The 980,605-nt window shown below is 39.5% G+C and overlaps 1 protein-coding gene and 1 long non-coding RNA gene across 2 annotated transcripts; both read right to left on the bottom strand.

Annotated features, from left to right (window-relative positions):
• Positions 1-30,758: 30,758 nt before the first annotated feature.
• On the bottom strand, positions 30,759-33,032 carry LOC120755423 (uncharacterized). Its single transcript, XR_005701764.1, has 3 exons — positions 32,941-33,032; positions 32,707-32,823; positions 30,759-31,396 (listed from the first exon to the last, which is right to left on the bottom strand). It is a non-coding gene; the product is annotated as an uncharacterized LOC120755423 (long non-coding RNA).
• An 88,087-nt stretch (positions 33,033-121,119) lies between these two features.
• On the bottom strand, positions 121,120-619,208 carry LRP1B (LDL receptor related protein 1B). The gene is made up of 92 exons (XM_058421333.1): positions 619,130-619,208; positions 590,874-590,999; positions 491,190-491,327; positions 417,723-417,842; positions 416,248-416,376; positions 410,060-410,317; positions 390,601-390,763; positions 354,309-354,531; positions 351,305-351,476; positions 348,919-349,062; positions 347,283-347,519; positions 342,439-342,619; positions 339,246-339,465; positions 337,501-337,690; positions 332,545-332,667; positions 330,814-330,954; positions 326,826-326,951; positions 324,989-325,105; positions 321,881-321,961; positions 320,480-320,647; positions 318,613-318,792; positions 311,926-312,126; positions 310,224-310,469; positions 304,216-304,413; positions 303,329-303,533; positions 300,890-301,054; positions 300,128-300,372; positions 293,363-293,494; positions 291,948-292,175; positions 288,875-289,049; positions 288,494-288,588; positions 284,845-284,994; positions 276,895-277,035; positions 276,047-276,172; positions 274,794-274,925; positions 271,189-271,323; positions 270,256-270,385; positions 267,548-267,674; positions 267,242-267,393; positions 266,839-266,963; positions 263,474-263,845; positions 252,320-252,509; positions 250,685-250,889; positions 242,259-242,451; positions 241,692-241,817; positions 239,566-239,694; positions 238,048-238,167; positions 236,948-237,061; positions 236,609-236,758; positions 233,935-234,057; positions 232,133-232,252; positions 231,286-231,414; positions 229,849-229,971; positions 228,548-228,688; positions 227,233-227,420; positions 225,591-225,774; positions 224,306-224,391; positions 220,699-220,821; positions 216,790-216,971; positions 214,828-215,027; positions 202,598-202,786; positions 201,762-201,910; positions 198,323-198,416; positions 197,130-197,246; positions 196,840-196,959; positions 194,410-194,529; positions 188,709-188,825; positions 183,828-183,934; positions 183,077-183,206; positions 181,982-182,088; positions 181,496-181,628; positions 178,331-178,453; positions 177,752-177,874; positions 177,356-177,493; positions 176,725-176,859; positions 176,033-176,152; positions 174,631-174,872; positions 168,702-168,925; positions 168,337-168,443; positions 166,620-166,736; positions 164,617-164,790; positions 163,978-164,103; positions 156,610-156,774; positions 148,198-148,359; positions 143,845-144,019; positions 142,748-142,852; positions 140,657-140,770; positions 131,349-131,425; positions 129,168-129,258; positions 126,732-126,876; positions 125,583-125,681; positions 121,120-122,970 (listed from the first exon to the last, which is right to left on the bottom strand). The coding sequence occupies exons 5-92, from the start codon at positions 416,336-416,338 to the stop codon at positions 122,830-122,832; spliced, it is 13,407 nt and encodes a 4,468-aa protein (XP_058277316.1). The 5' UTR covers positions 416,339-416,376; positions 417,723-417,842; positions 491,190-491,327; positions 590,874-590,999; positions 619,130-619,208; the 3' UTR covers positions 121,120-122,829.
• Positions 619,209-980,605: the final 361,397 nt, after the last annotated feature.

Genomic DNA, 980,605 nt, shown 5'->3' with positions numbered 1-980,605 from the left:
GCTCAGCAACTCAAACCCAAAAATGATCTGTGTGAGGAGATTGGCAATTGCCAAATATTCATAAAGAGGACACTTATGGATAAACTGTGTATATTGGAACTGGCTGGTGATTTCCCATCAGAATCCATTTTCAGAAAAGCATATGATTTCCACACAATCTGTATGAAAGAGAAACATTTTTTAATTTTTTTTTTTTCCTTCTTCTTCCCAGATCAGCTCAGTACTTATTTCACTTTTGTGAACTGCCTGGCTGTCTGAGTTCCTTCTACAAGGAATTGCTTCAGCCTCTGCAAACATCATTTATTGTGCAACTTAAGTGAAATGGTTACATGATTAAAAAACTAAACAAACTGCCTTTTGATTTTTTTCTGCAAAATTAATATTAATTACTATGGAAGTGTTATTTAAAACCTTTGCCTCTCTTCCCTAAGTCTTGACTTATTTTGTCTCGACACTAAAAGGAAGAGAAATGGCTACTCATAGCCTTCATGAAGTCACTATTGCTCAGGAAATCTGATTGAATTTTCCCATTGGGTGAACTTTCCATTTTGGGAAGAATTTCCTTTGAAAAGGCAGCAGAAAAACATTCCACAGGAGGTTTTCATCAGCACTAGCAGTGGAAAGGCATGTAGTGGAAAGGTGTTGCCCATCCCTTGAACAATTTCATTCAGCCTTTTCCTGGAACCTTTCTTTTTTGAAGGAGTCAAAACTCCAAAGAGCAGCCAGCACAGTGCCAATCCCCTCATCTGTGTTCCAGCCAGGGGTAATAACGAGAGCCAGCGCAGAACCACCAGCTTGGATTGAGAACAGACTAGAACCAGAACTGGAACTGCCTGTCCATATATCCATCATCTCTTCTTTCTTCCTCCTTCCCCATCCTGGCTGCTACAATTTGATCCTGCAGGAGAGGCTGTGCAGGCAGATGTGTTCAAGGAGAGCTCGGTTCCTGCTCGTGGCTTTGGCCAGGCTCCTCTGGGGCAGGCCTGGGGGTTGCTGCTGCTTCTTCCACGCTGATGTTGCCTTTTCCTGGCTTCCAGAATGCCGAACAGGCCAGGGATGCCAGGAGTAAATAAAAAACCATCAGAGCTGTACCAAAAATATTATTTAAATGGTATGAGATGTAAAATACGGCAGAGCTATTGGGTGAATAGAAACAAGTGGCAGAGAAATGTGAGTATTGCAGAGAAATGTGAGTATTGCAGAGCTGATCACTCCCCTAATTTGATTCAATTGCCTTTCAAGACAGAAAAATGCTGCAAATGTCGTTTCTTTTCAGAGATGATGGGTCAATATAAGCATTAATGGGAGTATTCATCACTATCAGATTAACTCCAGAGCCCTCAGAGACAGGTATCCCAGCAGATTTAGGAGGACAGTTAGGTTCCTCCATAGGAACAAATAATATACTGTTTCAGGATCCCTGAGAAATCCCCTGGAGAATCCTCACTGCATCGCTATAAAGGAAACCAAGGCATCAAAGTGTGTCTTTAAAACTCCTCCTCTTCTTCCAGTCTGTGTCATACACAAATAGGAGATGAGGTTTAACAATTTTGTTAAAACATTTGCAATTACAAATAAGAATTTTATGTTGAGCTCCCAGTGACATATGTTTCACTCTATAACCTTATCACCGGGTAGATTGCTTTGCAAAAGACAGAGATTTATTCTGAAACATTTTTCTTTCATCTCTTTATAGTTCTTTTGATGATTTTAAATGTTTGTGCTATTGGTACTTACATACAGTAAACGACAAATGATATATTATAACAACAACTCCATGAAGCTGAATTGCTTTTTTTTAACTGAATTTAGTGAATTTACTGCCTTGAAAGGTAACAGATTGATAGCACTGGTGAATTAAACCCTCTCTTTATCCCCAGAACAAGTATAATATGGGCATTGCAAATATTTTCCGGGCCTATAAATCAGCCATGGCACCTCAACTCTCATCCACAGGGACCTGCTGCTCCCTGCTCTTATTTTGCTTTTTTTCCTAGAATTTCTTGAGGGTTTTTACAGAATACATCAATTTTAAGAAGAAAAAGGAGGTGGAATACCTCATAAGCCTCTGCTTTATGTATGAAACAAAATTTATTAAATTATAAATTATTAGAATTATTAGGGAATACATGATTTGGTGGTTAGTGCTGCCTTGCAAGGTGGAACAGGAGCTGCCAATGTTTATGCAGCCGATCCAGCCATGGATGGGAGACTCTCCTCCACCTCTCACCGACATTGCTTTCAAATTCTCCCCTCTTTTACTGCTAATACTGTCATAAACCTCCAAGTGGCCACCTTGGAAACACCAGAAACCATAGAAATGTTGGAAGTACATTGCTGTATTCTCTCAGATATATTTACTTCCTTGCTCTCAGTGAAGTTAATCTGATTTATACAGATCACCCCACAGGAAAAGCAAGTTTCCAACAGAGCTCAGAAAGACCTCATGGGAGCTAAGGGTCAATTTCTAGCCAGCCCAATAATTTGTTTTCCACAAGGCTTCCTCCTTTCAGTATTCTCCACCACACATTTTGCAAAATCCAGATTTTCATCTTTTGAGACGAGTAAAAATCAATTCATTACCGAATTTTTCTGAAGAAAATTGTGTGCAGGGAAAAAGCAGGTGTTAAATAAGAACTGAGGCACTCCAGACACATTATTTCAGCTCTTATAAATAACAGTTGTCTCTTAAATTCATCTCTTGTAAAGAGATCTCATCTAATTCACCTGCCTTTGAAAACCCAGTAATATAAAGCTAATGGAATAATATTTATTGTTATAGACCAGTAGCATTTTAGAGGCAATGAAGGGTCTAGAATAGGTTTTATTTTATGTGGCTTTTTTTTCACCAAGGTAAGTATTCATTTCAAATATCACATAAATTGGAATCATAACTCTGTGTTACAAACCTGTGTGGCTTTTTGGGCAGTAGATAATGGGCTGCTCTTAAATAATTGCCTTGCTGTCTCACACTGCACACAGACCTCCCTCGGGCTAGTTTTCCAATGATTCCTTTCTTTCTGCCCAACTTTTTTGTTGTTGTTGCTGTCCATTTCGACATTTTTACGACTTCATTTTGGATTCGCTGTTTTAGCCACATTTTAAGGGACATTTCACCTTCAGTGCAATGGCCCTTGGCTTCTAATATTCATAAAATTCAAACTTTGCCTTCAGCCAGTTATTTCTGTTTTTCCGTTCTCCAGTTGCTTTCCTACGCTTTCAGTTTGACCGGCGACATGAGTTGTGCTGTGAACCACCCAAAATTTCTGCAGGTGCTGCTTCTGAAGGTTCATGAAAACAATACAAATGCAGCAGAGATATTTTTTCCTGTTTTCAGGTTTATTCTTTATTGTGGCTCAGACCAGTGCAATGAGGGTACATGAAATTAGTGGTGTATCACAGCAAATCTTATGAAAGCATTCTGGTATCTATTCATATAAACCCAAGAAAAAACATTTTTATTAGGGACTTTAATAACATTTACCTGTTTGGATTTTACAGCCTCAGTGTCACATGATGGGTTTTGCACAGCTGACTGCTTGTTAATTGAATACTCTAATTCAGTCTCTAATTCTGCCATTTAATGGTTGAAAGGCCATTAAAGCGGCTTTTTCACTAATAGTTGTGTAGGAACGGTGATTTTTGTTGTTTCATCCCAACCAACTCTCCCCCTCACCTTTGGCTGAGTGGTCTGAAGGGGTTGACCAGACCCTTTTGGTTCAAACTTGGTGCCAGAGCAGCTCAAAGCTCATTTTATGAATTATCTCACAATGCAAATAAGACAGACCAGCTCTGTGTGTGTTTTCCACAACAGATCACTGCTTCATGCTAGCACATACTAATTTTATTTATTAGCCTAAAACAATGGTCTGCAGAACTCCTTTCAAAAATTCAGCCAAACCCTCTACCTATCCAGCTAGAAAACCTGGATGAAGATAAATAAGTCCTCAGAAAATTGCACAGGGGGAAGAAAAGCTTGGGTTTTTTTGTTTGGGTTTTTTTTTTTTTTCCCCTCAGCACACCCCGAGCTTTATAAAATTCCAGTCCAAGCTGAAGCACACTGGGTTACAGGACACTTCTCTGCAGCTATAGAAAAAGAAGCAGATGTTTGCACTTGCCAGATTTGTTTCCGACTTCCATGCTGTGGACGTGTAATCACTGCAGGTAAATGGCATCTTGCTGAAGAGTTGACTCGATATGTTGCATTAAGGGACATGGAGCTTATGATTCATTTTATTGCAGCATTTTTTTACACACTTAGTAGACCTGACTCAATATCAATGGCTAAATTATGGCTAAATACCATTGGCTAAGTTATCAAGGTCTCTGATTTTATAACTCCAGCTAAGTGCCTTTGCTTTTTTTTTTTTTTTGGGCTTGCTAATGTGCTGCAAATTGTCGGTTCTTTAAAATATTCTAGAAAATGTCAACTCACGTCGTTGCTTGGCCTGAAGTCAAATGTAACAAATGCTTTTTTAAATAATTGGTGTAAAACTAGAGAACCAAGTCATCCATCACCGAGTCACAGGTTTTGTTTTGTTTCCAGTAAGTTCTTTCAGTGCAATTTCCTTTGGTAATAAATCTTACATCTGTGATATTCAATAGCATTGCACAACACTGAATTTTCTCTGTGGGTTTAATGTAAGCTAAACACCCAATATGAAAACCAAGAGCATACAGACCTTTCACAGCATTTTTGAGTGTATAATGGACATAAAATATTTAATATGTGAGCCAACTACTGCTCAGCTGAAGAGGGAACTTCTGTTATTCCCCCAGGGCTCATTACCAAGTTTGTTGAACTTTCCCCAGGAGCAGCTGGCGCTGGGCAATGCCTGATAAAATGAACAGGCCGGGTTTTCACATCACAAATGATTCCTCGAGTTTGGAGCGGGTCACAGAGCAGGAATTGGCTGTTTCATGGAGCAGGAACTGTTGCATCAGTCACATTTTCAGTGTTTGGGTAAACCCCACCTCCCTGCCCGTGAGCAAGGATCTTCCTGCAGAGCCCAGCGCTGGGGATGAGCATTTGGGGAATGAGGCACTTCAGTCATGCAAAGGCATCTCAATAGCCAGTTTGGAAAGGCTTCCTCTTCTGGTGTGAATCAGTAAATCTGAGGATCTAATTCCCATTATATTAACCCTCTCTATCGCTGTGGTTTTGTCTTTAATTTACTTAAATTGTTGGGAAGGCAAATCGATTAGTAAAAGATTCAGTTGCACAAGCTCACAGAGAAGCGAGGGTCTAAGTGGTTAATTAAATCAAAGAATAAATGGAAATATTTTTGATAACTTCTGGTTTTCTCTGCGTTTTAGCATGAGTCAACATGGTGCCAAAACAATACAATTTGGTCCCCTTTGGCTGAAATTACAGATAATTTTAATGATTCTATAAAATGTTCAGATGAATTATGAAGACCATTTTATCACAAGTTTCTCTGAGACTGTCTTACCAAGACTGACTCCAGGTTTAGCTGGGAAAAAAACTTGCAATTTCTTCCCCTAAAATAGAAGTATGAACCCATTTTCTGTTGGCCGAGATTCCACCACCTGTTCTAGCAGGAGGTGTGAAAGCAGAGATTAAACTCCAGAGAAATACATGACCACCAGATCCATGGGTGAGCCTACAGGCAGCTTCCAGTCTCTCATGAGGTTTGTTATCATTTCATAAGGTGAAGACAAGATACTGGTGGTATTTTAGCATTTGCACCACATCCAACAGCGCGTCAAGGGCAATGGCTGAAAGCACTGGCGTCTCAAAAAGGCTTGTGAGGAATTTCTGGAATACCTGCAGCATTTCAGCAGTGCCTACAAATTGCTAATGTCATTTTGTGACAGACTGCAAATAATTTAAAATGGCTAAATATGCTGCTTGTAGATGGGCTTGTTGAAAACTTTGATCACAGAGAGCAAGGGATTCTTCTAAAAACCTACTGTTAACAGTAGGTAAAAAGTTAATGAGAAACATGTAAATAATTAATTCTTCCTCTAGAGCCAGAAAAGATTTGTTGTTGCTGTTAATGGACTCACAATATCTGCTGTCTTGTCTTTTCCGAAGTAAGCACTGAATTACTTGATCTCAGTACAAAAGAAAATAATTTATTGCACCCATAGCTTTATTAGTGCTTGCATTCCATAAAACAGTATTTTCCTGGGTTAACTGCAGCAGCGTGCCTAGATGATAACACATGGCTCAGCTAAATTGACACTTCAAATATAAACAAGATACTTTAATTCAAAAAAAAAAAAACCAAAAAAACTGGAGAAAGAAAACTATGGAAAAAAATTCTGGCGCTTGGTATTTGCACAAAAGCTATTGCAAAGCACACAGAACTGTCTCAGATGACCCAGTTGTAATACTGCATTTAAATGCATTTCCTTCCTCCACGTGATGTTCTCTGGAGCAGTTGCTCCAGGAGAAGCAGCACCCTGACTTTATTCACAAATACAATAAGCAGAGTGTGAAGGTCACAGCCTGAAGGTCATTCAGGTCAAAAGTACTCGCAGGGTTGTTTGGATGTGGTCACCCCAGAGCTGAGCCGAAAATATCCTCTCCCCACTTTATTTGGCAAGTATTTTGGCAATGTTACAATAATCTCTCCCATAATTTGACATTATGATGTTAAGTAATGTGATTGCTCTTATCTGTCTCAAGGAAAATAATTCCTTGATAGTTGTGATGAACTCCTAATTTTAATTTAACCTTTCTGACCACATTCCCTGCATTGTTTTAGAAACTGTGCTGAAGCAGGTGCATCTCCTGTAGTGATATCTTGGCATGAACCAGAGGAGAGGATACTGGGTATTTTTTTTAACCCAGTATTTTAACCCAGTATCATACTGGGTTTAAAAAATCCCATTTAAAAAAAAAAAAAAAAAAAAAAAAAAGAAAAAAGAAAAAAATAAAAAAAAAAAAAAGTCAGCCAGGTCCTTTCTGGATAAGATAGTCAGCTCCTGGTACAACTTCATTCATGTGTGACAGCCACCAGTGTTATTAATCATTATAAATGCACAGGACCTACTGCTTCTCCCGCTACTGATGGAAAAGTTGCACCTTGCCTATCTGTTGCTATTAATTTTCATTTATAAGTAAATACAAGTGAATAAATATAGTGGAAGGATTTTTAATTTTATTTTTTAAATGAGAGGCAGGGTAAGCTCTAGAGGCTAAGGCTTTACCAACAGCTGCAAAGATCTAGACTAACACTAAACAAAAACTAACCTAAAAGAAAAAAAAGAAGAAGAAAAATCCCACAGGAAAAACAAAACAAATCAAAACAAAACAAAACAAAAAGACAAAAAACAAAACAAACAAAATAACCACAAAAACAAACAAAAAACCCCAAACAAACAAACAAAAAAACCCCAAACCCACAAAATACAGGGGAAAAAGCAATATGAATATCCCCAGGGAGTCTTTTTCTGCACTGATCATCCCTGGAGGAAGCCCTGGCAAGGCCCCAGCAGGGCTGCAGCCACACCCGTGCCCGCACCACTGCAGGACCTGGCTTATGCCTTCCCTCAGCCTTTGCAGCATCACATACTCTCCACGTATTCCATGACAAAATAGCCAGGTTCTTCATCCAGCCTCACCATCCTCACCCTCAGTGTTCCACTCCCTGTGGCCCTGTCCTGCCTCCAGGCAAACCTTTGCAGTTCGGGTAGCAGATCACATCTCTTTCCAAAAAGGGAAGCGTATTAAATTTCACCAGCACCCAGCAGGAGTTTCAGGAGGTTGAATTACTTCACCCTATTTTTCTTTTTCCCCATGGGGTCTGAAACAGCTGGAGGCCTCACAGTTTTTATAACTTAGTAAAAAAAAATCAACGGGCTGATGGAGTGGGGGTAGGTCTTGTGGAGCTCCAGCAATTCTTCCCCTGCAGGAATGGGAAATGTCACTGATTTTGACATGGGGGCTGTCGCTCACCTTCATTTGAGGGACCCCAGTGTGTTGTCTCCCCACAGCAACACGCTTTGGCCTTTTTTTTCTGGTTCCTCTGAAAGCTTTTCTCTACTGATCCTGCTTTTAGGAAGCCTTTGGTCATTTGGTGGGTGGGGAAAAGCTTCCTGCAATCCCAGGCACACCATCCCTGTTTGTGCCCTGGGCTGCAGGGGATGCTGAGCCTTGCCCACGTTGGCTGAGCTGGCAGGCTCGTGGCTTTTCAGCTCATTTCTGCAGAATGCCATCCATGTGTCACAGGCGCCTCACGCCCTCCCTGGAAAAGACTTGTGTCAGAAATGAGGCTGCAGCAAGTCTGATAAACCCTACAGCAAAGTGATCCTGCTGCACTGATAATTCCTGCAAGAATCGTTCCCGGGTCTCTGTGACATGCTGTTCCCCACATCTGGCTGTGGCAAGCAGCTCAGCTCGTCAGTGGACGCTGCTATTTCTGGGTTTCTGCTTCCCAGGCTGGATGTGAGCAGCTGCACGAGACCTAGCAACGGATCTGGGAGGGCAAATGATCTCAGTCCTGATGGGAATTAAATTCATACATCTTTTACAGGGCACAGCTGCTCTAGGGGTGCTGCTCCCCACACAGAAATACCATAAAAATTGCTCCCCAGTTCTCTCTCCGTGTTGTGAAAGGCAGACATGCTTTGCTATGTGTCTTTCTAGCTGTGTCTTACGCAGCAAGCAGCCTGGGAAAGCATCAGCCGGCATCAATAATAGAAATAATTAAGAATTTCGTGATGAGGTCTTACCAGGCGTGTTCTAGTGCGTACCAGAGAAGCTGTGGCTGTGAGTCACACACATTTCCACCTCCAAAGGAGCTCTCCACTCCCTGAATTATCCAGCTGCCCAGCAGATGGTGGTATTATTTCAAATACTTCGCTCTGAGCTCCCCGGGAATTAGCCAGGCTGCACGGAACAGCCATCGGAAAAGTTGGTTCAGGATTTCACAGCTCACATTGTTGCATTTACAGGTTATTTCCTGCAGCATCCTGACGTGCCTTTTTGTAGAAATAAATGTGACTGATATATATCAGCCTGCTGGTACCCAAAGGGGGCTTCCAAGAAAGTTGAAGAGGGACTTTTTCCAAGGGCAGAGAGTGACAGGACAAGGGGGAATGGCTTCAGACTGACAGAGGGCAGGGTTAGATTGGACATCATGAAGTATTTCTTCCCTGTGAGGGTCCCAAGGGCCTCTCAGGGGGCCCAGAGAAGCTGTGGATGCCCCTGGATCACTGAAAGTATCCAAGGTCAGGTTGGATGAGCTTTTTAGCGACCTGGTCTAGAGGAAGGTGTCCCTGCCCATAGCAGAAGGATTGGAACAAGATTCTATGATCTGTACAATTAAGCATTCTTACAGTTGTCTTGCATAAAATGCTGGCGACATGAGGAAAATCCCCTTCTCACTATCAGGAAGAAATAATTCTCTGAAAAATATCTTTTCCAGAAATTTCAATCAGTTACAAGCAGCATTTGAGCCATGGTCTTGGGGTGTCAGTACCTCCTGGGAGTTCCGGCTTTTTCCAAAGCTTATGTCGGATAACCCGAATACTCATCATCTTTAAAAGTAATAAGATGTTTCTTTCTTTTTCAGTTTCTTTCTTTTTCAGTACCTGTAACGTTTTATTCTGCTCTGTTTTTTTCCCCTCCTGAGCAGCCACTTCATTAGATCTGCTGACTCTCTTCCATCTCCTTTTTGCACTCTGTGTTGTGTCCTTTTCCCTCTTAAGCTGCTGGCTCATCTACAAACATCAGCTGCTCTCCTGGCTGTTTGGCTGCCATGGAGCAAGATTCCCTAAGGGATCAGTAAACCCCATCCCAGATTTGATGGTGTTTGTGCCTTTGGATGGGAGCTAGAGAGGGGAAATAGCATTTTTAGGATGGAGTCTCTCTCTACCCTCTTAAGTTGCACTTAATCTTTTGCTTACTTTAAAAAAAAACTACTATAAGCCATTGAAGCCTGACATGGCCAGCCACCAGCTGGGAATGATCACCCAAAAGCAGTTGGAAAAATTTGTTTGCTGAATAATATTCACTAATAATTGATATTATTCAATCAGTTGTGACCTGCCACCATATCTGGAAGCTTTCCAGATGAGCGAGGAATGACATGTTTCAGTGCAAACTCCATGAGCCGCTGCACGTATTTAGTTAGCTGGTGTGTATCTTCATGAATACTTTATGTGAACCCAAAGCCTGGAACTTGATGCAGGTGATTTTCTTGATGCCAGCAGGAGCAGAAATTTGTCATGACCTGTTTAGGTCTCAGTGACTCCGTATTAGAGTGCTAAGAAAGCAATAACTGATTACGAATATTGAATATTATATAAAAACGTATGGGAACCTTCCTTTTTTGTTTTATATATTGGTGACCTGCAGCTTTCCTTGACCTCCATCACTTAACCTACAGCCAGGTTGCAGAGAGCTGGCAGAACATTCCAGCCTCTGGTATTCTGGCCCTGCTGGGAGCCCTCAGAAATATCAGAATTTTGAGGCACCCACAGTGCAGATACAGCTGAAATTTGAGGGTGGGACCCAAAATTCTGTTTCAAGTGTGTTTCCTCAAAGAGCACAGGCCATGCCTGACCAAGGCTGGTACTGCAGAGCTGTAGCCTGGGTTGGAGTTTTCCCTTCCACCCATGCTCAGTAAGGTGCACATCAAAATGTGAGGGACATGAGAAGGAGAGTGCTCATGGGAACTGCAGAGCTTAATTTTTGAACTATAAGGCAATTTACATGTAAAATACCAGCAATCACTAAAAAAAAAAAAAAAAAAAAAAAAAAAGGCAAAAAAAAAGAGCCTTAAATACAATATTCAAAATTCAGCAATAAGAATCTAGTATCTGACAATGATAAAACAGAGCATTAAAAACATGTCGCTCAGAGAGGAGGGAAACGAGGTTTGTAATGTGGAGCTAAAATAGTGCTGACATAAGCAGGATCAGTCATGCACAGCTGATCTCTGCCCCCAGAAGTGCCAGGATGGGAGCTTGGAGGTGCAGAAATACTTCACACTTCAGAATGTTGCTGTGGGACTCCTCTCTGGGGCTGCCAGGACTGTGGGTTTGGAGAATTGGACCCTATAGTAATAGGAACTGGTTGCTGGTCAAGTGGTAAATTCTTCTAAATTGTCTCAAATAGGAATAGTCTAGCAATTTCTTTCTTTGTGTTCCAGGCCCCCAAACCATTTCATTTTCAGTCAAAAATAATTCATAAACTAATCAGGTCTTACCTAACCATCCTGGGACCTACCACTATGAATATTACCTTTGAATCTTACATCTCCCTGGTCTTTTAGATGACCTTTCACTGCACTTGATCCCTACACACATGATCAGAAGAAGACCTCCTTGTAACCCAAAGACAAACAAACCAAAGAGATCTCTCAAAGTAAAAAGTAGAAGCAGTTCCCTTACTCAGAGAAAAAGCAGCCAAAGAAATTCACCAAAGAGAGTGGAATAATGCATACCCTACATCTCTGAAATGAACTTTAGACAGCTGTAGAGGAACTGGGACATTTCAGTTGTGCAGTACCAGAACGAGGTCGCAAGCTGGCTTTCATGGGAATTAAACCTTTATATATCTTGTCTGTGCTTGATTAGAGCAGTGGGATGAAGTGCAAGAAATTTTCTAGTATTTTCTCTTCTCTCTCTCTCTCTCTTTTATGTTTTTTTCCCCAGTTAAATCTATTTCCAAACCAGTAAGATGGAAAGTTTAGATGCTGGAAAGTAGCTATGCCATCAAGCAGTCTCAGTCACAGAAGACATCAACATGTAATACAGTGTGCAATTTAACAGGATTATCAGAAAGTAATACCCAAGGTTTTGTTCTACTAAATGTTCACCCATCCTTTGTCAAGTATTTCTAATTACCAGGATTTTAATGGTAATGTTTAACAGCCCCAGAACTCCAGGGTCTTTTAATATCTGCCACAACTGAGTTTTCAATTATCATAATTCTCTCCTTAATTTCCATCATCATAATTATCCTGCACTACAGCAACATTCTTAAATCAGATTCATCAAAGCAAAATTTTTCCTTGTTTAACTTGACTTGCGACTCAGACTGGGATTTAACCTCTCAAACTGTCATTTCACTCTATAGTTCCAGTAAAAGGAAAAAACCCACCAACCCACTTCTGTGGTTTTCCCCATGCAGTTGTTGTTGTTTCAGTGCCGGGGACACACGATGGCTTTTTTGTCAAAGCTGAGAGTCAAGGGTTGAGTATTTATACAATTCTTGTAATAATAACAGGAGCAGTACAAGACAGAACTCTGTGATATTTGCAGCAGTCACTCACATCACAGCATGGCTGACCTTCAGAAAACCTAGCACGTAACAAAAGAGTATTTGTAGCAGATAAGAGCCATCTCTTTGATAATTCACCTATCTCAGAAGAGCAATCCGTTTGATACGCTATTAATTACATTAAAAGAAATGCTGGGATACCAGTAAGCTGCAGCTCCTAATTTATTTAAATTTCTCATATGCAATTCATCTCCAAAGCGCCGCAATGTTTGCATTTGAAAAACGTCATCAGCCTACAAAGGAATTTAGACGTTCTCAGCGTCAGATCTCCCAGCCCCCACCGGCTGTCTGACCTCAGTTTGACGGCAAAGCGGGACGGAGTCTGTCTGCCTCCGAACGTGGCTTTCAAGCCCCCTGGACCAGGTCACTGGAACCAGTGGTGCACTGCTGCATCGAGTCCTTCCCGACCTCACCCCGAGGTTATTGAAGTCAATTTTATTGCTGATTTTGTGGGAATGGACTCCAGCTCTCCATCCCTTTGTCAGTGTGCTTTCAAAATCCCTTCCGCGATGCTTCATCCAAGAACTCAATTTCACAAATTCGGATCAGGAAGGCTGAAAAACAAATGCAGCTGTGACAAGCAGGTCGTGATAAAGGGTGGGGTACTGTTTATTACTCTGAGTACTTCCGTGGTATTTCCTCTCCTAAGTCTGTGTAGCAGCCTCAGCTTAGAAGGTTTTTAAATTAAAACTAGAATATAAGAAATGCTGCATCATAGAGAAAAAAGAATTGTCAATCTCACTTTATTTAATGGAGAAAAATAACTGGCAATCTCATTATCCTCTTCAGTCATTGTCCTGTGGTGCAAGGAGATTGTGTGGTGTAAGCAAGCCCTGGGAACCAGCTGAGCCTTGGGGTGGCTCTGGAATTTTGGACCAGTCACTTGACCTTCTTCCATTTCATTCAAAGAAAATGGAAAATTAGAGGCAACACAGACCCAGAGTGAAAACTGGACCTTGCGTAGGGCAGTATTTTCTAGAAAGGTGAATTGCAAAGCACAATTTTGGAACAGCAGTTGTGTTCAGCACTGTAATAACGTGTGTGCCACATGCAAGCAGCAATTCTATATATACAGAATGCAATATAAATTTATGAGATTTATAGATGCATGTCTTTGCTTTTTGGCTGTGTGCTATGCACCAAAGAGATCTTCTTGCAGCTGCCTAAAATCTACAGATAATAAAAGTGCAGTCCATACTCAATTGCTAATTAATCTAAAATCTTCTCTTTACATTTTTATTAATTTTAATGCAGCTGATTAGTGGGCAAAAGACATGATTTATATAAAGGGTGCGCTTAGCTCATTGCAAGAGGCTTAAGCTCTCAGCTGTAACATGAGAAGGAAAGAGCCTGGAAACATTCTCTTTCTCTCTCTTCTGCGTCCTTGCTCTCTGCAGTCCTGTGTTGACCGCACAGTCTGGCCAGGAGGATGCAGAGCCTTTCCTGCTCCTGGCCATAACTGATCCTGGTGGTCATCCTGCACATTCCTGCTATTTCTGGCCTTGGTGATCATCCTGCTGCATTCAGGCTGGAGTAGATGACCTCCAGATGTTCCTCCAGCAGATGTTTCTGGATTCCCTTGGTCCTGCTGGTCAGGGGTACAAAATCAGCCTAGATGGCATCATCTGTGAGCACTGCAGGGCCTGAGGAGCTTACTGAACTTCTTAAGAGGCTATCTTGGGGACCTCGAAGTCTTCAAGAGTTCATTGTGATTCATGTTCGCCTGGGAACTATTCTGGGGGTAAAAAATCTGGATTTGCATCTTAATTTTACCCCTCCCCCCTAAGTGCCTTTGGCCAAAACCTGCAACTGATGTAAATGGGAGATGGTAGAAGAAGTTTATCTAAAAAAACCCATAAATCCTCCCCCCAAAAATGAAACCAAAGTCAAAACCAAAGCCAAAACCTGAACTAACAAAAAAAAAACCCCAAAAACCCAGTAAAAAACCCCTAAAATAAAACCCAAAACCAAAAAATAAATAAATCAAACCCAAAACAGAAGCAAAAAAAGAAAAAACCCACAAAAAACAACCCACCAGTAAAACAAAACAAAAAAACAAACCAAACAAACAAACCAACAAACAACACCCCCCCAAAAATTAAAAAAAAAAAACAAACAAAAAACAAAAAACCAAAAAAACCCATTAAAAAATGCACCATAAAATATTTTTTCCATCTAAGATGATATTTGACTTTTCAGCAAAATTTTCTGTTTCACATAATGGTTCCTGAGCTGCTGGCAATTCCAGAGTAGCAGCCTGAGAGCAGTTTTGCTCTTCCTCTCTGATAAAACTCCTCCTGTTGTCACAAGTGCAGCAGTAGGATAATATCAGCACTGAAATCTACCTGTGTTGGATCAACATGATTTGAGTTATAGTCTGTATGTAGCTATATAAATATAAATATTCACAGCTATATAGATAAATATTTTTTAAAAATCGAGTACAGCAAATAAATATGTCAGAGTGGGAATAACTAAGATAGTTTATGGAAATATCAATAATGCCACGTGCATGTGTGTGACACCAAAGAAATAAGCAATTACAAGGCATGGTTTGGATACTCCTGGTGGAGCAGGAAAGCAGCCTGAAGCAAGGATGGGGATTTTTGTTTCCTGATGGCATTTTGAGAGCCAACCCCCCTTACAAGTTGGTGTGATCCTTAATGCTGTTAAAAACCGTCAAGATTAAAGCAAATTTGTGCACGTGAAAGGGTAATAAATGCATGTGCTTGATTTTACCGGCTTGTTTTCATGCAGTCCCAGTGTAACTGCTCTTTACATCCATAAAGTTAGTCAACACCATGGCTTGACTCCTGTCTATTTAAAATCTTCAGAAATTATTGGCTGACTTGAATAATGAGAGGAGGAAATATCATTTGCTTCTAGCTGGTCTTTGGACTGGCTTTGTGCTGCAATGCCTGCAATGTACAGGAATGTATAATTAAAAATGATCTACTCTGTTTTAAAAATATTCACTGAAAATACTTTTACGCACACAATATTACCTATTCCTCTTCAGTTTGGGCTTCTAGTGAATACATGTTGAATTTCAGGGGTAATAGAGAGAGGCAGCAGAAAGCACTGCCCCAAGCTCAAGTAAATTCTTGAACAAGTTCTATCTGTCCTGGTTGAATTACCAGCTCTTGCTAAGCACTGCAACACCCTGCTCCAGCCCATCAGCCACTTTAGCACATCCTACCCAACGTCTTCTCTAAGATGGAAGCAAAAAAATTGTCATTCTTCGGTTAACCTGTACTTGCAGGAGAATCTTTGTCTCATAAAACGTTGGGCCCTGAGTGGGGAAGGTGCCAGAGCTCACTCAGACTCATCTGTGCTGGGAGAGTGCTGGACTCCTCCACAGCTGGAATTCCTATTTCATCTGCTGGGACTGGATCACTGCATTACATACAAACAGTAATCCAAGCCCCCAGAAGAGGCAGGCAGGCAAATTCTACCAGAAAATCAAAATTTGGCTGCGTATGGAGAGTTGACTCTGGCGTGAGTTACCTTCACAAACACAAGTGCATATTTCAAACGCTGCAAGCACATATGGTAATGGCTGGCAATTAGGCATCCCCTGACAAGGTTATTTGTCTTCAAAGTCAACAAATACAGTATGATCAACCTTTGTCTAGGTAAAGAACTAAAATATTACAGTTCCTTATTTAAAATTATCTACTTTATCATTCATAAAAGCCTAATGGCACCATCATTTAATAAAAATAATATTGAAAGTGCCAGCAAAATCTCAACAAGAAATTTTATATGTCCTTTGATTGCAATAACTTACAGGCCAAGCAGAAAACCACTAAAGAAAATGGAAAACATTCATCCTGTTCACTTTTCCATTAGCACAGGACTGCTTCGCCTTTTGTTTTGTCAGTGTCCTGTCTAGTCTAGTCTCCAGTGTTCCTGACTATGAGACTTCTGAAATAATTTGGCAATAAAATAGATAGCGCTGTTAAAATTTTCTCTTAGATATGTATTGGTAGTCGTCAGACATTTCACTCTGATTAAGAAGAAGTGGATAAATGCAAACCTTGACCATTTTTTTTTTCTCCAGGGCTTCTTGTTTTATTAAATGCAATGAAAACAAAGATTTTTTTTTTTTTTTTTTTTTTTTTTTAACTCATACTAAAATTAGGATTTGGTTATGGTCACAACTGATAGAATTTAACAAGTTGCATTTACCACCTCTGAGTTAATGTCCTGTCTAATGAATCATACTTTTGTGCCCTTTTTATCACATTTCTGTCATTGATAAGAAGAAGCTGCCCTGTAGTGCTCCAGATCAAATCTGTTATTCATAGGCATGTTTTCAGATGAAGCTGTAATGGAGAAATATTTTCAGTGGAGCTTTCTGTAACAAAATATTAAATGCATTTTTGCAAATGAAATAGAAAATAAAGGAAAGCATGTTAAAGGCGAATATGTCAACAGTCACAGGTTGTGCAGTCCTGCCCTTGACTGACTGAGGGAAAGCTTTTCTGTTTTGGTAAATATTAGGAGTAGAATCTGAAAAACACTAATTAATGTGCACAGTCCCTGTTGACTCTCAGAAAGACATGACTTTCAAGGTCACTTATCCATTTTCAATTATTCCACCTTTAGTCTTTAACAGGAGACTCACATCACCATGGTGTTCACGAAAAAATGATGTGTCATGTATTAGGAGCTACTCTAATGAGTGAAAAATCTAAATCCATTTTATTTAACTATTTAAAACCTTCCATTAGAGGAGACTTGCCTGGAGATTGGATGGGGGATCCAAAAATTTCTTGGCTGGTGGGAAAAATAAGTGTAGTAATTCCCTCTGATAATGAATGCAGAACAGCTAATCTTCCTCTGACTCCAAATCATTTTTACCTGGGTCCAAAGTGAGCTGTCATTGGGAAAAAAATATCATAAATAAAATATGATTTAGCTACACAGAGTAAAGAACAAATACAATGCTTTAGTAGCAAAACTGAATGACTGCTCATAGAGGAGAGGAGCTGTTGTTATGACCAACATCAGATTAAAAATGAGTGTTCCAGAATGGATTCCTTATTGGATGTAGAAAACACTTCCTGTCCTTCCCTGAGGAACTGAAGGTTGACTGTTCCTTTTTAAGGGAAAAAGGTAAAAGACTATAAAGACAATAAAGAGGAATCACACAGTCTGCCAGCAAGGCAAACAGAGAAATCAGGATGTGTGCATCCCATTTTGCCATGTATGCTGGCAACTGATACTGAGAAATACCACCAGCCCATACCTCTGTCCTCTCACTGCTCATCCTAATCTTGTCTAAAAAAAAAAAAAAAAAGGAATCTAGTTATAAGAATACAGAGATTCCTGTCCTGGAGCAGTGGGGAGCAAATGATGAAGGGAAACACTGAGATAAAAGGATTTCATAAATAAGGAATATTTATATTATAATTAACCCAAGAAGAAAAATGAGTTATGTGAGTAGCAGGAGGAATACTTTTTCCTGTGATACCAAAATTTCAATTTACCTCTACGATGGAGGCTCAAAAAATCCTGAGGTGGAAACGTGTTAAAACAAACTGTTCCCTTTCCAACTCTGCCACCAGCACCACACAGGGTGAGCCACCCCCTTCTCCTCTGCCTCAGCTTCCAGCTCTAAAAACAGGTTAATAACACCTATCTCATAGAGAAGTGTGAGCTTGCATTTTTCAGCCACACTGGAGACAGCCAGAAAACACGCTGAGGTAATTGACTGATAGTTGCAAAGCACTTTGAATGTAAATATCCAGTAACCTGACTTTATTCGGGATTTCTTATCTTTAATTTCCCATTTACAAACATGTGGCACGCTTTTTAGTTGCAAAAGACATTTTTAAAGGCAGCTAACAAGCGGTAGCATATCAGAAGATCTGAACAGGATTTGTTGTGCTCCTTTCAGGTTAACTGTTTGCAGCTTTTACCACGGAAGCTTCAAAAGTGCAAGAAAACAAATCTAAACGCCTATTTAGCTTTAAAAGCATTTTGAAGACTAATGACATGATGGTTTTCTTCCCATCATTTTGGTGAATTTTCTTCTTTCTACTTCTCTCTTAATCTTGTACCTTTATCCTTCTTTTTTTTTTTTTTTTTTTTTTTTTTTAATCTTGTGTTGGATTTCTTCCCAGGCACCTCCAGAAAGAGGGCAAAAGGTGGGATCCAGAAAATCTGCTGGCAGCAACTGCACCTCCTGCCACACGGAAATGCTCCCAGGGAACATCTGTTCTTCCTCATGGATTTGCAGAGGTGGGTTCCTCCTCCTCTGCCTCCCTTGCCTTTAGCCACATACTGACTCACCTGCTGTTTCTCCTGGATGGGCATCACGCAGTCATGATTAGAGTTACACAAGACCAAGACGTGAGGATCAAAACCACTCCCTTTCTAGAGGCTGCTGTGGTTTTTGAAGGATGAAACCATCCCTTTGGATGACCTAGGACAAACTTTTAGGAGCTTAATGGAGAGACCAGGAAGGCTTTAGTAGGGTCAAAGACCATTTTAAATACCACGCACTTTTTTGACCCTGACTCACACCTGCAAGGAAAGACCAATCAGCTGTAATAATATCCTTTGACACGCTGAAGTGTACTGGGGCCTCCTCAAAGCTCCCATTTTCCACTGTTTCCAAGCTCCCAAAATCTGAAGTTCTATCAGATGGCAGCACAAATATTTGGCCTTAGATTTCAAACTATGACATTGTTTTAGCTAGATGGGAGTGCTTTTGAGACCACTGTGTTCCTGCTCCAGTTTCCATCAAACCCTTCCTCTGCGCTGGAGTGATTGCTGTTTCTTCCAGTTCAGGAGCACTGTCACAGGCTGACTGGTCAGAACTAGCTCTGACATGCCTGAAATTCTGACTCCTGCTTCTGCATGTCACTAATCATCTTATTTGGGCTTTAAGATGAGGGATCATTGTGCAGCATTATTCCAGAAGACTTCAGAGTCATTGATCAAGAAATACAAATCCATCACTGTGTGTAATTGGGTGTGAACTGTCTTCATCTCACAACTGGCACTTTGGCAACATCAGAAGGGATTCACCTTTACTGATGAAATAGTCAGCACAGCAGGATCCTGTGTCTTGCTCCTGTAGCTTTTGCCATCTGAGAATGCACAAGATAATTTAATGTTGCTGCTCAAAGCAGCTGGGCGCAACCCTTGAGCCTTGCATGGGCTGTCATGGACAAGTCTTCTCTGGCATTCCAATAAATGAATTTACGGTCCTAGTGTTGGGTAGCCAAGTTCTCCTCAAATCAGAATCACTCCACATCAGTGTCCAGAGCTGTCAACAGGAGAGCTTTCAAGAGGGTCTCAGTGGAGGCTCAGCTGTTGTCAGCCTCGTCGCAGTGGGTGAATAAATATTTGATCCCCCCAACTGTTGGGAGGGAGAGAGCCTGCTCTGACAGGGACATTAGGCAGGAATTTGAAATGGCTTCTTAAACAGGAAATGTTCCTGATTTTCTGAGAAGTCGTGATATGCTCTTTCTTTCTTCTGCACAAATTTTAATTCATTGTTTGACCTTCTTAGACACCCACTAGAGGTTCAGGTGCTTGTCTCACCTTCCTCTTATGAGCTCTATTCTGCTGGGCTGTCTGCGGAGAATGAGGGTAACCAGGGTGTAAACCTGCATTTTTCCCACTCTTTACTCCCTTTTTTATCCCTCTTTGCCTGTGAGAGTTGAGGAGGGACTGTGTTTCTGGACCATGCAGAGATTGTCACAGTTTTAGGCCGTGCTACCAAAAAAATTAAAGAAAGTAAAAATGGAGCAGAAATTGTTGTCAAAACACCCAGTATGTTCACTGGTTCCCATCAGTCAACAGGATGTGCATGAGGAAATCCTGCCCAGAGATGACATCAGAAGCAGGAACAGACTTTTGCTTTCTAACCCAAGAGGTCTTCTCAATATTTGATGTTACTTTCACTTGGCCTGCGTGTTTTTATATGTACCTTTAAATCTTTTGTAATGCGAATCCAGTCAAATAAGTGTAGAGACTGCTCCTTTCTCTGTATTTCTCATTATTGCTTTGGACAAAATATTTCCAAAAAAGCTCTGGCAGTGCACAGCAGGCTTCCTATAACAGAGGCTTGCACTGAATTTGCTGACAGGGTCTTAGTGCAGCGCTAGCCACCAGAGCTATGATAAAGAGCTTTATCTGGGATTAAAGCTTCTGGAATTACTCATTAATTGGATTAATGAACTGTAATTCATCATGCATGTCAATCCTACTTTGCTTTAGCATCCTCTTCCACCCTCCTTGTAACATTCATCCAAAGGAAGACCTCTGTTCTGGGAAAGTTCAAGAACAATGTTAAGACTTCCATGATTCATTTTAAATCCCTAATGTGATCAAAAATCCCTTTATTTCTTCCCTGACCACCTCTATAACTTTTTGTTATATAATACTTAGACCATTTCTTTAAAACACCTCATTTCAGAGCTTAGGTCTCTCTGGGGGTGTTTTTTAAAGATTTCAAGGCTGCAGAAACCTCTTCACTTTTTTTTTTAATATTTATTTATTCATTTATTTATTTATTTATTTAAAATTTTATTTTAGGAAATTAAAATTCCAGAGCTTAACTTAGATTTGTGTGTGTGTATATGTTGTAATGCACTCTATTAAAATATTTATTTAAGTACAGCCAGAAAGAAACACAGGTTGAAACTTCCAGTTGATTGTAGTTAAAAATCCTTTGGAAAATATTCTCTTTTTTCCGCTCACTTTTTTTTCCTATGTGCTGATAAATGATCTAAAATATTAACTTTATTTAGCTTTTTGCCTCAGATAAGCTGTTTCATTTGCACCTTCAAAGGACACTTCATTGAATATACAGAATATGCATTGCTCTAATGATGACACAAACAGTAACATTAACCCTGCTCGGCTGTCGAAAGCTGAAAAACAGACTCTGCAGATATCACTCCTCCGGAGCTGTTAATAAACTGCCTCTGAGTCTGCTTACAGAAGAATATGTGCATGGCAGGAAGTCAGGATTTGAAATGAGAATGTTTCTGAAGTTTGGAAGTTACCTAATCCCACACCTTCCCGTTTGCTCTGTGAGTGTCAAAGCCCCTTGGCCCACAGCTCAGAAGGGTGAGGAGCTCTCTGCTCTCACATCTTGGTGTGGACAAAGGGATGTTTCATCTGCATACCCCAGCAACTCTCAATTTTCAGCAGCCAGCAGCTCCTGAGGGATAGGAGCTATCTACTCCCATTTATTTGCAGAGTGAAAGCCAAGCACAGTCACAGGAAGGGTTTAATGTACTTTCTGCACAGAGCATTTGCTGTAAAGCGGCAGCACTGGCCCTGCCTAAAAGAAGTCAGAATAGACTGAGGAGTGGAGTAAAAAGAGATTCTGCTATTTCATATCATTTCTCTGCTCTTGTGTTGGTGGAAGGATGCTTTGATGGAAGCCTGCATCTCCCTGAGGTGCAGAGTAGAGCCCCTGTGCAGGAGGAGAGCGGAGATGAGCCAGCACCAGCAAGACCTCCCCAGGTCAGCCTCTGAACACGACTCGCTCCTTCAGAGCTGGGCCAGGGACCTCCAGAGAGGGCCAGACCTGGCAAACAGAGCAGAAAGCAGGTCAGGCTGACTGTGCCCAGACTCTGACGTCCTGATATTCCCTGGCGCCAGAGCAGGGACCTAGCTCAGCCAAGGAAGAGGAGAGGGGTGAGCAATATCCAAATGACATTTTTCCATGTGCCCTTCTCTTGGTCTGGGGGAATTGAGCTAATGAAATACCAACAGCGCTTCTATGAGTGAACGCATTACTTAAGAGAAATATCTTTTATAAGGAAAGGTAATGTCCCTTATTAAACCAACTAATATAATAAGAAAACAGAGACTTTCAAGCCAGAGTCCCTTTTGTCAGTCTGACAAGAAGAACAAAATTCAGCCTAATATAGGCCAGACATAAGAGCTCATATTTCAACCTAATTGTGTGGCAGAGAAGGGAGCTGGCACATTGGTGCAGGGAGGGCTGATATCAGGGGACAAAGGACCAGGACCTTAGTTTGGGAGAAATATGAAGGTGTTCAGCATTGCGGAGTGGGTGAGAGAAAGATTGTAACCTCCTGTAAAACCAGAGCTTTCACAGGTTTTTATTAACCAGTCATCTTCTAAGATTTAGCTCCTGGCTTGACTTTTGAAGGTATTTTTTTGGTATTTTCCTGAGGATCAGCTGTGAGAAATTAAAGATGGAGCACTTGCTTGGAGGAAATGCTCTTCCACTGGCAGAATAGAACTGTGGTTCATATGGCACCTCTGCTTCCAACAGGACTGCTCACTGTCTTTTACCCCCAAAAGTTTCCCTTGATTTGCACACAGATTCAGGGTGGGATTTACATCACTGAAATTTAGCTGTTTTGCATAGGAGAGCCATCACCGAATCAGTTAAGGGGAAAAACACTCCTCCAGGGGAAAATTCACATCACCCACCTTCAGGAGAGGCTGCTACTGGATTAGCATAATGTATTTGACAGAAAACCCTGGTAACTCAATAGTTGTCATGTCATCAACAGCATCCTACAAAGGGACAACGACTGAGGGATCTCCACAGGGGTGGAAACCATTGAGGTTATGCAGCCTAAGCTACTCCTGATGTTTCAGATATATTTTTAAGATGGGTTGGATCAGCCTTTGGAGGTGGTGAAACAGAGAGCACCAAGGTAAGAAGCTTTAACCATCTGCCTCACCAGTACAGACATCCTAAGTTTAATTATTTCACTGTTTGAAAATAGAGCTTACGAAAAAAGTATTTATCCCGGGAATTCACAGAGGCTGCCCAAGACAGAAGTAGTTTTCTTTAAAGAGGTCAGCTTGTTATTTGAATCTGGCCCTTGCTGCTAATAGCAGGATGTGAAAGATTAAATCCTAAAGGCAAATAGGCATGAAAGATGTTTGCAATAAAAATTATATACTTTAAAAAAGATTAGAATAATAAAAGCGAATTGGGTTGAGTGACCAGTTGATTCTTCAGCTTTCAGGACACCTGGAAAATTTACCACAGCTCTGAGGCTTCTCAGCATGGGTAGAAGACAGTGGGATAAATAAATATAAAAGACTTTTCCATTTGTTTCAAGTAGGGAGATTTTTTCTTTTCTTCACTGCAGATGTAAACTGGGATGGTGACAGGTAGACATTGCTGTGTCATGGACAATGGAGGTGAAAAGAGAGAACCCATGGCTCTTGCCATGAAGGTCCCATGAAGGTGACTCCACCCATTGCCAGCAGTGACTTTGTGTGCGTCCGTGGAGCTGCTGACTCGAGGCTCCAGTCGCTCAAGGCAAAACGCTCTCCCTCGACCTCAAAATTGGAGCAATTTGCACAAAGTTTAACAGCAGAGTTCAGGCCCTGGAGCACAACAACAAGCAAGCATCGTATTGGAGATGCCACTGCAGAGATTGACATGCCAGAGGAGAATGATGCTGAGTGGAAATTGCATTTTTTGGCTTTAATTTCCTTAGGTGAGAAGCAGGGTTGTAACTTCATGTCTTGAACCACAGTTCTGGCACATCTCCATCCGACTTGGAAGTGTCCTCCCCACTGAAACCCTCACACAGTGTGACAACATCCTGTCTGTATTGAAATAAATCTCTATAGATTGTCCTTTTCTTTATTCAAAGCAGACTGTGGGTTTTTTACATCACAATGTACAATATACTCTGTATCTTGTGATCAGTCTGAGTGGTTTTGCTCTCCAAAACATTGATTCCATCTTGCTCCTGGATCACCCCTACTCCGTTTTGTTCTGTGTTTCACAGAGCAATGATTCCCATTCCCTGGCATTGCTTCAGGCAAATGATACTACTTTACTTGTATTTTAGGGCGTAGATTGAGGCAAAAAGTTGTTTTTCTGAAAAATGCCACATCTTCCACCATTATGGAGCTTTTCTTCAACAAAGCTGCCGCCACTCCAAATCAAACATTTTTAGATGGCTGTCACAAAAAAATGTCAGACTCTTCTGTTGAGTGCAACAGTCGATGCCTGAACCCCAGGAAACATTGCTCAAATTATCATTTCAAATGTCAGCACTGGCCATAATGAAAATGGAATTTCTAACCACTCCAAAAGCACATTTACAAAGGGATTTTCCTGGAGTTTTCAAAGTCCTGTGGTTTGTGAGGGAAAAAACCCCAATGTTTAATATATATAAATTAATTTCCAGAAGGACAGATAACGTTGCATTATTATTTTATGAACATTTAATGACTGGATCACCCTACCAGGAAGATGATAGTTTCTGCAGAATTGCAAAAAAAAAAAGTGAACTTAACAAATAGAATCTAACACAGCACAAAATAAATTATGATATGTAGTTTTACCAAAACATGAATGCCACAATATTAAAGAAAAAGTTTATTACAGATAATTGCTTGCTCTGTTTATGCTGTTTCTGTAGAACTTGGATAAGCAATTTAAGTTACAGAGATTTATAACTGTTTCCCTGAAGATGTCTGAAACTAAAAAAATTGCAAGCCTTTTTAATCCACCTATAAATCATTTTATGCATTTAATTTCTTCTGTATACATTTCATGGGTTCATATATAAAATACAACTGAAAATTGCTACATGCTTTCAGATGAACCAGCTTTTGCATTTCTTTTCACCTCCTTACTTTATGTATTAACTTCAAGCAGAATATATTAAAAATTCCAACCGCTTAATATTAAACATTTAAAGGCCGTATAATCCTGCTTTTAAAAATATTTTCGTAGGGAGGTCAGTGGTGAGTATTGGGTACGTTTCTGCCCAACAGGACTCGGGATGTGTTGGTGACTTTGGAAACCGGAGTTCTGATGAGGGAGCCCCAGACAAGGCAAGGCTGGCTCCAAGGCAATTGCCGAAGACTGGAGAAGGTTCTGGGGAGACCTCAGAGACCCTTCCAGTGCCTCAAGGGTCTCCAAAGGAGCTGGAGAGGGACTTCACAGGGACATGGAGTGACAGGGCAAGGAAGGATAACCTTAAACTGAAGGAGGGCAGGGTTGGACGGGATATTAGGAAGAATTCATCCTAAGGACGTGAGGGCGATGAGGCCCTGGCTGAGGCAGCCCACAGACACTGTGGATGCCCCATCTCTGAAAACATCCAATGCCAGTTTGGGCAATCTGGTCTACAGAAGGTGTCCCTGCCCATGGCAGAGTGGTTGGGACTGGATAATTATGGTTCCTTCCAACCCAAAGCATTCTGTGATTCTGTGATTCAAAGGAAAACCCAGTTTAAGCCAAACCTTTTGCATTGTCCCACCTCTGATCCCTGCCCTCAAGGCAAGCCCTGGGAGCTGGGGATGTTGGACTCACCACTCAAATACGCTCTTGTTCCAATCTACTTTCCCTCTTTGCAAAGTGCAGCAAAATCCCTCATTTGCTATCAAGAATGATTGTATTTAACTGGAAAAAAAAGCGGCAGCATCGAGGCTCTGACTCCTCCCTGCCCTTGGTAGCTCAATCTGAGCGGTCTCCTCACCTCTCCTTGTCACACCCACTTGGCAGCTGTCATAAGGCCAGACCCCTTTCTGAAAAGTTAATACAGGTTTTGCTCTGATTTCAGCGACTGATAACAAGACCTTAAACTCTGAAAGCCCCTAAAGAGTTTCCTGAAATGTGTTAGACTGAATTGTGACGATGCCACTTCTAAAGCGACTTCATGACATTGTTCACCCTTGATTGTTTTGACTACTTATTCATAAGAGTAGATTGTTACGCACATTTGTTCTTTGTGAGAACTGATTTCTGAAACACCCCCTCCCCCCAAAAATATAATAAAACACACACAAAAAGAACAAAAAACCCCAACCAAACAAAACAACAACAACAAACCCTAAGAAAAATCTATTGAAAATGTCCTTTTAGCACAACATTTTGCAGATAAGCAAAGCATATATAAAAATTTATGTCTATTTTATTTGCATTTTGTCCAATAATAAATTAGCAGAAGAATTCTGCCTTCAGAAATGTGGAGATCTGATTGCTGAGGTTCCTTAAGCATAATTAGAATTTGAAAGAGATTTAGAGACAGAGTAGAGACAGAGGGACAAAGTGTCAGTTTTCCCTAAATCTTCCCTAGAGGAAATCCAAAGAGAAAACAACAGCTAGGGAAAACTTAGCACATCTACATGAGAAAACAAGTAGGGATGTAATTTCCATTATTATTTATAAAGAACTGTTTTCACTGAGCAAAGGAAAATTTAATCTTACTGTGAAAAGCCCTGGTATTGTGACTGCAGCCATGGCACTGAGGAAAAGAGCATGGATTGTGCCTTGACACTTGACTTTCAGTTCAACTTCCATGAAGCGTCTGAGCACCTCCTTCACATTGTACTTCCTCTCACAATTGTCTTGCTCCGTTTTTACTTTTCCTTTTTTTTCGGTTGTGTGTGTGGGTGTGGTTTGGGTGGTGCATGCGGTACACAAACCTAATAATGAAAGATATCCCTAATTTCTGCCTTGCAACTCCCCACAGTTTGCTCCGGGACACTACATTCCAGCTGGACCACCAGAATTTCTATTTTCTTCTACCCTCCAGTGAACTCAGAGTCCTTGTAGGCCATTTAATGATTTTTCAAAAGGCTTAACAAGGTTATTGCCACTAAAGTGCTTATATCTCAGAGGACTGAGAAAAAAAGATATGCAGCTTAAGCCAGGGGATTTTACAAAATACTTATGGAGAAGAATCCTCCAAACTTTGCGTTTAGGTATTTGGGACATATATTTTGGTGATATGCAACTACTATCAATGTGTTGCTACACATATTTTAAACACAACAGGGTTTCAGTTAGAGATTACTTATAGTTTTTTTAAATGATAGTTGAGAAGTTCAAAGCCATTTTATTACTACTGAGAAATTTATCTGTAGGGACATTAGAATAAAAAGTACTTATTTCTTTGTGACTTAAATTGCACTATTGTGTGGTATCAGTTTGCATTTAAAAACTGTAAATTCGCAAAATTGCATTATGTTTATAGTTGTCATCAAAATGTGAAAAAGAGCATTAATCTTTTCAAACTTAATTTTGTCTGGATTTTAATTTCATTGCTTATTATCAGAAGGATTTATAGATTTTTTCTTCTCAATATCTCTGACTTCAGAAAATTTATATTTGAAAAAAACTCCTCCACAGCACTAAAGAGATTTTCTAGTTAATTATTTTTCCATTTCTTTTCATAGGCAAATATTTTATTGAGCAGATGGGACTCTGATCCTCCAGAATCAGAGAGCATATGTAAAATATAATATCCCTGGCTATCTTGTTCACGCTGGTATGAGAGAAGCCTGCTTTGTCCTGCAGTTTTGGAGCCTTAATCGTGATGCAAAATGAGAAACGTGTATACCATGGTAGATGGTGTACATTGGTTTGTCTCATAGCTAAAGGTAGGAAGAGCAGTTGAAATAAGAAGATGCTACAACGAAATGAACTTTTGGCTAGATCTCAAAATGCTTTTGTTCAACAGTTTAGGCTTGTTTTGTTTCTTAATAAAATGAAAAGTATAAACTTAGAAATGGTGAAAAATTACCTATGGTGCTTATTTTCCTGCTGTGTGTCACTGGAGGATCCCCCTTGAGATTTACTGCCCATTTAGGGTGAATTTCTCATGGAAATTGCCACCAAAATCCAAGTTCAGGAAGGAATCTCTCTTTTAGCTCTAAGTCTGGCACTCTTCATCGCTGCCTACCCCACTCTTTTGATGCCTGAATTTTTATGGGCTGTATTTTAGCTCTGCCAAGAGAGCAGAAGCTCCTAAACCATGAAACATTTTCACACAGGGCAGCTTAGCCCTTCGTGTATTTTCTTATGGATTTTGCTTCTTTCCATTCTGTTGTACAAAAGCAGGCAGAAGACCCAGTTTCCCAAAGGAATGGTTTGCAGTGTTTGCTAACCTTGAGAGAGGGAAACAGTTAATTTAGACGTGCTCATTTAGATGTTTTTTTTTTACCAGTCCATGTGGGAAGACAGAGAGTTACTGGCAGATATTAAAATCTCAAAAATGCGACTGAGATGCTACCTTAATAGAAGTCAGACCTTATAAATATTCCATGTGCCTGGGATTGTATATTACATTTCTGCAATTTTCATTCTACTATGATCTATTTTTATTATGAGCTTTATTCCATCTGCAGCTTTGATAACTTCAGTAAAAAGTTTATTTAGAAAAACAAATCCAGAAAGGTTTTCATTTTAGACTACTGGGGAATTTTTGGACTGCTAGTCATTCTTATTTCCAGTTGGGATTTATTGCCTGTTTGTCACTTGTAGTCTACAGATTATACTTTTCAATATACAAAGACCTGTTTTTTTTATTACAGCTTATGCATGTCAGGGATGACTTTTCATTCACCTGCATTGTCAGACAAGTTAATTTCTGAATATCCAACACCTCTAATTTGTCAGCTCATGGGATGATAGGACACCCCTGCTGCCATCTTTGAGGGGTTTTCATATTAAGTATTGTGTTAGTGTCAAACTCGTGGGTCTGTGACTGATGGTACAAATGTGAACAAACTGCGATGGGTGGGTTGGAGCTCACGAGTTCTTTGGGATTAAGATGTTTTGGGATCCAACTTACGGTGAAGGAAAATGGGGTCGATTTCGGAGTTCCAAGGGTTCTTTTTCCATGTCCAATCTGCTAGAGTCTGTTCCAGGGAGGGAAGCTAAACAGAGAAATAATTTACCTCTCTTGTAAAAGCTGATCCAGGACCTTTCTGCTTACCTGCCTACATGGGTTAGAGCAGTCACGCAGCAAGGAGGAGGCATTTGCACGGGGCCACCTCCTCCATATGGGGTTCAGACACACTAAATAAATAATACATCTCTTCCTAATGTCTCAGCAGGATGATCTTTCACCCTCTGGCTCTGGTCTCCGGGAAGCCATTGTAGTTCCAGTTACAGTCATGCGCTTCTAATTTTTGAAAAGGTTAACACAGTTTTGTCTTTAATAGCTGCTTGATCATCGCAGAAGCTAACAAGTCATGTTGGAAACATTAGTCAGGGAGACAGGGGAATATATCTGGACGTCTCACACAATTATAAGGAGAGTTATTCTCCTGCTGTTATCACTGCATTACCATGGCTGGTATTGAAATGACATATTTATTAGGGAAGAGTACATGAGGTTCAAAAAGCTTTGGGTGCTTGCCAGCAGTGGAGTGTTCTCCTCTCCTCCATCTGGTCATCTGTTTGTCCAAACCATCTTGTGAAAATAGTCAGGTTATTGCTGCTCCTCTTACGTTCAAGGATTTCATGCTTTCACTGAAGGGCATCGCCATGTTCTCTGCCACGGTAATTTGATTAAAAGGCAGAGTGCTCTGTTAGGCAGAGAGTCAAAAAACCCCCTTCTTTTTAAAAATGTACTTAAGCATATGCAACTTTGTGGCAACTGTCTTTGGAAAATTAATTATAATACAAATGTACTGTTCATTTTAAAAAGCAGTCTTGTGATTTTCCCCACATCTTCTCACTGACCAGATCCAGCTGAGCTCTCTGTTTGCCAGGAATAAGTAAAATCCCTGAATTTCTCCCGCTTTGGTGTTTCATCTTGGGAGAGATTAATATCAGGAACTGGACTCCAATGAAAACTGGAGTCATGGGACAGGTTCAAGGAACACAAGCAAATCAGTGGCCTCTCATGTGGTTTCAGCCACAAATCCACTCTCTTTCCAACAACTCAGACTAAGAAATGTTATAATTCTTCCTGTGTTTTAAGTAACTATATGCTCTGGGAAAAAGGTAGATGGATGCAATTATGTTTAAGTTGCTTTTTCACTGGAAAATAAAAACTGTATTAACTGGTGGGTCAGCAAACATATAATGATATTTGGTAGTAGTTCATGACTACGGCTTATTTCTAGTGATGTATTTCTATGTTTGCTTTAGTTCATAAAATACTTTGCAAAGGTATACTACAAAAAAAGTGTATTCCTTTTTATTGCAAAATATATTATTATACTTTTTTGTATATTACATATGAATACATAAATAATAACATATATATATTACTAATGTATCTATATAAATATCTACATTTGTACAGAGAAACTGATATGGACATTGATATCACTATAGATATAAATATCCATATGGCTATTCCCATAAATATCCACATGGCTATTCCCAAAAGCATTTTGTGTTTAAGAAATGAATAGTCTAAGTCATATATAACTAGCAACATCTGCAGCTGTTAACAAGGTTGCACAGATAATTTTTAATAAAGAAGTAACAAAAATTGTAAAATTCACTGGTTTAGAGAAAGCACATATTGCAAGTATGGCATGAAGAAATATTCAGTGCATGAAGATTGTCATTTACCCAAACCTAACTACATTTTACCTGAATATAGGTTAATATGTCAGCACCTTTCATAACAATTTTCACTAGAAGTAGTATTTTAGTGGCAATGTTTGTTGGTAATTTCACACTGAACCACTATCAGATTGCATGTAGGCTGCTTTAACTTTTAAAGTTGTGGCTGCCCCATCCCTGTAAGTGTCCAAGGCCAGGTTGGATGGGGTCTGGAGCAACCTGGGACAGCGGAAGGTGTCCCTGCTCTTGACAGGGAAGTCGGAATGAGATAACTTTTAACTTCAATTCCACCCCAAACCATTCTATGATTCTATGGTTTTTAGGGTCTTAGTGTTACCACTTGAAGGCTCATTATTTGATGCAATTTCCTCAAGATTCCATATTGCCTTTAAGTGGGGAAAAGAAAAACTAATGAGGTTGTACAATTAGAGTAATCATAGCTAATAATTAAATAAGGCTGTAAATTGCATCTACGGAGATGTTCTGCATTTTTTTTTAATGTCCTAATTTTAATGACTTTCCCGAGTCTTAAGAGCAGAGGCTTAAGAGAAAATAAATGTTCCCCATCTAGAGCTGATGGCCAGAGATTGTGCAACACCCCCAAATAATTAAAATTCTAGCTGAAAGCCCAGCCCACATTCATTGTAATGCAATAACATTTTGATGCAGTTACTGCAATTTGATTTTTACTGTATCTTGTGAAAGTATTTTGGAATTAGAAAAAGATTCTATAGAAGAAACAAAAGGGGCAGAAATAGAGTCTTTGGCTGTGGGTGTGCAAACCCTGACGACCTTTCTTGTGGCCACCTTCTGGTGAGCAGGGAGGGTACTTGGGACACCTAGAGCAGTGAAGAAGGGAGAAATATCTTAATTAAAACCCGTTAGATCAACACCACAATCTGGGAGGGAAATGTTTTGACTGATAACTGGGGGCCAGTCTGTAATGATTTTGGGCACTAGAACATCAGTCTGGTCACACCAGAGGCCTAAGAAAATATAAGTGATTTTTTTTAACTTTTTGAGCGAAAGATTTTTATTTATTTATTTATTTATTAATAGAGTATTATCTCAGTTTTCTTTATTTAGTCTGTTTGCACACACATATTTTCTAGTGTTGGAATTCTCTGCTGCTTAATGTAAACACTGGGCAACTTCTTGGTTATTTTATCAGGAGTGTTGCATTAAAGATGAATGTGTCAACACATGAATAAACCTAGAAAAATTCAAAATAATTGGACAAGTAGCTTCTATTGCGGCCTCCAGTTCACTAAACTAATAGCAAACAAGAATGCCATGATGGAAATATTGACACATACAGCACAGAAAACACATAAAATGCTAAATTAATCAAGGAAACCTTGACATCACATTACAACAGTGAAGTAAAACCTGACTCCAGGAGAAGGAAGATGGAACTGAGAGTCTTGCTAAAACTGTGACAGGCTTGGCCATAATCCACCACCTAAATCCATGTGTGAGTCCCCTGAGTTTAACCTCAGTGTCACAAAAATAGAAAACAAACAACCCCAGCCTGCAAAGTACAGAAAAATTGGGGTATATTAAATAAATGTCTGCTTCTTCCTTTCATCCCCAGGGAAAGGTGCTGATGGTATCAAAGCTCTGGAGTCACCTGGAACTTCTACCAAAGAATAAAACCATTGTGGAGCAGCTCACAGGCTGGGAAGAGCAGCTCAAAAACTCTGAGCCTCATAAATCTGTCATTAAAATGGCTCCTTCAACCTGTCAAGTTAAAAAAAAAAAAAAACAACAACAAAAAAACCAAACCAACTAAACAGAAGATAAGAACAAACTTCCAACAGATGTAGCTGTCATTTAAGATTAAAGCAAAAAGCTGTGGTACAAAACCTCACGATGTGTGCAATCACCCTTGTTTCTAGCAAAGAAAAAGCAGCAACATCTCCCAAAATATATCCGTTAAAAATAAAGGAACAAAGCGTACCAACAGTAATTAAATCAAGGCGCTGAGTAGAAGAGCTCCACAATCTGTCCACACGTGCATCCTATAAGCTCCTCAAAGCCCTGTCCTCAAGGACCAATAATCCCCTCATGAAATTATTTACTCTCCTTGCCACAAAACGTGCTGAAACATAAAGCCATAAATTCTCCTGCTGAAAAGAGGAAAACACACCTGCTCTGGAAGTGTGAGGAGCAGGGAAGAGGAATAGTTAACAAAACCCATGACGTTGTGCCTTGCTGAGCCTGGGCAGGGGTGAGCTGCTGGATGCCTTGGCTTGGGATCAAGTGCCTACGAAAGAAACAACAAGATGGGTTTTTAGGAGAAGAGACCCATTTCAAGTAAGGCAGCCGCCGTATCTGTAATAAAAATTAGTGGTGCTTCCAAGAAAACCAGCCCCCTGCTAACCTGAAAATAAAGAAATATTTTCATATTTATCTGTGCTGTGTCTGAACACTGCTTGAGTCTCCTTGGCCTAAGGTGTGAATGGGACAGAAAACACCTCGTGTCTCCAGGGCCTTTTTCAGCTTCTGGGATCAGAGAGGACTGAGGGAATAGGCAATCACACACCCAAAGTGGGAATAATTGCTTTCAGGTGAAAGGAGTTTACTGTCATAGCCAAAATCCCTTTTTACTCAAGCAGCAGTGAGCTGTCTACATATATGGGGAAAAAAAAATCATCATGGAAATACATCTAAACTCCTGTGTATTTTACTTAACTAATAATAATATTAATAATATATATATGTGTATATATATATTTGGTTACATTTTCATTTCTGAAATTATGTCTTTCCCATTCTACATAGATAGCTTTAAACCATCCTTCTGTGTTGTTTCACCTCATACCTTAACACTTGCATACAAGGAAATGTCATTTTCAGATTACTGCTTCTGCCATGCACATTAGAATTCCTTCCCAAGGGAATGAAATCCTAATTTTTAACAGCCAATCCAATTATTTGCATTTTAAATATCATCTTGACTAATCACTGACAAGCTGCTCAGTATGAGACACCAGTCGAGTGAATATATTTTAAAAGTACTATATAATCAAGCCATTTAACCAAGCATTTTATATGTCTCAGGACAAAACAAACCTCTGTCAATAAAATTACAAGGCATATCACAATCTACAACAGATGTTTTATTGAATTCTTTAAATATATTACTCCATTAGCATCAGTTCATGTCGGTGTGGCATGTCAGGTGAAGGCCTCTTAAATGAACACCAGATAAAGGATGGACCTGTTGCAGCAACAGATTTACTGTTATGGATTTAAGAGGTCTCCGCTGTATTCACATTACTTTATTACCATTTAGCACATTCTAATTAAAAATAAAAAGACTTCTTCCCTTCGCCTCCTTCCCATGTGCATTGAGAAGTGATTTAATTCTACAGAGAAAGAGCAAACGACAGATCAAAAGAAAATGTTAGACTATAAATTACCTGCTTCTCTGGACATATGGACTATTCATTAAGAATGAGGTTGAATGTTAGTTAAATTGCTTGGCTGTCAGATATGCTAATTCAACCAAGCCATTTTCTACACCATGTACGACATTCCCCTGCTGTGATTTAGGGAATTGTTTCTCAGTTGGAAGCTCTGGTTTCCAGAGGCTCTCCAGACACATCTTTGCTCATGTGACAAGGACTGGCACTGCTCACAAGGCCAGGCAGGTTTCTGCTCCACCACCACCACCCAAAACCTGTTATTCACTGTATTAGCATTAGATCACACCTTGAGAAGGTAACCAATCCCCCAAATTGCTAGGAATAGAAACGAGAGCAGTGCAGATTTGTCCTTCTCTTGGAAAAGCTCAAGTTTGCCTTTATGGAAATCAAATGCTGGGCTCCCCATATTTCAAAGTGCCCACATCTTTGAAGACAGCCTGTGAAAGGCAGAGCAAGGCAGACAAATTGCACTCAAAACAGAAATGGAGTTGCCAAAAAAAAACGACTTTGTTGGCAGCCCAAAAGTGTGCTAATGGGAGAGTGGGTAGCTCATGTCTTTTGGTACACTTGGAGGGGGTTGTGTAAAGCACCTGCATTAGCACTACACTTCATTATTTAATTAAGATCTCCCACAGACTTTTTAGTATTTCTGCAAATTTTTGAGAGTGGAAAAATTGTTGTTATCATGAATGAAAATCCTGAATCCTCATTGTTGGATTTTTATATTAAATGTTGATGGCTCTTAACATTCATAAAAATAATAATGAGAGATTTTCAGTGGGTAAGTCCTGGCAAAACCCTGCCAGAACCAGCTTAGCCTTAGCAGAGCTGAATGAATGCAATTTAGCATTCTCCAGCAACCCTTTGCTCTTCCCAGGCTTCCTTTCATCAGAGACTTGCCAAAGAGTTTTGAACTGCTTGGTTATTTCTGACTTAGATAAACACCCTGTAGGAAATTAGATTAATACCAGTTCACAATGGGAAACCCCTATGACCCCGTTTCATTATTACCACTCCTATCATCATTCACATCATGAATAAAGATGTGGGGCATTGCTCCTGGAAATACATTATGCTGCTAAAAGGCTGCATTTTTAAAATTTACCTTTGCCTTGCTGGAAGGGAAGAGGTGGTGTCTAAGCAGGTTGTCTGGAAGAGCTGCACGTTTGCCAAAGTGAGCTGATACAGTGAACCTCCAAAACACAAGGCTAAAAAACATCAGATACTGCCTCAGACTAGGGATTTGTTTTCTTTAGGGTCATTTATAACTTACCTAGTCTCAGGTTAAAATTCTTCCAGCTGTTGGATAGGGACAGATTAAGCAAGGTGAAGTCTAATAAGAGGCTTGCATTGCACTTCAATATGGTTTTTGCTGGATGAGTTTCCAACTCGAAGAGCACATGGTTGAAATTTATTTGGGACATTTTCCTATGCAGTAAATTTACCAAAAGGAAATTCAGTTCTGTGAGAGGAGAGAAATCTGTGTATGTCAAACTGCTTCAGTCATTTGGGCTATAACAAAAAACATGTTATCCAGCTTTAACTGGATATTCATGTCAGGGAAAAGATTTCAACTACTTAGCAGGAATTTGGTTGTAGAAATCAGGGTTCTCACTGTCATTTCTCTGAAAAAGTAATGCTGATTAATCCTGTTGTGGCAGGAGTCACCAGGCAATTTAGTTTACAACAGCCTTGAAGTTATCTTATTTGGAGAGAAAGCAAATCAAAATTTTTGTCTGGAAAAGCACAGTATTGTTCTCTGTTCTCCTAAAATGTGGACCTTAGAGAGAAGTTGTCAGATAGTGGAGAACTTGTCTTTGCATTTTATTCTCCTTGTTTCGGGGAAGTTTCCAGGACAAAACAGCTTTCTGGGAACTGAACTGTGGCTCATGGGCTAAAGTTTTCAGAAGACTGGGTCATGGTTTTCCTGAATATGAGCTTTTCCTCTGATGAAGTTGGTGTGGACACGTACGAAGTAAGTTAAACTCAGACTGTAGTCAGGCTCTGCTTCATTGATTTCTCTTCCCTGAGCTATTCTCTAAGGGTAATGCTAAGCACTCAAATGTACATAAGTTATTAGAATGATATTCAAAGTCTGGCCAATTGGAGAGAGCATAAATCTGAATTAAAATGTCCGCTTTTGAAGATTTTTTGGTTACTGACACTGATTACAATAGCTTTGCAATCATACCCTGAAAATACAATTGTGCATAAGTTTGTAGGGCTTTATTTGTGCATAAATAATGTTTTGTCTCATTTGCAGTGGTTGCAGAAGGTTTGCAGTGGTTAGAAAGATGAGGGGAAGAGTTGGCAGCTCCTGCTTCTGTACTCAGAGCTGCTAAACTTAAAATTCAAGCTACATTTCCATAAACATGAAATATGAGGGTGAGAAGTGATTTAAATTTATGAATGGGGAATAAAATTCTCCTGCTCTAAAGTTCTCTCACCATTTACTAATGGTAGAATGGTAGCTAATGATGGAATGGTTTGTGAATTTACTTTGTGACTAAACTACAGATTGAAAGTTCTGAGCTTTCAGAACATCAGAGTTGGATGACACACAGCACTATGTAATTGTCAATTATCACAATCTACCCATAAAGAAAAAGTCATTAAACAGCAGCGAAACTGCAGATGATTTGAAAGGTACCTAAAGGTTTCTAAATTTAGCTCAATTTAAATAATAGACCAGTGTGAAAAATAGTGCTTAAGAAGTCTGAGGGGAGAAAAAATTATTCTAGTGATCCAGTAGTCCGTGCTTTGTACAAACAAAGCTCTAAAGATTCAGAAACAAGATACTGTAATTGAAGTCCATCAAAATCAATAGAGGAATAAAAAGCAGATGGAAATAGCACAGGAAGGAAAACATGCTGAGGGAGTTTCAAGGTGCAGATTATACCAAGGGAGTTTCAAAATATCGAGTGCTCACCTGGAATTGCCACTGAATTAATGAAAGCTATTGACGATCAACAACTAAGGAAGCCTTGGAAATCTGACTGCTGACAAATTTTGGCATGAAGCTCTAAGGACCTTATTCTGCTGACCTAGCTGAGCCTGGGATCCCACCCCTGTCCCTCTGTTTTCTCTTTTTACGAGGTTTGGACAATAAATTAGTCACAATGCTGAGTCACACCCTTTCTGCAGTGCAACACTCTGATCTGCTGCATTTGCTTCATCTGAAAGGGCAAGGAAAAGTATTTATGTCTGTCCTTAGGCTTGCCATGAATTACCCTGTCAGAAGCCAGTATCTCTAAAAATATATCCATCATTCAGAGAATTCTTGTTCCCACCCTGTCCTCTTCTCCCCTATGGCTGTGAGGTATAGGGTTTATACACCAGCAGGGACCACCTTCATGTTCTGAGCTCATGAGCCCAGCAAAAGATTTTACTTCTATTTGTGTTTTCCATCTGCTTTTTCATCTTCAGCTGTCGTTTTCGTGATTTTCTTCCTGTCTATGAAGGATGTCATTTTTCCCATTCAGGGAAACACAATTTTAAAGAATGTGATTGTTATGTTTCCCGTTCAGGGAAGTGCAGTTTTAAAAAATGTGATTCTAAGTGTTGATGTTTTAGAAAAACATAAAATAGCATGAGATTTATAAGATATAATTAAATGAGATTTTGTTGGTTTACCTTAGAGGAAATTTCCCCTTATTTTCCTGACTCTTCTCTCTATTAAAATAATACAGAAGCAAGGAAAAACTTACAGAATCCCCATAGAGTCACCATTTGAATTTACTGTGCTTGGATACCCAGCAGACCCATTAGTGAGTATCATTACATACAGAGTGTGCTTATTTCAGGGAGAGCATCATATTTGATTATAAACTCTGAAACACATAGAATTTTAGTATGCTGTATTGGCCAGATTAATTGGTCCTTCCTCTTCCATTTTAAGTGGTCTCATTTATCTCAGTACAGCACAAAATGAAGGTAAGGAACAAATAAAAGCGACAATGGGTCAATTTAATAGTCAGGAGGTTGCACAGCCGGCACCACTTTTTCAGCTTCCACTCAAGACAGGCTGCTGTGATAATTTTAACTCTGCCTGGTTAATGATGATGTGAAATGCTGGCCAAATATTGTACACCTTGCTCATGCCAGCAATCCCACTGAACCCCGGTGTTTATAGCAGTTTCTGTACTCCATCACCCAGATGCCATGAAATGAAGGAGGATAGTCCATTAATTTCTTTTAGTGCAGGGCTGGCAAACTGAAGACTGAACCAATTGATGTGCCGAACAGGGGGCTGGGAGGTTGGAAATGTACCCGATGCTGAATCTTTGCACACAGCTCAAGTGAAAATAATCATTAATCAATAAACAGCAAAATGTATTTTTCAGAGAATTTTCTTTTTTTCCCGATGAGAAATCAGCTGCTGAAATGGCTGCCATAGGAAAGTTTTCCCATTTCAAATATATTTGTGATATTTGTGTAAACTGGCTGATAAACAAAAGAAAAAAGATTACTTCGCAGCCAGCCTTAAAAGAAATTTTAGGCCCATCAAGCAAAGAGATGATGTGTTACTCTGCCTATGAGTGCATCTTTGCCTCAGAATTTCCTTTGCCTTCATTTGGTGAGCTAATTAATTCCCATTTATGTGTAAGTAAATGATTCTTCACAGCACTCACTGACTTAGTCCTTATTGAATAAACATAAACAAAATTTATGGATATCTCTAAGCCCAAGTCCTTGAACTGCTGAGAGGACTGTCTTGAGAATTCAGCCTTCAATTCCTAAGTTCTTAAAAAGTCCACAGTAAGTAATGATGCTCAGTATATCAGCCTGATACTGCCTCTGCACATTAGCATTGGTTGGATGGTGTCCATTACTCTTGAAATGCTGAAGCCCACAGCAAAATCAAGCACCATCATGAGGCTTTTCTCCCTCAATAAAAACTTTTCTTTGCATGGAGACCTATAAGCCTATATCAAAACAACTTGTCTAACTAAATAGCCATTTGCTCAGTGAATTTTGGGAGCAGAAAGGAGTTGAAAGGCACAAGGTCCAGTGGCTTAATCTGCTTGTCTGCCTTTATTTCCTCTGCCATCTTAAAGATCATAAGCTCAAAGGTGGGTGACATTGGATAAATTGATGTGGGAACTTGTACCTATGTATTATTTTCTCAGCCTGGAGAAGAGAAGGCTCTGGGGAGACCACACTGAGGTCTTTCAGTACTTAGAGAAGACATATAAAAAAGGACAAGGATTTTTTACATGGGCAGATGGGGACAGGACAAGAAGGAATAATTTTAATCCAAAAGAGGAGAGATTTAGATTAAGTATTAGGAAGAAATTTGAGGCTGTGAGTGTGGTGAGACACAGGTTACCCAGAGAAGCTGTGGATGCTCCATCCCTGGAAGTGTCCAAGGCCAGGCTGGATAGGATTTGGAGCAACCTGGTCCCTGCCCATGGCAGAAGTTTGAACTGGATGAGCTTTAAACTTCTGTCCCAACCCAAAACATTCTCAAATTCTCCGCCTATGGAACAAAGCAATTCGGCATTTCAGAAATATCAACAGGGAGTGAAGTTTACTAATGTCCCTGTAAATGGTCCCTTTCAGATCTTCAGGCAAAGGCATAAAAATTAATAATTATTAAATAAAAATAACAATTATTGAATTAATTGGTACTATCTACTAATTCCATACTGCCATTGCCTTTGGTTAAATTTGGGCAAGAAAAAGTGAGTGTGGAACTGTCCCATGGGCACTGTGCCAGTGTAAGAAATCTGCTTAAGAAACAAAAGCAGGCAGGTATTTAAAAGAAAAAACAGACAAACAAAACTACATTTTCACTTAGAAAAGGAACTTTAAAGAAGAAATGGAAAACAGGCTGTGTAGGAGCATTTGTTCTATAGCAGATAGGCAGCATTTTTAGACAATATCCAGACTACAAGGACAGTAAAATTAAAAAAAAAAAAAAAAAAAAAAAAGGAGAAACTCAATGAAAAGAACAAAAGATTCCAAGAGCACTGGAGTAATGTTCTACATAATGAAGAATTCAAAGGAAAAGGAGAAAAATAATGATTTTTAAATACTGTTTTCTGTAGTACCTGCCTCTAAGTCTCTAATCAAAACCAGAAGTCTTTGTACAGAGCACAGCAATTATAGTTATCAAATGCAGTGTGCAAGTTTATTTCTTTGGACTTTTTATTTTTTCTTCTTTTTTCTTTTATTCTCTCTTTATTACTCAGTTATTTCTTTTTCTCTCTTCCTTCCTTTCTTCTCCCTCACATATGCACTTTATCTTTTTTCATAATTTTTTAGGGCTTTTCCTCATTTTCATTAAGTTATTTCTAGAAAAACCTTAAGATGATATAGTTAAAATGTGTGAAAGCCACACTTTGATTTCCATAATACAAAATTTCTAAAAGTGTGTTTGAGCTTTCACTGTGAATAATTATATGTAGGTCCCAAGAATGTAACACGACCCCAGTGGAACAATATTGCTTGTCACCTGTTGAACTGTATTTTGTAAACACGAGGATGTCTCCCAGGGGGATTGGATACCACAGTCCTTTGGCATCAGACTTCTGGCAACAAGATTAAATAGGAAACTAGGCAGGTGAAAGTCAGCTCTCGGTAGCTGGGTTCCCTTTGCTGAGACTGCAGACTCCAAAAGAGCTTTTGCATTGTATCGCCCTCAACACCAATGGCATTAGACAGGAAATGTCTGATATTATAAATTAGCCCATACTCAGGCCCTTACCAGCAATGATCACACCAATCATTTCAACATCAAATGCAGAGTATATAACCCTACAGCAAAAGTCTGAGTAGCTTTAAATCATTTTTCTTTAGAGAGGTTTATCTTGTTGCTCTCTCTCTCTGTCATTATATATCTCTCTCCTTTTTTTTAATAACGCTTACATAATTTAGCATCAGAAACAGTTGGGAATGAAATTGTCAACATTAGAAAAAGAATTATAAAGTAAATAAAGCAAGTAAAGCAGAAATCACTGGTTTATTTTATCCGCAGTTTTTATCAAATCCATAAAAAGAAAAAGAACTTCAGAATCTCTATCTCTGCCCAATTTCGTTAAGCAAAACACAAGAAAACTGTGGATAGAAGCAGAAAAGCTGATGTTGAACAATTTACAGTGTAAAGAAACACATGCACATCTCGCCTTTCTCACTTTTCCAACCGATACCAAGCTTTGTGGAATAACACATCTTGCCAGACATATCTGAATGTCTTCCCACCCCCAGGATTTTCTATAGAAGACAACATAGAGTGCTGCAGCATTCATACATAGAATAGTTTTTGTTGTCCGCCATTATCAGGGCAGAGGAATGTTTTGATATGCACAGAACTACTTCCTCACAGCATCACTGATCTCATTACCATAATAAATGTCAATAAGGCAATATGAAGCCTCCAAAATTATTGATGCCCATTGGAAAAAAATTCCATTTCAAGAAAAAAAACCTTAAAAGCATTTTAAGAGGCTGATACACAGACCTTTTAAAAGTCACTGCTGAAGGCTGAGCGTCCTCTATCGTGTCTGCATCTTCTAACTCTTCCAGGCTGTTTATTTTCAGGGAGATTTGCATTAGAGAGAAAATTAAAGGGTTTAGATTAAGCATAAAGATTGTTAGATGACAAATAAAAAACCACAAACATGTATGCCTGAATAAACAAAATTATTGAGATTTTCAGGCTCACCTACAAGACTGTTTCTCATATCACTAGTTCTTGCACTTCTGATAATTCAAGTTTTAACTGGAAAAAAAATAAATGCATTCCTTCAAAACAAACTTCTCGTAGAATTAGCATAAAACAGAGTTTAAATATTTGTTTTTCAGCAAGATGCTTGATATGGTACATTTTAACTAGAAAAGCATAACTGTATTTCCTCCACTAGGGAAAGACTTAGGAAAAAAGTAAAATTGTTTTAGTATTTCCCTTGGAGACCTCCTCTTTTCCATTTCTTTTGTGATCTCTGAAGTCCCCAAAAGAGAGTCACTCATGACATAGAAGAAAAAATGGAAGCCATTTTCTTCTAGCTTCTATGGACTACAATGTAAGAAGGAGTTGCCTCTTTTTCACCCAACAATCATTTTCACTCAGTTATCAATACTGACAATTTTACCTGTTTAGGAAAGACATGATCGGTTTTGACAGTTCCTAGTGAAGGATGCACCCAATTGTGTGCAGCTCTCAGGCTCTCGGCTCTGATTCTTGTCCCAGAACATTAAATCTCTATTCCAGCAGGTCGGGTGCCATCATCTTCTCCTGAGGAGATCAATTTCCTCGAGGCCAGTAAAGGAATGAATGAGGATGCTGATGTTTCAAAAATCATTGTTGGGCACTGGTGGTTCACACTAACAAGAGGAAAGAAGCCAGTGAGTGATTCCTACAGTTAACCTTCACACACACACAGATGGGCCTGAGCAAGAGAAAATGGCACAGAGAGCAGAGCTGCAAAGCCCTATCAGAAAGACAAATGTTCTTGATGGAAAGTGATCTTTCACCATCAGGCCTTTGGTTCAAACCTGTTCAAAAGTGTGAGATAAGCAAGGTTGAAGGATTGAAGTTACTGAGAGCCCAAGGCTCCAAGAATTTCCTTGTCCTCTCTGTGTTCTTAAAAGTAAAGTACAAATACGCAGCGACACTGGCTAAAAATTTCAGGGAAACATGAATGCCCTTTGAAAACTACAGAAAAATAGAGCTAATACATTTCATGTATGCTCCTGTTCCTAATGGTAAACATGGGAAGTCTAGGCACAGAAAATTCTCAAAACCTTGAGCATGCAGGCCCAAGCATAGAAAGGGATACAGTGTTTGACCTGAGACCTTGGAAAAGGCTTCCAGGTTTAGAGACCATAAACAAGAATGTGGGTTTGTAGTACAGGCAGAGACATATTAAGCTAGGTAGTGGAAAGTTTTAAAGCTCCAATGCGTACATATAGAAATAGTTACTGTGGTGGTTTCAGGCAGATTTTGGGAGAAACCTTCCCACGGGGCCCCCTCCCCTCCCCCAACTGGTTCGGGAAAAGACTTCCTCAGAGAGAAGTGGAAAAAACCTGTTTATTAAACAGGCAAAGCACTCCCAGCACAATACCCGATGACAAGAGCTTCGTGCCACTTACGGAGGGATAACAAACTTAAAGAAAGTCTCCTCTTGAGGGTCGTCACTGTGCTCCACTGCTCCGTCTCCGCTGACGTTGGGAGAAAAGGAGATGTGCAGGGCTGGTCTTGGTGGGGTGGGTCCCCTGTGGAGGCCCCCGGTGCTTCCCCAGGTCCTTAGTCTGGAGAGGTTGGAACAGTTCCGAGGAGAGGGAAAAAAAAGAAAAAAAGGACGGAAAAAAAGGGAAAAAAAAAAAGAAAAAAAAAGGCAAAAAGCTTCAGCTATTCTACAGCGTCTAACTACACTAGCACTAAACCAACTAACTGCCGGGGGAAAAAAACAACAGAGCTTTTTTCGTCCTGCAGTGCTCCAACTCCCCTGCTTCAAGGTCACTCCGATGAGCAGAGTTTTCCTGGGGAAGAACAAACAGCACTTCCCCCCCCCTTGCACCCAACAGACGATTGGGGGATACACAGTCACCCCAGGACATTACAGAAACAGTAAAAAGTTTTAAGATGTAGCGAGTAGGTTTGAGTGTTATTATATGATTGGTTAAGAAGGTCCGCATTGTGGCGTTACGGATTTAATTAGGGATTGGTGTGGAAGTAGAAACATTCTTCGTGGCAGTAGTTTATTGCATAATTAAGCTTTAAAAGACCTTGTAACCAGTGATCTTGTGACCACTGACCATGGACTTCTGGCTTATGTGATGAAGACATTCTCAACCCCTTCATGAGACTGTAGAAGATGATAAATAGCAATAAATCATGCTTTAACAGGTCTCTCAGTGGTCCCGTCTCTATCAATATCCCAATGGTAAACATGGCCATATTGTGCCAGAAATTAAAGGAGTTAAAATCTGAGTGGGAAAATGAACACGGCTCATAATAACGGCAAAATGTAGAAACTGGTGATAATGTTAAATAAAAAAAAGATTTGTGATATCAACTCATGTTTCTGAAGCTAATCTCAGAAGTGAATAGATAGCTAAATGTAATCAAATCAAACAAAACTTGGCAATAGGAACACAATATATACTGAAAGGTCAGTCCCCAGAACATCAATTGCACTCCACACTCACCAAAACTTTTAACCCCTACTTGCACTTAAACTGGAGTACGGATGATTAGCAGAGATTTTCTATCACAAATGCTAGCCTAAGAAATATCAGCACCTTCCAGATAAGCCATTGACCATAAAGATGAAAAGCACCTGCACAAATACCCTCTGAAGATGTTTTATTTGCAGGAAATCCAAGGAAATTTAAAGTTGGGCTCTTCTATTCAGTCAAAGTTTACATTATATGAAACTTTCAAATTGTGGAGCAGGTAATAATACTATCTTTTCAAGAGACTGGAATCGCTACATTTTCTACACAGCGATGATTGACTTTTAGTGAAATTATTACTGGAGCACCTTTATTATCTCAGAGAAATTTTCAATCTGTCCTTGACTCAGGTAACCTGGATAATGTCTGCTAACTGACTCAGTGTGGGCAGTGCAGGTTGTGGCACACGTCTTAAGAAGGGAGTGAGGTCCCTGATTATAGTTTAGTATCTGCATCGACATGACTGGGAAACAGGGATTGTACTGACCTCTGTTTTGGCGCTTTTGGAAATTCTGCCTTTCATGGATTTAGTTAATGAAAAATCAAAAATTTATTGTTGTTGCCACTTGAATGTTTGGGAGAGGAATGAGGAAAAAATAGGCTTCACGTGTCAGACATTAGTAAATTGACTAATGCACCTCTAAAAGACATGCATAGATAGAAAATTAAGCTCACACGGGAACTTGCACATAACAATACTTCTTCAGCTCTTTTCTCTTCCTAAAGTGAAATAGTATGTCCTCCCCACATGCAACAATCAATTTCACAATTCACCATGTTGAAAAATATTTAATTTAGAACTCTTTTTTTTTTTTTTTTTTTTTTTTTTTTTTTTTTTTTCCCCCCTTCCTTTTATCATGAGATTTAAATGTTGAATCCTGAGTTTTGATGCATGGTTTATTGGATAGATGACAAAACCCAGCATGGCAATTAGCATAGGCAAGTATGAGGAGTAGAATCAAGCTTTCTTGGCAGCACAGTGAGTGCTATGCCCCGATGGATCCATTTTCTCATTTGCTTGCGGAAACAAATGTACCATTTCCTCATGCTGAGTCTCAGTTAGAGTTCAGGAGCAACTGGGGAGAAGTCATTGACGTGTTTTATCCAGCACAGAAAGTTAACTTAATTTGCTAGGAGATTTTTTTTTTGTGTGTGTGCAACAACACCGTGATATCTGACATGAGGAGCTTTCTTCTGAGACCTAAATTGTTTTCACCAACTCTTACATCACCATTTGCTTCACTCTCCTTAATGGTTCAGTTAACAAATGAGATAGAGGGAAATACTCTCATATCTCTTTAAAATTCCAGGAATAATTAACCTCTAAAATAAACTTTTGTTCTACTTTTGGAGAGGAATCATTAAGCAATAATGGAAACAATAGACTTTTTAATTAAACTTCACTGGAGAGGCAATTCTGGTATTTGCTGAGCTTGTCAGATGCTTTTATAGCATTTCCCAGTTTTGCTGGCATTCTGCTACTTTTTCTCCCTGACCCTCCCTGAACTCTAGCTTTATTTTGGGAATCTTGATGTTGACAAAGATGTTCCCAGCAAAGTGAGTTTTCATCTTGCTTGCAGACACTTTCTGGCTGCCAGTGTCACCTTGTGCACTCCAAGTGTGTGGTGCAGGCTGCCTTTCCGGGCTCTGAGCGGCAGGTCAGGTTTCAGAGAAGGAAATATCCGTCATCCTTTAGATTTGGTCATTGGCTTTCTGCTTGTATTTTCTCATGAGCCACTGAAGTCCTGGCTTCTCCAGGAGCAAGCAAAGAGAAATCTTTCTGAAGGTATTTCCACTCTGTTTAGAAGGGATTGTCCCTTGACATTTGAACCACTGTTATTGACCACCCCAATCTCTGCTCAGGACTCAGAGGTACAAACCAGTGCTTTGAGGAAATCAGCCTGTGAGGGATCTGCTGGGGAAAGGACAAGGAGAAGAAACACCAATATCAGCAATTCTAGATTTTATCTCCTTTTGAATAGTCTGTACAAGAGCAGAGAAAAAGCACAGAGTAAGAAGTGGGTGAAAGAGGCAGAGGAGTAAATTAAGATGTCAGAAGCAGTGGATCGTGATGAGTTGGGGAAGTCTGTGTCAGACAAGCGTCGGGCTTGAAACGTGTGAGAGAAAGTTGCCAGACAAGGACACACGCAGAAGAGAGGTCAGAGATGGGCCTATATTTAGATGCTAGTGATGGTGGTTAGACATTAATTGGTTTTCAAATCTCTCAGTAAAATGGCTGTCAGGAAATGAGAGCAGCTCGTCCGTACTCCCCAAAGGGAAAATCAAGAGAGCTCACCTTCCCCAGTGCCTTTGGGTGCAGCAGAAAGAATCTGCTGCCAAACCCCTGTCGTGTCCCGACCGTCTGCGAACACAAAATGATGAAGGCACCAATACAAGTTTCTGTTAATGACACATCTCTCCCAAAGAATGCTATTTTTAATCCTAAAATGCTGCTGAGGGTTTTTTTAAGTCTTGGGCAGACAAGAGATAAAGGCAGGAAGAAAGGAGACAGCTCAGACGCAGTGCAACAATTAGACCTCTTCACTCAGTCAGGTAACAACAGAGTGTAAGAAAAAGCCTTATAAGATCCTTGTGGGGAAGTGGCAACCTGGGTTAGACAGGTATATTGAGGTACTATAATAAGGGATCTCAGGAAAGTACTAAAAATTGTACTAGGAGATTATCAGGAAAAGAGAGTTATAAGTAATCAATAATCATCTGGATGTGAAGAAAGCCTTGGCTGTGAAAAATCATCCAAAGTAAAAAACTATTTACTGTATTATAAAAACTAGTCCTTTAAGATCGATATCTATTTTTGATCTCATAATTTCTTTCTGCAATTATCCAAAATTTCAGTTAGAATTTGTCCTTTGCGGCTAAGGTAAAAATTAAAAATCAACTTTTTTAGCCTCTTCTACTACCCGTTTAAAGAACGACATTAAGTTCTCATAAGTACAAAATATATAAATAATATGTTTGGCTTGTTTTAATTTCACTAAAGAGAAAACAATTTGTTATTTGAATAATACAGTTTTCAAACACCGGGATTAATTTCTGACCAGGTGATTTTAATGGGAGTGACATTGGATTACTGCCAGGCATTGCATGAAAAATATCCCCTTAAGAGTCTTCATTATAATTATGAAAACAGTGCAGTTCAGCTAAATCCAAAAAACTTAGCCCTAAGTAATCTTGCCATGACTTTTCATTAAGGTGCATTAGTTTAAAGCACACATTGAACCCAGGCCAAATCAATACTTGATTTAAAGAGGAAGAATGGAAAGTTTTGTAGAAGTCTGGAGGTGTCAGTGTCCGTACATCTATTTTTTTTCCAGGAAACATGCATCACAGTAACATTTTCTATCTGAGAAAACATTTGGTTGGCAGGATCTAAACGCGCAAAAACCAAACCTGATGCAAAATGCCTTATATAAAGTGTGGAAATCCAGCTGAGACCCACAGCTGCAGGAGGGACATTTGAATAACAGAATAAATAGGGGGCCATTTTCTGACTGACCAGCTCATTTCTCAGCTCGTGTAATTCGAGAAGTGCCGAGTTTTCCCTTCCAAATCTTCCATCATCCAGAGCACACCTAGCAGAGTCTCATCTAATCCTACCAGGAGTTAATTTCCTTTGTGTTCAGCAAAATGTTCAAGACCCCCTATTTAATCTTTTGTCTGCTATATGAGCTTTTAGAATGGGTTCAGAGCAGTTTTTACATTATGTGTTTTTACTGTTTATTCTAATCTATGTGATCAAATATTTTAGTCAAATATTTTACTTAATTTTAAAGTCCTATTTTTATACCATTTCCAGTAACGTTAACAAATACTGTGCTAGTGCATAGATAAATACCAGAATTAAATACATGTTGAATACCTGGATGATTTCTAGTCTGAACTACACCTTCAGCTGTTGCTGTTTAATAGTCATCAATCCCTGGGAATTGGAGGAGAGTTCACAGAGTCTGAAAGCACATTTTCAGCTTTCAGACTCTGTGACCTTTTGGGGGAATATTCTCCTTTCTGGACACACATAATACAGTGCTGTGGCCATGGAAACTGGAGTCCCAAATAAGAAGGGAAAGCAGAACAGGAGTTTTTGCCTCCTCCAAGACTCAGCACTAAGTCCCAAATCATCTTCTGCACTTCCTTTCTCTTCCAGATAATTGTTTGCTTCCAACTATTTATTTTTTCTCTTGAAATGGTTTTGCTCTCATCTTAGTTTTCAACTATTTTTAAAAGGATAAAGATTGATTACATTCTCTCCCTTCCTTTTTAGCTGCCATTTGTCACTGTTCTGAGAAACATCAGCATGAAGGCTACTTCTATTAAACGGGAAACACTATAATTCCCATGCAATTTGTCCTTGTATAAGGAACAACAACAATGAAAAAAGGGAAAAAAAAATAAAATTCCTCCATGGCTAGATTTGATTTCCCCACATAAATCCACACCTTCACACATCCCACCCACACATCATCTCATACATGCTGCCGAGCTAGTGAAACGCCACAGACTAGAAGCAAAAATTTTAGAGGCAATTGCATTTATCTTGTGAATGGCACCCTCTGATTACCTTCCTTATAATCAATCACACTGATATCTGATTCGCAAAAGCCCAATTATGCCCCTGTAAGAGCAATTAGATGGAGACCTTAAAAGAGCAGATTAAAAGGTTTGAATACTTGGAGAGAGTAATTTAAAAATATTTAAAGGAAATTACTTTTTAATTTTATGTATTCATCTATTTGTAAGTTAATGAAATTAATGAGGCAAGAAATGAAATGGAAATTCCACAACTTTGCATTTCTATAGTTAGTTTGTTTGCCACAAGCAAGCACAGAAAACTATATTTACTACCATTCTGGAACTAAAAATAATGAATAATCTAATTGCAAGAGTAATTCTATTACATATTTTGTCCCTTTTCTCTCATATAATCTACAAATATCCTAAATATCTCCTTGAAGGAGTCTCTGTTGGCCAGCATGAGGCTGAAACTTGACTGTAAATGTGTATAAAGTGACCCTGGAAAAATCAAGCATTTCTATTAAGATTGGTTTTTCCCTTCTGCAAACAATATCTGCTCAGCTTTCCGTGTCAACCTAGCTTTGAAATGAATCATTTGTGCAACTGAAAGCTGTGGCCTGAGAACTGTGAAAAAAGCAGTTTCCAGAAGATATGTGTGTACTGGAAATGTTTCCTTCTTGCTACAGATGGGGAGAGATTTGCTCGTTTCCTTCGTCTTAGCTTGGAAAAATCAACACAATCAAAATAAATATTAGAAATGGTTTGAAACTCACCCTGCAGCTCCCTTGCAATCACTGAACATCTATAAGTTTTGATCAAGCACCCAAGCTAAGGAAGAATTCCAATGATTGATTAGCCCAGGTACTCTAACGAGGTAGCTGGGCAGCATCTGCTCCTGCTGACACCTTCTATAGCTCATCCTGAATTCTTTTCCTTATTAAATAATCATAATTCACCATCCCAATGCAGGGAAAGACTAATATACACAAAGAATGAAATTTTAGGGTCTTAGGTTGGGTTACATTGGTGGTTCATAGGTGATTTTAGGTTTATAGGTGGTTTTTCTCTAGGCAGGATCACATCTGTGGGTTAGGATGGGCTATGGGAGGAGATAGGAGGCTCCTAAAAGATAGTGGCTGACACTTTTTTTGTTGTTTAGGCCCAAAAAATCCATTGTCAGTGAGTTCAGAGACAGAGCAAGAGAATAAAAACTGACAGTGTTGGAATGAGGCAGGAACAGGAACCACTGCTCTTGAAAATGCTCCTCAGAAATGTTCGGAAGGTCATTAAATAAAGCCTTACCCAAGGAGGTACTGAAATTTGATAAAGTCCTGAACCTCAGGATCTGACACTATTGCTCATGAAATTGGTGGCAGCCAGTTGGTTGAATCTTAAGCTCCTTTTGAGAATGTGCTAAGACGGATCAAAGAGGGGAACAAGCAAAACATCAAACGATATTTACATGATGATTACATCAAAAGTAAAAGGGAGTCAGTGCAAATATTCGAAGAAAGTGACATCAGTAGCCCTTAGGTCTTGTGAGGAACAAAATGACAACTTTTGAGAAAAAGAAAGAAAAAGTACCTCATCAGGGCAAGTGTCCCAAGCCAATATAACACCAACAGAACATATTTTACTTTTACTGGAAGCCATGAAGCACTTAATTAAAAAGATCAGGTTGGCAAGAAGCCTTTTTATTAGTTATATCTAATTACAAGCAATTGCTGTGGTATTAAACAGGTAATATAGCAAAAGTGTAATTTATTGTTATGAGATTCTGTGTAGTTTAAAGCTCTGTTTAATAATACCAACAACAGTGATAATAACATTAATGTACAAAGCATTAGCAGGAAGCTTATGAGGTCGTTGTCCCTCTTGTCCTGCTCAGAAGGAATCCTCCTGGAAATTTTGGGTCTCTAAGAGATAGAAATAGAAAGTGTCTCAGTTGCACCATTTGGGTCTCAGCCGTCAAATATGAACATTTTCACGCTTGCCTATATCTCTTGCCCTTGTTTCCCCCCATCCTTGGAGACCAGGGTGCAGCATGGTAACATCCCTAGGATCCGGGCATGGGAACTTTCTTTCCATTGGTATCTTTCCTAAAGAGAATGGTATAAACCAGATGGTTTTTTTAAGATAAAATTACTCCTCTAAAATGAATGGCTGGGCACACAGCACTTCAAAAGCAGCAGACATTTGGCTTTAGGTGCTCAATAGTTGCTCTTTGGCTGGGGTAACAGAGGCATCAATCTGGATTTGATAGGGAAATCCTGTAGGTATTTATTCTCCCCACATTCCCCAGTACCTATATACATAGACACTGACCCTACGCTTCTTCCTGTACCTCAAAATCTCACCTGACCTGTAAGTTTCCTTCCTCTTTCACTCATGCCCCACTGCAATGTTGACCAGAATGGTGACTGTGTTTCAGGTCTGGTGTTGGTCCACGTGCCTGAATGGTCATCAAGCTTTAACAACTTCCCATCATTTCTAGCTGAAATTATGCTAATGGAAAACTTCAGAGAACTCTGATATATCAAAGCATCAAATTAAGGAACAATTTTAGACTTCTACCCAAAATTCACAAATTCAGCATAAACAGATTCCAGGAGCCATCCCTGTTAAGTCAACTGTGAATATCTGTGGGTAAGCGCAATTGCTTATGTAAGTAAAATAAACAAATAAAGTAGCAGATGACATCATATCTTCAGTAACACAAAAATAAACCTTCAAAGTAGAAATAGGATTTGGTCCATATTTGTGTGAAGACAGAATCTTGCCCAAGATGTTAAAAAACATTTAAGCACATAAGCAATGCCCAGCAGTGCAACAGTTCGTGCCCCTGTTTGCAGCAGCCCTCTGACCAGACTGAAAATCTCAGGCAGAGAAACTTGACTTGGAGAGGGTTTGGACCAAATTGCGTCAGCTGCATGTTAATAAAAAAAATTACCAAAATAAATCTTTTAATCTTTTATTGTATATTTGATTTTAGATTTGAAGGATAAACACTTATAAAGTTTAAATCTAGCCAAATTCTTATTTTCCTTATGATCTTTATATTATTTTCACAGAGAGAGATTTTGACTTCAGAGCCTGTAAACCAACACGATATCTTGATATTCTCACCTACACAAGTTGTTATACATAAAGTCATACCATCTCCTTTGGTGCTTTCTCATTGAAATTGGCATCATTGATATTAAATATATTGACATCTATGTGATTTTATGTGCACCAGTGCGTCTTTAGGTATTTATTACTTTTGTATTTCTCATTACTATATGGTGTTTTTCTTGGCAGCAGCTTTCTCCACTCTGCTCACATCATTGTCTGATACAATTAATCAGCAGGAAGTGCTGGTCTCTACAGCTGCTGACTCGTAAATATTACAAACACTCCTTCAAACACCCTGAGAATATAAAAAATAATGACATCAAACTGTATTTCTATGAGTCATGCAGTTCTATGGAACCAAATTTTTTTTTTTTCTGGTGGGAAAAAAAAAAAATATATTTATATATATAAAAGGATCTTTTTGACAGAGTTTGGCTTCCAGAGAAAGAATTCACTGTATCTCTGCAATTCTGCTTGTTCTTCATTTGCTTCATGGATGATTATATGCAGAGTATGGATATTGTAATGACTGAATTTTTATTTCAATGACAGCTTGAGAATGAACTGTCTGAATTTTCTCAAAAGAAAATAAATTCACAGTAAATAACAAAGCACCTTTGTCTTACAAAGCAAGCTAAATAATGGATTCAAACTTCCTTGAGAAGAAGTATGGAATGTTTTCAAGACGTTAATTTAGAAAATTGGATGCTCACATTTGTTTCCTACATTTCAGGCTGATCTGCAAGTGGAATCACTTCTCAACCAAAGCAGGAAAGAGAAAGAATAAATTTTTAAAAAATACTTACAGTAAACCCAAGAAAAAAAAATAAATAAATTTAAAAAATATGTATATATATATATTTCACTTTAAAAATAATTAAAAATAATGATATAAACCCATGTCAGTTCCTCCTTTTATGTCTTCCAATATACTGGCAACTTTTGAAGTGTGATCTTAATCTTAGCTCCACTGAAGTCCATAGTACAAAATAAAATCCCTCAGTGGATAAACACAAGTGCACTGTGCAAAAAGTGGTACTCTGAAAATGAAGACCTTGAAAACACAGCACACTTTTTCTTTCATCCTGCTTTAGCATTTTTACCTCTGTGAGCCCTCAGAAATCTTCAGCTTATTTTTCATGGAAATTATGAACCTTTCTTTCTCTTTTGTTTTAATCATCCACCAAAGCAGAAGACAACTCTTTTCTTATTTGTAAAGCAGAGCTTTAGAGCTATTATTTCTCCACGCACCCCGCCCTCCCCCCCCCCACAAAAAACAAAAAAAAACAACCCCACAAAACATAATCTAGGCAGCAGCAGCAGCAGCAAACAGTTTTTGTGCTTTTCACATTTTGCCCCAAAGTACCACAATCTTTGAAATAGATGCTGGAGCTGGGAAATTCCTACACTCACAATCCCCTCAATAAGGCTAAGGTTTCTTTAGTGGTCCCTGCCAACGAGACATGACATTTCTTTTGGCCAGGATTCATATTCACAAGGGAATGAGCAAAGTCCTAACCCACTTTACACAGGCCATGAAATATTCCCATCAAAGGGCTGCCCTGCTAAACTAGGAGTGATTTTAAGAGGTGAAGAATGCTGTATAAGCATGATTCCTTGGAGCAATTATAACCTTCAAAAGGCAAGCGTATAACAGGATTTAATCTGGAATAAGAAATAAAAGACCTACATTCTTGGGTCACATATGAGATAAAGCTCAAATGCTGCATTTTTAATTTTTCTCCTAAGAAATTATTTGAAGAACATCCACTTTATTCAACTGCCAGACCTAAAGCTTTCCAAGCTAATACACTGCTTCCTTTGATCCTACTTTGGCGCAGACACAATCTGCCTCATTGTAATCCGAATCCTCTCTTTTGTTTTCTGTTTAATATCAGACACTTTAAGAGAAGAATAAAAGTCCCTGTTCCATACAGGTCTCAAAAACCTCTTCTCTGCATCCTTTGGCTTTACCTCTGAAACTGGCAGGTCTAACAAGTATAAGACTGCAGCTAAGATTTCCTGGTGATTTCTGGAAGTTTCCCTGTCCCACAGCTCTCATATTTTGTATCTTGTATTTCTTGTATAAACCTGCAGTTTGCACCCATAAAATACCCTCTGTCCTTACCTTGTGGAGAACACTAAATATATACAAGAATTAAATACTTGCAGTTCTCCATCACACAGAGATGGTAGAGTTGAGGTTGCTGCCATGAACTCAGGCCCTCAGATTATTCACCCTGATTATTCACCCAAGGAGTCAAGCTTTGAATCTGACCTTGCTATCATTGACTACAGCTAGGACTTGTAGCTGAGCTGCTCTTTTTCAAGGAATCACTGCTGCTTTTCTGACACAAGCTGGGCTTTGCAAACTCACCAGCACTGTCACATTTTTAGAAATCTTCATAGATTTCCTCCATATAGTAAATAAATATTGCCCAGGCTTTTGACCCATCTGCGACAGAGCAGAGCCCAATTCTACACACAGAGCAATGTCGCATTGCCTGGTCAGGGGTATTTTTGGAAAACAAACTTCACAACAAACAAGTCCGTCCCTGTAAATGTCCTCTTCAGATGGTACACAAAGAGTTTTGTGATTATGAATCCTTGGAGCTATCCATCTGTTGCTACAGCAGAATCACAGAATCAAAGAACAGTTTGGGCTGCAAAGGACCTTAAAAGTCATCTGGTTCCCACTCCCAGCCATGGGCACCTTCCACCATGGCTCAACATGTCATCATGTCTTTCATTGCATCTTGTCAGAAAATCTGTGTACGGCTCCTCACTAAGGAGCAATACTCCTATTAAGTTCTCTTTTAAATATGATGGGCTCAGGTTTTCCTGACTACTTTGAATGGAAACTCTACGGTTTTTAATTTGTTTTTGTTTACATTTCACTGCCATGATTTTAAGGAGGGTGGACACCTCTGTATCATGGAGAAATCCTTGCATGGCTGAGAATTTAACAACTTAACTCTGCAAACCAAACATTTTCTGAGTGCAAATGCACTGCACATTCTTGCCTCACTTGTTCAGAGCTGTATAAATGAGCGGGTCAGATGGGAATCTTTATTCTTTAGTTTTTAAGTATCTACTAATGAAACGATTGTCAGAAGGCTGAGTCATAATGTAAATGTGCTGCTGACCAAAGGTCTGACTACCCCAGCACACTTCAGAGTATCCGGAGGAGCACATCTAATCTGCATCCACTCCAGTTATTATTCATCAGACTCCTGCAATTATCTCAAGAGTGTTGGAAGGAAACAAGCAGACACAGGGAAATTCTTGGAGTAAATTTTGATCTGACTGAACTAAAGCTGCTGCTTCTACTAGGAGAAGAAAAATTCTTTACAGAAAATGAAAACAATTACAGCAGAATATGTTATGGCTCATCCTGGCATCAGAAAGGTGGCTAACAAGTGTTTATTTTCAGCATAAAGACAGTCCTAGAATCACATAATCATAGAATATTTTTTCTTGGAAGGAACCTTTAAAGGTCACCTGGTCCTGACCCGTGCAATGAGAAGGTACATCTTCAATCAGGTCAGGATGCTCAGAGCCCTGTCTTCTAAAAGAATGCGTAAGTCCATCCCTTCTGGATGCAGAGGGAAGGAAAAAGAGCCACCAAAGGGGAGGGAAGAAAAGAAGGAGGGAAAAATGGCATTAATACAAAGAACCAGCACATTTAGTTCAAATCCTTCAATATGATGTAAACTAACAGAAACGAAGCTGCAAAATATATTTGAAATAATTACAAAGTGAAATCCTAATATATGGTGAGAAGATTTAGCATTGCTCATGTAAGAAGAATGACGTTGTCCCTTCCCCTTGAGTGCATGGTTCATTCATAACTGTTACTCCAATTTAAAGGCTTCTGAACACTTTTTAAGCACCTTCCCTAGATGTAGATATAAGAAGGTCAGAAGTTTTATAGGTATATAGGAAAAGAAGGGACACCTAGCAAACAGAAGGAGAGAACGAGAAAGAGAGGTTAAACTGATACGAAGAGAGAGACTGGGATATTTGGTAGCTTCTCCTGCAAATACTAGAATTGTTTCCAGAGATAAAGATCTTCCCTAAAAGACTTTTTTTTCAGAGCAAAGATAGATTTGCGGTTTGGTAAATCCTGAAATCGACCTTTCTTTCCAACAGGTCTACACATCTTCACATCTTCCTTCCACAATTTCAAAAGATATCACCAAAACATGTAACCACAGTATTTATTTTCCCAATGTTAATTGTTGTCAAACACCATGATCCCTTTTGACAGCCAGGATACATTTATTTGCAGCATCTCAGCTGCAAAGGAGCTGAGGCAGAGGGAAGGATTTTTCTGGGCCATCCTGCTAGGACATGAGGTTTTGGCTGTACAAACAAGCTCTGACTCTCAAGTAGGTATGTGCATGTGCTTGCAGAGTGCTTCAAATATTTTTAACTTTGGATTGCCACCAACAAGTAGACTTTCTCTGTGCCTGTGCACATTAATTTTTTTCCTCACTCTAAATTTCCTCACCTTCAGGGAAAAAAACGGCTTGGGATTATGTTAGGAAAATAAACACACTTGGTCCTAGGTCTAGGTCAAACATTGACTTGAAGAAACAATACTCGTGTCAGTAAATTATTTCTGGCACAATATCTGTCACCTGTTTCAAAAGAGTTGAAGGCAAACATGCCCATTCCTCAGCTTAAACAAATCTGGCCTCCGTGCTGCTGAGCTGGCAAGAGATGTTTATATTCCTTTTATGAGGTTTTTTTTTTTTGGTTTTTTTTAATCAAGTTTTAAAATGTCCTTGTTGCCAGGTTTCCAAACAAGCCATTTCAAGCCAACTTCTGGTTTCTTCTTTGTTTTCTGAGGCGGAATTTGAGGGCTTCACTCTGAGGGAGTCCGACAGTCATTTTCCTGTGCTCATGTCTCCCCTTCGGCTGGAGAGTCAATGTCAAGGGAAGGACTTAAAATATGGGGAGTTGGTAGGGACCAGCAGCCTAAGTACTCAGTGGAAGTATTTGTGTAAACACTAGGAAATCAGAATCCTACATAATGCTAACATTATTGTATAGGAGAACAACAATATTGAATAGATGCGGCCACACACCTGCTCTGGAGAGCTCATTTTAAATGGATTGTTCAGGACTCACCAAATGCAGCAACTTATTCTGTTGATGCCTGTACCAGTTTGAAGCTTAAGTGCAATGCTATTATTAGTTTCCTCTCTGTTTGTTTCTCACTTTACCCATTTCTGAAGGATTTTAGACCAATCTTGTTATTTTTCGTACTAAATGAGGAAAACCAGATGGACAAGGTGGATCACAGACAGCCTTGCAATTATGCTTGTTCACCAAGGAAGGGATGAAATCCTGCAGTTATATCATTTATGAGTGGCTGTTTACTTTTACTGCCTCATAACTAGACCTGGGGATCCATTAATGACTAGAAATCACAGACCCTGTAGCAACCATTTATGCAAACTTTAGTGAGCAAAAAAAAAGAGTCATCCATATCTTTCAGGTTATGCTACAGGAGAATGATAATATCAAATAACCCAGAATACGCTGTAATGTAAAAGTATCAGCTGCAGGCCTGCATTTAAAAAAAAAAAAAAAAAAAAAAAAAAAAAAAAAAAAAAAAAAAGACACATAAAACTTTATAGTCAATGTCTTTTTAATATTCTAAATTAACTCATAAGTATAAAAAACTACTTTGCCTGTGTTCTGTTAGCCATGGAGGGCAGAGGTCTAATGTTTCATCTTATAAATTTATTTTAAGAAATAAGAAAACCTGCCTTTGAGAGGTATGTCAATGCAAAAATAATTATTGCATGCAAGCCCCTCAGCATAAAATGAAATTAGACAAGAAATAAGGGAAATGAAACAATACTATTTGAATGATTAAATCAATTTTGGCTAGGGTCACGTTGCATTAAGGGAAGACATTATAAAGGCAGGACTATATTTTCCTTTCCTGTCAAGAGGACTGCAGCTCCTTTGACTCCTACACCTCAGCAATACTCGTGCCACAGAGGAATGTTATCTTCCACTGCCATTCTAGCAGGAAAGGAAAGCTGCTCCTCTTCAGTGCAGACCTTGTCACCATGACCCAGGTATTGCTGAGGTTGGGTTGTTTGGAAGGGTTATACCAGTAATTACCTCAGCAAATTCAATCATCAAGTGCAATCAGATCTCCCCTTTTCTGTGTTTTAGTAGAAAAAAGCCTGATTTTGTAAACAAGTTCTCCTCTGAGATCCTTTATCCCTTCCCATAGCAATTCCAGTCTGGATTCACCATATCTGAGGAGGGATAACCGTCAAGGTGTGCAGCAACGCACTTTAGAGTCTTATTCATTAAGACACCTAAATATTTAATTATCTTCACTGCAAAGAGCCTGCTATTACAGCCCCACAGAGCAGCCTGTAAGCAGCTTGCAGCTGAATATGATAACTTCTATTTTCTCAGGTGTCAAACTGATGACTTCATCACCAGCTTCTCCACCTGAAGTAATAATTTTCCATCTTGAAACATATCAGATGTGCCGCTGATATGTTGCAAGATGGAAACCAACTCAACCCCCAAAATATTAGTTTACTTTTAATTCTCCTTTTTTTTTTTTTTTTTTTTCCCCCCCAAAACATAGCATGTCTAAAAATATCATGATGATTTAGAGAGAGTAAATTTATGGAGCATTCTGGTTTATTGCCTCATATGCATTTTTTGTAGTTCTGAGTGCAGATAGAAGTGAGCCCAGCAGTTTTACAGCAGTGATTTCACATCTTGCTTCAACCCTTTTTCTTTTCTCAGGGCCTCCAGCTAGGAGTTGTAAAGGCTACACCAAAATGTCTAAGCAGAGTTTGTGTGAAGTTGTGTGTCAACAGATTATTTAAGATTCTAAACACTCCTCAGTTATTATTAGTTTACACGGTTGGCATCAAGCCATCAGGCTAAGGAAAGGCCTGGGTTTTGGACCATGAATTTGCAATTTGTTGGACTGCTTGCTGTCAGATGCTGCCCAGGGAAGGCGTTTGGAAAAACCCAAATGAATGATCAGCCATGGGCGTGGATGGAGAGGAGGCTGACTGAACATCAAATAAGGACGTAACGAAGGGCTGTGAGGCCTTTGCTTCAGGCCGTAACAAGAACTGCAGTGCTCAGGAGGAAAACACTGCTGCGACTGGCTCCTTCCATCACCACTGGGATTATTGGATTTTCTTATTCTCATCAAACAGCGCCTAGAGAGCAAAGGATGCTGCAGTGGATGGACCATAGGGCAGTTGTGATATTCTGAGGGACAAACTCAGAAAATTAACACTCATCGGTTTAAACCTCCTAATCTGTTTGATCATTTATTCTGCCTATTCTGTTTGTAAACTCCATTAAAGTGCATTAACAAACTATAATACTGAAGGCAGACAAGAAATCTAATTATCTTTTGTCGCAGAGCGCCATATGCTTCTTTTAACTTCAAATAATAGGCTGAAAAACATTAGTATTTTAAATGCATCTTTGATGAAGTTGAACAAGACAGAAGAAAAAAAAAATAAGTTAACCAATCTCTTCCAGTTATTTTGTTTTTTTGCTAAACAATGGATGGATTTACCTTTTTCTCATGCTTGTTTTGCAGCATACTAAAGGGCAAATGAAAACAGGTGACAGGGTTAGTCACTTTTATGTCAGACATCATTTTGCTCCCAGCTGTGGCCCTGAGGAGGGTTTTGTTCATGGGCTTTTTTTATTATTACTGTATTTTTGGCATGCTCATCTGGCTGCAAAAGCACCAGATGTCTCCATTGACTTTTTGAATAAACAAGCAAACTAGAAAATGATAATAATTTTAAATCCCTTCATACGTTGCACGCATAAAGGAGGGTCCTGTTCTTTGGGTTTTATTTTTTCACTCCATAAGGTTATAGTGCAAAAAATAAAATGCAAACAACACCCCAACCCACCAAAACAAAACAGCCCCCTGGAGCAATACCTTCTCGTGGCTGATGGCAAGTGTGGATCCACTGAAGTGGATCTTAGTCAAAAGGAGTGAAACCAAGGTGTTGCCTCTCCGTCCTGCTGAGTGTCTGTGCACAGAGAGAGAGGCTGTGTGGATGCAGAACCACCCCAAGCCAGGATCCTCATCCAGGAATACTGGATGTGTCAAACAAGGGGTCCATTCCTCCAGGGGCATCTGTAAGGAGGAGAAACCTGCTGTGAAATGGCAACCCTTCTGGTGCTTAGCATGGAAAAACAGTGAAAAATGTTCCTATCTCTGAGCTATGACTTTTTCTTTTCCTTCTTCCTTGTTCACAGGTTCTGCATAAGCGCTTCTGAGGTAACTGGTCTATCTGTACAGCTCTGCCAGCAGCAGCAATCAGACATTTTTAAATGCATTGTTAGTCTTCTATAGAATAATCCGCAAACAAACTTAGAGGGTAAAGAATTGGCTGTTTACAATACTGACAATATTTTTTTAAAAAATCTATTTTAGATACTTGGCAAGACTCCTTTTTGCTTTGTCTCCAGCCAGGAAGAGAGCAGGAACCATTTGGTGTGTCTGTGCTGGTAATGAAGACATACACATGGACTACTACCAGTTCTGCTTCATGAAGCCATTCTGTGCTCTTCAGGTGATTGATAAAAGTCCTTGGTTGAGATTTAAGGAAGAGAAGAGAAAGGTTTTCATACATTTGCTCTGGTTTTCTTTTAAAGGATTACTCACATTCTTTCCAAAAGAAGCTGGCAATACTTTTTCCGGGAAAGGAAATTAATTATAACAGCAACTTCTGGTTTCATTAAATATATTAGTACTTTAATATTTCATATTTGGTTAAGATCTCAAAAGAGAAATAAAAGCTGTTAAATCTTTAGCACATCACTTCAATTTCCTCAGAAAGTCTGGGGAAGCAATTCCATCTATTCTATTCATTACATAAAGGAAAAGAGGATTATTTCAAATGTATTCAGACACCTTAACTATGCAATATCCTGGTGGAATTTGCATGTAATGAAGAGTTTAGACCAAATTCTTCTTTCAGATAAAGTCACAGTAGTACTTTTGATTTCAGGACCGGTTCTAATGAAATCAGCTCTTGACCACATTGAGCTCAGGCAGTTTTTTGGGCAGTGCCTTCTTCCCTGCTCGAAGAACGGTTCCTGTGGGTCAGTCCTGCTCTGAGTGGAGTCTCAGGGACCATCAGTCACCTGCAATATCCTCTAATTCCTAGTGCAAAGTGAAAGGATATGGAATTTAGATAAAGAAATGCAATACTGCTTAGCAGAAGAATTTTACTCGAAGCAATAATCCACAATTAACCATGTCTTTAACAAGTCCTAAGAATGCCCTTTCCCAGTTTCACCAGAAGGAGAGGCACAACTGGCTAATACAAGTTCCAGACTGGAAAGAAATATTTTCCTTTCTAAGCATTTCATTTGGATCCTGACAGCTCTTTCACAACCCTTTGGGTTTCCATCTCTCCATTTCAAATATATTATTCCAGGTAATAACTACAGTATTTACCATTTCTATCTCCTTCTCTCAGTGGTGCTATGAAAGTGCTTTTTGGAGCTCTAAAATGTTTCTTGCAGAGCATCTGAGTGCACTGAGGGGCACTGCAGCCCCTCTCTGTTAAAAGTGGGTGCTCGAGATGCTTCTGACCTTTTTAGCCTTTTATCAATGAGACTTTTGAATGCTCACTTTACAGTCAGACCATCCACACCAGTCTTATTTCTGTTTCTATAAAAAGTCACACTGCTGCCTCCTCTTTGCAGTGATTCTTTTGCAGCTGGCCTTGCTTTTTTGGGCTGCGTGCTCTATTTTCCTAGAATGAATCTTATATTACTTCTGAAATGTGGGGCGCTGTCAAAGGCAGGGATCTTGACTGCATCCTCACATAAAACTGCTGAGAAAGACACATAAAATTGATCTCACCCCTGGCTGAGGAGGACTTAGCCCCATCCCAAGACCACTAGACTAAACTCAGCCTACTAATAAAAAATGCCAAGCTACTTCCCTTTTAGGAGTTCCACTGCACATTTATCCAGGGATGCTGTTCTTGGGTGAGGCTCCATCAGTTGCTCAAAGGCAGGCCCATGATATCTCTCTCCATTCAGTCCTTTCAGGTGAGGTGCACGTGGATGTTGACAGTGAGAAACTTGTGCTGCAGTGGGGACTGCACACAAAGGACTTTCTTCTTTAATATCTTACACTTCTTTTTAGTGGATGTGTCCTAACTTGTACAGTTAAAGTCCTTTATCACTGAGGGTGTCTCCTCACTGTACAGTTTTGTATCCCAGCCACTCAGGAGAAAGGCTAGAATGCAAATAGCTGAAATCCGCTTTTTGAAAAAATTAGGGCTTGTTTTTTTAATTTTCTTTCAGTTGGATTACATTACCATTGTAGGCCTCTTCTAAGTGAAAATAATCTATTCTGTCCCGTTTAATGAGCTCAGTCCTAAGCAACACTTGCACTAGCAGCCCGTCACCCTATCTTTGGGTACCAGCCTGTCTTCACTGCTGAGTGATACTCTGATCAACAGGAAAGAACAGAGAAATGGACACTTTCCCCTGAGCCATCATAAATATTTCCTGCCAGGACCCCTGATAAGACGGAGCTGCTTATTTCATATTGCAGCTGCATCCCAGAATGGCGAGGAGTTGCACGGTGTTGCTGCTTAGGGAGCTCACAAAGTGCTAGCGAGATCTCTGTCCCCACATGCCCACACCAGAGAATGGATATGATAAAGCTTGGACATCATCCAAACCCTGCTTTCTGTCTCCAGCTTTCTGTTTTCAGCAGCCGAGCCTTTCAAATCTATACAGGAGTAATGTGACCTCAGGAGATCTTTATTTAAACAAATAGAATTAGGTTGTATAGCTATGTGGTTAATGACAGCTCCTGAAACACATTCAGCAGCAATTTGATGTTATTATTACAGCTAAGTAGGTTTCATGAGGTCCCAGTTAAATATTTCTCCGCTAACTCATCAAGACAAAGAGTTGACCTCAGCTTTCTTTCGGAGTCCATCAATACAGCTCCTTGTGAAGCTGAGGGGCTGTTTAAAACAAAAGTAAATCCAAGAACTTCCACCTCCTCCTGATCCATATTAGCTAAACACAGAGAGTTGGCAGGGCTGCCCAACCCCTGATGGCCAGTAAGAACTACCCATTTTTAAGGGAAAAGTTCTCCATAAAGGTGGGCTGTCTGCTGGGCTCCTGATGGATTTAAGATCTTGGTATTCAGATTAGGCCAGAAGCAGCTAAAAGGAAAGGAAAATATGTTCCTTTCTTTAAGATCTTGATATTCAGATTAGGGCAGAAGCAGCTAAAAAGGAAGGAAAATATGTTCTAGTCTTGCTGTTGTGTTCAATGAAAGTCTAATCACGCCAGGCTTTTTTTTTTTTTTTTTTTAAAATTAACATTATTTGTGTTTAGCCTTCATTAGCGCAGTTTAGATTGAGCAGTTGGTTACAATAAACCCTACAGAAACAGGGGCGTGTTCAGCTTCTCTGCAAAGGGGCCTGGGTGCTGCATATTTATAGATATCCATGGCAAAGATTACCACTGAAAAAACACAGATGCTTTTGTGTCAATTTAATTCATATTGGTAATGTGAAGCTATCAACATGAAGGAAAAAGATTCTGCTAATAAGGCAGCATCTCTGCACTCGTTAGCACAGCAGAAATGTTCTGTAGATGGGTATTTTCTTTAGAATGTGCATGTTGTAAAGTTCACCAGGCCTGACATTGCCCCAGAGTCTGGGTTTACATTCAGGGGCAGACACAGGATGGTTTGGGTGGAAAGGAATCTTAAAGACCATATTTGCAAACCCCTGTCATCTGCAGGGACACCTTCCACTACCCCAGGTTGCTCCAAGCCCCATCCAACTTGGCCTTGGGAGCTTCCAGGGATTGGGGCAGCCACAGCTTCTCTGGGCAACCTGTGCTGGGGCCTCAGCGCCCTCAGAGGGAAGAAGTAGAAACACAGACATTAATTCCCTCAAAGCACAGCTACATGAGATCTACATGAATTTTTGAGGGTGGAATACACATTGTTTTCTGCTTGGCATCTCTGGTGATGTAAAGCTCTCCTGGACCCAGGGAATGGTGTGGGCTGCCAGGCAGATCTGGTGCCCCAGAGGGACAGAAGGGTTATCTGCGAAAGAGCTACCTGAGCTCTGTCCACTGCCTGGAGAAGTTCTCATGTCAGTCTGTGAAGTCGCCCTGTCGTCCCAGACGTCCTTGTCCATGCCTTCTACTTGCCCTCTATATTTTTAAGCCTGAACTAATGTAAAACTACATCCTCCAAAACGTCAGGGCCCATTTCCTTCAATCTTCCCTTCATGAGCATTAACTCCTAAGCAGTGTGGGACACATGCACTTTCCTGACTGGCACACGGCTCTCTCTTCCAATTCCAGATAGATTAACAGCCTGAGCTGCCCTTCCCTCCGTTCAAGGTTGTAGTTTTGCACCAAGCCCTTGGAGTCTGGGGACTAAAGAGGTCATGGGACACCTCTGGCTGCTGGAGGCCCAAGGGCAGTGCCAAAGAGTGCCACAGCCCCGTGAGGTTGTGCCCATCCATCGGCAAGCAGAGGCAGTGCCACTGCGGGAGGAGTGTCTTGGTTTGAAAAAGACAGGTGTCTGCTATGGAGAGGCAGGCCTCTCTCGGAATGATGAATTCAAATCCTTTTCTCCGTGTTATTTTAATTTGGAAGATTAAAAAAAACCTTTTCAGTCAGAGCTATGAGGAAAGGAATAACAGTCCTTTACTAGTAACTATAACAGGACAGACAGACAACAGCCATTATAATAATAGTAGAACAGAACCAAGAACCCCGAGGACAAACGGTGGAAGCTCCGGCGCTGATGGCTGGAAGCCGGGCGCGGTGGATTGTCCTCGGCAGGCACGGGGTGCCCTGACAGGCAAAGTTGGCAGTGCTGGAGAAGCTGCAGCGGCTGGACCCGGGCTGACCCAAAATCCAGCAGGACAGCGAAGAAACTCCAAATTCCTGGGCGCTCCAACAGATGGTAGAATTCCCAGGACCAGACTCCTCCGTTAACCATGGACTCCAGGCAGCTACCGGTCGCCCGACTGTGCTCCCCGGAAGCCGAGAGCAGCGAGCCCACCACCCTCAGCTCTCCGGGAGCTTTTTTTCCTCCCCCAAAACTAAGTGATCAACTCCCTTTTGTCCGGGTCAAGCACCCTTTAACTACCAGTATTTAGTCTCCTAGCAACTTATGGGGGGGGAAAAATTCTACAGGAAACTTAACCCTCAACAAGGAGCTAACCCAGCACCGGAGAAGCGAGACACCTCCACCTGTTCTTCGTGATTTAAAAATGTAACTGCAGAAAAATAAACAAGATTTTGCTCTCAAATGGAAGGAGATATGATTGAAACACCTCTGTGGAAGCTTTTAAAGCAGCCAAGGGAGCACACTGTGAGTTTGTAATCAGGCCACGCTGTACTGTCGGAGACTGAGCCCTTTCAGCAGCCGTGGCAATGACGTGCATGTGTTGAAAAGTGAAGAAACAACTTTATGTTTTTCCCCGTGGGGGAAAACACTGAAAGCCTTTTTTCCTTTTTAATATACTAAAAGGTGTAAAAGATTTCATGCTATCTTCAGATGTCAGCGTTAGATTAGGATGTGATGACAGAGGACATAAGGTAATGCTGGACAGTAAAATGCCTCTGGCCACAAGAAAGCCTGTCCTCGTTAATTTTATCTCAACCTCATCTCTCTGATTTGTCACTGACTCTGAATTCTTCAATCCCTTCTCTCCATAAAAACGTCTAGCTGTCTCTTAAATTCATTTATGTCATTGCCTTTCACGACCTTTCTTGATAACTTACTCTCTGTATTTTCTATCCTGAGCAAAAAGCTGTGCCTGAATGAATTCTCTCATTGGTCTTAATTTCTTAATTTTGAGGGTTTGTGGCTGTCTGTCCAGGTTATTCAATTCTGCACCAATAAGAGCATTATTTTTAAGGATATTTAATTTTTTTCACTAGCTAAAATAATGCCTTAATGCCTGGCAAGTGTTGTTCCTTTTTTTTTTTTTTTTTTTTTTCCGATAGAGTTCATTTACTAAAACACCCATGGGCAGCCTTTTTCATATCTTCTGCCAGACTTAAGTTTGGAAAGAGTTTTAAAACTACACATATGTCACTATACCTGGAGCAGAGTCTCTCCAGCAGTGTTGGGTGTCAGGCAGATAAACACAGCCCTGAGTCAAGGTGCTGCCTTTGGCGAGTTCCTTCCCACCCTCTTGCTCTTTTCTCCTATTCTGTGGGCTGTGTGATTTAAACCATCATCCTCTACTATGTCAACTATGAGTGCAGCTTCTGCACAAATGTTCCTCTTGACTGTCTTGATAATTTTTGCAGTACTTGGAATGATATAAGACTTTGAGAAACAGTAATAAAAATACAATGTTCGCATGTATCTCTATTCATATGCAGCTCTATTCTTTACACCTGGGCTTGGGCTACCTATAAAAGTCTCTCATATGCATTTTCTATTTCCAGACTTTGTGCTCCAGACCAGCTCAAAAGGCTTTATTATTAAAACTTTACCCGTTTCATTTCTGTGCAGATTTCATTGTCCGTCATGGCCAATATATCTTCCCTTAATTTTCACAAAGTCCAGTCAGGTAGGTCCTGACCAGATTCTTCTATAATCTTTTTATATATTTAGACACTGTAATGAGATCATCATCCAGTGCTTTTTCTTTCAGGCTAAATATGCTACACTTCTTGAGTCCCTTTCTCATCCGCAGCATGAATTTGACTCCTTACCTTTACCACGCTACTCTAAAACCTGACTGAAGTGTCAAAGCTCTGGGTGGCTTTTCAATTGCATGATTTTAAAATTTGGTGGGTCCAGCTCTGGTACAGTTCTTACCCCTTCTTTCTTTCTTTCTCTCTTAAGCAGAAAGGACTGCCTCCACGACACTGCTGAGTGTTGCAGAAGCTGCCATTTGGGAGCACTAGTCAAAAAAAAAAAACAACCAACCAAAAAACCCCCAAAGCTGACTGCTGTTTCCTAAGTGCTGGCTGTTCCATGGGTTATTTCTACCAGCATCCAGCCCTCGGCTTGGAGAGGAGGATAAAGGCTCCAGACTTTCTTGTTCCTGTATTGTAAACCACACAGGTCACAGAGCTGGGTAGAAAATTGAGTAAATTCTCAGCAAAACAGCTCAAGTTCTGCTCTGGAATGTGCATAATGCTCTCTTTTGAAGGCAATTTTTTCTTCTGGACTTATTAATGAGAAGAAACTCTGAAATGCTGAGGATTCTTCTGCAGCATTAAATAATTATAGCAAGTTCTTTTAGTTCTGTCTCTGGGCTAGCAACGAAATGACTCTGTCCTTCCTCTCAGTGTTTAGCAATATTAATTCCTACATCCCGGAGTTATTTGGCAAGAGTAAGCTGAAAATCTAGAAGAAATGCTGCATTTATTTTTTAGTACTGTCTTCAGTCTCATGGGGCCAGCATGGTTTGTGCCAAGGAAAGACAATAATTTGTTCTGCTTATAAGGAAGGAAAAAAGTAATTGGGGGGTGGTGTTTACCATTGCTGTGTAAATAAGAGCATTTTGATGTTGAATTTGGAGGTAGATGTGATCGAAATTGTCAGATGTGTAGAAGAGTGCTGGAGCTGATGCTCAGCAGCCAGGACAGGGAGCACCAGGGACCAGGTCACACAAGTGCAACAGGGAAGGTGGGCTGATGCCTGTACTGACATCCTTTCCTGCAAGACTAGGTCATAAGAGTGAACTATACATCAATTTAAAATATTTGTTTCCAGCTGCAATTCTGGGCATGAGCTGTGGCTGCTTTGCTGCTGCATGTCCTGCTCGGGTGTTTCCATAAAGACAGGAAAATTTCTCAGCAGGAAAGGAACATGTAACAGATAAAGCACCACAAGAAAAATATGGTGATGGTTTTTGGTTTTTTTTTTCCTTTTTTTTTTTTTTTTTTTTTTTAATATTATCAGACTAGAACTAGATTAAAATGATAATTATCAGGGAAAAGAAATGCCATGATTTACTCGAGTCTGGCTGATCATATGAGCACAGAGCTGTACTTCCTCCAAAGCATGCCTGAAATGTCTTCCTGAAACTGGATCCAAGTGATATTCATTAACAGCTCTACCATGTGTATTTATTTTGCACTGCACATGATAATGTGTGAACAACAAAAGGGATAGTGTCATTATGGAGGTGCAAGTAGCAGCTCTGTTCTTGTGAGCAGGTTTATGTTCTCACCCTCTCATTTTCTGCTCCAAAGATCTGTCTGCATAATGTCTTTGGTTAAAATAGAAAAAAAAAAAAACCAAAAAACAAAAACAAACCCCCCACCACCACCACCACCACCACACACACACAAAAAAAAAAAAAAAAAAAAAAAAAAAAAAAAAAAAAAAAAAAAAAAAAAGAAACCAACCCACAACACAACAAAAAAAAAAACCACCAGGAAGTTTAAATCCAGATTAAACACATTTCCATGCTGATCATTAAAATGCCACTTAAGTATCATCTTATGCTGTGCTTTTCACACAGATCTCCCACACTGATGAAAGTTGCCAGGGCAGAGATGAACTTGAAACCTCTCTTTGCTTCAGGAGCAAAAGCAGGAGATGCAGTTTAGGCAGCCCACCCTGGAGATGGCAGCACTGGCGAGGTTTCCCGAGATTATGAGTGTTTTGTCCTCCCATGCTTTACTTGAGCAAAGCTTTGGCACAAACCCTGGTGCCAGGATTTATATCAGCAAGTGTGGAAAGCCCACGGGGCTCCACTGAGCTGCCTTTCGCAGCACGTGCCGTAGCACTGGTCTGCTGATGAGCACCATGGTTTCAGTAGCTCACAACTGCATGAAGAAAGATGTGTTTTCTGAAGGAAATAAAAGCCACACGCATGAAAAGAAGATCTAAGATTACCCTGAGGATAGCGTGAGAACACGAAGAGACAGAAAAATGTTAATATCTCAGCCCAGAATGGCTCTGAAACCGATTTTGAAGCCAACAAACAGCCAAAGGGAGCTTCAGGGGACTTTTAGAAAGGTATTTCTGTGAGAAAGCAGCCTGCTCCTGTATTTGTTGCACATGAGAAGGATGCAGGAGCCTCGTGCATGCCCAGGCTCCTTTGGTCACAGCAGGAGCTGTGCTGTCCTGCCTCGAGCAGAGCGATTGCCGTCACCCAGCCCCGAGCGCCGACTGCACAAACAAACAAACAAACCAACAAACGGGCTGGTACCCGCCACACTCGGGAGTTTCTTTGATGAATTGCCATCCATGGAGAATAATTTATCATAGCTGAACCATTTTTGGTAGAAAACACTGTCTGAGCGATGAAATATGTCAGGAAATGCTTTTCAGCTGGAGGTTCTGTTGAGGATGAAAAATGCCTCCCCTGAAGGAACCCGTACACTGATACCCAGGACATGAAAGAGGGATGTACAAAGAAGGATGCTTTATCCCAGGAGTGCACTGTAAGGCTCAAACAACAGAATCCGAAGGCCTCTTGTCTGCCCAACCCCGTGGTGAGGTATGCTCTTGGATAGAGAAATGGCAGCATGAGGACAGGAGTGTGCGTCCTACACCCCCAAATAGAAGACATCACCTCTGCCCAGGAAAATTATTCAAATCTCAATACTTCCTAGGAAGGGAAAATTCTTCTCATGAGGGAAATGCGTCTCTTTTAGGAAGGATGTGCTTGTTCTAAAACAACAGCCAGCCAACACTGCATTTCCACCTTTCGCCAGAAAATCTCAGGACCCATTGACTCTAATCACTTATTTATTGTGCCATGTGTGTTTGCAGACTTACCTCACTCTAAAATTAGTTTGTGATGTCCTAGGAAACCTGGGCAACAGGAAGAAAATGCCAGCTTTTTGTTTGGGCCTTTTTCTGAGATTTAGGATATATTACCAACTGCCCTAGAAGTATAATAAACAAAGCACCTATTGAAACAAATGGACAGGTTTCATTTCTGTCTCCTCTCTCCAGTAAACCACAGCTCATTTGAAAGAAGCAGGAATTAGCTGAAACTAAATGAAACAGCTATCCATGATAAAGGTTTGTGACAACCAGGCAAGAAATGGTTTTCTGGTTGCACACCCAAATTTTTTCAGTCTGGGACATTTGTGGCTGCCTGCAAGAGGTGAGGGCTGAGATCTCGCTCCCCATCACAAAAAGGCTGTGAGGCTGGTGGAGTTCTCATGAGTCCACCAGAACTTTTCTTTTTCTCAGGTTTCATTTCAGTTTTGATTTTCTCATGTTTACATTGCAGTTAGGGAGAGCAAAGTATCAAAACAAAACTCATTTCCAGCCTTCAGAAAACATATAAGTGGGTTTAGAAAAGGTTGGAATGAAATGCTTCAATAACATGCAAGCCTTCGTCTCTGAAGAGTTTCACATCAATATCTTTGTGGAAACAAACATTTTCCTGATTTCAACAAGCCAGTGTTTCTCCTTAAAATACCTTTCAAGGCTCTCACCTAATTCAGAGTGTTACACAGACACAACTCCAGAAATCTTATGACTTTCTTCAGGCTTTTTGAACTCTCCTAAAACAAAAGCACCAGTTTTTATTCTGTTTTCTGGGACAGAAAGTCCAACGAAAAGTGGTAATTGTTTAATATTCACTGCAGCAAACCCTGAAATACAAACCTTTATTCCCAGGTTCTCCAAACTCCTACACCTGACAGCTGCGGTCCAGGAGAGAGCACCAGACATTTCCTCAGTGTCCTCACCAGGCACCGGCGATGGGCACAAGCAATTCCATGTAATTGGAATCGTGCTTTGAAATCCACAACCCTTTTTTGGGAAGTTGAACATCTATTGTTCAAGCTCCACCAGCAGAAGGAGGGCAACCAGCTGCATCCTCATTTCCCTCCCAGTGCACTCCTAGGAATCCCAATGGGGAGCAGAAATTTTGCTTTATTACAGCCCCTCTGTGTAGGGATTAATGCACTCACTGCAGCCTTCTAGCACTCCACTGCTCAAGTAATAGACTGTAATATGCCTGACATTCAGGATGAAAAAAACAGAATACAATTAAAACCAGAATACATAATATTCACTGAAATAAAACAGATTTCCAATCAATTAAAACAGACTCTCCTTCCAATAGCGCCAGACAAATAATACATTTACAAAACTAATCGGTTCTACACCAGCTGAGCTAATGAGTGTCATTTGGGTCACATCCTCAAATTGCAAATAAATGTTATCATTTATCAACCTAACACATTACTCAATAAATCTTCTGCACCACTGTTCATACTTATCAGCTGTGTCATTTAATATTCCTTTCTAGTTTAGAAAACTGTTTCCTCTGGTGCCTGACCCTTTGTAATGGAAAACTCCTGAAAACAGACAGTAGCTAATTCAAGAATCATATAATTTGGAGCTAAACAGAGCTGTGGCTGGTGTTGAGGTGCTCTAATATTAATTTTTCAATGGGTCTCCTCCCAGGCTGGAAATACTACAAGCTGTTGAGATGAAATTTTCATTTAAGGAAGGTCAGACTGTAGCCAACGCCATAAGAGATTTTATAGTATATAAAAGCATGAAAATTATTTTCTGGGTTTTTTTTGTCATTTATGCAAGAGCAATTTGGACGCTCCCAGTTCAGGCATAAATGCTGCACGTCTCACCCACCTGATGCACATCACACCACCTCATGTGTGATTCTGGTGATTTCAGCATCCCCCAATCCCTGCTGGGATGGAAATGAGAAAGGGGAAACTTCCAGTCACTGCTCACCAGCATCCTTCCTTCCCTCCCTGACAGTCGTGGGGCAAACAGGTCTTGTTACCCCGTGGGTGATACCAGGGGGTCCTTTCCTTTGTCCCAAGCTGCTTCCCCAGCAGTGGCATCCTGTCAAGGCTCACTGCAGGTTTACACAGTGAGCCTTTTCCCAACACACCCATTCCAGAACTGAATTACTCGGATTCATCTCCTTCACTGCAAGCACGTAAAGTGCAGGCACGCGGCCACTGGGACACATCTGAGAGGGACATCCTGTGACTGCCCTTCCTCAGGAGTGTGCCTGTGTGTCTCCAGGGCGTGTTTACAGTGACTGCTGAACGCTAAAGGAGTCATGAGCTGCAGAGTCCTCTTTGTGCACGTGCTTTACCACCCACAGCACAGCTGGACACAGGACATTTCACCAGAAGGGCCCTCACCTGCAGTGCTCGGGGTAGCAAATGATCCATTTGAGGGACATGGCTGAGCTGGGCGTGCTGGTGGTCAGCTGGCTCAGGTTACTGTGGGGATCTAACTCACTCCTCATTTTCAGCTCTTTTCCCTACCTCCTTCTGTTTTCTGCTGTTTCCCCCATTTCCTGCCCCAGTGCTGCTCAGAGAAGTGTCCTTGCATTGATCTCACCCCTCCTTCAGCACCAACATCGCTCCTATCCCTTCATCTTTTTTGCTCCTAATGTTCTCCTCAGCCCCCTTACTTTTGCTTTCAGCTCACGTCCCATCCATTTCCTATCACCTCATTTGGGCCTGCTCCTTCATTTTCCTCCTTTTCATCCTTCTCTGTCCTCACCTTTCATCATTTGAGTCGGAGGTGCTTTGTGATCCCCTGCCTGCCTCTGGCACCTGCACAGCTAAAAGCAAGGATGAGACAGCATTTCCTAGTCAGCTCGAGCCTGGTTGTGACATAAACCCCCAAATGCAACGGGATACGACTGCTCCAGCAGCTGGAGACACAGACAGAGTCACAGGATGGTTTGGGTTGGAAAGGACCTTAAAGATCCTCTGGTTCCAAACCCCTGCCAAGGGCAGGGACATCTTCCCCTAGAAATATGGGCAGGCTGTCACCCCTCAGTAGGAGCAGTGGAAGTATGGACCGTGCATGCCTCATGCAAAGCTCTGCAACAGCTCTCTGCAAAGCTGGGGGCACAGGCAGAGGTTTGCAAAGCTTTCCCCTTCAGGGAAGTTGTGACTGCAAAGTCAGCAAAAAGCACCTCTGGTAAAAGAGGGTCTGCTGACAAATAAGCAGCTGTCATAGCAGGAGAGTAAATCAAAGGAATGTGGCTTAAATTATGTAGCCAGAAGCAAACATAAGTGTGGGGAGTTATAAATGACTGAAAATTAGAGGCTGATTATGGGAACTGTTAGACAACTTTAGCTTAAACATAGAATTTTCACTGTAGATATGGCTCCCATGTTGTTCAATAAACAGGGTTAGATCTACTGAAATGCCCCAGCACAAGGAATTCTGCATCCATCAAAAACTGGCCTTAACACTTTCAAGTTCCACCTTATCTGATTTCACTGAGAATGTATGGAAACAAGCAAATCTGCCATTCTGGATTTCCATATCAACAGAGCTCAGATAAACATCCCAACACCTCGACTGCTTTGTTTGAACTGTAGTTTTGATCTCACTGCTTTCAGTCAGAGCCCTGGAAGCTTTACAGCACTGGAATATCCAAACTGGTTTCTGCTGTGCAGATCTGAGGGGGAACTTTACACTTGACTGCCACATTTATTTTAATGTTTGTTTATATAATTTAATAATCACAGCAGCAGTATAGATGGAATTTAGCAATATGTAAATACCTCAAAAATAACATGCCTAACATTTATGGTACAGCATAGTCATAACGCATCAACCACTATTAAAAACCCATTTACTTGAATTTTAGGGTTGCACTTCACACTGCTAAATGTCTTAGACAAGTTTATCCAGCCATTTCTAATGTAACTTGCAACATTACAGTGAAGGCATTTGCAGTGTCTGTTGACCACTTCAACCAGTTTAATAAACCCTGAATTATAAGGTGCATGCACAGAAGTGTCGAATCTTCATTATTAAAATATTCATCTCCCCATCTAAAAGAAACACCTTTTCTTTGAATGAAAACGTGCTCAACTCATGTGAATTAAAGAGTCTCTTTGTGCTTTCAGTAAATATTTTTCTTTGTGAGCTCAGCCTGTGTGCACTGCGTGTGGGGGTGCTTCAGATGAGTATTTTCTGGCAGCATTTACATTTCTATATGCATGTCACCGGCAGTGACAATGAACAGTTGTTAAGCATCTTGTAGAGCTTTGTCTTGCTCGGAACTACGTTTTCCGCTTGTGCATAAAGAGACTGCTGATTCCATAACTGTGTTATACTGTTTGCATTTAGAGCAAACGTCACCTTTATAATCTGGAAATGTCTTGACTGAGCCATGTTGTGTACTTCAGGAAACTTTTGGGTAGCCTCACATGGGGTGGGCATGCAGCCTGCTCCTGAGAATGTTTATTTTCAAAGACATAGAGGTGAGACTTGAGAGCATTCACAAACCACGTTCTGCTCTCTGTTGTTCCACTCTAGTGCACATTACTGCACAGAAGTAGCAAGTAGATTTTCACAGGGATGTGAACTTTATGCAAATCCCTTGCCAGTTTATTCTGTGATGATGCACTCCATACCTTTATTCCTTCTCTAAACAGTCCTTCATTTAACTACATCTTTGTGGCACATAATCATTACATCCACGCACAACCAAATTCTTGTCTCTGTGCTTTTCCTTTGTTCTTCTCCCATTCAGCAGTGGGCAAAGCCCCAGACTTTCTCTGCATTTATCATTCTTCTCCCTGCTGCAGCTCCTGCAGAACCCGGCTTGTGTGCTGAGGAGCTGCCAGAGAAAAACACCACCCAACCATTTAACAGGACTTTGAGCACCAGTCATCTGGATTTATTCTGTGAGTCTTGCAGCTGGTATTGATCACAAGGAATAACTCTGAAACATTAAGTTCTGGAAAAGTAAATAGAAACAGCCACCAGGGTTTTTTTCACCCATGCTCCCAAGTATCGAATGCTCCATTGTGAAAGCCATTCTGGTTATAATTCTTCCCTTATCCCAACTTCTTTCCGCTGCTTGCTATTTTCAGCAAAACCTAATAAATAGTTTCTCTGGGGTTTTGTGTTCAAGGATACAGAATAATGGCTGTAACTTGCCTCAGGTGCCTCTTCGCCATGGTTACCACGTCGAGGTTCAGAGCTTTGCCCGTCTGAGCTCTTGACCATGGGGACGTGGGCTGAGGGAGTGAGCCCCTGGCAGGACAGGGGAGCAGCTTGGAGACTTCTAAGGTGGCAGAATATATTACAGATTAATTGCCACTGTCTAAGCAATGACAATCATAATTTATTTTTCAACAAGAGATGACATCAGAAGTCTGAAAAAAAGCCCCCACATCCTTTTAAAGCCAGTCAAATTAACACAGGTGTGTAATAAATCTCATCCTATGGTTATTTATAATTGCAAGACTTTCTTGACCTTCCCCTGAGATGCCAGAATTTTTACTCTGAGCTCTGTCATTTCTTAGTTTTGCCCTTCTTAAACAGTATGCCTAGATGTTTAACACATTTGTCCATAGCACTAAACGGCAACCAAAGGATGATGAATTTTAGATTTTGATGGCACGTAAAGTAGAGAGACAACAATGCATCAAAACGCTACTGCTCTGAGCAATGACCGAAGCCTATTCTCTCACCAGCTTTATGGCCATAGGAGCCTGACTCACAAGAAAGTATTTTATTTAGTTATACCACGGAGCAGGTTGTGCTCTCTGTAGTGCAGTGTCTGCTGACTGAGGAGTCTTCAGGATTAGTAATTATCCAAAGCTGAGATTCAGAAGAACATCACCTAATCAGCGTGCTCTCCTTATTGCACACGTTAGTTGACATTAGCAGTCTGTTTTACTCCAGGCTCTGCAGCATTTTGGACATCTTTTTGCAATAAAGTTTAGGTAGAGAGCTCAGGGTTTTAAGCACATGTTCAACATTAACAATAATGGCAGTCATGCACATATTGCTATCATGACTTCATTTACTAATTACCTCCAAGGCTTTGCATTCTTAACCAAACACATTAAGCGTAACATTTGCCAGAATGCACTTGAGTTTCTTTCATTCATGCTTCTGTTCCAGGCTCCAGACAGACCAAATACTCTGATTGTGTCACTCTTTGATGCTAAATTGGGTACAAATGTACTCGGGTAATTAATCACACTCAGTGTTTATTGTGCATCTTTCTTATTATTATGCAAGCAGATTTCTCACAGCTTGTAGTTCATTATCTGAGTGCATGAAAACATCTGATTACCTTTCTTCTCACATAATTACATTAACAGCAAGGCCAGTTTCCTTTTTTTCCATGTATCTTTGACCATGTGAAGCATTTGGGAAAGAATTGTCAGAGAAAAAAACAGAGAAATATTTCACATTATCCAAGTTTCAATTACCACCTACAAATGTTATATCCAGAAAAACACAGCATTCCCATCCTCGTAGAAAAAAAACAAAACAAAACAAAAAAAACCAAAACACAAAAACATAGGAATTCAGGGGGAAAAAACCCAACCCCCAAAAAAGACTGAAGAATAAGACTAGGTTCAGATAGATTTGGCTGAAGAAACATGTTTTTCATGAGTCTGTGTTTTCATTGTTAAATGATTAAAAAAATAAAAAATTACCATGACCCAAGTTGCATCAGTTCACTGACTTTTACTCATCAACCCACTGGGTCACTGGAGCTGAGATTTTTTACCTTATGCAGGTATTGCTTTACTCTGTATTGATAGTCCCCCCAGAAATTGATAGTCCCCCCTCAAAAAAAAAGATCTTTTGGGGCCCTTCTTTGGAAATGGGTGCTCATTTTCCAGCCATCCCACAGCTCCCTTCCTTGTTCTGGCATTCCCACTTTGTATTCCCCTTGGCCAGCTGCCTGTGTGTTCTGAATAAGACGTGGACATTCAGATCTGGAGCATCCCATTTGGATTTAAATTCAGCCTTTAATGATGGATAGCATCTAAACAGTTTCACCTAAACTTATGCTGATGATGGATATTTTTAAAACAAAGTATAAGTATTACTTGGGTAACATTATTTTTATTTCTTCTTGAAAGGATATGCAATTTTTTTTTCATTAAATTACAAACAAGTGGACTAAGAGATTTTAGCTTCCTTTTTGTGTTCCCATAGTAGATATTTTGCTTTGTATTGAATCTGCATTGCATTATTATTCCTAATTGCCCCATTTTTTCTGATAAATTACAGGGAAAGGAGGAAGAGGGATTTAAATTCTACAAGGAAATTAGGAAGATTGCTGGCAAAAGATTAACACCTGTATTGACTCAATTTAGTGTTTTTTTAAAGAGGATTGTTGGAGGAGAAATCATTGTCTAAAGTTCCCCTAAATATATCAAGCCCCAGCCCATCTCTGATATATAAAAACACCGCTCTTATGAAAAGTCATGGTGAACATAAACCAGGGAAACCTTTGTTCAAGGTGCTCTAATTGGCCCAGTCCATGGAAAACAAACACAGAGCTGCTGTGTCCCCGAAGAGGGGATAAAATCAGCCTTGCTCTCCCCGTGCAGCTTTTGCAGAGTTGAACAAACAGGTGAGCAGATAGATTTTCCCCACTCAATACTTGGAAGGGGAAGGGCTGCCAATCAAGCACCCAGGAGCTGGATGAGGGATGGGGAGAGCTGCTCCACAGCCGGGACTTCTCGTGTTTGCAAGGAGACTCCTCACTCCAGTTCTGCCCCACAGCACAATTAAAACCCCTCATTTTGTACCGTGTGTCTTCTCTTGTTTGAGAAACAGAACGCTGGAGCAGTTGTTGTGGTTATTGACACACGTGTGCAATTTTACAGCACGTATCATCAGCCCTGTTCTCTCATGTGATTGCACCAGTCCAGCTTCTTCATGAGCCTTTCTTCCCCTCCTCGTTACGCCTTCACCAGCACTAAACTTCTCCGTGCCTGCCTCTAAATTATCTTCTTGACCCAATCAGTGTTTAGAGCCTTTAATGAAACTGAATTTAGACTCTGCATCCTTTCTCATTAGTTTGGTTACACTTTAAAAACATTAGAGAGAAACAGCAGTATTTCTAGTATGCTTTGGAATGATTTCATTTCTATTATGCTTTGGAATCACGTCTGGGATCAAATTATCTTTCTCATCTGGATGAAGGCATCAGCTTCATTGGGACTGCATGTGCAGATATGAAAACAGAGCACAAGAAGACCAATGGATGTTTGATAAATTAATACTATCAGAAATTTAGCTCTCTTCTCTGATGGGATAAAGCAGCGGCATAAAATTAACCATAAACACGTACTTGCAACAGAGAGTCCTCAATTATTTTCCTAAAGTTTATTTCTATTGTCTGTAAATTTACCAGGAGGGTAATTCCCTCTGGTAACCCTTATGAAATTTCATAAACCTGTTATTTTCTTATTAATGGCTTCCCTCTAGAATTTGAGGGGAAAAAAAAAGGAAAAAAAAAGAAAAGGGGGAGGTAGGTCATGCACTGTGTTGCTCTGGTGTCGTATTCATGTTTAAATACTTACTGCTTACACAAATAAATCCCACTCCAACAGCAAGCAGGGAAAAGAAACTTTCAGTCAGCTTCTACAGTCCCAGGGTTTCCTTCATCACTGCTTTTAGACTTTTAATTTCACATATTAAGCAGAGTAGTCTTTGAAATTTCTGTTATTTCCTACAAACGTGAGTATGTACATATTTCCTATGAACATGAATATGTACCATATTTTCACTGCTAAAATATTGGAGCCTTTTCAGATGGCAAATTGTCCATGAGATTTATTCTTGCAAACAAGAGCGTTATTAGTTCCTTCTTTAATTTTTTTTTGAAAATTGGTATATGAAAAAAGAGAGAACTCTGGCCTCAGATAATTATTCAAGTAAACTGGTTTCATCTTATATCAAAAGTAAGCCAATAACTATGGTGCAACAAGAGACATAACCTAGCATATATAAAAGGGGGTTTCATTACTCCTATGATTATATGAGATGAAGGTAAAATCACAGGTCTCTGATGGGCAAAAGCTGTATTTCTTCTCATTTCTGGAAATTCAAAATGTTTCTACATATGCTCTTTGGGGCCACTGCTTTATCTTTCAGTTTCCCCCCACTCTCCCCCTTTGCCTCCTCCCATTTTTATTCCTATTTTGCCAAGAGCCTGAATTTAATTTCTTCAGAAGGCCAGGTCAGAGCAGCTCACCCTCTATAAGTGTTTGAGTTCATGTGATGTGGGGCACTTTGAAAACAGGAGATAAAATACTATTACTCTCTCCTGATATTCCCTGGAACTCAGCATGCTCTGACAAATATGTTCTCAGACCCAAATTATCCTATTTGGATTAACAGAGCTTGCTCCATCCCAGAAGGAATGGAGGCAGCACAGACCTGTCCTCTTCCTCCTGTGTAAGGACTAAACCCTGGATCACACATCCTCAAAATCACCACCCTTGTGAAAGAACAACAGATGGATAACCACAGTTTAGACTCTCTCTGGAATTCCACTGGAATACTTAGCAGTGTTTCTTTTGTTGCTGTTGCTGTTGATTTATGGAACAGAGCAAGATTAAAAACTATTGTCTCACTGAAGAAACCAAAAATCGTAATGAGTTTTGTGGTCAGCAGTGATCATATTAGCTCTCCCTAAAACAGGATATATCCAAATTCTCATCTAATTACATTTTCAAAATGAAGTAGGGGAGAGAAAGGTCACAGCATTATAGCCAACATATTTTGTTTTCCTCTGGAAAGAGTACAAGAATAGTTTCAATGGAAGCAGTTTGCGATTATGCTTGATAATTTGTAATTAACTCTCCAGGGTGCTGTGAGGCCTAATTAATTACTTATTGGAAAGCATTTGGAGATCTTTGGATCAACACTGCTATAATAATGCCAAGAATTGTTGTTATTGTTATCGTTAGGTGTTTTCCATCCCCAAATGCAGTTAGGTGGAAAATGTACCTTTATTCCCTTACGATGTCTTACAGGCAGGACTAATCTGCAGAAAAGCAGTATTTAAAAGCTGAGAATAATTTTCTCGGCAGTGTGAAGCCGGAGATGTTTATTCTAAACCTGCGAACATAATTTATGAGTAAGGCAAACACATAAATTGCATTCAGGAGTTTCACAGTAATAACACACTTTATATTCTCCATCTGCAGATAAGCAGGTGCATCTATTTGTAGAATTTGTCTTAAGTTATGAAACTGTCTTCAGTGCAGTGAAATGAGCATATCATGAATGCCTCTGTGTGCTTAGCATCCAGCATTCCTTCTCAGGCCGGTCGACAGGAACACGCCACCTGTGCAATTAACACAAATTAATACAGAAATGGAGGGTCATGAAGAGATGAGCGTCTCTATCCAAGCCAGGATGATACCTTGCTGCAAATCATCAAGAAATAGAACCTGGGTTTGTAGGGTGGGACAGACTCACATGCATGAAAGACGACGGATGATGGATTTCTCCCAAAAGTCAGAGAAGAAAAGGACAGCTTCAAAAAACAACACCCTGCAGGAGGCTTGAGCTGGAGGAAGAAACAGACTTTTTCAGTCTCTGCTGTTCAGGTGAGCTGTGGAGGAGGGAGGTGAGCACTGGAACAAAAGCTGTGTGCAAGGACTCAGGAGCCTTTCTGTGTCTCCAGACAGAACTCCAAAAATGTTCAGTCTTGGTACAGAAACTGAGGAATCTGCAGAGAATTTTCTCAGAACTGCAGATACTTTTCTCCCTCCCACCCCAGATCTTATGTTTTGTGGTAGGTAAATCTAAAGCAAATGGTGAAATTATGCTCTGTGACCCCTAGTCACAGCTGCAGGTTTATCTTTAGTATTAAGACCCCTTGGAAATACCTGCAGTGGAAAAAGTATCTAAAATTGTGGTACACTGAGGAGTCCAAGAGATGGGAAATATTCCTGAGGTTTCCTCTCTGTGGAGGGCTAACAACCTGGGAGCCTAAAGCAGGACACTTTGCCATACACTGTTCAAACAAAGGAAGGTTGAAGTCTGAAGATGGTGAGTGTCTTTCAAGTACAGATCGACCCCGGAGGAACCCTGCCAGTGCTGGGAAAATGCAGCCAAAATCAGAAACAATTATGCATATGATCTATAGAACTCATAATAATTACCCAGAGAAATACGGTTTACTAGTAGCAAGCATTCATGCTTCTTTCAGAAGAAGAAAGATCTCAAAATATATTGCTTTCAATATTTTTTCTGTGTAGCAATGCGTTTATGAATAAATCTCAAGATAACCATATAACACTCCTTTTTTTTTTTTTTTTTTTTTTTTTTTTTTTTAAATGGTGTTGAATGCATTGAATGTGCAGTTCCCTCAAGCATTAGCTGTCTCTAACAAGCTGGTGGTGGTGGCTCTCTGTTTACCTTGTCAACAGTACTCATTTCTGTTATCACTCTTCTGGAAGAACAAAGTTTCTAGATATGCCTCAAAGGTGAACATAATTATGCTGTTTACATTGTTATTCCTACAGGGATCGTAAAATAGTGCTTAGAATGATGTTTACAGTCATCAGCGAGGCAGAAATCACTCCGTACATACAAGAAAAGCAGACAACAATACCCTGTCACTGACTAATTACAAATGGGACTGTGCTGTGCAAAGATCCCCTGCCTCACACGTGATCTAGGTGCTGGGTACATCAGTTGCCTGAAGCACTCAGCAATTACTCTGTCCATCAAAACAAAATTTCTCTGAGCCGTTTTCATGGGGGCCCTGCAGACAGCAACTTACCAGTTTCTAATCTGATATTCAAGGCAAGAAAATAAAAAAACCGAATACATAAGCTTCAATGTACCAAAAACCCCACATCCTTTCTCCGTGCCAAACTTTCCTGGTTTTCTGCTAGGCTCAGCAGCAAAGTAAAGAGAAGCCCACGGAATAATTTCCTATAGCTCCAGAGTGGTTTGGGTCAGAAGTTTGCAGAGGGGCTCATGAAAAACAGCAATGAAGTGGAAATTCTGCTGTAGGGGTGTTCACACCAAGGGAGCACAGCTGCTCCTCCTGCCCTCCACCCTGTGAGCTGCCTGTGAGATCACAGACACAGCAACACTTCTTAAAGTAACTTCTCTAAAATATACAAGAAACACTGGTTTAAGACAGTTGAGCAATGACAATTCATGCTTTGCTTTAGACTAAAACTTAAGATTTTTGCACAAAACCAGGTGTTTTCCTTATTTCCCAGTTGCTAATCACAGCAAGCCTGCTCCATTCAATGGAATGTGATGTTATTTCATATTCACAATCTTCCTGCTGTAATGTGAACTTTATCCTGGCGGACACTTTCCTTCCCTCACTTCGTGGCTTGGTAGTCAAATATGGTTGCTGTTTGTGGAGGAAGAGCATGGGGGAGGCAGCAGCTCCGTTGCACCACCGTGGCAGCGTCAGCCACACAAGTTCAAATTAATCAGCCAACCTCATCAAATGTGTGTCATAAAAACCCAAAAGCTATCATTTTTTTTTTTGGAGAGAAGAAACATAACAAAAGAACTGCAGCATAAGAAATGCATCGAGGATGCAGCAGCAAAACCAATTTTTTGTGGGAATCCTTGGACCTTGTCGACACAGCTCTGTTGTTTATGGAGGCAATTACACCGGTGTAAACACACTGCCCGGAGAGAAGTGCAACCTTTGAAGTGAAACAGACGGAGGATTCACCTTTGCCCTGGTTAACCGCGACAGGATGAAGGTCTGGGACAATCGTGCCGTGCTGTTGGTCACCTGTGGGCTGCTCTGGAACTTCAGCACTGTCCTGGGGTGCCAGCAGGAGGACACTGGACACGGCCGCTGCATCTTGAGAGCATAAACCACAGAATCATGGAGTGGGTTGGGTTGGGAAGGACCTTTCAAAGGTCATCCAGCTCAGCCCCCTGCCTCACGCGGGGATGCCTTCCATGAGACTGGGGTGCTCCCAAACACGCTGTCCTTCAATCCAGTAATGCACTGGAAATTACCCTCCAGAGACCAAAATGAGTTTTGAGAGGTTTTCTGTAGTTTGCTTTTTTTTTTTTTTTTTTTTTCCTTTTTATTCTGTGTAAGAGTGAGAGCTGGTGAAGTTGCTGAGCACATAACCATGGCTGACAGCAAGGTCAGGGTTTCCACCAAGCTGTGAAGCTTGTTCTTAGCGCAGCACTTCCAGCTGCAAAACACAGGCCAAACTCGGGGTTATTGCTGTCACATATATTTAAGAGGTGACAGTCATGAAAGAAAGGGCACAGAGTCCACCAGAGGTACAGTTCATACATTAGCAATTTCACAACCCATCTGTTAAATTCTTAACCCTTTAGATTTATTGATAAAATAAAGCTGTAAGAAGACAAAGGCATCTTCTAATCACCCAGAAGGCTGAAATAAAACATTTCCATATCACTGTTTACTGTATCCTTTCTGTCATTTCTGCAGGATGTTAAAGTCTCATTTACTCATGAAGTGTTTAAACTATTTAAAGTGAAACTGGAGACAGTGTTGTCTGCTTTTCTCTTACAGAGTTTCAAACTAAAGAATTTATCAGGTCTCAAAAAATTCAGTGTTGGATCTGGTCTCATAATATAAAAGAGGAACTTTTGGTGTTCTTGTCTTTCCAGAATACTATCGATACTCTCTGTTGCATATAGGTAATACCTCACAAAAGAAAAGCCTTATAAAATCAGGGCTTAGGCCTGATACTTTGGCTGAGTGCAGATAGTAGCTTACTTGTAACTTCCCATGTGAGAAAATCATATGAATGAAAGTCAGTTTGCATAACAACCTATTCTTGTGAGGAAAATAAGTTCGTACCTGCAAAAACAAGAAATTGATCCCATGAGAATCAGTGAAGAAGATATGTAAACAATCTAGAAACAGAGAGATTTGATGGCCATAAAAAATGTCAAAATTTCTGACGTTTCTAGTTGACATGTAAGTTTTTCTTAATCACTTCTTATTTTATTGTAGACCAAACTCTCCATGCTCAACAGCCATTCATATATAAGTACTCTCATTGATTGTGATTGAATTCTTTCTGCATCTCAGTAATGATGGATAAATGCTCAATTATAGAATGAACTGTTCTCAAAACCATTACAGAATTACCTTTTTTTTCTTTGTTTTTTTTTTTAACTATCTACATTAACATGATTTAGCAATTAAGATCAACAAAAAAAACCCCCTAAAAATAGTAAAAAATTCAGAGGATCTGCGCACAAGCTCTCAGACACATGAACAAAACACAACTGGAAGCTGAGGTATCACAGACAGAAGATTTCACCAGGGTGCTTTCACAACTTGTCCCCCTCCCCTGGACAAGCCATTCTGCTTAGAAAAAAAATCCTTTTGTTATGGCCTCAACTATATCTTAAAATTAAATTTGCCATTTCTATTGCTGGTTTAAATTCTGACTATTTTCCTTTTCTGAGTAACACTCTAAATTTGTTCATTGCAATAATCTTTTAATTTTTATGAGGATAAATCCATGCACAATTTCTTAGGTGGACCAGGAAGATGAGAATACAGTAAAGAAAACTGTTTCTAGGAAGCTCTAAATTACATTAGCAATATATTTTAGTAATAACAATCAAGCCTGTCTCATTTCCTTGGGATTAACCATCAGCTGGGAGAGCTGACGGCCTCAAGTAGGAGCCATTATTTTATTAAAGGTAATTGTTTTGTTTTGTTTTTAATTAGGCAACAATTAGAAAAAATCTTGACCTCTCTGTGTGTAAGAGGAATTAAAACATCGCAAGAGAGAAAAAAATACAATCACTCAGACAAAGGAAAAGGTCTCTTTAAAGTGTTTGATAACCTTTGGTAGGATAAGCAGGTTCCTACTGCAACAAACCTGTATTTTCTGTGGGTTTCATCTGTTCCCTCAGGTGTTTGTGTTTCTCTGCTCCCAGTGGGGTTTGTTTTGTTCATGTTTGAAAAATGAAGCATGTAGATTTTCAGGAACATTTGTAAATCTATTGTGCACGCTTGGAAAAGATTTTACCACATAATCTTTGATGAGTGGCTCTGTCTGACTTCAAGTCTGTCAGCTAAAAGGCATTGCAAATGGGTGAAGAAAAGGAAAACTGGAAAACGTCAAAGACCTTCAAACACATAGGAACCCACAAGCCCCTGGGGAGATAGAAACCTAAACCAAACCACAACACAAAAGAAGAGTCAGAGATTTACAGCCCAGTCAATTTAACTCCTCTTAAAAACAAACAAACAAACAAACAAAAAAAACCCCAAATAGTTAAATTAAGTCATTGCAAGTACCCAGAAGACATTAGGGAAATGGGTAACAACCAACACAAGTTCATCAAGAGCTGTGACGTGGTTATGACAAATTCCTTCACTGTCAGTTGTGTCAACTATTTTCCTATATCACAGGAAAATAAGAAGTTTTCCTAAAAGACTTGTGCTACTTTCATGTGCTTTTCTTACACTAACACAACTTCAATGAGTTTGTTAGGATGGAGAGTGGAAAATGCCATCAAACACGCTGAGAGGAAAGGCAGGATGGGCTGAAGTGTCAGAAGGTCAGACCTGGCAAGTGGCTCCTCAGAGAGCTGCAGCATCCTCGGGTTCCTGTAAGGACAGGTTTTATTAGTGACCAGTGAAGGTCAGAGCACAGGCCTATAAAATTTACACCAAACATGAAGCAGAAGGGAACTGCAAACGCATTGGAATATGAAAACAAGTTTCAAAAAAATCAGGATGGTGTTGAGTGGTAGAGTTGATCCGAAAAGAAAAATAAAGGAGGAGAACATCAGTAGGAGCTAATTTTGTGCTTAAACAAGAGCGATCATCTGCACAACTGCAGAATGGTGAAAAGCACCCAGTTACGGGTGCTGTAAATCAGAAAAAGTTCTGGAGCTCAACCAAAAGTGTCTGAGAAGTGCAGGAGGTATGACCAGAGGTTTGCACAATGTGCAGTTCACGTAGGCACCCACATACGGCTGCCATCCCAGATTTTGGGGACAGAAGAGGCATGGGACTGTATGACAAGGTGATACAGCGATTTCATAGATAAAGACAAGGGCAAAACGCTTGAGATGAGACGGATTCTGAAGACAAGCTTTCCTAACTATGCCTGACATCGTTGCTCTTGGGTTCCTTGGCAGTTTTTTGCACTTTTCAAGGAATGTTGTCAAGAAAGGGAAGGGAAGAAGCCTTCTTGGTGTGTCTGACAAGCAGGATAACACATCTTGAGTAAGAAAAACTTATCCCACTAGAAAAACTGGTGCGCTAAGTTTGGATCAGCTTGATCTTCATTTTCCAAACAATTTATAAATTAACTTCATCTTGCAGGTTTTCACTCTCCTCAAATGTGTTATTTACAACTGTTAAGTGCTGTAGCTAAAGAGAACCAGTGCCCCTGACAATGCTGTTATCAGTTCAAGCACACTCATGATGACTTTGTCTTTGTTAACTTATTTGTCTTTGCTTTGTGAAATTATCTGCCATTTGCTCATCATGTTCTGCAAATCCTCTGCAGTAATAACTACATGCAGCAGCCCTTCTGTCTAGTCAGCTGAGATTTGACAGCCTCTGTTTGTTAAACGAATCACTTCACTGAGACTTTGGAACACACTTTTCATCTCCCTCCATTCTCATTATCCAGCTAAGGTCCTTATAACATATGGTCCTATTTTCCTAATTGCATCCACAGCTCCACGTCAAACCAAGCTAATCTTTCAAACCGTCAGGCTAATCAGTACAAAATGCATGGCCACTGTTTGCACACATGCTGGTAACAAGAGGGGAACAGGACCTACACAAATCAGAGAATGCCGCTGACTCCCAGCTGCCTTGTTTATTCCTCCCTCATTTCCTAAGATTATCTGAAATTCATCTCCTTTCTCATTTACATTTTCAGAGTGATTTTCTCAGCAGAGAACCATTATCACTGGTGGCTGGTGTCCTACCCAGCCAGACCTCCACCATAAAGCACAACTATCACCAGTGATTCCCACGAGACAGATCTTTAGGTGAAGGAATAACGCTGCATAAAATGTTCTTATTATCCACAAGAAAAGGCAACATATTATTTAACCACCTTTAAGGCAGCAAAAAATGCAGTTGGTGTGGCAATTACCACTCAGTTGCAGGTGTCTTATTTGGTAAAAATAAAAGGTAAGATGTAGCTGGTAATTTACCTATCATAACTTTGACATGATCACAGCAAGCCTGATCGTTCCTATAACGCAGGTTGGCTGGGCAGCTATTGCAGAGAGGGGCTGGAGAGATGTTGGTTTGTACATTCAAGCACAGAGCTGCAGACTAAAAGAAACAAAGAAAATCTCCTTCCTTGCAGTTTAAATATATTTTTGGTATCTGGGCCAGCTGATGCATCATAGACAATTCCATCAGAGCTGTATGAATTCAGTAGACCTGATCTAACTCCCAGTGCATCTTCAGACTGAATTATCTTTATTCATAAATAAATGTAACAGAAACATGAAGTCTGAGACAGTTCTGAGTAAGGATTTTTGTCAGCTTTGGTTTCGTTCCTCAGCATCCCACATTACACATTTTGCCACTGTGCCCTGGGCCCCTCCTCGTGTGTGTTGGGGCTGAGCCTTTAACCACACACACAAACAGATCCCACCCATTTTCTGTGTTTGGTCTGCAAACACTTGTGCCCCTGGGGAGCGTTTCTCCACAATGTTGGAGTGTTGCTCCACAACAGCACAGGAAAAACTGAGAGCATCTTCTCAGCGAGCAGCACAAGAGGTGTAAATCCTCATTAAATTAAAATATGGGTGCCAGGGGACAGCTGGCTTACATAATCAGAATCTGGACTACCTTTAGGTAAAAGCAAATGTTTCAGATATAATTAGTTCAAATCCTCATAAGCCTACAGTGAAAATTAGTTCCTGTAAGAGCAATTTAGGTGTCACTCCCCATTCCTGCACCATGGACAATCCTGTAACTTGCCCCTGGTTGCACAGATCCTGATTTTCCTGATCTTGCAACTCAAGGTCTGTTCCTAATCCGTGATAACGAGCAGTGAATGAAGGAAAAGACTGTATTTTCTCACATGAAGAGAACCAATACAGAATTCAAGGTCCCTGTTCTTGTTTCATTCGTGCCTCGTGTGTCTCAGATTTATCTGAAACAGGAATTGTGGAGCTGTCTCCTGTAAAAGACACCTAGGTACTGCTCCATGGAAATGCATGCATTCACACTGGGGCCCTATTTAGTGCCTTGGTTTGATCTCCAGTCTAAAGATACCTCTGAAGTAACATCAAAGCATGATTTTAGAACAGCTTTTCTCACATGTATTACACAGAGCTGACTCTATACAATTCGACTGGTACAACTCAGACTAGAGACCAAGCAGGGAGGCATTAAATGTGAGACACAGGCAGTGCTAGGAGAGGCACACAGGAGAGGAAAAGTTGCTGGATCTCTACAGAGGTAGATACAGCCCCCGAGTAGGGAGAGATTAAATAGGCTGCTGTGCAATCTGTTTAGGAGAGAGATGGCTCAGGTGGGATGTCACAGAGGAAAGTTATGAACAACACAGAAAAAGTTAATGGGGACCAATTATCTGCTACTTCTCAACACAGAAGGGTTTGGGATGGTGCACAAAATTAATTTATGCAATTTAAGAGGAGGCAAAGGGCAGCGGTTTTTTTTCATGCATTCGCGATTAAAATGTGGAACTGGTAATTATAGGGTGTTACAATCGTAAAGAGGTTCAAAAGCAATTAAACTAATAGAGGGAAGAAACACACTTCTGGGGCCAATCTACGGTGATGGGGATGCTGTGTGGGGGAGAGCAGAGCAGCCAGGCTGCAGGTGTGCTCTCCTTCCTCAGGCATTTGTTGACAGCCACTGCCAGAGATGAAACCCTGAATGGGGAGACTCCACAGCCCCGTCCATCACAGACATTTCTCTGGTTTATATTCTGAGTTTTCCTTCTACACAGAGGCCTCTCAGCAAGCAGCTCCAACCCTGGCCACTCCAGAGCCTCTGGTAGGTGAGGGCATTCACATCCTACAGAAAAAAAAACAACCAAAAAACACAACAGGTTACAGTGCTGTGCAGGCAGCAATGCCTGGCAGTAATTAATACAGGTCGCATAAATATAAAATTGTTTGCTTCTAAGCACATTACTAAAGTTCACCTAATGTCCAAAAGAAACAAAACATAATTAAGTAAATTATGTACTTCTCTGTATTTTTGAGGCTTTCTGAAGAGGAGGGGGAGAAAGGATACTTAGGAGCTTGAATTTTCAGTTCCAGATAATTAAGTTCTGCATTTGAGGCTTATTAAAATATATTGCCCAAGAGACCAGACAGAATGTGAGACGGCTGGGTACAAAACTTTCAGAGATAAAGAGAACAAAGCTGCAAGGCCTGAATGACCTTTCATTACTCCTGAATACCTTATGATGTTGGGAAATGAACACTGTGAAACAGATGGAGCTGTTAACGAGCTTAGGCAACAATGAGGCACATGCTCAGAAAGGCTGTAGCAAAAAAAAAAGCTTGAATTTCATATTAAATGCTGTGGGTCAGTTAAGATCAGTCAAATATAGAAGGGAAAAAGATAGCAAGGAGTTATAACTTTTTTTCTATTTTTAAAGGCCAGAGGATACAAGAGCTTCTCTCCAAATGAGCTGCCACTTTTGCCCAGCCAGATGATACCCCAGCTGCCCCTGGTGGGCAGAATAGGCTGGGAATATCTCAGGGCAAGACCTGAAGCTGGTCTATACCAGATCTACCTGCTGTAGTTTATGCCTAAATAAGTGAATTGGATCATTCAGCAGAAATCAATCAGCAGAATTCAATCAAATTCAGCAGAAAACTATGGATATTGCATCTGAAGAAAATTGTTGCTTGAGAAAATTAGAAGTACAGAGTTTTGTTTAAAAACTAAGGGCCCAGTAAGAGTTGAGATGAGGTCGTTTAGGTTCCTAGGACAGCCTGGGTCAATGCTCCTCGCACGTGTCTTAGCTGCTGAATTTGGTCTGTCTCACCAAACTGCACCTGACAGAAAGGTTAGATAAGCTTTCTGTAACATTTCCTACCCACCACACACAATATAGAAATGTTAATAATTTATTACCATTTGTCATTAATATTGCAAAGTCAAGCATTCATAAGCTGGGTTGTCTGGGCAACCTTCTCCTTTGCTCTCTTGTGCACTGTATTGATGAGATCTGTAATTACAGCGAGAGTTGTCATTATTTCCGTGGGACCCTCGGCTCGTTCGGAGCACGGATCATCCGCGGCTCCTTTAATGAGCACAGCTCGTCAATATTTTATTTCAGCCCCACTGCTAATTGTGTGGCTGCATCCCATTCACCAGCGCTGTTTAAACACGGTGCTGAGGACTGACCTGCCAGACTCCCCAGCGACTCTCAAATCACATTCATGATTCCCCTGGTTCTGTTTGATCCCCACACAAGGACAGGGCAGGATCCTGCTGATTTCCTCGTGAGAAACTGGGGTACCAACAGATGAAGGTCAGAACAGCTTCCTAATTTTGAATGTCCAGCCTGGGGCCTCTGGGAGGTGAATTTTTGAGTGTGTTCAGGACTGTGTGACATGAGGTATGTGCAGTGCACCCCTCCTGTTGCCATCAGCTGCATCTACCAGCACTCAAAATTTCTACACCTCACACAGTCAAAAACAATGACCAAATGGTAAAAATATCAGAACTTGAAAATGCTGTGAGACTTGCCACATTAGGTTGATTTAAACAGCCTTGCTTGTCCAAATTATGGCGTGCTTCTCTCTTGTAGGTATTTCACATTATTCGGGCTTTCTTTCCCATGCATTGATGTCCTGATGCTGCTTTCATGGAATTACAAACCTTTCAATGGTTTTAACAGAGCCAGGCTTGGCCTGAAATGAACAATATCTAATGCTCTGTTCAATTTGGTCAATAATATCTCCTCACAACACTGGAAACAAGGATGAACTGACCCACGCAGTGACCCGTGTCCTCCTCTCATTCCCCTGCCTTCCACCACGCAGCTGAACAAATTAATACAACTTCAAGGCAACCAAGTCCAGGAAGAACAGTAAATGGTGTGTTTTCTTCCAAACCCCCAAATAATCTACATTTGTTTTGGAACACTACCATGAATCACTTTAATCTTTCCTTTCTTGAGATATTTTTTTATTTTTTTCCTATGAATTCCATCCTTCTCCAGCTGAAGATGTCTATTCTGGGTGCATTTGAAAACTCCACAGACGAAGGTTTTAGTAATTTGCTTTTTGGTGAGTAATTGTGCTCATTTTCAGCCAGAAGGCAGTTAACCTTTTGAGACAGTCAATTGCCCTCTCTGTGTACCTACCGCTGCTCTTACGGGTGGTGGAAGGCTAAAACTTAATAACCTGGAAAAGATGAAGCATTAACTTCGCTCTGACAAAAACTCATTCTAAGTTTTAAGGCCAGAAATTTTCAAGGGAACCTGAAAGATTTGGTTCTCAGAGAACTACCATAGAGTTGGAAACCTTACCAAGTTAGTAGTTATTAAGGCACAGTCTGCATGACTCAGACAGCATCTATGACACTTTTTGTATATCGATTGTGGTAACGGTGTGAATTTGAAGACTGGTATTGATAATGTAAAATATAGGGAATGCACAGCTGTATATATCCTTTTTATCAATTAAAAAATCTTATTTTGCTTCAGAAAAAGAACCCTATGCACTTAAATTAAATGATGGCAATCTTTAACAAGCACACCAGGAGGCTGTGATTACCCATAAACATATGAAACTTTGCATATCTTTGCAAAAATTCCATTTAAAAAACATTATATGCATTGCGTATGCAAAACAAATATTGCAACATGACACTCTTGGAATATTACTTGTGATAGCAGCCAAGTCATAAAAGATTAGGCAAACCCAGCAAAGACATAAATCTTGAACAATTTATATGTGGAATTCACAGTCATGCAGGCAAGCCCCAGGTGGCCTTTAAAGGTGAGAACAAGGGCGGAAGGTTCTTTATTTGTGCCCGTGAAGGTGGGATTTAAGCACCTACATTTCCTCCTTGTTCCTCCTTCCTTCCTCCCTCTCTACCCCTGGGGGCCACCAGAACTGGGACAGCTGGGACAGAAAGAGACTGGGGGAGGTCAGGGGGTGGTTAGACCCATCCAGCATTAGTGACAAAGTGAGGGGAAAGAGAGGATAAGAAAAACAGGAAGACAAATTCCTGGCTTGGGTAGCTACCCTCTGTCAGCCTGGGAGCTCTAAAACAGCTTGGCATAGTCAGAAATCCAGGGAGGTGGTTTTATGGGGAGGATGTGGGAGAAGATGATGTTGTCTATGAGAGCTGGCAGGAGACACACAGGTAGAGCTCTTCATCTGAAAATCAAAGACAGAAAAATAACTAGTTATGGCTTTGGAGACTGGCTTTGTTTTTGTTTTGGTTTTATTTGTACTTGATAGATGAAGAGGAAATTGGGCATTTTCCATTGGGTTTGGATTTAAAATGTATCTGTAAAATCATTCTTTACTTGACAGACCTGGTCTCCTGGGTGGGAAACTTTCAGAAGATGGTTCAAAAAAACCCCCCAAAACATCAAACCACCAAAACAAACCAACCCAAAACCTGCTTAACATCCTCATGGGCAGAAAATCCAAACAGATCTGTGTGAGAGATGCTCCTACCCCTGGCTGAGCAGCCTAATGATGATGTTGCTGTCTCACAGAAGAGCAGATGTAAAGCTGCAGAGTGAAGGGAGTCTGATTCACACACTTCATTATTTCCCTGTGCATCACGAAAAACCAGGCTCTATCTGTGCCATACAAAGCAGGTGTTCTTTCACAGCTCCTCATCTACCCTGGTCTTATCTCAGTGTCTTCTCACCCCCCACAGCTTTGCCACCAGGTGCTTTTCCAGCTCCAGCAGCAGGAGAACAGCAAACCCCCACACTGGCACATCCACGGCTCTTTCCTTCTCCCTATTTGTAGGAAAAGATCTCATCTCTAGAAGCCTTTGTGTGGGCTTGAATAACTTAAATACAAATTAATTCTTTTTGAAGTGCTCTAAATTCCTAATTCCTCAAATGCTAAGAACATTTGCTACTGAGAAATGTTTTATAGGAAAAGTTTCTTACTGCAAATCCAGCTGTCTGCTTAAAGGTGAAAAGTTACATACGTTTCTTAACAGACCCCAAATGATATCCTCCTGTGAGGTGCCTATTTTCAGGTGTTTTGTGTTTTGCTGCAATCAAAATTACAAAACTTTTACAAATGGTAACTCAGAAAATTATATTTTCGTGCCTTTTTGATCTTCCTTGCACTGACTACAAAGTAAAAATTATTTAGGCAGTCATTATCTGGCAATTTTTAAGCAATTTCCTTGCCAAAACTAGAAAGAAATATCCTTACAAATGTACTTAAAAAGAGACAATACCTGCTTTGGTGATCACTCCATGCAAAGCCTTTGTGAGAACTGAATTTAAGCAGACATGCTTGGAGCTGGAAGTCTGTCTTTGTTGAAATAAGAATGAACTGACCTGAAACAGCAATTCAGCTCCTTTTCAACCCCTCAGAAACTTAAAGGTGTAGCTCAAGGAATGTCCTGCGTGAAAGAATAAAATGGAAACTTTTACAATGCTCAGTAATTTCTGCCTATACAAAGGACATGCTGCCATCGAGCTGGGGAAAAATCAGAACCCAGCCTGCACGTGTTGTAGCATATTAACTAGGGATGACCTGGTCCTGCTGGCACGGCAATTCCATGGAAACACCGTGCAAACGAAGAAAAGTTAAAGGAATGAGGATTTTTATCAGCCAGCGCCTGGCAGAGGTGATGTCTCATGCTGTGTGATACGTGGTGGTGCCAGGTGAGCACAAACACCTCTTCCAAGAACCCTTGTGTTCATTATTTTCACTGATCTGACAAGATTTGATTGAAAATTCAGCTTTGAACAGTCCTGAAGGTGTTTCTTTGAAATGGCTTTGTATATCAATCACAGCTCCTGAATTTTTACATGAAGTTATTCTGCAGCTTTATAACCAAATCCAGTTTTGCTTGTAACGTTGGGGTAAGATGCTCTAGCACAAAAGACATTTTGGCCTTATGTCCCAAAGGTCCAGCGCAGATCCACTGCCACTGCCTGCTCTGCTTTCACAGCCTGGGCATGGAATTCTTCTTGATGCCTCCCTGTTCCAGGGAAAATGTAGTTGCTATTTGATACATCATCTGTCTTTGCAAACCAATAAAAACACATGTATTATTTCTTTGCAAACCAATAAAAACACATGTATTATTTATAAACATTTTCTGCTTTCTTAGGTACTAAGCCAGGCTATGGCTTTCTATACTGTTCTTTTATTAAGAATGTTTTCACATTTTTTATTATTACCTGTTGGGCTTTTCCAGATATTCCTCCTGGCCCAGTGCCTGGATATTCAAAAAACATGAAATATGCTGGTTTCTCCTAAGAGGCTTCAAGTATTTATTTCTCCAAATTCCTGGCAAATCAGGCAACAATTATTAAACAGTTTTCACAAATCACAAACTATTCCAGAAAAGCTCCTTTCCTTAATACATTCATGATTTAAGAGAAGCAATTTTCACTGCCAAGGCTTATTTTTGGGCTGCAGCTGTAACAGACTGAGAGCACTGGGATTTCATTAATAATCAATAAAAGAGGCAATAGAAGCCTTCCCTTTAAGCGTCCTATTCATGGCAAAGGAATCTTCTAGTTTGAAGCAAAAATGCAATGCAGATGGATGATGACATCATCACTGGAAATATCTTAAGGCATTTACATAGTTTTCTGATTCCAAAACCCGTTAGAGAAGTCAGGCACATTTTTCACTCACTTTTGAGCACCGTGAACACCGTGAATTTAATAATGAGAGAAATTCCAAGTCAGTGCTAGCGTAGTGCTAAATGCAACCTGTATTTCTCATAGTTCTTTTCTTCCCTGAGTGACAATCTTGACAAGTCTAGACAGGCTTTTTCTCCCACTTGTTCACTGAATTCCTCTCATTTTGCCACTGAAAATTTCCAGCAGCCTCCACAGTGCAGCCAAACCCAAACATTAAATGGTGCTTCAAACCCTCAGTGGGGAGTGGTGGGGACGTAACTGGGGTTTTGCTACAAGACTGGTATTTATAACTTAAAAATCTTATTTTTATGTATCCAAGTTAAAAAAAAAAAAAAAAAAAAAAATCCCAGTCCCTGATGGTATCAGGGGAAGGTTTGCAGATGGATAGATGCTTACCTTTTCCTGCTAATGTTATGATAGTAGCATTGTTATAACTGGAATATAAGAGAGATAGGTTTTCAGGAAAGGGGGAAATACCTTTCATTAAAACATAGGTGGAAGAATGATAAATCTCTACCTGTGGTAAAAGTTTTTTATCTGAAAGTATCTATTGGGTTTTGGTGTCTTTCCCCCCCTCTACTGAGAGCAATTTTCTTCCTACAACCACTTATAACTCATTTTCACCACCTGTGTCAGAGAATCCTCCAAGCCTCATCGTCTCTGACTTTGCCAAAGACGGTAAAAATATTACTCTAAAGAGACACTCAGAGCTTCTTCACAGCCTCTGGGATGAAAATTGTTCACAAAGCACGGGGAGAAAAACAGGACTGCAGTTCTCTGTCCAGGCTTACCTGCCTCTGGAAGTGGGTGACACATAAAGAGGAATAAACAGAGAATCATAGAGTATTCTATATTGGAAGAGCCCCACAAGGATCTTTTGAGTCCAACTGCTGTCCCTGAACAGGATAATCCCAAGAATCCCACACGTGCCATGGTGTTATTAGCACAGAGGATGGCTGTAGGAATAGGGTAAAAATCTATCCTGTCATTTCTTCTAAGTGAAGCTGACAAGTAATCTGTAAATTCCCATGTGAAGCTGTGTTGAGAATGAGAAGTTCCTTTAATACAACAACCTGTTCTGCGGGTGAAAAATAACTGCACCTGTAACAACGAGGGATTTGTCTTCATGAGAATCAGGAAAGAAAATATGTAAAAAATCAGGGAATCGATACATTTGATGGACAAGTAAAACATCTTTTACTAACCACCAGAACAATTAACAAGAAAGCTATTAACCAGTTAGAAGTTGCCCTCGAGGTTTGTAAAAACTGTACAAAAGACAGCATGCAGCCATAATAAAGGAGCCTTCTGAATTCCATGGTGCCACTCTTTGTGTCGTGACCATCCCAACAAGAGATGGCTGAAATGCCCCAAGGAAGACAACGCCCTGTGCAGACCCAGCCGAGCTGAATGCAGTCAGGGCTTTGCGCAGAGCAACCACCAGCATCTCCTGGAGCTTTCCACCAGCCTCGCCCCCAGCAGACAGCGAGGAGCAGGGCTGGCATGGGACCTGCCTCAGCTCCTGCGAAAACAGGCAGGGCAAGGAGGAGGGAGCACCACTCGCACGGGCACAGCCTTCCCTAACGGGGAGGTCAATGGAGAAAAAAGGCTAAAGGATCGCTTTGTCGAAAGTTGTCAAAAGTGCCATCCTTTAATGAAAATGGCAAGCAGAAAGTCACTTATTTTCCGTGTATTACATGGCAACACTTGTCTCGCAGTCAAGTATCGCAGGCATGCTTTCAGCGCAGGGCTTTTAATGAGGTGCTTGATCCTCATGTAAAATCAGCACCAGAGCCCTTATCCAGAAGGAACTAACAAGGAGCTATAAATGGCCCAATTACCAGACTGAAATGTCATTCACACATTTGTTATCTCCCACACCAACAAGGAAAAATAACGCAGAGACACAGTAGCTGAAGGCGAATTGAAATTACTGTCGATTGAACGAGAACTTGTGAAGCTCTTCCTGCAATTCAAAGCTTTAAAATTTAATGTGAACTATATTTAGCTTCAAACGTTAGCTGGCTTCATTGATATTTTGTTTCAGGCTTGCCAAAAGTCACAATATCCTTATTAATAATATTAGCGGCTCTGAGTGTTACCTATGTGATGATGTAGTGAGCTCTTCAGAGAAGTTCTTTAGAAACGCTACTTTGGGAGAAGCAGCCCTCAGCACAGAGGATTTCTGGGATGTGTAGTCTTGAGGTCAGATGCTCTTCCTTCAAGTCACTATCACTTCAGTGTAAGCCATGATAACCTGAAGAGAGAATTTTGCATGTTTGGTTTTTAACTGAATTTTTCACCTTAAATCTTAACAATTCTGTTGCTAAATCATATGCTGCTCAGCTTTATAAAACAGATGCTAATCCCATATTATTTAGACCCTTATATTGTCAGAACTATAATACCAGAGCAACTAGATAACAGAAATATAGAGTTGTTTGTGTTGGGATGGACTTTAAAGCTCATCTCCTTCTGCCATGGGCAGCGTCACCTTCCACTATCCCAGGTTGCTCTGAGCTCGGTCCAACCTGGCCTTGAACGCTTCAAGGGATGGAGCATCCACAACCTCTGCGGGTGAACAGTTCCAGTGCTTCACCAACCTCATGGTAAATAATAAATGAATAAATTAAAACTTCCCTGAAAGAAAAAGAGAGTTGCTGATGTCATCATAGTCTTTAACACTATAATATTGTTTTAACAATGCTGTGGCACAGCAGCCCTCAGCTCCTCCCATCTTTCCCTGTTTCACAGACACATCGGCCAACCCAAGCAGAGCTCTGAAATAAAGGTTTCCCACTTGGAGTTAGCACAGGCAACTCCCAGCAAGCAGCCGTCACCTAAATCCCTCACTGCTTTCAACAAAAACAAAGTTATTTTTCCTCTTTCCTTTCCCGTGAGCTGCGTGGTTGCTGTGGGATCCCTGCCCGTGGGGGATGCTGTGATCCCCCATAAAGCACTTTGGATGTAAGGATGAAACAAAGCTTTGCCCTGGACGCCTCGTTCCTGAAGAGCTCAGGGAAGATCCAGGGTGTGCTGCCAAGTTTAAGAAGTCTGTTAAGAGAAGGGAGGAGTTTTTGCATTCCCCCTCTTACTTCGAGCTGCCAGTAAATTTGGGCTGTGAAATTGCTCATTTCTGGTGTTATCTGGGGGGCAAACAAGGGATGGGGATCGAGGGTGCTGGTTTGAGATCCCCTCAGCTCCAGACTTTACACCTTACACAGGTGCATAACAAACATTTGCAACACAGTTCTGTTGATTCCCAGCCAAGAATTTTCAAGCAGATTTTAATAAATGTGGTTAAATTTGCTTGCAGAAGCACACCTATATTGCACTTTAAATAAAAACAAATTATGGTAATGAGCATTGCTGAATGCAGAGAGCTATAAGCACTGAAAAGAATAAACATGTCTTATCTTCTTGCCTTTGTAAGTGATAATACTTCAGGCTTTTAATAGTGAAATAGCATTTTTTTTTACCTTTGGCATAGCATATTCATTCATTAGATTTCACTGAACTTTGGTGCAGTGAAGAGAGAGACCTTAATTTTCAGTAATTTTTGTAAATCTGAACTTACCATCTGTTTTACAGTAAATACTGAACACATCATGTTAGGAATTGGTTTGAGTCACAAAAAAAAGTACATTTTTTCTTAATTGATTTTTTTTTTTAAATAAGGGTATTAGAAAAAAGGAAAAAAAGTCAATTTCATCACGACCATATACAACATGTGTATTTTTCATGAGAATATTGCTATACAACTTCAGCATCTTAACACAATAAAAAGGGCCCCCTTTTTAATGCTATTTCTTCAATTAATATTTAAAACACAAAGAGATACTCACTGCCACTGAGTAGGTCTTTCTTTCTTACATTTTTTCTTCTGTTTTGTTCTTTTGGCTGGCCTTTTGGAGACTTTTCAGGTGATTAGGGAGCGGTGTTGGGCTTGCCTTTTTTTCTTCCTGTTCCAGCTATTAGGAAGGAAGGACAAGATAAATCACTTCCTTTTACCCATCATTTTTCTCCTGGAGTATCCTTCGCATCAGCATTTCCCTCCAGCTAAACTCACACTTCACCAGCTTTTTAAGCACAACAAACAATCTCTGTGTTGCCATCTCGGGGCAGAGCCAGCCCAGCTCGCAGGAGAGGATCTTGCCCTGTGCTCCCTACCCTGCACACATCACTCCCTTGGGGAGATGTGCTCCTTTTTTCCACTGTTTTATGAGGGAAGATTCGGCCTTTGGGCCAAATGTCACTGGCAGCACTCATCCGAACAGTGGTGTGTGTGGTGGATTTGCTGCAAAATCCAGTGTATTATGGAAATTCTCCTTAGCAATGCAGTTGTCCCAGGAAAAAAACTAATAAGCCACAGATAGACACCGAGGAAGCCATTGGAGAGGTTAAGGCTACTGCACTTTGTTATTTTCTAGAGATCACCTGGGTGAAGGTGCCTGGTTTTGGTTTGGGAGGGTTGGACTCTCTGATCAAGCCAGATCCTTTTGTTTTTGTTTTTCGGGTTTTTTTTGGTTGTTGTTTTTGTTTTTTGGTTGGTTTTTTTTTGGGGGGTGGGTGTGTGTGTTTGTTTGTGTGTTTTTGTTTGTTGTTGTTTGTGGGGGTGGTTTTTTGTGTGTGGTTTTTTTGGGTTGTGGTGGTTGTTTTGGTTTTTTTTTTGGTTGTGGTTGTTTTTGCTTTTTTTTTAATATCATAGAATAGTTTGAGTTGGACAGGACCCTAAAGATCAACCTGTTCCACCCCCTGCCATGGGACACCTCCCAGTGGACCAGGTTGCTCCAAGCCCCATCCAACGTGGCCGTGGACACTGCCAGGGATGAGGCATCCATTAGGATTGTCACAAGTTTTGCCTAAGCTGTGAAAGCTTGCATAGAATTTTAGTTATAAGCAAACAAGCAGGAGAGTTTAAAGTACATCCCTACTTGAGTCAAACAAGAGCTTAATCCCTGTGCAGGAGCAGTTCCTACATTGTACCCTGATTTGTAGATTAAATTTGCTACAGGACAAGAATTTTCAAAGGGAGTAGATAATCCTATGGACAGCCAAGGTATCCAGGGACATAATTAGTAGCTCCCAAAGAAGCTGGAAGGAAGTTCAAACATTTATATTTCAGATATTAGTGGCTGGATTGCATTTTGTATCTTTGCATCCTCAGTTTAGAGAAAGAACTTTTTACTTTTTATTTTTTTATCAGGCATCTTGCCACTGACAGAGACAGATTACTGAAATGTGTGGTGGTTAGGTCTCATTCAGTTCCTAATCACTGGATCCTCTAATGCAGTCAGGTAGCATTTTTCACTCCAATCACACTACAATTTGTAGGTGAACTCAGTAACACTTTCTAAACTTGTTTAATATTTCTAGTGCAACTGTCAGCCGGCTTATGAAATGTTTACCTTTACAGTGGTTTTTGTGTTCCTCTCACTGAGTTTCTTCTTTGGAAATTAAAGCTATCCATGATTTTGTGCAAAGATATTGCCAGTGCTGCTGACCAGAAGGAGTGCTGACTTTCCTGGGGCCACTGTATGATTGCATTTTAGAATACAAATGAGTTTGCTCTCCAAAGAAAATATTTCATTTGAATTCTTCCCAACTTAATTTCTTATAAAATTACAAACTCCATCATCTGGTGCTCCTGCAGTCTATCCACAAATTGAACAGCCTTTTGTGACTCTGCAAAGTGGCTCCTGTGTGGGATTCTGGCACATGATTCTATCCCTGGTTTACAGGATGAAGGACAGATGAAGCAAAGTGGGCACGACCCAAAGCCTGTGTGACGTGCATCACTCTGCAGCGATACTGAAATTGCAAATCCAGAGTCCCTGACTTGCACAGCTGTGAGTCAAATCAAAATAAAATAGGCAACAAATTGCAAGTGAATACTTTCTCGGACCACCCGGAGGCTCTGGGATGGAGCAATGCTGAAGCAACGCTGTCAGGAGGTGGCAATTGCTATTAGAGCCACCCCACTGTGGAGATCTGGGTCAAAAGTCTCAGGAAATGCCAGAATGTTCTCTATTTCATATTACTCTTTTCTGATTTCAAAAGCTGTGAGCGCTAAACCCCCCCAGAAGTTCGGAAAGAAGACTTCTATAACTCGATAAATGTCTTGCCAGAAAAAATGAAAAATTCCGCCACAAATAAGTAGTGATTCTGTCCTTCTTGTATTCATTCTTTTTCTCTAGCTTTTGTGATATTTCCCACCACTTAACTACAAAAACACAGGCAAGAGCTGCTGAAATCCTTTGGTCTGTCTCCCTGCACTGTGGTGTCCAGCCAACCCCAGCTGGCCGCCAGAAATAATCCAAAGAGGGGATTTTCTACTTTGTGCCCACATTACCTGTGCCAGCCCTTCATCAGAGTTTTAAGGCACTGAATTCTTCCCCTATCCACTTTTTACACCCTTTAAGAATTTCTAATCATGGTTCTCCTGCCAATCTAGACGCTGATAGCTCATTTTATCTTTCCACACAGCGCCTGCCTGGCCGACCCGAAAACCATTTTCAGAGCTTTTCGCTAAACTCCTTCCAAATTAGTCAACATCTCCCTGCTAATGATGCATTCAGAGTTAACATAAAGGTGAAAAAGCACCATTAAATGAGCTCCTTTCTATGTTAGCAGTGACTTAAATGAAAGCAAGTTCAAGTGAAAAAGCTTATTTTAATGGTAGTGGTGTCTGAGCGAAGTCTGCTCAGATGTGGAGCACCAGGCAGATGAACGGCTGCGTGAATTTTAACAGGCCAATAATGCTAATGTGGGAATGCCAATAAACAGAACCATTTGGATGAATATTTGATGCATCCAGGAGAACTTCACAAGGGTTTAAATTTTATTATAGAGGTCTTGGAAATTAGAGAATGACGGAAACACAGTCCCTTCCTGCCGCTGAAAGGCAGTGAAACACGGTGCACTTGGCAGATGTGCAGCTTTGACACCATTTTTTTCCATTCAAAAAATATGAATTTTTTAAAGAGAAGAAATAGTGAGCATTGGGATCCCTATAGCTGTAGACACGTCAGTCTTCAGGGACAGCCTGAAATATTGATTCTGACTGCACCAGAAGCGATATTTGGGGAAGGAAACTTGAGGTAGAGAAGGAAATTTTCCAAAATATCAGCTGGGGTGAACCACATGCTCCTCCTTTGTATTCATAAACTACATTGCAGTTTCTTTGGTGTTACAAGTAAGCAGTAGAATGGGCTGGTGTGCAATTACTCAGCTTATAAAAACTTGGATGTACAGAAAGATGTCTTTTAAAGTTAAAATTGAACATTGTTCCATACATGTCTTGAATGTAGCACAGCACAGAAAAAGGAGAAATTAAATATTAAAAACATTCACTCATGAAAATCTTTTCAAAAGAAAAGAGAATGCTAAAAGTTGGGAAATATTAAATGCCAGCAGCTAGATCCACAAATGGTACAGCAAATACTTAATCTTTTGCACCTTAATTACATGAGTACTAAATCCATGACAGAGTCTCTGGCTGGCCTAAGAAAAATAAAAGTAAAACACCTTAGATTCAAATCATGAGAAAGCTTCTAATGTTTCCCACAGTTAGGTTAGGTTCAGCTCAAAACATTTGTGGAAATTCATAGGAAAATATAAATCTTCAAGAAAAGGAAAAAGGTTCTTGTAAATTTTTAATGTGAACTATGTAGACAATTACATTAATAAGATTTAATTATACCATAAAATATTTAGTGTTTCTCTCTATGATAAATATTATTTTGAACATAGTTCTAGAAAGATTAGAAAGCTTAAGAGATACCAAGAAAGAAAACAAGAACAAGTATTAAAAAAATTAATTCTGAAAATGCGTTAACTGTAAAGACCATTGTTTCAGTCTTTGTTTAAAACAAGGGAACATTTTGGTCCACTATTGCATATTAATCTCTTTATAAATACAGATACAAAAAATATTTTGTGTGCTATGTTTAATTAATAGAAAAAAAACCCAAAAAACCAGCTCCTGTCTCATAGGTCACGTTTAACAAAATCTACAATTAACATCCAAGTTTTGGCAGAAACACAAAACAATTTATTAGTGTCTACATTTACAGTTTATCATGCCAGAACTAAGCAACCATATATTTACTATCAACCCCAACGTGACTGGCTAATTAACCAACTTGTGAAATACTGTTTCCTAAATCGTGTGTTGTTGCTATCTTCATTCTATGGCTCTTTGGTCTAACACTACTTCCTAATTAAGGGAAGCCAAATTTCCTGCAGGAAGTGCAGTGAATTCTGTCCATCCTCAGCCCTGATCCTGCTCCAGTGTAAGCTGCAACCCTACTGACCCACAGGATGGGCTCCCATTCCCACCCAAATTCTTGCCCTGATGCCCATGCTCCTGGTGCTGGAAGCTCAAATTGTGATTTAAACTTATGGCCAAAAGCAGCAGAACACCCCCAGGACAGCTGCAATTGGATAAAAAAGCTGTTATTCCTTAAAATGCACATTTTAAGGTGAAGTTTTTCACCCTAAACGTGAACAAAATGCTTTGTGAATCTAATAAGACCAATATTCAATAACCAGAAAGGGAGTCCAAGGGTTTACCTGGCTTCCAGGTGAGCATAGGGCAGGTAGAGCATCCAGAACAGTGTGCTGGAAACTTGGGCAGCCCACAAAAAAAATGCAGGATTGTGGATCCTGAAAGCAAGAGATCGGGTAGTAACAGCAAGGTCTGAGCCTGTGTGAAATTAACTCACATAACCTTCTCACACCGGCCTGAGAAATTGTGAGGAGGAATAAAAAACATTCCTTGGAAGGTGAAAAACCTTTAAAGTGGAAAACTGTTGAGATGGAAAACAGTTTGCAGATAGTGCTTTTTCTAACTTGCTGTTTACTTGTAAAAAACAGTCGAGGGGTTAAGGATAAGTCCTTCCTGGGGTTGCTGTGTCCCCACAAATGGGAATGAGTGTTGTGGAGGTGGCCCTGAATATATGAGCATCATTATGTGTAGATGGGATGTTTGTCTTTACATTTCATAGAGCCATAGAGCCATAGAGTCTCAGAGGGGTTTGGGTTAGAAAGGACTGTAAAGATCCCTTTCACTCATTAAGGGATCTTGAGGTTAAGGGATCTTAAACTAATCTTAACTACCCTCAAGCTAGTTCCAACCCTCGTGCTATGGGCAAGGACACTTTAATGAAGTTAATTCAAGTACTGACTCAAATCTATGCACGTTTTTCAATAAGGACATGTGTAACACATCTCTGCAGAAGCAGAGCTGTCTGTATGTACACACACACACACACAACCTGTACAGAAGCAAAGCCTCCAACCCCTGCTCTGTCCTCCCCTCCATCCATGTCAGAAATACAGATCAGCCATAGTTCTGCAGGGCATGACCACAGTCAGAGGAAGAAAGAGGCGAGGAGCCTGTGCTGCTGCTGTCCCAGAGCGTGTCCCTGTGAGGACAATCCCCAGGGCACTGTGTGATTTAAGGGATGGGGTTTGGAGCCTGCTCCCTGGACCAGTATCACCAGACACATGGAACAGGGAAGTGGCACTCTGTATATGCAGCCCCAGCAACTCCTAATGTTTTATTTAATAATTCCTCACAGGAGGAGGTGCTATGATTAATTCTGAACACAAAATGCTCTCACTGCTTCAATGTGGCGAGCTCTCTAAAGGATCTGCTCGCAGCAGACACCAGTTGTGATTTCCCACCCTACCTGGTCCCACATCAGCTGGGGCACAACAACTTCTGAACTAGTCCTTGGTGGGTGGTGTCCCTGCCCGTGGCAGGGGGCTGGAACTGCATGGTCCCTTCCAGCCCAAACCACTCCATTATTCTATGATGCCACGCTATTCTGTTTTGCATGCTTTTTTCTGCCCTTCACCACTTTTCCCTTTTTTTTTTTTTTTTTTTTTTTACTTTTAATTCTCACTTTTATCTCTTTTCCCTTTTAGCCACAACACCTCATTAGCTGTAACACACTCTGCCGACTCTGCCAGGGAACAGCTTGGAGTTGTTTGTTTTCCATTTTATTTGGAAGCCCACAAAGGAGGGAGAGGAGCAAGTGGCCCCAGGTGCACAGGGGCAGCACAAGGGCTGGAACAAGGAGCCACCTGCCCCTTGTGCCACTCGGTGTAGGGGCACGAAAAGCCATGTTATGGATGGGGAGCACGCGGCGTGAGGAGAGAGGCTGCAGGGAAGATGAGGAGCCAACAGCCCGGGCTGCGAGGAGGAGAGCAAATGAACCTGCCCAGAGATGAGAGAGAGGAGGGCACAGTTTTCTGCAGCTCAGAAAGAGAATTAACCAAAGCAAATCCCACAAGCCAGCACAGACCTGTAAGTGTGGCAGGGGAGGCAGGAGGAGACGCACAGAAAATCCTTTTTTGCTGTTGTTCAGTCACTGCTCAGCTCATTCCTTTGAAGGTTTCTGTTTCCTTTAGACAGCAAATACTAGGCAAGAGCGAACTGCAAAAATATTTTGTAGGTGTTTCTTGTGTCTATTTTTTTTTTTCTTTTTTTTTTTTTTTTAAGTTTAAAACACTCTGCTCCTTCTTGAGATCTCAAAACCAAGAGGAGGCGGGTGCAGACCATCTCTGACTGGTTTGGAATCCCATCATATCTGCCCTGGGAGACACAGACAGGAATGGGCAGGGCTGGCTCCCTGTGTAACACCCCAGGCAGGGGAAGACATTCAATTTTATAAGATCTGAAAATAATTTTAGATTTGTACTTGGTGGGTTTTTGTTGAGTTTTTTTATGCCTATAAGGTTTAGGAGCCTAACCCTCAAACTTTCACACCTAGGCATCTGCTGGGGCACTGTGTCCCACCTCGTGTTTAGTGAAGGATAGGATTTAGCTATAAATCCTATTTTCACACTTCCAACCAGGACACTGGGCACAGCAGACCTCACCTGTTCTTTACAGTGTGTGGGACAATCATCCATGCCCCTCTCCTTGCTGGCATGCAGGAAGGTTGCTCACTCTGGACCCGCAGTCTGTGGGTAGAAAAAGAGGCCACTTGCTGTCACCACAGCATCAGGTTTGCAACAAATATCACCATATTTGGCATCCCCAGATACTGAATTTTCTCGCATCAGGCACACTGCCATGCACACGGGCAGGGGCAGGAAGGGAGAAGAAGCCTCTGCATTAGGTAAATCACGGAGAGCACTAGGTAAAAATTTATACTTTCGGAATGTATTGATTTCAAGATAAGTATCAATTTAGCTTGCCACCCTTTTTCTAGGACACTGATTCATGAGTTTTACACACACACACACACAATAGTTGAGAAGCCAGAGATGAGACATGCTGGTTGAATTTAAAATTATTTCTGCCATAACAAAAAACAAAAAAACAAACCCTTTTTTGGGGACAGATTCTCAGATAAATCTGCGCAGCTCCTCTGAAGTGAACTGACCCATGATGTTATGTCCTCCTGCTACAGAGTTTGTCCATATCAGATTGATCCTGATGGACACAAAATCAGCCATCAAATCCCAACAATTTTTCAGCAGGGAAGGATTGGTTCCATTGCATAAACAAAGTTGAGTTGCTGAAAAGATGAAGGAAGAAAAAGACACCATAAAGTTCCTGGTTTCCTATAGCAGATGGGAGAAAGAAGGCCAATTACAGTGTAAAGCATCATTTCACCAAGAGAAGTGTCAGTGCTGGAAGGGCTCTCAACAGAGAGGATTTTGCTTTGCCATGTGTGGTCTCCGGGAAACAAAAGGAAGGGTGTGACTGAAATGAAGACAGACAGAACGCAATATTTTCCTTTGATGTGTAAACAGATTTAATGCAACAAAAATCAATGAGGAAACTCTCCAAAGGAGAGTGTTTTAATGTGTTATCATATTTCACATAGATTTCATAAAAATTCAATTTCAATTATAGCACAGTTTACAAACAGAGGAAAGCGCTGTGCCTCCCTGGAAAACATATGGCCATCAAAACTTCAAACAAAATACTGCCAAAGTCACTCGTAAAAAATAAATAGCCATAAGCCAGTGTGTTATTGTCCTTTTAATGTCTGTTGAATGCCCATAACTCTTCCCATGTCCGCCTGGCTGGCAGCTCCCTGACACTCCAGTCTCCCATTCTCACACCTCCCCTCGCCGAGCTCTCGGAGCAGAGCAGCATTGTGAGCAGGGCTGGATTATTCTAGGTGTTATCTCACATCTCCAGCCGGGCTGCTGCAGAAAGAGGAGCGAATCGATAACCACAAACACCCCCAGTGCCGTGCTGCAGCAGCAGGGAGAGCCTGAGCCCAGCCCCGGCCAGGGCTGCTGTGGCTGCTGCAGCAGGAGAAATGGGCTCTGCCCCAGGCAGCAGCAGCGCTTTCCTGGGAGCTCTTGGCTCCAGACACCAGCTCCTGCTTTGCCAAATTAAAAACCCGTTTGGTTTGCCCAAGCTGGACAACAGGACTCGGCGTGGGGCAGCTCAGCTCTGGCTTTGCTGTGGGTCTCAGGTGGAGCTGATCTCCAGGGTCCTGTGCAGGATCTAAGAGTGCTGTGCATACGAATGGGGACGTGCTTTTGCACCTTTGTCAAGGGATTGGGATAGGAATGAGAGGAAAAGTCCAGGCTGGAAGGCAGAGGTGGCAGTGAAACACGGTGCACTTGGCAGATGTGCAGCTTTGACACCAGCGCAGCCCCTACCCCAATGCCCATTGCTGGGATGCGTTTGTGGGACAAACCCCTTTTCCTGCAGCTGGGATACAGCTCAAGGTTTATGGAAAAGCAGAAATGCTTCTTCCCTACCTTTAACTACCTAGAAGGATCCCCATGTCTCTCTCTGCGCTTTCCAGCTGATGGAGAGATGAGCTTCTCCCATTAACAACCAGACTGTGCCCTTTCTTCCAATATTTTGTCCTTCAAGAGCTTCCTGCTGTTGGATGGAGACCAGCACATGCAAGTGAAGGGAAGCCTGGCTGGGGGAGGAGAACGTGCCCCACCCCTCCCCGAGGTTTTGCCCCTTTGCAGTGCCCACAGGGCGAAAGGAGGGCAGGGAGGGGGAACTTCTCTTGAGACAGGGCAAAGGCAGAATTCAGGGAAGAGCCAATCTCCAGGGCAACACCCCCCAGCCCCCTCACATCCCAATTTATTTTGGAAATACAACGGGGAGCTACAGGTTACAGGGGCTTCGCTTGGGCTGGAGGGAGGTGAACAAGGAGCAAGTGCCAGGAGTGAAGCAGAAGAAATGAAAACCAGAAATACACGGAAGAAGGAGGACATTAGTGAGGCTGAAGTGTGGGGGAAGAAAACGTGATGGATGCTGGCAAGGGAAGATGAGCTCACAAACCTGTGAGGGAGAGAGGACAGGGCTCAGAGCTGACACTTTTCCCAGTGCACACCTGTCTAACACAGATCGGGGGTGTGATGGCAGCAGTGGGGCTGGATGCACCTCCACGAGCTCCCACAGCTGGTTCCTGCACATTTTGCTCTGCTTTCACTGGAGCACGGGACAGATAACCCTGCATAAATATAAAGAAGAAGAAAAATCCTTTCTCCTTTCTTAATAGTAGCCTGCACCTAGGCTAGAGATATTTTTTTCCAGAAAGGATATAAAATGTATCATCCCTACCCTCCCACTGGCATTAATGTGTTGCCTCAAAATACGCCCAATCTTGACTTTAGGATGCGTGGCCCTTGGAGTAAGGCCAAATATCCACACATCTGCCGTTAGGATTTTACAGGAAACCATTCAGTGGCAAGGTTTTCCCACAAGCAGTTCATCTCCTCACTAAATGAGGCATTTTGACAGCTTCTGGACCATCTTTCTCTGTGAGCTCTTTGGGGCAGTTTGGTACCAAGGCTCCTGAACATAAACTGAGCCGACAGCTCAGTGGGTTTGGTCACTTCTAGAACAATGAAGACAAAAAGGAAAGACTGATTTTTTTTTCTTTTCTTTTTGTTTGTTTTTTCTCGTATTGCAAGAGATAGTTCACAGTGGGTGTCACAGGAATATTAAAATAAATCGTTCTCCAAAGGCCTGAGAAAATAGCAACAATTAAATGCTAAATACAAATGCATGACCCTTGCAAGGTACTTCAAGCCAGCTCCATCAATAAATAGCATTATAGAGAAAGATGAGTCTCACAGCATCTTCCAAAAGGAACTAAAAAATGATGGGAAAACTTCAGGCACAATCACAACAGCAACACCACCAGGGTGCATAGGAATGCACATTTCTGCACACTAAATACTCTCCTTGCAACCTTCCATCTGGGTCTCTCCTGTGGGGGTAAATTATTCCAATAATGTCCAATCCTCTGTTTGGAGTTCTGTAATGTCAAGGCAGCCCGAAGCACGAATTCACACTGAGACAAAAGCCCAGGAGAACAGTCACAGGTGTGTGCCTCCACTCAGCCTCAGCAATGAGCACCAAAGCCTGGAATCTGCAGCAGTTTGGGGTCAGACATAAAGCACTTTTTTCATTTTGTTTTTGTGGGTTTTTTTTAGGTGAGTGCCCTTCCTGAGGGTGGGCAGTGTGGTGGGGTGGGATGATCAGGTGGGAGAGGTTTGGGTCCATGTGCTAAAGAAAACAACACATATTTGGAAGTGATCTATAGAAAAACCTCGGGTTGATACCTCAGTTCTCTTAAATATTTAAAGAATAGCCACAAAGAGAAAAGTGGCAACCTCATTTAACCTGTGAAGAGCTGGACTGTGATAGCTGGCAAATAACAGCATCTAAAAGGCCAAGAGGAAGGGGAAAATAGAGAAACACGAGCACAAGGGTAATGGAGACATAAAAGCACCTCTGTCAGTGGATAAGTCAGCAGCTTTGGTCTGCAGGGGAGGTGGGACTGCAGCCTTGCAGGGGTCGTGCTGTGGGTTTGAAGGCTGGTCGTGTTTAGGGGCTCCTCAGGGACCAAGCACTGACTGTCCCCAGGACAAGGCTGGAGGGGAGGAGAGCAGCTCAGACACCTCACCTCCAGATTTCTAGCTGCTTCTGGCTAAAGCAACAGAGAAATATATCCCCTTCCCTTCCAAAAACTCTCCAAGGATCCACAACAGTAAAATTAGAAAGCTCTAACCTAACATTTATAAAGAGGAATATAAAAGAGGAATAAAAAAAAATATTGCACTGGTGGGTAAGCAGTTGGTTAAATCAGGCAGGAAAGCCAGGAAAATGACATCCCATGTGATGAAGTGCAGCCAGGAGGACACAGCAGTGGGAGGGAGAAGTGTGGAGCTCCAAAGTGTCCGTGAGGAGACACAGGCTGCTTGCCCGGGGTGCTGCAGCCTGCAGGCTTGGGCAGCGCTCTAACACCTTGGGAATGCTCCAAGGAAAGAGAGAAAGGAGTGAAGGACACGGTTATGGATCTTCAGGAGGAAAAAAGTGGCAACACCAAAACAGTTCTGGAGAAATATGTCACCTCTCCGTTGCGCTCAAGGGTGACACTGCACTGCTGCCGTGGGAATCTCTGCTGGAGCTCCCCAGCATGAGGTGACTTTCAGAGAGCTGCAGTAACCCCAGGAAAAGGTTGGGATGGTGAAGATCAGCCTGGGAATGCTCTCCAGGAGGAGAGCAAATAACTTTGGGCCACAGCTTCCCCACTCTACCCAAGGAGCTGGGAGAAGTCTCAGCGCAGGGAAGTTATGTTGGACTTTAACGAGGCTGCCTGTGGGCGAATGTGGAATGAATAAAAGACAGCTGATGGAAACTAATCATCGCCTAAAAGAGTTCAGTACAGATGTGTTTAAGACACAGTTATGAAAGAGAGGATTGAACATCTCCTCCAATAAAAGCTGCGTCAAATGACAGCCAAGGCCGACGCAGTTAATTAAAGCACAGCATTGAGACACTCATGTATAGAAAGCAATAAACAGCTTTTGCAGTTGATTAAACAGTGAAGACTGGGGGTTTTAAATTGGCAAGGCAGATTTGCTGTAAGCACACCTCAGAGCCACAGGTATTATTGCTCCAAAAAGGACAGTTTGCTCGGCTTACCTCCCCCAGAGCAGGAGCAGCAAGTGCATGGACACAGGCAGATGAATTTTCTTCTCAGCAAAGGTGGCTGTGGCTGTGAGGGAGGTCGGGGAGATGTTGCTGTGTGGAGCAGGGATGAGCTGAGCCTCCAGAAGTGGGTAAAACGCTTGACAACAGGCACTCATTTTGTGGCAGTTTTTCTTCCCTAATCTTGCATTTCACTAATGCCCCTGTTGGTTTTTAGACGTACGAAAGCCGTTCCAGAGCTGAAAATCACTCTCACTGGAAGAGCATCTGGCTTCCGCGACTTGCAGCTTCCAGGTGTCCCTGGCAGAGGCAGCCAGATGTGCTGTGTGACACTCAGGACACTCACACACACACAATGCCTCACCCCAACACACGTTCATAGACACTGGAAGAGTAATAGCAAAGCCAGGGGAACATCGTATGAGTTTCACAAAGCCCTGCCATCATAAACAGCCTCCTGCAGCCTCCATTCCTGAGCTAAGGGCTCTACAGAACAATTTGCCAGGGCCATGGAGAGCTAAAGCTGGGAGTGAGTGAGTATTTTGCTTTCCACCCCACTGGCCTATTAATCACAATTAACACTTGAGTGTGCCCCCAGCTGTGCCTTCCCACTGCTCCATCCCCTGCTACGCCACACCCAGCAGCAGCCCGGGATCTGTGAGCACAGCTCATACCGGACATGGAGAGTCCCACAGTTGCACAATATTTGCGTGAATAGGGCAGACGCAGCCCAGATGAAAAAGGGCAAGGTGGTGAGGCAAAATATATGTTGTGAAATTCTCCTCCCTGTTAAGTGGCAGCACCATGTTTCCCAGCTGTAAACAGCGGTAAACAGTGTGGGGAATTCAATCAGAGGAATTCTACTCGAAATACCAGCTGAGAGCTGTAAATAATATGATTAATACAATAATATAGTGCAATGTAATGCATGCAAGGTGCATACAGGTGTCGGTTGACAGCAAAGAAAGAGAAGATGCTGGAACAGGGGCTAATTGACAATGCTAATTATGTCTCATTAATGGATAACACATATAAAGCATCGTTATTTGTATAGGATCCTGAATGCTGGGGGAAGATAAAACCACTGGGATATGCCAGGAGGACTGAAGGGACAGGATGGATTCCAAGGAAGAGACACAAATCAGTCAATGACCCTGTGCTGCTTTCTCCAGGCTCAGGAGCCAAGCAGGGCTCCCTGCCCATTCTGTGCTGAACTTTAAAGTGCAGAGAAAAGCAGGAGCTCAAAATGAGTTTCAGCTGCAAGGCTGCGCTTTACTTTTCATAACAATGGATTTTTTAAAAGGTATGTCAAAGAGAATTGAATTTGGGGCCATGGATACAGCAGTAAGTGATGTAACTTGAGTTAATTACATTCTCTCTTGCCTCCCAAGAACTGGATTTTTCCTTCTTCCAGCAGATTCACTCTGTATACTGTAATCTTGGTTAAAATCACTTTAGATCAAGGTGCTGTCCTAGTGAAATATACTGAATAATTTTTGAATTTATAAGATACTCTCCTGAGCAAAAACTATTGAGAACAAAGATGGGAAAGCAGAGACTGTATGAAACAGTGTGTAAATCTTTCCTGTGAAGTTCTGGTGTGCGTGTAGGGGTGCCCCTGTCCAAGCCCAGGCTGTGCTCCAGGGAGTGGGGCACTGACAGCCCCTTCCCTTTGGCCGATACTTTCCACAGCAAAAAAAACCCAACGACAACAAAAGTCTCCATCAACGCATGAAAGAGCCCATGGGACCAGGAAATGGCTGAACTGGTCCTGAGGTGTGCATTGGGAAAACAAGGCTTTCTCCAGGCTTTGTGGAGAAGATGGCGCTGCTCCGACAGAACAATGTTTCTTATTTCTTTCTGGCCTTTGGCCTGTGACTATCATTTCACATCCAGAGGCTCATCAGCAGTGTCCAAACAATGTTAATTGCAGTGACATTATTGTTATGTTGTTGAAAAATGGAAGTAAACAAGGGGCCTGGACATATCCATAGGGCAACAGGGTTTTACAAGTGCTTTAAAATACACAATTTTTAAATTTTTCACTTGAGTGCTCTCAATAGCAACACTGAGTGTCCTTACATGGGTTTCAGCCTGCAGATTTATGCTCTAGTGTGAACTACATTGCTACCTTCAGCTGTAAACTTGGATCAGGAAAAAAGAAACAAACTCATATCCCCTGACTGCACAGTGAACCTAAAAAGATACACTGTCATTAAGAGGCAGGTTTGCTACACAGAATTTCGAACAGCCTTTAATTTCCACTGTACATTCTCACACACACTGGGTGAACTGCAAGCTCACACAGGAAACATCCAGAGAAGGGATTTTAAATTCTAGAGCATAAAGAAACTGATTTAATCAGCTTAAAGCATGTTGATAAAACAGTTAAGTAGATTAGGTTAAAATTCAACAGTTTCAATGCTTCATGAGAAAAGCTGTTTAGTCCCTATGAGAGTGGCATTTTTTTTTTGCCATCATCTGAGGACAGAAATGAACACTGAATACGTCACATCACTATAAATGCTCTGTTCCTGGCAAACTTGGAATTCAGAGCACTCATAAAGAGCAGGTTATGCAAATATCCATTTCCTATTAGAAATTTAATTATATGAGACCATGCTATGAAAATCAGAAATTCTCTTCCTGCCCATGTACCTGGACCTTAGAAGACATCCATGTGTTTCTGCAGCAAAATAGCCTCAAATATTCTGAAATTCCTAAAAATTCCTAAAACCAGTGTCACCGAATCTCACACTGACACAAAAAATTCTTACAAAAGTGATTTTGATATTCAAATGGGAAGCTAAACAGCACCCTGAGCAGAATCAAGTAAAAGAGATCCATCTCTGTGATGGTTGCTGCTGAGTACCCCCCATCTTAGCAAGCAGAACAGGTACAGAGAACTCTTAAAAGCAATCAAAACTGAAATTACAGGGGAAAAAATATGTGGGATAATGGAGCACTTTGCTTTGCAAGGCTGCTCGAGGTTAGGTCAGGCAGAGTTTTCAATGGAAACAAAAAATCTCTATGCAGTGACAGCCAAGAAAACTGAAGCAGGAGATGCCCTTATTATCATAAATGTCCATTTCCCTCTGCATCCTTTAGAAATGTAACTTTTCATCAACCTCTCTGCTTTGTGAGGTTGTCATGAGCCCTGGGGGAAGCGAGCCAGTCCAGCCGAGCTGGCTGAGGTGTCCATCCTCTGGAGGCCGTGGGTCTGGAGCCCAGAGGAGGTCAGCTCAGAGTGGAGCCGAGAGGGAATTCAAGAGCCATCAGGAGGAGAAATGGCAGAATTTCAATTCCTCGGGGCCAGAGAGCCCTGGCAGGGGTGGAGAGTGAGAGGAGGGAGCTGGAGTGGAAATCAAGGGCTGCTGAAACCAGCTGGAGAGAAAACGGGTGTGATCATTGCAATTGCACGGAACAGACCCAATGCCTAGTACAACTGCAGCCTTTACAGAGAAACATTTTTCTTCCCTTCATGAAGGAGATCTGGGGTCAGGGCCTTCCTGGGGCTGCTCTCAGGTGTTCACTTCTCCTGTCTTCTTTTCAGTTTTGTGAAATCCGCTTTTTAGTGGCTAATAAAGCTGAAGGGGTAGGTAAGAAGGACCCCAAACAACCAAAAAATCCCACCTCACTAGAGCACCTGGGAACATGACAAGACACCAGCTATTTGAAAAGTCATCCTAGAAAATCTCTTCTTCATTCTGCCAGCACAGATCCTCCCTCAACCCCACAAAGCTCAGAGACTTCTCCAGCAGAAATTCAGAATGTTTGTAGGCACAGACATAAAGAAATTCAGACTTTAAGAATGTAAGAAATTCTCTTACAGACATAAAGAAATTAGCTACATGGGCTATAGAATCATAGAACATCCAGGGTTCAAAGCAACCCACAGGGATTGAGTCCAACTTTTTAGATACATTAAATACTATCCGCATGACTCTCTCATGCCCAGAATTTTGCGGAGGTGTAAATACATCCTTGTTTGTTTGGAGTTTTTCTCTGGTGAAATAAGAAGAGATCTGCTCACAGTGCCAATTCAATTTGGGGTTTAGCTCCTTACAGATGGTGCCTGGCATCAGCAAGGGATCAATGCACGTCTCCACTTACAGAGCAGGATTTACAAGCAACGGAGTGATGATTCAGAGCTCCGTGGTCGCTTGGACTGCAGTAAGAAGGAGACAGAAAGCCAAGTGTCAGGTGTCACACACAGACCACGAGGTGCAGACAAAGAGGACAGCCAGATTCCTGTGGCCTCTGTGCTGCCCCACAGCCTGGTTGGAGATGACATTCCTGCAGGATCGTCCATGCCCATGAGGTGTAGGGCAGGTCCAAGACATGCCCACCACCACGGAGTCATCTCTGCTTCATTTTGACTCTTCACTTTCTTAAGGGCTGCATAAACTAGGATAGTTGAGATTTATGCATGATCAAAAAAAAAAAAAAAAAAAGAAAAAAGAAAAGAAAGAAAGGACAGCAAGTGCTGAAATTGTCTGTTTAAGGACATTGCTGTCACTCTTGAAATTGACTGTTTAAGGACATTGCTGCCACTCTTCAGAAATTCTGGGGAAATGTCTGTGGAGGCTGGCTGAGCTATAGCTGATGCTGTTAGGGAAATGTGGAGAGGGCAAGAAGACCCCCAAGGTACTGTCAAGCCCTGTGATTCTGTGTTTGTTATCCTTAATTAAGTAGTTCCCTCCCTCGGTGCTGTCCACAGGGTTTCTGTCATCTGTAATGAGTATGATTCCGTTTTCCTGTCATTCAACTCTTCCAAAACACCACAAGTTTTTAAACTGCAATTGGAACTCTAAAATTGCAGGAAGTATAAATAAAAGGAACAGCTCTGTACAAAGAACTCTATTTCGTATTATCTGTACCCATGGAAATCCAGTTTATTTCCCTGACTTTTTTCAATCTGCCAGGGAGTAGGAAGTAAAAAACCCTATGAAAACATTAAAGAAATAGAATTGGATTTGAGCACTTTGGATTGGGAATAAGGAAAGGTTGAAAACTATTGAAGAAATAAGAGGCTACCAGTGGCTGAGTCCTGCAGACTTTAGATACACATAGTGTCTGTAGAGATATAGAAGTATATCTGAAAACAAGAATTAAAAGGATCCCATCAGATATATAAGGTTTTACTGGCTAGACTGATTTTCCACAACTTCCTGTGAGGAGTTATTATCCTGGACTTTGACACCCCTCAAAGTCCCCTCATCCAGAAAAGGGAAAATCTAAACAGAATTATTTCTTCACAATATCCACATTTAAAATACACCACATAGCTGCAAATGAACAACCTCTGCCCAAAATCATAAGCCTTATTATTTCTTCTTTTTTTTTTTTTTTTCTTTTTTCTCTTTTTTTTTTTTTTTTCCCCAAATTTTAGTTAACTTAATTGTAGCTTTCCATGTACCTCTTGGAATCTTCATCATTTTGCTCCTCACCTCTTAAGCAGCTCCTCTGGAGGGAGTTCCCTCTCCTGGCACTTGCTCACAAAGACAAGCAGATTTTGCAGTTCCCCAAAGGCTCGTCCCAGATCTAATCTCGCTCTCTTGCCATTATGAGACCGTGTAGGTGTTTCTCTTAATTAAGAAGGGCCTCGTTTCCCTTCCTCTGAGACACAACTGTTGCTTTATTAGGTCAATAAACAACTCCTCTCCTGATGGACTAATTAACTTCTCCTTGTCCTAGGGAAGGGTAACGCATTCTGTCCCCTCCCCTTCGGAGCGTCACTGAACTGGTGTCAGGGTGAAGTGTCCTTCTCAATGAACTTTTGTATTTCAGATCAAGCTGTACAGATAAACACTCTTGACCCAGCACTGCAGTGGAGTTTCAATGTCCACAGGTTATTCCCCGTTCCTGGCTGACATGGAAGCAATTAACCAGCCCGGGGTGACCTCGGGGTGACTGACCTCAGCGTTTTTCTCTTTGGTGGAGTGTAACAATTGCTCTGATATTAATGATGTCGATGGAAATAGGATGTGGTACAGTAATATGTGACAAGATCCAGGTGGTCACACTGTATTTATGGGGTATGGCTATTTAAACAGACAATATGATTGCTGCTTTTCAATTACATTTCTATTATGGCAAATGATTTGCTGTTTCATTTACTGCCAATGTGCTTGTTAACTTAAATTACTTTATTCCTTCATTAGAATATTAATTAAAAAAAAAGTCTTTCTAAAAATCTACTTTTAAAAGGTATGTGAGAAGAAAATTCCCTTACTGTATTTTCAAATATTGAAAATTTTAAACCACCTATAGCAGTAGACACAAATTGTAATCAATACATGAACTTTTTACTACAAAAAAGAGCTTGCCCTGCTGATTATAGGCCCTTAAAAGTAATTTGATATTGTTAATATTGCTAATATTGTTTTTGTTTCTTTCAATTTTGATAATCCTTAAAGAAAGCCACTGTTGTGAAGTCAGATGTGCTTAGTTAGGACTTTTTCAGTGACAAGAGATGCTGCTCAATCCTTTAAGTCATCAATTTTGTACCAAAACACATGAGAGGTGTCACATAATTTGCCAGATATTCTAAAATCTGTGTAGATAATATTTTGGTCATGATTATGTTCAACTGTAACTGTCCAGCGTGATTCAGTCTGGGAAACTTCAGCTAAGACTTCTGTTGGTCTGAAGAAGTGGGGCCAAACCCAGTGGTGGTGGTCCTTCACCCCAGAGCCCTCCAGTGGGACACCACGATGAGTATTCCCAATTTCCCTCCCAGTCCTGCCGTGCCTGACATTGCCTTCCAGCTGCTGCCGCCGTACTCGGGGATTACTCTCAGCTCTTCCACTTGCCGTGTCCCCGTGCCCTTGCATATTTAATCATAATTGGAAGTCAAGTGACTTTTACGAGACACGAATGTTAATTGCCTTTCAAATTGCTGGAGAGGGGACTTTGTCTGGGGTTCCTCTGATTGTGGTAATTAATTACTTGTGCGAGGTCAGCCTCCTGTCTTGCACAGTTCATTGAACAGCGTCTTTTCAAATATTTATAAAGATGTTTTAGTACCTATCACTGAAAGCTGCGTTAATGTTTTAATTTAAGCAGAAAAAAGCACAACTTAATCCTGTCAGACAGAACTGTGGTAGTATATATACATAATAGCAATCTCAAATTAGGCATTATGTTTTGTTTTATTCACGTTCATTAAGAATAGGGGAGAAATATATCTGATTCTGCATTGTAGGAAACAAACTAGAAAAAATGAACTAAAGCTAAAACTAGAAAAAATTACATTAAAGTACATTTCAGGGCAATGAACTACTAGGATTTCAGAAGCTTCAAGATGATTAAAATAGCTGAAAATATGCAGAAAATCATCACAGATCTTTTGAAGAGGCTTAACGACTTCTGAAAGTGTCAGCTAAGACACATCAGGGCAGAACACGGTCTGAACCCAATCAGGCAGACGCAGACAAATCCAAAAGAAGGTCACTCTCTATACAGACCAGTTTTCAAACTGCCTATTGAGCTACGAAGCCCTACAGGTTACACAGGTTTTGTTTGTATCCAGGTGCTTGGACACTCGCATGTTGAGCAGGTCATCTCTTCAGCAAGCGTTCTCATGAATCTGCACTTACCTTACTCTGCTTATCACTACCGATTCATCAAACACCAGCTCATGTGACAGAATGCTGCCTGTGCATTACCACATTACAAACTGTGAGACACTACTGGACTGCACAGCTCGTCTCCTGAAACCTTCTGAGGTGCCAACTCCTGTAATGTTCAACATTGTTTATTTAAGAACTGTTTTAAGAAAAAGTCAGTGGCCAGCTTCAATAATCTTTTTTTTCTTTTCCAGCATGAACGATACTTTAAAGAGCTTTAGCAGTAATCCTAAATTAACATTTCATTTGAGTTTCTGTGGTAATTTCAGCCCTTCCTTTCTATTCACCTGTGAAATTTTTTTACTTAGAGTAACTAGAGATGAGTTCTGATACTATACACATTTTGTATATGTATGTATCGTGATAGATTAAAATTTATTTTTTTTACAAAAAAAATGGATCATTAGTAGGCTTAGTAGCAGTAGTGGAGGTCAGCAGCATGATTATCTTCATTCCAGGGAAAACTCATTGAACTTCCTTTGAGGCCAGCAGACAGTTCCCTCTGTACAATTTTGACTTTGAACATCACTGCCAGAGGTCATGAGAGGCACAACACGAACCAAATGATGTGCAGCTGGCTCAGGGAAGCAAAAAGATTCCCTATGCTTTTTTCTTCCTTTTTGTCACTTTAAAATATGGGCACTGAATGAGAAACCCTTGCTTCCATGAGATCTATATTTCACATGTGGAGATGGTAAGCACGATAAATTAGTGACCTAGGATGATAAATTATCCTTCCCTCCATCAGCCATCCTTCTGTCCAGCTAAGACTTGAAAAATTCCAAAATGCCTCAGTACTTCTGTAGAGGTGCCCAGGGCTGGACAGACAAGATTCATTGTTGGTCTGCTTGTTCCACATGAAAAATGTCTTCACTTCTAAGGCTGACAACCCTGAGGACCTTTTATCATCACTGACATTGCTTCTCTGTATCACCTTCTCATCCTCCAAAAAGGGGATGAGTGAGAAGATACTTGGTTCTGTTCTGATACATTAGGCACTTTCACACATTTTCTGAAATGTTTACACAAAATTCAGTTAATGTATGCGACTGCACTGATTCTGATAAAAAAAATTTTAAAAATTGCTGTTACATTTGGAGTTTCTCAGCAACCTCATTGCTAGGTAATAGACTGAAGTAGGAATTTTAAAGGTGGAATTTTTAATTCCACTACAGAGCTTTCCTTCTGCAAACATCAAACAACGTGACTGTCTTAGAAATGAGAAAGAAACAATTAGAATATGCACAGGAAAATAAATATTCTCAAAATAAATATTCTCAGTTCTGCTTCCCAGTGTGTTTATCAACAGGACTGCATTGATGCTGGTAATCTCAATTATGTGGAGCGACTAATCAGAGTATACCAGGAGCATGACCCATCTCAATTTGTCATTCAGAATGTAGTCACCATAATTCAGAATTTATACAAACTCTTGTATGGACCAAGAGGCCAATCACAAGGCAGAGACTCCACTGCACTATCCTGTAAATAAACTAGAAAAACCTCTGTGGGGAAATATAAAATCCATTAGACAGAACTATAAAATTTTCAACAATTTTTTTTTTTTTTTTTTCATGTTTTGCATAGAGATTCTCCATTCAGCAAAGAATTTTAGAACATAGTTTGTGATGGAGCACATCATGTCCCCCTTCAAACTTAGATTTATTTTTGTTGTCTGTTGAATGAAAATGTGGGTATTCCTTAGCCTAAGAGCACAAAGACAATGAACAGTTCCATTTCCATAAATAATTTTAACACCTGCTATTTGTGGAACCGACAGACAGCTTCACATTGCTTGGCAGAATCTTTAGTACTGCGGGAGAAAAGCTTTACTCCAATGAATTCTGTGGAATAGTACAAGAACTGGTATTTCACCTGAATGTTCACTGAATGCTTTCATAGGAGAAACACCCAGGAAAAGCTTTGCAACTACACTCTGAAGAGACTGATGCGTCTATCTGTGATGCAGCCAAGTTTTTTTTTTTCTTCTGAGCTTGGGTCAACTTAAAACTCACATCAATCTGTGCCCTTAATAACATCAGAAAGGCTGCGGGAGGATAAAAAGTCAAATATTCTTTTCTTGTCCCTTGTAAATCTTTATAGAATTTCCTGCCCAAAAACATTTTACTGAACTTATGAGGATGCACATGTAAGAAAGTGATCAGGTCCTCAATCTTTCAGCCTTCAGCTCCTTGTGTGTTCTGCCAACCCACAGAACCTGAGGATTCTGGGGCTGTTGAGGGTCGTGGAAACAGTTCCTGTGGAGAACCTTGGCAAAGTAAAAAAGGCAAACAAAACCCCATTGTGGATTATTACACCTATGTGCAAGTTAAAGATTATTAAGTATGGCAATGGCAGAGCTCGGTATCTCCATCAAAATTCTGCCGATGTATTTATGGCCTCATTCTGATCTATATCGAATATTTAATAGCTCCACTAACATCAACTATTTACATGGAAATAAATTTATTATTTATAAAGTAAGTAGCTCCCAAGCAAGTGTAAAGTAAATAAAATGCCTCAGTGAAGGGAAAGTGAGACATCACAATAAGCAAAATTCCTCAGGCCTGTGTAAGGATTCAAGTTTTAAAATTCATGTTACTTCTACAGCCACCAGATAAAATTTGGATCTACCGGAGTTTTGAAAATAAGAGATTCCCTGCCAGAAAATGAATGGTAAAGTTTCTGAAATGTTTAACTACTTACATCTCATAACAACAGTAATTGTGGAAAAAAAAAAATTAAAAAAATAAAAATGAGAGCCTACTCCATCTCTGATGATGTCAGCAGAACAAAGGCAGAACCTGTGGAATCGTAGCTGTGTGGTATGAAACTATTTAATACAGTATTTTTATAGAAAAAATAATAGCTTTAAAATTCTATTGACATTAATATACAGCTATACACCTAAGTCATCCAAACACGTGCAGAGCTGCAAAAACATTCAAATAGAATTTGTATAAAAAGCAAAAATTTTCATTATGAAAAGGGATTTAGCAATTTGTACAAAGTAATGTTCTTTCGCTTCAATTTGATCTTTCTTTAGCTTTCATCTTATAAGTTAAATTTAAAAATTAGTCAACACACTGAATTAAGTATGTAGATTTTCATTTAAATAAATCAGTCAACAATTTTTTTATAAAGTATTTAACACTTCATTGTAGAAACATAGGCAAAATGACTATTATAACCAAAATGAAAAATACTGTTCAATTTAAAAAAATGTACTTAAACAAGAACCTGAAAAAGTTTATGATATGCATAACATTGTTCAAGCAAAATTGCACTAGTATTACATAAATCAAGAGTTTTTATAAAGGCCCCAATATGGCAAAGTTTAGAAATAGGTAGTATGCATGCACAATAGTACAACAAAAATCTCTTATAAAACAGCAGTTATTTTTGTAATGCTTGTACAAAGGGAATAAAGAGCAACCACAAACATATTTAATCTGTTAGGTTAATATACTATGATAGCTAAAAGTCAGTCATGTCTAGCAGAGGAAGGAAGAGTCCTCCACAGTATATGTGTGAATACGTCTTTTGTGCCTTTAACGTTATGTATAAAATATTTTGATTCAGTTCAAACCCAAAAGTAATTGTATTCTTTATTTCCATCAAAATTAAAAAAGGTGAGTCGGATTTTGCCTCTTAGCAACAACAGAAAACAGGCCAGGTCAGACCAAGTGCTGGAAACTGATACTGATGCTTTTCACTTTTGATACTTGGACTTTGATATCGAACCCCGAACACTGAACCTTGGGCTTCGCTAAGGTTTCACTAATATGCAGCCCAGTTCCTTCTACCTCCACAATACCACAGTTTACCTTAATTTAAAGAAACTGCTGCGTTTCCAATCCTTTAACGTCACTAAACAGGTGCTAGAGGGGGGTTTTCTTGTCATAGTCAAACCCGAATGCTGTGATCATCTGAGTGTGCTTAAGGTTTGGGGTCTGGCTTTTTCCCTACTGCTCGGTATGTGTTGGGGAGTTATTAATCCATGAGAACTGCGTGTGATTAAGTGAATAAACATGTAAAGCATGTGTAGGCAATGCCCTCTTGTGCTCTAGGGTGGCTACTGTCCTACAGGACTGTTGGAGTTCGAATGCTTTGTCCCACAGCAAGTAAGGTTTCAGCTTCCAAGATATATCGTTACTATGTTCTATAAGGTTTTAATAAATACAAAGCTTGTTTACATGGTATATATGTTTAGTATATCATGTACAGTCACTGAATTTCTGAAACATAATCATTATGTTCATGCAGATCATTAGATGTTTCACTTCTATAGTCTCGTTTGCTTCTTGGCAACCTAAAGCTAAATTAAAAGCAAGTTATGTTTGTTCGTGAAAAGTTATCTAGCTTCATCAGGATCTGAAGAGAAGTTCTAATGGGCACAAAGAAGAGAGTAGACCATTCAATCATTCTTTCACCATTTAAAATAAACAAAATTACACACTGTACTACAGCTTCCAGACTACATAATGAAAAAGTGCAGATACCATCTTCATCGATTAAGTAGAACCAAAAAAGTTCATAGAAAATAGATTGCTCATTTTCACGCTACAAACGAATATGTTGTTTGCCATTTTAACAAATTTAAAGGTGTGTTATTTCAGCAGCATTGTTGTAAATTGTACCGTAGTGCAGTTTCTTCTTCATAAAAATACCTTACAAATGGTCAGTCAAAAGTCATCAGCAAAAGAAAAACCCAGAAAACAATCAACCAAACGAAAAACAGAGGTAATGCTGATGCCAAAACAATTATAATACTGTTGGTACATAGAAAAGTAATCCTTATATTTTATACATTTATACAGAGTATAAAAGGTAACAGCAGATTATGCCACAGTCTCCCTTATCCCAATATCTATTTTCTTTGGAAGAAGTTCTCTTCTTTCATCAACGCTTCCTAAGGAGTTTCGACAGTTTTGTCCATCCACGTATAACTTTGCATATACTGGATTGGCGTAATTTGTTGGCTGCAGAGAAATCAAGCAAACATTGGATCAGTCAGATTGAATCAAAATTAGCGTTTATGGAAATGGAAATGGCTTTGTTAAAGCAAGAACAAGTACACATAAAATACAACGGGACATATTTAATAGATACCTGGACGTCTGCAAACCTGATGATGAGTTAATTATTTAGTTGAAAATTAAATTCACAATGAGACATGCTATTAAAGTAACCAATGACATGACATGCAGCATATTATGATATTAAACCCATAAAAACATTGATGAAAATTAAATGAAAAACCTTGAAAAAAAATGTCTCTGAGGTTGACTTGTCCACCTTATTACACTGGAAGATTTCGGAATAGATATGAAGGAGTTTATAGAGAAGGTGCACTGTGAGACCATGTGACAAGTTTAACAGTAGAAAACTGCAGCCAACAGTTTCCATATATTACCTGTTCTAAGACATCAGCATCCCATCAATAGCTGACCATGTTTTCGAATTCTGTGGCCCAAATACACAACATGATTTGACCAAAAAAATTCAAGACTTTTGTCATGTAAATTAAACTTTAATAATAAACCAGCATAACTGTTAATATATCATAGTAGTTACAAATTGAGAAGCCTTTTCTCAGCAATTTTGGTGGTTTGGACTGTAATGAAAAACATCCGTTGAAACAAGTGGCACTTCAGCATAGGACAAGTCCATTTTCAATGCTGCAAAGCACTTTATTGTGTGAGAAATCCCCTGAGTCTCCACTACCTCCTTCCTACTTTTGTGCCTTTATTGTCTCTGGAAGAACTTTGCTGTCCAGTTAGAGTTCAGCTTTCACTCATGATAACAGCAAAGGGCACCTTGTGGTCAAAATCCTCCTCTTTTTATACCTAATTAATCAGCACTGCTCTGCTTGCACAGATACTGAGTGGAACACAAACAAGCTCTAAGAAAGGGAAATTAATTTGTTTGGCCCAATAAGAAGTGGCTGAACTTTGAACTGGCCAAACCAGAACTGGGTAGGTTTTCCTGACTTGAAAATATCCTCAATACACCCTGGGAAACAAGGAATGAAGGATTCTTAGTTCTTCCTTTCCTTGTTGCTCAACTCTCTTTCTGAGCCCAGGGTTCAGATATTCCTCAGGCTGGACAGCTACAGCGGCTGCTCCGTGAGTTAAAAGCTGCCCATTCCATCTATTACCAATGGCAAAGTGATGGCCTCATGATCCAGACTTTCCTGGAATGGAGGCAGAACAAAGAGAGCCACATTTATTTAATTAAAAACAGAAGGAAAGGAAAGGAAAGGAAAGGAAAGGAAAGGAAAGGAAGGAAGGGAAGGGAAGGGAAGGGAAGGAAGTTAGTACGGAAGTGTAATGGTGTACATTGTAATGTCACTTGCAATGTTCCTTGAGGTTCCTTTCCTTATTCACGTTTCCTTTCCTTGTTCCTTTCCTTTCCGTTTCCTTCCTTTCCTTTCCTCTTTCCCTTTTCCTTTCCTTTCCTTTCCTTTCCTTTCCTGTCCTTTCCTTTCTCCTTTCCGCCTTCCTTGCGTAAGTTCTCTCAGTTCTACCTGCTTGTCCCCGTAGATCTTTATTTTTGTGGTCATGTTTATAATCAGAACTTTAGTTCAATTTCAATTGTCAGGACTTTTTTACTTCATTGACAACTGTTATTAAGGATGATAACCACTACAGAACAGAGACTCCCCACATCTGTGCAGTGCCTTATTGAGTTATTGAAATTATATATAATAGTAGGGTCTGCCTCATGATACCTCTTTGAGTGGTACTGATTGAACAAGGCAGTACAGTGTGGTACAGAAGGAAGCTGGAGTGACCAGAATTGAAGAGAAAAAGTTATAGATGGGTGAATATTCTGGCTTTCATCATCCATGGTTCTGTGCTCCATCAGAAAAAACACACCCCATAAAAATTATTAAACTTCCAAATACAACATATTACAGTCATGCAAGAACGTGAATGGCACAAAAGATGGATATATATCGAGGCACACGAAAATGAATGTGGTACTGATGTCCCTTTTGTATCTTAAATCTTAATGTTTGCAAACCTCATACTAAGTTGTAGTAAAAAATCCAATGTTTTAGAAGGAGCTCTTTTATGATACGAATCCATTGAAATCCGAACAATTAAAATATGCTTTGCAAATATTGAAGGAAATTGTTAATTTTTGTGTGCATCAAACTCCTTTAAAATAAAAACACCTGTTTCCATTACTTGGGACCATCTTTCAGTTTGATAAACTTCACTAAATGCCTGTAATTCCATAAAAATTGCAAATATATCAGGATACAAGGCTGTGAAGGCCACGGTAAACTTATATAATGTTATGGCAAAGCATCTCATTGCTTACTGTTTTTGTATTCCTTTGCAAAGACACATTTGCAGTTTTAGATCATGTTACAATGATGGGTACAGATTAAATTTTGTATGCAAAGAGGCACCCTTTATTTCAGATAGAAAATGCATTATGTACTGTCATTCTTCATTCCATTAAAAGAAGAAAAACAAAATTAAAAACAAACAGAAAATGTCTCTACTCAAAAATGACAGACAAACTATCTTTAGAAAGGGGCTGTGGTGGAATGGAATGGGCTTGGATCATCATTTCTCACCCCTGTTGATAGTGGTCCTTTCAAGTCAGAGTTTAGGTAGATTGATGGAGCTGTGTGGGGAAGCTTGAATGCAGTGGACCCTCCCCCTATGTATCTGGCCTGTATAAACAGAAAATTTCAGTTTCTGTGCTAAGAGAGCATTTTCCATGCGTACTTATCAACACTGTTAAGCAAACAGTGCACCAACTAAAAACATCATTTTAGAGTGATCTACATTTACAAAAAACCTCCTTCCAGGTAATCCTCAGCACAAAAAAAAAACCCTTACATTCAATATGAGAATAAAATTCAGCATTTTACGACCATTTTCCACTAAGGATTAGGGCCAGACTTCACAATAAGCACTGGCTCAGCCACTCTGCCTCCAGTGAGTAACCCCATTTTCAGCTTACCTCCTGCACTGAGCACTTTGCCTGTGTGATTCAGCGATGGCATTCCTAGAGCCATCAGTAATCCCCTCATTGCTTTGTCAGAAATGCCACAGAGTGATGGCTGCCCTTTGGTGTGTGTCTGATTAGGGAGCTCTGGGAGAGATAGCGCGGCATTACCCCGCTCATCCCGTGTCACATCACTCAGGGACTTCAATCACTGCAGCGGTGCTGCAGGACTGACAGCGTCTCTTACAAGGGAATGATAATACTTACTAGCTTTGTGCAAACATTTAATCTATCTGCCCCGTCAGGAATCCCAGCTCCCTGTGCCTCGGGAAAGTTTTCGCATGTGAAGTAAGTTAGTCTCATATGTGTGCATGAGCTCTTTTGTGCTTGAGACAGAGGCTGGCCAATAACGTATTTCCAATTATAAATATTTGCCACTAGGATAAAAGGACGGGTTGTGGTTTGGCAGCTCATAGACACGTCTGCCTTGACAAAAAAAAAAAAACCCAAAAACCCCAATCATTTTTCAGTTGATTTCTAACTCTGTTTTGATAAAATACAGGCACTAGGAAAAATGACCATCAGACAGCATCAGACTACAAAACAGCTGTTAATATATACATGACATTTATTCTAACGAAATCTAACTTGGTTTTATATTCATTAACTAAGTCTAAATGTCATTGTTCTACATTTCTATTTGCTACATTTAAAGACAAAACCTTTGCAAGTCATAAAATGGCTTTGCCAATAGAAAGAGAAAAGAATTTACCTTTTCTGCATTTAGAGTAAAATCTGAGGCTAAAAGACCACCTTCACTGTGGTCATGGCCCACCTCATACATGTTATATGATGGATTGCCAATTTCTACATTTATTCCTCCATTTATCATGGGTTGTCTTCTGATAGTTTTTGTCCTGTAATGCATAAACATACAAAAAAAAGAGACAAGATAGTGAACTTTCAAGCAAGTCATTGGGTATTTTGTTTCTCTTTAATCTCTAAGGTCAACAGGATGAAAAAGCGTTTCCTGCAGAGGCAATCATAAAATCCTTCCATTTTCCAGGCAAAGTAGCAATCTGAGTCTACATATAGATCTCACAGAAGCTGGAAGCAGGATTTTATTGTTTTTCTCAGTTTTCTCAGCAGTGGTATGAAGCCATACAAAGTGCTAACTCGCTGTCTACAACCCTGACTTCCTCCAGTTATTTCCAGATTTCCCTGACTTCCAAGGAAAGCCTTGCAAAGTCATTGCAGATTCCTTGCAGGAATGAAGACAGAGAGAACATGAGTCACATCCCCATGCTCATTCATTTCACTTCTGTTCCAAACCAGTTGCCCAAAGTCAGCTGTAAACTGAGGGCAAGCAAATGGTTTCATCAGGATGCATTAAAAATGTATGAACTTCTCATTGTTCCAGTTTGTATTCCCTGCCAGTGGTGATTGGAATGCTGAAGTTCAACTTGAATTTTCTTTCAAGCTTTAATAAAAGGCAGAATCTTATTTTTAACCTTGAATTAGGTATCAGTAAAGATAAGTGGTTGAGTTGAATTGTTTCTGTTGCTGAATTCATTTCTTTTAGCTAAGGAGGTGATTTCAGGCCCAAGCAATTGAAATAACCTCAAGAGGGTAATTTTTCCCCAATGCAATATGTTCTCTAGAATTACAAGGGAATAATAGGGAGGTCACAGTCAGGATGATAACAGTCGAGTCCTCTTGTTGGCAGAGTAAGATGAAGTCTGTGTCTGAAATCCAATATACTAAATGATCTGTATTTTTCAGAAATGTCATTGAAAAAAGATTTCCTAAAATAGGCACTTAACAGTAGCATGCTAGTGTTGACCAGCTACACCTAGTTTAATACTTGACAGGCTTCTCTGAAGTGATAAAATAACTCTGAAATACATTTTCAAATATAATGTTAAGAAGAAAGCCCTTTATTGAGGCTAGTTCTGTTTCTTTACTGAAAAATCTATTATTTACCAAGTGATTCTCAGCAACCTAAATAATTTACAGAGCAGCAACTGGTTTCAGGATTTGGCTATCAGTAAACTTGGTGCTTTAGGTGCAGCAGCACATAATGACATCCCCAGAGTCTGGCAGGGTCAGCATTACTAACAGAATGGTCAGCAAATGTATTTATCTTATTGGCTTTACAAAAAGGTTTTAAAAATTGATGCTCACTAGCTTACACCAGAGTTTGCAGGGGGGAGAGAGAGAGGCTGCATGTGATGCCAGATCATAGTAACTGAAAAGACTCTTTTAGCCTGGAGCACTGAAATTGTCTCGTAAACGGCCACGTTTGCAGAAACAGCAGGTTCATCACTTATCAGGACTTAAAGGACTTAACAAAGAGACATGATCTTGGTTTCAGATGTGGGGTAAGAAGCCCCAGGAGGAAGGAACACAGCTGCTCAAGGCCAGCAAGCAGGACAGCTAGGGGCCTGAAGTAAATGATTTGCTCTCGGATTCCCACTCCACCTTCCCTAGTGGGCCATGTCCTTATTACCAGAAACTTCCCTTGCTAAATCTGCATCACCATCAACATGATGTTCCCTGAACATGGGCAGGGTAGCAGCTCTCTCAGGTGCCTCATCAAGCAGAAGCACTCCTGCCTCCCCTGGCCACCAAACATGGCCTTGGAAGGAATGCCCAAAGTCAAAAAGTCAAACACAAGTCCTCAAGCTCATTATCAGCTCCAAGGCAGCTAAATTCAAGAGAACAACATATTCCCTGCTCAGTGCTGGAATTTGGCTTTCTGTGCAAGATACTAAAGGACCGCAGTAATGAGGAAAAAGTTTGGGACTCTACAGTAAATATTTTGAGTCCTGTTTACATCTTCAGTATAACTCAAAGATGTAAACAAGACTCAAAACGTGAGTATGTGGCTTCAATGAAATACCTTAATTCTGTTAAGTTCTCTAAGTCTCTGGATAAAGTTATTAACACTCATACAGCCTTGTCAGGATTGAGCAAAGGGGGTAAGAACTGCAACGTTTTTATCTACTGCATGAGGAACCCAAGTACCAATAACAGACGCGGTTTTTCCAGCAAGATTCAAACTGTAACTGATTTGCTGCCTCCAGAAACAAGCCTTGGGTCATTTGTTGTGTTTTTGTTCCTCACAGAAAGTGATTTTTTTGTATATCAGAAAGATGCAAATACTTTAATTTTTTTAAACTTTGTAAATCATTATAAAATTGCTTACCTTCGTTTCCTTTTGCAAAGAAATAGTCCAATTACAAGAGTAGTGATCAAAGTCACCAGTAAAACAAGAGGAACAATGATTGCTATGCTTCCTAAAACAGAAGGAAATATCATTGAATAATCATGGCTTCACGGCTGTAAAACAATTTAATTAAAAGAGAATAATTTCCCACACCAACAATGCAATTTCACGTGTTGAGCTTCACTCATCGGTTTGAGATTTTAATGCTGATCAAAAAAAACCCCCAACTTTGTTACAGATAATAGCGTACACACAAGTACTTTCACAAATCAGGAGTTTCCTTTTTTTGGATACCAATATACTTTGGACTAATTCTCTGCCCTCGTTTGCAGCAAAAGTCCATGAAAGTCTGGAATTGCTGAACAATTTGGACTGGAGTGGCACGGCCACTGACTGCCACCAGCATCTTCAGCAGTTTAGGTTACACAATCAGGAATTTAAAATTTCCAGTAGGCTTGGCTCTGGTAGAAGAATTAATTAGTATTTATAGATACCTACTGTCTTTATTTGTGGGCAAATAAAAAACAGTGAGCAATCTTCATTTGTAGACGGTTGGTGCATTCCTGCGTTTTGCTGCATTTTACTGCATTGTACTTGAGAGCCAACAATTTTGTTATGTTGATATGGGCAGTCACAAAGACTACAATAATGCTTAATGCAGCAGAAAAACAGTGCACAGATCAGACTGCAGTGTTAAAAGAAAAGAGGGAACAGGGAAGAACAAAATGGGATTCACATTATTTTGGCAGATAATTTTACTGAAATGTGGCTATCTGCAAAAATAAGGCCAGCAACTATATCCTTATTTCTGAGCCTTACTTTAAGTACCTGCTCGTAAAGAAATACATGCACCAAATAATTTTATGTTATAAATACAAGACTTATAAAAGCAGGAATCCAGCATAAAGCCGGTGTGGAGTGGCTGTGTATTTTCTGTAATATCACAGTCCTTAACAGGTGGAAAACAAAAATATTGCTGCTTGTTTTACTGGCAACATCTATTGATTTATTAAAAAAAAAAAAAAAAAAAAAGAGCTGCTGGCAGTGTCTGCTCTACATTAAACACAGTCCAAATAAAGAATTGAAAAATGCTTTAAATTCTGCCTGAAGGCTTTCTGCCTGAAAGGCAAGTCAGGTTATCAGACACAAAATGAAAGCACTGAGTAAAAACTTGAAGAATCCCGAATTCACTTCAACTTACGAAGACTCAGCATGTAAATGATATTAGAACAAGGCTCTTTTAAGAAAACATTTGACAAATAACTGCATTAAGTTCTACTTAGGTGCCCCAAAAGGAAAAAAAGGTTAATTTTGTCTTGGCATATAAACATTCAGGGAAAATCCCCTGAAAAACATCCCACAAGGCATGAGTTGCCATTTGGTGGCCATGGTGCAGCCTGGGGTCTAGGAGAAGCCCATTCCCCACACTGCAGCTGTTCTACCCTCCCAGTGAAGCAGTGATCCATGTTTTGCCTGCTTTTTTTGCCTACTTCCAGCTCGTGAGTGTTCTGGCAGGTTCCATCCAAGCCCCAAGCTGACCTGAATAGAGGGCAGCTCACTGTGCTGCTCCAGCTGGGCTAAATGTGACCAAGGCAGGTACAGCAGGGCACCAGCAGCAAACTCAGCACTCTGCAGGGAACCTTGTCCAGTTTCAGCTGCCAAGAGTGCAGCAGTGCCATCCTTTCATGCTTACAGACGTGTTTAAACAAATTCAGCAGGAGCTATTCTTACTTTCGGGATGATTTTCACAGTAGGTAAAATTCACGCCCTCTGCAGACGGCCAATACAAAAGTTATGCACTACTTACAGCTCTATCTTTGATGATTTCAGTAGGATTTAAATGGTCAGAGGTCTCCCACTAGATCCCTGCACAGGGCTGATATGGCCAAATGCTTGTCACTTGGTATGATTTTCTTAAGAAAAGTGCAGCTGGCCCTTGGGGCAGGGAGTGTAAAGCCTAAGAACTGCACCCAAGCCACCTCGTGCAACACCAAACAGCAATCAAAAAGTGAAAAGTATCTACATTTTGGTTTTTTTTTTTTTTAAGAAAAAAATACAAGTAACCAGCATTTTTCATGACACAAACTCACATCTTAAAATAGCACAAGGCTTCAAGTGAGCCAAATTTGACAAGTGACAGCAGACATTGGAAGTACTTACTGGTGCTGATGTTGTCAGACTTGCTGCTTTTGGGAGCTGGCCTCTCACACTGTGTGCCTGACCAGTTGGCTGAACATCTGAAAGGATCCAATTAGGACGGGAAAGTTAATAAATGTCAGCTATTAACACAGTAACCCATGAAAGAGACCACCAGCATCTTCTCAAGAGCTACACCAATGACAGCAGTGCTTCCACAAAACCAACAAGAAGCCTCATGGAAGGGTCAGCAGGACTCTGCCAACACTGACAACGCTCAGAGTAGGGACTTACTTAGTTTAAACCTACACCTTTGTGCATTTGATTCCTGTTATTATCTCTGCAACCTTAATTCCAGAGTTCCTTTCTAATTTATCAAAAAATAGAACAAGTTTAATCAAAGGTATATTAGCATCTTAACTTTTTAAATGTTGAACTTTATAACCAGGTATTTATTTGCAGAAATACATCCACATCTGTGTGTGTGTAAGCAGGCATGAGAGTCAAAGAATAAGAGTGGTCCTAAAGGGACAGGAGAATCTCCTGTCCTTTAGAAAGCCCTTAATATTGTTTATATTCAGAATACGTGTTCCAGGAGCCAGGTGCCTGGATTATGCACAGATATCCTGCTATAATTTCCTTGTGCGAATATCAGTATGCAAATATTCCCTCAATTGGGATTCGGAACACTCTCCATGCGCACAAGGAAACACAAGGAGTCCATGGAAGCAGACTCAGCAAATCCATCAAAAACGGAAACCAACACCTGAATGAAATTCAATTGCTTATTCAACCTGCTGTAAATATGATCAAGTTTACTACAGACCCTCAAACTCTCCTTGTGGAAACAGCAGGAAGTAGTCACTTTTCATCTGTCTCTGTTGTATATTGTGCAATGAATCATGGGGTTTTTTTTTCAAGTATTTTTGAATTATTTATGAATTTCAACATGAGTTATCTTTAGGGAGGTGCAATAGAGCGTTACCCTCATACAGTTCCAAGAACTGCTGCTATCTGATGCCTTCCTAAGGATTTAATAGATTGCAAGGCTTAGAGGTGGTTATGCTTAACAACTGATATTGTTCAAAAAAAAAAAAAAAAAAGGAGTTTTGGAAAGATATCAGATATTCTAGACAAAAACAATGCCATTCTCAGAGAAGAGCCCTGTGCAGCTTTGCTCTCTCTTTTCCTTTGCAGACACTTTTGGGCTCTCTTTTGTCTTTGCAGATCACTGCAGAAGACTGGCTCCTTTCTCTCCTTCCTCCTAAGCCTATTCCAGCACAGCCTGACATTCAGATAAATCTTTTCACTGGCTTTCATGTTAAGCTTGACCTTCTTTTGGGAAGTAAATTTAATTTTTTGGTGGGATACACTGTGAAAGTGCTAAAGCTCTACAGAGGGAAGGCATGGAGAGTCTGTAGAAGCATTATTGATTTTTTGATACATATTGATTTTTAGTTGATTCATAAATTGTCGCACACTGGCTAAATTGCATTATAATTTAGAAGTTCTTCATGTTTATTGAAGTAATTTTTTTTTTACTTAAATAAATATGGTAAATACACACTTAGGTTTCCTCACTGCAAAGAACCCCCAGTTTCTAATTACACACATGCTTCACAATGATATATTTTACAGCTGAACCCAACTGACTTTTCCACCTGCTTGCCATCACCTCAGCACACTGTAAGTCACAGGGAACACAACTTTAATCTTTTAAAAGATGCATCTGTTTCTTTTTCTTTCCAGATCTCTTTTTAGCAATTATGTAAGATAGAAATGCTTGCACTGACAGCTTACCTTACTAAGATACTTTTCAAGGAACTTGCTTTTTTAAAAAAATAAATTTTTCAACATTTTCAACGGCTGCAAAATAAGTGTCTCCATTCTTGTAGAGAAACACTATATATATCTTTATACTTTGAATATTCTACTCAGCTCCAAACTGTTGGCATGTGACAGACATGAAAAAAAGTCTTTATATTTCTCACTGTTTTGCATCATTACTGCTCAGGATTCAGCTCATGTAATTAAAACTTGTGATGACGGGCAATTTGCATTTAATACTACAATATTGAAGGGGGAAAATTATTTTAGAGTTAGACAACTTTGCAACTGAATTCTTATATTAAATCTTTCAAATGCTTCCACTGTATGTAAAATCATTACGATAAGTCTGTCGTTAAAACAGTGTAGAGAATTTAAGACAATGAGACCAGCAAAAGGATCACCATGAAGCACTCAAGTACAAGCTCATGAGAAAATTGTATCATGTACAATTACATTCTTCAAAACCTAATAGCAGAAATGCTATCAAAACATCTGGTGAAGAAAAAAAACCATCCTACAGCTAGATATGCAGTAAACAGAGGAAAGAAAATTAAGGCAAAAACTGTTAAAAGTTCTTTACCTATCTTCTCACTCTAATTGCAAAAATCAGCAATATTGAGACATCTGAGGTATTTGATAGAAGTCTCATAAAAACATTGTTAGCTGCCACTACATTTTAATCTTTTTCCAATGCTTGCTTTCTCTGATAAACTTTAAGGAGACTGAAGCTGGAAGGATGGCAGTCATTTCCTTCTGCATTTTGAGGTGAAATGAACACCCTTTGATGGCCCAGCAAGGTACTAAAGGCTTGTCTTGGGCACACAGAAGAGAAAAGGAGTAAGTCCTGCAGAAAGGCTTGTTTTCTGCGAGGGAATTTGACCCAGAAAATCAGCCATGAGCAGGCACATGGATAATGATGGGGTTGGGACGTGGACAACTCTTTGTGCAGGAACATGGGAAATGAGCAGATCTTAACCAGTTTTAATTGTCTGCAGAGAGAAATTGTTCTTAATGACAGCATTTTCTGGTGTCAGGTCATTTAAATTCAGGCTGCTCAGCTCCTAGCATGGGAATTGACTCCTGGTTCAGTTTGATGCACAGGAGTTTGTCCTTTTCTGAACTCCTTGGTACCAGGGGCTGTATGGTCAGACAGGACATTTGCAGTACGAGCAAACAAAACAGCATTAACGAAGTAGAACCACATAAATCCACTTTGTTTCATCAAAGACGTTCACATCAGCACAAACTCGGGAGAAAGAACCGTGAAAAAGCCTAATTTGAGTCACTCCCAGACAAATACAGATGGAAACAGATGGGGAAGCTGACAGTGAGGGACAGGCTGGAGTCAGCTGTGGGGTGCAAGGTGCTGCAGAGAACATCTCAGGTGCAAATCTCCAGCTCCCAGCAGAACCAGAGAAAGATCAAAGAGCAGCAGTACCACAGGGGATGCCAATATGAAAACTGAGAGCTAATGTGATAAATAAAGGTTGCACAGGTTCTGCTGCCAAGGTCATTAATAAAACTGCTACAGCTCTCTCTGTTACAATTTATTTTTACATTTCTAAAGAGATGAGCGTTTGGGAAGTGCCTTCTGAGGTACAGAATGCCTGTGCCATTGGAATCATCTCTTTGGAGAAAATAGATTGCAAAGAGAGACATTTAAAAAACCCTTTTCAGTTGAGATTCTGAAGGTATTGCACCTGGAGTGAGGGATGTTTAGAATGAAGATATTTACATTTCCAAGACTGATCACGCTGTTGTGACAGTCTATTCATGACAGTCTCTCTATATCTGTATTACCCTTTCAGGTCAGTGTGATCAAACATCCTAAACCCCATTATAAAGGTACTTGACCATTTGACTATGAAATGACTGAATAAATAGGAAAACATAGTAAAAAAAGAGCTAATTTTGTGCAATTTTTTAAAAAAATTTTAAAAATGTTGTTTCTCTTTTTTTCTCCCTCTTTATGCCACAGGCATTGTCATAAAAACAAAATACAGAAGGCATAAAGTGCAGTTAAAAGTGCTGTTGTAGACAACTGTTTTCCAGCTCAATATACCAGTGCAGATCCAAAAATGACAGCAGCATGGGAAGATTAGTCTAGAAGTGTAAGAGAATCTGTGGAACAGTCCTTACAAAACAGAGGTGGAAGGGGAACTGAAAATGTTTCTTAGCTATAAATGAGATTTCTTCATTATACAAAGTAATTTTCTAACTTTGATTTTCCTTTTGGTCATGACATAGCAATACACACTAAAACATCCTAATGAAAGGATCTAGCCTCACTATTTTAAGAACACTTAACACTAAAATTTCACTGGAACTTGTCTTATCATTAATATTAAAACTGTTTGTAAGACAAGAGAACACCTGGATTACAGTTATTTACTATCTACATTAAATTGCATTGAAAGAGAGAAATCCACATTCCCCTTTTACCCAAAACTGTAGGATACAGAGAACGACAAAAGCCTTGTGCTAAACCAAATCATTAAACCATTCCTTATAATAAATTTAGGAATACTTCTGCAGATACGCTTTGTTCATACAGGGAGCTGATATAACAGAGTTAAACCCACTGATAAACCCTCCAAAGTAAAGCACTTCCATAACAAAGACCAAAAATCCCATCCAGGGACTGATCAATAATTGCACATTCCATAGCTTCCCCCTCTATTGTAGGGTTTCATTATTTTCAAGTCATAACTTTTCCATAATCATTTTATACATGAACAAAACACATTTTAGTAGTTTTGTATATATTGATCATCCCTCAACATCATAAAAGGAAAAGAATGTGGAAGCTGAGGGATAGAAAATTTATACTTGTTACCTGAAAATACAAATTACCCTGCAATCAAATACATTCAGAATGAAATAATTACATCATTCAAAAGCAGGCAAAACAATAAAAAATTGCTTTTCAGGAACACCAAAAACCCCCCTGAAATTTACTCACAATATAAATTTAAAAAAAAAAAAAAAAAAAAAAAAAAAAAAAGAAAAAAAAAAAAAAAAGTGACTTCAAAAATGAATTTTAATTTGGGCATGAGATTTCTAGGCACAAATTGTTATTCCCAGTTGCTGCATGATGTTCACTGTAAAGGAACAACTTCCAAGTGCAACTCAGCCTCATTCACCTCAAGGTAAGAAAAAGAAGAGACTGAGAGTCATTAACTACCATACAATTAGCAATATGTGTACAGTACAGAGGCCATACAAGTACTAAAAATAGTAACAGAAAATCAAAAAAGCATGTCCAGGTGACTACTACTGTAGCTGTAATTACACTGAGCAATAAAACAAAAGGAAAAGAGATTGAAATGGTAAAACTCAAGAGGAATGAGAAAAGACTGGGTAAGTAGGTAGGTAAAAACCCAAGCGTGTATTATTTCCCAAGCAGCGATATACAGCAGCAAACACCATGCAAGTTTCATCTGAACAATTTTAAACTCATGCACAAAGGATATCTGCATTACAGCCTAGTTAGTAAATGCTCCATGAAAAATATACATATTCCTCTTTTCCAAGATATGAAAATTTCCTCCTCTGACAACCACTCTTCAAACAACTGTTTGCATTTGGTTCTTGAACTGATACTAGTTCGTGGTACAAAGTGGATAAAAGATCTTTTATCACACAAAGGTATAACCTGTGGATTATATTCAATTTCAAGATATTTATAACAAAGGTATTTTTAGTTGAAAAAGAAAGCCCTCAAAGGACTGGCAGAATGCTGTGAAATTCCTGGTGTAATGCGATTGGGGAGCTCATTAAATATACCCCAGGAAATCCTATGGAAAACATTTATTGCAGGGTACTTGATAAAATTCCCTGGTTTGTGCTGCCTCTCAGGGTTACCAGGGCCTTCTCTGAGGCTTTTCAATCCTGTTCTACACCACAGTGGCTTTTTCAGAAAATGCCAATCAGGGCACTGCATGCTATGGTCCCTTTCTTGTCCACCAACTGGACCATGGATGTCCCTGAACCTTTTCTTGAGCAGAAGCTTGCGGTAGTGATGAGTTTATTTATTATAAACCCGCATGGAAATGCAGCTCTTGTGCCAGCCGCACGTGCACTTACATAAAAAACTGGTCATATTCAAAGATTCTTCCACAGGAACGGAATGCCAGGAGGAAGGTACAGCGCCATAGGCACTTGAGCTGCAGGGCAGCTCCTCCAAAAAGAGGAATGCACTCTTTTATTCCTGAATTCTGTGACCCAAACAACACACAGGTGCTCAACCCCATAAACTCTCCTCACACTCTGTCTCTTTCCAGCCTAATGGATACAAAGAACAACTTGGAAACCCCGGACCAGCTTTCCCAGAAAAGCTGTGGATGCCCCATCCCTGGAAGTGTCCAGACCAGGCTGGGGCTCTGAGCTGCCTGGTCTAGTGGAAGGTGTCCCTGCCCATGGCACGTGGGGTGGAACAAGACGTGCTTTAAGGTCCCTTCCACCCAAAACCATTCTGGGATTCTGTAAGAACAGCTCTCCCGCTTGTTTCACTCCTGCAGGAGCTATTTTTTCTAATTTATACACATCTGCACTCCCAGGTTCAAACTTTATTATCAGTTTTAAGTAAATCCACAACTTGTGCTCTCCCCAGTTGTTCACTGTCTTTAACCCATGACTCAACCAAAATTCTCTGTTAAGAAATTAAGTCATTGCTTCTTCCTCCACCCTTCACTTTTCAGTTTCCTCTGTTACCAAACTTAGGCACTCTTCTATGGTCTGTGCCTTCTCATTAACTCTCCAGGATGACTTGTTCTTCATTAGAGAGGAACTGATGTTTGTTCAAATATTGAAATACAACAGACACTTGAGTCCCTCTGAACAGTCGGCACGTCCAGCCACAGGTAACTAATGTGATGCTGCACTTTTATCTTCTGATTTTTATATTTCTATAATGCCTAGAGTAAGGGGGTTATGGTTTGATCTCACTTATTTGCAGATAATAAAAAAATAATAATAATAGTAATAAACAACCACATCCATTTGCAGGTATAAATAACAACAGTAATACAAATAAAAAGATGGAATTGTAGCAACATATGGTCATGATGAAGGAATAAAAGAAACAAAGCTGAGAGAGAGCAATATTCTGTGCTAAAGATTCTGCAATAAAAGCCCTGCCCATTCAACAACCAGAGCCACTCCTGGGTACTTGAAAGTTTCAGTTCTTTCCAGTTGTCTTAACTGGTATCATACAAGGTGTAATCTCTCTCTAAACCCTGCTTCTCCTGCAGGAATGTATATACAGGTAGGTAATTAGTGAGAAGGAAACAGAGACATAAATCAAGGTATTTACTAAAAAACAGGCTGATAGAACAGATGGAATGAACAGTTTGTGAAATATGCAGAAAAAGCATTTCTTGATTATTTCCCACGTGAACTTGATCTCCTGATCATTCCTTTTTTTTCAATGGATTTGTGAATTTCCTGGTGCAATTTGGGCACATCTCACGTGCTTCTGCTGTGATGCACATCACACACAGATCCTGTCCACTAGTGAGCAGTACTAAAGAGATCCTTGAAAATGTAGTATGGGAATACTCAAATGACAGTAACTGTACATAAGATTGAGCTACTTTATGACACCCTAAGTGGAGCATTTCTCAGAAAAGGTCACTACCCCAAATTTTAACATCCTGAAATTCTCTCACAGCCTTTGTAACTGAGCAAGAACAATAATGTGTGGAGGGGGAATAATAATCATCACATACGCAAAAACAATGCGAAGAATTAATAATCTAGATTGCATAGAAGTCCAAAGAGAAATCACAGCATATTCTGCGTATTTTAAACCCTGACAGAGCTTTCACTGAAACTGGCAATGGCCTTCTTTTTTGGTGGCTTATATGAAGCCACGCTGAGGCCTTAATTCATTCCTAAAATGGTTAAGTGAAAACCATCACTCCTCCTTCCAGAGTGCCACTGATATTTAGGTCATTTAGTGCATTCAACATTAAAAAGACACCTTGAGACAGGAAGATAAAATAAAAATGTACGCTGGCAGTACAGGTTGTTGAAAGGAGAGTCTGCTCTTACAGGCTTAGAGTTGCTCTGTATAATTATGGCTTTAGGACTGCCCTTTGGAACAGCTAAATCTCATCCTCTGTTGTCTTCCCTGAATCATAATAAGGGCTTGATTATGTGTAAAGTTTGCATTCTCAAGTGATTCTGGATGTGAGAGAGAGCAGAGTTCCTGCTGAATGACAATAAACTCAGGCATCTCCTATTTCTTCTAAAAATCACTTGCTTCCCAATTAGAGACTGGCTTAGAAAAACATTGGCCCTTGGACAAGTGGCTCCTGGAGTGTTTGAGAGAAAAAGCAGGAAACGTACATCCAATATGTGACTTTATAGGCAGGAACATGGTGTTCCTAGGGCTGCACGATTCTGAAAACACAAGTACGATGCATGGAGGTACAAAAAGTTCCACGCACTGCTGACCACTCCATACTCTTCCAAGTCTAAGAAGTGGTAGTTAGGACATTAATCTTGCTTCCAATGGATTTATGGTACCAAAGACTTTCATTGCATGAGAACATTGACATAGCAACTGAGACCATGTTTTAAAAAAAAAAAAAAGAGATTATTCAGCCTAAGCAGTCACTGTCTTTGCTACCCACCAGACAGCCACATCACATCCCTCACAGTATTCTGTGTTTTCATAAACCATTCCCGCAGATAATTTTAAATCTGTGTGAATTTCCCATTTTCTCCCAAGTCTAGGTTTTTGGTTCATCATTTCCCTACTGACTTTTGCATCACAACCACTGAGTGAAGCGCTGTTCATCTGACAGGTGTTTTTTTACCTCTCTGTACATCTGCCTTACAGGATTTTCAAAGGCTAAGGTTGTTTCTTTTCCTGATGAAGACTGAAATTTTCTCTTTAAGAAACAGACCTAAAATCCTTTAGAGAAGTGGAGAATACAAATGTTATCTTTTTTAATCAGAGAAGTCAATGTTATGATGTAGCTCACATACTTTTGTTTAGCAGTTTCTGTTTTACAGCATTATTTCTATAAAAATAACAACAAGAAGCTAAAAATACAAGCCTAACTCCTGAAGTAGCACCTAAATAGCTGTTCTGTTCCTTCCCCTGTTCAGATAAGGAATAAGCAGTCAGGTTTGGACTACAGAACCTTTGCAACATCACTGTTCACTAATCTTTATGCTACGTAGGATTAACTTGGTAAAATATCTCAAAACACGAGCAATAGAGACCAAGTAGCATTTTCAGTTTTCTTCCAATTTATTTAGTAAAAAATAAAGCCTTTTATTTCTTCCTCTAATGGTACACACACTCCAAATGTATTTTTAAATATACTCATCAGTGCAACTCTCAAAGGGTAAGTGTGTATTACAGAAATGGTCCCCCAGATTAAGTATATATTGTGAAATGCATGTGAATGTGCATGACTTGAACCAATGAACTGTGGCCTGGAATGATGTCACAGAATGTGCAGCATTAAGTGGAAGGTTAAACCTACTTGCATCTCGGTTCATTAAACGTGGTTAAAGTGCAAATTCCCTCATTCTGACAGTAGTAATCACAAGGGTTCACTTTCTGGTCACAGCGCTGACTTTTAAACCCCACAGAGCATCTGCAGAATTTCAGTAAAATAGACCTACATAAATATTCTGCCTTGTGCTGAACAGATTTTAAACGCGTTACATATACGACGGCAAGACACGCACACACACACGAGCACGCACTCACAGAAGACAAAATCAGTATTTTTGGTTTTTTTCATGGAAGGTCCATCTGACACTACTGAAAAGTTTGCTCATGAGTGTTGATCAAACAGTTTTAAAAACAATGGGCCTATACTGCCTGAAGGGTTCTCAGAGTGTTATTGTCAGATGTACGTTTCTATCGATTGATCCAGATTGCAATGCCCTTAAAAACGTTTGTTACCATTTTCTTAGCATTGTTAGTGGTGTTGGTGTATGTTGCAGCATTTATGTATTGTAAATCCACACACAAAGCACAAAACCTTTTTTTTTTTTCTTTTCCTTGAGATGCTATGGTGTTCCATGTGAATTGAAAAAGGACATGACAGTTGTACAAGAAAAAAATAGTGAAAAATAACAAGCTTCCAAAAAAGCCATTCTAGGTGTTTAATCAAATGAGTCACCAGGCTTAATCATTATATTTGGGCCTTACATATCATAGCTGTGATATTCTCCTTTTGCCAGGATCTATCAGTCTCTAGTCTCCAACAGAAGACATTTAAGGAGGCACAAATAACAGGCAAAATGGTAAAACCACCTGTTTTAACAATATAATACTGAAAAAGAAAAATAAGCATTTAAAGTATTTTCAGCTCAGTAAGGGCTACTGTGCAGACCTAAATGACATTGTTTTTAGCCCCAAACCTGCAAACAAGCACTGATAAGTTTTCAATGGTAGTGCCACAACAGTTGTGTCTCTTTTCCCATGCAGAAGTTCCTCTCATAGGGAGGAACCCTTGGCCCATCTCTTCCACTAACAAAATCTAAGGATTTATGAAGCTCCTTTGAGAGACTGAATAAATCTCTCTCTCAAGATCACCTGCATCAACAAAATGAAGGAGTGGCTGTATCTGTGTTCACAAAGTTATAATGTCAGATCCCTTTGGGTGACAATTTGCTTATGTCACCCAGGGAATGTGACACTCGGGTCCAATTCTGTCTTCCAACATCTCTCTCCTTCCTGCCTGGAGAATGCTCTGAGCTCCAGGCTCTTTGGAGAAGTGGAAGCCCATTGCAAAATGAACCTTTTAAGGAAATAACTAGGAAAAAAAAAAAAAAAAAAAGTATGATTAGGTAGCTCAGAGCAACTGAGAGCAGGAAAGAAATTATTTTCTTGCTAAAGTGACCACTTCAGAATTTTATATTGAGCAGCTGAAAAAGAAGATACACCATAGCTCTCAAGAAAGGAGTAGAATGTAGGCTTTTCTGCTTACAACAGTACTTCAGTTCTCGGCTACAGAATCCGAATTTCTTTGGCATTTTATGTCTGAGCTTAAGAAAAGCACCCTGAATTACTCTCTTGACTATGGCACAGGAGAGAGAGCACAGCCTCACCCCAGAACAGCACAATACTCTGGGCAGTGGGAAGGTTAGGGCAGAAATGAGATAATGAGCATATCCCCATAAGGAAAATAACCCTGATATCATTTTTTTCTATTCTCCAGCCATCAGGAGAAGGGTTTTGCCTCCAAATCTGACCATCTCTGTAGGAGAAAAGACTTAATCCACCTCTGAGAAGCAGGGCAGGCAACCTCAGGTTTTGATTCCAGAGGGAAAAAAAATGCCTGAACAGACCTGAAATTACTGTAAGTCTCCAAAGATATATCTTTGCATCTATATGCATTCACAATAGAGCCCTTAGCTCTAAATCTCAACACACATTTTGCAAAAAGGTATGCAAAGTATGAGGTTACAGAAATAGCTATAAAACAAATACTGTAAGTTGAAACTGCAACCAGCACATTATTCATCCTAGAGAGACCAAAACTACAGACACATGCACAATAATTTTTATTATTTGTTGTCACACAGGCATTTAAATGATCTGCAGGATGCAGGATACTCACAGACAGACAGGTATATTTGTCTCTGGGTCCAGCTGACAGGTGCCACCATTGTAGCAGTAGCCATCACACAGCTGACAGGTGGAGGCAATCTTTCCATTAGTGCAACTGCCATGGTTAAAAACAAATAGAAAAAAAAGGTAAAACATAATCCATAATCAGTGTTTCAGTAAATCTGAGCATTTTGTTGTAAAATCAGTATTTTAATATATTATTATAAGACCTACTGATTAAAAGAATTCTAGGTTTATGAGGTTTTTTTTTCCTGGTTTGCAAAGTTAGCACAGGCAATGAGATTATTACACAATATACATTTAATCTTTCTTTTGATGAAAATGAGCTATTATAATACAAAACAATCACTCAGCAATAGAGCAGCACAGGTTACCTGTGTCTCAAACAGTATTTAGTATGTCTCTATCATTGTCACAGATAATGTAGAATGAACAGAAGAACAGTACAGAAGAACTCCATTGTTAGCTTGATAAATTTCAATGTTTTTAAATGAAAATGCATTCAGTCTCCTGCTACATTGTGCTTCCTCCAGTTGAGGAGTGCTCCACAAGTCGGTTTGAAAAGACAGGAGTCAGGTGGTTTTGTGTGGGAACTGGCAGTGGTCAGAAAATAGATTTTAAGCTCCAGGCAGCAGCTTGAAGCCTGTGGGAAAAGCCAAGTATATAACCCTCTCACTTTGACCTGGGAAATCATAAGGAAGAACCCAAACCAATCCTTGTAGATATCCTCTTCCTGACACCTTGGGTTTTTTCAATTTGTTTACTGATAAAGAAAGATGTTTACTGAGAGGCGTTGGTCTGAAATGACCAATCGGTCCAATTGTACCGAAACACTGGATGAAGAGCTTGTCTTTCAATAAACCTTTGCTATAATGCCCTCTGAAGAACCTGGAGTTTTATGTATCATTATTTGAGCCGTCCCGAATGGTAACAATGGTTTTGTATGGGCAGGAACCGCAGAGAGGAAGTGATCTGGTGTGACCGCTCCAGGGACCTGCTGCCGCGCGAGAGATTTACAGGGTAACGCAGTGGAATGGCTGTTAAATGTAGGATTTTGAACAAAATCCCTCCCCCACGCACGCTCACTTGCATACTACGTCGCTGCTGTCCTTGTTTATCATGCAGTGTCCCCCGTGGCACCTGATGCACTTGTCCACCTCACACTTGGGGCCCTCAAACCGCACGGGACAGACGCATTCCACGCTCCCGTCGTCGGAAATCGTGCACGACTCCGAGTTCACGCAGTAGTGGTGGCAGACATCTGAAAGCAACCAGCAACCATCTGAGACCACCTGAATAACCTGATCACTAAAAGACAGTAAGGAGCATTATGGAAACAAATGATACGTTGTTTTCATGTTTTAAAAGGTACTATAACAGAAAACAAAATGAAAACTGAAGTGACTCACTGGCAACCACAGGATTCAAGAATAAGCCATAAACAGATATATAATATATTAACAATGTAATCTTGGGAAGTGAAATGGAAGTATAAACTCATAAGAGGTTTTTTTTTTCCTCCTTCTAGTTGTCTAACCATTTACAGCATCATCCCACATAATATAAAGACTCCTGATGAGAAAAGCAGAGCAGTTTTAATGTATTTAATGGGACGTTAGCCGAATAGAAATCTTCTGATACATTCACATTACCATTAACAGCATTATGCTAAACTGAAATTGAAGCGATATTTTGAAATAATTAAGTTTTATTTTCATTTATCCACATATTAAAATTTCATGAAGTTCTAATAATAATATATAAAGACATAATCCATAAGTTCTACAAAGTACTACACACATGCATAAGCTTTACAGACTCTGCAAGACCCCATTATGGTATTTAACTGTTTAAATGCCAGTAGGACTGAGATTTCAAGCAGTGAATTCTTTAGCTCTTCAGAACCACCAGTAACTGTCTCAGTTTTCATTCCTTAAAAAAAAATCAAATTGCCTAACTGAAGAAGCCTCTAGGAGCTACAAAGTACTGTGGTATCTTAACGTTTTGGTGAATTTTTATTTATGTGGTAGTGACAACTTTATTTTGTGGTTTGTGGGTTTTTTTTATTTTTTTTTTTATTTGTTTGTTTGTTTCTTTCCTTTTGAAGTCATCATTTAAGCTCCTTAATGGGCAGGGACACCTCCTACTATCCCAGCTTGCTCCAAGCCTCATCCATCCTGAACACTTCCAGGGATGGGGCAGCCACAGCTTCTCTGTGCATCGCTTGTGAGGGTACCTCAGAGACAGAAACACATTTTGCTCATGCTGCTCTGTGCTGTTTTTCCTCCTCTCCAAGGAGTGAGTACTGCTGGAAGAGTTCTGCTGAGGGACAGAGCGTGGCTGCTGGAGGAGCTGTTTCTGTTTGAATATTCATTATATGTCTCCACCTGGCTGTGCAGGCTGTAGGCTCAGCTACTTAAGGAATCAGCAACCAGAGCAGCTTAAAAGAGACTAAATGAAGTTGTTCATTGCTTCGCGTTCCCCAGTTCCAGGTATTGGAATGGCAATTTGCAGCAGGGGGGCTGCTTTTGGAACAAAAACTACTGCAGTTTGAAAGCTAATACTGAGAGTGATTTTACGTAAAAGCAGCGAAAGGAGCATACGTTCGTGTGTACATTAGGACAAAAAAAATAAAATGAAAAAAACACAAATACAGAGGAATAGGAAGGTTATACGTCAAAACAACTATTAGTTTTTAGGATTGATTGCTTCAGTCATCTGCAGTATCGAAAATGTTTATGCTACATTTGGGCTGAAATGACACAAAATTATTTCTTTTTTCTCCTAAAAAAGGGATTTCAGTTTCAGAAAAAGTCACAGCTTGTGGAATCACCATATCTACTTTGAATGATTGTAACTGCATGAAGATGTTCTCTATTTTTTAGGTAGTTTGGGCCTTAAATGATACAAGAAATGAACTTTAGCTACCCTGTGTGTCTTTTTTTCTGGAATGTAAAGCAGGGAACTACATTAAGATACATCAGATTTATGTGTATCTAATAACATGCACAATGTTAGTAGAATTCTATGTAAATTCTGCCACTTAAATTTATTTCAGCCATGCCAATGCCTTGACATGGAGCACATATTTAGGTTATTAGCCCTTATGTGAACTAATCACAGGAGAAACCCTGCATTGGGTAATTGGAGACGATAAGTGTGGGGAAAATAAGGTCTGGTAATATTGCAAGCAAATGTCTTCTCCCTGCCATAAAACCTTACTAACAATATTTTAAGCTTGGGAGCAGGGGTAAAATACCTACACACATTCATGTGTCATCCTTTGCATATGAACTACCTTCCATCACAGCAAAGACAGACTGAAAAAGGTATCTGGGAGGCAGCCAATCTCTGCAATAATGCCATATTAATGTATTCCAGCTTGCATACAAAGTGAAGGTGATTAATAAAGCAAAAGATCATGCACATGTGTGAATACAGAAAAAAAAAAAAAAAAACCCAAAAAAAAAAAAGATGTGATTTTACAGGTCTACAACTGTAGACTGGCATAATTTCACAAAACTTATTGGCCAAGAAAAAATACTCCAGAAGATTGTAAATCTTTTTTCTCCCCCCTAAAAGACTTAAGTTTTAAATCAGCAAAAGCTTAATTTTACTTTGAATTTTATAATGTCTTCAAGTCTCTGTATTGTGGCAGCTTCCCAGACAATCCAAATCTGATAATAAGCACTGTTTAAAAATACCCCTACATCTACATTTAAATTAATTCTCTTCAAAAAAAAAAAAAAAAAAAAAAAAAAACAAATAAAAAAAAAAAAAAAAGAAAAATCAAAAAAAGAAAAAAGAAAAAATATGTTTGCAGAAGCATTCAACTAGAAACAATTTGTTTGGTTTTGAGTAAGCCTCAAGTAAATATTTTTCCTTAATCTGTGTGTCTGTCTGTGCATGATTTATGTACTATACTATTTTCAAACATCCAATTGTGTTTGCAGATACTTATTTGTGGATTCATGCAGTTTGTTTAATACCAAGAGGGAGAGAATTACAATTACTGCCGGTTTTCCATTCAAAGGTTTCAATTTATTTCACAGTCTCCCAACTGGAAATATATTCAGTTTACTTCAATACAAATCCTATTTAGGATACACACTATCCCTTTCCTTGTTTGACAGACCTTTCTCTAAAGCTAAATACTTTTTGTATCTTGTAGATAATCCTAAACCAGATGCTTATAATGGCTAATTTCCCATCCTTTTTTTTTTTTTTTTTCCCCTTAAATCAAGCCTTCTTCAGCAAATTCACTGAAGGTACAAAAGGGATGATGGCTTTCACATTTAATGTTCTACGACAAGCACTATGACATTTTAACAAGGCTATGACAGTCCTTGCCTTTAGAATGTTACAGTCAAAGCAAAGCAGGAGTAGAAAAAAAATGAGATGACTAAAAAGCATCATTCAGATCTCAGCAAAAGAATTGGTTCTAACTTAAGGAAGGTTGCTTGTGAGTCATCATTTTTGAAAAGACACGGGGAAGACAAACTGTCATTTGTAAATGAGTGACCAAAAGAAGAAATTCAAGATTAAATTCAGATGTCTTGAGTTACCGAAAAGAGATAATGGTGAAAGAAAACAAAAGCATGGCAAGAAAAGGAATATAAATGAAGGGCAAAATGCCTATTGGTTGATAATCTACTTTTATTACTCTGTTAAAGAAGTGAAAAATTAGAGGAAGTTGTAGAAAATGAGAAGGGCATGAGAATGTAGAAAATTTCTAAGGGCATGGAAACCTTCAGAAAACTATCTGAATGAGAAGAAACTGATGGGTCATGAAAAAATATAAAAAATGGAGAAAAAATGGAGAAAATCAGATGCAAAAGACAGAACCTAAGCCCTGAGAAATAAACAAGAGTAACATTCAGAAATCCTTTACAACATCAAAACCAGGATAGGACCAAAGCCATACTCGGGGTGATCTTTGAGCAAGTTGAAAGAGTACAGCAATGTGAAAGTCCTGCTTGCTGAGGTTATAAACAGAAAACCGAGGTAAGGGAGCACTTTAAAATACTTTTTGGTCTGCAAAGATTAGGGACACCAGTAGGTTCTTTAACCAACTATGTTAATTCATTACCAGCATAGCAAAACATATGACAAGTTGCACTAGAAAATTTTAACACAATAATCTCATGGCTACTGACAAAGTCATCCGTCTTGTACGGCTTCACTCTATGGCTCATTCATGAAAATAACAATAAATCATTCCTAAAACACCTCTTTCTTCAGCTAGCCATGTAGAACGGGAGAAATATGCCCAAAGATCACCTGAATACATCAGATGACATTGCTTCAGCGGCACGAAAGATCTGGGGCTAAATTTAACAACGCCATAAAAAAAATAATTCACCCACGCAGACTTTAAACTTCCCTTGCGGAGAACTTTTACTAGGAACCCAGATGGAAAAATCTGTGGAGATTACTTACAGTACTGGCACCTGTCTCCCGTGTACTCGGGCAGGCAGGCACAGAAGGGCTGGTTGCCAGCGGTGACACTGCAGGTGCCCCCGTTCTGGCAGAAGCGCTCGCACACCGTCTGGTTGCAGCGCGGCCCCGTGAAACCCAGAGCGCAGCTGCAGGTCGGCCGGCCTGTCCAAAAGAGAGAAAGCTATTTTATGATAAAAATAAACACAAATTCAAACAACGATCAGCATCTTTCTCAACACAGGTTTGTTGTAAGAGTAGGAAGTTTCAGTGTTCGGGCCCAACTGCGTTTCTCTAGACGCTGAGAGGATGTGCCTTTGCAAACGTTGCTTGAATGCGGACCTTTTGAAAAACAAAATTGGCTCTGGGAGATACGGGCACTCAAAAACTGCCTCTGTGCATTTTTACACTTGGGCATGTACGGCCATAGACTTTTATGAGAAAAAAGCCATTATTTAAAATATACAATCGCTTCAAAGGTGGCTCTAAGCAGGAATTTAAGACGTGACTGAACTCTTCGAATCATCTCTTCGAATCATCCTGCCATGCTGGTTCCTCCTTTTGTGGAGGATAACTGTTTGTATGATCACTACTGCTGTCTCTTCAGAGTGCACAACATTATTTTCAAGTCTACAAACCTTGATATATAATCACATGAAATACAAATATTTACTAATGCACTAATAGCTACACTTTACAGAACAATTTTTAATAAGCCACAAGTGTCTGGGCCTGTTTTGTTATGCCACCCCTCTCAGACAATGAAGGCTGTTACATAAAAATTGCTATCTGGCATCAGACCAAAGACGCCTGTAACATCAGTATTCAATGTCTGAAAAGCAGTTAACATTTTTGGGATGAACATTTGCACACAATGAGCTCCTAGTCTACAGCTTCCTTTCAAAGGATTTTAAAATAGTCTTTAAAACCCAATGCATTTTCCTCCTATGATTCTTCCCTATTCTAATTTTCGCCTTTTTTTTTTGCTTATCTAAATTTCATGTCGAAAGGATTTATAGCTTTGTTACAATTCCGCTGTTTTACTAAACCTTTCCACTTTCCTGTCTTATTTTCTTAAGGCTTATCTACTTTAAAACAAAATTCTCGATCCCGTTAATGTTTTTCTATCTCCTGACTTTGCTTTTTTTATCTCATTTATAATCTTCAAGTAAATGACCTGATGTGTCCAACCAGCCATCTCCCTTCTCACTTCCTAGTAAACTGTTCTCATTCTTGATTATCTCTTGCAAGACATTATTTTTCCCTCACCCTCCTCTTCACTTTCATTGAGTTTCATCACTTTCCCACTTGCCTCCTGATGTTCACCATGGCTGCATCTGAAACTCTGAGATGTGCAACCCTGCTTACCTTGCTGGTGTTTCTTCTCCACTTAGCCGGCTTTGTTATTGAGTAACTAAGACTAAACTGAGTATTCTACAAACCCCACAATTCAATTTTTCTTCTGGTCTGCCTTTCTTTTAATCCTGTGCAATCATTTAATACCAGATTCGCTGGAGAATTTTCAATACAAGTGGAGCACCCTCATTTTGTCTCCTCTCTCTGACTCATGCAGGATGATTTATTCAATCTTTTTCCTTCACTTACTTCTTACCCTCCTAACACGACACACTTCACGTAGTTCTTTTCTGTATTTTCTATTTTAAGCTATGCTAATTTAAAGTGTTTTGCAAATCATCCTAAGGGCCATGAGATCAGTTAGTCTCTTTCTCTAATGAGTACAGCAGGAACAAAACCATTGACCTAAAAATAGCTCCAACTCCTTTAATATGCATCAGCCTGGTTATTCATATCTGTCCCCTGTGATCTAAACATTAAATCAAAGATGTTGAACTCAGATGTTAGCACAGATTCCACTTGTTTTTCCCCATGTATACAGTTGTATTTAAATTTCTGCCCTCAAGACAGGGGGTTTCACATAATCCTTCATCTGAACAAGTGTTTCAGTAAAAAAAAAAAAAGACAAAATAGTGATAGAACATAGATCTGGAGGTCTGAAATCAATTTTCATTATTAATATTCCTCTATTTGTTAAAATGATGAGATAGTGATATTTTTCGTGTTTGTATAAAAAATTATCGTATTCTTTACTAAAGCAGACTTATAAATATGCCAAAGTGCTGACAGCTAAATGAAAATTTAATACAGTATAGCCTAAACCCCATTTTTGTCACTCAGTTTAACATGACTTTCAGTAATGTTAACAGCCCACTGCCTATTTATACACAGACTTTTGACACCAGAAATAATACTAATAATGACATTTTCATTTGCCTTATTCTCATAAATTATTTCTTATGCAAAAAAAAAAAAAAAAAAAAAAAAGAGGTTCAAGGAACTGTTTAACAAAACTGCAGCATTAAACAATGCCAAACATTGCCATAAGGTTTTGTATCATGGAATCAGAATATAGATTTATGTTTGCAAAGGAAAACAGTCATGTAACCAAGATGTCACACCACCCAACTAACAAGAATTGCAGGATGAGCTCATGCACAGAGAGCTCCAGAACCTTCTCTGGTCATGATATCGAAGCATTAGAGCCCTACAGACACAGAATTAAACTCTCTCTTAATTGCTGACCCTCACCACCACGAAGCATTAGCATGTAGAAAAATATTCTCATGGAAAATGGTTTATGGAATGCTAAATTGCTTCAAATGCAGGACAGAATTTAGAAGAATAAAGGAGACTATATTAAGGTGACTCTAAGACGTAAGTTTTTTTTGGCAGTAGGATATGAAAAAACAGATGAAATTTTTGACGTAGAAATAAATGTAGTTTGTCCCTTTCTTTAAAAAAAAAAAAAAAAAAAAAAAAAACTCCAGGGATCAAAATCTTTAAATCTTTCAATGTTCAGTTAGGTTTGGATACAGAGGCTGTAGTTACTCCCGGTTTGTCAATTAAATTTGCTACATAATAATTATTGTCTATATAATAACTTTTAAAATAAACTTCTAAAATTGTTCATAATTATCTTGGCTTACTTTCTCTGTAATATGTGGGTGACTTCTTTTGGGAGTTCATTCATATATCTTAAGCTTATATTCACATATATTTTGCAAGGATCATAATTCTAAGGAGATCAATTTTCACTCATGATATTGTCTATGCAACAGAGAAATATCATGCATTTTCAATATCCAAATAAAATTCAAAAAGAAAAATAAAAAAATAATTAAAACCTAGGTCAATAGCAATATTTTTGTAAACTTTCTGCAAGTTTTGAAAAATGAGATCATCCCGATGAATGTCTTCACCAAAGCCTACATTATTTATTTCTTCCGGTCACTGCTAAATTCACTACCAGCAATGTGAGTTTTTAACTTGTTATGTGTGAATATTCACAATTAATTTCAATATTTAACTTGCTGTCACTATTAAAGAAAAGGAGGTGGCTCTACGTGAGCTTTCTGTAAGCCGTATCTTGTCCTTCAGAGTTGTTATCAGGACTCTGGGAATCACAATAATTCATTTCGGTGTGGCTGATGAACCATAATTAGCTTTATGAAACAATAGGAGTGGAGAGAAGTTGCATTATTGTAGATAATTAGGAGGTGAGCTGATTGGGATCTATCCCAACAGATACAGAGTCTCTCAGTGTTATTGAAAAGGAGAAAAGAACAGTTTCTAAATATCCCTGGGTGCTTTCAGAGACGGCTCTTTCCAGCGCTGGTGGTGGTGGTGGCTCTGCTGGGAGCTGAGATCAGCTCCAGTGAAACAACACCCTCCTCCTTCCCACAGCCCCTGTCCTGCCGACACCACCATGGAAAACCCCTGGCACTGATGTGGCATTAGCAAAACAGGTTCTTCACTGGCAGCATTTTCAGTAGGCACCAAATCACCTGGTTTTGCTCATAAAAAAGAATACAAAATAATACCTGCATACACAATGATTCTTTCAGAATATTTCATACATTTTCATTTAGAGGAAAGGCATAGGTTTTTTTGACTCATTTTGATAAAAACATCACAATTCCGTATGATTCGACATAGCTTTTGTGTAGTACAAAGGGATTTATCTGATTTAGTGAACTAGTTAATGTGTTTGAGACAATCAGCAAACTATTGCTGCAATATTTTTACTTTAAACTACATGGAGAAACAAAATGTGTTTTAATGGTAACATTGACTTTTTCTGACCAAATTCCCATTATTTTTGCTTACTGAAAAGTGTTCATTATTACACCCAAACTTTTAATTACATGTCTCAGATGTGTACTTTTAATTAACTGATGACATTTTCTTTGTTCAATTATTGTAGTTCAATACAACTGTCATAAACTTATAAATTTTAATTAAAGCTTCTCCCATCTCTGGCTATATAACATTCACATAGGAATTTGCCAAAAGGCTTAGCAGTAAGTAAGCCAACAGTGAATAATCCCTGAATTGCCAGTGGGATTTGTTTAACAAATTAACATTTGTGTGCAGATAATGAGGTTCTACAACTTAACACATCCAGCAAAGATTTAGCACAATCATGTTTTAAAAAATTAGTAATACTCTGCAATTTACTTAATTAGTTATCACATTGCTATTTTATATTAGGTGGGGAAAGAGAGGAGGATTTACACATTCACTAGAACACACACATTCACCAGAAGAGCATTTGGTATGCTGCATCATTTTATTTGGATCAGAATGTGAAGCAAAGTTCATTCTGAGGAAATCTTCTCATTTCTTGAGCCAAAAATGATCAGTAAGGAAATTTCTTGACTCCTGGGGAAGCTTCCAGCAGTGGGGACCCTTTGGAAGCATCTGAGGCTAAAATTGCTGGCAGCCCCTAAGCTCTCCAGAGGCCACGTGTACAAAATAACACTTGTGAGATGGACTGCATCAAAGCTGTTGGTATAATATCTGAGAATTGACCAGGGCAATTCAAGGCTCCAAGAAAGAGAGGGTCAAGCAAGCTGAAATGATCACAGGTCGTTTATATTTTGCAGATGGATTAAGATCGGCACTGGCACACATATGGCTTCTGCAACTTCCAGAGGAAAAATTCTCATCATTTTGAACAAAAATGCACTTTAAGGAAAGGCAAAATTGGAAAAACATGTAGAATTTGATGGCATAAGTTAAACAGGTCAGTTTGATGAGTCAGGTGTAAAATGGATCAGAAGTACGACTGCTGCTTGTTGAGGAGGTCTTTGTGAGCACTGCCGTGCAGGGAGAAGCACACACAGACAGCAACAGCACAGCAGATAAAAGTCAAATGATACTGAACTGACTTAATTTCAAAATAGTAATCTTATACTTTACAGAAATTGGGTGAGTCCTTTACCAAAATCAGTTTGCAATACACCTATAGGAACACGGGGATTTAAAGGATGTGTCACTTGTAGACCTGGTTTAGTGGTGGACCTGGCAGAACTGGGTTAAGGGCTGGACTCAGCCTCAGATGTCTTAATGATTCTACTGCTGTCAGACAAATCAACCTGGTAGGACAAACTACAAATCTAGATGAAATACAAGGCTGAAGTTAGAAAACCGTTAATGAGAAACTAAGCAATCCCTGCTAATAAAGAACGTTTTCATTCCTATGTGTAGAAATGTGCAAAAATAAAATTACAACAGACTAACAACTCTCACACGAGCCTGGCACTACAGATCAGCTCTGCCTGGAAGGCTGGTCTGGATTTCGCACCCTCAGTCCAACGGCAAAGAGCTTATGCATCCCCTGCAGATACAAGTGCCCTGCCCAATTCAAGGATTGTGTATTTGACTGGAAAGACAAAATGATTGCTGCAAAACCACTTGAAGAATTAAGCTTTCTCGGTTTAATTACATTTTCCAACGCTTTTGGGGAGTCCAGTGTAACCTCTCTCTGTAAAACACGTAACAGCCTTAGCACATCCTGGGTTAGATTAAACTGTGATAAGGGGCATTTCACTGGCATGCTAGTTTGTTTCAGTAACACACGATTTCTGGACTGATAGAGATAAGAAATACAGCCCGATAAGAAATAGAGATTTCCTCTTAATAGAATATTTACAGGGTCCAGGGTCTAGGCATGCAAGGAAGATGAGATGCACATCAACTTGAACATTTTATCTGGAATACTGGATGGAGTCACTGTGATTTAGAAAGATACAAGGTTTTTTTCCCACATTTCTAGCACATGAAAGTTATGGTGTGGGCTTCAAGGCACAGCTACCCTCATGAATTGGAAATGGCAGATAGGACATCTGGTTAACTTGAAATATGACTCTTAAAAATTTGATGAAACTAAAGGGACCCAGCACAGCAGAAGAATATTCCTATCCATGGGTATGCACAGGTACAGCCATCATAAACAGCTCTGTGCTGGTCTCAGCTCTTAAAGGCACCCTTTGCTCATGTGTGCTACAATCGACTTTAGCTGCTGTCAAAGGTTCAGATTCCCCCAAACTGGGCAGTTGAACAACGAAGCGTGGACTGTGGTGACACCCAGGCTGGCTCCCCTAATGCACTTTAGTGCAGACACCTCATTCCATCTGGCACACAGCATCAGGCTGATTCCTGCGTCCCCAGGCTGATTCCTTCATCTCCAGGCTGATTCCTGCCTCCCCAGACTGATTCCTTCATCTCCAGGCTGATTCCTGCCTCCCCAGACTGATTCCTTCATCCCCAGGCTGATTCCTGTGTCCCCAGGCTGATTCCTGCGCCGCCAGGCCGATTCCTGCCTCCCCAGTCCCATGTTAAGAATTCAACAAAGTGCATTGTAGACCCTGCTCATATCTTGCCTCTCCCCACCGGTGGCAAAACCTACTGCACTAATTGTTTTAGCAAGGCTGAGAGATTTCAGAGGCTGGATTAAGCAGGAAAATGAAAATTAAAAATATCCATGCGATAGCATAGCTGTGTGAGCACAGCAAGTGTGAGCTGCCTGGGAGAGGGAAAACAAACTGCTGGAGGTGAGCGAGCCCTGTGGCTACTGCCAAAAGAAGAGGATTAAATAAAACCCTGGGGTCTCTGCAGGACTCACAACAGAGCTGAGTTCCAGGAGCCAAGTTATTAATTTCATTAAGCCTTTTAACCCCACAAAAGAATCAATTAGTTGCCAGACATGTAAAAATGTGGGAATAAACAGCCTCTCTTCAGATGATGAGGAAGTTCCTCACGCCATTTAAACCATCACTCCCATTCACTTGCATGTCCTCACTTAGCATTTATTGATCTCGCCACATTGATAAAAATCGCCGCTTATCATTTGTGTCAGTAGTTCCATCAGCTGTTAGGAGCAGTTTAAAGTCTAATTCATCAACTTCCAGTGCAAGTAATTCTCATTTTCTGATATTAAGTCATTACTATGAACAACATTATTAACCCTCAACGACTCAGAGCTGAAAGTATAAATTACTTGCACACTGTTGGAATTTTGCCACCACGCCTCAGTCGATGGGAGGAGGCTCCAGGGAAGCCAGCAAGCGGGGATAAATTACCAAACTACACAGGCTAATGTTAATTAGTAAGGAGGGATGAGGAAATCCTTACAATCTAAGCCCCCTCTACCATGGAAGCTCAGATACGTTAACTCTGCATTACAGAATCTCTGTGATGAACAGTCCAAAACTTCTCAAGGTCAGGTGCCTGGACTGTTTTTCAGAGGGTGGTAACCACACAGGAGAAAATGATTCACAGCGTCTTAAGCAGATGAAAGCTTCTGAGAAGGGGACAGAAAACTCTTCTCCAGCTCCTGCATTTTGAATCAAATATTTAAATATTCCTTGAAGCAGAAAATAGAGTTCTGCTTCTTCTTTCTCACAGAATTACTACATTTTAGAGTACCTCTTTTACGCTTTTCCTCTCCAGCCCAAACATTATACAAGATACAAAAGCTTATGTATTAGGGACAAAAGACCAACTGTCAAATTCCTGCTTTTTTAACAAGATAAACCCCCTGAAGCCAGGAGATGTAATTTCAAATTCCTTCAGGAAAATGAATGATCTGAGTTCTCATTGACAAAGTCTTCCTGAGAATTAGAGGAGTAAAATATGTTTTTGGTGTAACTCCAGCAAAGGAATGAGGTCATGTGTTTAAGCAAGTGTCTCTGTGTATGCACATATAAATTCAGGGGGTGAATTGATATAAATTTAGAGAAGAAGATGTATGGACTTCTTGTTTGGATGTTTTGCTTTACAATTACACTGCTACACCTCAACATGTGAGTCTTTTCGCTGAATATTTACCTATACTTTCCCTTTTCTGGTATACAGTTAACTTGTGCTGAAACACCCAGAGAAGTGAATGAAAAGCCCTGTTGATTACAAAGAATATCTATGGAGTACGCTGCTATTTTTGCATATTGTTCAAGTACAGACAAAGCAAATAAAGATAAAAAATACCATAAAAAGGAACAAGTTCAACAATTCAAACATTCAATGCAGGTAAATGAGTTGTTCAGAAATACTTACCAAGGAGAGAGGCCCCACAGGTCCCTCCATTCTGGCAGTAGTTGTAGCAGTGATTGGTTTCACACCTTTCACCAGAGTAGCTGGGCCAGCAGTGGCATCGGGGATCCCCCTTCTCATTTATAATGCACTTCCCTCCATTCTCACAGGTTAATTTACAGCTGTCATCTGCAGCAAGAGCACACACACACACAGAGCTTCAACAACCCCAGCTTGATGTAAGGGCAATGCACAACCTTGCCTCAAACACAGCCAAGGATCTCTGTCAGTGAAGGGCAAAACACCACTTTTCAGAATGGAGAAAATAAACTATCCCTTCTGTTTCCACAGTGACAGAAAAACCCCCACACACTTCAGAGACAACAGTCCCTGGAAAGGCTGCCAGGAGCTGTAGATTGGTGGGAGCTCTCGCATGGCACAGGGAAGTTGGCCTCCCTAGGATCTAAGTTAGGAATGGTAGTACGAATTCCTGTTTGAAACGATAATTCCTAGTTTGAGAATTGGGAAATTGAACGTTGGTTTCATCTGGGAGACCTCAAAAAACTTCCCAGTCATTTTTCTGCTGACCTCAGCCCCTTTTTTATTAGCCATTTTTGGATCTCTCTTCCACAGTCCTTACTAACTAAACAGCCTTCTTAACTAAGCCCTGTCCAAAAAGTTTAAAACAAAATTATCTTGCCTTTAAATCCTCTTCAAAAATTTGTTTTTGCATACAAACTTGTTGCTCCTAAGTAATATTTTCTGATAATTTCTTTTTTCTTGCTCAGACTGTAAAAATCCCTGAGAAGGAAGGCTGCCTGTTGCTCTGCAATCACAGTTCTTATGGCAGCAGTGTCAGCCTCAGTGATGAGGTATAAGGGGACACAAACTCTGATCAGGCCAGATTCAGTCTTCGTGTAAAGCTCCTTCGTACTCAGAGTTGTGCCTCTCTTAGAAACACTTTGAACAGTAAACCTCTATTAATTTCAGTGAACAAGGTATAAAATCACTCAGTGATAACAACAAAAATTTAATTATAGATGAGCACACGTACAATGCTCAGACATGCAAACAGCTGTAATCCTAAGGAAGCAGAAAAGCACCTTTGCAACCCAGCTCATGCTTTCAGCAATGAAACTTCATTTGTCACACAGCGTAACAATCCTGTGAAGCCAGATTGCTTCCTAACTAATCCAGGAATTGAGCTAACGTGGCTTTAAACAACAGGGATGTCACAAGTACCAAGAACTTTTCAATAATACATCCACCCGTTGCAGGAACATTGCTGAATTAATCTGCTTTAGTCAAACAATTCATGGAGAAGAGTCAAAGCTCCTATTTGTCCCTTACTGGTTGAGGTCTAACACTGAGCAGCACAGCACAGGCACAGCAACTCCTCTGAGGTTTAAAGAAACACACTGTGTTGCAAGTGCAGAGTTTAGGAATGTTGGATGTTCTCTACCTGCACAGTTCTGTCCAAAAAGAGCTTTGTAGAACCCAGAGCTAAAACTTGTGCAGAGCCCTTTCTTTGGATGCACCCAGGTCTCTGTGCATGCCCCTCCTCAGCAGGGTCTGCTGCCTCCTCTCACAGGAACCAAATCTGGGATTGAACCTATTCAAACAGAACTTCTGGAAACTGTCATCTTTCAGATAATTGCACCTTTCTAAAATTAAACTGCAACGAGGCAGAAAATCTTAAAGTTCCCATGATGGCATCTCAGTATTTCATGTGGTTTACAATAAAAATGAGATCCTCTTTGCACTTGATTTTTTGGTATCCACCCTGGATATATACAATTGCTGTAAGAAAGTTACTTTGTATTTGGGAGTTTGAGGATGCTTCAGTGTTTTATTAATTTGGGTGGTTCATTAAATCCTTTGATGTTCCATGAACCGTTCTTCAGTTACTCATTATGGAAGTTGTTTGAATGGATAATGTAGCATATCTTATTGGAGAGAAGGTCTATTTTTGTTTTGCTTATCTTATCTGTTTTACTTATCATTAGTCATGAGTTTATGGAGCAGAACTTGGCAAAAACAGAATAAATAACAGTGAAGTACAGACAACTGCTCATTTTTATGAACCTTTCTGATAGTGCATTAAAAACATGTTCTATTTCTCTTTTAGAGCAAATCCAGAAAATTAAGATATGAATTCTGGAAAAAAAAAAAAAAAAAATTACTACTGATTTCATTCTCTGTGAAACAAATTCAAGAGTTTCAGTACAACCCTTATATGGAATAGAGAAATGGTAATACAGCAATTTTGGACTTTTGATATGCTAAGAAAAAGGATTGAAAGATGCAATGGAAAAGGCAGTTTTAAAATAGTATATTAGACTTGAAAAATATATGGGGTTTAATGGTGCTGCTTTGGAGGTAAATACAAGAAACAAATTACACTGATTCACATCAACTGAGTACAAAAGGGGATGACACGCCTGCCTTTGTGTGGGAGATGAGCAGAATGGTTCCATAGGAGAAGACGTGAAGAAAAGGAATACAGGAGAAAAATACAGAAGAATTGGTTTAAAAACCTGAATACAGTTAATTGGAATTACTGAATAAATACCTCAGAAAGAAGAAGTGGGAAGAGCTATAGCAAGTACACACCCTTGGAAAAAACTTGTTAAAAAGACAAACACAGAAAAGTTTCTAACTCCAGTCCTCAGTGCTGCTCTGAGCTTGCAAAACTCAGACTTAAAGATTTCTCTGCTGCTCTTTTCACTTCTGAAATGACAGAGGTATATAATTTCACTTTTTATCCTACCCTTAGACTAGCTATGAATCTCTCTAACTTGAAGGAAAGGATTACAGATCATGTAATTTTGTATATTCTCCCCTAATCTGGATACTTAGTCTTCTGCTGCCTTGTTTTGCCTCGTTCAATCTTAACATTTTTAATGCATAATCAAAGAATTTTTGTTTGCCATTCCTCTTATGTTTTTCTTCCCAGTAAAATTGTTTGACACAAACATTAACAGAGTTTGGCTTATCAGCTTCATCTTTGACTCTTCGCTTTTACTGGAAGCAAAAGGAGAATCTCACAAAGAAGAAACACTGATAAAACAGCAAATCAAAGCTTTGTGGACTCTACGGGTATTTTTTTCTTTCACTTGTTCAATTTTTTGATATTCCATTTCTCTCCTCCACTTACACAAAACACGTCTTTTATTGACATTTCTATAACAACCCTATTCTTTCTTGAGAAAAATGCATCTTTTTTTGCTATTTCCTGCCTTTTGAAGTATCCCCAATTTCTGGACTAGACGAGTTAAATGGGGAGATGATGTTACAGAGCACAGGGGTCGGGACCTACATTCTTTGGGACGAGAACAGTTTCCCTGCCCACAGTGGGAAACGCTCATCCCATGGGGCAGAAAGTTATTTAATCTTGGCTCTCCCTTGGACAAAAGTGTAGCTCATCCTTTACTGAGCTGAATGCAGCTAATAAAGACAGAGAGCAGAGCTGTAATGTTGAGGTAAGGTTCTATAAATCTTCCTTCAGACGAGAGTCGTACTACTCCTGCCAGTTCTCCATATGCTGAAAAGCATCAGAACAAGTTGTTCTCCCCAAATTTTGTCTGAGGGCTGTAAGACAGATGCTCCTCTTTGTTTTCTCTTCACTTTTTTTTTTTTTTTTCCCCCCTCCACTTAGAAAATATGTTTTCTTTAGAATTTTAAAAGTAAGAGAATGGTTAAGAAAAGGACGTACACTGAGAAAATCTAACTAGCACCCATTTTCTCCTGCACTGGGAAACACCTCTCCCAACAATTACCCCTTTGTAAATACAGAAGAAATCCTGCAAACAGAAGATTTTTTTTTTTTTTTTTTTTTTTTTTAAATCTCTGAGAAGTCTGAAAAAGCAGCACAACCCCCAAGAAGAAAGCATGGACTGCAGTAGCTCTTCCTCCCTGAGGCAGACTTTGGGGTTGAAAAAGAAGGTACACAGGGATGAACCACTCCAACCCCAGCCAAAGCTCTTTCTCTGCCAAGTCTCCACAGAAATGTGCTGAGGGAAGCAACGTGATAAATTAAATGTTTCATCGTTGTTCAGAAGCAACGTCAGTTCTTAATCTGTGGAATTTTTTCCTCAGGCTTTCCACTCAACCAAAAGCGCAGAAATGTTCCCGTCTTAAGAGGAAAAGTGATAAACGTGAGGCTCCAGAACGGGGAACTCTTGGAAGAGTTCATTACTCCTGCTCGTTCAGCTGTGGGACCCAATGTCTTCTTCCAGTGCAAGTCTCTCCATTTTCATCCTCTGGGTACATTTTTAGCTTCATTGTGCTACAGACGATTAAATACAGGAAACCTAATGGATGCAAATCCAGGGGTCTCTTTTAGGGAAATGAGGTGGCACTCTGCTCTTTCCTTCAGGAAAACTAAAAGGTAACTCCTAAACTGAAGAAGCCCAGCCTGTTTCAATCAATAAATAAACCCCAAAAGAACTGTGGTCTGTCAGTCACAGTCATCCAGAGCGAAATGAGATGGAAGCTTATCTCAGAGAACACTGGAAGTTGTACTCACTTTGTTTTAACAAAAACCATTCTCAATGATGCAACACACCCATATGCTGCGATGACTCCAGCTTGGAAACTCCAAATCAAACCCAGAAGCTGTTTCTCATCAGTTGCTTGAGGTGCTGGGGAAACAGCTGTGTGAGGCAATCTGGATTCAGCCCTACAGAAAGCCACTGAGGAATCAATATTTAAAATTCCTCGCTTAGGACTCATGAAGAAAAATAACACAATGGACCAAGACAGGAGTAAGGACTTAGATAATTTTCTTCTGATAAAAAAAAAAAAAAAAGAAGGAAGAAACGGAACAATCCAATGAACAGGATTCTCAGTCAGATTTTGGGATATAGCACAAGGAACAGAGCAATACTGAGATTACCTTGCAGTCACCAGCCTTTATGGTAGACAGACTAAGAATAAGAAATTGAATTGAACTGGAGATGGCTGTCCCATTTTGGCTCTGCCAAGTCATGAAAATCTATCACTAGTTTCCTTACTGTATTTAAAAATACTCAAAAAACACTCAAAGGCATTAAAAATATTATGAATATTCAATATTCTACTATTTCCTATTGTAACTTGAATTATATATCATTCTAAAGTACATTTCAACCCTACCAGTTCTGGATATCCACAACTGCTACTAATTTCTCAAAGTAAAAGACTTCTTACATGACCCAAAATAACTGCGTGCAAGTACAACAAAACCAGAACACCTCCAATACCAGAACACCACCAAAATCACCAAGATTATCTTGACTGACTTTGAATCAAGATTTTATTGCAAACCAACAGGAAAAATATATATATATATATATATCTGTATAACCTCCCTTTGGATTGTCAGCTCACCCTTCAACAATACACAGCCAAGGAAGGCAGGATTTTCTGGTTTGGGTTACTGAGATCCTTAACTGTGCCAAAAATGTTAAAGCAAGAGCCTTTAACGAGGTGAATGTGTGGGGTCTGGAATATTTCATATACTTTTTCTAAATCTTCATCAGAAAAGGAAAACTGCAGCCCCTAGTTTCTATTCCATATTGTATTATCTCCTAAAGGCAAAGAATCTGATTTGTAAATCTATTTTTCTTTTGTTTGCGCCTATTAGTGACCTGTTAATGGCAAGTGACTGTCAGTCAGCCTTTAATTATAAACCTGAATCAGTTCAAGATACTGATCTTGGGGTCAGCTCTGATCTTTCCAGAAATCTCTGCTGGTCCTTGGAAGCTGAAGTGGGGTCTCAGCAAGGGACAAATGTTTAACATCCACTTACACTTAAAAAAAGAAAAATCAAAATAGTGCAAAAACATTATTAGAGAGTACTATGATACAGAAATTTCAATTCATAATTTGTTATTTGTGGAACTGGCAGACTACTATTACAAAAATAACATAGATTAAAAAAAAAAAGTAGGAAAAAGCCTATATTAGACATGACTTGAAATACAATTGTAAACAATAAACTAAGGAAGCAGTTATTCAGCAGCCCTTTAAAAAGTTGTAACAGATATTGCAGCCATGGGAAGGCACTGAAAATTATCAATAAATTAAAAATGCTTCTCTAGGCATTTTCTGTCTACCCATAAAATTTTATAACAAGTCATTTAAAAAACCTCTTCAGATCTTTCTTTAATAAAAACACACATTCCTAAAAACATTACCACAGCATAATCCTTTGCCCACTAGTAAAAATGGAGCATTACTGAAATTATGAGCTCAGACTGGTACAACTCACCAGTGAAAAACAAATATCTTTTATATTTCCATTCTTCAACATCTAAGTAGTAACTATGGGTAATTTGAAATAATTTTTAGGTGGTGTTGTAGCAGCAGAAATTCTTGACAAGTGTCCACCCGAGATGGACAAAGAGCTGACACTTGGAGGGGCAGGGAGGGTATTCAGACTGATTTGTGTCCAGAGCTGGACAGTTTTATTAATACCACATCATGAACCACTAAAACACAGTCCTGGTAATTCAATATTTAAGTCCTAGGCAGTATAGATCGGTGAGATTTTCTCCAGAGAATTATGACATTTCAGGTAAATTAATTTAATTGCTACACTGAGCACTTTAAGCACAAGAGGATCTCACCAAAATATCCATCACTTGCACTTCTGAGCCTGGAATTAAACATCAGAAAAACATGCTAGTACACATAACACACACAAGAAATGCTATTCTGAGATTTCTAGAACATTTAAAAATTCAAGCTGGCTAAGAAATCATTTCAGCAGTGTGACCAAGCTAAATTTGGCCTAAATTAGATTGAAGTTTTGAAGTACCTAATAATCTTCTGCGGAAAAGATTCCCTCCCCCATCCCTAAAATACAGCAAGAACTTAGAGGCTCTTTTTTCATGAAATCTGGTTTCCTGTGTCTCAGTATTAGTAATTTCAGAGGTTCCCAGAAGATATCATTTTAGATGAAAATGCTGCAGGTTTTTTTTTCTTCTTTGACTGTTACTTCAAAGTCATTATTACTTGCTATGTTGCTCTCACTGCCTTTTCACCATTGCTGCAGTGTTTTTTTCCTCCTAAATGACTCATTAAATTTGAGATCCAAAACACCTCACTGCTTTTTGAACTTCTTTTGGTCAGTATTTATACCCACTCACTTTTAAGTATCATCTTGTATCAGTTAAGTTGAAAGCTCATTTTTCATTTTGATAAACATTAGCAGGGGAGGTTTTTTTTTTGGTTTTTTTTTGTAATCAAAGACTTTGTTTCTTCACCTTTCCCTCCAGTTTCAGCTAAGTAATCTGTGTATTGAACAACATCACAAAACTCTGCACTCACAGCCAGCCTGGCCTTTTGCAATGACCAAAACTGACCAGCTGTTTATTTTCTGGCTCTCCTGCAGTTTTCAATACCTACCTAGGAGGCTCTGATCGATGCATGTTCCATTCATCAATGACTTTCCTTCTGGACAAGCGCACGTTGCACCAGAGGGGTTGAGTAAACAAATGAATTCACACGTCAGGTCCAAGCAGGGATTAGGCACTGCTTAAAAAGACAAAATATTTGAATATATATATATTTAATTTTTTAAAAAATTAGAACTGTGTTCTAAAGCTAAGAAAATATAAAAAATTAGATACAAAAAATTCTGATACACTTCCACTCCCCAAGATATCAACAGCCTCAAGCCTGTGAACACACTCCCTCAAACAGCAGTGTAAGACCCACAGAGAGACAGAATTTATTCCATTACCAAAAAATGTATTTGTAACACGAGAGTAGAAAGTTTCATCTGCTTCTAGCTAGGGGGATTGTTATTCACCTCTCTTCTAATTATTTTTTAATAGCTCAGTCACAGTGCAGGTACAAAAGGCATTTGTGTACAAATTTGTGCAGCATCCTTTCAAATGAGTGAAAACGCATCAAAATTATATATAAAAAAATGACAATCTATTTTCAGTTTGTACAATCAGGCTCTGGTTCATATTGATACAACTTGGTTACTTTCTTCCCTCCCGAGATGATATTGAATTTAAAGTAATTATGCTTACTCACAGTCCATTTGTTTGTAGCGGTGAAAAATCAAGGCACTTTTTGCTTTGTCAACATCCACACTCAGATATTCTACAAGGCTCTTGCCAAATTTGTGCACTCTAAATGCACCGTTTTTAGGGCCTGCTCCATATATGTAATCCTCAAAAATGTCAATTCTATGTGGATGCAGTAAACCTTGAATAAAAATGGACAGTAAATACAAATGCATATTCAAATAATAAACATCTTTTTAAAATAAAAGCTTCATTTCATTACCCTAACACCCAAGGACATTATTTTTCAGACATTATTTTTGGTCCCCACAAAAACTACCTTTAAAAAAACCAATCTTCCTCAAAGGAACTCTTCCCGTTTTGCAGACAACTTAAATTTCAGGCTTTTTATCGGTTTTCCACACAGTTGAGCCTCATAAACTGTCTGATCATTGGGAAAAAAAAGGAAACTCTGTAGTAACAGCTTGCTAATTAGAACAGATTTGTTCTATTTGTTGTACCTTAGGTACAACACTTTAACCAGATGTACGTGGCAAGGAAGAAAGAGGTCATTTTGCTTCACATCGAAGAAATTATTTGGCCAAAACATTTCTTCAGCTCCTTCCTAACATATTTGAAATGCTAGTTTTTGTACTACTCTTGTTTTTTCAAAAAATCATAATTATAGTAAATTAATGCAAAAGTTATTGTTAACTCTACCAATTCCTCATTTTTTTAGGAGCTGTGAGGGCCTATTAGGCCACCAGTTGGATTTTCTTTGTACAACTGGCTGTAGAATTTCACATTTACCCTCAGTAAGGGAACGGCTTCTAACTAAAACTTCTTTGCCTGAGATGCATCTCTTCCTGAAGCCATAAAGAAACAGAATCTGCCATTCCGTGTGATACCTTGTGCCTGATATTTTCTCCATTTTCTCTAAAGACGGCTTTGTATTTCCCTTGTATTTACTTAATTTTATCAATCAACCTTTATTTCTTCCTATTGTTCTTTCATGCCATCAGTGCTTGGTACTCAGGATTTAATTTTCTTAAAAATATGGATGAATTCTAATGAATTCTTTTAGGCTTGTCTAATTCAATGGGTTGAAGGTTTTAGTCTCGTTGCAAAGCAATTTCTAAACTCCCCAATTTTCCTTTGGTCGGGTGCTAGAGGAGCTTGTGGTCAGACCCCTACACTCAAAGTGATCTCTCTTCAGGTGATTATCTCCATGTATATTGATACAAATTGTGGAATAAAATGCTTTTAAACCAAAATAAGATGATTTCAATCTTGTCCGGCCCAATCAGGATTATGGGAGATTCCTCCTAATATATTCCAGAATATCCTGGTGAATTCTGGGTTAAAACACTCCATGGCACCAGGTATAATAACACCCTGATGATTCTCCAGAACCAGCTGCCCACTAAGCAATCCTCCCCAAAAGGCTGCTTGCAAATGTTTTTTTAATGCGTTCCTTCTCTCTTCTACCCAAGTTTCATAGATTTCTTACTTGACAAATTGTTAAAAAGCCACTGTGCAATTGAAAATAGTTTGCTTCACCAGAATCTCTTTTTCTTTTTTATCAAAATGAACTTTCTTCATTCCCATTCTGTTAGCAGAATTCTATGATTACTCACTGACCTGAAAGCCAAGCCCATTATTGCTCCAAGAACTGATTCAGATCAATGGTTCCACAACTCCTAAAACTCCAACTCAATGCAGGCAGCTCTAATATAAGTCCAAGTGTGACCAAGCCTAAATATTCACCAATGTTATTCAGTAATACCTAAACTTGGAGATCTGCACAGATCATTGAATCTTTGTTCCTCTAAGGTAATTTTATTAGATTATTTAAAGCTAAAATTATCTTATCTGAAACACCTGATTAGATAATGTTTGAGGCATTGTCTAACAAAAGCACAAAATATTACTCAATAATCACTGATTTTTGCTTACATAGTTCCTCTGAACAGTGAAACTTCAGCCAAGTAAAATAAAATAGGAATCACATTATACCAAGGCTTTCCATACCTTGTTTTGTGCTCACAGACACAACTGAGTCAGACCCATCGAAAAGAACACTGCCAATAACAGACAACTCAAAATCAGCCCAGAACAGGCGCTGGCTGAACGGATCAACTACGAGACCTACAAAGGAGATAAAGTTCAAATAGGAACATAAAACCTGGAAAAAAATTAGTATTTTTATATAACTTGATGTCATTCATATTCTTGTGTACACAAAATATTGTGGCAATGAAAAGGCTTGACTGGAAACCAAAGAGAATAAAATATAAGAGCTCCCACTTAAACCTTCCCCTTGGCAACCGTGGTTTATTATTTTCTTTACCTTAGTCTGCCCAAGGTCAGCACCTTTTCTAACCCATTCTCCTCAGCAGGTACGGCTAGAAATACCAGGTGGGAATTAAATACAGAATCAAATCTTCTCATCTGTTCTTCCAACCAAAATCTAACGTGGCAATTACACCAGTGTGATCCCGTGTTAAAAAACAAGGCATTCAGAATTCATGGAGTCTGCACCCTGTTTCCACACGTTTCATTGTGTTCTCATTTTCATCACCAATACTTCCCATGCAGTCTTACAGAATTAAAACCCAGTTTATTTTAATTTAAATTTTATATATTTATTTTAATATATATAAATACATATTATGCTGTCTATGAAAAGAGAAATAAAAGATCAACGGCATTATGAATACCCAGCCTCTAGGCAATAATTAAATAGTTAAATCAAGTAGTCCATGCCTCACAGAGGAAGATGAAATGGTTAATATGCCATTTTAGGTCATGTCAAAAACTTCAGCCTGAAGAAAATATTGGAACCATAAAATAATTTCATTCTGAGCTTTTGAAGTTGCAGTGCATCTTTAATAAGAACGGGAAAAGTTATTTTTCTTCCTATTTATGTAAGTAGGTAAGTCAGAAAAAATACATCAAAAGAAATTATACATAACAGCGAAAATACTCCTCTTAAGGTCATAAATTAACCAGCTTCAGATAGATGAGAGGAATTGGAGAAAATCTGACTCACAGACCAGTGAAATATGCTTGCATTTAAAGCTCCATAAAAACCTCAAAAAAACCTCTTTAAAAAAAACCTCTGGCATTCAGGGATATGGCTAAAGAGAATAATTTCTGGTAAAAGGCAATCACAATGTGTCGGTTCTGTGTGATGCTTGGGACCTGTAAGGGGCATGTTTTAGCAGCAGTCCCCACTCCCCAGCTTTAAATTATTCTTTGCATTTTAATGAGAAGATTTAAATAAAAATGAATAAATAACTAACATTCTCAATGTATCTTTCATGGCATCAGAGATAAAAGTACTTCTATTTCATTTATACATGTAACACTCCTGTGTAAATTTCTGTGTAAATCCTATCAAGCGAAGCCCAAATGCTCAAACTCCCTCTTATTTGAAATAGGAAAGCCATATGTGGTAATAAATTTAAGAACAGTGTAAACAATATTAGTAAAGTCCTATTTGGGAGGAAATATTAAAGGTTTGAACTCTTTGCATTCCCTCTTCATGGGCCTATGTTAAATATCTGACAAAAAAATTAACAAACTCTAAGGAACATCTATTTTCTACCATGAAGGAAAGGAGGAAAACACAGAAGGATGTTACTAAAGTATTTTCAGGCAGTAAATACAGGAAAATGCCCCTTCCTTGGGTGAAATCTTCCTGAGTTAGTGAGTGCCAGGTACTTGGGAAAAACAAGGTGTTCACCTGTAGGTCTTTGCAGGTTCTTTTGAACCAGTATCCTTCTCAGAGTACCATCCATGGATGATTCCTCTATGTGAGACCGATCCCCGATAACTGTCCAGTACATCATCCTGAAAGTATTAAACACAACAATTAAGCTGAGTGCTTACACAGAACCCCAAAACACTCCACTGATGCTCAATTGCTGTGAGCCTTTCAACATTCCTGGCAGAGCAGAGATCTTGGCTTACATCCAGGTTAAGTTGAAGAGGATTTAAGTAAACAACTTGGAAACGTTCAGACAATTGCAGATATAATTTTCTCCCCTTTGCTCCGTTTTGTACTCTTATTTGACTTACCAAACCCGAGTGGTGTTGAAGGATACATACCCCTTTTTAGGATTCACGGCAATTGCATATGGCTCTCCTGCAATGCTGGTGAGCAGCCTGGTGCAGTTGGGTCCCTTCAGCTGCCCCACATTGATGGAGTACCTCAGGCTGGTCCAGTGGGTTGTGTAGTAGCTGAACCAATGCATTCGGGAATGATCAGTCCAGTAAACATTCCCAGCCACCCAGTCCACAGCAATGCCCCTGGGCCTTTTGAACTCTGGACACTAAAAGGAACAGATGTTGCAGTCAGATTTGTGGAAATGGTCTTTCACAGCAGCTGCACAGACACAGATTTGTGTCATTTTTTTCCAGGAACGCTGCATTGGAAAGACATAAACTGCACCTGCAGGAGTTCAGCTCTGAGGGGTCTGCTGACACCTCCATTCCATGCAGAACAAGTCAATGCTTCAAATCTGTTCTCAAGTTTAAGGCTACCCACGTTAGGGGAAAGTTGCTTTGGCATCATCTACTTGAACTATTGATATGGAAGCAAACAAGTGTTGTGAACTGTAATTTGAAACCAAAGGGAAAGGAAGTTATAAGATTATGCAGTTTATTTTATTCCATGCAGAACCACAGTCTGGTGTTCCACCCCAAACCCTCAGTGGAAGAGCACGAGCCCATCCCGAGGAGTGGCTGCCAAGGGTAGAGAAAATCCCTGCATTTAGAAAACTGCATAAAATTCCCTCTGTATGCACAAATATTCATCTTCACACGTAAAAGAGGCTTGACTGATCATAACATTAAGTTTATCAACTGAAGGATCTCCATCACGATTTTTTTTCTCATAATCATTAATCATTAGATCTCCTATATGAACAAGCTTCTCTAAAGTTTACTGGAATTCCTGCAGAAATGAGTATCACCTGTAAAATGGGATCACCCAACTCTTTCTAACATGAATGCAGTGTATCAAAAACCTCAAGACCAGCATGAGCTAAATACACAATTATATACAATATGCAATTTGCAATTTGTTTGCATATTTACTTATAACAACATCAAGTTAAATTATGAACAAACCAGGTATTCCTTTAAAAATGAAAAAAATTCTACTAAGCCACATAACTGAAAACCAGGAAAGAAAATCCTAAAAGAACTTGTTTTTCCTCAAGTGTCAGAGTTCCCTAATACCACAAGACATGTGTAGACTATTTTCATCATAAAATAAAGGTCATTTCATTCTCTAGGTGACCACAAGGGTGAATTTAGAGAGTTTGTAGCTCATAAACTTTGATTCTGCAAAAATGTCATAGAAGGTATGCAAAACCTTGATTTTCTATTTAGAGGAATAGTAAAAAAGCAAAATCAATCACGGCATTTATAAAACTGTATTTATTTCTAAACAGGGTCACAGCTGATTTTTAAAGAAAGTATTGTATTCTTTGCTATGCAATGATGACAATGGCAGCACATGCTTCCACAAATAACAGAAAGTTGATTTTTATTTTTTTTAATAAGGGTAGCATTTGCATATAACAAACTTTTTCTTAGTTACTATCTAAGCAACATTCACGGAAAGGACAAAAAAAAAAGGATAAAAATTTTATTTTTAATCCAAACTCCTTTTCATTCTGTGAAACATTCAGGCACCTGTGTAATACTGTAATACCTTTCATACCTAGAGATCTCTTTGGATACTGCAAGGATTAATGGCTTACAATGCTGGAACCAAATATTCTTTTAAAAGGAAAGCAGCTGTCAGAGCCAGAAAAGCCTCTCACTTTTTTCTTTGGTTTTTTGTTTGATGTTTGTTTCTTTGTTTTTAATTTTGTTTTGTTTTGGTTTTTTTGACTATTTAAACCCACAGTTTACAGTGATACTGTTTTTGGAGAGCCTGGAAAGACCAAGATGGGAATTACCAAGCAGACTGAGAGATGGTTCCCAAAAGAGGTGGCTCAAGAAGCAGATGAGACATCCTAAAAGGGACATCCTACAAAAATTCCAGAACAAGGATGGGGTTGCTGAGGAATACTGACCCTTTCTCCTCAGCCAGACAGGGAAAGTGAAATTCCAGTAATGCTGGGGGGAATATCAGAGATCAAATGCAGACGGAGACAAGCAGAAGAAATGTCAAGGAGTCATCTGATGTAAGAGATTTTAAAAAAAGAAACAAAAACCCCCACTAGCTGATGCTGAGGCTGTGCAATTTCCAGTTGTGTTTGTTAAGTTACAGCTACATCATATTTCTGAGGTCATATTCATCTTCTCACAGTGTCTGGTAAAATTACTTACTGTCTAGTAAAATTAGCTCTTACCTAATAGCTTGTTTGGATTATGCTAATTTTGAAGGATAATTCTGCATACAAAATAAGGATGAAAATATAAGGAAGGAAATGACATTAATGTTTTCTACAGTGATTTTAGCCCACTTTGATGCTAATTATAATGCACTACAACTTATTAGAAAAACTGGGGATTGAAACTTAATTGCCTTTCACAGTTTGGAAGTCTCTGCACGGTTACAGACCACGTCAGCTCAACGGCTTTTGATCAGAACCGCTATCTTTTGAAAATTCTGTTTTCAAGGTAAAGAATTAATAACAAAAAAAAACCTGAAACAAACAAACAAAACAAACAAACAAGCAAACATAAAAAAGAAGCTGCAGTAACTTGGATGTGGAAACCTTTTTAATGTAATGGCAGATCACAGATTTTCAGCCACTAAAGTCAAGCTTGACTGGAGAAAATACGTTGCACGTGCAGTAGGAACACATCCCTTTGTAATGCTTAACAGGAAGACTAAATGACAAAGGTAATTTGTATCACAAGCACAAGGAAGAAGTATTTTATTTTTTTATTCTGCAGATATTTTGGGTATGGAATTGCTGGGGAACAAAGTGAAGGAATATTTTATTTTGTCTAAATTATCTTCATTAAAAATAATACATTATCTAATCTTATGTTACTAGAACAGTAAAAAGAAATTAAAACCAAAACTTTTAGACTTGTACCCACTGAAACACAACACTTTTGTTGAGAGATGAGCTTCCCAGATGAGTGGGTGCAGTGATTCACCAAGCCACCACTTGAATTACATAAAGTAGGATCATTTATAAATCCCAATGAGCTGATTCCAGAAAGAGTCTTCTAATTTCATCCTGAAGGATCTGTAGCTCTAAGGCAAAACCCTAAACTCCTGGTATTTAGAGAAAAGGGGCTGGAAATAGTTTGCATTCACAGGGATGCACTGGGCCCTGGGGCAAGTGTTGGGAAACACGAGTGGATGTGCCACAAGAGTGGTTAAGGGCTCTTGTGAAGCTCTCAGAACACTGGGGCTGGACAGGCTGCCAAAAGACTGGCTGGATACACAACAAAACCTAAGCTTTTCTCTCTGTTATAGGGTATCAGTATTGTAATATTCATCTCTTTGTCCTCTTCCATCAAATAGAGCACTTGAGTTGAAGCGCGGGGTCGCTCCGCGTTCATTATTCACCTCAGATAACTCCTCCAGCCCTCTCCAAGGATTAGGCAGCAAACAGCTGCTCCAGTTATCACCAACTCACTTGGACTGCCTGAACTCGATTGGGATGGAACCCTCTTCTGCATCTGTCAATAAACTCTGAAGAGTTGATATTTACAATTTCCTTTAATGCTTGAATTTGTACCAGTCTTAAACCCCTTTCCACAGAAAATCAGGAGAGCTACTTAAAGCTATTCTCTGAGGAAGGCTCTTGATATGCTAATTCCATGGAGCAATTTCGGTTGAGATGGATTTTTGCATTAATGTAATTACCTGAAAATGCAGGTGACTTTGTTCAAGTTTACTGTCCTAATTTACATATCAAAGTCTAGATATAAAAGTTATAATGTAACCTTTGAAAACTTACCCATTAAAAAAACTTGGGTTAAAATTAAGGATTTCTCAAGCTTTTTAAAACCAAATTTCTGTGACAGTATTAAGGCAACACTATAAAACCAATTAACCTATTGATCAGCTGCAAATAAGGCAACAATATTTGAATATTAATGAGATAACGTTGGGAAAATAATTGAATAGTTAAGCACAATGAGAAGAAAATCTTTCACAAATATAAATGAGAAGTGTCCAAGATACATTCAAATACAGTGTGTGCATTTTCCACACTCAGATTTGTCAAAAAGCTTTGTCTGGCCTGGATCAAGCATTGTCGAAAGGACCCAGCTGCAGTGAAGAGACAGGGGAACATGGGGTATAAAGAAAAAATATCACTTTTTCAATATCTTTGAGTCAGAAAGGAAGTGACTAAAGGGTATTTTCAGATAGCAATGAAAAAGGATACGAAAACTGAAAAAAAAAATTCAGCACATTAGGAAAATATTAATTCTAAGAATATTTTCTCTCTAGCAGTTTAAGTGGGGAGACAATGACAAATCAGCTGTGAAAATTTCAATCCCTGGGCTATGAAGATGTCTGAAGGAAGCTTATGCTCAATTTTATGGACCTCTAAGAAAGAGTTAGACCCACTAGAGAGGCTGTGGGTCAGCAAACTGCTCTTGATGCAGAGTGCATCTGCCGATTACCCCCCAAAAGGAAAGAAAATAAATAACACCACTGCCTTATCAACACTAACTTCACAAGGCTTTACACATTCCCTATTTCCCAGTGAATAACTCAACACAGAGACCTGTTTATCAGGATTTTTAAAACAGAAATACACACCACATTTAAATGAGAAAAACTCCGCGGTAGAACTACTCCCCATTTTCAATACCGGTATCCTTCTGCAGAAGCCCAACGACAGAGCTGACCTGCTAGAGCTCCTAGGCATTATTCTGTGCTTCAGATCTACTTCCCATAAATGTTCTCTGAACAAAATCCAGACGCTTCTGCTGGGCAGGTGCAAGTGCTGGTTTTCAACCACTCTCACAAAGAAGGACTCAGGGTACCTTCAGGGTCCATTGGTGCCTACATCCCGAGGCTTTTTGCCCTGCTGGGTCAAAGGTCAGGAATGCCATTCATTTGGGGGGGAAATATCCTGGGATGGAATGTGCTCAGAAGTGGTTTCAGTGTGTGAATTATAGATGAAAGACTGGGCTGCTGTTGCTACTCCTGCTTATTCTGCTGGGTGTATAGAAGCAGCCATGTATGGGAGGTCATCGCTGTTACCTCTCCTAAGCTTAAGGAAACACGAAACAGCCAGACAGGTGTCTTTTTCTAACGGGCCAAGAAAAACTAAAAACTCTGCTCTGCTATCGAATTCAGTAAAGACTAAAAAACCCAGCATCTATATTTACAGTGTTATAGAAACACCAGTGTAAAGACCACATTATTATCTTCAGTTCAGCAGTATCACTTCCTAAAGACATTTGTTGAAATATTTTAGGCAAAATGAGTAACAACCTGCATTGATTTTATTTTCAAGTAAAGACTACTTGAAATTACCCAGTCTTATGAAAATCCACATTTCTGTTGCAAAGTCTCAAGCTTATATTTATGCATATTCAAAATAAGACACCACGCAGTTCAACAAAAATGGGAATAAATACTAATTGTTCTAATGTTTAAATATATGTCATAAGTTTGCCAATATTATTGTTTATATGATCACTGTAGAAATTCAGCTGTGTTTAGCCTATCTCCAATTTCTTCCATGGATTTGAAATTCATGGCTTTCTTCTTCTATATATATTCTTCCCTTTTCTCTATTGAAATAATAATAAAAAAATCTTGATGGTATACAGACTTCCCAGGCTTCTAATACAGTGATTATTTCTCTGTGGGAAAGTTTTTTAAATCCTACAATCGTGTTGTCTTGGACAATCTACCAAATCTCTCAGAGTCTTGAACAAAAAGGCTTTAGTTAGCCATATAGATCACTCAAATAAAACCATTCTCAGATAGAAATTTTAATTTACCAAATCAGCCCATGCTATTATAGAAGAGTCAGAACAGAAACATAAATTGAATGACATTTGTATGATTTAATCTTTGATTTTGATCACTTACTATCAAGCCACTGTTACTCTGCCTTCTCTCTCTGTCATGAAGTTTTCTGTAGAAAATCCCTCCTGGATTAAACTGAGTGCTCCAAACAATCATATCCCCTTGAAAATATGCATCCATCCCAGTTATCCTTGAATTGTGTTCAATATGTGATATTTGCTGATGAGCATCACTGTAGTTGAATGGATATGCAAAACCCAGGATGTCAGTGTCATTAGCAACATAGAGAACTTGATCTTCAGAGCCTAGGGATTATTATAATGAAACAAAAATAAGGTAAATGTCAACTAATGCAAAATCAGTGTGTTTAACTCAAGTAGCTTTTTGGTGTTCAGCTTGTATAATTTCTGATGTTAAATTTATTTTGTGGTTGTTGAAGACTGCAGAAACACACTTGGGGCAATAAATGTAACTTTTGCTATTCTGATATCAACATATCAACTTCAGTGCTCTCCAAGCACACAGTGAGACACCCAGGACTATATTTTAAGGGGCACATAATATAAGAATTGGAATATTTTTAAGCAGTGCACAAAACCCCAGGATATTATGTATTCAGCCCACGAGAATCCCATATTTTTACATGCATGCTGTCTTTAGAGGGTCCTAAATGTATGTATTAAAGGAATACAGAGCTGTCAATAAACACATTTTTAAATTGTTCTGTTGGAAATTAGAAGTGCAATGATTTTATCTTTAGTGAAGGCAGTGAAGTTTTGAAATTGACCGCAACAGAACCTGTGTCTTAAATCTCCTCAATTTAGATAGCCAGATACCATCTTGATCCAGATGTTGTAAAGTATATTATTCATAAGAAAATGTTTTCTAATGTCAATTCATTGAGTTTTGAGAAAGTTTAAAATGTGCTTGATAATTTAGGATGTATTTGGATTATTTTTATTTCCCCATTTATATCACATTTATCCATAGAGAATCAATTTAAAATGTCTGTCCAATGCACTGCCTCCTTATGAGTATGAAATAATCAAACATCATTTGTTCCCTTCCTCCTGATAAATGCAAGAGCAAAGAAGAGTCTGGTTAAAGCAAATATCAGTGAGGGAAAGAAGGAAGCATGAACGGTATTACAATGGAAATGAAGCTTGTGGACAATTCAGATTTAGGATAAAGATTCCCAGATTTTTAAATTATAAGCCCTCAGAATTACGTCTGTGTTCCTATAATAACAAACCATTATCTTCAATGAGTAAGCCTGTTTGCTCCCATGGCATAATCTGATTTCTTTAGTAATGGGCAATGATGCCAAACCCTGAGAGAGTCCATGTGATGTGGGAAACACTAATGACTCATTAATATGATTTTCTCATGGCAAATATGCTTCAAAATTATGGACAATCTATATAAGAAATGGCAGAACTGTCTATTTTGATTTTTACAGCCTTACCTTTTGCTACGCAGCTGTTATTCCTCTCCTTATAATTTTTTTCACATGCACAGCTGTAAGAGCCCTTTAAATTATGGCAGTGTTGGGAGCAGGCACCAAATACCATGCACTCATTGATATCTATGAAGAAAAAATTGCAATTTATATACCTGTAATTTGATACACTTATTATTTAACATGTTCATATGATCATGGAACAAAGCAGAAGAACAAAGGAGATTCATAAACATTTTCCTGCTGACCAGTATGGCATCATATATGTTTAGACTACACTTTCTGAGGAATTTCACTTTCTCTCTGTTAACTTTGATTTCAGTTTTGTATTATGCATCTTCACGATTTTAAGCATCTCAAAATACTCTCATATGCCAGCCTCAACACCAATGTTAAATAATCTACTCGATCTTAAAAAAACCCCATATAGTCCTTCAATTATTTAATAGCCTGACTTGGACATTTTGACATTCTCAACTAGTGTTAAATCTTTGATAACCTCTCCAGGTAAAATGTAAGAATACATGCTTTGTAAATTTTTTTTTTTTTAGAGTTCTTAATCCCATAGCTATCAAATAGCTTCTACTCTGTGGAAAAAAACCCCAAACATGATATGTATCTCCTTCTCCAGTACAGAAAATTGACTAAAAAATTGCCTTCAATACTTTACAATAAGGAAAGATGGAAAATATCTGTACCTTCACATTGTCTATTCCTCCTGTTTCTCTGAAATCCAGGTTTACACTGACACAAAAGGGAAGATTTTGTTTGATTACAGAATGCATCATCTCCACAGGGATTCACATTATCTTCACATGTATATTCAGCGACACCTAAATATAAACAAAATGTCTAAAAAAATCCCTGATAGATTAAAGTTTTAAAAATGAGACCTAAAGTTACAACAACAAATAACAAATTCATTCTGTTTAAAGAGCATCAGGTGAATTTTTAACAAACAAATGGCACCACAGTGTTTATCTACATCTGCATAATTTAATGTGCTATACCTTATGCAAGTATAGACATTTCCCATCAAGAATTTAACACTAGAACTTTTCTCCTTGCAAATATGAAACAAAATACAATCAGCCTGTACTCAAATTTTGTAAAGAACTAGTAGCTACACCAAAAAACCTCTATAGCTTGAATTGCTGTAAAATTTGCCTTGCTCTTGTGGTACGGAATTCCATCCATTTGTAACTAAAAGAAGGAACGACGTTAAACTGAGTTCTGTATTGTTCAGTAGCTCTTGCACAGATGAACGTTTGGGTTGTTTGTTTGTTTTCTGGTACAATCAAGAAAACAGATCTTGCCAGCCCAACTCACTTATTTTGCAGTCTTGCTCATCTGAGCCGTCTCCGCAGTCGTCAAACCAATCGCACTGCAGCTCCATGGGAATGCATTTCTTGTCATTGCAAGCAAACTCATCTTTTTTACACGGTCTGGCTTTATACGTGATTTTATCTACGTAATTACAGATTAATAAGAGAAAGATAAATCAGTATTTAAGATTCTCGGATTGTTTTAGACACGTACAAATGGGAACGACCGCGAAGCATTAAGCAACTGGAAATTATTTCAAGCTTAATTTCACTCAGTTTCAAATTCTGATCTGCTAACCTGCAGTTAAGCTTTACTGAAGGACAAGCAGATCTGCGTAACAAAGTTTGCCTTCAAGGTGTTTTCTCTGCCCTGAGTGCCTTGGAAGGTAAAATCACCTACCACAGTGATCTTCATCCGAGTTATCGCCGCAGTCATCGACCTCATTGCAAACCTGCTCGGGCCGCAGACAAACCCTGTTGTTTCTACATCTGTACGGCCTCGTTGGAGGGCAGGGAAACTTTACTGCACAGCAAAGAAAAGAATCAGCTGTTACCCAGCTATTAATCTTTTTTAAACAACACATCAAAGCCAGATACGTGTTGGTGCTGTAAGTTCTTCATTTAGAGATTTCGTGTGATAAGGGTGATTTATAGCTGGTTTTGGGAGCCAGTAAACATGGCAGAAAAGAAGAAAAAGAAGTAGGAAGTGTAATTATGCTCAATATTACATATACAAGTAATTTTTCCCTCCCTCTGTGAGTTTCCTACAGAAAAGTTTCATTTCTTAAAAACAGCAAATATCAAATATCTGAAATTACATGAAAAGCAATTACAAAAGAAAACTCTATCCCATATTTCAAGCTTATCTTCTAAAAGGAAAACAAAATTTAAGACAAACGTGCCTTTATATATTTGTGTGTCTTAAATGTCATTCTTGCTTTATTATTACAAAAACCCTCTGAAAAATATAATGCCATACCACACATTTCAGCAACTTCATCAGAGTTATCTCCACAGTCATCCTCACCATCACAAACCCAAAAATGTAGTTTGCAGAGGGAATTGTTGCACAAAAATTCATCAGCTCTACATATATTTCCCCCTGGGAAGATGAAAAGACGACAGAAAAAAGGCAGGAAAACAAAAAAGACGAAAGAATGTCAGTTTTTGATAAAACCTCTGCAACCACTTATCACATACTATTTGCAGAGAGTAACACAGGTAGCATAACTGAATTCACAGATCCCAAAGGAATGGGTTGGAGAGGGCAGAGGAATGCTCATTCAAAAACCTCTTCCTTGACCAACCCCTTCCTGTTCCTGAGTGCTGGCTGGGAATTACCACAGGCAGTTACCAAACGAGTGACCAGCTGGGCATGCTCCATTGGCATTTAGCCAGGAGACGTTTAAACTCACAGTCTGTATCTCCCTTTGGTAATGCAGCATCCCAGCAAAGGCCTGGCTGGTACATCAGAAATTTGCGCCATGAGAGAATGATATAAACAGAAATAGAGCCAAATATGTGAAAATATTCCACTTCTTATGAGCAGCAGCAGCCTTGGCCAGGTTTGTAAAATCCCCATCACCTCTAAATGCTATGTCTAGGAAAGGTCCAGCCATGTGGGCACAGAAGTGATAAAATTAAGTGACCTCTGACAGGATCTTCCCTTCTGTAACTTCTGAAATGCCTCATCAGGATATTTATTGAACACAGAAAGCAGCAAGAATAAAATCTTCCATGCACTCTGAATTGTCTAATAAAAGGGAACATAGGGTGAGGGAAAATCTTTTAGGGCAGAGTGTTCTCAGGCTTTAGAAATTAGTTCAAGGTGGATTCAGTTTTAATGTGTGCCGTGGTAAGAAAGAATTTGTTCCCCAATTATGACTACATTTTATCACTACCAATCAACAAAGTTATGGAAAGTTCTTGCAATTAATTTCCTTAATAAACACGTTTTTATGGTAACTGGATTTTCAGTTTCCTGAGAGGAGTGGAGTATAAAAAAGAAATAAAGCTGCGTACCGGCAGAGAAGGAAACAATGAAATTTTATACGAGAATGCCAAAACTCTCACTGTGGTTTACCTCAATGCATTACACCCACTCTAAGAGCTAGATCAGGCTTCAGTGGCTCTTTACTCGCCCATTCAGTGCCCTGTTCACACTTCATTAAAATCAACAGAAGGCTTTCTTTTGCTATAAATGTTCAGAATGGCTGAACTTTTTTCCCCCAAAATCCTAATTTCCATGAAATGCCCATTGCATAAAAGGATGTTGAACTCTTACACTATGCTACCAGGTATAATCCACCCCCATGGCAAATATAACTTATGAACATTAACAGAAATATCATGTACAATTATCCAAGGAAAATATATAAAATTCAAGTACTCTTCATGATGAAAGGCATGAATCCAAATAATAGTGTGTGCAATCACAATATAACCATCACTCTAGTTGTTTAATAAGATTGAAGAGAGTTATTTTTGTAAACATGCACAGTGGGCCACAGATAAATATTATGGATATTATTTTAGAATGCTGTAGAATAAAACTCCATTTGTGTTTGTCGTATTTCCAAAGATGAAAAAAATTAGTTATCAGTGAGATAAACTGGCATTTGTTTCATGTGATTGCTCTGCCTGTCACAATTCCTTTATAAAACAGATTTCTGCAACAGAATCATAATTGTGACATAAATACAAAGTATGATGGCAATAATCAACTAGGAATAGGCTTCTTATTGTATTATAAGCAATTTGCAGTTCACAGAAGCTCCATTATGTTACCCAAAGAATAATGTGGACATCAGATAAAATAAGTGTGTTACTATTTACTCACACTTCATTGGGTTTTAAAGAGATACAGTCCAGATATTTTAAAAGTAGTCTTAAAATGGACTAGATTTTATTTTTTTTTTAAAACTTTGTTATCTGTCTTCTTGCCCCTAAACATCTCTGGAATATTCTTTGCATTCCCTGAATTTTCTGGTCTTTCTTTTAAACTTAATCATTCCCACATAAGGTCTTTTTGTCTTCTTCTCATTTAGTCTTAAGTATTGCATAATAGACTTAAAACAAGGAAAGGATATTTTACTATGTTTACTTCATATCTGATTCTTATCACATATAATTGTACTTCATTATGCCTTGTATTTATGCAGAGAACACGTGACTGTAAATGGCTAGCACACAGAACCACCCACTTTAAAGAAAAAAGAAAGAAGAAAAATCCAGGAAAAACCCCAAGAAGATGACAAAATGCCAAATAGAATTATTCTTTAGGAAAAAAACTACTTTAATTTGACTTAGAGGAGGAGGAGTTGGGGAGGAATGTGAAGCTCAAGGGCAGCCTGGGCTGCAGTGACCATGGCAGGGGGAGTTCAAGACCCTTAGGGCTGCAAGGAGGGTGCAGAGCAAGCTCCCTACACTGGGCTCCAGGACAGCACACTTTGGCTTCTCCAGGATCTGGAGGATCCAACAAAGAGGAAAGTCAAGGTGTGCCACAAGGACTCTGTGATGAACAAGTTGCTGCTGGACAAACACAAAAAAGAAGATGCCAGAAGCACTGGCACAGGGTGCCCAGAGAAGCTGTGGCTGTCCCTGGATCCCTGGAAGTGTCCAAGGCCAGGTTGGATGGGGCTTGGAGCAACCTGGGATAGTGGCAGGTGTCCCTGCTCGTGGCAGAAGGTTGGAACTGGATGAAATTTAAGGTCTCTTCCAATCCCAAGTGTTCTATGATTTTCTGAAACAAACAGAAACCGGGGCTCTTAAGATGACTTATTTAGCAACTGTTCATTATATTGCACAGCTGTGTAATTCATTGTGCGTGGCTTTGTAATTTATTGTGGCCTATAAAAGTTTAAATTAACCAGATTTACTGTTGATTTCCCTGATGAAAAAGAATATGCTTCCAGTAACAACATGACCTTTTCATCACTGGGGAGGGAAACAGAAAGGAGGAACAAGTCATAAACAACCCAAGTTGTGCTTATTCCAGATCTTGTTAAGCTGCTGTACTGTCTTTGTCAGAAGAGATCACAGAACTTTCCCTTCTCCCCTCATAATGGCCAAGGTACCACTAACTTGCAGTGTGTGTGTGCTCATAAAAAGCCCAAAAAACTTTTTTTAGAGAAGTGTCTCTTGCCTTGGTCACAGTTTTCTTCATCACTGCCATCCACACAGTCGTGGATCCCATCACAGAGCCATCGCACAGGGATGCAGTAGGCCTTATTTTTGCACCGAAACTGATCTTCTTTACATTCTGTTACACAATCCATCTGTGTGAACACAGACACGAGCTGTGGATTAATGAATGAGAGCAACAACAACAACTTTCCTACGCTGCCAGGAGGGAGCAGTCCCTGATGGAAACCGCCCCAGAACCATGCTTGGGGTTTGACCTTGAGAAAACCAATTTCTACGCTCTGGAATTCTGGGCTCCACGTGTCTACAGAGCACACAAATAATCATGGGGCTAAGTTATCTGACAGTAATCAAAGGATGCAACAAAACCTTATTTGCCCTTTCAATTATTCAGAGACCTAAAAAAAACCCCCAAAAAACAACAAAAAACAAACAACCACACCAGGAAAAAAAACCAAAACCAAACCACCAGAACTGCGTCAGGTACCTCATCAGATCCATCAGCGCAGTCCAACTCCCCGTTGCATTTCAAAGATGCCGAAATGCAGCCTCCACTTGCACACACGTACTCACTTGAAGAGCAGGTTGGAGATGCTGGTTACAAACACATATTTTAGCATTAAGCAAAAGACAGTTCATGAATAAATTGATTTTTCATTTAAAGTTTCCTCCCAGTTAACATAGTGAGCAAACTTGTGTCTAAGAGCTCTCATAAACTACAATAAAATAGTAGACAAATATGAATTGTGGCATCCTAAATAAATTGTAATGATGGTGAGCAGGTATTTGTGTTTTTCCACTTAGAAATTTAATTTTGTTTTCTCCTTATGCTTGATAACAAAGGCAAATACACACATGCATGCATTCATAGAATGAGTATATTTTAAAAATGGCATTCCTTAAAATGGACCTAGGGTCTAGCTAAATATAGCTAATTTATAATTGAATAAGCTAAATTTTTAGGAAATTATCCTTTTGAAAAGAATAAACTATCACAATTAAAATTCATAAATATTGAGCAGGATATTTTTATATAAAGGTGGATTTTTTGTTGTGCTGTAAATCAGGAGAGTTCTGTCACAGGCTTTTATCAGTTACATCTAGATTACAAAAAAAAAAAAAAATTCCAACAAAAATAAACAACTGTATTTCCAAGAAAGCAAAAATATAGATAAATTAACAATAATAATTTAGTCGACAAAATCTTTGCATAAGGACCATTAAACTTTGAATGAAGACCACAAAGCAAAGCATTTCAGGGCACAGCAAAATTTACTGATGTTTTCAGAGCAGAATTTTATATGTTGAGTATTTATTATCAAATTACAATTGAAAATATTTAAATTAAATACCTATGCCTCAACACAGCTTCACATTGTAGAGTTGTATGTAAGTAGAGTGTTCAAAACACCAGCAGGAAGACACAATGATGCAAACTAAAAACGCCAAGTATTTCAGATTTTTTTGCACTTTCTTGCCGCTACTAGAGCCCAAGAAATCTTGATTTGATTATTTGTATTCTTCCTTCACTGTGATTTATTGCTGGCTTCATTTTATATTTCAGCATTATTTAAAACAATACCTGGTTCACAATTTTTCTCGTCATCCCCAAGCTTGCAGTCCTCGTGACCATCACATTTCCATTTTGCCGAGATGCACTGGCCATTGGAGCACTGGAACTGATCCCTAGAACAGCCTGTTTCACAATACCTCTGGTACAAAAGAAACAACCAATAAACAAGATCAAGAGTTTATATTAAACGTTGGTAAATGTGCAGCTGGCGACAGAAGTTACAGCCCATAATCATACATGTTATGAAATATGTAGTAAATAAAGTCTTGTGGAATGAAATATTTTTATGGATATGATTCAATGGTGGCTCACACACTCTAAAACACTGGGAAACACCTGAGATCTAGTATTTACAGGAAAAAAGGAAAAAAAAAATAAAGGACAGAAAACCCGCAAAGTGAGCTTCTGGTACACAACAAAGAGTCTTCATTGTTCTCTCAAAAAAATCTCTCAAACCAAACCAGGGCTGTGTGTAAAAAGAATGATTTCCCAATCAGGACACAAAGTATTTCCATAATCAGATTATTGCTGGGACGAGAGGATGTAGAATACTCTTAAACTTGATTTATTTGCAGGTTCTCTTTTTAGAATAACTACATCAAGAGGTTTGGTTTTAATTCAGTAATGATACTGGAATACATGGATTCATGTGTAGAGTTCCCACTGCTGCCTTTTAGAAAATTTCTATGCAGGAATCCATTCTCCAACAATATAAAGCTACTAATTCTCTAAAGAAACACTTTTCCTGGAAGATTCTTACCTCATCTGAGCCATCCGCACAGTCATAATCTCCATCACACCAGAATCTCGCTGAAACACAGTCTCCATTTGCACAAAGAAAGTCTTTCAAAGTGCATGTTTGAGGCTCTGAAGAAAGAAAAGAAACAACCCTAGGTTTATTAGAATTTCCTTCAATTATTTTACATATAAATTCCCCCCGTCAATCAACGAATAAATAGTAAACACTCAAAACAATTAGCTTGCAAATGATAAGGAGCGGTTTTCTGCGGGATTTTATTCCACAGCACCTTTTAACTAAATTCCATTTACATATAGGAAGATAGTAATGAAAATACTTTCATGACTTCCATACATTTCAGTTCCATCAAACTCCTTTGCAAAGTAACATGATGTTGAGTGCAGACATTTTATGAATTTCAACAGACGTACGTCATTACAGGGTTTGTGAGATGAGTACCAGAGACCAGAAATACATTCTGCATGCCAATATCCAATGTCACCAGAACTAAGCAGATTTCTGACTTTCCATCACACACTAGCACCTCGTTTATCACATACCTTTTAGTGTGTGCATGTCAAGAGTCAGCTTCCCCCGTGCTCAGCATTCGGGGGAATGGCAAATGGAACACAAAAGTTTGGCGTTTCAAATGAAATGAAAGTTTTCACTACTGCTGGCACAGAAACATCAGCAAGGGGGACCTCTGTGGAAGACTCTCACAGGAGAACATCATGTGCTTTCCTCCTGAAAATGAGGACCACTACCAAAGACATTTTCTGGATGCTGGAGCACTAGACTAAACCAAGGTATTGGGGATTTAAGTTAAGCAAATCTCTACATGCAATTTAGATCTGCCGGTCCGAGGGCTTGGGAAATAAAAGGATTTAGAAGGCAAACAAGGATTATTTGTGGGATTATTTCTGCCACAGTAAACAACACATTATGTAAAAGATGTAAAATCTAGAATAAGGATTAATTAGTAAAAAATTTCAGCAGAGAAAAGGGAAACAGCAAATGGCAGTGATTGAACTGAAGGAAGAAGGGTGGGAAATAAAAAAATAAGAGACAGAATGGCAGTAGGAATGGCCAGCAATAAATTGAGTAATGCTGAAAGGTCCTTTAGGGACTTATGGAAGGTGCAAGCATGAATGCTTTTGTAAAATGTACCACAGTGATAAAGAAAAGCAAACACATAATTAGAGGCATCAAATGGAGAAAAAATTGGTAAATACCAGCATGAGAATACACCAGACATAAGTTACATGGATCTAACATCAACTCAGCTTCAGGTGTTTTGTTTTTTGGTTTTTTTCCCCCCTCAGATTTATAAAAATCAAAAATTATTCCAGGAAAAGAAGCGTTTTAATCAACTTCTCCACTGTATTTTTCTACTCTTTACTTCAGAAAAAGACTCAAAATGAGTCTGTTTGAAATTTTTTAAGAGAAATGTCATTTTTCAGGCAGGCTCAAATTTTAATTCTGAAGTTATAGGAAACTAATTTTAAAAACATATCTACAGCAATTGCATCAGTTCTCCAGAAATGTTATATTTGGTTGGCATTTATTTGGACTCAGATTATATGCACATTACCTCAATTTTTTTTTTTTCAAAGTGTAAGCTTTAGCAAATCCTTGATGTTTGATTCTTTTTGTTTTCAACAGGCCAAGAAGGAGAATTTCATGATATGACAAAATATATAAAGGACATAATTTGTGGGAAAAGTAATTCACAAGCAAAAAAAAAAAAAAAAAAAAAAGGTCATGTTTCTATATTGATTGTAAAAAATACAAGCCAATACTTTTGCTATACTGCTAATAAATTATTCATAAGCAGAGATTTGATACTGGAAAAATGTACACAGAGAGCTAAGTACTCAATTCTCTGTTTGCAAGAAATATTTCTTGTGCTGCTGGGATCCAGCTCTGTGATTTACATATGAACACAGAAAAGTACTTTTCCATCAGTAAACATTAATTCATAACCCATGAAAGACAGCATCCTTTAGCTTCTGCCTTACCAAAACACCGAAACTCCTCCCAAAGTAAAGCATTTGAGATACAAACTTATCCCAGGGCAAAATTAACTGATTTGTTTTCTTGGCAGCTTGTAGAAGCAAAAAAAGAGCATTAGGAAGAACCTTTACCAACATGAAAATGTTTATGCTCGTTGAATTCATGTCTTGCTACAGCCTTATTATGATTGCTTTGCTTCAATGCTTACAGTACCCTGTATTTTCTTTAATCACTTTAGATTAAAAAAAAAAAAAAAAAATATGGTGCCTTCTTTTTAACAGGAATAAGATAGGTTAGATATATATAATAAGATTAATTCCCATAGAATTTTCCTTTTTTGGCATTTCCTAAAAGAGGAAATATTATTTTTGTGGTAACTTGTTTTTGAAAATCCAAATAAACTCTGAAAGGTTCTCTCTCCAGACAGCTATGACCTCAGAAAAGTTAACAATGTATCCTACATTTCTTACTGTGGACTCATTGTGTACCAATACCCATGCTAATAACTCTTATTTAACACTGTCCAAATATAGTTAAAAAACAATAGACTGTAAGACAAATAATAAAAAAAATCCTAATGAGCACAATGATTTGCATGACAGCATTAATAATTTTTTACATCCAAATTTTTTTTAACATGTATTATTTCACCTATGATATGACCAGAAGAGTGAATTTGTTGCATGTGAAGAAACTATATAAAAAAGTGTAAATGCTTCAGCTGAATTTCTGTAATTCAGTGAATTAATTCTGCTTTCTTGAGAAACAACTCATTTTCTGATATAATTCCCTGACAGCCCTTTGTATATTGTATTCATGAATGCCATGAACAATTTATCTCACTGTGCAATGTAACATATTTTGTCAAATGCTTTTGAAGTTCTAATTTCATATATATTTATTTCATCTTGCTTTATTCTGTAAGTGGCTTGATGGTCTATAAAAATTTTATACAACGATTTCAAAGAGCTGAACAGTATTATGTACTGTCCCAGTGCTTCCAGGACTTTGGATTTTAAAACTGTGCCAGCTGACTGTGTTTAATTTAAACAGTGAAATGTAGAGCTAGAATTTAAGTGTTCATTTGACAAGCAAAAGTAAATTAAAAAAAAACCCCTAACCCTAACATCCTTTAGTTTAATTCACCTTCTGTATCTGGGTATACTCAACTCACTAATTCCATCCATTAAAATTAATTACAAATTCCTTTATCTTTGAGTCTAGAGAGCAACAAAGAACTGAATGTCTAATTTAGCTATTGATATGGACACAAAGTGGCTATACTTCATAAATTATTTTTTTTAAAAAACTTTAGATTATTTCTCTCTCATTATTTGAATGTTTTAATATCACTCTGTAGTATGATGGTCTGAACTTTAAGGAAGAGAATTATTAATGCTGGGTCATACACATGGCTAATTCCAGATATGATACTCATATTACACTTATTTTGCAAAGAGCAACAGTATTTTGTGGAAGTCTTTGTTTTGTTGTATTTTTGTTTGTTTGTTTTCAAATTTTCAACAGACTGCCCAGTCCTATAAATTAACACCACCGCAGCAAAACTCTGATTCTCTATTTGATTTCTACATGAGAGTAAAAGAACATAAAATAATTTCTTGCTTCTTGTAATACAGAAAACTGACACTTAATAATCAACTCCTAAGTAAAATGTCCCACAAAGCTAAGAAAGCTTTTGTGTGCCAACCCCCCTGGGGTAGAACAACAGAAGGCTCTGAGCTATTACTGAGCCACATGACATTTTCCCTTTTTTTATGTAACACTTGCATACGAAAACCGCAGCACTGCTTCTTGCAGTAATAAAACTCACGACATTTTCAAATGCAGGTAGAGATTACCAGGCAGAAAAATCCACTTTAACCTCCCAAGGTGAGTGAGACACTCGGTACCTACGGACAGCACATCTTGAACTGGAGAAAGGGGCAGCAGCAGTTGCTCAGCATTAGAATGCCTAATTTATTAAGCTCATCACCTTGAAGATGCTAAATATACACTCATGATATGCAATCAGGAATGTGTATTCAAGGTTATGTGCAAGAAAAAGATATTAGCTTCGTGCACTTCCGAGTAAAAAGGGAAAAACCACAGCAACTGTCAAGAGAAGGCACTTCAGAACAATTTAAGGAATGTCCCTCTTGAAATATTTTATAAAGGCAATAATTATTAGATAAAAACATTAGAAATTTTTCATTTCTTTCAGAGAACCAGATGGAAATTAACTCCCTGAAAGGGGTATTACAGAGATTTATTAGGCCTTCAGGTTCCTCATGTTTAGGAGAGAACTGGGAAACTGAGCTACTTCCAATAACCACATCTCCTCAATGCAATTAAATATGAAAGAAATTGACTTCTCAATATGAAACAAGGCAAATCATCTCAAGAATACAATGAATATAATGAGCAGGTGGTATTTGATCAAAATTCCTTGTTAACAAAAGCTTGTCACGTTACCTCTGAACAGTGTTTATGATATGTTTTCAGAGGTAATAAATCTGATATCTAACTAACTGATAAAGGTAAACTAATTGTAATATTTATTTTTAATTTACCAGATTATTGAGAAGTTTTTATAAAGACAATAATTATTAGATAAAAACATTTCAAATTTTTCATTTCTTCCTGAGAAGAATGTGAAATGAACGAAAATGTCTAAGACATTTTTTCATAGCTGATACAGCTCTTTATTAAGAGCAAACAGAACTGAAGAATTACAGCAAGGGACATCTTCAGTCGTGGTCAACTCATTTTCAGCAGATCAGAGGGTGTTGAGCGAAAATACATGAGTGTTTTATCAAAATTCAAAAGTTTCCTCTTGCACGTTGCTATCCTGGCTCTGTTCTAACATGGACCGAGGAAGAAGTTACTTACTACAGTTTTCTTCATCAGAATTATCTCCACAATCATTCTGGCTGTCACACCTCCAGTGGTCTGGAATGCAGTTGTTGTTTTTGCACTGGAACTCGTGAGGTCCACAAGTTTTTTTATCTGTAATTAAGGTGAATAATATTTACAGCGCTGAAACAAAGAGTCAAAATGGGAAAGGCTCCCACTGAATGCATGATAATATTGCTGGATACATTTAAGGACAGGCAACCATAATGTATGTAGTATTACTTTCAGGAATAATTTATTTCTCATAATATTTTTAAGCTTCTATTTATATATTCACACCTAATCTTAAATATGATGAAATTAAAATATGCAGTGTATAAACTGTCATATAAAGTTAAAAAAACCCCATAAAATTCCAAAGAGGTCATGAAAGAGGGTATTAGTGCACTGAATCTCAAGGATTGAATTAACTTTCCCTTGAATTTATCTGTAAGATTGCTCTAAAAAAGATCAGCTCAGACAGAATATTGATTTGAAAAATGTACAAAATATGTATTTCTCAAAAGTTGTTTTTACATATAGTAATTTAGGACAGAAAATTTTGCACTTTGATTTAAATTTTTACCTACTGATGGATTGGATTGGACGTCACTCATATGAGGTAAAACATTTTAAACCCTATAGTGCTAAACTGAGGGAAATTTCCTTCATGTCGTACATTTTCAATGAGCTTTTCTATTTACAGAGGAGCATTGGAAGCAAAGCTTCCTAGAGATACATGAACACCCTGAATTCTCCAGCAGGAGGGAGCTGCCTCTGTGTTCTCAGTGAGCCATTCTTGAATAATTCGTTCAGCTTCTAAGGACCGAGTTGAAACAAAGTAAATTTAAAAAAAAAGTTATCAGTGACATTTTCGCTGGGGAGGAAAAAAAAAAAAAAAAGAAAAAAAGGTTTGCTTTGTAAAAGCACCGATGACATATTTAAAATTACATGTCACCGTGATATTGCAGCAGGAAATGTTTAAATTTCTGTTAGGCAAAGTCATAACATGTCAGAGCAGCTTCCCTCTGCTCTCATGGCAACTCGAGGGCTGCTAATGACTGACAGAACAGCAGCTTCAATCAACCTGATTCCTGTGCTGCTGAAGCACACTCTAGAGGTGTTCATGTGATGCTGTGGGCCAAACCACTGCATTTCCTCCGTGGTTTTAGCTGTGGCTCTGGAACTTGACTGAAAAAAGTACATTTGAGTGTCAAGATTGGTGTCGCAGCTCAGTTGTGTGCACTCAAAAATCTGGTCAGTGCAATTCTGCCTTTTGTGGTTGCTCCTTGTCCTCTGCCAAGGTCACGATTGCAAGAAGGTTTCCCTCAAAGTATGGGTTTTTTCACGATATTTTTTAATGTTGCAGTCTTTGATACTTCGATCATGATATTTCAAATACTTGCAGTGGCAAACAATTAAAAATATTTAACATTAAAAAACATAAAAACATTCCTCCCAAACTTATGACACTATAATATTTTCATCCTGTAGCTCTGCAAAGGATAATGTTTCAAACCTATGAAATCCATCCTATGTTTATTAAAATACTTCCAGTAAAGTCTGCAGTCTCCCACTCGAGTATTTGCCCACCAAATGAGTTGTAACACTAATGACGGATAACATCACAGCAGCATATAAATATTCAATTTATCCCTCCACATTCAGTAGAAATACCAAGATCTAATCAGTAATACACAGAAGCTGGAGATGACACCCATTCATTTGTTGCCTGAACATGAAATATATCTTTTCTTACTCCTCATAAATTATTTAGTTCTCAAGCATGCTAAATCCATTTTGTAGCATTTCCTTTTCTATACGTGTGAAGAAAATCTAGATTTTTTTTTAATTTGTCCAACCTTAACCTCTGATGCTACTTGAATGCTAATCTTTCTCTTCTTACTCCATTACCAAACATAAAGGATTTTTTTTTTTTTTTAAATACAAAATATTTTGCATCTTTGTAAGGCTCTCCCTTCTTCACAAATCTGAAAACTTCATTTTTCCTCTGGGTTGAATGATCTCGTGCAGCAGCTTACAGCTGATCATGTCTTACAGACCAGATTTGCTTGTCCTGTATTTCTCCACATTAGGGAGAACTGAGGAAAACACTGGGACACCAGAGATGGGATATAACAAAGAGGAAAACTTGGGAAGTTGTGTAAGAATTATCTGATCTTTGAGAAGGATGGATTCATTCACCTCAAAGGAAACAATGCAAGACCTTATCTACTGGGAATAGTGGAACCATGAAAAGCACACAGTGGCCCAACATCTTCTGTCATCTCTGCCTTCAACACTAAATTGTTCTCTCGTTTTTCTTAAAATGAAACCACCTTAAAGTGTGAAAGTTCACACAGAAATGGTGCAAAGGCAGAGGAGCAAGCACTGATAACTCTATTTGAGCAAGCACTGATAACTCTATTTCCATATTGGTCTCTACAAATTGTTATTAAGAGATTTACTGACCTGCTGGAACAGGCACAGCCCTTCCTTAGAAATTTGTGTGATCCCATGACGTAGCTGCTGGTGGGCTGGGGTTCTGTTTTTTGTGCATACTGAACTAGGATTTTATTTTAGAAATACTTCTAAATGAGCATGAGGAAAACAGGATGAAGGCTTAAATGGGGAAACAAAACCAAAACAAGGCTAAAAAAGCCCATAGGCACCCCAAAAGCATTTTGATTCAAATGCGAATGAAATCACTAATTGTATGCATTGCTCTTCTTTGGGGATTTTAAATCCATATATTTTCACATGTGTGCATTTGTGTGTGTGTCTAAGGGGGATATAATCCAAAACTAAAAGGAATTTGCTTCAGATCTGGGATCAGCTGGCTGTCCTAGAGCTTGGCAGGCTTTCACCCATGCTGGATACAGGAAATCATAAACTTGTCGAAGGAAGTTTAAGTTTACATAATACATCCTTCAAGTGCCTCGAAGAAAATACTCTTTATCACCAGGAAAAAAACTCTACTTTCTGCTCTCACAGATAAAAATAAAATTAATATTAAAAAAAAGAAAAAAGAGAAGGCAGAAAGTCATGCCACTGTTGACACATCTTGAAACAGAGACCTGAAACACACATAACCTTTAGAGAATATTATAAAATCACTTTCCAAGACCACACACAGCTTTCTTCAGACTCTAACTCAAACTGGTACATTTTGATGTAAAGCATCCAAGTTGTGAGCAAGGATTAGCATAATCTAATGGCTTTCTTTAATTGCCCAGACAGTTAGCACCAATTAACTCTAGCTCCTGTTCTCTGAGAAACACCAAACACTCCTAAAGAAACGCAAATTTCCCGATTCTTCCTCAGCTGTCCGAGTTGAAAAGCAACCACAGAAGATGAAATACATTTACAGTGCTTCTAGCAAATGTACTCAGTGTAATATCTCCAATAACACACAGCAGCAGAAGGTGACTAAGCAAAATACATATGGCCATGCAGCACTCGAGCAAAAAGAGATTATTTTACACAAGTTTTGCATTGCAGGCGTTTCAGAAATGAACTCCAAACAATAACAAATTAGTGTTACATCAACATATGTAGATCCTGTTTATACTCAGCCTGCAGCTTTAGAATTTGAATTTATCAAACTTTGTCCATACAAATAACAGTCTTTAACTTGAAAGAAAAAATGCAGAAGACCAAACTGTGTTGAAATTACTGCCATTGTAAGGTCGTTTAACCATATTTCAAATACTAAAAATATGGAAAACATCAAAATGTGACTAAACACACCCTGTTCTTGTCAAGCCTTAGCTGTTTCATGTGTACTCAACAGTGTTTGGCACAGAAATCGTGACTATGGATAAATTATTCTGTCTCCTCCAACACAAAAACCAAGAGCAGTGTATGCAGCCAGGAGATTAAGAATAAAGATGTGGGTGTTTTTTTTCAGGGAAGTGTGTGGTAAAGCCATGGAACACCTCGCTGCAGCCTGTTGCGAAAACCTTACAAAGGCAAAAAGAGAGTGAAATCTATGATAATTATTGTATACAGAGACATATTTGACTGACAATATCTCTGATTCCCAAGTTGTTGGAGGATGGAAGGGTGTCCAGGGAAGTTTCACTAGAGGCCGGCTTTGCTCACATATTCCTCCCTAGACACTGCCAGAGCCAGGACAGAAGTCAAGATGAGTCTCAGATATGAACCAACACCTCCAGCTGTATATGCTGTGATTTAAAAATCTATTGAGCATGGGATTGGACACACTGCTTCTCTGTACTGTTTAGTCATTTGAATAATTTTTGTTCTTTCTATTGTAAGATGATGGCTCAGAGTGAGGTACTTACTTTAAACACTATTTTTCCTATTTAATGTCAGTTTCATTTCTTTTTCTACAGTTAAAATAAATAAATTGTGACTTGAGGATATTATTTAATGAATTATGTTATGGACATTTGTGCCACATCAGTTGGGCGTGGACAGGTTGGCCAAAATGTCAATCCACAGTTTGGAAGTTTGAAATGCTGTCCCAGCCGGAAAGCCACAGCATGTTGGAGATCCAGGTGATGTGGAATGGTGGAGAAGAAAGCAGCTGTGACATAGAGCAGAAAGTGAACAGTGCAGGGCTGCTTCAATAACAGCCCAGAAGTGGATATGAAGCTTCATCTCCTTTGTATTCACTGTTTTCTCAAGACAAATGGTTCCTTGGACTGTAAACTTCTCACCACTTGATAAGAGCCATTATTTTCCCCATCCTGGCAATTCAAATGATGGTCTTGGGTTTTCAGTGTTGAGAAAGTTCATTTTCCCAGGTGTATTTGCCACTCTCAGCATTTTTATATATGCTCACGTGTCAATTATCTGAAACGCATCCATGGAAAAGCAGTTCAGTGCTTTGTCCTTGACTATAGCCTGTAGTTTTGTTCCTCTGTTGTCCCAAAGATAAACCTGTCCAGACACAGGTGTTTCATCAAACCATTCACTGATGCGTGGATGAAAAATGGTGAGAGCTTTAAATGTTCCATATTTGTCTTGTCCTCTTCCACCTCTGAACATTTTTCTGTATTTTCTTTTATAGACCAGTCCTGGAAGTTCCACAAGTGTTTCTGCACATGGTTAGTGCTTTGCATTGACACCCATCTTCACGGATTTTCCAGCAGTTCCGATCCACTTCCTCTGCCTCTGATTGTCAGTAATCCATCTCCCAGGTAGAATATTTAAATTTCTTATTTTCTCTAATTACAACAATAAAAGCTGACCCATAACTCCGTGGAGCTCACAGAGAGAAGTTGGCCATGTCAAGTTAGAAACTGCTCTGAACCTTTCTGTACCATCAGTCTCAACTACCAGGATTTGCAAATTGTTGCATCTTCACTATTTATGAACTTAAGCAGCAATTAAGTGAAGACTGAACTGACAGAAACTGGATAACTCTGAGAGAAAAATAAAGAATGTCACCGTATCCTATGACAGCCACTACATTCAGTGCCACTTCTGTGATTCTAAACCCCAAATGAGAGCCTCCCTTGCAGCTCCTGCCAACAAAGAAGTGGGACAATAGGAATTTTATGAACTACTCCTACAAACATTGCCGTTTAGTAAGAACTGGATGAACCAGAGAGGCTCCAGATAGGTGTTATCAAACACTGAAAGAGGATATAAAAATAGGATGATTATTTCCTTTTGCTAAAAATATGTCAAGCCACAGAGACAGATTCAGAGCCACTGGCATACTCACCACAGTTTGCCTCATCTGACCCATCTGCACAATCTGGGTCTTCATCACACACCCACAGCTTGGAAATGCAGTGTTTGGTTGTTTTACACTGGAAGTGGTCTGGAGAACAACTGTTTTCAGCTTTAAATAAAAGAATTCCAGGTCAAAGTTAGAAATTTTTGCTAATACTCAAAGTATGTGTTTTAAAGAAAAAAATATTAAAGATTCAAGAATCAGAAATTGGATATTTCAAGCATTGTTTATGTAATATCTGTTAGAAAACAGCATTTGGGTTTATACTGTTTATTGTTTTGACATCTTCTTATATATTATTTTATATAAACATTAAGGTAAAACAAATATTATAAACAAAGTGTCTATTTTGATATCCTTTCAATAGCAAAAAGACTTAACATGGATAGAATCAAACCGCTTCAGCAAAAATCAGACAAGTCTTTTTCCCTAACTTTCTAAAATGCCAGTTATAAATTGTGAGAGTCAGTTTATAAGACTAAGGCAGCTCTGGATGCTTTGATCAAAAATGGAATCAAAATTATGCACCATTTCTGTGAAATTCTGTGCTCTGATAAATTCGGTAAATATTCAGAAAAAATTAACAAATATTTCACTTTATCAGTTTAGAACAACAATTTTTTCAATGAATCGTGCAGCAAGAAAAAGATGCAAAGATGCAGCTGAGCTTTCAGCCTGTTCTTTAAGGATGCTCCAAGTTAAACTTTAACTGCATCAACCTTAGAACAGCTTTTTAAAAACAAAACAGAACCTCAGTGCATCCATGTGATTCTAGATGTGTTTTAGAGTTTATGTACTCCAAATTATTTTAAGCTGAACTGACCACAGGGGGAAAACAGGAAACCTTTGATAAGGTTTTCCCATATGAATGTCTGTCCCACCTTTACCTAAGGAATTCCACAGTGCTTTTAAAAACCTTTTCTACTCCTGTTGAAAAGCAATTTGCTCCCTGACATTACCATTCCTGTTTCTCGGGTTTGGCAAGATGAAAAATTTGAGGTTTGCTAAAAGTTTCTGTATTATTTCTTTCAGTGTCACATTTCCATGGGTTCGGGTATGTTCCTAACTGTACTACAACAAAAAATCCTGATCCTCAGCTAGGCCATGTCACCAGGGGATTTCACTGTGCTTTACAAGAAAGACCAGCACAGTGACCTTCCCTGTATGTGTGGAAAGCCTTCAGTATGAAATGTGACTTTGAAAAAGCCACCTGGTAAGAAAAACAGAACAGTGGCAGGGCTAAAAAAAAGAAAAGTATTTTATGGATCCCAGACTGGTGACATTAAAGTGAGAGAGAATCTCACCTGTTACCTGTCTCGTGCCAGGAGTCCATGTGAACTCACAGTCCCTGAGCTGCAGACTCTGCTGCTCTGATTTAACTTCTGCCAGCTACACCTCAAGGTTTTTGGGAACCTTCCATATACCACGTGCAGTTCTTTCCAAGGGGAAAAAAAAGTAATCTCCCTTATCTTTCACAGGAGTTTACCTGATCCTTTTAATCAGTTTGTAAAGAAACCCAACATGCAAACCAACATAAAATGTCTTCTGCAAAACTTGTATTTACATCTCTCCCGAGCAGTTTGGAAGACAGCCATTAAACATGATCATCAACAAAGCCTTTCTGTCCTTAGCAACCCTTCTCCCCTTGGAGCAGGATTTCTTTTTTGCAGAAATGCAGCACATGCAAACCTTGAGAAAGATGATCCAGAACAAGCAACTCAAATCAGCAGCAGATCTGAGCAGTGAAATGAGTAAAAGACAGAGCTACGCTTCAAGGCAGCCCCATCATTTGTTGCAAAATGATCAAAGACACAAACTTATTCAACAAATTTCCATTATAAATCTGAAAATGTTTTCTCCACTTATATCTAAGAGATGTAAAGTAAAAATAAATGTATGAAAAGTTAAGTTGCACTAAAAGCTGAGCAAATGGAAAACAAGTTACATAGATAAATTAATGAAGTCCCTAGAGAAAGAGAAACAGAAAAGGTAAAAATAATCAGTGAAAGAAAAAGGATGTAGAAGGAGCTTTGGATCTACAGCTTTTCCAACAAAAGATTCTGAATAACATCTTTTTCCATTGAAATGCATTGCTGCAAAGCATGGCAGATGAAAGCCTCAGGAAGATGAGTCATTTGTGAGGTGGTTAAGAGTCAAATACGTGTTTCAACCTCAGTCAAAAACCCAATTAAATGCCTGAGATTGTTTATACTCCTCTCTTCTTTGCAATGACTTTAAATTTGGAGTTAATAAGTGGCATTTTAGTTTGCTCTTTTATACATGAAGCATGGCACACCAGTCCTGTGAATTGACTGCATGTTCTCAAATTGGTTTAGATAGAGGACATTTACAGTGGTTTTTACTCCAGTTCCCTGTTTAAAACCAGCTACGGAGCGAAATTCTGCAAGCGTCACTTACGACAGTCTCTTTCATCTTCTTCGTCACCACAGTCATCCTGGCCATTGCATCTCAGGTTTATGGGGATACACTTCTGGTTCTTCGTGCACTTGAACTGCCCCGACAGACACACGTGAGTGTCTGCAAATTAAAAGAAAATAAAAATAACAAGGTAAAATGGTTAAAAGTTGAAAAGATCCAAGACTTCACAGGTAAATGAAGAGAAATGCAGTTTGTTGTTAAAGTGTGAAACATGGCATTTAAAGCAGTTTGGCCTGTTTCTGAAGCCTGCGGTGTATACAAGCACCTACCACAGTTCAGTTCATCAGAATTGTCCCCGCAGTCATTCTCTCCATCACAGATAAAGGCTGGAAGGGCACAAAGCCCTGTGCCACACTGGAAACGTCCTGGCTGACATCTGAATTCAGCTGGGAAAAGACAAAACTGCTTATGAATACTCCCAGAGGAATGGTTACAGTCTCACTATTGCTGTTCTTACCCCATGGACTAATCAAATATACCTATAAACCTGTATTTCCTTTAAAATTCAAATCTGAGTATATATTAGAAATTAAAAGGTACACATATGACTGCAAGACTAATTTCGAAATCTGATATCTTTAATTTGAACAGCTCTAGTTACAGTGCTAATGACACAGAGTGAAAACCCCCTGCAGGCTGGAGCTTACCAAAGGCTCAACAGAGATCTGCAATTTAGGATCTAAATGCTTGAGTTCAAGTCTGCTTTTAAGAAACTCCCTATCCCACTGTAATTCTATTTCCCAAAAAAGGCCTAACATTGTTCCTTCTCCAGCCACTGTCATTAGAAATAATGAGCAATTATGTATCTCTATAGTATTATTATATACAAAGATGGAGTAGCTTAAAATAAAAACTTATGTAGAAGGATTACATATGTTAAAAGTTGCTCCAGAGGCCTCTGCAGCAGGAAAAGAGAACTAATTATAAAATTGTAAAAATAGGGGTGAGGGATTTCAACACAAAAAAATCAAATTAACTGTTGATTAACCAGAAGATTGTGGAACACGTAGAGCCCTTTTTTCAAATACGAGCTTAAGGGAGGAAAGCAAGGATCACAGGGAGAACATTGTTGCTGCTCAGAAAACTGCATTAAAAATCATGTCTATCTAAACTTCTACAATTGCAACAAAACACGGGCAAATGAGATTAGAATCCCGCATTTTTATTACACATTCAAAAGCAAAACCCAAATAGACCTGTGGGTATTTTGTATTTATGCAAAGAATTCCACCACTCAGAGCACAGCTTCAAAACTAAAACCTTTAGCCAAAACATAACTGGGATGAAGTAAAGGTTTAAAAGATGAAAAACACATATGAGTTTTCAAAGACCCTAAAAGACTCAGAGACCAAGGAACGTAAAAGAGTGCTGCACGCAGAAGTGTCCAAAATAATCTTCCTAAATTTGATAAGTGATTGCGTTTGACTCGGACCCTGCTGGCACAAAGCCGGCGCGCACTTACGGCACTCGGCGGGCTCGTCGGAGCCGTCCCCGCAGTCGTCCACGGTGTCACACTTCCACCAGAACGGGATGCACTTGTCGGTTTTGCAACGGAACTGCGAGGAGGAAAGGCCAGCAGGAATAAAAGCTTCCATGTTAATGTTTATCTGTTTATTTGTAAGCAGGAATAAAAGTGTGGTTTATGAAAACTGGCTTCGCTGCTTGAGGCGTTGTTGTATTCATAGTTTCTGGCTGTTAATTTTACATAGCTTGCATTTTAATTTTTTTTTAGTTATTATTTTTTAATTTTTATTTTTTATTTAGAGGTTCTGAGATTGGCTCTGAGATCGCTAAAGTGATAAAAATCACTGTATTTTCAATGACTGTGTTATACTGTCTTACAATGCCCCAACACAAACTGCTCATTGCATTTTGCCGCATTCTGTGATTCCATTCTTGAAGGTCTTATTCAAAGAAAACCCTTCAATTCTCAGTTTTTGTAGACTGTTGAAGCAGACAACATCATTTTTCCAGGTAAACCCAAACACCCACAGTTACAGAAAAGAGCCTTAATGTGTGGTGTTGTGTACAGTATTGCTTACATTGTTTGAATTAAATGAACAACCAAATGTAAAGCCTTTCAGGCTTTCAAAAGGATAAAACATCTGTAGAAAAAACTGAAAAATCCTTTGTAAGACGGCTGTGCGTTTACTCTCTACTCAGGTGACTGTACCTTTGTTCTGACTGAAAGAGGAATGCAAACAGAACAAACAGTATGAATTGATGTAATTTTCTACGACTAAGCCTAAAAACTGAGTACATTATGTGGCTCATCTCAGGGAGAAAAATCTGGGTGGATCAGTCAGCTTTTAAGAAATGTTGGTTTTCCTACCTGGTGTCTCTATGAACACAGAAAGGAAGGAAACCAAAAGGTTTAGAAGGTTTAATTTTCTGTCCCTAGGCAGCTTTCTTTCACATTTTAAAAATCATTGATTATTCAATAAAGCTGTATTCAAATGGTATATTAAATTTGGTGCCTTATCTTTTCTGCCAAGAAAAATTAGGGTTTCAAAGGCATTTATGTTATAGAATCTATGGTTGGAGCTACATTTCCTGTAGCACCTTGAGGGACTTGCAGTGTAACTGGCTGGGTTGAAGGGCAGCTGTTACTGCTCCACACAGATCTGCAGCTCAGAGGGGCTCAGCAGGAGGCTGCCAAAGGCAGGAGACAAACAGAAACTCAGACAATTGTCATTCTTTGTCTTCTCTACTTGCTCCGCTCAACACCAGGGACTTCAGGCTGTCAAAATGGCATCAGAAAGTTAATTCCAGTAAATAGGTACTAACTCTTAGGTGTTGCTATGAGAATACTTGCATTCCCTTCTAAACTGAGGAGACAAAACTCTGCAAAATCAGGGTCATATGGGTCTTAAATGGATGGAGTTTCGGTATTCAAGAGTCTAATGGGATTTGTGCTAAACAATTTCTCATGCCAGATAGGCCATCACAGGATGGTCTGGAGAGTCAAGATCAGTTTATGGACAATCCAACTCCTTTCCATCAGAAATAAACAATGGTGATGTAGGAGCAGCTCTGATTTGGCTGCATCATCTGAAAATTTTAAGGAGAAACAAAATTTTGCATCTGATGCCACCAGACTGATGAGTTACCAAGCAGTAAACAGATTCCAAACCTGGAAAAAAATGATGAATAACCAACGTCAACCTCTAACTTCCTGCCTGGAGTTGCCTCTTTTACATAATTCTGCTCTCCACCCTGTGGAATCCACAAGTGATAAAATATTGCTCCTCAAGTATTCAAGATGTGATGCTATTTCTTGAATTCATACTACCACTGAATTAATTAGACTGGAATGGAGCCACTCAGTCAACTGTTAGTATATAGATTCACTGTGAAATAAGCCTCTAGCGTCACTTAAAGACACATTTTTTTAAAGTGTCTTTTTTTTTTTTTTTTTTAAGACAAATTTGAAGAACTATATATTGGGGAAAATTGGTAAGAAATTCCCCATTTTAAAGGTGTTTTACCTCTTAAGGAAACAGAGAAAGGCAGTGGGCAGGTCTCTTAAATAAGATTATTATCTGAGTGAAACTGTGCCTCTTTTATTAAGATGGCCACTGCTCCATCAAAATTAGGAGTGAAAGTATTTTCCTTAATGCTGGAAATCATTATCATGCATCAAGATATAGAACATTGTAAGAGCTCATTAGCACACCTCTAATAAAAAGGAATTACTAAAAAAACAGTCTACTCAAAATATTTTAAAGACCATATGTACTATAACAATCAACCAATTAATTGTCTTGTTAAAACAGTCCAAAGGCTTTTATTAAAGTGGTTCCCTTATAAGAAATCAGTATGTTGTTCTTCTCTACCTTATATTTTAAGAACTAAAGTAATAAATGTTTATTTTAAATAATAGGGAATACAGTTTGGTGTATTAATTGATGGATGTTTTTCCATTTTACCAATTGGATTGTTTTTAACACAAGGCTATCTTTTCCCAATCTTTCTCACTGGACTGCACTTGTTTTCTTTTTTAACGCAAAATCCACTCATGCATCCCAAATCACTGTTATACACACTTTGTATTTTGATATTTCAGACAAATGTTTTTTCAAGGCTATTTTCACGGGTTTAGCAGCAGTATTTGTTCTGGTGACTGGCAGGAACACCAACACTCCAAAGTGAACAAGTCCTGCATTCTCTGCAGAAAAAACCATTTACAAGTCTCCTGCTAACAGCCTTGGAGACGAAATGCTCTAAGTGCACCCCTGAACGTTCAGCTCCTTTTATAGCTCCCATATTCCCTGGGTGCCAGCACTCCTGTTGGAACTCTGGAGGCTGAGAATTTCAGGCTTTCTGTGCTAAAAGACACTGACCCTCGAGCAACCACCACATTGGACCTGAGGCCATGGAACAGGCTTCCAAAATTGAGTGATAGCACTGGGATTGTGGCTGTGTAGTTGGAATAGTATTGTGTGATCTCACATGGTGAAAAAACCCAGAATTTAAGATTTTAGTATATAGTAATATATATGGGGCAAGATGGAGGATTTGGGGCGTCCAAGTCCTTCTTCTTCATGGTTTTGGGTGTTTTTTTCTTATTGGGTGAAAGGGTCTGCATTGAGGACATTGGGTGGTCAGTTATTGGGTTAAAAGCATATATAATATAGGTGTCATCTCATTATTGGATAGTTTATGCTTAAGACGACCTTGGAAAGAGTTAGAGGCATCCATTTTTCTAACTTGCTAGTTAGAGCTCACGACTCGTGAGACTGTACTACAGATAAGAATTAATAAACATTGAGCCCGAACGTGAAACTGCGACTCCCGTGGATTAATCCTGGCTCTAACAGGAAGAAGATAAAAACCCCACAGACTCCCAGTTTAAAAGCAGAAGAGCAGTCAAACACAAGCGCACCGCGGCGCTCCCGTACCTGGCTGGCGGTGCAGTTGGACAGGCACGTCCTGTTATCCGCGGCCAGGTAGAAGTTGGTGGGGCAGGCACACGAGTGCAGCCTGCCAGGGGCCAGCAGGCACAGGTGGCTGCAGCCACCGTTGTTCAGCGTGCACACGTGTCTGGACACTGTGGACAGAGCAGGGGAGGGAGATCAGAGCCTCTTATCTCGGGGTGTCTGCTTTCTGGAGGAAGAAAACTGAGTTCCATGCACGGTCTTTATAATGCAACGTCTCAAATCAAAAACCCTCTTCCTTTTGCCTTTAAGCTATTCTCTGTTGTATGCAAAAATGAATTATTACCATGGCTGTAAGTTCAGTACTGAAAGAATGAGAGGAAGAAAAAAAACCCTATTTCTCTCTCTCTTTTTTTTTTTTTTTTTTTAATGAGAGAAAAAATTAGCTTATTCAGGTCAATTCCTAAATAGCATTCAGTTACAATTCAAATATTAACACTTTTCAAAAAAACAGGTTAAAATTTTTTATAACACACGGTTCCCCTCTTAAAAAATTGTAACTTGTACTGTAATGCAACTGAACAGTTCTGCGCTTTCAGTCAGCATTTGGGTTAATTTTTGAGCATATAAATTATCTCTCTAATGAACAGGTTTTGTTGGATGCATTTAACACCGGGTGTGCTTAAAACATTAATCACAGATTTGTGCTCAAAAAATGATAATTTGAAAACTTCCACAATCTGAAGCAGGACAGAAACAGGACAATCATTGCAGATAAATGAGCATGCAGCACCTCAGCACGCAGCTGCTCAGTTAAACGCATCAACGTGCTTCTTGGAAAGCGGAGACAGAATAATTACCATCGGGCTGCCTGTAGGAATGATACACCTGGATGTCTGTGATGGTGTGCCACGAGTTAATCAGGGACAGCCTGCCCGAGCCAGAGGTTTTGTGGGCACGGCTGAGGGATTTGGTTTTCCCGTCGGTCCAGTAGATGTAGTCTTCAAACAAGGTCAGCGCGATCACCCCTGGGATGTCTTGATTAGGGACTGCAAGGAGAGGTGCTCAGGTTAATGCTCACCCTTGGGAAACTGCCAGTTAAAATACTCCCCACTGCACGGGCTGACAGAATAACTGCTATGGAATAATTAGAGTAATCACCAGAATAATTATGGTGACAACACCCCAGCGGCAGAGGGTCCTTTTTTACCAGTTACAATGAAGGTGGATGGAGGACAAGCCCTGCTTGCTTAGAATTGGTTGGCCCAGTCAGTGTTAAGGAAATTAAAGGATTTCTGTAAAAAAAAACCCTCTCCAGATTTTAAACTAAAGACACGTTAAACTTTAAAGTAATAAGCAACAAACGTAACTTTCCCTACTTTTTGCATAAGCAATATAAATTGGCTCTTTTACTGGAAGAGAAGTTGTTAGAAAACATCCAGAACACAACATACACATCTCCTGATGCTCGGTGTTTAATACCCTTTCACAAAATTAATAGCATTTTATTTCATCAAAATATACTGACAAGAGAGACAGGAAAAATGACAACAAAAAAACTGGCATTAAAATAAACATTTCAGTAAGAGAGGTTATGGATTATTCCTAACACTACCAACCATACCATATAAAAAATAAACAAAGTGGTGATGATAGCTCATCGTTAACAGTATCACAAAACAATGACCCAACATATGTTGGAAAAGGATGGGCGGACAAAAGGGAGAAAAAGCTTTGGAGCATCCTTTACCTGCTGTACACTCCTTAATCCTGAAGTATTTATTCTTGGTAAACAGTAACTGAACTCCACTTTTTGTTGTTTTTATTTATTCCTCCTTTTAACATCAACAGTAGTAATCATAAATGTCACAGGAGAATACCTGACCACAATAATTAATTTGTAAATGATAATCTTTTGTTGCTGAATCACTCTAATTACTGACAAAGGTGAAGACGGCAGAGCAGCTGACTGTCACGTTTAACCAGCACATCCTTAACACCTTTGCCTCCTTTTCTGTATCTTTTTACCTGGAAAGTGCTGACATAGAGCGGGCAAATCTCAAATTCCTGTTGGAACATTTCATAGCTCACTGAGATCTGATGACTAATACTGAGTATATGGAACAACAGCTTAGAAAATTCAATTTTCTATCCAATAGTCCTGCCAGTACTGAACTCCAGAGCAGGGCATGTTGCCCTCTGGTCAAGGAGACCTTGCTGCTTAGGCCTGAAATTATTTTCCCTTCTTATATGTCTACATGAACGACATCTATCACACTGAAATAACAACGTGGTATTTTTGAAAGAGCTTCATGGCATTTCTGAGAAATCAGCCAAAGTCCAAAGAAATCTCAATTTTGGCACTCATTAGAGGGGCGGCTTTGCCACAGTTCCACACACAGAGCAGTACAAGAAGAGCTCTTGCAATTTCTGTGATTTGTAGAATCCCACTGTGTAAAGTTTCCAATAAGAAATACAAACCAGGCTGACAGGAGAAGCAGGAATGGGACATCAGAAACTGCTGCCCTGAAAGAGGCCTCAAAGCTTTCCATAAAACTAATTATTTTATTCTTGCTTGAGTTCTGACACCACACTGGTTCACATAAATTATGACCCTTGCTTCTACTTTTGGCTTCAAATTAAAGATGTCAAAGGTCCCACTACAGACTCTTTAAAGACAAAAAATATCCCATTTGATGAGCATTTTCTCTTTTTCTGATCAAAGTTCAGGATAAAATCAGAATAAAAGGGCATACAAAAGCCTTAATGTACATAAAGAGATTTACATGGAAAAAAATTATTTTGATTTCATCATCTTTATTATCCCTCACCAACAAAAAATACACCTACTAGTCATCCTTATTTTGGAAATCCAGGAAGCAAACCCTATTTCCTAAGCATAGATACATGAATTAAGGCTCATGCTTTGGTTTTGTGGATGTTTGTGGGTGGCCAGACAATTCATCCTGCCTTCATTGGATTAGACACACATCAGAATCCAGATAGAACTCTATATTCATGAGCTAAAGATTCAGGAGATTACCATACACTGCCTGAATTGTCTCATCACACTGCATCAACAGGGAAGGCAAGTTGAGTGTGTGGCACAAAATATTAAATATTATGCTTAGAACACTGCACATAAGAAAACTGGTTACTGACTCAAGTACAATTTTATTTTATTAAAATAAATAAATAAATAAATCCTGCAAGCACCAGGTTTAAAAGCTTAGTTCTTGCAAACATCTTAAAAATAAGCCCACCTTCTCAGGAACAATGTAAAAAGTACTAGACTCTCTTCTTTTTTATGTTCTTTAAAAGACGAATGACAAAATATCTTTGTTTCGAAAAACTGGGTTTCCTGTTATTACCATTTATAGGTGTAAAGTTGAAACTGTCAGTGACTTACCACTCACACATTCAGGGTGCAATCTGTCCTGTCACTATTTTTGTTTCTGAGCAACTCTGTAACTTTAATGGGCTTCTGCATTAACTTTTCATTAGGTCACGATGAACGCAAACTTGCACCGTTTAAAGCTGTAAAAGCTACATGTATTCTGTTGTGAAATGTAGGGAAAGTTACTAAAAAAAATCATTTAAGAAAGCAATGAATAGCACAAATATATGTAAATGAAAATGCACTTGAAGTAAACCAGAAAATAAGTACACAATCACTGGACAAATATATCTTACAAAAAATTCTACACTGACAATAAAAATATAAAATTCTTATAAAAGAAGAATTAATAACAACTACATAAGAAAAAAATATATAAAATTTCTTCTAAGTTAACCATAAAACTCAATGTATTTTCTTGTAGAAGCTAAACCTTTAAAGCCTGAGAGAGACTTCTGAAAGCAGGCATTGAATGGCAAACAGTTCTGACTTACCATTTAAGGAATAGCTGTATCATGGCTGACTAAAATTTTTCTTTGCCTTTTAGTGTGTTATAAGCAAGGAAACATCAGAACTGTTGACATGTATGAGGTTATAGAATTGAGAGTTCCCATCAACTGTGAATGACTAAACAGAAATGAACAGAAAACTGAGATAATCTTTACACCTGATTATCTGATGGAGCAGTAAAATAGTCTCGAATGCTCTTTATTCTTTCCCTTTGACGACAACAACGTTTCACGCTTTCCAAAATTTCAGGCAGTGAATATTGATTTTTTTATAAAAGTATGGAGTAGTAGAAACACCCACTTCCTTTTTGTCACTCTTTCCTTGAACTCCAAAAAAGCTTTAGCTGATCGATCTCCTCACAAATGGCATGCAGTAGTTTAGTGCTGCAATAATAATTATTAACCCTACAGCAAACTCCGTGGGGTGAATCACAGCTCTGAACAGGAAAGGAACACTCACTGCATGTCTTGCTTTGGCAAGCACTGCAAAACCAGACTGTTTAGTGCAAATTTAAAGTAAAGGCACGTTAGTCATAACAAAATGCCTCTGTTTTCTCTGCATCAGGTATTTGAAAACATTTAATCACATTGCAAACCCATTAGTAAGAAAGGAATATACTCTGTTAGAGCTAAAAAATTTACTTTTGTGATTCTTTTCCCCACCACAGCCTCATCCTCCTCCCAGAGCTGGGCAAGTTCCTTGCCATTCCTCCTCTTCTAACACACCTGTTGCCAACTCTGATTCTCTAGTGGTGTTTCATTTTATCCACAAATCCTGGATTTTCTGACACTGAATGCTAATCCCAAACAGTGCTGGACCAAACTAGGAGATGAGAAAAGGGGCAAGAAAGAGGAGGCATAAAGGAGAAGGAATGCCCAGGCCTTTCAGAAAGCTGCAGAAAATAGGGGAAAAATCCCCAAAGGTAGGGAAGGGAATAAAAGGGAAAAACGAAGAGGCTTGCAATGGATCAGAAGTGATGGGAAATAAAAAATATTAGATACTTGAAGACAAATAAAAATGACAATATATAACATAATAAAGGAAGATAAAGTGCTGCATGAACTTAAGAGAGGAACCACAGGAGGGAACATGATTATGTAGACATATGAGAAACGTGACAGTCTGCCTCTCTCTCTCTCCTGCATTTTGTATGAATTTTGATCCAAGAATATAAATTCATAGTCATGATATTTGTGATACAAATGTTTGCTTTTCTCTGAAAAGTGAACTCTGCTTCCCTTATATTTTCTGAGCACATTTTACTTAAGCACATAAAGGTGTTCATCTGATTTCAAGAATGAAAAGCATTCCATCTAGGACTCCTGAGCTACAAAACCTGCTTATGGAGAAGCCATACAGAAGTGAAGCCCAGCTCCCTTGGCCCTTAATGAAACACAGTTTTTTTCCAAATGTAAAAGCAAATACAGTAACACAAATAATAACAAAAAAGATCTCACTGGCGGGTGGTAAAATTAATGTACCAAGAAAAAGTGTCCTTAAAAGGCCAAGTGTTGACCCCTTCTAAAAGGAAAAAAAACAAAACCAAACCAAGTTTTCAGTGCCCTATCATATCCAGAAGATGGTTGATCACTTCCAAGACAAAAAGAGGTATGCCACTTCCCTTTCCAAAAACAAAGGACTTCAACCTTGCCCTGTCTCCAACCTTGTGCAAAAAAACCAGAAGGGGTGAAAGATTCCTCTTAGGCTCTTCTCAAAAAGTCACCCAGCTAGTGTGCCAGCGCTGGAAAGCAATTGCTAAAGGTAATTAATTGCTGTTAAGAAACAATTTAAATTACTTTCTAGCTCCCCATGGCATTTGAGCAGTTTCTGTTTAAGAATTTTGGCACCCAAACACAGAAAGTTTATTTGGGTGACCAAACCTGGAAAAACAGGCTTTGCTATTTTGAATTCCTCTCTCTGAAACTTGATTTTCTGAACTGCAATAAAACAGAAATAAAAAGCCTACTGACATCTTGCTCTAAATGGAACCAGTGGTAATCTTCTAGGAAGGATTAAGAACCCTCCAAAGACAAATTGCATCAAGGAGGAACAACACTTAATAAGAAAATAGCAATTAAACCTACAAAACCAAATAGACGTGGAGATTGCTGATCTTCTCTTCTGCAGCAATTACTGGCCCCCGCTGCCCTCTTTCCAAGGGAACTCCCTTGTAGCTGTTTCTGTCTCATTTTACATTCAACTTGGAGCCTCTCAGAGACACAGTCAATACTTTTTTATTTCCTACACTACTTACTCCTGATGCTTGCTCCCTTCGATAAAGAATTTGAAGTGCTTAGTCCATAAAATTAATAATGAATAATGACAATAAGATTATCTCTATTAAGCTTGTGACAAAGTATGTAGTTTTGACAGATATAATTAAATTTATGTATATTACATTAAAATACTACATTTTAAAGATAAGATATGTTATTATCATTATTACTTTTATGAAATTGATGCTTTGTTTTAAAACCTAAACCTGTCAAAGTCAATGAACAGAAAAAAAAAAATTAATGGACTACATAGATTAAGTCAGGAATTGAAGCTACTTTTCACATTAAAAAATAAATTACAAATACCATTTTAGAATGCTATTACTCATATTTTTAATAACTTGTCCATGCATAAATATTTCTTTCTGCAGAATTAATATATACACCACACATCCATAATGGGTTAAGTATGGAAAATAAAAGTCCTTGCATTCAGTGGTGGGATATTTTGCCATGTAACTGAAACAATGAAAACTGGGAATATTTCCGCACAACATACTCACACAAAACTTGTTATACATCCCCAAACTGCTTTCACTAAAGAAGCAGGAAATTTAGATTCAAATCTAAACATTTTAAGGCACTAACGTATTTGGGGTATTAAAGCTTGCTATTAGATATAACACCACCATGAGCAGAGATGCATACATTTTTCAAAATCTGCCTATAAAACCAGCTGATCAAAAGTAGGAATGAAATATTTTATTGTCCCACTTTAAAGTGTTTTATTACCTTTTTTAATTCACTGTGAGCAGTTGTTTATACGCCAGTTGCTCAACAGCAGTACAGAGCACTAATTAAATTATTCTCAAATATACACAAAAAGAACAACTCACAGTGTGCTAGTGAGTTTCAAAAGTTTTTAAATTATTTTTCAGATTTACGGAGACCCTTTACCTGCCTGCCAGCCCCTCGCCTTAGACTCCTCTCTTTGGTTTTGATATCCATTCCCAGTGACCCCCAAGCTATTCCTTCTTTTTTATCCTTCCCTCTCCTGCCATCATCCAGCTGTGAGGACATAAACTACAGGGCCACTTTGGTTTATCTCATTTATCTTCTACTGACACCATGGGAGCTGTTCAACACTGCAACTCCCTTGATCAAAATCCCCCCATTTTCCATTGTGTTGACATGAACATGGAGAAAACAGAAAATCTGGGGTTTATGTTCTGTGTTGTGATTGCTCCCTGACAGGAACAGCTGCATGGAAAGCAATGCCCATCTCTTAAAATTTGTGATGGCACAAGTCCAACTCATGGAGAAATTTCAATACAGTCAACTTTTCTCAGAAGTTTATAATCTAATCTAATTCAGGCATATTTCACAAGACCAGTGGAATATACAGAAAATACAGAAACCTTCATAAACTGGGCTCCATAAACTGGAGACTGGGGAACCTTAGAGTAATGTAACCCTGAACTGCCTTTAATATAGGTGAATCTGAGTAGTTTTTTCTTGAATATTATCAGAACAATTATGAAAAGTGAATCCAGAAGTAAATAATGGAGAGGAAGCAATTATCAGTTTGTGCTATCAGATGTGACTACAATGAGTAATCCTATGGACTCCTCAAAAGTTGGGAAAAGCCTGTTGGGAAAAGCCAAATCAGAACTACTTCTCATCTGCTCTGAGAAACAAACCCTCTTTCAGACTTCTCTAATTTTTGAAATGAAAAATCTATGAAAACTACCAGTATGAACCTGGAAAGAATTGGTTTCTATATTTTTTTAGATCACCTCTACATTAGGACAATTTTATAAACAATTGGACATAGTCTCTCTTAAAACTGTGGTGGCAGAGTTCAGGATTAGAAATACTCATTTTCTACCAACAAACCTCTTACAGTGAGCAACTTTTGAAATTACAGGCACTAAAAATTAAAATGTAATCTCCAAACCTCTCGTACTTGTTACTTCAAAACTTGCATATATAATCTCCAGTTCTGAGAACTGCAAGCATTCAGGCAGAAGATGTCTCAAGAGCAGGGTGTTTTTTCAAATTGAGGTACTCCAGGAAAGCTATTCTCTGTTAACTATATTACAGCTAAAAAAGTAATTTAATCATAATAATAATTTAGTTAAAGTGCAACACATTTCCATTGCTTAATTTCCATGCCTCTCTCAGATAAAGTAATGAAGTGCCCAACTTCTTATTTTTACAGTATAAAGCATCAACTTGACACAGTTTGAGGCCTAATGTCAAAGATGTTTCTGTACTTCCTAAACCGGACTGTCAGATTTCCCTTTTTAAATTTCGTTGTACTGAAATGCTCATCTTCAAAGGGAAATGGGGGAATGCAGGCACCTCTGGGATTTAGGAGCCCTGAAGGTTGGGAAAACCTGCATGAAGCAACCAGATACCCAGGGAACTGTAAAGTCTGCATCTCCTCCTGGCGCAGGGAACCGAAAGCAGCTAAGTCTGACAAATTCTTAAATTTTTTATTTATTATTTTTTAAAAAAGCTCACATAAGTAAACCAGCTTAATGCTTAGCCAGATTAGTGCTTCAATACTTGCTTAATCATTTACAGTGTATAACATTTATGAATGCTGCAGTGCTGCATTGGCTAAGCTCTAAAGACAGTTTATGTAACCAAGCATTAAACTTCAAACAGCTCAGCAAGGTCATCGCTGCCCCCAGCACCAAGAAGTGTTCCCAAGTACTCTAAGATTTCTGGCCTAGTTAGCATGTTTTCAAAATTCTTACTAGGACTCTCTCGGCAATTATAAAAGACCATTGCTCTGCTGAAATGCAGAGGAACAAGAGAAAAGCAGCAGATGTTCTCCTCAAAACGCTTTAAGGTTCATAAGAAACAAAAAAATCCCCAAAAAACAAACCCATACTTGTTGAAAAAAATGTTAACACCAAGATCTAAACACATGTAAACATTGCATGTAATCAACACTCCTTGGTTTAACAGACAGTGTGTCAATAATTAGCCTAAGACTGTTGTGTTTATCCTAAATTGTCTGAAGTGGAGCACAGAACCCTGCACACTGTCTGATACCATCCCTTAATGGTATGTAATCCACTAATTCTGACGAGCTAATTATTTGCTGGATCTTTTGAAATCTCTGTGGCATTTTCTGATTTTGTAACAGATAATTTAAGATCCAAAAATCATAGTCTCAGGAAAATAACCTAAGAGCAAGCCAGTCTTACCCTAAGAGGTCACAGAAACAGGTGAGAAATGCTTAGTTTGCCACAAATAGCACTTCACTCACAGCATTCCCATTCAGATTATTTCCCCTCCTCTACGAGAATGTGTTACATGGTCACTGTATCTGCGTCTTTATCCTTCTCCATTTGAAAACATAAAGGAAAAGAGCAAACCCAACCATCTCCCCCTCAGTTAACTCTGACAATACAAAATGTTCAAAGTGACAAAGCAAAACAGAGTATGAAATCCATGTGAAAAACATACCTTCAAGAAACCCAGTTATCACAAGAGACAAAACCTAATCTTTCTCATTTAAGTGCTTATCGGTGTGGATTACAGGTATCAGAAAGCCAAGGGGGATCACAGTTCCAAACACTGAACTTCTCTGACTCTCCCCTATTAAAATAATTATTTTACAGTGGCTAAATTTCATCTTCCAAAAGTTTTGTAGTCTTGTGCTGAATCACAAAGAGATTAAAGTCTTATTTGGTTGGTTGTTCCAGGAGAGCATGGGAACAAAGGGAAAAGACTGATTAAAGGCAAATTGACCATTATGTGTGAACTCTGCAAAACTGTCAGAGCTCCCCTTGGAGCACCCACGGGGTTGTTTCATCTGTTTTAGACACCAAGAATTCTATCACTCTTTTGTTAAATCCACAGAAACTTTTCGACAGCTTCATTTTGATCTGATAATGATGTTTTGAGTGAAACTCCTGACAGCAGAAAGTGAGAAATGGCATTAGGTGTGGGCAGATGGGAGAGGACCCAGAGAAGGGCCACAAAGACAATCCAAGTCTTAGGAAGCTGCCATGGAGCAAAGGCTGAGAGAACTGGGTTTGTTCACTCTTGAGAAAAGAGAAACCTCATCACCACATTCCAGCCTTTAAAGAGGGCTGCAAAGAAAAGAAGACTCCCTTTTTACATAGAAAAAGTGAGGGGTGATGGGAATGGGTTATTCCTGGGAAGATTCCGATTGGAGACAAGAGGAAAACTTTTCACAATGAGAACACTGAGCAACTGGAATAATCTTCCCAGGGAAATGGTGGAATGGACACTCCTAAGACGCAGCTGGATGTGGTTGTGGGTCTTCTTGAACATGCTTTTCCCAGAAAAGGTGGGACTAGGTGATCCATGAGGTCGGACTAGGTGATCCATGAGGTCTCTTCCAACCTTGTCCTCTACGACAATTGGCTAAGGAAAAATCTTGCCTTCACATCATTTAAATACTTCAGGATCTTTCTCTCAAAGCTCACTTCTTATGGCTTGAATATTTATATCCCATCTGGATTTCAAAGAGACATGTCCTCAAAAGCAGCATGACACCAGCTTTACACAAAGTCACTGTTGCTTTTGGAGCTTGCCTCAGATACTTCACTGGTACCAAATTTGGATAAATTTGCTGTGGCTATGTGACAAATTTCCTTCTTCTCCAGGCATCCTCAGAAGAAGACTAACTCTGCGGATACAAAGCAGTTGAAACTGATCTTACCCAATTGTGCAGGAGAACCCCACAGGCTGGAGACCAAGGCAATGGACACTGAAGGTGGTCTGACTGGAATTTTGCAGCTACCTCCTGAGTTTGGTGACAAGAGGACATTTTTGGGAAAATAAATATTCTGAAACTCTCAGGCTAAAAGGGAAGACTGTGAAAGGTTTGACCACCGCAGTCAGTTTAGGGCTAAGAGAGACACATGGGCTATTATTTACTTCTTTCCTTTTGTCTTGGGGTGTGTACCCAAAAAAAAAAAAGTATTCGACTTCATCTGCTGAAAACTGTTGGGGAGATGTTTTTTCCTTATCTCTTGTGACTCCAGGGGGGAGGGGGGCAGATGCCTTCTGATAATGGCCCAGCCATTAAATCCAGGTGGGGCAGTGTTTCTTATCTCTTCCACCACCCCTCCATCCTCCAGGGGGACATCTCTTGATAATGGGCCATTAGGGCCCACCAGTGACATGACACATCCCATCATCCCATTGGGAGATGCTCCACACAGTGGGGAGGAGCCAGCTGTTCCCAGCTGGATAAAAACTGGGACTGAAGGACACAAGGTGTTCAGTTTTCCCACTGGATGCCTGGAGGAAGACCGGACCCATCTCGCCACCACTGAACTTTCTGCAGGATCATCTCTACTCCACAGAACCACATCTGCTACTCCAGGAGGATTTATTTGGACTGCTTCCAACACCCTGACCAACAAGGTGCCAGGTCATATCCCTGACTCTGTTTTCCAGGATTTTTTTTTTTAATTTAATATTCCTATTAAAGAACTGTTACTCCTATTCCCGTATTTTTGCCTTGAAGCCCCTAATTGCAAAATTATAATAATTTGGAGGGAAGGGGGTTTACGTTCTCCATTCCAAGGGCAGCTCTAGCTTTCCTTGGCAGACAGCTTTCTTTCAAAACCGAGACACTTCTGTAAGATCCAGAAAGAAGAGTAAGAGGATAATTTTATGAGAAGGAAAATAGCAGGATAGCAGCACAGGGAATGATATCAACAGGAGCAGGGAGCTTTGCTTCCTCTGTCAGAACAGACTGTCAGCAGGAATCCAGCTCGGGGCTGTGTCTGAGTGTGCTATGGTGAGCAGGTTGTGACTGACCGGTGTTTGTCCCAAAAAAACCATGGACATTATGCTGAGATTAATGGGAATGTTTACAGCTCTCACAGCTACTGCTAGGGTGTCTCCAGTACACCGTCTCAAACAACTGCCACTGAATTATTCATGAGGTATTTATAACCTACAATTCATGAAAATAAGGGCAAGAAAACTTGTTGTTTTTCTTTTACTTTTTTTTTTTTTTTTTTTTTTTTTTTTTTTTTTTTTTTTAAATTTCATGGTGAAGCTTTGGTCTGAAAATAAAGTAGTTTTTTCATCAGTCGTGGTTTGGAGAAGACCTGGAGGCACCCAGTATGAGATAAAAGCCTAAAAAAGCCCAAATCCATGAAGTTTTACCAGTGTTGCAGCAATGATGAAGTTTGGGTAAAGCTTGACAAAGGAGCTCAGGTAACAATTTCATCTCAAATAAAACCCCAACAAAAACTTAAAAGAGCGATACTATTTCATAAATTTGAATTTAAATGAAAGTTCTTTAATTATACAATATGAAAACTATTCATAATAGTGTAGAATATATTTTTTTTCTGAATACTTTATAGATAAATGACAGAAGCTTTTTAATTACCTGTCAGGTGAGAAGCAAAACACAGTGATAAAGATTAGTTCATTACATAAGTGTTTCAAAAGTTATTATTTCACCCATCCACCAGGAAAGCCCCGAATTACACTTGAAATCCTGGTCTCATGCTGAGCAGACTAATGGCTTTTCCAGGCTTTTTGAGGTAGAAGAAAAGGCTGATTTTAGCCCATTTCTGACACATGGCACAGAGGATCTATCTTTTCTACTTTTAACAGCAAGTTTCACTCACTTTGTAACTTAATCAAGAACATGTCTATACGTGCCAGAGTATAAAATTGACAGGGCTGCCTCAGATTGCTGTTACTAGAGCTTCTTTTTCCATTTGACATTTTTCCCACCAACACATAGTACTGCACGTTTAAAAGCTATTCGTATCCACAACAGAGAACAAAAAAGAAAAGGAGATTTTAAAATATTGATAAAAGGAAAAGATTCATCTTTGAAAAGGTTGGAAAAAGGCTTTAAATAGCAATTTTTACATAACTATAGATAACATGTAAAGCATTAAAAAAAACCCCAAAACAAAATAAAACAACTGAGGTGTTGACCAACCTTTATGTCTGTGAGAGCCATCCATGTCAGAAAACTCAATGTGATTTTCATCAGCCCAGTACAGTCTGTGGTTGACGTAGTCTATGGTGAGAGCCATAGGTCGGGATATCTGTGTCTCTATCACCACGGTTTGCCTGGATCCATCCATCCCGACACGGCCGATGTGAGGGGACTCACAGCAATCGATCCAGTACAGGTACCTGTGAAACAAAACACAGCAGCTGAAAAACATCCATAATTCACCACAGAAGCTGCACCTGCCCCATCCCTGGAAGTGTCCAAGGCCAGGTTGGGTGGGGTTGGAGCTACCTGGGATAGTGAATGGCACCTCTGCCCATCTTGGGGGGGTCTTAAACTGGATCATCTTTAGGTGTCTTCTAAATCAAACCATTCTATGACTCAATACTTAATTTAGTTAGCTGATCTCAAGAATAAATCAGTAATTACTCTAAAATATTTCCACCTTCCAGATAAATCTTTGCATTTTTCTAGACCTGTCTGTAAATAGGTGTGCTGAATGTAAAGGGTGTGAATAGGAATCCTCATGCTGGGTGTGGCTTTTTAAAATTGATTATGGATTAGTAATATGTGCTTTTAAGTGTTTTTTTTTCTTGATACCTTAGAATTTGAAGCACCACCCAAACTGGATTTTGTGATACTCACATCCTGCATAAATGGCATCACTGCTAAATTTATCAGAAATATGGTATTACATCTACTTTTATTTTTTTTACAAGCATTACAAAACTTTTTTGCTGTTAACAGCCACATAATGCAAATTGAATTCCTTCAAGAAGTACTAGTCCCAAAACATTAAAACAGTTTCTCGCACAGAGGGTTTAAAAATGGGTGAAACACTGATAAAGACTGTCAGAAAGCAATTTTCCCCTCAACGTGCTATTTAACCACAACGCGGAGCATGTTTGCCATAAAGAAAGAAAAATCCCATTATTTAGTACAGGGATGCATGTGGCTGCTGTTGAGTGCCATTACTCAGAACATCAGGACAGATTTTCCATCTGGGAAGCTGATTCTGCCCTACAGGCTTTGGACAGGCTCTCCAAAATCCAGATGCAGCCCATATTCTTAGTAACCACCTGGAAGAGAATTTGTGTGCATGAGGACATGGCGGCCCCAAGAACAGTCACAGGTATCCTACAACACACAGGTGCAGTATGCTGGCACCAAACCTGCTCCACACAAGCAACACAGAGAGGGAAATTTCTCCATTTTCTCCAACCAAAAATGTTTTCTCTGGAAACTGCACGGCATCAGCAGGATAATTCACTGAGCACTTCTCATTTGCGTAAAAAACAACAAAACCAACCCACGATACAAGTAACACCATTTCAAATCATAACTCTGAATTTGAGTTTTTATTTCCAGTAAAATTCTGTATTAAAATAAATGAACAAAGGTTTATGTTTATCAATAAAAATGTAAAAATAGCTTTGGAAACCTGTCTATACACACCCAGTAAGCTGTTTATGTCTATTTATCTAAGCCTTCCTGAAAGACTGGGACTCTTTGTACTGACTTTGTAGAGTGATTTTTGCATACTCAGGGATGCCCAGGCAACCACAGAGAGATACCATGTATTCATATCTTGAAGACATTAAACAAAGGTCTGCATCCTCCCTCCCAAATTTTACAGGGAAGAAAGGGTACAGCTTCAGGATAATGAAATTCTATTTCTAAGAAATAGTAGAAAATAGCTTTTATCTAGAAGCTAGAAAATGAAATAGATTATATTTTTATGCTAGGAAAGACACTGCTTTTCTTTGTTTAGGTAGAGTCCAGACCAACACAACAACTTTCTCCTATCACTGAATATTAGATAAAAAACCAAACCAAAACAACAACGAACAACTAAGTATTACTTCCTTTCTATTTTCTGAATAAAAATATTTTAATATCAAATCAGGATTAAACAGGAAGTACTGAAAATTGCTTGCTTCATACCCAGCTTGGGGATCTAAGGACAGATCCCTGGGAAACTTCACTCTCTTGCTCACAAGGACGGTTGGGTACAAGCCATTGAGTTTAGACACCTCAATAATTCTCTTTTCAGTATCAGACCAATAGAGATTCTTCCCAATCCAATCGACAGCCAGGGCATTGGGAACAGCTGTATTGTGAATTACCTGGAAAAGCAAAAATTACACTAATGATTCATCTAAATAACGGAAAAGGAACAACAATTCGAGAGCTACTGACACCAGGATATTGAGAGACTGGATATTTGATACAGTGACATACAGCATGTGAAAAATGGGTATTATTTACTGCTAAACACTGACATTGCTCAGGTAATGACACTTCTTAAACAGCTATGACAATGTGACACTTTTCTCCTAGTGAGGGAGAATGGAACATACCACATTGTAAAGAGGGAATTACTGTCTTCTCTCCATTATGCACGAACTTCTAAAAACTTTTGATCTTAGATTTTTCATTTTAAGTTTCTAGTTTTCTCTTAATGTAAAAAGAAAAAAAAACAAAAAACAAAAAACAAAAAACAAAAAAAAAAAACAAAACCCTGAAGCAAACCAACCTTTTTTCCCCTTCACTATTCTATTTTTTGTCCCACAGAACGGGGTGGAGGTGAGGCTGCTCTGCCCACAGTGTGCCCTTGAGCACATCTGCTTCTCATCTCCCCCTTCTCTCCGTCAGCGTATCCTTCATTTTAATGTCACAGCAGTGCCATATGTCATCGTGACAGAGAGAGCACGAGAGCGCTCAGCGAGTTACTGGTTGGAAAGTAAATACTGTACTCTTATTGCCAACATTCATGCCGCAGAAGAACGAGGAGCTTCCCAAGAACTAGTTAAATTTCTAAAGGACTACACAGTTAAAGAGACAAAAGCAATTTAGTCACCTACTGGAAAGCCTACGGACTACTGACAGGGATGTATTATTCTCAGGGTTTTTGATGACTTGGATAATTCTGGAACTTGAACAAACTCCTCTGGACGTATGTGATTACAAATCTCATCATGACGGCATGACTCAGTCTGGCTTGTCTGGCAGTACTTCATGGCAAGTGTTCAGTAATATCTGAATATCCACAGACATGTGAGTCCAATTTCTTCTTAAAAATTCTATTCCTGAGAAGATCTATCCTGACCTATTCTGTTCCTGATTAAGTCCTGATTAGGTCTGTGCAACTAGAACTTCAGGAAAAAAACCCCCACAAGTCAGAAAGTAATACTTGAAAATTTATGGGATTTCTTAAGCACTAATAATGGGTTTATTACTGTGATGTACATTCTAATTTACTGTTGTCTTCATCATTAACATGGGCATGGGCACCAGAGTACAAACTTCATGTATAAACCTGTATTAGGTATAACTAAATGTACTAGTTTTAAATTTATTTACCATCTGAAGACACAGAAAAGCCTTCAAGGTAAGAAGGGAAATTGTGAGATGCTTTAAATCAGTTTTATGGTTATGAATATGTAAAAGCACCTTCTCAGGTTGTTACATAATTTATCACCTTATAAAATCTTTTTAAAAAGTTAAATTCCAGGATGCACTGATTTTTTTAATGGGAATAAGATGTTTTATTTTCTAACACCTTCACACTGCCAGCTTCACCAGTTTATAAATGTGTAATGCAGCAACTGCTGCACTGGCACAAGGGACATTTCATGCAGAAATGAAGAACTCTGAAAATTTAGATTGTGGTTTAGCTGTCTAAGCACCATACTAGTGGTGAGTCTCCCTTTCTGATGACTTTTCCTTGGGAGAGTCACTTCAACAAGTCCCAGGCACTGAGACCACCAGCGTGGCACTTAATGTGCATTCCAGCTTTCTACTGCATTTTCCACTAACATTGGAACCCAAGCACTCCATAAAACACTGTGTTGACCTCTGAACACATCCATGTGAAAAAACTGTCATTTCAGTTCTGTAAATATCTCCTCCATCAGCAGAGGAAGAAGAAAAATGAGATGCCATCAGGCTTTCCCAGAGCTGGGGTGCTGAAGAAATGCCATTCCTGCAAGGGGAATCTGAGACAACGCGTCAAATGGCGTCACTTACACTGAGAGCAGATCTGCTTAGAGCAAAGAGTAACACAAGTGGAAAATATTAAAATGAGAGATCCAAACTTCAGGGTGACAATCATAAAAATTCTCTCTCATGACTAAAAAAAAAAAACAACCCATGTTAAAATATGTAAACAGGGTTGCTAGATAACAAATAATAAGACCAGCATTTAAATAACTGAATAAATAATTACAATAATTTCATTTGAAATAATTTTTAATAACGTCAGTTATTAAGGATGTCCTGTGGCATCCTAATAAGAAAGTCAGAGAGCCAAAAAATTTGGGACTGGATAAAAGGTTACTGACAGATTTTTAGACAGCTACAGCATAAAATCCTTGCCAATTTATTTTACCTTTTTTTTTTTTTAGCTATCAGAGGCCAAATCTGGGCCAAGTTTTTCAGAGAAAAAACATTTTTTTGTATGAAAATTAAATGGACTTATTTTTTATGATTTTTGCTTTGAACATGGCATCCTATATGAGCAAAATTTTCATCAACATGATACTTGTGAAAACTGCAAGTTACAATTTGATGGAAAACCAAAATATCTTCCATGTCCTCATCCTAATTTTCTTCTACTGGTTGTTCAGCTTTCTGAAAAATTTTCATAAATAAATAAAATGATTAATCAATCAGTAGAAAGCAATTTTTTTTTTTTTTTTTATTCTTCTAACTGGTTATTGGAACATTTTTGGCTGGAAAAAATTCTTTACTTTTCTTGAAATAGTTAAGATTAGAAATGAATAGTCTGAGTAATCCCCAGCCCTTATATAATACTGAATCATCCAGAAGGGACAGAAGCTGAGGAGGATGCTTTGGAAACTGTTTAAAGACAATAAATATGATTCAAGGATTTAATGGGTTTTGAAACCCACACTTGCCTCTCTTTTATTTTTTTCCCCTCACAGGTAAAACTTTTGAGTGCATGCTGGGTTTTACTTTTCCCCCAAAGCAATCAGAGTGCCAGAAGTTGGTTTTCCACTTGCTTTTTTCTTTTTTCTTTTTAAGAGCAATTATTTTGGTGTGAAGGATGCAAACAAGGTTCACTGAAGCCAGTGAGTTCCAAACCCTAACTCACGAGGACCAACGCCGACGAGCTCTGAGGATGTGTCAGTCCACACACCAAACTCAGTGAAAAACACAAACCTTTTCTCTCTGCACATTCACTGGTGTGCAGTGAGGGAACAAAATTCACAGAATATGTTGCTGCTCATTTAACTCCCATGCTTCAGAAGGTCAGACATAATAGAATAAACAACAAATTCCTTACTGCTTATCACCAGTTCTGGGAAAATGTTCACATAAGTCAACAAATGTGCTTAATAGTGGATTTGTGAACTTAATCCACTACAGAGGCAGCACAGACAGGCTGTGCAGAAATGAGAGTGCACTTTTACCCTTCACAGCAAAGACATTGAGTTATTTTAACTATCAGTGAAGTGGTGGTGAAACAGAAACAAGCAGAAGATCACAGGAAATTTTATACAGGAAGAAATAATACACCAGTGTACTTACACAGCTTACACCTAATTATAGCTCATTTTCTCTTTGGCATCCTGGAAACCACGTGGAACTGCCAATTCAGTAAACTGTCAGGTAAGTCATAAGGAATTTAGCTCCTAAATACAGGAGCTCCTCGTCCCTATCTTTACTTCAAATAAGATACAAACGCAATTAAATTTTACCACGCTAGCTCATGCTGTGTTTGTATTCATACACCAAAGCCTCACAATCTGGGTTAAAAGTATGAAGAAGCATTTCCCAAAACACTCAAAGAATTTAATTCTAGCAGTGACACTATTAATCCCCAATTACCTTGATGTCACTTCCATTTAAAGACATTCTGTTTATGCGACTGCCATTTGGTCTGCTGGAATCAATCCAATAAATGAACTCTTCTCTGTAGTCAAAGTCTATTGCAATCACATTGTTCAGCCCCTAAAAACAGAAAATAAAAGTCCATTTATTCAAATGTTTGAACACAAACTACTGAATAGCAGTCAGAATCCAAAACACATTTAATATTCCTAATGCTTTGTTTTTACTGTCTGCATATTTCTGAAGCACTTCCCTCTCTTTTCCATACATTACTTGTAAACAGAGTAAGACAAAGACTGTAACAGAAATAAATATGGTGACAAATTAACTGGGTCACTTCAAAAAATGCAGATGATGTATGAAATTAAGTGAGGCTCCTGTGTTTTTATGTACTCTTATTTAAATGAAACTTAGCAGTAAATACTTCTAAACTTTGCCCAGTTTCACTGAAGATTACCACTTTTGGAATTTCTTTGGCAAACTATATGGGAGAACCAGAAATAGTATAATCATTATGACATTTAAATAACAACAAAAAAAGATTCCTTCGTAATATAAATTAATCAGGAATTCAAAATGGGGGTTGGTGCAAAAAGAAATTGATGTTAATTCCTGAATGAGGAGGGGTTTTGACTTCTTAGATGCCATATTATAGGTACTCTCTCTCTCTCTATATATTTATAAATGTGTGTGTGTGGGTACAGACACAGAGGTGGTAGATACAGAAACCATGGAAGTTGGAGATCCAGCGGTCAGCTGGTGATCTCCTGTGGCTCCAACACATTTTGAGAAATTATAACTGAGGTTCTCCAACAGGCCGGGAGGAGCAATCGTACGACAATGGCTTTTCATCCCAAACAGCAGATGAAAAGGAAGGAGGGGGTTGCATTCAGATGATGGCTCTTGTTTCCTTATCTGCCCCATAACCTAAGTGTTCTGATAGGTAGTGGCATCACAATTATTCTTGATAGGCCAGGTTGCTGTTATCAATGAAATACAGCAGCGGTGAAAGGAGTGGATGTGGTCTCTGTTCCTTCTATAAATTCAAGGCCAGGTAATCAATTTCCTTATCAGCCCAATGACATCCTGCTCTCAGGTGGATCAGCCACGTCCCTCTTTAATGCAATTCACTGCTGGCAAGGGGAGTGCTGGACCAGCCAGCTCAAAAATAAAGAACTAAGGACAACAATATTTAATGGTACAGAAACTGATACACGGCTTATCCGCCATCTACTACTGAGTAATTACTGTAAATCTACCTCCTGATCAAAATATGGGAGAAAAGAGTAGTTAGGCTGTGCAAATCATCATCAAGAAAAGCCTGAAATAATTCAGTGTAGGAAGACCACTCTCATTTTTCAAAAATATCATACACATGCACACACTTTTCACAAAACCAACTGCAGCTCTGTCAGTCATAGCTGCAAAACACTTCTCATGTCTCTTTTTCTTCTGTTGGTCTAATTGCATCGACAGAAAAAACCCACCACAAATTCTTAACCAAGGAGACATCAGGTCAATGAATACAAAATATTATTTAATACAATTTTATAACATTATATAAATGAAAGTCAGCAATTTGTAAAAAAATATGGCCTTATCTCTATATATTCCACAACACTGTAAAAGTTTCCTAAGAATCAAGACTAATACAGAGAATTGTCTGCCTGCACATCTTTGATTTCAAGTGTTTTATTGTGGGTCATTTTAATTTCAATTTTTATCAGAACATCAACTGCAGGTAAAAAGTTTCTGCACGTCTGTAACAGGGCTCTCTGTCCACACATAATTTCCTCTTTATCATATACATATCTTACTTAAGCCCTCCTAGCATAATTTTTTGTCTTTTCACAAAAAATCTGCTTTTTAGAAGGAATAGGGAAGGTTTCAAATTGCATTAGCTGCCTTAGTCTCTCATGTTAAACCTGTTCCTGTTACACACAGCACACAATATATCCTTGGCTGCGGTTTGTGTTCCCTTGGTGCACCAGTTAAAAACATGGAGATAAAAATCACAAATAATGGGGAGGAAGATTATCTACTCTGCCCATTGAAACTCTGAGGATTTTGATGACTAAGAGTGAAGGAAATGGAAAGCAAAGACGATACATGAGACACAATTCAAACAGTTGTACTGTTTATGTGTATTTGGAAAAACAAAAAAAAAAGAAAGAAAACAGAGGAAAAAGCTGGCACGTAACTCAGGCAAGACTGAATGAGCTCCTGCTTTCAGCTCCTTTATTCTGAGTTTTTATGAACAGCTGTTAGAATGGCAATCACAGATCAAATACACAGAGAGAAGGGTGGGTTTGCTCCTCTGCCAGAGCCTCCGGTGCTTGCCATCACCTGGCAGATGTGCAGCAAAGAGCCAAACCCATCATGGCACTACAAGGACACAAGGATGTCCTCAGAAGGGACACAACCACCCTGTTCTGCTGGTAGAGATCCCTCTTTGGCCTTCAAACCAAATGCTGCCTTTGCAGGAGCAAAGACCAGTAGGTTCAATAGCAGAGGTGTTTATCAGCCCAGTGAGTTAATGTAACATGGAAAACACACATTTTGTTCAGTGGCTGGAGCTGCTCGGTCCCTAACACGCCCAAGAGGAGCCCATTGAATTCAGGACCCTCTGTTAGCACCAACCACGAAGAAAATTTCCTGTTGCTCCCCTCTTTTCACGGGCTTCTATGAACAGGCACACCAGCAAAAGAGGGGAGAGGCAGTGAGATGCAAATGGGAGGGAATCAGGAGGATTTCAGGAGAACAGACAGACTTCATAATGCTTGCTAAGCTTAAATAAAGTCAATGTTTCATTTAAGATGGTTAATTTCGTAATTACTGTTGTGAGCACCTGAGCACCTCTCTTGTGGCACTAAGGTGCACAGCACAGTGACACAAGAATTTAAATAAAGCCTGATGATATTGACAGGCAGTAAATAATTTCCTAGTCTTACTACAGTTGACCCATTGGTATTCAAGGAAATCGATTGTTTTATTAAAACAGATTTTGGAAATCTAATCTGTGGCAAGTAACTACACTTAGGTGAAGCATAGAAGGAGAGCAGACTGCTAAAAATGGCAGTTCTGTATTTACTGGGTGACTTGCTGTTTTTGCAGTTTTTCACCTTTTGTTTTCTCTGTTATAATAAATTAGAGTAATTACTTTAAAAATTAGATTTACACAAAGATAAGAGTTCATGTTTTGTAATACCATAAATATAGGGACTGTCTGTCTGAAAACAGATTTAGATTATGACAGTAAGTAGCCCAAATCATATATAATTATATGGCCAAATAGGTGTCAGGTTTTGATTGTTTTATAACTGAAATAGACAAATTGCACAAAACATATTGTGATGGAAGAGGATCACAAATAACATAATTTTTTTAGTACTTCAGAATGACTGACGAAACAACTGCCTGAGCTTTAAACACGTCAAATGCAGACGAAATAGTTAATTTAAGGTATTGTAATAACTCTGAACGCACTGCAGTTGTTCTGTGGTGCACACAACGCCAATTGTAGGATGATGTTTCTGTCAGTTGCAAACTTTAGAAAAAAATAAAAGTATTGCATTAAACTTAGAGCATGGTACTGTGGTTATACCTGTTTCAACAAAGTGTAGTTGGATCCATCAGTGCTAATTTTTCTTATTTCATGATGATCAGCCAGAATTAAGAAAGGTTCCTCATCTAAACCCCGGGAGAAAGAATATATTAGACTAGCTTTTACGTTAATTTATGGAAAATCAGGAATACAATGCTGAAATACAGATGGCTTGAAAAATAAATGTTACATGCTCTGATCAATGTTATGGATGAAAGAAATATTTAAAACATTCAAATGCTCCAAGAAAGATCAATGATGCAGTATAAAAATGAACAAAGCAATCAATTAGTATATCTTTCAATGAAATCTAATTCTTTTGTCTTTGTAATATGGGGACAACACTGTATTTTATTTTAATTTAATGTCACAAGATTAAATGGGGAATATATTTTATTCCTATGTTTTATTTCAAAATTTTCTTTCAAAGTAACACTGACTATTAATTATGGTGGCAAACCAAGCATGTTTTGACCATTGCTTTTTGCAATTTCATTAGTTTACATGGTTCATCCAGAAAGAAACAGCTACTCATAACAACCTTGATTTTTTAAGTTTGAACTGAAGCCAGATTTGACTTTTTGCAACTCTGGCTTTCTAGTTTATAAAAAATATTTATTTTCAGGTACTCATTCATGACATCACTGAAATATCTCTGACATTGATGTACATTGTTCTAAAAACATTATTTTTAAGGCTGTCTTTATTTTTGGCCTATTGAGAGACATCTCAACTAAAATAAAAGATTACCAGTGATAATTAAAAATGTATAAAAGGCTTTGTGTCTACTGCTCTTGCACTCTGGAATGTAATGGATTGTCCAGCCTACTCTGCTCCTGAATAGATTTGCGTGTTATAACAGAGTTTGCATTTTTTATTATTTTTTTCATGTTCCTCCTTTTCAGATGAGGAAGTTTGATGTACATTCTAATATTCTAAAGATGATGAAATCTCCTCATAACCATGCTATTATCATCCAACTCAGAAGTAGAACTAAGTGATGTATTTTAAATTTTCAAATACTTTTTCTAATAAAGTTAATTATTCACACTTTCAAAAACCACTGCATCTATTTACTACAAATGAGTTGAGGATGATACATACTAAAAATATAACTTATTATTCCTTTCAGACACAGTCACATTTCTATTCATATTGAAAAAGTAGCAGATTCAAAGTAACTCTGTTTTTCATATAAAGGTAACACAGGCCTTGGGGCTAAGTTTTTTTTCCTACAAATTATTTGGTTGCAGCTGTGGATTATAAAAGCATTAGACAGTAATACCTGAGAGGGATTTGCAGCCATTTGGGTTATCAGGCTGTGTTTCATAGCCTTCTGCACACAAGCATTTGTAGGTTCCGTAGGTATTGATGCATTGCTGGCTACAGGGAAATCCAGATGAACATTCATCAATATCTACACACGTTTTGCCATCATCCTTCAGGAGGAATCCAGGCCAGCATTTGCACTGGGAAAGAAAACCAAATACATTAATTTTTAATTCTGTTTATCACCTGTGTGTACTTTCTTCTGAATATGTTAGCATCATAAACTTTTTATGCAGCTCATTTTTTCAAGCAACATCTTAATTACTTTGCTGCTGTATGGTTTACAGGAGGCACATCTGCTTTTCTTTTCAAATACTGCTGACGTGGCCTTAAGCACCACTCCCTCCAATAAAACCCAAACAAAATCCTGTAGAACGAGTAATTATTCTTTCTACTTTAACTGAAGAAAAAGTAAAGTACATCTTGTCAAAAGTATAGAAAGGATTTTTCCTTGAAAATAATGATGGATGGAGCCTTTGGAGTTCTTCATTTTCGATTATACATGCGATTTTTGGTAAAGATAGACAGATCCCTGGAATCCCTGGAATCTTTGATATCATTGAGCAATTTGTGTAACCAGCATGGGAATGTGAATGAGAACTCTTGAGGCTGATTAGGAGCTGGATGAGGACAATTCTTGTGGATCCCTTCTAACTCAGAATATTCTCTGCTTCTCTGACAATTATTTGGGTCCGACGATGATCCTGGCAAGTTTCTCACATGCAATGGGAAAGATGCAAAATATACAACTGGGCAGAGGGGTTTTGAAAAAGGGGCATAAATTTTACATGACTTAGCGTCATGTTCCCTCCTATATTCTCTATTTCTCTCTGCAGAGATTCAGGACGTGCTATCTCCACCATTTCAACAAGGTTTTTGTTGAACACAACAACTCTTAAATCTCAACCCTCACAGTTCCAGAGGGTCGAATAGCTCCAGATCTAAGCCATGCTGCTCAGAGTTCTCAGTGGGCCAACGTTCAGCTGCAAAGATGAAACTTTGGGAGTGCAGTTAGGGTTACCTCAGAGTTAAAGCCCTGAAAAGAGTCTTTCTTCTATTTTTAGTTACTATTTACAGGCTACTGCAGGCTGTTCCTCTCTACTTGTCAAGGCCAAAGAGCAGATTCAGGTGATTCAAAAAACATCTTCACAAGCAGACAATGAACAGTTTTATTCTGCTACTAAGGAGGTATTACTTTGTTTAAATATTTCAGTAAGTCTCTGTATTGAGAAAAAAAAAAAGGAAAAAAACCACAAACCTGGAGAAAAACATTATTTCTGTTGTTCCTTTCTATGCATTTTAGAAAATTTACTCTTCAATTTTCAGTGCTCTGTATACGCCAGCATGATTTGTTGTATTTAAAGCACTGTATTACCATTTCCGTAGGTTTAAAATATGTATTGTACCATTTTTTAAATACAATTGGCAATTGTTTGCTTACAGGAAATGAGAATTTGAATGTTCTTATTATGGCACGTAAGGCACTTCACTACAAGGAGGTACCACACAGCGGGGCTTTATTATAATCATGCAGTAGTTAAACACTTAAGAACTGAAAAACCTCACATTATATTACACCACATTTTGCAATTATTCACCTTGTATCCAACAGGAAGGTCCTGACAATCTTGGGAACAGCCACTGACTTTCTTACTGAGGCATTCATTAATGTGGCAGCTTTTCTCATCAGAGCCATCACTGCAATCCTCTTTGTTATCACAAACCTCGCTTTGAGGAATGCACTTGCCATTTTTGCACATAAAAAAAGAGCTGTTACATGACTGCTCTGGAAAACAAAAAACAACACACAACTTGGTGTCATCTATTAGTATTCGGAATTAATTTTCTCACGGATGAGCTGCTGTGTGCACACAAAAGGAAAAAAAAATGTGTAACAACTGAATATTTATTCCTTGTTGATAACTTTATAATAACTTTTAACTTTTCAGTGTCTTTGAAGGGTATTCCTCTCCTGGAATAAATAAAAACAGGTGAAGACATCAACTTATTATTCCCTCCTACAAATTTGTTTTCATATGGAGAACCATCTACATCATCTCTGAAGAAAATACAGTTCTGGTTTCCAAAAGTTAAAACACACAGGTTCTCTCCTCTGTGGATGCTGAGGGGTTTAGGAACACAAATTACTCAATTCCAATGCATTCCTTGCCTAATGACCTGCAAATGTGCTCTTCCCTGTTTGGCAAAACTTGAATACATTGTTTCAGCTACATTCAGAAACTTCAAATAAAAATTGGAACATTTAAGTAAATATAAGATAGGTGTGCTGCCTCATGTCACAGCAGATGAGGGTTTTCCATCAAAACTGGTATAAAGAACCTGGCTACACTGCAATGAAATCCTAAGGTCCAGACAGAAGAACAGATCTTCCAAAAAGCCACAGAAAGAACAACATATGCAGACCAGGACTAATTTCCCTCTCAAAAACCAGTCAGACCTCATCAAACATTAATGTAAACAGTAAATATCAATAAACCAAATAGAATTTGGTCAATAATTTACTAATAAAATTAAAGCAGTGTATTTATAGTGGGAGCAACTTTGCACCTCCTCCTTCTGTGTGATGAATATCTGGAACAGAGTAACCATCGTAAGAGCAAGTTAGAAACTTTGCAAATCACAAAACTGGTATCATCTTATTTTAGTATCAACAGGAGTTATGCATTAAGGAAGTGTCTGCTATTTTATTCCATAGGAACTGATGGCTTGCACTTTGTGAAATTATGCTTTGGATGCTCAGAACACTTTTTCCTTGCAAGACATGAGCAGTATCACCATGAAAGTGCAGGGAATTTAAGCTGTAAGGTTTTACATTTGCTGACCTAAAACCCTAAACCACCTCTCTCAAAAAAGAAAGGTCACACGCGCTCGTCAAAAAAATTACACCCAAACCTGAACTTTTGCACTTGGTGTTGATAGGTGCTTCATCAGAGTGGTCTGGGCAGTCAAAATCCCCGTCACACTGCCACTGGGAATTCAGCAGGCACCGTCCATCAGCACAGGTGAACTCCCCAGGACGGCAGCGACGGTAGCCTACAAAAACAGCCAGCAGTCACCTCCCACAGTTTCAACATAAAATTCTGCATAATTGAGGCAGCACAAAGAAAATTTTTTACTGCCCCATTTAGAGATGCAGAGCGCTGTGCTCATACATGAGTGGCTACCAGCAGAGAGAAATCAAAACTCTCTTATGCAGCACCATCGAGTCATGATACAATTCACACAGATGTGAAGCGTATTTATGCAGCTCTCAATCAGAAATGCCTTTTCTTTTCGGTATTATTTCATTTATTCCTGTTATTAGGAGATGGCTTGACAACAAACATTTTCATGGTGAGCTTATGGCTGTGTGTCTTCCCTTTGAAACACGCCAAACACCAAATCATTTTAACCACACATTTTCTAAGATGGCCACAAAATCAAAAGGTATAGAATGGATACAATTTCAAAGTAAAAGAGGATTTCTAACAAATAAACAAGCAAACAAATATATATATATAATGAAGTAAATAAACCACAAACAGACAGTTGCTTTTTAGAACACAACGGCTTAACTGAGAGTTGTAAAACTGATGAGGCAGTAGAAAAACCTAGAGAAGTATATAGATTGTAACAGCACAAAACCAGGCATGATAATCATCAATTTGTAATTTTGAAGGCAGTATTTGTTATGTATTTTCCACAAATATTATTTACATAGATTAATGTTTCTGAGTATGGCCCAGATATATTGAACAGAAACTCAGAACATATAAGAAACCCTAAATTCATGTGAATGGTAAAAATTAAACATTCACATATGGTTATAGTTGATATAATTTAAATGCAGTGATAATCACAACAGATGTATTTGATTAGAAAAATAGAAATTTGATAGAAAACATAGAGTCAGACAAAAATACATATAATTAAGATATACTTAGTAAATGAGAAATTCTAGAATACATTTTTAAAATTCTCTTAAATATTATTAGGAATCAACTGTAAGACACTATTGGAAATAATTTGTCACAGTAGCCCCAGATCCAAGTTAATTCCAAGCTGTATTAATTAATGCATAATTTAAAAGTGAGAATTAATTTAAAAACAAGAGCTTTCTTTTTAAATAGTGCCTTAGAGTACCAGACCCTGAAGAATGCCTAATAGCTAGCAGCGTAAAATTGTTCTATTTACTCTATTTTTGTTATACTTGCCACATTCCAGGGATTCATCTGATCCATCTCCACAGTCATCATCGTGGTCACAAACAAACTGTTTGGGAATGCAGACTTTGTTATGGCACATGAAAGCATTCTCATCACAAGTGTTATTGGGAGCTAAGGAAAATACAGCACATAAAAAAAAAAAAAAAAGAAAGAAAGAAATTGAGAACAATCAGATAAACAGCCAATTTTCTTACACAAAGATGAAATGAGAAGTGAATTTGAGTGAATTCAATGGAAATAGTCTTAACTTTTTAGTTAGATAAAAAGCATCACACAACTCAATACCAGAAAAAGCTACTCATCACAAAGAAAGCTACAGTAGTAGAGATAGCTAAAATCTTCTGTAATCCAAGACAGAAAAGCTTCAGAAGTCAATGCTGTTTATGACTAAACTAAGGTCTGGCTCTGAAGAAAAGAATATTTGGGAAAAAGAGATGTTGTTATATTGGTCTGCTGCTGAACAAATGTTCGTTGAGGACTGCAAACACTCAAAATACACAGAATATATTAATAAAAATATCGCCTCCAATGAAACTATTACTGAACTCCTGACGCTGTCAATGGAAACATGTCTCAGGAAGACTGGAAGTAATGCTCATTTTATAGGGCAAGAGATGTCAGGATCTGAACGATAAGCCAGAATAAACTGAAGACAGAACTTGCATCTCCCTTCATGGTGCACAGCCTCCCTATCATGAGCAGCAGCATTTTCTTTGGGAAGAGCAACAAAACTGCGGAGTCACTGATGTGCTAATTTTCACCAGTAAACAGTGCATAATGCCTCTGACGTGCCACACATCCTGATCTCCAGCTGGGCTGCCTCGGTGTGCGCCAGCAGAGCCTGGGGCCGTCAGGCAGAGTAAAACCGTGAAGGATCCTGCTCCGTGCGCTCACACGTGGGTCAGCAATCTTCACCAGCAAAGTGGACACAAAAATAACGTGAAATGGCGTGAAAATAGTTGGCATTCTGGAAACTTGGATTTTGGGATTTTAGTATATAGTAATATATGTGACTCAAGATGGAAGGTTTGGGGTGTTGTCTGAGTCCTTCTTCACCTTCTTCTTCCTTCTTCTTCATGGGTTTGAGTGGTTTTCTGTAACTGGGTGAAAAAGGTCCGCGTTGCGGGCCTTGGGTGGTCATTATTGGGTCAGAAATATAAATAATATAGGTGTCATCATGTTACCAGGTAATTATCACTTAAATAACCTTGGAAAGAGTTAGAAGCACTCTATTTTACCTCATTTCTCTAACTTGCTAGTTAGAGCTCATGCCTGGTGAGTCTGTAAATAGACAAGAAACAATAACCATTCAAGTCTGAACTCAAAATCTACGTTTCCTTTGTATTATTCATCCTGACCTTGGCAAAGAGAAAAAGAAGCCAGAACCACCACAGAAAATACAATTTTTTCGCCATGCAAACCTACCGCAGCCGGCCGTGGACAGCTCGTCGCTCCCGTTGGGACAGTCGCGCTCCCCGTCGCAGAGCCAGTGCTGGGGCACGCAGGCGTGCGAGCCCAGGCAGCTGAAGGTGTCTGCAGCACAGGTCACTGAGCCTGGGGAAACACGGCAGGGGATTCGCCTAAAGGACAGGAACTGGAGAACAGGCTGCCTCTCCTTTTGCCCAGGCTGCTTTGCCATTCGTAACTTTACAGATAGTGACGCCTTAAGTTTTAGCTTTCACAATTTTTAGATCTTGTACTGCCTTAGTGTTTGACTCTGAACTTCACATAAAGTGTTAGCAAGTTCTCCTCACAGTACAGTCAGACAAAACAATCCTTTTCCAGCCTGAGAACCAAGGACATTGTTGAATCTTCAGGCTCAAAAAGCATAAACAGCGAATTGAGGAGAGCAATCTGGGAGGATGGTACTTCATAACCTGAAGCTGTAATTGGACAATGAACCCCAACATGTAAATGAATCAACACTTATAAAAGTGGGAAAACTCGTGACCTGTCATCTATCTCGGGCAGAGCCACGGCCAGGCTCTTGTACTGCCCAAGGTGTATCTTTTGAAGGCCTTTTTAATAAATACCTGCTTTATTCCTTTAACTCTGTCCAGCCTCTGTAGCCATCAATAGAATTACACAAATCACATGGTTTCCATAAAAAGCAACCTCTCTGCTGGTTGGAGAGGGGCTGACGGAGGAGATCCCTCCCACCCTTTGGAGAGTCTGTCCTTGCTCCCCTCCCAGACTCTCCTTGGAACACTCCCAAGGTCTCCCTCACTGAGCCTGACCTGACCCAACCCAGAACTGAAACAATCCCACTCACCACAAATGGCATCGCTCTCGTCCAAACCATCTCCACAGTCATCCTCACCATCGCAGGTCCACTGCTTGGAGATGCACTTGTTTGCAGAGCAAGCAAACTGATTCCACGAGCAGGATGAATCTGGGGATGACACCAGGCCCTGCATTTGTTAGGTTCACAACATCACTGCCATCCCTGCACTTTCAACCACGGTTTAGGATTTTTTGCACTGCTCCCTTCTCTCCACCCAGTTTCCATCTATTAAAACACTCCAACTGTACAGTCCTAATCTTGTTAATCAGCTCATTATCAGTTTGTCCAAGAATTTGCATTCACCAACACATTTTTAAATATAAACAGTGAAACATTCCAAATACATTCCAATACTGTCAAATATATTGTAAGTGGGATAAACATTTTAAAAAACTGAAGCCTGGTTTGCATATTTAACAGATGCTACAGCTACAGTGAACTGCTCTATTTGGGTAGAAAGGTAGAGAAGGCACAGTTAAAATTTTCCAACACAGCCCTCCTCCTGGTGTTCCAGTAGTTAACTCCATCTTTAAAAGGTTTCACGTTATTTTCTCTCACAAGAAAAATTTCTATACATTGGAAAAAGAGCTTCTGCATTTAAAAAATCAGACTGCAAAACTGTCCTAAATCAATGCTATTCTTTTCTGAAAAATTCAGGTCTTCCATTTTTCCCAGACTTCTTTCTTTAAGAATAAAATTTATTTTGTTGCAACTGATGTTTATGAAAACAAATTTTAATATTAACATTAAAAAGAATTTTAGGTAATGAAATCTGAATTTAAAGGACAGCATTGTAACAGGTATCTCAAAATGGGTAAGCGCAATCAATGGGGAAAGAAGCACTGACTTAATCCCCTTCCCTTTTGCCCACAAAAATCAACTAATTCAGTTTACAGTGTTGTACACAAGTGCACAACACCTGGAAATGTAAACAGCAAGTTATTGACAAATGTGGCCACCAGGAAAGATTCTGATTGTCACAGTGCACAGCACTTCCTAATTTCAAAGTTATAAGATAAAAATATACAATGTAAACCACAAACCACATATGGAAGCACGTAAGTGGGAACTGGGTGATGAAGAGGGTAATATAAGTGTTCAGTGATGGTAAGAAGGAAAAAACCCACAAAAATCTGAAAAAACCCCCCAAATTTTAGGTTTTATTTAAATGAGGAGTAGAAAAAATTGTCACTGATTTCTGGTACAATTTCATTACAAAAACAATCCATTCGAGTAATCCATACAAATTGAAAAGACCAGCTGTCACTAGGAGTAAAACCAACCCACTTTGTGCCTCAATTAGGTAAAATTTAAGAATGTGAAAAGATCTGAGACAGAACAGACCCTTAAACAATTTCACAGTTCATGCTGTGTTTTATTTACATCTCTCTTGTCATTACTTTAAATAATTTTCTGCATGGTCTCTGATGCAAAGCTATGCCTACTTTGAGGTTTGGGTATTTCCTGCTGGGTTCTAGATACTGATTCAAATTCATTATAGCTGTAAAACTCCTCTATTAAGGAGTTGTGAAGAATTAGTGAAATTGCTAAATATTAAAGTAACAGAAAACTCTGTATATAAATGTATCCTTAAGAGACGAAAAAAAAAAAAAAAAGCCTCTCATTCTGGCATGAAATAGAATTTAAGGCATTGACAATATGAAATATTAGAGCTGAATCTGAAAAAAACCAGCATTAAAGACCTTTTTAATTCAATCCCTGAGACATAAATGTCCACTTCTTTGTTTCCATTAGTGACTGGAGAAATATAAATAAGACAAAATGCTCACCACAGTGCAGTTCATCTACTCCATCCTCACAGTCTTTCTGCCCATCACAAAGCCAGGTGGTCAGAATACATCTTCCACTAGGACAACCAAAATAATTTTCTTCACATGTGGGTTTGTTTTGAACTGTGATAAAATAAAGAATGTAATGTAAAATGGTCTCTACTAGTATGATTAGGAGCCTAATACATTTCTTCTAAATTTCTGAATAGTGATGGGCAAAGTGTTTGTGTCTAAAAATGGGAAAAAAAAATTGTGTTCATAAAAATAAAATAAAAAGTGATAGCTAAGTAGTTTAGGGAGGTGAAATAGTTATTTTTTATTTTTTTAGAGAAAAATCGGAGCACAGCTTCAAACTATCAAAAGCCCTAGAGAGGGAAGTAGTTCAGTTTACAGGTTTTGAGGTCAAGCAGGTCAGCACTGCTTGCTGTTTTACACCAGCTGAAGAAATTGCCCTTCTGAACTTTCTGTCGTCATTTACAAGACAATCTAGTTGTGGCAGTATTTTTGTCACTGGGAGAAGCTACAAATCTCATGCATGCACTGACTAACAGGAGCTACACCAGTGATGCTGGAGCAAGAGGTTTAGACTTGGCCAGAAATTAAAAAGTTCTCCCTTGTCTTTTAAATTGTGTTGAGTCAGAAAGTAATTAAAAATTTGACTTTTATGAATGCTTAGAAACCAGGTGTGAGGAAATAAAACATGCCACATGTAGAGTTTCATGATGCAAGCACAAATATTAGTCTAATAACTGCTTATTTTCAAAATCTTAAGCACGGCCCTGGGAAAACCCAGGATGGAAGTTCCAAGCACTGGGGACCACTGAAACTCTCTGCCACGGTTTTCATTATTCCCTCAGTGTATTGGATTTGCTTTCAGCCTCCCCTGTTTTAAAAAGAAAGGTAAAGTAAACATTTATGGCTTCTACAGCTGTATGAATGAAAAAAAAAAAAAAAAAAACCAAACCAAAAAACCAAGAATAAAGAAAGAAGTGGGACATCTGTGATGACTTGGTAGATTATTAAGGATTCCCTAGGTATAGCTACCCTCCATGAGTGTTTTGCTGTAATTTTCTGTAAGAATAATGACACTGAACCAAAGTGCTAATGGGAATTGCAATATTCGTAACAGGAACAACACTCAAAAACTTAATGTGCCAGAGCTGGTCAGTTTTGAATGAAATGGCAAAGGAAATCACGTGTGGGTTGAGTGGGAATGGTATTGCTTCCAAGTAAAGGGAGGAATGATCCAGGCAATTAGTCACACATTAAAATGATGGAACATTTTGGCACACATTTGGAATTCAGAGAGAAGTAATGCAAATAAGTGGACAATGGAATAAAATGCACATTAGTGTACTTATGCAACATTAGTTTACCGAAGCTGTAGCACACTGCTCTCAACATTTTCCTTGGTATGAAAAAAAAAAACCCCTTTCTTTGTCTAAAAATACAGCAAATGATGCTATTTTGAGCTTAATGAAGTGTTATATAGAATAAATTCTACATAATTAAGAGATAATTTGGAGAATGTAGAGATTAGAATGGAAACTCTAACTTAATATGCATTGTTGTTATGCAATATAGGACTGATGGAAGTTCTTGATGACAGCTTGGCTGACAGCAGTGCTGAAGTTCCAGGTTCCTCTGGATCCTGGTAATATTTCCATCAATAAATTTGGCACAATGTATATGAGAATTAAATAGAACCTTCTGGTGACACAACAGGATTGTCACACAGAAAAAGAGAATACTAAATGGAAATAATCAAATTATGCCCACTGCTCTGCGTAAATTTGATGGCATGGAACAACATAAAATTAAAAGTTTTAATTTAACAAACTTATAAAAGTTATTATTTAGTAAATAATTGCTTTTATTTAATGCTAGTTCTTAGAGGAAAAAGAGTAACGGGTAAACAGGAGGTTAATTTCATTCTAGAGTGAATCAATTATAAAAACAAATAGAAATTAAAAGTGTTTTCATTTTGTACTTAAAATTCTGACCCTCAGATGAGGGGGTTCTGCATAAAAATGAAGGAAACACATAAATGCCCTCATTTGTTAGGTAAGAATTGAATACTGTGAATAATTCATTGGTTAACATTAAATATAACCTTATTCCTGTGTCTGGGGCTCAAGTGTTCATGATCCCTTTGTCCTGGCTGAAGACCAGAACTATCACAAAAGAAATAACTCTGGATTCTACCCTGGAAGCCTATTCCATGGACCTCCACCAAATAAAAGAGAAAGTAAAACAAGTCAGCAAGAAAAGAAATATCACCCACTAAAGCAGTAGCTAATAAAAGTTCCAGAGTTATTATGCTGATGCTTGATGAGCTCAACATTTTAATGACTCGTGTTTTACTTAAATAAAAATGATAAATGACAGGCCTAACCTGGAGGAAATAGAAAGCTAGAGATCACAGTTTGCTTCAGAAAAAAAAATCAGTATTCCTTTGTGATAATTTGCATAATCCCAGGAAACACAAAATAAAGGTGAATAAACTGCATTCAGCATTGTATTAATCTCTGTTAAATAAACCAGCATTGACCGGATAAACATTTTGCAACACAATGAGAAACACTCTTGCTCCTCAAATAGGACTTTTTTTTTCTTTGTTTAAGGGGTAAATTAATGTTTGGGGTTTGTTTTCTTTTTACTTTTTCACAGTTACCTGGGCATTTTAGTTCATCTGTATAATCTCCGCAGTCATTAGATCCATCACAAATCCACTCTGGCAGTATACAGAGGGAAGTCGAATTACAGCTGATAAATCCTGAAGATTTTATCCCAAGTTTATAGAAGTAAGCACAGTTTGTATTATCTGGAAAGAGACAGAAAATCACCACACACCTAAGGCACACTGAGAGCCTCACAGCTTAATTTCCACATTGGGCTGGAGGAGCCCACGCAGGTGTTGGAATCCCAAGCAGCAACGCCCAGGAATTAACAGCTACATAACAAGGAATAATCACGGAGCAGCTGCTGCGAGGGAGCACAAACACAAACTCACTGCAGTTCTTCTCATCCGAGGCATCTGCACAGTCAATGATCTGGTTGCACTGCGCTGATTTCCCGACGCAAACCCCATCTGCACAGCGGAATTCTGTCGAGGCGCACGCTGAGTCTGGAACATATGGTTATAAAGGATGTAAATTTGTGTGCTAAACAGACTCTTCAGATGCACATCATACACACGATGGTGCTTAAAGCCTTCTGCCTTTCAGAATGAGGCGCTCAGAACACACCGTACCTTCCAGCAGACATATGATTTTGAGTTTGTTACACCTTATAAGTTGCTAATTTTTACTTTTATTCTTTTTAGCCTAAAAGTGTCTCTAGGTAATTCAATTCATTTCAAGATAATAAATATCTGAGGGAGGAAGAAGCATTTTCAGGATCATCCATGAATGTCTCAGTTTTATTCCTTGTATTCTTGCCTACATGGTTTTCACTCTACTCATATTTAGATAAATGATTAAAAATAATTTGGCGCCTTCAAAATATGCTTATTACGACATCTATCTAGCCTTTTAGTTAGAAGTCTTGTGGAAAAATATCCCCACCCACCTTTCTGAATAATAACTAAGGATTTGTGTGGTCTGCTTGCTGGTCTTTATGCATTGGCTGATGCACAGATATAAATATTCATGTTAAAAGACATAAATCAAAAAACAATTCTCATATGAAAAGGAGAACAATTCCAGTAAGCTTTGCAAAGGACACGGACATTGCCATGCATCTGAGAAGCAGAGAAATAGAGTATTTGCTGCTCCAGAGAAGAAGCACATGCAGAGAAGAAATCACCCGTCTTTCAATCTGTCTGCAGTAAAGTTACTCTCTCATTACTTCACAAAAGAAACAGCACCTGTATTTTATGTTTTATACATATAAAACATAAAATATTATGTGTATAATGCGTATGTATATTTCATGTTTTATAGCCAAAACCACTCTCCTTCTGGAAGACTGTAGGCGCAAACCAAGATCAGCCCCTACATCAATCCCATCCTATGATTAAATCACACGTTATTTTCCAGCTACTCCTATTTGCATAATGAGCATTTACAAAGCAATATTGTGAGATCACCTTGGAAATAAGGTGCCATTTACCTTTGCAGTCAAATTCATCAGAGTTGTCACCACAGTCGTTGGCACCATCACAGACTTTATCACTGGGAACGCAGCGGCGGTTGGAGCACGGCCTGAAGCCCTTCCGACAGCCTCTGTTTTCTGGGAAGTTAAAGGCAAGCACATGATTGGATTGACACCTCACGGAAACAGCCTCGCGCTCAATCCAAACAAGCATTCCAGAAAAGAAACATTTTAATTGGTGATGCATTCCAAGCTACAGGGAAAGAAAAAAATAAACTTCAGGAATTGCTCATCTGTTGCGCAGCAGAACTGGGAGCAATTTAAGGATAAAGAACAATAAATGAAATCATGATGAGAAAGAATGACAAAAAAAAAAAAAAAAAAAAAGAAAAGAAAAAGAAAAAGGGAGGCCAAGTTCCCAGTTTTCATTGTCTTGTGGTACAAAATGACCATGTCCTTCAAATGCATTTGTTTTGATACACTTTTTTGGGGAGAATGTTCACATGTGGCATCACACAGAACGAAGCCTACCAAATTTGGCCTAAAGCAAAATAGGAATAAATAGAGGATAAAATAACAACAAGTATTAGCAGAGAGGTTTCTGAATTTCTGAACACCAATACCAACAGTGTTCTGCTCAAGAGCGCTATTAAAGAATGTATGAATTTTACATATAATGATATGTTTGAAAATTCAGATTTACTGAAGCCCTACTTATTGTAGAAGTCACAATAATAATGTTCACTACATCAGTTCATCAACAATAAGGAGTCCAGCATCCTGTTCTTTATTAGATTTAGAAAACAACACTCTGTATATGACCTATTGCATGAAAGGACCCCAGCTCTGCCTGGTTTTTTTTCCAATGTGTAGCAAAATGTTCAGTACAGTTGATGTAAATGAGGCAAAGTGTTCACTGACACACTGCAAATTAATAGAATGTCCTTCACAAAATTATGTGGCAAATCCATGGAAAGACAAATTGTTGGTTCTCAGAATCACAGAATCATGGAATGGGTTTGAAGGGACCTTAAAAATCAACTTCCACCCCCTGCCATGGTCAGGGGCAACTTCCACTATCCCAGGCTGCTCCAAGCCCTGTCCAACATGGCATTGGACAGAGATGGGGCAGCCACAGCTTCTCTGGGCAAAAAATCTTGTATTTATAAATCTATTTATAAATTTAATAACTAGCATTTATATATTTTACAGTACTCTACAATAAGGTATCTTCCACCTTTAAAAAAGCAGTTAGCCATGTTTTTCCTTATTTTTGTTTTAGAGACAGAAACATGAGAACATTTGAGATGTTTTTTATTAGGTATGTCAGTTAATATGTGAAGTTTGCAAGAAAAAAGTATTTTCAGGTAATTTTTCCATGTCATGTCAAGGTTTTCTTAATGTGTTAGCAATTTCTTCCTGGGCATCTTGGCTGAGCAGTTGGTGTGAATAAGTAGAAAAGTCACAGAGGAAGCGATCTAAGCATGTGTAACACCGAAATTACAATGGGAAGGTGAAAGATCTGGAAATACCCACCACAGTAGAAAAGTTTCTCATCGGACTTGTCCTTACAGTGCACAATGCCATCACAAGTCAGCTGATAATCAATGCATTCACCGTTCCCACATTCAAACTCTGAATAGATGTTGCAAGTAGAATTTTTACCTAAAAATAGACCACATTAACACGTAATTTTTAAAAGCTTTTACAAGTACTGAAAATGAGAAAAAATGCTGGATTCATTTCAAATTTGACCTACATGAATTTTGAAAACCTGAGTACAAAACAGTAAAACACACCACGGCATCAGAACTTAAAAGCTTCTACAAAGAGAACCTGTTAAATAAAATACAGTGACAAATATCCATGAAGGAACATGCAGTGAAACAACTCACAGGCACTCATTCTGATAAGATAAGAGCTTTGGAACTGCTGCGCTCAGCTTCCTCCTACTCACCTGTGCCTTCCCAACCTCCAGCTTGAATGATACAGCCTAAACCCCAATGCAGAAAACCTGCTGCTTCCATTTTACTTATCTCTTTTACTCATAAAACCCTCCCCTTCTCGTCTAGTGGATGTTTTATCGATTATTTTAGAAGAGAAACAGGTGAACACTTAAAATTTTGACTCTTTTACTTAAGAAACTAAAACACATCACAAATTGGATGCAACGATTTGGTCGTGAACTTCAGGATAGGTCACACATCTCCTTTGTGAGCATGGTTCCAACCAAAATATCGAAGTGGAGAGAAACGAGGGGCATTTAGGACAACTCAAGAAGAAGAACAATGGGGAAATGATACCCAATTGTCATGCTTCTTTCTTGTTTCCATTATAATCACTTCAGCACAAATTCAGGGGGAACCAATGTCTGCTATATGCAATAGCCAAGCCAATATAAATTGAAAGCATTTCTTGATCTGATTCGAATATGAAGAAAAAGTGCTGAAAATACAGATTCTGAACAAGGTGAGGTCTGGTCTTGAATATGATTTTTTTAGTCCTTTACATTTGAATTTTAATATTTTTATCTCTTTTCCCTCCATCTTCTAACATTTTAAGAACTTAGATCTTAAGGAGAGTAACTCTCAAGTAGATTTGTAGTTCATCTAGTTCAGCACCTTAGGCTGCAACCTAGAAAAAAATGTAAAGAATAAAAGTATATAAAGTACAATTTGCCCTCAGTTCATGTCTAACTGGACACCCTTGTAGAGATTTCTTCAAACTCCATCTTGCAGAAACAAAGCATTTTAATGCCTTTCAAACGGTTTCTTTGATGACAAGTAAGTAGTCAGAGTAGTCATTACCCGTATCATCATCTCTCCCTCTTTGAATTTCACCGAAGCTTTGTCTCAAGACTCTTGACTGGCACTAAGTTACACAGCCTAATTACACTGTGAAACGACACTTAATTCCTTTTCTCAGCTGGAATCGCTAACTTTCAATTTTATTGAGTATCACTTTCTATTCTGTTATGAAGAAAGAAACTTTTGATCTCAAAGCTAAACTGTGTTCTGTCTTGTCTTCATCCTTTCTGTGCTACTCTATGCCATCACATAAACGTCTTCTTTTTTTTTCCTGATAGCTCAGAACAACATTTCCTGCAAACATTCTACCGAATAATTCAGAAGATTAAATTTTATTTCATGTCATAGATGACAATTTAAACATGGTTTTACCTAAGAGCAGCTTTAAGAGTTGTGATGCATTTCAAAAATATAAATGCCATATACTTATTATAAAATAAATTGTCAGGCATATGAATTCAATTGCTGAACCTCACTTCCGTTGCCAATCACTGCTTTGACAACACAGAGAGACAGGTGAGAAAGTTCAGCAACTTATCCCACATAACCCTAGGGAAGGATACATGCAGGTATTTCTATCTATCTCAGCAGTAATTGTGACAATTATGTAAAAATTCTATTAATAAGAAACAGTATCCCACTACAATAACAGGGGTTTAAGGAGAGTATTACCATTTTTTAACGCCCCAAAAGACTTACGAGACAAAAAGAGTTAAAAGCCTGGTTTGTGCTGAATTGCCAGATCAATTTTAGCAGTAGATAGAAGAAACAAAATTAATGGCTTGGGCCGACTGTCTTATGAAAGCCAAGTGCCTGACAGCACCGAAAAGCATCGTGTCAGCCACCATTACTTACTCACACATCTGTTATCATCTATCAGGACTCTGTCCCCTCTGCACGAGCAGTTCACTCGTCCATCAGGCGTCAGAAGGCACAAATCATGGCAGCCTCCATTCACTTGTGCACAGGGAGATAACTCACCTGGAAGACAAACGACAAGAGATGAACCCTATTTTATTAAATTTGCTTCAATGGCCAATGTCTTTGAGAGAGCGAAGATCACCATATCGCACATTCACGGGCAATTGATTCGGGTGTTATCAGTCGGATGGAAATGTCAGCATGCCTCAGATGCTGGCGTGCTAAAGATAAACAAACACCCGGAAAATAATAATTTTGAAAACCTGCAACATTCAAAACCGCTGAAATTTGACAGGAAGGTATTTAACTGCTATCCACTGAGCTCAACACCCACAGCAGAAAATTCTGAATAACACTTGTTTACTTGGGAAAAGGATATACCCCATCTTTTCTTAACAAAAGAATTTATGAAGCACCCTAAAAACTTTTAACCCAGCTAAAACTAAGGAAAATCCCTGAAATGAACGACGTTGGCATGAAGGAAACTGCTTGGTAGCTTACAGCTGTTGGTGTCGTTGGCAACAGCGATGATTCCCATCGGCTGGTGCGGGATGTCGGAGCGGAGAACCTTGGTGTCTCCTCCCGTGTATTTGCTGGAACGCAGGATGGCTCTCCTCACTCCATCTGACCAGAAGATGTACTCGTCATACACAGCCAGGCTGAGGAAAGTGCCTGGGCCAGACTTGACGATGACCTAAAATGCAGAAGTGCAGAAGAGAAACAGGAGAGGAAGCGCCGTCACTGAATGAGATTTTAAAGTGCAAACTGTGACTCCCATCGCTTCTAGGCAGAACACTTAATGCTTTTATACCTGCAGCACCTGGGGAAATGAGATAACAGCACTTAAAATGTGTTAAAAGGATGCCACAGGCATCCAAATTTCAGAAAACCAGGCATCTGTTCCTTAATAAAAAAAATCACAGTTTATCTAAATGTGCTGGTAAAAATACCTACTGAACGCTTTGCCTGCTTAATAGCTCCAAAAGAAAAGAAAAGAGGTTCTTTCAGCACGGCTGAAAGTATAAAACTTCAGTCTTTAGGAACCAAAATGAACTGAAGAGCTTTAGAAATGAAGAGTGCTCACCATATCATCATACTAGAAACTTGAACCCTAGACAAGAAATGTTTCATGCTTCCCAAAAGTCTTACCACAATAAGAATTAATTTAAAACCTAGAAGGAAAAAATTAATTGAAGGTCACTATATAGTAAGGCTTGAAAGAAAATTCTAGAAATGCAATGAATTTGACCTCAATCCAGATCACAGCTCCTGTAAAATATTTGCATATGCTCTTTCTTTCCATGTATCAGAATTAAAAATTTCACATAAACAGTTTCCCTTCTGAACAATCTGACAATTTTAATCAGTTTTTTAGTTCCAAGTTTATTTTGGCTGAAGAGAATTACTGGAAGGGGGTTAATATTTCTCCATTAGATAATGGACATAAATAATGCACTGACTGTTTTTATTGAATTGTATTCTAGGTTCCTCTGTGAAAAAATAGTAAGTCATGAGTATTTATAAAGTTGGAACAGTTCTCACCTAGGCTATGAAAAAAAAAAAATCCTGTGTCTATGTGCTCCTTATCCTAGGAAAATTGCGATAAAACAGGAAAAATAATATCCTTTAACATATCTACTTAGGTCACCATGGTTTTCCATCTCCTTTGTGTGCATTATCCCCTTTCCCAGAGGGAGATTGCAACAACGTGATTTCATGGAAATCTCCGTGAACCAGCACATCTGATGGACCAGAGATCTTTGTGCTTGCAAGGGAAGGCTGTGGGACAGCTCTTTAAAAAAAAGTGCTGGGGTGAGAACAGAGTAGTAATAGTCAATCCCATATTTAATTATTAAATAGGTCATTGTGGGTGTGTAGGAAGTCTTTCTCTCCATATAATGAATGCACCTAATATACAGGACATCCAAATTTCATTTTGTGAAACAAAAAGCCCCGTTTTGACACCACAGTTATGCATTGGTGACCAAGAAGGTGCCCCAGTTCTGCAGGATTCAATACCAAGGGATGCTCCAGGTTTGTTCCCATGTTCAGGGTACCTCAACAACTGTTAACATAAATAATTCTAGTCCTGTGCACAGGAGCATTCCTGTCCATGTTTAAATTCATTTACACAGACAGAATGTCAAAATTACTTACATTAATCAGATAATTATAACAAATTCTGCTTCACTATGCACGTCATGTATTTCTACATATTTTAAAGAGGGTTGGACAGCAAATAATTTTTTCCAGGAAAGATTTTTTTTTTTTCCCAGTGATAAATATCCCAAGAGGACAACTTTTCTCTAACTAACATTTTTCCAGAACTAAAAGTAATAAAAGATAAGTGGGAATATATTAGTGGCAAAAGATTTCTTCTCTAATTGTGCACACTTCCAGTAAGACACTTTCCATAATACACTCTTAAAAGCCTGAGCTATTCATATTCCAACACACTAGGGGGAAAAAAACCAAAAAACCCATGCATGTTTCCGAAAGATCTTTATGAAATCTGGCCATGCAGATTTTGCAGCCCCATCTTCTTCTCTGTGATAGAGTGTCCCAGTTGGAGTGATTTTATTGTTACAACCAAGGCTAAAGCACTGCCCTGCTCAGCTTTCTGTGTTGGGGAGCACTGTCCTAATTCATGTCAGATTGTTACAACAGAATGGAAATTGACTGCAGAGCTGATCATCACTGTTCAGCCTGGGGAGAGCTGAGATCCAAACACAGTGTAACAAAACCAAAAGTTTTTTCACTATTGCTCATTGTATTTCATGTCCTGGAGTCTCTGTATTATGTCACAGCTTTACCCAAGGACATTTATTTTATTCAAGCAACCAATATAAAGACTTCATATTTCTAACAGCTTTTAGGCACCTTTACAGCCTTTTGAAATTCCAGGTTATATAATAACACTGAAAGTTGTGACAATTTTTTTAATTCTATTTTTTTAACACTAAATTTATACTAAAACTTGCAACATCACAAGCACAATTTTAAAACTTTAAGGAATCATGAAAAGACATCCCTATCACTCCTTCCACCTGCAAGAGTGGAATTCAGACACATCCAAGAGTACATCCCATGTTTTAATGCTAAATGATGCCAAAGTTCAGTTACAGAAGACATTTCAAACTCTAAGTAACAGATGAAATTATTTCCCTGGTTCCTCTAAAGAGATGAGGAGACAGGAGGGCTGGGGGATATCAAATGTTGAGAAACAATTTATTTTTAATTGTGATCCTTTCTTTTTTGAATTCTGCTTTTTAAGTTGTCCAGGAAGCTTTTGGTTTAGCATTTGACAGCTCTAATTTGAGATGTGTAGCAGTTTCTCTAGAAAAAACATGACTGAAAAAGCAAAGGAGCCAGCCAGGGAGACATGTCAGGCAGAGGCAAATTTCTGACAGAATACTGTAATTTTGATCATTTATATAAAACCCTTATTAGATTGTCATTAAGAACTAGACTCAATGACTCTTATCATGACAACAAAAAAAAGCTTTTCCAGAAATACTGTGGGTTTTTTAAAAGAAGAGTGCATAAAGTTAATGCACCAGCTTATGGTGCATTAAAAAATGATTTACTTTTTGTATGTATTTTTAACCCTAATGAAGGGATTATTATTAATACTTTTCTTTCAAAATTCTTAATAAATGGGCAGCAGTATCTAATAAAGCTTTTAAAATGTTTTGAAGGGTTCTTCACTTTTCTAAATATTCCTAAACCTACTTAGATGTCTAAAGCAGTGTACAATTGCGTACACAAAACTACACTTAAAAAGGTTAAAAATACAATTTAAAGTCAATTGCATAACAAAATTATTATACAACCATAAAGTGATACCAGGATTTCAAAAATAAATAACATTTTAGATGAATAAAAAACTTGACACAACCCCACATTAGTAATTTATTTTATTCTTTAAAATGGAAGACCTAAAATAGTATCCCACATTTATTTAGTTGCAAATACTGTTTTTAAAACATTATAGAAGAGGAGCCTATGGAAAAAAATTATATGAGAAAGAAATACAAGGAAACCTGTTACACAGATAGGGGAAAGTGACATAATTGAAGGGATATCTTTTATGTATTTGATTTATTTACCAAAAAAAGGTACATTTAGATAAAACTCCTGATTGTGTTTGTTGTGATGCTCTTTGTTGATTGGTTTGACTAAAGACTTATTTTCAACAGAGCATTAATGCATGAATTTTCTTTCATTTATATTGTCTTTCACAATTACCTTCTAAATAACTTGAATTACAGAAAATGATACCATGGACCTATTAGAAGACCGCTCTTGTGAAGAATAGCAAGATCAAGTTTCCATGGAATTTTCCAAGCACAATGTAACAAGATCAGAAGTGCTTCCTCTTCAACAATTCATTTTTGCTCCTCCTTGTTAGCAATGAATGTCCAAGACACGGAAAACCAAACTTCAGTGCTGAATTTGCAGAGTTCCAGCTGCTGCTCAGTTTGCAGTTCAGCTGAATGAAAGTTGAGGCAACTGCTTGTAAAAGGCCTGGACTTTTCAATGCCATGGAAATGGAAAGAACACGGCTCTGTTTCATTTTTATCTCCCACTGTTATATTAACCAGGTTCTTCAAAACTGTGTTCTTATTAATCCCATGATAATTATTTTCAATTTCATAAACGACAATGACAGCTTCATCTAATGTTAGATTCACTTCAGTCTCCTAGAATTTTGTTGGATCTTGAGGTATTATGAATAATCTTGTTCTCTACAGTCTTTGAGATTAGCTTTATCTATTCATTAATTCCTTCTTGAAGGTAATTTCTACCATGCTGCCAACATCGGACATCAAGATATTTCAGCAAACTGTCCCAAACTAGCAATCTTGGATCTGTCTCAACCAATCCCTCCCTCACAGGGATTAGAGGATTTTACTGCCTTTGGCTAGGGAATAATGTTCATTAGGTTCAAGTTGAACATTTCTTTAGAGAGCTACTGAGAGAAAGCAACTCATCAATGTCAATGGAGTGAACTCCTTAGGAAAACGATGAGTTAAAACAGGGGGTGGGTATTTCACTCTTTCTATTGGTCCAGATTAATGTTGAAAGGAAATGTGGACATTTGAAAAGTTGAGAAACAATTCTTTTTTTTTTTAATATATATTTGCAAGAAAAAAAAAATATCAAGGATTGAACACGCCTGCTCCAGCTACAGTTTTTATATTATTATATTGCTGGACACAGAAAATCTAAAAAACCCACAACTTCACTTCTAGTGACATTCATTGCCCAGAATATCTACACTGTTCCAGATGCTTTTCAAACACAGAAAGAAGAATTGATTGAAAAGCCCAAAACTCAGCTCTTGTTCCCCTAACCATCATAAAAGGGGGAAATTGGAGAAGCAAACCATGGTGAACTTCAATGTCTTGATGGTAAATTGTGAATATTGTGCTAATAGCATAATTTTTTACTGGTCTTTCTTGTTTCTCTACTGTTATTGTTTCCAGCGCCATTTTGAAAAATTAAGACAAACTGTGGAGAAACCACAGAAACTGACAAATTTATTTCTCTATGAAAGTAGGCTCTATTTTTTTTCTTCCTTAGACCAACCATCAAAGCTAATTAAAATATCTGCCTTCTAGTTGACATTATTTTTCTTTGGGTTTGATTTCATGTCTGAATATTTATTAGTTCATTGAGAATAGAGCAATGAGGTTGTTCACAGAATCCCATTCAGGACTTGCATCATTTTTAACTGCTAATACTCAGAACTTGGTGAGAACCTCTTCTAATAATTTTTAGGACTCTAATAGTGCTAAATATCATTCTTATTTCAATGGAGTTAGGCATTTTAATGAAGTTAGGCATTCTACATTTCAAATTGCTCATATTTTTCACAATTTCTCTCTGTTCCAGCTGCCTTGGCTAAATTCACTTTTTCCCTGCCTTAGTGAGTTGTTTGGTGACTTCTCGAGGTAACATTGATGTCATCATGAGTACCTTCACAGAACTGACCAAAATTATTCAGCTGCCCTCAATGACACTTGTATGTCAAATAAATATAATGACACACAGGGAAAGCAAATTTTAGAGCTCAGTCATAATTTCAAGTTTTTTCATAAATGCACAGCCAAACCTAAAGATTGCACTTCTGCTGTAGACTCAAAAAGATATCTGATAAAATCTAATTAAAGAAAACAGAAGTTGAACACCAACTATGGAACTTATTTAATGACCTTAATACAGAAATTCAACAGAATAAAAATAAACATCCTAGAAACTGAAAGTTACAGTTACTGGCAGGTTGCAATTACATGAAGGTAGTAATTACCAGAAACACCTCTAAACCCATACTGATTTTAACAATCACACCTGCAGGCCTGCAAAATTATAACTGAGACCAAAAACATTCCAGCCTGGATGTTAAAAAAATAACTGATTACAGGAAGTTAACAATATTTCTAATTTTTCACATGTAAAATGTTATAAAAATACTTAAGACTGAAGAAGAAAAGGAAAAATAAATCAAAGTAGCTCATGTTTTATTAGAAAAAAAGTCCAAAACTCGAAATCAGCTTTATTTGCTGCTGGCTCAGTTTCTGGTTCATAAAAAACTATAATTAAAGCACTAAGCAGCTAAAACCAGTTGGTCACAATATTAAATCCAAATAAGGATAGGACTAGAAATGGAACAAAACGGGAAAGAATAATGAAAAGAAGAAAAAAACTGCCACTTCTGTTTTTTAAACCAGAAGACCTGACAAAACAGAACAAAAAATGTTAAAAAAACCCCTCAAAAATTAATATCTTCTAAGCAAGAGAAAGGAACAATAGTAACAAAAAATCTTCCAAACTTGAAAGAGTATTCCCGAAACCAAATGCTAGTATTAAAATATCAGCTCAGCACAAAAATCAATAAACCCTTACAATTCACTTTAAAGAGTCAGTTCAATATTGCTAAATGATTTTCTACTAATTCATTGTACTAGATTATTGTGGTGAGTAGAATGAAGAAAGAAGCTGCTATCTGGAAGAAAATTCATTACATTACCATTAGCCTTTCATGTTCCACTATCCAATTTCTACCCTTGTTAACCTAACTGAAACCAGAGAGCAATGAAGCAGAAGAACTGGGGAAAAGGGTAACCTGTTTAAACTATTTTTGACAGGTGGTTGATGGCTAAAACACCCCAAAGAATCTGAGCTCACCAGAACAGCAAAACAATCTGAGATCACCAGAACAGCAGAACAATCATTACTTGCACTGATGTCACCGAAATCAGGGAACTCATCCAGCTGGACAGCAAATGAACAAAGTAAAACCACTGCCCTGGAAATACTATTTTTCACTAGGTCAATAATACATTTAACAGGATGGATGATGGCAATGTTTGTATCAGTAAAAATGCATCTGCAGCATGATCAGCCACTCTGCTGAAGTGCTGCTGGAAGCCACGCAGCCTGGTGGGCTTTAACTTCTGCTATAACAATCCTCATCTAAGGAATGCAGGAAGAGTGAGAACCCAGATCTCGATTTTTGACAACAGAATCAGCAGGTTACCCCACAGCAGGTATTGGGGTAACACTCTAGTGCTCCCAAAAACCCTTCAGAAGAGGGTGCTGGACTCAGATCCTCGTGTTCAGGAGGTTTTTTGTTTACTGCAATGGAGAAGAAGAGGGAAATTGTCATAAAGCCAAACCAAGAGGCAAGGTACTCAGAAAAATTGGAAGTTTCGATCCTCAATTGCTGAGAAAACTGAATTTTCTTCTTCTTCTTGCTACTGCAAAGTGAAAGCCAAAGACCTGAATAAAAACGTAGTATTTTAGTGATGGTTTCTGTAACTAAGTGGCATAATGTCCTACTTCATGTCTGTGAGGCCTATTATGTTATACCTCATGAAGTTAAACTATTTAATCACAACCTGCTAATTACCTTGTACTTGTCTTTTGTGTTAATAAGTATATAGTCAGAGACTGAAAACTTCAGAATCCATTTGGTTGGTTTGCCAAGTGTCTGACAGAGTTACTGCATCTGAAAGCATTATTGAGCTGTGGTTAATTTTTATAAAAGGAAAACAAAATGAAAAAGCACATGCCTATCCATGCTGACTGCACTTCAGTTCTGCTCTTACAAGCCTGTCTCTCTTTTTTTTCTGGGGAAAAAAACAAAACAAAACAAAACAAAACAAAACAAAACCAAAAACAAACAAACAAACAAACCACCCAAAACCAAACAAACAAACAAACCCAAAAAACCCCCCCACAAAACAACAACAACAACAAAACCCACTAAAAACAGTGTGGGGAACTTCTGGATAAGATTCCAATAAAACATACAATTTTCATTTAAAAAAAAAAAAAAATATTTCAAAGCTCATGTATTGCATATGAAGAATTTTTTAAATGTTAATAGATATCAAAGTGAGATGATGTGCAGATGATGTGATCTCTTGTAAAGCTGGGAATTCAACACAAGCCAGAACATGCCCTTAATTCATTATATCCTGAACTCCGGGAGTTACAAAGTCCCTGAAATGAAGATTTCATGAAATACGAGAAATGTAGTACTAAAGAAGTAACAAAAGCAGAACTGCCTTCAGCATATTGCTAGCAAAAGATCTGCTGGAGCTGAAACTGAAAGAGTGTTCAAGGACCAAAATACATTATGATGAAAGAGCAATGGAGAACAGTTCAGTATCTGAAAACGTATAGTTAGAAAATATTAGAAATAAGATTTGTTGAGCAATGCTCAAGCGTTACACCAAAGACATTTTGAGCAAACTGAACATTATTTGTATTTTAACAGAGTTAAAAGCCTAATATACAACTAATACTAGGAGAAAATTAGGCAATTATTAATATTTCTGTAACAATTTCACTCTGAAGATGCTAATAAATGCAAAGAAACATAAAATGAGTATGTACAGGACTTTTGTTTTACTTACATATCTTTGTGATCCATCGTATTCACACCTCTCAATTTTTCCCAAGCTGCCATCTGAAAAGTAAAGTTTCTCTGCCCTGTGGTCAATGGTGAGTCCATTTGGTGTCAGAATATCAGTGCTAATGATAACCTGGGCATTTTTGCCTGACAGGGTGGATCTCATGATGCTCGGGAGCTGCTCGTTCCAGTTAGTCCAAAACATTAGGCTGTATTAAAATCAAAAAACCAAACAAAACCATAAGATACATTTTATAATTTAATTCTCTATGAAATGAACAACAGAGAAAAAAACCCCACAAACTACTTCATAAACAATTCTGAATGGCATCTATAAATAATTGTGATAATCAATAGTGAATAAGAAAATGTAGCAGCCCACAAATAAATTATGTATATAAATTATAGAAGTTTCCTGTTCATTAATTTGTATAGGAGTACAGTTTTTTCTCTTACAGATCTGTTCAATCCTGATCTTGTCTCTGTAGTAATTTACCATTAGAGAGAGATACAAGCTGTGCAATGATATAAACTGAATTCTGCTAATGCGTGCATTAGTAATATTAGCAGTGAAATTAATCTGCAGCTTCTCCCATATTAGAGCAGTGACAGAACTCTCCGCACACTCAAGGACTGGTGTGCAGAGGGTGGAAAATGGGAAGAAAAGGACCTTAATGTGCTCTACAGGAGGCTCAGTCAGCCCCTTGTTGCTGTTCACAATGACAGAAAATGTTATGGATCAGGCTGCTGATGGAATTCTAATTCATAGAACCTGCCCCTCCTCCTCTCACTGCAACGTCCATCAGAGCTTAGGGGGTTTATTGATGAGACCCTGGGAATTGTGTTTTACAATGCAGCATAAACTCTTGATTTGCATTAACAGGACATGAAGTCGTACATGGAAATATCCTCCACTATTCACGCAGCTTTGTACATTCGGCCACCACAAATTAAAAAATAGAATTTAATATGGCAGAAATGTTCCCCAACTTCCCCAAAAGAGAGAGACAGTTACAAGAAGCAGAAAAAGCAGGTTGCCTTTCTCCTAGAATTAACAGAGAAAATTAAAGTACCTCAAATATGTAAGATGCGGAAATAAAATAAAAATCCTCTCACTAACACAGTATTTTGAGAGGGAAGAAACTAAGTTAGACTTCTTTGCAGGATTGTGTCCATTGTTACATACTTTTACAGAATACTGATTTCTGTGATAAACACATGGGCCTCTGTTTTGCACACAAGAAACCCAGACTTCTTTTTGTAAGTGCTTAGATTAATTTTGGAATTTTTTTTAAACTTAAGCAGTAAGAGTGACACATCTGAGAAAACGACCACTCAAGAATGTGCATTTAGCTCGCTCTTAAGAAAAGCAGCTCAAATTCTTTTAACATTCCATGAAAGCTCAATGATTATTTGACCTGAGACATAAAAACATATAAAATATTGAATCTTACTTCTGCAACTCCTTCATAAGAAGAAGACAATGAAAACTAACAATAAAAAGTGTTAACATTTGTCTCCTAAATGGAGAAATCTAATCAACCTCCGTAGGGTTCAGCAATATTGGTCGATTAAAATAAAGAAGCATTGTTTGACGCCGGGCAAGAATTCGGATTTGTATGAGAGACGTAACACCTACTTTTGGCATTCATCCAGGGCCAGCACGTGGGGATGGTCGTCCTCAGCCATGGTGATCACGGCCTCGCGGTTGAACGCCCCGCGGCGCCGCTGGTCCACCGTGTGCCTGGTGATGGAGGACGTGGTGGAGCTGGTCCAGTACAGAGTGTCCCAAGCTCTGTGATAAGCCAGGCCCTCCACGGACCCGACATCTGCAAGGTACGGTGACAGACAGAGCAAATCAAACTCCTGCCAACGGGACGCTGGGTTTCATTGTTCCTCGGTGCTGATCCTGCAGACTCGCAGGGTTCAGCCATTTCAGCTGACTGACTCTGCAATTATTTTTATCATTTCTGCTGTTTATTTTTATTGTCATCAAAAACCTTATCATTTTCTTTTCATAAATTTAAATTAAAACAACATAGAGGGCAAGACCACTGTTAATAACACTTTACTATATTTATCAATTCTAACCATCATTGAACTGATATTACCACTACAGTGTCTCCAGATAATACATTAGAAATAACAAACATTTATTCAAGACAGTAATTATTTAGTCTCATCTTCAAATATAATTTAAACCAAGTCTTGTCATTTTTTCAATAGTTGTATTATTTAGCACCGTCTCTCAGTGTATTTTGTAGCAGTGACACGTTAATAGGGATCAAAGTACCCTGTGGTTGACAACTGTATTGGCTTTTGCTAAACACCTGAAAATTACTGAAAAAATACCAACTCTGAAGGTCTCAGCATCAATATATAATTTTAATAAGCCATGACACCACACTCATTCATTCAACACAAAAAACTGAACTAGGAAAAAAATATATTAATAAGCAACTAAAACATATATTTAATGTCCTGAAAAGATAAATTGTATTTAATCCCAATATATAAAAGTGGCAGACTGTGAGAAATAGGAATAATTATTTCCTACCACTATTTGTGAATTACTACAGAAATATGTATGTTGATAACTTCACTTATTATTTTGCTAGAAACAAATATTTTTAGACCAGAAGGTTCATGCAGCTTATTAATGAGCTACAGAAGGCAAAAATCTAGAAATATAATTAGAATTACATTATGTTGGCTATTACCATTTACATGCAGCTTGCTGAAAAGATGTAATTTTTACTATGCAAATCATATATACAGAACAAAAAGTCCCAACAAGAGTTTGATCACTTTGAAAGAGCAAACACTGAACCAAAACTTCGAGGCAAATAAATCAAAACTAGGAGACCAATAATGATTTATCAGCCTTTTGTATTTTTCTTGTTAAGGCATTTGGCCATCTTCTGATGTCACAGTTTGTGAGAGAAGTAACAATTACTTATTCAAGAAAAATCCACCAAAAAAAAAAAAAAAAAAAAAAAAAGAAAAAAAAAAAAGAAAAAAGAGATGACACTTTTAAAAAAAGAGGTGACACTACTTCTTAAAAGGAGGTGGGATATCCCTTAAAGGGATAGGTGTAAAAAATAGTTTGCCTGCTTATGAAACAGAATTTATGAAACAAACCCCATGTACCTTAATCTCACCTACAAGTAACTCAAAATATTGAAATATAGTGAAGGTTTTAGAAATCAGCAACAGATAATCAATTCTTTCAAATACCGTGACAGAGATTTCCATTAAAATTATATGCTGAATCTAAATTCTCAACTACATAAAATGCCCTAAACTAAAACAAATGTTCTTAGATATATGTTTTAACTATCAAGTTTCCCTATGTGCAATCACAACTTGGTATTGATGGTCCTTGTGGGTCCCTTCCAACCAAGAAATTCTGTGATTCCATTAAAAAATGACAGCAGTATTGACATTTTCTGACCAATTCTACACTGCATTTGTAATGAACAAACCATGAAACCATTCATTACTCTTCATTTGTAAGATGACAGAAAAAAAAAAAAAAAAAATCCTGCTGTAACCTCTTGAATTTCTATCAAGTTTAGTTTTGTTTCCTGTCTGAATCTGTCAAGAAATTTGAGAGTAAACTGATTATAGAACATAGTCCAAAACTGTTCTGTAGCAGACAAGAAATAATGATGTTGTTCCTGTCACAGCAAGATGTGATCAACTAAAACACAACTACAGGGATAAAAGTGCTCTTCAACACCAGATTTGTTGTTTTATGAGTAATTTCTGTCCTAAAGAGGAAAACTCAGTTTTCCCACAGGTATCAGAAAACAAATTTCCTCTTCTTACATCATACTGCAGTTCCATGATTAGATGAATGGTGACAGAAGAATGTTGCATTCCAAGTTACTCTTTATAAAACGGTAACTTCTGAATTTTTAGAAAACAGCTTCATGGAAGGTTATGGCATGCATGGAGACAAGGAAACCTTTAGCACACCGATGAAAAATGTTTTAATAAAACACGAAAAATACGCAGTTTTGCGAAAAAATTTTGCCATACATACTTGTGTTCTCAGGGGAGCAGAACTAAAAGAGGGCAATCTATAAAATGTTTCAAAGATAAGGTTCAGGTGAAAGATCTGTAGATGACAATTGTTTCATAAATTATTGAAGCAGAAAAACTCAGAGTAAAAAAATATGCTCTTACAAAAAAATTAATCAGAGGAATTCAATTGCTACAAGACAAGGAAAAAAAATAATTAAAAAGAAAATTAACTGCTGCAAACACACCAAGTGGATTTTCTTAACTCCACCAAAATCATTAATTCTGAAGGATTTACACCAGGCACACTCTTTTATTTGCTAATAAACTTTTCATTTTATCACATTCTGTACTTATGGAATTGACAACTCCACCAATACAGAAGTGACTCATTGATCAGCTTCAGAAATCTATAAATAAGGTGGTTTTAAAGTCAAGGGCAGAAGATTTAGAGAGTGATAGACTTTTAGATAATTTCTTACAATGGATAACACAAGTAACTGTTCTTGCTAGTATGTGGTGTGACCTGGATGTGCCAGCAGTGCACTTTTTTGCTAATTTGTATGTTTCTAGATTAAGTTTGTTTGCTTGCTGGGTTTTTTGTTTGGTTTATTGTTTATTTGGGTATTTTTGTTTGTTTAGTTGTTGATGACTCTCCAAATTCCTGTAAATCTTTTTATCAGTGATAAAACAGTGACCAAGGACAGATTTATCCTAGAAATGATCCTCTGGACTTTAGGCTGTTCCTAGAAACTAAAACATTTCAGCAAATTTATATTTCCAAAGACAGGACATTGGAGAAGATTCCTAAATATAGTGTTATATCATTACTGATCTGCATAGATATTATTTTATATTTCCTTATTGCATGCCCCTTTAAAGAATATTCTAGAGCACTTTTTTCCTTAATTTATCATTATATACTCAGTTACTAGAAAATACATCAGAAATATGTATTCATCTTCTCTGGGGCTACACTTAAGGGATTTAGTCCCAAAAGCCACTGACAAGTTGAAAATTAGCAATTTGTTTACTCTAAGCTTCATATTTTTTGCAGCACCATATAATATTCTGAATTGGTAAAGCATAAAGAAACTGGAAATGAAAAGAATCCCATTTGTTACACTGACATATTGAATTAAAACACTGATGGCATTAGATGCCTACAGCACTGATTAAATTTATTCTAGCCATGAAGCAACAGTTTATGATTTTCACATGAATAGCATACTTAAATGAAAAGAACATTAATACAATATGATATTAATATACAAATACTCACATTATTCACCTGCCACTGACATTCTGAATTAAATCAGTAATGGGGTGTATAACTGATTAAATATCTACACAAGAGAATGCAACAGCCTATGATTTACAAAGGCAATGCCAGAGTGATCACATCATTACACTGCCAAATGCTATCTATCACTTTTACTGAAGTTAACGAAGATAGATTGCATCCCACAGATGAGATGCAGCCTATAAATATTGCCATGCTGATCTTCATCTGACTTTCGCGGGGAACAGGCAAGCAACAAATCAATAACTGAGGAACTCAGAATACGCTCCCTTATTAATGCAACCAGAAAATAAAAATACGAAAAGGGCAAAGTTTAAATTTACCAAAAATAGTTGAATATGGTTATATATATACACACACACATGATGTCATAATCAGTTCTCCTTTTCCAAGATTTTTACCTATTCTGTTTCAAAACTGTCTAGAAAATTTACAGTCAGAACTTTTCCAGTTGTACCGCTTCCATCACCTTGTTCCTTCAATTTCCTATTTTAACCAACTCCTTCTCTTTAACAATGATGTAAAGCAAGAACAACTGTCAACATTATCATTTTTTGAACACTGAAAAGCCATCAAAGTAATAAAACTGAGCATAAACAGCACTTTGATATCACAACATTGGAGATGGCTTTAAGGCTCATTCTCTGTCTTGGCTTTTGCCATTTCCCTCTCAGGATTCAGCCCGTGGATTGTTCCAGCAGACCGGTCGCAGGAGGGGGTCGTGGTTTCTGTCCCTCTGTTTGTGTAGGATTGTGGTGACAGGTAACCGATGGTGACTGTTTGACCTGGGTGAAAGCAAAGCCTCACGAGCAACGAGGCACCTGAAGCAAAGCGCTGATTTTCACATCTCTCACTGACTGCACGATCAGAACTTTACATAATCCTCACCTTCGCTTGGCTCTTTGAGAACCAGAAAGCCTTTTGTTAAACAATAGTTTGAAAATCAGAACTATGTTTATAATAAACTGTAATAACTGATTATGACATCATTTTATTTAGCCTGAGAACATAATTTAGTTTCAGAGCAGATGTGAAGTTTGCTAAAATTATACCAAGGATGAGCAAACATCTGCCCCATTTTTCTCTATCTTGAAAAAATAAACCCATACTATAAGCTATAAAAGAGTACTAAATGATTAAAAAACATTTAATAAAAGATGACTAAATGCAATAAATAGATTATGAAATGCTGATAAAAGTTTATGAAATACAGTAAGACAGCATGAACAAAGGCTTTGGTTCTTCAAGGTAACAATTAGCTTAAATCCAAGACACTACAAACATCGCCATGGATGCAACCTTATTACTCCTTCAAACTTCCTGAGACAATATTGGGAAGAATAAACATTTGCTGTGAATGATATAAAGAAATATAAGACTATTCTAAATGCAGGAAAAAAACGCTCACTCTTTTGGGGTAATTTTTGTGGAAAGTGTAATACTGAAATCTGACATGTAGCAAAAAATTTGGTGTCTGCCAAAACAATGAACAGCTTTATATGACAAAATCTATACCCATCTCCAATTAACTTTTTTCCAGAAAATGGATATAGCCCTTCCTCAAATGTTCCCTGGTTATTTACCAAGGAATAACAGAGATGCACACCTGCAATTATATAACTCAGAGATATATCCTTCATTATCTGAGATATAATTTACTCCTTTAATAAATTTAGGGATTGTCTTAGGGTCAGCAGGAATAATGTAGCAAAGGACTAATGATACATCACAAACTCAAGAAAATGCAGGGAACTCAACATTTTAGAAAACCACTATTATTTTGTATAACTGGAACATTCCTAGGATGTTTCAACAAATCATTACTAGTTAGCAAGTGTTATGATATCCTAACTTCAATGTAGTTAAACGTATCCATATAAAAGAAGATTTAAAAGCAGAAGGAGATCTGGAGTGGAAAGGTAACACACAGAGATGGAAGTGTTTTACTAGATTATTAAACATCTCAACAATTTTCATGGAAGAAATGCTTTCCTAATTACAGGAGCGCACATTATGTTTTTAGGCATTACATGTGCACTCTAAAAAAACCCCAAAACTCTTCACCCTTACCACCTACAAAACAATATCATGACTATCCTAATATGGTAATAAAATATATAATCACACATTTTTATTGTTGCTGCTGAAAAAGAGCTGTTTGAGGCATTAATGACAGAATAGCCTAGTAAAGCCTCACAATCTAATAATATTTGCTAGACCACATTACCCTTTGGAACAAACCAATAAAATTAAAGGGATGTTCCTCTGCAGCTTCTTCCCAACAGTTCACCAAACACAGTTTTACATTTTATGCAACTAAATCACATCTGTTGATAGAAGAAAATAGCAAATGAGTACATCAGTATAAATGTAAGGGCAATGTTTAAAGTATTAATGAATAAGTAACAAACATTGTTAATTCTTCATGAGCAGTTTCAAGTGCAATAGGCAGGAACACCTTTCCTCACTAATGAGGTTGGGAATGCTCAGGACATCCCAAACTAAAAGATCTGTGTGAGTCAGTTCCCAACGTGAACATATTTCAGAGTTTCACACCAGGAACACCTAGACAAAGCATGAAGTGTGCAGGAATGCACATTTCTAAAATAAAATAAAAATAATAATAATAAATATAGAATTAGTAAAATTCATCCACTTACAACAGCAACTCATAGATTTTACCCACTAATCTCAGTCCAGTGGAAGGTATCCCTGCCCTGGCAGGATCTTGGAACAAGATGATCTTAAAAGTCCTTTCCAACTAAAACAGTCTGTGATTGTCTGATTTTTTAATATGCAGCAACATACAGAAACAAATGACACTGACAAACCAGACTCTGTTTTCCTCTTACAGTGTTGGCATTGCAATAATAAAATATTTTGCTAATTAAATATCCTAGACTTAAGTACAGCTTCTCACTTTCTTTCCTTTCAGAAGTGAAAACCACTGGACCTGTATTCCAACACACACAAGTATCATGAACTCCACTCATTTATGAAATGAAAAGTGACAATATTCAAGTATTTATTTTTAACAGATTAAAAAGTTCTTTCCTGGAGAAGAAAGCTCCAGAACTAAAGGGATCTCATACAATGTACAAAATGTAATGCTCTGTAAGAGAAATGGGAACATAAATGCCTTTCTGACAGTTAAATTGGACCCTATTTAGTTTGGAAGAATAGTAGCACACATTGGAACACCTTTAAAAGGTTCAGACTGTAAAAAGCCTTAAAATACATCACAGGATCTGACACTTTATGCTAGCATTGAAAAGATTTTTGTGTTCCTTGGACATGAGTGCCTCAGGTTCAAAACAGGAGTGTTTTCTTCACATAACATTTCCTTTTTGTGCTGTGAAAGACACTACACGGGCAAAATGTCTCAGTACCATTGTTTACACAGGCAAGAGAAAAAACGGCTCACTGAGTGTACCTCATCTTCATACTTTTCTCTCTTTCTCATTTGATTTTTTGTTTGTTTTTCCTTGCCTCCACCTTTTTTCTACTGTAATTTTTAACTCGTTCATTGGTTTTCTGTCTACAGTTGTACCACTGTATTAAACCTACTGAGACAATGCACTGCTTTTCTGCAGACACACTGGAGCAGGCTTTGGGGAGTGAATATATTACTCCAAACTTCTCCCTGTGATAAAGTAATTAAAAAAGCACTAATATAGCCTAGAAACAGAAATGTTAACTTCTAAAAAGGCATCTTTGTATAAACAATAGCTTTGCAACAACTTAGATCAGCCAAAAGATCATTTGTGGGAAATCAGAGGCAAGAACAAGGTAAATTGTTAAAAAGTGGGAATAAGGATTAACTTGATAAAGTTACTATAGGAAAAAAAATCTGCTGCTGATTGACTGAAGGATGGTTTGGTGATATGAAAATCCCCTCAAAAAACCACCTACATTACACAAATTATAATAAATGTGTTAATAAAGGCATGGCACTCTGCGCACATCCTGGTTTCTTCTTGTTGTTGTCATTGTTCCTTCCTGCTGGAGACAGGACCCCACCAGGTACAGGAATCTTGGTGAGTTTTGAATCTGTTTTTAGTGAACTGGAACAAGTTAGATAAAGTTGTTTATGTGCTGTAAATCTACTTTCCCTGAGCCGAAAACGTGTTAGCTAATGGGTTGTTTATGAGTTGCAAATCTGTTCAGTGAGGTGAAAATTTGTCAGATAATGGGTTGTTTATGAATTCTAAATCAATATTCAGTGAGTTGGAACTGTGTTAGATAATAGCTTGCGTATGGGTTGTAAATCTGTTTTCAGTGAACTGGAAACATGTTAGATAATGGGTTGTTTCTGGGTAGTAAATCTGTTCTCAGTGAGCTAAAAACATGTTAGATAATGGGTTGCTCGTGAGTTGTAAATCTGTTTTTAGTGAGCTGGAAACCTGTTTAACAGAGAGCTCTATGTGTCTTAAGTGTTTTTAGTGTGCAGAAAAGTTCATGGATCTATTAGATTTGAGCAGCACATCTGATTTCAGGGAGGGAGAGATCCATCTGATAATAGATCCCTTATGAGCAGATATACATTCAGTGAACGAAAAATCTGGGACAACAATGCCTTGGATGTATCATAACCTATTTCCTCTATGAAAGTCAATTACTGAGTAAAGGTTTGCACTATTTGTAGGCTTCAACTTAATGAAGCAGAAAAAGGGTGTGGAACTGATATAAGCACACTAGGTTATTTCCACAGTGGTTTTGAATCTCTTCCTAATAAAGGAAAACCTCCTACAGATGCATTCTAAAAATTTTGGAGGAAAAATAACAAAATTAATGTAAAATATGTTATTTTTCAATCCTGCAAGGAAACATTATTAGTGAAATCTCTCAGCTGAATGATATCTAGATCACAGATTCTTAATGTGGAAATAAGAAAACTTTGGAATTTTACATCTTCCAGTGAATGGAATTAGTGGTGTCAACCAATCTTGCCACTGCTTTTCTCCTTGCAGGTGGAGGTTGAATAAATACCTCCACTATACCAAGCATCCTCATGAACTGTCTGCTGTTTACAGTGAGAGGAAAATCACATGCAGACTGTGGGATGGAAGGCTACAAAAATATCAGCTGAAAAAGAATGACTCAACATAAACTGAAGCGGCTTAAAACACGTGAAAGAGAGCAATAAACATATTTATGTATGTCGTATCCCTTCTCACTTACAAAGAAGCATTTCTACAGAAGTATTTCTACAAAATGCCATAGTTCACATGCACATCCCAAGCATGTCCAGTGAACGCTTCCACAAGGACACAAAATTTCATCTGACATTCAATTATTCAGAGTGCTGACTCTGCCAATAAAAAATGAAATCTGGCATATTAAACTGCAAGTAGAAAGACTTCCTAACAATTTCTTAAAACTATAATTCCCAGCTATGCTTTATGGAATGTCTTTAGCTCTTGTAGAGCAACCTATTATGAAGTAATGAAGAATACTTTATTGTTCTTTTAAAAACCAATTCCTATCTGCATTAGTGCTTCCCCAGTATTTATTCCTCCTCTTTGTCTGTTTTAAATGTTGAAAATTCCAGTGGCTTTTCATATAATACTTTTAATCTCTTCTTATAAAACCAGAGCTAAAATTGTGCTTCCACGTCATCACCGCCCATTTCTTCCTCTCTTGTGCTGCTAAGCTCAGCTCCGAAGCCCTGGGTTTAATGCTCTTCTGGGAGTAATGGGAATATCCTGACAACATTGCTTAGTTTATCTCTAACATATCTCAATACAGATGTCATAAATTCCTCTAAGGTAGCCACACATAGGAAATCTATAAAAACCTAAACACCTCGTATCACATGTAATCACAGAACGGTGTGTGTTGGAAGAGACCTTAAAAGCTCATCCCATTCCACACCTGCCACGGGCAGGGACACCTTCCACTGTCCAAGGTTGCTCCAAGCCCTGTCCAGCCTGGCCTTGGACACTTCCAGGGATCCAGGAGCAGCCACAGTTTCTCTGGGCACCCTGTGCCAGGGCCTCCCCACCCTCACAGGGAAGAATTTCTTTCTTATATCTCACCTAAATCTGCCCTCTTTCAATTTAAAGCAATTTAAAATGCTTTTCCTTGCATTAGAGCCAACTGCCTTCATAACCACAAATGACTCCACAGAACCTCAGTGCAGAGGTAGAACATACAACAACTACCCGATGTTACTTGTGGAATAGTATTTTGTTAGTTTGCAGCTGTTTAACTTTTTTCTGTTCCAAAATATATTCCCATTAACATGCAACAGCATAAAGGTGATGATACATCAAACAAACTTCCATTTTTCCTCATCACTCTTTGGTCTTGTTATTGAACTGACCCAAGAAAAAAGTTAAATTTAGACAACACAGCATAAACAGAAATTTGTATGAGATTTATCCACATCTTAAGGAACAAATACTACATAGAACTTTGGAAATTTTGGAAAACAATTGAACTGTTTAAATTGAAAACAATGAAATTGCAGCCTTCAAAAAAAACCCCAGACAGTACTGAAAAAGGATGAGGGAACAAACAAATTAAATATCTTCATCAGATAACTGACTACAGATGAATGTGGTTTGTTGCATATTTTAGAAAAAAGTTAAGTAGAACAGAAATGAAAGACAGCAGACGTTTTTACAATCAACACTTTTGTCACATAGATTTATGGATGTTACCATTAAGGATGTAATCCTTATGTATTTACATTCAGATTTTCCTCAAATTCAGATTTTCCCATGACAAACCTGGTACATTCCTACATACACCTTGTATTACAGTTATGTCAGACTTGGTTGATAAACATTTTATTGACGGACATTGAGATTTTATTGAGACCTCAGATGAAAAATATAGTTTGTCTTATCCTGAAGACTTTGGTGAAGATGCTGGCAGAAATTTTTTGATAGTAGTGCCAAGCTTCAAGTTTCAAAGGCTAGGAGCAGGTCATATTTTATGAAATTTCTCCCACTATTCTGATGAATGAAGGCATAATAAACATGAGGAATGAATAAGTACATTGCCAAGTAAGCCTCTATTAAAACCAAAGAGTTCTGTAGGTTGGAAAAAAAAAGGTCCTAGTATTTTATACTGGGAAATGGACACAGATACTTCACCCTCACTAACTAGAAAAAAAACCCCAATCAAATAGTTCCATTTCCAAGCAATGCACAGTGAGGTTTTGTTTCAACAGTAAAGCTCCTAAAATCACAGTAATATAAATTAAGCATTGCCACCATCACTTCTGTTTTCTAGTAATATGCTTCACACCTCGTAAACCCATTTCAAAACAAACTATTTTGAAGTGGTTAATGTTTAAATGCATCTTACAGGGATAAAATATAAAAATTACTGTAAAATATCGCTGACTTTTTTACTCTATAAAGCCAAGCAATCACCAACTTTTCACTCAATAAAGTTTATTGAAATAAAACCGGCATTTTGGGGAAATATAGGTTGGTTTTTTTTTTTACTTACTTTCAATTAGCACTTTTCTGCCAGCCCAGTTGTCTTTGATGACTTGGATGTTTCCATAGTGGGCATCACTGAAGAATATGCGATTGGTGCCCCTTCCCTTCAGGCTGTAGTCGAAGGCCAGCGCTATCACATTTTTGAAGTACTCCGGGTTTTCATAGGGCCTCACTGGAGAATTCAGGTTGGTCTCATCTGAAAGGTGGATGCTTTTTAATATTGTCCTTCCCGAGTAGAGCAGGTAACCCTCGTGCCTGAGGCAGCTGATCCCATCCTCCGCCAGGTACCCGTGAGCGCAGGCACAGGCTCTCCGCGCGTTCCCGCGATAAAGGCAGAGCTGGTGGCACCCGCCGTTGTTCTTGGCACAGACATTGGTACCTGGGAAAAACAAAATAAACCCCGTCTTTTATAAATAAAAATATACTTAGTTAACTTAGAAAGAATTTAGGAAAACAAAAGGCCAAAATAGTAAATAATGCAACTTTTAACCACAATGAAAGATAATTTTAAAGAATACAATTAATGAGCATATACAATGAATGTCCTTTTCAATTCACAATGGTACGTATTTTATTAATAGAAAAAGAAAATGGGTTATTCTTCCAAAACCAGCTGAAGACTTAAAAAGCATTTCAAGTGTTTTGAGCTTTAAATTTTTTTTAAAACACCTGTTACTGGCAAAAAGTCAAATTTAGCTACCATCAGAATACAGTACTGCTGTAAGACATTTTCTACCAAATTAAATATGCACTTATTGACTGGTAAAAAACTGTGAATCCAGCTCTCTGTTTTTAATGAAGACATTTCCTAGCATTTTGTTCTAATTTAATTTAAAACCTGACTTCAAAAACTTACTCCCTGACAATTGCACACCATTAAGGAATCACTGTCAAATTAGTAACTACACTTGTTGTAAGTAATAGTTAAAATAACGGTAATCATCAGTAATTGGGAACTATTTGTCTTTTCTTTTTTATTTTGGATTATCTACGGATTACTATTATAGCTAGTTGAGATAATTCAGGTTCTGTTTCTGACAGCCCATTCCACCTAACAACTCTGCCCTTTCAGTATAGTAATTTTCCCATTTCTGAAAGTTTTCCAAAAAATGAAGGTGAATAAAACATTTAAATAGAATGTTTTTGGGTACAAAACTGTAATTGTTGGGGAAGATGTAGTGTCTGAAGGTACTGTTGATTGAATTCTTTAACTGATACATTTCAAGCTGAAAATCCTTTTAAGAAAAAAAATCATGGCAGATGAGAGGTAACTTGTTATTTAAAGCAGAAATATTTAATTTTGTTCTCCTAGGAAAAGTTCCATGAGACAGCCCTCTGGAGTTATGTAAAACATGAGGAGATTCAGCTACACACATTTTTACATCCCACTTTCTTAAAAGATACTTTAAAACTTTTATTAGGCTAGAAAAGTTAATATCTGTTTGGAAGGATGAAAGGTGGAGAAGTAAAGAAAAAAAATATGTGAAATAGATCCTCGAGCTTCTAAAATCTCTTGGAAAACTTCAATGCTTCCATGGCTCACCAGCTCTCTAAAAATGTCCAGTTCTGAATCCAGGGTAATCAGGGCATGTCCTGGCACACCTGTAAAATTGCACTGAAGGATGGGAATCTTTCAAGTCCCACTGCAGGATGGATTAATCAGAAAGGGTAAAACAGATGTTTGGAAAAAAAGCACTAATCACAATCAGCACAGCTCATTGGGGTGTTGGGGTTCTTTGTTTGGGGGGTTGTTTTGATAACAAAAGTCAGGAAACTATTTAGTTACACTGTGATTTTTTAAAGAGTTAACTGCTTCTAGTTCAATAAACTTAAACTATATATATATATATATATATAAAATAGTGTGAGATAGAAAAACATTCCAAAAATATTTTTCACCTGTTTTTTTCCCTTTTGTCCTTCTGGCTCACTGACTTCCCCTCCCAATGACATTAACCATTTGTACCCTAGTGAAATTTGAAAAGCGTATTAAAAAATCATTCAGGTATGTTTTTCAAACTAACATCAGTAGATTTTTAGCCTCAGTAACCATTTCTCCTACACCTTATGTGATCAAGTCTACAAATCCATCAACAAAAACTACACATGAAGAATTGTTTTATCCCACTGTTCTATTTTCCTAATTTATAATATAAAGCCCTTCCAAGACAGCAGACATTAACAATTTCCAGCCTAGTTAAAAGAAATGGATTTTCGTGTGGATTTATTTTTATCTGCAAAATATGATGCTCTGAAATTGCATGCAGAAATCAAAAGTAAAAATTATTATGCATATATGTTTGCAAATTATTTTTTCTCAAAAATATTTAGAATTTTTAAAAAAGAATTTTATTAATTTGTAAATAAGTTTAATTTCAAAACAGAGATTTATTTAACATGTCACATTTAATGCAGTATTTTAGGAGAGATTTATGGAGAAGAAAAAGAGTCTTTGGATAGATAATACTGTGATTAAAACAAATTTTGAGTGCTACCAACACTAGAAATATGTTCCTATTAAAAACTTTATATATAATAGTGTTAACATTCTTTTTTTTTCCTCTTTTTTTGAGTATATTTCTAGAAAATTTTGTCTGGATTACCCAGTAGCAGTTTTTACTGAGGAAAGTGTCATTCTTTTGAAATCATCATACACATCTAACCAATTTTCCTCAGTAAAACAAGTTTTTCAAGGTCTTGTCAAAACCAGAATTTTAGAGGTAAAAAGGCAGTTAAATAGCAAGATTATTCTTAGTCAGGTAGTGGAGAATAAAGTTTAGCCATCAATACCATAAATCACAGAGAGTCTATAATAACTTTTGGCTCTTGAGTTTGCTAAACTAATTGAATATAAAAGAAATATGATTATTTTCAAGGTCTCTTTCAACAGGAGAAAAATAAAAAAAAAAAGAGACTCAAACCCAAGTAATGTCAGCAAATAAATATTGAGATGCAGAGGATGGGAATTTCTATTAAGAAAAAAAATCTGGTTTTCTTTCCAACAGAAATCTCAAACTGCCTGAAATTACTGCTTTGTAAAGCACAGTTCAAGGTCTCTCAATCCTGAGTTCAAGTTCTCTCAATCCTAAGATTAACTTTTAAGAAAAATAAAACAAAAACCATTAAACCTGGAATGATAGGAAGTGTTTTGGTTTTGGGTTTTCTCTTTGAAACACGCTGAAGAATTTCAGTAGGATTTGTACTATTTGTTTTCTTTAGCACATTAATTTTAGTTTAAAACAAAAAAAACCTTCAAGAGTAAAAAGTGGTGATAAAATCATTGATTACTTAATTTTTGGAATGCTCTTTAATATACAGAAAAAGTAGCAGGTGATATTAAAACAACCAATAGCATCCTTAAGAACAGCCAACCTTTCTCTCGTGCTCTATTAAAGACTTTCACTTCCTTCAGGTTTATTCCAAGGCCAGTCCTCATGGTCACAGCATCCGTGGCCTCATTCTTGTGGCCTCTTCTAATAGAGCCATTTGCATGTGCTCTGCCAAAAAAGTTGAAGATGTCTCATCAACAATCCTCAACTAATTCACACCGAACAAATGACTGAAGAGCAGTGGAGAGTTCGCTAAACAGGAGGTGGAGAAGCCTACTCTCATCTAAGGCACTTTTTATCTTTCACAACTCCCTCTCCTTGGAAACTGCGCGGGATTCCGCGATCGCGCCTGTGACCTTGCTAAGGGACGGCTAATCCTACAAAGGTGAGGCACCTTGCACCGAAATAACGTTTGGAGATTTAAAATACTTATGAAAATAAATTACCTGTCAGACCAGTAGATGTAAGCTCCGAACACAGCAACTGAAAACATATCCACATTGCTCCCTGAGAGCACAATCTCTCGATTCCCTCCACTCTCAAGGTCAATTCTTTCTATCTTGTCGGTACGAGCATCACACCAATACAATTTATTTTCCTAAAGATTAATTTCAAAGGAAACGTCAACAGGCTTGTCCAAGTATTTAATTAAGAGTTATTAAAATTACATCAAGGTGGAACACCAGCTGGTTTTAATGAAACGTAACAAACACTGCACATTTTAAGGTGTGCTGGAAGACAGAGCAACCAACCTCATAATCGATGGAAATCCCGTTAGGCCACGCAATCCCCAGGCTCACAAGGACGACCTTCTCAGAGCCATCCAAGTGTGCTCTGCCTATGCAAGGGGTCTGTCCCCACTCTGTCCAAAATAAATACCTAGAACGTTGTAGAAATCACCAATTAAAATTGCAAACAAAATGTCTCTAAATAGTCTTAAGAAATTAAACGTACCATAATACTTGTTTATTGGACACTTAGTTAAGATATTGTTTTCAAATTATATATATGAAGAAATTTTTAAAGTTGTATCCATTAGTCCTATGCGATTCTATTCCTTAAAGAATTCAGCTTTGTGTTTGGGGGAAAATAAAAAGCAAGTTAAAAAAAATTTCTGGAACAGAAGCTCTTGCATCTAATGACTAACAAATGCTGTGATAATGCAAGGGATGCCTAATTTAAAAATGCTTTAGATAAGAAGTAGCGAGAAGCAGTGTGGGGAATGGTAGAGCAAGGGGACCTTATTTGAGAAGAAAACATTTTTCAAATTCTGCCAAATGCCTCATGGGAATAATCTGAATCTTACTTATCTAATCTCATGCTCCTGTATACTCAGTGCCACAGTTGCATCACTCGTTTGGGATAAGATGTTTTATCAAACTTCTACCTTGATAAACTTCTCAGTCTGTTGCTTCAGGTTTAGCAAAACGGGGCCAAAAAATTTACACCGAGCACTTCCATTACTTTGTGGGGATATCTACATATATAAATGTATGTGTGTATATCTGCGTTAAAATATATTAGAAACACACAAACATATATTCTGAGGAAGAAATATCTAATATAACAGTTGAGAGCTAAAATATTACTAGTTGCCCAAAGAAGAAAGCTTTTCATAACAAATATTCATGGAAAACTAAAACTTTCTTTAGTAACATGCTGTACATAAATGCAACAGAACACACAAAACCATTCTCCAACACTTTCATCTGTGTGGAATGTATGTGTTAGTTGGTTTTTAAAGATTACAAAACCTTCTGGGCATTACTAAACAGTTCTGCTCTGTGTCTGGTGACGACACTACTCCAATCTGCTGTTAAGCAGCAGTATTTGACTAGATGACTACAGATATGTGAAATAATGAGGGATAATAATGTGATAAGGGTGAAAAAAATTATGAATCCTATAATTTGCTCATCAAATTCAGCTTCCGAAACAACCCACTTTGGCTCTCATTGTAGAGCTTTCTGGCTCCAGGAAAAATGAATCTGTTCTCATAATTCTTGATATAACAAACAATACCATTTATACTAATGACAAAACTCATGGAGACTAGGAAACTGAACTGCAGCCTGAGTTAATTTAAAAATATGTTGAGGATTGCCAAAATAGGTAGTATTAATCAGCTGGATTTTAACAATGACTACATAAGTTTAATGCAATTTTAACCAGATTATTAACAGCACCTCTAAACAGAACCGAAATTTTTCTCAGGCGTCTGGTCAGAGGGTTATTTGAGACTGGCTTAATACAGGATACGAACTAAATGTTGACCACAAGAAAGAAGACATTCAATATACTCAAACATTCCTAAAACCAACCCATAATTAGCAGGTTAAATGAATCTAAAATCCTCCAAAGAAGATCATAGATAGCTGCCAAAAAATATTATATGAATAAATACACCTGATGGGGGACAAAGACGCCCTTTTGTTGGGCTGCACATTCCTCACTTTTTCATCAGTGACCATAAATAATGTCACCAGCCAGCTGAATGCTGCCTGCTTCCCATCTTGGCATAACTGGCAGATGCAATGAGCTCTGATAACTGCTATTTTCTTCTCTATTCTTACAGCTGTCACCTCCAGCTTCCAGACAAATGCAGAATGTGAAATCAGGGTAAGGGGAGGGAAGAACACCTTTGAAAGTTTTACCTCAAAAAGAGGAAAATATTTAACAATAATACAAAGGGCAAAAAGGCCTTAATCTTTGGGCAGAAAGGCAGGCCTGTACTTCCCTAGTGCTTCTCCTGGAGGAACTGAGAGGAGATATCTCAAGTTATCATCTTGGGGCACAATATTATTAAAGAGATGAAGCTTTCCTTCCTTTGCAGAAGGTGCACCATTCTACCAGACAAGTAAAACAGTAATCTGTGTTCCTCTAAATCTTCTTGAGTATCCTAAACAACCCCTGTGCCGTGGGCAGGGACGCCTTCCACTAGGCCAGGTTACTCAGAGCCCCGTCCAGCCTGGCCTTGAACAACTCCAGGGATGGGGATTCCACAAGAAGTTCTGGAGGTGGAAGGGGATGGTACATTTCCTATTTCTGTCAATACTGCAGGGTAGTCCCTGCCCTCCAAAATCACCTGGGTGAACACAGATGTCACTTTTGCCAACGCTTACTCTCCACTCCACAACCTTTATCTCACATGACTTTCAGCTATACCCTGTCCACTTTCTCTGCATGTAACATCTCCACTGGGATGTTACACGATCCTGGAGTTTGTAACTTCCAAGGATTACACTGCTCTGTGACTTCATCATAAAGTCCTTCATCAGCTGATGTGGCTTCCCTGGATTTGCTGTCCACTTCAGATTGAAGCACGCTTCCAAGCAACCTCTAACCTTCAGCTGAAACGGTTTCCTTAGAAAACCAGAAGTATTTTTCAGCCAACTTACGGAATGCTATGGATACAGAGAGCAAGGCAAAAGCTCCGTGTACGTTAGGAATAACATGTTACCCTTTCTCTGGGTGTACCGCGATAGAGCGTGGCTGGTCCAGCCCCTGGGAGATCACCACGTAGCGGAACGAGCCGTTCAGCCGCGCCACCTCGATCAGGTTGAAGCCATGGTCAGTCCAGTAAATGTTACCTGGGGAAAAAAAATCCCACAAAGTCACGGCATGAAGGAAAGACTGTGGGAAATGGATTTGTTGAGAGTTCTTAAAGCCTGACAGAAGGCTGACATAATATGAATTTGTATGCAAACTCTGAGATAAAAAATGCTGACTTAGAAATGTTATGGAATATGACAGACATTGCTGAGAGGAACAGAACTAAAACCAAGTTTTAAAGGATGGCTTTGCAAATAAAGCCATCTACTTTGGCAAAACAGAACTATGAAAGATGCATTGTAGTAGGACCTACAAGGGGCAGTTTTAGATGTTAAGGCATTTACAGCATTGTGTGGCAAACGCTGATAGGCTAAGAAACACTCATAATGTCTTGTAATTAGGAAATAGTTGGCTTCTGATTATGATGGCATGAATTACAACATCTGTATTGTCTCAGCCTTCACATGAGACTGAAAATAGAATAAGAGTTTTTAAAACACCTTTTATTTGCCCTGTCTCTGGGTCAGAAAGGGGCATAATCCGACAAAATACTACTTGGAAAGTGTTTAAGTCAGAACCAGAAACTGGCTGCTATATTTTCATTTGCATAGGTGTTACATTTTTAATTTATAGTCCTATCCAGCCTTTTTATAGCATAAATTTGTATTGACACTGTCCATCTAAGAAGTGCCATCCTACATATATATATAAGTAATTTCCAGACATTTACAGTATAAGAAATTGGAGCTGAAGGGAAACCAAAGTTATTTCACCTTGTGCTGAAGAGGCAAGTGCGTTCTCTCAGAAATGATGACAAGTCCTGGAGCGGGCTCAGACCTACCTGCTATCCAGTCCACTGCAATGCCTTCAACCCGCCCCAAACCATTGGTGACAATGTCTTCTTTCCAGGTTTGGTCTCGCTTAGCTCTGCTGATCTTGTTGAAACCCATGTCTGTCCAATAGATCGTATCATTTCCTATAAAACACATGCAGCGGTTCTCAGATTAATTCACTTACTTCAGTCCAAGTATCTGCACTAGCAGTGGTAAATATTGCCAGTTACAACTTTATTAATGTTCATTAAGTTTCAAAATTATCAATTTAATGCCTCATTCCTTTTCCTTTTCTTAAATTTTGTTTAAAATAATTCTGTCACAATTCTAGGTTGTTTAGTACACCACATGTAGCACAATAGGGCTATGACAGCAGATGGACGCTATTACTTCTGTTAAAAATCACAATTTACCTTTTCCCTAATGGAATAAATGCTTCAAAAACATACTATTTTGTCTGACACCATCCCAAAATATTTAGGAGTCTGGAAAGCTACAGCGTAAAATTGCTTATACAGTCTTTTTCTTCAGTAATCAGACATATTGAATTTTAACAGTGTAAGAAAAAAACCCCAAAAAACTAGGGAAATAAAAAAGTGACATTTGAGAGTGATATGCTGACAAAAGAATAAAAAAATATATTCCATCCACATGTCAACTTTTATTTTAAATATCCTGACAAGCTTCCAATAACAGTCTTTTTGTTTGGTGTTTCAAGACATCTCAGCTGTCCTCCCAGCCTTTCTGCTGCAGTGATTGTCCACTAAGTGGAAAAAAGGGACAACTTTGACCATTTAGACTCAACAGCCAGACACAGGATTTGAAGTGGCCCACGCACAGACACAAACTCCGCTCTGTGGCACATCATAATCTCAAAAAAGAGGTGGAGCAAAGAAAGCGAGAACATCCCTCAAGCAGAACTGTCTCTAGTTTCACTGACAGGGTTCTGTAAACAAGCTGAAACCAACATTCTGCTGGCAAAGTAATGAGCTGATGACCTCCTGAGTGACATGCTTTGCAGAGAGATATTAAATAATATTTGTTACTTCATTTTTTTTTCATGCTTTGTAAATCTTCTTTTAATTCCATAATAGTGTGAGTGCATTTGTAGAATATATATTTCTATATACAGCATAGAAATATCACCTATACAAATAGATAGAAATATTTTATCTCTCTCTCTATATATACGTATCTATAGATATGCATTTGTGTGTAAATAGTTGTATAGATTGACAGATATATTTATAAAATAAGAGAGTTATTTGTGACCATATAATATTGGTATGCTCAAGAATCTTACCCCACCACCAATTAAACAAATGACAATTCTGACTTCAAGCAGACAAAACAAATATGAGAGGCATGCATTTTGCTACTTATTTGCTAATTAAAATTTAAAAGTATCAAAACACAGGGAGAAAAAAGATGTATGCATCATGTCTAGCTTGTTCATGTCTGCAAAAAACACTCTCATTAGACTTTTAATTATGATATACTGTACTACTAGCATATGCAAATATATTTTATCCACTTTGCATACCTAAATTACTGAGATAACAGCAAAATTTGGGAATCCTTCCCAATTAGGGTGAAATGAAAGCAGCACTCACTAAGTGGAAAATAAAACAAGATGACATCTGAAACCACCTCCAACTTGCTTTCTGAATCATATTTGATGAATGTAGGTTTTAGAAACAAATTTATAAAATTCAATATAAAGTACCAAAATGAGAAAAAACAGCTGTTTTTGAAGCTGAAATGCAATTGAAAGCTGTAATTTTTTTATAACACACTATCCCCTTGTGACTTCACTGCGGTACACCATTTACATATATCTTTGCAATGCATTTGTCACTGCCAATTCTATTCATGTTCCCTGTGCTGGAACTTCATCAAGCCAAGTTGGAGAATCTCACTTATTTTCATTCAGTCTCAAATTTCATTTTTCCAAAAAAGTCAAAAGTCTAATTCTTCCAAAATATTAATTTGATATTTATTAGCTAAGTTCACATAAACCTCTCTGAGGTAGAAGCTAGCATAACTTACGACTATGTAAAAAAAAAAAACAAAACAAAACAAAAAACCCAACAAAATCCCAAACCAAAAAATATGAGATGCAAAATAGCCAATAAAACCCTAGTACTGGTATTTTAAATTGAAAGATCAAATTTTATTGTTCTGTGTAAGATGCAATAATTCTGTAAAGTTTGCATAATTTAAATTTTAAAAAAATTAAAAATAAAAAAATCCCAAGAAAACCCAATTGCATCTGTCATGAACGTGTGGTCACCACTGCCCTCTCCTCCTGTGTCTTTCCAGGAACAGATTAAATCTCTGTAACAGAGTCTTTCCCATCTCAGATGTGTTCTCATAGGCACTGGCTTTTAAGTGATTTTTATGTCTCTGGAGACTCTAACTGAACTATACCCATGATATGAGAAAAGCTCAGAACATCAGCTGCCACTGATTTGAAAACAAAATATACAGCTATGAGGGCACTGCAAAATGTTGAGAGAACTTGAAATTTTGCTAAGCAGAGGTGCAAGAGCACCAATGAACCAGCGTGTCAAAAAAGCAAAGGTCTAATGAATGTAACTTTTAGCCCGGTAAAAAAACAATTGGTGATATTTGTGTGATGAAGTAGCCCAACAGAGGCAACAAAAAAAGTCTGATTTTAATACCAAGGCAAATATTAACATACACTTATAAAAACCCCAAAACATTCGGATCTCTCAGTGCTGAATTCCCAGGCAGAATCTATGTCAAAATAACAATAAAAAAATGGAGTATGACAAAATGAGTCTCGAAGGAAGGCTGGCCAAAGAGCTGATGAGCTCAAAATACAGACACACAGGATATTTTACAGGTCACTACTTGGTCACAGATTAATTTTCCAAAGACTAATCAAAACTTGCTAACATGTTTGAAGATATCCAAATACCACCGGGTGATGTATCCAATTGCTTTTAGAATCTGATCTTTATTTTTTTCCCCACCTTCTTTCACATGCACTCAAAACTGAAACCAGCTAATTTCATAGGAAGTTTTGAGGCTGTGTAAATCAAAAACTATTTCTGTATGCACGGTGAAAAGGCATGTAGTGTGCTCCAGGTGGAAATGCCTGCTCTTCAGGCTGTCAGAGCTCCTTTCAGAAGGAAGAAACAGAACCAGCCTTGGCTTGTGCCCTGCAGAAACGTGGCTGAGCTGTGCTGGACAGGCAGAAAACTGTCCCACTCCGCTGCCAAAGCCACCTGCTAGGTACACCACCACACAGGACTAAGAAATTCCATGGAAAAAGTGTCACAGCAGGAACATGCCTTTTTCCTTGATGAACACTTTCTGTAAAACCAGCAGTTTCCTACTCAAGTTTTCAGTGATGACTCCGCCAAAAGGGAGCAGCTGCTGTCACCAGAACAATCGGCATGTGCACAATATTTACTGTTTACTGAAAATATTAAAGGTAGAGCTTAACTCTGTAGCATGATCCATTTCCAATTCCTTTAAATGCAGCTGTAATTGCTCAGAAGGTTTGAAAACAAGGGGTTACTTCATTTATGAGAAGAATTTACAATTTTAACCATACATACAACAAATTATACACAATATTTACCTGCATGGAAGTCTATGCCCACAGCAAATGAAGCCCCAGATATAGGCATTAAAGCATCCATTTTATCATTTGGATCAAGAGGGATTCCTCGAATTCCCTCATGAACAGAGTACATGAGAAATGATTCAATGCCTAAGGGAAAGATAAAGCAGCCAATGAGAGCGAAGTGGAAGTTTTCCAAATAACCAGCATCAGAGGAGCTAATATTCATTAGATATAATTTTACAATAGCGCTCCACAGTTTTTCAAAGTGACAACTCCAGCTCTTTGAAAAGATATCCAAGAGTTTTTACAGAGCATTTCTAATTAAATTACAAACGTGGTCCTACCAAGAGAAGGGAATCATTGTCTGGTTCAAACACCACCTTATAATCAGGTTACTTAGCAAAAATGGAAATTAAAATTTAAGAAAAAATTGGATCTGAATTATGAGAAAATTTAAGAACATTTTCAGTGCACATCTATGCTTTGTGGACATATTCAGCATGAAATAATTTTAAAGAAGTTGTGGAAAACAGGACAGTAAATTGTCTTTCAAGGTACAGGATTCATCTCAGTCCTGTTTGCACATTTCCTTCACAGAGAGAGAGAGAATTAGTGATGCATTTTAAATGTCTACTTTTGTGTTAGAATAATCAAATTCCAAATGCACCTATTTCTGTTCAGTAAGAATAAATTCTACTGTGTAGAGTTCTTCTTACATAGTAATTCTCACGAATTAGTCTTAATTAATAGTAATAAATAATATTAAATTTATAAAAATATAAGTCACCTTGACCATAAGGCAGTTTTGCATTATTCACGCAAAGAGCAAGACTTTGGCTCTAAGTTATGTTCTAACTTCTGCCAACTTAAAAAGATTTAAGGAAAAATTTGGTTTTATTTTATATTAAGAGCAATACAACAGGATGAGAAACCCAATCATTCAGAGAGTTGCAGCCTATAATTTAGTTTAAAGATAAGCCATATGTCCCTGAACAAATATTTATTAATAATGGCGCCTATGTCTGCTTTTCTGTCTACATTAAAAAAAATAATCAGAGTTACCACATAAATTTATTTATTTGAATCATTTAATGAAAAGCTAAATTCAACCCTGTCCTAACCACAACAGACATTTCTCCGTTACTGCTTTAATCAAGCTTTTCAAGTACAGTTATTTAACTAAAAATGACCAAAATAAGTTTATTTACTCATTGCAATGTTCCCCTAGAGCTTAAGTCGGTTAAAATAAATGCTGAAAGCCGTTTTACCTTTGCAGGCCATGCGGTTTTTTTGGAGGTTGTAGCCTACTGTGCACACACAAGTTCTGGTGGTTTCTGATGTTGGCAAACAAAGTTGGGAGCATCCCCCGTTGTTTAACTGGCAGGAATTGCTGCCTGTGACGTGATAGGAGAAGAGACAAGAGAAATCAAAACTTGAGCAATGCAACCCTGGATAAAAAGTAAGTGTTGTTATCAATATATTATTAATATTTCCTATTTTTGTTCAGATAACCTATTTGAAAAACTGAGGTATGCATAAAATATTTCATAAATTCATTTACCTTTCCATGCTTCTCTCATGCAGAATTTCAACCCCACATTTCCCCTCAGAGCATAAATAATTCTGTTTTCTGAAAAATCTGCCTATTTTAAAGTAAAAGTGCATGAAAAACCTGAACATTCTATGTTGAGTTAATGATGAAATCTCACTGACATTAGTGTATCTTAATCTAGACCACGAAAAAGTCATTGATTATATCCTATTAATTCATCAAATGTTATATTAGCCTGGTTATCTTCATGAATGAGCCTTTTTTAGTATATTTAAGATATACTCCTAAGTGATCTCACAAACCCATGCTCCTAACCACCTAATTATTACAATATTTGAGTAATAGAAGAACATATTTTACTCAAATTTAGAACAGACATTATAGACAGTGAAATAAACACATCTCAGAAATTTGAAGGTTTGTGAAGAAAAAAATAAACTCACTAAGACACTCAAGGAATTAGTTGATTACAAGTTTTTATTTTCTTCACATTGGGAGACCCACATGAGAAAAGATAACTGTGCACCCGAAAAGTTGGTTAAACACACTTAAAATGTGACTCACCTTGCTGGGCTGCTTTATCATAGACTTTCATATGAACAACACCTGCAGTTTTGTTTCGCAGGACAGTTGGGTTTCTTCCATCTTTTTTATTGCAGGTGCCAATCTGAGCCAAGTTCTGGTCTGCCCACCAAAGCTTTTTATCTGTAAAATTTCCAAGTTTTAGAAATTAGGAGGATCGCTATCAAACTGCACATGGCTGAGACCTAAGGTGGGAAAAAGCTTTCGAGGTTAATTCTGAGATCAGTTCTAAGGGAAATTGCCGAAAAAGGTTACAGAGAAAATCTGAAGAAATTACATTATTAAGATTCTGCAGACACGAAGACCAGAATATGCAAAATGAAAAATATTCTAAATATCAAGATTTGGAGATACAAATGAAACTCTCTAAATTTGGATATAATTTAAAGAAAATCAATAATTTTATTCAATGACTAGTCAGTCTAGAATTGACTGATTGAAAACATCATCCTGCAATAATGATCAATTAACAGTAGCTTGCATCTGAGGATATTTTTATCAGAAAATCCTCAGAACAAGAAGTGCCTGTGCTCAATTTGATTATGTCAATTATAACAAAAAGGCACATGAAAGCTAAAAACGGAAAGGTGACTGTGTGTTATAATCCATATAAGGAATATTGGGAATTGGACTTGTTTTTTTCCTGTTGGATAATTACCCACAATCCTAAAGGTCAGGTTAATTTTTTCAATGAAATGTTTGCATGGGAAGAAGAGTTTTTATTCTTCACATCCTCTATGTGACACAAATCAGAACAGGCCCTTAAATAATTTTGGTAATGGTGTTTTGTGCATAGTAACATGAACTTACTGTTGAACATATTCAAACACATATATAAAAAATCAGCTGTTTTGTAAGACTGGGGTACAGGAAGAAAACACATTACATATGGTTTTGGTGTTTTCATCCTTTATCTCAAAGAAGTAACCAAACACTTTTAGGCATTTCTTTAATACTTTGTGCAAAACCTCAACTTTGGCTGTGGTTTCAGCAACCTCCCAAACCTGTCCTTGGCTGACCTGCCTGCCTCCTTGGGAAAAGGAAACCAACAAAAACTCCAAATAACCAACTCATCACATTGTTTTACCAAAGGAGGAACGCATGGCACGTACTTCATCAAGAAGTTCATTACCGGTGATTATCTGCACCACAGATATTTTCATTTCTCCCTTTTGGTAGTAGTGTAGAGCCAAACCCATTTGTACCCGAGCAGCTGACCGCCAAGTACCACTTTTGTTTACTGAGCTACTCAATGGGACCAAATCTGCTTCCATGCACAGTTAAGAGTGTCTAAACAACTTCCATCAATGGTGTCAGACATGTCAGATCACGGAGTTGTTCTCCTCTGATGATAAAAGTAGCACTTCACAAACTCATTAGTAATCCTAAGGTACTTGGCCGTGACTGCAGAGGTTGAGGAGTCTCCTACATCCTCTACGCCAATAAAAAGGACAAATCACAACAATTCACAAGTGAAGTAGCACAATACTCTTCAAATTTTCCCTTCCACTTTCACTTCTTGTTAACGTGAAACCTGCATAAACCTTTAAATAAAAATGTAGCTTACTAAATCTTACTGAACAACTGCTTATTCTTCTCTTGCATAGAATGGAACACCATGATTTTTAGGAGGAGACAAGGATAGAGGAGGGGGGATTTAAATGAGAAAGGTCATATGAATCCTGATCTATTATAGTTAAAAAAAAAAGGTAAAAAATTTCATAATATCAAAAAACCCCACCAATCTAAAAAGCCAAACCAAAATGCCTGAACAACACACAAATTCTGAAGTACAGATGACTTGAGGTCAAACCTCTTATGAATACCTGCCCCAAAACTTGCCAGTTGTACACTAAAACCTAAGAAATAAATGTTTAAATTCTTCAGAAACGGTTAGGTGACCAACAAACACCACTGCATTCTCAAACAAATAAAAAACAAACAACAATCACATGGCTAATTTTGACCATAATTCTAAGTTAAATTTGGACTATTTCTCTCTGTATTACTGATATTTGTCAGGGGATAACTCACCTATGATGTCTAGTATTCAGGATTAACTAATTATTTCTATATTAATTTTAAAATATAGCAGATGATTTGATGAAAAAAAACCCACTTAAGCATAAAGACAACTTGCTTTTGCACACAAGGGAAGAAAAAAAAGCCGTTTTGGACCTTTAAGCATCCAACTGAAGTGATTTATTTGCTTGATTATGCTAACAAGAGTGTTGCTCGATCGCCAATTATAATCTTGTTGCTGAAACTGGGTTATAATATATATTAAAATTGTTATATTTATCCATTCTGCTGGGTAATTATCATTAAGAGCAGCAACATATTGGGAAACAGCAATTTCAAATGCCAAAAATTGCTACCCTAGATTTGTGGGCAGTCCTTTGGAGATTTCAAGTAGTACTCCGAATGCAAATTTTGATGGGTCATTAGTTTTCATTAATGGTGGTTTGAGTATTTATGGAAGACAACTATGCACTGCACTTAGAACCGGGCACATTGCCTAGATATATTTCATATATTAATGCTAACGTAATGAATGGCGTTACGGCAATTAGAAGACTGATGACTTGGAAAATTAAGGTGTATGTGTTTGAAGTCTCCTGATCTAAGCAGCCCCTTTCACTTTGCAAACAGATCCAGCAAAGTCACAGCTCCCACCATCTGAGCTACCAGGAGAGCTTTCGGCTGTTAGTTTTTGAAACTTTATTTAGGATGAAGCAAAAAAATCAAATAACCAATATATCATCTAATGCATGATGAAAGTAAATGGGAGCATGAATATATTTTGGTAATATTAACCTACATTTTCTGTCTAAAATGAAATACTGTAATTGTTACTTTGTGTTTTGATCGCTTGATAACACAGCTTGATGGCTATATTTATATACAGTTTTTGTTCAAAAGACATTCTTCTAATATCTGCATGCCCATTGAAAAGCTATTATGTACATCTAATTTTGTTGTAATGCTGATTGAATTTTTTTTAATATGAATTTCAACAGAAATAGCACTTACACATAAAATCATCCACTACACGGAGTTACACTATTTTATGCTAAAAAAAGACCAAATGCACAACAAATTATATCCTCATTATACAATGTACATTATATTCCTATTTTGTAGGGACATGAGCTGAATTCTGTGGTTTTGTGTAAATTGTACTTCTGCGAGGACCTGATCCAAAATCCAATCAAATGCCTCCACCAAAACTGCTGACAGAAGCCTTCAGCATCCCTTTATTCTCAGCTACAGACTTGCAGTAACTAATCAATACTTTTCTAGAAACTCTCAGTTTCTCATTAGAGTAATTTGTCATTCAAGAAACAGCCCACCAGTTTGGAAACATATCAGAAAATGCTGCAAGCTCCTTTGCAACTCAGATCATGTGAAATAATGGCTTTGCTCACCAATCCAGAAACACAGCTTTCAAATCAAAAGTAAATTTCTAACCAGTATCATTAACAGTCAAGGAATTATTTGCACTGAGTAACTGGGAAGGCAGGAAATGAGACTTGATGCAGAATTCCAAATACATCTTTATCATTTGATCCCACTCAAAACACTGGCTACCAGAAAAGCAGCTAAAATCAGATACTGAATGGTAGATTAAACTCAAACTTTAAGGCAAATATTGAGAGTATTTTATTATTGCTGAAAAGAACTTTGCTGTACTGTGTAAGACACTCAAAAATTCTTTCACGTGGAACATGCTGAATATCAGAACAGGGGATATATTTGATATCAACTTATAAATGGTGCCAGCAGCAGGTGGTGAAAATTATGTAGGGCACAGGTTGCTGTGAATCAGACAAACTTCTAAACAACTAAAAAAACCAGTAGAGGTCTTTGAACAAAACAAAATGTAAAATTTACTATGTAACAGAAGAAAATTACTATGACCAAAGGCAAGACAATAACCAGTGGGAGGTACTAGACAAAGAATTCCTGTGTTTTTGACTGATAGATCAGTTAAAAATGGCTGATGTTGCATACACTGACATCTCACAGAGTGAATATGGATTTGAGGAAAAAGTGGTAAGAGTAGAAAAGCATGTATGACTTCACAGATTTCCAGCAACTTCTTTGCAATAAAGAATTGCAACAGCAAATTTTTTTTTTTTCTTTCTTAAAGGCATGGAAAAATAACAATTTTGTATATATTCAAATCCTTTGCTTTCAAATGGAATATAATTTTCATCCCATCATGCGCAAAAAGATTATAGAATGCTCAAAAAGATTTAGCAAAAGCAGGAACCAAAAGACTAGGAATTTTGCTCGGCATATTGAAAAAGAAAGATGACTGACACTGCTGAGTAGAAAACCAATAAATGAAAGACCCAAAATACAGAAGGATGTGAATTATATATTGTTTCCATTTCCCTCGAGGATAAACCTGAAATACCTTGGCACCAACTTGTTTGCTAACATTATTTTTTATGTCTTATCATTACCTTCTATAAGCTTCCACTAAAGAATGCAATAGTAGGAAAATGTTAAACAGAGCCTGGAAAGGACAAAACAACAGCAAACATCTTAAACAGAAGAGGTAACTTCCAAATGGTTTCCAACAGCTGAACTGCAATGGTAAAATAGAGGAATTGAAAGCAATAAAAACAATGTGGAGATTGAGGGATCGTGCTAAAGGAGAATCCTCACTGCTGCTGAAGCTCTGAACCACTCCATAAACTGTATTATGAAGCAACCCAAAACTTTACTGACTTCACTGGCAGTGCCTGTTGAGTTCAAATCACAGAACACAACCATGGAGTGCCTAACTGCTTCTCTTTTCCAATGTTGAAACTAACAGAATCAAAGATCAAGAAACTCGAGCTATCAGCACAGAGATTACCAAGGCAATCTGAAGAAGGCTTGGTTGGGCCAAGCCTGTCCCAGTCATCACTTTTGTTATAGCTCTAAAAAATCTTCCAGAATGTGAAGTGTAAGATACAGAAAAAGCAACAGTCAGATCTGTGAGTTTTCTGTGCAAAAGGCTGTCCAGCCACAGGATGGAAGACATCAGCTCTTGACACAGGCTGTGGGGTTTTACTTGAGAGTCTCTGAGCTCACGCTTCCGCACAAGGAGACTGATGGCTGGGGAAGATACTTCCCAAACAGCTAAGGAAGTTTTCAAGATCAACAACTGAGGTGCTAGAAGAACATCACTAGCGTAGTATATTTAAAATTCAGCAATTCTTCTGAAGATTCTTTCTCCTTGAGTGCACCTAACCTTGGCAGGGAATGGGTGCATGGCAGCTGGGGTTATCTCAGATCATGTTTCCCATCCCCTCAACCCACTCAGGTGCCCTCCACTGCTTCCTTGTCTCAGCTCCTCAGTCCAGTAAAGTTCTGGTGATCAATAAGCGACCAACTTTGTGACCTGGTGACACGGCTGTACAAAGGGAGTTTCAACATACCAAACTCCATCTCCTGTTTCCACCTCAGCGGAAACAACCCAACAATATGACAGGATATATACTAAAATACACCAACAAAGAAAGTTAGCTGTCCAAAACAGCTGGGGAGACACCAAATGCAAAAGACAGAATAATACAAAAGAAAGCTGAAGATTACAGGACTCTCCAGCACTGGGTGGAACTTAAATCCTACAAAACAGTTAAGGGTTTGGGCATAGATACCATCTCGCTCTTCAGCCACTGGTGAATTCAAACGCTACAGAAAAGATAGCTCAGTGTATTCACAGAGGAGGAACATTCCATTCATGTTGCTTAACGGTGTTTACTGTGTATTTAGATACAAGCTGTCAGGAAAATTTAGGAATAGAAGCAAAAATTATTCAATAAGCATTGCAATTACTGTGATTTACCTGCAAAACCTCTAACTAAACTTGTAGGCAGACACATCAGCAGGAGCAGTAAATTTTCACACACTATCATGTTAAATCTTACATTAGAACAAATCAGTCATTCTTCTTTACTTGTATATTATTAGTTATGACCATTGATCAATTAGAGTTCTCTCCTCTTGCTTCATAAGGCATCGGATTTGCTGTTCTGACCCCCTTTACGTCCACAAAAACCCTGCTCGTAAGAACCTGATGCACAGCCACTTGCTCTTTAGGAAAATAAATGGCATTTATATTACCATGGTATGTTCCATAATATGAAAACCCATAGGAAAAATGAATGCAGGAATTTTTCATGTTTTTCAATCAGCACATAAAACACTGCTGACAAAACTGTATGTGTGTCTACTGTTCTCCAGCAGAGTTATATGGGGAATATCACTGCAATATCAAGCTGCACTTTAGCACAACTATGACTCCAAAGCCTCAAAGCAAACCAAACAGAAAGCCCCAAACTCTTTTTAAGTTTTGTCCACCATTTTTAAGTGGGAAGAACTTAATTAGAACCCATTAGAACAAAGCATCCCAAACTATGAATATTAGAGGCACATGTGATAAAACCTACACAGCAGATATTCCTCCGTCTCCAGATGTGCAACAATTCAACTACTTTCATTGCACTCTTCTTTACGTGGTAGCTATAAACCCTTTATTCCCTGTCCCAGAGGGACCATCACTGTTGTAGCTTCTGTGAATCACAGATGAGCACCTGACACCAGCACCAGCTCAGTATGAACAAACACTCTTTACACCTCCTGTTAAAGACTTCCTACTGCTCCCCAGAGTAGAGGTCATTTATTCAGCCTACTTCTAGTCACAATCCAATCAATGAGAAACAATTTGTCCAAATTAACATTCATGATTCCTTCTGACACCAAGCCTGCTCGTGTTTATGAATGCACATATAAAAGCATAATATATCCCAGATTCTGACAGTGTTTGGTGTTCAGTACTGGGCAAATGGGTGTATAATAAATCTAATTTAGTAATTACCACTTAAAATATGACATAATTTAAACCATGTGCATAAAAAATCATTACATTTTATTTAACTTTCACCAGCACATTATCTATATATATCTGTATTATTTAATTAATCAATCAAGTAAAATATTTCATAAAAAGTCTGGCAGTTGATAATTCACTCACCCCCCAAAAAAATCTGTTTATCTTTTTTTCTTTCTTTTTTTTCTTATTTTTTTTTAAGATCCAAGATAAATATAAGTGATTTTTAAGTGAAGCAAAATAGAGGTCAGTAATTTGTAGGAAATATGGAAAGCTCTAAAGTAATCTCTAAAAAAGCAGAAGCATAAATATAAATTCTCAGTCAAACTGGAATTTCTTACTATACTCTGACTCAGCTACAACAAGACCAAGAGCTGAAGGTACATAAAAGTCAGTTTGAAACAATACTTTTATAATATTCAATGATCAGCATTTTGCTGATATTTTTAAATGAATTTTTCTTTATGCTACTGTTCTTTTGAGTTTTCTGATTGATGTTTTTGAACATTCTAAACATTTCTTATTTACAAAATGTAACAAATAGAATATTTTTATTTCAATCAATTTTATACATGGAATATGAGCAGACATCTGAAAATTTAAATCCTCAACCATCAATTCATAACGGAAAGAAGTCTTCCGAAAGTGCCAGGCAATGCAACAAACTAGGAATATTCTGAGCTAAGTAGGAAGAACTGAGAAGACAAAACAAATCACAGATAATTCTGGGTAATAAACAGTGTAACAGCTCTTTCCCTTTTCAAAATTCTTTACATGTGACTGTAGTAAATATAAGCCATCAATTTGTTACCTTAATTCCAGATACATATATATACACACATACACATGCCAGTCTGTATTTAGAAATATCCTTGTATTAGAGATTGCAAACTGTTTAATTAAACGTAAAGAAATTTTCATGGACAGCACAGTCTCACTTGTGAATTATTTACATAAAAAAACCCAGTAACTTCCCTAAGCTTTTTATATTTCATTATTAATTAGCTTTGAATAATTAAAAAATATATTATCACTGGACTTACCCATAATGGTTAAAGCTGTGGCTTTTGTTAAGTCTTCTTTCATGGATTCAATTATTTCAAGATTACCACCATCTAAATTGCATCTACTTATGGTTCCATTTCCTGAACTGATCCAGTAAAGCTTGTTCTCCCCATAATCTATTGATAAACCTGTAATTAAGGCATACAGCTTTAACTGTAGCTTTAATGGATGATATACATTTATTGTTAAGCTCTTTTCATTATGAACGTGCATTTAAGATATATATATACACACAATTGTGTTATCTAGTCACTCATCTACTTACACTTAAAAAAAATTTGAGAAAACCCAACTTTTCATTTACAATGAGAAAAACAGGCTTTTAGAAAGATTTGTGCCTTTTATTTCTTCCAGCAGTTACTGAAATCAGTGATTGACTGATGAAAGAGCATTATCTGGCATGAAGAATTACTTGAATAAGCTGAGGTCGTAAGCGAGGTCAGTAACAACTTGTAAATGCAAACCAGAAGCCATCATTTATATCCTAAAATTATGAATACACATAGATTTGGTAAACAAGGTACTTTTTGTGATTCAGAACTATAAAAAGTCTGTTCTCTCCCTGCTTAGGATGATGAAATACCAAAATCTAATCCAAACTCCTAATAAATTTATAGTATTACTTTTCATTTTGATTCATAGTGAACTGATGTCATAATCAGCTCTTCAGAGTTTGAAGCAAGAGAACCGTCAAAATAAAGATACTTGCAAAATAAGCTACTAAATGAATAGAGAGTTTTCTGAAAGTAAGAGCAAAGAACTAGGAGATAATGTATTTCAGACTTCTGTAATCCTTTAAAAATGTTCAAGAAGTGGTAGCAGGAGATTTTCCACAGTGAAATATTTTTGGCATGGCAACAATGCCTGCCATAACAACTTGCTTTGGCGCTCCAGCTTTCCCAGAACTCACACTAAGTACCCAGTAGCAAGTTGCCAAAAAATACCGCATTTCACTGCATGGGTCAAGCTCTAGATATTGTCCTGTAGTCTTTTCCATCCTGTGGGAAGCTATTTTGGAAACCCCAACAGGAGAAAGCAGTGCCATGAGGTGCAGCCTTTACAGCTGCCATCATGTTGTTACTGTCACGCACATTTGACAGGGCAGGCCAAAAGGTGTCTGCTTTCTGAGCTTCTAAAGACCACCCTTCCAGTCCCTTTGCAGGAACTGATATTTCCTTCCAGCTCTCTGCAAGTGTTTCACCCAGGAGGAAACATCACACGCTGGAGAGAGGATCTGGAGCAGCGCCTTCAGGATGGACTCATCTCGCTCTGTCTCTGCACGGACATCCTCATGTTTGTACAACCAGCTTCCCTCCAAGCGCAGAGCCGAGGGGTGCTGGGGACAAGCAGCACTTAACCGAGCACGGAGAACTTCCCTGGGAATGTCAGTGTGGGTAAAAAGGGAATACACCAGCAGGAAGGTTTCCCTGCCCTGAGATGGGCAGCATTTGGGAATTGCCACACCTCCTGCCCATGACCAGCTGCCCAAAGATGGGATCTGTTTGTGAGGTTGCTGCCAGTACCAGCTATGCAGCAACTGCAGTCCAGTCCTGTCTGGTTTTATGCTTGAGATATTCAGCTGGTGTTCCTACACACAGGCATTCCAGTTAAACGCAGCAACTAGCACGAAAAACACTCCTATCTCCTTCTACACAAGTCTAGCACATAATCCTCCCCCAAATACTTTCCACCCATTACCACATTATTTCTAATGTAGGCAGAGCACGTTTAATTAGATTTTTTTCAGGAATTGTCCTGCTTTACTAACGGAAACAAGTGGTTTATTAGCCATAAGCATCACAGATATTCATGATGCATTCAAGTGTAGGTGACTGCCTTAAAACTTATAAACTGCTAAAATGAATCTGAATGTGAAGATTGTACAATATTGGCCTCAGGGAATTCAAATGAGCCAATGATTTGCCCAACAAAGTATAAAATTTAGCAGGAATTCTGAATTCCTAAGAATATAGTTTAATGGCACTCCAATGAGCTGTTCTTTTATCAACAAATATATGTGTTAGCACTGGAGACTTTAGAACTGCAGAATGGACCAGTAAACCATAACTATTATGTACTAGTTAAGATAAAAAATAAACGACACCATCTGTCATCCTAAGAGAATCAGTTCCCAAAATTTCCAAAGTAAAAATGCTCTTGGTAATAATAGAAAATCTGGTAATTGAAAAATTGTCTCCTTGTTTTGATGGAACTCAAATAGGAAAAATAAATCCATCAGCGTAATTCAGGTCACAGAGTGGAAAACTCCCTTACTTAGCAAAATCTGAAATTTCGCATCAAGGAAACTGAACATCCCATCCATTACCAGGATATCCAACACTAAATAATAAACCAGCAATCTACCTGAGAACTCCCCAAACACTGAAAATTAGCACTGTATGAACTAGAGCTTCACTTATGGACAAAGACAGTTTTCTCAGTGCACAACTGAAATACTAAATTAAGGCTTTAAAACTGCTACTTTCTAAATCTTTAGAAGGGTTTTGTTGTCTTAGCATGGGACTGTCTTATGCTAATAGTAAAAAAAAAAATTAAACCATTGAAACTGGCATTTTGCTTATATTTTAATTCAGGGTTTGATATTGGAAACCCTAGGCACTGCAATTTAGGACCTTGTGACCTCTGATCATGAAATATTCAGTGCCAAGTGTTGCACACAACTGTCCTTAATATTGTTCTAATTTATTAAAAGTGCTTGTTCTTCACCTTTATTAATGGGTTTGCCATTCTTTTCTCTCCAGATAAAAAGGTAATTGTCTCTTCAAGAGGACAGACAGATAGTCATATCAACAGTAAAACAGTTATCAAGTAATTTCTACAAAATTCATTGAATTTAGGGTATAAAATGCACATCATGTTCTTATACAAAATTTATTGAATTCTTTAAATCACTCTCACTTCTGCTTGCATTCAGTTATAAAAACATAATTGCTTTATTGATGGGTCATTAATAAGGCAGCAACAATTGACATAACCACTTTAACTCTCTAAATAATGAAATTATCTACCAAAAAAAACCACTTGAGAAAAACCAAAAAATACACATAGAAAGTGTTTGTTTTTTCTTCTTTTTTTTTTTTTAAGTGCCATAATTTAGCACCAACTACATGAATTCCCAAATACTAAAACTGAGGCTAAGCCATGATATGAAATGCATGCTTCAACTGCTGCTTTTTGCTCTGTGTAAAAAGTTAAGGGCCAATTTACCTTTTGATTATGCAAGTGAGTTCCTGGTGAGGAAGGATCCACATTTGCATTTAAAGCATATTCTCACATATATCCATGACTTACTAAAACCCTGACCTCCACATTTTTGTAACCATGATACCAAGTTTGAGAAATACAGATGGGCGCTCCTTCAGTCTACTGTAAACCTAGAAGTCAATATTACTCCACTAAATCTACTGTAGATTTCAGTTAGAATGGGCCAAAAATTATCTTAAATTGGGAAACACAACAGTGACACAAGTGTTGTTTGTGTCTTTATGCCTGTTCTTATCACTGTAGATGAAAAACATCATTGTACACTTAAATATGAGTTCACAACTATGCCTGTAATAAATCACTGTCAGTCGAAAAAGAAACAGTAAAAAAAAGGGTATTTACCAACAGGATCTTTTTGATTCTGAAAGAGTATTTTGCTGTTGCTGCCATCCATGTTTGCCATGTTGATTGTGTTGCCATCCGTCCAGTACAGCTTACTGAAGAAGAGAATTAACATATTTACAGTATTGCTTTGTGTTTTTAATGAGTCAGTAGTAAAAACATTCATCAGTTTAGGAGACAAAACGCACAAATAGTTACATGATTTAGTCAGCAAATTTCTAAGGGAGGAAGAATTCAGTTGAAAAACTTTCAGCAAAACCTTTCAAATTCATGTTTGCGCTTTAAGTTTAAAAGAAAACAGAATGGCCAAACAAAACATGAATGAAGAACCTTCTGATGAGCTTTAGTGCAGATTATTTATTACAACCATGGACATCTTACCCTTTAACTGGGTGCACCGCAAGACACTGGGGTTTATCGATTCCATGGATGATCGAGGTTTTCAAGGAACCATCCAAATGTGCCACGTTAATTTGTGTTTCATCAAATTCTGAGCTAATCCAATATAAATTACGTGATATCCAATCCACTGCAAGACCTCTGATACTCTGAGTATCTACAAAAAAGGAAAGAAATTATTTTGATTTTCTTTCTGTATTATTGTCAGTGTAAGGGGAAAAAAAATAAATCCATGTTTTGTTAACGATAATGTACAATATTCTATTCAGACGGATTTATTAACTAGTTGTCAAAAATTAATAATCTTGATTTTATTTCCTGGGCCTGATACACTAAGAACATGAAAATCACACTGAATATTTACAGCATGAAACCTATTGTCCCAAAATAGTAATCAGAGATGCTGAACTTGTGTGTTGTATTTTTCTACTTCAAGGCATTTATTGCTCAGTGGCTTTCTAAACCAATTCTATGCTGAAATTTAAAAACCTCCTTCCTTCTTCAGCTCCATGAAAGCTCAGTACAGAGAATCTGAATTAAATCCACTGGTCTATAGCATAGTTCTGTAGCTCCTAAGTACTTGTGTCACTGCAGAAGTTCAGCAGTTTTATCTTTGAATGCTCTGAAGACTCCAAGTTACTCTCCTGCCTCCTTGGATATGGCAAAACACCTGTCAGCCAATGGGAAGCACTGAATGATCTCTTAATTTTGGTGGGTTTTTTGGTATTCATAGTTTTTACTTTCCCTATTAAGTTGTTTTTATCAAAACCCACAACTTTTCTCACTTTTACCCTTCTGATTCTCCTCCCCATCCCACTGTGGGATGAGCAGCTGTAGGGGACTGAAGGTTACCCTACAGCTCCGTTACTACCTAAGGCAGCGAAACAGGAGTATGATATGACTGGTTTGGTAACTTGAAGGTCTTCCTTAGCAAGGCATTTAAATAAATGTCAATCTGTGTTAAAATCTGCCTGAAATTCTGGGTCCAAAGTCACTGCTCCATCTCTAGGTACCAACACGCCCCTCTGCCCTGGGTTCATATTGGCCGGCATCTTTGTGGAGAAGGAAACAGCCCAAAGGTGATCTAATGATTCATCGTAGTTCATCATTTAAACACATCTTCTGTCAGCTTAACATGGTAATTTCCACTGACAAGATTATTGCCCTTGACGAGCTGACACGGCTGTGGCTGAGGACTGGTTTGCATGTCCATAAGGCTGAGCAGTGATTGGGCATTAGGAAGTTTGCCAGCCTCACAGAATGTGACAAAGGACGCCAAACGCACAGTCCTTGACCCATTTTAAATTGTTCTCCTGCCTTTCTGGGGTTTTTCTGCTTGAAGGAACTAGAAATTAAACATTCCATACTCTTAAAAAGATTAAAGTATGACTTGGCGTCTTTGTGACACTGGCATAAAACTTCACCCAAGAAGAATCCCACCAGGACGTGCTTACAAAGCTTCTTCTGTTCTTACAAGAAGTGTAAAAATGTAACTGTAAGCAAATGACATAGTTCACACATAATAAATAGTCTTTACAATCTTTTGATGTGCTAGAATATTGTAATTTTCTCTAACTTAAGTTACATCTGGAACAAAAGAACCAAAACCCCACAAAAAAAACAACTCTACCACAGAAGCTACCATAATAAAAGGAATATGAAAGAATTTCATTTCTTTTGGTTTCATAAGGTTTCTTGACAAGTTCAGAGAATTTTCTATAATAAACAACATTTTTATTCTTCTACTTTTAGAAAAAAAGCAAGCAAAAAGTCCCTCTAATGGGCACCTGAATACCTGATATAAAGATCTCTAGGAGGCATTCTAAGCCTTGTTCTCATTACTGGGACTGAAAAACAAATCTGATTGTTAATAAAGTTGTCCCTGAGATAGCAGTGGAAAAGAAAAAGCAAAATAAATGAATTCACAGTCTACAAAATGGGAAAATGGTCATATTTGTCCAAAATGTGCTAACACAGAAGGAATTTCTTCTAAAGTGACACAAGGGGCAGGGCTTGAACTAATTTTTTTCTAATAAATAATTAACTACGTGGTTTATTTGTTCTCCAAGTCAGAAAAGGCCCAATCTTACACAACTGAGCTATTTGTTTTCTATTCTTCCTCCCCAAACATTCACCTAACTGTTGGGGAACCAGAGTTAGCAAAATTTGCTTTCACATTGTCAGTTTTTCCTGTTTTCAAGCAGGTAGGTACACTACAAAGAAGAACAAGTGTTGCCAGGAGAGGAACTGACAGTGGTTGAAAACAAAAACCAAATTTTACCAAGGATGACAAATGGTTTTCACTTCAGTTCCAGGGTACTGAAACAGGGTTGAAGCAGATATAGTCTTTATATTCAATGATTTTCTGTACTTATGTACACATTCTGTACAGAAAAAAAAAAAACAACCCCCCCCAAAAAAAACCCAACCAAAAAACCCCCCAAAAACCAAACCAAACCAAACACAAAAACAAACAAACGAAAAAAACCCCCAAAAAACCCAAACAAACAAAAAAACCCAAACAAAACCCCAAAACCAGCCAACAAACAAAAACCCCCCCAACCCCCCTCATTACATCAGTATCACCAAAATTACCAGGTGGCCGTGTTGTGGTTTCACCAATGGTGCCAAAGCTGAAAGATCTGCATGGACTGGAAAGCAAAAATAACCCTGACAGAGCCAATTTAATTCCTAGGTCAACACAGGTAGCCAAAGGACATAGGAAATTCTTTAGTGCAAAGCTTTGTCAGTGCATCTCCTGCTTTTTATTCTTCCTACCTTCAAGACATTCCTTTCCTGATTTTATTACCCATTTCATTCTTGTACAAAAATCAATGCAAAATTACATCCCAATTTGTTTACACAAAATTGAGTTATGAATCAATAAAGTGAACTAGAATCCTAAAGAAAATTCTGCCTGCTTATTGTTTAGATCAGTTATCCAATAGCAGGGCAAGACATACATATCAAGAACTTGAATCCTCTTATTTCAGCACGCTTGCAACACTCATTTACCTAGAAGGAATTATTTTTACTTCAATGCCATGCTGTTTACCTCTTGAAATAATGGTTTCTAAGCCAGTCCCATTGATGAAGGCACGTTTGATGGTCTGTGTTTTCACATCAGTCCAGTATAAACGTTCCTCAACAGCGTCAAAATCTATGACTGTCACATCATCGATGTCAGGAACAGTGAAGGCCGTGATGAAGTTGAAATATGGGTTCTCTATGTCCACCCCTCTTATTTCTGAACGCCTTGCATAGAGAAGAAACTTCTTTCTTTCTGTTAGAGAAAGGGAAATCATCATTCCTCATCCTCTCCATGACGTCTCTAACAGAAATCAAAGTCATTCATTTCAGATCACTTGACAAATGTGTAAATCGTGTTTATACGAGTGATTAAACATCTCCAGAAAACCTGCAGCCTAGTGGCACTTGAGAAATAACGTTACAGAGCATAAAAATCACAGGAAAAAAAAATTCTGCATAATTGACATTGTTACCACACCACTATATCAATACGGTCTTAGGAGTGTGAAAGAAAAAAAAAATCATGAAAATTTTATTATAAACATTTTACCCTCTTTAGTACACTCAAAAAAATCCTGTTTCACCTGCACATCATAACAGACATTAACATTTGGTATCTCAGGATATCAGCTTCACTGTGAAAGGGAATTTTTGCAAACAGCAAATGTGTGTGTGAGCAGTGAAAAGCAAAGAGCTGGAACAAAAAGAGCAAATTGGTTGCTCTAGTTTCAACTTTTGCTGGTGTAAAAGGGTGATAATTTAAAGGCAAAGCAGAGCTCTCTATTTAATCTCAAAACTCCGAATGATTTGAGCAAGTGCCTGCAAATGAGCATTAAAAGTAACTTTTTTCCCCTACAATATCCCTGACATGCCAAAATATTATTTTCTTTTCTATTTCTTGAATTTTATTAATGAACAGTAAAAAGGGTAATTTAGTACAATGTTTTGGAGATAATGCACACAATTATTTGACATTTCAAGGGCTTTTAGAGCTTAAAAGTGTGTATTGTAGTTTTTTATGAAATTCCCCTGCAAGGATGCACTTCTAATATTTACTCTTTGTTTTTTAATCCTTGAAAATGAAGCTAAGACAACTCTAGAGCAGGTAGAGATTTAAGCTATTAAGCATCTCTTTGTTATTCAGCTTACCTGACTCAGAATGTTGGGATGATGCACGTTTCAGGATAAAGCTCTCTGTTTTGCAGAGATAAATTTTATGAACGCATCACACTCCCCAGCAGCACAAAGAAACAGCTGTGGCAGCAAATATCAAAGCACCACACACCTCAACTATTAGAATAAGTCATCGATTCTCAAAAAAGCAGATTCTCCGTTAAAACACGCCATCAAAAAAGCACTGTGGAGATTTTATTTGTAACATTAATTTGTCCATTGATTCCAAAATCAATGCAATGGCCAAGCTGCGGGAGGAAAACTCACCGTAACATGTTTTTTTGTCTGAAGACAGTTTCATCAGGTGTGGACAGGCACAGGCAGCGCTTCTGTTGTGATTGATCAGACACATGTGAGAGCAGGGACCCTTGCCCTCGTTAGCAGCACAAGGGTTGGGAGCTAAAACAGAGTCATTGAAACACACAAAATGCAAAAAACACGCGTCAGAATTAAGATTTGTCAAACAGTTGTGAGAAGGGATAAATTCTGTCTGAAGACAAACTTAGTCTAAGTGATTAACTGAGCTTGTGCTCCAATAATTTTTTATAGGCTAATATTCAACACTAGTCCAAGAAAATGTATATATATAAATTTTTGTTTTGCTAACGCAGCCACAGTTTATAATTGTAACTTTAGGAAGCAACCAGATATAATTTCCCCAGGGAGATATCAGTTTTGCAGCCTTTTCATGAGAGTTGAATCTTACACTCCTAAGCAAGACACATGGGATTAAAAAAAAATGTCAGCATGATGCGGACCTGAAAAAATGATTTAATTGTGTGAAAGAAACAGTCAAACCTAGATTATGAGATGAACTATGGTAAATTCAATGTTTCCTCTCAATTTCGTTTCCATGCTAGAATATTAGATGGAAATCTAACACACAAAGAGAATTTGGAAGGGAAAAAATAATAAAAACCCACAGCAAAGTACTTCTACTTTTCTCAAAGAAAACCTCTCCTAAGTGTAGGTTTTCACAAGTCACTTCCTCTAGCTTGCTGATTGAATAAGATGTGCTAAAATTTCTTTAAAGAGCAGGAAGAAAGCTGACCAGAGGAGACCCCTTAGTCTTACAAAACCTGGAAATCATTCTTATCATCTTCATTCCTTGTTATAAACCCCAAAGCTCCAGAGCACTGCTGAAGAAACAGTGCAAGCACAAACAGAAAGTAAAGTTGACTCTTCCTTTTGTTAAAAAAAAAAAAAAAACACCAAAACCAAAACAAACAAACAAAAAACAAACAACAAAAACCTTTGAAAATTAACATTGATGAAAAGGGAAGTGGAATTGACTGACTCAAAGACAAGCTTATAATTAACAAAACCAATTAACGTAAAATACATCCCTCTGCTAGGCTGCAGTACAAGTAATTAGATAACCACAGCAATCTAATGTATGGCTCTCCTTAAAAAATAAATTTAGCTCAAACTTAAGCATTAAAATTTGAAGACAAAATTTTCTTCATTGAACAATTCTTTTTTCCACAAGTTCATGCTTCCTTAAACTTATACAGCAGTTCCTGACTCCTTTAACTACTTACTTGTCAACCTGCACTTTGGGAAGAAAGAAGCATTCAAAATCTTGGAAAAACAGGTTAAATAAAATTGTAGCCATAATTCTAGTAAAAAAAAAAAACAACAACAAAAAAACAAAGAAAAAAACTAACAAAAAAACACCCCAAACCAACCAACCAACCAAACAAAAAAACACCTAAAAACAAGCTACGACAGGATTTTACTATTTTCTGTTAAATCATCCCATTTTCCCCTTTCAAGCACTGCATCACTGGAGGCCACTCAGCCTTTCCCAGAAACTAGAAAAGAGAAATATTTATTTAACACCACTTTCCTGGTATCATCAGGAACATTGTGAGAAAACCTGGGCTGATCTCTTGTAATAAGTTCACAACTTCATGTGGGAGACAAAAAAAAAGTGAAGTTGAAGAAAAGACACTGAAGTTAAACAAGGCTCAGGGAGCCTTTCCAATTATTAATACACTATTAGCAAATAGAAGCCATCTATCCCTATAAAATATACACCAGAAACAAAACACAACTTAGTGTTTTGAAAATTTTGCGAAGGAGATGTCAGAATCATTTATGTTGTAAGGGTGTATACACCCTGTTATATCTCTCAAGAGACCAGCTAGAGATCCAACCTCCTTCAATTTTTGGGCATTTTTTCCACAGGTACTGCAAGACTGTAAAAGTTTGGCCCTGTGTTTTGCAGAGAAGCATTTCTTTTCATTTATTTGCCAATACAGAGGAGTAATTTCTGTGAAATTTTGACCTCTCTATGCACACAGCCGTCTGTGACGAGGATTTACTTCAGGCCTAAGAATAATTAATCTCTGCATTGTCTTTCCATGCAAGTAGCACTTTAAGGAATTGAACATATGAAATTTAAAAAGAAGAACAGAGAAAAGTAAAAAACTAAAAGGCATGTTGATTATTGATAATTTTAAAGGAGTGTTGTAGTTCATGTGCGCTCCAAGCATCCACCAAGAGGAGTCAGTGCAATTCATGTACTCTTCACGTCACAACTCCCTCTATATCGCACAGAACACAAAATTGGTGAAAAAAGAAGTGTTATAAAGCAGGTGTTTGTTTCCACATGAGTGCACAACTCCAGGAGCAAAGTACCACGATCTAAACATTACTTCTAGCAGCACATATTTATACATTCCTTTCATATTCATACTGCTTGCACTGAATAACAGCTAAGCCTGCTCTTTATTTCCTAATAAAAACTAATTCTCCTGAGGGCACATCGTTATTGCTCTGACTCTCAAAAACTTGGCTTTTTTTATTTCCTTGTGCTCATTCTAACACTTCTGTTTCTACTGTGAATAACCTCATAAGCATTTACCTTTTCCATGCCATTTATGGTTTCACCGACTGCCACCAGACAGAAGCCTGTCTACAAATGGGATTTCCAGCAGCATCAGCCGACCTGCCCCAGACCAAAACCCATCCCACACTCCTGATCATCCTGTCAGGCCTCCTTGATGTGCTGGATATGATCTGTGCAGAATATTCCAGCTGTGGGAGTGATATGGATTTATACAGCATCACAGTTCACTACCTGCGCTGCTTTATTCCTTTCCTGATCATTCCCACCAATCTATTTTCCTTTTGATCACAGGAAGCCCCAGAACCGGCATTTTCCCCGACTGGACAGCCTGTTTCATTATTTGATTGATTTCCACTGCTGATTGCTCGTCAGTCTGCTCCTCTCACAGCGCTGTGCACAGATACACACACGTCACTCTTGTCACGTCGCTTCTTGACCGCTCCCTAAAACTTCATTTAAACAAAATGCTTATTTTTCTTGACCAACAACCCTTAAAAACACCCCCCCCCTCCGACATTCCATCAGCAGCAGACAAATGAACACTTTCTCTGACAACCTCTCAATGTGCATTTCCTGTGACCAACTCATCCCCTGTATTAACTTCACACTGAGCTTGTCCCTTCGTGGCGCCAGATTTCAGCGAGATAAAGTTTGATCTTACACTTCAACAGTGCACAAAGCATTTGAATCCTGCCTCAACCTTCAAATACCAAAAGCGTCACATCCAAAGGTGCTTTCAAATTGCTGACAGTCGATTCCCACTCATATTTAAAGCCAGTTACAGATCTGATCTTCTGCTCACTGTCAATACTCCCAATAGAACTGCTTTCCCTAAAAGGCCAAAGTACTCAGCCAAGTTAAATCTTTATATTGCCTATTATATCCGATTATTTTAGCACTGATCTTTGAAATTTGCGGATCAGGACTGATCAGATGTGTAAGTTCTAAAGTAAATGTTTATTTCCTCTAATGACTCAGTTTCAGTTTTTAACAATTCATTGCAAAAATTAGTCGGTATAGAAAGTTACATATTCACCACAAAACAGGAACACTCTTAGCATAAAGCACAATTATTGATAAAACTCAGAAAAATATAAGTTAATATATATAATATATAGGTAAAATAATAATATATTTATTTCAGTATATCTATTTTTCATTACTTATAATACATATACCAAACTTCCTGCTAGCTTTGAAGTAAAAAGAACATATTGAAGGTTGAGATAAGATCTCAAAGTAATAATTATTCCTTAGTTCTCCTCATTTTAAGCTACATTTCTGTAAGAGTTTATTATTTTAAACAGCTGGCAATCTGTGACTCAATAGAACATTGCAACAAAACATGAAGTTAAATATTCTTCATTTTTTAATTACAAAGGAGCCCAGTGGTACAAATATACTTTATAAATATACTATATTTATTTACTGTTTGTCCTGATTTCTAACCAAAATTTTAATCTTTTATTAAAAATGATATAGAAAGAAAAATAATGTCATAGTCATGTTTGGTTTTTAATTTTAATTCAAATTAATACCCTGGATAAATAAATAAATAGAGAAAGAAAGAAAGAAAGAAAGAAAGAAAGAAAGAAAGAAAGAAAGAAAGAAAGAAAGAAAGAAAGAAAGAAAGAAAGAAAGAAAGAAAGAAAGAAAGAAAGAAAGAAAGAAAGAAAGAAAGAAAGAAAGAAAGAAAGAGAAAAGGAAAGTATGAGAAATTCACATTTTTTTGTTTTCAAGCTGTTATCCTTCCAGTGGTCTGTGTTTACCCCTCTTGTCACTATCCTCAGTAGTGTACTGCTACAAATTCTCGTGACTAAAACAAACCTTGTTCTTTGCAGCAAGTGGATTTTTAAAACACAATGGCTGTTAAAAAAAAAAATAAAATAAATTAAAAATCTTCCTAGGAACCCTGTGTTTGCCATCTTAACAGCACTCCTGAGACACAGCTTTGACTCTGGGAAGACGAGTTGGCCCCCAGCTCGCATTCCTGAGAATATTCTGCATTAGGGGAAAAGCCTTCCACACTCCCCTGAGGTTTGCTGACAGCTGAACATAACATCCATACAAACATCTCACTTTAACTCCTCTACCTTAAATTACCATCTGTCCTAGATTGACTCAAATCATCTGGCTTTAGGCTATGAGAGTTTATTTAGCTCTGCTCTACTTCATTTCCATCAAAATAACTTCCTTGATACATATTAAAAACTGATCAACTTTCACCCACACAGGTGACCCAGATGGAGATGAAAATACAAAACGTTCATCCTGCAGTGCTCTGTTCATAGCGAAAATTTGCAGCATAAATCTACTGTTAATTCTGTTTTAGGATTCTAACCTGCACACTGTGCTGTTCATTTATTGCAAAATAGCTAAAAAAATTCAAAGAAAAAATTAACAAGCAATCAGGCAGTACCATCTTTTCTTTAACTCAAATAAAAGGGTACTGTAGATCTGGAGAAACAAATTGACTCTGCTGGAAGACAAAAATTTAGAGCATACCCAGAAGGCCAATCATAAATCAGAATCCAGTGTTTTCTACATCATAAAATAGAAGCTGCATACACAACTTGATCCTTGAACTTCTTGATTTTGGCAAAGAACAACTGATGACTCTTCTGCAGCTTTTCCTTGCCTGGAGGCCAAGATATCTGTGACTGTGGAATACTGCCTGGTATCTCCCTAGGCTATAGAATCCCTCTGAAGACACTGTCTGGCCCCAGTCCAAACTGAAAAGGAGTTGTCCTTTTCCTGACAGCAAGAAAAGGCAAATAGCAACTCTACTGCTACTCTAGAAACACCATATATGGAACACAAATCCCAAAGTTCAGGAGGGGACCAATGAAAAGAAAATTGCCAAGAAAAACAAAGGAATACCAACCCCCCCTCCAAAAAAAAACCCCAAAACCCACAAAAACCACAAAAAACCCCAAAGAAACCCTACACAAACAAGCAAGCAAGCAAGCAAACAAAAACCCCAGCAAACAAAACAAACAAACAAAAAACCCCCACCAAAAACAAAACACCAAACAAAAAACCCCACTTATTTGAAAGGTGTGTGCAGTGATGCATATTTACTCCACCTCTATTTTAACTGGCTGGGCATACACATTATCTTAAACAAAAGTCAGCTTTTTAGAATGGTACCCTGCCCCAAAAAGTAAATTCTGAAGAAGGGAAATAAATAGCTTATTTCAGAAAGGGATGAAGTCCAAGAGATTTGACATCCACTGAAAACCAGTAATGTATACCTTCAGTAATATTTTAAAATAAAAACATCAGAAAAACTTATCCTGACGATTTATGTCACCTACTGAGAGGTCACAATTTTTACTACGCTTGGACACACTAACCAACAATGAGTGGTATTTGCTGCTTTTCCTTTATTCCATCTGTTATTAGAGAATATTCCTCAAATATTTTGCATTCTAGAGTGCAGTGAGAATTGTACTTGCTGCTACTCATTTACATTCAAACTTTAGCCATAGTTTTCTATGTATAACTAATGCAAGACACAGCCATTAAAAACTGTCAGGATTTTAAATTTTCAAATCGAGATTGCTCACAACCTTAAAAAAAAAAAAAAAAAAAAATCTAAGTGCCTTATTCAGCACTACAAACCCTGGGTGAGAAGAAAAGCAAAATTTCACTTCTCAGTATTAAAAAAAAGAACAGCAACAAGTGTTCATGAGATAAATTTTAAAACAGCATTGTATTAACATCAACTTCTTGCCAGAAAAGTTGAAATTTATCCAGAGAACATGGAAGATACTGCAACTAATTGGTGGTCATCCTCAAGTGGTATTACTTTCTAATATTTGTGTACAAAATAATCCCAGTCTTTTTTTATATCACGCAATAAAAATTCATACTGATTTTTTTTTTCAGCATTACTATTTTGCATGGTACATCCTAACCCATACATATAAATATATACATTTATCCCATAAAAACTTCTGCCACATGGATTGTGTGCTTTTTACTTCATTTAGTGCTAAATACAACAGCTAAAAAAGCAAAATAATATACAGTATTTATATATAAAAATATATGGATTTCACCCCTCAGAGGAGGTAGAATTAATTATTCCACTAATAATTCAGATATTAATATATATATATAAAAAAAATACTTATTCCCCCCAATCAGTAATAAATTATTCTCTGAATATTCACCTTGTGGCTGACGACTCGGATGATAAATCTGGAGGTCAAATGGCTGAGCACTTGTTTTTTGTATTACACTGACATTTTGGCCAGTCCATTTATTGGCTTTGGCGAGGGTATTGGTCCTCCAATCTGTCCAATAAACTTCACTCCCATACAAAGAAACAGCAAAAGGGTGAGAAAGATACTCGTGACCCCGTATTATCTCTATCATGCTGGTTCCATCATATAATGCAGAATAAATGGCATCCGATCTACAAGACAACCCCAAATTTAAGATTATGTAAAAATAAAAATTAAAAAAAAATCACACAACCATTATGACATTGGGCAAATCATCATTAAAAACTTATTCTGTAAGAGTGGTAAGGCCTAATAATTTTTGCAGTGCAGTCATTAACTTTATAGGTGATAAAGTTCATATTATCATACGAAGTACTGGTTTGTATAATACTTTAATTTACCTCAACACTGTGAGAAATACAACAGAAAATGCTTTTTATTTTTCGGATGAGCTTAAAAAATTATGAACTAATTTGTGCCTTGCCTGGATAAGTGTCAGGGAGGACATTTGGGAACTGCCCTCTAAGGCACAGGGAGCCAGGAGCCATGGGTGATCCCACAGCTGGATTATGAACTAAATAAATGTACAGATTGTACACGAGCCTGCCCAGGGCTCTTCGTGTCCATCATGTCCACAAGCATCTTCCACTTGCACTGCAGTTCCCATTCCTGCACGGAGGAACGAGGATTTCTCAGTGACCACTTTACCTGGCGTCTGTCCAGACGATTCTTTTCTCAAAGTGATCCACAGTGAGGCCGTTGGGCCAGGCTCCGGTATCCATGTCCTTGTAGATGATCTTCCTCTCCGCCCCGCTCATGGAAGCGGATTCGATGCGAGGGAAATTTGCATCCCAGTCTGTCCAAAACAGAATTCTGGTGAGAGGAAAAGGAAGAGAAAGGGGGGATAGAAGAAAATATTAAAGCATGAAGAAAAATCCTAAATGGTTTATGAGACAACAGTTGGAAAAAAGGTTCAACCATTTGCATGCTTTAAATGAAAGGATTAAACATAGATTAATTCGGTTCCCTATATAAATTCCTTAGGGTAACATGGAGGTAATATTTCATTTTTAGTGTTAGAGGCATCATGAAAATAAAGAACTTTTTAAAAATAACTAGGGGTTTAATAACATTCCCTTTTCCATGTCCATTTATACAGTGGCAGCTTGTCTTGTCTTCCCTTTATAATTAGAAACCCAGCTCATTAAAAGAAATTTTAATGAGAGCCCTGGAAAACCATCCACAGATAAGAAGGATGGGGAGGGGAGAATGCGAAGAAAGGTGATTTGAGGTAGCAGGGATCAGGGAACAGGCTAAACAAGAGATTTTCAGCTAGTCTTAAGAGTGTTCTAATGAAGACCCCTGGATTTTGGTATGTCATTAATGCATTAATAGAGATTACGCTTGCTAAGAAAACTTCAAAGACAGGTTTTATTGTCATGTCTCTCAGTTTTGTACAATCTCCAATGTTTTTCTAATAAGGAGAACTTTCATTGTTATCACCAAAGAAGTGTCTTGTTAAATAACAGAAGCAGCATCACCAAGAAGACAGAAATAAACCCTAACTGCTCTTTGATTACTGAGTTTTCAACAACACACAGACTTGTTAAGGGAAAATTATACTTTTGATAGCAAAACTTGTGGTTAGTTGTAAAGAGTTGATTGCAAAGAGCCAGACTGCAGCAAAACTTCTCTGTATTTCCCACTAAAAGGCCTTCAGCCTCAAAATCCAGGGAGGCTCACAGGATGAGCCCACTGGTGCTGTTTGTTCAGGCTGGACCAGGGATGTGTTTACCTACAGATGTTTATTTTGCACAGATCTGTATGTGTGTGGACTAAGAACACCTGCTCATCCCACAGCAGCTCTGACAGCTCTGGGATACAGGATTTGTGCTCTCCTAACACAACCCTTTTCCTTGAATCACCAGTGTTTATTCATATTCATTTGTGAAAGGACTGAGGAGCTATTCCTGTCTATGTTGAAAGATTTTTTTTTTTTCTTTCCTGACTTCTAACATAATATAGCCTCAATTGCTTCAAGCTCTTCAAAAGGCAGATTAAGCCTTCAGTTTCAAGAAGAGTGGTGATTTGATTTTTCTTCCTCCCAACCACTTAATTTGAACAACTTCTCTGCCAATTTTTCTGCCAACAGGATGCCTCTTTTTAAAGATCTTTATAGATAAGCGATGCACTCTGTAAATAAGCTTTCTAACATCTCAGTTGAGGGGACAAAAACCTTAATCATTAAAGCACATATATTTTAATTCACAACTCAGGTCCCAGGATTTGGGACCTTTATCAATCTTTATTTTTATGTTCACTGCTTTGCTTCTGAGAGAAATATTCAGTGAAGACACATAACAGACTGTAGCAAATTCCTAAACAAAATTAAATATCATGAGTTTGAAAACAGGTTTTTTTCCCCCCTCTGAAAGAGCAATAATTTTGGTAAGAGGATGGAGCTATTGAATATACATAACATTCTGGTTTATTTACCTTATTCTGTCCCTAATGAATAGGTAGAAAAAACATTGACAGGAGCTGGCAAGTATTATCTTCACTTTAGAGATGAAAAGCAAACACAAGAGGTGACTTTTACCTCACTCAGCTATCAGGCTTCCAGTAACATCTAAGCTGTATTTTTATAGTCCCACCAACAAAACCCCAAACCAAACCAACAAACAAAAAAACCAAGCCCCCCAAAAACCACCACCCAAACAACAACCAAAAAAAAAAATAAACTACCCGCCAAACAAAAAACTCCACAAAAACACCAAAACAAAACCCCCAAAAAATTACCTCAAAGGGAGAAAAATCACCTAAACCTGTCCATAAACCACATAGAAATTTAGACCAAATGCTACAGTTATCATACACATCGAAAAAAAAAACCAATGAAACAACAACATGGTAAGTGAACAACAAAAAGATCCCTGTATCTCCTGACTTACAATTTTTTAATCCTTTTCACTTAGAAAAAACACACTAATAATGTATTCTTTATTATTCAAAATATACTTTCAAGAACTATCAAAGATAAGTTAGAAACTAATAACCAAAGAAGGTAATTAGACAAATACCACATTTAAACATCTTTAACATACTTTGCAACAAGGAAAAAAAAAAGTTTTTATAATTTATAATTACCCATATCTGGGATCCAAAGCAATGGCCCTCGGATGCTCCATAGCTCCAGCTATTAATGTTGTCCTCAAAGTGCCGTCGAGTTTTGCCACCTCAATTTGGTCCAAATTGCTGTCGATCCAGTAAATGTTTCCTGCTATCCAATCGACAGTCAGACCTTCAGGAGTGGCCAGGCCATGCTGCACCACAACCTCAATGGCACTAACACCTTAAAGAAAAAAAAAAAAAAAAGAAAGAAAACAAACACACAAAACAAAACAAAAAAAAAGAGAGGAAAAGAGATTCTTAAAGAACTCATGTAGAGAGAGACTGGTAGAGTGAATGTGGACATATAAGTTTATCAGAAGTTCTTGCAGTGAATTCTGGATTATTTTGGGCTTGTCTTTTAGATGATAGCACTGGAACATGCACTTCAACAAAGAACATTTTATAGGAAATCTTTCGTATATGTTATGAGATTATATTGAGTTATAGGCCATCATTATGTCAGCAGAGCAAGGAAAAAGTCTTTCTGGATGTTATAAAATTTTGGAGCAGAATCTTTCACCTAGTGAGAGAAGATAATTAATCAAGCATCTGATAAATTCTTATACTTTTTTAATAAGGTGAAGATAAACTGAAAAAGAGAAAAGAAATAAATCAATATTGCACTCATTGGACCGGGAAGAAACACCAGTTCTTTGCATTTGTCATTTTCTTCCCCCTAAAGCATACTGCAAAAGGAAACTTTGATAACTAAAGTTTTTTCTTCTGCCTGGAAATTAAGTACAACCCTTTTTTAAAGGCAGAATGCCATCATAAATTCTGTTTCTGTGAATGGCAGCTCAGTTACGACTGACCTCGTAACTGAGGTGTTCTCGCCATTAAGAAAATAAAGATTCAATCCTCACCTCCAGTATCAGAGAGCTTGCCCCTGTAAATTTTGTCCTCCACCACGTCTGTCCAGTACAGTAAACTCTGACTGAAATGAAAATCCAGGGCTATTGTATTTCTTAGACCAGGGACTAAGAGGCTGTAGTCACGCTTGTGAAGATCAATTTTTCTGATCTCATGTCGAATAGAAAAAATTATGAAAGCTTCAAATGGATCTGGAAGATGAAGATTAAACATTTCAAAGGAATAATAAAAAAAGATATTGCTACAAATTGATACAAATGACAAGTGGAAGGTGAACAACAGAATACTTTATCCAGAGAAAGAGATGATTAAAACAATTCATCTTTTGATAAGGAGTCTTTCAATTACTTTTTCAGTCCAACAGACTTCTTAATTCTCCCTTCTAGCATTATCTTTGATCCCAACTAGAGATATTAGACATTAAATTTGGGAATATCACTCAACTGTTGAACCGTATTTTGTAGCTCTAGCACAATGAGGCCATAATTAGAGCTTTAAAAAGTCACATTATCAAATTTAAAATCTGCTTTTCAAACGGTTCAGAAGAATGAAACCATTAAAATATACATAATTTCAAAGGCCAATCTGCTGAAATAAAATTTACTAATACATAAAGTACCTTTTGAATATACAGTGTACCTTGCATTTTCAATTGAAGTGCTCACAAAAACCCCTCATGCCAAACTAACAAGCAAGAAAATGAACATTTGATGTGCTTACTGATACATCACAAACATCATCACAAATCCAGCTACCAGTGACTTTCTCCTCCCATTGTTACTGAATTAATGGTACATGATTCGTGCCAGTGAGTTGATTTCAATGTGCATAAAAATATCTGTAAACACGATCAGCACTGGTCAACCGTACTATGGAATTGCTTTTTTTTTTAATTATAGTTCTTACATAGATTAGGAAATGTTTTTCAAACAAGTAGCTGTGTTAATAAAACAAACAAGGAGGACAAAAAATTGGATTCTACAAACTGCTGAATACACTCAGTATATCCACTTTGATTAAGATTTTTTTTCTTAGTGATCCTTTTCTATGGGGACGTAGTTGTCCCCCCCCAAACACTTTGAGCTCCTTCTCCTAGAGGGAAACACAGATTATACCCAGAGGTTTGCTTTCCATACAATTAAAGTTATTTATGTGGAAGATTATTGGCAGTTTATGGCAATACTCCTGCTTCTCAAGGCTGCTAGGAGACCCTCAAAATCCTCAGTTATCTCTTGAACACTTCACGTCCTCCTGCAGCTCCTCTTCCCTGACACCCACTGCACACACAGACCAAGTTATCCGCGGTGGTTTAGGCCAAGCAGGCGCCTCAGCAGAGCTGTGCCTCTGCTCTCGAAGCATTCGTTCTCCATCTGGCTTGAACTTTCCAAATGACCTCCCCCGATTTGTTAAAACAATGAATGACTTTCCGTAAAGCAAATTTTTCAAAGCTCTGCAGTGGTTTAATAATTTAGTGCAGAACAGGATCACTGGCATTAGTAGTTGTTTCACAAACACCACTTCTCTGAACTTGAGACACACTTTAATGGCTCTTCCCAAATTCTGATAAATTGGCAGCTATTATGCGGAGGCTACTGACCTATCAGGTTTTTTTGCCAATTCCAATGCATAAGAACACAAGTCTTCATCCTCACCAGCGGCTTTTTTTGTATTTCTCAGTAATTAACAACAAAATGGAAGAAAAAGAAACCTAATAAATGTGTGTTGCCTTAGATTGTTTTTTTTAATTCAACGTAGAGTAAGTAGAGTTCAAGATAAATAACCTAGGGTGCAAATTATCTTTGTGAAAAGGATTAAAGTTCAATGGGACCTTGACAGGATTTACAATTGAAATCAACGTGACAAAACCCTAGGCTTGGCTGACAACAGCCTGCAACACTGCACCCTCCTCCGAACACAGCTCTTGAAGAGTGTGAACCAATACAGAATACAAGGGGAAAGGAGCAGGTGCTCCAAGAGGCCCAGAAATCAGGGCCTGCAAGGCAAGAACGAACAATCTGGAACTGCTTAGTCCAAAAAACGGAATAAGACGATGAGAATAAAATTCCCTTAAGACATAAAAGGCTTATGAGTTGAAAACGGGAAAAATCCTGTTTTCTGTATAAATAACAAGTAGGGCAAGGATTAAAGGCTTAAACTGGACCAGGAAGACTCAGAAAGACCAGAAAAACAAAAATCTTCTGGAGAGTGAGTAAACAAAACATTTCACCCCTGGGAAACTTGGGAGTTTAGCACTGAAGGAGTCCTGAAGGTCTTGGAAAAGCAGATAAACAGCAGCAGTATTAGCTAGGCTTTGATCTTCCTTCCAACCTGATCATTCCATGGCTCTATAAAATCAACTGCATTACAGTGAATTGGAATTTTCAGGCTCAATCAAATATATATATATATATATACACTTTTTAAAAATTATTCTTCCGTCACGCAATAAACCCAAAATTTGGTATTATTTTCCTGATTATTCTTCTAGAAATTGAGAGCAAATACTTTTTATTCTGCAAACTAATTGAAAACATTTCTGCAAAGTCTCAACTCAATATAATGGTTATTGACTACAATCTTTAAAACTTTCGGGAAAATTAACTGTTAAAATTTTTTTAGACAAAGTGCAGAAATGTATGATTTCTCTCAAATATTTTCCCATAAAGGTTAGTGTATAAAATATATGATGCAAACAAAGCATAAACTACATGAAAAACAGTAAAAAACCCCCTCTGACAGAAGAAAAGTGCCTAAACAATGCCCTCAAAAAAGACTCCATAAAGTATAATGCCTCACATTTTTCAGAGTGTTAAATTCAAAATACTTTCTTAGGAAAAATTCTGACTGAACCCAATTGCTTGACTGAAGCTTGCTGCAGTGACAGCAGCACAGCTAACAATCTACACTGTGCTTTCATGAAAATTACCTTGAAGAAAAACAGTAAATTCATAAAGATTCTGGAAAAAACATTCATTAAGAGGTTGACACAGCTCAGAGAGGACTGGATTACTCCCCTCTCCATTTTAGTGTTGAGAGGTATCTGGAAATTATCACAAAGTTTGAGTTTCAAACCAGCTAAGACGGCTCAAACAGACAGATACCATCCTCTATTTTTTTTTTTTAAGAGATATATATATATGTGTGTGTGAAGTGATATAACAGTTTCCACTGCTTAGAAAAGGCTGACAGTCAATTTTAAACTGTTCCTGAGCTGATCTAACATTAATATACCAAAGTCTGAAAGGCTGAATGCAAACATGAAATTTAAATATCTTTTAACAACACTATCTTTTTTTTTTTTTTTTTCCCCTGAAGGCTTATTATCATTTAAAAGAGCAAGTGCAATATATCAGCACAACTTATTTTGAAATGTGTTCCAAGAGAAACCAGGAACATGAGTATGAAAACATATAATTTGTATTGACTTTCTATCTGAATAATGGAGCTCTGTAACACATTCTTTGTTCAATCAATACAGATTTAAATCAAATGGAACCATTAAATGTTTGGGAAATCAGAAATGTAAGAATGCCAGAGCAGCAACAAGCAAACGAGATGAAAACAAGAGACATGGAAAGGGAAGAAACTCTGAAAGAGAAAAATACAACACTTAAAACCCTCAAGAAATGGAGACAACATCAGGAGAAATGAGATACAACAGAGGAAACCAAAAAAAGGCTTTGAAAAGGAAACAAGAAAGAGAACTGCTCGATTCAAGCATTTCAGTTCTATCTACTTGTTATTCTGTAACTCATTGTACTTCTCTGGCAATTCATTAGAATCTTCTGATAAACACTTTTTGATACTGAAAAGTTAGAATCACATAATTCCTGCCTTTTCAGCACTCATACTTCCATTCTAATGGGCTCACCAATAAATGCTTTTACCACATTCTGAAAATATGTTGCATAGTAACTTTCCATGTTATTGCTGTGTACTTGTGAAATGTTTCTTATACACAGGAAAATGCTACTTCAGATAGAAAAAAAAAAAAAAAAGGCTAAAGGGCAACGTTCTCATTTTCTTCTGAGTAATTTATTTTTTTCCTGGAAAATAGATTATAAATTACTTTTCTAATAAAATAGACATCTACTCCTGGTTCAAGGCATCTTAAATCACTATGGCTGTTCTAAGAATTACTTCATAACAACTGAAATTATTGAAATACTAGTTTGGCATTTGGGGGACAGCTTATCTCCATAAGGTCACTTTGAACTTTATTTGTGATAGTATTACATAAAAGTTTTCCCTTCATTTTAAGTTCATTCAAGATCTCATGGGCAGAGACTTAAATGATGGGGACATTTTGAGTCTCAGGGATTCACAAAAGAAACCAAAATTGTTCTCACTTTCCTAAAATGCCCTTCGCACAGTCAACAACTGAAGTGTCAGAGGATCTCTCCTCCAGAGAACTTCCCATGCTTTTTGAATTAAATAAACTGAACAGGGCCAAGATGATTTGTGCCTCTAAAAGCACTTGCCATATTTATTATGGAATAATTTTGTCACAGCTTTGATGGCATTAGGGTAGTGTCATTACAGTTTGTAAAGGAAGGTATCATTTTTCTTTATATCAGCTGACATCACAGGCCTCAGATCATATATTTAGTATTACATTCTTTGAAAAAAAAAATCTAGAGAAATCAATTTTTCACTTCAGATTCTCACCAACACCAGTAAACATTAAGCAGAAATATCTCACGGGCTTAAGAAACCTGAGAAACTGTAATCTCACTTTTCTTATTTTAGAGCACAAGTGAGGATACTTCACTTTTTTTTCCCCATTTATTTTCCAAATATTCGTCATTTGTATCAAATTTAGTTTGAAGTTTGTTTCAAGCTTTCCTCGTATGAGTTGCTAACACTGTCTTAAATTCTTTTAATCCTCTCATTTCTTTAACTCAGTAAGAATGCACTTTTTTCAATTACTGGAAGTGTCCATAATATAGAAAATCAGATTGCTCAAAAATCATTGAGAACCAGACCAAAGCACTGACATAAAGAAAGAATGTTAACAGCAATCAATGCAGAGTAAGAACAAATAAAGAATATCCTAATCACATTTACTGAATTGTGAAATATCCAACTCAGCAAAAGACAATGTGGAAGATATTTCTGTTCAGAGTTTCAAAAACTCTATGAAAGAATAGAGATAATATTGAACAAAATTACCAAATAATCCTGAATCAAAGAAGACTGAATTATGAAAATCTAGAAAGCAAACTATTTTTAAGTTCCTACCACGGAGGTAAAGGTGTGATAACAGTTTATATTGCACATGCATGTTTCTGTTTTACACACAGCGCTGCACCTGATAAAACACCCCTAACACAGTTTCCAAATGATGCTTCAGTGCCTATTAATAGTGAACAATGAGGGGAATACATTCCCCTCTCCTGTTTTGGCTTATGTTGATTTTCACCTTGATTAGTGAGCTGAGCAGGCTCTTATTGCTGTCAAAAAGCAAGTGCCAGAATGCCTCAGGGGGAAAAAACAGCTTAAATATTGAATGCTAACAAGCAGCAAATAATGGCACACTCAAAATTAACCTTCTGAACCCCCAAGCGTTACTGATCAATATCCTGATTGACCCATTTCTTAAAAATACACAGTAAATCCCCCATATAGAATGCAAAATTGTGTATATACGTGTATGCCCATGCATATAAACTGTACATGGAAAACTAGAACTTCAAACTGTTTCAGAATTGTATCGTCTTAACATCCCTAGAAACATCTGGTATTAGCATTCTTAGGTCAGCAACAGCCTAATATTTCAATGCCCCTTTGCACATCAAGAACAGGGACAGTTTTAATGAGTCCTTATATTGCAATCAACCCCACATTTGGACAATCCCGTATGTTTTTTATATAGAACAAAAAAAAGGGGAAAAGAAGAAGAGAAAAAAAAGAAAAAAAAAAAGTTTAAGAAGCTCTCAGTAAATGGCCATCACAGCTACTAACATCCTGAGTATTGAACATGCACCAAATTTCAGCTTACCAGTACTAACACAACTCTCTCCATCCTTACTGAGCTTCCAGCCTTCGTAACATGAGCACTTGACAGTATTTTTATGCTGTTCACAAACTTGGCTGCACTTCAGGTGCTTGGTGCAGTAATCCATAATCTCACAAGTTTTGTTGTCTGCAGTAAGATTGAACCCTGCAGGGCAGGAGCACACAATCCTTCCTCCAGGAACCACAGAACACTGATGGCTACATCCACCATTGTTTAGTGAACATTCGTCTGAAATAACATGGAAAAAACAATAATTAAGGGCTGCAAAAGCTGTCAGTTATGTTGTATGCAGTAAAGTCATCTTAAACAACTCCAAAGGCCTCCAAGATGGGCAAACAAAATTTTATATTTCTAAGAATTATATTTTTATAGTTGTTTTTAAAATTATCTGATGTGTAGCCATTCGTCTGGTAGTTTTTCGGCAACCGTTCAAGATTTTAGCAAAGCTCTGTGTCCAAGTGGTGATCCTCAGGAGCTGGTGTTGGGACTGAGACTGTTTAACACCCTTATCAGTGGCATGGACAGTGGGATTGAGGGCACCCTCCGCAAGTTTCTGATGAGACAGGTGTGTGAGTGATGCAGCAGGGTAAAGATGCCATCCAGAGGGAGCTTGCCAGGCTTGAAAAGCAGGATCTGTGCAGACAACTTGAAGTTCAAAAGGCCAAATAGCAGGGCCTGCACTGAGTCAGGACAATCACAAGCACAAATACAGGCTGGGAAAATAATGGATGGAAAGCAGCCCTGAGGAGGAGGAAGTGGAGTTGTTGGTGACCTGGAAACATGAGCTCACAGCCCAGGAAGCCAAATGTGTCCCGGACTGCATTGGATAAAGCTGGACCTCAAAAGAAGGAGATTCTTCCCCTCTGTTCTTCTGAGACCCCACCTGAAGGACTCAATCCAGCTTGGGGGCCCCCAACATGAGGATGGGGACATTCTGAAGTACAGGGAAAGCCATGAAAATGCTCTGAGGGCTGGAGCAGTTCTGCACTGCAAACAGACTGAAAGCTGGGAGTGTTCACCTGAAGAGAAGGCTCCAAGGAGACCTCAGAGCCCTTTCCAGGACTAAAGGTGCTCCAGGAGAGCTGGGGAGAGACTTTGGAGAAGGGCCTGCAATGACAGGACAAGGAGGAATGGCTTCAAATTGACAGAGGACAGATTAGATTTGACAGTGGGAAGATATTTTTGACTTTGAGGGTGCTGAGGCCCTGGCACAGGGTGCCCAGAAAAGCTGTGGCTGCCCCTGGAGCCCTGGAAGTGTCCAAGGCCAGGTCGGATGGGGCTGGGGGTAACCTGGTCTATCAGAAGTACCCCTGCCTAAGCATTAGGGTGGAACGGGATGACCTTTCAGGTGCCTTCCAAGCTGAACCATTCTATGGCATGAACTGAAGCTTTTGAATTTGGATAGAACTGCAAATGAGATTAACTGCTTCCCTACACATCGATGCCCTTTAAATTGTTTACCTCCAGGAATGTTTTGAGGGGTTTGACAACGAAAGACTCATCTCCTTTGCCTTATTTGAAGAAAACTAAAACTTCAAGCACAAACTCGGCATGATTTTAACTAAACAAAAGTCCTCACAGAGGCTCCAGTGCTAAAATTTCAGTACGAGAGAACCTTTTTCCCAACAGGAGGTATCGCAACAGTTATCATGAGCAACCAGAAAAAGGTGTCTGAAAGAAGTACCACAAAGATCGCCTTCATCAGATCCATCAGGACAATCTCTTCTCCCATTGCAGAGCTTCTCAGGCTGTAGGCAGATGGAGGTATCATTAGCACAAGGGTATTTTGGTGGTCCACACAAATAGCCCTCGCAATTATCCTCATCAGACTGATCCTCACAATCAATATCGCCATCACATAGCCACGCTTTGCTAATGCATCTCCCTTGGGGAAAAGAGACAATAAACACAGGAAATCAGACTGGAAGCAAACTTTAGGAGGGAAAACAAACAAACAAACAAAAAAAACCTTCAAAGCAATATACAGATTTTTTTTTGTTATTATTATTCTTTTCTCTTAATGCTTTTTTCTTCTTGGATGAGCAGAAAGAAACCAACTTGCACTTACACCCTGAAGCGTTGTCCACAGAACTTTTGACAGTCTGATTTTCCAGAAACACCAGTACTACTCATATGTGTGCTGAACAAAACTGCATACAGGCATAACACAACCTCCAAATCTGTTAAATACACCAAATGATGCTAAAATTTCCTAATTATTTTTAATTTCTGCTTTTCTTCATCTCTCTTCTTTTATCTTCTACTGCAACAGCCCTCCATGGGAGCAATGTTTCAATACATGACTTTTAATTAGCACGGGTTTGCAAAACAAAGAATCTTTCTAGGAAGTAGACACAACCCGTTCCCCAGTGATGTCAGATAAATTATCAGCTTTTAGACAAAATAATTACAGCAGATGAAATTTCTTAAATTTCTTCAGCTTTGTCAAACCAGCGTTCAGATCATGTCTCAAAAGAGGAAAAAGGAGTTTGTGATGACCATCAATGTTTAGAGATGCAAGAAAGCCTCTTGATTACAAAAAGGGTTTTAATCTTTAAAATCATGCAGGTATTAAATTAGAATCAACAAAAGCAGGGATTTTAATGAAAAGAGCCAAGATGGTAAATGCTGGCACTTACAGGTGTGTGCGTGCTCCTGTCCCAGCCTATTTTTCTACTTGCTACCTACAGCCAGCAGGGTTTAGCTGTAAATTTTGATAACATCAAGACTGAAGAGAAATGTCACATATTTTGTTTTACAATTAACAGTAAACAGATAGAACCATGGGTAATGAAGCTGATCTAGAAAATCTGGGGTTTTTTTTGTCCATGAATTAATTATGCTGAGGAAATCAACTGGAATGGGAGAGAAGATTCTGGGAATGTTTAGTTCCACTCACAGCAATTCCGGTGGATACCCAGGCACTGACTGGCAAAGCCTGAGACTCCTAAGTTCAAACCTGCTCAGCAGGAACTGGCACAACTTTCTGCCCACCCTTCCCAGCTCATGCAATATCAGATTTCAATTTTCTTAAAAGGACACATTTGTTGAAGATCAGCTTAATGCATTTGGTTTGACATTTTAGTCTTCTGTTGCAAAAAATGCTGATGTTCTCACAAAGTCAAGGGGATAAAAGTGAAACAAGAGCACTGCAAAAACCAGTTTGATTCTGCAGCACTCACAAGAAAATGTGAGATTGTTTTCACTTTTGGTGAAGAAAAGCAAGAAGTAGAACTTCAGGATCATGCTACACTGAATGTGGGGTTTAAACAACAGAACATCATTTTGCCAGTGCAAAATCGGCTTGAAAACAAACAGGGTGGCAATTAGAAAGACAAGCTTCCACAATTTTCTTTAGTGTCCAAAGTCCCAAATATCCCATACTGAAAAGACAGAACTGCACAGAAATGAGGAAACAAAATTGTACGCATGGTACAAAATTGTACGCATGGTATGCACGCAGTTTATCATTACATGCAATCACAAGTGTTTCAAAAAGTGTCCTTATTCTTTACTATCCGGAATGATCATTGATTTTATATATTACTATAACACAGCAGTAGAATGGAAGCTAATGGAAAATACCAACATCAACCAAACCAACCATAACCCAAAGTAAATTGAAGTTGCTTCCAGTAGTGCTCCTAATCTGTTATTTTAATCTTTTATGCATTCAAATGTTTACAGAGGAAATCAGTTTCCCTGCCTTTCTTGTACCTCAGTGAAGATATGTTTTATAATGAAAGATTCATCTTTCATTATGATAGATATGACATGTTCTTAAGTAGAATATACTTTCAAGGAATTAATCTTTGCCAAGATTCTAAAGAGATGGACTTAATGAAATATTATGGCTGTCTTGAAATCATTACTTAAAATTCACTGAAGTATTTTTCCTTTATTGCCCCTTAGTGAAACTCACACTTCTGGTTTCCAGGAACCTCTTTAGTAAAACTCCATCATAAATTAATTGCCTCAAGAGCTGTATCTGCTCTTTTCCATTGCTCTTTTGTGTAACACAGTGAAACAGAAAGCCTGAGCACCAACTGCGTGGGGAAAGCCTGATCCAAAAGCTTCTCCAATGTTTATTTCCTACAAATATCAACAGAACTAACCATTTATACACCCCTTCAGTCTTTGTCAGGATACTGAACCTAGGAGGTTTTTGACAGATCCCATCTTCAACCATAGGAAAACTATTTTGATGGAGCATTAATTGCACTGTTTGCTCTTACAGCTAATTCTTACTGCCTAAAGCTGTAATGTAACACCTTCCTAAACTATAGAATGGGCTCAGTCTCGATCCCATCAACATTACAGAATGTTCCAGTCTGACACATTTAACAAAATGCTGCAATGGTCAATGATCTCACTTGTCCTGTAGAAGACACGTGGGACTTAGAATGAATCACATTGTTTCAAAAATGCGGTCATTTCTCAATTTAAAGATCTTAGTAGAAAGCAGATGTTTGTAAGTGGCTCCTGGATGAGACAGGAGGGGGAAAAAAAAAAAAAAAAAAAACAAAACCAAAAACAAGTGAACAAACAAACAAACAAAACCCACAAACAAACAAACAAAAATCCAAAAATTACCCAAAAAACAACTACAAGAACAACAACAAAACACCAAAAAACAAAACAAAACCCCAAAACAAAACAAACAAAAAACAAAACAAAAAACCAAAATCAAACAAAAAACACCCCAGGTCTAAAGAAGAGACCTGTTATCACAGAAAACACTGCGGCCATGAACTAAGGATAAAACCACTTCCAATTTCCTCATCACGTTTCTGGAAAACCTTTCCTTCCCAGCCCTCCTCAGCACCAGCTTTTTTGGTCACAAATCCAATCTGGACTCTGACAATCCCCATCCAGACAGCCCCAGGGCTGCTGTTGTTATATTCTTCCAGCATCGCTGTGATCAGCACCCAGTGATTTGATTTTCTCTATGTACATTCCTTATTTTCCATTCCAAACCAATGCTACTTCTTACCTCAAAATATTTTTCCCCCCTAATATATTATTACATGTAAGGGAAAAAAAAGAAAAAAAAAAGTATAAAAAATAGTTTACAGTGATAGGATGCCATCAACTACTGCTTGAAAAAATAAAAAGAAGAGTAAGTACGGCAAATAAAAGTTACAGCTCAGATGTACTGCTTACTAAACTGAAGTATTCATGGCTCTTTTGCATTTGTCTTCACAGAAGTACTTTATTACGATCATTAGAGTAATTAGGTGACATTTTAAGTAGATTGCACAGATTCTACTTTTGGTGTAGCACTACTAACTGAAAAGCAGGGAGATGGAATAAAAACGATAAATTTATGTAGTACATAAAATTGAGCTGAAGTACATGCCTGTAATAATTTTTGGAGAACAGAATCAGAATTTAAAATAGAAAGTTGAATCTTTGTACAATTTAAATTAGTCTAGTCTAATTTAAAAGAAGACTAATCTAATTTAATACCAGAAAAAAATTGGCTAGCAGCAGCCCAAGGGTAGTCAATCTCAATCAGGTAATGACTGCTTTCCACATCCTACTGCTGTGCAACCTCTGGTATATTTTTCATCACACATCACCACAAACAAACATGGGATGGTTTTGAAAAAAAAAATCAGAAGAGCAGTTCTGAAATCTGGAAGCTCAAGCACCCTGCAGTACTTCGGCTGACTGGATACAGCAGCTCAAGGACTGCCCAGGTTGGACAGTTGGACAGTGAGACCAGCAAAAATAATAAAAGTGTAAAAACATAAAACAGAAATGGAAGATATGCAAGGGGAGGAAAAAAAAGTGCTTATTTATTCAACAAATAATGCTTTTAGGGAGCCATATGGCAGAAGTCATTCAATATCCAAAGGAGTCAGATGAGTTGTTAGGAATAAAACGTTCAACTACTAGAGGCAGATGACACAAGGCCATCTATCTAAGTTTTAGAATACACTCTGCCACAGATTCTTAACTGAATATTGGAAAAGGAGCTGGCTACGATGAGTTCTTGAGATCACCATCCCTTTAAGCAGAAAAATCCCTTTTGGCTGAATGCTGACAAATTCTGGCTTTAAACCTTGGCACTCGTGCCTGTGGCATTGTGAGACATTAACCAAAGCTACAAAAGCCACACTAAGGAAAGACCCTGCAGCTACTATTTACGGACATAAAATGAAAAGAAATAAGCAGAAAAATGGGCAGTACCATCCCACTATTGCTCTTCTCACCAGCTGCCATCTCCCTCCCCAAGCAGTGGCTGTTTGAGCTCCCTCCACAGACGTGTTCCTGCACAGACCCACCACATTCTGTATCAGATGTCACCCCCAGCAATCTCTGAGGGGACAATTAGCTGGTACCTCCTCGTTGGAACCACTGCCATAAATGTGCAAGCCAGACATCGTTATTTCTTCAGAATCACGCACAGAGAAAATTACATTTCTCCTGAAACATTCCAGTAACTCTTTCTCGTAAAGCCATTATTACTCCTTTGGCCAAACCACGTGGAGCAAACGGAAAAGCCGCTAAACAAAAATGTGCCTTTGCTGTTTTCTGCTGCAGTGCATCACTACAGGCCTCCTCCACAGAGCAGACTTGCTCCTTCCAGGAGGAAGGAATATTGCAAAAGACAAAATGATGACTGTCATAACTGGTTGCTCCAGTGATATTTCCACAAAACAAACAAGCACAATTGCATTTTCCTTCAAATTAAAGCCATATACCCTTGATTTTAGCAAATTTTGGATGAAAATGTTTGGTTTTGCTCTACTATGTGGCAGGCAGAGAATTCGTCGTTCGCCCTGTAAACTGAGACAGTGCCCCCCTTTAACATGGCTACAAACAGAAGGAAGTACATAATGAGGGAATGCAGCTTGTGGGGCTTTGAAATGGGGTTCTAGTTCTCTGTTGAAAAGACAACTCAACAACTCATTCAGACAATGATGCTGAATTTAAATCCTGTTATTATGGCAGCTGTATTTAGAAAATCTCAGCTTAACACAATCATTCAGGACAAGTGCAAAACCAAACCCTAGCCTAAAGACGCAAACTCTTCTGAAAGGAATAAAGCACAATAACTAAAGTCTGCACTTCATCTTGTATTCCGCACTGCCTCTAATCTATCTCTCTGCTTTCTCTTGACCACAGTAAAAATATCTTGTCTCATTAGCTTTCCAAAAGCAGTTGATGAAAATAAACCTCATCTATTGAGATTTATTCACCTTTCTTGCCTCTGATAATTCTGCTTCGGCCATTTGGACTGGTGTTAGCTTTTCCTCATTTAGGCACTAGGAAATACACTTGCTCCTGATTGATAATTTCCTGTGTCAGGGTTTCTATCAATCAGTTTCAGGAAAAAGACCACTGCTGGACGTGAATAATCCATTTTTACTTATAGAAAGACTTTCATTCAACACCTACTTATTCTACACAACTTTAGGGAAATAGTAAGAACACGGGGGAAATTTTTTTTTTAGACACAATTTTTTATTCCATATTTCTTTTTCAAGACAACATGATTTTTATAACTTTAAAATCCAAGGACAAGAAAGATACCTTTGGACAGAGGTCACACAACGCCTCTGACACATTTATTGTGCTTAGCTGTAACACAGGCATTAGAATGGCTTCTCCTTTCCTTCAACACTTGTATTTCCAGCAACAATATTCCTACTTCTTATAGTCTTCATTAAATATTGATGTGCAAGTTATATTTTAGCCTTAATATCACACAAAGCTTTGACAGAAATGAGAAACATATTAATACTGTTCTGGCATATATTAATTTCTTCCTTAACTGGATTTTCCCTTAAAAAAAAGGTTCCACCTAAATGTTATTTTTTATGTCATTGCATATCCTCATGCGATGATTGCCACATTCTTTTCACACCTTTTAGTGAATTATACTCAGAGAAGAAAAAAATATTTTAAACACAATCAAAGAATTTATTTTTCTTCCAATACTGCACTTAGAATTTCCAGCACTATAGTTATAATTCTTCAAAGTATTCAAGGTACTTTAGTCCATTTTATTCAACTTACTTTTAGGCCCAAAAAGGCAAAATAGAAGAAAATACTTGAACTCTGGAGTACTATTAATGTTTTATTTAAGTATTTGATGTGAAGTATTGTCATAGAGAGGGGTTTCAGCTTTAAGTCATCTCAAAACTCAGTATTTCATATTGTAAATCAAACATGTAAATCAATCAATATTACATATTTTCAGGAATCAGTATTATATTCAGGTAGGAATACAATGAGTAACCTCACCTTATTGGTATTAAGCATTAAAAGCATTAGTTAAAGAGTAGACGTGTGACCAAAAAACACAAACTCATGCACATGCACACACAAGTGAGAGGAGATTTCATCTGCAAGCACCTACCTGTGCTCTTGCAGGAGAACTTTGTTTTCTCATCACACACTCGCAGAGTTCCATTGCAGCCTTTCTCATCACTGCCATCTTCACAGTCCTTCTCTCCATCACAGCGCCACAGCTCGGGAACACAGTTCCCGTCAGGACTGCACTGAAATTCCCTCCCGCTGCACCTTCCAGGAGAGGGAGCTTCTTAGAAAAATAAGAATTACATTGAAGAATTTGCTCGTGTGAGTTATTTTTTTTTTTCCATTCCAAGTCGACACCGACTTAGAATCCTCTTCCTAACCCAAGGCGAAATCCGAGCGCCCAAGTATAACACTCACGATGCCCTATTCCATCACTCCAACACAAGCCTCAGACAAACTCTTCTTCATCCTCCTCACTTCCTTCACTCCCTCTCTACCACATGCTCAATACTGATTTTTATTTCATTTTTTCACATCTGTCAGACAGGAAGGAGTTTGGAGCTGTAAGGAGAACCAAGGCTGATGAAGTTTCCCTGGTGCTTCATAAACCCCGTGCTTAATCCTCAAGCTGCTTTCCCTCATCCCTCCTCTTTCCCTTTTTTTACCCAATAAGGTCCATCCCCTCATGCCCAAAACCCTGTGCTCTAGTAAGGCCCCCAGACGTGCCGGGTTTGTGCTGTTACACCGCTGCCAGAGCAGCTGGAGCTGCTCCAAACTCCACGGCAAAGGAGCTTCATTCAGTGCAGCCCTGGCATCAGTGCTGACTGCTTCAAATAACCGTTACTGGGAGATTTTAATTATTCATCACGTACATAATTCTCTAAGCATTTTCTAGCTTATGGCCTTTTCAATTTTATTCTTGCTTTTCTTTTCCCAAACTATTACAACTACATTTCTATTATTTAATAACATACTAATGACAATAACATTAACTTTAAAGTAATGGCATAGTTATACTTTCCTGCTTATTTGAAACCATTTGTATAGCACTGTTTGTAAATACATTATACTTTATTTAACATTGCTTTGTTGGTTTTTTTTCTTACATAATCTGTATTCTTGAGTTCTATCATAAAAGATTAGATCAAGGCTTTAAGTTTCAAAATGGAAATGAACAGGGGTCAAAGAGGATTGTTCTGTTCCAGAATAATCATTTTGATAGAGATAGATAAAAATTACTTTTGTGAATATATAAAGATTAAGGACTTCACTCATGCTGGCATTCTGATACTTCATGTATTTGTATGAGTTATCCAACTAGATTTAGGATGTAAAGTTATGAAAAGGGACCAGCAACGTTGTGTACAATTACTTTGTTGTAGAAAAAACATTAGGATAAAAAATATGGAAGATATTCCCTCATTCTGATCTGATGATTCTTTATCCTTTGCCATAAGCATCCTTCCTTTCTCTCCCCCAAAATACAAATAAATACAATGTATGGCATTTAAATAGGGTGGTAGTTTGTTAAAATGCTTTTGTGTAAAAAATCCCACAAACTCGAAGATTTGCATCAGACAAAAATGAGACTATTACTGCACAAAAATCCAGAAAATATCAATAATAACTTAAGGAATGCTTCTTACTGTCTCTTCACCTAGGCAGCACGCATCTCTGCAATAAGACAAACACCACATAATTCACTGAAGTAAAACTATAAAACTTATCTCACTGTAATACCCATTCTGTTTTCAAACACATTCCTCATGATACGCTTCTGTGTTATCACATGTCACTTGACATATTTCCCATTCCAGCCTTTACCAAGGTTAAAAGCATCTTCTCTTTTTTCCCATTGGCTGAAGGTCAGATATTTATAACAAATAAACACAAGCTCTGTGTTTATAAGTAGTAAAAACATGGAGGAAAAAAAAAAAGAAAAAAAACAAAAAGAAGAAAAATCTAACCTTCCCTGCTGCAGTTTGTTTTGGTCTCATCACTGAAATCCCCACAGTCATTGTCACCATCACACGCCCAGTGTCCTGGGATGCATCTGCCATTCCGACACCGGAACTGATCAGCAGAGCACGAGTGAATGCAGCCCAGCTCGTCACTGCCGTCGCCGCAGTCGTCGTCTGCAAATTTTAATATTTTAAAATGCTTTAAAATGGAAAATATCTGAATGAAATATGTGAGGAGGGCAAATCATTTTGAAAAAGGCAAGAGAGAGAAAAAAATAATCTAGTAAATAAAGTAGTATGTTTTCTGCCCACAGGCATCAAATTATTTCTAATGCACATAATGCCTTAAATCTTATTTACCAGCAGCGCTCAGCTCTGTAATTTTGGATAGTCTAACCTCTTATTCAGTTATTCAATCAACAAGCATGAGAAGCCCATAGATTTTCTTAATTTCTTTAGCTGTGTGTAACTACACAGGATTTCAAACTCTGACCGTTTACTTTACTCTCAGTGAAAACCTAAGATAGTCAATCACAGACACAAACAGCTTCATTTGAAGCAAAATGAAAACCTGATGAATTTCTTTTCAATAGTATTAAACTTTGTTTCCCTGTGTTTACAAAAGTGCAAAGTGGAGAAAGCACATAAATAATCGTGGACTGCAGTTTTCTCATTACTCTAATGTTGCAGTCATTACAACAGTCTTAAGGCAATTCCTGTAATTTGATCGTGGTCATCAAGGGAGGAAGGAGATAAATATGTTAGGTACACTCTAAAGGGTTTCCATGCACAGAAATTCATCAGCCCACTGTGATAATTTCGGGAATTTGTCCATTTCCAGCTAAAAATTCCTGTCAGACAAAAAAAATTATAGGAACACCAAATGTTCTGGACCAACCCAATGTTATTAGGACCGGAGCAACATCACTCCCACACCACAAGCTCTGAGATTAATTTTAACATTCAAATATGTACTCTTTCAGCCAACAGAACCATTGTAAAGTCTTGCTGGCCTTCACTCTTCAGGGATGCTATTTATTTACCTGAATTTGTCTACAAAAAAAAAAAAAATCAGATGAATCAGATATATCGGCCACAGAAAATACTTTCATAAGCAATAGCTTTGCTTTCCTTCTTCTTCTCTTTTAAGTAATGAATCATCATAATGAACCATCATACTTCATTCCACATAATATCCGATTTGTACCTATTACAATATTCCTTATCTGAACCTTCAGTGCTGCTGATTTCTAGGTCAGGTCAGTAATTTAAAAACGCTTTATTTATTCTCTGACCACTTATGAGCCAAACCGACAATATGAGCCTCAGAAAAAAGAACATCAAAGCAATATTTATGGGATATCTATCCCTCATATTCATTTCAGATATAGAGGACTCGATACTTGCCTGAATCACAGAGCCATTTGCTGCTAATGCATCTCCCATTTCTGCAGATAAACTGAGTTAGTGGCTCACATGTTGGGAATTCTGTGAAAGCATTCAAAAAGAAATGAAATCTATTTAACACAACACGCTCTTCAGTAATATTCTGCCCCCCTCCTGTAAGCATAAATAACACAAGTGTGTTGTAGCAAACATTTGCATCTTCCAGGTATTTAATCTGGAGAGGAGAAAAGGGTGAGACACCAAAAAGAAAAGATAAAATAGCTTTAAACTCTTAATGCTGTCCAAACCCTACTTTTCATCAAGATGGGCCATGAAATTCATTACTCTGTGACAAATGGCCTGGCTCTGTATTCCCATCAGCCCAAGGCTGGTTTTCCCATTAGCCATGCCAATATTGAAGGCACCATAGCTTGATGACTGATACAAACTCGCTTTTCCATGTGCTTATTTACAAAAGGGTTCTCCAATTGCAGCAGCACTGCCAGGAAGAAACAGGAAATGGAGCACTATAAAATGGGAAGGTTAAGTACCAAGCTAAAGAACAGCCAAGAAATAAAGTTACTTTACACTGGCATAATAAAATCCAAAATTAAAATGTCAGCCTTCACAAGCATTCCGGTAAAGCAGTAGAAATCCGAGACAATATCATTCACAAAAAATCATCTGTATTGAACACAGATATTTGTTTCTATAATTATCGAATGTATTTCTACATAGAGTAATGTAAAAATAACTTTTTCACACTTATTTTCTTCTATGATATAGGTAGATGTGTGCATTTATTATTAACTTGCTAAGCGCTCTGGAAAATACTGAAGGGTTTTTCTAAATTTTTAAAACGTGCCGCATAAATATAAAACTTAGGATGAGAACTGAAATCACTTTGTTTTTACTGAACCTCACAAAGTTTTGGCTTAAAAAGAGTCACACTGATGAGGCACTAAACCAAACCAGCTGCATCTAATGGTAGATTAAAAAAATACAAATATTTATTTAAAAACTAAATAGAGAACACCGAGAACTTCATTGAACAGAGGTGATCATCCTGCTTTGAAGTAGAAAAAGGTAGGAAGAAAAGCTACCATTGATGACAACACTTTGTTGTTCTAGAAAGTTCTAATTCCAGTTACTTCTAGAAAGTTTTTGCTTCTTTTTTTTTGTTTGTTTTAGGCTTTGTTTGTTGGTTTAGGGGTTTTGGTGTTTTGGGGTTTTGTGTGTTTCTTTTTGATTAATGAAAACATTACAGTGACCAAAAAATCTGTTCTGAGGAAAAAAAAAAAAAAAAAAGGAATGTGCAATGCACAGTAGTGCTTAGCCACAATATATCCCCCATGTGCTTCAAGCGAAGCTGAAACCAAATTTTAATTTCACATTGAAATAATTTTATCCACAATTCCATAATTTTCCTCTATTCCATACATGAATGCCTCCATGACTCAATTTTCTTTATGTTCACCTGTACAAAGGTACAGAAAGTGATTAAAACAAATTATGATTACCCTCACCCCCACCACCAGCAGCCAGCTGACGATTCCCAGCCCACCACAGCCTTTCCAATAATGGTTTGTAGCATCTCCAGAGCTTTCACCACTAGCCACAGCTCCTGCTCACATCCTGGAGGACACACAGCACTTCCCCTCATTGTCCCTATGGCCCTTCCCGACTTGAGAGGAAAGAGAAGCACATCCTGCAGCTGATCCACACCCAGCTCTGTCCTAACCGCCCTGGAGACACAGACGTGACACACTGAGTCTCCCCGCAGGGTAGACACCAATCTCATTTCTCTCTTACGTCCTCATGGATAGAACTTCAAACGGCTCCATAGAAGGAAATCTCTCCCACTAAACAGAACACACAAGTAAATACCATTAGGGTGCCCATCAGTGATCAAATCATAGGGCAGGTTGAAAATGAAATCTCAGACATATTTGAACAGCCACAATGTTTGAGGAAAACAAAACAAGATGCTAAAACATGAAACACATCAAGTTTGGCTACACAGGCCAGTGATATAAATCCTGATTAAAAGATCTGAAGAAATATTCCAGGTCAGCTGAGAGGATGCTGAACAAAGCTCACAGGAAGGATTTCCAAAGGTGCCAGTAACCTCTGTGTGCTGCTGATGTGCCTGAGAGCACGAGGCAGAGAAGCTGCTCTAGCACTGAGAGTCTATGCTGTGCCACTGAACAGAGAGTCAGAACTTTAGAGACTGCAAAATACAGACCCTCTGGTCCCTCACCCTACCTCTGCACACAAATGAACTTACTTGATTTGAAGCAAGGCAATTAGAAGTCTGACTTAATAATGTTATTTTTGATTCGTGCAAAGACTTCATTTTTTGCCCTATCCCTGCAAGTGCTCAATGCCAGTTTGGATGGAGCTCTGGTCTGGTGGGAGGTGTCCCTGCCCACGGCAGGGGCTTGGAACAAAACGGTCTCTAAGGTTCTTCCCAAACCACCCTGCGACTCTACACTGCAATACATCATATTCCGTGATCCTGCATCTGCAGACAGCTCACTGACCCTTGTGCTCTCAGACTCACAGCAGTTACCAGTGCCCTGCAAAACAAACCACTATTAAAATCCTTAATTGTTTGGAAGCAGCTGATTAGAGAGAGCACACCCCTCTCTGCAGTATCTCAGCAAAGCAGCAGTCAGCACAGCTGCTGATACTCTCTCATGATAGAACCAAGATATTATTTTTTTTTCTGAAAAATACAAGATCAAATATATTTCTGTTGAGGCTTGAAACAGGCTGATTTTATTGACATCTAAAATATGCTGAGGGGGCCCATGTGGAGAGGTATGTGGCAGAGATAAAGAATAATTTTGAGGGTGAGAGCATTTGATAATGGGCTGCAAATTAAAAAAGTCTTGATTGATCTGTGTATTTGGTATTGTAGTTCAAAACTCATTAAATAGAAAATGCTGCATTTGCTTTGGTTTTATTTATCAACCAAACAAATTCTATTTGCCATTTCAGAAATAGTATTATCATTTTGGTTGACATGAAAAGAGATCCCTATATATTTTATACATTACAGAAGAATTTTACTTCCTCCCCCCTCTCAAAAAAAAAAAAAAAAAAAAAAAAAAAAAATCCACTTACCACAGGATGTCATTTCATCAGTTCCATCTCCACAGTCATCCTCCCTGTCACACAGCCATGACGTTGGAATACACCGTCCATTCCCACAAGAAAACTGATTAACCTGACAAGTTCTTGCTGTCAAGACAAAACACTCCAAAAATACCAGGGAAATGGACTGGATCCCTTAGGTCTCTTGGTGAGTGTCTGATTTTAGAAGCTGCAGGGCTGGAGGGCACCTCCTGTCCTTCTGCACTTTCCCCTGCTCTGAGTAAACATCATTCACCTCCTCCGATTTCAGGGAAAACTGAGGGCTGTGTTCTACCTCTGCTGTGTGGAATTCTTAGTGGCTTCTTCCTCATAAAAGAATGTGAAATTCTAGATATAGCTGGGCAAAACTAGGTGGGAACAAGAGACTTAATACTCACTAATGCTTGAAGTAAAAAAGTATCAGGTTGCAAAAATGCCCACCGGTTGGAATATTAACAACCTGTACTCCACACCATGAGCAACGATCTTGTGGATTTCATATTTACACAGGAAAATGGGAATTAGCCTGTGCGTGATGCGCCTGGCCTCATTGTTCCTAGAATCCTTGCCCTTGCAAACACTTAACTGCAATCATCCATTAAAGGAATCAATGCACCTATTTCTCCTGAAGAAATAAGGATCACTAAAAGAATTTGTGCTGTGCAGCTACAGAAATTACTTTGAAAGCTGATGAATAGTAACATGTCACTAAAAAAACTAACATGGAAAACTGTCATTACGTATAATTCTGTTTATTTAAAATTTGAACCCGTAACAGTGACAGTGGCACAGATTTTGATTCCAAATTTAAGCTTTTGGAATTCACCTATTCTAGACTTTAAAAAAAGGCTGGTATGTCAAAACTGCCAGTGACTGAAAGAATATTGCTTCATTTATTGTTTTCAACTGCCATTTTCCTTTTTCTTCAGAGAAGCAGCCCAGAACACAAAAGAAGAATATAAGTTTAAAATATTTCAAAGAAGTCATTTTTTTAAACATTAACTATGTTTGCCACTGCAGGAATAAATGGAAAAACAAGAATATAAAATTCGATCCATTGCCAACTGACGCAGGGTTATAAAATGATGGTCTTCAAATTAGACTCTCACCCTACAAGCAAACAGTCGGACATCAAAGAATATCAAGTAAGACAACAGGGAATATCTTAATATACAACGTGTGTTGTCTTGCACTGCACTTCAGTTCAAAACACTCATCAGCTTATTGATGGCTGGCATGTTGCATATTTGAGATTTAATGCTTGTTTAGAGTACTCTGACAACAAGCACTAAACATCACTTCCACACAAGCAAATTGGGAATTCCATGATTTACTACACTGGAATCAGTAAACAATCCTCATCTTGCTATTTGCTCAAAAATCCACTCTCCAGTTAATAACTCAGAAATGAAAAGAATTTCAAGGCACCAAGTGGAAACTGAATAACTAATTATGCATAAACTAAATCAGCATAAAATAAAATTTACTGGTGACATGGCACCCCATCACAGCACGTTAATAAACAAAGTTCTAGCTGCCAAAAAAGATTTGTACCTCAGAGTTTGTACCTGAGCATTGCTTTGACAGTCGACCCATATGAGAGATTAAGAGCCGAACAACTTTTGAAAGCACAGCCAAGCACATGGATTAAGTGAAATATAATTTGCATTCCAGCCTTGGTGGCTTCAAAATCTGAATTCATTTAAAACGTCAATAATCAGATTACAAATAACACCCTGGTTCAGTTCAGGTCAGCTCAAATCAGTCTTGAACTGCTCATGGAACTGACGTTAGAGAACCTGTTTGCACAACCAAGTAAAATTTTTACCTGCACATGTTTTATTGGATTCGTCTTCGTTATTACCACAATCATTAGCTCCATCACAAAGCCACCTCTTGGGAATGCAGCGATTATTTTGGCACTTAAACTGATCATCAGGACAACTATGATTGACTGTGGAGAAAAAAAGAAGAGGTTTATTTCCTTAAGAAAATAATCTGAGAAAAAAGCTGTGAAATCTGTGAAAAGAACACATTAAATGCTGTTCCCCAGTGACACAGCTAGTGTGGTTATCCTGTATGTGTAACCACCACGACATAAAGATTGTTCAGCAAACCAGTCAATTACAAACATTGCAGTACTTCAAACATAAATTAAATAATATCTACTAAAGATACCATTATGGAGATCCTCTTAGGTGATAAAAGTTAGCAGCATTTTATAGTGTTGCTTCCTTAAAGAAACATGTTCTTGATCGGATTTAGGCAGCGTGATGAGGTTTGCAAACTAAATTGCATATTAAACAAAGGAAAACACCGAAGGGAACAGATGCAAGCTGCTAAGTGCAGACCCAAAATATGATCCCACGGTGAGCAGGGATTTGGGCAGGTCATAAAATGCTTCTAAAATGAGGCACATTACCGTCAATGGCCACATATAGATCTGTTGTTTACTCACCATGAAATTGTAGGTGTCAAAAAGTGAAATATGCAACACAGTGTAAAACTAACAAAAAAAAAAAAAAAAGCTGGTATTCAGGAGCGAACAAGGTATCTCTCAAACATGTTTTTGCTGGCTACCAATTCTCATGGAAAAGATGAAGCTGAATGCACAGAACTTATGTAAATACTACTGGCCTGCTCTTGCAGGTGTAGTAAGTGTTTGTGTTCTGTTTCTTTCGTGCTAATAACATCTGTTATTAGCAGACCTTGCCCATCTCGAGCTAGACAAGAACAATAAACTGCACATGGTTTCAAACGCTGGGTTAAAAATAATCTCCAGCTATTTTTCACCTACTCAGCCATCCACAGACTCTTTTCTAAAGTTTAACATACACCTGGAAACAAAGAGTATTTAAAATGAAAGGATGTCTTGCAGGCTTATCCTTGACATTTCAGTAGCTTTTATCTTTGACCTTTCTGCCTATTCTTGCAATTGAAGACGGCGCAGAGCGAGGGTGATATCAAGAGCACATGAACCCTGGTTTGTGTGCAGGGTGCAGAAGCACAGGAAGCAGAGATTAATTAATAATCTAAACAGAAATAATCTAATCTAATAGTCTAATCCCAAATCTCATACTTCCTAAATCTGCAATGTGACTGGACAACTAAACTGGAAGCATCCAAGCAACAAAATCACAAGTTGAAGACTTTTTGTTCTTTTTAAATCTGACTTTAATACTTGCCATAGATTCTGCTTTAAATGGTTGTTAAGCTTTTGCTCATATATATTTAGTAACGTGTATTCTGCTCATAATTGCAAATATTTCAAACTCATAAAGAACTACTGGAGTTTCTATGGCAACTGCTGAGAAGAGATCAATGCTGCCACACTGACCATGTAAACTATAGATCGCATTCAGGTTTAAGACTAAATTATGATTTTATTTATATTTGTATAAATCCTCAGAGAGTTACAAGCTTTGATCAATGAACTGGTCTTCCTTACACTAATTTAAAAGACAATCAAGTCAAATTTGCTGAAAGATCTTCCTTCTCACTGTCTCACTGTCTTTATTAGCTGAACTCCTTAATTTAAGTGCAAGAAATGTTGGTTTCAAAACAAAATGAGAGTGAGCACTACAATTCAGAACTAAGAAAATATTTAAAAAAATATTACTGAAATCAGCAATGGCTACTACACGGAGCTAAGGAAATACATAAATCCTGAAAAAATACCCCACAATGAAACAAAACAAATCCAAGCCTGGCAATTTAGCAGCCATGTGGCAAAAGATCTAGGCATTACAGAGGGTCACAAGATCAGTTGGTATCAGCAGAATCAGGCCCATGTGAAGCAGGCGAGATTTAGCCAAGGATTGTTTATTTACCCAATAAACAATCACCCTTCACAAACACATCCTCTCAGCCTAGCCAAAAGATATTTCAGCAGAAATACACACATCCAGTTTTGGATGTCCAACCCCGAGAATCACTTCAGAAAAGAGCAATGATACCTAAAAAAACCTGCCATAATCTACTAAGGGAAAAAAACCCCAACAAAACAAACCAAAAAACCAACCAAACAAAAAAAACCCCAACAAAACACAACAACAACAAACTAACAAGAACCCAGAAGTGTTTAGAGGTGTTTGGTCTCAAAGAGATAAGAAAGAGAGACTATGATAAGAGTTTTCAGACACATAGAACAATACCACAGAGCAGAAGATTGTTCATGTCTACAACAGATCGGAAGAAATATTGTATTTTCATTTCAGTAAAGGAGATTTGCTTTAGAGAAATGATATAAGGACAGAAATAGAAAGAACTGAGACAAACAGAGTAAGAAAGAGAATTCTCAGTGCTGCAACATTAATTTTAAAGCAGGCTACAAAAGTACCTTCCAGAAATGACAGGGACATAATTGTTATGTTTTCTATTATATTTCATTTCAACAGTGGAACTTCTCTACAGCTGAAAAATATACCTCTTGTAAACCTGTAACTTTAAAGACAATGTACATTTATTTAATACTGCAAGTGGTGTAGGGATTTGAGTTTTGGTTTTGTTGCTGGTTTGGTTTTCTTGGGGGGGTTGGGTGGGAAGTGGTTTGTTTACTTTGTTGGTTTGATCACTTGAGGGGGTTTTTTGGTGTTGCTTTGGTTTGGGTATTTTTTTTTTTTTTCCTTTTTTTCTTGAGGATTTTTGAGGTATTTTTAAGAAATGCATTATAAAATCTCACAAATTTTCATGGTTGGAAGGGACCTGCTAAAATCCCCTGGTATAATGCCCTGCTTGAGTAGGGCCAGATAAAGCAAGTTTCAAGCATCTCCACAGACAGGAACTTCACAACCTGTTTGGGCAATCTATTCCAGAATCTGACAGTAAAAAAGCTTTATCTTCCAGATGTTCATATCAAATTAATGCTTTTCAGTTTGTGCCCATTACCTCTTGTCCTGCTAGTGACACTACCAAGAAAAGCCTGGCTCCCTTTTTCCATTCCCTCCCATCACATGTTATACTATGACCTGTGCAAGAAATAGTGGAAAACAAAGCAAAACCCACCAATATTTAAAGGATCGGGAATGACTGTGCCAACCCCAAAGATGACTGCTCTTGCATGGTGCTATGCAATGAGCGCACCAGTGAGATTTGAAAGGGCTACAACTACTGCACACAGTAAAAGAAGGAAATGAAAGATTTGCTTGAACAGCTTAAGGATGATTGTTTTTGTTTAGCTGGCATGGTTTGGCTTCCAATCCTTGAAGTGTGTGGAGGCCCAGGGCTTATCCCCAAGGTAGCTGTGCCTCAGCTCTGGAGGGACTGAGGCAAATGGGGAAAGCAACATTTCTAGGTCATGGTGAGGAAAACCTCCCTCCCAAGGGGCTTTGCAGCCACATGCTAATATTTCTTAGGTTTTGTTGTTCTATTGGTTTGCTAAGTTTATGTCACCCTATTACTATATATGCACCCATGCCAGAATGTTCTTCTTTCCCTTGAACCCCATTGGGTTAAATTTGCTGCAGTGTTACACCCCTGTAACCCCACTAATGCCTTTAGTTTATGTTTACCCCTTTGCACCACTTTTTCCAATTCTTATTGGACCCTGACCTCAAGACCCGCCCTAGCTGTCCCATTTATAACCCCGTGCCCTCGGACCCCTTTCGGCTCTGGTCCCTGGAACGCACCCGAGGCTGTACCCACAACACAAGCACCAACAACAAACAGCCCTCGGATTTCCAAATGGGAAAATTTCCCACCTCCAGCTCTTTATTAGCAGAGTGTTCCAGGCCCCCAAGGTCGCTCTCAGTCATGCAGTTGCACGATGCAACAGAAGTGAAGCAGGGGCTGAGGTTTGAAGGGAAGTGCATACGTACAGCAGATGTCCGAGTGCTCGTCGCTGCCGTCCAGGCAGTCGTCGTCCCCGTCGCAGCGCCAGCGCTCCTGGATGCAGCGCTTGTTGCTGCACTGGAACTGCTCCGCCTTGCACAGCTGGGGCAGCGCTTCTCCCTCTTTAACTGGGGGAAACATCCAACAAGAACATCTCTTTATCTGCTCGATAAACCCAGAATACGTTATTGTTGCATTCTGCCCCTACATAAACGCATATCAATTCTTGCTCTCACTCTTCAGAACATTTTTACGTAGTCGGCACATCGGAGGTAATTCCAGCTGAAACATGTAGTGGCACACATATCTGAGTGTATGACTGAAGGAATGGACTTCTAATAAATGGAAAAAACTCTGAACAGAATGGCACTCAAACTGGTTTTTAAACTGCTGCTTAGATGACAGTGTAAAAATATCAGTTTAAAATATTGCAATACCTCATCAACAGCAAACAGGAAATATTCTGACAGGCATTGGCCAAATTCTGGTGCACATTTAGAGAGAGGAAATGATTACTAAAAAGCTGGTTCTTGTATCCAAGCAACAAATCAAACACCTGCATTATGCACTGGTACAGACTCAGCACAGAAGAAAGGATGAAATTCTGCAGGGGCAGAGTTAAGTAGCAAGCTACAAGCTTATTGATAAATCCAGGCACATGTACTTCTCAACATCGGGTTCAGAATGCTTCATGTGTAAATGCCACACATCAGTCCCAGACCCTCTGAGGAATCGCAGAATACCTCCAGGAATATTCCTTGGAAAGAGCCAGGCAGTGTTGGGAAAAAAAAAACGTATTCCAGTCTCAAAATCTTTAACCACCCTTCCTGATGCCTATATTCCATCCCACCAGTGAGGAATGCCCATTCCAGTTATTTCTGCTAAAAAGAAAAATAGTTTTTGTTTTGTTTTGTTTTGTTTTTGTTTGTTTGTTTTTTTTAACAAAAGTGGTGGCTCTGCCTGGTCATTGAAGGCTCCGTAATGTTCATCATGTTATGAAATAATCCCTATGATTTACTATTCTCTACTAATTTATTGCTGGAGTTTTATGTAAAAATGTTACAATTCACTTCAAGAAATATATCAAGGAGACATAGAAAAAATAGAGAAAATTTTTAGAAAGTTATAAACACCAAGTCTAAACATTAAAAAAACCCAAAACCCTGTGGCAAGTTATTACTTTAATTGAAAATCCCACCTTTTATTAGAATAACTTTTATCATTGTTTCAATGAAGATATATAAAGAAAAGATGAAAGGCAGCAATATTTGCACAGTCTGTGTCAGAACCTATCACATATAAATACATCGGCTTGATGTGTTTTATGAACAGTTTCATCATGAACATTTCAATGTCAGATTTCTGTTTAAGATACTTAGTAGAATAATCTGAAAACTGCTCATATAGATTTAATTTAATAATTATATGGATCCATTTCTGATATTTTTAACAGATGTCAGTGAACTATTTAAGTGCATTATCATAACAGATATGCTAAAATATCTTCCAATGCATTTTATCCTTAAATAATGTACATAATGTTCTGTTTTCTTTGGAAAATATTTTATATTCTGTAAACTGTAAACTAGAATATTTATTCAAGTAATATTTCTTTGTCTTATAGACCCTCTATGAGGCCACACTTTCTGGTTTTATTTTCATGTCTGACTTGATCCCTTAACAGCAGCATCAACTCAGATATTCTGTAAGAATCTTACTCATGCAGGTTGTACTGTTTTCCTCCAAAAGCTGATTATCAGCACAGGCACAAACTCTGCCTCCAGGAATGGCCAGACAAAGAGTGCTGCAGCCTCCATTATTAACACGACAGGCATTATCACCTGGGAAAAGAAATAAAAAACAACTTTGAAACTAACAGCCATGCTAGGACTAAACAATGAGGGTTTTAGTTGTTTCGGTTTTTTGGGTTTTTTCTTTTTTCTTTAGGAACATAAACAGATGAAGAATTTTTGCGAGTAATTTCCTCTCGTGTTAGGAGAACGTTATTTTCATTGTTTGGTTACTGTGGGTTATAATATTTAAACATAATTAGTTACAGTTGCAATACTCTAGAATAATAATAATAATTTAAAAAATCACAAAAAACTGCACCATCAGTTCACAGCATTTTATCTGCCTGTTTTATGAAGAGAACAAATACTGCAAAATATTTGGCACAGCTGCATGCACACAGTGTCTTCAAGGAATCAAACACCAGATAAAGGAATGCTCTGAAGTTAATTGGCATCTGTACACGTTAAAACAATGTGGCTACAAATGCAGATTAGGGGAAAAAAAAAAAAAAAAGAGAGAGAAAACAAAAGTATAAAGAGATTTATGGCAGATAGAATACAGGCAAATAATCCCCTACTCTTTTCTGAGCACATCTGCCATTGCGCTGCTGTTTTTTCCACGTTAGTGCTCCTTCCCCAGAGCTGTTCCCATGAAGACGCTGACAGCTGTCAGGTGCTTCAGTCATCCACCAAGGGCTGCTGCATCCTCACCACCTCATTCCTCAGGCAACCAGACTCAAAGTCACCCGGAGCCCACAAATGTCACTGTTTCTGTTTGTGTCACTTTGGTCACAACCTACTTGCTTGGATCTGCACTGCTGGGGACACCCATGAGCAAAGCTCTGCTGATTTCAGGCGTTGGTGAGAAGTGATTGTGATCAAGCAAGATAAAAAACTTCATGTCTGCTGAACCTTTAAATTAAAACTTTTTTTTTCTTCCTTTTCTAGTAAAAAGCAGCTAGTCCTTTTAAAGGTGTAGAAAACATTTATCAGCTTGATGGGGAAAAACAGGCTCCACACAATTCCTTCTCCTCAAAGCTCCTCACTCACTTTTCATAGAAAATATAATATTAAGTTCTCCTGGAGCTATGAACATGGATATTAAACTGTCCCATCAGAACCACTCCTGCAGGTCCAGGGAAATCTCTTTAAATTATTAAATAACATCAGATAATTAGCAAATTAACATCAGATAATTAGCAAATTAACATCAGATAATTAGCAAATCATTTAAACTTTTGAAAATTTTTTGAATTTAAGATGTACCTTAATATGTCTTACGATATTGAGCAGTGCTTCATAACCTTTTTCTATGCTTTTTCTGATCCACCATACACAAAATTTCTTAGAAGAAAATGTGTCAACAGCCCATTAAAGCCTTACTGAAATTTTAAATAAATTTGTGCAAAATGATTAATAGAGGATGATGTTAAAGGCCATCGTGGTACCTGTGCTTTCATTGGACAGGGTGCGAGTGAGATGACAAGAACACCACTGTATAACCAGGGAAAATGGGAATTCTCTGGGAAGTCTGAGGGCCTGATCACAATTTTAGAAAGAGCTTAGACTGGACACTTAATACACATTATTAGATCCTGACTTCAAGCCTGAGACTGTGACCCAAACCACTAAAAAAATCAACTGTTACATTTACGCTCACCAAAACTGAAATACCGTGAACAAGGCATCAAAAATATATGAAATGTATTTGAGTCTAAATTTTTGGAAATCTCAGGTAGAACAAAGCCTCAGAAAAAGTAGCCTTGAAAGTCTCTCCACCTTTGCAGGGCTGTCATTGTACAAATCAAAGGATGTCAGTAATGCAAAGGTTTAAACACTCCTCAGAAGCTGCCGAAATAAACAAACCAAAATACAATCTTCAAAAGTGACTCCAAAATTACATTGCACAAGTCAAAACATTTGCAGTGGTTTAATTAAAGAATGTACATGAGTTTGTCAGCTCACTGAAAGAGAATAAGCCTACAGAATAAAAGTATTTCAGACAAATATAGAAAACACATGATGATTCTGAAGCCCAATGAAAGCTGAAAACAACTAACATCAAAAATTAAATCACTAGATCAAAGTCAAATCTTGAAGATGAGAAGTTCCTACTTAACCTCCTAATTGGGATGACAAACTCCTGCACAGTGGGTTATGTGCTAAGTAAAGTGATAAAAGAGGGGATGGTGACAAGGAAAATAGAGGTACCAACAGTTAAAGCAAAAAGATTCAAGATAAAAAGGTTTAAAAAGTGCAGTGCTCAACCTGGAGGTGCAGTGAGACCTTCAGTCCCATCAGTCTTGCTGAAGAGACTCCCAGGCTGAAATGTCTCCCAAAACACAGCTCAAATAGGTTAAGCCTCTTTACTGAACAAGCTGTAGAACCTGTAAAGCTATCAAGTATTTGAGAAATTAAATTCCCTCGACTACAGTTCCTAACAGCTATTTTATATGGTTGTTCTTAAAACAGTCCCAAAATTTTAAAATACTTTCAAAGCGATTATATTTTTTCATATTTTGACAGCTTTTAAAACAGTTGTTGTCCTGTTGATTGCATGGGAATAAATCAGGCCAATTACATTTTAATTAGCTAAAAAAACAGTCCAGAACTAAGCCAACAATGCAATTGCATTTCAGTCACTGTTCTCAGGAAAAAGATGGCAACCATGCACATTTGTTTCATCTTCTCATTTCAGAGATGCACTGAAGTATTTATTGCATTTGGACCTTCTTATGAACCTAACTTCAAACACTGTTAAATTGTGTAAGCCCACTCTTAGCATCATGCTCCACACATGAAGAGCAGCAGCCCGGTGCTGAAGCTCTTCTTTGCAATCCGAGGAGTTGAAAAATCTGCTGATTTCAGAAGAGGCTACTTTAATTGCTGCAAATGGACTTTCATAAGCATTATTTTCATGGGAGCAGCAATCCAGCCTTTCATTGCAGTGCAAACACCGGCAGGCCTCGGCAGGGTCATATTCTGAGTGTAAACCCAACTCCTAGGATTCCTATGCTTCACCTCCCCACTCTTTATGATTCCTGATGCACAGAGGCCCAAATACTCAGCCCTAAGGAAGTGCGGTGAATTCTGAGTGCTGAAAGTGAGGAAAAAAACACAAAAAACATTCCTTCTCAAGGGGGCCACGCCTCATGAGAGAGAGAGACCATGAAAAACACCTCTTCTTGAGGAGATCCCAAAAGCTTCATGACCCTACCCAAAGCACAAAGCAAAGCAGCATTGGAACAGTATCCTGGTTATCCCCTGATATAAATGCCAGTCTGGATTGAACCATGCCCAAGTGAAATGGCAAAGTTTCTGCTCGTGTAGACAGTGACAACATCAAAGCAGTCACCTCAAAATATCAGAGCCAAAAGTTTCTGAGGTATGTGCGTGTAATCTTTAATATACAACTCGTCCATAAAGTGGCTTCCTGTGGTTTTCTCTGTACCAAAATTCAGCCTTGAGCTTGCTCTTTTACAAGGAAAACATGCACACACACACACAAATTGTTTAAAGGAAATTTTTATGCTCCTTTGGGAACAATGGCAAGATCAACCTCACAGAGCATGACAAAAAGGGAAGTTCCTAAAGGCTGTGGTTAGCTTACAAAATTCCAATTACAATTTCAAACAAAGAATATATTAACGAGCCAAATTCCCCCCTTAAGACTTTAGCTCATTCAGCAAAACTGTCTAAGAGGCAATACTTTCTCTCCCTGGTGTCAGCTTATTTGGAAGCTAACAGCAACTGCATTAAATGTCCCCTTTTTCAGAAAAATAAAGGAATTTTCTGAGTACCAAATAAAGCAGTAGCAGTATTGAAAGCAAACACTACAACTTCTCTTAGCAGACAGAGCATTCTGAAATTTGGCCACCTTGAGGGTAGGTGTGGGCCCAGAGTTTGCCTTAAAAACACCAACCAAATAAAACCCACACTAAATCCAAGAAAAAAAAGAAAGAGTCAGAAAGAGTCCCTGAAAAGCAGCTGTGATAAGAACCCCGTTGCAGCAACCCTGACTTAGCCCAGTGCTGCACAGGGCAGTTTGGTTTAGGTAAAGGAAATTTAGAGGCTACAGTATCAGAAAAGAGAAAACTTTAAACACTAAAAAATAACCTTTTAAACAGTGTTTTATCTATACTAATTTTCCTGATGCTCATTTCCATGTTTGGTGGCAGACCAAACAGACATTCTGTTGATTAGAAATGTGTTTCAACTAGTGAGCAAATACTCAACAGCTCATAGGAACGCTGCAGGTAGTAAATGGAATGCAAAGTTTTCTTCAGAAAAACACATTTTTAACTTTACCTGTAGAGTAGCAATTGTATTTTCTAAATTCCATCCATGCAAACCTATGGCTTTTGTCTCATTTCTCTATGGATACAAGTAGCAACAACTATGGATTTTTCCACTACGCTCAAAGAACTGTTTCTATTCTGTGCAGCATACAGAGTTGATTGCAGACCAAGATGGGGGAGCAAATTAAAAAGAAAATAAAAATAAAAAAATAGATGCAGGATCTATGATCTCATTTAAGAAAAGGTAAATGTAATCATATATTTTATACCTATGAGCCAGAGCAGATTTGTTACCCTCTGTAATTGAGACTTGCACAACATCTCTTGGTCACACAAGGAAAAAAGGGCAATAAAAAAGTGCGAATGCAGAGAAGGAATTCAGACAGGAATAATGCTGTGATTCCCTTTTAGTATTTATGAGAGAATCAATTTCTACATCAATGGACTGACACTCTGGAGAGTAACTTTGTCCTACCACAACTCCTGTTTGTTTTTCTATTTTTGTTCATCCAGTCACCTCAAAATACTTGGAGACTCTAAGGGAAAAAGTCCTTTTATATCAGACCTCTGGAGATACAGGTACCTTGCTGCTTGCGTGGATCGTAAATCTGGAGCCCAAACAAAGGTGGTCTCTCACTTCTCAGCAGTGTCACATTCCTCGTTACCAGATCCAACTGGAAAATTGACCCATTCATGTAATCTGTCCAGTATATATAATTTCCATGATGGGACAGTCCAAAAGGATGATTCAAATCTTTTCCGTTGTAGACTACCTGCAATTAATCAGTGGTAGGTGAGCATCAGCAAGGTTAGAAGAATCTTCAATTTTTCAGAGAAGGTAAAACAAGAAAAAGGAAAACTGAGATAACTACTGTCCCAAACATAACAACCTAGTGCAATAAAATTAAATAAAGAGTGCAAAGCCCTTCTGTGCAGCAGAACCAATACCTAACTTTAAAGAAGCAAACCAAACCAAAACAAAAAACCTCTCAACTTCATATAAGTTCACGTTAAGTGGCCCCCATCAGAGAACACAGGAACCCTGGGAGGATTTGAAAGACAGAGAAGTGGGGTTTAGGGTCATGGTTAGTGGTGAACTTGGCAGTGCTGGGTTAAGTGTTGGACTTGCAGATCTTAAGGCCTTTTCCAACACAAACAATCCTATGATTCCATGATTCTAACCCAGCAGGTTCAGTCTGGAGTCATTGGTCCCCTTCTTCTGGCTGGGATCCTTGCTTGAACCGGGAGCTTTTCTTCCAACTTGCCTTGTCTATTTCTAGACACAAACCCAAGAGAACATGGGGATAAAGACAACTAAAATACTCCTTTGAGGTGATTGACAAACGTCTTCCTCTTTTGCCCTTCAAACTTTCTCTTTGGAATTGAAATTCTTATAGTTAAAGCTCCTTCCTCATCTCTGAACTGCTTTTGATCCAAATCCTTCAATCAGTCAATAATCTGACAGCTATTGATGGAATTACAGACCTCCCTATCCCCCCAAATCTTTATGGTATTAAAGAATTATAGATGTGACCGATCCAGTTAATTTTTGACCAAAATATCCTAAAATTAAATACAAATGATTAAGCATCAAAAGCATGTATCTTATAGTTATTTTCAGCTACATAAATTCAAGTAGTTATGCTTTTTTTATTATATTCTCAGGATTATAGAAAAAAAATTAAAAAAAAAAAAAAAAAAAAAAAAAAAAGAAAGAGAACTATCCTGTGACACACTTAAAATAAAACCTGTAAAGACAGGTGCTTCTTATTATTCACCAGGCACTAATTTTTGAAGCAGATGGTAAAACTTGCCCAGATTATCAGGCTCCAGTCTGAGCCTTAACCACTTTCAAAGTGCCTTATTCTGTGCTGGTTGCTTCTACAAACCCATACAGAATGACTGCACAGACTTGTACCCAGCTAGAGCAGGCTTTAGGAACAACTAAAGCAATCTCTCTCCATCTTTGACAGAATCTGTTGAGTGAATATTACTCAAAAGAGGCACAGAGATTCATAAAAACCAGCTCATCCAGTGAAGTTCAAGGAAAAGCCTGTCTGGCAAAGCCAAAAAAAAAAAAAAAAACCCCAACAGGTTTTTCTACCGAAAAGCTCTTGCAGCTTCATGGCTCAATCGAAATATAACTCATTGCCTCATGAGAAAAAAAAAAAAAAAAAAGAACTCCCTAAGCTGCAGAGTGCCACCACCACTCCGACGTCGGACGCACCGCGGCGTTCTGCAGAAACCTTGGGATGTATTTTTAACGTAACGCAATAAAATCCGGAGACAGAACACGCCTGTGGCAAACCAGCAGCAATCCTCTTTTACCTTTCTGTCAGTGCCATTCAAATAGATCCTTTCAATGTGATCATAATAGGCATCACACCAGTACAGCACGTTGGCGCGGTAGTCCAGAGTTAAACCGTTTGGCCAGAGCATCTTTGATGTGACAAAAACCTGCCGGCTGTAGCCATCCATCCAGGCCTTCTCAATCCTCCCCACGCTGGCATCTATTTCATCTTCCTCCCAGTCTGTCCAATACATCCATCTGGGGAATCACACAAACGAGCGTTCAGATCTCATTTTAATCAGGTGAATTGTACCGCAGGATTTTAGCTACAGCTCGTCAGAGCCGGAGCAATTTTGACTTTTGCATGTTTCTACAACTCTGTTTGCTGTCCCTGACCACTGGATGCTGCTGAAGTGACGTTTATCTTATTTTGCTTATATTGTGATAAATTACAGGAATACCAGAGAACCATTAAAGAAAAGTGAAAGAATTAAGACTTTATTTATTCCCACCAGAATAATGGGGTTTCTTTGTACTTTTTTTATACCATCTCTTGTATTGACTCTGTCACAAACTTTGAATTTTTAAAGTGAGCTGGTTCTGGCCAGGTCTAATTTGCCTTTATGATGTATATCTCCTCTTAATTACACCTAATGCTATCAAAGAAGTTGCAACACAATAATTATTTGCACTCTGGTTTTAGAGATAAAGGATAATCTTGAATTCTGTGAACTTCAAGTCCTACATGAAAGCAGCTAAATCACTCAGAAAACCATTAGGAGTACTTTGTCCATCACAAAAATGCTTAGAAATACTTGCTGTGAAAATTAATTGAAAAAGAGCCAATAGACAATTCTAGCACAGTTTAATGGCTTCTAGTGCAGCACTATAGATTAAAACAAAAACAAAAACAAAACAAACAAAAAAAAAAGAACAAAACAAAACAAAAAAACACCCCCCCCCCCCCCCAAAAAAAAAAACAAAAACCAAGACCCAACAAAAAACGCACAACAAATTCTAAAAGAAAGGCATCAATATTACTTTGGAAAAGTAAAAAAAAAAATCTATTAACTCCTCTGTAAGTATTGGCTCAGAGGAATTCTATGAACCATTCTCTACTGGACACTACAGAATAAATCTTTCCTTATTGAATTATTCTGTATATCATAGTCTATTACAGAATCTGCCCTTCAAAACTGTGATTTCAAACATTTAAAATAGTCAACTTGAACTTGTACAAAAACAAGGTAGCAAACATGCTAAGAAACACCACTTTACTTTACTTTTTTTTTTTTAAAAAAAAAAAAAAAAAGGTGTTTTTCCCTTAGGAAAATGAGCTAATGGGAAGAAATACTTAGAAACCTGTAAACACTCTGTGAATCATCTCAGATTGTATCACATACGGTCACAGCATTTCAGAAATGAAAACATTTTCCAGAACAGCAGATGTTTACTTTTAGTCAAACCTAGGACTTCAATTAACAAGCATTAAAGAGAGGAAAAACACCATGCCAATACTAAATGGATCCTATTTGTTAAAGTTATCATGATTTAATTGCTACTGATGTACCTCACCTTTTCTCTCACCAGATTAATGCTTCTGAAATAAATTCTGTGATCCTAACCCATTAACCATTTAATTGGCCTGTACTTTGAAGAATAAAGTCCTGGAATTTAAATACTGAATTTACAAAAGAATTATACACTGAAGTGAATAATCATTTTATTGTCACACCTGTGTAAATTATGTCAAATCTACCGGCCAAAAAAATTTATTCAAATGCACTTTTATGTATAAGCATATTTGATATTTATGAGAAACTGGAAAAAAATAAAAATTGCATTACACAAGTTTGAAGATATGCAAACGCAGCTTTTTTTGTTTATTTTTCATTTCTCTCAAAGCGCCCACTAGAAGGTTGTTTTGGGTTCTTTAAATGTTTTTGTAAATATGTGCAGAGAACATCGATCCACTTTTGATCCACAAGCCTTATGAACTCCACTGCACGTTTGACTCCAACAGCACTGGGTTTAATCACAGATTTATAAACCCTCACATGCCCTGAGGCTCAGGCAGACGCAGGCCAATATGGCACTTATTTTATTGGGAGGCAAAATATGTTTTACAAATATTTACATGACTTCTCAACAGCAATTACTGAGCTTTTCTCCATTAACTTTTTGCCTGTCCTTATTCCTGTTATCCTGTCACAAGCTAAAACCTGCTCACAGTGACAGGCATTTGTGTCAGTGTGCTTTAATTGTACCTCAAATTGCAGTTAATTCTCCAACACCGCTTAAATCAAGACTAAAATTTTGGAAACACAATTAAAAAGCCATAATAAATGCTATCCCTCAGGAAGAGCTTCCATGAGGAGTATAATGATGAAGGACACACTATTTTATTAGAGAAATGTTTTCTACAATGGCCCTGTTCAGGCAATACATTTTCATACTCTGTTTCCTGCTCCATGCATTTACTGAGCTGGGAAATTTAACAAAGTAATTGCAGGTGTGGTTGTGGTTCCTGGTCTGATTTTATACCCTCCCTTATCTGACGTGAATGAATTGCAGCCTTTCCACTGCCCCTTCCACTCCTCAAAGGACAGGCTCAAAAGGGAAAACCTGGGAGTGCAAATATTTTCTGTAATAGGAAAATAGCAATCAAGCCAGCCACGCTGAAACTGCCTACCTGCATCATTCTCCAGTGACAAGTCCCTACACAAACCTAACAGTGACTTTTTAAGTAAACCACCATTATACCACAGTAATATAATGTGGGTTTTTTATTATGCAGCCTACCAAAACGAATTAAAGCTAATAAGTAATGAAGAGTACCTATCTCAGTTTTGTAAATCAATGTGTACAAGGATATGGTCATAATTAGCTCCAGAAATTGAGAATACAGAGAGAAAAAGACAGGACAGCATCTTAAAATTCTCTTGATATTAAAAATTCATACAGGACTTGCAGCCTTTTTTTTTTTTTTTTTTTTTTTTGAGAAAAAGGTGAGTCACATTCAGATTAGCAGGACAGACATTCAACACTGACAGGCATACAAATTCTTCTGAAGGCTTCAGTGTAAGAATGCTGGGCAGGAATTACAGATATTATGGACTCCTGAAGGATTACAGACTGCTGCAGGACTCCAGAAACCTCATGCTGAGCAAGTTAAATCCTGTATTTATGCTGCAAAGAAAACCATTGCAGAAAAATCAGTTTGCTTCATACCCATTGACAGGATCAACAACAATTCCTCGAGGGTGGGACATGTCTCCCTCCAACAGAGTTTTCCTGCTCTGAGCAGCTTTCTCCAGCCTGGCAACAGCAATTGTTTTCCTGTGGCCATCATTGGTCCAATACAGATTATTTCCAATCCAGTCCACTGCTATGCCTTCCACATTATCAAGATCTGTTGAGAGAGCAGTAGTAACAGATAAGAGATTAATACTCTTAATGTTTTACGTTTACTTATGTTCACTGTTCATTATGTGATATCCATGTATATTTTTAAAATTGCTTTTTTCCCTTATCTACTGAAGGTTCAAAGCAAATTACAGATATTTGGTACCAACCAAAATAACAACTTCCCCCTTTCCTTTCCTTTCCTTTCCTTTCCTTTCCTTTCCTTTCCTTCCTTTCCTTTCCTTTCCTTTCCTTTCCTTTCCTTTCCTTTCCTTTCCTTTCCTTTCCTTTCCTTTCCTTTCCTTTCCTTTCCTTTCCTTTCCTTTCCTTTCCTTTCCTTTCCTTTCCTTTCCTTTCCTTTCCTTTCCTTTCCTTTCCTTTCCTTTCCTTTCCTTTCCTTTCTTTCCTTTCCTTTCCTTTCCTTTCCTTTCCTTATTTCAAGGAATTGGATTATTTAATTTCTTGTCAGCATGCTGGCTTTAGTGCATTTAAGAAATTAAACCTAAATTTTGTAAACCCATCACAGGTGTAGAGATGACAATATGTCCTGTGAGACAAAAGATGAGAAAGTTATCTGGGGGAAAAATGAAACAAAACAAAACAAAACAAAACAAAAGTGTTATGTGCTGAGGAGTCCTGCAAAATGTGTTTTCACATTTTTATCCGTGTTTCTGATACACCTGAACATCGCTGCACTTCTGGGAAGCTTTTTCCTTGTGGTTTAAGAAGCTTGAGGGAAGCAAAGGTGTCAGAATGAGCTCTCTGGGACATGAAACAACAGACTAATGACATTTTTCTGACAGGGATCACCCACAGCACAGAACTGCTGTGGGTCAGGCAGTGTCTGAGAGCAGCACCAGCCCGATGGACACTGCCAGCTCTAGCTTTCATCTCCCAGTGCCTTTGCTACGTTCTTTCGAACACACAGTGTCAGAGGCAGCTGAAAGTTCCTGAAAGAGAAGAGAGGTCTTTGGTCTCGGGGTGTTCAAGGAGGTTGAGAAAAGTGATGAGAAGGGAAAGCAAAAGGAGAGAGAATTTCACCGAGGACCTAAAGCCCAAGGCTCAGGGAAAAAAAAAAAATGCCGAACACAACAGACAACACAGACAAACTTGAGCTGTGAAAGAAATGTGCTACAAAGGTCTGAGGGGCCTCAGCAGATTTTGCTCAGTTCAAGAAAACACCGACATGAGTAAAACCAAGCTTGAGGACAAGGAGTGATTTGTTCCAAGCCCAATTTACGTTCTTCCTGTCTGACACAGCTCATTTGAGCTAAACACAGTATTTAGACTAATAAGATCAGATTTTTATATTAAAAAGATGTTATTTTTAAGGAAAATATTTTGTTGATTTTTTTGCTTCTTTGGGAGTCAAACCAGTCCAAATACGGGCTGCCTTGGTCTCAGCAGCAAAACTGATAGAATGAATAGAAAGCTGGATACCTCCTAAAATTTACAAGACTTTTGCTCCACAAGTCTATTCAGCTTCATACAATACTGCCTCTGAGCTACCTTGCCTTCTGCAGGAATTTTGGGGCAAATATGATTCTAAACTAAATACAATCTAAGTAAAAAACAAAACAAAACAAAACAAAACAAAACAAACCCTCATGGTAACTAGATACAAAATATATCAGAAAGATGTTTTCTTTTTAAAAGGAGAATTCTACAATATGTCCCTATAGATATTTTTTATTGTTTTTGTGGAGTTATAATTAGAGATTCATTTTTACTTCACTATCTAAAAGCTTTGAATGCATTAATTATTTTTCAAGTGGGTTTCACGCCAAGTAATAAACAGGAAGAAAACAATGGTTATTCTGCCACTGTCACCTCGATTTGACTGCAGTAATTCAGTCCTTCTGCGGTGAAGCCCTTTCAGCATGAAAGGGATGAGGTAATAAAATACCCCCGTGATCATCCTTTGCTTGCTGAATGAAAAGTAAACATTTGCAGTTCTGGAATTTCCACCAGAATTTTACTACCGACACTAATATGAGAGTTCCAAATACGCTGGATGTAGATGTGAGGTTTTTATAAACAGTTCTGGTTTCCAGTATGAAACAGACAACAGGCACAACATGCAATTTGGTAGAGAATGGCCAAGTTCATCTCAAGTGTAATAAATAGTGCCTAAAATGCTAGATTAACTTAAAACCCGATGGCAAAATAATTCTTTTATATACCAATCATCTAAACAGCTTCCCAAGATCTTTCCAGACTTTTTTTGGTCTTGTTTAATCAACAGGTTGACCATCTTGACTAATATTTACAAGTAAATATTACAAGACTTTTAGGCTCACAGCAGCCCCAAAAAAAGCATTAGGGGTACCAAGACAAGTAAAAAACCCTGAGCTTGTTTTCATGTCACATTGACTGAACAGTATTTAGTTCCAGCTAAAATGTCTGTGGTTTTTTGTCCCAATTTTAAATGTAAAAGACTGATTTTACATGCAAGTTTGAAAGGTTAATTATAATTTTTGTTGCTGTTGGAAGTACAGCACTACTGCAGCTGTGCCACCAGCTCTAAGCTAGGCTGTGCTGGGGGCTGTCAAATTGTTATCAACACTACCCAGCAGTTTGCTGCCCAAAGTGAAGGAACAGAAATCGCAGCTGAAACTATATGAGAAATCAAACTCCAGCAGTGTGAGGAGCTCAGTGATCTCAATTCCCAGGCAACAGCTGTAGGATCAGTAATTATCTGGGTTGCAATGCTGTCTGAACAAGCGTATACATTCTCAAAATCCTGACAGTCACCAAAAGAAAAAAGGCAACTTCTAATCTGAGAAGTGGCACCTACCACAGCTAGGAGCCCTTAGCAGCACACTGTTCAGAGCAAATATTAAACCACCTCCTGACACACCTGATTTTCTGGAGTAGCCTCCCACCAAGGAACAGTTTCATCTGTCCCTGCTGAGTTTGTGAGAGCTGACAAGAATAAAAGCTGAGGTGTTATGGCTGGAGGCCATATTAATTTTTTAAAGCATGAAAAATACATTAACAAATGTTCTTTAAATATACTTTAGAGTTATGAAACTACACCAAGTTAGAGCTAACAGTGTAAGCTCCCGGGGAAGGAAGAAGGGGAGAATGACAGTGACATATTTTCGGTCTCTGCAAATAGAAGAATCAACAATAATAAATCATCAGATAATCCACAGCTCTTTCAGCATTGCATTAATATTTTTGCTGTGTTGTACTTCAAAGAGTAGACACTGCACTTAAACATTATTTACGGGAATATCATCAATTTTCTGGTTTGGCATACAAAATCTACTCATGTTTGAGTAGACCAGTCCCGACTTGTCTGACCCTGACCTGTCTGACCCCGACCTGTCCGACACCTTTCAGTCAGGACCCTGCTGCTCCTTTATAATGTTTTAATTTACATATTTCCTGCTCCTTCCTCTACTCCACATTTGAACTGCTTAGTTGTCAAACGAAATGCACAGTCAGTAAAGGAAAGTCGGCAACAGAAGGTGCGAGATGTTCGTTATCCATTCCCATGCTGGCAGTGAAATGAAGAATTACCAGACTGACAGCCGAATATTTGTTATTTTCGGAGACAAATGCCCTTTATTAACCATTCACCAGAGCAGGGTAAAGAGCCTGTCACTATTCCTTGCAACTGCTGCTGAAGGGATCTTTGTGCAGACTCAGAGGAGAGACCTTACACTAAAAGAGCATCGTATCACTGCACAGAGGAGATGGCTCCTCAGAAGTGTGGATTAAAACATGCATTATGAATGACAGGGAATGAACATCCCCCTGCTAAAACAATGGTGTTTTAGTTACTTTCACTGTCCTGAGCTTCCATTCACAAGTAAAGACATTAGGCTCTCTGAAGGCTAAGATGAATATTTATGCTGCTTCATGGATTGAGGACCAGAAAATAATTACTGTAGAAGAATGTATTTCAGCTGAGGCTGTTGCTACCTCCTGCTCTGAAGCAGTATTTCAGAGAAGGGTGCATAAAGGAAAATGAAACATCAATTGAGAAACTGGAAGCTTTTTTCAACATTTGGTGTGATGAGATATGATTCTAGACCAGGGAGATTCAGTGCAGCGGGAGATATGGGAACCAAAGAGCTGCTGGCATTTTCTCTCATTGCTATAATAAATGTTACAAGCATCTTAATTAAGGTTCTAATAAATGTTTAGGTCTAACTGTTGCTTCCACACACACAATGGAAAATGCATCAGGAAAGACAATGCTTTTTGCCTAATGAGTTTTCAAGCACCACAGACAGTCTCATTCTGCCAAACTACTTGAATAAGATCCAGAATCCAAAGTGTGACGCAGGCTGGAGAGAAAAAATCTTGTAAAGTCTGCAAGGATTTGGGATGGCTCAACAAATATTCAGCTGTTGGAAGGACACAGTGGAGACATAGGAATTACTCACCAGTGGGTGTAAGCCTAAATGGACAAAATAGTAATTCACAACAGAGTGACTTAAGCAAAGTTTACATTTCTGCCCTCAGGAAAAAAAATACAAAAACCAAAACCAATGAAACGACAACAACAAAAAAACAACCCAGGAAGTTGTAAAAAAATGTTTCCAATTCTGTTTTCATTGGGAGATCCAAAAACCCCTTTAAATTATCTGCAAATGTCATTTCAACTTCTCAGCGGCGAGCGTCTCTGAACGTCACCATCACTGAGCAGCACCTACCGTCTTTGAGGATTGTTTCTCGCTCTGTGCCATCAATTTTCTGCCGTCCAATTAGGAAACTGGTGGTGTCAGCAAAGTAAATGTAATTGGTTTCAGCGTGAAAGTCCAGAGCACGAGGGTTGACCAGGTTCTCTATGGGGATCATGTACTCATCAGACACTTTGGTATTCAGGTCCATTCCCCGGATTATTCCCGGCCGTCCCTTCCCATAAAAAAGAAACAATTCATTCTTTGGTCCTGCAAAAGAAAGATTACAAACATAAACAACTGATGCAGCCTAATCTTCTTCGCAGTGCATAATGTCCCTGTTTAATTAACTGGCATAATTAGTGGGGAGCAGGAGCCTTATTCGACACCAAAAATTAAACTTTCATAAATTCTGGAGGTATCTAGATTAAAATAATAATAATAATAAAAATCTAGCTAATTCCACAAGTTACTTCAGTGAAGTGCTTCCATCCAATTATTTTTTTGTGTAAAAGTTCACCCAGAAAAAGCAGTTGTATATCACAGAATAGCTCTGCATCTGCTGTGGACATATACAGTTCTGTAGACATTTAATTTTACAATTCATTAGGATTTATCAAGGTAATATAAACCACGACTGAAGCTGTTAAATATCAAGGTAATATAAACCACGACTGAAGATCTTAAAATCTAACAACACCATGAACCTCAGCATATACAAACCACTTTTTTCCTACCATAAGTTTCTCAGAATCAAACAACAAAAAAGATTAAATTTCTTTCAGATTTAAAGGAATACAACAAACCAACATACTCTGTTCTTTCCAACTGAGGTAGAAAACATGGATATCAATAATTCGTATTTCTGAGATTTTTACAGTTTAAACAATTAAGTTGATTACAAACAACTGAAGCTTAGCAAAGCGATTTTCTTTCCTTAAAGGTAATTATAGATATCCTTAGAGGCTTAATGCTATCAATATACCTATTAAAATTCTCTATATACTTTCCCCACTACCTCTCAGGGTTTTTTGATGGAATTGTCAGTGAAAACTGCATCAAGTTTGACTGAGGTCAAATAAATCCATCTACCAGCATCCATCACAGTATCTAACTGCATGTCTTCTATCTGAACTAAACCAACACCGTGTAACAGAAAAACCAGGTGAAAACCAGGCATTCCCCAAAACTCCCACTGGCTGTAGGTGACTGTAGATTGCGCACATGTAATGTTACGTTATGTGTACACAATCTACACAAATCACATTTGCTTTCACAAAGTATTCCGAGAAAAACCTTGATTTGTTCACATGAACGTTCTGCTTTGTGCTCTGAGTTGATTGGGTGCAAATTAGATGTGACAAACTATTAAGCAGCATTCCAGTACTTTTGAGCTGTGAAAATGTATGGCATATAAATAAAGAGTGGGGCTGATTAATGCAAAATATGACATAATTTGTAGTATTCTTTGAGCATCCCAGGTTTAACCTGTCCCACCTGTGAACTAAGCCAAATCAAACAATTTTAAGGGAATGAAGGGAGCACGTGAACAAAGCATCGGGTACACATTAGAAACAAACTTTACCCCAAAGCAGCCCGTGGGATTTGCTAGAGAACACCCAGAACTACCCCCTGGATTATTCCTGCCTGGCAGATTTCCAGAACATACTTTTGCATGACCTGCCATCGCTGCCCAGGATGAAGCCAGTCCTGCAGCGACAGGTGCGTGCTTTGTAGCTGGTGCTGAGCAGGCAGATGTGGGAGCATCCCCCCGGCATTCCGAGCGGGTCCGCTTCACACGCGTGGCTTCTGACTACGGCGAGGGGAGAAAGGAAAACAGCACTCAGACACGTTGAAGGTAAGACAATTGCACGCATCAGCATGGAGCAAGGTTAGAGAGTGAAAAAATACATAAAGAAAGGGGATTTGTGTCACAGTAAGTCTTTCCCCAGAATGTAACTGCTAAGGAAGGTGTTTTTTAAAGACGTTTTTCCTCCCCCTTCGCTCTCAGAACCAGTGTTAAAAGTGCAGAACTTAACATCCAGCATGAACACAATGGAAAATTTGGGATACAAGCATTATAAAGTCGCCCCAGGACATCATCTAGGCCAGGCCAGTAACGCCCAGGGCTATCAAGTCATGCTCCCCTTTGTGAATAAGCTCCTGTACATTTGTTGGGCAGCACCTGCCTGGTGCTTGCACTTCTCCCCTTTTCCATTTGCTGCTTTGGTTCATTTGGTTGGCTGGGGTTTTCTGAGAACAGAGAGCATGCCATGCTCAAACAGCCTGGTATTCCTTCAAGTGCATTAGACAGCAGCTTTCTGGGCAGATATGGATGCTGAAACTAAAGAACAGAACAAGCCCTGCAGAATTTTTCCATATTTATTGAACCACAGAACAGTTTGGGTTGGAAGGAACCTGAGAGCCCATTTTATTCCAAACCCCTTCCACTAGACTAGGATGTTCTAAGCCCCATCCAACCTTGAACACTTCCAGGGTTGAGGTGAAGATTTGTACAGTTGGGATATAAATCCAGGCAAAGAAAACAAATACTTCCTCTCCCTTGATTACATACTTCCAAATGTACAATTCTATATCAGCAGGCCAGTTGTTTGGGTTTTTTTAACTATTTAGGGCAATATGCTGAGAAAACAAAATCTACCAGGATATCTTACATTTACTTAGCTGGTTTAAAACAGAATAGAGTCTTTTAGCTCAAAAAAGTGTTCTGTTCTTCTGACTTTACCTCAAGCTCTTCAGTTTTGGGGTTTTTTTAATAAAAGAAAGCAATCAAATGGTATAGGGTCGATAAGGTTAAAGGTAATACAGAAACTCTGCCAACCTGAGACAGCTTTTACAGAGAATCTTGACAAGCAACAAACATGTCCATTCAAAACAAAAGGAGGAGTGCAGTAATCACAGGATGTAATAAAAGATTACACCGTGCTCATGTCTCTCCTCTACTCAACCTCTCCGACTCCCGCAGGAGTACAAGTGGGATGATAATAGCAAAGAAAGAGTCTTTGCAGCCTCCTTCAGACATTGACATCTGCAAATCAATGTCCTCAGCTCCAGGGTGAAAATTAGTTCACCCACTCTACATCAATTTAGAGTTTGTTCCCACTTCAGAAACTTCTCCAGAAGCAGCCATTCTGTTTAGAAACATCGACATTGAGAATTGATGTGTTGGCTTTTCTGTCTAAGCGGTCACGGCAACAACTTATTGTTATCAGTCACATCAAAAAAATTCCCATAAAGCATCACTGTAGACATTTTAAACCTTGCTACCTTTGCACAAAGTTCCCACAATTCTGCATACAGAAGGCGTGTGAACAGATCCCAGTCATACAGGACTGTGCACATCAGAAATTGCTGTTTCACAACAAAATTCTGAGATAAAAGAGTTTTTCATTCTAGATGAAAATAAAGATCACTTTCACAGATAACAAAGCTGATATTCACACAAATTAAGAAAACACTGTCAGCATTTCCCTCTCTTGGTGCTGTGCTGGCAGCTCAGCAGCTTGGCTGCCCACACCTCCGTGTCTTTTTGGCAGCCCCAAAGACAGGAGCTCACCTGAGCTGTGGAGTCTGTCTGAAAAGCAGCCCCAGAGATAACAGGAATCTCTGACGTCTGAGACCTGAGGCATGTGGACAGCATTGGCCATCCAACAATTCTGAAGGTGTTCAATCCTCAGGGTGCTGAGCGTCACGACGTGCAGAGCAAGGGCTCTTGGGAAGTTCTCAAACTGAATTCTCAAAAAAGGGGGTGAATTGGGAGCTTAGAGACACAGGAAATGGGGCAACAACCACACAGAAAACTAGGCAGCTCAAGCAATAGAGTGCTGTGCCACAAGGAAAAAAAAATTCACTCAGCCTTCAGATTTATTTTTTTTCTGGTAGGACCTTTTCAAGCACACAACCACAACCGCTATGACATGTCCTCTCCTCAGTCTAACAATTGAGTCTTAAAAAGTTTTGGCTGGAGGTTTTCCAAAGAGTTTGTTCCCAATATCTGGTTTTGTGTTTTCTAGAGAGAGGAAAGTTGATCTTACCTGCTGCTTGAGTTCTTTTCTGATACACACGGATCTCTTTAGCATTGTCCAGCCTAGCAAGGGCCTGAACATCAGTACCATTGTATCTGTTTATTCGTAAAATGCTGAAGTTATCTGAATTAATTGTATATAAATAGTTTTCAAATACCGCCAAACCACAAAGATGCCTAATCTGCAAAAGAAACAAATGGTATCATTATTTTAGCTCAATACTTTAGGCATATCTGTGAGTTGTAAACATCAAATGCTACTGTGAATTGTATGTGATAAACTGTACAAAAGGTTTTCTGAGTATTTGTAAATATTAAACACAAATTACACTAAAAGTGTAGTTCGCATTCTTGTAGTCTGAAATTTATAATTAGAAAAGCTTTGTAGAAGAAAGGTAGAAAATGCAATTATTTAGCAATCTAAATTAATTTACTCTACCAGTGCCCCAGTTTCTCTGAATTTTAAATTAAAGTCTTCTACATTCTTGAAATGCAACAGCTACTTTAGTATTTACTAATGATCATTAACTAATAGTAACTAAGATAAATTAACCATTATTAACTAATATATATAGCAAACCTAGAAATTTAAAACACAGTTCATAGATGTAAATTATCCACTTTTTAAAATCATTTTATGATCAAATCAGGGCAAATGGCGCAAGATATGCCTGCTGAATATTTTCTTGAGAACATAAGACATAAACCAATTCTGTCAGCTCTGCTGTGTTCCTCTGGTGTTGGTGTCTTTGAATGTGGTGGCGGCCACTTGGCAGTGCTTGTTTATCAAAAAGTAACTTCTAAGATTGTGATAATCTCTGATGTGTCTGGGCACATCGATTTAAAATTCCCTAATAGCAGTTAGATAATCACAGCTCAAACACAAAGTGTTTAGAGGCCGCGCTTGATTTATAGGTTTAGAAAATGCAAAATATCTCACTGGCAATTCTGAAAATAGAGCAAATTAAAGAGAATTTTTGGCAGCTGTTCAGATATTCACAGGCTGAATATCTTATTACTTTAATCATTCAATTGCTCACCACAAAGTATTTACTTATCTCATTCGCTCACAAGTTCAGACATACGTCACCAAAAACCAACCCAAACAAAAAAACCTTGTTGTGCATCAAGCATTTCAGTCATTCTGGAAATTATACCACAGTTGGCCAAGACTGGCCAAGACTTGTATTCTGTCTTCACTCAGGAAAAGGAATAATAATTGACATCATTGGAAGGGTTTGATTAGGATCCAATAGAAATTCAATGCAATTATGGTAAGATGGACAAGAAAAGAGCCTTGAAAATAGAGGCATTTGTACCAAACTGTGGAATTCTCCCCTGAATTACAATGCTTTCTTCCCTATTTCCATTTGTACTCAGTTTAAATCTTTATCATTTAACTCCCATGAGACATTTTCTTTATTAAAACTATTAAAACTATGTGCCTCTTTTTGCTTTGCATTTTATAATGATCTAATTATTTGTATCTATTTTTTAATTTGTTGGTTTTTTTACACCTCCTGAAGCTTTCCAGCAATCCTGTGTATGAGTGCAAACATTACTGGCTTGTCCTTTGAAAGCCACACAGGCTTTCCATTACAGAATCCAGTTTGGTTTGGAAAGCACATCTTTGATATGTTTGTACTTACATTATAAACTTTAGTCCTTAAAAATTCTTGGGAACAATTTTGTGGTCCTCTGTTTCCTTGGACTAATGAGGAGTAATTTGAAGAAACAGTCATTCTAGATCATGGCATATGCAGCACAAAACATACTGAAATTACCAATTCCTCATTTGAGGGAAGAAAATCGGTACCATTTGTGACAACAGTGAGAGGCCAAATTTTTTAATACCCTTCTCCCATATGAAAAAACAGAGATCTCATTTTTTAGCTAGTTTTGAGAAGAATCACTCTGAACTCGAAAAAGTATCATCTTTTGAATCTAAATTTCAGCAAGAGGAAGAACAACCACCTCTCCTATGACACCAGTACAACTTGGTTACAAGTCTTTAAAGTTATTCGTTAATGGATTCTGAAAATTATTTTAGCTTTTTAAGTATATATTCCAAAATGTTACTTAAAACAAAAACAAATACAAAACCAAAACCAAACAAAAACAACAAAAAAAGTTTTCAAGACTTCTTGTTCCAGAACTGGTTACAGACTGGGGAGAGTTTGGCAAAAAATAAGAAAGTGTTTGCTAAACCACCACTTAAATTGCTTTTTGTCACATTTCTGCCTGTTTTCAGTTAACAGACTAACCAGTTGCATCTTGGTAAACACTGATTACTTGGAAGCAACAAATGGCAGAAGAATGGGTAAAACGTTTATCCTGCTTGCACTTTTTTACGTTCCCTGTTTCAACTCAGGCAGAAATAGAAGGAAACGTGGTGCCCACACCAGCCCTGGCAGTCCAAGTAGTGACCAGAGCAGTTTGGTCTTTGCTGATTTTCCCTGGATTTACATAAAACTCACAACTGCCAGAGAACTCTTCCACTCTCCCAGCTAATGGACTGAAATGCTCCTGCTCAGACTCACAGTCTCAGAGTTTGTATTTGTGACTCTGAACATCAGGATCAGCTGTGAAAAACATCACTGCCATCAACAAAAAATAAGATTTAAGGGCATCCAGATTATTCTGAATGGGTGAACAGCTTTTGCTATTCTATTTCACATTATTGAGCCTGTTAGTCTCTGCTTCCTGAGTGGGTAAGGACATCTTGTCATTAATGATTTATCTCCCTGCACCTTTCCACCCCAGATTTTCCCTCCTGAAGTCTTTAACAACGGTGACTTACAGGGTGCATTGTTAATGAGACACCGCATGGAAACATTCATAAGGTTGCAAAACTGCTAAATTGCAGATAAAACAAAACATGCAGATGGATCTTTTAAATTCTAACACATCTGAACTAAAAAGGTGAAAAACTATGAAATTCCTGAGCTGCTAGCATTATGTGCATCCATTTATTGACATAATTCCTTTTTACCGATTTGCAAATAAATACCTACTTGTCTGCCTTTAGTTATTGTTTGCCTCCTTCTCCCCTGATAGTCAACAACTTCCACACTCTCCAGATATATGTCAAGCCAGTACACATATTTATTGATGAGGTCTAGTGCCAGAGCAGTTGGCTGTTCAATTTTCGAGTCTACTATCCACGTCCTGTTCATTCCATCCATGTCACATCTCTCCACCTTGGCAGCATTCCCGTAGTCTGTAAAGAAGAGCTTTCTGTTGAAAGAAAATAAGATGTAAGTTTTAAAGGGTGTGAGCAGAGTGCAAAGTTCCTGCTGGCTCTGGGAAAAGGAAGTTTTTGTTCTTTGCCATTTCAATTTCCTATATACCCCATATTGATAAGCACATAATTATTTTTAAAAATTCACCGTATCTTCTAACAAATTAACAATTACACAGAACTGTCTTTCAAATGTAAAGCACTGAAGTCTGAAATGCATTTTCTTATAAAGGAGATACATGACGTAATACTCTAAAATTACGATCTTAAATTCATTTAAACCATTATTTCTAAAAAGTAGTAGGATAGTTAGAGATAACAGTGACAAAAGCACAAAGCACTCAAGGTTGTCTGGGGAACAGTTATTGTAACAGTTATGTTATAACAAATACAGGGATCCCCACTGTTAGGTGTTTCAACATCAATTTCTTGAGATGAGATGCTTTAGTCTGCAGTACATTTGTCTCCAGCCTTGGAAAGGTGTTCAGGCTTCCACAAACCCAGTGAGTCATTCCAACCAGGAATAATGGGAAACTATCAAAGGCTTAAAACTGCTGCTAAATCTCCCTAACCTGATACTTGATTAGCATTCACTGGGTTTAAACCACGCAAATCAATTTTGATTAACCTGACAATATTTTTAACAGGATTACCTACTTGTGAGAACAAATTACACTTGCAGGCTGAAGACCACCTTGCCATGACTTTAACATGCTGTAAAGAATAATCTGATTCCAGGCTGAATGTTACTAAAACTACTTGGAGAACCAGGATTTCATTATCCAAACAAAGTGAATTATCTCCTAGTTATTACCACCAATGGGAATAACTTTGGATCAACAGCACATAAAACTTCAGATATCTTTATGTGACAGAACAGTAATTTATAGCCTTGTAACCTCTCATAAAAATCCAGTTTTAGGCTATTTGCTGAACAGCAGAATGAAACCCATATCCTTTACTTTTAGTCATCAAATAAATAAGAAAACACTTTAAAGGTAGTTAAAGTGTTTCAAGTGCAAAAATTGAAAATTAGAAAAAAAAAAAGAAACCAAACAACACAGCTACTTTTACAAAAAGTAAAAGCATTAGAATAATTTGTAGTCTGTGTGCAGGAGCTGTCAAATGCCAAGATGAATTGATCTCAGAATCATAAAATAGGGCTGGAGAAGAATCTGAAAGGTCATGTAGTCCATCACCAGGCCATAAGGCAGAATAAACTTTACCTATAGCATTCCTGAGGGATGACTCCATTCCTGACAGGGATTTCTATTTATCAGAATAATTCTGAGTTCCTGTCCTGTCCTTCATTGTCATTCTTTATCCCAGCTGTACTCTAAGAATATATTTAAAAACACACACTTAACATTCAGGTCTATATAAATCAAAATGTCCCTAGCACAGAATATCTGCAAAGTAAAAATCATGCCTGAAAAGCAAAAGTAATTTGGAATGAAAACAGGAAGGAAAAAACAAGTGTGCATATAGCAGTATACACACTTATTTATGTCTGTATTCATATCATTAGAAATAACAAGGCCAACACCTATGTATTTAAAATAAGTTGTTAAAATGTTACATGCACTCCAGACTACAATCTGTGCTTCTGGAGATTTGATTTATGTTATTTGATGGAACTTTGTACTTCAAGATTCAGTAATTCAAATAAAGATCCTTTTGGAATCATAGAACCAACTAGGTATGCTGTGATCAGAAACTCACAAATAAATTTTTTTATAAATACATAAATATATATAAAAATATATATATAAATATAAAATTTATAAATATATAAATATACAAATATATATTTATATTTAAATATATAAATATGTAAACACACACACATTTGTAAATACACATCCAGAGACACAGCAGCTACAAAAATCTGAAGTTTGACTTCAGACTGACTCTACTGCACAGTGTTCAGCTTTATTAATAATTTAACATTTCTACAGATTAAAGCACAAGTTAAAAAAATAGAACTATTAGCCTTTTATAACGAGATTTCTTTTCAGATCAGACAAGAAATAAAGTGTTTGTATGCCAATAACAAATGGATCCAGTAAGGAATATCTAAGAATTAAGAATATCTAAAAGGCTGCTCCAGCTTTCTGGTAATTTCTTTTTTTCCTCGATACATGTCTTATAATAACATCCCTTCTGGAAGCTATCATGTAAATGGCACTCTTTTTACTATAAAAATCATTAATCTTCTCCTGGAGATGGAAAACAATGAAACTTTATAATTAAAGGAAGAAGTAAAAGAACAAGGAAGAAGTTGCCTAAATGCTGCTGCATGATCAAAGCACTCTGAAAACTAAATTGAGGAAATTAAAGGCTTTATCGTGTAATCTTGAAACACAATTCTGCATTTAAAGACTAATGCAGATTTTTAGAGTGAGGTTTAAACCAGAATTGCATTTCTAACACCAGAAGCTGACCCACAATTACCCGGTATTTCCTTTGCCTGGGGAGCTCTAAAGGACGCACTGTACAGTATTTATTTCAGCTCAAGGCTAATTTTTCTGCTCACAAATGGTGCTGGGTTTGCCTCTCCATTTTCAGCAGAGGGCAATGAAATCTTTTATCCATTCACAGAGCAATTTTGGGAGGAAAACTGACCGTGTGCATGTCCCTGCAGAACTCAAGCTCAGGGCTTGGGTGACCCCAAGGACAGGCTCTGACAGAGAGCGCTGAGTTCATTACAGCCTTCATTTCCTGGGACTGCCAGGGAGGATGCTAATTGAGGCTGCTGCAACACGAAAAATGTTGACACTAAAATAAAATTTATTAAGGCGTGTTATCTTTTGAAAGCTATAGACTTCATGCGTGGAAATTCTGAATTCTGCCTGTAGTTAAACAACAACAAAAAGGGGAATATTCTTCATCAAGTTCTGGTGCTTTGCAGGCATTTAAACTCAGAAAAATATTTGGTTGTTTTGACTCTTCCAGAATGGTTCCAGCAGTCAGGAATCTACATCTAATAACTAATGATGATATCTTCCAGGCTGAATTACACAGACTGATTTCTGCAGCAGCTTATTTGGCTTAAACAGCTATTTTCACCTGTCCTCCTCCCCAGCGGATATTTCTCGATGGAAGTAAAATTCTCTCCCTCTGCCTAGCAGCTGGAGATAAGCAAGGGCAGGCAGATTTCCTCCTCTGGTGAGACAGGCTCTTTCTGCTGCCCGTCTGTGCAGTTATTCCAGTTTTTGGTCAGTGATTGAGCAAGCATGGCCAGCACTGGGTTTGCAGTTCCAGAGTGTGTCGTAATGCATTAATTTGGTTTATATTGTGTTTTATCGGATTTGTAATCTGTATCACGTGGTTTTTCCTTACTCATCTGTAACCTCTCTTCCACTGCCACTTCTCCTTTATTGGGTGGTGTCTTGTCCCTGCCTCTGGGCCCTGCCCCCTGGGGAAAAAGCCCCGGGACGGGCGGGGCCGGGCTCTTGTTGTGTTCCTCTGAGGAATGGTTTTTCCCCTCAGAATCCCCCTGAAGCCTGTGTCATGTCGTTTAACCCTTTTTTCCCGATTATACATACCCCTGACCCTATTGGCTCAGGGCCAGTATCTTTCCTTGGCCCAAAACTAGCTATACCCCTGTTTCTTCCTGGTTCTCTCTCTCTCTCTCTCTCCTTGGCCTCCTGGAACATCACATCGAGAATAAAGCTTGGACGGAAGCTGGGGGTGAGAGCCACTCTTTTGAAATCTTTATTCTGTCTCTCTGGAAATATATTTCCCTAAAACCCCTGAATAACTGAGCTAGCGAGAGCCGGGGGGTGGCTAGAGGGAATATATTTTTGGGCTCTCTCTGGCACCGGCGAGCTATTGGGAAGATCTCCAGCCAAGCAGGGCAGGACTGGAAAATAAAGCAGTATTTTCCCCCCGGACTAAGAGCAGGCTCTTTCTTTTTGCCATCGGCGGTCGTCTAGTCTTGTGGAGAAATACCACAGGAGTGGAATTCACCGGGGTGTGCACGACGGCCCAACAACCTCCCGGCACCAGCTGGGGATTCAGCCAGCCCTGTGTGACATTTGCTATTTTCACAGCTCTATTACAGCGCTGGTACAAACTCATCCTCTCCCCGGATATCGCGTGTGCCCTCCTCAGCCTACCAACTCAGCCTTAAAAAGTTTTGGCTGGAGGTTTTCCAGAGTTTGGTGCCAGCTAGGAAGAAATACACAGGGATTATTCCCTCCACGTCTGAGCTATGATAACTCTCCAGCATTTTAAAATAACATCCCTGACAAACGCACTGACTAAAACCAGCAATGAATGTTATATTTAGAGCGAATTCCAGAGGAAAAGAATGCTGCCATGGGACAAAAGTGACAGTGGCCTTCCCAGTCCCTGCTCTCACACCAGTGGCCACAGATTCATCTGTCCTTCATTATCAAGCCTCAGAAATATGTAAGGACGGTCTCCAAAGGGCTGTTCTTTCCTTACAGAGACATCTGCAGGGCAGTTACTGCCTCAGTTCAGCTGCCAAACCTCTCATCACCACTGGTTTTGTCCAGAACTTTCCCTCTCATCACTTCCTTTTGTTTTCCAAGCTTTCAGTCACCTCCTTCGTAATCCGCCTATTTAATGAGCTGAGAGAGAATTGCTTTCCCTGTAAAGCTCCATTTGGGCATCTGCATGATCGAAAACTGCTGATTTCTAATGCACCTAAGACGCCAAACACTCTACAACAGCGCAATCAAGAGTTTGGGGGGCAAAAATACACAATTCTGGGGCTCCTTGACAAAAAAAACCAATGAAATATTATAAGAAGCAAATTAATAAAGTGCATACATAGAAAAAGAGGATGCTTTCCTAGGCAAAGTTACTGCTGCGGACATGACCTAACTAGAATAAAATAAAATAATTCCTAGCACACCTCAGCAGGAGCTATGAGTAGAAAGGACAGGGTTTCATTTTCAGAAATTACGCTGAGAGGGTCATTTTCAAGACAGAAGGCAAAGATATTCAGTTGAGCATAGCAAAATGAGTAAGTCACAAAAAGTTAGAGGCTTTTGTACCAATTTAGGAGCAGGATTATGAGTTGGCAAAAGAAGTTTGAATTAGAATTAACAGAAATGCTGTGCAATTTATTTGGTATAAAACATAATGAGAACAGCATTGGCACTGAGTGGCACCAGTCAGATTAACTGGAGGATAAACAGAATAACTAAAATTATGGGGATTGGGGTGAACAAGGAACCTTCTTCTTCAGAGGAGGTGATCAAACACCCAATTAAAAAGATTGTGCAGAATCCCCCTGTGGGGTTCTCTTACAGCCTGTGGGATGAGCTGATCGACTGGCTGGAATCTCAGAAGGGGACTGCCACACACTCCTGTATCTCATTTCTACTGCATTTAAAAAAAAAGAACATGATTCAATTTAGTTGACATCACATATAATTAATAATCAGCTTTATAGCATGGTCCAAGAGCATTTTTACCTCTGATGATGTTTAGGTTTTTTTCCGGGTTCAGTTTTATTTTTTCACCCACATCTAAAGCAAAAGAAATCGGCCACCCTCAGATTTTGGTAACAAATGATCCACTGCCCTCAGTGTCCCAGAGAGATTTTAGAATTGTGAAGAGCACTTGAAGAGTGTTTGCTGGAACACACATACACACATTGAAAGCAATTCTGAGGTTTGGGACAAAGAGAAGATTTTCCCCAGGGGAGGAACTGAAATACCACTGGATTTGAGTATTTGGGTTTCTCCTTCCTCTGCTTCTTTCCAGCACAATGCAGCACCCTTCACCTGGAGGGTAATTTCCCACACTATTTTCGGGGGTTAGAAGCTCTTTGGCTCTCCACCAATGTGCCTTATTATTTTTTTTTTTTTTTTTTTTAACTGATATTGGAAGGAAATATTGAGTGGATGTTTTTGTGCTGCATGGCAGCGAAATTCTATTAAAGTTCCTCTGTGATTTCCGCAGTGGAAAGGAGGACATATGCTCCAAATGGTCCTGGCATTTTGGAAATCTAGCAATGAGTGCCTGTGAGGAAAATAATGGTTTCTTCTCTTAGAGAGCTGCAGAGTGCCAGGCAGGAAGCAGCACAGGGTCGAGCTGCAGATAAAAGTAAAGCCCAGTCAGACAACTCATTCTCACCAGCTCCACTCACTGCTTGCTGCACAAAACCAGGCAAAAATCAGCAAAACTCAACCCTTAGGGGGGACATTTGTAACAAAACACGCTTCTCTTTACAGGGAAATTGCCAATTCAAACAAGAGTTTTCTAATTTGCAGCAAGAGGGGTGGTGGCCTGAGCAGCAAATGGGGAAAGTAGCTGAGAATTTGGGGATGGATTAAATACAGAGCCAATCTGGTTTGCTGCCAAAGATACAAGTTGTCATAATTTGTTTGTTTCTATTTCCACTGTCCATCATCCATCTATAGAAATAAACCTGTTAGAAAGCTCAGTTGGTTTGCCATTGACAGGTCCCCCCTCCTACCCCCCACTTCCTTACAGACACAGAAATGTGAATTTTCAGGTGCTATAAAGTGAACATAGTTTGGTAATTCAGGAGGGTTGTTTACGCTATTGCTATGACTATCCTCCACGATTGTTTCAGCAATCCTGCATGGTACTCTTCAAGGTTGATCCCTTCCACTACAGAGGGTATAAAAGCCTTCACTTCATTTGTCTTAGGGATGTCAATCAAATATACATACTTTAAGTTCATAATAATCCTTAAAAGCGACTGCCTCCTCCTTTTTCCACCCAAATAAGCTTTTTCTGCAGGGTGAGAGTGCAGATGCCTCCTGTGCACTCATCTCCCACCTCTGGGTCCTGCAGAAATGATGTAGGCTAGTAAGATGCACAGCTGAGTTCCTGTCCAACGTTTTATTTCAGTTGTAATTTTCTCACACAAACTCTACTTCCCCCTATGCAGAGTAAACACGCAATAAATCCGTATCAATCCTACCACGTTCTATTTCTTGCTCCATTTATGAGCAGCTGTGGCTGCACACGCTAAGAAAAGCACACCTGGAATATACCAGCAATAAATCAAATGCACGGGGAAATGGATGTTCACTTTGTAGGCTTTGCTTGTGGATAAAATCACAGAGGAAGTTTTTGTCTTATGCTCTCATCACCAGAGTTTGTTTGCTTGTTTGGTTTTTTTCCTATATCAAGACTACAGCAATGGGATGTACTGCTGAAAAATGCATCCCTCGGAATAGATCAAATTTATACTTGCTTAAACCTGCTTTCTGTCTACACACAATTCAATATCTTTTCATTAAAACCATCTAATTACCTTGAGTAATTTTGTGCACAAAGTAATCTTTGGAATGAAAAGCAAGTTCTCTGAGCTTTCAAAATTCATTCCCAATAAAAATTTTTAGTAAGGAAATCAAATATTCCCCTTTTGGCCACATTTTTTTCCGTAACTACATGTAAAGTTTTATTAACTGTCAGTTTGTAATGAAAGACACATTGCAGATGGATTCCTGGATTCATTAAGGGCCCTGAACATCAGTATTTGTTTGTCAGATTACTGCCCTTGATCGGAAAATGTAAGGATTCAGACTTAAATCAGATGCAGAAATTTGGAATCAGTCCTTTCAGACTAAATGTGTTTCCCCGTGTGTAGCTGCAAGCTCATCAATTAGAATAGAAATGAAGAAACATTGATTATTCCCATTTTATCACAAACCAGCTGTGCCAAATCGATGTGCTGATCCACTGAAAAAACTCATTTTATAACCAAAGTGCCCCTTTACATGACTTTGTATCAACCCTTATCTGGACTCATAATGTGACATCCAAAAACTACTATGAAGTCTCTATCACATTTTCAAAAAGTAGATATAAACCCTCCCTAAAAAAAAAAAAAAAATAAAACCAACATTATGTAGTTATAAAATATGTGTATAAAATATGTGTTGACATTCAAACCACGCACACACTGATGTTAGAGATACTGAAATCTGGAACGTGATGATGAATAGTTCTTGGATTATCCTGAGTACTTGTTTTGGAGGTTAAGATGGTTCATTTCATTTCCACTTCTTTACCAGATGTACAAGATGCAGGGAAATAATTTTGCCATAGAAAATTAAAATACTCTTTCTTCACTGGCAACTCAGGGTCTGACATATTTGTTACCCTTCAAACTCAACTCAAGATACGTATTTTAATGTGCAATTTTTTGATTATTCTGCTTTGAATGATTTCTGGAGCATCAAAATTGTCCATGTGACTTTTTACACTCTTTGCATTCACTCTTTTATGTACAGAGCAGAATACACATATTCATACACTTATTTTCAAAGATTTCCTTACTATTCTACCAGATTCTCTTTCACAGAAAAAATAATGCAGCACTTTTCCTGAAGGTATTTAATTTTCACAAGATGTTATTATGTGTAGTCAGACTCTATTGCTTCTTCCACTTAATAAATAACATCTTCCCTTAGTTGAAAAGAGATAATATTAAAAATTACTTTTTAAAATAGGAGTTTTTCAGGGGAGGAGGAAGGGGGAATATTTTCATTAATTGTTCAGTGATTGTAGGGGAATAAAGAAGATCCCTGAAATTGCGCTTGACTTGCAGCCTGAGGAGCTTGATGCTGAAGCAGAGTGGAGTTTGAAGGTTTAACTTTTGTTCTAGAGCTGAGCTCAGGCTCAGAACAAATCAGGCCAGCACCAGCAGCAAGCCCTTGTTTAAAAATGACTGTCCAGACACAGGAGTCCATCATTTCCCAAACACAGCCTCACTTCTCCAGGGGCTTTTCCTTCCCAGAACTTGAGACGTGGCCTTTTCAATCCAGTCTGAGAAATGAGGGTTGGATGGAGCATTTGGCACTACCAAATGTGGAAAAAGGGCCCACTCAGTTTGTCAGGGATTTAAAATCATGTTTTCCACAGCACCAGCATCAATCACAACACCGGGTGCTTCATCTCCGCCTATGTGCTTTCTGTCAACCAACGTTTTCCACTTAGTGACAAGCAATGAAAAAGGAAACATTTTTGCAATATTAATTTCTTTAAAATGTATTATTAATGAGAAAAAATAAATTAAAACAGTTCTTCCACCTTGGTATTTGATGACCTATACCAGATTAAATGTCAGTAATAGCTGGCATTTGAGAACCTGTCTCATCCATCTTATGCAGAAAATGCTACAATAATCATCATTAGGTGGGATTACATTAAATTAATCAAAAACCACAGTTTGCAAGCTTTAGGAATCTCAGGGCTCCTTCCCAGGCAGACCTGCAGAAAGGCCAGAATTACATTGAGACTTCAGATCCCAAAGGCTTCAGAACCTGAAAACTGATGATTTTAAGTTATGATGAGTTAACAATCAATAGAAGGGATGGGTTTTGTTTTGGGTTGTTTTTTCTTTCCAGCAAATTCAAGGAAGGATGTATCAGTGACCATTAAATGCAGTGAGGCTCCAAACTCTGAAAATCCCAGCCCTGCACACTGCTGGAAGCTGGCAGGGTTGCTGTGGGAACTGCTGCTGGATGCTGGGTTATTCTTTCTCATCTAAGGTGCACTTTGGGTTGTTTGTTTTGGTTTTGATTTTGTTATGTTTTTGGAGGGTTTTTTTTGGCTGCATTTAGGAAAAGTCACGCTGGGAATGCTGTGGGAAGCAGCTGTGCTGGTACATCCCTCAGTGCCCCTGCTCTCAAAGCTCTTGGGTTAGATTTAGGTTATTAAATATAATCAATGCCAACAAAGCTGAAGATGATCTTGGATGAAGAAACGGGTGAGGCTGTAAAAAAACCCTGTTCTCACAAAAATCCCACCTGAAATTTGTATTTTAAATACATACAAAAATTCTAATTTGTATAAAAAAACTACTTTGAGTCAAGTTTATGCATGTTAATGATCTTACCTGATGCCAAAGAGGAGCAAAAACATTTAATATTTGATCTCCACAAGCAAACACTACTAAGGCAATAAATCCTTAAGCTGGTTTAAATTGTGCCAGTGGTTATTTATCACAGTGTAGAACAGAAAAGAGCCAGCTTGTGCTTGGCAGCGATGGACAGAACTGATCTACGGCCTGGTTTTCCTTTGGGAAAGGAAACACAGTGAACTTTGCAGGTCAGGGAATTATTCCAGTCCAGTTGATGATTCTTGTTGTGAACAGCAATAAAAAACACTCAGGGATCACCAAGAAAAAAAAAAAAAAAAAAAAGGAAGTGTCTTGCCAAACTATAACTGTACAAAATGAAATAAAAACAAGATTCTCATCCAGCACTTAGATGTTCCTGTTTAGGAATATCTGTCCTTTAATTTTTTTTTTTTTTTTTGGTAAAGTAACAAGTTCTGAAGTGAATTTTAGAACTTACAACTTGAGTTTCTGATCAAATATTTTCTGCTGCAGAGGTTGGTTTGGATGCTGCTGGTCCACACCAGGCTCAGTGATGGCACATCTCTGTGCAGGACTCAGAGCTAAAAATCTTCCCACTACAAATTCCTACATGGAGCATTATTTAATGTCAGCAACAAGTGAATTACCTGAGTCCACATCACATCCTGGCATTTGACAGTAAGTAAAAATAGGCAGTTTTGCTTCCTCATTAACTACTGAGTAAACGAGTCATTTTCTCCCCAAAATTGTGCTTGCAAATTAAATTTATAAAAAAACCTCAAACCAAAGTCTTGTCTGAAACAAAAATCATAAGCAACAAATTATCAAGTTAGTAGAAAGAAAAAGCAAACCAGCATTGATAGAGAAGTGTAATATTTGAAATTAGGTTGGAATTATTGTATTTGCATTATTTTATCTCTTCTGAGATCACTGACTCTTTAAATCTCCATGATATTTTTTTTTTTTTTTAAGGAGCTACAAAGCAGAACTCAATTTCAGTTAACTGTCAACAGAATTGGTTTTATTCCAGCACGGAGAAGGCTCTTGTGCTTTTGCTGCTGTTGCTCTATTCTTGATCTGTTAACCTTTAATTTACAGCAGCAAGGCCTGGTGGGGAGGCAGAATTATTTATAACACCACTAGTAATTAGTGCCTAATTACTAGAACTAATATGAAGCTGCTAGAAAGCTGTGCATATATTCAGGATTTAAAGCCAGTGAGCGCTGGTTTGTAACACAGATATATAAACGACAGAAATATTTCCATTTTGACTTCCAAAGGCTCCACAACTGAGAGCCCATGGATGATCTGCCACATTACTCAATAAATTTCTACCATGACAGAGAAGTTCTACAAATAGTTGTCAAAAAGAGTTCCTGCTTTCAGCTCTAGTTACCAAATATTTGCACAGAATTTTCCTGAAAGATTTACTGAGTGCCAAGAAGAATAAAAAGACAAAAAAGTTTCAGAATGTGGTGGTATGTAACAATACCTAGATACTGACTGGAGCGTAACAGCAAATTGCTGGAGGTTCTGTAATTCGATGTTCAAAGTGATAAATATGTATATATTGATTTATGTCAGTCACTGGTTTGAAATTTCCCTTTTCATTAGAGCGGATCATTCGAATAACCCTTATTTACTGAATTCTCTGCCGCTACTTTCCACATGAAGTTTGTGTCATTTCAACAACAGTGGAACTTGTGCTGGCACGACGAAGTATTTCTAGAAAAGCCACATCTGTAACACACTGTGCTTGTTACAGAGTTGTGAACAGAAGTAATGAATTAAATAAGAGGCTGTAAGAAGCAACGTGGGAATTGTGGGATTAAAGAGGCCGTCAGCTGATCCAGGGGCACAGCATCCACTTCTGCTCCAAACACACCATTTATAACATTTTTTCTAAAGCAGTTGGCAAAATGTGGTAGCACAAAACTTTGTTTACAGAAATGATGAAGGGATTAGCTGAAATCAAACGAACGAAGATAGAAATAAATTAAATTCCTTGTCTCCCCCCAGAGAAGCCATAAAACCATGGGAAAATTTCATCAATATATTCAACAACAAAATAAATATCATTTCAGGGTATTACTGGGTTATCTATCTATTTATCCATATCAATCAGAGATTTTCTGCCATGAGACTGTGACTCCTCCTTGTTCTGTGGGGATAAAAGCAAAATGCAACAGCCCATTCAACACGGAGAGAATTCTAAAAAGTCACAAAACATTACTGAAAAATAAAATAAAAAAAGAAAGGCTCTTTAGTACTTCTCTTGCCCTATTGCACTCAGGGTTTGCCCTGGGCTGTCCATGTTACTGAGCAATGGGACACTCACCCCACACTTTCCCCTGCAACCCACAATAAACCCGCTCCTGGATTTCCTTACTCAGGGAAGGAATTTCACGAGCAATTTTGAAGCCAGCAAACAAATCTGATCACTCTTCTGAAACACCAGAAATGTAGAGCTGTATTGGCAGCCCTGGCTCTGAGCAGAATGAGGAGAAAAAGGGGGGATTTGTACACCCCAGTGACGGCTAGATACACAATCCCTGTAAAAATGTTTCAAATATCAATCTACCCCACACAGAATTAGATAGGAAGGCAATTTCTGAAAATTACTAAAATGGAAAAAAAAAAATGTAGTAAGAATTTCAGGAAATAAAAACAAAACAACACTTTTCTGGCTAAGTATAGGATTATATTAATGCGCAAGGCAGTTAGGTTATGCCAGCATGAACTGACTGCTGAGCCATCCACACTACCTCACCGATTTTATTATCAATTCCAAGACAATTTCAGAACTCAAAGAAGTAAGTTATGGCTGATGTCATTAATAGTATATGAAAAATGGAATTCTAACGTATTTATGACTCATGTCACTCAGTCTCACAGACTTTTGGTCATGTCAATGATCACTAAATCACTTTTTCCTTGCTCAAAGCAGCACTGGTCCCCAGGTCTCCAGGCCATCAGGCACACAGCAATGAGTACAGTTGCATTTTAGAGCTGCTTAACTTATTAGTTTTATTAATTAAATAATGATCTCATTTTGGGAGAAGAAGAAACAACATAAACTCCCATACAAATGCTGAGTACCTGATATGCACTGAGTGAGAGCAGGAAAGGAGGTGAAGCTACACAAGGAAGGCGGCTGCACGTGCAGCCCAAGAGGTATCGATGGAGATCCTTTTATTAAAACAGACGATACAGTCTGAGGAGAAGATTCCCTCTGCAGCAGACAGCCTGAAAGCAGATCATGGTGTGCCTACCTGTCAGGAAGGCTTAACTTCTCTATTTTAGGACAAAAGTGATAGGCACTGACATCAGCACAGAGCGCATCAGCAAACAGCCTGGTGGGATTTGGAGGGGAGCAGGGCACTGCCTCTTTGCTTTACAGGATAAAAGCAATCAGCTACAGGCATCACTAACAAAACACATCTTTTACATTATTTTTGTCCGATGCCAGAAATATAATTAATATCTACTTTGTATATTACCTGCAGTAGAAGTTAATTTACTCTAAACAGCATGAGGTGAAGGGAGCACAGATTAACTTGGGGCTTTCTTCCCCTCACTTTGTTTCGACATAATTGTCCTCCTCTGACACCCCCCCAGTGAACAATCTCACAACCTCCAGCACTTTAAAATCACTCACATTCCTCGCTGCTCTCGGTGAAGAGGCAGAAGATAGCTTGGGTTGGGACACACAGACACCACCTGCTGCAGAGCACTCATTTCCTTTCTCACCTTATTAAAAGATCTGCTCCTGGTCTTTTCACGTTCTATTCCAAAAGAGGGAAGACTGAAGAGCAGTAAGGATACTACTTTAAATTCCTTAAAAAGCCGCTCCTGTGTTCAGCAAGCAGTAATTGCTTGATTCAACCCGATTCTTGATGGCGCCTGCCAAGGGAGGTGCTCACTTGTTAAAGCATAATGGGGAGACAGCAGCGGTGACAGTCAGCACAGCAGATCAGATGGTGCCTCAATCCCTGTGAAACTTACACCAATAAAAGGATAAACCCCTGGGATTCAGCTCTTTTTGGAAATCCTGATTGCTTCCCAAGTCACTGAGATACAGTCTACATCCCTGTTAAGTCAGACAAGGTCTCACCACACGAGTGGCGAACCCCAAGAACTCTGAACACAGAAGCACTACTCAATTATAATGCAAAACTCCATCCTTTCTGCTATTATTTGGTTCCTTTTTTTCTTTTTTTATTTTCTTCTTAATTAAACTAGTAATTGAGGCTGTGCTATGAGCTGAACTCAATTAAATAAGTCAGAGTATGTTCAACACATGCTCCCAAAACTCTGCCACTCAAAGCCCAGGCTGGAACATTTAATCTGCAAGCATCAGACAGCTGTAAACAGGAAATAAATTGCCATCTGAGCATCGTGCTATTGAAGGTGTCTAGGAAAAGGCAGCACTCTCCTCAGTATCTAGATAACAGCTGAAAATCTAAGGATGGTTTCAAAGGTGAGGAAAAAATCAATGAAAAAGCAGTATTTACTGGAGAGAGTGGGGCTTTTCTTTGGCTTATTGGTTATTGATTCTGCATTAGGAATTTTGGCGTAATATTTTATCAGGCAGTGATTGAGGGATCACATGAATTTTTCTGGTGAGAGGGCAGCAGAGTGTACCAGATACCTCAAGGGCTGGGATAAATCTGTTGCTGACTGGATGAGTTATTCAAATCTCCATGCAGCTACTTCTACATCAGAGAACCTCGCCCAGCATTTCACTTTGAAATTTTTCTATTGCTATTTAAAAAGAAGAGAGAACAAAATCAATAAAACCAGGTAGGAGCGAGGCAAAAAGTTTCTCATCTCTTCTCTAATGAAAATTATTTATTTACACATTGAAAGAAAAAACCTATAAAAAAGATAATATTTGGTGGCCAAACACTTGTCTGGTGTGTTGGAAGAGTGGAGACATTTGAATTTCGGAGTACCAGACATTACATGAGGTCTTCTGTGGCCGTGGTTTTCCCAAGATGTTTCCTTTTTCATGGTAACGGTGGAAGTTCTCAGGTTCACCTCAAAATAGAACAGAAAATCTTTTGTAGGACAGAAAAAGTTCTCCCTATCACCTCGACTTCTGAAGCTCTAAGAGACAAAAATGATTCAACTTTCTTTGTAAACAAACAAAAATAAAAAGCCCAACCAATTTTGATGCTAGAAATCCCAGATATCAGGTTATTCCTTATGGAAAATGCTCTCCCCATACTTAGGAGTCACCTCAGCTGAAGGAAGCAGCTTAGAAGAGCACTAGCTGTAGTGTTTATTTTGTGTTTTCCTAATCTCTTAAGGATATCCAGCTATCCTCACATCCAGAAACAGATAAGCTGCTTCAAATCAATGCTCAGAAAATTTTAAGCTGCGCACTGCCATCATATATTTGTGAAAACACCAGCTATGTGTAGAAATAAATAATTGGACATAAAGCTCTTCAACTCTCATAACAGATCACTTGACATCATGAGATGTTCATTAATCTTTGTTTCAGTTTGAGTGGGAACACATTCTGCTGGAAGCACAGAGATGGAAGCCATAAGAGCAGAATACACATGTGCTTTATTAGCAGTCGTTTTTCAAATGCATTCTCTAATGCCACGTAACGAAGTCAGTGATCCAAGAAAGCTCAGAAATTCACAGGGTAAAAGGACTGAAAAGGATGATATTATTAAGCCTCTTTTCAGGTTTTCCTAATAGAAATCCCGTCACTAATCAGTCATTCGTAACAAATACTCATTAATTGCCGTCCTCCTCAAAGCACTCAGCAACAGGACGGTATTTTTAGAGGTGGGCAGGTTGGAGTGTAGAGCAGTGAGCTCACAAAACTGACAAGTATAAAAACAGGAAGAAAAATCAGTGTTTTTTTAGCTCTTACACCTGTGCCTTCCCCATCTGTTTGTAGCCGGGTCTTTGCTAAACACCGAGCAGGCAGCGTGCCCGGAGCTCAAACACATCACCGGCGACAGAGATGTATTGGCATTACCTCGTTTGCCAGGTACAGCAAATATTTGCTTTCATTTCCCAAGCCCTGCATTGACATAAAACAATTTATAACTCTATTGAGTATAAATCTCAAAATAACCTCATTTGGCTCAGGCAGAATTAAGCTGATGTGCTGCAGAAGACGTGGAGGACTCTCTGTGCCTGTGACACACCCCAAGAATTTAGAAACACAACGTGGATGCTCAGTTCTGCCTTCTGCTGAACACATGTCCAGAAAACTTGATAGAAACTGAGTTTTGGTAAGGTTTTATGAAAACCTCCTCTACATTTCTGGTCAACGTTTTAGGCCTCTGCCACAGGCAGTACCACAGAGCCACAGTGGCAGCTGTTGTAATTAAGGCAAGATGCTTGATTTTATCAAAACACTGGTGTAGGTTCTTTGGTTTCACCTTTTCCCAGACATCCTTCTGTACAAAGGATTCTCTCCAAGGGACTTAGATTTTACACATGAATGGCCTTGTGCTCATAAGTCCTTGTTTTAATTTTAATTTTTGGTGGGATCCTGTTGGTTTTTGCACGCAGGAGGCAAAGTTTAGCTTTTCAGAATGTGCACTCACTAAGAGAGAAAAATGCACGGGTTCTCTGTGTGCTCTCCCACAAAACCACTGTCACATCACTGGTTACAGTATATATCCCAATCAAAATATTAATATTCAGATTTAAATGCTATTAATAGGTGCATCACAGTTTCCCAAGAGCACTGAACACTTGTACAATAAAGTTAAACACTGAGATTTTTCCACTTGCACAAGGTTTCTTTCCTAAATATTGAAAATTCTTTTCATTCTTTCTTTATATCTGTGACCAGGTTAAAAGAAAACCCATTCTACTTTTGTTTTGGTCCCCTAAATTCCCACCTTTTCTCCAAGCCTCTTTATCCATCTATTTTTCACACTACTACTCAGTTCCTTAACTGGATATTTATCCTCACCTCCCAGTTTCAGAGCACTGCTCCTTGACTGGAGGCCACAAAGGCTGTGCAGTCTCAGAGGTCCCCATCTGGGAAATAAAAGGTTTAAATTTGTCCAGCTTGTTTTTGAGATCTTAGAGTTTGGCATTCAATAAAGAGTAATTGCCTACTCTTGAAAAGAGCTCATGTTGCACACAGATAAATTCACTGTATTTTAAGCACACAATGAATTTTAAAATGCATATAATGACTTGAAATATTTCTTCATTGCTGTCAAAAAACTGTTAAATTTTTTTTTTCTTTAATCTATCATGACTGTAGCTATAAATCCAGTGATGGAAAATAAGCATTTTCATTTAATTAAGCATTTTGAAGCAACTCTGAGTTTGGGGAACACTAGCTCAAAGCACAAAATGAGAAATAAAATGACACAATCAAAGGTAAATGTCACCAATCTTATGATTAAAAATACAATTAGGGAAGACTTAAAACTAATTCTATGTATGCCTTTTTTTTTTTTTTTTCCCCCTTTAAAGTGTACCACGTGCAAATATGCAACACAGACAGCTTCACCTACAGAGGGCAGGGCATGGGCAGGCAGTGACCTCTGACAAGTGCCCTGAAAAACTCTCCTGGTGCCAACAGAGCTCTGGCATCACCTCTGCTTTATTCATTGTGAGGGAGAATGGTGTTAGAAACAGGAAACAGGAGTTAAAAATCACATAAACCAGAACTGGAACAACCTTCTAAGCCATGTCTAAACCCAGCAGCAGCACAGGAAGGGTCCTCTACTGGAAATTTTCAAGGTTTTTTGAAGTCTTTTGTGGGTTTTTTGCAATTAAATGAATGAAGTAGTTACAGTTGGATAAGTTTTCATGAGACATTCTACTTAAGAAAATAATATATAAATATATAGCCACAGGCAATATAAAATATGTATCTATAGGAAATCAGAAGGTTAGTCAGATTCCCCTCCTAGGTGAAACTTCAGCATCTTTCCTTTTTTCCCCCTGATTTTCTAGCATGAATCCTGTCCAATATTCATGTACCTTCCAAGAACACCAAGTTCTTCAGAGAACCTGAAATTTAAAGAGCAGTTTGCCTGATAATCACTTTAGAGAAAGGGGGGAAGCAGAAAATCCAGGACATCCCCCAAATCTTGAGGGTGAGCTCAGCGTCCCCAGTGCCAGCCTGCTCAGCACTTGAGTGGCTTGGACCTGATGGCACTGGGATTAAATGATCCCATTTACTCTCACAGAGAGGTAAAATAATATGGGAACAATATATATAAAAATGTATATTATTTAAATGATCTTATTTACTTTCACAGAGAGGTAAAAAAAATATGGAAACCACCAGGCTGAGCTCAGCACTGCACACAAAACACCATTAGGGCTCCACTGAGTGCCAGCACTAACCTGGCTAAAGGGACTGCTGAGCACCCTGAGAGCCAATTTACCTTTTTTTCTGTAATTCCCAGGGGCTGGCACTTCCCTGTGTGCAGCTTCCCTGAAAATACCTGTTCCAGGATGGTGCTGGGTTCAGGAGTCAGGTGTGCTGGTGTAAAAAGGGCTGGAGCAGCTCTCATTTTACTCATTTTGGTTGCAAACAAGCAGTGACTGAGAAGTGTTAAGCACAATTTCTTTCCTCCCCAATGTCTCCCAGCCCAAATCGAAACATCCTTCCCCAGAGGTTTGGCACTGACAGCGACAGTCATTACTCCTAATTCTGAAAAAGGTATCATCTCCAAAACCTGCAAGATCTCTGCTTGGAAAAGAAAGATTCTGCAATCTTCATCTCAGGCTTTTCTTTAGCATTTGCAGAAATCCATACTACACTGCAGTGGCAAAAGCTTCCTATCAACACCTGTGGATTTCAAACTGCAGATTAGGAGCTCTATTTCTCTGCAGTATCACGACAGCAAAATAAAGCACCAGCAGGACACCAGGTGTGAAATGGTAGAGTTTGCTTCATCAAGAAAAAATTGGGTCCCATCCAAGAGTAAGGGAAAATCGAAGCTTCTACAATTTGTGTAATTCTGCTCTATGTGAAGTGGCCCATTCATGGCTCCTATTTTCTCCTTACCTAAACAAAAGTAGGTTGCTTAAATTAAAATGTAATTCAGACATAGACAGTTAACAAAAGGAGATTTGTGTCACAGCACTACAGCAGTTATTTTCTCACCACAAAAATATATTCCTTTCATTTTCCTTTGGGTGTTCAGATTGGTGCACATTTAGGAACATATAATCTGTCTGTGTGACTGTATGTAGGAAGACATTGAGTAAAAATGTCATTTAAATAGGATCAGAGCTGCTGTTGAGCTGCTTGGAAGACTGAAAATGTTACTTAGGATTATTTAATACATACACATTTTGTAACTGTACATAATTACTTACCTGACAGTAAGACAGAACCTACAACTTCATAAACATGGGAAAGGTGCTGTCACAGTTCTTCTATCTCCACTCCTTCAGCTGATAGAAAATGGCAAAATTATCTTTCTCATCCATGGCAAACCTAATATGAGTTCTCAAACCCACCACATGCTGAGGAGAAAATACAGCCCAGCCGCCCCTGGTTATTATTAGCTGTCATATTTTTTTATTCTGAGAGGTCTGTAAGACTTCATTATCTGATTTTACAGTGGTCCTTTACTGGTAACGAGTAAAAGCAGGACAAGAAGCACAAAGAAATGGAATTGTGCGCGTGGGGAGGCGCAGACTGGCCGTGCTGGAGAGGGCTCTCCAGAGCAGACAGCCGGGGTTCAAACTGCGGCCAACGCACCTGAGCACCTGTAAATCAAACTAAACCTGTGTCCTGGGAACCGTCCACGGATTGCAGGAATTTACAGCAACGTGCAGGATCACAGCTTTTCTTTTTTTCTAATGCCTCTGCCTGTCTGACACAACCTAATGATGTTCTTCATGCTGAAGCTTTCTTAGCTTTGTTCTTCCTTTCCTTTTCTTACTTTTTCCCCAACTAAGTTTGTCCACTCTTTGCATATTTTCGTCCCCTCTCACCCAATTTGCTCCTTTGGCACTTTGAATTGCATCTGCTTTTCTGACCTCAGATTATTTTTACTGCCCTTTCTACAACCTGGCATTTCATATTGTCTTTTCCACGCCTGTCCATACTCATTTTAAGCACTAAATTGTACTTTCCCTTCTACAGCTTTCCAATGTGATTTGAAATTGAAGAGAGAAGCAATAGCCTCAAGACATTAAACCCCATCCATTTAACTTGATCACAGAGAAGGCTCTGTAACTGCGAAGCGCACATCTTTTTTTTATGGTCTCTTTTCCCCTGGAACACCTATGCAGAGAAATATCAAGGCAGAATAAAAAACTCATCATGAAGGCCCAGTATGTGTGAATATGGAGGCAAGCCCAAACATAAATAGGTATTTCGCTTTTGGCAAGATAGTATTTGGCATTTAGTACATCAAGAAGTAATCTGCATTGTATTTATTCAGCTGAGCATTTAAGGTGCATTTGAATGTGAGAGTGATAAATAGAAAGGAGTCACACAAACGGCAATCAAACTGTGTGCTATTCCAGGCCTCGGAATTACCAAAATAAAAATACAAAGAGAACAGTACAGGGGGTGGTTCTGTAAAGGATGCTTTAGGTAATACCTCTAAGGGTTTATTCGCAGGTGCAATTCTTCTTCTCCCAGTGGAAAACTGCACCTCTGAGGCAAAATCTCATCTATGTGTGGTACAACAGTCTATGTATGAGGTTACACCCCCAGGTGTATTAACTGCCAGATATTTACATGTTGTTTGTCATGTGTTTGTCTTATTACCTTCAGGGGACAGATGTTGAACAGCTGCTGAGGTGCACAGTCTCTTGTATTGTAAGCAAATAGGTATGCATTTCTGCCTGGGATTTCAATCCTTATCTTTCTGCAATATAACATTTGCCATTCAATATATGAGAGGACAATCCATGTTTTATTTGTTTACAAATACAAGTTTGTGCTATTTGGAAAGTTTAAGTCAGGAGCTTTTATCCTGCAACTTTCTCAATCAGTTGCAGGGGCTGAAAGCAGAATCTTCTGGAGATTTTTTTCGGCAGCAGCTACTCCTCTGGTTTGCTTTCTCTAGCTGATTATGCATTGCAGTCAGTCCTACAACCCCTTTTCCATACATTTACTTGAATGAAAATGCCCAAACTTGTTTGTGTGCAACTCTGTAACAAGTGGAGCTCGGAGCCACTGAGGCAAAAGGAAAAGAAATGCCGATTTACACATCAGTATTGTGTTTATCTAAGGAGAAAGAAAGGAAACTGGCAGCTGCCTGAAATCCCAGTTTGTCCTTGCTGGTGCTACGGGCACCTGGATTTCTGGAACTCGGAGCTTTACTCTGCAGGAGCCTGAGGGTCAGACCTGCTGCTGCAGAAAAGCAGCAGGCTGCTGAGTGCTCATGGAGGTGTGAGACACGGATAAATTCAGGCAGACAAGCCACAGCCCCGTCCACAAGACACCTTCACGATCTCCATGACAGTGTTTGCCCCATGAGATGAGTGCCCTGATGTCGGTGACCTCAATACAGCTGTGACACTTTAGGCTGTGACTTTTTCCACCCTGTTAGCTGGTGAGTTTGTTAGGGCTAAGTAACACATCTTCAACCAAACACAACATGCGTCCATTCTGTATTTAAAGTGATACAACTACGAAGAAATGATGAGAAGCATATTTAAGAGCAGCACAGATGATTGGAGCTTGCCTGTGAGCGCCTGCAGTAAGGATGTGATCACTTTGCTATTTTTAATTGTATTCTTGCTATCCTGGAATGAGAGCAAAACCCTACATTAAAATATTAACATTTCATCTGCAGCATCACCTGCTGCCTTCATCTGTTAATGCTGATGCCTTCAAGGTAATGCAGCTCACTGGTCTTTGGGCAATAAAATACCCTAAAACAACCAGCAGAAACAATCTCACAGAAGGCAAAAGCACCATCTGACAGAGCCCAGGAAGAGCCATGGGGCACGGGAGGCACCAAGGGTCCTGGCAGGGGAAAGCTGCACTGTCAGCAAGCACAGAGCACTTGCTGGTGGATGTGTTACTGCTCACACCCTGTAACTGCTCCATGGTGTTAATTACAATTACATGTTCACTGCAGAACTTTATGGCTTGTAGGGACACATGAATAGAGACTTGATTAACAAGCTACAGATTAAATGGAAATATTTCTGAGGCTAATGGAGTTTAGTCAAGTAATATTTCCTGTTGCTAACCGGCAAGAGAGAAGCAGATCATACACAGCCATATCTCTAAGGAGTGCATGAGATGAAACAGATGAATCTCCTTATCCAGTCCTGTGGTCTGTGTGGGGGTATTTACAGCAATAAATCTCTTGTCAGAAAGCTTCTGCATTGCATTTCTCAGCAGCTGTACTTCTGCTACCACAGTTTTATCCTGTATTTGGGGATTTTTTTGTTGTTTTTTTCTTCCCTTTTTACCAAAGGGTCAAAAGCCAGCTCACACTTATTGTGCTGAGAGGCAACTGCTGCCAACTTCACCCTCCTCCGAGTGGTGTAACACTGAGGTGATGACAGACAGGACTTCACACTCCCCACACTGGCAGCTGTGTCCCTCTGTACCTTCCAGTGTCACTTTAAAAAATGGAAGTGGAAGCACAGCAGAAATCACTTTTTGAATTTGGGCATCTGAAAACTTTATTTTAGAATAATGAACAACGTGCCACAGAATACAGGACACATCTGCTTTGAGAAACACAGCACCAAAAAATAAGGGATGGCAAGGAATATGGAGAAGGGAATTAGACATCCCACTGTTCCAGCTGGAATGAGATGCAGTTGAGTAGGATGTATAGGAAAAGCTGTCTGTAGAGTGTGATTTCAATAGGAGCTGAACCATCCCAATGGCTTCCCCTGTGCAAATCCCCCCTTTAATCCCCTCTTTAAAAGATTAGTGACTCATAGTGACAGATAAAGACAGGGAGAACCTGGAACTGCAAGACCACTTCAGGAAAGGACCACAGAAGGTGAGGCAGTGACAGCTGGAAGAGCACAGACAGATCAGGAGCAGAAAAAAATAGAAGAGGAAAATCAATGTCATTAAGTAACTTTTACCAAGGTAACACTTGATCAGAATCTAGACCCAAGTCAGTTCTATCACAGTGCTAAGGGAAATCTCCAGAAAATCAGCAAATATCACTGAAGTAATATCCTGTTTACAACAGGAAACAAACAAGTTTTCCTGCTTCCCTCAGCTTTTCAGGGAAACGGAGAGCAAATAGAGACTACATAGAGAGCAACAGCTAAATAATCATAAGTTTGGATGAAGGAGGAGGTGGTGGTGAATATAAGAAAAAAAACAAGTTATAAGTTGAGTTTTCCTAGTCTAGGTTAAAAGAAATATCTCGTAGTTGTTTTGAAGTAGCTAAAAAGTCACTGCAAGAAGAGACAAATAAACTGTTCTCCATGCCAGCTCACAGGAGAATTAGAGACAATAATCTTAAATTGACAGAGGCAAAGATGTATGGCTCATGCAATCTCCTCTCTGAATGTTATGGATTATGAAATTTAGACAAAACCTGCTTGCAGAATGTCTAGGCTTAGGCTCATTTATGCTGCCTTCACAGAATGTGATAAAAGAGGAAACCTCTCAACCTCTACCTGTAATCTCTCCTCCTTTTCCATACAAAGTGGACAAGGTAGAGCAGGTGTGGATCTGTGTAAGTTATCTCAGTGCTGTGAGATAAGTAAGAACAAAATGAAAATAAAAATGTTACAAATGCAAATCCAAGCATTCAAATGCTAGCAAGCATTAGGATTCCTGTGTTACCATAAATTATCCCATGATATGAGCAATCAAAATCCTTTGATTACAGCCACGCTGATTATTATTTCAAAACACCCTCCCCGTGCTCTGAGGAGTGACTGCTGCTTCCTTACATAATGTGCTGCCTCACACCCTTCCACGGAGATGCATTTTGTTCAAACCCTGCTCGGAATGCAAAGCTGCTCATTTCCAAACAGGCACCAGTGTTCACACCTCTGTCTCCAACTGCTTCCCAGACATTAATGTATTCTTCTTCACAAAATGCTCCCAAGCTTAAATGAAGTGAACCTCCCACAGAATTTAAACCACAATTTAAAGCCTACCCAGTAATTATGACTGCTCAACTTAAGCTTGATGTTGCAGAGCCTGATTCTGCCTGCGACACTGAGATGTTATATTTTCAAAACCTCATCCCAAATCACAGCACTTCAACACAGCCAAAACTTCTGCCTGAGGACATGAGTGGCTCATCAAATATTATTTTTATATATATGTATAATTATATTAAAAAATAAATAAGCAGCAGTGTCTTGTAGAATATTGGGCTGAAATAATTCACCAGCAAAAGACAGGAATGCTCTCCTAAAGTCTCGGAAATCATACACAGACACAGCATGTATTATGTAAGGAGCCTCACTTCAGCAACCAAAGAGTCTCAGCTGTTCCCTGAATTGGGTATGACCTGTGGGCATTCAAACTTTTCAAAATAAAGCTGCCAGCATTTTGAAAGTTTAAGCACGCATGCGACTTCCAATCTTAAGATTTCACTTTTGAAAATGTCAGAATATGCATCAAGCTTTTTGAAGTGACAGCTGCATACACCAAAGTATTGTGATCTACTAAAATATTACTGCATTCAGAAAACTCTACTTGACAAGTAACAGAACAGTAATTTAACAAGGAGATTCACACACAAAAACAAACAAATAAATCCTTGAACTTTGAGAAGATGCAATGTTTTCACATCAGTACACCATTTCAGACACTCAGGAATCCAAACAAGAACTTGGCTTGGTGTAGTCAACCGATTTCTGTTCCAATTTAAATATTTTGGTTAGAGGTCTGATTCTCTGTTTGAAGGCAGGGTAATCCCTGTTGGGAAGGCTGTTTGCTTGTTCTCTTCTCCTTCTGCTCAGCCAGAGGAGCTGTGCCAGCAGAAAGCACGGTGCGTTTCTGTTCTGCGCCATTCCCGGGCCTGGAGATGTCTGTGGGCAAAACGGCGCGTTTGTAAAACTCGCAGAGCTCCCCGACTGCGAGCAGTGGCTTCTCAGCATGTAAAAAAGGCAGTGAGTTTCAAATACCCTGCCTTTAGTTGGTTATTTTCATTTAATATCTGTTGAATAAAGATCCCCGAGTGTTTTGGTTTGGGGTTCGTCGATTTGCTGTCAAATCCTAATGAATAAAAATGATCTCAACCAAACTGACGCTGAGTCAATGAGGGTATTTTTTACCTCGATGGCCTTTTCCTAGACTTCCCTACGCTAAAAGTTTGCATCCTCAGTGAGCTAATTACCCATTGATTCAAAGCAAACAAGTTTTCAAGTGCCAGCCTGGACACTGCCCAAACTCCTGAATTCTGTTCCTTAGAGACACCAAGACCGAGGCCAGCTGCAGATTTGGACCAAGATTTTTGTGTCCATGTTAACGTGTTTGTGTGTGAAAAGGAACCAACTAGCTCAAGATAACTGGTAATGAGCAAACTTTAAAAGGTTTAGGAGTTTCTAGCACAGAGAATATTAATTTCAGAAACAAGAGAGAGCCAGTGCTCCCACACTTTGAGGACTTTTGCTGCAGTTTTCAGGGTGGCAAAGCAGAACTTGCTTCTCCTTCCACTGTAGGTTGAGATAGTTGTGTGTTTCAACAGATAACTTTGGACAGCTTATTTAACAGCTCCGTGTGATGAAACACAACAAAGAAATTGCGTCAGCAAGCTGCAAACACGCATCTCTAAAGAAAAGCTGCTCCTCACACCCACAGGTTGTCCACAACCTTCTACCCAAGGCAGCATTTGGCCATCTCAACACCACATGAGGAAACTGCTCGTGCTGCTTTATGAACACAAAACTAAACAATTAAATTTACAATTGAACCACTCAAGTCAAAGCAATTCCTAAAAAGTGAGGATTCAGCCTGTGAGCTTCTGCAATTTTTTTTTTTTTTTTTTACCAGGATAAATTTTTGGCATCAAAATCCCTTTAAAATCCAATTTTCAGTTTCATTTGCATTAAATTCTATAAAACAAAAAAACACACAAAACTTCCTGAAATTTATATTTTGACCCGTTTTTCTCAAAATCCCTCAAATTCCTTCAAGTGGGGAACAAAACAAAGGGTTACCCTGGTAATGATTCAGCCATACTTTTTAAATAGCAGCAGTGAAATGTGAGTAAATAGAATTATTTGCTCTTCTAGCACACCATGCTCTGACATTATAAGCTTACAGACCTGCACACACAAACACCCTGATGTGAAATCCTTCCAGACAGACAGTCCCAAGTGACACAGACTCCAACTTTACATTAGGTATATGTTAAAGTTGCCTCAGACTTGATTTTTTTTCCTCTATTTACAAGTATCTGCAAATTAAAATAATTTGTGCCGTTCTTTAATAAGAATTTAAATCTGCCTCATTATTCCACCAGCCCTTTACAGGAATAATATGGATTTTCTCTTCTAGGATTGGCTACCAGAGTTCCTTCAAGTTCTACACAAGCCATGAGGTTTTTATATCTTTTTATTTCCTATTAATAGCTCCAGATTTCCTCCAGCTTTTCTCTAGCTTCTACCAAGATGGGTCATGCTGCAGCTGAGCTCTAGCAAGGCTTGTTCACACAAGCATAGAAATGAGGCCACTGACATGCAAGAAACCTCCAGAAAATAAAAAAAAAAATTGGAAAATCAATATATATATAAAAAATAGCCATCCATGTAATCAGCCCCGAGAAAACAGCAGTTCCATCAGGATGATATCATCATACTGCTGATGAATTAACTGAATTGACTGAATTCATCATTTCTGTTACTCTGGGTGGTTCTGGTTAATCCAGAGCAAGAGTAATGGACTCAACGATCCTTTTGGGTCCCTTCCAACCCAGAATATTCTATGATTTAGTGTTTTTATGCTTCAAACATGGCATGTACACAGGGAGTTATCTATCTTGTGGGAAGAAGGAAAAGAATGGCAGACAAGAGCTTAGTAGAAAATTCATGGTTTGCACGATTTTGCACTACTGCAATACTAAGACTCAGTTAAAAAACACAAGAAATGTGTGGGCTTTTCTAGGAAAACAAAATTGGAAAACTTTATAACATCATAATCCGTTAAATATGAGCTTTTTGTTCCTGTTTTCATTTTGTTCACTTTAGAGAAAACAAAACAAAACAAAACAAAACAACCTCTATCAGTATCTATCTATATACATTAGTATTATATATATACTATATATATATATTTAAGTTCAGAATAATACAAGTACATCTAAGAAAAAAAAAACCAAAAGCTCCTAAGCAATTATATTTTCAGTTCTGCTCTTCCATTCATGCAGTGCTCTAATTCATATCAGAACCTTTCTTCAACATAAATGACCTTACTGGTTAGATAACAAGACAATCAGGTAATAAAATAAAATAAAATAAAATGAAAAAAAAAAAAAAAAAAAAAAGGAGACTTCAAATGGACATGAACATAATGTCCATGCCATTATGGAGCCTTAAACTCCCATTTATATTCTCATTCAGAAACAAAGTGGCCTCAATTCTCTCCAGCTTAATTGCTTTCAACTTGAAGAAAATCACTGATAGGGTGACTTAAATCATGTAGCTTTTGCCTGGACAACTCAGTTTATAAATTACCTAAAAAAAAAAAAAAAAGAAGTAGTTTGGGGCTTCTATTTTCCGTTCCAGGGAGAATAACATGTCCATTTCTGAGTGTCCCTCACAAAAAACAAATTCTAATTCGTAGATTTATGGTACTTTCAGTAAAAGAAGAGCGTTATGAGCAGAACTTTAATTAGTGAAGGACTGAGGGTGAGGGATGTGAGCACAGGCAGAACAGCTCCAACCCCACAGGGAGGTGTAAAGCTGGGTGGGAGGACGTGTGATGGATCAGCTGTGCATGGCCCCAGGCAATGCAGCTCACAGAGTTTTATTTCTGCTGCTGCTCATGTGCTCAGCCTGGTTTGCTGAGGCAGTTCTGATGTTTAGGGCCCAAAAGCACCGGGCAAAGCTGCCTTGGGTAAGGAAAATGCTTTGGTTTGGGTAAGGAAGATGCTTTGGCTTGGGTAAGGAAGATGCTTTGTTTTGGGTAAGGAAGATGCTCTGGTTTGACAGCTCAGCTCTCTTGGAGAGCCTGAGCCTGCTGAGAGAGGCATGACACTGCCTTTAAAATCCTCTGCACCAAACCTGAAAAGTGAAGTTTTACTGACTTACAAGCTTTTTTTTTTTTTTTGTTTTTTTTTTAACAAACCACAGCTATCTTGTGATTTCACAAATGTTTTTGTATTCCCACGGATTTTTTTCCCATGCTTGCTGTCACTACTCAAGCATTGTTCCTCTTAGTAGCAATATATGAAATCCATTACTGGGCACATGCTGCATAAGAAAAAAGGCTCCCTTTAGTTCATGCTTCACCAGTATTACTCTAGTTAGCTCTTCATTCTCCAGGCAGTATTGCTCAGAACATCAGTTCTGAACTATTCTAATAACGTTGCCAGTGTTCACTTTGCCAGCTCTTTCACAAAGGATTATAATCAAGAAATTCGTCCTTTATCACTGCTATCAGTACCTGCTTTCTCCCCTGAATGCAACTTGGTTTGGGGACCAAACACAGCCCACCCTCAGGGTATATGCAGGAGTATATTAATTATACTCGTCCATTTTTACTTTCAGCAATGTTTGATTAATGAAAAGGTATGCACAAGAGCAAACACACAGTACTTGACAACATGTGTGTACCAAACCCGTTCAAGCCTATTCTATTTTTATTGTTTTGATTATAGTTGTCCCTTTGATCCAGACCAATTACCTGACATTTTTAATGAATTCCTTTATAATGCAGTTAGGTCACATGCTTGGGATTTCAATTCCTTCACTCTTGTCAGTGACTCTGAGTCCTTTCAACAGAATTAGCCGACTTTTTCATACAAGCCCATTTCTTTGCATGTCCGTAATTCAAATTGTATTCATTTATTTATGTTTTAGCTTGCTGGATAAAAGCACCGTAATTTCTCCTGCCCTCTGCTTGCACACGAATGCAGAATCGTCATGTCACGTTTTGGGAAGGAGAGCAGATGTGATAACACCCTTTGCTTCTTTTTCTTACCAAGAGCAGCAGCCCACAAGGTTTCCCAGGGAGCAGACCTGTGCTGCTGCATTGGCATTGAAGTTTCAAGGGAGAAAAGATCCAGGGGGAAATGCAAAGGTGGAAGAGTTTTGTGTCTCATTTTCTTTACAACAATTAAAAGATGGAAGAGCACAGAACTGGAAGCAGTTTTGTAGAACCTGAGATCAGAGAAAAAGTCATTTGTCCATAATTTCCTAGCAAGCATTTGTGCTAAAGGGATAATAAAAAAGTGGAAATAATTTTAAAAGGTTGTTTTTCGGGTTTTTTTTTTTTTTTTTCCCTGATTGAATATTTTTGCTTCTCTCCTCTTATTTTGGCTCTATTATACCATTTCCAACTGTTCACAGCCTGAAAGAGGGGGGAATGATCAAGAAAATAGTAATTCTTCATGCAAACTTTCATATTATGATTAGTTACCACAAAGTTTTTTTTGTTTTGAGGTTTTTTGGATTTTGTGGTTTTTTTTTTTTTTTTTTTTTTTTTTTTTTTTTTTTTTTTTTTTTTTTTTTTTTGGTTTTTGTTTTCTTTAATGAAGAAGAAGATTCCTTTTCAGGTCATCTCTAAAACTTTTCTGAAGTGAGTGGGTCTTATATGCATCTTACAGCTCTTTGAAAATCTTTGTGACAAGAAAAGGAACTGAGCTCTTTTAATAATGGCATGTTATTAAACCACTAATGATTTGGCTGTTTAAAAGTGAGCTTTAATGATTATAAGTTTCCTCTTTGATCAGCAGAAAATGGTGACTAATCTGAGAGGAAAAAAAAACCCAAAGTTTTAAGACTCAGAATCTCTCTTAAGCCTAGTGGCTGCTATAAAATCTCAAAGGCAAGAGAGTAAAAAGGAATGAAACAGGCAGCAGAAAATAAGTGCAGATGTTTTATTTTTACCCTGAAATACTCCCCTGTCTAAATAACAATAAAGCAAATAAAGAAAAAAAATATATATGGTTTGACCTCCCCTCCTTTTTGAATTTCTACTTTTCCTCCACTGCAAGAATTTTCAGGTCCTCTCTGATACCTCCAGGCAAATATGAGGTGAATGCAAGCTCTGTTCATTGTGCCTAATACAAAGTGGTTAATTTTTTTTTTTTTTTTTTTTTTTTTTTAAGACACAGGTATAGAAAGAGAAGAAAAAAAAAATACTGTCAATAAATTTGTTTCAGAAAGGTCTCTCTCCACCCCTCACTACCTGTCTTGCTCTCTCTGGCTGTTGTGGATTTACTAATGCAGTATTTAGGGGCTGGCCACGGGTTCTGTCCCATCAAACATTCCATCAGAGACCTCACCCATCCTTTGTCCAAAACCCCACCAAGCAGGAGTGCTCTCACTGGCTTACTTGCCTACCCACAATGCCAAACAGGTTGAGTTGTCAGCCCAAAACTATTTCTCTTTATATCTTCTCTGACTCACTGAGGGATGTCTTCCATCCTCTGGGATACCACAGGCACCAGCTCCTGTGCATGGCTCTCTAATAAGGAAAACTTTTCATTCAATGATGTGTAAAACTTTTTCCCATTCCCTTCAAATTTTAGTGGAAAGTGCTTGGTGGATCTTACATTGCATTTTGATCTGACCAAGAAAAGCAAACATCCCACGAGGATGGTCACACACAGCTTGAAAAAAAATATCTGCAACAGCATCTAAACACCCTGGATGGCAACAGGGCTCACATGACCAACCCCCAAGTTCCTCCTCTTACCTTCACCAGATTTCAGAGGTAGAATAAATTCAAAACTAAAACTGAAAAATTAAAAGAGCAAAATTAAATGTTTCTTGTGATTTTTCTTCTAGATCCCTCAAATATGGTATTTTAAAGCTGCTGTTCAGCTTTGTTCTTATACAGAAGGCTGAATTTCAAAACGTCTTCTTACCCTCTTGCTTCTGTCACTTTAGACTGAGGCAAATTTCCCTATTGTGTTAGGACATTATGTATTTTTAATTATCATTATTATTTTCATACTGCGGCTTTGATTTAAGCCACAGAAGAAATCTGTGCTTAACATCTTCAGAATCAAAAAGGAAGAGAGGAAGTCCACAGGACAATATTTTTATATTTTTTACTCAGAACAAATTTCTGAGATGATGAAGTAGGTATCTTCAGCTGTTAATTCTTGTTTCCCTTGTTCCCCTTTGTAAATCCCAGAGCTATCAACTGATTGCTATTACAGACTTAAAATGCAACAGAGTGTATATATATATTTTTTTTTTTGCTGTTGTGCATTTGTTTGTTTTGTTCCTGGTTCACTAACATTACCAAGAAATGGAACACAACACCGTAACTCATTAATAGCTGTTGTTCTTCAAGCATCATCGTAATGCCATCTCTTCTTGAATGCATTTACAAATGTTGTGTGGAGGAAATAAGAGGAGCCTTTGGGGTTTTTTTTTGTATTTCTACACCATAGCAGAAGGAAAAGCTGATTAAAAGATTTATTCAAATATTTACACGACACACACCGTTGCAGCATTAAAATGTGAACTTGCTCCTTTCGCAGATCTCTTTACGACTCTTTTTCTCCCCTTTGTTCCTAACGCAACTTTTGAATGGCTGCCACAAGTCTCAGTGACTCCAGCCTGTAAATGTGCATCCCTCTGGTTCTTCTCTTCCCCATTCTCCTCTTCTCCCCCTCAATCCACCGTCTCTTATGGGCCTCCAGAAAGACACCCAGGGGCACCACCAGAAGAGTGGACAGGTCAAGGTGAGACCCCACCTGCAGAGCTGCTTCCAGCCCTGGGATCCCCAGCACAGGAAGGACGCGGAGCGGCTGGAGCCACTCCTGAGGAGGTCACAAAGGATTGCAGCCCCTCTGCTCTGGAGCCAGGCTGGGAGAGCTGGGGGTGTCCAGTGGGGGAAAGGGAAGGCTCTGGGAACACCTCAGAGCCCCTGGCAGGGCCTAAAGGGGCTCCAGGAGAGCTGGAGAGGGACTGGGGACAAGGGATGCAGGGACAGGACACGGGGAATGGCTTCAAACTGAAGGAGGGCAGGGTCACATACTGGGAAGGAGGTGAGGCCTGGCTCAGGGTGCCCAGAGAAGCTGGGGCTGCCCCATCCCTGGAGGTGTCCAAGACCAGGTTGGACGGGGCTTGGAGCAACCTGGGATAGCAAAGGTGTCCCTGCCCATGGCAGGGATTAGAACTGAGTGAGTTTTAAGGTCCTTTCCAACCCAAACTGTTCTGGAACTCTGTGATGGTTCTGTGGAGGGTCACATGGGAGATGTGTAAGCCATGTCCTTACTCCCATTACTGCTCCACACTCTGCTCCACACATCCTTCCACACTCCAGCCTTGCTCTGCACATCCTCTTTGCAATGTCACCCCACATAACCTCTAGTCACAGCTCTCCTCATGTTTGAACAGTTTTGTCAGTGGATGCTACATCCACATTTCAAACCTCCTCCCTGAAGTTCATCTTTTTCCATAAGCCTGGGAAATAAAGTAGAAAGTTATGGCTGGCATCCCAAAAAAGCATCACAGCCATGGGTACAAGCTGCACATTTCTGGAGCCAGGAGTAGCTCTGAGGTTGCAGCCTCATCTGCTCCTCCTGTCCTTTCCCCACTTTCTGGCACTCCCAAAGAAATCAGAGAATGGGTATGAGGAGAAGTTAAGACAGCCTGGTATTTGTATACTCCATGTATGTCAGGTGTCTGAACAGTATGACCAGGACTGAAGGGTTGGGAGGGAACTGCAGCACATCCCCCTGCTCCAAGGCACTTCTGCTTTGTGAAACAGTGCAGTGCATTCTCCATGGCCATTGTGGTGCGCTGGAAGGCAGCAATTTACCTTCAACACCGGGGGAAATTAAGTAGACATATTTACAGAGTAAACATGAAGATGTACACCATCAGCATTCCACAATATTAATTTCTAATGTTCCTGAATGTATTCAGATATCACGTATCTTGAACAACAGGCATTTCACGCTTCTTATTAAATACAAAGAGACGCAGAGGCAAAAATAAAATAAATAAATTAAAAAAAAAAAAAAAAAAAAAAAAAAAAAAAAAAAGAAGCAAGCTCTGTGTAGAGAGAACCGAAATCTGATCTATCTTCTTGTGAGTTTTAAATGTGTTACCTTCCCTATCATTAACATCCGGTGATCAAAGCCTCATGAATAATTTGAAAAACCATTCTCCATGGGTACAGCAGATCTGAACAGAGGATCTCTGCTAAACCCATTCTACCTCAGCTTGAATTTGTTTCATGTTGACAGTCAGCAGCACCATCATCAATTTTACACCAGTTGCATGGACCAGCAAAAGTAATTCCTTTTGCTCCTTGACCATGGAAGAAAAGAAGTCCAGTATTAAAATTTATCAAAGCTGTGAACTGCAGACATAGGGAGCCAAACATCTTAGTTCCAAGGCATTTGATAGATAATCTATTATTGTAAAACAATTTATTCTCCCTCTCTGTTGCCAATTGCCTCTTTATTTCCTACTCTCCTTGTCCCAGCTTTTCCTCCAATCCATGTTTCACTGCCATGTCTGGGCTCTGAAGCGCTCCCAGCGATCAGTGCAGACACATTCTCTGCCCCTGGAAATGCTCTCCTTAACACAGGGCTGATACCCACACTGTGCTGCTCTAATTGATAATTAGTGGATGTAAGAGATGAGTATCAGAACTGCAACACCCCTAAGTGGGTAAGTTACAAGTTCACTGGGGGAAGCAGATATTTTTCTGGTGGGTGTGTGTTAGACCTAGTCTGGAATAACCAAAACATCAAACACAGTTCAAACGGACGAAGTGCTGAAATCCTGCCAAAGTAACGTGCTTAGGTGAGAAACATAACAAACGTGGCTCTTCGAGAGCTGTGTGAATAGCAGAACCTTTCTTCTCACAGTTTTGAATTCGGTTTTATGAGAATAAACTTTTATGAAAAGTTCTTTCGCTCCCTGTGTGATATGAAAGAAGCTCAAGTTCCATTGTAAGCTCATAGGAGAATATATCAAACCATCACCACTAAACATCCGACAGAACCTGCAGGCACAGAGATGTAAAATTAACCACACTCAGAAAAGATGTTCTTGAGTGCAGCGAGGGGAACCATTTGGAATGAGCAAATTTTCCATGGTGGTTTCATGGATAAAAGCAGAATTTCTGGTTCACGACACAACTGAACTCCTCATACACGGATGTGAACAGGCAAGAATAGCAGGGCTTGACCCTGTGCTGCTACAGGAAGTTTTATCACAGACATAAAGGCTTGGGATCACACTCTGAATTTCTTAGCATTGGAAATGGTCTCCTCTGTGAGAGCAGCTACTCATTCAGAGCTCAACTTGCCATATAGGTTTTACTATGGATGCTTTTGTGATTTTTTTAAATTAAATAAACTCACCAAGTAACCCGAACAGCAATACCATCCTAAAACTCTGACATCAAAGTAAGTCTCAACTATGATCAGCATGAAAAAATTAAAAGAAAAGAAAGAGAGAAAAAAAAAGACAAAAGAGAGGATCAGGAGATTTTTAAACAGCCAGAATGCTTTTACATTATCTGTTTGCATTCTGGATCAAAACCCAGTCAAAAACTAACGTCATTAATATATAAATTGAGGTTTAGCAGTTAAAATGTACGTTAGGTATCCAGTTAACAGAACAACAAACATCAGATAATTAGCAAAAATGCCAAAAACACCAGTAATGAAATAACTGCTGAACTGCAATACATGCATGCTGAGAAAATTTTCCACGGAGTGTTTTCACCACAAAATAAATGGAGATTGCTTAATCAGAATCCCACTGTAAAATATCACGATCGCTTGTGGCCTTTCCTACAGGGCAGCACTTCCCTCTCCCTAAACCAGCCACTCTCCACCTTGCACGTGGCACTGAGCAGGTGACTCTGAGCAGGAAATGTTTGCAGCCAGCGGGCAACAATTGGAGGAAAAGTCTCTCATTTTTCTGTCCCTCCTCACAGGACCAAAGGCTTGGGTACAATTCCTACATCCCTGACAGATAAGATTAGCTAATGGCAAGCTTTGGACTCATCCAGTAAATCCAGCGAAGAATATCCAAGTAAAGGCATAGAAAAAAAAGGCTGCTGTCAGCAAATTTGAAAGCTCCAAGTTCTTTCAGATCAGAACCTGCAGAAAATCAATTTCTACATGAATTTTTATTTTTCTTTTAGAACAGCTCTGCAGTGAGATCAAGTCAAGCTTACCATCTGCTGCAGAGAGAAATACAGCTATACTCAAGATCACATTATCAAACTTCTTTGTAAACCTTACAAGCAAGCTGTTCCTGTCAGAATTGAAGTCATTGTGATAATGCTCCTTAATATTCGTTCAGGCTTTAAATAAGGACTGACAAAAGTCCACATATGGATGACAAGCTGTTATACTGTAAATATTTTTGTATTTGTTGAGAAGGGGCTTATGGCAGTTTAGGACATATTCCATCAGGGATTTTGGTCTGAACTACTTACTGACTAATAAAACCGAGAGAAAACCTTTATTCAAAACTCCTCACCAAAATTTAGTTTTAAATTAACTTGATGCTGTTCCTATTGCTGTTTAGTTATGCTTTTACATCATTGTTGCTTAAAAACTTTTCCCAGCTGGTTGATGTTATAGAATGGAAGACATTTAGTACTCTGAATTTAAGTAAGGCTTAATTCCCAACTGGCCCTAAATGTAGCTATCTATGGAACAGAACAAGCAAATACAATGTAATTTTACCATTAGAGCTGACCCTCTAAAGCACAGTAAAAATTCTTCCACTTTCTTTGTGTAAATGAACTCATTAAACTCTTTTCCAATAGTCCTGTAAATGAGGGCATATGGCATAAAAATCCTTCAAAAATTCCTTTCTCATGTCCTCTAGTTAGAAACACAACCCACAGAAAAGCAAACGCTGAAGCAAATGTTGTGACAAGTAGGGAATAAATCGCTTTTTCAGTTTTGATTCCGTTTTGAGAAGTCACAAGGCGCATGCTGCAATAATTATCGCAATTAGCACAGTTAACGATTTGCTCCAAGTTCATTACACGTTACTGCTTCGGTATAGCGACTATGCAAGGAACTCGATACGGCAAAGAAAAAAATAGTTATTAAAACACTGGCATGAAACAGATACATCATGTGTGACCAAGGACAAGCGTGCCTTATGTGAAAACAATCCCAGGGCAAAGAAAGAGCCTTACCCTGCTGTTGGGTCAACAGCTATGGCCTTGGGGTTGTTCAGGTCCAGCTCGATGAGGGTCACACACACGGACCCGTTCCGGCTGCAAACGAAGATCCTGTCACTGACGTCATCCACAAAGTAAAAATTCCCCGTGATCCAGTCCATCGCTATTTGCTGTGCGTCTGCCAAAAGAAAAAAAGGAAGGAAAGAAAGAAAAAGGAGCTCAGGAGTGCAGTTCCCATCCAAGTGAGCCACTGCTGGCTGCTCTGCCAGCAGATGCTCGGCTCACTTAAAGAGCTCCAGCTGCTTTACATGGATTAAATGGTTTCTAATAAGGAATCCGATTCTTGATACGCAAATAGGGGTTAGGGAAAATTTTTCCTTTTTAAGTACAGACATCTGATTGCAGCCGCAGTGGTGTGAAAGGTACACATTTCTTTTGAGCTCTGTTAAATATTTTTAAATCTGTCACGGTGATTTTTATAAGGTATCCTCAGAAGCAACACAACCAAGTGATGGTGCACCTGTGAAACGGCTGAAACACTGATGGTCCCAGATTGCTGGGGGAAGGCAGCTCTGAAGCCACTCAGATTGTGGATTAAGTGCTCCAGAATGTCTGTTAGACCCTGGGATGGGACATTGGTAAAGGTTAGAAGAGTTTGTTGGTTATTTTTGGAGGGGACTAAAAGCAGACTGGAAATACTCAACAGAATTTAAAAAAAAAAAAAAAAAAAAAAAAAAAAAAAAAAAAAAAAAAGTGATACACACATCTAAAACCACCTTATCTATGTATTCATTTTCATTTAAAATACTTTTTCTTGCAGTTCTGGGCTATCTGGATGCTGCCAGATCTCTGATGATTGCCACAAGAAGTGGCTTTGAAGTAATTTTTTCTGTGATTATATAGAGACATTCACTAACTACCAAGTTTTCCTTCTCAGGACACTGTGGCAGCTTCACAGCACCCTATGCAGCCGCTCCCTCAGTTCTTTTCCTCGTGGGTCCTGGAACCACACTCTGTAAGTGCCTTAAAAATCCTCCATTTTTCTTATAAACCAACTGACCTGCCCATACACCACCTTGTTACAGAAATACAGAGAGGTGCAAAGAACATAACTTTATCAATTTTATTTAACTAAGATTTCTTTTCCTCCTCTTATTGACAGCGCTGTATTGATACCACTCTGTAGGACAGAATTAGCTCTACTTTAATAAATAATACCTCGATTAATAGAAAAATATTTCCTGTTAAATGTTTTGAATGATCTATATCCATGATTTTTAATTAAAAAAAATTAAATATGTTTATTATATTACAGAGCTCTCAAAATAGGGCTAACATAAGCTGAAATTCTGCCATGGTGAGAGAAGCCAGACATGATAAAATATCATTGCACACAGTAGCCTTTTTCTTTTTCTAACTTTTAGTTTTCTGTATGTTTATAATCCTTCAGATGGGGGACTCTTAGGTTCGCTTTCCACAATCCAATAAAAAACTGTTTCCCCCATCACATCCATGCTGCACTGGAGAGTCGTAAGTAAACTTGACTGAACAGAAATTTTATTCATTGAGTTTTTGATGATAACTCGGGGCTTATGAGCCTTGTACTCGCTTAAAACAGACATGGAAGCTCATTTGTTGTCCTTCAAAGTAACTTAAATAAGATTTACTCAGTGAACTCAGTGATTTACTCTTGATACCAGGAACACCAACTGCATCCCACCTCAGCCACCCCATGACACGGTTCACTGCTGTCTTCTCTCTCTCCCATTCCTGCCCTTCCACTGCTCATTTCCTTTTTAATTCAAAGTGAATATTGTGCCTCATAGGTCCTCTCGCCAAGATCTGCTGAGCCAGAATAAAGAAATGCTCCATTTAGCCCAATACCCAAACTCCAGAGGCTGCCAATGTCAGATGCACTGTGAGACATACGAGCACTGATATATTTCAGACAACAGGAAGAAAAATCTTACCCCCCCCCGCCCCCTTCCCTTTTTCCAAGCAAAATATGGGACATGTTTTTAAAAAAACCCAGAAGAAAACTCTGTGCCTGTGGAAATCAGTAATAGTTAAAGCATTTTCAATGTGCCTGCTTAACATTTTCTGAAGTTGGATTCATGGAATGAAAAATGTATGGTTTACTGATTCAGGGAGACTTTTGAAAATTGCAGATAAGCTTCTGTGTAACAGAAGCATTTCAGAAAATATAATTTAAATGGGACAAAAGGTACAAAAGGGATCCAATTTCACACATTTGTAGAAATAAAACTAGTAATTTAATTCCTGCAATGAGAGGTCTAGAAGATTGCTCTGCACTGGGAAGTGGTTGAAAAGGAACAAGGTTAAGTAGCAGCCTGCTGGAGGAGGGTCTGTTTTTCTTACCGTGTGAAAAATGTACCTATTTTTAGATGGATGTGGTACACACGTGAAAGGCACATCACGCACAGGTTATTGGATTTGTTAGCATAACAGTACTTACAGTTAGAAAATGTTTGCTCTGCTCTTTCCTCAGGTTTTTGGTAACATATTACAAAAAATTTCACCAAAAAACTTGGGAGTTTTTTTTATGGATGCTGAGAATAATTTGTTCAAGGTCATATCAGGGATAAACATGTGCATTACGTAGTTAAAACTGGGCCCAGCATTCCAGAAAACGGAGGAATCCAGAAGCAATCCCACACCACAAACTTTGTGTCAAACAGCACTGGTAGCTCTGAACACCCATTTATCCAAGTTCCCTGCCCAGCAGGATGCCTTTGGGAAGGGCATGGAGCTCCCAGCAGCACAGGCTGCTGGAGAGGTTTACGCTCATCCCAACTGCGTTCCTTGGAAAGCTGTTCTTTCCAGAGCAGGCCATGCTTTGAGACTTTTATCAGAGAATTTCCAGAAAAAAAACCCAAAACCCACAATAATTCATAGATAGTCTCTTCTTCTGAAGAACAGACTTCCCCAGAGAGATGTCCTGCTATGCAAAGAACCTTCCCTCCAAACCATGGCTGTCGTTAGCAATGGATGTGGGCACGGAGCACACGGCGGCACTTTGTGTCGGAGACACCATGGATCTGCTTTGGGCTTTGTCTCTGTTCTGTGCCCTCTGCACTGGACTCATCCACCTCCTCACAGCAGAACTTTATAAAGAATTGTCCAAGCCCACTCCCTCACCAAATTAAATTCTACAGGAGAAATCCCCTCAGTTGGCAGACAAGGGGTTTTGTGAACCCCATTTTCATCTCTGTGGTCGGTAGCAGCTCTGCTTGAAGCTGCTGTGGACGGCTCTCCAGTTTTCACACGAGTTTCACGCACTGTGAACCACAGAGATAAGGCTCTGGTTGAACTGGGCACTTTTAAAATATATAAAAAACTTCATGTATTCAAGAAGTTACTGAATTCATTTCATGCCTATTTCTGCATTCATATATAAACCCCACTATGTGCAGATGTCCAGTCCACTCACATCTTTTAAGTAATGAATCTTTTTTTCTTTCATTCACACAGTTTCAGAAGTCTCTAAAAAGAAATGTTTCCCCTTAAACACGCACATATTTATTCTGAGCAATCTTCTATATAGTTCTGAGGGGTTTTCCGATATTAATAACAGTTTCCATGGAGCATTTCTGCCAAATGTGATCATCTTTCCTTTATTACTTTCCAAAAAACTAGGATTTCCTCTTAAGGACTTCATAAAGAATAGTTAAGACAGCATATAGGTTAAATCCCGCTCTATTTAATGAAATTATGTAGACTGTGGGCACAGCAGAAGTGTGTCTGGAAGTGAATTTTCCCACGTCTTTTACACACACAGGCATTGTTAGACCTTTAGAGAAAATAATTTCATATGAGGGTGGCTAAATCTTCAAAGGGCCCTGGAAATAGATTTCTTATGGCCGAACCATAGTTTATGGAAATCAGAGAAAAATAGAATGGCTCTCTTCTTTCATTTTGATTTTCCAACATGTATCTGGTACTGCACGAATTATGATATTTATTTCCATTTCAAATGAAGACTTGCACAAGGCTTCAGATCTTCAGCAGAAGAGAAGGAAAAGCAGTGACATATTCTTGTATTTCTGTCACTGTTGTACTCAAGGATTCTGCCCATGCACTATTCTATTAAAACCAGCACTGTATTAACAGATTTCATTTTTTTTCCCAGATGTAGGGAGAAAAAAAAAAAAAACAAAAAACTCCAAACGCCAAAAAACTACCAAGCTTTTTCTGTTTAAAGCTTCAGTATATGCATTTCTTATTTTTAATGTAAGAATGGATCGGAGCAAACTTCTCAGTGGAATTCTTGAGTTGTTGGAGTGTTTTTTGAGAAAGTTCTAATTGAACTAGGGAGTGATTTTGGACAAAATTTAATCAAAATTTAAAATATTCCTTGAGCTCTCCATATGCTTCTTGTCAATGATGAAAGACCCAGACCATTTCTCAGTATTTTAAGGGAAAGAATTTAGCTTCTACTGTCTTATATGGTGAATTTTTCCTTATTCTGGACATTACTGCAATGAGAACTTCCTCATATATGCATCCATAAACCAGTATTGATTTCATATTTAGACTTTTCTCATATTTTTATATATATATATAAAACATATATTTGAAAGTGCTTAAAACAATCTTTATTTTTGAAACAGCTATGCCAAGTTGTTTTTGGGTTTTTGTGGGTTTTTCTCCTTTTGTATTGTATTTTTTTTCCTTTTCTTTTTTGTTTTTTTGTTTTGTTTTGGTTTTGTTTTGTTTTTTGTTTTTGGTTTTTTTTTGCAAAAGTTGATCTTAAAAGGAAGAATGATTTTGATTATTTTAAATTACTTATTTTTCTTCTATAACACATGTATCTTCTTTCTGAATGAATGCAATATCCAAACTGGCATGGCCACACTTACTTGGTTTAATTTATTATCTGATTAGAAAGAAAAAAAAGAGATAAAATTATGTATTTACCAAGGAAAAAGCAAATTTTATTGCAAAGAAAAGCAGAAAACCACTCATGAATAGACTTTCTGCCTCCACTGAGTAAAAAGCCAAGTTTGGAAGGAGACAAGGAGCACCAAGTCTTATTTTTTTATTTTATTTTTTTTCCTCCAATAACCAGTGCTGGTGAGAGCAGGTAGGAAGTGTTAAAACACATAAATGACAAGCTGTGAAATCCTGCAGCAGCGCTGCCTTTGCTGTGCCAGTCTTCTGACATTAATGTTCCTAATTAGCAGCCCAGACAGCCCCGTACTGACACTGTGCCTTGGGAAAGGGAAGCTGGAATGCATTTTCTCTGTGCCCCTTCTACTATGAAGAGTTTACCATAATTCTGTCTGCAATGCCACTTAAAAAATGTGAATTTTATTAAAGATGTCACCATTCAATAAGTCAGACGCACTGGTGTCTCGGCTTCTAACAGCCATGTCCGGAGTGATTATTACGTAAGTTGGAAAATGAAAAATCATGTGAAAAGTATCCATCCATCTTTTTCAAATGACTCATCCTCAAATATCTGATTCCTCTGAATTAAATCTGCCTTCACAGATACTCTTTGTGAGAAGTACAATGCAGACCCTAAAATAAACCAAATTTAAATGAGCACTTTAAAGCATCTAGACTTCAAGTTCCTCAAAAGAAGAGAAAGCTCTTCCTTTTCTTTGAGGAGTAAAATAATTTCAATTTCAATCAGTTTAGTTGCTGACAAAAAATATTGGTGGCTTTCCTTCAACCCTGGAGCATAATATACTGCATTAAAAGCCTATAAATGTGAACACTGAGACAATAGCAGTTTCCCCAAGCTAAAGAATTTTCGAAAATATATGGATAATCTAAATATTATGAATACCAAATGAAAGCAACTTGATGGCTCAGAAAGACACGAAGTCTCTCAGAGACATGGTCGATTCAGGCACTCAGAGTGAGGCATTCAGCTTCCCACCAGGTACAGAAGAGAAAAATTCTGGGCATTTGGTGAGGAACTGGAACAAGTTGTGGCTGCATCCCTGGAAGTGTCCAAGGGCAGGTTGGATGGGGCTTGGAACGACCTGGGAGAGAGGAAGATATCCCTGCCCATGGCAGGGGAATGAGATGGTCTTAGAGGTCTCTTTCAACCCAAACCATTCTGTGATCCCATGAGTCTGCATTGGCTGAGGTGGAATACTGAGCAGGTACTGAGAGAGAAATGTGAAAGTGTGGCAAAATCTGGTCCTAAATTCTGAAGCCTTCTTAAGCATATTTCTTCTTTTACTTTTGTTATAGAATGATTCTATCAGGAAATGCATCGAGTTTCTGGAATGAGTAAGATGAATGAAATTTCTGTCACTGAGTCCTGCATCATGGAGCTGGCTTAAACGAGCAAGGAAGAAGTGTGAAACAATTAAACGAGGGCCTTGTGAGCGGCCCTGTCTTTTAATCCCGACTGTTAAGATTTTTATAGAGCGTGAATTTTCTGCCGTCAATCTCATGTCAGAAATAAGTAAGAATAGCTGAAGACCGTAACATCCCTAATTTCTGCATTACTGAGTCTCAAACACATTGCCTGGTGATTGCAGACCTGTAATGGGGTCCCCATGGCCCGTGTACATGCTGAACAATAAAGACAGATTTATAGAGGTACATAGCTATAGCAGCCTTATTTTTTTTTTTTTTTTTCTTTTTAGCTGCACGTTCAACAGCTTCTTATAAATCTAGTGAGACTGTAAATCAAACCCAGTTATTTACTTCAAAGCAGTTAAGTCACCCGCTGTTAAAATTAAAGCATAATTCAGCTGCAACAGGCATCCCATCAAGCACGTGGCCTCGGGGAGCTGCTGTGGGGACACGGCCGGGCTGCTCCAGGCTGTGACATTCCCTGCCTTCAACCACCTTCCAGCAAAGGCAGGAATCCACCACCTCCCACCTCCCTAGGGCTGCCCTCTGCACAGGTTACCAACCCCAGAAACCACCGTCACACAACAATAAAGCCACTTAAACGTTCTTCCACAGACGGGCTAAGGCAGCGGATCATTACGACGCAAAGAGATGCCGATAAACATGTGGAGTTACTTTCACGGTGCAAAGGATTTAAGGGAAATGACACGTTTCCAGAGAAAGTTTGAACGGTTTAACACCAGAGGAATTTAGAAGTGAATTACCTCTGCCAGCTCTTAAAGAATGGGTTAGGCAAACGAAGGAAACTCGCAGTGCACTTTTCTAGAGGAAGGCGGCGTTTGTTGAGAACACTCATCCACAGGATCCAGGTGTGCTGTAGGTCCTTGCAGGAACCATGCAGCCCCTACTTTTGTAGGGTAATTTCATCTGGAGCCCACTCTAGTTGCTGTTAGCAATAAATGGCCTAGACAATATGAAATGCAGGACATGCCATGGCCCACTGGTGTTAATCAATCCCAAAGGATGTGATTACACGCAGTTTGAATCAGAAGGTAATACTGACCACAGAGTATTTAACTTTGTTATACAGACACATTCACATTGGGCACAAAAGTCTTTGTCTTCATCTTTAATATATTACAGGAAAAGGAGAAGAATTATACTTGCAACAAACAAAAAAACCACACCACAAGAAAAAAACCAAAAAAGCCACCAACCACCCACCACCATCACCAACAAAAAAACCCACAACCCCCCCAACATTGCTAAAATAAATAGAACTTGTTTCATTATAATTAAAATCTGTATTTATAAATTTTAAAATTTATAAATTTAAAATTTATAACTCTAAATCCAGCTTTAGAATTACAACTTAGACAATACCAAAAAAACTAAAAAAATATTCTCAATAATAAGAAATACGACCTGCACTGTTAGCAAACATATACCTCATTTCTTCACACAGTATTTTGGAAACAAAACCCTGTCATGTACTTTACTAGATAAAAAGCCCATTTTTTAGGTTTTCTAAGGAAAGAAAAAGAAATTGCTTCTTGTATTAAGGACATTGAGCTTTTTCCTTCATCTTTTCCTTTCCCTCTAACAGAGGGATCATCACACCATGCCATCAGCAGTCTGCCACTCCTCTGAAACCACTGCTCAGCACCTACAAAAGTAATTTGATCAAAACAAACAAATAAAACATTTCCTGCCTACTAATGCTGCCAACAGACAAGAACAAATGCATCCGATGTAAACATGACCTCATCCTCCCTTTCTCCCTCTCTGTCCTTTTTGTTTTTTCACCCATTTATTACATATTTGCAATATCAAAATAGCAACCTTTGAGGAGAAGACTGCTATTCATTATACGTGACCTGACCAAGAAAACAGACAACTGCCCAGACCTAAAAGATTGACATTGTTGCTACACTTAATAAATAATAATAAAAATAAATTATTTGCTAACTTATTTCCAGTAATTCCAGAAGTAAAAATAAAATGTGACTTTAGATTTTTTCATGAATTATTTTTCTATTCATTTTCAACCAGACATCAGGACCCTGCTTTTTTTGTTGTTGTTTATTTATTTCTCTCATCACCACAATGGTGCTGCTATTGGTCCACCTGAGCATTATCTTAAACCAGAATGGCACCATAGATCCCACTAAAAGTCTCATGAATCACTCACACAGCCGATGCTTCCAGAAATATGACTCCAATTCAAGGTGTTTGTATGTGCAGAGCCTGACCTTTGCTTTCAGAAGGCTTCCAGCCCTTCCCAAACCTGGCTGCTCCAGGAAGATGTGAGCCCATAATCCCCACTCCCACAGCATTTCAGGTTTTAAACCTCACTGCGTCTGCTGTTCTCTGTTATTCCACATTTTGAGGTGAAAAGACAAAACACTGGTCTCCTACCAGCATATTGGAGACCTTTGGAAGAAAACTTTCTTCCTAAATCACAGCTCCTTTCATGCAAACAGTAAAATCAAATTGTCCCAATTGCAAAGAAGTGCAGAGGAGAGACACGACCATGCACTGCACCCTCCTCCAGGTGCCCTGGTCTTCCTCCTAGCAATAATTTTTGCCATGAATTTTTTGCCTGTCCTGATGTAATTCTGTGCTGAGTGATCCCAAAGGCAGCACAGGCCGTGGTGTAACACCGAGTGCAGCCGGGGCACAGCCCCAGGTGCTCCTCACACCTTGTCCCTCCAGCCAGCAGCAGCTCTGCTCTGCAGGACGTGGATCACAGCATGTCCACAGGCTGCCATTGAACACATTTTCTCATTCCTTCATCATACTTGAGCTGCCTTTTCTCATTGGGTTTGTTTCTGAAGGTATTGCCGTGGTTATGGCTGTGTAAAACAAATCTCAATTCTGCAACCTGTTGCACAGAGTCGATGATTAAACAATATCATCTCCAAAGAGTCTTAAAAGGAAAATACATATTTGCAGTATATGCACAACTAGAAGGGAAAAGGCACTAAGAGAAAAGGCACTGACCTTTTATAACACATTATACTTATCTCCTTGTAGTTCAAAAGAAAAAACAACTCCCCCAAATTAAAAAAAAAAAAAAGGGATAATACTTATTAGTAAAAGAGCAATAAGTGACATTCAAGACAAATCCAAAATTGCCAAAAGGACCGAGGGTGCCCTGAACAGCCAACTGTGGCACAGATCCCCACACGCTCCTCAGCCAGCTCATGATTTTTGCTTACACAGTGTGACAGAAATGTTATGGAGTTACACATGCACAGAGAACCCAAACTTTGTCCCCAGCTCAGAAGTGTTGTGGTGGATGCCTGGCCTGGCACATCGAGTGGCAGCTGCTGGTTGACAGGCTGATAACACTCAGGGCATCAATTTTATGCAAGCAAACTGACCCTTTGCATATTCTGTCCTTGTCATTTAATTGCTTACAATGGTTCCAACTTCTTTTTTTTCCCAGAACAAAGAAATCCGTAAGTCTGACTTTAGCAAAAGTGATCTACTTCAGTTAGAACATCCTTTGCACATAATTTGTCGGTTTTAGAAACGTGCTTTAATCAACTATTAAAAACGTGAAAGAAAAAACCAAGATTTTATTATATTGAGCTCACCTGACAAATAGTGAAAAGGACAAAGTTTGTTACGTTTTGTTTATTCCATGATGCTGACACGATCCATAATTTTATCAGCATTTCAAGTTCTACTCCAAAGCTGAAGTCACAAGAAAGTTCTAAATCAAATTTGTTTCATTCTAAGTAGAAATGCACAATTTTATACGTTGAGAACAAAACCAATATTTCCATGATCTACAGATATTACTTGTTGAGCCAGTCATCGCTTCTGCCTGCCAAAGGAGTTAAAAACTGAAGAAAGCAATCCTATATTAAATCCCCACAATCAGATGGTGGTTTTAATTTGGCATGTCCATCACAATCTAAAAAATAATCACAACTTTGCAAAATATGCAATTCATCTTTTTGTAAGGGCTCCTGATAGTGATAAGGAAAGAACAAGTCCTTTACTTATTCTGACACACTCAAACTTTTTGGTGAGTCTCTGCCACAGACTTCAGCCCAGCACAGAGATACCGAGGCTGCTGTGAGTACAGAAAGCAGATCAGGCAAGAGCTTAAGGTGTAATTGGTTTTAATTTCATCACATACCTAGTTTCTATTCAAGATGTACTTCCATTAATGCAATTACTCATTATTATTCCTTTCTGAAATGCTTGCTCTTGGTTTACCCTTTTCTCCGCAGTAGAACAAAGCATCAGATCAAAACCTGAGTTTCAACAGCACAGCGATTTCCAAAGGCCACAAGTTTGATCAGAAGCCGCAATATTTCTGATTTTAGTCTATGACTCTTCTCATGGCATAAGACATACAAACAGATTTTTTTAAAATTATTTTTATTTTTTTCCTGCTGCTTCCCCAAGATTTACAGCAGGTGGAACGTGTGGTTCCACTGTGCCATTCCCTGTGGGTCACTTCCCTGCAGACTCAGATCTCTGTGTAGCACAGACAGCGCAGAGAATTCCTAACACTGCTCAGGCTCATTGCTAACAAAATACTCATGGCTTTAGCTGCTGGTAATTCTCTGTCTGGGATGGACTTTGGTCTGCAATTGCTCAAGTGCTTCATTTTTATGTCTAAACATGGCTCCAGTGATGTTGGATTTAAACAAACTGTATTTTGCAGCTTATCGTTTTTATGTCCTCTTTGCTCTTATAAAAGCAAAAGTACTTTCAAAGAAGACACAGACTTTTTAGTTTCCTTCAGTGTTGATCTGTGCCTCAGAAAAAATCTTTAGGAGGCAGAAGAACTCATTTAATGACACAATCCAAAGTGCATTATGAAAAAGAAAAAAAAGCCCAAACCCCAAAATTCTTGACTTTTTCACTTGAATTTAGTGGAGTGTTTTAGGTTTTTAATGAAGTCTGAATTAAATATTTGCATTAATAAATAAATACCTGTATGGCAAATTTGCTGTCAATTAGTCTAAATGAAGCAAACTTGGTTAGCATCATGTGTGAGTTGCATTTACAAAGATATTTTTCCACTCAAGAAGACAACCACTGGCTAAATCGTAAGAGATGTGAAATTTACAAACACAATAATAAAGTACCAGTAGAAAGCAAAAACAAAAAAAAGTTATGCCTATGCAATTAGCATATTGAAATATACTGAAATATTAATCAGATTTTTTATTGCCTTTAAGAAAGTTTCCAAGAGTGCATTTGAAGCCTCAAGTTCCTAAACAACTTTAGTGAAATGGGCAGGTTACAAGTGTTTGTCTCTTATTTATCTATTATATCTCTCCTCATTGGAAGAAAGGCAGAAGCCAAGCTCCTGTGACTACTGAGGAAATGTGGAATAATTCCAAGGATAGTTCCAGTGGCTACCACGTCAAGAACAAAATGAAGCCAACACGGTGCATATGGATGTCAAAGTTTTATGGAAAAATGTGAATCTAATCCCATAAGACATGTAGAAATTAATGCCACATTTCAGAAAAATAAAATTACTTCTGAATTTATTTTCTGTTTAACCAATACTTCACTACTGTTGTGTATGGAGATATAAAGGCTTTTGTAAAATATTCACTACAAAGCTGTGATTTGCATTAGCAGAAACCTAGTTATCCATACATTACGTCTCTACAGCCTCTACAATTATTTTTTCCACCTTAAAAATCTTGTTAGCAAAATCAAAATGCTTTTTTACAAGCAGCACAATAATTCAGTTTGACAGAGATGAAAAGTCCCTCAGCATTCTGACTGATAAAGATAAATTTACGTGGTTACTGCTACTATGACAAAAAAATTCCTTTTTTCTTTACAAAACCCTCCTGCTGCTGCGGGAGTTTGCTTGCTTGCTCTTGGATTTCCTCCCTTTCTACCCAGGATGGGTTGGGATGTAGGGAAGACATAAAAAGATCCAGTCATGTCCCACTTCAGGACAACAAGGAATCTGTGACTAAGAAGGAAGTCCAAAAACGGTGAGCTAGGAAGTTGATGAAACAGGGGAATACAACAATTCAACACTTTGTCTCTTTGCAGAGACAGCATGCAGGAGACTGTTCCAGTTTAGAGAAGAGGTAAAAAAAAAAAACAAAACAAAACAACCAAAACAAAAGCAATCAAAAATTTGCACTGAGAAATGCCATTGAGATAAGGCTTTTTATTTCCTGTACTCAGCCTGAGATTGAACTGTCCAGGACACAGCTCCTGAAGAGTAAAGAGAAGAACAGACATCATGCCAGCTTTGCTAAGAACAGAAGACAGACACAAGGTTTTGACCAACATCAATGCAAGATCAATTGCGGAAGCTGGGTGAGTAACAAAGCTTGAAAAATAGTAACATCATGTCTTTGAACGACTGAAAAAATCCATTTGTGGCAATTAACAATCAGTTAATAAGTAGCTCTGGTGCCAAAAAGGATTAAGTGTGGATAATCTAACTTTGGAGGGAAATGCCACCAATTCAGGCTCTCTGCCATGGGAGCTTGTGCCTCAAAGTGACACAGCACAATGTTGTGGTGACAATACTCAAACCAGCAGAACAACTTCCAAGCCAGATGGAAAAGTCTGTGCCCAAATGATGCAGCAAAAGCAGACAGATCCTCCACAGCTAAAATTTAGAACCCCCTACCAGAAGAGAGGCCCTCTTAGGGTTTCAGCTATACAGATTATATGTTAACTTTTGTGCAAACAGTAGTGAGAATAGAGGTATAGACCTGATTATATGAATATTATTAATTAAAAAAACATAATTCATTTGCAGTACACACCACAAAGGATGATACCCAAGTGATTGTGCTTGTTGGAGCAGAGAGGTTGAATGAAGAGATTTGAGCTCCCCTTATCCTTCCCCTAACCCTGATAACCATCAAAAAGGCCGTGCAGAACCAATAATCAGCAAGAAAAGGAGCTAAAGAGAGGAGCACACTGATAAAAGGAAGGTTTTATAGAGGCCTAAGTCTCCAAAGGAGTCTTGTCATTACAGGGGACATAAAAACTCTCTGAAAAAGGATAATTATCAGATAGCAGCATTTCCTGCACTAAATACAAGTCTGTACTGTACTAAGAAAGCTCCTTATTGAGGCTGTATCAAACCCTGGATCAAGAGTTCTCTAAGTTCAGGCTCACCAGAATGAGGAATAAAATCATGGACAGTTGCAACAAAGGCATTAAGGCATTTTCCGTATCATGGAGCATGAACTTAAAAAAAAAAAAAAAAAAAAAAAAAGCCTTGGGCTTAAAATACCTAAAAGCACATGGAAATTAAAACAAAACGTAAATAGGAAAACATGAAAATCCCAAAAGACACTGAGGAAAATGTGAGGAAGACTCGGGAAAGATGTAGCCTGACATATAGCACAGAGATGGAGCAAGGATGACACAAGTGGATCAAACCTTCTTCCCTGTGAAACATCATCGAGCTCCAGAGCAGCAGCCTCTGCTGGAACCTGTGTGAGACAACATTCACAAGCCACCTGGAAGATGACATGAGTGACAAGATGAGGAGGTCCAATAAAAATGAGATTTTTTTTGGACCTCAGAACAGCAAAGAAGATGGTCAGTTTTGAAGAACTGCAGGGCTTTAGGAAACTGAGTGGCTAGACAGTGAAAGGAGATGGGAAATTCAAGTTGAATACACAATTAATGAGAAAATTATCCTAGTTTTGTATATTTACTCATGGTTCTGTCTAGAGCACTTAAGAAAGAGATAGTGACACTATTAAAAAAATAAAATCCCAAAGCCAAAAACCAAGAAAGCCCATTTTTTGGACAAAATAAGAAAGTTCATTATCCCAAAACCAGCATTTGACCAGTCTTCTGCAAAATGCAAAGACACCAATGCAAGATCAGCCAGAGCTTGAGAAGTTCATACACAGGAAGAGCATTCTGTCAAACTCCCTCAGGACGCTCTTCTCACCTCCCACTGGCGCTCCCATGACTGATTCAGGTGCTCTGAACACCACTAAAGAACCAAGGAATAAATGACCTTTGACATGAAACCTTCTCCTTTCTGTGCACCTTCAGGGCACATGGGCTGTCTATCACAGGAGATAAAAAACAAACCCACATTCTACAACAGTGTGACAGCTCTCAGTGTCTGTCTGGAGGAAAGTTTGGGGCAGACTGTGTAGGAATAAAACACTTTCCCCCAGATCTTCACAGTTTTGCTCCTGCACGGTAAGCCAAACTTCGCTCTGATTTTCCATGAATATTCATGGCAATTCACAGGAATTGCTGACAGGAACTCCATCTCCACTGCTTGGTGTTTCCTTCAGTGACTGAGCCTCTTCGATGCCAAGGGAAATGACTGCAGCTCCTCTGAACACAGCAGTGTTTATGGATAATCACTCCTGGTTTAGGTCAGGAGGTGGAGGAGCCTTTAGGGGGACCAGGACCAGGGAAGGAAACAGGAATGTACCCAAATGGATACATCCTGGACGTGGTCAAATTCCCTGGGCTCGCTGTCTGATGCTCTTCACTGCACTCCCATCCAAAAGGTGGGAGATCCAAAGAGCCAGCCTGGCTTGCGCCCAGCAGGTCAAGTAGAAGGTTCTGGGTCCCACAAACAGAGAGGCAAATCCCTCTCCCTCCAAAGACTGCAGCCCCTCCATACCGACCCTCTGCTCACAACCTTGGCAGGTAAAAACAGGATTACTCCAGAAGAAACAAGGTATTTCTTTCAATCCTGAGCAGTCCTGTCCAAACACAGCTGCCAAGAGAAAAGCCTGTGCCCCTTCCCAGGTGAGGTGTGATCAGCTGTGGGCACAAAGCACACGTGGCAGAGCTGAACACAGGCTCTGCAGCGGTGGTTGTGGTGTGCCGAGATAACCGAGTGCCAAGAAAACCTGAATCGAACGTCAGCCAAGCAGAAAATATCGTTCTCTTGAAGCCTCCTCCCAGAAGAGATTTTGTTATATTCTGCAGAAGAATAGCAGCTAGAATCCAGGCTGGGCTGCCCTGTGCTGGTTTGCAGAGTATGAAAGGTGCTTGGTTATGGGAATTCCAGGCCCAGAAAATTCCCAAAATCTTGTGCATGCAGGCCCAAATACAAAAAAAGAATACAGGATTTGACCTGAGACCTTAGAAAAGGCTTAGAAAAGCTTAGAGGCCATAAGTAAAAAAATGTGAGTTTGTAGTTCAGATAGAATCACATCTTAAGCTAAGTAGTGGAAAGTTTTAAAGTTTAAAGCTTAAGATACAGAAGTAGTTATAAAGGTAATAAGAAGTTTTAAGGTGTAGTACTGTAAGTTTGTGTGTCATTAGAGGATTGGTCAAGAGAGTCTGCACTGCAGCAGAGACATCTAAGACTAATTAATTAGGGACTGGTGTGAAAGTAAAAACGTTTTTTGTGGTAGTAGTTTATTGGCTAATTAACCTTTAAAAGACCTTGTAACTTGTGGTCTTGGGACCACTGACCACGGACTTTCGGCATACGGTGAAGGTGTTCTCACCCTTCGATGAGGCTGCAGCAATAATTAATGTTTTAAAATGTTTTGAAGTGGTCCTGTCTCTCTTAAAATCCCGACACTTGGTGCTTGTAATGATGAAGACACAAAATGCCTGCTAAAATGAGGAAGAAGACTCTTTCATCCAGAGGATGCTGCTCTGGCCGCCTCTCAGCTCCCGCACACAAAAGTTTTAATGCAAGATTGCACATCAGGGCTTTGAGAGGGCAGAAAATTGGGAGATTTTCCACATTCATGCCATTAGAAAGTATTTTTGTTAGTTTGGGCCTAGAGATATCAGTTCAAATAAATGATTGTTGCTGAAACTCTGTCTGGACTCACTGAAGCAGGCTGTGAGCTCGTTGCGAGGTGTCAAGGAGCACCCCTGTTCCCACGGACAGAGGTTGCACAAACCTGCCGTACAGGAGAATCATCTCTGGCCCCAGCACTCTCTGCAGAAATCTTTCTCAAGTGGAAATTCTTCCAAAACCTTCTAGATCTTAAAAAGACAAATATGAAACACCTTGGCATTGCCTGGCCTTGGCTGAGAGTAAAATGCCTGTGCTGGCACTGCTGTGCCTGCAGAAAGCTGTCCTTACGTAAGGGGATAAAACTACCAAACAAATCCTGAGATAATAAATATTTTATGAGTGAAATCAGCCTAATTACTGAGCACGAGGGGCCATCTCTGGAGCTGCAGCCTGTCCTCCCAGAGCAAAGCACAGCCAAGTGCAGGATCAGCCTCTCCTCAGCCCGACCCCTTCTGCAGGGTGAGATGCACACCAAGTAACCCAGAGCTCCAAAGGATCTGATTCCATCCTTTGGGACACATCCCCACCAAACTGAAGGCACATTGGGCTCCTCTGAGAGACAATGACAGAAACTAAAGGACTGTAATTTCCTTCCTTGTGTGAATCCAAAGCTTGTGTTCAGTACCTGGAGCTGGTGCTGTATGACCCGTCATGAAAACGAAATAATTTTCTTAGTCCCTGCTTTCCTAGATCTAGACTTTCATCTTTAAAGACGATCTATATTCTTTGTTCCTAACTACAAGACTTACTTGCCTTCACTGAAGCACACACTTTGAATAAATCCACTTCAAGCAGTCCCAATCACTTTGTATAACTGATGTTTCTAGCACTTTTTGTGTAAAATGCAGATTTTTTTTTTTCCACTAACAAAATGATTAGATAATGACTGGGATTAAAAAAATATAAATTACATAAACACTAGTAGGAAAAATTTTTATTTTTTTTCCCCTAATACTTTTAGGAATAACCAATTTCATAGAAAACACAAAAAAATGTTCCTATGAAGAACAGAATGTACAATTTTGTGTGAATCGCCCCATGGTCATGACCTTTTATTTGGCTCGAAAACATTTTCCTTGACAAAGAGTTACAAAATTAACTTGCTTCATCAGGTGTAGTGCTGTATGATGAAGAGAAACAGCAGAAATGACCTGATAGGTAACAGGAAGTAGAGCAAAGGAAAGGAAGAATTCAAAATTAAAACACAATTTTGCAGCAGCCACAAGATTACCTGGCAAATATACCAGGTGGAGCGACACGAGATTCCTGCCGTGTCCTGGCAGGAATAACTCCAGGGGTGTCTCGAAGATCCTAATTAGGTGGACAAAAGCAAGTTTCATGCTGCTTTGTCCTCTGAGAAGACATGCCCAGACTGTGGGGATTGATGCTGCTCTGCTGAGCAACACAACAAAAGTGCCTGTGGATGTGTGTGCTTGGGAAAAACACTCCCACAGATAAATCTGCAGGATTTTGTCAGTCAGAGCTCCCAGCAAAGTCTGGGGGTTTTTTAAGTCCCTGAGCACCATTTCCCAAATCAAAATCTAAGAAGTCAAAGCAAGAATCTACAGTCAGTTCAAGCCCAAGGGAATTAGTACTCTTCATCTAAAATAAGACTGAATGATTACCACGAAGTTTGAGAAGAATATTGGAGAGCACAGGCTGGTGTGTGCTGGCACTATGAAAAATGAGCAGCTCATTAATTCCAGGCACTGCATTCATTTCCAGCCCGTCCCAGGGCCTGCATTTTTGCAAACAGACACAGTGATGCAGATCTGGACAGCACAGGATCAGAAATTCTCTTGACGTGCAGGGAACAGAGGGACAGGAACGCAGGGGAAGGGCTGCAGGATCGCAAACCACAGTGCTCAGGGGCACTCTGATGGTGCAAACCACTGACAGAACACACACACACACAGTTCAGTAAAAAGCACATTTTGGCCAGCACTGTGGCTAATTTGATTTTTCTTGCTAAAAGGAAAACAAAATATCAATGGCTGCTTGAATTGAAAATGCACAATGAAATACTACCACAGTGATCTCTGGGGTGCTTTGACATCTAAGGTATAAAAATCCCTCTAAAATAAAATTAAAACCCCTCCAAAAAGGCTAACAACTGAATAGAGGAAACAAGAAGAAAGAAAGAAAGAAAAAAAAAAAAATATATGGCAAGGATAAGAGTGTTTACTAAAAGTAGAATGCTCCAAATGAGTAGTGAATACAAAGACCCCCAAAATCCAAACCCAATTTTGGAGAATTTTTTTTAAAATTCAATTTACTATTCTAGTACATATGAAATTAGGAAAGTAGGTTAAAAAAAAACAAAACTCCCCTACTCTGCATCGATGAACACATCTTACAAAAAGTATCTTGATAGCCCAAAGCACAATTCCCATGAAGAATTTATCATTTTGACTTGCATCTCCAAGAGTTATAATCAAATCTGTGATTTGCATATTCCTGAACTGGATGGTCAGAGGGTTTAAGATCCATTCCCTAAGATATTCCTTGATGCACATCTCACCTTAAAAAGGATTTTTCAAAACCTGGGATCTGATATTAGACTCCAGCCTTGAGTTTTTAGAAGGTTTTACTGCCACCACCACTGCACTCCTTAGTGCTGTGGTTTGTAGGCTGACTTGGGGACACCCTCTGAGAAAGATGAAGAAAATTGCTTAGGGTTTTATTTTTGTGTTGTTTGTTTGGGGTTTTTTTTGTATTTTTTTTCTTTTCCTGTACGATATTTTGCAGTCTGTTCGCTGTGTGTTCAATGTGTCTGCGGATGAACACCTTCTTCAGAAGATAACAGTGTCCCATAAACTGAAAACCTGACTGAGGAATAATGCTGTAATGCAAAATCTAATTCAGTCAGATGACTTCAGGGATTTTTAAAGTCACTTTCTGAATTAAAAAAAAAAAAAAAAAAAAAATAGAGGAAGCATTTTTTTTTCCAGTAAGTGAGGAAATATTTTGGTATTTTTAAGAACTAAGATACTATGATAGTCAGCGTGATAAATATGATTATATTTCATTGTTAGTATTGTCCCAGCAGCAAAGAATGATTCTCAAGCTTTATGTAGCGCTATTTTGCCAGAAAAAGGAAGCTTTTTGCATTTCTTCTTCCATTGCACTGCTGGTTTTGTAACTTCCACACATTACAGTTAGTCTATAAAACCGCACTTCTTAAAAACCTTTGCACAGATACAAACGCTGCAGCTCAGGCTGAAGATATGAGTGAAAAAACCTAAAAGTCTTCGGCGTGAGTTGCAATATTTAATGCCTCAAGACTGTTTTCAACTGCAAGCACTTCTGCAAGTTCCCGTTTGCCGGGACAGACAGCAATTTTCTGCTCAAACACTGCCAAACACTTACTGTGAAGGTGCTGGGCGATGCTGATTGTCCACTCCTGCGGGGAGGTCCCAGCTCTGGAGATCCTGGAGCACCTGAGCTGGCTGGAGAGCTCTCGGGACTCGATCCAGCACAGGCTGTCCTCTCTGTAGCTGTAGTCCAGGCTCACCACTGCAGATCCCTTCGCGGGGCTCCGGGCAGACATCCCGCTGCCATTGAGGTGGAAAACCTCAATCGTTTCAGAGCTCGCGACCAGAAGAAGAGGAGGTCTGTCTGCAGGCTCTGGAAACAAAGCGAAGGGAGTTTAAAGGATTAACAGGCCGTGGCTGTGGATTTCATATTTAACTTTTTGGTTTTAATGTCGTTTTTAATGTTCTTACTGGCTTGTCTTAGGACATGTAATAAATTGGTTTTGTTTTTATTTTCATAACTATCATATATTCTCAATTATTAGTCTATTTTGTTCTTCTGTTTCGATGGTTCACATCATTAAAGAAAATTAATTGTCCTAGCCGCACAGCCTCTGTTTAATTCCAAGTATCATTATTGCAACATTTTTCATGCCTATGTCATAAAATGAAATACAACTTATGCAAATTATCTCTATCCAGATCACTGGCATTTCAAAAAGAATTAAGGCCAGGAAAACCTGCAGAACTCATGAGGACACATGAAACTGTGAGATGCTTTTCATGTCAGAGGCTATAAAATAAGACAAAATCTGAGGAGTGGGTGTCGCTCAAAAAAGCTATAACCAACCTAACAAAAAAATCCAGTGCAGTGCAACCTTAAAGCAAAGAAACTCTGCAGTTTCAGGCACATGTGAAAAAAATTGGTGTTGCTACATCAGGAGCTCTCACCCCGAGCTTGTTTCTAAAGGAATTCATCAATGTTTGAACACTGCATTGACGTGCAGCACTTTCAATCAACATTTCACCTAATGGAGTTCTCAAATTTTCACTAAGCGGCTCCAGATGTCTAAATGGTGAAAAAAAATGGCATAAATAAAAGGATTTGACAAATGGTACTTCATCAGCAGGTCTGATTAAAGAGAAAAGAATACTTCAGTGAGTACAGTGCTCAGTGGTCTCTCTCAAAGCTACAGCCACAGGTGCTCTGTTCTTTGGGAATATCTGCTTTTCTTTAAACATCTTGCTTTTTTTTTTTTTTTTTTTTTTTTTTTAGATTTTGTCATGCAGAAAACCCTTAATTCTATAAAATTCCAGTGTGTATTCTTTCTAATGCGGATTTCATTTACTCCTTATTTATTCTTTCTCATTCCATAATGTAGATTCTGTCTTGTTACAGATCTTATCCCTCTCCCTCCAACATGAACATTTGTAAATCCACACTTCTGCAGCACTGCTTTTGGAACTTACTGCCTGTCCTCATCATCCTCACATTCACTTCCACCCATCCATCAGTCAGATCCAAGCATTATTTTTCTTCAAATTTCAGAAGATACCCAAGAAGCGCAGGGATTGAATTTCAGTGTAAAGCAATCTCTTGTGTTTTAAGCCGTGAGTGAAGCTCTCGAGTCGTGTTGGTTTTTTCCTTTCCAAAAGATAAGGTAGTGGGGGGTTCTCAGTAAGGAATTTTTGTTTGAAATCTGCCAGGTAGGTCCCTTTGCAGTGGGTGCCTGTAAATCTCTCTTTCCCCCTGTTCTTAGCAGCATTTGCTACCCTTGAGAAGAAAGCGAGATTTAAGAACTTCTGTCCCTATCACCCACTCACCCCAGACTTTCCAGACTGCTACAAAAGGAGCGCTTCCATCTGCATCCTGCTGAGTCTGGGGATTTATTTTTACATCCAACAGTTCTGCGCTCAGCTTCCCTCTCCCCTCAAAACAACACCACTGCCTTACTTCTGGATTCAATCACTCTTTCCCCAGCTACGAGCAGCGAGAAAAGACCTTTATTATGATTCTTGCTCTTATACTTGGTGTTAAGCCGGATATTTCCACAGCCTGCACTATCTAAAGCCTCAAAGAGAAGGCAGCTCACAGGAGCTGTTTGCAGCTCCAGAGCCACCAGGTGCTTTAGGGCTGCGAGACAGAACCAGATCCTTCCTTTGAACTGACCTATTGAAAACTGTAACGAGGATTTAATACCTCACTAAACTCCAGAGAAAGGCTGTATTTTGGTATTAGGGTGGAAGACATAAGGGATTTCTTAGAAGGAATTAGCTTCAAACCTCTTGAGCAGCAGCTGTAATCAAACCTGGCTGCAGACAAAGGTGCTGTAAGGACCCGTGGCACTGCCAAGAGGTTCTGGCTCAGCAGGCACCATCGCACATTAAAAATAGAGGAATTCGATTAACGGGCTTGAAATCGTATTTTTTAAAGCATAAATACATTAAATAATTCCATGGATTAAAGCAGTTAATTGTGGTTTTCCCCAGTAGGGTAGATTACCTGTTTCCTTCAGTGTTGCTCATATAAAGGCTGATTTAATAATTTGAAAAATGTAATATATTGATAATAAATCTGTACAAAAATTTCATGTAAAAATACATAAATCAACTTACTGTAAAGCATCATGCAGATGGAAAACAGGAGATACTAAAAAAATCGTGACTTCACTCTCACGGAAACTGCCTATCTGTTCCTAGAGAACAGATTCTACACAGCTTAAAAGTTTAGTGGACAGATTTAAAATGAGTTCCAGTGAACTGACAGCAGCTTTTCAAACAAGTGGACTTGATGTGTGTTATTTTTTTCACAAGTTTTTCTTTTTTCTTTTTTTTTTTTTTTTTTTTTTTTATTTTATAGGAAAGATAAGAAGTGAATAGCTCCTTAATCCAGGGAAGTTTTATGATTCATCCTTCTTGACTAAAATGAAAGCATCCTCCTTTGAATTATGTTTAAGATAGAGTAGTGGAAAAGATGAAAGACTTGCATTTCCCTCCTACCTGATCTTGTCTAAAATACAGATCAATAAGTGATGCCACAACAAATCAGACACGAAGGTGTTTTGCACTGCCAACAGACTGCTCAGCTGAAAAAAGTAAACTCAGAAATGCCAGCATTTTCTTTTTTTGTTATTTTTGGTGATATGAAAGGCATGAACCCCAGAATTCAGTGTTTACAAACAGCACAAACCCCCTTTCCTGGGGTACACATTGTAAATCATAAGGACTTTGCTGTCACCAGTATATGTATTGCATAAAAATCTGAAAAAAATACTGAGCAGTCCAATCTTTTTTTGATGTTTAACCATAATGTACCTCACAAATGTGTTGCTTTATTTTTAAAATTTTAAAACTTAGTTTGGTGAGATCTTACAAGAAAATTGTTTTGTCAAATCAGTTAAACAGGGTTGATTTTTTTCTAAATGCTAGATTTTTGGTTTTTTCTTTAATCATTGTCAGTTCATCCCATTTTATCTAAATGCTGTATGTTCCTTAACATACAGCATTTCTCTCTAGACTGGATTTGGAGATATAAAACATACCATGAACTTTTGTAAAACAGATGAATTTCTCTTCCTCAGCTAGATATTCCCGAGTCTATAATTTCCTTTCCTTAAATACTCTTCTCATCACGTGCACACCTTGCAATTCAGGCATAAAAACTTGGTAAACAAGTAAGTCTTAAAATTCTGTTCAGCAAAGCTCTGTTTTGTTTCATTTTCACCTCTGAAGAAACCATTAACTGTCTCTTTATTCACACAAGAAAATATGCTTAAAAAGTCGGGAAAAAAAACCCACGGTGAGCCCCCCGGCTGTTTTGATACCTATTTTAACATCCTTCCCAAAGGGAATGTGCAGCTAAAAGCTTTCAGCTCCAGAGCTATTTAATTGTGCTGAGGAAGAAAATGCAGAATTTAATGAGGGAGAGAGCTCACCACCCTCCCGGCCGCCTGAAGGGCAGCGGAGAGCAGCTGCTGAGGAGCTCCCTGCTCCTTGTGCCACACCACATTGCAGGGATGGAAATGATGCCTTTAAGTTTCAGCTTTCTCGTTTTTCAGACTTTTTTCTGCCTAGGGGTTCAGTTCTGAGCCTCACGTTCAGTGTCACTCAGCTCTCTTCACAGAGCAGGGAAACAAAACAAATGCTTTTCCCGCTGAAGACCAAGGACAACTTTCAGGCCCAAAAGCACAACAATGGTGGCTGAAGGGAGGAACAAGAAGGATGGGACCTCACAACCTGAAGCTGTAATTGGACAATTAAACCTCAATGTGTAAACAGGCCAAAACTTATAAAAATGTAAGACCTCGTGACCGTTTGTCCATTCTGTGACCATTCTTGGTCCACCCAGGCTGTAGCCCCGGCCAGGCCCTGTCCTGCCCAAGGTGCATCCTAAAGACCTTTCAATAAATATCTACTTTATTTTCTGGCTCTGTCCAGTCTGTGTTTCAGGTCAGCCTTCCCAAGGCATCAGTTTCGAGGGGACAGGCTCCAAGGCCACTCAGGAGCTGATGGAGTCACCACGCTGTCCCCAGCACCGGGCAGGGCTCCTGCAGGTACCGACCAGCGTCCCCTGCTCAGCACCTCCTGCACCTCACTGCTCCTCAACGTTCAGAAACCTCCCGGGTCGTTTCCAGAGCCAGCTGGGACGTGGCGCTCCAAGGTTTCGGGTTGTGGGGTAGCATGGATCTCAGCATGGGTGGAGATCCATATTCCCAGCAGATCTGCTGTAATTAACACTGAAAGCTCCACAGACAGCCCAGCCCCACCTCTAGCGCTGCTTCTTGTCTCTCACAGCCTTTACGCACAGAGCTGAAAGCGCCTCGGCTCATTTTCTTCATCTGTTTGACAACTACTTTTGCCAAAGGTAGACAAAGCAGAGACGCTGCTCTTTTTCCATTGTTATTTGCTTTAGGTTCTTTAAGGAGAAAAATTGATAAGTTTTTTAAGTGTTTGGTTTCTTTTTTCATTAGACATGTCTGTTTGTTTTTGTTTTCGTTTTTTTGCTTGGATTCTGTTCTTCTGATCCACAGCTGTCTTTTTTTCAAAAAAAACAAAGCAATGGGCAACACTCATTTCTGTGCAGCATCATGACCCAAATTTGTATTGTCCTACAGGGATTTCTTTGATTAATGAGTAGTGATTCCTTTCTGAAAATACCAAAAATGTAAAACTTCTGTCAAAGAAACATGATATAGTAGCAAAAACGTGCAGAAAAGTTCTTTATTAATGTGATTTGTTTCATCTTGACACCAACAGCTAACTACAATTTTCTGTGTGTAAAAAGGGAAAGTAAAAGGGTCATCTCAAGCCCAGTACTGGCATGATGAGGATTTCCTGATCTAGAATTGCATTATTGATTTTCAGGTTGTGGAGAAAGTAGAATAAATTATTTTTACTTTGCATGAGCTTTCTTATCTCACAAGACTTCACTGTGGATTTTTTTAAAAAAATGTTCATATATGGATCAAGAAAAAACAGTATAAACAGGAAAATACTCATTAACTCCTAGTGGTGATCACGGAAGGACACATTTAGTAATGCTCTTTAGGTGAGGACGCCCCAAAACCGTCACTAGACCTTTCTATTTTCAGATGGCAAAATAGTTACAAAAAGGGAGCCTTAAAAATAATATACAACAAACATGACTTCATATTGAGCTGCATATGCTTCGGCATTGTGGATGTTGAAGAATTCCTTAAGGAACTTTTTTGGATTTTTAATATAAAAGCATTGTTAATTCATTATGCTGAATAAGAAAACACTGTGTACTATATTGCCTCATTAAGCACAATTGACTAATTTCCTCAAATACCCAATCCAGTATAAGTAATGAAAACATGCACTAAGCAACAAAAAGCCTCATGTGAATATGTATATCAGGAAATTCACCTCTTGGGATAATGCAAGGACAAAGCAATCTCATGTCTTTTTTCATCCTGAGGGTACAATTACCTCATGATCATTTCCCCTGTCTCCATTGTCTTCCCAGAGTAAACAGCCTTTTTTGTTTGTGTGATGAAAATCTTTGATTTATTTATGAACAGGGAAACTGGGAACTCTTGTAGTCTTGGCTGAATTGAGTACTTTGCTTTAATTAATAATATCCAGATAATAACTTTTAATATTCCCCCTGGAGTATTGTATTAATAAGAGAAAAGTGGGTTTTTTTCTGATCTTGTTGCGTGGCTCTTTGTAGTAGAGTAAAAGTTCATCTCACCTGTGCTCATCTCTGTCTTTTCACACGAATCCTCGAGAACCAACCCCAGAATATTTTCAGGAAGGTAAGGAGATGTTAAAACTTACTATTTTTGGCCTTGCAGGACTTGTTATCGGGCTGAAGCACATAACCCTCCACACAGCTGCAAGTGTAGGATCCATCTGTATTTACACACATCTGGCTACAGCTCCCATACGTGTCACATTCATTCACATCTAAAGGGACATTAACAAGATCTAGGTTAGGGATCAGGAAAAAAAGAAGGAAATTCAATAAAACTAAGAGTTCTAAGAGAGATGTTTAAGTCATGAATCATTTTGGTGCGAGGCCTTATGCTTTCCCCTTCTCAAATCATGAATTTTATCAGGGATGTTGGCTGTTGAAAACACTCAAATAGCCAGAAAGAAGGGTAGGAGTTTTCAACTTCAATAGCTCTTAATTTTGAGAGATAAAACCTTCATTATTTCAAGTAGTCTCCAATGCCTACATCATGTTAGGGAGACGTTTGGGTCCTTGTTAGTACTAGAGATCACCAGTTATCAGGTTGATGAATGGAGCAACATTTCGGGAGAGGAAGTAATTGATTACCCTTCTCAACCTATTTATGCTGGCAATGTCTTACAGTTCCTTAAATGAGCTGTCACTGCTTCTCCATTACACCACCATCCAACATCAAAAACTATACACTCCTCTAATAAATATAAAGAACATTTTTCTCAACTACTGTGGATAAGGATAATACCATAAAATCAAGATATGCTATTTAACAGTGGTTGAGGGTTTAAGTAATAAATTGACATTCTAAAAAACCCTCTGTTTAAATTATTCCCCGAGATATATTTTTAATCATGAAGCATGACAACCATAGAGAGAAAGAACTTATAATAAATTATATTTATGAAGAATCTGGCACAGTACTTTCAGTTGGAGAGAGGAGTGATTGGTAGTGAGAAGATCCATAGGGCCATAGAACTCCAATATGATTATTAATAGAGAACAAATAAAGCAAGAAACAAACACCTGGATAGACAATGAAGAAGTCATATATTTCAAAAATGGAAGAGAACAGTCTCCAATTTAAGTCTACAGTTTCGGTCTACAATTAATTACTACAAAATAACGTTCCCAGCTAAGCTGTACGACCTTGGGAGGGTTCATTTATCAAACTCTAATCTAGGTGTGACTTTATGGCCGTGAGGTGAAACACTTCAAGTTTTAGAGGCTCTCCTGGTGGGGAGGTGTGGAGAGAGAGCAGCTCACACAACTGAGCTGCAGCTCCAGACCTCCTCCAGTCCTGCTGGTCCTTCAGGCACTTCAGGAGAGCAGCTGCTGGGGCACAGGAGCGATAGAGAGGCAGGAGGGAGGTCCTGCCTCTCATTTTAGGGGGCTCTTGGCCATTCCCTGCCCCAGAAGCCCACATTTGTCCCTGACCAACGCCTTTGAAGAAGGGTGAGGAAGTGCTGGTGCTGTCCTGGTTCTCCACCAGCTCCCTGCTCCTGAGAGCCAGCAGGGAAGCATCAGGACCCCTGGATGTTCATGTTACACTCAATTTCATGTTCACCTGTGCAGCTTCTCCCGTCACTGCTTGTTTCATACCCGTCCCCGCAGTAACAACGGGTGCCGTTCCTGGTGATGGCACATTTGTACTGGCAATTCAACTGCTGGCACTTGGGGAGCAACTCTGTGAAAGGGAACAGAACAAGATGTTACCAAATATTTGTGTCATTCCTAAATCCCAAACTTTAGAAATGTCAAAATATATTTAAGTGCATGTCTCAGGAAGGAAACGCCACCGTCATTTACATTAGCTGGAAATATATCACACACACCCCTCTTAAAAAGCTTGTTATGAAAACTGTATGTCAGCAAGTTAAACACTGGAAATTAACATTTTATCTCTATCCAGAGTTGCTCACAAGTTTATTATTGAGGTGTACTGTTGCTCTGCTTAAACATTCATTTTTTGCACATTAGTCATAACAATTACTGGGAAATAAACCAAAACAAATCCAATCCTGAAGTGGTAACAGACACAAAAAACTGAGATTATGAGAAATGTTTCAACATCTGCATCTTCATTATTCCTCATACCAATTGATTTTCTAACTTTTTAAAGCTTGTTTTGATATAATGATGCACACAACCTTCACACCAAACAATGGGAATACATTCTGCCTCAATAATTTAACACTGGACATGTAATACTGGAGATTGTATATGTTATCACTGCAGACATCCTTACTCAGAATCTGTTTAAATACACACTGTCAGCTCAAGGAATGATGCAAACAAACCGAAGAAATCTTGTAGAAATACAGACTGCAATGTTTTCCAGCATGAAACAGCACAAAGCCAAACAAAAACCGCTCCAACCCTCCCCAGCCTCAAGTTGTGTGCCGTGTTTCAGTAATCTTGCTGATCAAAAAACTCCACTATTTTAATGAACAACATTTTTTTCCCTCCAGGAAAATGAAAGAAAAGATTAAGAAACCCAGCTTAAGGAGGTGCTCTGAGAGTATTTTTCAAAACTATGCAGATGGATCAGAAAATAACCTGCAAATGGCCAGAGAAATTTCTGCTACAAGGCTGGCTTTAAGTAACTGGGTATGACCTAAGGAAAAAGAGAAATCTGTATCCTAATATGTGAACAGTTTTAATCCGTCTGATCATTATTCATTGAGTTCTACTTGGGAGTAGAATGAACATGAATATGAAGAAGAGTCTCTATCAGCATCTGAGCCCTGGAGCTTCCATTCTGGAGCGACTGCTGCTGTCAAAATAAAGCTGAAATTTTGGGAGTGGATGTGGCTGGCACACAAAGTTGCTACTTATTTTAATGCAGCTACTCTAAAAGGAAGGTGGTTTCACACAGTCATCTCAGGGCATTCCCTAGAACTCTGTGCCACACACTCTACAGACTGCCCAGAGGTCAATAAACCACGCACTGTCTAACTCTGCCCATTTTCCCAGTGGTTTCTGCTGTATTTCCCTGCCTTTTGGGCCCCTGTGCATAGGAAGATAATATATTTTTTGGCTGTAGCTGGCTTTGTTGGTTTCCTGTCCCTAGTCCAGTCCTTAAATCTGCTACACCTCTCTAAGAACAAGTCCCACACAGAGGGTAAACTGGAGGACTTCCCTAAAGGTACCCTAAAATGGTTCTGCACGCCGAGGTGCAGAGCTGGAACCAGACAAGGCAGCCCCTGTGGATTTAATCTATCTGAACAAAACCAACACATACCTCTCATTTTCTGAGCAAACATGGATCAAACATCCTTTACCACTTACAATTTTCTCCCTCTAATATTTGTCTGATGCTACACAGCCAGGAGCTCCTACTGGATGAGAACTATTTGACTGACAGACAGGACTCAGTTTGTTTGCACTTTTTCCTTAATGGATGCAGACAGGCAGCAGCTTGAACCAGAACAGACCTGCACACGGCCAGGAAGGCTGGAGAACAGTGACAATAAATTGGCAAGTGAGGTCCATTTGGGGAACAATTTTAAAAAGTCTACCTGCTGCTTTCCCCACTGCCCCCCCCAAAAAAAACCCCACAAACCTGTTGTATTTCATTGTTTTTAAGTTATTGCAGTATCATGTGAGTGGTTGAATCAAAATGGTTGAATTTTCCTTACAAAACCATTAAAGAACCACTTAGCTGCCATCTGTTTCTGACTTCAGACTGACATTTTCCTCTCCTCCCCTAAATTATTCACCAGATCATTTCAAATATATTTTGTTTTCTTATTGTGACAGACACTTTCCGGCCCCAGAAATTTTCGCTCTGTTGCTGATCTGCTAACTCTGCTGGGGAAACCCATATGTGAAAAGACAAAAAATACAGTAACGATTGAGGGTAAGAACAGATAGAACATAACAAAACAGAACAGAATAACATAGAATAGATCAAGAAAGAATACTTAATTCGAAAGGGACCTACAATGCTCATTTAGTCCAACTGCCCGAGCCCTTCAGGACTGACCAAGAGTTAGAGCATGTTATTAAGGCTTCTGCCAGATGCCTTTAATAAATAAAACATTAAACAGTAAAACAGCAAATGTATTTTCTACTTTACTAGCTAGTTTGTAATAGCTGTAATACTGATCCTGAAAAACCTTTGGAAGAAAACAGAGTTTGACTGCCTCTGGCAATGTTTGAAATATTGAAGGACAAGCCATGGAAGACAGTGTATACATTTAAGGCTTGGTTAGATTTGTAACAGGTTTCTTGAGGAGTGAGAAGGCAAAGAAAAATCATGAAGCAGAACACTGATATTTTTAATGCTCCAGATAGGACATTTAAAGAGATAAAAGCCATGGACTGTCATTCCCTGTCTTCTCTAAAATTCTGCACCCACTTTGATCTCCCTTTCTCAGAGAGAACTGGTTTACAAAGTACACAGGCAGTGAAGAATGAGCATCACTGAGCTTTCCACTTTCATCACAGCTACAGAAACCTCTGAATTTGTCAAAGCCTGGTATTTCTGCTGCAAGATTTAAAGGAAGGAGCTGCACTGAAGGAAACAGCAGGAGAGAGCTTTACAGCTCTCTGGCAGAGCCACAGTTCACGACAAGCTGCAGAGCAAGCCATGAGATTTGCAGAAATACAGGGTAGCAGCAGCAGCTGCGAGTGTCTTTAGGATGATCTACTTTCCCCAAGCCCGGGGAGCGGTGACAATTCATCCAACTCTGATCTAGGTCATTTTGCTCAGTGTTTTCTTTCTTCCACAGCAGACATGAAGGGCAGCGGTTTTTACTTCCCTACATCTCCATGAACTCTCTGAAGTTGTGATCCAGGTCTGCCACAAAAGCCACGCTGCTTTCTCAAAGGCACCCATGCCAATCTTGTGCTTCCTGACTTTCATGCTGCTCTGACTCCCAGGCACCTGGTCCCACAGGAGAGTAGTCAGTCTGGCAAAGACGCTGCTGATCTCATCTCCCCTAAAGTGACACACCTTTCACAATGACTCGGAGGAGCCGCCAGCTTCCCGGACAAACCGCTCCCACTGGAATTCGCCGTAATAAAATCCAGCTGTTTATTCCTTCTGTGTTCAATGAAACACTGCATATCAGAGTTCATTCAAGATGAATGATACAAGGAACTAACTTCTCCTGAATGGTTTTTTAATGAAACGTTCAGGCAATTGATCTGACTATCCTTTTTTGTCAGTTCCTCTGAGCTGACATGAGCTTCACAAAGGGTTCACACCAAGTTCTCACGCTCAGATGTTTTGGCTGTTTCTATGAAGGGGAAAAGCAGTTCAGCTTGCACTTCCTTATTCCTGAATTTCTTTATTTGAGGGCTATTGGGGACTTTCAAAAAAGGCGTAATAGATTTACCAATATACCTGTTAGTTTTGTCTTTCCTGACAAGAAAAACAACCAAGGCCAGGTTGGATGGGGTCCTGAGCAACCTCATCAGGTGGAAGGTGTCCCAGCCCCTGTCAGGGTGGTGTGGGCTGGGATGAGATGATCTTTAAGGTCTCTTCCAACCCAAACCTTTCTGTGATTCTGTACGACCACATGAAAGTAGATTTGAGGCACACACAGCAAAATGTATTTAGCTGCCTTTATTTCTGAACCTCCTGCATGGTAATAAAGCCTTCTGGCTGCACTGGGTTCCCAGTTTTGTTTCCTTTGTATTTCTGTAATATATAAATCCTGTCCTGATCTTCTTGTAATGACAATATATACTGGAGAGTACCGACAACCCTTCAGTACCCTGTCAATTAAAATTTACTGATTATCAACATCAAAAATACAGAGCTGGTGCAAATAAAAGAAACTGTCTGAAGTTTACGCGCTGAAAGTGTCAGGCAATACACCAAGGGGATAGAAGCAGAGCTTCTGCTGTCAGTTCAGGACTTCCCAATTTGAAACAACAAAGGATCCCTGTCACATAGTTCATCAGAGAGTGACCAGGAGCTACCAGTGTAGTGTTGCCTGGGAAAAGGGAAATGCATCACTGAGAGCACTGGGAGAAGCATTTTCCACAGAGAAAGTGTTGATGCCAAAGCCCAGGACGCTCCTGAGTGCTTTCCTTCCAGGAGGCAGCTGCTGGCGGCTGTGCACACCCCGATGGATACGTGGAGAACAAACTCAGCTTTAAGCAGAATCACAGCCTGAGGGATTAGCAGGGGAAGGGAGAGCTGCAATCTGAGGACAGACTGCAAATTTTTGACTTGATTGGTGCCAGGGGGATGAAAATGAAGAGGAATTATGACTGCTGTCTATGAATATATCAGAGGATCAACAGCGGGGAAAGAGACAATTTAAACTAAAGGGCTATTGGCAGAAGTACAAATGAGTATAAATTGCCCATTAATAAATTCTGGCTGAAAATGAGAAGGTTCTTAGCTATTACCATAATCAGGTTCTGGAACTCCTCTTTGAGTGGGAACAGCAGGGACAGAAAATAAGTGCTTGCTTCTGACATGGATCATGATAGACCAAGAAAAAACAGCATATGGAAAGGGTCCTGAAATACCAGAAACCATTTCCGTGACCCAGGAGGTTTCTTCACTGTGTTCCTGCTACCTGATGCTAAAACACAAGTTTTCATTATGGAACAAAGATTAATTTTTTTTTTTTTTTTTTTTTTTTTTTTTTTTTTTTTTTTTTTTTCCTTTTGTCTGAAATATACCCAAAGGAAAACTTACAGGAGCATGTTACTGGGCTATTTTTCTAATTGAACTCTGTGCATTCTCTTTTTTTCTCTTAAATATTTGCATTCTTTTCGACGCCTTTGTGTTTCATAAATTTCCTTGATCTTGTCTCTGTTTTATTCTGGTTTTTTGATTCAATATTCATACACTGATGTCTAGACAATTCTTATCACACATATGCCGTATTTTTTTTTCCTCTTGGTTTATGTTTTGAGTTTTTGAATAACAACCTTTTCACAAATTAGACTTTGTTGTAATCTACCCTAAGTTTTTTGTTTGTTTGCTATTGTTAATGCTGGAGACACAATATAAAGCTCCATGGATTGCTTCTCTGGCAGAAAAGGGTGGCTTGATTGATAAAATTCAACTGCTGGACTGAAATAATGCAGCAACTTTTTATCTTACATTTTTTGGTCATGTTATTAGTTTTTGATACCTTACCATAAAAGAAGAAAAGACAGAACTGTAGTGAACTTTGTCAGATACCTCAGCCCATAACTCTGCTGTGGTAGATGCACCACAGAAGAAGAGACATGGAAATCAGAGATCAGGTTCAGGACCTTACAGCCCTGCTGGGGGTGACCTCGGTAAAATACAGCAGAGAAGCACAAGGAGCCAAATTTAAAAATGTTGGCTTTTATTGGCTTCTAGGATAAACCATTCATTCAGAAAAATAAATGGGGATATGTTAAAGACTCAGTCATTTACCCTTCAAGTCTGTAGCCAGCCCCAGCTGCCCTGGCCCAGGATCCACCAGGCAGTGCAGGATTTCTGTGCAATTCACAGACAGGATAATCAGACCCTGCAATGACAACCGAAAACTCTGCATCCTGAACTCTGACAGCAAGCTAAAGCCAAGCCTAAGTCCTGGGTATAACTGCAAGGCTTTTCCTTCACACTGCTGAGATGTCTAAGTTAGGACTGCTGCTAGGTAATTCCATGTGCTCAAACTCCTGAGGGCAGAATCTCTTCCTAAGCCTGAAGCGTTAAAATAATATTTTTAAGACAGAGGAAGAGAAACGATTCTTGAGGATGGTGCTTTGTCCAGGGTACCAGGCTGCTCCTAAACTCTCCATTAAATAATTACTGGATAAAATGTATTACCAGATTGCTGCATTTCCACCCTTTCTCTTGCTATCATCATCAGACAAGTGAGACTTTTTCCCGGCAGCATGAGAACGCTTGATGCAGCAACTGGGCCATCCTTGTGGAGGAAAGATAATGTGTGAACACCCCTGAGGACCAAGAAAGGCCAGGGCACTCCTGGTTGTCCCCTCCTAAGCAACTGCTGTTAGGACAATGCTGTCATGTCAAGGCTGAGCACCAGATTTTTATTTTTGTCCTGTTAGTTATAATTTATTTTTTTTAATGGCCTTAATGCACTGCAATAGAGCTCAGCCCCATCAGAAGGAGAACCTTTGTGGCAACAAGTGATGCCAGAAGTTTTACCTGGAAAAAGCAGCTCAAGGTGGGGCACATGGAATGTACATCCCAAATTCACCTGATGCACCTCAACCCTCTGTTGTATCTTTCCCCACATCCCTGTCTATGTGTTGGCAATCAGTGAGGGAACTTAATTTGTTATTTTAAATAGACATTACAAGGTGTTTGTTTTATCATTACAGGAAAATCACAGATCTTGTTCAATCTGCTTGTCAGCCTGTGCACAACCAGAAGTGTCTCACTGTGATTATTGTTCAGTGAAAATGGGCACATCTTGCTGAGTAAGTCCAGGCTGCTTCTGAGTAACAAGATATTACTTAGGAAAGACAGATTTTTTTTTTTTTCCCCCTGCTGCCATTTCCAACCTATCAAAGTCAGAGAGAAGAAGGAATGTTGAGGGAAAAAAAAAATCCCAAAGGTTAAATAAGGAAATAATATCTTCTATAACATTCAGCACTTCCTTTCAGACTTGAGTATAACCATCTTAAAAATATCACTGAACAGTATCTGCCTACCCAGTTCATGGATAAATTTATTTTTCAAGGATGTACTATTGAAATTTCTGCCTGCCTGCAAATCTTGACCTACAATATTTGGCTCAGCTTCAAAACAATTTGTTTTATGTGGTGCTCTTCAACCATAGCATCACACAACACTTTAAAAGATGAGATCAGCAGGTAGGAGGCATGTAGAGAAATACTGGCTTCACCCGTGGAAATGGCTCATTATCCTGACCTTTTGCTGTTTTAGTTATACCTTGGCTGCCATACACAAGCATAAGCTAAAGAAAAGTTCACATGGGAAATAACAAACCATGTAAATTATTCCATGACCGAAGAGAGTAATTTATCTGTTTTTAACCTGGATACAAGATATAAATTTAAAAGAGTAGTTATGAGAAGAATACACATTTCTTTAAGTTTATATAAATCTATTTATAGTTTTAGGCATTTTCAACACCGTTCATCACACCAATTTTCACAGCATTGAATACATGTTCCTTGAGGTACAGATAATAATCTTTAAGTGGTCTAATGAGATAAGAAGCCTGACAATACTGCACATGTAAAAAGGCCAGGGATGAAAGAAGGGAGTGATAAAGTCAGTGAATGGCAGCATGGATAAACTACAGAGAGGTCCAAAAGTCAGCAGGGCTGATCACCTGGGCTTTGTAGTAGCCAGGACTCAGCTGTATAAAACACATTTCCAGAATTAGCTCCCAATTTCTCAGCCTTGTAAGTAAATTGCAGTTCAGTGCCGGAGGAATGCTTGGACACCAGAGCAGCAATTTGCTGGCAGGAGCACAGCAGGCGCTGGTGGGAAAAATGCTCAGGGATGTTTTGTGGCAGTAAAGGATGTTAGGAAGCCTCTCAGGGGGAGCTCTGGAAATCTAAGTAATGTTAAGGAGTCTGTCCCTGATGAGGCAGGTCCCTCTCCTGGGTTGTCCCCTCACCCAGGCGCACGATTCCACCCAGCTCATCTGGTCCCTGGATGACAAGGACTTCTAAGTGGAAAAAGTGTGACTTCCTGTGGTTTTATACATGTTTTCCAGCTTTATTTATGGGAAGCCAGCTCACAGTACAGCATCATCAATGCTCAGTGTCTCTCTTAAAGAAGTCTCTTGCAGAGGACTGAACCATCCCACTCCCACATGAGGATCAGCTCCCTCAAAAACAACGGTGTGTTCTCGTATATGGATTTCTGGGGATGGCCCACAAAGATCAGCTGGAAATCTCTAATGTGCCTCAAGTGAATACAGCCCAGCTTGAAAATGCCATGTTCCCTTCGTGTGGCACACCAAGATGTCTGAGTCCTTTTCTGGAACAATTTTTAGAGATAAATAAAAGTTTAGACTCTTTGTTCTGTTGCCTCACCCAGTGCTGTAGATAAAACCGTGCAAAAGAGATGGGAAGCGTGTGAACTTTTAAAAAAATGCAGAGAGGTCAAAAGATCATTAATTTTCTTTTACTGATATTTGAGGCGGGGGGATGGGGGGGAGGTGAAGAAAAAGAAAAAAAAAAAAAGCTGGCATCTTTATTTACTTTGCTCGGTTTGTAGTTATGTGGAAAAACATAATTAAATCATTCTGAAATCACAAAAGACACCTAGAATAGCTTTTCCAAATGCCCAATTTCATGCCTCTTCATGGAAGTAGTACCTCAGAAATTGTTTCTCTTTGTGACCACAACTACACTTGACAGATAAACTCCTCAAAAAATTGCCAAGCAGAAACCTCAGGCTCATGAGGCAGAGCCTTCATGGAAACCCAGCCAAGGACTTGGAATCAATTACAAAAATAGCAGCAGGTTCCAGAGAACCAAACACATGATTCAGTAAGAGAACGTTGTTTATGTGCAAACTAAACCCAGTGAAGGATAACAGAAAGGACTTTAAGTTCAAAGAAAATTAAAGGAAAAATTTATACTGGAGAAATGAAATCCTTATTCAACTGTTGACCGTTTTTATTCCAAGCAGAGAGATATTCGTACTCCTGGACTCTGGCAGGGGCTACAATCAGCGATGCACTCCCACACAAGCAGGTGCTCAATCAGCTAAAGAGGCTGAACATCTAAATTTCCCCCTGCAGCCAGCAGGGTGGGATTCAAGTTGACTTTTGGAGAGTGTTTTGTCCCATTGGAAGTGAACAATTCATGACGAATTTAAGTTGTATATTGCTGCCTGGAATGAAACAATTCTCAGGGTGGCTGGCATTTCCCACTCATGGGGTGTCACCATCTCACACAGTGTGCACAAATGCAGGTGTTCAGAGGAGCCAGGAAACGGGAACCAACAAATCCCAAAGCCTAGGAAATCACTGTGACTCCAACCTGCTGTCCCAGAGTTTGGGAGAACACACACGATGTCATGTTTGGTGATTTGATGTCACCTCACACGGCTTCCAGCTGGGATTGCTCAGCAACAACTTTTCTGGAAGCACCAAACTTAGAAAAACACGACCAGCAGCAACGCCGCAAGCTCTGGCAATGCTTGCTGCCATTTCACCACGCCTCATCTTCCCTTCTCGCATTTCTTATATTTTAACCAACTAATGAGCCCTTAGCCCTTGGCAATGTGTGATGGATTCAGGAGCGCTGGGTTTGAAGGCAACAGAAGGCCAAGAACTGCTTTTCACTCATTTCTTCACTCACAGAGACCTGCCCAGGGCATCCTTACTGCCCATGCATGTTATTGCCATAGCCATACATAATATATGCAGGAAACCTTAATTTTACTGAATATTTTACACAGGGTAATGTAATTTGGTATTTTTTTTATTGTTAGTTCTCCAGCTGCTGTTTCAAGTTTTTTCAAATCAAAGAACTGGCGAATTCCAGTGATGAATCATTTCAGCCACCTGTAGCTTTTATGACCAAGTACAGTTATATTTTTATGTAGCTGCAGGTGCCTTTGCATGTAAAGGAAAAGAAAAATGAAGGTTTTTCACAGGAGATTTCATTTATCCATTTTATTAGTGGCCATAATGTAAATAAATGTAATCCCTCTATCCTGCCCCTTGCTTCATTCTCTGGGCCACAAGCAGAAAAGGCTGAGGAAAAAGTTAATAAAACGTGATGATTCTCAGTGCCAATTGTAGCATTCCAGAGCCTGAGAGCATTGGAGGCACAGCTGCAAAGGATAACACCGAAAATAAGACTCAGGTGATGTGCTTTGGAGGTTGAAGGGCACCACAAAGATCACCCTATTTCCAGCTCCTGAGAATATATATGGAACTGCCAAGCTATTTACACAACAACTTCAACATTCACCTACTACATTCGGGCACATTAAAATTAACCTGGCTCTTCCCTGGCTTTCAAGGGAGAAAAATAAAAATAACGAAAGGAGAGGGTGGGGGGGGAAGCATCTGTTTCTATTTTTATTTTTTTTCCCCAGAATCTTTTTCTAAATCTTCTGACGATTTCAGAGAACAGCCTACCTATGCCAAGGTCTTGGCTAAAGACGATGAATACAGTTCTGGTGCCGATCGGTGCTTCTCTCAAATGCTGTTTTGAGCTATTCTCTCCATAAAGTACAGAAAACTTCTACATAGTGTCTCTTCTCACAATTTCTTCAACCAGAAGCTCAGGAGATGGATGCAACTGCAGTTGCTCTTGGCTCATTCCGGGTTTGGCAGAGAACTCTATAATTTCCTCCTTAAAGAACTATTAAGCTCCACCCGTGTCGGGTTCAGTAGGGTAAGCCACCTACATCCAAATCATGAAGTTAATCAACAAATGCATCACCTGAGCTTTTATTTGTAGCTGTTTTTTACATCTCAGAATGATTTTTTTGCAAGATTAGGACTACTTGGAAATAAAATTATTCAGTATAACAGTGTACCCTTAAGATGACTCCTACACTGTTATCTCTGTATTTTATACAAGTAACATCTAGATTTACAGTTAACGGTTCTAAACTATTTGCAGCAATTTATTTTTTTTTGGACAAAAAATATTGTTTAAATACCTTTAATTATGTATATATCTTCATGATATTCTATTTATTAAAAATATTTTGCAATATTTATTTAAAGGTATTTTTAAAAGACCTAAGTTACAGGGTTCTCCTAACTTGTATTAACATCAGAACATAAAGATCTAACTGCTTGGAATAATGAAGAAAAGATTCATTTACTCCTCTGTAAAGGCTTCTTACCTGAGACTGCTTTCAGCATGGTGCAAACTTTGTGTGCCATTTGAAAAACTTTCAAAGAGAGATGTGTTTTGCCCTCATAAACCATGGGTTTGAAATTAGACAAAATGTTTCAATTTTTATTTTCTCCTGTGTATTCTTGACCAGATCAAAGAACAAGAAAGAACCCGCCCTCCTGAATCATGGCTGTGTGTTGGTGAGTTCCTGGTCATGCAAACAGAGAATTCCTGAGCAGCTTTTATCACTAAATAACACAAAACTTTCCCTGGAAGAGCTCTCTGAATGCAGGAAGCTTTTTCCAGCTGTGGAACATCATTAGTAGGGATTAGATGCTCTCTTCTGCTTGACTTGGTAGCAGAGCTTCTCAGAGGATGCTCAGACTACAAAGAGACTTTTCCTCCACTGAGAGAAATACCCTCAGCATTTCTAGAAAGTTCGATCACGCTGGGAGCTGGAACAGCCATTACAAGAAATGCACAGTTGGAAAATCACCATTTTTTTTTTTTTCCCCTGAAAAGTGATGCTAAAACAAAAACAGGCTGCAAACATCTTGCCTACAATATTTTGCATCATTGCTACTGGCCTTGTGCCTGGAAAATGGTGCTGTTTACATGGTTTTGATAGCTACGTCCTTATGTGTGAAGAGACACACTCAAATATGTTTATGAAACATCACCGAAACAAACTTAGGGCTTAATCATCTTCTTGCTGTTCCCTGTTACCAGTAAAAGCCTAAGCATACCCAAAGTTAAAGATGAAATTGGAATAGCCAAGAGAACACAAGAAGAAAAAAAAAAAAGAAAAAAAAAAGGAAAGGAAAGAAAAAAAGAAAATAGAAAGAAAAAAAATATTTACTGACTTTTAATAAAAGCCATTAAGTGCCTGAATATCAGAATGATTTTTAAAGCAGAAAATCTGAATAGATGATTGCCATGAAAATAAAGAAGCAGTTAAAGAGGGAATGAGGTAGAATGGTTGCAGGATAATTAAATCCTTCATGAAGAAAACAGAAGTTGAAAATTAAATCGGGAGAGCATTTGTAGCAACAGCAAAGTTTAAATGTTCACTTTTTGTAACAAACAAAATATAATAACAGTTCTCAAATTAAAAAAAAAAATCTTGCTTTATTCTGCAAAGTCTATTAGCATTTTTTTCTTTTTTAAGATTTATTTATTTTTTGCCCTGTTTGGACACATCTTTTTGATATCTCCCAAGTTTTTAATTTTGCTCCATCCTTCTCGTTGTCCATCCCTCCACCACACCGCCAAATGTTAGCCATTCTGAACACATTCAATTATTCTCCAAAAAGCAGCATTTTCTACTTCTCCCTAAGTTTTTCATTGCTCTCAGTCCAGCATACAGAATAAAGGACATCAGAAACAAAGGCCTTTTCTTTCAGCTGCCTCTAGAAGACAGGGCATTTCCAACTAAAAGAAAAATACACAATACTTGCATAACTGTAAAAAACAATTTCACAACTACATTTAAAAGAGGAGAGGTTTCAGAAGGCAAACTTTTTATTTTGCAGCATTTTTCCTTTCTTCTTTCTGTCGATGAGGTTGTAGGAAAAATCAGATTACAAAAATTTATTACTGAAAACTCCTCACTGTTCCCTGACTACACCTGTACAATTAATTGAAACTATTCAATATGCATTAAATAAATCCATGATGTATATTTTTGTTTCACTCTTTAATGATCATTGTGAGTGAACTCCAGCCACGCCTGCTGCCGTGGGGCCACATCCCCTCAGGGCAGGTTACCACCAAGGGTTCCATCCTGCCAGCAGCTGAAGCTTTGCAAATGCCACCGCTTTCATGAATTTCATCAGATTTCTTTTCAGTGTAGGTGCCAGTGGCATTTCAGAGTGATGGAGAGACAGCAGCTCCCATTTCCTGCCACCGCTTTGTCCCTCCACACATCTCTCCCCAGAACCAGAAGGGCAAACCCAGCAGCATTCAGTGTGAACATCACTTCACAAGCAGCTGTGGTGACTCCTTTAGTGCAGTTAGTAGGTGAATTAACATGAGACAGACAATTGGTTCTGCGGATAGAAAGAAAAAAGTTGCCAGTTTGCTACTCCAGTTTCAGTGCTAACTTGCTCTGTGATGTTTTCCTTTCCTACACGGATCCATTTTCGGAAGCATACAATGGGAATCACCTGATGAGAGACACTCTTTAAGAGAATGCAGTAGATCACAAGAGGAATCTGCATTAGGCACACAACCACAGCATGTTGTTTTCTTCTTTCCAGAATTAACCTCACTGTGGCACAGCAAGGTTTTTATGTTTGCAATTGTACAACTTAAAGAAATAGTTAAAACACCTGCAGAAAATCCTCCATCTCTGTCCCACAAAGCCATCCCCTAAGGACCCATTCCAAAGTGATGCCATTCCTCGTCCCTCGTCTGTCCCCCCCAGGGTAACCCCAGATCTGTGGTACAGCATGTGCTGTGCTTGTACCCTGAGAAAGCAGCAGCTTCAACTTTAACGAGGTGAAATTTGAATTTACATAAATCCAGCCATACATATTTAACACACAGCTCCAGAACTCGTTCCCAAGCCTGACTGTCTCATGCGAAGTCAGCCTTACATAGGCTGCAGCATCCAAGGAATCCTAAGCCAGAACACAACCCAGGAAAAAAAAAAAAAAATATCTGTGTCCTCACAGTCACATCCAGTTTCAAGTGATGTCCTTTAAGTGGCTGATGAATGGACATTATTATAAAGATGTCTACAAGACAAGTCTATTGGAGGATCCTGAATAAAATAAAGACTTCAAATACCATTAAAGTTAATGAATTAGGTCAAGGCAGGTAATTTATCACCTATCTGAATTGGAATCCAATCTGTGGCATCCTTTAAAAAACAGACACATTCAAATGAGGTGGTGTTCTCAGGGAAGTTCACAGTGAAGATAATCATAATTTAAATGAGAAAACGCCTGCCTAGTTTTTTGCAAAGTCTGACAAGGGATTCTGTGCAAAAGCAGCACGGTAAGCAAAAGCAAATTTGCTCAAATTAATTTGACCTTGATGAAAGGCACATATTTTTATCAATCAAACTTAACAGATATTGACTTTAGGCATTAACTGGAGACATACATAAACACTCAGGTCGTCGAAACAGTTGTCAAGCTCGTTTTCCTTCTGAAATCACAGTTTGCTGATGAAGATCAAACTGAACTTAACCTCTTGAAAAAACCTGCGGCGCCTCATGAAGCAAGAGTCGCGTGGATTGCTCCTCTCTGTCTATCAAGTGCTAAAAAAAGATGTGTCACACAGGCAGACTGAAACCTGGAGCCAGAGTGCTGCCTGGGATTTGCCCAGAAATGACACATGGTATAACCAGAACCACGCTGGGCCCCGAGCCATGGCCCGTCCCCGTTCAGCAGCACCAGCTGGAGGCTGTGAGGGCACTTCTGCTTGTGATTCCCCTAACCAAGGAGGGTTCACTTCCATGGGAAGGGCAGCAAGGCAGCTTGCTTCGAGGAGCGTGATTCATGGATCACCAAGCAGAGGACTTGCCTAAGAAAAGACTAACACACAGACACTGCTTCATTTCCAAAACTCTGAAAGATGAAAAGAACATTTTAGTGGTACTTTGTATTCTCTACTCTTCATGGAGGAGGGAGGGGAGGAGAGCAGCTTGTGTACAACGGTGCAGTCTTCTTTCAAGTCACTTTGACAGAATCTGAGTGAAGAATCCACCCTCACCCTGGGATTCCCAGCACGTCTGCACAGTGCCCGGGCACTCTCTGAGCAGGTACAAGGTGTGTCCTGCCAAGTGGGGCACGAGCTCCAGGCTAAGGCTGGGAGTCCCTGCAGAAAACACTCCCTGCCTGAGAGCACCAGCAGCTCTTCCCTCCTCTGAGCCCAAAACCTTCTCTGAGCCGTCAGATTCCCTGGGAGAAGGCAAGAGCAGGGACCACAGAGGCAGCCAAGCATTTGCAGACATTCCGTAAGGTGAGGGCAAGACCGGACTTTAGTACAAAAAGGCTTTTTCTGCACCACAGTATTCAGGCATCTATTTTGTGTCATATCCAGCCTTCACCAAAGAAACACCTTGAGGCATTTCATGGCTCTGTTGACATTTCAATTATGCTGCATTTAAATAGATTCTGTTGTGCTGAGTCTTATGTCTTGTTAAAATACTTCCTCTTCTAAATATAGACTTACAGAGTTATTTACAAAGGTAAGTTCTGACAGGGAATGTACCAAGGAAGCAGCAAAGCAGAAAGTCACAGTATTTACCTCCCCTTTTTAAGAATTCTCTCTGTCTCTCCGTTTTTCATCTGCTCCATGACTGGAGGCTGTGCACAGAGAGCGCCGCAAAGACAGAAGCAGAGCTCCGTAAGGAATCTTCAGAACGGATTTCGCGTGAGGAATGGCAAAAGGAGGTTTCTTTTCTCCTAGAACTGGCTGTAAAATGAGCTGGAGATCAGCCTACCTGCTGGAGTGTCCAAAAAGGGTCCAGGCCAACATAAGAAATCTGTGAACAGCCTGGGAATGAAAGGCTGTAAGTAACTCAGGGAGCCACTCAGCCAACCAAGTACACCAATACTTTCCCCTCAAATATTCTTGAAGCTTATAGGAAGCAATAGAAGCAAAGAACTGGCAGACAAAAATTGTCTCCATAATTTAGCAGCCTGTCTGTAATGACTGACTTCTCCACAAGCCACAGAACGTCAAAGCCTCTGCAGGCAGGGTTTGCAGAACTCCCTGAAAGGGCTCGTGCGCAGCGAGCCCTCAGGAACCTGCGGGTTCCTGAAACACGGAACAGCTTCACACCCTTTGAAGAAAGAAGAAAAACTAAGAGTCAGTTAAGTTTTATCACTGTCTCCTCTTCCACGTGTTCCTGGCTCAGGAAAGTGACAGTTGGCTAATTCCAGACTAGCTAGGTATAAAGGCTTTTTTCCCTAGCACAGGCTGTGCTTTAGCAGTTCCTCAAGTGACAAATGGTAGAGAGCCTGAATATTTCCCTGCATGTGTATTTAAGATCTGTACTAACTGCTGTTTATCCAGAGGAAGTAATGTCTTCGAATCCTGATGAAAAGTTCAGCAGATTCAGGCCAAGTTTTTTTACTGAATCTGGTTTTATGAGAAAGAATAAAACAAGCGCGCAGGGCTCTTCAGCAAGTTATACGGCTCACTTTTTTTGTGCACCTAGAAATATCTGAGGTAGTGTGAAGGTGATCTCTGGAGGATATATCCAATCCCCACTGTTACCCTTACAATCCCATTGCCAGAAATAGCCTCCTGAAGGTGACACTCCTATAAAAGATATCACAAGTTGCAGCAAGAGGCTCAGGAGTACATAAGTCATCTTCACAGTGCTACGGCACATGTATTTAATGCATTTTCCTTTTCCTATTTGATACTCCTTTTCCTATTTTACAGGGAGTTTTTAGGTTTGCAGCTTATTTTCAATACATGCAGGGATGCACGGGGTTTGCTTGAAAAACCTCATTATTATATGAATGTGAATATATCTACAGAATAGTGGGTGTGAGCCAAAAAAGGAATCTGGAAGCCAAAGAGCAAGTGACCACTCTATACATTTACAAGGCAAAGAAACCAGCTATTGCAACCAAAAAAAGAAAAACAAAACAAAACAAAACAAAAAAACCCAAACCAAACAATCCCCCATAATTTAGCAAAAGAAGCAAAACCAAAACCATTCCTCATGCAGCTTCAAAAGAAGCAAGTGATGAAGAGATGTTAGCACAGGTACTTCTGTAAAGATTTTCATCTGTGTGTTCACTTTTTGAAAGTATCAACACCATCATAACGATGTTTATTGCAGCCTTTCCCAAAAACTCGCTTTTCTCTACATTGACCACTTATTTCTGCATTGGCTTGTCCTTCTCAGCACAGCTGAGGCTCCAGACCTGATTCACATTTTGAGGAATAATATCTGTCTACCAGTAAAATCCTATGGCATATTTATATAGAAAATGCTTATTATTATTCAGGTGACATAAAAGCTGTTGTGGGACCTAGAAGTGATGCTAATTTTAGGTCATATTTCCAACTGCAGTGAGCGGCTTCTTTTATTTTATATTTTATTTCACTTTCACTTGCTCTACTTGTCACTGCAGTAGGTGATTCAGGTACAGGATGCAGATGAGCTGCAGGATATTAGCTGCTGGTGTAAGAAATATTTCTACAGTTTTACTACAATGCTTCAGACTCATTTCACATACGCAACCATTACAATAAAATATGAGGGGAAAAATAACCCTGAATGGTTAAATTAGTAAAAGAGGAATTGTGTAAATTAGGTAGAGTAGGAGCGTATCCCACCTCCTACCCTTTCTGCAGGGAGAGAAATACAATTTTTTAATAGCTTTTAGTACAACTAAGGAAAACTAACTTTTTTTTTTTTTTTTAAGCTTGAAAAAATAGTTAAGGAACAGAAATTTTAGCTTTCCTTTGAACACAGTTTGCTCCATTATTCAAAGAAAAGCATGAACCTACTAGAAGTACCCCTCAATCATAGTTGTTGTGGGTTTGTTTGTTTGCTTTTTTTTGAGATAATGGAAACATTTATTAAAAACAAAGAAAGAGACAACATTAAAAAAAAAAAAAAAAAAAAAATCCCCACATAACCTAGCAGGTTTTTTTGTTTTACACTGATGTAAGTTTAGGGTAGTTAATAGAGGCTATCTTTGGGGAAAAAAATAAAACAAATTCACAACCTAAGACTCAAGTAGGATTCATATACATCCTCTTGATTCTGATAAAAAAAAATTAATGATGATCAAGTTCTTTGTTTTGGACATGGGTGGTTTGCAAACAAAAGGTACAGATTGTTCTGAGGGGATGCAAGCACACAAAAGGAAAACACATTTACTTCACCACTCCATCTACTACTCCTAACACATCTACACTACGTTGCTACTACCACCTGTTGACTGCACTGTTCTGATCCACCCAGTTGTAAGGAAGAAGAACTTGGCTGACCTCTGGGTTTCACCCTAAAATATTTTAACAAATTGCTAATCATCATAGTAGTTTTAGCTCCCAGGAGTAAGTAAAAAATGAAAAGCAAAGTCAATTTCCTTGTGAGAATGAGGTAGAGTATCAAGCAGAGATGTGCCAAAATTCACGCTTCACCTTTTAATAGCAAACCCAGGTCTTTATTCCAATATAAATGAGAACAAAACTGGGATTATACTTGGATGAAAGGACTGGTAACAAGACTCCCAATTAAAATCATACCAGCAAAATCCAGCAATGCATCAACCAGTAAGAAATCCAATTGTTCTGCAGCCCCTGGCTGCCTACCCGGCTCAGCTATAAGAGAAATACAACTACATCCAAAACTATTTCCAAAAATTCGTATGGGGAACTTCTAAAGGACCCATATTACTTTTCCTAACTTTTTACAATGTATGATGTTCTCTGAAGTGCCTCTATTAGTGCATTCAGGGTTTTAATAAATTGAGAGACCATCCAAGATCAGAGATCTCCTTTCTTTCAAGCAGCACCTCCAAAACGCCTTCCAACATTCAGAAGTTCAAACCGAATGCTGACTATCACAGTGTGCTCCTCCTGACCTGAATATTTCCAATTCCGTTTTCTAATGAAAATCTCCCATCAAACACTTTTTTTTTTTTTTTTTTTTAATTTTATTGACAATGATGCTCTCCTCGGAACAAAGAGAACGACACCTTGAGAATAAGAAATGTGTATCTGCAACCCCTCCATATTTTACTGGCGACAAAAGTTCTCTGACTTCATGCTTTCTCCATACAAAAAAAATCCTCCGGGGAAAGCTGTGCCATTAAAATCATAGGAGAATCAAGAGTGCACTAAGAGCCCATTATTGCTGCTAATGAGGCTGATACCGCTGCGTCGAGTTGCTCTTTGGCGGCTGCTGCTCCACAATTGAGGCAGCCTGATGGACTCAGAGCTGACTGTCAAACACCCCGAAGGCAGCACAGGGAGGTCACGGGTCTGTGCAGCCACCAGGCAAATGGGGAAAGCCAGAAGGAGGAAGATTGTTTGGAAAATAAGGAGTATGCAAATGTCCTGTCTTTATCGTAGCAGAATGAGCGTCTGACAGAGGAAAGATCTGCTACTGAACCCCAGGACGGCTCCTGTGCTCCACCCAGGTCTCTGCAGACTGTCCCAACCTCCCTCAGCCACTGCAAAGGAGCAGGAGGATGACTGAAAGGTGCTTTCAAAGTGCCACCACCTCCCAGGAACATCCTGAGATACGACACACACGCATCCACATCCACCTGAGCTGCGCAGCTCCCAGCTCGGCGTAAAACTGCGCGGTGTAAAATACGACAATCCTAACTTCACGTTTTTGGATGCCAGCATTCGTTACGGGGCGGGTGTCTGCTGCGTGCTTTATCTCCTGCAGATGGAAAATTTATGGTCGCTCTTGAAAACGTTTCTGAGAAATTCGAGGGACTCGCTACCAACCTCCAGGGTAAAGCAGGTCCCTCCCATAAATTCCTGCGTGGTGACACAAGGACACCGGTGCTCGGTGAGGGGAAGCAGGGTTCTCACAAGCAGCAGGTAACTGACTGTGCTCACAAACTGCACACACAAAGTAAATTAACCAACGGAGGCAAAACCCTGTGGGGAGGGCTGCACTGAACTCAGTATTCCTGTTTTCAACGGAAGAGCGAGACAGGACAAGTATGGCTTGGTCAATGAGCTAATAAAATGGATTATTGGATCATACATGCTACAAAAATACTGCCATTTGTACCCAAAGCATGACTCAAAGCTGGAAGAAAAGAATCTACAAATGTCTAAGTCCATATTAAAGATACTGATGTCTCCCATGATTCCAGAAATCACCTATGGTTTCATTTTCCACAATAGTGGACGTATATCATTGATAAGCAAGTATTTATTGGCTAAACTTACAATTTAATTCCATATTTAAAGGAATTATTTTCAGATTAAATTACTTAATTTCATTCTCTGAAGACAGAGACAGCAAATGTAAAAAGTTGTTATTGATAAAAATCTGTGAAAAAGCAACTGAAAACTGAAAAACAAAACAAAACAAAAACAGAAACAAAAAAACAACTACTAGAACACCAAAAATCCCAAGTTAAGAGTCCTGGTAAGGTGACAATTACAGCTGAAAAATAAAAAAGCTAATGTATTTCCACGATCTCCCAGCTCTTGTAAGAATTACAGTATCCCTTGATACAATCTCTTTTTTTTTTTCCTTCCTTTAATGAAATGCCATTCAAAAGCCCTTCAAGAAGAACAACTGGCAGCAGCTGCAATATTCTTTATATTTTTAAAAAGAGACGAGATGACCTGATTGAAAAATGCTGGTCAGTAACAATAGCTTTGTCCCATCTTTCATTTTTTTTTTTTTCCCCCCAAAGGAGAAAAGTGCTCCCTGACTGAGAAGAGTGGGCACAAAGCGTGTTCTCCGAATCACTCAGAGGTAACAGGTGCCAGCTGAGCTCTACCAGGCAACAAGCTTTCTATTTTCTTTCAAAGAAAGGGAGGTAGACCTCATTTAGAGAATTTAGAAGTTGGATTATTTTTTTTTATTCCCCCTTGTGAATAGAAATGGCTGCAAAATAGGCTGACTAATGCTGCAGCACCTCTTCAGAGCCACATTGGGTCTATTGTGCAAAGAAGATGAACTTGGTACCTCTTCTGCAGGAAACAAACACGTGTGCTCAAATTGGTCAGTACTCCTAATTCTACAGTCAGTATTAACAGAAAAACCCTGAATTTTGATCTGTTCAAAGTTGTTTCTAATGAATCATCAAAGTTTTTTTCTCAGAACAGATGAGAGATACAGTTCTATCTCTGTTTCAAATACTTTAAACCATAAGGAAGAAAAGCCCATGGATAGTTTGGGCTGATTTCCCTAGACCCTGACAAGGAATGACACAGAACATAGACCTTGGGGTAAATTTGGATTTCCTAATTTAATGACTGGAGCCTGTCAGTCAGAGAGGAAATGTGTTAATAAAATCAACTCAAGTGCAAGGGGGGGATTAGGACTCCTTTCTCTGTGTGGGACTGAGGTGGCCAAAGGTTATAGCTGAGAACATTAAAACTAAAAGATGCTGATAAAACAGCTTAGCATGTTTAGCAGCTGCTGCACAAACACAATAATCATTTCCACCCTGAGCACAGAATCAATACAGAGAATTCCTTCCGAATGCCTCCCAGGGTGTTCCCAATGTCCCCAGGGAAGGTTTGTCTGAAACCCCAGAGTCACCATCCAACAGCTCCCACTCACTGCCCTCACCGACACCTTCTTCTGTCCCTGGAAACTCTCCTTGACGTCCTGCTCTTCTTCAGCTGCCCCGTTCCATCCTCCCCATCCCATAGTTTGAACACAAGGGAGACCACCAGAATTATTTAGCTCTTAGGCTGCCCCATCACAAAACAGGAGACACAAGTTTTGTACAGAAGTCTTTCAAAATAACTTAGTCAATTATCTTCCCACCACCCCCCCTACATCTTCAAATTAATAAAGAAAATCTGTGGCCACTTTCTACTCCTCTCTCCAATTTTTCAATTCAGTTTGGTTTTTTTGGTTGTTTTTTTTTTTTTTTTTTTTTTCTTTCCAGTAAATAACTTGGTTTTTTTCTTAACTTTATAATAGATTCAGTGCCTTGTACTTACTAACAGAGCTCCTAGGTCCTCCTGTGATATTGTCTGGGTCTTTTATTTTTGAGTCTCCTTGGCTACTTCATCTTCTTAGCTCTTAAAAATTATATTTTATGTATTTTTATGAATTATTTTTTCAATTGAATATGCTTCACTTAACAAATCTGTGACTCAGTGTTCTGTGCATCCCAAAGCAAAACAGCAAGACCCAACAAGTCAAGCAAATAAGAACAGTAATTACAGGATTAATCTACTTTTACTTTTGATTTGAAGCAAACTAAAGCAAAATTAATGTGGTAAAGAATTCCACAAGAGTGTGGATGAGCAAATTCTACTTAAGTAAATTAAAAAAAAAAAGAAAAAAAAAAAAGAAAAAAAAAGACATTAAAACAGAATGAGTAATTGAGTGGAAAACCAACGGGTAGCTACAAAAATAAAAGTAAATAGTGTGGGCTTATAGTACCTGGGCAGGGATAATATGTTTATACCTAACACTTTGGTAGCAGAACTATTATAATCCATATTTCATCCTTGAGGAATAAATAAAACAAAACCTCTCACCCATTCCATGCTGTGCTGCAATATTTAATTCTCAACTCTAAACCTCTAAACTGTTTGAAACAACTATTCCTTAAGATCAGAAGTTAAACAAACAAACAAACAAACAAACAAACCTCAAATCTATAGTATCAGGTGGCATGATATAACATTTCTTAAAAAAATATAAATATATATAAACCTCTTATAAAAATCTTTAAGAATGCTGAATAACTTTAAGTAAGTCTCTAAATATAACCACATCTTTTAGCTTTTTATAGATTTTTGCTCTACTACATCCAAATCATGCTGCAAACAATGCATGTGCAGCAAAGAAAATCAGGAAAATATTAAATAGAAATCCAATGTGAAGAACAAGAACAGAAATAAGGTAAGTTCTGATGTTTAAATTATTTTCAAATATGGAGAATATGACCACTTGCTTGAACATCATTTATTGAACTCCAAGATACATTATAAGAGCTACAAAAGATAAAAGTTATTGTAGAAGATACCACAGTGGTCCTGAAATAGGAATGGAGATAGGAGGAGAGGGAGACTGCTCAATCTGGGAAGATCGAGTGCACAGTGTGAGTTCTAGAGTGCAAACTGCTGCTTGGTGACTCCAGCCAATCCCATGCACACTAACTGGTAAAGCAATGCTTATTGTTGGCATAAATCTGCTTTTCTACACCTCTGTATGACTGAGCTTCTAAATCTGAGGTAAAAAAAATACAATTTCTTAGCAAGCACCTTCCCTCTTTTAGGAAGTGTGCAGGCTCCTGAACTTTTACTGTCACAGAGACTTTGAAAGCCCTGCGTGGTACAGGCTCACAACTCAAGGCAGGCTGCCTGGATTTTCAAAGCAATTCAATATAATTTCAAAAGAATTTCAATATTGCTTTAGGAGATTGCTTCAAGATTTATATTTGAGTGTCTTTTTTTTTTTTTTTTTTTTTTTTTTCTCTCACAGTACGGAGAGAAAAATGACATCGACCATCCAGCAGCAAGTGTCAACTGAAATATTCTTATAACCCTAAAAATTAAGGGGCTGGACAAGCCTATGGAGAAAGAAGTTGAGATGGAAATGGGTTAGGACTAGAAAGAAAGGAGATTTAGGGGATAAAACCCCAGGAAACCCCAGGAGCTGCACAAAGCTAATGACACCAAACCCTGCATTCCTGCAGAATGGCTCCTCCCTTTATCTCCCTGAGGATTGTCACTCATCCTGATGTCACTCTTATGACCCTCATTCCAAGCTGCTGTTGTATTTTTTTCTCTGGTATTTCAGAAATGCCAAATGCAAAGTCCTTTCCTGCCTCTAAGCATCATGACATTGCCTTTTTCTGCACATTTCTTTGTTTCTTCATTTGGCTTGTGGTGCAACTGGCTTCAGCCTGGACTCAAGCCCTGCTTTTCTAACAACTCCTTTAGTTTTGATTTGTTTTAACTGAAGAGTAAGATTTCCTTAAATATGAGCATCCATATTTCACACATGACATGAAATCCTGGAACAAATAAAAATATCTGTCCTACCCAAAAAGATGAGACAGATGCTGAATCCAGCTTTTACCAGGAAAAGCTGCTGCCTTTACAGGTTCCTGTCATTGGATTCCAAAACAGGACGCCTAAATCACTGAGTAATATTATTAGTGATTTTATTTTTTAAATCTGATATTTGATTTTGATAGCTTTATTGTAAAGCTCAGTGTTTAATTGTTATCAAAGCTTAAAAACCACACAGAAACATCCTTTAAAACACTAATAAATACTTCCAAAGGTTGGACTCAATAGAGGTCTTTTCCAACTTTAGTGATTCTACTATTCTATACCACATCACATTAGAATTCTGTTTATTATAGAACATTTTGCTTATGTTTTTCCTTGTGGTAAAATATTTTTCCCAGCTGGTGTCACTAGAATAATTATCTTCTAGTAAGAGAAGCGTCCTTTGTTCTGAGATGGTATTTTGGGGTTTAGTTTCAATAATTATGCTGGCCACAAGTTGAGGTCCTTGCGGTAAGATCTCAGGTACTGTGGCAATTTGTGCAGGAGCCTCAGCAGCAAAAAATATTTTTTCCCATAAAGTAATATTATAACTCATTATCTACATTTCTCTAAGTTTTAGTTTCTCTTTGGGCAAGAAACACTTTGAAAAAATTAATTCTGTGGAGTAAATGTTTTAAAATGTCTAATATGCGCTACCCTGTGGCTACTCAACATAGATATAAGCTTATTATACAAATTATTAGGGGTTTTTTTTTGCCAGTAACTCAGGGCAGAATCCTCTTTAACTGTAATTTATCCATTTTCTTGTTGATGCACGAATAACTCAATTTCTCTTATGCTGAAAATACAGTAGAGATGCAGCTCTATTAAAAAAAGCAGCAGGTATATATTTTTTTGACTGTATTGATTGTAGGTAGGGGGCAGGTTTAGCATTTAACCAGAATCCTCTTTTTCAGACCTGGATTCTATAACAGACTCCCTTTTGAAGTTGGTACTCTCTGATGAGCCATATTGGATCTACCAAACATTGAAGTATGAAGTGTTAATTAACAGAGGTGATGCTAATGAAATATAAATATTCTAGAAGCATAAGGATAAAGAAGCTGACTTTCAGATAATTTTTGGATCATGCTTGCCAGTACCACATTAAATTGTGCTATACTACAAAGTTGCCCTTTTGCTTGCCTAGATGTCTGATAGCAGCTTAATTAGTAGCTTACATCCAGTGAGAAAACGTAATTTCTTATCCTTTTCTTACTTCTACTTTTTTTGAAATGTTACTTGCATTAAAAATTCCTTTCTAGTTTGGCGTTTGCAGCCTGGAAACCGAGAATTTTGGCCCAAGCCCCAAATGGTTGGGACTGAAGATGAATGAGGAAAACAGGAAGAAGAACAACCAGAAGAAAAACCATCAGGGAAGGACACAAAGTGCACATTTTTCCTCTCCTTTCTTCCATTCCCACAAAAATCTGTTCTGAGATTAAAAGAAATCATTGCAATAAAGCAAAGGGTGCTTGTTACTTCTGAGGAGTGAGTCTGCCTAAGTTCAAGACAAATGAGCAAGTCTAAGGCATTTCAATTTCATTTCAAGAGGACTAAAGACACTCCTTAGAAAGGTCTTGTATTATATTCGGGAAAATTCCCAACTTCACCAAAAAATATAAAAAATTTGTGTATCATCTTGGTTCTCACTTGGCACATAAGAAGCAGTGAAAATTAAAACCACTTCAGAGAGTTCACTTTTCACTGCTAGAATTTATGCCAGTATAATTTTTAAACACACCATTAATGGCTATTTTATTTTCAAATGGAAATGGTGGAAAGCTCATCGAACTTACACTCCTGGGAGCAATCCTGAATTAAACAGGGATGACCAGAAGATACAACAGAAATATTTCATCTCTAATTTCTCGGAATAATTGATAAATATCTCTGAGTTGACCACAGTAATTGTTAAGAGTTCTTTATGGATGAGCTCAGCAGTTCCATGCCCATAATATGCCAGTAAAGGAATTCTCTATCCTTAGATGAAAACTCAGAAATTAAGATTTATGCTTTATAATAATAATTAGTGTGGAACTACAGAATCACACCCTGCTTGTTCAAAAATGATCACCATCACTTTGAGTGAATAAATATTTACCTCTGTACTGGTTACAGTAGATTACTGAATTAAAAAAAAAAAAAAAAGGATAATTTTCATTTTTTAATTGAATAGTCATTTTACATTTTGTCCAACTCTTTGGCAGATATACTAAATCAAAATTCCTGCTGGAGTTCTACTGAGTGTGCCTAATTGATAACACCAGCTAATTAAATTTACAACTTCTATGCATATTAATTCTCCATTTTTATTTTGGCACTCTGAAATTCCATCAAGCTCCTGCTAATAAAGGATGCAAACATGGGTATGTAGCCGCTTCTGTTGCTTAGTGTACATGTGGAGTTTCAAAGCACAGAATTTACAACTTATAATAAAATGGACATCTTTTGAACTCACTTGGAATTTAAAAGACAACCTCAAAAATTCAGGCTCTTCTGAACCTGTAGCAATCAAAGCCGCCATTTACTTAGGAAAGATAATTATCAGAAAATCTTTTAGATCAAGATTCATATTATCATATATTAAAAGCCTTAGGGATATGTTTTAAGGTACAATATTCACCTTACAGTTTCTTTCCCCTACACAATTCACAGAAAATATAATGCACAGTTTTCAGTGGAAGTGATGGATGCTCTCTGGATTGACCCAACCAAATAAAACATTTTGTGACTTTCTCCTCATGTGATTTTTAATCTTTGCATATCATGAGATTCAGAAAAACTTCCCAATCTATGGATTTGTCCTTAGAATGCATTCACAGGGGGCTGAACTATATTTTCCTTATTGATCTAAGGCTTCTTGTGCACAGAATAATTCAATGAAGAGGGCCACATCTGTATTGCTATAATTGTCACAATCACTCTCATTTCGCAGCCACAGCTCTGATTGCACGAGCTTCTATTGGATAAAAATAAAACTTTTTTTTTTCCCTTTCAAAAGCTCATGCCTATTTGATATCAGCATCATCTCACACAGTCTTAAAGGAAAGGAAAGTAACAAAGACCAGAAAGGACAAGGAACTCTTGGGTTCAGAGCAGTACCAGGACTCCGTCCTTCTGTACATTTGGCCACCCACCAGTACATTCCAAATCTGGGATTATATGATTCACACAAGAAGAAGAGATATTTGACAGCAGATGAGGGAAAAAAAAAAGTTGTAGGGTAAGTGGGAGATTCAGTTTCCCTTGGAATATTTTCCTCTTTGATTTATCTTCCTATTTTATATTTTCAGCCATTAAAAAAAAAAAAAAATAGCACCCCAAAGTAGAGATGTTTCCAAAACTGATTTAGACCATTTAATTCAATGAACTACTTTATCTGAAATCAGAGAAAAGTGGATTTGACAACCGATAAAAAAACTCGGAGCTTTCAGAATGTTGTGTTAATAAGACTTGAATTTGATGGATGAATTTCGCTGACCTCACTGTAAACCTTTTACATTATGGGATGTCATAAACAGCACTCAGCAAATGTGCTCATTGGAGAGAGGAATGAACGTGGATACATTGGCTCCCAGTGGCACATCACTGCTTTGTTAGATTCCACTTTTATTTTTGAAATCCTGATGCACTTCAGGTCACTGATAATAAGCAGCAGTCATTCCCAAAGGATTTCTCACAGTGTAACCCCAGTGAACTCATGCTGCTGTCTGTTACCCACTCCAGATGTGTGCCACTAAATAATCTGAGATTACAGCCTCTGGGAGTAATGAGGGGAAAGTAGAAACAAATAAACTAGGTAGTTTTCTGTATGATAAATTATATCAAATTGAAGGAAGACTTTAATTACTGCCAAGACCCTCAAAGAATTTGGAAAATATACTACAGTTTGTCAAAAAAGCTGTTTCCTTTCCTGAAAAGGATGAGGCCCAGCCTGTGTCAGCTCCTGAATTAGGCAGCAGTACCGAGTTGTAGTTCAAATCCTTCTGAGAGCCGCTAAAATTCACTCCTTCACAAGGGAAACCAAGTGATGACAAGGTAAAAGCACAAGGAGGAGAAGGAAGAGGAGGAAGAGAAGACGGAGAAGGAGAAGAAGGAGGAGAAGGAGAAGAAGGAGGAGAAGGAGGAGAAGGAGAAGGAGGAGAAGGAGGAGGAGGAGGAGAAGGAGAAGAAGGAGGAGAAGGAGGAGAAGGAGGAGGAGGAGGATGAGGAGGATTTTCTCTCTGCCTCAGAGTGTGCTGCTGCCAGCTCCCCTGGGGATTCCACAAATCCTCCCTGCCCCGAGGGGTGACACCAGTGCAGGAGGCTTGGCCTCACTCATCCAGCTCCATCTGCCAGGTTGTGTGGTCTCCAGCCTCAACACACAAAGTCTGATGAAGGCTGTGGATCCTGCAGCTCTGAAGAAGGGTTAGAGGACATCCAGTGTGGATCTCTCCTGTGCCTGGCCTGGTTAGAATTACTGACCGCATTACGAGGAGCTAACAGACCACAAACACAGCCATGGTACTGCCACAGAGGAAAAAGCTGTGGTTGTGGAGGTCATGGAGTAAAAAACGTAAAACTTTTAAAATGGATGAAAGAACTTCATAAAATTAGGTGGGAAAAGGAGACCCAGATGAAACTCTGTGGGAGATGTTTATCTCCCCGAAACAAAGGGCACACACTCTTTGTCTCCCCACCAGCTCTTTTTCTAATATTTTCCCCAAACAATGACTCCTGGCTCCTGGCAGGGATTGGATCCTTGGCCAGATGGACCTTTGCAGAGAAGTTATTTTGGGGTCAGAATTAAAAGGAAAAGTTTCTCCCATTGCCTTCTAATCCCCCTTACATTTACCTTTCTCCGTTACAGTACATAAAGCTATTGAATTAGCCAATAAAGGCCAAGTATTAAAGCTATTATTTCTGCTCTTCTGAAGTTACACTTGAGAATAGAATGCTTGGAAGAAGTTCTGCTTGATCCTTAGGGGGAGAAAAGGCTTATTTATAAAAAGTAACAGATGTAGCTAGATGAAAAGAAGAAAAACATACCACTTTAAAAAAAAAAAAAAAAAAAAAAAAAAAAAAAGGAAAGAAAGAAAAGAGAGACTAATCCTTCACTCAGCAAAAAAATTAAGGACACTTGCAATATGTGAAGATGCTATTCAAATGCTTCTGAAATTTTCAAATTAAAAAATTATTTTGCTCATAAGTAAATTGAATATTTTGGAAAAAAACTCTCTAAAATCACTGAATCATTTGGGCACGATTTTTTAGAGAATCATGAATGTAGAAGGCCTCCTCTATTTTTTTTTTTTTTAAATAAATGTGTCTTTTTTTCTTCCATTATAATTCTTATATTAATTACATTCAAATGTCTCAGTTTATAATTAAAATAGTTTGTTCTGCACCTGATAATTTGCACTAGTAGGCAAAGAGGTACTGCATGGAATTCCCTGCTTGTGCCCTTACAACGTATGCTCAAGAATTTAGGCTAAACTCAAACAGTGAGGAAGAAAACAGAATGGCACACGGGTGACAAATGGTTGCCCACCCTTTTCTCTGGGCAAGTTTCCAGCCTGGTTTGGAAACACGTTTCTTTTTGCACGAGGCTGAACAGCTACCATGGCAGGGCAGCACGTTTCCTAACAAGAGCCTTGTGGCTTACAAACCTTAACATATGAGGTTATTTTAATTCCTTCATCTAAAAGCAATTCTCCCAGGTGGCTTCTAAAGACCGAGATAACTTATATTTGTGTGACAGAGAAGCAGAGAGGAAGCACAATATTTTATTGATGATTTGAAGAAGTCATCAGCGAGCTGCAATTTGTATTCTAACGAACGTGAACTGTGTTGTTGCCATCCCCTAAAATAACTTATCAACCAGCTAAAATTATCCTAACTCTGCTCTCTTAAATTCTACCACACATCCATAGTCAGTAGAGCTCAATGGGCCTAATCTAACAGTATTTTTGCTAACAATTTGGTGAGCAGGATTAATTCACTGCAGTATCACCACAGACTTTGCTGGAGGAAATTCATGGTGCTAAGGATGAAAACCTAATGACAATGATTACCATAGGTGTGGGGATAGTATTTGCAAACTGCTTCTTGTATTTATCTCCTCACAGGAATTAGGCTTGTTCTTGGGAAGACTGAATAAAAGCCAAAAAGGACATAAGCAAAAATGCATAAATAGCTGTGGGTTGACATCAGGAGGAACACAACAGCTATGTCACTTGTTTTTTACTAAACAAAGCATGTCGTGTAGCAATGGAAGAAATAGAAGAAACTTGAATGGCAAGACCAAAGGGTTGAGAAAAAAGCCTCTTCCACTGCTTATTCTGGGATGCTCAACTGCAGCAAATGTTACCTGTGCTGCATTCAGTGAAAGTAAAAATCCAATTCCCTACATTCAATACCAATATACCTTTCAGAATTTGGGGGTTGATTTTTTGGTGTTTTTTGTTGTTTCTCCCCCTCTCCAGCTTTTTTGTTGTTGTTGTTTTGTTTTTATTTTGGCAATAAAAAATAAGAACATTTAGGACACTTGAAATATGATAGAAATGTCAGTGTAAGTCTCCAGTTTCCTGCTCAGTTTTGGTCCTGTGTGAGCACCAACAATAATCCTCTTCAAAAATAAAGAAACAACCAAAACCTTGGTTGAAACCATTACCCCTCGGAGCCTTTTTGATCAGAAGGCTCCAAAGGATATTATTAACACAAGGTTTACATGTTTTTGTGCAACAATTATGCAGAATTTACTATTTTTCTTCTGCATATTTACAATTTAGAACTGATCTGGGTGCTGGAGGTTATTTTCCTCGCGCACAATAAGTACAGTATCAACAGCTACACCCAAGGGAATAATCCCTTCAGCAGGGAAGCCCAGGCCCATCCATTTTCTGTAAGAGCTGAATGGGAATAACTACTCAAAGTAATAGGTTTTAAAATGTTTTTTGAGATAAAGCAGCAGCACTCCAGCACTTTTTTTTTTTTTTTTTCCATTGTGATTCTGTTAGGAAACAGGTAGGCAGCAATAATTTAATATGTAATTCCATTTACACACAGATCTGAATGTAGACTCGAGACTCCTTTGTGTAATTCAGGGCTCTGGAATTGTCACACTGGGTGTATCTCACTAAAGCCTCGTATTATAGATGGCAAATGCAGAGCAGTTGTTGAGTTTCCTATCCCTGGGGAAAGTGCAAGCACTGCAGATTTAGAGTGCTGTCTGCAGGCGAGAGAGAGCCAGCCAGAAGCTCTGTGCATCAGCTTTTCTCCTGGCCAAGGAAAAAGTGACCTTGCTCCTGTCCTTCTTAGCAGGTCTGAAAGACAGGCAAGAAACTGCAAGAGGAGTAGGCAGCAGCAGGGGAGAGGAAGCGGGTATCTCACCCCTCGGGGCTGCAACACAAATAAGACTGTAAATATATGCGTGTCTACCTTTCACTCTGCTTTTTTATAACTTGTATTTTTTTCATATTCACCTTCTCTCTTCTGCCTTTCCTTCCAGGCAGGCTGTTCCTGTCTATCACCCTGCCACGGGACCAGGTGGCACTGACACGGAGGAGAAAGCAGCAGCAGCAGCACTGATGAAGGATGCAGGAGCCACACGGATAATTACGTGCGGTGCTGGAAGGAGGAGCAGCACAACTGGCACCCAGCTCCTCTGTGCCCGTCAGCAGGGGCAGCAAGAATCCATGGAAGCAAAGAGCACCCTGGGGATACAGGGGCTGGCTTAAAAATTATCTGTCAGTGGGCAGAAAGGCTGGGCAGACCTCGGTCTGCTCCTCTGCTCTGGTTGTGCTGTTCAGCCTCACGTGGGACTGAGCTGATGCATATTCATACATTTAAGTGCCCAGAGGTGGATTGTGGGGTTATGTTAGATATCTTGCACTGATCTCTGCTGGATGTGAAGTCAGCCTTGCCTGCATGCATGTGTTCAGGTCAAGCTCCTGTCCCCGAGTCCTGCAGAGATGCTCCTGTCCTCTCTAATAACACAGCTCACAGAGCAAATGCTGTGTGTTCCCTGAGCTCCAAAATCACAAGGCACTTAGAAAAATATGCAAGGGAAACGCTGGGATTTGACAAGATACTCCTTTCATGGCAAAGCCCTTGGACATTCATTTTTGTTCATGTATAATTCAGAGTGGGAATTCAACCTGAAAGGAACACATTGTGTGTGCAGTTAGGCACTCGCAGTAATGAAGAATTTAGGAATAAACTTAAAAACGAGAAGAGTATTGCTGCTCTTCAGAACACAGCGACACTTTTCAAGTGTGTTTTTCCACTTGAGCAGACAGTTTACAGCTCTTGGACTATTTCAACTAAGCAAAGGGCTGGGACTTTTAAAGATATTATATTGTGACAAGATTTGTGCAAATCAAGAGCTTGGCATGTGAGAAACTTATTTCTTGCCTCCATTACTAGGGAAGCTGTGAAAAACCTCTCTCCCTGGTTTGCCCCAGTGACTTTGGCAGTCACCTCACACACTCTGCTGTGCCAATGAACCCCAGGGCAGCATTTTTGGGATACCCCACACAGGGCTGCCCACCGGGGAAAAGGGTGGGGGCCAAGGGAGGGTTTGGGGAGGGAGCAGGGAGAGAAGGCAGGGAGGGAAGGGTGGCAGCAGAGTCAGGCCTGGAAGGAATGTCTGAGTTAGTTTATGAAGGGGAAAGGTACACTCATGGTTTTACAGCAACTTGGCTTTTCTAGGGGATGGATGAAGATGCAAGATACTATTCAATTTTTTAAAATATATTTTATGATTATGAAAGTTTCTTTTTTTTTTCCTTTTGGTTCTTGGTGATTAAGGATCTTTTCACTTCATGATTCACTATTTCCTTGCTCTCTGCACTGTTTCCAGTAGTTGAACCCTTCTGTCCCCCCTTTCCAGAAGGCTGCTGCATTCTTGTCTTTGAGAAGAGCAGCATGTCTTCTTACTGATTCCTGCTTTTAATCCCTCCAACCTTCCTACAGTGCCTTGATTCACCTCTTACGTTCCTCTCGCTGGTTTTCATAGTTCTAGCCCCACATTCTCCTTCATTTCCTATCCCAGGTGTTTTCCTACCCTGTGCAAAGACCTGACACATAATTTCAGACACATCATTTCCCTGCCTCTTCCACTGTGTCTCGTTCTCCTTTCTGTCCCCTGCTCTGTAGCACGAAAGGCACGGTGCCCCTGCTCTCTGTCTAGCAGCAGTTCATAGGCACCTCCAGGACTTTCCCTGCCATCAGACTTCTCGGATGGCCTGCAGCCGTTTGTCAGCTGATTTTACAAACGTCTCAAGGTGTTACTAGTGAATACAATTCCCTTCAGCCTGAATGGCTTAAAATCAGATATTTCTCCTCCAGACCAAAAGGCAAATGTGTATTTGATGTCTCTGACGGCCGCCTTTGTTCAGGGATCTGTATGTCTGCAGGTAGAATGTTGTGGCATGATAAAAAACCCAAGAAGCACAAAAAATACTACGCGTATTTCAGCTGACAGCACATATATCTCGGTATTAACCACGAGTACATAAAGAATATCAGCTTGTTTTATGAACAGCCTCTGCTGCAATTGTAGTAATAGACCCGGTGCTATTAAGGAGTGACAGCTTGTTGTGTTTGCATTACAACTGTCAGGTTCCAGGCTCGCAGGGATCTCACTCGGCTGCCTCTGCAGCGACGAGCATGGGAAGCAGAGCGGAAAGATTAACTGCAAATCAAACTGGAGGAGCTACACAGGTGAGGCAAAGTTTGCAGCAGGGTAATGGCTCTGTGCTTCTCAGGAAGAGACAAGCTGTGAAGGGGAATGTGCTGCTTCCCAGCCCCAGATGAGATCATGGGTTTGACACACCCGCTATTAACTCGCACACGCTCCAGAGGGATGCGATGAAGCTCGATTAATGCTTGCAAAATGTTTGAAAATGAAATGCTAAGAATTAACTTTGCTATCATAAAAATCAGTGACAATTATGGTTAAATCCCATTTCTGAGCTGTTGATAATTTTTTCCACAGATAGTCTTTTATAAAAGAGTTATAATCATGTCTTGCTTGTGATAGTCTATTATCCAGCTACCAGCTCCCTTTTTAACAAAATCTTCTTAGTAAATTGTTCTGGTTTTCCCTGTTTAAAATTGTTAATTCTTATCCCTCTCTTCTGTTGTATTGCACAAATCCAATCCCCGATTAAAAGAAAAAAGTAATTGTGTTGACAGATTATTATCAGAATTTTTCAAGGGAAAAAAATCCTTAGAAATGACTACAAAGTGCAATTATTGTTTACAATTAAAATGCAAATCCTAGGCCTTTAAGCTGCAACTCAGAACATGAATTCTATACAACAGAAGCTGGTCAAAGCAATTTTACATTTTGTTTATCACTTGACATAAACAGACAAGAAGGAATCTGGTAGTCAAGTCTTCCTCTCTCAGATGCATGAAGCTTCCTGCTGAGATCTGACACCCATCAGGACCCCCACGAAAACTCATTGTACAGCTAGGGATGATTTATAGGGCACTGTAAGCATTGTTGTTTTGCGTGGTGAGCTCTTGTTGGAATGCTGATGTATTTAAAAAGAAGTATCATCACCTCTTAAACTCTCTGTGATAATGCATTAAACCTGTCCTGGTGGCCGCCCAGCCTCAGCACCGCCAGCTGTAAGAACCAGCAGCTTTCCTCTGCCAGCAGCTTTCTGAAATTCAGCCCTTCCCTCCGAGCTGGCAGCTTTTGATCAGTCCTGAGCGTCCAACACCACATTAAGAAATGACTTTTTATACTTCCATCACCAAACCGAACAATCCCTTTGCCACTTAAACCAGTGTGCTCATTGTTAGACCAGTTCTTGTTTAAACATTTCTTCTTTTACACTTGCCAGTGTTCTGAGCCTTAAGCCATGAAGAATAATACATAGTTTAGGTGTTGTGACTCTGCAGTGTTTCCAACTTGATAATTAATGTTTAAATTAACTCACAGAGCTTTAAATGTAGGGGTATTTCTTATCGTGGCAGCTAAAACGACACAATGTAGCATTTTGGCCAACTTGTATTTCCATGATGGTTTAAACCATAAAGTAAGAAGATTAAACGGTGTAAAAAATTATAACAAAATATTCCAAATACTGATGGTGATGCCCAACTAAATTTCCCCTCCACAATTACACACATCTCTGATATTTCATAAGCAACTACAAACCAACACAGATCTCCCTCTGATGCATAGAGGACAATTACAGATTTCAGCCTCACTGCATAGCAGATATCAGAATGCAGATCAGCAGAAACCTGCTGAACTGAAGCAAGAAAAGAGTTTTATTCCCAAGAGAGATGTTACATACATGCTGAATGTAGGCCTGGATCTGTGTATAGCTGACATACAGGCTGACATCCAGCCATGGAAAGAGTCTGAAAAAGCCTCTGGCAAAGAGAGCATTAGGAAAGCAGCCCAGGTTCTGCTCACTTCCTTTAGTATGGAAATCAAGGAATGGGATCAGAAGCTTCTGTAGCAATCAGACTGCTCCAGCCTATGTTTGAGTGTATATTTAGCAAAATTACAGATAAAGTTGGTCATCAAGTAGCTGAGAAAGATCCTCCAATGCAATCCAATGAGGTTTCCACCTCAAGAAGTCCAGGACAGGGTCTGTGGGTTTTCCTGCACTGCAGGGAAAAGCTGCTGCAGGGACAGACACCATGATCAGCCCTGCCTGCAGCGGCCAGCTGATCAAAGGAAGGGCTAATTGATGGGGAAGGCTTGTGGTTAATTATGATTGGGTTGCTCAGATCTTACACATTTTTAGTTAAATAAGCTTCTGCCTTGACAGATGGACAGTAGCCTGGTGTCTCTGAGAGCTCCAGGGGTTGAACTTCTAATGGGGGTTATAGGAGTGAGGAAATAATGTTCCCATCTGCAGCACTAAGCATCCCAGATCTGAGACAGAGCAGGGTCAAGAACATTTTTAATATGGATGAACTGCTAGTGGATGAACTACTGAGCAATATTTCCAAAAAAACCCCATAATTTGATGAAAATTAGTGTGACTCTACTATTAAAGTAGCTGATGAAAATGCTTTAGTGCCAAAGTAAAGGAGGGAAAAAAGATATCAAACCAGGATTGGTTGGAAGAAAGAAGAAAGAGGTTACAGGCAGTGGATCTTGCAGTCACAGGGTAATACCACTCATAGGTGATTTTTTTTTTTTTACTACTGCTTTAAAAAGTGGTATCTTACATGCTGACTATTGAAACTACTCTGTGATTGAAAAAAAAAAAATCAGAGTAAGGTAAAGTTTTACAGAAATTATAAAAAAAAGTCCTGAGTAAGAGAGATCTTCTATTGGATTTTTTACTAGACTGTTAAAAATGGAAAATTGAGTGATTTTTTTTTTTTTTTTTTTTTTTTTTTTCCCCTGCACTGGTTGGTAGAATGAAGGGATGTCTCTTGAACATTGAGGAAAAAAGTGGACCTTTCGCTGGCTTTACCAGATGAGAAAGAGCTACGTGGTAACCATTTCCCTTTCTTGTTTAAGTTCACCTCGTCCAGGCAGCCTCATTCTATCAGAGCTCCTTTGAAAGGCCTCGGCAGCACACCCACAAAATCCAGTCAAGTCCCCTTTGCCCTTCCAGTTGCTTTCAGTGGAAATTACAGCTCCTGTTGTGCAGGATTTGACCACTCTGACATGAAATTCTTGGGGAAGTTACCACACATTCCTCCCTAAGAGCCTCCAAAGCCTCAATTTCCACTGCTTTTGACGCTACAGCAAATAGCGCAACACCAGACAACATTAGGAAAGGATGTTACGGAGCAGAAAGCTGCACTGGGATTTCAATCCAAAAGTATTCAGATTTTAATTGATCACGTTAACAAACTCCCAGGTATAACTCATTTTCCTAGCCAAGGCATAGGCAGCCAAATTACACAAAGCTGAAGGAACTCTTGTTGTTTTTATGTTCAACAAACACGTCAGAAAAAATACCTTGTTCTAGGAGAAGCCACAGAAGGGAACATGATCATTTGCTCTCCATTCTTACCTTCAATAAAAAACTATTTGTATTAAATAATAAAACTCAGTGGCAAGTGCTCCACACATCCAAAGCCAATTATTTTGTTCTCTGATGACTGTGTTTTTATGTATTTGTTAGAAGAAATGTGTGAGGTGAACTGTGATCTTTCTCAGATGCAGCAGGTCTGATTGCTGTGTTTCTACAAGGCGTAGCCAATACAGCTTTAATTTAAGGCCACGGCAAACTAAATAATCTTATTACTGTCAGTCAACTACAATCTTTTATTTACTTGGAGTTGACATTAATTATAGTAGAGCTTTCATAGTAAGAAATGTCTTGTGATACATTTATCAAGGACAAAAAAAAAAACCCCAAATACCGTAATAAGAGAGTAACTTTGGGTCAACCTATATTAATTCACACTGATCTGAATCAAGATTAATTCTCTGGATTTATACCATAATAATGAAACAAAAAAAAAAAAAAAAAAAAGGTTTTTCTGTTTTATATTTTGCTGCTGTTCTTCCTGAATGAAGCTGTACATGTCAAAGTCTTTTATGTGTCAGTTACATTTTTAAATACAACACTAACCATTCCCACCTCAAAAAAAAAACCTGACCAAAAACATTTCCGTGAAACAACGGGGAAATCAAAGCCCTCATTGTTTGTTGTCAATGCTTCAAAATGTCTTTTGAGAACGGAACTTTTAAGCACAGCTTTTGGACGTGTAACAAAAATAGCTTCTGCATTGTACACATCACTCGGGTTTTTAGCTGAGTGTGCTCACAACAACCTGGCGTGGTTAAACCCCTGCCAGAGCGCTCCTTGTCAGGTGTTCACCAGCTGTGCTGAGACCCAGCATTTGGGGCAGGTGCCTTCCAGAGTGAAGAATCTGAATCCTGACAGTGGCACAAGAGGTCGTTTAATTTCTCACATCTGGCAGCTCCCAACGCAAACATCAAAACCTCTAAAGTGACGTTCGAATGCACCCTTGAAATGTCACATCTGGGTGTTTAGACTAGAGAATTTCAGCTAGCACGTGCTGTTTGCACTAAAATCTAAATTATCACGTTCCAATGAAGAGATGTTATCATTATTGCTATCAATATTTACGTTTGTTAAAGGCAGCTGTAGTGGGGGTAAAGGGGATCTGCTGTTCCTGTGACTCTAACTCTGGATGCATCTCAAGGGGCAGAAGGCCACAACTCCCTGTTCCAAAACAAGGACTTTTTAAAAGATGGCTGAGCGTGCTCCAGCCCTGAGGAGCACTTCCAGCAGTGCAGAGGACAGCTGATGGCAGGCAGGCAGCAGCCACCAGGGCAGGTCGGTGGGGAGGTCATCCCAGGCTTCCAGCAGACAGGCAGGACATGGAGAGCAGCCCTGTGTGATCAGCAGAAGCACCAAACAGCACAAAGGCTTTGCCTCTCTGCTCACCACAAGCCTTTCAGCACACCTGTTGGGTTTTGTGAAGGTCTCTTTTCTAAGGTATTTTGAGGGCATGGCCAGCCTTTCCTTCCTCACTTGTCTGCGGGATTAAACTGACAAAGCACGACCCAAATGTAACATTTCGGCAATTTTGGGGAATATATGTCTTATCTTAACCCCCATTTGAAATGAAGACGGTGTTATTGTACAAACTTGAAATTGGGAAGGATTGCTTCAGACTTCTGAATCGCTGTGGCTGTAAAGATCATTGAATTGAGCTGTAAAAGCTGAAGACAATGAAAACAATGAAAAAAAAAGGTAAAGGAAACACACAGGTAACATTCCCAAACATCCCCCTATTGACTGTCACTTGTGAGGCACATAGTTCAAAATATGAATGACATGAGGCCCCTGAAGTTTAGGGTTTTAAAATTCATTAGAACAGCACTATTTTGTTTCAGTGAAAATCATACCAATGCACAGAAAAGTAAATTTATCTGAGGCACTTGAAATCCTAGTTGTGGGTTGGGTTGGGTGTTTTTCCAATAGCACAGCACACGATATCTAGTACTGGCTCAAAGCACAGGGATGAAGGAGAAGGATGCCCCAAAATAAACTGAATTCTTCTGTGTGACTTTGGACTTGAGCTCCCACCTCATGCAGCACTTGACTTTTCTGTAGAAGTGCATTCCTGTTACACAGAATATTTCATCTGGTTTTATTTGAGTTTTCTTTCTTGATGATCACTGGGAAACTGGAAAGCCACACATCAGTGGCACTTGGTCTATTTAGAGAGCAGACATTAATTCAGACGGTGTCTAATCTGCATTTTATCAAAACAGAGAAAGAGAAGAAAATCTCCCCCAATTCAGTTCCTCCTTCCGCTCCCAACCATATTTTCCTCTCCTGCTGCCCTTCCAGACCTTTCCCAGCACCACTGGAATTAGCCCATCTGCATGCACACCTTTGACAGACACACTCAGAGGCTTTCCTAATTTGATCTTATCAACTCAAGAGGAAAAAAATGTAAATCCTCACCAAATCTCATTAGGGACCAACTAATTTCACTCACTTAACTCCCCAAAAGAGATGGATAAATAATTAACAATTTACTAGATGATTTAAGATCTAATTTTTACTCATAAGATTGCAGAGTGGGTTTGTTTAAATATTTCTCTTATTGCCTTTGGAAACACCCTGTGAACTATTTCTGTAAATACTTCTTTGTGTGTAGTTTCTCGTTGTGTTTGAGTTTCTCCAGGGGATTTGTTACTCAGCACTTACAGGCTGAGATAATTGTCTGAAACCAGAGATCCCATATCATGTTTCTATCACAGTTTTGGATGGCCACAGTAACTATAATTATTTCCTGATGTGAATATTGAATTAGTGCATCTGAAGCAATTCTTCACTCTTATTTTAAGAACTGAGTTTCTATAAGGATTCCTGTCACTAAAAACTCAAGATGGTCTTGTGAGCACACCCATGTTCATCTGAGCTACTGAAATTCTGCGTGTGAGAGTGTTCTGCAATGTCATTGGAGAGCAAGATATGAAACAGATCCATCATTGCATTCACTGAGGGCTCCTACTATTCTGGTGCTCTTCCAGCCTCGGGGGCAAGAGAGTCAAACACCAGGCTCAGATCTGGAGTCTGAATGGAAGAAAAAAAGGGAAAAATCTCAATGGGTAAGAAACCAGAGCTGGGATCGGCCGGGAGGAACAAGAAGCTGTGTTATGAACAGAAAAAGATATGGAACCGACAAGGAATGAGAGCCAGCATCCTCTGATAACAATGTATGGAATATTTAATGGTTCAGTTTCAGGACCTAAACAGCTCTCTCTATCAATAAAACATGCCCCTCTCTGCTTCAAACATTATTCTTCTTGGTTTTCATGTTTCTCACAAGTCTTTAGTCTTGTCCAGAAACCACGGGAAACAAAAGGGAAATAAAGATATGGTTATTCAGGTGTATATAGGTTAGAAAAAATGCATATGTAGAAATTCAGAGAGCTCTCAACTTGTACAGCACGAACCATCAATGAATGGACTTAACCCATCCTTAATTAACTCTATTTTTAATTATTAAATCATCACAACTATAGCAGTAAGAAAAAATAAGTGCCTGAAAACCATCCTTCTTTCCAAACCGTGTAATTACAAATTCCACCTCATCCTAGTACTACTAAAGAAATATATTTATCTATTAACAGAACACAGATTACATGTTTCTAGATAATCAAAACTGTGCAAAACTATTCACTTATCAAAAGAATTAGGAAGATATTCACATACACTGATTTCCTGCTAAAGAATTGTGAAGGTGCGCATTTTTTTTTTCTTAGGGAAAAACACCAAGAAATAAAAAGATGTACAAACACATCAAAGAAAAAAAGTGAAATCCTTCTGGAGAATAAACAGTGTAAAGAAAGGAAATCTCAGCAAAATTTTTGTTTGTTTCTTTTAAGACAAGATTTTTTTTTTTTTTTTCCCCTCTTATAACTAAAATTAGAAGTGGGGGGAGGAAATCTGTTGTAAATATACATCAAGAATGAAACTCATTCCAACACTCCAATAAAAAACCTCTTGTTTTGTATCTTTCTCTCTAATTTGTTTGAAGAATTCCTTGTCAGCAGCCTATTTCTAGTGGAGTTAAATGCTGCATAATCCAAAACTGAACTGCTGTGGCTATAAGATTCCTGTGCTCAGGTCCTTAAGTGCACAATAGATCATAGAATTAGCTGTGAATTCATTAGAAATGCTGGTAAAAAGCTGGAAAGATCCTTTGTGGAACCAGGTAACTGAAAAAAATTGAGACTTCCTTAAAAACTCTGGTAGCGGCCTCTATTCAGCCTGGTAGGGAATGAGAGGACATTTGGGAACAGAAGCTTCACTGAGCACTATTTTAGGACTATTTTGTTTTTCTGTTATTGAGAAAGAAGTACAAAGACTGGTGAAGCAGACAAAAAAGAAAAAAAAAAAAAAAAAAAAAAAAGCTGCATATGAGCCAAGGAGTTTCTGGGAGCTCTGCCCTTAAAAAGAAAAAAACAAAACAAAACAAAACAAAGTTAAGCAGGAAAGATGCTGGGCTGAATGCCGGAGAGCCGGGAACATCATCTGTGTTGCAATTCCTGGCTGAGGGAAAAGAGCTTTGGATGTCCTCTGTGGCTAAATAGGATTGTGTAAAAAACAAAATACAAACTAAAGAGAAAACCCCAACAAGCCCAAAACACGCACAGAGAAAACAAAACAAACCCAACCAAGCAAACAAAAACAAACCCACGGTATTATTTTTTAAATTCCTACTGAGGAAAAAAAGAAAAATAAAATAATTAAAAAAAAAAAAAATTAAAGATCCTGGATTCAGTTAACAGCTGCATGAATGTAAATGTTGCAATGGAATTCAGCTTTCAAGGGAAGTAGCAAGGAACTGGTCCTCCTGATGATCCATGATGGAACAAACAGTGCAGGTACTTTCATAGCTCACAGATGTCTCAGAAAAAATGAAAAATATGATTTAAAACAAAGGCTGGACACATAAAAATGAATTAAAGCTGTGTCTGAAAGGTTTCTAGAAAACAGTAGAGGGATGTCTTGCTTTTGGAGATCAAACATCTGTTAAAGTAACAACCAGACTGTCTAGACAGATTATGAAGACCATTTGTCTCACAATGGTAAGACAAATCAGGACAAAGTGACTAGTAATGCAATTACCACTGACAAAAATATTTTTCATTGTAAAAAGGTAGAGAAGTTAAAGGATACTCTTAATGGAAAAGAACTGCAGCGAGGACTTCAGCACCTGGGAGAGAGCTGAAAACTCTGGAAAGCGACTATTTGGTAATATTTGGAATATTGACAGAAAAAAAAAAAAATACAGCCCAACTCTAGTTCTAGCAACCAACCAAAAGCATCAAGAACTTAAAATTTCTGTCAGTTATGTTAGTCATTTATCTCAGTTTAGAGCCTGGTCTTTCTACAAGATTTCATTCCAGTCATTTGCCAGGGACAGGTAAGGCACAGTTGAAAGCTAGAGAAAAATATAAAGAAGAAACTCCATGCAGGCTGATAGAGGACCTTGGGAAAATTGTCTTCTTGGCATAACAATTAATTACCTCTGGCATAAACCAGAAATGAGCCGGTTTATAGCTCCTGTGAAATTTGTCATGGAACTTGCAGTGATAACCAGGAGAGGCAGAATCTACCAGGGCAAGGAAAGAAAGCTTTTCCCAACAGTCCCCAATCCATCCTGATGTCTAAGGTGTCCATGGGATAGAGGGTTCTCATCTGCTCCATGACACTCCTGAACAAATATCATCAGTTTGTAAAATAAGAAAAACAAAAAGTAGTGAAAAAAAGGAAGGAAAGTAGCTGGGGGAGATGTATGTAGTCTCGTATTGGCACAGCCACAAAATCTATCAGGGCTGTGTCCTCTTTCTGAAAATTGCCAGGAGCAAATGCTTAGGAAAATATACTACCAACAAGACAAGTTCAGAGTCATCTTTCCTCTGGTTTATCTTCCCAGGAGCTGACAGCCAGAGGCCAGTGAACTTCTCCAGCTGATGGTTGTGCCAGGTGTACTAGCTGCTGATCAGTGGTACTACCAGGAACGTGACTAATCCATTATTATTAATATTATCATTTTTCCTTTTAATTGTAGGGATAATTTAGCCATGTCCTGAGTAAAAAAAAAAAAAAAAAAAAAACAAAAAACCCACAAAAAAACCGGAATAGCCACAAAACCCTCCACATCATAACTATTAAAAAGTCCGGTTACACTGCAGATCCAGCAGCAAAGATAAAGCAAACAGGAGCTGAAAGTCACTTTCCTGTCGTGAGAATGAGGGGCAGCACAACTTGGAGGCAGGCACCAGTCTGCAAGTGCTGTTTACCTCTGCACCTCTGTTTTCTTTGCTTACTGCAAAGTAATAATAATGTTAGTAATGCAATTATGGACAGGAATGGTAGATATTTGCTGAAACCTAATAGTTATCAGCTGAGACAGCCCAGGGGAGTATTAGCTGCTGAAGTTCCTGTGGATCTGGAGAGAAATGTTGTACCTACCTATCACAGCCTGTTGAACATTTTAACTGGAAGAAAATGGTGCAGAAGGAAATACTGGAGCAAACCTGAAGTAGAAGCCTTTGAGACAGAGACTGGAAGAAGGTGGCATTTCTCTACAAATGAGCAAGTCCACCATTCAGTCTGAGACAGCCTTTGTGCTCTACAACAACCAAACTTAACTGGTCCAGCCAAAAACTGAAACTGGGAAAAAATACAGAAATAATTCCTTGATGCTTTACTTGAGTGTCCAGTAAAGACAGAAGAAATCTCTCAGGCTGATTGCTCATTTAACAAATGTTTAAGTGAGCCTTGGGTTTAAGAAGTTTTCACCCAGTTCCAAAAAAAACACCCCAAAAACCTAAAACCTCCAAGCTTCACTCAATATACACTCCAAGAGAACAGGCAATGCATGTTGACCTTAGTAATTTTATGTATCTGATACTTCTGACCTATAATTACTGATGTACAAAGGTGTCTAATTTTTATTTGGTTAGTTTCTATTTATGCCAGTCAGTATCAATGCTGCCTGTATTTCTAGCTTGAATAATTTCTTACACTTGTTTCATTCCCTGATCAACAGTTTCAATAACCTCTGGGGGTTATCCAGTAACTTGTTTATATCAGCATTCCCACAGTTCGATCCACTTAGGTCAGGCAGGAAAAAGTTCTAATTAACGACGCTTCTCGAGCATCTAAATTGCTCCGCTTGAAATTTCTGCAACGCTAAAAATCCTCAATAGGGTCAACAGCCTTTTAAAGGATTCCTAAGTCACGAACATCCTGGATGCAGGAGCAAGTTCAATGCTTTATTCCTCCCCACATTAAAGGATAATATTGGCAACTGGAAGCGGATCCGAAGGAGAGGGAGCGATTGCTTGCAGAGCAAGCCAAGGCCTTGTAATTTAAAGTCATGGCCTTTGAACCCGGCCACACTTAGCTGGCTAATGGTGGTGACAGTGCATGACCCGCCTCAACACTTTGTTTGTTATATGAGCCCATAGATTACTTTTCTATTGCATGCTCAAACCTTTGGAATGTCTGAAAGATGCGTGAATAATTTGGCAAAGCCAGTGGGAACTGAAAAAGCAGATGACTTTCACAGCCTTGCAATAAGCTTACACAGACAGAGGTTTGAAACAGAGCTGCATTTTAGGTCTTGAAATATTTGGAGCAAAGGAAGTTTCTGAGCTGCAAAAAACATAAAACAAGCAACTATTGTGTGCTGTAAGGTTTACATGCAGTGTTCATTGATTGGCTTTAGTAGACACTTGTAAGCTTCTAGCCATCAGCTTCTTGGCTAAAAAAAAATTTAAAAGACATTGCAACAAAGAGAACTTTGGCTCCTGTTATGGCGTGAGTTTAGTAATCTTTTATGTCTCTGTCTTCACTGAGACTGATAATGGAATAAAAAACTCGTGTAACGCCTCTCAGTCACCCTGTCCCGTTATAGGAGATTAGATCCAACAGAAACCCCAAGCTACACTGTGAGCTGAAGCTGTGAGTGAGAATTCCCTCTCAATAAATGAAAACACTGTAGAACTGTCTGTGGCCAGACACCAGCTGCACTGGGGTGACTCTGCTCTTAAAAACAACAAAAAGTTGCTAATTTATTGCTCTCTTGGTTCAGATATAATATTTACTATATGCACTGAAAATAACTGTATTTTAAAGTTTGCAAAGTTTTGGCATTATGACAAAATCTGCCCTGAAAATATATAAAGCTATTTTCAAAATCAGAACTCCCAGCGGAGTAAAGCGCAACAAGAGTGCAACCCTTTGAAACTCCACAGATAAGACAGATTCTTCAGATGTTTTTAAGTGAAAGATGAAGTCAACTGAATTCCTTTGGCTGAGATCTGATAGTCTTCTCCTTAATCTCATCAGATTTGAAGATCTGTTGTAGATTTACTCTGGGAAGCAGTGCTGCTGTGTCACTTGGTTGGGTGACACAACAAGCTAATTAATTATCTTAACTATTTTCATGAGTTATTCAGCAAGGTGATGAATCCCCAACCTTTTCTTCCAAAAAGGCCATATTTGATAATTTTAAGAAATACGCAGCAATGGCTGAGTGCACTGAAATTCCCAGCACTGCTAGACACGTGAGCAGTAAAAAACCTGCCAAATCCAAACATGGTGAAAAGGTCAATTAAGAAAGGCTGGAATCTTAAAATACACCAGGCAAAGGTGTTGTGTATTTGAAATGCAAATAAAAGGAGGAATGAAAAATAAACAAAACATAGTAAAGATGAAAATTTCTTACTGGCAAACACAGAATTTTTATATTTTTTTTTCCCTTGGAGGACACAGTGGACCCTGCTAGAATTGAAACCAGTGAGCACTTTCAATGCATGTATAATTCAGAAGGTAAAGTGCTAACTGTTGAAAGCATTGCAATTCGATGGGTATGTTCCACTGGAATAAAGAAAACAAAAATTCTTAACCTCATACACATCCACACACAGAGTTTAACTGTATTTCCCCTATAATGTGTTTTTAATACAGAAAAGCTCTCAAGAGAGTTCTGGTGACTAAATACTACTTTGTAAAGAAGATCACATTTCATTTATATTGTGCACTCCTGAAAAATTATGGGCTCCTCTTACACAACATAAAGGTCAAGTCATTAGCCTGGAAAATTTCTGCATTCAGAAGTGGAGAGAGGAGATGTCTGAGGTTTTCTTATTCTCTGCTCAAAGGTCTGGCTTGGTATTTCACTGGATACCTCAGAAATCTTCAGGCTGGCAATGTATTCTCTTCAGCTTCATCACACAATGCTCCCTAGAATACGGTATGTTTGATTCTCATTTTGTTTGCCCTGAGAAGTTTCAGGTTGAGCACAGTTTCTGTTCCAGCACTGCGAGAACGTCTTTGTGTATTGCTTCTATTGACAGATTATCTACATACAATGATTTTAATGCCAAGGTGAATTGCGTGCAGGGTCATCGATGGCTTGAACTCTTTTCTCCCTTTAAAAAAACTGTAACATTTTGACCTGCCAACAAACTTCCACTCTTATTTTCACTGAAACACCTCAACAACACAAAAGAAAAAAAAAAAAAAATCTGGTTCTGTCAGTTCTTTAAAATATTATATCACTATCACTATCTGATGAGATTTATGTGGCACGGCAGATGGATGGGGGCGTTCATCAACTGGGAGATCTATGAGTCTTGTGTGCCATGTATTGTGACAAAAAATGATGGGACAATAAAATATTAACAGGTGCGGTCACTACAAAGCAGGTTTTTTTTGTTAAATGTTTTAAGGAATACCCCAGAGCAAAACAATAAATCTTCATTCTTTATTTACCAGAATCAGAAGCCAGCCAAGGCATTTATGTCCCAGTCATTCAAGTAACTTCTGCTGGCACCTGGTAGTAATTTTTTTTTAGGTTCATTCCTTCATAGGAAATGACATGCATATATTTACATAAAAAGGAAAAAAAACCCACCAAACTTTGTAGAGCTCTCTTCAACTCTCTGTGCACTATAAATGGTGCATTCCTTGCCATTTTTACTAATTCTGAAAAAATCCTAGTCTGCATTTCCTGCAGTCATCCAGGGGTAAATAAATAGCTTATAGGGGGAAAAAAAGTCTCTGATCTCTGTTCCTCCCTACTCTGTGCTTTGATAAGAGCTTTTATTTTTATTTATTTTCTTCAGTCAACACTGATGACTCAGCTCCTACACTTTCATTTCCAGTCAATACCTGAGCTGGGGTTGGTCCTTAGCCTGAGTTAATTTTAAAACTGAAGCTGAAACACTTCCCTTCAGTAGCTTAAAAGCAGTTTAAAAAGTGTTTTAAATGTCTGGGATTGTTCTGTTTCTAGAGGAGCGCGGGGAAGAAGAAAGAAGCCAACCAGTCACTCAGGCTCAGCAATTTGGTGCTGCAGAATGCAGATATTTACCTTATTACTTTATACTCTTGCTGTAGTTCTGTTCCTGTTTTTTTTCCAGAATTAATTCATACTGCATCTTGATTACATCTCTGTGCATTCACTTAATCTCACTGTCTAATTTGGAACATTGAAATTTCCTTTGAACTGGCATCTCCCAACTGCTTAATGTCATTAGCAAACTTGAGCATGTTACTGCATTGTTCTCCTTGGAAATAAAACACAGAAAAAAAAAAAAACCAAACCAAACCAAACCAAACCAAACCAAACCAAACCAAACCAAACCAAACCAAACCCTACATTGTCTGAAGACACCCTTTTAGTGACTGACTGGAGAAAAACACATCTGTCATCAATATCTTTATCCACTGAGGTCCCTCCTGGTTCTACCCTTGATGCATTCACCAATTAGTGTTTTGCAATGCACTTGACCAAAGTATTCCAAGACCATTTCTTGTTTGTTTGTTTCTTTGTTTGTTTTCCCATTTACATAAATGTTACTAATACTTTGCCTGGCAAAGACTCTTCATGATGACCAGCTCACAGACCTTCTTAATATGTGCTGTTTTCGAAGTTGTTAATGAGAGTCTCATGTAGCCCTCTCAGCAGTTACTACAGCCACACCCTCAGCAGGGGTGGGTGGGCTCCTGCTTGAATGCGTAAGAAGGAAAAATGTGGAGTTGCTGAATGAAAGTACCAGTGCTCCAGGTTGAGCTAACAATATTATAACGAGAAAATTTGAAACAACTATGAAGCTCTGCGCTAATTTTGTAAATAACACAGTTATTGCAGGAAATAGAGAAAAAATAAAGAGAGTATGATATAGATTGATGTACAAACTACTGCTGAGTATCATGTTTGATTTATATCTAGGAGCTTCCCTAACATCAGAACGTTGGGACAACCAGTGGGAGCTGCAGGGGTGGGACTGGACATCCCACAGAGACACGAGCCCACCTGAGCTGGTCCTAAACTGCATCCCCTGGGCATGCTGAGATCCCATATCTGTGTGGGAGCAGAGTGACCCTTGAAAGGCACACAGGGACTTCCCTGCCCTTCACACTCCCCCTTCACTCACCCCCTTGCAGAGAGCTCTGTGGGTAAACGCTCTGCATGGGACATTGCTGCTCCTCCCTGGCTTAAGTTGAGCTGACTGATTGTGCAACTAACTGCACAATATAAAGCAGTGCATCTCCATTTAAAATTTGTCATTCTCGCATTTAAAAGAATGCACAATGAACATGAAGAGTTTTGTTGTAATTTTTTCCCCTTTTTTTTTTTTTTTTTAAATAAATAAGCTAGCAAACACTGTGTTTCATCTTCTGCAACGCTTTAACAACTCAGATTTAAAATTCCAAGCTTCTACGTATAATGGAAATGCTTACACACATTTAATTGTTGCCTCGTTAGCCGAGCCGATATGATAAAAGCAACTTCATCTATCCTGTGATTTTGACCTGATTGTTTGTGTCAGGCAGCCTTGTAAGAGCAAGGGGGAGCACAGCATGCTCTCCTGGTCTCTAAATGGCAACATGAATCGTGGTCATTAGAGCATTCATGACCTGTGTACAAAACAAGGCATCAGTGTTAGCACAGGCTGAAGGATCCTCCGGGACACAGATAATTGCTGCTCCTGCTATGGATCAAACTCTGCCCCTCAGCTGTGGGATATCTGCACTCTGAGGTTTAGCATTGATACATGCTGGAGTCTATTTTCCTTCTAGAAATGTAATTCATTGCTAATCCAAGGATGAAATAAGCATGATAACAACAAATGAAAAAACAACATTTAAAAAAAAAAAAAAATCAAGAAGAATTATAGAAGTTTAGAAAAGGCCTAGATCTGACCACTCTTAAAAGGAAACCCATCTCAAATTATGTATCTTGCTCCTGAACAACACGCCTTATTTATTCATGAATACACATCTGCATGTGAAACTATAATCCTGTATATACATTCAAATGAAGCAACTGTGAAGGGTATAACATTAATTTTATTTCCTTCACCAAATCCCCTGAGAAAACTGTAAACAAAGGAATTATAAAAATATCTGGGTCAGCCAAAAATGTGTATTCTCAGGTATTGATTTATTTATTTTTGGCAGAACCACCTTTTCTCCAGCTATGTTCTAGTTCAGAATGAATAAGGCATTTGTCCAATGGTGGGCCTGACTCGGTGACTGGCCTTGTCTGATGTTCAGTCCATGTGAGTGACACCTCCCCCTAGCAGCCTCTCACACTGTAAATATATTCCTGTCAGAGATTTTTCTGTATTTGCTGTACATCCCATAACCTTTGGAGAATTCTTCATACCCAGTTTGTCCTTGCATCCATTAAAATTCCCATTTACAACGTTCTTTGGAGAGGAATTTTAAAGGCTCCTTATCCAAGGTGTTGAAGAAATACTTGGAGGGACTGGTCTGAAGCCTGTCACCCATCAGCTTTGACTGATGTCCCGTAAATTTTGTCATTGAGAAGACAGAGAGCAACAGCCCCTATCCCTTTCAATCACGCTTTTACAGATCCCTAAAATATTCCGACACGGACAATCGTTTCTGAGGATGAGGAGCCTTAGCTTGCTCTGCTAATCCTAAAAACACGTAACTCCATCATCCTGGTTCAATAAAACTTGCTGCCCTGCGCTCATTTCTCCCCTGTTTTGTAAAGTATTTTATTTGCGTTGTGGGTGTTTTGAATAAAGTTAGTCAATAACACCTCAGGACAAATTCAGACACTTATATCAAAACAGCGAGGGAGAAGCAATCTTTCATTCCCCAGCTACTTTGATTGATATCCATACTTTGTGGGAGATGAAAACAGAGATCCCACTTGCTTGACTTGGAATTACAGCTCACCAGGACAAGTCTTTCTACTTTACAAGTCAAATATATGTTTTACTCAAAAGATAAAATGATGATTTCTCTAGAACTTGGTACTTTTCCTCCAGAGATACAAACTTAGGCTCCAGTTTGTCACTAGGATATCTCATACTAAAGTATTTTAGGGATAAATCAGTGCCAATGGAGATTAAGAGCTGCCTACTCAAAATATTTCCCAGAATGACAGTCTAGAAAACTGTGTTAGAAAATTCAGGGAGAAGTTCATGTTGATCAAGAAGAAGGAGTTTGAAAAGAGTGTCTCAGGCTTCCTGATGAAATGATTTGAACACTTAAGTTAAAGAAGGGGTCTTCTCCCAAAATGCTGTGCATCTCAGGACAACATGTTCTGAAAATGTGATTAAAATTCACCATCACTTTCACATTACTCAGTAAAACCTAAAATTTTAATTAAAAACCAGCAGAACCATGCATTGAGTCCTAGTCTGTTACCAATCTCTGTTTTCCAGGAAAAAAAAATGTACTATTTCTTTTAAATTCAGATCAACACAGCAGATGCATCCCCACAATGCTTTAGAGCTTTCCAAACCTCAGGCACAGCACAGCAGCCGAGTGCAGATGCAAACAAACACCGCCACAACCTCTGAACAACACGTCCCATCTGATCCCAGAAAAGGAATGGCTTGCCAAAGTGGAGTTCCGAATAACGAGTGATGAAGAAAGGAATGATCAAGATATGCAATCATTACTCAGGGATGAGTCAATTGAACTAAGAAAATGAAGAAATATTATCACCAGAAGAGTTGGGGTAAAATGGCTTTGCATGGACACACACGTCCCTCATTGCCTGGGTCTGGGTTTCCATTTGTCACTTTTCCCCTAACTGGGCAAACAGCACACAACAAGTGACTCTTTATGGGGCACAAGACATGTGTAGAAGTTTCAAGCTGCCTGTAGTTTTTCTGTTTCTGTTCATTTCCTTGTATCTATTCCACGTGGGTGCCCCAGAGCTCAGAGGGTGTTCCATGTTTGTCCAAAGGTACTCTCACCACCCCTGTCATCACTGAACAGCTTCCTTGTGTCATGCTTAGAAGTTGTTTTACAAAAAATATCTAAACTGCATAAATGACTTAATTTTCTTTCTCCTTTTTCTGCAGGAAAGTTTATTCCCGCACTCATTTTGTAGTCATGAAGAAAAAACAACATTCAATAACATTTTGCTTTTCTTCCAAAAACCTTTTCAAAATTTTAATTTGAACACAAATTTATAAAAAAAAAAAAAAAAAAAAAAAAAATCTAACAGCTGGTTTTACTGCAAGTACTTTCCAGAGATCAATAGTGAGATTCCCCACAACTCATTCTTAGAGTCCCTGCCTCGCAATAATTCAAATGTCAATGCATAAAACATGGAAGGGTTAAGAATATACATTATGTCTGTCATATCACTGGAGGGAGGTTAAGACTTTTTCTATAAATTAGTGTATGAGTTTTACTATGAACAATATTATTAGAAATCAAATTGGATAAGAAAAGAAGGGAAACAGTCATGGTCAAGGTCCATCTCTGCAAATGGTGTCCTCACCAGTGATTTAAGGGATTTGCCTTTGAATGATGCAAATTCATCGGAATCTTTCAAAAAGGAACTATTAATTATGCCAATGTCTGGTTACTCAGCCATAAACACCTGTGCCTTCCTACAGGTATGTGTATAACCATAAAATATCACATGGATTTTATTCCAATGTGTTGCTATTATTATTAAGACAAGAATAAGGCTGCATGAATCAGCTTATCCCAGTTTTGGAAGCTGCAGAAATACCAAATGTCCCAGGTGGTCCCTAAGCAGGGTTTGGGAACACGAGGTGTTTGTGCAGACCCTCACAAGCAGGGTGCTCCAAGCGCCACCGCTGTCGTTATGGCAGAGGTCACCAGATGGCACTGTTAAACATTCCAAGATTCAACTGATAAACATTTATTCTGGTGGGGTTTTTTTGTGGGTGTTTGTTTGTTTGTGTGTTGTTTTGTTGTTTTTTTTTTTTCTTTTTTTCAGATGAGCAATGTTTTAGCCTTAAAGAAAATGCTATTGTTGTCACTTTAGGGACGCTCGAGGTAAATCTCTGACAATTATTTAAGAAGCTTTCCATTCACCTTGATTTATCTGTTTAGAATCAATAAAAAAGAAGGAGTGATGTCCTGAGACTTCCGGCTGAACTTCTGTGATGAGAGGCAAGTGCCCATGTGAAATGCTCCTGCCCTCTTGGTTTCCAAGATCAACACATGTAGTGTAAAATATACTAATTACACAAAGAGCATAAAGCTCTAGATATGCAGAGCCTTTTTTTTTTTTTTTTTTTTTTTTCCCCATTTGGAAATAATCCACAAAGTTTTGATATTCAGTACTACATGTCAAGAAGGGAAAACTACTATTCTCCATGGAAAGGGGAGATACAGAGACTTCTCCTATTTTCCTTAACAAAAACTTCCTTTTATTTTAGTTCAAACACGCAAATCCAAGGAGTTTTTCTGGAGTGTCCATGGAGTCTTTTGTAAAAAGAGAACACACTTTGACAGAAACCTCTTGGCAATGCTTTATATTAATTGATACTTTATTCAGCAGGGAAAACCATACTGATAATCTCTGACTATTACTCTGTCCCCTTGGGAAATTCACAATCCACCCCACAAGGAAGATCAGTGGAATTCCACCGACTTGTTAACCTGAAATCTTTATTTTCTAAGAAGGGAAGATCTGTTGATCAGCACTCTTGCACAGGATACATCGATCATAGCTGTCTACTTAGATCTAACAGCAGTGGGGAGGAGTGGGGATGTGTACAAACTTGCACATGAAATGATAAACAGCACAGTCGTGTCTGACACAAATTTTATCACCTGGCTGAATGCTGAGGAGATTTATGGAGACAAGTTGTCTAACTGGCTGAAACAACACATAAAATCTCTAAGCTGGTCACTTAAGCAGGGAAAGCTCTGAAGAATTTTGGCCCATGCTTTTATACTTAGTGAATTCTCTTGTCACTTAACACATTCATATAAATAATATTGCATTTTTAAAATTTCAACCTCGGGAGTATAAAACTGTCAGCCTGTATAAATTGCTGTAATAATATATGACAGCACAGTTTGGGCAAGTCAGCAAAACTGGGGTTGGAATTAACCCAGTGATTAATTTCATTGGCACCAACTGAAGAGAAAGTCAGCAAATACACTACTTTTACAGTGTCATAACCATAAGGGAGAGGACCCATAGCTACATGTTTTAAGTGCTTTGAAATTTCTGCTTATTTCCCTGTGAAGCAGCAGAACTCATGAAAAGCCACTAAAACTCTTTCGGTTTTCCTCTTTATCTGTAAAATCAAAATAAAAATATTGTCTGACGCCCTTTCAGCTGTGGCTTGAAGCTGTGGTCTGGCTGCCATCTCTGTCCACCCAGTGATGGCACCAGTGAGAACGATCCATTCAGCATTTGGGTGTTTCAGGGTATCACTATGGTTTTTTGCTGAGAGCAAAATCTGTGAGTCTCAAAGCCATTCTAACAGAAAGCAGAAACATTTTTGTAATCTCAAAAAGCACCCTCAGAACACTAATATGACCTTGTGCATTGTTGACGTCTCTAGACTATCCAATTAGAAAATAAATAGCATTAGCTTAATAACTTTTGCATTGTGGAACCTGCTGTCTCTTTTTTTATTTTAGATGCAGACATAACTTTAGGAAAAAAAAGTGCATTTCCTTCTTAGTAAACTTAAATTTGCTTCAACAATTAGTCCACATATATTTGGAATTCTCTAAGGAAAAGTGACAAATACAGTCAACTGAATATTACAGTAATAAATACAGACCATGTATTAAATCTCCAACTATGAAAATCTCACTGAAATCCACTGAATTACACCAATTTCCAAGAATTTTAACTTAAATTCTGATAAAATTTAAGAATGATTGAGATCATTACAGATTTCATTTTTGTCCCATGGAGTCTTCTTATGTATAATTTCTTTTTAACCAATGCATGGCTAAATTATAAAGCCTAAGGAAAGGAAAGAAGACAGAATCCTATTTTAATCTATTAATTCAAAAGAAATGTCTTTATTATTTTCCTTTGCTTCCTTAATAAGTTAAATGACGATAAAATAACTAAAACGCACAAATTTTTGACCAGGGAATACTTGGCAAAAGTGTAACATCTGTTAAAGCTGGGGAAATGAACTAAATTTAGTTTATGTAACTGTAATTACCATTTAGGGGGGAAGAAAAAAATCACACAAAACCCATACATACAAAACAACAAATGAAAACGACAAACCCCAAAAATCTCCTAATCCAAAACCTGAGGAGCTAAACTGGAACATTTTTATGTAGGACATTTATTTTTTGCTTACTGTTCTGTGTAATATTTATTTATTACAGACCAACAGGAATAAAGATAAAATTAAATGAAGTTTATGGTAGGTGTCTCAGCCTTTCATCCACAAGCAAAGTGCATAAACCCAGTCTGTCTTCTTTAGCATGAAATCTATGTTAAATACATATTTGTCATCTTCCTTACATTAATTTACTACTATTACTGGCTCTTGTCAGCTTCCATTGTCAGAAATTTATTTTCAGGGACAGAATACTTGTAATATTGTAACACTAAGTGGTGCTGGCCAGTGCTGTGAAAAAACCCCTAAAACCTCCCCTTAAAACCAGCTCCGTGTATAGGATTTACTTCTGAACACGCACAAATCCCGGGCTAAAGCAAGATACTTCTGAACAGGACATGAAACATATCAAATGGATGGTAAGGAGCATTTGCTTGTGATCTAAGTAGGCCAATCTGCTTTGCAACCAACTGGAAATCATAAACCAAGATGTTTTACAAAGTATTTTTCCTTGTGAAGAAACAGATTATTGGCCAAGGTTTTGAAGTATGGCCAAGAAGCTCCAAATCGGAATGACGGCACAGTTGGCACCCAGTAGGCACTGCTCCAAGTGTGAAAGCAATACCTGGATCATGTCCAGCTCAAGGCTAGAGGTCATGGACTGGAAAAACCTCCTCTTTTTATTAAACAAACTCAGCATAGACACTCCAGTGATAGAAGAGTTCTCTGTTCAAGAACACGGACATGTTCCAAGGAGTGCTCTCGATAACGCACTTCAATCCTGTGCCCTTGCTCCCAGGAGTTTCCCACAGCATAAGCAGCAGATTGCAAGTTTTTTCCATATAGAAGGAAAACCGAAACAGGTTTGATTTCCCTTCTAGAGTTCCAGGTTTGTAGTAGAAAACTGCCAGAACTTGTAACAGAAAAGACCCCTCAGCCTTAGAGAGAGCACATCTGAAACGATGAGCAACATCGGGGTGGGCACGGGGAGAACGGAACGTCATTAGAATGGATTCCAATTCTGTGCAGTATGGAATGTTAGAGCAGCACAATCTCCATTTGCTCTCCCCTCTGTGCTGCAGGGGTCACCCCCAAGGTCACCCCTCCTGCTCAGGACAGACGGTGGCTTCCTGCTGATTCCACTGCTCCACAGCCAACAGCATGACTGTGTTGGTCGTTCAGGGGCAAAGAGTGTGAAATATGGAATTGTCGAGTTCTTTTTAGGGAGGCAAACAGCCAGAAAGATTGACAAAAACAACACGGAAATTCTCAGTTGTTTAACAGCTCTTCTTATGGCACGTAAGTGTCTCCGAGAGACTGAAATGCTTTTCTGGGTTGTCATGTCACCTTAAATTTTGGTGACTCAAGCATCCCAAATGACTTCCCTGAAGTCCATAAAAAACCCAGCTGGATGTGTTGAAGTAGCTGCTGAATGTCTTTGGATATTCAGCACAATTTAGACTCCATGAAATATAGATTTTTCAGTACACCTTGTCCACGGCAGTAACGCGCTGATGTTTACAACAATACATTTGATAATTTGTGAGCGCTGCTGTAAAAAAAGGAATAAAAAAGTCAGGAAATCTGAATGTGGAGTGGATGGCCGCTGTTTTCAATGCCTTGGCTGCTCTCTGCTACCTTTATTACGGAACTCAACACTGTGCAAGATCAAGAAGTCTGTATCCACCTTTGGGCTGGGGTACTTGAACTCTAGAAGGGTGCAGTTTCTTTAGGCAAGCATGTTAATCGTTATCACAAACTGCAAATCCCTCTTTTGTGGATTATTATTATTATTATTATTTTTTTTTTTTTTCCCACGGAATTAATACTAAGGAGTAGGTGGAGATTGCTGAAGAAGGGACAAAAGCACAGACAGTGCAGCAATGAATAACAATTTTGTTTAAAAACTGTATAAAAATGGCCTATTTTCATTTATTGTCTTCCTAATATGCACAGTTGGGCTTCTCTCAAGTTTATGCACTTTTGCTGATATCAACTTCTTTCCACTGAAACTGTACATACCTTTGTTGTACTGCTTCTAATGTGCAATTTATTTTGGCTATAATAATCCTCAGCATTAGACAAAGTCAGAAAACAAATAAAACCAACATAATGAAAGGAATTTCTTCTCTATTTGATTTCCATGCATAAGATTTAAATGGGTTTCGGGGAAATGCATGAGGACTGAAGAGCCTGTTGAGAAACCATCGAAGGGAAGGTGCAGCAACCTGAGAGTCCTCTGTGCTGAGCCTTCCTCCCTCCTGTGTGTGCCAAGGGCTGCCAGGAGGAGAACAGCAGCTCCTATACCACACAAATCTTGTGGCTGGGCACAGCAGAGATCCATCAGCCCCCTAAACATCAAAAGTTACGAGTGGGACATTAAGATTTCACAACTCTTTCTTAAAAACCACTTCCTACTACAGTTCCTTGGTGTGGGAGGTTATGCTTTTTTATTCCTCAATTTTGCTTCAAAGTGCCAAGCGGTTGTATTAACACATAAGAAAAATATTCAGGTCAGTGCTGAACAGGAATAATCTTCTGTGCAAAAGGATCACAGAGTAATTGCGAGCTATCCGGGAGTCATCCTCAAACTGAAATGCACCCATGTCCGGGACGGAAGGAAAGGAATTTGTTACAGCAGCCCTGGTGCTAGTAGCAGTAGCTCGGGATAAAGTAAAATAGGACAGCTAATAACAGTTCACTCTGTGCAGGCCGCACAGACCAAGGCCTCTGTAGTCAAGAGAGTGAAAGCAGCGCACCTGGACTTTGGGATAGAACACCACAGGAACCAAGTGCTTCCCTAGCCTGAGCCATGGTGCTCGAGCTCTGTTTTGGACACATCCAGAGCCCCGCTGAGGGAGGCAGAGCAGCGCCAGTCCCAGTGCTGGGTTACTCCAAGGCCTCTGGCATGACCATCCCTCTCCATTCCCCTCACCCTGCTGGCATCTCACCTTTAGCCCAGTGCCCCTGAGGAACAGGAACACTTCAGTGTCCTTTCAACAACCAAGGCCGTTGATGCAAGGTACCAAACCTCCCTCCACGCTGCACAGAACACCCTGTACACAGCTTTTAGGAACCACACTGTGTACCAAGCACTGAATCGGACTCCAGCTGCCACTGCACTAGTAAGTGAAGTGTTCCTAGACTACGTGCTTTCGGACCTGCATTGGCACATCAACATTCCTACTCCTGAGTGAAATAAATCAAAAAACAAGCCCTGGGAAGAAGATAAAAGAAGAGCCGCTGAAAGCAAACATTCCTCTTCCATTGTGCTGTTAATTTTCTCTTTAATAGATCCCATTCCCCGTGCCCCCCCTGAGCCAGGAGAGGGTCTCAGTGGTGGTGAATTTTGCAGAGAGCTCAGCAGTAGCATGCATAAAACCCTACCTATGTAGGACACAGCTGCTCGAAATTTCCATGAGGCCGCCAGATTTGTTTTTGTTCGGGAGGATCTCCCCGCAGTGGACGCACAGATGGAGAAGGCATTTAGTTAACAACGATCATAATCATCCTCCATGAGAGGCCCGGAGTGAATCCAAATCTACAGTGAGGTTTTAAGGCATGGAGTCAATGCCCTGGCCATTAGTGAGAACACAGTTAAGAGAGGCACGACTGTTCCTGTTGGGGATGGAGGCTCTGTTTGAGCCTTTAAGCCCAGAGAGAGCTGTCAGGCAGAACTATTTATTAACAGGTTATTATCCCGCTGCAGTACAGGACACACACCAAAGAAAAGCCACTGTTTGAAACCACTATTAACCTTGGTGAACGGGGTGAGTTCTGTAATCATAAAAATGTGTTATCTTGGAGGTTATCAGGGCAGGGAAGGACAGTCTCTCATCTCCTCATCTCTCCTGTGATTCCAATATGAATGATACAAAATCCCTCAGAGGTGAAAGGTTTTGATATTTCTTTCTTTTACTACACAGTCCCACTATCCCCAAGAAAAGTTTATCACGAGTATAAAATCCATTTCTTATTAATTGTCATTATTGTAATATTAGTTGTGGGTACAAGGGTTGAATAGTCTGGTCTGGGTTTAGATACACATGATAAGAGATGAATGCTCAGGATATTTAATTTGCAGCTGAAGTGGAAGCCCTCTGAGGCAGACTTTGCAGTCTGCCTGGCTTCACAGTAGTGTAAAATATGAATAGTGGGTGAAAATTATATCAATGCACCAGTGTAACCGTGAACTATTCAGAATATTGGAATTCAAACACTTTGAAGTGCATTAAATTCCTGTTTTCAAAATGTTACATCAGCTTTTCACTATGCAGTGGGAATTAGGGCATAAAAAGTTCTCCCTCACCTTTTGAATAACTCTTCTATAGTGTTAGTTTTGAAGTTCTCTAAAATAAAAGTAATCTTAAATTTTCAATCTATACCACCAAATTAGAAGAGGAAAGGTGTAGTAGACATTCTGCAGTTAAACAGAAGCCAATTCATTTTGCTGTGAATAACTTCTAGATAACATTAGAAATAGAAAAGTATTAACATATACAGCATATCTGGCTTATCAGTTTTAAAGCCATCCAGACTCCAACAGTCTCCAGACTGCAGTTAAGGTGAATTTATGGTGGGGGAGATGCTTAGCTCACCCTGCTCCTTGCCTACCGTGACACATTTCCAGGTTGGATTGTCTCATTGTGTTTGGTCCTTCGCCAGCAGCCATGGATGCAACCACAGCAGAACCTAACTGGGGTTTATGCTCCCTGCAGCTTCATGGAAAAACAGAAGTTTGGATTGTTTTTTTATTCTATCCAAATGGCATCAACCACCCTTACACTGCAATTGTACGAGCAGAGGACAAAGAAGGTCAGAGAATAATGAAATTATAACCCAGTGACAAAATAACAAGCAACAAATGAATGCATTAGAAAATCAAGCCCAATGACAGAACATTAGTCAAACAACAACAAAATGATTAATAGATTTAAGTATTCCTGGTGATGATTAAAATACCTAAATCCTGTACTTATGGACTTGATCATTCCCTGGCTGTGAGGAACAAAAGCCACATGGTAATTGCCACCTTCTTAAAGTCACTGGTGCAGATTTAATGTGCTCAGAGTAAAGTCCTCCTTGCTTTAAAGCCACCTTTTCTGGCACCTATCAATAAAAAATGGGTTTGTAGCAATATTAAAAGATGAAAATCACTTTATTTTACTTACTGACATCTCCTTTTTGAAGTTAACTTTATGATTAAAAGGAGAGCAGCCGCTTTTTGTCACCACTGAAAGATGGATGGATTAAAAGCACATATCACCACTGCAAAGAGGCTACAGATCTTCATCAATATAAATCCACAAAGCATTTGACTGTGCCAGGGAAACATATTCCCAAATTTTCATTCCACCAAGAGATTGCGGGGACTTAAAAGGCAAATAGCCATTGATTCTTATTACACAAACTGCTAAAGCAAGGAGAAAAAGCAAACATTTAAACCATTATTTTAAAATCTCTTCCTTCTGCTTCTTCTCACCGAAGTGCTGAGCACTGTTAAAATTTTTGTGCTGTTTTGCTATGTTTCCCCCCTTGAACTTTCTTTCATTTTGCACATCAGTCAAGACTCTTAGAAACTGTTTTGTTTTTCGTTGAGGCACAGGAGGCAGCATCCTCCCTGCCCACGGCAGTGTATTTTTTCCCTGAAGGGCCCGTTGAGGTTCTGAACAGCCAGGCTGGTTGAATTCCATCCTCCTAAGGTCTCTTACAGGCTCATTGATCCCATGGAACAAGCACAGCTCTTCCCTTATGCACACACTTAAGGGTGGGATAATTGTCTCTGGAGTGATTAGCCATAATTATTACAGGGTAATCATTATTACCTCAGTGCCCAGGAGTGCAAACTACACAACCAGACCCCCTCTATCAAGTCAGGTATTTCTCTGTCACAGAAAACTTCCAACCCTTGAGCAGCCAGCTATAGAGGCCATTAGGAAGGGAAATAAGGAAATTACAGCCAGTACCACAACCAGGACAAGAGGCAACTGCACCATGTGCCAAGGACTCCATTTCACACGGAGCAATCAGACCTTCCCATGTTTTCCAGAATGTCCCTGAGTTTAAAGGTATCAAGTACCCACAATTTTAAACACAAACATATTAAAAAAAAAAAAAAAATCTGAATTAACAATGTGAATTCTAATAAACTTCAAAACAGTTACAAAAGCTTTATCCTGCACTGTTTTGGATTGATCATCTTTTTTTCCTTGAAAACATCCATATTTAGAGGACAGACACTCTGAGGAGACTAGAGTTTTTGAATTATATTCTGAAAGTAAATTGCCCTGCAGCTGGTGACACATATCTCTTTTTTTACAAAAGCATATATGGATTGAGGTAAAAACAATTTTCATGCTGCTTTATAATGGCCTGGCTGTTTATTGCAGGCAACATTAGATGTGCTTTCAAAGGTCCTGACCAGCCCTACTCATCCATCAGCTCCAGGTTATTTCCTGCCCACTGGAAAATCTGTGCAGATTAATCAACAGAACACCCAGGAAGAATAAATGTGCACCAGGAAGAAAATTCCCTATTTGAACTCTGTGATCTCAGGAAGTATAGTGCTCTCCTTCTCCTTAGGGCATTTTCCTGCCCGGATCCACAGGTCTCCTTCATCTCAGCAACACCTTCACCTCATCCACATCCAGAAGGTTCTTGATCAACTGTTGTTTTCCCAGTTTCATCCATTATCTGTGCTTTGCAAGTAGCACGGAAGAGTTCCCATGATAATATCAAAGGGACAAGACACCTCTCATCCAAATGTAGAGACTTTTCAAAATTTAAATTAATTTTTTTTAAGAATCAAATATTATTTGTTCTTAATATCCAGTACTTTTTCTTAAAATTTATCATAATCAATAAAATCTAAGTTTTCAAAAATTTAAACTCTAATTCCATAATATATTGTCTGACCTTTCTTAAAGTAAACACCTCTACGTACAGCATGGATTTAGTGAAGGTTTCTGCAACTCCCTTCTTAAAACACACCAGCATGGGAACACAACAAAACCTATATTTATCATTAAATCAGGCAGAGTCTGTGGAGTTTTGCTAAAGAGCTAATACATACATATATTTCTTTAAATTCACCATTGACTTTTTAATTTACTAATATTCTAGCCTTCTGTACACGGCCAAATTTAAAACTATCTAGATTAGTTTGTATTACAAACTCTACTACAAACTTGCTGGCTAATGGCTATTAAGAAAAACAACCACAAAAGCAACAACAAAAAACCAACCTCAATTATCATGTTATATTTTTGCCACACACATTCCCCCCCTCCCCCCCCCCCCCCCCCAATGCCCTTTTTAACATCCAGATGCAAATATGAGCAATGTTTAGCACTATAATCAACATTTCCAAGCTACCTGCCAGCAGAACTCACAGCGCTGAACATCAGCATTGTCATCCCCTTGGAAGCCTCAGACATATTTTACAGGGTCCAAACAGATTATGGTCTCCATTTATAATCCTTTTGTGCAGGGAGGGGAGCTCCTGAACAGGAATTCAGGATAGAACGTGCATGAAGAAAGTCACTGCACAGCAGGCTCTGTGCCCAGCATCAGCACGGGATGGCCGAGCTGAGTCCACCTCTCCTTGAGGTGAGAAATGGCAAAAAAATTCCAACCAAAAACTAAAGAAACACCCAGTAATTTCTACCTGAACTAATGTTTTCAGATTTTACAGAGTCTCCTTTGCTCGTCCAAACCCCAACATCAAACGAAGCACCATATAAATCCTGGACAATGCAAAGATTTACTAAACCGCCACAGCTTTTTCTGTGCTTCTACCAGCAGAAACGCCCTCAGCACAAGACAATAACAAATCTTTCCAAGAATTAGTCGCTAACAACAACTCCTTTCGATTTTGGAAGTCTAGAATTCCTAATCACGCTCTTTGTCAATCCCTAAATGCACAGCTGTGCCTTCATTAGGGGAAAAAGACTGATGTGAGCAGCGCTTCCGCAGCTGAAGGCAGAAGCGAAGGCCTGCAGATGTACCCGTTAACAACAATTGTATTTCACTCGCATTACTTTTAGTTGGGGCATGATTCTAACCCGTGCTAACGCAAGCCAACAGCAATTCCCACTGTTATTTACAGTCTTGTGTTGGAAAGAGCTTCCTGCGTCCTTTGGTGAGCACCGAGAGTGGCGCTAGGAGCCCAACAGACTGATTTTCCATATGCCAGGGCTGCAGGGATAAATCCTTTCAGAGTTCTCTGGTCTCTGCTCTCAGGATGTACAGGGATGTTTTCAGAGCTGGTGTTCCAACCCACCCAATTCCTGACCAACTCTTTTTGCATCCCAGCTTCCCTCTGCTGGGAGCCTGGTAGGATTTATGTACATCCTTAGGGATGTATCATATGGAGCACATGTATCCTTTAGATACAGCAAGGGCTCTTTCTGACTTTGTGAGGAGTTTTAGAAAACCTAAGGCATTTTCCAATTGGCTCCTCTTAGCTCTAGACACCTTTGGCAGCAGAAGAAAAAAAAAAAAAAGTCCTGGACTGGCAGGAAAAAAAAAATATTACAAGTAATGAATGGACTTTTAAGAGATATAAATCATGAGACTTCAAGTTTCTGCATTCAACATGAAATTTATATCCCAAAACCATGACTGTTTTTGTTTTTTGCACTGGAATGATTCATGTCTTTGCTGCAGTTTCCAGACAGCACCAAGAAATCTGGCACATATTGGTGCGCTTCAAAATAAAAAGGTTTTAACCAGCAGAAAGACTGATTCTTCATGGGGATCATGTAAGGGCATCTTTTTCTGCCTTTCACCTGGGTCTCCTCTGGAAACCCAAACAAGACACGTGTGTAGCACCCAGTAACATTTCCAGTCAGAGAGGGACCCTCCATGATCCCCATTTTCCTTCAGCTGAACTGTAACCCACATCACGTCGCTAAAAGCCACACTGCTATTTACAGCTTTATTTTTTTTTTTTTTTTCCCTCCATTAGGCTTAAGAGAGAGAAATTACAGTTTGAAGGGCACTGTGCTCCATCCTTAAAAAGCAGACATTGTGAACAACATCCGATCTGGTTTGGGTTTGTTTGGGTTATTTTTTCTCTTCACTAAGGATCAAAACATCCAGCTCCCATGGGAAGGGCGGGATGCATTCCCAGGTTTGCCTGAAGGACTCACTTCACATTTTTTTGAACACAGGGCATTCAAGTTTACCACAAAACAGACGGGCCCCAAACTGTGTCCACTTCAACTTATAGTTCATTGATTATTTTTTAACATAAATTTTAAGTGTCAGCTCACGGCAGAAAGCAGAACAGTTGTGCCTCACAGAAGTATTCTCAGTGTCCATGCACCTTAAATGTGAGTCCTCAGGATGTCTGAACAGTTTTGTTTTAATGTAACCGTGCTCATTTTATGTAACATTTTGCAGAACAGAACTTATTCCCATTCTTCCTTATCCTTCTGATACCACTGTGTGCCATTAGTCTGAGAATGTAAAATTATACTCATCTTCCCTGTATAAACCTAGAAATTTAGGTTTAGCACATAAACATTTTGTGTAATTCTGTTTCACTGTCTTTCAGTGGATTAAAAAAAGCTCAGTTTGCTAAAAGACAACCAAATGTCCTTCTACTCCAGTATTGCAAACTTTCTTTTTTTTTTTTTTTTTTTTTTTTTTTTTTTTTTTTTTTTAATTTTTTTTTATTTGTAAGCTGGACTCATCTCTGCTAAAGTTCCGGGAGTTGAACATCATTAAGAGAGGGGAAAAGTCAATTAAATGAATAGCAGGTCCTGCATCTGATCTATGGTTTTGAAAGAGGCTATGAAATATGCAAGACCATTAGGGGGGGGAAAAAAAAAAAAGAAAAAAAAAGAAAAAGTATCTTAGACAGCAACTAATTGTCCTGAATTGCCTTTGGTAATTAAACAGGGCATTTGTTAAAAAGACCATATTTAGTTCTTAATGAGTGAGGATTTTGACCTTCTGTGTAGTTGGGCTAAAAAATGTGTTTGGTGCTTGAACCACAGTGAATGATTCTTTTGTTGTAAAACACAGACTTTTTCTCCCTTCTTGATCTTGCTTTGGGAACGTGACATCGGCTGTTGTGGAATCTCACTCACACGAGTGTGAAAACCAAGCTGAAAAGTCAGAACAGTGTCACTGTACATGGGATAAATCTTTTGTTGGAATAATAATCTGGAGTGCTGCTAATTTTTCCTCATTTTTAATTCTAGTGGCCAGCACTTGGAGAAAGTGGTCACTGGTACTTTGTTCCAATAACCCATCGCATGTACAGGATACCTCATCGTTCAAACACCATTTTTGGTACTTTGCTGCATGTTATTGGATTTTAAGAAGGACAAGATAGACAGAAAATATTTTGGAAAATATTTAGAAAGGTGCTAAATGTAGTCTCAAAATGTCGGATTTCATAGGATTTCCTCTACCAGGATATCCCACCCCTAGAAAAAGAGCAGCCAATGCAATTACAGCAGCCTTTTCAACACCTGAGTGTCAGAAAATATTGTTGATTTGCAGAGAGTGGGTCATGCTCACATCTCCAGCTGTAAATATGGCTTATTCTCCAGATGGAACCGTTTCCTAGATTTTTTTTTCCTTGTTTGGTTTTTATTTTTTTTCCCACATATAAATACTTAGAGCACTTGAATAGAAGAGATTAAAAAAAAATAAAATTAGGCACCCTTCTGTTGTTTTTTTTTTCGTTGTTCTTTGTTTGGATAGTCTGAGTTTGGAAGCCGAAACCCAAGGAAATGCTGCCATTCATTCCATCAGGACTCAGGTCTCAACTATCTTTTTTTTCCTTCCTGTACACAGCTCATATCCCATCACCCCTGCACAGCACAATGCTTTCGACACACCCATTTTCACAACAGATAAAATATTCTTAGGTTATGGAATCTCTTGAAAAACTCTTCATTTTCTTATCGGAGTCCATGCACAGGTTAACACGTTCCTATTCTTTGATGGATATGGTTTCAGAAAATACTGATTTAAAGTGGGTCTGCTTGCCAAGCCCTGAAATAAATCTTAGACTGAACCTTGCCATTGACTGGCCTCTGTGTCCCCCTAGTTTCCTGTTTTCACTTGATTGCTTCCAGGTTGGGGGTTTTTTTTGCCCTTTTCCCCACAATTTTTAACTTATTCCATTTCATCTCACAGTATTTGGATTTGTACATTTGTCAAATAACTAAACTCATGTGCATTACTGCAGTGAGTTAAAGATTAAGTTACACTTTCCTAGATTTTTTTGTGGAGAGAAGATGACTGGAATCTGAGAGGGTATAATGAATTCTGAAAATCAGTTTTTGTACGCTCTGTGCATGTTCTTGCTTCCCAGTGGAAGAGCAAGAGTAATTTCTCACCGTGTCACAGCAAACTTCACACCACTGAGTAGTATCAATCTCACTTAAAACTGCTGCTGACATCTTGACTTGTTTATCATAGTCCCAGAAATGATGGCAAATTTTAATTTTTAAACTACATTACACAGTTTGAGAATGACTTAGGCTCTTGGATTATACAGTTCCACGAGCTTAAAACTGAAAAACGCAAGAAGTGGGGAAGGGTAGGGAAGTAAAACCCCTTATCTGGAAGGAAAAAAATATGGTTTCTCTTTATTTAAGTTACGAATTGCAGCGTGTGAAAAGGCAGAATCTGCTGCGCTCTGTGTACAGGTGGACAAGCAGGTGGATGTTGTGCAGAGGCATCTGCATTCCAGGTAGGAATACTGCTACCCCAGCTCCCAGGATGTACCACTTCTGTTAACAACACACAGCTAATTGCTGAGAGGGGAACCAGTGAGAGGCCAGAACTCACTCTTCAAATGCAAATGAACGCTCCCAAAGCTTCGAGTATTTGCTACAATAAATGTTTAACTGTTTATGGCTCCTGGAAAAGAGCCCCGAGGAGCAAAAGTACGTCCTTCTGGAACAGATGTGGATTCCTTATTTGTTTATCCATCTTGGGAAGAGCAGGAGCTGGGAAGTCAAATCCCTCCAGGCAAGGAAGAACTTGAAACCAAGTCTTATAATGCAGCTTGGCTGAGGGCACCTGGGGCAGAAAACTGACAACTGCACTTCTGACAAATTAAGCGATGCTAGCCCCAGAATTTGCTCTTTTCTTTCTTCTTCTCTGCCTCCAATTTGATACCATCCTGTAAATTTAGGCTGACATTATAAATTGCTCTAGGAGGACCAAAATCATGTTTTTCAGCACACATGCCTGTCACTTTTTTTTTTTTTTGTTCTCACTTCAAACACCAGGTTGCCCAATTATTTTAACACTGTTGAATGAAGCAATGAATAGGCAAATAATGTCACTGGAAAAAGAGTACATGGAAATTTAATGGCATGTTTTATTGATGGGCAGATGCCTCAGATGTGTTTTTCTTCTGCAGATATAATTTTACTATTAGTTAATGTAAGAAATAGTAATTAAGTTCTCACACTAGAGGCTTAAATGTAGTAGATTAGGTATATACTGGAAAAAAAAGAAAAGAGGAAAAAATGCCCAAAAGGGAACTGAAAAAAAAGCGTCCCTCCTTCTAAATAAGATTTCAGGATGTCTAAGCTATCCCATCTTCCCAAATATCGGTGGTGATGGCTGAAGACAGACTCTGTGCTGTCATTCTCCCTACGCCTCAAGGTTACCAGTGCTTCACAAGCATTTGGTGTCAGGTCCCAGCCTCTGCTCTGCAAAAAGCTGTCTCTGATGCCTGGATATTGAAAATACAGTTTAGATTTACTCTGTGATGTGATCCAATGGCAGCCAGGCTGCAGCTACAATTCCTGCTTGCGGGCTGAGTTTAGGAGTGTCATGTTTTTTTTGCCATGCAAATATGTCTGGAACTCCTGATACAGAGATTATGCCCAGAGTATTTATCTTCATAAAAATCCTCTGAGATTTATTCAAAGAAAAAGCTTGTTGCATTTCTTTCTCCTTAAGGATTTTATTAGCTCATTTCTTTATTAACAGGGGCAAATTAACAGGTCAATCTATGCATTAATCAACAGAAAGGTAATAAAATGTGTTGAGTAAAACTGAGAAGGAGATGCTCATAGTATGAGTTTAAATGTTTGTTTTCTCAAAAGAGGGCAGCCTCAAAACAGCAGTAGCAGCAACAATAAATAATAGCATTTAACATTAAGCAGAACAAAAGATTTCTCAGATAGTTCCTTCCCATCACTGACTGCTGCTGCTTTCCTCAGCTTTCTGCAGCCATGTCCATGAACAAGTTAACAACCACTAACTGGCCCCAGCTGCCATCATCCTGTCTCAAATATGCTAGATTCACACCTCTGCTGCACTTTGTGCATTTTACTGGGCAACAGGATCATAGAAAACTGGAAATATTTGAGTTATAATCTTTACTCGTGATCTTTTTCACAATGCAGAACTCCATGGATTAACCATCCAATGCTGTTGTGAGTGTGGTTTCTGTGCCCTGAAGAAAGCATGTGTATTCAAATATGTGTGCTAAAAAAATGACCAAAACTTCTATTCAGGGAGGCCAGACCTGACCAACGCTGGATTTCACCAGAAAGGAACGGTTGCCAACATTTTCTCTCAGGAAAATGGATACTGCAGCTGAAATGGAAATACTGATTGGGAGCAGACAGGACAGACATTGCTCCTCCAATGGACAAGGGCAGAACGCTCTCTACAAACCATGAACCAATTAATGATCTCCTGTAACATATTATCACCAAAAATGGCCAAACATTTATATCTCACACTTAATTTGCCACAGAGACAATGCTGATACCTTCACAACAGCATTCCTTTGTGAATTCTAGCCTCAAAAAAACCTCTTCAGCAGCAGCCCATCAAGGCAGGATGAAATCACATCACCCAGATGTCTTGCACCACTCATTCCCCCACCAGCCTCCTCTAATTTGCTTTGCTGCAACAGGATTTTGTGAGGGAAAGGTATTAAATCACCAAGCCCATAACTTCTTTGTCTTGACAGTAGAACAGACTAAATGACCTTGGCTAATTTAAATGAGCCACATCATGCTCTATGGAGGCAAAAAGATAGGAAAGACAGTAATATACAAGAAATTGGATGTTTGGATGGAGAAATGAGGAGATATCATAATACTAAACTATGCAAATTGAGTCTTCAGCCAAATAGAGGTCCTTATTAATAGTTCTGTTCCAAAGCAAAAACACCCAGTTTTATTCTAATGCCCCCATTAAAATATATATATTTTTCTCTTTTCTGCCTCATAAGCCAAGTGGAACTCTCGATGCAGAATGCAGAGTGGTCACAGTGGGGGAATCATGCCAAATGTTACCTGATGGTTTCAGCAGCCCCACTGGTCCATCAGGAGCTCTGGGAGATTTCCCGGGGGTTATTTGGGGTTATTTTCAATAATCTCATGTGACGCTTTGCACATCATAGCCTTAAAGGACGAGTGATTTAAAGCTTGTCAGAATAAATCCAGTGAGTTCACAGGGACTTCTGGTGCAGGTGAGCATAACTTCCAGTAAAACTCTCATGAGAAAAAAAGAGGGACATTTATACCTCCTGACTGCTTGTGGGGGTTTTTGTTACATTGCTACAACACTTTGTTAGAAAGGGGAGTAAAAAAAAAAAAGAAAAAGAAAAAAAAAGTAAGACTAGGATCTAAATGTAGGTCCAAATCTTTCAGTTTTATACCTTTATGTCATTCTTGAAAGGTCTGAATTTTCCTTTAAAATCTCAAATTTATGTTTTCCCCTCTGGTAAACACTGCTTCAAATTTCCCAGTGTTCCAGCACAGAAAGACCAAAACAAAAGATGATTCAGTAATAGCAGCATTTATCTTCATCTTCTGATAACAATTCATTCAAAAAGCCTAAACAGAAAAATAATACTCTGATTATAGGCTGCTAAAACAGAACAACTTTTAGCCAAAACCTCTCATTGTGTGTTCTGCAGTTTTTTAATACTAAATGATCCAGAGTTTGCCTTTGAATATTTCATCAATTAGAGACTTCAGGGATTATGGTTCAGATCACAGTTAATAAAGATCCAAATCATTTGAAGACTTGGAAGGATTCTATTTGCACTGGTATTTTTTTGCAGCATTCTTTTAGCATTTTCTGGCTGGAAAGCTAAAATATTAGCACAAATATTCCAGATGCTATTAAATAATAACTGAATTTGGTCGATTAAAAAAGGAGATCTCCATATTCTGTACAAGTTTTCGTTTCCTAGAGCTCTAACTCAGACCAAACCCCAGTTTTGGTGCACCACCTTCAATTGTGTGCCACATATAAACCACTGATTTATAAAACTGTACAGCTCACCTATGCAGCCCAATTAAAAAAACAAAAACAAAACAAAACACAAAAAGCCTTTACTAAGATTCATGGGATTGTGACTATAATTCTCTAGAAATTATCTTAATAATTATATCGAATGTTTTACATACTCAAGGCCAAGTGGTTCCAACTACCCCACGACAGATATTTGCCTGAGCCATTCCTAAAATTTTCATGAGGATTTAAAAAAAAAAAAAAAGTATTTTAGCCTTCAAAAGACCTCAAAATCAGACTGGGAAAAGCTGCAGCCACACGACCCCTGCTTTAACTGACCAGAGCCAGCCCCATACCGGGATGAACCCTGTGAAGGAAAGACTTGGAGCCAAAAAGTTCAGTTTGCAATAATTTGGCAGCTCCCGTGGGGAAGGAGAGTTCTCAGCTCATTGCTCAGCTGAGCAGTAAAAGTGGCTGCAAATGCAGCTGGAATGAAGGCCTGGCTCTACAAATGAACCTGAAGAAGTGTGTCAAAGAAAGAAGCTTAATTGCCAAGAGCAGATCTGGAGCAGTTTTCAGCTAGAACTACTCGAGCTTGGCTCTGGTTTTGGCACTGGTAAATTTTATCTGAGCCTTAGCAACTCTCCAAGGAGCTGATGGGAGTGAACTCCTCCATTCAGCAGGGCTGGATCGGGGTGGAATTGTTGGAATTTTCAGAAAGCTGAACAGCCCCAATACAAGCTTTATAGGAGGGTAATATGTATTTTGATTTCTCCCCTTTTCAGCCTCTTTAAAGCATTCTTCAATTAGATAAAAACCGAAAAGGAATCCCAAATGACCAGATGCAGATGTCTTATCACTATTATATGCTCTGAGGTGCAAATCCAGTGAATTACACACCTCTTTCTCCTCCCAAGGTCACTGGAACACATAATGTGAAACAACCATGCATAATAAAGCATTTTTTATTTCATATTGCCACAACCTCTCCTGAATTTATGCATTACATTCACCAGCAAAAATGCATATGTGCCTGAAATAAAAGATGATAATACAGGAATGTCATTGTATTTACTACTATTTCCTTGAAATTTCCCATACATTACCATTTCACACTGGAGCAATGACCATATTTTCCCTTGCCAGGGAAAAGTGCAGGCCTGAATACAACTCTAAAAGCTCGTTAATAATGAATTAACGTGAGAACGTTCAATTTAGAGAAAGAAATTAGAATAATTCCGCTTACTGGATGCTTATACTCCATTAGCTCTTAGAGATTTCACCCCTTTGGAGTTACCTGTGCACTGAAACGGGCTTTGCCCTGGTGACACGCCCATATTTCAAACCATAACTGATTTTCCTGGTGCTTGGACTGTGACTTATTTACACAGCACTATCAGTGCCCCCAGCAAGAGATTATTTTAACACAGCTCTGTGACCAACTGGGTTCTTTACAACTCAGTACTGAAAACTGCTGTTGCCTTCCTCCATCACAAATTTCACACTGTTAATTCCAGCAGAATTGATAATGCCGCTCTGGTGGGCAAAATAAAGAACAACCTAAGGATCTGGCTGGATTTCTGAAGTAACTTTGCAACTTTTGGCCACATAAATGAGTTCAACAAATGACTTGTGTGTTCAAGGCTCAGGAATTAATGAGGAATGACTCAAAGGTTATCCAAAGGTTATCAATTTTTCTGATAAACAGATATATATCTATATATATAGAGAGAGAAACAAGAACTGCAATTATAAGGAACTCATACCAAATATTAGATACATAGGATTGTAACATAATGACACTTTAATGGCAGTTGTTTGCAACAAACTACAGGATCATAATGTAAAATCATGGTTTTCTATATTCTTCCGTTCTGTTGACAGAAATGTGCCCACTGATAATTTCATTTATGCCCCAATAAGCAAATGGAGCTGCCACAAAGATCAGTATTAATGAGTTGTTAACCATTTCCTAGATGAGGAGGTACTGTGACACTTTGTTATGCAGGTGTTCTATGTGGTCTAGCAGAAATACTTGTTTAGAATGTTTTACCGAATTTTATGGTGATTTATTAAAGCAGACATTAATTTTTTCCACTGGGCAGCTTTGATATTCATTTATGATAATAGAGAAAGGAGTGGGAATCAACATGAACCTTACAAGGTGTATTTGAGCATAAATTAAAAGGAGGTGAAAAAGGATTGGGAATTTTATGTGCTGTCATATTCCAAAATACAGGACGCATGTACAATAAGAATAGCAAACATATTTCATTGCCACTAACACAGGATTTTGCTTTTAGTCTACATATATTTTTTCTGATTCCATTACTCTCATGGTTTAAAGACTTAAAACACAATAAAAATATAAGACAGTTATAATTATTTGGCACTGGAAATTTTTAATAATTTGTCATTTAATCCAAAGTAATTTACAGAAAAACGTGAAATATTAAGGAATATAAATGTAAACAGAACTTAATGAATCAATATTATTGCCTGAAAAACACTCACCTGCAACTTCAGACGGTTTCAGTTATAGGTCAAATAATGCTTTGCCCAGTTTAACTTCTGGGTTTTTATTTTTTTTGGATGCTGGGCCCAGCGCAAAACCCAATATGCTGACACAAATTTTGATTTTGAGTAATGCTCATTGAACAAGGACTATTAAACAGTTGAGCCTTCAAGAAAAGAAATGATTCCTATCACTGTGAATAAGAATTTTCATATATTTTATGACAGCCTGTGTCCTCACCTGGTTATATAAAAAAAACTATTGGCAGTTTTGTGAAGTCAGCAGTATTGTACTGATTAATTCCAGATGGCTTTTTTTTTTTTTTTTCTAATTTTAATTTTTTTCCCTTGTGTTTTTTTTTTTTTTTTGGTGTAGGCTTAGATTTTACTCTGACAGCTCTGAAAATATGTCCACATGAAATTTTAAATTCTAATTTAACTTTCTGAACTCTACCATTAATTGTATCTTTCACTGTATATTGTCGTTTTATATTGAAGCAGAAGTCCCAGGACTCGTCCCTGAGTTTCTGGTTTGGAACATGAGATCTGTTGAGCATCATCAACAGCCATTCATCTGGAAATGTACTGATTAAAAATAACTGATTCAAGGTATCCAAGATTTGGCTCTGTAACTATCCCCAATGCAGACCTCAGAAAGTCATCCCAGCAGAGCTGAGATAATAAATACCTGACTTTCACCAATTTCTGTTTAAGATTTCTCCTAGTCAGAATTTGGTGACTACACTTTTAAACAGTAGATTATTTGCATAAAACCCTCCTGAAACAAAGTACTCCATGCAAAATAACGCTCAGAGCAAGTTTGATATATTTTTCATTGGTTTTCTTTGGCTTTTATTTTTCTTTTTTTGGCAGAAGTAGTAAGTAAAAGAAAAATCATCCTGGCAAAGAGTGTGCTGCCCAACTTTTGCCCAGCAAAGAGTTTCCTCATCCTTCTTTTGACAGAAGAGTTTCCATCATGTAATCTTAGTAACTAATGCAGCAAAAGACTGAAAATCTCTGTGTGCTTACTATTTGCATTTCATTCACACAAAATACACATATTTTTTAAATTAACTTGAAACACATAGTACAATATGCTTCTATCAGTTGGCTTTTGGTTGTTTTACATATATTCACACACACATATTGACCTATCTGCATTCCCAAGGAGTAAATTCTGGTTCTCTTTGAACTCAGGAAAGAAAATACAGAGGAAGATTTGAGGTTTAATCAATTTTCACTCACCCCTGCAATGAACTCCTTCGTCGTAGCCATCGGAGCAGTCGTAGACCCCGTTGCAGAGCTGGGACAAGTGGATGCATTTGTTGGTACCAATGCAGCCGATGAAATTCGGGCTGCACTTGAAGTCTGATTCCTCAGGACCTAAAGAACAGATGGAAAATTTCTTACACGTGTTTTTACATCCACAACAAGGCAAAGAAAGTTCTGTGCCTTGTTTCCCTTTTAAAGCTAAGGGCAACACTCTATGTATTAGTTAATTTTGAAGATTTTGTTCATTCTGAAGATTTTAGAGCCTTGTTATCACACATAAAGTCATCAAGAAATGATTAGTGCAATTACAAATCAATGGCTCAGAGAATTATTTCCTAAAATACAGATGTTTTACAGTTGCTAAAATAAGCTTTGCAGACACTAAAAAAGCATCATAAGATTTTCAATTGTCCTGTGAATATCCTATCAAGCGTAATAGGCACCAGTATTTACCTCCACTCTTGTGCTGTGCAGATAATTGTAGATATTTATGAAAATACATATAAATGTCATGTATTTGTGGCTGCATTAGATGAGAGAGAAGACTGCCTCAGAAACTGTACAGTCCAGGATGGAAGGGGGAGGATAAGGATGTTGGGATTGCTCCCTTTGGGATACCACCCCAGCTGCAATCACTTATCTCTGGCCCCTTTTCCCTGAAGTATTTGGTTCAGGGAGTTTTGTGGGAGCTTAGGGACTCCTGAGAATCACTTTTGTTTATCTCTTAGAAAGGGTTCTGACTGATAAAATCCCCCCATAATTCCACATGATAGAGGCTTTGAGATTTTTAACGCAGCAAAGAACATTTAGAGGTCTGAAGGGTTTGGCTCAGTTAGAGGTTGGACCATAATTTACACATTGTTTATCGTTAGCTTCCCATAGACCAAAGGGGTGAATTTTTTAGGAAAACAGCTTGAACCTGCTTGATTTGTTGTGTTAGAGTCTCTTGGGTCTGTGCTGAAATCTGGCAGCTTGTAACAGTCCTTTGGGGAAATCTATCCTTGGATGCACAGCGTTCGAATGCAAGATGCTTTCACCCTCTTCGAGGCACTTACTCCAGGAGGAAGGACAGAAATCACTGGCAGGAGCTGAAAGCTCCCTGATTAATAAGCTGGAAGATCTCAGCTCTCTCAGGTCTTGTCTCTTGGAGTCAGCAGGACAAACCATTTGAGGGGAATCTACAACTTCTATAACAACTGGAGATGCCCCTCTGCGCGGACCATTAAATATCAAGTCTAATATACAAAATCTGTCCCAACTAGAAAACCCTCAACAGCACAGGGCAGCGCTCTCCTTCCCCAAGCAAAGCCCTCTAAGAGGACATATCCCTTGTGCAGGAAAGTGGGATGCAGTGCCCTGCTCCCTCTTGTGGCCTTCCAGCCATGGAGGAACACCAAGGACATCCCTGAAGAATTCCTGAACAGGGACACAGCAGCTGGCTCCAGGGATGGAAAAGTAATGCTGGTGGGGATGAATGTCCCCTGTCTCAAAGGATGTGTGTGCCCACAGGATGAAACACAAACTATTCTCACCATGCTCTGGGTTAAATGCACGCAATTCAAGTGCAGGGTGATTGAAATGTTCCACAGATATTCCCTGCATTTTTCAGTAAAATGTAAGAGGAACTTAAAGACAGAATATTGAAAGTTGATCAAAATTTATCCTAGATGTCAGGATTTGATGATGACTATGGAAATGAGAAACAGGGAAGCAGAGAGTTTGGGTTTTAGGCATTTTACTCCTCTTTTTGAGCCCTGGCAGCAGGACACTTCATGCCATGAAGCATCCCACGCATGTGAAGTTCCCTACAGTATCTACAACCCCTGGCAGTGCCAGGCACTCCCCCAGGACTGGTTTGACTCTGCAGACCTTTCAAGGAAGAACATAAATAAAGCAGCCTGATGATCAGCTAGGTCATATAAAACCACAAGGTTTAATTTGATTCCCATTTCAGCTGCCTCAGTACTTGAAGGACCCTTGTATCTAACAAAACCAAACTAATTTTCAGATTTGCCAGTTATTCTTTGTGTTAAAGCATCTGTGATAGAGTGTGAGCAGTCAAAAAGGTCTTTTCTTCTAAAACAGAGAGTATTGATTAAAAAAAAAATATAGATCTGTGAAGCATGTGGACCATGGTATGTGCATTACTATAAACCTCAGATCACTAGAGGGTTTTCATACTTCAGCAAACAGAAAATTTGTTATCTGTGACCAAAACTATATATTTACATATTTACATATATCTTAAATTTACTAAGAGAAAGAAGGAATCTCTTATTACCATTTAAACCTTTAATAGACTAGTCTGACATATTATTGTCTATAACACTTACATTTTCATGCTGCGTGCTTTTAAAAGACAAGAATCCTCCAGGACACAAACATTGTGCAATTCTAAACATATTCTCTAAATCAAAATACTAATAGAGGAGCTTCCTAATTAGATTTCTTTGATTGGGAACATAGGATGGGACACTGAAAAGCACTCCAGGAAGTATTACTCAAATTGTTTTGGTTTTGAGAGAAATTTTGTGCACCACTTGTGTAAAGCAGAAGATTTGAAGCGATTCCCTTATTTATGTGATTAAAACAAATTCATTTGAACTTTGACTTGATGAAAGCATGATGCTTTGGAAGGCAACTTAAAAATTAAGATGAGCTTCAGCCCCAGAACATCCTGTTTTATAGAAGCTTTGTGACTTATTTTGGCTGCAAGATAACTCTAAATTGTAATAAGTCTCAACCATCAACACCAGTAGAAAATGACAGCAGGCCTGCCCTCAATTTCTACCCCCTCTGTTGAAAAAATTAAAAAAAAAAAAAAAAATTAAAAAGCCAAGTCAAGCCACATGTTGTGATGCCTTTGAAGCAGCACTTGCTTCTCCCACTGAATCCTTCCCAGCTGCTGCACTTTCTGAAATGTCTAATGCAAATAAAGAAGAGGAGCTTTTTATCTTGTTTCCTCCTCTTCACTCTCCCTTTAACAGACAGCCACTTCTGGCAGTGTTATCAAGCGAACTTCAGGAAAAAGGAATTTAAAAGTGTTCTTCTTCAAAATAATCTCGGTGTATTTTACACCAGTGCAAGAATGCTAAGAATATAAAAGACGGATGGTGTCTTTTCTTCCCTTCAAAAGACGTAATAATTCCTAGCCTTGCCAGTTGGTGGAAAAATAGTCAAAACTACTGGCTGCAATTATGGTAATACAACATCTCGATGTTTCAAACATTCATCCTGGGACGCTGCTTGGAGGGCAAAGAGGATGCAAGCAGCTCAAGAGAGTCGGCTCAGGCAGCAGAATATCCAACTGTTTCCGTGAGTAATAGTCTCGGAACAGATGGCTGAGGAATGGGAAAAGAGCTGAGCTGCAAAGCCGAGCCAGGGCTACGGGGGAGCCCCCAGGGCTGCAGCAGGGTGATCCCAGCCCTAGCAGAGGGTGTTTGGGCACCGGGTGCTCCCCCAGGGATAGGGATTGGCACATTCCATGGCCCAGCCCTAGCAGAGGGTGTTTGGGCACCGGGTGCTCCCCCAGGGATAGGGATTGGCACATTCCATATCCCAGCCCCAGGAGAGGGTGTTTGGGCACTGGGTGCTCCCCCAGGGATAGGGATTGGCACATTCCATGGCCCAGCCCTAGCAGAGGGCGTTTGGGCACTGGGTGCTCCCCCAGGGATAGGGATTGGCACATTCCATGGCCCAGCCCTAGCAGAGGGTGTTTGGGCACCGGGTGCTGCCCCAGGGATAGGGATTGGCACATTCCATATCCCAGCCCCAGGAGAGGGTGTTTGGGCACTGGGTACTCCCCCAGGGATAGGGATTGGCACATTCCATATCCCAGCCCCAGGAGAGGGTGTTTGGGCACTGGGTGCTCCCCCAGGGATAGGGATTGGCACATTCCATGGCCCAGCCCTCGCAGAGGGTGTTTGGGCACTGGGTGCTCCCCCAGGGATAGGGATTGGCACATTCCATGGCCCAGCCCTCGCAGAGGGTGTTTGGGCACCGGGTGCTCCCCCAGGGATAGGGATTGGCACATTCCATGGCCCAGCCCTCGCAGGGGGTGTTTGGGCACTGGGTGCTCCCCCAGGGATAGGGATTGGCACATTCCATGGCCCAGCCCCAGGAGAGGGTGTTTGGGCACTGGGTGCTCCCCCAGGGATAGGGATTGGCACATTCCATGGCCCAGCCCTAGCAGAGGGTGTTTGGGCACCGGGTGCTCCCCCAGGGATAGGGATTGGCACATTCCATGGCCCAGCCCTCGCAGAGGGTGTTTGGGCACTGGGTGCTCCCCCAGGGATAGGGATTGGCACATTCCATGGCCCAGCCCTCGCAGAGGGTGTTTGGGCACTGGGTGCTCCCCCAGGGATAGGGATTGGCACATTCCATGGCCCAGCCCTCGCAGGGGGTGTTTGGGCACTGGGTGCTCCCCCAGGGATAGGGATTGGCACATTCCATGGCCAGGTGGACAGGTTACTGCTGCTTTCCCTAAATCTCCAGAAAACAACCTGCGCCCAAAGACAGGCTGGAAACAGGAGAGAGATTCACTTCAGGTCCAGGTTTCTCTGGCTGTCAAATCACCTAGGAAGGCCATTTCTGACCCGGTCACACCGTGTCACACTCTCTGGAAGGAAACTGGGCGGTGTTTGGCGATACCCGTGCAGCTCACAGGGAATCCAGCTCGAACCCATTCAGGGAAGGTGCCCTTAGGTCAGGAGAGCCGGGAAGAGGTAAGGGAGTCCTTGTGATGTCCCCCAGCAGGAGACAAGGGGAGGAATCAATCACAATCTCTGGGTTCACACTAAAGAAGCATCATGAGAAAGGATTAAAGGCCTCTGTCAGAACGAACAGAGACATTTCACCATCGACTCCTCATATGGCATCTGGGAATTTGTGCTTAATGAAAACTCTGCCTGCCTCACCTCAGGCTCCTGCTCTGCTCAGTTTCAAACTGGAGAATGCAACTAAGACTCTACAAACTGGTTATTTCCACTGTTCGTATTACCATGAGCAATATACCAGTGTTAATGAGCAAAAATTATGAATGAATATTATTTCATGGTGTGAATTTCCTTCTTCTGAAGAAAACATTTTCTTAGAAAAACATTCTCTCTAATCTAACATAAATTAAGGTACAACTTTACATACTTAGTTTAGGGTGGTTGCGAGTATGACAAAAGGATATTTGCAAATTTCCATCTGTGCTTGGGTGCACAACACAAATTCAAGGTTCATGGGAAGTTATTAAATTACAGTAAAACACACACACACATTTATTAGAAATTCAATAAGTGATGCTTATACTTGACAACAGTTACCAAAGAAAAGCACCAAAGCTGCTACTTCTTGGTTTATTTTTTGTCCTTTGTCTCTCTCAAATGTTTTCACCAAGTGATTTCTGCTTGAACAACTTGGGCAAGTAGTTGGAATTTTAAGCAAGAGACAAGGCAGCCAAATGTGGTACATCCTTTTACATCACTGCATCCAATTTACCTCAAGACCAGCATTTTTTGAGCAGCTCTAATCCTGGGCTGTCCTCAGCCATGAGAACTAATTATACCAGACCGTGGGGCGTCTTCAAAATTCCCGTTTGTGTTGTACATCAGTGACCTGCACATCCCTCCTGCTCTCCTAAGTGTCTTGTTGGAGTGAAACTTCTCCAAAGTGAGCAGTTATCCTGAACAAAATCTTATTCCACAGCCTTTGAATTCAATTCTAACTTAAAGAAGAAGAATCAACACAAATTTCGGGATCTCTCTGGATAAATATGGGTTTAAATGAAAAGACCATGGTAGAAAAGAGTATGTGGCTTGTCAAACACAAATATAAAATTGTGAGAATTTTCTCTCTGTTAACTTTCTTCCAAAGCACTACTGTGCACCATTTCTACTGTGGATTCAGAAAGTGGAACATGAATTTTAAGCTCACAGAATCGATTTCAAAACTTTATTCTTTAAAATTGAGCTTGGCAACGAGAAACAACCTACAACTTGTGGCCAAAGTAACATAAAATATGACATAATTTTAATTGTAGTAGTTTTCTCACAGGTGGGATTTTCAGGTTATTTTCTGCTCAGTTCATTATTGAAAACCAGGGATTTCAGAAGTGCTTATCCTCTAGAAAACTTTAAATCACAACATCTTAAGTAATGTCTGTGACACTGCAAGACAAGAAATATTGTACCTTAATGAAGATGTTTCTTTTATGGGAAAATTAGGTGGATTTGTGTTGGGTTTTGCTTTTTTAAATTTTTTTTTAAGTTAAATATTTGAGCTCTCACAAGAGGTTGACTACTGTGTATTAATTTCTGTAATAATGAGTTACTGTAAGCGTAAACTAAACACATAGGGCATCTAATGGTATCACAACTGCTTTATAAAGTCAATTTTTACACTGAGCAGAGGCACATTTCTAATACCAAGACTTTAAAACACTGGGATAAACATATGGAAATGACTTAAAATCTTTACTCTGTGCTACCTTATATATATGCAAAGAAAGAATTTCATATTTAATAAGGATTTATGAAGCATAAGTAACCCCTTATCCACAGTTACTTTTATCTGTATGCTTGATTCAACAATGTCGACTGATAATTAATAGAAATTTGAAGTCACCTTCAATTAAATCAGGTATTCAGCTGCCCATGTGAGAAGGAGAATACCAAACATTTACAGCAGGATGTAGATAACTGAAAAGAAGAGCAAAGTAGAAGTGCTGTGCTGTAACAGCACAAGAAGTGGAAACTCTGACCTCGCAGACACGGTGTTCCCTCTCCAGAATAACACTTCCCAAGAGACAATAAAACCAGTGGCAACCAGTGGCTTTGTGAGTTGCCAAGAGGGCAAACGCAGCTACAGCACACAAAAGTTGTGGCTTACGACCAAAGCTAAGAGATCAGACTGCAGAAACCAACATCGAATCAACAAACCAAAGAGCAAAAGGGGAACTTCAGAAATCAGAACCAACCTTTGAGGCACCACAGTGTGACGTGTGCTGGCTCTCGGCCCTCACACCCCTGGTGACAGTGTCTGCTCTCTGCCCTCGCTCTTCACCTGGGGGACACCAACAGCTCCTTCTGCCACCCAAGGAAAACATTCCCAAATCCAACAGAGCTGCACTGATCAGACTTTGGGGGGCTTTGACTCCAGGGAAGGGAACGGAGCTGGAGAAGGAGCCCCAGGAGGGGCTGAGGGAGCTGGAAAGGGGCTGAGCCTGGAGAGAAGGCTCAGGGGGACCCCTCTGGCTCTGCACAACTCCTGACAGGAGGGGACAGCCAGGGGGAGTCTGTCTCTTCTCCAGCGTGGTAGGGCAAGAGGAAATGGCCTCAATTTCCATGAGGGGAGGTTTAGATTGGATATTGGGAAAAAATTCTGCCTCAACAAAGGTGATCAGGTATCGGCACACGCTGCCCAAGGCAGTGGTGGGTTCACCATCCCTGGAGATATTCAAAAGACGTGTAGATGGGGCCCTTGGAGACATGGGTTAGTGGTGAACACAGTGGCAGTGGACTCAATAATCTTAGCAGGCTTTTCAAACCTAAATGATTCTGTGATATATAATTTGGTCAGTCAAAAACACATAATTAAAAAAAAAAAAAAAATCAATCCACATTAAAATTCAGTTCCAAAGAATGGTTCCCAATTCTGTGAGTGACAGCAGGCAAAACAGCTCAAGAGGTTATCTGTCTATAAACCTTAACAAGGCTCACAAAACTCCCATTCCTGTACTCCTGTGACGCTGTGAGCACCAGAATTGTGCACAAACGAACTCACAGGTGCAGCACACAGCATTTGGATTTTGGCTTTACGAGCACCACACTTTCACAGTGATGCTCTACACTCATCTTTTCCTCTGAGTGGATTTGTACACACCAGACAAAAGCAAACAGCAAGGCAGTCTAAATCTAATACTACACAACAACTTTAATTTTTTAAATACTTCATTCCAAACCATGAGGGCTCTGTCAGCTCTCCAGCAACCACTTCCCCTCTGGCTCTGTTTCCTGCTCACTGCTTTCTGCGTGTCAGACACTTGCTCATCTTCATTGCACAGATGTAAATAATTAACGGAGCCACAGGACTCATCCTTTCTCCTGTAATGGAGCTGATGGCCACTGGAGACAGGGGGAAAGCTGAGCTGGAGGTTGCACAAAAGCTGATGAAGAGGAAAAAAAAAGAGGTGGAGGAAATCCTTCTAAATCAGCTCAGTCTTGAAGCATTATCCAAAAATCCCTCTGGGCAGTCCCAGGCTGGGATGGGGCTGGAGCCAGAGCACAGCTCTTGGGGTGGTCAGGCCAAGAGCAGCCACCAGAATTGGGACCTGAATTAAGTGTGGTGTCCACCTAACATTAATGGTGCCACTAAAGCTATAAAATCCATGTGGGCATTCAGCCTGATAACAGTAAAATCAGCTCATTAACAACAAAGTCGTTCTATATGCCTAAATGAGGTTGGACGTTCTGCATCCCTAAATTACCTCACACTAGAAAATTTACCTAGCAAAGGGAGAGAAGATCACCTCCTCAGCCAGCCTCCATCTAATGTAATAGTTCAACAAGGCTGGAGTATTTCTTCACTGAGCAGCTCTAAATGAAACCATTTCTGGACTAAATACAATGGCAAAGTGGGGTTTTTTGTGTGTTTTTATTTGAAAGAACGTTAAGGGTCATCAGTGAAATCCCTGGCCACAACTGGAACACCAAACCTTTACCTCACCCCCACTGTTCTGCAGCCTGTCTGGTTACAGAAAACAACAACAACCAACAACAAAAAACCAAAACAAAACAATACAAAAAACAAACAAACAAACAAAAACAACAAAAAAAAGCCCCACACAAAAAAAAAAAACAAAACAAAAAAACCCCAAAACAAAACAAACAAAAAAAACCCCAAAACCAAAAAAAAACAACTCACACCAAAAAACCCAAAGAACAAGTGATGGCAAAGAGAAGTGGAGAGGAACGGAGACTAGTGTAGCCCGGGGAGTTCCAATATTAATTCCCTCAGTGTCAGGAGAACAATGTAATAAATAAATTAATAAATGTATAGTGCTCAAAGACTGCAACACTGCACCAGAATGAAAATTAAGTTTAGGGGAGAGGGTATTGTAAACACTTTACTTTATAGAGGAACTGACAAGGACCTACAGTTCAAAATGTGTTTGTGCTTGCATTTTTTCCTGAGATCAATGAAAATGATGCATTCAAAGAATTGATGAGGTTGGGATGTCTACTGTTATTGTCAGAAAGGTTGCTCCTCTATGTAAAAAGACATTTTCATTCCTATGGAACAGCTTATAAAAATCCAGCCTTTACTAAAGTCAAGCTCAATATCCTCATTTTTGCCATTTTGCTTAAATCAAAACCTTCTCTCTACTGCTTCATATGCACGTATGACTTACCACCATGTTGATGTGGTACCCCACCTTTCTCATCCCTCATTCTATAATAACCTGGAATTGTGAATATAGGTATTAGAAACATGTCTTGCATAGTTTCCAGACCTCTGATATTGCTTAAATATTCCTAAATTTCACCTTTCACCTTAAAATATTCATTTAAAATTGCCATAAGTGAAAAGATGCAGTCTTGCAATATTAGTATGAAAGATAAAGAATTATCTCACACAAGCTATAAAAAAACCCCTCCTTGCCATCAGGAAACACTAATTAAGATATTTATCTGTAGAGAAAAAGTAGTTGGTGCTTGGAAACGAGAACGAAGAAACTACAAGAGAATACATCTAGCACAAATTTTTCTTAAAAAACAAATCTCCATCTAGTCTTGCAAAGCTCAGAATGGCAGTAGCTCTTTTGATTAAAAACAGCAATAAAACAATTCTCACCATTATAGTCTTCCATCACAATGGTCCAACATAATGCAATTATGCACCAATGTGTTTTAAAATTTTTATATCTTGTTCAATGACCACAGCTTCAGCTTGAAGCTTTAGTCCCATAGAGATGAGAGCATTTGTGCTCTTTGCCACAGACCCTAAAAATTAAAAACTTCATCCTCACATTTACCAAGCTCTTGCATGTAGGATGTATCAGAATATAAAGGGAGATCCTTGTATGTACCAGCATAAGCAGAGTCATTGAAAATTTATATTCCCTGGTTATTTTTAAGGATGGCTTTGCAAACATTTGTCAATGGAAAGGAGGGAAAAAAAAAAAGTTTGTTCTCAGGAAGCAAAAATAATTAATATTCTTTGTACTCGCAGGGACAAAAGAGCTTTGCTAATGGATTTTTCTGTGATTTACTGCAACACACCGCAGCAATAATGTATGATCAATGAAGTAAAAAATGAATACTGTCCCATGTAGATGGTCACTCCTCGTTAGTTATAAGGAAGCTATTTTTAATTTGGAGATTTTGATTTAATTAGTGGCTCACATCTCAAGGCTGCCATGTGTCAACCGCTGTAATGACTCGGTGCCTGTGCGTGGCACAGACGTGGCTGCCACCGGGGTCTCGCTGAGAAAATGGCATGAGGTGAACTAAAGAAGTGTTAATTACCCAAACAATTAAAGTACCCAACGCCAGCAATATTGTAACACATCAACACCCACGTTATACATGTTTACATAGCCAAAGCCTGTAAATGTCGCTGGGGGAGCGCTGGTAAATGTTCTTTATAAAGCAGCGCAGCCGTGCAATGGAACAGCTGGATGCAGCAACCACGGGGCTCTGCAGCAGCCCAGGTGTATCTGACACTGGCAAAGAGTGTGTGACCACATTTACACTCATCATCCCTCCCTGGACAGACCTGCCCAGCGTCTTCCAGAGCAGCTCTTCATTAGGAGCAGAAATCGTATTAAAATACGATCCCCTTATGTGTCGTAAATGTGAGTAAATACTCACTGATTTGATTCCACACAAGATGAAGGCTGAAGAAGGAAAAACCTTTATTGTTTACAAAGACCTCGCTTTATAGGCTTTGAAGAATGACCAGGGATTGGAGAACAAGGCTATCACCTCTCCATCCCACTGGCCAGGCTAGAAGTCCATCAGTTGACTATTATCAGAAAGGAATGTGGAAATACAAGAGGTTTACATCAGAAAACTATGGGAAAATTCAGTCAGAACTGTAAACACCTCACAGTAGCTCACACAATATGGCAACACCATTATAAGAAGATTTTTAGTGGATCCAAGCAATGCCGAGCTCTGGAAGTTCTGATGGAAACTCAAGGCCGGCATCTATGAACATTAACACGATCCCACACAAGCTCAGAAATGTCTGTGGACTGAGAAGGAATTTACCAAGCTCACTCTTCCATCAGCAGAACTGGAATTCACACACACAGAAACAGTTCTCAAACCCTAAATAACGTGAAATTTCACAGGTTTGGATGAAATGTGTAACATAAAACTTTTTTTTTTTTTTTTTAAAAAAAAAAAAGGACTAAAACATGCATTGAGACTTTAACTCCTTTAAACAGCAAAACACAAAGTTTTCATCTCATTTGCAATACATTAAGATTGCAACACATTAAGACACACTGCAATACATTTGCAATACATTAAGACTTTTCAGCAGATGATGTTAGTACCAACATGCATGTTTTATTTATGATTTTGGGGTAAAAAATTACCATTAAAATGCTGTGCTCTATAACCACATGAAAAATCAGCTTTGAGGGCCAATGTCTAAGTATTTGAACTTAAAAAAAAAATCTGTATTGTTTATTACTTTTAAAGATTATCTTATATGCTTAATTCAGCTTTAACACAGAAACTTAGAGACTCATGCATTTTTAAACCAAGCTAGGCAGTTTGCAATCATAAACTTATTCATTTTTATTTTGTACATAGACATATAAACTAGGTCCAATTAAAATAAGTGTTTTACTTGTTTTTTTCCTACTTAGTCATGCATTGAAATGATAAGAACCAATTTCAATTGCTCTAAGTACAAAATATAACACTCTAAAAGATTTAATCAGCTTTGTTGGAGTTTACAGTGTGTCAAAAAAATAAAAATGGCAGGGCTTTGTGTTGTGTAGACATTGAGGGTCCTTCCCATTCGATTGAGTATTGGCTCATAACTATAAAGTGACCCAGAATTTCTTTCATTTGGAACAAGAAATAACATATGTTGGTGCGTATATCACAGTAAGATTTCCATCTCTCACAACATCTGTGTGTCTTCCCTTCCTTAGTGATGAAAACAGGAGAACAAAACTTCAGATGGGCAAAAAATTACACCAACTGGTAAAAGAATCCTGTATTGCTTACAGGAAATGTTAGATTATTATTTCCTAGAGACTTCTGAAAGGCTTTGTAGTGTTACAGGTACTACAGTTCAGAGAGAGAGTTAGCTTCTCATGTTTACCAGTAAAAAACTAAACGGCCTTCCCTGCTCATTTTTGTGCTGCTAGAATAATCCTAAAGAGGCATTATTTAACCTCAGTGTTTCAGTCCTGGCTGGATGAGTTTCCCCACACAAATCCCTAAGTGTCTCCTGATACCAGTGGGGTGGAAGCACACAAAAAGCCTGTTCCAGACATAGCCATGGTGTATTTCGGCCCTTTCAAGGCAGACCTTCTCCAGTCATTGGGCAAGAATCTAATGAAATTGATGGGGAAACTTCCAGCTCGTTCAGCTGCATTCCCTGGGAAACAAGATTCTGCTGGACTCGAGGCCAGGAGCACCTGGAGATGCGACCCTCACCCACCTGCCCAGCAGCTCCTGGAGCTTTCTGCAGGTGCAAATGGCAAAGAATGTTCAGGGTGTGTTTGAAGCAATGCTTTAAATTGTCTTTTTCAGTTCAATTCTGTGTGATCACGTTTGAAACAAAAATTGGTATTTCACCACTCATAGAATCGTCCAGAACACCAGGAATTTCCAGGATGACTGCTGTTAAGACTATTTCCTCCAATATTGGGCTTTGACTGTCAAGACTCAAGATTTAAAACTGTATTCAGGTGAATAGTTGTAATGTTTTCAAATATCAAACCCAAGGAAGTGTCAAAAATTGTTTATAAAGAAGATTCATATTATGCTGGTTTTGTATATAATATTCTAAACCTTAGAACATGCTACTTTGTCAAAATGAAAGTGAAGTTTCTGTCTAAAAGTTGTTTCTTTTACTGTCTTGTGCTAACACACTGTGAATCAACAGCTAAAGTTCAATATTAAAAAAAAAAATACTGGGACTTTATTATTTAGCAAATATTCTAAAGTTCTTATATAGGTTTGGGAAAAAAAAAATCAGATTTAGACCAAAAAAAATTAAAAATTGTCCGTGTAATTTCATGATTATTAAAAAAATAATCCTTTATATTTTTGTTGACTATATAAGTGTTGAATACAGAGATAGTCTCCTTCCCACTGATTTACCTGTAGCAAACAGACCTGGGCCATGTTGGTATGGAAATTTCTGGTATGAACTCGGTATTTTCAAGTCCAACTTTGTACTGAGTCCTCCTCTTCCAGCAAAGGGATGGCATGAATGACATCAAACTGATTATTTTTCTATTTTATATATATATAAAAAGCCCTACAAATTTTTAAGGCATGATTCCAAAATATAACCAGTGACTCAGTATTCAGTAATTCTTACTGAGAATCAGCAATGCCTAAAAAAAAATGGAAAGGCTCAGTGCAGCTGGGAATAAGTGCTGCAATTTAAGTATCTTTAGAGCAGGGACATTTATTGTTCACTTAAAATAGAAAGCAGAAATTTTCCAGGGTAGTGAGAGTGTCTAACAGATATTGTTGGGGCATTGGTGTTTTTTGTTTTTTTTTTAAAGTCTACAATGGTTGACTGAATAATGACAGAAATCTGTATTTGATAACTACAGAGGACACATGGGTGAGTCTGAGTGCTGTCAGAATCATTCACACCCTTCGCAGACAGGTTCTAGGAGAAGTAGCTCATTTACTTGAATATAATTCCAAGAAATTCCTTTTGTGGTTAGTGAACTTATCTGCTGTGCACTGGCACATTTGGAGAGGCACAAAAGTCACTTTATTCTGATGAAAGCAGCTCGGACAGAAAAGACTGTAATAGTCATATTTTACCTGAATACATTCCTAACGCCTTTTAGGACACATACATTTAAAGGATTCAGTTTAGAGCCTGCTACATGGACAATGTTATCTTATTAATCTCCATAGATTGCCTCTGTGCTGTGTATTTTTGGGTTAGAACCTAAAAAGTAACAGAATTGTGTTCCTTTTCTTAGCACTGCTTAGTTTTCAGCCATGCTCAATTCCTATTAACCTTAAGTAGCTTCCACCAGAGCAGGATGTGATTTTAGTTATCACCCATCCCCTTTTCTTAACATCCAGCTTCTCACAGATAAATATCTTTTATTTCTTTCTTAAGTAAAGCAGTCAATGGTGTCCACAGATATTTTGCTTTAAAAACATTTTGCAAATATTTAATTTTCTGTCTGTTCATTACATCTCACACCTTCAAAAAGTTTTAGGTGTAGACCCAGAGCTCATAAAGCACGTGGGGTGAAACCAGATGAAATTTGGACAACTAAATTCAGTGCTAAGGCTGGAAAAATCTAAACTCAGGGAGTGAAATTAATTTTCATTTCAAAGCTATGCAGAAGCACCTGAAAGAGCTGGAAAGGGAGGTGTTTGCACAACACACAGGAGCATCACGGAAGAGATGAGAACTCAGCTGCTGCAAACTAACTTCAAAATAATTAATTTCCCTTTATCATTAATTCCAGCTGGGATCAGCCTGGGCTTTGAGGGCTCTGCCTACATCAATGCTGGCTCTCACTGCTCCGAGAGGAGACTGGATATTGTTTGTTATTTCCTGGGCAAAGACCTGAATTTCAGGTTGAGAAGGCTGGAGTGAAGAATTCTTTATGTCCTTTTGTGTTTGACTGAAGATGGAGGCAGAGGCGTTGCCACAGTCTCCTTTTCCAGACCTTTGCTACACAAACGCCCCGCAGCAGTTTGCTCTGTGAAAATACCTAATTTTAAAGAACAAAGCCTGAAGGGATCCAGTGTTGTGCCCAAATATCCATTTTTACCTTGTTAGTCTTGCTTAGGGAAAAAAAAAAAAAAAAAAAAAAAAAAAAAGGAAAAAGTCCAGGGCCTCTCCATAGTGAAACTTGCATTTGTCCTCTGACTGAAAACAGACACCAAAATCAATTGTGTGGATTCTACCGTCCATTAGTGATTGTCGAGCCGCCCATTCTGTCTGAGGTTTTTCTGATGTCCTTCTAAGAAGATCAGTAGCTGGGGTAGCATTTTATCCCCATTTTGCTGGTTCAAAAATGGTATTTCATTCCAGTGCCATTGAAATTTGTTCCAGTTTTAAAAGAATGTAGGAATTTATTTCTTTTTTTTTTCTTCCTGATCTTTGACCCACACTTCTCAATTACAAAAAGTATAAATAAACAATGGAGTTGGAGGGAAGTATTTTAAATGTATCTTTTATTCATGGCCTCTCTCACTGAAGCTTTTCCCCTTTTTCCCGTGCTAGAGATGATTAAAAAGGAGAAGTCTACACCATGAAGAATGGACTCTGTCTCGGGACCCCTTAACTACAACAAATATTTGAAAGGCGATGTTTCCCTTTCTCTCTGCTATTGTCCCTTGGATGCTTTTATGGAAAAAAAAAAGTGTCATATATATATTCAATATGCTGTTTGGAGGACCTTTCTCCCATTTTTGTTATCTCTGCCTCCTGGTGGTCTTTGTTTTTTGAGTTTTTATTAAAAAAAAAAAAAAAAAATCCACTTTTAAGCACTTCTTTAGTCCTAACTCATGTTCTGCTATTCACTTGTCTTTGCCTGACAGTCACTGCCTTTACCCTGGTGCATTTATTTTAAACATTAAAAGAAAGGTATTGAAGCTGAGATCACAACGCGAAAGACTCGGCCCCGTTTTTCCTAGCAAATACATTGCCTGCTTTTCAGATCTGTTCCTCAGAATCTTATTCCTCAACTCTGCTTGTCTCAGGTTGGCTTCAAGGTAATACTCACTTGTCAGAGGAACAATAATGAGTAACCCTCCCAGCCTATGAGCCAGTACCCAGATAAATTTCAAGGCCTTTATTTTGCAGTTAAACAGAAGCGGTTTTTCCCCATTTACCTTCATAAAACAACGGTTGTGATGCTCCTTGCTGCAGGCGGTGGCTCATGTATATATTAGTTTACAAAGTTTCTCCCCCTCACACTGCTTGCAGAGCAGCTACAGAATCCATCAGTCAGTGCAGACATCAAGGAGAAAATAAAATGAAAAATGGTATTTCTACAAACATATCTGCATAGACGAAGAAATAACTGGCAGCATAACCCAGGATCAGAGACAGAGGAAAAAGCACAGAATGTTTTGGGTGGGAAGAGACCTTAAAGATCATTTAGTTCCAGCCCTCCTGCTGCGAGGAGGAATGCCACCAAGAGACAAGAAATTAGGCAACAGACACATGCAGCAAGTGGGGGGGAAAAAAATATAAAAACAAAGCCAACCCCCTCAAGATCTACATCTGCTGTAACATTTTTGAGTGCTTTTTTTTAAGACTTACAGTGCTTGCTGAAAGGCTTTGATTGATGAGTAGGAAAATAGTTTCTTTCCTAATTTGAATGAGTTGAAAAAAATAAGGTCTGACATATCTCTGTATTCAAGGACTGTATTTTTATGTCCGCAAATAGATAAATGGATCGTTTATTCACTTCCATGAAGGCACCTTTATATGTTGGAAGATAAACAAGAGGGAGATTTGTAGAGCTCCATTAGAGTCCCCAAACCCTGTCAGTACTCACATTGTTTCCAGTGTTTTACTGGTGTGCTGACACAACCAGCTATTACCTGAAAGATTTTCAGTCAGAGGCCTAAGAGAACTTTAGCTCCCAGTTGAGCTTTTAGAGAAAATGCCGTAGGTTCTGAGAAAAAAAAAAAAATAATAATCAAAAAAAGTCCTAGACTTAAGTGCCTCAAAGCAGAAATCAATTTTTAAGCTACTTAAAGTCTTGAGGCGTTCTGAGTTCCCCAAAATCCTTTGTTCTCAAGGAATTATTCAAAGTTTAAGTTTTACATCTTCAAATTCAGTTTATCGCATTATTGGAATTCTGTGCATCCACTGCCAGGATTCGAACTGGTTTAGGAGGCGGATTTCAAGACAGGCACAGCGTTTTATTCATCACTGGCTCCTTTTCTGGGGGGTTAAGTTACTTGCTGACTGATTGCTGTACTGAACATCCTCCTCCCTGTTCCACACGTTGACTTTTACACGGTTTTGGGCAGTGTAGAGCGAGCTCTGAGAGCTCTGCTTTCTGTGCCATGGGGATAATGGAATTCATGCTTGGCCTATTGTGCAGAACTGCCAATTTCGCTCCAGCCCGGCTGTTTCATAGCACGACTTTTAATTCAGAGCAAATCTCTTCCTTTTCTGAACATGAACTGTGAATTATACAATTAGTGTCCTTTTATATCTGAAGAAAGAAATCTAAATGTTAACTAAATACAATTTTCCCCTTGATGTGTATTCACAATGGTGGCTCAGTCTTCTTAGTCCACCAACCACACACTCTTAATAGTCCCTTTTTATTTTCCTTCAGACCTATTTCATCTCACTTCTAAAACTTTATTTACCGCTAAGATTTCATTTTTTTCTGAATACTTTTGCATCTTTGTTTTCATCAGCTTCGGTTAGTGCCTGTGCCACAGCAATTCCAGGGGAGCTCTGCATTTTACCACCATTCCCTCATCTTCTAGAAAAGCAGATTTCCCAACAGGGCTCAATAAAAGCAAAAGAGATTTTTATAACAAAACGTAGGTGCTCTTTGGAATGACCCCTTTTGTCATTTTTAGAACTGTATGGCTTTTTTAACTTGTCCTTCTTAATGAGAATTTTCCTAGGTTTTCTGTTGCTAATATTCATTAGCTGGTTTGCTATCACTTTTTTTACTTCCAAGTAGAAATGCAAAAGGAAGAATATTTATTTTTATTTTTCTTTTTGTGAAAACTGTCCACAAAACGCTGTAATCTAATTGAGCTATCTCAACTGGAGCTGAAGAAACACATGAACTTGAGTTATCCACATCTTTGATGAAGAGTCACTGGATTATTCCATGCTTTCTGACTTCATAATTTGCTCAATAACATTTAATTAAAACTGGTATTTCCCATGTACAGTAACTACTTAAAAATTCAGCCGCTCCTGTTCACCAAAGTCTGTATATTCCAACATAACCACGTAGCTCCCAACACACCACTGTCGTTTTCTCTCTTGCACCAGTTCATATTTGTGAGACTAAAAGTGCCTTCAGTGCTCATTACTGCAGCTCTAGAACAACCTTGCTAAGATCAGTAACTAAAATAATTTTGTTTTGCTTTGTTTTTAATGGGCAAGCTGAGACTCCTTCAGCCCTCAGCTTCAATGGTTCAGCATTTCAGATACCATCTGGTTGGTGCTGGACACACGCCACAGACAGATAAATACTCTTAGAAAGAGATGTGGTTGTTAGCGCTTAATTCATCCTTTGGCTCTGGTTTATTTACACTGCAACTATTTCCTGGTTTACAACCATATTTACTGTCACTTGCAGGAAATCATCCTGTTTTAATAAAGTTTGGGGGGTTCTGTTTGTTTGTTTGGGGTTTTTTGGGGGGGTTTTGTTTGTTTGGTGTTGTTTTGGTTTGGCATTTTTTTTTGGTATGGCATCAAATGAATTTAAGAAAACAAATAATCAATTTTCATAATGGCTTGCAACCCTCTATCTCCCATCACTTCTGATCCAAGAGCAGGTGCTGTTATCAGATAGGCAACTTTTAGACCAAGAACAAGTGATGTTCCAAGAATTATTCCAACCTTGACAGACGACTCCAGCTCCCGGCCCCTCATGGACACGTTATGACTCAGTGAAATGAAAAGCAGTTTTCAATGGAGAGAAATTGATTTTATGCTGGCGCTGAACTCGCCAAAACTGCCTTGTGAAGAAAGGAGCATTGTTTTTTCTTCCAAGTTTTGAAAATTACTTAAAACAAAAAGAAGTTTTTCTGCTCTCTCTCTCAATTGGTTGTTTTTGTTTTTTTAAAATTTTTAATGGAAGGGCATTTCTTCCAATCACAGCCTGTTGGAAAGCCAGGGCACAACAACGTGCGGGCACTCACAGAGCTGGCGGTCAAATTCTCCTCAATTCTCGTTATGTCTTCTAAGAGTTTCCCAGCAGAAAGCTGTAGGTGATCAAACCCCTTCTCCCCTCCCTGTGCAATTCTGCAGGCACTGTGCCTACTGTTGTGCTGTTTGTTTGTTTTCTAACAGGAAATTGGTAGGAGCAAAACCCATCAGGGTGGCGATGCTGGGAAGTCAGACATCCCTCGAGCATGGCTAAGTTTGATCGTGTTCATCCTGGAAGGCAACAGTGCATCACATGTTACAGGAATGGATTATCACTTCTGATTCGTGTAAGTGTCTCCAATTCAGCCAAGCATGCCATCCTTCAAACCCACATCTTTTCTTTTTCTTGATGGCAAAGCTGTAATCACCAGCTCCATCCCTAGATTATTTTTTTTTTTTTTAAGCAAGACTTGTTTGAAGGCTGCACCGTCACAACAAGCTTCAAAAATTAAAGTAGAAAATATGAATGTTTTTATAATTACTGATGCTGTGAAGGAATTGACTCCTCTCTAAGCTGCTTTTCAAACTCCTACCTCACTTTTTCACCTAGATCTCCCTGTGCCTTCTCAAAAGTGGTTTTGGTTGGGTTATTTTTTCACTCTCTTGACTTACAGTGATTTACAGCTTATCTATGTTCGACAACTGGGAAGACTGCTTGAGTGACTCGACATCAGTTTCCATCCAGCCAGAGATGTCAGTGTCCCCTGTGACCCGGGGACAGCTGGTGACATGCACAGAGATTCAAATGATTGTCAGATCTGACTAAATCACTCCTTGGTAGAGCTTCAGTGAGCTGCTGAGCACACACAAGCTCCGGAGAACAACTCCCTCAGCTCTGACATTTATTCCTTACACCAGCATCAATCGGGCTTTGACCCTGTTTTGCGGCTTGATACTAAATAACCCTGAATAAAAACTGTAAAGAGGGAGGGCGAAAAAAAAAACCCCCAAAACAAAAACAAACCTTGCCCTTCCCTCATCTAAACCCCACATCTTCACCAACAAACAGAAGATAAATAAAACCAACCAACCAAACAAAACAAAACAAAACCACAAAAGCCCGACAACCTTAATAGATAAGGTACATCTGATCAAGCTTCTTAATAAGTTAAAATTATTCCAGATTCTGACAGGACTATGAGATTTGATTCTTATTGAGTTCATTAACCCAATTTTATCAAAGCCCACGTGCATCTGACAGAAAATGAACAAGGCAAATGTTAATCCTTGCAAAATACGAAGTGTCAGTGCAGAGCAAGACGTCAGAGCTGTCTTGAGGACACGGGCTGAGTCCTGCCCAGTCTGGTTAAACTCGTGGGAAGATGTGGAGAAAGGCAGGTACAGGTGGGATGTTTGGTTACTTGTCCCATTAGCTGAGTTTATGTCAGAAGAAGCAGCTTTGTGAAAGGAAGGGAGAGCACAGAGTGGATAAAGAAGCACACCCAGCATTGATTTTTCTCTTTCTGCTTTAGCTAAGGCATGAAGGAATCATGTGAAAACACCATTTTACACTGACAGAGACTTCAAAAAGAGAAAAGGCAAATGTCAGCAAAAAGATACAATATAATGTATGTGGAATCATTTTAAGAAGACAGAAAGAACAGGAAGGTTGAAGAACAGTAATTACATTTAGAACAGAAAAAAGCTTTGAGAGCACTGGGTTTGATAAGTGCTTCAGTGGATACATCTTCAAGAACAACAGCTGCTTTTATGCTGCTGACCCTTTAATGAAAAGCTACCAACTTTAAGTGAGAGAAATCTTTTTTTGTTACTAAATCACTCAGCAAAAGCCACTCCTCCAGTATTTGTAACTGATTTTTTTTCTTTTTTCTTTTTTCTTTTTTCTTTTTTCTTTTTTCTTTTTTCTTTTGTAAAGACAAAGCTGATCTGGGTTCTTGGCAGAAAACAAAACCATTAATCTGAACAATCAATGTAATCAAATGACAAAAGTCACCAGCTGGGAGAAAAACAATAATAAAAATACCATCAGACATCCAAAAAAGCCAGAGTGAAGCGGCAAGTAGAAGACATGGCAACAAAATACCTCTGTGAAGGCCTGAAAAATTCTTCTACTTATTCAGAACTATTTAAAAGAAGTTAAAAATGACAACTTCCCAGTTTGAAACAACACACACAACTGCTGGACAAATAATTCACATCCATGTGGAACACACAGGCTAGAGCTGAACACCTGCAGAACCACAGCACATTTACCTTTAAATTAAATGTTGCTACTAGAGGTATATAATATAATGTACAATTAACTTTAATTCTTACGGAACAAAACCTTTCTATGCTAACCTCACACATGAAATAAGGACAACATGGTTTAATAGATTTATGATACTCACTGTTGCCACTCGCTTTAAATAAAATGTTTGCTGTACTATGGCACCCTGTAACTCCCTCCAGAAATAATTAATTATACAAATAATTCAGAAATATTATTGTAAAATGTGAAAGTTTGATTTCGATAAAATCTTCCAACAATTTTTAGATGGAGATTTCAATGTGAGTTTTACTCCAGACCCTGAATTCCAGGAGGAGTTGTCAATATTGGTTGGCCCTTCTCATTTTTCTGAATTATATATTTAGCTTCATTTAACATAACCAATGAGGCTTTAATTTGGGAAACATCACATGAGGGTTCCCAAGGGTGTGTTGATGGGAGAGGGTGTAAATTATTAAATTCAAGTAATCAAATATAGAGGAAAAGCCAAAAAATGCCTGCTAGATCATGCATAATTAACTGCATACTAAGAGCATGCACAATACATCTTTGGGTAATTTGTTTATTAGGCTCATAATTGAATTTTTTCTTCTGTTTAGGGCTATTAATATTCTCTAACATTTCTGTGAAACACCTGATGTTCTTTATTCCAGACTTTTAAGTGGGATGCTGAGGGGCTAATCCAGCTCACATCTATATAATTATGTGGAGATTGTGTGGCTGCATTAGTTAATATTTGTTCTTTATTTATTCATAGCAACATAAATCACCAGTAAGTTCACAGAAATGAAGGATATTATAAGGCTATAAAATAGATGCAGGTAAAGATGACCTACACCATTAAAACTGAGGCTCATTATGGCTGCTTTTCAAGTAGGAAAAATTGATGGATGACGGGGAGATTATTTCCCAGGAGTAAAGTATCCCAGAAATATAGAAGATTTCACCTGGCAGTAACGATCATATTTAGTCATTACTCAAAATCAGATTAATCATTAATGCAACGCACTTGCCGGCACACACCTCTTACAGGCCATTTGGGTATTTATGCATCCCATGGTGCTGCACAATTAGTTCCTGAATTCCAGTGACATTCCTGCCCTGATCTGATCTCTCCTCAGTCAAACCCGCTATGAAAATCAGGCAGCAGAGGGGTTCTTATCATTCCCTCTGCACAATTTTGTGAATAAAGGCATGATATTCTTATTGTGGCAAAGTGAGAATAAAAGCCAAAAGGAAAAATAAAACAAACAAACAAACAAACAAACAAACAAACAAACAAAAAGTGGATTTTTTTGCAATTTGGACCCGCAAAAAAATTTATGCAATATTTGTTTTGCTCTAATTGCTGATAGATCATGACATTTTCACTTAAACTAAAGATCAACTCAAGGTTATTTGCAGTAATTAAAGCCGCAGTGTCCAAGTACCGACTGGGTGAAGGGGGGGAGGGGGGAAAAAGTGTACTGGTGGAGGAATTCCTTCAAACTTCCTTGGGCTCTTTGCTGTTCACTCTGTAGCTCCACAGGTGTCATAAGCAGCCCAACATCCACCTTATGTTTGAGACTGGAGAACGCCTCTGTACGCTATTATTGAGATTAGCAGGAAGAGATGTAAAAATACAAAAATACAAAAGAAACCCCCTCTATCCTCCTTGTGCCCTCACTGCCATTCCTTCCTCCCAAATTTTGTAAAACCTCTTCTATATGATAATCACAAAGTGTCAGTAAATTAAGGGACTATGTAAATTTGTATCATTTCAACATAATCGCTATTTAAATGAATGCAGAAGGGAAGGATCCAAAATTGCCAGGCTGGAAAGAACTAGTTTTGAAAAACTGCTAATATTTCCACGGTGAACTTCCAGGGGACTGGAAGATGTATTTTATTTACTTAAGAAGTGCACCATAAACCCTTTTCTTTTTCATTTAGTAAAAAATTAACCTCATCTGTTCAATGAGATATGAAGTAAAAGAAGCAAGGTGATATTTTCTAATGATATTTTCAAGTGCATGTTGATTTTCAGTCTATACTCGCTCACACTTTTTTTTAACCACTTTTAAATACAGTTCCTGTCACTGAAATATAAGAAACTCCTCTGCAGAGTATCCACAAAGTAATAGATAACTCAAATTTATATCCATGTACACAGTGACACGAGATTCATCAAAGTCTTACTTCTCGCTTATTTTTCTTAATTCAAGTTAGAGAGACTAAGACAGGAAGCTTTTTCTGACACTGGTAGCTGTCAAAAAGCTTTTCTAAAAAAAGAACCTGGGAGACAGTGCTGCATTTTAATTTCCATCTGATTTCAAAACAAGATATTTTTCTGTCTTACAGGCAAATTACTTCAGAACACAATGGTGTGAATGTGCCATTGTTCCAGCCCGATAAATGCTCTGCTTCCAGCTACTTGTTCCACTCCTGTGCCTTGGCTTTAGTGCTTAGTCCCTGTTGCTTTTGCTATTTTGCTAATCCTCTTTCACCTTCGGTATTTCTCAGATACTCCTGGTTTGGTCCTCTGCTCTTAGATTTGATGTGTTTTTAGTTTGATTTTTTTCCCCCATCTGCTATCTACCTTCTTATTTAATATATGACCAATATAGGACCTTTTCTCCCAATAGTCCTAGTGGATCCTTAGGTTTTTTCCCTTTAGTTTCCACAACAGAAATTTTAATCCAGGTCCTGGTGGTAGCTTGACCCCTCAGTTTGTATTGAGGAACATATTTCAAGACTATTACTGCCCAGTTAAAAGCCCATATTAAATTTAGCTAAAATGTACTAAGAGCTAAATCAAAAATTCTTCACAGGTAGGCCCTTGATTTATATAGATAATCATTCACTCTATGATTCAGTGTCAATAAATTCAAAAAGGATTTGAAAATTTCTTCTTGTCTTGAAGAAACTCTAAAAATTTCATCTGTCAGTATTCATCTCTCATTTTACAACTTTTTTTCTCTCAAACATCAAACTGAATAGCATTTGATCTCCACAAGTGTTGCAGAAAGAAAAAAAACTTATGCATCTTTTCAGTGTTTTCTAAAAAAATTATTTGTTCAACAACTTCAAGATGTTCTTTTATCTTCCCCTCCACTGCTAAAATCGAGGGATTTCACAGGAATTAAAACTCTATTCACAGTTCATTACTCTGCCAACTAACAGCGTTAATTGGTCAAATAATTATTTGCTAAGAACGTTTCAGCCAATTATCTTGAAGTATGCTGCTGGGGGAGAGGGAGGGTTATTTGTCAAGAGGATGCAGCTGCCAAACACATCCCACAAAATCAGAAAACAATCTTTGTCGGGATAGGCTGAGGAACACTTCTTTTGTAATGCTTTTTTTTTTCGTTAAAAGGAATCTAAAGGAATCCATATGCCAGCTCTTCCTTTTATCCAAACTTCCCAACAACTTTTAATCTTAGGAAAAGCAAACCAAACTCCAAAAAACCTCTATGGGAGGCACTCCTACTGCGGTACAAAAAGTAAAAGATCTGTTTAACCTTTGTGTCCTGCGGCACGAAACAGCTGCAATTGCACCACCAATCCACTGTCTGCAGCAGAACAGAGAAATTCTCAGCAGCTGGTTACAACCAGAATTAAGTTTCTTCAGAACAGGACCCATCTATAGTGGCGACACAACCTTATCTCTGCAGCTTTGTTTATTTCTCCCATTGATTTAGATCCAGAAGATAAAACTCCTTTCAGTGATAAACTTCTGAACAACGTAGGCGCAGTGTTTATCCTCTTTTGTGCCATCTTTTCAGAAACTCATAAATCTTTTTATTACAAGCACACCTTCAAAATGCTACTGATTTCCTGAGATGTGCCCCTCAGTCACATTTCATGAGACAAGTAGAATATGAAAGTTCAGATTTAAAGAAAAAAATAAGCTCCAGTCCTCAACTTTGAAAATATTAAGATCTTGTCAAGGAATAATGGGGGAAAACCAATCAGAAGAGTATATACCAATTTCAAAAGACAATTTGCCTATCATTTGCTCTACTCTGAGCTTCTGTGGGGAAGTTCTCCTAAATAACAATAATTTGACTGGCAAATTGTAAAGCTGCAAAAGCTCATCTTTGGCATCTCCATTAAAAGGCTTTCAGCTACTCCTTAGCTCACTGAATGTAGTTTTATTTTGTTTACTTGTTTGGCTGTAATTGCATGCAATTTGTAATTGTGTCTTCCCTATAATTACACATGCCACTTTCCCTAGTGAAAAAAAATGAACCAGCAACGTGGCAGTCTAAAGATATATGCGGTGAAAAATTGACAGATTTTCACTACTACATGTTTTGGATGTATACAGGTGACATGGAAAAGAATGAAGACCTAGCAGTGCACACAGATCAAAGCTGCTCAGTTTTGCAATGGAAATCTAAACATGCATTAAAATTCTTTTCATCTTAATGATCATAGTGTAATAAATACTTTGCTAAATGAAAACCCTTTCATTGTTTCAAATATATATATATTTTTTTAGATAACTGTGTAGACTCACAACACTATAATTAGGTGCAATAGAGATATTTTGCAAACTTTTATAAGGTACCCAGTGATCCATGAGGATTAATATATATAGTGCAGCATTTCACATGCTGTATTTCATTAATTTCTAAAAATAGGGCGAAAATACCCAAGTTTTTAGTCACCAAATGGATGTTTTTGATAATCTTTTCAGAAATAAATGGAAGAATACTTTGTTTATACAGAAATGGGGATGAGTTATATAGCAGAATTGCACAGCAGTAGCAACATATGTTTAATGCAGTCCACTGAAATGAAAACATAATCCTGATTTTAAGAATTTCAAACATAAACAATCCAGAATTCGACCCTGAACTAAGATTACTGCAATTGTGGATGAGAAATGATGAGAAACTAGAGGAACTCCTCATTGTCCTTCCCTCAGGAGATGAAGAGAAGACAACACCCTAAAAGCCAGCTCATTAAAAGCATCTGGATTCCTTTAGAATCAAAGCTAACAAAAGCGAAGTGAAGGAATAATAAATCACAAGCGTGTGGCCACACTGAGATTTCCGTCACTTAGACAATAAACAGCTGCAATTTTATCAGCTGCATTCCTAACGCTGCAGAAAAAGGCACGTACACGAAACCCACTAGCTACCAACAGCGCATTTGTTGGTGTGTCTCCTGCAGCCTCAATGTTCTCCTCCTCCGTGTGCACATGGGTATTTGGAAAACACGGATCAAATGGCTGGTTCTGCTCACGAGTCACTGGCCACGTTTATGTGATGACAGCTAAATTACGGTTTATCTATCACGTCACAGTCGCTCACTCTGTGTGTGTGGGGGGATATCTGGGTGCATGCAGAGCACACTTCATTGCCCAAGGATAATGCACACGGGTTGAGTTTTCACATTTTACTCTCAAAAACGATGGAAAATCCAAGCAGTTTTTGCTGCTCCTTTGACAAGCCGTAACTTCCTGAACCATTGCAATTTGTGTACGTGACCAGGTTCTGACCAACCCACCCAACAGACTTCCCACTGTCCTCGTTTTACAGGTAAAACGACTGAAACATTACACTGCAATGGTGACAGGTAAACTTCTGATTCTTCATCTCAAATCTGCCCCTGCTGTCTCCAGTCTAAAGCCAGGCTCCAGGAGTCTTCCATACTTTGCCATTTTTTAACACTTTTTAATGATCTTTTTAATACTGCAATAATTGTAATATAGGTAAGTGTATATCATTGTGGGAAGCAAAACTATTAAGAAATTTTACTAAAATAAAACATGTCAGGTATTAGAGAAGCTTCACTGATGCGACTTCTATTGTTTCCCAATTTTATTCATATATTTTATCCCTCCCAACCCCAACTGTTATTCAGAGCAGACTTTTGTATGCACAACCTTTCACTGTCTCTATCAGTAGCTGGAAACGTTCAGAATAGGTAAATATAAAAGTGAGATGAATTTCTAGGCAGTGCAAGTCCATCAGTCTCTAACATTTCCATTGGCCAGTTATTTCTGGTGACTGGGGAGGTGAAGGAAAAGAATGAAACAGCCAAGCCTTATTCAAATGCCTGAGAATATTCCCTTCAAAAAACAATCTCAATTTATTTCTCCATCAGAATTTCAACTGACCTCACGGAACAAACCTATTTCTGATTCCTCTGTCATCAGCGGAGAATGAGAACAGCAGATGTGATGGACAATGAGCATTTCTGGGGCAGGCAGGAGATGAGAGCAGGAGTTCCCTGATAACCTCTTCCCATCCCGCCCTTCGCAACGCCTGGCTGTCAGCGCGGCACGGTTCCAACTCCAGCACTCCTGCTCTTATTCAGGCAGTGATTTACTGGTGAGCTGAAATGAAGCTCCCCCTAGTCTGACACCCTTTTCTCCTGGCTGTGCCTTCCTGGCAGAGGGCACCACTCCTGGAGCAGTCACTGCCAACTGGAGAGTGTCTGATCCTGCCCGGAGCTGGGCTGCGATCAGGGACTGCCCTTGTGCACGTGTATTACTCATGGCTGCTGCCTCTGCAAAGTCGTGTTTTGGGCTAATGAAAAACGTTTCCTCTGAGTACCTACTCACCCACATTCTAAAATCTGATATTACAAGGAAAAAACAAAACAAAAAAACAAACAAACTAAAACAAAGCAAAACAAAACAAACAAACAAACAAAAAAACAACACAAAAAGAAACCCAAAAAACCCCCACCATGCATGAAGCCAATGTTTAAGTATACCCCAAGTTTTTATCCCATACCGGAATATAGCCTAGTGAATCTGTAAACAAAAATAAGCTTTTCTACATCACATCATGAGTATTTGGCATTCTATCTTCAGCCATCCTCAGCCACTGTGGTGCCTTTCTCAGAGCATTCTTTTGTAATTGTGGATTTGCACCTTTCAGACTCTGCAACCAACACCACAGAACGGTTTGGGTTAGACAGGACCTTAAAGCTCATCCCATTCCACCCCCTGCCATGGGCAGGAACACCCTCCACCATCCCAGGCTGTCCCAGCCCTGTCCAGCCTGGCCTTGGACACTTCTAAGGTCAGCCCCAACCTCACTGAGCCACCTGGGCCAGGGTCCTGCCACCCTCACAGTAAAGAATTTCCCTGATATACGATCTGGAATATTTGAAATCGGATAACTGAGACGACATTTGTTTTTTGCTTCTCTTCCACACCAACAAACCCGCTGAGGGGTGAACTAGCTCTTCTCCAACATGTTCTACTGCTGCAGACGAACTGCAATCTACTGAAGATCCCCACTAAAAAATCAGTTTGCAAAAACAACATCACAGTACTTTATTTCCTGACTTTCCTCCATATCCAGCTAGGACTGTGGGGGTACCAGTGGAAAACAGGAGTTGCTCATACTGTATGTATTTTTCATTTAAACTCACTAATTCTTTAGAAGGCTTATTACGTCAAAATAAAAGTGTTGGTATCATTTATATCCTTCTGAGAAATATATTACCTTATATATCAAGAAAACTAATTAGAGCCGAGAACATTGTTCTCTGGTCCTTTCTAAATTGTACACAACCTTTTTATTGGCACAGTGAATTGTCCCTGGTTGAAAGTGATGATTCCTTCAGAGCCAAACACTTAAATCTTTATTTAATAGTGGAGCAAGCCCTGAAGAAACAATATTCCCAAGTGTCAAAGTAGTGTAGTTTTGAAAATACAACCTTCTGCAGAAAGAGATTTCAGTTACGCTTCTTTCATGCTTAAAATGCAGTTAGCTCATTGACTAATTTTCCATCCAGCATATAACAATGGAATGTATAACAATTTCAATATAAACATAGCTGGCCGTAACAAAAAAAAAAGAAAAAAAAAATTACTTGAGAAATAAAACACTGCAAATCATTGCTTAATTGACTCAAAAATGTCACTAGCTCCAACCATGTCACAGCAATGACAAGTTACTATGGAAACTAATGCATAAATTATGTTTTAGAATAATTAAAGTGTGCATTACTTCGCATTGCAGCATTTAATAGAGCAATGTAGAAACAAACCATCTTGCACAGAGGCCTCCACCATCCCAGAACTGACTCCTGAACCCCATGGAAATGAGAAAGGATGCATTTCCCTGCTCGACTTGAGCTAGCTACACTTGTACTCTTTGAGAGGAGCCATCATCTGTGTTTTGTGTCTCCATCAGGCAACAAACTAAATGTAGAATTCACAAGCTGTGCGCTCTATTTCTGCTTTTTCTTCTTCTCCCAGGGAGACAAGGGCAAAGCACACTGGAAGGAAGGAGACAATGGTGTTGGATGCTCTGATTAGTGATGGAAAACAATTCTGAAGTGGATGTGGATGTAAATGCATCCTCCTGATCTGTGTCTTCACACACAGAAGTCAAGTATCTCATTGTTTGCCCTCACATTTAACACTGTGATAAGCAAATGAGAAGAAAAGAAAAGAAAAGAAAAGAAAAGAAAAGAAAAGAAAAGAAAAGAAAAGAAAAGAAAAGAAAAGAAAAGAAAAGAAAAGAAAAGAAAAGAAAAGAAAAGAAAAGAAAAGAAAAGAAAAGAAAGAAAAACACTCCAGCAAATTGTTTTCCCCAAAGATCAAACCCTTTGTTCTGCAGAGCATGCCAGTGTATCTGCAGAGGGATCCGTGAGAGCGGAGGGAGTTAATTGCCTTGTGAGTCCAATGCACTGTTAATAGAAACTTCTTCTGAATAAATAATGTGGAAATAAGAATATTAAATAGTTCATGATTTTCTAATTTACCTTAATTTGCGCTCATCTGGAATAGGCAGAGCTCAGTGTGCTCTGCTTCTCAGCTGAGGCAGGAGTGCAGAACCCTTCCCTTGCCCTGGAGCCAGGGGAGCTCCCAGATTCCCGAGGAAATTCCCCAGCTCTCCGGGATTCATGGCTAGGATGAGGCACAGCTCAGAGGTGTGAACCCCTCAGATCCCCAAAATCCCTGTCCCAGGACTAAGAGGGCACAGACTGACTTCTCACCTCACACCTTGTTCTGAGGAAAACAGTAAAAAACAGCTTTTTGTGACACTGACTCTCAAAAAGAATTTAAAAACTTCAGTAGAACTTGATACTTCATCATTTTGGGCTGTGCCATGTATCTCCTTCCAAGTGACAAATGTATTTTGTGCCTGCCTCTTCTCTCCAGAGCTAGTAAAAGAAGTGAAGCAATTAAAAATATTTCATAATTCAGATAACTTTTGCTTTTGGGAAGGAGCATCCAGGCTAATGTGACCTGTACATTTATATATATATTTTTTTCTATTTTGACTAATTAAAATCCTATTCACTAATAATGAAATAAATAATTCTTTTTCTAATGTCGTGCGGCTTGGTTTTAATACAGTATTTGTGCCCAGCGATTCAAGCAGGGCCTGAAACTCAGGATTGTTTGCTTTTACTCACAGTCCTAACTCAGGGAAAAAATATTGGTTTTGCAAACGTTTGCTTTTTCTTAATATTATTTCCATGGTTTTAACAGTTATCCTCCACATCACAATTAATTATGTGCATGTAACATTTGAACTCCCCCACCGAAAGGTGTTATATATATATGTGCTATTTGACCTTGAGTTCATTAATGAGTTTTATCATCAGAGTAACTGGATAATTTCATTCACACTAGGTCCTCACCAAAATATTAATCATTCAGAAGGTTGGAAACATTATTAATACCAAATCTCTTTTTCAGCTTTATGGCAGAACTTACAATGGGTAAAAAAAATGAGGGGGGCAAAAAGACAAAAATTAGAGCTCTTGAAGAGAGGTGTAGGTTATTAATTCTCACCTGCCCAGGAACAGCTGCACAAAACAACTGGCTCCCCACAACACCATCCCAGTCAGCTTTGTGTTGTGAGAGCTGCTGGGTTGGAACACATTTCAGTGACAGAGAATCTTGATTTGACACTCATTTGCCATTTCTCATTGCTGGGAATTTACTGGAGAAAGACGATGGATCAAAACTTTTTTATTTTTTTAGCTTAAACTGAGTAAGTTTCCTAAGGAAACATCAAATTTTGCTGTTCAAAAGACAGTACAACTCCATTGGTGAAAATGAGTTTGGAAAATTGGCTCCTAACAGCAATGGGAAATGTTCCTTAAAGGAAAGCCTAGCAGGACTTTCTTCTTCCTACTGTCTTGGGGTCTGCACAATGTCACATTTTACTGTTAAATATTGAATTTTCTCAATATTCTTTCCCCCCACATAAGTTGATTATGGAAAACTTCATTTAGAGATGGATTGAGAGCTTCTAAATGAGTTAAAATTTTGTTTCACTATATTCTAAATTTAATCACGAAGGCTAAATTTATATAGAACAATTCTTCAGAGGCAAGTCATTATCATAATGTGAGCTCAGTAAAAAGCCAGATTTAAAAAAAATTGCTTTTTTTTCCCTCTTTATGTAAACAAATAACCACAATCCAAACATCCCCCAAAGTAAAATCAATGCAATGCACTACAAAAATTAAAGTATTTCTCTCCATTTCTTTTCTTTTTGAGGACTAATGAACATGTGACAGATCATACTCCCATCCCTTACTAGCAGAAGCAGCGTTACAGCAATTAGTGAGTTATTAGTATTTACATAAACCAGAAATTGGTAGAGACAAAATGAAACTTGCAATCTTAGAAAATAGTTGGAAATTGTATCAAAAAAAGAGAACTAACAAACACATGATAAGGTAATTAATAAGATACATGGGGGAAGCTAAAAAAGACGTAGAATTAAAATAGAAATAAAGTATCTCTCAAGTTTCTATAGGCCTATTAAGAAGGTGAGAAGCTTCTGGAAAAGGATAATGAATATAATTTATATCTATATGATAACATTTTTACTAGAGTCCCTTACCTAAACAACTACCACCATGAGGTAAGAGAGAAGGTCATCCTGTGAATTTAAGAGTCTCTAAAAGATTAAAGGCATATGGCAGAAGTTTCATTTTTTTCCCCCCTGTAGTAGATGTGGGCTGTTTCGAAGATCAATGCTCAGAGCTGTGATATTCACCATTTAGGTAAAGGTGGCAATTGGAAGGTTTGTACATAAGTTTGATGGAAAAGACAACACAGACTGGCGATAAAATGGCAGCCCCATCTAAATGGCAGCACAGAAGTAAAAGAAAGCCAACCCAGAGCAATACCAAACCCTAGATAAGACATTGCCACTCACACAAGACAGCTGGTGTCGTGTCAGACAGCTCCCTAAAGGTGTCAGCTTAACGCTCAGCAGCTCTCAAAAAGGCAGAGAGAAAACTATTGCGAATATCTGAAAACCATCATCACTCCACTGTGTAAATTCACGATACACGGCTGGGATTTTCCATGCAATCCCAGGCATCTCACCTCAGGGAAGCCTTAAGGCAGAACTATGGAAAGGAGAAGATAAATAAATAAATAAATAAATAAATAAATAAATAAATGAACTTTACAGAAGATTCTAAATAGGAAAACCAAATACACGTAACTGAAAGGGAGGAAAAAAAGCTAAAAGTAGAGTAAAAATTTTTGGAGCGATAAAGAAACACGAACAAAACCAGACAAAATAAAATACCGAATCATATTTATATATATATATATTTTTTATATTTATATATATATATATATATATATATATCATGTGTTTCAAAGAAACAAAAGAGGATAAATTTGAACAGAATCTTATAAAACTACCATTTGAAATCATAGTTTTGTAACAGTGTTGAGGATTTGACTGAAGTCAATGTGTTCAAAACCAGGTCAGGGGAAAGTCTGCCATTGCCAACCAGTCAGGATGGTGCAGACACAAACCCTGGCACAGAAAGGCTTTTTGTCCTTATCAGTTTAAATCTGTGAAGGATCCCAAGGTTGGATAAGTCTCCCAGTGCCCTGGATGCTTTATGTTTCCCTACTGGCCACTTTCCAGGAGACTTCATTGAATTGGTTGGGCCCTTGGATTCACCACCTCAGAAATTTTTATGTTTCTGAATCCTTAAGCTTATTTATTGTTAATGCACACCTGATCCAATTAAACTTTGATTTCATTACTGTTTTATTCAATATTGAGTAGGAGTTGAAATACATCTTTATAACAGTTCGTTACAAAGTTATTTCCAAGTATCACATGTTTTTTCTTCCCTTCCTTATTTTCCATTTATTTTGCTGTGGTTGCATTCTCACAACTTTCAAAAAAAAAAAAAAAATTAAACCACAAGACAGCATTTAAACCAGTGTGAACCTCCTCACATAGAGCTATTAGCTAACCCAGAGCTGAAAATTGGTTGGAAATTTGCTGTACTGGAGAAAGTGAAAGACAACTCCATAACAAAGGTCAAGGACTGAAATAAACAGGCAGAGATTCTGTCCCAGTCGGTGGACAGTAATATCTGGAATTTTTCTCCAAAACAACAACTTACCCAGCAAATTGCTAAACTGCTGCCATTCAAGGCACACAGGACTCAGAAAATACACTGGGACTGCAGTTTGAAATATCTACTCCTGCTCTTCCCCTGCTCCTCAGGCTTGGCTGTCCCCCTCCTCTGCGCCAATGCTGGCACTTGTGGGATCCAAGACTGCACAGAAAGCTGGAGTGTGCCAAAATTATCCCAAATGATGGGAAAGCACACTGCAGAGAGTGCAACTCCCAACACCCAGAGTTATCCCAAAGATGGAAAAGCACAGCCTGCAGAGAGAGCAGCTCCCAACACCCAGAGTTATCCCAAAGATGGAAAAGCACAGCCTGCAGAGATCAGCTCCCAACACCCAGTTATCCCACTGACGGAAAAGCACAGCCTGCAGAGAGAGCAGCTCCCAACACCCAGAGTTATCCCAAAGATGGAAAAGCACAGCCTGCAGAGAGAGCAGCCCCCAACACCCAGAGTTATCCCACTGACGGAAAAGCACAGCCTGCAGAGAGAGCAGCTCCCAACACCCAGAGTTATCCCAAAGATGGAAAAGCACAGCCTGCAGAGAGAGCAGCTCCCAACACCCAGAGTTATCCCAAAGATGGAAAAGCACAGCCTGCAGAGAGAGCAGCCCCCAACACCCAGAGTTATCCCACTGACGGAAAAGCACAGCCTGCAGAGAGAGCAGCTCCCAACACCCAGAGTTATCCCAAAGATGGGAAAGCACAGCCTGCAGAGAGCAGCTCCCAACACCCAGTGTTATCCCACTGATGGAAAAGCACAGCCTGCAGAGAGAGCAGCTCCCAACAGCCAGAGTTATCCCACTGACGGAAAAGCACAGCCTGCAGAGATCAGCTCCCAACACCCAGTTATCCCAAAGATGGAAAAGCACAGCCTGCAGAGAGAGCAGCTCCCAACACCCAGAGTTATCCCAGTGATGGAAAAGCACAGCCTGCAGAGAGAGCAGCTCCCAACAGCCAGAGTTATCCCACTGACGGAAAAGCACAGCCTGCAGAGAGAGCAGCTCCCAACACCCAGAGTTATCCCAAAGATGGAAAAGCACAGCCTGCAGAGAGCAGCTCCCAACACCCAGTTATCCCAAAGATGGAAAAGCACAGCCTGCAGAGAGCAGCTCCCAACACCCAGAGTTATCCCAAAGATGGAAAAGCACAGCCTGCAGAGAGAGCAGCTCCCAACACTGCTCACTCTGCTCATGGGTAGATTCTAAACGACAGCAATGAAGGAAACAACAGAAACTGCTGCTGGAGGAACCATATGCAGATAGTCTGATTCAATCTATTTTTATCATCACCGTCAATGCTATTATTCAGAATAACACAAGACACGTTATATGACTTCCATAACATCTTATTTCCACTAAAAATTCCTTACTAAAGAGGAAAAAGCAGGAGTTTTCCTCATCTTTTCGGAGGACTATTCACCTCTCTCTACAAAGATATTTGTCCAGAGAAATTTAAAATGCTTTCAGTCCCATGGATAAATAAAGACCTGCCAGCAGTACAAGGAGATTCTAATGGATTATCATTAGCAACATGTCCAGCTACAGAGAAAATAATTGAATTGGTCAGTGAGCAGCTCTGCTTCCTGTGTGGTGCCATTAGGAAGGCACAGGAGAACCAGGAGAATGTGCGTTGTTAAAGAACCGTGTCAGGTTCTGTACCCTCAGCATTATTAGCAGACCAGATCTCGTAAAATCCCAGCTGTCAGGCAGTTAAATGTGATGTAAGATTGGTGCTCCCCATGCACAGCACCTCTGGAAGGTTTTTGGGGGACGGGATGCAGACTCCGAGTTTGGTTTGGGCTCTAGAGCCCCATCCTGAAATGGGAGAAATGACTCTTCCATCACAACAAGCCATGGGATACCAGAGTAAACAACAACCTCCTAAATCCATTTTTTAAGAGTTATTTTAGTCAAAAAACACCAATACAGGCAGACAGTTAAACCCTTGCAAGGCTATGCCAATACTTTACTGTAACATTTTAGCATTTCAAAACCCATGTTTGGTCTAAATTGGCAAAAAATAAGCATTTTGAATGGTAACCCAGAACTGGCAGGTTGAAATATTATTTTCAAAGTTATACTCACACTCCTTCCTTTCAACATTGCCATTAAGGACGGTGTTTGAGAGGATTGTAAAAGCCCATCACAGCCCCAGCCCAAGGTTCTGCTCTTCATGTTCAGGACATTCAAAGTCATTTTAGATGATTTCCACACAGTTCTTACACAGCATTTTGGGAAGTCCTTCTTCCCCTTTCCCCTCTTCACCCAAAACATCAAACTGACAGATCACTGCAAAATATTTTGGTGTTACAAAGCCAACAAGCCCCCCGTGTAATACTTGCTGTTCACCAGCACCTTGTCACGCCAGAGAAACAGATGTTTCCCTGCTTCCCTTCTGACAAGTTTGTACAACGTGCAGCAAACCTCCATCTCCCCTCCTTGGCAGCAGCCACGGTGCCAGTCATGGGCACAAAGTGTTTAATCAGCTCCAAACAAACCTCCCAGCCACGAGCGAGGCTGAGGAATACCAGGAGTGCCTCAAAAGGGGACATGGTTCTTTCAGATAATCGTCTCTCAGCCCATCATTTTTCAATAGCTTAGATTTGGGATTTCTCTGCCAGTTTGTGAGGCTTCCAGATTTCCTTTCACATCTGCTCAGAGCTGGAAATCCTGCACATAATGAGTTTTATTCAGCTTCTCCAGAGGGAATTGATGTCATAGTTTAATTGAGGTTTTCTTTTGCTCAACCGGCCAGCCTGGGTCAGGGGCTGCAGGGATCCCAGGCCCAGGCAGGACTGTGGGTGTTCCTGGTAAATCAGAATGGTGAATTACACCAGAGTTTTTTATATCACTTTAAGGAAAAATGTCAAAAAAAAAAAAGGAAAAATATTTTTGCTTTCAATTAAATATTTGTTCAGTACCAGCTAGAGATGCAGTTAATTGTGCCTGTAGCTCATCTGTGAGGAGGTAATTCGTATTTCTGATGTTCAAAAGAATCTCCTGTTAAGAGAGAAGATTTGGAAACTCGGAAATCTGCTTCCATCGGAAGATTTAAAGCATTCCTCATACTTCCAGCATAGCACAAATGACAATTTGCCTTAGATTATATTCAACAATTTTCCCCTCACCCCAAAAAAGTGGTCATGAACCAAAGGGCAGAGTTCTGAAAAAACAAAACCCAATCTCACTATGTAAAGCATATGGGTATTTAGGAATATTGAAACAATATTTGCTTCTGGAGTTAACTCATGTTCTTGTTTTATTATCCTGACTACCCTGTAGTTCGAGTAATGCACACTAAACAATAAGGCAGTTAAAAATATCTATATAACAACAGCAAGATGAGCTCTGCACACACCTGGGCACTGATTTACACCTCTTATTATTTAACCACACCAACAGTGAGGGAACTCTCTTCTTTTTTTATGAGCTCACAAAGGTAGCAGCAGAGGAGAAAAGCAGTATTAGGTGTGCTGAAAATCTAGGACTGTTGTCTAGGATCCTTTCAGAGACATATTTTAGTAAATTTAGCCCTTAAAACAAAAAATAATTTGGCACAGAAATTATAAATCAACTCTATATTAAAATCAGCACTAACTTTCCTAATGCCAGGTTCTCCAGTCCTCCCTACATGATCATCTGCCCCTTTACCAAAAAGAACTTCTCTTAATTCTACACCAAAACTTAACTCAAGGTAATAGTTAAAATTAAAAGCAAAACTGAGAATAAAACTCCATTTCATCTCTTCTAGTACTCTCAGTGTAGTTTTACCAGATAATACTTACAAAAAAATTAAATGGAAAATTATGATTTTTTTTTTTTTTAACAGAAGCATTTAATCTCCTTTTTGATTTAACAGATGAATATATGAAGACCACTTCCTCAAGAAAGATCAACTGTAATGGATTATTTTCATTTGCATTATGAAATGCTGACAAAATTTCAGCCTCCTCTGTCCTATTTCATTATCCTTCCTCAGATTTTAACAACATATGCTTTGTCAGCACTCTTCATTTATAGCATATTGCTCTGTTCTCTACGACTGCTTTATCTTGCTAAAAATAAAATTGGGAATCTGTCTTGCTTAACTTGGCTATGGGGCTTGTTCTGTGTATCTTTTCTTTTTCACCCTCCAGAAATTCACTTACTGTCATCCCTGTCTTGAGGCTTCTCAAATAATAGCTATACCAGTAAGGTATATATTGCTCTTTCTTGACAACTGATGATTCCTTAGTTTGGAAAAAAAAATTTCCCAACTTTACACTCAGCACTAAAGCAGCCAAAATCGACTCACCTTTCTGTTTATGCATGGGATTTTATAACATCTCTTTAGCTCAAAAGTCCCACTTCATTGCTATGAAGCCAGAAAAGCGAGAGTTACATGTTTCCCCAGACTACTGCGAGTGGCAGATTTTTGCTGCGAGAAGTTTTGATGCCCCCACTGAGCAAAGGTCCAGGGTCCAAAATTATTGAAAGTTTTGGTGAGCAGTGGCTCAACTGACCTCACAAATGCACCACTACCACCAGACTGGTGATGGTTCTTCAGAGTAAAATGGAGGGTATTGATCAGTCAGCTCTGTAATTAAGGCTAAGAAATGTTTGAATTTTCTACTCTGAGGTGCCAAAATTGTTTAAACCAGAACTGAAAATGTTTTGCTTATTGTTAACCTACAGTGCTGTGTTGTTTTGCTGCTGCTCCTGAGGTAGCTTGTGATACAGATATTTTTATCCAAGGCTTATAATTAACATCAACATCTTTGTTTTATCAAACAACTTCTAATCTCATCAAAACCAATACCAAGGTAGCTTGGTAGGATCTATTTTCCCTCAGCCAGTGCTAATAGGCATTAATTACACTACATTCCTTACATTTTTATTAAGCAAGCCTTGCATTAACCACTGCATTATTTTGCTCTGGATCAATACCAGGCTAACAGGCCAGCAATCACCAGGACCAGCAGTGCCTCTTTTTAAATATCAGCACAATGTTATCCTTCTGTCTGGTACCTGCACCTTCCCAAGATGAATTATTTTAGTTATTACAAAGAAAAATTCTAGACATCCACAAAATACCATTGCTGAAGTAACTTTAACTTGGTGTTTGTTGGTATAAAACTATAGAATACATTTTCAAGAAGCCTTGGGCATCTAAATATAAAAACTTTAAGATCTTACATCCAACATCCTAGAGCTTATGGGAAAAAAAATGAGGTCCAAAACTGTTCAATTTTATGGTCAAGACCCATCAGGGCAAGATGACATTCAGCCCTTTCACCTGTCAGGCTCATTGTCAGACGAGCTCTAATTATTTCAGGGAAAAGACAAAAAAATTGGGGCTCCTTTGCCTATTGCTGCCTACCCTGCTGACAGAACATTCGCCATGGGAGATCCTCCTCCAGCTGAGGAGACTTTAATCCCAATTTCACACCCCCCTGGGGGGCTCCCCACTGTTCTGCTGACAGCTATTGGGCAGCTCCATCTGTTTCTGCCAGCACGTTTTCTGTGGACGCTGTAGGTAGAAATTATTGATTAAAAACAGTTATGTTGAAGGCATTGATTAAGAACATCCAGAGGGAAATTTGCTCCTTAAATTTCCTAAACTAGGTTTGCAAAGCTGCGTTCATATATTATATATATATATTCATTCATTCACAATCACACAGATATTTATATATTTAAAATTAAAGACCACACTGAAATAAAAATTGGCATCCCTATAGGACATGAAGAATACTGGAAGTTCTGAAACAAATGAAATGCCATTTCTTTTTCATTCTACTTTTGGATATTGGACCATAGAATAAGCACCCATTTGCTGTCTTAAAATATATATATATATATAGTTACAGCATAGATCAAACATAGTTTATTCATCTCAATAAAAGAATCAAAATTAGTAAGCAGAAATGGAGTAACATGGATGTCCAGATGAAAAGTTTTGACACTATCAAAGACAAAATGAGCTTATATAAACTGACTGAAGTGAAGACAGCAGTGATACAGCTGGGAGCTAATAAAAGATTTAGGTCTCGTAAAAGTTCATACTCTGGTCAAAATCAATGGAGAGAAAATTGGTGTAATTATATTCATGTCCCCTTTCTTTTTTTTTCCCCCATGAAAAATAAACAGTCCTCCACAAACTATACAGCATTTTGAATCAGTGCAAATTATTTAATTGGTTTTCCCTAAAATATTCGTATCATAATTATGATAGTTCTTTTATCAATTTTTTTCCAAATATGGACTCTTTTGCTTATGACATTCAACTCTCAAGTGCCCAGCAGATTTCCTTTTTCCCTTTACAAAGTTTTGAAGCAGCAATACCAGAAAACTAACGTACACAGTACCCAGAGGAGAAGTTTTTGTTCACTGCCTTTCTGCTTCCCCTCTGAAAGTAACCATGTTCTTAGGCTAATCTGCGCCTAAATATTTTGTCATTTCTTTTTATTCATTGAAAAGAGCAGCAGAAGTGCACAATAACCCTAAACCACATCAAATAAAGTTCTGCCCTGGCACAAAGAACACAGCATCTTTGAAACTCGTGTCCCAACTCTGCCTCAGAACATCTGAAAGAAACATGAGGTGGCGTGGAAGTCTCCCTGATAATGTCTCCCAAAGTAAGAGAACTGCTCATTTGCTAAGAAGTGCCCTGTGGTGCATCGAAAAGGAAAATTTTGTGTTGTTTCCAAACCTTTTCATCCACACAATGTAACAATGACAACGAGCTGTCAGCATTAAAGTGAGAAAGTGGAACAGGAGTAATTCCAACAGGTGTGACTCCCCTTCTACAGGGCTGTGCTCAACGCAGTCGGAAAACGCTAAACGCTTTTCCATTTCATTCACCACCTCAGCAAATACACACAAATAATGCACAGCAAAAGATCACAACAAAAGGTTCTCCACAGAAACACTCTTCAATAGTTTGAGGTGATTTTTTTTCTATTAATTCTTAATGCATAATGAAGTAGCTGGTTTCTCACAGAGCACTTTGCTCATCTAAAGAAAGTGGAAGTCACCACCTGTATTGAGTCATGGAATGGTTTGATTTGGAAAGGACTCTAAAGATCATCTTACACCAATCCCCTGCAATCACCCAGGACATTTTCCACTAAACCAATGCTGCCACTCAGCTGCCTCATTTTGACACATATTCCCACCATATTCTGAATAATTCAAAATTTGGCTTTATGAAACCACCCAGTATTAAGGACATTCTTATTCTGAATGTCCTGACCAGTCTAACTGGACCAGGCTGGGTGGAGGCAGAGATTTAAAGAACATCTCTGGAGCTTCTGCTGCTGTACATCTGCAGAGGCAAACCTTTGTGCCTGATACAAACACATCAACAGTGACAATATTCCATCTGGGCTTTCTGTTTCCTCAGTCTTTCCATTAAAGCCTCTAATTCTTCAAAAATATTTCCATTTGCTTAATGTCAAATAAATTGCTGCTGAACTGCAAGAATTCCAGATATTTGTAGCTACACAAACTGATTCATTAGTTCTCAGAATAGTGTGCTAGACAGCTTTAAAAATCACATTTTCATCAGATGAAGGTTGCCTGAGCTTCAGGGGGTAGTTATGTATCTGAAATAAAATGTGTTCTAAGGAATAGTTCCAGAAACTACAATAGAGAATTAGTAGAAAATTGCTGAAAAGTACAAATTAAATGGCTCTTTAGGTAACAGGATTCTAGAAGTCAGATTGCATTATAGGAAACATGTCACAGCTTGACTTTGGGTGGTTTTGATAACTCAAGAGAAGAGCTTTTAGAAGATTACATTTCTTAAACATTGCTTCTCAAATCAGAAGCTCAATTTTTATTTATAGATATATATTTAAAACCCACGTGAGCTTTGATACAGGTTCTGTATTTTGCAGAATTCAGAGCTGAAGGAGAGAGGGCAAAGAGCAGCTAGAGAGTACCAAAAAAACCCCCCAAATCATGTTAAACAATGATGTTTCAATGGCAGGAAAACATGGAAAATTAATATGCCTCTTATCTGAATAAGCTCTGTAAAGAGGAAAAAGCTGTCATTAAAATTCCTTGCCTAATAATTATGTATGATTATAACCAGAAACAAGACTCAGATCAAGTTTTGGTGTTTTTTTCCTTGTCCCAACCACCCTTTCTTTCCAAGAGGCAAAGTTTGGAGCGTCCCACTTGCAGGCTTGCTGCCGTGTCACCTACAATGGAGCACTGAACAATCCAAAGGAAAAGTGCATGCAATTTTTTTTTTCTTGCCAGCAATTAGCAGGGTTTATGAGCTCGCTCAGAATGTTATTCTGTGAATTGATGGAAAAAAACTGTTATTTCTTTCACGAGCAGTTGACATTTGTGAACAACAAGGCACCAGACCATCAGGTGGCTAATTTAAGCATTAACAGTCCTTGGCAGGAAAGACAGCCAGACTGCACGCAGGCATTTATGACAGCGTTTCTAAATGTAGGTTTTGGTCTGTAATCCTATAAATGAACATTCTTTTGTGCAATATTTTGACAAATCAAGGGAAAAAATGCCAGGAAAAATCCAGCAGATAGCATGAGTCACACCTTTCCTAAGCCATTTCGAGCATCTGTTGCTATGGGACCATATGGGTAAAACAGAAGATGCAGGTACCTTTTCCAGTCACAAGTATTCTAAAGATAAACATACGGGTAGAAAAATGCTTAAAAAAAAAAAAAAAAAGAAAAAAAAAAGACTGATTTAATTGTTTGTTAATAGGATGTACTACGCTTGCAACAGCTTTTCTTTTATCGCTGTTACAGTTAATTGTGATTCACTGTTGCTCTTGACACTCTGACACCCAAGTGCCAAAACCAAAAGTAAAACAATTTCAGCTTTTAAAGTTGTGGGGTTTTTTTAGGTTTTCAGGGTTTTGTTGTTGTGGGAGTTTGTTTGTTTGTTTTTAATTGGGAGTGGGTGTGTTTCTGTGTCAACACTAACCTCATTCTTCACCCATATTTTAAATTTTGATCATTCTTCTACAAGTTAATTGTCCTGCTAGAAAATGGACCAGCTGAACAGAGTAGGCTGAAATTGTATTTACTTTCCCCCAACCAGAAGGTTGATGAATGATGAATAGCTTTGACACCAGGGGTTAGTGAATCAACCAATGATTATAAAAAAAAAAAAAAAAGACTTAATAGTTTCTTGCTCTTCTGTTTTATGTTAGAATATGATTCTAAGAGCTACCACCACGAGGGGAAAAAAAAAACCAAAAAAAACCACCACAAACCCACCAAGGTAATAACCCCCATCCCCATAGGCATTAAATGCTATAAATAACATTTGCTCACCTCACATGTTTCTATAAATGGGTTCCAAAGTGCTGGCAGAGCTATGAAGAATCCAAGCCCTGGCGGCAGAATAGCCCCTGCTGGCTCTGCATATGCCCAGGTGCACTTCAGAGAGAGGCGCCACAACCAAAAATCCCAACTTCTAACACAGGTGAGTGAATCAAGGCACAAATCTTGTCAAGGTTATTCATCTTTCTCAGGCTGATCATAATTAAGAACTGACAGTGCCTGAATTGATAAATATTATGATTTTTGCACTTTTTTCCATGGTTATGATTATCAGGTTAAGATTTTTAAAAGTACAGGTTACTTTTATTGTATTTTCCCATTTTGGGTACCAGAAAAATTTCAAGAGCAGACTGGCAGGTAATTTTCAAGCTGTTCTCAAGGTGTGAGTGAACTTGAACCATTTTCAAAACCATGAGAATTCACAAATTTGAGGAAAGTGCAATTTTCAGGCACCTAAAGAGTTACTTTAGGTAAACTAGAGAGGAAAGTCTCAAATAATACGCCTTTTCAAATGAAAGATCAAATACGCACATATATAAATATATACACACACACATGCATACCATAAAATGGTTTGGGTTGGAAAGGACCTTAAAAATCATCTAATTCCAACCTCACTGCTACAGACAAGGACACTTTCCACAAGACCAAGTTGCTCAGAGCACCAGAGATAAAATTCTGTGTATCAGAATTTCAGTTCAATTCATCTAGGCTAAACTTACTGCAGAAGGTGAACTGAACAGCAACATTTAAAGATTTTATAACAATACTTTGAGGAATATCCAAGTCTTGGATAATTTGCCATTATGTTGTGGGGTTTATATGCATTTTTTGTTAAGTAAGTGTTACTTTGTTCTTTAATTTGTGTTCATACCTTTGGCCCTGCTGCAGGACTCTGTGCTGATTTGGATCCAGCAGAAATGTTAACACTGTCAAAGCTTTCACCTTCCTTCCCTCTTCTCTTCCTTCCCTCCTGAAGATTTTTTTTTTAATACAGTATTTCCTCTCCAACTCCCTTATCAGCAAACCATATGCAGAGCTAATCATGAAAGCTGTGTTATCACCTCCGCTCTCCCAATGACAGCCCAATAACAGAAATCAGCTTCAAATCAGTAAGAGCATCAATCAACCTCCCTGCACTCCAAATTCAACAGGACCTTGTGTTTGAAAATACCCACTCCAAAGGAGGGTCTGACAATATGCACAGCTGTCTCTCTTCTTTCTCTCAGTGGCAATGTCTTTTTATCATCATGATAAGCAATGACACTTGAAATAAAAGTGCTGGAAATCTGAATATCACAGCCTGAACAATGTTAGTGTCTCAGGACATTTGAAATGAAAAAAAGCTCCAATCAAAGCCTAATGCTGCCCGTTTTATCTTCTGCGCTTCTTCCTGTCAGGTGAAATAAAAGCACAAATCCATGGAATGCACGAGGATTATGAAATGCTCCTGCTTTCCCTGAACACCCCTTGCTGGCCTGTGCTGAAGGTAATTGCTGTTGAGTCAGAAATTGCTGAAAAATAAGAGAAGCTGCAAAAGACAAGGGTAATTGTAGGCACAACACAAAGGTGACAGAGACTGCCTCAGAATGTGCTCTATATCAAGCCAGCATCCTCCCATTTGTCCTTTCAAATCTGGATTAAAAAAAGATTTCTTTTCTTGTTACAAGATTCACTGTGGGTTTTTTTTTTTCCAGACCCAATACACAAATAATGCTTTTCTACATCAAAATGTGCATTTATTATCTGTCTCTCAGGTTCATATTTCACTGAAATTCTATTTCTATATTTTTTTTACATTAGTAAAATGTATGTATCAACAAATAATTTTGACTTGCTCACCCCCCCTCAGTGTTCCACCATACCAGTGCTAGCACCGGTCTGGCTTCAGTTACATCCCAGTACTGCTGAGAACATTATTTGGGCTGATAATACTTCACAGGACCACAGAAATCTTTCAGTAAACCTTCACAAACTGCTCTACTGATACTCAACTTTGAGATTTCCCTTGGTGTATCCCAACACTATATTTTAAGCAGGTTTGAAAACAAACACAGTACTGAAACACATCCTAACGTTTGTGTGGAGGACTATTTTAGGTTGCTTTGCTTAAAAGTGGACCCAGATGTACATGAATATAAATGCAAATGGGTGGGCTTTTTAAAAGCAAAATAAATCAAGAAAGATGATGTTCCTTCCTCTTTTTGTTTACTCCAGAGGAAGTAACCGAGATGCATTTTTGAAAACTAAAGGATATTATTGCAAAATTATTTTACTAGGTACAATTGGAAAATAATCGTATTTCCAACTGTCAGTGGAAAATATGTGCTCTTACTAAAACATTAATTATAGATAATTTAATTATTACTCAGAATTAGTTTTTTGGGTTTTTGTTGCACTTTTCTTTCCATTTAAGGCAATTCAAAAACCTCACTCTCATAGTGGTTAGAAAATGTCTTTATATACATAAACAAATAATAATACAAACATGTTATTCAGTGAGAGCCTTTGACCAAATCCAATTCCGAAGGCTTTGTAAGTTTTCTTCAATGTTTCATTACAACTATTTGTGTGTACCTTGGATCTTCTTGTTTCTCTCTGGGCTGAGTTTTAAGGGTCAAAATAGAAAGAACAGAACAAAAGATAGTCAAGTCCAAAGTTGGAAGGGTCTACAGTGACCATCAAATTCAGCTGCCCAGCCACTTAAGGGATGGTCAAAAGTTAGACCCTGTTATTAAGGAAATAGTCAAATGCCTCTTAAACTTGGACAGGGATGCAGCAAACTGTCAGGCAATATTTCAGTGATGCTCCCAGAGAAGGAGGACCTCCCTTCTAACAGCAATATCCAATTATATTCATTTTCTTCTGGGAATACAACAAAGGAGAGGTCAGTTTTCTTGTTAAACCTTGTAAGCAGTAAGTGTGAAATAAGAAAACACACTTTGGGATAAGAAATCAAACTTTGCATCATGGAATAACTTTCCCCCCCCCCCCCCCCCCCCCCCCCCCCCCCCCCCCTTTACATCATCCTCTACACAGACCACAAACTCCAGCAGTCGTTTTTTGTTCATTTAACAATCTACAAGGCTTTCTCCCTTGTTTTACCTCTGTGTACGTACACTGCCTCTATAGGCACAAGCTCTGCTCGAGTCAGGGGCAGAGGTGAGCTTCCTGTAACAAGCAAAAAGCCATGGGTTTAAACAGAGATGCGCTGGAAGATCTCACAAAGGGCATTATCCCCTTGGGAAAGGCACCATTTACCGTTCATTATCCCAGAAATCTTTCCCTAGTATTATATTTAGCGAGGTATTTAGGGCAAATCAGCAAAGCCCAGAACTGTGTGCCTACACTTAAGGATGTGTCCAAGTCTTTCTGTGCTCAGCACAGGCCACTGACCCCCATCCAGCAAAGCACTCAGACATCTCTGCATAAAGCTGAAAGCACGCACACACTGAGAAACTGCAATGTGCATTACCACCAGTGTTGCTTAAAAGCAAGTAAATTGCCTATAAAATACTTAAATCATTGCCATGCATGTAAAATACTCTTATTCCTGTTCAATGTGATAAAATTCTCTACCAGGAGTTAATAGTTTTGCTATATTCCGAGCTCTGCAGATAGGCAAGCGCACAGAAGAAAGTAAAGTACGAGTTACTCTGTGCTGATAGCAAATGTTGCAATTTTCCTCAATTTCTAGTCTGGTCCACAATGCAATCCTCACTGGAATATGGTTAAACGTTCAGCAGTTCAATGTGTTTGTCACTCAGCCCCTTGGCTCTGCAAAACCTGAAGAGAAATAGAGAGGCCACTTGTGGGATTCACTCTGTGTGTGTGTGTCAGAGAGATAATTAGTCCGGACACAGGGGAAGATGCGCTGCCCTGCACCAAGGACACTGACACTGATGTGATGGTATCCCATTAGTCCTGATCCTCTCAATAAACACTGAGCTTTGAGAGAAAATACAGAGAGGAGAGGAAAACAGGCACAACATGGCCAGGCTGGATGAGCCTCTGGCCAGCCTGGTCTGGTGGGAGGTGGCCCTGCCCATGGAAGGGGTGGAACTGCAAGAGCTGTAAGGTCCCGTCCAGTCCAAACCATCATCCTAAGATCCAGCTCACTGCTTTGAATGACACCACACAAATATCAGAATGACAGTTTGGACCTTTTAGAATCTGCTGAAAGACGAAAATCTTTGGGAAGTCTGTGGGTTGAGAGGTTTTCACAGAATTTCCTAGTAAATTAATCAGAAATAGGCTCTATACACATATAATAGATTATGCTTTGCTCAAAGCTCCTGAGTTTGCAAGTGTTACTATAATTCAAAGTACATTTACAAGACATTTTCAATCCCTACACAATTTTTAACACTATGGACCATTTGTCAGGATTTCCACACCCCCCCCCCCCCCCCCCCAATTTGTTTCTTGGTAAACCAATAAATCATAAAAATACAAATGGTCTAAGGAATTTGCTTTGAAAAATTATATCAGTAAGGTACAAAACATGAAAAAAAAAACCCAAAAAAACCCTGACTTCAAGGACAGAATTTCCCAAAGACTCTACTGGGAAGACAAAACGGCACTTAATATGTGAGGTTATTGTACAGAAAGCCCTGGAGAATTCCGTATTTGCAGATCAGACAACATTTGAATGCTGCTTTAGGAAGGCTGGTTTCTCAGAGGCAGTTGTCGCCCAGAGCTCTCTGATATTAACAGCAAATCACTCCTGATGGTGTGATTTGAACCAGATTATGGCATTTTGATCTTTAGTTAAACATTCATGTAATACAGGGGTGCATTCACAAGGGTGAATAGTAACTATTCCCCAATGAAATCACTTTTTGGATACAGGTGTCGATATCAAAGAGCCAAAGGTGAACCTTTCCTTTTGGTTGCTATGGGACAGAGTGGACAGGATAGAGGAGCTCCTGAAACTCCCAACCCAGAGCCCCAGGTTAAGCCTGATGGTTTGTGTTGCCCTGCCATGAACCAGAGCTAAGGTCTCATTGTTTCTGACTGTTAAAACGCTGCTTTTTTATCCCACTTCTGTCTGTTTCAGCAACTATAGTGATCTAACAGCATCAACTTTTTCAACCTTCTCAGTTTTTTTGTTTGTTGGTTTGGTTTTTTTTTTAACATTGAATTAACATGGTGTTAGGTAGAAGACAAAGATTTAAGAAGCTATGACAAATGATTCCATCATAACATTGTTGTTTTTTGGGTTTTTTCCCCTTCATCTTGTTTTGTGTTATATTTCAACCAAATAAATCCAGCCTCTGCTAATCAACCAGCAGAGCACAATGGCCTGTTTGTCTGCTATGGCTTCTTGATGAGATAAAGGCTGCTACTGAGGAAATTATTATACTACATTTATTCTAATTCTGGATATTGATAACTTAGATATGAAATTATTAGAAAACATAATGGCCTGAGTTGTAATTAAACCCAATATTGGTGTTGTGCAATAATGAATGACTAATGATGACCTGCTACCGCTGGAGAGAAAGCAGACTGCAGCCCAAAGCTCTTCATCTCCCTGTAATGGGAACATTTCCTTTCCCTTGATGCCCTGCTAGAGATTTAGCCTTTCTGACATTGTGGTTTGAGTCAAAACCCCACACAAAGGCTAAAGAGAAGAGCTGATCTATTGAGCTTGTTTTGATATTCTCCTCCTACTGTTTATTCTCCCAGACAAGCATTTCGACCTCGACCGACGTCACTGTAAAACACCAACGCACCCAGAGCTGAGGAGAGAGAAAAGGTAAAGGACAACGGGCTGGAGTGTGGATTAAACTGAATCTCATCCTGAGGCTTCTGGCAGGCCCTGTCACCCAGAGCAGTGACAGAGATCAGGCACTGCTGGGCAAAGCACAGAGCAGGGCAGGAGATGCTTGGGGTGTGCAGCAGGGCACGGACATCACCAGGAGGGCAGGGACATCACCAGGAGGGCAGGGACATCACCAGGAGGGCAGGGACATCACCAGGAGAGCAGGGACATCACCAGGAGGGCAGGGACATCACCAGGAGGGCAGGGACATCACCACGAGGGCAGGGACATCACCACGAGGGCAGGGACATCACCACGAGGGCTGATCTTCCAGCTGTCACCTACCGACTTCTGATGAAAACAACAACCACAGCCCTCAGAAATACCTGAGCAAGACCAAAAGGAATCTTTAAATATCTTCTAAGGTGATTTTAAAGAGAATTAAATACGAGGCTCTGCTCTTGGAACAGTTCATGCCCCAAAGCTAACTTACTTCTGTTTCATGCCAAATAAAAGCTTTATGGAACACATGATAAAATGTTATGGCTGCTGGCACAATTAATTAGAGATGGAGGACAGCACAACTTTCACCTCAAACAGAAGTGTCATATTAAGAGAAAAAAGGCTGTTAAAATACTGTGACCACGACCACTTTGAACAGGTTCAAAAGTTAGGAGATGTTAAGAAAATATCAATTTAAAGGAGATAATGACAGTCTGCATCACTGTAATGTTTGTAAAGCACCTGGAGATCATATTGAGAGGATAGTGGATCAATACATCAGATGGCAAACCTCTAATTTCTCTACTGCTACTTATAGCTACAAAAAAAGTATATCAGCATCTGTACATGGGTCAATAACGTCCAGTTACAAATTTGGGGAAAAAAAAACCCTTTCACAATTAACACTGTGAATCTTCCATCTAGATTTAGACAATTATACTACTTCTAACATTTCAGGAAAAAAAAAAATCAAGAATTATTCAGGATTGCTCAAAACTGATTACCTGACTGAAGGGTGACACGAGTGCCCATGGAATGGGAACCCCACTGTGTATTTTATTTGTGGCTGGGTTCATGGAGCACCATCTTTATGCAGTTTAGCACATCAAGTCCACACACTACATGCTGTGCTGTCCTGCACTGCACAAAAAGCCAGTAAACGCCTTAAAAATACAGTAAAGCAACAGTTTTGAATCAATGAGAATTAATATGACATTTTTTCAGAGGATATTTCTACTTCAAGCACAGGTAACACCCTAAGTGTCTATTAAGTGCCCCTTTAGTTCCATTCACGTTGACAGAGTTGCAGGTGTGACAGCTCAACCTGAACAGAAAACTGGCAGTCCTCGCTCTGAGTTCTACATTCTGAAGTGGTATGGATGGTTCATTTAGAAGAAATATAAATACAACATAGCTCAGGTACAAGAAAAGAAAAAGCTAACAATGGTCAAAGCATTCCTTCTGCTCACCAAACTGCTCAGTCACTGCTCTCAGATGAGACGTGGATTTGGAACCTGAGCTTTGGCACTTGAGGATTACCCTCTCCACATCCCACTCTTTTCTACACAAAATGAGCAGCCACGCTTTGCAGCAAATCATTGTGTGACTGCACAGTGACAGCTGAGATGGCACTTGTGACCTCTGATGCCTGATTATGTCACTTAGCAGAAACACAGTTTTAGATGTGCCTGTGCACACGATGCAGTGCAGCAAAAATTGGGGATCCACTTTTGACAGAAGCAGGCAACGATGACACAAGGGCTCATTTATAATCTGCCTGCACATGTCAGTTCTAATTTCTAAAAATGTCTATTTGGAAGACCTAGAGATTATATGTAAGTATTTTGATTATCTGTAATTACAGAACATGTCCTCAAAGTTCATTTCAGCCTTTTGAAGAGAGGTGCTCTTTGCTATAGAATCCAGGAAACTTTCCGCAGGACAAGTTGTTAGAAAAACAAGACTTTTCTTAGTCTTTGGTTTTGTTTGGGTTTTTGGGTTTGTGGTTTTTTTGTTATGATGGTTTGTATGGTTTGTTAGGCAGGAGTTCTGCTCGATTGGCTTGCTGCAAACTCCAACACTCCTCAGATGCAGAGTGCCACGCTTCTGTCTGCACCAAACCTGATTAACAGCGAGCATCCACGAGGAGTTCTGCCTCTCACAAATGAAACTTAACTAGGTTGCCTTCTGCGATGCTTACCCACAGGGAATGAGGAAAAATTTGTATTCCTAGTTAGAATTTTCTTCCTCCTTGCATGTAAGAGGAAGCAAGTTTCCCCTGGGTATACATCCTGCTATGTTTATGAACAGATGTAGGAAGGAAGCAGAGTTTATAGTATACTACTTTTAAATTGACTCATTTGTGATTTCATTAAAATGCAGAATAAATTTGATATCCCCAGGCAATATTTCCACAGAATTCTTTAGGTTAAGATTTTCTATTTCTCTAAAAAGCAAAGGAGATTTTCTAAAGGCTTGCTGATTTTATATATCACTTAAAGTGCTGTTCAAAGAAGAAAGGAGAAAAGACCAAATTTTATTCCTCAATAGTCTTCATTACTTCTTAAAACACCATATGCTTCATGAAACTCAGAAACTCAATCAGAAAGTTAGAGAGCCTCCACTTGTGGAGCACCTGTGAAAAACCCACACAGAGTAAATGTCTTTGCATACGTTACACTTTTGAATTCTCTTTTTCTTTCTGTTATTTATTCTGGATTAGATTAACATGATTTTTAGGCACTGAAAAATGAAAGACAGGTCTTGGTGTGAAGTTACAGAGAGCAAGAAACTACAATATTTTTGCCTTCATCTCAGGAGTCTGTAAAATAAAAATAAATATTTCCTAAACTCTATGATCAATTTTAAAAAAAGGTTCTATAGTTTAGCATTTTACATTCTATATAAAATTTATCCTTATAAACTACTTTGATGATGAACAGCCAACTTTGGCGAACAATAAAAATATGAATGTACTTCTGGTTAAAGATTCATTAGGCCCAGAAAAATTTTATCTTTAATGACATGCCTATAAATGCCATTATTGACCCTAGATGCCATCCTCAGACAATTTCCGAGCTGAGGCTTGAAAATTCGGCACGCACCGCGTGCATCTGAAACACCAAGATAAAAAATGGTCACAAAAATTTTGTCACGGGAGATTTAGTCGCAACCAATTATAGTGAGGTTCTGTACAGGCAGTAAAAGATAAGCCCAGAACCTGCGCTGCAGGTGATCAAGGGACATTATTCTTTGAAAAACATCCATTTCTGGGGTTGCAACGGCAGTAATTAACTGAGGAAGGGATGGGAGGATACTTCTGATAGAGCGAGCGAGTCTCACAGCGGAGGGGTTGGAGTCCTCCAGCTGCCAGCCTGTGTCGGCCTCCTGGCATCACATTTCTGGCTGAACTCCTCCTGACTGGAGTGTTCCTTACACTACAAAGCTCTGAACCGTGGGATACGTGGATTTTAGTGGAAAATGTGCAGGCTTTTACCTTTGGCTGTCTTATTAACAGCTGGACTTTTAGCTCAGTACCAGGAATCACTTCATAAATGTACAAATTGCTGTTAGGCAGGAGGCGTCGTATGGAGGTTATCTGAAATACTCTCTGGTCAGTAAAACCACAGGGAAAACAACATAAAACAGTGTTTATTCTATTCTGCTTATGGTGAAAATAGAATAGAAATGCAGGGGGAAATAATTAAGAGAAAAGCACCTTTATGTTTCCATACCTTTCCCACCTTACAGATCCATCATTACAGCCATTATTCTGTGAACAAAGAATGAAATCTAGTTTTGAAAGCTTAATTGAAGTTTTTCGGCTTTGTGACAGAACCAATTCAGATCTGTTTGCTTCAAATAATCACACTGCTCCTTCAGAATTTCCTGGACCTGAACAACAGCAGCAGCATAAGTGATGTAACAAATTCTACTGCTAAAACCCTCTCAGATATTCGGAGATTTTAACATGAGTGCCACATTTCTTAGTCTCAAATGCTACTATAATAAAAAAAGTAGAGTTATTTATGTGAAGCATTTTTTGTTAGCATATGCTGCTTATTTATAAACCTTATTTGAAAATCCTGACCCTTGGGCTGCTGCAAACTATTCAGGGAGAGCATAACAAACAAAGACAAAGGGATGAGGAAGATCGTGAGACTGGGGCAGAGTTCAGTGCCAAATTAACGTGATTTGCTGGGACTCGAACTTTTCGAAAAATTGCAATTCAGGGGGAAGCATTCAGCATGACCTACGTGTCTGTGACTGAATCAGACTGCAAAAGCTATGGGGACAGCCAGCCAAATACTTTTCTCTCCTGCACATTCCATGCAAGAAGTGATGTAAAAGAAGGCAGCATTTCCCAAGTGGACACAGAAGGTAAGTGTTGCAATCGAGGCTTTTATTATTTCTGTCTGAACTGCTTATCTTCTGCAAAGCTCTTTCTCTCAGAAAGAGATGAACAATTCATTGCAAAGATAGCTGGAAAGGCCAATGTGGGACCCACTGGGAGCCTGAGGTTGGAAATGGAAGGCACTGTCACTAAGCAGTAAGTCCTATTTACCACATTAGGGGATTTTCTTTCATTTTGGTTTTGTGCTAAACAACTGTAAGCAAGGGAAAAAGCCAGGCTCCAATACCTTAATTTACAAACAGCCGCGTACTCTAGACAGGGTAGGGGGAAATAGATGTATTCCACTTGATTAGGTTAGAACTGCTCTGAGAACAGTATAAATTGAGTAGAAAACAACTATGGGGTACAGAGTGATGCAGGGAATATCACTCCTCTCATGTCAGCTTCCAGTTTCAGCTCAAATCCATATATTTCTTCCCATTAATTGGTGGGTATCTTTACTACTTATCTACTTAAGCAAATAAATATAGTTCTTCAGTAAATGGATGCTATACCAGGTATTTCAAGAGCTTAGAAGACTAAATTGGGCCAAACATACTCTGGGGCACATCTACAGATTTCACTTCCTCTCTGATCTTGCAAACATTGAAATTCTTGCGAAGAAACGCCTTTTTATGTCTTATGCATTGCTCACTTCCAGATCACAACGAGCTAATTAAAGATTTGTTACTTTTGCAAGGTTTCAGCTCTGACTATTAACACGGAAAGTATGTGAAGATTAAATATCTACAGGCCATATCTGCCTGTCTAATAGATTAATGCGTATCAGTTTTGGTGAAGAATCCCATTCTATCAGGGACCTTCCCTGGGGTAACACCTGAGACTGTGCTTGATATAGAGCAAGCCTTTAGGAGAGGGCAGATGTGGAAGAGCCTGTCCTGTGCTGGTGACAGAATAGGTAACAAAAATCAAAGAGAGGGGAAAATAACACTGCACCATTTTCATGGGTGTATGGAATGTGCCCTGTGGGAAAGAGCAAAGGACCAGCAAAGAGTAGGTGCTAAAATGCAGGAAAATACAGTAAATATGCATGAATTTTGAGGTGTTTATACCTTGGCAAAATACAGATATGATGAATACAGACACAAGTGTACATCTTGGGCAGGAGTAAGAACAGAGTATGTGTACTCTTACCAACATCTTTTAATGTTTGAATGAAGAAGCTCATATAGATCACTTTAGGAATGAAGGGATAAAGGAATTTGGGAAATGATCCCTTTCTTCATGGAACCTTTACAACACATCCCATGAAAAACTGCACCATCTGTATGTAATAATCAGGCAAATAATGTATTTTCAGCTTATTTCCCATAATCTCTCTCTGAAACAAAGAACATATTTCATAGACTGAAATATCCTGGCATTTAGCTTAGCTCACATAACTGACACTAAAGTTTCTGCAATACATGTAAAGCTGAGCAGAAGAGAAACAACAGAGCAGGGTTTGGTCTGGGAGGGCAGCAAACAATCTCCATAGGAACCCCTGCTGTGAGTCCCGCCAGGAACAGACACGAAGAAGAGCTTTTCCCACAACCCTCCAAAGAAATTACGTTGGATTCTTGTCAACTACCAAATTATGAAGCTGTCTGTGACTGAACTTCGCTGCCACCTGCCACATCTCACGTGGACGAGAAGACACCGCTCTCAAGGGCGCTCGCGGGAGCTCTGACTCCTGACTTCTCTGATGCTTCCTTAGAAGAGGAACAGGAAAATGGGTCTGTGAACCCATTCAATTCAAACAGCAATTTACATAGCAAAACAACACACAACACCAACAAAACACTTTTAAAACAGAAATGCCTCTTGCAAAGGAAGTATTCCATGGAATTTCGATTTTATTTGTAACTATACACACAAAACACAAGCTGTAGGCATAGTAGATGGCGATTCTCAGTCGTCCTCATCCTTGACCCAATTTCAAAACATTAGGTAAGGTGTCAGGAAACCATTGTGAGGGATGGCAAACATTTGCACCTCAGGACTTATGTAATACTATTTTCAATATTTCATCTGCCTGCCTTATGCTTTCTTGGCTGGAATGTTCTTTATTAGCCATCACGTAACACGACTGAGTGTCAAAAATACAAGCACTCTAAATGCTCAGGATATTTCTCTCTTGGAGATGGTGAGGATAATTGAATACTGCTTGCCTGGGGAGATAAGAGTTGCAATATGCCTTATATATCCTAGTTGATTGGGTAATATACTTAATGGGACATACCTGGGAAGAAGAACTGCTTATCTGGCCATAGCATATCTCCAGGAAAGATAAGACAATTGATTTTTTATTTTTTTTTTCCCCTCCTGAACTGATAGTTCTTGATAATTCACCTGTTTGTTCATTTGCATACCCCAAATGTTTTATGAAGCCTTTTACACCCCCTCATCAAGAGGGAAATGTGGAGAGCAGTGGCAAGCAAGCAGCAGCTCTGTGACATCCCTGAGCAGGTCTCCATGGGTAGAGCAGCAAATCAGACACCTGCACATGCCACGGTCTGTAAAAGGGCTGTGGCAGGAAAAGCTGCAGCCCAGGGAGATCAATCAGCCTTGCAAGGGCTCTGGCCTGAAATTTTAGCCCTTAACACAACATTTAAGCATCCTGGTGTGAAGTTAATCAGATCTCCTCTTCATCCCACAGCCTCTACTGCTCTTCAGCAATTGCCAGAAAGACAACTATGGCCAACAGGAAGAGTGCAGGTAAAACAATTGAGATGCCCAGCAATTTCTTTTCCTGCAAGCTCCTCTTTGCCTGTCTCATCTCAGGAAGAACACTGCCAAAGTGCACCGATCATTTTGTTTTGTGACCCCTCTTCTCAGAAAACCCTTTTATTTACTGGACAGAGATGAGATCTATTTTTATGTGACAGGGTGCAATCAGCTGCCCCTGACTTTGAGTCATCCCAGAGCTTTCCTGGAAAGGTGGGAACAAAGAGCAGGTAAGTGGAAATGGTCCTTGGAAGGCCAGCCTTTGTTTTGAGAAGGGATTCTAGTCACAAATAATCAGAATTGGGGTCCAGCTTGGAATTCAAACTTCAATCTGATGGATTTCTCTACAGCACAGCTCTCTCCCAGGCAATAAAGGCAGCACTTATGGTGAACTGAAGTAGGAAACCAACACAACAAACACCACTTCTAAAGTCGCTCGGCTGACTCATGGCAAAACTGAAGAAAACAGTCACATGAAAAAAAAAAAAGTAAAAACCTTCAAAAATTCTACAGATTCTTTGATGTACTTTGCTGTGCCACATATAAATTCCAAACTGCCTGCGCCTCTAAGGGTCAGAATTCCAACCTCTCACTTGGAGTACTCCACAGAAAGATCTTTGGGAGGGCAAAAAGGCTCCAGAGAGAGATGTTGACAAAGGATAGAGAAAGAAAATGGCTTTTGGCAAATTCCTTTTTACTTTCATTACTAAAGCAAGAGAATGGACACCTTTTACTGCCAACAACCCTGCTAGCCAGTAGCTCACAACAAAATGACTTAATAGATTTAATAAGTGAATCATTTCCTATATTAAGTTACCAATAACTATAAATACAGTTATGACAGCTGAAGTTCCATAGTCTGGGAGAAGCAGGTCACCCTAGGGCCACATTTTCTCACAGTAGCTGGTTCATAATTTCAAGGTCAGTTTTAAGAGTTTAAAAACTCACTGAGTCACCATTGCAGGAACAAGGCCTTGGTTCATGGACATTACATCACTTAAAATTGCTGATACTGCTCACAACTGAAAAGCAAACAAATAAACAAACTAATTCAGACAAAAAAGAAATGATGTAAGTTTGCCTGCAGCCCTTTGTTTAGTCAGAGCTGGAGTTACTGAAGGCTGAACACCTGCTGTAGTAAAATCTTGGTGTAAATCACCACAATCCCACATTAAATTTTACTGTGTTCCCTTTGAGTTTAGTGAGAACAGTGAATTGGATTGGATTTATACATTAAAATAGTAACAGTCTAAGAACGTTCATAGAAAGGTTTGGGTTGGAAGGGACTTTAAAGACAATTTCATTTCAAACCTCTGCCATGGGCACCTTCCCCTATACCTGGTTCCTCAAAGTTCCCTATGTGATCAGGGAATGTCTTCCTGATACTTAATTCTGTCACTTTTAAACTTTTAAAAATATTTCAAAATATTTTCTTTCTATTCGTTGGAAGCTATCAAAAGTTGTGCACAAAAGAGTTGTGAAAAGCAGAGTACAAGATCTAAAATGTCTTTCTACTTTTAATACAGGTCAGACTTTTAGAACAGGGTAGAATTTATGAAAAAAAAAAAAAAAAAAAAAAACACAAAAAAAAAAAAAAAAAAAAAAAAAAAAAACCAAACCCTCTTTTCCTCTGCTCCTTTTCTTACTCCCTGTTGTTGTTTTCCTTTTCTTGGTGACAGTTTTCCACATCAATTTCTATCAAAAGAATTGTTATGTTTTACTGCCTACATCTCAAAATGCTTTTCAATAAAATGAACCCGCAGGTGCAGTGCTTTGAAAGGAGTAACTTTTCCAGCTGGGACAAAATGATACCATTTTATTGACAATAAAGAACAAAACCAAAAAGAATGGTGAGGAGAAATAAAAACACACCTAGAGCCATACCTTAAATCAGATAATTGTGGCACTAAAGATGGGACAGTAAAAGAGAGCAAAAGCAGTATCTAAGGAAAGGAGAAAACCACTTATTTTGATACCCCTCATTTGGGCTGGTATTTGAGGAATTATTCCAGATATGTTGAAAATGGAGAATTTGACTGGATGTTCTCTTGGAGGAGTGCTCTTAAAAACATGTAGAGTGTTTCAATTTATGTTCTGTAGTGTCTAGTAACAGTATGAAAAATGGAAGAACTGATTCACTAATTCACATAAACATATTACTCAGAGTCCAACAGAAGGCAATGAGTAGTTCAACATTAATTGCATTTGTGAAAATGGAAGTGCTTCAAAACCAGTCACATCGATACACAGCCCTGACACGCCTAAAAACTTAATGCCAGCAATAAAATGATGACCACCACACCAATGCATTTTCAAACCTACAATTCATGTTTTGAATTTCTCCTCCACACTGAAACGCGATTTTTAAATGAAACATCCATGTGGCACAATAAATTAAAATAATTATAAAGTAGTTAAGAGTGGTTTTGATCTGTGTGTTTGCTTGGAATGGTCAACTGCAGAAGCAACACCAGTCAATGCCTGCCAATAAATCATTTTATATATAAAGTGCAATGAATGCTTTCAGTCTTGATGTATATATTTCCCCAACACTAAACTGCAGAACAGCTTTATACTTTCATTCCTTTGTTTTCCACAATAAATCTTTAAAAATGTCTAAAGAACAGAAGTTCAAGGCCCAGCTGCTCTCACAATCAACTTTATCTTTCAAAACAGTTGAAACAAATTAGATTAAATTGATTATCTTGAATTTTATTGTGATTGGGGAGCATGCCGTTTCCAAGCATTTGGATTAACTGCATCCCTTTGAGGGCTCCATGGCCCTGCTGTGCTACAAGGAACCCGTAAGTTCTAACTAAGTTTATTTTTATAAGGTGAAATACACCAAGCTGGAGGGAAAAAAAAAAAAAATTACAACTGGAAGGGTAAAAGCAAAAGCTGAATTACCAAAAGCTTTCTGTTCCTTTGACTGTGAAGCATGTTAGCTGTCTGGCCTCATACATTCAGCAACCACAGAGAGAAACTGAGGCTTCTGTTCCGCTCTTTAAGAGAAGGATTAGCCAGAACGTGGAATTGTAAGTTTTATTTAAGCCTAGATTCTCTGCTCCTGGTTAAAACCACCAAGATCACATGGATTCATATGTCTTGACAGAGCTTTCAAGTAAATTAAACTAATTTGTATGAGCTTACTTGATTAATAAAATCCTCAAGCTTCAGAACGTTTCATTTTGATGGACAGGAAAGAAAACATACAAAGCTCTGTGAGAGAAGAAATGTGAGCGTGTTATTGAGCTGGCAAGAAGCTTTGCATCACCAGACTTTTGATAACCACGCTCAGGATGTCACCTTGTGCTTGCCTGTATGTGACATATCTTGTCCCTCCTGAATTCAATGGCATGCAATAGAAATAAAACACTTTCCAAGGAGCTGCCATCAGTTAATTTTTCATTTTTCTACCTTTAGTTACACAGTAAAATCTAAGGATTTCTGTAAAACTCAGCTCAACAAGAAAATTTATTAAAAACTCCAGATGAAAGAGCAGAAGGACTGGAATCCCATGGTACATGACAGCTCCCATATACTGACAGTGAATAAAACCATAACTTATCTTAATTATATCAATAATGATATAATGATAATCAATATTTTTAAATTGGTTTTGAAGTACTACTGTGATTCCCTAATGTGAAACTCAAAAATCGAAACTGAGTAAAGTTATATGCCAACATGTTGCATATTTGGAATCTTCCATCAGTTTAGCATGCACATTCATACATCACTGACACTCATTTATAATTCATGGAACATTTCTCCACATTATCAGATTCAAAAACGTGTTTCTTCTTTTGTTTTGCAAATGCTACAAGAAGAAACATGGAAGGATTTGAGAAACTGCAAAGGGGAAATCACCAAAGTAAATTTGCTACGATAACCAAATCCTACCTGCAAAATCTGTCTGACTGAGCAGATTAATTGTTCTTTTCGCTGCTCCCTTGGGAAGATAAACCACACAGAAATAGACCAGGACTCCAGAAACTCTTATCACTTCTCAGTTTCATGCAGGGATCAAAGCCTCACAACCACACACAGATTTGAGAGAAATGAGAAGGGGCTACCTGAAGTCACAGCAGCTCCTCCAGCAATGCCCACAGGAGCAGCAGAACGATTTAGGTGCCTACACCTTCCAATTTAGTGATGGAAATGGTTCAGTCTGCAGTGCTGAGGTGCTCTGGGAACACCTTCCCTGTCACAGTGTGCACTCACAGTCTTGCAGCAGTGCCAGAATCACTGTGGGGGTTAAATTTGCAGTCCTTTCTCACTTCCAACCTGTTTTGGCACATGACAAACTCGAAGCACATCTGCTTTCACTAGGACACTTCCAAGGGATTCACTTGGATGGTGAGTATCGACCTTCATTGGCACTAACAGAGATGGGAAGGGGCAGGTGAAGACAAGGTATCTTCACATCATCCTTGGGAAAGCTTAAAACCAGAAAATCCAATGTTTTCCCTTTTCAAGAAAACCTAGGGATTTAGCTGTAGGAGTTACTAAGGTTGCTCTTTGTCTTGTTTGTTAGTAAAGCACAAGAATGAGGACAAACAGAGGAAGAATATTTACAGAAGTGTGCTCATTAGAATGAAGTCATCGTTTCTTGCAAATTACCATCCTTCTGTGTAATAATTACAGCTCAAACCCCAAAGTCAGCCTGAATAAACACATTGCAACAAACACAACACTTTCAGGATCAGCACCGAATCTCTCCCAGTGAGCACTTCCAAGTTGAGTATCCAAAATGAGACAATCCAGTTACAGAGAGGAGGAAATGTAAAATAAAAGCAAATTGTGAACTAAAAGTACAGAGAAAGGTTTTTTTTCTTACGAAGTATCCATGTGGTCTCTTATTACTCTAAGAGACACCAGCAGAGAAACTTCGTCAATGAAGTCACACACTGCTGTTATTTCTGTTTTAAATTTTACACAGCAAATTACTCATGCAAGATGCAAACTGTTTTCTCAGTAATGTGATTTTAACCTGTCTTTTGAGGCTTCTTTTCTTTGATTAATGGTAAATTACTGTGACTATTCGATGTCTTTCAGTAGTCTACTTCTATGTATTAACAACAAGATAATGATGGGTAATTCATTTTAACAAAATTAAAAGCTTTCACATGTGCTGCTTTCAGCCCAAAGATGATTTGCATTTATTCCAATAAGACTGCAGCACATGGACAGGTGCCAGTAGTTTTCTTATTGCTGCTTCACTCCTGGAGTTTTGCATGGATTCTACTTTTCAGTTCTGAAGTCCTTCTATTCAGCATCCGCACCAGAACAACTTCTCAAGCTTTCGAAAGGAAGCCCAACAGCATGAAAACCGACACGAGCAATCTGTGTCGCAGCGAGGCAAGCTGCACCTGGCATTCAGCAAATACCCTGGGAAGGCCTGGGAGGGGGTGCAGCGGCTTTTTAATTGCTCCCGCCTGTCCTGCTGCCTCACACCTGAGCTGGCAGCAGCGGAAGTGACTGCTGAGCCTCCTGTAAGACCTTCTGTCGTAGGATGTACCCTGCAGGGAAGCCACGCTCCGTGTTTCCGCCCCTCTTGAGCTTTTTTCCCCGCAGTCGCCCGTTCTGTGTGAGGACCAAAGCTGGCCATGAGTTTTTGCACGGCGCTTCCCCATCGATCCCAGGAGGATCAATAAAGCTGGGGCTGCCTGCTGAGCCAGCGCTGTGCCAGCAGGGATTGGGGAAGCATCAACCCCCCTGGGAGGCAGCAGAGATTTCAGGGGAGCACAGAGCCACCCCTGCTTCCCACAGCGCCTTAATTGACTGGCCAAGAGTCTCCACCACCATCAGTTTCTCTCCGCGGAAGAAATACGCCGCAGAAACCAGACGTATAAATCATGTGCTGAATAAAAGTTGCTTTGAGGACAGGCTTGGCAGAAAATAATCCTTGAAGGCCCCCGGCTATTTTTTTCTTTTTACTGTGTCATTAAGACTCACATATTCCTATCCTGGATCACCTAAACAGAAACGCACACACACCTGCATATCCCATAATCAGCGTCTCCTACGTGTTTGGGTTCACTGTGGAGCACAAGTGATGATCTGTTGATCCACAGTGGCCCAAGAGCAGACCTGGATATTTCCAGTCTAACCAAAGCACTGGCTATGGCACAGCTACAGGATGTCTGTCCTGAAATTTTCCAGTTCAGCCAGAAATTATATTCATTAGGAAAATAAACACATCTGGGAGTAGACACACAGCAGGTCTACTCTGCCCAGTTCTGCCAAACTAGAATGCAGGAAAAAATAAAAATTATTAAAATTTCAAACATACTTCTGTGGTGCAATGTCAAATTGTGCTGCAAAATTTTCAGGAAGAAAACCAGATAATAAAGACCCAAATCAAGAATCAGAAAGAGCTGAAGAGTATGAAATAAAATAGATTCAAACACGAGCAATGGAAAAACTTTATGTACATGAAATAGTTCTCTGCCACAAAACGTAATTGAGACAGGCTGCTCAGTAAGATTTAGTATATGTTTTGGCATCTATATGAATCCCAAAAAGATTTCAAAGTTGTCATCACTAAGAGTTGAGAATTTGACAGAACAATATAAAAAAAAATAATTCTATAATCAGAAATAACTTTACTCATTTGTTCATAGTGGTAGAAGTGAAATAGCTGACACTTCATTACAATGTTCCCAAACTCTCAATTAGAAAATCTATCATTTCATCAATGAACAGTTGTCAAGAGATGATACTTTCTTACAAGTCTCCAAATCAGATGGGGTGAATTTTGTGTCATTTACTGGCTTTTCCATGCATTTTCTGATTAATGTGTATTTTAACTGTCTCCAGATGCAGAAATTATTTTTATTTCACAGAGAATCACTAAGGTTGGAAAATAAAACCTTTCAGATCATTGAGTGCAACCAGTAACCCTGCACTGGCAAGGCCACCACTGAACCATGTCCCCAGGTGCTACAACTTTTCAATCCCTCCAGGGACTGGAGTCTTCCACCTCCCTGGGGAGCTGTGCCAGAGCTTGACAATCAGTTCAGTGAAGAAATTTTTGCTAATATCTCATCTAAACCTCCCCTGGTACAGCCTGTTTCTTTTCCTTTTGGTTGTTATGAAGGAGAAGGGACAGACCCCACTGGGCTGCACCCTCCTGTCAGGGAGGTTTTCAGGGAGAAGGTCCCCCTGAGCCTCCCTTTCTCCAGGCTGATCCTCTCCCCATAGCTCTCTCAGCTGCTTCTGGTTCTCCAGACCCTTCCATGGACATGCTCCAGCCCTTCAAGAGTTTTCTTGTAGTGAGGGACCAAAACTGCCCCATGGATTCGAGGTGTGGCCTCGGCAGTGCCCAGCACAGGGGCAATCTCTGCCCTGTTCCTGCTGAACGCAATATTCCCCACACAATCCACGCTGCAGCCCCACAGCATGACCAGTCAGTCGTGGACATTCATGCCGTGACCACCTCTGGTTACAAACCTTTGGTGCAAAAACCAAGTTTGACCTTCCCAATCAATCCTAATTGATGCTATTGATTCATTTGCAAAGAGTAGACGCCAGGGAAGCCTAAAGCTTGCTGAACAGACCATTTGTGAGAGAATATCCTAAGGAAATAAAAGGCAGAAACCCATTGTTTGGGAGCATTAAAACACAATGTGACAAAATCCATTGTAAGGATATCACCTGGAACATCATTGCCCTGGAGGAGAGATTAACTCCTCTGTCTTCTCTCCAGTGAGCCTGAGCTTATTTGCTCTGTATTGAGCTCTGCTATTCAAAGCAACTTGGAGGCAAATCACTTATCACTAATTGCTATCTGTTCACCAAGCTACGAAAACGTACACATCAGTTTTAGGGCACTACTCCTGTATTTCATTTGTAATTTAAATTAACTCTCAAGTCAATATGAAACATCCTTCTTTAGCTCAGTGAAATGCTCTTAATTATTTTTGTAGTTATGGGATCTATAGAATTCAATGTCATTATAAAAACAAATATATTTTATGCAAGTCACAGAAAATACTGTTACAGGCAAGTCTCCTTTTCAACGCCTATTTTACTTTCTTTGCAAGAAAAAAACCCCTCCTTTTTTAAAAGCACAATTCTGTCTTTTCATAAATCACAAGCTACCTAGAAAGGTTTTTAAGTGAGTTAACCAGACCTTGCAAAACTCCAGATTTAGGCAGTGGAAAAAATTATTTTTCAAGTGCAGAAAGGCCACGCTTTTGTGCTAAAGCAGAATTTAACTGCACAAGTTTGACTAATACCCAAGTTGTTTATGAATCAAGAGGAGAGCCATCCTCACAAAGCACTTCTGAGTCAAGCTCATTGAGTAACTGTCAAAAAAAAAAAGCTCAGCTGATACTTCTGAATATTTATTTCATGTCACACTGCTGGGCTGCAGAAAAATCACTATTAGTTGAGTTAATCTACTGTGATTTTATGAACCAAAGGAAATGGGAGATACATTCTACGCCATATTCTCAAAACCCAGTTGTTTCCACTTTTACACTACAGCATCAACAGTCTCAAGGAGCCAGGCTCCATTTAGATCATTCATAACATCTGAAAATATAAAATCCAGGGAGACAGAACAACAGAGAGATTGTGTGAAGTCTGTAGATGGAAAAAAAGAATTTAAAAAAAATAAATAAAAAAGTAAGTAAAGGAACAAAGGAAAACCATACCACCATGGACTAAAAATAGTAATAATAAAATTTAAAACCTTTAATTTTAAAGACAGAAAAATTACCAAGAGTGAAGAGTCTGAACCATGTGGAGGGAAAAAGACCAGGGAAGAGCTTTAGGAGACAGGAACTGTTGTTGCAGTGATCAATCTGGATCTGCCCCAGCTCCTCACACTGACCCATGCTTTGGCTGAAGAGGTTTTATCCATGAGGCCGAAAAGCTTCAGAGGCACAATTTTATATATTCATTTCTTGGCAAGAAGTGACTCAAAATACAAAAGTTCCTAACTTTCCAACATACTGGAGAGTGAAGTAAGGAGCTGGCATTTATTGGGATTTGCTTTCCCTTTTTGTTGCCTCGTTGTGACATTATCTCCCTCGTTCTGTTACAGTTTAAATGTAAATCTATTTTGTGTTTTATGGTAGTAACTCTGCAATTTAGTATTGTAATACAGAGAGTCCATTTAAAGCTCTAAGTGCTCCCAAAAGGTATCTGTCATACTGCCACGTTTTATTATTCTCAAACATCATTGAGAGCAGGGAGAGGGCCAATTCTCACACATTATGCTGCTTTACACCCAGTTTTTTCCCCTGGTTCTGCAGGAAACTGCAGATCCGTGCACTTTTAGAAATGCTCTTGATCGTATTGATGCTCATAAAAAAAAGAAGGGAAAAAAAAAAAAAGAAGCAATTTTACTTTTAGGGCCATTAATACTGAAATATAAAGAATTTGTTTCAATCTACTTTTTATTAAGAGACTCAAGTTATTTAAAAGGATCCCTTTTGTCTCACAAAAGCCTCCCCGACATAACACCCAAGTTCATCATTCTACGCAAAGCTGGCGCACAGAGGCAGTGCAGCCTGCCTTAAAAGGGTCAGGTAACTCCCCATCAGCCAAAAGCTATCATCACATGCAGCCTTTTATTAACCATTCTAAACGCCCTCAGCCACCAGGGTCAGCAGATAATGCTCAGAGTATCCATTTCAATGACAGGACGTACAGGGCGATTTTAGCATCTCCTTTGACGAAGGTCCAAGGCTGCTCCGGGTAAGGATGACTTCCCTGCTCCACACAGCATCACTGTGATAGCTGGCTAATCAAAAATAACCGCAGTAATTACATGATCAGCATCACCATTGTGACAGCATTTGTAAGATGCAGCTCTCTGATTTAACACCGAGTATCACATTAACGTGCAAATGGCAGAGCGTTTATCTCACCTGGTACAAACACAATCTTGGGAATAAAGGACTCAGGGAGGAAATCTACAGTTACAGAAAGCAGTTTGAAATTTCTCCCTGTGACTGAAAATTCAACTGTTATTTCCTTTAGTCCACATTAAGCAATTGTGTGTGGGGGGAAGTTTCTGTAGTCAATGCACGAAGCAAATTCTCACAAAAAGCTTTTGAGAAGATACCTCCCAAACTGGTAGATAGTAGGAAATGCTGGGATGTTTATGCATCTCCTTTAAAAATACATAAATTTAGAAGAGGAGAACTCAGAAGTATATGCCCTTACGAGTTCCTAACAGTATGTTAGTCCTACATACAAGTTACAAACCCACGAAGCCAAGTTTATTTCCTAATATAAAATGCCTGTGGTCACATGATGCTCTAAATTGTGTGGGATGACCAAAACCTACAGCACCACTATTGCAGATCAGATCTCTTCTCATGTTCTTTACCATCCAGAGGATGGCAGATCAACTGGTATTTTTCTCCCAGATAAACATTGTCAATGAGATTACTATTAAAATTATTTGGTATTCTGAATTCTATCCCTCCAACCCAGAGCTTTGTGATTTCCATAAATACTCACTAAAACATGAACAGGTTTTGCAGCCCATAGTCCATGTTTCATAGGCTGGGCTGAGTTTCCTGCTCACTTTTGTTTACGTTGGATTTAGGTGTTTCAGGGCTCACGCAACACAAAGCAATATCTTCTCATTTGTATGTGTCTGACCTAATTGGATTCCATTTTTTTCCAAAACCTCAGAGGTAAGATACAAATATCAATACAAATTAAACTCTGGCCAGTGTAAATCTCTTTAGTCTTTTATTTCTTTTTAAAAGAAAACAATGTGCAAGAAAAGAAAGAACCAAAGAGAGAAGCAGGCTTCAATCTCCTGTGACTTCAGTTTGAAAATAACCATTTAACTAAAAATAAGTATTATCCTGAGTATAAACAGACACATTACCTTCCACTAACAGCTAAAAGTGAAAGTTATGATTAATGGTTGAATGTGCACAACTGAAAATTCCCTATCCTATGAAAATTCTACCAATGTCTTATAAACAACCAATCCAGTTTCTCATTTAATGTCTTTAAATTCAGTGAATCTGGAGAAGAGATTAATAAAATGTAAATTTTATAATAAACATAGGTTCAGATTAATTATTTAACTGACAATTACTTTAAAAAAACATAGATCTTCTATGCAGCTAAAAGAAACCTGTGGTATTTTCTGAAGTGCCTTCTCACTGTTTCCTGAAACCAGAACAATTAGGTATAAACAGAAGTAGACTTCCAACAAAAATCCTGTTCCCATCTTTTTTACTGCAGTACTCTCTGTCTCCAATTCATAAATACGTGGGCTGTGTTTAATGCACATTGGGACAGGGAGGTTTGGATATCACTTCTTCCAATTTTTGTTCAGCTTCCAAAAAACCTTTGCAGAACAACCAGACCATGACAGTGGGGAAATCTGGGACCAGCATTATTCACTTCTTCCATCCTCCCTCTTCCCCTCAGATCTGCTGTGCTGCCTCCCACCACCCTCTTGTGCCCACAACACAAACCAGGCTCCTGTATGAATTTCTCAAGCTATTTAACAGCTCCTTGCTGCAGTAGCTTTTCCCTTTTTTTCCCAAGGATTTAATCACACTTCACCAGACATTCAGCAAGCATCAGCAACTGTACTCCAAGTGAAGGATATATTACAGGATTTTTATATTTATAAATTTTTACAAAAGCTACATGCAAGATTGCTGTCTGCCCTTTCCATCAGTGCTGATAAATAAACAGGGTCAAAGCAACAGCTTTTGCTACACAGTTTATAGCTGGAACTCCCTAATGCATGAAAATTAAGTGCCTGTGCTGGCATAGGATTCACTTCTGATTTCCCGCAGCTTCAACTTTGAGCTGAAAGCTCTTCAAACTGAGCCCAGGAGAGCACTCCCTGCCCCAAGGTTCAGAAATCCCCACTGCTGAAAGCTCCTGCTCCCCCTCTCCTCCCAGCCACCTTTCCACACAGTGTCATATTCGTAAATAGTTGATTTTAGCAATAACAACTGCTGCACATCCCACTCAGTTAAATTACAGGGCTGTTCAAAGTTTCAGATGAAATAATATTTTCAATTTTTATTTCTTGGCATTAAGGGAAGAAGAAAGAAAGGAAAAGGATGAAAATATACTTTCAATAGGCTTTTCAAAAATACATGAATATAATTGCTCAGAAAACATGAACTAAATTACATTCTACAACAAGCTGTTAGTAGGAGCTTGAAACAAATTCTGCTAATTGTACTTTTCAGAAAAAACCCTGCGGTTAAGATAACTAATCAGCTGGGAATATTGTAATCTGGCAAAGAAAGCTGTCAGTTGGGGGAGGAATTTTTAGCATTGCTTATGAGCCAGAATTAGGACAGCTACAAATGGTTCATACTATTTGGAAATACTTGAGGAAAGTTTAAGTAGGTTAAAAAAAAAAAAAAAAAAAAAAAAAAGGGAAAGAAAGAAAGAAACTGAAAGCTATGACCAGCAAAACAAGATGGTTAGGGAAAATATTATATATTTACATATATATGTAAGCACTCTAAACACACACTGTACATATATTTAATGCTAAAATCCAGGTTTCCAACATTCCGCTATTCTCATTTTCACTGGAGGAAACCACATTAGTCCTTTGTGCCTCAGTGTAAAATCAAGTGAAAGAGCAAGGAAAATAATTGTTTCTAAAACTTTGAAGTACGCTTAGAGATTTCAGCACCTAGAAATTCTCAGGAAACTAAAGAAAAAGTGACTGATTGACAGTTTAAAAAAAACAGTTCAAGAAATTGATGAGACATTACACTCAAAGCTTTTTAAAAAATCCTTACTGCTGCAGTTTTCTTGTCTCTGGTCCCAGCTCCTACATCCTGCCCCATGTTCCATTAAAAGAAGGATGGTTCAATTGGTCATAGGGATTTTCCTGCTGTATTATAGAGCAATAAAAACCTGAAAATAATGCTTACCCTGATAATGAAAACAAAAACTCACATCCCTGTTAGGGAAATTCCCTGTCTGACTTTCCACATCACTAAAGGGGATGAAACCATTCTCATGCAGAGATTACGCAGAAGAGACCCAACTGATGAACATTCGAGAGCCAAAAGAAAACTACAGAAAAGTGTTATCAAAGCTTCAGTCATCTCCATTTTCAAGAAAAAGTATGATCAAGAAAATAACCCTTGTGTGTTCCAATTTATCATTTTTATATCTTAGATAGCTATGTATTATTAGTACCTGTCATCACAAATTGATAAAACGTCCTTGGACCACACTAGCTCCTTGCTCAGAACAGCCCAAAGAATTCAAATGGATGGAAGTTGTACACAAATGTGGTGTCTCTTGCTTGACTAGTTAATATAAACAGATAAAATAGAGGTTTTTTTCAGATAGTATGTACAAGGCTTGCATTTTCTATCTATATCAACCTATATATTGACTATTCTTACAAAAAAGGAGTCTTCAACCTTAAAACAGTAAAATTAGTGAAGATTATGTTAAATGACAGTGTCACTTGACTTCGCTTCCTATGAAGAAGGAAGAAAAAAAAAAGAACTTTAGATATCCATGCATATTTAAGGAGTTCCTCAGACTTTCAGTTCTTCACTGGGGTAGATGAAGTACTTGTACTCAAGGCTAATAAGCTCATCAAGGGAATAACCACTAATGATTAAAAGTCAGAAAACAAAATTTGCAACATTGAACGGCACTCAGGCTTAAGTGATCCGGCACATTTAGGAAAGATCACATCCCAATTAACTAGAATATTTAAGGCATTTATGGAGATGTGTAGTTCTGTTTCTCAAAAGTTAATAAATAGGTTTCATATAATTACCAACTGGAGTATATGTGTGCATGTTATATGTGTATAGGTGTATATGTGTATATATTATATGATATCTTTATTAAAAAATAAATATATATATAGGATCTATACTAAAACTGAAATATTATTGAAGGAAATCTAGAGTTTCTAAGTACAAAGTAATAAAATAATGGCTAACATAAGAGAGAAAGAGAACTAATGGGTTGCATTAAGTAAATGATGTGTGTTGGTATAGGCATAAAGCAAAAGAGGAAATTTACTTCAATTGACTTTTCTCCAATCTAAAAGCAGTAATGCAGATTTAGAAGAAAAAAAATATAAAAATTACTCAGACTGGAGCTAGGACAGTGCCAAGCAGCACTGATGTAACAAGGAAATGCTGATTAGAGAAAGAGTATTGAGGTCATCTTCTAATTGAAGACTAATTGATCCCAGTCCACTGGAATCAGTGAAGCCTTTCCCAATGACTTCTGTGGCAGCCAAATGCCAAAGGAATTCCCGCAGCCTCTGCCCAGGGCACACAGGGAACCCCAGAGCTGGGACTCCTCGTAGGGAGGGGTGCCAGGGGTACAAACCCAGCCAAAACCACTCATTCATCATGGGTCACACATTCATGACTTACTAAAGATCTCAGAACTGAAACTTCCAGCAAAATCCAAAAATGATATGGCATTCATGTTGGAGGTTTAAATAACGATTTTACAGCATATCCAAAGAAAAAAATCTGTCAGTTGTACCATAAACAAAAAGAAATCGAGGTGACGCAGTAAATGAGGTGTGATGCACACAGTGATTCACAAGTTACAGCTAATGAAAGATGGGCCATGACAAGCAGTGTCTTTTAAACCCAATGTTTTCTGGATCTCCCATACATTGGCATAGTGATCAGAGACTCAGACTGGGACTGCTCAAAAAAAAAATTAGTCGCTTCTAGTCCTACTACCAGAACACCTTTTCCACCAGTGTAGTTACTATTTAATCCATCTCCTGCTTCTCCAGTTATTCATTGCTTTGGCTGTGACTCAAATGGTATTTGAGTGACTCGAGTTGGTTTGACTGTGACTCAAGCTCAGCTTTTTCTGAATACACTGAAACGAAGTCCCGTTGTGGGGATGAGTTTGTTGCTTTTGTTGCCTCTCTCAGTGAGTCCCCTTTAATCTCTGACTCCACTCCTGGTGACAATTTGTGGTGCAGCTGGAGGTGCCTTGAGCCATCACCACAGGACTGTCAGTCACTGCACTTCCAGAGAACTCCTCCTGCTTCCAGACTCCAAAGGGAAATACACCCAGCACAGAATTGAGGATCTGCCCACTGACAATAAAGTTGACACTGCACTGGACAAGAAATGCATTTGACATTGCATACAGTGACACTGGAAGCACTCTGGTCGTTAAAGGAGGGTCTATGTCCATTAATCCATCGATGGGGATTATCTTTACTGTATCATTGTGTTTCATCTGTTTCTGATTTTCTGTCACTGCAAGAAAGTTTCAATAAAGGCTGCTTCAGATCCAAACTCAAAACAGGTAAAAGTGCAATGTCAAAAGAAAAACCAAACAAAGAATTAAACCACAGCACTGCACAGCAGTCAGCCCAAGCTGAACCATTCCCGCCCACACAGTCTGCAGCCTTGTATTTCTGTATTTGCTTCTTTTTTTCTGTCCCTGTTGAACAATTACAATTATTTTTACTCCCATCTTCCGGTTAGTACCCTTAATGGTGATACTGAGACAATTAAATCACCTCCAAAACGAATTCAGGTTTTACTACTAATTCAATATGAACACAGGAATGTATATTCTGACTCTTTTTGACAGAAATTTCTCTGCTCCATCAGAATTAGCAGGTTTGGACCCCAAGATGCAAACTCCCACATCCACATTCCAGGTCAGCTCTACAGAGCAGAGCCCTTGGCATCCAAGGATTGCATGGAAAAGGTCCCAGGCCCCCATGCTCTGAGGGAACAGAACTGGCTGAAAAAAACAGCAAGAAATTTATGAAGGAGTTGGAAAACAACTCAACTAAACTAAATTAAACTCTCCATTAAATAAAGAGATTTGAAGCAAACTTTGAAGCTTAAAATTAGCTTGCTCCTAAGTAATTGCAAAATTTCTGTTCTAGGCTGCTAAGAAGCAATCAGGAGAGGAGATATTGCAAACCATGACTGTAGTGTTTAAAGAGGCCACTGCCCACTGCTCACCCCCCAAGACAGAAATCATTTCTGGAGGGACCAGGGCATGCAAATGTGTGTGCTCTGAGTCCAAAACCACAGCCAGATGTTGCAGACTTGTCATTAGAATCACAGGAAGAGGCACTGTTTGCAGAAGACTTCCATCCTGCAATCTCTTGACCAATGCTTGAACAGCAGCCCAGGTTGCCAACTGGCACCAGGTTAGGGATGCTCCTGAGCAAATTGTCATTGGTGTCATTTGCTGGTTCTCATGGATGCAGCGCACTCCATTCCCCTTCCCCACCCCCAGAGCAAAGGGATAAACACAAGCTTTTTCTGGAAACAACAGAATCACTTTAGATTTCACCCCCTTTAACCCTTTCCACCATTTCCCAGGCTGCCCTCCCCAGCAAACCCCGAATTCTGAAAGCTTCACAGCACCAGGAAGGCTGTTCCTAATGTGCTCTGTGCCAAGTCTGTGTGCTTGAAAGCAGCCTCAGCCTTCCTGCTGCTCTTCCCCTGGTTTGCTTTGCCTTTTAGGACCTAAACTTTTAAAGCAGCATTAAAGCTCACCCAGGCCTCTGTGGACAGCAGCTGAGAACGAGCAGGGAGTGGAACCTGCTATGTTTTATCTCCACACTGTTCTTCAGAGGGTGAGCTTTTACGATTTTGTACACCAGATGGACTCTGGAAACTCCTTTCTGCAGGAGATCATAACTTATTTTACACAACAGTGTCTGTGTTCAAGTCCCAGAGGTGAAGGAAAATTATTGTGTGCACTTCCTATTTTAGTGGGAACTTTAAAACTACTCATGCTTTGTTCTGCAGTACCTTCAAGCAGCAGTGATAGATAAATAGGGGCAGTTTGTTTTGGAAAAGCCACCACCTTGAATAAAGACTAGACTTTACTGATCTGGAACAAATTATAGGATTAGTTCCAGCCAGTATTTTTATTTTTTGAATCATTGTCCTTTTTTTTTTTTACTAAATGACAGCTGTAAGTGATATCAGTATGGCAAAGCCACCAAGAGTATAGTTATCCCACAGATAAAATATTCAAACTATGACTTTAAAAATGAAAGACATTAGTTGCACTGGAATAATAAGTTTTCTCTGAATCTAATATAATTCCCACTGAAACAGATTTCCTGCACTGAAAAATATGTAGTTGAACACTATTCCACTTGAAAAATTCTTGAAAGCAATTCTGTAAAAGGAATTCCTCCATAAACCACATCCCTGCTTCATTAACCCTCATATAGTTACAAAAAATTATAATGTAATTATTAACCTTAACAAAGATTAAAGCGTGTCTGCAGAGACCCTACGGTATTAAGAAGTATGGTAGGACTCTGAACATTTTTTCATTTAGTAGGTTCAATTTCTTTTCAAAGATTTAATACCTTGTGACACAGACACCACATTACAGGAAACAAATACACGAAAGGGATGTATGAAAGGAAAAGCCAGAGGATGAAAATATTACACTTTGCAGCTTACAAGAGAACTTTTCTCATTTCTACGTTACACTGAGAAAAGCTGTTTTTACTGAACCACTGATCCTTTTTTTCCCACAAAGACCCCACAAGCAAATCGGGTCACCCGGAGCTATTGGAGTGGCACGATTTGGGCTTTCAGCCTCAGAGGGTGAAGGCAGAGCACCACAGGGCACTGGTGCTGTCAGTAGAGAGGCTCTCTGGGTCAGCAGCAGCACACCAGCTCACCTGCCCAAAGACAGGCTTTGGCTGGCCAAGGTACTCTGCAGAAACTCAGTTTCAAACCTTCCTTCAGCCCATTCCCATCCCTTTAACCTGGCAGGGCAGGATGAAGGGGAAAGCACGATCAAGAGATTCCCGAGTTAAAGTTAAAAGATTCAAAGTCTATCATAACCTAAATGAGCAGCAGTAGAAAGTGAACTGAAATGTTGAAGGTGAAAAGGCATTTATGAATAATGAGCTTTTTATTTTCCATCTTACCATAACCTTAATTAAAACACAAAAAGCAGATATGAAATGCAGCCCTTTACTTTTGTGGCTTTAAGATGAAAGCTTGCTGCTGCTTCTCATCCCCATCCCAGTGCCCCTGCACCACACCTCTGCAATATGTTTGTCTTTCAAAAACTGTCCCAGGCCACATCAGAAGGGTCTGAGTGTGCATCTCGTGTTCCTTCCCCTCCACAGGCTGCCCTGTGCAGCGTCTCTGAGCACGGCAATCTCCTCCTGCTCGCTGGCCTGCTCCGTATCACACGTAACAGTCACTCATCAAAAGAGCGTTTGGAGTCAAACCTCGCATTCCAGACCCGGCTACCCAGGACAGTCAGCTAATGATGACTGCCTCACTTGGAGTCCTGCTCCAGTGAACGCCAAATCCTTCATCTCCAGCTGCCACCGGTGTTTCCTGCATAACCCAACCCGTCACGCGCCCTCCGCAGAGCCGAGCGCGATTCCCGCGAAAGCGCGAGCGGCTGGGGGAAGCTGCCAGTTTGAGCGGCGGCTGAGCCGCCTGCTGAAAAACTAAAGCCTGGAATGACACTTCTGAAGTGACAGGCATCTGTCTTAACTCCGTGGATGCAGCCTTTAATTGCAGCGGGGCCTGGCAGCCGGGGCATGCAGGAAAACGGCCGAGCCGATGTCCCGCTCCGGCGGCGCGCGGACACGGAGCCGCGCGCGAGGGACGGTGCTAGAGGCAGAGCCTGCCAAGCACGGAGCAGTGGGGAATTTCTCTGCCAGCTGGAGCTGCTAACCTGTACACAGCAGAGAAAATGAGTCCTGGGCAAGGGCCTTGCTCCAGGAAGGAGGATGGTCTCTGCTGGAAGCAGAGGAGCAGCTCCACTTGTAATTCCAGAGGGAGACAAAGCTAACGGGGATTCTCTGGGGGTGATGCTCTCCTCACTGCTCCCCCTTGTGTAACTAGAGTGATGAAAACTTACTAAACACAACATAAGAGACATGCTAAAAACGGGAAGGTAAAGTTCCAGAAGGCAAATCTGTAAAACCACTCAGGTCCTGTGACCCATTAGGGCCTAGGGCTGCAGGCTGAACTTTGCTTTCCCAATCCACTCTATTTCTTCTGGAGCCAGGACACTGGAGTGGGAGACAAAGCCATTTTTGCAATAACTTCATTTTCAGTTACATTACCCCTTGCACTTTTGAGTATAAAAAGAAGGAGCACCTTGCTGGTACAGGATAATTCCTTCTGTGAACCTGAGGTTTTGGCATTGTACTTTGAACAGCAACACCTGGGAGATCTGCATTAAAAAGTGTAGGAAAAACAGAGTCCCTCCAGGGAGTTTGGACAGAAATTACTGATGTGCTAATAAGATTCTTTATGTACAAACAGGAATAAAGAAATGAAGAATACTGGCAATTTCAGTAGGATACATACAGACAAAATTAAATAACGCTGTGGGAGTAATCCTCTATAAAAGACATACTTTGGGGCATTTTATTTCTTTCTGCTCAGTTAAATAAATGAATTGCCTAATAGAAAGTCAGATTTTTTTTTTTTAATTCAACTAATGCTTCATTTTTTAATTGCTTCAAGAGTCTAATTTTTCCTAAAGTACCTATGCAATCGAAAGTGCTGGAGCTACAAAATTCATCCTCATGTATTATTTTAGAAAGTTCTCCAGATATTAGCTCAAATGTGAAAGCTAAAAATATGAAAAATAAGGCAGGAATTGCTGCTTTTAATTCCAGTGAATCATGCTATATGCCTAGAATTATTCAATGTACCTAAAACATCAAGGAAAAAAATAATTTAAAAAAAAAAATCCAAAGACCAATTTGGGTCCTTTTTAATCTAGTTTCTTACTTCTGTTTTATTCTAGTTAATCAAGCCTGCTCATAATTAATTTTGGCCTTCTATTAAGAATATCTACTTCTCTAAGAGCACATGGACTCAGGATACTGAACCCATTTTTAGTTTGTGTGGTACAAGGCAGAAACCTGTTTCCCATCTCAAGCAGCACAAACCCTAAAAAATACTTTGTTTTACTTCTGAAGATTATATTTCCCATATAGAAATAAAGAAAAGAAAAAGTTCTACATTTATAACTAAGAGGAGTTTCAGACAAAAAAAAAAAAAAAAAAAAAAAAAAAAAAAAAAAAAAAAGGAAAAAAGAACAAAGAAAAATCACAGTCTGAGGTTAACACCAGAGAGAATCTGATGCACAAGTTCAAGGGAGCAGGTTCACCCAAAACTCTAAAAACTTGAGACGTTTCCTCTTGCTTTATCCAAAGTGTTCTTTCTTTCTACTTTTAAGTAACATCATTTTTCCTGCATTAAACATTATAAAAAAATATTAAAAAATAAAAGAATATGTTGTGGGTTTTTAATCAGCAGAAGAGATTTAAGTCATCCGTTGGCATCAGAGAGATAAAAAAATAATAATTTACAGAATCCTTCTTGTGATATATTTTTCCATAAAGATTCACAAAGATTTTTTTTCTTTTCATTCTTCCACAGATATTAAACCAGCAGTGATTGGGAAGTTGATGATACATTTCAAAACTACAGAGGAGTTTTAATTTCTGAACTGACGTTTCAGTCACTGGTGGTGACATAAAATCCAACATGTCAGCTCAAAGAGCAGAAAGGAGTCTCTCTTTTGAAAAACTTTTTCTTCTTTTTCCATATAATTTCAATTTTTTCCTCTTTGGAACAGTGTAACAATGAGTGAGTATCTCTTATTTAATTGGAAGCTTAAAAAGAATGGATACATTTTATATGTTGTATAAATCAGAGCAAGAGATTACAGTTCCTCTCTACAAGATTTTTTTCCAATTTCCAAGGGGTCGAAAAGATGGAGTTTTCTAATATATAAAGTTCTTAGAAACCATCTGACTTTGACAAAAGATTTTTTTTTTTTTTAACTTGGGATATTCTAGAAGACAAATAACTTTTAATATTGTAAGAAATTCGATATAATTCAGCTCACTAACCCATGGGCATATGGTCTTTCATAGTATGCTACACTTTGCTGGCCTCAATGTACTTAGGACTGATGTCTGAGCACCTTCCTCCAATTTACTGGGGGGGAAAAAATAATCACCCTTTTTAAAATAAACCCACAAAATTAAAAAAAAAATCTACTAATTGCATGTAAGTACCTGGTAATATTTTCCTAATTATTTTCCACCTTCAGTCATATGTAGCCTCATACCATTGCTATTAATGAGTCATAACAGGTTAAAAACTGCATTAAAAGTGATTTCCTTTAGATACAAGAGCTTCCATCCATGTGGATGGTTATTTGGTTATCCTGTGTGGAGCATTTCCTGAAAAAAAATGCATTTTTGGTTCCTCAACCAAATACTGCAAATCCTGCTTGTGCTTTTTTCTGCCTAATAAAGCGCAATTATCTTGGTGGAAGGAAGGCATCTTTGGCAGGAGACAGACTTAAAAGGCTTGCAAATATCACTTTTCTGAACTCACAGCCTTGACTTAACGCTGAAGACTTTTTTTCTTTCATCTCCCTCCCACAGCCAGGTTCCTTTTTTCTCTTTTCTAGTCTCGGGAGCATTCTCCCATTTCAGCATCCTGTTCCTTTTACACCTCCCTTTTATTTTTTTGGATCTTTATTAAAAAAATAAAGAAAGGGGAAAAAAAGCAGCTATGCAGCAGTGGGATTTCAACAGCTACTAAGGACATGAGAGCAAAGAAACAGCAAGCAGGTAAAGAGGCAGGAGTGAAACGGTTTTAGGATTTGCTGAAATCCTGCTCAGGATCACCTGCAGCTGGTGTTTCCAGGTTGTCAGTGGGGACAGGGAGCCTGGAGCTGTCTATTCCCTGCAGGATGCTGGGGGCTGCAGGGGCTCCCTGACAGCAAATCTTGGCAGAAGCTCTGAAGGCAGCTCAGAAGCCTCACAACAAGAGACAGAATTGCTCATTTGCCTCCCTTGTCTGAGCTCCACAACCCTCTCCAGGAATGCTGAGGGATTTCCATGTTCCAAGGCAGCACCAGCATCGCCCTTGCTCTTGCACTGAAACTTCCTCCTCACTCGCTCTGCCTTTCCTCAGGATGGGCAGGGACTTATTTATCCTTTATTTATGAAAATGAGCAGTGACTCTCCAAGGCTCCCCCAAAAAGGACAGGAGATTGAGGGAACAGCAGAGGAAAGCTGGAGGTGCTAAAAGTGCCTCTAGAAAAAACAGCAGGATCTGTGCTTGTCTGCGCAGTTCTTCAGAGGGATGAAATTCCTGATGCATTTTCCATTCTATTACACAGGTTTGGGATGCAATTTGCTGTGGAATTAAGAGATCCAAAAGCACCACCTCGCTGATTTCAACAAAATTTAGGTCTAAACCGTTTTTGACCAAAATACCCATCACATACCAACTCACAATACTCTGCCTCCTGTGCTACAAGGTAGTGTAAACAATGAGTAGCTACAATTAACAGCAGAACATCTCCACGTGAGTTAAAATTAATGTTTGGTTAACACAGCACTGGAGCTGTACATGATGTATTATAAAGACTATTGCTACAAAAATTCTGTGCCGATCAATTTAAAATAACCTTGTAAAGCTTAATTGCTATCTTACATGAGTAATGAATTGAACAAATGTCACATCCCCGTAAAAGTGCCTTTTATCATAAATCAGTGTTCCACATACAATAATTATCCCATTAATGCTGAATGAAATGCTTATTGAGTTTGTTTAGCATGTACTCTAAGTGGATAAAGTGACCGGGAATACCTAATAATTTTCTGACAGGCATATTCAAAAAAATAAAACTTTGAAAGGGAAAAAAATACTATACAGAAGATATTTTAGATAGAGGCAAAAGTATAGTGTCCTAAATTCCCTTTAACATTTTCTGAGTTTAATAAATAAATAAATAAATAAAAAAACCACACCAGCATCTTCCTAAAGCAAGAAGGCTCAATGTTTCATGTTGGTTTAGTTCTGTCTTACGAGATAAAAAATGGAGCAGTTGCCAATTTATCTAACTTAAAAAGTCCAAGACTTGCCAAGTATGCTGTGATAAATAGTTTTAACTACCTTCTGCTCATATTTTATTATAGGACATGACAAAGGGATTTGTAGATTAAGTCTTCAACTTTATTTGTGATACTTTGCAGAAGATAGATAAGAAGGGCACTTCAGAGGGTTAGCAAGGAAAATACAGTTAAAAAGGCACACAAACAGCAAAACTGTATTTTACATTGAAAATATCTACGGGTGTAGAAAAGCCTTTAAAGAAAGCTCAGTGTCGTTGCAAGCACCGAGCAATGCCCTAAATAACCACAATCTTCTTGCTTTCTGAAATTCATCTGTATAGATTCTGTCTACCTGAGGAAGCCACATCCAAGTACTCAATTTTTCTCAGCCTGGGACTCTGAGGGAAGAAATCCTTTGCTATGATATGTAAGAGAAAATGTAGACAAATACACAAATATGCCAATAATCCAATTCAATGAGCTCTGCACAGCTGGAACGCTCCTAACACAGCCTCCCACTGCCACAAGAAAGGGACACCATCAAAGCTGCCATCTCCTCTTCCCTTTCCCTTCCCAACTCAAACCCATCACAATTTTCTCGTGTGGGTTTCAAAGTGAGAACTCCTTTCCACATTTTCCTCTCTGAATATCACTGTGGCATGAGTCTTGCCTCTCCCTGAACCAGCTTGCCTGCAAGCCACCACAAACCCCGCAACAGCCTCTTCTGACAACTTCACACTGCTGTGACCAGTGAAAGAAATCCATGCATCTATATTTGCTGCCTTGGAAATTAAAGACTTTCTAGAAAGCTTAGGACAGCTTACAAGTGTGCCTCCTGCTTCATTAGCAATTTATGTGCACCAGTGATAAGCACTGTCATTAAATCATTAACATAAATCATTACCATTACATGGTCCTTGCCCTCATCCTCTAGAGCATGCGAACTGTGAACTGATCCTGCATCGCAACAGAAAGATTTTTGAACTCTTTTATTATATTTTGCACATGAGGGCACCTCATGTTGGGAGGCACATTCTGCCTGATACAGAGCAAGTGGTGTCCAAGTTATCAGGCATCTAAATTTTCCTTTTACCTGTTACAAACTGCAACTCTTCCCCCACCACCTCAAGGAGTGGTTCTTAGCTGCCAGTTCTAACAATCCCATGTCCCAAAAGGATGAGTCGGGAAATACATGATGATTGCAAGACAGGAAGAACAATCAATAGTTTAATTATCATATTATTCTGTCATCCTCATGACAGAAGGCTGGCAGTTGTTACAAAACCATCATCTAAAAAACTACTGCTCCTGAATCAACCCAGATTTGAAAAACAGTGAAAAAACCCTCAACGTGTTTATGTAAACGTGGAAGGAAATGTAGATGGGATAGAAACTTGCCAAATATGAAGTCACCAGAGGCTTTACATCTGCCTGCTATTTCTGGCACTCAATATACTTTGTTCTTCCCTTATATAAGTTTAGATCATTTTGAAACCTGTTTTATTTTACAAGGTAAGTATCACTGTGATCTTATACATTATGAAATAAAAATACTTACTGGAAAAACATTGGCCAAGTGTTTTACTGATAGAGTTTATTAATTTTTTAGGAAAAAAACCCAGAAAACTAAAGACTAATCCTGCAACAGTAGAGGAGAAAGGTCTATTTGTACAGCACCCTGTGCAGGAGATGGAAACAGTCCCTTTGTCTCACCAGGACATATTTCCATTGCTGCTTTTCCCTGTCATGGACTTCAGTGCTCTCTCAATAGTTACACTGCCAACTTGGGCTATGGGCTATGGCCAACAAATATTATCTTCCTTAAAACCCCCAAATACTGAGTTGTTCAAAGAATTAAGTGATTGCGACCTACTTGCAAAATAACTCATCACCAAGAGAGAGGGTCATTCTGGGAGATATCAGTCTGCTGATTCAAGCTCAGAAACTGTTTGAACCTTAGTGGCAGCTCAGCTTCTGTGACTCCCTCGTGCAACATCTCTGTTTTTCACGCCGTGCTTTCTTGTTTGTGTTCTGTTAGAACTGTGAGAATACACCAGACAAAGCACCTGCTTCTCTCCCCACACTCACACACGTCATCTGAGGCACCATTAAAACCTTTTCCAGAACTTCTGGACAATTTTTGTCTGTAGGTCTGGCTCTTGTGTGCCCACGTGTCAATCTTCACCTGTATTACCTCCAGGAGAATCTAGAATGCTTTTGCCTTTTAGCTACATCTCCTATGTGATATCTGTGACATCTACTGGCAGAACTCCACAGAGGTTCCATAGCTATGCTTTTCATTTCATCTGAGATTCTTTTCATCTAGGGTCTTCTCCAATAGGTATTTATCAAATGCTGACAAGCTGATTATACCACTGCTCACCACAAAAGTGATGGTATTCCTTTTTCCACCTCACTGCTAAACAAAAAATAAAACAAAAAGGGGAAAGCACCAACCACCAACCTTTTTTCCTTCCAGAGACAACCTGGAAATAATAAAATATCAAACATCTTTCCTTTATACATTTCTTCTATAGGCAGAACAAAATTTTTTCTGTGTTACTTTACATTTTGAAATCAAACAGGTTATTTCTGTTTCTTGTTTTCTACTTCTGTTTCCACACACTTCACAGATAAAAATCCTTAATAAATGTGGGACTAACACATTTCTTATCCTCCCACAATTTGTGGAACTTCTCAGAGCAGCCTTGGTTAGTGAAAATCTGTGTAAAATGTCTCTGGGAAGAGTGTGAAAACGCTGGTTATGTTATGCCAAAGACAATATTGCAATATACTGGCCACATTTATACGGCCACACCTAACCAACCTTCCTTCAGGTCGTTTCTGGCTAAGTGATAAAAGAATAACATTTGAAACTCTACAATGTTTTTAATGACATGACTGATATCGAGCCTATCACTTGAGGCTACACTGTCCCTCAAACGTGAGGTGAAAATTCTGTTGAAACAACAAAAATTTTCCAGCTGACTCACATTAGAAAAACAAACTGTAAAACTCAAGAACCACAGAATTGCACAGAATGAAATAGGTTGGGAAAAGCCTCTAAAATTATTGAGTGTAACCTCTGACCAATATCAGACCACGGCACTGAGTGTCACGTCCAGGCTTTCCTTAAACACCTCCAAGGACTCCACAACCTCCCTGAGCAGCCCATTCTGATGTCTAAACACCTTTCTGAGATGAAATTCTTCCTAAATCCAACCCAAACCTTCCCACTGCAGTTCCCATAAATATGAAAAAAATAGTGACCACTGTCCTGTGCTACAGGTTATACAGAAAGAAAGGAAAAACCAGAAGAGATTCAAGGTAATGCAAGAGTAAAATGAGAAAAAAGCACTGCTCATGAATGGATCAGCCCTAAAAAATAACAAAAAATAAGTGTCAAATTTAAGGACCAGAATTCACAGGGATAAACAATGCTGACAGAAACGTTGGGGGTAACACAACATTGAATCAATGCCTACGGTAAAGCAAAGGCTGTGAACCCCAGGCATATCCTGAGGATCTGCCCTTCCTCTCCAAACAACCTCTCTTTGAGAGGGCTCCAGGCAGCACTCCTGCGGAACTGGAGGTTTTAGCACGTTTCCACCACACAAAGCATGGCCCAGGGCTGCCCTGACACGCAAGGGTACTCATGCCACCAAACCAAACAAAAACACAGCAGAGGCTGCGTCTGGAATTTGCTGAAAAAGCAACAGAAGAACCAGAATTGCATCACTTTGCAAGAGTTTGGATGGCATAGCAAAGCTCACAAAACCACTCCTGGGAGTAGAAATCCTTCACAGAAGGAACTTCACTGCTGGTGATATTGCAGCACAAAATGAATTGACTATTAGCCTTCAGCAAATAGGGTATTTATTATTTTTAAATCGTGCATTAGTGCTCAAGCAACAATGATATTTATACTGCACATCAAACCACAAGAGTAGGAAAGTGGTGAGTTAAAATTGAGGAGTTAGATTAGTGGTCTTGTATGCCCTGAGGGAGCACGAGACCTAAACAGATGCACACATAAAGTAAATAAGATGCAATGATACCAGGGAAATTATGCCAACTGAGTCAGCAGTATGAAAAAATTACTGCACAGAAACTTCCAATGGACATCGCGCTCCAATCCGAAAAGACAGCTTGGGAACTGGAGAGACGTTATCAAAGGAGGCAGCAGTGCTGAAACAAGAGCTAAGAACACCTCCAGGAAAAGCACTGACTAGTTCTTTCACAGTACAATGTCTAGAAAGCAGCACATAAAGCTCCTTGCAGAGCACTCACAGTGAGCTGGCACACACCACAACACTATACCATCACGCTATATTTCTGCCTTTGGAAGTTCACCTCAGAGAGCAAGCCGAAACATCAACGTATCACGATTAAAAAATTGCTGTTATCCTCTTAAGCTTTTGAGTTGTAGATATTAACAAAGATGAAATGCTTATCTGTTCAAATAGAAAGGCAATTTTGACCTTAGTGCATTATTGTAAAAACAAAATGTGCTGTTTTGATATTTACAAGATGCCAGAATTAGCTGCAGTTCATAATCGGCCTCATGGCACCTCTGCTTTAACAGCCTTCCAAAGGTTCCTCTGGAGCAGGAGAGAAGCAAGAAAAAAAGCAAGAAAAAGCAGTTACCAGTAAAGGATTTACAAACCAGACTTTAAAAAGACCAAACTGAGCACTTGAGCTCTGTAGACAAAGGATTCGTGAAGCCCAGACTAAGAGCGGGCTTTGCATTTACGTCAAACCTTTCCCAAGACCAGCTGAAAGCCCGTGATCGCCAGAGCTGCTGGGGAGAACGAATTCTGCTCTCCAGGGACCACTGGAGGAGAAAACCCTGGTTTGCACAAGCAGGTCCATCCTGATTTGTCCCTACACCCTCCCAGTTCTCTGGCAGAATACGAGGCAGAGGACGTTCACCTGGAGGTGCTTTGGCCAGTGCTGCTGTCAGAGGCACCCCGAGCGCCCAGAGCTCAGGCACTGAGCAAAGCCTGGTTTTAACTGACCTCTGAGCCCTCAACAACAAGCAGCAGCAGCAGGGTGAGCACTGCAGTGCCAGCAGCGAGTGGCTGTGCTCTGGGGGGCTGCAGGAGGCCCTGACACCCGCTAGGAAACCATTCCCACCAGCGCCAAGCCTTTTATTCAACATCTCCCAGCAATCCACACCTCTGAGAGATTTCTAATTTTTTATTTTATTCACTCTTGATTTCAGCAGCAAAGATCCTGCGTGCCTTTAGAGGAATATTAACGACGCAGAAGACCCAACCCTGAACCCTGTGAAAGCTATTACTGTTTGCTCAGAGTAACTGGGCCGATGCCAGCTCAGTTGATTATATCGCCTTTGTTTATTTCCCTGAAAACACGAAGCTACAGCGAACCAGGGGATGTTAATGTATTTCCATGCCATGCTGCATTTGTTTTTATTGCCAGGACTCCTTACTTAATATAGCTGATACCTTCTTCGAGGCTGAGACATCTTAATGAGCTCAGCACAACCATGCATGGGGGCCACACCAAAGATCACTGCGCCTCGCCAGCGGCTCGCTGCGGAGGGCATGGATCACTTTCCAAATGCTACTGCGGGCTGCAGACTAACTAATGCAGCTTTAACAAGCTAAAAACATCCTGCTCAAACCAATCTGTCATTACAAATAAGTAACAATAAAGTGGGCACGTGGGGCGTGGACCGAGGCCCTTGCAGGGAGATGGGAATTAGCTTTGGTATGCGGCACGGAGGGTTTTGCAAACGCTCTTTTATTCTGGAAATTTCAGTTGCTGAAAGAGATCTTACTGTCAACCTGATGCATCATAAGGCAAAATCCCTTCAGCAGCCCAGGTTCATTAAATAGTACCACTAATAAGGCTGTGCCTGAGAGGAGTCCTGCCCACCCCTGTGCACTGGAACACCAGCGCCCCGGGCACACCCTCTGATCTCAGCCTTTAAAAGATCACCCAGTGCCAGGCTAGAGGAGCCTGCACTGCTGGCCTGCAGGGCTACAGATGGACCACGCACAGACCTTTGATCAGGACAGCAAGATGCTCTCCCTGAGGGATGGGGCTCAGTCCCAGCCCAGCACTGCAGCACAAAATCTCTGCTGTCAGGTTTAACTGAACCCCTGCAGGAGAGGGGCTCCTTACACAGGTAAATTGTTATAGAAACATGCACACACACATTAATGACAAGGTTCTTCTGCACTGCCCTGAGACGAGAAAGAATTCTTTAAAATCAAGCATAACTAAAAGTACATCCAATGAAGTGCTGCTCTGCGTGGCCACAGAAACATAAACGGAGATCAAAGCCAAAAGAGAGATCCCAACAGAAACCCAGATGAAATCCAACACCTCCTTCTGCTCTCAGTAACTTTTCACATTGATTTTCCAAGTGTTAGGAGGTGGGGTTTTTTTCAGTAAAAATCCCCTTTCAGTGAGGGTCATACATGAAATGAGTCAAAATCTGCTGCTGCTCAAGACCAGCTTGGACAGGGCTTTTGAGCAATCTGGTCTAGTGGAAGGTGTCCCTGCCCATGGCAGGAGGCTGGAATTACAGGACTTTTAAACCATTCTATGCCCCTAAGAAACATGGATTTCTTTAAAAAAAAAGGAAGTTTGAGGTAATTATGGGCACTGCACTATTTCCTTTTCCTCACAGTACATTCCTCAGGTACAATTTTACATGTCTCTCAGCTTTCTTCTCCACAATGGAAAAGAAACATTTCCCTTGACTGTGCATGAAGTTTGTCAACTCTTTACTGTCATACAAAAAAATCAAACTGAAAAAAGTAAAATCTCCTTAAAGAATCTCACAGCATTTTTTATACACTCAAAATTATAAGCCTGCTGGCAGCTAAAATGTGGTCACAAAAGCAGCTGAGTCACAGAAAAAAACAGAATAAACACACCATGATTTATGGCTTTATGATTTACCACAGAAAAGCCACTGAGCTGTCTGGATGACTGCAATTTTCTCTTTCTTTCTCGACTTGGATTGCTCCCAATTAGAGCAAACTATTTTAAGGCCTTTGAAAACTAATTCTTAAAAAAAAAAAAAAAACAAAAAACTGTAGGATGCAGACAGGACAAGATAAAGCTGTTTGACTGTAAGGAAAGTGCTCAGTGATGGGGCAGTGACTCAGGAGTGCCAGGTTCTGTGAGCTGTCCCTGCCTGGCAGCAGCACTCCATAACCCAGGCTCAGGTGTGAAGGCTGCTCCGTTCACACTGTGCAGGCTGGGAGAAGACTTCAAAACTGATTTGATGCTGTTGCTCCTCCATCTCCAGCTTTCCCCCTGCCAGGCCAAGGGCTCTTGCTCATCCATTTATCCTGCAGAGCCTCAGGAGGGTTTTCCAGCAGATCCCTGGAGCTGTGCTCCCTCCCTGCTGCCTGTGGCTGCATTATGGATGCTGGCAGTGTAACCACGGCGTGCTCTCATCTTTCTGGGTGCTGCTTCTGACAGCAGCGTGCCAAAAAACAGAGAGACCAGGTCTTAAAGGTCAAGGAATATTATATACATCATTTCAACCCATCATCAGCTCAAAAAAAAATCAAAAAAACAAAAAACCAACAAACCACCAACCACCGAACCTCTTGTTCCTTAAGCTTGGCTTAGTCAAGGTTGACCTTCTGGCTTATTAAGGAACATTCATCTATTTCATGTTTCCAGTTCTTGTAGGAAAATACAAAATATTAAAAAAACCCCCAAGCTTGAATCCATGCAGATGCTTGAACCAAGTAGCACCACTCTTCACAGAAACACTAACGTAGCCAAGTCCTTCTTCCAGCATCCCTTCCAGTGGCACATTAAAGAGCAGTGCTGTGAAATGGCTTCTTTAATATCCTTGTTCACCTGCACCATCACTCTGAGCAGAGCCAATAAACAAGGAAAGGAAGGGTTCAAAGGAAGCCCTGTGCCCAAGCTGAGCACCAGGACTCTGCCCTCTCCTTCACAAGCAAAATAGAAATTAAAAATGGCCCCATCTTGCCCACAGTTCTGCATCCTACTTTGCATTTACATGAATTTATTCTCCCTCTAGCTAGCTCCCAGTTTCCTACTTTGGTGACTCGATGTCAACAACCCAGTCTGAAAACTGGAGGAGAAATTCACTTTTATCTAAAAAAACCCCCGAAAAAGTATCAGTAGGATTTCTCCAGTTTGGTGATATTCAGCAGTGTGGAAAATGTACTACATAATACTTCCTGTCAACAGCACCAGATGTGTTTCTAGTAGAAATAATTGGCTGGATATTTATTTATTGACATTTCAGAAGACCAAACACTTATCTCTCAATCCTAGTCATCATTTGTACAATTTGCTATCTCAGCAAAGATCAAGGACCTTACCTGACCCCTTTTTAGAGGTATCAGCAGTGTTTATTGATAGGTTGGAATCCTGAATATGATTGTGGAATATGAAACTTCAGCTGAATTAATATGGCACAACTACAATTAAACAGTAGCAAAAGGTTCTGGTTTGGGTCAGTGTAAAACACTTGCAGAAAGGAAATGAGCAAATAACTAAATTTATACCGAATTATCAATTTATAAAAACTTAAACCCTCAAGGCATCAATGATTCCTGCAGTACATATTCCTGAACTCCTGTTCCAGTCTCTATAAAATGCTCCCAGTGCATGCAGGATTTTTCTCTGTCACACAGCCTTGGGCCAGTTCCGGACAGATAATTCACAACAGCCTGTTCCTCCAGCCTGGGCACAGCAAGCACGGCTGAAAGGCCAGAGAAAATAACTTCAAGGACCAACATTTAATGCCCATGGACAGAGAAGGAACCATTCATCACTTAAATTGTTCCAAAGCCCATCCTGCTCCTTAGGCTGGAGATGGTGGCTTGTTCATACAGAGCAAATTTAAAGATCAGGGTTCTTGACATGGTAGATTAGGTTCTCCTTCCACGCATTCTGCTTGCTGTGTAATTTGATCGTTAACAATCTTTGTGCCACTTCCAGATAACAATGTCATTAATGTCATTTAAAGAAAACATTTTTTTTTTCCTCCTGAAATCAAAACCTTTTCGGGTTATTCTTTTAAAGCACAATTTTTTTTTTTCTTGCCGCTCGTATTAGTAATATATTAATTATTTAACTGAAATAAATGCATCTGTTAATGTGTTTAATTAAGCATACAAAGCTCTTTATTTGATGTTATTTGTATTTAAGATTTCCTGTTTTCCCTGAAGTATTTATTATCCGAGGCATGATTTTTCTAATCTTAGACATACTCTGGGACTGAAGTACTATTTTATATCAGCATTTCTCAGCTGCTTTTATCATGAATAAATATATTACAAACCATGTTAATGAGCTGTTTAGTATTCATATATTAGACGGCTCCTCATTTTATATGTAAATGCCACTATAAAAATTCTAAGAATACTAGTTTTATGTGCACGATAATGATGAGATTCAAAGCAAATAAGGAGGAGAAAATCTGTGGCGGCAGTGAATCTGAAATGGATTAGTGCATCGTCAATGCGCTTTACATTGGTATAAAATTATTAAGCAGGTAATTAAGTAGGATCAATGGCACTGTTTGTTTTTGGGGTAATGTTTTAGCTATTTTAGATGTGTCATCTTTAAGAATTTAATTTCACACTTTAATGATCTCCATGTAATTTCCTCCTCCTGCCATGAAGTCACACAGTCAGGGGACGCGCAACATCCACAAGGAGTGACTTGGGTGGAAGGCTAGGCCAAAGCCACCATGAAGGAAGATGAGAACAAAGCAAATTAAATAATTTTGTAAATACAAAGGTAGTTAATTGAGTGACCTTATTCATCGGGCACATTCAAATCCCTGGGATTGTTAGCAGGGAAGAAGTTTTATAGTTACTTGCAGAAAATGCAGCTTTGACCTGGCTGACCTCAGAGATGACTCCAGTGCAGCCAAAAAGAAATGAGACTCAGTGTTAGAGGAGCCTAATGAGTAAAACCACAGCCTTCAGTACACTTACATCTGCAAGCTGAAATAAAAAACAAACAAACAAAAAAACCCTGCTTTGGGTTAAGAGGAAAGAGAGAGAGAAGATTATTCTCTGTCTTGGACAGAGAACTTACTACTGGTTACTGAATAAAATCCCAACTGTGAAAATAAGGCTGCTGCTAAACTGAATTGTCTCATTTGGAACTCGAAATTACAAATCAATGGAACAAAGCCTTTGTCATTATGGAAAACACAGTGCCTGAACATGTTCCCTTATTAATTTGATATGCTGGACAAAGCACATGCTGACCCTGTGGCCCCAGCTCAGTGCACGTCCTCCTGCATTGACTTCCCAGGGACTGACAGCAGAGCCAGCGATGGCAGCATCAGCTGGGACTGAAAATGGCTGGGCAGGTGGAGACAAATCCACTGAAAGGCAAAATTACAATAGCTGCTATTTTTCCTACGAAAATACAGTCAGATTTCAGTAGAGAATAATGAGGTTTTTACTTAGTTATTGAACCAAACGTGTGTTATACTATATAACTTCTCTCTTCAGAGCAGAGTAGATATCCATTATTTATACTATTCATTATTTGTACCTGTTTTTTTGTACCTGAGTTCACTGGCTTCAGGTTATGCAGCACACTTGTAAATGAAGCTATGTCTTGCAAAAAGAAGAGAACCACCTCAGACAACTTTAAACTTTAGCTTAAATTTTTTTTTGTTTGTTTTTTGTCTTTTTTTTTTTTTAATTACCTGAGAGATCAATAGCCAGCTGTAGAAGCAGAGAAAAGAAAATAAGAATGAGCTAGAAAATGCCATTGCAATATTCTCCACAGCCTGAGACACTCCTTGTAGCCCTGGCCCATTTATGAATGTTTCACAAGTGAGGGAAGGAGAACAAAAACTTCAGTGGTAATTTTATTATACTATGAAGAAATAGGTTTCTGCCCCCGCTCCAAGATTTTGTTACAGCAGTTAAATAATGAAAAATAAGTTTGCCACATCTTTACTCTGAAATAACTCACGTTACAGCATACCTACCATTAACAGCTACACCTGTGCCTTTAACAAGGTTATAAATGGCAGATGGCAAAAATTAATTGAGCATTCTCTGTGAGGAAGCATCAACACAAACTTGTGTCCAGTCCTGCAAATGGCGGCTCTCACGAGTAAAATTAACCTGAAATTAACCTTTAGTTTCTAACTAACTAACCTCATCCTGGGCATATCCCAAGTTTTCCGTGCAGTTTCAGACAAGTTTCTGGGGGCACAGCTCACACTCCTCCGAAGTGGTGGCACGTGCCCCGGAGGCATCTTTGAATAATGTCACATGAAGGTTTGCAGCAACACAGGCTTGAGAATGTTTCCCCTGGCACAGTTAAGTTTCCCCCAGAACTAGCTGGGCATGAGTAAGAGCTGCTAAAATATGGACTCTCTGGATTAGATCTGTACATTTGTAAGTTAACATAAGGAATTAAGTCCTTATTAAATCTCAATTCATATGAAATTATTTTTTTATCTTTTCCTTTTCTGCTTTGTTAAGCTCCCTTCCTCTGCCATAGTCACATAGCACTCTTTGTAAGCAGAGTTTTTGGTCTTGCACTGTTTCTTCATCCATGGAAAAGTGCTCTCTTTGCTGACTAAAATTACTGCACAAGTCATCGCTAAAAAAGTATATAAACTCTTACTTTAAATCACAGCCCTGTTTCCAAAAAGAGCAATTTTACTTTTCTTCCAGAAATTCATCTGCTTGCTAATGAGAGTTGTGTTCATCGGTAATTTTGAAGGAGAAGAAAAATTATCATTACTCTGGCAATTTCAAGCGATAAATAAGAATTCCATCCAGCCCTCTATTTAATCCATGACATTTCTCCCAGTGTAGGATCTACAGACCAGATGTATCATTATAATTATAAACATTTGTAATGAGACTCAGTTCAATTGGGTGAAGTAGCAACACCTCAGATAAAAATCTTTCAACAAGCCATTTCATACCCAAGATTGCTGTAATTTATAAATCCCTGCATTATCAAAAATTACCTTTTGATGTCAGCAGAGCCAAGAAGGGGTTTGATGATGCCATACACTTATGTTTTCTCCTAAATATGTTTCTACATTTTATCAATGTCTAATCAACAGACAATGCTGTGATACAGCAATTTCTCCACTTCCCTTATAGCAGAACTACTCCTGGCAGAGAAAGCCTAAGTGACAAAAAATCAACACCCTCACTATCAGCTCCGGGATCTGGCTGAATTATCTTGCAAAAGGCGCACTCCTCATTTCCCAAAATAGTCTCTTTTCCTGATGCTGACTCTTGAGCAACAGCAGCATCACAGGACAGCAAGGCACAAAGGAATATTAATGGGAAGATAAAAACTGAGGCAGAAAATGAACAGGTAAGTTTGGGTATCAGCAAAACTGACGAGACCTATGAGAAGGGAAAGAGAACCTGTTGATGATGATGAGAGAGGAACAGGAAAAATAATTTTCATAACAGTTTTAATAGTTTGCCAGAAGAACTTAAAAAAAAAAAAAGGCAAGAAAAGTGTGAAAGTAATGAATAAAGCAAAGGCAAGGATTAGGGAGAAACAAAACACTGTGTGAAAATGCAGTGCTATAGTGAAAGGGCTCATCTGATGTACAGAAAGCCCTGAGAGATTTGCAAGGACATAAATATGAAAAAGGAGAAAATAAAATTTAAAAAACCCCTGTTGTTAAACAGAACACAAATTAAATGGATCGTAAATAAATGTGCATAGAAATGGGGACCAAAATATCATAAAGGGTTTCTAGAAGAAGCCCAAACAAACCCTCCACACTGCAGCCTCACATCTCTGCTCCCTCCCTCGCCTGATGAGCAGTTCCTGGGGTGGGGGAATGTGGGGGCATGGTCTGCCCCAGTGCATCGCAGTGGTGCAGCTCTCTGATGCACAGGGCTCCTGTTCAGCTCCTCCCTGCGGACTCCTGTGTTCCAGCGCAGGAAACACATCCGTCCTGTGGAAGCAGAGAACACGGCCTCTGTCCCTGACAGACAGCCCACACCCACACCATGCCTCACTCTGAGCAAGTGTCTCACTTGTGGCCAAATGCTGTCAACAAGGTCAATTCTCAGAGAGGAAAAACTAAAGCCATTAGGCTCAGCTTAATGGCCAGCACAACCTCAGGAAAAACAAACCGTGCCACGTCTTTCCATCTCTTCTTTCCCCATGTGCGATTCCTTTTTTAGTTTTTTTTTGGGGGGTGGTGTGTAATTTATAGCTCAGCTACGAAAATAAAACTGTTTCAGGTTTAAAAAAATTAAAAACAAAGTCTTCCTCAAAGTATGAATTGCTTTTATAGTTTTTTCAAAAGATCTTTTTACTTTCTCGTCTTATGAGTATATATCCCATTAGATCTGCTTCTGTGTAGGAATTGCAATTTTAGCAAGCAATTAATCCATAAATGAGCTATTTCAGAGTTTTAGGTATTGGGCATCACCCTTCAAAGGCTCTGTGCTGGCCTTGGATTACATCTCCATGTTTCCACAGACCTCAAAAGAAGCTCATTTTGCTGGCAGTCATTTAATTGAATTCCCCATAAATCACTTTGGAAAATCAGGCTCAGGATAATCAGGTGCAGGCAAAAAGAAGGAGGTAGTATTTCTAATAGCTGCGTCACTGAGAGATACAATGACCTTTACATCCTTCAACGCTGAACTTTTTGTTGCTTACTTTATTCCAAAGGAAAATGGGCAGCCAGAGAGCCACTGAAATTACACTTATTTGATCCTGGACCTCTTGCCAGGGCTGCCGAGTTCCTGTGCAATAACAGAACATTTTCTTATTATGCACTGAAAGCATTTTAAAAACAAAGGATTTCTTTCCCAGTCATTTTGTGCGCCAAACAAACCTTCTGCTATACATTTACAAGGCAAGAATCATTCCTAGCTCTCCAGAAACGAGCTCACCTTACCAAAACCATTTGCCTACAGTAAGAGCTAATGTGGCTGTTCATACTGGCAAGGTACAAATAACTGCTTAAATACCTGCATATGTAACACACCAACGTCAGAATGATAATAAAATTCAAAGTCTTCAGCTACTATTTAAGGTAATTACGTTTGGCTGGAACGGGTTTAAGCGTTTGGACTATGTAAAGGACAATATTAAAGAACTTTCAGACTGGAAACCAAAGTGAAATGAATACACAGATTAGAAAATAAAGGGGAAAAAACAAAACAAAACAGCATAAAATGTAACTGAATATTTTTAGTCTTTAAAAAGCTTTAAAGAAAATTAGCAGACTCAAGTAATTCTATTTCCTGCCAAATCCCAATGTACATCTGAGTGTAGCAGGGCACTTGTAAATAATTATTTAAGGAAAAAAATGGTTTTTATTCAGAAAGCTGAAATGGTAGCCCATTACTCAGTGAGCTTCTGGGGGCCATGCTGCGGTCGTCAGCCCTTCAGAGCTCAGGCAGCAGTGCCTGACTCACCAGGAATGAGAATCTCTACACTTCTCATTCAAGCTGCACAGACTCACACCTTGCTCTTCCAAGATCCTTATGTTCAGCCTGGTGTAAATTTTGGTTCCCATGGTGTTACCTGACACTGTCTAATCCCACCAAGTATTTAAAGTCACTCCCCCTGAAAAAAAGTGAATAATTTATGCAGAGAAGGCAAATGCCTTTATCCCAGTGATGGGACAACGTGCTTATGCCTCAGAAGTAGCACTAGGAAGCAGCATTTTCCATTGGGAAATTATAAAAAGGAATTGCCTCTCTAAATGTTCTCTGGAGCCTGAGCAGCAGTGCCTATGTGCTGGCTGTGGCAGAAAGTGAGTGCAGAAGCAGCACAGTTATCCCCTGGCCCAAGGCAAGTGCTCCCCAGCAGCCAAAGCTGGGGAGCCCAGAGGGACAAGGAGCGGAATCAGTGCAGAGAGAGGCAGGAACATCCTCCAAGAATGAACCCCTCAGGATGGCAGCTGGGCATCATCTAAGCAGCCCCAAACACCACAGAGGAACAGGCTGAGCTGCTCCACACTGATGGCAGTGCAGGATTGGTCTCAGGGGAGTGCTCCCCTGCAACCTCCCCAAGGGGCTCCGAGGGTACGAGCACCATGGACACCCATCCTTTCCAGGCTGGTTGCTCTGGCAGCCCATTAACCATCAGAACATCAGCAATCCCATCACACCAGCAAAACCACCTTCCTGGAGCTCTCTGGTTTCCCAAAGGATGAAGAAAGGAGAAGAAAAAAGTCAAAAGCTGAAGCCCAGGTCACAGTCACGGGGATGTTTTTCCAGACAGCAGCAAACTACCTGGATGGGATGAAGCACAGCACCCTGATAGGTTACAGGCCAGTAAACAGGATGGCAAAGTCTCCAGCCAGAATAAAAATGCTTTTATGAATCTTTTCTTTACCAGTGTTCACCCACCACAGCACCTTTGCAAAGGATAAACTGCAAGAAGAGCCTCAGTGTGTTTTATTTCGGGTCTGTAAAAACAGTATCAGGGAAGTTAATACTCCTTTCAAAACATTCATCTTGTTCTGTCAGGAACACTTCTCACCAGCTAACAGAAAAGCTGGCAAAACTGTACTGCTGCATTAAGCATTTAACTTAATTTTATGTAAATTAGCAGCAGTTTGATAAAATTTGTTGACATTTGTCATTTTGTTGTGGTTCATTTCCTACAACAGCTTTGGAAGCTTTACACTCCAGACAGGAACAATCCTGATGCAGAGAGAAAAAGGGAGTACACCCATTCATCATCTCAAAGTAGATAAAATTAATATCTGGCCAGCAAGAAGTTCAAATATCTTGCTGAAAAACAGGTGTAAAAAGGTATTTTATATACCAGATTCCTTGTTCAACACGCCAAAATTGTGAAGAGTGAAAACACAAGACCCCTCGTGTCCAGCATTTTCTTCATTTACCTTCAGCAGCTTCATGGCAGTGCACCTTCAATGTATGCACATTATTTATTGAGCTGGGACTTTCCAAAGCTACTAAAGAGTGGTTTGGGATCCAAGCTTCTATTGAATTTCAATGAATCTACTCATAAAAGAATTAGGAGCTTTAGGAAATTTTATCTTTATTGTTTCATACCACAAGAGCAACATTGCATCCAATTATCTTATCCTTTGCTGGTAAAAGAACTACAACAGAGGTGCCCAATTAACAATTTTTAAGCTTCTGAAACTAGTCTCCCATAATTAGCATCCAGAGAATGAAAAGCACACTTCTAGCAAACAAAGTGAGACTCAAGCTTTTAAACAAGGCACTCCTGGTTGCTGCATTTCTTTTGCTCCTCCAACTTCAGTTTAATCATGATTATAGACACTGACATTTCCTAAAATCCCAGAGGGAGATAATTATCAGAAATAATTCCAACATGTTACAATAAGGGTTCATCTACTCAGACTTCCAGAGACGGGGACCATTCAAAGCTGGTGATTTATTGATGGCAACCAGAGCTGCTTCAATGCAGGGCCAGTCAGCCCCAAATAAATTGTGTGGGTGGAGGCATGCAAACAGTACTTGGATAACGTTTAGGACAACTCAAATACCAGCATCAACAATGTCAGGATCACAAGCAGAGAGCAGCTGAGGACAACAGGAGAGAAAAGGAGGAGTGGAGTGTTGTGGCTGTGAGGAGTGAAATGTTCTCAGGATTTTGCTGCTGCTAAAATAAATGAGCATCGAGCACTTTTGGACTCGGTGGTTCCTTTTAGAGCGCTGCTATGTTCATGGGAGATGTGATCCTGTAGGGTTTTCTCCCCTCTCATAGGTTTTGCACTGCATTCAGGCATGGTTCTAATGAGTAGCTGTGCTGCTGCAGAGCTCTGCTGCCTGTCCTGCCACAGACGGATACCAGAGGAGCTCAGGGAACCTCGTTCCAGACCTCAGGTCTCTCCTCACAGGGCAACCATCACGTACTGTTCTAGAACCTTCCTCTACTCCACGGCTGAGACAAACAACAGCCTTCACTGGAACGGCTGCACCCAGCATTGCAACACCCAAATGCAATCAGTGCGTGCAGTTTAAAAAGAAGCTACAGAAAATAAACAACTTCTCTCCCTGCTCCTTGGTTTCACCTGGCCCTGGCAGAAGACATTCTGGCAGAGACCCTGGTGCACTGAGATTTGAAAACAGACGAGTTCTGAAGCTGCAAACACACAGAAAAAGGCTTTAGTACTAAGTGGAAGGAGTAATTTGCCAATGCACCTTTTAGATCTCAGCTCTGTTAGTAGGAGGCTGAGAAGAAAAGCAGGTAATAGCACATCACATCAAATATCTGTCTGGTTTGAGAAACCACGGTATTCCTCAGGCATGGCTTACTTAGGAGGAATATGTTATTGAGTGGAATACAAAACACACAGGTACCTGGAAAAAAACCATGTTATAAACTGGATCTTTTAAGATACAAAAAATTTAGTGAAGTTCTCTCCTTACAGTTGCTGAGATAGGCAAATACTCACAGCTTAAGAACAACACTAGTGGCAAGAATGGTAAAATAAGCCAAAAAATCCAATCAAAACATAAACAAACAAACAAACAAAAAAACCACACCCACACCACTAAAACCATCCCCAAGAAAATGAGTATTTGATGTTTCTAAGTAGTAACTGCCTATAGCTGGCAGTGGTGGCATCAGTTGATTATACAAATAGACAAATTATTGTCAATGCTGTTTTTAAACTCTGTGCTTTTCAACAATGCATTTGAGTTTTGTAATTGTCTCGCCAAAATCACGTGTCAGGTGAGTCTGCAGGCAGCCATTTTACTTTTCATTTTAACAGAAAGGCCCTCTGAACATCTGCATCAACCTCCAGGCTCACAGCTATCTGTAAAAGCCAAACTGTCTGGCCACACTCTGAGCTGGCTGATAAAGTTCCATTGATTTTGACTGAGCTTGCTGATTTAGCCTGCTGAAGATCCCAACATCATCTGATTAGGTTGAGTAAATTGATTTTTGAATCCTGACTATTTGCAAAAAACTCATGAACAAATGAGAGACCACCCAAGAAAGTGTAAAAATTCCTTGGTCTAGAGTCTTATTAATACATTTTTTTCCCAAAAAATCAATTTTCTCATGAACAACTCTGGAACAGAAAAGCAACAGAATTTGTTCATGAAATTATTCATTATAAATTACTGACCCAGGCTCCTTGGTACTGTAAGAAACAGACTCTCCAGACAGCAGAAAGGACTACAGCAGCTAAGAAACAGAAGAGAACACAAGTGGAGGTGCTGTAGGAGTTCACTTCTGGTTTTACAAAGCTGTTTGTAAGGCCATTTAGAGGAAGGTGGGAAGTAGAAGGGGAACAGAGAGGCGCTGGAAGCTCTCTGCTGACTGCAAAAACCACCCAGGCAGAGCCAGGACACCTCCACCACACCCCTGAAAGCTCAAGGAAGCTGTGCCTGCCCAAGCCTTTGCCAACAGACACTGAACTCAACAACAGCTAAGGATTCTCCCTTCTTCTGTCCCATCCTTGATCTCCTCCCACACACTACTAAAGGAACTGGATTGCAGCATTTCAGGTGGGTTCCTGAGGCACTTTGTTGATACAAGCATATTGTGTGTGTTTGTGCAGCCAAGTAACTTCCAGGTTCTATCACAACACTTGGTTAACACGCCACCAGGAGATTGCTCACAAAGACATTTAGTTCCTCTAGGTTTTCTGTAAATAGGTACTTGAGCAATGAGACTAATAAGACTTCTCATATTCTCACCACGGGGAAAGCTGGAGCTTGAGAATTTCTCTCCTTTTCTACGCTTTGAAATCCCCACAGGAGAGAAGTTAAGAACTTCCACTTGCAGGAAAAGCTTTGATCAATGCTTGCACATTATTAGAACCCAGAAAACCCTATTACTAGGCACAAATCCACAGAAAATCAATCAAAATCCATTTGTTTAGGGCTATAGGAACAACTAGCAATATCTGTCAGGCTACACCAAATAATTCATCATACGTAAGTCAAAAAAGAGCTGACAAATTCATCTAAAACAAACAGACACATGGCTCAGCACACAAAAACTGAATGTGCTGCGTCCCTGGCACTTGCACCAGGGATCAAATACATCGTAAGAATATTTCTAATGTAATTTATATGTTCCTAGAGACACTGTGGTGCAAAGTATCAGCAGGAAAATTCAGGAGCATCGTATTCATTTTTAATGAGAAACAACTTACCTGATGAAGGCACACATATTTCGACCATTTGACAGCAAATTGTGCTGACTAAATAACACAGACCCATCCAGCGCAAAACAAAAATTGTGAGCAATTATGTAACAAAGTTTCACCCAAGGTCCCAGCGCTGCGGCTCAGCTCTCACTCAACCCTGGGCTGAGCTGCACTGAGAGGTGAGAGAGGGCAGCAGACCTAAGGCAATTATCATCTCAGCCCACGCCGGCAGCTGTGGCACAGGCACCTCATTAACCAGCAGCAAAGGGCCATGGAAGCTGGAAAAGAATAAGGATTCCAACACCTTCCTTCCCTATAATCAGAAAAGCCACGGTGCTGACCCCTACCTTTGGTTTAGGACAGCCCGAGGAAAGCAGCTGACAAACTGTCAAAGGGGAAGGGGTTTGTGAGAGGAGCACGCTGGTTGATGTTAGAAAAGTGTAGATTCTCTTTGCCACTCCCTCCCCTTTTCTCCAAGCCATCAATAAACTCCAAATGCCATGTTTTTAACGTGACACGACTTTAAATGGCATTGCTCACAAACCAGTGCAACAACCATGCAAAGTTCTCAAGAGAAAACACCCGGACACCCAGCAAGCTGTTGGATTTGGAATGACATGGTGAGTATCACGAGGAAAATTAAAAACTCTGTGACCATTCGTGTGCTCCTATCTCGATATTCATTAGTTAGAAGAACTTCTACCTGCACATATTACCTCTGTGCTTGAAAACACATCAGAGCAGGGGGTGATCAATGAGCAGCGCGGTAACAAAATCCCAGCTGTACCCAGCGTTTCCCACCGCAGGATGTGGCTGCTGAGAGCCCGAAGTGTGTGGAAGGTGATTAATCAGAGCACCCTGGCCACAGCCCCGAGGCAATTTTCCCATCAGTTGCAGAGCAGGAAGGCTGCAATCAGCACTGCGGTGTTCACCCAGACAGAAATCCAGACATCTTGAGCTTCTGTCCCTCATTTTAAAGATTAGACTCCCAAATACTGTCTGATGTTTGATAATTTTGTTTCTTTGAGCAGCAAACCCCATCTCCAGCCTTCCTGATTGTCAGTATTGCTTTGATACAAAATACATGGTTCTTCTCTTACATTAAGTGATTATCCTGGGGATAAAATCAGGAAATTCCCTCATTTTCCTCAGAACACAGGAAACAAGGGAACATTAAGATTTAATAACACCTCATCAGTAGGCTACAAAGCTGATAAGAAAAAAGTCTGTAAGGTTGCTACTCTGGTGTTCAAAAGCTCTTAGCCACATTAAAAAAACCAACAAGGTCCTCGCTATAATTAAATATGTTTTATTAAAGCTTTCTATCATCTTCCTTTCTTTGCTTATTTCCCCCTCATAGCTCTCACGTCGTCTTTCATTCCTCCCTTTGATGTCTGTCTGCTTTTCATATTTGTATTGAAAATATTTTGCACTCTCCTCTTCCACCCTACCTCCCCTTCAAAAGTATTTAGAGGAGCACATTTCCCTGACTTCGCCTGTCCCCTCTCATCCCATCGCCGGCTCGGGGAGAGCAGAGGGCACACAAGCTCCAGTGACAGTGGTCATTGCAAGAACAAAACACCTTCCATCTCATCCATTTCTTCTGTCTCTAACCTCCACCAAGAACGCAACCCGCTCCCCTCGGCAGGAAGATTCATACAGGATTTATAAACCAAAATGGAACCTGCCCTTTCAGCCGTGTGGTCGGTGTGACTAAAATGTTACAGTTTAAAGGGAGATGAAACCCAAGAGCAGCTCCTCCTTTACTTACACGTGTCTAAGGACTCGTCAGAATCGTCGGGACAGTCGGGCTCCCCGTCACACAGCCAGTGCCAGGACACACAAGTGACACCGTCGTGGCACAGGAACTCCCCTACGTCACACAAGGGATGCTCTTCTGGAAATGAGAATGGGTTACAGTGAAATGGTTAAAGGTGAAGGGGAAAAAAGCATGGCACAATGAAAATCAAAAGTGAAAACGAAATGATTCGAAGAGCAAATGATAGGAGCAATGGGAAGCAATAATCGAGTGGTACCTGATACCCTCACTTAGGGAATTCTAACACCCAGCTGAGGGTTCAATGGGAGCTGCCCATCATCCCTCTGACCTGACAGGAACAACATCGCCACAATCTACTTTTATGCAAAAAAAAATTAAGAAAGTCTGCATTTTTCTAAATATTTCACCATGAAGTAGCTTTGCTCACTAGATAGAAACCAACAAGTTTAATGTCACCTTACCAGCAGGGAGGCTCCTGACTCGCCTCTCCTGCCACAGAAAATATTTTTAAATTGTTTCAAGTAATCAAATTTTCGAGGATGTATTTTTGTAAGCAGTTAAAAGTTCTACTTAAATACACATACCTATTTTCAACTATTCCCTTAGACACATTTTACTGACCAAATCCTACCTCCATTTTACATAAAAATTATTTTATAGTTCACGTGACAAATTTGCAAACGAAGAATTTAAAGTCAACACCGGGGCACCTTGAAAAGAATGGCTTTTAAAAGAAGGCAATATTCTGGAAGTTTGGCACACCCATGCTATCTGCTGCATTCAACCACCACAGCCTGATGTCCTTGAGATCTAGAGTTAATTAACTCAAGACTATTCCATCATTATTCAGTGTAAAACTATTCTAATATTAATTAAAGTTCACAAAACCTCTGTGCAATATATTATATTCATTTTATCAATATATAAATTACAGTGCTGCCTTCCACAAGGTTACATTGCAGATTGCTGGGGAAAGGTTTCCTCATTATTCTCACACTGGCACAAGAGAGAAATAACTCCACTGGAGTCAATACTGCCACAAAGAAATAAAACCAAGTATAAAGAAGGAGACAATCCATTTGTAGATCTCTCCATTGGCTTAGTTCCTCCAAAAGTCATGGGATGTATTTTTACTAAAGGAAAAAACAACAAGAATACTTTCATAAAGCTATCATTTAATCATTTCCCATGCGCAGGCCTCATTTCTGAGGTCAGGTTCTCAACTACTGACTCCATTTAATTTTACAACAAGCCAAATTTGCAACTACCATGTAGATAGATTTCATATTTCCTAAAATAACTATATCACAACTTCTTTTAAGCCTGCAAGAATGAATGGATTTTTGTTATATCTTAATTCCTTCCCCTCAACAGCAAAAATGAGCAACTGTGTAATTAAGAGTATAAGTTTACATGGAGTGGTTTTGCTTAAAGCTTTCAGGGAGATGATTAAAGGCCTTGCTTTGATAGCACATCTTGAAAAACCATCCTAGAAGTCAGAAAGAGAGAGAGTTTGGCACATTTTAGCATTTCAAAGATGTAGAGTAGTATGAGAAACACACAGAACTCTACAGTATTTGGTTTTAGAGCATTCTTGAAATCCATGCTACATTTCTGCTTTCACCACAGGATGAACTGTAATTTTCTGTGTATTGCACATCTGCTTCCAAATGACCTGGGAATATTAAAACCAGCACTGCCAAACATGTCCACTTATTTATTCAGCTCTGCAATGATTATTTGTCAGAGCAAAAAAAAAAAAAAAAGAAGTTGAAAGTTCTTTCATTAGTAAGAGTAACAAATTTATTTATTTATTTAGAGAGGTTTCTGAACCAACAGCTAAGTGAAAAATATCACTGAATAAATATAGAAATGTAAAGTTGTGGAAACGCTTCCACAGTCAAGGTCACGCAAACGTCTGGTTCTACATGAACCTCCCCAAATAATGGCATGTACAACACCTATAGAATAGAAATCTGGTCTGAAACCAAACCTGTCAGGGCGATTATCCCTTCCCTAGAGCAACAGCTTCTTTGAAATCTGCAGTCACACACATTTACACAAAAAAAAAATGTTGCATTTGGGCATCTCGTCTGGGCAAAGATCATGAAAACAGCCAAAGTAACTGGACATAGAGAAACTCTAAAAAGCAGTTTCACACAGAGCTCAGAGTTGAGAGTGTGTACTTCAAAAAAGGCTTGTTTGCTACTATAAAAAAAAAAAAAAGCGCCATTTCCATACTATTAAAATCTTGCTTTCCATTCTATGCAACAATACAGAAATTATAGAGATGTAAGCTGTTTATATTCTCTACCTTGAGAAAAACTCAGCAGAGTTAAAAAAAAAAAGTCTAACTTATAAAACACTTTGAAAAATAGATTTTGTTTAGAATAAACAGTTTAATATTACCTCAGGGTTTTACTGGCACTGAAAGTGCTTTCTCAAATGTTTTTATTTTGCATAACTATGGAATGATTTTTATTTTCAACGGTTATCTTTACAGAATAAATTTGACCAGTTAATCATGAACACCCACTAATTAGCGGGCTTTAAAAAAAAAATAAAACAAAAACCAAAACAACCCTTTTGCTAAAAAATAATCATCTATGATGGCCCAGAAGTAAAACACTTCTTTTCAGTGACACCTTTTTCCTTCTGTAGTATGTGAGCTGTGCAGGAAAGCTCCCAGTGGATGGGAAAATTCACGTTTTTAACATTGCGGTTCTTTGAGATACAGAGCAGATGGTGAGAAATCATCTCTCTATGGGTAAATGAAAGCTTTGCCTCCCTAAGGATTCTACTCCTATGCTCCTATCCTGTGCTGCAAACACCTGGCAGTGCCTCTTAGAAGGGAAAGCTTAAAAAAAAGAAAAAGAAAAGCTGGTGCCTTTGTTTTAAAGTTGATGTTCCCACAGCCAAAAATGCGGTGTTGTTGTTTGTGGGGTTTTTTTGTTTTGTTTTTTGTTCTGTTTTGGGGGTTTTTGAGTTTTCTTTGTGTTGTTCTTTTAAAGACAAACATTTTTTTAAAGAGGACAAAGCTTAAAATCTTCATTAGAAAGAAACTAGAATTATAATGTACGAAATGACACTGAACTTGGAAAACCAAAATTCCATTATGAAAAGAGAAAGAAAGAGAAATAAACCAATCAACCAAGCAGCACACAAGGCAGTGACCGAGTGATGCCTGCCTGGACCAGGGATGCTCCTGGATTAAAAAGGCGTTTTTTATGCCTCAGTAAACTTGCATTCAGCTCCTAAATAAGGAGGGATAAAGATCAGTGCCTGTGATCACATGGACTGTTCAGGGTCAAAGGGATCTGGACCCTTCCTCTTTGAGGGAATGCAATGAAGAATAGCAGGTCAACAGGGCTCTTGAAAAGAACTGTCTGGGAGATAACATTTCTATAATTGAGGGCTCCTCAGCTCTGTCACGAGACTAGAAACCATTCGCTGTGAATCAAATTAAAAACTGCTTTGGTCAAGGAACCAGGTACCCAGAGAAGCTGCTGAATTCCAGAACTGTGCTTCCCACTTCCAGCAGTCTCTTGCTTGGTCACTCTGAGGATGTGCCAGACTCCTGCTGTGGTCTTGGTGACCCCCCACCACTCAGATGGGAGTCGCTTGGTGCTCTATCTTCCGAGCACTTCCAGCTCCATCTGCCAAGAGCACCTGAGAGAGCCCGAAAAAAACAAACCTCCCATATGGCATCGCTGTTCAAAGTGAGCAAAGCTCAGCCTAATAAAGTCTTGCTCCGTTAGAGCAGGCTCCCTGCTCATTAGGCTTTCACTAAACATTCAGGAAAACCGCATGTGCACGCTAACCCAAAAAACACATTCCTAGAGAAGCTTTTGAAGGATATGATACAAGCACGATGGGAATGAGTGCTGAAGGATAAGAGATCATCACAGTGTAATATTTTAAAGCTTTTATAGGAATAGCTTAAGATCAATGTGAAGTAAGAACGCCTCACTAATTGCTTTCATTTAATTTTGCACTTAAAAATATTTTCACTGTGTTTCAAGTGAAAACAAAAACCCCTGAAATTATCAATTCCCTCTCCATTTTCAAGGAAGAGGGCAAAAAAAGATGCACATAGACTAGGGGTATGTGTGTGAAAATGCTCTTTTTTTCATTTGAGAATGGTTAGATCAAGGAATGAACCATGAAATCCATGAAGAAAAATGATAAACTGGTAGACCACAACTTGGTTTATCCCCAGCTGCATACCCAGAAAACCTCATAGGAGAGAAGGAGAATTTCCTGCCAAAATAGTATTTTTTTTCCCCCAGAAGCAAAAAAGCAGGAAGACTAACAAAGAGTAGAAAGACCAAAACTGCAATCCAACTGTACATTTCCACTGAGATCCTCTGGCATCACCTGTCTGCACCACCAGGAATTCTGCCAATGATAATAAACCCATTCTGCCATGTTCCAGGGATATTATGCAACCAAAAACTTGCACTTTTAAGTTCTTAATTAGTTTTGCTTTGATTTTAATTAAGTTGTATTCATTACAAGAGTTTAAGAATTCCGAAGTATTTTTTCCCCCCCCTCTCAAAAGCATGTTTTCCATTTGGGATTTTCTTTGATCTCTCACTGAAACATGGGAGGGTTTCCAGATTAATTTCAGCAAAATTTACTCCAAAGCTGGAAAGTATATTCCGGTATTAGTTTATGACAAAATTCATCATATGCCAAAACCTAAATTACTGTAACTGAGAAAAGTGAAGAAAGAGTATGCACAGCACTTCCTACTTATGAATTTCAGACTTTTATATAATACTTTTCAAACCTTTCATAGCTTTGGAGCTACATCTACATTTTAAGAACCCAGCACAGAGTGAAATATTTACACTTCGCCTGCACTAAACTACAGACAAAATCCTTGAGATGTCCTACAAAACAGTAAAACAGAGTTTTACATTCAGGGTACAAAAACACGATTTTGATAACATTTATTTCTGCCCTACCCAGTTCAGTATAATGCTGTGTTCAAAGTCATGAAGTTTTATTTACAGAACCCAAAAATCTCTCACAAGATCTACCAAACCCTGATTTGTGCTTCCACAATGCAAAGGAGATTGAAGAGCTGGTGGTATGTTTACATGAAGCATTCTAAACAAGAAAATGGATGTTTTATGTGCATTTATTCAGCTCTTGGCATAACAGTTATCATTTCCTCAGCATTTACTAATCAGCTAATTGCTTTATCCATAGGCAAGGCACACGCACTGGTACCTGTCAGTAAAGGCACCATATGCTCAGTTTAAGCCACATATGTTTGAATTCCATGTGTAAATTCTTCATATTTTTTGGACTTGCTCTGTGCTACTATAATTTATGGATCAGATTAAGCAAATATTGATAGAGGTGAGTATGAACAAGAGGATGAGAAACATCCACTGACTGATGAAAATCCTGGAGTATTTTTGGAAGTGGGCAGGTGATAAGCTTAGGGGCTGTCTTGTTTCTTGCTCTTTTTGGCTCTTTCTTTGACAAAAACACATTTACATTAACAGGGGGGTGACCCCAAGTCCCTTCTTGGATTTGAACAAGAGAAGGTTATTCAGACTCAACTTGGCACAATCTATGGACAGAGAAATTTAAGAAATATTCAGATAATGAGAAACACCCAAATATTCCCAAGCTAATTTTTTACCTAATCAGCAAAGGGCCACAGAATAATACCTACCTCAACAAACCACAAAATGACATGATAGCTATGTTCCTTAATGGCACAAAAATACCTCAGAATAGCCAGGTGCCTTCCCTAACACAATAGAGAGACCCTAATAGAAACACATTACCTGCAATCCTGCCATTTGCCAATCCCTACTACCAGCAGCCCTGCAAAAAAAGGAGGCTGAAGACCCAACAAGCTCCCTCTGAACCATTTCTTCACAATCATCCTTCACTTCCTTGAAAGCTGGAGGAAACAGGCAAATGCACATCGCCCAGGGTGAAGTGGTCCTTCTTTCCAAACAGCCTGACGTGGATGAAATGTAAATGTCAGGGTGGAGGGTCAGAGTGACCATCATTTATCCCTCTGTGTGTGAAGAGTGACGAGCCCTGTACCGGAGTCAACAAGGTGCCCTTTCAGCTGATGGCAGTCAGTGCCATGAGCAAAAATGTTCTCACTTGTGGAAAGCCTTCAAAGGCTTCCACTGAAACAGCCCTTCCTTCTTTCCCAAGTCAAAGAAAAAAATGACTTTGAAAAAAAACCATCTGTATGGAATGTGAGAGCCTCTGAGCCTCTCCACTACCTTAGCCTGTATTATCTTCATGTGTTCATAATATAATTTAATTTCCTACTTGACAGGAAGAAATGGTTCTGACAGAAGACTTGAAAAAGTTAATAAATATACAGAAACAAAAAATAGTTTTTTATAAGGAACTGCAAGTATCTTGGCAGGACCCTTCACAGGAGCTCTTCTATAAGGACACTTCCTATACACTTGGATAAGCAACACAAACTTTCACATGAAAAACGAATTCTAGGAGCGATGACTTGAATAATACATTTCTTGTACACAGACACGTTTCCTGCTTCATCAGGAAGCTCAACGGAGAAAAGACTGAGGTTTTCAGCTGCTCCCAGGATCAAACCTCCAGAAGGTCTGACAGGCAAACTCCTGAAGAGCACAAGAAATGAGCAGACGGATGGGGACTGAGGACAAGTCACCCAGCGCCAGTTTCAAACCTGGTTTGCCGCAGAGTGCCGCTCGCTGTGCCTCCAAGCAGGACTTCAAACAAATCTTTTTCATCTCCTATCTGTGTTACCTCTTGGAACTCAGATATTTCCAAGTTACACTTCCTCCTTCGCTGAGTTGTAAAGCTTCCAAATTCAATTACAATGTTTTCACAGCAAAATTGCTTCTTTTTTTAAAGCGGGATGGAAATCCCGACTTGAGACAAATGATTTAAATAAATGCCACAGAAAATATTTTCTCTTTTGAAAGCCGAAACATTCATGACATAGCTTATTACAATACCTTTGATAAGCCCTCTGCTGAGCAGATGTTCTATCACCGTGAATTTTCACATATGAACATTTTTAGCAAAAATGAAAAGATAATTAATTTAGATAAATTTCATCTATCAAAGGGTAATCAGTGAAGTCATTGTTTTAATTTGGTAGTTTTCTTACTGTGTAAAACATAACAAAACCATTTCACTTGAATATTTCAAACTCTCATAGAACGACATCTGTCCACACAACGAAGGAGAAGCACAAACTGTTGAGATATTTTAAGATACTGGGAACATTATGGGAATAATAAGAAAAGAATATGCTCTGCTTTTCACCACTTTGAATAAAAGCAAAGTTTTCAGTTTTCTTTTAAAGAGTATGTAACTTTATGAAGGAAAGATATAGATAGATAAGATCTAGGTAACTTAGATGACTGCGTAATTGGGAAAACAAAGTTATACTGAGAAAGTAAGTTATCATAAAGGATTAAAAAATTAAAAGCAGGATGGAAGGAACTACAAAATATCTGGATTAAACTGAACTATCTTCTTTGTTTCCTTTTTTTCTTTCCCTGGAGAAGGATGTTGAGGCTATGTTAGCATTGGTGCTTGATTGTTTTCAGGCTCAAGCACAAATCTTACTCCTTTTGCCATACCCAAAAATTACATCTTGGATAGGATTAATCCTGAAATCACAGAATCTTCTATCAGCTAAATAGTTTATTCTCATGAAGTTCACCAGTCCAGCTCCCTCACAGGTTGTCAGTGCAGTTCTTGGATGCAGCAGTGGAATTCCTGCCCTGCCTGGCTCCTGTTCCAGCGGATCCCACATCTGCCCTGGCGGGCTCCGATCCTGTTTGCCCAGCTCCAGCGCAGCAGCACAGGATCATCCATCATCCCTGCCCACTCCTGTGTGTCTCCACTGCCAATCATTTAACGGTGCCTGCTCTGCTAAGCACCATCCGTGTCACCCAGACACAGGTGGGGTTGATGGATGGCAGCGCTGCGTTTATCCCACAGCAATCAACGCGACGGGCTGGGGGAGATGCGGGGAGGAGCTCGCCTTACGCACCGTTTAACAGCACCAGGGAAATACAGAATTCTGCAGAAGAGGGCAAGGCTGGAGAAGTGAGAACCAAACTCTTGGAGAAAACCTTCCCAGAAGGCAACACGTTCATTTTTGGAGCTAGAAAGGAAAGAAGCCACGTCCTACCCTGCTCTCAGCCAGGAGAGCCAAGCCTGCTGTCACTGAGCATTTCTCAGAATGCCCCCACTTAAAATGACACAAAATAAATGATGAACATGTTTCAATAGCAGATGGAAGCCTATTACATAATTCAGTTTTAATGAACAGAGAAATCTTAAATATGACGGGTTTGTTTTGTGCAACAAGAGACTTATATTAAATGAAACAGCCAAATCTGCTTCCGTAAGCAACTGCATATGTTTAATGCACATTTGTCTTATATTAGGATAATTAATCTAGAGGGAAATGGGGTTAAATAATAACAACTTTAAACTACATTCAGTTATTGAAAGAATGAGAGAACTAGGGGAAAACCAAGCTAAAATTCCTTTCTAAATAGTGTCTACATAAAGAGCTAAAAGGAAAATCTCATTACCAGGGTTGGCTATTGTATTCAAGTTGGATATCACCAAATATTAAAAAACATAGGAGTAATATTAGCAACTTGCAACTAAAACAATCTGTTTTTCATATAAACCTTAAAGATTAAATCTAATCCTACAAATTCCTCCACAATTATGCGGGGCCTGACTGAAATCGTATCCATTTTTTTAAATAACTACAATCAACAGTTCTAAGTTAAATTATAAGAATTAACTAAAAGGCACACAAAAGGGTTGCTTAATATAGGTTTAATTGCAATGTAATAGTCGGGGAAGTAGTTACAATTGTGCTCTTCTGCAGTTCAGGTCTGCCTTTCTTGAAAGCATGATCCAATAATTTAAGGGTAATTTGGAAATGCATACATCGAGTAATAATTTTCACACCACTAGAGAGCCATGTATTCTGATATTAGCTGCTGCTGTCAGTAGGTCTTCAATGTGATTTTTTCTGAACAGGCAAACTTATTATTCACAGGCAGCGAGACGCAATATTTAGCAAAAAGGTTTCTGCTAGAAAATTTAAAATGGTATTTCACAGGGCACCATGCATTTTGCCCAAAAAGACCACCTTACAAAGAAAGGTCAAAGTAAAGGACAGATGTGATATCAGCCTGGTGGCACTCAGCTACACAGAAGCGGTGGAGCCCTCTCTGCTCGGATTTACTGCCCCATCCCCAGGACAGCGGGAACGGCACCAGGGCAGCGCGAGCAACCACGTGCGGGATTAATGAGCCCACTGGCTCCCTGAAAACAAGGAAATGGCCAAAGCCTCGGCACTAAGGAGAAGAGCTGGATTGATAAAAAGATGAGAAGACTATCACAGGCTTCAAGTTTGGACTGATAACAAAACCCCTTATTTTTAAAGGGAATGAAGAGTCACCCTTCTTTGTCAAGAGCTTTACTGCAAGAACAAGCTCCTGTCCTAACTTGCATCCTACAGTCACCATTGACTCATCATGCAAGGAAAACCAAGTACTATCACTCAGAATTATTAAATGTTACTTTAAAAAAATAATTAAAAATATTTACTGAATGTTTACAAACAAACATCTTTTAAAAAGAATTACATATAAATTAAGCATTGAATTATTCAAAGGCAAACAAAATCCAAGGAACCATCAGTTTAGATAATTATTCCATTGATTTATTAATGTAACATTCTGTTATAATTCATAAGTGTTGACTACTTTAAAAAAAAAAAAATCTGTAAAAAAAAACAGCTATCAAAACAGATACAAGGGAAATAAAGACAACTTTAGATATAATGTTATCAACCAACTTGGTCAAAATAATTTTAAGAGTTTCTTGCCAAGACAGTTGGACACTTGACAAAAACCAAAGGAGCCCCACATATCCTTGTGGAGGAAACATTTAATCAAAGGCAGCATTCCTGCAGGAAGGCTTTCCTCAGCTATCTTTTTTTTAAAACCCTGCCATGCCTGAGGCTATTTGTGTCAAACAGGAGGGTCAAGAGAAACAGGCAATTAGAAAATTGAATACAGCATCAGGGACAGAATCAATAGGATGGTACACCGGATTACACACACAGAGTAAATGTTTCAGTTGCGCAAAACCCAAGGAAGATGTAATTTAATTTTTAATGTAACTTTTCTTCAATCTATCCTGGAGTCTGGGGACTGAAGGGTGGCCAAGAAAACTCCAAGAAATTCCACTGCAGTCATGGAAATGAGGCTCACAAGCCTGATGTGCTGAACAAGGAGTTGGTGGACACCTGAACAAATATGACATACCCAGGTTTCACAGGGGAAGGTCTCACCACGGAACGGATTGGAGGAAATCCATCACAAATACAGACTCAGACTCCTCTTTGTCCCCTCTCCATCCAAAAATCTTTAAGTTATTTTTGAGATTTTTCATATGTGAGGAAAAGATAATTACAATTTAAATGATGGTGAGGAGGCAGGAGAGGAAATCAAAATCTTCATATTCAGAAAAAATTGGTCATCTTTAAATAGAAACCAAAAGGCATGGGCCAGGTGGTAAACTCAAGATCAAGCATACAGATGGAATAATTTTAGCAGGTCAAAAGGATGATGGATGTTTAACCTTTGTTAGCAACAGCAGATCTCACTTCATCAGCAGGGGTGCTGAGGATTTTATTACCAGCTTTGAGAGCTGCTGAGATTGTGAAAAGAAAATTATGCCCTGGTTTTACCACACAAAAAGTGAACAAAGACTCTCTTTGCATTGAGCTGCTTTGCCTCCAAATGCTGATTCCAACAACACCCTTAAGGGATTTTATGCATACCACAGGTGAGCCAATGCTTTTTATTATAAAATAGGTAAAATCTTGTCAACTGTCACTTCCATGACAGCAGTGCCAGTTGTTCCCAGCTACATCCAGGTGATGCAGAAACATATGCTGAAACTGCATCTGCTGGGGTTATTAAACAAAGAGAGAGCTCTGTAGACTAAGCCATAATTAGGTACAATATTGTTATTGTAAAAGCACTGTAATTATGGCCCTGATTGTTCTACTAGTTTCTTTAGCATTAAGGATGTCAATTCTCTTAGTTAACATGAAAGCGGCATTTTTCAGTTCAGAAGTCTCCTCTCTTCTGATGGGGGGGAAAAACCCACTTCTGTAAAGCTAACAAAGCCAGCAGCCTCTACTGTAAATATATATATGTATATGTGTGCATATATATATAAAAATTTTAAAACTTCCTGGGACTTTGGATCAGGCCACAAATAAGGAGCTTTTATGTCCCAGTGCAATATGGATCACTTAACAGAGTTAAGTGACATTCATCTTTATACCATCTCCTCTCCTGAGAGGAGAGCAACAGCAGCCACTCACACAGAAAAAACAATATTAGAAAGCATGTATTTTTAGCAACTTTAATTATATTCTAGCAGCAGGAAAGAAAAGAGATGCAGAAGCGTACGAGCAGGCAATTCTCCCCAAAGACAGAGACAGCTCTGGAGCAGAATGATTTCACTTGTGAGGGGGCTGGAGTCAGAATTACTGAGGGGACTGCTCTGGTGGTGCTGTGCTGGGGATTCCTTACAGCTGCTCCACACACTCTCAGTAACTGAGCTAAATCACTGGAGCAGACACAATCCTTAACAATTCCTGCAGAATGTGTGTACACGCACTCCAGAGAGAGATGGTTTGGCCTGATCTATGACCACAGTGCTAACAATACTTCTCAGGTGTGGGGTTTTTTGGTTTTTTTTAGTGGCATCCCATTTCTAAGTTTCCCCCAACTGAGGATTTGTTGCGAACAGATCTCTGTACTTTAGGGCACAGGCAAAAAAGCAGTTTTACCTCACAAATCCACTGTTGTTAAGAAGCTGTGGACCTGAATGCCTGCTTGGACTGTGCAACGTTATTAATATTTTTAATAAGTATCCAAAGGAACTGTTATTCCAGCCATGTAATGGACAAAAAAACCAAGGGAGATCCAGAGAAATGAGGTTCTGAACTAAACCAGTTGATGAACTCAACTTCTTCCAATAAACTAAAGCTTTTCTGGGCAGTAGGCTGAGGGAAGACACAGGACAAAACATTCAAATCACAACTGCTGCTGATTACATGTAATCAGGCTTTCATCACACCTACCGCTTCGGCTGTGTGCAGGGCATGATGGATCATTTAGATTGCATTCAAGATGCTAGCAAAGAAAAAAGCCTCATCCCATTCATAAAGAACATATTTTCCTGCTGCAACATCCATGCCTCTCCCTGAGCAGCACAAATAACTGCAGGATTTGAAAGAAGCTGAGCTTCGGAAATATTTACATCACAAAGGTAAATGTTGAGTTTGACGGTTTAGTGCCGTATTAGTTTGGGAAATAAAGCCTCATTTCTGGGCTGCGGAGGTGCTGAAGGGCACCTGCATTGCTCAGCGCTGTCGCCCCCGTGTCCAGCCCAACCTGAGGCAGCGCCACGTTCTGAGGATATCAGATTTAAAACCTGCAGTAGAAAATTACTGTTGTAGCAAGCAACAGAGCATCTCATGGATGTTAGGTTTTCAGGGTGGATGTTATCAGTGTAGACAAAATTATGCCCGTGCCAGAGACTTTCTATTGTAGAAATAAATAACCAGGGAAAGAAAGCCTCGCTCAAAACGCCATCGCTGTAAAGAACTGCATTTAACTGCTGAGTTTTACAACCACTATTAAAATAAGTGTTAATAAAACCCACACACTTAGAGCATATGAATATACATTCTTGTGGGGGTGTCTATTACAGCTTCAAGAGCCAGGACCAGAAGTAAACACTCCCCAGGTGGCTCAGCCCACTTGCAGCTCAGACAGGGGAAGGATCTGTGAAGATCCCTTCTCACTCTTCTTTAAGCAAAGCTGAAAGAATTTAAAGCCTGGCAATCAATATCCTGCATGATGGGTATAAACATTTTGCAGTGCCATTAACACATCCCTGTGCACTTCAAAACTGAACCTTGATGTATTCTTTAATAATCCAGGAGGATTATAATGCTGACTGCAAGTTCTTAGCAAATGAAGTTGTGCTCACTCAGGAATAGTTTTTGTCTAAAACTCTGCCATGAACACGTGCTCTGCAACATCCAATATGAACCCCTTTGCACACCACTGCTGGGGCCAGGTCAAGTACCAGCTCTTATAAAGCGCCAACAAAAAAAAAATTAAAATAACAAATTATTACTCATTTTATGATTAAAAAAAACATACACAGCATCAACTGTTTAAGCTATCATTGGAATACTTGAGTAATAAACATTTTAAATACTTTATTTCTCAAATATCATCGCAATAGCTCACATTATGGCGTGACAGTCAAAAAATATTAACTTTAGTTTCACATCCTGCATTTGGAGAACAAATACAAGCCTGAATTAGGGCTCAGGGAATGGAATATTTAGTTTGTACAATCTAAATATATCTCCCAGGGAAAAACAATTAAATATCTTTGTTACTGCCACTACTGCTGAGAACAGCTGCAATTTCTGGCTTGCCAAGTTCACGTCATTGAGGGTTATTCCTACTAATATCAATTAAGATCTAAACTGTTTGAGTCTCTACAATAATGACACTCAAGTAGATTTAAAGTGTCATCTCACAGAAAGCACACCTGTGGCAGAATGGTGACAGCTAATCTTTATCTAAAAAAACCCTTAAAAATAAATAAAATAGAAATCAAGAATTATAACTATGATCCACTGAAATGCATTTGAGCACTGGTAAGCAAGGCGCACAGATTCATAAGACAGCCCCAAAGACCTGTGTTTACTTTCACTTGAGAAGTGTGGTAAGAATTTAGTTGCTGAATTGAATCAGAGACTATTCCACCTTCACTTGGGGACTGCCACCAAAGCAGCCCCAAAGCCATGTCACACTGGTGATACTGAGTGACTTCACTGCTGGAGGAAACTCCTCCCTGGTCTGAGTCCACCTAAACTCTGGGATCAGCAGAGAAATGAATCCTCTCAGCCTAAGAGAAGTCCAGGCCTTCCCTCACAGTCTTCGACTTTTGTAGGATATTTAAATCTATTTCTCATTAAGCCACTATGGGCTGATGAGTACAAAAAACAATTCTCTCATTGCAACAAGTTTCCTTAAACTTTAAGCAAACAAGTTCACATAGCAGAACACTGACATTGATTGAACCAAGTCTGACTAAACTGAGCTCTAGACTAATTATTTTTCATCATTTACCTTTAACTGACTGAAAAAGCCCAAAGCTTTTATTCCCCTCTTAGATCCATTTTCTGCAGTAGTGTTAAAGGAGGGGAGGAGATGACCAAAAAACCCCCCAAAAACCTAAAAAAAAAAGCCTCCCCTCCAAAAAAAAAAAAACCTCAAGAAAAGCACAGGAAGGGTTTTGAAGAAATTCCCAAAGATTGCATTGTGCAACTAAATTTATGGCAGCTTGACAGGGAATTTTAGGTAAGCTCCAGCAACAAACCAAGACTGTTCGAAAGCTGCTTTGTGTATCTGCACAAATAAAAAAATATATTTTCCTGTCATTTGCTTCATAGTAATGAACACTACCATAAATATTGAGATAGTTTCGGCAAAAATAAGTCTTCCAATCCTGGCAGATACAAATACCAGAAAAAACCCCCCGAGAGATTTTAAGGGCAAGTTGACAAGAAAAATAAACCATATGCTCCATTTTGAGGAAAATCACATGTTATCACTGAGGACAAAACCAGCATTCCAGGTAGAAGACATGAATATTGAAGATGACCTAAGGTGATGAATGCAGATGGATACACAGGGGAAAGATTTTTAAACTCACACCACCTGTTTAAAGATATTTCAATGATCCCTTGAGGTATTCATTAAAATGGTTGGATATCTGAAAGCATTTTGGAAACGTGCCTTTTCAGGAAACAAAGATGACAATGTATTATTGTAAACAGGCTTCAAAATTGTGAAATTCAGAATAAAACCAGGGTAAGATGCTTTAGTCAAGCAGTATTTTATCAATTGCTCTGCTAAATGGAGCAAGGAATATTTTTATCATTATTACTAGAGTTTGACAGAAAAGATGGTAAATCAAATATGAGTGTTCATGAATTTTCCAAGACGTCCAGCTGGGAACACCGATGGGTTTTAAGCAGCCCCTGACAGGGCAGAGTGGGGCCTCCTGAGGACATGCCAGGAGAGCTCTGGCTCAGAGCCCCAGCAGGATTCAAGGCTCCACTGAGACCTCTGCACACCATGGATGGCACCAACAGGTAAACTTCCCACTGAGAGCCTCACAAAACAAGGCATCTTGAAGCTGGCTTGGCTGCTGGCTCACTTTTTCTGTTCCCATTTCCTGCTGTGCTGATGGAGATCCACATCAGAAGAGCGTTTCACCCCAGGCCACATCTGGGGCAGCACTTTCCCTTGCTTTTGTTCCATCAGAAACATCCCACTGGGAATGATTGTAGCTTAAAAGAACGTGACACAATGCTGTATGGAGAGCGAGGAGGTAGAGCTGGAGCCATAATTTCCCTCTTTAGGTGGACATGTGAGCAGTTTAACCTCTCACAGAGATTAAACTGCCAGGACAAACAAACTCCACCTTCTGCAGCAGAAAGACTTGGGGATTTGTGAGCACTAAGGGGGAAATGTACAAGTTCCCACAATTTATAAATACGAACGAGTTACAAATCCATGTTTCCAGAGTTCTTCTAAACTCCACTGATTTTACCACTGAAAAAGTCTTTAAGGTTTTCATTGGACACTTGCAAGAAAACCACTTTTCATGGCTCCACTCCCTGACTGTGCCTGGCCTCAACACTGGCATTGTTTGGTTCTTGTTGTTTTCTGTGCTGGCCCAAACATCACTGGACACCATCCCCCCTCTCATTTCTACCAAGTGACATTATTTGTGATTGAGATGTGGTCCAGAGGAGACCACGAAGGTGATCAGCAGCTGGAGCACCTCAGCTAGACAGAAAGGGAGGGCTGGAGTAGCTCAGCCTGGAAAAAAGAACTAAGGTAGAGTGATTTCTGACAAGGGCCTGGAGTGGCAGAACAAGGGGGAATGGCTCCACAGTGACAGAGGGCAGGGTGTGATGAGATAGCAGGAAGAAAATTTTCCTCATGAGGGTGGTGAGGCCCTGGCACAGGCTGGATTCTCCAGCTCTCAACACTTTCAAGGTCAGGCTGGGAAGGGCTCTGAGCAACCTGATGCAGTTGAAGATGTCTCTGCCCTACCCATGGCAGTGGGGTTGGAGTAGATGGCCTTTAAAGGTCTCCTCCCCAACCTATCATGTGATTTCAGGATTTGAGAATGCCCCAGACAAACTGATGGGAAAGAAGAGCTCTCCCTTACCTGAAAAGGGAAAAGGACTGCAGTAACAGGGCGGCTGTTAAGAAAGAAAAAAACTAGATGGAATTATATTACAATAGACAAGAAAGAGATGAAAATAGAGACAAGTAAAAATATATAAAAAATAACATTTTGAAAGCAAAACAAAAAGAAGATCAAGAAGTTACTACCTTGGATGAAGCAGCTTTCATACTCTTAGAAACTGGACCTCTGCACACCCAAATCCATAGAGGCAGCAGGTGGGTCAAAGGGAACATCTTATCAGTGGTACACAGAGTTTGCATCAAGTAGACAGAAAATAACCTTTAAAAGTGAAGCCTTATTCATCATTCAAACCCAAATGCAGAATTGCTGCTGTTTAACTCAACACTGCTTCTAATAAAGCGGGGGAGACTCACTTTATTGGCTTGCAAGTTCATTTTTATTCTGATTAGATTCACTGATAGACACTGTGCTATCCTCATCTTGTCAAAGGAACAGAGGACCAAGACATTCTCAAGGCTGACATGTCAGTATTTAACAGGACATTTATCACTTAAAAGCAAACTTTTTATTTTAAAAATGTCCCAATAGCACCCTGTGGCAGGGGGAAAATCCCTTCCAAGTTTTTCTAGTCATGGTCTTGTTGAAAAACATCAACATAAAAGAAACCACTTCATGAAGAATTCTGATTTTTCCTCCCAACCCTGAAGGTAAATTGCCTTAAGCACTGCAAAAATTAAAATTCAACTACACCAAATTTAATTTAGATAGTTACTTTACATAACTTGAAAGTGACAAATAGCAAAAATCTGAAGAACTATAGAAACCGTAAGAAAATAATTTTATGAGTTACCCAAAAGTAATGACCTCTTTGAAAAGTTTCCTTTTCTTTTTCTTCACCAAACCCAGGCTAACATTTCCCATCTTCTCCATTTTCTGTTATTTTTTCAAATAGCTCATGAGAAACTCTCTTACCATTTTTCATAACTCCTTGCCAGACTTTTCCTGCTCTAGGCATGGAAATACATCATTAATGCAGGCAGGCTGTCTTCCCTGAGTTTCCTGGTTTGCATCCCAGAGAAGGAATTCTATTGCTACTCCACCTCTGTTTCTGCTTGCAGTAAGGCTACGCTGGTATCACACAACTGCATTTGTATGAGCAAAACTCATCCAATGCACCAACATGCAGCATAACTTCTTCCTTGAGTAGTATCACACCCACATAAACATTTTAGAATTCCAGCCTGCTGAAATATCATCTAGGGAATAAAGATCACCAAGAGAAGAGATCCAGTGGGAGTTATTTATTTAGCAAAATCAAACAGAGGTTGATGGGAAAATCGTCATCAGCTCTGAAGAAGGCAGAAGAGATTCAAGAAAAAGGAATGCTTATACAGGTGTCCTTGTCCTTAATATCTAGACTGGCCATGATTTAATGTAGAGAAAGTTAAAAAAACCCTAAATTTGGAGAGTTTTTCCCTAATGACCAATAAAAGCATAAAATAATAATAAAATACAGGGGAGCCTAACGAAAGTGATGATTAGGCTATCAAGCTGTTGTGTACAACACACTCTCAACATTCCTCACCCACAAAGCACAGACAGTGTGACCAAAACTTTCCTAATGACCACGTTTATACTTTATTTTCATGTGTTTACTCAGACCCATGATCAAAAGCATTTTTTCACTGCAATGCCAAGACCAGGAGCTGGTACCTGCCAACTTGCATTTAAAGACAGCAGCCAAAAGGGAAATATAAAGGCACCCCTTGAAAAATATGTCCTCCGCTTAATTGCAATGACCCCAAGGTAATGAGCATTTCCTGGAACATACAAAGTATTCTTCTCTGACGAGGACAGAATATATTTGTTTCCCAAATTAGGTAGAACCCTACAGATGTTGGCATTAAGTGTACTGATGGGAATCATGATCATCTGTCAGGAAAATGTATAAATCCTCTGGGCTCTATAACAAGTTGACAGCATTCCTGTGAAATATTAACTAGGCACGATGCAGACATTGACATTTAACTCTGTTTCCACTGGATTTTTTCTTCCGACTCATCATTGCTCTCTGCAGTTTCCTCAAGCTCTGCATTTTGTAGAAATGGCCATATGTTTAGATTTGTATTTGATTACATAATTGCAGAACTGCAGCGAGAGAGCAGCTCAAGCTCCGCGAAGGAGCTGCAAAGCTGCAGAAACATTCTGCAGAGCGGTGAAAGCCACGTTAACAGCTCCAAATCTCAGCAATTAAATGGATACTTACACTGTCAGTTAGAGCAGAAGCAGGAGACCAGGCAGCCCTAAACACAAACTAGGATACATTTACAGAGGAAATGCTAAGTTTGGATCAGTCTAGGTATTTGGGTTCTAGGGAAAAGAAGGGTTGGCCTTCCTGTAGATCCATCATCATTTACAAAACAGCAAGACAGAAACTTCATGAATGTTTTATGAAATTGTTGGTGGAAGAAAGCAGTTTCTTGCTCAAAAGAAAAGAGAGTTAGACTCTTCTCCTCAAGAATTCCTTCATGAACCTAAGAGCTCTCTCTTCCAAGAAAGAGTATCACTGGAAGGGGTATGGCTTTCCAGACACAGCCAAGATTAATCACTTGATAAAAGGTCTGGGTTTCTTTTTCTGATTAATTCGCTTAACTGAAAAACATTTCCAAGCGGCATCTTCTGAAACAGCCAAAAGAGAACACACTCAAGGGACAGCACACAGGATGGGCAGGGGGGATTTAACCACAACTCCATCTGCCCTGATGTCTCAGGTCTCATTCTTCCCTGGCACAGGATCCCCAGATGTGGCTGCCCCATCCCTGAAGTGTCCTAGGATGGAATTTGGAGCCACCTGGTCTAGTGAAAGGTGCCCATGGCAGGGGGTGGAACTGGATAATCTCCCAGGTGCCTTCCAACACTGTCCTCCCTTCAGAGCTGGGGACCCTTGAGCATCTCCAAGCTGTGCAGGACATCAGTTCATGCACATCAGGCTCCCTCATGCAGGACATCACTCCATGCAGTGCCTGGAACACTTGAAAACTTTTGCTTGAATTGCTTCACTTTTTCTATATTTTTACTTTCTATAATTCATAGACTTAGAAATTACAACTGAAACCAAAGTAAGCATTTAACTTTATGTGGTTGTAAAATATCTGTATACATTATGCTAGGAAATGCCTGATTGAATTCCAATGCTACAGGAAGCCAAACTCCAAAATCTGACAAAGGACAAAAGTTCTGTCTTTTTCATTTTTCTAATCAGAATATTAAAGTAAATAAAACTCATCCAACTGAGCTAATTATCATTTCAGCAGAAGCACAGCTAAGATTTAAAAAGGGAAGTCTATTAAAAAAAAAATACAATCAACAAAATCTTGTACTATCTAGAAAAACATAATTGTTCTAACTTGATATAGATGTACATTATTTCTTGGATGCAAAAAGCAAAGCTTGATTACAGCAGTAGGGAAAGCTACCGTGATTATCCTAATTAGAAATTTGCCAAGTTATTTATAGTATAATACAAGGAAATGACATTCATTATCCTATAAACTATTCAACAAACCATTAAGCACTGTAATAAAATCAATTGGCAAAAAGAGGTGCAATTATATATATACTCATGTAAACTCCTTAGCAAACTAGAACCAAATCATCCCTCAGTCTCAGCATTCCCTCTGCAAGCAGTGCAAAGGAGTTTGAGAGATTTGGAAATACAAAAGGAGCTCTTGTTTGGTATGTGAACAGTTATTTAACTTCTCATTCCGTAGCCAACTGCAATTGCACAACAGGTTTGCAGAGCACAGTTCAGAAGAAGAAAAAGAAACGTCAAAAAGCAGGTACAGCTCAAGAACCATAAACACAAAGTCGAAAACTATTTTACCACCTTTTAAAATGTGTTGATTTACTCTTAATTAACTGATGAAGCAGCATTCTGAAGTCTTTCTTCCACTACACACACAATTAACTTACAAGCAATCAGGGAAATTAGAGGAAAATTAGAACCAGGATTGTCATACAGTGTTGATCATCTTCACCTGCAATACACACCTGCTGGAATTTAACTTGCATCAAGCAACAACTGGTTCATAAAATGCCACTTTATTAATTTTAATTTTTTAAAATGTATTTTAAGCACAACATTGCCCGCAACCTGGACTGTTTAAGCTATAGAAAATAATCACCCTCTAGTCCATCCCTTCTGATTTGTGGTAACAATAAGAACAGATTGCAATGAACATTTCACAAAGGTAGAAGTGAACACGCCATAATTTGCCAACAGCTCTGCAGTGCCAATCCTATTTAGGCCCATTTAGGAAGGCATTACACTACATTTCTATCAGTTCTGCTGCCCTATCAATTTCCCAAGCTAGAAAACAGAAGTTCATCACCCTTATCTCTATCAGCATGTCCTACATCAGCCCCGACACCCAGCCCGGGACTGACCTTTGGCAGCGCTCACAGAGAGCTGCAACCTGCCAGGCTCTGCTTCCCGGTCAGCTGAGCTGCACAGTAATCCCTCTTCCAGTCATTTGCCATAAAGTCCAATCAAATAAATCTTTATTTTTTTTTTTTAAGCTCAAAGGTTGGTTGAGCACCTGCAATAACACAGCAAAGCTCTGTGGCTTTGCTATACATATATATATATATATATATATATATATTTTGGAGAAGAAATTAATGCCTTTGAGGAAGCGTGTTAGTGGAAGGGGAACTCTGTGCTTTGATCTCATTAGTGAGAATGAATCATGACTGGAATTCACCAGGGTGAATAAAACCAGGAGACTAAGCTCACATCCATCTCTCCTGCTGAGGAAAAACATGATAATAACTAGAACTTCCTCACAATAGTGTAGATTATTCTGCAGAGTCATCCTTCCACCTCTGAAAAGGACAAATAAAATAGGAGCTTTGCCTTTCTTCCTTTGATCTAAGAGATGTTTGACAATTCCCCACGTATAGGAGATGTTTGTACCACCTCTCACACATGCTTATTTCTCTGAACAGGAATACCCCCAATCCCCGTTACACACATTTACTAAAGGCTATGAAATGAGCGTTACCTGCAGCTAAACTCCATTTAAAAAAGCCATTAGTTACACAAATAAATCCAATATCCTGCACTGAAGGTATAATTTACCCACAAAGGCCAGCTCTCCCCACGCCCTGCACTGTACAAACCACTGGCACTGGCAGGGAGCAAGAGTCTCAACACAGGGCTAAGCAGAAAGATTACTGGAAATCTGGAGTTGGAGCTCGTAGAAACAGCTGTTTTCTCCCTGGTAATGCACAAACCAAGTTTCACATCACTCACTCTCTCACGAGAAATATGAGCAATCAAAAATCCAGTTCATCCTTCTGCAGTAGGGCTCTGGTTGAGAACAGCAACATCTGTTTGGGCTGAGCAACCCCTGCCAGCTGACAACCTGAACTGAAAAACACTCCAAGGACCAAACAGCAAGTTCTGATGTTTCCTTTCTCTATCATTAATATTTCTTCCCTTACAATAAGGCTTTTCTTCGGGTTTCTTTTTAATACTCAGCGTCAGTTCAGAGTCAACATGAGGAATATTGGAGGGAAAGATGTGCTGAAATCTAAGAGCAGCACATCTTCCCACTTATTTGTGTGCCCTTCAAGTATATACCATGAGCAGTGATGCATATTCATGCCAGCAGAACAATAATGAGAGGGGGAAACCATTCGGCATAAAAAATTGAGACATCAGATTTAGAAGCTGGGCTACAAATAAATCCAGGAGAGAGCTTCAGAGCCCCTAACACTCCCTCAGTAATGTACCTGCTAGTCAGCTCCAACAGCAGCTCCCTCCTTCCTCCATGCCCAGGCAAATGACTCGGGTGCAGAGATTCAATTAAAAAAAAAAAAAAAAAAAATATTCCTGACACAAAAGTTCAGGATTTTTCAGCAGGAGTTACTGATCAAATTCCTGTATTTTACGTACACACACACGCCCATGCTGCAGCTGGGGGCAGGTGACATAGAACAGCTCACTTGGAAGGGATCTCCAGCCCATGGGCAGCACAGCACAGCCACGGCCAGCTGGCCTGAAATCACTGCACAGGACCCAGGGGAGCAGGATTTGGCCCTTCAGAGCCATCAGTGCAGTTTGTGTTTCTTGTCGTGCATCTTCCTGCATGTATTTCAGCTTCATGCCCTCTCCTGCACTGACAGCACTATTAATCTCCTGGAGAAATACAAGGCAATTAAAATACTACCTTTTTCCTTTCGCCTTCTGGGACTCCTGAGCAGTGCCATTTCAGAAAAGAGAGGAGAAAAGTTCAACCGTGCTTGTTTCTCCTCTCACCAGCTTCAAACTTACATGCTTAATATCCACAGTGAATATAAGTGAGTTTAATGGCTCTACGGGACTGCACTTTACAGGGCAGATACAAAGCAAATTGGGAACATAGCAAAGGCACAAACGAACCTCAGACAAGCTATTCAATCTGTTTGTGATCCCTCCTTTCTGAATTTACACAGTCTGGGACTTGCAGATGCATCAACCAGTGCCCTGGCTGGAGGGGAGCCAGGGTTTGCATCACCCAGAACCCAGGGGTGCCATCAGCACAGAGCTGAGAGAAGAGGATGGATTTGGGGCATAGAGCGATAAGAAGCCATGCTGTCTTTATTATTAACAGTTTTTGATAATACAGGAATATTTAAGGAGTCATAAGCATGGAAACAAGTCACCTGTCTATGGAACTTACACCCATTTTTTAAACTAAAATGCTGTAGTGGCAGCAAGCATTTTCATCCTAAAAAATGCTGATTCTGCTCATTTAGTATCACTGAGAGAAAAGATGAAGGGGAGGATGAAGAGGAGGAACGTGCTATGTGATAAATTTATTCTGAGAAGACACTGGAGTGAAAAACCTCACATTCCTCCAAACTCAACTTTCACAGTCCTGCAGGCCCTGCTATTCTTGCCCCACACAAACTTCATGTCTGGTTTCTGGAGAACTGTCTGCAATCGTATTAATTGCCATAAGCCATCAAAGGGATCATAGAATATTTTCTGAAGCAAGACTCTGGAAAGGACTTTTGTGAACTTTAAAAGTAGGATTAAGCACACACGGAGTGCTGCAAGCACACACTCCTGTTTTTAAACCCAAGTCTTCCACCTCTTTTTAATTACTTTGTGCAGGACAAGGGCAAAGACAGGCAAGAATGTGGTTTTTTTCCCTTGAAGGAGCCCCTACGGTAGGGTTTTACCTTTTCAGCTATATTCTCTGTTGGCTGAATATTATTCCCTTTTCAGCTTTTTAGTTATTTTAGTTTTTATTTAAATAGAAGATAAAGACTAACAGCTTGTTTTCCTCAAAAGGAGGCAGCTCTTGTCAGACATCCTTATGAAGTGACCACGTTTTTCCGAAATCTTGGTTTGGTAATGGGAACAGCTAGACGCTGATGTTCTTCAAAAATGTACCCCAAATTACCTGCTGCTGTCTCTAAGCCTTCTAAAGAGATAAAGGAAATGAAGACAGGGAAAATATTTGATCTTTCATGCTATCTCCTGGTAGAAATTCCTTCCTATCTTTTAAACACATTTAAGGCAAGTCCTGGAAGTAAAAGCATATAAGCAGTTGAAAGTAATTGTATGATACTGCAGAAGATCGGGCTTTGAAGAAAATTGGAGTTCTTCAAGGTATAAATAGTACATGTGCTGCATTTTGCCTGGCTTTAGCATTCTGCTAAACTTGCATGCATGTACTGAGGTCTAAAGTCACAGGAAAAGTTTATTTTCTTGCATGGTCTGGTTGATACACAGGTTAAAGGCTGAACCAGTCAATTGTAGTTTGCCACTGACTTCAGAAGGGTTGGGATCTTTCCCTTAGCAAAATTACATTCACAAGAGCCACAGAGTTGTTACTTTTATCTGATTTTCATTGGATTAGCATAAAATAAGCGAAGAGCTTTGCTCAAATTGACATTAACCTTTGCAAGCTTTCAGTGCAAGACCAGCAGTGTCCTGTTTCAAGAAAAAAAAAATAAAAAGGTATCTGGCCACTCTGACTGTTCGTTACACGCTTTATGAAACCAAGGATGTGAGCAGGGCACACACACTGATATTCAGTGACGTGCAGCAGGCTCTGGGACACAGCACCAGCCCTGCTCATGCTCCTGCAGAGAAACAAAGCCCTGCTGAAGCTGTTACAGCACCATGCCCAGAGCCAGCAGAGGCTGCATCTGCTCAGTCCTTCCTGGTGGCACCAGGGATGTCACAGGAAGGCTCCAGGAAGGGGAGACTGAAACCACCAGCAAACGGAGCAGGTCTGTGTTCAGGGACACCTGAAAATCCTCAGCACCCCTGCTCCAAAGCACACACACTGGAGGAAGAGTGGCCCAGGATTCAAGTTCATGGAATGCTGCCTGTATGGGTTTGAAATCCTGCTCCTTCCAGGTGGCTCTGATTGAAGCCATCTGTGAGCACCTCCATCCACACCGCAGTGCCAGACCAGAGCCCTCTCCTGCAGCCTGGCATCAACATGCACTAGACAGATAACAAGAATTACCTCACTGTTTCCCTTCCCTTTTGTTAGGAGCCTCATGGGTAAGGGCAGGTACCTCAAAACATCTGACCAATGCCTCAAATTCCTCAGCTAAAGCAGAGAGCTCACCCAAAGTTCTCCCAGGAGACCAACCAAAGGAAGGCTTTTGCCTATGGACTCGACACTCCCCCTCTGAAATCTTATCCCCAGTCAGCTGTGAACACCTCCTTCTCCAGATGAGAGCGCTTTTGCACCATCAGGGCTCCATTCTCTGTTTCTAGCAGGGCCCAGCCAGTTTTGCACTGAACAATTACCAAACAATAAAAACAACCCAACAGTCACCTTGGAAAAAATCTAACTTTTTTTCCAATTACACCTCTTCATCATCTCTCCAGGAGGATGTTCAAACCTCCCTGAAAAAAGTTAATGGGAAAGTTTAATAAACCTGTGAAATCTATCTTGAGAAATCAACTTGAATTAATTGCCAACAAAAATCATCTTCTGTTCAAGATAGAAGAGAACAAACCACCTGGGCATGGAATTATGGACCGCTTGCAATAAAAGATACTTGATTAATCTTTTCAGAAATTAAAATGAGCGAAACACTAGCAATAGCTGATGGTAAATAGCTGAAGTAAAGCTCAACAAATACAGCACACATGCTTGGGGGTTCCTTGGTGAAATTTTGATTGAAAGATCTGAAAACAGAACAATCATATCACGTCCATTTAGGCTTTCTTCTTAAATTTATATTATTAGCTGGTAGTGAGACACCATCAAGACCATGATTCCATGGAGTGACTCTATGCTCTACCCTGCCCTTTTCATACCTATCTTCTAGAAAAGATAAAACAAAAATTAAAAAATTAAATAGTTTTGGCAGTTTAGTCATGTGACAACTGTTGGTAAAAAAAAAAAGCAGGTAAAGTGTCCTAGAATAACTAAACTACACCACAGAATGATGTTATCAGCTTGTTTGGAATTGCCACTGGATACAGGCCAGATATCAAGATTTTAATTAACAGCTAATTAGAGACACAGCCTTATCTTGGAGGTTCCCAGTAATCTCTAGATCTCTCACTAGTGGTTATCACATCCTTTACAACTGCTCAGAGCAAATTGGAGGGATCCTTTGTCACATGTAATGTCCCACCTTGGCTTTTGTGAGTCCACCAGTGAATTAATGCCAACAGGTAAGTAAGGCCAGAAATAGCCTAGGGAAAAAAAAAAAAAAACAAACCAAACCTCAATTTACTTTAAATTAAAATGCATTAAAAAGGCTGTTGTTCTCTTTGTTTAAAAAATTTAATAATGTTTGTGCATCCATTTACTGTAAAAGGGGTGTTGAAAGTTTGATAAGCTTCCATTTTTCAAATAAATTAAGATACAACTGTATTTGAGGGATGTTTCTTTGCAACAGTGCACAGAACAGGAACTTCTTACAGATTTCAGACATTTCAGTGAAGGAATGCTCCCGTCACTATTTATATAAAATTTTTAACAGAAGCAATCAGTCAAGCTTCTTTAAAAGGAAGGATGTACTTGATACAAAACTCACCCTCTCCCTTGGGCAGACACATTTTCCATTAGCCCTGGCCTACAAAGCTCAGCACTGAATAGCACAGGTAGGAAAAGAGAAGAGCAATTTAGATTGTTCTGGGACTTGAGGGAACACTACAACATCCTGAGATGTAACCCTGGCATTTTAAATTGCACAGCAGCTCTGGGGCTGCCACTCAGCCCCCAGCTCCAGATAGAGCTCCTCAATTCAGATTAAGGGATCCACTGTGTGATGCTGATTACATGGATGCATTTTGCTGACATTGCCAGGAACATTCATTTTAATACAATGGAGGAAGTGGCTGAGGAAAGTTTTAAGTTTGACCTTGAAGTAAGATATTATGCAACAGAGAGAATGCTGAGTCTGTGATATATAGAGAAGTATGGGAAAAATAAAGCAAATAAATAAAAATGTGCAGCTATGAAAGTCAGTATGGTTTACTTTACCTAACCAAATTTGGGGCCAGGCCCCATCTATGTTCCAGATTCACTAAATCATGGCATTTCAGCAGCCTCTTTGCCTCTTCTCCAAAATGCAGGGAAAAATGAACAAGACCTTTGCTGTACAGTGCACAGAACCAAAGAATATCCCAAACTGGAAAAGCTGTAGTTATTATCTAGGCATGTGGGTACAGCACACAGTGCCTGAAGAGAAGAAATGTTCTATCTTTGCTTTCCAAAGTGGCTGCATCAAGCTTCAGGAAACACAACTGATAAAACCCAGACACACAAATCACTTTCAAATAACCAGTCAAACCTATTTCTCCATCCATTTATATCCAAGAACCTCTGTGATTCTGCCCTGCTTTCACCAAGGACAGGGTCTGGCTTGGCAAAAGCTCTTTGACACGGCACAATAACACATGCAGGCATTTTTCACTCCAAGTTGCTCTAAGAGTATCTTGGAGATGGTTTATTCCATCTGCTGGAAAGACAGCATTGCTTATCTCAAGGAGTTTTATCAATACACAAATAAATCTCTGAGCTGGTTCAAGCCATGAAAACTCACTGTGCTTTCACAGCCAAGTTCAAAGAAAATAGGCAGAGGAAGTTCAGAGGTTGCAAAATGTCATCAGCTGTGCCAGGGTCAACAACAGCTCCCATGCAGGATTCCCCCATGGCACCAGGGCAGGTTTTTCTTTTTCCTTTTGCCCTCCTGTGTCTCTTGGTCATTGCAGCACTGCTGTGTTCCCATTTCTGTACAGAAATTAGCAGTCCCAGCTCAACCATGGCTAATAATACAATGTTTGGGTGTTTCTCTGTTTTGTATTTAAACTTGCTTGAATGGATTTTCCATAAAAATAAACCAAGTCCTTTCACCCCTACCCCTTAAATATTCTTTTCCACAGACTCGAAGCAAGCAAAGAACAAATTTCTCTCACCAACAGACCTGAACAACACTCTTCTGTTTCTAAACACTGAGAACAATCTTTGCTCTTCCCCCAAGTGCAGCCTGAGACCCAAGAGCAGGAATAATTTATAATATGGGCAGAATCAGTGCATTAGATTCTGAGCAGAACATCTCTCACACCTGAGAGCCCTGGAACCCCCAAGGGCAGGAATGCTGGAAAACAACCCCAGAGACAACATCCCCTGCCTCACCTTCCTTTTCTTCACTCAGATGGTTATTTTTTCAGTGTAATCCCTGCCTCAAGGCTTCTATACTGAACTTTTCCATTTCCTTTCCCAGCTCCTAACCAGCCTCACCCTCATGAAGCATAAAAAACAACACTTTTTCCAGATTCAAAGCCCCCTGAAATTAAGACCACTTTCCCTTTTCACCCCCAAAACTGTAGTGTTTACCAAAATATAACTACCACTCACCCTGTTCATTCTGCACCACTCCATATTCCTGATTATTCCTTCTTCTCAGACTAAATCCCAGAAGCTGCTTTCTCTTAGAGCACCATAAAGCTACTGCTACTTTTCTTTGTCCACCCTTCCCTCCTAAATCCTTACTGGGTTCAGGTGTTTTCCATCAAGTCCAACGAGGAGGCAAATGATTAATCACAGCTGATGTGAATTCTTTAATCACACTTGACCTGAACTTTTATGATCTTAAAAAAAAACAACAAAAAAACCCCCTCAAATCATGCTGCATGCTCTGTAGCTTTATGTATGGTCTTGGAAAAAAGGAAAAAATATAAAATAGAATATAAATAGAATTAAAAATGTGTAACTCTAGCTTCTTCTATTGCAGTGGTGTGTTTCTAGATATTGGGATCTTAGGGCAAATCACTATTTTTTGTAGTGTTTTGCTCAGAATACGCAGTGTCCCCTCACTCCAGCAGCACAGACAGGTTTTGGGGATTTTGGCAGGAGAAGGGGTGAATAAACCAGTTTCTGGCAAGATCCCAGTAATGGTGTGGGGTGCCAGCAGCTGCATGATTTATAAAGCTGGGGAAGGCTTACATCCCCTCAGAGCCTGGTTCCTCTTTCAAAATAACAGGGGATTTCTGCAGAATGTAGATGTCTGGGTAACCTGGAGCCAGAAAAGGGTGGTTGTTGGATCTCAGTTCTAGAGCAAGTACTTAAATACTTCATAAATCTCCCATTAGTGTCTGGGTCTCTCAGGGAGGATCCAGTGATGGAGTTTATAAAGTTATAATTGCTGCCATCAGACGATGCTGAGAAGGAAATGATAGATATGTGCCGGCTCACCTGCCAGGGGGGCTATTAAAGATCAAAACAAACTGGACAGGAAATTATATTAATATATGGTGTTAAAGCTGATTCTGATTTCACACAGCTTTCCAGTAATATTACCTAATGCTGTTTTCCTTACCCCCCAAAAAGCCCTTTTAAGTAACATGTCCAAGTCACACATCACCAGGATGGGCTTTTGTGGGTGTGCACATTTGAAAAGCAGCAGGTTGCCAGAACCCTGGTTAATGGCTGGTTTTGCACTCTTGTTTTTGACATCACTTTTTATAACTGCCTATTGATATTTCCAACCAATTACTTTTATACCACAGCCTGTGGATTCATAGAGCCCAGGGATGGACAACTCAAATTAGCAATTGGAAACCCTGTTTTTCTCCTCCTCATATTTGTTATGGTTTGGTTTTTTTTTTTTTTAACATATTAATTCTGTGCCATCTGACCCTGTTCAGTTTCCTTGAAATTTCTATCCACTGATTAAAGATGGATGCTAAGCTAACATTTATCTGAGTGCTTGAAAAGTTTCATGTGTACCGAGAAGTCAAAATTTACAAATACAAATATTATAACAGACTATGCCTTACTGCCCTAGTCAAACAGGAGCATTATTTTAAAATCAAATTTGCTTAAACATATTACAAAATAGTCCAGAGGAAATCAGAAAAAAACTCACGAATCTGAGGATCAATATGATCTTCTGATTCAATAGAAAACATACTTCACAAACTATTGGTTTCCAGGGATCTTACTGATATGTTTTTGCTGTCTGAAAAGGACATTTGCCAGTGGCTGACACAGAGAATTTTTTCTTCCCCCCCCAATATTGATTTTTCCTTTTCTCCTGTCTTTTGTCATTGTTTTGGTGAATAACAATTAGGCTCAGAATTTTTTTTTTCCATATATTTTGCAATTTTTTTTCTAGAATAATAGCAAATATCATATACAAAGTAGAATATACTGGTTAGGTCTATGATTTGACATCATAATTTTGTATTGTATTTGCATATTAATGGTGCTGATGGGAAGAACAAATTGAAAGCAGTTATTAGAACGTGTAATGTGAATTTTCTTGCATAAGCCATTTTCATATCATGTCACCATTAAAAAAAAAAAAAATTTAAAAAAAATTGTGATGAATGTTCCCCCTGAAGCTGACAAGTTACAAGGGCTTGTACTAAGGGAATAATAACTCCAAGATTCATAAAAACGGTAATTACTTTATCAACCTTCTAGTCACATTGCAGACACACACACTGAATCACTCCAAAATAACGCTGACAGAAAAATTAGACTTTATGTTGATATTACGCTTCTTACCTGAGGTTTCCTTCTAAAACCATACAGGCCCAATATTTACCCTGAAACCAAGAGAGTCAGGTTTATGTTGTGTATCTTTAAACAGCCAGGTAAAGCTGGATGGGACAGGGAGAAGAAGGAGTAGATCAGGAGGAAGGAAATACTCAGAGTCAAGGATGACACTGCCAAGGTGTAAGTTACCATCTATTTCCTCTAGGAATAGCAAGGCTTAGCTTGACAGCTCCTTGTAAGACACCATCATCTTGGACAGTGTCCCAGGAGGGGCAGCAGAGATAAAAGGACACCATAAACCCAAACAGCTTCAAATGGTGTCTCATTAATTAATAATAAAAGAGGTTATGTGGTCATGCCACTACCAAAGAAAGTCCACATCCCTCTCGGCTTCATCCATTACCACGCCACCCGTGAATGGGATCCAAAAATGGGTCCAAAAATATCCTAACCCTACATCTTATTTCTGCTGTGAAACTGCCCAAAATATCTACAGCTGTGTAGGCTCAGCCATGATGAGGAATTGCTCCATGGATCCAAGGAGATATTCTTGAGGCACAACTTCTCCCAGCACAGCTGATCCCCCAGAGCAGAACTGAGAGAAGCACTGCTCTGTGAAATAAAGACAAAATGCTAATTGTGGTCGCAGAACTCACTCCTGAGTGAGATGGGGATCCCTGTGCTCTCTCCCGAGCTGGTTTTGTCTGTAAAAGTGGCAGGGTCCTGCTGACCCTTTGCCTCCACATCCCCATTTGGGTCCTGGAGCAGCACAGCCCCTCTGACTCCATTTCCAGCTCTCATCTGTCCCCGGGCAATGGATAAGGACAGGGAGTGTGGATACCAAAGGATGGTGGGGTGCTGGGCTGTGCAGCACTCAGGCCCTTCCCAAAGCCCCAAGAGTTAATCCTTTGCAGTGTTCAATGTCTGTATCACCATCCCTGCGAGATAAATAATATTGCCATCGGGGTTTGGAGGTAGAAGCATTTAATTTACTTCTCAGAGATGAGTGGATAAGCAGTATTTGTTCTGTGTTCCAGTAAAAGGGTGCAACTGGACAAATAAATGCTCATTATTTCTTACTTAACTCATTAATCACTACATGCTCTTGGAACAACCCGAAGGGATGATAACATCATTAGGGTGGAAGTTAAAGGGACAGTGTTCTCTCCAATGTTTATTTTTTTCCCCCAAAATTTTAACACACAGTTTGTCTCATCCAGCAAATCAGAGTTTAGAGGCTGGAAGAGTCAAGGTGGTTCTCCCCTTAAAAGGTGTCAGTCAGTTCTCCATCAGGAAATCACTGGGTCATGAAGCACAGATTCTGTTTTAGGAGGAGAAAATGAGATTGAATGTATTTCGGTGCCTAATGTCCATGCAAATGTATGGGGTTGGAAGTTTATGGGCTTAGAAATGTGTAAAATTAGAAATGTAAATACTATTATGATTTTTCTTAAAGAATTCTTTCAGGCTGAGGCAGAATACCATCTTCAAAATAATGCCGCAGTTTTTCTCTTAGGTATACACTGCTTGCTCTCCTTTAGAGCCTGAACTACTCATTTTATATATCTTAATCACATTATTTTAATTTCTAATGAGTTCTTATGTGTGGCTGGCCATTCGAGCCCTTTAAGATGGAAGTCTCCTTACAGAGGGACTGGATCGTCCCTGCGAGCTCCCAGGCTCAGTGCAGCCTGAAAGGAGGCAATAGCTCAGCCTTTGTTCCAGCCGGGTCCTTGACCTCCTTGTTTACAGTGCTAATGGGGACAGCAGTTAGTCAGAGTCAAGACGGCATTTCTGAGATGTGAATAATCCCACAAGAAAGCGGCTGGAACAGTCGGCACATTCACAGCGCCCGCCTAACCCAGCCACGGGCTCCTTGTGGCGCTCGGCCACCACCACTGATCCCAGCAGGAACAGGAACACTGACCTATAGGAAATGTAATCTCTGTCCCATTACCAACCCCCTGAGACATTTTTCTCCTTCTAAAGCCCAAGACTGTCAATGCCATCCTTCTCTAAAGACCCTCTTTCATGTCGCTTTTATCATCCTGACCTTGCTCTAGTGGGAATTTCCATTCTGCCTTTTGAGACATGCAAACGATGCGAAGATTTCACTCCTCTCTCGCCGCACAAAGATCCAAAGAGTAAAAACTCCAGCTTGAGATGTGGCCTGTGTCCCCCAGCACACAGTGTGTGCTCCTGGTCACGCTGCACAGCCTGCCTGTTCCCACCACGGAGTCACAGCTGGCCCGTCCCTGGAGCACCAGCTGTGCTGCCAAGAACGTGAAGTGTAGGAAGATTTGATATATTAAATAGTTATTATATACGAACTCCATTTGCAGGACTTGTTTTTGCAGAAGAGTGAATTATCGTGTTTGACAATACCGTCTTTACAAGTGGAAAAATGTGACATTCGAGACATCAAAGATCCGTCTCGGTGTTTTGCTTGGCAATCAAAGTCCCAGATTACAATCCTTGAGAATTTAATACACCTCTTCAGCAATTCCCTGTAATGCTACTTGAGTGAGCATAAAACACTCCGTGTTGAACCACTGCAGCCTGAATTTCCTTAATTATATTGGAATAAGATGAAGATTTCCCCAAAGCAGAGCTGTGACTCAAATGCACTCAGCTCTGCCCAGATAATGGGGTCACACCCTGTGCACGCACCAGGTTCATAGGTACCATGGCTCAAGAGCTGTGGCCTCAAGCCCAATGCACTCAGCAGAGCTGTAATTATAACATTAAAGCTATTCCAAAGACTGAACCTATACATTAAGTAAAAACAGTAAGTATAAAACACTGTATGGAGAATATTGTTTGCACGAGCTCATGGGTTTAAGCTTCTCAATTCAAAATCTTCAGCTCTTATTCTTTGCATCTGAGTTTTTTATTAAATATCTTGGGGCCAGTAACACACAGGAAAAGAGAAGAGTGGCTGAGGAGATGATCAAGGCTGTGTTAATCTGCATTTTTCATAACACATTCCTTACTATTCTTTAATATGGCTGTGAGAAATGAAGGCTCTGAGGAGATCTTAAGAGACTCTCCCAGGATCTAAAGAGGCTCCAAGAGATCTGGAGAGGGGCGTTGACAAGGGCCTGGAACAACAGGACAAGGGGGAATGGCTTCAAACTAACAGAGAGCAGGGGATTAGGCATTAAGAAAAATTCTTCCCGGTGAGGATGGCAAGCCCCTGGCTCAGGGTGCCCAGAGAAGCTGTGGCTGCCCCTGGATCCCTGGAAGTGTCCAAGGCCAGGCTGGATGGGGCTTGGAGCAATCTGAGATAGTGGAAGGTGTCCCTGCCCTTGGCAGGGCATGGAATGAGGGGGCTTCAAGATCCCTTCCAACCCGAACCATTCCATGGTTCTGGGATCCTTGGTAAGTGAAGGAATTTAACCACCAGTACTGGGATCATGCAAGAATAATCTTAGAATAAAGACTCCCAACCATTGCATAAAAAAAATATTTTTTTTTTCTATTTTGCTTTTTGAACTTTGATCAACAAGAAACAATCTTATCCAGAAACCTCAGAAACCACTTCCCTGTACGCTGGTGGAATCACAGCCTCTTCTAACTCGATTCACAGCCTTAATAAGTTCTGCCATCTGCTCTTCCGAGTCTCACTCCAATGTGCAGAAGAGCCTTATTTTAATTTATCTGTGTAGGAAAGGCCAGAGTGTAACTTCTACAGTACATAGAGCAATCGATTCCCTACAACAGCACTAAGATCACACAAATAAGAGCCATCATTTCCTGAATTTCACAGATGAAGAGAGGAACATCATTCTGTCTATTGCACCTTTTAACTTGTGAGCTATATAGAAAAATCAAAAATTATTTCCATAAGAAAAAAGAGCTGTTGCTTCACCCTCAGTTTTCCTGTGACTTTCATCCATTCAATTTTCAAATTAGTTTGATAAAAAGAAAAGGAACATTAATGAAATGCTATTATCCATCTGACTTTCCAAGCAGAGCCATTGCCATGAAAGATTACTGGAAAAGATGTGGTTAAGGCGCTGCAGTACATGTAGAAAATGTAGCAAGTAAGGTCAAACTCGCAAGCAAATTCACATGATAAGAAAGAATTGCTTTGATGATTTTTAAAACATCATAGTCATACTATATTGGGTCATCCACACTAGCTTGAATCTTTTTAAAAGTTATAATAAATTGAAAAAATCCAATTTCTTGGATGAAATATTTTTATTTTTAAGTCAAATTCAAGCTTGATTGAAATGTACTTGCAGGATTTGCAAAGTAAGCCAAGTCTGTAAAGCAATCAAGAAATTTTGATGTAGGTAGCTGGAATAGCATCATCCGTGATCTCCAAGTTCCCAATACAAAGTTTCTCAGCAATGTGTGAGGGAGGGGAGCTCCAGGATTCAGAGTGTCTGGTAGATATATCCTGTTCTGGTGGAACTAATGCATTTAGTTGCTAAAACTAAATAGGAAAGTTTTAAAGGTGCATTTGAAAATGCATTAACAGATCCTCTAGAAGCTGTTTCTGAGCGGAGAAGTTGAAACATCATAATATTACAAATTTTCATGTAATTTTGGGGGTTTCACTTACTACTGCTGCCAGTTAATAATATTATATTTGTTGCTATGGAAACTCTCATTTAAGCACAGAACAATGATTACAACACCAGTAATTTGGACGGGTCTGATCAAACAAAATTCTTGCACCTATTTTTCTGAGCCAGGTCCAGGAGTGGATCTGCATCCCCAGTCCCACAACCTGTTCTGTCTATGACACAGAGATAACACACACAAATTATTTTCTACAGAATACACCTTGGTAAGCCTGTCAGTACATCGCAGCGTGTATATAATTTCTCTCCACTATTTGTTTTAAATCCAGCTATCTGTAAACTAAATGAGTAATCCCACATTTTACCCTCTAGTGTCTACTGGCTGCTCCTTGAGGATTTCTGGATGTCAGCATATAACCAGTATAGTCAGACTTTTATCCTGAGAAATAGTTTTTTTTTTTTTTCTCTGTTACCTTCTGCTTGAAATGTGATTATCAGGCCAGGGACTCATTGTTATTTTACTGTCTGACAGCTTCAGAATAGAATTGAGATATTACATATCTGCTGCCCTGAAAGCCTTTGCAAGATTTTCTCTGTGAGAGCGTGTGAAGCTGCATTTCCCTTGGATCTGTGGCCACAAAGGGCTCTGACCTCTGTCTGCAGCAGCCTCGGTGCCCTGTGCCACGAAAGGAGGCCGTGGCACAGCATCCTGCAGCCCAGCCCGCAGGGTGCCCCGGGCCAGGACCGCAGCAAAAGAATGCCTGGCACATTTAGGATCTTCCCCACAGAACTGGGGCGGGACGTTACAATAGAGAGTGGAGAGCTGGGCTTGGAAGGACTTTGGACAGCTGGCTATTTCTGGGTGATGTGAACTGCAAAGAGCTTTTGTTTCTCTAACAGTTGGTGGAGTCGCAGCTCACTGGCAGAGAAACCCCAGAGCAGGAGAGGGGATTCTGGACAGAGGCAAAGCTCGTGCAGAATTCCTGTTTTCCGCAGCGTTGTAGAGAGAGGGGTAAAGGGAATCGTCCTCCAAGGAGACCCCAGCTCGCTCACTCTTGCAGGTTTCCCATGTGCTGTTACTCTTAAATAACATTGCCCTGTTTTCTGCACAATTTTAGGAGGTGTAAAAGAGTTGTTGGCTCCACTCACACACTCTGCAATGGCATTTCAGGAGGCAAAACCACCCAACTTCAAATGCAACCCACAAATACCAGTGCTGTTTTCCTTGGATGGGCTACCAAAGCATAAAGCGGTATTAAATAAATCTTTCATGTCATCAAAGAAATCCTCATACCATTAGGCCTTTGCTGGGATAAAAGTATCTATATATTGCTGGAGGGGATTTTTTCTGCTCTTTCTGTTAAAAAAATTACTGCCAGAAGTTCAGAGAAATGAAAACTTAATGGAGCTCGTGGCAGGTATGACGTACACACCTCTTACAACAGGATCAACACAGGCTCTTCACTGCTTTTTAAACCTATTTTAAATTGTCTTGGGTCTAAATTGATTTTCCTCAAGCCATGTCTCCAGTTTCTGTGGTAGCTTTGAAAATGAGACGGTTGGCAAAGAGCAGGAAAATCCCTGCTGCGTCCAAGGCTTTCTGGAAGGCTGGGAGCCAACTGCACTGCTAGAAACCCACCTTGAAAAGGCTTCCTGAGGGATGGTGTCTGGCTTAGGGCAGAATCACTCCTGCACCGTGGGCACAGGAAAATAAAAAGAGATCATTACTCCTCCCTACTCCTCCCTGCACCTTCCTGTGTCTAATTACTCCTAAGAGGGAGAGTCCTTGGGGAAGAGGCTGGGATGTTTCTCACATCCCCATCACTCCCCAAGGGACCCAGGGCAGGGAACTCACATGCAAAGGCCATCAACACTTGGGCTCAGCTTAAATTGCCTGTCACTGGCACAGGCAATGGTACAATTACTGGCATCCCTTGACATTAAACTCTGGTTTATACTGATACACACTGCTGTAGGATTTCCTCAAGTTCTCTTTAAGGCTGAACATTGCACTTTTCCCTTTAAATATCCTGATCCTAGACGCAACTCATGCCAACTCATGCACTTATTTATATATATATATATATTTATATTTATATTTTTTTTTTTTTTTTTTTTTTTAATCTACCTGCAGTTTTTCTTTTCTGCTCCACAACTACTCCCAACCCCTGTCCTCTTTTGCTCTTGGACACTTGCACGAAGAACAAATGAGGTCTGTACTGGTCTGAATTTGTTGAGAAGACTCAAATGCAGATTTTCTTACTAAACAGAAGTTCATTTGATTTGATGGCAGGGGATCAGAATGAGATGATCTTTAAGGTCACTCCCAACACAAACCATTCTGTAATAGCTATAGAGCTACAGAATCAAGAACTATGAGAGTAGTTAATGTGGAAAAGTTGATAATGTGACTTCTTTTGTTGCCATAAAACAACAAAACAAAGTTTAGTATTGAACAGTTTACTAAAAACATCAAAGTGAGTAACTAAATGTGAGATTCCAGGGAGCATTTATGCTGCTTTTAGATATTGCACATAAGAAAGAAAAGGCTACTGAAAGAGGTGAGCGATGTATGTAACCCTGAAAAAAACCCAAACACCCTCCCCCCCCCAAAAAGCCCCAACCCCCCCCCAAAAAAAACCCAAAAACAAACAAACACAACACCCAAAAAACAAAAAACAAAAACAAACAAACAAAAAAAACCAAACAAAAAACAAACAACCTTAGGAACAAGTAGAAAAGATAAATAATACTTAAAAAAAAAAAAATCAGATGCTGTATCAGTCTTTTAAGTCTTGGCTTTAGATCCAAAAACTATACTCTCATAAACATAATTAAATGAAAGAGTGATTTTTTTTTTTTTTAATACTAACTTTTAAAGATATGAACTTAATACACTTTTATTGTACTGGCAGTAAATAATGAAAAAACCCTCCAAACCTATTCCACCATCAGTATTATGGGAAAGGCTTAAGGAGAATTTCTGATTTGCTGTTCTGTTTGTTTTTATTTCCAAGTAAGACCATGGAAACACATAAGAAATGGACCCTTGTCAGAAACACAAGGCACCTGAACAAATCCTCCCAGTTTAGAGGTGGCTTCTGACAAAAGTAACTTATTATTTGTATCTTTTGATTATTGGAATCTTCTACCATGGTCCCACCTAGCACTGAGATATCTTGTGAAGGACTGGAAAGCTCCTACACTAAACAAGAGGCAACACCTTTAGTTACTGTTTGTAAAAATTTGACGAAATGAAAGCTCTAGTAGTGCAAAACTCTATCCTATGATGACACGATCTCTGTCTAGATAAAGAATAAGTGAGCTATGATTCATCAGGGCAGTAAAAGACACTTCAGCTGTTGATTCCTCAAACAAACTCTGCAAAAATGCTGGGGAGACATTTCAAGGAGAGGAACTCCATCTGAGAAAGCTGCTGTGGTATTTTGTGGAACCGAACGCGTCTGACTTTGGGATGCAGGGCAGGTATGTCTGTTCTGGCAGCCTTTTAATTGAATCTCTCCTCTGGCAGAGAGGCAGTTCTTGTGCGCGACAGTAATGTAGATTTATGGAAAATAATAAGGTGATCAGCTGCCCTGCAGAGTTATTATTTTGTTTAATGCAAAAAAAAAAAAAGAAGCACGAGGCCTGATGGGTTGATGTATGCGGTGACATGCGGCGCCTGTTTCATAGTTCAGTGCAGTTAATGGAAAAACTCCCATCGCCCTCACTTAGAAATCAACCTTGTATAAACAAGGCAAAAGAGAAACAGAGAGAGAAAAAACCCTAATGTTAGGTAAGTGCCAGAGCAGGGACCATTTTATAAATATCCACAAAGTTTAAAAATTTTCTTTTGACTTCATTCTTGTCCCTTTGTGTTCCCTGGGTTTCGCATTTTGGCAGATTTTTTTAAGGCAAGATTAATCACCAAAGCAGTGAATTTAAAATTAATATCCCAGAATATGAAAAGAATATAATTAGAACATTAATTTTAAATTTATAATCATGTTTATGCATAAATAATTATTAATTCCTTCACTCATCTACCTCCTCACAATTATCTCATCCTAATAATAACTGTCAGATCAATGGAAGTTCTTTTCTTTGGCTTTGCTGGGCACAGGAAAGGGCCCTAACAGACTCCTAACCAGAGGTAAAACACCCTACGTGATCCAGTGCATCCAAGTAAAGCCGCTTGGGTTTCAAATTTCAATCTACAAAACCACTCAACATTGTATTTTGTCCTCTGGAAAAAAAAAAAAAAAAAACAAAAAAAAAAAACAAAAAAAAAAACAAAAAACAAAAAACAGGGAAAACACTTTAGTGTGGTGAATACTAACAAGAAATTGCCTGGGGCAGAAATTACTCACATGTACATACCCCCCTCTTTTCTGTTAAAATTACAACTAGACACAGCATTTTGTATCCTTCCTCTTTTTGGTCATCAGGCCAGAGGCATTTTCAGAAAACCAGACATTTTCAGTTTTTCAATTAATATTTCCAAAACTTCTTTTCAGGGAGGCAAAATTATGCTGAAACAGCTGGAAGTACCAGAAGAATCCAGCTGGCTTCACAAGAAATGCAACTGTGGTTTTCACCACATCCAGTATCAGCTAAAAAAATATCCTTTGTTTAACCACAGGGAAAATATCGTGGTGGCAGGCAGGTCAAGTTGAGAAGGATGCACTTTTCCACTAGGATACAGAAGACAAGACGCATCCCAGTGTGTAACTCTCACCACCCAGAAAACCCGCTCAGCTGAGGAAACACCCAGAGGAAACATTTCCAAGGCTCCTTTTCAAATGCAGTAGTGTTTGAAATGCTGGTATCACGTCCTTTCAACCAAGGAGTCTAAATTCTGCACTGTCCTTTGAGCCTTTTCATGGGTAAGGAAGTTTCTAACTGAGGAAAGAGCAATCTCAGTGGCTCTCCATCTGTTACTTCAGCTTGCTTGCAAAGGTTTTTCTCTTTTTCCCCTTAGAACACACACTCAGCACATTTACTGGATTTGGTTAATCTTTGTATACTTAATCAGGGAAGGTAAGACAAAGTAAGGTAAGACAAAGTAAAGAGAGCAAAGTCACTGAGGCAGTAGGGAAGTGGGGAGAGGAATGGTGCTCATGATCCCATGGGCAAAGCTGTACCAATTTATCTCTTGACATTTTGACCCATGTCTCACCCATCAGCCCTGGGAACACCAGGCCAGGGCACAACTGCAGCACTGTGAGACAGACTAGAACTGAAGAGCCGTCATTTTCTATTCACCCTTTCCATCAGTGCATAGCTTCTTCATGGAAAAATCCACTTAGGAGCATCTCAGATTGTTCCCTGCTCCTTTTTAAGGGATTGAGCAGCCGAAACTTCTCTGATGAACAAAGTCAGGGATGAGCAGCTCCCCAGAGCGCTCTGGGATGTGAAATATTTTCCCCCTTTCCTTTGCCTGTGTAAATGGCAGTAACTATTTGGGATTGACACATGGCACATTCGCTTATTCCTGTAACTCACACAGCCAAGCACCAGCAAAACTTGGAGGCCGACACTTGAATACTTTGGTGCAGCAAGTCCTACGACACAATAAAGTTTCTCATATTCCTCGTGGGAGAGGAATAATTTCTCTCCCTTTTCACTTGGCTTTTGAGTCCAACCCTGCCATTGATCAGCTCGCCAAACTCCAAGTGACTCCAACGCGAGTTCATATTCAGCTTCCTGGAAAAGTGGGATTTATTAACACTCTGCTGGAGCTCCCAGGCTGCTGCTGCCGCCGCCTCATCGATCGGATCCTGTGAAATGGCATGTCTACCCACGGAGATTATGGACAGAATCGGCTAAGGGCCATCAGGCTGACTGATATTTTTAACAAATTTCATATTGCTTGTTATTTTCCTGGTGCCGCATGCAGGGAAACAAAGGTGTTAGCAACGTAGGAGGGAAAAGAAAAAATCTCTAAAAAGAGACTATCAAATGAACTTTCTAATTTAAGTGGCATTTACTCTAGGCAAGAAAAGATTTTATCTGTATCTTATCAACAGTGCTTTTCAAGGTATGAATTTCTACAACAGATATTCATGGGTTTGGGCATTTTTGTTGGGTTTTTTGGGGTTTGTTTGTTTGTTTTTCTCTCAAAGTTACCTTTCCAGCTAATCTAGCCCCAAATTATATTTTTTTTCCTAAAAAAGAATCTCAGCTGATCCATGCCCAGGGTCTACCTAAGTCTTCTGGGATTCGAAAACCACGTTTGCTTTTCCCATTTAATACTCCCAGGTTTAAGACTTTGGGTGGACTTTAATCAACTGCACATTGCCCTTTGCTTGATCTGAACAATCAGCTCAGAAAATTTCTCATTATGGCTTTTGTAAGAAGAAATAATAGCCTGTCTTCTCGCAAGCAAACACAATTTGAATGAGCAAAATTAATGGCAGCTTCTCTTATTTTTTTCCTTCTACTGATGTGATAGGTTATACATGAGGTGTAATTACAATAATGTCAAAGTCGCTGCAGAAAGAGTTAATCCGCAAAGAAAAATTCCCGCCAGGAAAAATAAAATAATCTCTGGTATGCAGATGAACTCTTTACTTGGTAGCTCTTGTGTGATCAAAATGAAGCTGAGCTGAACTGCTGAAACAATAAAAGTAAATTGTTACTGGGGCTTTGCACACCTCAGTTAAAGAAATATTATGCAGTAAACAACATTCTGGATTTTAATTAGGATAAAACAACTGAAAAAGGAGTTACCAACCTGTTGTGCTATCTCACAATAACCTTCATACACTTCTTGCAGGAGACTTTTTTTTATTATAAAAAGGTTTAGCTTAAAAAACAGACCACAAAAAAGGCCACTCCCACTGTACTTTTATGAGCATCAAAAGTCATCTCATTATATATTTTCCCTCCTAAAAAAGTTTCTTTAAAACTTTAAATTAGATAAATATAGGTATTGATGGTGGCTTTCTGGTCCCAGCTTTTCAATTACTTTTAAGAAAGCAAAGCATTTAAAAAATAATGTGGTCAATTTGTTGCACTTACTCAAACAAAATGAAATCACCATCTAATTATCCAGTCAAACAAAAAACGAGTGCTAACTGAGGGGCAACTAATTTTAAATGGCAGGTACCAGAATGGAAATCATGCCTTATTTTGCATTTTTTTCCTGGTAGGTATAAAGCAGTGCAATACAGCACTTTCATTATTCATTTGCCTTATTTTTTTGTAGTGCTGTGCACTCTGAAACAGAGATGAATTCCTTGCTGAGCTACCAGATCCTGGGATGCCTTTGGCAGTGGTAAAGCCAATTTCTACAGAAACTGAAGCACAGTCCACACTTTCACTCCTCACCAGTCTGTCCCAGTCCTGAAACTGAGTCCCTACAGCAAACCCCGAGTTTTTCATCCCAGAGCACAGCATAAAACAAGTGTCAGCATGGCTTAAACGGGAATAAAATGTCTTGTTACTTCTTCTAAAACAGACTTCACCTCTGTCTCCAGCAGCCTGGAGAACGTCACCTTTGCAAACATATTTATGTATGCAGACTGTTTAAGTGTCAATTACTGTCAATTAAGCTGTCTTCAAAATGCTAAAATTGCAGCCTTCTTATAAACATTGTTCCATCAATCAGCAGTGAAACAGCCCATTCTCAATAGAGACAAAAATGAAAAGTTGAGCTCGTAAAGAAATAGCAATGACATTTGTAGGGGCTGACATTTCTGCACAATGTGGTGAGCTATTAATTTGCTAATTACTCATGTAACACTATTTCAGTGCACACTTTAAGCAAGAGTCTAAATTGAACCTGAAGATTAAAAATCTCACCCTAAAGGCTTGGATTTCTCCCTTGGTTTTACACTACAATCTCTGAAGTGAATTAACAGGCTGCATTTTCCTGGCTCGCTCAGGAGGGAAAGTGAGAAGCTCAAGGGTCAGACTCTGCAATGCCCTGGGGAAACAGTCACCACTGCCCTGTGGTCTCCTCTGTACCTGCAGAATTTGTACATTTGATTAACCTTCCCGCTCTTGAGAGTTCCAGCAGTGTCCAGAAACACACCTCTCTCTCCTTTTCACCACGCTGTTGGCACATCTGCACTCACAGCTGGACTGTGGCAATCGCTCAGGTGCCCTCAGAACTCCTCTGTGGCAGGAGCTTGGGAAGGGATCACACGTGGAGGTGGCAAATCCTTCTGCTGCTGCTCCTTTAGGTGATGCTTCCCAACTCCCAATGCCACTTTATTAAAGAGAGAATGCCTTACAAAATGCCATTACCCCACACTTTTGCTGTCAGGTAATTTTCACCCACCTAACATCCAAGTTGGGAGTGTTCACACTGAAAAACTTTATTTTTTTTCTCCCCAAGGAAATGACAGAATGGCCTGTACCCAGCAGGCCAAAGAATCAGTCAGATTTCCAGTGCCACCTCCAGCTGTTCCTCAGCCAAAACTCAGAGGTCATCTGTGCCAAGCAGAGTAAAAGTCTTACAGGGAGAGAAGGATTGATAATAACCCTTCTGGCTCTCCTTTCACTCCCTTTGTCTCATTTGCTCCCCTGAACCTCCTTTGGTCTCCTTGGTAGTTTTTTGCCCATGTTTAGAGAAAGAAAATTTCCTTAAATACAGTTCTTGACCCTGTTTTAGAGATCCCACCTTGGTCACTCACAAGATCTCAGCAGTTTTGTTCTGTGTTAATCAAAGGACAACTGCTGAAGGTCAAGACAAAAATTTTCCACCACCCTGACACACATATGGCCTTCACTTCCATATGACTGACAGCTTCCAGGTTCACAAGAAGGAAGACTGACAGTTCTGGGATGGGGAACATCAACTGAAATCCAACCTAATTAATTTGAAAGAAAATCCATCTCTTAACGCTTCAGCTGGTTGGTTTTTCTACCAGCAGAACACAAGGCTCAGATCTTAGTCAAATTCACAACTGACATTGGGCCTGCTCCTTTCTCTCTTTGTCCCCACCTCCTCAATATCCAAACAAGGATAAAATGAGTAAAAAAGAACTGAAAAGGCATCCAGAGAAATCAGGGAACTTCAAGCTACCTGGCAGCATGGTACATGGCACTCTCTGGAAATCAGCTCTTCCTAAGTTCCTCTGTTCTAATTTCCCTGATGACAATAAGCATTAGAAGAAGAAAAGCCATGCTTACAGGATTTAGAGCCCTTCATTTTTTTATTTTTTTTTCCCCTGTCTTTCCTTTGAGGAATGCTGTTTCCTGTGTAAATTATTTTCTCCCCCAGCAGCCACCTCCCACAGCTCAGGGAGCCCCAGACCAGCACTCAGCCAGCCACAGGCTCCTCCAAGCTCCTGAGAACAGGCACTCAGCGTCCCTGTGAGGACACATGGGCTGAAATCAGTCACTCCTCTACAAATGGGGGGTTTAAAGGCCTTATTTTTATTTGGCCAATCTCCTCAGCTACATTCCTTAACGGAAAGCCGATCCAAGTGTATACAGATGTGTATATGAGTGTAGCCTCTGCTTACAGAATGTCCACATGCAGAACTTGCACAGGTTTTCATACTCATGCCCAGCCTCATCACCTGTACGTTCTCTCTGTAGATACATGTTAGGGTTCCATTAGAGAATGGGATGAGTCTGACAAAAATTTCCTCTACCCAAGGGATATCCTTGATATCCTGGATATCCTCTATTTAGCTGGTGTAGGACATCTCCACTGCTGTAAATTCTGCTCTAAGAGAAATTTTTCATAATGCACCAGAAAGCTGGGATGGAACCAAGCTGTGATCAGCTGGATCTTTTTCCCCAGATTCCTTGTTGTAGCCAAGCACAAGCTCAACTAAAACCTCCCTGTTGAGAGTCCCAGAATGCTGAGATTAACAGACTCTGCAGAGCAGGAGGCACAAACCTCATCTTTGAAGACGAAGAAGAAAGTAGGTGGGTTTCACATCAAATGCATCTAAACAGCACGGCAAGGGGAAAAAAAAAAAAAAAAAAAAAAAAAAAAAAGGGGGGGTTACAAACTCCAACCTATGAACAGTTATTGTTTAAGGCCATAATGTGGCCATGTGGAACAGGAGGGTTGGGTTACTATGGGTACAGAGAAGCAGGAAAGACAAGAGTGTGATTTTGGGGGAGGGCAGTATAGATTAATAGGAAAACACTGGAAGCTCACAAAACTTCACTTAAAAGTTGACTTTTCTCCTCAGTCTCTCCATAGATGTTGCTGTTATATTTCATTGCTGCTAAGTGAACAAAGAAGCCCTGAATATATGGTTAAATTACACACCACAGCAAACACTAATTAATTGATATTTGAATAGCATATAGGCAGCTTAAGAATTGTACAACTGGACATGGGAAGCATTCACTCAAATGTGACATGTCTGGTATTCCCAGCTCTCTCTGCAGCTCCCTGGTATGGCAAGAGCTATGACTTTGGTGAGACACAGTGCCCGGTGTCCCCGCTCCTGTGGCTGGGAGGTTATGGTGAGAATGGTGGCTTTGTTTTCCATGTCACTGCTGGGGGTACTTATGCTCTCTGTGCACGATGAGAGGATGCAGGTGATCTTTTACTTATGAAAGTCTCAAAGCATGTGTATTTTTATTCAATTTTTCTGAAAGGTCAATATACTACAGATCACTTATCTGTGATCTTTCCTTGCCTAGGTATCATTTGTACACCGTGGCGTCAGTTTTCCTGGTTCAACAGTCAGCTCCTAATAAAAGAGGATGACATGCATTAGAAGTAAAGAAAAATAGCTGTAATAATAGCACTCCAATCGTACTTACTTGTCTCTTAACCTCTTTCTTTCAAAGGCTCCCACGCTGCAGTGCTCAGAAGAAAGTTGCCATTGAATTATCCACCGGAAATCCATTGGCATCTATTGCTGCTCTGGTGCAGCGCTGTACAGGGCAACAATAACTGATAACACTTCTCACATCCCTGCCCCTCCTCTGCCTCAAACTATGGCTCTAGAAGTAAAACCTGGTGCAGACACAGAATATTTTTTAAATTAAGCTCACAGCTGCAGACAGAAATCAGCTCCATCTGACAGCTCGGCCCCCAGGACCCGGCGCTCGCACGCTGCCCCCAGCTCCTCACAGCGTTGTTCTGGGGAAACGCTTCTACAACAATTCTCACTGATCATGAGAAGCAAATAAACCAAATCCCAGAAGCAAAAGCAAAAAGCATCAATAGAGTTTTCTCCAGCAGCCTACTGCTATTTATATAGGTGACTGTGAACATTCACACATCAAAAGCAGTGGTATTTTGGCATCTCTTCCAGGAGCAATCATCTCCCTAATGGACAGCACGGTAAATACGCTGTCCCTGATGAGGAGAAGATGCTTCAATCATTACAGCAGCAGTCCGTAACAAAAAGGTTGCAGATTCAGTTCCCTGTCAGATTTCCTGATAGGATTTTTTTTTTTTAGAAATCTCACAGGTACCTTTGGATTTCAGTACAAGAACCTAGGTGGCTTTTAACGCCACAATTAAAATTTCTGTGCTTTTCCTAACTTCACAGAGGAATTATCAAGATTGATACATTAAAGAGCAAGGGATTCATTAGGGAGCTGGCAGCACACAGCTATGGTATCTAAAGTGGATGGAAATTCGGACTGGGTGAACAAACCCTCCAGCCTAAAACTGTACTGGCTCCACCAATGATTGGTCCACGGGGGAAGAGGAATGGCCATGATCTGTTCCCTTTTTAGGGCACAGTAGCCACAGAACTGCTGAGTTGCTCCTCTGTCCCCCAAATGCCCTCTGAGAAGGGCCCAGAAAACTTTCCAGCAGATGAGGATTTTGTCTGTCGGCATGGCACAATCCCAGATTGGTTTGGGCTTGAAGGGACCTTAAACACTATCCAGTTCCACCCCCTGCCATGGGCAGGGACACCTTCCACTGTCCCAGGTTACTCCAAGCCCATCCAGCCTGACCTTGGACATTTCCAGGGATGGGACATCTTGCTGTTTTCACTCTAAAAGTGGCACAAATACATTCATCATCCAGTGTTTTTCATGGACAGACAAGACAGTTCCATACACTTTTTTTTTTTTAAAGTGCCTCTTGTGCTGATCTTGCAGCCAGGCATTCACACTGCAATCTGTGCTATCTCATTTCTGAGATTAAGCAGTTAAATAGTCTTGGCCTGGATCTTCTTAATCACACTAATACCACTTTTGCAGTGATCTGGGCTGAAAGGTTTAGTATGAAGGACAATCACCCTCCTTTATTAAGAGCCAAGGCTGAGCCGGTGCATTTAATGGGAAAAGTCACTGTGGGCTTCAGAAAGAATGGGATCAGTTGGACTCCTGTTGACATGGAAATACTCTGAGAAGTCTCTTAAGAAGTGTCCCAAGCACTGAAGTTCTCTGTATTCCTTATGCCCTAATGAAGTTGCTGCCACAAGTCTGAATTTGGAGCTTTTCTTCCTGTTGAATGTTAGTGCAAAGAATAAATAAGATCGATTAGAGTCATTCTGGCACTAAAAAAAGCCAGTGTACTCCATGTCCTTGCCAGTGCTCCCCTGTGTATCTGACACGAATAGCTGCAAGGACTGGAGAAGCAGTAACTTTTGGAAAGGACTATATCTCCTACAGAAGCACCACATTAAGCAGACCATTTCCAATGAATCCCAAATGCTCACGTTCATTAGCTTTTTTGTGAAAGCAGAATACCATGTAAAATGTGCATTGCACAGCGTGACTTGTACTGGTGCCCTAAACGGAGAAAGAAGTCGAATGACATCCCCAGATTAAACATTTAAAGGGAAAAAAAAAATTATCTGAGCAGAGGAAACATTACAACATTACTCTGTAGATCTGCAGTCAAACAGGACTGGGAAGAATACAATTTCTTTACACCAGAGCATGAAGTACATGTATCTTAAAATCAGCTAATATCTACTTACTAGACCTTTAAACCAGAAAAAAAAAAAAGTATTTTGCTATTTAGATAAGCAGCACAATATGAGTTCGGGTACTCTGTTCAGCATGGAATGAGATATTAAACATCAATTGAGTCAGTTTTATTAATAAACCAAAATCCCAAAATTTATATATTAGCTTTTTTTTTTTTTTTTTTTTTTTTTTTTTTTTTTAAACCTGAGAGGCCTTAGATAAACAGTTTTCTCTGTGAGTAAGGGACTATGGGAGCTCTAAAGCTTTGCTCTGACATGGGACCTGCCGGCAGTTCCCAGTTCCTGAGATGGATGTGGTAGGATGAGTCCTCCCCTGTCCCCCTCCATGCATCCTCTGGTTTGCAGCTAAAGAAACTCTCACACGTGGCCCTGAAGGACCTGCAGCTTGTACACCTGCTGGGAAACTTTGTTCTGTGCCAAGTGTCAGGTATTTCTGCTTTTTACACAGACAAATCAATGTGTCAGACATCGAGGATTTCACAAACACCACTGTGAACGAGTAAAGAGATTGAGTTCACTAAATGGGATATGACAAATGTCATCGTTGACTGCAACAATTACTGGTTTTCCTCATACCTTTATAAAAGGTGACATCTATCTCATAGCTAGAAGAAATATTGTTTGCCATGTAGGTGAGGCAGATCAAAGCAGAGAGTGGATTTAAACTGGAATATTCCCTTGTTTTTACTACTGCAATCACTGTACAAATTCTGCACGTGATGTGCATCAGGATGCTCTTGCCTACCGCGTGCTTATTGCCAGTTCTTTTGGTTCATTTATACGAAAGTAAAAAATGAACAAAAGTATTATCTAAATCACTGGGGAGTTATGAACTGTCACTGCTATTGATAACAACAGGAAATGAGATCTGTGCTGTTCCCCTTGCTCAGCATCAACATGGCAAAATCAGAAAACAACTGAAAAACTTGTGTTTGGCTGTGATTGCAACACAAGGAGAGGGAGCAGTTTCGGCACTGTGACATCTCTGTGGCTCCAGTCACTCCAGCTGATTCATAATGGAGCAGTCAATCACACCCCTGAGGCAACTCCTGCTCCTTCCTCATTTTCAGCTCACCAAAGGACTTTGTCTAAGCAGTCCAGTAATACATTTTTGCATGTCCTGACTCCAATAAAACACCTCAGTGTCTGCTGAGCTGGTGTCCAGATCAGAGATCACTACACAGTAAAGAAGATGTAAGTCATCTACTTAATCAAATCCAGGCAGCCAGGATGCTGCACTGGATGGACCACAGCCAAGCACAAATGCTTCAGACAAAGGCAGACTTTGCAAAAGCAGATTAAGATATGATTATAGATAAGAAGTCATGCTTTAAGTGTGGCAAATTTACCTACAGGAATATATTTTATTAGTACTTTTGAAGGGGTTATAAATCTTTTCTAGCAGAAGTCCAGCAGTGGGATTCTCTGTGGTGGGGAGACAGCGCTGGCTACAAGCATGGTCCATTGGCTTCTCCCATATGGACACCTCAAGGTGCAGGATAGACCCTGCCCTCCCAACAGACACCAGCACCACAGATCTGGAGCACATCTGGCACATTCCTGCTGTGATTCTCCAGGCATCTGCTGGAAACACCCTCTCAGCCCCTGGACAGCACTGCAGACCCATCATGAATTCCAGAGGGCACACACCAGGGACAGAGCAAGGAAAAACACAGGGAAAGGATGGTGAGGAAGAGAGGTGTGATTCTGAGAACAGAAGGAAGCCAGCACAGACCAAGGGAGAAAATCCCTTTTGAGTCATCAGGTGACACAACTGCCAACAAGAGCAAAAATCAGTGGCTGCTGCCAAGGACTAAACGCTCCACACACATAGGATATTGGCCAAAGAAAAGTCCTCAAAACAGCCTTTAAAAGCAGCCATTCCAGGGCCTTGATGCCCTCTTGTTCTCCACAAGTAACTCTGTTAACTTGGCCTGGACTACTGAAAATACCTGACAACAAGAGATACACACTCAAGACAAAACTTTAGTGTTTAGTCCCTTTAGGTTATCCATGCTCTTGCAGCAAATTCTCTTGCCCCTAAAAAAGATCAGGGAAAAATATCTTCCCTTGGTTCCAAGGGGCTGGTCACCTAAGCAAGATTTACGTCAGGCCACGGAGTCAGAGTGACAGAATTATCCGCTTCTGGAAGGAAATGCTATTGGACAACTTGTGGCAACCCAGGGCAAAAGTCTAAAGACGAAGAGGTGCACAAACCTGCCCTAAAATGTTAGTTCTTTCCCTCATTATTTCCTTGATTCCCTTTCCTTATGTTCCTCCATCAAGCTGAAAGCCTGCAATGGGAACAGGATGCTTTGCTTGCAGGCAGAGCTACAACTGTTCCTATCAAGTTTCCATCTTGATCACAGAAGAATCAAGTACATTTTATCCCAAATCCTGCCTGAGGAATACAGCCTTCAGCTTCTATTTGAGAAGGCTCTTTGTGGATCTCTCAAACTGTTCCAATGCCCATAGCCTGGATGTCTCCACAAGGATGCTACAGGAATGGCACGAGTGTGGGTGTGAGCGGATGCTGCCGTTCTGCTCCAGAGGCAGAACGACATTCAGCCCTGCACAGCAGAAAGGGAAGCACTTTGCTTCAAGTAACATTAAAAAAAAACCCAAGATTGGAAAGCTGTGCTGCCAGACAGCTCTAGGAACACAGCTTTTACCCTCGTGTAAGTACAGCTGAAAAAAGGAATCGAGGAATAAAGTGGGACAAGCACTAGATCCTGAAGATGTTCTCAGCTGCTGCCTGGTTCTCAGCACGGCCACTCCAGTAGGCACACAGGTACTGAGCTGGGCTGGTTCCAATTAGCAGGGTCCTCACAGCAAAACTACCAGTGTCAGCTTGACCTAACTGCTGGAAACCTGTGAGGTGGACTAAATGCAGCAATTTTCCCCTCTCCAAAACCATCCAGCACCAGCAAAGTACTTTGCACTCAGGTGAGTGAGGGGAAAGCTGCAGATGCCCTGTGTGCTGGTGCTGCCCTGGTGCTGGAGTTACAGCTCATCCTCTGCCACATCCCTGGCAGCTTTGGCCTCACAGAGGGTTTTGGGGCCTCGCTGCTGTGTGCTCTGACAGCAGCACAAGGCTCCTGGACGATGGTATGCTGGTACTCAGCAGCTTGTTCGGCTGTTCAGCAGGGAAGAGAAGCATTGGTGTTGCTTCTATCTGTACTTCATCCTTTTGAAATCAAATATTGCCTTTTTTCATATCAAATCAAAGTGCCCTCAGTTTTCCATTTCCCATCAAAACCACAAGGTGCCCAGCGACTCATGCATAGAAATTGGTCACAAACTCATGCAGCATTACTGTAGTTACACTTGATGAATGAGGCAAGAGATTTCCAATTTGTAAAGTTACTATTCCATAAGCACAGTTTGCCAGGTAGCAACTGTAAAATTCAGAAATATTTATTCAGATAAGATCTGATATTGATCTTCATTGCATTTCCTTTCTGGCAGGGATTTTTAAGGACTCCACCAGCTATCTTCTCCCAGTGATAGCACCAAGGCTCCACCTATAATGAAACAAATCCCCATTTTTGCAGAAGCACATGTGAATGTGAATTCCACAATAATCCTGGAAAAATGAATACAGTCTATGCAGTGTTAATAAGGCAATTATCACACAAGTGGCACAGTTTTTTTCTGTGATTTCCTAATTAACATGATTATCAACTGCTTGTTATTAAAGCAGTTTCCTGGGCTTTGACTTACAGCATACTGTAAACAAATTTAGGATGCCATTTCCTGCTCCATCGTTTACATCACACTGCTCATTCACACTGGCATTTGTTTTTCCTATCTGTTAGTGCATTTCAGAGAAAACCCTACATCGTGATGGGGAAGAAAAGCAATATTAGAAACAAAGCCACAAAAGGCAGACTGGTGGATTTATTTCCAAATAAATCATGTGCCATGGGAATTTCTTTTCATAAATTTATGAAACTACATATCAATAATCTGGAAAAACTACCTCCTTGAGCCTCAGTATTTTATTTGCCTTTTCACTGACAGTTTACTAAATGATGCACTGCTTAACAGATTTAGTGGAGGAAAAGAACACTTATTTTCATACAAATTAAATCCTGCACGAACCTAACTGGAACATTTAGGGGAAAAAGACTTCGGTCCAGTAAAGTGGAGAAGCAGAGTGGAAGAGCAGAATTTCTTCTCTTTCTGAGGTTAATATCAAGAAATTTCCAACACGACACATTCTTCTGGTTTGCTGTTTCCTGTAATGCCATCCCGTGGCTAAATATCTCCAGAACCAGCAATTTAAATATCCAGCTCTTTGAAATGACATCTCTGTGGTGGTGCAGCTGTCAGAGAGTGCTGAAACCCCCAGGTCCCATAAACATCCAGTAATGAGATGAAACAAGATCTAAAGTGCTCAAATGTTGATAAGTACAGAATGTAGCTCACGATGTACTCTTCACAAATTAGTGAGGGGTTGCTATGACTCCTTAATGAAATGTTATTATGTTTTAAAACTGAAACCAGACATCTGGGGACAGGGGGGGAGGAAATGGGAGTGAGTGTTTGAACACCGTTGTCTAGGCTTCCTTTCATCAGCCAGCTGAATTTGCTTACTTGTCCTGAATGAGTGGATCCATTTCTTCAGCTGGTGCAGTGCCTCGCAATAAAGCCGAGCAGTGTGTGCCGTCTTCCGCTCCCTGGGAAGTAGAAATCACTGCTATGGGAGAGGAGGCTTCTGTAGGAAAGGCTGCACGAGCTGCTCTTTCCCGGCTGTAAAAGTCTCCTGTCTCCCTGCAGCATCCAAAGGATTTGACAAATGCAAATGTGCCAATGTATGCAGCACGGTCTCATAACGACCCGTCAGATCTCCAAAAAAATTAAGCACTAAAGGGGTGAGAATTGCTTGTTTCCTGCTAGACTCAGATGGAAAGATATTTCTTTTAAAGGTCTTTATATGAGACCATGATAATTTCTTTCCTTACTAACCTTGATATACATGCACAGAGAGAGAGAGAGAGAGAGAGAGAGAGAGAGAGAGAGGAAAAGATATATCTATATACACATACCTAACGTAGATATGTATATACACATACAAAACGTAGATATGCAAAATTTAAGTGACAGACAAGGATGGATCTGGCTCCAGCTACAGATTTCTGACCTCACGGTAAACACTGACTTTTTCAATGGAGCTCAGCACTCACAGAGCTATTTGCCTCCTGAGTTACAGAGCAATCACTGTATTACCAGCCAAAACAAGAACTAAATGCTCCATCCCTGGCACTGCAGGTGACTCTAATTCACTTGCCTGGAGAGCCGTGGGTTAAACTAGAGCTGGTAGACACCCAGGAACACGCTTCCTCCAGTGAATCCTGGAAACATTTCTTTAAAGGCACCCTTTAAAACTTTCTTTTGAGCGGATGAAGTGAGGGAGGGCCATGCTGACAGAGATTAAACGAGCTGACATTCTCTCCCTGGCTCTCCAGGACGCTCACCCTGCTGCTGGCACTGCGTATCAACACCGCACGTGGGCGGCCGGCGCAGCCCCCACGGGTGCCTCTGGCAACTGATCCCATCTTTCTTCACAACCAACCACACAAATGTATATCCATTTTAAACCAGATTTAACTTAAATCTGATCCCTTGATCCTGATCCTGCTTGTCTTTCCCACCTCACATGTGGCAACACATAAATGCTGAGGTCCCCTCGCCCCACGATGGGGCTGTGGCTTGAGATCCTGCATCACCAGGGTCCCCACTTTCCAAACTAAGGGTAGTTTTAATATTGGCAATTCAGGTAATAGCTCTTGTGGGGAAATTTTTAAAAATGGAGACTACAGGCATGCAGTTCAGATGCCTGACAGCTACTCCTGGCCTTGGCAGGCCTACAAATGGCACTGGGGCCTGCGCTGCAGCCAACAGCGTCAGCCCTACCTGCTGGAATGAGTTCACACACCTCCTTATCCATCACTGTGGCTGCTGGATCAATTGAACCCATACATCAGAGCAGAGACCTGACCTGCTTCTTAGTACAGTCAGAGAGATATTTCCTACATTAATTACTGAACACAGAATCATAGAATCATGTAGGCTGGAGAAGCCATCCCAGATCTAGTCCAACCACCCCTCCAGCACTGCCAAGCCCAGCACTGAACCGTGTCCCCAAATGCCGTATCTACACATCCTTTATAGACCTCCAGGGATTGGTGACTCAGCCACTTCCCTGGGAAGCCTGTTCCAGCGCCTGAAAACCTTTCAGAGAATAAATTTTCCCTAATATCCAACCTAAACCTCCCCCAGCACAACTTGAGGCCATTTCTTCCTGTCCTAGAGCTTGTTACCTGGGAGAAGAGATCGACCTCACCTCACTACAATCTCCTTTTTGGGAGCTCTAGAGACTGATAACGTCCTCCTGGGCGTCCCTTTCTCCTGGCGGAGCCTCCTCAGCTCCCCGAGCTGTTCCTGGTGCTCCAGACCTTTCCCCAGCTCTGTTCCTCTCTCTAGATACACTCCAGCCCATCAATGTTTTTTCTCATAGTGAGGGGTCAAAGCCAACCCAGGACTCAAAGGGTGGCCTCACCACTGCCCGTACAGGGGCACGGCCGCTGTCCTGGTCCTGCTGGCCACACTACTGCTGATACAAGCCAGGTGCCATCAGCTGGCTCCTGTTCAGCCTCTGCCAACAGCTTCCTCTGCATACACTTGAGCTGGACATAGAACAAGCAGATGACTTTCGCTGAACCCCAAGAACTTGAGTATGACTTTGTCATTGAAATGAAATGTGAAACTGTAAAACACTGCTCAACCTACTGAGCAGGACCCAGCTCCCAGTGCCTGGGCAGGAGCCCTCGTCCCCAGCACCAGTGACAACACAATATTTTCAGGAGGAATAGCATATCAACATGACAGAGTTCATCTGATGAGGCTTGAACATAGACCTTCCTGGGGAAAAAGCTCTGTGTGAGGACAACAACTTCAGTATGTAGACAGGAATAAAATTTCCTACTTAAAATTCATGGTAAAAATAAATGAATGAATTGAAATCAGCTTAACTCCTCATTAATTATATTATTTTTTCCCCTAATTGCTATGTTCACGTCATAAAGTGCCATGCACACATTTTGAACATTTTAAAAGGATAAAGAAAAGTGAAGGAAAATTTATGTATGTACACATATATATGTATTTATACATAGCCTAATTACCTTCAAGTCATTCAAATACTGATTTCAACAACCCAGTAATGAAAATCCCAGGCTGGAACTACAGTTCTGTAATCAATAGTCCCAGAGTAAGTACTTTACATTTCCACAAGAAAAAAATAAAAATTAAAAGACTCAAAGTGATTTAAAGGGAGTGATTCAGATGATACATTACGTGATTTCTGTTTATTACTACCTACTCTTTCTGATTTTTAATACCAACACAGAGGTTTCAGGACAAGACTTCCAAACAATCTGGTCTTCTTCCATTTGGCAAACACTGTGTCTAATGGAGCTTGAAATTAAACCAGCTTTTTTTGGTAATTCCCTCTTTGCAAAATCCCAGCAGTGATGAGGGACTCTCCTGTTCATGGGCTGCAGCAGAGGATGCTCAAAAGAAAAGAGCATCTCTCACACAAACAGCTGAACTACTCTGTGAGGCTCTGGTCCATGAACGAGGTCAGTAGGAGCTAACACCTTAAAAATGGATAAAAGTAATAGTACGCTGTATTTTGATTTTTCCAGCAAGTACAGAAGGGTGTGATTTATGTCTTTGACCGCCTATGCTGGGATAAATGCAAGTGATAAACGACCACTATAAATGACAAACCAGTGGATGCTGCTACCACCTCACTCGGAGTGTGACAATATCCCCTTGGAAATCCCTGTCTCACAAGATTAGGAGTGCATGCAACTTAATTAAAGAGACTTCTTCAACTCTTATTGAACATTTCAGTGGCTCAAATAAATGCACTCACTGTGGTGAGTTTAAGGTCTGTTTAAGTTTGTCTTTATCTTCTTAAGGGCACTTGATCTTTTCCTGCATCTCAGAATCCGTTTGGACAATCTAGTCTGCTTTAAGAGATGAGGAGTTATGAAAGCCATATTTTGAAATGTCTAGGAAACACTTGAGAGCCACAACCTGGACATTTCCTTGTCCATTTGGGAAATTAAATATGTATTTAAGTTGGATGTTTCTCATGCTGAGCCTTTAACACATTAGTCTCCATCCAGACTTTTAGATTCCACCTTCAAAGTAACAGTCACATTTCCATATCCGTACCACCTACAGCTACTCAGGATATTTCAATTTGATTTGTAGTCTGGCACTAGGAAAAGTATTTTGCTAATTTTTCCATTTGTTTACTCTGGGCCATCTGTTAATTCTTCATGAGTACTTCATTCCACTGCTTCCTACACTACAAACATCCCCCCTTTTTCCAGGGCATTGTGTCAGCGTTGAAAAGGAGCTGGGTTTTGCCAGAGCCGCTCCTCATGGAACAAATCAGTGTCCTGAACTGATCAGCTGTGCTCTCTGAAAACACACAAATCTGTGACAGATTGACATTGCCCAAGATTTATGCTCTATTTTCCAAACAATTCCTAGGAGATCCCGACCTTGTTGTGGATTTTCTTTGAGGAAAAACCTAGAATTATTAACTTCAGATGATATGTAAATATATGGATCAATGCTCCTCTCAGCAGGTGATTGCCAGAGTATTCAATGACTGCTTTTTTTGGTACAAAAGACACCTTCAACTCTCTCCTTCCCTGAAAATCTCCTCGTAAATGTCTCTGATGGCAGATCGTTAAATGCTGAGCTGTGGCATTTCCCTGAAGATATAATTATAAAGCTGTGGGAGGAAAAGAGACAACTCTTTAGACCACACTCTTCATTCTTTTATGGCTGTGTAGTTCAGTGGCTAATGTGTATATTGAATTTAATTTAATCACTTGTGTTATTCTACCAGTTAGATCGCAGCCATTTCATCCAGACACATTATTAAATTATTTATATGGGACTTTCTACTAGCTCAACTTCATTAAGATGGAGTTAAAAGTTTATAAGCTTCAAAATAGCATGGCTGGCTTAGGTCATGGCGAGAAAGCCGCAGTACAAGAACGTTACATTTCCATGTTGGAATTCATAAGCCTGTCTGTGAGCCAGATGCCTGAAATCCATCACCACTGGAGATCCAGCACGTGGAGACACAGGAATTTGCAGAGTAACACCATGGGTGAGCCACTCCCCAGGGCTCTGCAGCTTCATCCATCAAGTTTCCCCTGGCATGGCAGATGAGACACGCTGGCTGCATGTAGATGTTGATATTTAGGTTAGTCTCATACTGAATCCCACCCAGACGGCATCACTGGATGTGGAACATCACTTAAGAAATCTTGAGAAGTTTGTTAGCTTTGTTGTTTGTTGGGTTTTTTTCCCTTGTTGTGTTGGGTTTGTTTTGTTTTGTTTTGTTTGTTTGTTTGTTTTTTGTTGGTTGGTTGGTTTTTGTTTGTTTGTTTGTTTTCCTCTGAGAAAGAATTAAATTTTTAACAGAATTTTTCTGAACTTGATTTTTTTTCAGTATTTGCTTGAATAGTGTTTGACTCCTTGGAGGATAGTCTGAGCATTACTGTGTTCATTTTTGCTAAGGCCATCAGAGCCTGCTTTTAGACGCTCAAAAAAAAAGCCAGGGATGCTAAGCCAGGGATGCTAACCCATCCTACTCCCCGGTACCACACAATTAATGGAATGCCAGATTCCCAGTTTTACCTGTTCAGCCCTCCCACTGTCCCTACACAATCCTCAGAGCTGCCTACATCCAATCCCCTGTTCCCACAGACTGCACCGTACCTCAGACTCACAAAGCACCTCTCAGCTCTCCCCTGCAAGGTGAACTCAGCTAGTGGGATTCAGGAGGCAGAGCCCGTCCTCAGCACTTCTGGCTGAGGTAAATGAAAACCTCTTTCCTGAGCATTTTGGAATCCAAAGATGCCTCTTATATAACATGTGAGGCCACTCTCAGCCTTCTGCCCCTGGTTCTCCAGAGCTAGGACAGTAGCAGGATTAAGGGCCAGCCCAAAGAAGAAGAACAGAATTGGCTGGAAGCTGGAGCAGTGGGCTCTCTTCAGCACTGCCATCACTATATACAACTACTTGAAGTCAAGATTCCTTCCAAAATAACTTCCTTTTACTATGCTTAACTAGAACTGGCTTTGCTCAATTGACAGTGATTTTGTAGCCCTCTATTTCCATTATAGGAGCTGTTCAATAATTTCCTGTCTCACAACCACATTCTTCCCATCACACATGCACCACCTAGACAAACTCCATGCGCAAATATCCCTAGGAGTGTGTATTTTGAATATGAAGTTTCCACCCACAGATCATGGGACTCGTGCAGCAACACTATGGAGCCAACCTATTTCCCTTCCCAAATGTTGTATTGCTGAAGTCAGTTAGGTTTCAGCAAGTTATCAAAACATGAACATAAATTAAATCACTGTGTTCTGGATTTCAAAGACTGAGACACTTCCTAGACATTTGGCTGACTGGGCATGTGGGCAGTTTCCATGAGCTTTAGGTACTACAAGTACTATTTTTACAACAGCAAGCTGTAACTATCTTCTTTCAAAAATCTGGCCATTTCCTGCGGCTTCCAGAGAAAAAGCTCGAAAGTTCTTGTTGTTAAATTATACCAAAATATGTCATGCAATATACATAGTCATAAGAGATTATAAGAACAAGGGACATGTGAAAGAGAAAGATAGGGAAAGAATAAGGCCTTATCTACCACAAGTTGTTATTTGACTTAGCATGATTTTAAATTCATCTTGCTAAACTAGTGGAAAGACTTTGTAAACCTCATAAATCATTTATATTGTGGTTTAAATCCATTTTCTAAAAAAACAGATTAAAGTTGTGGACACAGGAACTCGTTACCACAAGTAACACATTTGTGCACTACAGGCAATCTCTAGTAAAGTAGAATATGTCACATGAACTGAAATAACACTGTCTGTGGAGATGCTTTTTTAAATTTATCTGAGTCCCCTAAGCCTGTAGGAAATGGAGATGTCCTGTAAAAAACAGCAAGACTGAGAGACAAAGCAACAAATGCGTGAGAAAAGAGCGTATTTCAAATTATATACGACATGCATAGAGGTGTGGAGATAAACATTCGTGTAACACAAATTTATAGCACTGCTGAGGGCTTCCCATCCCATCATAACACCAAAGAACAAAGCTGGAGTGTTTCCTTGCCAAAATGGGATTTTCTAGCTCTTTACCGATTGCTTGTTTTTAAAGCACAATCGGGGTTTTTGACTTGTTTCAATCTTCCTGCATTGCAGCTTCTGAGCCCGACAGGCAGCAAACAGCGTTTGAAAACTTGGTTAAATGTTGCCAAGCGTATCAAAGATCACTGCAGTCAGCTGAAAAATGACTGCTGACCTCCACGACCTTTGGTGTATGTGCTCACCATGCTCCAGTGTCTGGCATGGAAAGATGCTGCTTTAAAAAGCATTCTGGAAGCTTGGAAAAAAATATAATCACATTTACCATTAGAAATGTACAAAAGTAATCAAAGTGAGGTACTTACTTACTTAAGGATCAAAAGGCTTCTGAAATTGTGTGTCACCAAGACTGTGTTAAAGTCACGCTGCTAATGGTTTTAAGAACTGAGCAATTCACTTCAGAAGAACAACATGCTTAAGTGTTGTTGATTGCTGGATGCTTGCCATTCATATTTATACTCTTAATTTATATATAATATGGATTTACAGATTCTTTTAGTACAGGTTGCTGGTGTTCTTCCTGCTTTCCAACTGCACTGCAAGTTGGAAGAATAAGAAACAATTTCCATGACAGTGTAGGGCAGTGCCAGCATGTGTGACTGCAAGGTTTTCTAAGCAACCTCTTCCCCACTTTTGCCACAAAATTGCATTAAATAATAATAATAATAATAATAATAATAATAATAATAATAATAATTACTAGGAATCCCATCAGATCAGGTTCTGTCATAACAAAAAGTTTGTAATTTTTTTTTTTAGCCTGACCTCCACTCTCCAGGGAGTTTAACTGGACTTCCTTGAAAAAAGAAGTGAATATAATTTTTTTTTTTAAAAGCAAGTGAAATGTTATGGTCTGGCTCCTTGCCACAAAAGCAGGGACACTGAAAATTAAAAATGACATTCATGGCTTTTATTCACACTACCAGTTTCTTTCTCGATCTTATGCAGCAGCCTTGTTTCTCACTGACCTTTGTGGTACAGTAAGAAGAAAGAAATTGTTTGACACAATAAATCATGATGTCACTTTTGCTGTAATTGTATAATACCTGACTGGATTTTTTTTCTTTAATCAAGGTGAAATATAGGGCTACCCTCTCTTTAGTGGGCTCAAATCAACTCTAAATCCCAGTAACAATTAATTTTCTTGTCCTAATCAAGTCCCCAGTTGATCTGGGCTTGTTCATGGCCAAATTTAGTTTAGCTGGTAATACTCAGAAAACTGAGTGTTGGGTACATCAGAAAACAAGCTAAAACTTTGCATTGCTCAAGTCAGGCCTGTCAGGTTTACCCACAGTTATTTTTAAGGAAACCTCTCATGCAGGGTTTTAGCCTTTAGGGCTAAATGTGCAACAATTCTGAAGCTTATTACTTTATTTCTGACTCATAACTCTGTGGTATGTCCCAGGAGAATTCCACTCTTATGGGGTTAAATGATGTTGGAAGGGTTTGGACTGGGACTAAATGTTCTATGTCCTTTAACATCTTTGTAAGTGCTTTATTCTATGAATATTTCATATCGAAGAAAAGCCTTGTTTGTGCATGCCAGATAAGAAAGGTTTCAAGGATCTGCCATCTAGCCAAGAAAATAAGAAAATCCATCAGAAATCCTTGCCAGGGAGAAAACAGGAAAATGCAACTCCAGGAACAAGAGTCAGACACTTGAAAATGTTTCATTCTCTCAAATTTGCATCCTTACCCAGCAGAAGAATGTGTTGCTGCTGCTGCTGCACATTACCAAAGCCCGAGATCAATAGGAAGTGGGTAATTAAAAACCTAGTTGTGTTTAAGGGACTTCTGTTCCTTGTTTGATAAGCTCAAAATTGTCTCTGTGTTTAAATCTCGTATTTTTAGTTAATTATGAAAAAAGGAGCAGTAGGAGATAAACTCCTTTCTGTTGCCAGGGAATTCCCATAGATACTGGGATCCAGGCCTTGGAAAAAAGGTCAAGACAATCCTAAAAAACCCATAACAACCAGGAGCAACTCAAGAGGAGCAGGGCTAACAAGTGACTTGCACCACAGGCACGATGAGGTTTTTAAAAAAGTCATTTGAGGGAGTCAGATTATAACCCACTTTCCACAGATTATTCCTGCCTTTACTTTCTCAAATTTATGAAGTGGGTTGGTTTATTCGCCAAGCTGTGAACAGAGCGATGATCACATGAAATCCAAACTGGTTTGTGTGGGGAAGTAATTAACAGCGAAAAGACAGAGCTGCCAGACTGCCTTGGTCCTAGGTTAGGAATTATATTTGGATGCAAAATTCCTTCACACAGGACTGAAATCGGCTATGTGCATGGGAAAGGCTGGTCAGTACTGAACAGGGATTCCAGGTCGCATTAACTTGATCCTACTGTGATATTTAAATACTACTACAGTATTCCCACATGCCCGTGCTAATAAATACAAAATAAATATATTTATAAAGGGGGATGTGAAGATTTATGGCACATTTTTTTGAAAGCTATTTATATATTTGCAAAACCAACAACCCTCATCTTTTTTTTTTTTTTTTAATTAATAATGTGTGTCACGGCCTTGATATTTATAGGTAGAGGTTTTTCGCAAGAAAATGTTAATTATATGCACCAGCCATGAGCTGAATATATAAGAAGCAATTTATAAATTAAACACAGTAATTTGGGGTTTCAGGAAATCAGAAGTAAACTGAAATTATATTTAGATTCAGGGATCAGAAATAGGTACTGCTTCACTACAGCACAGTAAAACATAATCAACAGATGGCAGAACAGCACTGGTCTTGAGGGGTTTTGGGTTGGTTTTCTTTCTTAGCACACATTAATCTACATTAGGGTTATAAGACAACAGTGTCAGTGCTTAATAAGGGTTTGAGAACAATTTGTGGTTTTGAAACACAGAAATTAGAACACCTAAGAAATATGAAAGGGGTGAACCCATGCAACCAGTGATTGGAAAAAGAAAGCTTTAACTTAGATCTGGGGGTAACTGTCCTAGAAAGCAGAGAGATTCAGAAGAGGGTAAGTTGCAATATGAGATTCACTTTTCAATTAAAACCACTGACACATGCACAGAGAAAGAAAAAAAAAAAGCAAAACAGAGGACACGCGTAATTATTGTTAGCTCATGCTTGTCCCAAAACTGAAGCAAACCTGAGGTCAGGAACACAAAAAGCTTATGAATTAAGGGAAAACAAACTGTGGCGCTTGAGAAACCACCAGTAGAGCTAAATCCTTTGTCTAAGGAGTCATTGGGAAAAACAAAACGAAAAAAACCAAAAACAAACAAACAAACAAACAAAAAAACCACACCAAACCAAAAAAACACCAACCCCAAACACCATCAATGACCAAAAAAAAAAAAATCAACCCACCTACCCACCTGCTTTGAACAACTCCTTGCCAGAGAAGGACCTGCAGGTAAACCAACCTTTTCAGTGGGAACAAAGCAGATTAATGAAGAAAAACCCTTTTTGTCTCCATCTGTTGGTCAGAAGTCCATTAATGCTGTTTTGGGTATGTGTTTTGAAACACTATTCCAGAAAGGACATCTGTGTAGCAAATACCCCAATATCCCCATCTTTTCTATCTTGTGATGAGCCTTTTTCATGGCCAGGAACACATTCTCCATCTGCCTGATCAAAGCCTTTTTGTACAGAATGCAGGTGTTCAACTTCATTATTTCCTCATAAGGCTGCAATAATGCAGCAGCCTCTGACAAACCACTTTCCTCCCAGAGAAATAAAGTATGTGCCTTCACAAAAGGAGAGTATTACAGACAGGACCATAAACCAAAGAGATAATTTGGATTTTTAGCTAAGCACAGGAGTAAGAAAAGCATATTGACAGCATCTTTTTGATTTCTGGTGACCTGCAAACCAGAATGGTTTAAGGATTTTTTTTAATTTTTTTTTTTAAATTTATGTTTCTTTGGTATAATAAACAGAAATATAAAGGTCTGAACTGAAAAGAAAAATTGTTTTAGGAATTCTTCAGTCAGGGAAGTGCATTAGCACTTCAGGAGAGAAGGGGCAAAGGGAATAAGTAGCCATTTAAATGTGAGCAGCATCCCTTGAAATTTTTTTCCTCTTATTTTCTAACATTAGCTTCCACAATAAAATAACCTGTATATAAGTTAATATTGGCATACTGTCCCTGCTCAGAAAGCATTCCTGCTGCATTACAGAAGGCAGCTGGGCGGCACAGTAAATGTGTCATTTGCTATTTAACATCTCTGTGACCTGGATTTAAATTCAGAGTCACACAAAATGAGACTTCAGTTCCCTCAGAGGACTATTAAGGCACACACAGAAAGACTTGTGAGGCTTCCAAAGGCAGAGGGAAGGCGCTCCCTGTGCTCGCCCCTGCGGACACACACCCTCAGAGCCCACGGGGGAAGAAGGAACTGGATAATTTTTATTAAAAGGATGCCTTCAGTTTGGAACAAAAGCACCCAACTACTGTGAATAAATCTTCTGTTTATTTAAAAGTTTACCCACAAGGCTTCAACCTCCCTGTGAGAAAAGGCATTCGATGTGTCATTTTATCCCAGAGCCTCAGCACAGAGCTTTGCAGGTCTAATTGTCTTCCTGTCCACAAAGAACAAGAAGGGGAGCTCTGAAAATTCAAAAATGTTATATTCACTCCCTTAAAGCATCATTACCCACCATCTACTGCATAACACTCCCAGCCTTGCTGCTGCATCTGTGAACAGAATGAGCTGCCTGCCTTACCTCTGCAAGGCAGGACAAGTGCTTATGATGAGGCTTGTCTTGAAATTAAGCTCAAAACTCAGCTACTTAGTTTTACATCCACCACCTCAAAACAATTGAAACTTCAGCTTCAGCATGAGTCAGTATTTTAGGCAGAGTTATTATCTTTTTGAGAACTGGCCCAGGAAGACCTTGAGACCAACGCACAGGTGAGGTGGCATCTGTGTATATCACACATCCCAGGTGATGAGCCCAGCACCTCTCACCCCACTGCTGTGTGCTCCATCCCTGACCCCACACCGGTCTGGATCCCTGCAATGCTCCTGCTCCGCCCCTGCCTCCAGCTTCAGACTCCTGTCCTCTGCAACCAGCTACGTGCAGCAGCCCTCCCAGCTGAAATAGACTCTTTTCTTTTTTAATGTTATTTTTTCTTTCTTTTTCTTTTTGGAGGGACTCAAACAGATGAATTCCTTGGTCCCCTGACTACCGTGGTGGTATTGGCACAGAGAAGGAGGTACAAAGGTATCATCTATGTACAGATGTAGATTAAATCTGAACCCCTAGACATGAACCCGAGACTCAGCTGAAAGAAGAGATACTTGTAAAGTTTCCAGGTAAATATTTTTCATAGAGCTTGAATTTTGCCACCATCATCTTATAAAATTGAAACAAAACATTTTGTTTCAGAGAGCTGAAGTTTAACTGAAGCATCTCAAAGTGTCAGTCTAAATCAAGCCACTCAATATTAATGAACACCTGTCTGAAACTCAAGAGGGTCTTTTCACTTTCCTTAAAAAACAAAATATTGTCAAGCCTTTCTGAATATAGACGAGGATTAACTGAGTCATAAGTAATGCTGAAAGGTTACTGAGAAGAAACAACCAAAAACACAACTACATCTTCAAGCAACCAAAAACACAGCTACATCTTCCTGCACACTTTTATTGCTCCTTTTGTATGCAGAAGACAGATTCAAAGGAGAAATTTAAGCAGGATTTGGATACCTGTCTGATGTGTGACAAGCCAAAATTAACTCTTCAAAACCTCCTTGGCCTCCTGATGGCTGTGTCTTGCAAACCACCAGTGGCCCTGCCAGTCATCACTCTCCCTCACTGCCTCTCTGCAGGGACAGGACATTGTCCATTTTTAGCATGAATCTCCTTCCCCAAAGCACCTTTCTATTATTTTTGTTGTTATATGAAGTGCCTTGCACAGCTCAGGCAGGTCCCAGAGCAATGTGAGGTGTGAGAGCACCAGACCAGGCTGTGCCCCAGCTGTCCTTGTTCCTCTCTTCAGGTATGAAGGTGCCACCTCCATCATCTGTCTCACTCCCACCCTCCAAAACTATTTTTTATTTTACTGTACTAACCATTTCAGAAGACCTGTCTTCAACCTTTGGCCATGCCATGCATTTTCTGCTGGCAGCAGCAGGAGATCCCACACCCATAGTCTTTTAAGTGGACCCAGTGATGGCTTCTACATCTCTCCATAGTTTGAGTCATACACACACAGTTAAACCCACATATTTTTCTCTTTACATTCTCAGTTTTATCTGTATTTTGTCACTGTCACCAAGTGTTACATGTGCTAAAACACCTGTGAGCCCCAGGGTTCATCAAGGATCTTGTTTTTGGCAGAATTTCCTTTATTTGTCTTATTTCCCTGCAGAAAACCCTAATTGGGATGTTATCTGCTGCTTTATTCAATTCCAACAGGACTCTTTGGGGCTAGGGATAACTATAAATCGAATGCTTCAGAATAAATCAAAGCATAAAATTACATTGTCTCTGGCAAGAAAAAGATTTGATTATCTGCATTTCCATATGAAGAAATTACAAAAAGAACTTGCTTTGGAGTTTAAATGCCTGACTTATTCCCAATTGAAATGTAGCAAGCAAACAGCTTTGTCCCTCCAATCTTATCCCGACAGGAATCAGTTTGAGCTGATTTGTCCCCTCCCTGGTGACAGGGAGGGAATGCAGAGTGCTTGGCATTGCAGATGGAGATATTCCGGTCCACACAGACCGGCAGGGATTTTGTGTGTAGCAGGAATTGAATTGTGCACCTCTCCCAAATGATGGGAAAATCACTCCCCATGAAGGTGAGGCTGTGGAAGGAATCAAAGAACAGCACAAAGCGTACTACAAATAAAGGTCAGTTCCTTGCTGTATTTTTTTTCTGCGAAAGACTAAACTTGGGACATGTTGGAAGCAGGTAATTGAATTATCTGATGAGTATTTGTGGTCTATACACTCTCATATCCCAAAAATGTCATCAAAGGTAAAAATGGTCAGTGTAAGGATTAGCTATAAAAGTCAGTAGTTAATGATTCACCATAATACATGACTTAGCTGCAAGCTAGGAAAAAAACTCATAAAAATAGCTCAAGGAACTAATTTCTTATGCTGTTTCAGGCATACAGATGATTTAAACTCAGGCATTTCCATATTCTTCAGATCCCTGAGCAATGGCATTTGATGAGAAACCGATCTGTTTAGACATTCTCTTTCAGGGTGAATAACGACACTTTATGGCATCCTAGGAAAGATTGTGTAGTTCCATAATTGGTAATTTTGTACAGCTTGCATGAGGTCTCTTGTCATTTCACAAATTTCCCAAAGCAACTGCTGTGACTGGGGTGCTATAATTGATTATATGGATTTTCTGGGAGAGAGAAACAAGCACACAATCAATTAAATTGATAGAAAATTGGTGGGGCTGAAGAGCGATTTATGGCAACCACAGCTGAATTCCTAAGGGCAGAACAGGTGCCATGCTCACACTGTGGGCTCAATGTTAGATTACAGAGCACTTAAGGAGTGATTCTGGATCAGCCTGGGTTAATTCCAGCAGGACAGCCCAGCTTTCCAGCGAGAGAAAAAACAGAGCTCAGCATTTCAATGCTGGTGTTTCGCTCTGTGGAGCTGAATCCTGAGTTGTGTCCTTGGCTCTCCACAGGTGATGCCGACCTGATTGGAGATTTGACACTTGTGTCTTCACTCTTCTGTTCCCTTTGCCCTGGATTGCAGCCCTCAGTCATCAGAAAAACTTCTGGGAACACAAGATCTGCTTTCAAATTACTAAATATTTATCTTTGTGAGCAACGCTGAGTTTTAGGCATCAAGTGCTGCTTATCTCTATGTGAGCAGAGTGCTTCTGATTTCATGGGCTCAGCTGACAAGGCTGAAATGAACTCAAATGGTTTTCCATGTGCCAGAGTGAGACAGGTTCTGTCCTGCCCTTGATTCACCACAGCAGCTCAGATCCTGTGAAGAGTCATTCCACTTCTCACCTACAGCAAAGGGAACACTGGACTGATGATAGAACAGCAAACTCTCAATCCTCCTCATGTGCTTTGGTCCTACTCCTACATCCACTGTTTTCCTGAGGTTTGTCCTGGTATCTGAAATTTCACCACCTACTACCACTAATGGTATGAGACCAAAAGATTTTCTATACAAATAAAAAAGTTCAGCTGAATTCATGTCTTACCCTCTAGGCAGAAACATAACCACGTGTGCCAGAGCACAGCCCCAGACTCCTTCCCTTGCCACTGCTGGGAGGCTCGTGCACTAACTGAAGCAGCCATCAGAGAGTTAATGAGTTAATGAGCAGAACTAACGAAGAAAAATCTTAATTAAGAAAATCTGTACACTTTTTCATATATATAGAAAGTAGCAATGTAATTTTATATATATACACACACACACACACACACACACACACACATGAACTTCATATTTATGTATATATGTGTACTTTATACTGGTGTCTCTCAGACTGATGTCAGCAGTAGATATGCCAGTTCTTGAACTCAGACCCCAGTGTTTTTGTAAACACCACAAAAAACAATCTCAAAGTGCTTGTAATATCAAATTCCTACACTGAAACCTTTTATGTCACTTCAGAGCCTCCCATAAAGACATTAAGCACAGTTATGAAAAACAACAGTCTTCCAGGAACTACACTACAATGACTCTTTTCTGACACCAGCCACCAGAAAAACTCTTTAAGATGTTCGATGAGGTAAAATATGTAAATGACATACAGTTGCTAGGAGATAAAAAACTACATGAACTCGTGAAAACATTGCAATCTGCTGCCTTTGAATCTGCAAGGTCAGCTGTATTTTTCATGATGATAACTTATTTATATTGTCTCCTTGTTAAAGATGCGCTCCTATGCAGGTTACCTCTTTACTTAATACCAGCTGACCTACAGATCCTATAAATTGGTATTTATTACAAGGCTGGTTAACTTCCTCATGGAGTTTACAGGCCTTTAATTACGTTTTACCAGACTAATTAATTAATACACCATACACTGCTCTTGAAACAAGCAAAGGGTTTACATTCAACGCTTCTGTGTCCATTTATTTATTTAAGCATTTCATTAAATGTTAGATATGTCTTTTTTTAATGGAAAACACTGGAAGAGAAGAATGAAAGTGTGGTTTATTGTCCAATTAACAAATCTAGTAGCTCGCTCTGTCACTCAATGAATGATAATGCCTGGCTCATAAATCAGGAAGAGAACTACTTAGGCATAGACCTCGTAATCAATGCTACAAGTATTGGCTGCTCTCCACATAATCCAGCCCTAAATGTGCAGCGTGACTTTATTCCAGTAACACATTAACAGAATGTACAACCATTTTGACTTTTGAAAATGGGTCGCGGCAAAAAGCATTTGTCCATTTTTTAAAATAAATGTGTCCTAATGATGAATGTGTTCAGCAATTTTAGTGATGAAGCAGCAACATGAACTAACTGTGGCCTCACAGTGGAGGCTCTTTCCTCCCCATGTTTCAGATGGAATCTCCACCAGCCGAGGTGTACTGGTTGGGATTCAATTTTCGTGCGGACCTTGATTGTTCCGTGTTTCCATGCATGTTTTTGGGACTTGCCTATTTCAGTATCTGCACAGGAAGACACTGCTTTTCTGGGCAGCATCACTTGCTCTGTTTGAACATACGAGTGCCAAAGCACTGGAGGCTGTTGGGGCAGTGGCCAGAGGCTTTGTAATATCATTGTGCCGGAAAACTCGGAATGAAACCAGCAGCTTTCCCACTTCCAGCCCCACTAATGACTCCTAGGCATTGTCCTGGTCCAAGGACTGGCCACTCCACCGTGGAAAGATGGCAGCATCTCACTGTACTTGTTATAAACCTCTCCTGATGTAAAGCTGCTGTCTTTTGAATGCTCAGAGGGTATTAAACGGGCTAAGTGCTAAAAGCATCTCTCAAGAAACATAACAAAACTCCACTAAAAAGACTTCACAAATGCATTCACAGAAAGCAAAGGGCAAGATCCATGGCTGCTGTCACTTCTTGGTTGACAACCCATTTTTGCTGACGCAGACACTGCAGGGAAGCCAAGGAACTGGAGACCCCAGCAAAATGACATGTGGCACTGATGTGTCAAACATAAAAGCCTGGTGAATCCAACAATTTTATGTTGTTTTTTAATTTTTTTTTTTTCCCCCAAAGTGAGCTCACTTATTTGCTAAGCAGCTTTGCCTGAGCTTTCACAGCTAGAGCAGTGAAGCAACAGTAACAGAATTATGAAAGATCCCCCTGGGATATTTGAAAGGGTGAGAAGGTTCCAGAGGAGTTGAAGAATAAATCCTAATTCTCATCCAAAAGAGAGAGAACGGGATAATCATGAAAATATTAGCAGAATAAGCATGTTGAGTAACAGCCAGAGGATCTTTTACCAAAGTCATCCTAAGCAGGATTGAGGAAACACTTAAATTACTAATATGTGGATTAGTACAGTTTCAGGATAAAATGGCATTTATGTACCAAATCTTTCTGATCACACAAAATGGAGAACCAGAGTGATTTTCTGTGATGTTTTCTTGCAGAAGTTTCTTCACTTAAAGAAATGATCAAGATGTGCAATAATGGAAAATCTCTGAAACAAGAGAAAACAGGTTTGACTTTGCTCCACTGTACTGTCTACACGTGTACTGAAGCAGATAATTTAGATTGTTTTAGAAATATAATGGAAATATATATATATATATATATATAATGGTTTTTTTCTATTTTCTTTGCTTCCTGGAAGAAGCAATGCCTTTCCTAAGGGAAATAGTTGATGTACTGCCATGGTGATCTTGGCACTACCAGAACAGAACAATCAATGCATGTTATTATGAGAATTAATGGGAAATAGGAGGACAGAGGAAAGAGACTGATCTGAAATATATTTGGAAAAAATACTAACAAAGAAAATAGACATTCTGCTAAAGAAAAAAAAAAATCAAGATTATTTTTGAGATGATGCGAAATAGAATCAGAGAAAATTCTCAACAGAAAAAGCCTCCAACACTGATGAAGGACTGAGCCTTCCTTCTGCAGCAGAGCTGTCCTGCAGACAGAAAAACCTACCCACAGTTCAGTGAAGTAGGAGAACTGTGACCTGTCATCAGTGGCCAAACAGGTATGGGATGAAATACAAGGTTTCTGCAGTGTTTTAACAGCTCCAACACTGTTTGAGTGTTGAGGAATGACCTTATGCACGTGTCTGACCTTCCCAATCTCAAGCCCTATTCCAAGCTCTGGTTCAGAGGACACCATCATGGATTGTATTGGAACAGCCCAACCAGTGCATTATTTCAGGGAACTAAAGAGTTCTTGGGAATGAGGTGAGGTTCCATTTACCTTCTCCAACTCTCTTTGCCACTCTCCCTTCTCTTAACCCATCTTGCAGGCTTTTGAAGTGCTCTCCATTTGCCAGATTTGATGGACGTGGCTACAGGATGAAGGTGTGGCGTTACCTCTCTTCTTCAGACTATTTATTAATCGGGGTTTGTAAATATAAATACCCAAGGGTAGATGGTTTATTCAGGCATGGGTGTTAACCATGTGCAGTTTTCAGTCTTGTGACTGGATGCCTGTGAGGGGAATATGCTGGAGTTGACCGTTTGGCATTAGTCTGCTTGTTTTAATGGGACAGACAAGGAAAAACAGAACTAGGCAGAATGGTAAAACCAGAACAAAAAAAAAAAATCTGCAAAATCAATTTTAATGCTTCCCATCACAAATATCATGATCAATCAAAACCAGTGGCCCTGCACAGGTAACCTTTGTGTCAAAGGCTTTCAGCAAGCTCTAGGTGGAAGCATCTTCTCCGGTGCACCACTACAGGAATCCAATTCACAAATGTCATAGTGTGCAGCACACGTAACAGAGCACTAAGGTCATGCATGCAAATTTAACCCCTAAACAAGAAAGGACTCCTTCGACTTTCTGACCTTGTCTACCTCAGTGATCGCTAAACTGGCTGTAAAATTCATGACCTCGCCTGATTTCACAAAACCGCCCTTGCCTCAGTCTGCAAAACTCTTCAAAATATAAAGGTATCATTTTTGTTTGCCCCCATTTTTTCCACTTAATAATTTAACTTCTGAGATAGAAATTGTCAGTATGTTTAGAACTACAAAGCCGTGCAAAGTTTTTTGTAATTACTCTACTTTTGCAATCAGGTCATTCACACCAATGAAGGTTTTTTTCCTTACTGCACGTACCCTTCTGGAGCAGGTTTCTTTTTTCTTTTTCTTATTTTTAAACAAAAGACAGATTTAATACTTTACCTAAACAGACTAATTAGTTGGTTAGATGTTTGTAGGCTGACTGCTGAAGGAATAAGTAGATTGCATTTCATTAATCAAAATCAGCTTTAAAACCGTATTACTCATAAAACATTTACATTTTACAAATCAGCTGACACATTCCTAGGCTATCCATTAGAGATTTGCTTGTGCTTATCTAGGATTCTACTCCTTCCCGAGATTGCTGTGTATCTAATGAGAACAATGTGTCCCAGTGACCTCCACAACGTAAAAAATGCTGCCCTTGTTTAGACACAATTTTTTTCCACCTATTTTACTTGGTGAACATGAAAGTGGTTAGCGCACTATGATGCCATGCATAATTTAATGTTATATTTATTGTTCTTCTGTTCTACTTATATGGACTTGGGGTTGAAAACTTCAATATTTATGTACTGAACTCTAAAATAACACCAGGAAAAAAAAAAAAAAACAACAAACAACAAACCATAGCATAGGCATATGAAGTAACAGAAAGTTATCTTTGAGCAGTGGTTACAGACTAATATATACGGAACTTTGTATACATGGGAAAAAAAGTTGTCAAGGCACTTAAACAGAAGGGGTGTTTTTTTAAAATTAATTGAACAGTAATACCAAATATTTCCAAATAGCAAAGATGGAAAAGGCACGACTTAAAATGGCAGGCTAGTTGAAATGCAGTCAACAAAGTGTCAACTGGATTTCCTCTTTGCTTACTAACAGCATTGCAATGCTCTGCCACAGACTTCCCAGGAGCCATTTCCCAAATTGCTCGATCTCTCTAAATCTCTGAAATGAGAATAATAACAATTCTTATCTCCTGCTCTAAAACGCTGCAAAGGTCTCTTGTCAGGTATTTGTGCAAAGACTTCCACTGTGGCTCTGAGCTCAACTGAAAGTCTCTGGGCACTGTTGAAATTTAAATAAAATTATTACTAGTAACTATTACCAATGATCACCATCCTCGCAAAACTTAACCATCAGCTGCCATAAAAATGGTTGGTCTGAACGTGGCAATTGTGATTTGCCCTATTCCAGAAGTGATGTCCATCTATTATTTATGTGGCTATAAAATTTAAATGGCTCAGCTTCTCCTCCTCAGAGTTTGTGATTCACCTGATCGAACAGACAGAGTGTGCCCCACACTGAAGGGATGCTGTTTCACCCACATAATGGACTTCTTTCCTTCTTTCCTTCCTTCTTTCTGTCTCTCCTTCTTTCCTTCTTTCCAGGGCACAGTTCTACAAGGATTTGACCCCACTGCTGCTCCTTTTAAAGGGTGAAGGAGGAAGCAGTGTGGGTTCATCCACAATAGCAGAGGCCAGAATCAGCAGTTGAATGTTATATCCAACTGCTACCTGATATATGCCGTTTCTCCCTCAAAGCCAAGTAAACCCTGAATTCATTACAATATCATGAGCTTTAAATAAATTAACACCCAGCTTGTGTCAGGACTCTTTGCATGCTGAGCAATTTGCATTCCGTGCTTCCACGGATGTTTTTTCTCTTTGCAACTCTCCTGTCAGCGGAAATCAAATCAGGACACGACAGATTGCACCTAATTCTAATTCTTTACATCTTTTCCTTCAACTGTACTTAAAACTAGTAAGAAACTGTAAATTGAAGTTTTAATAAAAGTTTATATTAGGGCAGAAATTAAATTAAGCAAGTGTGACTCAACACCTGTCAGACTGGACTGAACTTGGCCATCATGATGGCCTGGGTTAATGATCAGTGCCTGTCCCCAGGCAGGCTGGGTCATGCTCTGAGAATCACAAGGAGTTTGTAACTCTCCAGCAGCATGGAAACCACAAAAATTCAGCTCAGGCATGAATGCTGAAGCACCACTGCCACTGCAGATGCTGGGACCACTCCTGCAGCACACCCTGGTGCAGCCTCAGTGTGAGAAGTACATCTCCCTCCTGCAATCAGCAGTATTTCCTCACAAAGCAGCCCTCAAATACTCCAGATGTGATTCAGAACTGAACACATCTTGCTGCAGAATTTTTGTATTTATTATAGTCAGGTTTTTCCCATTTCAAATGCTTTTTACTTGTTGTACTAACTTGGTGCAGTCTTGCAGAGAGGAAGGAAAAAAAGCATGAAGGGTTTTTACCTGTAGGTATCTCAATGTATGCTACATGTCGCACACATGCACGAGCATCTTGATCCTGTCTGCCCTCTGTTTATTACACAGAGCACTTGACAGCTCCTATGAACCCTTTTTTGAAAAAAGAAAATTACTAAAGAAAATTACTTCCTAATTATGAAGAACTAAAAGTAACAAAGGAATAAAATAATATTTAATTTTCTGTTAATTTAGCACCTAGCCTGCATTGTTGTAATAAAATCTCAAAATGTATAAAATCATTCCTTCTTAATTTTAAAATCAAATACAACTCTGCTTGCAGACACCCAAATGACCAAATTACAGAATCGTGCAGGGCAGTCTCAGTGCTCCTCTGACAACTCATCTGGAACATCATGCCCAGGACTTTATCAATGAAAGAACCACAAAGAGATTGATCTCTAAAAAGAAAGAGATATTCCCAGTTATTCATAATTTTAGGGATAAAAACTGTACACACCTTCCTTGCATATTAAAATAACAAAGGTATTTAGTGTGAGGACTTGTTTCACAGCCAGCCCTAATATCTTATTGCATCACAATCCCTGTGTGCTGTGCACTCCTCCTGCCTGTCCCCCTTTCACCTGTCAGTGGTAAATTCAGAAAGGAAGGTGCTTTTTAATGTCGTGCCCCCCTTCTTCAGTAGTTAAAGAACCACAGAATAACCTGAGTTGAAAGGAACCCACAAGGATTATGGAGTCCAACTCCTGAATAGTCACGGAACAACCACGAATTTTTGATAAAATGCTGCTACTATCAACAAAGTTCTCCCATGGCACTAAAATGCCTCCTCGATCATTAAGTCTTGAGGTTTTGGAGAAACATTTCCTGATTTATCTTAGTTTGAATTTAATTGAATCCAGTTATTTATAAACTCTGTTACTTTCTACCCTACTTGCACTACTGTACCACGGTCTGTTGATTAAATACCCATCTATTGCATAGCAAGGTCATCTCACCCACGAAAGCTGTTTATGTATGGGATGCAAGCTCAGTGCATATCGATCCATAGGATGAAAAGAGATCATAGGGCAAAATGCCCTGACTATTTTTAGTTGGGTTAATTTTTTTCCCCTCTCTCAGATAAAATGCTTTAATGCATTGTGCTGGCAGCCTTGCTTTTCAAAGGAAAAGCCACACAGGCCTGTTTGTGCTGCAGCTTCTCTGTCACTTTTATTCTACTTCAGTTTGCATTAGTGACACCAAGAGAGGATCTGAGTGCTGGCCATCAGCGCTGATTGATGGCCCACGCTCAGGAGCTCAGTCCAGCTCTCTGGTGAAACAGCAGCAAGCATTTCTAGCCCCTCACACATTCAGTCCTGGACGGTCAGGGATGGCTTCACTCATGATGTTGAAATTGTATCTAAAAACTGTTTGCAGAAGCTACTCAACCATAAGGTGAAGCCATATAATAGAAAAAAATATATTTAGGAAAAAAAAGCTTCAGTTATCCCATTTACCTTCTGTTTGCAAATAAAAAAACACTTCAATTTATTTGCTGAAGCATTTCCATAAAATATTAAAGGAATCACTGGCATCAATTTTTCTCCAATTGCATAAAAATTTTTGTAACTTTATACAGCTTCACTTAGAAAGCTTTTATTGCATTTATTTCCATAAGATAAAATCAGAATCTGCTCTCTTTTACAAATCTGATTGCTTTTGCCTTCTGGTCTGCTTTAGCTCTTTAATGTTTATTCTTCTAGTCAGCACTTTGCAGTGCTGATTGCTTCAGCTTTTTTCCCCCATTAGACAAAAGTTTTTCCCAAGTCACAAGCCCTGAGCTGGGCTTGGCTCTAGTACCAGCTCTCACCCACATCTACAGGGCTGTGCTGCCTCCTGCCCACAAGGAATCTATTTCTGAAATACCTCATCATTTATGGCATTTGTTCCCACTCTTCCCTCTCACGTTTGGACAACCTGATGGACAACCAAGAGAGCAACTCCAGCTATGTTCGGAGCAGGAGTGCAAGGGTTCTGCAGTCCCACGTGCCAGGACTAAAGATGCTGGGTTTGGGACAGGGAGATTTTAACAAAAGGATTGTCAGATGCAGAGTGACCAAACGCTTCGGATGAGGAGTATCATCCACGCCATCATCTCCTGTCTTTCTAACTCTGGGTACCTGCCTGCTTGGAGTTCAGGCTTTGCTCCCTCAAGGCCACTCCTGTTTCTTATGAAGCCGCCAACTGACATGGGTCAAAAAATAGCCTGAAAAAGCAATCTTTGGGATCAGCTCTGCCATGAATCAGTCAGGAGGAAGAGACACAGAGAAACTCCCAGGTGGAGGAGTACAGAGAGATTGTCATGTCATCCCTGGGGCTGACTTGTTTCCAGGCTTTCAGGCAGGTAACCCTGAAGAAATTTGTTGCAGATATTGTTTTATGCTCTGCAGAAAACGCAGCAGAGGTTTAGATTTCCTTTGAGCACCTTGGTTTGGAGAAGCAGTAAATACTGCTTGAACCTGCACAAAGAAAGAAGTAAAAGAGAAATGACTCCAGCAATGCTGAATATCTCAGTATTTCAGTCTGGGAGTGGGTGATATGGAGCTGAAGGTGACACTTCCTACTAGAGGATGCTTACAAATGCTAACAAAAGGAAAACCACACCACCTTCCCAGAACCTGAGCCCATCTAGAGGCCTGAGCACAGGAAAACGCTGAAATTGTGTTCAGCACAATTTCACACATGAAATATGTGCACATTTTCTGTCTGAAAGATGTAAAGCAGAATTCTTCTTCCTATTTATCCTGAACTTTATCTATTGCAGCTATTTAGGGAAAGTCTTTCAAGGATGAAAGGTTAATTATCTTTTCTGCTATTAGCCCCAATGACATTAAAAAAGTTCTTGAGATCTTAAGAATTAAACCATCTGTGCTTTTCAGGCTCATGGCAACCTCCTGTTCTCTCTGCTTGGGGGGGAGGATTTGGGAACTGCTTTGTAAAACTTGTAGGAAAAAGGATGGAGGTGGATGAAGTGGCTCGTGCCAGCAACAGAGGGGACTGGTAGTACTCGGTGGAAATCAGAGGGTTCCCAAGTTGCAATAAGAGCTCTAAGAAGGAGCTAAGACAAAAGTAGGGAATAAGAAAACTTCAGTCATGCTGCAAGTCTCTGAAACGACAAGGCAAGAGGCATCACAGAGGAGCTTGCTTTTTTTTTGAGTATAAAAATACCTGACATTAAGCAGCTGAGCATCCACAAAGGAAAAGCCAAAGAGCATTTCAAATGCTCTGCTAAGTTATGTACAGCAGAGCCTTCTGCATTCATTACAGACCACCTTTTCCCATGCATCTGCTTTACTTATTAGTATAACAAGTCCTTAATTTATCAAAAACCCCCCACTGAACAATCCAAGTACATGGCTCCCTTTGCACTTGCAGTGTGAAAATCACGTAGCCCGTGTATGCTCAATATCAAAGCTCTCTCTGCTCTCTGTGAATGTATCTCAGAAATCATCCCTCGCATCACACAGCCAGTGATCCTGATGCAGAAGAAACACCGTCTCTGAAGAATGTTTTCATTCGTTTCCATTTTCCCCTTTGTGTGTGCTAGAGCTGCTGCTTCCAGATGGAACACACCGAGTCGTGTTTGACTTTCTGTGAGCTCCACTTTGAAGCTCTCATTCATGCAACCTTAGAGAGGGAAAAAAATGACTTTGACAAGATTATGCATAAGCAAATTGAAACAAATACAGGAACACGCTGAATTGTATCCTGATAGCCCACGACTCTTTGCCAGGATCAAATGTACATATATCCTGTTGTTCAGAAAAGCTCCATTACCATTATTCTCTGTATTTCTGCCTTCCAGCCCCATTTCCAGCCAGAAGGGATGCAATGATTGCATAAGCCTTGCTGCACAGTGTTTTAGTGTGCAGCTGGATCAGGCTGCAGCACATTTAGGATGCAGCTGGATTTGCTGCCAGAGGCAAAGAGGGGTCCAGGACTCGTGTAGGAATTTGGGGTGAGCCATGGAAATGCTCTGAGCTATGCTTTGCTGGGGAAGGTCCTCCTGTCACGGCGAGTCTGGGTGAGGCTGCTCCCTGAGTGAAGGGCTGTCACCACTGGATGTGTTTGTATGCATGCAATTTATGAAAACACTCAGGGATCAGCTTCTGAGCAATTTAGCCAAATTTCCTCAGCAAAAAGCTGCAGAAATAGGAGCCTCTGATCTTTCTGATAATTGCAAAATGAAAAATAGATATGTTTTCTGCTGCAGATTGTGCCAGAACTGGCAATCTGTTCATAAGCAGCATAAAGTCATAGGATGGAAAGTTCTTCTGTTATTGTCTCTGCATTGCCCTCTTTCTGTCATAACATTTCCAAACCACTATGAATTTACTAAACTCTGAATTCCTGCTCCTCTATTACCAGCCATAAAGAGCTCAGCTTCATTATGCAACTGTAATTTCATTTAATTTTTTGAGCCTTCAACATGATTTTCTTCATGCAGAATAAGAAAAGTTATTGAAAATGACAACGTTTTAGTTAGGTTGAATGAGCTTATCTCAATCACTCTGCTAGGATAATAATTTTTGTTACCTAATGTGAAAACCTACCTAGTTTCTGTTTAAATGCAAAAAGGAAGGAACATTTACTCTCAGTTTCACAAACAGATTTCAGGTAAAACAACAAAACATTCTAGATGTGCTTAGATCTTTTCAAAGTTAATTTGTGTATGAGCTTCTCTATGGAATAGTATAAGCAGAAATAGCTTTATGTATATTTTCTAGCAACTTCTAAGAAAACCTGCAACTGTTTTTGGAGAGAAAACAAATCTGCACCATTTTTAGAAAATAATTATTGTAATCAGCCTCTGTTATTTATGGGGACACGTACAATTCACATAAGCCTGGGGCCAACCCAGCTTGTTTTAGGGTGATGGTCTGGGTGCACAGGGCATGGTGACAAGGACTAGAGTGTTTTGATCCATCTTTTAGCCAGTTCTGTAGGAGCCACAATTCAGGCTTGGTCTGCAGGATGCTTTTAAGGTCTTTTATGAATGCTCCATGCCACAGGTAGAGACAGCTCCTCTGTCACAGCATAGGGTGTGGACTGGCCATAAAAGTGACCGTGGTCTGTGTTTCGACTGAAACTTTGCTCTGAATCTTGGCCCTGTGGTATATGAGGGTTTGTTCATAAAAATAAAGATCAGCTGATTAGCATGGACCTCTCAGTGCCAGTGGAGTGATATTTGTGGGAGAGAGCCTGCCATGACCAGTGCCCACAAGCAGCCTGCGAGTCTCTACAACTTCCCAAAATCCTGCTACAGTGTCATTAAACACTCGCCTTCCCCAGAGCAACCTGGCAGCTGAGGATATTTGTCAAAGGGGGATTGGCTGCAGCCAAGCAAGTCACCTCTCCAACTGGAAAACTTTCCCTGAGCTCTGCTGGGGACACCAAAGTTAATCCCTCAACTGCCCACAGTGGTGGCCACCTCACCTCCCTCTGCTGGAACCCAAAACACAGCGAGTCATTTTGGTAATTATCCCAGCCACTTACAGGGAGCTGACACCAAAGGGAGAAGCAAGGCTGGAATGGAATGTAGTGTAATGATGAATTCCTCTTTTATTATCCCTCACTAACAACCAGTACAGGAAAATGGAATTGTTTCTTAAAATCACACTGTTCCCGGTACTTCGCCCCAAATCTTTTTATTAGAAACTATGGTTGCTCATTCATTATCATCCCCACAGCACTGGGCTACAAGTTCATACCAGCCTTTTGGAAGACACACATGTGCAACATCCTAACAATACCCAGTGAATAAAGAAAAACGCTGAAAACATGTTTCATAAACAGGATATTCCCCGAAGTCTTAAAGGCTGGTTTAGTTTTAAGTTCCATTAGCAGCTCTTAAAAACTGCTGTGAATTCGTATGCAAAAGCCCTGCAAACAAAATGCTAAAACATTTTGAGCTGGGAAAAGTCAGGAAGACAAAAGAGTCACATTCTAAAGCGCCAGCCTTTCCCTTTCTCCATGTTCACTTTGTTTATAGGAGAACATGAGTTAAAAGGAAAGAGAAAGAAAGGCTAAAAGTAGGCCGAGATGTACAAAGCAAGATAAACCACTTCAGCCTAATGAAAGCAATTGAAAACTTGGAAACTGTATTACAAAAAGGAGTCAAATGAAGCCAAACTGTTGCTCTCAGACTCCCTGTGCTTGGCATGACTTTCCCTGCCTCATCTCCCGGTGGTTTTTAATCTATCAGACCAGATAAGCACTGCTTCCCTGTCTTTAATATATCTTTTTTTTTTTTTTTTTTTTTTTTTTTTTTTTTTTTTTTTTTCCGTCTCCTGAAAAAGACAGACAATATATTGTGAGTAAGTAAAGTCTAGAATTTTAACTCCATTCATCTGCCCTGGTTTTTGAACTAATGTATTTTGTGTGAGTATCATCTATGACTACGCTGGCAAATTGAGACAAATTACTCTCAGAGCCAACAGCAGAAGGGCTGCAATATTGGACCTTCTTCTTCTGTACCTTGCAGCTCTTCAGAGTTCACCTGAAAAAGCAGCAAGAGCTAATTGAAGTGTATGCAACACACGAGGTTATGTACAAGGCTGCTCTCCTGCAGACCTCCCAAACATCACCAGGTAGCCACAAACACCTCCATGTCCTCTGCAGGTATTTTGACTGCCTTATAAAAAACTGCTACATTGCAGGAATGCAAGTTTGGCCTCTCCAGTTCATTATGCTTTGAGGGTGGAATAGTTGCCAGCAGTCAGCATTTGCAAGCAATTAATATAAAGCACTGCAAGGTTTGAGATCCCATTACTCTTCCTTCCTTAGCCTTAAAAACTTGCCTTTGACAAGTCTGTGGTCGGCAAAATCTGTCTTTTAAGAGCTTCTGTATCCTGCGATTTTACTTTCAAGGTGTATATTGAAAAGACAATCAGTAATAAGGAGTAGCCTAGGATGCTGAAAGGGTTACTGAGTGTGGAGGGGCTCACAAGCTGCATGGCAAGACCTGACACATGTAATTAGGACAATCCTGGAACTACACACAAACCTGACATCTCTGAGAGATGGAGGGTTCTGAAGAGAGCAGATGAAACCTTTGAAGGTGAAAACTTAAATAAAGATGGCTCGACTATTATTTCTCATATATATTTTATACATATACTTTTATGGAGGAGAGTTTCATGTACACGAGTCCATCATTAGTGACATAAAAAAATGTCTTGGGGAAAAAAGCAGAGAAGCACAGAGAACAAACACATGTCCATTATTCATCCCTGCCCCAAGTGGTTGCTAGAACACATAAAAATAGCAAAAGATGCCAGCATTTTATGCCACGTTCACCCCAAGCTTGTAATTCTGGGAATCTTATACTTGCTATGTTCTTGTTAGCCTCCTAGAACCAGTGTGTCATGATAAATTAATAATAAAAATTGGTTAAAAGATGTCCTTCGGGGAGTACAAATACTCCAAAAACTCCATTCCGATCAGATTCTACTTTGAAGTGCATGGCTATTTACGATACGGAATTATGTACAATTTATAGGTCACCTTGCAAATGGAAATATTAGATTTCATTAGTTTATTGTTATTAAATAACGAAAGCATAGGTTTCAACAGATAACAAAAGTGGCACTGTAGCAATGGTCAGTCGTTATTTCCGTGTCAATATTTCTCAGGTGTCATGTCACAGAGAAAGTCACTGCAGACTCACAAGGAAAACAGATGAATGAATAACAGCTAGTTTAGAAATCTGCATTTATTCCCCAGTTGTTTGCTTAAAGGAAGTTCTTTCCGAAAAGGAAAGCAGAATAATCAAAGATTTGCAAATCAGAAGGATTCAAAGTCTTATTTATTTTTTTGAACCAGCATGTAAAAAGGCTCCAAGGCTGCAAAGGCTGGCTCTGTGCACAGGGATGCAGCAGAGAGTATCAGGCATAAAGAGTGAGGAGGAGTGAGTGAAATGCTGATTATTTGACTGACAACAGGGGTGATGCTGATGTGTGACCTTGAAATTATGTCCAGAAAGCTCAAATTGCTGAAAGAGCAGAGCCTCTGAATGTTACAGTGAGTCTCGGTGCTGCTTCAGAACAGAGTTATTGACACATAAGAGCATTTTTACAAGCAAAATTACTCTCTCCTGTTCTTCCCCAAAGACTTGATGAAAATCTGTGCTACTGCTTGAAACTTACCTGCATCTGTCCTGCTACTTTCTGACTCCACAGCTGATTCTGTCCCGTGTTTTTCTCTGCAATAATCTTTTGCCCACAAACACAGCTTTATTTGCTTTCCTTAAATCATCCCAGCGATGATTTAGCAGTGTCTATCATCACCAAGTGACAAAGTTCATCCTAATTCTTCGCTAACTTTCCAAAAGATGATGCTCTGCAAATTTTGCAAACAGGCACCATCGGGTCGCTGGGATCGTGAGCGACTTGGCAGCCTCTGAATTGGCACAGCAACACCGCGCAACGCTGACAACAACAACAACAACGACAACAACAACTGCCTGAGCACATTCCTGATGGCTCTGTGCAGGCAGAACAGGAGTTATTTTTGGATTACCTCTGCAAATATGTTTGTATTATTATGCTCTCCTTTGAGGCGCAGATAGATTATGATCAAAGACAGTGTCGGGTGATTTCTGCCTTTACCCAGGTTTCCTTTTCATCACTTTTAATAGAGATGTCCATTCGTCCACAGTTGAACAGGGTTTTGTTGAATCACACTAAGACTGATCAAACCTGGTCTGTAGAGGAGTATTACAGATAATAGATCACTGCTTCCTTCCCCATCCCTGAAGAACTTGATGTTTGAGATAAGAGATTCTCCTCATCTCATCTTAATAATACTTAGCACTTTACAAGCTCTGCTTCAAAGGGTTATACAGACATGAATTGCCACAAAGCCCCAGTCAGACAGCAAGGTATTATCTTCATGTAAAAGATTTAAGAAAAAAAAAACATAACCCAGACACAGTGAGCTTTAGTGACATCTCATGATGGACAGAAATTGCGGGTCAGAGCTGGAATTAGATTGCAGCAGTTCCTTGCTTTATCTTTAATCTCTAAATATAATTTTACCCCATCTGCCTCCTCTGGATATCAAGTATTTATAGAAGCATTGTCTCCTCCTCCCTCTATGCAGATCCTTCATTTTCAACATTACTAGCATGACAATTACACAAAATTGAACTATTAGCACCGATTTCTACACAAATCTAAAGACTCTGTGGCACGGCCTCATTGTCACATTGTCTAGATGGGCAAAAGGGCATGATTTAATTGAACATGACTTTTCTTCTTTATCTAATTAATTTTGTAACAATCTCATGGCACTGGCAATAATTCTCCTCTCCAACAGGCGGATAAAGTGCCCATTCCTCTGATCCCACCCATTTTGCTCTCCTCTTGCAGCAGTAATTTCATGTAGGATTGAGGCTGCCCAGCCAAAGCAGACAGGCCCCCTTTCAGGACTGGAAGTGATCAGAGGAGATGCAGGCATCCATTGCCACAGCTGGCCCAACTGGCAGCATCTTGGCATCTGGTGCCCTGCCTTGGCCACCAAATTTATTGGCAGTAGGGAAGAGAGCAACAGGATGATACAATTCCCCAGCCATCTGGCTCTGGCGCTGATTTTCGTAACCTTGTATATGCTAAAGAGCATAATAAATTTCAAAATAAGACTTTGAGAAGGCTCAAGGGAACCTTTATGATGACAGGATGAGTCTGTTCTAAACAAACATGACCAGCCATGTCTCACTTATCTCCATATACCTGCACCCTGTTATTTTAGCTGTAGGTTTACCAGCTAAGTCACTCCTTGTGTAAACTTTTGTTGTTGTTGCTGTTGTTTAACCCTGCTCTGCACACTCAGAGCTTTGGCTGTAAAATAAACACATCAGTCTGGGAGTTGTAACCACATCATATACAGAGAGCAGCCTTCTCAGGGAGTCAGGAAACTTGAAAGTAATTTCTGCTTTCCCCACTGATCTGACCCTATTACTTCAGCAGATGAGAAAGCAAGTGGAATGAATTCTCCTGCACGGTGAGACTCTTGTTTTGGGCTGTGGAAAAGAGGGGAAGCTGTGCCCTGAATTCCTTCAGCTTCATCAGTGGCAGAGCCTGCCCTCCACAGGCTCTGCAGCACCCCTGGGATGTCTCAGAGCTGTGGTGTTCCTGCCCGTTGCCCACATGCCAGGTGGGTGCTGTCTCAGCTCCGACATTGAGATCGTGGTAGGAGAGGCAGAGAGAGATGAGAGAGGGAACAGCACAGAAGCACTAAGGGAGAGGGTTCTGGGTTTGTTTTTAACTCTACCACTGACTTTGGCATTGAAGAAATCCATCTTCAATCAACTCCTTCCCCCACCTCACCACTGGTGAGCAGTCTGGGCTGGAAACTCACTTCTAACATTTGCCCACAATATTTGAGGTTGGTGCCTCTTAGCACTACTTCAATGCTGATAAACAACTGACTCTTCAGGGCACTGAACTGGAGAGAGAAGAACATGCAAGAAGTGCTCCCTGTCCTTCCCAGTGACTGTCTCAGTCCTGTACCCCACAACACAGACCCCTCTGAGAAACCAGCTGAACCAGACAGGTCTATATCTGAGCAGATTCTTCAAGAGCAGCTGAAGGGGGACAAAAAGAGCCTTCCATTTTTTCCACTATGGATTCAGGATGTATTTTAATATAAATAGAAAAGACCCCAAATCAGGGGCCAATCTCATTTAAATCACCCTCTATTTGTGAAGTGCATTGGTATGGTCTTGCTCACTTTGTTCTGCACAGAACTGCTGGTCTCTACTTTCGTAACAAAAACATTTTGTTCTTTCCATAACACCACACCACACAGTCCCTGAATTAGTTCTCAACTGAAATCATATTTGTAAATTGCCTGAGTTAAGTTTGCAAATGGAACTTACTCAGGGGGGAAGGAAAAAAAAAAAAAAAAAAAACAACCCAGGATTGTTCTATATGAGTTTTTCCTTCTTTTTTATTTTTTTTTTTTCTTTTTTTCTTTTTTTGGTTTTCATTATCAAATTCAAAGTTACTGCTCAATGCTGCAGCACTTCACAATGAATTGCAATTAATTAACCTTTGAGAAAACCTGTAAGTTGCTGCTATACGCTCTTTTTTTTTGTGGTCTGCTTTTTTTAATGAGGCTGTTTTAGGGAGATGTTAGGCTAAGGAAGGATTAAGAAATCATGGATACTATGGCTGAATGCTAATTCATTTCATGTTTCATCTGAATTTTCCAGCTCTTTCTGAAAGCATTTTAACTCTCAGAAAGCACAATCATGAAGAAAAATAAAAGAAGTAATTTCTTTTTGTTGCTTTCTTTATCTTTCCATAACTAACACACCTTATGGGTTCACAGTATTTCTTTAACTGCTCTTTTCTAGTGAAAGAGCCTAATCAACAAACGCAGACTTGAAGGAAAACTGGCCAGGAGCAGAGGTTGGAGGGAACTGGTGCCATTTACAGATAGCAGAGCCCATGGGGAGAAACCCTGCTGAACGCAGAGCCCGTGAGCCTCTCTGAAAGCGGGACACGGTGACCTTTGCCCACATCCGTCCTGCCGTGTGCTGGGCTGCCCTTCAGCAGCACTGCCTGCAGATCCTCGACGCTTTCCCAAAAATCTGCTGTCCTGGTGAGCTCCCCCAGAGCTCACCTGTGTGCACAGCCCCAGCAGGGGCTCTCACCACGGGCACAACCGGAGTGAAAACACAGACAGTGTGAGGCAGCAGAGACTCTCACGGCACGGAGGAGAAGCATGATCAACCCCATAATGGGTGTTCTACAGACCCTAATCATGACTGGCATTAGCTGGCATCATTTCTTACTGCTGCTGTCTGTGACATTCCTCCAAGGGGAAAAAAAGTTCCCTGTTCTTTAAAGGCTCAAACTTGAGCATGTGGTCCCTGTCAGGGTCCACACCTGTCAAAAGAAGCACGGGATTTTCTATGGTACTGGAGGGAAAGGTATGGCATTCCAAAACCCCAATATTCCCAAGCTTCCTCTGCACTGGCCCATCAACAGTCAAAGCTCAGGAAAGCAATTCCACTGGAACAGACGACACTGGAAGACCGTAAGTTTTCTACATAAGACTGCATGTGGTGACACTTCTCATTTGTCTTTCTGAAAGAGATCTTGGCTTGTGGCAGAACGAGAACTTAAGAGCTCCCAGATATGTTTTTATGTAAATCAGACTTGGTGCTTTATGTGAAGACACATTTTGGAATGTAATGTATTAGTGGGTCACTTTTTTCCCTTAAAGTTGAGGTTCTATTTCATAGAAGACTGGCTTTTCTCAGAGCCTTTCTGTGAATCTCAACTTCCAAGACTGTTTTACCTCCCAAATATGAACAGAAGGAGATAAAGGCTCATTAACAAACATAAAGAAATTGCAAGAGACAATGCTCTCAGTTTTAAATTCACCAGCCATTCCACCTAACCTTTTCAATTATGGTAACCTGCAAAGGATGCTTCAAAACCCAGGGAAAACAGTTGTTGTGCACTCAGAGGTGCACAATGGAAAGGAATCCTTTACCCATGATCGCTGGCATGAGGATTATCAATCACCACGACTCTGCCTGTCCATGGCATCTCCATGGGGCTTGCCAAAGGTGTTGAAGGACAAGGACCCAAGGAATCTTCTGAACCATGTGGAAAACATGGTCTACATCTCAGCTGTGCTCCCTGGCTTGGAGATATCCTCATACAACATGGAGAACCAGAAATAAACTACAGGAATAATCTAAATAGGAGAGAAGTAGCTAAAAGCCCACAGAGCTGTAGCACTGGAAACAGGAAGACTCACAGAATAGTATGGGTTGGAAGAAGCCTTAAGGTCATCTAGTTCCAATTGATGTCCCATTGCAGGGACAACTTCCACTATCCCAGGTTGTTCCAAGCCCCACCCAGCCTCACCTTGGACACTTCCAGTGACGGGGCAGCCACAGCTTCTCTGGGTCACCTATGCCAGGGCTCACCACTGTCACAGGGAAGGATTTTTTTCCAATTAAGGGCACATAAACAGCATTTCTCTCTGTAAGTGAAGGGCACTGGCATCGAGGGAGACAGACAAAAGGTGGCTTTAATTTTCATAACATCTGGCCTGACCTTGTCAATGTATTTGCACTGCAGCAACAATTAAAAGCTCTGGTTTGGGACTAGGACTGGAGCAGGCTAAAAGTGCTGCACATCAGCCATCCCAGGCAGATGATCCCCACAACAACCATTTCACAACCAGAGCATAAGGTGAGGCACAGACAACAGATGGGTATAAAAAAAGGTTAAAAGCTGCACACCACGACAGCAAAATGATGATGATCACTGCCACAGTCAGCATCTACAGCATGCAAATGCACATTTGTTATTCAGGATGCTGCAAATACCCCGCCAGAGGCAAGTGAGAGGAAAGAACGTGAGTATGAATCTAATTGTGGCCACAGGTCTACAGAGCAGCCAAGGTAAAAGTTGAGAATTGCTTTAAGAAAAACTGAGTGAGACTTAAGGGCAATGATATATAACTAAAGACATAAGAGGTGGCAAAAGGGAGACAATGACAGCGCATGGGCAGTAAGAGAATCCCTTAAAGATGAATAGTTGGTGTTTCATGACCCTATTTCCCTCTGCTGTCAATGTTTCTTCCAAGAACATCAGCCCCTGCTATCTGATGTCTTTTTATCCAGAGTTTTTCAGTGGGAACTACAGCATTCTCTCAATATTCAGGAGAAAGTTACCACTAATGATAGAAAAGAAAGCCTAACTGCTGTAATGTATTGGTTGTCATTCTGCGAGACTCACATAGTGCCTGACCAAAAATCCATCTAATAGCGATGTATTTTAGTGCAGAGGAGAGTACAGTGCCATATAATCAGTGTAACCACGCTTAGAACTCAGTCTGTCAATACGGGCTTTCAAAAAAGTATTTCCAGGAGCTGCTTTCAGCCTGGAGGCTTTGGCACTTAAAGCACAGATGCTGCTTCTGTAGAATTTTTCCAATTGTAGTTCCACAAAGCAGCCTTCAGATGTGTAAAGCACACAAACATCCAAGTGCATCTCTGTGGAGGTGATTCCAGGGACTGCAGTTATCATCTGGAGGGTGGGGGAAATCCACATTTTATTGTTTTTTAAATAAATTACATCATATTTACTTATAATAGCCACTCTTGTCCTGCACATATCAAAATGTCAGGGATACAGGAGAAAACAGATTCACCCATCAAGTGAACCATGTTGATTTCATCTCTGACATATCTCACCTTCAGATACGTGTTTCCAGGAAACTCTGTAACTGTCTTTGCTCAACCAACATCTACTGCCCTGCATGTTCCAAAACACCTTCTAATCTGCACTTATAGCAAATGGGATGGCATCAAATGTCTTCAAATATCAAGTTTTCTGCGTATTTTGGAAAAGGAGATATTCCTGTAATGGCAACCTCTCACAAACCCTGGAAAAGAAGTGCAGTTTGATGAGAAGGAGGAAAACCATACTGGCATCCACAGGCATCCACGGCCTTCCCAGCTGCACAAGGCACATCCCAAACTGCTTTGTTAAGAGTGTGGCAGAGGAAATATTATTTCCTGTCTTAAAAATCCACCAGCTCTTTTCGGGTGCAATTCCACCAAAGTGTGGATTCCCCAGCTTGTCTGATTCTCCTGCATCAAAAAATTCACACTTCTTAGATGTCTGGTTGAGGGATTTTTGAGGCGTATACTGTATGATTAACTCTATCAAAACAGAAATCCGCTGCTATAGAAAGCACCTTCACTTGTATCTTCTATTCAGCTGATGAATTTGGAATAAGAGAGGAATTTCCTAATCAAGAGTGGCTCCAAATTCCTCATAATACATCCTACAAACAAATTGCAGTCAAGTGGCTGCTTTCAGACCATTTAAGACAAGAGCTGATGCCTGCTGAAAATGAGTGAGAATCCATCCACTGGAGATGGCAGAGAGGACAGGGGATGGCAGGGAAGTGGCCACTTGCCACAATGGTGGCATCCAACCAGGCAGAAGGAACCCTGGCTTCATGCTGAAGGAGCCTCTGCTCCCAGCAGCTGACAGGTCAGGACCATTTTCTGTGGCCTCTCACTGGTACAGAACTGTACTGATATCCATTGGCATGCACTGGCTCAGTCTGAAATGCTGAGGAGTAGTTTATTTCTGGCAAAGCAACATTCAGTTTTTGAAAACACATATATAAATTAATGCACCTTTTCTAAGGGCGTGAACACAAAGGAGAGCTTCACTTAGTGCCCATCTCTACCGCCGAAAAAGAAGAATCTCAGTAATTCTGTATGTGCACTCAGTCACCAACTACCACCAGCTTGTGGGTGACATTTTGGTTGTCCACAGCCAGCTTCCCATGCTCCCAGGTCTCCCCTAGCCCAGCACACAGGGGCAGGCAACCTATGACACCTCCAAGCCACTGGGACCGACCTGCCCCAGAGGAGGATCCAACACCCTCTGTTCATCCCAAAGGTCGCTCCTTCGAACCCCCCTCTCAGCCAGAACAGAGCCCTGAGAAGATGCACAGCCAGAGGTTAAAGCACAGGGAGTCTGAAGAGACTTTTTCTATAAAGACCTGCCTCGTGTCTTGGGGCAGTATCATGAATTGGGCACCTCTGCACTGTGATCCTGCAGAAACCGATAAAATGCCCCGAATTCGCTCCAAGAGTCGCTCGCCACGATAAGCTCGACTCCAGCACAAAGAGCACCAGGGTCCAGGTGCAGAGACCATGAGTTATCATCTCAGCTCTCCCACTGACTGCCTGAACTATTTCTCCGCTCTTCCTAATTCTTAATAAGCAAGGTCCCTCGCCCCTGCCAGGGCCCAGATAACTGTAATTTACCAAATGTGCAGCTGCGGTGACGGAGGGGTTGGGCAGGTCACGGCAGGCAGACCTGGAGCACAGTCCTCACTGCTGCCAGACAGACTCGCCTCTTATCCATTTTCTCTTTCAGGAGCTGACAGAAAATGATAAGATTGCTGAAGGGCCGTCGAGCTGGCTGGCAGGTCACCTCATCACCACCAAATGAGGGCACGGAAGGAGCTTCATCAGTGCCTCATTTTGCAATGGACTTGACATCTGAGATTTTAATACTCATTCACAAATATTTATGCAATCTGGAACGACGTAAATTATGTTTTCTTGCACTGCGTGAAAATCCTAGCGGGCAAAAGCAGGGCTACAGCGAATCTATCCAATCACCCAATTAGTGAAAAAGTGCATTTAAATTACTTTGATGAACCAGGTGAGGTGTCAAAAGGAGCATAAGATGCAAAATGAGCAACAAGGAGGTGAAACTGTAAGTTTATGGATCTTATCACAGGCTGAAGAACTTGTCCTGTGCCACAGCTGATGAAATTAAGGAGGACAGCACAGGAGCTGTTTTTCTGTTTATAGCAACTCCAAGCCTGCTTAGGCTGGCTTTAGACCAGTCATGATTCAACCTAAAAATTGCATCTCTAAGATGAAGATGCGTCTTTTTGGAACAGAGAGCAATAAAGCTAATTAGAGAAACTGGGGTTCTCAGAAGCTTTTGCCTATTTGAATGCAAAGTCAAACCCAGGCAATTAGGCAGTAACAGGCACTGCCATCAAACAGATATTGAGGACTCAAAAAAAAAAAAACCAAAAAAAAGTTTTTGTTTTGTTTTTTTTTTTTTCTTTAATTAACTTGTGAGTACTTTCTTTTATTGGCAAAATTTAGTAACTGATAATTCCTGAAGGTAAGTTTTAAGCAGAAACTAGACTGTCACAGAAAGCATTAGCAAGATGCAACATGAACCATTCCACATACCTTGGTCTGCAAAAGTACAGCCAAGTCCTGGTAGGATGATTAAGGAGGAGGAAATTAAAAAGAGCTTGGTCTGTTTAGCCTAGAAAAATGAAGCCTGAGAGGGGATGCAATTATTCTTTATAGATACATTTGGAAGTAAACAGCAGGGAGGGAGAAGAATTATTTAAGTTTGAAGGCTGATACTCGTACAGGACCGAGGGGCTATAAATTGTTCATGAATAAATTTAGACTGGAATTTAGGAGATTTCTGACAATTTGCAGACTTAAAGAAGGTGATACAGGCAAATTGATTTGAAAGGAAGCTTGATGCATTTCTGGGAAAAAAAAAAAAAAAAAGATGGAGCAGAGAGGAGATTGGAGGCAGAAATTAAAGTTTTCAGTAGAGGATTCAGGAGTTTGATTTGTTGAGATTGTTCAGATTTGTCTAAAACAGACTTGAAAGCCTTGTGTGACCCTTTACATTGAAGTCCCTGAGAGTCTGATTTTCTTGACCACATAAGACAGCTGCTTTGAGTATAAAATGCTCAGGACCAAGAAATAGTTTTCAAGGTGAAATGCTGTTTCTGGCATGAAAGTGGCAGGTTAGTTTTGGAAGTCATGTTTCCTGGGATTTAGTAACCTTATTTTCTATATTTGCAAAGATGTATTTTCATCTACTCTGTAAGAAATTTTCCTGCTTTTAGTGATAAATAAAAGCAGACTGGATGCTTCTGCATTGGCCATTTGTGGAACAAATCTAAGTTTCTTTTTTTTATGGTTACATGCACATTTTCCACACGTTAATTAATACATGGAACCCAATAATAGCAGCCAGTGCTATATTTGCCAACAACAAATTTTATGATTGAAGGCTTCATTTGCTGTGATCCTGTGCTTTGTTCCTCTCTAGTTTTTGGATACAAATTATATATGAAAACTAATTTTTCTTCTACAAAAATGTTTGTATGTAGGATGTTTGCTCTAAGTACTTCTAAGCAGCTCCATGTTTTAAATTAACTGACAAGCCCTTTAACTACCTCCTGTAAAGGCTTTTGTGTGCCAGACACCACTAAGGTTTTTCTAAAGACTGTCCACAATACAGGACTTTTTTTTTTATTACAAAATACAAACATTTAATTTAAAAAGATGCATTTGCAAAGCTGCATTATTTTTTTTGCAAGCTTAGTATAGGCTTTGATCTCATGATTTACACATTTGTTCAAACATACGGTTTTTTTCCCTAATATTCCCTCATCCCTTCCAAAGGCAGCACGTTTCCCCACAACATCTTTAAATATTCTTGCATACCCCTGCACTGTTTTCTCTTCCAGCGCGTTTAAAACCGCACCATTGCCACAGCAAGGATTTTAGTGCAATCCATCAATCTCACCACATTATGAACATCAGTAAAGACAGAAAAACCTTCCTGGAATTTTTCTTGCCTATTTGGAGAGGGGAATTAATGAATACCATGATATGTTTGAGCACGGTGTTCAGGAATTGATTAGGGCAGCCAGACAAAAGAGGCTGACTCAGGTACACGATACCCCCCCTGGAAGGGCTCGAGGACTCTTCTTCAGCTGGTGGAAATTCTGGCAGCATGGCTAAAATTGATGGGTTACTCTAATTTATATGGCATGAGAGCCTTCTGTAACTAAACCTGAATGGAGAAAAAAACAAAAATAAGAGAAACTTCGGAAGAGAGAGAGTGACATTGACTTTGTGCCGTTCTCTCCTCCGGCAGGAACGTGGGTCACACTGGGCTGAAGGAGCCTCCTACGCGAGCGCGTGCTGGGTGTAACAGCCATCCGTCTTCCCAGGTCTGCACAGCCATCCTCTGGAAACCTTGCTCTTGCTTTCTCCCCTCTTTCATTCCTCCAGATTATTTAAGGAGCGCGGAGGCACGTAATGATGGAGATAACTCTCCCGTCCCCTGCGTGGCACGTTCGGCAGACGTCAATGTCAGCCCGGGTGTGCTCAAGGACTGCGGCTCAGAGACTGAAGAATGAGTCTCGTGGCAGGATCTAAATATAAAATTGTCCATCTATCTAAAAAGTGTTAGCACGTCGATAGCAGAATCTGACTTTTGCGCCTATTAATATACTGTAAGGTTATAGGGAGTTTAAAATGTAGGCATGCCTGCAAGTTTTATTTACAGATGACCGGTAAATACACAGACTTCTATTATTTTTAGCACTGTAGCTGAGAAATTCAGAATAGAGTAGATGAAAAAGGGAAAATTAAAAAGTTGTGGTTCTAACTTTTGTTTCAAATGAGGAATAAATGAATGTCAGTCTCTCATGTGGGACACAAAAGAAAATAGATCCAATATCATTTACTACTCCACTGCAGAAATAGAAGCAAACTAAATGCAGCAGTAACAACATTAAAAATGCAATATTTTCCAAGACCTTATCATTACAGAAATCATATCCCTTCCAAGTGTCAGCCCTCCAGCACTGCAGGTCCTTATATCATGCTGTTATTATTAACCTCTGATCCTCCTGGATTCAGCAGCACGATAAAGAGAGCTAATTAAGGAACAACAGATCCATAGCTTTTTTCCCTGCCATCAAGTTAAGATGTGACATCATATCATCACTGTCTAAATATGCACAGGGAAGAGCCTCATCTCCCTGGCTCCGTGCACTTAGCGGAGAGCAGAGACCTCAGATTCCCTAGGAAGGACAACAGCAAGGCGGAAATATTCTGCCTGAATAGGAACAGATAGACCAGGTTCTATTTTTTTCACAAAATTTTACTGCATCTTTTTAGTTTCATTAATATTAAATACCTAATAAGCTGAAGGGTAGTGGCTGAGACTCATTTACTTTAAAATAACCACTTAAATTATTTTTCTTGTTCTATATAATTATAAATTACTCTTACAGAGTGTATTTGAAGCTTTTGTATGATTATTAAGCTTACAGAGAGCCCTGTGCATAGAATGACAGAATCACAGACTGCTGTGAATTGGGAAGGACCTTATGGATCATCTTGTTCCAAACCCCCTGCTGTGGCAGAGACACCTTCCATTAGACCAGGTAGTTCCAAGCCCCATCCAGCCTGGCCTTGGACGCTTCCAGGGATCCAGGAGCAGCCACAGCTTCTCTGGGCAGCCTGTGCCAGGACCTCCCCACCCTCACAGCGAACAATTTTTTCCCAGTATCTGGTCTAAATCTAATATCTGTCATTTTAAATCCATTCCTTCTTGTCCTCTCACTCCTTGACCTGGTGTGAAGTCCCTCTCCAGCTCTCCTGGAGCCCCTTTGGGCACTAGAAAGGGCTCTGAGGTCTCCCTGGAGCCTTCTCTTCTCCAGGTGAGCACGTCCAGCTCTCCCAGCCTGGCTCCAGCCCTTGGTGCATCTCCATGGCCTCCTCTGGATTCACTCCAGCACCTCCATGTTCTTCTAATACTGGCTGCCCTGGAGCTGGACGCAGCACTGCAGGCAGGGTCTGAGGAGAGCGGAACAGTTATCATCCAAACAGAACCACTCTGCAGCAGGCAATCCATGCTCAGAATTCATATTTTCTCACTGGACACTAGCTCTCATGAGACAGCCTCCTGAAAAAAACTGCCAGTTATCCAAATCCCAGCAATCCATCAGTTATTCCAAAACTACAAACTGCCTTCCATCACTAAAATGTTGCTGTGACACACAGCTAGAAGCTGCATGCTTTTCAGTTGCCTATTAATATCATAGCACAGACAAAAAGGCATTAATCTAGAAATGGTTTCAAATGGGTAGGACTATAGGAACTGAACTAATGATTCATAAAATCATTTGCATCTATTAGTCTACAAGGATAAGTGCAGCTACTGCTTTTATTTCAGTGCTTGGTGTGGTACCATCAATTTAAAATCTATCTCATGTGCTGTGATGGATTTATGTGTGCAGTGGAACCCAGAGCAGCCTTGTCAGGATTTTAAAGTCTAGATTGCTATATACAATTACAGGTGTCACAATATGAAATAACAATCGGAGGCACTGAGAGGAAAACTCCAAAAATTCCCGTGTATGTCATGAAGGAAGGCAGTTGGTTAATATTCCTGTACCATACTGTGATTATTTCACTTGATGGAAGTGATGTATTTTTATATAGCTTGATCTAAGGTTACGTCTCTCATGAAGATGATTTGCAGTCTTGAAATCCCCAGGGATAAGGAGAAGTAAGAGGGATATTTTTAATGGGCAGATGTCATTTCTGTGAATGTTTCACCAGCTGTCAATACAAAATGTGTCGGCTGGACTCTATCTTGGAAAAACAGCTGAAAAGACCTTAGCTGGCAGATATTTTCATTTTCAACCTTTTTCTTGAGTAGCAGAAAGGCAGAAATATGCAGTGCTAGGCATAACTAGCAGCGACCGCATTATGGAGGTGAAAACAGTCACCGAGCTGAAAGAAATGAGCAGGTTTAAGGACAAAGCTCTCAGAGGACACGCTGTGATCCCTCTGGGTGGATGTTGGGTCTCTGAGACCTCTCAGCACTTTGCTCCCTGTCCCCAGTGCAGCAGCGACAGCAGCACTTCATTTCCATCTGCATAATAAATTAGATTAAATGACTGGGGTGTTGGGAGACCCATGAGCCCCGAGGGATTGCCAACGTGATGAAGACTTTATTTTTAAGTCACTAAAAGACATGCAATCATGGGAAGAGTAATGAAGAAATCATAATTGTCTGGAGAGCACATGGGGCTGGCAGACAGGTTCAATCCATTTTCTGTAGGACAGATGTGTCAAACACAATACAAAATAGAGAGTTATTTGGGGCAAGGGCAACCTGTCCAGGAGAGCATTGAAGGGGCAGAGAGTGACAGGAATCACTTCAGCTTTTTCAAAATGATGTCCATCCAACACTGTAGGGGATCACTTGTCTTACAGGAAGAGCACTTTGACCCCTTTCTTACATGTGCAAGAGGCCCTCATCAGGGTTTGTGTTTTTGGGAGCTCTGCATATTCTCTGCCACTTCCTTGCACGGAGTATGCTGAAAAAATAATCTCTGTGAAGACAGAGAGAGTATGTCTGGCATTATGAAAACAGCAAATGTGTTTTCTGAGGACATTAATTCAGCAATGTTTAAACTTAATTAAATTATTTGTATTGTGCAATTAATTATGCTAAACTGCCTAAGCCTTGAATGGATGTACTTTGCCTTTTAATCTAAATAAAACACATGCACAGAAAACCAGCAACAGCGGAGAAGTCTACAGCTGCTGCCAAGACCTGCAGAATTTGAGACTCACGTGACCTTTTAGGAGCACTGCTGAAAAAACAAACCAACCAGTGGAAAAAACTCGAACTGCTAAGAAAGGAGAAAGTGGATATGACATTTTGTCAGGATATAAAACACCTTGTTACTCAGACACCGGAAGTTAAATGAGCTTTACCAAATCCTTCGAGCTGCCCAGAAAGTTCTTTCTAGTGTCAGATAAAGAAGTAGTAAGAAAAACAAAAGTTCAAGGTTGATCATCTTTGTCCCTTACAACTTGCCCAGTGAAGGAAACCCAAAAGGCAGAGCCACTGAGCTGCCTGCTTTAACCAGCTGGTTTTCTGGGAAAGAGCCAGCAGTGATTCAGAGTTCATCTGGGTTATAACAAAGGACTTGATACTTTGAGGAAAAGGAAAGATTTGGGAAGTCTCCTCTTTTTTGAATAGGTGGAATGAATCAGTCTATGCAGGTCTGTATCCAATTTGAAATTACAGAAGGAATTATACACATGCAACCTCATTAGCCTTTTACAAGAGTAACTGTCATTTTTATTCTAATATTATGACTGTGATGCTGAGTCTGGTTAATGCTTCTGATATTTAATCACAGAGTACAAACCATAATTGTTCTATTTCTAATATGTCTCCGACCTCTGGCCTCCAGTGATAACTATATGATTGGTTTTCAAAGTACATAAATATGCACAGATTTCAACAGACATTTACTTTAACATAGATATTTGAAAATACTTTAAGAACTTGAATTAAGCATTTCTAATAAGACAAAAATATTGCAAGATTTTGAGCTATACATGAGGACAATCAGTATTTTTAAGACAATTGGTAAAGAAATAGAAGTTCCATTTGCATACATCTCTGTACAGAGAGTTAGGGGATGATATTAAATGCCCTCTGGTAGCTCTAAAAGAGACACCAATGTTAAGATCCAGTAAAGTCTTTCATTTTCTTGGGCACATTTGGACCTTGCAACCAGTACTGAATCAATGTTTGTGTAAAAAGCCTCTCAACATCTCATTCACTTGATAGGTCCTGTGGGGAATAATATTGTCCCTTCTGCTATAATGGACCATTGCCTTCAAATACTGTAACATCTGTGGTACATGGCTGCCAACTTCCTGGGCCAAATTAATCCCGGGTGTAAATTCCTCGAATCTGATCCAGGGTGAGACTGACTTTTCACCTCACCATATTTCTTCTCAAACCTTTACAGTGCAAATGGTATAATCCTTCATCTGCCCTTTTTTTTTTTTTTTTTTTTTGTCCTAAATAAATAAGTGAAGAAAATTTTAGAGGCCCAGAAAGATCATTCAAGTAAAATCCAATTTATTGTTGTTGTTATTATTATTTTGTATTTAATTCCACATTTTCTACATGGGAGCAGTCATTATTAATTTTCTCTATCTCAGAACAAAAAGCAGGGAAAAATCAAGAAGTTTCAGAATAATTGGAGCTTGATATTTCTTTAACTCTTTTGGAAAGACGCCTAATACCCGGACTGCTTGTAAGTGTGGATTCTTTGGGCGGTAAAATGAAACACAGAAATCCAGATGGGAAAGAAGAGGTGATGCTTCGAGCATCCTTAGGGAGTCTTACACATCTCTTTAAAGAATACCTCGGGAAGTAGACTATATTTTGGGACCAGACAATAATTTGGGTTGTAAGGACCTCAGGAGGTCCAACCCCCTGCCCCTCCCAGGGCTGACTTCCCGCTAGATCAGGTTCTAGAGCTTTGTCCCTGTGTTCAGTCTCACCCTGGGCTGACAGAGTGCAAACCGGCAGGGGGAATCCTAAACAGGATTGCAATTGTCATTAATGTCAGCACTGGCTGGCTCGTCAAGAGGGGTATTTTCCACAGCTGGAAAAGCTGGACAAAATGGGATTTATCGCAAAGCTTTGCCATGGCTGCAATGGGAACAGACCACAGTGAAAGGCAGGATAAAAGAAATACTGCCTGGGGCCGAGCGCAGCCTTGAGCAGTTCCCAACTGGAGAAAATATGAGAGGCTGAGAAAGGCAGCCTCCATCCAGAGGAGGAAGGAAAAATGAGAGAAATAAAGCACAGCGAAGCGGAGAAATTTGTCAGAAATGGCAAAGAAGGATCACAGAAGAAGGAAAAAAAAAACCTGGATGTAATGGTGGAAAACTGATTCTCTGCCACATGGCATTTGCTGACTGCAAGTGTCTCATCAGTCCTGATTTCTACCAATTTACAGCATCAAAGGAGAAAAGAGGAAGGAGAAAACCCAGAATATAATTCACATGATTAATCCAAATATAATGTGTAAAACAGAATTTGCCAGTGATAGCACAGGCAATCATAAACCTACCCCAGTCAAAGGGATCCAACTGGACCTTTTGAAGACCTCATTTGTGCATTCCAGCAGATATCTAAAGGAGAGTTAGAACCTTTGGAGGTGAGTAAATAGCAGGGAGGGAACAGGACAGAGATGAGCCAGGACTTTTCAGAGCAGGTATTGAGCTGCTGCCACTGGAGCACCGTGACTCTGAGAGGAGATTTCTGTCTGGAGATAAATTGTCTCAATTGCCACAGGCACTGAGAAACTGTCCCTTCTCCTGCTACCAAATGAGTACGAATGGAGTTACAAATGAGCAGTGCTGATGAAAAAATCAGACTGATAATCAATAAGACTCTTCTGTAGTGGGCACACAAGGAAGGCTTATAAAACTCAGACATACTGCAGTTTATTGCTCCATAAATTGCCATAATGATTTTTTTCCGCCCCCCCAAATAAATACATGCTTAACATTGTAAACGATGCAATATTTGAGAAATACATTTTTCCAGCAAGTATATCCCACCTTATTTCCAGCACATACAGTTTGTAGTCCCCATTATTGATGTAAGATTCAGGGGTCTCTTCAGGCTACTGATATTTTAAGTGTTACTAACATAAATGGTGGATTCTCACCATCACTGACAAGACACCAGCTCCTTGTTGTTTCATAAGAGTGCCTATATTATTCTATAAATTATTTAATGATGTCAGATACTCTCATAGAGGACTAACAATTATTGCAGTCTTGTAATGATGGATAAAAGTATGCTATGATTGATTAGGAATTACAGAGTTATTGATTAAATCAAGCTACTGAAATCCCATGGCTCATTTTCTTTTCATGGTATGCAGAAAATAATTTATCAGTCGCCCAATCTTGTCTCTTTAATACATGTAGCGTAATTTAACTTTCATTGTTAGCAGGAATCTTCAAGAGCAGTTTATGACCTTGGCTAGCTATAGCTAGAAATAAAATCACTTAATAAATTCTTGGAATTTACTTTTTCTTTTTTTTTCCTAAAAATAGGCTATATGCTATATAATATGCAGATAATATATGCTGAAAAGATTAACTAACTTAGAGAGAAGAAAAGTGGGAAAATCAGAAGAAACCTTTTTTAAAAAAAATAAAATGGGAAAAATTAGCTTCTTAAAGATATGGGACATAGAACAGAAGTTCATAACTTCCTCATGGCTTTTTTTAACTGATGCTTCCATTAATAAGTAATATGGAAAGGCACAAGGACACAGAGAAAATCAGACAGAAGTGCTCTGCTGAAAATTCAAAACTCCTCCAAGCAGCAACAACACTTCCACTTGTGTCAGTGGATGCTGTTGATTTTTCATTGCTACTCTGAAATGAACATAGGCCTTTTAATAAATTTTTTAAACATTATTTCATTGGAAGCAAGTAGAAGCTACGAAGTAATTTTAATAAAAACATTATGCATTTGCTTAAAATACAAAACTTCTTCATGACAAGCAGTTTGTCATACTTTTGGCAAGGTTATCCACGATTGCCTTTTTACATTTTGGCTATTACAGAGGCTAATGGCATACTAAAAATCTTCTTTCATGTACAAATTAATTGCGTCCTTTTGCAATTCATATTAGCCTGCCTTACTTTTCGTTCTGAGGCTTTTAAAAGGTTTATACAGAACCAATGGATGTTCTCCTTTGTTGTGCACACCACTTCAATTATCCACTTTCCACGAGTTGAAAGAGAAAAGACTGTAAATGCTGGATACAGACCATTGTCAAGATGCAGTAATTTGGCAGAAAACACTAAAAAAAGTTCTCTTCAAAATGATTTAAAAAAAGTAAATTTAGACTCAGCTTTGGAGATTGCCAGCAAATTGTTTTTGTATTTAGCAGCAACAAAGAAGCATGCGCTCCTTAATGATGGAGCAGGGTGTTAGCAATTTGCAAAGGTCTGAGTTTCACTCCTCCTGTTCCTGAGTAAAATATATTATCCACTCTTCCCTCGCCATTGAATGAAGTTCAGACTTCTCCTTTCTGCCATTTCTTTGCACAAGTGAAAAGTTGTGGGTTTTCCTTTTTCTCTCTCTCCTTGTTGAAAACTCTGTGGGCACAGAGCCGAACATGGCCACTCCGCACAGGGAGCCAGGGATCTGGGGGCACCCTGAGCCCCCATCACTCCCTTTGGGCTTGGGAAACAGAAACATTTGGTATGAACTCACAATTTCTGCACAAGCTGATGGCATTCCAGCAAGCAGACAACAAACAGGGGGGGTGCAGGAAACAGGACAAGGAACAACTTTGCCACCACAAACTGTTTTGAAATCTGAATTTTTTATGACGTGCTTTAAGTTACTTTGTCTAAAACACCTGCATGAACACAGATTCTGCCTTTGCAGGTTCACCTCTAGCACTGTGATCAGAGTGAAATCACCCTTTATTTTATACTGGTCGCTGAGATACTGCATCTTGTAAACCCTGCTAGAAAAGCTAACAAGAAAAAAGTCTATGCTTAAAAGGTATTTCTTCTCCTTGGATTCAAACCACAAATTCCTCAGGCATATACTGACTATGCTGTGAGCAGTAAAAAGAAAACAGAGTAAAAAGAAAATTTGCTTTTTTTTTTCCCTCCTTCTTTTTATCTCCTTTATTCCTAAACAATACCTTTTATGTTCTATAGGACATTATTACTCTTCCATCAGTTGGCTGAATTTTTGTCCTGTATTTCATGTTAATATTACCAAGCAGACAGTTGCAGGCAGAGATGGGGAAAGTTTCCTTCCATGCAGCCACTACAGCTGCAAACGCATCAACAGGAGATTTGGCAAACTCAACTCATTTAGGTAGAAGGAGGCACTGCATATAAACCCTGGCAATTAACTGTCCAGGTATGAGATCCTGAGTAACAGATATGTTTAATCCAAGGAACTGTTACACTAGTATCAGCTAGCACTGGCTCATCTCATTTCCTATGCTCTGGAAAATAAAAACTTTTTAAAAAGTAATCATAATGTCTATATATATATACACATAATACCACAGTTTCTTGTTTTTATCTCCACCAAAAAAAAAAGTAGGATTTGTACAAGAATGCTGACAATTTTCAAGGAAGGAAAAAATAATTTTCCTTCCCTCTTAGCATTTCATGCTTTGCGTCATTTGATAATATACATGACTAGGTTTAATACTCAATCGTTTCCCAAATCCAATTTGACTACCTAACAGGGTTTAATTTCCATGATGATACAATTTCTCACACCAGAAAGCATAGTAACCCCTCTTCTTTGGAGGTTAATGGTGATCTAGCTTAAAGCCCAAAAGATAATTACAAGGAATGTGCTTCAGGTGACAAAGTATTTTTGACAACCCCAGACTGTTGATAGCTTTTTAATTATACTTCTTCCCGCCATAGGAAACAGTATGCTTTTTCCTAAATAGTCTGCAGGCATTTGGAGTTTATTTATTTATTTTTCAGCAAATTGCTATGCACTGTAATCAATATTTTAACTGGCTCCTACCCCCGGCTCTGCTCTCCTTCTTTCTTCAATTTGGAGCAGAAATTAAACTTGGGGTTATTTTTTTTATTTTTTTTCACATGGAAAATTAAATACAAAAGAGCATCAAAAGAAGAATACAAACATTTATTGACTTGCTTCTTATCTTCTGCACCCATTTGATATTTTGTGACATTTAGAAATTGAAACTTTGCAGGATTTTTTAGGCGTGAGCTTTGCTAACAGAGAAGGTCAGGCTCTTAAGCAACAAGGAAGTTTATCATTATTAAATATGACCAACTAAAAAGAGGGGGGAAAAGGACAATCCTGTGGCAGTTTTTGCATTTTCTGAATATTTTCTGCCCCTGCATTACTCTGTGTGTAATAAAAAGGGCTGGTCTGGTCAAGAGCAGAAAGTAATTGTTGTAAATAACAGTGATACACAGCAGCAGCAATAATGTGCAGGGGCACTTGTTTTCCATTTACTTTATATGCAAGTGTTGATTGTTTTTTATGCCACTGAAATTAGTTTCCCACTAGTATTTATGTGTCTTACAACAAATTGTTTGTCACTTTCCCTGATTAAATGCGCTCTTAATAACACCCAACTTTAAAAGTCTTTTCAGTTTGGAGCCCACAGTTCAATCATGATGCCTGCCCCTCCCAGCACCTCTCACTTGTCCTTAAATAAATACCTCTATAACTTAAAGAGAATGGCAGAAAAGTAAAAAATGAGACCTGAGTGCAAGTGCTCAAAAAAATCAACCCAGGTCTTGGACTAGAACCAGAAAAGCAGAAAAACAGTAATTGCTGTAAAAATTAATTAAAAGTGTAACAGTACCTGTGCCCCCAAACATTCCCTGCATCTTATTAGTCCCCCTGCAGGGTCTTATTAACATGCACAGAGAAAACAAAGTTCTCTCTAGGGCCAGATAGGAAATGACAGAAATTCAGCACAAAGTAAATCCGTGGACAGCCAAGGATTTTCTTGCTTTATGCATGATTTATGCTTTTCTTAGTCCCACCTCTTGTTCAGCTCAGAATCAGATCTATTTCCTGGCCCTTGAGGAGCCTCAGTTGGATGGAGGGAAGGAAGCCCTTTGATGATCTTTAAGGGCTCTTCCAACCCAAACCATTGCACAATTCTATGAATTACATAATTTTAAGGAAATTCAGGAAGCAGAAATAGTACAGCTCAATCTATTTTTGTCCTATTAATTGTCAGTCCATGTAATTAATCCCTGGGTACCTGAGAGCAGCAGGGAGGCCCCTTAGGCTGGGTTTTGGGACTTTCCAGGGAAGCTGTGCAAGCTCCTGTGTCCTCATTCCCGTGCTGGAGCAGCTTTACAGTCTTGGCAGCAGCAATTACAGTGCTGCAGCTCTGCTAGCAGAGCCTCTAAACTTCACCTTAACTTATCCCAGTTCTTCTGTTCTACTTTTCTCCCCTCCCACAAATATAGCTCGTTTTGCCTCACTGAGAAGTAAGTGCTCCTGAAAAAAAGTTTAAATATTAAAAAGCTCAACCTCCCCCAAAAATCCCAGTATCAATCCAGGCCATCTCCCCCTACGCTGCAATTGCACAGGATCAGCTTAGAGAAGACACAGAAGTGTCTGATTCTGCAGACAAAAAAAAAGGGAGAAAAACTCCAGCATGGTATGAAATTTATGAAGAGTAGTATTTGTTGATAAACAAATCTTTTAAGCTACTCTCCCCTTACAAAAGCTAGACTGGAATGAACTCCCCGAACTCCAAGGCATATTTTTGCTATGGATTTACCATATATTTACATTCTTGTCATAAATAACCTTTTATTCTTTTGTGTGTCATGTTTGCTCTTATTAAAGCCTAGTAACAGTGGAGGGCAGATTTTAAAAGCATGTCGTAGAGAATATTCAGTATTTCTGTTTCTAAAAAAAAGAAGCTTTGCATACAGCATTGATCACACTTCAAAAGATGTGTTATTGCCCAGAGTGTGGTTACAGGGGAGTGCATTATCACTGATGCTACATTTTAATCTGAAAATAATAAAAAAACCCTTTTGTAAACACATTTCTGCTACATTGAGTGACTGCAATGAGAGCCCCACTGCTTTCTCCCTGTGAAACCCAGCTCTGTGTGGTGCTAGTGGGAATCAGAGTGGTCTTATTCTGTCTGATTTATTTGAAGTTTCAAGGGCACACAGGAATAGCAAGTGGCAGATCTGCACTTTTTTTCCCAGTATGGACATATGTAGGTTAATAGATAGATAGAGCAATTGGGACTGAGATACATTATGGAAGTTAAAAAAGTACTGTGTGGGTTTTCTTCAGGGCCACGACAAAAATTTCTGTACAGAGGGCTGATACTGGAGTTCACATTTCCCCTCGGACTGTAGATCAGAGCAGCACCTCTGAAGTAAGTAACACTTAAATTAGTCTCAAGTAAATTGCAATAAGTAGAGCAAATGAGATCCAGTTTAGGCCAGGCCACTGAATCACCTTTTTTTAATTCCCACATAGTCCTTGGCTTCTCCAGCAAGCGTTTTATCACTACTGAATCTTAAACAGATGAAATGTAATTTAGGAGATTAGGAGGAGTTAGGATTTGTTTTGTTTGTTGTTTGTTTTTTGGTGTTTTGTTGTTTTGTTTTTTTTTTTCCCCCCAAGATCCATCTAATCTAAAAGCAGAAACTCAGAATTGTAAGTATTTCCTAAAATCATTCCAGCTCTTCCAGCAATTCCTCTACCCCTCCTCTAGATATCATTTTCTCTTCATATTTCACATTGTCAAACACTTTCCTGTGGTCATCACAAGAATAACATTTGATTTACTTCCCTTCAACAGTTGATTTTCTACATAGGTCAACAATTTCACATATAGTTTTTCTGTCACATTATCATCATGTTTTCAAGTAACTTAATGACAGTATACTCAATGTATCATCTTGCAGCAACAAAACTCCCTTCTAATCCAGACTTGGAATATGATGGCTTTCAATGCCACTTGTCCCGACACCAGGCAGCTGTGAAATCTGCTCGGGATGTTTCTGCTCTCTCCAGACAGCTGCACAGTCACTGAGCTCCATAAATCAAAGCACTACACAGTGAATTGTGAAGCTAATACAGATTTCTAACCACTACAGGGATTTTAATATCTGGTATTTGTGTAGCTGCTTTGTCTTATTTACACAGAAAATAAAATTTGCATTATCTGAGCTGTACGTTATATAAAAGATTCTTACAGTTCATCCAGTTACTCAAGGTCGTGCTGCAAGCTCTACATTCAGCTCCAGCACAGCTTTCTCCTTTGAGACCAACTCTTCCTCTGACCCTTACTGCCTTACAGCTTTGCTTTCCAAAGGTACAGACAGGCATCAAGCTACTGATTAAAGTCCTTCTAGATATTCCTGCTAGAGAAATCCTTAAGGATATTCCTCCTTTAAATTTTTGTAGGTTAGGCACAGGAGCTGTACTTGCTCATACAAACCCTGCAAGACAGAGCTGCAGTCCTACTGAAAGAAGTTGTTTCATCTGTGACTAAATCTTGAACGGCATCAGCAGCACACTTTCCGTGCAGGAAAGCTGCAGGAACAGAGCCCCTCAAACACGATTCATGCAAGGCAGCTGGGCAAACTCCAGTGATGCCTGATTCCTATTTTCATCCCTATTTCAAACATAGGGATGAATAACACCTGTTGAGCCACGATCCTTATGCCTGCACAAATCCATGTTTCAATCAAATCGCATCTTTTCTGTTTCCTTTTTTTTCCCTTCTCTCTGCCATATGCATAATGACGGGGTGACAGCTGAGGAGAGAATAGGCTGACATGTTCATCACTGTGAAGGATGGCCTCCTGTCACCTCAGCTGTGACAGAATGGTCACAGCCTGAAAGGGCTGAATGAATAAGGCTAGATTTTGTCCTTCCTCCATGAAAAGTTGCAAGAGTGCCTTTTTCCCCCTTCATGCATCCACACAATGTCACAATGAGCAATCCTGCTTGGATCTGCTTCAGCAAGACACTCAGTGTCTATTTTTACAAAACTGGAGAGTTTAGTAAAACAAAAGCAGCACATTTCAGGCTGTCCCTCAGCAGAAGAGAAACGTAGAAGATGGGTGTGTCAAAAGGCAGTTTTAACCCACACCACCCATAGAGGCCAGGAGAAATGTGCAGTGCTTCCCCATTCAAACAGCAACTGTAAGCACCCACTTACTTTCAAGGATACCCTTCCTGGAGCTGGTAAAGCCTGGGAAAGGTCATTTGTCGGGACACAATCCAGCAGTACACCTTGTCCTTCTAATAAGGAGGATTTCTTTCCCTTCATAGCAGTGAGAGAGAAACGAGTACTGAGCTAAATTCCTCAAATTGGCAGTAACTAGGATGGTTATGGGTGTGCTAAGAATATGATCTGCACACTGGTAGCAGTTAGAAAAGATTCTGCAATTCATTTGGTAGTGCAGAAGGTCATCCCTCTGCAGATGGAGAGCATTTGGTGTGTCCTTATGCACACAGGACTGTAACTGTGCATTTGTTTGCCTGTGAATGCATTCTGATTCCTGTGGTTTATGTGAATTGTGTGTGCATGTTATCCTGCACTGGGTGTATTGCCACTGTTAATGACTCATCACGTGTAGTTCCACGTATGAATCATTATTAATTTGTGACAGAGGGATGGTAGCAAATAAAACACTATATTGCCTGATAAAGAATTGGTTCTACTTTCAAATATAGGAAGGTTCTAAAATGTTTTTATCTGCGCAATTTTTGATGCTTTTGCTTTTTCCATTAGGTAGCAATTCAGACTCAAGGCTACAATGACTCTAGATGCAAGTCCGACATGACCAATGAGTTTTCCTCTTCTCAATTTAAAAAAATACCATTGACATAGATAGCATATTCAGTAAAATGTTACAAATGTTACAGACTGTTTTATTAACTTGTGTGGTTGGGAGGGGGGGCACAGAATAGTATAATTTATTCAAATCAGATATGAAGCACAGAACTAATACCCTATATAAAATAGGTACTTGAACTCCTTTTTTTTTTTTTCCCCAATTATGAACAAGCCCTAAATCTGCAAAATGTGCATACACAAACATTCTAAAAAAAATTAAGTTGTTCCAAGTAATTTATTTTAAATCAAGCTTGTCCTTGTTGTGTTATATCTTCTTGTAAATACAAAATAAACCACATAGCAAATATAATTTTTGATTAAGAACCAAAATCAGTTTTCAAAAAATTATCGATTGGGATGTTTCAGCATTCCCTCATAGGAGAAACTTTCCAGAATTTCCCTCTAAAAAAGTGTCCCAGCATGGGATAAATCCACAAAGCCCAAATGAGCAAGTAACCATAAAAACTGCTTTTGGAGTAGCTTTCAGAAATAGCTTGAAATTAAATAGAATGAATAAAGCAGTTGTTTGGAGTTCTTAGCCTTACTAGTTTTTATAATTTAAAGTAATCCAGGGCATTCAGTGTGGAGGGTAAGTCCTTCCCCGTGCAAACTGTAGTATAAATGCACATTGTGCTCTAAACAGGAAATCTTTACCTGATAATGTAAAGATCTGAAAATCCAGCTCCCTGTATCACAGAAGTTTGTACCAAATGCAGGGAATTTCAGCAAGAACATGGGTAGGGTGGATCACTATGAAATACTGCTTTGAGAGCGTGAAAGATGGCAACCAACTAAAAGGATAAAATAAAAGAGTCAAATTTTATTTTGCAACAAATCATGGAAAATATGCCTATGAAGAAATTACTTGCAGATGTTGCTTTTAGGATGGGAATTAAAAAGCAGAGGGCACAAGGGCAATATACTGCTCAATGTGTGAATTACGTACATGTAATTTAGTAACTTGCTACTACATAAAATGTGTAATTAAAGAGTTAAATTGCTTCCAAACTTATACAATATAGTTTAAGTAGCCCCTATATCAACTGTGCTGAAAATGCCAGGGATTACACGATATGGAAAGGTGTTAATGTTGATTCATATGTGCACACCAATTCTATGTACAAGTGCTGTGCGGAGGGGGCTGGGTTCTAGGAAAACTCCCACACTCATCAGCAAGTCAGTAATTTCTGCTGGCAGACAAAATAATGATATATAATCACGCTGTTGTCTAAATGTGCAGAATTATTCCCTTCCCTAAGCAGCTCGTGTCAGAGACAGGATGGGTGATGCTGAGGGATTCCCAGGCTCCCAGCAGGCGGCAGCTCTTCTGCTGGTCCACAAGGAAATCTGGGAAACACTGTCAGAAAGCAATTGCTTCTGTCTCAATTCCATCTCCATTTCCTTGCAATCAAATTATTGCTGTTAAATGTTTTCATTCCGACAGTTCAGTCACCTTCTGCTACCATAAAACACACAAAGCGAGTAAATTCCCAGCTGTGTTTTGTCAGGACTTGGAAGTCTGGATGATTTGGAAGTTATCCTTTGGGATTACACTGCTGTTGGTTTAGTAGGATGATTAATTTAAAGTAAGGAATGGAAATTCCTTTGGAAAAGGGGGTTTGGCATCAGGTAAAAACACTGCTGGACACTGGATCTGGGAGAGCAGAGATTTTTGTTTTCTTTAAGAGTTACTCCTTCATTAGGGGGAATATTTTGAATTACATGGGGCAGCTTTCTGAGGCTGAAACACTCTGAATTTATTGCAATATGGAATTTGCCCATGGATATTAACATACTGATACATCAGTCAATTATTTGTGGGGTTCTTGGGGTGGAGTCCAGGACTCCAGATGACTGGAGTCCAGGACCGATTTAGATCCTAATTTCTTTTTGAAAGGAAAGCACACCTTCTTTTTTCTGTCATTGTTTCTTTACCTTCTCTAATTCTTCCTGATGAATGGAACGATTTTTTTTTTTTTTTTTCCTCCTTGCTTGCAAAATACCGGTAAACAACCTATTTATATAACAAAAGAGAGGAAGAACCTTTTAAAGGGACATGTGGACTGTCAAAAGTTACTTTGCATGAAAAATCACACTGCAAATATGGCATAGAAAGCTCATACACAAAGGGAAGCCTGCAAACTAACTGCAAATTAGAACATTCCTATTATATTTATGTACAGCAGAAATTAATCTTATGACATTTCACCCTCATTTCGAACACGGTTCCAAGAATTAATGATGGCAATAGATGGTCATGATCTTTAGTGTACTTAAAATTTTAAAAAATACTGGCAGCAGTAGTTCTCATAGGATTATACCCAAAATTTTGATAATTGCATAAACATCTAGTATGCACCAGACTGAAGTTTTAAGATTTGAGAGTCACATGTTTAGCAACACCTGGAACTGGTGTTGTTATCCACACCTCTGCATGTGTGTGAGGTGGCAAGGCAGGTGAGACAGGGGCTTTTTAAACACTTCACTAAGAGCAAAAATGTTGAATCCAACAGCAGCTGTTCTGGAAACAGTGGCACGAAAGCCGCAATAGCCATTCCTGCTATGGGCTTGGTAGGAACAACATGAAATTGTGCTCTCTTCCCACACTGCAGACAAAGGCTTGCAAAGAACCTTTGGCACAGCGTAGCAAATTAAGCCTGTTAACAAGTATGTATCTTAGCTTTTGTGGCTAATTAAATGGAAAAAGATTTCCTCCGGAAGCAAAGAGCACAGAAATGCAAATGGAACGAACAGACAAATAAAGTTATTACGCTGTTTCCACAAACATCAAAGAGTTTCCTAAGTGACATTTTGTACACTATTGAGATTTTGCGCTGGTAATATCAAAATTTTACTACTGTTTTCTGCTCTGTTTAAGGTACAAATCTGAACCCAAGGTAGTACAGTGATAGTATAAGCAGTACACACTACCTGTAATGAAGAGCAGGAAGGCAACAGACCTAACTGTAGCCAACACAGCTCAGCCAATTATCAGATCCGTGATAAAACAAGTACAAGCTTTTAACTAGTAGAAAAATCTTGGGCTTTTCTACAGAACAAATTATTCCCTATTTGCCGTAAAGCTCATGCTTACAAGAATTTAATTGTTACTTTTTGCACCACTGGCCCAACAATTCAATTTTAGATTTGAAGTCTTAATTTGGCAACTTCTGGTTTGTATCTGAAAGACAAAGACCTTGAAGTGTGAGTGCCCATCCTGGGAAGTGTCCAAGGCCAGGTTGGATGGGGCTTGGAACAACCTGACCTAGAGGAAGGTGTCCCCACCCATGGCATCAGATCTTGAAGGCCCCTTCCAATCAAACCATTCTGTGATTCTATGAAAACCTGCTGACATCATGCCAGCTCTACCCAGCCTTTAAAGAGTACTTTTTTTGATGGTTAAACATTAAATAATGGAATTTTAAAACTCCCTCTTCAAAGTTCTGTCTAGAAGACACTGTGAGATTTGAGAAATTCTTTATCAGTTTGTGCCATATTTGATCTCCATCCTGTACACAGGGAATGGATGGAAGTATTTTGGCCTACAATGAAATCTGTGTACTACCACCCCTGCATACTAATAACTAGCTCTGACAGACAGTTCTTTAAATTAATGGAATTTTCACAACAGCAGTGAAGATGATCCAGCTTCAAAACAACATCAAAATTAAATGGCAGGAAGTTCAGGCTGCTGTGGAAGCCCCCAGGTGCCCTATAATGGCCAATATCAGCATCTTTGCCTCTGCTGGTGTTTGAGTTCACTCGCCTGTTATTTTACAGACCATTCTGTAGCACTATTTTGGCCCAGATCTCTCTCTTTAGGGCTTTCCTTCCACAGCATGTCTTATTTACTATTTAATAAAGCCTCTGTAACATTTGACAACCAGAGGCCACGGGGAACTTTGCTGCTGCCATCAAAAACTTCCTCGGGAGCATCACCTTTGACACAAAAGTAGAGAAGAAAGAGCAGAGCGAGACCTTTCTCATTGCAGCCGCCCACCCCCAGCTGAGATAAGACAACAGCCCCATTACTGCTGACTGTGTAGGGCCTGCAGCACGGGGAGAGCAGGTGTTTAACATCACCTCAGCTCTGCTGGGAGAGCCCACACTCGGCGTTCAGCATCCCCCTTTTATCTACATGGGAATTCTGCACGGAAAACGCCTCATCCTCAATGAGCCCCAACGTGAGCACCTGTCCAGTGCCCCACAGGATGGATCCTGCTCTGTAACCCGGGTGCCAGCTATGGTTTGCAAGGAGTGCTTCTGTTGGATAAGCGCTGTTGGACATTCCTCTTTTCCCCCCAGCGGGCTCCTGTCCTTCCCTCTGGCAGCAACGACCACGGACACAGCAGAGGGTTCACGGATCCGAGCTGAGCCCTGCTTGAGTCGTTTGCTGAAGCTGCCGGGGTCTGACCGTGAACACGATAAGCAGCAAACTGGGGCAAACAGCAAACACCAGACAGGTCAGCCAGAAGTCAGGCTTTTCTCCCAGCCCTTTGGATAGATAGGGAAGAAGAGCTTGTGCTGATTTTTTTAAACTTAATTTTTTTATCTAGTTCATCACTTTTCCTAACTAATTCAGCCTTCAGAATTTTATGAGCAATTTTAGCTCTGCGAGGTCACTGCTTCCTAAAGGGATTTAAATTTTTAAAATTTACAGATGGTTATTCAGTTCAGACCTGTGAGTTCATAAACAATTTTCGAGCTACATGGTTTATGGTTGCATTCCAATTGTAGCAAGATGAAAAAGGCCTGACTTCCTTTTTATTTTTTTCCCCCATAACTTCAGGTAGAATATTCTTCCTTTCAGCTACACATTTCAGCCTTTCTAAAAGCATCTGAAAGGTAAGAGAGCTAATTTAATATAATATAATAATGATTTTCTTCCCACAACTAAAGTAGTGAGTCTTTCTGCCTGCTGCGAGATGTGTCATATTAGAGTTTACAGATATTTTGAAAATATAACATCACTCTCTCTCTTTTCCCTGACACCAGCAGGCACCTGGATTTGTGGTTTAATTGCAAGTGCTTTCAGTTAATGTCAGCATGTACGTGTGAGTGGGGATCAAGAGCTTTAGCACCAGGAGAAGTTCGCAGCCATCCTTATTCCACTCACAATCCCCATCTTGCTCATTTTTGCAGCATTTCAAAGAAATGCTGACCAGGAGACAAATGATCCAAGAATGCATTGAAACATGTATCTACATTTACTGCACTTTTTAGTGTTTTTATTATTTTTGCTGAACTTGGAATACCTTAATTAACTGGGAACACTTACAAAATTATCCCTGGGTTTAATTTGCCCTAGTGGGAATGCCAGTCCTCAGTTACTGCTCACCAGGGACAACATCCAGCCAGCTGAGGCACCCCAAAAAGATCCAATTACAATGATTTATGGGCTTTAATAATAAATAATCTTCTACTTTTCTTGACCAACTGCACCCAAGTTCTTACATGTGACACCATTTGGTGTCCACTGAGTGGAAATGTGTTGATCATTTTGCCAGCAGGCCTTGCAGGGCTATATCCTGTTTGGCATAGAGGCTGAACAGAATTGGGTATTTTCATTGTGAAACATGCTCATTTATGAGAATAATCTCTTCAACTCCACAAAGGATGTATCTTCTTAAAGAGTACTTCAAACAGGGCTTCCTCCCAAATTATTTTCATTTATTCTAATTTTCCTTGATCTCATACTCAAAATGATCAATCCACTCTCATTCTCAGCACTTATTCCAATCTGTCCCTCAAAAGCACATCAAAAATTCCACGTTTTTTCACCTTTTTTCAGACATTTCCAAACCAATAATCTCCACAGTTTGAACAAGAATTAGTGACGTAACCTATTTAATTTATCTTCTGGTATTTTTAAGAACTTGAATTTTTTCCGAAGAAATTCTTCATACCATAACTATGGTCTTTTATTTTTTTTTTTTAATGGGGATTTAATAATCTTTATTTTTAACTGTATTTTATACATGTATTATAGCGTATGTTAAAAATACATGCAGAGCAGGATCCTGTCAGCAGTTTTTGCAGTGAGTCACCAGCCTCACAGCTGCTGTTCTGAAGTAATATATTTAATCTCCAGTTATTCCAGCTGTGTCCAAACAGACCACTGCTCCTGTGCTGAAATCTCTTCATTTTAATGGGTACTATGCACGTATTCCCATCAGGAGCAGACTGTAGAATTAAGTCTCAGTCTGGCTGCCTGTTGCACATGTCAGGCTTTCATGGAGCTGTAGAGGTGAAAATTGAGAGAAGGTGAAAGAACTACGTTGTTGACACTCTGGGCACAGTTTTAACACCTGAAAGTATGTGCAGAGTATCGGAAAAATAAAATTAATTAATTTAATTTCAGGCCAATGATGTCTTCTGAAATAGAGCATAGAATCACAGAATCATAAAATCACAGAATGGTTTGGGCTGGAAGGGACTTCAAAGAGTATCTAGTTCCACTGCCCTGCAATAGGCAGGGACACTTTCCACTTGACCAGACTGCTCAGAGCTCCATCCAGCCTGGCCTTGGACACTCCCAGGAACGGGCCAGTCACAGCTTCTCTGGGAAACTTGTGCCAAGGCCTCACCACCCTCACAGCAGAGAACTTTTCCAAATATCTAATCTTATCCTACTGTGACTTTGGATCTATTCTCCCTTGTTCTGTCACTCCACCCTCTTGTCAAAAGTCCATTTCCTCCTCAGCCAGGAGCAAGGGGCTGTCCTGATCACACCTCCACCAAACTCCTCTTGCTCTGCAGAACAAGCTGCATGCACAGACTGTTTCCTTCCAGCAGAGGATGAAATACATCCCACAATAAAAGTCAATGAGGCTGTGCAGCACAAGGCCAGTCCGGGGTTGGGTTGTGATTGACGGAGGCAATTGGAGACGCTGATGGCAAACGCTTATACAGTCCACCAGGAATATTTACTCTGCATTTTATATCTGCCACACAAGCCTTAAAACCTGTTTGCTGGATGTCACTGTTTCACTCCATCAACACCCAACACAACGATCAAACTCTCTGCAGTGGAGGTCTGGTGTTTGCTCTGCCTTTCCTACGCTGAGCAGTAGTGGTTAACAAACTGGGAAGCGACTCATGACATCCTATTTATGAACAATAATCATCTCTTTGCCTTTCTGAAGTTTGAGTTCCAAAACTGGGCGTAATTATTTTAATAAATCAGTATTTACTTGAAGGAGTGTTGTGTCCAACCAGGTTTAAATATTCCTTATTTCTCAGCTTCCTTCTAAGTCATTAGACTCCTTAGAAGTCATGTAAAAGAGACTGTTTCAGTAGTTGCAACCTTAAAAAAAGCACTCCCTTTTCATTTCTATTATTAAAAAAAAAATTGAATATTTAGACTTCTAAGCTAAATAGAGCTGTCAAAATATCTGCTGCTCTTTAGGAAGCTCTACAAAACCAAGATTAAAAATAAAAGTAATTTAGGTGATCGGTTATTGCTGTTTTATTTACCATTTCTCTTCTTATTTACAGTGAGTGTTTAGGGAAACCTGGAATCAAAAATCAAGTATTCTTAAGTGTCTAGTGAAAACAAGAGTAATGTGGTCAAGAGGGCTGGGTTTTATTCACCCAACCTCAGTGTCACTCCTTCACGTGTTGATTCAAAATAATGTTAACAACACGTGTCTCCCTTGTGCTGTCAATGCCATTTGTTTTTAATTTGGGGTTTGGTAGATACAAGCATGTTTGCTGCCAACAGCCCCAACTCCAAAGGGATATTTAGTACGCGCTGGTGCCCATTCTGTATCTGAGTGCCAGGAGGCATGTGTGGGGTTCACTGCCCATCAACAACGTTTCACTTTGTGCTTTCTTGAACTAGAAGACTTCCTGTTAGTAAGTACCTGCAGGCACATAAATGGGAATATAATTGACTTTCCATGGAAAAAAACTTGATTTATCTCAGTGTGGCAAGCATACACAGACCACTTTGTGAATCTGGGCCAATATCGGCAGAAACTGCTGGAGGCTTCAAGAGAGACTCCCAAAAGGATGCTGAGCTGCTTCAAAGCAGGGACAGAAAGGCCCAGCCCACAGCTTGGAGGCACTGGGCTCTCCTGCTCTGATGAGACCAGGCCTGGGGCCACCAGGGCCCAGAACCAGCTGAACTGGCAGCAAATGAGAGAGATGAGCCCAGCACCTCTCCCTCCACCCCCATGTACACAGAGCTATTCCAGCACACTCCTCCCCGGCACATACACATCCTGGAGAACATCCACCTCTTAAAAGGAGGAAAAAAGAAGAAAGAAGAAAAAAAGAAAAAAAGAAAAAAAGAAAAAAAGTAAAAAAAAAGGTTGCAAATGCTCATAACGGCACAGGTTAGAACTAAGTCTTTTGGAGCCACTAATTATTCAAATAAAGCAACGACGCTTTCCTTTCCATTAACATTATCTTCCCATCAATACCCAAGGCTGGTATTTCTTAATGTTGACTGTAAGAGCAAGTTTAAAGGCTCACAAGTCTCAGTCCCCAGCTCCTCCCCTGCCCTGGTGCACTGACTTGGCGGGTTCCTGCACCTCAGAAACCCCCTGTGAAGCTAGGCACTTTGTGGATGCCAAAAGCTCGCTGTGCCAGTACCGCTCCTGGGGAGAATCCTTGAAGAGAAAAGGTAAGGAAACCCCAGGAGCTGCGCTAATTGATTTTCCATATAAACAAATAAGTCATTAAATAAGCAACTCAATGGCTTTACTTGCATGAAGTTAATAGCTAAATGCTCAAAAGTAATTACACTTAAGTCCTGGTTAACTCTTAAATCTATATATGCTGTTTATGCTGACAACTTTAACATATGCTAGTAAGGAATAACCACAGCAAATGAAAATACTTATTTCCTGTATTCATGTGAAACAAAAGCAAATGGATATATTTGTCCTAACAAAGCTACATGTCTCAGAATAAACAAATCCAACTGTTTATATATGAGATTTGCTGGGGAGGTATTTCAATAAAAGACACTCTGCTTTTAAGAACACTACACATGAAAAAATTTATTAATTAAGTTAAATGTTGTCTACCAAAAAGGAGTTAGCTCAGTGGCAGGCTGAGCCAGGGGGTTCTAATGTCCGTGAGATCTCTGGAGCACAGAGATATTCTGCATTTACTCCCCCAGGCAAACCCCCAGCACTGAGGAGTCTTCACCAAAGCACTGGCTCGATCAACTCACTGCAAACACAGTCACACTGAAATGCTTTTCCTCCCAACCCCTCCTTCCAGTTGTTTTCATAATATTCCAGACTCTCAATAACCATAATTCTAATTTTCTATTCTCTAAGCTTCCAAGACTCTCTTGGACAAACCACAAAGTTCCAAGCTACTGAGCACAGTGTTTTCCTACTAAATGCTGTTCTTCTCCAGTTCTTTGGCTTGCCTCCAGTTTCCAATCTACATTTGCAATGCCACCTATCTCCATTAGCAGTGGCCCTCTCTATCCCTCATCCAGTCCCTTCCTGCAGCTCCAGCTCCAGCTCTCATCACTTCGAGCCTCATCATCTATGACCAGCTTTCCCACATCATTTCCCCAGTAGTATTTTCTTTAACTCCAACGTTTTGTCTCTGCCAAGATCTCAGTAATGACTCCCTGGAACGAGCAACAGTTTTGCTCTTTGTTGTAGGATATGGTAGCCAATGTTGTACGTAATTTTGGGAGTAAGTCTCGTAACTTTTATCAACAAGACTGGAGAAGAACCACAGAAGCACAGCAGCTCACAAATATGTATTATACAATACATATGTAATTTTAAGAAATAGCTACAACCTCCTGATATCTGCTAGTAGTCTCAAGCTCAGTCTGTGCAGACACTGGGCAATACTGTGATGCCAAGGGGCACGTACTGCTGATGTGAATTAAAACCTACCCCAGGCACAGCCCAAGTGAGGGCCAGTCCTGCCCTCAAACCCTGGGAAAATCACACATTTTCCATTTAAGAACCAATAAAGAAACAAACAGAAGCCAAAATAAGTGAATATTAATAATTCACATAAGTAACACTTGGCTGAGATCCCGTATTTCATCACCACTGAACTTCCACCACTATTGTTCCTGCACTGTCACAATTTGTAGGACCAAAGTATTTCAAAATTGCAAAAGGCATGCACAAAAAAATGAGGACAAAAAGCAAAATGTTTCTTCATTTTAATTATCTTTGTATGTATTAATGTTTTTAATAACTGTTTTCATTTTAACCATCTTGAGATAGTAACTTTTATACAAAACTCATTAGTTTTACGGATTTTAAATTAATGCAATAACTTCCAAATATCTATCTTTGCTAATTTCTACTGTATTACCAGTTCTTCATTACTTGAACATATTTTTTCATTGACTGCAACAGCAACAGGCTAGGTTTATAAATTTTTAAAATACTGGGTATTGGATTTTGAAGAATTAAAACCAAACGGAGAATCCTGGGAATGCTGATGAGATTGTTGCTTGGGCACTTCCTACAGATATTTTGTTCCAACACTAGGCAGTGGGAGGATTCTTTTCAATCCAAGAAAAGTCATTAAGGTGGAGTAAAATACAAAATATCTGTCCTCAAAATCAATGTAAGTTTCTGTATCTCCAAAAACAAAAGAGGAATGTGAAAACTCCACCTCTCTGTAGCTTGGGCTTGGTGCTCAATTATAACTCTTACAATTGACCTAAAATTATGAAAGTAGTCCAAAGCCATAAGGTAATGGATATAGAAGGTTTTAATAAATAAATTGCATCTAAGCCTTAGAGGACTCCCATCTGCTGTGATTTTTTTCCAGGACTGGCTTGGCAGCAGAGTATCAACCATTCCCAACCCAGAACAGCCCAGGATCCCAAAACCTCTGCTCAGCGCTGCTCACAGAGGAGACTCTCAAGGGCACCTGGATGTGGATCCCAGAAGACATCTGCTTATTGCAGGATCCCTCACAGGCTCACTGGCCTGCAGCGAATTTCACTGGACTCAATGCATTCATTTAAGAACCTTATTTAGGCAGAATGTGAATTTCTGGTACCTACTGAGGTTCACCCACCATTGCTCTCAGCACTTTTCAAGGATGATGCTCTTAAGCAATCACTCTTAATTTGACAAGCAGGGTCTTGTATTTTCCAGTAAACATTTTACAGGGCTTCACAGGTCTTCATATTCCTGACAAAGAAGTGTGGCACAGACCTTGAACAGACCTTTCACTTTTTCAGTCTTTAGCGCAAAAATGGGGGAAATGCATATTTTCTATGCAAAAACTTGTATTACAGCACCAATACTAAAGCAAAAATGGTGATAGTATGTCAAGTTTAGTATGTCAACAATAAAATCTAAGTTCTGTTCTCAACTGAAATTCTGCAGTGCCTAATTGACTGGAATGGCAGAAGAGGATCCATGAAGAGAAGCATAAAAAATAGAGGTTTAAATTACAGTTTAATTTATTACAAATTCTGTTTTATTTAACAGTCTATAAACTCAGGCAAAAATTCTACCACTTTGGTTCTGTACATTTTTTTTTTAAATCAATTTCTAGCAAGATTGTGTTACATAGAAATTCTAATGAATTATTTTTGGTTGAGCTCCTCCTCTGTTACCTATCTCAGATTTTCTGATCATTAGGTATTTCTCATGCATGTCGGACCTTTCATTTTTAATGCTCAGAATGATCAAAGAGACTGATGTTTTGTCATTTATTTTAAAATTAAGATGACCCTGAAAACTAGCTCAGTCAGTCATTTCTGTACAACAGTCCCTTATCATTAAAGCAGCAACATTTTCCCAACCTCCATAATTAACCTTTTTGTACAAGCGAAAGCAATAGCAATCTATCCTTTGAAAGCCCTTCTGGGTCTATTTAGCACACTTCTCTCACAACTGAACAGAAATAAGCCAGCAAAGATGAAAAAAAAAAACCAAACCCAAAAACCAACAAACCCTGAACCACCCTGCTTAGAATAAAATTAGATACTTTGTTCTATATCAGTCATAAAAATAATGCAAAACAGAATTAAAACCTCATTTAACTTTTTTTCCCCCCACGTCATAAATGTCCTGCTTTGTTTTTCATCTCTATGCACTCATCAGTTCCTGGTAAAATGCGTATTGCCCAATTGCTTTCAGCATAAGATTATTTCCCCCTTTATGCAATTGTTTGCTTCTACTCCCTATTCAAAAATCAATTTTTATTGATCCCCTCAGTGGCACATTGTTTCCCACAGAAAAGGAGAATTATGTCATGCTAATTCATACAAAGAGGCAAGTTCCATGGCTGTATCTGCCCTTCTTTTTTAGAAAGGATATCTTGGTTTTTTCTGTTTGAAACAGGGTGAGGAGCTGATGATAAACACAGGCTTAAACCATGAAACTGGATGCAACAGTAAAGAAAAAATTACAGCAGGAGCACTTGGGCTGAGGCCAACAGGCGTTAAAGCAGAGGGCTGATTTACCCCAAGAGCTTGGCTCTCATGGAGAGGTTGATGCATCGCTTCAGAGCTCCTGGTGCCTGGCACTGCAGAGGTGCTCCGATGGAAAAGCGGAGATTGACGTCGGGCAGCCCAGAGCACGTCCATGAGACACTCCAGCCTCGTTCCACAGACTGCAATCTTGCTTGAATTACCAGGATAATTTTCAATTTTCCTCTTGGAAAACAAGCCGCAAACACAGGAAATTATACCTGCGACCTATATTTTAAAGCTAGTATTTGAAGACCTATCCATTTCTTATGGTTTGGCTGCGAGCCTCTATTTCTGTTGCTGCAGGGAATGGAAATACCCGATGTATAAATTTGCCACAGTGGCAGAGATGAAACCTGTGTTTGCAGGAAGAAAAGGAATCAAGGTCTTGGCAGAAGGGGTTTTTATTTGTTTGTTGTTTTCTGTTTTCATTTTTCTGGCAGCCACATGAATCAATTGAAGAGTTTTTAACGCCAGAATAAATCTCAGCAGAGATAGAGTGAGCAAAAGCAGGTGAAGTGAACAAAGCTGAAATTTAATCACATTTCTATTATAATCAAATATGCATTCACAGTTGTGTACGACATACTATACAAACACACAATGAGCTAAACTGTGATTTCAGCAGTGCAAATAGCAGAGAAAATGCATTGATCTCAGGAGAGTACTTGTGGCTTCTCACTGGTATAACCGAGAAGAATTCTGAACAACAAATGCTAATTATATACAATATCATATGGCAATCTGTACAGCCAGCACTGAAACCCAGCTCTGATCACCCTGCCAGGGGGCTCATTGGTCTGAAACTTTGCTGCAAAAAGAAATATAACCCTCTAATTTTCGTCAGGCAGCAAATCAAACTTTGAGTCCCGTTAAAATAAAAAACATCAATAAACACGTAACAAAATATCTGCATTCTAGTTTGCCTTCCCAACTCATTTTGTGGATAAAGTATGATTTTGTAACATAACGGCTCCCTAAAACCAAGAAGAAAAATATCCTGCGAGTTTATTTTTCCATCCTCAATTTTACATGATTTGCTGTTCGATTAGTAGAAGCATGCAATTAAAAACAAAGCCCATGTAATTAAATTAGGAACTGATTTATTTCTAAATTGTTTTCCTCACTGTTAGAAAGCCAGCAACAAAACTCAGCTGATACAAAGAAATAATACCCATAAGGAAAAACACCCATAAGAACACCCATTAAAAAAAAAGTAAGAATAAGTGGGCCAGCAAAGACAGGCAATACACTCAGCTTTTGAGATTTTTTCCTTTTCCTTTATCTGAGCTATAATATGCATTTATTCCCAGTTTATCAAGTGCTTAACAGGCAAAAACAGCCCAAAAGATTAAGACTGAACCAGCCATCTTTATCTCCTCAGTCCCCAACTAGCTTTTAACACACTCACTAAAAGCAAGTGCCTTGTCTCATTTTCATCAATTCTAACTGCAATCACTGTGGTTTCACTGATACATGAACTACTTTACAACCCAATTCCTCTTACCTTTAGTAAGAAGAAGGGATTTCCTGGCCTGTGCAGACTCCAGCTCAATCCCATGGAAAGCCTCTCCTTGCCCCTTGGGTGCACAGCTGGCACCCGGCTGAGCCCAGCTCACTTAGAAACCTGCTTTTTAAGCACGCTGGACTGGGGCTTTCAGGTGTAATTGAAACCTGAATATCAATTCTAATATTCATATTTCCAGATGTTATCCAAGACAAGTGTGGAAAACCATCCTGCAAACATTTTGATTCAACACCTGCTGACTCTGATGAGCAGAGTCTCCGTACCACAGCTAAGGTTGCTATGCCAAAATCCCTCCTTCCCTAAATGCATTTTAACATCTTCCCAATGAACTCTTCCTCAAAATCATCTGCTTTGAACCTGAGGTTACAAGTAAACCATAGCACATGTGATCATTTGCTGCTCCTGACACCTTCCCTTTTTTCCTCACTTGAAAAATTGATCATCTTAATACCAAAGAAAGTTTGTATTAACATAAATCTATTCTACTTAAGCACTGGCTTGGACAACGAATTATTAAATCCTGACAAAAAGAATATTTATGAGATACAGAAGAGCCTTTTGACATCGAGAAATCAATATTTTTTTTTCTTCAGAATTCTCGGAATCATCAAAAAGATAATATTTATAGAGAAAAAAATCCTGAGGCAATGACAAGTGTGGTATTGTATATTTCTTAAGTCAGTGCAATAAAATAAACAAGAGAAGAAATTAATGAAAGGGCCAATAATACGTCACAAGGACCTGTTATTTTATATGCTAGGGAAAAAGGGAAGAGCTCACACAGTTCCGGAGGAGATGCTGGTACAGGCACACAGAGTCACACCCACACACTCAGCTTCAAAAACCACATTGTCATGGGGCACACAAAGCTGCTCTTATGGGGTTTGTACCACCATGTTTTGGCACTAGATATCAGCACAAATCCATACTTGGATGGTTAACACGAGTACAAAATGGCCTAAAATCTCTCATTAATAGCCAAACCTCCCATAAACCCATTGCCTCACGAACAGACACTTGCTGAGGTCCCATCTGCCACCAGACAGCCACTGCTGGTTCCGTGCCCATCCACAGCTTGGGAAGATGCATTCTCCAGAGATTACCTGACTCCTTAGGATGTCCTACACACAAAGCTGCACCCCAAGATTTGAGCACTTGCCCTTCCTTGTACTCCAAATAAACCCTTGCAATTTTTGAAAAACCCAGCCAAGCTCATCTTCCCATATTTTAGTTACCGCAAGCTCTGAAACAAGAACAGTATTACTTTCCTCGTACTTATTCTTAAAGGTTAATTAATGTTCATACAACATCCTTCGACAACGAAATTCTATTATTATAGATTTGCTCATAGATCAGTGCACAAGACAGCAGATTGGCATTCCTTGCTTCAAACTGATGCACTACAGGAGTCACAGAGTATTGATGGTCATGGCTGAGATGCTGCAGAAGACGATGTTGAGAACTGCATATATTACCTTGCTAAAGTAAAGCTGACCCTTGCCAGCTCTATTGATCCTCCATTAAATTCACCCCTTAAAAATTAGAGGTGAAAAAACCACCTAGTTTCCTCACTCCTAATTCATTTTGCTCCTATTTCCTTTTGCCTAATATATAGTTTAATGATTTTAAAAGGTACCAGGTACCCAGATTATGGCCATTTTTCAAACTTAATCGAATTAGACTCAGGGGAAAATTTACATCCAACTTCTCTTTGGGAGATTTGGGCTTCTGCAAAATGCAGGACCACTCCCAAAATGGAAAGGGCAGAAGAGCAGTCCACTGCAAGTACTCACCTACCAGGAAAGGAAACAGCCCTTTTGGGAAATGACAGGATAAATATTAGATCAGGTAGCCTGTGACATTTGTAGTGTTTGAAGAAAAAGAAAATTAATTTCTCCTGCTTTCACACGCCAGAGTGACTGACGACACCTTGACTTTATTCCTAGATTTACCATTTGCCTTATTTCTAACCAGGGATATATAAGGAAAAAGAAATAAAAAGAAAAAAAATATCTGCCACATGTTTCTAGCACTTCCGAAAGGACAAAATCAAATCACCCTTAGAAAGATATTAGAATTAGTTTCAATGCTTAACTATTATTTAAAGAAAAACTCCTGGAGATCTTCCAGTGACAGGCAGTAAATACCAGAGAGCATTATTATTTTTACAGTATTTGAGTTTATTCATCTGCCATTGCCTTTCCTCTTAGCCAAGAAAAGCTCAGAGGAGCTCAGCTGACCTAAGTGTTCTGAATTTTCCTCTTATGCTCTGTGGTTCTGTTCAGGTCCATTATGCAATTTAAATGCTAGTTTTCATTGTTCAAACAAAACTGTACTTCTGAGATGCTGCTGATAGGAGATTATTTTCATTTCATTTTGTGGTAGTTTGAATTCTGGTCAATCTTTTGTGTCCTTTCTGTTCGGTGCCAGCTGCTTTGTACCTCAGCTGGCAGTGAGTTTTACATTCCAGGGTTATGGGTAGGGACGGTAGGAAAAAGCCCATCATCCTTTTGTACTGCAAAAGGAACAGCATTACAACTGAGACAAAAAGAGCACGCTTTAAAGACAAGTATCAGTTGATAGTGTTGCAGAAGATTCAGGTTTTTTAGACATGGACAAACCAAGCCCCTGGGAATGCGCAGTACTTTGCATAAGAGGGCAGTAAATAATTTGGCACTGATTTATTCTAGGCCAACTTAATGCAATACTATTAATAAAAAAAGGACTGCCGCTGCATTCACCAAGATTGACGGAGTAACATAATGGTCTAAAAGCCATTCTAAAAAGAAGAAATAATTTATAAAATTAAGAATAGAGACAAGGAAACACTTGAAATAGATTCCTTTTAACTTGATATGGAGCTGGATCAAGAACAGCACCACAACAATGGTACCTGTAAGGGCTGTCAGAGGAAAGAAAGGTTATTGGGGTTTTTTACCTCTCTCTTTTGAAAAAAAGAGGGATTTTTATATCACACAGACAAAGGTTTACAGTGATCCTATTGCTTATAATTTCAAATATGCTCAAAGCAGAGTGTCACTATCTTGAAAAGCATCACTCTGACCATGACATTAAAAAAGCACATTAGATGCTTTTTTATGCATAAAAAAGCACCTCCCCAGGCACCTCCCCAGGGCAGCAGGTTACCTGAGCAGAGTCCTTCTCACTCAGTTAATGGACCTTCCCAAGAGGTACAGCTGCTCTGTGCCCCTCTGGGTCTTTAAAAAACTTCCCCCCTGAGATCACTTGCCGTTGCTATGTTCTGTTTTCAAACTCCAGCCATCATTCTTTGAATCAAAAACTCATACACACAGAAGAGGTCTGTGGAGAGAACAGTCTGTGAAACTTTGACCTTCTGATTTCCTCTTCAAAGAAAGAACTGGATGATGGCAACAGCTCCAAAATAAGTATTTGATTGATAATATCATGAAAGCCAAGTTTATGTTCTTTAAACACTTTGGTGGAGCCACAAAACAATCCTCTTTGCCTCCTTTGACAGAATTTCATACAATACCTTGAAGAAATTCTGGTTTATCATATTTGTATGCAAAGAGGTGAAAAAAAAAAAAAAATAAGAAAAAAAAAACTAAACACAATTGGGTGTATGATTTTGAATCTATGATTAAAACCTAAGATGTATCATCTGGAGTTTGCAAAATGCTGCCTTTCATACATCATTGCTCTTACTCTTTAGATGTCAATACTTTCAAACATTACTCATACAAAGCTTGACAGTGAAGCAAACACAGGTCAGAGGAAGAAGCAAAAGGGCTCCTGGCAAATTCAAAGATGTTTCATGTCATCTAAACCAGCCATGACCTCTTTCCCTGCCCACTGTCCCAGGGGTGTGAGGAGAATCAGCTTCCTTGGAAAGACCATTCTGATCGGTTTACCAAACTCCTCTAAATGCATGAGGGTTTAAAAAGCACTGTTTAGAAATCTCCTTTTTCTATCTCATTTGTTTTGCTTTAAGCCACTCTTAGTTTGGTAATGGGGTTTAACCACACTGGCCTAAGCTCCACAGATGGGAGAACAGCATTAGGATGTTGAGATGTTTTTTAACGTCAAGCATGCTGTAGATGAAACAAATGCCTAAAGAATAAAACCCCACCATTCCCCCACACAGGATTAATCAGAGTTGTCTTATTTAAGCTAAAAGCAAAATGCAGGGGTGAAAGGAGAAAGCTGTGCAACTGTTTTTTCTGAGTTTGCTTTACTTTGCATTAGAAATTGTGCCTCTCCAGCACAGACTGGCTGGCAGGGTGGAGATCTGCACACTGCAGATACAGAAGCCTCCCAGATGTTCAGAGGGTGCAGCCACTCTTAGCATCACCCAGCAACCCCTCCTGGACCCATCCCATATTGAACAATATCTGAGATTACACTGTGCAGGCACTCGAAAGAAGGCAGCATTCTTGAAAGGCTTTCTAAAAATGGTGAGAAAAAGTGTTTTTCTGTTCTTCTCTCATGAAATGCATCCTTCCCATAGTGATTAACATAACCAGTCCTCTGCTCATGGGGAGCAGAGCTGGTCTGAGGGCACCAGCCTGTGATCATTTCTATTTCAGGAATCTGAAGAGGAGTGCATATATGAAAAACTTTATTGAAGCTATCAGGGAAAGAAGCATTCAATTTGCATCAGTGCAACCCTGCAGCTTCCTTGAGCTAATTTACACACAGGGAATTGGAGGAAGAAGCAGAATTCACTCTGTGGAAGTTGAAGAATATGAGATTTATTCTACCCTAGCACTAATACTCCACCCCACAAAACAGTACAGGGCAAACTCTCTGCACCCTCTGCTCCTGCTTTCCAGACTAAGTCAGAGTTTGCATGCTTATTCAGGGTCTGGGAGTAACAGTTAAATCAGAACTTTAATTTAGATTAATCCCACACAACACAATGGCCCCAAGGCAAATCTCTTATGCTGAGCACAAAGCACTGACAGATTTTGTACTCAAATGTGACCCCCACTGTTAAATATGATTATCACATTTCTATATGCCATTTTGTCATTCATATGCTAATAGGCAGATGTACACATGGTGTGTCTGTTTTGATGGTGAAACAACAAACATTCCCATAATGGGAAAAAAAATCCTTATATTCATACAAAGTGGCCTGTAGATAAGATGCAATTCTTCGTAGGACGGAGCCACTCACTCTTCTTAAGGAACATTTTTAAAGGACTGACATAATGATAATGAAATAAGAAATAAAAATATTTCTCATTCACTCCACAACAAGCCTGCAGATGTGACAGCTTCTGATCTTCTTTCTAGTTACGACACATCACACAAATCTTTCTTTAGCTGTTTTATTACAATTCTGAGTACAGTTGCCACACCACAGGATCCCATTTTCTCCCATTCCCCTCCGAATGCTGATGGCAAGGCTGTCTTTTATAAGCACTTCCCAATTATTTCCCTTGGGCTGGATGAGACACACACCAGTGAGCACTTAAAAGTTCAGTGTTTTCTCCAAGATCTGCAGCGAGTGCCTACATGAAAGCCCTCTCTGCAGGGCACAGGGTATTTGAAACATAGATTTCCTCGGCTCCCTGCAGGATGTCACAAATACATCTGGCCAAGGAGCTCAGCTCTCCACAAACTGACGAGGTTTACATGTGCCTGCGAGGTCCCCCAGGTGCCCCAGCTCTGGTGGCACGTCACGTAAGGAAGAAACCCCCAACCACCTAATTACAACCCTGGAGCATTTGTGTGCCCAAAGGCTCTGTAACCCTGGAATATTTTATTAACATCATCATCATCTGGTGCAATGAATAGCAACATCATGTTATGTTTAAATAGTCATTTCAGTCTGCATGACCCCGTGCGTTCGCTTCATACCACGCAGGTATTTCAGCTGTGCCACACCAGCTGAGCTTGTTAGGCCTAAAAGGAAATCTGGATCTGGAAAAACACTGCATATCACAGGAAAAAAAATGCTGACACCAGTCTCAATTTGCACCATTAATTTACATTCTGGCTTTGCACTGCAAGGTGATTTGAGGAGCCAAAATTAAGTATTTTAATAAGTCATACCGTGAAAGTTAAATTGGTGAAATTCATTTCTTTGTTTCACAACTCAAGTACTCCAAGAGCAGCCACAGGCAAACCTCAGAGCTCAGTGTTCTTGATGTTCCATTCAGAGATCTCTGATTAACTGAAGTAAGTGCTGAAACCCAAGGATAAATACAGAAAAACGTCTGGGAATGTAAGGAAATGTTTGCAAACACCCAGTCCTGTACTCCCACTGTTCTGAAAGGTAACACACATCTTGAAAAAGTAAGTGATCTGCAACAAAGGGAACATTTTTTTAATATTTTGGAAAAAATAAGACAAATCTTTGAAAAATACCAGCAGATTGTAATGTGCATCCTTCTCTCCAGAAAAATCATATGCCAGATGAAAAAGGGTGCCTAAATGTGCACATCTCTGTCAGAGCACCTGAGCTTGCTACAACAAAGAGATCCATGGTATCACTAAATCCCTTTCTGGGACTCATTTTTTGGGCTTTCAAATTATCCTGGAGCATTCAGTAGCCAGAGTTCAGAGCTCGCCTTTGATTCTTGCGGAAATGAGCACCGATTGTGCATTCAGAACAAGTACAGCATATGCACAAATTTATCTTCATTATCAGTCTCTTTTCAATGACTCCAACAGTCGAAACATGCCAAATTTTGGGCTTATTTATGATACTCATGAGAGTGCAGATATGCAACTAAATATTCACATCCGCATCACTGAGACATTGCTAACTGCATTTCTTCAATCGTAAAATGGGAATAATAATGCTTAGCAGTCCACATTGCTCATTTAATGAAATAATTAACCAGAGACAATTTATGTTCCAATTTAGGTACTCCTTATGACTACAGCAGAAATAAGAGACCTAAGTCATGGCACGGTGTGTCCGAGGCGATTAAGTGCCACTGGCACCTGCTGAGGCACAGTGCCACAACAGAGGGGCCACTGCTCAGGTTGTGACTTTGAATCTGAGAAGAAAAAAAAGAAAAAAAAGAAAAAAAAAAGAATAAAAAAAGAAAAGAAAAAAAAAAAAAAAAAGCAAGGCCACTTGAGTTAGCACTGAAGCTTTTTTATCTTTTTTTATCTTTTGAACATTTCAATGTGTTAAATCAGCAGAGGCTAAAATTATTGACTGGTCGACCTTTATGCAGATTAGAAAGTTTCATGCAGACTCAACTCATTAGGCTGCAAAGCTCAGCCGGAACAAGTTATTGGACACTGGAATGTTTCTCATTAATCAAAAAGTTATCTGTAATCAATTATAATTTTGAAAGTCTTTAGGGAGTTACACACCTCTACAGAGCTGTGACTGCCCCATCACTGGAAGTGTCCACGGCAATGTTGGAAGGAGTTTGGAGCAACCTGCCATACAGAAAGGCATCCCTATCCACAGCAGGAGATTGGAACTAAAGCATCTTTAAGGTCCATTTCAACCCAAACCATTTTATGATTCTACGAAAAGTAGCTTTTGTCTTGAGAGACTTTGGTTGGTTAGTTGGTTTTAGTGTTTGTTTTGGCAATGAGAGGAGAGTCAGCAGCAGGAGAGGATGCAGAGCCCTCGAGGTACCCACACAAGAAGCGCTGGAGAACACTGACCCTCATGGCAATCTATGGAAACACAGCATTTACTAGATGAAGTTCACTGCCCAATGTCACCTCAGCTTTGGCTTCCAAAATCTCCAGGGCACACATTAAAGGACGTGACCATGCACATTTTCTTTATCTTAACCATCAGCAAAGGACTTTGCCAAGGCTAACCTGGAACTCATCACCTAACAATTTCTGCTTCTGATTCATTGTGAGCCATTTACAGCTACAAAAGTTAACACAGGAGTTTATGGATATTTCAGGAGCCATTAGCACAACACCCTTGTTAGGATCCTCAAATACTAGAGTTCAAAAATGGCCTTTTTCAATTTTAAGGTCAGAACAAACATGCAATCAAATTGTTAAATCTGTCATGCACAGGAGCTACACATCTGTGTTCCTATGGAAACTGCTTTGGTTATGCTTGGGGTTCACATTTCTTCATTTTTCTATTGTTTTACCAGTTCTCAAAACTTACCTGTTCATCCAAAATTTTCAACTTCAGAGACTAATCTCAGTACTGGAAACAATTTCCTTGAAGCAGACAATAAAAAAATGGCTTTTCATTCATGAATATGGAATGCACAGTGGTTTGGTTGGGATTAGTGTTTGTCTAAATCTGAGAAGAAACTGAATGCCTAAAGCTGGCAAATTATAAAATCTTGCCTAAGTCAGTCTTGTCTTCACACTTCTTGTCTGCACCTTCAAAAAGGACATTGTGCTACTTCAGCCATTAATTTACACAGCCTTTACTTCTCTCATATTTATTGCAAGCTGACTGCTCAGCCAGGATTTTTCCCCCTGATGTACCCATCTTGTCCGATTTTCCTTGCTACATTTACAGAAAAGTCTGTAGATGTTATGCTTCACAAAGCTTTTTCCTATGTGCAGGAATTCATATTAGTCTAGCTTGAGAAGACTGAACAAATAGCTAAATCCAGGAACTGACCCAAAGATGCTGTCAAAAACTTAAAAACTGAAGTTCTTTGTTGTTCTAGATGAATATACCAATTTAATGATAAGTTCCATTCTTCTGAACTTCCATCCTGCCCAAAAGAAAATAAAACCTGCTCCTAGGAGATTACAGGTCCAAATGAGTAAACAGTCATTTCAACGGCTGCAGTAAGGCCATCACCCATTAAACAGCACAAATTTACAACATTATTTTTGATTATTGGAGAAGTACTTCTGATATGTGAATTACCAAGAAGTATTCATTAAATATTTTAATATTTTCCAATTATCAATGGATTAAACAGGCATGTCTAAACAAGGAAGCAAACACTTTGAAATGGATAAATTCTGTATTTAGACATTAGTTATGAGATAAATGAGTTTCCAACTTTTTAACTTAAAATAAGAAGAAAGCAAGAAGTCAAAACAAGGTTGCTGTTATTCTAGACTATAAATACTATATACAGCAGGCAGACTATTCCAGAAGAATATAAAGCTGATATTTCTTAACCTCAACAGCCTTTCAGAGAAACTTATTAAAATTTGCCCCTCTCAATAGCATTCTTGCTCTGGAAGGAATGATACAATAACTTACAGACATTCTCCCACATTCCTGCCCCATCCCAGAGAAGCATTTCCTTCTCCAAAGCATTGTGGTGCTTAAGCAGCCCCTGCAACTGAGCAGAATTGCCACCCATCAGCTTTATGGCTATCTTATTTGTTGACCCTGCCAAGTACTGCTTAAGAACTGTCTGCTTTTATTCTCCAATTTCTCTTTTTATTTCCCCTCATATTAACCCTCAAGTTAATTACTACCTTTGGTCCAACGAGAAAGTTGGAGACACCCTTCAATTTTTGCTGTCTAAGTGCAAAGGATAAACATTGCTATACAGCCTTTAATACAGACCCAAGTACACCACGTACTCTGCATCACATTTGGAGTACTGACAAGTGAAATTCAAGGCTCCCTGTGCCTGAGGGTCAGCACCGCTTCTGACAAGCCCAGGCTGAAGCGACATTGCTGAAGCTGAACTTTTCCTGCCAATCTTTTTATTCTGTTCCAGCTGTTTTTGTGTTGGCAAGGCTCGGTGGCTTTTGTAAAATTTCCTGCAAGGATCAATGTCACTGTGCAAAGAGAAATCTGTCTTTCTCTACCTTCTCAAGCCACTCATCGTATCCACCTTAACCAGCTTTGCAACCCAAAAGCTGGGTTGCAGTGAAGACCCCCACCTCTGAGGCTGACATTACGGTACTATCGCCGTATGAGCAGCTACCCTGTGAGTCTTGTAGCAATAACTGCACTGGTTAGAAACACTGTCACAGGCAAAACAGCTTTTCTAAAGAAAAGCCTTTTGTATTCTGAAAATTCCCTTTGCAAATTTACATTGCGGCTATTTCCTGAACTTTTGATATTTTGTGCTATGCAACGATAATGGCTTGCTCAGACACCATAGCTTTCACAAATCTTTTTCAAATAGATCATGATTTAGGCTAACTGTATATATGTGTATATCTGGCCTCAGCTAGAGCTGTCTCTTCAAGAAGCCCATTACTTTGGTGCAATTTTAGACAAGTTTTAGAGGCTTCTTTCATAGCTCTTGCATTTCACAGTGGCTGACTAATGTACCTTTTATTTTTTAAATACATAACAGGGAAGGTGATTCAAAATCTTCCAAGACTGTAATATTACTTTGACCCTCCTGTTTTCTCCCTGTAATTTGGGACAGACCTTCAAAGGTACTGGTCTAAATCCCATGCTTGAAGCGGAATTAAATTCAGAGTTAAATCTGTTTGCCCTGGAGCAGGACAGGGCTACCGATGGACATTGCTAAGGACGGAAATATCACAGCTCCTCTGGGCACCAGTATTACCACTGAAGACTATCTCATGGTGAAATCTTTTTCTTTTTTTCTAGTTGGCATTTTCCTTGCTGCAAGTCATGACCACCTCCTAATGGCAGCAAAACCAGAGAAAGTCTCCTTCCAAACACAGGTGGAAACACCATTCCTCTCTATCCAGGTTCTCGCTGTCCATGGGCAGCATTCAAAACACTGAACTTCATTTTTCATTTAAACACACACATTACATATTGGGGGACTAATTAACAGTTTTATTGCCTTTTGTTGTTTTGGGGGGTTTGGTTGTTTTTATGAGACCAGGCACAGGTTACCAACCATCATGGTGATAATGCTTTGAGACAAACCATCTCCACTCTTCTGCTTTGAGGCAGACTGGAAAAGCCCTTACTTTTTTTTTTTTTAAATCCGTTTTAATGAGCTTTTTACTAATTATTACACTGGTGATTCAGAACTTTCAAGATAATTTGAGGAGTGTTGACAAGCAGTAGTAGAGTGATTGTTATTACTGCCAATGTAAAGTAAGAACAGACCTCGGGATTTCTAGGCCACAGTGCCAGCAATTGGTTCCACAAGACATTGTAATTTTGTCATCTAACACCAGAACATCATCTGACACTGCAGGTACCCACTGAGACAGGACAACAGACAGCTTATTGGCCTGGTCATAGTAAGAACCTGGACCAAGATTTTTAAAACGAGAACCCAACCACCCCACCCCACAAACACAAATAACGCACAATTCTTGTCTGATTTTGCAGGAAATGCAGAGAACATTGTGATATTGATGATTAATCTAATCACTTATTCTGATACCTATGCATGAATTTATATGCTAAGCCTCAGAATGGTTTTCCAAAAATTTATGTTCCAGATCAAGTGAACCAGGTCACTTGTAGGAAAAGTCAGCTGGCTCAAGTTGTAGAGAGAGAACTGTAACGTCTCTAGGGGGAGAAAAGAGAAGAAGGAAAAAGTTGAAATGTAAAACTTCATGAGCCCTACTGTAGAACAGCAGAGGGGTAACTTTGTAAATATCATAAAAGATAACAATGGCTCTGAAATCCATTTGACAGGAAAACAGAAGCCAAACAACATTAAAAATATGTGTTGATATGCTCAAAGCAACAGAACAACTTTCCAGAGTAACATACATATGGGTATGTGTTTCCTTAGGATTTAAAATTAACTACTTGATAGATTGAGGGGAATAACAATCTGTCATAAAGAGATCTTTTAAACAAGGCACATATGCACTGTAATAATTTAATTGTACATCTCTGTATTTTAGAAACACATCTGACCTTCTGCACACTAAGAATTTATTGATTTTCAATAATTCTTAATGCTCAGCAGGATCCTTGATTCTCGTAGCAAGCCAACAGCAAGTGTTTGTAAATCTGTCTCTTAAATTGTAATGGCCCTAACAAAAGGTGTCTCAGCTCTTTTTTAGCAAATTTATATTTTGAAAATTTAGCGAAGTTACGTGTGCATCTGTCAACGTTGTCCTCCATCCTTGTGATTACAGCTTTATGAAAATAGCAGCCAGGCAGCCACCCAAATTCTTCCCTAAGTATGGAGGCAGCGGGTGCACTTGTATGCAACAGAGGGGCTGGAATATGTGGAGCTGGCAGTGGCATGGCTGACGGTGTCTCTGGGTAAGGATTAACTTCAGGCACAGGAACTGAGGGAACCAGCCAGGAACGATGCCCTGCTCAATTTGTTGCCTGTTTGCAAAGACCCTCATGAGTGAAGTGGTGATTGGTGGCCATCGTGGCCACAGCAATCATAAAGAATCGAGTTTAAAACCTGGTGACAGGAGGGAAAGCACAAACGAAGCTTGAGCGTGAGGAGAGCAGATTTCAGTCTGCATGGGAAATGAGTAAAGGCCCCTAGGAAAACACTTCTGCTGGGGTCCATCAGCATTGGTCGCTTTCTAGCAACACCTCCCAACAGCACAGGCAATTCCAAAATGTATGTCGGAAGACAAGCAGATAAGGCAGGATTTAAATCCTCTGGCTGGCTTGGCCAACCAGGAATGACCTTCTGGAGCTAAGGCAAAAACAAAAGGAAGGGTAGAACCAGTGGAAACAAGGTCAGGTGACATGGGAGGAACACAGAGATGCTGCTCACCACCATAGGGAGAAAATTTGTGTGGCCAGAGCTCAATTATAGTCGAAGTTGTCCACAACTGTGGGGAACAATGAAATTATTTAAATGCATTGGTAGCAAAAAGCAGTGTAGAAATAGCATTGACCATGGGAATGATAAACTCCCAGTCAACCTTGAACTTGTGCAGGATCTGCTGCTCCAGCTGCATCCCTAAAAGTCTATGAGGCCTGATGGGATTCAGCTGGGAACACATAAAGAGCTGAGTGATCACCACAAGGCCTCTCTCAATGATTTTTGACCAGTTGGGAATCTGAAGAGGTCCCAGTTGAGCTGGCAAATGTTGCCCCAATTTTCAAGAAGGATGACCCTGGAAACTATAGGCCCTTCAGCCTCACTTCAGTGCCCAGTAAAGGGGCCCTGCAGAGAGGCCTGGACAGGTCAGAGGGCTGGAAAACAGCAGCTCTACAAAGATCAGCAAAGACGCCTCGAGTCCTGGGGGCAGTTTGCAGCACCACAAACACATAATAAAGAAATTAAGACATTATAGAGTGTCCAAAGGAAGGTTACAAAGTTGGTCATGGCCCCAAGGCTGCCAGAGCCCAAGGAGTATTTGGACAATGCTCTCAGCACTTGCTGTGATTCTTGGAGCTGTACCATGATAGGCCAAGAAGAGCTGGATTTTGATGATCCTTAGGATCCCTCCCAAAAAAGGATATTCTATGATTCTATTCTACAATTCTAAATTATCTTCCTTATATCATTTTAGGATCAAGAAGTGGCTTAAACACAGCAGTGATGGAGTCAATAAATTAAATAAAATCAGCCCCATGCATGGATTTGTTGAATGATACTGAAATGCTCCTCTGTCCCTGGGCTGGGAATCCCACTGCCATGCTCATGGCAAAGGAAAAATGACATCTCAAACATTCTCCTTTTTGTCCTTGACAGAAATGGTGGGGCTACACGAGATGTGTATCAACAGGATCAGCTCTTGCCTTCAAGTTCAAGGGTTTAGGATGACTGGGAAGAGGTTTCCTAAAGATCAAGATGTCAAAATACACCCCTTACTTTTCTTATTTTGCTTATACTGTTCCTTTGATTGCTTTTGTCAGTCTATTGTCTGTCTTCCCCTTGGTTTGATTCACATCCCATCATGAATCCCCTTATATTTCAGGCTTCTAAAGAGCGTATTTTGCACCAGAGGGAACATCTCTTCAGAAAAATTTTGTTAGATTTAAAGCCTGCCTATTTTGATTTTTGAATAGCACTCAGATCTTGCTTTACACATTCTCTTTGAACAGTTACATTGTTTTGTTTATTTTATTTCTTATTTTCATTTTAATCTCCAGGTATTTAAAGGTACCTAGAAGTCTTTTTTCTGAAATCATGCATTCAGAGTGGTGAGCAAACACTTCATGGTGAACATCACAGTTTGTTTTTCCAAACAAAATGAAAGGAAATGTCAGGGCTGGGTTGAAAGCCAAAGGACAGGTATATGCTTTAACATATAATTTCCCAGCAGACCGCAGCACATGCTGCTGTCTCGCCAGTAAACACATCCTGGCAGACACTTTTCCTTCATTAGTAAAATATCACATTTTTCCATCAATTAAGAATATTGCTATGCACTTCTATTTTAAACACTATTTATCTACTGGACAAAGCATGAACATTCTGGCACTGAAAAAACATAATTCTCAAAAAATTTTAACAACATTACTGAGTTTTCTTCCTCTTTCTTGCCTTAACAGCAGCATAAATTATTCTTCAGCAAATAACATCAATTAGCAAGAGAAGTAAGATGTTCTTCTATAAAAGGACATTATCTCCCCTTGGCTAATATGACCTTTTTAAAACCAAGGTAAAACTTTTAATTAAAATCTGAGTTGCTTCTAGGACTTCTTAAAACTAGGAATTTTTCATTAAATTGAGGTAATTATGAAGTACCAAACATGCCAGATTGAAAAGTAGTTTATACATATCACATATTGATTCATATAGCTGCATAAATCTGTATAACAAGCAGATTGATGTAAACATATTTTATTTAAAAAGCGAGACGCTAAATCTATGTCCATTTGCTTTGCTGCATATTGGTTTATGAATAAAATATGTTGTTGCATTGCTGTTTTATTTGCTTGTCTATAAAACAGGGGTTCATTTATGAGAAATTGATTAATGCATATAATAAGTTGACTTGTAGTTGCAGAATATTAAATGTGGCAGGATTGCTTTTGCTTTTGTAAGTCATTATTTTTTTGATAGCCATACTAGTAGGATTTAAAAACCATAAAAGTCTATTTGCCTTTCTTTAACGGCAAGTAACAAGCATTAGAGTTGATAGGGCTTCTGTATGTAGCTAGAGTCTGAAAAAATATCCTTAGACATGTCTGAAATAAAGGGAGAATAAATAGAATTGGACTCTTGCATGAGATTTTGGGGTAGTCTGACAGCCAAATGTGGAAAAAATATTTAAGTGCATAGGACAGACATACGCATGTTAGATGCCATTTCCAGAACAGGTAAGTGTTGCACATCTTACCCAGGTATTCCATCTTAATAATAGGCACAAATGTTGTGGTTGGCCTAATTATGCACATTTTAAGAAGACTTTGAATTTCATGTCATTCTCCTCAAGCTCAGGGCACGGACTGATCAGGGGGAAGGGTGGTTGGCAGGAGGAAAGGAACAAGAGGACGGCTTCTCCTCCCTTCCCAACAAAGTAAAACAGCAGAGAGCACAGCAGTTTACAGCCACCTCACAGGTACAGCAGATTACAGAAATATTGGCTTTATAAGCCATTTGCACCACAGCCTGCTTGCTCCATCTGTGGTAGAGCTTCTCACACCCAGTGGGGAAAAGAACACCACAAAGAACACAAACAATGTATTTAATTGATGAACCCAGGACCAGAGTGCCAAGCATGAGGCTCTGCCCAGCCAGTGAGACAATTTCAGGGCTGGCAATGGAGCAGAGGTCCATCAGAGCTCCATCTGCTGACACCGACAGCGAGCTCAGCCAAAGCTCATCCAGAATTATCACACCCGTAATTTCCACAGATCTTTCAGTTCTGTCAAAACTCTGAGCTAGTGACTAGTCACAAAGAAGGGAGTAAGACCAAGTTTTACAACGGGAGATGACCGGAGCTGAACTAAAAGGAAGGGAGAAAATGGGGAAGAGGCGCTCCCCAAAAAACAAGTGAAATTTCCTTTGACAGCTTTTTCCGTGGATTTCAACACGGGAAGAGAAAATATTATTTATGTACGTGTTTTATATATATTTTAGTAAGGTGAACACAGTATTACAAAGAACATTTACAATTACATACATTGAAAATTTGATGACCTGAGAACGCTCCTTCAAGTGTCAGAACATTTCATGTTAGAACTAATGGCAGGTTTGAAAATACAGCACCTGGCCAATTAATGCCCATTTAATCTTTTCAGATGTTACATTTACTTTTAAATAAAAAAGTATTTGCTGAAACACAAGAGCTCTACTGACTCCAGTGCACTCCTAAACAGAACAAATCTATCTACCCCGAAGCCCAAATATTTCAGCCAAAAAATCAATGCATTTTAACACAAGTCAATAAAATTACATCTGAGACAAACTATTCTTATTATAACCAATGCATTTCCCCTGGATGTATGAAACACTACTGAAACCAACCTGGAGTCATTGAAACTGACTTAAAACTGATTAAAAGGCTAAAGAGGGGGAAAACACACACATACACACACACACACACACACACATACACACACACAAAAAATCTACTAGTGCTCCAAACCGTACTATGTTTCAGAAAACTTGGAATATTTCTACTTTCTTTATCATGACTCTAACATCATTCACCTTGAACCATTTAATGCACTGTCAACGACTCCATGTCCCTTCCCAAATGATATTTTAGATTGTAGCAGTCTCATTTTAATCAGGCAACACACACATCCTTAATAATACAGAAAGCAGGATGGTGCAGAGGGTGTCATACTACTGCTTTTTTGTTGTTTTTCTAGATTCTCTTTTTACCTACCTATGAATTTTTGAAATTTCATTAAAAACAATCCTCCAATTCCTATCTCTATTGCCTAGATGCCATGTTGTGGTATTTCCTGTGATGGGGCAAGGAAAACACCAAGCAGCAGGGAACAACACCTCGACAAGCAGAGCAGGCAGATGATGCTGGTACCTCCCTCTCAAATCCAGCAGTGCTGACTAAAAACAGCCTGAAGCCTGTCTACACCGCCTGGACACTTTGAGCCTGATCCGTATTTTAAACTCTGCTGGAGAACACAAGGTGCCACTTTTGCACACTAGAAAACATGAGAATATTTAATTTTTCTTTTTAGAGGGTTTTTTTTTTGAAAAATCTGACCTTTATATTGTTTGTTTTCTCCTCATTAATGACACAAGATATAAAAACTTGACTTCTAACATCAGCTCTAATATCAGATCTAGCTCTATAGTGTCTGATTAGATCATCCTGGTTTGAACTAAAACTCCCTGAAACAATGTGTACTCCCTCTAGTGTCCACAAAAATCCACTCCAAACGATGACTAAAATGCATGAAACTAGTTTTAAAATAAATGCAGATGAAAATTAATACATCTTGTGAATTAATAGTCACAGAATTAAATCTCACCCATTCACTTTTCGAACAGGAGCTGGAAATTGATGAAGAGTTAAGGCTGAATACAGATCTCATGTGGAAAAGACACATATAACTGGGAAGAGAGTGTTTCACTGTTAGGCCAAAAATGTATCTGCTAAATTTCTCTTTGGTCACAAATCAGTGCGTTTTGATACACCAGTCAAGTAATTTGCCTCTGAGAAAACCACTAACACTATAAATTCACAATTAGATTAAAATCAATTATTTAAAGTTTTCTGCTTGTTGGTTTAAATCAGAGTTAAATCACTTTGATTTATGTCAATTCACCTTATTGAACCCTTTAATCTTTCAGTCGATGACAAAGCTGCCATTGACTTGGAGTGGATGGTTCAGGAGGATTCCCTTAGGCTGCACAAACCAAACTCCTGCCTGGTCTGCCAGAATCACATTCAGACAATTATCAGCCCCATCTGATAAATTAGGTTTACAGATTGACACAGACAACGTCAAGAATTACAGCAGCTCGTGCTGTAACGCTCAAGTAACGTGCAGGCAGAATCTTTGCCCGTGTCAGCTCCTGCATGTTTATCTTGTCACAAGCCCTTGTTCAAAGTTAACTTGTTTTTTCCTTGGCATGGAAACCCGGATCCAGATCCGTGTACAGTACTCTGACTGAGCCAGTGCAGAACTCTGTTTCCATCAGATCAAGCCCCATCTGTCCACTCATGGAATACTGGCAGGTCAGGGTCTAAAAGTTTCCTGCATTTGATTTGTTTATTTCTGGGGTGTAATTAAAAATGCAGCACTTTTATTAAAAGCTGGATAATTTTGTACTGCCATTGCAGTGGAAGAGAAAGATCCTGAACCCATTATTCACAATTCTCTCTGAACTCATGGCTGAATTTTGCCAATGTATTTATTTTCACTATTTTCTTTCCAAGGAAAAAGAAAAGATCTTTGGAAGAGAATCAAAGTAGTGAGCATATACAACAACACACATGCAAATCCAAATCAGAAAATGTTCTCAGCTAAAAAAAGAGCTGCAAATAAAAACAGAAAGGCAATTTAAACAATCAAATTAAATAATCCAATTAAAACAAACTAATTCATATATTCCCATGGGTGTCTTGATGAACTCTAAATGGAGGCCCGAGCTAACTGAAATAGTACCATTAATTTAACAAAACAAAATCATTCTTGCCCCTCCCCTTCCCCAACATGGCTGTTTTGCTAGAAATCCCATCTTTATATACTTGAACTATTCTGTTTTAATAGCCATTTCTGAGCATCCAAAGGGCTTTTGTGAGTGGCTACATCTTTCTGGGAACTGCATGTAGTTCTGATTAACACTGATAAAATAAAATCAGAATCTGCCACCCATAATGAGGCAATTATCTTGCAAGCTAAAAATAAAAATGAAAAATCCAATTAAATTACTTCATTCTCACTAATACTGACCAGTTGTTTTTCCCAGCACTTTTGTCTCAGAAAACATGCACAAGGAATCATGTAATTTGCACCCAGAAACATGCACTTATGCTTATATATATATATATATATATATGTATATTTGGAATCTAATTTCACACTTTATGGATAGACATTTAAGAAAAATTGAGCTTTATTTCAATAAATACTGGGGTTTTTTACATTTTCTTTACTTCTTATGGGCAGCATCAGCAACAACAGCATTACCATATGGCCCAGGGGGTCAAGGAATCAGTAGCTTATTACCCATGATCACACCAAACTGCGATGAATTATATAATTTGTCTTTCCAGGTCACATTATGGTGACCACACTGGCATTGTCCCCATGGTTACACCTTGATTAATTCCTGAATTATGTGCAGAACTCCAGCATAAGCAGCTGCTGGGCAGGAACCCAATGTAAACACACGGTACCCTGCTTAACTGGGATATCCTATTGAATTATCCTTTATTGTACCACCAGAATGCTATTAATTGTGATGCTTTCAATAAGCTACATTTTCGAAAGTGAACTAGAAATCACCACAGTGGTAAAGCACTTAGAAGTTATTGCTATGCCACTGAAAAAATACACAGTTATTAGACGTATTTTTAAAGGAAGACTTTTTTTTTTCACCCTGAATGATTTACTACACTCACAGTTTTTACATCTTAAGGTGTTGCCTGAACAAAACAAAGGTTGTGCTTACTTGGCAAGGAGATTCTAAATTGCTGATGCCAAGCATAGCACATTAAAAACAAAGCTATTAGGATTTTAAAGAGTACAGTGGGAAATAAACAGCTAAACACAAAGAGAACAGTGTGGGATGGAAGATGTTCATCAACCCAGTCTGAAGGCAGGCTGGTCCAGGAGCAACTGAAAATAGCAAATAAGGAATGGGGGTTTGTGAACACAGAGCTTTCCACCATAAAATGAGTGCTGTGTTAGAAAGGGATCCTTTCCAGAGCTGCTTTAAAACATCTGTCAAGAAGATGTGAAGATAAGGCTCACACAGGACACACCAAAACCATCTCTGAAACTTCTGCTGCACCAAAAGCATAAAAAGGGCACAGAAAATAGGGGCATGCAGAGGTAAAAGAACACAAGAAAACAAGGACAAAGCTCATCTGGTGGATGCCCTCCTTGTCTTCCAGCAGGTTTTGCTCTGCATCTGTGCAGAACCAGATACATGGATTTGGGCCAAGGAATACAGTTACGACTTTATTGAACAATCTTTATTGGTGGAGGGGGGTTGCTAAACTTCCACTTAGAGCTTTTTTTCAAAATGTATTTTAGTAAAAAGGCTGACGCTCCAGGGATGGTTATTCCAGGAGAAATGCTGGAGCTTTACAGAGTGAAGCTGCTAATGCACAACGAGGAAGGAAAAAGAAAATACTCTGAAGAAATTAAGGTCATCGCCCGCCCTTCATTCATCTTTTTTTCCCTAAAACTACCGATCTCACCCTGATAGTTTTTTTTTGATTCAAGACTTAAGGACTCTTCTGGCCACTTTACCAACACAAGGTGAGTCAGATTTCCCACTCTTCCCTGTTATCATGCTAAGAGAAACCTGTGTTGTTTTTAAAATTCTTTTTAAACACCTACTCAAAACAGTTTTCCAGTCTGTTCACCTTCGGACCCCCCTTCATCACCAGTTAAGAGGTGACATTTGAAGTCTGGCAGTTCCTCAAGTTCGTAGAGTGGGTGTCTTGATCTTATCTGAAGACAAATTTTTATTTATCTGCATGCTCCCTTCCGGAAAGCATCGTTTTTCCTACACCAGATAACCTCCGAATCAACATACACCCTATATACCTCTCACACTCTTTTGGTAACTGATCCTCCACTTAGGAAGGAATTCAATTTTGCAGGTTGAAGAAAAATCAGCCTGCAAAGACAAAATAAGTGGAAAATGTATTATACTTGAGAATGCAATTCTTAAGCAACCCCCTTATTTATAAGATTATTCACTAAATAATGACTTTGGGAATATCTTGTGAAGATGAGTTCTTACGTGTCTATTAGCTGCCAATCCTGAACCTTTTCCCTCACTCCATTCCCTAACAGGCAAGAGCTGTAGTAGACTTTTCCTTAATTTTTCCTAGTGCTGGGATACCATGCAAGGGAGAGAGAAAGCAATTCTTAATCTGCTGTGTCTAGCTAAGAACAAAAGGAAATAATACAAGTGAGGCACAGGTGAGCTCACTGCCTGTGCTCAGCAGACCAGACATAAGGAGAGCATGGGGAAAAAAATCCATTTCCAAGCAGGTTGCAGGAATAAGGATGCCAGGTGGAAGGATGGCATGTTTCCACGCTTTGTTTCAGGTTCGTAGCTGAGATAGTTTAAGAACTTGGCATGGGAGAGATGAGAGCTCCCCCAGGAGCCTGGCTTTGGGCTTACCTGGGCACAGGCTGCTCTGGTGAAGGCTCTGCCTGGCCAAGGAACTGCTCACAGACATCACCTCACCTTGAGCAGTGCTGGAGCTTGGACTGTTTTTAGCAAGGAACCGAAACAAACGCAATTTCCATGCAGGCAGACTGCCTCTCCTGGTGTACAAGGCCAGGAGAGGCCTCTCTTGCCTGCAAACAAGTTATAAATAGCAATCATGCACCAACAGCAGATATTCCAACATGTCTCAAAGAGAGAGCCACTGCAAACCAAGGCAGAGTGATACACACAAATCCACAGCTTTCCTAAAATAACCTCTTGTTTGTAGCTCTTGGACAAGGCGCAGCTGCATCCTCCTGGTACGGCAGAAATGTCAAAGGCATCCTCCTCTTTATCCACGTGGATGAACTTGCCAAGAGAAGCCGTGCTGCCGGAGCAAATCAGGTACGGTTTCAAACAGAGATTAAGTGACTTTCACAAGCTGGAAGGAACACTGGAATAAGGGGAATGAAAGGGAGGAAAGATTAAAAGAAAGGTGAAGAGGTGACCTCCTTTGATGAAAAAATGAAGAGGTTAAAAAATATGAAGAAAGCACATCTGAAACCCAAAAGCTCAAGCCCTTCCAGTAGTATTCAGACAAACCCCAAATAGGAACAGATTGTTAAGGCTTTTGGAATCAAGAGATGTGATTTTTATGAAACGCTATTTAGCAATAGTTAATACTCTAGACTTATTTGGCAAAACTTTTTTCCTTTCAGACTTAAAAAAATAGTCTTTTTTAAAGCCTAACTATTAGTATACATTTTGTATAAGCAAGACAGATTTATGAAAATTAGTTTCTAATTAAATAAAAATCAACAGATGGCACACTATAGGCAAGTATTTATTTTCCTCAATTATTACGTGGCTTTGCCTGAAAATTCTTCTGTTATTTAAAGAGTTTGCAATTTGGACACGACAACTGAAAAAGTCACAGGAAATGTCTTTAAACTGGATTGTCCCTAACAATGTCATTAAAGACAGATGAAAAATGTATATACAAATCAAAAAATCTGAACAACCTGTATTTCCTAATTCTTACAAGAATAACAATTTTTTCAGCCCCTGAGAATGTAATCACCTTCTGTTAACAAGGTATTTTAATTCACATAACAAACAAAAGACTTCTTTGGTTGCAGCTATACGTGCAGCTTTGCACAGGGAATCACAGGATTATTTCTTGTTAAGTGAAGTGCTGGAACTCTCTGTATGGAGTATTACAAATAAAAATATCAGCAAACTGAGCGGCACACAGACTGGATCTTAGTGAGGAAAAGCACGAGTGACTCCTCCTCACCCCAGCCCTCCAAAGCAAGTTAACCCTAATGCACTTCTTGTACATGACAAGCACAACTTCCATCTAGCCAACTTCACCGTCCCTAACCCTTGGCTGGAAAACATCCTGGACTGGGCCTGACTTCTGGAATACAGGGCTCGGACACAGAGGGAGTTTTGTTCTTGGCTACACAGGACACGATTTCAGCAGTGTTTTCTATCCCAGGAACTGTCAGAGGCAACTTCAGCTGCAGCAGCACTGGCAGAATCTATTCTGGGCAAAAAAAAATCCCATCAAAGAGTACTTCAGGCCCTACTTTGGGAATTTTTAACTAGCACTAAATTAACTCCATGCCCCCCCTGGACTCGCCCACAGCCGTATCTGGGGGTAAACAATGAGTACAATAACTCAACAATATGTCTTTAGTTGGTTTCACACATGAAAGGTGATGACGCTGCAACTCAGAGGAGCAGATTGACATGTCTGGCATGGTTTTTGTCCTTGTGCAAATAAGGCTCAGTTTACTGTAGGCTAATTTTCTCTGTGTGATATCTGGATTAGCAATTAACATTTTAATTAAAGATGGATTAACAAATATCAGGAAAATTACTTCTGGAACTGTTCAATTTAAAATCTACCATATATACACAGATAAACATGTCATTAAGTGCAAGACATTTTCTGGTCTGTGTAAAAATGATACGATTTATGTCTTTGAGAGACAGCATAATAATTTGATATCGTTACACATGGCGATAACTACTGAACAAATATAATACATGAGGAATTTATTTTTTTTTAGAAGCTATATAATTGCCATTAAGTTTTAGATGTTCATTTAGTGGAAGTTCTGACTGCAGTCCAAGCTATAGACTAGTTGAACTTAGCTATGTTCAAACAGAGCATGGTGGTGAAGGAAGACATCCTGTTCTAAATGTAAATTATATTAGCAACAACATATTGAGATTTCTGTACTCTTTGTTCCATTTGCGGGGTTTTTGCCATGAGAATAAATCACAGTGTGCTTTCTGTTCTTGTAGCAATCTTTGCAGGGAGAAGCCAAAATCTGCACCATGTGCTTTTCACTCTGCATCTGGTCTCCTTTGTCGGGGCACCCTGGGCGCTGGGTTTGCTTTTTCTGCTGTGTTTTTCTGTGAGGGTAAAGCCTCCTAATCTCCATCTCACCTTCTTACCAGAGAAGGCAACATTATGACCTGAGAATAAGTGGCACTAATGGCCAAGCAAGTCAAATAGAGAATAGGAAAAAGATCATAATGTGTGAAATACCTGGATCTATTTACTAGTCATTAAAATTACAGATAAACTGCACTTTCAACGTGATCACAGAAATGAACTGGAACAAGCACAATTATGGCAAACAGCATTATCAGAACCTGCAAAAAAACTTAACTGTTCTCATCAACACCTCTTAAACCGATCTGGATACAGCTGAATGATTTTGCATCTGTAAAAATTTACTATACTTGGATAAGTAGTAAATAGCATAATACATACAATGAAGCATTGATTTATAAAGCCAGTTGTTTTACTCTTTAGTCGCAAGGTGTTTTAGCTTTCAATAAAATACTCAAAAGAAATTAATCCAGATCATTACAGTGCACAGTTTCTAAAGCATCAGCAAACAAAACAAAAAGTCTTTTAAGCCAAGTGACTTCAAAATGGCAAAGCTTTCTGGTTATATAGTTGCTGAGCATCTCCTTGGGTTTAACTTCACTGACATGAGTAGTGACAAAGAAATTTCTGACAGGTACTGAGGTGGCAGAGCACCCACTGGTGGGTAGATACACACATCCAAATGAGAAGCAACTGCAACAATTCACAGCTAAGCAAACAAGAAAACTGAATACCTCTGGAAAGGGAAAAAGCCTTTTCATCCAGGCCAATGTTTAAGGCAATATTTATATAGGTCATGTCAGATTTGACTATGATTCCGTTCTGTATGTCAAAGTCATACATCTAAAAACTTACATTCTGAGCTTGGAAGGAAGAGGAGACTCAACAATGAAATCTCTTGTGTCTACAAAGCAACTAGAAAACACTGAGGCAGCAGAAATGCATTTTAGAGCTGCTCACTTGAGTTTAAACAAGACATTTTGTCATTTCACAGAGCAATGCTCACAATACAGAGTGCTTACTCTGACACCATCCATTTTAAAGGCTGATCCAGCATCCTCATGGAATAACTTTGTTAAACTGTAGTTAGGACTTTTTTTTTTTTTTTCTTTCCAAAAATACTAGTGTCAGTCTTTGTCTGGACCACACTGAGGTTCAAAGCCTTGGGCTTGGAACTACCTTACCCACATTTAACTGTGCAAAAGTTGGCAGTGGACAAGAGCAGAGCCCATGTAGAAAGGTAGGGATGGAATGAATTGGTTTCTGAAAGGAAAGGCTTTTCTTGCCTTCCCAGACAGCTACATGATTCTAGCAGACAGCAGTGGCAAAGCAAATACAACCTCAGAGCCTCTCTGAAAAATACAACTGCGTGATTTAACATCCTTGAGGTACTGAGAGCCATTCTGCAGCCTGGCCACAGACCACAGCCAGCTCCACTGCAGAGGCAAATCCCTGCAGCCACTTACTGAGACTGTATCCCAACAGGAATGTCTGTATTCCTACCGGGTGTCCGAGTATGTAATAAACAATTTCCAACCATTGTGAAGTTCTTTGATGTGAATTTCAGAAGTGCAGGCCCAGTACATTTCCACTGTAAACACTGTAGTGTTTGCACCTGTTCTTTCTGTAAATGTTTTGACTTGTCCTCAGAGCATCCTTTGAAATTGCCAAAGAACCAACACTCCCTTGTTTCTTTAACTTGTCAAGTCGCACACTGCTATTAACATTGCAGGAATAAAAGCAGAAACAAACACAAAACCTCAGCTGCATTATTGGGAGAGAAGAAATACAAAGTGCTGGCCATAAATTACACAGAGAGAAGTTCTAAAATGCCCTCGCAGAAGTTGCTGCAATGTTTGGAGGGGAGAGAGGGTATTTCGAAGTGGCACATGTGCTGCCTGAAGCTGAGCTGTCATAGCAACAACCTCATTAAAGCACCCCTCCTGGGAGTGCTAACCTGTATTTCAGCTGTGGAAAGATGTCATTTATAATGCGACTTAATTCAGTTAAGAGTCAAAGTATAGTAGACAGCAGAAAAGTGAAACTGCTAATTTAAAGAATTCATAAAAGAACGCAAGTACCATATCAAACAGTGTTTTGACCTCATCATCTCCCATTCCCTGAAGCCACCACACCACCATTTCAGTCCTTAAGCCTATGACTTACAAGTCATTGGCAATTCCTATTTCCTTGCCACCATCCCTCTAACCAGGGCTCGGGATGTGGCTCTTTTCTTATCTTACCACCCCTACACAGAATGCATCGCCATCTCAACTGCTCACCCTAACTGTCTCCAGCTCTCGCACTGAGCTCTTACCCCAGCAGCTCACACCCCACAAACAATCCCACAGCAGGATCTGCTCTGCTTCTCTACTGCATCATCTTCAAGGTGCTTCCTTCAGTATCCATCTTTCTCCCAGAATCCCCCAAAAATGACAATTCAAATGAACATTGTGACCCTTAGAATGAAACATCTGCCAATACCCAGAGCTGCCTGGATATGATACTCCTCACTTCTCTAATGGAGTGGCTGTGCAGCAGCTGAATAAATTCATGCATATCTGGATTTCACTTTTAAAGATCTATGATTTAATAACTAATTGACAGCAATAATGCATCAGTACAATACGTTTTGGAAGGGCCTTTCAGTCTTTAGAAGAGTAGAGATAATTGCAGATGAAAAATGAAAGAAAATGGTACTGCTTAGTAAATGAATCGTTAACCTTTCAACCCAAGAGCTCCCGCTGAAAGCCTGACCAGAGGGACTGCAAGAGCTCCAGCAGCTGCAAGAGAGAGAATAAAGTTAATTCAACAGCTTTGGATTTCTTTTGGTTCTTTTAAACGCTTCCAAACTTGGTCTCCATCTCCCCCAAACAGTTGCTTGCCACAGCATTTTATGCATCACGAGGCAGGCTCAGCAATTTCCCCTTCGGTAGATCTCACAGTGAAGGTGAGCTTTACATAGCTTTGCCCATAATGTGCTGGCTGTAGCATTTTAAGCTAAAACACGAACCAGTCATTTGGTGTCAGTGCTTTGACCTTGAGTGACAAAAATCACCATTTTCCCTTTGTGGTTGCAGCTGCCCAAACAGGAACAATCTCCTCAAAGGTGAGGGAGATGCAGCCTGCAGGGCAGCACTCCTCCCATGGGAAGCAGGGAGAGGAACAGCGACCAGCAAAGCACACAAACCCCCAGTTTTAGCTTCTGTGGATCCCAGAAAGTGTCTGAAGTCATGATCCGTAGAGCTATCTCTCAGTCAAGATTGCTTGGACAAATTACATGAATGTTTACATAAATCAGCTATTCAAAAAATACTTTTTTAAAACCTCATTAAATCTTGTAAGGCCTTAATCCACAAACTTGATTCAAATTTTGGTAGAAATTCGAAAACTTGCAGCTCTGCATTTGGATCACAGCTTACAGTGCTACTGCTTGGAATAAAAACCTAATAAGCAATAAAAGTATCTGGGACTTGCATAAAATAGGTTATTTACATCAGGCTCCTGGTATGACTCCAGTTAAGAAGAAAATATTGCTCACATTTGCACTGATTTCAGTTACTCTGCACTGCCAAACTTACCAAGAGATACAGATAATACAATTATTATCTTCTGGTTTGCTGGTTTGTTAAAACAAGCCATCTCTGCAGCTCAAGGTATAGTTTTATCCAGTACATATGGATCTGTACAAGACTTTCTGTATTAATGTGTTTATTTGTTAACTGTTGGCAGAGTTTCACAAGAGCACATTTGCAGCCAGTTGCAACTTACAGATTTTACAATAAAAAGGGAGAAAATATTGGCCAGATAGTTAATTAAATGGCACCGAAACAGTTTTTTTCCCCCTTCCACAATTCCAGTTAGTATTCCAAACCTGTCTTAGGTGCCCCAAAGACACGAAAACCAATAAATCTTCATTTATTGTCAGTAGATTTCTAACCTGGCTGTTTTAAACAGCATGATGAACACATTTTAGCAGAATATATTAGCTGTGCCAGTTTAATAAGAGGGAGATTGATGAAGCCTTTCTTTTCTTCCTGTGTACGAAGCACAGCACTCAGGGAAGAAAATCCTTTGGATTTTCCTTCTTCAGCAACACCAGTGCCTTTCCTGGGACACCATTTCTTCTCCTCGGACTAGTATTAGCCAGTCTTGTCCAAAAGAAATTTCCACTGAAATTCAAGAGGGATCTCAAGCTTTATCAACACCCACCTGATGAGAGAGTGGGAGAAAGAACAACCTTAGCCTGGAGGACTGTATTGCCATGCCCAAGCTCTGCTCCCTGTTTCCCTCCTCGTTGGGTGGGAAACCAACACAGCCTGAATGCGGTCATCTGGCCCTGACAGAGAACCAGCTCTGAGGAGGGGGCACCCTCCCCTGGGGAAGAGCCAGGGAAAAGCCCAGGTGGGCCAGGGTCAGAGCTCCATCCCTGACCCCTCACTCCCAGATCAGCGTCAGCAGCACCACCAGCACAGAAGGCATGTCTCACACTGGCAACCAAAGGGTTACTAAGGACAAATGAGAGATTTTCTTCCTCATTATATAACACTTAAGACTACCCATAAAAATACAAATGCTACTTTTTTTTTTTTCTTTTTTCTTTCTTTCTTTCTTAAGGATACTTAAGGATATGGAATATTAGCTCATGTTTAAATTTGCTCCAAGAACTAATCCTATTCTTGATGCCTGCAGCATTCACATGAAGAATCAGAAGAAAATCACACCACGAGCAACCCTTCTCCACCACCATCACAGGAGAAGCAGGAGCCCAACCACACTCCTCCAGAGGTGCTTTACCTGGTCTAAACTGCTCAGGTATTTTCCTTTCAAAATAAATATAATTTACCCCTTTTTCCAAATCTTTCCTCAGCCTCTTGTGTAGAAAAGGCTGCAAAGGGAGGCAGGAGTTGTGACCTCAGCAAGTGTATGAGCCCCAGAGGACTAGCAGGAAGGAGATGCTTTGAGAGATGCTTCTCCCCCAAGTACGGGTAGGCATATTGTTAACTGGCTAATGGAATTCATACTCATACCTCCCACTTACTCCTTCTGAAGGATATCCTTTTGGATGATTTGTGGTCCAACAGACTTTGACATCTAAGAACTTGTTAGTCTGCTTTTTATTCCTCTTAATTAGAACAAATGTTCAGGTTATTGTGAGAATTAAGAAAATCAATATTAATGAGCTTTTGGACTATGTTATTAGATGGTTTCAGCCGACAAATGCAAAGTACTCTGGCTTACTTTGACAGGGTTTTGGGTTTGTCTGTTGGTTTTAAACACTAACAGACTTCACAGGGAAAAAAAAAAAAAAAAAAAAAAAATGTAAGTCTGTGCACCTAAGCTGGCCAAATTGTAAAAACTCAGTTTTTACCAATAATTACACACTCTTGCCCCTAAAAACAAAAGAGCTCTAAAGAACAGAGCACTCTACCAAATACAGTTTTGAGCCACATACTTACATTAAATATAACCAATCGCTTTAAAGGGCAGCCATTCCCACAGCACAAAGTTCACATAAATTTTCCCACAAGTCCCAAATGCAAACACTATCTGCAAAGTCCACATGCTTTGTATTTCAACAAAGCTTTGCAGAATATTTTAACTTAAGAGAAAACAGTTAGGTTTTGCTCTTCACTTCATCTTTTCTGACAGAAAGGTGTCAATAGAATGGTGCTGATGGGAAAGCTGACTGCAGCCCATGCAACTTTATTACTGAAGTATGGGGGGATTACTTGCTGTTATTGAAACATCACTGCACTACTGCTGACTTTTCTTTCTCTCATTACAGTGGTAGTGATTCCTATTGGGATGAGTTACTCTTAACCTTCAGTTATTTATCAGCGGGAAAAAAAAAATTTCTTTAAGTCTAGAATAAGGCAGGTGAATGTAAAATATACCCACGCAGACTTGAAGTCCCACTGTGGGTTACCATTCATTTCTATAAAAATTAGATCCGGATCATCCATGAACTCTTCACTAATACACTCATTCCCAAAAGGAAGTGCTTCAAGAAGCCGCCTGTATTTTCAGGAAAGAAACAAGAGGTGTTGATTTCCCCATGGCTTATCAAAGACAATACTTGCACATACCAAATGCTGCTGCTTAACTCTTCATATATTCAGCAACACAAACTCCTTTTGGTTCAGAAGCACTATGGAGACTGTTAGGGTGTTTTGGTACTGGACATGGCCTTCTCAGCTTCCCATAAAATAAAATAATGCTGTAATTTAACAAGTAACCCTCCACCATTCGCCTCCACTTTGTTTTTTCCCCTGTGGCTGCAAACCCCAAATGAAAACACAGCATTCCGTACCATCAACGGCCGTGACTCTCCGATGAGTTCTGCAGCACTTGGGCTCCTGAAGCTATTAAGGGAATTTCCCAGACGTGATATTTTGTAAATTTGATGGGGAAGAAAAAAAAGGAAAAAAGAGAGAGATATCCTACTCGAGATGAAACCAGAATTCCTGAGGTAAAATCAGATGCAAACCAGTAGGAGTCACCACGCTGCTGACCTACGAGCACAAAGCCCATGGACAGCTTATGCTTCTCAGGTGTCCCATGTCATACAATCCAAAATTTCCACTCAGGTGGGGCAACTTTTCCAGGCAACAGAAAACAGGATACCAAATGAAATGAAACAAAGTTCTTTTGTTTGGTTGATTGGTTGTTTTTTTTAATGCTAGTGTGGGGGAAATTACTTGTGTGCATGCATAACCAGGCAGTGGTAAGCAGTTCAAGGTGACCACTCTCAGCAGACGAGCCATTCCTCCCCAAAAAACAGCAGAAGAATCATCAGCTCACTTCAAGAACAAGCACGCTGCTGTGTTAATTTACTCATAGTACCACACCAAGGACATGTTGTGCTATCTTTAGAAAAAACTGGCTACTGTGGGGTGAAGCAGACTGTTGATATATTACGCTCTGACATTTTTCATTAAGATATATAAACTTGTGGAAGACGCGCTCTGGAATTTGCATATCTGCATCATGCCTTCCATAGACACGTAAACAGCCTTTAATGCACTTAAATTACTTTGAGCTGCTGGATTAGCAAAGGGGATGCAGTGGAAGGATCCGAGTTGTGCCACACCTATCAGGTCCCAGCGCTCATTTTATGCAAATGCTTTTAGTTACACTCCTAAGGCTCACAGCCACTTACTAAATTCTCCTGAATTTTGAAGTCTTTTGCTGGTAAGTCTTCAGAGCAGCAGTTAACAGCAGAATGGCAATCATGGGCAATCACTGAGAGTTTAGTTATGTTACAACTTTTTGCGAGGCACTTCTGACACAGTGTGATGCCATCGTGGGAAGACAGGCCGCCAATTAATGTAAATCAGCGTGGTTTCATCAAGGAGCATTTAACAATTCTTACTGACATAAAATCGTAACATGGTTCATATACTCATTACTGAACACCACTAATTGGTGTGGGGAGTTACGCTGCTTTCAGAAATAAGTATGGAATTGTTCTGAGAAAATTCCACAGCAAAGGTAGCAATAGCATTAGAAACACAAGCAGGCTTTATACACTTGAATGTGCTTTAAATACTCAGCCTCACAGTTTGTATCAGAGCCGTATTTCAGAATTTTGTCATCATCTGCTGACAACCATCTGCTTCAAACTTCTTACCGCCTAAGAGTGGCCAAAATTGGATATTGACAGAGAGAATTTCTGCACAGAAAGCAAACTATTCACAGGACAAAATAAGTGTCAGAGGCTGGAGACCTGGACACAGAGGCCCAGAAATCTGAGGTAAATAAGAAAATTATAGAAATTTTGATCTGACACTCTCCTGAAGTACTACTGGAGATGCCGTTCACAGGTCTCTGGAAATGCAGAAGTAGCAGATTAACTGACACCAATTCTCCAGAGGAGTGTAATCTACAGAGTAAATAGGTAATATTGTGTACTGTCAACTCTGTTCAACTCACAGGAAACCCAGAGAAAGAAATGTAACACAGCAAGTGCAAGCTGAGGAATTCATTCAGATGGGTCTGTACACACACACACTGACCTGAATAGCTTGCTCCACTTTGAAGAAATGTGATAATGGTCCACTTGGGTCGGGGCATCAGATTCTATCTTCTGAAAAAAGCCCTGGCAGTCCTTGCTTCGCTGTTCTTAGCACAGCACCTTTCATGGCTCCCCCTCTACAGCCAAGGCTTTACATACATACATACATACGTGCAGTATGTTCTCACAGAAGGGGTTTACAGCAGCCCGACAGCATCACCTGCTCAGGTGAGCCTCCAAAACATCTTTTTTGCTCCAACACAGAACAGCTTTGTTTCTACCAAAGGCATGCCAGCAATTCTACCCACGGAGCTGCAGGCCTGGGACAGCGCCTAAGTTTTCACACTTTTATAGTCTTGACTTGCTTCATCTCCCCTGCACAGGATTGAATGTTGCGGCCTAAGACTCCTTACTTTAAGATACCATTATGGAGAAACCATTTGCTGCTCACCATTCTTTCTTAATCTAAATATAAATATAAAAATAAAACTTGCCTTAGAACGTGGGCCCAAGGGGAACAAATTCCATTTTGCAGCCTTCCTCCACTCCTTGCACTCTTAAACTCCCACTGCCTGCAAACAACCCTCAGAAAAAACAACTTCAATAGTTCCACAAAATAAACCCATTTTAAACCAAGTATTTCTGATGAATTTGGAAGGCAGGCCAGTTTCCCCCCAGGAGATATATGACTATCAGCACTGAAGAACACACAGGCTTGACCCACCCCTCATTATACTTTACTAAATACTGCTGGAAAAACAGCTGCTTTAGGACAGGTTCCAAAAGAAGGTCAAGTGTGCTCATCCTTGGATAAATCTGCAAAGATTCATAGGGAACGGCTGTGCTGAGTGAGAAGGTGCCACCTTTACAATCCTTCCACATCTCCAAAGCCAATATACATTTTTCATGAAGAAAAGGGTAGTGCATCATGTAGAAGATCAGCAGATTCTTCTGTATAGCAAAAAATTAGGTTTAACCAACCTAACGACTTGCAAGTAGCAGATCATACACAGCATACTGAACTGGATTTTTCTCTGGTTTTCTGACCTCACAGGAAGGCAGTCTCCTTTCAAAAATCAACATTTTTACATTTAAAAAAACATCAAATTAGCTTTATTAAAAAATAACCTATGCAATAGTTCCTCTTCTAAAGGATTATTACAAATTCTGAAATGAGGAAGTAATCATGCATTTGATGCACATAATCTAAAATTAGATAAGAGAAATATAAGCATGGGTTCAGTTTAAGAAACCCAACAAAATTGAACCAAACTTTGGAATAGAAATATTTCAAGAAATAGGTATATCTTGCATAAAAGTCATAGGACAATACAGACAACATGATTTAATTATAGGTCCCCCAATTAAGAATTTCCAGCAAAATTTTAATAAAATTGTTCAAAATTCCTTTACACTTACATGCAACCTGATTCTGTTACATCAAAGACAAAGCAAAGAACCCATTGATTTCAGTGGTCTTGAGGAAGGTCTGAAATCTACTTGTTTACAAAACATAAAAAAATGTTTTGCTTCAGAGAAGAAAAAGTCTCATTGGCAAATGACACACTTTGATTTCCTAAGCACACAGCTTTACACAAATACCAATACACTTTGGGTAAATCAGTGTGTGTTTGCATATGCAAAAGAGAATCCAAACAGCAATGAACTTACTTTGCTCTCTCCTTTTTTATCTTCACTGTATTTGCAAGCAAAAAAGGCAGGTGTTTTGTGGAAATCTACCTATATTGTAGAATTTTTTTTGTGATATTTTGATCTGGCATTAGTGTAACTTTTTCATACTTGCATGTTTATGACTGCACAATGCTACAGCATTTCTCCAGAAAAAAAATATACACTAAGAGGGATGTATCAGAATTGGTGGGGTTTTGGTACTTCCAGTGCCTTAGAATTATTCAGAAGGACTTTGTTTGAGGAAAAATACTTTCCTGCATATTAAAGGGAGGGGGAGGATCAAGTGTTCTACACCGTATCACAGCCTCTGAGAACAATATAAACAGCAGCCCAAACTATTTGACAATTTCAAAGTTGCATTTTAAAAAGTATCACTGACAAGATATTTTTGCTGGTTTCCAGGCAGGTCAATTACACTCACAGAGCTTTATAAGAAAGCCACATGGGAATTTTTGTAGCAGCATGTCCATGTGTTCACAGAAGAATTTTCTAGACAGAGCACCTCATGAATAAAAAACATTGCAGAGCATTGCATCAGCTTGGCCCATCCCCATTCACCCCAAAATACCACTGCAAAAAACAAAACTGCGCCTTTTCATTCTGTCTGCTCATTCGAGGAAAAACAAGAGTGACCCTTATGAACTGCTGTTAGAAACAGAGCTCTACAGTAGTGAAAACTCTGAGGAATTATAGATATAATTTTGAAGGGTTAGATTTTAGCTTCTAGCACTTATTCTACTGCACTTGAAGTGTAAGTCATTCAAGAGTGCCATGGCCAAAAGTTACCAAGGGATGTCCTACAGACAACCAGGCAATAGAGAGCCCAAAATACATGGATATTTCCAAGAGAAGGAAGCAGGTACATCCTTGTTTCAGAAGCGAAGCTGAGTTTCAGCTGTCTGGCTCCTCTGGAAAGCCTCATCACTCAGCAGGAAGCAGCAGGAGAGGTGTTTAGGAGCATCGGGCGGGTTGGGAAGCGCATTTCAGGATGCAACGTACCATATCTAGAACTCGTAATGCTGTAATCTGTTTTTCTGCCTCGGAGAATTAGGCTGTATTTCCAACTGCATGGAAATAAAAATCTCCAGGCGTACCTCACTTCCAGACTGGCATTACATCATCTCTAAAAAGCCCTATTACTTAGCAGCACACTCTGCATATTGCAGTGTTTTGTTATTAATACACCATTGCAATTTATAGCAAAATGGTCAATAAAAATGCGGTTTCTGAAGAGACAAGCAGCCTTCTCTCCAGCACACAGCCCCACCCTCAGAGTGCCAGGGTTCATAATCACCACACATGGAGCCCAACCCCAATTCTGTATTTACACACTGCTTGGGAAGCAATGACATGTACAACAACAAAATATAATGGGCTCATATAACACTTCCCAGGTACAGAGAAAAATCTTAATCCTGCTATGTGGATCTCGCAAATTAAATCAGATTAATAACACAGTGAACGTATTACTGGCAAAAGCATGTGTTTATCTCTAATGATCCTTCCCAGTTCCCATTAAATCTAATTAAAAGGCACTGACTGAGTTGTATTGGAATTCCATTACTGAGGTCCAATCCTGCTCTCACACAGCGCAGCACCCATGGGAAAACGCCCTTCCTTCCTGCAGAGGCTCCGGAGCATCCCCACCAAAGGTATCCTGTCAGTAGGACCATGGCTGGGCTGGGCAGCTGATCCTACTGCAACAAATCCTGGTTATTTCACTTCACCAACTGCTTAAAAATGAAGATTTGGATCACTTTACAGCACTGTGTTTTGGTACGTCTTGGGAATTTGTCCCATTATGGTCAACAACTGGCTAGCTGGGATAAGTTTACAAATATTTTCATGTCTTCGATAGAGATAATTTAAGGGGGGAAAAAAATTCAACTTGTTCAATTAAAGAACAAACTAGTGGGTTGGACAGAAGGTGCAAAGTCATTATTTGAGTAATTATATTTTTAAGAAACCCAATTAGTTCCTAATTGCACTTACAAATTTAAGACCTAGTTCTGCAATGTCTACACTTAGCCCAAACTGACATTAAATACAGACTCAATAGTCTGTATGACTTGCTTAGAAGTAGCCAAGTTCTGCTATTTTCATCTTCGCTGTTCATCATTAAGAATGTTTTGAGGAAGTGCAATTAAAATGAGTTCTCTAAGCAAATTTTTTTTTAATTGCATTTGAAGAACAAGACTATTAAGCGACAGATTAATACATAAAAACTAGGAAAAAAGCAACAACACGCTGGGATTCCAAATATGCTACTGTAACAAAAACAGTGTTCTATTATCTAAATTACCAGCCTTTCCAGAGAAAGTCATAATTCTAAATTCACGAGTTACAATTACGTAAGTCCTTAGAGCCAGTGCAAAATTGAGAAACGATATTTCTTCAACTGTAAACAACCAGTAAAAGACCTGCAAGAAGGTGCTGGAGGAACACTCACTTCCAGCCTGCAGACTGAAGCCAATGAGTTTTGCCACTTTAAATGCAGAAAGTTTGGGGTCCATATGAACCTCAAAGGTATGGCATATGCTTACATTTATGTAGCAGCCGTCACACAGCTCTTCAAAAGCAGCACTGTGTGAAGTGAGAGCTTCTCTCCAAGCCTTTGGAGGACAGCTCCTTCAACCTGCCACAGCTCCAGCAGAGCTGGTGTGATAAATTAGTAAAAGGCTTGCTGCAGAACAAGTTTACACATAGTCTTTTCACATCAAACACCTAGTTTTGAACTTTGAAATGCAGCTTAGCCTCTAAATAGTTTGTCTCTACCATTTTTTTTTTACTAAACTACAGCTCTCGGAAACCTCTGAACTTAAAAGAACAAGCCAGGTAAGAGAGAACGTGCACATCAGTTCACAGGAACTCACACGCAGAGTCTGCTCAGGCTCCAGGAGTGCCAGGGGTTTGTGTATGCACTCACACACAGACAGACATCACCGAGTGCCTCCAAAACCAGCCAGCCACTGAAACTGAGCTTGTGGAAAACCCCCGCAATTTCTGACTTGTATTAACCCTTATCACATATCCTGCAAAGAACCATCCCAAATCCCTTGATATATTTTCACCCTCCTCTGTAATTTTGCCTCTCTACTGATAGGCATGTTCTAAAGTAATATTTTTTTTAGGGTAAATAAAGAAACAGCAAAGTCACTGTGACCTTGGAAGCATCTCTTTTGCACATAAGATAATAATACTTATCATCTATGATCATAACATAACAAAGTTAACTACGAGAACATACACCTCTGTAGTACAGCGCAGAAACAGCTTTTTTAGGTTTTTTCAAGAACACTTTCCAACAGATGGCCAAGCTGGAGCTCAGTCTGGTGAAGTACAGCAGGGCTGGTACACCCAGTTTCCAGCATTAAGCTGCTAATAAAGAGAAAGTTGTATTGTAAAGGCTCCTGGTGCAGTCAGAGTCACCTGCTGTGGCACCTTACCAGGGAATGAAGGCCATCAGCAGTTGTCCCAAGGAGACAAATTTATCTCACCTGGTTTGTGTTTCTGGCACAGGGGTGAGTAATCCAAACTCCCACCAGCCTAACCTTAAGCCTTAAAATCCCATTTCAAAGTAATTTGCTTCCAGATTTCACTTAAATACGGTCAAAGGACACTGCAAAAACAATAAATTCCCTGCTAAGTGAGATGAAGACAGAAGTTTGGGAAGTGTTTTTGTGACTGCAGAAAGGAGTAAAATTCATGAAGATTTGTCATTCCTGCTAAAAAAAACAGTTTTCAATTTAGAAAAACAAACAAACAAACAAACAAAAAAGAAGTGTGATATGCCATCACTCATTTAAGTTATGTGACAATATTTTCCCATCCCATATAAAGTCTCCTTTTGCAGGAGCATCTCCTGCCTAAAAGACTTTGCTGAGAAGCTGTTTCACCACGCCAGCACCTGCCTGAGAGCTCCAAAACACTAAAACCACACATGAAAAAGTGGGAGAAGACAGTGGCTCAGTACTGCTGACAGCAGTGACGTGCCACCAAAACCCAACACAAACAAGCCTCAGCACAAGACAGCAAGTCAATTAATAACGAGCAATGCAACTCATTAATACTGGTGTGGATGCACATCTCACTAACACTGAGATTATCCAGTCAAGCTCCCATTATCCGGGGCATCTCTGCAATTTGGATCACCTCTAGGTAATCACTCCAATTAGTGCAGCGGATTCATGTGATGATGTTCACAGCAGCAGACACAAAAATCAAGGATGACAAAAAAGGTTGGAGCAGCGCAGGCAGGGAGCAGGGTGAAGCTCCAAGTCTGGGAAGAGCTGTGGGAAGGAAACGCCCACCAGAACCAGAGAGCGCGGATGGGACCTGTGAAGTTCCCTTGAGCGTCTGCAGGGATCGCGGGCAACAAATGTTGCCTTCTCAGCTTCCCAAACTGTTTGTCTCAGGCTCCTGAAATTCGTTTGTTGCAGCTATAGTGTGAAGGAGTTGCCGGCGTTGTGAAGAATCTGAGTCCATCCATTTCTTCAGGAAGAACTGACGGAAGCAGAAGGAAAGGAACTCAGCTCTTGCTGGCTTCAGTGGCACAGCCTCAGCTGCAGCAGGACATGGCCCTTAACCTACCACACTCCCCTGACTGGATTCCCTTCTGCTCCCTTCCCTTTTTCAGCTCATTTCCAGCTCCCCCTGCCCATATCATTTTCTCTTCACAATTTTTTTGTAGCCATGAACTTAGAGGAGCCGTGACCTGGCTGAGGACCGACCTGGTAAGACTGAAAGAATTTAACTGTATTTCAAACCCAGAGAAAAGGACTTAGATAATTCAAACTTTGGTGGGGTTCTCCCCCACCTCTTTTCTTCCTCCTGATGTTGCCCACTGATCTAAGAGAAAGTGTTATCTCTCCCTACAGCACCTCACTAATATTTTATATTACCATGGCTACCACAACACTGCTATTAACACAACCCATGACATTTTCCCAATTCTCTTATTACCTATGGTGAGCCTTAGTGCATTCCAAATTTCAGTGCCTTTCACATACATTAAGCTTAGCATGCTCCAGTGACTCAGAATTTCCTCCTGTAAAGGAAAATCAACTTGGTATGGTCAATAATTTTTGCACTGTATCATAAAGTTTATCTGATGTGCAAATGTAATTCCCTTTCTGGATGCCTCATCCTGAATCCCTTTTAGGTTGAGACCACTTGACATTTTTTTTAAACAAAATGCCTTTTAAGTCCTAATTTGTGCAGTGCTTAGTTTTGATAAGACATGACATTATGATATGATGAGTTAGTTGATTCTAAGTAAATTTGATTTATCCCACTTTTGGGGCTGGTATGATTTACAAGGATGCTGCTTTTTAAGATAGGATTGATTTTAATATAAGCTGACAGCACCTTTTTTTTTTTCCCCTTTTTTTTTTTTTTTTTTTGTGAAACACTAAATCAGAGCAAGGTAAACTACCAAAAAAAAAAAAAAAAAAAAAAAAAATTAAACAGAATTTGAACACCAGAAATTAATATTCATGCATAATAGGCACTTGCTTACTGCTATGGAGGAATACAGAGCAACAAACCAGTTTCCTAAACAATTCCACTAAATGTTTGGAAGTTTGATTTCTATTCATAAGATCAGATGCAAGCTACAGTTGCTGAAATCTAATCTGACCGTTCTGTGAATATCATAGAAAGTTCTTGAAATATTTTCCATCAAACAAGCGCTACCACGACCACGAATCTTTGTGAACCAAAGCAAAAGCATATGTACCCTTCACAGAACTAAAAAGATTTCCTGAGAACCTTTCCTCTCTGGCTTTTCAAGTGCCGTTCTGTGGAATACCATCCTCATTTCCTCGCAATACCCCTGCGCCTTGTGATGCAGTGTTTTAAACACGCAAGTTTGTGATGCTGCAGCAATACTTTTCTCGTTGATAGGTAGTTATTTCTCATTTTTGCAGCATGAATCACCTATGTAATTCTGATAGCTACGTGGGAAAGGGACGGGAGAGGTCTGGTAGCTTGACTGAAGCAGAAATCTATACCCCAGACCGGCTGTGCAGAGGCATCCACTCACCCAAACGAGTTGTAAGCAGTTAGCAAACAATTTAATAGGTAATGTGTACGTGATGGAGAGGAGCTGGATGTCTAACAGTGAGAATTCAAAGCTTTAGAGAGTTACATTCCTACTGAAATCTAACTAAGCCCTCGCAGACTGCATACGCCACCACCCAGGGCATCTCAATCATGAGAACACGCCGTTTGGGAGCTGAAGGGCTGCAACAAGCCGACAGACAATTTTTTAGTGAGCAGGGTTTTCTACCTCGGTAAGAAAACCTGAGTCAGAGCAGCACACCGCCGTTCCCGCACCTGAGCCACACACAGAAGGCAGACTTGGGCTATACTTAGAAAATATCCAATTCAAACATCTCGCAGGAAAATGAGAGCACTCTGGTGACTGTGCAGTAAGCGACACGAAACCCCGAGTCCCGCTCCGGCGAGGGAACCGCAACCCTCTTGGATCAGGGACTTCTCTGAGCAGAGCAGAGCTGGAAGTTCCGCGATCGCCCACCCAGCCCTGCGGGACCCCGAGCCCCCGTGCCCAAATCCAAGTTCAGGCACTGAGCGAGCGGCAACTCGGGGGCATTGAGGAGGGAACTTTTGGGAGGCTGCGGGAAGCGGAGGGCGCTCTCCGTTCCCGCGGCACATCTCCGCCGGCCGTGGGGCTGGCTCGGGGACCCGCGACCGGGACCGGGGGAGCCGCCGGTAGCAGCGGCTCTTCCCCCCCGAGGCGAATCGCACCCTCTGCTTCGTGCCCGGTGAGGCCATTGGGACCACAGGGGACATCAGGCCATTGGGACCACAGGGGACATCATCCCTCTCCTCGTTCCCGTGCATTCGCCTCCGCCAAGGTTCGCCCCAAACCCAGCGCGGCGCGCCCGCAATCCAGGCGTGCGGGAGCGCGGTGATGGAGCGCGGTGTTGGAGAGCGGTGATGGAGCGCGGTGAGGGGAGCGCGGTGATGGAGCGCGGTGATGGAGCGCGGTGACGGAGCGCGGTGAGGGGAGCGCGGTGACGGAGCGCGGTGATGGAGCGCGGTGATGGAGCGCGGTAAGGGGAGCGCGGTGATGGAGCGCGGTGATGGAGCGCGGTGATGGAGCGCGGTGAGGGGAGCGCGGTGATGGAGCGCGGTGATGGGAGCGCGGTGATGGAGCGCGGTGATGGAGCGCGGTGAGGGGAACGCGGTGATGGAGCGCGGTGATAGAGCGCAGTGAGGAGAGCGCAGTGAGGAGAGCGCAGTGAGGGGAGCGCTCCGCGGCCGCGCCCGTCCGCGCAAGGCGCAAGGGAGCAAAACTTCCCGAGCCGAAGCGGCGGGATGTTCCAGGGCTCCGCACCCCTCCACGGACGCGCCTTACCTCCGCGGGCTGCCGCTGCCAGCGCCTCGGCGACGGGCGGTAATCCCCAGAGCGCGGCCAGGGCCAGGAGGAGCGCGGACATCGCGGCGGGCGCGCGGGAGAAGAGGCGGGAGCCGAGCCTGTCGGCCGCGGGTGCGGAGCGGCAGAGCCTGTGCGGGAGGAGGCGCGGCGGCACCGCCGGCACTTTGCGGAGCGCGGAGCGCGGCTGGGCTCGCCCGCACGCAGCGAGCGGGCAGCGCGGGGCGCCGGCGGCCGGCAGCGCCGCGCTCCGCCCCGCACCGCCCCGCGCGCCGCCCCTCGCGGCTCCGCGTGCCGCCCCTCACCGCTCCGCGTGCCGCCCCTCGCGGCTCCGCGCGCCGCCCCGCTGGGCCTCGCGCCCCGCTCGCGCCGTGCCCCCCCCCCCCCCCCCCCCACCCCCAGCCGCGCGCCGCCCTCCGCACGCGCCCGCCGGAGGCGCGAGGCCGCCTCGAGGGCTGCGCCCCTCAGCCCCTGGGCGCTCCAGCCTCGCGTGGGAACGCGGATGTTCTCTGAAATTTAAGGGCTTTTATGTATTTATTTATTTATTTATTTTAATTCGCAAAGGCAAGTGAGGCTGAGGGAGTGAGTTAGCAAAAAGAAAAATAAATATATATATATTTTTTAAAAAAAATAATAATTTGAAAGCCCACAAGCCCTTTTGCAGTGTGAAGCTGCGGGGATGGCGATGCTGAGGGAAGGGGGCGCGCGGCCTCAGGCTGTGAGCGCAAAGTCAAAGTCCAAAGCTGCCCAGGTAAAATTGGCTTTGGTTGATGATGCTCCGCAGAATCGCAGGATGATTTGCGGTAAACACCAAAGCCCATCAGTTCCAACCTTCTGCCATGGGCAGAGACACCTTCCAGTAGACCGGGTGGCTCCAAGCCTTGGACGACGTGGTACTTGAACACGCCTTTGTTTTTAAGTAATACAGAGACAATGAAAGGACAACAGAATGCCGCATTCAATGACCGCTCAATCTTCTCTAGGTGTTCTTTGTCTTGAGGTATGTCTCTGTTCTCATTTAGTACTGCCTGTTCAGACTTTATGTGACTTTACATAGGAGTATTACCTTGAAATGGCCCCAGACAAAAACTACAGTTTATCACATCTTCACACATTTGTTTTCTTTTCTTTAAAAAAAAAAAAAAAAAAAAAAAAAAAAAAAAAAAAAAAAAAGAAAGAAAGACCCTTTAATAGGTGAAAGGTGATAAAGCTTCTACATAATCCTCAGATATTAGTTTTCTCCAAAGACGGCTGGGTGTTAAGGTTGATGGCTGAGACCTTCGCATTCCAAAGATAAAGCCTCAGCTCTTTCACCTTCACGTTTACATACGCATAGAACCTAAATGCCTTTTATATGAAGCACTATGGCCAAGAGGCTTCCAGGAGCAGACAGACCAATGCTGAAGGACAGAAAAGTACACAACGTAGTGTGTCAAATATTTCATTATTTCTGTTGAACTGGGGGAAGTTCAGTAGCCCGAGAACTGAAGAGCCCAGTCTGGGTCCCAGCGTTGCCTCTGAGGTCAGGGACTTTCAGGACTCACAAAGGGTTGCAGATTGGCTCGTTGACAGCAAAGAATTTACAGCCAAAGGGGAAAATCCAGTTGAATGAAATTCTGCATTCATCTACTGCCTTTAAAGCCCGTGTAATTCCCCTACAGTCAATTAGTATTTATATAGTCATAACTGAGCAGAATTATGGATCCCAGAGTAGAAAACCTTTGCTAATACAGAAACAGGTCTGAATAAAGATGAAAAAAATCTGGCAGTGTCTGTGGTCTTGGAAATCTGGTGCTTTTATAACCAAAATGAAGTCATACTGAATGTCACACTGGAACATCATTCCACCGGGTTTATGGAAGAGATTGCTCTGTGTCCTGCCTCAAAACCCCCAAAGCCACCTATGCGGCTCTTAGGCGATAATTGTGGCTTTACTTGAGCAACCTTTTGCATTTCAAATGGGTAAATGTGTAGACGCTGGAGCAAAGTGAGAAAAACGTGTGAAGGAAAGCAAGGGAATTCCAGGTCTTAAGGAACTCCTCTTTAAATCAGTGACATTTCCCCTGTGCCAGGACTGTCACATGGTGTAAAGACACATATTCACAGCGAACATGCTCCACGTTCTCAGGATGTGCAACTGTATTTGCGGAATAGTCTTCTTTCATATTGACTTCTCACATCTTTTGCAAAACTTTCAAGGTCTGCAGGGCTGCAAGTGGTGACGCTCTTCCCCCAAACATCATCTGTTAATTGGCGTGTTGCCCTTCCATGCCTCCTCACAAATGCACCTCAGCTAAAATCCTGCTTTTCAACCATCTCATTTGCTCCTTTTCATTCTTATTTCCATACTTACTTAACAACAGTCCTCACTACTCTCTGTGAATAATTTCCTTTAATGATACGGTGCCATTTAGTGCCCATTTTAAACATTAACATTTATGAGAGTCTTTGAAGAACTGATTGATCTTGCTTTCAATACTGCTGATCACATATGCACATAAGCTTATTAAAATATCTAAATTATATTTATAATAAAAGTCAACTGCCTCCTTGTTTACAGGACATAAAGTGTCAATATGGAGTTTGTGGTGAGAATTATGACTGAAAACGCAATTACTGATAAGTAATTATTTTTCAAATTGCCTAAAAATGTAACTTGCTTTAAGAAAACGCCAAGAGGCAAGAATTCTCACAGAAGTCTGGTTTTTAAGATACAAGCTGTTGAACAAATAAAAGTTGACCTTTGATAAATCATTCCGCTCAGCCTCATTTCCATTAAACATCCATTGCCATGAAGTGATGGAAGGATGGTACATTTCTATATGATGGAATGGGATAACTTCAGCAGTAAAAATACATAGAAGTAACTGCCACTCTCATCTCTCCTTTCCACATCCAAAAAAGTCTGCACCAAGAACTGTATGAAAGTTTTAATGTATGTATTCTATGAATAAACAAAAAATGTTTGCTGAAATGACCATAATCCAAGGCAGTATTTATACATATATTATAATTCAGATGCCTCAAGCCATCACCTGCTATATGACAGGCTTTCTAACCTCAGACTTGAGAAAGAAGAGGGAATGGTGATTTTAGCTGGAAGCAGTTTCGGCATTTCCAGCCTCCCTGTTGCTGTTTGAATGCACACAGCTGTGTTCAGATTTCTGTGTGGTGTCTGAATGTCGAGACACGCAGGACCAGTGGCAGGTACACAGCTCTGGAACCAGACTGGCTTGTCAAATATTTATTGAAGTCTTCACTCAGTACCATTTGAAAAAAAAGGAACCAGAAGCTTAGGGGAGTTACCCAGAGAGCAGATACAGTGGAGAGCTACAGAAAGGAATCAAGGGAATCTCTTTTCCTTGCTACAGCCAAAAAAAAGGAAGTTAATTGCATAGGAGACTAGACTGAAGTACTTGTCAGAAGTAAATTCAAAGTTAAAACTGCTGCTAGAGATCTGTTCGCACCTACGGTACTTTATAACTTCTTCCTCGTAATCAGAGTTATTAACACTGACAAGTTAAATAAATTAATTCATCAAGCTATAGAATATTATGAAATCTCTTATTGAGATAAATTAAACAAAGTAGAACCAATCATTCATACTTGCCAGTATAATACAACACAGGAATATTAATTGTCACCAAAAGGTAATCCTGGCATTAGTCACTATAAAACCACCTGGACTGCATCACTGAAATTAGGGTTGTGCTCTTGTTTATTGTGTACCAGCCACAGACTTTGAGTGGCTGTGGGGGTAAGCAGGGATGGTGGCATCAGTGACTCCCCCAGTGCCTGGTGTGACAGGAGCAGGGGGGACAAAGGTTGCTGGCTGGTGTGCAGCCCTTTGCAGAGCATCGCAGTGCCTGGCCTGGTTGCTAGGGGATGGTGCTGGCAGCCAGTCCAAAGGCGGTCGGGTGCCCTGCCCTGTCCCACCACACAGAGAAAAGTTGCCAGGCAGCAGCTGACACAGGAGCAGAAAGAAGGGAGAAAGTATTTGAGAGGATCGAGAAGGGAAGAAAGACCAAAGATTAAAAACAGAACAAAACCCCCACCCTGTCTGAATTCAGGGGGTTGCATTACATGCTGTCCCTGCTGGAGAGAACAACCCTGAAGGAATTTTTCATTACTGCAGTGCAATGTTGGTTTCATTATTAAAGACTTTCTGAATGTGCATCTCCAACAGCTGCAGGAAAAGTTCTCCATGTGTGAGCTGTAATGTGGATATTTGCATACCAAGTGTCACGGATGGAAATTGCTGCCTGGCATTTCAGATGATTTGGTGTGGCTTTGATACATAAATTGGGAGGTATTAAAACCCACATAAAAACACATCAGTGTGAAGACCCTGCCTCACAAGTGCAACAATAAATGGGACACAAAGCAAAATGCAAAGTCCTAAACCTGGAAACCACGACCTTGATCTGCACTAAACTCCATCCTCCAGCTATTGTAAAGAAATTCTGACCTTTTTTTTTTTTCTTCTTTTTCTTGCAAAACGCTTGAGAAGTGGTGCTGGCCCACACCAGAGGGAATGCAATGAACTGATGCAACTCTGCTAAAGGGCAGCTCAATGCCAGCTAGTGGTACCCGCACATCTGCTCAGGACAAGTGACATTTTGCAGTTAACTGGACATGCTTTAGCGAAGGCATAAATGGGAAATCTTAATGCTGATTGCAAGGTTTGCTTCTCGTAAAAATAGCCTCATAAAAGTTATTAGAACAGAAAAGAACTCATCACCTTTCGAAGTCTGTTTAAAGGACAATTTTTCTGCACACACACACACACAAAAAAGCATTTCTTTCAAAAGAAACTTCCAAATCATTCTATTACCCAATAAATTCAGATGTTTATATAGAACAGGCCAACTTCCTTACACATCATCCTGCTGTACTCATAGGTGCTGTGTCCACATGCAGGAAGAGGTGAAATTTATTTCCAATGTGTGGAGTAGAAGCTCCTTGCCAAAAAAAAAAAAAAAAAAAAAAAAAAAAAATTAACAGTCAGTGCTCAGAAAAAAAATATGAAAAGTAGAAAAAAAGAGAAAAATATCTGGTTCCATCTCTTTCAAACTCCCATGGTAAAATTTGTTCTACATCTTTAGTCCTGAAGGTTCAGTTACTGAAATTGTTGAGATTTGGACAACTAAATGCCTCTCTAGTAGGACCAAGGGGTAGCAGAGATGACCAAGGGGTAGCAGAGACAACCAGTTCAACCATTAGTAACTCTGGATTAACTCTATAGTTTATGGCGTTCTCACAACACCTATTCAAAAACCCACGTGAAAATTGCCAAAAGAGAGAACTCATTTTTTTTTCTTCTCTTTTTTTTCTTTTTTAAATTAGATCTCAATGCAACTTGTTTATGAAATTTTCTATTTCATCATGCAAATTTTGTGAGGTAAAGTGTACAGCTTTGTCTGCCTCTTTTATTTTCCTAAACACGGCATCACAAATAACCTAGTAGGATCTTTCTCAGTGATGGCAAATGATTAAAATAATAATAATAATCATGCATAATGCATAGTGTCATTGACAGAAGTCATTATCCATTTTCACAATCTCATATTAGATTTCCAAAACTTACTGCTCTCAAGGACCGTATATTTGCCATTGGCCAGAAGCACAGAAGGAATATCTGGAAAACAAGGTTGCTTGTTTTTTTTTTGAAGACTCACACCTGATGGTGCTGGAATTGGAGATTTGTGTTGTAAATGAACTCTATTTGATAAATATCTGTTGTGTATTCCCAGTTGCGCAGCCTAAGAAGAAAAGATGATGTACCACAGAAACAGGGGTGCCTCTCTTGAAAAACCTGGGGAGCTCATGGTTATTTGGCATGCCCTAGAAATACATGAACTATCTCTCTTTGTGCAATAAAACTAACTATAGCAAATGTATTTATTGTTAAAACATTACAGTTGCTACTCTTTGTTGTACATCGGCTCTTCATGCCAAAATTATCCCAGCTTGAAGCAAAACAGTGATGGCACTTCACATTTGTATTTTAGGTGATTTTCCTAAGGGAAGAGCCCCCCTTTCCACTCCAAACATACCTCCAAAATACTCGATTCAGCAGTCTTGTAAACTCGTAAACTTTTCCCTTCTTGATAAACATTAGACACTTGCATTACTCAAGGAGTCTCTACAAACACTTTCCTTCTGGCACAATCTTTTTCTACAGAGAAGTGGAATTTTACTATTTGGATGAGGTTTAGCCCTGTGGCTGGTGGTGCATCATCCCAGGCTCTGTCCCACCCCTACTGCAGTGGCATCAGCGCTGCCTGGCCAGGCACGAGAGCTTCTGTGCGTGACTGTTCACTATCCAAACTTTCTTTAACTTTCCCTCTAGGAGAAATTAGTGGTATTTACCAGTCTGAAATGTTTGGAAAATTATCCTTCTGACAGCTATTATATTCACTTTTTACTCCCTTCCTCCAAAATGTATCAGAATGAAAACTTATGAGTCTGCACCACAGCATTTCAAAGGCTAAACGAGCCTCCCACCCGACTACAAAGCAAATTATCGTGCGACGGCAGCCAGGTGCCATAGCAGGGTTTTCATTCTGGTTTTGGGCTAAATCAGATTAATCATAAAACAGATCAAATAAAAGAACATCTGGTACAAGATTTTTGCCATCAGATAAAAGCTTTACAGTGGCGGTCCAAATGACTGCTGTGGCAAACAGCCACCACTACAACAGTAGGCAAAATTTTCCTTGATGGCAGAAAACAAAAAAATCTAAACAATTTGCATAAATAATTGTTTCACTCCATAAAGCCAAGAACAGAGCATTCAAATGTCGTTAAAGCTTAAAACAATCCCAAAAACTCGGTAGGCGAATAATAATTGTCTCTACTATTGAAACATCATGTACAAGGTATCTTGTTTAGAATTTAAAAATGCAGACAAGCTCCACAGTCTGCGCTATGCTCTTACGCTTTTAGCATAATCAGGCTCTGAATGTCATTTAAATGCAGCTTTTAATATCATTTTGTCTTTCATCGGGGAATAGCAAGGCTGCGACAAAAAATGGCTTAGTTTATTTTCCTCACTTTTGTTCTTTTTATAAAAGGTAATGTGAAAATGTGCCCCAGGGTCTGCCCCATCCCGGCGCAGACGAGCTGAGAAGTTTGGGACGAGCGGGATCTGTTTGCAATCCTTGAGTGCCCCCCATAGGCTACTGCTCAAATCATCGCTTTAAACTCGGCTCAAACCCAAAAACCTTTCAAATGGCGGGGGGGCAGGGGGGGGGGAAGGAACCTAAACTCTTAAAATTGAAGTCTCCCCCCAAAAAAAAAATTATAGATCACAAAAGAACATTGCACTGGTTTACATAACTGTGGAGCCCGACACTCTTTGCATATTTTATTTTTAGAATACTCTGTGTTTAGTAGGGTTAAGGCTTCAGACAATTCTAAATATAACTTATTTCAATGTGACCATTCCAAAAAAAAAAAAAAAAATTAATAGATATAGTATACTTTAAGAAGCATAATAGTGACTTTTCCAACAGAATTAACAATTAATTCAAAATTTTATGGGAATAAAAACTGCAAAAGCGTACTGTAACTGGAAATTGTATAGTTCTCAAAATAAGCTAACTGATATAAATTAATTTTCTAATTTCTATTAGAAAATCAAAAACAACCAAGCCAATTATGATGAATACTTAAAAAGCAGAACTTTAAAACTTATGTAAATATTCTCTCTTTTTATAATTGACACTAAAATATATTGCCCTTTTATCTGTGGTTAGTGTTAAATTAAACCTCACACTTTGTAGTGAAAGAAACTTCACACGTATGACCTTGGCAGTGTCAGATGCCTCCTTGTCATATACCCACCCAGCTTTGGAGCATCTCCTGTCTGCACAAATGTACTCAAGGAGCATGAAGAATGAAAATGGTAGAAGAGGCAGAGGAAACTATTGAGAGAAAAAATTAGCTGGGGTATAAAAAAAAGTTTAGTGGGTGCAGTCATTGAATAACATGTTAGAAGGTGTTTCAGAATGGAACATAAACCCTCTGAGGGGTTAATTCCCCTAGGCGTATTTGGCTAATGCTGTCAGGGAATCACAGCATTTACTCCCCTCATGTCTGTAGATGGAATAACAATGAAACGCAGAAATTGCTACATGGAGGAGAGGGAGAGGTGAAAATGAGAAACTACGGCAAACAATGCAGAGGGAAAATCCAAATTCAGCTTCTAAACAAAGATCACATTCATCTTTATTTATCTCTTCCTTGTAACAGAAGCAGGTAGGTCTGCTGTTAGTGAGAGTGCACAAATCAGAATAACACAGCCATGTACATTGAATTTAATCCCTAAAACTGCAGAGTAACTGCTTCACTGGAACGACTTTGACTCTCCTGGGTGTGAAGTCCAGCTCATTTTCTGTTACCCTTCTGTCGCAGGAGAGACTTTAGCTCACATCTAAGTGGCTGATGCAGTGGGACACTCAGCAGCCCGTTTCTCCTCCCAAGCTCTGCAGTGCACACTGAGTAGGTCTGGAAGAAGTTTCCCTTAATAGGTTGCCAGACAGATCTTGACTGATAATAGTTTTACAGTCACTGCTTGAGCTTTTAGAAGGATTCCTCTTGAAAAATATGATTCTGATTCAAAACTCTGATTTGCTCCCCTTCCCCTTTTTCTGTCTCCTCTATAAAGGATGGGTATCCCCCCGCCTCCAGGCAGGACAAATTCTGACACTTGTCTACCTGGAAGGAGGATGCAGGTAGTGCTGGTGAGGGGGAAGGAGAGGAGTAGAGAAACAGAAGACCTTTATGTTGAACCAACTGTGTTTTGGTGATCCTGGTTAAGGTGGGAACTCACTTCAATAACCTGAGCAGCTCTTTCATGGCTGTGTGCTGCCTGCCCATCTAAAGGGGGAGCAGAGCAAGCTGTGCACTCGTGCAGAAATGAAAAGGCACTGAATATTAGATAAAATCCAATGACAGTTACATGTGAAAAAAAACTTCAAGGGCTTCAACATTTTTGTTCAATACAAGCACAGCAGCAAAAGAGGGCAGATGATGTCAAAACACATGTGGGTGTCTGTGGGTGTGAGGGACCTGGCCTGAAGGACTGAGGCTTCACTTTCAGCTCTGATCACAAGGATATGAGCATGGACCTGATCTTCTTCAGTCCTTTTTCCTTGATGGCAACATACAGTTCTCTGCACATGTGGAAAATGGCGCTCAGCTCCTCTTCTCCCTGCAAGAGGGACACAGTTCAACATCTGCCTGTTTCTTTTCAAAGGGCTTTCAAGGATTCTGTCGTATAAGTCTAAAAGGAAAATTGCAGCAGGATGAGAAAGGAAATTCCTTCATGGATAAATACCTAAGTGATTAGAAATAAAGGGTAGCAGTAACTTATTATTATTTTCTCAGTGGGGAAAGTGGAAGTCACTCCAGGAGTCCTCAAGGGTATTTCTGCAGCATCACATGCAAGCCAAGACATCTCTTACAAATAGGTTTGCACTTTGTCCTAATACATGCAGAAGCCTTGTGTAAACCAGTAACCCGGTGCCCTTCCTCTGAATGAGAATGCAGGGGACTGAAGAGTGAGGAAATGATACAGGGAGCAAGAAAAGATAGAAAGGGAAACCCAAGAAAGGAGCAGAAGAGAAAGTCACTGGCAGCTGGGCTAGTTGGGAATACTGATCCTGAGGGAAACATTCTCCAGCTGATTTTAAAGCTTTTTTTTTTTTTTTTTTTAAAAAAAAAAAAAAAGAAAAAAAAAAAAAAAAAAAAAAAAAAAAAGAAGGGGGGGGGACCAAACCAAAAAAAACCCCAACAACAAAAAAACCCAAATAAACAAAAGACAAAAGCCCTCCAAACAAATAAACAATAAAGAGGAGGGAATGGGAATGACTTATCTGATGGAAAGAGGTGTTAAATAGCCATTAGTCCACAGGAGGATTATTGAATGAAGGGGTCAGGCAGCTTTCAAAATCAGACCTTATCTACCTCTTTTTGTCTTTTCCTTTGCAGCAGAATACAACCTGAAGCTGGCACTTGACAAATATTTTCAGCTGATGAAAATAAACTTAAACTAGAAGATTCCCCCCATTAACTTGTTCTGAACACTATATTTAAGGGGTTCAGGTGTCTGCAAAGAAAACCCCAAAATAAACAAACAAAAAAACCTAGATACAAAGGATGGTATTTATGTATTTTCTCAAAGTAAACAAAAATATCTCTGCAAATACATAAACTAGGAAGGAGACAAAACCATTTAACAAGCTCTCAAACACACTTCGATAGAAATCTTAATTCCTTCTTTATGGAAAAAAAAAAATCTACAAGGATAATGCTGTAGCAGGACAAGTAGCTGGGATTATTTGAAATGAAGGCAGGAAGATCTTGTAGTGCCCTATGGCAATCCATCTGGGGAAGATTTCAAAAATATCCAACACTTACTTTAATACAGTCTGTCCCAAAGGCAGAACTATTTGCTTTTCACAAGGATTTTTATGAGCTACATCTTAAAAGTAATCACTGGCAGAGATAATTTATTGTTAGCCAGGGAGGATATTGAAAGGCAGGGGAGCTATTAATCATCTATGCAGATATGTGTGAGATGCTGGCCCTATGGAAGTCAATAGTAAAATTCCCATTGACATCTGTGGAACTGGGCTATTACTCTCTCTGCTGGAGGTTTAAGTGTTTGCTCTGTCTATTAGGTCAAGTTTCTCATTCGCATAATTTTCTGATTTGCACAGAGTTATGCTGAGGTTTGACTGAGGGAGTATCTCCAGTTTGCTGAAATGAATGTTTTCCTGCAGGACGACTGCTTCAGTATTTATAATAGGAATTGTTTCTGTATTACAAGGTGCAGGCATGCTGTAAAAGTCCAGGTGTAGAGGTAGTCAGTCTTTGTGCAGAACTGTGAGGCAGCTGTGGCTGACATCTTGTTGACTCGAGACAAGTCCAGTGGTGTTTGATTTTGCTTTCCTTGGGAGAAGTTCACAATGGATCTGTCAAGTACAACAAGCCAACAGCAAGTCCAATAAACAATCCCAGAAATATCCACTCAAAATGCTTTCATACAATTACTAATGTTGTTCAGCATAATCCATGCCTTTTGTGGAAAGTAGAGATATGAGCCCCAAGAGTTAACACTGTTTAAAAAAAGAAAAAAAAAATCATAAAAAAATACACATCTTTAAGCAAAGCTCTTCCCTTTTCTGTTGAAGAGGGTGATATATACCATAGCAGATCACTTGGTGACATTATACTCCTTAGATGTCATGATCAACACACTCTCACTCCTGCTCAATATTTAGATTCTTTGTGAAATGTGTTGCCGATGCTTCATAGAGCTCCATCTCCTCTGCAGCCATAAAGGATGTGATCAAATTATTTCTACCTGCTTGTAGACAAAGTGCTCTGGAGGCATCATTTTTAGTCTCAGCCCATGGGAACAGAAGTGATTAAACAATTGCTGCTTAAAAATAGCATCACACATCACCAGCAGTCCATGCGGAGTCAGCTGTAAACCAGCAGCAGCAGAGATGTTTGTTTTTACCCTCTTCTGGGCTGTCATGGCAGACAAAATATTCTCTTTCTCCAAATTGATTTCTTCTGAAAGCCCAAGTATATTTGTTTTCCTGAGCAAATCCTTATGATTAATAATAGTAGGTGAGAGTTATTCGGTGTGCTTTATTTTAATGAATAAAACCCAAAACACAGAGAGGTTTGTGTTCAAACAAGGCTGGAACAAAAATCACTGAGAGATTTTTGCTTTTCATGTGTCTTTTGTTTGGTGTTCAGGATTCAAATCTGTAGCACCACGCTCTAAATCCCTATACGGGAAAAACAGGGTCAGGCCCCAGTGATGGATTAAATCTCACTGTCCAGAATATTTGAAATTGCTGCTTTGTTCAGAAGCACGGGGCTGATAAGAGGAACGTTAGCCTTATCTACTTATTTGTTTTCATGTATATTCAAAACAGACTGAAAAGCCTGGTCTCTCTTAATTAAATCATGTACAAGTATGAGATTTCCTCCTGTAAAAGCCTAGCCTGCTGCCTGAGCTCAGACTTTCCACACTAGGAGGGATTGAACCGTGCAGGTTCAGCTGCCTGAACCCTGTTGTCAGCAGCTTGATATGTTCAGAGTGCACGATCTGGTCTGGTGCATAGAGAATGAGATCTATTGAACTCAATCCTGGCACCCCAGATCTTGAAATTCAGATTCAATAGACTCCCTGGCCTCCTTCCCAGGGCTGTGGGATGTCAGTCCTGGCATTCAGCACCAGGATCCCTCTTCCTTGGACCCACGTTCCTTATTTCCACCTCAGAGAGGAGCGTATGCTCTTCTCCAAGGAGTCAGGCAGCACAAGGTGAAACCACCAGGTTGGGGACTCATCTGAGCTTCCTAAAAATACAGCCCCGCCTCATTATTCCCGGGGGAAACGAGCACATGGAGCAGCTGGGAAGCTGGGACAGCAGATCTGGACCAGCAACCAAACCCACCAGGAGCACACCCAGATCTCAGAGGTTTCAGCAGCACTTTCTCCACTGAGAAAATGGTAATAATAATTGGTTGGTGCTCCCCACCCTTAGGACCCTTAGATCCCCATGCATGAGCTGCTTCCTCTCTGTCATCCTGTGGCTGGCCACCCATCCATCCCCAGTTTGGGAGGGGAGATGTTCCTGGGTGAGGAGCCCTTCCCTGCACAGCGCAGAAGGCGGCCAGCAGCAGCAGCAGAAGTGGGTGGTGGATGGCAGGGGAAGGAGCAGGAGGACTGTCCAGGCCATGTGATCAGTGTTCAGCACTCCAAAAGGCATCAGATGGAAAAAGCATCTTAATTATGGCAATTCAAGGCAGAAGTAAAATTGCCTTCCTAATTTTGGAGAGCGCTGATAGGAAACACCCACCCTGCTAAGGCTGGAGCACAGATGGAGCCGGACTGCCGGTGATAAGATCGTTCAAAGGGGAATGTGGAAGGGCAATGCCTTTGGGGCAAGGTCCTGCTCTTTCACTGGATGCTGGCTTTCGGCTAAACTGTCAGGCATTGCCTTTCATTGCCCCAAATTACCCGTTCCTTTAGGACAAGAGCTCATGGAAAGCATGTGTTTCTGGATCAAATATTTCCCATTTGTTCAAGCTTTTCCAAAGAGCAGCTGATTTCAGTGCCTGCGTGCCTCTGTGAAAAGGCTGTGACGGTTTGTTCCTCTGGCTTTTCCGTGCAATGCACAAAAGCTTTTCCACTTCCCCAAATATCCATATACCCAGAAGTGCATCGCAAGCCAGTATTCACATAGACTTCCAGAGCACTGCAATATCCTTGGAGGTGAGGGGGGTTCCCAAGGGAGATGACTAACCCTGATTTTTTTTTAATCAAATAACAAAGGATTGTAATGCAAGCAGAGATTCAAATGGCATTTTCACATCCCATTCTTGGGAGTGTTAACCCTCAGTAACACCCGATCTGCCCACTGGGCGTAGAAAGAAGGGCTGTCTGTGTCCTGCCAGCACTGCCCTCTGCTGTGGAAGACAAAACTCGTTCTGCTGGATGGTGGGGAGAGGATTCTGAGCCTGCCAGGAGCCCATAAAGGCCAGCACCCCAGCAAGGGAACTGGACAGACTGAAGAAGACATGATGGCAACCTGAAGAAAAAGACTGAGTCAGGGTAGGAGCTCCCTTTTTGAACTGGGGGAACACATAATGCATGAGGATAGTTATAATTCTAAAGCCAGACCATAAAAACCATGCTCCACAACTTGCTGTATCGATTTGGGGCACCTTAGAATGTGCTGGAGAATCAGTGAGCATATGGTGAGATGTGAGCGTGCATCCATGCAAGTGCAGTGTTTGGTAGAAATGGAGGCAGGGAGTAGGGAACCAGCTAAACATGATTTTATGCTACACTGAAATACTCAACACAGGAAAATCAAGGTCACATTTATTGTGTGCATTTGTCAAGTCCAGGCCAGATTTAATGGTCCAATTTAGTTATTTTTCTCCCTCACTGTTCCTGTGTTAGAAATCTCACACACATGTTGTAATGGCTTTATTTTCCTGTGAACAGAATCACTTTGGTGCTTTGAACCCCACTCCGACCCCCATCTCCTTATCAGGGGAATCTCCACTCTCTTCTTAATGGTGCTTCTACATTAAGTTGCATCTCTTGGGCCAATTCGGGACACTTACCGTCAGCAGAACAGTACACAAATTTCAAATTAGCTTTCAAAGTAATCAACAATTTATCATTTATTTATGCATCCTTTTTATATCTAGCTTAACATTTAAGCATTAAGATTAAAAAAAAAAGTCTTTGAGTGTACTATTGCATTTCACTCTGCATAATTGGATATATGAATCCTCTTTTGTTTGATAAACAAAACTGTTATGCTGGGGTGTAATTCAGCTAACATTTTTTGCTTTTGGTACATCTTTCTTCCTGAATTTCGCTAAAAGGAGTGGAAAAAAAGTAGATGTGTGTCATACAGAGCTTTTTACATTGTGGAATTCATAACCCTCATAGGACAATAACATAAATGATGCATCATCAGATTCTGCATTGTCTGAAGCACGTACCTGACACTGACAGAGAAGAAGCTTTTCTGAGTGATCCTTTTACACCATCAGCCTTGGAGGGGTTCTGCTGCCCTGGGCAAAACTCCACCCTCACCGGTCACTCGTACAAAGGGGTCCTGAATGTTTTGCAAGAGTCACTCTCAAGACTAGAGTTCAGCCTTTTCCTGTCACTCACATTACATCTGCTTTTCAGAAGCAAGGCTGCTGCTGTAGCTTTTTTTTTCTTTTTTTCTTTTTTTTTTCCCCTGAAAATGGAAAGAACCTTTAGTTCTGTGCTTTGTTACTGGGTTGTGGGTTTTTGTTTGTTTGTTTGTTTGTTTGTGTTTTTTAACAAAACTCTTCCTGTTGACACCCCATTCTTGTTCCCATCCTGGCTCCCAGTGGCCCAGCAGAGGCTGGCAGAACCCCTGTTGCTGTGGAAGGAGGAGACAAAATCTTGCCACCGTGCAGAAATCAGTCCACCTGAAAATGTCAGGCCACCAAAACTGTTCCTTGTCAGCTGCAGCAGGAACCATGAGCTGCTCAGCTTCACAACAGAGCAAAAATTAAACAAGTAAGAGTGGTTTGTTTTGTGTCTTGGTGGCTGTTGCTTGACAATGGAGGAATTTTATTAAATTCAGAAACTTTGAAGTTAGAAGGTATCTGGAGAGAAAATAAAACCTTGACCCTTTTACAGGTTAAAAAAAAAAAAAAAAAAAAAAAAAAAAAAAGAGAGAGAGAGAGAGAGAGAGAGAGAAAGGAGATCATGGAGAACAATATCTAAAACAAACAGTTTGGAATAGTGGGTATTAGGGACTTATTTAGTGATGGAAAGGAAAACTTACTAGATATGAGTTCCAGTAATAGCTTTCTATAGCAACCACAGAAATATGAGATCTGGGCAAAAGGAGGGAGAGAGGGAGAGAGAGAGAGATTCCTTTTGCCTCTCTGATGAAGACAACAATTTTTCCTTGAGCGTGTCGGGAGAAGTATACCAAAAGCCTTTATTCACAATGCTCAACACAGGAGTATGAGAATACCTTATAAGGTGATGGATAGGCACCTTGTTCTCTCCCAATATTCTTACCTATCCTTCCTAATGATAGTGGGAAAAAGATTGGTTTAATTTTAAGTTTTACTTCTTTGAATAAATATTTGCTTATCAAGAGGGATTAGTATTTGGTTAAGAAGCTAATGCACACCTGTACAATCATATACTGAAGGCCTTAGAGGAGAAGATTAAAATATTCAATAATTTCAAGACAGAATTTGCGTGTTCTGACCCTGAAATTGCAACAATATTGGCATAACTGTTGCAATTATATGCTTTTTACTTACCAAACAAAACAATTAAGCGTGCAAAAAAGTTGACCTAAAAGAGCAAAAATTGATCTCAAAGCTTACCTGAATTACAGGAAAAGTAGACCTTCTTCAGGTCTAAAGATACTTAAATTATAGCTATGTTTTGAAATTACTTTATAGTCAGAGATAAACTGATTTATTTTTGGCTTACTTACAGACAAAACCTACTTAATTTGACACTAATGATTATTCGTTAACTTATGCTTCCTTTCAACTATATTTTAAATTTCAGGGAAATTAATATAATTTTGAACATGAAGATGAGAAAAGGAAATCCTCAGTCCCAAACTTGAGTCTGATGCCTGTTAAATGGTTTGCACTGGTTGTTTATTGCTCAGACACACACGATTTCTGTTGATCCTCTGCTGCTGTGGAAAGTTCCTGCCTGGTTTTGTCAGCCTCTTCACCTTAGCACCTATATTTGTACTTCCCTGTTGCTGCCCCAGCCTGTCCCTCTTACTCTTTTAGCCCAATACTTGCCAAAGCCCAGGAGAAAAAGAGTTTTCAGCCCTGAAAAGTTTGCTTCTACCTTACCTAGTCCTGTATGGCACGAACTCGTGTAAATTCTTGTATTCCATATTTATGCCACTGTTCCCCTCTTCCTCAGGTCTTGAGGTGCCGTTAGGAATAGATGTGAATCCTGACAGTAAAAATGAACAACATGAAAGAACAAGACTTGCTCTCTTTCCCCCCCTCCTCCATCTGAATCTCTGTTCTAGCCAGCAGCACCGAGGGCTTTGGTTTCCCTGAACCTGTCTCAGCTGAAAGGCGGCGTTATGTAAGATTTATATGTTGCAATTATGAGGTATTATTTTTAGATGTTTCTCTGGCATTACAACATTTCAGCTAAAAATCTAAAGCTACATAAAAGAGCAGTCGAAGTGTAAACCTTGAAATGCAGTTTTAATAGTGCCCTCAGCTTGGCAGCAATCCAGTATTGCACCAGTCTTGTACCAGAAAGAGCAATAAATTCCCCAAAGGCTCTGGGTGGGGAACATCAGTCAGGAAGCACCTAAATATCAATACTGGTTTGCATTCAGGAATGCCAAGGACATCCCATTCACAATGGGATTGCTCAAACCAAAGATTCAATCCTGCTAAAAGTCTTTAATCCACACCCCTGTGCCCGGGTCCATCAGGATATATGTCCAAATCTTGGCAGGTTTCTTTGGACCTGATGAACTAAGAATTACTAAAACTGGATTGTGGTCAATGTAAACATAATGAATTAGGAGTGTATTGGTAAAAGCAGATTATTTGCAGAAAAATTACAGCCTTGGTGCCCTATATTTCCCCCCTAGAGGTTCCCTGTTCCTACAAAAAAGTTATTGAGAAATAGGATGGCGGGGGGGAAGAAAAAAATCACTATTATTCCAAACCAAAATTCCTCAAACTTTTATCCAGTTTGTTCTGTTCTGCAGACTCCTCTCAGGTATCAGTGATGCCATTCATGCAGAATGAATAGACTTACCTTAGCACCCACAGCACCCATCTCTTTGTGAGGTAAACAAGCCTCTCAGAGGCTTTTTTTCCTTCCTTTTTTTATTTTTTTTTTCCCTGTAATGGTTTTGTCTTTCTGTTTTACATCTGATAATGCTCTGTTGATCTGAGTTATCTCCATATAGAGTTATGATAACTATTTATAGTATGAAGGGAGCAACACACGGAACCAGAGCTCTTTTCTACCAACCAAGGGCCCTAAATTTTAAACCCAGAAACTCCTGTTCCTCCCCATTTCTCGTTCTTTGGCAAGTAGAAATGGGAGAACTGGAAGTTGTCCCTCCAGCCTGACACCATGAGGCACAGTAGAGGAGTTCACATCTCCTTAGAGTGCTTCAGAATTCTGAGGCATTCAACTTTTAGTCCAGGTTCCTTATTCCTACATCTCTATGTTCTGTTCTTCCTGACCATATTTTAAATGTAGACTGAGGTGACTTGTGGCTGTTTGGTGAGGTGTGTTTGCATTTCCACAGACCTGCTGCTGAGCCACCCTCCCTCACCATCTCAGGCAGACAGACCCTGGCACCGTAGCAGCACTCGAGCACTCCCAGGTCTCGTGTGTTTGCATGTGAAACCAACTTCTCTGAAATTCATCCTGCTCCTACATAATGGCTGTTCTGCCTACTGCAGGATAAAATTAACTTCAAGGTGAGAGATTAAACTGTGTGCATCGTCACAAAAGGAGCTCACCCCAAAGTTGCCAGCAGGAATGCATTGCAAGAGATCACGCTGCAGGAAAATTGCTGCTGCTGCTCCTTCCGTCCCATATCTGATCCAATCTTGTGTTGATTCATGTAGCTCAAATTTGTTTAAAGGAATGAGATGATATTGTGCCAGTGATATGCAGTCATGATTCAACTTACACCTCTGTCTTCTGCTCATTACAAGAACCTGAAAATGTTAGCAAATTAATCATCAGCATGGATTCAATTTATCAACTTATTTTAAATTTTTCCGAGATCTTGCTACTATGGGGCTTACAGATGTTGTCCATTCATAGCTACACTAAATTCATGTTAGTCTGAATTTCAGGACAGGACCAAAACTATAAGATATTATTGCTTAGAACAATGCTAAATTTAGAAGTAGGGAAAAGGGACCCATTATCATTGCACATATTTTTAGTACTTTCCTGGACAGGATGAGAGTGGGGAAATAAAGAAAATAGGTTTGGTTCTGGTGATTTTGAGAGGACACATTTTTAGTTTTATAGAAGTATCAGACTCTATCGAGCAGTATCAAATGTAGCTCCCTACATAAAATGTTGTTCGTTTGCCTTGTCAGTGTGCTGATGCTCCTGAGCTGCTGAGCTTGGCATGGAGGGGAGCTGTGGGTGTCTTACTGGAGTAACAGAGCCACAAGTGAATATGCTCAACAGTTTTAAAGTGATCATTTTTATTTCCTTTCTCTTTAAAGCTCTCACTGGAAAGGTTTTATGTTATTTTGAACTTTTTCAAAGCTGACTGTTAGGACTATTGGGGGTATTAATCAGTTCCATCCTTCTCTCACTCCCCTTTCCTCTCTTGTTCATCCTGTTTATTAAGTAGAGATTTCAGGATATTTTCTTTTACCTCTCCTTCTGTTTGTCCTGTAAGTAATATCTGATTTAATCCACAATGCAAGGGACATTTATATTTACATCATAATTTATTCACGATAACCAGTGATCTCCTGTAAAACTCACCAGGATTTGAAATGTAACACTAGGCTACTTTACATATTTTTTCTTTAAAAAATTTAACAGTAGTAAAAACCCAAACCCAAGACAATCATTTGATTTGAGACATTCTGAATGCACAGAGATGGTTTCCTTAGATTTGAATTGAAAAGCCTTTCTATCTTTACCCCAAAATATAATTCAGATAATTTAGGAGTGATTATAAAATCAGTGGCTAATTGATTTTTTCCCTTCATTTAGTCTGAAATAGGGAGCTGTGAGCTAAGCCCATTAATCCATGATAGTTGTTATATGAAAGCTACAAATATTCTGAAGTTTCCAAAACAAACAACCTCAAACTTAAAAATTGACTTAAAACCCCAGACATCAGCCTGAGGGAAGCTCAAGGAAATGAATAAAAATATCCAGAAAGAATTAGAATCAACACTGGAGAGAGAGTAATTGGGTTGACTTCAGGTTGGCTAATTCACACACTGGAAGTCAGTGATTTGGGGAGTAGAGATCTGGGGATTTTTAAGACTTTTCTTGTCTTCATCCTCATTCTTGGCCTTACTAGAGGGATCCACAAATGTGTGTATTTTTGCCTGCTTTTCCTCATTGCCACAATGTACACACATGCACATCTACTATACATTTCCAAATTTATATGGAAAAAACCTTATTTTAAATGAAATACACCCCAAGCAAACTACAGCCAGCCAGGAAAGTAATTGCAGCCTGAGGTAGGCAGGCTGCAGTGCTCATATGTGATACTGTCCAGGAAATTGTGTGACACAGGAGCTAAAACTTCCACTTCAAATGCAGTGCTAATGCCTCCTTCTTCACCATCAAAAAGTAGGTTGTGATATTCTGCCTTTTTAGTAGGGAAAAAAATGCATGATGTTGTAGTGTGGCTGAATTCTGAGCATTTAGCCCAAGGTAATACAAAAATAATTTCACTTACTTCAATGAAATAATTTCAGATCTAAACCAGAGTAAATGAAAATAGATATTTTTTATTTGAACTCCAAATTCTTTCTTAACTGAATTGTTCAAGGAGATCGCATATTCTCACACAGCACCATGCAGAGAGAGTTTTTTTCCCCACTTTGAAAAAATAAAACTTTCCCTTGCTGTATTAACCACCTAGATATTCATGTGGTCAGCACAAATTACAGGGATGACTCTGCCAAAGGGAGATATATTTGCAGTCAGCAATCTCCTCCTCAGATGTCAGTGGACATATCAACAAAGTAAACAAAATTAGAAATTAGACTGAAAAGAAAAATTGCAGCAAACACCTCCAGTTTTGTGCTTCCAGTATTCCAGTACACAAGAAGTCACTTTCCTGTCAAACATTCTGGGCTATTTGTGCCGTTTCTTCAGGATAAGAGAACCTGACACTTTTTATATCTATATGTATATAGATATAGATATAGATATGTATAGATACAGACATATACAGATATGTACAGCTCATGGTCCTCAGGCATCCAGTGCTCTGCAGAAAACACACCTGCACAGCCTTAAATAAGAAATGAGATCCAAATTTGGACCAGCTTGGCCAAGGAGTGTGAGAAGTTGGATACAGAAGTGAGACTTGTAATCTTGATTTTGTTAGTGCTGCACTGCTCTTCCAGAAAGAAATGAGGGGGCACTCTGCAGGACATCTGGAAAGCTGAGAGGAGGGAGGGAAAATGCAGTGTTAAGAAAACAGAGCTGAATTTTATCCTTTGCTATTAAACAGGATGTTTCTTTCCCAGACTGGTTCATGGAGTCACAATTTATGGTTTGCACTCCTGGATTTTCTGGATGAAGTAGACTCAGTGGAAGCCTCTATGTGAACTCCCATCCATTCAAATTACTGCCTTCCTCCAGGTTCTCCCATGCAGCAACATCCTGCCCGTGCAGGCTAACACAGCTTGGCCTCTGCATTGCTCCAGGAGCTCCCAGAATGATTATGAGCAGGTATTTCCACTCCTAAGGTCTGGGAGAGTCAGGGTGCTTATCAGCTTAAGCGATGCTACAATTGCAAAAGAACAGAAAGAAACACCCAGTCTGCACCTTTCAACCAGAAATACCTCTTAAAAGCATTATAGTTGCTGGTAAAAGTACACATATCTACTTTAATTCATTTTTTGCAGGTGTTTTGAGTTGTGTAGTGGAATATTTAATACTTTCCTTGCCCATAATAGTAGAATGAAAGGCAAACAAAATACCCAACTATTTTTCTACTGCGTTTTTTACTTCTGGAGAGGTTACAGTGTCAGCAAATCATCTCGATGTTATGATCTCACCTGCAATTATATCTTCAATTTTGGTTATTTCTTAGAATGTGTAACACTAATAAAGGGATATACTGAGCAAAAAAGTAAACTGTGGGGAAAAAAAAAAAAAAAAAAAAAAAAAAAAGAGAGAGAGAGAAACCTTGAGATAATTTTGGTTTTATATTACAGGCAGTAATAATGGTTTAACTTGTGCAGAAAGGATAAAAAATGAAGCAGCAAATAAAATCCTAAGTGCTGTATATTATTTACCAGGAGGTAAACTCTGAGAGCATATCAACTTTCTTAGTGTAAGAGGGCTAAAACATTCAATAAAACTGAAAAAAATCTCTCCTTTCAAACATACAAGGAAATGTAAAATTATACATCTCCTCTCCCACCTTCTTCTCCCACTATTGATCCCTGGAACTTGAGATTGTTGAGGCTGTTGGGGTTCTAAAGAGAAGAGAAAGGGGTTTTTTATGAGAGTATTGCTGACAAATGTACAGTGAAATCTTCCTAAAATGCTCACCTTTCATGAAATTAGCCAATCAGATAGTGGAATGAGGAAGACACTCTCTTGTCCATCCTGAGCTTCCTTGTGTCTTTCTTGCAAGTGCTTGAGAGAAGAAAACTGCGCTTTCACCATGCCAAGGTCCATAAGTGACATTACATCTCCCAAAAAATAATAATAAAAAAACCAACTGATTTTTGCTTTTTCTGCTTTCAAACTAGTTAGCAACAATGCACAGGGTCCCTCAGCCCCAATGAATGTGAATAATTTCATATTTCATAGAATTCAGGTATTCTGTTCCAAAAAATCTTTCCTCCTAGCTTTTTCCTCTATCCCTGTTTCTCATTGGAGTTCACCAGGGTGTTATCTGTGCAGATGGAAGGAAAACCACAAACAAAGAGGGGGTGAGATGCAGTGTTTGAGTGAGGTCTGAGCACTGCACTGATACAGGCTCTGGCTCCCAGGGTAGATGGATCAGTCACTGCTCTTCAAAATACATTGTGCTTTATTCCTTGCAAGTAATCCTGTGTGAAATCATGCCCAGGTGAAATAGCTCCCCAACTGCTTGCTGGTTTTGCTGTCAAACCTAATGTGTGCTGTGAGCATCCTATAGACGAATCCAAAAGGCAAAGCAGGGAGGAGGATTGTGCGTGTTGTAGTTAAACAGAACTTGGATCATTTAGAGGCTTCCCAGTTTTGCCAAGCCATTGGTTGTGGTGGGTCAGTGTGACATGATACAGACACTGGGCTACAGCAGGTCCTGTCAGCCTCAGAAATGTCATGTCAGTGTTCACCACACCTGAGTGGAGAATAACTTCCTGATGTTGTGCTCTGAGGTGCTGGGTCTCTGGTGCCACAATGACGGTAGCATGGCATTTTCCTGTCGTAGGGGGAACTGGAGCAATGGCAGCTTTGGGTCAGAGGCTCCCCTCTGTCCTCCTGCCACTGTGCACAGCGGGGCAGATGTAGGAATGTCTTTAGGAGCACATAAATCTCCCAAAATGAGCACCCAGGGGCAATCCCTTTCCCTGGAGAGGGCTGCATATAATTTATTTTCATTCACGCTCTTTTCCTTTTGTGCTAGCAGATAAATAATCTTCCTCTTCTCAACTACATCCTTAATTATAGCAGACAGAAGATTATTTACCACACTGAAATTTCTTTCAGATCCATTAGTTTGCTCAATGTACAGCTAACTACGACATTCCCTGTTTTTGACAACGTTCTTGCAAAAGAGTTTGCTAATACACAACAGCAACGCATTGGTCTAAAAGTGCTCAAAACACAGGATCCACACTGGCCATGTTTTAAATGCTTAGGGAGGCATAATAATGTTACTTGGATTTGCACAGTCCACCCCCCAGGACCATCAGAAGGCTTTAATAAGAGTAATTGATACAATAATCTTGGAAAGCACTTTTGAAATGGGAAGTATATTAACTTTATTAGCATATAACAGAACTATATAATAGATCAAGTCATTAACTGGAATATTGTTATAGACTGAAGAGAGAATATCATTTAAATTTAGAAAAAAAATCCATTTTTTTAAACTTTTAGTATTATTTTAATAGTCAAATGCCTGTTATAAAATGTGCCTTGAAATATTTGAAGATGGATTTGATAATCCATCCAAAGTGGACACCTTCATCACCCATCAGCTGGTTACTTTCATATATTTCCTTGCTCTTATTCATAGCCTTGATGGTTACCAAAAAAAAAAAAAAAAAAAAAAAAAAAAAAAAAAAAAAAAAATCCATTCACTTTCTTCATTTTAAAAGAAATGCTTTTCACATCATTCCCCAGAGTGGGGCTTTCAAGTCAGGGATTGAGAGAGTTCACATCACTCCATATGAAGCAACAAAAGGTGGATAGAGTGGACAAGGAATACCCAGGCAGTGCTCAGAGGCAAATGGACTATTTCAAAGGGCTGGAGCAGAGCAGAGGAAGAGGAGGAGTGGGAGAGGAGTGTCAGCACATGGCCTTTGCGGGGTCATGTCGTAAGGTGAATAAAGGATTGGGAAGGATGGTGCCTCCTTAGGATCTGTGCCACAGTGCCAACAACCAGTCCCAGCCGAGCCTGGCAATCAGATTTCTGGGCTTTTTATTCCCATTTGTATTTTCAAGACAACTTCTTTGCAGGGAACCTCATTCCTCTCTACAAGTACCTGGAAGGGGTTTGTAGTGAGGGAGGGGTCAGTGCCCTCTGCATTATCTGAAGGAAAAGGATGAGAGGAAATGGCCTTAAGATGTTCCAGGGGAGGTTCAGATTAGATATTGCAAATAAAAAAAAATCACTCAAAGAGTGTTCAGGCCTTGGAATAAGCTGTCCAGGAAGACGGTGGACTTGCTGTCTCTGGCAATGTTCCAGAGGTGTCTGTATGTGGCTCTTGGGGTTTAAAGGTATTGATTTTGGAGCTAGGGTGACTATGGGACAGGATGACCTTGAAAGCCTCTTCAAACCTTGATGATTCTGTGATTCTGTGTGTGTTAAAAATTGAAAAGTGTTAATTTTTTTTTTCAAATCCTGTTAAAAACTCAAAAAATCCCTGAACACAGCAATAAGACCCCCTCAGGTGATACTCTTTAAATTGACAAAAAGAAAGCTGAAACAACTTATGCCACCCCCAGAGTCTGATCTCCAAGCAGGGGTCGTTTCTGGTGCCCCCAGACATGTTGCAAAATTACTCCCTGGCCTCAAAAGATCATTCAGTTCTTTTACAAAACCCCTCACGAGTGCTGAGCTGTTCCCTGAGGAGAAGGGGTTTATCTGTTTCCCCTTCCAGCTGGGCTGGGGGAGCACTCCTCTGCATTTCCCCCAGCAATTCCCTCCATCCCATATCCTTGTTATCAGCAGAGGTTTTGCTGTTTGGGAGAGGAGGATTATTCTCTCTGGGAAGCACCAGCCGACAACCCCACACAGAGAGAGCATCCCTGACGGCATGTGATGATGTGCAGCAATACAAGGCACATCCTCAGGCTTTTCCCACTATCAGCGCTGACTCTGCCTCATTACTTCTTGGTTTGTTTTATCTTTTTTCCCTTCCAATTCTGGATTTGCTTCAACAAATTAGATTTTTTTTTTTTTTTTTTTCCTTAAACCTGGTAACAAGCACCAATTCTTCAACACCACTTTTGATCTTGCTTGTAGTAGTTCAGGTGATAGATTAGTTACTGGGGCAGTGAAATGAATGAAATCTCTGCGGTTTAGTTTCGTGATAACAGGGATATGGCCAAAGGGAAGTGGGGTCTGAATGGAAAAACAGAACATTCAGTTACAGTAACAATTGTGTTACATATTGATTTGGAATCCATTGTTTCTTTAGGTCCCCACACATCGAATTCTCAGCCAGCTCTTACTCCAGGGTGTGGGATTTAGCGAGCCTCTCAGATGAATGCTGCATTCCTGCTTTCACAAACACTCTTTCAGACTTTGAAAACTCACAGATGTGTTCTTGCAGTGCCTTAACTTCAGCTAAGTTTTTCAAGTTCTTCTGTGTAGCCATCATGGCTAGTGGCAGAATATTTGAAAACCACAGCCTGAGACTCCAGAGGAGTTAGAACTTACTTCTTCTAACATCTTAATTGGAAAAAAAAAAAAAAAAAAAAAAAAAAAAAAAAAAAAAAAAAAAAAAAAAAAAAAAATCTAATTGAAGCAACAGGTGCTGTTAAAACTCAAGAATAATTTTCAGGCAGGGTTTTCAAAACAAATACACTCATATCTGACTTCTGATTTTTTCTTTCTTTTTCAAAATATAGCTTCCTTTTCAAACTTGTCTTTCTTTGATATGCCTCAGACCAGTACTATCAACAGACGTTCTGAATCAACATATCTGTCACTGATTTTTTTTTTTTTTTTTTTTTTTTTTACATGAAGCAAATAAATTAAAGATCTAAATGAGCATTGGAATGATGCAACACCTTTCTTTTGCATGAGAGAGTGACCTCACTTGCTACTCTGCTTTGCAGGAGCGATGTGCCAGCAATGCTAATACAATGCTATCAATTCATGTGCTTTCTCAGTTAAATAATGATGGCTTTGCAAAGTGACACCCCTCAAATCGTGTGGTCCTGTGTGGGGCATGACACACAGACACACAGAACTCTGTGTGATGCAGAGCTTTGCCTGCTCCATGCAGGAGTGACCTGGCAGTGGGATGGAAGTGGTGCTGGGGCTGTGGCTCTGTGCTGGATGATGCTGCAGCTTTCTCCAGGACTCCGTTCCTGTGGTAGAAAAGGATTGAAATATTGTGTTATGATTTATGAAAAGAAAGCTCCTGCTCATAATCACTAAGGCAAAAAAGCATGTGGCTGTAAAATGTGCATGAGTATGTGTTCAACAGGTGAACCCTTGGAAGGGGAGCAGGGGCAGGTTTCAGAGGGAGCTGGAAGATTTGGGTTCCCAGTTACCAGTCCACTTTAGATTGTCTTTGCTTCTGTTGCTACCAGTGGCTGCTAAAATAGAGTTAACCTGGATGCGTCTTCTTTGCTGAAATTCTAATTTAGCTTTCCTGTGTAAACACCCATTTAGTATCTTTATCTCGCTCCCACCTTTGTAAAGTAAAATAATAATATTCTCCTGCCTCATATGGTGTAATGAAGTTTAATACATTAAAGATAGTGAGGCACTAGTTGCTATAGTAATGCACTATTTAAATAACTAAGGGAAAAAAAGCCCCTCAGAAGTGTTTCAGCAAATGCAGTTTATTAAGGGTTACTTGTTTTGCACAAAACATCTTTGGGATGGTGAACGCACCACGGGGAAAATCTCCATGAGGCTATTCAGGACAGGAACTGATAAAGGCAGTGTGGTGTGTGCTGTTAATCAATGCTGAGAATGGAGAAGCCTTTCTCATCCTGCCACATCCAGATTTAGCCATCTGCAGGCCAAGCGGTGGCTGAGGTGGGGAATGGTTCATCTGAGCCCCTCAGCCTGGGAGAGGCACCTCTGACCATCCCTTCACATGCTGACAGGGGTTTGTTTCAGAAAGGGCCAGCAGCAGCCCCAGCACCTGTGACGCTGCCAGCTGATCGTTTGTACGCACACAGCAGCCTGGAGGGCAGCTCCCTTCCCTGCTGGGAACAATTAAACCCTCTGCTGCTAGATTAAACTGTCTTTGGACAACACCTTTGGTCCTGAGATCAGAAACCCACCGGCAGCTTGCGGTGCACTGCTTAAGGAACTGCACTGGGGGGCTGGGAATGTGGGCTTGCACCTTCCCTGGCAGAAGGTGAAATCAAATATATCTTCTCCATTTCTTGGGCAAACACTGTAAGAAATAGCGTATATAACACACGAGCACTGCCACCAATCATCCTCTCAAGGGCCAAGTTTTAAAAATAAAGTCACTTCATCTGTATTCTTCACATGTTTGTTGGCTGTGATCTCAGAACAGCTATTAGATCAAATTCCTCAAGAGATTTAAGAAAAAAACCATTCTGATTTCTGAGTTCTGATCAACTTGATGGGTGCAGGAGAGAAGCTGTGGGTACCAGAGGAGGTCAGCCCCGACATGCCCAGGTTATCTCTCAGCCAGAGGGACACTTTGAGCAAAATCTTCAACCTAGATGATTCATTTTCACCTGAGTCACGCTTTAGGCACCTGCATAATTTTTAGATCTTGTCCACAATCACACTGAATAATTTTCTAAATCAGGCAGACAAAGTTTATAAACCTAGCCCATTCTGTAAAGATGCTCCTGAGTTATGAATGCAAGGATACTGATTTCAATTCTATTTCTGATCATGGTATAGAAAAGAATATTATTAAAAACTCATGGGTCCTTATGAGCAGTTTAAAAATTGCTTCTTTTCTGATTTAACTTTGAATAAGAAGGATTTTTATTTTTTTTTTAATGTGTAGATATATGTAATTAGACGCTCTATTCTTTTGTAAATTTTTGTTTGGATTAAAATGCATGTACAAAAATAGAGAATATGGGTAAAAAAAATGTATCTTGGTAATAGGTCAAATGCAAAATTTATAACTTGCAAATCAAACCTTAAAGCAAATGAATCCCTGTTGGAATCAATAGAAGCTGAGATGGTTGACTGAGCAGAAGGTGGGAAAAATAATAGTTTGTTGCCTCTCTGCAGCAAACATAAGTCAAGTCAGTCCACCATGACCTCAATGTGTAGCAGACTTTATGCCTTAATGGTTTATTTTACATATTGACAATGGTCTTTTAAACTTGACTCCAGCTTGCAACAACTTCCACCAACAATTTTGCTGGTGAAAAAAAAAAAAATATTGCAATATACTCAGATGGGATTTTTTAAAATTATTTTTTAGCAAAATGTTTACTTAGGAAATTCTGACTGTCACAAAGCAAAGTGTTTTGTGGGAAAGTACTAGTTTTAAGAAAACTTTTGCCTAAAATGTTATACAAATTGGGGGTGAAAATTCTAATTCCAGTAATATAAAGAGAAAACTACATCTGTTTCTTTCTGATGCAAACTACCTGAACACAACATTCCTCAAATATATGAGCTTGTGTCCCCACTAGGGTATAGAACCAGAGGATCATTAAGACTTCCAAGATTCCTTTTCCAAAATAGCATTTATACCGAGAGGAACCACAGTGACAAAGGCTTTCTGAGTGTCATGGTCCCCACCTGGAAACAGGATCATGCCATTGTTTTGACTCAAGTACTTCTTCAGCCTCCTCTCCTCACCCTTACACATCTATTTGTACAAAACCAGTTTATCCACCTGTGAGAAGCAGCCCCATCCAGCAGAAGATCAGTAGAGGAATACACAGTAGGCTGGCATGCACTCATCTCCAGGAGCCTGAAAACCGTAAACCAGACAGGGAAAGAGCCAAGCTTGGCTCAGTCACACCTTGTGTGAGCACCTCCAACTCTAAGTTTTTATAATTTTGCTTTGTGGTGAAAATTTCTGAAACCCCTTCGTTCTCCTTCACCCCAGAATGGGACTTTTGTAATCTGAAAGTGTTTTATGGCATGAGAAAATAGCTTCCTGTCTTGGCCTACTTTCCAAATTGGACCTGAACTGCCATTATTGAATGGTTTTCAGGTTGTCCTGGCTGGTAACTGCAGAGACTCCATTGTGAGGAAGTTTTCAGGCCTTTAAAAAAAAAAAATTTGGCAGTAATTGCCTGAATTAACTGAACAGAATTTCAGGCCTTGTATACTCCTATATTCAGTGAATTGTAGGAATTTTTTTTTCAGCATTCTGCGGGTATTAATTAGTTAGGAAAAAAAAACATTCCCACTTTGCTCGCATTCTCAAATATTTGCTCATGCACATCAGTATCTGCTCACACAAATCAACATATTGATCTCCTTTCAGCATTTCAAATAAACAGTTAACAAAAACATCTTTAATTATTTTATGGTCCTTCATATCAGACAAATGCTCTCCCTTTTTTAAGGGGAAAGCATTTGAAACATCATGGGGTAAAATTATGTTATTTGACTGGGACCACAGAAAGGCACTTTCAAAACCCAAATCATAAAGCAGCAGACCTTACTGAAATCACCTCCACAGAGGTTTAAGCTAAAGTGTTGTACTTGTCATTGTAAAAAAAAAAAGCCCAACCTGTGTACAAAGTCAGCTGCAGTCACTTGGCTAATAAGTATAATCTGTTCAACTGCTTTAACTCAGCTTGGTTTGATTGTGTGCCCAGCAGTGCTGGCCCTAATGCTTTTTAGCTGGGGAGGGAGGGGTCAGCAAAAAACCCTCCAGAGACTCTGTGTGTGTGCATGGAGGAGAGCTTTGAGAGAACAGGACTGTGCAAACAAAGCCACTGTGAATGAGTAATTTTCAAGATATTTTGAGCAGGAGAATATTTAGTTATATTTGAGAAAAGAGAAAATAGATATCTGTAAATATCCTTACAACATCCTTCTCTGTAACATCCCTCTCTGCAGCAAGTTTGGGGTAGCTGGAGTCACCCCATGCTTGTCTTTGCAAAGTTGGGCAGCCCATGAAACCCCCTGTGAGAGTGGTTGTATGAAGGCACCAGGATCTACTGAAGCATTCCCAGATCTTGTTTTCCAGCGCATGACATCGTAGCAAAGACATTTGAACTGCACAATGAATTTGCACAAGGGGCCACACAAATAAAAGAGGAGTGTGGAGGGAGTTCTCTCTCCCAGGTAAGAGCTCAGGCTGATGCACAGCCTGAGTTCAACCCCCACCTCACTAACTTAGAAATCCCACCAACCTCTGTTTTCCATGGAACAAGGAAGGAGGAAGCAGACAACAAGAGACAGGACTGCTCATGCCTGCCTCTCTTTTATGAGGGGTAAGATGACTCCTTGCTGACACGCTCACAGAAAATTAGGGTGTGTAATGCTGTATTCTTCCAAATTCCCAGAAGGTTTGAGAGCTCATTTAGGTGAAATTGGGAGCTTTGAGCCAGTGCAATCACTGCATATAGAACAAGATGGAAACTTTTTTAGAGCTGGAATTATCATTGGCCTTTATGGATCCATGTGTCAAAAGCAGGAAGATGCAGCTACTGGGTTTTGGGCTTGGTGGGCAGTGCTGTGAATGGGTCTTTGTCTGGTTATGAATTGAGAAAAAACCCTAAAAGTCTTCCAGATTTAATTATATATAGTTTTTATTTAAAATGCATAAGCATTGAGAATATGTGAAATTAATTATAATTAAAATGCATGTCTGCTTTTGAAAGATGCTCAGGAAGACGTGGGAAATGTATATATACTGTCATCCCTCAAACCTCTCACCTGCAAAGAGAGGGAGATGACACAAAGCAGACTACTCTCGGTACCTCTATTATCAAATTGCAATTTTTTTCCCTTCTGGAATATTGTGGGTCAATTTCGTGCTGAATTTAAATATCTGCAGAATCATAGGTTTAATCTAGATAATGTATTTTGTAAGTTTTCCTGATTTAATTTCCTGGCATTATTTATCCGTTGTGCACTGTAGGCTTTGCTACATAGAGCCCTGAGATGATTGATAAAAATAATTTTATAATGAAATGTGAATTAACACTAATTCAATTTGGTGGGTTTTGGAGATGACAACTATTGATATATGGATTTCCTTGTTCCTCAGGAATATACAGTCAATAACACTGAAATTGGGATTGATCAAATGAATTGCCTTACTTGTGTATATGGCTCCTTTCATGACTCATAATATTCCAAAATATTAATAATTTTTAGGAATAAAAATTGTCTCAATAACTTAGGATCAGTCCAGAGGTTGCCCAGAGAAGCTGTGGCTGCCCCATCCCTGGAAGTGTCCAAGGCCAGGTTGAGCAGGTCTTGGAGCACCCTGGGATACAGGGAGTATAAGATTTGAATGAGCTTCAGGACTTTTCCAACACAAACCATTCCATAATTATATAATTCCATAATTCTGCTTTGTTGTGGTTGTTGTTATAGTCAGCAATTTAGCTCAGGGCTTATGGTTTCCAGTGAGTACGTGGAATCACTGAAGAAATGCAAGATAAACACAGAACACCACCTGTTGGTAGCTGATTTTATGAAAAACTTTATCAGTTTTGGTATCATTAACACTGGAAAAGAAATATAATTCTCAGGGTAGCATGCACATGAAAGCAAAATTTGGAAAAGAGTAAAAAAAAGAAATCAGGTCTAATCAGTAACAAGTGGTTGCTTGTCCCAACATATAGTATGGTAAATTCATACTTAAAAAGAATTCAAAACCGTTTAAAGAATGCATTTATCCATGAAGAAAAAGCAGAGTTAAGTCCAACTGTTATCAGCTGAAACAGCAAATGATGAAAAAAAGTTCATCTATGCCATTTATGGTATCTTCAAACAGCGAGTACCAAAATGTGTTTCTGTGACGGCACAACAAGGTGTTTCAGACTCAGGATCTTATCCAATGTCCTCTAAAGTCAGATTTAAAATAACTCCTCTAGAATCTGACTTCCTTGAGTCACCATAGTTAAAAGCAATCTCAGAAAAATGCATTAGCACTTACTGGTCTAGTTAAGAACAACAACATGCACCAATGCGCAAGAAATGTTTTATGAACAAGGGAACTGAAATATTTCTAATAAGGAGACTTTGCATCCACCATTTCCTGGGATGGAGAATGGGAGGAGGAAGAACAGAAAATTCCACCTGGTTTTCTGGATTTGTTTTCAGCAGAACCCAAATAACTTACAGCACAATACACAGACAACAAAGATCTTTAATTTTCAGAGCTCCATATGGCGAGCAACTCCAAGAAAGGAGAAGCTTTCCACCCCCACCAGTAATCCATGCACACCGAGTTATTTACCTGAACCTTCATCCTCAGATAACTTTGGCAATTACTTAGAAGTCATTAAAAATGTAAGCAAACCTCAAACTGATTGAATGATGGCAATTAAGATATCTCTGAAGTGATTATTTGGGTCCAGGCAATGCCCCACATCTCATTTTGCTCCCCATGTGCTGTGGTGCTGTAAGTAGTGGTGCTGGCCTGGCTCAGGGCTCTGGAGCCGGGCCTCGCTTTTGGCTTGGTCTTTTGGACTGATGGGAGTCAGGGCATGGCCACTTAGCGCTGTTTCTTCCCTTTTTCCCCAAAGAATGGGGCCAGAGAGCTTCTGAAAAGGCTTCTGAAAAGGAGGCAGTTCTGTAAGGCTGGAAAAGAGGAAGAATATGAGAATTACATATACTTGTTCTCTTTAAAGAGACACTTTTTCATCTCTCTCCTCATCCAAATAATATTCCATTCTTTTGGATGATTTCCCAAAGTTGTCACGACAGTGGATAAGCCTGAAGAGGCTTTAAATTAGGAGATTTTTTTATTGCCAGATCAATACAGGGTTGTCATTCAGTATGTAAGAGGAAAAGTGCAAGTATGAGACACTTGTGAGGGAACTGGGCAGGCAGAAAATAGTTGAGGGGATAGGTAACAGGATAAGAAGAATTCAATCTTGTAACAGATGTCCTCATCATTTTATTTGCATGGGGCTAAAACCTAAAATGTAAGAAATCTGACAAATTTATGGCTAAGAAAAAGCTTTAAGTAATTTTATCTTAAATGACAAGGAGAAAAGTGAAACTGGTCAGTCCAACACTTTTTTTTTTTTTTTTCTTTTTCTTTTTTCTTACCTTAATGTAAATTAATAGCAGCACAGAATGGATATCCATGTTCAATCCTGTATAGGTGCAATTCACTTGAGGTCTTGCTTCAATCTGGTCATCTCTGTTGCTGAGAGGAGGCTGTTATTACCCCATCCCAGGTGATCCTCCATGCTCACTGCTGATGTTCACAGCCTGTGTGATGATGGAGAGGTGTTTACACCGTATAATCACCAGTGGCCAGCCTTGCAGAAAAGAGAAAAGGCAAGAATTTCATAGCTAAAATTACGTTCTCTCTCCTTTTGAGATGGATCTCATCAAATCAATGTTGTGAGAGGTAAAAGAGCGTGGGTGGCCTTTCAGTGTCACTGAGCAAATTGTTGCTATTCTTTGTTGTAAAATGACAATGCCATTTCCAAAGCTCTCAGTCAAGGCAACATCGTTCCCAGACACTGAATCCTAATTGTTAGATTCCTTTATTTTATTTTGTACTAAGCTGAGTACAGTGAATAGGCAGGAGACAAAATATGGTAATTTCATTAGTAAAAAATGCACATTAAAACTGTAACATTTCCACAAGTGGGGAAAAAAATGTACCAGGCACTTGTCAGACTACCATGATCTCGTGATTTGGCCATAGGGAAGGACCATGTAGTTCATCCTACTCCCACTGATTCAAAGGAATGGGGCCACAGACCTGGTGCTGAGCACAGAACCCCGTTATAAACACAGCCCCCAAGATCCATGCAGGCACTTAGTGTCTGTCTCTGCATCAGCCTGCGCTGATGGCCGGGAACACATCCCATGGCAGTAAATTGATCTCAGTTGAGGAAGAGGATTTGCTGGAGGGTGAGGCTGCAGCAGAGCTGGTTGATTTCCCATGGTGCTGGAGCCCCCCTGGCTGAGCAGTGAAACAAGAGTCCCAAGGGCGCTCCCTCGTTTCGGGTCCCGCTTGAACATGCGTCTGGAGACACTCTTGAGATCAATTTTTAGATTAGCTGAATACTTACTCACTGAAGCTGATTATGAGTGGAGGATGATTATAGTAATTTTGACATCTCTGAACAAGTTTTAGATGCCTCTGATGAGTGCACATCGCTTCCTCCCCAAAATGGAGGCACTAGAAATCAGTGGGCACTCAGCAGTGTGAAAGACCTTCCCATTTGTAGTTTGTTTTTAGACATAGGCTTTAATGCACTTTTATGTCACACAGATGTTGGAATGATTAAACACAAACAAGGCTTGGACCAAAGTAACCATTTTAGGCTGCAGAGGAACCTCTGATGTGACCCTTTATCATATTATTCTTATGTGGGTCAAAATCAAGTAGAGCCACTGAGTTTTTAGAAGGATATTATTCATGATTCAGAAGGTTTTCTCCTTCCTAAATATCTGCATTCGGTGTCTCTCAGAAAAATGTCCTTCCTGAGTATTGACATTCTGTTAGAGAAAACAAATATTTGAAAAAATACAAAAAAACCCCCAAAACCCTGCAAGTAAACAAAAAACCTCAACAAAACACTTTTTAAAGCCTTGATCTAGATGCATCCCAATCCCGAATCTATGGGCACAAAATCTAGTAGCACAAAATAATAATGTGCCACTAGAAGACTAATAGACATTGCTTCTTTATAGACTTTTGTCCACTAGACATTGAGCAGGTAGATAAATCATAATATCCTTTTGCACTGTGCAAAAATACTGTCACCAAATAAATAATATTTTCTTATCTCCAAAACATCATTTCAAGTTGCTCTACATAAAAAAATTGATGTCAGTCAGACTCACCTTACCTCTCACCTCCTCAGAGGCACAGAACGTTCTCCAAAGCCTTCCTGTCTGCAACCAGTTATGCAAGTTGGGGGAAAATATAAACAGTTTCTCAGCTTGAGAATAAGGTGTGAATCCACCACTTAAATCAGGGATTTAAAAAAATCACACAGAAGTTCAAGATTTAGAATCACTTTAAAATTTTAAATCGGTTCATTTTCTTCATACTGGATTATTGAAGGAAGTTGAGGAGCAGCATGACAGGTTTTAAAAGGGAGAGACATAACCTGTTTATTCATCCAGGTCTCCCTAAGTCCAAGCATTGACTTCTGGTTTTCCATACTCCCTGAAAAGATCTCTAGAGACTGAAAATATAAGGATGAGCTAAAAATTTGTAATCTTCTAGGACTGGACTTATTCCTGATTAATGAGAGGATGACGTGATGACTCCTAGGCACAAGAAACTGATATTTTATATTTTCCCTCTGCCCTGCCCCAAAAGGAAAAAAAAGCTATGTAGATGACAATACTCAACAGGTTTTGAAAACATATAATACATGCACCATGGAAATGAATGTCCAGAGATCCGAAATATATCCACCTGTAAACCTGGACAACTGCACCAAAAAACACAGAGTGTCCATACACAGTTTTCAATCTGTTTCATGCAGTTTTGTGTGCATGGTTCCTTTTAGATTGTTTATGTTTAAGTCTTGGAAATGATTCTTAGTTATTTCTATTATGTACTTTATTGCCCTTCTATTTAGACCAAATATAATGTTAGATATATCGTATGTGCTGATTAAATTTACTCTTTTATTATTGTGGGTATAAGAAATGAACGTTAATTCAGGAATACAAAACTAATCTTTACTTCCTTTATGCTGCTGTGTTTCTTTTGGGTTCTTTCATTACACCTACAGAATTAATGAAAACAAGCTCTTTACCTTTCCTTTTTCCATAAACCTGTTCATATGGAATTGTGAACCACATTTTGCAGAAATGCTCCAAAGATTTCAAATAGTTGATTTAGCTTCTTCCACCTAAATTAATTTTTTAAGATTTTATGGTTTTTAATGTATTATTTTTACTATTCCTGTAGGAAGATCTACTCCAGAGATTATTACAGTTTATCTTGCTTATCAATAGCTCACTGACATTTATTGAGCTGGAAATATTGTTTGCTCTTCACTGTCAATCAAAATCTTGACTCCTACGTCTAGCTATCCATTCTGCTTTATGGTTCTGATTGAGACTGGGAAAAAAAAAATCATTACTGGATATAACTTAACACAGAAGTGACTGGTGGGTATGTTGGTGTGTTGAAGAGATAGCACATGTAGCAACTACTGTCAGAGATTGAAGAAGTAACCCAAAAGCAAACAGGCCATGTTACTTAAACTCGTCTGCTTTCAATTAAAATGAAAATTTAATGCTGGGAGAGAGTCAAGGCAAAAAATAACTAGAAATAATTGGCCCAGTTCATTTACAACTGATTTTTATGGTGTCAGTGAGGCATCCTTTGGCTATGGCTTGAAGAGCATCAGAATTTCTGGTTGTTAACATTTCAGATGTGAGAATAACAGAATAGATCAGGAACGGTTCAGAAGTGTTGCAAAGAGACAACTGTGGCAAAGCTGGAGGGAAGACATAGTTTTTCTTCCCAAAGTTAGAGAAATTGGGTGAAAAGGGTAGCCTATACAATTTATATCCTAGAAGATCTAATAGGATGTATTATATGAATGCTGGGAAACATCTGTTGTTTCTCAGAGAAGACAGATTTATCCATATAAAAATGCTTTAATGCTTTACAGTGGCCAAGGAATTCACCAAGTAAAGCAATGTCAGAGCGAATGTAGAGCAAACTTGCTCTAGTGAGAGCTGAGAGTGCCCACACCTCCAGAGAAACAGGAATCACCATCCCAGCTCCCCATGCCTTGCTTGGGTACTCTGAACTCTCTCCCAATACTGCAGGATTGTCCCATGGACACTCAATAACGACCTGAGCTGAGTTCAGTGATTTTCTCACTCCCATGCGCCCAGCATTGCTGAGTGACTTCTACACAGACAGATGGTGATGGGACAACAATGGGAAATGGTTTTAAACTAAAAGAGGAGAGATCAGTTTAGGTGTCAGGAGGAAATTCTTGCCTGTGAGCGTGATGAGGCCTTGGCACAGGTTGCCCAGAGTTGTGGCTGCCCCATCCCTGGAAGTGTCCAAAGCCAGGCTGGATGGGGCTTGGATAGTGCAAGGTGTCCCTGCCCATGGATTGAGATGGTGCTTAAGATCCCTCCCAACCCAAATAATTCTATGATTCTATGATTATGCACATAAAAAGCAATTAATTTTCCTTTTAGATGTTATATGTACAGTGTGCTTGATTGGAATCCTCCTAACCTCTCCTTTAAGGCTCATGGACAGAGGGAGTAGAAGCAGCCCTGAGCTGGCTGGCTGGGAGGATAAACAGGAGTGAAGATAGAAAACAGATATTAAGTTAACTAAACATGGCAGATCAAGACATATTTCTCTCTTCTATACCCACTCATCAAGAAAACTGTAGTGCTTTTTGTAATAAAGGCATCTATTCTGTTGGAGATGGTCAATTTAAAAACAAATTGTCAGTCTGTGAAGTGCTCCTTACCTATGAAAACCTGGGACCTTAATTTTTTCTTCAAATCAGACAGCTTTTTTATGCAGCTCAATTTCATTACCACTGAGATGACTTTCAGGGTCACTCTGAGAAAAAAAAACCCTAGCAATTATATTAAATAGGAGAAGAAAATAAAAAACCCTGACTGTTCTGTTTACTTGAATCCTGCCATTCTGTCATTCCAACATGAAAACTGTCCTTGAAGTCTAGCACAACCTACAAAGACAAGCAGTGGAGGGAGTTTTTATAAATCAGATTGGTGTCATATGATCCCCAAGCCCTGATGTGTTTCTATAAAGTTCGAAGCAAACTCTATTTTAAGCACCAAAGGACTGTGTGGCACCTCTTCTTTTTGTATATTTTTTTTTTTTTTCCATTGCCAGGGGCATGTCTCTAAATAAAAAGAATATCTTTATCAATAAAGGCATTCACCACGTGGTGAGGAACAGCCCAGGCTGAACTCTAATAAATGACCTGCTTGTAAGTTGTGAGTGCAAAGCCTGAGTTGTTCACTTGTCACACTTGGGCCCTTTACTGGGAGGAAAATCCTCATGCCTACAGTCTTGCAAAACACAAATCCTAAACACTCAGTGGTCAAACTCACCAGGTTATCACAGGAAATGAGCTTGGACCACTGTTTGTATTACTCCTGTCTGAATGCAGAAAAACCCTCAACAAACAACCAAAAATGGGTATTTTTCTTTACCCACAGTGATAAGGTGGTAGCAAAGGGTTCTTTTGAAAGGGAGAGACATTTATTCAGAAGTGAATATTTCTTCCAGTACTTCTGGGACCTATGTTTCAGGTGGAAGAATTAATAATATCAACAATAAAAGAAAAAAATAATTTTATGGTCTGCTCCATTTTCTTTCTCAGTCTCTTTTGTGCTGCCTTTCATTCTTCCCCCTCCCCTCGCAACCTTTTTTTAGACATAAAAATATTATTCTTTAAGTTTTCAATTACAAAGAAGAACAAAAGCACTAAGAAGCCTAAGTCGCTATATCTTCTGAATCAAGTTTTGTCCTCAGATGTTCATTGAGAGGAAAGCCTTCCTGTTGAAAACCAAAAAAGAACAAAAAAAAAAAAAAAAAAAAAAAAAAGAAAAAAAAAAAGAAAAAAAAAACCCACAAAAAAACCACCACCACAGAACAAACAACAAAAGCTACAAAAACAGGGGGAGAAAAGCCTTTTCCTATCAAAATTTTAAAAATGAAATATCCAATTTCCAAGCAAGAGAAGTGGAGGCACTAGTGCATTTTTTATGAAAAACAAATATTCTAAGCACAGCAGCCTATTATCTGCTTGGCACTGGTTTCATTGTCTATAAAGTTATGTGACCTTGGCTATAAACCCCCTTATGAGATGGACGGCATATAAAAATCCCCTTCCCTTAAAAAGGATTTGTGTGCTGTTCTTGCAGAAGTTGCATTTGTACTTTCTGCTTCAGCATCACTCCAAGAATTCCTTTGCAATGACTTTCTCTTGCACAGTGAGTGCACTGGTTAAAATTCACATTTGTTTCAGAAGGACTTCGAATTAAAATTCACAGGTTTTTTTTTTTTTTTTTCTGTAGGTAGCATCAGATTCACTCTCAGCTTTAGTGTAAATAGTCTTTGCAGGTAACCTTTCTGTTACAAAGAATTCAACATTCAGACCTATCAATCTTGCACCGCAGAGCTGCCAAGTCTCGTAACAAAAGAGTGTTTTGTTTGAAGGGCAAACCAAATTGACTTGTGTTTCCAATAACTGTAATGTCCGGCTTCTTATCAGTATTAATAAGAAAATGCAAATTGCATTCCTGTCAAACAAAAAAAAAGAAGAAAATGGAAAAAAAAGGAAGAGTTGAAATGAGCTGTACAAGCAGTAAATTGCTTGCAATATGCTATTATATTCAGATTCTCATTTTCAGCTCTACAGTAGTTTACTTAAGGTGAGCAAAAAGAACAATCAATGCAAAAAAAGGACCAAAATGTTCCAAGTCTGACTTTTAAGTATGAGCAAACAGAAGAACATAATGGAAAATTGTAGCAGAAATAATAACACACAGCAATATGTAAATTATCAGCAGGTTAACTATTACTATCTTTATTGGAATTTTTATTTAAAATAAAAACAAATTTCCTGTTAAATATGCAGGACTTCAGAAATTCTGAAGTACCGTTGGACAATGATCAACACTTAATTAATCAAATTTCTGTCTGTGTTGTAAAAACAACTTCTGCTTTATTGCTTTTTGGAAACAAAATTAAAGTGAAGCCATATAAAAACTATTATAAGGGAGAACTTGTGGTTTGCGAAATGTTCCACTCTTTGACTACATTATATCCTCTCTGTTTCTTGTTTGATTATCTAAAGTTAGTCAGAAAGCAATGGGTTTACTCTTCTTTTTTTTGCTTGTTCAAGTACAATATCTGGTAGATTAAAATAGAGCTTTTTCTCTCACAAAATCTCAGTGCACCAATATTGGATAGGAGGGTCACACAAGGGACAAATGGAGCTCTCACCAATGTGTGACAGGAACCTGGGGATGTGCAATCCAAGGATAGGTTAGAGGTTAGCTTTAAAAACTTCTAGAAGAGATGATGTTAAATAAAATGTTCATTCCATTAGCTGTTTACCTTCCTTTCAGGGTAATCTGCAATTTAATTTGCATTAGGCACAATCATCGTGGTTTGTAGAGAAATGTGGAATGAAACATCACTGAAATATCTCTCATATCAACATTACTTTGGTAAATATAAACTCATCAAGGGGATCTGTATTAGATCTGTGAGGAATAATATCTGGGTACATCAAATGTTCTTATTAACATGGAAATTATTAGGAAGTCCTGGTATGAATGTGAACACTGGAAATGGCTTTGGAAGAGTTTCTGTCGTTTAGGAGATTCTCTCAGGAGGAGCTGGAGCCTTACCTGTGGGCAGATTGAGTGGCTTTTGGGAATTAATAGATGAAAAAATTCTTTCCCAGATCCAATTCAGAAGCCATTAGAAAAACCTGTATAAGACTCAGAGCACCCAGGAGCACATGTGCCTTCTGCAATTCCATTTCTTACCCAGGAGACTAAAGGAGCATTTACTTGGGGAGACCTTGTGGCAATCTAATCTCAAAGTGGCCAAGGCAGAGAAGTTGGAAACTTGCATCTTACTGTGTAGTAGTGAGATGAAGTGAAAAATCCCTAAATTCAAAGCACAGAGAACATTTCATAATGTAAAGTCTCTTTAAATCATGGATCTGACAAATTGACTGAATTCTGCTCAAATTATGGTATAAACTATTCCAAATTCACTTGACAAATAGTTATTCACTAATAGTGCTGGCGCTCCAAATGACACTGGCCACATGCTGCCAGCCTTTGCCATGAGTAGAACAGAATAGAAGGCATTTTTGGCCAGAGCACAGGTTTTGTTGGTCTTCACATAGAAGCCATCCCATTTATTAAGCCTCCAGTCATCTTCTCCAAACTCTTCCACTCCTAAATGCCTTTTCAGTATTTTTTCAGGACATGAGTACTGTGGGTTTGTGAGGTGACACAGCACAGCATGACTTTGCCTTTTCCCTTTCTGTGCCTTCCCTAACACATCCTGGAATTTTGTTGGCTTTCCTGACTCTGAGTGAGTAGTGACTTCCCACACCACTTCTACACCTAGGGTTTCTTTAGCTATTTTAAATCCTTTCCCTGCTCCTTGCAGAAGGCATTCACGTTGCCCAGGTCTGCCTGACCGTGCTGCCACATTTAAATTGACAGAACTCATACTGTTTTCTATTATTCCCACTATTTGGATTTGATTTTTTTAAAAGATGTCTTATTCTTTCTAATTATCTCCTGTGTAGTGTTCTTTAACTAAACCCCATGATTTTTTTTTCTTGACCTTTTCTGAAGATGGTTTTGCTGAGAGTTTGCCTAAAGTGAAAATCAAGTTCTGGGGTTTAAAAAAAAAAATAAAGAAGTTTTAAAGTTGTCAGCCTACTGCAAATATTTCACTCTTTTGTCTTCCCCTTTTTGTTACTTTTTAAAAGATTTTCTTCACTTTCTATGGTTTTTCCCTGTGTCATATATTGATTTGAGAATTACTGTATAAAATTTAATTATTAATTCAATACATTTGCCCCTACAAGTAGACACCCTATTACACAGTGGACTTTAGGACAGTTGGGAGTTGCTGTTTCTTAACTATCTAATCTATTAAATTTTATTTTGTTGTTTGCTTTGTAGCAATGTTCATTACTTTTCCTTCTTTACTTCCTAGTTGTTATATTTAATATCCCTTTTTGTGTGTTTTTTTCTCAGAAAGGACTGATCCCTTCATCTCAAATATCTGCCATTTCTTTGCTCTCATGAGGCCAAAAGGACTTGACATTGTATGAATAAATTGTAAGTATTAAAAACAAATCTGAATTTTCCTTAATTGAATTAAATGTGTTGTCAAAATTACTACCCCTAAAATTAATCTCCTAACTTGTTTGGATTATATTCTGTATAAAACTGGGGTCACTGTCTGTTTTTTTATTTTGTATTTTTTTAAAGACAATAATGAGGAATAAACTTCTAGAAATTCACAGTGATCCAAGGCAAAACCAAAAAATTAGTTCTTGCCTTAATTCTGAGTAAGTGCAGGTGAAAAACACTGTCAGATTTTTATAAACATGTGAGCCCCAATGCCTGTCCCATTCATCCTCTGGCCGATTTTTATATATACCTAATTTATCCAAGTTAGAGACCTCTAAAATCCACTCTGATAGAGCCTGGTAAAATGAAAATTAATTTCACCTCAGAAAATGAACCCAGATGGAAAACTTGGGGAATTGAAACCAAATGAATATTAGTGTAGTTGAAAAGCTAAACTTGAATTAATTCATTTATCCCTCACTAAATTTTTATTCCTTAAAAATATCAGAGTATAATTGATATCTTGATGCTTTTGAAGTCAGTGAATTTAAGTGTGCTGAGGGTTTTATTTTATGTCTCTTTCAAAATAGCTTAATGTTAGATAAAGTGATTGAAAGAGTATCAGGTAGTTATAAATAGTTAAGCTACATTGGCTTTTTAATTCCCTGTGTCCTGTGCCTTAAAGCCAATTTTAATGAGGAAGGCATTGTCACATTTCCTCATCTCTTGTATATTCATGACTCTAGAATGTTCAGATAATTCATTTCTCACTAATCAAAAAGCCCAGGAAAATATCAATAGAATTATTCAAATCTGTAAAATTTCAGAAGCATTTCCATGGTAAATGCCAAAATTAATGGCAGCACTTCGCAAGCACAGGTTAATCGCAGTCCATTGTTTAGCTGCTCCCTGCAATGACAACACCCATTACGAATGCCTGTGTAGATGGAATGTGGAATTTTCATGGATCCACTGCTCAGGTATTGCAGAGAGATGTTTGCAATTCTTGCTGTTGACTTCTGTTTGCAGAGGTACCGATTAATGCATCAAATGCTACAAACCATAGCTACAGTGCATCTCTGCACCCACTGAAATAAGTTTTGAAGGCTAATTCCTGCAAAGCTAGGCATGGTGGAGTGTTAAGCATGATTCAGAAAGGGGCAAAACCTCTCAATTCTGCTTGAAAATTATTCCTTGGAGAACCAGAGATACAATTGGGTACTACTTGGCCCATTGTGACATTTGTGAACTTGTCAATATACAGAATGTTTTGGGTGCTTGAGCTTAGTTTCGTGTCTGGCATTAAAAGGGAATTTATCTTATTCTTTAAAGGTAAAATTCTCTCTACTGTGGCCCACACAAAATATTTGCATTCATTTGCATTACTTATCATGAGTGAGTAATAAGCCCTGTGCTTCCCTCAACATTGCAAAAAAAAATTCTCCTTGGAAAACCTAAAAGAATTCATTGCTCTCCAAATCCATGGATTACACAAACCCCCTCACCCCACAATGTTTAACTCTGCCCACAACACATCGCAGAGCCCAGTCCATAGGGGCTATTTGCTGTGCTTGTTCACACATCTGAAAGCCTCATTCTCTGTAGCCTGAGAGTAAATTGAATTTTAATTTCAGTTTTGATATCTGGTCCCCTACTTCCTGTTGTAGATGAATCATAGATTATACCAGTCAAAATATTTCCTGATCCCTTTAATTCCAGTAATGGGAATCTCATTATATACACTGTAGTCGCTGCTTCCAGAAAGAAAAGGTGAAAGTATCAATTGTCCTGCAAGAAGCTCATGCACAATCTGGGGCTTCATGTGAAATTTTCTAGTAGGTTCTATATTCACAGGGCATATAAACTTAGTCCAAGATGGTGAATCAAGCTGTGTGAAAATACTGATTTTTCATATGTTTTTCCTTTCAAAAATTGTGGATATGCTACAGCTGAGCATTGCTTTGAGCATCGGGGATCCTTGCGAAGGAGACCCAGAGTCTTGCAGGCAAACAGAGCTGATGCCTGTTAAGAAAACCCTAAATAATTCCAAGCAATCTCTCCATTCAGCTCGTGTACTGTGCAGTGTTAAAGGACATCTCACCTTCTTTAGAGTTCCTCTTGCTTCTGCCAAAATGCCCTGTCAGCACAAACGACAGTGGGCAACATGCCCTGACTATCCTGGTGACCAAGGGGAAGTGATTGATTACCCAGAGAGAGCTCAACATTCCACACTGGCCACAAATATCCCTGTCCCTCCACGTTGGCTGGTACAGGGGAGAGAAGGTGCTCTTGCCAGAAGGGAGCTCTTTAGAAAAAGAAAAAAGAGAACCAGAAGAAATAATGCTCCTTGGTACTGCTAAATTTTTTATCCAGTTGTCTTCCAGAATAAGTCTCAGATGTCCTCAAATATTAATACTTGTAATGAAATGCCCAGATTATCAATTGCATAAATCCTTCCCTTGGACGGAAGTTGCAGCCTGTGGGATCGCGGCCGATTAAAAAGATTGTTCCAGCCACAGTCACCTTTGCCTTAGGCTGATGCCAGGTGCTATCAGCCAAGTTAGAAGTCAACACAGCGTGCAAAATATGATCCTCTGAGGGGCAAAATCTGACTCATCTCGCTCTCAGTGTCCCAGCGTGGTGGATGTGAATGACGCACCGCAGGACAGGAGAATGAGGGCAGATTGCGGCAGGGAGGATAAAACTGCTCCCTGAAACCTTTTAATACATTTTAACTAAGAGACTTGGGGCTGTATCTTGTTCTCAATTTTGTATTGACCTTTATGGGGTTTTAAAAGAGAGCAGATTTTCCCTGTTCTTAATTTATGCCACTTACCAAAGATCCCTGGAGTCAAATCTGTGCTAATTTACACAACGTGCAGATCCTCTAAAGGCTATGGGTTGCAGTGTAAATTAGAGCATAAATCAGGTCAGGATTTGGCCCCTGATGAAGAGCCAATGGAAAGATGTTGTCTTAAATGATTCAAAAGAAGCAGCTAAGCCTATTGATTTTTATTTAAATGAATCACACTTGGAATAGATCTCAAAACATTATTAAAAACTGAAACAGAATGCTCTTTATTCTACAAGATGGAAATATTTAGCATATCTACTCTCTTGTGACCTGAAGGGAGAAGCTGTACTGACAGCAAGAACCAATTCTTAGACAGTCCCTGAAAATTAATATATTCCATGAATAACACAATCAAAATTTGATGCTAAATACCTAGATAACTTGGAAATTGCTAAGCAAAGGGGGCATAAAGAGCACCTGTATTTCCTTGTTTGTTTATTTGGTTTTTAATGCTAGGATCTTCATGATTTACTATAGTATTTCTTCCAAGGCTGTGGGTATCTTTGCTATCTCCACATATTCATAATATATCATTTTGGAACAAATTCATGGCTAGTTTTCACAGGTGCCGTCACATTAATTTCACACCTCTGAATTTAGCTCTTTGCTGTGTATCTGGAGACCATTCATCAATATTCTCTGGAAACTAGTTTGCTCCCTTCTCAACAAATAACCATATCAGCCTCTGATATTTCCAGCCAGAACAAATTCCAGTTGGTGGCTTTCATTTTTATGTGTATATTTTTCTAAATATAGGACATATTCTAGCAGATGGGAGGCAGGGTATATAGGAGCTTCTATGGCAAACTTTAAATAAATTGATTTTGTGAGGAGACCTTCTCAGCTGGTTATTATATCAATAAATCAAGAAATATTGAATGTGGAAACAATAATCAGATTTTGATAACATCTTCTGGAGTAATTCAGAAGAGTTGACATAAAATAGCTGTAATTACATATTGTGGCATTGTATCATGTGTTTCATATTTCATAACATTTATTCTTAAGGAATGTCTCAACAGTCTCCTATTAGTAGGAGACCATTATCCTTTGACAAAGGTCTATTTTTCTATTCTACTGACATTAACTCTTAATTATATTTCTTTTCTTTTTTATTTTTATTTTTATTTTTTTTTCCCAAGAACAATAAATTAAAGTAAATGAGAATTATGGAAATCTCTCTGACAAATACCCTGTGACGATTACCTTAAATGCTCAGGGCTAGAGAATGAAATTTAGTGTGTATGAGCTCAAAGACGCTATTTACTACTTTAACATTTTACAAGTCATACATTAACATTTAGCAAGTCATAAAAAATTTACATCTTTAAGCGATTTGTACTTAATAGGTTAGTGATATGCATTTCATTCAGGACGCCGGGGAAAGAATCTATAAAACAAAGGCATTTTGCATTGTCTGCAAGTAGTTTATACTGCTGGTGGATCAAACCATCAAGCCCACGGGAGGAGTCTGGTGTGCTCGTCTTTAGTCAAGAGATATTCTCCATGGGGGTGACAACATGCCCGTGGTAGCAGGCTGCTAAATTGCAAACTCTCTTAAAGTTACTCAGCTCCTATTAAAGTGGTTGCAATTTAAATAAAAAGGCTTAAAATAACCCAGCGACCGCTACAACAAAATTAAGGAAGTGGATTATTGTAATTCCACTGGGGTAAAAATTGCTGTATGACATCAGTGAATATTTGCCCAGTCTCTTTTCAGGAGGTTCCTGCAGTTATTTTTGGTTACATTCGATGTGCTCTGATAGAGCAGTTGTTAAGGACACAGACTTTGTGTGAAGATCCCAGTAACCAAACCCTGGCTCTGTGAATCAGTCACATCCATCCTTAACCAAGCTGGTGCCACTAGGTGGTACCCAAGAATGTGAACCATAGACAGTCACTTTCCCACGATTTCCCTACTTTTGCAAGGGAAGGAGCTTCCTCTGGGCTTCAGGAAAAGACTGTCACATTCTCATCATCTTTCAGGGGGTTGTCAGAGGCACAGAAGAACTGAGACCAAATCCCTACCAGATGTGATCTTGTTCTCCCAGCTCCCAGGCAGCAGCACTGAGTGCTGCCACAGCCTTCCCCACAAACGCAAACTACTAAACACCTAATGAAGAGGTATTCAAGACAAGACTGCAGGCTGGAAATTCTCCATATACAAAACCAGAATGTGAATTAATTTGTGTAAATTCTGGACTTCAAGTATATTTTGAATAGGAAAAACACAGAGATAGGTTTTCCAGATCTGTAGTTCCTATTAAATTATTTACTCTGCTCTATTCATGATTATACAAGCTAATTTGGACATGCTGCTATTCCACTATTTGCATGTCTCTGTCACTGACAGCTGAAAAATGAGCATGATGACAGTACAGAGTAGGAATGTTTAGACAGCAAAACACAGCAAGAATAACTGGTGAAATATTTCCTTTAAAATACCCTTATTAAATATTGTCTTTTTTAGAAAAAAATAATCTGTTTTAGACACGACCCCTATTTCTCTAAAGTTTCTCTCCTCTATGATACAACTGTTAATTATTATCCTTTAAAAAAAACACGTCTTAACTCATGGAAAGCCTGGAACAGGGCTCTGCAGGATAGTCTGGCTTAATTGGGCTCTGCAGGATAGTCTGGCTTTTCCTTTGAGAGATCTCCTGGGGAGCAGCTTGGTGTTGCAAAAGCTCTTCAGCGTTTACCCTGTGGAGTTTCTGTCACGTTGCACTGCTGTGGAGGGATCTGTGCAGCATTCATGGCATGGGGGGGAGCAGAAAAAAGTGTAAAATTACTGTGAAATCAGGGAACATGTGCTCCAATCCTGCTGCTGTCTCAGGAGGGGCATTAAAAAGATGTTCATGGAAGAAATATTAATATCTTCGCATCACAGACTTTTAAGAGGTGTTCTGCTGTTTGCTTGGTGATACTAGTGCTTTTGAAAACTAATTTTTTTCAGTTAATCTTTGAAACAGAAATATTGGTTAAATCATCCCACATCTCCTCCAAAATGAGACACTTTTATAAAGCATTTGGATCAAATCTGATCTTCTCACTTTGTTTTTTATGAGTTGCTCTCTTCTGTCTTGTTCATCTTTGGAGAAGAGAGGAAAAGGGTTTTATACACACTGTACATTTATTCCTATATCTCTGCCACCTTCTAGATTAAAAAGTGCTTTGTGCCATGAATAGAGAAAAAACAGAAGTGCTTCTAAGGTTTTGAAAGCCAACAGTGCTGTTGATGCTTCTGCATCAACTTTGTCAAAAGTATTGGGTCCCACCTATGTCCTCTCCAATCTTCTCCAGCTCTGATAGAACAGAATCACAGAACCACAAATTTGGAAAGGACCTCTAAGATCATTGAGTCCAACTATTCCCCCAGCATAGCCAAGGCCAACACAAACTGTGTCCCTTAGTGCCACATTTACATGACTTTTAAATCCCTCCGGGGATGGTGACTCCACCGCTGCCTGGGCAACAGTGCCAGGGCTTGACAGCCCTTTCAGTGAGGAAGATTTCTCAATAACCAATCTAAGTCTTCCCTGGTGCAACCTGAGGCCATTTCTTCTTGATCCTGTTGCTTGTGATTTGGGAGAGGAGACCGACCCCCACCTGGCTACACCTTTCTTCCAGAAAATTTTATGGAGCAAGATGGTCCCCCCGGAGGCTCCTTTTCTTCAGTCTGAGCCCCTCTAGACCCTTCAGACTTGTGCTCCAGTTTTCCTTCCTTGGCCAGCTGCAACGGAGCACAATTTCCAGCCTTTTCAATGCTTCAAATGCTCCAAACAAATACTGTTCTAAAATGTTTGTAAATAACTTCTGTTTTCCCCCTACTAGTTACAGAAGAAGTAAACATTTCCATGTTTCGATGTTTTGATTGTGATCTAGCTTTCCAAGTGCTGAATATGTGTGTGTATATATATATTTTTAAATATATATGTAAAAATTAATAACAGCAATTTCCTCTGGAGTTAAAAAAACCTTTTGCTCAGCTGATCCTTTTGGGCACGGCCTGAAATACAGGCAAATCCAGGCCACAAAAATCCTGCCACATCCCGTTGAGAGCAGCACACGGTGCCATCTGCAGTGCTGCTGTTCTCCAGGTTGCTCTTTTCCCTGGGGTGCCATCCCCTGCCTCCTGAGTGGATGGCAGAGTTCAGACCTGTCACTCTTTCATCCCTCATGGGCAATTCAGCACCTGTAACTCCCAGTTTAAAAGACCGTGGGGACTTGGAGCAGCCCGCAGAGGAAGGAGAAGTATCGTGGTTAATGTTCCAGCTGATATCAAAGCTTGTGAGGTTAAAGCTATTCATTTGAAATGTGGGAGTAGTAGCTCTGGCTCTGGGCGTGAGCAACATTTTTTATGTCTTTGTTCAAAATGGTGGTGGGGGGAAAGGGCATGGGAATATTCTATTTTGCTTATTTTTAGTCAGAAGTTTTAAGATATCCTGATTGTACTGTCTGAAAAGGTCTTAGTTGGGGGGAGTTTCTGTAAAATTCAGGCCTGAGGAAATAGATGTACCTACGCCACATATCTATCTCAGTTTACTGTCTGTGGTGTTAGAGAGAGGAAAGAAACAGAATTATTTTCAATAAATTTTACACATAACTTGACATCCAATCAAGCGCATCAACATTAGCAATCAATTAGGAGCTCGATGCATGGTTCTGCGTAGCTGTAAATTACTGCACACTAATGGCTCTTAAGCAAACCTCCAGAGCAGGTTCAGCTTTTTCTCACCAATAAAGCAGTGAACATCATAAAGCCACAACAGGGAAAAATGTTCAAATTAACTTAATCTATTTTCATTTTCAAATAAACAAATCTTACTTATAGAGCACATAGCAACAAAAGCAACACGATACTTTCCAAATCCCTCTGGACCATTTAGAATACTTCTCATTCCTATCATAGCACAGGAAATACTTTTCTCCATCCCTTTCTCTCTCTTTCATCTGAAAAGGCTGTCACTCCAGTTGTGTTGGGAGACTTCAGTGGATTTTTTCTGTTTGATTCTGTTTTCCCTTTGCCCTAAAACTTTACCGTATTTAAGGGATAACGAGTCTGTTGCTTTCCCATCCCTATAATCTTGACTCATTCTCATTAAAGCCACTAGGAAAATACACCATGAAAAAAATTATATTAAGACCTTTTATTTATTTACTGCCTTTCTGCAGCTCTATATGAGGCACATATGTTTTGGAGTCAAGCATACCTCTGACAGCCTCCCTGAGATCATCAGGATCAGATCTGCTAAGTAAGAGGATGCATTTTTTAAGCCTTTTCTCTAAGCTTTATCATCATTAATGGTACATACTTCACTGAAAGTTTCTTCAGAAGTATTATGTCAAATGCTGACTTCATTGCACATATGTCACACACTGATATCATTATTATTACTCAAGTCTTACTGGAAAGAAGTTGGGGCCAAAGTACTTAATTTACTTAATTAATTGTTAACTGTTTGACCAAGTATGTCTTCCATGGAGAAGATGGGAGTACAATGAAGTGAGAAAAATTTCCAAGGGCTTTAGATCAGGCATTAAGTAAAGCAGTTATATCTTTTGGAAAAATGAGTGTCAGCTAATGCAGAACTTCTTTCCTTTATTCAGAAGATTCATTAATATTCTCGCTTATGCTAGAATATGAGCAAAAGTCATTCACACAGACACTCAGCCTTCCTTTTCCCTGAATTTCCAGTATGCATAATTCACCTTTAAAACCAGGTCCTTTTGTAAAACATCATGATATTGATAAAAATTCTCCTGTCTTGTGCACTGCAATAGTGAAATCTGAATGAGTGTCCCTTGCACTGGTCCTGAAGAGAAATATCAGCTAGCTGATAACACTATTCTGCAGTTATTTACAGAGAAAATAAGTCTACTTTCTCTGAGGATTAAATGTTTGCATTTTTTCAGGCAGTTTTACTGATGTATATTGAATTGTGATTGTGAGTGGAGCTTTAGCACATTTACATGTTTATGTCTGTCTATTCCTTTCTCTTCTCTCCCTAAAAAGGTATTAATCCTCCAGTCTATCACAGTAAATTTTAGTTTACTCATATATTCTTTAGTTAAATTTAGGAGGTGAAAGAGGACATGAGTATTCACTATTACAATGTGTAGTGCCTAAAAATATAAAACTATAGAAAGACAATATCAGAGAATCATAGAATGATTTGAGTTGCAAGGGACCTTAAAAGATCATCCCATTCCAATCCCCTGCCATGGGCAGGGACACCTTCCACTATCCCAGGTTGCTCCAAACCCTGGCCTTGGACAGTTCCAGAGTGAGGCAGCCACAGCTTCCTTGGACAAACAGTTCCAATATCTTATCACCCTCAGAGTCAAGAGTTTCTTCCCAATATCCCATCTAACCCTGCATGTTCTTGTCCAAAGTCCTTCTACGGTTTCAAGCATTTGAAGGAGCTCTAAGACTTCCCCAGAGCCTTCTCCTCTCCAGGCTGAACAGCCCCAGCTCTCCCAGCCTGTGTCTGGAGCAGAGGAGCTCCAGCCCTCAGAGCATCTTCGTGCCCTCCCCTGGACTCATTCCAACAGCTCCATGTCCTTCCTGTGTAGGAGGCCCAGAGCTGGATGTAGGTGAGGTCTCACAAGAGCAGAAGAGAGGGACAGAATCACCTCCCTCACCCTGCTGGCACGGAGAACATCCTAGAAAGACAAAAAAGCAACCAAAAGCTCCCTTTTCCTCTTTTTCCGAATGCACATCCTACCTTCTTTTACAGCTTAGGAGCACAATGATTCCAAAAATGCAACTGCTGAGGCACATTGGTTTGTTTATTTAGAACCTGCAAAAGATCACATGGGGACAACGGGCCTTCATGTAGGTAATTTACACAACATCTAAAATGCATTGGGAGCCAGTTCTGCTCCTCAAGGCAGCAACTTTGTGCTGTCTTGAGAAGCATGTGTGCCCTTTAGCACACATCAGTATGCAAAAATATGGAGATGAGCCAGGAATTTCTTTGGCTTCTCCAGTGGCTTCTTCTCTCTGTGCTGCCTGGGAAGCCCAAGGCACTGGTGGTGTGAAGTGCTCCTCGACTGCCTGCCAGGGTCCCTTTAGCATTTCTTACCTCTTCTTTCAATTTATTCCACCAAAGATGAAGCTGTGGGAAAGTTAACTTAGCCAAAATCTCCCATGGCTTTGCTGTTAAAGGAGAGGAGGTTCACTTACATCCTGCTGCTCTGTTTAAATCCTCTAATCTGAACTATGAAGAGGAAATCGAATTAAAGGTTGAGTCAGTCAGAATTATGCATGACATTCACAAAAAAATAAAACATTCCAAATCTCTATATTACATTAAAATACACTAAAAGAAAGTTAAGTTATCAAAATCAAGCACTTAGAAGCATGGAAATACCATAAAAATCATTGCTACCTTATGCCACTTCAAACTAAGCCTCTCTCTGCATATAAAGTACAATATCATCTTTAGCAGCAGATTTTCATTCCTTTTTCCTCAAAACTTCTCCCTTGCTGCTTCACAGTATTAGTCTCCCTTTGCTTTATCTCATGTGTCCTTAAATCTTCTTACTTCTCCATTTACTCCTGCTTTTCTCTCTTTATCTTTTCTATGTCTCTGAAACCACTGAAATCTCCTCTTCCAGTGTTGGTCAGTCCTTGTAAGAATTAATTTTTGGTAAGAATTAGTAGATGTGGAGTTGTTGGTGAAGGGCAGAATTCAAACCCTGTGATGTCCCATGAGGGGTTAGGTTAATGCTGTGGAAAGTTTGCTTTATAGTTTATCCTTTATTTAAACTACAAAAGAGTTCAAGAGTTTTATTTAAACTACAAAGGACTACCTGCAGGGGCAATCACTTAGGTAAAAAAGATCTATTTAGAGCTGGAGAAGTTGCACTGCAGCCCAAATTCCCCATGAGGGCATTAGTGCACGTAATTGGCCTGGGCAAATTAGGGAGAAAAATGGTGAAAAAGATGATACTCAAAATACCCCAAACAGATATTTTCTCTCTAATGCCTTTCAAGTATCCAACCTTAGGGATCACTCTTAACAACAGAAGGTAAAACGTTTTTAAATAGACATGCAGTTTTGAAATTGACAGTGTCCCTTTAACAACTTCAACAGTTGGGGAGTTTTATGTAGGTGGGTGAATCTGATGCTAAATAGTTAAACCTGTTTTAAACTAAGAACTTGTGACTTCCAAAATAAAATCTTGACTGTAGAAGAAGGTAACAGCAATTGGGAACAAAGCACAGAGGAATGGATGGGCCAGCTCTAATTTAAGCAGATTCAAGGGGGCTCATCTATGTGCTTTTTTTTTTTTTTTTTTAATGTGAATAATCCAGCCAAGTTTCTGATAACTGTGGCGGAAAAAAAAAAAAAAAAAAAAAAAAAAAAAGGTTTCCACTACTGGTGCACAGAGAGTTCAGCTTCTCATAGGTCAAAGATGTTGGAAAACGTCTACTGAGCACAGTCTGGGGCCTTCAGCACTGGGCATCTGCCACGTTCTGAACTGACCAGTGCATCCTGTGCTGCACCAGCACATCTATGTGCACCCTGTAAAACAACCATGGGATGTCTCTTGGCTTGCAAAAGCTGCTAGATCTGCAAATGCAAATGTATTCACATTAATTAGGATAAATGACCACGTGGTTGCATCGTTAACTAAGTTCCCAAACTCCCAGGGAAGGAAGGTTCTGCGCAGTCAAACACTGCAGAATTTGCATCTGAGAGAAGCATTTTAGGTTTCTGTATATTTTACCAACAATTAAGGAACTGAGCTGGCACTTTCCTTGCATATTTGCAATTTAAATCTAAAATTTTGGGCCACCCCAACATGTTTTAGTTCCCATCTTGGTGTTCGATTCACAGGGGTGAAGAGAGTGACCTTGTGTGTGATGATGGTAGAATTTAGAACAAGAATTAGCTACATTGCTAATTGCCTCGCAGAAATTGTTTGGCTTGCAAGGATAATTTTTTGGGCAGCCTCTGCCATTGTACAGCATAAGGTGATATTTGATGTATCTCTGTGTGTAACCAGAGAGGGGAGGGCAGCAAAGGAGCCAGGCCAGCAAAACTGGGCGAGGAAGCCACGGGGCTTGGATTCAACAGCCTGCAACCATCTCCTCCAAAGGAGAGTGCAATTAAAACCTGGCCTGAATTTTTACATATCACCCTGCAGCAGACCAGCCAAGGAAGGCTGGTGACACAAACAGCAGCGCTGCCAGAGACACACTGCTCCTTCTGGGTCAACAATGAACCACTGCTGAAAATTATGAAATATTTTCAGTAATCATCGTAATCCAAAATTACAACAGGCAATTCCACTCCTTGTGTCAAAAAAAAAAGAGCCCCAATTTCTGTTCAGCCTTGTTATGTGTATTTGGGGAATTACCACAGACCATTGGGGAAAGCCAAGAGAATAAACAACCACTGAGTGCAGGCTGTTCCCACAACAGAAAAAATGATCATCCCCAGAAAGGGAATTGGAGAAACCTTAATAAATGGAAATTCTCTGAACCACACTTTCCTTGGGACCGGTGCTGCAGGAGGTTTGATCTGCTGTGAACAGGCTGCTGTGTGCTTCCCTAGCAGGGATGTTCTGTACACAGCATTAAGCCCTTTAAAATTATCTGTCCTTCATACATTTAATAGAGGAACTACATATTTATATCCAACTTTTAAATCTGCTTCACCTCTGTGAAAGTGCTTCATCCAGAGCACTCATGTTCATTTTTCACTGCTACACACTTATTGCATAATTTAAAACCTTTTGACCAGGTTACATAGAAGATATATTAGGAACAGTTTTCATTTGAGAACAATAAAGATAATAATGATTTCTGTGTTTTGAGGTTGTATGAACTCCTGCTGTGTCTTGGTAAAGCCCATGAACAGTATGTGGCAGATCTGAAATACCTAATTAAAAATATGAAATAAATATATTATATAAATTTGAATACCATGGGCTTCTGCTTGTAATCTATAACATACCAGTGGTTTTAATGTAGCTGAGATGATATGATTTTTAGCCTTCCACTGAGACCAAATTTCATTTGTATTTCTCAAGGCTGGCTACCAAGTCCTTCCCCTTTCTTGGAAATCTAACAGCAAAAGTCATTACTACCCTTTTAACCAACCAGATATGTAGAACTATGATCTTATTTGAAGGTGTAGCAAAAGCTGTGCTGGAATGTTGGAATATTGTAGGTAAAGAGACCTTATTGAGTTGTCTGCTATGTGACATTTTGGTGAGAAGTGACAGGGTGTCTCTCTGAAGAGGGAGAGTTCTGCTGTTGGTTTAGCTTTGTCCCTATTAGAATAATTTCATACTAATATCAGAAATTACCCTCCCATAGTGGGGATCCTTGTGGATAGATATCAAAATGATAATCCTCCCTCAAAGAAGGAAATCTTGCAGCCCTAATCCTGCCTGCTGCCTCAGAGGGACAAGACCTGTGTTGCCCCATGTCCATGCACATACCCCACTCCAGCCCAGGATGAACCTGCACAGAGCAGCTTGGCAGGAGCAGACTCAAAGTATTAAAAAACACAACTGCTTGACAGTTAATAGAAAACTCAATTATAAGTCACATCACATTAACAAAAAAAAAAAAAAGAAAAAAAAAAAAAAAAGACAAGAGGAGAAAACAACTCACGAGACAACTATTATCCAAAGATGTTTCCAATTACAAATCGCAGCACAGCTTGAGCACCTGGGCTATTCATCCCAAGAGCTGATTACAACATCATGATATGAATGATACAATGACTAATACAGTATCAGGACCAGCATCTCCTACTCTATTTTTTCAGTATCATGTAAGTGGAAAGTGTTTAATTAGAAAGCTTTCAGTATTCATTTTCTATCTTAATAGGCTTTTCTGGTTGATAACAACCTTATTATGTGTTGGGAATAGATGCTTAGCCAACCCAAAAATATCTTTTTCCCCCTTCTTGTCTTTTAAGAAAAACAAGCAGATATCTTTCCCATCCATTGAAACTCTGTTATTAGATTTGACTCATTTTAATAGAGCTGTGTCAGTTCAATTAGTGTAAGGGGAAGAAATGACAAATTATATTCTAGTTTTTGTGAGTGTAATACCATGGATAAAACAGTGTAATTCCAGGCTATGTATGCAATTTTTTCTGGTGCTTTATGGTAAATCTGGGCAAATGTGTGAGGCAGTGAATCTATCTCTAAAATTCCATTTTGTATACAGCAATGCTTGAGCAAAGTATTAACATTTCATCCAAATGAAGCTCTCTCATCGCTATCAAATAGATGTACTAATTTCTTCCAGTTTCAGCAAAGTCACTGGTTCCCTACTAGGTACCTCCTGAGTATGTTACAAATGTTGCAGTAAATTACTGGAGGATTTTATGCCAAAGTTCCTCTTTTTTGTTTGACAGGAGGTGTAAATGACATCACATAGAAATTGAAGCTTGTGGTGCTCATCAAACGTTAAAGCTTTCATTTTTGTTCCAAGGAAACTTTTAGTGAAAGTGATGGGGTTTGCATCCTTTATGTTCCAAAAGTTTTCCTTTGCCTTTCTTAATAGCTACTGTGAAGAAAGAGAATTTACATAAAAGGGACTGCTTGTCTTCTTAAGTGTTAATTAACATTTTCCTCAGAGTTTCCATTCAAGATATGGGCTTATTTTCAAAAGTGAAAACCTGGGGCTTGCTTTGGGTTGTTCTTCGAAGTAAGGACAGAGAAAAAATATTATCTCCCTTGCTTTAGAGGAAAATTTACATAGTACGTTTCTTAGTACTTTAGGAGGGCTTTAATATTTCAGAGGATTTTTACATAATACCAGAATCAATTTAGTTAGATTTTGGGTTGTGTGGTTCTAGCAAGCTCTGGAATGTGTAACTTCAACAGGAAATCTAATCCCTGCCAAAAACCATCACTGAACTTTTCATGTGTAAGGTAATTTCAGGTGGCCACACATCAGCTGTGATCCCGCAGTCAGCACCTGGGAGGAAAACCTTATAACATGACAACAGGTTTGAATTTCATCTCTCTTTCATCTGAGGATAATTTTGCACTGAAATGGTAAAAATGAGGCAAAAAAAAACCAAACAAAAAAAACCCAACAAACAAATAAGAAGAAACAAATCTTTCATTTTGTCAAAGCAACATAGGGTCTTAAAAGTGTCATGAACAGATGGGTGCAGGCCCACCTTTGACAGCTGGAAGAAGTGGAACCAAGGAACAAGGGTGGAAAATTGTTTCCTGACACCAGGAACAGGGAAAAAAAAAGCCTTTTGGAGGATGAGATTGGTTTTTAATTAATGACTGAGATGTCCTACAGACATTGTTTTGTTGGTTGTAACTCCACAGTTTCAAACTTCATGTTTTTCTCGAAGCAGAGCCATGATTCTGACATTTTTTCTAATTGGGAAGCTAAAACATGCTAAGTTGCACTGGGGTCTCAAATTGTCACAGTACCTATACGTAGAATTTTGGTGGTGATGTTCTTAAACAAAAATTATTATCTTTTTTGTGTGTAGGGTCCTGGAGGAACATGCGTATTGGAAGAGGGGTTTTATCTTCACCCCTGCATTACCTCCTCCTTCCTCACCCTCACCCTCAGCCTTTCCTCGCTGTCCAGTTCTGCTTGGCACAGTGAGTAACACCTGCACCTTTATAATTCCTCTTTCATCACTGTTAGTGGCTAAAACATTGAATTATCCTCATTATCAGCTACCACTCTGTGTTTTCCAGGGAAGATTTCTGTGTCAGAAAAAGGATTATTTTGGCTTCCATTATAATATTAAACCATAACTTTAGGTATGTAGTGTAAAAAACTCCTTGACAAGATCTGAAAGCAGTGAAAGTGAGTGCAGTTGTTGACTTTTTATTGCCAGTTTAACTCATAGGAGTGCTTTGCTTATAAGAAATCAAGGACAGTGATGATGAAATGTTCAATGCCTAATCTCCAGCAAAAATAGAATGCATAAGAATGTTTCTCAGGTTTGTTTTGTTTTGTTTTTCCTGGAACTATTTCAATGTCCTGTTTCCATCATCGATATAAAAACAGTAAATATATAATTGACACCCCACACTTTTTTATGTTGCTGTTACCTTAGTGTGAGGAAAACTGGTTTTTGAATGTTGAGAGAGGCGTTTGATCCTTTATTTGCAGTGCAAACTGCCAGTAGGTCAAAGTCCTAATGCTTTTCCTAAGAAATATAAATATTTTTATATTCTCTGAAGCAGGCAGCAGCAGGTGTAATTAACCGTGTTTTTTGGTGCTTATTTATGATACACACTGAAAGCAAGGGCTGAAACCATCTCAGTTCTGCTGGTTTGCTCTCAAGTGCATGTTCTCTGTGATCAGGATGTAATAAAACTAGGTAGGTAAGCTTTCTTGAGCTCCAAGTTCACTTTGCACTAATATGAAAAGATAAAATATTGTCATTTGCGTGGCACTGAAGAGTTTGTATCTCCTTATGGCAGTACTCAATAAATGAAGAGATCTCATGAAAACTCCACATTGCCGATTCTTGCATGTTTATTGTAACTCTTGTCTCAGTTGATATTTCTTTTAAACCTCTTTTATGAGCTATGTTTGCTGATAGAAACTGAGTTTTTCAAGAGGGAAAAGAATAAGAAAAGAAAAGGAGGAAAAAAAATGCTAATTTTAAGTTTTGGTGAAGAAGATCTTGAGAAAATTGATCTGAAAGGTTTAACATCAGACGTCAGTTCTGAGAACTCACATTTTTAAGTCACTGTTTTCAGGCTAATGTAATGATCAGGCCTGGCTTAGCATTTTAACAGCTGCATCTTTCCTGACACCCGTGGAATTATTCATAAGGCTGACGTCAGACTTTGCCAAGGTAAGGAACATCAGTGGGATTAGGCCATTATGAGCCAATCTTATGCCTACTGGAAGCATGATTTTGCTATTAGTATGAAAGGTGTACAGACAGGCCTTCTGATTGCATGGAAAACATTCAGGTTTATATTTATAATTTGGTATGTGTGTGTGTTCCACTTTGTGTAAATCAGACCTTTTTGTAGTGTCTATCCCTGTGACTGTGACATGTGCCTTTATAAATGAGACGTAATATGTTGTTTTGAATGCATAATGGCAGTTTGTATATTGATCTATAAGTTTGAGATTTTTACAAGTCAACATTGACTTTCCTTGTGAATTATTTTGAATATGTTAAAACACATAATTTTGTATGAGAATCCTACTCTTTCCCCACGTGACTTTTTTTCAAATTTCTTCTTGTTTTTTTTCTGCATTGCTCCCCATTTTTTCTCTATTTTATGCCTGCCCTCTGCATGCAGGCTGGCTATGGAGGTAACCAGCCCTGACACCCGACCCCGGAAGGTTTCAGAGGAATACCAGGAGACATATATAAGGCATAGGTAGCATTCCAATAGAGAAAAACCCCGTGATGCATTATTATTGTCTGCATGACCTCCCTGTGAAGCAAAATGCAGGCCCCAACTTTGATATGATTATTCCTGAACGTGCCAAAGCAGTACTTTCCGAAATAGCCCCGGTGTCAAAGATGATGAATGGCCAATTCTGTAATGTCAGTCCCAGTGGTAACTCCAGCAGTGACACAGTCCTGGGCTGTCTGGAAACCTCGATGGGGAGAGGCACTGGGAAGGAGCACAGGAATCGGCTCCTCCTGTCTGCATGGCACAGGGAGCTCCCCAGCCTCAATCCTGCTTCAGTCCAAAGCTGGGACAAGTAATCCACACAGAGTTGCTTTGATACCTGCTGTCAGGTGATGCATTTGTTTGTCAGACTCACCAGAAGGCAAAAGGAGTGACCAAAAAAAGTACCTACTATATATAAAAATAATAAGTGCCAAAATAATAAGCGCCAGGTTTGAGCAACTGTCAAAATTTCATTTCTGTTGCTTACATCTCTTCATGGTGTTTTTTAAAGATGTCTGTGGATATTTTAAATGAGGTTCATTTTTTTATGAATAAGTTTACATAAAGTTTCAACTCCTGCATGTCTGAGGCCAATGTTCAGTAGTTTGCCTGGGCTGTAAAGACAAAATTTCCTTGTTCAGCAGCAGCTCGCTCTTCTGCCATTGACCACCTACTTCTGCAGAGTCTCACTCTGCTGCACCCCAGGAGCTAAATCCCACAAAATCACCTCTGTGCTGTGGTGGGAATTTCTGACAGAGTGAATTAGTGCAGTGCAGCTCTTATCCTGTCAAAATGCACCTACCTGCAGTCACCACGCTGCTGCTCATAAAAGACAACTCCCATAGGGTTTAAAAAATAAGGTATTCATCTCATGGTGATGACTCACCTTCATCTTTTAAATGTCTGTGTTGTCACAAAAATTTCTTTTTTAATCTACTCCCAGCTCCTGTTTACAGTTTTTCATTCCAAAAATGCCCAGCTTCCCTTTTACTTCACCTAAAAAAAACTTTGTACTTCCAGAAAAACACATAGGATATGTGAAATGCATGGTGCCTAGCAAGTTTCTTTTTAAAAAAATAACCCTAATTTCTCAGTCTTGGCTTGGTACTTACTTTGAAAATTGTTCTCTTTTGTTGTGCTTTAAAAAAAAAAAAAAAAAAAAAAAATCAAGCCCAGTCATAAAAATAATTCATCTTTATATGTTGAATTCTTCTGGCTTCAGATTTCATATGAATTGCCGCATAAAGCATACAATCAATTAAACATTATTTTTGAAAAGTTGTTTTTCTTTCACTAATTAAATCTGCCAAAGCCTCAACTTAAAATATAAACAGAAAGGCATCATAATAAAACTTTATTCAGAGTTTAAAAGCTAAAACCCTTCTGTTCCTCAAATCTAAATGAAGTTATTTCTTTTCTTTTGCTTATATGTCCTGTTTGCAAATCTCAGCCTGAAAAATGCCTGTTCCCTCTGCTGTTCTCCTACTCTTAACCAATGCTGGAAGACCATTTTTAAACTTGTACATTCTGACTTGAAGTTTTTATTTAAAGAGTGAAAACCTTTCAAGGATTACTTTCTCCATAGCCAGTGGTAAGTATCACATTTGAAGCCTGCCAGTCAGATATAAGTTTTAATATAATATTTCAATCTTAAGCCATCATTGTTTCAAAGAACAATGTAATTTATTAGAGTAACAAACCAGGCTATAATGGACTCAAATCAATATAATACAATTAAAGGACATAAAATATGCAGAGCACAGTGGCATTTTGGCTCTTCTAACTACTTTATTCTCATGCCCATACGCAATCCTGCCTCAAAGCATTGGCCCATGGGGATCATGCCGTGGTCCCCTAATTTGAAAGGGATCCTGCAAGCAGAGCACAATATTTAATGTACATGCATCAGCGTCCATCTCAGTTCTCCTGGTGTTGAATATGATGTGCAGCCTCTACAAGAGCAGAAAATGCTTAGGAGAGCCATTCTTGGTCATATAAACAGAAGAAGATATTGCTATATTGTTCTTTAGAATAAGTGGATTAAAAGCGGTTTGGTGGATGGGTGGGAGGAGAAAGACTGAAAACAAGACAAAACCCTTTGCAAGCAGTACAAAAGCAGTTTTAAGGGCTTAAAAATAAGTCTAATTATTTAAAATAATTCATAACACTTCCCACTGTCAAAATCCTGCCTAAAGCAAATGGTTCATGCACAACAGAGAGATGTAGAATACCCTTATCTGATTTCAGAAGACTCTCGTAGCACCTCATGCTTTTAGGCTCTAGGCTGGAAAGGTGCACAGGACCCACACATGCTAACAACACACCAACACTGAGGATCAGCCCTTTTTTCTTTAATTCCCTCCTGATCATAAGACTTCTTTCATTTATGCATATTATTCCTGGAGTCTGATATCTGTGGGATTTTCCAGCATGAATAGCTTTAATTCTGTCACTTTAGCTTTGTACAAATGAGATGCTAAAGCCAGAGATACAGAATTCTGTTGTAAATCTACTTAAAATATCTGACAGATTTCAACTTTTGGTAATTCTTTAAACTTTCTAGATATAAAAGAACCTTCCACTACCTAATTTTGCCACAGATGTTTGTAATCGATGGTAAGTACTTCACAAATATATTTCTTTTTCTTTTGATACAAAGCACATTTGAACATTTTGAAAGGAGAGGCATCTGCCTGAGTTTCTTCTGGGAATCAAGAGTGGCATATAAATTGTTCATGGCAGCTTCTAGTGGTAATCCAAAGGTTGGAGGGTAATGTTATATTTAATGACAGCCACACAATGGAGGCATTATGGCCATTAAATATGAAGGACCAGAGAGTACACGCTACCCAAATAACTTCTGCAGATTTGAAAAGCAAGAGCTGTTTCTCGAGATGAGTGTCTCAATCCAAGTATCGCGTTCTCACAAGTTTCTAAAGGAAAACATAAACCTCTCTTGAACTGAGCCTTATCTTGAGCTGGCCTAAAGGCTCACTCGATTGGCGCAGCGTGGCTGAGTCGCTGCGCCTGAACTCACAGTCACTAATACAATTTCCCAATGTCCCTAATGCCACAATAGAGCAGGGGACAAGGGCCCCAAAGCATCATATTTTATTTTTTTTTACTGAGTTTGAAATGTTTTTTTGAAAGTTGTATTCTTTTGTAAAATAAGTGGTTCTCAGAACTGTTAGGAATGCCTTCACCTTGTCTGGGCTCTGTTCATGTGCTTGGTGTATTTGCAACAGAGCTTTGTTATTTAGTTCACTGAAGATAGGACTTTCTCATTTCACCTTTTTCATTAATTTGAGGCAGTGTATGTGGTCTGGCTTTGGTTCAGAGCTGTATGACAGGTTCAGACAGTGGAAAAATTAGGAAATGTGCTGCTGATGAGAAATCTTTAAAACCAAATTAAAAATTGAAAAATCATGAACTGAAATGAATACCTGTCATTTTCCTCCCTGCCAAATGCATTAGTGCTTTGTTGTGATAAGCCCAACCTGACGGTTCAGACACTCAAAATAGGTCCTGACCTGAAACCCTGACCCTTTTTTCTCAGCAGGGGTGGGGATTTTGTGTTTAGCAGTTTGGAGCCTTTATGCCAGCACACCATATTTCAATATCTGCTGCTCTTTTGGGTTTTCTGGAAGGCAGATTTGAAAAGGACAGGTCTGTGTTACATAAAGCCCAGTACCACAATGCTTGGGCCAGAGAAGCAACTTCAGCTATTCAGATTAAGCTTGGATCTCATTAAGGTCAGGCCTAAGATGATCCAATGCATCAGTGACCTGACTGACAGCCCCATAAAGCTGCACTGATGCATCCTTTGACAGACTCAAAGCCACACACATATGGCCCAGCAGCAGCAGAAGTGACTTGGCCCTGGATCTCCCCTACTCTCCACAAGTTTTTGCAGCCACAAATTTCTTCAGAACTTCTGCAGAGCCAAGAGCTTTTGCAGTGTTTAGACACAGTCTGTTTATTCCTTGGGTTTTGTGTCACAGTCTCTTTTACCACAAGCTCACGTGTTTGCTTCCGTGGTGTTTCTCATTACTCTGAGACCTCTGGCTGAAGTGTCTTTGCCTTGCCCCTGGAGCTAGCTAAGCCCTCCCTGGTGCCTCCCTTTTGTTGCTGAGCTGAATCATGGAGTTTGTGCTTTGCTCTAACTATATAAGATAAATTTCAGTCCCCCCATTTATTTATTTTTTTAAAAATCTGTTCTATTCAGATTTGTGGTTTGTTTTATTTTTGTATGTGCATGGGTGTTTTTTCAGCTTTCCTGGGAGGAGGGAGAACAAACATAGGGGCTAGGGAAATAGAAATTATTGAGGGAATTTCCAAGCTATTTGGAGGGCAAGACCTTTCTCTGAAGTTACAAAATTTTTTCAGGGTTATTTTTGTGGCACTAAGGGTAGGGGTCCATGATTTTTAATCTTCTCACATATTTAGTTGCCTTTTTGCATCTGTTTATCCATGTATTACAGGGTGACTATGCACTGCCAAGTGGCTTTGCATCTTTTCTCTGCTTAATCCAAACTGCATCTGACACCCCCAGCATGGGGAAAATCCCAGCTGTCGATCAGCCAATTATTCATAATCCCATTAACATTACTGGAATTTCTCAATCTCATATTGTACTTTGTTTGGTAAGAAAAAAACCCAAACTACCAAGTGAAGCCCATAAAAATATGTTTTACTTTAATAAGTTCACAATTAGAATGCCACTCTGCTTATGCTAGAATGTTAACATCTAATGGCTAAAATGTGAAAATTAATATTTTCCCTAGTTAGGGTCTGGTTGTCAGATGTCTTTTAAAGTAGCAGAAGGTTTTCACACCCTTTATTTTGCTAAGAAAGGTCGATTTTCAGAGACAAAGTATTGGTGAACCATGTTGACTTTTCTTTAAGCACTGATAAGCACAGTTTACTTCAGGGTGATGTGACAATTGTTCTTACTTCTCTAACTTTGGTAAAATAATGAAAAAAAAACAAACAAGAAAGCTTTATAAAACAGTTATTTCTATTTGTCTTCATCTAGTTTGCAATATTGCAGGGCATTTCCTCTTTGAGTGTAGAATTTTAAACCTCACTTCTCTTTCCCTAAAGGAAATGAAATACTGTCAAGGCAGCAGCATTGAGGGTGATACGGGTTCCTATTGTGCTGCACTCAGACTTCATTAAACAGCCTCTCCAAGGTTTAATTTCTAACTTTTGGACAGTACAGAAACCCACCTGATCTGTCCTACTACTTATCATTAGATTTGGAGATATGACACGCTTGAAAAGAGAGTTTCCTTCTTTCTTTCTCTTTTCCCTATATTGAAATGGCTTGCTGAAAGATGGGATCTGCTGGACTCAGGCCAAAAACACTTTGAGACCATATATTTATAATGGTTTTGTTATGAAGAATTGCATCTGGCTAATGGACCCGTGCAACTGCTAGGAAAATATTGATATACGTTCATATCACAGGTCATATACCAGGGAAAAAAGCAGTGAAGAATCCTGCAGAAGTTACTTTGTTGTGTTTGGGCATTTTCTTGCCATTTGTCTGTTGATTCTGTTTGCTATTTTAAAGTTTGTTTGGTAACAGAGCAGATACGTACTGTATTTTTCTGAGATCTTTTCTGTTCCCTCTTTTGGTACAAGATAAACTTCTTGCAGCTCTGTCATCCAATTCAGGCTTTCATTGAAATGTTTTAAACCTTTTCACTGAATTCACGTCTTCTGCCAAGCATGCTTCTGTGAAGTACATTTTTCACACTTTTTCCACCATGGCTCTTCGCTAAGTTTGGGTCATTTGTGTCAACTTGTAAACAGTCTTTTGGCTTATGATTCTTTTCTATTATTATTATAGATTAAAGTGGGTTTGGTAGCACAGCACTGTAATGTTGAAAGATAATTAGAATGTCCCAGTTTCAGGAGCACAGAAATTCTCATGTTAAGCTGGAGCGATGCTCAAAGTAGGATTTTGACAATAACCCATACCAGATGCTTCAGAGAAAAACCCTATACAGCACAACAATACAACAGCAAAATGGGAAGTTTCTCGTTATACCTATTGGCTGGCAGCTTGAATGGCTTCAAGCATAATACGGGAAATGTTTGAATTCTTATTCTACTGGCAGTTGTTCTTATATATATTTGAAAACACGTACTAATCTTTATCCTGCCTTTGCATTACAGTATGCCAGCTTCTCCTGAGGGGCTCTTAGTGCTTTTACCAAGTTAGAAACAATTCTGAAATACTAAGTAGGCACAAATCTCCTTTGATTGTTCAAAAGATTCTTCCTTCTCTGTGGTTAGGAGCTATTACCTGCTTTTGCCTTCTTCACAGTGGGGCTATAGCACATCCTACTAATGCTTTTATTCTTTTTTTGGAAAAGTATCCTACAACATAGGCTTGGTGTTGTTAGAGACAAAACTTTAATGCTATATTCTAAATTCCCAATGTGTGCCATGCATTCTGTTTGCAAAATCACCTTGTTTATGGACATGAAAGTGCTGTTCATCATTAGTACATAACAAGTTCCACGTAACTTATTGCACCTGCCAATAAAAATTGTAACCTGAAGGGACTAATTCAAAATCCCACTGCTTTATCTGCTTTATTAGGGCATGTACTCTGCCTGGGCACATAACTAAAGCCCCAGTAGTCTGATACAGATGTCCCCAAACACAGATCCTTTTCCTTCAACTGCGTTTGTTCCATTTTCCTGATATATTGCTTTCACTTCTTTCTATTTTTTGTTTGTTTGTTTTTGTGAGTGGTACTCAATGGAAAACCAGGAGAATGTTTGGGAAATATTTCAGCGAGTTGTTTTCTGTGCTTATGACTAGAACATTTGCTGAAGAGCCAGACACAGATAGATCTCATGTCAAGTATGTATATTCCATAAAGTAATATGAAAGGAAAAAAAAATATGCAAGGGCTGACAAAAACAACGTAATAAGTACAATGTAGGAGAAAAGTTTGCTAGGTGTTTGGAGGCATTGCTTTTCATTATTTTTTCTCAAATTGCAGATGTACTGGATAGTAAGAAAAAATATAATCTTGGAAACTATGGGAAGTCATATGGCCAAGTATTAGTATAGTAGTAAGAACATTCTGAGACCAGTGAGAAAATTGAGGCTCCCCAGGAAAATCCAGCAGGTGTAATATAAACTGGTTATTTGAACATGTGTTATCCTGGAGTAGTTGCAGAAGAGTCTATTCAATGATGTGGCAATGGGACAGTCTGAGTTGTGGGGTTTATTGACAACACCTGCAGTTCTCCAGGTGAGAGAACAATCACCTTGAGCTCACGAAGTGTGCACCTACCTCAGGCACTTGTGGACATACAGCAAGACCCAGAGGCAGCAAACTTCCCTCGCCACTGCCTCCCAAGAGCTGCTTGGAACGCTACAGAAATAAAGGCTTCTAACAATTCTGTCAAAATCCATCAGGAGGGAAGCTGCAAATGTACATGGAAAGTAGAACTATGTTTATGGAAGGTATGCAAAGCTGATAGTTTTGTGAGTGGGCTGATTGCCGATTCATCCACCCTCACTGGACACAGAGCAAACAAAAGTGGCTATTTGTTATCACTTTTAATGCACACGCTGTCTGATCTATGCAGAACAAATGTATTTGCTCTCTGTGACTCCTGACAGATAGATTTTCTGGACAGGATTTTTTCAGGATACTTTACTTCCTGCCTGCCTAGGAGGTCCAGGAGCCCCTGAGAAAGTTCTGAGCTGGGAGGAACTTCTACTCCCCTTGTACTTCAAGCTGCAATTAGTATTTTCCTGACTGTGAAGAGAACAGAATATCCTGTAGGAATCTATGAGATTCCTAAAGAGATCTCCTATGAAGGACATCTCTCTGCTGAGAGTCCAGAAAACACAACAGAAGCATGAAAAGAGTCCTGTTCCTTCCTACTCTCCACGTGGATTTGGTACATACACAATTGTCTGCACACAAGCTGAAAAAGGTCAGAGATATAAAGAGGAATCCTCAAGGATAAAGGAAACAATATTTTTAGGCGCAAGCGTCCCTTCTGTCACTTGGGGAGGTCGGTGGCTTTAGAAAATGAATCTTTGTTGAGTTACACAGCTTTTGTCCCCAGCAGACATTTGTGTCAAATGCAATCAACAAATGTTAGAAAGGAATTTGTATCAGTCAACAAGGAGCTCAAAGAAAAGCAGAGTCCTAGCAGGGAAAAGAAGTTCAGGGGAATGAGAACATTGATGCATTGTATGTGGAGTGCACAGCTCTTCTGCAAATAGCTAGTGGAATACTAAAAATTGCCTAGTTTTAGAAACCTGGAGTCAGTTCAGGTTGTTATTTAATGTGTGGTGTGTGAGTCTTCAGAGGGAATTACAGCTTAATGTCTGAGTTTGGGTTTGAAATTCCATTCATATGGAGATATTTTGCCTTCAAATTCTGCGAATCTGTCTAACTCATCTAAAATGTGACATCTTGTTCCTGTTCAGATTATGGAAGCATGCTAAAAAAAAAAAAAGAATAAAGATGGATTTCTTTTTTTTTATTTCTATATGTGGCTTTTGTGAGAAAACAAACTATAAATAATAAAAAAAGTCCCTCAGTGGTGGTATAAATCTAGGTTTGCTGTGAGACTTAGGCTAAAAATTCATTGGTGGGCTTGAAAAGATAACTGGATGACTTCTAAATAGGAAGAACTGTGGTTATACAATTTCCAGCAACTTTCTGATTCATAATCCTTTCTTTTTGATTCTGTTTCTTTTTTTCAAAGCCTTAAGCACACAAAAAAATCTATTGGTAGTTTAATTTTGTAATTGTCATGTCCCCTGACTAATTAGGCATGCAATATAAATGAGTACAACACAAAAGTAAATGTGTGGGAGGCTGATGAGATCATAGTTCTACTGCAGTTAGTTTGTTTAATTCTCAGTGAGTCTGAAGTTTGCGGAGCTGTCAAATAATTCTTTTATTAGGTCAAGGAGAAAAAATAAATAGTTGGAATTCATACAGAAGATACAGTATAAACCAAGTCTATTGCTGAAACTTTATGCTTCTGTTATCTGCTGTTTATGATATCCAACTGACATTAAAGCTGGATGGTTATTTGGGAATGAGGTGCTCATCTTCCAGAGTAGAAATGGATTGTGACCAGTAGATATGAGAACATCCTCTGGTCTCCAGGCTGTCCCCAGCAACGAAGGAAGCTGTTATGGATGCTCAGCAGTAGCACATGCAACCTCTCTGATATCCCTACAGAATAAATTTTTATCTGGGGGTAAGGGATGGAGTCCCTCAGCCTGAGCAAGATGGAAGGAGAGGAAGAGAAAGAAACCCTGGTGCCATGTTTCAGTGCTCAGGTGAAGTTCTACTCTGTTGTTTATTTGCATGGTACCCAATGTAAACCTCAACAGTAATCTCAGCTGAATCAGTGGAATGATTGTAAAGAAAGGTGTTACCCAATGGGACTAATGATTGGCAGAATTTTGCCCTTAGAATTCAATTAAAGTTATTTACCAGATTGCTGTTTTCAGCATCTTTCTTATGAACTAATTTCAAGAAACAATAGCAATTACGTATCTGTCAAAAGTGTGATTTTCAGAGCAGTAAAGAGCAAAAGTCCATTTGCACTCCTTTGCACGTCTGTAGGGATTGATTCAGTGATTTACTGGAGGGTGGGATCCCACCAACTGCCCTGCCATGACTTCTAGAGGTGTGTAATCCTCGCCGGTATGCTCAGGAATAATTAACAAAATCTTGACAATTTGTGACCTACCTTGTAAAACCGTTTTCCTTGCCTCAGCTGAATAACCCCTACCTTTGCACCAAAGACCTCTCCCAGCTAATTAAACTGGTTTCTTAGAAAGAATGTCCCAGCCATTTGGTCACATCAGTTTGATGCAACACATGAGTATAAAACTCACTTCAGTAAGCCGTGATCACAGAATCCGGGGGAAATCTTTTAAAATTAATATTATGTGTTTAAAGAAGTGATTAAACACTGAAATTATTCAATGGAAATTCCATCTGCCAAATTGTGAGATATAATAGATATCTGATCTGTTAAAAGGAAAAACCTTTTAAACTGATCGATCTTCTGCGCCACAATTTATGTCAGTGCCTTTTAAGATGATCCCGTCCTAAATGGGTGGCTGACAAAGAAATATGCTTGATACAACTGCTAAATGAATAGATTTGCAATGTACTAAGGCAATGCATTTAAGAGGTCTCTCATGCATTTTGAGACGAGGCTAAAAATCCTGGCAGCTCTTAAAAAGCAGATTCTTAAGAGGTGTATTTTTTTTGTGCCGTGATATTATGGCTCAATAACATAGCAGCCATACAGCAAACATGGGTTTCCTCATTCTTCTTCTCAAGACTTTGTTTTCCAATGAACTAGGCAAAAACTATTAGATTGTGTTTTCAGTCTGAAAGAAAAAAAAAAAAAAAAAGAACATTTTAAAAAGGGGCAGACTGTCTAGAACCATTTTACAAAGCCTGGAAGCAGTACCTTGTTCCCATTCCTTCATACAGCCCATCATGGTCTTGTCCAAATTATCTGGTTCCTGGCTGGCCTCCAGGGCTGACTGATGAAGGTTTTGTTTGCATGATTTTCTTTGGCATTCCATCATCCCTACATGTAAGGAAGTATTAAAAAATATCCAAGCTTATCACTTTTTTGTCCTTAAGATAAAAAGGAGGCGGTATCATCACCAATTTAACAGGGGCATTTTAGTCAATAACACAGCTTAAAGTTTTGTCTCTAAAATGTATTACAGTGATGCATCCTGTGTCCCCTGCCTTGCCTATCCTGTATTAGTTATTATGCAGAGCAGTGTGAGATGGGAAAACAACTACAATTTTTCATCCTAATGGTTGCAGACAGTGACTGGTAAAAGGTGGAGAGCCTTGTATTACTTACTCTTCCATATTCAAGTACATATGCTACATTATAAGTAGTATTCAACCAGGAAACATTTGTCCTGAAGAAGAGGGAAGAAAAGCATTTTGGGAATTCTCTTCCTTGTCTGCTTCCAGAAATAAGCACTAAAGTATGACCCCTTGTTGGGAGAAATGTTGGGCTCACAGAGACAGGAATATTTACCTGGAGATGAATCCTATTGAGGGTCTATGCTTTTCTCCTATAAAACATGAGTCAAGTCATGGCTATAACTCAAAGTATATCTCTATACTTAATGAAAAACCACATGCTGCTCACCAGTACATCTCCATCTGAGTCTGGGTGCACCATCTTTTTAAAATCAGAGAACAGTTGAGATTTAATGTTCACCAGTAAATTTCCACTCTGCTCCCTTTAGGAGAGTGCTTCCGATTTGCAGACGTGTTTATAAGCCTATAACTCTTTATTTTTAGTGTCACTATATTGCCTAAGAGACCTCATCATAGGGGTGGGCAGCTATCTAAATAAGGTGAACATGCAGGACATAAAGATGATTTTCTAATCTCAAAGTAAGACAGGCAAGAAGGTAGAAATAAATAAAAAAGAATGGCAAATACAAGGAAGCAATGAGGTAATATTGATTAACACGGTGTGTAGTACATCTCAGCATGGCCATAGCCAATGAAAAACAGTCACTTCATGAAAAGAGAGGTTTGAGGGACATTCTGGAGGAGGAGTAGTTATTTTTTCTCATGTTTATGGGAAGCTCCTGCAAAGGGGGAGTGATAGTATGGGAGAAAGCATCAAAGTGCCAGCTTGAAAAATTAATCCTTTTAAAATGGAGTTCAGTGGTATGATCTGGTCGGAGGTGGGGATACGACATTGCTTTGGAGGAGGAAATAAGAAGTTTATGTTTGACACAGCAGAGAAAGCAGGAGGAGTTAGTTGAGCAAGACAGGGGATTAAGAACTGTATTCTCCTTAAGACAGGCATGTACTCATAAAGCCAAAGAGAAGAGGGCTGCACAAGCTGAAATTCATGATGAAAAAGAGTTTGGGTTAATTCTAGCTGTTTTGATATTTATAATACCTATGCATACTAGACATGCTGGGTGGAAAATATCTGCAAGGCTTTATCTAGAGAGCTAGAAACTGATTAACTGATGGTGTCACCCACAGTGCTCCCAGACAAACAATGTTCACTCAGATCTTCACTCAAGTGAAGAGTGAATTCAGGTTAGGTCATCTGAGGCCAGAAAGTGTTATGAGTTAATAGAAAATTAGAGATGGAACATAATGTGTGGGTAATGTGATTAATGCCAAAGGAAATCGTCAGCAGCCAAAAGGAGAAGAGCCTGTTGCTCCCCAGGTACACCCTAATGAAAAGTTGCATTTGTCAGCTGCTGAGTGGGTTAGCACCTAAAGTGTTGTTTAAAAGCCCAGTTTTTGCTGTTCATCACCTTGTTGGTTGTTAAGATCTCTGCAGAGGTTGTTGCTGTCTCCAAGCTGCTCCCAGTGTCATGGGAAGAGGCACCAAGGGTCAGAGAGGCTGAACCTGAGGGATAGGGGCTCATCGCTGTCCCCTGACCAGCCCTGGACCCCAGGAGTCTGGAGGTGACCTTGTCCAGCATCACTGCCCTCAGGCCACATCCTCAGCGCTGTCACATCTTGGCCAAGAATAGCAATGCAGATGGTTTAATTTAAATCCATGGATAGGACAGATGATGCAGCACTTTGAAGTGCTAGGAACACCTTGCCAAGGTTACAGGGACTAACAGGATGAGGGACGAGTGCAGAGATATTCCACATAGCATGGATCATGCATGAAATTCAGATAACCTGATGGACACAGCTGGGAGTGTGAAAAGGACACTGCTCAAGAGCAAATTAATATAGAGGTTAAAGATGGCTTCTCTGATTACTAAATATATTGCCAACGTGCTAGAGAGTGGCATTTTATAAATTGACACCAAAGACAGACCTGAAGTGAAGAGTGAAGTAAAGTCAAAAATAAAAACAATAAAATTTATCACTTTGCATTTACAAAATTATATAGGAGGCCACCAATTTCTTCACTTTGAAGATCTCAGCTCGTATTAGCCCACAAATGGAAATGCCTTGAAGTGAGGTTTTGGAAGCGAGAGGAAGCAATACATATTCGTAGTGGTTTCACCTTGATATTTGTCTTGAAAGGAAAATGAAATATGTTGCAAACTCAGGAGTATCTGTTTCACCTGGAATAGATTGATTTGGGTTGGAATGTACCTAAAGGATCAGTCAGTTCCAACCCCCAGCTCCAAATGGAGAGGGAGGACATCCATGGTCTGAAATTTTTGTCTTACACTTTATTTTTCAAATACTGCATTACATTAGGCAGACGTAGGCAGATTACAAAGCAGCGCCTAGATTATATCTTTCATCTTTCACGTTTTTACAAAACCCAAGTTCTGTTGTAGGTGTGTGTTTCCACTGCACACAGGTTTTTCCATCAATACAAGAATGCCTGATCCCATGTTTAACATATTATTACACAGGCAGGCTCACGATACAAGCTTATAGCTGTATTCATGCCAATAAAAATTGGTACAAAAACTACATTTATTTCTATGTGGGTGTTTCTACCTTGTCTTGTCATGGAGATGTTATTTTGGTCTGTCACTGGACAAGGGAAGATTTCCATCCCCAGCCCCACAACATTCCACCACTGGAAGCCCTCTTCTGCCACTACCTTTGGAAGCCATAATACACAGATGTGGTTAAAAAATATGGAAAGCGGATGATTCCCAGTATTTGGTTTGGAAATTTTAGCAGAGGCCAGGCTCCTGAGTAGCCTGTGGGCACGGATGTGTGTGGGTAGGTGTGCTCAGGCATGAGCAAGCACTGGGATGCCACAGGAGGGGGAACAGGACATCCCCCTGTGTCCGTCCCCTGTTGTGTTGTGGGTCACATCTCGGAGCAGCATCAGCAGGAGCTCTCAGGTTCTGTCTCTCTTCACAGGAATCAGGCTCAAAAGCCCACGTATGAATATTTAAACAAAAGGCATTAGCAAACCTGCCTGGCAAATGTAATAGGAATTGAAGGAAATAGGAATTTTGAAGAAAATACACCACCAAAATGACAGGCACATTTTTCACATCTTCCGTTCTAAGTGCTCTTAGTGTTAATTTGTGAATTAGGGTTCCTAATGAAAATAGTACTTTATGCAGTAGGAGTGGTATTATATTTTCTTAATCTATATTACAGAAACCCTTTTGTTGTTCAGGCTGTTCTCCTTTAAAAGCTAAGGCTTGTTTTGTATTTCACTGCTTGTCACCAGCTTGCTGACAAAACTAAAGGCTATGAATTTGTTAGACCCTACTTTATAATATATTCTGTTTATCATAATTTCTTTTTCATTACGGTGGTGTTATTTTCACTGCTGTACTGAAGGTGCTGTCAAAATTTCCATTATAAATACTGTTTCTGAGGGTTTGTGAGTCTAAGAGTTCTGTATTATCTTTCTGGCTGAAATTTGGCATGCAAGTCTCAGCAAAGAACTGTTTTCTTTACTTTCAGTTTAAATTGGCTTAGTCATCTTTTAAAAAGAAATTTGCATGTAAGTATCAGGAGCCACACATAGCGTACAGTCTCATATATTTAAATAACAGCAAGATAAACATATATTTACAGAAAGTGTTTCTGAATTTCAATAGGTATCAGTCTACAACCACTAAACGATGTGGAAGAAAAAAGCCCTGATAAAATAAACCTATTCCATAAATACAAGTTGACAATTTCATGACTTGTATGTTACTGCAGCAGATTTATAAGGTAATGAGTAAAGATGCTGTGTTCAGTGCTTGACAGAGATGCAAACCAAAAGTATGGAAGTTGTAATGGAGGAATAGATATGTCATCCCAGCAGCACAAGGCAGGCACTTGTGTGTGGTGGGATCCTAATGAGACAGGCAAGAACAATCTTTCAGTGACCTCTTATTTCATGAGACATTCAAGATGCTTAGTAAGAGTTTCTCTACATTTTAATTTATAGAACCTAATCTGTCCTGTCGCTCCTTGGCTTTCACTGACTTCTTGGAGTTGATACACCTGTCTGATGCTTCTCCCCGCTGTAATACCTTGCTAGGGGTTCTTTTAGTGGTTTAGTTTATCTAGTCACCTCAAAAATCTTATGGCTACTGCTTTTCTTCCTGTAAATTTCAATAATCTGACAATGGCAGGAAAAGTAAGCAGCGTTTAAAAATTATAGAAGGAATATATTTTAATTAAAAAGGTGCAAATTATTAAAACAAAACAAAAGGCATGGGATATGCATCAGGCAGCACTCAAAGGATAACAGTTCTAGAAAAATGAGAAAACACAGATGTTTCTCATGCTTTCATTTCTGGCAGCATGCAGTTTTCTTAAGACAAAATAAGGATTAAAAAAGGCTGGTGTTTTCCCCTGGTTTATTTTATGCTTCCCCTGCCCCACAGTGAGGCCCAAAATGTAGCACTGGGGGCACTGCCTGCAGAGCAAAGCTCTGCCTTCTTCCAGGCTTGGACACTAAACAGGTCTAGAGAGGATCCGTCCAGAGCTGCCATGTGCTAAAATCTTCTGAGAAAAGACCGCAGAAAAGATTCTTGAGCACATGTTTGCAGCCTTTGTTCCAAAGAGGATCAACAGTTGTAATTCCAGGGAACACTGATGTTTGTAGCCTCGGTACCACTCACTGCCACAGGAGCGCGGCACAGTGCTGGGTGGAGCACTGTGTGTTTCCTCTGAGGAGAAGCCTGTGGAAGTTGTGCTCCCCATTGCCTCCCAGAAACCTCCAGAAATCTTCAAAAACCTCTTTCTGAAGCTTTGACAGTTTGAGGTTCTTGTTGTCTTTTTCTTTCTTTTCCTTTAATAATGATCAGAACTTCTCTAACTGCCTTTGGAGACTAAGAAATTTCCATGGCTCCGAGCATATGTAATATCTTGTCTGATTAATATCAGCAGATATCTCTGTGCATGTGTGTGAGTCCAATTTTTTTTTTTCTTTTTAATATGGTTCATTAAAGAAAAAATCCCCAGTGATTAAAGTATGTAAGAGATATTATGTTTGTTAACAGAGGCAGAAGAGAGTATTGTGGTAATATCTGTGAGGGCTGAGATTACCACCCATCCCTGTGGTCCATTCCCTTCGTGTTCCTGTAGCCCCAGAGGTGCCCAGCAAGTAGAGGGGTACAGCCCTAAGGAATCCAGAAGCACCCAGTGAGGTGGCAGATGCTGTTTTTTTACTTGTTTGCTCTCTGAAAAAGAGCCAGAAATCATGGCAAGACACTGGACTCCTTTTCAGTATTCTCAGCTGAAATACCTGCGGGAGCTCCCACGTCCTTCAGTCAAGTGGTATTTCATGAGTATGAAGAAGAGTAACTAAAATAATCCTGCAAGCAAAAAACCAAAACAACAACAACAACAACAACAACAACCCAAACAAAAAAACCAAAAAAGGCAAAACAGCAAAGGTGCAAAATGGGCCATTTGCTGAATATTTATTTAGTGGAAAGCAGTTCTATATAATGACCCAGTATTGTAGAGGTGTATTTTGCTTCATGTATATACAAAAATGACTGTGCTTCAGGGAATTGCACAGGTGAAGCTTAATCTTTCCCCAGAACCATTTTTTGAAATGACTGATAGTGTAATTCATTTTTCCTTATATGTCCTAAAGTGAAAGGAAAAAAAAAAAAAAATTAGGCAGTCATATGCACAGTCAGCAAGGCATGCTGCTGTGGTACCCTTTTTCTGGGCTAGATAATAATAGAGCATTAGAGAGTCTTTCAAGTTCCTTCTCCTTCAAAAGCCTTTCTATATTAACATATTTTACAAAAAAAAAAAAAAAAAAAAAGAAAAAAAAAGAAAATTCTTTCACTTTTAGAAAGTACATTGCAGTATTGAATTTTGGTGAAGGGTCTGGGAATATAAAGAGAATTGTAGTGTTGCCTTTTGAATAGCAGTTTATTTAATCTTTGAAAGATATTGCAGCAGGGATATAGGTAAAGGAACAAAAAAACGGAGCAAACGTGCAAATCTAAGGGTAACATTGAGGTGGATGGGTGTGGAGTTGTAGTCATTTCTCAGCAGAACATGGCAAGCTTGTGGGACTGACACCATGTCAATAGAGCATTTCTATGAGTCATTTTTCCATTTTAAAGAAAGGAATGAAAGAAATCAGATAAATACACGGAGGTATCTCTAGGAATAAGTTTCTGCTGATCTGTGGACTTAAATCCAAACACTTTTCCATAACTTTACTCCTATAGTAGTTAAAGCCCTTCCAATTTTCAGCTCTGTATATTAATGAACATTTATTCTGTTTATTTTCCTCTTGTGTTGTGATTAAGTTCAGCAGCTCTTCTTCATTGCCAGTGTTAAGCTCTGTGCTGTATTCAGGGAGATCATGTCCCCTCTCAGCCTTCCAGCAGTGGTGAATTGTTCCATTGCCTCACCTGTGGGCATGCTTTGAACAGGAGTACAATGAGCTCTTCCCTTCTTTCCAAACATTCCCTGAAAAGTTGGCCTCCTGCCACTTGTCACTCAGGAAGCAAAGGCAAGTGTTGAAATTGCACAAATGTCTCTATTATTGTTCAGCTTGTTTTGCCTATCCCTCTGGTGACCAGAGCTGAACAGTAACTCCTGACAGAGCTGACAAAAAGCTGCAGTACACAGGAAAAAATTATCCAGAGTTAACATTCAGGTACACTTGGGCCAACCTTACCAACCCCATGGACTATTAAAAAAAAAAAAAATTTTAAAAAAAAATGTTATTTCCACTATTAATCATAGCAGAATGGTACCCAAAGACTAATCCATTTTTTATTACCTATAGTTTCTTGCAGGAGGCCAAGATTTCCATTTGGATGTTCCTGCTGGGAAATATCTGAGTGATGTCCAGCACTTCTGGAGGACCCAGTGGAGGATGCAGAGGGCATCATTTTCTCTTACTACAGGACAGACATCAATAACACTGTTCCCCTCTCCGGGTTGCTCTTCCCTTTGTGGAGGTTGTACTGCTCACCCCCACAAAGGCACAGGGCTGTGGGTTCAATGCCAGTGAGTTTATTGTGGTGCAGTAAAGTCATGGCAAAACAAATAATCAATTTTGGATGAAAGACACAAACTATATCTAAGAAATATAAACCCCAGGCTTCATTCTCACAGTCCTCATCGCCATCAATAATATATATAGCATGTTTAATATTAATTGCTGCTGTGAAAACACTACGCTTCTCCGTCTTTATGAATCATAGAATCATAGAATGGCTTGGGTTGGAAGGGACCTTAAAGATCATTTCATTTCAAGCCCCCTGTCACGAGCGGAGACATCTTCCACTAGATCAGGTTGTTCAGAATCCCATCTAGCCTGACCTTGAAAACAAGGCAAAAAAAATAAAACCACTATGCTCCCCACATAGCAAAGAGGCGCAAACCAAAATTGTTCTCCTGTGTACAGACACTGTGCATCTTTAGTGAATCAAAAATTGAGGATCCAATTTCCATTTTAGATGGAAGTTTGAATTTCAAATCCGAAAGGAACAGTTCCTATGTTCCACTGCATTTGGCTGTTAGAGGCAACTTTGATAGCACCAAACCTGTATTCAAAGCTTGAATTCATACCCAGGCTTTTTGGCTCGAGACAATCTTTTAAAAGTCAAAATTAAGTGACCCCAAAATATACAACCTCTCTTTCAGCCACGTGAGTTACAGCAGGAGAGAATCCTTCCCTAATGACCCTGACCTAGAATAAGTGTGAGCCTGCTTAAAACACTGCTTTCCCATTTAGGAAAATTTATGGCACCCTAAGTACTGAACATTTGGTCACAGCACTTTCACTACAGGTTGGCCTAATGAGTCTGTAATCATCATCCTTTTGTTGAGGTTTTCATCCTGTCAGCATTGGTCTGACATTCACCAAGGTGCTCACATTTTTACGGAGGAGGAGCCACCATAGCAAAGGGGTGCTGGAAGCAGCAATTTGGGGATGCTGGCAGGAAGGTGGGAGAAGGATGTAACTGGGGCTCATCACAGCACTGGGACCCTCTGTAAGGGGCAGGTGGGCTGGTGGGAAGTGCTCTCATGCCACTGCCACTCATAGTGCTCACACTGGCATGTGAAACTGGATCTAATGTCTAATTTTGGAAAATACTGAAGTTCGGTGAAAAAATATATTCCATTTAAAGTGCGTCTAGATTTGCAACTGGATAGGAGAAAAGATATTTAAACTGTGATGTTCAAAGATGATGCGGGCGTCTCATTTGCTTTCTCACAGCCCTGACTCCCCTGAACTGCTGCAAATATATTCCAAATATTTGGAAAACAGTGCAGAGTTTTTGAAAGGACATTTTGTAGAAAGGTGACCTCAAAAGTAAACCATTGCCACAGGCAAAATCATGTTACCAGGAACTCTTCAGAGATAGGGGTTGAATTCTTCCCTTCCTTAGTCTGGTTTTACATCAAAGCATCTCTGTTTCCTACTGGAGTTGTGATTTAGACCAGCGCAGGATGGCAGAGACAGCCATCCTTGGTAAGAAGGATGTCTATAAAATTGGAAACCTGTGTCTCTACCCTCGTGCACTGGGTGCCATTTCCAGTGGGAGGCTCAAAGCCCAGGGAAGGGAGCACTCCTGCCCTGCCCTGGGAAAGCTGCAGCATGCTCATCAAATAGGGAGAAAAGATACCGCTGACATCCCTTCTCCCACTAATTTTTAAAGACAATTGTCTTCAATTTGAACTGCAATTCACTCTAGTCTGCAATGGTGGAGGATATTTCAACATTTAAATGTTATTAGAAAATTATTCTTCCTTGAGAAATGTGCTGTAAGAGACTGGTTTATTGGGGTTTTTTGGTGTGGTTTGTCTTTAAAACATTTCCTTATTAAATATCTTTTGCCCACATGCACTTCCATTACAGAACAGTAATGCTCACTAAGATGTGATGGTATTATTTTATTGTTGTAAAGTCAACACAAACCTAACTGTTTTTTACGAAATTTGCTCATCACAAGATCCTCAGAGAAAGCAAAGTAAATTTGTTAAATGTTTCATGTCACCAAATTTGATTCCTCTTTTCCTCCAAAAAACCCCAATCCTGTCAAGAAAATATCATCCAGCTGTCAACAGATGTCACATTTCGTGCTGGAAAGGAAGAATGCAACCTGCAAAAACATATATCCAAATTCACATCAGCTTGAAAAAAGTAGAAGAAAAAAGAAAAAAAGAAAGTTTGTTTCAAATTATTTTTGTAAAGTTTCAGAAAGGTGGCCAGGTTCTGAATTCAGTATGCAGAGAACACAGGACACAGGGCATCGGCTCTCTGTGGGTCCTTCAGCTGAAGGAGCACGGTGTGAACATCCTCCCCCTTGAACAGCGCTGGGATTTTACTTAGCAGCACCCGAAGGCTGCACATTGATTAGAATCACAGAATTATTTAGGCTGGAAAAGATCTCTAAGATAATCAAGTCCAACCGTGAACCCTGCCAAGCCCGCCACTGAAATCTGTCCCCAAGTGCCATCGACAACTCTTTTAAAATTTTAATTTTAGACCACATTACTACAAAAAGCCCTTAAATAATCATCTGACACATTTGATATTTTAATGGATTCTTCTGAAATCTGTATCAGAGTAAAACTCAAGATGTACAGGGTTATAGATTAGAAATTTGAAAGATAGACGGGAGCTTTAGGCTACCAGCTTTAAACAAAATCAGGGCGTCTGAGAAGTTGCTGAGGATCCTGTGCAAACCTGTGGGGAGGGAGCTGAGAGCTGAGCAAGCCACAATGAGAGAGAGGAGATGCCTCAGTGGGTGCCAAACCATAACTGGGATGTACAACACCCCTGTGAAGGAGATGTTACTATTTCCATTTTTGCAGATGGAGAAATATTTTAGGTGTGACTTTTTTCATTTGCTCACAACATTAATTTCAAGGAGAAGAAAACCAGAATGAACTGCCGTGGCTGCCCTGCTAGGACGGAAAACAAATAAATACCTCTGTGAAAACGATTTGCAAGGAGAACACAGCGCTTGCCCTTTCTGGGTTTCAGTTTCAGAGGTGGCTTCCTCAACGACAGCAATATGTCCCAGGAGCCCCAGTGGTGAAGGTAAGGAAGAAAGTCAGCACATTAGGAATTTACAGCTTCTTTTTTCCATTTATATCCTATAATATCCGTCCCCAGTCTGGTCTGTGGCCCCAGTGGTCCTTCTGGGGTCACTTGTCGTATGGTGCTGAACGATTTGAAAAAAAACAAACACAAGAAAACAAAAATTAAAAATCCAGAGCCTATGTGAAGAATAATCCAGCAGGTATACAGGGCTGATGGAAGTTGAAAATTAGGTTAATCCACTTTCTACAAAAATGTAGGGCTTGGCTTAGTTGTTTATAAACAACTGAGCTGATAGTTATGATTTTTTGAGACCACCCCATCTAACAGGAATTTCATCTTACCACAGTGGTGTCCTGGACCCCTGGTGGGGCCAGAACAGACTGCAATATTAACGTCTGAACTCACATCACCTAATGAGATTTGGGTCCAAAACCATTCCAACTTGACTTTAAATGGGTGGTCCATCCCACTTCAATGGATCTCCACCTACAAATGCCTCAAAGGCAGACAACCACATCAGCTGCAGGCTGCCTCAGGGTTTCTGCAGAAAAAGTAATCTAGTGCTTTTCTACACTTTTTCTTGTTTTACTTATTTGTTTATTCTTCTATTTTTGTCAAAAAGGCCTCATGATCCTACCAGTCTTGCTGAGGAGAAACCTCTTCCCACAATTCTTCTTTGTTATTTAAGATCATAACAGAAAATTCAGCATTTATCTCTGTTCATCAATCAATTTTTTTCTTTTTCCTGATATCCGATAGAAAGATGCTGTGACTATCAATACATGTTGGTGTTTTCGATGTTTGGGGTTTTTTTTCCCCTTCAATACAATAATCTATGTCAACTCCTTTCTGTTTCAAAACTTTGACTGCAGGATTGCCATGTTTACCACATTTGTGCCCTCAGAGTGAACAGAGCAAAATATTTCTGGATAGCCAGGGAGCTACCAGATGATCAATTGCTCTGTGTCCTTTTCCTCGAAGTCTAATTGCAGCCTACCAGCAAAATCCTCCTTCCTCATTGATTACCTCTCTTGCTTTATTTCTTACTGATTCTCCCAGTCCCAGCTTTAATTAACAGGGCTTACTCTTCTTTTCCCAGACATTCAGAAACGCCTCGACCAGCTATGAGACAAGTACAACATGTCCCTGGTCACATGAAGAGATCACAGCTCTGCTGATACAAATTCTTGCAACTGAATTTTTAGCTTTCAATTACCCTTCTGTGTGTGTGTGTGTATTTTTAAAGCAGTTCTAGAGAAAGCCCTTTATCTTTTCAAACCAACAACAGGTCAATGAAATTCTTTTACATTCTGCAGCTGCAATCTTCCTATCTCTCATGAAGTGGCAATCATTTGCCCTCATGATTGACTCATTTTCTTCAGTTTGTTGGAAAAAATATACCAACAGCTTTGCCCTTTTTCTTTTGTTTTGGGTCTTGGCAGCGGGATGGTGGCAACTGATGCACTTTGTCTGGGTGCATTTACTGACACAGGAGCTTGTTGGAGTGTAAATATGCTGCAAGAAGAATGATATTACCATCTCTCATGGATAATATAAATGTTACCGTAGAAATAGCATGGGAAAAAAAATAAATCTAATTAAAGGTTTTCATCTGACAAGAGTTTTGATTGTACTCAGCTAAACCTGAAATCAAGTACTTGTGTTCGACACTGACTTAAATCTTCCTGAGTGCATGCATAAACCTATTGACTTTGAGCCAGTATTTCTTTTCATATTGGTGTGTGAGTCTGGAAAAATCAAGGCTGGCTAAGTTGACTTCAAGGTTGGACAACTTGACTCTCTTATTTAGGCACCTTGGGGATGTCAAAGAAAAGTTGAAAGGTTTCTTGAAAGCAGAATATCTTTTCTTTTGGGTGTGTGGGAGAAGGTCATGGAGCTCTGTATCACATAAAGCCAAGAGAAGCAGACTTGGAGATAGGTGATACCTGCAGAAGTTGTTTTTGCTGTATTTCTGAATAGAGCTCAATTTTACTTTTCTGGTTTAGAAGCTCCTTCCTTAAATACCTAAGAACTACACTGGATTGGATGAAATTCACAGCTGGGCAGACAGCAAACATGAGAGATTCTTGCCTTCTACTTAAGACTTCCTTGAAATTACAGGAATAGAAATAAACCTTCTTACAATGCTGGTTACAGCATTGCCTATGTTGATTGTTACCTTGTGCTTTTTGCCCCAGGGAATCTCCCAGGTTCACTATAACTTGCGGTAATTTATGCCAAATTATTCACATTTCCTGTTCATCCTCTCATTATCCATTCACCTATCAGCCATAAACACCAGGGCAGAAGTCTGGAACCAAGGCAAAGCACACTGGAAAATATCTCACATGCCTGAAGATAATATGAAAGCAGATTTAGGAACCCCATTCTACTTTGTCATAAAAGCAGTGCTGTTGTCATGGCTATAGTATTTGGATAATAGTTGGATGCTGATAAATTTGCATTGAAATTCCGTATCTTCATTAGCAACTTTATCACTGCAGGGCTGCCAAGCTTATGAGAGGAAAGCCAAGCAAGGTAATTAAGAAGGTTCAAGGAATGGCAGATCCATCTTAAAATGAGAGAAGGAACAGGAAGGGCAGTTCAGCAGGCTCAGAAGTGAGTAGTCATGACAAAGAGCTCGTGGAGTTTGTGGTGTGTGCACGATGCACAGGCACACAGCTGGTATAGACTGATTTGTTTCCAAGATCAAGCATAATTTCCCAGTGCAACCACATTGTGCAGATCATTGAGCAGAAAGTGCAGAGCATCATTTCGTCGGGCTAATTAACTGCACCAAAGGCAAACTCTTTGGGCAGTTCCTACCCAACAAATATGTCCGTGTGTTCAGGTGCACTACTCCTGGGGTTACTCATAGGGTGATTTGAGAATTTTTTTTGTTTTGGGTGAAAGACCTCCTGGGAGAACAGCATCCACAGTCATCATCCCACAATCCCCATCCTAGAGTTACCATCCCATTAACTCCCAACAAGATCAAAACCAGAGTTTCTAATACTTCCTTGTTGCTTAGGTAATGTCATTAAAGGAAAAAAAAACCAAAAAAACCAAAAAAACAAAAAAAAAAAAAAAAAAAAAAAAAAAAAAAAAAAAAAAAAACCAAAAAAAAAAAAAAAAAAAAAAAAAAAAAAAAAAAAAAACCAAAACCAAAAACAAAACAACCAAAAAAAGATTCCTGGCCTTATTTCACCCAAATATTTTCCAGAGGTGCCTTTGCTGGCTGGTCATGACGTGTCGCATCATCTACCTGCACTTTTTGTCCTCTGGGCAACAATTTCTGCCTTGATGTTTCAGAAATGTGGGTCCATTATACCTTATTGTAACCACCCTGCGAATGGTAGGAGCTTTGGGGTTTGTCCCCTCACTGTGCATTCCCATATTAAACAACACCCAGTTGTCCCCTGTGTACAGCCTGAAAGAAAAGGGTTCATTTCATGATGAGAAAATGCTCACTAAGGAGCAAAACAGAAAAGCCGACTGAGCTCAGTCTCCCAGTGTAGCTGTCAGAGGGAGCCTGAGAAGCAAAAATGCCCTTGCTGATTTCAGAAAACAGCCTTCAGCTGATAAAGATCTTGCCAATACGGATCTTTCTTTTCATTTTGGAGAAGTGGAGCAGGCAAAATCCGTTCTTGTTGATAAACCTCCCTCTTTGTCTGCTTTGTGAGACAATGAGTACATATATTATCTATGATGTGACAGTTTTACAGGTGTAAGATTCTCAATATTACTTTGTGCTGCCAATCTTTTCATGATCTGGCACTGTGGACTCCCAAATGTCGCCCATGACAACAGTTCCTACAGCTGATCTACCAACACCAAATTAACTGTGCAATATCAGCAATCAGAAGTGATGCACTTTAATTAAAGGTCTGGTAATGATTATTGGTTGGTGGTTGTCCATGGCTTCTCCAAGGTTTGGCCAGGTGTGCGGATTGTCTACAAAAACAATGGGGCAGCCTTCTGCTGAGCTCTTCCCTGCTCCATGTGCTACTGCCATCAGCACAGCTGTACTTCCCCACATGCCGCCATCACCTCTGCTTTGCCACTGCAAGTCTCAACTGCAATCCAAATATTTCCTTTCTGCAGGATAGGGAGCTGCTGTAAACCACAGGTTCCAGGTGCTGAGCACAGCGTGCATGAGGTGTTTGGCAGGAGAGGCTGATGATGTGGAATTTTCAGTCAGCGAGCATAGCAATACATGGGTACTTCTGACTAAAGACATTTTAATTACAAAAGTTGAGATAATAGGCAGCCTGGCACTATCAGGCCATGGAAAAAACCCACGGCCAGATTACAGGGCAACCAAAGTTCTCACTGTGTTGCACATCTGATGCCAATTCTGTCTTCTCTTTCTTCTTGCTATCTTCCCCCTGCTGAAGAAAAAGGAGGAAAAGAAGTGCAGCGTTTTGTACAATTCTACCTCTTTGTGCCTCCATGTATGGCAGGAAATGGATTCTAAAAAGCTGCCAATAAAACTGTAAAAATGACATTCAGAAGTACTTCTGAAAAATTCTGATTACACTTTACATCTGGTGAAAAGACATGAAGGCTTCACTGATATCAGAACAATCCATCAGCTTTCACTCTGCATAATTATCCCTTGCAAAAGTGGTGCTCAGGGAAGAGGCTGGAAAATGCCCTTAAGTTCTCGCGACCTCCAGCTGTGGCAAGTGTTACTATCTGTGCTAATATTGCCTGCAACTATTTGCATGAAATCCCAGTTACAATTAGATTAATTGCAAGAACTAATGGACTTAATTAAGGGAAAGAACATATATTTGTTTTTAAATGAGATTTTTAGATTGCACTTTCTCTTACTCTTCCAATGGGCTGTTTGCTGAGGATGAAGTCAGGCACCACCAATACATTTTCATTTTTCAGCTCTTGTAATGTTCACATCCACGTACCACTTCAACATTATTTTTTAAGATGCACTGTCTGAGAGGGAAAATTAGATCTTTCCAGAAACTGTGTATTCAGATTGAGATAATTGCTCACCTGGTTACCATCAGCTCATATTCTGGACATCTCAATGAAATGTGAGACCTGTGTCTTCCACATCTGCTCCAGAAAGAGAGGGAACCTCTATAAAAACAACAAGGTAGCGATCCATGCTCATTGTCAGAGGCATTTTGGGCCGTCCACCAGTTCCTCCTGCTTCTGCTGCCCACTGGAAATGTGTACATGAGCTTAAATCCAAGTGCAGGGTTATGAGGTGCATCTCAGCTCAGCACAGAGGCAAGAACTGTTCCCATCTCTGGGGTGGGAGCAGAGCCTGGTGGCATCTCAGCCTCCTACTTGGACATGCTTGGCAATTGTATATTGAATGTGCTTGGGAATTTCAGGTCAGTCAGCTGAACTACAAGGAAGGGTTTTTGGTTTTTAATAACATTCTTCAGAGTTTTCAGACCAGCATGGTCTTCATTTTGTGTTCTAGAAGTCTTGATTTCATCTCAGTGTCTCCAGGAGACAGTTAATGCATCATCCCACTGTGTGGCTGCTCTTTTCCCCTCCTCTGATTGGGGAGCTTCTGCTAAGAAGGGAAAACTCCCTGCAGCTGTAATTTTGAAACCTACTTTCACATTAGAGAGAGAGGTGGTGAGAAAGAAGTTTCCCTTCAGGGTAGAGTTTCCATGTTCAAGCTGTATTTGCTTAGATATATTTTATATACACTCAGACACAGATAAGTGTTTAAATACACTGAAGTGTAACTACAGCACTTGGCCCCCCTCACTGACCATCAACTGACACTGAGCACAGTCACACCACTCCACAAATTAAAGACAGATCATTATATCATCCTTTCTCAAACAGATAAAGAGAAAACACCAAACCCTTAGCAAGTCAATCCTACACATTGCCTTATTTAAATATGTAACTTTATGAGTTTACTTAAAATCCTATTGCAGTGTTTATTTGATGGGAGGAAATTGTGCTCTGTGCAGAAGCTCCTGCCCATGAGCCATCGTGTCCCAGGCTCTGGCACTCCCCACAGTGTTCTCTGAACTCAATCTGTGTGTCTGTGCTCTGCTCCAACACAAACTTGTACACTGAGGATCTGTGTGAAAGACCTTTAGAAGCACAGCACATTGCATAAGAAAGCACACATACCATGAGCCAGAGATTCTTCTTAATTTTATAATTTCCTTTTTATTCCTATCTAGTTGTTTTGGCCATGAATGTGTTGCCATTGAGTACTTAGAAGGAAAAGGGTATTTTGCCCCTATGCCAGGATTTTTTTTTTCCTTTCCTAGACATCTCAGATGCCTTGTAGGGACTCCTAGCATCAGATGTAGTATCTGTTCACATTGTCATACCTTTTTTTTTTTTTTTTTTTTTTTTTTTACTGTAGGGCTTCAGACAGCTATTTACAAATGCTGCACCTACGTATTATGTAATGTAATGTATAGAACAGGGAAGGGAGCCGTGCAATTTAGACCAAACTACAATGTTTTTGATGATTCTAAATCTGCACAGTTGCTGAAACTGTTGCTATGTTACATGAAGACATTTTGTGGCACTAGAAATTATTGAAGAGATTGAAGAGCTATGCCAGATGAAACACAGTGCGTTGCAATTCTACTACATCCTCTTATGGCTTTGCAAAATTTGAAAAGGTTGCTACAGAAGTTTCCTTCAAAGTAGAGAGAAATCCCTTGCTTGGAGCTTAATTGTGAGGAATGTGAGTGCCAGGATATTGTCTGAGTGTTATTTTTCAGTTGTTTGTGTTTGGTGTTCTTTTTAACCCTCAAATACTTTTCTTTCAAATGCTTCTCCTTAAGAGCCATGCTAGCACAATTTGTTGTGTATGTAAGAATGCTGTAGGAGTGATTTCCCTATAGATTTATCAGAGTGGGCTCCAGCGAGCCTGTCAAAAATCCATTGTATAATAGCTTTCGTATTTTCAATGAGGCTGAAGCTTTCCTGGTATAGCAGATTATTTATCAAACAATTTCAGTAATAGTTTGCATTAGCCTGTTATTTGTAACCCACACTAAGTAAAGAGTAGCACATAACACGTGATTTGAAAACAGTTTAGATATCAGAATGAAAAGTGGGGAAGTCGCAGTTCCTGCTTCGTCCTGTTTGGAGGCACCTGTTGTGGAGGGCCTGTCACCTCACAGTGGTGGCTGCATGGGCTTGGATCATAGTTCTGAACATTTACCTTGAGCCTTCTGCCCTCGCCCTGCCTTCTCCTCCTCATCCTCCTCCCTCTACTCTCTCCTTTCCCCTGCCTCGCTCCTCCTACCAAAGCACATTGACCTAAAGGCAAGAGCTTAAATGTGCCAGTGACTTAACAGTGACGGTGACTAGCAGAAAGGGCTCAGCAATTAAAAGGAGAACAGACATCATAGGATCTGATTTAAAGCTGCTATCACAGGATTAATAATTTGGTGCTCTGCCAGTCACCAAATGCTCCAGGCACCAGACACTTTAAGAACCTCCCTGTTTGCCTGTGAGATTTCTGCACTCCCCTGCAGGAAATTTGCATCAGGTAAATACAGCAGGGGGTTAAAATGGTAAACCAAAGGAAACTCTGCTTTTGCCAAATTCCCAGGAGAAATTTGAAGCCATCTTACAGTGCATTTCAATATTCATATGAATTTCCAGTGATATGACGAAGGGATAAAATTTGAACAATGCAGATTGTTAAATAATTGGGACGTATCTACATAAAATGTTCTCATCTCCAGAAGATATCCATAAATTATATCTCTTCATTTAGAAGAAACATGTCCCAGAAGTACTGAGGAAGGCCTGTGAGCTTCATACTGATAGCAGTAAGTTTTGGAGGTGCACAAGAAACCAGAGGATTTACCCACGGGTTTGTGGCCTTAAGAAAATGGCATGGGGTCAAACAGAATAACCATGGTGGGTTCTTATAAGGGGCCACAGGAGAGCTGGAGAGGGACTTTGGAGATGGACATGGAGTGACAGGACAAGGGAGAATGGATTCACACTGAAATTGGGCTGGGTTAGGTAGATATTATGAAGATATTCTTCCCTGTGAGGGTGGGGATGACCTGGCACAGGTTGCCCAGAGAAGCTGTGGCTGGATCCCTGGAAGTGTCCAAGGCCAGGCTGGACAGGGCTTGGAGCAGCCTGGGATAGTGGAATGTGTCCCTGTCCATGGGAGGGAGGTTGGATTAGATGAATGTTAAAGCCACAGCCAAATCAAACTGTTTCATGATGCCATGAGTCAATGAAATAAGCAAGGACGTGAAAACCTTTTCTCCTCTGTTGTCATCACCAATGACTGACCCTTTCAAAATATAGAGCAAAACAGTAAGCTTTTTTTTTTTTTTTTTTTTTTTTTTTTTTTTTTTTTGGTAGCTGCATAAGAACATAAATAATTAAATTCATTTTCCTATGTTAGCAGCAATAGAGGCTTTCCCCTCACAGAAAACTTATAGCTGCCATTCACAGACCATGGAGATGGGGTGAGAAGAGTGATACTGGTTTGTATAGATTCTTAATATAACCACTCTGTGCAGAAAGTGCAAAACAGAAGTTGTGTCTATGTATTAAAAAACCCTTTGTGGGCCAGAAATTTTGGTTTTGATGTGCTTTAGATTTACAGTGCTTCTTGTAAGTTTTGTTTGTTGTGTTGTATTTCTTAATGATCGACTTGCTGCAGTAAATAATTCAGGAAATCATCCTGTACTCTATTGTTCTTTGGGCATATGGATTTTTTTTTTTTTTTTTCCTCTTCAAAGCTCCAGTTTCTACTCTATGTTGAAATTTCAAAGCTCTCAGAGGAACTGAATACAGGTTTTGTAATTATAACAATTTCTAGCCTAGTACCTGTACATCTGCTGTGCCCTTTGGGGAATAGAGCACAACAAAATGTATCAATTCCCTCTGCAGAAAATGTGACAGCCTTTCTATTTCCTAGCTTTCCAGACCACCTAGGCTTATTATTTTTAGAACATTATGGATTGTTATTAAGCAGTAGTGGATTGTTGTGGAAACACAGGCAGACAAGGTGCAGAGCATTGCCCTTCTGAAGGGAAGCAACCCTGCCAGCACTGCTCCTCCTTCTGCAGCCCTGCAGCTGCATTTCCCTGGTCTGTAACAGAAACTGATACAAGGGCTTTACAGCATCAGTCTTTTATAGAAAGATAGCTGGAGGTCTCCAGCAAAAACCTGCTATTAACAGCTTTTGGTCACATAGAAACATCTTTCATGGGAAACCGTTTAAAGGTGTTCAAGTCTGATAAGTGTAACAAATACTACAAATTTTCTTCTTTTTTTTTTTTTTTTTTTTTTTACCTCCCTGAAATAAGCCTTCCCCTGTTCAGGCACATATGCATAGGCAGTATAAGCCATTATGAGCAATTGAACTTTGGGAAATGGTTTGGTTTTTTTTTTATCACACTGTTCTGTATCAGTCTGCTGCATACATATTATTTCATGTGAAAGGGAAGGCTGAAATGGTGCTCTGAGCTATCAAACAAATATCGTGCTCTAAAATGAAAATGTTATGTTTCTAGGAGACAACTTTATTGCTGTTTTTTGAAAGTATCACACAGTGACAATGATCTAATTGATTTTTACCTGTAGAACTCCTATTAAATAAAAAAAAATTAAGGCACCTAGAAAGATGTTATATTTGTAGGGAAAAAACAGCTTTAGTAAAGTTAATGGCAAGAATCCCATTTCACCTTGGTGCTTTCTCACATCACCTTGGAAAACTGGTTACTTTTCTGCCTCTGTTATCATTTTAATTATGCTGCTACTTTTTTTTAATTATACCCCCACACTGGGTTGTGTCGCTTGTGCTGCTTCTGCAAATTCCCCCATTCAGGATTTGAAAGCTGGAGAGTAACACCTGGTTAAAAAAGGATATCTGAGTGTTGCCTTCATGGATCCCACTCTGGTTTCTTGAACATTTTGGTGTGAGGGTGCAATGGGAAAATCAAGTTTCACTCTGATTTGTGCTGTGCTATTGCTTAGGCAAGAGCAGGAGGAACATGGGCACCACACCAGACTTTCTCCCCTGGCATTCCTGGTCTTAACCTGCTCTCTTTGACCCAAGACAGCCCAAGACAAGACCAGATCAAACTGGATACATTTGTGATATTGTGTGATGGTAGAATTATGGGGTTTTTTTTCTTTTTCTTTTCTTCAATTACATATTATTATTGCAGACTAAATGAGTAGGTCTCTGAGGTGGTGAATTACATACAGGTGTGGGGAGTCACCAGCAAAACAGGGAGCACCAACCTCACCACCGACAGGAGCACACTCCAAATCTAAAAATACAAATCTAAATTTGGGGCAGGATATATGCAAAATGTTGTTATTTCTATTTCAGGTTGACTCACAATGTTGTAGAATTTTCTTTAAGATGATTGTGTGATGTTTAATTTCTATAAAAATGAGTGGACAGACCAAAGTTAGAAGGACAAACGTCAATCTAATCCTTACAATCATTACCAAGAACTGTTGATAAGTTTCACCACACCACCAGAATCTTCACAGCTGCTACCCCTCTCCAGGAACTCCTCTGTCTGTCTTTGACCAAACAGTTGGCATTTTTCAACCCTGGCTGAGGCTCAGAGCTCACCCACGTGGAGGAAGAAGAGCAGCTGCAGTCACATCCCGCTGTGCCACCTCTCTTTCAGGGTCCTGTTCCTCCCTTGATGCCAAGGCCCCCGGTCCAACCCTCAGGCTTTCTTTGTTCTTTAAGAATCATATTTTTTTTCCAAAAAACTGGGGAATTGGCTTGATCTGTTCGAGCAGGAGGCAGCTTGGATGGTGGATTGAATGACAGAGTCGTAAGGAAGCAAGAAGATAGGAATAACTAAAAGCTAAGAGGTGTCAAGGACGGTTTTTAAAACTCTCCTCGGCTGTAGCTGGTGTGACTGTAAACTTGTATGACCTAATTCACTCCAGCTTGGTTTAAATGGCTGCTGAAGAGTGGTTTAAACTGCTCTGCTCACCTTTGCACTGAGCTGGACTCACATCCTTTACCCAGTCAATCACTGTGCTGCAGTCAGCGCTGTGAGGGGTTCAGGGCACATCCCAAATCCAGACAACTCTGCTGCCATTAATGCCTCTGTGCAAGAACAGAGAAAGCAGCTGCATTATCCACCTCCTGAGAGTCCAGGCCAGAGTCCTCATTTTCACAAGTTATAGCTTAGGAATTGTTTGCTTATATTGGTGGTTTAACATGATGATCTTGGAAGAGCTTCCCAACATTAGCGATTTTATTATTCTCACGACTGAGAAGCCCTGGGATTCCTGTGGTTGCCCACCCTGCCTGTGTGCTTGCCTGCTCCTGTGGAGCTTAGGTTTATTTCTTGAACTGTGTGGATGTGCCCACAGCGAGCTCGGGTACTGCCTAGAATACAACAAAACCCTGTAGCAATGATTGTGTGGACATGCCTTGGCTGAGCTCTCCAAACAAATGCAATATCTTTGGTTATTTTAATAATTTCCTGCAGGGAACAAGGATCAAAGGTGCTGAGTCTTCCTGCAATATACCACATAACTTCCTTTTAAATTCCAGTGAAAGTTATTTGTTACAAAATTTTCCAAACAGCACCTCTAAAAGAAAAGAAATCAGTGTTGTTTGTTTTTCCTAAACAGGTGGGACTGTGCTGGTAATTTTGCTGCAAAATTGGGTACTGAGACAGTAAAGAACAGGCTGTTGGTTTTATATACCTTTAAAATATATCACATGGCTATGGAAAGTTATAAAAAAGTGAACATTTTTAATGCTTTCTCAAAAACAAACAAACAAACAAACAAAACCCAAAAAACACCCACCAATTTGCAGAAGCTTTTGATCTATGAAAATGCTTACTTGTACTGTTCCAAGTAGGTTCTATGTTGTTTGCATCCTGATTTCTTCCCATGATCACTGCATGGCTGCAGGATGCAACCCATGGGATTGAAAAACAAGCATTCTACCATTTAGACCTTGCCAATCTGCTCCAAAGAGCAACAACTCTGGACACTCTGAGAGTGAGGGCCTCACCTCCATGAGCCTGAAGGTCAAGGGTCTCTCCTTGACATGCTCTGCCAAGACAGAGAGAAGGGATTTTTTTTCCTTTTCTTCATTGAGGGGAACTCCAGGAGCAGGCACAGTTGGCATGGCATAGACAGCAATTGCTGCTTAGCACAAGCAGGGTAGGAAGATCGTGGGGTTTAGCAGTGCTGTTGTAGTCAACTGGCTTGAAATGTGGAGAATGAAAGCACTATCATGTTCCCTCTGTCCAAGGTTTCATAAAGAAACTCTCCTCTCAGCCTCAGAGGACACTGCACTTGAGCAATTGCTTTCTAATCTATGCTTTTCATATCATTCCTGTCACTTTGACATTTGGAATAAAACCCCAGGACAGTGTAAACAAACATTTTAGCTACAAGAAGATGGCTAAATGGGATTGATAGTATCAGAAACTGGTCTTACAGTGATGCTCTTTATCTTTTCCCTTCCTCTGCCTTGTAGGCCTTTATCTCTTGCCTACTTAGAGCACAGAACTTCTTAGTTCCTGCTATCTAAATTGCAGGTCTTTCAGCAGTTTGTTAAATGTGAGGAAACATGGATCTTTTGTGTGGTGCAGTAAAGCTCTCAGTTTTGTTGGTTACTAAGTCAGCACTCACAATACACTGTGATTTAGGGTTTTCTCATGGTGCTGCGATGTTTAAAGGCATAGCAACCAGAGCACTGGTGTAAGAATGAAAAACATGACTACAGAGAGCCAGCTGGACAGAGGGAAGCTTGAGAATGTGCAGAATGTTTGTACACAGACTCAGAGAAGACATTTCTAACCTTATCACTCGTTTTGAAATGTTTGTCATAGATACGTGGTCCCTGACAACAAGCAGAAAGGTGATGCTTTGGAGAAGTGCATCAGATCGAGAGTACAGCAATGACAAGTTAGTGATGAAAGCTCGTGTTCTTTTCAGAAATGAGAGATGCCTTAGACATTGTTTACCATGTTCTACTAATTGAAAGCATTTCAGAAATTGAATGCCAACTAAAAATCAAAGTGGAAAATAATACTGTTGTCTCCTGTCTTAAGAGCCCAGACAGAAAAATCTGCTTGGAAGGAGGAAGGGTGGAGGTGGGAACAGGACCTTTACCTCAAAGTTAGAGAGGGCCAGCAGAAATGGAATTTGATGTAGGATATCAGGATAGCAGCACACCAGGCAGAAATGATTTGCAGATTAATTGTTGACATAATTTCAAGGTTTTGTTAATTTGAATTCCTCTTCCTGTCTTGTCAACGGGCACAAAATAAGTAATTATACGTTACACAGGAACATTCTCCAGCTCTGAGGCCCCTGAAATCAGAAGGACATGGACCTGCTGGAGTGAGTCCAGAGGGAGACACAGAGATGTTCTGAGGGCAGGAGCCCCTCTGCTCTGGAGACAGGATGGGAGAGCTGGGGTTTTCCAGCCTGGAGAAGAAAAGACTCCTGGGAGACATTAGAGCCCTTTCCAGGGCCTAAAGGGTCTCCAGGAGCCCCTTAGGACTTGGGACATGGGCCTGGACTGACAGGACCAGGGACAAAGGCTTCAAACTGAAAGAGAGCAGGGGATTAGGTAATAAGAACAAATTCTTCCCTGTGAGGGTGGGGAGGCCCCGGCACGGGTTATTCAGGAAAGCTGTGGGTGCCCCTGGATCCCTGAAAGTGTCCAAGGCCAGGCTGGAAGGAGTTCTGAGCAACCTGGGATGGTGGAAGGTATTCCATGCCAGGGGATTGGAACGAGATGATTTTTATTGTCCCTTCAAACCCAAACCATTCTCTTTTGATGAAAACAGCCTCAGGTATTTCACCAAGAAATAAATTAAACTTTCCATGCCATTTCTATGTTTATAGAGAAGAAAGGGCAAAGAATTCCTCCCCTGGATTGTGTTGGCAGCAAGCGGATGGCAATCGCTCTCCCTTTCTGCAGAGGATGATGGAAGTTAATCTGCAGTTCAGAGGTTCTTGGATAGTTTTAAACTGATTATCTCATTCTGAATGCACACAATACCCTGAGTACAAAGCACATCTCACCCAGAACGGCTTAGTGGCTGAGCACATACACTAATGTTCAATCAGTGCTCTGCTCCATTTTTTATTAATCATTTTCCCTGTGTATTTGCAAAATGGTGTCCTTTGCAAAAAAATAAAAAAGTCTATAATTCTCTAGTCGGGATTTTAAAATGAAAACGACTGCACAGTGTTTTTAACCAGTAATAGAGAAAAGGGAAAAAGCCATGTTTTTTACTGTATTCCTTCTATTTCTTGGTATTTAAGAGTTTAAGAGAAAAAAATATCACATTCAGGAAAGAGCAGGAAAATCTCTGTTTTAATTCTACCTAAACCAGAAAAAAAACATGACTCCAGCATAACAATCTCATTTAATTTTAGTTTGATCATGGTAAATGTGATTCCAATTAATTTTACTTAGCAAGTGCAGATGAAGCCAAAATCATATTGATACATCTGGAGATAAAACTCAAATTTTATGTCAGGAGAAATAATAATGAAATTGCCTTGGCATGTTTGATAAAGTCGCAGGGAATAGTCTAGAGTACAAAAATAACTTCAGACTGCTCGGATTTGTATGATCAACAGATACATCTGATGACAGCAAAGAGCATTTAACATTGTTTTTCTTACACACCAGATTATGAAGATGAGCTCTTAATGAATAAATTCTCAGCATTTCCAATTCCTTTTCAAAGCCCAGTGGAATATATTAATTGAAATTTTTAACAGAAGTCAAGTAACTGAATTAGTTAAGCAATTATGTAGGTCCCATTAGTACTTGTGTATATATTTTAGTCTGTTGAATAACTTCACAAGTCTGACCCTAGGTCATTTTAAAAATTTGAATTGAGGCCAAAAGTATGTGGAAATATCCTTTTGTACATGTTTAGTCACTTGAATAAATTCATAGGTTTGATCACCCGGTACATTTTGCAAAACTTAGGGCTTTTTTTCTGTGTAGCATATTATTTGTCTCTATCCCATTTACAAACCTACTCAGTTATACCTGGACTTAAGATTATTGGGCCCATTTCTTGCAATTACCCTCAAAATGTGCTGTGCTTTCATTTTTCCCCTGTTGTTCATTGGCTCTTTGCTGAACTTTGCTGATGCTTCCTCTCTAGGAATGAATTTTTATTTTTCATTGACTTCTGTGAGAAAATACTCCCTTGTGTTTGTTATCTTTTTCTTTGCTCCCTGTTCTTAAGACTTTTTTCTGCATAAACAACCCGTATTGTTTTGAACCCATTGACATGGAGATAAAAACCCCCATACAAATGATACTTCTGATCTCCTTCTTGGTTTTCAGGGGCACACTTCTCCCCTCAGTCATAGAAGTTGTAAGAGGTTCTTTTTTCCCCTTCTGTGGTTCCCATCTCTGTGATCCAGAACTTTACAGACAGCAGCAGGGCTTAACTCTTCTCATCTGTAAAGGACTTGCCAAGTCTCACTCGCTTCAAATGAGAGATGTCCTCAATTTGATTTTTAAATTGCCTTAAAATTGAATCGCTCCACTTTTGTGGCAGATGATTGTGTAGTGTATTTCAATAAGACATCCAGAATAATGTTCCTAATACTCTGAAATTTCATATATTTCAACTGTCACATTTTGAGTCACGTGTCAGGCTTCCCAGATTTGGAGCTCCTGCCAGTAATGAACCGTCGTCCTCTCATTTCTGCATCTTCCTCTATGTTTGCTGTTGAAGAAGAGCTGTGAAAAAATCTATGCTGGCACTGTCTACTTTTTGCTGCAGCATGGAGAATTCTTGGTATTCCATGCCTTATCCTTCATGGTTTAAGGTATACTCAGAATTACACGGTAAAATCTGAAGTGAAAACCATGGACTTCTTGTTATCTCTCTTTAATATGGGAAAAAATAATAAAAGGGGGGTGGGGGGAAGAAAAAAAAAAACCACCTTGAAGCCTTGGCACAGAAGTTTGCTATATATATTTTTTTTTTCCTTTTTATGCAGCACTTACTGTGTGACTATGTTGTTGTAACCTACAAAATTAATAATATTCTCAGTGGAATCCTAACAATGCCGTTGAATTTATGAGCTGGTGTGTTACTGTTAGTACAAACTCTGTTCTTCCCGTGCTCTAGTGCATCCCCTGAAGATGGAGCTCCACATTTTTGCCAAGACCTGAAAAAGATTATGCCAGATTCAGAAATATTTAGAACTCATGTATTTATGCCCAAAAGTGTTGTCATAATGAGAAACTTTCAAACTTCATCTGACCCCCATTATTCACCAGTACATTCAAAAATCTAGGTGCAGCAATATGAAGCCTTGCATTCAAGAGTTGATCTAAAAATAAAGGAAATTGATGACACTGAAGGCACAAGATCAACAAATTGTTTAAGGTTTCTTGACTTTTTTTGTGTCACACAGTGATGACACTCAGCCAAGTCAACCTTTGCTGTTACCAGTCTCTTTTTTTCTATTTTTCAAAGTCTAAACCATGAAAAATGTCCATAAGACTCCAGTTCAGAGGCCAATATTCAGGCAATAGATGCTTACTTTTCCTTTATCCTAAGAAAAAGCACAGTTTAGATATGGAAAAGCAATCCAGTTTATTTCATCTTTCTCATAACAAAACTTATGATTGCAAAGACCTGGGGAGAACAATTTTCTAATGCTTGTGACAATATTAGTGAAAATGTGGCTAATCCAGTGACCTCCAAACCTCAGAATGGGAATTGCTGAATCCATTTTAGGTGGGAATAGCAGTTGTTCAAGGACTCTCCTTTTCCCGGGTCACAGCAGCCCAGCCTTGGTCAAGGGACCCAGAGATTTTCCAGACCCAGAGGATTTTTTTGCAGTTGTTTTGTACAGAGAAATGTGAGGATGCCAGAAGATTGTCTCAGAACCACTGGAAAATAACAAGCTGCTCATTTTTGTCATCAATCTCTGCATAAGGACACAAGACAGCTGTGAGATTACTGATTTTTTTTTTTTTTTTAAGTACTAAAATATTATTATTATAATTATTTCAAGATAGTTTGAATCAGGAGAGACTAAGAGTTCTAATTTGGGTAGCAAAGCTGATAACTGACTATCTCATTCTACCAGGATAAGCCACTGCAATGCTAATTACAGGATTAAAAAAATATACATTATAAACCAGGAGAGATACTGCTCTCCCTTTTTCTTTTTTTTTTTCCCCTCAAGGAAACTAATTAGATTAGGCGTTAACTTCTCCAGGACATTGTTGTTGTGGGCAGCTAGAGAGTGACCTGCAGAGTTCCTGCTGTTTATCCATGGGCTTGAGTTATTCCTTGAATTGCATTAAAAAGTCCAAATGCCCGGTAGCTTCCTTAGGTAGTTGTAATATGAATGAGATTAGTGTTCATGCTGGTGATAACAGTTCTCACATGACAACAACAAAAAAAGTGTATTATGACTAGGCGACATTGTAAAAAGCTTTTTATTAGTTTTAAAAGTAGCTTTTCAAATGGAAGTTTTTTTAAAAAATCAGGTAAAGCGCATAACAACAGCAAATATAGAGACATATGGATCTTGGATGAGTTTTGTTCGTGTCTGAAAGATCATAAAGGATACAAAAGAGAATTGTGACATATGGAGGAAGCAGATTAATTAATTTGAAAACAACCTTTGTACAAGGAACAGTCTCAGCTGAAGTAATTAAATGTAAAATGTTGTATGGTTGTCAAGGTTTGTGTAAGGAGAGGGAGTCAGGGCTGTTATCAGGTTCTGGGAGAGCGCTGTAAAACCTTGTAATCTAATAAGGTAAGAAACGCTGATGTGCAATACTTAACAGCCCATTTTGCTTGCAGAACTGTTCCACGTAACCAAGAACAAACACATCACCCTGCTTGGAACACATGCACTGATTATTTACTGTTCCCTCTGCCCTGCTCCGAGTTCAGCTTCGGGGAAACTTTCATCACTTTGTCTAGCACCAGAATGATTTTTTGCTGTTCATCTCTGACAGCACATTTAAAATCTCTTTTTCCATTGCCGATAGACTCAAACTGTGTTTTCTCTCTTTGCTGCCACATCTGTCACAGCTGGGGATGCAGGGGCCCAGCAAGGTCCTGTCAGACACTTTGCTGGACACTGACAGTGTTACAATCACCTCTTTGCGTACTCTGCAGTTTCATGACTTAATCATGGGAGTGTAAATAACCCTAGAATGAAAAGCTATTATTTTAGATCTTCTTGACCATTATTTATTTTGAGGAAAATATCCTCAAGCTGTCTAGTGAGGAGATAGTCCAATAAAATATTAAGAACAATTTTGTCAATGTAAACTCTGAAATATTGAAAGGGTTATGGTGTCAGGTTATTTTTTTCCTTTATAAATCTCAGATGCCAAGTAACCCTGGACTGGAGCAAAGAAAAATTGTTGTCTGAGCAGAATGGTAGCTGGTGCAGAGCTCTCACTGCATTAATAGTGCTTTAACTTTATCTCACTGCCCTCCAGCAAAGTGAGATTTGGATTTTTTCCTAGGATATCAGGAAAAAAATTAGGCAAATTACGCAAATATTGATGGGTTCTCCTTGAACCTATCTTGGAAAGAATATATTCTGTCTGTGAGGAAAGGTAAAGAAGGCAATTTGTAGCACCTATCATGTTCAACAAAAGCAATGTTTAAGACAGAAGGCTTGACAACTTCTTGGGTTTCATTTGGCATGTAGTTGGGACTTCTTGAAACCAGTTAACCAAGCCAAATCAAAAAAAAGAAAAATTCCTAAGTCACGGTATCTGAATACATAAATTTTATTTCCTCTGAATTCCCTGTCAAAGTCACTTCAGTCATCAAACTCTCACACAAATGATATGCATGCGTTCTTACAAGCAATTGCTTTTTCCTTTCAAATATTCCTGAAGAAAAAAGTAAACTTTAATTATGAAGAGATAACCAGAGGTGTTACCCTCAGAATTTAATTATTATTTGATTAAATTTCAAAAAAACACAACTAAGCTGTGACAGGGGCAGAAAGTATAGTAAAATGGTAATTATGAAATAGGAGATATGAATTAAGATAAGTTAGAAAACATTTTTGCAAGTGTATGCTGTGGGAAAGGGGAATAAAACAAGTGAATGTTCTCTCAGTCTTATAAAATATTAACATTTGGAGTTAGAAGGTGTGTTAATTGATGCCATCTGGTGAAAGGACATGGAAATCATGCTACCCTTTACCTTCTGAAATAACTGTGAGAGAAATGGGACAGCTACCGTCATAAAGGTGGGCTATGTTTTGTACTGCACCAAATTTGAGACTAAAAATCAAATAACTATGGGTGGGATGCAGTGATAGGAGATGGAGACCCAACTTAGCAGCACAGCAGCAGCAGATGTATAAATCCACGTGGTTTCTGTGATTCCCTCTCAGGTCCCTGCAGTTGCAGCCACCACTGACATGTTTTGAGCAGCTTGAGTCCTGGGCTCCTCGTTTCCCAAAGACAGCAAAATTAAACTTACTTTCAAGTCTTTGTATTCATGATGGGTGGCCCTGTACACTTCTTTAAATTGTTAAGCTGTTCCTCAGCACAGGGAACTGCCTGCTTGCGGTGTGAAGGATGGAGAGCTGGGAAGTGGAAATGGGGCAGCGGAGGGTTTGTATTTTGAGAGCAGCCCCCCAGGGAGGAAGAAAAGCAGAGGATGAGCTGAGCTGGGCGAATTGCTGAGCTCTGGGCACAGGATGCAGCAGCAGGGATTGCAGTCCTCACTATCTCCTCCCTCTCCTTGGCACAAGAACCAAAATCTACCTCTTGGCTCACCTGCCCACCCCTCCTTCTGACTTTTGCAAATCCTCGCTGTGGGTTCCTCAGAAACCCCAGAAATTCAATATTTAACTTCCAAGACTTGATTTAAAGGTAATGACCTAGGAATGTATGCTGGGAGCTCAGTTTTGCAAACCTTTGCCCCAGTGATAATCCCCACACATGGAATATTCACTCTAAAATTTGGATTGATTACACACAATATTCGCAGTAATCCACTGTAATTCTCAGGAAAACAAACTTCTTTTGTTAGATCATACTTAAGAGGAGTAGCCCTCAACTAAGCACTTATCCTTGTTTCTCAGTTTTTTAGCACTTCAACTTCTTTTTCACTTTGGAATCTGCATTCTGCTGTGGAGTTAATTTTATTCCCAGATCATGAAGACACATCTAAGGGAAGCATCTAATCCTGAAGTCAATTCATAAATCTCTCTAATCAACAATTTTATTAGAACTGAGGAGAGGACAAATACCTTGTGTGTGTGTGTCTGCTGAGATACCTTTGTAGTACCCTTTAATTAAGGACTTAACTATTTACAATTATCCACCTGAACTTCCCTTGGATTAGCTAGATGGTTTACCACCTTTAGGAAAATACCAGCTTTTTCCTCTTAACACTCCCACTGGGAAGTTTCCTTGAGTGCAAAGACAAACCTGCCTTTATTTTTCCAAAAAGATGCACAAGTGCTGCAGTCTTCTGGTACAATTTTAATTCCAATCACAGTGCAGTTCTACTGATACTTTGTAGAATGAAGCATGAAGCTTTTTTGCTAATGACACTCTTTCTTTGTAGGCACTGTGCCTAATTTTTTAAAGGAATGGTCTTTTATGGGCTGAAAGGTAGGAGGGAATAATGGAAATAGTGCATTTATTCTATTTTGTCTTATTTAAGTTTCACATTAAAAATATGTAAGGGTCACATTCTAATATCAAATTTTCTGGTTGTATCAGACAGGAGCTCAAACACATATTTGCAGGCAGTTTCTGAAACAGTGGAAATTAATTGTAAATACAACTGTTATGTGTCCAGGAATATACAAATAAAAGTCTTGCCTTGATTTTCTCACTTTTTTCCCTTTGAGACTGCCTAGAAGGTTACACAATATATCCTATAAATCACTAAAATTGAACCTGGCACCCTTTAAGAAATACTTTAACCAAGTGAGCACTGTGAGTTTCAAATTCAGTTGCTAAAATTTTAAGAAATTACTTATTTCACTCACTTCTGTCATGCCACAGAAGCTTCCCTAACCCAGTTGCTTATGTCAGGAATGTATATATACAGAGAAGTTACTTCATGCCAGAGACCTCTTTGCACACTTACAAATGGGAAAGAAAAAAACCCAATATTTGACACCACACAGAAGCACAAAGAAATTTTTTCTGTGGCAAAGTGTTCGTGGTTTCCCTTCCTCTGTTGCTGAGAAACCTTTCTGAGAATTAATCAGGGAGACATCACAAATGCTGCTAAATCATGCACCACACAACATATTGAACTGCTCCAAAGAGATGAGAAATGCTTTTCCTGTTAACCCGGCACAGGCTGGTGTGCAGCAGCATTTCCTCCAGTGAGTGCACTGCTGTACAAGTGCAAAATATTTACTCTGTGTCTCCAGCAAAGCTGACAGTCACGTCTCACCAGGAACACTCGTACAATAAGGACAAACACGGGCACACTACACGCTGAGGATGGGAGGAGATGCTCAGCCAGCTGCAGGGCATGCTGGAAGTTCAAGGTTGGGTTATTTTAATTTCTTTTAAAGAGACTTGTGGAGATGATAACAGAGGACTGATGGGCCCTGTCCACCCTGGAGTAACGATGGGACGTGTTAGAGGTCACCAAAGCAGAAGCTGAGCTGTCATGGAGAGGAGTGATGAAGCAAATAGGAGAAAACCTCTGCAAGCACCAGAAGGTTTCACCACTTTACCTGGATTGGCACAGATCTGGTCATTCCAGTGAAAATGTGCCTTTCAAGAGCATTCCAGTCCCTGTGTGGAAGGGCAAATAAGCGATTCCTGTATCAGACACTTTCAAATCAGTCTGGCGTGTTCCTGTAAAGGGATTGCGGAGAAAAAGCGTTCTGGTTAAAACACACACAGACTTCAACCAAACGCTTAAAACGCTGCCAAGGCCATATTTAGAAGAGAGATGAGATTGGGGCTGGCATGGAAAGGAGGGAAAAGCTGGCTCTTTGTGCACAAACTGGGACCCGAGGGCTCAGGGAAGGATGCCGGGGAGCAGGAGGCTGCAAAATGCTGGAATGGAGGGTCAGAAACTCTGTTCTGCATTTCACAACATATGCTCCATAGCTGCTCAGCCTCAATTTGCAGAGATTAGATCTCAGATCCTGCCATCGAAAGCCAGTCTTACAAAAATAGCTTTTCTCGTGTGAATTCAACCCTTCCTTAGGTGAGGAATACATCCATTGTGGGTTTAAAGATGGGTGTGTGTTCTCTTGCAAGAGATTAACACTTTGGCCCTGCATTTCAGTTTCTGGAATAATTAGATGGGATTCTTTTTTTTTTTTTTTTTTTTTTTTAATTTATTTTATTCAGAAAAATTTAAATTTATATTTTTCTCAGGCTGTGTCTATTACAGGGACTGAAATTTGTCCCAAATCTTGGAAAAAAGCTTGTGCATAGGCTCAGTGGCAAGAAGAGCAGGCTATTTTGCTTTTAAAGCTTTCTACTGCTTTCTGGGGCATTTTGTTGTGCCAAGTGCCAAATAAAGAGCAATCTTTAGACACAGACAGGAAATTTCAGACCAGTGGTAACAGAACTGGAAAAAATATCCACTTCTCCTTTAGTCCATGGCTGGCAGTACCAGTTTGATGCTGGCATGTGGGACTGTGATTCTGCTCCGCTGTTGGTCTTGGTCAAGTTGCCATCAGACAGATGTCTCTCCTGCAAAGCCACCACAGTACCTGGCAACCTGGCTGGAGATTGTTTGCTGCTATTCATAAAGCTGGTTTTGTTTTGCTAGTTGGAAATGCTGTTAAATACAAAGGGAGGAATTAATCTTAGTGAAGGAGCCAAAAAAATGAATCGGTGTGGAAAGAGAATTGCTTGCACTTCTCAGTAGGAGGTCTGTCCTCGTCAGGGCAGGGACACGTTCACAGAATGAACAAGCAGAGCCTGCTGCAGCAGCTCATACTCTCAATGTGCAGAAAGAATTGTTTTCTGGGGCTTGCAGCCTGGTCTCTGGAGTAACTAAGCATATTTTCAACCAAATAGAAAAAAATCTCTCCTGGCACAATCTCCCTCCCAGACCCCAAGTGCAGCATGCTATACATTAACAGGTGTCTTCTGTCAGATAGTTCTTTTGGGAGTGTTTGGGGAATGGCATGGAATGGAATGGAATGGAATGGAATGGAATGGAATGGAGAAGAATAGAAAGAATATAATCTTTTCAGTTGGAAGGGACCTCCAGCCATAAACTAATTCAGCTTCCTAACATTTATCCTGGCTTCATGACACTCTGCAGGAGCCTCTCCACATGGATAAAGTCACCAAAGAACAAGAAAATGGAGTTTCCTTTCCCCTCCATGTGCTCCAGAATGCTTTCTCCTGTGGGCAGAGCAGGGAACCCTGGATCCTTCAGTTTGCCTTATCCAGCAGGTCAGTGGGAAGAGGAGCAGGTAGGAGAAGCAGGTAGTTCTTTAGAGGACATTTGGAGCTACTGCCAATGCTCTCCTCATCTGTGCCTGCCATGTGGAAGCTCGGGTAGGCTGCAGCAGACACTCAGCTCTCGCTCACACACCTCACACTCTAGGCTTCGATCACAACTTCTTGAACCTTGTCCAGAGCTGTTAAAACCCACGCCCTCAGGATCTCCTCTTCATCCCACATACAGCACCAGGAGCAGCGCCCTGATGTTAATGGGAGCGGGAGATGTCTATGCTCAGGATTTGCAGAGCAGCATGTCCAGCTTTATAAGGGTCATTTTCAATGAATTCTTCCTGATAAACACATGGAACTGCAGTGACAGCAGCTCAGCCTAACATCTCATCATAGCCAAGGTCAGTAAGAGTCAGAGATGATGAGAAATTACATTTGAAAATAAAAGAAAAATACCCCAGTAAAATATCCGCAGTTACACTGAGAGAATGGAAATAAATGAGTGTCATAAATCCCTGCAGATCAGGAGAGAAGTTATCTGGTTGCCCAGGGTCAGGATGAGCAATTGTTGTAGACACAGCCAAGAAGTGTTTGACAGTATCAGACATCGATATCTCTCTTTTGAGAGACAGCTGCTGTGCTGGACTAAGCTGATGTGCTGAGGTGAATCCCATATTCATAAAACACCTGAAATGTATATTGGCTTTTCATGTAAAACCACTCAAAACTAAAGCTATCTCCCTTGGGCTTCAGTGTGAAATCTCTTCATTTCCATTGGTTAAACCTGGAAATGTCATTAAGACAGAGTGCTAAAACTGGAAAAACCCTGGACAAATGTCGTAGGCCATATGTAGACAAGGCAATCTCCTTTCTTCCATCAGGAAATCCAATCACTCTGCTCCATCAGCATCCCATCCCTTTTCAGCACAGGCTCCATTTTCTCTGGTGGGTTTTGCTGTGTGCCTTTGAGGATGATTACCTTTTAGTTTTTGCTTGAATTTCTCAGTGTTTCTTTTTCTCTTTCATGCTGGTCCAAGCAAACAGATGTCTTAAACACCTTGGAGTGCCCATTCTCACTCCCCATCCTCCCTCTTTCCAGGCAGTAATTGTTGCAGCATCCAAAGAGATAAAAAGGCATTAAAGGTAATGACCCTTGTTCTGATTTCACATACGGCTGGGCCTTACCCAACAAAATCCTAATCCCTGTTTTACAGATAATTATGTATCAAAAGTGATAAATGTTCTGTGACAATATATTACCCAAAAACCAGTAAAAGACTGCTGTAGCTGGGAGTAGCCAGATGTGTGTTCTGAATGCGGTGCCATGACAAACACACACCTAAAGCAATGTTTGCAGAACTATTTCTCCTTTTGGGAAGCAGATAATAATTTTGTGTAAGTCTCAGCTGAAGTTTTGAGGCAATTCTGTGTGTTTTCGACACTCTTGCATTTCCATAGTTAAATCTTTGTAACTACACATTACTCTTGGATATCTCTTAAAAAGAATTTGCAATTGGTTTGATGAGAGATGCCCACAAAGATGGTGCCATGCTGCTTCAAAATTATTGATTAAATCAGTAAAAAGACATTAAAAGTAAGCATGAATAGAGAGCTTATTAAATGATATTGCCATGTCTCCTTCAGCACCAGCTCTCCTGAAGTAACTTTTAAGCAATGTAAAATGCATTAGCACAATACTAATTTAAAAAAGAGAAGAGAGCACACTTTCAATTCATAATGAAAGCTGATCAAAATTAACAGGCTGTGGGGGTCAGGAACCAAAGAATTCTAAATGTGAAAGCAGAGAAAAACAAGAAAAATAATGGCAGTTATTTCATTATTTTAGCTTTTAAAGCCCTTTAACAAAGCAGAGTTCAATCTGAGAAATTATTATTGTTCCAGAAAAATAATTGACAACTATAAATTCAGCATATTTAAAACAGTTTGAAACCAATTAACTTCTCACCTAGATTTGAAGGAAGGCCAGTGCTACTTCTGTAACATAATGTAATCAAAATCACATTGAAGTATAACAGGAACTATCTTGATACAAGTTGGTTTTTATTCACATTTAGGAACAAAATTAATTGGACAACTGTAGAGAAAGAGTCACCATCCACCGAGTTCATAAGAGGAAAAATACTTTGTACAGCAGTTCAAACTCAGCCACATAAAGCAACTTTGTAAAAGATTTAACTTATTATACTATAATGCACTGATATGGAAAGAAAGTGACAAGTATCCAAAGAAACCAAAAAAGTCTGGATTAAATCACATTAAAAATTAAAGATTTTATATGCAATTCTGTATGAGGGCACGTGGCTGGGAAAAATTTTGCTTTCAAGTTCTTTGATTGTGTGTGCAGACAAGGGTTTCACCTCCACAACAGAGCCAAAGTCATACCTTTATGCTTTGGTCATCAGAGGGTTTGTGCTTCTTAACATCATTTCTTATTCCTGGGGTTTGGCCCATTGATCTCCCCCAAGCTGGTCTTGCAAGATGCAGGGTGAGAATTGTCCCGGTGCACTCCATTCTGCCAAGAGCAGGAGAGATGTTTTGCAGTCTAGGAGAAAGCTGAGACCATGGATACGGCAGACCATGGTCCAAGAAAGATCCCCATTCAGAAATCATCTGGCAGGGCTTCTGCTACGTGGTTACAGCCCCTGTGGACACCTCACAGGGAGCCTGGTCTGAACCCATGCAGCCAATTCAGGATTCTTTTGATGGGTTAAATGTAGATGAGGAGATGCCCTGCTCATCATCGTCATCGGGTGCTGAGACTTCCAGTCTTCGTCTTCCTTCAATGACACAAAATCCATGTTGTGTGCCCACATGACTGAGAGAAGTGGTAGTCCAGTCCTGGTGAAGATCTGGTGTTGACAGCTCTGATGTGTGCCTGGCAGGATCCAGAGTCCATCAGCTCTTGAGGGATTCCTCTGACAGGACCCAGAGTCCATCACCACTTGAGGGATTCCTCTGACAGGACCCAGAGTCCATCACCACTTGAGGGATTCCTCTGACAGGACCTGGAGTCCATCACCACTTGAGGAATGCATCTGGCCCTCTCCACCCAGTATAAAAAACCCTTGGGACCATCTCAGGCAAGAAGATTATCCCAGGCCCTGCACAGGCTGCAGTATTTAACGCTGATTTCTTTTCTGAAACATTTTCAACTCTTTTTCCATGTGGTACAAGCTCGGCTCATTCCGTCTGTGCCTCCACTGAGCTCAGACCACCTTTCCCTGTACAATGACAGATGTCTCAAGACCGTCGATGGCAGCGGGGCTGGGAGGGAACACCTGCTTTTCACAGGCCAGGGCCCACTCCTACAAGCATTTCGTGTCTTCCCCACAGCCACGAAAACCAGGAAGTTACTTTTATGAAAAATTAAATTTTTTTACCGAGTGAGTCTATCAAAGAGCAGCTCTTTGCATAGAGCTCACGTTGCAGGTCCCAAAGAGCTCTAAGTTTTACCCAAAAATAGTGGGGACATGGTGGCTTGGGAGTGCTGGTGCAGCCAGGCAGGTGTCTGCTGTCCACACCACAGCAGCTTTTATCAGTTGTCCCTGATTTTGTGACAGTGGATATGAGGACATGAGGTGCCCCCACTGTGCTGTGAAATATTGCTGCTTGCTGGAGCTGGAGATTTGTACCTTTACAGGCATTTGGGCAGGCAGAGAGGTGAGGCAGAGCTAAATCTGCTCCAAAAACAATCCAGAAGAAAATAATATATAAAAAAAAGAGCAGCTGCAATGCTTCCTGGGCGGTGGGGATGCACACAGGGGCTGCATGGGGAGATTCTGGGGCTGGCATGTTCCCTGCCCTGGGAAATATAAGGCTGAGAAAGATTTTACCAACAGGAATAAAGATAGTGAGGATGCACCTCACTATCCCAGGGAAGAGCTGCCTCTGCTACAGTCCATATTTAATTTAAATGCTGTTAGTAATGTTTATATTACATTTGTATACTATGTCATAGCTTGGTGCTGTGAATAAATATGAAGACATAAACAAGATCATTTATGGGAAGCCAACAGCAATATTACTGGTGGAGAAAGGCACACACAAAAATAGAAACCAGGACTTTTAAGTGGCTAGAGGATGTTGCTAATGAAGAAATAAAACATCTTTTCCAGTATTGTCAGTTCTGATTTCTTAAACATATCTCCCCGTGAATAATATTTCCACTTCCTGAAAACAATTTGTTATCCAGAAAACATTAAACACCAGCAAAACCAGGCAGTACTGACTTTGATGCATTATCTACAGAGTTACAAGAAGCATGGATACTCAAGATGTCAGTAAACAAAAAGATGAACCTTCAAAAGAGCAAAGATATTAAAACAAACAAACAAACAAAAAAAGTGACACTGGATAGATAAAAAGAAAAACGCAAAGAAAACCAACCTGAATGAGACACGGAGCTTCCTGCTAGGAGTTGTGCGCCAGTTTGACAATTAATTGATTCAGACTGATTGGTGACTTGGCAGGTACCATCAACACAGTTTCCTGCAATCTGCCAGTCCAAGCATCCAAAGGATGTTACTGGATTCTGCCCCACTCTGTTCTCTCTCCCATCTGCTGTGTTATGCAAGATGAGATACAGCAGTCCTGGAGAATTCAGAAAGTATTGCAGAGGAGAGAAAAAGCATCTTCCTTACACCTTAAACTCAACATCACATTGCAGGATCAGGAGACACTGAAAATGAAGACACACTGAGGAAAATTCCTCTGGATATCTTGAAAACATAAGGAGCTTTGACTGCACAGAAACTGGAGAACAACAGCTGCACTTTTTCAGTTCAATTATCAGACAGTAAAGCAATAATCAGTTGTTTTGTAACAAATTAGTTGTGGCTTCTTGGTGGAAACTGTGCTTTATATTTTTTTAAAGTACATAAATATTCTGTTTATCCTGAGGTAAATAAATATCCTCTGCACAGATTTTTAGCACCCATAAGACAAGGTGCCTGTGTAGGTCTCAAGATGCTCATGGTTCAGAGAGAAAAGGCAGAGGGGTCCCTAGGAGCAGGTACCAATATGTTCCAGGACACCTAGAGCATCCCACACTGCCTCAGGGCACTGCAGAGTGAGACAGGACACTCCAGGGGTGACCTCAGCCCCTGACATCGGGGTGTCTGATGCTGAAACCTGTCCTGGGTGATGGAGAGCACTTGGGGGTTCCAGAGATTCCACTAAGGACCGGAGTCACCTTAGTCAGGAAGATTTTCCGTCAGCTTTTACAGTTCCGTACTGTTCAAACAATAGTAATATTTACTTTGGAGAACTTCCTAACAGTCTAGAAAAAAAGATGGCCACCATCAGCTGCAGAGTGATATTCCAGTTGTACAGATAATGCGGTTGAGGAAGGGAGAAATGAATTTGATATTTGGCTTTGGCTAAAGTTTTATTCAGCATAGATCAAAGATCAGTTCAGAGAAAAATTCAAACTACTGATTTTTATTTCTTGCCTGCCCTTGTTGGTATTTGGAAAGTATTTTCCATGGACAATATATCTAAATCTTGTTTTTCAAAGAGTGAAACACCAGTGTCTAAATTTGGGAGACAGCTGAAAATGCGGAATGGGAGAAGTTTTATTGGTACAAGGCAGCAGTGGTGGAAGACAGCACGGAGATCTCGGATCATTTCCACTGAAGGGAAGACATGGCTCCTTCTAAAAGTTCCTCTCTTATCTACTCCTTCCTTGTTTTCAATAGATGTTTTAGCACCTTCAAGAAGTTCTCTGAAGCAGAAAGGAAGCACTGAGGTGCCACTTTCACAGCCCTGGGCTGAATCAGTCTCTCAGACTCACAAAAGAAGTGCAACTATAGAGGCATTGATTTATTTAGCAGAACATGCGTAAGATCTGGGCAACTCTTGTCACAATTACTTAAGCAATTACCCTGCTAATGAGCAGGTGAGGTGGCTGCTGTGTCTGCATGAGCAAGGATCAGGATGACCCTGGATCCCTGGAAGTGCTCAAGGCCAGGTTGGACAGGACTTGGAGCAGCCTGGTTTAGTGGAAGGTGTCCCTGCCCATGGTGGGAGGTTGGAACGAGATGTTCTTCAAGGTCTCTTCCAACCCAAACCATTCCATGATTTTATGATCACAGGCAAACTTTAGAGAGCCACTTCTTCCCACAAAGATTTTTAGCTTGCAATTCTGTCCTGTCTCCTCCTGTACCATTTCACACATGTGTGATCCTCATTAGCTGTTCAGGTCTGGATTGTTTGCTGATTTTGCTAAATACATAATGAAGCGTAATAAGCCGCAGCAAACTTCCTGCTGAAAAAAAAAAAAGGGATATGGAATTAAAACTTGCTGTTCTACATTGCACATCCTAATGGACAAAGCCAGCATTTAAATGACTCCCTGCTTTATGTTATTTGTAATTTTTGTACAGAATTTTCAATATCCCTATGGACGAGTGATGAACATTTCAGTCTCTTCAACTATGTAGGCCCACAGTTTGATTTAATACTTTAGTAGATAACAAGGCAGCTTCTGAGCTCATCCATTCATCCAAAGATCTTCTGCATCAATAGCAGAGAGGAAAGGCAAGTATTTCTTCTGTTACAAAACTTTTGTACATGTGGGATAAGCTTAAACCTTCTCTTTAATTGACAGTTTTCTAACTATTTCCACCCTGATCTGGGCATGAAGCTGGTGATGTTAATGTGTTCTCAGTCAAATGTTTTATTTCCGAATGAAATTTAACACAAAACTTAAACACCATTGATTTGATTTTTTTTTTTTTTTTTTTTTCCCCTTCTTATCTGTGTGGTGTTCATTCATTCTGTCTGGAATTAGATGGAATCGCCAGTCTGCTTCATTGAGGAAGATTTTCTCAGAGAGACCAAATCCATCATCTTTCTACTTCTTGAGCAGCTGAAAATCTACCAAGGGAGAGAAGTCATCATGCCAGAAATTAAATCAAGCAACACACCACATAAAAAAAATTCCAATGCTAATTCCAAAAATCCAGAAGAATTGGTCCTGGAGAAGTAATTCACCCTATCACAGACAGGTGCTTTTTAACTTGCCTAACAAGATCAGAGATTGATTCAAAAGGATATACGGAAAATTTAACTACATTTCCATTATTTTTCACATTTTGCGGCATTAGATAATTAATTTTAAAATGTTCTTTACTAATGAGGGTCTGGTGCTTTACGACCCGTGCTCAGTGCACTGAAATCAAGAGCTGTCACAAGAATTGCAGCACACAATAGAGGTACATTTCTGCTGGAAAAAATCTCTGTCACTGATAACAAATATTACCTGAAGAATAGTTGTTCTTTAACAATTTTATGTAGCTGTTCCCTTACAATTTTATCCTGCTACCACCAGAAATTTGCCTTTAAATGGTCTGAATTTTGGGCACTGCCTAAGGAACACAAGGAAAAAAATGTCTTGCACTCATACCCAATAAAAATCCCAGTTCTTCAAAGATGTTTTTATCCCTAGCCTGTCAGTCAACAGGAAACAAATAAAATTGTTATGAATACATGAAATTGAACCTTACTAAAAGTTTCAAAGGATAATTGAAGACAGGATCCCAGCCAAACCTTCAGTTTTGTGACAAATCTTTGATGCTGCACAGCTGAGTTTTGGAACCCTTCCCTTTCAAGAGACACAGCTAGTGCAGGATAGTAAAATAAGACATCCTAATTAAAAAACAAACAAAAAACCAAAAAAACCCCACAAAAACCAACGACATCCCCCCCCCAAAAAAACCCACCCTCCCTTCTTTTATATCATTTACAGATCAAAATCCCTCACACACCCCTCTCCTTTTCCTTGTAGAACCAAGCAACCATGGACTAGAGCACAGGTTTCCTGCTCCATGATGGGCAGACTCTGCTACAGCTAGTTTTATATCCCACCTTGTTAAATCTGTCTGACTCCTGACCTCCTGCATCCTGTGACCCCAGAGCTGTGCAAGTGCTGCCTCTCTGTGATGCTTTCTGAGGTGAAAGATTCACGTTCTGTCTGCTCACCCAGAGCAGGGAGTTGAGTCATGGTGCTTTTGCTTGGCTTTGCCAGTGGAGTTGGGACTTCTGCAGAGTTAAACTTTTTTAACTTTTGATTTAAACACTTGGGAATATACTGCAGACTGGGGAGGCTGGAGGGAATGGGAATGCTTTTCTTCTAACCTGATTCAGCCTGGCATTTAGTCTCCAGAGACAACTGAGGCTTCCAACACCGTTATATGTTTAGCATTTCCTAATGGCTAGTTGCTAGTAATGGCCCCACAATGTGAAAGTCTCCTAGATTAGTCTTACAGCCTTTTGCTGTCTAAAGTTTTAAATTCTGTTCTCAGGCTAAATTATTATTATTATTATTATTATTATTATTATTATTATTATTATTATTATTTTCTCTCTCTCTCTCTCTCTCTTTTTTTTTTTTTTTTTTTTTTTAACTTAGGTAATACAGTATCCAATTTAGACCCAAATTCTTGATTGGAAACAGAGCCTGGTCTGCTCTAATAAGAAGTCAACTCTAAAACTGAAATAGTGTTTTTCAGAAAGGTTAACCTATTGCCTAGCCCAGGCCAAACGTATTGACTGATTGATTACTCTTCCTACTCCTAAATATATACAAACCCAGGATTTTCTTATTATTTCTGGGTAAAATCAGCAGTCCAGGTTCATCTAACTTCACTGATGCTGTTTGGGTTTTTGAAAAAAAAAAAAAAGAAAATATCTAAGTAAAAACTGTTTGGATTTCAGGCTATCAGGCTTCTTGTAAACATAATATTCCCAGTTTGCACTTCTGGAATTCTGCGTTTAATATCTGCATTTAAAAAAGACCAGTTCCTTCCCCACAGTCTCCACAGAGACAGTTAAAAGATGTTCTGTGATGTAAGAAAGATACTCCTCCCATCTCAGAGGATCAGATATTACTGACAGTAATATACTCTTAATTCCTTAATGATCACTTTATTTTTAGGAGCTTAAACAGTGATTTACAGCTTCAAATTACTGAGCAGAAAACACATCTAGCAATCAAAGCTAGAGCTGTTAATAAAGCATCTGAATGCAGTAGTGTTAATGCAAAGAGCTTTGGAGCAATTGCTGCAGACATTTCAGCAAGATGTCAGCCTCTGAACGTGTGGCAATGGGACTTTACAACCTTTTCCCTTTCTCCTTTTGCATCAGCACTGGCTGCAGAAGTCAGACTCGATGATCTTAGAGCTCTTTTCAAACCCTAATGATTCTACAATTCTTTCATCTCAGTTGATCTGTAACATCCTTCGTGCCCATCATGACCTCATTTTACCGGCCCTGGAAAAGTGAATTTCAGACAGAATGAAAATACAGCCACATTCCCAGTTTGCTTTCAGAGAAGGTGGAATTACATCCCTTCTCTTCATAGGTTATGGAGAGCACATGCCTGAGGTGAAAACAACATTCTGGATTCCCAGCTTCGCCTGGTAAAACCTGGAGCTGCCATTTGTGCAGCACAAACTGGCCATCAACACCCAAACCCTGCAGGCTGAAGGCACCTCTCACTTTGTCAGCCTGGATCACTCAGCATCAAGTATTCCAAATGTACTGTAGGTAGGATAAAAAATGTGAAAGAAGCTTTTGTAGGTTTGTGGTTGGGATGCTGAGGAGCAAGGGACCTTGGAGTGCAGTCCTTGCCTCAAAGAGCAGCTATTTATGCTGGGGATTTCATGTAAACTGTGTAATCACCCCCCGGAGCAGAGATTCATGTTTGAGACTAACGGGACACAGAGCTGTTACAGCCACGTGGAGGCCAGGCTATGTGCTGCCATGCAGGTGATTAAAATGATGGAGCAGCACCAGGAGTGGGATGTGCTCTCTGCATTTTGGGGAAGAGCCATGACCACATCTCTCGGTAGGAAGACGTGTCATTCGAGCCTCAGTCTGTGGTTTTAATTAATAGTAATAATAATAATAATAATAATAATAATAATAATAATAATAATAATAATAATAATAATATTAATGATGTGTATTTTGCTGCACTCCTCCAGGAATCCAGCTGAGGTTCCTGCAGAGGAGTATGTGACATTAATGACACCAAATGAAGAGCCCGGGCTGAAGGCAGCTCCAAGTGGCTCTGCTGGGGATGTGCTGTGTCTCCCTCTTGGCAGCTTTAGACTAAGCACATCGATTTTAGGCTGCTCTGTTGTGCAGGTTGTTTCCAACCCCAAAAAACTACAGCTTTAGAAAGGACTGAAAGATATTACAGCACCCACAGCCTGTGGGCATGAGGTGGTGAGCTGACAGAAGAGCTTATTGCTGCTGGAAAGGGGAGACCCTGATCTTTCTATCGTCTGCTCCTGGCTACATCCTCCATCCGCATATTTCATACCAGCTTTGCTGCCCCGCAGAGAGCTCCTTCTACAGAGAGTAGAGAGTACTTCTACAATTCCAATCCATTTACACATGGTGGTAGAAAAAGCACCCAGGAAAAGAGGTGTTCCTGCAAGGTGACGCAGGGCAAGATCACAGAGAAGCCTGGAGGGAGCAGAGCTGGCAGGAGGGATGAGGGATCACAGCTCTGGGAAAGGCAGAGACCAGATCCCACCCGGGAGGAGCAAAGCATCACAGCCATTAACCTGTTCACAGCCGGAGCCCTTAGTTATTTCTTAAAATAGCTCAGGATCCCATAAGCAGTGACTCAAAGCACTGAGCTGAAACTCTGCTAAGCAGGAGAGCAAAAACCCCAAGATCCCGGCACCAGACTGGCAGTGATGAGCTCACAGCTGCATAGAGGCAGCCACAAAAGGGAGGGGAGTGATAAAGCCACTGCCAAGAGTCACACAGCCACTGCAGCTCCTTTTGTTAGAGATCTGATTGGGTTTCACTGAAATGAAGGAAGGGATCAGCTCAGGTTAGGGCAGACTGGACTTGTCTGTCTCTGTGAAAGCAGCACTTCAGAGCTTACAGGAGTATTAACAAGGGTTTTGTTAAGAAACTGAATTACAAAATCATTATCTTCTTTGGATGTCCAGGAGACTACATTTAAAAGGCTTTCCCTCTCTCCCCCCCCCCCCCTTACCTTTCACAGTTTATTTGGCTTCATCAGTTGCTGCCCTGAAGCTGCCTGATTTATCCCATACTGCAGTGTTATACCCTACCTTGTAAACTAAAAGTTCTCTTTGTGGGAAGAGCAAATCTTGAGCAACTACCACAAAATTAGAAGACGTATTCTTAACAGTTTTTATTTAAAGATGATCCTATCCCATAGGAGTCTCTCAAGGCAAGCCATTAGCTCAGTTTATTTCATTTCATCTTGTAGCCACCCAGTGTATGATTTCTCTCCTATCATTTTCTGACTCCTATTAAACATTTTCTAAAGTCTCTTGTAGTGAACAGAAGGATGAACACAAGCACTCTCTGCATCAGGCCTTACAATGAAAAAGTTGTGCCTTTCCAAAATATTCCAAGGGCCTAAATGCTGGTTCTGCAGTTCATTAACGCTAAAGAAGTGTCAGGACAAATCGAGCTCCTTTCAGGACATTGGGTTCACTGGAATGAGACTGAAAAATTTGACCTCACAAGTCATAATTCCTTTCTTCAAATATACTTCTGAATATACCCCTGAGGCAGGTGGCTGCAAGCAACTTCAGTTTAGTGCAAATAGGGAAGATAAATTCAGGTGGATTGCAAACATTTTGTCATTGCATTAAGCTATACTCGTTTTCATCCTTAATAATTGCAAAAATCCTATTTCTTCTGCATTTGAGCTCAGGTCCAGGTTTTTCATGTGGTATTCATGGAGTGGCAAAGTAGGAAATATTGACTTCTGTAAAATCAGACATGGAAGCTGAATCTCCTAAATGCGAGTCATGCCAATGTAATCGGGTGCAGGTGCCATTACATTTTTCTTTTTCTGCTTCAGAGAGAATTCAAGATACCAGAGAGTCCTTCTCAGAAACTCTGTTTTCTCACTGTATTAATTCCTTTTTTGGAAATAGTGCTAAAAGGTAGATTAGAAAGAAACTGGAACTGAAATTAGGGAGAATGCTGGATCCTGAAGGCACCGACTCACGGTCGGCACTGAGGTGCCGTGTTTTATTTGCTGATTGCAGGAATGTTAATAATGCTTCAGTGTGCCCTGACAATTGCCAGGAGCAGAGATAACAAAACCTTATTTGTGAACTCCTGTCAATACAAAGCTCATCTGAGTTAGTACCTCAACAGAAATGCTGCTCTTAGAGATACCAGTAGCATATCAGCACACGCTGTAATCACAGAACTTGATAATATTTCTGCAGCATTTTCAGAGGGGAGGTGGGGATAAAAAGACACTTAATGAACATCTATGAAACTGCACTCATACATCACCTGCATAATATTTTAAATAGCTCCTTTGGAGTTTGATCTTCTACCACTAAAGTCAATGGAATTTTTTCCTGTTCATTTAGGTGGGATCAAATTCAAAGCCTCAATGTCCCACTGTGTCACTTTGGGGAAAATCTCTCCTTATTATAAGAGAGTCTTGTAATTTGGTTTCCAGCTGTAGGAGATTACTTCTTTCCTTTTCCCTTTGTATGCACTTTATGACAGAAATAAAACACTGCACAATCACAGTGCAAAACAGAAGCCCCAAGGGCATCTTACAGACACTTGTGGCTCCTTGGGAAACCTTTAAAATCTCCAAAGCCACTGTGATTGCTTTGTACTGCTTACTAAAGAACACTTTCCCTCAACTGGTAAATAATGTGATATTTTGAAGGGTACTGAAAATGCTTATGGAAGGTCAGCTGCGTACGCTCACCTGGAGTCAGTTGTTGTACTGCAAGTGAGATATAGTGGAAATATTACATCTTTAACAGCCAGTGCTTCATGGGGGGATGACAAGTGTATGTGCTGTCCCACTGTCTAGCTCAAAAAGCCTTTTTTCATACGTGTTTTCCTTGGTTTACTTGTAAGCTTTAGTAGAAGCCCATCTGGAGGAAAAATAGAAAAAAAAAATCTGCAGACATTGAGAGCTATACAGAAAAGCTCAGGGAAAAAAAAAAAAACCAAAAACAACCAAACAAAACAAACAAGCAACCAAACATCAACTAAAACAAAGCAGACTGAAATCCTGGAGGCCTTCTCCTCCCTTTTGTGGGGCAGCAGAGGGCTGGGTGGATGCTCTGAGCAGCCCTGGCAGTGCCGGGGCTGTGGGCACCGCCGCTTTCCAACCCGGGAGCTGCACCAAGCCAGGTAAATCATGCATAAAACCAGCATCTGCAGGAACAGATTGGCTAAATCTTATGGATATCACAGAGCCTGCACAGGGCCGACAGCGGCTCCTCTCTCCTCTTAGCACTGGCACCAGGCTGGCAGTGCTGCCGTGTATTTCCCTCCCCACCACACAGGTCATTCTGAAAAAAAGACCAACCCAAAATTCTACAGACAAACTTGGCAGTCTCCACTGCTCACTCCCCCTCGGTACCTTCTTGCTACTCGTGCTCAGTCCTGATAACAGAATGCACTGCGTAGCGCTCCGCTCCAGTTTTTCTTCTTATAGACGAAGATTTTGCATGTAAAACTTGTTTTCGGCATATTCTAGTCTTTAAAAATGGAATGTTTGTTGAACATTGTTCTAACAAGCAGTGTACATAAAACATATGTATTTGACAGGAAAAATAATCTCTTCTTTCCAATCAGAGCCAGTTTGCATATCTTGTGTTACACGACATCTCAGAAAAAAAAAAAAAAAGCATTCTGCTCTTTTACTGCATTCACTTTGATGAGATGGAAGGCATGGATTGCATATGATATTAGCAAGTCAAGATGGGCCCGAAATGAGGTATATGCATATGCTGAGGTTTGAAAGGTATATAAAAAGCAAGGCTGGGGACATACAGGGGAGAAGAAAAAAAAAAAAAAGAAGAGAGAAAAAGAAATGATGCAAGGGATTCATTTCTCATTCAGAGAGTTCTGGGGAAAATCTTCATTTTGTAGCAAGTGAAGAGCTAAGGGGTTCGAGCTGCTTCCAGTAAGGGCACAATTCAAGTTCAGTCTCTAAACTTTGTAGAAATTTTAATGGGAGCAGTAAAACATAAGCAAATGGAACTGTGAATATTGTGTCCCTGGATAACACCTGCAATAACTTGTGAGTTTCACTGAAGGGAGGAGAATAAAAAGGAGGATTAACTGATCATTCAGTGGGCAAGAAATACATCCCTGGAAGGAAATAGGTTATATTGATATTTAGGTCCAACCTCTCTGGTGTTCACACTCAACCACATAAACCCTTTCCCTTTCTACTCTTTCCTCTGCTTTTTGTCAAACCTAAACTGTGCAGTTCTGCTCTGCAGAGTCAGGTGCCCAGAAACTGAATGAGGGGGTGCCCAGCCCTCGTGCAGAGGTTTGGGCTCCCTGTCACTGGTGGCAGTGACCAGGAGTGGGGACTCCCTGTGACTGTGGTCTGCAGGATGCTCTCACAGGCAACTGACTTTAAAATTGCCCTGGGCGAGCAGGGAGCTGATGGCCCTGAGGACCTTCGCTGTGAGCAGCTCCAGTTCCTTGCAGCGCTGAGGTTTCCCTCACTCTGTGGATGCTGGTTTTGAAACGACACCAACTCAGATGCTGCATTGTCAAGCAGCAGGGCACTACCTGGTCTGGATGAATTCCCTCAGTGTGTTGGATGGACACCACAATGTGGCTGCTGGGATAAATCCAGTTCATCCAGATAATCCACTTACTGCTCTCTGGTAACTAAGTCTCCTCCACTTAGGAGGTGCTGGAGTCTGCACACCTACCCTGGCACTGAAAATGTCCAAGGTACAAAATTAACTTCCTTCACCCAGGTGGATTTACATAGCTTACATCACATAGTTGTATTCTTTTCCCATTTATTCTTAGAGGAGATCTAAGATTCTATCCATTACTTGATGTTCATGATAGAAAACATTTCAGGCTTTTATCTGGTCTGTCTCATCTTTCCGGCCCATACTCGGTGTACAGAGAGTAGAAGTGTAGCCTGAGACAAGCTCCATCCTGCTGTGCCATGACATTTATTAAAGTGAGAGATGAGGGTGGGACAGGCTGCTCTGTAGGACAGGTGGCAGATTTACACCTCTGATGGCAGCAAAGCTTTGGAAAGTGAAGGAGAGGAGGGAGAGGTGTGTTTGCAACAAGCCTGGTGTTGAGCTGGGTGTGCGTGTGGGCTGGTGTGGGCTGCGGGCGGTTGAGCTCCCCTGGAAAAACTGCCCGGTTTTGATCTTAACTGAGGAAAATTGACAGCACAGATCTCCTGGTGGGTTTTGCCCCTCTCCAATTTGTGATTGATTACCCAAGGACAGAACAGCCGAGGTCCTGCTCACCTTCATCCTGCCCCTGCCTCCCGGGGGTATAACAGGGGGCACACGGCTACGAGTGCATCCTGAGTTACTTGGCTCTGCTGCGCCTTTATCCTCTGCTTTTTGCCAGAGGCGCTTTTAAGAAAGAGACACTTAGGAAAAAGCTGCATCCACTAAGCATGCTTAAATCAAAAACTCCAAAGGACAAAATATTTCCTGAGGAAAGCGCTCAGTTTGCCAAGCAATAATGAATTCACCCAAGCAAGCCTCTGCAGATACTGTCTCGCTGGTGCTCTGTGTTGCCTCCCACCGATCCTGATGTTGCCAGTAAAGATGCTTTAAAAAAAAAAAAAAAAAAAAAAAAAAAAAAAAAAAAAAAAAAAAGCGCTTTCAAAATGTATACATCTACATCTTCTGTTTCATTTTTACTTAGGAGAGAAAATGGTTGTGGCTGCTTGTTTGTTGTGAAACTTCTTTTATGTGGATTAACATAATAAGGGCAGTTTAAATGAATGAATCGTTCCATAAAGAATAAGGTGAAGAATTACTTCGTTGATATGTATATCTCTCAGTTAATTCCCCCCAAAGGAGTCCCTACACTTCTCTTAACATTAGCAAAGTCTACAGCCACCTGCAGCCTGGCTGGCTGAGCTTGGCTCACAGGGATGAGGGTAAACTTTGTGGAAGTAGGGATATGGAAAATACTTCATTATTCTCCAGTGCTCAAACGTACAGGTTGGCTGAGAAAAGCTAATTATTGCTTTCCCTGTGGTGCTGGAAGAATGCTTAAACCCTTCAAGTGCCCTTTGAAATTCCGAATTAATCCTTTAAAAAGGCATTTTTATCCTTTAAGGAGCTCCAAAATTATTTCTTAGTGTACGGACAAGAACTTGCCAAGTGAAATGTGAATATTTCTCATTTTCTTTTTTTGTTGGTCCACCTGATTATAACTGCCTCTCTTAAAAAGACCTGCTGCAACTTGGAGCATTTGGCACAGGATTTTTTTCCCAAGCTCTCTGCCTGCTTCTTATGAGCTGACACCCTCCAGCTTGAGCAGGGGGAAGAAGAGATGGAGACTCTCCAGGACCAGTAAGACCTTCCTGGTCATACTGACAGGTCCTTCTGCGGGTGTTGGTAGCTCATCTGCATAAATTATTTGCATTAGTTTCTTTGTAAGTGCGAGGATGGTTAAATCACAAGACAGGGGAGAAGGTTTCTTCAGAGATGCTAATGCCTTCATCAAGTGGAGCTGTGAGATATTAACTGCTTTTGTGGATCTGTTCCCTTCATGTAGACACCTGGCTCAGACAAAGGAGCTGAAGCAACCCAGAAAATATTCAACAGCACAAGCATAATTACTGAGTGATGTTTTTCAAGGACACACTATTGGGGGAAAAAAATAATAAAATATATATATAAAAGCGTTTCCTATTTTTTCAGAAAAGTATATTTTTCTGTGGCTGCTACTGGCAGAACCAATGCCTCATTGCTTAAAAAAAAAAAAAAAAAAAAAAAAAAAAAAAAAAAAAAAATCAGTTTAAAGTGCAGAACTTTATCCTGTGAAGTTAAAAATGGTATTCAGAGTGGTTTGGTGTCCTTTTAGGTTAGTTGCCACTATTTTTTGTGCTCTCCCTCAGGTCTCATTCTTGTTTTGTGTTTGTTTTTTTTTTTTTTTTTGTTTTTTTTTTTTTTTTTTTTTGTTGTTGTTGTTTTTTTTTTTTTTTTTGGGTTTTTTTTTTTTTTTTTGGTGGTTGTTGTTGTTGTTGTTGTTGTTGTTTTAAATATAATGAGGGGCAAATCTCATTGCCAATCCCTCTATTGGCAGATTTGGAGTCTTGTTGCGTGCTTTATTTTTAGCTGCAGGAGGGCTGCTGGTTGTGGGATACGGGTGAGGGGAGCTGACTCCCTAGAAGCACAAGGGGGTTCATACAGATTTTTGGGACAGAGCCAGAGTTACAAGCCTCTTTTTCCCAATCCAACATGTTCAGACTTTCCTTATCACTTGTCAGAGGAGTCAGAACTGAGGCTTTCTTTTCCTTTTTTTAAAGGAGAAAACCTTGAATAAGACAAAGGTGAAATAATCTAATTCAAGAGTGAGGAGAACTTCCTTTATGCAATTCTGCCTCTATTATCACAATTCAGTGTTGGCCATTGACAGCTGAATTGCAACCCTGACACCTGGTACACTGTTTATGAACAGACAGAAACTCTTTCCTCCAGCATTTATGGCTTAGTACAGTGAAAATCTCACCTAAATACACACATAAATATAGAATAACCTAAAGAAATGGGAAAATAGGCTGGTTAGACTCGGAAAGAGTGCATGTCATCTCCTCCAGTGCGGGAATTAACTTCTCCAGCTATGATTAGGAGAGGTTGTGTGTCTCGTTTGCAGCATCATTGCACTAACTACCTAAGACAAGAATTAAATTAATTAAATCCAGTTCTTCTGGCTCTTCAATACCTTGCCAGATATGGGGCACCTTGGAGAAGGTAGCAGGCACTGAAATTCCACCTTTCTCCACCCAGCCTAAGCTTCCCTAAGAGCAACACCTTGAGGATTTTTTTTAATTCACATTAGATTTTTTTTGTTCTCCAATTTTTTTCTTCGCCTTGACATTTTTAGAGCTGCCCCTCCTCCATCTGTTCACATTTCTTTCCCCATTTCCAAGGTTCTGCTTTTGACCTCACTTGCTGCCTTTCTGATGTCATAGCACAGTACGACAGCGCATTACTTCTTTTTATTCTATTTATTAGGGGCACTGTGCATACAGCACAGTGCTGGAGATGCACAACAGCAACCTGATACTGAAGCTAAGTATTTTTTCCTAGGTGTGAACACTTTTTGTTGTGGGAAGGAATCAACTTCAGGCTTAAACAGAGCATCTGAGGTCTCCTCCCATGGCAGTGGTGAGCCTGGTGAATCTTGTGAAGCACTTTATTTCTTTAGGGTTCTTCTTTTAAAGCACCTATTAAAAGGCTGCGCAGACTCTCTTTTAGATAAAGGAATCCTAAATCCAAGGAATTGTGAGCAACATGTTAATTTGGGATTTTTTCAGGAGTTCACAGAAGGGTGATGTTTTAATGAGTGAGGTTCCTGCTAATGCGATGACAGGAGCAGTTGCTGATACAAGGTCAATTGAGCTGAGCATCAAAATAGGAATTATTTAGTGTTGATTTCAAAATATCATCATGGCAACTTGCAGGTTGCAAGAGGTGATTCTTTGATTCTTGCTCCCTTGGTTTTCAGTGGGCTGACAACAAAAAATATCTCTTTGTTCATGCCCACCTTGCACAATGGTTTTGCCCATTTTTACCGGGATTTGTTTTCTTGGGGAGCAGGGGTTAACCTCAGTCCGTGCTTCCCTGAAAGGGTCAGGAGTTCACTGCCCTCCTGCTCCATCCCTTTTCCATCTTCGTTTCTTGTACCTGCTCTAGGCTACCCTGGTCATTGATACAAAGAGATTTTACCGGGCTTTTGTGGGATTGGTTTTTGACTTATTTATCTTGTCTGTCTTGCTGACTGTGCAACAGCCCAGGATCAGGAAAGCACAGAAAGTGTCTGCTGGGAAGGACTGGACAAGCAGGCACAGCCATGAAATGGAGTGGTCAGAAGTGAATTCTTTTCCGTGTGTCTGAGCTTCTTCCTAGACTTAATTACGCTAATTATCCACATTGGTCTAAACTTCAAAGATTCATAAGCTACTCTTGCTGAAAACAAGTGCAACTCTGAGATGGAATTTAACTTCTTGATCTGTTTTGTTTATTTCATTAGTGCATTTGGGGTAGTTCTCAGACTTCCTGCCTTTTCTTAGCTTGGTCTCTTAAAAAAGTAATAATAAAAAAAATCCATGAAGGATGAGTCCTCCTTGGGAATGTTTAATATGGACAACTCCTAATGTAATCGCAGAAGAGAACTGATTGCAGCTGTCACTTTTAAAAGTGCAAGAAAAATACATTATATGTGATTTAGAGTTAGTCCTTGTATTTTAAAAGCTGCAGTGTGGTGAGACACTTTGAAAGCAGTGTTTAGTAGGGATACTCTTTTGTCCCACAGCATTTCACAGTAAATGTGAGTGAAGAGCTTGGTCCCAAACTCTTAGTGTCAGCTCTGGTTTCTTCATGTGTGGTTTGTTGTTGTTGTTGTTGTTGTTGTTTTTTAATTTAAGGAAATTATCCAGGAATTATTCAATATTTGTTGAAGTGTTGCATCTTCCTTGTGTGTAAATGGGAGGATGAGTGGCAAAATGAGCGTTCCTACTGAGCATCAATAAAATCCCCCCAGAGATTAGTTTCCTAAAAACAGCCACAAGAAGATGGGTGATAATTCTGAAGGGTTAAATAGTAGAGTAGGACTGGTATTGTCTATTTGACTAAGAAAATAAAAGAAGGGTGAATTGGCAGAAGAGATATAGGGACAACATGTGAATCCACACAGGGAAATCCATTCTCTGACTTTATAATCAGCCTCTGACTAATCAAAGCATCAGCAAAGCTCATGCTGGTAACATGAGCTGCTGGGTAAGGGTTTATTTGTCTCTTGTTAGCATAACTTCAGGGGCAATAAGTCCTTGTACAAAAGTGTACGGCACTGCAATTGCAAAAGCAAGCGTGGGCCTGACCCGGCGACACAGATGTTTATTTCCAATACCCCACTTGTTCTTTGTGGAGAATGGTTTATTGATTATGTCAAGACAGGCTTGAAATGCCCCTGCAAGGCTACAATTGCACACCACTGGTGTGCTCAGTGAACCAAGCCTGGATGTTTGACCAGTAACTGGATATGAGTGTTAAGCGTTTGCCTTGGGAAAGTTTTGATAGTCAGACCAACTTTTTATAGTCTAGAAAATGCTGACTTGGAATGAGTCTGTTAGCATTCATCTAATTTCTGTTCTTTGACAACTACAGAGCAGAAGGAGTAAATTAATTAGACCAGCCAGTTGATAAACTAACTTTTCTAGCAGAAACTCGTGTGTCTAGAAAAGCAGCGTGTATCAGCTCACAATAACTGTCTATTAGGCACTGGAAATGTACCCATTCCCCTTGATTTGATAATGCAAATACTTCATGTTAGAGCTCTTTGGTGGAATGGCTTGTTTGAAAATCTGAGTCACCAATTGTTCTGGTTTTGATCACTTGAGTCTTTGGAAAAGGGTTCAATTTCCTACATAAATCCATTTTGCATCACAAGGATAACTTGGGTACCTGCTTGAAGGCCGCACTGCTGCGTGGTGGCACGAATATACAAATGCACAAAGGGGTTTTTGGTTTGTATAAAATACCCAAGTAACACTCCGGGGTTTGCTCAAGGATTTTTTGTTGTTCTTCTCTGTAATTTTATTCAGGATGTGTTTACTACAGTTACTGGATTATGACCCATACATATATTTTTTTATTTGGAATTCCATTTCAGTCTACTCCAGATCCCATTAGCATAAAAAGATCCCCAGAGCTTGCTAGTGTAGTTCATGGCATGTAAATTAGCAAACACTGCAATTCTGTCAAAACTCCTAATATTTTACCACCATGAACTTTATTACACATGCCAGCTCTCTTTCAGCATTTAAATTCTTTGATTTTCTTATGTCCAAGGCAAGGATTATGCACCATCAATTTTCCCCAAAGTCATTAATCAAGGATCATTAACTATATAAATGGGTTTAAAGTTTATAGATTTCTAAACTGTGATTTTCTGTTTGCATGTCAAAGTTTTCTGTGTCCGTGGCTGGCTGGAACCATTCAGCACTTAGGTTTGTGCACAGCTTTAACTGGTGATGGAGCCTTTTCTGGCTCAATGGACTTCTGGTTTTCTACCCATTTAAATATAAAAAAATGAACTCCCAAAGTGAAATCTATGTTTTCAAACGGGTGAAGCTTTGAAGGAAAAATAACTTTCTGAACAAGTCCAAGAGTAGGAGAGATGACTTTTGAATGAATCCCCAAGCAAATGGCAAATCTAGCTGAGGGTGATACCCCCTCAACCCAAAACCTGTGCCTTTGAAAGCAATCCTGAGGATATGGATTAAATCTAGGCTCCTGCCTACTTTAGATTAAATAGGACTCTAAAGTTTGGCTGCTCAATTCAGAAAAGAAAAGGAGCTTTATGCTTTCATTGGGCTGAGCATATTAAATAAGCCTAGTTGTGTTTCCCAAATGAAGCCTTCTAAACTTTTGATTTTATTTGGACTTTGAACTGTGCCTTCAGTTAACCCAGCCTCATTAAGATACAAACAAATGCATTTTGGAGTATTTCAGGTATTTTGATATTGAGAAAGAAAATATTTGAGGCTATGGGATTTGTAAGGGATCCTCCTGGGTGTGAGGATATTTCAGGAGCTGGTACCAGAGCTGGAAGTGGAGGAAGGGCTTTGCAGTGTCTGGTGTGTAATCATCTACACCCAACAGCATCAGGGGAGTGGGGAAGATGGTTGAGCTCTAAGGGACTTCAGAAAACCTTCAATTCCTGAACTAATTCCAGTCAAACTTGCCACACAGCCACTCCTCCACAGCCATAAAATTCACGTAATCTGCTTAGAAAAAACATTTTGAGGAATTTGTCAGGGTTGAGCTTTGCTTCCAGCTACAACTTTCTCAGCTGCTGCAGGCATTTCTGCTTGCTGCAAAGCTTTTGGATGAAATGAATTTTATGTTCTGTTCTGGCTCAGGTAACACAGCCAAGGTGCAGCTCTAAAGCTGGACTCCTCATCCCCTGGGCTGCTTGAGACATGCTTATTCTGAAGTCTATCAACATATTTAATTAGTGGAAAATACAGTGTGTGTTGGTTGATGCTAGCTTGCTTTTCAGCATCTCATGGATAAGAGTAAGAAAAAAGAATGCTTATGAGGAAGAATTCTTGTTATATTAGTAAAATATATCAGTAAGATATAGCATAAATAACGTGGGATTGAACGCTGAAATGTCAGCTTTCACTGTGTAACTTCTGGATGAAGCATGTGACTCTCTCCCTATTCTGTCTGAAATTTGCTTCGTTTCTCAGTGTTTTGTTGTTCAACACTCAAAATTGAGTTGATGTAACAACAAAAAATATCTGTGTATTTTATATATTGCATTTCAGGCAAGAGGAGAGGAAAACAATGCTGGGCAGAGTGTGAAGTAGGCAAATAGAACTGGAGAAATATGAAATAACTTTGATAGCTGCTTGCCCAACAGATGTAAACCATCATGCACTGAGGGCTGCTATCTGAACAATTGTATGATTTATGCATTGTGGAATGGTTTATGATTTAAAGTTTTCACAAGCCTTAAAAAGTCTTAAAATCTTTTCAATCTTTCTGTCCCTTGGAGTAACTTAAAAAAAAAAACCTTCCTGACAGCATGTGGTGCCTCTAGACATATGGCCAGCTAAACAATCCAGCCCTCAAAGAAAGAGATGTTAAATGAACAATGTGAAAAATGGTTATGGAGACTTGCGATGGGCTGGTATAAATTGTGCCAGCCCATTATGACTTGTAAATTCAAAGCAACCCACGAGCTTTGACTTCTTAGGAAACAAGAACTTGAACTGAAACAAATTATTCAAGATGCATCCCATGCTTATCTTTATGTACATAATTTTTCCTGTCCAAATAATTTAACAATTTGAAGGCCACGCTTGTACTGCTGTTTTCAGGACATCATCAGATATATATATATTTTTTCCCCCCCCTTGGTGTACTAGTTAACCTGCTGTGCTTTTGATGAGTTTATCCCAATAATTTATATACATGTCTATAAAAATGGATTCAGCCATGTTTACTGCTGCGTGAGTCCCACTCAGGTAGCTGTCATAAAATTGGAGGCAGTTCAGTATTTTTGTGAACCTACCAAATATTACCATTATTATCAACTTGTCTACATCTTCTATGACCTTATAGCAAGAATTATTTAAGCACAGGGCAAACCACACTCCAAAACCTAGTTACTATTCCAAGGTGCTTCATGGCAGGTGAATTATGATGAGTTTGGAAGGGGAATAGTGAAGTACTTTTACAGATATTTCTAAAACGTTACTCTCAAGAGTCAAATGTGACACAGAGGTGCTTGTTTGGAGAACCCAAGTGGTGGAAGCCAGTGTTGAGGAGTGAGCACGGTGGGTTAGTGAAATGTCTTTACACCAGCACTGTGGCTGCAGATCAGTGCAGCAGGAATGCTTTGGGGGCTGCAGGGGGGCTGTGCTGCACCTGGGGCCCTGGAGCTGGGAGCATGGCCTTAGGGCAAGAGGAAAAGTCACATCCCCAAAATATCCTGTGGGTTAGTCCTGCAGAACTTTAGTTTTAAGTTATTTATACCTGCTTGTCTACAGCTGGTGCCTAAACACACTGTGATATGGAACTGCAGTGTATATTTGTCCCAAATTATCTTCAGGAAATACTAGACTGTCTTGCTTTATCATTCCAAACATCTTTTGAGAATAAAACTTTTTTCAGAGTCCTTCTAACACGTAGAGTAGCCTCTGCCTTGGTGTAAGTCACCTACCATGCTGTTACTCAGCAGTTCCCATTTCTGCCAGGCATCCCTGCCATCTGGAGGTAAATAATGGGTCATACTTGTTAAATCCCGTTTTTTAAAATTCTTTAAATCTTTTAACCATTTGTCTGATATTTTTAGTGAGTAAACACTACTATTAGCAAAGTAAATCAAAATGGTACGTGGATGCTCTCTCTACCTTCTATTAAGAATGCTACAAAGTCACTTTTTTGTGCATGATAGATGAGAAATCTGAATTCCCATCTACCTTCAGTGTTCACAATAATTGTACCATTATTAATAGCTAATGACTTACATTGTGTGTACTCAGGATTTCTTAAAACTGGAAAAACAATACAAGTAAAAGATGTGCTCAAAATGAGGAGTTTGGAAGAGCTCTGGTAACAGGGATAGGAGAAGGAGCTGCGGCTATAGGGCAATTTTGAATGGAAAACAGTGATTCTTAAAAGGTCTTTCTAAATCAAAATGTGAATGTCTTATAGCAAGGGACAGACTTGTTGGGGAAATTCAATACTGGTGCAATTTAACAGCTGAGAGAAACTTCAGAAAATATTCAGTGTTGGCTTTGAAAAAGAAGAAAGGATATTGGTCCTATCACTAAATAACATTTTTTTTCCCCCCTTGTATTTCTAAGTACAATGTCACTACAGGAATAATATTAATGTAGCAAAGGATGACTCTTTCCTGGTGGATGACTTGATATTGTGGTTAATTTGAGATGTTTTCAGCCAGTATTTAGCATGTAGTTATCTAAGCCTACTGCAGAAGATCAAAGGAAACACTCAACAACTAAATGAAATACTTACCAAACAACAGCAAAAATAAATCCCACAGTAAATTAATCTAAGACATGATCTTTCTACTTTAGAGAAGAATCAGGAAAATATCAGTCTAATGAAGCATCACAACTAGAGTGCCAAAGAGCACCCTCACTTCAAATCAATGGTGTCTGTCTGCAACCCCCACTGACACTTCTTCAGCTGCAAACATTTTCCAGAGTGGGTAAGGAGCTGATTAAGGAGCAGGTTTATAGAGACAAGCTCGTGTCAATTAAGCCCCAGGAGGGATCATCAATTAGTGTCAGTCAGGCAAACCTTTTACCACTTAAATTAACATAATGAAAAATGGTGCTCAGTCATTCAAGTCTCAAGAAAATTTTTCCATCCAAAAAGACATTTGTTTTCAATAAAAACCTTGCAGCCACGAAGAATACTTTTTCTTGCAAAATAGTCATATGAAGAGTTGGCTTTCCTTATTTTTTTTTGTTGAACTATTGTTTTATAAATTGTTTTTCATTTTTATGCCCTAAGAGAGCGTTCAAGAAACCTTGGCCAAGTTCTTTTAGTTTTTAACTTGGTTCTACAAGGTATGATGAGGTGCTGGAATCACTGTGGTGACAGGATTAAAACAAATAATCTGGCAAGATGGTAAAAAAAAAAAAAAAAAAAAAAAGGAGCAATTAGACCAAGTCCTCAGCATTTGCATTTAAGTAAAGTTCAGTGTTACATAAACAAAAAATTAAACAACCAGAAACTCCAGTGCTTCTTAATTAATCATCCTCCAAGTTCCTGGCTTTTGCCAGTTGGCTGGAATAATGAATATCAGTTTTAAGTAGGAAGATACTTGAAAAGGAGTTAGCTGAACTTGTTGCATCAGAACAGACTAAGAGCTTCAAGATTTTTTTGGAGAAGTCCATGATGTATTTTTAATTTATGTGCAATATTGAGGGATGTGGCTGTCAAACTCGCATCCTCCCCTACAAATCACATGCACTGGGGGATTGCTTCAAATATCAGATGATCGTCAAACAGACACTGAGGATGGATTTTTGTTTCCTTTCCATGCAGCAATCGGGTGAAACCTTGGCAATGTTGAGTGAAATTAGTCCCCAGGTGAGAAGTGCAGGAGGAACATGGCCCTTTGAAAGTTCCTGGGAATGGAAACTGTGCTTTTTGAAGTGTTAATCTCGGTTTTGAGCTGGAAGATCCCGTGTTGTCGGAAGGCATCACTCCACTTGGCAATCTCTGGAGCCCGTGGGTTCCATCTCCCATCATCGCCTCCCCACGGCCCATGGGAGGTTCTGGAGCTGCCCCAGCCCTGGCACAGGAGAACATCCCCTGTCAACACTGCTGAGCACTTCCCGTTGTCATCCCGGGGCTGCCTGGCCTTTCTGAAATAGAGGAAACTTTATTATTATTATCTTTTTTTTCCCCAAAAGGCTTTTTTTATTCCAAAGCTAGCCTTGAAGGCATATATTATTGTATACTCACTGCTGAGGCTACATGGATTTTCTCTTTTTTTGGTGGGGGGCAGATATTATGTTTTCTGTTTCTTTGGGGACACTTTATTTTTGGAGTATCTATCATTTTATTGAACTGTGTTGCATTGAAGATGTTTACCTTATGTATATTGCATCCCATGCTGCAGCCTGTGGCTAAGGCACATATTAGTGTGCATATTGCTATTGATTTTTCTTTGTCCCCGTTTTCCTGTGTGCATAAGAAGTTGAAATATTTTTTTGGAATCTGTCCCTCACAGTGATCTGTTTGTGACTTCTGTGGTTTTGTGGAAACTGATTGTGCTGTTAAGGCACAGAGAAAGTGACTTCTTTTTCATGAGTTCGGAGTCCCAGGAACTGGTGGGGACTGAGGATTTGGTACAAGAGGAAATGTCTGAATGTGGGGAATGGGAGCTAGTCCAAAAATGGTTGCTATCTGTAATGCTGTGTCCTCTGCTTCCTCATTCATAGTATCACAGAGAGGTCTGGGTTTGAAGGGACCTTAAAGAAAATCTTTTTTACAGCCCCTTTGCCCTGGGCAGGAACACTTTCCACTAGATCAGCTTCCTCAGAGCTGACACCAGAGTGGAATCCAAATATTCCTAATATTTAATTGAGGTCCCATATAGAGCAAAAGGGAGAGAGTGTTTAGGTCTGTGTATATTTTGAGAATTTTGAGCCAAAAACACTTCTGTCAGGAAAGGAAAGCTCCTTACCAGGGAATGGTAATCAGATTTTTGTCCTGGATATGGAACTTCTGTATGTATGCATGTATGTATACATGTATGCAACTTTTGCCCCCAAAATGCCCAAACCCGAGTTTACCATAGGGTTGTATATACATTTTAAATGGTCCCTGTGCTTACAGAAGGCAGAGATGCACACCAGGGTTCCCTTGGGGGCAGATAAGGTGACTTCTTGCTCCTCAGAGCGCCCCAAAAGCCACCCAAGCTAATGCCTCTCTCCTGCTCCTTAGTGTCTGCAGTCATGTCAGCACAGTATCGATACAACGCCCCAAAAAACGTGCACAAATTTAGATTTTTCTGCACAGCTGTTCCACTACGAAGGTTATTAAGCATTACACAGCTATCATCAAAACATTTTTTTAATTAGCTCTTTCAGCACTGTGTTTAATTACAAGCACTTAGCCACAGGGAATCTTGTGCCTCCCAACCTCTGACTGAGGGAATACACAACCTCTAACAGGACACGGCAACCTACACGTGTGAAATGCCACCGAGGGCTATGAGACTTTTCCCACTGAGAGCTGAGTTATGTTGAACATTCCAGGGCAAGACCTGAAGGAACGTCCCCAAAGAACTTCCAGTGTGAGGTGTCCAAGTTCCTCACAGGGCTGAGTTGCAGTGGATATTTGTCTCAGGAAATCCTAGGTGCTAGCAGGCTAAATTTGATATTCTCATTTATTGCTTGGTGGAAATGATATTTATGTTAAAGTTCAAAATTGACGTGTCTTGGTTCTTTAGGCACTCTCTTGTCCCAGGGTTGTGGGGTGGATGATGAGTCTTAAAACTTGAGTAGTACAAAAACTAAACAATTCTTTGACAGTCTCTTGAGGCTTCAGTGGAAAATCAGTATCAAAATCTGTGATGTGAGTGACTCCCTGCTCCAGCGTGGCTCTGAGATCCGTAAGAGAGAAAACAAAGTGTACAGATTCCAGTGTGTAAGGTCTGTAACACTTCCACCCACCCCACGTGGGGGAAAATGTAAAAATGACTTCTTGCCTTTTCTCCTTTTGCCAAGCATTTCTCCCCCTCACTTTTGCCAGGTTCCTGAAAACTTAAGAGCAGTGTTGGCCGTAATTTGAGTCTATTTTTAACAAGATATTATCTGTTTAATGGTAGGAGGTAAATATGCTTTAAAAAAAAAAAATCATAAAAACCTACACTGACTATTTCTCAGTATGAAACTTCCCTTTTTAACTGGTGGTTGTGGAGGAGATTTGGGAAATGTATGGCTTTTCTGAGAGGGCTCCTGGGCAGCAGCCAGGTAGAGCACGGATTATGCATGAGCCTGAAATATATTGGCTGGATGAGTAAAGTGTGGAATTTCTCATTTTGCTCAGGGCTTAAGATCTGCAACGTTGTTTTGGAGTCACTGGTCACAATTTGGTGAGCTCAGGTAAAACCTGAATGTGGAAAGTTCACTCCAGGTTGTGTTTCCCAGCGCCAGCATTTAGGGGGGCTGCATGGCATGCAAGGGTGTGGCAAGAAAAGCGCTTGAGCAGAAGAGGTTTCTCATCTCCAGAGGGCATTTTCACCTGCTCTGACAGCTGTGAGGAAGGGTCTCTGAAGCTGCAGAAACAATCATCTCGGCAGTCCTTTGTCTGTGAAAAGGTGAGGTGTCTTTTCACTTTTGAAACATCAAGTCTGGAAGATGTGTTGAGGTGGAAAAGTTACCCTTGTTCCTCTAGATCCTGTTTCAGGTTTTTGGTTTGGTTGTTTCTTGTTGGTTTGTTTTAATTTTTTTTAATATAAAGTGTAGAATTCATGACATCTTAAGTTTCAGACTTCCATTTCAAGGAAGAAAACAAAACAAACCCAAAATAAAACACCAAAAAAACCCCTCAACTGATTTTTGGTCTTTGGAGGTATTTGGAAAGATATTTTACCAGCACTCCTTAAGTGCCTGGCTTACACTTGCTCCTAAATTCCCCCAGATAAAGGAATTAGATTTGCTCTTCTTCCACCCAAGTTTAACAACAGTGAACACCATCTCAAGCACTTACCAAACCATTAACCAAGTCCATTATCCTCATTTGAGCTGCATTTCAGTATCTCTTAAACTTGTTGGGCCTCAGACGTGTTGATACCTCTTTAAGAGTACATTTATTCAAGTGGAAATTGTCCTTAAATGTAAAAGTTTTCCTTTGTTGGCCATACCAGATCTTCTGAAAGCAAAATGAGGTCTCTGTTCTCTTTCAAGGATGATGCTGCTCCTTCTTCAGCACTTGCACACAAATCAACCTATTTTGCTCATTTTCCTGCCATGATCAGTGTGTCCAAGTCTTATCTCCTGTTCTCCTCTTTCCATCTGAGTGAAGAGAATTTTAGAGGCTTTTTTCTTTTTAGCAGCAGGTAGTTTGCAGCATTCCTTTTGTTTCACTTTCCTTGTGTTCCCTAGTGAAAAATACACTTATATTTCTGCAACATTTTAATGGTTATAGTTGCTTGTCTGTCTTCCACTGAGATAATGAATTTAATGACAATATTAAATACATTTAGTGTGCCAAACTGCTGTCTGACTGAGGTTGTATTTTGGATGACATTTTTAGTTTCTGCTACCTATATTAAAAAAAAAAAAATTAAAAAACCAAAAAAAAACAAAAAACAACCCAACAAACAAACAAACAAACAAACCAAAACAAAACAAACAAAAAACAAAAACAAAAAAACAAAAAAACCCAAACACCACAACCCTGAAACAACAACATGCTGAACCTCCGGCTCTTGGGTGAGGAAGTTTCCTCATCTCTGTTGCTTGTTTCTTCTGTCTTCCAGACTGTGGAATAATTCTTTATTATTTCATGGCCTCTTTAAACAAAGCTGTTGAAATCTGCCCATCATGATCTTGACTGTCCTCTCTGCCATGGACCTTACGAGTTTCTATTAAATGCTAAGATGTGAAATATTTTTTACTGCCCTATGTGTTTGCACGTTGGGATAGTTGTTGTATTTGGATTTATTAAATAAGGGCTTGTCAGATATTTAGTCTTGTCCATTTTACAGATTATATCAGGCCGCATTTGTTCCTACTTTTATTTTCCCTGATTTGGTTTTTGTTTTGTTTTGTTTGTTTGTTTGTTTTTCCTCTGTGCCTTCTCAATTAGTCTACTTTGTCTTTAAGCTCCCCTAGAGCACATTATGAATTACATGATGTTGAGGGGGCAACACTGGCTCTGCTGGAGGATTACAGGTGAGCGAAGTACATTCTCCATGGGTGTAGACTTTCTCTCTTCTTGCATGGCAGTTTTTTTGTATTTCATTGTGGAAGTGGCCAGGTGAGGTATGAGGTGGATGAAAACTGAACTATTTTTTTTTCAGCCATTAAGTGCAGTGGGTTTTGCACCTGACTCCAGGCTCAGTCTCCTGTGCATCCCTGATCCCCCCAAACCCTCTAACAAGTCTGTCAAAACAGTATTTCAATGAAACTGCAACTATTTTTTTTTTTTTAAACATTGACCTTTTATGTGAAATTAGAACTTAGAATATGCAATGACTAATCATTTTTCCTTGCTAAAGAGCCATTTAATACCCATACCGTTTCAGTTCTGCACCAAACTTTGCTGTGTAATCTATTAGAGGAATCACCTGCTTAGCCCATTACCACGGATTGAGGGTTTAGAACAAAGTGCAGCCTTAAACCATCAGGGATATCTAAAAGTTGAATGGAGAGTTGACAGGAAAGCTGTGTCCTATTCTCTTCTGATCTTATGCACACTCTGGAGGTTCATCAACCCAAGCAGAACAACAAACAGGCTGATTTTCAGTCTGCTGCTGTTACTAGGAGCTGTTTCAGTAAGCTTTGTTCCTCCTTTGATTCCCTGAGGCTCCAGCAAGTTTCACCCTTTGCCACAGCTCCCTAAAAAAGCCATTTGTGATGTTGTGAGGCAGCAAGTACAACGTGAGCCTCGTGGCTCTGGTACACACAGATGTGGGCAGATGTGCCTTAACCTGCTCCAGAGCAGCCACAGGGCAGGCACCTCTCAGGGTGAGTGGGAGCCGAGGGGGAAGGCAAGGATGTCTGAGGAAAAAGGGAAGGTGAATCAAGTACAGTGTTTGAAACACCTTACTTTGCCTCTTTCTTCACCAAGGCTCTCTTTCCTGTACGGTGTTTGTTCACCCTAGGGGTGTTGGAGTGGTGTTGAATTCTGATGAGAAAACTTGAAACCCCAGCACAGCTTTTCCGTGCTTGAAGATTTTTTTTTTTCCAGTGGAAAAGAACACCTGTCTACATTCAGCTTACCGTGTCCAGTCACCTGTGATAGCACCTCTTCCTTTAGCAAGTGAGTTCACTGGGCTAATTTAGGATGAAATATAAAAGCATCACCAAACCAGCACAGCTGCATCCATTGGTGGCAAAAGCAAGGCAGACTCAGTAGAAGCACGTGCCCAGCTGTGTGGTGCATCGTGGGCAGCTTATCCAATGCATCTGTGGTGCAACCGCGCCATAAATTCTGTACTGTTGGGGCTTTTAAATTTTCCAAGAGGTAAAAATCAATTTTGAAACAGGCAAGCAGGAGGTTGGACACTCCTCAGTGGCAGCGAGCACGTACTGAGGGGTTGATTTGTGTACGGTGAAGAATTTCTGGGCACTCCTGTCCAGGCATCTCAGATGAATCTGAAGAACCTATTCTTCAAAAGGACAGACACAGCCACGAGCCATCCTCATGGCAGCTGAGCAACAAAGAGCTCCCTGGGGTCACTTGACGGACACAAACCTCTCTGATTTCTGCAAGAGCTTCATCGCCACCAGGGTTCATTATATCATTATTCACCTGTAGGAAAATGTGCTTTATGCAAGGGAACAATCGCGTGAGTTGTCTGTAAAGGATGGGGAAGTGTTGAAAATTAAAGGAGTTGCTGTGTGTTGGGAATTTTAGAGGTTAGTTGTTACTCCAGTTTGTAGTGGTACAGTGGGAAGCTTCACTGATAGGGAATAGGAGATTCTCTTTAGCATTTTGAAAATTCTTATGAAGTAATGTGTGTTCAGCTGTCTTGGAGGCAAATGGATGGGGCAATACTCAAATCAGAAATCACCCTCTTCTCACCAGCACAGAAATAAGGTACAGAAGTAAAACAACATGGACAGGTCAGCCCGTGGGTAAGTGACACAGGTGGAAAAGAGCTGGAGTTTCTCTACACCTAGTCCAGAAAAAAATGTTTTCCTTAAGGCAAATTATGATTAATTATTATTTTTCTCCAATTTATGCCTGTTCTAGTCTATGCAAGGGAATTATGCAGGAGAATATTGATAGAATTTAGTTTATTCCATCCTTAAAGACAAATGAGGAACAGTTTTATTTTATGAGTTTATTTCTCACACATGCAAGCTCAGTGTAATTCTGGACATTCTTATCAAATGATGGGTGTGTGTTCCCATCTCACCTGTGATTAATTGCCAATCCCACTGAGTGCCCACAATTGTGCTTCAGCAGGAGTTCGGCATCACTGGACCGTAAAGGTTTGTTTGAAGAAATAAACCTTGCCTTGGTGAGAGATCTGTAGTCTTGGAGGTGAGAAAGGCCACCAAAAAGACTTTCAAGAACAGCTTTTTATCTGTGAGAAGGGAGAGCTCCTCCCTGCCTCCGGGGCAGGAGGATGAGGGGCATAATCAGATGACTCTTATTTTCCTGCTTTCCAAAATACATTTTGTTATGATAGTTGTTCGTAAAAGAAAGCAGGAAGACACTTTGGAAATTAATACCAAAACAGCCTGGAATCTTGCTGAAGAAGTCTGTTCCTTGAATATATGTCAACATGACTTTTCTATAGAAAAATAAGTGAGTATTGCAGACAGATTTTTATATATATATATATATATTTTTTTTTTTTTTTTTCCCCTCCAGTCAAGTAAAGAGATTCAGATATTGCTGATCTGGAAAAGTATTTTAAATATCATTAGAACTTCTTAACTCTGACCACAGAAAGTATATCTGCACTATGATGGGAGCAGAGGTGAGCAGAGCACACTGTACTGTAGCACTACTGGAGTGAGAGGAAAAGATGCATCTCTGCAAGAAATAGAGATTTTCAAGGTTTACTTTTAGGTGTCAGACCTCTGTAGCTGTTCTTGGTTTGTAATTCAAGGCTGTGCTCAGGAGGGAAGTATATTCATCTCTTTCTTAATGGTTTTGCACAGCTCCCCTAAGTGTTGGTGGGAATTATAAATGGACTTTGAAGGAAAAATATACCTTTTAATGCTGTACTGGAGTTTGAAGCCTTGGTGCACAGTGGGATCTGTGCATGTGTGTCTGTGTATACAATGCCTGGGGGACATGGCTTTGAAACACTTTATTACTTGGACAAAAAGGAATGGTGACCTGGCTTGATGCTTTGTGTTAGGGTTGCAATATTTGCGCAGGACTGGGAGAGAACTCTGCTCCTGCCTTACATCAGAAGTTTGATCTCAATTAAAGCTGAACTACTCTGTAGTGGCCGAATAGTTGGTACAGGGAGTAACAGTGATGACAAAAATAGAGCATTTTAGGTAATAACTTAATGATTTTTCAGCAGCATCTGAGGTTCCATGAGTTTGTAGAAAATGCACCTTGCTAAAGTTTAACCTCTCAACCTGCCAATCTCCTTAAGACAGGAGCATTCCTGCTAAACAGCCTTGTTATTCAGGCAGACTTAGGAAGGCTAATCTTAGCTCCACACAAAAAAGAATTTTCAGAAAATACTTTCAGAGAAGCAAAGAAGCACAAGCCCATTTCTCTGTCTTGCTGTTTTCTTTCCAAATATCATGTACCCATACTGGCTTGCTGAGATATCTGCAGGGAGAAAAGCAATAGCTTTAATCTTATCCATCCTTTTTTTTTTTTTTTTTTTTTTAATTTTTGCTAATTTGTTGTGCTGCTGCTTCACTCCTGGTTCTTCAGGCTTAGAGCTGAAGCATGTGGAAGAGCTTTGGTGAGGAAGAGCTCCTTTCATACTGTTCATGTCCCTCTATGTGAATCCAATTGAGCTCAATGTGGAAACCTCAGCAACTCTTTGGTTTGATGAATATGCAACTATCATATCAACAATTTAAATTTGCTGTATTGTCCTTAGTTTTATCTTCAGCTCTGCTGTCAAGGTATTCCTTGAATTAACATTCTTCTGGGTCAAGCCATATTATGCATTAAAGTATCTATGAACCCCTTGGAAGGGGGAAGAATTTGTTTTTAACACTAGACATGAAAGGAAAAATACATCAGGAACTGTAGTGACAGGACAAGTAGTGGATACAAATTGTGAGAGGGGAAATTTAAGCTCAATATCAGGAAGAAATTCTTTCCTGTGAGGGTGGTGAGGCCCTGGCACAGGGTGCCCAGAGAAGCTGTGCACTGGGCCTTTTAAGGTTCATTAGTTTTTTAGTTGTTGTTGTTGTGTTTTTTTTTTTTTTTTTTTTTTTTTGTTTGTTTTTTTTTTTTTTCTTCTGTTTACAAAAGGACCAGTCTCAGAGTTATTTTTTCTCCAGGAAAAGACACTTGTGGAGTTTGTTTCCTGTGCTGTATTCTGTTACTGTGACTCATTGGTCTTTTGTTACTTGTTGTGAGTTTCAAACTTGTTTAAGGTTTTGAGGCAGCACCTTTAAGAGGTATTCTGATTTCATAAGAGAAAGTGTGTCCTTTACCTGTTTCTGCAGGAGACTGTGAAGGAAACATAAAAAAAAAGGATGAAATATTTTCTGATCCCATTCCTGAGCAAGATGTGCTTTGAGTACCAAGATCCATACTGCTCCATTAGATGAGCACCCCGCTCCTGGTCTGCCTGGTCCTTATGCTTGGCTGATTTTCAAGAAGAATATTCCTGCATGGGTGATGTTGTTCTGTGACTGTGGAGACTCTCAGCTTCTCATATTCCTAAAGTCAAAAACAGGGTTGGATCAAACTGCATCAAAATGGCTGTTTCTTTGTTGTGGCCATTAATATTTTTATATTAACCCGAATGAGTTATAAATACAAGTGCAGTGCTGGTGCCTAGCTTGGGAGTGAATTGGAGCTGATGATAAATGCAGCTTTGCCAGCAATTTGTAGCTTGCCTTGTCCCCCCGGTGAGGAGGAGGAGGAGGCAATGCAGTTGCTCAACCACGGTGACTGTAACTAGTGAGGAAGCCAAAGCCCCTTATCTCAGCTGATAAATCCTCATCTCCTTGTATCTGTCTTCAGCACTGTCACTCGAGAGCCTGGCTCTGCTGCAGGATTCCTTTCAGGAGCAGGAGGTAACCTTAGACTTGCTGAGCACAGTAGCAGCACACAGAATTTTGTGGAAGACAACCTTTCCAGAAATGTCTCCAACTCAAAAGAACTGTTCCCAGTCCTCTAGCAAAATGCTACTCTATTATCTGTTCGCTACTTTGGGACCATACAAACAGCTGTATTTGTCAAAACATGCATCCCTTGCTAAAGAACTGCTGTGGCTTAGCCCCAGCTGGCAGCTAAGCCCTGCACAGCCACTCACTTTCCCCACAGTAGGATGGGCAAAGAATCGGAGAAGTGAGAACCTTGTGGGTTGAGATAAAATTTTAATAGGTAAAGCAAAAGCTGTTCGTGCAAGCAAAGCAAATCAGGGAATTCCTCTACCACTTCTCACTGTTTCCAGCAGCTCCATCCCAGAAAATTATTCCCACCCCAGGCAAAGCCAGACCAAGAATGCAGAACAAAATCCAGGACAGACCTTCCCTGGCAGCATTTTTCCATTTTAGAGTCTGGCCAAAGGTAAAAGCTTTGAGTGCTGCTTTTGAACCGACTGCCTACATGCTCCACAAGGACTTCTCTCTGGCCCTCCTTTCTGAGTTTACTTGTGAAACTTCTGAGAGCTGATGTCGCTATCAACAGCCTCACCAGGCTGCACCTGCAGCTTCCCACGTGCTCATCAGTGTCAGCAGTGCCTCTTTTTGGTGACAGGGTTAATCTGCTCTCGAGACATCCACACACTAAATGCTGGCATTTCTGTCTCCTCATTTTTAAGCACTGTTCTAATACACTCCCAAATACAAAAGCAAGGATGTCTGATCTTGAAATCCTTGGACCCTCTTTCTGTCTTCTCTTTGCAGAGCTGGTGCTCTCTCTGCCCTTCCCCAGTCCCCCTGGACTTCCCTGCCCTCGGAATTCTCAAAGATAATTGCTGATGGTTCTTAGATGGCTCAGGTTAATTCCTTGAGTACTTTACAGCACATTTCATTTGTCTTTAGAACTCGAATGTGTCTAACTTAAATATTCTTCAACCTTTCCTTTTCATATTCTTGTGCTATGCTTTTAGCTCCCAGTTAAAATTAATTGTTTTAGTATCTGGCTGTAATTACTCTTAGTGAATACTGAAGAAAGGCAGGTTTTGGCTACTTGAGTTTTCCTGAATTTGCCATTATTATAACTAAAATAAGGGAACTTGTTCTCTCTTCATCTTCTGTTATGGATGTTGCATTTCTAGAACTGTCTTCCTGCTTTCGTTTACATTAATAGCTGGTCATAACTTGCTTTGTGCCTCTGTCTTTTCAATTCTATGCCTACATACTTGTACTATTCATTTACACTTGTCCTTAATTATACATCCACTTTTAGCACAACTCAACTTTAAATACATATTCTTTCTGATTATCTAGGTTGTTAAAGAGGTCCTGGTTCTCTATTTCTTCCATTTTCCCTGCATCGAGATTATTTAATACTGTGCCCTTAATAAGCTGTCCTTTAACAACAGCTGTCCTGAATTTTATAGGGATTTTTGTTTTGTTTTAATTCTACAGACTGTCTTGACAATTTCTCCACATTTGCTGGCATTTCCTTCTAATGTTGTTTTTCCTTTTTCTGTTCCTTTGGAATTACGAATATAATTGTTCTGTGAATCTTTACATCTTCTGCCTTCAGGTTTTTTAGCTAACAATTCTTATTCTCAGTCCTTTATTTTCATGATTGTGAGCAAAAGTAAAGCCAGAAGTCCTAGGTGTGCCAATTCAAACTGTGGAAGCTGAGACTTCTAATGGCGACCTTCAAAATCTGTTTTGAAGGTCAAGTTCACCTCGGTCATACTTGCCCACTGATCTATGCAAATCATTTTAGATAATTAAATTGTATGAGAACCGTGAGTGGCAGGTGGGTCAGCAAGCACAGAGTATGAAAAGCTGTCCCAGGAGTTCAGCAAGGGTGGCACCTCTTCAGTGAGACGCTCACCTTTATGATTGCTCAGTGCTGTGGGGAGATGTCTTTGTATTGCTTGCTTTATGAGATACTCGGGCTGTTGGTTATGTGTAATTATACAATATATTTACAGAGGACCACAAACAGGTCAAAGAGCAGGATGGAACAGAGGGGTGAACTCTCAGCCTTGGCTCTGATTTGGCAACATTCCTTAATTCATTAAAATATGAAATAGGATCACAATGAAATAAAACCTGTGCTGATGTTCATCACCTCAGCTTCTCTTGGGTTCTTCTCCTGATGTGAAGCCTCCTTGTCCTTCCTTGCCTTTTTTGTGTCTGTCCCCAACCAGCTCCTCTGTGTTGCAGCTGTTCCTCTCCCCTTCCTTCTCCACCTCGCAGCCCCCACCAGCAGAGACAGAGCTATTTCAATAAGTGCAGCTGTGCCGCTAAATTGCGACTTTCCTATTTTTATTGGAAAACTAAATTGAGATATTTGTAACGATCCCAGGAGAAGGCTGGCCTGGCACAGCATAACCCAACGCAGAAACTCAGAGTGGCAATCTAATGGGGGCAGCAAATGAAGCAGTGCTGGGAATCCACGGTCACAACAACAGCTCAAGTTTAAAACATTTCTGGCTCCCTGCATCTGCATTTCACACAGCTATCAGTATTGGCTTGCTCTGTGTGCTTAGCTGGCTCTTCTTTATCTTTCAAATCCCTTCTGGAAGCTCCTTGCTGCAGCCCTGTTTCCCAATTAGCCTCCTGTTCCTGCGTGCAGTAACATCATTTTAGGAAAACTCGATGCTTGCCCAGACAGGGTCTGTGCCTGCCAGGGCCTCAGTTCTGTGCTGTGGGCAGCCTGGCAGAGTCATTTCACCATGGGCCAGCCAAGCCTTCCTGATATCCCAGCAGAACAGGGCTGCTCTGCCCCCGAGGCTCTGGGACAGACATGAGGACACAGCTGCACCCAGATGTGGAAAATCAGACTCGTGAGGACCCAGGGCCTCATGGTCTCACCAGTAGGAAAGAGTTGGACCAGATGGGTGGGGAAGGAGGAACATTGAAAAAAAATGTTTTCATTTCCATTGGCTTGGCATAGAAATAAGAAAAAAGGTGGTTTTTTTTTTTTTTTTTTTTTTCCATAAATCCCCTAGAATGTGAAAATTCTTGTCCATTCCCAAATTATATTAAACCATAGAGCCAACCATATATTCTCTTGTATTCTGCATTTTTCTTCTCATTCAAAATCTTCAATCTCAGTGTTCATCAGCTTCCCAGCTGGGTTACTGATAGGTAAATTTGTAGTTGTAATGTCTTGGTGTTAAAATTATTTTTCTTCCTTGCACCTGCGTGGCGTCCAGCCACATCCTTCAGTGGGCTGCATCTACAGTTTGTATATTGAAATATTGTACATTGAAAGATGAAATAGAAATACCTTTCATGTTCCCTGTTCATTTTTTAAATTAAGAAATTAACACAACAAGCTACGATTTGAAGCATGATGTCTGTGCTAAATATGGAGAGAAACTGTTTTTGAATTTATTTTGTTAACTGTGAGCCCTGTATCTTTGCCATTGCTATCAAACAGTCAGTCCTGGAAACATTAATCCTGCACCTGCAGGATTACTTAGGTGAGTGGGTTGAATTGATTGGAATTGACACTGCATTAATTTAGTGAGTCTGGAACACCAAGTCAGAAACTCTTAGAAACAGAACAAATTTTACATTACATTTGGGTTGCACTTTGGTAAACTGATGTAGGGGAGATAACTTTTTTTACCACTTTTCTCAAACCCAGTGTTAATTTTTATGGCTGGGTTTCTTGTGTCCTGGATTGGTTGGTTGGTTTTGATTTGGGTTGTTTTTTTCACAGGCATGGTCAATATTTTTAGGTGGTAGGGTAATATAGTTTTGTGGTCTTTGCATCTTTTGAAAGTTTTGCCATACACGTGCACTGCAAAACTCCTTCTTAAATTCTAAATTTATCACAATTTTTTTCTATGGCCTCTGTAGATGTAAGAGAATGGGAAAAGGGAAACTTGTGAAGTTGTACTTGGATTCGAATGGAGGCCAACTTCCCTGGGTTGTACCAAATCAAACTAATTGGATTCAACCTTCTTCCAATGATCTGGTTATTGGTGTATGATAGAAATCAAGTTGGGTGTATTCACTATATCTAAAAACCAAAACTATTGGTTTTGGTGTCTGCAGATGGAACTGTGGCACAGATTTTGGAGAATGATCACATAGATTAGAAAATTCTGCACATGCTGGGACTAAGCTTTCCAAGGAGACTTTCTAGTATAGGTGGCAATTGTCATTACAGGTGACAAATAGAACCACTTAAGCCCAGAAGTTGGTATTTTTAGCATATTTAAATTATTCAAATCTAGTTACTTCTAACTTTAACTTGCTACCATGGCAATAGTGCTAAGTATTAATAGACTTAAGTGTGTGGCTGACTAATCAGCTCCAAACTGTCTCCAGAGTGGAAGGGTTTTGTTCAACTACCTCCTTCCACCTGAAAGAAGACACCAAGGTCAGGTTAGCAAACCACATGGTCATTTCAGCCATCACAGAAGTCTGTGTTTCCCAAAATTGGTAAGGAACAATTTCCAAATAGAGATATCTTAACTTCTCTGCATATTAAAAAAAAAAAAAAAAAAAAGGAAGAAGAAGAAGAAAAAAAGATAAAAGTTTTTCTCCTACATACTTAAAACAGTTATTCATGCTTTTCACCTAAATGGGAGTTGCTTTTACATGTCCATGAGTAAAGGACACCTGATAGAGATCAAACCTCTTTCTGAAAAAGTCTATTTTCAACAGGCTTTGTCTTTAAAAGTGTAACATTTTGAGTAGTAAACAGAAATATCATCTTTGTGTTTAGATGTTGCATGTTTAGCACTTGTTGTAAAGTTCTGCCGTTCGTGTTTGTACTGTTGATAAAGAGCTGTCTGGATATTAAAACCAACTTACTGACTAAATCCCTGCCCATGGCAGGGTGCTTGGAGCTAGATGATCTTTTAAGATCCCTTCCAACCCAACCCATCCTACAATTCTATGGAGAAAGTTCCAAAGGGTCTTGTTTTTTTTATTTTTTTTTCCCCCAGTCAGATGATAAAAATACTTTTCCTTTTTCTTCTCATGCCTCTTTTCTTCCTATTTTTTTTATGACTGGTATGTTCATTTAAATTTAAACAGTCACTGAGACCATAACCTGTAGTGAAGAAATTAATCTTATCCTTGACCTTGCTTAGTTTTAGAGCAGAAGCCTGGAAATCCAAGTTGCAATTCTGCCTCTTTACCGCCAGTTTTCCTCCATGGGTTTCTGAAATATTAATTATTGCAAGCACTGTTCTATTTAGTGTATGTTCCACTAAATGTTTGTCGTCTTGGTTGACTCCATTTCCATTGTAATAATACCTGTAAGAATAATCCCCAGTGTAGACCCAATCAGTGTTAAATCCTGCCACCAACTTAAATAGCTCTCAAGCCCTTCTCTTCGTCAGAAACACGCCATGAATTCAGGAAAACCATAATCAAGGCCTTAATCTGTGAAAACCTGAGAAAATAGCTACGATTAACAATGTTTTTCTAAAAGGAGAAAGACCTCCTTATTTTCTTTAAAAAAAAAAAAAAAAAATCCCACAAATGAAACCACAAGTCAGTTGAAGTCAAGAGATTGATAATAAACCCCTGAAAGACCTGACCCTGAAGTCTTAGGTCATTAGTTGGAAATTATTTATGCTGTACACTACTCTAACCTTTCTTCCCTCTTGTCAAAAATAACAGATCTAAAGGAGTGAACTGTAGTCCTTAAAAATCTTCCAGCAATTTACCCAGTCCTATAAAAGCTTCTTATTCACAATACTCAAAATCATTTGTCAAGTAGGTGGAATCGGGAATTTTCATTTCAAAGTATGGGAATAAAAATCAATTGTCCCCCTAAAAAAGATGTCAGTTTAAAAGGTTTTTGGAACTTTTCCAGTACAGACCAATATTTATATGACTTTTACCAAAACTAAGGCACTAAGCAATCTCTTTAGTTCAGGCTGTCCTGGATAGGTAAAATGGGGGCAATGTATATGAAGGAAAAAAAAAAAAAAAAAAAAAAAATAGGACTGTTTTCCAAGCAATATCCCTGGTGTTTTCCCCAGGGAGCTTTCAAAGAGCCTGCTTGACTTCTTACCTGCTCTGGGCCCTCAACCTGAGCCTAAGGCTCTCGCCCTATTTACTTTAATAGGACTTTCATACCAGCATGGATAAAAGTTTATGAGCCAAGGCATTAGCTGATATTTGTGGCTTCTCTGTGAATTGATTTCTTGCAGACCACAGCCAGATCCGGTTATGCTGGGAAATGTCAAGCCAGCTCTGATATTAAGACATTTCTCCTCTCTTGTTTGTTCCAGTGAATAGCTGCATGATTTTTTGACAGCTCCTGACTGCATATTCATATGTTCAAACAGTGAACTCTGCGTCTCAGATGGAAATCTGGAGGCGGTTATGTGGATGTTCCCTTGTGCCCAGCTAAGGGTCGAGGTGATCTGGGCCCTCCTAAGCAAATCTGGAGGTGTTTGGGAATGAAAATACAGGTTCTGCCACTCGATTGAAGGAGCCCTTGGAGCACGTGGTGGCAGCAGACTGTGTGTCAGGAGACACTCATGATGCTGAGTCACAGCCATAAGTGGCTGAGCGGTTTTCCACCAGTCTGGGTTCACAGCCAGTGTTTCCCCATGCTGCTCCAGGGCCACGCTGGTGGCACAACTTCCGAGGCTTATGCAAAACAAATCCAGTCTTTCTAACATTTATCTTTGCTTTCAGATGAATTTCTGTTTCCCTCCCATCTGCCTCTGAACTTTCTATAACATTTAGGTTTATTGACGACAATATTCTCCAGAATAAAACCTCTGTAATAATTCAGCAATATATGCATGAATTTCTCTGTGGGATTTCCATTCTGTATTCAGCATAGGAACCCTAACTCTGAATATCACCCCAACAAAGCAAGGGAACAACTTCTTTTATGTATTCTGCCTAAAGGAAAGGGTAGAACTCTGCCAAGTGAGTCAAGAATTCTAAAATTTATTGTATGAAAAACAATTTAAGGAATTCTTTAAAGTATCAGTAATGTATTGTCTAATTGGGTGAGAGCAGCAGCCTTTGATTAAAAACTGCATAGTCGTTGGACATGCACAGCCCAAAGAAATTGGCTGTTCTCTTTGCTGGCAAACACAGACCTATGGCTTGTGTTCCTCACTGAGCATTTGCTCTGCTCTTCTGCAAGGTTGTAGACCAATACGCTGGCCTTTATTTTTGTCTCTTCTGCTTTCCTGTTTCTGCACAGTTTTTTCTTTACCCTTCATCTTATGGCACTGATGCTGAATGCAGATGAGCCATCACTTCATTCCTTTCAAAAATTTTTTTTTTCTTTTTTTTTTTTTTTCTGATAATTAGCTGAAATCCCAAATAAGCATTCTGGAATTTTGTGATTTTTTTTGGCAAGGGGCTTATCCCTGATTCAGCTCTTGACCACAAGAAAGTATTAAGAAGCTGCACGTTGATGAACTTTAACAATAATAATAATTTAAAAAGTAAAAATAAGTTTAAAAAATATACATTTCTGCAGAAGATGCGGTTGATTCAGCATCAGTATCCTAGCTGCTTTTGACCAAAAAAAAAAAAAAAAAGTCCACAACCAAGGTTTTATATTCATATTATTCAAGCTTCTGAAGCTTGGTACAGTACAAGGGTTTGGTGCAATTATTACTGGTGAGGTGTTGGTAGCAAGTATAGGAGCAGCAGCAAATTCTGCTGAGGGATGTTTGACTCCCTGCACAAACCACAGGTGAAAAAATGTTGCTAATTAATGCCTGTGAAGTATTTACTTATAATTATATCTGTCTCCGAAGACCGCATTTTCATTGTGCTTTGCAGCGCTGGCTCTGACTCTAGAAAGGTAGGGAGAATGTGCTCTTTATGGCTAAAAGTGCTTTTCTAAAGTGGATATTTAGTGCTGCTCTTGACAGGAACTTATTCATCCAGAGAAAGTCAATAGGACAACCGCAACAGACCCAGCAGGTTCCTTACGCTCAATACTAATGGCAGGGAGGCTTAGTTGGGAAAATCAAAAACACTGAGAAAACCCTATAATATTAAAGCTCGTTTGCTCTTTAGCTATGAATTTTGTCTTTTGCCTCTTCTACACGCCCTCCCCCCCCATGCTGTATGAAGCTGAGTGTGGTAAAAAGAGAAAGCAAGGTGGGGACAGTGTAGAAACAGGGAAAATACATCAAAATTCCCATTATTGACAGCCACAATATGTAGTCAAAAAATGGCCTTTCCATTAGGGAATTGTGTATGTTGAATGAATTTCCTTTTCCCTAAAAAAACCTACCATATAAAACTTGAACTGTTATTCAAATTCTGTTTTATCCACTCCTGTAGAAGAAAGCACTCTAATGGTTGTTGATTTTGTTTCCTTACTGCGCTTCCCCTGAGCCTCTTTCAGTCAACAGCCTGGCTTAGTTCTGCCTTCTGTTTCTGGGCACGCAGGAGGGCAAAAGCCAAATTTTCCCCTTTTCTTATTTTTCCCTTGTGCTTGTGGTGACGGAACCATGCTCTTCACGTGCTGCTCTCAGCTTTAAGAAGATATAACACTAAACACAAGCACCCTTCCTGGTGATTTAAACATCAGGAGCCTGGAAGGAAGCAAAGGGTCAGAAATCAATTCTGCAGTCAAATGTCTCAGGGGACTTGGTGCCTCTGAAAGAGGTAAAGAACTCATCCTGTAGTGGGGCTCTTATGATGGGAGGGCTCTGCAGAGGAGAGTGAAGGGGTCTGGAACTTCATTCTTTAGGAAAAATACCCAAACACTTGCTTATCCAGCCCACATACTCAATTCCACGTATTTCTTCTTTCGTCTCCTGCAAGAAGAGCCCAGAGCTGAATTTTTGCCTTTTTTTCACAGCGGGGTAGAGCTTCTCCTCACTGTTGCAGCTACTGGGATTGGCTTTTTCCCTGATGTGCAGGGACTAATTAAATATAATGGGCCCATGCAGGGATGGTCGTACTTTAAATACCACCAATTCTGGTTGCAGGGATTTCCTACGTGCTTCAAGTGAGTTTACACCCCAAGGTGTGAGGGGGTAAATGGCTCAGTGGTGCCTGGATTGCCTCTGGGAGCCAAGGAAACTGTGGGGAGAGGGAAAGAGAGGGAAGGAGGCAGTGGAGATGAGTGTGGAGAGTGGAGATGAGGATAACAGGAAGTGGTTTCCTTAGCAACAACAGCTCTTTGGATGGTTTCAGACAAGAGTACAACAGGGTACAAAGTATCTGATTAAAATTTATTGCAAGGGATAGAAGCAGCGCGAGCTGCAGCAGATCCAGCGCGTGTGCTGGAGATGTGATTTGAATGATTGCTGCATTGTCTGGGCCATCTTCTGTGCTCAAGAAGAAAAGAGGTTTGGGAAGTGGTAAGTGGGTGGAGGTGGCATGACCAAGCTTTGAAGGCACGAAGAAATCTAAATGAAATGCGTGCCCTGGGTTCACAGTTAGGGAAAACATAAAGACGCCTCATGTCTAAAAAAAAAATATTGAAGAATATTCTGCTATAGAAAATTCCAAATTTTTTCTTTCGTAGCTATGAGACCTATTTTTTCATCATGAGATGGACCAACAGTTGGCAATAGGAGTTACAAACTGTCTTACTGTACCTCTATTTGTGAATTGAAGATATATATATATATATATATATTTACCAAGGTGATGAATAAACATCCCAACCACATACTTTTAAGCTAAAAATAATCACTTCTCTTTATAATAAAGGTAGGTCCAGTGACAGCAATCTTGTTATTAATATTTAGACCTCTTGCTTTCCCCCAGGGTTGCTGTTTGGAAAGTTACCAGGTAAAAGTTATAAAGTCTTTTAATCAAGCTAAGATGTTAAGTTATTTTTAGGGGTTTATGTATTTTTATACCTGACAGCTCTTTTTTTTTTTTTTTTTTTTTCCTTAATTGGAGCAAAATGCTCATTTCTGAATGTGAATACTTAAGCCATCATTTAGATGCCTGAGAGTCCATTTTAGACATTCAAAGCAAATGTCAATTTCTTAGTCATGCACTCTTCTCTGTGCTTAAGTTTCCTCATCTGTAAAATAACTGTATTTAAGTTTCTGTCTCACACAGATATTGCAAGATTTATTTCTAGTAGAAATGTAAAATGCTATGAGTTGCTTGTCTGGCAGTGTAAATACAAATTACTGACTACAAGGAAGACTTCAAAATTTTGTGGTTTTATCTGAAGGCTTGAGTCTGTAATACTGGTCTCAAAACCTGATGACAACACCATTTCATACAGTATTCCCATCAGATTTGCCTTTTGTGTGTGTGCAGTGGTGCATAGGAAATGTCTGAAGTAAAACACAACTCCAGCTCAAACATTTCTTGGTTCATTTCTGGGTTTAGAGCTCTCAAATGTTGCAGCTCACAGTGTTCAAGCCAGGTAGATAAAGAGCTCAGCTGACCTGTGAAACAAAGGCTATAAAATAAAGGTCTTTGAGTATTCTCTGAACAAAACTCTCCAGGAATTGTAGAAAAACTCATCTGGACTTTTCAAGCTCTTTGTCCTGGTGCCAAACCCTGTGTGCTTAGAGAAATACAAATTACTGGGAAGCTCCCATGACAGTGAAAGTCAACAGGTGTGAGGAGAGACCACCAGCCTGGCCAACCCATGTTGGAATTTCCAAACTAAGGCAGAGAGGGGAAGGTTGCGCAGCCTGGAATACTTGGACACGTCCATTGGTGTAGCCCCTTGTGCTGTCCCACTTCTGGCACTTCTTTGGCATCATTCCCCCTCCTCCCTTTTGTGTCAGTGGAGAAACAGCCTCGGATAATGAGGATCCAGTACAATGGATCAAAACCAACACCTCATTCCACCAGCTGATGGTGAAGTAAATGCCTGAATCCAGGAGTACCAGTGGGAAATACATCAGGCAGAAATGTAAAATAGGAATGGAATGGCCAGGTTTGGATCCAGATACAATCCACATCTGAATGTTTTCATTGTGTATTGCTTGGATTGGAATAGTTTTGTTTAAAAATAAATAAATGTTCCTTAGAGTTGCCACTTCCTCTTTTTATGAATTCCAAGAGCTTTGGAAGAAACTATTTTAATTTTTCATTATTTAAGAAATAGCTATGAGCATGCTCCAAAAAGAGCCATTCCCTGAATTAGTATGATAAACATAAGTGAGCAGAGTGCAGAATCACCAGCACGCCAGACGCAGACTGAAGGGTTTCTGTGCTTCTCAATCTTGTTAATAACAACAGGACAAGTAGCAACTGTAAATGAGGAAAATCATTTAACTGAAACCCATAAACTGAGGAAATATCCTGTTCCTTATGCTCCTCAAAGTGACTAGAAAGGATTGGTCCTGTCTGTGGCACTGTCATCCTCTGTGAACCTTTGTCAGTGTCACTTTTCACAGCGAGATGCCAACACCAGGTCCTTCCTCCCCCCTCGCACAGGAGTTGGGACCTTTCCCTCCTCTGTCCCCTGCTGTAACTCCCCTCCCACCCACTGAGGGAAGAGGAGATGACTTTCATAAAGCTTTTAGTGCAGCTGCTCGTTGCGTTGTGCCACCAGCTATGATAGATTGATACATCAGGATTAAGAAATAATTTATTATAATCTTCATCAATTTAAAGTCGCCATTTGATTTAATGGATTGAGGGTTTATCGGAAAAGCTTTTATCCACGGTCATTGACTCGAGTTCCCTTGGCCTGGCTGCTGAAGGAGATGCACTCTGATAACTGGTTTGAGATCAGAAGTGGCACAGGTCAATTCTTGTTTGCATTTCTAACTAGGGAAAGCAGCAGGCAGGGCTGCTGTCTGACATGCCTGCCATTTATCTTCTGGGATTTTTTTTGGCTGATATGATATAGGATAAGATCTCTTGGAAAGGTATTGGTGTTTGAAGAGCTGGAAGATGCATATTCAATCTGCATCTTTACCTCTGAGTTCCTAGATAATCTTGGACAATTGAATTTTTTGTTAACCTGTTTCCCATGTATACAATGATAAAGAAAAGTAAAAGAGCATTTTGAAATAATTTCCTTGTCAAGGGCAAGCTAATTTTTGAGGGCATGTCAGTGAAATCGACCTGCTATAGGGCACATATCGAGATGCTTTGTCTATACATTTTACAGGTGTTCTTAAATTACATCTCCTGTTCTGAAGGTCTATTCTAAATAAGACAAGTGCTAAAATTCAATATAAGTGAAGCTTTTAAATTAAAATTTAATAGCTTTACATTTTATGAAGTGGCATAAAGTATCTGAGATAAATTAATGTTAAAATACAAAAATAATATTTTGTTTTACTGCCCTTTAAATGTAAATGCCTTAATTTTGGATTGTCATCTGAACTAAATATAAAAAAACCAATATTAACAACAGAAGTTGAGAAATATTAGGATGTACAAAAAATCTGATCTGTTTTGTGTGTCTATATATGTACAAAAAATGGTAGAATAAAATACATTCTTCAGCATGAGTGTTGTTTACATGCCACATTAGTCAACTGTCATTTTGACTATTGGTCTAAAGATACTGAATAAAAACTCTGGATGTTATTTAAAATACACTTAAGGCTTTCCAATAGTTATTTAGTAAATTTGATTGTTGAGTGAGATTTGAGGTGTTAAAACATAAATTTAACTCCTTACATTGAACACCTCAAAATTGTGGAAGTATTTCTGCTCTGTAGGGAATGTCACACGATTTTAATCAACTACTAGAACTATTTTTAATATTTTTTTTTATTATTACTGGACTCAGTTACTTGAACTGACAGCACTCTCCTTTCCAAAGTCCTACCACGGACTTCCCTCTTCCTGCCTTTGCAGTCCAAGGAGAATAGATGAGAGAAATGTTTTCCCTCCATCAAAGCAGGAGTAACCGCACATCCTCCAGTTTGCACCAGGGATCTGTGTTGCATATTTTAAACCTCTCTCTGCCCAAACTCAGCAGAGGAAAGCAGGAGTGTAGAACAGGCAGCGCTGCTCTAAACTGCGCCTGAGTGCGGATGAGAAGGAGGATTTATCCTTGTCTGTGGCCGTGTTAGTGGTGTCAAATTTAACAACGATTTCAGGGTGGGTGAGGCTGATGCCTCCCTCAAGTACAAGTGGGGTTGGGTATTAGCATTCTTTGCCACTTCCGATTCTTGCTATTTAACCTATGAAGGAAATTTGGGTAGTTTTGTGGGTTTTTGATGTGTAGCAGGTAGAGTTATTTAAATTTGAACAAGATCCCCCGTTCTTTGACAGGTTGAGTGAAAACATTCAACACAAATTGTTTTGTGTCAAAGCAAAACTCAATTTAAAGGTAAAACATGAGAACCCTGAGCATGCAGCAGAAGTTCTCCCTGATGTTTGGGGACCGGGGGTATTTGGATGATTCACACAGGAATCGCTTTACATGAGAGATATGGAAATGGGACAGAGAAAAAGTGGTTCAGGAAAGGTGTGTTTTGGCAGGAGAGGAGCGGGATGAGGGTGAGAAGGCGTAGGTAGGAGGGAATGAAGCCTGCCAAAATAGGAAAAGACAAAGTTTTTCAGTGGAGCAGAAGAAGTGCCTCATTAGCAGAGGATGAGCAGAGCATCCGGCTGTGCAAACAGCGACCAGGGCTGGCAGCTGGAGGAGAAATCCCTGAGCCAGGGAGCAGGGGATGCCCTGGGTGCAGGAGGATGACCTGGCAGGAAAAGCCAGAGGGCAGCTTGGGTGGCTGAACTCCTGCACAGCCAATGTAACTTGAAGGGACTGGTTGTGTTGAATTTATTGAGTTTTTATCTTAGCTTCTATTAATGCAGTGTAATCTCTCCCCTCAAATCACATTTTTATATGTCTGTGTGCCTGTGTATTAGATCCATGCATATAAATTGCCACCAGACAAATTTCCAAAGGGAGAAAAAAACAAGTATTTTCTCAATTTACTGGGAGGATTTATGACATTTAAATGAAAACTTGCAAAATAAGTTTGAAATCAATGGATCTTCAGGCCCTTTCCCTTCTGAATAAAATAGAGGAGAGTGTCCCTGTACAGCTCCTGGGTTGTGCAATACTGTAAAGTTACTGTTCAGTGAGGAAATTCAACTTTCAGGGTGTCACTTACCACCATCAATAGCCCTAAATATTGAGTGGTTTATTTATAATTCCAGCATCAATCCTGATATGAAGGCAGCACTGTTCTGTACATCAAAATCCTAAGGGATGGAAATCAAAGAAATTTTTCATGGGACTAGGAAGCATTTGATATGACAAATACTTCATAAAATTAGAGAAGCCTTATCATTTAAAAGATGAATCACACCGAGTTGTAACTGCCCTGCTGTGCTTTGCATTCTGTCTGCTGATATCTGGTATTTCAAGTGTATATATCATCAACCTCCTTAACTGTACCTTACCATCTTTTTTTCTTTTTTTCTTTCAGTGTTGTTACAGAATTTTTGCTGATTCCTCATCTTTCAATTTAATTTTGGAAGTGTTGGGTGGTTAATTTAAAGTAGGCTTAAGGTAACATTTAAGCTCAAATTACTGTTTAGGGATTTCTGGGGAGGGAGGAGGAAAACTTTATTTTCCCTCTGAGAACACTGGGGAAAACAGATCTCTGGTACAAGCCACACACATGACAAGAAAAGATACTGTGTTTTTCTCAGTAATTTATCACCTTCTGTATGATGGAAAGCCTAGTTTTCCAAAAGAAATATCAGGGAGGGAAAAAAATGCCCTGAAACAAATTCATATTTAGTACAGGTGAGGAACTCGGTGACTCAAACCCGAGCTTATTTCCTGTATTTCTGATGGACTTTGGTCTGCCAGTTACAGATTCTGATGGAGATGTTCAGGAATGACCCTGCTGTGTAATTATTGCCTATTTGGGGTGGGTTTGGGGAGGAAGGTTGTTACTCCATGACAAATCTGTTTACATGTTTCATAACACATCTCAAATGAACACCATTTCCTAGCTGTTTTCAACCAAGCAAAATGTGATATGTCATTGCGGCTGTAACAGAGAACCATATTTTTAAACAGATGTCATTTTTCTTATGATTCCTATATTCCATTATGAATCACTGCTGTTGGGGGTGGGGAAGGAATCTCATCTCTAAATGTACAAAACCTCATACCTGGAATACACAGAGCTCTGGAAACAGCAATAATAGGACTCCTCCTCAGCCTCTAATGCCAAGAACCCTGCAGGGAAGAAAAGCTGAGGCCTTAGAAGACATTACTAGGTATTAAAGATATGAATTTTTATATCAAAACCGGCATATTATAGTACCAACAAAGCCTTTCAGTGTAAACAAACAGAATTGATAGTGCTGGGTATCAAATGATCTATAAAGTACTTTATTTCATGTAAGATGATGGTGGAGGTTTAATATCCAGGGGAAAGTTGCTCTAAGATGCCATAACGCTGCACATAAGAGAGCTGCTAATTAGAATTGTCAATCGGAGATTGATCACTGCCTCATAAACTGCATAAGATGCTGTGCATCCAAGCAATTGTGTTATCTTTAGGGGACAAGGAGCTGCAGCATTCAGCTCGGAGCTGTCAGCAGGATTTCACAGAGCGAAGGTCTGTTCTATCCCTGCAGTCTGTTGAGCAGCCTTGCAGAGAACACCTAGAGCAGCCTCAGCTCCACAGCCTGCTGGTAAAGGAATGCTCGGCTGTAATGTAATAGAGATTTGGAACATCATTCTTTTTTAATATAGAAAAATGCATTTGTAGTGTCGCATTCTCTCAGCAATTTTCTTCTTTCGTATTTCAACGCATACAGGGAAGATGTCAGTGGGCAGATTCTTCTCAAAATCAGACCCCCACTCAGAGCACTGCACCCAGCCCCCAGCACCAGAAGGACATGGAGGTGCTGGAGAAGGTCCAGAGGAGGCCACAAAGATAACCAGAGGACAGAAGTCCTTCTGGTCTGACACCAGGCTGGGAGAGTTTGTGGTGTTCATCCTGGAGAAGGTTCTGGGGAGACCTTGGAGACCCTTAAAATTCCTGAGGCATCTCCAAGAGATCTGGAGAGGGACATGGGCATGGAGTAGCAGGGTAAGGGGGAATGTATTCACAGTGACAGAGGGCGGGGCTAGATGGGATATGGAGGAAATTCTTCCCTGTGAGAGTGGTGAGGCACAGGGGGCCCAGAGAAGCTGTGTGTCCAAGGACACATTGGACAGGGCTTGGAGTAACCAGGGATAGTGGGAAATGTCCCTGCCCATGGCAGGGCATGGAACAAGATGATCTTTATGGTCCTTTCCAACCCAACTCATTCTGTGATTTGATGAAAGCAGTCTCAGATGCTTCACTAAGAAAAAAAACATAGAACTTCATGCCATTTCTCTGAATATAAAGAAGAGAGGGAGAAGAATTAATTTTCTGGTAGGGGAAATACATTGCAAAGAAAGTTGATAGCTACTACTTTCACATTAAGGACAATTTTATATATTAAAAGGAGTCTGATATTAAATTATTCCTTCTGCTTGAGTTCTTGGTATTATCTGGTTCTATCTATGTAAATTAGGTGCTCAGAATAGAAAAGTGAATCCTCAACCTTCAGGCTTCCAAAAAGAGCCTGGTTCCAGTTTGCTATGAGAGGTTTGGGATGGCGATGCCATGTAGCTACTGAGGGGCATGAAATTTCAAACTTACTGTAATCAAAATATTGGTATTTCTCTGAATGAAAATCTACCATCAATCCAAACTATCTTTAAAGTGCCTGAAAGGAAGAAATTGTCATAAAGTAAAAATTTTTAGGAAGCCAGAAAACCCTGGTGGGACAATTCAGTGTCAGCTCTGCTAAAGGGGGCAAAGCAGAGACAAGAGTTGGAATTTGATGGGAAATAAATCAATAAAATGACTGCTTTAAACTTGTGGATGGTCAGGGAGAATTGTTGTATCCGAGACAAGGCAGGGTCAGCCTGATGTCTGTGAATCATCAATCAGAGATACTGATGCAAGTTGACTATTTTGGGATCTGAGGGTTGCAGGGCAATTCAGGTAGGAAAGGGGTTTGGGGTCAGACTTCCTGTTCCAGAAGGGTCGACCCTGTGGTCTGACTCACTTTTCTGGGGCCTGATCCACTTGGATCCTGCACACCTATGAGGTCGGAGGATGGCAATCTTCTTCTCTCGTTGACTGCTATCATGGAGGAGAAGGCTTTCTTCATAACTGCTCTGAGTCATTCTTCCTTAGTTTTGAAAGATTAGAGTGATAAATGAAAAGATGGAGGTGACAGTGAGTCATTCGTGGCCAAAAATAAAATTACCTTAGGATATTGTCTGGAAGAAAGGCAGCAAAGCTCATCCAGACCCCAGATTTATTTTATGGCTGTTGTGACTAGCCATGGGAAACAATGCCTTGCGCTTAAGGCTTATTTGTAGTGTTTTGCAAAGCAATTCTCAAACTATAAGTGCTAGGAAGGTTAATTTAATACACAGTTAACGAAGAGACTCTATAACTCAGCCTCCCTAATGTTAATCATTTAAAACATCTTTACTTCTTAACTGTCTACTGTCAATTACCATCTCTTAGAGAAGCTGAATAGGTAATTTCTTGTATACCTATTCTTGTCAGTATTTTATAAAACAGTCAGCATCTCATTCAGAAAGCTCGAATTTGGAAAGAACAAAAAGCCCTGTTAGAACAGATGGTTTCTGTGACTGACGCCCTAATGCACAGTTTCAACTCTGTCTAGTCACTTTAACAGGAGTGTTTTAAGGATTCACCATTTGGCTTGTCAAATTAGCATCAGAGACCGGTTTGGCCGTAAAATCACAAGCGTAAATCATTTGGTGACCTGAGGGTGGATGAAGTATTGGCTAAAAGGAAACTTTTAACTCGAAGAGGAGCCTTTCCCGTGCTCTGCTATCACCTTCAAGTGGGGAGGTTGACCACTTGGAGCTGACCTCTGCCCTGCACGGTCTGCATCCTTTTACCATGACATTGTGGAGGCGCCTACTGAGCTTCCATGGAACAGCAGCAAGGCCAAGAAAGGATATTTATGAGTCCTTAGTGTCAGGGTCTGATGCCCCCCCCATCCAGCAGCTGCCATGATTTTGACTCCAGACCATCCTTAATGGAGGGCTGTTCAGAAAACCAAGTTTATCTGAACAGACAGTGGTGGGGTAACATCTCACAGACAAGTGAGTTCATTAAATCAATCACCAGATCCTTTGTGCTGCCTCCATCACTTTGTTCACAGGAAATTTGACTTCGGTATAAGTGCTTGGCTTAGGTCAAATTCCATTTAGGTCCTTCGGTTGTGCGAAAAATCTTTAGGAGCCAAAGAGCAAGGAAAGATCTGGCCAAGGAAGGATATGGCAAACCATCTACTCCACTGATAAAAATGTTTAGGTGTTCACTCAATACAATTCTGAGCTGTGAATAGTGCCAGAAGATTTGTCTAAATAAAATAAGACCTGTAAGAAATCCTGCCTCTTCGGGGATGTGACTTTCCAATTCTTCCTTAATTTTGCAGACAATTTTTTTGTGCCAATAATACGTGCCTGAAACGAGAGAGAGAGAGCTGTAGAAACTGGAGAGAAAAATAAATGCAGAGGAGAACAGGGAAATGGTCAGGGGTAAAGTGAAAAAGAGAAAATGTAAGCAAATAAAGAGAGAAGGAGAGAAGGGAAAAAAATATATTTCAAGTGATGGTAGATAGAGGGATGAGTAGGAGGTGTCAGAATCAAAACAAGCAAGCTATGAAGTGTGGGATAAGCTATGAAACTCCTGCTACAGGATGTTGGGAAAATGTGCACCCTCTCCATGGCAGTTTCACAGTCACTATTGCTTCCATATGCTGTACATGCTCAGCTAAGGTGTCTTCAGCAGGGAGGAGGATAGAAAAAGGCACAGAAAAGAGACTTTGAGTTCAAATAGAAGCTGGTCACATTCATCAAGGATAAATCCCCTGTGGGTACCTTACTACTTGGAAAGCACGTTTGATGGGTGCCGGGGATGGGATGGGATGGGGTGAGACGGGATGGGATGCGATGGGATGGGATGGGGTGGGGCTTTGGCTTTTCCCTGCTGTTGGAGCTGGGATGTGGGATCTGGCACTGCTGCTCTGGGCCTCTGTGGCCGCTCCCATGGCAGGAAAGAACCAGGCTGGCAGAAAAGCATGGTCAGTGCATGTTGCAAAGGAAGCTTAGACCTCAAAAAGCAGGATGCCAGCAGAGCCAGATTTCCAAAGGGTTAATATCCATTTACCTTCACCCTCCTCATGGCACTGGACTTCCCTGGCTTTCATCTCTCTCCCATCCTTCCGATGCAGTGGTTTCCACCTGCTGTCTTCTTTCTGACGTTGCTGAAAGCCATCATTCTCCTGAGCACACTTTGTCCTGATGGCTCCCCAGGCAGGTATTATCCCTCACCACTCGCTATTTAGACTTATGCTCTGCTCAAGTATCATTTTTACTAATCTCCTTCACTCTGAGGAGTTCCTAATATTTATCTAGAGCATACGCGAGGATTTTTTGGGAAGATGAGTGTGAGGTCCACCTCTGTTCAGATGGGGTTTGAAGTGCACAGTAGAGCTGTGTGAAATGGCCATTTGGAATGAGAGGAACTTGTCAAATTGCTGTTTGTTTGATGCCATAGGGCCCTGCTGGGGGGATTTACAGGCCTGTGCTGCACATCCTCAGCAGAATGATCGGGACACTGGATCCGGCATCACTCCCTTACAAATGGAGTTTGGCTGACCCCCTGCAGGGGTGAGAGGTGGTACAGAAGAGTGGGCACACATCCCAGGGTAATGGTGAAAAGGACTCAGTCTCTGGCTTTCTGAATCATGGTTTTGCTTTTTCCCTGTTAGTAGACCAGTTCCCTTTTTATGTATCCTTTACTAAGGAAAACACTCTGTTCCAAGTCCTTTTCTCCCTCTTGTAGGCTTTCCCAGGTGTGCAAGGTGTTGCCTTGCAAGCAATGGCCAAGATTTCTTGTAGACTGATTAATTTTTTTGGTTGGTGAGCTATTGAAAATTAATGAACACATTACGTACAAATTTTAAAAGTACTCCCACAGTGCTTTGCAAAATATCACCCCTGCTTAGACTGAGAAGAATCTTTCAGTGCTCCAAATGTATTCCAAAGTTCCATATCTTAAATGCAATCAAAATTGGGAGATCATATGTGTCTATAAAACAGAAATACTTTCATCTGCTTCTCAAAGATAATTTTATATAATTTAGTATGTAAGGAATATAATGATAAACTGGGGGCTTAATTTCAAGTCTGAAATGATAAAGCCCCATGGTTTTAAAGTGAATAATCTGTGTGAGTTGGCAGTTTGTAATCCTTTCTGGCCACTTCTTTGAGCCAGCATTACATCACAGACACAGCTTATCACCCATTGCATAAGGGAATTGAATCAGTTTTACTGAGTATAGGGGACTATTTACCTCTGACAAAATTACAATGTGATAAATAGAAGTAATGTCAAAGTTTAACTACCCAAACCATTGTTAATTACCCCTTTCCAGATGATTATTAGAAGAAAAAAAGAAATAAAGTTTTTTTTTAAAAAAAATACTTTTTTCCCTGCATGAAGAGCTTCTAAGAAACTTCAAATAAGAATAGTATAAGAGTGCCTCCAAGTGGCATCTATCTAAATTCCACTCCAGAAAAACAGTTAAAGCAAGGTTTAGGAATTAGTTCACAAAACCAAGCTAAACAAATCCTGTCTGTTTTGTTTTGTTTTGTTTTTTGTTTTTATTCCTCTTAGTCCATTTCGTTATTTTGGTATTTATGTGTTCTAATCAATGGGGCTTGTTGTGTATTATTAAGACACCACTAGAGAAGGGTATTTAATCTAAATTATTGTTCTTAGAGGCTTATCATTAATTCCTACCTTTGCAGAGGTCATCCTTCGATTAATTTTGACAGCTGAATTAAATTTATTGACACATCATGTCACTCCATTGGTGTTTCCTGGTAACTGCTGCTTTGAAGATTTCTTTTTTCTTTGGTTTTGTGGTTCTTCCTGCTAAAGGGTCCCGAGCAGACCAGACTTCTGATCCACACCTCCATTGGGTTTTCTGCTTCACACTGGGGTTGCATCGCTTCCATGGGCGTCCCTGCAGGGAGAAAGGGGAGGCTGTGCAATGGGGAGGTTTCTTACTGTAGGATTGATGGTAGAGACTCACAGAAAGGGAAGATGTATGAACTCAGTAAACTGTGATCTGATGGAGCTGAAAGGACTGGAAGAGTCTGTGCCCTCACACAGGACTTTCATGGGCACAGTCATGTGCTGGAAAACCCCAGGAAAAGAGAGAAGTGCATCACCCTGTGCTCTTGGAGTTCTGGGCTTTGGAGAGACCAGAAGGGCATTTTAATACAAGCCACCCCTGGTTCTGAAACTTGTTAGAATGAGAAGAAAAATCTTCAAAACCTACAAAAGAAAAGTACTTTTTTATGGCTGTGCAAGTGAGGTCTGGAACTGACTGTCTCTGGAGGTCGTGGAGACAGAATCAGCCTGTTCAAAGAGGGCTGGAAAAATCCATGGATAGAGAGTTCATAGGAATATACTGATGGAAGGGAACAAGCAGAGAGGTCTGCAATAATGCCCCTAATCCAGGAAATGTGGATTTTGGAGAAGGCTGTGAACCACAGGAAGCTGTGCAGGCTCTCCCAGCTGGATTCGATGGATCAAAGGTCCCACATAGTAGGGAATTCTTTTTGCTATTAAAAGAGATTACACCCCACATGTTGACGACAATTGATTACAGAATGGTTTCTTTTCTTTTCTTCTTTTTTCCCCTCTGCACTAGAAAATTTGTAACTCTAGTCCTGAGGTTTTAATCGCCATAAACGAAAATAACTCCTATAAATGAGACTTTATGTGGAAATTTAAGAATAACACCAAATTATACATGGGAAAAAACCTACAAGCTTCATGATATTCATGTGGCTTTTTTTTTTTTTTTTTTTTTTTTTTTTCTTACAGGTGTCTCAAATTATTGTATCCTTTTTAAGAAGGAAATAACTTGATATCTGGCAGAAAATCACTAAGAGACCTACGAATTTAAATTATCTTGCATGATTGACAGGTTTTAACACCCACAACTAATATGGAGCTACCTGATGGCAGACTTCACAGTTTACAGATAGATTAAAAGGAAGCAGAAAATTTGTTCTTACTTTAAAGCGAGCCTGTGTAACATATATAAAGCCTTCCTTTGAATAAACAATCTGCTTTTGAGAGAGGAAACCCACTGATACACATTTAAGAAAAACAGAAAATAAAAATCAGTGTTGCACTCATTGGTTTGTGTTTTTGTAGAGGTCTTTATAAGGACAGTAGTATTAAGCAACACCTATTTTTACAAGCCGCTCTATACATTGAGGACTGGGGACTTAGGTTTAGACATGCAATTAATAATAACAGTAATCCAGCCAGGGAAAGCACAAACACAAATATCTGGTGTTTGTAACCTGCATTGATATTTGCCCTTGCTCCAAATGAAGGCCTGCTCTTTTTTGACCTGTGTTCTGTGTCAATCCAAAGACTGTTTGTTTGTTTCTTTGTTGGGTCTTTTTGGTTGGTTTTTTTGTTTGGTTGTGGGATTTTTTTTTTCCCCTTTTTTTCTTTTTTTCTTTTTAAAGATAAATCATGTTTAGCTCACTTTGAGGTTTAAGAGTGAAATACTTTCAATAGTGATTTGCAGTTTAGTAATCCTTGGAATGGCTTTGTTGGAGAAAAGAGCTTTGTCAGAGATCAGTCTGCAGGAAGCAGAGATTTAAGAGACTAGCTGAAATAGTGGGGAAGTTTGGGAAAGCGTATCTGAACAACCTATCTGAGAGGAAAATGGTAAAAGAGAAAAAACACTGGCAGAATTATCTCAGATCATAATATGCAGTTTATGCAGCTGGCACATAATTACAGAATGTTTTTTAGGCTGGAAGGGACCTTAAAGATGCTCTAGTTCCAATCTCCTTGCCATGGGCAGAGACACATTTCAGTTATTCTAGAGTAACTCCAGACCTTGATCCACAAGAAGAACAAAGAGAGTTAAAAATGGGCAGGCAGAACTGAGCTGACAGGAGCTGAAGTGTGTTGGAAAGAATATGTGCTATTTACCTCTGTCATGGAGAGTACTGCCCCAAGTTACAAACATTTAAAAATTATTTTCACAGAAAAATTGCTAGCAGACTCCTATTTTTACCTATCAACCCTTAACTATTTTAAAACTTTAAAAGCAATTTTCCTGCCTTTAGACTTCACTATTAGTTGGATTTTTTTTTTCCTGCTTTTCCTGATGATGGACCTTTTAATTATTTTAGTTCTTCCTGACCAGTGATCTGTCAACAAATATGAACAATTCACATCATCTTATCAATACGTAATGTGTTCTGCAGGAATGTCTAAGTGCATGTAAGATTGCATTCACTTTAAGGGCATGCTCAGTTTAGCAAGAAAAGGAAAGAGCAAGCCCCATACCTGGTGAGCTAAACCACATTTTTAAAATTCATCCACTGGAGCACAGCAGTGCATCAACAAATCAGTGCTTAGAGGAGCACCCAGGCTATGTGCAGGCACAAGTAAAGATGCAGTGAAGACAGCTGCATCTGAAGCTCGATGCAGTAGATATTTTGCAAGGGAAATATTATTTCTCTTACAAGATTTGGAGCAATTTTTCACTTCTCCCTTTTCAAGTCCCCCTCAATAAGTGTTTGCTGGTATCGCCCCATGCAGTGACAAGCCAGGGAATGCGCTGCAGCCAGGGTGGTGACACAGCTGATGGCAGTGGCCATGGCAATGGTTTGACCTTTTATTTAAAACCTTTAAGCACAATGAATCATAAGAGCTTTGGGCCAGATCCAGCACAGCTGATTTTAGGCGATGGGATTTACGCCCCCGTCAGCCCTTGTCTTAGTGTGCCTTGGAGGACGAGAGTTTTCTCTCTCTGCATTTGGAATCTCTTTGGGTTATTGTCTAATTAAAATTACTGCAGAAAGGGAGAGAATCTGTTTCTCAGTGGTTAGAAAGCAGGGAAGAGAGGCTAACTCTTTGAAGCTATCAGATTTTTCCTTCCATCCTATCGTGGAAGAGGGAAGCATTTTTACCACCCCTCAAAGAACAAAAAAGCGAAGAGATTTTTGTGATGGCTTCACTTCATCTCCAGCCACCAAGATCACTCCTATGGCTTTTACATCTCTTTATTTCTAAAGCTTATCTTCTGACTACCTGTACCTCTATAATCTTACCAAAAAGCTCAGAAATGCTTTAGGAGATAATAATTCAGAATTAGGTAATTCGTTAGAGAACATCTCAAACTTGTAAGTATTGAATGAGTTTAATTTTTGTTTTGTTGACAAATTGATCTTAGGTCATAGTTTGGAGAAAGTGTTGCTTGTAGCTTTTCTGCTAGAAAATTATGAAATAGCTTTGCCAGCATGATTCAGCATTAGTCAGGATTGACAAAATTGCCAATAAAGTGACTCAGGCTCTACTATGTGTCAGTTACAGAGGAAATGGACCTGTAATTCTGAAATTCCTCTTAGAAGTACAATAACTGGCAGACCATTGGATTCAGAGATGCACTTTTCCCTCCTGGGCAAATAGAAATGTAAAGATTAGTTAAAAGTATGAAGAAATAGTTAAAAGTATCCCTATAAAAAATAGTGATCCCTTATTATTTGATGTTTTAAGATGTTTTCTCGGCCAGGATAAAGGCAAACCTCTAAGTGGAGTAAATAGCAACAGAAGACTGCCTTTCTTCCAGATTTTCTTTAGTGATCTGTTCTCTCAGACAAAGGGAGAATCCTCATTTCTTCTCCCAAAAAACCCCAGTGACTCAGGTCAGTCTCCCCCTGGATTATCCCTGTTCCTCCATGAAGGTGAGTGTAAGTTTCAGGCCTGAGGTTTCTCTCCAGCAGTGCCCTTGTCTGTAAATGAAGCTTGTTTTCATCTTCCCTTGTCTGTTCAGCCCTTCTCTTTGTTTCACTCTCAGGAACCTCCCAGGGATGAAGGGTGGATATTTCCCCTGGCATTGCAGAAGGGCTCTGGTGAGGTCAGATGTGGCTTGTGCAGAGTTTTGGAGGTAGCGCTGAGAGCCAGACTGGTCTGTCACTTCCTCTCTCTTTAGTAGAAATATTTACTGGTATTTTAAGGAGGGCTCAACCTCCTTCCCAGGTTTTCTCTTGTTTTCATCAGGCCTGTAGAAGATGAAAGATTCATAGGTAAGAATCAGAATCCCTGACATTGGAAAAGACCTCTAAAATCACTGAGTCCAGGCATTAACCCAGCACCAAGTTCACACCAAACCTTGTACCCAGGTGCCACTTGTCTTTTGAACACTTCAGGAATGGCAATATCTCCGCTCCTCTGGGCAGCCTGCTCCTGTTCCCCTCTTCACAGGACATCTCTTCCCAAAGAGAAATCCACTCCACCAGTTGGCTTAGACAGTCCCACACATTCCATGCCTCCCCCTATCGTCTCTGGCCTACCAGTTTGTGACCATCTGCTCGTGCCGTTTGCATCTATATTTATTTGTGTGTGTTTTTCTTGGTGGATACATCTCACACAGGCACCTTTTCCTTGAAGCAACGTCCCCTGAAAGGTGTCAGAGGGAGCCTCAGTTGTTGAGATAATTCTCACCCACCAGTGTGCAGGAAGAACTGGTCCTGGTCCGTTGCTATAGCAATTTTCAGAGGTGTGAATGTGGCTTAATAGTGTCAGCCTGGAGCACTATAAATCTAAAGTAATGCCTGCCAAACTATTATATTCTGAAAATTCCGTACTAAGGGAGTTAATAAAATTGATATGTGTGCAAATGGCATTTATAAGTTGCACATTACCAATACTGTGCTCGGCCCCGTTCCAATAAAAATCAGTTGCAAAACTCTCGTTGACTTTATGGCGTTCAAGATGAGGCCCAACATCCAGCTGTGATTAAGTATGCAGTCTTGACAATTCGACGAAGAAAAGATAAAAAGCAATGTTCCTAAGGAAAACAAAGCTCCTTGTCTGTTTATCAACATATGTGTTCAAAATCTTCCATCGTTAAATAATACATCAATAATATTATAAAATGGAAAGGAAGAAAGCAAGTGTCAAATGGAAATCTTTGATGCATAAACCTGTGTGAGATGATGAAAACCAGAGCCCAGTATAGCTGTCTAATAAAATCTGCTAGGTGTATAAAATATGTGTGCTTCTCTACTACATGACTTTATAATTAATGCTAAGCCGTTTATTGTTATAATTAGCATGGTTAAATAATAGTCTTTGGCAAATTTGTAAAATATCCACTGACAATGCTTCTGCAGTTTTTATATATAAGTTTAGTGAGACCAAAAGGGATTTAAAAGCATGTTCAGCCCATGTCAATTTCAAGGTAAATGCAAATCACCTCAATTGTTTAAAAAAACAATAATATTATGGGCTATTGTGGAAGAGGGACAAAACTAAGGGCACAGTACATTAGACTGCCACATCTCCGCACTCTGTCTGTTAACAGAGAGCTCAACCAAGCAGAAGCAGGAGAATGAGTTTTCTTCTTTTCTTGTGCAGTTTTCAAGTAGAAGGGAACTCAGTTGTTTTGTTTGGGTTTTTTTTTCATACCTTGGGGAGGTGACTCCTTGTTGGTTCCCTTAGAGTGACTACTTTGCCTGTACGTGGCTCAGAAGTTTGCAGTCTGTAACTGAGGTGTTCCAGGGATGGTTTTCCCTCTTTATGAAGTTGTTGGTACTCACCAGTGTGCTCCCAGCACGGTGCTGTGGAAGCGTCCCAGGCTGTGCTAAGGTGCTGTAGCTGGGTGGGGATGGGGAGTAGCTGGAATTAATGACTATTTTGTGTCGCTTTATGGGTAAGAAATGTTCTTTGTGTTCTTGAACAATGTGTTCAACGATGTTTCCATCCAGTGTATATTGCTGTGTCACCAATCAATTTTTTCAGATCATAGAACCATAGAATAGTTTGGGTTGGAAGGAATCTTAAAAATCATCTAGTTCCAGTTCCCAGCCATGGGCAGGAACAACTTCTACTAGACAATGAAAGACTTGTGATTTTAATTCAAAAATCTAAGAAAAAACAATTTTATCCCTTTCTGTAAATTAGCCTACCTCACATTGCAACTTTATGTTAAACTAGCAGATTACCAATATATTTATTTTGTATCAAGGTCATTCTTCATTGCAGCAATCAAAGACTTTAAATTTAAAAAAAAAAAACCAAAAAAACCCCTGAAAGCCTGAAATATTCTGAACAGATACTTTTTAATTATATGAACTTGATCCCGTCTTTTAAAATTATCTGTCAATGCGTCATGGTTGCTTTGCAGTGTTTGCTTTTCAAGGGGTGGAAATAGAGGACATGGCTCTTGTTGCTGTGGAAAATGAATTCAGAAAAGAACAGCACAGGGCAAGGGGCAGAAACGCTGTGACCACCAGTCCTTCACCAGGGAGGTCCGGGGTCACCAGAGTGGGGGTGTCAGCAGCAGAGAGTGAGGAACTTCATCTCAGGAAACCTTGAAAGATTTTGCAGCAATTTCAGCAGGAATTGCCTGCCAGGCTGCACGGTTTAGTTCCTGCTCTTCAGTTCATGTAAATAACACAGATTTGCTTTCACTTTGTTTTCCCATCTCATATAAGTACAAACCTCAGTCTCCCTTTGTTTCTCCAGAAAGGGCTGGAGCTCCTTTCCAGTGATTATTCAGATGTGAAGCAGTTCAGCATAGCAAATTCCAGCTATAAAAATAACAGCACAGACAGGAAAAATATTGCATGATGGATTCTGATCTCCTGTGTTTTAACATTAATCATAGTATTGATTTTAACAGGGATGACTTCTCAGCATAGTGGCTGTAGCTGCTTTTTTTTTCCTCCTTATTTTACTATGGCTGATTAGTTCCTGTCCAATGTCCAGTGTAGAACCCTCCTCTGGATGGTTTTCACTTTCAGAAATTCTTCTACTTTTTTTCTTAGTAAAATAATTACTTGAAGAGATTAGACCTAATAACTGCAGTTGAGTCAGCTTGTGTTCTTATTGGATTATGATGTAAAATTAAAAGATAGCACATTCAGGATATGTTTATTTAAGAGGCCTGTTCCATTGCAGGCCCATAAACTGTATCTGCTTTTAATTCAAATAATTTGGGAAAAAATGTTGCAGGAAAATATTAGGCTGTGATGTAGGTCACTTTTCTGTTCATTCATGATCCTCTTCAAGCCTTCTTGTTTTGTTTTGTTTTGTTTTGTTTTGTTTTCCTCTTAAAGAACTTTCTAGGAAATGTCACAATCTCCTTTACTATTGACTTCAGTGGTGCTGCCCAGAAATTAGATTGCTCCAAATCTTTATATTTGAGCTGGATAATCAGATACTGCTATTTGCAGGTTTAGTGGGAGCTTTACCTTTGGCCCCTGATGTTTCTTCATTCCCTGCATTGTGCTGCTTTGGGACAGTGCAGGAATTTTGCTGTTCAACAGATCTTTGGGGAAGAGTGTCCCAAATCCGATGCCCAAGGCTGGGGGATGGATGCAGGACATGGTCCTTTCAGTGGCACCGCCAGCTTAAGCTGAGTGCAAGCAGTGATTTCTCTGTGTGTGAGATTTGCTGATGTGTGTTAGGGTCAATTTGCGCCTAAGACCTGTTTATAGCCCAAAAAAAGAACAGAGAACTGACTGGGAGAGCTGAGAGGGCACACAGAGCAGTGCTGGATCTAGCAGTGGGTTCCAAGACAGCTCCCTCATCTTTAAACGTTTACATCTCTGTGTTTAGTGTAGAAGATGACTGTGAAAGTGATAGTTCTTCACACTTAAACTACTAAAGTTTCCTGTCCTTTACTGTAAGAACAACCACAACCAACTTCAGCAAGGTGTATTTTATCATTACTGAGGCTGCCCGTCTTTGTCAGTCCTTCTGCTGCCTAATCACCATTCTAAATATTCCTACAAATGTGTCTTGGCTTCCCTGAACTGGTACTTTAACCTGTGCAAACTGTTTTTCTTCATCTAATGTGCAATTCTCATGCAATCAGGGGTGGCTGGGCTTGACTTTGTGACCTCTTGAATGCAGTAAAATCACAAGAGTAATGCTTAATGACACACAGGATTGAAAATGTATTTTTAAGGTTTGCAAGGCTGTTACTTTCTCTATTTCAAATTTATCAGACAATTAAAATTATTAAATATTCAGTCTCTATTTAACTTAACAGAGAGGTTGGGCCTACTTAACAGACTTTATTAAGCTCACGGGTCAAAATTAATTTGTTAAAACTACTCAAGGCAAGAGATATTGTCCAGTAATACATCTATTTAATGCTGGTCTACAACGAAGCCACACACCAGATTTCTAATTCAATGCTTACCAGCCTTTAGAACATTGTTTCAATCCATTTTACTGAGTAAATTTGACTGGGGCAAAATCAAATAACAAAGACAAATTAGTTGCATCTTCTGTTAATCATCGATTATAAATTAGACATGCTAGCTCAACTGAAATGTCTCCAAGGATGTGAATATTAGACTTAATTGTTTAATTTGGAAAGGGGCTAGAAAGTTTGTTTCCATTTGTACTGGTTGTAATCCTTTCAGATTAAGGTATTTGGACTGTCTCTTTACTCAATCAGTGGCACTGTCCTTCAAACAGCCCCTGATTTCATGGGCCACTCTTCAGAGAGGAGTGGGTACCTGGACAGACAAAGTGTTTTTCACTCTCATGTTCACTCTTATTTCTTGGTGTGTACTCCATGATCACATTTCTTGCATAGAATTATTACACAGAAAAATGCTTAATTACTATTTAAAGATACTCCAGTCTCTTTTTTTTTTTTTTTTTTTTTTAACCACCTTGAAAGTTCTGCATAGGCTAATGCTTTAATTTTGTATTAATATATGCTTAAAACTATGGAAATGGCTGATAGCTCTGGGTGGTACTGTGTTGTAAATTGAAATACATACTTTACAAATAGATAATTTCTATATATAATATACTAATAATGTAGAATTTATATAATTTTTATAAATTATAAACATTATAGTAATCATAATGGTCATAATAGTTTACATTATTTAACTTTACAGAAGATCATGGAATGTTTTGGATAGGGAAGGACCCTAAAAATCATCCCATTCCTGCCATAGTCAGGGGCATCTTCCACTATCCCAGATTGCCCTAAGCCCTGTCCAGCCTGGCCTTGGACACTTCCAGGGATGGGGCAGCCACAGCTTCTCTGGGCAACCTCTGCCTCATCACCCTCACAGGAAAGAATTTCTTCAGGTCTTTCATATTTATATATATTTTTATACAATATATAAAATGTATCCATATTTTATGATTGTTAAAACAATTTTAAACCCTTTTAGACATGGTTTCTTGTGGTTCCTACTTCAAAGACTTAGTCAGTCTTCATCCAATCTTTTAATTAATAATAGAAGGCCATAGGGCTCTTGGAAACACTACTGGATGCATGCGGAGCGTTCATCCATAAAATTTTAATGACAGGAGTGATAGTCCACTGTGGGAAAAAAAAAAAGAAATTGGAGGAATCTTTAATGCAAAGATACGGTGGTGAATTTGTTGGCTCAAGAGCTCAGTCAGGGGAAGCAGAGAAGGGAGTGCATCAAAATGAGCTCCATCGCCAATTCAGTGGCAAACTCATGGGACAGACCTTTTCCTTAATGCTCGACATGAGAAAATTCTCTGAGGAATCTTATGAAGAGCATTTAGCTCTGCGAATCCCAGAGGAACGGTGCAAAAATAAAAATAATGATTGTGGAGCTCAGAAAGGAGAACAGGCAGCAGCCAGAATCAGGAATATTATTTAAATGAACTTTACTCTTCAGTAAATAGCAAAGTTTTCCCCTTTTCCTCTTCTGTTTCTGGCGGTGTTTAGATGAGTGTGGGTTGACATGTCACCTGAGTGTGCCGGCCTACCAAGAGGGACCACTTCTAACTTTTGTCAAAGCACATCTCTATAAATGCCATATATTCTCTAAACAGCAGTATAATCAGGACAAAAAATATTTGGAGCACCATTTATTCTGCTGCACAACTGGAGGCACATGCCACCCATTAAACTCGGGGAAGGGGCTTTGTTTTTCTTGTGAAATGCAACAGACCAGCGGATTTCATGAAAGTGACAAATTTTATTTGTTTGGTTAACATGACGTTTAAATTTTTTTTCCAAATATTTTTTGTGTTCTGCAAAATACAGCTTTGGTTTTACAAGTGCATCTTAAACTCAGCCTGTAACTGAAAGATGCTGAAGGTAATGAAATGTATTTTTGATGAGTTCTGCAAGTTTTAGCGGTGAAAGGTGGAACGTGACCCGGGGAGGGTGGATGTGGCTGGAACAGGTGGGTTGGGGTCAGGAGCTGCAGGTGACAGCAGGGCCAGCTGCAATCAATGGCCTTCTCTAAAAATTGCTGATATCGAGGCAGAAGGCATGTAAGAGCATTATTTTAATGCTTAAACTCAGAGTAAAGTGAATACATGTCTAACACCATGCACAGATGACTTCCTGGGCTGGTGCCTAAATCTGAGGGGATAATAAATTAAACAATGCTTCTGATGGCAAGAAATGCTGCCTTAGTGAAATCAATATAAATACTGGAATAGTCTCCAGAGGGAAATGGTGGATTCACCAATGCTGGACACTTTCAGAGTTGTCTGGACAGGATGCTGGGCCATGTCTAGGATGTTTCTTTGCCAAGAAAGGTTGGACCAGATGATCCTGAAGATCCCTTCCAACCTGGTATTCTATGATTTATTTTGGCATTTCAAATTATTATAATGATCAGAATGAACAAGCAAGTTTAGAAAATATAACCTTATCAGTGCTGTGATAAATTGGATGAGCTTCAGAGTATCTGGTCAGCCTTTCAGGTGATTTATGAATGTCAGAGGCCTAATAACTGAAAGAAATTGGTTGAGTCTTTCTATCTGATCATGTTTGCTGTGCTTTGTGGTTTAAAATAAACTGTGTGTTTGTATCAGGATTACAAAACATTGAACTAAGCACAGAGATAAATCTATGTTGATGTAATTTGCCTCAATTTTTGGCCACTTTCCACGCAAGCTTCTCCAACTCAAAATCCCATAAAGGCTTTCTACCACAGTACATATACATTTACTTTTGTATCACATTAATTTTCTTCTTAATTGTATCCTGGAAATGTACATTTCACTCTAACACTCTAATCACCTCTAACAGCAACAGAAATATACCTATAGAACAAACATATATGATATAAGAAATAATAACAAAAAGGAGAAATTACACTGCAGGTACATGAATCTCCTCCTCATAGTGTATGTTCTCAAGCACAATGTTGGTAAGTTGGGCTTTACCCAAGCTGTGAAAGATACAAAATAAAAGTGGAAAATTTCTCTGCATTTCTGATAGTGAATATCATGATTACTGATAATTAGTCAAGATTTAGTCAAAGGACTCAAAGGTTAGACACTGCTGTTTTCTTGCAAAAGATCTTTCTAATCACTTCTGCAGGAATATTTCACTGGCAGCCATGCACTCCATCCTAATATTTTTTGCATATAAATATTTATATGATATTAAGCAATATGTGAATTATATTCAGCCTAACAAGGCATACACTCTAGTGGAGTGCAAAATATGTGATCCAGCATTTAGATAAAATTATCTCTTTTTAAACCTTTAGAAGTTGGGTTTTAAAAGCAAAAGAATTAAATTAAATTTAGCACCAGAGAAGAGCTAGTTTGGGTCACTTTCACCTGTTGTAAAATTGGAGTAGTTAATAGTCCTCTGTCTAGATTGGAAAATGTCACTGCAATAGTGCTGAACTCTGGAATGAAAATTGCATAATTACAGCTAGGAGATATTTTAGTCTTTGCAATATAGATGTTTCAAAGTCAACATCAAAATGGAAGTTAAATCTGATGGCATTGTGGCATTTTCCCAACTTCCTAAATTTTGAGGATTTTACATAAAGTTTACATTCATTTTTATATACTCCTCATAATCTGATATGCTCTGCCACTCTGACACTTTTCAGGAACTGAGATTATTTCTACAGCCTTGTGAAGATGGCCCCATATAATCGTGTCACACCATAGCAGGACTCCATAAGATGTGTTATTTCCACTTTTCTGCACAAAATTGAAGCTCATCCCCTCCCTCCTTTGTAAATTAGACACAAAGCCTCCAGGAAATCAAACTGAATAATCAAGCACTTAATAAAAAATGCATAATGGAACGTCAGCCTATGTTATCAACTTGGAAGAAAAAGCAGTAGAAAATTCTCAGACAATAATGATTTCCATGCATGTAAACATTAATGCTAACTTCAGCCTCATTGTATTTCTGAGATGTTTAAAGCCTTTTACCAGATTAAGCTTTCTTCAAACCTTTCTGACAAACTACTTTGTAAAAAAACCACACGAGCTGATAAATGATTATGAACGAACAGATTATGAACGTGGAGTGAAATTAGGTCATGTCAAAGATGTTCCATGGACACTTGTAAAAGTTTTTCGCAACCTCACTGGTAGGTTCTGGTCACTGGTAGAGCCCACTGAACAAGGTGGTTCCAGATATTCTGCCCCCCACTCAAAATTATTTGTTTTAAAACAGAGAAAAGAGCAAGACATAATCTCTCTCAAAAAGCTTTTTACCTTACTTTTCGGTAGAAGAGTCTTTCTGTGCTCTTCCAGAAAGGAAGACAAGGACAAATCATTCAGAATTCTATATGCCAATTTTTGATAAAAATCCCCAAACAAATAAGCAAGCAAGCAAACAAAAACAAACATGTACTCTCTCAACGGCAACAACAAAATAAAAAAACAAACCCCCAAAATTATTCAGCTTACTTGGCAGTGAAAAAGGGAAATTTAGTCATTGAAAAGTCATCTTTTTTTTAATCATATAAAGTATGAAATGTGAATATCAGATTGTTACTTCTCTCTCTCTTAACTCCTTAAAGTATTTCTCTTTAGTATCAGTTTATTTTCAGATTTTGACTTAAATTCCCATTCTTTTAGATTGTTTATGAAAGGACTGGAACCTTATCCAATACATAGAATATATTTATATGTATAATTTAGATATATATTTATAGCAATAAATTTAGAGAACAGAGTCATATGAGCAACAACAAATTTATCTATATATTTGCAAAGTGAATATTGTGGATTTATAATATTTGCCTTCTCTGTAATAGTTTACTGAAGCACAAACAATTTGCTGATCCTGTCAGGAAAAGGCTAAAAATGTTTTTAACAAAAGACACCATGCTAGGACAGTGTGAGAAATCACTATGAAATTAATACATTTTTGTATTCTGTGTATGACTTTTACACCCAGCCCATCCCATGGTGGCCCTTAGCCTTTGCTGATACATGGATAACATCTGTAACAAGGAACAAGGCATTTTAATTCACCTCTTCATTTCCAGTACCCAATGATGATGGCCAGCCTTAAAAAAAAAAAAAAAAAGGACAAAAACCTAAAAAACTTACATTTGACCCAAGTGCTGGAAGGTCATTTTCCTCCTTAATACAAAGTTTAATTTCCCTATGTTTAGTCAACCCAATATCTCAAGGGTATCCATGGAGGCTTAGCCCTAGTGAGGAACTAAATTGCAGTGAATATACCCATGCATAATATTCATCCTTACATTAACTTTAATGCAGTTTTATGGTACAGTTTTTTTACAGGATATAGTTTAGTTAATGTGATAAAACATTAAGTTAATGCTCCGCTCCTCAGAATTTATTTTACAACTGTTTTTTTGTTTAAAAAAAAAAAAAAAAAAAGTCACTCTACAGGGATAAAGTCATGTGAAACTTGAAGCGCCTGGCTTGGCAACTACATTTAAGATGGCCAAATTTGATGACCAGTGGCCATCAAATGACTGGTGGTAAATGTTGCTTGGAAAATACTTATTTTACAAGGAAAAAGAACTGTAGAAGCATAAAAGTTGCTTTAAAACGCATTGTTTGTTGTACCTGGCAGCACTTTGATGCCTGTCAAGTAGCCCGTTCTAACAATAACACCCGAGACAACGTGAAGTGAGCAGGTACACCATTAAAGCACTAATAAAGTTCCCCTATCTTCATTAATGTACCTTGTAATAGACCAGTTAGAAGACAATTTGTTCTTTCTTTCATGCAGATAGTTCTATTAATGGAGCAGGGAGAATGATGACAATTTAAAAGGTACACTAAAACACTCTGATGAATGTCTGGGCTGGGTGGTGCTCCTGTGGCTGGGATGTGAGGGAAAATAGGACACTCATGTTCTTGGTGTTGCAATTGCTGTGTGTCAGTTGGTCTGGCTTGGTTTAGACATTTGGCAAAATAAACTTACATGGCCAAAAAATCATTCCCATTACCACTGTACAGGTACAAAAATTAATTGAAGATTAATGCAGATTCAAATTCATAGAGCACATTGGTCTTAATTCCACCCAGTTCAATAAATTTGCAGTGATGTGGAAGAGTGTGTGGTTTGACAAATCGTTTCTCCACCACACGGTTCACCATGTATTTAATCACACTTGTTCACCATGAATACATGGTTTGCCGTGTATTTCGTATTCTCTGGGCATTTAACTTAGGTATTTTAGCTGTCCAAAGCTAGAGCCCAAGCAAGCTGTCCAGGAAAGACAGGTGTTTAATTAGTGACCTGTTGGATCTAATCTCCAGTAACGGGATGAGGCGACTGAGAGTCGTTCCACAAGATTTTTATTCCATAATCAGTCTCAGTGAAGGTGGAGACATCAAAGATGGTAAAACTCACACCATAACAGCAGAAGCTAAAGTTCTGTTACCTAAAAGGTCTTTTAAAGGCTTTTTAGTCAAGAGGCTAATGCTAAAAAATCTTACAAGCGTCTACTAAAACAAATCAATGAACACTGCACATACACCTTGCAGCACACAATAGTCGCTAGTTTTATATTTTTTGCAGCTCAGAAACTTCCTATGCTCCAAATATTTCAAGGCCTAAAATTTATCTCTGTTTCAAACCTCTATCTATGTAAGCTTATTGCAAGGTTGTGAAAGTCATCTGCTTTTTCAGTCCCCACAATGTTCCCACACGAGTCAAAACACCTCCGTGGGATACCACAAGTTAAATCACGTGAGGAAGAGCCCGTGGTCACAGGTTTCAGAAGAGCAATAATTGACAGGAAATATTCCAGTGTCCAGCCCAGCAGATCACTGAAGCTTTCACCTATCTTTGAATATAATTTTGAAGTAGTTTTTCTGAGTCACCCCATTGTGAATTTATGAGTTGTGAAAAGGAAGCTTATTGGGGGAGTACTATTGGTGTTTTGCTGATTAACATTTAGCCTAATCTGGGAAGGGATTTGTATGCATAATATAGAACTATTTGTACACTTAAAATTCAGCACTGGCTTTATTATCTAGCTCAATCAGGATTAAGTAAGTCAAAGTCTAAGTTCTTAATGACTGTAGGTAAGTTTGGATCAGGACCTATACTATCATCACCTCTCAAACTCCTTGAAAGGTTTTTAAGAATATCATTGAATAGAGATTAAATGAGAATAACTTTGTGGTGCTCTGGGTGTTAGATCTTCTGTGAGTCATCAGCTCATCAGGATAGGCCACATCAGGAAGGAACCCTGCAGAGATAAAGCTCTCAAACTGTGATAGAGTGTGCAGGCTGATACCAAAGGCTTGCATAAGGAGTTGTGCAGAAACCTAAAGCACTTTCCTCTGGGATTTCCTTCCAGGAGATAAATAGAGGAGCACTGGTGGCTGGATGAAGGAGCTGTTTCACCTGCTCATTCTCTGAACAGCCCTGATTCTACTCAATGTCTCAGGAACTGCTTTGGAAATTTAACACTTAGTGATCTCAGGCTACCTGGAGAAATAAACTCCTCAGCATTCTAGTATTTCCCATTTTATACTGTTTGCCCTTTCAAAGCATGATGGGCACTCTGGAAGAATCCTCCATTAGTCCTTTGGGAAGCAAACCCTCCTCTGAGGGCTGAGCTTTGCCTGTGCATTTATGTTCAGAATTACAGTAGCACCTTTCCTCCCTCAGCCCCTGTTAAAATATAACATAACTTACTAAGTAAAAGCAAACAAGCTTTTTACCTTTTTTTATAATTATTAGCCTTTTTTTTCCCTAGAAAGTAAAGCCCCATGGAGGAATAATCACTTTCTATTATATCTCATGGTTCTTAGAGTGATTTTTGTAGGCTCCTATTACAGTTTCACAGTGTCCTATTGATTTTGTTTCTCTTAAGGGCTTTCCCACCAAAAGATTGTATGTAATATAAAGGACAATAAAAGAAATTGCTAAGCAGTAAGGATTATTATTCTCCGTGTTTACTGCTGTACCAACTATATGAAAAAAACCCAGAAAAATAGGCTGAGGTAATGAACTTATGACCACTGGGATTTGTAGTATTTCCTGTGTAAATGTATGATGACCTCCAACTGCCTGAGACGGTAAAATCAATAGCAAGAAATCCACCCACTGTTTATTACACTGAAATTGTTATTCAGGTTATATATTAAGAGAAGGTTTCATCTGCAGTGTAGTGTATCATGTTACATAGCTGGGCTTTTCTGAAAACACCTATCATATCTGTGGGGATATTATATTACTCTGCCATAATAGCATTGCACTGGCAATCCAAATTCAGTATTTTTTCTTCTTAGAGGCTATATTTATGGCCAAAGTAGCCGCAATTTTCTTCACATAAAATATGAAGTGTAATCTAATCTTTCTCTTCCTGACAGAAGAGTATTGTAATTCTAATCTTTCTCTTCCTGACAGAAGGGGATCATAATTCTATTCAGTCCTCAGCCATTCTTTACAAAGATTAATGACGGAATTTTGGAAAAAAGGCAATAATTTCTTTTGAAAATAAAACTGAACAATATTTTCTCAGTTATGAAAGTAATTGTACCATGGTAACAAATATTACTGCCACCCCTTCCAACTTTTTTTAGTGACACGAGTAATTCTTACTCGAGTACAGAATCTCACTTGATGTGGATTAGCATCAGTCTTGGATGTAACAAAGATGATTTTATGTCTCTTTTGAAACAGATTCTTGTTGGATAAGAGATCCTTGAAAACTCTTTTTTATTCATCAGTTCATGATTGATGGCATTGATGAAATTTAGACTTTCCAATGTCACATGAATTTATAGACTTGAGCGCGGCACCACTGACACAACAATAGAACTCAGGCTGACATTGGTGATACCAAGAAAAAAGGAATCTGAAAACTCATGAGCACCGCCAGTTTTAAATAAGAGCAATGAATGTCCTCCACAGATCTATCCAGCATTTTTAGCAAGCATACAGTGATCAAATAAACAAAACAAACAAAAAATGCTGCTATTTTTGAGAATATTGTTCTTGGCGTAAAAATATTCCTTTGGTTATCATATGGAAAAAAAAAAAATATTTTTTAAAATTATTTATAGGGCTTTGCAACTTTCACCCAGCTAAGAAATGGAATGTACAACAAAATTAAATAACACATTGTAATGTTAGAGAAAGAAGAATAAATTCTTTTTAACTAGAAGAAAATGCTACATTTACCTACAGGCGACAAAATTTAAACCCCTGTGGTTGTTGCAAATTATGATGTACACAAAAATTTGCCTTTTCAGGTCCTCGGAAAAGGAGGTAAGGATAATTTAGTTCAGTACCAAGGGAAAGAAAGAATAAAGTAAAGTGGAGAAATAGCAAAATGATCTCATTTACTGAGATAGAAATGTGCTGTTTACTCTTTGATGTAAGGAATCTCCTCCTCCTTTCTAACCAGGACATATTTCTTATTTCCAGGTTTATGAAGACAGGAAAGTAAGAAGTGGGCAGGAAAATCCAGGTATTATATAACAGGAAAAACTTGTCAGTTTCATTAAAAGTGTTGTTGATCAAAAAAGTTTAATGCCACTTCAGCATATTTTCCCAGAGATATTGTGGCACTTGGAATTTTTGCTCTTGAGGGCCTCATTGAAGCCTCTGAATAAGGTATAACTCAGTTCAAGAATTGGAGGCATCATGATGAGGTTGCTATGGATTTATACCGATTTTCCTCTCTCTCTCTTTTTTTCTTTTAATTGGGTAATTGAATGCCTACTATAACCAAACTGGTTATAGTATATATAAAAGGTCAGAGCATGAGTTAGTCTCCTCTTGGGACACTTAGTAAAGTGTCCTTGCAGCTTTTAAGGATATTTCCACTATGTTTGAAGAAATACATCACTGACTTGGGCATTGACTGTTTATTTTTGTGGAATCTGCCTCCTTAGTTTGTCCTCCACAACACATCAGGACACCCAGGCTGTTGTTCACCTACAAAAGAGCTCTGATAAATAAATGTTTGCTGAATTTGCTTGTTGTGAGCAGGAAATGCAAAATGAATAAATTGTACAGAAAGGGAAACCTTTAGAAAATAAGATTAAAATATGGCCTAAGGTTAATGATCTACTATACAATGTTTCTTTTCTTTCACTAAGGCATATCTTGGCTTGCCTATGCTGTAGTTATTGATATTATAACAGAAGAAAATATTCTGGTGGAGAAATTATTACCAATATTTAGATTTAGAGGGAATGCAAAGTATAACATCAATTCAAAACTCATTCAAATTATCTTACTAGTTTATTTTTTTTACAAAAGGATTTGGGCTGGATTAATTATATCATGACCAAATCTAGAAGTACCAATGCAATTTTTTGCTGATATTGTTCTTTTTAATTATATTCTACGTCTTGACTTCTGATACTCTGTGTCCATCCTCTTCTGACGTTTTTGCTTTGAATCTGTTTGCTTTAGTTTGTGAATTGTGTAAGTAAGAATATGCTCATTATTACTATAGTTCTTTCTAGGAAAGAATTCTCAGAAAGACAACATATTTTTATTTATTGATGTGATGTTCTTTACAGGAGTCCTTCTTCCCATATAATGACCTGCAATCACTATATCCTGCAATATAATGACCTGCAATTATGAAATCTGGCCTGTGACCCGCATCCAAGACCTTCGTTGGAGAAGGATTAGAGAATTCTGTGAGTATCAGAACAACTTTATAAACTCGTTAATGCGTTTTATTGTATCCTCTCCACTAAAAAAGACAAGAAAGAAAGAGAAGGAAAAACGTGCTGTCTGTGGTGTTGCTGCAATTGCTGGTCCTTTGGTGTAAGGGATGCAAGTAGGAGTAGAGCTGGGGGCCAGCACAGATTTCTGGAGAGACTGGGACAGAGGTGAGCTCGGGAAGCTGATCAGGTTTGTCTGCCTGCTCTTTCTGCAGCAGCTCAGAGCTGAAGAGCCTAAAACTTGTAATGTCAAAATCTCTTCACTTTGTTACCAATCCAGTTATTCAAAAAACCATCCAAATCTTCCACCTATGACTAAATCAGGTTAAAAATGTGGGAAAAACTTGTGCTATACAGCTGCTTTCATGTAAAACCCAACCAGCATAGATGAGTCACTGTGGAAGTCCTGTAATTTTCTGCCAAGTGATAAATTATTACCTTAGCCTGCACTGGAAATGGAGGAGAAGTTAGCTAAAAGTGTTTGAAAAAGCAAACCCTCCTACCTTTTTGCTCCATAATAATAGACATAGTTATCACTGATGACTCACGTTATGGGAGGTCATGGTGGGAACTATGGAAGCAGCAGCATTTTGGCATTGAATTGAAAATGAAACAGCTCAAATTGTTCTAAATAAATATGCTTTTTCCACCCCCCCTCCCATCTGGGAATATTCTCAGACATTCTTTTAAAAGCGAGTATTTCACAAGAGATTCATACTGCGTGAATAAGTAATGTCACAATAAAATGTCATTAACTTTATATTTGAAATCTGAATGGACAAGAAAATAAGGCTGTTATTATTCAGACTTAAGTTTAGAAAAATAGACTTTAGAAAAGTGAAATAATCTACCACTCCAAGTGGTAATGTGTGACTGGTCCAGAAACCCATGAAAAAAAAAAAGATTCTAGTAACTTTAAATGTTCATGAAATATTTATTTGCTACAAAAATAAATATTGTTAGATTATGACACTATGATTTGTCAGGGAACGTTCTCTGTGTTGTCATTCAGAGTGAAAAACAAAAAGAATTTTTTTGGCAAAATTTTACCATGATGGCAAAAATATTTTGTATGGTGATTTAATTCTCCTATTCCAGCTTTTCCTTTCCACAGTTTGGTTTGTGTCCCTCCTCCTTTTATACATACATTAAAAAAAAAAAAAAAAAAAAAAAAAAAAAAAAAAAAAAAAAAAAAAAAAAAAGACAATAATTCCACTGCTGGAAGAAATAAGCCCTTGATTTTCACTTTCACATTCCTGGTTGACTGAAGAAAACTCAGTGTCAGATGAAGGCAGTGCCCCATCCCAAAATGAACCCTTGTTGAGGCTCTGCCTTTTCAAGCATAAATAAAGGACAGAGCATTGGGCTGTGACAATGAAAAAGTTTAAATGTCTTTAAAGAAGGTATCAAAGCGTGTAATGCAGGCTTCAAATAATTTTTAATGTTGTCGGGAACATTCAATTGAGCAACAAAATTATAGAAGCTCAAAAATATCTTGGTTTGTACTTTTGTGCAAGTTTATTGGAAAAGCAATATATGTGCTGTCCTCTATCATTAGGAAAATTGATGATTGCAAGGTAACTTCTATGGGATACAAAAATTTGTGTAGAGAGTTCGTTCAATTATTATTCAGCACATTGACCAAGCATTAAAAAAAAAAAAAAAAAGAAAATGCCAAGCAAACCTTATTGGACATCTGTCTCAAAAATGTTTAAATCAATAGGAAAGGCAAACTTTATTTGACTTGTAGTCACAGTCTAATTCCATTTCCAAATTTTCCACAGGCTAAGTAATTGCAATTAACCAATGATTAATGCTTTCACTAATAAGAATTTTGTTGAGGAGCTGAATATACCATACTTTCAAGAAAACACAAGAAAAGGCAGGTTCAAAGGGTATTTCATAGGCAGAGATATAGAGAAATCTATAGCAGAAAACGGGTTATTGTTTGATCATTTCTGAAATTTGTTTTGTATTTGATTTATGACTTTATAGTTTACACTTTTAGCTTATCAGTTTTTCAATGTTCATAGACAAAATTATTTCCTCGTGTTCTGGGAGTAAAACCAGGCAATTCTATTTTGAGCTGATGGGCAAAGAAAATTGATTTTTCTTCAGCAGTGCTTCTTGTATTTATTAATATTTCCTAAATATTGTTATGTTATTTTATTTCACTTTGTTCTTTGCAGATAGAGTTTCTTGAGGTTTTTTTATTTCTTAAAAATGATCTGATTAACAATTTGCAGCAACTTAATAACACAATATTTCATTTAAAATGAGGCCAGAAGTCTCCCATTTAATTCAGATAAAAGCATGGCAGAGAAATTTTAGAATTTTTCTTCTTGGTCATCCAATTTGTAATGTTCTCATAAAACCAGAAAAAATAGTTCAAAACAATGAACAGATATATGAAAGTGCATTTGACCTCATGAATATCACTGGGGTTTAATTATTTCCTTGTTTTCACTTGTACAGTTTAATCAGTCAAGACATTGAGACAAAATGCATCAATTTCCAGAACTGAATAATTTTTCAATAGAAAAGCATTTCCATTTCAAATCTTAATTGATTGTATTGCCTTTCTATAGGGTATTTCCTGTAATAACTGGCTTTACTGTCCTTCAGATAAAGAAAACATTCCTAGATGTCAAATAAATGCCCATGTCGGTAGTTTACTGTGTCTGTCAGCCACTTTTCATTCCTCAGGAACTTGCCAGAAGTTTTTATGCATCCTGGAAATATTCACACTGGCAGGAAAACACATTATCTAGAAAAATCTACAGCTCTGCCATCCAAAATGGACAAACGAGGCACAGTTTCTTAGTCATTATCTCTGCCTTAGGCTTTGGAATTTAATGTTTAATTGTTTGAGCACCCAACACAACAAAAATCCAAAAGGTGAGGGACTTGCTCACCTGGTGAATGAGGAGTTGGTGTCTGTGGCCGTGCCTTGTTTGGATGTGATGAACTCCAGAAGATCTCCCAGTTATGTCCCAGCTCCATGCTGAAGGGCTCTGCTCCTCCCGCCCTCCTCCCAGCCCAGCACAGGGTTTGCAAGTGACCAAGAGGATCTATCCCATATGCACAGACCCAGGGACCCATGGGGACAAAGCAGTGGAGGTGAGATACTCCAACACTGGTGGCTGAAGTCCACCTGCTCTAAATCCTTAGGGAATTTCCCTGTTGAACTCAGGGATTTAATATAGCTTGGTCCTGTCCGTCATCTCTGGGACTCCTCAAGATAATACAGCGTTCTGAAACTGGGAGTTCATTAGGCACAGATGATGGGGTTAAAAGGAAAAACAGGTGGATTGATTCTCTTGCCTTTGTTTCATGGGAGATCAGGCAAAATTAGCCCCTGCACACGGTACTTTGTACATTTATTCAGATATTTTATGTGCTATAAAGTAACAGCAGTTTCCAGCGTTGTGGGAAGTTTTCCCTATGGACAAACCAAACCTGTTGGGAGTCTTATTACTTTGGAGCCTACTGCTTCTTCTGAAATGGTTAAAGTATTCTACCTTCTGCGTTCAGTAATTGCTTAATATTTACAGTAATTTTTATTATTATTATTTTTTAATTCCGTGCATACTTTGAAAATGCAATCAGTATTCTTAACGAGTTCCCAGGTTGCTGATTCCTCTGTTGCAGAATAACTTGCACTGGAGTACTTAAAAGGCTTCTCTAATTTCCTTCACTGTCAAAGACCGGGTAGGTCCGACGTTTTACTTTGAAATTATGTTCTTCTTATGAACTGCTTATTAGGCAATTAAATGTGCTGTTTAAGCTAGAACTAGCTAAAAAATGAAATGAAATTATTTTAAAGGACTCGGTGGTAGCTCTTGTTGAAAGACAGTTATGACTGTGCGGCTGTCAGGTAGGGTTTAGAGTAATGAGACACACAGGTAATCAGCATGAACTGGCAGGAAGAGTTTTTCCATGATTTCATTCCAAGGGGACCTGATTAGAAAAAATATTGCGCTTATTACTTCCGAGCGAGCATTTTAAGTGGGCTTGGCTAGAAAGAGAATTACATACGGCGTTTCTATTTCAGGCATCTAAAAAAAAAAGTGAAATATGCGTAAAAAGAGGAAAATTACTGTTTCAGGGATTAGTGCTTTAGAAGGTCCTGGTAGACAAAAGTTTTTAGTACTTACAACTTAAATGTCTTACTCTCCAGTTGTGAGGGAGTTTCCAGATGTGACAGGCTCCAGAATTTGTGAAAGAAGTGATACAAGTTAAACAGGGGAATTGGGGATAAGATTGAGATTTCCATCTTACCTCTTGCCCATACAGGTTGGTGTTTTCTTGTGTATTTTAAAATCTTCAGGCTAGTTTTTGGTTATTATTTCTCATTTACAAGACTCTCTTCATTGAAGTGGTTCTTAAAACACTCCACAACTTTCTTAGTTCATTGAACCCCACTTCTCTGATGTATTAGGGAGTTCTTGTTAACTTTGAGACCACACAAACCAGATTAACGTATAATTAAATGATGAGAACATTAAAACAGACATCTGACACTGTAATACTGTGAATATTTTACACACAGTACAATAGAATAGGGAAGATGGTCTTTTCTGCAATCTCTTCTTCCTCTCACCCCTTGGGTTGCAGCAGAGCTCAGAAGTCCTAAAAGGAATGACTGAATTATCTTAGAAGATGAAATTTTTGCATCTCAATAAACCCCATTTTAAACTCCTCACCCATTTTACGTTTCTGAAACCTGATGAAGTTTTTACAAGTAGCTACCAGATGCTTTCTTATCACCACAGTAGGTCCAGTTCGCAGGCAGAGATAATTCTCACTGCTGTAGGTAAGAATAAAATCTGATCATTCCCTTTTGACTTTCCCAAGGGGAAAAAAAAAAAAAAAAAAACAAAAAAAACAAAAACAAAAACAAAAACAAAAACAAAAAGAAAAAGAAAAACAAAAACAAAAACAAAAAGAAAAACAAAAACAAAAAGAAAAAGAAAAACAAAAAGAAAAACAAAAAAAAAAGAAAAAAAAAAAAGCATGATGTAAGGAATCAAAAGAGCTCCCACAGATTCTCTTGAAGGAGTCCATGACATTCTTGGAAAACATAAAGCTGAGCTACAAAGCCCTACGCCTTTTAAAATCTGTCAATGGAACACAACAATGCTTTCAAAACTGAAATTGTAATTATAAACTAAATAATCAGTTCACAAAGGGGGAAAAAATTGGCTCTTCAACATTAGCTAGCTACCTGGAGTTATGGTAAGTAGTGCCATCATTCATTTTAAGACATAATGAGATGCCAAGTTTGAAGGCATAATGAGATGCTGAAGCTCAAGAATATTTATTTGATAGTCATCTCCTCTATGCTCCCTGATTAGTTGAAGCTGAATAAACCCAACAGCCCAGCATTAGTGACAAACCAGCAGAGCGCCAGTTGCCTGGAGCATCATGTGGGTAATGGATTATAAAATTCATCTCAACAGGTAAATCTGTCGCCATTCCACTTTTTGTCTGAAAAACTTGGTAGTGTCATTGGTAACACAGAGATAATCTTAATACAAAAAGAAAAAAAGCCACAAAACCCCCTCCAAACTAAAACATTTGTCAGGCTCTGGAACAGGCTGCACATGGTACCGCTTGAGGGATCACCATCCCTGGAGGGATGTAAAAGAGGTGAATTATGAGGTGCCTGGGGATGTGGGTTAGAGGTGGGCTTGGCAGAGCTGGGTTAACAGGGACTTGATGATCTCAGAGGACTTTTAGAGGACTTTGCCAATCTCAATTGTTCTATAATTCTAAAATTTCCAGAGCAGGGCACTGGGGAAAGAGGGTCTGACCTCCCTGGCTGGGTCAGTCACATGCTTTGCACTGTGGGTTGTACAAAAATGACTTTTCAGTCCCCAACTCCCTGACACACCAACAGAACACATTACCCTCTACTGGTGTGAATGAGCAAGGCTGAAATCAAACACAAGAAAACACTTTTGTGGCAGCTGGACGAAGTCAGGACACTGTGGAGATAAAAAAAATCCCATAGTTTGGGAACATCAGAGAGGAGCAGATGGATAAACTACAAACTCTTCTTGAACGGGTAGCGCCCTTTGGAGAGCAAGGAGGGCTGCTGACATCTAGTGTTTCCCACTCAAACAAATCTCCTGCTGGTGCTTTTCAGGAGCAGAAGTGCCTGTGTGTGTTGACAGCCCCCGGGCTGCTTGGGGAGCACAAGGCGCAGGGCTCCGTGACATCTGTTAAGTGAGGAGTGTCTACAGAGGGGCTTGTGGAGGATGCTGGTATGAAATTCCGTGTGATAGCTGTGTCTCCAGTATCCTGATCCATGTGGACACCGGGGCAGAGGGGACTGCAGGGGGAGCTGCTTTTGAGCATTCACTTTCTTTATTCTCCAGTCTTATTTTCTTGAAATGAGAAGCAATTTCTAAAATCAAGATCAAAAATTATTTCAAGGAAAAGTCAGCAAAAGACAGCAGGATTTTTTTTTTTTTTTTTTTTTAAGGGGGGGGGGGGGGTGTTTCTGCCTCACTTCCTAAATCCAACAACAATCAAATTTTACAGTGTTTGCTTTTCATACAAAGTAAAACAAACAAAAAACCTGGGAAAGAAGGCTTTCACTGATAGCATAGATACAGTCAGAGCACATAAATGTTGCATGTCCTCAACTGTGATTGTCGCTATGCTTCCTTTTAACCAAACATAATTCTTCTGTAATAGTTTCATTGGAGAATATGTTTTGCCTCCCTACACAAGTTCATTCTCTTTACTCTGTCTATTTACAGTTTGTGCACACTGTCTGATTACGTTAGGATGTCATTCTGCGCTGTCATTATTATCTGGATTGTTTTGTTAGCTCTGTTGCTGTTAGACTCATTATTTTCAGCCTGCTAAATGTCCTGACCTAGATTTGATTGCCTACCAGGTGACTCATTATTTAAATTAACTGGTAGATCTACATCAGGCATTACAATCTAATTCCTTGAATTAGATTGCCTGCTGATTCTTCCTCTCCAGATGATTGATAGTTTGAATTATTGTTGTTTATGGGGAAAAAAAAAAAAAAAAAAAAAAAAAAAAAAAACCAAAAAAAACACCACAAAAAAACCACCAAAAAAACCTAAGGTTTTGTGTATGAATCAGTAATTAACTATCCTTTTTATTTTATACTTCGGCCTCAAATTTGTCCTTGAGGCCCCAGACAAAATCACAGGACAATTTAGGTTAAAAAAGACCTCTAAGGCCATTGAGATGTAGGGATGTGGATGAAAATGATTTTACAGTGGAAAATATTTTTAATATTTTGCCTGTAATAGCCTTTACTTAAATATTCTAGGGAGATATTTTATGGCTGCTGTTGATGTTGTCTTTACTTACATTGCAGATCCTTTGACATGCCATCTGCAGGGAGACCTCTGTGCTAAATGTAGCAGGAGATAGTGACTTCCCTGAACATCTCTTTCAACCTAAAGGTTGCATTGAAAACGTCTTTTTTGCAGTGATGGATGAGCGCCTGCATGAGCTGTACCATTATTTTGTATGGGGCAACTAGTGCAAGTGCTACTCATCAATGAGAATAACTGGTTCACAATCTGTCCCTCAAAGAAAAGGCACAAAAAGGACACGGTCCTCGGGAATGACTCCCAATCTGTTACCTTAACCACAAGACCAATCCGATGAGGATATCAGGTTTTTTTTTCTCCATGTGCTTGTCTAGAGAAAATACTTTGCACAAGGAAATTAACTGTTTTAAAACCCCACAACTTTGTAAGCATTACTCTGCACAAAATGAATTTTAAGTGTGCAATTTTGTACCGCTGTAATTAATATTGTTTTCCAGCTGATGGTGGGCTCTGACTCTGCAAGGGCACTGTTCAATTGCTGCAGTCACACTGAGCTCTAAGCCTGTTAGTGTTTAGCAGGACAGGAGTTTCTTCCCTTGAGTTTTTGCTTTTCACAGTGGAAGGTGTGAGATTTTGTGGCTCTGCTAAAGGTTGCTCTACCTCTTCCTTTTCCCCAAAGCATTTGTTCTCTGGTTTTCAGTTTGACAGACAGTTTTGACTGAGGTTAGAAGAGTTCATCTTGTTTACAGCTTCTCTGGATGGGAGTAGTGCTTGTGTATATTCATGTACCAAAGATGTAAAAGGTTTGTGTTTTGGGGATGGTTTGCTCACCCTCTCATTGAGGCAGCTCTATCTGTTCACTGTCATAAGGCACTGAGAAAAGCAGTCATGGTATTTTCATTTTTCATTCCATCATTACCACGAGCTAGGAGAAACCTCTCAGCGCTGCCAGTGGAGTGACTTCTGTAACTCCAAAGGAGGGCAGGTGGGGAGTAGACAAACACTCAGACTCATTGCTGAATGGTCTCAGCTCAGTGAACATGCAATCACAGGCCTAATTGTAATCAAATAAGTAATCCAGGCCCCAATCCATACACCACAGAAGGGTATAATTAGCATTAAATGAGTACTGAGTCCTATGAGGTTTAATGGAAGATAAACATAGACTAATATTAAGCATACACTTACCTACCCAATCTTCACGTACTTCAGAGTGGCAGCCTTAAAGTTCTTCTGTGAAAAGTGGGTTGCTGGAGTGTGGATTCTAGCAGATAGCAAACCCCAGGGTGTATGACAAGTGTAGGTGTTTAACATGCCCAACTGCAGGCAGAATATGTAAAATGAAGAAAAGCAGCATGCTTAAGCCGGCCCAAATTCCCCTGGGGACTATGTATCAGTGCACAAGGCACCCCATGGTTTATTCTGTCCTTCAGGGAGTGTGAGAGAGGCTGAATGCATTGTTTCTGCTTGTTGAAACAAGAACAATCCTCGTGCAAAGGTCTGCTCTGTGGAACAGGAGCTATTCACAACATGAAGGGCTGGAGAGGCTAGAGCCCTTGGTGACCAAGGGACAGCCCAAGGAGAGATTGGATGGGGTTGGGAGCAACCTGGTCTAGTGCAAGGTGTCCCTGCCTGTGTTAGGGGATGGAACTGGTTTTAAGGTTCCTCCTAACCCAAACCATTCCATGACCCACTGAAGCAAATAAGCAAGTCATGCCCAAAGGTGCCCAGACCATCCAATTCAAAAACATCTCCAGAACTCCAGCATTCAAAGAGGGGCCAGAGATCCTGTGTCCTTCAGCATTTCAATTGCTGGCCTTCAAAATTACCTATTAATGAAAAATCAAGTGTCCTAGGCCAGGTAGAAATTAAGGGGGGAAAGAGCAGGAAAAACAGAGTGTGAAAGAACAGCAACACTCTGTCAGTACAGTGGAGAACACAGCAATATATGTTAACTACTGATTGCAAAAGACATAAACTATCAAACTGTTCTGCACAGCCAGGGTAAGGACTGCAGAATTAAACATTAATGCTAAGCTGCTTAAGATGAATGCTGTGACTCCGGATTGTGTACATTAGAGAGGTTGGCAGAAGACTAATTTCTAAAGGAGAAAATGTTTTAAAAATTAAGCACAGCCATCAATAAATCAGCCAAGCTTAAAATAAAAATAAGGGTTTGGATGTGTTCTGACATTTGAATATAATATAGCTGTAAGAATAAAGGTTTTAGAGAACCATGGTCTGAAGTAGTCAACTATTTCTTTCACTTAATATCTTTATGCCAGAGATAGCGTTTAAAGAATCGTAACCAGTGGTATAGTTCATGGATTTATATCAAACTTCATATGGTACTAATGCTACAGTAATAATTTCTCGTGGAATATATACACCGGTGCAGATATTCAGAGTGCTTTACCAGCATTATTTAATGACAGGCACAATGGCCCTTTGAGGTATGTATTGTAGGGATGGAAAAGCTGAGGCACGGCAAGATAGTCCTTAAAGCTATTTTGTGAATAAGCAGAAGGGTAAGAATTAGAATTTAAGAGGACTTACTTCCTCAAAATGACTGGGGATCGTCTCTGCACAATGCTTTTCAAAAGTGATTAAATTCTTAAAATGCTTTCATTCCAAATGCGAATAACATACGCAGGCTCTAGCCCACTCTGATGTCTCTGGCCTAAACGGTTTCTTTTCACTGCTCGGGGTTAGATCCTCAAAGCAGCTTTGTAATCTGGCCCCTTTTAACCAAGTGCTTACATCAATAAGACTGCACATGTACAAACTTTAAGTACCTGCACTAATGCCTCTGGGGATTAAACCCAAACAGTTCAGCACCTTACAAGAATGAGCTGCAAAATTTAAGTTTTAGTGTCATATACTGCTTGAGACAATTAATTATTAATAGAAAAAGCATTGGTTTTGACATACTTCCTCCAGCACAAGAAAATTAAGTTCTCACAGGTCCAGTATTTTTGCTTATGGGCTCACTCAGTACCACCAAGCTTGTTCTCTGTAGGGTTTGGGTAATGCCCAGGTATTTTGGGGCATCGCCCAAGCAAAAGATGCCTGAGGATCTTTCTCCAGCTGGGTGAGCCCCATCCTTGGGGACTGGGGAAATCCCTGAGGGAAATTCCTGTTGTTGGGCAGTTAGACCCAGGCTGATGCAATTGTTCACTCAAAGCCTTAAGGTGAACGTTTGAACAAGACAAGGTGAACAGAAGAAGAGGAAGGGTGGGATGATGAGTTTTCAGGTACAGCACAGCTTCCCTTTTATCTTACTTATGGACCTTCACTCCAGGTCACTCTTCGCTGCAGTAATAAAAAATGTGTGTGTATATATATAAACAAAAAATGTCATTAACTTACCTGTTTCCACAAGTAGGTTTTTTTTTTTTTTTCTGTTTTACAATTAGTCCACAAATATATTAACTGAATATGCCTGTCAGCATTTCTTAAGCAGCTCTCAACCTGGTACCTAAGCAAACATATGGGTTCTAGCACGCATTCCTGTGCCTTGAGTTTTAATTACAGCAAGCAGATATTATTTCTGATGTTTTGATTTAATTGTGGTTTTAATGATGAAATGCTGCATTTGGTTGTGAATTTTCTTCTGTTTTCCTTCTCCTTGAAAATGCAACATCAGAGAAGTGTGCCTTTTCCTCTGACTTGCAACTTGAGCAATTAACTTCTTATTTCCTCTTTCAGTAAGATTTTTTTTTTCACAGCTTGTATCTTTCATTTCAGAAGACTTTACTTAAAAATTGAATACTCTTAGACTCCCACTGCAAGATGTCCCAAGAGTGACAGACCTGGCATACAGGATGACAGTAGCTGTCTTTAGCTCTCCATGGAGATAAAAACCAAGAAAACACAGAGTCATTCTGCTCTTCAATCAGAGATGAAAAATTCAATTCAACAGTACATGAATTTGAGCACTTCAGGGATGATTTTATTCACTGGCTCCTCTAGAGGAGGATCAGCTGTGTTGGAATTTACAAGTTTCTTGTTTAATATTCAGCAATCTTAATATTCAGCAAACTCAAGTTTAATTTAGGGTTATTAGCATGGCTGCTTAGATCCTTTCAGCGCTGCTCCAGCGCTCATGGAGCTGGTGTTCGCAGTGATCCTTACAGTAATCACTAATATTTGATTTAAAAAAAAAAGAAAAAAAAAGAAAAAAAAAAGAAATTTTTCTTTTGATCAGGGATTCACACTGTTGTGAGGAGCTGTGTTTCCATGTTAAATGCAAAGTGTTTGCCTTTGACCGAGGAGCAACTTTTTTTTGTTTTTCCTGTTTTGTGGTAAATTCTTTGTACTTGAAATGAGTTCCAAATCAAAGTAAGAAAACAAAAGTCAGACGTTGAAGTGAAACAAAACAAGAATATTCAATTGAAGACTATCAAACTGCATTGCTGTCGCATTTCAAGATGCATTGATAATATTATTCCAATGTATTCTATTTTATTCATATTTCAATATTGCACAGAATTTCCTACATACAGTTCGTGTTAGCTCTTTTATAAACCTCTCTGTCAGTCTGACGGGAGCTCTGTGTCGTGCCTGTTGCAATCTGGAGGACAGTGATTAGCAGCAACATTCTGAAGGTGGAAACTCCTCTCCTGGGAGCCTCGCCTGGCACAGATGACCTGCCATATGGCCGTGTGTCCAGATGATCACCGTGCTGCTCCTGGATCTCAGGATATCAGTTCCTCAGTACAAAGAGCTCTCCCACGTCTTTTCCAGCACAGGAATGTCAGCAGAAAAGTGACCAGCAAGGCTCCCACTTTTCCTGTCCATTACAGGTGTTTGCAGTGAGCTGTGGCCACACCTGCTTGTGAAGCGTGGGCTCTCTTGAAGGTTCTCTGGGGTGTTCTCACATGCTGGCCCTAATTAGGTTAGGTACAGCCATAGCTGAGCATACCTCTAGTTAACCTATGAATTCATGGAAATATTTCCAGGCTGCCATGCCCTACTGGTGCCCTGTAAATGACAGGACAAGGTTTGGACACTCAGCTGCTCTCTGCCCCTTGACCTCATTTCCACGAAGGGAAACCTGCTCATGCACTTTGGAACGTAGTAAAAGATTATCCCATTCTGTAGCTTGAAGGATGAGGAAAGCCAGGTCCTGGGCACAGCAGCACTATCAGCTTCTTAGTGACCTTTTGCTAGTTCTGGGTTTCTACGAGGCAATCCCAAAGCTCTCTGTGCTCCATAAAGGGATGATCTGCTGGCACCATCCTGTGACAGCAGCACAGTGAGCTCCGTCCTAGGGCAGGTCCAAAATACAGGCTTCTGCTACACTCGAGTGCTAAGGACACCAGGAAACCTGGAGGCTGTCCCTTCTTTTCCTGGCTGTATCTGGTCAATCCCTGTTATCTCAATCTGCTCAGGAGTGATGGTGCAGTGCCAGACACGAATCCAGCGAGTGAGATGTTGTCCCAGTGTGTCGCATTCTCTGTACAAGCCTCAGCCATCACCGAGCAGAAGCAGTTTCACAACATATGCAGAAACAGAAGGACTTAGGAGGAGGGCAAACAGGAATATTTCAAAGAAATTTTCATGATTTTGTCGTGTTTTTCTTTTCAGGCCTAAATCCTTCTGCAGGATCCACACCTGGCGGTGTAATTAGCCGAAGTCTGCAGCAGTAGCCACTTAAGCTACGGGGTTTCTGAGGGCTGAATGTTTCGCAGCCTCCTCAATCCATCTTTGCAAATGTGCAAAAAATGGGATTACTGGGAAGCTTTGTATGGGTTGCTTTAGCTGTAATTCTCGAAGAGTTTTTAGAGCTGCTAATCTAAGAGCTTGTCTCCGAAGGCTGATGACTCTTAAATCTATCTTGCAGATTTAAACACCTCACCCTTAATATCCAGCATTGGGGTTAGAAATGCCACTTAGCCTTTCCATCCCCTCCCTGCTCTTTGAGAAGGATGATAAAATTACCAGGAGAGACAGATAAAGACGAGCAGAAGGGTTAGGAGGAAGGAGACAGACATTTTTCCTTGCTCAGCTCAGCTTGCACTCTAACAGGTATTTACAGTCTCTGGCTCGTGGTGCTTGTACTCAACTGTGTCAATCTGCTTCTATCCACAGGCTGACTGTAGCTAGGAGCAAGATAATTTATCTTTCTTGCTCTTACCCTTGTCTGTGTCCCCACACATTAAGGATGTTTCTCAGGCAGCACAAATATGCGTGAAATCTCTTGATTGCCTTTGCCCCTTGTGAAAAGACATTGTGTGCTCTGTCCTTGACCGGCTATTGTTGTGCTTTCAGAGCCGGCTGATGGATTCGCAGAGCACAAGCACAAATTCTGATGGACTGGGGAAAAAAAAAGTATATAAATATATTAAATATATATATATGCTCTGTAGTGGAAGGGCACAGCTCCTGGTGACATTGCCTGCCAGTGAGCTGCCAGTGCTCCGTGAGCTGGGTTTTCTATATTTATGAGCTAGTTTCTAAACAACTGGTTCCAGGTGCTTATGGACTCTGTGCTTCCCTCCTCTGTCTTTCTAAATTAGTGTTTTTGGGTGCTGCTGCTCTTTGCAAAGGTCACTGTTCCCAAAAGGATCAGCAGCATCACTGGCACCATTACCTTTGCACAAGGTATTCCCAAATCTGTAAAACATACTGGCTCACAGTAATTTCTTCCTTGTCAGCTGTAAGAATATTAAAAAAAAAAAAAAAATTCTGTCATTTTTTTTCTCCTCCTTTCAGTGTTCAGAACTTCTGTGAGCATTTTTCACAATAGCTAATTATTTCTTAGGAAAAGACTAAGACTAAGTAGAGGCTGGGGGAGAGACATAAATTATTTTCAAGTGGTCATGTTCCTCATTCTCTGTTTAACTCCTGATACAAATGGAGCCTTCTACAGATATTTTTCAGGCTAAAGAGAATTTTTGGTGCTGGTAGACCTCACACAAAGCTGAATAATGCAGGTTGCAATTTTCTATTCAACATCTCTCAAGTAATAAATATAACATCTTCCATTTTCAGTACCAGAAAAGTATTTGGCTATTACAGATGAATAATCTGTAAACAAAACTGTGACTGTAAACCACCTTTGAGAGACCAGTATATCATTCTGGAATTGCCTCAAAATATTTGTGTTTAAGATTACTGGGGTAGTTTGTGCCAAGGAGACTCCCCTTCTTCTGGCCCCCATGCATAACCTGTGGGATTGACAAAAAAAAAAAAAAAAAAGTCAGGTTTCTGATGCATCAGAGAAATTAACTGAAAATCAGAGTGAATCTGTGATTATCTTAGCTCTCAAAAGTAGTTATTTAAAACAAAATGGGTCAAGTACAGCCAAAGCTAGGAGATAGCTTTTTGTTTTTCCTATATCAATGTCAGCAGAATAATACCATTTTATGTCAGAGGAACATCGATCTATCAGTGACTGGAGATTCAACATCCAAGGTTTGATTAAATGAATCATTTTTATTTGGGGAAAAATGTCTGTGAAGTATCACATAACACAGACATTAGTATCCTTTATGTCTGTGAAATCCTCACTTCTGTCTTTTTCAAAGGTATTGGGAAGAGTGTTATAGATTAAGTCTTAACACTGTATTCAAGAAAACTGAGAGCTAATCTGTATTTTACAACTATAATCAACAGATTTATAGAAATACAGGAGAAGCATTGGGAAGCAGCAAAGAAATACCTTCACAGACCAACACAATGTACAGGAAAATAATATTGAGGCTGAATAAGTTCACCTCCTGTTTCAAATGCTTAGTACAAATATTAAACTTTTAATTAGGAGAAAATCTTGTAGGTTCTGTACAGCCCCTTTGAACTCTGCACACTTTTTGTCTGGCACAGGAGCTTCTTCAGGAGGCAATTTTGGAGGGCAGCTGCCGACAAATGGTGCTGCGTGCATTCCCAGCAAATCATCTTTGCAAATGTACAGCCAGAAACCAAATTAAAGATGAAAACATGGCGTAATTAATGCCAAAGCAAAAGCAACAGGAGTATTTGGAATGCCTTTTTCAGTTAAGCAGAAAGATAATCAAATATATGGCCACAGAAGCCAACAAAAGAAAAAAGAACTAGGATGAGAAGATACGTATTTAGCAATGTAAAAGAGGTAACGAATATGCTGTAAGGTCAAAGAGAAAGAGCCAAATGGCTCAGGTCAGCTCTGGGACCTCCTTATCAGGGAATTCAAGGCTCACAGCATGAAGGAAGTCTGTGAAATCTTCTCTTTGACTTTATCCATCGCTATGGCCCTACAAGCACAAACACGTCCCCGCCAGACCGACTGCTTTGCTGTAAGTCGATGAGAAGCTGTGGTGCCTGTGATGCACCACCGTGGTGCTTCATTCCAGCTGGGTGGATAATTCCTGCCTTCAGGGGCAGTGGAGACTGGATCTGGAGGTTTCTCACTGGCCAGAAGAGGATGTCAGGGCAGCAAAAGAGGGCCTGTAGCACTTGCTGGATTTGCAAACAGCTGGAACGTGATCCTCCTGTGTCTGCCAGTGTGAGCCAGAGGTGTGTGTTCCGAAAAATCCACTTATTTATGTAATGAGAATTCCATCATTTCCCTCTGGGAAATTACTAAATTGTATAAAACCTTTGACAGACCTCACTTATTGGTCTGGAGGATGTCAAAGCTCTTGAGCAAGCAGGAATATCTTAATGCAGGAGCAGTTTTCTTGTTCTTTGCACAGGAACAAAATTCAGTAACCCAGGGAATGTCGAATTTGAATCTAAACTCTCTATGAGTGAGTATATATAAATATACATACAACTTTCCCTCATCATAAGTCATAGAAGGTGAAGGATTACAGCTGGTGAGACATTCCAGTGGCTTGTTTTTCTCCAGACCAGACCTGAAGGAAGGGAGACTATCTACAAAGCAGCACCAAAGACAGGGAATCCCAGATTTCCACCCAAGTGTTTCATTGTTTTGGAAAAGGTTTGGCAATGCTAAAAATATTTTCACTTTAGTTTGTGTTTTGTTTGTTTGTTCGCTTTCCGCCACCATTTTTTATTGTAACCTAAAGCTATCTTTCCCCTGTTGTTCAGAAATGTTCTTCTTCCCCATCACCTTATCTGGTGTCTGTCAAAAGCCCGTGTTGGCTTCAGATGTATGTGCAGCTCCTGTTGAACTCGATGGCACTTCTTAACCACAGGTATTCAATTATTTGCTGCTAATGGCCCATCCATTCTGAAAACACCTATTGCTTTCTCTGAGTATTCTCTTAACTCATCCTAATATTGACCAGATTCCTCTGGAAAAGGGATCTGCTGAGCGTGTATCAGGACATCACTTACCAGCGTAGCCTTTTCTCCACGGGATGCTCTCTAAGCCTTATTTCAACAACATTTTTGTCTGTTCTACAGTGGTGATTCTGTCTGTGCACAAATTGTAGAAAAATGTACAAAAATTGAACTTCAATGACAACCTTTAGAAAACAGTGTTAAAATTTAAAGTTTATCTCTGGGAGAAGCTAGGAAGGTTGTGGTGAACTCCAGCTTGTAACCAAAGTGTCTCCAGCTCTTAAATGGAACGGACAGAGTTTTAAGAGTTCACCCCAAAGGGTGCCAACACCTGTAGGACAGAGCCTTAAAGGATTTTCTGCTACAGAAAAAATTAAAAACAGAACGAATGCTCCTGGGTTTGCAAACTTTTCTGTTCAGAGAGATGTTCAGATGTTCCTTTCATCACAGGGGTGGTGTGGGTACCTGAGTCCCAGCTAAAGAAAACCCGCTGGGTGTGGGACAATCCTGGCTCTACAAAGCAAGCCACGGTTTTTGCCCCAAGTCTTGCCTTACCAACCGCTCCTCCACGTGGGGAGCATCCTCCCCTGGCACAAAGAGTTGAGTAAGTTGTATTCAGACACAGGTGAGCTTTGCTGAAATCTCCCTGACTCCCTGATGGCAGCAGCTTAGCACGGACAGCACAGACTTCTCCTCCTCCACCCAGCCCATGGCAAACTGAAGTGTCTCACATGTTCACCTTGACAGATCTGGGTTAGCAGCATCCCTGACAGCCCAGCTGTCTCATGTCCCGATGTCTCCATTTGGACGCAGACAGCATATTTTAGGAGGGGCAGGAAGAAGAACAAGAGCAGATAATTTGCCCTTCTGAAGGAGCTGTGGTCTGATGAAATCCTGCCAGCCGAGCGGTGCCACGCTCTCCGCTGTGCCTTGTCACTGTCAGGCAGGTTCTCACTCCTGATCCGTGCCTGACGGTCTGAGACGCAGAACAGGAGATGGCCTTTCTTCTCTGTTTACGAGCTTCATGTACTTGCTAATTACTTCAGAGGATAGTTAAATTTTATTTTGCAAACCGTGTTATGCCAGGGTTTCTTTTTGCCTCTATTCCTGGTAAATGTAGTGTGTTGTTTTCTCTGGCACATCACGGTGACAGTAGTCTTGGTTCTGGCTGTTATTTATTTATCAGTTCAGTGACTGCACTGTGCTAAGGCAAATAAAAGGTATTGTCTTTGGCTGTAGGGGACAACATTGCATTTGGATGCTTTTATTTACTCCTTGATCCTTATTAATATAAATTTCTAGGTTTTCGTCAGGTCATTTTCACATCCATTAAAAATGCATGGTTAAAAAACCCAAAAGTGCACATGGTACTTCAAGTCAGAGTTTTTCTGATTTATATTTTCTGAGATACAAGGCAGGCAAAAGTTTTTGTGAAATATTTGCTCATCCTGTGGATGGCAAGCAGGCTTAGACCTTAGGTCACAGTACCCCGGTGTGACACTGAAGGTCTCCTTCTGAGCAAGCACAACTTCCACTGTGAGAAGTGTTAATGTAAATTGAATCTAATTTTGGCCTGCACAAGGTTTACGTAGTCAGATTAACCAGGGCCGTGAAAATCTCCATCTTTGGCACTGCTGGCACAATCCCAGGGCATTACACTCTCGCAGATATAAAAGTCCTTTCTCACGCAGTAGCACTTCCCACACAGGAATAAGCTCTTCCAGAGCATGTATGTGGCAGCTTCTGTTTGTTTGCGCTTTCCCCCCGCTTGTTTTACTTCCCTTTGAGAAGGGAAGCGACAGAGCCACGTGAAACCTGCTGGGGAGATTGCCTTGTGTCTGCATGGATGGGCACTGGAACTCATCCTGGCAGGGATGGGCACTGGGAAGATTTAGGAAGTGCTGAGGGTGAATTTTGGGTTGAAATCATGGGCACTTGGGACTGATATAGATGAATCTGTAGCTTAACCTCCATGGAAATATTGCACGCACTTTTTCCTTTCTTTTTTCCTCTCTAGCTGCTGTAATAAATGGAAGTGAGTAAGTCTCCTTTGTTATTCTAGAATGAAGTATATTTCACATAAATCATTGTGTCCCCATGGCCCTCTAAAGTCCCTATGTTAATTTGAATTAATCGCTCTGTTCTGGGCAGGTATCTCATGGCACAGACTTTCATTATTCCTATAATTTGTTTTGTTTTGTTGTTGTTTGAGTTTGTTTTGTTTTGTTTTTTTCCTTTAAATAGATGGGAGATGCCAAACAGAAGCTGGGGGTAAGCAGGCAGCTATAGAGCACAGAGGCATTAGTCTCACAGCTCTGTTTATTAATTGCCAAATAACCACCTCATGCAAGTGAGATGGTGCACAGGTGTTGGGGCTCAAACAAGGGGATGGATTTCTGTCTGCTATTCCAGCAGGATGCTCCAGCTCTGTACCCGTTGGAGAAAAGGCAATGGGTTTAAATAAAGAAGTTATTTACATTTTTGACAGCGCTGATCCGAAGTAATTTATTGGGGAGACAAAATGGCTGAGCTCACAGGCGTTACTGGTGAGAAAGAATGATGGCACAAACCCTCCACTGGTGGCTGAAATTAGGTCTAAGAGGGTCTGTTTGTTTAAAAGACCTTTGCTGAGCTCATCTGTGCTTTGTAGCAGTGAAACACTGACCTAAGGCTTCGCCTCACATAAAGCAGGGAGTTTCTCCCTCCATCTGAAAATGAGTTCCTGTCTGTATCAGTAGGAAACTCTCCTGTTTAGAGATCCCAAATGGGTCTAATTAGGTGAAAAACTCATCAGCCTGTACTGATCTATGGATTTTGAGGTAGAAAAGCCTGGTGGGAACATCAGCTCAGCTCTGCAAAGAGCTACTGTAGGTCTTGTGATTGCATCCATTCTCTGGAGTGAATCCACAAGGAAATACAGACCAGCTCTGTTCGCAAGGCAAACCACTCTGTGCCAGGTGGAGCAGGAGGATGGACAGGTTCCGGCTCTCATCCAGAACTCTGCCAGGCATCTTCGAAACCCTAGTGCCCATGGCCACCACACTGAGTCCCCCGACTCTCCAGAATATTCAGTGTGTTAGGAAGCCAACAGACCCTTCCAAACACTCTCCTTGAGATGAACCTTGACATCTGCTCTGAAAAGCCTGCCTAGCACAGTCCAAGCTATTTTGCTTTGTAAATTTACTGCCATAATGCTGAGTAAATTTGAAGCAGCTCCCAGTGCATTTTTCGACCTCTTATTCCTTTCACCCAAGGAAAGCGGTCTCTCTTGTCAGGTGTTTTATTTGTCGAATGATGTAGCCGATGACTTGCAGGAAGGTTTAGGCCACTGTGCTCAGTGTGAGACCTGGAGAGGGGAAACGAGCAGAAGCAGCTGGGAAAACAGGAGGTAGCCCCATATCTGTGAGGGAACGAGGCAGCCACATGGCAAATGGGGGGATTTCTTGGGTATATTTGAACTCCTGCTCTGGAAAAGGAGGAAATCAGTTGTCACATATCTGGGAATGAGTGTCCACATGGATATTTTTGTACAGCATTTAAATTTGGTGAATCACACAGTTAATGACTGTGTGGGATATTTCTGGCGTGGGCTTTGAAGGCCTGTGCTTCTCCCAAATTTTACAGGAACAAACAGTTACGGTGAATTAACACCTGCTAATTATTGCATGGGAGGAAGCAGTCAGTCAGGGGAGCATCCAGATGAGAGGATTCTCATACATCTCCTCTTGCAGAGGTGGAACTTAAATGGGGCCAAGGACACTTCATGTGCATCGCTGAGGCAGAATGTGAGCTGCAGAAATCATGGCTGAACAAAGCTGGTTTTCAGGATTTGGCCCTCGACTTGTGCTCTTCACCCTTTGCACCACCATTCTTAAATCACATCATATAAAACCCTAAAGAGGGTCTTTGGAGAACTGGATGAACTTTTATATCTGTGTTATCCAAACTTTGCTCAGAAAGGTCTGGCAGTTGTGATTAGGCAGACAGCTTTTTAAAGACTCTCAGGTGACAAACTCCACGCTCCCCACCGTGATCTCTTCACAAAGGTTTGTTAAATAGGGCACTGCACTTTCATAGCCTTTGTTGTTCTGACACCTCTGAGTAATTCAGATTGAGTTTCAGTCTACTGGACTTACTGATTTGCATTTCAAAGTCCCAGAAAGTGAGCTGCAGAGCCAGACACTTCTTGAGTTTGGGGCTTAAAAAAAAAAAAAAACCAAACCCACCAACTTTGGCAATTGTTAGCTGAAATGCTGACTCATCAGTTGTGTCACCTTTTTTTTTTTTTTTTTTTAAACCTGCCTCAGTGGCTAATTAAGGATTTCCAAAATGAAACACGGTGTGAAATGGAGAAGAGCAAGGATAATTTGGCTGACAGGAGATTAGCAAAGAACAGAGTTGGATCTAAAGGGAATGTTATCCTCTGTGCATCCCTGAAATGAGCAGCAGGGGTGTTACCTGCTGCCTGGGACCGCTGATGAGTGCACAGGATTTATAATAAACTGCCAGGTCTACTATATCTTTCATGAGCTGACTGAATGCTTTTTTGGTCTCAAGTGAAGACGACACAGAGCTAATACCCCGCTAACCTGTATCCTGCCTTGGAGCTGCAGATAAGCTGCCAAGACTTGATGAAGGGCTACAAAAAAAAACCCCAGTTAAGCCTGTGTTCCAGTAGCAACAAAGAAAAATGAGGGCAAAAGAAGAAAAGAACTGTTAATTTGTTTCTTTTTGCTTTTTTTTTTTTTTTTTTTTTTTTTTTTTTTTTTTTTTTTTTTTTTAGATTTGCAGAACTGAACACAACTCCTCACTGAACATGGGTTCTTTTAGGTCTCTGGTCCCACATCTGTCCCTTGGAATGGACTGGCTTTATATGAATTCTCAAAACTGCAGGGAAACAAGTTGCCTCTGGATTTCTTAATGGTTAAATAGTAAAGATACTCTTATTTATGCATTTTATTTTTTCAAATGCCTTCATTGACAAAGGAAATCCACTGGATTTGAATTTTTCAACGTAGATATCTAAATGTGCCCGGCTATTGGATCTCAGTGCAGTGTTGAGCCCTCATCAATTTATTCACATTATCACTGCCACAGGGGGATGGGGGTTGTATTAGTCCAAGCCTCAATTTTGGTGTCAGTGAGGAATAAGATTGAGCCTGGAATAAAAGGCTGGGGAATAGAATTACACAAATGTTCTTGTGCACTCTGTGAAAAAACATTGACAAGGGTTTGTTTGGTTTTTTTTCTGGAATCTTCTGATCATTTGGAACATCCCCAGATTATTCCACTACTAATTCAACAATGAATATTTAAAAAATAAAAGCTGTATTAATGGTTATGTCAGATGTTTTTCCAGACTAGTGGAACTAATACCCAAGCCCCCCCACCCGCCCATTTTTTCTAATTATCTATGAGTACTAAAGGAATTAAACAATTTGCAAAAAATTTTCAGAAAGTCAAAGGATGTCTAATCTTAGTAGACAAAATTGTAGCGCTCAGAACAAAAGCTCTTTTCATGATCTTCAGAAAATGAGACTATTTATTTTAGAAAAACAATGGTTACTAAAATTCACATTAAACAATGTGACTATCAGTGGAAGTTGTTCTTTCTAGAGGAACTATATTTTTTTTCTAATCTCTTTTTGGCATGCAAATTAAAAATAACAAATGTCCGAAGAACATTTACTTTATATAAACTTAAACATTTTGCTTTCATATTTTTAATCTGTTTGGAGAGGTTTGGTTTTGTTCTTTTTGTTTTCTTTTCACTTTTTAAAATCCTTTGTTACAGTATAAAGCTTAAAAAGGTATTGTGATCTAGAAAGATGAAAATGAAAAAAGTTAAAATGCCTCCTTTTTCTTATTTCAAGCTTAAAACAATTGCTATGTTATTAATAATGAAATTACTCATTTGAAAATATGATGGCATTTTTGATATCGGAAGACAATCAAAAATATTTAAAAATATCAATGATCTGTGAAGAAAAACTTGACACATATTTCTGTATGAATTTTCCTAAACTATATTAATTATCTTCCTTTTTTTGTTTGTTTTGTGTTTTGGATGTTTCTTTTGCCTCCTCTCTGCCATCTGACAGTGAGTGTGCAGACCCAACCCTCTGAGCATAACTGGGAATGAATTGAGATATTCCAAGGGAGGAGACAGGCACACAACACTGGGGGACTATGCAAAGTTTAATTAAAGAAGGAAACTTGAACCAGTGCTATAATTTTAAAGTGGTTTTTAGAGTTCACTAGCTCAGGAAGTTTAACTAAATCCTTGCAGAAGGCAATATAATCCAGCGATCCATAACAAGACTTCTTTTGAACATGAAAACAACAGAGACAGTCACTTAGGTAAAAAAAGTCACTATTCCAGTATAAAAAGTCTGTATATGAGGGGAAAAAAATCCTTTAGGGCTCTGAACATCATACATTTATTTACAATATGTCATTATTATTTCACAGTCTCATGTCCTTTATGATCTCACAGTCTCATATACTGAGCAGGAGAAAACTGAAGAGGAATCAAAGACATGCGGTGGTAAAACCATTCATATTTATGATTTGAGAGGTCTGGCTGCGAAGTTTATCCTAACTAAAATAACATTGGTGCTGCTAAACTCTGTTTCTGGCTCCCAGTTCTGAGCTCGGCCATACAGGCTCTGCCACTCCTGGAGGCTCCACCTCTCTGCGTTGCCACATTTTTGTCTGCTTCCATCTCAGATAACAAAATATTTAAGAGATTTGGTTCTATTAGCATTAAAATTATTGTTTGTCCTCTTCTCTTCCTGGTTTGTTTCCTGAAACAATAGTAGAACATATTTTTAGTTCCATTAACCTCTTCCACTTCCCAAGAATTACCTGGAGAAAGCCAGTTTAATTATTTCTGTCTGCACATTTCTTGTCTAAAGGATGCAGATTTTTACCCAGAATCTCACCAGTTCAGGATGTCCTCTCCAGGGCACACCAAGCACAAGTCACAGAATACAACTGGTTTTCCACAGCAACTTTTATTTGGCTGTTCAACTTCTACTATACAAAAACAAACAAACAAACAAACAAACAAACAAAAAACAACAAAAAAAACCTTTTTCAAGCACAGATATGTTATTAATATTAAAGGTAAAAACCATCTCTGTTATGTTGACATAGGAAAGATGAGTATTATGAAGAAAGTATTCATGAATTTGTTTAATGGCCCTTCTGCTCCAGCTTTTGGATTAGGTTCTTCTCATGGTGGGATTAAGAGACATCCACAGAAATAAAGGGCAGGAGCACCTGATGAATATTAACAGAAGCCAGACAGCTCCAGGTATAAGCAATGATTAACCTGCCTGCTTTACCTGTGCCAAAGCCCCAGAAAGCTCAGCTTACTGCTCCCGCCACCCAGGTGTCAAGGTTTATGTGGTATAAATTACCAATGAAATCGTAGTCAGACTACATAAAATACAGCATCAAATGAAACCCAGTCAGAGTGCCTGCAGCGCTGTGTGAGGGACGGCAGGAATTATTTATTTATGAGCTTCAATCATTAGCCATGTTATTTTTTTTTAACTATAGGTTAAATAAAAATTTGGAGAACAGAAATGTTGGTTTATCTGTAGCTCTAGCTCTCTTGAAGGATCTTTTTCCCTGGTCAAGCCTTTTTTTTTTTTTTTTTTTTTTTTCTTTTTTTTTTTTTTTTTTTTTTTCTTTTTTTTTTTTTCATTCATCAATTTAATTTTGTAATTTATTTGAGACAAAACAACTAATTTTTTGCTAACAAAATTAATTTCTTAATGATCCATAGACACAATTCTTTCTGCGCAGGAGAATTGGCTTTTCTGTTTTATGCACTGCATTACAACTTTAGCACAAATTTTTGTTTATACATACAATGGTTCTCTGAGCTAAATTAGAAATTTACATGTTTTCTCCAAGAAGCAGGGAGCTGGAAAAGGACCGTTTTCTGAAGTTATCTGAAAATATCCCCAGTGCCACTGAGGATTTGTCTTTGAGTTTTTGAGGTACATAGAGTGAAACCCTGACTTGCCAAGGGAGTTTTGGTAGGGAATTTAAGCCTTCTCCTCATACAGCCCTGCAAAGAGAAAGAGACCTGGGCGTTGTTCAGCCTTGAGAAGGCTCAAGAAAGATCTCAGAGCCCCTTCCAGGGCCTAAAGAGGCTCCGAGGGAGCTGGAGAGGGACTGGGGACAAGGGCCTGGAGGGACAGGAAAAGGGGCAGTGGCTTCCCACTGCCAGAGGGCTGGGATGGATGTGATTTTGGGAAGGAATAACTCACTGTGAGGAGGCGAGGCCCTGGCACAGAGTGCCCAGAGAAGCTGTGGCTGCCCCATCCTTGGAAGTGTCCCAGGCCAGGTTCTGAGCACCCTGTGCTAGTGGAAGCTGTCCGTGCCCGTGACAGGGGGTGGAATGAGATGATTTTTAGGATCTCCTCCAACCCAGCCCATTGTGTGATGTATACCAAGATACAATTAGGACAATACCGCCTTGGGCTGATCTGCGTGGGGGTGCTGTAAGGGAAAGCGAACGTAAAGAGCCTTTTCCCTCGTGGGGTGCTGAACTTAGAGCTTCTCTGCACACCCTGCAGAAGGCCCTGCTCGGGCTGTGCTTGGCGCTCGGGGTGCCTCACTGCACTTTTGGGTGACGCGCTCCTGCCCGCAGCCCCTCAGCCACGCTAACCGTGGAAAAGCCGCCGCCGCTCCTGCACGGGGAGCCAGGAAAAGTTGCAACTGCACTTAAAATTCATAACAGAGCTTGTTCTGTGCTGACCTCCCCGTGTAGACAAGCCCTTTATGAGATCATCTGCAGTTTTGATGATAATGGCGGCTTTATTTTCTTCTATTAGGCCTTGGGGTGCAAGAGCTATTGTAAATCCTCTTGCACTTGTGCACGCTGTTGCTCCTTATTTCCCTCCTAATTCACAATTCCTATACCCTAGACCAAAATACTGATGTAAATAAGCTTTTTATTTTCATTTTTCAAAGTTATAGCTCTGCAGAGTATGAGACAAAAAACTACGTGCTTTCTTTTTTTGGGAAAAGCAGGGGTTTTTTTGAGAAGGGGAGCTTTACTTAAGAAAGGTCAAATGCTCCCTCTCACATTTGATTCATTTAATAGCAGGATGCTCTTTCTGGCCATCTGCTTATTGTTGAATTAATTGTCAATTAATTGTCTCTTAATTGAAGCATTTGTTTCCAATTTTCAATGATTAGCAGGGTATTAAGCAAAAGAGGTCAACACAATTTAGGAGAATGTTTTAAATTTTACATATTGAAGCTGGGAATTGTAGCTTTCATTAAACATCACTCTCGTATAATTTGTGTCATTAAAAGTGGCAATTTCAGCCAATTACCACAGCTGTTTTGAGTTCACTTGCTTGAACGATTCCTGATTCCAGGAGTCAAGAAACACTGAACTCTCACTACTCTTGCTGCTGCTACATCCATTTAAAAATAAAACTAGTCATATAAAGAATCATTCAGTACGTTATATTTTTACTGGAAAAGATAACTCTTTAATAGTAAAGAAAACACAGAGATACCTGTTTATGAAGGCAGACACTAAGCCCTAATTAAGCGGGTTTTAAGTGAAGCCAGGCTAAAAGTGAAAGGCTGATGGCGGTGGAAGCAGGAGCCAAGCCCTGACTGCAGCAGGGACCGTGAAAAGGTCCCACATGCCTTAGGGTGATCTGTGGGGCCCAAAAGTCAGCACAGAGAGACAGCCAGGGCGGTACGGAGTGTAACTCCAGGTTATGGGAACATGGAGAGAGGAATGACAGGCTTGTCTTTACAAACAAGCAATGCGTCTCCTGGTAGATAAAACTAGCACTGGGAGTTAAAAAAATATGTGAAGGATTCCACTGATTGATGGATGGAAAAGAAAATATTTGCCTTTACAAACAAACTGTAGGTTTGTTGATGAATGAAATTGGATATTGAAGGGTGAAAGAAACATTGGGGAAAACCCATAAATCCCATAAGAATTAAAAATTAAAAGGAGGGTTATACATTAAAGAGGAATTTTAGGTATTAGGCACCCCAGGAAGTCTGTAACTCTCAAGTACCTCAGCCAATGGGGAAGGAGAAAGGGAAATGAGGCCGGGAAATTAGGATAAATAAGAGGCTGCATCCTCTAAAAATTTGAGAGACCCCAGGGGAAATGCCCCATGGCCTCTCCCTTTATTCAAATAAAGTAAAAAGACTCCTTTGTCTCCTTTTTGGACATTAACCTCTGGGGTTTGTGGATTAATTTTCCTAACACAGAGCAACTGAGCCCTGAGGTTTTCTTGGCACCATCAGGGCTGGGCTGTGCACAGGCAGTGATTCACCAGCAGGCATTCTGGGCTGGAGCCCTGCAGCCAGCCCTGACTGATGAATATTGCCCAGAGAGGGATGGATTGAGCCCATCCACGGCAGCTCAGGGCTGTCGATAGCCATCAGTTTAAAGTTTGCCTCTGTTTTTTACATTCCATTAAGTAATTTAAATGCTTAGATTGAATAAAGCCTTGGTCCCCTAATGCATCTGCTTTATTAAACAAGCTCAGGAAGATACGTTTCTTGAAAAAACCTCCAAATTGTTGTTTTATTCCCTAGAAAGTCAGATACTGAAGGAAAAAAAAAACCCATCCTTTAGTTTAATTAAATCTATTACTTTATTAATCAGAGGTTCAGCAGGTTCTGGGGAGAATCTTTTCTTCCACAAGTGGAATTTGATATTGCATGCCTTTTTGCGATGAGAAATTTTAGATAAATTTTGGTAAATTTAGAGCTGGGGAAGCAGGGTCTGCTCCTTCTAATTCAATGTTGCTTTATGAACACTTCCTTCACCCCAGATTTCAGGATGCTTACCAGGAGGGGTCTGTTTTCCCAGTGTCAAAGCTTAGACAGAAGCAGCTGTGTATGTGCACTGATACAATCATTATTCTCTTTTTGACCACATTATCCCCACTCTCTAATCCCAGAGAAAGATCTTCCAAGGGCCGAGCTAACAGAGTTTAGGAGATCAGAAATATCAGTGCCTGAGTAGATAACGCTGATTACTCAAAGAATACAGCATGCTCTGTCTTATTTGATAGAGGAGAAATGAAATTTGATTTTGATGTTTGCACACACTGGAGCTGTACGAGGTTGGATGTACATCCATCTGTCACTGTGTGGGGAGAATTTACCAACTCTGCCCTTGCCCAGCCAGGTCTTGCTTGTCTCTTCTCAAAGTAGAAAATGTTATGCTCGGAATAACCAATATAAATGTATAGGATAAACAAGGCAGATAAATGTATAAGATAAATAAGAAATGTGATGTGGTGTTTGATGCTTCCACTGTGCCTCTTCTCTGAACCCTGCCAGTACCTGGGACAAGCTGGAAAAAGGCAGCTCTGAGGCAGAGAGTAGGATAACTGCAGTGGAAGAAAGGTCCAGATACTTGGAGGTGCTCAGGTTGGGAATTTCAGCTTAAATCCCAAGGAAACGAGTCCAAAAGAGCGGTAAAATGGGGGTGCATTGTTTCACCCCCTGGCTCCGCAGTTTGTCGGGGAATTGCCGCTGTTGTGTGTGGTAAGGATAAAGAGAAGGATGCTCAGGGAGAATCGAGGTCTGAGTCAGAGCTTGAATGGGATCGCAGCTCCTACTCACAGCAATTAGCTCTCTGTGTGCATTCAGGGATGCACAGTGATGAGGCCTGTTACAAAACCCCAAATTCCAGGAATGCCCAGTAAATCAGGAGCAGAGATAAATCTGCTCTTCACTCACATTTAGTGCAAACCACAGAATCCAACAAATCCTTCCTGACTAAGCCCATGCTTAACAGCTGGGAGCCTGTTCTCGCTGGGTCACGCCTGCTGGCTGCAAATGATTTATTTGTGATTTACACGAGCATGAGTGGAAAATACGTCCTGATTGTTCTCACTGAGTACTGCTGAGGAGATGAGTACAGTAAAGAAAATTTAGTGGTTCTACACCAAGGTCTTATAAAAAAATATCGTATTTTAATGACATCTTCACAAATTCAGCAGGACCAAAAATATCAAAGTAGAGGATATTTGTTTATTTTTAAGCAGAATGCTTTATGGAGGTCCTCACCAGATGCTGTGGAGAATAATCTTGCAGAGGAAAAGGAACATTTAAAGCAGAATTAAAAAAAAAATAGGACCATGCTGCTGAAAAATAAGAATTATTTATACTGGAAAAGTGAACATTTTCTATTTGGTTGAATAGTCACGAAAGTCTGTGTTCATTCATATATTTATTTATTTAGCACAAAAATAATTTAAATAATATGTAGCAAAGTTCAGGATAAGCCTTCCGCTACAGAAAGTTTGGTTAATTGAATTGTCTAATAACCTAATTATCAATGTTGTATATTTGTCTCTGGAATGATTTATTCCTGAATCTTTTTATAACTCAGAACAACATTTTTTTCTTAATGGTTTCCAAGTAACATTTTGTTACATTTGAGAATTAGACTAGAATCAATCTTTAAAGCCAAAATCTGCCATTCCCCTCAAAACACTGGGTTCACTCTCAATATTAGCTCAGATGAGACAGACAGGCTTGACTTCAAGCATTTCATTGACTAATTACAAAAATTTACAGGTTCACCATGAAAAAAAATCTGAATAACTGTTTTGCACCCCATGTAGCAAAACCCAAGCTGTTTTTTACATCAAGTCATTGAAGAATGAAAATGGGATGAACTTCAGCTCTTTTCCTTTTCCTTTTCCTTTTCCTTTTCCTTTTCCTTTTCCTTTTCCTTTTCCTTTTCCTTTTCCTTTTCCTTTTCCTTTTCTTTGTTTTGTTTTTCCTTTTTTACATCATAATGTGGTCTAGTAGCCTGAGATGCTGTTGTGTCACTAGAAAAGGAAAGCCGTGCCACCAGAAGAGCTCCAAAGGACTCTCTGTTACTGCAAACTCATCTCTGCCCAAATTACTCTTATATTCTACTCAAACTGATATCAGCAAGTTTCATCTAATTACTAGAGCTTTATCTTGAAGACAGTTTCTAACAAAGGCAATTCCTGCAGGTACCCTAAATATTCTAAATGCTTTAAAATATCATTGTTTTCCTTTAAAACTTATCAGTCAAGGCTACTAATAAAGTCCTTCTAGACTTTGATTAATGAGTCTCCACCATTCATTCCCTTATGTCAAGCAAATTTCTGAAGCCTATTTTTTTCTCCTTGCAGTTTTGCCATACCTAATCTTTCAGAAAATCAATGCACACGGCTGTTAGTTTAATGCTGCTTCTTCCTGACATCCTTTTGAATTGGCAAACTGTTCAGCAAGTCAGAGACACGTGGGGTAATTCACTTTAGATGTTTAGGACATCATTGCATTTCTTGGTAAATTGAACACAAAAAAATTTTGTGAGTTTTACCCTGGATGATATTAAATAGATGTTTTGTTTCTGCTGTGTGCAAAACCCTTGCAGAAGAGAAAAATGTGGGATGTGCTGCCAGAGTGTAAAAATTGTCTGGCGTGTGTAATAGAGGGCTTTATCTGTTTCAAAGCCATTGTGGAGAGAAATCATTTAAAATTATTGTACAGTAAAGTTCTAGCATATAAAATCAGAAAAGTGTCAGCTACAGACCAGTGGATGTAACAGGTGACTTGCTCTTCAGACATCTGTCAGTAATATTTGGGCAATGTTGTCATAAAGTTTGAGTGACATAATAGTGGTGTCTTCCTGCTGACAAGTTCGAAATGTCCTTGAAATTTATAAATCTTATCAATGGCAAATTCCTATTAAAAAAAAAAAAAAAAAAAAAAAAAGTTAAACTGGGAGGCATTCTATAAGAAATCTCATTTTGAGAAAGAAATTGATATTCATCCCAAATAAAGATTAGTTCTGGGATTGCTGAAAATATTCCTATCTTCATTGCCTTGGCCATGTACAAAAAAGTCAAATCCCAAATAATTATAATATTTTCAAACACTTAGTACAGACATTTTTCAAGGAGGGTGTTCGTGGTTTAGAATCAGTCATGAGCCTGATCAAACCAGGACAAAGAAATAAAAACAGACCAAGGAGGGTCATAGAAGTGAGATGAATAGCTATACACATAAAGATTAAAAGATCCACTGGCTTCATTTAATAACAGAAACAAATCAAAGTGGTTTTGAGATGTTTACATTGACTTTAGTACCACAGCTCCATGTATATTCATAAAGCATATATTAGATACAAAATAAGCTTATTAGCTAAGCAATATTTTAATTGGGAAGGTAAACACCTCAAAATTAAGAAATGCTAAGTGTGTAATTGTCTGTAATTTTATTTTTGTATTTTGCGTATCTGCTCTAGAATAGCTCACTTAGGTGTTGCTGTGGGGCAGCAGCAGTGGTCAGAGTGTTTAAATCTCGAATTTGAGACCTTTCCTTAATCCTGCCATCTCAAGTGGAGGTGATAAGTCTCCTTTAGAAGCCCTCTTATGTTGATTTTTCAGCTTTCTGCTTTTGTGTTCCTCCTGTTCAGGGCATGCTCAGTCTCTGGAAGGAGGTAGAACTCGATGCTGTAGCTCCTCTGGGGACGCTCAGGTTCTGCTCTGGGAAGAAAACCAAATTAGGTGAAGTTGCCAGGGTTTTTATCTTTTCTATCATGATTTTTTTGAAGAGTTGTGTGCCCAGTAAATCTGCTGTGAGCCAGCTGCTCTTACTCTTTGAGTGAGATCCAGAGAACCACAGATTCTTTTAGGTTGGAAAAGACCCTTAAGATCATGGAGTCCAACCATTCCCCAGCACTGCCAAGGCCACCAGTGCCCCGTGTCCCTGAGTGCCACACCCACACAGCTTTGAAATCCCTCCAGGGATGGGGACTCCACCACTGCCCTGGCCAGCTCTGCCAGGGGTTGGCAACTCTTTTGGTGAAGGAATTGTTCCTAAAATCCCACCTAAACTTTCCTTGACACAGCTTGAGGTTTAGATGGATAAGCTCAGGTGGATATGGGGATAACATTGGAGTTGTTGCATATTTGCTTACAACAGCTCATCTTGGGAGGGGCACAGTGGTACTGCTGGTTGAAGAAAGGGAGCAGAAGCGTGTGGGGCTTCACCCCACAGCTCTTTAAATCCTCCTGACTCTCTGATGGAGTCGAGCTGTCACTGGGACTTGTAGATGCGATTTAGCTGCAGGCCATGTTATATGTGCTGGCCAGGTACAAAGATAACATGCTCTACCTAACATGTACTGTACAAAAATTTTTTTTTTTTTTTTTTTTTTTTTTTTTTTCCCCCAGAGAAAAAAGGTGCTGTTGCAAGCCTCTAATTCCCAATGGTCTTGCTGACAATATGATTGGGGTTTAACAAAAATTTCAAAAATCCATATTTCTGATATTTTATTTAGTCAATAAGAAATTTTATTGTAATTACCAGTGCCACAGCAATAAAAGCACTGCATTATAAAAAAACTCACCATGTGGAAAAAAACTCCTATGAAATAAAAACTCCATAACAGCACAGCTCCTTCTCTCTGTCCTGAGTTGGATCACTTGGATTACACAGAAGGCTCTGATTTAAATGCATGTTTATTTTGTTTCTTTAAATACATTATCAACTTAAAGAAAAAAAAATACTGGGAAATTCATTTGGATAAAGCCAAAAAAGACTAAACCTGAGAAATGGATTCCTTTGTATCTCTTGTGATTGGTTTTAAATGATGCTAAAGGAAGCACCTCCATTCCCTCCATTCAGAAGTGAAGGCCCATGTTTCCATCACAGACCTACCTCAGTAATGACTGAATTTTTAAATTCACAGCCAGAGGAGGTAACAGGGAGGAGGAGGAGGCTGAGATTTTTAGTGAAATTCTTTTAATCTTTACTTTTATTTGAACAAAAGAGATTCACTGGAAAGATTCGGAGACTCTGAGAGGACTGTGGTTATCAGAGCTGTTCAATAGAGTTGTTAGAGTTGTTCTGCTTTTGAAACTCCACAGAAAGTCTGAGAAGAGTGTGAGTCTCTCATACTCACCATCCAAACTGAGGAGAAGTGGAGAGTCCAATTAACAAACAGCTTCCTTCAAGGTCGTGTTCAAACCTCATTCTGTGGGATGATCATAAGCAACATCTGTGGATTTACTACATCTCGAAACATGCAGCAAAGTATAGTTCTGTCAGCAGAGAGGTCGTAAATATGGAACAGGAAATACTTAAAACATTGCAGCTTTATTTAACAAATTGTAAAGAATGAATCCTAAAATGCTTGAAGATATTCAAGGGTAAAATAAAGAATTTCTTGCTGCAGTAAATAAAGGGGTATTTCCTCTGAGGCTGCCTGGCAGCTGGTGCAGTTATTTTCTAAATATTTTTTTTTTTTTTTTTTTTTTTTTTTTTTTTTTTTTTTTTTTGGTTAACGCTAAGCCAGTGAGTTCCCTTGTGTCAGTAAGATGGAGGGCAGGGAAACATGGCTGGGGGCTCCATCCAGCAATCTGTGTTATCCCTTGCCCAGCTGTCTGAAGCTTGGGAATGTTTTCTGCCTGTTTGGAGTGTGATTAAACCCAGATTTCTTGGTGCCAGTCATTGTGCACTCAATTTCACACAGAGAAAACAATATAAAACACAGAAAACACTTCATGTACCAACAGAGGACCAATATGCAGAAGTAACATTAAATATTGTGGATTTTTAACCTGGTCTCCTGCAAATTTGGCAGACCATGGTTCTCAGAATGTGGTTGCTGAGACTCAATGCGTTGCCTTGGCCCTGTGAATATTGAAATATGAGTTATTTGCTCTGAGTTTGGCTCTATGAATCCGAGAGACGAGCTGGAGCTCTGGGATGTCCTCTGCATCATGGTTTTGCCTGATTTTTATGGATCAGCAGTTTCATGGTTATATTATATAAAGAAAGACTGTCCTGGTCCTGCAATTTTGTAAAGGGATGTAAATAAAAGTGGCTATTGACAAAAAGTGATATAAAAAGTGATTTATCTCACCAGTTAGAAAGGAGAAGCCATAGTTACTGTGATCTTTGATTTCACTGCTATTTGCAAGAGTCACTTTTGGAAACACATGTTGGAGGAATGAGAAAATAAGTGTGTTAAAAGGCACATCAGATGGTAGGAAATGCCATGCAGCATTTTGCCAAATCATTTGTGGTTTATTTTTTCCTGTATTGCTTTCTCTCACTACACAAATTCTCCAATATTTTTTGGGGTCAGTCAAAGCACAACAGCATTTCTGGGAAGCCCAAAAGTTCTGTGCACTCTGAGATTGTGTTATAAAGCAAAATGTGATATAAGTGGCCCAAAAGCACCCAGTTAAAATCAGTGAAAGCACTGTATCTCACTTTTTCTCCCACTTGTTGGGTGTTTTCTTTTGTGTCCTCTTGGCAATTAATGCCTTTTGATCACTAAAATCACCTCAGCAGAATATCTTACTTCTGAGGAAAATTAAATAATATTTTTGGTGTGTCTTAGCAAAAAAACCACCACCCTCTCAGCCTGTGTCTCTGGTAGATCTACTTCTTCTGCTGCTCAATAACAAACCCCAAAATATCACGTGAATAATCTGAGTGGCAGATACATTACTGTTGTTCCTGCAGGGCAGGTGATTGCAATCTTTTAGAGTAAATTCAAAAAAATAATTAACTGTTCCAAGAAACTTGGTGTTTTACAGTGGACACACTCAACATGTTCATCTTTTATATGGTCATTGTCTAGGAGAAATATCTGTGGTGGGTAGTTAAGACACCCCCGTAAGGCATTAGTGCAATGAGCTTTCTATTTCAAATTAGGACAGCCAAGCAGTTTTATCCTTTAAGGCTGCTGTAAAACTTTAAAAAAAAAAAAAAATCTAAATTAAAAGTATTAAATGGTGAAGTTACATAAAGGTGTGTTTCACTAAAATCTTACTGGAAGGTGATTCTGTTTTTTTAACTCTTAGTGCATTTCTGAAGCTGTGGTGTAAATCTGGGGAATTTCTGCTGGCACTGAACCAGCCTTGCACATTTATGGCTTAATTGAAGATAATTGGCCTGGCTGTAGAATTGTACACCTGGCCATTCCGAGATCATGACATCTAAAGGTTAAGTATCACTTCCAGTAAAATCGTCTCAGGGAATTCAGAAGTCACAAAGCAAAGTTTAGTAAGATATCCAATTTTCTTGATGACTGTGATTTTCCTGTGTTGTTTTTTTGTGGTTTGTTTGTTTGTTTGTTTTTGTGGCTTTTTTTTTTTGGTGGTGGTTGTTTTTTTTTTGTTTGTTTGTTTGTTTTTGTTGTTTTTTGGGTTTTTTTTAAATTTAAGGTTACTACAGCATTTGAATTTATTTATAACACATCTGCCCTGACCAAAAAATATTATTAAAGCACTTAATGTCACTTTAATAACTGCATTCATTTGGGGCTTTTTTTTTTTTTTTTTAAATGGCCTGTGAGTTGTTAAAGCTATCTCAGTATAAAATAATTATTTGAAATAGAATAGGACAATAAAGATATTCTTCCATTAAAACAGAAATAACAGGAAAAAAGTGTAATGTTTCCATCAGAAAATTAATTTGATTATTGGACGAAGCAAACTGTGAAATAAATGCTATTTAAAATCACTAGACTAAGAAATTCATAAATATTTATTTAGCACTGCCACCTCAAAATTATGGCCCATGATTTTGTGGCAACACAGATATGATCTAATCTATTTTGTGTGCTGCTGTAATGAACACTGTGACTGAGTTAACTCTCGGCTGGCACTAGATTGAGCTTGATTCCTGTGCAGGTAAACTCCATCAAAAAAATAAACATTGCACCTTCCAGCTCTAGGTTTGCCATGGGGACACATCAGATTTTCTACTTCTCCATGTGCCACCTGGAAATGAAATATATTAACTTGTATCACAGCTCTATTAGAAAGCAAGATTTGGGGGTATTTATGGCTAAGCTGTAAAGCTTGTTCCTGAGTGAAATGCAGAGATTTCCATCTTCTCTAACAAGTTTGTCCCTCCCATTTTCAGACAGAACCAATTTGTTTTATTACATTGTGTGGTTTTGCGCTGCAGTTAACGGGTGCAAACATGCCACGAAAGATTGAAGGGGTCCCTGTGTAATATGGGAATCTCTGTTACCTCAGATGAGGGTAAATCAGTCAATTTCTATTTTAAAATCAGATTGAAAGGTCCAAGGTAGCACTGAACATGTCATCCCTTCAACCCCTCTTCCATCTGTGCAAACATCCATGTTTCTCCCACATAAGCCAGCAGTCCGAATTCTGAGTGACCTTCTGGACAGCTGGATAATTAGCTGAAAGTTAAGGTAGATTAAATTTTGAAACAGAAAAATAGAATATTAATTTTTAAGCAATTTTTAAACAACTTGATTATTGGTGATGGCAGGAGAGAGGTGCTGGAAGTATGTGGCCAGCACAAGAGGAGATCTTAAAGCCTCATAAAACGGTGTGTTCAATTTTATTTCTTTGCCATAGCAAGGCCAAAAGTTTCATTTCAAGGGAAATGGGGAAGGATTTGCACTCTTTTCCCAGCGGCAAGTACTGTTCATCTCCAGTTTTCATCATGTCAGGTGATGCCAGGGATCATTTATAACCACATGAATAATTAGAAAATGTTCCTGTGCAGGTGTGTGTGTCCTCTGCTAATCACATTTGTCCTTCTTTCGTCAGGATTAGAAAGAGAGGATTAGAGAATGTGATTTTCACAACACACTCTTAATTGCCAGCATCTCATAGCAGACTTTTAAAACCAACCCCCCCCTCATTACTGAGTTGGTGTTAAAACACTGATATTTAAATATAAAATTCCATTTGTATGTACATGTATGTGGGCTAGTTCCATCATGAATCTTTTCCCAGAATACAACTTCCTTGCTTATCAATGGGATTTTAAATCAGAATTTATCATCCTATGGACCCCTTGACTCAGTTTCTTTGTGTATGGGGTGACTGCTGCAAAATTTCATGCAGGAGCAGGAAAACCTGGGTTTGTTGCTGTGCTGAGTGCTGAGCAGCCACTCCAGCCCCAGCACGATTGTGAACACGATCACTGCAGCTCTCAGTCGTTTCTGACTGATTTCATGAGTAGTGCTTGCTGTGGCACTGAGATTTTTTAGCTCGACATATATGTATATATTTATTATTTCCCCCCATAAAAATAACCTTCTGGAAGAGGCAGGGTATTACTCCAGCAGTGAAATCCCTAAGACTGACACTGGGAAGACATGAAAGAGGTTTTATTGGTGGTATTTACAGATCTTTTGCACTAGAGGAACCGTGGAAAAAGCCTGTGGTGAAGCTGAGAGCTTGGCTGGCAGGACTGGCTCTCACCTGGCAGATGCCGTATCTTCGCTCTGCTCTGAGAGGCTTGAAAATAGTGGTACTTGTGTGTGATACAGAACAAGGTGAGGTATTGATTAACAACTGGGATAACCTGCAAGGACGTGTTTTTTCAGTCACCCCTGGGACATCAAAATTATGGTGAGGTCTTTAGTAAAGCTGTAATAAACTCTGTTTTCAGGCTTTTGTAATGGAATGTCTGAGGGCATCTTTGGGTTATACTGCAGATAGTTGTACTGCTGATTTTTGGTCTTTTTGTTAGTTTGGTGGGTTTTTTGTTTGTTTGTTTGTTTGTTTGTTTTTTAAATGACAAATGTATTGAGAATTACACCAGCCTGGTATTTTATTTTCAAAGGCAGGTTAATACCCACCAGAGTGGGACAACTTCAAATCCTGACCAGTGCTTCACTGCCTTTTATTAATGCAATCATTGTCTTTTATCTTTCGTCAAAGCTCATTGAGGTTGTGGGGAGATATTGGGATCCTTTAGGATCTGAACTTCCATAATGAAAAGATGCCCCCTGCTCCAAAATTTTAACTTAAACTTAGTCCTGCAACTGAATGTGAAGTCACGGCCCCATTTCTTCCACACTTCTATGGGAGAAGGAGGGTGAAGAGCTCACAGGCAGGTGAAGCTGGTGGAAACACACACATGGCATTAAATTGTTGGAAACTCTTTCCTCCAAGGTCGAGTGAAAGTTGTTTTCTGCCAGAAATGTGCAGCCTGTGCACATATGCCAGTAAACCATTTTTATGGGCTCTGTCTCTCAAAATCTCAGGCTGGTATAAACTTCTTCAGCTTATGCCAGTAGGAAGCACATTTTGCCCTTACTTCATTCAAGCAGGATTGTAGAATAACATATCTGAGGCAAAAACTAGGGGGATGATGAAAGGGTCTTTTGTGGGTTTTTTATGTGTTAGCAAAGAGTATCTTCCACTACCTCTTGTGCAAAAGATGTTGTGACTCCATGGAGAGCAGGATTTCATTGGAGCTGGATGGGAGGAATGGGGCTGAGGGAGCTGGAAAGGGGCTCAGCCTGGAGAAAAGGAGGCTCAGGAGGGACATTGTGGCTCTGTACAACTCCTGACAGGAGGGGACAGCTGGGGGGGATCGGGCTCTGCTCCCAGGGAAGAGGGACAGGAGGAGAGGGAATGGCCTCGAGTTACACCAGGGAAGATTTTTATCAGATTTAGGGAACATTTCTTCCCTGAGGTGTATCAAACACTGGAACAGGGCAGTGCTTGAGTCACCATGCCTGGAGGTGTGTAAGATGTGTGCCTGTGGCAGCTGGGGACACGGGTTAATGATAGATTTGGCACTGCTGTTGGACATCAGCTGTTAGATGATCTTAAGGTCTTTTCAACCTAAATGATTCAACGATTCTAAAAAAAACTAATTTGAATGACTCTGAACACGCCTGGGGTCCTCCTGACCTGGCCAGCAAAGGATGGGGCCTTGCAAAGACAGAAGGTCATCCAGGAGAAGAAAGTCTGTATCCAAGTTCAGGATGCACCTTACAAAGGAATGAAAAACTTTACTGTGGCCTGAGTATGGGGTTGAAAAAAAGTGTTTGTGTAGGAAAATTACCTCACAAACGTAACAGCTTGGGCCCCCAGCCTGCATCTACATCTGTGTCTGGCTGTCAGTGAAGAATAACCGCTGAGGCATCATGCTGGGACCCGCTTCCTGAGAAGATCCATGAGCTGGAATCCGGTGGGCACAGCCCCCTGGCCAGCTGGTGCTGTGGTCAGCCAGCATTTATCTCCCTCTCAGGGCAGGAACGGTGGGTGCTCCTCTCCAGCACAGGCTGGGCAGCCCGTCCCTCAGGGGCAGCCAGGAGATGGCATTCCCTCCGAGCCCTGGGGTGGCTGCAGAGCCTGGGGACAGCAGGATTTAAGGATCTTTTAGCAGGGATCTGCTCTGCTCCAGCTCTTCTAATGAGGAATCGCAGTCATTGCTCCTCCTGAGCCACAATGAACACTGCCTGAACTGCAGAGAGGTCCCAGCAAAGCTCTCTTTGCCCCGTGTTGGTCCAAGATCCCCGTTTGGAAAATGCCCCTCTCCAGGTGTGTCTCCTCCCGGCTCTCATCTCAGCTGTCAGGATGCACAAATTCCTGTGCTGGTTTGGTCACTGGTGGCCCCCAGCCCATCTGAGCTGGCCTCCAGCAGGTTTTGCAGCTCCCATCTGGGGATTGCCCAGGACTTTCTGCCTGCCAGCTGCTCTCATCACCCTTTCTGTGCCTCCTCCTGATGCTGCCTCCCACTCTGGGTTTTGGATGTGCCCAATTATTTGAGAATCTAAAACTCAGACATCTACAAATTCAATCTAAATCTAACATCAAGCCCTTGGATCCCGCCTTAGGTCACTACAGTGCATAGCATGCTCCCATCTTTTCCTTTATTACTATTTGTATTAAAATATTTTTTCTGGGTATCTGGACAACCAAATAATTAACCCAATAGATTTAGCATACAAAATCCATCAGTTGTGCATCTTCAATGTAATCTCTCTATTATGCAATTTCAATGTTACCAATTTTTAAAAAAATATTTAGTATTTTAGGTTTAAAATAATGTTAAAATGAAATGTTCAAAATCTAGCAGCTCTCAAAAAGCCTCTGCCTCTTCCATTTGTTTCTTTTTTTTTCTGTTTTTTTTTTTTTTTTCCTTGTCCAGAAGAAAATAAAAGGAACTGTGGCAAATAATTAAACATTCTAATTTGAGATAATCTGTGATTAATGAAGAAGCTGCTTTCAAATGCTCTTCTCCGGCTCTAATAATTGATCTCTAATTGTCCCATCTAAAGGTTATATATTGCCTTTCCTCCTGCTTGTGCCCTCCTAATGCCTTATAACTCGGATCAAGCTATTAGCAATGTTCATTAATTCCTCTGGAAAATGCTGTGAACTTTCCAAACTGAAAAAAAAAAAAAAAAAAAAAAAAAAAAATTTGTTTCTAAAACCAAGTTTAGTTTCATGCCAGTTTTGAGACTCACGAGAAAACCACACCAAATGATGTCACAGACATAATGTGTAATTTTTCGGTTCTAAATTGTTTAAGAATTTACATCTAAACTATTTGAGGATGTTGGACAGAGGAGGTGTAGGAGGATAATCTAATTAAAAATAACAGAACAGATGCTTTTTGTTCTCTTACTGCACGCAAACAGGTGGTGGATTTGCAATTTAGTGCATGATGTCTGAGCAGTAAGTGCCTTTATCAAAAATTAGAAAACCGTGGAATTTAGGATCTGGTGAAGTGTTTGTGATGGTAGAAAAACTCTGGGTTGTTACAAAGGAATTTTACTTGGATCTCTAACAAGTTGGGACAGCTAATCATTTTATTTCATTGTTTACCTGAGAGATGAGGCTTTTCATAAACTGTGAATTCATTTCTGGAATAAACTGCATTTTAATCTTATTCTACTTTAGTTAGACAAACCCTTTTAAAGTGTTGTTTAGCAGAGTTCCCCTTGTAAAGCCAAAGAAATATGGTTAAACTTCTTTGTTGTTCCTCTTAGATACTGGATTTGGTTCCCTAAATGTTCGTGTGTCTGGTGTTTGACCACAGCAGGACAACACCAAAGGCTTGTGATTATCCAGCACATTTTCTTCATAGATTGATATTAAAATATGCATAAGGTACTTGCATGAGCACAGGTTTTTACAAATATGTCTAATTAACTCAATTTGAAAATGTTGTTGCTTTCTTTGCTCCTGAAATTTTCAGACTAATTTCATTGAAAAGTGAAATAGTTATTCATGTGCTGCTTTCCCCAATTTTGGCTTAATTGTTTCCAGTCTGTACAGCCCGGCTGTCTGGAGATGTTTATTAGCAAGTAAATGTATTCTGCAAGGAGAGAGCCGGGCTAAATTGCTGGAAAGAAAAATTCTACAGGCTGACCTTATCAAGGCAGGATACAGAAGGTTCTTATTTTTCATTTTGACTGCGGGCTGTTAGAGAGGCAAGAAACAATCCAAAGAAGTTAACTAAAGTCTATCACAACAGTCAGTGGTTCTGGGGGGGCGGGAATAAAAAGAACCAGAAAGAAAAAAAAAAAAAGAAAAAGAAAAAAAAAAACAACAACAACAAAAAACCCCCCACAGACAAACCAGAAAAGCTGTAAAACACTTATAATCAAATCTACAGAATAGCAGAAAAAGCATTACGTATCCTGGAATGATAAAAAGATATTTTCTTCTGGCTTTGGAAAACACAAATCCCTTCCAGGCAAATGCACTTGGTATTTAGGGAATCTTTTAATATACTTTAAGTATATGATAACACAAAATGAGAGTGCAGCATCAACGTGTTCAATAATCTATTTTGAGCGATCTTTAGCAACTCTCCTGAGCATTTATAGCTTGCTAGAGGGAAATGCATTTTTCAAAGATCATGAGCAGTCCCTACGGACACCTGTAACCTTCCTCGGAGCAATCCGCCACATCCTGATGGCTCTGATCACAGCACAAGGGAAGGAAACGCTCTGGGAATACTAATGGAGCCCTGTGCCTGCTGAGTCACCTCCTGGAAGCGGGGAAGGGGCACACGAAGGGTTATTTGGGGATTATAAACACCAACGTGGAGTTAAGCATTGGCTAAAGCTTCCTTTAGACCTTGGCCGGATCTGCCGCCTAATCAGTTTATTAGTGAATCAAACAGAGATAGAATCTGTGCTCAGGGAGGGCTGGGAGGTTCGATTCTGGGGCTGGGGACAGGAGGAGGGGGTGTGTGGACAGCAAAAGTCTCCTCGGAGCAGCACAGGAACCCGCGTTTGTTCTTCCACACAGAGTTTGGCACTGACGTGTCGCTCCCGTGCGACCTGCTGGGCTTGTGAGCAGAGCACAAGGTTTTCTCCTCACCTCTGCGCCCCTGCTAGAGCCGTGCTGTGCCCTGGTGGCCTTAAAGCCTGCTGCTTTTCTCGTGCTATTTGGCTTTAGAATGTTTTCCAGGATTTTCAGCTTTGCCAAGGAGATTGCCGCTGTTCCCGTGTGCGCTGTTAAACCCGCTCGGAGAGAGAGCTGCAGGATGAGTTTCTTATCACAGGATATGTGTGGCTACATCCCCTTCCTAAGCCACCGCTGGCCTCCCTCGGGTGTCACACGGCACCTTGCTGCCTGTCACCATCCTTTGTGTGCTGTTGGCTCCTCTGTTCACCCAGAACTGTAGCGCTACTCAAATCAGGCAGAGCCCAGCCTCGCAATTCCAGCTTTGGGAGGGTCCAGATCCACATGATGCTTCATCAACCTGTCCCGTGCTATGTGTGGCCTTCGGATTTTATTTTATTTTATTTTATTTTATTTTATTTTATTTTATTTTATTTTATTTTATTTCATTTCATTTCATTTCATTTCATTTCATTTCATTTCACTTTTCATACTGCCCACGTGTAGTACAAGCTCAGCCTGCTATTTTCTGTCCTGCTTTTTCTTCCTCCTCCCCTCCCTGAGCCCGTTCCAGGTGGTAACTGCAGCAAGAGCTTAAAAACAAGATGAAAAGTGTGAAGTGCACTCACTTTTATGGAGCTGCAAACAGGGGACAAGCACCAGGATCGTTTGTCTGCTCAGTTCATGTCCTCGGCTATTTGTCAGCCTGCAATGGTGTGAAGAGCATCCTAAAAGACGCTGCGACACAAACTTGTAGGACAAAAGGAAGGTTCTGGTGGTGTGGGAAGCCTCTCAGTGAGGCGGTGGTGTTATCCCGTTGTACCTGGCTCATGGCTGGTGTGGGATCTCCCCTTTCTCAGGAGCTCCGTGACCACAGGCAGGAGATGTGCCACCAGCAGATGGAGGGGTTGGCGGCTGTGCTGCTCTGTGAGATCTGGGCACACAGCTGGTCACCTGGGGGGTGAGGAAACCATGGCTAGGTAGAAAGAGGCTACATCTGATACAGAAACACCTTTGAAAGCACCTTGCAGAAAGAGCAGTCAGGGGGTTTGCTGGAAATCCATCCTCAAGGCACTCAGTTGGATTATTTTTATTTTATAACACATAGCAAGCAGCTGCCATGAGGAAAGGGGGTACCATGATTAAAGGGGGTCTCACATCCCCCGTTTTTCTTTCAGTCTCTCAGATGCCCCCTTGGCCATCACACTACTGCTCCCTCAGGGAGAGAGAGACACGTCCCCCCTCCTGTCCCTGCCTTTGGTAAAAGCCACTCGAAATGTCCTTGCTGTCCAGAGCAAACATTGAGACCAAATATTTGACCAGAGGCGGGGGAAATCTCATATTCTTCGCAAAACATTAAGATCAACAACACTGAAAACTCATTCCTTATAGCAAGAAGCTTTAAAAAAAAAAAGTGTGTGTGTACCCAGCCTGGAAATGCAGGTGAGGCCACCCGAGGTACAGTCATCTTTTATTAGTAGCAGCTAACTTGGAGAGACACAAGGAAATTTCATCTATTCAAAATGTGTTCTCCTGCTGTTGCAGCTACTATGGAGTTATCAGAGCTGTGGGGAGTTACTGCTCTTGTTCCCTATGCGTGGAAATCACTTGACTCTCATTCCCTCATTGTCCCTCTCTGGGTATTACTATTATCAATGCAGCGGTGCAATAGCTCTCCTTAAATGTTACTGCAGAAAAGTAAATAATTTCTTATTCCTGTGATTTTTTTCCCTTTTTTTTTTTTTTTTTTTTTTTTTCATAGAGGCACTGCTTTGAGAATAGCTTTTATAGGACAAATATTATGTTTAATGATTCAGAAAGAAATGAAAATTATTACAGATACAGAGCCTGAAGAAAAACAATATTAGGAGCAGGTCACATAATAAGAAAAATTCATATCTATTTGGATAAGGTGTGCCTAACAGTCTGACTGGAAAGAAAATAGGGAAAATCCATTCAGACAAGGAGGAAGGTTTCAGGAGCTCATTTTGGCTACTTAAAGGTCAATTAATTATTTAACAGCAGCTACTAATGACTGCCTCATAAATAAATAAATAAATAAATAAACACTGGTTCATCATTGTAGGGAGTTAAATCTCCAGAAAGTAAAGTTTAATAGACTGAGGGAGGGTTTTTCAGCCTTAATCAGAAGACTAAAAGTTAGAATCAGACAGCCAGAGCAATCCACTCCTGCAAAAGAGCCAAATATACGTCTTCCCTTCAAATAACCTCAGAAGGAAAAAGCTGCTCGCTGGGGTCTGAGGGGCGAGAACCCATTAAATGAGGGCAGGTGTAGGGCATCCTCATCGCACGGGGTTTAAATGTGACCCGAGGTAACCCGGGAATTCCTGGGCAGAGCAGGGCTGTTGATGGAGTGGAGAGAAAACAAAAGTGATAAGAAAGTTGTTACAGCAAGCTCAGCAGGGAGGAGACCAAAGGTTTTCTGCTGTTGTTTACTGAGCGATTGCTGTGAGGCCTGAGGTGAAACACGTCGTGCCATCACAAGGTGCAGATGGCGTGCTTTAAAAAAATGGCTGTGGGGCCTTGTAAATACAGACAGGACTGGTTTTTCTAAGCATCTGTGCCCGAGCAGAGCTCCGTGCTGCAGGTGCAGACTGCGCTGTGGACACGTCACTGCTTTGCTGCTCCCTTCCTCGCTGCAAGAACCACAGAGGTCTCCTGCCTGAGGGCTTTCCAGGCTGTCTCATTGTGGGTGAGACCTGCCTATTCCTGTTACAGGGAATCCTTCTTTTTCTTTTTAATCTTTTTATCTTTTTTTATCTCTTATTTTTTATCCTCTCAAAGGCAAGAAGGCTCAGGGCTAACAGTGCCATGGCAAGCTTTCCTGACCAGACGGACCCAGTGTCCTGGCATCCCATCTGGCACAGGCTGAGCTCGCTTTAGGGCACCCTCGGTTATTTGTTGTCGTTGTCACGCGCCTACAGAAGAAGGAACATGTTTTGGCAAATTAATTTGTAACAACTTTTACTGGCGCTCCTGTGGAAAAGCTCGCACAGCTCCTTCCATGGCTGGGGCTTGAGCGGCCTCTGCTCGGGCTGGGAGGGGCGGTGATGGACGGCAGATGGGCACAGCAAATACGTGGGGGGAAGGCTGAGATGAAGCAGTATCAGCACACTCAGCATGTGCCTGGCAGGGGCTGGCTCAAGGTGGTTACAAGGCAAGGAAGCTGTTGGAATGGGAAATGTGTTTTTCCCGTCTACCCCTCGATCCCTCCCCTGCCTCACGTACCCCGCACAGTTACACACACAGAGCTCCTTTTATTCTTCTTTTTCCTTCTCTAAACTGTCTGCCAGGTGTCCCTGCCTTCCCATCACGCTCCTTTGAGAGGGTGAGGGCTGAGCTGCCCTCGGCTGCATTCTCTGCCTGCTCTCTGCCGCACAGACCTGTGCCTGCTGGGACTTTGGCCATCTCGTGCAGCCTTGCCCCCTTGTACATTGGTCTTGCTGTGACTTTCAGCAGCTCCTCCTCCTCTTCCTGTCCTTCAGCTGTTTCACAGCAACACAAAAAAAAAAAAAAAAAATTATAAAAAAATCCCAGACCATTTAACTTGTTCTGCAGCTGAAAGAGATGTATCCAGGCTATATGTTTGCTGATGTTTGAGCCTTGAATTTAGGGGGCAAAGGATTTTGTCTCTGTTTTCCTCTATTCCAGCAGAACAGTTGAGAAGAATAGCTGGGAAGAAGGGGTCAATATTCCAATTCTCATAAAAGTCTGCAAACATATGGCCTTTGCCAGCACAGCTGCTTTCCTGTCACCATCAGCGATCAAGGTTAAAATGCATGATGCTCATTCAAAGGGAAATGCAGTGGGAACCTTTTCACTCCATCCACTGTTCGAGTAGTTTTATTTCCAAAGGCAAATTGAAAAGTTGCAATGTATTTCAGCTTGGTTTGACCTAAATGGCCAAACAAACAAGAAATAAATACCCTTTTGGGCTGAGTTTGACTTTGAATCCCTTTGGCATCAGAAGCTGAAGTGCCCCGATCTCCTGCGTCTTTCTCAGACCAGATTTCTGGTAGGATTAAGTTTCTTGAGCAGCAGTCCCATTGTCTTGCTGGTGGAGTAAACAAGTTGAGTTAGTGGGAAGCCCCAGAAAAGTCATTTGACAGAGCAAAAGAGGGCACTGATACTGCAGGAACTGATAGATAGAGGTCAGCTCTATTTTGGGTCAATATTAAGTGCTCCGTGTGGTTGTTTTGTTGGGCTTTTTTCTAGCAAAGAAGATGAAATGTTACAGTTCAAGAGTGTCACATCTATTGGTGCTTACTGAAAATGGAAATCCAGATAATAAACAAGCATTACTGCAGGGGTCTGGGCACACAGAACTCCAGGATGGAGATGCATCTCTGAATTACTTTGTTAGTCCACAACCCTGACCCTTCTGCCCCTATATCTCTCCTCACTGTTCCGTTTTATATTTTTGTGGTGTGTTGGTTTTTTTGTTGTTTTTTTTTTTTTAACCCTCCTCTGAAGCTCCACAGAGGCTGGATGGAAACATTTTTTCTTGTTCCATGTTCCTGTGTTCTAGCTGTGTGTAGGACTGGGTGTCACTCAAGCTTGAATGGAAGGGTTTGAGCAAACACGTGGCTGGTTTGAGATAATGTTTGTAGAGAGCAAAGAGAGGTATCAGCTCTGTTTGTCCCTAAGTTCACCTTTAATTCTTCTTGTGTTTTCCACCCTGGCAAATCTGTATTCCATGCAAATTCCCATCACTCCCGCTGCCATGTGGTTACAAACACTGGCTTCTTGCTGTTCTGCTATCGATTGTCTCCCTCACGAAAGTGAAAGAGTTTTGGTCCAAAACCACTTTTATGACAACCGTGTTTATTTTCCCGTGCCCATATGGAAGAGGGGTGCCTTCTTAATTCAACCAGAGCTTTAAATCTCACCCTGGTGACGAAGGAAAAGATAATAACAGGAGAAATAATTATATACACACCTGGTTTTTTGTTAACTCGGAGGTTATGTGGCTGGTGGGGTCAGAGTCTGGGCAACGAGGCACGTGACTGTGGCTGTTTCTCCACGCAATGAGTATTTGCTCAGGAGTTTCATCACCCCTTCCCAGGAACGGCTGCCAACCACAGGGTAAAGTGGATTCACTGAGAGGAGAAAAAGATGAGTTTTCTATGTAAAATTACTTTTAGCACCACAGCGCTTCTTGACATGAAGGTCAATAAGTGCCTAAATTACTCTAAGTAACTGAGTTTATTATAATTCCTCTCTGTCACATTCCCTTGCTGCAGCTCTGACACTGTGCTGTATAACTTATTTAATTATACAGTGGTGGTTGCTGCTGCGTGTCTGTTGTCGGGGATGTTATGAATATTTAGATTTTTCTTTCTCTCCAGTTCCATAATTTAAACAAATTCACTGAAGTGTATTTAACCTGAAGTAATCTAGGCTGCACACTGCTTTGGGCTGTGTCATTTTAGAAACTTCCTTCTGCAAAATCATATTTGAGCAAAGCAACCCCTTTGGTGTAAAAATGGGAAGAGAACCAGCCCTTACACGGCGCGCAGTTCTGGAGTTCCTCTTTTGTTTGTTTTCCAAACCAACCCCAATTACGGCGCTATTGGTGCTTTCAGTGGGTGTATTTTGACAGCCCGGACCTGTGCCGCAAACTTCCCCGCTCCCACGTGTGCACACCCCCGGTTTTCCTTTCCCAAAGGGTGCATTTTGGACACCAGCCCCGACATATCAAAGGTCTGTGGGCTGAGCTGTGTTTAGCAACCTGTGGAGCAGCTATTGGAGGGCACAAAGTGCAGGACAGGCGATTTCCACGACAAACATTTTCTCCCTGAGGATACCGACACTGCGTAAAGTAGGGATTCATTACGTGCCTGTCAGCACTGTGCTGGGCAGGAAGACTGTGAGTAACATCTTGGAATATCTAAAGAAAATGTTTAAGGGGAGGGTTAAGGGAACTTTATTTTTTTTTTTTTTACAAATACATCAAGACAGAGGGGAGATCCATAAAGATATAAGTGAATCTAAAACAGGACAAATTATCATTTTTATAATTAAGCCTAATGGACCTTCCTGAGAAGGTTTGGGATGATGACTTGTTAATATTCGCCTTTTTTTTTTTTTTTTTTTTTTTTTTTTTTAGTCAGTAAATTATGCATAAAGGACAAAACTGAAATAATCGCCCAGACATTCGTGTCACTTGTGCCTGACTAATTCTCATCTATTGTCTTTCATAGCTTTAAAATGGGAAATAAGTAGTAGGGACAAATGTTGGATAGGGGCTGATAAATTATGGAAAAATGACTGCTTTTCTTAAATTGAGTTGCATGTGATCTTTTGGAATATGAAAGGCTGCTTATAGGTATAGCTGAGGTTTTACACTGAGTCAGGGTGTAGGACAAGTCCTGTGGAAGAGCAAAAGAGCAAAGAAAAAAGAAAAAAGTAAAAGCATACTGACTTCATGTCATCTATTAAGACACAAATTGTAATAAAGTTCCAAGGAAAGAAAGAAGAAAATCCAGTCTAATAGAAGGTGTCAATGCCCATGGCATGATTGGAACAAAATGATCTTTAAAATCCCTTCCAACCCAAACCATTTTGGGATTATACCTAAACACCTGAATGCATTTTTTTAGAGTAGGTGGTGGAGACAAATTGTTTCTCTTAAAATATTCTTTTTTCTCTAAGTTGTATTAAAAAAAAAGAAAAAAAAAAAATCTGGTAAAGTGCCATGTTTATCAAAGTGGGAAATGCATTTTCCACTGATGGGTCTGAATTTTAGTTTGAAGACGTTACTGAATATTGTTCTCAGTTACAAGGAGATAAAGTGCACTGTTCTTATACAAATGTGTCTGCACTACACGTAGGAAACAACAAATGAATTATTGTAAAATAGTTGCACAGAACTCTATTCTGAAAATAAAAAATAAAAAATAAAAAATTTAAAAAAAAAAAAAAAAAAAAAAAAAAGCCAGTCAGAGTTAAGGGGGGCTGGAAAAACCAACCCCAAGCAATTCTGGGATTCCTCTGTACGAAGCTTAATTCCCACTCAAAGGACAAAAGTGCTTTCTTATGCTGGTCTCAGAATTGGATCTCTGGGATTTCATACCCCAACAGGATTTTGATTGATTTCATTTTAGTAGTTTTATCTTATTTCATAATGTTTGTATTAAATCAGATACCCCTGAGCACTTAATCTTTTTTTAACTTCTAAGATCTTTGTATTTAATATTATATTTGCTGTCAAAATCTAATACCAATAAGAATCACAATAAATGTAAGTCATTGATCAGATGCAGCAGTGACAGGGATCCAAAAGCCTGATCCAGGAATTTCTGTCTGTAATAGAGACACCTCTTGACTTCGGCGAGGTTTGGGTCAGGCCTCAAATGGAAACAAACCCCATCTGTGCTTGCCAGGAGGGTCAGTGATGACCTGGGAGATGATGGCCATTAATCCACTGTAATAACTGGATATCCTCACTGAAAAATGGTGACTGGTGAGATAAATGATAGGGAACTGTGCTGTGTTCATGCGGTGCAGAGCTGGGAACCCACAGGCTGGACGAGAAGGATGTGGTTATAGTACCAAATAGTCCTTCAAGCACCCTTTTCATCCACCTCCTGATCACAAATTTCAGGGTAATTACCTCAGTGGTCCCGAGAGATGAACGCTGGAGGCTCTCAAACCCACTTTAGGTTGTTTTTAGAAGAGGACAGAGGTGATGGCAATACTGAATCTCCATGGTCCCCTTCCTAGGGACCACGGAGGCTGAGCATCACTGGACAAATATTGTTAACTCTCATGATTCATCTGTCTAGAGAGCTGAAAAGGCTCCTTACCTCCAGGAGGTAGCCACCAGGGAGTAAAATAAAAAAATCCAGGGATTAACTTTAATGGGAAGGAGATTTTACAGAAAATACTGCACTGGCAGCTCTTTTACCTAGAAGGAGACAGTCAGGGAGACATGGTTTTCAACGCCTCATTAAAGGATTTTTTAACATAATTCGCATTAAGTACTCGTTATTAAAAATAGAGGGCTCTATCTTTATTATGTATGTGCTGGACGTGCTTTGATAATGGGATCAGGACATCCATGCCAGAGCTGTAAATCAAATAAACAAGCCTTGGAAACAAAATCTAGCTCTGCTTTCCAAATGCTGCTCCAAGAATTGCTTGGAAATAAGATCTCATTTACTGGTTGATTCTGTAATTTGGAGAAGTGAAATTTAAGTCATTTTATGTGTAGATTATAATGAGGTGACTGTATTAGTGATGGCCACGGTGTCTGTGGCCATAACTTGCTTTTCTTGTTGTCTGGAGGAAATAAAGATCCCTAAGCCATCCTCCCCGGTGTCTGCCAAATCCGGTGCAGAAGGTCGATGCTTTTCCGACCTGATCTGTGACTGACACCCCAGCAGGGAACAGAGGCCTTGGATCTGCTGCCCAGCTGTGCAGGAACTGAGGAGCAGCTCCCTGGGGCACAGGGAGCCTGCTCACACCTTCCTCAGGGCTTTCAGTGAGGCGGCAGCTCTTTGGGAGTTTGGGTATGACCCCAGTCACTTGGCCACTTGAGCATCACACCCAGCTCCCAGTCTGGGTGCAGCCCTCTGCCTCATAAAGACCTTGAAAAACAAGAAGCTGAAATATCTTCTTTCTTTTTTTTTTTTTTTTTTCTCCAAACTTTTTTGCCGTGGTTTTTTTTTTTTTTTTTTTTTTCCTTTTTACCACCTAAAGGATGATTAGGGTGAATGAGTGGGAATGATAAATTTGGCAACAATGAGGAGGTGTGAACAACCTGTGTGGAGACAGCATAAAAATAGGATGTCTCCAATAACTCCCAGGGGAGGGTGAGCATTAGCTAAATGAAAACTGTTGTTTTAAAGAACTTTGCAATTTTTTTTTTTTTTTTTTTTTTTTTTTTTTTTTTTTTTTTTTTTTTTTTTTTTAAACTCTGCATGTTGTTGGGAGGGGAAAAATTATTACTGCGTATGATATCAGGTCTGGAGAGGAAAAAGATTATGATCTCATCATAAACCAAATGATAGCAGATTAAAGAAGGTAAGCAACATCAGGCTGGCCATTTGGCCAGGGTATGAACAAGTT

Source organism: Hirundo rustica, chromosome 7 (genome assembly GCF_015227805.2).
Source record: "Hirundo rustica isolate bHirRus1 chromosome 7, bHirRus1.pri.v3, whole genome shotgun sequence".
Lineage (NCBI taxonomy): Eukaryota > Metazoa > Chordata > Aves > Passeriformes > Hirundinidae > Hirundo > Hirundo rustica.
Note: the sequence above shows the minus strand (reverse complement) of the source record. Positions and strands in the feature narration are given on the sequence as shown.

Coding starts and splice junctions, on each gene's coding strand:
- LRP1B (XM_058421333.1), bottom strand. CDS start 416,338: ATGTGTGTAAATACAGATGGATCCTACACTTGCAGCTGTGTGGAGGGT. Junction 320,648..321,880: donor CAAATGGCTCTGTGATTCAG/GCAAGTATCGAG, acceptor TAAAATTTGCAG/ACGACGACTGCGGCGACGGC. Junction 216,972..220,698: donor TAAATGGAAGTGACATCAAG/GTAATTGGGGAT, acceptor TTGCTTTTCCAG/GTAATTCACAATACAGCTGT.